A 950821-nucleotide genomic window follows, 5' to 3' on the forward strand; every position below is an offset into this window, starting at 1 on the left:
GCCTGTGTGGCCCCTAAAAATCTAGAAAATTAATAGTTATCTGCTCCTGGCTGCCTATCATGTGGCCCTCGATGGGTTGCCAAAACTCAGTAAGTGGCCCTCCACCTGAAATAATTGCTCACCCTTGCTCTAGCTAGACTGCCCTCTCTACACCGCAGTTTCTCATTGTGTCACTGCAGTCCCATTGTGGATGTCTCATTACGCTGTTGCCTGTGGCTGTCATTGCTCACTATGCTCCAATGCCATCCCTGTGCCATTGTTTCTTGTCATGCTGCCACATGCCACATCTAGTTTTTCAGTCTCCTAACCCAGCTATAATGATTAGTGCTCTCTTGGTGCTGGACAGCACCTCATTGCCTCTTGATGGATCTGGATCATATTGGATCCCAGTTCTGATGCTCTGTTCCCGATGCCTCTTCTGCTGCTTATAGCTTTTTCATTACACTGTGAAGTCTGCTGAACAGAATAAAAGGCATGGGGTCAGAATCTGTAGGAGAGGGGTCCACTGCTCCTGACAAATTAACAACCCTGTTATAGGCAGCCAGCACTAAAGACCAGATTGTCATGGGTGACTTGAACTACCCTGACATCTGTTGGGAAGACCATTCAGCCAGCTCCAGCAAGTCAACCAACTTCCTGGCAGCTGTCAACGATCTGTTCTTGACACAGGCTGTGGAAGGACCTACTAGGGGTAAAGCCACTCTGAACTTAGTGCTGACCAAAGGGGAAGACATGGTAGGTGACATGAAAATTTGAGGTACTCTGGGCGACAATGACCATGACCTGATTAAGTTCACCATCCACCAAAAGGCTGGGAATTCAGTCAGTAAAACAGAAGGGCAGACTTTGGTAAACTCAAGAGTCTAGTTAGAAAGGCCCTCTGTGACCAGCAACTAGATGATTTGAGAGTTCAGGATTGATGGAGCTTCCTTAAGGGGGCAATTCTCACTGCTCAAAAAGAAGCCATCCCCAGGCAGTCAAAATGCAGGAAAAGGGCCAAGAGACCTGCTTGTCTCAACAGGGATACAGGGAACTTTTGAAAAAGAAAAAAGAAGCATAATAAGCAATGGAAAAATGGTTTAGCATCCAGAGAGGAGTACAACATATGGCCAGGGTCTGCAGGTTTGAGACATGGAAAGCCAAAGCAGGCATGGAGATCAAGCTGGCAACTGAAATAAAGGACAACAAAAAGTCCTTCTATAGGTACAAAGGGAGCAAGAAAAAAATCAAGCTCCACTGTGGGACCCCTACTGAATACAGGGAGTGGGAGGGTGGCGGGGGACAGCCCACAGTTGATCCCTATGAAAAAGCAGAGCTCCTAAAGACCTTCTTTACATCAGTGTTCCTGAAATCAGATGTGAGGGAGCGGCAACTAGGGGCGGCCGTGAGCTCCCTAGCGCCGCCTACCGTCACGTTAGGGTGACGTAGCACCCTCAGAATCTCGCCCGCCACGACTTTGATGGTAAAAGATATAAGATGTGGAGGCTGCCAGTTTCCCTAATGGACGGTCTTGTTAGTCGTCCCTATTCCCAGACGGGTATTCGATAAGCGTCCTGCCTTAAGGGCAATGCGTGCCTCCAAGCCTCCCCCTTAGCACGCCCCAAGCCTCGCAGCTATTCCGGGGGACGCTTGTATGGTCCCTCGCCCCTCGGGTGTCCTTGTTCTCACTCTCGGGCACCGGGGCTCTTCGCCCACCTGGCGCCTCCTTGGGTCGGGCCCCAATCTCTGGCCCGTTCCCCACGCCCTGGGCCTATCACGCTGGCGCCCAGCTACTTGCTGGCGCCTCCTGGGTCGGCTCCTCCAGCGCCGCTCACTACCGGCCCCCTGGGCCGGGTTCTAGCCGGCGCCTGGCTAATCGCCGGCTCTGCCTGAGTCTGGAGCACTCTCGCCGCCCTAGCCTCAGCGCCCTCGGGCCGGCTCACTCTCGCCGCCCTAGCCTCGGCGCCCTCGGGCCGGCTCACTCCCTGCGCCCGGATCTCGGGTCTCTCGCCACCCTCGGGCCGGCTCACTCCCTGCGCCCGGATCTCGGGTCTCTCGCCACCCGAGTCTCGGCGCCCTTGGGCAAGCACTACCGCTGCCCTCGTCTCGGCGCCCTCGGGTGGCTAGCTAGGCTGGTCTCGCCGCACTAGCCTTGGCTCAATCGCCGCCCTAGTCTCGGCGCCCTCGAGTGGCTAGCTAGGCTGCTCTCGCCGCGCTAGCCTTGGCTCAATTGCCGCCCTAGTCTCGGCGCCCTTGGGCCGGCACTACCGCCGCCCTAATCTCGGCGCCCTCGGGTGGCTGGCACTATCGCCGCCCTGGCCTAAGCTCTATCGCCGCCCTGGCCTCGGCGCCCTCGGGCCGGCTCACTATCGCCGCCCTAATCTCAGCGCCCTTGGGTGGCTAGCTAGGCCGCTCTCACCGCGCTCAGTCTCTGCCCTGCTCCGGGCCTTGCCCTCTCGGGCTGACTCTGCGCCTCCTGCGCTCTGTCACTGCTCCGCTCCAGGGTTAAACACCGCCCTTCTGGGCTGGGGTCTGTAACCCGCACACTGCGCCTCCCTGGCGCAATACTATGCCCAGCCGCACTGACACTAGTGCCCCCGGCACTGTGCCTCAACTGGGCCCTGGGAACCCCCAAGCTGTTGGGGAGCTCCCCTGAGGCCTCCTCGCTCCCCTACAGCCTCCCCGGTCCTCTGGATGTAAACTATAACTAAACACTCAAGCCATCTGGCTATAACATAAATACAAAGGCTCCACACGCCTAACAACTCCAAGCCCCACCAGGGCTCTCAATCCTACCTCCAGTTAGGGCGATCCTGTTCCCTGCATCATTGCAGCCGGTTAGCGCGATGAAGTAGTAGGCACTAACCCCGGCCGCTCAGCTCAGCCGCAGAGCTCCTGCTCCTGCGGCAGCCAGAAGGGAACTGTGTTTCAGGCTCTGGCCTGAGCTGGTTTTAAAGGCCTGGCCCTGCCCCCTTCCGGTCATGTGACCGCCTGGTTGCCCTGGTAACCCGGCACCTGAGCTGCCTGGGTGATTGGCCGCCCTGCCAATCAGCCTCAGAATCACGGGGCACCTCTGTGACTCCGTGACATCAGACAGGAGCTGTTCACCTGTCCAGAGGCCCAAGGAATATGTGGAAGACAGCAGTCCACATTAAATCAGTGGATTTAGAACAATTGGACATGTTCAAGTCTGCTGGCCCGGATGACCTGCATCCGAGAGTCCTGAAAGAACTGGCTGAGCTCATAGCAGCACCTCTGGTGATGCTGTTTGAAGAGTCGTGGACCTTGGGACCCAAATGACTGGAAGAGGGCTAACATGATACCCATCTTTAAGAAAGGGAAGAGGGACAACCCTGCAAACTATAGACTGGTCAGTCTGACCTCAGACCTGGGAAAAATGTTTGAAAAAATTGTCAAGGAGGCCATCAACCACCAGCTTATAACCAGTAGGGTATTAAGACTCAACACCTGGTGTCCTTTTATGACTAGGTAACTAACCAGCTGAACAAAGAACATGAGGTTGACATCATTTACTTAGACTTCAGCAAGGCCTTTGATACTGTTTCCCATGAGATCTTTTCAGTTAAGCTGGAGGGTAGTGGCCTACACTAGTCTACAGTGAGGTGGGTTGGCAACTGGCTCAGAGGCTGATCCCAGAGAGTTGTAATCAACGGGATGGCCTCATCCTGGAGGGCCATCTCCAGTGATGTCCCCCAGGGATCAGTGAGCCCATGCTCTTTAACTTCTTTATCAATGACTTGGATGAGGAGGTGGAAAGCACAATGATTAAGTTTGCAGATGACAACAAGCTGTGGGGAAATGCGGGAACATCTGAGGATAGGACAAGAATCCAGGATGACCCTGACAGACAATCAGATGAGGTTCAATAGGGAAAAGTGCCAGGTCCTTCATCTGGATAGAAAGAACCTTCACCATAACTAAGCAATAGGTGGTGGTCCACTGATTGACACCACATCTGAAAGGGACTTGGGGGTGACAGTCAACCAGAGGATGAATATGAGTCAACAGTGCAAGGAAGTTGCCAGAAGGGCAAACAGAGCTCTGGCATGTATCAGCCAACATGTAGCCAGTAGGTCCAGAGAGGTGCTCCTCCCCTCTATTCGGTGTTGGTGAGGCCACAGCTGGAGTACTGTGTCCAGTTCTGTGCACTGCACTTCAAGAAGGATGTGGATAACCTTGAAAGAGTTAGAGCCACCCATAAGATTAGGGGCCTGGAGGATAGGCTGTATGAGGAGAGACTCCAGTAACTGGGTTTGTTCAGTCTGAGTAAGGGAAGACTGAGAGGTGACTTGATAGCTGACTACAAGTATGTCAAGGGTGAACACCAAGATCTAGGGGAGCAATTCTTCAAAAAGGCACCCTCTGGGAGGACGAGGACCAATGGGCACAAGCTAAGTGAGGAAAAATTTAGGTTGGACATAAAACACGCTCCCAGCAGAAAACAAAGGTCTTAGTCACTTGTGGTCTTTAAAAATCTCAGGGTGTTTTTATTTGGAGTAGTCTTATCCTTCTGCCTTAGCTAAATACCCACATGGGCAATTTCATTCTGCCTCCCTAAATCTTCCTGATGTTCAAATGGACATAACATCCTTCCTCCCTTTCTATTTATGCATGGCTGGGTGGTACGGTAAGTTTTAATTGCCTCCTACAAGATGTCAAATGCTCACAGCTCCCATCTACCACAACCAGAGCTTCAGTTGCTCCACCCAGCTAAAAAGCAGGCCTTTCATGCTACCTTGATGGTGGCTGTGCTTCAGGAGAGATGTGCCCCAACACAGGCTTTATTGCTGATGCATTGTATTTGTACAGGCCATTGTCATTCTCAATGCAGCTCTCTGCAGCTGGCATCCTGAACTCGAGAATATCTCCTAAGGAGAAGCACAAACGATGCAGTGAAAGATAAAAATAACAATAATTTTACTAGATGAAACTTCATGTTAAACACTTAAAAAGCAATAAAAAGTCAATTTTCTTTCTTTCAATTATTTTGCTTATTCTATTTTCAAAAAAAAAAAAAAGTTTCCCTATTATGAAGACATATATTTTTCTCATCAGCACCAACTGGCTTCATCATTACCTCTCTCTTCACATCCTCCCCACCCTCGCCTGTGTCCCACTCCCTGCTAGCATGAGAACGGTCATTACCGTGCAGGGGCTAGGGCTTTGCAGCACGTACAAAGAAGGGAGAAGCAGCACTGATAACTAGTAAGCACTCTCTGTTGCTCTCAGCACAGAAGCACCTTTTCAGAAAGAAAGATAAAGGCAGAAATTACTGCTCTAGCACAAAATATGCCAAGTTCATATGAGTAGCATTTAACACTTAATCAAAATGGTTTGACAATGTAAAAATTAGGTTTCTGAATGTCATTAGTGCTTTATAATAGGTACAATTTATATCACTTCCATCCCTGTTTTTTCATCTCTGTTAATTGTTTTTATTCATTCCTTTCATTTTTTAAACTGTTGTCTTGTTGGTTTTTAATTTTTAATTATCGTAGGGTGGGTTTTTTTTACCTTACTAATTGGCCTAGGTTTCAAAAGACTGGCTTTGTCATTCTTTTTTTCTGTTAGTGCACATGCAGAATTTTGCAGATGAGCAATTCTGGATTGGCAAGCAACCTCTCTTCTGGGCTAACACAGGCATAGACCCTCTCTTCTGGGCTAGCGTGAACACAAACACTCTTCAGAGATAGAATGGGTCTGGACTTTCTTTCAAGGGCTAGCACAGGAAATATTATTTGCATGAAAGTTCCTTGGTACCAGCCTTCAAATTTCCTTTTGTATTAGTATGCAGATTCTCTTTCGCATTGGCATGCAATTTGGACCTATGCTCTGCAGCTGATATGCAAACTCTTATCTCCATTTGGAAGAACATAAAAACACTCTTCCACACTGCCTTGCAGGGTCTCTTCTCTGTGGCTTCTCTTTTCTGGTACCTAACATGCATATACACAAAGCATTTTTCTGCTTCCTGTTCTTTGCTCAATTGTCAAAGAGCTACAAGACATTTTTGTCAAGATTCACATAGAATCATAGAAAAGTAGGGCTGAAAAGGACCTCAGGAGGTCACCTAGTCCAACACCCTGCTCAAGGCAGGACCATCGCTGTCAAGTTTGGGCAACCTGCTATTAAAGACTTCCAAGGATGGATAATCAGCAGCCTCACTGGGTAGCCTATTCCAGTGTTTAACCACTCTCATATGAGAAACTTCTTCCTAATATCCAATCTAAATTTTCCTTGCTGCAATTTAAGACCATTGCTTCTTGTCCTGCCCCTTATAGCCATGGTCTGTTTCCAAACTCTTTGTAACTGCTTTTCAGGTATTTGAAGATTGTCATTAAATCCCCCCTCAGTCTTCTCTTGTCCAGACTAAGTAGCCCTAGTTCTTTCAGCCTTTCCTCATAACTTATCCTAAGTTATGTTTCCCAGACCTCTAATCATTTTTACTACTCTCTGCTGAGCTGCAGTATAAATAAGGGTTATCTCACAGTTAAGTGGAGCCATTGACAGCTTTGCTCCACATGTAATTTGAACCCATAATCCCTGGCTCTAGAATCTGCTACGTTAGGCCACAGGGGCTGAATACCCCTTATATCTTCCTCTGATCTTATCAGCAGCATTCCTTGCCTCGGACATTTCTGAAGGTATTGTGCCTACCCGCTCCCACTCATGCACTCCAACCCTGGAAGTGTCCTAGTGAAGCTGCGCTGTGGCCATCCCCAGCAGCTGCTCTCAAACACTCCAGAGACCCTAGTCACAAGTATGACTACAGAGTTATCATCTCAGGCCTTGTACAGACCTTCAGTTTCTCCTGGGAGAGTCACTGCTCTTCCAGGTGAAACAATGAGTGCACAAATGTTCAAGCTTTTTCTCCCAGTGTAAAAATGATCACTCAAGAAGAAAAATAATTTGGGAACAACCAGGGTTAAATTACTCCCAGAAGAGTTTATCCTGGAAGAGCAAATGTCTGTCCACACTTTAAAAAAGGGATCTTTAGTCCAACAGACAAGTACACAAGCAAATTAAAGAGCAGGAAGCTAAATCAAAGCAAATTCACATAGAAATAGACCTAAAATGGTTAATAGCATAACTATTAGTATCAATATTATTCCTGTTTGCTATGATAATGCCTACGGGCCAAATAAAAATGGGATATTCTTGCATTGCATGTAGTGTGTTCCAGTTAACAACTGGAAAAGTTTAGCAAGGACTGGGGTAGACTCTCCATCACCTGAAATCTTTATATCAGGGCTCAGTGTCCTTCTAAGAGGTTGCATCTACATTAAATGTTTGACTGTAAAGTAACATAGTTCAGTGCAGAGTAAGCATGTGCATCTACACATGAATATGCTTACTGTGCAGTAAACCTCGTTAATCGTGAGTAAATGTGCTACCTTCAAATGCAAGTAGCAAATTTGAAGGTAGCTTGAATTACTAACTGTGCAGCAGCACTCATGTAGACACCTGCCTGGGAGCAAATCTGCTCCTAGTCAACCAGCCATCGGGGGTGAGAGATTGTTCCCTGCCCCTGGGTGCTGCTGGCTGCCAGGGTGGGCTCTGCCATTGGGGCCCAGGCGGGGACTATGTTCCCCTGCTCCAGGAGCAAGGAAGTCCAAGCCTCCTGCTCCTAAATCTCAATAGAGGACTGGGGACTGAAGGATTCTTATCTCCCAGACACCGTTTCCCCATCACAATCAGGAAGCAGGACTCAGGCTGAGATTTATATATCCCAGCTACACGACCCAGGGCTGGTGCTGGGATATAAGGATCTTTCAGCACCAGCCCTGCAGTTGCAGAGCTGGTGCTGGAAGCTCCCTGCTGGTGGAGGCTGGGGAGCCTGTTCCCCGCCCAGCTCCACAATCATAGAGTTGAGCAGGAAACAAGCTTGCCAGACTGTTCCCCACCCAACTCCATGATCATAGAACTGAGCAGGGAACAGGTCCTCCATCCCCCACTCCACAATAGCAGAATGGGCATTGGGAATTATGCCAGGTAGGGGCAGGTCCCAGCCCCATACCCCATCAGGTGATCAAGGCATGGGTCTTGGAAAGAGCTGCAGAGGCAGGGGCTGCATGGATTCTCCACCCAGCTGGGGGCTTGCTACTAGCTGCCCCACCAACAAATCAGGGCAGGGGGCTGGGACCTGCCCTCCTGTGCAGCTCTTTCCAGGTCCCCTGCCCCCCAAGTCCCCTGCCCAGTGAGCCAGGGCTGGGAGCTTCCTACTGCTGGGGCAGGGGGACATTGTCCTTGCCCTGGCAGCAGGCAACCCCCTAGGAGCAGGGAGAAATGTCCCAGCCCTGGCCATGAGACAGCTGTCTCCTGGCCCAGTGGCCCATGCCAGCCCCTGGGCTAACAAGCAGGGGGAGCCTAAAGCTCCCCTTGGTGGTGGCAGGGGCCTATTGCAGGGCTCCAGGAAATAAGACCAGTGTGGTCTCATTGGGTGCACCTAGATGAGCATGTACATGCCTCTTGCAGCATCTTGAAGCCCTTTGAGACACTGCAAAAGGCATGTGCAGGATCAAAAAACATTCCTCACACTGCAAATTTGCAGTGTGAGGGCAAAATTAGGCCTCTGGATATCCAGGGGTCAAAAAATACCCTGGGTAAAAAAAGCAGGGCAGGGCACAGTCCAAAACCATGCCCTGAGGCAACTGGAGGCTTGGGTCCTCCACAGAGATGCTCTGGCAGCCAGCTGAATCCTGCTGCTGAAGCACGCTGTCTGCCTATGCGGAGCAAGCAGTGGTGCAGGCTGCAAGGAGCTGGACCCAGCTTTGTGCCAGGTAAATAAGGAGAGGGGGAAGGGGACCATGGAGGGGGCCCCGCCTGGCCCCAGTCCCCGTTCACCCTTTTGCCCAGCCCCCACTCCCCATCTGCCCCCCCACCTGGCCCTACCCCTGATCACCCCCCACCTGGCCCCAGACCCTGACGCTCCCTGTTACAGCTGGTGAGTATGTGTGGGGGGGAGTTGTTTGTTTTGTTTTCTGAGTGCAGGACTGCTGGGGCTGGGCAGGGAGGAAAACAGGGGTGAGGCCAGGTGAAAGGGGTGATCATGGAATGGGGGATGGGCGGGGGGGTTCTGCCAGGTGGCCCCAGAGGCCCGATGGCTGCTGCTACTGCCAGTGAGTGCAGGGCTTTTTTTTTTTTTAAAGTGCTGGGATGCTGGGGCTAGGCGGGGCAGCCTTTGGGGGGGGCTGACGGAGTTGGTTAGGAGTATGTGGGCCCTGGAGGAGGGTGGTAGCCCCAGTTGGGGGGCTGTGGCCCTGTGATGGGGGGCAGTCCATGAGCTTTGTGGGGGAGCTGCACCCTGCTGAGGCAGGGGACCCACCCTTCCTGAGCAGCCCCCACCAATCCCCCTGCATCCCATACCTACCCACACAACCACATCCCCCCACATCCCTCCACAGCCACCCATATCCCCCCACCCCTCTCCATTCCTGCAAGCCTCACTTCCCCCCAGCACACACCCTGCATGCCCAGCTGCAGTATAGGATGAGACCTGCTGGCAGGAGCTGTGGTTGCAGGCGCAGCTGTCCCCACATCCTGACAAGTGAAGGGGTCAGAGGGAGCTCTAACTGGTCTATGATAAGAAAACCACAGGCAAACAGCAAAACATATAGGTATTTAGAATTCATTTCATTATGATGATAGAGACACTGGTAGGCTTCCAAATTGCTTTAACATTGTAGATATATCAATAAAACATTGCCTAAATGATCTCTCTCTCTCTCTCTCTCTCTCTCTCTCTCTTTTTAGATATGTGTGTGTGTGTGTGTGTGTGTGTGTGTGTGTATAGTAGTCTTTGGTTTAATTGTGGAAGAACATGGATTTTGCGGTATTTTACAGGCTCACTTTCAGAGGAGCCTGCTCAGAGTCGGCACCCAGGACCCAGCTGGAGGTGGCTGACCTCCTGGCCACTTGGGGCCACAAGGACATGCTTTGACAGTTCAAAGGAGGCCACCACACTGAGAATATCTTCTGGGCGATAGCTGCCCAGATGGCCAAGTAGGGGCATACATGGCAGTAGTGCCGCACAAAGGCCAATGCTGCAGCCACAGCCCACTGGCAGCTGGCCCAGAGGGGAAATTACCTTTACTGGCTGTGCAGTCCCAGTCTGAGTCTGGCAGCAGGCAGCCCCCACTGCCAGACTGCTGTAGCAGGTAGAGGGTGCAGGGAACTCTCAGGGCTGCCTTAGCAGTCCAGCTGGCCCAAGGGGTAATGTCCCCAGGTACCAATTGGTTGGGCCCCAGAAGCGCCTGTCTATTTGTCCATCCAATTACCATGGGCAAGGCCCACCTGGATAACTAGTAGCCCCTTTTTATGGGAGCTAATGGACAAATGGAGCAATTAAATTCTTGGAACAGCTAATGAAAAAAAAAAATCATGATAGACCTGTTATGTGGGTCAAAGGGTCAAAATGTGAAAATAAGTGTGCCTGAGTGGGACACTGACAAGAGCCCCCTGGGCTACACCCACTGGCCCTCAAAGGCATTCAAGAAGCCGGTGGATGCTGCCCACTGGTGCTCCGCCCGGAGACGTGCACGGACAAGTGAGAGGAAAGTGGCCCCACAGTCTCTGGGCACCTTTCCAATGACAGCCTCCTTCCTGCTCAAGTACAGGGCTCACTTGGCCAGGGCCAGGAGAAGGTTGACCAGAAGGTCCTGGGGCTTGGTGGGGCCATGGATGGGGTGACCAAAATCAAACAGGTGGGGGCTGAAATTCAACCAGAACCTCAAGAGAGGGTTCTGGAGGGGGAGAAGGAGGGGCTGCAGCCTGGTACACTCAAGGGTCATGTGCATCAGGGTCTCCCTCTGCCTGCAGAAGGGACAGGAGACTGGGGTGTCCATGAGGCTCATCACCTACACACCCGTGGCAATGGCTCCATGGAGGAGCTGCCAGCTGAGGTCCCCAGTGGCTCATGGGACGAGGGTGGAGTACAGACTCAGCCACCGGGGTGCCCCAGCCACACCCTCGCCAAACAGGTCCCACCACTTGGTCCCAGAAGCTCCTGAGAGTGAGTGGCCATCAGCTACTTGCCAGGGGCAGCTTTTTATACTGCTGTGAATAACACAGCATAGCAGAGGTGCTAGCCCCAGGCTCTAGCTCCCCCTAGCTTCAGATCTGTGAGGAGCCAGGCAGGGTTATTTTGCCCCAAATGGCACAATTTACCCCATACCAAAGTGCATGTCTGGGCATGTGCGCTAAGGCAAAAAGCGCCAGCTCAAATTTGGACCGCTTCTATTTTAGCTGCTGCAAGCACACATGGTTGCATGTGCGAATGTGCCTATTAGCAGCAAATCTGCTTCCACTTCCCTACATATGTAGATGCCTGCCTGGAAGCACTTACTCATGAGTAGTCTACTCGCAAGTAAACTGCTCCCAGATATAATGTATATGTAGACACACCCAGAAATATGTTACAAGTTACTGGGGTGGATGCAGGAATCACACAGTGAAGGTCTCTGACCTGTGCTGTGCAGGAGGTCAGACAAGATAACTAGAGTGTTTCCTTCAAGCCTTAAACTCCCTGAGATTTCCTTTCACCCACAGCAGCAATGGTGTCAGAAAGAGCAGCTGGAGAGTCTTGTAAGCAAGACCTCTCCTTTCTTTCTTCCACTTACTTTCATCATTAGTTACAACTGCTGGCCTCCTAGGGAGTTCTTCATGAACAGCATTTCCCCCATGACAACCTGCAGGACTTCCAATCAAGCTACTGGGCCTGTTCCACATCCCAGCTTTACTGGTGTGGCCTCTAGTGGCATTCTTAATTTCTCCTCCCAGAGAAGCATGTATTTTTGCTTTCCACCCTGGAGCCTCCACTGTCTGTGTTCTTTGTCTTCCCACCCATTGCAGCCTGTCTTTTTCCCTTGGCTTGTGGGCACTGCATACAAGTTACTCTGTCTTCCTGCTTAGCCCCAAGTTCTCCCTGTAAATAACACACAGCAGCTCCCAAATTAAACCTTCAGTGGCTTCCAGCATGTGCATCTGCAGAATTCTACCTTGACAAACTGTCTGCGTGCTGACTGGCCCTGAGAGACCTCTCATTCTGTTTAATCTATTGCTGGCTCCAGGCAGCTTTCTGCTCTATGAAGGACAGGCATGGCTTCATCAAAGGTTCTCCAGAGCCTTAAATCAGAAACAATATAATGTGTATCTATGGGATGCCAAGAATCTATACTGATGCCTGATAATGGGAAGGCCTTTCACTCACCTTGCTCTATATTTAGCAGTATTCCCAGGCAGTGTGTCTAAAATTATCAACCTCATAATGTGACTCATGCCCCCATCACCAATAGCAATGGGCAAGGGAGGTCTAATAACAGGTGGTACTGAACCATAAACAATATAGCCTTAACCAAGGAGGTAATGGTGGGGTTTTTTAGTGATTTGTGCAGAGTCAGGGCCAAGCATTCTAAGAAAAGCAGATATCAGACCTCAGGCTCAATATTTTGCTCCGTTACCCAGTGGTCAGTGGTCATGTTCCAGGAGTGGCACACTGTTCAGTGATCATCTGCATGGAACAAAACGGAGAAGGAGCTAAGAACCACACTTACTGGCCAGTCCTGGGGATAGTTAATGCTGATGTGAGCTACCTATAAAGCTTACGTTAATAAGAATGCTTTGCTACTTGGGATTTGAATGCCAAACTAAATTCCTTGTCTACTAGGAACTGACACAGCCTGTGACAACTGTGTACTCGATGGAGAAGGGGATTTATATGAGTTGTTTACAGCAATTTAGGCATGGGAGAAGGAGAGCTGCCTTATGCTGATGGCTTAATCCTGTGGATTGCTATTATGCCTTCTACCAATTTAAAAGAAGCTGTTACTGAGGAACGATTCCAAAGGCTGGGGCTGGTACAAGCAACTGGTCTAAACATTCACATCTTTTAAAGCGGCCAATTTGCATATCTGAAGCCATTCTAGATATCAGCTCAAATGCCTATTCGAACAATTACTCCATGAACAACCACAATATACCAGAGGAGCTGCTATGCTCAGATAAATAATCATTGAAAGCTGTGCCAGACACCCACAGCCATATCACTCTATGTTGTGATCTTGTCAGATCTCATCAGCTAATTAGTATCAAGCCTGACCAGTCCATGGAAAAAAGACCTGGGGAAAAGGCAGGATATTGAAAGAAGTTGTATCAGTGATCCAGGAAGGAAAGTGAGCACTGAACCATACCTCAGCACAGAATGGTGGGAAGCTGTGTTTTTGGAGGTGCTGCCTTTCAAAAGAGATAAAATGCTGATCTCCTTGATTTCTGTCACCTCAAAGAACCCTGACAGTTCACATTTGACTTGGGCTTTTAGTTTCTTTGCCCTGGGTAAATTGCATCTAGAAATTACATTTTACGTACCTTGAAATCTACTCTATTTCCTTGCAGTTTTAATGGGACAAAATATTGTTCTTGATGGCCACCTTCCTTAAACTGTTGTGTTATTTTTCTGGATGTCTAAAACAAGTCCCTTCCTCTTCTGCAGGGACTTCTGCCTTTTTTGTGGTCAGATGTACTGTGCAAAGAATGCCTGAATGTTTTGGAATAAATGGGCCTATACCCAATATAAGAAATTATCACTATTGCTAGCTGTCCCAATTCTGCCAGCCTACTACAGGCTGCAAGCAAAGTGAGACACTCAGATGCAACAGATACAAGAGCAGTAAAACACTCACCTAACTACCACAGATGTAGTAATTAGAATATAAAACAATGGGTGCATCTACACATGCTATTAATGTGCTCTAGGCTTACTGCACAATAAAATACTACTCAGTAAACCTTTATAAACCAGGAAGGTCCACTTGTTTTTACCCAAAATAACATTTTGTTGGATTGTCAAAATCACTGAGCAGTGGCCCAACTTTACATTCTTTGAAATTAATGGGAGTTTTATGATTGATTTCATCACAGTCAGCCAGACAGCAAGTGCTTTTGAAAAGTCTGCCCTCTGTGCCTAAGAGACTTCATTAGCTAAAGATATTAATTATATAAATTAATATAATTGGGCAAATTGTGTGTCTGTTTAAAGTGGGATCTACACTTTTTCTGCTGTTTAACCCCATCAGCCTGAGAACTATCAGCACTATTCAGAACATGAAGAAAGGGTATCCTTTCTTGGGCTTATTCTTTCCTGGACATGACCAGCTGCCATGCTTCCAGCTTCTGCTATACCAAGGAGCAGGAAACCCAGAGGAGGACTCAACAAAAGCTCTCATGTGTAGACCTAGGTTCTGGGCTGTCTGCTGTATATTCATTGTGCTTGAGTTCTGAGATCTAGACATCCATTCACATTCCCCATGCAGTGCTGCTGGGTCCCAGAGGGAGTAGAGGTGTGGAGAACGAGATTATTTCCTCTGCAGGAGACTTGAGAAAGCCAGCAGAAATTGCACTTCAATTCTTTGGAAACATAAAGAGGCCTCCAGATTTATGTTTTAGTCCCTGACAGGAGATGCCCATCAATTATTGTTGTTTTTGTACAAATACATCCATAAATAAAGTGACTCAAGCCACAGGTGTGGGTAAAAGTGCTACCATGACCACCAGCACTGAATATATTTGTAATATCAAGTAAAGCTATGCATTAGTTGCCATCAGGAGATTCAATAAACCAAAGTTAGTTTAGATTCTAATATACATATTTAATATATTCACGTATCTCACAATTATAACCAGAAAGAGGTAATCAGCCATGATAGTTTGAAGTCAGGTAGGGCAGAGTGACACCTTATAGACTAACTTTTTCAAAGAGGCATAAGCTTTCATAGGCATCTGATGAAATAAGCTGTTGCTTATGAAAGTTTATGCCTCTGTATTAGCCTGTCACTTTCTGCCCTGCCTTCATTATCATCAGGCTAGACATGCATAGATATTAGTCTCTTAGCTCATTTTCTATGTCAGAAGAGAGAAAGTCTTTTGCTTTTAAATGTGAGTTTTTGTTTAGTGATACTAAACCAGGAACACACAGACATAGGCATACACATAGCCCATTTCTCTCTTTCTTTCTCTCACCATGATTTACAATGTGCACACAATTTCATCTATGCCTTTTTTTTCCATTCAGACCATATTCCATACTTCTGCATTGACTCATTTGATGCTCTGGGGAATTTCTCCCTGTATTAATTCCATCCTACTCTCAAATGGCAACCAAGCAGACCTGGTCCATTCAAACCAGTTCTGGCCCAGTCTAATATCAAAAGGTTAACAGCTCATGGGAAGGCATAATTTTAAAGGCAAAAAAATAAACTGATGAGATAATTTTATTCTCTATTAACCCAATCAATTGAAGGTTCCCATAAGCCATTAGCTGAGAGTTCAGATACAGAAGATGCCATCAGGGGTTAGATAAAGATGTTTCTGTGTTCATTAGTACTGACAGCTCAGGGAAGGAGAGGGAGGGAGGGAGCAAGCAAGCTGGGGAGTGGGACATGAGAAGAAAGGTAAATTAAGTAGTGATAGTAAGGTGTGACTGAGTTCCACAGTTTGGTGATGTGTGTGCACATACGTGTGATGATAACTATTACTGCCTGCAGCAGTGGGAAAGACCAGTGATCCAGAGGATGACATGATGAAGGCCCACCCTAATTAGTATTATTTGATTCATCATAATCGTATCAAAATAACAGCTAGGGGTGCTTGTACACATGACAGAGGTTTAGTCTTCTATGACCCCTAAATTGAAATGATGGATTTTTAATTGAAACCCACCATTTCAGTTTAGGGGCTTTATCATGTTATGGTGAGGGACCCAATCCTTTTTCCTTTTTCTTTTCATTCAGGTGGAGCCAGCCCAGGAAAGAGTTGGATCAGGCTGGGTGCTGCCTCCAAGCTGGGGCACCCCTGGCTCACTAGCAGCCCACCAAGGAAGCCCCAGCAGTCACTGCTGCTGCGGAGGGAAGGACCAGGCCCCCACAGCTCAGGGGACATTCAGCCCACTGGCAGTTCACCTCCTGGCTGTGAGCAGGCTCCACCCAAAAAAATAAAAAGGATCAGGCCCCTCACTGCTTCTGCCTTCAGCAGGCACCTGGTGAAGACAGAAGCAGTGAGGGGCTCAATCATTTTTTTCTGCAGAGCCTGCCCGCCTCTCCTGCAGCCAAGGGACACAGTGACTAATAGCTGCAATGCAGGATGCAGTTTAGTCTGCAATGATGCAAATTTATCTAAAATCCCCCAAACTGATGCACGTATAATGTGTGACACCATTAAGCCACACAAAGTGACATTTTCATCACATGTACATTGTGACATTGCCATGTGTACAAGCACCCTAGAAGCCAAGCTAGGACAGGGTCCTAGTGGGCTATATGCTGTACAAATATATAAAGAGCGGCAGTCTCTGACTTGATGTGCTTGTGGTTTAACCAACTGATTCTCAGTGAGGGTGATGTAGCACCCTGGGATGCTTGGAGATCCCTTCTAGGGTGCCATGGGGTGCCATGTGATACGAGCACTCTTAGGTGTGAAACCATGATTCACAAGGTAAACCCAGAGCTTTCACTTTGCAGCCCTCTCACCATTGACCAATGTTGCATCCATGCGGGATCAGTTGACCCCAGCAAGGAGGCAACGTAGGGTGATAGTCATGGGAGACTCCCTACTGCTGGGCACAGAAGAAGACCCCCTTGCATGAGAGATCGACTGCCTTCTGGGAGCCAGGATCAGGGATGTTACAGAGAGAATCCCTAAGCTGGTCCGCCCTACTGACCACTACCCCATGCTTCTTATCCATATGGGCACCAATGACACAGCAAGAAGTAGGAAGATCATGAGAGACTACAAGAACATGAGAGAGAAGCTCAAGGGCCTAGGAGCACAAGTAGTCGTCTCCTCAATCTTTCCGGTCAGAGGCCGTGGCTGTCGGCAGGAGGAGTGCATTGAGGAGGTCAACCGAAGGCTTAGGAGATGGTGTCATCATGTGGGCTTTGGGTACCTCAACCATGGTACACAGTTCTATGACAGGGACGACCTATATGCAAGGGATAGTATTCATCTCATAGCAGAGGGAAGAAGCTCTTTGCTAAGACCATTGCCGACTTGTTGTGGAGAGCTTTAAACCAGGCAAGTCCAGGGGCTGGGTAGAAGGTTCCACTGTGGTACACACCACCACTAACCACAACAACACACAAGAGGGCATTCAAGAAATGGACAACCAGATTGGTACTGACATCTTGCAACACAGGCAGCGTGTCAGAAAACCTGAAGTGACTAGGAAATAGCTCAAGTGTCTTTATGGGAATGCCAGAAACATGAGAAACAAACAGGAGGAACTGGCATTCCTCCTGGTTGATGAGGATTTCGATCTAGTTGAGTTAACGGAGACCTGGTAGGATGACAAACATGACTGGGCAGTCAATAGAGGGCTGTAGGCTTTACAGAAAGGATCAGCTTGGGAAGAAGGGAGGAGGTGTGGTCCTTCATGTGAAAGAGAGCACCCCTCCCTGCAGGTCACATATGACAGCAGAGAAGGGTACCTTGAGACCCTATGGGCCAGGATACAAGGGGGATCAAGAGAGGGAGACCTGATGGTGGGAGTCCGCTACAGGCTTCCCTCCCAAGAAGAGGAGCGTGATCAGGCATTCTCTAGAGAACTGACTGCAGCAGCTAGCGCTAGAGACGTGATTGTCATGGGTGACTTTATACTTAAAACTTATGTCAGACATCCAACAAAATGATGTATCCATCTATTCTGAGCTACTGATTTTGGAGGCCTTCAGCCCTCTGCTTCAGGGTCTGCTTCAGAGGCCTCTCCTCTTTCTGGGGTTCTCTCAGGCCTGTACAAGAAGCACTCAGTAACTTCTTAAAGAACTGTACAGGGCTAAAAGACATCAGGTCTCTTTTCCCTGAAAGGGGAGGCCCCCAGTTACAAGTAGGAAATGCATGCTGTATACATTCACGGTCTTATCCTTCCAGATACCTGGAAGCTACATCAGAAAAAGAGGGATATTAGCCAATTAGTGTGGGATGGAAGAAATTAACCTCTAAATAGATGGGACTCCCATACTGAAAAGAACGAAACCCATAAAAGTAGTGACCTCTCCAAGTCAGCAATATGTGAAAACCTACCCCACAGTAGCCCCAACAGCGGTTGGTCCATGTAGAGTGCTTCCCTCTGTGGGACAGCCAATCTGTTAACAATCAAGATCCCATTCTGCAAGTTGCTGACTTCAGTGGGAGCTGAAAGCACTTTGCACCTTGTAGTTTCAGACCCAAAATTGTGTTTTATGTAATAAAATTAATTACAACAGTGATGTCACTCCATCATCCAGCCTTGGGTTCAAGCAGAAAGGAATTTAGCAATCTCCAACTAGCATTTCCATCTACATGGTAAAATGACCTACAGCATAACTTATCTGAACTGGCAAAGTCCTGTTAGGAAAGGAACAGAGGTGAAATAGCAAGTAGGATCACCTGCAGGAATCTGCCACAACTTCTGCCCTGCCCTGATCTGTACATAACTGTAGTCAGTGATGCCACCTTACAGTTTATGACTTAAAATTCACACACAAATTCAGAAACAGTAAACAAAATGTAACTCATTTATAAAAGGAAATTCAATTGCTCCATCCATCTTAAGTAAAAATTCAATATTTCCCAATCCAGGCTGTTTTGATTTGATGAATGGGGAAATCATCCTTTCCATACTTTCTAGCATCTCTTATTTGTTAAAGTGGATTCTGTGTTGTTGGAAATCAGTCAAAGAAATGTTAACATAAATGCTGGAAACTGCTCCTAAAACACCCCAAAGAGCAATAGCAGCATGATGTCAGGGGGAGGGAGGAGGGTTAGTGGACTATGATCCCCTCTCTCCTTCCCTTTACTTGATATTTTGATGCAAGAATCTGTTTCTGATGGTGATCTTTGTCTTTCTACTGGAGCTGGAGGAGCCCTATTCTAAAACAAAATGAGGATATATTTCATATTGTCACTCAGTGGAGGGGGGTGGCATTTGGATGAGGCAGCGCGTGGAAGCCTTGTGACAGGGAAATTCATGAGGGCTTCGTAGCTGGGTGGGATGTGCAGGGCAGAAACCTTGGAGGATTTTAGCAGATGAGAAGTGGTCTGGATAGGAAGCCTTGTCATGGGGAAGTGAGAAATGGCTTAGAGAGAGAAGGATGTTCTAGGAAAGATGAGACAATTTTGGTGCTCAATCAGTGGAATAGGGACTTGCCCTTTAGGGTTGCTGAGACCTTTTGAAAAGCTCAGATCATTCTACAGTGGAGAAACCTAATTTCCATCCATTTTGGGGAAGGAGGGAATGTGGCAGTGTCTGTACAGTATCAGCTCTGTATGCAGACCACCTTTTCTCTTCCATGCATAGGTGGTGTGGCACTTTCAGGATACTGCACTGAGGTATTCATAAGATGCCCCTGAGATGGAAGGAGCATTCCCAGGTGCTGTGGAGATGTGTGCTTGTCACAGAAACCTCTCTGCTCCCTTCAAAACCCCTTTTAATGCAGACTGTCTGTGCCCAATTTCTAAAAAGACACGGGCAGCTATTCTCTGTTGCTTGCTCAGGACATTAATAAAATGCCTGCCTACCCATGGGACCAGAAGCAGAGGTGTTGGTAATGGCATCTTCCCTTTGAAGTGAAATCCCAAAGCTTTCATTTGGTTCATGTTCTTCCCTGATAAAAACTCTCCCATCTCTGACTCAATATGGGGCACTCTTATCTAGTCTCACTTGGGGGCAGCAGAAGCTCTCAGGCTGATCTGGCAAGTGCTCTTCCCACCCCTTGGTGAAGAAGAAAGGCCAGCAACCACAGCAGAGGAGAAACAGACTTCTCAAAGGGGACACATGACTGTTATTATTTGTGAAGCAAAAGGGAAAGCATATAAAATATCAGCAAGGCAGGAAAACCACCCATCTACAAATGCAGGGAAATATCCTGATGTCCCTATAATCTGTCTGCAAACCCAAATTTGAAGACAATTTACACACTTAAACCATCACAAAGTATCTCTGGAGCATGACACTGCTATGGGCTACACTTTGCAGATGTAAATAACTTTGCTCATTGCTTACAGTAACAGATAGATAGATACTGTACCTTAATGAAATGGTTATAGACTGGCTCAACTCAGAAAGTCAGATCCAGATTTTGCACCCCAGGTTTTGATGCATAACCAGATTTTTAACTGTTGCATTTTTGTTTTCTCTGCACTGCACCTTTAAATGTGTAAGATCTGTGCTGTGCGCATAGAAAGGATTCATTCTGTGATGCAGTGCTGGGGCAGCCGCTTTCAGAGATGGCACACACTGCACTCTCTCTCATGAAGCCTTTGATTCACTTGGTCTTCCCAGCTTCCCTTAATCTAGGAATAAATTGTTCAACCCAAAAGTCTCTGAATGTTCTCTGTATGTGAAGCAATATAAGACTTGGACCCAGTGCTCTACAAGGAGTCCCTATATCTGGCTCCCTATATCTGACCTCTACCCTTTTGCTGACGCCCTACCGCTGTTCCACAATATCCAGGACTTTGCTTAGTCCATAGGATTTGGACTATAACTAATTGAATGGGATGCTGAAAATGAAGTCCTGCTGGTTACACTACAAAAATCTGATCCTACTCCTAATCAAGTCCAAAGTTACCCACTGAGTTCATCAGGAACAGGATTGGGCCCTTGGTCTTAACTAACCGAACACTGCAAACTGCATATCGTAGTCATAGCAACCTACAGTTCAACTTTAAACACTTCAACACATAAAGCAATTTTTGTTATTTTTTTCTCTGCATTTTTTATATTTCCAGAGTTTATAATGGCTGTAATGGCCCTAGGCCCTCACCTCCACCAGCCAGTCATTAACTGCACGGAAATGCCTTCCCCATCAGCTCCTATTGTCAATGGTCAGCATCACTCTGTACAAATTATGGGGTAGTGCTAAGCTAAAACTACTGGATGTCTCAGAAATGTAACAGCCCTCCTTCCTCCTAACATGCTATCTCCTGATCACTTAAAGTTACTGGGTCCCCCATTTCCGAGGCTGTGTTACTCTTCACTGCATGTAAGACCTTACCAGACACTGGGGAATAAACTGTCTGTCCAAATGATTGTTAGTATATCGCATGCACTCTCACCCTGCACCCCAATGTTTCTCTTCCCATCTCTCCATCCCTTCATTTTGAATGGAGCAGAAATTAACACATTTTGTTTTGTTTCGTTCCTTTCTCATATACCAGCATCACTGCAAACGCCACTGGAAAGGATACAGGTCTGGGAATAGGCCTAGTTAGTTGAATATTCCTGCAGCACAACAAAAGGGAGGGTTTTCCAGCTGTTTGCATGCAACCCAGATCCCCTCTTAAGCTTTTCTGTGGGATCCAGGACAAGTGAAAGAAACAAATTAACTCTTTGTGATTCTAAAGACATTTCAGAAATGAAGTCAAGTACAGCACCAGGGGCATCGCCTTGTGCCTATTCCTGTCTCTCAGTGACTCTCTGTGTATCCTTGGGTAAGTGGTTTAACCTCTCTGCTTCAGCTTCTTCTCAATCAGGGAAAGTTATCTTTCTCCCAGGTGGCTATGAAATTTAACTAATTGAAAACTGTTGTTAAGTGTGTTGGGATAATGCCATTGGGGTGAAATGTCTTAGATGGAGGTATTATATCTAGTGGCATCAGTAGAAAGCAGTTTCTACAACAGCTCATATTTTGGCCCCAAAAGTACTTGACTGTATCCCATTAAAGTTACAAACTATTATGGTGTTAAAAACTAAAATCCTTTGTCAAGGACCATGGATAAACGAATTGAGTATCACTGCCCAGCCATGTGGGATATGGAAACAATACTGAATATGAGTAGACTGAGCTATCAGCATCCATCAGCTATCCCCTTGCTCATTTCTCTGCTGTCACAATATGAAGCCCACTCCCCCCAAGACTTAAAATGACTGGGGCTAAACAGCAAAACCACTCGGTGACTAAATTTGCCAGAGAAGGCCTCAGTCACGAATGACTAAAAACAAAATTATAGAGCAATCTCGGCTGACTGAGAGCAGAATGAAATGTGATTCATTTTCATCCACCCAGCAGGGACTGCAGCAAAAAATGACTATGTTAACCCTTCCTCTGCTAAGAACAGATATGTTCTTTGGGCCAGTAAGACTGTGTGTCTATACTCCCATGTGCATTGCTCAGTTACTAAGTCCTCTGATTGCTTCAGGCAACTTGTGTTTTTTGTTAAAATGCTGGGGTGCACAGAAAGCCAGACATATCTAATCAAACCTGCTTCACAAACCGAGGCAATTCAGCTAGATTATGAAGATGTCATTGTTGTTCTATTTTACTGTATTACTAAGAGCACTAGTCATAGAGCAGCGCAGCTGGTCATAGACCTTGTGCAGCTATATGCTGCACAAAGAATACTAGAAAAAGATAACTCTTGCTCCAAAGAGCTTAAAATATGAAGACAAGAGAAAACAGATGGATTAAGACAGACAGGAGAGTATCAGTAGGCAATGGTGGCACCCATCGTCAAGGTTTTTATAGCCCTTTGGGCAAAGGAGAGTTTTAAAGAGAGATTTCACGTAAAATAGTTATATGGCTTCATGGCTGTTTACAGAGAGCTCCTTCCAGTGGTGAGGGGCCTCATAAGAGAAAGCATGAAGATGCTTGTTTGAAGATTTAAAAGAAGTAATTTGTCTGAGGTGCTAGAGAAGGGGCAGCCAGTGCAGGGAGAAGATAGGTCCTTTCATGACCACAAAGTATATGTCATTATGAGTCTCAAAATTCCTGCAAAGGAAGAGAGCTGGGCTTTGGCCCTTTTCTCCCTAAAGGACTCCGGTTTCTCCAGCTCTAGAATAATTGTTATAAAGCACACAGATGATTGAGGTTATTTTCCAGGGTTTAAAACATAGTGGGTTGTATCTGGGGCCTGTTATGTCATCTAGGTCAGCTTAGATTAACATAATGGCATGATCCAAGTGCAAAGTAAAACTGGACAAGCCATCCTGGACAAAATTGTTTCAGAGTATATGGAGATTGGAAATCATTCACTTGTTTTAATAAACCTGATCTGGAGGATCATGCAATGAGGCTGGGATCCAAGAATTCATGTTTTTGTCTTACAGGCAAACAGCCAAGCAGAGAAAGGGAGAAATGCCATCACATGCAGTGGGGAACTGGACAAATATTAAAGTATTAAAGAGTAAAACATCATAAATCAATTATCTTATTGTATGGACATATAATAGCAGGTATAACAATGTGTAGACAGAGATAGTTAGCTGCGTTAGCCTGAAGGTAGGCAGAAAACAGGGCAGTGGGACCGTCATCCTCTGATCAATTAGGCTCACTTGAGCCTTGAACCCTAGCCAACAAGAGTGCCCTAGTTTTCTGTGGAGGTGAGCAGCCGGATTAACTGCTGCAAAAACCACTCACCCTTTCAAGCACACCTGCAGCCTCAGGCTGTAGGCCTGTCTGGACACAGCCTCAGTTTGTTCTGGCAAGCCTTATGTTCACTGCTTCTTCTGATTCTCCTGGCTTCTCACTCAGCTTTGGCTTTTCCTAACCCTGAACTCAGATCTTCCCTGGAGCTAGACACTGACTTTCTGACCCCTGCTTTCTGATCTTGGCCTGCTTCTGGATTATGTCTCTTGGACTTTCCCTCTTGGTCCTCCTGGAACTTGGTCCCTGTGGCCTCAGCCCTCTGACCCAGACCCAGCGCTCTGGTAATCTGTCCTCCTGTATTGCTGACCCCCTAGTTGCTCCTCACAGCCTACCTACAGGCCTGGAGGTCTATGTCCTGACTGAACTTTCACAGTGGTACCTTAGAGACTAATTTATTCAGAGAGGTATGAGCTTTTGTAAGCTGCAGCCTACTTTGCCAGGTAGCCATTCACAGCATCTAAGCAAGCTGCTGCCTGAAAGTTTATGCCTCTCTGAATGAGTTAATACTATAAGGTACCACATCGACTTGCCATATACAGTATAACAATGTGACCATCCCGCTGGCAAACTCCTTGGCTTCTGACCGGCATTGAATTTGGACTGGTTACCCACAGTCACAGGCCCTGACCAGTGGAAAGAAGAGGGCTCAGTGCTGCCCTGGTGGCCTTCAAACCTATCTTTGTGAGCTTCTGCTTTTCCTGGTGGAGCTGGCGTATCCAAGATATCATGACAAAGGTTGTTCTTGTACTTGGGCAATGAGGGATTTGACACACAGAGAAGTGACATTATTTAATTTGGGTCAGGCAGCAAGACTAGGACTGAGCTAATCAGAGTATCAGAAATACACACTCTGAGAAAAAAATCTGACAGTAAAAGACATATAGTAGACAAAAGCTTAAGAAGATTTGGTGGTAGGCAGATGAAACTAGACAAATTCAAACTGGAAATCAAGCACAGTTTAATTTTTTTCAGTAAATGCAATTGACCTCTGGAACAGAATACCAAAGAGTGGTCTACGTCAGTGCTTCTCAAACTATCGGATGTGGCTGACTGGCAATTTTTTTTTCCAGTGAGCCAGGGACCGGTGCCCAGTTCAGCCGGTGGCAGCAAATGTATGTAACAGTGCTACACAAATTTGCAACGGGCTGTTTCTTTCTCTTTCCTCATCTTGCACGACATGACGTCACCTGGAGTGTTGGACCATACAAACTGTGGTGCTATGACATATCAATGTTATGCTTCTGAAAATAGACTTCCTTTTTTCCTGGCAACTCACTGCTAACCAGCACCGGTCCACAGACCACCACTTTGAGACGCACTGGTCTATGTCACCTGGAGTCTTTAATCATGGCTGAATATCTTCTAAAAGATACACTGTAGCTCATCTACAAGTTACTGAGTTAACTGCAAAAATTACAGCATGCAATTCTTGAGCCAGGGTTATGCATGCTTCTGTGTTGGAAGTGATTTTTCCATTTGGTGGAGTGGGATGCTCCACAGCTTCAAAACCTGTTTTCCTTCTGAAATGAAACAATCTGTCAAATTTCAAAATTTCCTGTGAAATGAGATTTTAAAAATGTTTTGTGTCAATTGAAATATTTGGTTTCCATTCTGGCTTTTTACTTTAGATTATAGCATATACTATGTAATAGAATGGTGAAGTGAACAGTTGTTTTGAAATGTTCCATTCCCAAAACATCAAAGCAGAGCATTGTGATATTATCAAAATGCTTCATTTCAATATTTTTCTAAATGCAATTTTGTCAAAGTTGACACTTCCTTACAAAAACATTTAGATGTTGAAAAAATGGGATAAAAAAAAATTCCATTAGAAAATCTGCAACCACTTCTAGTCATGCAAGAGGACATCATACACAGTAATCTCCAGTCTTTGGTTTGCAGGTAACATGCTGCCCATGAGATCCTCTGACACTGTCTGAAGATACAAGAAATCATGCTTTGCAGATATGTGCTTCTCTAGATTGGCAGGCAGACCAAAGTATGATATGTGCACTGTGTTACTTGCCCAATATTGTTGCCCTTCACCCAGTCAAGGTTAGGGACCACTGGATTGCTTAATCATTGTGTGTGTGTGTGTGTGTGTGTGTGTGTGTGTGTGTGTGTGTGTATGACCATATTACAGACAAATTAGATCTTCTAACTTAACATTTGTTTTTTTCTGACTGAGTTCATGCTGGAAATATAAGGATCTTCCAAAGAGTTGTACTTTATTAAATGACTTCCAGCCACTATTGCAGACCTAGTAACTCAGAGTAAGGTATCTCTAAACCAAATTGATCTTTTTCTTTTAAGGTTTGCCCATGTGGCAGGAACCTTGGTGCTCCTGCCACTTTAAGAGTAGGCAGGTTGGGGCAGAAGTGGCCTGCAGGCACGGCCTGGGTTGATTGTACTCATCTGACCCAGGAAGAAAATTGAGGTCAGGAAGGATATAATCCCAGGCCCTGAGTAATATCCAGTAGTAATATCTTGGAGTCTGCTGAGAGGCCACCACCTCGGCAGAATGGCTGCAGCTCCAGAGGATCAGCTTGGAGAGTACAGCAAGAAGCAGGAGGTTGGGGGAGGAACTAAGGGAATGGGGAGATGCTTAGGAACCCAGGGAGGGGTCTGGGGTCCAGATTGAGGGGCTGAGAGTGTGAAACCAGAGAAGGTCCAGGAGTCTATTGGGGGGCTGAGATTATGGGACCAGAGAGGATCCAGGACCCCCAGAAGAGAGTCTAAGTGGAAGAGAACATCAAAGAGGATGTCATCTGTGAGGCACGGGGCATGGTGTCGGGATGGAATGGAGCCATGCAATTAGCCCATAAGGCAGGGGCCACATGATTGTCATTTGAGAGAGCAATTTAGGAAGCCCTGAGGCAGCCTCCCTCCTATAAAAGATGTCAAGGCATGGTGGGCAACTGAAGATTGTCTGCAAAGTGAAGGCTGAAGGGATTCCAGGGGCTCAACAGCCACCCCTGGAGAGGTACCTTATCACAGCCCATCACTGGTGCCAATATATTAAATTGTAAGCTCCTCCTTTTCTTCCTCTGCCAGTGGCTTACCAACTAGAAGCTTTCACAGTAGCTGAAACCTCGGAGCTGCAGTCAAGAAGAGGGAAAAAGAAAAGGAGACTCTGAAGACTTTTACTTCATATACATACAAGCCTCTTGTACATTTACTGGTACTTTATAAATACACTGTTTGTTTTCTGTGTCCTGGGTTGGTTTCAACTGAGAAAAGTTTATAATGCTAACTAAAGGGTGTTTATACATGTGCTCCGGGAGTGGGATGAGCTACTCTAATTAAAGCGCCAGAAGTGTCTTGTATATCAGCGTCCCAGCACTTAAAAATGGCAGTGGGGGCACTTTAACAATTACAGCACATTGGAGCAGTCTTGCTGCTCATGTATAGCCACCCTAAGTACCCATTCAGATAGTAAAAGTTGGATGATTGAGCAGAATGACTGAGATAATTTTTCAGACTTAGATGCAACAGAAAAAAATAGATATGCCCAGAGATGACCCAAGCAGGGTGCGGGGCCCTGGGGCAAATCAGCCTGTGTGGGGCCCCACCCTCACCTGCCCCAGACACAAAGAAGCTGGAGCTGGATTCGGAGGGGGGGGTGCTGAGCGGCCAGATGCAAAGCCCGCATCGGTGGCACTGAGTTGCCACAGCCACTCTACAGCTCTGCAGGGCCCCCCAAAGCGTGGGGCCCCAGGCACTTGCCTCGATTTGCTCCCCACTAAGGACAACCCTGCATATGCCGCATCCAGATGGGCCAAGAAAGGATGATCCAGTGGTAAGTATGCTTGATTGAGAATTGGGAGACTGTTCAGTTTTTTGCTTCTCTACAGATCCTAATGGGCATGTCACTCTGTCTGTCCATGCCTCAGTTCCCAGTCTGTAAGACGAGGATAATACTGCATGGTGTGTTGTGAAGATAATACATTAATGGCTGACAAGTCCTGAGGTATCATATGTAACACAGAACTCTAGACCTGTTATACCCAGAGGGATGAGGAGCAGGAAAATGGAGAGGCAAGAAAATGGCAGACTTTGGTAGCCAGGAGAGGCAAAGTTTCAAATTAGCCAGGAGTAATAAGAGCTCCAACTCAGGAGCCATAAGGTCATAGGGGGATACTTGGAAGAATAAACTGGTTAACTGATTGAGTAGAAAACCCTGTGCCTGGTTAAAGGGACTGGAACCAGATGACCAGAAGGAGGTGGGGTTAGAGTGGTAGATAAGCATTATTTACAGGATACAGTGCTGCGGGGATCCCTCTTCATACAGGGGCACATTCTATCTGTCAGAACTCTGTGTGAAGTTAAGCACTCATAGCTGATGTCCTTTATGATAGGAAGATAGGCTAGGATCTTCAGAGGATCCTAAAAGATCTAGGTGTCAAAGTCTCAGCTATTACCCATACCCCAACACACCAGGAAAACACCAAGGAGTAAAGTGCGACTGAGGATGCTGCTCTTCAGAATGTGAACATGCTCTGTACTCTTGATGCGGTGGCACAGGCTATGTGCTTTGCTGGTGCAGGTACTTATAAGTATTGTGCAGATGGGGTGCTGTCCTGCCAGCCAAACACCCTAATACCAGCAAGACACGGGGGAGCAGTCTGGTGTTGAGCATTGTGTCTTTCTTCACATTCCATTACTTGGTCCCTGCATAGTAACATAAGAGGGCACCGTGGACTTATGATACTACCTTCTGATAGCCCCCCCTGGCACTATTAGGTGATCTTACTGGAATGCTGGGACACATCAAATTTCCACATTATGAGGAACAACATCTCAGATGGATGGTGTCCCTTAGTATCATGCTGGGGGATGGGGATAAATAGCTAATGAAAAGCACCTATTACAGTGCAGGGGTGCGTGGAGAATAGAGCATGTCCAAATTATGAAGAACAGCATTTGGCTTCACATCAGTGCCATTTGACACACCTCATAGCCCACAACAGTAATATGATACTGCTTGTCAGTTATGTTCTGATGACACTGTGCTATTGAATGACACCTCTGAAAAGCTACAAACAAAGACAGACAACCTGGCAAAACTAGCAGGTCCAGTAGAGCTCTAAATCAGCCATGCCAAAGCAAACATTCTAGAAACCCAGACATCAACCAGTAACATTGTGCTAGAAGGCAAAGGCATGGAGATGGAAGAGCAGTTCACCTTTTTGGGCAGCACCACACTAGTCAATGGAGTCCCCTAAAACTAAGGGACTTCCCATATAGGAAAGACCTCCTTGGCATTTGCTAAATTTAACAACATAAGGAAATCAAACATCCATAGCTCAAGATGACAACTGCTAGCAAAGGGGATGCAAGAGGTGGAAATCCACCAACATGAAGACTGGAAACATAATGCCTTCAAAAACAAGTGCCTAAGGATTCTGAGTATTCAACAGAATGACTCCATCCCCAATAAAGAGACCTGAGAAAATGCCAGTCACTGGCTTGTCTCCCCTTGGGATCCTTGGACATGTTCAAGGAAAGCACTCCAGATACCAATGCATGGACTGCCGCGAGAATCTATTCAGTGGAAATAAATTTGCATGAATAAAAGAGGGATCCCAAAAGAAGCTTTAACAAGAACCCTGAGTTGGATAAAGCAATTGACCTCAGCACTATAAAGCATTGAGGAGCAGTAGAGACTGGTTTCTGACTATGCGCAAGTGTTGACCTGGAAAGGGTGAATGAATAAAGTTCAGTGATGTACTATAGCTTCAACTTTGCACATATTGTTATCACTTTACTACAGTGGTACTACATGGTCTCTACCCAGGCCAGGGCTCCACTGTGTTAGACATTGGACAATCATGGTAAGAATCTTTACAGCAGGGGTGGGCAAAATACGGCCCACAGGCCAGATTCGGCCCACAAGACCATTCTATCTAGCCCACGGGGCCACTAAAAAAGTTTTGAAAATTAAAATTTACCTGTTCTTGGCTCCTGTCAAAGATGACAGGAACCAGGGGCAGTAGGACCCAGGGAAAGTCCAGCAGACTCCTGCAACAGCAGAGCATTCCTGGTCTCGCCCCTCCAGCTGGAAGCCCCAGCAGGGGCTTCTGGCCTGGGACCACATGGCTGCCCTGGTGCTGGAACCTCAGGAAAGGGAGGGGGGAGGGCAGAGGAGGAGCTGGTGCAGAGGATGGGGAAAAGTGCCCCCCCACCCCACAGCTGGTACTCCCTGCTGCAGCCGCTTGAAGCCCGCGGGGCTGTCCTGAGCAGGCACAGGCAGCCCCACACAGGCTGCAAGTGGCTGCAGTGCAGGGCACCGGCCACAGGGCAGGCAAGGGGCTGCTTTTCCCTGCACTGAGCACCAGCTTGTAACCTGTCCCCACTGCCAGCCTGGGCCCCGTGCCAGCTCTGGGCTCACCTGTCGGGGCTGCACTGTGGTGGCAGCAGCTGTGGCCCCCCCTACTTGCCACACCGGGCAGTGTTTGCTGCTGCTGCTCGCCCGGAGCTCCCGCCCTGGGCAGCCCAGAGGCAGTGGTGGCAGCCGCATTGCAGCCTACCATGGCAAGAGCTCCAGGCAGGCAGCAGCAGCAAACACTGCCTGGCATAGCAAGCAGGGGGCCACTTTCCTCTGTGCCGAGCAGCTGCTGCCACTGTGGTACAGCCCCAATGGGTGAGCCCAGAGGTGGCGCAGGGCCCAGGCTGGCAGCGGGGGAGGGTTACAAGCTGGTGCTGGGCATGGAAAAAAGCAGCCCTTTCCCTGCCCCATGGCTGGTGCTCTGCGCTGCAGCCGCTCACAGCCCACATGGGGCTGCCTGTTCCTGCTCAGGACAACCCCACGCAGACTGCGAGCAACTGCAGCAGGGAGCACTGGCCACAGAGCAGGCAAGGGACTGCTTTTTCCCCCGCACTCAGCACAGCTCTTTCCCTGCCAGTGAGCAGGGGGTCGGTGCTGTGCACTGCCCCCGACCTGTACTGCAGGACTGGGGGGGCACTGGGAGTGAGTGGGCACCAGGAGGGCACAGAGCAGGGTAGCAGGGGTACAAGGTCCTGGCCAGCAGGGGTTCTATGGAGCTGGGTCAGCTCCCCCCTCTCCCTGCTGGTGCATCCCAGCCTAGCTCCACAGACCCCTGCCAGCCTGTGCCCTGCTCTGGGCCCACCAGTGCTGGCCCTGAGACATTGCTTCCAAGACATTAGGACATTGGTCCCAAGATGGTGACCAGGGGGCGGGGCACTTTTCAAGGGGCGGAGCACCTGTCAAGGGGTGGGGCTACCTATACGGACCTCGACAGCTTGCCCAAACTGGGTAAGCGGCCCTCCACCCGAAATAATTGCCTGCCCTTGCTTTACTGTGATAAGTACAACAGGTATAAAGAGAGAGGGAGAGGAAACAGGCACAGAGAAGCAAAGCAGCTTACATAAGGATACCCAGTAAGTGTCAAAGCTGGCAACAGAAACTCGACCTCCTGGGTCTCAAATCAGTGGTGGCTCAAACTGCTTACTGGCCGGGAGTTGGCTGTTCAGTCTTGGGGTGGGGGAGAGGCTACATTCCCATAAAATATTCTGCTACTGTGACTGGATCAGAGCTGAATCAGACAGAAACCCTCATCTTCCCATGTGGTTTGCAAAGAGCCAACTATATTAGTGTAACTTGCTTAATAATAACACCAATGGCCAATGCATGTACACTATACCCAGTATTGAACCCAGAAGACTAAATGTTTCCCCTTTTACATCTGGGCAAACCTGCCCACCTGATGGAATTGCACTGGTATAATGAGAAAAAGGGAATTTGTCCTAATTGGAATTTTGCATGAGAAATGACTGAGTAAAGACCATGAGGATTTGCTGATTACAAGTTATTTTAAGAACCATATGCATGGAATTGTTGTGACTCATCAAGCTGTCAGTGAAGGGCAGCTGTGATCTAGCAGCTTGAGGACAAGTCCAGGATTCTAGTTTTGACTCTAGCAGTGACTCACTACATGACCTTCAATAAGTAACTTAACTCTATCCTTCTGACACACTGTATGTAAGTGAATACTATTTATCCACCACTGTAAAGAGCTTTTAGATCTCTGGATGAAGATTGCTGTGAAAGTGCAAAACCCAGAGTCAAGGAGTCTTTATCTAAACAAGAACCTAAACACTGCCAAGGGGCTACTGTGGGTGTTTGAGTGGCAGGTTCCTCAGGTTGGACATAAAATCCTGAACATAGCACAAGGCAAGAAGATGAAGGGAGAATTGAATACCCACTATTTGCAAATACCTTTCTATTTTAAACCAGTTTTCAAATACATTCATACATTTGCTTAGGTTGCTATTTGCTTCACCTACTTTAAAATAAAGTCAAAGGGCTGTAATCAGGTATTTCTACGGGTGAAGTGTCCACTGCATTTTTTAAATTAAAATCCAATTCCTCAACCTAGACTATAGAGCAGGTACATCTACAACCAAAGTACAGCATTTACTTAAAACATGCTGCTGCTGTTGTTGTAGCAGCATGTCAATGCTTCAAGCAATATCAGTGACCCACTGTTTTAGGCACTGTCCTTAGACATGGTGAGACAGTTTCTATCTCTAATACTTTGCAATCTAAACGGACAAGACAAAAAATGGGCAGAAGTGGAAACAGACAGCAAGAGGGAAAGTGACTTGCCTTAAAAATCATGAAACTGGTCAGTGAGAGAGCCAAGAATAACCCCTGTTATCCTAAGCCCTGCTCCAGCTTTACTAGGTATGAGAGTACATTGTCTTCCAAACAGAACTGGGTTTCTTTTTCCCAACAAATAGCACATTATAAAAAAAAGGAATTGAGGGCAGTGAGACCAAAATTATTCATCTTAAATTTGTAAAATAATTTTAGCTGGAAAACCTAGGGAAAAATGTTGCAAAATTTCATTTCATAGTTTCATAGTTGTTTTGAAGTTCATAGGGTTGCAAGGGCCCTGAGCAGATCATTGAGTCCGACCCCCTGCCATGGCAGGAAAGAGTACTGGGCTCAAACGACCCCAGCAAGGTGTTCATCCAGCCTCCTCTTAAAGACCCCCAGGGTAGGAGCCAGCACCGCTTCGCTTGGAAGTTGATTCCAGATCCTAGCCCCCCTGACCATGAAGTAGCGCCTCCTGATACCTAGCCTGAATGTCCCCTCTGCCATCTTGTGACCGTTATTTCTTGTCACTCCTGGGAGTGCTCGGGGGAACAGGGACTCCCCCAATGCCTGTTGGTCCCCTCTGACTAGTTTGTAACAGGCCATTAGATCCCCACTCAGCCTTTTCTTGTGGAGGCTGAACAGGTTCAGGTCCCGTAGCCTCTCCTCGTAGGGCCTGCCCTGCTGACCCTTGATCACGCGAGTGGCCCTCCTCTGGACCCTTTCCATGTTGTCCACATCCCTCCTGAAGTGCAGCCCCCAGAACTGGACGCAGTACTCCAGCTGCGGCCTGACCAGTGTTGCATAAAGGGGGAGGATCACCTCCTTGGACCTGCTCGAGATGCATCTGTAGATGCATGACAAGGTGCGGTTGGCCTTCCTGACTGCATCCCCACACTGCCGGCCCATGTTCATCTTGGCATCAATGATGACTCCAAGATCCTTCTCTGCCTCTGCACTGACGAGAAGGGAGTTCCCTAACCTGTAGGTATGCTGCTGGTTCTTCCTCCCCAGGTGCAGCACCTTGCATTTGTCAGTGTTGAAACCCATCCTGTTCTCATCCGCCCACCCCTGTAACCTGTCTAGGTCCGATTGCAGCCTATTCCTCCCATCTAGCGTGTCTACTTCCCCCCACATTGTAGGGTCGTCTGTGAATTTGAACAGGGTGCATTTTACCCCCTCGTCCAAGTCACTGATGAAGATGTTGAACAGTGTGGGCCTGAGGACCGAGCCCTGGGGGACCCCACTGCCCACATCCCTCGAGGTCGAAAATGACCCGTCCACCACCACTCTCTGGGTGCGGCCCTCCAGCCAGTTGGTGACCCAATTGACTTGTAGGTGTCGACACCGCAGTCCTCCAGTTTCTTAATGAGAACGGGGTGAGAGACAGTGTCGAAGGCCTTCCTAAAGTCCAGAGAGACTACGTCCACTGCTACCCCTGCATCTAAGGATTTGGTGACTTGGTCATAGAAGGCCACCAGGTTGGTCTCACAGGACCTGCCACTAATGAACCCGTGTTGGTTGCCCCTAAGCATAATCTCCCCTGCTGGCCCCTCGTGGACATGCACCAGGATAATTCTCTCAAAAACCTTGCCCAGGTAAGCCTGACTGGCCTATAGTTTCCTGGGTCCTCCTTTCTCCCTTTTTTGAAAATGGGAACCACACTGGGCCTTTTGCAGTCCTCTGGCACCACGCCAGAGCACCATGAGTGCTCTACAGGTTTGAAATAAAACACCAGTTTAGGAAAGGCTGAAAATCTCATTCTGATATTGGTGAAACAAAACCTTGTTGTCTTTCATTTCAAAGCAACAAACTATATTTAAAATTTGACCTACATTTCAAATATAAAAAGAAAAAACTTAAAAAAGAGGTGGGTGGGGGAAGGATTAAATTACTCAAAAGTCTAATGTGTCATTCAACCCAAGCTGAAATATTTGAGGGTGACCAAAACATTTTTGTTGTTTTTGTCATTTTGTCAAAGAACTGAACAACTTACTTTCACTTCAACCTGAAAGTTTTCCCTCAAGTTTTTGGTTGAGTCACTGAACCACAAAATGCACTATTTTCCCAGCTCGGCTTCCCAAAGCTTCATGCTCCATGCCATTTGTAAAAGGGGTCAAAGCTCCTAGATCAAGGGTGAGCAATTATTTCAGCTGAAAAGCTACTTATCAAGTTTTGCTAAGCTGTCAAAGGCAGCACATACAAAATGTTTCAGAAAATATCATTTAAACAAATCATATGCTAAAAATCAAATATCTACTATAATATATTTTAATTTTAAAAAGTCCTTATTTATGTATTTTTAATAGTATATATAGGGAGGCAATAGCATGATAGCTCAAAATAAAGTCTTACTCTTGTATATTGTGTGTAGGGGGGCATGCACACGTGTGTGGAGGGCTGCCTGTGCACTAGGTGCCAGTAGCCGACTATGGGTGGGGGGAAGGAACGGGAGCAGGGGATGCATGCCCCCTCACCAGGGTGGTGCAGTGCAGGTGCAGCCTGCTCCCCATCCCAATCTAGCCCATGGTGCTCCACATGGGGCTGAGCCCCACCTGTTAGGGCTGTGCAAAGATTCAGTCCCTGATTCGATTCAGCAGAGATTCATCCCAATTTGGTGGCTGGATTTCTGAATCTGAATCAAATCAGGGGACCCTTTAACCTCTCCAAATCAAATCGGAACCCTCCGAATACATTCGGAGAGATTCGGGGATTCAGACATAGACACAGGCTTAAATGTTTTTCTAAATGCCTCTAGGTAGCAGGTGGCTTGTGATCGCTGTGATGCTGGGGTGCATGGAGCATCCCACAGAAGTGTGGGGGGCTCCCCAGCGTGCTCAGTAGACCTGGCAGCAGGACTCCCCAGTGCACTCAGCAGCAGCACTTCTGGTCCACTTCTGGGTCCACGCCCCCTGGCTGGTGACTGGTGCCTCCTGGGTTTGTGGGGGGGCACCTGGGGTCTCCCTATGGCCAACTGCTGAGATGGGGGGGCCCACATGCCCCCCAGGTGAACCCGAAAGGGGACCGGAACTACTAAGCATGTGGAGGGCCCCCTGCACTCCTGTGGGACACTCCATGTTCCCCAGCATCAAAGCAATCACAAACTGCACTGGTACCTCGAGGTATGTAGAAAAAACATTAAAGCCATGTCTATGTCCGAATCAGCATCGAATCTTCAGAATCGAATCAGGAACAGTGATCCAAATCAATGAATCGAATCACTGTCCCTGATTTGGGCCAAATCTGAATCAAATAGGGCCCGCTTCACACGCCCCGACCACCTGCTCCTGTCTGGGTCAGCCTGCACTGCAGTCTTGCCCGCACCTGCCAATGGCCTTGGCCAGCATGCAGCACACAGCTTCCTGGTGGGACTGTACATGTGTAGCTGCACCTGCTGGGTACTGCTCAGCTCCCCCTACGTCCCATGGCTCCTCTTCCTCCTGCTCCTCCCCCCTCTGCTATGCTGTTCTGGGCAGCAGGTAGTGCAGGAAAGCAGCTGCAATGGCTGTGGAGGTATGCCCCAGGCACCACACCGCCAGCCAGGCAGGGGAGAAGCTGCAGCCAGGCAGTTCCTGCCCCAGGGTATGGGGGTCCAGCTCCAGCTCCTGGCCACCTTCCACCCACTCAGCTGCTGCAGGTGGCTGGTCATCACACCAGTCAGGCAGAGTGAGTGGAAGGTGGCCAGAAGCTGGAGCTGGAGCCCCATATGCTGGGACAGGAGCCTCCCAGCTGCAGCTGCCCCACTACACCTGGCAGGACATGTCGTGTCTAACACACATCCCCACAGCTGCCACAGCCACTTCCCCATGCTACCTGCTGCCCAGAGCAGTGCAACAGGGGCAGGAGAAGATGCTGCTAGAGGTAGGGGGAGCTGAGCAGTATCCAGACAGCCTCAGCCACACCAGGAGCAGCCCTGCCAACAAGTTGTGCACATTGGCTGGGGCTGACGCCATCAGCAGGCACAGCAGAAGTGTGGTGCAGGTTGCCCTGGGCAGGAGCAGGCAGGGCTCAGCCTCATGCAGAGCACAATGAAGGCAGCCATAGGCTGGATACAACCAATTGGTGGGTGCCTGCCTGCAGGCCGAATCCAATCAGTTGGTGGGCCGGATCTGGTCCACGGGCCATTTTTTGCTCACCCTTCTCCTAGATCCACATACTTATGATCCCAGTGCCCTGGTGTTAACATTTGAATGGGAAGGGCGCAGAGCACACATTCAGCTGCTCTGCACTAAATTCCTCCGTTTGGTTCAAATGTGGAGCACAAAGCAATTGCATGAGCCCTCTGTGCAGTAAGGAATTAAAATGATTGAATTTTTAATGTAATAATTAATATTAAGTTGCAGCTCACCTTTAAAGTAAACAGTTTTAGGGGGCTTCTGCTGCTAGTACAGAGAGACTCAGTGCTAGTGTAAATTCTCTTCAGATAATTAATCACAGTCTCTTAGCGACCACAGCAGCAGCAGCAGTGACTGACACTGAGTGCTAGAGCTCAGAAACCATGGGCAAAATGGATTGAAACACAAAATCCAAATGCAGGACAGATCATCAAACACACAATCTGTCTTTGGATTCGATTTTCAATCCCAAGGGGATCCCAGTCAATTAGTCACAACACTTTATTGTAGTGAGAAGCAACAGTAAAAGCATACAGCTTAGCAACAGGCCTGTGTCTGTATTCCCATTACAAACACAGAAATAGTCCCAAGACTTGAGAGTGACTGAGACAGGGTATCAATGAAAACTTCCAGAATAAAATGTAATCCCTTCCAGTTTTGATGCCTTCCTCAATGCTGGGGCAAGATATGCTTCTCTGCAAAACGAACGGTCACAAACTCCTGCAAGACTGTTTCAGGCTGGACATAAGGAAGAATTTCTTTACTGTCCGAGCCCCCAAGGTCTGGAACAGTCTGCCAGCGGAGGTGGTTCAAGCACCTACATTGAACACCTTCAAGAGTAAATGGGATGCTTATCTTGCTGGGATCCTATGACCCCAGCTGACTTCCTGCCCTTTGGGCAGGGGGCTGGACTCGATGATCTCCCGAGGTCCCTTCCAGCCCTGATGTCTATGAAATCTATGAAAACTTAAGCTGATGGTCTCATTAGGTGCAGGAAGCACAGGTAGAGGCGCATGCTATCCAGGGGCACTCATATATACTACTGGACCAGTTTCAGTCCTGAAAACAATGGGAGAAAAAAGAAAGGCTGAATCCATGCTGTCCTCTGGGGGATGTGACAGGTATAGCTGAGCTAACCTGTATCTAGTTAGCATGGTAAACAATGACAAGGAGGATATGGTGGCACCAGCAGTCAGGGGAACTTGGGTGTGAACTTGGGCAGCTGGCCTGTGTTGAAGCCTGTATTGCCATGGACTCATTGGGTATGTCTACACACATTCATTAATGTGCTGTAATTACAGTGCATTAAGTTTAGTACCTGTATTGACAAGTACTAACTTAATGCACTGTAATCACTGCTACTGCATATTAGTGCAGATAAACAAGGGTTTTTTTTGTGATGCTACCGCGCATTAGACTAAGTCAACTGCACTTTAATGCATTAGCATGGGTTTTGCCTGCTGCACTAATGCACAGTAGAGTTAGTCTTATGCATTCAAAACGTCTTATGTAGACATGCCCATTACTACTAGTACTAAGTAAGCTAGGTAGAATAAAATTAACATGATATGGGTGTGTGCTGCAAATGCAGCTCCTGATTCCACTGTAGTCATACCCTAGCAAGGCAGGCATAATCATAGGCTAATTCAGGAACATTATACCATCCACCACCAAATACAGTCAGTTCTGTTTATGCACTTCCGTATTAACACCATCTCTGGATCCAGCTCGTGACCTGAGCCAGTGATTCTCAACCAGATCCTTTGAAGAGCACCTTGAGGTGGGAGGAGATAAATAATGAGTGAGAAGACAAGCAGATAAATTAAGCAGATAAGCACAAGTCAGGCTTGCCTCTACCTGGCAGATTCCCCCCACTACCACTGCCCCACCCCTCTGCAAAAAGTTAAGCCCTGTAACATAAATTAGCTTTGACATTGGGTGCCACTCAATTTGCAAAAGCTGCCACTCACTCAATTTGCAAAAGTTATGTAGGGGTGCCTTGAGTCCAAAAAGGTTGAGAACCACTGACCTGAGCCCTCCTCATTGGGTTTATCCCTATACTTAATCCTGAAGCATGTTTACGGCAAGCTGGAAGTGCCGAAGTTCAGGACTGAAGTATTGTGGCAGAGCTGGGGAGGCATAACAGCACTGAGATTCTTGGACAGAGCTGTACAGGGCCTGGGACTGTAAAAGCAGGAGGTATACTGAAAAGAACTGTTGGCTTTGTCAGAGCACTAGAAGAAAGCAATTGGAATAACACCAGTATTACAGATCTGAAATTTGGAGTTTGATAGGGCTGATCTGGTAGCAGGCTCTTCCTGAATTGCCATGCTCTTCCTGGTGCTGACAGCCATCCTCCTTCATGAAAGAAACTTGCTCACATATATATATTTAAGTAGGAGCAAAGGATAGTGCATGAGTCTCCTGAGAACACTGGGGCTGAGGCTCCCACCCAGCCACAGGGCTTCTGAGGAGTAGGGGGAGTTCTGGAAAGGAACGGGTTTACTTTCTTTTCTGTTACCTGCAGCACTTCGATCCCAGACCATCTCCTTTCAAGTGCTTCCAGACCCGTGCTCACTGAAGCCCTAGTCCCATTCAGTTCACGGACAATGGAAAACAATTTAGCTCTTGCAGCTACAGCAGAGCGATGCAGTCGATAAGAGAACTTCAAGGTTAAATCAACCATTCTGTGGGCAGAGGATAGGGAAAGGATCTCAGGGGAGCTACAGCAGAGGGTAGGGAAGTGCACACAGTGGCAATAGGACCAGGATACATACTCAGACGTGCACCTTAGTGACCTCAGCGAGATTTGCCCAGACCAATACAAGCATCAAGGTTATAAGGATGATGCCCAGAAGCAAAGCATGATTATTGTCACTGTTGTTGTTTCTACTTCTGCTTCATGTGTATGAAAATATAGGATGAGATCTTTGGCTGGAGGGTACTATTAAATTGCAAGATTAATAACAACAGTTTGCCCATTTTTTACTATCTTCCAAGCAAAGAATCTGTTGTGTTTCTCTACCTATTCAATCTCTGGTATTTCAAAAAGGAAATGATAAAAGAAATACCAAAAGTCCAGTTTTTGAGCGGCAGGTCAGAGTGTCTCCTGTAATACACTGCATCAGCTCTGTCATACAAATTGACAGTCATCTCTGCAGACAAGTAGTCGCTTCAGAAATGTAATGGTATAATATCACTGACATGACATATTGTAGTTATAGGTACTTCAGATCTCCAAGGACTTTAAATTCATTATTTAATATTGCACCTCTCTCTAATGACATGAAGGGGTTGGGTATTATCCCCATTCCACAAACGTGAAAACTGAGGCACAGAGGAAGTAAATTATTTGCTTAAAGTTATACTCGTGCTAACAGGAAATGTAACTAAGTTCTGATGTCCAGTTCCCATTTCTAAGCACTAGACACATTAGTCCAGTGTACATCTTACACTTATTTTAAATGGATTTTAAATGGATTTGTACCGTCTTTAAAACAGTTCTTAACTTGGATTGCTTTCCTAATGACTTTGTTTCTGTGCAGGAGAAAATCACCTTCACAGCTGCCATGTCTTTGCATCTGCAGTATGATCTTCCTTGCCTAGGACAGATGAACATCCTGTCCTATGCCTAGAGCATTTATGTCTGTGCAATGGAAGAGGAAGACTCCCAGAAGGATCCTGGTTTTCTCTGTTTAAAAATTGCAAATTCTCTGATTAAAAGGGGGAAAATGCCAAATTCTCTGATTTAAAAACCCAAAATCCATGTTTTTCCACAATTAAAATGAAACACCATTTTATAGGTATCAAATTTAACACAATGGTTTATTGATATATTTACAATTTTAAATTTGGAAGCCTACTAGTGCCTCAGTCATTATAATAAAATAAATTCTAAATACCTATATATTTTGGCATTTGATAGTTTTTTATCATGGAAAATCAGGGCTCCCTGTGCCACCTTCGCTCACCAGGACACGAGTCCAGCTGCAGCTGTCCCTCCACTGCTTTCTGGTGCTGAGCAACCCTGATATGTGGTGCCCTGCCCCTGCCCCTGCCCATGCTGTTGCCCCTCACTCCAAAGCCACTGTGCCCCCAGCACTGCCAATGCCCCTCACCCCCAACTCACAGTCCCCAGGCCCTGCTAGTGCCCCTCACTTCTGACCCACAGTACCCAACCCTCCTGCTGCCCCACTCCCAAGTCACAGCCCTCCCAGGTACCAGCCCTGCTGGTACCCCTTATTCCCAACCTGCAGCCCCCTGCCCCCCCCACCTGGCCCCACACCGGCTCACAGGACGGTGGTCTGTAGGGACACAGCAGGGACTGGCCTCCAGCATGAGGTACATGCAGCATACCTCATGTGGAAGCACAAGCAGTGGCTGGGGCACCACACACGGCCCGTCACTGCCAAGTGGGGCTGAGGCTGGAGCTGGGGTGTGACGGGGAGGACCAGAGCCACGCTCCACAGCAGCAGCATAAAGCAGAGTGTGGCTCTGGCCCTGCCATGCAGAAGGCAACAAGAAGAGGGCAAGGGGCTCCAGGCCTCATCCTGACTGGGACAGAGCACAGTGAATGCAGCAGCTCTGACTTGTGCAGGTGGCGGTAGAGTGATTTTGGCCCTGGCGTCAGCTGGAGGGAGGAGGCCTGTAGGCCCCCCTGCCCTGGGCTGCTCCGTTCCAGGTGGCCTGGTCACAGCCCCACGGTAGCAGGGCACTAAGGTGCCTGCTACTGAAAAGCAGCAGCAGGGGCTCAGGTGCTGGTTGCTAGGGGCAACCAGGAGGAGCTAAGGCCTGACACCTGGTGAGTCAGCTGACCAGAAGGGGCAGGGCTGACCACTATAAGACCCCGACAAGAGGCTGTAAGTGCTCTTTCTCTCTCACAACTGGCAGCCAGACAGAAGGAGCACTGTTTGACCAAGGAAAAGAGCTCGGCCCTGAAAGGGGAAAAGGGAAAGGCCTGGATGTACAAGCCACTAGTTATACGGGTGAGAGATGTTGCATGGTTTGGAGAAAGTTTTAGCCAGGAGGCTTAGATTTGTGTTATAGCCGACTGGCTGGTGGTATTGCTTTTGTTGTTGTTGTTACACTGGAGGACTGGGAGAGGCTATTAGGGGGTGGAGGAGGCCTCATAGGGGCTCCATGGTAGCGCGGGGCCCCCGTGCAGGCAGGTGGGTGTGCACGATGCCCCCGTGCCGGTGAGCGGAAAGGGACTGACCAAACAACGTCCAGTAAATCTGCGAGGCATGGGGCGTGGTACAGGGGTGACTGGAGCCATGCATAGCCCATAAGCCTGGAGTACACCAAGTCACCCAAGATGGAACACAGACTGGGATACATCGGGGCACTGTGTCAGAGAGGACAAAAGGGCAGCCTCCCTTAAACATTATTAACATCAAAGACGTGGCAGGTAAGAAGGTGAGGGTGCTCTGAACTTGGCACGGTAGGGGGCGCTAGGGGAGTTCATGGCCACCCCTAGGACCCTGCACTGTCACACCCACCCAGCCAGCATCTCCCAGCCACCCCACCCCTGCAAGTGTGGGCACAAGCCCCCAGTGCCTCCAGTCTAACCACACAGCTCCACCCACCACCAAAGGGCTCCCCTGCCCTGCTCCCCCACTAGAGGGGAAGGCACCTCCAGGAGGGCCCCACTGGCAGCAGTGTGGATCTGGGCTCATCACCAGCACTGAGCATTGCATCAGACCCTGCTGTCCTGGTGCAGCCCCAGTGCCCGGACACCTTCCCCCAGCACCGCAAGTGTACACTTATCCTCTCCACAAACCCCTTCCCCCCTCCTCCCACACACAGCCCTCCCCCCACACACCCCCCCCGAGATGGTCCCGAAAAGCACAAGAGTTAAGATATATTGCTTCCGTCTCTGAGTCTTATACCTCACAGGGTCCATAATGTCTGTCTCTACTCCTTGGAATGATAGGGAGGGGCTGCAGGGGAGCTTCCCTCTTATCCCCACTCTTGCTCATCCAGTGGCATGTCTCATAAGATGTGCAATAATCCATCACATTCCAGGCTAGCCTGGGCCAATAAAAGTCCACCAGCAGCTGCCAGTGAGTTCGGCCCATACCCAAGTAACCAGCACAGGGAAGGTAGTGGGCCATGGCAAGCAGCTGCTGCCTGAATTTATGTGGTACCACAAGCTGGCAATAGGGCTCCCAGGACACAACATGGTTCCTAGGCACCCATAGCCAATAAAGGAGTCCCTTATCCCAGATTACCTGTTCTTTCTTATGCAGGGTAAACTCTGTTTCTTGCTCCTGGGCCATCCGTCTCAGTTCCTGCAAGCTGGGGTCTGCTAAAACCTCCAGCTTAAGCACCATCTGCCCACGTATGCAATCAGTGGGGAGCTCCTGTGCTTCCCAAAGCGATACCCTTTCCTCCATAGGGCTTTTCTCTAACTCCTTCCCATGAGCTTTGGCTTCCTCTGCCACTGACTGACCAGACCCCTCCCTGGAGCTGTATTTTAGCTTGTCCCCAGGGATGTAAGTCCCCTCAGCAGCTGCCTGGCTGCCACAGTAAGGGGGATTCTCTTCTCTTGTCCTCCTTGCCTCCACGGCTAACTGAGTTACCTGGTTCTAGGAGGCTTTCCCACCTACTGCCTCCGCCTTCTCGCTCTGACTGCAAGTCACCACATTAATGCGGGGGGGTTCTATAATACTCCCCCATGCTGCTTTCTTATGCCCAGGTCTCATAATATCCCTCTCCATCAGCAGGAGGGCAGAAGCATCTTCTAACACGCCTATCTCCACACACGTTCTCCAGCCCTTCCACTCGATGAGGAGACATGCCACCTGTACCTCGAATGGCTGATATGCCACCCCTTTTATGGTAAGAATCTTTCCAGGGACTATGTCCGATAGCAAAATGAGGGTGGCATTGACCAATGACACACTGGCCCCTGAGTCCACTTTGCCAGTGATGGTTCTCCCATATACCTTTATCTCCTCCCTGTGGGAAGCTATTACCTCCTTTGGGGTTGTAATCCTGAAGATACAGGTACACCCCTCAGAGTGGCTCAGGGTTCCCTTCTCTTTGTGCACAGCTTTTGTTTGGTTGATAGGCTTACTGGGGTTGCTCAGCTTTGGGCAGCTGGCTCTGAACTGACCAGACTCCTGACAGCTGGCCAAGCAACCCTTCCTAACTGATCTGGGTAGACTGACTAAATCCAGAGCCACCCTGTGCCCTGGGGGAGAAGCTCCTATTTTGGGATTGGTTCTCCCTTCCCCCCTTTTTGGAACCCCTTGTGGTCCTTCCCAAAGTGGGGAGGCCTTCTGTCCAGCCCCTCCCAATTTAGCGGCAGCTGATCAGCAATGTCAGTAGCCTCACTGGCTGATTTGGGCTCCTTAACCCTGAATAGGTGTTTAATCTCCCAAGGGCACCTGAAATAGAATTGATCTAGCACCATAAGGTCCAGCACCTTATCTCTGGTGTCAGCTTTGGCTCCCTCTACCCATTTATGGAATGACTCCCACAACTGGGCCACAAACAGTCATAGGCCTTCCCTGCTGTGGGGCAGCTGCATGGAACTTCTTCCTGAAATGATCCAGACTCAACCTATAACTCTTGTGCACAGCCTCCCTAAAGGCATCACAGACATTCACCGACCTAGTGGGTAGGCTGTTAAAGATAACAACCATACTGCCCATTACCAGCCCAGCAATATATTTCATGAACGCCTCTTTTTCCAACTTCTATCGGTGTGCTTTGTTTTCAGAATTACTCAGGAACACCTCTGGATCCTCTCTGTTTTTGTATGGGGTGAAGTCCTTGGGGGTCACCCTGGGGGTTGCAACTTGGTGCTGAGCCTCCTGAACTTCTACTCCTCGCTTCAACTAAAGCATCTTGAGCTCGTGATTGTGCTGCCCCTCCTGTTGCTCAGCCTTGTGGTTGCGCTACACCTCTTGGAGTTCTAACTCTCACGGGCGTAGGTTTGCCTCCAGCTCCAGCTTGCGCTGCACCGTCTGGGCTTCTAGCTCTAGGGACCAGAGGTGGTCCTGCTCCTTAAGTAGTTCCAGCTCTTCAGGGCTCTTTCTCTGAACCTCAAGGGAAAGGGCTCCTTCAGCTATGCTCCCACCGGAACTGGGGTGGAGGGTCTACGGACTTCATTCTTGGCCCTCAAGGACCTAATCAGGTCCTTTCTCTTACAGCCCCCAGGGGCAGGGAGGCTATTCTGATCCAGTTCCTGCACCAGATCCTCCATGGCGCCATTCTGGCATACTTATTGGTCATTTTAGCTAAGCCCTGTCCTGTTGATCCAATGCCAAATCAAAGACTCATTTGCTCAAAGGTTTTGAGTGACTATGCATCCTCCCCCCAGGTTATGCCCTCCAGACAACAGTTTGAGGGATCCCACCCCTTCCACCACATGTAGAATGCACAATAGGGGGAAATACTACACAGAGCCACCCACCTCACTGTGCCAGACCCAAAACCTTGCTTTGGGATTCTCCCTTGGGGAGTCTACAGCCAGCTGTCCCACTTCCTAGATAACACCTGCAAGCCTGGGGTAACACTACCACCGCCTGGGCACTGGTCTCTGGTAGGGCTCTGTGCAGCTCAGGGCATACACCCCCTGTGAACCTTGGGGTGCTTTCCCCACAGTAATATTTCTGGGTGCTTCTTTTAGTCCGAAGCATCCCAAGATAGCATCAGGTAGAACTGAGGGAAAATAAAAAGGTAAACTTTGCTGGCCAAGCAGGGAGCAGATAGCTTCTCTCCTCCCTCCACAGTAACACAGCTAGGCAAGCTGTAACCCAACACCTTTATTGATCAGAGGGAAGGGGACGGGGGGGTAGTATGAAGAAATCACACCTTTTATTATACCGAGTAACTTTGTATGTAAACCTGACCTCTGCAGCATGCCTCTTTTGAGGATGATGTAGCACTTCAGTTTCCAGGGTTGTCTGTTTGGCACATTTCTTTAGTACTAAATTTGCTAATAAAATTATTAGTACATTATATTAGTAAGTGGATAAATAATTAACAGTTGCAATAAATGAGTCAGGAGGGTAACTGGTAAGAAATGCAGTGATATTATCCTCAAAGGCTCATGGGAGAGTACAGAAACTGCAACCTGCCAGGTGAAGGCTTTCGAGTAATCCTAATTCTTCGTATTTATGTCACAATATATATAATTTTTAAAACAAATTAGCATAAAATAGACACCTGTCATTCAAAGTGCTTCAAATACAGTTCCTCCTTGTGCATGCAAGTTAGTGCAGAAGCATGTAAAAGTAGGTTAGAGAGACATGGCAAGAGACTGATTTTGGGGTCTCTCTCAACAAGAAACTAAACCTAGTTTGTACTGTCACAAAGTCATGGAAAAATAGGGCTGGAAGGGCCCTTGAGAGGTCATCTAGTCCAACCTCTGCCTGAGGCAGGATCATTCCTATGAATATAGTAGTTTAATTACAGAAATTCAGTGTATACCGTGGCTCATTACTGCTTGCAGATCTCAAAACATTCAGTAAAGCGTGTTAGTATTTTCATCTCTAATTATCAGGAGGGAAGGGAGGCAGAACACAGCATAAAGAGATGAAGTAATTTTTTACCAGGATCATGCAGCAAGTCAGTGACAGAGCCCAGAATAGTACTTGTGTTTCCCAAGGGCAGCTCCAAACTTCATCCACAACTCCAGCCTGACTTGAGACAGCATATCATACAGGCATCATTAGTAACCCTTACCTTCCAGATTTTTCTAGACTCCACAAAGATGACAGCAAACTTGTCTGATTTCCTGACTGCCTTCTTTTTTTTCTGGACAGCTCTAGTGTGAAGCAGACCAGGAGAGCCATAATGTTGTCATTTCTTCAGTGGACTCAAGAGTGAGTGACTGTGTAGGAACATGTAAACTCAAACAAGATAGAACTATATCCATCACTGTTCTTCTCTTTCCTAAAGAGGATGGCCATGCAGTTTTAAAGAACTCTAGCTCTTCATCAGACAGAAGGAAAAGGCAGATCATGTTGGGTGCCAAGTTTTGTTTCTGTTTCTCCAATTACTCTGAAAAATCATTTACAGTTTCTGCTTTTATGCTAGAATTGCTTCCCTTCCTGGAATAATTTACTTTAACTGTAGTATTTCTGATAATAAGGGACTAATACTGCTGCACAGAGCTAGTCAGTGCAGTAAGGCACCAAGCATGTTCTACCAGAGCTCCTCACTCCAGGCCTGCAGTATCCTACCCTCTTCCAGTCTTGGTCCACACATCCATGTCTTCCAAAACCCCTCACTCCTCACTGCATCCCCTCCTGTGTTTGCATGGAATTTCCACGTGGCTCTGTCAGTGATCTGCAGCATCCCTTGCTATGCTATTTCTAGTTTCTAGAGAGATCTGCCAGTGCCCCTGAGTTGCGGCACTCTTCTGTTGCTCCAGTGGCAGATTGAGGCACTGTGCCATAACTCTATAAGTACATTAACTAACTAGAGGATAGGATGAGCGCACAGAATTCACTTCACTTTTGGCCAAAACTCAAATGTGAATACCATTCTCCATGTATAAAAAGCCCGCATAGTAATTACCTCTGCCAATGCCCCATCTTAATTAGCTAAAATAGAATTTAGTTTTGCTACTTCATTGGAAAAATAGGACTACAATCAATCATTTTTAGTACACATCATAATTAGGAATTATTCACAGGACATCTCACTTCCATTTACACAGATAAGGTACTGTAACAGGATACCTAGGGCTCCTGTTACTTTAAGGGTGAAAAAAGCAGCCAGGAAAGCCTCAGGAGGGGAAGACTGCTCATTATGAGCTGCCAGTGAGCAGGTCCCCAGGGATGTACCTGCGGCAAGTACCTACTGCAAAGCAGTTTGCTCTGCACTAGTACAATAAGCTAGTGCCCTGTATAGGGGATACGGTACTACTGCAGCAGTGACTAGCAGCAGTAAGCTACCCTGGAGTTAAGCCAGCAAACCAAACCAGGAAATACCAGTAGCCTGACTGGAAGAGGGCAGGGCCAGGGTGGCATATAAATCCAGGTCCAGAGCCAGGGCAAGCAGTTTGACCCTGGAAGCCAAAAAGGAAAAGATTCCTGCTGCAAGATAGCTGTTGTAGGAGGACCAACTGACACCCCACCAAGTCTGAGAACAAGCAAGGAGCTGAGGGCTGGTAGGGAACAGAGATGCTGAATGAATGGTGGTCTTTAGTAGCTAACTAATGGGCTTATTTTTAAGTTATAGATTTAAGTTGCACTTGTGTTATATTTGAGTTTGAACTGGCAGTTTGGGTTGGAACTGTTAGGGGTAAAAGGAGGTTCCAGTAATGCATGAGGGGCGCATATTTGTTGTGAACTTTGCCAGGTGCTGGGGCTCGAGGTTCAGAAGCAGCTTGGGTTACACATGCTGGTAGCCAAAACCAAGGATGAAGCCTGGCCCAGGCTGAAGCCAGACAGGATCAGTGGTCCCAGTACGCTGAGCAGGGTGGAGAGAGCACCCAGAGCAAAGTGTAGCTAAGGCCTTGATCAGAGTGGAGAGCGTGCCCAGGGCAGGACAAGAAACAGGGCCGGGGGCCTGCAGCCCAAGAGGAGCAAGAAATAGGGAAGGGGCCTGAAGCTCTAGAGCAGAGGCGGGCAATGGGCCACTTACCGAGTTTCAGCAAACTGTCAAGGGCTGCAAGGGTAGTCCCACCCCTTGACAGGTGCCCCGCCCCCTGGTTGCCACTTTGGGACCGGAAGTCCCGCCACCTAACCCCTGACCTTTGCCACCAGAAGTCTCTGCCCTTGCCCTCCCAGAAATACTCCTTTCAGCAAGGGTTTGCCATCTAGGAACCAGAAAAATAACAAATTATATTCTAAAAATCAAACATTTACTACAACATTCATATATTTGATTTAAAAAAATATTTTTGTTCTGATTTACATGTGTTTGTACAGTGTACATAGAGGTGATTACACAATAGCTCAAAATGAAATCTTACTCTTGTATATTGTGGAGGGGTATGGTGCGGGGGGTATGTGAGTAGGGGGTGGCTGGGGAGGGTTGTGGCATGTGTGGAGGGGGGGATGTGCCCTGTGCTCCTGCTCACAGCCACTTCCCCCCAACTGCCACGACTGCCCTTCTACCGCTTCCCCATTTCCCACCCGGGTCCTTCCAGCTCACAGCTCCGGCACCACATCCCAGCTGCATGGCCAAGTCCGCTAGATGCAGCAAGAGCTGGACAGGCCTGGCCAGCACTGCATGGAGCCAGCCAAGAATCGCAGGCACTGTGTGGTTCCTAGCTGCAGCGCTGGGAGCACAGCAGCCAGCTTGGCCCAACTCTGAGGACTGGGCGATCCTCTTCTGCCTCCTCCCCTCGCTCCTCTTTTACCTGAATTTCCCTCCAGCGCAGGGAGGCAGGAACATTCCCAGGGTCCCAGGCCAGAACCCTTTGCTCGGCCTGGGAGGGGCCTGCCAGGCTTTGCTTCTGCAGTTGCTTGGTCCTGCCAACTTCCCTTGGGCCCTACCATCACTTCTGACAGGCAGCCAGGGGCAGATGAATATTAATTTTCTAAATTTTTTAGGGGCCCCACAGGCTGGATAGAATGGCCTGGCAGACCGGATCCAGCTTGTGGGCTGTATTTTGCCCACTCCTGCCCTAGAGGGTGAGACTAGGGCTGGGGGCATACATCCTAGAGAGGTGAAAACCAGGGCCAGGGGCCCACAACCCAGGAAGGGTGCAGACCAGTGGACCAGACTAAGAAAGAAGGATAGAAGGTCTCAGAGCGCCGGAGAGGCTTGAGACTGCCAAGGACAGGGTACAAGCAGTAGTACTGCCCAAAAGGGACAGAGACCATGACATGGAGCCCAGCAGCCCAAGAGGGGCAGAGACTGACAAGGGGAGAGAGGCCCAGTGAGGCATGAAATTAGACAGGGGGCTGAGTGCCCACCAGATTGATTGATTGATTGGCAACAGCTGTGAGGCATGGGCATGGCTATACACAGGGTCAGAGGCTGTGAATAACCCATAAGGCAATGGGTGCCCTGGGCCATGTGCAGGCCAAGAGGGCCTACCTAATGGGAAGGATTGCTTAAGATCAGTGGGATCCAAGTGAGGGGGATCTGCTGGCAAGAAGATAGACCAAGGCTCCCTCTAAGACCCATAGGCAACCTTCCTTTCTACATCTATTAAGAATATCAAGACATGGCAAGTGAAAGCAAAGGCAGGGTACCATAGAGACAGAGCAGGGCAGGAACCATATGGCCACCAGGGGCACCACAGCCACCCCAGGGCACCGTCTTGCTACATATACATAAGGCTGAATCTTCCACTAGTTCAGGCCCACTTAAGTCAGGAGAGTTACACTATGAATTAATTTAGCTTGCTAAGCTTGATGAATTCTGCAGCTGCACTCAGTGATGCAACAAAGGCTAACATGTATACAATGAGTTGGAAATCCAGGACCTTGGCTGGTATCAGGATGACTGAGGCCAAAATCCTGAAGTCCCATGCAGAACACACTCTCTAGAGTGGTCAATCTGCCCAATCCAGTTTTAAGCCGCCATAGTTTTTAAAAGAGTGGAGAATACCGAAAAGAAAAGAGGAACAACAGTAACCAGAAATTAAGGCAGATATATGCCTCAGTCATAGCAAGGAAAAGTATTTATGTCAGCATCGGAACTTGAGAGAACAGGAAATGCGAAATAGGCTAGATGAGCTATATAGCTTTAGATCACTGGTTTTGATCCAGCTGGCCTGCATGGAATGAAGGTAAACACCATGGGCCAAATTCAGCCATACCTTCTTGGGTCCCACATAATATTGGTGCAAAGGCCCCAGAAGTCTGGAGAAGTGCAGATCCCCCATAAGAGATGAGTCTCCCCAGCCCGCCCCCGCACCTCAGGCAGCAGCAGCTGGTCCTTCCAGCTTCCACCACCACAACCTACCCCAAGAGTCGGACTTTAATTTGAATCCTAGCTATGGTACAAGTGAGTGCAGCCTAAGGACTTTCGGAGACCACACTTGTGGAATGAACTGGCCTGCAGTAGTTCCTAAATAGGGAGGATGCAAGCCACCTCCTCTTAGTCTTTATACTAGCCGCAGCATTTGCCCAAGGTGGAATCTGGTTTCATTTCTTCAGTTCTCCAAAGGCAAAGTTCTCCAACTGACCAGAATTCAAGGTGTGGTATGTTGTGGACCCCTTCACTGACTTGAGGTACGAGTGGAATTAGATGCTTGACTACATTGTTGCTTGTTAACATATCCTCCATCTCCATGAAAACATCCATAACATCCATATCCATGAAAAACTGGTTCCACTGAAGTCAATGGAAGTTTTGCTATTGGCTTCCAACAAGACCATGATTTCATTTCAAATCTGGCATCAGAAAGGAGTTCCCTGTTCCTTGCTGTTGCCTTCACATGATCAAGGTGTTTGTGTGAACATCTGTACACCGTGGGGTGCCATTTGCTAAATAAAGGTCAGGAAATGGGCTGATCCCAAAAGATGTCCCTGGTGTTTGCAGAAAGGCCTTGGAGATTAGTGGAACTCAGTCTTCTGTTTCTTTTTACATTGTCTCAAATTCAGCAATGAATTAAGGGCAGCAGAACTTCCTGGAGACTGTTCTTCCATTTGCCTTCCTTATACCATGTTGGCTATTGAACCTCCCTACCTGGAAACAGGCCTACACTGACATCAAGGAGAGCCCTATACCTAAATCAAAGGAAAGAGAGCAGTCCAAAACATCTGCATAGAAAAGTTGCTCTCATTCCATTTGCCTTATTCCTTTCTTCTACCCTATTAATTATTTTGCTAAAGAATATCCTGCACGTTTACATTTCCAGCAAGAGGAGACTGAAACAAGATATAAATCTATTCCCTTTTAGGTAAATACTGTAGGTCCATTCTGACTTGATAAGTGGTGACCATCAGTGATTACAGTTGCTGAGTGCCATTATTTTATATACAAGTAACTGACTCCAGTCCAGCTTCTAGTGGACAGTATCACATCATGAAAGGAAGCAGCCGGCACCATGACTAGTTGGTAGTCACAATGGGGAGGACAAGCACTGACTAGACCATCAGACTTAGTTATTCAGTTGATCTAGAAGATCTAGTCAGGGAACTTCGGGAAAGACTGGACATAGTTAAATCAGCTGGTCCTGATGATCTCCACCCCAGAGTGCTGAGGGAACTGGCCGAGGTCATTGCAGGACCCCTGGCACAGCTTTATGAGCACTCATGGTGCTCTGGTGTGGTGCCAGAAGACTGGAAGAGGGCCAACGTGGTTTCCATCTTCAAAAAAGGGTGGACGGAGGACCCAGGAAACTATAGGCCAGTTAGTCTCACCTCGAACCTGGGTAAGCTTTTTGAGAGAGTTATCCTGGCACATGTCTGCAAGGGGCCAGCAGCAGAGGTTATGCTTAGGGGTAACCAACACAGGTTCATTAGAGGCAGGTCCTGTCAAACTAACCTGGTGGCCTTCTATGATCAGGTCACAAAATCCTTAGATGCAGGGGTAGCAGTGGACGTAGTTTTCTGGACTTTAGGAAGGCCTTTGACACTGTCTCTCACCCCATTCTCATTAAGAAACTGGAGGACTGCGGTGTCGACATCTACAGTCAAATGGGTCGCTAACTGGCTGGAGGGCCGCACCCAGAGAGTGGTGGTGGACGAGTCATTTTCAACCTGGAGGGATGTGGGCAGTGGGATCCCCCAGGGCTCTGTCCCCGGGCCCGCACTGTTCAACATCTTCATCAGTGACTTGGACAAGGGGGTAAAAAGCACCCTGTTCAAATTTGCTGATGACACGAAGATGTGGGGGGATGTGGGCACGCTAGAAAGGAGTAATACGCTGCAATCAGACCTAGACAGGTTACAGGGGTGGGCGGATGAGAACAGGATGGGTTTCAACACTGACAAGTGCAAGGTGATGCACCTGGAGAGGAAGAACCAGCACCATACCTACAGGCTGGGGAACTCCCTTCTTGTCCATGCACAGGCAGAAAAGGATCTTGGAGTCATCATTGATTCCAAGATGAACATGGGCCGGCAGTGTGGGGATGCAGTCAGGAAGGCCAGCCGCACCTTGTCATGCATCCACAGATGCATCTCAAGCAGGTCCAAGGAAGTGAACCTCCCCCTCTGTGCGGCACTGGTCAGGATGCAGCTGGAGTACTGCATCTAGTTCTGGGTGCTGCACTTCAAGAGGGATGTGGACAATATGGAGAGGGTCCAGAGGAGGGCCACTTGCATGATCGGAGGGCAGCAGGGCCGGCCCTATGAGGAGAGGCTAAGGGACCTGAACCTCTGAACCTGTTCAGCCTCCAAAAGAGAAGGCTGAGTGGGGATCTAGTAGCCTGTTATACACTAGTCAGAGGGGACCAGCAGGCACTGGGGGAGTCCCTGTTCCCCCTAGCACTGCCAGGAGTGACAAGAAATAACGGTCCCAAGCTGGCAGAGGGTAGATTCAGACTAGACATCAGGAGGCGCTACTTCACTGTCAGGGCAGCTAGGATCTGGAACCAACTTCCAAGCGAAGTAGGGCTGGCTCCTACCCTGGGGGTCTTTAAGACAAGGCTAGATGAACACATTGCTGAGGTCATTTGACCCCAGTGCTCTTTCCTGCCAAGGCAGGTTGTCCCCAGCAGGCCTTCATAGATCTCTACTAGTAGTCTGGCTCTCCGTTTTGGTGACCACCCTCTTCACCGAGCATAGGTGTTATTAGGTTTGGTTGTGTACCCACTTTGCCAACCCCGCTTCTCGCCTGCTAGCCCTTGCTGTTATCCCAGTGGGGCGGGGCTAGTTCACAGGTCCCTCGGTGTCCCGGGTCGGCCTTGTCAGTTACATACAGGGCTCCTGCCACCCCTACACCCCTCACACCACCTGCGGCCTCCACTTCCCTGCGCCTGCTCCGTGATGTTCCTGCAGACTCCTTCCCTGCCTGTATAGATGTCCCAACCCTATCACAATGGTAATTCCCACCACCGATCCATCACCCTGCACTATCAGCTGTGTACTTCCTCAAAGTGATCCTTCTATAAGGCCTGCCTCCCTGACCTACCACCAGCGCCCCTATGATATTGCCCAGGAGTAACGCCTCCTGGATGGATATTTAGTGCTGTCCCCTTAATCTTCGATCGACGCCTTCTATTCTAGGCGGCGATCCTGCCCCGATCTTTCTGTCCCGCCAGGTGAGCTTTCAGCCTCTCGCCCCTCTTGGGCGCTTCCCACACCCACTGCCACAGCACTTACTTCATGCGGCTCAGGATCTTCCTGGGTGGTCTTGATCCTGCGTTGCTCACCCGATGTGACGCTGCAGGCTTTATCCACCAGTGATCCAGCCATTCTGCCTCTTCTACAGGTCACCAGACTCTCCAGCACTTCGGCTCTGCAGCTTCCGTCTCTCTGGGCTAATGGTGGGGACGGCTCTGCCAGCCGTTTGTTCCCCTCTCCATCTGCTGCCTCCGGAGCAGCGGCCGCCATTTTTAAATCTCCCAGCCAGTGTCTGACATCACCGTCAGCTGCCATCCACAGCTGTACATAGACATGGCTAACGAGCCGCGTGGGCTCTCCCTCCATCACAGCGTCCCGCTCTCCCGGTAAGTCTTCCCAGCTTCCTCGGTTCCCAGGACACAGGGGTTCGGACTTGATGATCTGCTCAGGTCCCTTCCGACCCTACCAACTATGAAACTATATCTCCAAGTCGGTTCCAAGTCATGTTGGTTGGGCCTGGTGTAGTAGGGAACCTGGCCCACTACTGTCTGTCATATACCTGTTCTGTCACTGAGTAAAGAATTCCATTTATAGGGTCCTCAAGCCACTATCTTTCTGCAACACTAAATTCATTTTTAAAGTTAAAATCCCAACTTTGAGATGGATTCTAGAGTTTAAAATACTACCTTGTCTGTTCAATGCTTTCTGCAAATGGCCAACACCTAGCAGGGAAACATTAACTCCTAGGCCTAGTGAAAAGATATTAAATCAGGTATAAAAATTTCTAGGCCCAACGGCTAATAAACCAATGGAAATAAATCTGAAACAAACTTTCATGCAGCTTTGCAAGTTTTACTTTCAACAGTGGAGAATAAAGGGAAAATGGCTTCTTCTGTCATCTTCTTCAGATGCATTGTCAAATGCCCTGGTCAGTACTCTGTTTCATATATAGTCTTTCCCACTCCAAGGAAATGCAAAATTATTCAGGTCATTCTGTTATAAATCACAAGGAAAAAATTAATATTCCCTATGTTAATGCTTTAAAGCAGGGATTATCAACTGGGGGTATGTGTACCCCCAGGGGTACTTGAGAAGGCCCTAAGGGGTACGCACGGGCAGGTGGGTGGGTGCGGATGAAGCGCTGCCATGCAGCATCCCACACTGACATGCAGGTGCCACCCACCCGGTTGCACATGAGGGGGGAGGGGAAGCTCACACATGGCAGCTGCCACTACTCCACGTTTGGCCATGCACCCTCCCTCCCCCCCTCCCTGTTCCGTGTCTGGCCACCAGGGGTACACTGATCCCAAAAGGTTGAAAACCCCTGCTCTAAAGCTCTGAGACAACACAGTATATCAGATGCAACCCAAGTTCATATGCCACTACTAGCACCTCAGGAAAATCTCCCACGGTAAGAAGGAACAGATTGGTGAGGGTTTGACTATAAGACCTCCTAGGAATAGTTATATGCGGTAGGAAGTGGTGCTGGAGATTCTGCGGGGGGCAGTAAACCAGTTTGGCCAACCTGATGTGAGGAAAGATGAGGTCATTGTACAAAAGAGGGTGTCTTCTTGTGAATGAAGTTGAAAATGGAGGCTCTGTCTCCTTGTGGTCAGGCAACAGCATAGAGTACTTTTGTTTTTTGGATAAGTGAGGTAAAATGAGATGAACCAAGTATACTCCAGTCTAGAACTAGTGGGGCAAAGCTGTTTTTTCCCGCTCACAATAGCTGCTCCCAGCTGTTCTGGCCAGTATGGGACGGTGGGCCAGAAGAACAAAAGAATCCATTTCTCCTGTGCCCTTGATGGCCAGCTCATCATCCAACCAACATAGAGGAAGAATTAGGGGGAAAAGAGACTGGACAAAGAGTCGGGATGGGAAGCTAGCAGTGACTGGGCAAAGAGCGTGGAACTGGGGATGTGGAGGAAGAGAGACTTGAAACAACAAGAAGAAGTTGGGATTTGGACTTCAGTGAGCTGGAAGGGAACACTAGAACTGGCTGGACAAGGATTTTGAGCCAAGGAGCCATGGGTTCAGGAGAGGGAGGACTGGACAAAATGGAGGAGATGGCCATAAGAAATCACTCATGTAGGGAGCAGACATAAGACTCTGTACCCACTAAAGTAGCATTTCTCATCCTGTGGGTCACAACCCAAAAGTGGGCAAAAGAATATATGAAATGGTTGTGAATAAACTTTAAAAATACATGCCCCTTTAAAAGGGAAAAACATAAGAAACCATGGCTTTTTCCTTGCAGGCTGGCGGAGTTCCAGCTTGCAAGGGGCTGCTTGGGGCCCAACATGCCCCACACACCCACCCCCTACCCCACAGACTGGGGAACTGGGGGACAGCAAGTCAGGAGCAGCGCTAGGTCAGGAATGGCCACTGAAGTTTACAAATGGGTCCTGGTGCAAAAAAGGTTGAGAACCACTGCACTAGAGTGTACTCCCTGCCAGAGGCTGAAATGGAGGAGTCCTCTGCTGTCAGTAAATATCCTATGTTCCTAATATCTGTGAAACCCAAAGGCAAAGCATACATGTCACACCTCTAGTGCATGTTCACATAATGGATGGCAGCATACTACTGCCATCAGTTATTTCATTAGCATGAGTGGCAGATGTCTGTACAGTGGATCTAAAGGTTCCAACACTATGGATGTAAGACATAACAGAATCTTTGTATGTACAGTTTGTTGTAATCACTCTTACAAAATCCACACAAAGAGAATTTTATAGATACTGCAAAGTCATGCAGTCAAAAGTTAGAACATGCCAAAACTCTCAAATGCATCCTCAATTTATTTCTCTGTACCTCATTATTATACAGCCTTTAATTACATGATCACGTACCATGTATTCCAGAGGATACCAGCTTTATTTAGTACACAAACTTTCTCTGTGGATGAATTAGGGTTGTATAACAAAGGATGAGGTTGTCTCTGGGGGCCCTGCTTCATTTGTTACAAAAGCTAGGAAATATGCAGTAAACAATGGGAAGGAATATGAGACTTCCATAGTTAAGACAATTGAATGCTGTCTTGGAAGCAGGCATGGGTGACTAGTGCATCCTGAGTCTGGGGGGTACCAGCAGGGTACGACCGGGGTCAGGGGATTCCCCAGTGGCCAGTCACCAAGCACGCTAGTGGCACAAGTTCTGCATGCAGCACAGTGGTGGCAGAAGTGCTGGCACTTCTGCATGTGGCACAACAGACAACATGCTGCCAGTGGAGCCAATTTTTTGGGGGGGCACAAGCACTCTCCATGACCCCTACCAGCCAGAGCACTCATGGTCAGGGGGGCACCAGAATTCTCGGAGGAGTATGTGCCCCCCCAACATTGCCTATGGAGGAATGGATTCTATCCCTGCTTCCACCACAGAGTTCCTGTGTGATGCCGGACAAAATAGTTAAACCACATTTTTCACAAGTGGTTACTAATTTTGTATACTTCATTTTCTGGGTGCCTGACTTAAGACCCTGGGATACTGTGTTCACAAAAATACCAGCTGGAAAGGCAGATAAAATGACCAGTGGTGGGTCTCAGGGTTGAGACTAAGGGTATGTACAAGTGTTACATTTCCATTGGTAGAAAAATGTAAGTGAAAGTGTTCACAATGCTTCCACTGGGGCAAAAATAGCATGCATGGTGGAAAATCTTTATTATATCACAGTAGGTAGAAGTCACCTCTGGTAGAAGTTATGCTGGTAGAACAAATGCTTGTACACCTCCCTTGACAAATGGAGCCACTTTTTCCTTTGGTACTCCCTCTGACATCCCAGTGTGCAGTGCTCACATCCCCGCCCCCCGCTTCCAAAGAGAGACTCTGGCAGTCAGGATGTACTCCACTGCTCCAGCTGAACACAAAGCAAATCCTGCAACCTATCAGCTTTGGGGCTGGGAAAATCCATCCCCTGTCCATAGCCCTGTGCTGAGCTCTGGGGCTCCAGGGGAGCACAGGGGTCCCCTGCACAAGACCCAGACCTCCAGACCCACCAGTCCCAAGCTCCAAGAGTCAATTCCAAAGCCTCCCAAGACCCAGATACAGACCCAAAGACCCAGGACCTCAAGATGCAGACCCAGACATTAAACCCAAAAACCAAAGTCCTAGACCCAACACCCCCAGGCCCAGACCCTGTATATGAGAGCTAGTTCTGGCATTTCAGGTCTGGGGTAGAGAGGGAGGAGGGTGGACAGACCAATTTAGGCCAGCAGGAAGTTGGTTCTGGAAATTTGAGGGTTTGGGGGGATGTGACTGTTCATCCTTGGCCAACAGGTAGAGATGCCCCTGGAAAGATTAAGCTTGGAGGGTGGGTGTTGCAGGGAGGTGACCCTTGAAAGTTCAGGGTTTGGAGGCGTCCACCCTGACTGGACATTGTACATGGTCCAGGTCATGCCAAAGGTGACATGCCTCATCAATCACTAGGGGTAAAAAACAACTCATGCTTCCTCCCACAAGGTCACTCTCCATTTGCTGGGTGGACCAGAGCAAACTCTCCCACAAACACTGGAATTCCATCTCCTCCACCCTGCATTCCTCTACCACACAACCAGAAGCACGATCCCTCCTTTTTCCAAAATCCATCCCTAGTTCTAACAGCCCCCTCCACCAACACACACTTTCAAATTCTCTTCATCCTGTTTCTGCTCCCAGTGCTACAGATTTTGAGGCAAGCTGTCTTGTGTGGTTGCATCCTTCTCTGTTACCCCTGGTGACCTCATTATTGTCAACTCTAGCCTTTGTCTGCTAATGGGCCTTGTGAATGCTCTGTCTGCCATTCACATCTCTGTTTTCTGCTCCAGCTGCCCTGCAAAGTGCAGAGGCCAGAAGGACCACCTATACTCACTGCAATTTCCTTGCCACTTTGTATGCTTGGTGAGGTTTTTCCCATACCCTACTAATTTCAGGGTACTTCCCACTTAAATAGTTCTTTGGATCCTTTCTTGGGAGCTCTGCTGTCGCCCTAATCCAGGGATGGGAAAAAAAGAAAAGGCCCATTGGCTGGATCCAGCTCACAAAGGGATTTTATCCATCCCACAACAGGTCCCTTGGCCTCTCCAAGCCCATATGCAGGGGGCAGCCTGGGCCATGGTGCAAGTGGCCAGTCCTGCTGCCCCCAGATGCGCACTGGGGCTGGGGTGGCATGGCAGCTGGACTTCACTTCCCAGGAGCCCTGGTGGCAGTAGCTCCTTCTGGATGCTGCTGCTAGTACCATTGCCACCACCAGACACAGCTCCACTCACTACCTGGGCACCCCAGCCTATCTGCCCTACACCCACTGCTGGCGGTGCCAGACAAAGCAGGTGTGTGGGATCTCCATGGAGACTGGCCTGGGACCCCCATGGGCAGGACATTCTTGGCTTGGGAATGTGATGGGGCTATGGGAAGATGGAAAGCAGCATCCAGAAGTGAGACAGGTGGGCAGGCAGGCAGGTCTGGGGTCAGGACTAAGGCTGAAGCTGGGGCCAGGGCCAGAACCAGGATCGCAGGGTGGTGAAAGAACAAAGAAAAGGCAGGCCCGCTATCTGCTCCCTACATGATGGATTGTGACTGGCCCAACCCAGGAGTGGGGCAGAGTGCACAACCATGACCCAGCCCCCACTGCCCCTGCCCCAACACAGTCATGTGTGCATAGCCCTGGTACAGTGCAGCTACGGAGCAGCAGAGCAGAGCAGCACAGTGTGGCCCCAACAGATTGGCTAGGTACAGACAGTCAGAAAGACTTAGGCTGAATCAATTCAGTCTTTCCAGGTTAGTCTAAGATGCACAGATTAAACTGAAAGAGAAGTGAATAGACATTTACTTTTGATTTAGGAAATGCAGCCACATGCCTGCACTGGCTCAGGCCAGAAGCCAAGGAATACTAGAGCACAGTTCTCTGGCTGTGTGTTCACTTTCCTGTTCCTGCTACCCTCAAGGTCTCTGGGATTTGCAGTGCAGAATTACAGCAGCAGGATCCTGCAGGGTTGTGCATCACTTCCTCTTCCTACTTTCAGGTGCCTCTGGGATTTGTAGTCCACAGTTGCCGCCAGCAGTAAGTTTGAGCAGGGGAAGGGATGTTTAGCCCCCCTCCCTGGCCCCAGACTCCAGCTGGGGTTTGCCTGGGTTGGGGGGCAGTCCCCCCTTGTAGACTGGCATGCATCTCCAGCTGGGTTTGCCCACCCCCCTTGTCAGGCAGCTCTCACAGCTAGGGAAGCAGAGAGGTGGGGCCAGCCCTGCTGTCTGAAGCAGACAGCACAGCCCATCACAGGGCTGGACAGCATGCTGGGGGACTTAACCTGAACCAGGAAGAGGTCTGGGACAGAAGTTTCATAAACTGGTTTGACCCAAATTAGTTAAGTCTGATATTACATTCAATCATGTTTACCTTAAACCAGTTTCAGCTATTTTGAAAGTGGCTAATGTGCACTGAACTTATGTTCTGTTATAGGTTTAACCCAGTTTCTGATCATTTAAACCAGTTTATGTGTAACTTTGGTCTCTTCATGACTGGATTAGGCTGCTCCTGGTAGGGCTTAAGACTAGGCAGCCCAGCTCCCAAAGTCCAATCCCCTACCAGGGTTCCTCAGCATACTGTCTCTTTCTTTCTCCCTTCCTTGTGAGAAGGCTTCTCTACCTCCTCCCTCACTTCTGAGACCTTATCTCCCCCAAGGTAGGGCTCCAGGGTGGGGTGCAGGAGCAGAACATGATGCCCCAGTAATTGACAAGAGAGTGGGCAGGTTCTAGGTGGGAGCCTCAGAGCAGGGAAGGAGGGAGGGGGTTGCTAGTCTGCCGGGGCAGGCATTGTTTCCTATGGCAGCCAGCCAGTCAGAGCCACCCTGTGCACTCAGCTGCTCTCAACAATCTCTGACAGCTCATGAAGCCCCACAGAGCAGGCTGGGATGTGTGCACAGGGGCATCCTGACTGTTGGCCATCACCAAGGGCAGGTACAACTTCAACCAATTGATTTAAATGCTTGCACACACCTTAGGTCTGTTACCAAGGTAGCAGCCGTAAAGATGAAGGGAAGGGTGTCAGAGGCAAATGCCAAGCAAACCTGAGCATCCCTAGGGAAAGCTATGCCAAGAACTGGACTCCATTTCAGAGTCCCCACCTTTAATGAGCTTTGCCAGCCTTTGTACTTCCACTCCACTGCTTCTTGGACAGAGACAAAGGAGGAAGGTTAAATAAATTTACCTGCTGCCTTTGTAAGCAACAAAAACTACAACCTACAAGCTGGGAGAGGGAGAAGCAATTGGATGTCAGCTTCTAATTAATAAATTCTCCTCTGGTTGTTCCTAGCTCACCTGGGCTTGATCAATACCCATTGGGGAACCTTCCAATGGGACCAAAATTTAATTTATCTCCTAATTTCCTCTCCGGAGCTGAGGCATCAGATCTAATTACTATACCTGTTTACTGGTTTTGCCTTTTGCGTTTTCTCCCTCTCTTGAACACAGTGAGGATATTATACTTTCTGATGAAGAAGCAAAGTTGTAACAATGCAAAGGAAGTGTTTGGTGCAAGGGCCCCAGAGACAATGTGCAGAATAATACTCTGTCCTTCCAAAGAAGAGGGGAGAGTGCAGGAGAGAGACAGAACCATTTACTGGAGAGGCACCAACATGAACAGAGCATACATGTGACAGGGACACAAGGACAGACTAGACAGTTGGCTAGAAGGACACACAGTCAGGATGTACAGTCCAATTGATAGAACAAACAGGCTAAGAGAAAGCAAGGAAGAATGAATGAAATTAGCCTTGTTGACATAATAAGATTTAAAAAAATAAGTCTTTTTTAATAGCTATTGGCTTGGATTTTCAAAAGAGCCTAAACAACTGAAGATCAAGGGGACTTGGCAGCTAATTCCCTTAGGCCTCTTTGAGAATCCTATTTTGAAATTTCTTCCCCTCAGTTTCTGCAATCTAGTGTTATAACCCATGTAAACACCAGCAAAAATGCCTAACCCACAGAACTGAATAGAAAAAAAATGAACAACTGCCCAAGTTCTATTGTACTCATAGTCACTAGTAATGACGTAATAGTGTCTGAATACTGCACTGATTGGTGTTTTAGAAATGCAGATAGATAGATAGATAGATATTGGTTCTTGGCCCTGGAACATCCTGCAATTTACAGCAGGGCTAAACAATGGTGTGCGTATGTGTGTGTGTGGGGGGAGGGGCACAGGGGTCTGTTACCTGACTCTGTCATCAGAAGGCTGAAGCTGTGTCAGGCACCAGATTTCCTGCAGTTCTCCACCTTGTCTTTGTTATCTGAGGCAGTTTCAGACTGCGGAATTAAAACAGATGGATTGTAAACCATGTGGCAAACAAGAAAGGCAGCAAAGCAGAAGTGTCCACAACCTTGAAAGAGCCACAAACATAGCACTAATCCACTACCACAGTCTGCAAAGTCACTACTCCACTGGTAAGAATAAAAGAGGGGAAAACAGAGACAATACAGCATCTTCCTTGCTCAGGGTAATATGTTAGTCTACTAGAGATACAATTGCCAGATGCTGGGTGCATCTACATGTCCATTAATGCACAGTAATTATGATGCATTAAGTTTAGTGCCTGTAATAACTGGTACTAACTTAATGCACCATAATCATCACTACTACACATTAGTGCAGATAAGTGCTTTTTGTGTGACGCTTAATGCACATTGGACTAAATCTACTGTGCATTAGCGCATTAGCACAGTTTTTGCCAGCCGCACTAATGTGCAGTAGAATTAGTCCAGTGTGTATTAAGTGTCTCATATAGACATACCTGTTCTGTCTAAATCAGAGATCATGGGAGACTGACCCCAGGCCCACACTAGAAACTTCTGCTGATACAGTGATATCAAAATTCAGGGTAGCTATGCATCTTTATAGACTAACTAAATAAGATACAGCGCAGTCTTTCATGGGCTGAAGCTCACTTCATCAGATGCTGTGAAAGGATGCACAGAAAAGAGAGAGAAAAAAATAGAATACAAAAGGGGGGAGAGAAAGAGAGGCAAGGGGAAAGTGGGAAGGGGCCAGATCTAGGAGAGACAAACAAACAAAATGTTAAACCTGTAGAAAAAAAGAGGTCACAAAGCTAACCCAGGTAATGAGATAATAATTGATAGTCTCTGTTTAAACCATATTTAACACAATCTAGTGTGTGGATGATTTTTGCTTCTGCAATTTCCCGTTCAAACTGGGTGCATCTACATGTTCAAATGCTGTGGGGTGGGTTTATTGTAGAGTAATTTACTCTAGAGTAAACCCACCCCAGGCAGGTGTCTACATATATGGAGATGTGGAAGCAGATTTGCTGCTCATGGTGGCAGTCTGCTGCCACCCCTGCCAGCCCTGCATCGGCCCCCTGCCACTGCCAGGGGGAACTGGAGGCTCCAGCCACAGACGTCTGCAGCTGCAGCCATGTTTAAAAGGCAGCCCCGTGTGCTGCTTCCAGGCCACCTGCTTTCCTGGCCCAGAGCAGTATGCAGATCATGGTGGCAGCATGCAGTGGCTCTGTTTCCACAGCCTCTGCCCACTGCACCATGGCTGCTTCAGCCCCAGGAGCAACATCCACCACCCCAGTCTCTTGCTTGCCAACCTGGACCTTGGCAGGGATGCCAACAATGCACTCCTGCACACCACCACCAGGGCTGTCCATGCACTCCTGGTGTTACAGGTAAGGGACCCAAGACATCTATGGCCATCCTTTCCGGGGGTCATCCAGCCTTCATGGAGATCATGGGAGCTGTGGGATTGCTCCTTATTTCTTTTTGCAGACAAGGTTTTTTGGGTAGATGTGAGATCTTTTATTAGACCAACTAAATAGTTGGAAAAAAATGTTCTTTGCAAGCTTTCAGGCACAAACACTCTTCTTCAGGTATAGGGAGAGTCTGCTGGTGTTTCGTGTGCTCTCCTGGATAGAACAGAAGCCAATATGCAAAATGCAGGTCTGTGAAAATGCAAATATGTGCCAGTGAGGATCAGAGGGAATGGGAAACAATAGGTGTGAGACAGGTAGGTGAGGTATGGGAAAGAAAGGGGGAACGTAGAACTGGTGGTAGAATGTAGCTGGTAAAATGAAGGCAGGTTACCTGGGGTTATCAGATGGCAGGCAGGTTATAATGTGCCATAAATTCAATGTCTATATTTAATCCATGATTTTTTGTATTCAGTAAATTGATTAAGTAAAGTTTGTAGGCTCATCTGAGAAAGGTGTTTTGTAAATTCCCTTTGAGGATTAGAACTGAGAGATCAGAGAGAGTGGTTCTCTTGTGAGAAACATGCACCCACAGGTAACTGGGTATTTTTATCTTCAATAAATTTCCAGTGTGCATTCATTCTGGTGCGCAGTTGTTGTTTGGTTTCTCCTCCATATTTTCCATCAAGGCATTTAGTGAACTGGATTAGATGTATTACATTTCTGGAGGTGATGATGTAAGATCCAAGAATGGTGATGGTTCTGTTGTAAGGGGTAGTTATTGTGGGAGTGGTGGAGATGTGTTAGCAGTTTTAACATTTTTTGTCTCAGCATGGTCTGGATCCATTTGGTGTTACTTCTGTCTGTGCATCACAGATGTTCCATGACATACACCAGTATCTGACAGAGTTTCTCCAGCTCGACCACAAATACCAGGACTAGACCTTATGCAAAACTTTCTCCATGCACATGTTCCCTAGTATTGGAATTATGCAAAGTGTGCAGGGTTATTGGTATTTCGTTCTCAGGTACAGGTAATTGAATACATTCAGGTCCTTGGGTTAATTCTGCAAGTTTTTTCACTTCCTGAGCTCAGCTCAGGTGACACTATCTGGTACCACTTCAGGTACAGATGCTGCTGCCTATCCTTAGGGTACTCTTCACTGTTGAGTTCATTCTACAGTATTAGTTTCTCAAGACCAGCATCTTGTCTCTGCTTGCACAACAGTCTGCCAACCCTGTGGCCTGGGGTGGCAATGCATGGCATTTTGTGGAAGCTGCCCCACCACAGGCAGCTCCACCATGCTAAACTGCGCCAGTAGCTTGCAGTTTCAGGGTCCGCTTGGGGTGGTTCTTTCTCAGCAGGCTCCAGGATCTCAGTGCTGGTTCCTCTCAGCATCTGGACTTATATTCTGCCCAAGCCCAGCCCTCCTCCAGTTAGGTGACTCCACCACTAAGCCCTAGCACTGCCTGCCCTGGAGCAGTTGACAATGCAATTAGCCCTGGCTCCCAAGTGCAGGCTGCCCCACAAGCTGCTTCAACTCTTAAAGTGGAAGGTATGCTAAGCATCCTGCCACAGTCCAAAAGCCAAAACATTAAACTCAGAAAGCCCTTTCCTAATGCATAAAATGCTCTTAGCTCTGTCCTTGGGGAGCACCTCCACTTACTAGTACCCACTAATCAGATCAAGGGTGGAGAACCATCAGGCTTTGGCCAGGAGGTCTAGTGTGTTATCAATAGAAGGTAAGAGACAGGCATCCTTAAGGATGACATCATTCAGTCTGTAATAAGCCAGAAAGACCCTCAGATCTCCCCGCTTCCTCTGCACCAACACCACAGGTGTAGCCCATGGGCTGACAGAGGACCTGATGATGCATCTCTTTCATCTCCTGCAGCTGCTGGTCAAACTCCCACTGAAAATGAACAGCTACCCTTCTAGGACCCTGCTTAACAGGTCTGACTCTGTTCATCAGGCTTGTACGCCCCAGACCATGGTCTCCCAGCCTGAGTACATCTGCATACTCCAGGAATACTTCCTGCACTGCCCTCACTTGCTCAGGCTCCAAGCCACGATGACTCAACTTGAACTCGCGTTCCAATTTTTCTGCTTCACAACACCACCTCTTTGGTTTGCCAGTAACCATCCTGTCACTCTAAGGAGGTATTGTTAGATCATTTTTTTATTATCACCTCATATACTCCTGCTTGGCCATATGTTGTATACAGGGAGAAACACATTCCCAGAAAGGAGCAGGAACAGTTTGCAAAGTTCATATAACATTGTAACAGCACAGGCTCCTAGGGGTGGCTGTGATCTCCCCTAGCGCCCCCTACCATGCCAATGTGGTACTAAAGCACCCTCACATCTTGCCCACCATGTCTTTGGTGTTAACAATGTATAAGGGAGGCTGCCTTTTGTCCTGTCTGACACAGTACTCTGATGTATCTTGGTCTCGGTTATATTTTGGGTGACTCGGTGCACCCCAGCCTTATGGGCTATGCGTGGCTACAACCACCCCTGTACCACGCCCCAAGCCTCGCAGATGTACCGGACGTTGTTTGGTCGATTTCCCTCTCCACGCCCCATGGGCACTCTCTGGCTTGTTCCCTAGCCTGCACCCCCATGGAGGCTCTCTGGCTTGTCCCCCTTTTGGGGCTTCTCGCAACTGCCCCCTTGCTCTGGGGCTTCTCACAACTGCCCCCTTGCTCTCGGGCTTCTCACTCCTCGTGGCCCTCTCCCTGGGCTTCTCACTGCCCCCCTTGCTCTGGGGCTTCTCATGCTGCCCCCTTGCTCTCGGGCTCCTCACTCCTCGTGGCCCTCTCTCTGGACTTCTCACTGCCCCCTTGCTCTGGGGCTGGGGCCAATGAACCCCAAATGCTGCACCCTCTCTGGTGCCAGGATCCCCATGTTACCGTGGAGTCCCTGTGAGGCCTCCTCCAACCCCTAATAGCCTCACCCAGTCCTCCGGTGTTTCATAGTTTCATAGTTTCATAGTTGGTCGGGTCGGAAGGGACCTGAGCATATCATCAAGTCCAACCCCCTGCCGTGGCAGGAAAGAGTAGTGGGGTCAAACGACCCCAGCAAGGTGATTGTCAAGCCTTGTCTTAAAGACCCCCAGGGTAGGAGCCAGCACCACTTCCCTTGGAAGTTGGTTCCAGATCCTAGCCGCCCTGACGGTGAAGTAGTGCCTCCTGACGTCTAGTCTGAATCTACCATCTACCAGCTTGTGACCATTATTTCTAGCCACTCCTGGCAGTGCTCAAGGGAACAGGGACTTCCCCAATGCCTGCTTGTCCCCCCTGACCAGTTTGTAAATGGCCACTAGATCCCCCCTCAGCCTTCTCTTGTGGAGGCTGAACAGGTTCAGGTCCTGTAGCCTCTCCTCGTAGGGCCAGGCTCAGCACTGGTGGGGTGTCCCCATTCCTGGACCAGGGGCTGGAGGCTGGAGAAATAGAAAAGCTGCGGCTCCAGTCCCTTGGCCGCTCCACTCAGCAGCTGGGGGTGAGAGCTCACCCAACAGAAGGGTGAGACAGGGGCCACTGCATCCTGGGATAGTGGAGGACTTCAATTTGAGTGGCACATTGGTGGGGCGTGGCCATACGTTAATGGAACAGGAGCTGGGCAGTGTGGATCAGAGATAATCCTGCCCTGAAGTGTTATAAAACTACAAACAGAAAACTCAAGTCCCTGGGCTATAACATAAAATCTAAGCCGTCTGGCCGACCATGATTCAAATCCCTACCAGGGAATTCTCCACCCGGTATCCACAAACAGAAGCTGCTCATGCCATGAAGCTTCTCTACTCTGCTTGCTCTGGCAGAGCTCCTTCTCCCTTGGCTGCTAGCGGAGAACTGCCCTCCTGGCCTCACACCTGGGCTTAAGAAGGTCTAAGTCCTGCCTCTTCCTGTCAGCTGGCTCCACCGGTTGCCCTAGCAACCAGCACCTGTGACTCCAGCTGCCCTAGTGACTGGCAGCTGGGCCTCCCCCTTCTTGCCACTAGGGGCTTCTCACCAGCCATTTCTGCTCTCAGGTGCAGGGCACCTGAGTGCTCTGCAACAAATCTGCAATTTCTTTAAAAAGTTGGAGCCTAACAAGGCATCTTGATTAACATCCTTTACTATGAGGGATGTACATGGAAGCTAGAAGCCTTGGAAGTCTACAACTGCATTCCACTCTCCCAGAACTGAAAGCATTTTGGTGTGCTTTCACCACCTGTCCACAGGGTCGAAGGTTCCTTTCTGTAGCTTGCTGCCATATCCAGTTACATATAAAGGATACCTGGGCACTGAAATCTAGGAGGAATTGGCAAGGAACCTTTCCTAACCTCCCCTCTAGGTAGTACCCCAACGCTGTGACACCAACAATTACCACCTTGCCCAGTGGGCCCCTGTGTTTACCAGCAATGGGTGGGCCCCTCTCTACTGCCCATCTCAGTTTCCCTGCTCAGAATGCCACTCCTATCTAGGCATTCCCTCTGGAAGTGGTCATGGTCACCACAATGCCAGCATCCAACAGTCAGCCTCTTAACAAGACCCAAGTCCAGGAGGGCCTCTCTTGGCATGACTGTTTTGGGACTAGGTCTTCACACTCTTCTTGAGTGGGCCCTGTTCACCCTGGACCCTCTGTCATCATTTGCAAGGTGGACGTTTCCAGGTTTAGGACAGGTAAGTAAGTAGCTCTTTCAGTTACCACTTTGTATAATGTTTTGCAACCAAGGATCTGAAAGAATTTTACAAGCACAAGTTAATTCTGCTTCAGAATCCCCCTATGTGATGGAATTGAGTCCTATTATCCCTGGTTTACACATGGGATTGGGGATGTTTCAAAGCAATCCACACTTAATGGAAATTTCCACCCAGACTGAGGTGGTAAAAAGTAAAATAACTTGCCTGATTTTATGCAGTAAAACTAGAGTATAACAGCACATAATGTCTAGACTGCCTGCCTCTCCAACCTTGTACTTTTAACTACAGGATTATCCATCTTCATATCTCATTCCATAACTAATTAGTTCCCATAACATTTGCTTGTAGGACTTTGTTAAAAGCATTTGGAATATACAAATGAATTATGTCAATGTTATGGTTCTCCTTTATTTCCCATTTTGAAGACAGGGTATCAGAAATCCAGTTGATTAGTGAGACACAATTTTCTTTTACAGAGCTGTGCTGGTTTGTTCCTGCCAGAGTATATTCCTCTGGGTGTTTTATAAGCCCTTGTAACAAGGTGCATGGCTCAGGGGTTGACAGTCAGCTACAGGGGGTTAGAGGGAGGAGCTTGCCTGTCTAGGAGCCCTGGGTCAGCTGACAAGGATGACTGGCCTCAGGGGAAGTTAAAAAGCTCCCAGGGAAGGTAGCTGGGGGAGAGAGGAGGCTGGTATACTGAGGGACAAGCAGTGAGCCTGGAGTACCTCTCTCGAGGTGTGAAGGAAGACGAATGGTTTTGCTTTTGTTCATGATTTGCCTGTAACTTATGTTGTTGTTTGTCTTGTTTGTTGTGGGGACAAGCGCTGTCCCTGTAAAATAAACAGACTGAAACAAGGCTGGCTGGACTTTATAAGGAAGCTCGCTCCTGGGCCAGGCTAAAAGAGGGACAAGCCATAACAGCCCTATGTTCAATTGCTGTTTTAGACAATGTACTTGGTACCTGTAACAAGCTCAGAGCAGTGCCGTGGGCCCAGCTGGTCCTAACTTGGTAATCAGGGCAACCAGTCCCCTAAGGTGACAGGCAACAGGCCTCACCCAATCCAGGCTTTAAAAGATGGCCCCAACCAATGATACATTATCTAGGCAAAGACTCTGATGCTTGCTCCTGACTCCTCTGTAGTTCTTTGACTTGCTTATCAGACACTCCAGCTTTGATTTCTGGTGCACCCTGACATCAGCTTAGGCCCCTGGTTTACTGTAAACCCAGTCCCTGGCCTTCACAAGATTACCAGATGACCTTGCCTCGGTCCCTAACATTGCCCAGCTACCACTCAGACCATTAAGAAAAGGAAAGTAAAAAAACAAAATACCCAACGTATTCTTGCAGCACACTTCAGTGATTCTAATTGCAGTCACTCTGCTGCTTCCCCTTTAATCACAGGACACAAGAACACAGGAATATAGGACTGGAAGGTGCTTCGTAGGTCACTGAGTCCAGTCACTTGCTGTCATAAGCACTGCATTATATAAACTTTTTCATCTTCTTAAAAAGTGAAGTTTTTTGCCTTCACTACTCCCATTAGAAAGCGGTTCCAGAGCCTCACTGCTCTGATGGATGGGAACTTACTTCTAATGTCTACCCTAAATTTATTCATGGGCATTTCGTACTCATTTATTCTTGTGTTAATATTACCTTCATCTTAAATAGTTCTTCTCTCTCCTTGGTGCTCACTTCCTTGATGTATTTAAACTGAATATTCTACTTACTACTTATTTATGTTACAGTAGCATCCAATGGCCTCAAGCAGGATCAAGGACCCTTTGTACTCAGCTGAGACCCTGCCTGGAATAGAGAACCATCTGAGATTATAAAACAGACAATAGGTGTAAAATAAAATGAAGACACAGGCAAGTGAAGTGTCCTGTTCTACAGCATACAACTGGCCAGTTGTACCAGAAGAGAAGCTTGGTTTCCAAACCCAAGTGTCCGATCACTTGGAGCAAAGCGTCCTTAACTGCAGATATCACTGATCTGCTTCACATTTCTTCCATCAAGCTACTAGTAATATATTCAGCCAGGTATGTATATACACTCACCCATATCCAACATCAAATCCACAACTATGCATAAAACCACTGACTCACAATCACACACACATACAAAAATAATCAGCTGCAGGTTTCAAGGACCACTTGGGTTTATGATAGAAATCAAAGAGGTTCCATGTGTATTTGCCGAACACATGGACACTCAGTTTCAGTGTTGAGACTGATGAGACTACAGAGGGCTGACTGATAGCCATGCAGGTCAGCTGCTATAACATTCTTGCCCACGTCTCAGTCTCCAAAAGGCTGGAGCCTTCCCCAAGTCGGGGAAAACGCCTACGACTTTCTGTGTAGCTGAAATGAATCACAAGCTTTAGTGTCCTAGTTAGAAAAAACATTCAAGCCTATGGAGAGGAAAGTAAGCCAGTACTAGTGCCGGGTAATCTGCGGTATCTAAAAGAAGAGCCAGGTTAGTTGAGGTAGCCCAGAAGACTGGGCATTTCTGCAGCCATGCCTTTCTCCAGCAGAGGCACATAAATGTAAAACCCCTCAACTGGAAATGCACTCAGTCAGCTAGAGACGAGCAATTTCAGTTTGTCATACAATATTCAGACACAGACTGAGGCTGTGAAATCCTAATACAAAGAGTTCTGACTGCTGCTGTATGTGCCTGGCCCCCATCCAGTAGGACTGGGACAGGAGTGGCATTCATCTGCTTCTCCCTCCCTTCTATATTCTGTAGGTTTCCATATTTTATCTTTTGGAAGAACCCCCATTATATCCAAGCCACTCAATCAGGAAGGACAGAGCTCATGTGAGGAGCACATACTTGCACATACACATACATGTACATTAGGCCTGTGCGAGTAGGCAGTTATTCAATCCAGCTTTGGATCTGGCTGCTTTGGATACCAGTGATCCGATCCGGAGCTCCGGATTGGGTTCCCACTTTGATCTGGCTCAAGCAGCTCTGAAGCTTTGTAGCCGCCTTGGAGACCCGGCCATAGGGTATAATGGGGAGTCAATGAAATATCTATAACTTTGGGGTTTTTTTGTCTGATTTGGATGAAACATAAAGGAATGGTAGCTTCTGCTGAGAGCATAAAGCATGCCAAGTTTCAAGAAGATTGGTGCAGGAGTTGGGGGGGGAACTGCACCCCAAATTCTTGAAAGCAAAACTCATGTCACGTGTATGTGTTACACCACAGGGGGGCAAAAACTGCAGGGGTCATCACCCCTGCTGAGGCCATGAAGCCTGCTAAGTTTCAAGGTGATAAGTGCAGGGGTTTGGGAGGAACTGTACCTCAAGCTGCGGACAAGCAGAACTCGTGACATGGGTGACACTGTGTGTGTTAAGACACAGCAGGGTGAAAGCTGCAGGGATGGTAGCCCCTGCTGCAGCCACAAAGCCTGCCAGCTGTCAAGGAGATCAGTGCAGGGGGGTTTTGGGCTCTGGGGCCTGCACCTCTAGCTGCTGACAGGCAAAACTCATGACATGGGTGCTTGTGCAACTGATTGTCTCTCTCTTGGGGCAGTTGATTGTCTGTATTGATTATTTCCTCTCCTTAGTCTGTGGTTTTGTAGGTGTTAATCGTTGCTCATCAACTCATTCAGAAGTTCCAAACCACTACAAAAAGCCTAAAGAAGCCAGCACTTCAATCCAGACATGCTGCTTCAGATGCCAAAGCATCCAAAGCTTCTCCAGATCCGAAGCACGGTCCGAAGCTTCATGCAGCCCTAATGTACGTGTGTGTTACTGTCTCAAACTCACCCCCTTTCCAGGGTTTGTCTTTGTTGCTAGCTTATAAAACAATAAAATGTAAATATCAGTCTCCACAACTGGTTTGTTCTCAGGGTTTCCTCCTGCAGAAGCTCTTGGTTCCGGCCTCTAGATCTTTCTTGTCCTGTGACTCAGCAAAAAAATACTCTGTATCATTAAGAAAGGTTCTAGCTACTGACAAAATAGCAATTCAAGAGAAGAATTAAAAATCCCTCTGAGGGGTCCCAAACACGAACAGGGCGTGTCTATACATTTATTAATGCACTCTAGTTCCTGCACATTAAGTTTAGTGCTTGGTTAACCAAGTACTAATTCAATGCATAGTAACTCATGCTCTTGCTCAGTAGCACTGGTGCAGAGGTTTTTTTGTGACACTGTGCAGTAGCCTAATAACACTGCACAGTAGTGCCAGAAGATGAACATGAGCCAACAATGCAACGAGGTTGCCAGAAGGGCAAACAGAGCTCTGGTGTGCATCAGCCGATGTGTTGCCAGTAGACCCAGGGAGGTGCTCCTCTCTATGCAGCGTCGGTGAGGCCACATCTAGAGTACTGTGTCCAGTTCTGGGTAGCACACTTCAGGAAGGATGTGGATAAGTTAGAAAGGGTACAGAGAAGGGCCACCCATACTATTATGGGCCTAGAGGATAAGCCCTATGAGGAGAGACTGCAGGAACTGGGCCTATTCAGTCTGAGTAAGAGAATGCTGAGAGGTGACTTGATAGCCGCCTATAAATACATTAGTGGTGAGCACCAAGATCTAGGGAAGCAACTCTTCAGGAAGGCACCTCAAGGGAGGACAAGGACCAATGGGCACAAGCTAATAGAGGGAAAATTTATGCTGGACATAAGAAAAACCTTCTTTTCCGTAAATGTTTCCAGAATCTGGAACACATTCCCAGCAGAGGTGGTGCAGTCGCCATCCTTGGAGGTGTTCAAGATGAGGCTGGATAAGCACCTTGTTGTGCTCATTTGAACCCAATAACTTCCTGCCCGTGGCAGGGGACTTGACTTGATCTTGCAGGTCCCTTCAGGTCCTTCGATACTATAATTCTATGATTAGCATGCAGTAAGCATCTCATGTAGACACACCCACAGTGTAATACAGCCTATCATTAAGGATGCATAAGTGTTTCCATTCTAAGACCCTGTTTAAAATTGCTTAGAATTGTCCAAAACTTTTACTGTTTGGTTGAAAATTTCCACATTTTGTCTTTCCTGAATGATCACTCACTCCCTCACTCACTCATTCACTCAATGTTAAGCAAGCAAAAATTCTTTTTGAAGTAAGAAGATAGGAAAACACAAATAGTGTTTCCATTGTTACAAAAAATAACCTTCCAACCTTTCATTTAACATCATCAGTGCTAAAATGAAAACACAAAGCTCATGTCTAACAGACAGACAGTTAATACTGAGGAGTTGGAAGTTCATTTTTGAGAATTTTGGTAACCATTGGTTTTGGTATGAACAAGTTACAAATATTTTAAAAGATCTTATTTTGTGCTTACACACTTTGATTGTTCTAATATTTATCAGCATTTAGAGGACGGACAGGCTACACTGATCTGACAGCTGAGTTTGATTCAGCAAGAACTTTCACACATTGCTGAAGCGTTTTGCTGAATTAGGACCACAGTGGTGAATGTGGCTCCTTAGTTAAAAATTTAGCAAGCATGGGCACAGACTGTAATATATGACCTTGCTACATTCATTGTGCCTCTGTTAGATTAAATCAGCGAAGCTCCTAAGGAGTTCAAAGGAAAGACTGCCTCCTTCCTGAATAGAGATGATGACAAGAGACATAGTGATGCCTAAGTAGTTCCAAATTATAGTATCTTTTCCTTAAAAACTAGGAAATGTCAATAAAAAAGAGCTATCTTAAGAGAGTATTAAATTGTATGACTGAATACTGAAAAGTCCTAAAATGAGACTGCGTGATAATTCCAACTATATGAGTGTAAAAATTGTGGTATAGTCTTTAATTGCCTGGTCACAGTGTTTTTCCAAGAACAAAAATAATACCATGCAATTTCCTGTACAAACCTTGAATCAATATTTAGCAACTTGAAGTGTTATGTGCTACTCTGCATAGGCTAGTCCACAAAGGTCATTTATTTGGAAAGTGCACTGTAATGGCTAGTGTTTCCCACAATCACCTGCACTGAGCAGTACCTTATTCTTTGCATAGTCCCACTGATTCCTCAATAAGTAAAGTACTACTCAGGGTGAGTAGAATGACAGAATCACACACTACATATTGATTTTCCTCACTTACACAGGTGTAAAGCAAGATTAACTCCACTGAATCAATGAGAACTCAATGTTGGAAAATCAGAATGAAAGGTAAATTTGACCCTAAGTTATCCAGGAAAAATAAATAGTGACATTTTTGTAGTGCATACAATCCTGCTTTGTAGCTTGATGCTGAATTAATGGTGCAGTTCAGTGTCCTAGGCTCAGAAATATACCCAAAGAAGGCTGGGCTGCTGGTTGAAAAGCAAATATAGTGTAAGAACATGGCTGCTAAAAAAGGCTCAATTTTGAAATGTGCTGAGTGCTCCTATGAGATACTGGACAGCCAGTGAAAGCAATTGGGCTCAGCTCACTGAACTCCTCACCTCTAGAAATGAAGCAAATGCTTCCAGTTGTCTGTGAGTTATCGTAAGTACTAAGCCATGCTGATTGACTGCTGGATAGTGGATTCCTGCTGTGGAATACTATAGCACATATAGAAGAATAACAGCCTGAGCCTCATCTCCTGTTCCCTAGTCTACTCATCAAGTGACTTTTTATAATAAGACAGCCATTGCCATTGCACCTAGAGCATTCCTAAATAGCACTGACTCCTACCATGTATAAGATTCTTCTTTAGGCTTCCAGTGCCACTCCCATCCCATATGGGAAGGATACTGCTACTTCATCTCCCTGTTTTGCCTCAGAACTGCTCTGAGTCAAGGACTCTCATTTAATTTGGAGTTGTGCAGAACCTACCACGAGGCTTGTACCCGAATGAAGCCTGTAAGTGCTATTGTAATACTAAATTTGTTTGATTCTCAGAGTCCTCTTGCTCCTTTTGGGACAGCATATTGCTACAGTGCCTGCAATTATGTTTTTGGCTCTGTTTAATTTCCACTCGTACTTCTACAGTCCTACATACTGGATTTGGAGAATGTTCCAAACTTGTTTTCTCCCCAGTGTCCCAAGACAGGACCATCTGATTTCTTCTCCCACATTCCAGCCTTTCCTCTCTATCCCACTGTCTTCTCCTCCTCCCCCCATCCATCCCTGAAAGGCAGGTTGGGGAGGTACCATAACCTCAAGAACTTGTGGATTAAAAGGCAAAAAATTGACAGTAAACCGCCAATGGCTCATTTACTGTTGACGGTGAGTCAATCAAAATCCGGCTTTCCCATTGCTTCCTGGCTTTTCCATCTGTGTGAATTCATGACCCGATCTCTGATGTGTTCCACACTGTTACTTTTTTCCCTCAGAGTTTAATTGCTTCTGTTTCACATTTGGGTGCTGAAAAATTGACAGAAGCTGCACAATTCCCTCCAGCTACAGCTCCTATTTATGCTGCTGTAAACTATGTTTGCAGTGATATGATTAGTAATAAAAGGGAGAAAATTAAACAGGAATTAGCATCTTTGTATAAAATCTGGTTGTCTCCCAAGTATCTTCTCTGGGTCACAAGGGACATTATTGTTGATAAAGTTCCATTTGCGTACCCCTCATAAGGGCATTGTCTAGTCCTCTGATAAAAGACCTATCTGATATCAAACTGCGACCATGCTTGATTTTTGACGAAAGAACCAATTTTCCATTATTTGTCCCAAGACCAAGACTTTTCTGTAGAAAAAATGTGATAGAGGAAGATGGACAGCTGAAGGAGAGGAAAGCCACCCACCTAAAGTAGTTCTGTGGACTCCAGATGTTCTCAGTGGGCAAATTCTGGTCCTTCTCCACAGCTGTGAGGGGCCCTGGTAGGGGCAGGGTCTGCAATTGTAGTACAGTGTGAGGCTATCCTCTATGCCAGGGATGGCCAACCTGCAGCATGTATCCCATAAGTGGCATGGGCACCCTCTCTATGTATAACTGGCATGGCAGATCTTGGAGGAGCCAGACAGCACAGTGACACATAGGGAAGGAAGCAGAAAACAGAGCAGTAGATCAGGCAGGGAGTGTAGGGGACAGAGCAGAAGGCAAAGCAGCAGACAAGGCAGGGGAAGGGGATCAAAGTGGCACTTGAAGACGGTATGGTGTTCATTTGTGGCACATCTGCCAAAAAGGTTGGCCCCTGCTGTTCTTTGTAGTTCACTGCATGCAGCTGGAAGCATAAGGCCAGCTCATACTATAGGAGACAGCATGGTGACATGCCATGGACTTGATAACCATAATTCATAGCAGTTAGGGCAAAACTGTGTTGAAAAAGAGAAAAAGAGTTTAATACCGAATTATAAATCTTTTGCCATTTCAAGGGTTTGTAATGGATCTACTTTCAGCTTTTTATAAAAGTTCCCACAATGTTTTATCAGTATTTTCTCATCATATGTTCCTTAATATCAAGTTTGAACATTTTTGTTTATCAAAATTCAAGTGCTGAATGAATAAAAATCATATTAGACACCAATGTTGAACATCTGTATTTGTTTTAAGCTACATTTTCAGCAAATGAAAATACTTGATAACAATTTTGAACATGAACATCTTGGTGCAAAAGCTGACTTAAATGTTATGGAAGTTTTCATAAAAATGGGAGCTTTAGAAGAAAACCAGTTTTGTTTGTAAAATGTTCCATTCAAACAAAAATTAATTATTTATTTAAAATAAAAGATGATTTTTCATTATTTTCTTAAAACATTTGAGTGGAAAAGCTTTGTAAATATAGAAAGTTGACCCACTCTGCTCAGAGAAATCAGTTTCCTCATTGGTTGTCAGATATTGGAACATCTGCCTACAGGGGAAGCTACAGTCCCTTCTCACAGCCACCCTCATGATTAGATATTTTTAATTCTCTCAAGGGTGCTGTAAAATGCCCATCCAAAAACAGTTAGGTTTAGTTTTTCCAATTCTTTGGTTGGTTACATTATAGTACAAGAGCAGAGCATGCTTTTCAGTGGACACTCAGACCTGTCACACATCCAACTTCTGGGATGTCAATAGGGTTTGCTCACTAGGGTTTCCCTGTAGTCAAGGGCTAATAACTGCTTCCATGGTTGTATGAATGGCCTACTTTATCAACCAGGAAGTTTATTATTTGAGTGGGGGTTATTTATTAATGTACTGAAATTAGTATATCAGTAATAGGACTGAAGTCCTCAGATGCCCCACTGAATTTAGAGACCAGCTGTGCTAGGTGCAGCACATACGTGCATACACAGATGCTTGATGAGGTCCTTGTACTGAAAAGCTAGACCAGCAGTTCCCAACCTTGGGGTCATGACCCCATTTGGGGTCAGAACAATAAAAAAGGGGGTTGTGCACTCCCAGGGAGGGAGGCAAGGGGGTACACATGCCCCCCCCCCGATTTGTGCACAGAACAGGGGCAGATGCAGGCTACCTGCTGCAGGTTCAGGGTTCCCCACCCTCTTGCCCTCTCCCCAGGGTCTCTGGAGCAAAGCAGGGTGGGGAAGCTCAGTGCTGCTGCCTGGAGCCCCATGCCAGCTGTGCTGCCATGGCAAGGCACCCCCTGCCCACCCGGCAACGGTGGGAGGCACAACTCTGTGCCACCGCTGCCACTGCTCCCAGGCAGGCAGGGGGTGCCAGGCCATGGTGGCATGACTGGCATGGGGCTCCAGACAACGGCACTGAGCCTCCACACAGTCGCATGCCAGGTCCCACCTGTTAGGCTGCAGAGGCCCCCAGGGGGAGAGCAGCAGAACAGGGAGCCGCAAGCCCACAGTGGGCAGCCCACATCCTCCCCACCCTGATGGGCTCCACTCCAGCCATGCTGCCCACAAAAGGAAGGGGTAGGGGATGGGGGGGGAAAGGCGGGGGAGATGGCTCCACGATCCATGCTCCACTCCAGCCGCATAAGCTGCTACCTCCCACAGGCAGAAACCAGAGATCAGGCACTGCTGGGAGGGGGCAGGGGGCTGTGGGCCTGACCCTGGTCCTGTAGCCCTGGCAGCTGGAGGAGGTCATGAGTGAGGGGCACCAGCAGAGCTGAGGGGGGTGGGGGCTGCGGGCGGGGAGTGATGGGCACCTGGGGCAGGTGGTGGCCTGCAGGTTGGGAGTGAGGGGCCATGCTGAGGAAATGGGGTCATAAATGGGGTCATGCTGAGGAAAAGGTTGAGAAGCACTCAGCTAGACCAATATATGGAGAATTAAAAAACATGAAAACCATATAATGTACTATGATGCTGAACAGACTGGGAAATCAGTAAAAGGTACAAATACCAAAGTGGGTGTAACTCATAAAGCCTTTCCACTAGCCCCAGGAACAGAGTCTAAGTCCCTTTCCAGCTAGTCCGAATTGCCTTGGTAGAGTCTAGGATGAAGGCAGCAGCCTCAAATAAGCAGGTGCCAGATTCTACAGACTCTGAAGATCATTACCAATAACTTGCACTACATCTGAAACTGGACAAGAAGCCACAGATACTATGTACAGACAGCAGTCTGCAATACTTGGGAAAGAAACAACTGTTTTAGCTGAAGCTTCCAGCCCCCAACAGAGTTTGGAGGTAACAAAGGCATGGATGACACTGATGAGGATCATGTTAGAGGAATGGCTGCGGTTTCTTAGTATAAATACAAATGATTAAAGTCACTACAGCTCCATTGTCTGATGGGCCAGCAGCACTGATAGCTTCTACTTGACCTTTAAGCTACAAAAAAAAAAAGTCTGCTTGGCCTATCACTATCATAGATGGTTATGACAGCTTCTCTTCTGTCCCTTCCCCAAAGTACTCCTCCTTGTCGGCTACTATCTCATGCAGACACACCACTGCCATGCAGACCTGTCTTAGTCAGACTGGGGGAGACTGTAGGATGTTTGCTAGAAAGGAGACGTTGAAGTTAATAAAAGCAGCATTACTAATGATCCCACAGCTCAAAACATATCACAGTGCCTTCAACTGATAGGCTGACAGGCTGGAGCTCTGTGTGACTCACAAAGCTGGGCCCTTAAAGAAGCAAGAGTAATAGCCCAAAACTACCCTCTGGAACATCCAGAGAAGAGAGAATCTCATCTCATCCAAAAAGACTAAGCCTCTCTGCACTGCAAATGGCCATCATCCCAACACTGGGGATCACTAGGTATGGAGTCCACTGAGGATACAGGGAGCATTTGGGCACTCAGGCTGATCTTGCAGTCTATATGACTGTCAGTTTAGTCTGTGTGAACAACAGGGCTCATATCAACAAGCATGTAGTAAGCTGCCCTGACTCCAACTTGTCTCAGCCCGTGCCCAGTAGGGGAAGTCAACCCTGTCTCCCCAAAAGTTGAGTGTATCCAAGTACAATAAGAAGGATCTCCCCCCTCCCTCTTGCCAGCAATTAATGTTCATCATAAACCAATTAGCATGCAACTCCCAACCCTTCATCATCCCCTAGCTGAAATCACTTCTTCCTCAAGAAAGGCTTCATGAATCAGGAGCTGTTCAGCAGCCTCTCTGCTTCCAGCACTGGGATGGCTGCTTTATCACTCTAATCAGTTTATTAAGAAACATCATTGTCCAGAATCCCTCTGCTAATAAACTGCACTGAAATGCTAATATGCAGCCTTTTCTTTTTAGCAGGCAACTGCTCCCAGAAGGAAAGAATAAAGAAACTTACTTCCCACCCACAGCAAATCCCAGTAGGAAGTTGGGATATTGTTATCTCTCTAACATAAGCCTTTGTTAGCTGGTCTCCTTTGTCCAGACAAACTTCAGAGTATCTGTGTATGTGTGCATGTACATGCACAGGCACCTCCATGTGTGCCTTGTATGTGCAGATAAATACCTCAGTATGTGAGCATGTGTTCAGCTCTTTCAAACAGGTCTCCTTCTCTGTACGGTATGTTCCCAAAACTGCTCAAGTGATTTATATTCCTTTGGACAATCCTCCTCCAAAAAGCAATGGTGATCATTTTAAAACAAAGTTACCCAGCTACACTGTCCCCTATCTTTTTCTTAGTGATCTTAATATACAGAAATATACAGAAAACTGTAATAATCCCATGATGCTCTTGTCTGTATCACCACACATCTCTCCCATATCTGAGTACAGCTTTCAGATTTGCCGCAGTAAAAGTGGATGTTTTCATTCACTTTTCCAGTCAACCTTTGATTTTCTTGTGCTGAGAAGAATGATGACCTCACTTTTTTTTTTTCAGAAGAGGGCAAATTTTCAGGAAGTGGCTTGCTCTGGGGAGAGGGAATGGGAGCCTTGCGCCATTAGGTCACCGATCCAAATCCAGTGGATGGATATGTGCACTGTATTTGGACCCACTGTTCAGGAGAAGCCAAGACTAAATGCATGCTCACACAGTGTAAATAGAGTATGGATAAAGGAACACAAACCTGTTATAACCCTTCTGTGGATGGACCTAGTCCTTTAGCCCCAACAGTATACTCTTTTATTTATAAATCCATAGGTCAGTGGTTCTCAGCCTTTTTAGACTCAGGGCACCCCTTTTTAGAATCAGGGCATCCCTTGGAAAATGTCAGCTTTTCATTTTCACTCTGTTTTGACTACAGAAAAATACAGTAACAGAGCAACTCTTCTGTTGCAAAGCACCCAGGAAGACCACAACAGGCAGAATGGTTTTAACACTGTCAATTTCTATTTGAAATCTATGGGTTTATCTTGTAAATCATGTCTACCCACCTAGCAGTGTTAACACTGTGTGATACCCTGAAGCACCTTTGAAAGTATCTCAAGGCATCCCAGGGTGCCAGAGCACTTTGGTTGAGAATTGCTGCCATAGGTCCTGCTTTTAACATCCACAGATAATGACCCCCTACCAGGGATGTCATTTCAAACAGATCAGGGAGACTGAATTTCTGCTATAAATGGTTCCTACAGGACAGTGTGGAGTATACTGCATGTGTTGCAGTATCAGACAGAAGCTTGCAATGACACTATCCACACTAGACCAGCTCTGGGGATAGAATCAGGGCTGCAGTCTCCAGAGCTCTCAACCCAAAACCAAATTCACTACAAAAAGAATATCAGATTTTGTGACAAAAGTAGTGGAAATTAGATGGAAAACAAGCAGTTCAAGTATTAGGAGAAAAATCCCAAGTCCAGAGAAATCAATGAATTAGAAATGTAGGATAAGGCAGACAGTCTCATGCAGCCTTTGCTGAACTGCTGAGCTCCCCCTCTTCATTGACACTCCTCTGTAGCCCTGCTGTGCATTATTAAAGTCCCACTAGTATTTCTCACTTCCCCACAAACACCTTGGAAATGATAGTGTAAATCTTCACAATGTCATATTTCCTCTCCTTTCTGATATACTCTGGTGAGCAGAGAAATAGAAAGCACAATGTTGATTTTTCAAGTATCATAAATGGCACCTGAGCTAGCCCCTATTCCAACAAGGGGGTCATGTCACATCTTAAAACCATTGCATCAGGCTCTTTGCCAACTCAGGTATCAGTCACATGTGCTTCATGCTTTGAAAGTTTTCTTCATGTTAGATTCCAGAGAACAAAAGAGTGATGTGTCTGCACCCTCACACTAATCTTTAATGTTTAAGCAGGGAAGCACAGCTCATACTGGGATCTGGTGCATAGGACCAGAGGCATAACTAGCAATTTGGGGCTCAAAGCATTTAAGGTCCAAAGTCCAGCTCTGCCACAGACTCACTATGCGACCTTAGATAACTCTAAAGTCCATTAAACATTGTTAAGTCCTGAGATCTCAATTTCAGGGCTACCAAAAATACCTAACTATAAATAATCTCTCTTGTGTAACTGATGCCCATGCAGAATTATTCTTTCCAGTATATTCTCATGTGTTTAATTAGTGCCATGTAAAAGAACCACCAATGTTTTTTTTAAACATCTAACTATCCATGATGGGAAGGAAAGTTGTTGTTTGTTACACGAAAGGAGGAAAAACCTTGACTTTTGGGTTCTATTTTCGGCTCTGTCACTTATTCATCATCTGACCCTGGACAAATCACTGACCCTCCCTATATTTCAATTTACCATATATAGTACAGGTGTGTTACAAGACTTAAGTTCACATTTATTTTTTATAAACTGTCCCAAGGTCCATGCATGATAGGCCTTGTAACAGAGTAAAGAATTATTTGTATTTTTAAATAATAATGGCCACTCTCTTGCCAACAAATTACAAAACTGAAGACTAAAATTCTGTCACTGAATCCTATCTCTGATTTTATGTGACACCAGAGCACCTCATCTAGGGGAGTAAAGATAATCAAAGGTTATTAGCTAATAAGTACAATCTCTCATAACCACTTATACATTAAAATAGGTTCTTTTGCTGTAGAGTTCATAAATTTCATAAACATTCAGGCTGGAAGGGACCCTGGAGGATCATCAAGTCCAGCCCCCTGCCACAGGGGCAGGAAGTCAGCAGGGATTATACTATCCCAGCAAGATTCAATTGTGTCTTGAAGGCGTTCAAAGTGGGTACTTGAACCACCTCTGGCAGCAGTCTATTCCAAACCTTTGGGGCTCGAACAGTAAAGAAGTTCTTCCTTATGTCCAGCCTGAATCGGTCATGGAGGAGTTTGTGACCACTCGATCTTGCATAATTTGCTTTAGCTTGGTATTTTGGCATAGTTTGGTTTAGTTTATGTGCTTTCATTGGGTATTTAGGTATACGCCATGTAAAAGATTCCAGGCATTTTTAATTAAAAAAATATTGCCTGTGTTTATGTCCATTGCTTCATAAGTGTTCAAAAGGATCATTCAGTTTTGGACTTCCTGTACTGTATCACTGATCCAATCAGTTTACACTAGAGCCACTGATGAGATGATGCTGCTTCAGAAAGTGGGAAAGGCCTCCAGTGCTGCACAGAGTATGCAGAATGGTGCACGATGAGAAAATCTGGACTCTATTCCTTTGACCAAGCCACGTGGATGTCTATTCCTCATTCTGTCCTTCGGTAGCATGAGGAGAAAAATGCCCACAATCCTGTGCAAGATATTCAGGCTCCAAACAGATGTTGTATTTGTCCCAGAATAAACCAGGACAAAGAACAACCATTCAGACATCCATGTCCGCTAGCCTAGAATAAATCCTAAAAAGGTTAATGGGATAAGAAGTATTAACAGTTTCTCCCAGGACTTCACAAATGCCTATTAGCTTAACTTCTATCCCAGGGAAAATTCAGGAAAAAATTCATCCTGGAGTCTATGGGTGATACACTTGCAGAAGGTAGGATTCTGAATGACAGACTTCATGGCTTCATTGCAGGTAATTCGCCACCTGGATAAGAGAGAGGAGGTCGACATTGTATAGCTAGACTTCCAAAAGGCCTTTGATCTAGTATCCCATGATGTTCTCATGGGAAAATTGGAGGACTGTGGGCTTAACTGTTCAACAGTTAGGTGGGTAGGAAGCAGGCTGTGGGGTAAGACGCAGAGTTTTCTAATGAACGGATCTGTGTTGTCCTGGCGAGAAGTAGCCTGTGGTGTCCCTTAGGGGTTGATGCAGAATCCAGTGCTTTTCAACATCTTTATCAATGATTTGGATGTGGGGGTGAAGAGCTCACTGGTCAAGTTCATGGATGACACCAAGTTATGAGGGAGCATGGTCAGACTTGAAAATAGGCTGCAGATACAGGAGGACCTAGACAGGCTGGAAAGTTGAGGGGATCAGAACCAAATGAAGTTCAACATTGAGAAACGTCAAGTGCTCCTTCTGGGGACGAACAATCCCCAACATGCTTACAGGCTTGGTGGTGCCAAACTGACTAGCACCATGACTGGAAGGGACCTGGGGTAATAATAGACCATGGTGTGAACATCAACTGTTGGTGCAAAGCTGTAGCCAGCAGGGCAAACAATACTCTGGTGTGCATCAACCGATGCATCTCAAGCAAAACCAAGGAAGTGATTCTTCCACTTTACTCAGAATTGGTGAGACTGCAGCTGGAGTACTGCATCTAGTTCTGGGTGCTGCACTTCATCAAGGACATGGGAAAGCTTGAGAGAGTCCAGAGAAGAGCCACAGATATGATCAGAGCTATACGAGGAAAGGCTGAGGGACTTGGGCCTCTTCAGCCTAGAAAAGAGAAGGCTGAGAAGGGACTTGGTAGCAGCTTACCACTACATCAGGAGGAATACATTGAGGGCTCAGCAAACACACTATTCACTAAGGCACCCTTAGGGAAAACCAGGAGTAATGGCCACAAACTCCTGGAAGACCATTTCAGGCTTAACACTAGGAAAAACTTCTTCACAGTCATACTGTCCAGACTGAAATAAACTCCCTTCAGAGGTGGTGCAAACACCTGCCCTGGAAATCTTCAAGAGGAGACTGGACAGTCACCTTGCTGGGGTCACCTGATTACAGTTGTTTTTCTGGCCTAGTGCAGGGGGGCTGGACCTGATGATCTTATAAGGACACTTCCAGCCCCTTACAATCTATTAGTCTATGAACCTATGAGAGGTTGTCTCAGGCTGCATCATTGAATCAACGGCAGGAAAGCCTTAGCGCATTCAGCTGCTCACTAGATTCATAGAATCATAGAAATTAAGGGCTGGAGGGGACATCGAAAGATCATCAAGTCCAATACCCCTGCTCTGGCAGGAATACTGTGAGATCAAATGATCCCAGCAAGATGCCTATCCAGTCTCCTCCTGAAGACTTCCAAGGTTGGGGACTGCACCACCCCTTGGGAAATCTATTCCAGGTTCTGGTCACCCTTACTGTAAAGAAGTTCTTCCTTATATCCAACCTCAAACCATCTTCTAACAGTTTTTTGCCATTGCTCCTTGTCCTCCCCCGCGGTGCCCCAGTGAACAATTTTTCTCCCAACTCCTGATATTCACATCCTCCCTCAGTTTTCTCTTCCCCGGGCTGAACAGTCCCAGATCCCTGTAGTCAACAGAGCTAATAGCATACTGGGATGCATTAGCTGATGTGTCACAAGCAGTGATATTTCCTCTGTACTCGGAGCTGGTGAGACCCCAGTTAGATTACTGTGTCCAGTTCTGGATGCCACACTTCAAAAAAGATATGGAGAATCTTGAAAGGGTCCAGAGAAGGGTGATTAAGGGCCTGGAAGACAAGCCTTATGAGGAAAGACTACAGACAGCATTGCACTGGCAGCTCATGCTTATCCTTTAATCAGCCGTAACCCTGAGGTCCCTTTCAGCCATCATGCTGGCCAGGACATCCCCTCCTAACCTGTATTCATGTTCCTGGTTACTTCTCCCCAGATGAAGCACTCTGCATTTATCCTTATTGAACTGCATCTGATTCAGCTCTGCCCACCTTTCCAGCTTGTCCAGGTCTGCTTGGATCTGCATTTTATCCCCTAGTGTGACAGCTTTTCCCCATAACTGAGTATCATCCACAAACTTGGGAAGTGTGCTTTCCACATCCTCATCTAAATTGTTGATAAAGATGTTGAACAGCACAGGGACAAAAACCAAACCCAGCAGGACACCACTGGCCCTGATTAGAAAGATAAACCCTGATTAGAAGGGTAGTGTGTATATATATACCAGGGTTGGGCAAAATCCAACCTGCAGGCCAGACCAGGTCCATGGCAGACTCCTTCCAGTTGCTGCCGCCGGACCCAGCCCTGCTGCTTGAGCAACCTGGCCCATCTGCTCTGCACCCACCACTGGGGGCGAGACTCATGAGGACAGGGCACCTGAGATGGGGCCGTGGTCAGGAGCAAGACAGGCAGGAGGGCCTGGGGAGACCCTGGGATCTTGGGGTGGTAACAGCACAGAGCCAGGACTGGGACTGGGAGAGAACCATGATCTGCTGCCCACACGCCCCTGCGACGAGCACAGGTCCCGCAGGCAGAGGCATGCATGGAGTGGATTGCAGCTCTGCCCCAGCCCAGGCTCCATACTGTCACTGTCACAGCATCCCAGCCCTGGCTCCAGACCAGCTCCCCACCCAGCCACATGCCCTGCCCAAACCACTCCCAACCAGTCTCCACGGGGACCCTGGGAATGCCGAGCTGTGACAGCACAGGGCTGTGATAGCATGGGGCCCAGATGGGCCAGGGCAGAGCCCCAGTTCTGTGGCCCTGCACTGTCACAGCCTCATGCTGTCATGGCCCCACACTCCCAGGGTCTTCAGGAAGACCAGTTGGGAGTGGCGTAGGCAGGGACTGCTGGAAAATAGACTCTGGCCACTGGCTGGATCTGCCATTTTGCCCATCCCTGGTATATACCAATCCTGGGACATTTCTATGCTAGGACAAACACAGGCACAACTAGTCCAGAGACAAATGCAATGTTTGTTCGTAGCCTCAGAGGTCTATAGATAAACAGTGTTAAGTGTTATTTCATCGAGTTCAAACTGCTGCTCCTCATCTTTGCTCCCTACATAAACTATGAGCTCACTTCTTTACTGAAGCCTTCAAAATGTCCAAATGAAAAACAGACTTTGAAGAAGTTATTTTCTATGGCAAGGGCTGCTAAGAGAGCCCCTCCACAGACAGGGGCAGATCTAGGATTTAGTTAAGGCAGATGTGGCACAGTGCTCCTCAGATCATGGTGGGGAAGGGGGGTGAGGGGCAGGTGGAGCCCCAAGGCCAGTGAGGACACTAGGGGGCAGGGCAGGAAGCAGGTACAGAAAAGGGGCAGCTGCCCTTGCCACCACTATTCCCAACTGATCTGGGCACATGGGGGAGCCCCAGGGGTGCTCTTTCACCTCACTGGACCTAATGAGGAGAGGAGTGGCTATAGGAAGCAGCTACACAGGATGCAGAATTTGGTCAAGGAGAGCAGTGGCAAAGAGTGGGTTCCTACTTTCTGTGCCCATTCCCTGCTTGTCCTCTCCCCAGGTGTCCCCCACAGGCTGGAAGTAAATCCTAGAAGGTGGAACCCATCCCCTGCCACCTTCAACAGAGCCCAGCTCCTTGCACAGCTGCTTCCTGCAGTCCAGCTTGAGTGGGGCAGGAATGGCTCTGGGGCCTCCCCTTGCCTGCATCAGCTGGAGAGGGTGGAGGCAGCAAAAGGCAGATCAGCAAAAGGGTAACAAGAAGGGTTTCTACAAGTATGCTGGTAGTAAAAGGAGGATCAGGAAAAGTGTGGGTCCCTTACTGAATGAGGAAACAACCTGGTGACAGATGATGTAGAAAAGGCTGAAGTGCTCAATGCCTTTGTAGCCTCAGTCTTCACAGGCAAAGTCAGTTCCAACTACTGCACTGGGCAGCACAGTTTGGGGAGGTGAGCAGCCCTCAGTGACTCTTTAGGTCCCTCAGGTTAGGGACTATTTGGAAATGGTGGATGTGTACAAGTCCATGGGGCCAGAAGAGCTGCAACTAAAGGTACGGAGGGAATTGGCTCATGTGACTGCAGAGCCATTGGCCATCATCTTTGAAAACTCATGGTGATCAGGAGAGGTCCCAGATGATTGGAAATGGGCAAACATAGTGACCATATTTAATAAAGGGAAGAAGGAAGATCCAGGGAACTACAAACCAGTCAGCCTCACCTCAGTTCCTAGAAATACCATGGAGAAGATCCTCAAGGAATCCTTTTCTAAGCACTTGGAGGAGAAAAAAGGGATTAAGAACAGTTAGCATGGATTCACCAGGGGCAAATCATGCCTGACCAACCTGATCGCCTTCTATGACAAGGTGACTGGCTCTGTGGATGTGGGGAGACTGGGAGATGTGGTGCACCTTGATTTTAGCAAGGCTTTTGGTATGGTCTCCAACAACATTCTTCTGGGCAAGCTAAGGAAGTACAGGCTGGATACATGGACTGTAAGGTGGATGGAAAACTTGCTGGAGCATTGGGCTCAGAGTAGAATCAATGGCTTGATGTCTAGTTGGCAGCTGGTATCAAGTGGAGTGCCCCAAAAGTTGGTCCTGGGGCCGGTTTTATTAAAAGTCTTCAACCATGATCTGGAAGATGGGATGGAGTGCACCCTCAGCAAGTTTGCAGATGGCACCAAGCTAGAGGAAGTAGTAAGATACACTGGAAGGTAGGTCTGGGGTTTAAAGTGACCTAGACAAATTGAAGGATTGGGCCAAAAGGAATCTCATGAGGTTCAGCAAGGACAAGTGCAAAGTCCTGCACTTAGGACAGAACAATCCCATGCACCAGAACAGGCTGGGGGCTGATGGTCTGGGCAGCAGCTCTGTAGAAAAGGACCTGAGTTATTCAGAGAATAAGCCAAACATGAGCCAGCAGTGCGCCCTTGTTGCCAAGAAGCTTAATGGTATATGGGGTTGCGTTGGTAGGAGTGTTGATAGTACATCAAGGGAAGTAATTATTCTCCTCTATTCAGTACTGGTGAGGCCACATCTGGAGTACTGTGTCCAGTTTTGGGCCTCCCACTACAGAAAGGATGTGGACAAATTGGAGAGAATCCAGCGGAGGGCAACAAAAATGGTGAGGGGGCTGAGACACATGATTTATGAGAAGAGGCTTAGGGAACTAGGCTTCTTAGGCACAGTTACACATGCATGCAACATGTTTTAGTTCAGCTGCCATTTTCTCAGCGCTGATGTGCATTTCATCATTTATACAAACGCATGCGATGCAGCACCAGACACATCGGTTTGTGTGCTCCACAGTCTAGATTAATCAAGTCTGCTCTGATGCATTGGATTTGTGTATAAATGCCTATTTAGTCTAAAGACAAGAGGGCTGAGGGGGGATTTAATAGCAATCTTCAATTACCTGAACTGGGGCTCAAAAGAGGATAGAACTAGACTCTTCTCAGTGGTGGCAGATGACAGAACAAGGAGCAATGGTCTCAAGTTGCAGCAAGGGAAATTTAGGTTAGATATTAGGAATAATTTCATCACTAGGAGGGTAGTAAAACACTTCAACAGGTTACCCAGAGAGGTGGTGGAACCTCTTTGGAGGTTTTTAAGACCTGGCTAGACAAAGCTTTGGCTGGGATGATCTAGCTGGTGATGGTTGTGTTTTAAGCAGGGGATTGGACTATATGACCTCTTGAGGTCCCTTCCAACCCTAATTTTCTATTATTCTATGATATGTATATATATGTTTATGTATGTATGTATCAGTTGAAAACAATGTTTTATTGATGTATTTAAAATTTTAAAGCAAAGTGGCCAGCAATACAGCCCTATGGGTGCAAACCTATCAGTGCCTCAAGCATTATAATAAAATAAATTCTAAGTATCTGTAGTTTCATAGCTGGTAGGGTCAGAATGGACCTGAGAAGATCATCAAGTCTGACCCCCTGCCATGGCAGGAAAGAGTACTGGGGTCAAATGACCCCAGCAAGGTGTTCATCTAACCTCCTTTAAAAAATCCCCGGGGTAGAAGCCAGCACCACTTTGCTTGGAAGCTGGTTCCAGATCCTAGCTGCCCTGACCGTGAAGTAGCGCCTCCTGATGTCTAGCCTAAATCTACCCTCTGCCAGCTTGTGACCGTTATTCCTGGTCACTCCTGGCGGTGCTTGGGGGAACAGTGACTTCCCCAGTGCCTGCTGGTCCCCCCTGACTAGTTTGTAACAGGTCACTAGATCCCCCCTCAGCCTTCTGTTTTGGAGGCTGAACAGGTTCAAAGGTTCAGGTCCCTTAGCCTCTCCTCATAGGGCCGGCCCTGCTGCCCCCTGATCATGCGAATGGCCCTCCTCTGGACCCTCTCCATGCTGTCCACATCCCTCCTGAAGTGCGGTGCCCAGAACTGGACGCAGTACTCCAGCTGCGGCCTGACCAGTGCCGCATAGAGGGGGAAGATCACCTCCTTGAACCTGCCTGAGATGCATCTGTGGATGCATGACAAGGCACAGTTGGCCTTCCTGACCGCGTCCTCACACTGCCGGCCCATGTTCATCTTGGAATCAATGGTGACTCCAAGATCCTTTTCTGCCTCTGCACTCTCGAGAAGGGAGTTCCCCAGCCTGTAGGTATGCTGCTGGTTCTTCCTTCCCAGGTGCAGCACCTTGCACTTGTCAGTGTTGAAACCCATCCTGTTCTCATCCGCCCACCCCTGTAACCTGTCTAGGTCCGATTGCAGCCTATTTTTTCCTTCTAATGTGCCCACATCCCCCCACATCTTAGTGTCATCAGCAAATTTGAACAGGGTGCTTTTTACCCCTTTGTCCAAGTCACTGATGAAGACATTGAACAGTGCGGGCCCAAGGACAAAGCCCTGGGGGACCCCACTGCCCACATCCCTCCAAGTCGAAAATGACCCATCCACCACCACTCTCTGGGTGCAGCCCTCCAGCCAACTAGTGACCCATTTGACTGGGTAGGTGTCGATGCCACAGTCCCCTAATTTTTTAATGAGAATGGGGTGAGAGACAGTGTCGAAGGCCTTCCTAAAGTCCAGGAAGACTATGTCCACTGCTACCCTGCATCTAAGGATTTTGTGACCTGGTCATAGAAGGCCACCAGGTTGGTCTGACAGGACCTGCCTCTAATGAACCCGTGTTGGTTGCCCCTAAGCATAAGCTCCCCTGCTGGCCCCTTGAGGACATGCGCCAGGATAACTCTCTCAAAAAGCTTACCCAGGACTGAGGTAAGACTGACTGGCCTATAGTTTACTGGGCCCTCCTTCCTCCCTTTTTTGAAAATGGGAACATATATATGTGTGTGTGTGTGTGTGTGTGTGTGTGTGTGTGTGTGTGTGTGTGTATTTTAAATACATATATAAATATATGTATAAATATTTTGGCATTTGATTTTGGTTTTTTTATTGTAAAAAATTAGAGCTTCCCCTGCCCCCTTCGCTCACCAGGATGTAAACCCAGCTGTGACTGCCTTCCATCTCCCCATTTATTTGTGGTGCTGAGCAGCCCTGATATGTTGGTGCCCTTCATTCCTAAGTCACAGCCCCACCAGCCCTGCCAGTGCCCCTAACTCCTGATCTGCATCCTCCCATCCCCACCAGTGACCCTCATTCCCAAACTGCAGCCCCCAGCTCTGTTGGTGCCACTCACTCCTGATCCACAGCCCTCTCCCCCCAGGCTCCTAATGTGTAGGGGTGTGTGGAGCAAGGTGGGATACTCAACCATAGGTGATGCCATACATAATGCGTTGGGGAGGAATACAGGGGCACATGTTCCTCCAGATTTCTTTGCTCACAGCGGGACTGCAGCTTGGCCAGACTGGCACCAGGTAGGAACTGCTCCCATGGTCCAGAGGGCAGGATCTGGTGCAGGAGGGCAGAGCAGGTAACTAAGACTTGTTTCTGCCACTGCTGCCCCCACCAGGAACCCCACACCAGCATTACCGCCATGCAGTAACACTATGCTGCCAACAGCATGAGGAGTAATGGATGGGGTGGGGGCCCACTGCTCTCACCTCCTCCCACCACCAGCTGCTAGCACATTGGGTCCTGGCTCTACCCCAGAGGGGAAGTAGGGTTGGGGGCAGTGTGGGCAGCCTGAGGGGAGCAGTGGTGGTGGCTGGCCAATGGTGGCAGGGTTGCACTGCTGCCGAGTGCGTGAGCGGCTGTTAGAAGAAGGTGAGGGCAGTTCACACCCCCCTCTCTCCCCCTGTTTTCTTACTCCTTGTACTGCTGGTGGTATGGCATTACTCAATGGTAGTGCAGCTGGTGCGGAGGCCCCAGTAGCGGCAGCAGCAATGAGTCTTGCTGCCTCGCTCTACCCTTCTGTGCTGGGTTCTGCCTGCTGGGCCTCAGAGGTGGTTCCTGCCCAGTTCTGGTCCTACGAGGCTGCAGCCCCATGCCCCACTGTGCATGCAGAAATCCTGGGGGGCATGACACATGGGAGTCATGCCCTCCCCGACGCATCACTAATGGTGCCTGACCCCTCCCTGGGAGTGCACACAGGAGCAGAAAGTTGGCCCCTCCACCAGCTCCTGCTCCCTGCTCCCTGGACAAGCTGCCCGTGGCTCTGTCCTGCTGCCTGGCTGGGCCCAGCAGCTGCGCATTCCCACCCTGGTCCCAGGTTCTGGACCCTGCACACTACCCCAGCTGGGTGGCGCCTCCAGCCCCAGCTACCAACCCTTCCCCACTCCCTCCCTCACCACGGGGGCTTGGCACAAGCTGCTGCTGCCACCTCAATCTGCTCCCCACCCCGCACTCCATCATGCATCACCTATGCTCCCCATAGACTTACTTGCAGGCAGCTGGGGGAGCTGGTCTTCAACACACTGCCTGGGGCTGTATTGCTGGCCACATGCATGTGTATGCATTATGCCTATGTGAAGTGGCTAGTATTCACTTCGAATTTGGATTTGGCCAATTCAGGGGACAGTGATTCAATTCAGTGATTCAGATCACTGCCCTGAAACGATTCCTCCGAATCTGGTTCAGAGATTCAGCAGCAGCTCTCCCAGCCCGGCGATGGCTGCCCCACCCCAGGTGCCTGCACTGAAAAAATAAGCCCACACTCATTGGGTGCTGTGGGGTTGGGGGGTGATCCCTGCTGCCCCCCACCATGTGGGGGGGCTCTGCATGAGCCCCCCGACCCCCCCACTCTCCCAGCCCCCCCAATGGCTGCCACGCCCACCACAGCTCCAGCCCTTTAAGCACCGCCCCCCCAAAATCCTGGCCTCACCAGTTCCTGTCCAGTGGAAGACAATCCTCGCTACCCCCCACTGCCCCACACCACATGGAGAGCTCTTCCACAAGCCCCCCAAAGCCCCAAGGCTGCTGCAGGAGCTGGTGAGTCTGGGGAAGGGGTTGGGGGGCGTTTCTTAAAGGGCCAGACCTGAGGTGGACAGGGCAGCCATGGGGGCACCAGGACAGCAGGCAGGCTCAGGGATCATGGGCAGGGGGCTAGGGGAGCAGGGAGGGGATGGGGCCTGGCAGGGGTCCCCCCATGGACCCCTCCCCCTTTCTCCAGTCCCCTTCCCCTACTTACCAGCTCCAAGTCTGGCTCCAGCCCCCTGCTGCAGCGGGCAGGGACTGCCTGAATCATCAAAGCTCTCTTGAATCTTTTTCGAATCAATTCAGAGAGCTTCAAATCGATTCAGACCTTTTAATTGGTCCCCTGACTCAATTAGGATTTGGAGTTTTGGCCACCAAATTGGGCTGAATCTCCTCCGAATCGAATCATCACTTGAAGCTTTGCACAGTCCTAGTATGTATGCACATACTTATGAGGTGCCCCCTTTATCTGATTGGCTTCCTCCCACTCCCAGCAGCCCATTTCAGGCTGGAACTCTGCCAGCCTGCAAGGGGAAACCCACAGTTTCCCATTTTTTTTCTCCTTTAAAAGAGAAAATCTGCATTTCCTGTGGCAAATGGAAAACCTGGATCCCCATTCATCAGATCACTCGTTTTCTGTTTTCATGGTGGAAGAAGGTAGAGCTGTGATCAGAAATCAAAAGCAGGGGTCCCCAGGTTCTCTGCAATCATTACAATTCTCTCATCTACTGCAACCTGGAACAGGGTTTTTCACTTGGGCACAGGCTATTGCTGGTAAATGGCAGTGAAGTAATTGCCCAGTGGCATCAGCACATTTCATGGACAGAAAATGAAACCATCTGAAACTAGATGAGTTAATTTGCAAAACATCCACTGTAGAAAGCCCTTGATGAAGAATGCTTTGCATTCAAAAGCTTGTTTTACTTAATCCCAACCTTGCAGTTAGTCCAATAAAAGATATTATCCAAAAAAAAAAAATCCTTGCCTCTTGCACAATGTAATTTTAATCTCTAGAACTCTTCAAAAACCAGCCTGGTGAAAGCTGAGTGTACGTGGCCTGGACTGGACCTTCAGGAAAAAAAATACAAAAAACAAAAACAAAAACCAACCAGGATGGAGCAGATGGCCTTTTTCATAGATCCATGGATTTTAAGGCAAGAAGAGATGATTAGATCATCTGATTTGGCTTCCTGCATAACAGAAGCCAGAGCATTTTACCCAGTAATTACTGTCTTAAACCCATAACTTCTGGTTCAGCTAAAGCGTATATCTGTAAAACACACCTGCTGTGGATCCAGTTCAGACCTAACATTTCAGTGAATTTATTTACCTTTACCAGCCATAGGATATATGCCTAGAAATGCCAGTCTCTCCTGTATAGGGAAAATGTAAAGGTCACTGGGCAAAGACTAAGTGGGGAAGAGAAGAGAAAGGGCTCAACAAAACTTTGAACAAACCTTTATGGCATATGGATGGGGTTAAGCTGTTTTCTTCTGTGGACAGGAAGAGATGCTATTTCCTCTTCACAACAGTACACTGACATTGAGTTAGTGCCCTCTGCCAACTTCCTGGAGTCTGACTTCATTGGAAACTGTGTATAATCATACAACAAGAACCTCATCTTACACTTCATCTCCCAAGCTTGCTGTTCTTATAGTTTCCCTCTAAGATCCCTGCTGTCTTACTTTTCTTTAACAAAAGACACATTATCTTCATGAATATAGCACCACAGACATCTTCACCATATGATACCTTTCATCATTTAATTGTGCTGAGAGCAGGGGAAAGGGAAAGTCTCTTTGTCCTCCCTGGTTAGCACTGTCTGGCCACAGAAGGCTGGTGAAAACATCCTTTTGCAGCTTATGCTCCCTGCCCCTAGCTCAGGCAGAAAGTGTCAGTGGAAAAAAAACAGCTGTTACATCTCTCTCAAGCAACTAGAAAGCATTAGTCACATGACAACTAGCCTTAGTCATCTCACCACCAGCAGTTAGCTTCTCTATGGGCACATCTACACATGCTTTTTTAAATTGGCTTAACCTAAAATCACCATTTTAAGGCTATGTGTGCCTAAATTTGATACCTACATAAAGCAGGTATCAAATTTAGGTGTGAATACTAAGTCACATTAGCACATGTGTAGACGTGCTGATGCACATTAATGTGGTGTGCATCAATGTACAGACACTGTGTTAATGCTCATTAGTGCATCTGCAAATGCGCTAATGTGACTTAGCTATTCGTGCCTAAATTTAATGCACCTTAATGTTCATTAGTGCATCCACATGTAGGCATGTGCCTAAATCACCTTAATGAACCTTAAGCAAAGGCACATTAATTTAGGTGCATGTAAATACACATGTAGACACACTCTGTGTTCCCTGTCAATGGATATTCCCCATAAAAAGCTTATAATAGGTGTAGGGTTGGTGTGGAAGAATTAAGGTAGGTGGGAAGCGTGGAGAGGATGAAGAAAGCATCTGAGCTTGGCAATTAGGCACATTTGATGAAGGTTTTCTTACATTTAAAGGAAACAGTTCTTGGTTTACAGCTTCTGTTCAATTCGTGAGAAAATAAGCTATAAAAGCAGAGTGAGGAAGGAGTTAACCAATTTCTAATTCAGAGCATTACAATTTGCTTCAGTAATAATAATAAAAAAGAACAATGCTAGAAAACATAATTTTTAAAATGAAGACTATCAAATCAATAGGTGCTACATGACTAATCATGTTCTGTTTTCTTGGTGGAAGAGGTAGAACTGTGATCAGAAACAAAAAATAAGGGTCCCCAGCTTCATTGCAGTCATTACAGATCTCTAATCTACTGTAATGTACAAGGGGGACTTTTCACTCGGGCACAAGCTATTGGTGGCAAATGGCAGGGATGTCATTTCATGGAAAGATAATGAAACCACCTGAAACTAGATGATGAGTTAATCTGCAAAACACCCACTTTTATTGGTGACCAGGTCAGAATTTGGATCTGATATTTAGAGGTATGTAAGAGACTGATTCATCATCTGTGCCACTCCTCAGCTAGTGTAGGCTTTCATCTAATAAGCCTTAGTTCAGTAAGATGCTTAAGCAGGTGTAAGTATATGGGCAGTCCTGTTAATTTTGTTTCACTAAAGACGTGTTTAAAGTTAGGCACCTGCTTGCATACCTATCTGAACTAGGACTGTAGTTAATAATCCATAGATTTCAATAGATGTATGGATGGGTGGACAAATAGTTTGACAGATATCTTAAAGGATTTAACCAAAGAGAAAAAAAACATCCTCCTCAGATATTAAATGGGCAGCTTATGGTCAAATTATGTCAGTGGAAGAGTTGGGATTAGAAACCCTGAAGTGAGGTTGCATTATGTGTGTAAATCCCTGACATGGTCTGAAAATCTTAAGTTAGATTTCCTAACACTCAGCCCATACCATGTTCAGTCCATTAGATTTTGCCGTCTCTCTGTCCTCTTGCATGTTAATGAGAGGATTGAACTAGTGGTGACCTGGGTAGTGATGCTAAGTTTTTTTTGCATGATCCCTTACAGATTAAAGCAGGGGTAGGCAACCTTTTCTGGCTGTGGGCCAGAATGACCCAAACCAGGGCAGGAGTGGTAAGAAGGCAAGTGCTTTGATCCAGCTACCACTGTCACTTGTCCCTGTAGCAGTACAGGAAGAACTCCTGAAACTGATACCACCTCGCCCCCACTGAGTGCCACTGAAGCCCAGCATCTGCAGGCCAGTTCCAATGGTCATGTGGGCTGGATTCAGCCTATGGGCCAGAGGTTGCCAGCCACTATTTTAAAGAAAACACTGCTGGGTGGCAAAATGTGTTGTTGCAGAACACAATCTCAGATCTTTCATAACCACAGATTGTCAGGACCTTAGAATGGCAATAAAGCTACCTGCTCTTATACAACAGGAATTCACATTTGAAGGCCCCACAGCACAAGGTCATACTAGCTGATTCAGGTGTACTGTAGCATGGAGGGCTGTGGCATTATGAATGGGTGGTTTACAGGTGCACCACTGGCAAAACAGATGGATGTACAAGTAACAGGAACTCTAAAGTGAGGATCCTCCTGTGCCTTCACCGCTTTTTAGTGCCAGATGAATCTGAGTGCCTGAAGATGTAACCCGCTCCCCCTCCCCACGCCAAATGGTGCTTTACTTTAACCTTGCTCATACCCAGATGAGGCAATGTGTTACTTCAACCTGTCTGTGCACCATCAGTAAAGATTGGGTGTTTTAGTGGGGCTTTGGGGGGCTTTTATAGAATAGCTAATTGAATTAGCTCTATTTAAAGTCCCAAAAAGCACCACTGAAGCGCCCAATCTTTATTGATGCTGCAGACCCAGGTTGAAGTAACGTGCTGTTTCCTCCAGTAAAGCTTGTTTTTTTAATCAGTTTCTGCAAGCAGCATCAAATGCCATCACTCCAGATTTGCCCCTGAAGCCACCATATCCCAGATTTGTGTTACATCCACTTGGATCCTCTTGTACTGTGCCCAGCCATGCTCCAGATTCAGGACTATCATTTCCTGACGATACCGTGGTGCAAATTAGGCCTGTGCAAAGCAGCTAGTATTTGCTTTGGATTCAGATTCTGCCGATTCGGGGGACAGTGATTCGATTTAGTGATTCAAATCACTGTCCTGAATCAATTCAGCTGAATCTGATTCAGCTGCTGCTGAATCTCTGAATCAGCCAGCCAGGCCCATCTCCTGCCCATTCTCCCAGCCCGGGCAATGGCTGCCCTGCCCACCCTAGCTCCCCGCACTTTGAAAAAAACCCCAAAACCTTAGTCACCTGGTGCTGCAAGGTGGGGGGCAATCCCTGCTGCCCCTCACTGCCCCATGCTGCATGGAGAGGCTCTGCATGAGCCCCCTGACTTCCCCCTCACTCCTCAGGCCCCCCCATGGCTGCCCAGTCTGCTCCAGCTCTGGCCCTTTAAGGAAAAAAAAATGAGAAAAACCCTAGACTCAGAGCTCCTGCCAGCGGGGGGGCATCCCCATTGCCTGGTGTCATGTGGGGGGCTCTGAACAAGCCTACTGAAGCCAGAGGCTGTTGCAGAAGCGGTGAGTCCCAGGGTTTTTCTTGTTTTTTTTTCTTAAAGGGCTGGAGCCAATGGGGGGGGGCTGGGGGAGTGAGGGGGGCCATGAGGCTTGCAGGAGAGCCCCCCATGCAGAGTGGGGCAGTGGGGGGCAGCAGGGATTGCCCCCGCCCAGCCTGGCAGCACCTGCTGAGTGGGCTTTTTTTTAAAGCACCAGGAGCTGGGGCAGGTGGGGCAGCCACAGGGAGACTGGGGGAGTGGGCAGGGGTTGGGGGAGCAGGGAGGGGATGGGGCCTGGCAGGAGTCCCCCCATGGTCCCCTCCCCCGCCTGCTACTTACCAGCTCTGAGTCCAGCTGCAACTCTCTGCTGCAGCCACCGGGGACTGTCCGAATCATCAAAGCTCTCCAAATCTTTCCCAAAGATTCGGAGAGCTTTAAATCTATTCAGACCTTTTAACTGGTCCCCTGATTCCATTCGGATTTGGAGATTCAGCCACCAAATCGGGCTGAATCTCCTCCAGATCAAATCACCACCCGAAGCTTCGCATAGCCCTAGTGCAAATGCTTTTGTTCTACTTGGGAGGCATTTTGACCTGTAATTCAAATGTGAAACCCTTTGGTAACATACCGCCAGTACACAATATGAAGAGCATAGATCTTTAAGTACCAAACATACAAACAGCTGTTAAATACCAGCATTCTTACTCTGTAAATATTTACAATGTCCCATGTCAAAGTCATGCAGGACAAAGAGAACAGGCCCAGATCCACACTCCTAATTAACCTCCCAGCACAGTCATACTCCATTTCCACTGCTGCTGCCTCTGACTGAGCTCAGCATCCCACACAGCCTCTCCCTGCAGCTGGAGACCCCATGCTGTGCAGGAAGTGGGCACAGGAAGGAGAGGACCCACTCACTGCCAATCCTGTTCCCAGCTGACCCAGGGAAAAAGCCTAGAGTCCTAGAGCTGCTTTGCCCCTCCCTAGCCACAGGTTTTGGCTGTGTGAGGTGCCAGGCTCAGCTAGGGACAGAGGCCGCAGTGGGCAGGTTTCTTCCTCCTGCACTTGCTCTTTGCTGCCCTGCATGGTCCTTGCTGCCTAAGGGCAAATGCAGGAAGAGAAAAATTCCTTTCTTCAGGATCCTGAACTCAATCATCTCATGGTCACTGCAGCCCAAGTTGCCACCCACTACTACATTTCCCACCAATTCTTCCCTGTTTGTGAACAGCAGGTTAAGAAGGCACGGTCCCTAGTTGCCTGCTCTAACACTTGCACCTGGAAGTTGTTCCCAGCACTCTCCAAAACCTTCCTGGATTGCCTGCACACTGCTGTATTGCCCTCCCTGCAGATGTCAGGGTGATTGAACTCCCCCATGAGAACCAGGACCTGTGATCAGGAAACTTCCACTAACTATTTGAAGAAAGCTTCATCCACCACTTCTTCCTGGACTTGTGGTCTATAACAGTCCCCCACCACGGCATCACCCTTGTTGCTTGGTAGGGTCAGTGGTTGTGGCAGCAAGGAGCCACTGCCACCGCTGAGGAGCCACTACTGCCACTGCCACTGCCCGACTTGCTTACAAATGTGCAGGGCAGGCCAGGGGCTCTTGTTTCTTATGGCGAGGCTCTCATCTCTTATGGGGGGTGGGGGGGCTCAGCCCCCCTAAATCCCCCTGGCTTTCAAACCCTGATTCAGAGACTCTCAACAGGCCTATGTCCAGTTCCATACTGGAGCTCTGAACGATCATATGGCTCTTTTATATAAAGTGCTCCTCCTCCGCTTCTTTTGTACCCATCCATGACAATGCTCCACTCATGTGAGCTCCCACCGAGTCTCTCTTATTCTGATCACGTCATAGTGCTGTGACTCTGCAAGGCCTTCCAATTCTTTCTGCTTGTTTCCCAGGCTCTGTGCATTTGTGTACAGGCACCTGAGGTAACAAGTTGATTGCCCTGCTTCCTCAGAAAGAATGAGAGCAACTCCCCTGTTGCCCAGTCTTGCTTGCTCTTCCTCCAGGTCTCCCACTTCCCCACTTATCTCAGGGCTTTCGTCTCCATCCATACACATACACACCCTGCTACATGCACCATATATTTTAATTATAGAAAAACAGTGTTTGGATTTTTTAATCTGAGAATTTGGGGGTTTTAAACAGAGAAAACCAGAACCCCTACAAACTAGTCGGGGGGACCAGCAGGCACTGGGGAAGTCCCTGTTCCCTTGAGCACTGCCAGGAGTGACTAGGAATAATGGTCACAAGCTGGCAGGGGGTAGATTTAGGCTAGATATCAGGAGGCGCTACTTCACGGTCAGGGTGGCTAGGAGCTGAAACCAGCTTCCAAGAGAAGTGGTGCAGGCCCCTACCCTGGGGGTGTTTAAGAGGAGGTTAGATGAACACCTTGCTGGGGTCGTTTGACCCCAGTACTCTTTCCTGCCATGGCAGGGGGTCGGACTAGATGATCTATTCGGGTCCCTTCCGACCCTAGAAACTATGAAGCTATGAAGAAGGCTTGCTTTTGAAAGCTTATCTAAATGTACATGAACCATGTATTTGATCCAATAAAAGATATCACCTAAAACAATCCACACTTTTTGCATAATTCCTGGACCATCATGGCTACAACATCACTTTAAAATTCAAATCTAATTTTTGGAAACTGCTTCCTAAAGCTTTTTCCAGGGAGCCTGGATGGACCCTGGTCTTGGAAGCAGGACAGTACAATTTCAGCGGAAATTCATGTCAGGTTGAGAGATCTATTCTCCTCCTGATGTCAGTGGTGATTTTCACCAGGCCAAGGGATCATGCCCAGTTGATTCCTAAGATCGAGCAGAAATGAGATTTTTTTCATTACTAGCTGGAACTGGAGCCTGGTATATCAAAGCTCCCAGCAGCACTCTCAAGATTTAGCTTCTTTCTTTTCTTCTTTTAAATATATATTGTGCTCTATTTTACTAATTAAATAGACTTCTAATTCATCAGCAGCTTGGCCATAATCTTGCTATCCACGCCTCCATCTCCTCCTCTAAACTCACTTCCATTCCTCAGGCCTGATCCTTTTCTTCCATGCATTACTGTGATTATATTGACTCTAGGCGATTTACACCCATGTTAGTGAACAGAGAATCAGACCCCTTTTCTTTTAGTCCTGTTTTACCTTCACAAAGATTCGTTCTGTTATTATTTTTTAAGGTTCTAATTTAACCAAGCCATAGTTTCCGCTACCTCCAGAATCAATATTTTCTCTGTCTTTTGACATTTTTTTTATTTTATTTTTACATGCGGCCTCCAAAAGGGTATAATTTACAGTTAATACCATGCAATCAAAGACAATGGCAGGATTCCTGCGAGCAGAGCAATCCTGGCTCCTAATCATGGCTCTCATGCTCTGCAGAATTACAAACCCGCACAAGGAATGGTGAATACCTGTTCCCAGAAATGCATTCATTTTATTATTTGAAAGATGTATTGAACAAGGAAAAATCTCTGCCTCTCTATGTTCAGAAAGACATGTTTATTAAGTGAAAGGAACGGTGATATTGTTTCCAGTGAATCCTATATTTATCCATAGGACATCCCTAACTCTATTAATGTTCCTTCTGTCGATTCCAAAAGGGTTATTTGTAGGTAAGAGACAGGAGGGCATTTTCAGCACCATTCTGCATTAAGGCCTATGTAGCAAGTGCCCATCCCAGGGCTGGTCACAATGCACCCTGATTGCCACTTAGCCCTTGCCAGTCTGGCTTCCATTGGGGCCCTCTCCCCTTTACTTTTCTGCCACACCTTGAGGTTATTAATTCTGGATAGAATGGTGGCTCCCCTAGGACTTCCCAAACCTGGTCTTAAGTTTAGGACCACAGGTGCTCATGGTCATTGCCTAAGGGCTAATTTTATGAGCTCCATCCTCTCTAACACCCACTCTGATGTCTTGCAAGTGATCTGCTAACACGACTCTGTGCCCTCTGGCATGCCCCTCACACTGGAGCTTCCCTCAACACATCCTAGTCCCCATAGGCATCAGACTCTCCTGGTCCTGCCTAGGCACCAGACCTTCTCCCAAGTACCTAGCCTAGAGAGGCTCAAGCTCTCTCTCCCTCTGGGCCTCAGGCCCTCTGTTCTTCTGGCCCCTCTCTGTGTCTGGCTGAGTCACTTAGGACCTCCATCGCTCTCTTCCAGTCCCTTCCACAATCACCAAGGGTTGCTCATTGCCATCCCTCTTGAGCTTTTGCCTCTGCCCCCAGGACCAAGGCCTGCCTCACTTAGGGTGACCAACTTCAGCACAGCCAAATCAGAGCTGAGTGAAGTGGGGGCAGATGCAGGCTGCTCACTGCAGGCTCAGAGCTCCTCACCCTGTTGCATTTCCCCTGGGAGTCCTGCACCAGCCACACACCCCCTGCCTGCCTGGCAGCATCAGGGGGCACAACTCTACACCGCCACCACTGCTGCCCCCACTGCTCCAGGTAGGCAGGGGGTGCCTCACCATGGTGGTGCAGCCAGCACAGGGCTCCCAGGGAAAGGACAGCAGGAGGGGGAACCCCAAGGCTACAGCTGGCAGCCCTCATCCACCCCCACCCCATGTACAAATTGGGGGGGCACATCCCCCCCATAAATTTACTTGCCTAGCTGTATTCCCAGCTACCTTCAGGTGTGCGGGTGCACACATGCACATGGCGCCCCCTGCATCCTGCTCCCAGCAGCCCCAAGCAGCCCCTTGTAGGATGGAACTTTATTAGTCTGCAAGGGGAAACCTGCTGTTTCCTGCTGTGAATGGAAAACCCAGATCCCTACATGATACTGCGAATCCAAGACAAATGCTGTCCTAGAATCATGCAGTCTGAGACCAGGACTTGATATTCCCATTCTGGGACTGTCCTACCCAATTGGGAATGGGTTGGGAGGTCACCCTAGCCTCACTCCTCTTGGGCACTGGGCCTCTGGCCCCTGTTCCCAGGTCTTTCTGTTCCAACGCCTGTTTCACCCCTCAAGTGCTGCTCTCTTTGCTAGCTCGGCCTTCGGTACCCTGGACCTCCACTCTCTGCTGCCCCTCTCCAGGCTACAGATTCCCCCACTCCTGTTCCCAGGCCTCTTTCTTCCAACATGTTCAGTGATGCTCATTTATTATGCCAGGGGCCCTGCTGCCAGGAGCTTCTCTGCTTATGGCACTCAGGAATAAACTTCCTGAGCTACTCAGGCCCTGGGTTTATGTGCTTCAAGCCGACCCCTTTCTGGTCAGCTGACTCCCTAATCAGCCCCCACTGGCCACCTGCAGGCTGCTTCTCCCCCAGCCTTTCCTCTCAAAGTGACAGGTGCACTAAGTGCCCTGTCACAGCTGTCAAGTGGGTCAAGTGATGCAGGAACCCACCCCACTAGGAACAGAACTGAGATCACCAAAATCATCTCACACAGAGCACTGAACAGCCTCCCTCCAACCCAGTGGTAGAACCAGGCACTCCTGTCTCTATTTTTTCCACCTTTTGCACACACAAAAAATTATAGATTCATAGAGTCATAGATGTTAGGGTTGGAAGGAACCTCAACAGATCATCGAATCCAAACCCCTGCCAAGGCAGGAAAGAGTGCTGGGGTCAGATGACCCCAGCCAGATCCTTATCCAGCCTCCTCCTGAAGACCTCCAAGACAGGGGAGAACACCACCCTCTTTGGAAGCCCATTCCAAATTTTGAAGTTTTTCCTGATATCTAACCTAAATCTGCTCTCAGTCAGTTTATGACTAGTGTTCCTTGTTACCCCAAGAGGCACCTTGGTGAACGGAGCATCTCCAATCCCTTGCTGGGTTCCCCTAATGAATTTGTAGGCAGTCACAAGATCATCTCTCAGCCTTCTCTTGCGGAGGCTGAAGAGGTCCAGGTCCCTCAGGCTCTCCTCATAGGCTTGTCCTGTAAGCCTCTGACCATAAAGTGGCTCTCCTCTGGACCCTCTTGAGTCTATCAACATCTTTCATGAAGTACAGCACCCAAAACTAGACACAGTACTCCAACTGCAGTCTGACCAGTGCCACATAGAGGGGAAGTATCACCTCCTTAGATCTATTTGTCATGCATCTGCTGATGCATGATAAAGTGCGGTTAGCTTGGCTGATGATTTTGTCACACCGACAACTCACGTTCATCTTGGAATTGACCTTGACTCCGAGATCCCTTTCTGCTTCTGTGCTGCTGAGAGGGTCACTTCCTAGCCAGCAGGTTTGGTGGCTTTTTTTGCACCGTAGGTGCAGCACTCTGCAGTTGTCCTTGTTGTACTGTATCCTATTGTGTTCTGCCCACTTATCCAACCTGTCCAGGCCTTCCTGCAATCATTCCCTACCCTCTGTAGTATATACTTCACTCCACTTTTTAGTATCGTCCACAAACTTGGATGGAGTACACTTTTACATCCACGTCCAAGTCACTGATGAAAATACTGAAGAGCACAGGTCCAAGGACTAAACCCTGCAGGACCCCACTACCCACATCCTTCCAGGTCAATACCAACCCATGTACTACCACTCTCTGGGTGTAACTGCTAAGCCAATTTGCCACCCACCGGACTGTGTAAACATCTGTATCACAGCCTCTTAATTTATTTATGAGAATGGGATGGGATACTGTATCGAAGGCTTTGCTAAAATCCAAGAAAACGACATCCACCTCTATTCGTGCATCTAAGCATTTTGTGACCCTGTCATAAAACAAAACCAGATTGGTCAGCCATGATCTGCCTGCTATGAATTCTTACTGGTTGACCTGCTGTATTATTTTTCCTGCTGGACTCCCACAAATATGTTCCTTCATAATTTTTTCAAAGACCTTTCCAAGGATGGAGGTAAGACTGACTGGCCTATAATTACTTGGATCCTCCTTCCTCCGCTTCTTGAAAATAGGGACCATATTGGCCCTTTTCTAGTCCTCCAGGACTTGACCCAAGTGCCACGAGTGATCAGACAGCCGTGCCAGTGGTTCTGCTATGACACCAGCCAATTCTTTCAGTACCCTTGGATGCGGCTCATCTGGGCCTGCTGACTTAAACACATCCAGTCCATCCAAGTGACTCTGCACCAAGTCAGTGTCAACAGTTGGCGGGCTGGTGTCCCTCTGATGACCATCTAAGAGCCCATTAGGAGCCTTATCTTGACCCCTGTTCAGAAACACCAAGGCAAAAAACTCATTGAAGAGCTCAGCCTTGTCCCCCCGTCTGTTACTAATTGCTCCTTCTTGTTAGTAAGCATCCTATACTGCCCTGCATCTTCCTTTTACTCCCTACATACCTAAAAAAAAGACTGTTGTCTTTAGTTTGTTGCCAGCCTCAGCTCTGTAGTTGCTTTGGCTTTTCTAACTGCCTCCCTCCAAGTGCGGGCCAAGTAGGTATACTCCTCCTTGGTAGCTTCCCCGTGCTTCCACTGTCTATATGCCTTCTTTTTTGCCCTTAGGCTCTCCTGGATTTTCCTGTTTAGCCAAGTTTTTTGGCTCCTTTCCCCCTTTCCCCTTGTACTAGGATCATCTTCCGCTACACCCAAAGGATCGCTTCCTTTAGGAATAACCACCCTTCCTGGACTCCCATCTCACCAATACTCTTCTTCTGCAATGCGTCATTGATTAGACTCCTAAGCACACTGAAGTTAGCTTTCATCAAGTCAAGCACTTCCACCCTACTAGTTATCTTACCCACCCTATGCCGTATGGCAAATTAAATTTAATTAAAGACAAATTAAATGTCTTTAATTTAAAGAAAACAAAAGTGAAGTTGTAAGACACAAGACTGCTTTACCAAGAGAGAAATTGGAAGAGGAAAGGGAAGGATTGTGAACATGCTGGGGGGATGGGAGTGCAATTCAGAAGGCTCCTGACAGACTGGAAAGCTAGACTGATGCTAAGAGGATTAAGTTCAATGCTGACAAATGCAAGGTGCTACACTTCAGGAAGAGTAATCAAAAATACAGATACAAAGTGGATAATATCTGGTTGGATGGCAGCACTATTATGAAGGATCTTGGAGTCTTGATAGATTACAGACTCAATGAGTCTGCATCATAATGCAGCTGCACATAAAAGGCAAATATGCTTTTGGGATGCATCAACAGAAACATTAGATCAAAGACACAGGAGGTAATAGTACCTCTCTACTTGGCACTGGTTAGGCTTCATCTAGAGAAGCGTGTGCCGTTCCAGGCTCCATATTGTAAGAAGGACATAAAGAAATTGGAGAGAGTCTAGAGGTGGGTAACAAGAATAATAAAGGGCTAAAGGAGCTGGGCATGTTCAGCTTGCAGAAAAGGTACTTAAGACAGGACATGGTAGCAGTCTTCAAAGGCTTGCCATAAAGAAGAGAGAGAGAGAGAACACTTTCTTTCTTGCTACAGAGAGGACATGGAGCAATGGGTTGAAGTTGTAGCAAAGGAGATTTATATTGGGTATCAGGAAAAACTTCTTCACTGTTAGAACAGTGAGGCACTGGAATAGACTGCCTAGGAAGGCTGTGGACTCCTTATCACTGGAGGTGTTCAAGAAGAGGCTGGATATCCACTGGTTGGGAATGATATAGGTATAGCTATGCCTATGTTTTACTGTGGCATGTGTCCCCCATGTTTCTGGGCTTTGCTGGTTCCTGCAGGGGCTCAGGAGGGAATTCTTCCTGCCTTGCCTGGTGCTACATGTGTTAGGATTTTCTTAAGCCTTCCTCAGAGGCATTGGGTGTTGGCTGCAGCCAAGGCTGGGGATTTTGACTGGAGTGTACCAGTGTTCCTGCTGAGACTTAGAGCTAGAGGATGCTGGCTTGAGGGTCTTGCCCCTCCACTCAGGGTTACATTGATCACCCGATTTGGTATCAGGAAGGAATTTCACCCATGAGCAGATTGGTATGTACTGTGGAAGATTTTGCCTTCCTCTATCATGGGGATGTGGTCCTCTGCCTGGGAGCTCCTGAGTCTGTAATCTTAACCTTTTTTTTCTGCAGCAGGGCAATGTTTGCTGTGGTGGCCCCACTTTACCTATGACAGGTTAGGGTTTTTTCTTGTCTTGTATTGACTATGTAATTTTGCTAAGAGATTAGACAATGGATTTGTATAGGATGGTTTGGATAAGGAAGATCCCATCTCAGGTAAGGGGTTGGACTAGATGATCTTGGGGGGTCCTGACTGGCCCTATTTCTCTATAGCTATTCCTGTTCTCACCAGGGCACAAAACTCTCCTAGAACATTGTGGCGGCAAGGCACCCCACAGGCTCCCAAAGGGGAGAGGATAATCTCCGTGGGGCCCAAACTCCAGAAACAGCCACCCCAACCTGCGGGGAAAACTTACCTCCCACTGGGCAGCCAGGACAGGAGCAGAAACCACGACCGCATGAACTGGCATTACGCTGGCTGTTTAATCCTCTGTTTCCCGGGCAGCGAACGGCTGGACCAATCGCAGCGGCTGTGCTGGCCACCATGGGAAGATTTAAAAGCCCCGCTAGAATCCAGGAGGGGAAGGAGCCAAAGAGAGAGCATGCTGGTGTGCTGCATGTCACATGTGCTGAGGCTCCTGCATGGGAGAGGAGCAGCACAGCCAGTGCAGCATCAGCAGGCAGAGCAGGGGAGGCATTTGAGCCCCCTGTAGGAGCCTGGGGGAAAGGAGGCAGCTCCACATCCCTCTCCTCCTCAGGAACCTTTTCTTTTTTTTTAAAAAAAAGGAGAAAATAAGAGAGAGAGGGAGAAGAGGCGTGAGAACAAAGTGCTCTACTCATAGGCACTGCAGTGGGCGCAACATTACACCTAGATAGCCTGACAGCCTCAAGGGAGGGAAGGCTACACATCAAGGCAGGAGGGACAAATATCAACAAAGCCCTCTCGGACGTGGGATTCCCCTTGAGGCAAGCTGGGGTCAAGCCAGCAAGACCGAACCACCATTGTGCTGACGCCCATCTGGTTGGCAAGTGGACGGGGGGTAGGAGAGGCGGAGCCCTGTGGAACATCATGCCTAAATCATGAGTACTGCTGTTTCCCAGGGAAGCCCACCCAGGAAGAAAATCTCCATTGAACCTTCTGTCTTTATAAAAATAACTTCAAGTCGTGGCAAGCGAGTTGAGGGGCAAGGCTATGCACCCACAGTGCAACCTCCTGAGATGTTCTTGGGAGCCCAGGGGGCAGGAGACCCACCCCTTCCAGCCCCTCCACCCCCCCACACCCACATCCCCCCATAATCCACCCACAAACCCCACACCCCCAAGCCAACCCCACACAACCCTCACCCACATACCTGGCCTGTGGGTCAGGAGTGAGGGGACTGGGTGGGGGCAGGCTGTGGGTTGAGAGTGAGGGGCAAGGGCAGGGGCAGGGCACTGGCATATCAGTGCTGCTTGGCGCTGCACATCCTGGTGAGCGAAGTGGGTAGGGGCAGCTTTGATTTTTCTATGACAAAAAAGCCAAAAGTAAATGCCAAACTGTATAGATATTTAGAATTTATTTTACTATGATGATAGAGGCACTGGTAGGCTTCCAAATTACTTTAAAATTGTAAATATCTCATAAAACATTGCCCAAGAGATTTGATATGTGCATGATAGATAGATAGATGTGTGGTCTTTTGTTTTAATTGTGGAAGAACATGGATTTTGGGGATTTTAAAGAGTGACTTTGGGATTTTTTTTTCCAGGGATTTTGCAGTTTTAAATAGGGAACACCAGAATTCCTGCTAGTGAGGCAAGTGGCAGGACCCAGGCAGAGGAGCCTGCTCAGAGCTGGCACCCAGGACCCAGCTGGAGGTGGCTGACCTCCTGGCCACTTGGGGCCAGGAGGACATGCTTTGACAGTTCAAAGCAGGCCACCACACTGAGAACATCTTCCAGGGTGATAGCTGCCCAGATGGCCAGGTGGTGGCACACATGGCAGTAGTGCTGCACAAAGGCCAACTGTGCAGCCACAGCCCACTGGCAGCTGGCCCAGAGGTGCAGATGCCTCTAATGGCCATGCAGTCCCCATCTGGGTCTGGCAGGCATGCAGCATTGGGGCCACATGCTGTTGCAGGTGGCAGCAGGTCACAGCAGGCAGCAGCCCCCACTGCCAGACTGCTGCAGTGGGTAGAGGGTGCAGGGAACTCTCAGGGCTGCTTCAGCAGTCCATCTGGCACAAGGGGTAGTGTCCCCAGGTACCAGTTGGCCAGGCCCCAGAAGCTCCAGTCTATTTGTAACATTCAAATGCTATAAGGCCCACCCAGTAGCTAACTAGTAGCCCCAATTGGGGGGCTAATGGGTGAATGCTAACAACAAAATTCTTGGGACAACTAAGGAAAAAAACAGGATAGGAGTGTTGTGTGGGTCAAAGGGTCAAAACATGAAAATAAGTGTGCCTGAGGGGGACACTGAGCAGAGCCCCCCTGGGCCACACCCACAGTCCTCAAAGGCATCCAAGGAGCTGGTGGTCACCACCCACTGGTGCTCTGCCCAGAAATGTGCATGGACAAGTGAGAGGAAAGTGGCCCCACAGTCTCCAGGCAACTTCCCAGCCAGAGCCTCCTTCCTGGTCAAGTACAGGGCCCACTTGGCCAGGGCCAGGAGGAGGTTGACCAGGATCCTAGGACTTGGTGGGCCACAGATGGGGTGACCAAAAACAAAAAGGTTGGGTGTGAAATTTAACCAGAACCTCAGGAGGAGGTTCTGGAAGTGGAGGGGCTGTATTTTGGTGCACGTAAGGGTCATGTGCACCAGGGTCTCCCTCTGCCTGCAGAAGGGACAGGAGACCAGGTTGTCTGTGAAGCTCATCACATACACACCTGTGGCAATGGCCCCATGGAGGAGCCACCAGCTGAGGTCCCCAGCAGCTTGTGGGATGAGAGTGGAGTACAGACTCAGCCACTGGGGTGCCCCAGGCACGCCCTCGCCAAGCAGGTCCCACCACTTGGTGTCTGGGTGGGACACGAAGGCAGCATGATGGATCACATGGCACATGAGTGTGTAGAGGTGGCAGTGATAGACGGTGGAAAAGCAGACCGGTCTGGTGTTCTCTAGCCAGCTTAGGTGGTGGAGCGGGGAGCACCACAAGGCCAGGCAAGGTGCTGGTCCCATGACAAACTCCAGTGGACTGGAGAACATGGGGGGGGGGGCAGGGACTACCACCATGCAGGACCTGGTTGACAAGACCAAGGGCGTCAGAGGTACAGCAGATTTCATCCCCTGGACCAGGCAGCAGGTTGCACGTGTTGTGGGTAGACCCATGTGCCGGGCCAGCACAGCAGGGTCCACCCTCTCCTGCCTATTGTAGTCCAGGAGGTCTCTGATATGGGTGACACCAGCCAGGATCAACCTCTGTTGCAACTGGGGTGCCTCTGCTGTTAGCACCTCCAGCTGGGGGTTCCAGAAGAGGGGCTCGATGAGCAGGTCAGCGCCCTGGGAGGGTGTTGCAAGGGACCTGGAGGCAGAGACCAGCTCCCAGGCACAGAGGAGGTCCTGGTAGAACTCTGTCAGCCCACGCAGGTCCTGTGGGGAATAGCCCTGCAGGCTGAGGAGCTGCCAGTCATACTGGAGTCCCAGGAAGTGGCAGAGGAAGGTGCACCCCAGGTGGCCCCATGCCACACACACACACCTCCAGGGAGCTAGTTAAAGGTCTCTACTTCCTTATTTCTCTCTGTAGGCCTGGAAACATGATCAGAGAAGGTACAAAAATGTGCAAAATCTTGAAACAAATGAAGGGGGCATTGATATTATACTCTGGGACCTAGGCTCAGTAAGACTAGGAGTAACTCTGTTGGCTTCAGATAGCACATAGATTGGACAATGGCATACTTTGCCTGAAGCAGGGCAGCCCAGGCTGCTCATGAGAGGTGCTGGCTAAACCACTTATCATTATGGTTTCACTGCTGGGAACAGTCATGCACTATTAATGCAGAAAGACTTTCTAGCCCTAACAGCTAGGATTGCGAGGATCTATTTAACCCTGATAGTCTATAGCCCATCACTGGGAGTCTGCTCAAAGGTGTGATTGCTTTTCTTTGTATTGGAATTTCTGACAGATTCTTAACTATTATGGCACTTGCCAGCAGTAACCCATTTAAATAGAAAGAAAGAGGAAAATAAAAATGGCTTGTTCTGCTTGAATTTGATTTACGCAGAAGCAGAAAAAGTTCCATATGTAGAGCCCTGCTACACTATCCAGACCCATGAGTCTGCCTTTCTGTTTTGTGTATGCCAATAAACAACATGGCTGGGAAATGCATTATCCCATCCTGGTGGAAGGCTGTGGGAGAGGAGAGGAGAAAGAGGGAAGTTTTGGTGGTGGTTGTTTTTGAACTGTAATATATGGCATTGTTATTCTGTGTGAGTGATTTAAATGTGCTGATAGAGTCGGTGACAGCTTAAATGGCTCCAGCCCCCAGCTTTCCCTTACCCCTCCTCCCTGCCTGCTGTTAGTCTCTGTTACAGATGGAAGGCTGACAAGTTCTATTCAGGAACAATGGAAAGTGGGAGAGTAGATGGAGAGCCCTGTAATTGTTTAGGGTGTGGTTTTTTTGGTGTTTGTGGTAGTTGTTTTAATACATGAGTAAAAATGGAGACATTTCTTCTTTGCTGTTGCATAGAAAGAAAGTGCAACCTCTTGTGAATCCCAAGAGAGACTAAATCCATGGCCAGGAACCCAGTTGTACCTGCCCTCCAGGTACAAGAGAAACAGAGAGAGAAAGAGAGAGTGGCCCTAAAGGCTGTTTTTCATTTCCCTGTACTAGCTTTGCAGTGACAACCTTCTGATAGCAGACAGCCATCTCTCAAAATCAATTGCTGTCTGCTTTCTCATTCCCTGCTCTCCCCACCTCCTGCTAGTATACAGCAGCACCCAGCACACTGCTTGACAAAATGGATCTTCATATGCCAGCTCTCCCTCTTGTGCTACTGAAGGTTAGCCAGGCGTACTGCTCTGTCTGGCTGTTCAGAAATGATTCAAGGGCAAAAGGGGTGAGGTAGACCAGTGAACCAGGAGGCTCAAAGGCTAAGAACCACGCCCTGGACTAGTGAACAGAGGCTCAAACGCTAAGTGAGGAACTCCAGGCACAGTTGATACAAAAGTTATCATCATCTTTGCTAAGATGCTCATAGTGAAGACTGTCAATCAAACACCAGAGGAGCAAAAGTAAAACAAGGCAAGGTTGGAAAAATACAGGCTCACAAGACGTATACACACAATGTACAGCATAGAACCCCATCGGAAAATAGGCATCAGAGCATCCTGTTATTGCTGCCACTCTTATTAATAACTTTAACAACATTAGGTACAACCTTATCTGCTCTGGAATGAGCTAAATATAATGAGTGATGGATGGTACAGTAATGCACTCCTGTTTTACGTTTGTTAGAGCCAAACATCCAAAATTCGCTCTAAGTAAATATGTGATGCTGTCATCCCTAACTGGTGGGAATAAAAATGTATTACCTTACACTCAGTCCTGGATCTTTTTTCTCTTTTTCATGCCTGCTGATATAGATATAATGTAAATAAAAAGGGCATGGTTTTGATATTCATCAGAGAAAGGAGGAACATTATTGGCTCAGCTTATTTTCATGTCCCAGGAAGAGACAGCCATGAGAGGTATTTGATTTGGGAATCAAATACCTTACCTTTGCATTGACTTGTGATTGTGCATTGCTGGCATGGGAGGGGCATTCTGTTAACTTGTGTCAGATCCACATGTTGTACGAATCCTATTAAAAAGTGCCTCCTGTGGGGCACTTGTAGGGATTACATTTTTTAGGAGATTACACCTAGTATCACCTTGAGGTCAACTCCCTCCTCTGATCACCCAGTGACACCAGAATCCATTGCCCACCTGCTACATTTTTAAACAAGTGCCTTTATGCTTTCTTCTTCCACAAAGCATTCATATATATCTTTAAAGCTCCCATTCACTTGCTGCCTCCAAGCAGCTTGATACAGGTTATGTTCCTGCCGGTGTGCTGAGACCACCACTTTTCATGATTAGTTTCTCAACCCCTACAGCAGTGGCAGCTCATCCATGGAGGAGTTGGAGGCCAAGGTGCCTGCCAGAGCCACCCACACCTCCACCCAGCCAAATTCCCATCAGGACAGGTAGGGGTGGGGGGCAGTAGGGCCAAGGTGCCAGGCAGTGGGGGCACTGCCCCTTGCCCTCTACATGCAGCTCCACAGGAAGCCTAGCTGCCAGCTGAAGGACCACAAGAAACCCCTGCAGATCCAGAATGACTGCCTCTCCCAGCCGGGTTTCCATGACCTGTGGCACATGCAGTAGGAAGGCCTGGACTCAGAGACTGACTGCCACATCTGCTTCTGTGCAGGGGAATGCCTCTAGAAGTCTGACAAAGGGGGGGGGGGCAGTGCTCCCGCCCCCCCAGCTGACCTGCCTCTTTCAGCTCTGTGGATGCTGTCTCTAATGAGGGGGATTCTCAGCCAGGTCGCTGTGGGGTGCCTGGAGGTCCTCTCAGTGGGTGCCACAATGTAAGGGAAGTGGAAGTTAGATACCAAGAAAAACTCCTTCACTAGGAGGCTAGTGATGCCCTAGAACAGACTGTACCCAGAGTGGTAGTGCAATTTCCATCCTGAGAGGTTTTTAAGACCCCAGCAACGCAAAGCCTCAGCTGGGATAAGATTAGCTGGGGATGGCCCTGCTTTGAGCTGGGGGGAAATTGGAGTAGATGACCTCCTGAGGTCCCTTCCAACCCAGATTTTCTATGATTCTCATAGTTTCTTGGTGGTCCTCAATCTGTCTGTGTTCATCACACATTTCATGCTTATTGTCTTACACTTCCCTTGTAGGCTCCTTGGAGCAGGGACTGTTTTTTTTGTTCTGAATCTGTATAATGCATAGAACAGGGGAGGGGGGGTCAAAGCTCATGAGAAAGGTTCTCAGTTATTATGAAACTACAAACAGAAAATAATGCTAATAATTCAAATTAGTGGTGCAGTGGGAGAGCCACCCCACATGGTATGAAATACGAGAGTATGCAGAGGTTGGGACAGAACAGCTGCTCCAGATACAAAAGTCTGCCAGTGAAGGCTGAGGAAGGAAGAGATGATCGGGTGGCGTCTTGCAAAACGAAGACTGGTGGCATGGGAGTGGGTGGGGAAAAGATAGCAAAGAAAGAGACTTAAGCTGAAGACTTCTGTGGGATACAAACAGTGTAGTGTCCACTGGAAGGAGAGGTGACCTGAGATAAAATGCTTATGTATGTTTTTGCAGTAGAGCTAGAAGCCGCAACAAACATCAGGGCTGCTATTGTGACTGGTGCTTTACTATGTCATGGGCTGGGTTTCTTAGCAGTGCTCAGCACTAGCCCTTAGAAACCAGTGGGAGTCATATCATTAACTTCAGTGTGAGTATGGCTAGGCCAAATTGGAGCACTTCCAAAAACCTAACCCATAATTAAGTAACAATCTCCACCCAAAGAGCTGACAGTTTGAACAAGTGATTTTGAACCAGGGTGCTGCAACACCTTGGTGTATCTTCAGATCATTTCAGGGGTGCCACAGGATGCAACACAATATTAGCACTCCTAGGTGTGCTAACACCTACACATAATTGACAAGACAAAACCCCGAGATTTCAAATAGGAATCCATGGTGTTAAAACATTTTAACCTGCTGTGACCATACCTATTGCAAGCCACAGAGCCAGTGACAAGGGATGGATATGTGGACTCTATCCTTCTCACAGGCTCTTGGACAAAGGCTACACTACACTCCCAAAAACGCTAAAGGGGCTTCCCAGGGACAGCAGGAAAATGGCCTAAAGGAAAGCCTTCAGGCCACATTAGGTTTACAGGCCAAGCCCTATGGGGAGAGACTGAGGGACCTGGACCTCTTCAGCCTTTGCAAGAGAAGGCAGAGGGGTGATCTTGTGGCTGCCTACAAATTCATTATGGGGGCACAGCAAGGTTTTCATAGTTTCATAATTGGTAGTGTTGGAAGGGACCTGGGCAGATAATCAAGTCCAACCCCCTGCCATGGCAGGAAAGAGTACTGGGGTCAAACAACCCCAGCAAGGTGTTCATCCAGCCTCCTCTTAAAGACCCCCAGGGTAGGGGCCTGCACCACTTCTCTTGGAAGTTGGTTCCAGATCCTAGCTGCCCTGACCATGAAGTAGCGCCTCTTGATATCTAGCCTGAATCTACCCTCTGCCAGCTTGTGACCGTTATTTCTTGTCACTCCTGGTACCGCTTGGGGGAACAGGGACTCCCCCAGTGCCTGCTGGTCCCCCTCACTAGTTTGTAAATAGCCACTAGATCCCCCCTTAGCCTTCTTTTGTGGAGGCTGAACAGGTTCAGGTCCCTTAGCTTCTTCTCATGGGCCTGCCCTGCTGCCCCCGATCATGCAAGTGGCCCTCCTCTGGACCCTCTTGATGTTGTCCACATCTGTCCTGAAGTGCGGTACCCAGAACTGGACGCAGTACTCCAACTGAGGCCTGACCAGTGCCGCATAGAGGGGGAGGATCACCTCCTTGGACCTGCTTGAGATACATCTGTGGATGCATGACAAGGTGCGTTTGGCCTTCCTGACTGCATCCCCACACTGCCGGCACATGTTCATCTTGGAGTCAATGATGACTCCAAGATCCTTTTCTGCCTCTGCACTTACAAGAAGGGAGTTCCCCAGCTTGTAGGTATGCTGCTGGTTCTTCCTCCCCAGGTGCAGTACCGGGCACTTCTCAGTTTTGAATCCCAGCCTATTCTCATCTGCCCACCCCTGTAACCTGTCTAGCTCTGATTGCAGCCTATTCCTCCCGTCTAGTATGCCAACATCCCCACACATCTTAGTGTTGTCAGATAATTTGAACAGGGTGCATTTTACCGTTTGCCCAAGTCGCTGATGAAGATGTTGAACAGTGCAGGCCCAAGGACTGAGCCCTGAGGGACCCCACTGCCCACATCCCTCCAGGTCAAAAATGACCTATCCACCACCACTCTCTGGGTGCAGCCCTCCAGCCAGTTAGTGACCCAATTGGCTGTGTAGGTGTCAGTGCCACAGTCCCTTAGTTTTTTAATGAGAATGGGGTGAGAGACAGGGTCGACAGCCTTCCTAAAGTCCAGAAAGACTATATCCACTGCTACCTCTGCATCTAAGGATTTGGTGACCTGGTCGCAGAAGGCCACCAGGTTGGTGTGACAGGACCTGCCTCTAATGAACCCGTGTTGGTTGCCCCTAAGCCTAACCTCCCCTGCTGGCCCCTTGCAGACATGCGCCAGGATAATTCTCTCAAAAAGCTTGCCCAGGATCGAAGTAAGACTAACAAGCCTATAGTTTCCTGGGTCCTCCTTCCCCCCTTTTTAGAGATGGGAACCACATTTGCCCTTTTCCAGTCCTCTGGCACAATACCAGAGCACCATGAGTGCTCGTAAAGCCGTGCCAGGGGTCCCGTAATGACCTCTGCTAATGCCCTTAGCACTCTGGGGTGGAGATCATCAGGACCTGCTGATTTAAATACATCCAGTGCCTCCAGAAATTCCCTGACTAGGTCCTCACTGACCCTAGGCCTGGGTGCGCCTCCCCTGGGGCTTATGGCAGTCCCCGTGGGGGGGCGGGGGGGTGACCTGGTCCCTGCTCAGAAAAATGGAGGCAAAGAAATTGTTAAATAGGTTAGCCTTGCTGTCTGGTGCAATGACCAGATTTCCTAGAATGTTCTGCAGAGGCCCCACATTACCCAGTACCTTCTTTTTACCGCCTATTTATTTAAAGACGGACTTCTTGTTGTCCTTGATCTGGGTATCTAGTCCCAGTTCCATCTCCACCTTGGCCTTCCTGACTGCCCCCCTGCATCCCTGAGCAACCACAGTATAGTTCTCCCTGGTGATGGCCCCTGCCTTCCATCGGGCATACGCCTCCTTTTTAGCTTGGAGACGTTCCCAGATGCTTTTGGTGAGCCATGGGGGCTTTTGCACCCTTTTGCTCCCTTTGATCCATGTAGAGATTACCTCCCTTTGGGCTTGGAGGATTGTCTCCTTAAGGAACGACCACTCTTTTTAGACACCCGACTCCCCTCCCCCCTGGGACCTCAATGTCTCCCTGACTATTCTCCTTACTTCATTGAAATCTGCCCTCCTGAAATCTAGGGCTGCTGCCTTGCTGCAGGCCTTCACCACCTGGCGCTGGATGGTGAATTCCAGCAGGCGACGATCACTGTCACCCAGGTGGTCGCGCACCCACAGCCCCCTCACCAGGTCATTGTCCGTGGCCAGCACCAGGTCCAACAAGGCATCTCCCCTGATAGGGCTGTGCACCTCCTGGGTTAGATGGAGGTCCTGTATCTCGGCTATGAATGTACATGAGCGGTCAGACCTGGCTGACTGCTTATCCCAGCAGATGTCTGGAAAGTTCAGGTCATCCATGATGACCATGTCCTTTGACCTAACTACCTCCGTGAGCTGACTTAAGAATTCCCGGTCTAGCTCTTCCCCTTGGTCGGGTGGTCTACAGTAGACCCCCACCATTAAGTCCCTTTCCCCTTGACTTACTTGTCATTTAACCCAGAGCACTTCAGAGTGCCCCTTCTCTGACCTCGTGCTACTTGTTGAGGATGTGTATTTCTCGTTGATGTAGAGTGCCACATCCCTACCTTTCCTCCCTGTCCTATCCCTCCTGTACAGCCTATAGCCCTTGATATTCACCGCCCAGTCATGCGTTGGGTCCGACCATGTTTCAGCGAGCCCCACTATGTCTGGGTTGGTATCAGCTAGCAGGACGGTAAGTTCCTCCTGCTTGTTCCAGAGGAAGATGTATCGGAGATGCTGTGTTCACCAGGGCACCTCTTGGGGTAACAAGGAACAATGGTCACAAACTGACAGAGAGCAGATTTAAGCTAGACATCAGGAAGAACTTCTTCATGGTAAGGGTGGCCATAATTTGGAATGGGCTTCCAAGGGAGGTGGTGCTCTCCCCTACCTTGGGGGTCTTTAAAAGAAAGCTGGATAGGCATCTGGCTGGGGTCATCTGACCCCAGCACTCTTTCCTGCTCAGGGAGAGGATCAGACTCAATGATCTGTTGAAGTCCCTTCCAACCCTAGCATCTATGAATCTATGAAAAACACCATGGGAAAAAAGTCCCCTCTAACTCAAGGATGGTGTACAATGGTGCATTTACGTGTGTTAAAAAAATGTTGGAAGGAGACAGTAGTCAGGTTGGAGACATTTATCATTGGAAAGAACAGACCAGGGTGGCATATCCAAGGAGGGTTTGAGAGTTTGAGATGGATGAGTCAAAGATGCATGTCCCCAGCAGGAAGAGGATTAAAGAATGGGAGTGAATGGAATTCCAGGACCCTGCATGGTGGGAAGGAGGTTTTATATGAGAATATGGAACAGGTTTAAGTGTTTCAGGAGGTGAGAGGGCTGATGGTTTTGAGAGGATGGGTCTGGGCCTCAAGTCTCTGGAAGGGGTTGTACAGAAGGGGATTGGACTGCATGCCACTGGGGAGAGGATGGTTATGGGTTGTAAGTCATTGAGGAGGGAGAGCTGGCAGCTGAGAATTGAGCTGGTTGGATTCTGGCCACCCCATGCCTTGACATGGCTCTGGGGCAGGAAGAGCTTCATGCGGGAAACTCTGCCAAACCACCTTAATGAAAAGGCTAAAATTAGTGACTCTCCCAGCTGCTTGCTTGAAATGACAATGTTTTTATTAGTGCTAAAACAGAAAGAGAGCGAGAAGGAGTGTTGTGTAAAGTGTGCACTGGCCTTTGTGCCTGCTGCTGAGGGTGTGATCAACAACGCCAGCTGGCAGCTCTCTGGTTAAGAAAAAAATAATACAGTCCTGTAGAATGCAATGTGAACAAGAGCGAGCAGAGCACTTGACGCAGGAAAAACAGCTGGCGAGGGACCCAGGCTGTCAAGGCACAAATTACAGTCAAAGCCAATAAGAATTTCCTCCTAATTCACAGGAAGTTCTCTCCATGACTGTCTCCAAAAGAAGTTCTCTCTACCTGTCATTCTCTTTCCCTTAGCGCAAAAGCTTCCACCCTGGGCATGCAAGATCCTTGGTATTGTGTTGCACAGATACTCCCCTGTCAGAGCAGGTAATACAGATATGCAATGCAGATACAACTGTGGAGTAAGGAGGAGAAAGTAAGTTGTTGCAGGCTCCATTGACTTGAAAGTTTTGGTGGAACAGGCAATGTTCTGAGCAAGGAAACTAGCCTCTTGGCAAGATTCCTTGGCTGATGGCAGAGTGGATCAGAAACACTCGGGTTCAGCAAGTGCCTCTTCCTTCTGATTCATTCCTCCTTTAAGCATAACTTTAAAAACTGTGGGTTTCACTGCTAATAAAAGTGTATTAGACCCTAACAGCCCTTGTTAGTGCCTCACATGTTGGAGGCAGGAGCTGGGCAAACTTCACTATCAATCTCTGCCAATACACTTCAATCCTGTTCTTCAGCTAATTGCTGTGTTTAATAATTTGAACAAGTGATTTTGAACCAGGGTGCTATGGTGTTCAAGGTTCTCACATAGCTGTACCAATGCATGTTATCCAGTCTTGTGGCTCACTGTGCCGCAACAGCCCTGGGCTCCCCACACAGCTCTGACAATGTGTGGAACGAGACATCACCTGTGGAGTACAATCAACTGTGCTGCAATGTCATGGCACAGTTGATCATGCTCCATAGATGTCTAGTGATATTGACCAGTACCATGCCTCAGTTTGGGACACATCTGTAAGTGGGGGGCATCCCCCTCCTGCAGATGCATCCCCCATGTTGGGGAACATGGGAATCTGTTCCAGGAGATTTGCCTGGTGTGCAAGTACAAGCACAAACGGGGGGAACTCCCATGGGAGTTCCCCCGTCTGCACTTGTAGATGCACATCAGGGAAATCGGCTGCAGAAGGATTCCCCAAGCATGCATATCACTGATTCCCTCCATGTCAGGGCAAAGCCCCAAATTTACCCACTTACACAGATGCACTCTGGAACCCCCAGGGATCCATCAAGGTAAGCGGGGACACCTCAAATTTCCCTGATTACCAAGATGCATTCCTGGACTTCCCTTGGATGAATCCAGGTAAGCAGGGGAAGCGAGGCAGGCACTGCCTAGGCTTTATAGATCTGATGCTGCCCAGGATTTCCCAAGGTGCACAGAACTGGGCTCTTTAAGCCTTTGCAGCCCCTGCCCATAATCAAACAGGCATGGGTCATAATAAATCATCCTAACTTTTCATTATCTTGTATCATGGCCACAAATTTGAACATTTGTGACACAACAGAAGTTAGGGATGTCTGTTTACTTTCACTTTGTACCACCATAAAATTTTTCCTAACATCTGTTTCCACCCAATATATTTAAATTGTTCCCTGCTGGTACCCTTGCTACTCTCATTCTACTGCCCACAGCTTTCTGATGCAACTCAGTTTGCACCTGCAGCATCGCCTTCTATTCCAAACTGGTGTTTCTTATAATTTGAGCAATATCTGTCAATCATGCCCAAACTGGGCATGTTCAAACTTTGCCATATACTTGCATATCCAAGGTGTCTGGGTGCCTTCTTCCCCAACTGGTATGAGGTAGATTTACGAAACCATTTCTCCAAAGATGAGAGACATTAGATGCTTGATGCAAGAACCACCACCCCTTCCTAAGACCCAGATGAATGAGCTAGTGGTGTGATCTAGTGGAAAGGGGCACTAGCCTGGGAGCAAAAAATCTAATCCTTTCTCTGATACTGATCTTCCATGTGACCTACAGCATTGCACTTCACTACACCAAACCAATTCTAGTTGGGTTGCTTAGTGTACTACTGGAAGGCACTCATACATACTAAGAAGGAGTTGTATAGAGTAGGCAAGCAGGTTGGGATCTGGATTTAAAATGCCGTGAAACACCCATAAGGAGTATCTTTAACCTGGCAATAACTTGAAAATAAAAGGTGTTTTTTTTATAAGTAAGCAAGTAAATAAATAAATGGAGAAGTAATTGTGCAGTCTTTAACTCAAGATAATGCCAGCATGAGCACAGGGCTAATTAAATGATTGATATGATTTCAGAAGGAAAACACACACGGTCTGGGCGGGCACAAGGTTATCTGTGTCATTTAATTAACCTGCATGCTGGAGAGGGATTCTCTGCTGTTATCTCTTGATCCCAGTTATGTGGTGTCTGCTGGGTTTTATTTTTTGGTTTAGTGTTTAGAGCTGCTGTTTTCTAGAGATCAGTGAGGACTTCAGGGACTTTCATAAGTTTGGAAAAATCTTTCAAGGGAAATGCCTGCTTTAACAAGGCTCTGCATAGGGACACTGACTGGGAGGCACTTGGGTGGGACCCATATATTATGTGTGGTAAGTATAGCCCCTGCCTTAGGGAAGAGAGCCCTGCCCACAGGAACACACAGGAGCCTGGTACAAGTTCATCCAAAACAACCACATTTCCAGTAGCTAAATCTCTTCTTCTTTGGGGGAGTGGGACTAAAGGAGAGTCGGAAGAACTGCATCTCCCCCAAAGCTGCCTGGCCTGGATAAATATTTTCTTATCGCTCCTTTCTTGGCTGATGCATTAAGACCTTTCTCTTGCTTGACTCTGTTTTAACCTCTGGTTCTTGCTGTTTTGCTTCTGATTTCTACAGTACTACCAGTCTCTTGCACTCTTGCCTGGACCATCTCTACACCTTCATGGCTTCTGCCATCTACCCTGTGTTCCTCAAAACTCCAGTCCTCTTCAGGACCTGTTCTCTGGATCCTCTGCCTTCCATCTGCTTGTCTTTTAGCTCCCAGTTCCCTTCACCTCCCTGTCCAAACTGCTGATACAGCAGTGCCTGCTCACCTGGGAGGCACAACAGCCCCTGAGAGAGAAGCAGTCAGCAGGAAGTAGGGGGTCTGACATACAGGTGTGAGACACTGGACAAGGCAACTGTCTCCCAGCAAAGCATGTACAAATTGAAAATAGTCCCTGCAAACTAGAACATCTGACAAATAAGTGATTGGCTCCTTTGCTCTCAGACTTAACAGAGATGTCAAAAAGTCATCTCTCCTTCTCAGAGCCTCCCTCCCCCCACCACCCCCATGGCAGGGAAGAGGCACAATGGCAGGAGGAATTCAAAGAGTTTGTTCTGCTGTGGCCCATCATGCTAATGCCTTTTGCTAGCATTGAATCCACATTATACAAAAGAAATCAGGGATAGCAGTGGGCTTTAAAAATCTTGTCCTGGCCTCTCTCTCTGTCAGTCCTCGAGCTTTCTAAAACTCACTCCACATGGGCATGTTATGAGTCTGCATTTCTATTAAAGGTATTAAATAGCAATATAAATCATGAGAGCAACGAGTCTATATATAGAAGACAGGTATGCATGGAGATGGAGTTAAAGAAAGGGAGGAGATAGAGGCAAAGATGCAGAGCTATGGAAATGTTTCTTAGAAGCTTTTGACGGTACTTCTCTGTCTTTGTCAGGAGAAATCGGAACAGGTCTGAATGCTCATGTATAAAAGACTCCCTCTCCAGCTGAAGTTTTATCTGTGCATCCTTCCTTTAGTGCACCGAACAGAGCTTGGATTATATGGTTTATTTTTGTATTGTGTACACCCACCTGAGACATGCACAGCATAGTTCCCCCTCTCAGCAAGTCTTAAAAATCAAAGCTTGCTTCAGTGACGTTGAAGCTGGAGAAGGGGGAGTTGGATGAGAGGCTGGTCTAGCAGAAGGCCTGTTTAAAAATGAATACGCTGACCTGGTTGGAGTAAGGAACGAATGATAGTGCTATAGGCTGCAAAGTAGCAGGGCAGAGAATACTTCAACTTGAAAAACTGAAAAGAAACTTTTGTTCTTGTTCTGAGACCTCTGAAAAATCTAGCCCCACTGGTGTCTGCAAGCAAGTTTGTGATAGTAACCTAACAGGGGCTCTGGGAAGTAGCATTGTGAAAGAATATTTCAGGAAGCTTGAACATTAAAATAATAATAATGTAATCTGATGAATGATACGAGGGGAGACTGCTCACTCCTACCTTAGATAACCCAGAAAAACCTCCCAACTGTGCATACAAGTTCCTACAGGCCAATTGCTGGCTGGTACAGCACAATGGAGCCACCAGTTTAGACTATGAGGTGCATTGAAGTGAAAGAAGTTTACAAATAAGGGTGGGCTCAGACCCCAGAGCCAGGTTCCCTACTGAGGAATTTGAGAAGAAGATGGGGTGCAGATCCAGATTTTGCAATACAGTCCTGACCTCCTCGCTCTGTGGTCAGCTGTGCAACATGAGTGACCCTCTGACAGAGAGGGATTAGCCCAAATCTTCCAGTTGCCTCCATTTTCAGACAGAGTTTATAAGTAACATTTCTGAAGCTAGTTTTTTATGCTACAGCAGTGCCTAGCCAACCCCACATAAGACCAGGCCCCAGTGGCTAGGGACAGACATTCAAAAAGCATTAGCCTAAACTGATTCAACCTTTGCAGGTTAGTCCCACCTACCTAAACTGAATCAGTTTATAACTGTACAGACATCCCCTCTGTACTGAAAAAATGCACGCACATGCCTGCAGTGGCTCAGGATAGAAGCCAGAAGGCACTAAAGCAGCCATCCCTCTCTACACTGCTGAGCTGAGGGGAGGCATGGCTAGGCCCCGGCAGGACACTCTGAGGGGTCCCCCTCCCCACTTGTTGGTCAGTGAGGGAGCCAGCAGGGATTTCCACAGCATTTATCACCCCATCAGCAAAACAAAAGGATCTCTCATTAGTTCAAGCCCTTCCTGAACAACTTTTTCCAAGGAAGGGAGGGAGGGACATCACCAGCTACCTGTTGATTAGCTCCAAAGACCCTAAGCCACTGTCCTTTGCCCCATCTCCCACAGCATAGACATAGCCAGCATGTGGTATGCTAGCTAATGCTGAGAGGTGTCTGTGTAAGGCAGAGGGGAGCGGGGATCCCTGCTTGAGCAGGGAGTGGTAAGGAGTATGGGGTAGCAGGAGGAAGCCAGGCAGATGCCCTGCACCTGAAGTTTCTGCTGGAGCTCTAGCCAGGGAGCAGAGGAGAGAAGCCAGCCCTTCTGGGCTGGAGCAGAGAGCAGAGCCCCACCCAGAGTTGCAGAGCATCTGGGATTCTGGGGGACGCTGATTTAACTTAAACCAGGAAGGGGTCTGGGACATAAACTGCATAAACTGGTCTGACCCAAATCAGTTACTACATTCAACCAGGTTTATCTCAAACTGGTTTCAGCCATTTTCAAACCAATTTATGTGCACTGAGTATCTGCTCTGTTACAGGTTTAAACCAGTTTCTGATCACTTAAACCAGCTTATGTGTAATGTTTGTCCCTAGCCAATGTGTTAGGTGCTGTACGAACTCACACTAGGAGGCAGGTCTCTACCCCAAAAAAGGTAACAATCTAAATAGACAGGTTGGGCGGGGGGGTGTGGAAAAAAGTAGTGAAAGGGTTTCTGAGGTCACAAATTGGTTAGGGTCAGAGCTAGAGCTCTTCTTATGCCCAGTCCAGGTCACTATACATTAACCCTCAATTCCCCAGCTTTAAAAGAAGTAAAGCCTTTTGCCCCAGGGAGAGTGAGTAGGAAAACACAATCTACTGGACAGGCTGCTTTATAGCTTGGTGAAGATTTTACTGCAGTTTAAAAAACATCAGAAACATCACACTGCCTCCCACAGAATAATAAAGTAGTAAATGAGAGCAAATTACATTTGTGTCAGCACCATCCATGCACCAGGCAGAGAGCCTGCCCTGCCTGCCCTTCTTCCAGGTCTCTGAGGATCATGGTAGTCAGTGCAATGTGATTTTAGCACAACGTTCCAACATGCCAGGACTGGGATTCTTCCTTACTGTAATAAACACCAGTAGTAATTCCAGCCTTATCATGTCAGTTTTCTGATTGAAAAATGAAACAAGTATGAAAGGAAAAGGAGACTTCCTCAGGGGCTAGCTGCACCCCTAACTGTCAATATGTGGGCACAAATTTTCCTCTAGTTTACTATGACCCCTTTTGAACAGAGCAAACCCTTAAAATCTGAGGTCTTGCAGATTATTTCTGTTAGAAGGAAAATAGGTGATGGAGTCAAGTATCTTTGATGCAATTCTGTTAGTTACAAGTATGTGCAATGCCTTGCTCCCTTGAACACAGAAGAAACCAAACAGCCAGAGGCAGTTTGCCTGCTCATAGCTCCAAATCTCTCTAGCCAGCACCCAAAAGTCAATTCTCCAACCTTATCCCAGGGTCATACAACAGTGATATTCAAGCTGGTTAAAATGTCCTTCTCTGCTTGTGTGCCCTCTCTTCTACCCACACACATACCTCTTTCTAAGATATTACCCAATCAATGCCTCCTTGCCCATAGCAGTGAAATTCCTGAGAAGCCTGACATTTCCCTATGGTATGTAGCTGTCTCTTCATTTATCTTAAATGACCAGTGGTGACCGAAACACGTAAGTGTAGTTAAGTTTAACTCAGTCTATAACTTTATCTGAGTTTCCATCAGAACAAGTCCACTAAAACAGAGTTATTCCTGATTTGCAGCACTAAAATTTTCTCTGAAGAGAAATTATGTCACATTCAATTTTATGTCCAGTGCCTTCCCAGTGCAGTGATGGTGTATTAGAAAATAGAGTAGCAGATACATTTAACATCAAGGAATCCAATGGGGCAAGGAAATCATCCTAACTCTTGCCAGCCGAATTTAGAGGTCTTGCTGGAGGCTTGCTTTGGCTCACCACTGCAGGCTGCTTCCAATGTGGAAAAAAGCCTATTTTGCAATCTAATTCTGAGGCCACAAAATCCTGCAGCAAGAAATGGGAAAGTATTCTGCATTTTTCCTTTGGGGGAGGGGAAAGAAATGTTCCCCAGAGTCACCTGTCTCCGATTCTTTCTGTTTTGTTGCAATGCAGTTCCTGACACATGAATCACTGCCATTGGCAGGCCAGAGTGAAGGAGGCAGGAAATCGCATACACATGCACACACATATTCGCATACACACTCATGCATGCAGAGTCAGCAGTGATAAGAAAGGCACTACAGGAAGAGCATGTGACAGTGAAATGGAAGTTAATTTGCTGCAATATGGTATTTTACAGAAGAAAATGACTGAGCAGGGCCCTAGCTCTAGGAATATGTCCCACAACCCCTTGCTTATGACAGCAGTGAAAAAGTGTCAGCTTCCATATGTTACATTAAAGTGACACTTGCCGTGCTAAATGCTGATTAGAACTAAAATGGGAAAGACATAGATGTGCATTATGCTGCCATTAATCTTGATGGCTTGAGTCTCGTGTTGACAGTGGGCCTGAGAGGGGGGGAGAGGCAATAGCTGTCTTTTCTTTTTTTCTTGCTGTAATAAAACCAAATGCAGCTCTGAGCACCAACACCTCACAAATGCATTGCATTTCAGTGTGGACCACATGGGAAGGGACCTACTTAAATCACAGCAAGACAAAGGGTTTTTCACAACCTGCTCACAGTGTGCAGAGCTAATTTCACAAGCATTTCATTGGGCCCCACCCCTCCATACTGATTGGCAAAGAGGCCCTGACCCTAGGGGCTGATTGGTAAAGAGGTCTTGGCAGGGGAGGAGGAACAAAGGAACAACTACCGTCTTGTCTGCTGCCCTTCGTGCCACCCCACCAGCTGACACTTGCCCATCCCAGCAGTGAGGACCTCTGGCTCCCACAAGGGACCCAGCATTTTATTTTTATTAAGTTTTGTTGATTTTGTGGATTTTGCAAAATCCACAAAACTGCAAATTAAGTAGGTCCCTACACATGGGGTCTGGGGTGGGCGTCCCGATCCTGCTACTCCCACCCCCTAGACAGTAAGGACCCATCTACTAAATTCATGTAAGAATATGCAAAAATTATTTGCTGTCAAATGCTTAATGTTGGCTGATATACCATGGCTAAGTATATGTATTGGCTGTGCATGCTTGCAGTCCGCCACTTGGTTGTGTGAAGGTTTTCTGCTGTTACTGGTTATAGACACACCCTCATGATAACCGTGCACATAAATTATGCTCCGAACTGATGATGGACAGTTAGAAAATCAGACCAGTAAGCCAAAATTTATACTCAATCACAGCTAATTTAATTATGTTGATAAAACATAGTTCAGCTGAGTAAGGAAAGACTGGAAGAGTGAGAGAGAGTGCCAGTGCCAGCTAACCATGGGCCAGCCTCAGAAAGTGTGGAGGTCCTGAGCTGTGCTCATGGAAAGTTGGTATCCAAAGTTAGAGCTAGGAAGCCAGTGAGGATAAGCTCACATAAGAATAGTAAAGTTGCAGAGAAATACTGAGACTATAACCATTGCCAAGGAACTTCAGTCAGACCCAGTAAGTGCAGAGATGTATTGAAATGTTTTAACAGACTAACAGAAATGGACTCTTGCTACAAAATTCAGATCTAGACCTGAAGGCTGAGCATTGAAATGTTCATGACCAAGATTTTCCAAAGCCACTAGTTATTTTGAGTGCCAAGTGCCCATGCTCTGAAGAATAGAAAACTCCCTGGTATCTCAAATAGGACACCCAAAATCACTAGTTATTTTTTAAAATGCAATTTTATTTGGATCTGGCTTTTCTGTTTAATCCATTGTAAAGATAGGGACCTATGGCTGCTGCTTAGACAACAACACAGCAGAGCTCAGCTTCTGATTTTAGTTAAAGTGCCAGTTCTCCCACCCAATGATTTTTTTTTATTATCTGGCAAAGCTGAGCCCCATGCAGCCTGCAACATAGCTTGGGCTAAAGCAGAAAAAAAATGTTGCAAACTCTTCTCCATCATGAATGTGGCTTAGGCACAGCAAAGGGGAGATTTTTTCCCCTCCCTATAACAAACTAATGCACTGCAGCCTGAGAGGGGAAAATTGAAATGCTAAGGGCTAAGTTCTCCTTCTCCTTGCTCAGATACAATGCAAAGCAGTGCAAACCAGCACACAGGAGCTGGACACTCGCTATCACACTCACTGCTCTCCTTTACCTTAAGGGGAAATGACCATACAGTTTAAAAATATAGGTCATCCTTCCTGTTTACCTGTCAATAAAAGCTCAGATTCAGCAAGACACCTAAGTGCCAGTATCCCATGGACTTCACTAGAGCTACACAGCTGCTTCAATTGATGTGTGTGCTCACTTATCATGCTGAATCAGAGGTAAAACCCACAATTTAGTGCTTTGAAAAAAATCAGGAAATCTTTGATTAAAGTTTCTAAGACCAGCCTTAACTCTGCACCAAGCCCCCAGTGTCTCTCCTACAGAGGCATTCCCACTCAGGCTCCACACATGAGGGATAGTATCCTGCTCTCTTATCTCATCCTCAAAACACCAAGGCATAGTGAGGGGCTTTGGGGGAGGGAAAGAGATTCCTGTAGTGCCTGTAAAGTTGTAGATAACGTTAAGCTTTGTTACACCAAAGAGGCATCGCTAAGCTCCCATGACCTTGAACGAGAGCTGCAGCTTGGGTTCCTCTCTTAAAGACTTTAATAAAGTGAAAAATTGTTTCAATACAAAATGTGATATTAGGATATTGTTCGTGAATATATTGAGCTTAAGTCAAATACTATGCATTCTCAAATCCGACTGATTAATAATTAGAACCAGAAATTCTGTCTTTACTCTAATGTGTTTAGGAAAACTGATGGATTTAATTTTTTTATCAGCCCAAAGTAAGAAAATGTAATCTTTCTTAAAGTATCTAATACAACAATGCAGAATAATTAGTTTCTCTGAAAACAGGCATAATGGGACAGAATAATAAATCACTTTCTGTTTCATATCTGTCTGTCTGATGGAGGAGAGATTTACTACAATGTACAGTGCCTGATGCTGCAGGAAGTATCAGGAAATATAAAAATAAGGGAAAAATGTGTTCCCAGCTGAAGGAGCATTTCATCTTGCCCAGCATAGCTTTTGGGATACAGTCCAGATATTCTCAGGCAATAAGAGCAGCCACACAGAATATTATAACCTGCCAAATATTTTGGCTCTTAAGGCTGTGATCCTGCATCCTCCCATTGACTTCAAGAGGTGCAAGACAGAGCCTTATTTTTATGAAAAATAATTTGTCCCTGTCACATGTCTTCCACCTGAGTTTCTCAAAGTGCCTAAAGACTTTAATAAACTGAGCTTCACATAACTCCTTTAGGATAAGCATCATCATCTATTATTCTTAGATGGGTAAACTGAGGCAGTGAGATGAAGACACTTGCTAGGTGGCTGACAGAGATGGAATTAGAATCATGATTGCTTAATTCACAACCTGGAATGATGTCTCTCTCCAAGCTCCCCTGGCAGATTTACTGTGACATATTCACAAATCTTCACTGGGAGGGGAATTCTTGTACTGGCACTTTGCTTTAAAGGCAACAGTGTCACTCATTCTGGTAAATATGCTATTGTAAGTTATTATTTTACTTACTTTTTTCCAGCTTCCCTTTTTGACCAAGTCCTGACTAAGAGCAAAGAAGTCAGTTTCATTAAATTCCTCTGGATCAATTCTCCACACTTGCGTGGCATAGTTGCTAGGCATTAGCATCTTCTGGATATTCGCTTCCCCACAAGGACCCTGCCATTTGCTTATGTATCAACACAAGGACTGACTGTGTTATTCAGTCTGACACCTTGTACTTCCTCACATGGTTATTCCCAATATATTCCAGTGACTCTGAGCATGTCTACACGTTCATTAATACACTTTAGGTAATGCGTGTAGCAGGGCACTAAGGTGCCTGCTACTGGGTGAGCCAGGACCATGACCCAGGTGCTGGTTGCCGGGGCAACCAGGGGAAGCAAGCAGCTAACGCCTGCATGGTCAGCTGACAGGAAGGGGGCGGGGCCTGGCCCTTATATAAACCACAGGTGGAGGCCAGGAGGAGGCCCCTGCCAGCGACCAAGGGAGAAGGAGCTCTGCCCTGAGTGAAGGAGTGGAAAACCCTGAATGTGGGTGCAGCTGGTGATACGGGTGAGCGAGGGAGCACTTGTGGTGTGGCTCAGACAATGTCTTAGCCGTGAGGCCTGAATGGATGTTATAGCACAGGGGCTTGTGTTTTGTTGTGTTGTTAGACTGGAGGACCGGGTGAGGCTATAAGGGGACGGAGGAGGCTTCTTAGGGGAACCACGTCAGAATGGGGACCCCAGCCCCAGGGACGGGGGCAGCACTGCTGAGAAGCCCCCAGAGAGGGGGGTGGGCAAGAGAAACAGATGAACATCTAGTCCATCAGCAAGGCTTGGTGCGTGGTACAGGGTAGTAGGAGACACACGTAGCCCATGAGGCAGGGGTGTACCTGAACACCCGTACCGAACACCGGTCTGGCATACAGCAGGAACCGTAGCCAAGAGGACGAAGGGCAGCCTCCCTATGATCAAATTATAAGATCAAAGATGTGGTGGGCAAGATTCGGAGGGGGGCAGTGAGGAGCCCCAGAGAGTGGGCAGTGAAATTCTGAGGGTGCTTTGAGCATGCTTGGCACGGTTCAGAGAAAGGATCTAGGGGCAGCACGGCGGCCCTGGGACACCATCCTGCTACAATGCGCATTAAATCTAGTACCACTGGGCACCTATACATGTAATGGAGCTCTGCTCCAACACATATTAATTAGCATGCATCAGAGCACACTCAATTAATTGAATTTGCTGCAATTCTGCTGAAGTGTGATAATTAGTGTGCTGCAGCAGCCTCTGCGTGACATGTATTCAGTATCCCTGCATTTCAACATGGCAGCAAGGGCACTTTAACTATAGGTTGTTAAACAAGATTTAGTAAAAGTGACCCTGCCACCATTTTGAAGTGCAGGATGTTGCATACGCATGACACTGTGGGTGCTTTAATTTGAGTGACTCTCAGAGCTGTTCTAATTAAAGCACCCCCACCTCCATCCCAGAGCATGTATATAGATGCCTTCTATTGTGAAGTACTAGAAAAAGGTACATTAGCCTATTTTAATGAGCATTAGTGAAAAAGCATTTTTTCTGTGACACTTTAATGTGCATTAAAATAGGCCAATGTGCATTCAAGCACATGTATAGACACACACTGAGGGCAGGAACAGTCCCAGCAAGTTAAAACATGACCAGTACTGTTCCAAAGAGCACCGTGTCCCTTAAACAGAGGACTGCTTCAACATATTATTTTGGTCTTCATGACATGGAGATGTTTCATAGTTGATAGGGTCAGAAGGGACCTGAGCAGATCATCAAGTCCGACCCCCTGCCGTGGCAGGAAAGAGCACTGGGGTCAAATGACCCCAGCAAGGTGTTCATCCAACCTCCTTCTAAAGACCCCCAGGATAGGAGCCAGCACCACTTCTCTTGGAAGTTGGTTCCAGATCCTAGCCGCCCTGACCGTGAAGCAGTGCCTCCTGATATGTAGCCTAAATCTACCCTCTGCCAGCTTGTGACCGTTATTCCTGGTCACTCCTGGCAGTGCTCAGGGAAACAGGGACTCCCCCGGTGCCTGCTGGTCCCCTCTGACTAGTTTGTAACAGGCCACTAGATCCCCCCTCAGCCTTCTCTTGTGGAGGCTGAATAGGTTGAGGTCCCTTAGCCTCTCCTCGTAGGGCCTGCCCTGCTGCCCCGATCATGTGAGTGGCCCTCCTCTGGACCCTCTCCATGTTGTCCACCTCACTCCTGAAGTGCAGCACCCAGAACCGGATGCAGTTCTCTAGCTGCGGCCTGACCAGTGTTGCGTAGAGGGAGAGGATCACCTGCTTGGACCTGCTCAAGATGCATCTGTGGATGCATAACAAAATACAGTTGGCCTTCCTGACTGAATCCCTACACTGTTGGCCTATGTTCATATTGGCATCAATGATGACTCTTAGATCCTTCTCTGCCTCTGCACTGACAAGAAGGGAGTTCTGCAGCCTGTAGGTATGCTGCTGGTTCTTCCTCCCCAGATCCAATACCACTTGTCAGTGTTGAAACCCATCCTGTTTTCATCCGCCCACCCCTGTAACCTGTCTAGGTCCGATTGCAGCCTAGTCCTCCCTTCCAGCATGCCCACTTCCCCCCACATCTTAGTGTCATCTGCAAATTTGAACAGGGTGCATTTTACCCCTTTGTCCAAGTCGCTGATGAACAGTGCGGCCCAAGGACAGAGCCCTGGGGAACCCCACTGACCACATCCCTGCTGGCTGAATAAGACCCATCCACCACCACCCTCTGGGTGTGGCCCTCCAGCAAGTTAGTGACCCATCTGACTGTATAGACATCGACACCACAGTCTCCTAGTTTTTTCATGAGAATGGGGTGAGAGACAGTGTCGAAGACCATCCTAAAGTCCAGAAAGACTATATCTACTGTGACACCTGCATCCAGGGATTTGGTGACCTGGTCATAAAAAGCCACCAGGTTGGTCCGACAGGACCTAGATTTCATAGATTTCATAGACATTAGGGCTGGAAGGGACCTCGGGAGATCATCGAGTCCAGCCCCCTGCCCAAAGGGCAGGAAGTCAGCTGGGGTCATAGGATCCCAGCAAGATAAGCATCCAATTTACTCTTGAAGGTGTTCAATGTAGGTGCTTGAACCACCTCCACTGGCAGACTGTTCCAGACCTTGGGGGCTCGGACAGTAAAGAAATTCTTCCTTATGTCCAGCCTGAAACGGTCTTGCAGGAGTTTGTGACCGTTCGACCTCGTCATCCCTCGGGGTGCTCTGGTGAACAGACGTTCCCCCAGATCCTGGTGGTCACCCCGATAAATTTATAGGTGGCCATCAGATCACCCCTGAGCCTACGCTTTTCCAGGCTAAAGAGTCCCATGGCTCTCAGCCTGTCATCATAAGATCTGTTTTCCTGACCTCTGATCATGCGCGTGGCTCTCCTCTGGACTCTCTCAAGCTTCTCCACATCCTTTTTGAATTGTGGAGCCCAAAACTGGACGCAGTACTCCAGCTGTGGCCTCACCAAGGCCGAGTACAAGGGGAGAATGACGTCCCGGGATTTGCTCGAGAAGCATCTACGGATGCACGCCAGCATTTTGGTCGCTTTACTAGCCACAGCATCGCATTGCAGGCTCATGTTCATCTTGTGGTCAATGATGACCCCCAAGTCTTTTTCTTCTGTAGTGCTAACCAACGTAGCACTGCCGAGCCTATACGGGTGCTGCAGGTTTTTCCTCCCAAGGTGGTTGCCCCTATGTATAATCTCCTCTGCTGGCCCCTTGTGGACATGCACCAGGATGATTCTCTCAAAAAGCTTCCCCAGGACCAAGGTAAAACTAACGGGCCTATAGTTTCTTGGATGTTGAATTCCAGCAGGTGATGATCTCTGTCACTCTGGTGGTCGAGGACTTGCATTCCCCCCACCAGGTTGTCGCCTGTGGCCAAGACCAGATCTAATAAGGCATTTCCCCGGTAGGGCTGTGTACCTTCTGGGTTAGATGGAGGTCCTGTATCTCAGCTATGAACCTACATGAGCAGTCAGACCTGGATGACTGCTCCTGCAAGGAGATGTCTGGAAAGTTTAGGTCGCCCATGATGACTACCTCCTTTGACCTAACTGCCTCCGCGAGCTGACTTAAGAATTCCCGGTCTAGCTCTTCCCCTTGGTTGGGTGGTCTGTAGTAGACCTCCCCCATTAAGGCCCTTTTTCCCTGACCTCCTTGTATTCTAACCCAGAGCACTTCAGTCTGCCCCTCCTCTGACCCACTGCTACTCATTGAGGATGTGTATTGCTCCTTGACATAGAGCACCACACCCCCACTTTTCCTCCCTGTCTTATCCCTCCTGTACAGCCTATAGCCCTTGATGTTCACCGCCCAGTCACGCGTTGGGTCCCACCATGTTTTGGTGAGCCCCAATATGTCTGGGTTGGTGTTAGCTAGCAGGAGGGCAGGTTCTTCCTGCTTGTTCCCCATACTGCGAACATTAGTGTAGAGGCATTTGAGGCCTCCTGAAGATGCATACACTGCCTCCCTAATCCCAGTACTACCCAGGCCCCTGTTACTTACCTGGGTATTTGTTTTGCTCGTTGTCGATCTAAGCTGGGCTGCTCTTGTGGGTGACACTTGGTTTGGTGGTCCAAGGCTTCCTCCGCCCTCATCTTCCCCTTCCCCCAATGAGCCTAGTTCAAAGCCCACCAGAGAAGATCAGCCAAACTAGCTTTGGGGGAAAGGTGAAGCCCATCCCATCCGAGCATGACTCTTGTCCTGATGTGTGGGTCGTTGTCTAAGAACCCAAAACCTGCCTCAAGACACGATTCCCAAAACCTCAAGTTGACCTCTCTGATGCAGGTCTCGTGTCGTCTTCCATGTCTGCTCACTGGTAGGACAGAAAAGAATACCACCTGTGCCCCTATCTCCTTCAGCATGCCCCCCAGAGCATGGTAGTCTGTCATCAAGTGATCGGGGCTTCTCCTGGCCACATCATTAGTGCCCACATGGATTAGGACCATGGGGTAGTAATCAGTGGGGCGGATAATGGCCAGGATCATCCCCGTCACATCCTGGATCTTTGCTCCGGGCAGGCAGTAGACTTTGCATGTTGAGGGGTCCTGGCGACAGATGAGATCCCATGTACCTCTTGGGATGGATTCGCCTATGATGATCACTCAACATTTCTTCCTCCGGGTCTGCTTAGCTCCTTCAGCCTGTTCAGAGTGTGGAGTGTTTGGAGAAGTCTGGTGATATTATAGGAAAAACTACCTCTGCCTTGGTGCTGTTGAGAGGCATCCACACAGAGCTGCTGACCTGAAATAAAGTCATATCAGATCTGTTAGAGTCAAATGGCTATTTTTCCTTAGCTGATTTGACTAAATTCATATGGAAAGTCCATAGGTCCATGTAATTTTTGCTGACTTCTCTGGAGCACAAGTCAAGATACAGTTGTTTTTTGCATGGTGATGGTAAATGGTCTGCAGTTCTTTATCCCTGTAGTAGTGTAGCTCAGAGCCCTTCCGTCTCATCAGTTGGCAGGCTGCTCCACAAAGCCAGTAGCAGTACCCAGGAAACACTGATGGTTTTAAAAACAACAACAACAGTAATACCTTATACATCCTGCTTATACATAGTTTTATATAGTGCTTTCATCCCAAGGGTTTTTATAGATTTGTACAAAGACAGTATATACACAAGAATTACTGTGCCCTGCAATGATATGCAGTCTGCTTTGGTGTGGAACATGGGAGCAGTTTAGTGTAGCACAAAGCAACAATACACTGTAGCAAATAAAAGAATGAGTTATCTGATTGACATCAAAGTGGAAATTTAAGCATACAGGATATCACTACACACAGTGTAGCCAAGACACCATTGCCATGAGTGATCAGGGCTGCTATTTTCCTTCCTATCTGCAAGGCAGCCCCTCTAACAATACATCACCTCCGCCTCATCAGCTCGTTTCATATTCACTTGGAATACTGCCTTATACTGTGCCCTCAGTGTCAATTCCCTTCTTACCTGTTTTTCCCTTGGAGGTCTCTTCCTCAAGTTTTGATCCAGTCCAACTCTGTTTCAGGTTGCAACGTTTGATGGGACTACATTTTGAGGTGCTGCAGTCACTGTAGCAGCAGCTACAACAACGAAATGTTTCCTTTGCAAACACACCACCTAGTCTAGTCTAATCATGAAACCACACTCAGATAAACAGCATGACTTCAGCATGCCATAAAGGGAAAACAGAAGGGGAAATTCATGAGAAGTCATTAATACCAGTATTACTTAGAAATTAACATGGTAATCTAATGACTGGAGCACAATACTGTCTTCTACTGTTTTAAATGAAAATGGCACAAATATGTGTTACAAGCTATACCTGCTAACACTTCACTAGAATTTTTTTTCAATGGATCAAGTACAGCAGGGACCTGTACTCAATCCATGTTGCCTCCAGAGATTTATGGTATGCAGCTTCCTGAAAGCCATAAAGCTCCTATGGGTATGGATTTGGTTCTAGCAAAATGACATTTTCCACAAAGTGTCTTTTTTCACTTTGAAAGGCTCCGGGTTTTGTTTTTCCCTACCTGTCCCACTGGGATGCACCTCTGGCCTGGTATTGGATTTGTTTACTACCTAACTGTTATTGGCTGTTGTAACTGTTCATGAGCTGTCAAAATCAGTGTCACAGGAAAATTACTGCATAACATATGCAACAAGTTACACCTACACTGCACAAAAGGCAAAATTATGCAGTAATGTGTTAAATGGATCATATTTGTATAGCACTCAATGCATACAGTTCATAAAAACTGGTGTCTCTACATCAACCAAGAGAAATTATAAATTATAGTGCATGCAGGTTAGGAAATTGCCAGGACTGTCACAACAGCTGTTTCCCACCCTCAGGTCACAAAACCTGTGATCCCCCCTAAACTAAAACTGTTTGATTAACAGCATAGATATGGGGGGGAAAGGAGAAGGTAACAGCAATGGTGGAGAAAGACAGGCCCTGATTTAGCCCTGGGACTTTGCCTTTTAACATATCTGAGACGATGTCCAAGTAACCAAAGCCACAGTGCCACACTACTTTGCCCCCATAATGCAAGGGAAATTTGATGACAACTTGCAGTGCTTCCTCAGAACAACTTAACCTGGAGCGCAACTGTTAGAAAGAATAAAAGCTAGCCCTGTGCTAAGGAAGATCAGTTACAGCACATCACTAGGACCTGGGAGACCCAAATCTAATTCTCTGTTCTGACACAGACTTCCAGCATGCCTTTGGGCAAGTTATTTAGCCTCCCTGTGCCTGCCTTCTGTGGGGAAGGAAAAAAAAATTGGCATTCCTTGTCTTGCAGAATCATTGTGAAAATAAATATATTACAGACAGTGAGAGATTATGTATCATATCTTAGACAGTAGACAAACAGTTCATTAAGGGCTCCATCCAGCACCACTGAAATCAGAGGGAGGATTCCCAAGGACTTCAGCAGGCAGTGGTTCAGTCCTAGCCAGAGAGTCAACATTGCCATTGCTGTTTGTGTTGCTAAGAAATAGTCACTGCTGGACTCTTCCCTTGCAAGTCACTCTTCCCCTTTAGCAATAGAAAAATGTTTTTTTATGTTCATTGCCCTGTTGATAACAGCTCTCTTTCCAAACCTACCAGGCCTATTCAAACCAGAAACCTATGAGTAAAAAGCTCTTCCCAAGAGCCCTTCAGCCAGTTACAAATCCCCTAACCAGCCTGCCTGTTGAAACTGTATTTCTGAAATAAAAAACCTGTTTGATATAAAATCAGTCAGTAAGAGATTTACCCTCAGGGCTTGCTGGTTATAAAAAGGAAACAGAGTAAGCAAATAGAAGGGTGGCATTAGGGGCCTCCAGGGGCCATCAAGTCCACCTCCATACATTCACCAGCAATCACATACTCAAGGAATCCCTGAAATCATAGAATCATACAATCATAGAAAAATTAGGGCTGGAAGGGACCTCAAGAGATCATCTAGTCCAACCCTCTTCCCTCCCCCCTCACCCCGCTCAAAGCAGGACCATCCTCAACTATATCATCCCAGCCAAGTTTTTATCTAGCTGGGACCTTAGCCTCCAAGGATGGAGATTCTACCACCCCTCTCTCTGGGTAACCTATTCCAGTGTTTTACTACCTTCCTAGTGAGAAAATTCTTCCAAATATCTAACCTAAGCTTCCCTCGCTGCAACTTGAAACCATTGCCCCTTGTTTTGCCATCTGCCACCACTAAGAATAGTTTAGCTCTGTCCTCTTTGAAAACACTCTACAGGTAGTGGAAGACTGCTATTAAATCCCCTCTCAGTCTCCTCTTCTCTAGACTAAATAAGCCCAGTTCCCTTAACCTCTCCTCATAACTCATGTCCCCCAGCCCTGTCATCATTTCTGTTGCCCTCTACTGGACTCTGTCTAATTTGTCCCCATCCTTTCTGTAGTGGGGGGCCCAAAACTGGACACAGTACTCCAGATGTGGCTGCACCAGTGTTGAATAGAGGGGCATAATCACTTCCCTTGATCTGCTGACAACATTCTTATCAATGCAGTCCAGTATGCCATTAGCCTTCCTGGCAACAAGGGCACACTGTTTGTTCACATTCAGCTTATTGTCCACTGTAAACCCCCAGGTACTTTTCTGCAGAGCCGCTGCTCAGCCAGTCAGCCCCCAGCCTGTACCAGTGCATGGGATTCTTCCACCGTAAGTGCAGAACTTTGCACTTGTCCTTATCGAACCTCATGAGATTTCCTTTGGTCCAGTCCTCCAATTGTCTAGGTCTCTTTGAATCCTAACCCTACCCTAATCCTAAATCGCCACTTCCAACACTCACGCAATTACAAGGAATGAGAGCTGAAACACCAGGAACCCTTCATTAAGCAAAAGCAAGGGAGACAAGAGCATTGTCAATGTCCTTCCAGTGCCATGACAGGGAAGTAGTTAGCTAACATCTGCACAGAAGAACCCAGGAATAGGAACAACCCTATGAAGCAGAGGAAGGCAAATGCTTCCCTGGTAGGTCTGATCTAGAGGTAAAATTCTTTCCTGACCCCAATCTGATAATCAAGATGGCCCTAAACAGTCAGCAAGACTCTCCAGTCAGGAACATCTGAGTTTTCCCAGTATCAGCAGGAACAACAGGACACCTCATTTAAAAACAAACAGAAAAAAAAAACAGATTTAGCTGTAGCCAATGTCCCAGTGTTTCAGAGGAAGACAAGCTTCCTTCCCTAGAAGCCACCAACATTCATGAGGGGAAAATGTTTCCTAGTCCCAGCTAATAACTAACAGAAGTCCTGAAGCTTGAAAATATCAGAGATCCTCTATAGCACAAAAGTGTGACCTCCATATTCAATCTGGCCACTGCAAACACATGACTTCGCATATCACAGCCACTTAATTTTTGCAAGGCTTCTGACACTGTCTCCTACAAAACTCTCATTAATGAGATGAGAAAATACAAACTAGATGAAAGAGTTGTAAGGTGGATACATAAGTGGTTGAGTCATCATGCTCAGCGAGTAGTCATCAATGGCCCAGTGTCTAGTTAGGAAGAGGTATCAATTTTGGTTCCCTGGGGATCTGTCCTGGGCCAGGTATTGTTTAATATCTTCGTTAATAATTTGGAGCATGAGATTGAGGGCACACTTAGCAAATTTCTAGATGACACCAAGCTGGGTGGAGTTGTAGACAATCTATTAGGTAGGGCTAGGATCTCAAATTACCTTCATAAACTGCAGGAATAGTCCAAAATCAATCAGATGAAATTCAACAAGGACAAGTGCAAAATCCTGTGGTTTGAAAAGAGAACTCACATGCACAGACATAGACTGGGGAATGATTGGCTAGGCTGCAGCACTGCAGAAAAAGACCTGGGAGTTGTAGTAGACCATAAACTAAATATGACTCAACAGTGTGCTCTTGCTGCAAAAAAACCCAAAAACCAAAACCAAAAACAAACTAGTAGCGTACAGAATTGTCTCTTGCAAATCAAGGGAGGTTATATTTCTGCTCTATTTTGTCTTGGTGAGTCCTCACCTGCAGTACTTGGTCCAGTTTTGGGCCCCACACTTCAAGAAAGATGTGGACAGATTAAAAAGAGTTCAGCAGAGAGAATGCCTATACATTAAAAAGGCTGTTAAAAAAGATAGAGATAGACTCTTTTCTGTCGTGGTAGGGCACAGGACTAGAAGCAGTGATCTCAAATTGATGCAGGGGGAATGTAGGTCAGATATTAGGAAGGACTAGGAGGGTGGTTAATTGTTGGAACAGGTGACCCAGAGAGGTTGTCAAATCTCCATTTTCAGAAATTTTCAAGAGCAAGTTACAGGGGTTTTGGTTGTAGTCATGTTTGTCTCAGGACATAGGCAGACACGGCTCTTTGGGTAAATCTGATTTTTTTTTTTATTGAACCAACTAAAAGCATTGGAAAAATTACTTTTGCAAGCTTTCAGGTTGTGACGGAATGCCGGGCTAGCGGTTCCGGCACCACTTAGGGGAGCCATGGGCTTTGTGGAGCTGTGCGAGCGCGTGGCTTGTGGTGTGGGATTGGAGGTAGCTTTATAGCCACCCTCGAGGTTCACCGAGTTGGCACAAGTAGACGCCTTAGAGTAAGTTGTTAATGTTTCTTCATTTATAGGGTGTCCGTTGGTTCACGAGGTTCCAGAGCCAGCCCTTGCTCTCCAACAGTGGAACTAGTCCAAAACTAGGTGCAGCTGCCAGCTCCGTAGTCCCAGAACTGGTCAACAGCTCATTTAGATGGGATGTTAGTAATAGAAGTTATTACAGAGTAGATATAGGATAAAATAAAAAGATTTTATTTACTCACCTGGCCTCACCCTCTTATGAATAAGAGTGGAGGCCATTTGGAACAAAGCTGCAGTAAATACAAGTATAGCGAGCATAGATATGCTGTCTAGGCTACGATGAGAGGCAGTCGAGGAGTGGAGTCTCCGATGTTGCCTCAGTTACAGTATGCTGGATACAAAGGGGGTCTGTTGGTTCACGGGGTTCCAGAGCCAGCCCTTGCGTTCCAACAGTGGAGCTAGTCCAAAGCTAGATGCGGCTGCCGGCTCCGTAGTCCCAGAACTGGTCAACAGCTCATGAGTGGGATATACAGTACAAAACTGTAACACAGTGAATCGTTGTTAGTTGTCGGATTTTCGAGGCCTTTGTCTTCGCTGGGGTACGCCCAGACGGAGAGGCTGAGAACCGGTCTATAGGGTGATCGGGCCTATAGAGTTTTCCGGTCGTCGTCTCTGCTGTTTTCTGTTTCTTTGCCTCTTTATAGATGTTGGTTGGACTGCCTCTGTGACACTAACTATGATATAAGCTGAGCATACAGGGATAGGATAGTTTCTTTTACATAGTAATTGCTAGGCAGACTTTTTACATAAGTTTCATTTCTGCAAAAATAACACTTCTAGATAAGAAATAAAATCTACAAAATGCGCATGTGTAACTTAATGCCAACAGAGAAAAATACAAAGCGCTCATTTAGCTTATTAGTTAAGACTTCAAGGTTACATAAATGTGAGAGTGCCGCGCGGCAGTTATACAGAAGAAAAAAAAAATAAAATAGTTACACAGGTATACCCTTATTCAGGCACAGGAAATCTCTGCAGTTGTTTTGTACTCTTCCTGCATAGGATGCCAGTATGCAAGAATGCTTGTCAGTGAAAAGGCAAATGTGTAGCAGTGAGGGTCAGAGGGAATGAGACACAATGGATGAGAAACAGATAGGAGAAGGGGGAATGCCTTGAGCAGGGAGCTAGAGCAGATGATCAACCAAGGTCCCTTCCAGCCCTACGTTTCTATTATTCTATGACCACTCGGTCAAGAAGGTCTGGGCTCAGTTCTCAGCTCTGCTGCAGATTCCTCAAGTGGCTTCAGAAGGCTTAGCAGCCCTCCAGGCCTACCTGCTTTTTTAGATGAGATGCAGGACAAGTAAGTTATAGAAGCTTGAAAAGGAACTTGCATGAGCAGAAAGCTGATTTTGAGTAACTTGCCTACAGAATCTTTTCAATTCCTCTATCTGGGGAAGTATAAAGAAATACCCCCCTTGCATGGTTTTATATTTTTAATTAGATGCCCATTTTATCCTTGTTCCAAATTTGGTGTGCACATCTTTAAAATGTCAACTGCAAATAACCTGCAACTTCTTTGCAGTCAGTAACATTAATGGCAAAAGTACTGATAATGTGACATCATTATTTTTGCTCTGTGGTAACGTTCTCCCCACCCCCGCACACAACAGGTTATAAGACTGTAAAACTCTGCAGTTTACACCACTATAAAACTCCTCCAGCTGTTATAAATACATCATTTAAGCACTCACATTTAAAACAGAAAACAGAAAAATACCACTGAAAAGTTCAATGCTTTTCCCCCTCTTGCCTTCAGTTGCATTAACCTTTCCCCTCCTGGTTTTCAACACCCACTGCTGTGTTGGAGGAGATGTACAGAAACCAGGGGAATATTGAGGAGGCATTTAAGTTATCTGTCAGCACAAAACATCTCTTTTACCTTGATGGTCCTGAAAGATGGTTACGGGTAGTAAGCCTCTTTTTAGAGCTTCTGCATCAGGGCAAGTGTACTCATGTTGCCCTAGGGAATATTAGCAGAGCACTGTTTGGGATGGATCCCTTTTCCAATCCCACAAGACTAGCAAGAAAGCCAACACCATAGCAGGAGTTGGTGCTATGACCCCAGGTATAAACCCATCTCTTATATATATATATAGTCAGTTTTGGTAGAATACTCACTCTACCTGGGGAATTCTTAAATTGCTGTGTTGGAGCATCTGTAAGAAGGCAAAGTGAGGCTCCATTGGAGCTGGACGTGGAAACAGGAGCAGTGAGAGGCCATCCAGTCACATGGCCCCGTGTTTCCTGTGGGACCCCATAATATCTGCATAGACCCTGGATTGGAATGGACTCCCTGATCACACAAAACATCTTCCCTTGGTCAGTCCTGTCACTTGCCAGTCTTACGGATTTAGTAGAACTCAGATGAAGGAGCTATTTGCATTCACATCTGTGTTCTGGTACTGGCAATGTTGATGCCATCCTGGGTTAAGCTGGCTGCAGATGAAGCCAAGAAGAGCTTTTCCATTGACTGAAATGGGTGAATGATACATTGGGCCCATGAGACATTCATGGATTCCTTTTCTGAGGCTGATCTCAGAGAAATCTTAAGCTAGAGCTATGCATTTGGTATAAACAGATACTATATTTAGTACTCAGTTTCCTATAATGGATTTTTTTTCCAATGGCAGGGAAAAATACAGTCCTTGGAAGATGTTTGGCTTCCTTGTCTATTCAATTGGTAAGTTCTTCAGGGCAGGGCTACCTCACAGTCATAGAATCATAGAAAGTTAGGGTTGGAAGGGACCTCAGGAGGTTTAGTCCAATCCCCTGCTCAAACCAACTAGATCACCCAGCCAAAGCTTTGCCTAGACAAGTTTTGAAAACCTCCAAGGTTGGAGCTTCCAAAACCTCTCTGGGTAACCTGTTCCAGTGTTTTACTGCCGTCCTAGTGAGAAAATCCTTCCAAATATCTGATCTAAATTCCCTGCTGCAACTTGAAACCATTGCTCCTTGTTCTGTCATCTGCCACCAGTGAGAATAGCCTAGCTCCATCTTCTTTCAAACCCCACTTCAAGTAGCTGAAGTCTGCTATTAAGTCCCTTCTCAGTCTCTAGACTAAATAAGTCCAGTACCCTCAGTCTTTGCTCATACATCACGTCCCCCAGCCCCTTACCATTTTTGTTGCACTCCGCTGGACTCTCTTCAATTTGTCCACATCCTTTCTGCAGTGGGGGGCCCAAAACTGAACACAGTACTCCAGATGTGGCCTCACCAGTGCTGAATAGAGGGGAATAGTCACTCTCTTTGACCTGCTGGCAACACTCCTATCAATGCAGCCCTATATACCATTAGCCTTCTTGGCAACAAGGGCACACTGCTGGCTGATATTCAGCTTATTCTCCGAATAACCCCCAGGTCCTTTTCTACAGCCTGTATTGGTGCATGGGATTATTCTGTCCTAAGTGCAGGACTTTGTACTTCTCCTTGTTGAACGTCATGAGATTTCTTTTGGCCCAATCCTCCAATTTGTCTAGGTCACTCTGAATCCTAGCCCTACCCTCCAGCATCTCTGCTACTCCCCTCAGGCTGGTGTCATCTGCAAACTTGCTGAGGGGGCACTCTGTGCCATCTTCCAGGTCATGGTTGAAGACATTTAACAAAACTGGCCCCAGGACCTACCTCTGGGGCACTCCACTTGATACCGGCTGACAACTAGACATTGAGCCATTGATTACTACTCTCTGAGTCTTATGCTCCAGCCAGTTTTCTATCCACCTTACAGTCCATTCATCCAGCCCATACTTCCTTAATTTGCCTGGGAGAATGTTGTGCTTAGCACAACAGGGACTCTGATCTCAGCTGGGGCCTGCAGTTACTACTGGAACATGAAGAAGAAGAAATGGAGCCCCATTTCACTAAACTATTTTACAGCCACTTGATGTGGCTTCTAATTCTTTCCCTTTTACTCATGTTGTGATTATTTATATTTTCCTTACCCACGCTTGAAGCCATCGTGACAGTGTATTGGTTAATGATAGGATAATTGTTTGTTTTATTGATCATTATAAACCCTTCTGCAGCTCGGTGTGATTTATAACATTAAAACCATTTCTCTTCTCCTCTCCCTTCCCCTGCCATGGGGGCAGCTGAGCGGATCTAAAACCCACTAGCTACAAACAATCCAATTAACAACAAGAAAAAAAGACTTTGGAAATGAATGAGTCTTTGCACCATTTCCTAACAATTCCTCATTGATTCTCTGAAGCCATAAAATATGCTCATCATCAGGCAGAAATATTAAGCTGTTGAGGGACATAGGAAAAAGTACATGAGAAGGTGGGGAAAGGGAGGCAGATTCTGCAAGGGCTCTGTTCCTGAAAGGATGAACTTCTTGACAAACCCTCAGAACATGGGGATGCAGATGTTACATGTTGGGATGTGGCACAATGTGACTGGAACATGCTGATGTTTGGGCTGATGTGCATCATCCTGTGGGCAAAATGTAATAGTGGCTCGAGGATTTTATGTTAGGGCCTGTCAACATCCTTCATGCTAGATGGAGTCATTCAAATTTGTACACCTATTCTAAAGCCTTAGACATCTGTACATCAAATCAAAAGGTATACATAAGAATTTCAGGTTACCCATTAAGCACTTACTCAACTACCAAGTCAACATCTGCTATCACTACTGCCCCATATTTATCTTGCCTTCAGAAAAAAAGAAGTGGTTGCACCACCACTAGAAATGCAGCATCAGCACCAATAGCTTCTGTGCTTTCAAACCTAGAATTATCACAATTTCATCTATACCTCAAATAAGATAAAGTCACAGTCACCCTGCTATTTTCCAAGTTGTTAAACAGAAAGAGGGGTTCCATCATGCACTGCAAGTGGTGCACTGATGATCTGGTTTGCAGATCCCAGATACCTTCTGTTAGCTCAATTAACAGCCGTGAAGTCATTTTAGGCCATGGCCCCTACTAGTGAGGCCAGCAGGGAGTGTGGCCCCTGGTCTCTTAGAAACTGGACAGCCCCATCTGGTGTGATCTTTCACTATCTAAACTACAACTTATCCTCAATTCAGATATCCCCACCTGTACAGTATTCATAAGGACTGCCATATTCTCTTCTTCAGCAGTCCCTCACAATCAAGGATGATTGTCTTCCATGTTTGTCTTGTCTGTGTGTCTGAAGATGGCTGATGAGAACTATCCAGGATTGACAGCTTCTACTGCAGCTTGGACATGTGTTTCCATGTGGAGTGGGTGGTACTGGATTCTTGATTTGGTCCGTGACATGCTGTTTCTGCCACTCCCACTTCTCTTTCTCCTGCTGTTGGCATGAAGTTTCAAAGTACTGAGATCCCTGCAGCAGACTCTTCCTCCATTTGGGACAGTTCTGGATGATAGTCTCCCAGGAGTTGACATTAACATTGCATTATTTTAAGTTGTCCTTGAGGATATCCCAGAAGCACTTTCTCTGCCATCCTCTTGAGCATATGCCTTGGCTGAGCTGGGAGAATAAAACTCATTTCAGGAGGCTGAAGTTGGACATCCGGATGACATGGCCCGCCCAACAAAGATGATGTCGGATGATCATCGCCTTAGTAGTCATGGTGTTTGCCTGCAGGAGGAGGCTAACATTGGCATCTGTCTTCCCACAGGATTCAGAGTATCTTCTGCAGACAGCACTGGGTGGTATTTCTCCAACAACTTTAGATGTCTCCTGTATGTTGCCCATTAGAGGTGTGTGAAATCAAAACAAATCAAAACAAAACAAAAGGCTTCAAAACAGCTTCTAAATTAAATGAGGGCACTTGAAATGTTTCAGAAGTTTTTAAACATTTTGAGTCTTAAGTTTTGAAGCTGGGCTTGCTTGCAGCTAAACCAAAACTAAGAAGAGGCAGGGGAAAGAGTGGGGAAGAACTGCCCTGATATTGACAGACATACATACATCTCAATGACATCCATGATATGCATGGTTTCTTTAGTGTCACCAAAGCCATCTATCGTCCACTGCAGGCTGGAGCCAGTGACAGCTGCTTGGCACAGCCGGCGCCGTGTGCTGGAAAGACTGTGGTGCTGCTGCTGGCCCCAGCCTGCAGCAGCAGCCTGCTGAAACCCACTGCCAAATCAGCTGAATCTCCAAATCAAATAGGCCCCATCCCACACCCACTCTCCCAGCCCCATCAATGGTTGCCCCACCCAGCCCCAGCATCTCAGCACTTTAAAAAAAATTAAAAAATAAAAGCCCACATTCACCAGCTCCTGCCAGGTGGGGTAGTGATTCCTGCTGCCCTGCGCTGCCCCATGCTGTGTGGGAGTCTCTGCCACAAGCCTCTAGAGGCCCTGATGGCTGCTGTAGCAGCCAGTGAGTGCAGGGCTTTATTTATTTTTTTAAAGCACTGGAATGCTGCGGCCAGGCAGGGCAGCCATTGATGGGGCTGGGGGGGGGGGACACTCAGGGGGACTGGGGGAGCATGCAGGGGATGGGGCCTGGTGGGGGTCCCCCCATGATCCCTTCCCCCCTCCAGTCCCCCCCCCCACTTATTACTGGCACAGAGTCCAGGTCCAGCTTCCTGCAGCAGGGAGCAGGGACTGCCCGAATCACCCAGTCAGACGAAATCTCCTCCGAATCAAATCAACAACTGAAGCGTTGCACATACCCGGTGGGTGAATTGAATGGGGGCTGGGGAATTGAACCAGGAGCTGAGGGAATGTTCAGGTCCCTGAACATCCACCTGGTTCCTGGTTGGAGTCCCCAGCTCCCCAGTCTTTCCCCCAGCTCTACTGATCGCTTCCCCCTGCTCTTCCCAGAGGGCACAGGCCCCCGGATGATGTGGGATGACAGCAGGCTACTGCTGCCAGCTCGTGATAGCAGTGGCTCTGGGCTATTTCCCCAGCCAGCAGCAGCAGCCTGCTGAAAACCTGCACATAGTACCAGGGGTCCACGCCCCCCGAGAGGGCTGCGGGGCTGTGCCAGACTCCTCCAGGGGGAGCATGAGCACCCAGAGCTGCATGCAGGATAACAGCATGCTGCCACTGCTGGCTAGGGCTGGGGCCAGTGCCAGCACCCAAGTCTGCCCAGTGCTTGGTGCGGACTGAGCCGAGCAGACTCGGGTGCTGGAACTGGGCCAAGCTGGCAGCAGCAACCTGCTATCATCCCACGTGCAGATCTTGGGGTCCACACCCCCCCCAGGAGAGCTGCAGGGCTGTGCCAGACTCCTCACAGGGGGCATGGGCCCCCTGGATCTGTGTGCAGGATGACAGCAGGCTGTTGCTGCCGGCAAGTGATACAAGTTTTAGTTTGAACAGTTTGAGCTGCAGTTTTCCATAAACCCCTGCACCTATCTCCTTGAAACTTGACAGGCTTCATGCCCTCAGAAGGGGCTACTATGCTTGCAATTGTCATGCAAATCAGGCAAGAAATGACAAAGTCATAGGCATTTTCATGATTCCCCATTACAGCCCATGGGCAAAACATAAAAACACGTGGAAACGACGTCAAAACAGAGAAAGAGTTTCACCTAAATGAAACAGAACAGTGCTTCTAAGGTAAGCAGAGGCTTTTTTCCCCCATTTTTTTTCTGTATTTTTCTGTGGGGGGTTTTAAGTGATGGTGCCCGGGGTTGTGGGGGTACCCTTGGGGGCCTAGGGGTGCAAGTTAGGGGGGTGAGGCTGGGTGGAAAAGCCACTGGGGGGCTGCAGCAGCTGGTGGGGGATGGGGCCAGGTGGGGCAGAAATCGGGGGCTGGGGTAGGGCATGTGGCCCTTGCAGGGGGGTGGTAGCCCCTGTGGGGCCATATGGCCCCCACTGGGGGGCCGTACCCCTTGTGCGGGGGATGAACCCCCTGTTGAGGGGCTGAACCCCCTGTTGGGGGGTGTATCCCTGGTGTGGGGGCTGAACCCCTTGTGTGGGGGACCAATCCCTTGTGTGCAGACCATCACCCTGTGGGAGGGAAGCAAAATATGTATTCATGAATTCATGAAACCTGTATTTAGAGTTCATTTTATTATGATAAGAGACTTGCTTTAACACTGTAGATATATCAATAAAACATTGTCCAACTGATCACTGTGTCTGTTTCACTCTCTCTTTCTCTTTATAGTGGTCTTTTGTTTTATTTGTGAAGGAACATGGACTTGTGGGTATTTTAGAGAGTGATTTTGGGATTTTTTTTATTAGGGATTTTTCAGTTTTCCAATAGGGAACACCAGAATTCCACTACAGAGGCCAGTGGCAGGCACCTCCCTGCTCAGAGCTGGCACCTTGGACCCAGCTGAAAGTGGCTGACCTCCTGGCCAAATGGGGCCAGGAGAACATGCTTTAACAGCTCAAAGCAGGCCAACACATCCGGAACATCTTCTGGGTGATGATAGCTGCCCAGATGGCCGGGCAGGGGCCACAAATGGCAGTAGTGCCACACAAAGGCCAACCCTGCAACTGCAGTCCACTGGCAGCTGGCCCAGAGGGGCAGATGCCTCTACTGGCTCTGCAGTCCCCATCTGAGTCTGGCAGGTGCACAGCAGGTCACAGCCAGGCAGCAGCCCCCACTGCCAGACTGCTGCAGCAGGTAGAGGGTGCAGGGAACATTCAGGGCTGCTTCAGCAGTCCAGCTGGCACAAGAGCTAGTGTCACCCGGTGCCAATTGGATGGATCCCAGAAGCTCCTGAGAGCTAGTAGCCCTGAGCTACTTGCTAGGGTGACTTTTTATACTGCTGGGGACAGCACAGGTGCTGGCCCCGGGCTCTAGCTCCCCCTGGCTGCAGACCCAGGAGGAGCCAGGCAGGATTATTTTACCCCTAGTGGCACAATTTGCTCCATGACAAAGTGCATGTCCAAGCACACGTGCTGAGGCAAAAAGCCCCGGCTCATATTTGCACCGCTTCTATTTGAGCTGCTGCAAGTGCACATGCTTGCATGTGTGGACACGCCCAAAGAGATCTGTGATACATCTATTACTGAGAACCACCGCTCGCATACCATAATGGGGCAGGCAGAGAATGGTGACAAATTTCAGTAGACATCCATACTTCATAAGGATCTTCCACAGCACTTCTCAGCTGACAGAGTCGCAAGCTTTTGGGAGGTCAAAGAAAGACATGTAAAGAGGCTTATGTTGTTCCCGGTATTTCTCCTGAAGCTGGAGAGCTGTGACGATCATGTCAGTTGTGCCTCTTAATGCCCTAAACCCAGACTGACATGCAAGGAAGAGCTCTTCAGCAAGTCTAGGGAGACAGTTCAGGAGGGTTCTTGCAATGATCTTTCCTGTGGTAGACAGCAAGGCAATCCCTCTGTAATTTCCACAGTTGGACTTGTCTCCTTTATTGAAGAGTGTTGCAATCATGGGATCCCTGAGGTCATCTGGGACTCCCTTCCTTCTCATTCCAGATTCCTAAGATGAAGGCACAAAGCTCTGATGTGAGCTTCTCTCCTCCCTGCTTGAAGATTTCAGCAGGGATTCCATCAGCTCCAGGTGCCTTGCTGTTCTTCATCTCCTTGATGGCTTTCCTCACCTTGTCAAGGGTTGGAGAGATTCCAAGATCATCTCTGGCTGAGTGATGCAGGGTGGACTTGACAACACTCTCATCAACAGCAGAGTCTCAATTGAGAAGGTCTTCAAAATGCTCCTTTCAATGGGCCTTGGAAGCTCCCCTTTCCTTGATCAGGCCTCCTCCATCTTTGCGTCTCAATGGGGTTGGTCCCCAAGTGCTCAGATGATAGATGACTAGTGGCACTAAAGAAACCATGCATATCATGGATGTCAGTGAGATGTTGAAACTCCTTAGCCTTGCCTTGCCCCCATTTGTTCTTCATAACATGGGTCCTCCTTTGGATCTCTACCTTGGCTTGGAGATTCATTTTCTTTTGTTTGGAGTTGATGCCATTTTGCCAGGCACAAAAGGCCTTGTGCTTGCAATTGATCAACATTTGGCTCTCCCTGTCAGTTTCATCAAACCAGTCTTGATGTTTCCTGGTAAAGAATCCGAGAGTCTCTTCACAGGTGCTGATGATGGTGGCCTTGAAGGAACCCCATATGCTGCTGACATTCTTCCATTTTTGTTGATTGGAATTCATCAATTTTTCATTGAGGCACTGATGGAAGAAGACTCGTTTGTTTGGGTCCTTGAGTCCTTCGAAGTTGATCTTCTGTTACCATTGCTTTTGCTGCAATTATTGTTTGGGAGCCAGTTTGAGTGACATAACCAAGCAGATGAGTCAGTGATCAGTCCAGCAATCATCTTCTAGCATAGCTTGAGTTGGATAATTTGCAATCCCAGGCACAGACGATGACATAGTCAATCAGGTGCCAATGCTTAGATCATGAGTATTGCCATGATTCACGGATTGTAAGGCCAGAAGGGACCTTAGAAGATCATTGGGTCCAGCCCCTTGCATCAAGCAGGAAACATAACTGGAGTCAGGTGACCCCCAGCAAGGTGACTGTCTAGTCTCCTCTTGAAGATTTCCAGGGTAGCTGAATGCACCACCTCTTGAGGGAGCTTATTCCACAGCCTGGACACCCTGACTGTGAAGAAATTTTTCCTAATATTGAGCCTGAATCAATCTTCTGGGAGCTTGTGGCCATTACTTCTGGTTTGCTCTATGGGTGCCCTGGTGAACAGTTGCTCACCAAGCCCTTGATGTACTCCCCTAGTGAAGCGGTAAGCAGTAAATGTCTTGTGCCTCTTTTTTTTGGCAGAACAGGGTGTTGGTGTGATGAGTCCATGTTCCACACATTTGGTCAAGAGGAGGATGCCACCAAAGTTGACCTTTCCTACTCATTCCTTGCTGATGCTTCCATTCCAGGGGTTAGAGTCCCTTCTGACTCTGGTGTTGAAATCACCAAGAAGAATAAGTCCGTCTCCCTCCAAAATGTATAGAAAGGACTTGGTCAAGGTTGGGATATAATTTCTTCTTGGTTTCATTGGTGTCATTAAGAGTGGGGGCATGCATACACATTGATGACAGTGTCATATTGGCTCCCCAACAGTTTAAGACAGAGTCATGAGGCACACATTAATTCCAGTAGGGAACTCAGGGAGTTGATGTATGAATTAATTCTTAATGGCAAAACCAGCTCCATGAAGTCATCTCTTCCTGTTTATCCTAGCAGAGGAAGATATAGTGACCTCCATGTTCTTTGAACTGCCCATTTCCCACTCTCTGGGTCTTGCCCAGTGCAGCTACATCAGTATTGTGGCACCTGAGGTCTTGGGGCACAATTGCAGTGCAGTGCTCTGGGCGTTCACTATTAGGGTTGCCCATGAGGGTCCTGATGTTTCAGGTCCAGAAAATGATGATGCATCTTCATTGATAGTTTTGACCATAGTAAATATGATCCCACTGGATGCAGTTATCCAGTCAGGAAGAAAAACTGAATACTGTATTAGGCTATGTTCAGAGCATCTTTTCTAGTCCCCTCCTTATGCCGGGCAAGCAGAGTGGATCCTGAAGAAGGATGCTCAGTTACAAGTCCAGCTGCAAAATGGCACTTCTTTCTCATCCAATTTCTAGACAACTTTCTTGTAACTGCTGCCTTCATGCCAGTTTATGACCAGGAGCTTCTAGACCTCACAATCTGCTCCCATTGCCATTAGCTGGTCACCAAAGGGCTTGAGGAATGTGCTAGAAAAGTTGTTTTCATGGAAGACACCTGTGCATGACTTCTTTTATCATGGAGAAGTGGTTGTACATCAGCTTCCACATGGCTCTTGACAGAACAGGACCTTGATCCAATGGCAAGGAGACCAAAATGACAGGGGATCTCACCTTGCTGCGGCCTTCATCCACTTTCACAGCCACTGAGATTCTAACATCTTCTTCCACCTGCTCTGCCATTGAGGACTTGTAGACCCATGGCTGGCGGCTGGGCAGGATTATTATAGTGGTGACGTGTACTCACCATGTCACAGCACTGTCAAAGGATATATGTGGCTTTTCAGGATGCCATTGTCATCTGCTGTCCTCACCACATCCTGCTGATGCTGCCGCTGCTTGGTCCTCAACTGCTTATTTGTCAGAGTTACCTCTGCATATTTCACAGTTAACCTTCCCTGAAGGTCATTTCACTATCCACCACCTGTGAACACACTGGGTAGCAGAAGAGCTCTGCCAGACATGCATTAGAGAACTGTTTATTCAGCTCACTAAACAGCACCACCACCCATACTTACTACATCTAAAAAACTTCAACATATTTCCTGTCTACAATCTGTTTCTTTCTCACTGCCCAGGAGTAAAAGAAGAGGATAGATAACAAATGCTTTGGAAATTTTACAGAACTGACATATTTTGGAAAGTCTGCCTGGTGAATTGACATAACGTTTCTCAGAAAATGAGTTGATGCCACCAAAGTGGAAGAAGCATTGGCGAGAAAGGCCCAAAGCACAGAAGGTTCCTATGACTTATTTGGCTGGGCCACTTAGCCAAGTGCCAGATTCAAAAAGAAGTGTCCTAAAAGTGTGAATCAAGCCTTGATGGTCTACATTCAGTGGAAGAGAAATTTCAATCCTGTGAACAGCTTCATAATGCATCAGGGCACATCAGAAGCAAAGGAAACAGTCTGGCAGAATTGCATTAATTTTCATGAACCCAGCAGTCCTAGAAAATCATGAAAACTGCAACATAATGAAAGCCTGGAAGGGGAAAACCTGCCCTCTTCCTCACTGCTGGAGAATCTACATGCAGATTCCATCAAAGGAAAGCAGCTAGGGAGTCTCAACAGAAATAATGTTAACCCTTTGGATTGTGAAGCTGCAGGGCTGAGAAGTTGCCATCCCCCTACATACCAGTTTTCAAGATGAAGGAAATTCCTGGACAAGAGCAAGACATCTCTGCACTCTTAGATCTCAGTGCTGTGCAGGACCCAATTAACTGCTACTGACAGGAATTAAAGAAGGCTTTGCCTTCTACCCTCCTGTTTCCTGCAGTACTGCTTCAGGGTAATAGTCTGCACTCATTTCCTGAGTCCTGTCTTCATTGACATGAATGGGAAATGTGGATTAGGGGGAAGAAACATTATACTTACTAGGGCTGTGTGAAACGGCACCATTTCATTTTGACTTGCATTTTGATGTTTCAGCATTTTGTTTCAATTCAAAACTGCTGTTCCATTTTGTTTCACTGAAACAGTTTAGCTGTTTTGATGTTTCACCCACAGGCTATAATGGGGAACCAAAAAACTGCCTACAACTTTGTCAGTTCATGCCTGGCTTGGATGAATCTTGCAGGGATGGTAGCCCCTGCTGAGGCCACAAAGCCTGCCATGTTTTAAGGAGATAGGTACAGGGGTTTCAGGGAAACTGCACTTCAACATCTTGGAAGCAAAACACCCATATCACGTATATGTGTTAAGCCCCAGCAGAGTGAAAACTGCAGGCGTGCTAACCCCTGCTGAGGCCACGAAGCCCGCCAGCTGTCAAGGAGATAGGTGCAGGGGGTTCTGGGGCCCTGCACCTCTGGCTGCTGACAGGCAAAATTCGTGACATGGGTGGGTGACACTGTGTGTGTGTTAAGGTGCACCCTCACTCAGCTGACACCAAGGCAGAAAGTGGGGCAGTTCAAACAATGCTTCCTTCTTTGTAGTTTTTCCATCCCTGCCCCAGAGCACTGGGATTGGAAGGGACCTCAGGAAAGGATGGCAGTCACTGGCTAGCTACACAGTCAATAATGAGAACACTCCTTCTCACCCCCTTTCCCCCTCTTCCCAGTCCCTCTCCTTACTTCAGTTTCTGTTTCCCTTCAGGCAAGCTTTAAAACTCAAAATGTTTCGAAAATTTCGAAATGTTTCGACTTGCCTCGTTTCATTTTGAGGCTGTTTCAAAGCTCTCTGTTTCTTCTCAGTTTCACTGTTTTGAGCTCAAAATGAGTTGAAACAGCGTCAAAACAAAACTGCCGGCAAAATTTCGCACAGCCCATATACTTACGACAGTGCAACTCCTTGTTCCTGTGTGACCTGACAAAAGTTAACCCAACTGCAATCCCTATCAGTTTTTAACAACCAGAAACAACAACAAACCAATTTACCCAATCAAAAGCATGTTCATCATACATAAGCACAAAAAGAAGGGCTTTCCAATCTTATGGTTATTATTCCAAAGAAAACTGATACTGAAAAATAAACTGACAGTATTTTTTTCATAATCAAGGAATTTAATTTTGATGTAATATGATGACAGGGAACATTCTATCAGAAAATAGAGAAGTATATTTTGGTAGGATCTACACAAGTACTTTGTTTCACTACTGCCCTTGCTGGTTGTGAAGCAGCCAAAAATTAACTAACAGCAGCCGCTCTTCCGGGAGCTTTGCTGACATCATCACTGATGCCAGAAAACAAACAAAGCTGTTTTTGCAGGATAAAGGCACAATATACATGGAGGTTGTTGTTGTTAAACAAAAATAACCAAGCTAATTTCAGCTTCATTTAAAAGCATGGGAAATAATCATTGCTCAGTGAATAGGAAAAGGACAAAATCAGTAGGGAGAGAAATCATTTTCAGGCCTGTGAGAGACTTTTACAAACAATGAAGAGTGCAACTATTTTTAAAAGTACTTGACAGTGCCCTTTAAAAATCCACTGGCACCTAGTACAGGGCTTTAGAGAACTTTCTATTTAGGGACAGGGTCAAACAGCTTTTTGCTCTCTCCCCCTCATTTTTTATTACCACTGACATTCACATGAAAACATAGTAATTATTTTAAAGATTTCACCTAGTCAGGATGCTTATTCTCCTCATAAAGGGCTATCTTGAAGACCACTAGGAAACTTCAGTTAGCACAACCCTCTTCCATGATGGCAATTAAAAAGGAAAACAATGTTAGATGCTGAATATATGTCTAAGAGAGGCAGGATTTTGGGAGGTGATATCTTTCATTGGACCAACTGCACAGGTGGGCTAAAGTTAGACGGCTTTCTAATATAATGCATTCAACACTTGACTGAAAAAAGCTGGCAGTGTAAACAGACAAGACAGACCAGGGCTGGGCAATTATTTGGGCTGGAGGGCTAGCCACTTAGGGAGGTTTGAGGAGCAGTTGTAGGCCAGGTCAGCAATGACTCCCCCCCCGCCCCCCATTCCCCGTCCCCCGCAACAGCTCAAAGTTCCCCAAGTGGTCCAGGGCCACTGGACACAGCAGGTGGGCAGGGTCTCCATGGAGACCAGCTGAGACCCCTGCACGCAGGGCACACTTAGCCAGGTATATGGCGCAGGGCTGCCGGTGGGTGGGAGCAGCGTCTAGGAGTGGGACAGGTGGGTAGGGCCTGGGATGGGCTGAGATCGCAGGGCAGTGACAGCACAGAGCTGGGGCCTGGGCAGAGCTGCGATCTGTTCCCTGCACAGTCCTGTGTTGTCACCACCCTGCCATCCCAGCCCCCATCCTGGCCCTGGTCCCAGCCCCGGCCCCAGCCACAGCCCTGCACACCCATCCTGCTCCCCGACACTGCTTTCCGCCCATCCGTGGCCCCATCCCGTAAGTCCAGCCAAACATGCCCTGCCCATGGGGATCCTATCCGGTTTCCACAGAGAGCCTACCCACCTGCTTCATCCAGCACCCCCAGCGGTGGGTGCAGGGCAGATGGGCTAGAGTGCCTGGGCAGCAGGGCTGGGTCCAGCAGTGGTAGTAACACTAATGGTAGCAGCCAGGAGAAGCCACTGCTACCAGGGCTGCCAGGAAGTGGAGGTCAGCCATCACACCTCCTTAACCCTGCTGCATGCCTGGGGCCATTGGGACTGGCTGCACAAGCCACAACCTGGTCTGCCACCAGCATCTGGGCCGGACGGGGCTGAGAGACCTGCCTGAGAGACCCCTGACAGCCCCACCCATTCCCCCAGTCCCCCTGTTCCCTGCCCACGCCAGCCCCTCCCTCCGCCAGCCTCCCCAAAGCCCCCAACCCCTGCCCTGGCCAGGCCCAATCCCCCACAGCCCCCAAACCCCCAATCCCTGCCCCCCCATAGTTAAAAACAAACAAACAAACAAACAAACAAAAAAACCCAGCACTTACCAGCAGTCCGGCTGACATCTGGCTTACTGGGGCCCCACACACACAGTGCAGGGCAGGGCCCCAGCCCGGGCCCTGCTGCTCCCACCCCCATCCTGTGCTGCCTGGGGGGTTCTGCCAGGAGCTGCTAGAGCCCCCCCCACACACTTGTAAGGTAAGCAGAGGCTTTTTTTCCCATTTTTTTCTGTTTTTTTTGGGGGGGGGGTTAAGTGACAGTGCCTGGGGTTGTGGGCATAGCCATGGGGGCCTGGGGGTGCAAGTTGAGGGGTGAGGCTGAGTTGGGCAGCCATTGGGGGGCTGCAGCGGCTGGTGGGGGATGGAGCCAGGTGGGGCAGCAATCAGGGGGCTGGGGTGGAGCATGTGGGCCTTGCAGTGGGTGTGGTAGCCCCTGTGGGGGCCGAACCCCCGTTGTGGGGCTGTACCCCTTGTATGGGGGCCGTAACCCCTGTGTGGGGGCCATTGCAGCAAAATATGTATTCATGAAACATGTATTTAGAGTTTGCTTTATTATTATGATAAGACACTTGCTTTAACACCGTAGACATATCAGTAAAACATTGTCCAACTGATCACTGTCTCTGTCCCTCTCTCTCTCCTTATAGTGGTCTTTTGTTTTACTTGTGGAGGAACATGGATTTTGGGGTATTCTACAAAGTGACTTTGGGATTTTTTTTTTTTTATCAGGGATGTTTCAGTTTTCCAGTAGGGAACACCAGAATTCCTGCTAGGGAGGCCAGTGGCAGGACCCTGCCTGCTCAGAGCTGGCAGCTCAGACCCAGCTGGCTGTGGCTGACCTTCTAGCCAAATGGGGCCAGGAGGACATGCTTTGACAGTTCAAAGCAAGCCACCACACCCTGAACATCTTCTGGGCAATAGCTGCCAAGATGGCTGGGCAGGGGGCACATGTGGCAGTAGTGCCACACAGAGGCCAACCCTGCAACCACAGCCCACTGGCAGCTGGCCCAGAGGGGCAGATGCCTCTACTGATTATGCAGTCCCCATCCCGATCTGGCAGGTGTGCAGCAGGTCACAGCCAGGCAGCAGCCCCCACTGCCAGACTGCTGAAGTGGGTAGAGGCTGCAGGGAACTCTCAAGGCTCTTCAGCAGTCCAGCTGGCACAAGGGCTAGTGACCCCAGGCACCAATTGGATGGATCCCAGAAGCTCCTGAGAGCTAGCAGCCCTGAGTTACTTGCCGGATTGGCATTTTATCCTGCTGGGGCCAGGACAGGGCAGCTTTTTATACTTCTGGAAACAGCAGAAGTTCTGGTCCTTGGCTGCAGATCTGGGAGGAGCCAGACAGAGTTATTTTGCCCCAGGTGGCGCAAATTGCTCCACACTGAAGTGCATGTCCGAGCATGTGCACTGAGGCAAAAAGCCCCAGCTCAAATTTGCACTGCTTCTATTTGAGCTGCTGCAAGCACAGATGCTTGCAGGTATAGACGCACCCAGAGTGGCCAAAGCATGCTTCATTTGGCAGTCTCCAACAGAGTCCTATGATGGTAAACATGCAAAAAGAATGGCCAGGGAGTAGGCATAAGTGCTGGGGAGGTGGAAGGGTCTGGAGGAAGCAGATAGGAATGCAGAGTAAGTATTTGCATGCGTGTGTGCGTGCACGTGTGTGTGTATGGAGCTTGTATGGGTGAGTATCCAGTATTCATGAGAAGCTGGAAGTGTATGGATAAGTGGGTAGATGGAAAAGCTGGGTGTAAAAAGAAATGAATGTAAAATGAGTAAGTATAACATGTAAGAACTAAATTCAGGGAACAGTTATAAGGGGCAAACTGACCATGTGTTTACATTATTATGCAAATCAATATATATTTATGCAAATTTGTATTAATCAGATTCTACTGATTTATTCTGTTTCAAATGTTGGTATACTGGCATTAGGCCAGTATATTATGTTGTTCAAATTCTCTTAGAGGCCATAGCTGTGTGACTAGTGCACTACATAAACACAGTTTTAAGTGCATTGTATTATTTTTTTGATGAGACATAAAACTAATATAATTCCACAGCTCTTAGGAGCATTTTGCCCCAGTGTCCTGGCCAAGTTCCAGTCAGTATAATTGTATTTCTCCTACCTACCCTAAATTTTCCTTTTGCTTTAACTAGTAAGATATTCTACTTACTATTTAGTGACAGGGTCAAACAGCTTTTTGCTCTGTCTTCTGTCTTCTCCCTGAGCTAGGATGTAGTGACTATCCCAGAGACTGATACATGGGTTAGGTGGTCCCCATTATGAAAGGATGTTTCAATGCAGAAACTAGGAGACTTTCAAGGATTGGAAGCTTTCTTACTCTCTGTATGAGTTGTTAAGGGGACATGGCAAGGTTATCTAGATAATGGCAGTTTAAATGCGCATAATAATTATGTCTTTTTTCAATGTAGCCTCATAAAGTGTTTAGAGTTGTATTTAATGTCAGATTTCTTTATGTTCTAATCATGGAAATGTGCATTAAATTGATTTTGTAACAAAATATGTGAAAAAGTACAGGTGTCTATGAGTATATTGAAGGGGAAAAGTTGAATACATATTCTAGTATTCAGTGCGATTATATTTGTACATTGAACCCCAAATAGCTAATCATTAAAACAGAGGTTTTGATAGTTTTGTTTGATGACAGAGGTCCTTATCACAGGTCTTGGACATTACTGTGGAACTGATTCACAAATCATAACAGTGTGATGCTGCTAGGCCAGATCACATCAACTGGCAGAAGTGGGATGAATCTGGCAAGAGTGGGGCACAGCAGGCATCGTCTGATCTTGAAAATAACAGCCATGAACTGCAACAGACTATGCTTGGTATGAACTGATGGAAGTCCCTGCATGCACTTGACTGCATCAGGGCTGTACTGGTTTTGTGGAGGTTTCGCTCTGATTGAGAATTTCAGATCAAGCTTAGTCAGCCAAATCCTGATTATGTGGAGTCTGCCATACTGTATATGCATTAGGTTTTTTCTCTATCCACCCCATACCAAAAAAAGGTATTCGCTACCAAACTCCCATAATCCTACATGCTTGTTAAGTGAGGGAGAACACTATTAAAAGAGAGACTGTGGCTTCATGATTAGTACATTGAACTAAGACATTGTCACTGGCCTTATACATGAATTTAGGCACACCGTTTTTCCTCCCTTTGTGCTTCAGTTTCCCCATCTTTAAAATGGAGATAATGTTACTGACCTTTGTAAAGCATTTAGAGAACTAGTAATGAAAAGCACTAGGTAAGTGCTAGTAACATTAGCACTTGAACAGTTGAAGGTATTCAGAATTTTAGTTTAAAATTTTTAAAAATCAAAAGCTCAGAAATTCATAGGTAAAGCTCCACTGATAATTTGTGACCCACAATCCACATTAATTTACTTTACATATATCTTCTGAGTTTTCAAAATGACTTACAAAATAAAGCTTTCTGACAGTATCTCTACAATATGTGAATCAGTGTGACATTTTCAGACAAAAAAGACTGGAAAATTAGTGTAAGGTTTGCTACTGCACATTGCTTTGCTGTTTGGGGGTTATTTGCGGGTGGGGTTCTTTACGAAAGTTTTAAGATTTATTTTCTACTGATTTTTGCTCCTGAATTTCTTTCTGCTATGTGGATTGTCTTTTTCACCAGCAATTTGATGAAAATTGGGGCTGACAAACTTCAAATTGTGGTATTTTTTTCTTAAAGCCTCAAATGAAGACTTGAGGATCTAAGCTTTCACAAGTATTTCCATCCCTCACAGTTGCACAGAAAAGCATGTCACTATGCTCCCAATGCACCTTGGAGGCTCAAAAATGAGAAGGCAGATTTTAAGCGTGTAGCATAATTATGGCAGACAAGGTTCTTTGGGTAGAAGTGATATCTTTTATGAGACCACCACCTACATTCTATCACCAGGTCAACATTCCCCTTCCTTCCCCCCAGACCCACATACCTGCCTCACACCTTTGCCAGCTTATGACAGTTATTTCTTGTCACTCCTGGGAGTGCTCGGGCGAACACAGACTCCCTGAATGCCTGCTGGTCCCCTCTGACTAGTTTGTAACAGGTCACTAGATCCCCCCTCAGCCTTCTCTTGTGGAGGCTGGACAGGTTCAGGTCCCGTAGCCTCTCCTCGTAGGGCCTGCCCTGCTGCCCCCTGATCATGCGAGTGGCCCTCCTCTGGACCCTCTCCATGTTGTCCACATCCCTCCTGAAGTGCGGCACCCAGAACTGGACGCAGTACTCCAGCTGCGGCCTGACCAGCGCTGCATAGAGGGGGAGGATCACCTTCTTGGACCTGTGGATGCATGACAAGGTACATGTTCATCTTGGCATCAATGATGATTCCAAGATCCTTTTCTGCCTCTGCACTGACAAGAAGGGAGTTCCCCAGCCTGTAGGTATGCTGCTGGTTCTTCCTCCCCAGGTGCATCACCTTGCACTTGTCAATGTTGAAACCCATCCTGTTCTCATCCGCCCGCCCCTGTAACCTGTCTAGGTCCGATTGCAGCCTATTTCTCCCTTCTAGCGTGCCAACTTCCCCCCACATCTTAGTGTCATCAGCAAATTTGAACAGGGTGCTTTTTACCCCCTCGTCCAAGTCACTGGTGAAGATGTTCTGTCCTCGGGCCTGCACTGTTCAACATCTTCCTGAGGCCTCCTCCTCCCCTACAACCTCAACCACAAACCACCGGTTTATCAATCAACAAAAATATATAAACATAAGTCAATGGGCTATAACCACAAAAAAATAGAAATTAAAGAAGGCAGCATGCCGGCTTACATTTTTTTCATGGCTTGGTGCTTCTGCTTTTCCCCTGCCTGTGACGCTCCTCCCTGTGATGGGAGTCATTAGAAGTTCCCTTCTCACAGCAGCCAGACCAGCAGCTAAGCCTCTCTGTGGCACTCTCGTGCACAACCTCCTTCCCCTTTGGCTGCTGCCTCCAACTGCCGCCAAACCCAGGGTTTTTATAGTTCTGGCTTGCCCCCTTCCAGTCACCTGACTAGCCGGCGCAGCTCGGCTTTTAACCCCTACCCTGCCAGTAGGCTGTGCCTGGAAAGTTCTGGTCTTAAAGGGACCAGCTTGCTTTCTGGTAACAGGGCTAGGGTTCCCTATTACGTGCCCAAAAGCTTGCAAAGAACAATTTTTTCCAGTTATTTAGTCAGTCTAATAAAAGATACTATGTCCACCCAAAGATCCTTGTCTGCCTGTGTCCTTAGACCAACATGGCTAGAACCAACAACACCATAGCATAATTATTGAACATTTGGGGCTGACTACAGAGGACAAGAAGTGACATTCAGAGTAAACATAGTACTGATACTACTGTGGACTAAGTCTATTCTTAGACTTAGTCTCTGCAATTGAAACTTGTCTCCATGCAGCAAGTTAATGAGAAGTGTGGCACTGCATAGTGCTGGCAGGACGTGTTATAACTTCAGAATTTCTGATAGAGTTCTCATTTGAAGGCTGAACTGATGGTCGAATGGTGCTGAGACCTTTTGCTTATCTCTTATATTGAGGTAATGTTCACTGTTACAAAAATCTCCTTACAAACTTAATGTCCATTTCTACAATGTCTCTTGGATTGGTGGAGAGCAACTGCATGTGCTTAACAGATCCGTGATGAATTCTATGTTGGTCAACATAGTAGGGATTGAGTCTGTTCCACCAGAGCTACCCAGTGTCATAGCAATTCTCATTTGATCAGCAGGTTGTACCACACAGTCACCAGTGAGTTACACTATGACATTTTATTTTCTCCTCCCTTACCCTCCCCCCACCACCAGGTTTATTCCTTAAATTTCCAAGGTGTTTCTCATTGAAAATTGCTTGGGTGTGATGTCATCTGTGACATTTTAACTTGCTGCCACAAAGGAATGGTTCATTTCACAGCTCTATCCTTTTCATTGTTTTCTTTTTTTTAAGTATGTGTATCAGGCTCAAAGTTGTTCATCTAGATTATAAATCAGATTTGTATCATCATAAAAATACACAGAGGCAGCTGCAGTTGGGTAGACTGAGAGCCAGGAACTTCTGAGTTCTAATCCTGGCTTTCCCCTGTCTCACCATGTGCCCTTGGCCCATACTTTAGGGATAGAACCTAAACCCAGTACATTGGTGAGTTCTATTAGGGCCAAAAAAGGAAGGAAACATCTCCATTAAAATGCTGGAGCTATTTCAACTATCTCCTGTTGTGTGAGGGCTGTAGAAATGGCCATCAAGTTTGCACAGATCTAGAAACACTGTCATTACTCCTGACTACACCTAAAAGCCCCTGCAAGCTAGAATGCAGAGCACAGTCCTGTAACATAAGGGCATGAGTTCTCCATATTCCTACCTGCTGCAGTAAATCCACACTGATTTCTAAGGGTCGTGTTCTTCTCTGTCCCAATAACTTTTGCTTCTTAATCTCCCTGACTTATTTTTCATGTTTGTAAAATCCTGTATGTTGCTACTCCAGTGTTAAGTGCACTAAAAAGGCCTAGAGAAAGGATAATAGTGTGCACTTCTTTACTCTCATCCCATGGGTGTAAGGAGAGATAATGTTTGCACAGTGCTTTGGAGAGTGTAAAAGTGCTTAGCTTTATTATATATTGATTTATTTGTGGGGGGAAAACCTACATACAACAGTAAAAGACACCATGCAATTAAAAGTGACTGGGAGCAGCAGGGAAGAAATGTCTTGACTCTAACCTTAAAAACATGAAGTAAATTACCTGAGTGAACTTGAAGGAGTTAGGCTTCCCATCAACCAGGAAGCCAGTGAGAAAAGGCTCTATAATTAGAAATAGCACAAGGCCCAAAGGGGGCCATGTCTAGATTACAATTCCCTTGTGGAGACGCAGGCAGAAATTAAATTAGTACAGATATTAGAACACTGGGGCCTGACTCTGGTCTCTCAGCAGGCTGAGCTGGAGTAAACTCCCTCAAATTTACATCTGTAAAACCAGACTGAGTGAAAGGAGAATCAGTTCCACTGATAATATAGGACAGGACCAGTGTTCGCTGAGGGTTTGATCTTGTGTTTCGTCCTGATTATGAGCAGATTAATGACAAAACAAAAATCATGTGGCATTCCCTTCCCCATACAATGCTCCAGCTGACTCAGTAGTGCTCACACTCCATGGCTGGCAGGGTCAACATGGGTTTAAGTATCATGCTACAGTTTTGGCTCTGACTCAAAAGTATGTACTGACTATAATGCTGTTAAGATGAATGCTGAACTGAAGTTCCATCTGCCGCTCACTACAGCCTGTCCAGATGGACGTTTAAGATCCCAGGGCACTTCTTGACTGAAGTAGGGGATAACCCTGGTGTCCTGGCCAACAGTTCTTCAGTTACTGAAAAAGAGCTTTGATGCTCTAGGCTGTGTCTGAAGATAGTTCAGTGCTGCTATGTTTGCCTGCAAAGCACTGTCTTGGGTAGCTCAGAACTTTGGGATGCTAAGCCTGGAGCAGGAAAGGAGGTAGAGCTGTAAAAAACCAGGCCATGCTGTGGGCTGGGAGTTCTGGAAATTAAGTAGTGAAGGGCAAGTCTATTGTGAAGTTGCAGCGTGTTAATAATTGACTAATACTTACAGTGTGTATTATAATCAAACCAGTGTACTGAACAGTGTACTATACTCATAGATTCATAGCCATTAGGGTTGGAAGGGACCTTGCAAGACCATCGGATCTAGCCCCCTGCCCAAAGGGCAGAGTCAGCTGGGGTCAGATGACCCCAACAAGATGGCCATTGTGACAAAACGCTGCTACAGCATCCTCCTCGCCCTGGATGTGCTCTGTTCCATCCCCCACATGTGTCTATCACTGGTTGCTAGGCAAAAAACTCTGCCTAGTGTCTAGGGGCAGGTGACCTGGGTTGGAGACATCCTGAGGGAGGGGGGACCTGCTTCCCTTTGTCTCAAGTTTCCCACCCTTGCAGGTCAAGTGACTAGTTCTCTCACCTGGTCACTCTTAGGTCACCTGAAAGTACTGGTCAGCAGCCAATGGGGCTTCTCCTGGTGGGACCTTAGTGATGAGGTAATGTTATGGGATAAAAGGGGTCCCCATGAAGAAGGAAAGAGAGAGCCATTTAGGAAAGCATGAAATAAGCTCATAGCTTCTGGGGCTCTGCTGGGCTCCAGATGAGCAGGGAGAGCCATTTTGGGGAACATGTGAGCAAATGACCAGGCAGAGAGATGAGGATCTCTCTGGGAACTCTCTGACACACAACGAACTGCCTGCCTCCAGAGGAAAGCTCAATTAGCCACTGGATGATACTTGTGACTTCTGTGAACCTATCTAGAAATATAGCTTGCAGTAAAAGAGATGCGTGATTATAAGCTACCTAGCTACACTGTTTGGTCTAGGGTTATTCTGTAATACTTCTCTATCCTACACCCTTCCCCAAGCCTTCCCTCTGTAACCAATAAAGTTCTTCACTGTACCAAGCATGGCAGACTTGTTAGGAGAGGCATGCCTTTGTGCCCCTTTGGTCCAGCTGACTAAGGGAGGCTACTATTTGTACTTCAGACTAAAGGAAGCACCCCAAGTTCTTGTAGAGGGTCAGGCACCCTCTAGGGCTACAAGGCCTGTGTACCCCAGGGGGCACAGGGCTGTGGACAGTCCAAATCCCTGGGTGGTGGCAGTGGTGACCCCAGGCTTGCAGGTGTGCTCCAGGAATGGGATTGCCCAGACATGAGGCGTCCCCAGGGAGACACTCAGAGCTTGATAGGTAGTCAGGCACAGTGAGGTGGGTGACTCAGTGCAGGAGTCACTTAGATGAACATCTTGCTGGGGTTAGATGAACATCTTGCTGGGGTCATTTGACCCCAGTATTCTTTCCCGCCATGGCAGGGGGTCAGACTAGATGATCTGCTCAGGTCCCTTCCGACCCTAGAAACTATGAAACTATGGCCTGCCACAAGCATCCAGGAGTTTCTTGAATGTATCCAATGTAAGTGCTTGCACCACTTCTGCGGGGAGTCTATTCCAGACACTGGAGACTGAAACAGTAAAGAAGTGTTTCCTTATGTCCAGTCTAAAATGGTCTTCCAGCAGATTGTGACCATTAGACTTTGTCTTCCCTTGGGGTGCCCTGGTGAACAGACATTCTCCCAGTTCCTGAAGCACACCCCTTATATACTTATAAGCTGCTACCAAGTCCCCCCTGAGCCTTCTCTTCTCCAGGCTGAAGAGTCCCATGCCTCTCAGCCTCTCCTCATAAGGCCAGTTCTCCTGCCCTCTGATCATGCATGTGGCTCTCCTCTGGACTCTCTCAAGATTCTCCACGTCCTTCCTAAAGTGTGGAGCCCAGAATTGGATGCAGTACTCCAGCTGTGGCCTCACCAAGGCTGAGTAATGGGGGAGGATGACTTCTTGGGTCTTGCCTGAGATGCATCGGTAGATGCAAGCCAGAGTTTTATTTGCTTTGCCAGCTGTGGCATCGCATTGGTGGTTTATGACCACCTTGTGATCAGTCATGACCTCCAAGTCTCTTTCAGTCATGGTGCTAGTGAGTGTAGCACTGCTAAGCCTATAAGAATGATGTGGGTTCATTCTCCCAAGGTGGAGTACCTTGCATTTCTCGCAAGGTCATCAGGACCTTGCAGGTCAGCCTGAGTCCCCAGCCTATCTTCTACCATGACCACACTTCCCCATGGTTTGGTGTCATCTGCAAACTTAGCCAGTCCACTTCTGATGCCCAAATCCAGATCATTTATGAATATATTAAAGAGTCCTGGTCCAAGTACTATATATTGGAAAGGAAGAGTGGTGGGCTGGTAGGTCAAGCAAGGGATTGGCCATTCTGTACTCACACAGCCACTGATTCACTTTGTGACTTTAGGCAAGTCATCACTGCTCTGTGCTTAGGTTTCCCCACCTGTAAATTAAAGCTGGTACCCCTTGCCCACTTCTCATCATGCTTTGGGAATTTAAGTAATCCATGTTAGCAGAGTGTTTTGAGATCATCAAGAAAAAAGAATAACAGGACAGCAAAGGAACTACCTATGCTCAATTTACAATGTACACCTTCTCACTGGAACAAATTGTGATGCCACTCAAGCCATCCTGCCCAACTAACATCCTCATCCCCTGCAGCTGTGACACGTACCTAGTGCTTCAGAGAAAAATGAGGCAGGTTTGTCTTCCTGTGTGGCCTCATTCTCAGGCAAAACTCTCATTGACTTAAGCAAGATTTTGCTGGAGTAAAAGCAAATTAAAGACTTCAGAACTGAGTTGTTTGAGAGGAGATCACCGCCTCTGTCCAAGAAGAGCTGACATGCTATGAGTGCCATGTTATTTTTCAGTTGATTTCTCAGCAGTTTTAAACACAGCCTCACCAGAGGAGATCCTGATGGGGAAGAACTATCAAAAGAGCTTTTTGTCACAGTGCCCATTTGTTGGGGGTTGCAGGGTGATGGATAATGCAGCTGTATAAGTCCTTCCAATGTCTTATGCACTGGGAAAGTAGGTGCAACACCACTCTAACCTGCTGGCATGTAAGGAAACATTGGAGAAGAATGCAGAAGGACTAAAGGCACTTACACTGACATGGTTCCAGTGCCTAAGAACATCCATATGAGGAGAGCCTGCATATCCCCTATGGACTTCAGTATTCTAGCTGATTAATAATGAGCAGTATGATAGGGTTTGGGGAGTCACTGAAGTAATTAATAAGATAAAGCTAGGTTTCTTTGTGGCTGCATGTTCATTGATGACAATAGTTTCCCCCCTGAAGGGCCTCACTGATAAAACTGAGGGGGGGAGGAATAATAATAAAAGCTTGTTAAAATGTTAGTTGTTCAGTATTCCTTTTAAGGAAAGAGAGAGAGAGATGCAGACATATGATAGCAAAGCACAGTGCTGGTGGCATCTGGCTTCCTGTCACAGGACAGAACAGGAGAATGGGAGAGAATAGACCCAAACTGAGTAGCAGGGACAGAAGTTACTTTCTACATTCCTACTGGTGTCCTGATAGTAGGGGATGAGATTCAATCTCCTAACAGCTAGCATGCTTGCAGATAGGTATGGTAACAGAGTTTACCATATGGAACCCAGCACTAGAACTTTATCTGTTGTCAGGTGCCATCAGAGCACAGAAGTCAACTTCCTGGAATAAGGCAGGTTGGTGGATTGTATATCCAAATTAGGCCCATTTCTGGCCTTTCTAAAGTTACTCCAGATTTACATTAAGACCCTAGACCCTGGAAGCTATGGGCCAAATTCGCCTCCAACATAACTGTGTGCAATGCTGCTAACTGTCATGGGATTACATAGACAGAGCAGTCCTTATTCACCTTTTAAACAGGCAAGTATCCCATGAGCTGCGGAGGCAAATTGTGATTGAGTTACAACTATGGATGGTGGTTCATTCATCATGAGTGACCAGGTATAAAGAGTGAAATTTAAAAAAAAATGGAGTAAAAAGATACAAGTGTTGCCAATGTGACAGCTGCTCATTTACTGAAAACATTTTATAATATTGCTGGTTCTTTTAAAATAATCTCATTTATATGGAATATTGCTTGCTAATTGGAGCTGTCTCTTCTCTTATTAAATAGAAAAGTTTTGAAAAAGTACAGTGATGTTTTACAAGTGATTCCTCTTAGGAGCACTCTGACTCTTATGAACAGGACTTTTATATGATGCAAGCCCCTAATGCGAATAGGGATGTGGGGGAAATAGCAAATGCTTGTAATTGTAAATGTAATAGGCATTGCTTTGGGCTGCTCTTTCTTCTTTTTGAAGAACCCCATTATAAAACACGAAGAGTTGTTTAGCCCTGAGTGTTCCCATTTATTTCCCCAGCTTTCTGTAAAAGCAAAAGTTTGAAAAATGAAAGTCTTTCCAGAATAATCACTCACTAAACACTTAATGCTGCTGTGACAGCACTGTCTATCACTCAAGATTTAACTTTCGAAATCCACATAACATAGAGGGGGAAAAAACCTTTTCCAATTAGCCAAGACTGGAGGCAGATTAGTTCTAGAATGCAGCACTGAGAGATGACAGTGCTGTATTAATGGGACATTCAAACATGCTTCTCACTGCATTGGGAGAGTTGCTTAAATTAGAAACAATCTCTTCCCCATATCCAAGACAAACCAGACTAGCTAACTTTCATTAAGGTTGGCTTGATCTTCGATCTTATTAGTGATCTACATAGCTAAAAAAAAAATAGATCATTCTCCATGTTTTTCATAGATGTAAAAACTGAGATGTAAAAAAGTTAACTGAGTAGCCCATACAATAACTCAGTAGCAGAGCTGAGAACAGAACTTCAGCCTTCTGTCTCCAATTCTACACTCTTTCCACAGGATGGTCAACTCAATATGAATATCTACCTGAAAAAATTCTTGAGTAAACTATTTCCCTGCTTTTACATTTGGGTCCTGGATGGCAGGTGTATTCTCATCCAATGGTACAGTGTGACTTAAGAAATCTGCATTGGTTTATATTAAGTTCTTACTTGAATCCTCTCACCTGGTTAGCAGGGGGTTTTTGCCATCTGATTGCTATTTTGGTGGCTTCTAAGTAAAATGAGTCAGTGGCTTCAGTTTGGTTCCTGCAAAGTAGTTGCCCATATTGCAAAACATCTCTACCACACATCTCTACCTTTATAATAAGATCTCCTTGACACTCTCAGCAGAGAGGCCAAGACTGCCTGACCATGGAAATGGGAGTCCTGTGTTGACCTGAGAGATTGTCTGTCAGGATCTGAAATAAAGCACATTGGCAGAGGACACCGGGGAAGCCTACACAACCAGCGCATTTTCTATTACTCTTCAGTAGGGTTTTCTGTCTGGGACCCTAAACTCTAGCAAATTCCATCAGAACTAACAACCTGATTCTCAGGAAGTTGAGCATCTTACTGACTGCTCAACCCCTTTGAAATTTGAGGGATTTGTTCCTTAACAACTCCCCACGAAATATTACAGATGCAGTGTATACTGAACTTTCATAAGTTTAGCATGTGTAATGGTTCCACACCTTTGTCTGGCTTTTGTTATCAATGTACCCAGAAGTGTCCAGTACTATCACACTAACAAACTTTCTCCATACATATCATGAGAATCAACAACAACATTAAGAATGTTAAGGTTGCAAAGTCAAGTACTGAGAAGTGAGGAAATGCCAGAATTAAGGTTGCCTGTGCAATATGAATGTCTCCTTTGTGCCTATGTATTACAATCACACACTTTTTTAATGCAGAATCCCTACTTCAGTAAGTGCTTGTATAATTATTCAATATGCCTTTCTATCCTCTGGCTTTGATGTGTTGACACAGACCTCATTTAACATATACCTTCTAAACCCTGCACTAAAGAGAACATTATTACTTTTCTCATAGTCATTGTTATGGTGCTCTTACTATAGTATCTGAGTTTCTAGCAGTATTAATGATACACCAGCAGCTTCAGTTCCAGAATTTCCCAATCTTTGGATGTTTAACTTGGCAACATTTAATGTTCTTTGAACGTAGGTTTTTAATGTAACTTCAGCAAACAGAATTTCTGGGTTATTTTTCAGTCATTATGGAATAAAACTGAGCATGGATTATCAGTATGATTCAGATTTCTAAATTCACAGCCCTGGTGTGCTAACTGGGTTTATTCTCAGTTTATTATCCATTATATGGACCAGTCTCCAAAGGGGGAGGATGAGACACTCTTTATTAGTGGATAGCACACCTGTTTTCTGACAGTAGAGGAATGAAAAGGTTCAGGAGTTCTGGGTCAGTTGCAGATTCTGGAGAGAAGCATCCTGTAGTGATCATAGAGCTCAGTTTCCCCCATTCCCCCAACCTGATTCTGTCCCTTTTGTTTATATCTACCCTTATCTTGTATTTTATCCCTGTGTCCTTCAACCCAGTCCTTGTTCTTGTCCTTTCCCTTTCTGTTCCCATCTAGCCCCTGCACTCCTTCCCCTTCCTGTTCTAGTCCCAAAGAACTCACAATTTAAACAGACAAAGCAGTCAAAGGTGGGGAAGGGACACAGAAGCCCAGGGAGGGGAAGTGACTTTCCTAGAGTCATACAGCAGAAGATGTCCCAAGCCAATAACCTAGCCACTGGGACAGACTTCAGAGCACTCTAGAGCAGCAGTTGCCAGCCTTGGGGTTGCAACCCCATTTGGGGTAACAACAATAAGAAATGGGGTCACAAAGACACTCAACAGTGTCAACCAATAATGATGAAAATCACAGAAAAAAACAGGAAATGGCAGAGGTTCAGACTGCAAGCGGCTGCTTGGGGCTGGAGAGAGCAGAAGGAAGGTGATCACACAGGGGGCACCATGTGCATGTGCGTGCACACACACATGCACATTGCCGCCAGGCAGCCTGGAGAACAGCTCCTGCAGCTCCCTCCAGGTAAGTCCATAGCTGCGAGGAGGGCAGATTGAGGCCCCCCACAGTCATGGGGGGAGGGCAGGAGTGAGGCAGGGCTGCCAGCCAAGCTGATGCTCCCATCCGCTGTGCACATTCCCAAGGAGGAGGTATGGGGTGGGGAGCATGTACCCCTCCCAGATTTGTGCGCGGGGCAGGGGCAAATGTGGACTGCCTGCTTGGGGCTTGGGACTCCCTGCCCTGCTGCCCTCCCACCCACCGGGCTGCAGAGGCCCCTGGGGAGAAGGCAGCAGGGCAGGAATTCCCAAGCCCGCAACAAGCAGCCCATATCTTTCCCACCCCACCGGCTATCCCTGCAGGGAAGTGGGGTGTTGATCTTGTCTGCATGATTTTAGGGTCACAAACAATTTCTAATATTTAAATGGGGTCATGGTGAGGAAAAGGTTGGAAAGCAGTGCTCTAGAGTTTTTTGTCCTTGGGGATGAAGATTCATAACTTGAACTTAAAGTTAGTTTTCCAGAGTTAAAGCATAAATCACCAAGCAGCCCATTTATAAGTAGTTTTTAGGAATATTTTCAGTGCCAATTTCAAGTTAGCAAAAGGTGCTGGGGCAACTCGACTGGAGAATTAAGTCTCATTTCACCCATAGGAAATGTATGACACAGGGTAAGCTCCATGCCTGCCAACAGCAACTACCTTCAACAGTGTTCAAGAGTCTCTGCACCTTATTTAATATCTGTCCTGTTCGGGTAAAGATAGACTTTCAGCTTTGAGATAGGCTATTTTGCCTTGAGGATCTATTTGAGGTTTAATTGGAGCAATTAGTTTGCAAGCAAGAGCACAGAGGTGGAGTATATTCAAGTTGATTCTAATTAGAACAAGGAGCAGATTTATCCCAATTTTCATGGAAGCACGCAGGGGTAACAGCAGCCTTCAGAGGTAAGCAGCAAGAATAAAGGACAATGTATTTGCTGGAAAGAGAAATCCTTAGAAGTAACAGAAAAGGCAGATAGTCTGGTTTTAGAGAAAAGGATTAGAGATCTGGCAATCTGGGGGGGGGGGAGTTCCAGCTGTATCACAGGAATTTGGGCAAGTCATTTCACCTGTTCAAGATGCCAAATGGCCCCTTTGTGGGGCAATATATGGGTTCTCCTACTCTGGTGTACTGAAGGGAAGAATTGCTGAAGGATGGATACTGGGGGAGAAAATGGGAACTAAAATGACTCTTCAGAACAATACCAAGGGAATCCTTGTAGGAGGGTTATTGTAAGACAAGTGCAAAGTGAAGCAGGGAAGACCAATGAGATAACCAGGGAAAAACAGATGAGAAGGGCAAGATCAAGGCTTCTAAAACAGCAGAGTGATAGCGATGAAAAAATATCCACCTACAGGTACACTAAATAGTAAAAAATGAAGGGACCAATAATAACCTGTATTATTTTTATTAATATTTATATTTCAGTAGAACCAGCCAGAGTCAGTGTCCCATTGGCCTGCTAAAAAGAACATACAAGTTGGTGCTGATCACAAATCTCCGGGTCTGGCTAGCTTGCATTCCAGAAACTCTTAAGAAGTTCTGGTCCCTGCCATCTATATTCACTCTTTCCCTTAGGTCAGAGATGAGGTCAGAAGTCAAGCATCATCTATGATATCCATAGAGTAACATTCTACTTTCAGGGAGACAGGGGGTGGGGAGGTTCACTACATATTTTGTTCCTTTTCATCATTTGTTCCTTTTAATAACATTTCTGCTATATCTCCCTAATGGCTGCTTACTATGCTAATGAGCATATTGTGTGCAATGTGGCATATCTACCTCAGGATATTATAGGAATTCTGCAGACAGGGGGCAACAGACCAGCCTGTACGTGTAACATTTCTTGATGCTAGCTGCTGTCCTCCACTCATGTTAACACATTTTTTAAAGGGTGTAATTTAGGCAAGTTAGTGTAGCTTCAAGCTCTGATAAAACTATGAGGCCTTTTTCAGAACACACAAACATTCATTATTAAGATTTAGTAATGAGATGAAATGGGCTTAAAAGGCAAACCATATACATGAAAAAAACAGCAGAATTTTTATGCAGAATAGATCTTGCCAAAGAAAACAAATTTCTCTCTACGATGACGTCAATAAGGCTATTGACAAGCAGAATGTGTATGATGTTGTGATCTATTCGTACATTAGTAAAGTCATTGATTAAATACTTCACCAAAGGGCTAGATTCTTAGACTAAATGTCTTGAACATGGAACTCTAGTATTTGAATTTAAAAGCAAGGAGGAGCAAAAATATGATCACTGCAAACTGCATTGGGTCAGAATTTCTTCAGAACCCTTTAAAAATGCCAGGGGAATGGGCTGGAAAATGGCTGATGGAAGGTAAGGTGGAGAAATGTGAAGGAAGGCACTTCAGATTCAAAGATCACTCAGTAAACCCACAATGTTGAGGAAATGGATTACCTTAGCATGTTGTGGGACTTCGGAATTCATGTTGGTAGTAACTAGAGCAGAGTAAAGAGAAGGGGAAAACTATTTCTGCATGTAGTAAAGAGAAGGGGAAAACTATTTCTGCATGTGCTCATTCAAATGTAAGAGCTAAACCTATCCCTATTCAAATCCTTTACTATTTACTAGGCCTGCGCGAGTCGGTAGCAATCTGATCCAACTTTGGATCCGGATGCTTCGGATGGCTGTGATCCAATCCGGAGCTCTGGATTGGTTTGCCACTTTGATCCGGCCGAAGCAGCTCCAAAACTTTGAAGCCAGCCCGGAGATCCGGCTATAGGTTATAACAGGAAATGAATGAAATCTCTATAACTTCATTATTTTAGCTCTGATTTGGGTAAAACTTGCAAGGGTGGTAGCCTCTGCTGAGAGCATGAAGCCTGACAAGTTTCAAGAAGATCAATGCAGGGATTTGGGAGGAACTGTACCCCAAATTCTTGAAAGCAAAACTTTTGTCACATCTATGTGTTACACCACAGGGGGCTGAAAACTGCAGGGGTAGTAGCCCCTGGTGAGGCCACAAAGCTTGCCAAGTTTCAAGAAGATCAGTACAGGGGTTTGGGGGGAACTGTACCCCAAGCTGCTGACAGGAAAAACTCATCATGTGGGTGGGTGCTTGGGCAACTGCTGCATCTGTCTTGGGGCACAGGGGGGTTAAATCTAGGGCAGGCCTGAGTGCCAGGCCCTGCCAAGCCATGAAGCCTGCCAGCTGTGTGTGTCTCACTGGGGGAGTCTGTCATCCGAGGCCCTGCACCCCAAGCTGCTGACAGGCAAAACTCGTGATGTGGGTGGGTGACACTGGGTGTGTGTTAAGGTATGCCCTTCCTGGCACTGGGGCCTCTGAACAACACAGCAGTGTGCCCCAGTGAGGCCTCCTCCTCCCCTACAGCCTCATGCCCGGTCCTCCACTTTACATGACAACAGGTAAAATAACTTCGTTGGCTCAACACCAGTAGCATCAGTAGCAGCATCAAAGGTACCCACACAGAACTGTCACAGAGCCTGTCATTTTATAAAGGAATTGACAGCAAGAAGTAACGATGTTGTGTTGTGTTGTGTTGTGTTGTGTTGTGTTGTGTTGGACATATGATGTTATTCATAGTATGTGATGGCTTATCTTGTGTTTTTATGTCTATATGTGTATTATGAAGGAAAAAAAGGAGTACTTAACAAATGTATCTTTGGAAGCTTTAGGGTTGAAAACCCCTTTGTCAGGCTGAGGAAGTACCTGCAGTTGGTCCTGGATGGAAGGAATGGTAAAGAAGCCAGAGGCTGGCCTGGCTCGCAATGCAGGCAAGAAAGCCAGTCAGTGAAAATGGAAATGGAGGCATTGGGGGAGGAGGGACAGGCTGGGGCAGGGGGTAGGGGGCAAAGGGGGATGTAGCAGCTCAGGTAAAAGTGCAGAGGTGCCTGGGGTGTCAGATGTCCGGCAGGTCACAGTGTGCCAGAGCTCCACTGTCAGTGTCTATATTGAGTCTATGAGTTTCTGTACCTACTACCTAGGAGGCTGATGAAGTGCAGTTCATAGGCCCAGCTCTGAAAAGTGGTTTGTACATTCAAACAAGCACCTAACCTAATCACCAGAACTGAAGCCAACTTCCTACAGCTCAAAAGACGAAACCTGCCAGCTTTCTCCAGTACCCCACAACCTGCACACCAGAATCTATCAAAGACAAGAAAACCCTGTGGGGGCACATTCCTCACCAAAAAAACACTCTGCCTCCAGCCGCTCAGTCCTGATCCTGAGAGGAAACAAATTACGAAGGTGGTGCAGGTGCAGGGACGTCAGGTGCAGACACTGCGCCCACCTCCTGGCTTCCACTGGCAGCGCTGATGTCAGGGCTGCTTGGGAACAGAATGCATCTGTGTTTGGGGAGCGGGGGCTTGCAGCTCTAGCTCTCCCCTTACCCCCTCTCCCTCCCCTGCCAGGAGACCTGGCACCTGCCTTTCCAGCACGCTTCATACTGATCTTTCCTGTGCTGCAAAAGGTCCGTGTGTGTGTGTGTGTGACTCCTTTTGTATTGTGCGTTTAATTCCCTCTGTTGCATGCGTGCACTGGCCTCTTCTTTGACTGTTTGCTTCGGTGTTAAGGGTTATGTAAAAATTGTGTGCTGTCTGTCTGTCTGTCTTCTTCTGCTGTGATTTTTTTTCTATATTGTGGGTCTCTGTGTATGTGTGTGTGCATGCGTGCAAGCAATCTGTGCCTCCCTGCACAGTGCCTCCCTGCACAGTGATAGATCACACTGTCTGGGAAAACACACCTTTCTTTTTGCAAAGTTTCCAAAAAAAAGAGCAAATATAAATTCAAAGAAATAAATTGAATTGTAATACTAATAATAATTGAATAGAATAGCTAAGCTAAACTAAGCTAAGCTAAATCTTATCCACTCCTTTGTAACAAGAAAAAGGAGCAGGCAAGTCTCAGTCTGAGCATTCCTCTCTCACACTGTTGCTAACAGGGAACAAGCTGCAAAAGGCACAGAAGGGCTACAAACAGAGGCTTTTATGCTGTTTCTAGTCCCACCCCACAGATGCTGCCATTGGAAAGGTAGCCAGGAAGCAATCTTTCTCACTAGCTACCTACAGACATCAGTGTTCCCCCCACTCCCCGCCCAATCTCCGTCCCTCCCTCTTGTAACTATGACTCAAGGTGGCCAAAGCGGGTCCGAAGTGTCCGAAGCGGATCCAAAGCCCTTTGGATGCTCTGACCCACTTTGGATATCATTGCTGAGACCTTGCTTCGATCCAGGCCTGCCGAAGTGGCTTTGGATCCAAAGCGGGATCCGAAGACTCGTACAGCCCTACTATTTACTTCCTGGAAAAAATTGAGTATGCTAGCACAAACAGAGTGAACCTCCCCCTTAGCAAAGGGATCTGTGCAAACATCCATATCCTACTTAAGTTCATGGCCCCAGGCTTAACTATCACCAGCAAAGTGAGTCTTGATCTTGGTTCTTCAAATGTGAAAGAGAAGCTTGAGGTGCATATTCAAGTGTAATTTTTGACAGTGAGGCCAAGAACAGATATTACACTTTTACTGGTATAAAGTGATCGGACACTGGTCTATACTTGTAACAGAACAGGAGTTTGGCACACAGACCAGTTTAAAAATGGCAGAACCCAAGCTAAGATTTGCCCCCCCTGGGCAAAGATTCACCCTGGCCCCCACCAAAGGGTGACTGTGTGTTCTGTTCACTATCACTCTGAACTATGTCTTACAGAAAACTGCATAACTTTGATTCATTTCACTTCAGTCTTTCTGAATATCTGTACCTAGGCTGAGGCCACTGCACCCTCCTAATTCCACTCCTTTCTTTCAAAAATGATCATGGAAAGGCAATGCACTGGCTGCTTGGGAGACAGAGTTTTGAAAATGACTTTGGGAGGGGAGTGCTTCACACCAACCAGTCCAGGAATATCCGTACTTTAGGCTGGCAAGACTTTCTGTTTTGGGGCATTTGTTTTGTTTTTGTATACACCAACTCATACATTTTTTCTGACTATACCTGTTTTTCTCCTGAGCCATTTAACCGGTTTACACTGAAATTTGTAATTTTCTCTGCATTGGTTAATAATATATATCATCCAATCAAGGAATGCATACAATGCCATATGACTTTGACACCAACATAATTCTGAACTCAGATTCAATAGTCTATATATCAAAAATGTGTAATAACCCAAATATAAGCTTTATATAAAAGAAAAATTAAGCTGCAAAAAATCATAGGTAATTGGTAATATAAAGAATAAAATTATTTAGCTAGCTCTCTGCAAACATTTTGCAAACAGAAGGTTTCATTTAACAAATAAACTAATAGTTAGGAATGACTGGTTTTGTCCTAACAGGACTGTGAAGATCTGAGTGTATTGAAGAGGGCAGTGTGGTTAGGTGGGTAGAGTATTTAAAGTGAGTCTTCAAATACTTGTGTGCTGTTCTTGGTTCTCAGGCTTCAACTCACCTACGAAATATGAACTTTCATTTCTATCTAGGAGGACTTTTACAATCTTTTCTCCTATGCTTGAAGAAGGGTGCTTGTGCCTGAAAGCCTGCAATTAATTACTTTTTATTTATTTATTTATTGCAAAAATCTAGTTGGTCTAATAAAAAATATCATCTCTACCACGAGTTCTGATTCTTGGTTCTGGGTTCTAGGTTTTTGGTTGTGGCCGAGTTGATCTAAGGACACAGGCAGACAAGGTTCTTTGAGTAAATGTGATATCTTTTATTAGACCAACTGAGTAGTTGGAAAAAAGCTCTTTAAAAGATAATAAAAGATAACAAATAAAAGATAACACATCTACTCAATAATAAAAGATAACACATCTACTCAAAGAACCTTGCCTGCCGATTCTGGGTTCTGACACTCACCTGCAGCATGACTGTGAGCTGCTGTGTGCCATAATTTCCCCTCTCTTTTGTTGCCTGTTTAGAGCACAAATAGGGCTATCCATAAAGGCATTAATTCCATTGCACACAGAAAATTGAGATTTTAACATTATAATGAAACTGGGATCTTTCTAAATCATTTATGATAACTAAGAAAGTCAGTCATCCTGGAGTAGCCATTTGTGCAGGTTAAGGCACTCTCTTGGTATGTCAACAACTCAAATTCACATCTCTTTTCTGCCACATCCAAAGCAAGGATATGAACTTGGGTCTTTTACATCTCAAGTACCTGACCTAATGAGTGGGTTACAGAGTCCATGTCTTGGCTATGAGGAGTTCTGCACAGCAGAACAGGTCCAACCAGAGACTGGGAGAGAGAAAGGACTGTCTAGCCCAATAGGTAGAACATTGGCCTGGGATGTTAGTGACCCATTTTAAGACCTTACTCTGCTTGTTTTAAAGCAGAGTAGGTTAAGCCAAATAAGAAGCTGGCTTCATTTTGGAATAAGATGTTTATTTACATGTGGTATCAGAGCTGCCCTACAACGCCTCTGTGTGGCATGTTATTATTAAAGAATGGCTTTTCCTGAACAACTACACTTTTAGGCAAGGGTTAAGCCCCTTGATGTTCTATTGCCTGTTAAAGGCTACTAGTTGTAATTTGGATACAGTAGACCAGAGGTCCGCAACATACACCCACAGCCTCAACTTGTAAGATGTAAGTGTGCCAGGGGCATATGGCAGGGGGAGCTGTGAGGGGCCCAATCCTTGTTGTGCAAGCACAGCCCCAGCCCCTATCCTGCCATCCACCCAGAGGCATGCATGCACCCACCACCAGCAAGGTGCCAATGCAGAGCTCCATGGATGCCAGTGCAGCTGCTTGCAACCTCCCAGCTACTTGTCACAGCTGGCCTGGGCTCTGGGTAGGCTCCAGTTCCCACCACGGAGCCTGGGCTGCTCACAGGCAGGGGTGAGGAGGCAAAAGCACCTCTATCACAGTCCACGGAGCCCCAGCATGGTTAATTGCTGGCGGCGGGTACATGCACACCTCAAAGCAGATGGTGGGGAAGGGGCCAGGGCTGCATTGCCACAAGAAGCATCAAGCCCATCACAGCTTCACGGCCATCTGCCCCAAGGTGTACATGCCAAGCAAAATACCTTCACGTGCCACGCTCTAGTACACGACCCAGGGGTTGCCTACCCCTGCAGTAGATCACCAGTTTATTTCCGGCTGGCCACCAGACAGTCTTGGACAGAGATGACTTTCACGCCACAACTATCTTGAACCAGTATCTTAAAAGTACAAGGGTGCTCCTGTTTCCCTATTCTCCCTAGAAGCACCTAATCTCCCAAAAGCAAGTTTTAACTTCAGTGGAGGAGAATATTTATACTGTGGGCTTCCTGTGTGAAACTCTAGATGGATATGGTTACTGGATGTGTTGGAACATGGACAGCTTGCTGCATTGCTTTTTTCCCCAAGCTATTTTGTATTCTTATGCAAGGAGCTTATATGCCTTGTTGTAAGTGGCTGGTTTTCTTGTCTGATATCTTTTTCTCACTCGCCTAATGAGCTCCTTGCTAAAAACTGATGTTTCAGCAACATTACCATTATTAGTTATGGTGCCGGTAACCAGAGGTCTCAGTAGTGGGTGAAATTTAAATTGAGTTTGAAGCACATTCAAATCGTTCAGTGTTGTACTTTCAGTCAGTTTAGTTTGCATAGTGTATGATTTAGTTATTCACATTTTAGTTACTGTGTTGATGTTGTTTAGCAAAGACCTTGTTTTGCTTGGGACCTGACTAAGGCTCTCAGCCAATCTAATGTTATTTACAGTTGCTAGCATAAAACTAACGTTTTGTTCTGTGGGTTCCTGTTTGATGTTATAAGTCAAGTCACATTAGCTAGTGCCAGAATCATTTCCATTTTGCTTTATCCTGCTCACATGCAAAACAGCTAGCAGTAGGGAAAGATCTATTTTTACACATAAATGCAGGACATGCTTTGCTCTGCTGGAGTTCATAAAGGCATACTGTCTTGAATTGGAACCTACACTAAACCGCAGTGATTGATTAAAGCAGGAACAAGCAAAGCCTACGTTTGGGGGGGTTGCAATACCCATGCCCCTACTCTGGTCTCACTAGACCGGATACTGGGTCTTGCTCTGATACTTTTCCAACACCCTAGCCGTGCAAATGGGCTTCAGAGCTGTTCTATGTAGGGTGCTGAGGGCGCTCCCTAGTATACAAAGCATTGAGAAGAGCAGCATTAGAAGAAGCATCTTCATAATATGAGCTGTGCTCCCATGATCCTTGGCCAGCATAAAAGTCCCTGGGAAAAGCTGCCATTTCTAGATTGCACTGTTGTACATCCTTCAGCTGCCTCACCAAAACCTTTTAAAGTTCACATTGCCCCATTCTGTGAGGTGCCCAGAGTACCCAGCGTGGCAAAGAATGTGGGTTAGTATATACATGTGGATCAGTTGTGCAACCCTAAACCTTAACTTCCAGTTGACTAATTGGTGGCATCTCTGCCATCATTGCAACTTTGCTAGGGCAAGGATTTCATAGATTTCATAGACATTAGGGCTGGAAGGGACCTCGGGAGATCATCGAGTCCAGCCCCCTGCCCAAAGGGCAGGAAGTCAGCTGGGGTCATAGGATCCCAGCAAGATAAGCATCCAATTTACTCTTGAAGGTGTTCAATGTAGGTGCTTGAACCACCTCCGCTGGCAGACTGTTCCAGACCTTGGGGGCTCGGACAGTAAAGAAATTCTTCCTTATGTCCAGCCTGAAACGGTCTTGCAGGAGTTTGTGACCGTTCGACCTCATCATCCCTTGGGGCGCTCTGGTGAACAGACGTTCCCCCAGATCCTGGTGGTCACCCCCGATAAACTTATAGGTGGCCATCAGATCACCCCTGAGCCTGCGCTTTTCCAGGCTAAAGAGTCCCATGGCTCTCAGCCTGTCATCGTAAGATCTGTTTTCCTGACCTCTGATCATGCGCGTGGCTCTCCTCTGGACTCTCTCAAGCTTCTCCACATCCTTTTTGAATTGTGGAGCCCAAAACTGGATGCAGTACTCCAGCTGCGGCCTCACCAAGGCCGAGTACAAAATGCTGTTACATAGTGTGCCTGTCTGGCCTCAAACATCCGGTCACACGCAGCACGGCTCCAGATGTTCGAAGTTGCCCGCTTGTCCGTCCCTGTGGTCCTGCCGAGTAGATGTCCCTCCCCTAAGTAGTCCCTCTCCCAATCTCTCCTGCCACAACTTTGTATCTTCTTCAGTGGTGGGAGAGTCCGACTATTGGAGTCCTCTCGGTTGTGGCACCGCTGGACTATGATCTTCTGCAAGGCTCCACCTCCCCTCTACCTTGCCCTCACACCCTGCCTTGACAGGTTCCTGATGTTCTTCGGCCAAATCCCCGACTGTTGTTGCCATGCGTCCTTTTGCAGAGATGGGTTATAAGTCAGCCGGCCCAAACCCTTATCCTACCCACCGAGACTTGTAGCCGTCTAGCCTCCCTTGAGACTGTAAACCCCCTTTTCTGGTTTAGTCAACACTCAGGCTCTCTACCATGCCTCACAACCCCTCCAAAGGTGGGCAACATAAAACAGAAAGAAAAGATACCAAAAAAAGTACAAAAGATACTTATGAGAAGCACTCTGCTCCCTTATCACCTGTTCCTACAGCGGGTCCTACCACACCAGGCCCCCCGGGCCCCTAAGGACTCTAGCTGGCCCTAAACTGGGTCTGTGCTGGACTGTAGGCTGCTGTGTCCTCCCTTCCACTCTTTGGCCAGCCTGTGAGCTCGCTGGACCCCATGGTGGTCCCTCTGAGTCCGTCTTTCCCCATGTCTCCCACTGGGGCATCTCTATAATGCTGGGGTCAGTCTTCCACAGCCCTTCACACTGCCTATGCCCTTTGTCCCCCACTGGGGATACCTTCTCATGCCCTCCTGAGAACACAATGGTCCCAGCTGTTCTGGCGTCTTGACCACTGCTGGCCTCGCCGACTCTGCGGCGGTAGACCCAGGCATTCACCTCCTCCTGCTTCTCCCGGTCGTCTAACTTGGGTCCTTGGTCAGGGCAGGATGCCTCTGCCTCCTCTCTCTCTGAACTGCCACCAGCAGCATCTTCACTGCGGTGGGCTCCCCAGCACTCTTCCATGCTGCGGGAGACAATCCTCCTTCCCCTTCCCTGCTGTGCCAGCTCCAGGAGCGACTTCCCGGCTGGCGATTCCCTGGGTCTCAACCCCTTTTCCTCACCAGCAGCTCTTCTTATCTCCCTCATCCAGTCCCTGCTGCCCATGGTGTCAGCTGTCCACAGTTGTATGAAGGCACGGCTAACCCACTTGGGTCCTGCCGCCATTTCCGGTTTCAGTGCAAATCCTGCTACAGGTGAGGAATTTTCTGTCTCTTTATTTTCACTTTCCCAGTGATTTCCTGACCCCCAGGGTTCCCCCTGGCTCCTCGGGGTCCGTCCCTTAGGTCCTCCCCGTGACACGTAGCATAGTGATAGTCTGGTCTATTTTAGGTAAAACTGGGACTGCTTGGGTTGACAGTGGGGTTTGAATCTGGGACATATTCAGCTAAACCTATGAGTTTCTCTATTGTTCAAACTAATGGGGTAAGTACACCAGCTGTCTGCCTTGAGCTCTCATCCTCTTCAGTGGAACAGTCTCTTGGGCAGGACAGAGGTCTGCATTATGCAAGTATGTGCTATTTGAGGAAATGCCACCACATCAGGATGTAACCTCATCATACTGCATTACACTGTCACCATATGGTGATGCACATTCATCATGTCAGTCTGGCATGATGCAGCAATATCTCACAAGAAAGTTGTATTGCCCCCACAGGCATTGTGGATGTTTTTGTTGTCCTGTACTTCCTCCAGGATTGAGACAGTATCACAAATGAGTGGCAACTTAAACTCTGTGATATAAAAAAAGGGAGCCATGAAAAACTGAAAATAATGCAACTGATTTGGTCACTCAGTTTGGTATTCACCCCCCTCAAGCACTCTAGTATACACAGTGCTGGAAATAGAAGACCTAAATTTTGTGGGCATAATTATCCTTTCATTTACATTGATGTAAACCAGGAAAAACAGAACTGAAATCAGTGGAGGGTGAAAGCTTTGACAGCAAGACCAGAATATAAACCCCTGATATGCTGATAAAAGACACATGTTTTAACCTTTACATTAACACAAAGGATATCCCAAGCTATTAATAAGATACATTTCATTTTAACTGGAAATTTCACCCAATAGCTTAATTACGAGCTAATTCACACTTGAGGAGAGAAGGAAGTGATTTGATTTATAATATCACATGTGATTAAATCACCAGCGAAAGAAAAAGAGAAGCGGGTGGAGGGGAAGCAAGAAGAGTTTTAAAACCTTGCTGTTTGTGAAAAATTAAATATCTTTCTGCTTACAAACCCCTCACCCCCATGTTTGCAGATTTAAAAGGGACTCGCTGACTTTCATTTATTTACCTAAAATATTGATTTTTCATCTTGCAGGGTGACTTCAAAATTCAATGTGAACTTTCTAAGGCACCTAATGATCCATTCTATTATCCCCCAGGACAAAGCTAGTTTCAGTTATTTCATGGGGAACTGATTCAGAAAATACCCTTTTTCTCCCTTGCAGTCTCCAAGGCCCTTGAATTATTTTGATGTCTGGAGACCTCTTTTCTTTGCAGCAGTATGGTGGAGTTAGTAAGCAGGACCTGGGGTGAGGAGTGATGGTGGGGGGAAATACAAGTCTGTATGTAGCCTGTGTACTTAAAGCATTTCTATAGCTTAGCTCCATTGAAATGCAAAAGATGAGACACTATTGTCAGATCATTTTAAACGCACAGTTACAAAGGCATGGGGTTCTTTCCAACCACATCTAAATATATATTACTGTCCTTTTTAAAAAAAATCTCTGTATTGATTTTCATTTTGCAATAAGCGTAGTTACAAACTTAGACTTGAGAAAGTATAAACCAATACAAACACCAAATATCAGGGGGATTATAAAATAGATTGTTCAAAGATATTGCAGGTGAGGTAATAAAGATACAGCTCAGAATCTAATAAACCATTACAATTATTGTTCTGCCTTCATCATTGCTCAGAACCTTAACATGCACAAATTATTACTAATAATTCTTTGCACTTATATACACTAATGCTTTGCATCTTTATTTCTCAGCACTCTTCAAAGGTGCTAATGTGTTTTATAAAATGAAAGACAGCCACAGCTAATGTAAGAATATGTCTCTATCAGTTATGGTTCCAGGCAGTACTATACTGAGACATGTCAATCCCGCACAAAGTCAACTACACTACTTCCAGTTCAGGAGATAGCGCACATGGTAGTAAGCCAAATCCTATTTGTTTTATATATGCCTAGTGCTACTAGTATGTTTTCATGTAGCTACATAAGTGACATTTTTGGTTCTTACACAGAATTTAGATTATGCTTCCACCTGCATAGCTACACTCATTCCCTGCTTCTCTTCTGAGCATGCTAGAAGGTTCCACTCTGCTCTAGCAGCAGATTAGGATCACCCAGGTAAGTGTGTAATTGCATATAAATTCCCCCAAAATGTTGCTGGATAAAAACCATCACGGGTGGCTCTACCCAGGAGATCATCTTACAATATGGGGGACACATTGCTACAATGGAGCCTTCTGAGCTTGTTCAGGACAGTACAACAGGGTGAGCAGAGCTCCACAGATAGAAATTGAATCTAAACTCTGCATTAATGTAAAAGATGGCATTTGTGGAGCTACATTTGGATGTCTAAGTAGAACTCACATGCTTAGAAGTAATGCAGAATTTAACTTGGTGTGTCTCCAAGCTGCTTTCCCGGTGCCACAATTTAGCCCTATAGGCATGGCCTAAATTAGGCCATGAAGACCCACAGTGAGCCACTGAGATAATCAGGACTAAAACCTAATTCTCTTCATTTCTAGTTCCCTGTTCTAACCGTAAGAGTTACTGACTCCCTCAACATTGCTGCCTTCTCAGCCTGCCCCCAAGGACAACATGAACACAAAGATAAATATCACTGTAGGGTCACAAATGCACTCCTTGTCCCCAAACACAACATGGTTAGGCTCCCATTCCGTAGGCTAACCTTGTTTTCATCTATTCCCTCAGTCCATAGAATATGAATGGGCACAGGCAGCAGAAGCACAGGCAGTGTACAATGGAGACTAGGAGAAAGATGAATGAATACTATTTGAGGGCCTGATTTTTCCCCTCCTTTGAGCAGCAAAGAACAGGAGGTGGAGAAAAATTGCACATTTGAGGTTAAGGATATATAAAGCACACAAAAAAAGGTCTCTACTGCTGTGGTGCCCTGTGTCACAAGGGGTACAAGACAGAGCTGTTCACCTGCAGAGCTGAATGAATATGCAATCGAGGGAAGGAGACTGTGGCAGAGGAAATCCCTTACAGCTTCCATTCAAAAGCAGTGCCCAAAGCAAGCAGAAACCTCTATGGCAAAGAGAGCTAGCCTTTTGAGCAGTAGGGAAGGTGTTAACAGCATGGGAAGTTACCAGCCCAGGAAGAAGCCAATAGCAAGCTGGAATACATGGATACTCTCTCTGTATGTTTATCTCCAGCCTTATCCCCAAAGCAGCTGTACAGAATGACCTTCTTTAGCATCCTCACTAGTGTCCCTGTCACTTAGCTTTGCCCTGTGCCTTACAAGTAATTGCATTGCTCCACCTGACACATCAAGCACATTGGGGAATGTGCCAGTCTCTGTTGGATGATCCATTGCTGTGCTGCCTTCACACTGCAGCTGGTCTTGTGTACCAAGTAGTCTCATGTAAGCCCTGGAGGGTCCCTCGATCACCTTCGGAGTGGCCCCCAAACTTGCCTGCCATGACTTTGGATGGATCTTCAGTGAAGGAGGTCTCCTTTGAGGGTACCTCCAGAGTTGTCACATCCATTGGCAGATGTCCATGGGGCTCCAACCTCCCCTACACCCCAGCCATGAGCCACAGGTGTGATAACAGGGGCCTTGTGTGTGCACTGCCTGCCAGGTGTGTAGCCGCTTCTGACTTGCTGCTATGCTATTAAGAGAGGGGGGTTCAATGGAGATCTTCCTGGGAGGGCTTCCCGGGAAACGGCAGTACTCACGAATTGACGCGATATTCCATGGGGCTCCGCCTCCCCTACACCACATCCACTTGCCGGATGGATGTTCATACAGTGGTGGTTTCAGCTTTGCGGGGTTGCCCGCAGCTTGCTTCGGGAGGAGTCCCACATCTGAGTGGGCTCAGTTGGTACTTGTCCCTCCAGCCTCGATGCGTAACCTGCCCTCTCTCAAGGCTGTTAGGTGTGATGTTGTGCCTACTGAAATGCCTCCAAGTGAGGCGTTTCATCCTTACACTGTTTCTCTCTCTCTTTGATTTTTCCTTTTTTTTTCAAAAGAAATATACTCCTGGGGTGGAGCTGCCTCCTGTCCCCCAACCTCCTACAGGGGCTCAAATCCCTCCCCTGTTCTGCCTCCTCCAGAGAGCTTAAATGCTTCTCCTGCCCTCCCTTCCACAGGGAGCTGAAGTGCTTCCCCTGCTCTGTCTGCTGGTGCTGCGCCAGCTGTGCACCTCTGGTGTGCTGCCCACCAGCTCTCCCTCTCTCCAGCTTTCCTCCCACCCAGGTTCTGGCGAGGCTTTTAAACTTTCCCACGGTGGCCGGTACAGCTGCCACGATTGGTCCAGCTGTTCTCTGCCGGGGAAACAGCTGATTAATCAGCCAGCGTAACACCGGCTCATGTGGCTGCAGTTGCAGCTGCTGCCGTGGTTCCGGCTCCTGCTCTGGCTGCCCAGCCAGAGCTGAGTTTTCTCTGCGGGGGTTCTGTTTCTGGGGTTTGGGGCCTGCAAGGATTACCCTCTTCCCTCTGGAAGCCTGTGATGGCACCTCACTGCCACAATGGGCCTCAGGATCTCTTTGTGGTCAACCCTTGGACAATGACCTCCTCAGTATCTATGTCCCATTCATCATGGAAGGACATCTGAGGTTCCACCTGGGTCTGGGAGGTTTGAGACATTTCGTCTTCCAAGACTTTCGCCCATTGCTCCTGATGTTCCCAGGAGGATGCCACTGATGCCACTGATCACCGCCGCATTCACAACACACCCGCGATCCTCCATCAGGGTCCCTGGTCTCCTGGAACCCAGCTGAGTAAACCCGCACTGGGTGGGGAATGAAAACAGAACAAGAAGAAAAGAAAACCAAAGAGACTGCACCAACAACACAAATCAAGCACTTCAATAAGGACCCCTAAGCCAAGGGAAAAGAAGACCAAGAGGGGAAAAACAACGAGAGGGAAAAACAATAGAGGAAAGGAGAAAAAGAGGAGTGGGGGAGCCCTAGAGCCGTAGGCTTGCTGACTCCACTCCCCCAGTGCCTTAAGCGGGTGTGTCCCCTGGGCTGGGACCCGCACTCCCGCCCTGGTCAGGGTTTCCTTCAGTTCCTGCCACAGCCCTTTTTAACTCAGCGTCTTGGCACCGTCCATCCTTGATGTGGGTACCCTCAGTGGCTCCAGCTACTGCCACCGCCAGTCTCTCAGCCAGTCCCTCCAGCCTGCTCCTGAGCTGGTCACTCCCAGAGGTGATTGCTGCAGCTCCCACCACCACAGCTGCTCGCCTCTGCACAGGCTCTTCTGTTCCTGGCCGGTGCTGTTTCTCCCTGGTGTGGGGAGGGCTCGCAGCCTCCACTGTTGAAGCCATTCCTCCCCACACTGACCTGCCAGTACCAGAAGCCTCTGCCTTAGCAATCCCCCGCCACTCTTTCTATTCCCAGTGTGGCTGTTCCCGGACTCTCAGGGCTGGCTTTTATCTTCGCCAGGTAGCATCTCCTGTTGACATCATTCGGTCTCAGCTACAGATGGGCGTGGCTGATGAACTGCACGGGTGTCTCTCCCCACCATGCTTCTTCACTTCTTCGAAGTCCTGCAAGAGGTGAGTTTTTTTCTTTTCCATTTGCCTGGGGTTTGCCTGCAGATGTGGCTTCCCACTCGCCTGTTCTTACGTCCCTGGGACAGGGAACACACTGTTACGGCTAGCATGAATACTACAAAGGGCAGGATTTTAAGCCAAAAACAGTTCTGTTCCTTACTGAATATGCATGTCTGCTGTGTGCTTTGCCTTCAGGGATAAGAGGCTGCTTAGTGTGGTGGATGGCATCTGGAAGGGTAAGCCAAGCGACTGGAACTACTATAATGAACATTTGTTAGGGAAGGCATGCCCTTTGGATCTTTCTTTTCATGTTCCCATCACATACAAATCCTGTGGGCATATTGTGTCATGGCCCAGTGCTAACATCCTGTTGCTGTTTGTGTCAGTGCACCTTTAGTGCCTGCCACTTTAAGGGCAAAAGCAGGCAGACACCAGGATGGCTGCACCCGTCGGGGCTCGATCATTCGGTCCCGCGCTGCTCAGGGTTTGTCTATCCAAGGCCTTAGGGTGGCAGTCTTCTGCGAGGCTCCAACCTCCTCTGTACCTCGCCCTGACCCAGCCACGATGGAGTACCGATGTTCTTTTGCAGCCTGCCCTCCCTTGCAGGGTATCCTAGATTTCCCTTCTCCAGGGGCCTACCGCCGGTCTCTCCAGAATCTTGAGCTACCCGTTATGGGCCTGCCTGCCCAACTTGGTTCTATATTTTGGCAGAACCTTCCTTCTTGCCGGGTGAACCCTTGGCCTTCTATTGCCCCCTGTACTGTTTTTCCAAAAGGAAACCAACAACAAAGAAAAGGAAACTTAATAACCAAAACTATCTACAACACCCGTGACCTTCTAATTACTACCATCAGGCAGCTGGGTAATAACGTGCCCTAAATCGCCCAGCCCCACAACAGACTATCCCCTTTGTGCCACCTTCTTCCCCCTTTTTATCACACTAGTGCTAAATACATTAAACAGACCCTCAATGTCCCTTCCAGCTCAGAACATCAGCTCTTCTCAGAAGGGTCACCTTGGGTCCTCGATTCTATTTTTTTGCAGCCTCAGTTGCTGTCATGACCGTCCGCTTCCCACTTAGGAAGATCCCTGGGCTGGGCTACACTTTTGCGGGTCCCTCTTGACTCGGTACCTTGCGTCCCTTAGAACCCTCTTCTTCTTCAGGGTTCCCCCCACCCCCAGGACACTTCACTCGCTTGTCTGGTCTCTGAAGCCTCTTCCTGGGGTCCTATGTTGAGCTGCAGCCTGGCCACCTCTTTCTCCCCTGGTCTGTCAATGGTGTCTTTCTCGTAACAACCTCTGGAGTAGCCTCCTGCCTCGTGGGAGGTTTTCTTGCTCACCCCCTTCTCCGAGAGGAGTCCTGGGGGTATTTCCCCCGTGCTCCTTCCTAGCCTCCTCTCTCTGTCCACCTCACAGGCCACACCTTTCATTCCCCCGTGCCGGCTCTCCCCACTCCTCTCTCCAGCTGGCCGCACTTTCAAAAAGATGCGGCTAACAAGCTGCACGGGTCCCGCCGCCACTTCTGGTCCCACCTCAGTTCCTGCTGCAGGTAAGGAGTTTTCCTTTGTTTTCCCTTTTGTTGCGCCTCCCCTGGGGTGTGCTGGCCCCCAGGGCCCTCCTTAACCCTTCAGGGTCCACCTCTTATGTTTTCCCTGTGACACTGGCCATTTTCAAACATAGGCCCGAGAGGCAGCAGTCTGTGTTGAGCAGCTAAGGAGGCAACATTGGGCTGAGCTGCTCCTGGAACATTTTTGGGGTAAGGGTGAGGCAATGGGGACACAGGAGGCCTCAGTGGTCCTGGACATAACCTGAAACTGTACCCTGCTGGGATAGGGAGGCCTGGTGGGACTGCCAGTGGTGTGACAGCCCCATTTAAATACCAGGCCCATGAACCTCCCCCGTGTAAGGCAGGTCAGGATGCCTAAACCCCAGCCCCCACCTTTGGGTGGGTTACTAAGAGGGAGGAGTGGGGGCAGGCACAGCTGCGGCCACCTGAGCCCACAGGGATGCAAGACCCCAAAGGCCCCAGAGAGGGGGTGGCTGTGGAGCCCTAGAAAAGGGGCAGTTGAGAGACCCTGAGACAGCAGGGGTGTCAGTGGGCTCATCCAAAGTAGGGTGCATCTTCATGACCTGAAGGACTGGGTGTAACTGAGGGTTGAATAGGGTTGAAGGGATGGTCTGAAGGGCAGCCCCAGGGGGTATGTTGAGTAGGGCTGAAGGATGGCCACAAGGGAAGCACATGGCCAACCTCCCACAAGATCATGGTGTTGTGTATAAGGAGCCCAGGGAGGGGCTAGGGCAAAGTTGGCCCTCCATTTGATGAACTGGCTGGCACTACCCAGGTGAGGGTCACGGGAGAGGCCCAAGAGACTGCATGTTGCCAGCCAAAACATGATTCAGATATGCCTGATGGCCAGAAAAATCGCTCCAGGAGAGAGCAGGGCAAAGTGGAGGGGGCACATTATGGTGCGGCGAGCAAGAGACCCTGTGAGAGGGGATGGAGTGCAAGAGGCCCCTGTGAGTGTGTGAGTCCCCTGTGGCAGTAGGAGTGTGTATGTGTGAGAGACCTGGCAGAGAACTAGGTTTGGTCTGGTTTCTGGCTGGGAGTATGATAACATTTTGGATGCCATCTGTGAGGCATGAGCCATGGCGTAGGGGAGGTACGGAGCTGTGGGTAGTGCCCACTGGCATCAGGGCATAGAATGGACAGACTCACACATTTATTACCAGTTTATTGTAATAGCAAAGTCATGGCAGGTGAGACTGGGTGGACTGCCTATGTAGACAGGTGGGTGGGCCAACTTGAGACTCAACCCTGAGCTTGCTCCCCTGTCACACTGTTCTCACTCGCCTTACTTTTTGCTATGTTCAACAGTCTCCTAAAGTGCCCTCCACACTTAGAAAGCTAGCATGAAAAATCCACTAGGTTGGGACTTCCCAAAAACTAGAATAATGGTTCTCAACAAGAATTCCATGACATTCTGGGGTACCTTGAGATATTTTCAAGGGTGTCACAAGATACTGCACAACGTTAGCATTGTTAGGTAGGTAAACATGATTCACAAGATAAAAACTAGAGCTTTCATATAGAAATCCACAGTGTTAAAAACATTCTGACTTGTTGTGGACTTTCTGAGTTATTTGCAACAAAAAAGTTGTTCTATTATTCTTCTGTAGTCAAAAAAAGAGTAACAATTAAGATCTGGCATTTTCCAAAGGATGCCTCAAGTTTAAAAAGATTGAGAACCCTGAACTAGAGGTAGAACAGCCACCTTGGCAGACTGGAGTGCCAGATGTAATGAATTACTTGGTGGTGGGGAGGAGAGGAAATTGGATTTTATATTGAAAGCACCTGTGTGTAGATTGGCTTTCAAATACTATATGGAAACCACACAAACCTCTTTTTGGGAGCATGAAGTAAAATTTTTAAATCCACAGGCAGAGGAATATTCTGATTTAGGGTGGCTGCAGTTTTGCCATGACACTTACCACTTCCACCTCAAGAGGGGAAAAGCAAGTGCCAAAATGATTTAAAGACAGAATGCCAGTCCATTGCTGCAGGTCTGCTTTTCAGATTTTCTTCCTTTCATAGGTTTAGCTCCTGTTCTGAGAAAGGGATTTCTGACCGCGGAGGGCGGGGGGAGAAATGTATGTGTATAAAACTCAAACAGGAAATTAGTGATTCAAATTCTTGAGAGGTGTTTATAGTGAATTTTAGAATTTCAGGCCACTTGTACATGTAACAGGGGTTTAGTTCCCCTAAATTGAAATGGTGGGTTTTTAACTGTAACCAAAAAAAATGCTCTTTCAGTTGAGGAGCTTCTGTCACTGTTACAGGAAGTGGCCCAACCCCTTTTTTTTTTCCAGCAAAACCTGCCCATGGTCAGGAGGTGAGCTGCCAGCAGGCCCTGAGTTGTGGTGGGGGCCTGGTCCTTCCCTCCATGGTGGTGGCACCCCCTGGGGTCACCTGGCCAGACTGCTAGTGGGCTGTGTGCTGGCTCCAAGATGGAGCAGCAACTGACCCACTAGCAGCCCACCCAGGCAGCCACTATGGAGGGTGGGCTGCTAGTGGCCCACCCAGGCAGCCACTATGGAGGGAAAGACTGGGGACCCTGAAGCCAGCAGCTCACCCCCTGGCCACAGGCAGTCTCCGCCAGAAAAAAAAGAAGTGGGCCTGTGACAGGGCAGCCCTGTCGCAAGAACACAGGAGAGAGCAAAGAAAGGACAGACTCATGGGGGTGAACCTGGATGAAGAAGAAAGACACAGCAAACCTGGACGGGAGAAATGCCATGCCTGGCACAATCAGAGGTATTAGCTGGGGAAACCGAGGTAGTGACAGATCAAAAGCTGTCATGACAAACACAACTGATCCAGGATGAACCTGGACAGGGCAGAGAGGTACAGCCAGCCCAGGTAAGAGACAAACTGCTCCAGAGACAATTAGGAGGACCAGCTGGGAGAGCTGGGGAGACAACGAATCACAAGCTTTCACAGAGGACCCAGGTGCCTGGCACAGGAAATTTAAGGGATGCCAACAAAACAGTTGGCGCCGATCCTGAAGACAGAAGACCAAGAAAGAGGTGTGGACAGTGCAGAGAAACTCCAACGAAAGGGGATCGACTCTGGGACTTGAGGAGGAGTCCCAGCAACATGCTTACCAAAGAACTGAAGACCAAGTGACAATGACACCCCAGCTCCTGAGTCCAATCCAAGAGGTTGCGGTGAATTACTCCAGGGATCTAGAAGAGGAGAAAGATGAAAAAGAGATTAGAGGCAGGCAGGACGATACACCCGGACCCAGCCCTGAGAGTCAAGAGTGGGATTTGAACTGGGAAGTGGTGGACTTGGGACCCACGTGGAGCAGAATGGGGCAAGCGGCTGGGGTGAAGAGAGAGCCCATGGAACTGGGGCGAGGTAACCAGGAAGTCAGAACTCCTGGAGACAAAGACAAAGACAAAGACAAAGACAAAGAATAGCACATGGTAGGCCTGTGTGAAGTGGCTAGTATTCACTTTGGATTCAGATTCAGCTGATTCCAGGGACATTGATTCAATTCAGTGATTTGAATCACTGTCCCATATTGATTCATCTGAATCTCATTTGGAGAATCACCCAGGCCAGGCTCATCCCCTGTCTGCTCTCTAGGCCCCAGCAATGGCTGCCCTGCCCACCCCAGCTCCAGGCACTTTGGGGGAAAAAAAAGCCCTGACTCACCGGGTACTGCCAGGTGGGGGCCATCCTCACTGCCTCCCACTGTCCCATGCTGTGTGAGGGGCTCTCACAAGCCCTCCAACCTCCCTGAGCCCCCGCCCATGGCTGTCCTGCCTGCCCCAGCTCCGGCCCTTTAAGAACCCTTTAAGAACCTCCCTTTAAGGAAGGTAATCCCAACAAGGACCAAAGGGAGCAGGAGAGCACACAAGCCTCTGTGGCTCACCAGAAGCATCCGGGAATGTCCCCTTACTAAAAAGGAGGCTTACACCCAATGGAAAGAAGGGGTCATCACCAGGACTATTCTGTAGTTGCTCGGGGATGTAGGGGGGCAGTTAGGAAGGCCAAGGCAGAGATGGAACTGGGACTGGCTTCCCAGATTAAGGACAATAAGAAGTCCTTTTTTAAATACGTAGGGGGTAAAAAGAAGGTCCCCAGTAATGTGGGGCCCTTGCAGGACGCGTTGGGAACCTTGGTCGTCACACCAGACGGCAAAGCTAACATGTTTAATGATTTCTTTGCCTCCATCTTCCTAAGTAGGAACCAGAACAGCCACCTCCCTGCTGGGCCCCCCTCGGGCCCCAGGGGAGGCACACCTGGGCCACGGATTAGCGAGGATTTAGTTAGGGAGCTTCTGGAGGGGTTGGATGTGTTCAAGTCAGCTGGCCCGGATGATCTCCACCCTAGAGTTCTAAAGGAACTGGCCGAGGTCATTGCAAGTCCCCTGGCACGGCTTTACGAGCACTCGTGGTGCTCTGGTGAGGTACCGGAGGACTGGAAGAGGGCCAATGTGGTCCCCATCTTCAAAAAAGGAAGGAAGGAGGACCCGGGAAACTATAGGCCAGTTAGTCTTACCTTGATCCTAGGCAAGCTGTTTGAGAAAATTATGCTGGCACACATCCAGGAGGGGCCAGCGGGGGACTGCATGCTTAGGGGCAACCAACACGGGTTCATCAGTGGCAGGTCCTGTCAGACCAACCTGGTGGCCTTTTACGACCAGATCACCAGATCATTAGATGCAGGGGTAGCCGTGGATATAGCTTCCTGGACTTCCGGAAGGCTTTTGACACTGTCTCTCACCCCGTTCTCATTAAGAAACTGGGGGGCTGTGGTGTAGACACCCATACAGTCAAATGGGTCGCCAACTGGCTGGAAGGCCGCACCCAGAGGGTGGTAGTGGATGGGTCCTTCTCAACCTGGAAGGACGTGGGCAGTGGGGTTCTGCAGGGCTCGGTCCTCGGGCCTGCACTGTTCAACATCTTCATCAGCGATATGGATGAGGGGGTAAAAAGCACCCTGTTCAAATTTGCTCATGACACTAAGATGTGGGGGGACATGGGCACATTGGAAGGATGCAACAGGCTACAATCAGACCTAGACAGGTCTCAGGGGTGGGCAGACGAGAATAGGATGGGTTTCAACACAGACAAGTGCAAGGTGATGCACCTGGGGAGGAACAACCGGCACCATACCTACAGGCTGGGGAACTCCCCTCTTGTCAGCACGGAGGCGGAAAAGGATCTTGGAGTCATCATTGACTCCAGATGAACATGGGTCGGCAGTGTGGGGAGGCAGTCAGGAAGGCCAACCGCACCTTGGCATGCATCCATAGATGCATCTCGAGCAGGTCCAAGGAGGTGATCCTCCCCCTCTATGCGGCACTGGTCAGACCACAGCTGGAGTACTGCATCCAGTTCTGGGCGCCGCACTTCAAGAGGGATGTGGACAGCATGGAGAAGGTCCAGAGGAGGCCACTCGTATGATAAGGGGACAGCAGGGCAGGCCCTATGAGGAGAGGCTGCGGGACCTGAACCTGTTCAGCCTCCACAAGAGAAGGCTGAGGGGGGATCTTGTGGCCTGTTATAAACCAGTCATGGGGGGATCAGCAGGCATTGGGGGAGTCACTGTTCCCCCGAGCACCGCCAGGAGTGACCAGGAATAACGGTCACAAGCTGGCAGAGGGTAGATTCAGGCTAGATATCAGGAGGCGCTACTTCACGGTCAGGGTGGCTAGGGTCTGGAACCAACTTCCAAGAGAGGTGGTCCTGGCTCTTACCCTGGGGGTCTTTAAGAGGAGGTTAGATGAACATCTTGCTGGGGTCGTTTGACCCCAGTAGTCTTTCCTGCCAAGGCAGGGGGTCGGACTAGATGATCTGCTCAGGTCCCTTCCGACCCTAGAAACTATGAAACCCGCCCCAGACTTACCAGTTCCTGCTTGGGGGGGTGGTCCCCACTCCCCCACGCTATGTGGGGGGCTCTTTCATGAGCCCCACAAAGCCCTGAGGCTGCTGAAGGAGCTGACAAGTCCTGGGGTTTGGGGTTTTTTTTTTCTTAAAGTGCCAGAGCTTCGGCAGGCAGGGCAGCCGTGGGGGGCGGGGGAGGAGTGAAGGAGGTGTTGTGGGGCTCGTGACAGAGCCCCCATGCAGCATGGGGCAGTGGGGGGCAGCGGGGACTGCCCCCCTGCCTGGCAGCACCTGGAGAGTAGGGGCTTTTTTTTATATAAGCACCAGGGCTGGGGCAGGCGAAGCAGCCATAGAGGGGTGCTGGGGGAGTGGACAGGGGCTGGGGCCTGGCGGGGGTCCCCCCATGATCCCCTCCCGCCTCCTTCAGCCCTCCCTCCCTCCCCCGTCCCCTACTTACTGGCACAGAGCTTCCGGCTGCAGCAGGCGGAGAGTGCCCAAATCATTGAAGTTCTACGAATTTGTGAAGATTCGGAGAGCTTCAAATTGATTTGGACCTTTTTATTGGTCCTCTGATTCAATTCAGATTTGGAGATTCAGCCACCGAATCGGGCCAAATTTCCTCCAGATCGAATCAGCACCCGAAGCTTCACACAGCCCTAGCACATATAGAACACCTGTTGTGCATAGAGCAGGGTATGGGAATGGTGGAGCCCTGCAAAGAGGAGCCAGTATCCTGAGTCACTAACAGCCTGCAGAAAATGGTGCCAGAATGCTTTTGAACTAAAACACCTTTGATGTGTTTTAGTTCAACAGTGTGCCACTATTTTCTCAGTGCTGACATGTATTTTGCCACTTATACAACTACATGCACCGTAGCACTGGACGCTTTTAAACGCACCCGGTGCTATGGTACAAACGTATGCAAATGCCCTGGGACCACCTGGAAATGAGCCGGCTTGCTCCTGGGGCAGTGCGGGAAGGCAGCAGGAGGGTGGCTGGGTGTGCTGGTGACCAGAGATGGCAGCAGGGATGGTGCACGGGGCGCTGGAACGCTGCCACACCCAAGCTTCCCCGAGCCTGCCTGGGCTTCCAGCACTCTGTGCACCATCCCTGCCACCTTCTCCAGCTGCCACCACACCCATCCACCCTCCTGCCGCCTCCCTGCACTGTCCCGGGGCAAGATGGATGTGCTGGTGCCTGGAGAAGGTGGTGGGAATGGTGCATGGGGTGCTGGAAGCCCGGGAGGGCTCAGGGATGGATGTATCACTGCAATTTGTTAGGTAGCAAGCTAAAGTACATCGAGATGTAATGAAGTCATTTACATCGCAATACACCACTGCATGTGTACAGTGTAACTAAATTAAATTGCAATATGCTGCCTCTTGTGTAATATGTGATGCAATTAAACCACTAAAAAGGGCAATTTCGTCACGTGTACAAACACCCTTAGTGACTTAAATTATTTTCCTCCCAAAACAGTTGAAACTGTATGAGGGACAACTTGTTTATGTCATTTCATTTTTTATATTTCAATTAATTTTGTTTACCATATGGTCATATAAAGATGGAATTAGTGCTGGTAGATTGGACTGGTTGTTAGAGCCTTGATCTGGGCATCATGAGACTTTACTTAGTTTTCTGCTTTGATAAACTTCTTGACTGACCATGGATGAATCATTTAAATTTTATCTCAGTCCCCTTGCTGTATAACGAGAAGGATAATTCCTTTTCTCACAGAGGTATTGTGAGGGAAAATACATTAGAGTACTGACAGAAGTGGGAGAAAAATAAACAAAAACAGTGCTTTCCAGGAAGAGGAATTGCATCAGTTTGACTCAACTCCCCAGTGTCTGTATAGCTCACATGCTCTTCAGTGGGGCTTTTTGGCACTTTTTAAAATCTAATAGCTGATTCAATCATCTATTAGATAAAAGCGCCCAAAAGCCCTGCTAAAGTGCATGAGCTATACAGATGCTGGGTGAGCTGTGTCAAACTGATGCAATTCCTCTTCAAGGTATGTGCTGAGCTTGGCATGGGGGCATGCCAAGCTGAAAGTAAAGAGGTGTTTTGGGGTTTTTTCCTATGTCTGTAAGCACCCTTAATGAGTGAAGTGCTTGGATGCTATGGTGATGAGGGTGATAGTAGGTAAAGAGAAGAGCCAAATGATTCCATGTAATAGGAAAAACCATTAGTTATACCTACAAACCCATGTGGTGAGCAGTTATATCACATACCTCTCAGACAAGAATATACAGGTCTGCTTTGACAGTTAAACCCTCCTGGAGCCGGTTGCAAGACTGAGTCCTTAGAATGGTGGTCAGACAGTTTTGCTTTATGGGGAGAGGAATATAAAGTGGTACCATTGTTTTTATATGAAAAAAACTCCCTAAGATATTTTAAAATAGATTTTCTATAAATTCTGTGACATTCACAAAGTGCATAATGTTGTAATGTGGCAGAAAAGTTTTTACAGCTGCTCATAAGTAATGCAGCAATCCAAACTAATGCCTATAAAAACCCTTTATAGTGCACCACTCTATTTGGTATTCCATGTATATATTTTTTCCAACTGCATAGCTATTTATGTACCATTTAGCTTTTAAACCATATAGTAATGGTGACAGTACTGCTGTGGTTGTGTAGTATTTGAACCATCAATTATTAAGGTGGGGGGCAATACAATTTGAAAATGCATTAGAAGCTTTTTTTGGAGGGGAAGGGGGTTGGAATACATGAGGCTAGAATATATGAGCAGTGTTTAAATAATTGCTAGTCACATACTGGTTGCCAGACGTGAGCTCTTAATTTTTACAATGTGCTTTATAGTATCTTCCAGCCACGTACTGGTGTTTTAGTTATTTCACAAACTGAAACTTAAAATGATCATTATTAGCATTCATATTTTAATAGAGTTTAAGGCTGGAAGGGATCAGTAAATCATCCAGTTGGACCTTTTGTATATTACAGGCCATAGAATTTTATCCTGTTACCTCTATATTGAGCCCAACCTCTTATGCTTTACTAAATCAGATCTTCCAGAAAGGCATCTGGTTTTGATCTGAAGACTTCAGAAGACAGAGAATCCTTTGGTAGGTATTCCAAGGAGCAATTACTTCCCCTGTTAAGAATCTGTGCATTTTTCATCTGAATTTATGTGGCTTTAACTCCCAGCCATTGTTTTTTTTAATGCTTTTTTCCAACTAAATTAAGGAGCCCTATAACAATAGTAGTGTGTCACCCTGAAGGTACTTATGTTCCATAAGCAAATCACTCCTTGATTTTTTTAACATAGTAATAATAAATTCTTATTTATTTTTCAGTGCAACCTAGGGGCACAAACCATACATCAAAGCTCTCTTTGGGACAGAGTAGGCTAACTCTTGGGGCCCAGGTTCAAAGCTCTGTGCTGCCACAGGCTTCTTGTATGATGTTAGGAAAATCACCCAGGCTAGCTGTTACATCACCTATTAGATGCTTAAGTGGATTTACGTACCTGAGATCCTATTCCACCCTGCTTTAAGTAGTCCATTAATGTATGTGTGGTATTTTGTAATATTATCATCCTAGCCTTAAGCATAAGTCACAAAAACAGTAAGGAAGAGGATGACCTACCCCACCCATCTTATGTGTTAAGCTTTTCAGGTATTCAAACAGGCTGAAACAGGACCACACTTAGGTGGTTAAGTCCACTTAGGCACATAATTGGTAGAATATAATCTGGTGTTCAGTTTCTCTGTGCTTTAGTTCACCATTTGCAGAATAGTGATTATAGCCCTTACTTCCCCAGGGGATTGGTGAGGAAAAATACCTTACAGATTGTGAAGTGCTACAGGGACCATATAATAAACTATACTAGGCACTATACAAGCACACAGTAAGAAGTCAGATCTGCCCTGAGGAGCTTATCATCTCAGTAACCATGTGTGTAACAGAAAAGCAATGCAGATCACAAAACAGAAATGGGGCAATCAGTTATCTCTCCTGTACTGAATTCTAATCCTAATCCTAGTTACCATCATAAACAAGTTTAGGGTCCAAGCTAAAGTGAGATGTGCAGCACTTTGTGGAAGGCACCCTAGCACATGTTGTGGAAGACTATCTAAAATAAGTAAATGATGGTCTCTAGGGTTTGCTAGAGCCAAATTCATTTTGGTGTAATTCCATCTGAAGTCACAGGAGTTGCACCATGGATGAAACTGGCTCCTTAGTTCTAAAAGATTATAGTGAACTCGTTCTATAACTATCAGTATAGTATACTATGAGATACAGGTTTAATGACAAGACAATCTCCTAAACCCATCTCAGAGAGTGCTGGATTTTGTATCTGGGTAACAGATATTAGAGATAGCTGTGTTTTGACAACTAGCCCCTATATTCCTAGGACTAAAATAATTTGCAGAGTGGACACCATCCACCCCGTGTTGAGGGCCAGACAAAGACTTACCTCCATTCAAATCTCAATACCCAACCCTCTTCATGCATAGGGGTGAAGATCACCCAGAATAATCCCAAAATCTTTCACTTTGAAGTGAGAAGAATTTCTTGCATAGTTCCTCATAAGTATTGTGCAGATTTTGGGATTGAGGGTGGAGAAAAGGTGCCCAATGTGAAGTGAAGCAAAGTCTTTGGCTTGAGGTACCATCAGTTTGGACAAAGAGAGTCTTACAAACTGTATTTCTACCAGCTGTGCAGTGGGGAACTCCCTTCTCATCAGCACAGAGGCAGAAAAGGATCTTGGGGTCATTATTGATTCCAAGATGAACATGGGCTGGCAGTGTGGGGACGCAGTGTCACAGGGCACTAAGATGCCTGCTCCTATAAGAACAGAAACTGCCTAAGGAGAGAGCCCTAAGAGCCAGACAGAAGCCCACAGGGGCAGGTTACTGAGGCAACAGGCTAGAGTACATTAGTCTGCACCTGCACCTACACCTGGTCAGCTGACCGGAAGAGGCAGGGCCCTGGGCAAATACAAACCCCAAGGCTGGGACTAGAGGGGGAGTGCTCTGTCAGCAGCAAAGCAGGGAGAAGCTCACCAGAGGCTTGGCTGCCTGTTCTACTCTGGGTAGGATTAAGAGGCTCCAGGAGCTCACCCTGGTTTATAAGGCACTTAGTGCTGGGAGAAGTTTGATATTTTAAAGGGACAGAGCACACCCTGAACTGCTTATATTAGGTTATAGCCCAGCGGCTCAGATTTTAGTTGCTGTTTGACCAGTGGATTGGGCTGAGGCTACTGGGGAAGGAGGAGGCCTCACTGGGGGCCCACAACAGTGTGGGGACCCCAGCGCCAGAGAAGGGCCTGGCAATAAGGGAGAGAGCAAACCCCAAAGCAGAAACAGGGCTGCAGAGAGCCCAGCGCCAGTGTGGGCACAGTGAGAGGGCTGCGGAGAGCCCAGTGAGGGCAAGGGGCCGAGTTAGAGAAGACCCAGGAAAGACAACATCAATACCATCTGCGAGGCTTGGGGCGTGGTAAAGGGGTGGTTTTGGAGCCAGGCATCTAGCCCATACGGCTGAGGGTGTCCCATGAATCATCCATTTTGAAGCAGGACAACAAGGGGTCTAAGAACCCACAGGGTTCAGTGGGGTCTAGTAAGACTGTGTCCAGACAATAAGATCAAAGGCAGCCTCCCTATATGAAAATTACCAGCAAGACGTGGTGGGGGAGAAAGAGGGTGCCTGTTGGGCAGGATTGGCACAGTCAAGGAGCCCCAGAGGTATCACGGCCATCCCTGGGGACCCCATCCCATGACATGCAGTCAGTAAGGCTAACCACAACTTGTCATGCATCCACAGATGCATCACGAGCAGGTCCAAGCAAGTGATCCTCCCCCTCTATGCAACATTGGTCAGGCCGCAGCTGGAGTACTGCGTCCAGTTCTGGGCACCGCACTTCAGGAGGGATATGGACAACATGGATAGGGTCCAGAGGAGCACCACTCACATGATCAGGGGGCAGCAAGGCAGGCCTTACACTGAGAGGCTATGGGACCTAGCCCGACCAGGGGAGATGCCTTGTTGGACCTGGTGCTGGCCACAGGCAACAACCTAGTGAGGGGGCTGCGGGTGCTCAACTACCTGGGCGACAGTGATCATCACCCATTGGAATTCACTATCTAGCACAAGGTGGCAAAGGCCTGCAGCAAGGCAGCAGCCCTGGACTTCAGGAGGGCCGATTTCAATGAGGTAAGGAGAATAGTCAGGGAGACATTGAGGTCCTGGAGGGGAGGGGAGTCTGGTGTCCAAGAAGAGTGGTTGTTCCTTAAAGAGACAATCCTCCAAGCCCAAAGGGAGGTAATCCCAACACGGATCAAAGGGGGACAGAGGGTGCAAAGGCCCCCATGGCTCACCAAAAGCGTCTGGGAATGTCTCCTACCTAAAAAGGAGGTGTACACCCAATGGAAGGGAGGGGCCATCACCAGGAAGGACTATACCTCTGTTGCTCGGGGATGCGGGGGGGCAGTCAGGAAGGCCAAGGAAGAGATGGAACTGGGACTAGCTACCCAGATCAAGGACAAGAAATCCTTTTTTAAATACATAGGGGGTAAAAAGAAGGTACTGGGTAATGCGGGACCTCTGCAGAACATGCTAGGAAATCTGGTCATCGCACCAGGCAGCAAAGCTAACCTATTTAACAATTTCTTTACCTCCATTTTTCTGAGCAGGGACTGGGTCATGCCCCCCCTGGGACTCCTGTAGGCCCCAGGGAAGGTGCACCCAGGCCTAGGGTCAGTGAGTACCAAGTCAGGGAACTTCTGGAAGGACTGGACATATTTAAATCAGGAGGTACTGATGATCTCCACCCCAGAGTGCTAAGGGCATTAGCAAAGGTTATTGTGGGACCCCTGGCATGGCTTTATGAGCACTCATGGTGCTCTGGTGGTGTGCCAGAGGACTGGAAAAGGGCCAATGTGGTTCCCATTTTAAAAAAAGGAAGGAAGGAGGACCTAGGAAACTATAGGCCTGTTAGTCTTACCTTGGTCCTGGGTAAGCTTTTTGAGAGAATGATCCTGGCGCATGTCCACAAGAGGCCAGCCGGGGAGATTATGCTTAGGGGCAATCAGCATGGGTTCATTAAAGGCAGGTCCTGTCAGACCAACCTGGTGGCCTTCTATGACCAGGTCACAAAATCCTTGGACGCAGGTGTCGCAGTGTAGTCCTTTTGGACTTTAGGAAGGCCTTCAACACTGTCTCTGACACCGTGTTCAAATTCACAGATGACACTAAGATGTGGGAGATGTGGGCATGCTAGAAGGGAGGAATAGGCTACGACAGGTTACAGGGGTGGGCGAATGAGAACAGGATGGGATTCAACACCGACAAGTGCAAGGTGATGCACCTGGGGAGGAAGAACCAGCACCATACCTACAGGTTGGGGAACTTCCTTCTCGTAAGTGGAGAGGCAGAAAAGGATCTTGGAGTCATCATTGATGCCAAGATGAACATGGGCCGACAGTGTGGGGATGCAGTCAGGAAGGCCAACTGTGCCTCGTCATGCATCCACAGATGCATCTCGAGCAGGTCCAAGGAGGTGATCCTCCCCCTCTATGCGGCACTGGTCAGGCTGCAGCTGGAGTACTGTGTCCAGTTCTGGGCGCCACACTTCAAGAGGGATGTGGACAATATGGAGAGGGTCCAGAGGAGGGCCACCCGTATGATCAGGGGGCAGCAGGGCAGGCCCTACGAGGAGAGACTACAGGACCTGAACCTGTTCAGCCTCCACAAGAGAAGTCTGAGGGGGGATCTGGTGGCCATCTGTAAACTTACCAGGGGGAACCAGCAGGCAATGGGCGAGTCCCTGTTTCCCCGAGCACTACCAGGAGTGACAAGGAATAACGGCCATAAGTTGACTGAGTAGGTTCAGGCTAGCCATCAGGAAGCACTACTTCACAGTCAGGGCGGCTAGGATCTGGAACCAACTTCCAAGGGAAGTGGTCCTCGCTCCGACCCTGGGGTCTTCAAAAGGAGGCTACATGAACACCTAGCCAGGGTCGCTTGACCCCAGCTTTCTTTCTTTCCTGCCCATGGCAGGGGATCCGACCTGATGATCTGCTCAGGTCCCTTCTGACCCTACCAACTATGAAACTCGGAAATACTAGCAGAGACCCTGGAGCATGAGCACTGATCCATTTCAGAGGCACACTAATGCGAATTTTAGGGCATCCTTTGTCAGGGCACCTGAGCTCTACTTCTCTCCTGTACTCTGTGCTGCTGCTCCCTGCACTTCTGGTTGCCTGCACAAGCATTCTTATTCTATCCACTCCAAAAGCTTTACAGACAGCTCTGTTGCTGCTGTTTCCCTCTTGAACTCTATTCAAACACAGTATGGTTCTCCCTGACTTGTGGTAAGTGTAGCAGTTACTTATTATGTTTCTATTAACATTGAGTGCATTCTTCTTTCCCCTCTGTGAAACACTAATATTGGGCATGAAGCAGCCCCATACATCATCAGCTGAGGAGCTGAGGTTGAAGAACCCTGGATAAGAAGAGTAAACCTTTAAAGTCAGAATGTGTATTAGCTATTATCATCTGTTTATTCTTAATTACCTCTTGCCCTTATTTGTCTCACTTTAATGGTATGTCAGCCAACATTTTCTGTCCTCTCACTCAGTAACAGAAGTAAAAAGGATATGGATGGGCTCCTCCTCCAGTTACCAGTGAATCTTAGACACACAGAGCCAAATTACACCTCTGTAAATGTAGGCAGAAATGAGATTAATTCAATGGGATTGTTTTGAATTTAAATTGGTGCAGCTGTTTGCAGAATGAGCCCATGTGTAGATCAGTTAGGTGCCTTCCCCTACCTGGTCAAAAAAAAAAGTCCATGCTCTGGGCCAGACAGAGAGTCTCAGTACAAGGAGAGATACAGAACTGCACCATCCCCAGGAGGATAGGAAGAGAGTCTGGAATCACATCTATCTGGACAAATCAGAAGTAACTCAATGGGGTTATATTTGGTAAACCAATATAATCAAGCAGAGAATCAGGTGGACTTTCCCTACTTCCTCCAAAAGCTGTCAGAGGGTGTTTGTTTTGACCAGCTTTTTCCTGATGATCTCCCCACCCCAAGGATGCCAGTGCAATGATCCTCCTCTGCACACTGATACAAATAGGGAATGGAGCAATGACCTCTTCTCTTCCCAGTCCCCTTCTTTTGGTGATTTGTTTACCAGGGAACAAATGGGGCAGTCCATTTCTGTAAACAAGGATTGCTGTTGTAATTGGTTTTTACACAACGTGCACCCATGCATACACTCTTCCTAGTTTTGGTCACAATCTGGCTCACTGAGCCGAGCACTCGGCTCTTCCTAACAAGTGGCTTTAATAACAACAACAACTACAAAGAAATCAGTCATAGGACCAGCTTGAGTCAGGGGAAGATGCCCAGCTGGTCCTAGAGTTCCTCCTTCAGGACTGCTTATTTAACACTGTCGCTAGTAGGTGTTGTAGGGTTTAGATGCCCTCTTTGTTGGTGCTTTGTCCCCCCGCAACATCAGGGTGAGACTTGGTTTCGGTGCCATGCAGATGGTCTGGGTGCTGCCCTTTCTCACCTGCCACGTCTTTGATGTTCTTGTTGAGGAGATGGTTCCCTGTTGGTGACCTGAAGGGGTCTTGGCCCTGGGGTGTCTTTGTGGGGCTCCAAACCTCCTTTTTAACCCAGCCTTACCATGGCCTTGACCTGGGTAGACGCTGCTCCCCACAGGTCTTCCCACATTGCCCGCCTTGGAAGGGATGGGTCTTTCTGGCCATCAATCTTCAGGGGTCCACCCCTTGTCTCCAGGTCAGCTTTCTCTCTTCTGGAAAATTAAACCTGAACCCTCCAGGGCCAAACTGTGATGTAAAGTGAAAATGACTGGCTTCTGTTGGCAGGACTCACAAGATTCTCTATCTCAGGGCCCTCGATCCCCCAGGGAGACTTGTCCATCCCCTTTCTGTTAACAGGCATGGGTACAGGCAAGTGTCCTGTGCTCAGACTCTGCTAGCTCTTATGGCATCACCTCCCCAGGGCCCAGCTGACCTGTGATCCAGTTGTCCTGGTCCTTCCAGCTGGCATTACCTACTTCCCCTTCTGGGGCCTCATGATCCCCCATGCTCTGCCCACTCCAGGGCTGTCTGGGGATGTCTGCAGGTTTGAGGAGCCATCCCCAGCCATGGTGCCCGAGCCCCTGGTTGGAGTCCTGTTGCTCCCTGGTGGTGTCCCCTGTGGCTGCTGCCCCACCATGGAGCTCCCTTGCCCTTGTCGGCCCCCAAGGCTGCCCTCTGCCTCAGTGGTCGGGGTCCTCCGGCAGGCGCCCAGTTCCTTCTTGAGGCAGCTGGAGTTGTAGCCCACCGGCTCCGCAGCTGGCATCTCCCAGCCGGTGTTCTGCTCCTGGCTTCCCAGCACAGCCCCAGCTGATTCCCTGGCCACGTTTTGAGCAGCCCACGGTGCTCCAAAGCCATGCCCCCAGCTTTCACCGATACGCAGGCTCAGGCAGCTGCGGAACTGCCAAGCCGTGTCTGCATCTCCTCCGAGCTCCCGCTCATCCTGGCTCCTAAGGTAAGTGCTGGGGCGCGTCGGGCAAGGGTCCAGGCCACATTGGGGGGGCTTTTGCCTCCCCTCTCAAAAACACCTACCTAGATCCTCTCTGTCCAGACAGCCCTTCTCTGATATTCTTTCTGTTTGGGTGGTGAGGCAGTGAGCCACCTGCCTCAGTAAGTCAGTAGACTCCATGCAATGTTTTCCCAGGAGGAGCAATATGTAATCAGATGGGACATTTTAAGTTGATGTTACTTGTTATTTAGGGCAGAATCTTGTTGCACTTTGGGTCAAAATGACACTTACACAAAATTGCAAATCCCAGTCCACATGCAGTGTGGATGTGCAAGTATCCACCAATGCTACTGACCTTCAATATACTGGTGACCAAAGATGCCTCCAGAAAATCCTTCTGCATCAAATGGGAAGGAAGATTACTGCACAAATGCCAACATCCTTACTAAAGCCAATGTTACCAGCACTGAATCAGTGATTCCCCAAGCACCAGCTTTTCTGGACCAGACATTGTGTATGGATGCCTGACTCTTGACCCCTAGTACAAGTGCTCTACTCCCAGCTTAGTAACAGCCTAAGACCTTGTATTGGCCAGAAAAAATGCTACAAGGACACATTGAAAGCATATCTCAAAGAAACAGATGCCGACATCAAAAGCTGGGAGAAGCTAGCTGCCGACTTACTCCAATAGTGCTGCGCCTCAACCAAGCGGCAGCCTGTTTTGAGGTAAAGTATCTTGCCCTTGAAGCAGAGAAGAGAAAGTGGAGGAAGGAAAAAGAGAGACGTCCTAGCCTACAGTCTACTCTCCCTTTTTGAAAGACCTGCAACTTTTGTGGATGGGTCTGTGGCTCAAGAATTGGACTTTTAATTCCTCTCATGACCCATCAATGAGTCATGATAGAAATGATCCTCAAATTGAGGGACTACCAATGACAATGGCACCTACTAAGCATGTTCAGCAGGCTATGCTCTGGCTGACCATGAGCCTCAGTGAAGTCCTGAAATTGTGGCTGGGAAAAATAGAGAAAGCAGGATGACCTTATTTTGTTTTAGGTCAAGAGCCTCCTCATTAGCAAACTTGCCCAGATGCTGGGCCCTACTCACCCAGAGGGGGTTTGTATTTTCATCTTTCCAATTTCCCAGTATAGTGCTTTAGCAACCAGACTATAAGGTAGGTATTATCTAGTGCCTGTTTCAGCCCTCTTCCCAAAGCTAAGCCATTCACCTTGCATTTCCTAGTCATAGGATACAATAGATGGTGATCAGCAGGAAGTTTCTGCACGTTGGGAAGCAAGGTACAGGATAGAACTTGAAGTCTCTTCCCTTCCGTTCCAAAGCAGCTGCAGTCTCACAAAGCCACACATCCTCTAATTTGCCTTTTTTCTTCCTGGCCCCACATTTCCCTCTCTTCACTGGCCAGCGGTGTAGCTTCATAGGGCATATCCAGATGAGCCCACACATGCATCTCAAACCCTTTTGAGACACTGGAAAAGACACGTGTGGGAACCAGAAATGGTTCCCCCTGTTGCAAGAGTGCAGCACGGGGGCAAAGTTAGACCCCTGGAGTAAAAAATAAAAATATTGCTAAAAAAAGCAGAGCAGGGAATGGTCCTGCACCGAGCCCTGAGACAACTGGAGTCTGGATCCTCCACAGAGACACTCTGGCTGCCAGAGCATCTCTATTGTTGGCCCTCACCCTGGTACTGAAGCATGCTGCTTGCCTGTGCAGGGCAGGCAACGTGCCAGCAGCAGGGCTCCAGTGCCAGTAAGTGAGGGGCTGGTGGGGCTGGAGGAGGGGGAGGGGCGATGGGACCCCGCTGGCCCCGCCCCCCCCAATCTCTTCCCCACCCAGCCCCACTCCCTGCCTGACCCCTGCGTCCCCCAGATCCCTTCCCTGCCCGGGCCCAGCCCCCCCACCCCAGCATCCCCACAATTAAAAAAAAAACAAACCCTCCCTGGCCTTTACTGGCAGTTCCAGCTGCCATCTGGATTACTGGGGCACCACCTGCACAGTGCAGAGCAGGGTGACAGCCCCAGCCCAGGGCCTCCTAGCCCCCGCTGCCCTGTGCTGCCCAGGGGGGCTCTGCCAGGAGGCCCTGGAGCCTCCTCAGCCCCTGCTTCTAGGGTGAGTAGAGTCTTTTTTTCTTTTAAGTGCCAGTGCCTGGGGTTGCAGGGGCAGCCATGGGGGCTGGGGGTGCAAATGGGGGATGGGGCCAGGCGAGGCAACCATTAGGGGGTCTGGGGGAAGGAGGGTAGGTGGGGCAGCCGGCAGAGGATGGGGCCAGGTGGGGCAGCAATCGGGGCTGGAATGAGGCATGTGGGTCCTGCAGCGGGGGTGGTAGCCCTGCAGGGGACATTTGGCCCCTGTTGGGGGGGGATGTTACCCCTGTTGAGGGGCCATAGCCCGTGTTGGGGGGCAGCGAAATATATATTCATGTATTCATCAATTCATGAAACATGTATTTAGAGTTCACGTTATTATTATGATAGAGACATTGCTAGTCTTCCAAACTGCTTTAACTTATGACGTCATTGGGATAACGGAGACCTGGTGGGACTCCACCCATGACTGGACCACAGGTATAGAAGGCTATACCCTGTACAGGAGGGATCGTGTTGACAAAAGGGGCATGGGTATAGAGAGCTACACCCCCGCCCCCTATGTGAAGGAAAGCTACATGTCCCTGCAAGTTGATGTTGGCGACCAGCACGGACAGCTAGAGACCCTCTGGGTAAAAATTCGTGGGGAATACGGCACAGGGGACACAACGGTGGGAGTCTACTACAGACCTCCCACTCAAAGTCCTGAGCTTGACCAGGAGTTCGCCCGGGAACTGACTGAGGCCGCTTGCTCCAGGACCTTGGTTGTCATGGGGGACTTCAATTACCCGGACATCTCGTAGGAAGATCACTCAGCAAAATCCGAGCGGTCGCAAAGCTTTCTCTTGTGCGTGGATTACCTCTACCTGACTCAAGAAGTCTATGGGCCAACGAGAGGCAAAGCGCTGCTCGACTGGTACTGGCTACGGAGGACGACCTAATCGGCGACCTAGTGATCGATGGGAAGCTGGGTGATAGCGACCATGAGCTGATCACCTTCACCATCCGCCGTAAAGCTGGCAAGTCAGTCAGCAACACAGAAGTCCTTGACTTCAGAAAAGCTGACTTTGACAAGCTCAAGAGGCTAGTCGGTCAGGCCCTTAGGGACCATGACCCCAGGGAGATGGGAGTTCAAGAAAAGTGATTGCGATCCTCAATGCACAAGCTAAATCTATTCCAACATGGAGGAAAGGCAGCAAGAAGGCACAGGAGCCCTCCTGGCTCTCCAGGGACCTAGCGGACCTCCTGCGGCTAAAAAGGAAAGCCTACAAAGGATGGAAGACGGGATTCACCTCCAAGGAGGATTATTCTGCGCTGGTCCGGTCTTGCAGGGAGCAAACCAGGAAAGCCAAGGCTGCAACTGAACTCCAACTAGCTTCAAGCATCAAGGACAACAAAAAGTCCTTTCTCAGATATGTGGGGAGCCGGAGGAAAAGCAAGGGCAATGTTGGACCCCTGCTAAACCAGATGGGGCAACTGACAACTGACGCCCAGGAAAAAGCCAACCTATTAAATAGGTACTTTGCGTCAGTCTTTCATCAGTCACACGGGACGCCCATGCCTGCTACGGGACAGGGAGATCCGGGTGATGGAGATCCCCTACCCTCCATAAATGCTGACCTCATGAAGGAACACCTTGAGAAGCTGGATACCTTCAAGTCAGCCGGCCCTGACAACCTGCACCCCAGGGTACTCAAGGAGCTGGCGAGCATCATAGCCCAGCCCCTGGCACAGATCTTTGAAAACTCCTGGCGCTCTGGTGTAGTGCCCGAAGACTGGAAGAAGGCCAATGTGGTGCCGATCTTCAAGAAAGGGAGGAGAGTGGATCCGGCTAACTACAGGCCCATTACCTTGACTTCTATCCTGAGGAAGATCCTAGAAAAGTTTATTAAGGAGGCCATCCTTGAGGGACTGGCCCAGGCTAACATCCTAAGGGATAGCCAGCACGGGTTTGTTGCAGGTAGGTCTTGTTTGACCAATCTCATTTCCTTCTATGACCAGGTGACCTCTCACCTGGACAAGGGAGAAGAGATTGATGTCATATATCTTGACTTCAAAAAAGCTTTTGATCTGGTATCCCATGATCACCTCTTGGCCAAACTGGCCAGTTGTGGCCTTGGCTCCACCACGATCCGCTGGCTGGGAAACTGGCTCTGTGGTTGGACCCAGAGGGTTGTAATTGATGGCAGTCACTCATCGTGGTGCCCTGTGACCAGTGGGGTCCCTCAAGGCTCTGTCCTTAGACCCATACTGTTCAATATCTTCATTAATGATGTGGACATTGGAGTCAGGAGTAGACTGGCCAAGTTCGCCGATGACACCAAACTTTGGGGCAAAGCATCCATGCCAGAAGATAGGCGGGTGATCCAGGCTGACCTGGACAAGCTCAGCAAATGGGCAGATGAGAACCTGATGGTGTTTAACACCGAAAAATGCAAGGTTCTCCACCTTGGGAGGAAAAACCTCAAGCACCCTTATAGGCTCGGCAGTGCTACGTTGGATAGCACTACAGAAGAAAGAGACTTGGGGGTCATCACTGACCACAAGATGAACATGAGCCTGCAATGCGATGCTGTGGCTAGTAAAGCAACCAAAACGCTGGCTTGCATCCATAGATGCTTCTCGAGCAAATCCCGAGACGTCATTCTCCCCTTGTACTCGGCCTTGGTGAGGCCGCAGCTGGAGTACTGTGTCCAGTTTTGGGCTCCACAATTCAAAAAGGATGTGGAGAAGCTTGAGAGAGTCCAGAGGAGAGCCACGCGCATGATCAGAGGTCAGGAAAACAGATCTTACGATGACAGGCTGAGAGCCATGCGACTCTTTAGCCTGGAAAAGCGCAGGCTCAGGGGTGATCTGATGGCCACCTATAAGTTTATCAAGGGTGACCACCAGGATCTGGAGGAACGTTTGTTCACCAGAGCGCACCAAGGGATGACGAGGTCAAACGGTCAGAAACTCCTGCAGAACTGTTTCAGGCTGGACATAAGGAAGAATTTCTTTACTGTCCGAGCCCCCAAGGTCTGGAACAGTCTGCCAGCGGAGGTGGTTCAAGCACCTACATTGAACACCTTCAAGAGTAAATTGGATGCTTATCTTGCTGGGATCCTATGACCCCAGCTGACTTCCTGCCCTTTGGGCAGGGGGCTGGACTCGATGATCTCCCGAGGTCCCTTCCAGCCCTAATGTCTATGAAATCTATGAAATCTATGAAACTCTGTAGTTACACCAATAACACTTTGCCCAACTGGTCGCACGCTCTCTCTCTCCCTCTCCCTCTCTCTGTAGTGGTTTTTTGTTTTATCTGTGGAGAAACATGGATTTCAGGGTATTTTAAAGACTGACTTGGGGATTTTTTTATCAGGGATTTTTCAGTTTTCAAATGGGGAATGCCAGAATTCCACTAGGGAGGCCAGAGGCAGGCACCTCCCTGCTCAGAGCTGACACCTTGGACCCAGCTGGAGGTGGCTGACCTCCTGGCCAAATGGGGCCAGGAGGACATGCTTTGACAGTTCAAAGCAGGTCACCACACCCAGAACATCTTCTGGGCAATAGCTGCCCAGAAGGCCAGGCAGGGGGCACACATGGCAGTAGTGCCGCACAGAGGCCAACGCTGCAGCCACAGACCACTGTCAGCTGGCCCAGAGGGGCAGATGTCTCTACTGGCTGTGTAGTCCCCATCCCAATCTGCCACGTGGCAGCGGGTCACAGCCAGGCAGCAGCCCCCATTGCCAAACTGCTGCAGTGGGTAGAGGGTGCAGGGAACTCTCAGGGCTGCTTCAGCAGTCCAGCTGGCACAAGGGCTAGTGTTCCCAGGTACCAACTGGATGGGCCCCAGAAGCTCCTGACAGCAAGTGGCTCTGAGCTACTTGCCAAGGCAACATTTTGTAGTGCTGGGGCCAGGACAGGGCAGCTTTTTATACTGCTGGGGACAGCACAGGTGCTGGCCCCAGGCTCTAACTCCCCCTGGCTGTAGATCTGGGAGGAGCCAGGTAGGGGTATTTTGCCCCAAGTGGCACAATTTGCTCCAGAACAAATTGTATGTCCAAGCACATGTGCTGAGTCATAAAGCCTTGGCTCAAATTTGCGCCGCTTCTATTTGAGCTGCTGCAAGCACATGTGCTTGCATGTGTGGACACACCCAAAAGGAGCAATGGAGAGAGTATCAGATAGCACCTGACCTAGCTGGCATAGTTGTTTAAGTATATATTGAAAAAGTAGAGAGATATAGGGCCTTAAAACCTGGCTCTTCCACCTCCTGGATAAAAACGCTGACCATTAAACTATGTAGTTAAAACACTGGAGGTCTTCTAGCTGTGGTTTTATTTTCCAGCTACAGCTGTGGGACTTACACACATACAGAGCCTTGTTCCTACCCAGCCAGAGCACAACATACTCTGGGCGCTGTAGGCTGCCACCCCCTATGTACTCAGGGGTCATAGGTTACCAACCCCTGTGCTAAACCAAAACAGGTGTATTAGGAAAGCAAGCGCATCCTAAATGTACCTTGCTTTTCATTAGGTGCATCTACACATTCACTTTAATGCACAGTAGCCTATTTCACTGCACATTAGAGTATCACGGCAAAAAACTGTGCTAATATGCTAATGCACAGTAAAATAAGGTTGCTGTACATTAAGCATCACTAAAAAAGCATGTACGTTCACTACTACATGTTAGGGCAGCCTAATGCACATTTAGTTAACACCTCACATTAGAAGTAGTAAACTTAATGTGCAGTAGCAAAAGCACATTAATGAATGTGTAGATGCACCCACTGAGGCAGATATTGCAAGTTCCTATTTTTTCCCATGAAATTCGATCCCACCGTCACTAGGTAGTTATAGGAGAATTGGCTCTGAGGGATATCTCTGTTTCTCTGGTATCCTGTCGGAATGCTACTGGTGCCATGTTCTTAATTTTATAGGGTCCAATATGTATTAGAGTATTACACCATAGTAGGTGCTATTTCAGCTTCACTAGGAGGAGATGTACAGTACTCAGACTTGCTTTGGGAACCAAAACTGATATTTTAAAAACATCTTCAGAGACACTCTGCACAGAGCAGATTAATTCAATGTAGCAGCTGCATCCTGGTTTTAAGGAACATTTTGGTGATGGGTGCTGCAGTTCTGCAATTGTAAAGTGACAGCATTGTACTCCAGTCTCAGCTGCAGAAATTTAATAACAGTGACTGGAGGAGAGTTTCTAGCAGGCATCCTAGAGGTAGGAGCAGGGGATATGAGGATTAGTTACTAGCATTAAGTCTTAGCCGTGCATAGTTTTTAGTTCACGGATGTTATTGTTACTCCCTTATATACACTGATTGAAAAATGTATGTGAACTTCCACATTTGGTGTCCGTGTAAAGATAATAAAAGGAACCCCCTCGATCAATTCGTGTTTGTGCCATGGGCAATGGGCTTTGTTTGTGGGATGTCAGGACGAATCTAGTAGGTGTAAACCAACATTTTTTCTGTCATATGTCCTAACTAATCTCTTCATTTGTGTCCCATCACATTTAAGAAACCTTTCAAATGACTTTTTCTTAGCAGACTGCCTGATTATAGATTGCAGAGCTCACAACAACAAATGTAACATAGTTAAAAACATTTACAGTTGCAAATGGAAAGTGTGAAAATAGTAAGGGGGGAGGGGAGGAAACCACCAAAGCAACAGGAAAACAAAATGGCTATATGCTCCAATGAAATTTGCATCATTTTTTCTGTAAACTTAAAGAAGCTTCAAAAAACTGCATTTTCCTTCAGGGAGGGCTTGATATCAACTTGCAGCAAAGCAAGACAGGGCAGCAACACTAGAAAGCAGTTAATAGACAGTCGGGGCCCTTTTCTTTATTCCCAGTGCACCCACAACTTCAAAGGTCAAACTCTCCTCTCAAGCGCATTGGCACCAGAAATTAAATTTACCTTTTGCTTAGAGTGGTACAAATGGGTGCAAGACCAGAACTTGGTCTTGAGGAAAGGGAAAGCTAGTGCTTTTGCGTGTGTGTTCAGCTAGATGCATTTAGCTCCTGCTTCCAGTTGTTACTTATGGGCAAGCAACTTTCCCATATAATGCATCAGTTTCCCCATTTTTTAAATGGAGATAATTGTACTTACCGTTTAAAGCACTTTGAGATTCACAGGTGCAAAGGCCTGTATAATAGCTACATTATAGTGCTAGGTGCTGTACAGATGCACAATGAAAAGAGATGCTGTAGCAGGGAACCCAAACCCTGTTACTTGGGCACAATGGAAGGCAGGAGAGGGGACTGTAACAGAGAGTCAGGGGCTTCTGTCACTTTAATCGGACACAGCAGGATAAGTTGGCAGTGTGGGACATAGCTGCAGAAGTGCAGGCTGGCTCTTAAGAGGGTAAAACACCTGTGTTGGGGGGTGGGGGTGGGGACGGACATAACAGAAGTGGGGGCTTCTAGGTATGTAAAACCAGGGCCTGAGCCACAGCAGTCAGTCAGACTCTGCAGGCTGTATGGAGAGAAACTCCCCCAGGGAACCTGACTGTAGGAAGCAGTGCCCAGGGATAACCAAGCTAGCCACAAATGTGAGAGTGGGCCTAGCCTTGGAATTTGGGAGTTTGTGGTATGATATTGACAGCCAGTGGGGATAAATTGTATAGTAGTAGTTTGCTTAAATTTCAGTTGTGCTGCTGTATGTTTGCTTGTTTGTTGAACAACTGGTGGACTCTGTAGGGGCACAAGCGGGGTACCTGGCAGGCAGCTACCACTGAGGCTGAGGCCCAGAGGGCCAGGGCATGAGTTAATGGATCTGGAGGAGAAAGAAGTGCTGAAGCTGAATAGGATGAAGCTTGGACAAGAGTTGGGGTCCAAGGGGTGCAGCGTTAGTCCAGGACACACAAAAAAAGTGTGTGTGGAGGGAAGACTTTCAGGTGTTGGGGTCTGAACTCCAAGCCAAGTGAGCCAGGGTGAAGCCACAGAGAAGAAGAAGGGACTAGGAAAAACACCTAGAGCTTGCTAGCTTCAAAGGGAAGCCTTCCCTCTTCATCAACAATATCAAGGCATAGCCCAATGTACTGTATTTTATTAAATAACTATATTCATTATTGAAACAAAAGGTTATGCTGAAAAATGCTTTACCTGTGGGATTCCTGTCGAGTTCAGTGCATGGTGATCTTGCAAGACCAGATCTCTAGATTCTAGCTTCAGCCTTGTGCTTATTTTTCTAAGTGATCTTGGACAAGTACCAACATTTCTGTGATTCAGCTTCCTTCCAAACCCTACTAAGTGTTCTGGTCAGTAATCAGTTTGGCAAATCCTCATTATTTCCATTTGTAAGAGTGTTACCTTTTGGGAGGTGTTCTCAGTGCATCATGTTGACGAGGTCACACGCACCTTTGGTTTCTCAGGGCACAGCAGGTTCTGGAATTAGAATTGCTTTTGCTCACTCGGGGGCTGGTAGTGCTTTGGCCCCTCACCTGAGAAGGAGACTGAGATATGTCTCTTAAGGGAGTATTTACAATGCCTTAGTTCAAAAAGCATTCCTGGGTTTTGAACTTATCACTCTGTTTAAGGCTCTAGAAAAGACACGGAAGAGCTGGCAACACCTAGGGTCCCCAGACTTCCTTGGTCCAGGACAATCTAGATTTAGAGTTGGAAGATGCTGAGGCAGTATTTAGATGACGTTCAACCCTACATCTGTCTCGTACATTCTGCATGGTGCTGATCACTAACTACTTTGTTCCCTTGCTGGGGATGGATGAAGGTGAGCTGTCTAAGACTCAGTCTATGCAAGACTAAGACTATATGCTACAATTAATCAGATGCAGTGCTGGAAACACCAGGCCTTCAAAATGTTAAATCAGGTTCCAAAATCATGATATTTAAAAATGTTGCGTTTTACTTGTTTTGGTGTTTTGAATATTTAGTGTGCATCCTAGCAGATTTGTTGATGCTTCTCCAATCAGACTGTTACTACTTTTTAAATGAAAGTGGAAATTCTCAACCGTTTGACTGAGAACTGGGGACTCTTGTTGCAGTGAACCAGGCCCCTGAGGGGGAACTCTGGAGTGCTGCATGGCTGCATCTGAATACTCACTCGCACGTCAGTGAGCGAAGAGTGCAGAATGCAACGGCCTGTATGTTCATGGGCCTCAGAAGTCCCATTACCTCTGTGGTCCACAAGCAGTACTAACTTCATATTCATTTCTGGATGAAATTTAGAGGTCTTGTTTAACTTAATGAGCTGGGTGTTGATTAACTCCAAAGACCATCTCTGTGTGATTGCATGGTATTTAGAAGCAGTGCAGGGACTGCAGCATGCTGTCGGTCTCCCCTCTTGTGGAGGTGATTGGAAAGGAGGGGGAAGTCCCAGTGCCCTGTGAGATAGGAGAGGGTCCTCTGCTTGCATCCATGTATGCTTTGGTTCACCAGAGCCAGATATTGGGGACACCTTGGATAACAATGCAAAGACCACTCATTCACCTAGGGTGGCCTGGGGAATGGAAAGGAAGGAGGGAGTGAGATCCTATTTGGTTTCCCAGGGCATACCAGGGTCTGATATTAGAATTGCTTTTGCAATGTCTAGGAGGGTTGTAAAATGCTGGAACAGGCCACCTAGAGACTCTGCATCCTTGGAGGTTCTTAAACCCTGGCTGGGATGATGTAGTTGGGGATGGTCTTGCTTTTGAGCAGGGGCTTGGACTAGATGACATCCTGAGGTCCCTTCCAACCCTAATTTTCTATGATTCTCTGATGTTAGGAAGACCTATTCGGAAGACCAGTCTGCTAGGACAAGTGGCCAAAGCAAGTGTTACTTTTTTTTTTTTTAACAGATCTAAGTGCAGTAACCAAGTAACACTTCCCTGCCTCTGAGGGGTTGCACTAAGCTTGCAGGTCATGCAGTTCATGGAGGTCTGCACATACAAGGTACTCCTCGGGAGTGGTGCATAGATTGTGGCTTTAGGAATACAGGCCCCTGAGGGAAATGGGGAGGCACTGTTGATCTCCAAGGAAATGCCTTGCAACGGGCACATGTCTTGAGCGGTGCAAAATTAAATCCGTTCCACTTTCTCTCTTACGCAAGGAAGGAGGGTGCTGCGTGGGCCCAGCCCGGCCGAGCCGCCCGCCGAGCGGGGCCACCAGAGCGGGGCCAGGGGCCGGGGAAGTTGGCATCCGAGGGCGCACGGAGAGCGCGCAGCGGGGCAGCAGGCCTCGCTTGCCCGGGAAGGGGTTGGCAGCGGAGGCGCGTGGCAGCGATGCGGGGCAGGGCGGCGGCTCCCGCCGGCGCAGGTGAGCGGGGCCCGGGGATGCGGGCAGCGCCGCGCGGGCCCGGGCGAGACGGTGCAGACGCGGCCGGCCCGGCGGGAGCATGCGCCGTGGCTGCCGCGAGGCTGGGGCTGGAGCGGGGGGGGGGGGAGGGAGGGGAGGAGGCTGGGCAGGTTGGCCGCCTATTTGAGGGAAAGTATCAGTTTGTGCTCGCTCAGTGCTGGCTACCGCGGAGCTGAGCCCGGCGGCGGCGGCGGCGCGCAGGGAGCACTGCCCCTCTCATCGCACTGGTGGCGGGCGGCGGAGGCTGCCCCCTGCCCGGCTCGCGCCCTCCTCGAGCGGCCGCAGCCGCAGCCCCCGAGCCCCCCGGCCGGGCAGGGGCGACGCGCGGGGCCCCGGGCGGCCCCGGGGGGAGAGGATTGCTGCCGCCGCCGCCTGCCCTTCCACACTGCATTTTTAATGGAAACATGGCGATCTCGGCTCAGACCTGCAGCGCATCTTCCATGGTCCCGGCTCTGTGCGGCCACATCGTCCTGCTCCTCGTCCTCTCCGCCCCCGCCGCGGACTGCTACAGCTTCCCCCAGCAGTACACGTAAGTCGGCCCCTTCCCCCGCGCTGCCTCCCAACTTGCCCCTTCCCCGGGGCTCGTCGCGGCGCCGGGCATCTCCGGCTCCAGCCCTCGGGAGCTCCGCCTCGGGCTGCGCAGCCCTGGTGGGGGGCGCGGGGGACCAGCAGCGCACAGGTTGCGTCCCCCAGCCCCGGGGATGTGGAGTTGGCAGCGCAGGACGCTGGTCCTCCTAACTTCAGCCCCTGGGGGGTCGGGGTCTGCACGTCAGGGCAGAAGGGAGAAGCGCAGCGGAGCTGAGCCATCGGGGTAGGAGGGACCGGGGTGAAGGAAGCATTGTGCTAGCCTGGCATTTTAAGAGCAGTTAATCTCTCTCTTATGTGTATATATATAATATTTTTTTTTTCTTTGTGAAGGATGCATCCGAGAGCGATGCTCGGGAGGAGCGGGGCATCACGAGTGACTAATAGTGAAAGGGACACCCAGGGAAACATTGAAGTTAATATCATGAGCTCTTTAGGAAAGAGCTGTAGTGAGGGCACAGGTTCAAAAGATCAGGGTTAGGGTGCTGGACTTCTTTCTTGTACAGGCTAGCAAGTACACAAGTGCCTGTCTAGATGCTCCCTGCAAGCAGAGGAGAAGATTCCTCCAACAATGTTTGTTTGCAGGTGGGACTCCAGTCCATTACTTCTAGTTTATGCAGCCTTGTGGATCTTTATTCCAACCTGTTTTTGAAATCTTTAATGTGAAATATTTCCCCTCACCCTCCCTTGCTAAGAAAAGGGGGGAGAAATGGACTGAATCTTGCCGGAAGACTCAAACTTTATCAGTGCGTGCAGTTTTTTTTTTTCCCTCAACTGGTTATCTAAATGTTAATTTTAGTGAGAGGAAGAACTAGAGATGGCTTTGGCTTACAGGTGCACAATGTAATATCCACAATCCAGAAGCATGCTGTGGAGTTTTAGTAGAAACTAAGATCACCTGTGATGAACTATCACTCAGTCTGAAGATGTGTGGTTTTGGGTTTTTTTTGGTTTTGTTTTTTTTTTTCTCCCTCTCTGAACTGACCCACTTTATTGGGGGGGAGGGGAGGGATTCTGTCACTGCACTAAAATCAGAATTCATATAATTTTGGAGAGTTTGAGAGGATGGGTGAAGAAAGGATGCACAATGTATTTTGAAAGGAAATATGTTAATTTTGAAAGGAGTTGCATTTAAAAGGTCATCTTGTTAACACACTTGCTCTTTCCATGTTGTAGTGGTTACAAGATAACCCTTCTCCACTAGAAACAATTCCATTAGAACTGTTTCTGAGCTGTGTCGAGATACAGTCACTTCTGTTATGGATATTGAGGTCTGTGATGGGGGGGAAAACTGCAAAATCAGACCATTCAAAGTAAAGGCTGATACTGTGGCATTGCATTGTGCTGTTCTGTAGGTAGGGAAAGGGTTCACTGCTGAATTAATAGCAGTGTTTCTCTTAACTTTATTTTGTCCTCACAGATGTTTGTTGGTTTGTGTCAAAACTTCTGTGTTGGTTAAGCACAAGATGCTTTTATGCTCAATTTTTTTTTTTTTTTTTGTAATATATTTTAATTGTGTGTGTATATTTACCTATAGTATGAGACTTCTGAATGCACTTAAATTTCTGTATTTAGGCCTTCTAAGAAGGGTTATTAGTACAATTTACTCATTTGTTTGATACTGTTATAGTCATTAGTGTCAATATTCTGGCACTAGTTTTCTTCCAGAGGTATACTTAGCTGAAATACTTACTCAGTCACTTACTTGTGGCATCCTATAGATTCCTTTAGGGCTTTTGTGAGCACTGTAGCCACCCTTCTGAACACACATCATTGACCTCGAAGAGCATTTTTCTTTTAATCTAACTGTTAAATGTATACACAAATGCCTTGGAATAAAGCTTTGAAGTGTCTATTGAAGGAGGGGTGGGGGCAAGGAAGGAAAGTATGCCTGCATCTGTACAAGGAGGGCCTGATCTTGCAACTCTACTCACATGAGTAATCCTTACTCATGCGGGAAGTCCTATTGGTGTCAGTGAGACTACTTGTATTTGAAGTACGAATGAGATTTGTGGTATTGCATTTTTATAGCTCAGCGATCGTTTTAGTTTTTATTTTCTTCCTCCTTTTTAAATTCTGAACACGTAGCACTGAATGGTGAAATAATTACTTTCCGCTGACCAGTTTAGTTGCATTTTTTTTGAGTTGTAAAAACTTTTTGATCTTAAATGCATTTTTAGATTAATTTAAATTCATAAATATTGAAGTGGTTATATATTGTGCACTTGTTCATGTGTGCTGTCTGAGCAATACTTTTTTTGTAGCCAAGTTTTTTTTAAATTCCCAATGAAACAGGGTTTATTATAATAATACATGTACCGTTACTATCTCTGTTCTGGCTGTGTCAATGGTGTTACCAAAATGGACTCAATCCTGCACTTGAAGACAGTGGGGAATATAGGGTATTGGGTTTGTTTGCTTTTTTTTTTTTAATGTACGAGATTTGATCCTAAAAGGCAAATGTGTGTCTGGTGGAAAATAGCAAGCAATATGCTTGCTAACATTGGGTGCATCCAGATGAGTGCAGATGTGCAGTGTGTGTGTGTGTGTGTGTGTGTGTGTGTGTGTGTGGTGCACACACAGGCACTCCCTATGCTGTGAATTTGCAGCACGTGAGGTGGGGGCAGTGTAGGGGGGTTGACACTAGGTGCCCTGGAGTAAAAAAAAAAAAAACAAAAACAAAAAAACTCTGCACCTTAAAGCGGGATGGCCTTCATAGTAGCAGCATGTCACTGAATCTGGAGCCTGGCTGGCCCGAGCCACACTCTGGCTGCCAGCCAGACTCCGTGCTGCTGGATTGTCATGGCTCCTGCCCCACCTGGGGTAACGTGCCGCACACCAAAGTGCATGTGCCAAGCCCTGGGGAAAAGCAGCAGTGGCACATGATGTACCGCTGCTGCTTGCCGTTAGGGAAATGCCCGTTCCTGCTCCTGGGGACGTGCCCGTTGCATGTGAAGAAGGGGGGTAATATTAGGGAACACTGACTCCAGGCTGACCAGAAATTTCTTTGTCCTGTTCTCATTATGATCTGTTTTATGAACTGGGGTGGGGGGCGGGAAGAAGAATCTTGAATGGGCATTGGATGGTAATGTATGATTGCTGGGCACTAGGTTAATGCCCTGTAACATGTGAGTTCTAATGTCTTGTGTACTATGCTCTAGGGTTCCCACAGTTATGTCTGTCAAAGGAAGATATTAAGATAAAAGTATAACAGTAACTGGCACAAAAACCTGCATTAATCCTCTCCTGCTGGCACTTCGCCTTTTATATTAAACCCCAATTTCTCCCTACCACCATACAAGTGTGATGATTACCTATAGGCTATAAAGCAGGTCCTTTTCTTTTTTCTTTCCTTACGGATTCCTTTTCAGAAGCTAAATTCAGCTTAAAAAGGGATGCTAAATTCTTCTAGTTATGAAGGCAATTTTCCATTACTTTAGACAATGCTTCCTTATATCAACAGAGAAGAATATTGAGTTTTGATTAGAAACCCTGCTTATCTTTAGAGGTTTTCTATGTGAGTTGCTTAAACCCTCTCTCTCAATAGGGCTCTCAGGAATGAGGCTGTTTTTACAAGCAGCTCTAGAACTGTTTCATCATGAAAGGCAACATGCAGAATTAGGCTATTTTTTTTTTCCTTTTTTGAAATGGCTTGTTTCTGGAAGGTCAATCTCTTAATGTTTGTAGTGCTTCTGCATAATGGTTCCTGGTTCTGTTTCTGGTAAATCATTCGTGTTGCACATCATTCTTTCTTCTCCTGGGTAGCATGGTTTTAATGATCTTGTACTGAGCTAAGGCAGGCTCAGCTCAGCCAGTTGTCCGAAGGAGACATTTTTGTTGAGATTTTAAAAGCAAAATCCAAGATTGGAACAGACCCATTTTAACAGGCATGCTGGGTGGTTCCCACTTGACTGACAGGTTTCTTTTTATGTGGTCACACACACAGCCACACATGTTCGTTATGACTGAGATTGATGGCTCTGGGAAAAGAAGGGCTTTTGGTTGGGTTCCCCCCAGCCGTGCCTTATAAAATACTTGGAGACATCAGCTGGTTGATGCTGGTTTGCAGTAGGTTCCCTGTTAAGGCATACTGGCAACCTCTGCATGGTTCCATTAGATTTGTTATATCATTATTGGCTATCTGATACTTATTCAGTATAAGTTAGTCACTTAGCTGTTCTCTGGGTACCCCTGCTTATTTCCTCTTAACGGCAATTAAACATATACAACTCCTTGAGAGTAGCCCTGATTATAAACTGTTAGCAAAACTGTAACCAGTAAACAGAGCAAACCTGTGTCTCGTTCTGCAGAAATGCTCTTTCATCATTTGGACTTGAAAGAAAATTACCATCTGCTAGAGACTGCCGAGGGATTTTCTTCTTCTTGTGGGGCAGCAGATGCAGCCTGTGCCATTAAGCTGTTATGGTTAGGTTTGGCTATTTAATTCTCTTGCCTTAATCGCACATCTCTGACATCCAAGCAATAAACAAGGAGCAGGAGGGTCGAGGCATTGGATTGGGACTGGGATATAGGTTCATTGTGAGTCTGGTCATACCTTGTTATCAGAGATGTTGAAGGCTCCAGCTCTGGCTAATGTGAGCTGCCAGATGAATGGCACCACTGAGAAACAGGCTGCTTCTGTTTGGTCAATTAAAATAATTGGCCACTTCTGGTAAATATAGACCTTACCCTTCCTATGTGCTTCAGTTCCACCTCAGTATAATGGCAACGATGATCTCCCTGTCCTTTTTTGAGGGCTTTTTGTGAGGGGGATAATTCCATTAGGACTGTATTTTGATGTACCTTGTGTATATGCAGGGCAAGATGTGGAGGAAACCTCCCAGGAGCCATATGCAGGGCTTTGCAAGAGCATCCCAAAATACTGTCCTCTGCAGAGCAATGTGGCAAGCAGGGCAGCTTATCTGGAGTAGTCTGCCTCAGCTTGAAGATGGATCTTTTTATTATTAGCCCTTATCACCCTTTTCCTGGGAACACCAAGGAGACCTTGTCAGGCACAAGCTCCTGAAGTGTCCACCACAGCTCCATGTAGGGGAGAATAAACACAAGAATCTCACTGCTACTTGTACAGCACTCTGTCAGTGAGAATCCCAGAAAGACGTGGGCAGAGAGGGAGTATTAAAAAAATAAATAAATAAATAAATAAAATCCATCATCAACGGTTCTGCATTCTTCTATTTGTATTCTGTTCCTGAATATTTCCTGCTCAGTGCTCATGTAAGGAACAGCTGTGTTTGAGCTTCCAAAAGGGAACAGGGAAGAAGTAACACCATAATCCTGATCCTTCCCTACCTTGCCCTGCCAGCCTGGAAAACAGCAACCAGAACATTTGTGCATGTTATCTCTGACCTGACTTGGTAGCTACTATCATGCAGAAAGATTCCTGACTAATAAGGCCCCATTTCATTTTCTTCTAGTGATTCTACTGGTTGTTTCCTCTTCTCTCACTTCAGTCCCTGGTGTTTATTGGTGTCGCTAGGCCCTTGCCACAGCTACCTTGCCTTTGGGTGAGGAGATGGGGAAAAGCAGTTTCTCATCTGCTGCTAGGCATCCCTATGACGTAGATCACTTATGAGCGTTACAGTCATGGGAGGGATTTTTTTGCCCATCCCTCATGTGTTTAAATGAACTTTGCTCCCTGCCTGTGAGCATCCCCTGTATCACATCAGTACTCAGCTGGCTTCCCAGCCTTTGTTCTTTCAACCCTGCACATTTCTTTTTGTAATTGGTAAAAGTTTAAGTCTGCCTTTTGGGGAGCAAATGGTTCCCACTGAAATCAATCAGAAACCCTCCAGAGCATAGGAGAGTGGAATTTGGCCCTGTCTGAGTCTAGCAGACAGACTTGGGATATTTTATTCGGAGAAACCTCTTTCTATTTTTTTTTTTTTTTTTTTTGCAAAGCTCCATTAAAATTCCAGTGACAGTAGTCAGGTTCCCATTCAACTCACAGCAGAATTTATTCTTAAGCAAGTGTCTCAGCTTTTGGGCTTTGAAAGCTACCAGAAAGCCCTTGGCTATTGAAGTATTGGTGTATCATTGCCTATATATGCATACTATAACAATGGGACCCAACTTGTTTTGCAGGTATGCTGCGTGTTGGCTCCACACGCTTCTCGAGTGCCACTCCCATCCCCTTCCTCTGCCTAAATTTGCTGCCCTGCTTTCTACTGCTGCCAGGTTGCCCATCTTCTCATGCCACACACATGCTGCCTGTGGCACGTGTGCTGCAGGCTGGCCATCCCTGCACTATAACATCATACATGTATAATAAACAACACAAGTTGGCATTAGCTTTGGCTTTCTTTGTGCATGTGTATATGTGTGTTAGTAATCTGGTGAAACCTCAAGTTTAAGTCATTCTAAAGCAAAAATACTTAAGTGAAATACTGATCTTGAAAGGATGCTGTCAGAGCATTTAAATACTTGAATTTCTAGTGACCCCTTGGAAAGCAAAACATGCACTCAAGTTTATAATAATGGGGCTGGTTGGAGAGCTGGACTGAATGTTATGATACTGTTGTGGAGTTCTTCAGCATCAGTGAACGTGTATAGCCTGGTGTTCTTTGGTAAAGAGCCAGGAAGGGGAAAATGCACTGAATGATCTGTCTTTGTAAAAAGTGCATGGGTAGAACTACTTGCCCATTTTGATAACATCACCATGCTTCTATTGGGGATAAATATCTAAGACTGGAAATGACTAAAAGTATAGTAATAAATATATTAGGCACATTCTCCAGAATGAAGGATTGATTCTTTGTCTGCAAAGCAAATACTTGCTTACATCCATTGGTCCATGGGCGTGTGGTATTTTAGCCACTTCTCTTTGGGGACAGGTGAAACGGGCTGGAGGCCAGGAGATGCAGAATGTACAGAGGTTGTATAGTCTGTGGTTTCCATGTGTATTCATGAACTGTATGCAAAGCCTCTGTTCTTTCAGGTAACTAGAAGAACAGATGCCCTTCTCCAAAGTGGCTTTTCAGTGAGCTCTTGGGGACAAAAAACCCAATGCAATGGGAGGCTTGGAATGTTTTCTCTGAAGTTTCTAGCCTCAACCGGGGATGGGAGGTGGAGGGACCAAAAGGAGGAGATTGGATTCTGGCTCTTATGCATGGTAATGCCCTGTGTCAGTCATCAGATTGTTGGGTCGGTCACTTAGTGGTGATATAAAAACCTTGTACATTGTATTTGATGATAAAGCCTTTGGCACATGGTCAAAACATAGTGGAGTGTGTGTGTGTCTGTAATGAGCCAAATGCATTCTTGCTCTAGCTCCAGTAAAGTGAATGGGATTAAATTGAAGATGGATAGGCCCAAAAAAATGCTGGTGCTTGGAGGCCTTTAAATCTTTGCATGTAGTTAAGGAAGAGATTTATCAAAAGTACAGGTGAGGGCCCCTGCTTTCCATTGGCACTAACGGAAAGGAATCGCGCTGCATTTTATTTATTTTTAATGGAGCAGCCTCCAATCTTGCTTTCACCAGCACAAATGAGTAACTCTACTGAAATGACTTTGAATTGGTGTTGCAGAGATTGGGATGTGCCCTGCTGCACTGATAACTGAGAGATCCATTTTGAACTAAGACTGCCAATTGGTAAGTGGACAAGCATTATCCTTAGTTTTCTATCATGCATTACAAAATGCATGTTCACTTACCTGATGGGTTACTTTGAATTATTTATGGGACTGCACAGTATGTTGGTGAACATTTCATTACTTTTACACAATTTACTGTACAGTCTTGGTAATATGAGCCTTCTCACTACTACTGCCTGTTACTGGAGTCTCGCTAAGAAGGGATGGGAGGCTATAGGGGGAAATTCACCTGTTCGTTCTCATGTGAAAATAGGTGTGGAGAGCCACGAATTGCAAATGTATCAGTGTTTTACTGTACACTGAAGAATATACCTTGGATTAGAAATGAGATTTGCATTCATACTGGGATGGGGCCAGTCAATGTGTTCATTAACTTCATGAAGGGTTATTTCAATGATAAGGCCTGGGTGATCCCATTTCTGCTTTGCCTTGGAGTTGGCTAAACCAAATCCTGTGTGTATGTGTTGGATTTTTTTGTTTTGCTTTTTTGTGTACAGTGTTGGCTGAAATGTTGGTGGGAATATGTATAAACCTGCTGCTGCTAAGCAATTAGTGTAATGGGTGGTGGTGGTGGGGAGGGTTCTATTGCATCCAGTAGAGTTGAATGTTTCAGCTGCACTGGAAGCTTGGTTCTCAATGAAGTGAATGTGGTTTTGGACTCTAAGAGCACCTATGTCTGTGACAGACCTCTGCTCCAATGTGTGCTAATTAGCACATGTCAGAGCAGACTTGATTAACTGAGTCCACTGCAAGTCTGGAGCATGTTAATTGGTGCACTCCAGCAGCCTCAGTGTCATGTATTCAGCATCCCTGCATTTCAAAATGGCAGAGGGGACACTTTAATTAAAGCGCATCAAATGAGGTTTAGCTAAAGTACCCCTGCCACCATTTTAAAGTGCAGGACATTGAATACACATGGTGCTGTGGGTGTTTTTTAATTTAGATTTGGCTCTTGGAGCGACTCTAATTTAAAGTGCTGCCCCCCAACCCTGGAGCATCTAATGTGCATGTTGTCTTTGCTTTGTATGGGAGGAAGATCATTCAAATTGTACTGCGCACATGGATCAGTTAATAGTAGAAAGGTACGAGTTTCAGGTTACCTGGAGAATCCAAGCATAAAAGGAAGAGTTGTACAACTGTGTCAGTTGACAGTAATCATGAGCTCTGGCAGGAGCTAGCTGACCCTTTCGGTCCCCATGATCCTTCTGATTTTAAGAGGTAAAAATGAGCGACTCGGCAGGCATGACACAAGTTCACGCTGCGGCTGCCTCCAGGTACCTGACTTGTGGATAATTAAAAGCATCCTGTGTTCCCACTTTTGTTCCTCCATCTTTCCAAGTGCAAGCAAATTTTACCCCTTAACTGTTAAGTTGATGGGAAGAATTCAGAGGGTGTGACTCTGGTCAGGTGACAAATGGGGAAATGATTCTCTTATGACTTATACAAACTCCTTTCAAGGCATGACAGAACTAGGCCCTGAAACTTCATTGCAAAAGGAAGATGCTGTGCAAGTCTGCTTTGAAATCAGATTCTGCTTCTTACTAAGCATGTCTAAATGTGCATTTAATGTGCTTTTTCTAATTCGCACTTAAATTTAGTACCTCCAGTGTGAGGTACTGAAGAAATGTGGATTAGGCTGCCTTAATGCACATGGTCTTCTTCAAATGATGCTTAATATGCAGTAGCCTGTTCTATTGCACATTGTCATAGTAGCATGTTTTATGTGGTACTTTAATGTGCAGTAAAATAGGTTACTGTGCATTCAAGTGCATGTGTAAATGCACCCACCCAGTAAGTATTTTTATTAAGTGCAAACCTGTGACACAGGATGTGTGGCTTCCACTCATCTTTCAAATAGGGGACTATCTTTCTTATTTAAGAAAAAAAGAAAAGAGACTTGCTCATGTGAGGTGTTTATGCTTCCGTGGATTTATAAAGCGCTCTCACTTGCAATGCTCTTGCTGAATTGATGAAATACTCTTGTAGTGGACTAGTAGGGGGTGCTCCTTCACTGACCCACCCACTTCACTGAGCCTAGCCAAAAACCAAGCTTGTGAGGCACACCAGAGGAGGCACCAGAGGCTGACCCCCTTCCTGGAGCACACCCGTAAGCCTGGGGTAGCGATGCCACCACCTGAATTTGGGTCTTGGTCTGGGCTCTGTGCTGCCCAGGATGCACAGACTCTGTAGACCTACAGGTTGCTTAATAGGGCTCTGTGAAATGGCACCATTGCGTTTCAAGGTTTTGACAGAACAGCTTTTCGTTTCGAATTTCATTTTGATTCGAAACCGCTGTTCCATTTTTTTGCTTTGTTGAAACAGTGACACTGTTTTGATGTTTTGTCCACTTTTGCTGTAACGGGGAAGCTCAAAACAGCCTCTGTCCTGGCAGGCAGATAGGGGACCGTAACCCCAGGAGGGCTGCAGGGGCTGTGCCAGCTCTCCCAGGGCTGCGAGCCCCCAATTTTTTTTGCCTGCCAGCTAAGGGAGGGAAGCTAGGTGCTGTCACCTGGGAGCTGGGGAAGGGAACTGAGCCCAATCATTTAGTTCCCCTCCCCAGCGCTAGGATCAGGCTGGGGAGGGGAACTGAGCCCAGGCTCAACTCTCTTCCCCTGTGCCATGATCGACTTCCCACAGCCTGGCTGTGGGAGGCAGGGAGAGCCAGGGCTGTGTTCCTGGCTGAGCCACATGGGGCTGTGGAGCCCTGGCTCTCCCTTGTCTACCACCACCTGGCTGCTAGTAACTTCGAAACTCAGTGTTTCAACTAGCCTCATTTTATTTCAAGGCTGTTTTTGAAGCCTTCATATTATTATTATTTTTTTTTTTTAATTCAATTTCACTGTTTTGTGCTCAAAATGAGTTGAAACAATGTCGGATCAAAACAGCCAGAGAAATTTTGCACAGCCCTATTGCTTGCACCCAGATATATCCTGCTGGGGTTTTCTTACAGCCTGATGCAAAAAAGTAGCCTCCCTTAATTAGCCAAGTAAAAGGACCAAGAAGACCTGCCCAATCCCTCAAGCATATACAACCAGGCTTGCTTTATTTCATAGACATTAAGAGCTGGAAGGGACCTCATGAGGTCATTGGGTCCAGCCCCACCTGCCATGCATGGGAAGTCAGCTGGGATCAAGTGATCCCAGCAAGAAATTAAATCCAGCTGTTTTTGAAGGAGTCTGGACTAAGTGATTGCACCACCTCTGTGGGGGAGTTTGTTCCAGACCCTGGACACTCGCAGTAAATTTTTTTTTTTTTTCCTCTTATCTAGTCTAAATTGGCCCTCCTGGAGTCTATGGCTGTTAGACCTTGTTATTCCTTGGGAAGCGCTGATAAACAGCTGTTCTCCCAGGTCCTGATGTACCATGCTTATGAAGTTGTAGGCTGCCACCAAGTCCCCCTGAGCCTTCTCTTCTCCAGACTGAAAAGCCCCAAGTCCCTCGGCCTCTCCTCATATGACCTTCCCTCCAGGCCTTGGATCATATGAGTGGCTCTCCTCTGGACTCTCTCGAGCTTCTCCACATCCTTCCTGAAGTGGGGGGCCCAATACTGGACGCAGTACTCCAGCTGAGGTCTCACCAGGGCCTAATACAGCGGGAGGATGACTTCCCTGGTTTTGCTTGAGATGCATCGGTGGATTCACGCCATAGTTTGGTTAGCTTTGCCCGCCATGACATCACATTGGTAGCTCATTCATCTTGTGGTCCCTTTCGGTCCTGGTGCTAGCGAGCATATTGGGTAGAGAAGGTATGCATGGGGGAGTACAAGTCAGAGAAGTAGCAAAAGAATAACCCTGAGCAAACAGAAGTGACTTGGTAGTAGCCCTTTGATTCGTGACATAGATTGCATTAAACTAAGTTTCTGGTAAGTTACTTACTTCTGCAGCTCTTTCATTTGCTGGATGTGGAAGACTGTGTGTGTGTATTTAAAATGTCCACCTGTCGTCTTTTGGGAGGGACTCTTAAATAGCCCTCCTGACCTCACCACCTGGACCCAGTCAGGGACACCATGTCATTTGATGCTGGCCAATAAATTTGAAAAACATCACTCCACTACCTAATGGAGGGACATAGGGGCAGGGTCTTAAGCCCATGTCATGAGGTCAGAGCTCAACACAATAGAGAGGTTAAATTTACACCCTTTTACCTGAGGCCACTCACTAGGCAGTGGCAGTGAGTTGGTGACCTAGCAACCAGATTGATGGACATAGGTGAGTGAGAGGGGAGCAGACAAGCCCAAAGGGAGAGGGGGCTGGAGGGAGGTCTTTCTCAGCTAGAATCTGAGATCCATTGAACTTTACATAATATCTCTTCACAGTGATCCAAAGTTCACCTACGTGAGGTATGGTTTAGTAACAAGAGAAGATTCAATCTTTTGCATTCCCAGTTTTAACATGGGGTTGACTTTTTATTTTATTTATTCTTTTGATTTTAGGTTTTGGGTAGCTGCAACATGGAAGCCAAGGAGGAATTGCATGTGAGAAACAGACGGTCTAGGAAGCCTAGTAGAATAATATGAATTTTTATTAGGTGTTGAATATTTAGCCAAATTTTGGGCTATGACTGGCTGAGCATCCTTTGACTCCTGGTTTACTGAAGTCATTACATAGCAGTAAAAGTACCTATTCCTCATGCCTAAGTTGGCCTTATAAATTAGAACCCTGTACTAAGTACTTACTCTCGATGTTGCATTTTTGATGTTTGGTAAGGGGAAAAATAAAATAACACATGCACAGGTGATATAAGCCTCAGGGGCTTTGCAGGGGGGAAGGAACACCTCTTTCAAGGTAAAGGCAAACCTATTGCAGCAGCTTGTCATGTGTAGCAGGAAAAAAAGTTGGAAAAATGTCATTTAATTATTCAAAGTCTTCAAGCTAGAGAAGGTTACAGGAGTGTGAGTCTACAACCAGTTAGGTATGCATCACAGCTTCAGCTGAATTCTGTTTTTTCCCCCTCCCATCCAGCCCATGCTGCAAAACTAGATGGGTTGGATAAGTATGAAAAATCAATGTCTTTCCCTTATGTGTATATTGGTTTTTTGTTCGGGGTTTTTTTTATAATTTTGTTTGCCTGGGAATCTTAATAATTGTCTTCATCACTTTGTACATTATTTTGCCTGATGTGGAACGACAGCAGTTCTGAGAGCTCCAGGAGTGAATTTGTGTAAGCCCATAACAAGCCGTCCCCCCTCCTCCACGTGTGTGAGGCAATGAACACGTGCATATGTATACCCCATCTATATACGCTGGTGCCTGTTTGTTTTAGGGTTGAAACAACAACCTTACCCTACTGGGACTTACAGCTGTGCAGAAGAAGTCATCCTCTTTATCAATGTATGCTGTTCTCTGTTACAGTGCTATACAGGTTTCCCTTGCTTTGTGCAGGTTCTGTGTGTGTGAATTTGCTCTTATGTGATTACCCTTTTCATACCAAATATTCATTGTATGTGAGGTAACTTCACTCTTATGTGATCTGTGTGGTGGAAACCTGCAGTTGGCTGCTTTGTGTGGTGCACTGTGGGAGTGATGAGCACCAAAGTATAGTCTTATGTGTGGATCTGTGCTCCTTGCTTGTTGTCTGCAACATGTTTCTGTAGTTGCCATCCCCATTATGGTAGTGCCCTGTGCTCGTGTGTACTATCTGCTGTTGGTAAGTACCAAAATTGTTTTGTAAAAGTGGTAGAAATAGGTCTGCAGGTCAGTACAGTTGAGGTCTTGGAATGTATCCCTATTTGTTACATTGTAAAGAAGGTTCCTTTTATGCAAACTAGAGTTATGCTGGAAAACAGCGCGTAAGTGAGGGGAACCTGTATTTACAAGCTGTGAGCCTTTTAAGTTATTGGGCCAAATGTTTCCTGGTGTAATTTTGCTGAAGGCAATGATATTGTGCTCTGGATGAGTTCGGACCTTTTTTTCTTCTAATTTTAAAGAGTGCAGAGGCTTGATTTAGTGTGGTATAAAAGGGAAAAAATGCACTATACATTTATTTTCTATTTGTACATAGATCTTAAATGCCTTTGTAGCATACTCCTGAACAGCCATCTCTTCCAATTCATTTGACGTGGTAACAGATTCTCTCCTGGTGCTCCTGAATTCAACACTATCTTTTTCCTTTTTGCCCTGAAACTAAAGGGATCCCCTTTGTCTTTTTTTTTTTTTTTTTGGGGGGGGACTTGAGTCACTGTCTCCTGGGAGTGGGGGGGTGGCATGAGGACTATTCTGCCTTTCTCTTAATTCCTGACAGGCCTGATGAGGACATGAGCTCATTTTCTCACTTCACGTATGCAGTGTCTAGGGCCGTGCAGCTGGCCCCAGCAAAACCTGTACTGCCTCACCTGTCCTTCCCTTGTCAACGAAACAAACTAAGAGGATGAGAGGAAGCTGTAATGTCCTATGGCCAGCTGTGAAAGGGTGTCTTGCAGCCAGGTTCTGACACAAAGTCCTATTTCACAAGTGTGCCTGCTTAGGTAGCTGATGCTTTTTTTTCCTCCCCCGTCCCCCTCTGCGTTAGCCCTGTGCTATCTTGTACAGCATGCCATTCTGACAGCCTTGTTTGTGCCTCATTTCCCTTAATGTACAATATTATCTAGTCTAGGATCGGACTGAACGCAGAGGCAATATTTTGCATGAAGAGTTACCCATAGTGATGCAGATACATGGGAACTGTATTCATTTTCCCTTCTTGACACCTTTTCCTGGTAGTCTTGTACTGTAAGGACTGCTGTTTTTGATCAGTTCATGAACGTAATTAGAGACACTCAGTAGGCTCTTTTGTGAAAACCACTTAAGTCGCATTTCAGGGTGGCTGCGTATATGGCGCCCTCCTTGGAAAATGGGCTTTCCTGTTTTGTGGGAACGCAGCTGAATGGTAAATGCAGGTGGATTTGCCATGGCCAGATGAATATATTTTTATATAGTAACTTGTATAATCCATTCACATTTTTCCTTAGCTGTATGGTCACAGAAACAGATGGATTTAATACCGACTGCTGGATCTCCTAAAATAAACAGTATTGGGTCTAGGCAGTGTTTGTGTGCAAACCCCCTCCTAAAGAAAACTATGCTGTTGCAGGAAGTGGTGTTGATGATGTAGTAAATGGCACTTGTCCTCCAAATTTGAGAACACAGCACTTCTTGAATATGGTGTTGCGGAAGTGAAAGTGGGGCTGCCAGGTGTTTGAGTGTGTCCTGCCTCAGATATTATGCAAACTGAAGCCCTGACTGCACTGGGCCAAGTTCTAATTGGAATAATTGCAATCTGCCTGTTTGAATTCATGCTTTTGCTTTAAGTGGATGCAGAATTCATACTCAATGCCTAGCCCTAAAATAGTAGTGTAAATATTGCTGTTGTGCTACAGAACTGGCCACATCATTTTTTGCAATGTGTCCTGTAGGGATCAGCCTGTAATTGACTAAAACATTTTTTAATGTTACGTGAAGTACTATATGAAACAGTAAACATGTCCAGATTCTACAATAGAAATTGGATATCGATGCTAATATACAACTGATATAAGAAGAAAATTTTAACATCAAATCAGCTATACTGGCCAAAAAAAGCTGATAGTTGATAATGTCACTGATAAATACAATATGGCTTCTGGCCACGGTGCCCAGATGATGCATGCAAGAATGCAGTTGGGCAGCATGGAGAGCAGCACCTGGCAGGTAAGTCTGTGGAGAGGAAGGGGCATGGGAGAGCAGATCAAGGCCCCCACAATGAGGGAGGGAGTGGGGTAGGGGCTGGTGCTGGAGGTGCTGCCTAAACAAGATGGCGAATGAGGCTGGGGTAGGGAGTAGGACAGAGCTGTGGGCGGCTCATCTAGAGGGGGTGGGCAGGGAGGGCAGGTCTCCACTTCTGCGCACATCCTCTGGGGGAAGCATGGAGGGGCAGATGCAGGCTCCTTGCTGCAGACTTGGGTCTCTCAGTCCTGCTGCCTTTCACTCAGGAGCCCCATGCTAGCTGTGCATCCCCTGTCCAATGGCAGCAGTGGGGGCAGTGAGTTGTGCTTCCTGCTGCTGGGCGGACAGGAGAGCGTGGTCAGCATGGGGCTCCTGGGGCAAAGGCAACAGAGCAGAGAGCCCCAATCCCACAGTGAGCAGCCTTCATCCACACTCGCCTCACTTGGCTCCACTCCAATTAATAGCATCCCTATACTTATAGTTTCATAGTTTCTAGGGTTGGAAGGGACCTGAGCAGATCATCTAGTCTGACCCCCTGCCACGGTAGGAAAGAGTACTGGGGTCAAACAACCCCAGCAAGGTGTTCATCTAGCCTCCTCTTAAAGACCTCCAGGGTAGGAGCCAGCACTACTTCTCTTGGAAGTTGGTTCCAGATCCTAGCCGCCCTGACTGTGAAGTAGCGCCTCCTGATGTCTAACCTAAATCTCCCCTCTGCCAGCTGCTTGTGGCCGTTATTCCTGGTCACTCCTGGCAGTGCTTGGGGGAACAGGGACTCCCCCAGTGCCTGCTGGTCCCCTCTGACTAGTTTGTAACAGGCCACTAGATTTTTCCCCCCCCAGCCTTCTCTTGTGGAGGCTGAACAGGTTCAGGTCCCATAACCTCTCCTTGTAGGGCCTGCCCTGCCGCCTCCTGATCATGCAAGTGGCCCTCCTCTGGACTCTCGCCATGCTGTCCACATCCTTCCTGAAATGCGGCACCCAGAACTGGATTCAGTACTCTAGCTGTGGCCTGACCAGTGCCGCATAGAGGGAGAGTATCACCTCCTTGGACCTGCTTGAGATGCATCTGTGGATGCATGACAAAGTGTGGTTGGCCTTCCTGACTGCGTCCCCACACTGCCAGCCCATGTTCATCTTGGAATCAATGATGACTCCAAGATCCTTTTTCTGCCTCTGTACTGATGAGAAGGGAGATCCCCAACCTGTAAGTATGGTGCTGGTTCTTCCTCCCCAGGTGTATCACCTTGCACTTATCAGTGTTGAATCCCATCCTGTTCTCATCCGCCCACCCCTGTAACCTGTCTATGTCTGATTGCAGCCTATTCCTCCCTTCCAGCCTGCCCACATCCCCCCACATCTTAGCGTTGTCAGCAAATTTGAACAGGGTGCTATTCACCCCTTCATCCAAGTCACTGAAGATGTTGAACAGTGTGGGCCTGAGGACCGAGCCCTGGGGGACCCCACTGCCCACATCCTTCCAGGCTGAAAATGACCCATCCACCACCGCTCTCTGGGTGCGGCCCTCCAGCCACTTGGCAATCCATTTGACTGTGTGAGTGTTGACACCAGAGTCCACCAGTTTCTTAATGAGAATGGGGTGAGAGCTAGTGTCGAAGGCCTTCCGGAAGTCCAGAAAGACTACGTCCGCTGCTAACCCTGCATCTAAGGATTTGGTGATCTGGTTGTAGAAGGCCACCAGGTTGGTCTGACAGGACCTGCTGCTAATGAACCCGTGTTGGTTGCCCCCAAGTATAATCTTGCCTGCTGGCCCCTCGTTGACATGTGGCAGATTAATTCTCTCAAAAAGCTTGCCCAGGATGGAGGTGAGACTAACTGGACTAACAGGTCCTCCTTCCTCCCCTTTTTTTTGAAGATGGGAACCACATTGGCCCTCCTTCCAGTCCTCTGACACCACACCAGAGCACCACGAATGCTCATAAAGCCGTGCCAGGGGTCCCGCAATGACCTCAGCCAATACTATCAGTACTCAAGGGTGGAGACTGTCTGGACCAGCTGATCTGAATACATCCAGTCCCTCCAGAAGTTCCCTAACTAGTTCCTCACTAACCCTTGGCCTAGGTGCGCCTCCCTTGAGGTATAAGGGGGAGCCTGGGGGGGGGTGGGGGTGGCTGTTCCAGTCCCTGCTCAGGAAAATGGAGGCAAAAAAATCGTTCAATGTGTTTTTAGCTTTTGTCATCTGGTGTGACAACCAGACTTCCTAGCGTGTCCTACAGGGGCCCCACGTTACCCAGAATTTAAAAAAGGACTTCTTGTTGTCCTTGATCTGGGAAGCTAGTCCCAGTTCCATCTCTGCCTTGGCCTTCCTGACTGCCCACCTGCATCCCAGAGCAACCGCAGCAACCGACCTCTCTGGTGATGGGCCCCTCCCTTCCATTGGGTGTGCGCCTCCCTCTTAGCTAGGAGATATTCCCGGATGCTTCTGGTGAGCCATGGAGGCTTTTGTGCCCTCCTGCCCCCTTTTGATTCATGTTGGGATTACCTCCCTTTGGGCTTGGAGGATCATCTCCTTGAGGAGCAACCACTCTTCTTGGACACCTGGGTCCCCTTCCCTCTGGGACCTCAGTGCTTCCCCAACTATTCTCCTTAGCTCATTGAAGTCCGCCCTCCTGAAATCTAGGGCTGCTGCCTTGCTGCAGGCCTTTGCCACCTTGCACTGGATGGTGAATTCCAGCAAGCAATGATCACTGTCCCCCAGGTCATCGCCCGTGGCCAACACTAGGTCCAACAAGTCATCTCCCCTGGTGGCGTGTGCACCTCCTGGGTTAGATGGAGGTCCTGCATTCTGGCTAGGAACCTACATGAGTGGTCAGACTTGGCTGACTGCTCTTCCCAGCAGATGTCTGGAAAGTTCATGTCACCCATGATGACCACATACTTTGACCAAACTACCTGTGTGAGCTGACTTGAGAATTTCTGGTTTAGCTCTTCCCCTTGGTTGGGTGGTCTGTAGTAGACCCCCACCGTTAAGTCTCTTTCCCCTCAACTGCTCTGTATTCTAACCCAGAGCACTTCAGGGTGCCCCTCCTCTGATTCTTTGCTAATTGACATTGTATTCCTCCTTAATGTAGAATACCACACCCCCACCTTTCCTCCCTGTCCTATCCTTCCTGTACAGCCTATAGTCCTTGATACTCACCGCCCAGCCATGCGATGGGTCCCACCACATTTTGGTGAGCCCCACTATGTCTGGGTTGGTGTCAGCTAGCAGGAGGGTAAGTTCCTCTTGCTTGTTTCCCATACCACAAGCATTTGTGTAGAGGCATTTGAGGCCTCCTGTGGATGTGTGCACTGGCCCCCTACTTCCAGCATTACCCTGGCCCCTGTTGCTGTCCTGTGTATATGTTCTATTTGTCAGTCTAGGTTGGGCTATACTTGCGGGTGTTGCTTGGTTTAGCAGTCCAAGGCTTCCTCTCTGCCCTTGTCTTCCCCTTCCCCTGACGAGCCTAGTTTAAAGCCCGTTGGAGGAGATCCGCCAGCCTAGAAGAAAACACATGCCCACCTTTTAGGGGAAAGGTGGAGCCCATCCCATCCAAGCACGTCTCTTGTCGTATGTGTTGGTCACTATCAAGGAAGCCAAAGCCTGCCTTGACACCATTCCCAAAGCCACCAGTTGGTCTCTGCAATGCATGTCACATGCTGTCTTCCACGTCTGCTCACTGGTAGGATAGAAGAGAAAACCACCTGTGTGCTTATCGCCTTCAGCACGCCCCCTCAGAGAGTGGTAGTCTGTCATCAGGTGGTCAGAGCTGCTCCTGGCCACATCGTTAGTACCCACATGGATTAGGACCATAGGGTAGTAATCGATGGGCTGGATCATGGCATGGATTATCCCCTTCATGTCTTGAATCTTTGCTCCCAGTAGGCAGTAGACATCGCATGTCGAGGGGTCCTGGCAACAGTTGGGGCCCTCTGTACCTCTCAGGATGGAGTCACCTATGACGATCACTCAATGGTTTTTTCCTCCTGGACTGCTTACTTAAAAATGGTGGTGGCAGGGCTTGGACTAAAGCTCATTTGACAAGCTTTAGTTCAAGCACAGCTACCACCATTTTTAAGTGATGGGATGCAGGTGGCTCATTCAGGGGATCAGCAGCTCAGTTCTGCTCCCCACTCCCTCCCTCACCATGGGGGGCCTGGATCTGCCCCTTCCCCTCCACAGACTTATCTGCAGGCAGCTGCTCTTCATGCTGCCCAGCTGCACTCCTGTAAATCACTTATTGGATTGGTATCGGCTGATATGGCAGGTTAAAAACTGGCTATCGGTATAGGCCAAGAAAATCTTAATTGGTGCACTGCTTAGTTGAAATGGAGGATATCCCAAGTCACACACTTCAACATTTTTGTCACTTCTGGATTGTCCTGCTTGGGAGTGGGGAGAGGAAAGTGGTTCCCTCCTCATTTCCTCAACTTTGATCCTTCTGTTGCTTTTTCCCTGGTATTTCTTTGCTTGGACTTAAAATGTTACCTCTGCTATGTAGAAATTTGACAGTGGTGGTGGCCTGGATTTGTAGCTAATTTTGATCTTGAAAATGGCCTTGAAGAATCTGTTGATGGCTTCCTTGGAAGTGAGAAATATGGTTTATCATGTTTTAAATTCATATTTGTTGAAATTTTTGTTTGAGTAGCTCATCCTAACTATACCAGAGGAAAATGAGAGCAGCATGATACCAAGCCTTCTGTTGATTTCATGGCTTGGTAGGATGGATGAGACTAGGAAGTATGTTACAGCCTGTCAGAATGAGGGTGGACTGACTAGCTTTGGAAAAACTCCTGTGAAGATCATTGGGACAAACTTATTTCAGGTTTTACTCTGTTAGCTTCAGTTAGTGGGCCAAATTCATGCCTGGGGTAACCCGTGTTCACTGCTATATTATAGACAAAGATATTTCCCACTTACTAGTTTTCTCCAGGGTAGGTTTTCGGGGTCTTTCTTGATTTATTGGGCTCTTGTGAAACAGAATCAGTTGCCAGCTCTGCAGATGGGAGTCTCTAGGAGCATGAAGACCAGATCTTTAGTGGATTCTCTACCTCAGTCCTGCCCTCTGGGATGAGTAGATCATTCTCTTTTCAGGGCTGCTTTGCCTCTTTTTCCTTCTGAGGCAGTGGCATTTTTCCTCCCCTTACATGCATTTTTGGTCCCCTTCTGCTGTAGAATGTTTTCAGTGTGTTTTGCTAATAACACTTGCATTTTGTTAATCTTCCATTTTCAGGTGAAAGTAAGTTCTATGACCACCAGGCCAAGCAGTAAGTCTGCACCAGAGCTGGGAATAGACCCTACCTCATACAATTCCCGCTCACTTGTTCCTCCAAACGAGCTGTGCTCCCTCCCTTTTCAGTCAATGCAGTGGTATGAGCCTGGAGGATTTAGGGATGGATTGGAGTCATCTCTCGGGAACCAGAGGTCCCCTGTGGATAGAACTCTGACTAGTGCCTGGGCACCAGGCAGAGGGAGGTCTCTGCTCTTGGATAGGGCTGCTGCTCTGGACAGTTAAGAGAAGAGTTGATACAATTGTTGCCAAGTGCTTAGTGTGCCACAACAACAGGCTTTGCTAAATTAAATGGGGGTATTCTGCAGCATAAGCCATTGTACATTTGGCTGCTTGTGCCATGTAAATTATGGCCAGGCACCTTTCCCAAGAAAGACTCCTAACATTACTTTTTTTGTGCTGATGATGCACCAGGTTTTTTATTGAGTCTGTATAATGCTGCAGTATCTTGACTTCAGAAGGCAGGGTAGACTTGTGCCGCCTTGACTGACTAAAGTGTAAGCTTTTGTGAACTGGAGTTGCCTTCATCAGTTGTGTAAAAAGGATGTGCACAGAGCAGTGTATAGAATGGGGGAGTGATTTGAATACAAAAGGTCGGAAAGGGAGGAGGGACAGGGGGGCAGTGCTGGGAGAGGCATACAAGAAAAGAATCCATAGGAACAAAGGGGTCACAAAAACAAATCCAGGTAATAGGATAAGAATCCATAGTCTCTATTTAAACCATGCTTAACACAGTCCAGTCTGTGGATTTCTTGTTCTACAATTGCCTGTTTAATTTGGTTCATAAATGTTCTCTGCCTGAGAACAGCTATCCTGAGGTCAGCAATGAGTGGCTACCTTGAGACGGTCATACTTTCCCAGGATAAGCTAGAGGGCATTATTGCTGGGGGGAGGGCTGTAGGTGGTAACCAGAAGGACTCAGTTGTCCTTGCCCTGGTGGTAGTATTATATTGGTATGAGGGCTGAGTCTGACTTTTTTTTCATTTTAAATGGCTACAGTTTGGAGGGTTCTATCACAAGTGTAGGAATCTCTGCTTCAGGTCCTTAAGGTATGCATGCAGACAACTGGAACTTTGCTTTAAATGATGGCTCTGTGGGGTATGTGCAGGATGAAAGCTGGAAGTGTGAAGGTAGCTGCTGCAGTCTGCAGGTTTCTGATGCAACATCAGCATCGCATTGTTACTAGAAGACCTTTGCTGTAGGGTCTGGGGAAGTGGATTTGCTTGGTGGAATATTCCAGAGTTAGTTTGATGGAGGGGTGGAAGCTGGTAAAGTCCTGGTGAAATTTTTCCAGAAAAATTTTCCCGTGTCCATACAAGGAAGATGTTATTGATGTACCTTGGGTACATCAGGGGGATGGGAGGGCAGCTGCGGAGGAAACGGAATTCAAGGACTTTCTCGAATGTGGTGGTGAAAGGGGGAGCCATACATATACCCATGATTTTTGCCATTAATTTTTTTTGTAGGTATAGGGATTCTCCAAACCTGAAATTAGTCGTGGGGGATGTTGGTGTACAGAAATGTGACATCTGTGGTAGCTAATATGGTGTTGGTTGGAAGCTGACAGACACCCAAAGGCAATCTGCCAGTGTCTGAACCAGCTCTCAGGGAGCCTTGGAGCAATAGCGCTCCCTTATCCCTCAGAAATTCACCCCTTTGCATGGCTCCTGTGATAGCATCTGAAACTTTCTAGCTGGAGGGGCTGTATATGCACACGCAGGCCTGTGTCTGAGAAATTCTAGAGGCCATTAAGCTGGGTAATTTACATGCTTCTTGAGCCTGTGCCTAGGGAAATATTTCACAGGTAATTTCAAATCTCTTGGTGTGTGGAAGAAGTCATTATTCTAAATAGAAAGGGGTTGATGATGTCATAAGACCCATCAAGAAGACCACATTAAAAACTGCTTTTGTCTCTTTGGGGGAAAGTGGGGAAACAAGCCTTAATAATATCTGCGCAAGATTTTTGGCTGCCTGAAAATGCATGTTTTGAATTGTGTAAATGGTTTTTGGCATTTAAAAATAGAAAAATGAATTGTCTCTGATTTTCTAACATGCTTGTGTGCGTGCACAACATGCTGGGTTGTTGAAGACGGGTACCACGGAGTACTGTTTCACATGCACGTTTCCTGTTGCAAGAATCTATTGCTACCACCTTAGGAGTTTGAACATAGAACTGGGAGTCAGAAGCTTCTGAGTTCTAGCCATGGCTCTGCCACTGACAAGCTGGCTGGACTTCAGCAACTTACTTGACCTCGGTTTTCCTTATCTATGAAAACAGTGAGAGCTTTTGCCTGTCTGACGTGTTTAAAAAGGATGGGTTAATGCATGATAAACAACCTGGCGAAAACCTTATTCCATGGTCTTTGCTTTTGAATATCTGGGGTGGAAATTGCTTAATCACAATGAGTAAGCGATGGTGCAAGGTGAGTGGCAGTATGCTTATATTACTTATCTATTACTCTGGGGCATTTGGCTGGGGAAGGGACATGACTAACTTTTTGTCTCTGCCTTTTTCACCCCTTCAGCCTTGACTTCAGTGCGTGTGTAAGCTGCTTTCCCCTTTTAAAAGGAAAGACAATCTGATGTAGCTCTTCCTTGTGAGCACCAGGGGGCACTTCAGCTGTGTTCCCTCTGCAGTCCTGTTCCTTAGCAGGGGTGTCAAACACCCTGGGCCAGAAGTTCGGGGGTGAAGGGATCTTATTGCAGAGGCTACTATAGAATTGGGGTCTACAAACCTCTGCAGATAGCTGGGATGGATCCAGAGGGGTGCAGTAGCAACAGGCTGGCTTTTTGTTTTTGTGTTTTTTCTGTTTTTGTTTTTTCCCCCCAGCCTTTTGAACTATACTGTGTAAGAGGCAAGTGGGGATTTTATTTTTTTTTAATTTTTTTTGAGTCCCTAAATCGGGTAAGACTAGGTTCTTCTCTCTACCCCCTCTTTTCCCCCTGCCCACTTGGCACCCCACTCCTTTCCCTTCTCTGCTTAGCATTTCCCTGTCTCCTAACCACCATTGCAGCTGACTTGGAGGTGGAGGGAACTCCAGAGCTGTTCCTGCCCTCCCACTTAGGTTGCATGGGGAAATGGGTTTAGGAGGGAACAGTGACAGCAGGGGTGGGCAGGGTCCCCTCCCTGCCCAGCTGGGTGTTCCCCTCCCCCCACCCCACCCCCCAGCCTGCAGCAGGCACAGAGTGGGACTCACCCTTGCCTGTGCTGCTGCTGCCCCCCTTGGTGGTGGCAGCAGGCTTCCCTTTCTGTGCCCAGAAGCGTAAGTAGAGAAGTTGAGGGGTGAGGTGAAACTGGGAGAGAGGGCAGTGGGGGAGGTACCATGAGCATAGAGGGGAAGGGAATGGAAGAATTGTTACCTGATTTGGGGACTTTACTTAAAAGATGGTGGGGGGTTGTCCCTGGCTGCTGCTGCTCCTGCAGCGTGATCTGCCCATCCCAGTGGAGGGGTGGGGGAGTGCAGTTCCCCTGCAGTGCTGGTTGCTGTTTCTACACACCCTCCCCCTTTTTTAAATCCTAGATCAGGGTATGGACATGACTGAGAGGCAGTTCTTATTTGCCCTGCTGGCTCTAGACTGACTGCAGTTTCTACTGGCCCCACTGATCTGGCCTGGGCTGAACCCCATGGTCTGGATCCAGCTGAGGGCCTGTTAGTTTGACATCCCTATCCTAGAGGATGGGAGATGTATGCACAGGGAATTGGCTACCCCAGGAGATAGGAAGTTGATCTAGATGTACCAGTAGTCCAAATATGCATGACAAGTCCCATATTACCTTCTGGACTTGCCTAGTATCAGCCCCATTCCATGCAGTGAAGTGCATCTCCATTATACTTCTGTCCCTGTGTGAGGGAAGGTAGGGGTTGTATCCACTTGTCTCATTGTATGAGGTGAAATTTGTGCTTACCTTAAGATGCTTATGATCTGTTAAAACTGAATGTTTTGTCTCTACTATTGTGGAACACTGAATAAGGCAGGGGCATTGTGACAAAACCTGATATAGCTCAGTGCTCCACACTAGATCTGTGCTGCCTTACCAGCACCAATCCAGTCCAAAGGTACTGTGGGCAGCTTTTAGGCTTGTATCATAAAGCACTGAGATAATGGTGCAAAGTGCAATAAATTTAATTTTTTTTTTTTAAATGCTTTTCTTCCTCCCACTTCCTCTTTCACCTGAGTGCCTTGCTGAAAAGGAACAATCCAGCAAACAGCTTCTGGGAATGAAGTAGCCTGCATGTAAAATGACAGGGTTCTGGATGTTTGGCTATCAAGAGATGCAATGACTGAGCATCGCTAAGTGCTTTATAATAACAATGATTATACCACCCCCTCTTTATGATGCTGTTCTCAGAAGCAGGAATTTCTCAAATGGACTAATGGTGGAGAGAGGTGTTGTTTAAGATGGGGCTTTAACTAAACAGACACCATGTTGAAATGGCATCTAGAAAGCCCTCGATGTTGTACACAGTCCTATGACAGACTGTTTCAAACAGCCCTGTAGATGATGGGTGAGATGTAGCTGGAAGCCGAGATACAGTGGAAATAGAGCCACTGGGTGCATCTACACGTTCATTAATGCACTGTAATTACAGCACGTTAAGTTTCTATTACCTGTAATACTTCCATCATTCGCCTTGACAGAAATTTTTTGTGGTCTGATATATTCACTCCAAAAGATGGTCCCATTAGGTAAACAGGATATTTAGTCACTTCAGCTTTTATTGGGGACCAATGAGTGTTCATCACATTGTGACTGCTGCCACGTGGGAGCACTTGGATGTAGTCACTTAAGTTCTTGCTTGTAGGAGGCAACCGTCAATCCTTCTAGATCATGGTGTATGTGTGAGAGGTTACTAGACCTTTTGACATGTATGCCTAGGCAGGAGCACGGAGAACTGGAAGCTGCCCAGACCTTCCCCCCTTCCCCCACCCCTTTTAGGCCAGGAACACAAAATCCAAAGGCCAGACTGAATCTGGACATTCAGTGCCGTAATGGCTGTGTTTATATGTATATTCAGGGATCAGGGTCTCCATGGCTATGGCTATGTATGCGTCCGAGAATCAAATCTGGGTCTCCCATATGGCAGAAAAGAACCTACCACTGAACCACAACAGTGGGTAATTTTTTTTTTTTTTTTTTTTTCCTCCTTGTCTTGCAAAGCCACTGCTAAGTGCTGTGGGTGTGACTTTGTTCTGGTGACAAGATGAGGAAAAAGGGTGATCCATAGGATTATAGGATAGTAGTGTCCTTTGCCACTGAGCCCTGAGCTTCTGATTTCCGTCTAACTTTGGCAATGCCAGAGTGACTGCTTTGTTAGTTCTCCAAGATGCTCCTGTCCCACCTGGGACTAGCAGTCCCACAGGCAACTGTATTCAAAGCCTGGCTCAGAGCACCGTGGCTTTCCATACGATGGTGGGTATTTCCTGGAATGAACGGTTGCAGTGATGTTCCCTGCTTCCCTGTCAGCCTCTCAAGAGTCATGAATTATACACAGAATAAACTATCCTGGTGTGTCTATATCATTACATCATAGAGGACTTTAATAATTCATGTTGCTTTCAGAGCCTTTGCTAAGACTTGTTCTCCCAGGGCCTTCTTGCATTGGGGGTTGGGATCTCTTCCGTCTCCTCACAGCCATAATAAGGATGAGGAGACTGAGGTGGCTGATATGGCGACAGCATAGAGGAAGGTGCTAACAAACATTTGTCCGCCTAATTGGTCACCTGGCAGCGAATGGAAGTTGTCAGTCATGAGGTCTCAAGGGGACCTGAGAACAGAAGAACACGCTGTTACCTGGCTCATGTTGCACGATGTGGAACTGCTGTCCCACATCCTGGGATGCACTGTCCTGCCCCCCACCTCCTGCTCAGTGTGAACAAATCTTCTACCCCCTGATATCTATTGCCCAGGGCACCAAGCCAACTCCCATTCCTGACCTCAAGGGATGCAACCCCATGCAGTCAATGCAAGCAATCAGCAATGTAAGCTAGCTATCTGTCAACCAGAAGCAGAGAATGAGCCAAAAAATGAGCCCCCAGGCCCCATCAGGCAGGCTTGAGACTAGTCTCAGTGTGGTGGTGAACCACTGCTGAAGTCCCAAAGGACAACAGGCAGAACCAGGCAATCTGACTGGATTGCAATTCAGATGGTGGCTCTGGGGCACCATCAGGACTGGCACAGATCTGGACCAAAATGATGTCCCTAAAGCCACAGTACGTAAAGGTTAGGGATGCCAGCAAAGTGATGGGTGCAGTGAGGACTGTCATCTCCTACTGTAAAGAGCTGGCTCAGGTCCTTGAGAAGGACCATGCTGTCACTTGCCATCGTGCTGGACACTGTGCACATGCAGGCCCAACAGGGTGTGATGACAACATGAACACAACAGTGGTGATGCAGTATCTCCCAATGGCTGCCTGGTGTCACACAGGAGCAGGAGGATGTTGCTCCTAGTTGCACCCCTGCTTGTCTGCCCTCTGCTGGCAAGTCACAGTTCGTGCAGGTCAGGGATATAATTAATACGGGTCTACACAACTTGAGGAGGTGGCCAGCCAATTTCATGGGGACATAGTGGGGCTGGCCACTGCTTTCATGGGCTAATCAGAGCAGGGCCTCCCCATGCCTCAAGGGGAGGGGCTCCAGTGGCCCCGCCCCTTGCTGATGCCTGGTCACAAGGGTTCTGTTGTGCAGTCCTGCCTCTTGCTGCTGATTTGGTTATGAGGGCTGTCCATCATGGAGCCCTGCCCCTCACTGCCAATTGATGGAGAGGAGCAGGGCCACATGACAGGCAGCTAATAAGTGGTGAGGGGCAGGGGTGGTAGCTGTTTTGAATTCCCCTTCATGCTGGCAGCCTGGAAGCGGGTTGGAAGCTGTGGGTATACCTAGCTACAAGGCAGCAGGGTCCTGCAGAGATGCTTTGCATATGCTACACTGCTTCTGGTTCTAGAGCTATGTTAATACATTGCTTTCTCCAGGCCAATTACTTTAGCTCAGTAGTTCTCAGTCTTTTTTAAGGCTTGAGGTACTCCTCGGTAGACTCAAGGCACTCCTCAGCAGATGCCTGCTCTTTCATTCTTCACTATGGAAAAATACTAGAGCAATTCTTGCAAAGCACTTGGTATGACCGCAGCAGGGCATAATAGTTTTGACACTCTGGATTCCTATTTGAAATCTCTGGGTTTATCCTGCCTATACTGCACAGTGCTAACTTTACGTGGTACACCGTATCACCCTTGAGGATGTCAAGGCACCTTGGTTGAAAATGACTACTCTGGCTTCTTGGCAGAGCTATCTCTATTTTGAGTTGTATAAACATTTACCTGCAAAGCTTAATTGATTCATATTTTTCAAGTGTGCTGGAATATTCGGATGGAAAATCTCCCAAATGATGTAGTTTAAAACTCTGGTGTCCTTTGTATGGCAACTCCATTCCCAAGTAATCACTTAACAATGAAACCACTCTGTCAAGAATGGCATTCATTATATTTTTGAGGTTCCCGGCTGGAAATTCTCTTGTAGAAACTCTTCCTTCTGCTTCTTTTCCTGCAAAGAGGCTTCCTGTGAGTAGTTTGCTTTTTTTAATACTGTAGTACTGAGAGCAGTGTGTTCTAGTGGCTGAGATTTAAAGGGACACAACAGTCGTAACAGTCATGTGGGGGCCCTTTGCATTTCTGCTGGGCAAATGTATCAAATAACATTTAGTATTTGTTTTGGTTTTTTTCCTCTTGTTAGCAAATCATCATCTATAAGCAGATTGTAATCTTTCTCAAGCTTATTCTTCTTCTTTCATATATTATTTGCTGAATTTATTCTTTGGCCTCCAACTCCTTTGTGAAAAACTGTTTTTGTACTTTTTTTGATATACAAAGGTTTTTCCCTTTTTTTTTTTTTTGAAATTCAAGATTTATTGCAATTGGACACATTGCTCTCAGAGTAATTATTACGGCTCTTGGTTTTTCCTTGAATTTTTTTTGATTTAATGGAAATTCTATTGTTTGTTTGTTTGTTTGTTTGTTTGTTTGTTTGTTTGTTTGTTTGTTTGTTTGTTTGTTTGTTTGTTTGTTTGTTTGTTTGTTTGTTTGTTTGTTTGTTTGTTTGTTTGTTTTTGCCCGCCCCCAAATCCATGATTAAAATGAAAGGCCTCCCCAGCCTTGCTCATGCCCCTCACTCTACTCAGCCCCCCCCCCCCCGCCCTGCTGGAGAGGGGCCCCCAGCTGCTGGGCTATGGGGCCAGGGACCCAGGTCCACAACCCTCTGCCCCTGGCAGGAGTCAGTCACTGCTGCAGTGGAATAGAGCCGCCGAGAGTGGCGGCAGCACAGGGTGGACGTTTCAGCTGGATGCGGAGCGGTGGCGGCACAGGGTGGCAGGCAACGGGAAGCTGCACAGGGTGGCAGGCAGCGGGAAGCTTCCCCCTCCCCCCCGGGTGTATGGCTGGCCATAATTCCAGTCAATAGAATAGTCCGGTTAGTAAAGTGCTGGACAACGGGGCGTTCACTGTACTTCAGAGGACATCATCAGAATTCAAAATGATCTTGACAAGTTGGAGAGATGGCCTGAAATCGGCAAGATGAAATTCAGTACTGACAAGTGCAAAGTGCTACACTTAGAAAGGAGAAATCAAATGCAGAAATATAAAATGGAGGATAACTGGCTAGGTAGAATAAGAGAAAAGAGTCTTGGGTTTATAGTGATAACCAAACTAAATGTGGGTCAGTAATATGATACCATTGTCAAAAGGCAAATCTCATTCTGGGATATGTTTGCAGGAGAGCTGTGGGGATGAGGCCTCAGCTGGAGTACCCTGTCCATGTTCAGGGTGCTGTGCTTTTAAGAAAGCTGTAGGCAAACTAGAGTGTTCAGAGGAAAGCAAAAAATAATGACAGTAGTAATAGTGCAATGATGTTAAACATGGCCCATGAGGAAAAGTTAAAGGATTGGATTTGTTTTGTCTAGAAAAGAGCAAACTGAAAGATGAAACACAAGTCTTCCATTACTTTAAAAAGTTGTTTCTAATGGCATGTATGGGGAGATGCTGAAACTGCAGTGGTTTCTCATCTGTGCCCCCCCCCCCCCCCCGCCGCCGGCTTTTTCAGCTTGTATAATTATTTTGTTTGGCCATGCCCTGTGGCCCTGGTTTGTCACAGCAGTCACGTGTCCTATCTTTCTATAACTGGCTGTTTCTCTGAGTTTCTGCTACCTCCCTGGAATATTTGTGGTAAATGAACACAAATGGAGCACAAATACATATTCGCATTTTGTGTCAGGTTTACATGGTGTATTTGGGGGCTTTTGTTTGCTCAGCTCTTGGTTGCAGATTTATAAAGGCACGTCTTCAAGTTACCCCGCTCTTGTATTGTAACAGTGCCTAGACCGCCTAGCTGGTAACTGAAGTCCTAGCTATTGAATCATGTTCTTCCCCAGATAAGCGATGAATTCTAGTGTTTTGGTTTTCATCTCTACATCCTCTTATGGCCTTCCTTTCCTGATAGGGAAGATGGGTTAGGGAACATGGGATGGGTTATCTTCCTGATAGGGAAGATAATGGGAGAGTTTAATCTTGACAAATATCTAGCATTCTAGCTATTCTTTTCACACCTACTCCAGATAAACACCTGAGCATGTCCATGAAGCTAACAAGGAGTTATAAAAATGACAGTGTAGGAGGCGTGGAAATTACTGGGAGTGTGGTCAGTAATTTCTGTGGTGGTTTTGCTATAAACTGGTTGTCTGCTAAAGGCCTATCTTTTTGAAAAAACCAAAACAGCAGAACCTTTCATGTTCTTTTTTTGTTTCTCTACAATTCCCAGCCCTGCCACAGTGACTGTTGGTATATACAGGGCTTCCTATTTCAGGTGCATAAGCAATTGAAGAAAATAGGCAGTGTTGTGTGTGTGCGTGCATGCATGCATGCACACCACTGTAGTTACAGGATTAAGCATTTTGAAGGACTAAGCCAATTAAAAGGAAAAGTTCCTGTGCAGCAAAAATTAGACAACATGGTAATTAATAACCTTATTAAATAGCGATATTTGGGCACTGAACCAAAATATGTGAATCAGAGTGAAGCATACTTGGCTGAATGTACTATGTGAAGTGTAGACACTTGTGTGCTTCCTCTGGATAGGCCAGTAAGCTGTAGGGCAGTGTAGCCACTTATCAAATCACTTCTTCATTGTCCTTTCACATTTTCATGAGTCTTCATCCTCTGCTTTGGTTCAAGTTGAGGGCAGGGGAAAAAGAGGATTGAGACCTTTGGTTAATTGCTCCCTTTCTGTTCCTTCTTCCTTGCAGCAAGCTTCATCCTAGCATCAGGCTGCTTAAAATTTTAGCTCTGACAGCAACTGAAGTACAGATCTCAAAATTATGGTGTGTGGGTGCTGGGGTGGTTTTTTGTTTTGTATTCTCCCATGCTTTTAACAAAGGGTGCCCTATGATCGGATTTTTTTTTCTAAAGTCAAGAGGTGCTCAACCTGCAGTCTGCAGGCTAGTCGTGGTCTGTGGAGCTGTGGCATCCAGCCAGTGGTGCCTCCCCAAGAGTCAGGAAATCTAGTGGCAGGGGAGCAGTGACAATAAATACCACCACCTTCTACCACTGCCAGATTCCCAAGCCCCATGCAGTGTCAGAGCCAGGCCACACTCCTTCTGTCCACATGGGAAGGTTGAGGCCAAGCCATATCCCCTTCTCTCCATGTGGCTGTGCCATGCCCTACTCCCATGGAGCTGAATTGGGGCTGGGCCATGCCCCTAGCTCCTACCCCCAATCCCTCTTGCACCTGGTGGGACTGGGTTGAGGCTGGGCCAAGCCCATTCACCTGATCATCTGGATTGGGGCTGGTCTGCCCTCCTGTCGCCCTCCATGCAGCCGGATTGGGCCATACTGCCCCGGCCTGGTTGCCAGATCGATACCAACAGCTGGATCCAGCCCATGGATGGACTGAACACTGTCTCTCTAGCCCAGTAGTTCTCAATTTTTTTTGTACCAAGACTCGCTTGTAAATGTGGGTGGCCAGTCCCAATCCAGTGCCCCTCACTCCCAACCCCCCAGTGTGTGGGTTGAGGGGGGGGGTAAGGGGGGGAGGAGGCAAGCAGCCCCTTCCAGACTGGAACTCCAGCAGCCTGCAAGGGAAAAGCTACAGTTTTCCCATCGTGTCTTTCTCCTTTTAAAGTAGAATTTATTTTTAAAGTTTGTTTGTGACCCACTTTTGGGCTGCGACCCATGGGTTGAGAAATGCTGGTCTAGCCCACCAGACAAAGCTGGAGCACTGCTGTTCCTAACTGAAGAGCAGCTTGTAAGTTCCTGTGTGAACCTCACAGAGATTGGTACCTGTCCACCCAGTGTCTGAACAAATATGGCTCCATCAATGTCAGTTTTGTTTCCCCAAATTATATCGCTGAGTGTCCGGTTTTATGACTTCAAAGGACACTGAGGCAGAAGGTAGGGCAGGGTGGCACCTTGGAGCAAGGGTGGGCAATTAGGGAGTTTTGGTGAGCTGTTGCAGGTTGGGTCAGCACCCTCCCCACCTACTCGCTCACCAAAACTCCCCAAGTGGTTCTGCCCTGCGGATGAGCACTGCAGTGTTACGCCTGGTGATCCCAGCCCCAGCATCTCCATGGAGAACAGCCTGGGACCTCCATGGGCAGGGTGGGCTTGGCCAGGCAGATTGCGGGGGGTGGGTCAGGAGTGGCATCTGTGAGTGGACTGGGCAGATGGAGGCAGAGCCAGGATCTTGGCACTGAGCATGGGGCTGGTGACCTAGGGCACAGCTGTGATCTGGCACACCTAAGCCCCCAGAACCAGCAACTGGTGTAGTGATGTGCAAGCAGCATATCATGGCTCTGCCCTGGACTAGGGCCCCACACTAACTGCCCCAAGATCCTGATCCTGGTCCTACTTGCTTATCCAGCCCTCAGATGCCACTTCCCACCTGCGCACAGCTCAATCCTAGCTGCCCGGCCAAGCGCACCCTGCCCACGTGGGTCCCAGGCCGAGGTTCCACGGAGCCCCTGTCCTCCTGCTGTGTCCTGCAGTGGGGTGAAGCAGATGGGCTGGGATGCCCAGGCAGCAGGGCTGGATCTGGTGATGGCCGCGACAGCAGTCGAAAAGAGCTGCTGGGAAGTGGAGTCCGGCTGCCATGCCACCCTGCCTCCCTTGCTGCATGCCTGAAGGCAGCAGGACGAGCTGCAGGTACCACAGCTCAAGCCACCCCCCCCCCCCCCACCAGAGTGGATTTGATTTAAATCAAATCAATTTAAATAATGCTTTAAATCACAATTTTGATATCACTGGTCAGGCAACCTCGAGTTAATCGCTGTTTTCTACAAAAAGGGTATTCTTGTTATTTGATATCCTCGATTCATTTAACTTCTTGAAACATTGCACTTTCAGAGGGGAGTTAAGGGCTTGACTGTGTATGCAGACTTGCAGAGTGACAAGAGGGCTGATGGGTAGGTAATCGGGTCTGTTATCTCTCATCTCCATATAGTGCTGTTTAACAAGGATGTTATCTCTGGAGACACAAATCCACCGTTTTGAGAACTGAAAGTAAGCATCACAGAGATGATTAATGGGATCTTTTAGACTGAGCGCTGAGTCCCATTGGGTTGAGTGTCTTTCTTTAATCTTTACTAATCTATAGAGAAGCCTCTGGGAGCCCCACAAGGTTGGGCCCCTAATATAGTCCATGGCCTGTTGTAACCTATTTATAAAACTTTTTGTAAAAGGGTTACATGAGTATATTGTCTCAGATGGGGATTATAACTTATACAGGTTTTTCCCTCAATTTATACATATTAACTGTTATGTGATGACCCTTTTGTACCCAAAATTTGTGATATACAAGGTAAATTTGCGTATATAAGATCAGCAGAGACCTGGAGAACATTGCCTAAATCTCAAATTCACGTGAAGCAAACCTACTTCTATAATGTAACAAATAAGTTCCCCTGTCAGCTGCTCCTGGGGACGGATGGGGTGAGCGCAGACAAGTGGAGCCCTGGGCGGTGCAGGGTATGGCACTCGCCTCAGCTCTGGCTGCAGTGGCCCCAGGAGTGGCTGATGCCAGCCCTCTGTAGCCACTGGGCTGCATCGTGCTGTGGTGCAGGCAGCTGATGCCAGCAGCTTCCGGGGCCCCTGCAGCCAGGGCTGGGGTGGAAATGGGCAGAGTGCCGGGAAGAGCGCCGGGAAGAGCCTGGAACCCCCTAAGCCTGCAGCAGCTGCCAGCCCCAGCCTGCTCGCATCCGCCTGCAGGCAGCTGCACCTGCTGCAGCCCTGGGAGTGGCGGACACTGCCTGCCTGTACCTGCTGGGCTCTGCCACGCCACGGAGTTTGGGGCACGGTGCCCCAGGGGAAACAGAGCCCAGGGGGCTGGGGCATGGCACAATCCACTGGCTGCAAGCAGGCAGCATCTACCGCTCCCAGGGCTGCAGCAGGGGTGGGCAGTCATTTGCAGCTGGACAAGAACAGGCTGAGACTGGCCCAAGTCTACAGCGGCCACTGTGCGGTTTTTTTCTTTGCTTGTTTGTGGGGGGAGAGGAGGAATAGGAAGGTGTAAATGTCAGACTCCAGTGCAACACAGGTTAGATTGCTGCAGTGATACGTATCTTGCTCTGATGCTTGCTGCAGTAAATACTTTTGAAGTGCTGCTTTTTTTTTAAATACCAAACACGGAGCTGTTTTATCTCTTCTTTAAACAAAAATCAAGTATGCAGATTATGAAATCAATTAACATTTTTAAAGTGTTCTTTGAAGAGATGATGACAAAGGGCTCCGGTGCACACTTTTTAGAAAGAATTATCTACTTCCTTTGTTAAAAGTAGAATAGCTGGCTAAATTGTACAGGGTGAAATACAAGCACAAAAGCCCCCAACTTCAGTCGCAGGGAATCTAAGCTTATGCATGGGTGGGTGGATGTGCACAAATACATGTATTGCATATGAGCAGTTTTGGTGTTTGTTTGTTTTTTTCCAGTAATCCAGGCCAACTGTACAATATAGTTTTATTGAAGATTTGGGGGCTTGGAAATAGAAGACTGTCTTGTTATGGGGTCTTGGTTAATATGGAATCCCCAGAACTGTAGTCTGTGGTACCATCCTATCCCATGTCGTCGTCATCATCGCATAAACCACTTTAGGCTGCTGTGGCTGGAAGTAAATTTATGGAAAAGCTGTGTACACTGTTCAAAAATGGGCGTTGTGACTTGCTGCGCACAGTAATGCATTCATGTCAGTAGTAGCCTACTTTGGTGCATTGGGCCTTACCGTCTTTTTCTTTGTTCTATTTATAAACACCATTTCGCAAGAGCACTAGGACACTCTGGGCTGAGCATTTTTGAGGAATCGCTGCTCCTTGAGCCCCGTAACACCTGAGGCATGCAATAATGGGCCCAAAATGCAATGACTGTTGTGTCTTATTGCTTGTGGTTTCAATACTGGAATTCTTTCATAGTGAAATCTCCATGTACCTAATGGCATATGAGTTTCTTTACCTTTTTCAGCCTTGCCCTAGTTTCCTTCCATAAAATCTCAAACCACAGGAGGAAGAAGAGTTTGGAAGTCGAGGGAGATGGAATAACTTTTAAAAGACTATTTTTGTAATGCAGTAACTTCATGGCAATTAAAGAGTGAACAGAGGGTTCCAGATTTTAGGGCATACCTTGCCTTGAATGCGTGATATATATTTTTGAATTGCTACTGGCCCCTAAATTTGACAGTGATGGTACATTTTGTGCATGGATGTAGGCCATGTGTACACCAGGGACTCTTGCCAATATTGTACCGTTAAGGTTTGTTTTTGTTTTTTTTTAAATCTCTCACATTATATATTTTCATTTTGACTTTATTTTGCATGCGTATATAATTATACATTCTTTTTATACTATATGTGTATAAAAATGAAAATACAGTTCAACACATGCACGCGTTTCATTTTAATATATTATTTCATTTGGGGAACTGGTATAGAATAAGTGGCAAAAAGGCTTTTCCTGGTATAAGCTCTGTCAGCATTAGTTGAGTCCGTCCACGCATCAGCCAACCTTTTCTAAGGTAATCTAGATCAGTGGTCTCCAAAGTGGGGTGCGCACACCCCAGAGGGTGTGCAAGACAATCCATTGGGGTGCAGGAAGAAAATATTAGAACTTATATTTATGTTTATACATATGTTGGGGGTGCATGCTCAAATTTTTTACTGATAGGGGTGCGTGATCAAAAAAGTTTGGAGACCACTGATCTAGATCTCAGATGAATGCTGCAAATTAGTATATGTACTGAAAGCTATTTATTGACAGCTGAAGGTGACCTCTCTTGGGTTATTTGGGGCCCAAGCCTCGGGTGGACTGTTCAACCTAGGAGTAAGAGCAGTGGCACCATGGCTGATATGGCTCAAGACAGTTGACCGCATGGTATGTTATAATCATAATACATGTGTTGCAGGTGCCAGTCATAGCTTCACAGTTATGATTTAGTTGTGTTTTACACTTCAGCTTCTTTCATATTATGGAAAACAGGCCCCTCCCCAAACAACAAATAGCTAAGATGGTTTAGTTGGGGATGATCTGGCCTTGAAGGGAGCTAGGCTAGAGGACCACATGAGGTCCCTTCTAGCCCTACTTTCCTATGATCCTGTGACACTGCTTTTATTCCATGGGCATAGAATGAATCTTCTAATTTAAATAAACCTGCTAGAGTTAAAATATGGGCTGTTCAAGAAATTTAGCACCCAGTGTTGCTCTGTGTGTGTGTGCATGTGCTAAAATGTCTTTAATAATGAAAATACCTCAAACTTCCTGTATTATTAAAGCTCTCTGAAATATTGTGCATACGGTACATTTGAGATTAGGATTAAGAGAAAGTAGACTAGACTAGATGGGCTACAGGCTTCATCTGAAATTGCAATTCTTTTGTTCTTAGAGTTGGCATAGACAGATGTTAATGAAAAGCCAGATGCTACAGAAGGTAGAAACCTGTAAAAGGTACCAGCTGTGTAAGTTCACTGCAGGGTTTCTTAAATGTGTGACTAGGCCTGCACGTAATTGATTCTTCTCCCTGTGCCCTCCCAGTTCACTGGTCAAATTTTTAAAGGAAAAAAAAAATCACTGATTTTTATTGGGAGGGGGGTTTAGGCATATTTTTAGGCATATTTACACAATGAAATGCTTCTAGTCCCTTCAGAATTTGTTTCAGGCTGAAACAATTGGGGAAATTTTGTAAACAGTTCTGCTTGACCAAAGTAGGCATTTTTGGCAAGTGAAACATTTTGCCCAACTCTACTTGTGATTTTTCCTCCTTCTAAAACAGCTCTCCTGGAGGCTTTGCTTTCTCCATCATAGAGAAAAGGTGCCAGCTGTGGTCTTTTTTTCCTCCCTACCCAGTTAAATTCCCCAAGGGAAAGATAATTGAGTTGCCAGCTTCAGAAGCTACACTTGCTTAATCACCGTTGTTAAGCACAATTTGTTCTGTGAGTAGACCATGCAGTTAAATCTCGCTTCTACTTACAACTGGCATATGAAGTTCACAACTGGCAAGCAAGGGTATTTTGCCACAACTGATACCTGCCACATTCCTTTGTCCATCTACTCTACAGGCATTTACAAGTGATGCGTTGGTTCTCTGCTCTAGTGATTTTAAGCTTGTAGTGATCTCGAGGTGTCTTTTATGAAATTTTAAGCCCCCAAAACTGGCATCTTTTGTTTGACCCCAGAGGACCATAGTGCTGACTGTTAGCATAAACTACTCTTCTGGGTTTTCCTGTTTCTTGTTCTCTCGAGAGGGTTGGTTGTTTTTTTTTTTAGTTCAGTGGTGGTGAGGTTGTGGCACGCAAATGTATCTTCTTGCTCTAAGACAGTGGTTCTCAGCCTCTTTAAACTCCAGGCTCCCCTTGTTAGACAGAAGGTACCATTAGAAAAATGTCAGCTCTTGGCTTTCACTTGTTTTTTGACTATGGGAAAGTACTAGAGCAATTCTGTTGCAAAGAACTCAGACTGCAGCTGATCAGAATGGGTTTGACACTACAGATTTCTATCTGAAATCTCTGGGTTTATCTTGTGAATGGTGTGTAGGTGTTGTAGTCCTAAGGCTGCTAATATTTCTTGACATCCTAGGGTCATTGCACCCTGGTTGAGAATCACTTCTCCAGGGCAATGTCAGTTTTAAATCCCTTCTTTGGAATGGCCAGAGCAGATAACTGTCATGCTTCCCTCTTTCTCCATATTATGATAGGAGCCTGTTACCTCCTGATGCTGGTCCCGAGGCTTCCAGTCCTGGTTTCTGTTCTATGTAGTTCTATATTCTGTTCACTAAGGTCACATCTGGGGATAAATAGTGCTGTGAAAAATAGCACTGATGATGATGACCTGGGATACTGACATGATAGCAGCACTCTTTTAAGGCCAGCAGAAGAAATAAAAAGTGATACCTGCATGGTGTAATTCCCACCCATCAAGCAACCAATGCTATGCCTACAAGGTAATCATATCCTGTTTGGCAGCAAGTGCCCTCAGACATCCTTCAAGTAGGTTGCAACCAAAACTGGAAGCAGTTTAGCGGTTACTTAAAGCTTTACATGTGCTAATTGACACTGTGAATGACAGTGCTAAATATCCTGCCCCATGTTGAATTAGCCCATCCATACAACCACATGGGTACAACTTCACTGGTTCCAATTTAGGGGATAGTTCACCAAGATCAACAAATTGTGCATGAGAGCACCACTGTTGACCACAGTAAGCTGTGTGTGGATGGGTCCACTTAACCCAAGAGGTAGCCATTCCCAAAACTTCTTTTAAAGCTGGAAGCCCTGTATCAGTTGCATATAACTATGGTTTTATGTGAGCTGAGATCTGGGATTCTCCTGACTCTCTGCAAGAGCCCACTGCCCATTATTGTCACTTTTTAATGGATCTGTAATTGTGGAAGATAAGATAATGTTGGGAAAACCGTGTGGGTCAGTGTTTCTCTTCCCTTGCAGGAATAGGGTCTGGTCTCCCAAAAGAGGGCATATGTTATCCTAAACTGGTTTCCTCTTACCAGAGGATCAGGAAGGAGCAATAAACTGGATTCCATACCAATATCCAGGTGCTAAATCATTTGGACCTTGATCCCTCTAGATTAAATAATTATGTCTCTCAGCTCCTTAGCAAAAAGAGAAAAAGCTATTTTTGTTATGCCTATTTCTTTTCCTTTACTCCTTCTGCTTTGCCTTGTGTACATTTTTTTGTAGTCTTGGAGTTTATAACCTGCCCCAGCCATAACTTTTGGAGGCCAGACATTCTTGGTATTCTACCTGCATCTGGTGCTGCAAAAACAGAACAATAAACTTCACTGAGAGCACTGACTCTTCTCTTCCCCCCCTCCCCACAATTATCCAGCTTATCTACTAAGTGTTAGGACTCTGACTCTGTCTCTCTCTCTCACTTTTTCTCTTCCTGTTCCCCTTCCCTCTCCTTCCCCCACTCTTGCAGGATGCAGTATTGGGCTAGAAGGCTGGAGCAGGAGATTGATGGAGTGATGAGAATATTTGGTGGTGTCCAGCAGCTCCGAGGGGTAAGCTGTCTCTCTTCCGCTTTTTTTACTTTCCTTGTGGCATTGAATATTCTCTTCTTCTAGAGATGCTGCCTTTGTGAACACTTGTAATAAGTCTCTCTCCATGTGTAGGGTCACAGCTGACTCTGCCTGTAGTTACTAGTCAACCTGACACATCTATCATGTGCATGTGTTTGGGGTTTTTTTTGTTTTTTATTATTATTCTTCCTCTATCTGTATTTTGGTATGGCTGCATGTAACTACTATCTGAGTTCCTAGTTATATTCTTTCTCTGTACTACATATTGCATGCACCTTAAATCCAGCTGCTTGTCCTGCCATGGATTCTTGGTGATTTTGTATTTGCCTTGTAAGCTTAACTATGTCTTGCAGAAACAGGCTGCATTTGGGAAATGTGGGGGCTAATGAGAATTCTGATGCTGGGATAAACTGAAGTCCTTTCTCATTCCGGGAAGCAGTTGCTCTGCATCAGAGTTGGGACAGCAAAAGGAAAGGAAAGCTTGCTTTTACCTGTGCTCTACCTGCTCTGTGGATAGAGAACATCAGTCTCTTAGAGCCCTACCTTCCTCTCCTTCTGAACATATCTATCTTAGCTTTGCTAGTCATTTTAAATGGAGTAATCTGAAATACTAAAATAATGCTAATCTGCAGATCTTAAAGATGCTGGGCTCATTCAGCATACTAGATGTATTGCTCTGTTTGTGCCTTGGGTTGTGAAGCATGTGTTTTGGTTTTTTGGATGATTTTTTGTCATCACAGTGGTCTATTGTAGGTAGTTTTTTTTCCCCTTCGTTTAGCTCCATTAACATCAAAATAATTACTTGCATTTTATATTGTTGTTTGTGGGGCACTGTCTAAATGTAAAAGTTGCACTGGTTTCTCTTTAAATATATGTTTTAAGTGGCTTTTAATTAAACAGATGCAGACTCCTGTGTAGATGTTCATAATTTGGCTTTTGAGTGGTTTCTCTCAATTTAGCTGCAACCTGTTTCTATTTACCTCAAGCTAAATTGATATAGACCATGTTTATATTGATTTAAGAGCATCCACACAGCCTTTCACATCAGCTTAACTAAAGGCATGGCAGACAAATAATTTACATTTGGTTTTGTACACTGGTGTAAGTTACACCACAATCAGGAATGGACAGATGGACAATTATCCTAGTGTTGTGCACTTAGTATATGGCTATTACTGTGTCTTGCCATTAGGCAGTGGGGGAGCAAGCAATAACTTATTTGCCTTAAGTTATTAAGGATGGCCTTGGACATGCAATACCCAAACCAACCTAACTTTAAGCTTGTGAAATCTTACCATTGCTTTTGGAGGGAAATTTTTTCTTTACACTGTTAGGCAAAGGTGTACTGATGTAAGGCTGTCTATCGGTTACTTTTATTAATATCAGTGTAATGCCAATTTATACTGATATGACCATTTTATCCATTCAGTGCTTAAATCTGTTTTTCAGTTGCATCTCTTAAATTAGGGCAGCTTTCCATGCAAAGAAATTCTGGGATCAGAATTAGGCTTCCTGGTCTTGAGTTTTTCAGCCTGCTCTAGATGGGATTAGACAACACTGGTTGTATGTACAGAGAGATAACAGACGTGTTGTTTTAACACAGCATCTGAGAAGGACCACTGCAGAACTCCATACCTGTAATGACAAATTCTTTTAACTTAGCCATTAGCTTTGCTCTTTGTTACTTTGTATGGGAAACAGATTCGTCAGAATATAATCTGAAATATTCTTAGTGTTGGTACTAAATAAAAATGGCACCTCTAATTAATTAGCACTTGTCTCCTGTTAGCTAATCAGTCAGTTGCAGGCAGAGTGCATCTTTTCTTTCGGCTTTATTATTCTGGTGGAGTAGAGTGCACCCTGGTGTACTAGAATAGCATAGGACCAGTTGAAACTGGAAGGGTTTTAACTCCATAATACTAGCAAATTTGGACTCAGTAGAAAAAGAGAAATCTATGCACTAATATTGTATTGGGCAGATGCAAAAAGCTTCCAGAAGAAAGTTGGTAAGCTATTGAATTTCTCACCTAATCATTCTGAATGTCATGTTCCAATCCAAAAGAACAACAGCAGATCAATAACGGGGGGACGAATACTCAAGGATGGAATTTTTTTTTAGAGTGAAATTTTAAAATGAATAATATCTTCCTTCTTAGAGGCTGGAACTATAGCTGGTGCAAATTGGCTTAATTTCATTGACCTCCAATTGTGGTGTATATAGTACCATTCATCCCCAAAGAGCTTTATCAGCCACACTTTTAGGGAGCACCCTGACTTACCAGTCAAATACAGGCGGTAGCCATTTCTGAGATTGCATTCTGATACCATAACTGAGTTTAAGACGGGATGCAAAAGGCAAGTGTAATGTGGACTGTCAGATGCATCTGGCATGCATTAAAGCCTAAAACGAATATAAGATAACATGTTTTTCTTATTTTCTACATTGATCCCCTCTCTTCCTCATCACCATTAGAAGAAAGTGTCAATACTATCCATCTCCAGCAAGCTGACACCAGGTAATAAGGGTACAAGACCATCCCAACCACCAATACTAGACAAATATGAATGATAAGGAGGTAGGGTGGGGGAGAGAACTGCGAGGGTTGTCCGTGGCACAGGACAAAGAAACTAACGCAACCAATACCTGTGGGTTTACCATATTAGACTGTAAGTTCTTGGAATAATAAACTAGTTAAGGGTCTGTGCAGCTTCTTGCAGAATGAGACCCTTTGATACTAGCCATATGTGAATGTTGAGGGTTGAGTCCCTGTTTTCTTATGACAAATTTAGTGTGGTGGGTTGTCAGAGAGGATGAAAACCATTCTTGGAGGTACAGATGTAAGTTGCCAGTTAGAAGCTGCTGCTCCAGTAATGGATCTTTCCCTTTTCCCTTTCAATTCAGGCCAGACTATAAGCAATGACATACCAATACATAACAAGAATAAAAATACATACTTGCCAGAACTTTTTTTGGTGTGGGGGTTGCTTTGAAAGGGTGTGGGCCCACTCTTTGGTTGACTGAAACCTCATAACTGTTGTACTGTTGTGGCATATGAGGCATGAAATTTATTGTCAGAAATATGCTGTCCAGGAACACTAGCACTGAATATTTTATCCTGCTGGAGTGCTACCTGCCCAAGAATGGTTTTTATTTTAACTCTTAAGCAAGTTCTTGGAGCTGGGATACTAAATGTCATATCTCCCTGTTCCATGAACAGTTGTCTCTGGCTTTGCTGCTAGAACAATTTTCTAAGCTTGCCTCTGAAATTGCATCTTTGTTTTTGCCATATTTTTTTTTTCTTGGTGGTGTGAAAGGCTTTTGGGGGTAACATGCAAGGCCCCTTCATCTGCCCATTGTAGAGGACATGGGGTTTTCAAATGTTATGTCAATGGTTTAAAACATTTGGGGTCAACATTTTTGGCAGATGTTGCAAGTCAGCTCTGCATGCTCCCTAAATACTGCTCCAATCCCCTTCTGCTACCTGATCTACTGCTCTGCTTTCTGCTTCCTCCCCTCTGCTTCCTGCTTTATCTGCTGCTCTGTTTTCTGATTCCCTGCTGTATTTTCTGCTGTGCTGCCTGTCTCTTCCCCAGTTTGCCATGTGCTGTATGCAAAGACTGCTTGTGCCACTTGCAGCACACATGCCTCAGGTTGACCACCTCTAGTTTTTAAAATACAGCCTTATATAAGGTATGTTGCTTGGAACATATCCTACAGCTTCCTCCTTGGCACACCATTAGTGGCTCTCCTTCCTCCCCACTCCCAAGGTCCCAGCAGCATTCTCATCACTTTGCAGGACAAATAGTGTAATATTAATGTTTTGTGCTACCACTTCCCTAAAATTCTGACACTTTTTTTTCCCCATGTTTTAGCACAATTTTTAGTCACTGCTGACTAGGGTCAGTAATTTAAAATTTCATGTTTCCCATTCTAGGCTGCTGTTTTCCATAATCAAATCACTGTAGAGGCGTGCATCTACATGTGTGCCTTACTTAAGTAAAGTGTCACTGTGTCTACGTGTGTGCCCATATCAGGGATCAGTAAATTAACTCCACCATAGGACAGTACTGTTCAGGATGAATACTATCCTATGGTGGAGTAATTTACACTGCCACAATGTAGATGTAGGCAGTAACTGGGGCTGGCTGGGGCACAAGGGTACTACAGTGTGAGGGCTGCCTGCTGCCCATACTCTACCACCCTTGTACCCTGGCCAAGCCCCGCCACCACAACCCAAAGCCCAGGGTTGACCTCATGGGCTGCTCTACACAAACTTGAAACACTCTGCTCTACACTCAAACTGGCTCAAACTTCTGTGGTCCCGGGTGCACATGTCAATGCTGTGCCCTGGAGAAATAAACTCCAAAACAAACTGCGGTGGTGTTTTTGTTTATTTGCCCAGTTGCACATGTAGATGCACCCAGTATTTCTTGCACTCCAACATAAGTTCAAGAGACTAAACATTACAATAACAGGAAGGAGTTACATTGGCAGAGCTGTTGTGTAGGAAGGAGCCAGCAATGGGATAGTAACAGGTACTACCAGTCAGGGCTAAGTGCATTTGACCTAATGGCACACTGCAAGCAGTCTCTATGCACTATGCCTGAATCCTCCTGCCATTCCTCTCATAGGACCCTCTGCAGCTCTGGCAATAATCTTCAAAGTCACAAAGCATTACCGCTGTACTGTTTGTAGCTCTCTTTTCTGAGCAGCTTCAGACCATAAAATGTTTGATTTCTTGTGATCCTGATGGCTATCTGGGCTAAGACCATGGTGCTCCTTCTTAATTTGTAGCCTTTACTGCATTTGAACCCACTTTTCCAACCAGAAGGAAAAAGCATAGTGTTACCTTCCTCTCTCGCCACTCTCCGAATCTTTTTATCTGGGCTTGTCTATTTGCTGCAGTGTCTAAGAGAAGCTGAAGTTCGCAGAAGTGGATGGGAAAACTCTGTAGAGACCTTCATTCCTGAATTACTGGGATTTTTTGCTCGCTTTCCATTGCTGGTCATGGTACCTGCTGCTGCAGCAGGTCTAGGGTTACCATGTATCTGGGTTTTCCTAGACGCATCCTCTTTTTGGGTCCTTCGATCTCCATCCAGGTGGGTTTTTGAAATCTGAACCAATATCCGGGTTGGGGATAGACTGTGGATTGGGACTGAGGAGCACTGGCAGTGCCAGGGGACTGGGTTGGGAGTGAGGTGTCCCCCCAGCAGGTTTCCTCTTTTGGAACTGGAAATAATAGTAACTGTAAACATGTCTAATGCCTTTTTGATTTTTACAGAGACGCTTGCATGCTGAGAACCCATGTTCTCCCCCTCGCCCCCCCTCCCCGGTCCACTCTCAAATACAGAGGGCAGTTTTCTCTCCCACCCTACCTCATTATCATTCATATTTGTCTGGTATTGGTGGTTGGGATGGTCTTGTACCCTTATTACCTGGTGCCAGCTTCTGGAGATGGATAGTATTGACACTTTCTTCTAATGGTGGTGAGGAAACACCCAGTCCATAAAGATCCAGATGGCCCAAGAAGCTGAGCCATCAGCAGGGAGTGGTGAGCAGCTTGTTGGCATAATAATAGCCTCCAGCCAGTTGACTATTGATCCTCCTCAACAGGTGTTGCTTCAGCATCAAGGAAGGGACAGAGGCACTGGAACTGAGCTGGGGCAGAGTACAAATCCCTGGCTTCCCCTCTCTTTCTGGGGAATTGCATGGTGGTTGCTGTCCCCTGCAGGGAGCCTGTCTCCACTAAAGACTTTGAATGTGCCAATATAGAAGTATCTCCTTTGAAATGAGATGTCAGTTTACTTAAGTGGCTGTTTGTTTTACTGCATTGTTATCTTTGCTTTTTATTTTTCTCTCTGCATTCATCTCTTTGTGAGCAGCTTGGCCCCTCAGCTTGCTAGGAGGTACTACAGGTGGTTCCTTCTGGGGAAGGACTGTGCTCACTCTCTGGGGGCAGGGGCAGTATGGTGAGGAACGGTGCAAGCTTCCTCAGTGTTACCTGATATATAGCACCACCTGCAGTTTAAATTCTAGTTACCTGCACTCTACTGCTATTGCTCATCCGTGACCTTTTGCCTCTTCCAGTCTTGGCCACATCTTGTACTGAGATTTGTTGTTTGCCCTTGATATTATTGGACTTGGGCATAGAGAGCTGAAAGGCATACATTAACCTACTGTGCTACTGCAGCTTCCACCCATGTCCTCACTGTGTCTCTGCAATCTTCTGATTTTCACGCTGCTGTGTCATTGCAGCCCCATTAGATCATTGATAAGGCGCAAGGAATTTTTTTTTCTTTTTAAATGATGACGACGGCTGGTTTAAAAAAAAAAAAGTCCTTTTGTAAAGGGAGCTGCTGGCACTTTAGTGTTTTTAAGTCTTTTACTCATACAGGTAACCACCAACACTGCATTGTATTCTGTGTAGTCAAATACTGGGTTTCCTATTCATGAGACTTAATGGTGATCTGCCTGGGGCGAGGTGTTATGGAACAGGCCTTGCGCTGTCCCTGGGAATGATCGAGAACTTCCTTGGTTTGCTTTAAATGTACTTAACTTTAAAAGAATGACCAGGGTTGTATCCAGTTGTTCAGGGGCTCAGATCGTGTTTGTAAATATGAATATAGGAATGGTATTGCATGAAAACAAATTGAGATGCCCTTTTGCTAATGCTGTACAAATACTTTTGGAGAGATGGTCCCAGACCCAAAGGCTTGCAGTCTAAGCAAAGTAAACTTCTGACTTTTCAACCAGAAGGCCCTGCTATCCCTTTTCAAGGGTGCCACAGGGTGTCATGCAATATTAACACTGAGTGTGCAAACACCTACACATGATTCACAAGATTAAACCCAGGGATTTCTGGATTTCATAGATTTTTTTTATAGACATCAGGGCTGGAAGGGACCTCGGGAGATCGAGTCCAGCCCCCTGCCCGAAGGGCAGGAAGTCAGCTGGGGTCATAGGATCCCAGCAAGATAAGCATCCAATTTACTCTTGAAAGTGTTCAATGTAGGTGCTTGAACCACCTCCGATGGCAGGCTGTTCCAGACCTTGGGGGCTTGGACAATAAAGAAATTCTTCCTTATGTCCAGCCTCAAATGGTCTTCCAGTAGTTTATGACCATTCAACCTTGTGATCCCTTGGAGCGCTCTGGTGAACAAACGTTCCCCCAGATCCTGGTGGTCACCCCTGATAAACTTGTAGGTGGCCATCGGATTACCTCTGAGCCTGCGCTTTTCCAGGCTAAAGAGCCCCATGGCTCTCAGCCTGTCGTCGTAAGTTCTGTTTTCCTGACCTCTGATCATGCACGTGGCTCTTCTCTGGACTCTCCCAAGCTTCTCCACATCCTTTTTGAATTGCAGGGCCCAAAACTGGACGCAGTACTCCAGCTGCAGCCTCACCAAGGCCGAGTACAAGGGGAGAATGACATCCCAGGATTTGCTTGAGAAGCATCTATGGATGCAAGCCAGCGTTTTCAAATCCAGAGCGTCAAAAACATTCCAATCTGTTGTGGTCGCTCTGACTTCTTTGGAAAAATACATATTTTGCATAGTCAAAAAATGAGTGAAAGCTAAAAGCTAGCACTTTCTGAAGGGTACCTCGTATCTAAAAAGGTTGAGAACCACTGGACTAAACAGATGCGAAAGGAGGAGCAACAAGGCACAGAAGAAATCAAGAACTTGCCTCAGATGAGTGGCAGAACTGGGAATAGAGTTTTTATATTGTCCCAGTCTAGTGCAGGACCATGCTTTAAATTAAATTCTGATAAGGAGAGAGGACAATTTTGCCCACCTTTTAAAAGCAGGAGTCCATCCAGGATGCATTGAGGTGGGTTCTAGGAAGAGTTTGAGGGATTGTGTTGGCCAGAGCCTATAAGGGAAATTTCTGTTGGAGTTAAGTACTGGGTTGGTGGTGCTCCAGTGTTGTGTGGTGTTTTGTGTGTGTTTTGTTTGTTTGGTTGGTTGGGGTTTTTTTTGTTTAAAGCTCTGCTGTCCATATAGTGGGAGTGTTTGGGTTCCTTGCCCAGGGTAGGGTCTGTGATCCCAGTAAGATGATGCCAACTCCACCTCCGCCCCCTGCCATTTCTGTGCCTTGCTGGAAGGAGGTGAGGCTCATGCATTATCTACTTGAGCTTGGACTTAACTGTCAGCTATCCCCAACACACTCAGTCTGCCTCTGAACACTACTGCTTTGCCCTCCCCTGCTCCTCTAGTGTGATAAGTGTGCGATGCCAGATAAACACATTCCAGTACTAAACTGCTTGGGTTTATTTTAATCTGCCCTGGCTGTTCAGCAGCCTCAGCACTTCACTCGGTAATGAGTGCAAAGTCGAGTTGCATTATCAAGCAAGAACACTTGAATGTCCTTGCAGCAGTTTGATTAGAGGAGGGGGCCTTTCCAGTCATCTTTTGAAAGGGTCTGTGCAAGCCTTTTTCACTGGCACCCCCTCCCTGTTCTCCTTTGCACCCTTCCTCTCCACTTAAAGCTGTATTGCATCCATCGTAGAACATGTCAGGGAAATGTATGCTTCAGCTTTTAATTCAGTTGCATAATGAGGTTAATAAGTATGAATTATTCATGAAGAATAACTACATGTGACTGTTCACTCCATGGTGCTAGCATCCCTTGCTAATTCCCTTCTAGTGGAGGGTGCCAATCCTGTCCCATATCTTTGTATTAACTGGAGAGGAGAGAGGAAGTGAACCATATTCCCTGTGCAGATTGTAACCTGGTGTATTTGGAAGGTCCACTAGTGCTTGTCTGAGAGAGAAAGAGAAGGGGGATATCTTAGCAGTAGGGAACACAAGACCTTACAAGCAATATAGAAATCTCAGATCATAGGTTAGAAACTTGCTGTTTTATAAGGAAGTTGCATCTACACGAGACACTGACTGTGCAGTAGCTGAATAGTACTGTGTAGTAGTGCTGATACACTAGTACGCAGTATTATTGGGCTACTGCACAATAGCATCACCTAAAAGATGTTAGCCAGTGCTACTGAACAGCAACTCCTGGTTACTGCATGCTTATTTAGTACTTGATTATGCAAGTACTAAATAAAATGTGCAGTAACCACTGTTCAGTAGCATCTTCTGTAGATTCTTCCAGTGTGAATTTTAATGCTTTGTAGTATTTCAGGGTGAAGGGTGGGGATTTTCTTCTAGCTCTCAGGGTTTCTTGCTATCCTTTTTTAAACGTCCCTGGAAAATTTTGTGATGAAACTGCAGTAACCTTGAAATAAAATATTGTTTCCTGTCCTTTGTCAAGGTGACTGGTAGAAGAAAAAATTAAAATCTTGTTCCCTTCTAAATAAAACAATTAGGGGTGCACCAATTTTTAAAGATTTTTCTTGGGTAAGACCAATGGCTGATTATTAATGAGCCATGTCAGCCAATACCAATCTGATAGCCTTTTTGTTTTTTACAGGAATGCAGCCTGGCAGCTTGGAGAACAGCCTCCTGTCTGGTGGGAAGGGGTGTGGGGGTGGGCAGACTGAAGCTACTCTAGTGAAGAGGGAAGTGGGTTGGGGCAGGGCAGTGAACGTGCCCTTGGGAACAGGATGGAGGCATGAGCAGGTCATCTGGAAGGCGGGGGGCATGTAGGGTTTTTTGGGTTTTTTTTGGTTTCTGTTTTCCTGCTCCCCCCCTGACTTTTGTGTGTGTGTGCAGGGTGAGGGCAGGCTGGGCTGGGTGTGGGGTGGGGTGGGGAGTGGCATTGGGGGAGTGGCAATGGGGTGGGCTCTAGCCACCCCAAAATTTCCTGTAGACACCCCTCCCAGTACCAGTACCACAACCACCCTCCCTGGCACAGCCTACCCTCACCCTGCACACAAACCTCATGGGGGCACGTGACCCCCATGCCTCCTCCAGGGGTGTATGCAGTGGTGGGGAGCCACCCCTCTGATGCTCTCACTGCCCCTGGATCAGCCACCTGTGCCTCCATCTTTGCTCCCAGGGTCACGTTCACCATGTTAGCTGAGCAGTGCCTGCCCCTGCCCCACTCCCTCCCTCACCATGGGATTCGCCATACATTCCTGACCATGTGCATGTGTGCAGCTCCTTGCATGCTCATGGCATTTATCAGAGAGATTATCTGCCAAAGCAGCCAAAAAAAGCCACTTGCCAATGTTTATTTTCCTTTTATCGGTGCCGATCTCCTATGCGACCAACTTTTATGTCGGTGCACCTCTAAAAACCAAAAAATTTTCATGAGCATTCCTCCATCGCATTTGGGGACTCCATTTTGGGGCTTCTACTTGGCCCAGTTGGGGAGGAATATGAATCCAGTTCTTTTCTAACCCCCTCCCTGGACTTGTGGCTGGAGAGGCTGACATTGGCTGCCTAGGGCTTCCCCCAGGTTGCTGGCACTACCCCAGTTTAGGGAGAATTGCTTGGGGTTGCAGCAGCTGCTGCTACTTTAAGGAGTGCTGCTCGTGTCCCCACTACCTGGAACAGTGTAAGCACTGCTCCACGTTGCTGCTCTTTGGGATCACAGCCACTGCTGCTACTGCTTTGAAAGCATGAGCTGGGGTTGGCACTGAAGTCTTCTGCCTCTAGGGATTGTCAAGTGGGGTCCCTCCCCCAAGGTGGCTTCTGTTTTCTGGTTCTGGGAGTGCCAGTAGGGGCTCAGCTGAGGGTCAAGGCTGAGTGCATCCCCTCTAGGATTTCAGCTCTGAGACTGGCTAGTGAGACAGCTTCAGTTGTTGTTTACTAGTTATGGTTAGCCAGCCTCAGCGAGACTGCCATTGAAAGGATGACTCGGGTCAGGAGTCTTCCTTGGCTCTCCTCGGTCACAGCCCTGAAGCTTTCTTTCTCGGCTCCCTTACCTGCCCCTTGGGTTCCTGCTGCTCCCGTTGCCACCCCTTCTTCCCTCCCCTCCTTTCTACCTTTTTGGTCCCCCCACACAGTTGTTTTCTACAGCCTCTGTGCATCTTCCAATAGCAGGAATCTAGGGGGAAGACCTAGAGACATACAGATATGGCCAGTGGCACGCAGATTTGTCACCCCTTCCTTCCCCTCCCCCCACTTAGCCCCTTATGTATACTGTCTTAGGATACACATCAGGACATAGGCATAAAACAGGGTAATAACCTTTTTAAGTTGCACACCAAATGAGAGCATGCAAATCCCAGAGTGCAACAGTGGGGAAGAGCTGTAGTACCAAAGCACATGTCCAAAATGTACGTATATAAGCAGGATTACAGTAGTGTGTTATCACCTTTTGTGTAACGTCCTGAGGGTGGGAGGGAGGCCAGTGTCCATCCACATCTTTGGGTCTTGGTCTGCATCTTCCTCCAGCAGATCCTTGGGGCCTTTGTGGGATTCTAGGAGTGTGGCAATGGGGGAGATGCTGCAGACACTAAGGTGTGAAATGAGGGAAGAGCTGAGTGTGAAAATTCCTTTTTTGTGTATGGATTTCAGGGGTTGAAATCTAGCCTGCTGCTGTGGAAACTTTCCACATGCAGCGTTTCCCTGGAGTGCACTGACATAATCTCTTTTATTGGCTGGCACTGACACAGTAATAGTTCTTAAAAGCCATGTTGGAAGCACCTCTAGTTACTGGATCAGACTTTAAAAAGATGCACTAAGAGTTACCAACACTTGATGAGCAGTATATGAGGTCTGATTCTTCGCTTAGTCATGTAATGCCAGTCAGTTTAATGGAGTTGCTCCTGAATCGTACCGCCATTGATGGCAAGCCCAGTGTTCTGATATTCAGGTTCATGAAATACCTGTGCTCTGCCCTCTTACCTCTTTTTATATATCCAAAAAGCCAAGGCTATGCAGTAGGGTGCCTAGTGACAGTGCATGTGAGAGCCTTGTGAATGTTCAACAAATCCATTATGATCTATGGCATTGGTGTTACTCAGCCATATGAGCCCATGGGGGTGGCTGGTGTTCCTAGTAATATCAATTAGCCAGCTTCCGTGTAAATACTGTAGGGATCCCAAGGGCCCACGTAGCCCCCACATTAATAGCGGATTAAATCACTAGGTTCAAGCTGTGTGTTTAGTTTTTCTAGATGGACAGATAGATATTGAAAAAAACAAAAAAAACAATCCCCACTGCCCTGAGTGCAGGATAAATAAATAGGCAGAGATCATTAAAGTTTGCCACCTTAAAAACACACTTTAATGGAAAGTTGATCATCATCTTATTCGCTCCAAATGGGGTTTTTTTCCCCTTTACGCTCGGTGGACACATCCACACAAGCATGAGTGTGCATCCTGCAGTGTCTCAGCCCTTTGAGATGCTGCAAGAGGCACATGGGGGAACAAAAAAACCATTCCCTACCCTGCTAGTTTTGCCACTGTGCAGCAACTTTGACCCCTGGATATCCAGTGGCAGAAAAAATGGCAGGAGAAAAAAGCAGGACAGGACACAGTCCCCGACCATGCCGTGAGGCAACTGGAGGCTCAGCCCTCCACAGAGACATTCTGGTAGCCAGCCAGAGCATACTTATGACTGGCCCTTGTCCTGGTGCTAAAGTAAGCTGCCTGCCAGTGCAGAGCAGGCAGCATGCCAGCCACAGGGAGCTGGATCCGGGCTCTTGCCAGTAAGTAGGGGTGGGGCTGGAGGGGGGGGGGGGGGACTGCTGCCCCACTTGGCCCCAGCATCCTGGCAATTAAAAAAATAGCCCACACTTGCTGGCAGTAGCAGCTCCTATGGGCGTCACTGAGGCCTTGTGGCAGAGCCCCACCCCTGGGCAGCACAGGGCTGGGTGACAGCCGCAGCAGCCCCAGCTGCACAGCGCGCAGAGCCGTGCAGTGCCTTGCTGATCCCAGCCGCACCTGCACAATGGGGTAGTGGCAGTGGGGGTGCCAGGCAGCCAGGGCTGGGCCCCACTGCCCCCTGTTGCCCTGTGCTGTATGGGGGGGCTCTGCCACAAGGCCCCAGTGACTGTGTGGGGCTTTATTTTTTTTAAGTGCTGGGATGCTGGGGCTGGGTGGGGCAGTGAGGTTTTTTTTTTTTAATTTTTATTATTTATTTATTGTGGGGGAGGTGCTGAGGTTGCAAGCAGAGGATGGGGCTGGGTGAGGAAGCCAGGGGAGGTGGGGGCTGGAGTAGCTGTTGGGGGATAGGGCCAGGCAGGGCAGCAATCCAGGGGGCTGGGGGAGCAAGCAGGGGTAGGGTATATGGCCCCTCCAGGGGGGCTGTGGCCCCTGTTGGAGGGCCTGTGGGGGGGGGGGGACAGTCCATGAGCTGTGCGGGGGGGGCGGGGTTGCACCCTGTGGGAGGTGGGGGATCCCGCCACACGCACAGTCCCTCCAGAACCCACCCCCATTCCCCCAGCACACCCTGTGTGCCCAGCTGCCAGACAGGATGAGACCTGCTGGCAGGAGCTGTGGCTGCAGGGCAGCTGGCTGCAGGGGTAGCTGTCCCCACATCCTGGTTAGTGAAGGGGTCAGGGGGAGCGCTGACTGCTCTATGGTAAGAAAGCAAATAGCAAAACATATACGTATTTAGAATTCATTTTATTATGATGATAGAGACGCTGGTAGGCTTCCAAACTGGTTTAACGTTGTAGATATAGCAATAAAACACTGCTTAACTGCGCGCACACGCTCTCTTTCTCTGTAGTGGTCTTTTGTTTTTATTGTGGATAAACATGGATTTGGGGGTATTTTACAGAGTGACTTTGGGATTTTTTTTTATTGGGGATTTTTCAGTTTTTAAACGGGGAATGCCAGAATTCCTGCTAGGGAGGCCACGTGGCAGGACCCAGGCAGAGGAGCCTGCTCAGAGCTGGCACCTCGGACCCAGCTGGCTGTGGCTGATCTCCTGGCCAGTTGGGGCCAGGAGGACATGCTTTAACAGTTCGAAGCAGGCCACCACACTGAGAACATCTGGGCGATAGCTGCCCGGATATCCAGGCAGGGGCACACATAGCAGTAGTGCCACCCAAAGGCCAATGCTGCAGCCGCAGCCCACTGGCAGCTGGCCCAGAGGGGCAGATGCCACTACTGGCTGTGCAGTCCCCATCTGGGTCTGACAGGTGGCAGCAGGTCACAGCCAGGCAGTAGCCCCCACTGCCAAACTGCTGCAGCGAGTAAAGGGTGCAGGCAACTCTCAAGACTGGTTCAGCAATCCAGCTGGCACAAGGGGTAGTGTCCCCAGGTATCAATTGGCTGGGCCCTAGAAGCTCCTGAGAGCAAGAGGCCCTGAGCTACTTGTCCTGTCCCCATCAGTACAAAAGTCTGCGCTGTCAAGTGCTGGCACCAGGCTCCAGCACCCCCTGGCTGTAGATCCAGGAGGAGCCAGGTAGGGCTATTTTCCCCCAAGTGGCACAATTTGCCCCACACCAAAGTTCATGTCTGGGCATGTGCTCTTGGGCAAAAAGTCCACACTCAAATTTGCACTGCTTCTATTTGAGCTGCTGCAAACACATGTGCTTGCATGTATGGATGTGCCCAGTGGGGGAATTGATGGAGCCTGGGATGCAATCTTCTGTGAGTGGAGTTAATAACTGAAGGTGCAACTCCAGCAGGGTCAGGAATCAAAATGAATAAAAAAATTCCACTTTGGCTTGAGATTTCCAGCATGAATAAAAGCCCAGAAAAATGGCATTTCCTACCCTCTCTTGACATGCTGCAGAGTGGGGAGTTTGCTTTTCCTTTCCTTAATTGAGCTGCTAAACCAAAACTTGGCCATAGATGCTGCTCTGGGGAAAACACTGTCTCTACTATCTGGTCAATCATTCCTAAATGCTGGGACAGGGGGAATGTTTGTCACTGGATGAAATGAGATGGCAAGATGTTAAAATGCAAAGTGGGTTTGGGTAAGACAACTCCTCAAGGGTGTATTTACTTTATAATTTTTAGTGTGGCTTCAGCTCTGTAAATTGCAGTCACAAACTTGCATGTTAAGTGAGTGTATTTACTGTTCCTCACTAAGGTGGAGCACCTTCGACATTTGACCAGCATAATTTGAATGGTTCCTTTATTTTAATACCATCAGCCAAGTTGACCTATTGGCTTGCAGTGATTCTGTCAGTTTTATAGGGTGCTTAATTTCTTTTTAATCATTTGTAGTTTAAAAATGACTGAGAGGGAGGGAGACCTAGTTGAGTGTGACGTCGGTTTTTCTTGTTTACCACTATTGAAACTATCAGTGATCTGGTTATATCAGAGAGCAGAGAGATCACCAGTAAGGTTTATGCCTTAAGCCAAACTGTCTTGAAGGCATGGGGAAGGGAAGGGCTGGCAGCTAGAAGGGTAGCAGAGCAGCTGCTGTAGGTAGGGACTCTGTTGTGGTTCCCCTGCTTCACTGAGTGCCCTGAGTGTCACTGAATGATCACCAAAGATAATTTGATTGCAAAAAATGGCAGCTGCAGTAGGTGAGAGATCTTCACCCAATTGCTGGTCCATTAACCTCCTAACTGCTGTCCATTTGGAAATCTGCCCCCACAGCAGTGGCAACTGCTATGATTTCTCATGCCCCTGGACCTGATGTCCCTGCCCCAGCAAGGAGAAAGGCACAGACTCCCCCAGGGGCTTCATTCTGGCCCCCGCTCTTAAGTCAGCACTTGGGGGTCATGCTACTCTCCCATCCTTGGTTATGATGCTCCCAAAGAACCTTGCTCAGAAGCTGTCTGAAATGGTTATGGATGTGGAAACCTGATTTGTAGCAAAGCACATAGTGAAATTGCGGGCCTTACCCCTGTTTGTCCTCTTAATCAAAGTAGGCAAACCATATCTCATGGAAGCAAAGCTACCAACAGTACAATGTGTGCCAACAGTTCATCGAACAAAATGGGATGCTGGCATAGAGAAAGCTTTGAGGAAGAGACAATGGACAGAACGCTGGACTGCAACCCAGGAAACCATAGCTATATTACCCCGCTCTACTAATGCCTTGTTGGGTGACCAGGGGCATATCATGGCACCTCACCTCTTTTGTTTCATTTTCTCCGTTGATACAGTGATACTGACCTCCCTTAAAGGTCTTTGAGCTCTACAAATCAACAATTATATGTCAGAACTGGTTGGTGACTCTTACTGTTGTTTAGAAAGAAGATTTCGCTGTCTGAATAACTACCTGATTTGGGAGATTTGCTAGAAGCAGGAAATGGCCCCTCATTTGTCTCATTTGCAACTAGTCTGACCGATACCCTGTTGAACATACATTGAGAAACGCCCCTGTGCTATTCTAGTAATAGATCTGACTGCCTGTTAAGCTTCTTCCATATTTGATGCCTGGAGCAGAAATGGAAATGGTGGGGGAGGAAAGTTGTGTGTTTTTTGTTTTTTGTTTTTGTTTTTGTTTTTTGAGGCTTGAAGTAGAGCAAGAAAGCAACACTAAACAGCTACTGGTCCTGCCTTCTCATCTACCCCTCTTTTTTTTTTTTTTCCTGTTGCGCTCTGGATTTGATCCGAGTCCTGTTGAAGCCAAAAAGTCAGCAGAGTTACTCTCTTTCTCCTCTCTCTCTCATTTCGTGTTGTGTTGATGTCTGGCATTTGTATCTTGTCTGGTCTCTCTGAGGGTTGTTTTTTCTTTTTTCCTTCTGCATCAGGAAGTAGGAATTGTTAGCTGGTATGTATCTGTATAGTATCTAGAGAAGTAGGGCCCAACCTGTTTGGTTGTTGGGTACATACTGCAATATGTATAAATATTAAGCATCAGTGGTACTGAAAAGGTCGTCTTTAACTGAACATGGTTTGAGGGTTCATTTGGGACAAGGAGCCTCTAGCACAGAACAAAGCTGGTGGGTGTTTACAGAAACAGCCTCTGGCTTAGCTTATTCCTTAGGCTCAAAAAGATGGCAGGTGCATTGTGTGTGAGAGTGTTGGAAGCTCCTTCTCTGAATCATTTAGAGTTGCATTAGTTGTTGTCTCATGGGCCCCCATGGAAAGACTTGCCTTCCAGCAAAAAGGGTGGAGGAAGCAATTTGCACACTTTTTTTTCACATGACAGCTGTAAAGCCAGGTAAATAGATGAGGAGGAGCAGCCAGGGGGTTATGTGACTTGGGGAGCTGTGTTTCCATAGTAAAGATGCTTGTATTGGTAAATGCTAGATTGCTCTCAAAGGTATGTAAACCCATTGAAGAAACTATGCTTATGAGCGTAGAGAAAGGAAGAGGGGGATTTACTCTGAGGCTATTTTTAAAAGATTTGTTACACTGTGAACTTGCTTTGCTGTTCAGCCTCCTGCCTGCCACTCCTTAATTGGAAAAGCTTTGGGTTTGTGTCTTGGTTTGGTCGAGCAGGGAGCAGACTGCACTACAAATCAGGAACGCTGGGTTAGGACCTTCAGAGTCTTTTGGGCACTTGGTTTCTAGACTCTGCTTGCGAGAGCTCCTAACCTGGAATCTCGGTTCTAGCTTCTGCTCCCAGCCCTGCCACTGATTTGCCTTGTGACCTTTGTGACAGTTAGTTACTATCCATGTTTTTATAACTGGGCAAACTGAGCTGAGGATAGGTGAAATGACTTGCCATAAGTCATTCGTTGTATTGATTTGGAGGCAAAGCTGGGAATAGTGAGGACTTGCAGAGTCTACATTCTGTTGTCTTGTTGCACTTCCTCATGTCTTCAATTTTAAAAAAGGGCTGAATCTGAAACCTGTGGCTGATTGTTGCAGCTGCTAAAGGTTAGATGTCTGGTGCTAAGAAATGAGTGAGAAAAACAGCTCTCAGCTTTGAATTCTCTCCTTGAAAACTTGCTGATGGGATGTTCTGCCTGCAGGAATTCCTTAAAGTGCAATGGCCTCTTTGCTTTGAATCTGCCCTGGTCTTCCTTCCCTACTCAGTCACCACGAGCTGATAGCAGCCTCTCTTTGGCTGGGGGTGAGTCAGGGTTTGGAGAGCTGTGCTCCAGATGTTGGGCTCTGCGGGCTGAACAGCAGTATATTGCCAGCAAATTCTTTTTGGTATTGGTTGGTGGAACCGGATCGTGCTCCGTCCACTCCATGCATTGACCTGGTATAGCAGTGCTTCCAGGACCGGTGCAAAAAAAAAAAAAAAAAAAATATTGCCAGCTTTCCCTAATGCTTGGATATATGCTATCTCTTCAACGACATTTTTGAGGAGCCTGAAGCATTTCAAGGAAGAAAATTAATTGGTTTTGACAAACCAGAGCAGTCCCTTGGGTGCCTGGGAGTGCAACATTTATTGAAACCAGGCAGGAAATCAAAAAGCACTGGTGTTCATTCACCTTGAGAGCAACTGTAAAAATATCTTTACCCTCACTCTAGAGTCTCACCCAGGCATTTGGATTGTCCACTAACATTTTAATATAGCCATCTTTTCCTTTTTAAAACTGATTTTAGTGCTCAAGAAAGATGCCAGAATGATGGTCTTTGGGGCTTCTGCTTATCCACATGGCAGGTACAGCAGCAGGTCAGGTTTTCCTGCCATTATGCCTGGACCCTGCCCTGCAGTCATATGCTGTATAGGTGAGAGGGGATTGCAGTCTTCAAACAAAGAGATCAAGGACTAACTGTGCCTGGACTACTGAGTAATGGTTCAAGATTGGGCCCTGACAGCATATTAGCACAGCTAGCTAATGACTATACTGTGACCATGCTGGGGAACTAGTTCTGATCATAGATATAAGTAGCATATTTTTAATGCAAACCACACTTGAAAAACAGTGCTACTACTAGAAGCAGTCTCCTTGCAGGATTCTAGCCTGGATTTCTAACACACTGGTAGAATGACTTGTAACCATAATGAACAAGAGTGCAAAGTATGTTACAACACAACACAGTGGCATGAAGTAAAAAACTGGTATGGCCAAAACAGCACAGCAGTTGTGGTTGTAGCATCTACAGTATGGACACATCTGTCTGCTAGGAACTACTGCAAGGTCACGACACAGACTGTGGTGGTACTGACCCTTGGTTGTTAGGTTTGAATTGGTATTCAGCAGCTTTTTATAAAGAACCAACAGCACTTGGGTGACCTGAACTTTCCAGACATCTGCTGGGAGGAGCAGTCAGCCAGGTCTGACCGCTCACATAGGTTCCTAGCTGAAATGCAGGACCTCCATCTCACCTAGGAGGTGCACAGCCCCACCAGGGGAGATGCTCTGTTGGACCTGGTGCTGGCCATGGGCGGCGACCTGGTCAGGGGGCTGTGGGTGCTCGACCACCTGGCTGACAGTGATAATCACCTACTGGAATTCACCATCCAGTGCCAGGTGGCAAAGGCCTACAGCAAGACAGCAGCCCTAGATTTCAGGAGGGTGGACTTCAATGAGCTAAGGAGAATATTCAGGGAGGCAGTGAGGTCCCAGAGGGGAGGGGAGCCAGGTGTCCAAGAAAAGTGGTTGCTCCTTAAGGAGGCAATGCTCCAAGCCCAAAGGGAGGTAATGCCAACACAGATCAAAGGGAGCAGGAGGGCACACAAGCCCCCATGGCTCGCCAGAAGCATCCGAGAATGTCTCCTAGCTAAAAGGGAGGCGCGCACCCAATGGAAAGGAGGGGCCATCACCAGGGAGGACCATACTGCAGCTGCTCGGCTGCAGGGGGGCAATCAGGAAGGCCAAGGCAGAGATGGGACTGGGACTAGTGACTGGAATTAAGGACAACAAGAAATCCTTTTTTAAATATATAAGGGGTAAAAAGAAGGTACCGGTATGTGGGGCCCCCTGCAGGACACGCTAGGAAATCTGGTCATCACATCAGATGACAAAGCGAACATATTTCACAACTTCTTTGCCTCCATTTTCCTGAGCAGGGACCAGATCAGCCCCCACACTGGGCCCCACTCAAGCCCCAGGGGAGGCACGCCTAGGCCAAGGGTCAGGGAGGATCTAGTCGGGGAACTTCCGGAGGGACTGGATGTATTTAAATCAGCTGGTCCGGACGATCTCTACCCCAGAGTGCTGAGGGAATTACTGAGGTCATTTGTGGGACCCCTGGCACAACTGTACAAGTACTCATGGTGCTCTGGTGTGGTGCCAGAGGACTGGAAGAGGGCCAATGTGGTTCCCATCTTCAAGAAGGGGAGGAAGGACTTGGGGAACTATAGGCCAGTTAGTCTTACCTTGATCCTGGGTAAGCTTTTTGAGAATTATTCTGGTGCATATGCATGAGGGGCCAGCAGGGGAGATTATGCTTAGGGGCAATCAACACAGATTCATTAGAGGCAGGTCCTGGCAGACCAACCTGTTGGCCTTCTATGACCAGGTCACCAATTCCTTAGATGCAGGGTTAGCAGTGGACATAGTCTTTCTGGACTTTCGGAAGGCCTTTGACACTGTCTCTCACCCTGTTCTCATTAAGAAACTGGTGGACTCTGGTGTCAACACCCACACAGTCAAGTGGGCCGCCAACTGGCTGGAGGGCCGCACCCAGAGAGTGGTGGTGGATGGGTCATTTTCAACCTGGAGGGTTCTGGGCAATGGGGTCCCCCAGGGCTCAGTCCTCAGGCCCACACTGTTCAACATCTTCATCAGTGACTCGGACGAGGGGGTAAAAAGCACCCTGTTCAAATTCTCAGACAACACTAAGATGTGGGGGGATGTGGGCATGCTAGATGGGAGGAATAGGCTGCAATCAGACCTAGACAGGTTACAGGGGTGGGCAGATGAGAACAGGAAGGGTTTCAACACTGACAAGTGCAAGGTGATGCACCTGGGGAGGAAGAACCAGCAGCATACCTACAGGCTGGGGAACTCCCTTCTTGTCAGTGCAGAGGCAGAGAAGGATCTTGGAGTCGCCATTGACTCCAAGATGAACATGAGCCGGCAGTGTGGGGATGCAGTCAGGAAGGCCAACCGCACCTTGTCATACATCCAGAGATGCATCTCTAGCAGGTCCAAGGAGGTGATCCTCCCCCTCTATCTGGCACTGGTCAGGCTGCACTTGGAGTACTGCATCCAGTTCTGGGTGCCGCACTTCAGGAGAGATGTGGACAACATGGAGAGGGTCCAGAGGAGGGCCACTCGCATGATCAGGGGGCAGCAGGGCAGGCCCTACGAGGAGAGGCTACGGGACCTGAACCTGTTCAGCCTCCACAAGAGAAGGCTGAGGGGGATCTAATGGCCTGTGACAAACTAGTCAGAGGGGACCAGCAGGCACTGGGGGAGTCCCTGTTCCCCTGAGCACTGCCAGGAGTGACCAGGAATAATGGTCACAAGCTGCCAGAGGGTAGGTTTAGGCTAGACATCAGGAGGCGCTACTTCACGGTCAGGGTGGCTAGGATCTGGAACCAACTTCTAAGAGAAGTGGTGCTGGCTCCTACCCTGGGGGTCTGTAAGACAAGGCTAGGCAATTGCCTTACTTGGATCCCAATACTCTTTCCTGCTATGTCAGGGGATCGGACTTCGATGATCTGCTTATGTCTCTTTTGACCCTAGAAACTATGAAACTTAGGATGGGCATTTCTGGAAGCTAAAGCAGGATTTAAGCAATAGGCCTGTGTGAAGCAGCTAGTATTCACTTGAGATTTGGCCGATTTCAGGGGACAGGGATTCGATTTGCTGATGCAGGGGTTGGGGGGAGGATGTGGAAGCAGGCAGGGGCTGGGGGTTGGCAGAGGGGACTTTGGGGGGAACCCTGCTAGCCCCCACCCCTGGTACTTACCAGCTTGGAGTTGGCTGCAACTCCCTGCTGCAGCCACCGGGGACTGCCCAAATCATCAAAGCTCTCCAAATCTTTTCTGAAGATTTGGTGAGCTTTGAATTGATTTGGACCTTTTAATTGGTCCCCTGATTTGATTCAGAGGTTTGGCCACCAAATCTCCTCCGAATAGACTCGCCACCTGAAGCTTCACATAGAATCAAGGAGTCAGAAGGGACCTAGACAGATCATCTAGTCCAACCCCCTGCCATGGGCAGGAAGGAGCCCTGGGGGTGGGAGGGGTCATAGGACCCCAGCCAGGTGCCTATCCAGTCTCCTCTTGAAGATTTCCAGGGAAGGTGAGAGCACCACCTCTCTGGGAAGCCTACTCCATGCCCCCGCCCCCCGCCCCCGACATGTGCTGTCTGTTTTTTAAGATGTTTCCAGCAACTGAGAATGGTAAAGGAAATGGGCTCTAAAGACAACTGATTTAGTGCCAGACATTGGCCTAGTCTTTGGCTTGATCCAGCCGTTTACATGCTAGATTTATATGACAATTAAATGGAACTAGCCAGGATTCCCAGGCAAAGTGTTAATTCAGATAATTCACAGGTATTTACTGAGAGCTTGGTTTTCTGTAAATTCTGGATTTGGTGCAACTCAGAAGACTCTGGTGGGAAACAACCAGTTGCTGGTTTTTAGTCTAGGGGCATTTTTACATGTGCTGTTGGATGTGGCATTGGGCACTTAATTAGCAAGCCATGCTAATTAAAATTGCCTGCACATCAAGTGCATCAGCAATGTGATCTGATCTGTGTCGCCCCCAGCCTCCCTCCAGGCTGTGCAGTGTAAAAATGGTGGCAGGGTGCTTTGAACTAAAGTTTATCAAGTATGTTTTATTTCAAAGCACCCTGCCACCATTTTTTCAGCATGGCAACACAGATGCACATGATGCCGAAGGCTGCCCGAGTGTCGGTTTCTGTGCTCCAGCAGACTCCAGCGCATGGGATCAGGCTCTGTGCACGTGTATAGGAGCCCTAAGGCACCAGATGTGCTAGGTGTTTGTTCAGCCTCCAGATAGATGAGTGCTGCTCTGAAATGGCAAATACAGACACAGAGGGACTCCAGCTTTTGTGGGTTTTCAGGTAGACCAAGAAATGTCATTGAGAGCAGGGGAGAGGGATGTTGATAGCTTTGTGTCAGATGGGCAAGAATTGCTTAAGCAATTGATTAGTGGACATGAGAAGTCTGGGGCTTCATGAAGATCACTTTATAAATGTATGCAGACCTACTCATGCATATGTACTCAAGCTAAATATGTCCTGAAAACTATTTTGCTTTAGGTTTTGCTGAGGAGTTGTAGTATTAATCGCAAAGAGTTGTTGGGTTTAGTCCCACCTATTCTGGCCTTCCCAGGGCTTCTTTATCCTTTACCTGACACCTCACCTGGCAGTGTGAGAGCTGATGCAATTCAGTGCCCCCTGCCTGGTGGACACCTAGCACGCATGCATGCAGCCTGAGCATGCACAGTAGAGCTGAATGGGTGTAGGACTGGAAATAATACCTAACATGGTGATATTGTTAGTGCACAGTTTGGAAATCAGAGCCATGCAGCTTCAAACACCCCTTTAGATGAATCCACAATATCATCCATTGCAATCCCCTTTTCCACGCCACTATCACAAAGCATCCAGTGTAAAACACCACACCACCAAATCATCTAAAATACACTACAGGAGAAGAGCAGATGAGATAAAGGCACTGCCAATGCCTTGCCACTGCTTTGGGGGCTTTGGTTCTAGTGTTAGCAGAAGATATTCTTCTTTGTTCATGCCTCAGAAAGTTTGCAGGTTTTATTTCTCAAGGGGAGATTTCCCGTGTGCTTCTCCAGCAAGCTGTTGTGGGAGTTGTGCAACATTCAGGAACATGTGAAACAAAGGGCTTGCATTCACACCTAAAAGAGTAAGGTAGTTAGCCATGTTCCTCTGAAGTCGGGCAGAAGGCAGGGTAATTTTGAAACTAAACCAGAGATACGTACATAAGCTTTTGTAAGCAAGGGCTTGTCACCAGTAGGAAAGTCTGCAGTGGCCATGTTGCCCCACCACATTGCATGGGAAACCAACCAATTGCTACAGCTGCTTCCACACCAGCTGCTCTCATCTTAAATACACCACAAGATCCATCTTCTACAGCCAAGTAAAGTATGGTCTAAATTGGGGTGGGTAAAATACAGCCTGTGGGCCAGATCCAGCCTGCCAAGGATTTTATTTGGCTTAGGGTGGATCCCCAGGCCTTACCTAACCCAGGTGCAGGGGAGCAGCCTGGGCTGTGGTGCATGTAATGGCATGGTGGCCAGACTGTTTTCTGGCAGCTCCTGGCTGCCACAGCCTCCAGACCCAGCCCTGCTGCCTGGGTACCCTGGCTTATCTGCTGTGCACCTGCTGCTGAGGGTGGGACCTACTTGGTCAGAGCACTCAGCTGGGTGACTGGGACAGGGCTGCAGGCTGCTGGTGAGCAGCATCTGGGAGCAAGACAGGTGGGTGGGTCTGGGAGACCCAGGGAATCTTGGGGTGTTGGCAACACGGGGCCAGGGCCCAGGGCAGAGCGGTGATCTGCTGCCCACATGCCCTGGCGATGGACCCGGGTTCTGCGGGCCCCACGCTGCCACTGCACCAAGATCCTTGCTCTGAGCCTAGCCCCAGCTTCCCACCCACTTGGCTGAGTACCCTGCCAGTGTTGCTCCCACCTGGCCTGCAACAGCTCAGCAAAACTCCCTATGGGTTGCAGGCCCAAATAATTGCCTACCCCGAGTCTAAACTGAGACTATGGATTTTTATCCAATTCCCTGACTTAGCTTTTATAAGCCCTATGTCCCTCAATGCATTAACTGTTTGGGGTAGTTTTTTTGTCTTCCCTAGAAACCTTCCTCTTTACCTCCCCCATTCCTTACCCTTTGTATTCTAACCACTACTTTCTGTTTAATAGCTCTGCTCATTGCAGTGCCATCACAGCATCTGATGAAGCAAGTTCTGTGCTTAAGAAATCTTCTGTCACACCTAAACACAAGCTTCTTCCACAGTGGCTCATTGTTGTGGTCAAGGTGTTTTGTAATTCTCCCTGAAATCTTTAGGGTCAAATCCAGATTTCCCTAAAACCAATGATCAAACTTACAGTCACTCCTGTGGGAGCAACTTTTGTCCCTCTACTGGTCCTGGATATGGAACATGCAGAATCCTCCCAGTCCTCAGCATTTGCACATGTAGTAATAGCAATACATTATGTATTACAGGTGTAACAGAAGCCTCAACAGATAAACTTGGCAGGGAGTGTCCCCTTCTAAAGATGGGTGAACTCACTGGCTGGCAAGAAATTGCATGATCTTGCAAGTTGCTGAAATTCCTCAACTCCTGTGTTACTGGACTGAGCTTAGTGGTAGTGCCCTTTAAAAGGCAAGCATGTTACAAGAGCATGTACAGATCTTAATAGGGGAAATGTCACCTTGTCTTCCTAATTTTTCTTCCCTCCTCCAGCAAGCTTTCCAAGTGTTGGGTTATGAAAACCAGAGCCTGCTGAGTCATGAAATCTGGAGCACCTGGAATGGGGAGGGGACTCTGGATACAGCTTAATCCCGTGATCACTATCACAAATTCAGTGCACATTGCCACAAGTCCCCACAGTCACTTTTGGACTCTCTCTGCACTTGGCAAAGTATAGTCTGGTTCGGCAGTCACTGCTGCTTGCGTAGCTTCGAGGTTTTCAAAAAGCCCACTGTAGCCTGTCCTGACCTTTGAGAGCAAAGAATGACACCTCCTTTAGACTCTTAGCTTCACTCATGGGGATTATGGAGGGAGTCTGGTATCTGAACCCAAATTCCTGGCTTTGCGGCATCTGCTGTAGCACATGCCTCTAGGCCTTAGGAGTCAGGTCCTTTGTTCATAATTTTATTCACTTGACTCCTCTGTGCCAACAGTTCTGTGGTTCCTGCTGTTTTGCATTAGAGCAGTGTGTCAAGAAATCCCAGCTCCTGGGGTCAAGTGCTAACCATTTGCTTCTTTATCAGATATTTACTTAGGAGGATTTCATTATACTAAATCTACAGGCTTTGAATAAATTGGCATGCTGTAAATTTATTCTTTTGAAAAAGGACTTCCATGCTAGGGAAAACTTTTAAAAAAGAACATTTATACCAAAAGCAATTACTTTGCCAGTAATTTTTTATGTATTCTATTGCAGATACTGTATTGCTATATGAATATGAGCTTTCTCCCAGCTGCCACTCCTGTCCTGGAAGTGGTGAAAGTTATAGGCTGATTTGTGATGTCACCATCACTCCAACAGCTACAACTGGGAGAGTTGCAGGAAAAAAAGACTTGCCTCAGTTTATATTCACGTATAATCATTGAATAAAAAAGCACAATTTAATTGTACTTCTGATCCCTTTTATTCATTTCTTGAAAATGTGCATACATATGAAATTTTGTTGGCAACATTTGCCTGAAATAAAAAGCTTTGCAAATCTGCACCTTAGAAAGCTCTTTTATAGGTTTGGGAGTTATCTTATCAGATGACAGAAACAGTCTTTTGTGACCTATGTGATGAGCAGATAGTACATCACAGTAGTCATAGCATATAATTTCTGAGTAATCCATAGATTGATATTAATGAATGCACAGGTTTCCCTCATTTTATGCTGTACATGTGTTCCTGGAAAATGGTGCATAACTCAAATTTGTATAAAGGGAACCCACTTTACAATATAACAGATAGGGATACAGTCCAAGACATTGACTGTACTGACCCCCAGACCTATTTCTACCACTTTTATAAGACCATTTTGGTACTTGCTAACAGCAGACAGTACACACAAGCACGGGGAACTATTGTAATGGGGATGGCAACTATAGAAACACATGTTGCAGACAACAAGCGAGGAGCGTATATTTTGGTGCGTGTCCCACAGTGCACTGCAGATGTGTGGGCTTCCACCACACTGCTTGCATAAGAGTGAATTTACCTTCCATATAATGATTTTTTGGTATAAAAAGAGTCATTGCATAAAAGCAAATTCCACACCTACAGACACCATATAAAGTGAGGGAAACCTGTATTCGTTACTCTAGATCATTTGGAAAATGGTTTGTGCCAGTGTTGCATTCTGGATGTACCTTGCAAACAGAAGGCTGTTTTGTTTTGGTTTTTTTAATGATTTTACACATGAGAGGCAAAATTTCTTGTGGGTGGTATTCTTTTGTTAGATCAACTGTATGGTTGGGCTAGACATAGACAAGCTTTTGGGTATCCCAGTATCCTTCCTCAAAACTCTGGGTCTTCCTGAGGAAGGGTACTCGGATGACTAAAAGCTTGTCTATGTCTATGCCAACCATGCAGTTGGTCCAATGAAATATACCAAAATACCACCCACATGAATCCTTCTCTCTTACATACTTCCTGAACCATCACAGCAACATCACTTCAACCCTACCTCGCAACAGATGAATATAACTATCCTTGTAGCCTGTGGTAATAGGCTATGAAAACATAAATGCAAGAAGCTTTAGTTGTTGACCCCTCAGATACAGTTACTTTAACTATAATAGAAGTGGTGCATACTTGCTATTAGTCTTGCCCTAATTAAGGAAAAATCTAGAATAAAAGCATGGATTTGAGATGGTTTGGCCTGACATTCTATTAGTTCCTGTATCTGGTCTTTAAATGTTGCTTATGTACATGATATTTTAGAGGAAGGAAAATATGCCCATAATGCCTCTGGTCAGTTATTCATCACTGTTTGTTGGCTAGGGAAGAAAAATGTTCCCCAACTCTTGTGGTAATCATATAAGCCCTGAGGCAGAGGTCTTGATTACCCCAGTTATAGGACATACATATAAGTATAGATGATGGCAATGATGATAAAACTACCCATTTTCCTTTGGACGAGCACAAACCTGCACTTAAAATGCCACTGAAAATGGACCAACATGGCAAAAAAAAATTGCAGGAAAATAAATGGAAAAATAAACAGGTTTATGTTAAAATCATGTAGGTTTTAATGTTTTCTTGTAACACATCTCTTAACAAGGTTATTCCATTAAGAGGTAGCCACAAAGACAGACTATTAACAATTCCATTAGAGGAATAGTGTCCCATTTAAGAGTGCCTTGTATCCTTTGTCAAGGTGTATTATTTAACTGGTGCTGAATATAAATGTAAAGCACGTAACCAGATTTCTCAGTAGATAGGGTTATCACCATTCGCTTTCAGGAGGAGAATACATGAACTTTTAAGGCAAGAATTGTATGCATCTCCGAAGAGAAAGTTATTAATTAGAAATTATTACTTTTTTTGTTGAACATGTATAGTGCTTGTATAGTCCTACTCTGAACAGAGCAAAACCTCCTGAACAAACTTGCAGCTTTGTTTCCAAATCTGAGCTTTGTAGCTAGCTCTTAGTGTTACAATATGCTGAATGGAGAACTCCTTTGTGTTCTTTGGGGTTTTTTTTACTGTATTATTGTATTGGTCTGTACAAGAACCAGTAATCTGTTATGTGCTTTGGGGTTGTGCAAACGCTAAGATTTATGGATTGTGTACATCCCCAGCTACATAAATCAATTAATGATATTTTTAATTTCCTTATTGTAGTATGGTAATGTTTGGCAGAAACACTTTCAATCAGCTAGAAACCAGTGGAAAAGTGAAACCTATGGAAGTTCGGTTTCATATATAGAAGCATCCCAGTTTCCAGTCCAACTCCCACTGAAGTTGATGGGAATATCCAGTGCCCTTACAGGGCAGTTGGATTGCACACTGAAGGATTATACATGTTTACCTGAGTGTTTCTAACTAGAAATGGAACTCATGACACCATTTTCATTATGAAACTTCGAATCAGGAAAGCTTGGAAGCCACTCAAAGCAATGATATCATAGGCCTAGTTGTGTTGATTTCCAGTTATGGTTAATAAAGCACTTGTCACTGATGCCACCAGACATACCACTCTGAGCTCATTGTTTCTGCCTCCTCAGCTGCACAGTATCTGCTTTTATTTATATGATATTCTGTCTCCAAACAGCTTCAGATTGTGTTGGAAAATCTGCTAAGTTTCAAATAGCTGGGCCAACCTTGAAATAAATTTGAGTAAATTCATTGGCCAAAGGAAGGATGGCCTCAGAGGAAAAAACTCCTGAGCTTGAAGTACAAAATTGTAAGTGAGGACACTTGCATTCTAGTCCCATCTCTAACACTAGCCTCCTTTGTAATTTTGGGGAAATCATTTCCCTCTCCATTTCCCCACAAGCAAAAGGGGCTAATAATACTTTCCTATGTCACAATTGGGAGGAGGGGAAGAGGGTGTGGAGATTATTTTAGTTGATACTTGGGTAAATGGGTTTGAATTCTTTTTGGAAGGTAGTAAAACCAAGCAAATTTAGTATTTCAAGAAGAATTGAGAGACAATTCAACAACCTTGTGACTGATTTCTGCATGTTGCAAACTGTTTGCTTGAAGTTTTGTCCAAACTCTTGAACATGGGCACTGCTGAAAATCAGGCAGTTTTGCATACTACAGTATATGTAGCATTCCTCTATTGCAGAATAATGGTGGCACACAGTAGTTAGTACAGCAGAAGGGAGAGCAACAGCATGATGATTTTTTCTGCAACTTGAGAATTTCTCTGATGATCTTTATTTAGGTGTCTTTGTCACCTAGATGACACGTTGCTATTAAAATTCTTTATCTTTGGTCCTGGAGCATTTTGTTTTCTCTGGGGGCTCCTGCTGATGCCCAGCTTCTTGTTTGCCTTTCATTTTATTTGCCCTTAGCCAGTGTCCTCCTGTTGTTTTCTGGTACCAAATGGCATCTTTCTGGAATCTTTGGAATCTTTTCTGGCACAGATTTCCACTGCTTCACCTCTTTTCATTCAGTTTGTCTCTTTTTCTCTCTCTTTCAGGCGATACTTTTCTTGATCGACAAAAAATGAGAAGATCATTGCATTAGGTTTTGACTTTTTATCTTGTTTTTCTCTTATGCTGTTTCTCCTATTTCATAGGTTTCATCTATTCTTCAGATTTGTTCATAGGCACTTAGATGCATGTACAAAAATTGGTTCCTCTGCTGCAAGTTAATCCTCCCCTTTGATTTAGAGTTATGGTCTGCTTTACATAACTGGGTATCATTTTTTTCCCACTCCTCCAACGCTGCTCCTTCGCTTGCTGGTGAAAAAGTAGTATCAGTATAATTGCTGCATAAAGTCCCTTTTAGATGCAGTGCTCAATCCTACATCTATTCTCATTACCTGATCAAAAAGACCTCCCCACTATTCTGTCTTTCTGCTTGTCTCCCTAGGACCTCTAGACTTTCCTTTCTTCATCCTACAAGACCTAGTTTGGGGCAGCAGGTTTCAGGTTGAAAATGCTGACAGATTGAGATTGAATGGTACTGAGGTGTAGGCAAGGAATAGCATGAAGGGGAAAGAGTGTTTTCCTTAGCAGAGTCATGCAGGCACAGAGGATACATCTATTACAGGAGTCGGGGGCTCAGAGAGGTCTGGAAGAAAAAAAGTCATATGAAGGGCACTTGGGATCCAATTCCGATCTCTAATGCTGGTGAAAGTTGGGAGGAATTTACCTGAATGACATGATATTTGTCCCAGTGCAAATGAGAACAGAATCTGGTCACCAGCATCTGAATTGACTCTCCATTCAGCAGTTCACCATCACTCTCTCTCTGAAACATGTGCACAATCAAACATTTTTGGCATTTCTAGGAGCTTACAGATTCCCAAACTCCACAAAAATATAAAAGCACTGACAGCATAGAGACACCGTTGCTCGAGTGAGTTTCTTCCCAGCAGCATGCAAGCTATCAGAAGCCAGCTGCTTAGCTGAAGGAAGCAGGCCAAACCCTAGACTAGAAGGGGTGGTGAGATCAGACCAAGGAGGATCTGTACTTGTCTTGTCATTTTTGTTCTTTTTCAAGAGCAAAGTACATTCACTGAAGATCTTCCTTTTCTAAGTCTCTGTCTGTTGCTTTCTTGCCACACTGTTTGTCAAGGATAACCTGAAATGAGAGCTACTATAGCTCTGGAGAGCTGTGCCACTTGTCTGGGGTCTAACTGGCCAGAAGGTGAGGTCCTGCTGCCCGAACAGGATGTCAGCTGTAGGCGTTTGCATCTGGGAGAACTGGAGTTAGATGATCTGTGTTGTCTTTAATGATGAGTTGCATTTGAAAGACCAGACTGATTATGTTTGGTCAGCTGATTGATAAGCAAGATATAATCAATCAAAAAAACAAAGTTACTTACCTGTCCACAAGGAGCGTCCCCTGTGATACAATGGTTGAAATGGAACCAACTCACCAAACCTATTTTTACACAGCATTTCTTTGTATGAACAGAACAAGAGCTTATTTTCATAGCTCCCTAGATCATAAGGCTGGAAGGGACCTTTGAAGATCATTGGGTCCATGAACAACTGGTGCCTCCCAAGACTTGCGGGGGGGCGGGGGTGCACCAGGGTGGCAAATGGAGACCTCCAGCAGTGTCAATGGGTGTAAGCAGTGACCGTCCACAGAAGCTGGTGGTGGCTTTTGTGGCGGCCAGTCTCAAGTGGGGGCACATGCTCCTCTGTCCCCCTTACGCATCACCTATGATTGGGTCCAGAACCCTACACCAAGCAGGAAAGATAACTGGGGTCAGGTGACCCCAGCAAAATGACTGTCTGGTCTCCTTTTGAATATTTCCAGGGTCGGTGATTGCATCACCTCTGGAGGGAGATTATTCCACAGTCTAGAAGCCCTGACTGAGAAGAAGTTTGCCTAATGTTGAGCCTGAATTGGTCTTTCAGGAGTTTGTAGCCATTACTCCTGGTTTTCCCCTTGGGTGCCCTGGTGAACAGTTGCTCACTGAGCCCTTGATGTGCTCCCCTAGTGTAGCAGTAAGCTACTACCAGGTCCCCTCTCAGCCTTCTTTTCTTTAGGCTGAAGAGTCCCAGATCCCTCAGCCATTCCTTGTATGACTTGCCATGTAAGACTGTAATCATATGGGTGTCTCTTCTTTGGACTCTCTCAAGCTTGTCCACATCCTTGTTAAAGCGTGGTGCCCAGAACTGGACGCAGTACTTCAGCTGCAGTCACACCAGCACTGAGGAGAGCAAAAGAATCGCCTCTTTGGTTTTGCTGGAGATGCGTCAATTGATGCATGCCAGAGTATTATTTGTCCTACTGGCTACAGCATCGCACTGCTGGCCCATATTCATGAGATCTGTCATTATCTCCAGATCCGTTTCATTTGTGGTGCTAGTTAGTTTGGTGCTGCCAAGCCTGTAGGTATGTTGGGGGTTGCTCATCCTGAGGTGGAGCACTTTACATTTCTTGACATTTGAACTTCATCAGGCTCCATTCTGCCCAACTTGCCAGCCTGTCTAGGTCCTCCTGTATCTGTAGCCTATATTCAAGTGTAATCACGTTTCCCCATAACTTGGTGTTGTCCACATGCTTGGCCAGTGAGCTCGTCAGCCCCCCATATCCAAATCATTAATAAAGATGTTGAAAAATACTGGATCAGGCATCGACCCCTGTGGGACACCACTGCCCATTTCTCATCAGGATGACACAGATCCATTCACTATGACTCTGGGTCCTATCCTACAGCCAGTTTCTCATGCACCTGACTGCCTTCAAGTTTAGCCCATAATCCTCCAATTTTTTCACAAGGACATCATGAGGTACTAGATCAAAGGCCTTTTGGAAGTCTAGGTATGCAATGTTATCCTGCTCTCTCTTGTCCAGGTGATGAGTTACTTGGTCATAGAAGGAGATGAAGTTGGTAAGGTAAGACATGCCTGTAATGAAGCCATGCTGACTGTCATTCAGAATCTAACGTTCTGCAAGTTTATCACAGATAGACTCCTTGATGAACCTTTTGAGGATTTTTCCTAGGGTGGAAGTTAGGCTGATTGGCCTGTAGTTACCTGGGCCCTCCCTCCTGCCCTTCTTGTGGATGGGTACAACATTGGCCCTCGTCCAGTCCTCAGGAACTTCTCCAGAATACCACGAGTTGTGGAAGAGTTTCGCCAGGGGTTCCACAATGACTTCAGCGAGCTCCTGCAGCACTCTCAGATGAAGATCATCCAGTCCAGCTGACTTGCATATGTCTATTTTTTTTAATTGGTCATACACCAATTGTACAGCAATAGTAGGAAGGTGATTATTCCTACCATGCTCATCCTGTACTCTACCTGGGATTCTTTTTCCCTTGGTCCAGTGAAAGACTGAGGCAAAGTAGTCATTCAAAAGTTCAGCTTTCTCCTGGATGCCAGTAACCAGTTCTTCTGAGTTGTTAAGCAATGGCCCCACACTCCCAAATATTTTCCTCCTGTTCCCTATGTACCTAAAGAAGGACTTCTTTTTTGTCCTTGATTTTGTACATAATCATCACCTTACTTCTTATCATGTTCCAGACAAAGCACTTTGAAGCTAGGTACAGTCAAAAAGCTCAAGGCTGAATCAATTCAGTCTTTGCAGGTTAATCTAAACAGATTAAATTGAAACAGAAGTGAACAGACATTTACCTTCCAACACCACTTTCCTGATTCAGGAAATGCAGCCACACGCCTGCAGTGGCTTAGGCCAGAAACTGCTGGGTGCTAGAGCATAGCCTTGTTATAACAATGTTCTTCATAGTGTTTGGAGCAGTGGAGGGGTTTGGAGTCTGGAATTAGAGTTCTATTGATTCTCCAGAAAGGATTGTATTGGGTCATTAGAGCAGGGGTCTGAGAATCAGTCTTGAACTGTATCCTTAGCTATGTGATTGCCTCAGTATGTGACTTTTGAAAATTGTTTTCAGAAGACAGTCTTTCAATTTATGTAGGCATTGATTTGTGCCTCTGTAACTAAGGATGAGTTTTGTTTCGCACTTAAAGCAAAGATTGAACCTCTGATTTATATGGAAAATACAGTACATCCTCTTCAAATTTACAGCACTTATACGTACAAATAGAAGACTTTCTGAGAGTTGATCAGTGAACTAGATTAGAGTTTAAACTAATTAATAAGAGTCTTTTTAGAAATATAGCATCTTTTCTGTTTTTTCTTGTGTCCCAAATTATGTTAACAATAAAATAACAAGATACTTCAAAAATTTCCATATAGCTAAAATTAACCAGAGTCTTGTTTTGTAGGTTATTTTGAGGAAATTGGGTCATGGTTAAGTTAAAGAATTAAAGATTTATTGTATCTAATTGTTAGGATCCACTGTCACATTAACCACTCGGGTAACTCCAAAGGCTCAGCCAGCTGCCATTGTTCTTCTGCAGCTTATTTGAATGCAACAATTGGTTGTAGTGACTTGGTTTTATGATTTGGGTGGGGCATGTATCAACAGTTCCATTGGTAGACTAGCAATGGTAGACTGCTTGGTCAACTCTCACTGCTGATACTAACTTGAAAGGTTGCTTCCTTGGCTCCACTGTGCATACACTTAACACTGCCATGAGGGCTAGGGACAGGGTTGAGGGGTCTTGTAAAGCACAAAGATGTTGAGATTCAAGGAGTGATCTCTCTCATGTAGCTAACAGCCCAGTATTTCAAATACCAGTTTTAAATTAAAGGCCATATTCTCCAGTTCACCCCAGCTTCTCTGTTCTACTCTCATAATGCAACGTAGCTGTGAACTCAGCTCTAGTGGCCAGTCTACCCTTGCTGTTTCACGCTACTTTTGCATATCAGTGACCCTGCATTTAGAAATTAAAAAGTTAAAAGAATGATTTGATTTTTGAGAGATGTATATTCATTCACAGTAGTAGACATATCACATAGAAACCTTTTCCTTTTCCTTGAGATGATTTTTATGATTTAAAAACAAAGTAACTTATAGGTAAAATATTATAAGGATGCTGGGGTTATCCCAACACTGAGTATTGTAAACTTAAGAAGCTCACAGTTTATGGACATACTAATAAAATGCAGTCACATTAAGGTAAGAAATAGATGAGGCACCTAAGCAAGTCTCTTCAAACTTCCCATATGATTTAAAACTCATGAAACTCATAAATGCATAGGCTGCTTTGAAATGTCTTTCTTAGGATTAATAATAATTTTCCTTATTGTTATTCATAAATGAAAGTTTTTCCTTTTAATGAAAACTTTATTCACTTTGTCCTATAGTGATACATGTTAAAATGATGCAGTTGAGATTAAGATATTTTTAATGTTTTAACCCATGCTAGAAAAAAATATACAAAGAGACATTTGATTTTTATAAAGATCTCTCCCTGCCACTAAAAACTAGAGTTACAGTCGTTTGGATGTCTTCATTGTTTATTTCAATACTCAGAAATATTTGAATTTTTTTTTCATTTTATCTTAACTGTCAATTTCCTAGTTTCTTACATTATTTGGAATATTTACAACATTTTTATTGTATGTTATTATAAGTTACTAATACATCTCATACTCAATCTTGTAATATATATTTTTGAAATCATGGCCATTCTTTTGATTATTATTTTAATATTTAAATTAATAATACTCTCCCCCTTAACTCAATCAGTATTTTTTTAGTTGACAGTTTATGAAGGGCCAGATTCTACCCCAGTTTACAGTTTCTGTATTGTGTCCTTTATTCAAATTTGCACTGTCCAGAATTTTTTAGTTTGTGTATGTATGCCATAGATAGTTTCTGCAGTATATAAATAGCATGATGACATCAAAAGGATGCAAACACACACAGATTTATTCATTGCCTCTGTGTTTGTACAGCATTTCTCCGTAAGCATCTCCATGTCATGGTTTTCAGAAGCCCATGAAAGGGACGCTACAGTCTGTTAAAAGTATAGCGAATCACGTTCCATTCTGTTTTGACTTGTTAAGATAATCGTATGCCTGACTTAAGGGGATACCACCAGTCTCACCACTGGTAAAATTAATATCGCAACATTTTTCCCCCGAAGAGGTGATGTGCTTCATCAGCACAATAATAGTATGAGTTTGTGCATATTCATCGTACCGTATATACATATATTTGTATAATTAATCAGGATTTGGGGGAATTGCATTTGCATGTACGTAAATGCTTCCAAAAATGTAAGAAGATGGTTTGTTCAAAAATATCACCATGGTGCCCTTTGCTCGGGTTCACAAGAGGGAATGTGATCTTCTGCAGAACAGATCTAGGGAAAACACTTTAACGTTAATCTAGGAGTAAGTTCAGGCCTGTGTATGCGTGTGCGTGCATGCATGTGGTGAGTTTGTATCTGTTTTGATGATTGCTCCTTTGCTATCAAGGAGATTAAGCTATTTTTAGACCAAACTGTTGGTGTGAAGCCAGATGAAACCTTACATCTTTTAGATTTATGAAAGTTGCCAGGCAGATCTTGAACACTTTCTTCAACTTGCGTTTATTTGTATTTTCCCTGGCCCCTTATTGGAAGGCTCTGCCTCCACCCCCAAAGGGCCAAGACCTTCAGCACTGACAAAAAACCTGTGTGGGCCCAGTGGTTGTCAGATAATCTAATTCATTCAACGTTTGGTAATGCCACACACACAAAAAAAAAAAGGTAATTTATTTTCTAATTATTCCTTGTCTAGCATTCCTGTGCATTGCCAAAGTGTCGCTGTTTAAAATATTTATCTCTCTTCGCTGCGTGATCTGCTCGAAGGCCATGAAGGGGCGATGAAATAAAAGCACTCATTCCCAACGCAGGCACATTACTTTGACTTGTCTTGGGCTGTTTTGACGTCTCCCTGTAAATACATTTATTTTTCATTAGGATGTTTCTGGGCTCGTGGCATCCAGGAAAGCCAGAGCCATTATGCTGTTCATCTGTTACAGACAAAATGAAGATAAACAAGTGTAATGAACTCCTGCTGAAGCCATTCCTCTGTTGTCTTCTCCTTGCTGCAGGAGTGTGTTCTCTCCCTCTTTTCTGCAAGCTTGATTTACTCTGAACTGCTGTCGGTGCCTGGGTTATTTATATGAGAAGTGGGTTCAAAGTCAAAATGCACAGTAGTTCTAATACTTTGTATTTGGGGATCTGATGGAGCTTTATAAACATCTTTGTGTGCTGGTTCACCACTGCCCTCCTTGGGATGTAAAGTGTCATTGTTATTCTCAGTTCTACACAAGATAAACCAACCTGTTCTAGTCTGCACCATTAGCAAGTACTGGGACTTGCCTTTCTTGTTGAACAGTCTTATGTCTTCCCTAAGGGACCTGCCTTCCTCTTGGTGGGAAGACAGTGGTCTGGTAGTTAGTGACCGATAACTTGTTGACCTAGGACTTGGGAGATCCAGATTCAAATCCCCAATCCATTAAATACTTCCTTTCCTGCAAGAGCCTCTTGCTGAGGTCCAGGATGCATTTCTCTGTGCACCCCTTCCTTTCTGCACATTCCATCTGAGATGCCACAAAGTTGTAAGACTTCCTTGTCAACCTCCTGTTGTTTGCCCTCTAAGAGACCAGGACGAAGAAATTCAAGGGCGGGTGGTAACTGTGGGACCGTTTCCCATTCCCTTGTTACCTCATGTTTCTGGGGGTGGTTCTTCTGGGCAGCATCCACTAGCTCCTTGGTCTCCTTTGAATATCAGCATACGCTGCCTAGGAGTCTCTGCTTGGTGCCCCCCATATTTTGAGTCTGTAACATAATTCCTTTCCCTGTGTTTTCATTATTTGGAAGGGGCTCAGTAGCAAAATAGTTATGGCATCTTGCTATGGCTCTGGAAGTGTGAGTTTACCCCCTGCTCTGGACTCATGTCAAAGTGCCCACAATCAACCCAGCTGTAAATGGGTACCTGGTCATTTGGACCAGGGGAGTCAAAGTTAGTGGCAAGTGACTAGCCCTGTCCCTTGTGTATTAATTGGCTGCAGAAACTCGTGCGTCTTAACCATCCTAGACCAATGGGCCTGTAGGCTCAGATGGACCTTTGACCTTCTGAATTCTGTGTTGGATCATGTGTTTTGGCCCCCATCATGAAGTAGGGAGTCTTTAGCTTTGTGTCTGCCTAGGCGTACCTGCTCTGGGACCTTCCAGAGAATGGATGTCCTGTGTGCCCTTGGGAACGTCTTTCAATCCTAGTGCTTCAGTTTCTCATCTGTAAAATGGAACTAACAGGAGCTCCCTACCACACAGGGATGCTGTGAATATAATTATCTTAGAGGTGGTGAGGTTCTTGGATTTGATGGGTGTGGAGACCTGTACATTGATAGAGTTGATGGATGGAAGCTTGGAGTGCATGGAGTATTCTGCACTGCTGTTGTTCGTTGCAGGTTCAGTGATAGGCTCAGAAAAACTGCACTGAGTTTTCTAGTTCTCAGCTATATTATCAGACTAGAGAATTATCCTTATGATGGCAATGAGGGAGCAAATTCTCACTCCGGTTCTGATTTAGGATGAAGAAGAAAAGACAAGGTAGGCAGAGATGGGGTTAAAGCCAGATTGTTGTTTGGAGACCAGGACAGGCTTTGGGAAGATAGTAAGTAAGCTCCAAAGAGGCATGAAGACGAGAATAAAAATGAAAGCAAGTATTGAGGTTTCTCAGGTGGCAGATATACACTTTCTTCTCCTTGCTCTTTCAATTATTTCTCCATTTATTTGAGTCCTTCCACCCCCCCACCAAACTGATTCCTTTCCAATCAATTTTTTTTAGCTCATTGAGTCTGAGAGAGTTTTATGCTGAATTTTAAAATAACTTCTCTTTCTCCATCTCTAAACTGCTAATCTCCTGAGCTGAGGAATTCTGGGACAAAGAAGAGTCCGCAGAGTGGAACCCTGTAAAATTAGCTTTTGCAGTCTTAGTGTTTGCACAGTTAGAGATTGAAGAATTGCATTCCCCTGGCCTGACTGGCAGCATGCTTCCTTTCTTTGGGGGGGAGGGGGGGATGCAGTAGTTCAACACAGAGCAGGCTGTACCTCCTCTGATTGTGTGAAGGAGAGGCAGGGGAAGGTGTTCCTGCACATTTAGAATAGGGTTTATTTGGCACTTCAAATGAGAATCTGCAGTTTCAGGGGCTCACCTAATGCTATCAGAAAAGGGCATCTCATAAAGATGGCATAAAATCCATGGACCAGTGCCTGGCCTAGGGAGCTAAAATAGATGGCTAGATAGGGAAAGAAGTTCTTTTGGTGAAGACACTGAACTAAGAATAAAGGGATCCTCACTGGGTTCCTTGCTGTCCTTCGGAAACCCTATCCGACTTTGGGCAAATCATATAATCTGTCCTGTGTCTTAGTTTCTTGTCCGCAGAAGGCAAACACTTCCTAGGCTCAGAGGGAAGGTGTGAGAATAAATACTTTGAAGAATGCATGGCAGACGAGGATAAATCTGATCTCTTTTATTAGACCAACTCAAATGATGGTAAAAATTCTTCTTTGCAAGTTTTTGGCTAGAAATACCCTTCGTCAGGCTGAGGAAGCATCTGCAGTTGGTGTGTGCTCTTCCTGGACAGAATAAGCAGTAAAGAAGCCAGAGTCTGGTATACATGCAAGAAAGGCAGTCGGTGAAGATGTAAATTGAGGAGTCAGTGGATGAGAGACAGGCTGGGAGTGGGGGGAAAACTAAAGTAGCTGATAAATAGTGGAGAGGTACTTGGAGAGTCAGATGTCAGGCAGGTCATAAAGTGTCATAAATCCAATGTCTATATTTATTCTGTGATTTTTTTTTTTTGTATCTAGTAGGTTGATGAAGTGGAGTTCATAAGCTCACCTGTGAAAAGTGTTTTGTAAATTCAATTACAACTAAAAGACTGGAGAGAGAGGGGTTATCTTGTGAGACCTGTGCCCCCACAGGTAACTGGGTATTCTTGTCTTTGATAGATTTTTGGTGTGTGTTTATTGTGGTGCACAGTTGTTGTTTGTTGTTGTTCTGGTTTCTCCTACATATTTTCCATCAGGGCATTTGGTGCATTGGATGAGATATAGTACATTTCTGGAGGTGCAGCTGTAAGATCCAGGAATGCTGATCGTTCTGCTGTGCGGTGTAGTTGGTGTGGGGGTGGGAGAGATATGTTGGCAGGTTCTGCATTTCTTGTCATGGCATGGTCTGGATCCATTTAGTGTGTTTTGGGCTATAGGAATTTTGCTTCTGGTGATGAGGTTAGCGAGGTTCTGTGCTTTTTTGAAGGCTAGGATGGGTGGTTCTGGGAAGATCTCTTTAAGAATTGGGTCTCATAATTTCATAGTTGTTAGGGTTGGAAGGGACCTATTAGATCATCGAGTCCACCCCCCTGCCCTAGGCAGGAAAGAGTGCTGGGGTCAGATGACCCCAGCCAGGTGTTTGTCCTTTTAAACACCTCCAAGGAAGGGGATAGCACCACCTCCTTTGGTAGCCTATTCCGTATTTTAGCGACCCTCACTGTAAAGAATTTTTTCCTAATGTCTAATCTAAATTTGCTCTCTTCCAGTTTGTGGCCATTGTTTTACCCTGACAGGCACCCGGATAAACCTTGTATCCCCTATTTCTTGTTGTCCCCCACCGATGAGTTTGTAGGCGGCCATGAGATCACTTCTCAGCCTCCTCTTGTGGAGGCTGAAGAGGTTCAGGTCTCCCAATCGGTCCACATAGGCTTTTTCTGTAGGCCTTTAACCAGACTAGTGGCCCTCCTCTGAACCCTCTCTAGGCCATCCACATCCCTTCTGAGGTGTGGTGCCCAAAACTGGATGTGTACTCCAGCAGTGGCCTGACCAGTGTTGCACTGAGGGGAAGTATCACCCCCTAGACCTGTTTGCAGTGCCCCTACATATGCAAGAGAGGGTGCGGTTAGCTTTACTTATTACCTCATCACATTGGTGACTCATGTTCATTTTGCAGTCGATTATGACTCCGAGATCCCCTTCCGTAGTTGTGCTACTTAAAATGGCCCCTCCCAGGCTGTAGGGGTGTTGATGATTCTTCCTCTCCAGGTGCAACACATGACACTTGTCCTTGTTAAACTGCATCCTATTCTGTTCGGCCCATTTCCCCAGCCTGTCCAAATCAACCTGGATTCGCTCCTTGCCATCTGGTTTGTGTACCTTTCCCCAGTTTGGTGTGATCAGCAAACATGGACAGGGTACTTTCTACTCCCTCGTCCAAGTCGCTAATGAAGATATTGAATAGTACCTGTTCCCAGGACAGAGCCTTGGGGGACTCTGCTACCCACATTACTCCAGATAGAAACCAACCCATCCACCACCACTCTCTGGGTGCATCCCCAAGCCAATTTTCTACCCACCAGACTCTGTAATAATCTACATTGCAACTGTTTAGTTTATTTATAAGAACTGGGTGTGACACTGTGTCAAAGGCCTTCTTGAAATCTAAGTAAGTCACATCTACCTCTATTCCTTCATCCAAGCGTTTTGTGACCCGGTCATAAAATGAGACCAGGTTCAGGCAGGATCTGCTATGAACCCATGCTGATTGCCTCTTAGCATCATTTTACCTGCTGGTCCCCTACAAATATGATCCTTAACAAAGGTCTTGCCAAGGATAGAGGTGAGAATAACTGGCCTTTAGTTACCCAGTTCCTCCTTCCTCCCCTTCTTGAAAATAGGGACCACACTGGCCCTTTTCCAATCCTCTGGGACCTGTTCTGAGCACCAGGAGTGCTCAAACAGTTCTGCCAGCCACTCTGCTATGACACCAGCTAATTCCCTAAGTACCCTAGGATGAAGATCATCAGGACCTGTTGACTTAAATACATTCAACCTCTCCAGGTGCTCCTTGACTATGTCAGCACAAACTGTTGGTATGCTGGTATCTATACTGGGCTTACCTAATGTCCCAATGGGATGCATATTTGTATTTGTGTCCAAGAATACAGATGCAAAGAAATCACTTAGGATGGCCAAAGCAGAGCTTCTATCTGTTACCAGTTGTCCTAGTTCATCCTGAAGGGGCCCTAAATTACCCTGCACCTTCTTTTTGCTTCCTGTGTACTTAAAGAATGCCTTTTTGTTATCCTTGACTTTTGCTGCCAGCCTAAGCTCCATTTTGGCTTTGGCTGTCCTCACTGTTTCCCTGCAAGCTCAAGCAAAGCAGGTGTACTCCTCCTGGGTGGCAGCCCCCTGCTTCCATAGCCTGTAGGCCTCTTTTTTTCCCTCCTGGCTCTCCTGAATTTCCCTGCTCCACCAAGAGGGTTTCTTTGCTTTTTTACCCTGTTTTATGTGTACTGGGATGGTCCTTTTCTGCAGGATTAGTCCCTTAAGAAACGCCCTCCCTTCCTGGGCACGTATGTCCCCAAGGCTTTTACCAGTCAGTCCCTCCCTAACTAATCCTTCTGAACTTGTTGAAGTTGGCCTTCCTGAATTCTAGCACTTCTGCCCTGCTGATTATCTTCCCCACCTTTCTCCGGATAATGAAACCTATCAATAGGTGGTCACTGTCCCCTAGGTTACCTTGCACCTGCAGATCCCCCATCAAGTCATCCCTTGTGGCCAGTACCAAGTCTAGTAAGGTATTTCCCCTAGTGGGAATGTGTACCTCCTGTGATAGGTGAAGGTCCTGTAAGGAGGTTAGAAACTTTTGTGAACAGGCAGACCTGGCTGCCTGTTTCTCCTAGCAGATGTCTGGGAAGTTAGTCACCCATGACTACCAAGTCCTTCGAGCGCGCTGCCTCTGAGCACTGTCATGAGAATTCTAGATCCAACTCGTCCCCCTGGTGTGGGGGTCTGCAGTAGACCCCCACTACCATGTCCCTTTCACCCTGACCCCCCTGAAACCTGACCCATAGTGCCTCAATTTGCCCTTCCTCTTATCCCAATTTAACTACGGAAGATGTGTATTGTTCCTTAATGTAGAGAGCAATGGCCCCCCCTTTTTTCCCCACTCTGTCCTGCCTGTACAGCCTGTAGCCCTCGATGTACACTGCCCAATCATGGGTAGGATCCCACCAACTTTCTGTTAGCCCAACCAGGTCGAATTCTTTGTTTGCAAGCAGGAGTGCAAGTTCCTCTTGCTTGTTCCCCATGCTCCTAGCATTAGTATAGAGGCATCTAAGCCCCACAGTGGGTGCCCTGGATACTTACCCATTCTGATTCTTATTGGGGCCCTTGGTACTTACCTGGACTGTTCCAGCACCTGGAATGAGGTTTGATGTTCCTGGCCTCTCCCTCTCAGCAACATCCCCGTCCCCCAACGAACCTAGTTTAAAGCCCGGCATAGGAGATCAGCCAACCTGTAAAAGATGAGACTCTTACCTCTTGGAGAGAGATGTAGCCTGTCTCGTCTGAACAAGGCCTTATCCTGGAAGTGCAGGTCATGGTCAAGGAATCCAGACCCCTCACGATGGCACCAGCTCTGAAGTATGTATGTATGCTGGTGCATGATGGCACCAACTCCGAAGTCTCCTTCTAGTATGGGTTGCAATTGTTTGAGGACTTTCCGTATAGGTTGCAGGGGGTGGTGAAATGTTATAACCAGTGGTGTGTGATTCATGGGGGTTTTCCTTCTGTACTGCAGCAGTTCTTTACAGTGCTATCCCGGTGATTCTTTCAAAAGTGTGATCTGTTAAGGAATGTGTGGCACTTCCTGGGGTTTATCCTGGCTTTGATTGCCCTGGACTTTGATTTACATCAAAACAGGTGGGGGATAGTCATTTACTCAAGCAGCTTGAATAACAATTACCTTGACTTAGCCATCCTCATTGTCCCAGGGGAAAAGTGTTATTTTGGTACTTTGCAGGTATTTCACAGTTAAAGTGAGACATTTGTAAGATCTCATAATAAAAGGGTTTGTCCCCGGAGAAATCTGACCTCTGTTTTTAACTTCAGACATTGTGGCAACAGGTGCCATAAAAATATATTTACCTGGCAAGGGAGATGCCCATCATCTTCTTGGTCTTGAATGACTTGGTATGGTTAAAGGGTAGAAGGCCTGTCCCTTGGGCTGAGGACAGGCTGACTGACCCTTGTGAAAGTCTACAAATGCCTCCAAATACAAGGATCTCACACTATTTATGGCAGTGGGGAATTGCCCTCTGGCTTTCCCTCTAGTTTGCTGCTTTGGCCTTTTGGTTAGGGGCAAGTGAGACTAGGGGGCATCTGAACTCAAGGCCCTCCAGGCTTGGGGCTTGCACATAGGATGCCTGCCATGGATTTGGGAGTGTCTGAAGTAGGGTTACCATATTTCCAGTATCAAAAAAGAGGCCACCTGTGGGGGGGTAGGGAGGAGAGGGTGGAGAGGTATAACATCATTGTGGGAAGGGGGGGTGTCCATGCTCTGCCTTTGCCCCTCACTCCTAAGCCCCTGTTCCCCCCAGTCCTGCCGGTGTCCGTCACTCCTGACCCCCAGCCCTGCTGTGCCCCTCACTTTCAACCCATGGTCCCCTGCCCTCCCAGCCCTGCTGGTGCCTCTCACCCCCGACCCATAGCCCCTACCCCCCCCCCCACCCTGGCGGTGCCCCTCACTCCCAACCAGCAGCCCCCTGACCCCCAGTGTTGCTTGTGCCCCGCACTTCGGACCTGCAGCCCCTGCCCCTTCATCCCTGCTGCCCATGCAGCTCCTGCACATGCACACGCACACACACACACGCACTCTCTCTCTCTCTCTCTCTCACCTGGAAGCTTGCTGGGGCCTGCACACAGAGCGCACGACCCACAACAGCCAGTCACTTTGCCTGCTGTTTCCAGCCCCAAGCAGTCCCAAGCTGCTAGTGTCAAGGAAAGCAGAGGAAGAGCAACAGCCTGGACACTTACTTGTGTTTTAAAAACATGCCCAGACATGAAGACAGGGGGCCAAAAAAGATGGCACATCTGGGAAAACCAGGATATACGTTAACCCTAATCTGAAGCCCCAGGCTAAGAGTCTGGGAGATAGGATGCTTGCCAGTGGTAGTGCCACACAGATTTGAACAATTGAGTTCTGCTCAGTTGAAATTTGGAATAGATTTGACCTTGGAAATAAAATTAAAAAAAAAAGGTGTCATAAAAGTACTGTGAGCATCTGATGGCTAAAATGGTCAGAACTGGCAACGTGGTCTCCCTCAGTCAATGCACCCAGGTGGCTCCCTGGCTGGCTGGGGCTCAGGATGCCTCCAGATGGGGGAGCAGGCAGCCCCCAGGGCACTAAGGTGCTTGTGTAGACTGGGGATATCTGCCCTGGCCTGCCGGCTCCCCCATCTCCACATGCCACTCCCTAGCTGGCCAGGGCACAGGGTGCCTTGGAGGAAGGTATAGCTAGCCCCTGCTGAGGCACCCTGTGCCCCAGCCAGACCTCCCATAGCATGCAGAGCACTGGGACAATGTGTCCCACTGCAAAGCACACAGGCAGGGGTGTGCAATGCAGCACAAAGTAGCGGCATAAATTTATGCCTCTGCTCTTTGTGCTGCTGCAAAGGTATGTCCCTGCTCGTGTGGACCCAGCCAGAGGGACCAAGAGAAGGAGAGTAGTTTTATACTTGTTGGATCTTGGCTACCTTACTGCTCATGGTGTCACCAAAAGAGAAGCTCTTTTTGGCAGTGGAGCGTTGCTGCCAGAAGGGGATCTGAAAATGCCCATTTCAATTAACAGTGTTTGTTTTTGATGCCTTTGATTGTGATAAGCAATCTGAAGTGTGAGTAGGTATCATGCCAAGTGCTGGGTGGGTAGAATGGCTGCAAGGGAAGAGACATGGCAGTCCAGGATTAAAGAGGGTGGTGATTTTGAGACCAAGCATGAGAAATTAGATATGGCTGTCTTTTCCTCAGGCACGTCTGTTTGAAACCAGGTCAGTTGTGACTAACAGCTGTTTGTGGATCTCTGAACTGAGCTGGTGCCCTGGGTGCAGTTCTGAGTGGATCAGTATCTATCACCAGAGCATGATCGCATCTGGCAGGCATTGTAGGTGACCAAGAACAAAATGGGCCATGTGGAATGGAGTTCCCTCTCACTCTTGCAGATGGTCTCTTCTAGGGACATTTTTTCTTCTCTTGAGTTGGAACCTGATAAGCCGAGCTCTCTTTAGGAGAAGCGGTCAGCAGCCATGAGTCAAAATACGTTTCCAGCAAAGAAATGTCGGTAAAAAAAATTCTCCAAAGCATATCCCATTTTTCAGCCCATTCTGAGCAGCTTTATTATTGGACTTCTGTAAGGTTTTTCTTCATATCCAGTGGAACAATTTCCTCTGTTGTAATTCTTGACAGCGCCACTTCCTCTTGGAGGCTCGTCAAGTTGAGGAATGTATTACTGGAAGCCTAGCCTGGCCTAGATGGATGTGGTGTTTGTGCCTTTTTGAGTTAGCCCTTTCCCATCTTAAAGTAGGCAATCTTCAGGGGAAGTGGGAGGTAGGCAAGGGTGGGGGAATTAATCCTTTATTAGTACAAACATATTTATTTGATAGTTGTTTGCTTCCTAAGGGGAGGACTATTGGAAAGTACCATATTAACCAGAATCCAAGATGGCCTGAATTTAAAATAGTCCCCAGTAATTAAATTGTATACAAGGGAAATTTATAAATGTGTTATAATTTTTTATGTATAGTATCTAATTATTGGAGAGTTACCTTAAATTATCTCTCCCACCCCCATTGCTATAGTGGGAAAAGCAGTGGCAGGAGGAAAAAGTGGGCGGGGGGGAGGCAATGGGAGGGCCAAGGAGCTTAACCCCTGTCCATTACCCCTGCTGCCTGTCTCCCCACTACCTCTGCCCTACATCCTTGGGCCCCCTCCTGCTTGACCCCCCTGTCTCTACTTACCCATTGCCATTTATCCTTGCTTCAGTGCCACTCACTTTGTTCCTGCTCCAACCTGGGTTCCAAAACATGTGTTTGCTCTGGCCCCAGGCCAGGCCAGGCCAAATTTGCCCCAGCCCAGGCCACCAAATTTGCTACAGCAGATGAAATTAATGTGTAACATGCTGCCGACATGCAAACACCAATACCATTAAAGCAGTGCAAAAGCATTTAGCCCGTTTTAAAGTGTCATGCACTCATGCCCCTCATTTCCTCTACACATGGCCCTAGCTATCAGACTGAGCTGGCAAGCAGTCTGGTGATTTTTCTGGAAGTCTGAGATGACCTACCTGTAGAAGGGAGGTTGTTTTTTGTAACAAATTTCCCAAGTATGTTGTTTTTACCTCTGTCTATCCAGGTAATAGGATTTGGAAGCTCCCAACTTGAGACCCAATTATCCAGGAGGGAATGGGACAGTGGCCACAGTCTTTTTCATATTGCTTCTAAGAGAGAGTGTGCTTTTCTCTGAAGTGAGCCTTCATTTGTTTATTTTACTAGAAAATCTTCAGATAGGGTAGAGAAGGCTTGGATCTTGGTTCCCCATTCACAGTTCCCAGGACAAAGATGCTCTCATGGTCTAACCTAGGATTGCAAATAACATGCAGCAGCCTTGCAAAAGGGTACAAAGGTACAGTCCACTCGCAGCTTCCTTCATCTCATCCCACTCTTGTTTGTCTTCTATGTTCTGAGACAGCGACAACCACAAACCTCTCAGAAGGAGATTGGACAAAAACAGTGTCTGACTCTATCGGCTGTTAATTCCAATACACTTGGAATCTCAAGCTCGCTTTTTTTTCCTCCAGTGAGCTTCCAGACTACTCCTGCTGCCAAAGCCTGCATGTGGGGGGACATGATGTGAGACAAAGAGGCTTAATGAGAGATACAGGGAAGAATTGTGTAGGCATCTTATAAAATGCGAGTTTTATTTCCTTAAACACAAATCGCATCATCTAGATGTTCATAGGTTCCTAATTTAATAGTTCAGATGAACAGTTAACAATAGGAAAGGAGGAGGAGGGGAAGGGGGCTAAGTGACAGAGGTCTCTAAAAGATTTGGATGACAGTGGCACTGTTTTATGCTAAGCACTGCATAAGCACACAGTGAGAAATGGCAGTCTCTGTCCCAAAGAGCTGGCAATCTGAATAGAAACTCATAGAGGGTTGGGGAAGAGACAGAGAGCAAGCCAGCAGAACAAACCGCATGATGGCAAGAAATGGCACTTAGTGGAGTGTTGGGGGAAAATAAGCCAAGTGAAAGGAGAGGGTAAAAGCTAAGAGGCACAGGGCTGGGGAAGAGACTCTAAGAAGGGCTGGCATGGAGTGAGCCCAAGAGACCGAGGGAGAGTTGAAACCAACAGCCCTTCAGCTAAGGGTGGAGAAAGCCCAGTCAGCACTGCAGTGTCCTGTGGATGAATAAAGGTCCCAGCTTTGGTAGTTTCTGCTCCTGTTACATGGAGTCTCTGGCTGACACCTATCTACAGTCTTCATCCAATGCTGCATGATGAGTAGGAAAGAGACATGTTGCATGTTGTAGTGTCCCCAAGCAAAGGTGTCTCCCCTGCACTGTGGTAGGTGCAAGGGTGATGTGCAAAAGGGAGATGCTTTATTTTAGGGACCATTCTTTGCAACAAGAGATCATTCAGAGCAGTAGTTCCCAATCTTTGGTGGCTCATGGGACACAACACTGGGCAAGTAATACAATGACAGCAACATCAGCCACATGGCGGGAAGGGGACACACAAGCTTGTTGCTGAAGCTCACTTACTTAAGAATCTGAGCAGATGCTAAGGAAAGGCCTTTTGGCATTCACCCAGCTCTGCCTACAGTCTCTCTCCACTGCGCTGCTTGGATATAAGGAGGGACCTGCTGAATTTGCGGTCTCATGGATTCCATGAAATCTGGCATTGCCTGTGAAATCCATAGGGGGAAATGCTTAGGAAAATGAAATTCCAGCTTCCCAGAGGGTGGACTGCCTGTCATGTGGCCATGCCCCTCTCCATCAGTTGGCAGCAAGGGGCAAGACTGCATGACAGGCAGCCTTCACAGCCAATTAGAGTGAGGGGCAAGGCAACCGGGGCCCCTTGGCCAATCAGAGTTGGGGGTGCTGCCACGCTTCACCTGTGAAATGACTGCTAGTGTTTTGCCCATGAAATTGGTGGGCAATCACCATGAATTAGGTAGGCCTGTAGACATAAACTCCTGTAGGTTGGGAACAACAAATAGGCCTCTGACAGCTGTTGAGTTGAACGGTTCCTCTCAGACCTCCCATTAATTTGTAGAACACATGTTGCCATTTCTGTTCTGCTGTGAACAGTGTGCTGTTTTTGCAATTGGATTTGATATTTAATATTATTTGTCAACTTCTCCTTCCATGATGAATATCTGCTACTATTGACTGAAAATTCATGGTTCCTGTGACCATTTTGAGCTGCTGAGCCTGTCCCCTGTAATGACTGTGACATCTGAACATAGGAGGTGTGACAGCCATGGCAAATTTGCAGTTGAGCATTTGTTAGCAGTAAGTTTGAGGTATTTGCTCAGATCTAATACTCAGACTCCTCAGGAGAAGTTGCACCCACAGAAGCTGTTTTCCATTCACACCCAGTATATTGTAGCTTAGTGGTAGTGCTGAAGAGAGAACAACTCAGAGCCCTTGGCTTGGCTAATGCAGACTGCCCCATTGGGGGGTGCCCACTTGTCAGCCAGCTACAGGAGCTGTGTTTAGGCTTGATGCAAAGTTACTGCAGGCTGGGGCAAGTCCTCTGCATGGTGGCTAATTCCTGTGTTTCAGTCGGACCCTGAAGAGAGGCCTGAAAAGAAGGAGTCTGGATCTGCTGCAGTAACTCCTGAAGTCTCAGGAGTTTTGTGTAGGAAAAATGGGAGGATCCATGTAGTACCCCCTCTTGGGATCTCTCTGTTGCTTCCTGTTGCAATTGAAGCTCAGCTCTGCCAAAACCCACAACTCCTGCTCTCCTGCTTGCATGATGGATCTGTGCTGGCAAAGGACTCTGGAAGTACAGGGAAACCTGCCCCACTATGTAAGGGGAGACGTGCTCCCATTCCAGGCTCTTCTAGGTCAAAGTTGTTTTTTTTCCTTCTTGCATGTCTTTTATCCTATCTCCACCACTTTCCTCACCACAGTTCAAGGTAGATGCATTTTTGCCTGATGCCTTCAATGAAATGCCTGTCATTTTCTATGCTTGGCTCTCATTTGCTGCCTTGTAGGTAGTCAGACTCTCATGAGGGCCCCATGACTGCAACCACTTATTTACATGCACTCTCTCACGAAACTCCCCAGAAAATCATGCTCTGCAATCAGCAGCAAGGCAGTTGCTCACAGGCTCCTTTTTCGCTTTTATTTAAAGTCAGAGGCTGTGAGACATACGCTTTGCGCACAGCGTATCAGACTTTTTGCAGCACGCTCAATTTAAAAAGCTAATTTGTAGCTGCAAAGCAACACATGCGCACACAAAAAATAAGTAAAATAAAATGGAGGGAGAATTTTCCATGCCTGCTCCAGTTTGAAGTATGGCTGTGAGGAGAGGGAAGAGAGTAATATTGGGCCTCTAAAATTAAATGTCTAAAAAAAAAAAAAAAAAAACTCCAGTAAAAGAGCCACTGAGTTTTTACAGCACTGCAAGTTCTGCACCTGGAATCGGTGTCTTCCTAGCTATCAGTTCAGGAGTGCTAAACCATCCTGTGGTCAAAAGCTTTTTGAGAAGGAGTTTTATGTGCAGTCTTCTACAGACAAATATGGTTAAATCAGGGCAAGGCTGACATCTCCTACCCTCTCCCCCTCCTCCCACAATGCGAATGGAGGGAGTGTGTGCTGTGACCACAATGTATTTGTGCCAGTAACAGTCTACAGCAGAGGTTGTCAGTCGGGGGGGGGTTGGTACTTGAGAAGGCCCTGGGGGTGCAGGTGGGCAGGGACAGAGTGCCACCACGCACCATCCCTTGCTGCCGTGGAGGTGCCACCCATCCGGCCGGACAAAGGGAGCAGTGGAAGCTCCCACATGGTGGTTGCTGCTGCTCCACATTCAGCCATGTGCCACCCCCCCGCCCAACTCTGCGTCCAACCACTGGAGGTACACTGATCCAAAAGGTTAAAAAAAAACCCTGGTCTACAGCATCCAAAAGAAGACAGCCATGGTCCCAAGCTCCCTATGCACTTGAGGGAGGCTTGAGAGGGAACCTGGTGTTTCTGCAGACATTATCAAGGATGAGACCTGGTGTGTACTTCTCTCCCCAAGATTTTCTGCTTTCATCTGCTCATTTAGCAGCAAGTCTCTATGGACCAGTGCCCAGCAGCAGCCCCAGGAATGCAGGGGCCGCATTAAAAATGTAAAGGGAGCCCATCTCTTCTCCTCTGATCCTCTTCTTCTAATACCCCTCCCTTGTGCTCACTCTCCTGGCTGGCATTTTTTTTTCACTGTGATGCTTTTCTTGCTTAGCCTTTTTTGTGCTGTGCTGCTTGTGGGGTAGAGACGTGGGTAGAGGGGAAGTGAAAGGTGAAACTTCTTTTGGGCTTTAAGTTGCAGAGCTGCCAGCTCCTGTTTTGTCATCTTTTCTCTGCTCTGCCTCTAAGCCAAAGTTCAGCAAGGGCATTTTCAAAGGCATTTACTGTATTTCCCTATATGGGTTGGAAGGGCAGGGGCAGGGGCAAGCGAAGGGAAAATGACAAGGGAAGAATAAACAGCTATTGGCTGGGGAGTGTTCAGTCTCTAGATGGGGGGGAAGAAGGGGGCATTCTGTGTGCCAGTTCCCGATTTCTGCCATTGCTTTTTATTACAGCTTTTTTTAGCATGGGAAAAAACAGAGTGGAATTAGGCCCCATAGCCTGTGGTACTGTTTGTTGATATTGTTAATAGCTCTGTTCAGAACATGCTTATGATTTATAAACAAAGGCTAAAAAAGCAACCCTTGCAAATTAATCATTATTAGTAGTTTTCACATACTCTGCTATTTTCACAGCCCTTCTAATAGGGAATAAGGATCATTATCCTCATTTTTATGCATGGAGACACCACTACAAAACGAGGCTAAAGATAAGATCAGGATATTGGGGTGCCCTTGATGTGCCTAAGAGGGTCTTTATGTTGTTTCCATATGGATGGCTTTTCCATTTAAAGTACCGCCAAGCAGTTGTAGGACGAGGACTGTTTTTACTGCTGGTTCTCCTCTGTATGTATATAGGCTCAGCTTTCCTTTTTCCTTATGCTTGCATAAATCAAAAGTAAAGCAATTGAAGCCCAGTGGTTGTAAAGCTGGTATGCAATGAGGAGAGGTTTGAATGCCTGGTCTTTCCCATTCTAGCAGCCATTAATCCTCTTACTGCTTTATTACCTTCATAGTCTGCTTTGACTTGCATCTTCTCAGTGTACAAGCCAGCACAGAAGTTGGCCTTTTTAAACCAGGTGGTGACTGGTGGGTTTTAAAGTCAGCTTATAGTATCCTGTGATCTGAGTTCTTTCCACTTCTTTGAATCCTTCTTGTATTTTCCCTGAATGGGATTTCTGACCATATTTATGATCATTTGAAAGCATATTTGGTTTTTCTTTGTTGAGTTCCATTCTTATATTTCCAGCCACATTGGAACACATACACACCCTGGATGTATTGGAGAGTGGCTATGAAAATGGCATGCAAGTGCTTTCACCTTGCCCCTTGCAAGCCAGCTCCAAGAGCTTTAGATGGGCAACGCGTGTCACAATTTAGAACCATGGGTTTCTAGTCAAGAGAAGCATGAGAGAATAGCTGGGGGTGGGTCAGTGTCAAACAACATTGGCAAAGCTGGGTTATGGGTCATGGGACTGGAACAGTAGATGTTTTGTAAAAGAACAGAGCTGCTTTACAGTTCAATTATGCAAGAGGAAAATACTAGATAGGAGGGGCCCAACCCAGGGATGGTAGGAGGGTGTGTCACAGGGAAGGCCTAAGATGCATGGGCTGTGGAAGGACTGAAGCTGTGTAATGATGCTGCATAAGGGTAAGAGTGAACTGCAGCAGCAGAGCTATGAGCATGTGAAGAAGCTTGCAAAGCATACAACTAGACTTGCACCTTGCCCAGGCATTTATGCCCTTGGAAAACAGTTGTGATGTGCTGCCCATTCAGAATTGATCCATTTTGTATTCCCAATGCACTGGGATCAGTGACAATACAAGGCAGGGGTAGGCAACCACCCGCATGCATGCCAGAGCATGGCATGCAAAGACATTTTGTTTGGCATGTGCCTCAGGGCGGGCAGTGAGGGAGCTGCAGGGGGCCAGTTCCCCACCATCTGCCTTGAGGTGCACGTGTACCTGCTGCCAACAACCAGCTGGGTCAGGGCTCTACGGACCCAGGTGCAGCTGCTTGCAGCCTCCTCACCACCTGCTGCAAGGAGCCTGAGCTCCATGGTTGGCATTGGGGCCTGCCCACAGCCCAGCCAGGCTGTGCCAGGCAGCCAGGAAGCTGTAAGTGGCTGTACTGGGGTCTGCAGAGCTCCAGCTTGGCTTGTTGCTGATGGCAGGTGCACACACACCTTGGGGTAGAAGGTAGGGAAGGGCCTCTGCGGCTGCAGCAAGGGTTGGGCCCCTCACAGCTCCCCTCCCATCTGCCCCTGGCACACCAACATCTTACAAGTTGAGGTTGTAGGTGTTTTTGGCACTCTGCCCAAAAACTTTGCCAATGCCCATACAAAGTAATCCTTCCCATCCCTCTATCGTAGCAGCTCAGAGCTCACCAGTACTTTAAAAGAAAAAATGTTCTCGGCCTCCCCTCACCACAAGTCCTTCTACTCCAAGTGCTACCCGTGTAATCTCCCCCACAGTCAAAGCTACTTGAAACTTCTCCTTGCTTTAGCACTTGCCAGATCCCTCCAGCTGCCAGGAAGAGAGTAAGCAGCCACTGCCTGTTCTACTTGAGAAACTTGACTGCCAAGTGGTTATTTACAGCGGGCAGAGGAATGAAAATGTTAATTGAAATCAATTGCCGGCAATAGGGAAAAAAACAACTTACAAAATCGGGATTACGCTGGCACCAAGATGCAGCCACCTTGCAAGGATTGCTCACAACAAACAGAAAAACGACAGCAACAGGAGAAAACCATGACTGCATTAACCTAACCTCATGCTGATTTATAATTTCATTTCTACTCATCTTCACATTTTTGTACAGTACTTCCTCCCTCGGTGGTGGTGGGTGGGGAGAGGGATGGGAGCTTGTGAGGGAAGCTTATGTTAGTGCCATTGTTTCAGTTCATTTTAACATCAAGGTCTTTGCCTGGATTTAACTAGTAGCTAAATTAAAAAAATTAAAAACCAAATGAGTCTCGTCTCCCTGACAAATGTAGTGTTTTACCTTGATAAAGATTTTCTCATTTTTATTTCTGTTAACCTCTGAGAGGTGGAATTGGCTGGAGGTTTATCTGAAAAGGCCACTGGCTGGTTTAATTTTGGCTGGTGCGCAGATCCATGGCAATGGTATTGAAAGCAGGCAAGTGGGTGAAGCACAGCAGTGCTTTTTTATCAATCACCTCCTTTACACAAAGAAGCCTCGGGCCCCTCTGTTAAATCTCTGCAGAGAGACAAGTGAATCACAGCCTGGTGTTGGGCAGGTTGGTAATTAATCAGCCATTAAAAAAGAAGACCTGCTACTTTATAAACCAATTAGAAGGAAACTGGTTGCTTGTGTAACTAATTTGCTGGGGTTACTAGAAAGTTAAACATCCATTGCAGGGACAGCATCAGGCAGCTAGCAGGAATAAGTCTGTATTTACAAGGATTTAATGAATGCATTGAAACCACCAGAGCATCAGGTCTCCCTTTAAAATGGGAGTCTTAATTTGCAGACATAAGTTTCATCTAAATGCTGTCTTCAGTATTTGTTTAGCTGGAACATTTTTTCTAAAGGATGTATTTTTAGCTTCCTTCAGATTTGCAAAAGGAGTGTTTTGAAATTATCTCCTTTTTTAATGCATTGGGGTTTTCTTGGAAAGGAAGGGAAGGAGTCTCAGTTTAACTCCTAAAGATGAAAGTCCTAGAGCACTTTGTAGAAGAGGCAAAGTGCAAGTCACAGAAGGGCTCCAGCAGCATTCCTCAGTTCTTATTGGAGAAATACCTGCATTTACCTGAATCCAAGGCAACCTTAAATGTAAGAATATTAGGTTCTATACATGGAAATTATACATTTACTTTAATTTCCATGTATGGAAGTGAATTAGTGGATGGTCGTCTTAAATGCTGCTGTGGTGAGGAAAAGTAGTGATGATGGATGAGGGGCAAGATGCCAGCCCCTTTGCCACATACCCTCTGACACCTGCAGCTTTGGGCCTATGCCTGTCCCTTGCCACCTGTCTCTCCATGCCTATGTCTTACTCCCTGCCACTTGCTGCTCTGGGTCTATGCCTACCTCCCTGCCACCTCAGCCTCTGTGCCTATGCCTGTCCCTTGTTCCCTGCCCCTTGCCCCCTGTGCCTGCCCCCCACTCCCTGCTCCTTCCCCTCCCCCCCACTTACCTTCTGCTGCAGCTCTGCTCCTCTACAGCAGTCAGCAGCAGTGGTGGCCCTGCCAGCCCTAGCCCAGCCCAGCCAAAGGGAAGTGGTGGCAGTCCCTTGGCCACATGGCCCATCTTCAGCCAAATGAGTCATTCGGGCTCTGGGCAGGCCTTGGCCCTAATCCAGAGCCAAAGCTGGAGCTTAGCTGCCACCTCTCTGGCCCAGTACTTGAATCCAATGCCCCTCCTTCTGCTGATGGGGAAAAAAACTCATCTTGGATTCAAGTAAATACAGTATCTAAGAGAAAAAAGTTAATTCTCCTTGGCTTATGCAGGGTCCAATCCAGCACCCACTGAAATAAATTAAACATCCCCAATTGGCTTCAGCAGGCAAATCAGATTAGGCCCTTGGTCACTCTGTTAGAACTCACTAGCCACATAGTGGTGGCCAGTACATGTTCCAGTGCGTACCACCACCTTGGCTGGGGGGGGGCGTTCTTCATTTTGGCCAGGAGATAGTCATGCTTGTGGCAACAGAGGTCCTGCATTCAGTCCCACCTACCAATGACCTTCTTAGTGAGTGAAGATTGAGGCAAACTAGAGGACCACTCAGCATCAGTTTGAAGGTGGTAGTTTTTGTGACAGAGTCCCCAGTCCACTGGGGGCGTGCACCAAGACCTTGTTAACTGCCTGTGCAATACATTCTTTTAGGAAAAATTACAGTCATTTTTGTCAAGGTAGCTGGATTCACTTAAAGCAGGGTTGGGCAGTTATTTGGGCCTGCAGCCCATATAGGGAGTTTTGCTGAGATGTCATGGGCTGGGACAACACCTTTCCCTCCACACCCCACACACAACAGCTCACCAAAACTCCTTATGTGGGATGGTGCTGCAATGGGGAGGGGAGTGGTATTTGGGAATTGGGAGAGGTGGGTGAAGCTGAAATCATGGGGCAGGATTGCAGGGCTGTGACAGCAGAGCCACCATCCACTGCCTGCATGCCCCTGTGACAGGTGCCAGTTCTGCAAGCAAGGGTGTACAGGGAGAAGATTGTGGCGCTACCCTGTGGTGCTACACTGGGCCCCAGCTCCACTCTGTCACTGCCCCAAGATCCCAGCCCCAGCCCTGGACACAGCTCCCCATCCGCCTGGCTACATGCCCTGCCCATGTGACTCCTAGCTAGTCTACATGGAGACCCTGGAATCACGGGGCAGTGACAGCACAAGGCGGGGGAGAGTCGTGATGCATTCCCCGCATGTCCCTGCCCACAGAACCGGGGTTCTGTTACTCCCCGTGATCCCAGGGGAGATCCCATGGAGAGTGGTCAGCAGCCTCATGGGCAGGGCACTAAGCCAGGGAAATAGGATGGGGCCATAGTTGGGCAGGGAGCTGCATCTGGGGCCAGGTCTGGTATCTTGGGGTAGTGACAGCATGGGGTCAGAGCTGGGGCAGAGCCACAATCTGCTTCCCGCATGCCCTGGCTTGCAAAAGCTGCGCCTGTCATAGGGGCATGTAGGCAGTGGATTGTGGCTTGGCCCCAGCCCTGGCCTTGCACTGTCACCACCTGAAGATCCTAGGGTCTCCTCAGCCCCACCTGCCAATCCCACTCCCAGATGCCCATCCGTGGCTGCATCACAGCTGCCAGCCAAGTGCTCTGCCTGCATGGGTCTTGCCTGCAGCGGTGCGTGCAAAATGGATGGACTGGGGTGCTTGGACAACAGAGCCAGGTCCAGTGGCTGCTGTAGCCAGAAAGAGTCACTGCTGCTGGGAAATGCAGTACAGCTGCCATGCTGCCCTAGCTCTGGGAGCAGCAGGACTGGCTGCACGTGCCACGGACCCGGCTGCCCTCTGTGCCTGGGCTGAGCAGAACTGAGAGACCCACTGTAGACCAGATAAAATCCCTCAGTGGGATGGGTTTGGCCTGTGGGCTGGATTTTGTCCACCCCGACTTATAGTTTTACCTGACACTGATGCTATTGTTGGCCATTCCAAGGTTTTTAAATACATGCCAGCATTGCTTTAAATTTAAGTGATGGTTGCTGCTCCACCATAATGTTGCACTGTTGAGATGCCCAGATGGTTAGAGGGATGTTGTATTAACTCATCTTATACAGTTAAATTATAGCTCAGACTCCATGTTTAAGAAGCAACTGTGGTTTTAGGGGTTTTTTTGGTTGTTGTTGGGTTTTTTTTTAATAAATGTGCAGCACTAACAAATGACTTAATTTTTATTTATTTCTCCTGCAAATTTAAAAGTTGGAATTCATTATGATTTTGGAAAAATATCTCTCATCTCTGTGGGGGGAGGTAATTGTCTTTTTACTTGTGCTTAGAGACCAGGTAAAGCAAGGTCATGTGGATTGATGGGCAGAGCACTGGATTGAACCCTTGGAGACCTGGGTTCTGTTCTTGACTGCCACTGAGTTCTTATGTGACCTTGGACAAGGAATAGAAACTGTGCTCCAGTTTCCCCATTTGTAAAATGTGGCTAATGGTATCTATTGAATTTCACTTTTCACCTGTAGCTCTCTAAAGCTGTGTGATTTCTTATTTTATTATTTATAGCAGTGTATAGGCATGCTAGCTATTTCTTTGAGTCTCTGGTCAGTGGCTCTGGTGATAGCTTATAGCTGGGTTGCTTTGAATTTGATGGTAGCTCAAGCTCTACCCAATGCCTGATTTTTTTACTGGATGACCATTTGGGATCAAATGCACAAGGGCTCAAATAAACTCTTCTGTGCTCAGGACAGTGAGAGGATAAGGCAGGAGTGGGCAATTAGATCAGCTGACAGGACTCTTAAAAAGTTTTGGTGAGCTGTCAAGGGCTGCGCACACAAAATTTTTCAGAAAATATAATTTTAACAAATTATGGATAACAAAAATACTAAAAATCAAACATCTACTGTAACATTTTATTTCAAAAAATAATTTTTGTTCTGATTTGTATTTTTTGGGTAGTATATATATAGGTGATTGCATAATAGCTCAAGATAAAGTTTTACTCTTGTATATTGTATGTGGTGGGGTTGGGGGGGTATGTGCATGTGTGGGGGGTGGGAGGCTGCCCACGTGCTAGGTCCTGGGAGCCAGCTGGGGTGGGGAGCAGGGGAGGCAGGGTAATGTGTGCAGTAGAGCTCCCTCAGGAGGTGCGGTGCAGTTGTGGTCTACCCCATTCATCCAGCGGCTGTCTCTGCAGTGCTCTGCATGGGGATGAGCTCTGTCTGCTCCTGGCGCAGCCCTTGCTGCACTCCCACCCATACCTGGCCCTGACCCTGGCCAGTGTGCACAGCTTCCTGGTTGGGCTGCTGCTGGTATGGCTGTAGCTGCCCATGTACTGCTCAGCTCCCCCTGCCTCCAGCAAGTCCTCCTCCTGCCCCTGCTGCACCACTCTGGGCAGCAGGTAGCTCAGGGAAGGGCAGCTGCTGTGGTGACATGTGCTGAGCACCACACATCCAGGAAGCTGCAGTCAGGCAGCTCTTGCCCCAGTACATGGGACTCCAGCTCCACCTTCTAGCCACTTGACCACCTGCAGGTGGCCACTCTTCACACCAGGTGAGCAGAGTGGGTGGAAGATGGCCAGGCACTGGAGCCCTGTGTGCCAGGGCAGGTGCTGCCCAGCTGCAGCTTCCCCCTCACCTGGCTAGGCTTGTGGTGCCTGGCATGTGTACCCATGGCTGCCATCACCTTCCCCACACTAGCTGCTGCTGCCTGGAGTGGTGTAGCCAGGGGGAGGAGGAAGAGGAGTTGCTGGAGGCAGAGGGAGTCAAGCATTCCCACTGGGAATCCTGCTGTGTGCGCTGGCTGGGCACAGGCAGGAGTGTGGTGCAATCTGCCCCAGGCAGAAGAGGGCAGGGGTTGACCCTATGTGGAGTGCTGTGGGAGCAGCTGCAGGCTGGATACAATCAATTGGTGGGCACTTGCCCGCAGGGCAGATCCTATCAGTTGGCAGACTGGATCTAGCCCACCAACTGTATTCTGCCCACCCCTGGGCTAAGGGCAAGTTCTGTGAAAGTTACCCTAGAGCTCTGCCAGTGCATCTGTAGCAACCTCTTCTGTTCCAGTGCTGTTCTCCCCCTTATCTCATCAAATGGCTCTGCCAGTGTACTTTTGGTCTTGAATTTACACCACCATAGTCCGGCTTGGGACCCCCTATCTTTATTCTGATCTCAAACATCCCAGGCCATATTATTTTGCTGTTTAAACTCGTTGACTTCAGAGGAATTACATGTCTTCCCCCCTCTCTAGTTCTCTTAATGAATAGCTCTAGGCCTCATTAAGGCAGGGATTTTCGTGCTCCCATTCAGCAAAGCACTGAAGCATGCATTCTTATTCAACATTGCACTTATGCATGAGCTGGAGTCTCATGAAGTCAGTGGAACCAAAGTACTCTTCTGACTTGCGCTGTTATTTATGCCAAGCAGTACTAGTACTGTAGCTTTGTGTTGTGGATGAAGGCTGGGGCCATGGAGCCTTTTCATTTGTAACTTGAGTTGCATGTGAGCCCAGTCCTTCAGAGTGGAAAGGCCAGTGCATTCGTCTGCTGAGCCAGTCCTCAAATTGAGTTTGAAATCCTTAAGTGGAAAAGAAAATCTTCATGACAAGTGATTTTTCCCTGAGCAGGTGACAAGCTATAATGAAGCAGGGCGGTTTGACTAAAAAGGTTTATGGTGGCAGCTGTATATGAGCCTCTCATCCTCCCCTTTTTCTGCAAGTGACCTGAGGAGAGAGGCGGATAAAAGGGACATTTTGGCCATGCATCCACCCAGACAGGTATTTTGGCTCTGGTTACATTTCCAAGCAATTCCAGAGGTAAAAATAACAACTACCACTTAAATTGCTCCTTTCCTTCAAAAAAAGTTGCAAGCATATTGTGGCCTAAAGATAGCCTAAGGACCTTTGGCTCCTGAACTTCTCACCAGGGGTTGCTTCCAGTGAAGGGAGGGCTGTGCTGGACATACTACCTACTCCACCAGGACTGCCTTGCCTGGGACATTCAGTACCATGGTAGGGAAGAGTCATTCTTATGCCCTGTTGATTATGTGAGCCACAGATGCCTATGAAGGGGCAGTTTATCTGCGGTGGCAACCCTATCCTCCCAAGTCAGCCCAAAACAGGGGAGGTGCCAGTTGTTGCTTCAGTCTCTGCCCCTGTGATAATGCTTGTGTGGTGTGGGGATACATTTAGGCCTGGGATCATTCACCCACTATTGAAATGCTGTCACCTCTGGGTGGTGTTTTTACCAGTGTGTAAAAATGCTAAAGGAAGCAAGGAAGAATGTAGTATTCAGGTGAATTGTGGGAGAGGAAAAATCCAGAAGCTGTCCTGGAACGTAACTACAAAAGGGTCATGAAACAAACGCCCTGATCTGATTCTTCAGTAATATGAATAGGGAGGACTTCAGTTTGTCTTACACACACAGTGACGCCATGACCAACCAGCTGGCTTGTTAGGGCTCAAGAGCAGTTAGGCTCTCCTGAGGAGAAGATGTGGGCTCCCATCAAGGTTAACAGTATCACTGGCCAGCGGGCGATGACCTGCCGTGTTCACAGAGATGCAAACTGGAAGAAAAATGATACAAAGAAACTTCAGCTGGTTTTGGAAGAAAATCTTTTCACTTCCCCCAGGAGTTCAGCAAAGCTGCTTGCAAAATAACAACACTGGAGCAGAGCCCAGTATTGAGGGTGCCGAACGCTTGTTCTGTGTGCATTGTTGCTCCTACATTGTTGCCTTTTCTGTCATTTCGGTTCCCCGCCCCCCATGTAGATGTATCCTAACCAACAAGTAGGGGAGATGGAAGAAGACCCATGTCTGAGGGCATGTGAGGGGTAACATGGTTTCGTTGGGTGGCTATGAAAATATGGTGATGCTAAAGAGTGGTAATATCTAACCTATAGGCATAATAAGCTATTGGTACGGAGTTCTTTCTGTCCCACTTGTCTTTTTCCTTGGGTTGTGGCCAAAAGAAACAATTCACAAGGGTTTAGGATGGCTATGCTGGTGCACAGGGCTGAGCATGGAGAGTACAGAAATGCTGATTTTAGACTGATTGGGATCTCAAGCTAGGAGGAATGGAGCTGATCACAGAAAACTGAAGCAGGGGAGAGAGGTATGGACATTAATGTGCACATAACAGTGTGACAAAAAATAACTATTCAGGTGATGAGAAGACTGCCAGTCTGTTCCTCTGTCACTAGCAAATGGTGCATGTCAAAGGGACAGGCGGGATGTCTTCAACATCCCTGCCCTTATTATGCAGTTTGCATGCTGCTTGTGAACGAATCATCATAAAGGCCAGTGTGATGCATTTACCCCCAGTATGGTATTGATGAGACCTTCACCGGTGTTCACTATTCCTAGTCTGAAGGGTGCATGTTTTTTGGTTGAGGAAGGTGAAACAAAAGGGATGAAACCAGCTGTGTATAGAAGGACCTATTTTTGCAGAGATCCACTAATAAAAAGAGGTGTTTGCATACAGCAGCCTAATGTGTTGTTCAGTAAATTTTTTTTGCGTGGCTATGGCATGAGAGGAATAGACTCTGGCTACATTGCAAAGGGCAACAAAATTGTACATCTGTCTCTGTGCATGTCCTTATGAGTATTATGCAAGTGTGAAAAGCAGTCTTATGAGGGCCGCTGTTATTGGAATAACCACTGTACTTGAAGATGAGAGCTCAGAATATGTGTAGTTGCCTTGAGGATTCCTAGAAACCAGTAGGAAAAACCTCCTGTTTTTGATGGACCCATCTCTTTAAGCATTTAGAGCAGAAATAGGGGTCCAAAGAAGAGCAATATTGTGATTAAGATTGTGTCATTAATGAAGAGACAGTAAGAGAGATGCATAATATAGTGAACACTAGACAACATAAACCAGGTGCTCCTGCTTACCTTTTCTCATTATCCTGGACACTGGAGAAGATAAAAAATATTTAAAGCTGAAACAGTGTTTTGATGTTTTTTGCTACAATGCAAGTTGGTCTGTAGATCTCTTGACTTCTGGATATTATGTAGGAGGAAAAAAAATAAAACAATTGAAAGAATATGAACTCTCATACTTCAGGGCACAAGAGGACTGCTAATTGTTACAGGCTGGGAAGGAGCCATCCCCAAGGGATTTATTTATTTATTTATTTACATTGCTGTAGCAGATAGATCCCAGGGGCCATTGTGCAAGTGTTGTACATGTATGTAACAGAGATGGTTTCTGTCATGGAGAACTTGCGGGGTAAGAGTAAGACTGAACGATAGGAGTGTCTGCACAGAACAGACTTCTCTGATGTAACCCTGCGCATCCTGTGGAGTCACCATGTTACCTGCTTAATGGGATTTCTTCTGTAGAAGGTGGTCATGAATCACCCTGGCTAGACGATATTGGCTGATGGTGCCCCAGCAGCTGACCTTCAGGGCGCTCAGATTTATACCTCTTAGATCAGGCACTGAATTCCTGATGCATGGGGCAGCGCTGAATTGAATCTGTTTCAATTCCTGTTCACTGTCCAAGTTAAACTATACTGAATCATCCAGGCATGGTAGTGGTGGCTGAGAACTAGACATGAGCCTCTGGATGGTATTGCAGACTATATAGATGCTGCTGTTGAGCCCATGGGGTGCTGACAGATGCGCAGCTTCACACTGAAACTCATGGCACTTCACAGGAAATGCCATGAGTTACAGTGACCCCTTCACCCCCACCCAGCAGACATCCTCTGTGGGGAGGGGGATTGAGCTCCACTGTAGAGGTGGCTGCTCTGCAGCCTCTCCCCCATAGCCCTGCACCCCCCTCCCAGTTCTGGTGCTGTCTTCAGGGAGCTGGGGAGGGAGCTCAGTCTACTGTTTGTCCAGTCTGTGCTGGGGGGGGCGGGGCAGGTGGGTTGGAGCCCCCCCCACCTCGGGGGACTCCAATCCACCTCTCCAGCCCCCAGCACAGGCTTGGCAAACCCCAGACCAAGCTGCTTCCCTTCCCTTCCCCCTTCTCCCATCCGGAAGACAGCACTGGGGGTGGGGCTGGGCTGCATAAGGCCAGCTCTGTTTCCGTGCAGGCACTGACAGAAATTAATGAAGGCCACTCCTCTGTGGAGTGCCTTCATCTGAACCCTCATGTAATGAGGATTCATTTGTCATGTGATTGGGGACTTTTAAAGCGCTCTGCAGCCTGCACTTCTGTTAGGCCATGGCTGTAGAGTGGTTTCAAGAGGCTGATCACACAACAGCATCACTTCTGCCAGTGCCTTTTGTGTCGGTATCTTCCTCCTTTCATTAAAGAGATGGCTGGAGGCTGTTGCTTTTCTCCTTTCTTTGCTTTCTGTATGGTCTGCCACTCCTCTGCCCCTGTGAATACCTTTGCACTTGGTCTGGAGCCAGGAGAACCTGACCTCCAGGTCTTTCCTGGACTGGGGTCTTCTGCATGTCAACGTGACATTCAGTGAGTTCTGCCAGGTAGTGGGCTTCTAGCCAGCTTTGAATCTCAAACCATCTGTAGCAATTTTGGGCCGCTGGGATATGTGACTTGGAAGTGTGTGATGTTAGGAGAGGTGCATGCAGTTCCAGTTAGAAAGATGGCAAGTGTGGGACAATGACACTGTGGGGAGGATGCAGAGGGTGAGGTGCAGGGACTTTGAAGAGTGCTATACATGCTTCACACGAAGACAGGCGGCACTATCCCATGTTGCTAAAGAAGGGTCAGAATTGGAGGGTGGGGAACCAGATAATCCTACCCAGTGACACCAGGGGGTTTTATAAAGAGTTTATTGGTTTGTAAAGAGAATTTAGAAAACAAAACCTCATATACAACATACTTGCATATTCCAAGCAAGGGTACATAAGCAAGACTCACTTTTACATTTTTCGGAGCAGATTAGTGATTTTCTAATTAGGGAAAGAGCCGAATATTGAGCACTGAAATGGATAAGCGACTTAAAAAGAGCACAGTAAATTGCAAAGTGAAATCATGTAAATCACCCTGGCTTGCTCCTCCCCTCTCTATGCTTGGCATGCTTTTTCTTTTGGAAAAAGGGGGGCGATATATTTGCTAGATGTGCACATGTGTAGCTTTGCCTGCATATGCTGGGTGGGTCTGTACAGGCAAGAGGAGGTTCCAAGCTGCAGTCTCTGGGTGCAGGAGTATGACCGTGTTTGAATTTAGGCTGTGGGTTTGGTCTCTAACATTGCCAGAGGGATTGTTTGCCAGATCCTGGTCTAAGTCTGGTTATGTAGTTGAGATACCCATTCTGTTTGGGATTGTTTAGCACTATTCACAGTAGTGTGAGGCTGGGCAGTTGTATGAATGATTGGAGCATTGACTTGGCTTCAATTCTGAATGGATTCCAGAGGTAACAATGATCCTCTAGCTACATTTAATACTCTGGGAGGTTGCTCTTCTTTTTTTTCTTTTTTGAAGGGATCATTTTGAGCCAAGGAACTGACCTACCTTGGCTCTGCTTCCTTGCATAGGGCTTTTCTTGTAGATTCCCAGAGGGAGTTCGGATTTTGTCTGTAGCTAATTCTTGCTAAACAGAAAAGGTAAAGGAATACGCTGGCACCCTGCTTTCCATCAGCTTGGAAACGAAAGTGCCATGGCATGTGTAATATGTCACAACTGTGAGTGCGTGTGCTGTGCATAGACTCCATCAGAATGTTGTTGGCAGGATGTGTTGTTGCTGTAGTTGTTATTTTATTTATTTATGTATTTGGTACTAGGCAGATGCATATGTCTTCAGCTTGTTGGAGACCATCTTTAGCATGCTGAACTTAAGACTCCAGAGACTGCCTGTTACTATCCGTGCACTACTATATATCAAGGGAGGAGGGGTGGTTTCACAGTTAAGACTAAAGGAGATGATTGCATTGAGTGGAAGTGGATGGGATGGGCTTAGTTTCTGGTTGCAGTCTTGCCATGGAGGCACTGTAGATAGGAATAGGAACAGGATCTTGGGAAAATAGGGTTGGAGAGTACCTTAACAGGTCATCTGGTTCAGCCCCCTGCTCAAGGCAGGAACATCTGTGACTAAACCATCCCAGTCAACTGTCTGTCTAATTTGCTGTTGAAAAATTCCAGGTGTAGACATTCTAATACTTTTCTGGGTGGGCTGTTCCATTGTTTAATCACCCTCATAATGAAAAAGTTCTTCCAACCTAAATTTCTTCTGATATAGTTTGAAACCATTGCACTTAGTCCTGTTCCCTATGGCCACAGAGAAAAGTCTGTCTCCATCCTCTTTATAATTGCTCTTCTGGTATTTGAAGTAGAGGTGCACCAATACATTGGTCCAATATTGGATTGGTACCAATCTAAAGAAACCTGGCTGTATTGGATATTGGGCCGATAATTTGGCACAGCTGCAGCACAGCACTCAGGCAGCGAGGAGCACAGCTGGCAGTGTGGAGAGCTATTTGCAGCTGGTAGGTCTGCTGTGGTGGAAGGGGCGTGAGGGGATAGATCAACATGTCATTCCCCACCCCACCCCCACAGTGAGGGTGCGGGCAGGGGCAGGCGCTGCCCAGGCAGGGCTGGGGGGTGGAGCCATGGCCCGTGTGGGGGGAGGTGGCTCCTGCTGCTGCTTGCACACAGTGAGGGCACTGGGGAGAGGAGTGGGCCCCCCGGATCTGCGTGGGGCAGGATGGGGTGGGTTGCAGCCAGGGCTGCACGGGGCTCTCCTTGGTGGGGACTAGGCTCAAAGTGGGTGCCAGCGGTGCTGGGAGGATGCTGCATCAACCCCGGATTTCACCACAACTCTTCTCCCAGCACTACTGCTGGCAGCTACCTGGCGTAACCTCGGCTCCTCCTAGCGTGTGGGTGGAGGCTGGACATTGAGCCAGAGCTGCACCAGGTGGCTGCTGGTGGCAGTGCTGGGAGTGGAGTGGTGGCAAAATTTGAGATGGATGCAGCATCTTCCCAGCGCCGCTGGCACCTGCTCTGAGCCCAACCCCCACTGAGAAGAGCCCCATGCAGCCCCACCCCACACAGATCCAGGAGGCACACCCCCCCCCCCCGCCCCGTGCCCTCCTGGGGTGCAAGCAGCAGCGGGAGCCACCTCCCCCCACCCCCACAACCCATGGCTCAGCCCCCCCCCCCCCACCCCACCTGGGCAGTGCCTGCTCCTGCCCCTTCCCTTACCATGGGAGGTGTTGATCTTCCCTCCCCCCTCCCCTTCTACCACACCGGACTTACCAGCTGGAGGCAGCTGTATCAGAAGTTGGATCAGCATCGGCTGATATGCCTCCTTAAATATCGCCTTTCGGTATCGGCCCCCACAATTTCTATTGGTGCATCGCTAATTTGAAGACTGTTTATCAAATTCACTCTCAGTGTTCTCTTTTCCAGACAAAATAATCCTAGTTCTTTCAGCTTCTCATAAATCAGGGTTCCCAGGCCTTTCATCATTTTTGTTGTTTTCCACTGTACTCTTCAGCTAGGGACAGAAATTACACATAAACCAGTATAAGTGATCAGAAACCAGTTCAAATCTGTAACATAACAGAAGTTCAGTGCACATAAACCACTTTCAAAATGGCTGAAACCAGTTTAAGGTAAACCTGGATGGATGTAGTATCAGACTTAACTGATTTAGGTTAAATCAGTTTACTGTCCCAAACCCCCTCCAGGTTCAAGTTAGCTCACAGTCCCTCAGCATCCCAGGATGCTTTGCACCTCCCCTGCAAACCCGTCCCCTTATAGGGTGAGCAGGCTAGCTTTGACCCACGCTGTCTGCTCCAGTCCAGCAGGAATACGCTCTAGCACCTCCTAACGTCTAGCCTGGGCCACTGCTCGTATGTGGCTGCATTTCCAGAATCAAAAGTGAACATTCACTTGCTTATCGATTCTAATTACTCAGGTTAAACTAACCTGCAGGGATTCAATTGATTCAGCCTCTGGCATTTTGACTGCCTATACTTAGCCTTTCTATCTGTCCACATATTTCTTGAAGTGTGGGCTGAAACCTGGACATATGTCCAGAGTCACTTGGGTCTTTGTTTTTCCATCCCACACAGTATATATCCTTACCACATAAAGGCGGGTGTGGGTAATTAATTGGGCCTGCGGGCTACATAGGTAGTTCTGAGGAGCTGCTGCGGGCCAGTAATCATGCCCCACTCCCACAACAGCCTGGGTCTGTGCCCCCTTTGTTCTTCCCCGCCAGTCCCAAGAGTGCACAGCCCCAGCCCCAACCCCGTCCACTCATTGCCCACTCCTGACTCGTCCCAGCTGAAGCAGACTAGCTGAAACCCACACACACACAGTCACGACCCCAGCCCGTCTCACACGTGGTCTGATCCGCCCGCCTATGCTGAGCAGTGGTGGCGGCTGAGCAAAAGCTGCTGCGTGGCATGGGGAAAAAGTGTCCCTCCCCCTCACTGCCGCTGGGCACTTCTACTGTGGCTACCCAGAGCCCATGCCCAGGCTGGCTTGCGGCTTCTCTCCCCTGTCATCGCTGCCACCTCCAGGCCACCCAGTGGGGCAGCGGTGGCAATTCAGAGGAGCCGTAGGGTGTGGGCTCTGGCACCCAGCAGCAGTGAGGGGGAGGGGCCACTTTTGCCCCACGCTGAGCAGCAGCTTCTGCCCGGCTACTGCTGCCACTGCTGCTGCTGCTCAGCGTGGGCAGGCAAGTCTGGAGCAAGTGCGGGGTGGACCAGGATCGGGGCTGTGTGCACGGGCTCAGGGCTGTGTGCGAGGGTCCCCACTAGTGGTTGGGCCAGCACCGGGTTGGGCCAGCAGCGGCAGCAGCTGGAAGGAGCCACCAACACCAGGGCTGCCTGGAAAAGCAGTCCAGCTGCAGAGCTATCCCAGACAAAGTCCCTCCATGGCCACATCCAGCCCACGGGCTGTATTTTGCCCACCCCTAACATAGGGCATAGTGAAAATAAATGTACTGAGTTGCTCAGATTAGAGGTCTATATTTTTTCTCTCCAAAAGAACAATAAAAATCATACTCAGTTTATACACAAGACTGACCTGTAATCAGTTCCTTTACTAGTCTTGACTTTTGGTGCATGCAATAGAAATATCAGGTATGATTTTTTTTTTTCTTAAGTGTAGATTTTATTTGAATATCTTTAGTGCATTTAACTCTTTGGTCCTTTCCTTGTTTATCTGATTCTCCCTTGGGATTTTATAAGGGAAATAGGGGTTCGAGATTTTTACCAACTTATGTTCAGGAGAAAGTTATTTTTTTCCTAAAATTGAATCTGAAAATATGGTATTTACTTATAGTCAGGGTTGACTTTTAATTGAAACAGTGGGTAATGAAGACTGTGAAGCACTTGGATATTATGACACAAGCTCAAATCATTCTGCTGGTAAAGGGGAACCTGAGGCGTGGGAAGTCTGTGAAATTCAGCTGTCCCTGCATTAAACAAATGGCATCAGTTCTAAATGCACTGTAATAAACAGTCAGTAACTGCTGTGTTTAATTGAACAATAGTTGGAAGATATGTCCCCCCCCACACTGTCTCGCACACTTACAGAGTGCAGAGTTCACTGTGCAGTGAATATAAAGACTCGGATTCACACCATCCCTCTATAAACTGAGCCTTATAGGTCTAAGAAATTTCATCCTGGTATAAATTCATCCTGGTTTTTATTCCAGTTACCTTCTGAAAACCTAGCTTGAAAATTACAGAGGTTTTAGCTGCATGGTTTGTCCTCTAATATTAGGCTGTAATTTACACTGTCGTTACTGGGTAACATCTTCCATGGCAAATTTAGTCAACTAGAGAGCATGTTTTAGTCTTAGTCAATTTTTACTCAGTCCCTGGAAAAGTAGATTTACTGTCTTGTGCGTGCTGTGGCTCTGAGATGTGGCAAGCAGGGTGTTACCGTCTGATTTAACGAGCTGCTGCAATCCTGCCTCATTTCCATGTCTCAGGCAGGCAGCCTCACGCGTGCTCTCAGCCAATTCATCATCAGTGCAATTGCTTCCCCATGCACCTCCACAGGCATTATTTTAAAGGCAGCTGAAACTGTTTTTAATGCTGTCTTCCTTTTTTCCTGTGGTTGGAGAGGTGGCAGCAGGGCCTCCTGTCTCCTGTAAGAATCCAAAGCCATTCTCTCTCCTACCATGATCTTCCAGGCTTGTGAGCCTAGTGCCTTTGGGAAGTACAAGGAGTTGGAGTGCATATTCAGTATTATCTTGCCCTAATGTGGCCATTTGGAGGATTGTGGACAAGGGCACAGAGATGAATGTTTCCTTAGCTGCATTTTTCACTCCATCTCTAGGCCTGCTGGAGAGGTGTGTAGGACTACTGTGAGTCCTACTGTCAAAGTGTTTCTTGGTGCTCTTTGGAATGAGGTGGCAGCATGTGAACAAAGCACTTACTATCTGGGAATATTTCTTCAGCCTCTGGTGGAGTTCCAGTCCAGTGCACTCACGACCGTGTTCTGGTGCCTGTCTGGTGTAGGCCTTTAGACCTTGCCTGCAGTAGAACTTCACCTGCTTGGTTTGCCATCAGTGGGTCTGCACTAGTGCTGGTGCAGTGGGGCAAGTGATCTTTCCTCACCTTACTGCAGAAAAGGGCGTTCTTGTGGCTGAAGCACAAGCTGAATAGCCAGGAACTCTGCCCTCTCTTCCAAGCTGGGCCAGAGATTTCTTGTGTGAAGTTAAGCAAGGTGTCTGACTGGATGATGGGCCTCTACCAGTGGATTGTAGTGAGACACACCAGACTATCATAAAGAGGAGGCAGGAAGGTTTTGCCATCTTCCTTAGTCAGTGATCTTTGCACAAATCAATGCCTGCCCAGAAAATAAGTCTGTTGAATGAATATTGCAAATGAATGTGAACCAAATCATGTATGTGCAGCAAAATCCTCTTAGATGAACATCTGATAAGGGATTAAAATCATTAGATAATTAAAAAACCTCTCCACCAAATGGTGAAATGCATGGATTATATGTTGCTTTATTATTTTATCTTTCCCTTTGTGCCCCTGTTCCTCTACTCCTGGCCTCTCTTCAAGGAACCTCCCCTGCAGCCCTCTTGGGTACAAGCTTCTTATGGTGTCACAGCACCTGTCACATCCAGACCATCACAGAAGTGGGGGAAAACGATCTTTGCACTTCTATCAACTCTGCTCTTTGGAATCTCGTCCTGATTGAATTTCCCTCTGATAAGGAGGGGGTTTAGTCTTTTGTAGGAAGGATCCAGGAGCCTTGGGATTGTCCTGAGTCTCTGCACTGTATGGGGAACCTGTGTTGTTTCAGTGATTTCAAGCCACACAGAATCCACTCTTGATGGGGTGTGCAAAACATTAGATTATTTGAAGCAGCAATGTCCATTGGGGCAGCAGCTGTGCCTTTGGGCATAAAGCACACAGCATGACAATCTCCCTATTCCTTGTGGCTGTGTGTGGCAGACAGGGGGTTCCCAGCAGTGTCTGCCGGCTCCTCTGCACCCTCTAGTACTGCTTTGTGTTCAGTTTTTACTATTGTTGAGCTAACTGTTAATTGGGTGTGTTAGTGGTTGGGTTGTTTGTTTGTTTGGTTTGTGGGGGGGTTGGGGGTGGGGAGGGGAGGTTGCCACTTGACACCAAAAAAACCCCAAACTTTTTAGTCAGGAAGCTAGGTCATAGCCAACAACATCCCAGCATCCCATGTGCACTTTATGTACTATGGCAAAAATGAAAACTTTAGAATTTAAAATTTACCTCTTTTGTGTGAAGCTTCAGTGCCACTGCACTCTTATCTGTGACTTCCTTTGTGTGGGAGAGATGCACGGTCCTAAGTGACTTTCCATATGTCATGTCTTCTCTAAGAAAACTCACAAATCTGGAGAGGCCCACCAGAAATTGTTTCTCTGTATGCAGCCTGTCACGGCCACTGGATAGAAGGGCAGGGCTCACCATTCATCCAAATGAGTCCTTCTTGGCGAGTGCCCCCATGCATCCCAAGTGTACCCAGACCAGCTGTAGCGTGTCAGCCAAGAGGCTGCGTCTCCAGGCCAGCACTGGGGACCTCAGAACGGAACAGGAAGGAGATAAGCGGAGGCGTAGGTCGCCATCTCGGCGTCTGCCAGGTCAGAACGCAAGTCTGGTTTGTCTTGGACTCATCAGCTAAAGCTGCTGAGGGGCCAAACAAAGGTTCCCCTCATTTTCTTAGGCCCAAAGAACCAATATCGAGCACACCAGATGGGTCTGCTAGCACCACCTCAGAGCCTGAAGTCAGGAGCAGGAAAATGATGAGGAACACCATTGACATGGGGAACTTCTCCTGCTTGTGACCTCCTCATCATTTAATCTAGGAGTGGGCAGTTATTTCAGCTGGAGGGCCACTTAATAAGTTTTGGTGAGGTGTCAAGAGCCACAAACAAGAATCTGTTAGAAGATATCATTTTAACAAGTTATAGATTAAAAAAACCAAATCATAGGCTAAAAATCAAATATCTACTATAGCATATTTTAATTTTATTTAAAAAAATGTCCTGATTTGTTCCTTTGAGTAGCATATATAGAGGCAGTTATATAATAGCTCAAAATAAAGTCTTACTCTTGTATATTGGTATGTGGGAGCTGCCAGGGCACTAGGTCCTGGGAGCTGGCTGGGGGTGAGGGCAGGGGGCTCATGCAGCAGTTTGGCTGGGTGATGCAGTGCAGGTGCAGTCTGTGGCTGCTTCCACGGTGCTGAGCGTGCAGCCAAGCCCCACGGGGCGGCCGGTTCAGGGCAGCCGGTAATGGTCTCTTGCCCACACCTCTCGGTCCTGGCCCTGGCCAGTGCTTACAGCTTCCTGACAGGGCTGCTCCCAGTGCAGCTGCAGTCTCCCAGGTAAGGCTGGCTCCTTCTACCTCTGTCCCTGCTGTGCTGCTCTGGGTGGGGGGAACCTTCAGCCAGGCGACTCCTGCCCCAGCTCATGGGGCTTCAATGCCAGTTTCCACCACTTTCCACCCACGTGGCTGCCCACAGGTGGTTGCTTGTCGTGTCAGGTGGGTGGAAGGTGGCTGGGAGCTGGAGCCCTGTATGCTGGGTAGGAGCTGCCTGGATGAAGCTTCCCCCTTCCCCCTGCAGAGGCAAGAGGAGGAGGTGGAACCGCTGCAGGTGGGAGAGCCAAGCAGTACATGGGCAGCTGCAGCAGACCTGGAGCAGCCCCATTGGGAAGCTGTGCATGCTGGCTGGGCTGGGGCTGAGGCTTGTGGGTATGAGTAGGAGCATGGCATGGGCTGACCTGGGCAGGCCCATGTGGAGCACTGCAGAGGCAGGCATGGGCTTGATCCAGTTAATTGGCAGGAGCCCCAAACTTGATGCATTTATACCCGAAGTTAGTTCCTTTGCCGGTCTCTAGACAAGTGCGGCTCACTGCCAAACCTTCCTCTCTAAATAGAACCACTCAAAATGAGAGAGGCTGTCTTAGTTTATGGAAAAACTACCAGAGAAGCATTAAGAGAAAGTGATAGAGTAACCACAGGACAACTGACAGCCTACCTGTCCTTTCACATCTGGCTGGATAGGCAACTGAAGTTTCACCAGCAAAGTCCTTACACCTATTCCTCTGCTGCACCACAGTATGTGACTTAGCCATAACTTTTTTCCAACACTAAATTCCTTCTCCCCATCTCTTTGTCGGTCAGAAATCAAAGTCATCACCCCATGATCACCCATCTTCCCTCAGAACAAATTACATTTTAGCAAGCTATTAGATAGTTACCTTCATTTTTCCTTTTTCATGTCCTTGCAAGAAGGTGTTTAGCAGAATTTGCAGATTTGTTGGAATCTGACAGGCTGCACTGCAAGCACATCTGTAGGCATGGGGAAATGCCTGGCTCCTCCAGTACTCACAAAATTATTGCACAAGTACATCAGTTTTGCTTCTGTCACACATCCCTTCCAGGATAGCAAGGTAAGAGAGAGATAATAAATCCAATGGAAAACTGTGGGAAGGAAGAAAAGAAGGAAGATGGGATGGGAGTGGGGGTGGAGGATGAGCATTGTAAAATGTACACATACAAAAACTTGTGAGCCTATCTTTTCGGTGCAAACTAAATCTGTACAAATTCCCCCAAGCGAATTTATTTGAAAAAAATGAACATTTCCTATTTGAGGGATGGACCATGCTTTGTACTGGGGAAAGGGCCTTTTCCTTCCAAACGAAAGTCAGCCTAAGGTCGAGGGGAGGAGAAGTCCTGTTTGTGGCTTACCTGCTGTATGTGTGTGTTTCAGGCAAAATTTTAGGACCATCCCTCTTCCCTGCTTCGTTATTCTCTCATGCTTGTCTTTTCCTCTTCCCCTTCCCTACTCCTGGTTTTCTTTTGGATTTGTTCTCTCCTTATCTCTCTGTCCTAGAAAGGATGTGTGACACAAGCAGAGCTCATGTGCAATAACGTGAGGACTGGAGGAGCCAGGCACTTCCCCCCGCCTTCAACTATCTGATGGCCTGCTAAACTGTAATTTGCTCTAAGGAAGGATGGGGAAGAAATGCTGTTCACTTCTCTCCAGTCTGTGTGGGGTATTGGGGGCTGGGGTTGGGGGCTGGAACTTTGACTCCTGCCTACACGGAGGTGGGGAGGAGGGAGGAAGTTGGCTCTGGAGAAAAGCTCTGCATTATCCCCTTGGGAGAAAAGTGAATTCTCCATGTATCAGAGGCTCTGCATGGCTAAAAGCAGCTTTGAAGGGGCCAAGCCACTTCTGGTTTGATTTGGGTAGCAGTGGACATAGTCTTCTTGGAGTCCCGGAAGGCCTTCGACACTGTCTCTCACCCTGTTCTCATTAAGAAACTGGGGGACTGTGGTGTCGACATCCACACAGTCAATTGGGTCGCCACCTGGCTGGAGGGCCGCACCCAGAGAGTGGTGGTGGACGGGTCATTTTCGACCTGGAGGGATGTGGGCAGTGGGGTCCCCCAGGGCTCGGTCCTCGGGCCCGCACTGTTCAACATCTTCATCTGTGACTTGGACGAGGGGGTAAAAAGCACCCTGTTCAAATTTGCTGATGACACTAAGATGTGGGGGGCTGTGGGCACGCTGGAAGGGAGGAATAGGCTACAAATTGGACCTAGACAGGTTACAGGGGTGGGCGGATGAGAATAGGATGGGATTCAACACCGACAAGTGCAAGGTGATGCACCTGGGAAGGAACAACCGGCACCATACCTACAGGCTGGGGAACTCCCCTCTTGTCAGCACAGAGGCGGAAAAGGATCTTGGAGCTGTCATTGACTTCAAGATGAACATGGGCCGGCAGTGTGGGGATCCAGTCAGGAAGGCCAACCGCACCTTGTCATTCATCCACAGATGCATCTCTAGCAGGTCCAAGGAGGTGATCCTTCCCCTCTATGCGGCACTGGTCAGGCCGCAGCTGGAGTACTGCATCCAGTTCTGGGCGCCGCACTTCAAGAGGGATGTGGACAGCATGGAGAGGGTCCAGAGGCGGGCCACTCGTATGATCAGGGGGCAGCAGGGCAGGCCCTACGAGGAGAGGCTACGGGACCTGAACCCGTTCAGCCTCCACAAGAGAAGGCTGAGGGGGGATCTAGTGGCCTGGTACAAACTAGTCAAGGGGGACCAGCAGGCATTGGGGAAGTCCCTGTTCCCCCGAGCACCGCCAGGAGTGACCAGGAATAACGGTCACAAGCTGGCAGAGGGTAGATTTAGGCTAGACATCAGGAGGCGCTACTTCACTGTCAGGACGGCTAGGGCCTGGAACCAACTTCCAAGAGAAGTGGTGCAGGCTCCTACCCGGGGGGTCTTTAAGAGGAGGCTGGATGATCACTTTGCTGGGGTCGTTTGACCCTAGTACTCCTTCCTGCCATGGCAGGGGGTTGGACTAGATGATCTACTCAGGTCCCTTCTGACCCTAGAAACTATGAAACTACCCAAAGGTATAGCAGGGATGCCATCTGCAATTTTCCCCCACCCGATCCATGATGGAGCGGTGTCCAGCTTATAGTATGGGTGACTGGCACTCCATAAATGGAAGGATCACCTTCCTTTTCTATCCCTAGTAGATGGAAAGAAGGATGGGCTGGTTGACTGAGACCCTCATTCCAGGCCCAAAAGTTTTGGAGACATGCCAAGGCATGTGTAGACTCCCATTAACAACTTCCTCAGCTAGGTTCATCTTGGAAAAAAGGAGATGCATCATAAGTGGTGCTGATGTGTGATAATGGTATGAGTACTGTAGGAGCTGGTCTGGGAGAATCTAAGAATATTGCTCTGCAGCCTTGTTATTAAGAGAGATGGTCTGACTTACACAGGGGAAGTGGAATATTTATCATGTTGTAATGCTTAGACTCAGTGGGGTCTATATGGAGAGCAAATAGCAAGGCAACCAAGTCACTTCCCAAAGAAGAGCATCTGGATCACACTTAAGACCATGGGCTACCTTGTTGGCTTCCAGGATCCTGTCTTCTCAGTCTTCAGTGAGTTGCAAACCTTATTTCCACCATGCTGGAATTACTATATCAAAGGACTTGGGCACTTAAAAGATGTCTTGAGCAGGTTAAAGGGTGTCTTTTGGAGGCAAAGGTGGGCTAACCCCAGATAGATAGATATTATAGACTTCTGTTGGGGAAAAGGGGTTGGGAGGTGGCTTAGACATATGTTGGCCAAATTCTTCTCTCTGTTACTCCAGCATAAAGTTCAGTAACTTTGCCACAGTGGGAGTACAATTTGGCTCTGATTCTAGGGACTGCTGCTGTTTTTCAAGTAACATTTTAAGTTGGAGCGGCCTGTAAAAGTCAGGGAGGGCCAGTACCTTTAGAAGTGTCCAGTGAATCTGTATGCGGATGCTGTTTGGGATACTCCCATCCTGACATCCTCATGCATGGATTTCAAAGGTGTTGAGCAGCAGGATCTGTGCATGTTCAGCACCTCTGAAAATCAGAACGTTTCTTCCCAAGAGCCTAGGCTAAAGGATGGAGGAGTCATGTGGTCTCACTTGTCATGTTCAGGGTGGAAATAAGGAGTGAATTTCTGGTCCCATTGATATCAGTGGCAAATTCTAATTGACTTTACTGGGACCAGATTTTTACGCAACATACAGTGGTACTCAGTGGGTGTAGCTGTTGTAAGAACCTGTTCTTCTGCAGTATGGTGGTGTTTGGCAAAGATGCATCCAGAGTAATGTTGATCCAAATGCACTAACAGAGTAGTTAACCTTGATTTTGACAGTCAAAGACCAGATCTGACTCTTAAGTCATAAGGATCTGTCAACAGCCAGGCGTTCAAGTGGAAGGGCATGAGGAGAGGGAGGAAAAGCCAAAGGGACTGTTGCCGTGGCAGTGTCAGCTCTGTATTGTACGGGGGATTAGGTCTCTGACTGTTTTATAGCCCATAAGATGCTGTTTTCCCTAGGTCTGTTTGATTAGATAGTATTGTCTTGGGGGCTTGAATGGCATACCATCGATTACTGCTCATTTTCACAGGGACATTTAGCAGCTCTAATCAATATTCTCATTTCTGAGTGAGAGGAAACAGGCAGCCGGAGTGGTGGCACAGGTCTCCATAGCAGAGCTCCTCCCATCCCCTTGGGGCATGCACCCTTGCTAGGTCTGAGTCTTATTCCTCTATTCCAGTGCTTTGTATCCTCCTTTTTTTAACTGCTCTTTGAAAGACAAACTATTGTCAAGAGTTGGGGACAAGCAGTGATTAGGACAGGACTGACAGCTGGCGGTCTGAGCAAAAGCAAAATTCCAGATAGCAAGCTGAGCTCAGAAATTGCTGTTCTACACTAGAACCGTACGTGTGAGAGGAAGCAGGAGGATGAGACTGGGCAAAGGCTGAGGCCTAGAGCAGGAATCTATCTAAGCAACAAATTGCAGAACAGTTACAGGAAGCAAAGTGTGGCCTTAGGTTAGTCACTTGGGATGCAGTTCTGTTTCCCTGTATGCATCTATAACGGCCACCTTCTAGCAACATAAGTGGCATTTTTGGCACTTACACCCAGGTTGTTATTCTATTGTCCTGCACTGTGGACATACAAGTGTATGAGTGTTGAGTAAGTGTATAAAATAGGCAGTGTGCTGGTGTAGGAAGACCAGGACCCTCCCATGTTTTAGTCATGGTAGCTGAATGGTTAGGGAACTTGCCTGGAAAGCAGGAAGCTTGGGTCTGGGACCCCCTTGTCTAAAGGAGGTTTGAACTTGTATCTGTTTGACTTCCCAGCAGGTTGCTATAACCACAACACCATAAGTAGAGCATCATTTAGTCTCCTCTCTGGTGCTCCTTTTGATGTCGACCTAGTGGGTGACCAGGAGCAGGAGACGTGAAGCCAGGAGGAAGTGTACAGGGTTGAGGGTGTATGGCTCAGTGATAAAGATGCTGCCCTGGAAGGGAGCAGGCCCTGGGTTGCCATCTAAAGCATTGCTGCACTACAGTGCTCTTTATCCATTTTATTAATTGCAGGGGGCACTGGCTCAGTTTCAAAAGGAGTGGTGGAGAAGGACTAGGTTAATGCCTGACCTATGGTATCGTAGAGAGAGGTAGGCGCTGGGAAACTAGAGAGATACAGGTTCAAATTATCCCTGGGCAAGGGAGCACCCAAAACTGAGGTCACCTGCTTTCTAGGCAGGTGCCCATACCACACAGCTACTGGAGCTAAAACATGGGAGGGCCTGCTTCCCTCCTGGAAATTATGCTCGGATATAAACCCATACTACAAGTATCTGACTGATGATGCTCAGTCTACATGTGCATGCTTACACTTCCACATTGCAGAGGCAGAGCTGAAAACACCACTTAAACAACTAGAAAACTGCTATGTAGGTGCACAGAGGAAAACGAAATTCTGCCCCTAAAGTCTAAAAGAGATGTTTTGAACAGACAGCTGCCAGCTATCTTCTCAACCCTTTTGCAGCTGGGCCTTGAAAAGGGGCGTACTTGCACAAAGTCAATATTTTATGCAGGCTGTGGTATGGTGATGCAGATCTGCTCTCTCCCTGGTCCTTGCTCATCACATTCAAAAATCAGGAGCTGCTGGGTTGGTTGTGTCTCCCTGGCATCACAGAGGGAACAGGGCTGGAAGATGAATGGATGCAGAAGGCCCTGGCAGAGAAAGGAAGGAGGCAGTTTGAGCAGGGAGAGTTGGGGGAGGTTTTAGACACCTAAGGGTAGGAGATATTGATAACAGCCACCCTGGAGCTAGGGTGGTATTGAATAAGAAAAGGCCTCTTTCTAATCAGGAGTGTGAGAAGCAAGATACTAAGAGTTCTGCCCATGTGAGACATGCTTGTTTCCCAGCTTTTTAGTAAACCTGGTCCTTATTTATGTGGCTAAAGAGGAATTGACCTCTGTCCCAGCAATGCGTGTCAGACCTTCAAAAATGTGTCTGAAGCATCTGGGAACATGGCTAATGGGACTGTGGACTGACTGCAGCATCAGGGAGACAGGTAAACCAGAGGAAGTTAAAGGCCATATCAGGGGTGTGGACTGGCAGATTCCAAAAATGAAACTGCAAAGTGTCTCAGTCCTCATTCTCCGTATTTAAATCCTGGCCACTTGGGGTTCCAGTACCGGGTTGTGCACCCTCCAGAAATCACCGTTTGATGGTATGTGGGAGAGTCTCTACATTTGAATGAGGAAGTGGGGCAGCAAGTGGTAGGGTAGGAAAAAGAAGGCAGGTAAAGGGCTCTTTTTCCCTGCCTATGTGCTACCAAGCAAAGTATCTTAAGTAACCATTAAATCCTGAATATTTAGTAGGGCTGTGCAAGGCTTCGGACCGTGCTTCAGATCCAGAGAAGCTTCGGACGCTTCAGCATCTGAAGCAGCATGTCTGGATTGAAGCGCTGGCTCCTTTAGGCTTTTCGAAGCAGTTCAGAGCACCACACCACAGAGGGGTGAAAATTGCAGGAGTGGTAGCCTCTGCTGAGGCCACAAAGCCTGCCAAGTTTCAAGAAGATCAGTATAGGAGTTTGGGGGGAACTGCACCTCAAGTTGTGGACAAGCAAAACTCGTGACGTGGGTGACACTGTGTGTGTTAAGGCGCAGCAGGGTGAAAGCTGCAGGCCTGCTAGCCCCTGCTGCAGCCACGAAGCCTGCCAGCAGTCGAGATCGCTACAGGGCTTCTGGGTGCTGGGGCCCTGCACCTCTGGCTGCTGACAGGCAACACTCGTGACACGGGTGCTTGTACAACTGACTGGCTTTTTCTTGGGACAGTTGATTGTCTGTATTGATTATTTCCTCTTCTTAGTCTGTGGTTTTGTATGAGTTAATCCTTGCTAATTAACTTGTTAAAGGCTACCACCCCTGCAGTTTTCACCCCTGTGTGGTGTAACACATACACGTGACATGAGTTTTGCTTTCAAGAATTTGAGGTGCAGTTCCCCCCGAACCCCTCCACCGATATTCTTGAAACGTGGCAAGCTTCATGCTCTCGGCAGGGGCTACTACCCCTGCAAGTTTAATCCAAATCAGACAAAAAAACAACAAAGTTATAGATATTTCATTGATTCCCCTTTATACCCTATGGCTGGATCTCCGAGGCAGCTCTGAAGCTTCGGAGCTGCTTCGGCCAGATCAAAGTGGGAACCCAATCCGGAGCTCCGGATCAGATCTCTGGCATCTGAAGTGGCCGGATCTGAAGCTGGATTGAATAGCTGCCTACTCGCACAGGCCTAATATTTAGGGCGTATTTATTTTTTTGTAACTATATGGCTGAAAAGGTGGCAGTGGGGGCAGGGAAGGGACTTGGAAAAACTGGATGACATTTGGTCAGTGTTCTGGTAAAAGGAGTCTTGGCTTTTGTTACATTTTGATTCCATTAGCCTTGGGGTGGGAGCACATCTCCTCCCTGTGGTGCAGATGGTGGTGCTTGTGAGCAGATAGATAAGCAAACTTTGCCAGTGGCCACCAGCATAAACAGAGGGACTGGCTGTGGGAGAGGTTAGAGTGAGCTGGCTGTGCCAGCAGCATCTCTGGGCTTTGCTAGTAAAATTCAGTGACTTCATGTTCCACTTGGCGTAGCATAGCTAATGAACTTAACAAGCTCAAGGGGCACTGCAAGCACTGTCCTCCTTAGCTGGTGTCGGCAGGGAGCAGAACACAGAGGGAGATAGGAAAGGAGGAAGAGGATGCTGCAAGGCAGGCCGCAGTGAGGAAACAGTGCATGGGGCATGGGGGAGAGGGTTACTCCTGGGATGGGGCAGGGCAGGTGAGTGGCTGTGATGCTGCAGTGCAGTTCTGAGCCAGGAGCAGAGCCCAACGGGGAGGAGGGGGTAGCAGGAGTGAGCCCTGCTGAATGGGTCCTTTCAGACCCTAGAATTAACTGTCCTCTCCTTGGAAATTGCATTCCCTTTAACCTTCCATTTCATTTCTGAAACCTTTGAAGCCTTTTTCTCTGGCTCATGTGAAACAGCGAGATACTTTCTTTTTTTAATTCAGGGGAAGTGCTGCCACTCAGCTCCTGCTGGGAAGAAAGTGCTGGAGCCCAGCGCCTGCCAGTTCCTGCTTGCTCGGTGCCCTGATTAGTGACTTGTGCTGGAGCACATCAGCACACGAGGAAGGGCCCCGCAGGGAGAGGGGGGAGTGCCGAGATCAGAGCCCTCACCTTCAAGAGACTTCCCGTCTGGTTTATAAATGCCAGCACGGTGCCCAGGCTGCAGTGCCTCTGTGCGTCATCTCTGCTTTGCTCTTGGTGCTCCCAGCTCCAAGTCCTGCTGGGGTGTCAGTCGCCAGATCCTCTGCTACTTTCCGAGGTGATGCACTTGACACTCTTACCCTCCCAGCATCATTAACCCCTCACATAATCTTGAGAAGGAGCAAGCTAGGGCTTAGGAGGGACTTGCAGAGAAGCTGGCAGCCATTCAGAGCCTGTTCCTACTGCCTGACAGGGAAGTGCTGCAGAGTGGGGATCAGAGACGTGATCCAATCATAGTTCCTCCCTCCACCAAAAATATCTCTTCCCAGCAAACCCCTTCTAGAATGAGCAGAGATCAGATGGAACAGGCTTTACAGCCCCTTCGTTATTGCTGCAGCGAGTCTATTATGGCCGGGCTTCCAACAGAGGTGCAGTTCTCCTTCATGTACGTTCTTTCATGCCAGACACTCCCTGTGCTCTCAGGGCTATGGGCTCCCCTCTGCCAGCCCTTCCTTGCCAAATCTGAACCCAGCTTTTATCTCGGTGCCAGTCCAGCAGCCCTGGTACCCGAATTCCTTTCCCAGGTACAGTGTGAGCAAGGGCAGGGCAAGTTTTCCCCACCACTCTGTTCCATCAGCATCTCTGAGAGGTGAGACAGTTTACTCTTCCAGGATCATTGAGCCATTGGCTGTTCAGATGACACTGTCCTCAGATGGACCAGTCGACACCAAAGGCAGTGTTCACAACATGGTGCTCAGAGACCCTTTGCAGAGAAGGAGGTGGATGGAATGGGCATTGGATGCACTGAGCTCATTTTAAATAAGGCTTTGAATTACTGTGATGGTCAAATCTGTGACGAAGAAGAAAAGTCCTAGGGCCAGGTGCCAGAGCCCACCAACAGGTTTTGAACCTCTCCACAGAGTTTCTTCTGAGGTTGCTGCAAGGCAATGGGGCTTCCACGGGATTTGCAATCCCACCACCCACAGAACTTGAATCAGGTATTTGTGAAAAGTATAACCCCCCAGGGCCATGTCCAGATGAACAAGTATGTGCCTGTTGGGGCATCTCAGAGCAGTTTGAGACGCTGCAGAAGGCATGCTAGGAACAAAAAAATATTCCCTGTGCTGCATATTTGCAGTGTGGACTCTAATTTTGATACTGGGAAACCCCGGTATCAAAAATAAAACCTGGGAAAACGCAGCGCCGCAGCGGAGGCTGGGTCCTCCAGAGAGATGCTTTAGCACATGGCCAGAGACTGTCTATGCCAGCTGCATGCCTCTGCTTCTCCAGCATGCTACTTCAGCATGCTGGAGCAGCAGCATGATGGAGCAAATTGATGTAGGGCATGGCTGGCACCAGTGGATCAGACTCAGGTTCTGTCCCAGGTAAGCAGGGACATGGGGGTGGGGGAGACTGTGTGGGTGTGGGGGGGACTTTGTGGGGGTGGAGGAAACTGCTCGGGAGGGATGGGTCCCCTGCCCTCCCCCCCACATAATGCACAGTGCCCCCTCACAGCAACAGCAGCCAGCAGCAGCGGGTCATTGGGACAGTCAAGACCCACTGCTAGCAGAGCCCCTGGGGCTGCACATGGTGCACGGAGTTGGTCCAGCCCTGCTTCAAGCGTGCCTTTGAGCAGGATTGAGTCAGCTCTTGCTGCCACCTGGGACTTCTGGCACCACACACAGGAACTGCTTGCCAGCAGGTCAAGCTGCTTTCTGCCTCCATGGAGCCGGCTCAGCCCAGCCTGACACTGCATGGGGCACATGCAGACAGAACCCAGTCTGGCCTGCTGGAGCACACCTCCTATGTGCAATGCCAGGAACCCCAGGTGGCAGCAAGAGCTGATCTGGTCCTGCCCAAGGGCTCGTGCCAGTGGGCCAGACCAGATCTGTACACCATGTGTAGTCCCCGGGTCTCAAGCAGTGCCACATGCTGCTGGGGGAGCTCTGCCAGCAGTGGGCCATGAGTGCCCTGATGCCCCACTGCTCCTGCTGTGGGGGCAAGGAGGAGGCTGTTCACCGTGTGGGGATGCAGGTGGGGGACCTACCCCTCCTGAGCTGTCCCTCCCCACACCTACAACCTCCCCACAATCCACCCACAAACCCCACACTCCCAAACCACCCCCACATACCCACCCACAAACCCCACACAATCCACCACAAACCCTCCACCTTCCAAATGCCCACACAAGCCCCACCCCTCCCACAAACCTCACCCTCACCTACAAACCCTCCCCTAACCCCCGCATTGCCCCCACAAATCTCACATCCTGCATGCTCAGCCATCAACCAAGATAGAGAGGATCTGCTGGTGGGAGCTGTGCCTGTAGGGGCAGCTGCCATATTGCAGCCCTACACCGTGCTGACACCGGTGCTGGGACATGCAGCACCAGCCTGGGCAGGGTGTGCTCCTGGTCCTAGGAATCACTTAGGTGTGTGATGGGCATGGGGGAGGAGTGGAGGTGGCAGCAAGGGCGAGTGTGTGAGAGAGATGGGGATCGGGTGGGGGAGCGCTCTGATTAGGAGTGACCGCCAGACCCAGGCTTAGAGCCCTGTGCTCCCCTAGAGCTGCCTGTGCAGGGGGAGGCCAGCCTGAAAGGGAAGGGATTTACCCAGTCTAGTCCCTGAGCCCCAGTTGAGGGCTTTCCAGGAACAGCATGGGGATCACTGGGGCCTGGGCACAGGTGCAGGGAGCAGAACAGTAAGGGCTGGCACTGCTTAGTGCCACAAAGCAGTGGGTGGGATAGTTGCAGTTGGACTCATGTCCTAGTGCTCGGATAGACCTGCTGCTGGAAGGGAGCTAGTGGGGGCAGGCAGGAGCTGCAGGTCAGAAGTGAGGGGCACTGCGGGAGGCTGTGGGTTGGGAGTGAGGGGCAAGGGCAGGGCTAGGGCACTGACATATCAGTGCTGCTCAGTGCCTCACATTCTGGTGACCAAAGAAGGCAGGAGCAGCTCTGATTTTTTTTCTATGATAAAATAAACCAAAAGCAAATGCCAAAGTGTACAGATATTTAGAATTCATTTTATTATGATAGAAGCACTGGTAGGCTTCCAAATTGCTTTAAAATTGTAAATATATCAATAAAACATTGCCCAACTGATCTCTCTATGTATAGTGGTGTTTCATTTTAATCATCGTAGAACACAGGTTTTGGGTATTTTAATGAGAGAATGTGCAGTTTTTAAACATAACAACAGGATCTCTGCTGGTGAGGCAAGTGGCAGGACCTGGGCAGAGGAGCCTGCCCAAGGCCAGTCCCAGGGACCCAGCTGGAGGGCAGACCAGGTAGATGACCTTTTGGCCATTTGTTCAAAGTGGGCCACTACAATGAGCACATCTTCTGAGCGATAGCTGCCCAAATGGCAGAGTGGGAGCACCAGAAGACATGACAGCAGTGCTGCCCAGAGGCCAGCTGTGCAGCCATGGCCCACTGGCAGCTGGCCCAGAGGTGCAGGCAGCTCTGCTGCAGTGCCTATACCAGAGCCCAGGTGGCCGTGCAGTCCCCGTCTGGGTCTGGCAGGTGCACAGGTCCAGGGGGGCAGATGCTGTCGCAAGTGGCAACAGGTCACAGCCAGGCAGCAGCCCCCACTGCCAGACTGCTGCAGTGAGTAGAGGGTGCAGGGGCCACTCCAGGTTAGGCCTGCTTTAGCAGTCCAGCTGGCACAAGGGACTGATGTCCCCAGATACCAACTGGCTGGGCCTCAGAAGTTCCTGAGGGCAAGTAGCCTTGAGCTGCTCATCGGGGCGGCTTTTATACTACTGGGGCCAGAACCTGTGGCTGCTAGCTCCCCCTAGCTGAAGATCTGGGAGGAGTTGGATGGGGTCAGTTTGCCCCAAGGGACGCAATTTGCCACACACTAAAGTACATGTTCAGGCATGTGTGCTGGGGCACATATATATCTCCAGCACAAATTGGTGCCACTGCTATTTGAGCTGCTGCAAGCACACGTGCCTGCATATGTGTACGTGCCCCGAGAATGCATTATTTATAAATGCATGTCACCTCCATCTACCCGGACTCTTTGCTCGCATCAGCTACTAGGAATGAGCCCAGTGTAATTGCAGACTGTCTTCTCTTCCCCTTCCCTTACTTAATAATTTAAATAGATTCCCCTTCTCATCTCACCTCACCCAGCCCCACCCAGCCTACCCCACCCCACAACATCCCTCCACCCTGACAAGTTTTACTCAAACAAACCTGACAGCTGCTCCCAAAAAGCAGGGGAGAGATTATTTTTTGTCAGCCATTATTTTATTGTTGTTGTTGATGTTGTTCTATTTTCTTTTATTTAATTTTCCAGAGATTAAGATCCAGTCCATATCCACTCCTAGAACGTGGCTGCTCTTATTTGGTTTGTTCTTTTATTCCATTGGATTTTCCTTTATGTCAGTGATTTTTAAAAAGTCCCCAAACTCCCACTGCTCTGACTTCGGTGGAGCCAATGGGCCATGAAATCAAGGGAGAATTGTGCTACAAAACTGCTGGCACGATGTCAACCAACATTTGGCCCCCATTCCTGAAATCTTGCTTCAGAGTTGCCAGCTGAGGTGGTTGTTGAAGTATGTCTCTTATGTAACTTAGCCTTGGAGCCACGCGCTGTTTCCCCCACCCTGAGAGCCAGTCTGGCTGCAGGCTGCCAACTTTTTTTTTTTTTTTTGCTAATAATCTCCTCTGCTTTAGCTTTCATCTTTGCGACATCTAGCCTTGGGCCAGTGGGTGCATCTCCCATGTTTTTCAGTGGGTGTTTCACCCACTTGTGCCAGGCTGAATTTGATCCTGTAGGCTTGAAAAGGTGGTCTGGAGGGACGGACGAGGGACATATGTTTTTAAAGGCAGTACATGCAGTCCTCGACTTAGAACTTTTTGAGTTACAATGAACGGCACTTATGACATTTATAAATTGACACCCTCTTTTGACATTTTGATGTGGGTTTCAACTTTATGATACTCGGTACAGCTGCGTCCAGCTGCAAGTCTGTCGTTGTGGAAGGGGAGAGGGGAGGGAAGGGGCTGGAGGGGGTGGGCCAGATCAACACCCCCACGGTGAAGGAGGGAGTGAGTGGGGCTGGGGCTGGGACAGGGGCAGGGTCAAGTACTGTCTGGGTATGGGACAGAGCCATGGCTCATCCAGGGGGCGCGGGGAAGGGGAGGGTGGCTCCCACCACTGCGTGCCACTGGTCCAGGAGCTGTTCTTTTGGCAGCTCCCATTGCTGCTCCTGCTGCTCATCTGGAAGGACATAAGGGGGGCATGTGCCCCCTGATCTGTGTGGGCAGGGGCGGGCAGGGCCAGGGATGCACCGGGCTGCACTCTGGGTGGGCAGTAGTGGTGCTGGAAGCAGGAGCTATGCCCTCCTACCATTTGCCAAGCTGGGATGGGACAAGCGTGGGACGGAGCCGCTGCACTGTTTCTGGACGAGTGATGCGCAGCAGTAGGAGCCACTCCTGCCTCCTTTGCCCCCTGGATGAGCCACAGCTCCCTCCTGCACCCGCCCCGCCCTGGCTGGGTGAGCAGCAGGAGGGCATGGGGGGTCAGGCAACGGAGCAGGTATATTGGGGGGCTGCAACCGCCCGAAAATTCACTGTAAGCCCCTCATACTGCCCACCCAGAGTGCAGCCTGGTGCAGCCCTGGCCCTGCCCTGTGCAGATCTGGGGGCACATGCCCTCCCAGATGTCTGGCGGGAACATTGCTGGGAGCTGCTGGGCAAGCCCCCGGATGAGCAGTTCCTGGACCAATGGTGTGCAGAGATAGGGGCCGTCTTCCCTCCTCTCCCCTCCTGCCCTGCCAGACAAGCCACGGCTCTGTCTCGCGACCAACCTGGCTGGGCAGCGCTTGCCCCAACAACCCTGTCCCAGCTGCAGCCTCACTCCCTCCCTCACCGCAGGGGCATTGATCGCCCCTTCCCTCCCCACTCCCCTTCCACCACAACAAACTTACTAGCTGGACACAGCTGTAACAAGCATCGTAAAGGACCCAATCCCCCATTTACAACATTGTTCCTATGGGAAAACTGGTTCCGAGTTATGACGTTTCGACTTAGGACGCAGTTTTTGGGAACCAATGGTGTCTTAAGTGTAAAGACTGCCTGTGTTTTGTAGGTGGTCTAAGTGCCTGTTCTGGCAAAAAATATCCACTCTCCTTGATGGTTTATAAACACTGTGTTGGCAGATCATAGTCTCAGTCTCTTGCCTCTTATCAACCAGTTCCTTTAGCCTTCCAATTATGTCACCCTGACCTGTCCCAGAATTGCCAGTACACAGACTGGAGAGGGTGAAGACTGCACGTGAGAGCACAATATGGTTTTTTTTCCCTTTCAACAAAGAGGGTCTCACACCAGTGCATGGACAAAGAAACTGTCTCTAATCCTGGTCTCCACCGCGCAGTTTGGGGCCTGTTGTTTTCAGGGCATCTGACACGTCAAAATATTTCTGGTGCTCTTTGTAGGCAGCACAGATGTCTGGGGTCAGCGGTGACAAATTATGCAGATTTCTCTCTCACTCGCCCCTCCCCCATACTTTCCCATTCCTATTATCTGCTGTGGTAGAGGCTGTAATTTATTGCAATTCACAGCCTTATAATTTGGGGCTTTTTTATTATTGTTTCCAAGCTTTCAGAGACAGCATTTCTGTGTACCCCAATGCATTTCATTGTTGTATTCAGATGCCCCACCCTCCCCCCAATTCTTCTCCCTTTTTGTAACTTGTTCATATGCTAGCTAAATTATTATTGTGCACTCAATAAAAATTGCATTTAAAAAGTGATAACTGAAATGACATTTAACATAGAAAGCACTTAAGCATAATTATACTATATGCATTACATCATTTAGTGTCAATTATTAAAAAAATATCTTAACAGTTTTTTGTTGGTGGAGTTGAGGGGGATCGTAGAAAGTATGCATTGACATTTCAGGATTTCTGGAAAGGTGTTTCTATTTTCACCTGATTTTTTATTTCACTCTGCTTTTCTTCCTCCTCTTCCTTGCTTTTGTTAACAGCTCTACCACAGCTGTATCCCTTGCAGTTGTATGTAATGTCACCTACTGAAAGGAGGTGGGGCGTTTTCCACAGCCACTCATTCTGCTGCACCTGGAAGAGCTTAGACTCCCTACACAGCTACTGCCCCTCATCAGTCCTACTTTGCAGTAACTCCAGAGAAGGGAAGCTAAGGCCTACGGTAGCTGATAACTCCCTTCAGTCTGTGCTCTTGCCTCATACCGAGGCTTGGCAGGATTCAATTTGATAAAAGTTGATTTCACACAACACTCACGGCTCTACTACAATATATTTCCATCACTGATAATGAATTAATAATCAAAATTTATAGAAAGGGGATGTAAGAAAAATGATGGCTGATGGAGTGTGTGATGACAGGGGGAGCAGTCCTACAGAGCCGTGCTGACTGTAGTTTGGACTGCAGCTCCCAGAAACCCCAGGGGATTGGGAACAAACGAAGAGGAAGTGACAAAGAGGACAAGGGAGTTCTGGGTGACCAGAACTGGGGCTGATGGCAGATCTGCTGCTCAGCTAGCATCAGCCTCTGAAAACAATATACTATACTGTCATTAAAACTATTTTCTGTCCCCCCATTCCCCTAATTTTGCACAATCCTGGTAATTTAAATGGATAAAAATCAACATAAATGCTAAAAAATAAACGTTGATATTATCTGTCAAAATTCTAAAAAGATAAAAATTGAATCCTGCCAAGCTTCTTATACTGTACACTGCCTCTTGCAGGGGTAGAGAAACTTGGCAAGTTCCCAGTTGCCTTGTGTTGAGTGGGATAGTAAGGAGGCCCTGAGCCAGCCAGTACTGCTCCAAGATTATACCTATATAAACAGGCATACTGCCCCTTAAAATCATAGAAAATCAGGGATATAGATTCATAGATGCCAGGGTTGGAAGGGACCTCAACAGATCATTGAGTCCGACCCCCTGCCTGGGCAGGAAAGAGTGCTGGGGTCAGATGAGCCCAGCCAGATGCCTATCCAGCCTTCTCTTAAAGACCCCCAAGGTAGGGGAGAGCACCACCTCCCTTGGAAGCCCACTCCAAATTTTGGCCAACCTTACTGTGAAGAAAGTTTTCCTGATATCTGCCCTAAATCTTCTTTCAGTTTGTGACCATTGCTCTTTGTTACCCCAAGAGGCGCCCTGGTGAACAGAGCATCTCCAATCCCTTGCTGCATCCCCCTAATGAATTTGTAGGCGGCCACAAGATCACTTCTCCCTTCTCTTGCCAAGGCTGAAGAGGTCCAGGTCCCTCAGTCTCTCCTCATAGGGCTTGGCCTGTAAACCCTTAACCAAACAAGTAGCCCTCCTCTGGACCCTCTCGAGGCTATCCACATCGTTCTTGAAGTGTGGCACCCAGAACTGGATGCGGTACTCCAGCTGTGGTCTGGCCAATGCCACATAGAGGGGAAGTATCACCTCTTTGGTTCTATATGTCATGTATCTGCTGATGCACGATAAAGTGCGGTTAGCTTTGCTGATAATTTTTGTCACGCTGACAACTCGAGTTCATCTTGGAGTTCACTTATTGGAGTCTTGCCTGTTGGGCTGGAAGGAACCTCAGGCAGTCATCAAGTCCAACCCCCCTGCTCAAAGCAGGACCATTCCCAACTAGATCACCCCAAGCCAAGTCTTTGTCCAGCCAGGTCTTAAAAACCTCCAAAGATGTAGCTTCCACCACCTCTCTGGGTAACCTGTTCCAGTGCTTCACCACCCTCCTAGCAAGAGATTCTTTGCTAATATCTAACCTAAACTTCCTTTGCTGCAACTTGAGGCCATTGCTGCTGTCATCTGCTACCATTGTGAACAGTCTAGCCTCATCTTCTTTGGAACCCCCCTTCAGGTAATTGAAGGCTGCTATTAAATGCCCTCAGTCTTCTCTTCTCTAAACTAAATAAGCCAGTTCCCTCAGCCTCTCCTCGTAAGCAGGGATCTGGGTTTTCTGGTTCCTGTGGGAAAACAGAGAAAAATGCAGATTTCCCCTTTACCTAAGAAAAATGTGGATTTCTCATTTTAATGGAGAAACCCGTGGATTTTCCAGTTTTGCGACAAGCCCTCTGCAGGCTGGCAGAGTTCCAGCCTGGAAGGGGCTGCGGGGGAGTGGCAGGAGGGTGGTCAGGCAGGGGCTGCTGCCAGGCAGTCTGGAGAGCAGCTCCTGCAGGTAAGTGAGGTGGGGGGAGGATTGAGGCCCCCATAGGGAGGGAGTTGGGCAGGGCTGGGGCTGCTACCCAGCCGGGCAGCGCATGGGGCTTGGGGTCCGGGGCTGGAATGCGTGGCCATAGTGGGGAGTGGGGCAGGGCCATGGGCAGCTCATACAGACAGCAGGGTGGTGGGGCTGGCTCCCTGCCGCTGTACACACTCCTAGGGGGGCAGGGAGAACCCGTGCCCCCCAGATCTGTGCACCGGGTGGTCACACCCACTGGGCTGCAGAGACCCTGAGGGAGGGCAGCAAGGCAGGAGCCTGAGCTCCACACACACCCCTGTACCCTGAGGCAAGGGCGCACATGGAGCTCAGGCTCCTGCCCTGTTGCCCTCCCTCAGGGCCTCTGCAGCCCAGTGGGTGTGTCCCGGTGCAGCAGGGCAGAGTACTGCCATCAGCTCCATGCTGCTCTGGCAAGGTGTCCCCTGCCTGCACGGCAACATCAAGGGGCACAACCTTGCACTGCCACCCCCACTGCTGCTGCGCAGGCAGGGGACACCTTACCAGGGCAGTGAGGCGCTCACAGGGCAGCAGGATGGGGAGCCTGAGCTCACAGCGGCTAGCGTGCACCTGCCTCCGTCTTGTGCACGCATCTAGGGAGCACAGATCCCCCCTGCCCTCCCGCCCAGGAGTATGTGCAGTGGCAGGGAGCTGGCCCCACCCCCGCCTGAGCCTGCAGTTAGCAGGCAGCAATGGTGGGGGAACCAGGCTCCACTCCACTGCAGCAGCCACCACCTCTTGCAGGAGAGCAGGGGGCTTTGGACCCTGGACCCAAAGCCCTAGTACCTGGGGGCCCCCTCCAACAGAGCTGGGGGGCAGAGGGCTGTGGGCCAAAGGGGTACCAGCAGGGCCAGTGGCTGTGGGGGGGAGTGAAGGGCACCAGCAGGGCTGGGGACCTACGGGGGGTTGTGAGTGATACTGGCAGGGCTTGGGGGCTTTCTCTTGGGAGTAAGGGGCCTGGATCTGGATTCTATGAGCAAAGGGGGCAGGAGGAGCTCTGATTTTTCCATGATAAAAACCCAAAATCAATTACCAAAATTTATGTGATCGAGGCACTGGTAGGCTTCCAAATTGCTTTAAAATTGTAAATATATCAAGAAAATATTGGGTTTAACTGACACCTATGTATATAGTGGTCTTTCATTTTTATCATGGATTTGTGATTTTTTTTGTCAGAGAATTTGTGATTTTGTGTGAGAGAATTTGTGAGTTTTTTATCGGGGTAAACCAGGATCCTTGCTCATAAGTCATGTGCCCCATCCCCCTAACTATTTTCATTTCTCTTTCCTGGATTCTCTCCAAATTGTCCACATCCTGTCTGTAGTGGGCCCCCCCAAAACTGGACACAGTATTCCAGATGTGGTCTCACCAGTGTTGAAAAGAGGGAAATAATCACTTCCTTCGATCTGCTGGCAACACTCCTACCAATGCAGCCTAGTGTGCCATTAGCCACCTTTGCAACAAGGACACATTATTGACTCATATTCAGCTTTTATCCACTGTAACCCCAGGTCCTTTTTTGTAGCGCTGCTGCTTAGCCACTTGGTCCCAGACTGTTCCCTCCTTTTTCATCTCTTCGTGACAAGGTATTAGCAGAATTCACAGATTCATCAAAATCTGACAGACCGTGCTATCAGTGCTTCTGCTATGGCCTCAAACTTGCAGTGCTCTGGACTGTCAGCCATGCACCTTAACACCCATGTCACCCCAGCCTCCCCCCCCCACCCCAATGACACCAGAGTATAGGGTTGTTCCATCCTAAGTGCAGGACTTTGCACTTCTCCTTATTGAACCTCATGAGATTTCTTTTGGTCCAATCCTCCAATTTGTTGAGGTCTCTCTGAATCCTAGCCCTACCCTCCAGCATATCTAATATTCTACCCAGCTTGGTGTCATCTGCAAACTTGCTGAGGGTGCACTCCATGTCATCTTCCAGGTCATTGATGAAGGTATTGAACAAAACCGGCCCCAGGACCAACCTCTGGGGCACTCTACTTGATATCAGCTGCCAACTAGACGTTGAGTACTACCCTTTGACCCTGATGATTGAGGTAGTTTTCCATCAGTTTTATAATCCATTCTTCCAACGCATACTTCTTTAGCTTGCTTGCAAGAATATTGTGGGAAACGGTATCAAGAGCCTTGCTAAAATCAAGGTATTATATCATGTCCACTGCTCTCCCAGCATCCACACAGCCAATCATCTCATCATAGAAGGCAGTCAGGTTGTGCTGACTGTTCCTAATCACCAGGGATCTGGGTTTTCCATTTCCTGTGATAAAATGTGGAAAAATGTGGATTTTTTTCTTTAAAGCAGCCAGATTTTGGCCACTCTTCCCACTTTGGCCTCCGGATTTCATCTCTGCATGCCTGAGCGATACTCATACTCCTTCCTACTCATTTGTCCAAGTTTCTACTTCTTGTAGGCTTCCTTTTTGTATTTGAGTTCACTGAAGATTTCCCTGCTAAGCTAAGCTGGTCGTCTTGCCATACTTGCTAGTCTTCCTGAGCATCAGGGTGGTTTGTTCCTGCACCTTCAGTAAGGTTTCTTTAAAATACATCCAGTTCTCCTGGATTCCTTTTCCGCTTAGACTGGCCTCCCAGGGGATCCTGCTCATCAGTTTCCTGAACGAGTCAGAGTCTGTGTTTCTGAAGTTCAGGTTCCTTACTCGGCTGCTCTCTTCCCCTCCTTTCTTTGGGATCCTGAACTCAATCATCTCATGGTCACTGCTGCCCAAGTTGCCACCCACTAATACATTCCCCACCAATTCTTCCATTTGTGAGCAGCAGGTCAAGGAGAGCACGGCCCTTAGTTGACTGCTCCAGCACTTGCACCAGGCAGTTGTCCCAAGTACTCTGCAAAAACTTCCTGGATTGCTTGTGCACTGCTGTATTGTCCTCCCAGCAGATGTTAGAGTGATTGAAGTCCCCCATGAGAACAAGAGTCTGTGATTGGGAAACTTCTGCTAGCTGTTTCAGAAAAGGCTCATCTACTTCATCCTCCTGGTCTGGTTGTCTATGGCAGACGCACACAACAATGTCACCCTTGTTGCTCTCCCCTCTGACCCTAACCCAGAGACTTTCAATACACCTGTCTCCAGTTTCATACTGGAGCTCTGAGCATTCACATGGCTCTTCTACATGAAATACAACTCCGCCTCCTCTTCTCCCCTGCCTGTTCTTTCTGAACAGTATATACCCACCCATGATAGTGCTGCAGTCATGCGAGCTCCCACCAAGTCTGTTATTCCAATTACATCACCTTTTCATGAGTATGCAAGGACTTCCAAGTCTTCCTGCTTGGTTCCCAGGCTCTGTGCATTTGTGTACAGACATCTGAGCTAACTAGCCGATGCTTTACTTTCTCTGGAAGAATGAGAGAGCCTCCCCTGTTGCCCCCTCCTGCTTGCGCTTCCTCCAGGTCACCTGCTCCCCCACTAACCTCAGGGCTTTGGTCTCCTCGTCGACAGGAAATCCAGCTAGGTCTGAACCTGGGTAAAACTCTGAACCCCTTTAAGGTCATTGTGAAGAAGAAGTTGTTGGCAGTCCTTCAATTCAAGGATGACCTTTACCATGGCTCATTGATGGATCTTGAGGTAGCTTGAGTCAATCCTTGAGCCACAGACATCTCTGAAGAAGTTGCAGGACAGGGAAGAGTAGGCTTTAGGCTACGATTTCTCTCCCTTTTCTTTTTTCATTCCCTCTTCTCTGCTTCAAGGCAGGATGCTTTATCTCAAAACAGGCTGCCGCTTGGTTGAAGGAAAAAGAAGCATTTCCACAGTGAAATGACAAAATGAGGCCTGGCTTGCAAAGGCATAGAGGGACTTAAAAATGAAGTAGAAGGAGCTGGTCTATAATAACCAGTTCGATGGGAACCATTGCTCTCAGCGTTTCCAGGCTGCGCATGAAGGCATTTTGGAGCAAAATCAGAAGAGAGAGCTTGTACTCTCTGGAGTCATCACTGGCAGTATGAGTCTTAAGAAAGAAATGCCCCCAGCATGAATGGATACTATGTGTGAATTAGAAGACAGGATGTTGGGGACAGGAGTGCAGTGGAGTAAAATAGGACACAATGGAAGAATTCATTAAAAAAAAAAAGTTGATTAGTCTGTTCCTTACGCTCCCTGAGCAAACAAACTCCCCAGTATTTCTAAAAAAGAGGCTTTGCTTTCCTGTTTAGTTGCCATTGTTGTAATGTGACTTGCCCTTCAAGTTAATAAACTGTTAATCACTTTAAAGGTTTATGGGTCATTTCATTCAAAACATTCGCAGAGGCATCTTGAAGTTGAGATGAAGGCATTTCATGAACTCAGGCAATTTTTTTCTCTTCTTCTTCAAATGCACACGTAACTAGAAACCCTGCAGAGACAGTAATAACTAATATGGCTAGGAAAGGCAGTTCCTGGAGAGACTGTTCTGTGTTTTTTTGCAAGGGGAAAAAGGCATCTCTCTTATTCTCTCTCTTGCTTTTTGCATATTTTTCAGTGGATTTTTTTTCTTTTTTTTTTTTTTTACTCAGACTGGGGGAGCAGAAAAAACAGGGGAAAGTGTAACCATAAAATTCTCATCAGCTTGATGATCAGTCCCAGCTGGGAATTATCAGGGATTATGTTGCCTTAGTTCATTAGTAAGAAAATAAACAGCATAAAAAATGGACGATCTCTATTGAGAGCATTTAATTCTTGGAAACGAGTCGATTTTTGTCCATTTGAGCATAAAAACATTTGCTTTGGAAATTTGTCTCATAACAACCTCTCAGTGGATATGGAGGAGAATAAAGGGATCTTGCATCCTTCTGCTTCCATGTCAGCAGGAGCTGCGATGAAGAAAAAGGGAGGAAATGTCTACCTGACTATGGCAGACCTGAGTTGCCTATCTCTGAAGTTGGGATGATGGCTTTGAGCTGTAATATTCGAAGTGACTGGTAGCACAGCATCACAGAGACCATGATCTGCAGTGAGGCAAGTGCTTGGATAATGGCAAAAAGAAGTAGGAAGGGAGTACTGCTTTGCACCAGGGAACTGGCCAAGTGGGTGGAAGCACATGCCAGCTCCTCTAATGGTTCCATATTTAAGAGTTTGTGTTTTTTCCTGATTCTCTTTTTCTGAGTATTTCACAATGAGCCCTCCAGCTCCTAAGGTACCAGAGCTGAAAGCTTCCAGAATATGCTGTTGCTGCAAACACAGCTAAGCTACACACAATATGTTTTCTAAAAGGAGACACATTATGGCACTGGGATGGGACTACATTGTCTCTGCTGCATAACAGCAAAGCAGTGTGGGATTTCAAGTGCTGAACCACAGGTACAGTCCCTTTCTCTCTGGCTTTCCAGGTTCTCACACTGAGTCCCTCGCCACAAAATTTAAGCACCTAACTTGGCCACAAAGCGGTCTCAGTTTACCACTATCGTGGCTAATATTTGTAGTGAATATAGTATTTATTTTCTGTCTGCTTCTCAGTAGTTTGTGAACCAATCTGGATTTCTGCAGGTGAATTAGTTATAATATCCTCCAAGTATTTTAGACTGTGGGATGTTCAAGAACTGTTCACTTCAGTAGGAATGAATTCAGGGAGATCTTACAGCCTGTGTAATGCAGAATGTCAGAACAGATGATGATAATGGTTTCTTCTGGTGTTATAAGCCAGGAAACTGTGCAGTTGGAGGTATGCAATTGGTCACTTAAGACATGGGATATTGTTTTTGCTCCCTAGTTGAATGAGGAGCTTTTTAAACAGGAGAACATTGAATTGCATATAATGAATGCTGAATCATGAAGCACTTGCTTTCTGGCATGCATTGTTCAACAAGTAATAATTGGTGCTAATGTTTTGGGATACCCATTGATCATCTGAATACTGAAATACCAGTACAGTCTATATATTTGTGTAAGTCTTATGTACTAATGAACAGTCAGAGACCAAAGGCAGCCCTGTTTATGACTACAACTGCAAATATGCTTCATTATTATTTGATCAACTAAAGAAACTTTGCTGTAACACAGCTCAGAATTGTGTAGCCTGGAAGGCTGAGACAGTCCCACAATAACTGCTGTAGTATCTTACTGAATCTCCAGTGCTGAGACAGGGCTGTGATAATGATGCCATGTTATAGGACAGCCCCGGAGAACCACTGCCACCGTGACATGGCTGCAGCACAGAAGCTGGGATCTCCTGTTTCCCCACAATACATCAGGCAGAATGAAATTGGACCGAGAAAAAATGGCACCTTTCTTTAAAGACTGCATCTTGTTTTTAGAAGAAAAGTTTTAAGATGGTATTACAAGAAAGGAGGGTGCCTGCTGCATCACCACTCATAAGCCTCTCAGTTTTAGCTTAAACATCTCATCCGAAAAATAATTCATATCCAAAGTTGCTTTACAGCAGTTGGAGCTGGCTCAGGTTTAGGCTGTTGCCACTGCTGTTTAGAGCAGCACTAATTAACATTCTGGGCAAAGGAAGAAAGAGAAGGAAAGGGAAATGCTTATGAGTTTTAAATGCCACTTTACTCTTCTGGCGCTCTCCTTCCAGGGAGTTGATTTTTCTTTTCATTTATTTTTTGATGTCCTGGGGTATCAGGGCAGATATTCAGGCATGTGTCTTGAGAGGTGCATGGACATAAATATTATTTGTGTGGACATGCCCCTGTGTGTACATGCCTGGGCCTACATGTAGCTCTGATGTGTTTTTGTGTTTGTATGTGTTCTTATTAAAGAACAAAGCACATGGCCAGACTAGTCCATGCTACAGGTTTTCTATTTCCTTGTTGATAAACTACAAGCAAATGGGGATGAAATCAGAAATTGGAAACATGCTGTCAGGAGGGATTAATTTCTGTCCCTGATTAACTTGATGCTGGAACAGCAGGAAACTAATGCTGTACTGTACATGGGGCCTGATGCTGTTCCAAGGCATTTCCTTAAGCAGAAATATAGCTGAGCCAGGGGCATGCAATTATTTCGGGCAGAGGGCCATTTACTGAGTTTTGGCAAGCTGCTGAGGGCCGTGTGGGTAGCCCCGCCTCTGGCAGGTGCCCCACCCCCTGGTCAGTCCCCACCTCCTGGTTGCTATCTTGTGACCAGAAGTCCTGACCCTTAAACTCAGCCTTTGCCACCAGAAGTCCCTCCCCTTGCCTCCAGAAATACTCCTTTCAGCAAGGGGTTTTGCCATCTCAGAACCAGAAAAATACTAAATTATATTCTAAAAATCGAACATCTACTACATTAATTAATTGGATTTCAGAAAAATATTTTTGTCCTGATTTACATGTGTTTGTGTAGTGTACACATAGGTGATTGCACAATAGCTTAAAATGAAGTCTTACTCTTGTATATTGTGGGGGGTGGGGACATAGGAGTAGGTATGGATATAGGGTATAGTGCTGTGGGGATGTGGGGGAGGGTGTGGGTATGTCTGTGAGGTGGACAGGTGGGGGTGTGTAGATACGTGGGGTGTGGGTAGGTATGGGGTGTGTGGGGGAGAGTGTGGATGGGGTGTGTGAGGGGGTGTGGGTGTGGGGAAGAGCGTGGATGGCAGTGCGAGTGGGGGGTGCATGTGGGACTTGTCCTATGAACACACACACACACACACACACACACACACACACACACACACACACAGAGTCTCTCCCTCCCTCATTGCTCTCTCTGTTTGTCTCTCCCCCTCCCTTATTATTACACATGTGTGCGCACGTGTGGCAGTCCTGGGGTGCCAGTGTGGGCACTGTGTTCGCGCAGTCTGGTGATGTAGCCAGGGGCCATGTGGTGCTGGAGCAGCTGGCTGGTATACAGGGAAGCAGTGAAAGCTTCAGCAGGCTTGGGGGTGGGGGCAGGGCAGGGGTGGGAGGGGGTTGGGGGGGCTGGATCGGCTTTGCTGCTGGGTCCTGCCAGCTTCCCCTGGGTCCTATTGCCCCTGTCTCCTGTCATCTTTGACAGGCAGCCAGAAGCAGAGAAATATTAATTTTTAAAAAATTTTAGGGGCCCTGTAGGCCAGATAGAATGGTCTGGTGAGCCAAATACAGCCTGTAAGCCATATTTTGCCTGCCCCTGAGCTAAGCTCACCCCAGTTCCACTCTCCCAATAACAATTTACCTTAGGGCCAAGGGTTAGGGCCCCGCTCCATGTTGCTTAACAAGGGTCCAAGGACACATTTCCATGTGCTGATGTATAGTTCTTACATAAATCTCTCAGTATTTTGTATGCCTGACTTGAAACATGCCATGGTTTTGTTTCTGCTTGTAGTAGCTTTAATGCATCAGCCTTTTATCTTTGGAGATTCGTGATAGAATATTAATACTTTGCACTTGGATAGCACCTTCCATCAGAGGCTTTCAAAACACTTTGCAAACATTAATGACATATTCTCCCAGGGAAGCAGGTCAGTAACATATTCAACAGGAAAAATTTGTCACTGTGAGGTTATGCCTTACCAAGGTTGCTTAGGCAAGTCAGTAGCGGAGCTGAAAGATAACGGTTTCTATACATGTGCTGGGTGGGGTGGAGATGTTTTGATTAGAGCAGCTCTCGGAGGCTATTCTAATTAAAGTGCCCACAGCATCTCATTTATTGAGTGTCCTATGTTTCAAAATGGCAGCAGTGGTGCTTTAAGTAAAGCTCATTCAGTGAGCTCTAGTTAAAGCATCCCCATTGCCATTTTGAAATGCAGGGACACTGAATACACATGACAGCAAGGCAGCTGGAGCATTGTAATTACAATCCAGCAGAATCGATCTGCTTGCATGCGAACGTGTTGGAGTAGGCATCCTGCATGGGTACAGGCACCCTAAGGGCATTTGTACACCTTTGTGCTCCAGCACCAGGTGCTTTTAAAAGTGCTCGACATTGCAGCACATGCAGTTGTATAAGCAGTAAAATGAACGTCAACACTGATAAAATGCCGGCAGTTCACTTTTAAACTAAAATATCTCAAAGCGGCACCACTGTCGTTTTCTGTGCCTCAGACAGGCCATTGCTGCCTACTTGTATTTAGAGTTAAGGTTAACATATTGGCAGGGCATATTTTGGGGGGGATGTATGGATGTGGAACTGAAATAGCATTTTTTATTGACCATGAAGTGCATTGCCAAGATCTCTGGCTAGAGTCATTAATGATATAGTAGTTAGTACAGCTACTCAGGACTGTGGTGTTGCATGTGTGTGTAAGGATGGGCAGGGCTGGAGGAGTGGACACTCCTACATCTTCATGCAACTCTATATATATTGATAAAGGCTTGGAGGAACAGGATTCTGTAGGCTGGGATTCAGACGTATAAACAGAGTTACATGAAGATGTACAACTGAAAAAGAACCAGATAGAGTTAAGTAGTGATGATTATTGGCTCTGTGGTCTGTCTCCAACCCCTAGTGTTTGTGAACCTCCCTGGATGAATTGCAGTGGGGACTCTTGAGTTGATGTCATTTAGCACCTCAGGAAGAGCCATCTTGTGATCCTGGTAATGTGTGTGAATGGTGTCAAGCAGCTGTAGCAAAGGTGCTAGGAACATGGGCCATCATACTGTCTCCTCATAGAAAGCACAGAAAATAGAAGCTTACAGAGCATGTGTCTGCAAAATCTGTAGGTTGGGCCCTGTCCAGGATCTGGCAAGGGAAGAAGCTCAGCGAATTGCCTGCCCAACTTTTGGAATCTGCTTGTTAGAAAATGAATAAACCTATTACGTGATTCATATGGACTGGAAGGATTTCTGTCAAACACTGCAAGTCTCTCCCTGGTTTCAGATCTTCTTCCAGCCATCCTTTCAAGGGGTCAGATTGACTCTATACAGGGCAAATTGGAGAAAGGACGGGAAACTCCATGAGACAGTACTGAGTGGCCAGCAGGGCGAAATGCCTGACAGGGGCGGCTGCACTCCTGCCTAGCAGATCGTGGCTGGGGTCTGTGCTGGTGGGACAGGGAAGGGAGGGGGGAATAAACCTCTTCATTGCCCCTTTGCCTTAGGAGGGGCTGGCACCTGGCCATGCCCCCTCCCTTGTTCTAGCTAGACAGCAGAGAAGCAAGGCCAGCGCTGCTGCACTAGAGCAGACAGCACAGCTCAGCCCAGGGCTGAAAAGCATGCTGGGATGCTGGGGGACTCTGATTTAACTTAAATCAGAAAGGAGTCTGGGACAGAAGTTCTATAAACCGGTTTGACCCCAATCAGTTAAATCTGATACTACATTCAACCAGGTTTATCTGAAACCAGTTTCAGCCATTTTAAAACTGGTTTATATGCACTGAACTTCCGTTCCGTTACAGGTCTAAACCAGTTTCTGATCACTTAAACTGGTTTATGTGCAACTTCTGTCCCTAAGGCAGCCAAGAGGAGGATGAAGTGGACGAAAGTTCACCCAGCTTTTGTATTAACAGTTTTCCAGGGACTGAGGTACCTAAGTCTACTTGCCTACCTAGTAGGTGGACTAGATAGAATCTGATAACAACTATGGTATTTAAAGGTTTGGGGTTTTTTGGGAATTGGCTTATGCATTAGAATGGTTCATGATGGGCAGCACAGGTTAATTGATTTTTAAGAGCCCGGGTCTCACACACACAGAGTTTCACACTGCCTTTGAAGCAGACAGGCTATCTAACACAACAGGGCCAATGGATAATATACACACAGCCTGGGAAACCAGGGGCATGTACCACACTGTTCCATAACATGAGGCAAAGTGGCACCAGCTCATAAGTCCAAAGACTGGGGGGGGGAGGCCAAGTTTCCTGTTTTGGGAAGGATGTGCATGTGATGAGCTTGGAAGATGCTGACAGAACAGGACGTAGATGGTGTGATGACCACAGAGAGAGACCAATCAGCAATAGGCATGGATGAAGAGTCATCAGCAGGGAAGGAGAATACAAAAGCAGAGACTTGAGAGTAACATAGGGTCCTACCTGGTCCTTGTCCCTCCCTGTCATCCTCCTGCTTGGACCCCTTCCCTTCCTCCTCCCTGAGAGAAGTTCCCGTCCCCTGGGAGGGGTCCCCAAGGCCACCATGGACAAAGGACACACCACCAGCCTGTCTCATCTAAGCAGCTAGGAGGTGGGGGCGAGGTTCAGCACCCCAACTCCAGGCTGCTGACATCTGGCACCTGTGAGACAGCTTCAGAGAGAAGACTGTGCTGGCCAGATGTACTTTGACTCTGGTGACAGCCCTAGAATTGGTAGTATATAGATTTGCTTGATTGTTAGTATTGTTTCTTTTCTGTTACTACTGTGTATCAATAAATTTGTCTGTTATTAAATGGAAAGGTTGTGGTTGGTCTGAGGGTGGAACAAGGTATCTGGGTCCTAAATCCAGAGCCAACAGAATCTGGCCCCTTCTTTCTACCTCCTCCAAAGAACTGGCTCTGGAGGCCTTACTCACTTCTCTCATGGACAAAAGGGGAATACTTCCACACGTTGCCACACACCCTTTCCTCATTACCCAGGAAGATCTCTGCCACTTCCTTCCTGCCTCCAGCCCCACAGGTGTCTGGTGCAGAGGCAAGGCAGGAACAATGATTCTTGTTCATTACAGACGTAGCTAAACGAGTGGCTGATTGAGGAATAAGCCACTGCCGGGAGGGTGATTTGCTGCTTCACTAAGAGTTCCCCACTGGATTTTCTCTTTAATTTGAAGGGTTCCTCAGCATGCTGTCAGTGCTGTTATGTGACAGCTGCACCTGCATTGCACTGGGTGGCTCTGTGCTAGCAAATGATACACGAAAATAGCCTGGAGTGTGCCGATGCAACGGCAGAGCAATGTTTTTAGCAGGATGCTCTGACTAATGGCTGGAGTTTTTCTGTCCTGTAACTCTCTGCTTCCTTTGTGAAAGCCTGGAGAGTGGAAGAGCTGGATGGGGTCAGACAGAGTGAATGGGTGCTGCTTTATTCCTCTCATCACCAGCTCTGCCAGTCATATCATTGCTCATCTGCATGACTGCACCACCAGCCCTATTATCAGTGCTTCCAGTGCCACCTTCGCTTCTGAGTGGCAGCACCCCTAGCCAATCCAGTCCTGGAATCTTGCACAGTTTAACCAATAGCGAAACTTGCCCTTGCTATTCCAGTTCAAGCATCCATGTGGTACCATTCATCCTAACCAGCTGTTCTAGTCCTGGCATCCCACTCAGCATTGCTGCTGTGCCTCATTTCTGCCCTGTGCTTCCCACTCCCACCTACTCTGTTTATGACTATCACATGACCCAAACCTTCTAGCTTTGTCAGATGCCATAGTAATAAGGTGATATTCCAACCGTGCACCCATATTTGACCCTCCAACTTAATTTTTTAATGTCTTCATTTTCTTAATTCTTTTTTTTTTCTTAATTCATACTGCCCTTGGGAGGATTTCCAAGGTATTTTTAAGTTGGCCTGGCTGTTCCCTCTACACAGTTTGCTTACAGGTAGCACATTTAATGGGTGTCTCTCTATGCTGTTGCATATCAACCTAATCTCCACACTTATGTGCCATGTTGTGGCTTCATTTCAGTGAATCAGGAGCCACTTTTACAAAGAGATTTTTTTTTTTATTCCTGGTAACTGAACAGCCAGCCATCAGATTCTTGCTTTCCAGCAATTTCTCTTAAACTCTGCCTAACTTGTAAAGGTATATACAATTGTCACATATTCCCTTTTCAAGAAAACACAGCCAGTGTAATCCAATAAGAATACACACACACAGTCATTAAACCAACAATTTTTAATAAGAATTTGTGGCGCCCTCACAGTCTTGTTAGTATCAACATTGTCTTGATTGGTTTCTGTGTTGTCTCCCTCGGTTTGTGCATCTGTGAATCTAATCTCCTCCATGTCCTTCTCTGGTTCAGACTCTGTTTCTTCTCCTGTCCTCCCTGGATTTGCTGTAGGTATTTCCTATAGCTTCTGTAAACATATACTTCATTTGCCTCCACTTCATAAGACCAAGAACAATGGAGGGCAAAATATGGCCCACAGGCCGAATCTGGCCTGCCAAGCAACTCCATCTTGCTCATGGGTTCCCACCAATTAATTGTACACCACCCAGCCCACGCCCTGCTCCCACCTCGGTGTGCTGAAGGGCCCAGCGCAGCCAGCACGCAGCTTCTGGGTGCAGCTGCTGCTGCCATGGGTGCAGCTGCTGGGGGACCTGCTCAGGTTCCCCCATGTCAAGAGGCTCCTTCTTGTCTCCTTGCTGCAGCGCTTGCTCCAGGCAGCAGGTAAGGAAGCAACAGGGGCAGAAGGAGCTGCGCGTGGGTGAGAGGAGCTACAGCTGGTTGGGAAGCATGGGGCTAGGGCTGTCGGGAGTGCTGCCGGGCAGCAGCACCACAAGCATCCCAAGGGCCCCTGCCTGCTGCTGCTGCTGCCACCACCGGCAGCAGGAGCTGTGCGCCATGGGGAGTGTGTGAGGGGGTCCCCACTCCCCTCACCCTCCCTCACCCCATAACCCCACACACCCACACCCTGCTCACATAACCCCCAGCATATACACACACGTTACAACATACCCTACGCCCCCACACACACCCAGTCATACCTCCTCACAAACCCCACACACGTATACACCTCCCCACCCGAACCACACTCCCCCCCACAAAGTACAAGAGCAAGACTTTTATGCAATCACTTCTATATACACTACACAAACACAAATCATGACAAAAATATATTTGTAATAAAATTAAAATATGTTCTAGTAAATGTTTGACTTTTAGTCTAGGATTTGGTTTTTTGTGGTTAAGAAGACAACCCTCACCCCACCAAAGGAGTACTTATGGTGACAAAGGGAGGGATTTCTGGTGGCAAAGGTCAGGGGTTAGGGATGGGACTTCCAGTCCCAAGATGGCGATTAGGGGGTAGGGCTCCCTTGCAGCCCTCAACAACTCACCAAAACTCATTAAGCGGCCCTCCGGCCGAAATAATTGCCCACCCCTGATCTAGAAGCTACTTTATGAATGACAGCTGCCTCCTGCATCCATGTGCAAACATTCTTGTCCTGGTGTAGCAAAGGTTCTCATTATCATGACCCCTTGTCATAATAAAGATATTGTTTATATTTATCATGGATCTTATAAATATTTACCTCTTTTTTTGTTTCTTATCAGTGGTTACCAAATTAGGCAGTCATGTTCTAAGTTTCCTAGTAAATAAGAGCTCAGCTGGCAAAAGCCCGTGTTTCAAAAAAGATGCTCTATACTTTAGTTAGGCCAGATAAGGATCTATGTGAGCCTCCTCTGCCTTTTTTGCAGCCTTTTTGTTATTTTGACACTATTTTCTACAAGCCCATTACACTGTAGATATCTTGGGCTAGAGGTAATGTGTATAAATCCATATTCCTTTGTAAAGCGCTTGAACTCATGCCCCTCAAATTATGGTCCATTGTCAGACTTGACCACAACTGGTATGCCATGTTTGGCAAAGATATATTTTGTGTGTGCTATTACCTGGTTTGCAGTAGTTTTCTCATACTTTGCCATTTTGGGGTAACAAGAGTAATAGTGTAAAACCAATACATAGTTTTTTGCAGCATGAATGAACAGATCTATGACTACTTTAGATCATGGGGCCAATTCTTCCTTAGTCACTATCACTGGTTGTTTTGCTTGACCATTTCTGTATTTTTGACAGTTTGAACATGCTTTATAATACTTTTCTATGTCTGTATTCTGTTGAGGTTAGTACAGCTTTTACTCTAACATGTCTTTCATATTTCTCTATATCCAGGTGTCCTTCATGTATCCTCTATAACACATCCTGATGTAGTACTTTGGGAACAACAAGTCTGTCATTTCTAAACAAGAGCCCATCTATTATGACAGCTCTGCTTCAAACTAGTGATAAGGACTAAGTATGCACCTTGCAGGCCATCCTGCATTAATGGCTTGTATTACCATTTGTAACATCCGATTGTGTGCTGTGGCATCTTTGGGCACAGTCCACATTTTATCTGAAACTGGACACATTTTCTTTAACCAAGTGGCATGCATAGTGCTTACCTCTGGGTTTGGTTCTGTTTCTGTTCTGTCAAAAGCTCTAGACCAGGGGCGGACAGTTATTTCGGATGGAGCGCCACTTACTGAGTTTGGCCACATGGATAGCCCCGCCGCTTGACAGGTAGCCCCACCCCCTGGTTGCAGTCTTGTGACCGGAAGTCCTGCCCCCTAAACCTGACCGCCACCAGAAGTCCCTCCCCTTACCTCCAGATATACTCCTTTCAGCAAGGGGCTTTGCCATCTCAGAACCAGAAAAATACCAAATTATATTCTAAAAATTGAACATCTACAACATTTATTAATTTGACTTCAAAAAATATTTTTGTCGTGATTTACATGTGTTTGTGTAGTGTACGTAGACATGATTGCACGATGGATTAAAATGAAATCTTACTCTTGTATATTGTGGGGGGTGGGGACATGCGAGGTGGGTATAGGTTTAGGGTATAGGGCTGTGGGTGGGTGGGTATGTGGGGGAGGGTGTGGGTGTGTCTGGACAGATGTGAGGGGTGTGGTTGTAGGGTAAGGGAGAATGTGGGTGTGTGTGGATATGTGAGGTGTGGGTGGGTATGGAGCATGTGGGGGGATGACTGGGGTATGTGAGGGATGTGGGTGTGGGGTCTGTGTGTATGGCAGTGTGACGGTGGGAGTGTGGGTGCATGTGTATGATGGGGTGTGCATGTGGGATTTGCCCTATGAACACACACGTGCACAAATGTACACACACCCTCCCTCCCTCATTGCAGACACGCACACACAGTCTCTCCCTCACTCATTACACACACACATGTACACACTCCTGGCCCTGGGATGCCAGTGCAGGCCCCATGCTCCCGCAGTCTGGTGATGCTGGAGCAGCCAGCTGATGTGCAGGGAAGCTGTGAAAGCTGCAGCAGGCTTGTGGGGGCAGGGGTGGGAGAGGGTTGGAGGTGTGGGGGGGCCAGGTCTGCCTTGCTGTTGGGTTCTGCCGACTTCCCTTGGGTCCTACTGGCCCTGGCTCCTGTCATCTTTAACAGGCAGCCAGGAACAGATAAATATTAATTTTTTTAATGTTTTAGGGGCCCTGTGGGCCAGATAGAATGGCATGGCAGGCTGAATCCAGCCTGGGGGCCATATTTTGTCCACCCCTGCTCTAAACAGAGCATTCGCCACCACTAACTCTTGTCCTGCTTTATACTGTAATCCTAAATCATACAACTGAAATTGAGAGAATAGTCTCTGTAATCTTGGAGGTGAGTCAGTGAGCCCTCTTTCTGCTATTACCATCAATGGCTTGTTATCCGTTTCATTTAATACTGGTCTCCCATACAGGAGGATGTGGAACTTTTTACATCTATGCTCCAGAGCTAAAGCCTCCTTTTCAGTTTGTCCGTACCAACACTCAGTTTTAGTTAAAGTCCTGGAATCATGTGCTATGGGTCTCCAATGCTCCCCATACTTTTGCATGAGTGCTGCCCCAGAACCCTCCTTAAGGCATCTATTCACAATTTTATCTGATGTTTGGTGTCATAAAATCTGAGCACTGGAGTCTTTTGTAATAGCTGTTTTAGGTTCCTAAACTCCACATTGTGATGTACTTTCCATATCCATTGTTTATTGTTGTGCAGTAAAGCTCTTGGCTTGCTGTATTATTGTGCCACATAGATATAAACTTCCCTGCAAAGTTTGCCATGCCCCAAATTTTTGCACTTCTTTTATTAGTGCCTGATAGGTCTTTAGTCCTAATATAAGTATACTAGTGAATTACCCATCAAGAATGACCAGGGAGTGGGGGGCAGACGGGGCTGGAGGGGGGAGAAGTTTGCTAACCCTAACCCCCTCCCCCACCCTGGCACCACCAGCTCCCAGAAGCACAGATGGAGAGAGAGAGGGTGAGGCCAGCAGTGCTAGCTTCGCCCCCCAGCTCCATCCCCACTGTCATGGCGGCACACCACCACCGCCTCCTGTCCATAATGCTCTTGGAGCAAGCACTCTGATTGGTTGTTTCAGTAAGCAATCAGAGTGCTCCAAGAGCCTTACAGACAGATGGTCTAAGCCCTTTATTATATTAGAATGTTTTCCTGGTACAACCGTAAACTGATTTTTTTCATTACTGTTTTTTGTCTTGATCTCCAGCTCATGTGTTTCAACAGTAGGAATCAACTCCCCAGTGGAAGCTCAGAGCCTTACCTGCTTGCTGTGAATACTAGCTTTCTTTTTCAAGCCACTTACAATGTAGTCAGGTATAACACTGGCTTGTGAACCAGTGTCCAGTTTAAAAGTCACAGGAGTTCCATTTGTTTCCAGCATGACATAATACCATCAAAAGACTGAACTATTCGTACATACAGCTCCTCTTCATTCCTGCTTGCAGTGTTGCGTTTCAACCTTGCTGTGCAGAACTTGCACGCTCTGTTGTTGTTTTTTTTATGCTTGCAATCCTCTCCACTACACTCTTGCAAAATGATTCAGTCTTTTACATTTGTTGCAGCATTGTCCAAAAACAGAACATTACTGTGGTCTATGTTTGTTACCAGTGTATACTTTATGCTGCTTTTCTTAAGCTCCCCGATTGCATTTTTCTGGTCTTCCCTTCCAATATCTGTTCTGTCTCAGTCCTTTTCTGGTTGGGTTTATTATTCCATCAATAGTTCCAGCCTCTGGCTTTCCTTACAAAGACTTCATTCTAGTTTGAGAGAGCTCTGCTGCTTTGCATGTGCTCATTCTAACTGATTTTTTTGAACTTTTCCTGAGCTTCAGGTAGCTCTGATCCCTATTACTATTTGATCTCTAATCATGGAGTCTTATAAATTGTCCAAAATTATGGGATTGATTTAGCAATCTGAGATCCTTTTTAAATGCTCCAAATGATTCTCCCTATTTTTGTGACCTCATGTGGAACTGATCTTTTTCAAAAGTCCCATTCTTTTTCAGCGTGCAGTACTCCTTAAACTTTTTGAGCACTGTTTCATAATCAGCCTGCTCTACTTGGCTCAATTGCAGACTGTTGTATACATCGAGCACCCCATACAGAATCCACTGTATTCAGACTACCTTTTGGTCACTTGGCTTCTCAGTGGCTTCACTCATGCTTACAAACAGGTTAAATTGTTGCTCAGACCTCTTCCAGCTCTCTGCAGCATGGCTGGAGAGTTTCAGCTCTGCTGGAGCAATTAGTTGCTCCATTTTTTTATTTCTTCCCCACCACTTCCCATAAACTCTGTGCAATGCAGTTACTTGTTTTAACCCACTCCTGGTACCATGTTGTGTTGTGCATTTTGTTCATTGAGTCAAGACAAAAGCCGCTATTCCTGCTAACTTCCCAGACAGCCATCAGACCCTCTCTTTCCAGCATTTTCTCTTAAGTTTCACTTAACTTTTTAAGGTATATACAATCATCACATCATCCCAGGATTCAAGGAAGAATGAGGCTGTCCTGAAAACAATATAGGATTTTAAATTACTTGTTCAGGAGCTGAATCGGGGCTCTTGTACTTGACCTTGGAACTGCAGACTTATCTTTCCAAAGGGTAGAAGATGGGGCATGGTGAACAAGGAATAGCCATGAGGTTTTCAGGACATGACAGATTATATAGTGGATGTCTCTTACTGATACAATGTTGCCACGTTTCACAATTTTATTAGAAGTTTTAATGTTGTTTGAAATTTTTCCTTTAAAGCTCCAGCTCCTGGTGTCTTGTGATTATAAAAATGCTTTGATTAAAAAGATACATTTCTAACACTTATTAAAGAAGTCTTGTTTCCATGCCAAGACCTCTAAAAGCCGGAAACGCAGAGGCAAATAAATAGAATTCCAAATTTACTCATGTTTTTAAAAGCTTAAGATTATTAAACCAATAATTATTGGAGATGGAAGACACAACTCTGTCAATACAATGTACGTGTTGGTCCAGATTTTGCCCTCCATTGTAGAAGGGTAGATTTAGAGTTACTTTGTCATGGGAGTTACCCTGGAATTATACCTGTGAAAGCAGAATTTGGCCTACAGGGGCTATTATTAAAAGAATGGAAAATAATGTTACAGGGGAAACACGTGCATGCACACGTACTAATTCTTTGATAAAAGGGGAACCTTAGAATAAGGCACCATGAGAACATTAATAAGGACTGTATAACATAACCGTATTTGTTCACAGTCCTTCTCATACACAGGATATGCTTTTCTGGCACGGAGGATAAAGCCCTTTTGGGAGAGGCCCAATAATTTAATTTAGAACTGGCTTAAAGTAAAGTTTCTTGATAAAGGCATTCAGGTCCTCAGAATGCTTATTAAAACTAGGACTACAGAATACAAAAGAAACAAAGGATAAACCATCCATGCCCAGGGTGCAGCTTCAGGGCTGGAGATCAGTTTCTCCCAGCAGCAGCAGCAGCAGCTCCTTGCTTAGAGATTTCTACCTTTTATAAGGCAAATAGGTTTAGCTGCCTTGCCTCCTTTCCTGAAGCTCCTGAGGGAACTTCAGAGTCTTTGCTTCCCAAATCATTGAGCAGTGTTGCCTCCTTCCCCCTCCCTCCCCCACCTTCTTACTAGAGAAACTGAGGCATAGAGATCCATGGCCATGCTTTGTTGAGTTCATACCAGCTGGCTGAAATATTGTCTCCTGAGCATCTCACTTTGCTGTGGGGAACCTCTGGCTACTGTGCAGTGTTTGTTAAAGACAGGCAAAAGCTAGGAGGAGGAGATATGGTGGAAGGAAACCAACTTACACATTACCAAGCAGCTCAATGAACAATGAGGTGTATCCCCATAAATAAGCACCATGCAGGGATTTGGGGGAAGCAGAGAAACAGTGTCTGTTTCCTCCTTACTGACTCCAAGATGAACATGGGCCGACAATATGAGGTCACAGTTGGCAGAGCTAACCAGACCTTGTCGTGCATCCACAGATGCATCTCAAGCAGGGCCAAGGAGGTGATCCTCCCCCTCTGCGCCGCACTGGTCAGGCTGCAGCTGGAGTACTGCATCCAGTTCTGTGCACCACACTTCAGGAGGGATGTGGACAACATGGAGAGAGGGTCCAGAGGAGGGGCACTCACATGATCGGGACAGCAGGGCAGGCCCTACAATGAGAGACTGCGGGACCTGAACCTGTTCAGCCTTCATAAGAGAAGGCTGAGGGGGGATCCGGTGACTCTAGAAACTCACTAGTGGGGACCAGAAGGGTTTGGGAGAGACCTTGTTTCCCCAAGTGCCCCCTGGCATAACAAGGAATAATGGCACAAGTTGTTGGAGAGGAGGTTTAGATTAGACATCTGTAAGAACTACTTCATGGTCAGGGCGGCTAGGATCTGGAATCAACTTCCAAGGGAAGTGGTGCTGGCTCCTACCCTGGGGGTCTGTAAGAAGAGGCTTGATGCCTACCTGGCTGGAGTCATTTGAGCCCATGCTTAGGGGGAACCAACACAGGTTCATCAGTGGCAGGTCCTGGCAGACCAACCTGGTGGCCTTCTACGATCAGGTTACCAGATCATTAGATGCAGGGGTAGCAGTGGACATAGTCTTCCTGGACTTCCGGAAGGCTTTTGACACTGTCTCTCACCCCGTTCTCATTAAGAAACTGGGGGGCTGTGGTGTAGACACCCACACAGTCAATTGGGTCACCAACTGGCTGGAGGGCCGTACCCAGAGGGTGGTAGTGGATGGGTCCTTCTCAACCTGGAAGGACATGGGCAGTAGGGGTCCCCCAGGGCTCAGTCCTCAGGCCCGCACTGTTCAACATCTTCATCAGCGATTTGGATGAGGGGGTAAAAAGCACCCTGTTCAAATTTGCTGATGACACTAAGATGTGGGGGGATGTGGGCACACTAGAAGGTAGCATCAGGCTTCAATCAGACCTAGACAGGCTACAAGGGTGGGCGGATGTGAATCGGATGGCATTTAACACAGACAAGTGCAAGGTGATGCACCTCAGGAAGAACAACTGGCACCATACCTACAGGTTAGGGAACTTCCCTCTTGTCAGCACGGAGGTGGAAAAGGATCTTGGAGTCATCATTGACTCCAAGATGAACACGGGCTGGCAGTGTGGGAAGGCAGTCAGGAAGGCCAACCGCACCTTGTCATTCATCCACAGATGCATCTCGAGCAGGTCCAAGGAGGTGATCCTCCCCCTCTATGCGACACTGGTCAGGCCGCAGCTGGAGTACTGCATCCAGTTCTGGGTGCTGCACTTCAGGAGGGATGTGGACAACATGGAGAGGGTCCAGAGGAGGGCCACTCGCGTGATCAGGGGGCAGCAGGGCAGGCCCTACGAGGAGAGGCTACAGGACCTGAACCTGTTCAGCCTCCACAAGAGAAGGCTGAGGGGGGATCTAGTGGCCTGTTATAAACTAGTCAGGGGGGGACCAGCAGGCATTGGGGGAGTCACTGTTCCCCCGAGCACCACCAGAAGTGACCAGGAATAACGGTCACAAGCTGGCAGAGGGTAGATTCAGGCTAGATATCAGGAGGCGCTACTTCACGGTCAGGGCAGCTAGGGTCTGGAACCAACTTCCAAGAGAGGTGGTCTGGGCTCTTACCCTGGGGGTCTTTAAGAGGAGGTTAGATGAACGTTTTGCTGGGGTTCTATGACCCCAGTATTGTTTCCTGCCATGACGGGGTCGGACTAAATGATCTACCCAGGTTCCTTCTAACCCTAGAAACTATGAAACTATGAGCCCAGTTTTTCTCCTGCTCAGGCGTGGGGTCGGACTTGAAGATCTACAAGGTCCCTTCTGACCCGACTTCTGTGATTCTCTCTGTGTGGTCTCTGAAGCCAGCATAGTGCTCTACTTAACTGGGATTCCTGCTCCCATCCCTAGCAGCTTCAGTGCCTGTTTTCTCTTTACTAAACATCCCTGGTGACACTTCCCTCCATTTCTTTGATACCTTTTCTTAGTGTCTTGGCCTGAATCCAAAACCCTGGGGTAAAGATTTGCTCCAGATTTGCATGGAAAGTCTATCTGTAAATGGGTACCTGATCATTCGGGCTGGGGAGGCTGGATATGATGCTGGCCACATCACTGCCTCCTGTGCCATTAGCTATAGGAACTGGTATGCCTTACCCATGCTAGCTTGATAGATTGATGGGATCCAATGGACTTTGACCAGATGACCTTACACTACCCAGCTAAATTTCTGTAAAAGTTAAGTATTTAAATCAGTCTAAGGACTATTCCAATTAAGAACAAAAATAAACAGCTAGGGATCAGCACATCAGTCTTCAAATACTTTTGCATTCAAATACTCTGCAGTACACCCATGTAGTTGTTTAAATAAATAGGCAAGTATAAGCATCCCAATGTTTGTGTGAAAAAAACAACCTTATTAAAAATATTAAAAGCTCCACCTGGGGCTGGTATGATATTTTACAAAAACTCTGCCTTCACACAGAGTCTATGCTGATTTGACTAAGGGTGGGCTTTAAACCAATTTGGTTAAGCTGATGCAGCCTCCTGAAATCAATTTAATCCTTGCGTATGTTAAAGTCAGCAAAAAATTGACTTAATCTAAATTGATATAAGCCAGGTATATCAGTTCAAAAGTTGCATATGCAGGGGTGTGCAGTATTTAAAAAATGCACTCTGAGGCTTCATCGACACAGTTTTCCCACTGTTATAATTATGTCAGCTGGCTAGGATGGGAACAAGCTCATATGTTCATGTTAGGACAGCGGGCAGAGTCAAGGCTGTTTTGATCTTTGCAACATGGTGCTCAAAATGCGTGCTAATTAGAGACCTGTTTGACATGGGAAGGCATCTGAAGGAACACAGGTACACGTTAACTGTTTTTCTTCCCTTACATTCACATACCTATTGCAGTGTGTTAGGGCATACTAGGCCCTGATCCTTCTGGATGACCCAAGCCTGTGCACTTCTGTTGCTATTAAAGATGCTCTGTGGAGCACAAAGGGCTGCCTAGGCAGGGTTCAGATCAGGATCAGGGCTATAGGTTGTAACCATGTTGGTCTAAGGACATAGGCAGACAAGGTTCTTTGGGTAAATCTGATATCTTTTATTAGACCAACTCAAATAGTTGGAAAAATTCTTCTTTGCACGTTTTCAGGCATAAATACCCTTCGTAAGGCTGAGGAAGCATCTGCAGATGGTATGTGCTCTTCCTGGATGAAAACATGCTATCAGCCTCTGGCTTCTTTACTATTCATTCCATCCACAAAGAGCACACACCAACTGCAGATGCTTCCTCAGCCTGACGAAGGGTATTTATACCCAAAAGCTTGCAAAGAAGAATTTTTCCAACACTCAGGATATGGGGTTTCCATTTTAATGGCTGTTGCTGTAGTTTATTTTTGTCACACATCTGCCAAAAGGAACAGGCTTACTGGAAAACGATGTGTTAGTGGATTACCATGCACGTGTCAGCCTCCAGAGAGTTGGTGTCTGCAGTACACTAGGATGTGGATTATTGCTACAAATTGTGGTCTGTGCAAAGCTTCGGGCTGTTGCAGACTGCTGGAGTTTGGGACAAGCTTCTCTGGCTAGGGGAACCATGCTAACTCTGTGTAGCATTTTGTCCTCCTCTAGTGACTAGATCATGCCCAGAGATCTAGGACTGCTGCTGCCTTCGGCCTAGCAGGCCAGGTCCTTCATATAGTTGATCATGCTCTTAAATTCAGATGTCACAGTTTTGATCTCTGAAGGTGATGCAAGAAATTAGCTGGATGAGAAGGAATAATGTGGGTCCACAAGACAATATGTAATATGATAGGGACAGAAGGGGTGGCAGAATAGCTGGCCTCGGAGATAGCAGGATCCCGGCTTCTCCCCTTGAAGTAGTGGTTCCCTTCCTAGCATCCTCTTCCCGCCCCCTCTTTTCCCATGTGATTCTGCTGCCTTTTAGTGGGCTCTTCCATTAAGAAAGCAGGCTTTTAAGTTCTGCGGTTTGTTTGCCTCATTATAGCTGGCTTTCCCTAAGGAGCAGCTTAACTACAGATTTCTTTCTATCGCTCCTGTAGCAATGTTGCAAAGAACTGCTAGGATGGCTGCTTTTTGTTATTAAATAAGAAGCAGGAATGAATGTGGAAAGAAACCACTTTGCACAGAGAGACGGAGCAGGGGTTTGCAAATGTTAGGCTCTCTGTTTCCTTTCTGCTTTCTCTTACAGATGTCCCAGAGTAGTGGGAACTGGTAAGCATGGAGAGGATACAAGTTCAACTTCCAGATCTGCTGTCTCCCAGCTCTCATCTCCTGAGTCAGTGACATGCGCATCCATCCCATCTAAAATCACCTTATTGCTCCCCCCTGAGCTTGAGGACTTACGGTCCCAGAGCAGCCTTATTCAGTGCTGCCAGGCTTGCTGTGCTGCTGCAGCTCCTGTGACGCTGATTCTGATAGAGCTGGTTCAGAGGAGAGGTTTGCACGGGTGGGGGAGGGTGACACAACAGCAGTGGCCAGACAACAGCACTGGAACTCACCTGCTGCTCTCCCTCTCCAATTTGCCTCTTCTCTTCTCTGCCTACTTCTCTCTGGCTGCCCCTTTGCCTTCCCTGTAGGCCTGCCCTCTGCTGTTCCTTCCATCTCTTTTTGCTGGGCTGTGTTGCCCCATCACTTCTTCCACTCCCCCTCTCCCTGGGTCCCTACCCCTACAGTGATATATGATGTACTCCATGCAACATGCTACAGACAGCACAAATTGTTCCAGCGAGCTGCCTGGGAAGCTGGTGTCACTCTTATCGCTGCCTGCTTGATTATCCCTGACGCTACGCAGAAGCTGACATCCTGTTAATGTAATATAGACACCACAATGATTATAATCATAGCATGAAATATAAGCACTAGACAATGAAATTTAAGAACAGTAGGTGCAGCTGGGAATAGGAGAGAGATGGAAATCTTGCACTTTAAGCCTCTGCCAGCAGCACTGCTCAGTTGCTAACCTCCAGGCAGATCTGTAGGTTGCAAACCTTTGCATCCTCATTCTCCCCCTCATCCAGCCACCGTGCTTAACAGGAAGAATTGATTAGGGCTTTTGTTAACTATTTATGTTGCCTGGTGATTCTTTCCAAGGCCGACTCCTCTGGGCAAACCTCCTCCCTTATCCGGGGTTCTCAGCTCTCTGCTCTTTATCATTCACTCGGGAGCTGTGGGCCAGCGAGGACGGCCCTCAGGATGGCAGCATGGTCAAACACAAGCTTCCAGAAATCAAGGGTCACCTCTTCTCTCCCCACCTCTCCATAAATCCTGAGGTGGGATAAGAAATCATGAGATTTTATTAAAAAATAAAGATTCTGCCTTTTTTATTTCAGGGCCTCTGGGCTCACGTTTCTCATCCTTTCTTTGGAGTACAGTGGCTTAAAATGTATCTTTTTTAAAAAATAGCTATTTCACCTACTGGCAGGACACCAGGAGCTGGAGCTTTAAGATAACTATCAAATACTGCAAGGCCCATGATAAAATTACAAGATCAGTGCAGTGGTTCAGTTATACATACCCACTGAAAGCTGAGCACTGGTGAATCTCTTAGGCTCCAGTGGGTTTTGAGGAGCTCTTTGGATCAGGCCTCTGCCTTGGGGTAAAGTGAAGAAGCACAAAAGTGAGAGATGCTGTTGCCTTTGCTGTAGTTCTGCTGTCTGCAGAAGCTAAGGCCACTCCTGGATAACAGGTCTGGCAGGAGTTACAAAATCCCCTCAAACCAGAGCTTTGCTCTGCAGCAATCCCAGGAATCGGAAAGATGTTGCTGCTTCCCACAGTGGGTGGCCTCTGCACAGTGAGACAGGCTGCAACCTAGTTCCTGGTGGGGAAGGATTAACCCCAGCTCTGCTTTCCTCATCTCTGAAAACACAGAGCTCTTAGCTTTCCCCTTAGCCATCCTGCAGTGCAGCTGATCTGGGCTTCCTCGCCTGCCAGCCTAGCCAAAGCCTGTGAGAGAAGTGTACAGAGAGAGCATGTGTATTCTGGTGCACTGTGGACTCCTTGCACAGTCTGCCTTTTGGGCTGCTTTCTCACTGCCTGACTCACATATGCCATGTTTGCACTATCATGCACTAGGTTAAATGTGGGTATTTGAGCAAGGGTGTCTTCCAGAGTCCAGCCCTCAGGTACCTGATTCACCCAGTAGACTAAAAATGCCTTGAAATAAAAATATGAGTTATTTCAGCCAAAAAGAACCTTGTACATTTTGGGGCCTATGCAACACAAGCCAAATGTTGTGTGTGTGTGGTGGGGGGATGTTAGGAGTTGCACTAAAGCCCTTTGAGAGCAAGAAGTCTTCCTGCCTTGTCCTGAGCTATGAGATAGCACAGCCAAGAGGCCTGGAGCACCCCTGCACAGTGGGACATGCAGGCCCTTTCCCAGGAGGGGAGATCTGCCACAGGTTTTACTGCCGTCCTTGTTCCAGCTCTTGCCTGGTTGCTGTGACCTCTTTGCTCCCATGATTGACATGTTCTGCCTTCAGGCTTGGTGGGGGGTTAAGAAGCAGTTGGGCTTGCTGGCAGTGTTTCTCGTTACTGGTGGGTAACCCAGCAAGCTCTAGCCTGCTGCTTTTCTGTTGCACAAGTGTTTTCCAGACCAGTTCAGAGAGTGGCCTGGTTTGGCCCTTGGTTGCTGGCTGCGGCGAGTGGGGTCCCAGATCTGCTTCCTTGGCCAAGGGGATTATTCTGGGTTGTTCAGCAAATACAGAACACCTGTTGGCTGCAGGGGGCTTTGGGGCTGCCCACAGCCTTAGTTGTAACTCTTTGTTCCCTGAGGAGGAAGAGGGGAATGGCTTTTCTTGAAAAAAGTGTTGCTAGATGATGGGAGACGGCATGTTACTGAAAGGAGCTTGGTTGGGATGCCTTGCTGGGAGTGGGGCAAATTGCTCTTCGAGGACTGGAGATGTGTGTATGGGGCAAGGAAAGCTCTGTTTCAGAGTTCTTTTAGCCTCCATTTCTGAAGCCTACCAGTAGCTCTGGTGCACGTAGAATCTTCTCCCTGGCTGCTCTGGTTTCCCTCTACCTCTTTGCTATGGTTTTTTGGTGTTGGTTATAGGGAATGCTTCTGAGATGATGGAATCAGGGAATTTGCTGCTTTATTTCCATTTCCCTCTCGCCTCAAAAGCCAGTGTTGCACACTGAGGCCTTTTGGGATGGATAGTTCATCTTGTTGGACAGGTTAGGGCTGCTGTGGGTCAGCTTGGCCTACAGGCTTCCTTGTGAAGGTATTGGAACGGGGACGCTTGCAGAGTGTGGTGGCATGGTCCTGCTGAGGTGAGAGAAGAAAAAGGGGGCTTGGTGTTGCTGAGGGCCACATTTTGAAGTCTTGTGAACAACCTTAGTTTCCATAGACCTTGTGAGACTTACTGGTGCTTAGCACCTGTCTGGCTCTAGCAGGTCTTTTGCACCATCCTGTTTTGGAGTTTAGAGGACATCTCTTCCACCGTCCCGCTCTTCCACCTTGGCCCAGGGTCACACAGGAAGTGGCTGAGTTTGGGACCTGAGCATAGGCTTTCAGCATCCCGGTCCAATTTGCTGTCAAGTAGACCACTGGTCTGCACCTAACGTCCATTGGGGTTTTAGTGCAGACAGCAGAAATCTGTGAATTCCTCCTCCATTGCTGCTGAAAAGGGCACCTATCCCAATATAGATGTTAGTGTGTGCTTAGTTAAAATGGCTTGTGCTGGTAGGTCACCATATTTTTATAACACATGCGTAGTCCTCTCTGCTCAATGGATTTCTAACAGAACTAGAAAGAAAGGCAGGCTTCAGTTATGCTTATGTGGTTTAGAGTCTGTCCGCTCTCACTGCCCTGGCAGCATGGCTGGGTCATTCAGGAGCTTGGAAAACTCCAGGAAAACTACTGGAGTGAGACCAATTTGATGCTCTTCCAAGTCACTTTTGAATAGGTTACCCTATCTGGTGTTGGAGAAGACAGCACTGAGTCAGAACTGAGGTCCTGAGCACTTAGAGCAGTGATGGTGGACAGGTCCCCAAGTGCATCCAGGTCACTTTTCTCTGTCTCCCGAGATGAGGTGTCCCCAGCACCAGGCTGTCTTGTTGCAGCTGCGTCCCAGAGGGGCAGTGGCAACTCCTGGCTGACCTGACTGTAAGGCTGTAGCAGCTGTTCTGTTCTCCTCTCTCTTCCCTTCCACCCTGCCCCAAGTCAGCACCTGGGAAAGTTGGTCTGGTTGCTCCATCCTAGTTACATTTCGGTTCCCTAGGCTCCCAGGAGAGATTTCAGTTGGAGACCACCTTCTCCACTTCCCGGCCTGTCATGTCACATTGTTTTGCTGTATGCGCTTCTGTACCTCATTCTGGGTTAGTGGGAGGTGGTCTTTGCAGGCTCTGTCCCTCATCTCCCTCCCTGGCTTTAGGGTGGCTTTATTCATGTTTGCAGCATGTCAAAAGAGAAGGTGGAGTTTTAGGGAGAAGCTTCTGTTGCAGCGGAGGTCCTCCTGCCCCTTGCTTCCTTCCTCGAGGTCGGCTTCCTACTCTTCCCCTTAACCTGTTCTTTGGGGGGCCTCCCTGTCCTGGGTGGAGTATGGCCAGGGTGTTCTGATAAGCCATAACTTCCTGTAGTTTCTGGGTTCCTAATGGGCTACATAAGATGAGTTCCCTGCACTGTGGGGAATCCAAGGTCATTGCAAGCAGGAGTCATAAAGCCATGATCTGCTAAATGGAAACAAGGTTTTTGCTAGAGCTTGCAAAGAGGAGATAATGCCCCAGGGCAGAGATGGGCAACCTGCCACAAGTGACTCGGACAACCTCTGTGCGTAGCATGCAGCAGACTAAGCAGTGGACAGGCAACACAGGAGCAGACCGGAGAGGGAGCGGAAAACAGGAGCAAATCAGGCAGGGAGTAGAAAGCAGAGAGCAGCAGATTTTAGTGGCAAAGGGTGGGAAATAGAAAGCAGAGCAGCTGATAAGGCAGGGGAAGGGGAGGGAAGCAGTACTTGGGGAGAATGTGGGGCTAATTTGTTGCTGCCTGCCCAAAAGGTGGATCTTGATATAGAAAAGGCTGAGAATCACTGCCTTATGCAACTGACGATGGATCCTGAACCTGGCTTCAAACAGGACTTGTAATATTCCACCGTTATCAACTACTTGAGTATTTTGGAGTATGTTCCCTTCAGTGCCTGACAGCAAAGCTGCCTCTTGGAAGGAGAAGGCCAAGAACTGAAGGCAACAATACAAGGGGCATCAGGGCAGTTTTCATGTGTAGTTGATGCTCAGAATGGCGTCAGTGGCAGCTGAGAAAAGAGGCTGAGAAAAGAGCTGCTGTCAGCTTCAGCGTGGCATAGTCCTAATGTGCACGATGCCTTAGATCTTCAGAGCGCTGCAGACACTAAATAATGATCCCAGTTCCCCTGGGAGCTAAACCGTTATTACCACGATCATCAGCTTTTAACTGTTGGGCAAACTGAAGCACGAAGAGGTGAAGCAGACTGCCTGTGGTTACACACTGAGTCTGGGGCAGAATCAGTGCCGGGACTTAGGAGTCCCTGATTCTCCTGGTCTGTTGGTCCTCAGGCTGTGATTTCCAGTTGTCTCTCAGTATGAGGTGCACACACACAGGATCAGGTTGCAGCAAACACCCTGGTTAGCCAAAACAGTACATTGAAAGCTTCAGAAATGCTGAGGGAGTGAATTCTCTGTGTTCACTGCAAATAGCCATGACAGACAGGAGCAGTGCATGATTCTGTCATTTACTGTGCACACAGACAAAGGCAAGTGAATGGGTTTAAGGGCAGCATGCTCTGAATCAGTATCCAAGATCCACCTCCTGAATTACTGGTTGCAGCTGCTGTGTATGTATTAATCATTGGTGGTGCTATGAAGTCCACCTTTTATTAAGGCTGTCTAGCACTTGTGATTAGACTGTTTTCATTTGCTCATAACTTTGCAAGCTGAAAATGTTTGAAGTGAAATTTTCCATGTTGGGAGTCTGCCTCCAGTTGATTTCCAACCCCACCCCGGAATAAAAAAAAAAAAAAAATCAAGCCAAAATGGTTCAGCTGAGAATGAGGCTCTGGAAAAACATATTGTTTTGAATGTGTTGAAAAAATGTTCTTCATCTTTTCATTGAAATGACTGAGTGCCTGTATGTTTTGGAGCAGGGACTTGAAATTTGCCTCTAAAAGGGATGTGGCTTTTGTGCTGGGAATGTGCCTTTTGTCCTCCGTATAAAAATACACACTAATTTAGCCAAATTACAAGTTGAAAATTGCAGTTTATGTATGCTCATTAGAATACTTAGAGTTCAGTAGTTACATTCCCCAAAAATGCCATCTGCACCAGGCAGGGGCTGAGCAAGATTTCCTTTGCAATTACATCTCTAAGTTGCCTCCGGCCAGGTCAAGCTTGGGCCAGAGAATGGACAGCAGAGAGCTTTTTCCTCCTGCACTCATAGGCTGCCTGCGGATGTGCTCGTTTACATCCTAATTGGACACGTCCTAATTAGAACGTTCTGGCATCTCCTCACTTTCACGTGTATTTCAAAATGGTCATGGGGGTGCTTTAGCTAAACCTTTTTGAATGAGCTTTAGATAAAGTGTGCCGTGGCCATTTTGAAACGGATAGGGGCTTAATACATGTGACAGTGAGCTGTTTTAATTAGAGCAGCTGACTGGGAAATGCTCTAATTAAAATGCCCCCCACCCCAGCATGTGTATAGGTAGCCTTAGTGACTCTGCTGCTAGTCCCTGACATCATGGAAGAGGAGGTGCGCAGAAAGGAGTAGACTGAGGAAAGGAAGTTAGCTGAAGCTGGGAGTAGAGAATGATGGAAAAGGACACTCAGCTGGAGGTTGGGCAAGGGAGAAACCTGAGAGCCATGAAGGAGGGTCTGCAACTTCCTAGGCATGGAGGTTAAAATGGGGACAGAGGGAAATGGGGAGAGCCTGAGAGCCAGTAGGTGAGTAGAAGACCGAGACCAAAGAAGCAGCTGGCGGGAGATGAGGCTTGGCTGGGCAAAGACTGAGACTTAAAAGCAGTACCTTTTAAGGGGAGGATAGACTGATCCGGCACAGGGAGAGCACTGATATTGGCTGGACAAAGACATTGAGCTTAGGCACTGTGGGGGCACAGACGTTGGATGAGGAGCTGAGGTAGGGGAGACTGGGACTAGGAGTCAGAGGAGACTGGGAGAATTGAGGGGTGAGCATTTGCTGGTTGAGAACTAGAAGCCAGGGAGGTTGGGAAGCTGGGGGAAGGGAGGTGGAGCAAAAAGAGCTGGCCTGGTTGGGGACCAGGGATGGGGAACATTGGGACAGGCTAGGCATAGAGACTGGCAAGAAAGACCTGGAGGTGACGGGTGGGAATGGCTGAGCGTGGATAATGGCAAGCAGCAGGGTTGAGTTTAAGATATGCTGCATTTGAGACTGGGCTGAAAACCACCTTTTTTCTTGTATCAGTCTCCTTATTTATATAGTCCCAGTCTTGGTCAGCAGGCTCCTCCACATCCCCATCTTCTGCCCCAGACAGCCCTAGCCTCGGTCTCCAGGTGTGCTGTCCCAGTGCTGGTTTGTCTGTGCCCATAAATCAAGTCCAAGGCCCCTGCTCTTATCCCAGCCCTGTCACCAGTTTCCTTTCTCAGTAAGTCCCAGTTCCCATCATGTCCCTTCTCTGATCTCTGTCTTCCCGTGCTCCTCACCCCAATGGCTCTTAGCCTTAGTCGTCTCACCTCCTCACCCAGTTTCAGCTCCTGGGTTACAGTCTCTTTGCCCAGCCAGTCTGTGCTCTCCTAACATCTGAACTCCTTGTCAGCATACTCTTTTCTCCCTCACCACTTGTTTTACTCCACGCCTGCTAGTTCATTGTTCAGCCAGATCTAGTCCTCTCACCTTCCCACTTCCTCATCTGATCCCCTTTTTCTCCATCTCGGCGAACTGATTCCCTATCATTTACTCATTTCCTTCACCAGCTCCCAGCTCCACCCTCCTGTTCTCCTCTTCGTCTACAAGATCCAAGTTGTCCTAGGCAGCCAGGCCATTTCTTACCCTCCCAGTCCCAGATTTACTAGACGCCTTACACACTAGTTGACTCTTCAGTCACCTCTCCTCCACATTTATGCCCTCTGTATTTGAATCATGCAGTTTTCTGCTCCTCTCTGCCTGGATGCCAGTAGGATGCTCTTTGAGAGCATCTTAGGGGCTGACCTCTGATGTCACTGTCGGTGTCAGGCCCCATCCCAGGGCTGGCCTTACAGATGGGTGATGCGGGTGACTGCCTGGGGCATTGTGGTCAAGAGGGTGTTAAATAATTTAAAATCAATCACATGATGTCACAGTGTGTGACATGTCTTGTATCTTAGTGGTTCTCTGGGGTTTTTTTTGGTATTTTGTGAAACTTGAAAGGAAACAAAATGTTGTAGGTACCTAAGAAGATGATGTCAGATGTTATATTTTATTACTTATAGCATTTTTATTTGAATAACATTGAATTTAATTTTGTGTTATTTCCTCTTGTGTACTGTTTTGTAAATTATAATAAAATAAAAGTTTTGAGATTACAGCTTTATTTCTGAAACTTCCGTTAAAACTACTACATACTTAAATTCAAAGAAAGGGCTCCAAAACACAAGTTCACCAGGGTGCCATTGTCCCTAAGGCTAGCTGCACCATATACCATCTTTAGCTGCAGAGCTCTGCAGGCTTATTGTCCAAACAGTTTTTCTAGGTTACTTAGAACAGTTCAATACAAACTGATAGTGACTACAATAATCATAAAAAAGATACGTCAGACAGGTAGTGCTGCCTAGTATTAAGGTTACCTAGCACGTCCCATTAAAAGACTATTTTTTTTAAGTCCTTACCTTCTTGCCATATTTTTAACCTTCTTTCTAGATGTGTGCCCAAGGCTGAATTGTTTTTGCAAAAATTTCATCCAAAGCAGTCTGGCCAGTTACAGGAGTGAATCTGGGGAGCTGGGGGTGGGGGGTGTTAGGGAAGCTGGGGGAAAGATATGTTGTTCTGCCCACATGAAAATATATTGGCAACCTTTTCTTCTGCTCCAGTGACCCCATACTTTGGAGCAGAGGCTCACAGCTGAGACAGATATTATAGGAAAAAATCCTGCTTCATCCCTGGTCTGGAGTATTCGCGGTCACTATGTGGGACGGGAAAGCTCAAAGTCTGGTTGGCACTAGCAATCATAAGGCAATGGAGGTTGTTCAGTGAGGACAAGCATTTTAGCTGCTACAATTGAAGTCCTTGAGCTAGAGCCAGTTGTATTTGTCATAGGTTTATAGCTTTGCCAAGTTGGAGCAGATTTTCACAGGGATGGCAACAAGTCATCTTGCCAGATTTAGAGCCTCTGTTGCAAAGTATGGGGTCACTGGAGCAGAAGAAAAGGTTGCCAATATATTGTCATGTGGGCAGAACAACATATCTTTCCCCCAGCTTCCCTAACACCCCCCACCCCCAGCTCCCCAGATTCACTCCTGTAACTGGCCAGACTGCTTTGGATGAAATTTTTGCAAAAACAATTCAGCCTTGGGCACACATCTAGAAAGAAGGTTAAAAATATGGCAAGAAGGTAAGGACTTAAAAAAATAGTCTCTTAATGGGATGTGCTAGGTAACCTCAATACTAGGCAGCACTACCTGTCCGACATATCTTTTTTATGATTATTGTGGTCACTATCAATTTGTATTGAACTGTTCTAAGTAACCTAGAAAAACTGTTTGGACAATAAGCCTGCAGAGCGCTGCAGCTGCAGAGGGTATATGGCAGGAGTAGGGGATCATATCCAGTGGATAGGTGCCATTTCTGGCTGGAACCAATGGGAACGGATTTGCTAGTTCATAATAGGAAAATACTAATGTCAGGATGCCCTCTTTATCCAAAGCTTTCTCCTTGAAGATTGCTCCTCTTCTTTTGCTTCCCTAATTGCTGCAGCTCAGCTGGAGGTAGTATGCCTTCAAAACGCATTATTTTGTTATGCTGTTGCTTACCAAAGGGGAAAAAAAAGCATGAGAGAATATAATTTATATTCCATTTTTTTTCTCCTTAACCCTTTGTGCTCCCAAGTGGGATTTCCCCCACCCTTGCAGCATCCATTATTATCAGCAGCACGTTTTTCTACATACCAAAGTCTGCATGTGTGACAGAACATGTAAAAAAAAAAAAAAAAGAGAAAGTAAAAAAAGTCATAGATACTGAGCAGGCATGAGCAGTCTGCTGTTGCATACAATTCTCCTTCTAACCTAATCATACAAATCTGCATTTCTGATGTTAGCAATTTCCAACATAAAAAATCAGGATACACTAAGTTGCTGTAGAATATAGTGTGGCTTTGGGACTATAATGAGTGGGACCCCTTCAAAATCAGAAAGGCCAATATGGACTCCCAGAAGTAGCCATTGTGAGAGGAGTTAGTTTCTAGGACAGTGGTTATCAACATTTTTAGTCTGGAGGTACTGTTCATTAGACTCCAAGCACCAGTCTGAAAATGCCAGCTCTTTTTTTTTTTTTACTTATTTTTTGACTATGGAAAAAGGAGCAATTTTTCAGTTGCAAAGAATTCAGAAGGATCCCAATAGGTAAGGATGGTTTTAATGGGACTTGTTAATGCTATGGATATCTCTTTGAAATCTGTGGATTTATCTTGCAGTCGTGTTTGTACATGTGACAGTGCTAACATTGTGTGACACCCTTGAAAGGATCTCAAGGCACCCTAAGGTGCCACAGCATCCTAGCTGAGAATCACTGTCCTAGGGCAGTGCCTCTCACCCATCCCTGCAGACCAAGTGGGCCTTGAATCTGAGAATATAGGAGACTTGCTGTTGCAGATATAGGGATGTCTGTGAACTGAAGTAGTGAAGGCAAATCTCACACCTACCTATATGGCTGCCTTGGAAGGAGCGGGCACGCACTTGATATCTAGGTCCTCTGGCACCACTCTTGTGAGCCAGAAATGTATTGGAACTTGTAAGAGCTCTTCAATGCTCTGAAGTACTTAAGAGCAGGCTTGTTAGTTTTGTTGTTCTGGTTCTGTTAATTAGAATGCAGCTAACTGGCTGGTCAGCAGAGGGTCACTCTATTTGCATAGAAAGTCAGCAGCCAGGGTAATTTGAATGAAGCCCTGATTTTTAAGGGAGCTCCAGGAGGAGTCCCCTTCCGTTAGTTTGGTAGCGGAGTGGTGTGTTCAGAGTGCTATTTCTGGATGAGAAGTTAGCAAGACGGGGAAGCATTCTGGTATCCTTCAGCAGCACACAAGAAGAAATTGGGCACATCAGAAAGAGCTTGTGCAGAATGGAGAATACAAACAGAGTCTAGATCTGGGAACTCTCCACAGTCTGCAAATGTGGTGGTAGGGGAGCAATGGCAACTAACTGTTGCTCCCTTGTTGCCATATTTCTAGCATGGACCTGTGGGGAGTCTCACAGGATAGACCAGGAGTCAGCAACCCCTGGCACATGTGCCAAGCATGGCACGGAGGCCGTTTTGCTTGGCACACCACTGCCCTAGGCAGCTGCTGCCAGCCATGAAGCCTGGGCTGCTCCCAGCAGGCAGCTGGGCGGCTGCAAGCCCTGCTGTGATTGGCAGCAGCTACCCAGAGTCTGGGCTGGCTGTAGCTGGGAGGCTGCAAACATCTGCTCCAGCATTAGCTCCGTACCGGCAGGTGCACACATGCCTTGAAGCGGACTTTGTCCAGGAGCCCAGCTCCATGTGCCCACACATCTGGTTCTCTGCACGATATTAGTAGGTTGGGACCATGACTTAAACCATGCCCTACTTGTAGGCCAGCATGCATGTCCTCTGCTTCTGAAATAGAATAGTTTGTCACAGCTAGCATGGGGATGGGGAGAGACAACGCACATCAGAATTCAAGTACTTGAAGTTATTTCCAAGTGCCTCCAAACAATAAGGAACTTTTGACGACCAAGCAGCAACTTCACATACCAGCTCAAAGGTTAGTGGAGAAAGAAGAAATAAAATAATCCTTGGCATTTTCTTTGGGGTGGATGTCAGAATCCTTTTCCTCTGCTGCCTAGGTGGAAGCATACAGAATACCTTTGAGTGATACATCTCTAGTTCTGTCAATCCTTCAACATCTGTGTTGGATATAGTCTACACTGAGTATTATCTCCTCACTAGCCTGGTGTGGACACAAGTTTGTCAGGTATTCCTTGCCCTCTATTCCTGATGCTGAAATCCAGCACAGAAGTCTTTTTTCAGTCTTCAAGGACACTTTAATACTGGTGCAAGATGTCAGGTGACCATGGGTCCCATTTATACACAGACTGCTGCATAAGCAGTGATAACATAAGCTTCCTCCAGTTTGCTTCCTGCCAACAGCATTTCTTATGCTACCAGACCACTGGCCCATTTTTCTGGTCTCCTGCTGGTGTTTGCTAGCTAGGGCCCTGTATCTTGTGGGAGCCCTGCCTTACTCTATCATGTGCTGCACCAAGCTAATGGTGCAGTGCCCTGTATGGGGTGGGGAGCCTTGGTCTCCAAGTCCAAGGGTGATCAGTGTCTGTCCTGAACCACCAGATTTCATTACCTTAGCTATGCCCGTGTTACCACGGTGGTGTTGTTGGTTGTGACATTATCCTCTCAAAGGGCAAGACATTTCTAAATGATTGAATGGTGGTTAACACTGGACTTGTTATGATAATTTTTGTGATGTGCATCTTTGTCTGATGGGGGCTGATCTGAGGCTCCTAACCCATTTTGTAAAGGTCCCCAAAGACCTATTAGGTTTTGTTTCTGCTATCTGTTTGTATTATGGTATTGCCCAGACTCGAGCCAGATCAGGACCCAATTGCCATAGGTGTCATGGGGACATATAGTGAGAAATAGTCCCTGTTCTGAGTAGTAATTTTTGCAAGTTGCTTTACAGGCAGTTGTGGTGGTAGGGCTTCTGTCCCAGAGAGCCTGTAGCCTCACCGAAGGAGAGGAAGAGGGCGGCAGGGAAGAGCACTTCATTTCTGTTTTAATGTGCAAGTTCCATGTTGCCTAGGACAGTGGGACTTTCAGTTTTGTTTCGGAGACTGTGTCTTGCTCTGGCTTACCTCCCTTCCTCCCCCCAAAAAATACACCAGAAATGTAGTAAGGCTTAAGGGGATAAATATGTCCTACTGAGAGTGGGATCCCTGGCCCACTAACCAGTAGCTCTGTGTTAGTCTGCACTGCCAGGCACCATCAGCTGCCAGCCGAAGTGCTTATTGAATTATGTGCACTGTGAGGAGCAGTGAACTAGTCTTGCCGTTGCCTGATCTGACAGTTGACTTTGGGAGATCTGGAGAGTGGTGTTACTAAAGCCAGGGAGATTTTTCTGACTGGCAAGATATGAGAATGAACTTGAAAGACCCTGACTGTGTTCTGTTGACGTGTTTGGGTCAACAGAAGAATAGGTGGGTAGTGCCTTAGGTAGGGGTGGAGCATTGGCTGTCTGCGTACGTGAAGGGGAAAGGTTGGAAAGCCTAGATCATTGGGGCAGCAAACAGTTCTTACCTAGGCCTTTCGCTGTCGAGCCCTCTATTTTCCCCCTCCCCCCAAATCCCAAAGCCTACATCCTTACCTGACCTTATTTTTACTCAGTGAATTTCCTTGGTACTTGGTGGCTGGGCCATCCTTTTCCTGGAAAGTCTGCATTTCTCAGGGTATCTCTTTGGCAGTGACCCCCTCTTTTCCTCTTCCCTTTATAGATCTACAATGAGAACAGGAACCTGTTTGAAGTCAAGGAGAACGTCCCCAGAAAGCTAGTGGAGAAAGTGGCGGGAGATATTGAAAGCCTGCTGGCGAAGAAAGTTCGTGCTTTAAAGGTAAGGCAATACTCTTGTACCCTTGTCTTGCTGCTATGTGTGGGATCCGGAAGAGGGTATGATGCTGTGATCTCTTCTGGACAGTCACTCACCTGGCTGTGTGCTGTCACTGAGGAAGCGTATATGCTGGGAGTTGCATTTCTCAGTGCCAGCATTTCTCTGAGTGCATGGGTGGATAAATCGCAGCAAAACTCCAGTGTGGGGGGCTATCAGTATTCAAGTCTTGTGTCTCCTCCATTCTCAGGAGAAGTGCTGTATATGAATAGACACATGGGCTTCTAAAGTCTGGTAGCAAATTCACCCCAATCTGCGAACAAGTGAAAATATCTCATCTCCCTTGAAACAGCTCATGCAAAGAGCTTTATGAATACTTGGGGACTGTGCCCTGAAATGTTTGCATTCCTGTACCTGGTGGCTTGGAAGGATGGTGCCCATATTCTGTGATGTACATGGGTGCTCAGGAGGGCACCTTGCACATGTGGTCACATTGCCAATCTAACTTGTGATTTCACAGCACTCCTCTTCAAATGAGCTTGTTCCACTAGACCTGGAGGAAGGGGAGCTTGACTGTGCTACACAGTCACTGGAATATGACCTTGTCTGGGATGCTGTGCAGCAAACAGAATTCGTACACTGCTATCAAGAAGTTAGATTAGGAATTGTCATGTCCAGGGAAACAAAGATTTTATATCTGAGGATTTGTACCTTGGTGGTATGCTGGGCTCAGTTTCATGTACTGGAAACCATGGCATCTTATCAAATGCCTGATTTGTGTTGGGTATGGTGAATAGCTATTTGAATGGGACTTGTGTCTTAGTTACTGGGTTAGTGCTTATGGTGAGGGGTAGGCATTGAGAGCCGCTGCTGCTGCGGTGTCAGGCCGTGGTGTGCAACTGCAGAGATCCAGGATGGGAAGACAAGGTGTTTGGGCAGAGCAGGCTGTTGCCCTGACTGAAACTTGCAGCAGATTCCTGCTACTGTTATAGAATAGAAAGTATTTATATTGCCATACACTCACACTTAGAGGTTGCTAGGGCCCTATTGTGCTGTCCACCTTGTAAACAGAACAGCATTTAGAGCCTGACAAGAGATGGATATGTACAGATGGGAACAATGAGATGATCTAGGTCAGTAGGGTAGGCAGGATTGTAGCACATCCGCAGCCTAGTTACAGTGACATTTTTTAGGCATTATGGCAAAGGAAAAGATTTAAAGAAGGTTAATTAATGTAGTAACTTTACGGTTGCAAATGGGTGTTGTTCCCAGACACTAGAGACAGCATGAGAAAACACAAACATACTTGTTAGGCTTTCAGACGATGCAGATTGGCATTATGGAGGTGGGAATTGACCTTTTGAAGCAGAATGAGAGGTGATGGACATGAATGGAAGACTGGGTTGCAAAGGCCATGAAAATGAAGACAAGCAGCTTGTGTTTTGATGCGAGAAAAGGGGGAGCCTGGAGAGAGATTCAAGAAAAGGGGCAACATGGTCAGAGCAGTGGGCTAGGAAGATGATCTGGGAGACTGTAAGCAAGATGAGATGGCCTTTTGTCAAAGCTAGAGGACAGGATGTTGCAGTATTTCAGATGTGAGGTGATGAGAACCCAGCAAAAGCTTTAGCCATGTGGGTCTGTCAAAATTTAGATGTGTGACTTAGAAAGACCTTGCAAGACTTGGGTGCAGCCTGGATGTGAGCACCTACAGAAGGGTGCGAGTCCCAGCTGATGCCCAGGTTCTAAATCAGATGGGAGAGAAAGGTAATAGGGATGTTGATGGGGGAGTGGATTAAGGGTCATTTCATTGATATGTTGAGAGACAGTTAATGGCTTGACATTCATAAGGAGATATCAGAGATGGGACAAAATTTGTAGTTGATATGGAAGGAGACAACTCTGTGAGCTGTTAGACTAGAAGGTATAGTTTAAATTGTGCTTGCAGATGACATTAGCCAGTGTTAAGGTGCAATAGGAGAAGGGGACCAAAACCAGACCTGTAGGGCGCTCCTACAGAAAATTGGAGTAGGGGGTTGAGAAGTCGACAAGGAAAATGCTAACAGAAGGGCAAGAAGAAGAGGAAAACCGGAAAGGTGGGAGTCCTGGGAGCCAATAGAGTACAACACTTCCAGGAGGAGGATGGGTGGCCGTCAAAGCAGAGTGAGGATAGTCTGTAGTTTGTTTAGTAAGAGGGCATTGAACACTTTGGAACCAACAGTTTCAAGTCCATGCGAGAGGCAGAATCCATGCTGAGACAAAGCTCAGATGAGCTTCAGGTTGTGACTGTAAACCACGTGTTCAGTGAGCTCGGAGAAGAAGGGAGACATACATTCTCTGTGATTTAATAGGAGTCGAGAGATCAGGGAATGGCTGTTTCTCAGAAGCTGTACCAAGATTGGGATGAACTTCCTAAGGACCCTTACAAAGCTCAGCACCTTCTGGTCCAAGTGCAAAATAAGCATTTGCCTTGGCTTTTTTTCAACCTGTGTATGTACATGCAAGAGTGCATTTATTACAGAAAATCCTTTCAAAACAAGGCAGTCTGCTGCACATGGGTCTCCTGCTGAGGACTAAATGAGAGAACAAACCAGGTGACAAATGCTAGTCATGCTGCTTGATGCACTGCTGGACAGCACTCGGGTACTCCAGTAACAAGAGCAGTGCAAGTCAGAACAGGCTGTAGGAGTGCAGGGAGTTGACTGTCATAAGACGGTGTTTGGAGGCTTCTGCTACGCAGTCAGGCTTTCTGTTGGTCAACCACTGCCTCTTCCCTGTTTTTCTGCTCTGGTTCGTAGGTAGGTTTGAATGCAGCTATGCTCCTCTTGTTGCTAAGGAGCAAACCCTTGCGGTTCAGACAGACTTAACCTCATTTGTCTTTCGCTTTGACAGTATCTGTGGGGTTTAGGGCAGCATTGGCCAGCCTGTGACAAGGGCACCCTACTCAGTAAGGCAGTGCAGGGAGGTGACCCATATCTAATTAGTGCTGACAAAGGCTCTGGCTTTTTAAGTTGGTAATTTTTACCTTGGGAAGGCTGCTCCTCCAGAACCTGATCCTGGGGGAGGTTTGTCTCTCTCCTTGCTGTTCTGAATATAAAAATGGTTGCTAGCATTTATGAGTTGGGGGCTGTTCCAGATCTCCCGTAATCAAACAGTGTCCAGGAATTGAATTGGAAGTAAAGGGAAAACCTATGGGGTCCTCTTGTTCCTTGTGCCAGAGAAAATAGGACCGTGGCTTGTCCCATCCCCAGCAGCAGAATTCCTGTTGCTTCCTGTGGGTTGGTGGAAGCGCTAGGAAGTCACTCCTGAACTCCAGCCTACAATTTTCTCCACCTCAGCTCTCTCACTCAGTTGAATCATCTCTTACAGAGTTGTTCCCTCGCTCTTCTGTGACTCATGAGAGTAGCGATGACTTTTTTATTAGTATTTTTCAGCAGCTTAGGTGGGTGCAGTATATTGGGGAAGGCATGAAGGTGTGAGGGAGTTGGTCCTTGTTAAGCAGTTTTGTGGCATTCATATGCTTGCACTGCTGGAAAAAGGCCCCCATTGCTCTTCATATCAGAGCTGCTGACAGGGTGGGGTAATGCCTGGTGCATCAGGGAGGAGAGCTGTCTTTAAGAAGGTGCTAGCTGGGCTTCAGGCACATAGCAGAGGCTCATACAAGGGCTGTATTCACATTAGGTGGTGATGACTCAGTCTATTCATCAAAGAACCTGCTGTTCCCTATTTAAAAACAAAAAATTAATGCATTCTGATTAAAGAGAGTTAAATTCTGTGCAGACCATTTATCAGTATTATTTTAAATCCCCCAACATGCCTGTTATGGAAACAGGAGTCAAACATAAAACGTCCCAAACTCGGTGGTGACTGGCCAGCTTGTGGTAGCTGTGGCTTACTGTTGCAGAGGCCTGGCTCTCCCAGGATTATCTCATTCCCCCACAGTCCAGAGGAGATCTGGAGCTGCTTGCTGGAGGGGTAACTGTCTCTCTCAATAGCAGTGGTCTGTGAGGCAGGATACTTATTCTGTTTTTCCTATTTATTGTAAACCTTCTGCAACTGCCTCTCCTCTTGGGACAGAAAATTCCCAGCAGGATCCTTTTACAATGCTTATTTTTCTTTTTCCAGCTACATTTGCAGCTGGCCCTGTGAGATTAGTGCACACAACCAGATCTCAGGAGGCCTCTATCTGGGTCCTGTTGCTTCCTAGGCACCAGCATGAAATCATTACAGAAGAGTAGCAATATCAAGTGCCCCCGTACTCCTTGTGCAAACAAGGCCCCTTTCATTCCAGCCTAGACTTGTGTTAACTTCATTACGGTCTCCTGTGTGCAACACTAGGAACAGCAATTGCTGTGTTTCATCAGCAGGAACAGAACCTGGGTTTTCAAGAGCAAAAGAGTAGCCCTTTGCCTGTGGGACTAATTAGACAGCTTTGCTAAGGAGCAGCATTTGGTTTTTTGCCTTCTTTGGATTCATTACTGAAGGAGATCACAGTTTACTTGGCATGTTCCATCAGATGACTTGGGGGAAGACAAACCTCTCTGATACTTTTTTTGCATCAGGTACATACCTAAAGGTGTTTTCTTCCCTATGTTAACAGTTGCCCCAGCCTTCATGAAATACAGATGACAGCAATTGCCAAATGTCTGATACACAGTTAAAGGCTTTGTGTTATCCTGGCTGCTCTTGGGCCTCTGCTGGGAATTACTAGTTGCTTGACAAATTCTTGTGCTCATGCATCTCCCTCTCGCATCAGTCGTATACTAACTAAATATTTTCTTGCTACTTCGCTTTCTGTGACACACTCACCTTTCCGGCACATCCCTCCCTGCGTCAGTGCACCTTCTGTTTGCCTGGAACTTGCTCTGGTGAGTTTATCTTGGAGACTGAACCACTAGTTAGATATTTTGCCATGGCTATTTGATCTAATGCATTTAGTGGACTGTTGATGTGGTTACCAGCGCCCAGGGTGAGCCCAGCTGGAGATCTTGGGTACTATTAAGGTGGAAACAGATGTCATCTATTGTTGGCTTTGAAAAAATGTTATGGCAGCACAAAGTGAAAGCAAACAGACATTCATAACCTTTGTTGTACCACAGATATTCAGATTTGTGGCCATGGCAAAAGGTCAGCTTTTTTTTGTGCTGCTTTATTGCAGTGAATGTCTGTTTGCTTAACAACAGGACAGTATGGGCTACCCCAAGCTGTTTGGCAGCTGCACTGAAAGCACCTGCATGACTTTCCCCACTTCCAGACATGTGTCCCTGGCAATCTCTGGGATGTATCTCTAGAAGTGGGAAAAGCTTTTTCCTGCTTTCAGAGGCAGCCCAAAGACTGCCAGGAGCTGTCTCTGGCAGTAGGAACCTTGATTTTTTCCTGCTTCCAGAGGTGTGCCCTGAAGATTGTTGGGGGTGCATCTCTGGAAATGGGCAAAATATTGCCTGCTGTCCTGCAAGATCAATGGGTGGGACAACGGGTGATGTGTATTTTGCACAATGAAGCGGATTAGCTGTCCTGGCGTAGCTGATCCACTTCATTTGGTGATGTGTATTTCTAGCCTTAGTAACAAATGGCAAAGGCTGTACTAGGTGCATGCTCACTGCCCACTCCAAAGAGCTGGGATTAAATGTTCTAAACAGTTTGTTAGTAGCCCAACCCCTAGTTGGTTTGTCCTTATCACACAGCCATTACCCCATCTGGTACAATAATTGGCCTTGGTGCTGGCAAGGCTTGGACTTTGGGATATCCCTTGGCAACAAGGTGCTTTTATTGCTCACTTCCATCGTGCTGTTGGAACCTTTCCAGTTGAATGCTATCCCGTGTCCATACGCCAATTTGTACCCTGCCCTCTTCTTCTAGAAAAGCCTTTGCAGGTAATGAATGTCCCTGGGCCTCCAGGCCTCTCGTTAGCTTGCTGCTCTTAGCATTTTTATGTGAGGCAGGGGAAGAGTGCTTTCAAGGGGTTGTCTGTGTGGGCTTCACAAAGGAGTCAGCTGATCGCTGGTTTGTCAGTTGCAGATTGTCGAAATCTTTTTCCCTGGAGGTGTCATTCTCTGCCGGGGTCACCCCAGCCCAGCCTCTGCAGCCTTTAGTTATTGGTTCCACCACTATCAGCTGCGGTCCCATGCTGCTCCTCTTCATGTCTGGCCTGGGATAGCAGCAGTGCTGTGCAGTAGAGTAAATGTGGCAGGGCCTTGCACAATAAAAGGTCCCTTTCTTTGCTGCTGTCTTGTTTTTGAAAAACCAGTCTCTGTCTTTCTCTTCCCCTCCCAACTGAACCCCGGTGCTCTGTACCACTGTGCTGCCACCTGTGGAAGAGCTGCCTCCATCCTTGGTTCTGTGTCTCAGTGCAGGCTGGGACTGCCAGCCAAGCACCAGAGGCTTGTTCTGTTGCTCCCTTTTTTCCCTAGAGCCTCACTCTTCCAGCCTCCTCAAGGATAAGGTAGAAGAGGAGCTGGACATTAAGAGCAGCTTAGAAAAAAGTAACAGAATCTTCTTCAAGGCTTTGACACAGATACACTCACTGCTGCAAAAGGTAGAGAGAGCGCCACAACACTGGCTTCTGCATTGAGGATTTGGTACAAAGTTTGGGGGGGGGGGGAACTCAGCCAAAAGTGAAGGTAGAGATTTTCTATTTCCAGCTAGTGTTTTCACTCTGGGAATGTCTATTTGCTTTATGTTTGCACAGTTTGTCCTGTGAATTACGCTGTATGTGCCACTTTCATGGTTTTCCCGAGTCCCTGTTTGCTACTGGTTGCCAGAGACAGAATTCCCTTGACCCAGAGTCCCTTTCCAATGTGCATTGTAAATGCCAAAAACAGCACAGTAATAGTAGGAAAGCAATAAGGTTTCTGTTAGGGCTGTGCAAAAGTTCACTGGGTGTTTTGTGTTGAAGTTGTTTTGATGCATTTTGAGCTCAAAACAGCAAAATCAAAACAAAAGCCCGCACCCCCAGGAGGAGTCCAGCACAGCCCTCCCAGGGGTGCAGGCAGGGCCCTGATTTGCCTGACAGGAGGCTGCTGGTGCTGTCTGGGGCCAGCGGCAGCACCGATCTTCCCGGAGCTGGGTGCGGGCTGCGCCCTGGTCCCAGGCAGCAGCAGCAGCCTCCTGTGATCCAGAAGCCAGATCAAGGCCCGCACCCCTGGGAGGAGTCCAGCAGATCCCCGCAGCCCTCCCAGGGGTGCATGAGGGCCCCCAATCTGCCTGCTGGGTGACAGGAGGCTGCCACTGCCAGCAAGTGACGGGTGTTGCTTTTCAACACCTTGAGATGCAGTTTCCTAGAAACCTCGACGCCTATCTCCTTGAAACTTGGTAGGCATCATGCCCTCAGAAAGAGTTGCCATTCCTGCAGGTATCATCTGCATCAGGCAAGAAATTACAAAGTTATAGGCAGTTTTGTGCTTCTCCATTATAGCCCATGGGCAAAACGTCGAAACAGCAAACTAATTTCAACGAAAAGAAACGTGACAGTGCTTTCGAAATTAAACAAAACTTGAAATGAAACACTGTTCCATCGAAACAGAAGTCGAAGTGGAACAGCGCTGTTTTGCACAGCCCTAGTTTCTGGTTGAGTTGATGAAGGATTTCAGAAATCATCAATGCAAAGCAACTGATGAGCCACTGACATTTTTATAAGTGTCAAGCCACTCGGGGGAAATATTTCTTTCTTGCCATAATAGAAATGATTTACACTACGGTAATGTCCTGAAACATGGGTGACCTGGCATCTTAGGGGTCTGAGCTTCTGGAGCCACTATGTATGTGGTCCACATCTTGTTAGTCGAGGAGTGATCTCCCCTACCTTGGTATAAGCAAGGACTGTGAATCTGGCCCTGGGACTTCAGTGAGGGTTCACCTTTCTCCGCTGTTTGAGCTGTATGCTGAGAGTGTTTCTATACTCAAGGCAGAAGAAAAGACAATGGAAAAATCAGTTTTTACATGACTCAGTGCAGTAAAACAGGGTGCTCTCTCCCCTTCAAAACTATAAATATCGTGTTGCAGTGGTGTGTGTGTGGGGTTGAGGGGGTTGAGTATAAGCTCTGCCATCTCTTTCAGGAGCTGATCTTTCCCAAAGTTTCTGAATTGGACGTGGTGGGGAACAGAAACTTTAGATCCTAGGCCCATTTCCCTTTTTCGGAGGGCTCTGTGGAATCTTATTCTTCTGGTGATTTTCTTCCCATTTCATGCATTTAGCTATAGCCAATTTGCTTTGCCTCCTAATAGCTGAATGTCCTGTGGTTTTTGTATAGGTGAAGTAAGCTATTTATACATTGTGACCTGCCTAAAGACTGTTGCCTGAGCTAATGATCTTCCTCCTCCGTTGGAAGGAGTCTGTCTGATTCATGATACAAAGATCCGTGCCCTCCACTCTTCTGGAACGTGGACTGCTGGGATTGGGATGCAGACTCGAGCAGAAGCCATGTGTGCCCTGGGTTCGTCAGGGGCTGGCTAACACCTCGTCTAGTGTGCCAGCTGAGTTCAGCTGCTCTGTCTCATAGCTCCTACATCTGAACCTCTGGGCCAAGTACAGACAGTCAAAAAGCCTGAGGCTGAATTGATCAAATTTTTGCAGGTCGATCTAAGCTGCATAGATTGAGCAAATAAACAAGTGAACAGACATTCACGTTTGATTCCAGAAATGCACCCACATAGTTGCAGTGGCCCAAGCCAGAAGCTGGGGGATGCTGGAGCATGTCTCCCTGCTCTGCTGTGTCAGACAGCTTGGGCCATGGCTAATCTGCACAATCCTGTTGGGGGAGGGGGGAGGGAGAGGTGCAAAGTATCCTAGGATGTTGAGGGACTGTGAGTTAACTTGAATCTGGAGGGGGTCCAGGACAGAAGTTCAATAAACTGATATAACCTAAATCAGTTAGGTCTAATACTACATCCATCCAGGTTTATCTTAAGCTGCTTTCAAAATGGCCCAAGCCAGTTTATGTGCACTGAGCTTCTGTTGTATTACAAATTGGAACCAGTTTCCAATCACTTAGACCAGTTTGTGTAATTTCTGGCCCTCGCCCTGGGAGGCACAGTGTAGGGTGGTACTACTCAGCACTGATTTTTGCTTGTCTTTCTTCACCTGTTGGCTCAAGAGTCTGACTGTCTGGGTTGCACAGGTGTGGCAGAAGCTGTAATCCTGGAAGGATATTTTTCATTTTGCAGCATGAATTTTTACTGGCGAGGTAGCTTATGTTGTCTGGTGGACCCCTGTTTATTTCCAGCTCCATGAGCTAAATATTGAAGAGGAGTGCTGTAAAGGAAGATGTGGAGTAGAACACTATTTCCCTTTGTGCATCAAATGGTAGTTTTTTAGTCATGTACCTGGCTGTTCTTGACTTGGCCTCTGCACTGTAGGTGTCATCATGGCACAGACCAGACCTGCTTAGTGTACTACACAGCGCTTAGGTCTAGAAAAATGTTGGGAAATAGAGTGGGCAAGGACCCTTCTATGCTTTAGCCCCAGTAGCTCAGTGGTTAGCGCATTTATCCAGGAAGTCCAGTTCTAGGTCACCCACTAGCCTAGCAGAGGACTGAACTTGTATCTGTCCAACTTCCTAGTGTGACGCTCTAAACACCGCATTATGCAGACTGTTCTCCAGAACTGCTTTTTAAGTAGAGTTGCTATCCTCTGACTTCAGTAGGATTTGGATGAAATGGATGGCGGGCAGTGCAGCAGGGAAGATTGTGTCCCATTGGGAGCAGAAACCCAGGGCCTTCCAAGCCAGCAGTTGTCTTGCTGAGCCACACACCCTCTGGCTTGTTCCTTTCTGGTCCTTCATAGCTTCCTCTCTTGGCTGCCCAAGAGGCCAGTTTCAAAAGAAGCACTGGTGAAAGGCCTGGATGTAGTTTCTGGATGTGAACTCTGACCTTTCCCTTCTTGGGCAAGTGCCCTAATCATTTAGTTTTTGGGCTAAAACATGGGAAGGGTCCCCCACCCCATGTCAGTCATGGGTTTCTGGCTGGCTGCATTTTCAGGACTTGAATGCAGTTACACATCCAGAGTGTGAGAATGAACATAATCTTTACCTGCTTGGTCAGTGTGTAGTCTACTACACATGCTCAGGATGATGCATGCTTTCTTATGCGTCCACACAACTGTGGAAAGTAAAATTGATATCTGCACATAAAAGCCAAAATTTCCACTCCCACCATTAGAAAGCTGCCATTAGATGCACAAAGGAATTAGCATTCAGGATTCCAAAGCTCACCACAGGAAGGTGTTTTTTCCCCTCGCACAGTGTGTAAGGGAAGTGTGGAACTCGGTGCCATCAGATGTTGGGGAGCTGGCAATTCAGCCAGATTCATAGAGGAATTGGACAAATTCTTGGCTGCAAGTGGGAGAGGAACAGTGGAAAAACCCTGATCATGCCCTGGTCACTCTTCCTGTCAGCACCCACTCTCTGCCACTGATGCAGGATAGTGAGCAAGATGGACCTGTAGTCTGACTCGGTAAATGGCAGTTCTTACATTCTTACAAGTGTGGCTTACTGGTATCAGTCCATATTTGAGCAATGAGGGACCTGAGCTCTACCTTGCCTCTTTCCCATGGACTCAGTTCCATCAAACAACTTGCCTTTCTGTTCTTTGGTCTCCTCATCTGTAAACTACAGATCCTGCTTGCTTGCTTCGTGTGGTGTGGTGTGGTGGGGTAGCTAGTGTCTGAAAGAAGCTTTGGGGTGCTCTGATGATTAAGAGATGAGATATGATATTTATTAATATACATTAAGTGGCTTTGTGGGCAAGGCATAGCTGATCAGTCAAAGGGTATGTTCAGGGGAGAGGGAGGAAGTTGATCAGCATTTAATCCTGATGTATGCTCAATCTATTTCTAGTCTGTTGGGCCAAGTCCCAAGATCAGCTTGAGTCTAGCATAAGCGTGTGTGCATATATATATATCATGCATGCAGAGGGGATTTAATTGGAAAGATGTATGACTTCTACCAACTCTGATAACCATAAGATTTCCCTTGCAGATGTTTGGTAAATGGGATCTTTATCAGCCCTTCAGCTTCCTGATATGGAAAGTAAAAGGTTTTACTTGTCTAAAGACCTTCAGAAATTGGCATGCAACAAAATGTTCTCCAGCTCCATTCAGACAGGGGATTTCCCACCCCCTCAACCCACTGTCCTTATAAGTCTGTCTCTGGGTGCTGTTACTGTGAGCTCTTCACGGGAAAACTCTCCAACTAGATACAGTCATTGCCATGCTGACTGTGGTGTTAGGACAGGATGGGCATTTTGGGCTGTTGATCCATGTAGGAAGCATTTTTTTTGCCCTGTTCATTAATTTGCTGTGGCTTTGCTACTCTGTGGCTTCTGTAGGTGTGTGATGTTCAGGGTGGGGTAATACAAGGAATTAGCTCATTGGGAGCATTAGTCTTTGGGCTGCCTGAGGTTTCCTGTCTTGGTGGTGGTCTCTACTGCTTGTGTGCTGGCTACTCACATTAGTGGTGCAGACTCTTCCAGCAGGCTATGACTGTCCTCCTTGCAAGACTAGAAGCAGAACTAGAAGCTGTGGGCAGTGAAGTCCCCAAGGGCTTAGTCCTCGGGCCCTCACTGTTCAACATCTTTATCAGCGACTTGGACAAGGGGGTCAAAAGCACCCTGTTCAAATTTGCTGACGACACTAAGATGTGGGGAGAGGTGGGCACGCTAGAAGGAAGGGACAGGCTGCAACTAGATCTGGATTGGTTACGGGGTGGGCGGATGAGGATAGGGGGGGATTCAGTATGGACAAGTGCAGGGTACTGCACCTAGGGAGGAAGAACCAGCAGCATACCTACAGGCTGGGGAACTCCCTTCTCATCAGTCCAGAGGCAGAGAAGGATCTTGGAGTCATTATTGATTCCAAGATGAACAATGTGAGGACACGGTCAGGAAGGCCAGCCGCACCTTGGCATGCATCCACAGATGCATCTCGAGCAAGTCCAACGAGGTGATCCTCCCCCTCTATGCGACACTGGTCAGGCCGCAGCTGGAGTATTGCGTCCAGTTCTGGGCGCCGCACTTCCGGAGGGATGTGGAGAACATGGAGAGGGTCCAGAGGAGGGCCACTCACATGATTGGGGCAGGCCCTATGAGAAGAGGCTATGGGACCTGAATCTGTTTAGCCTTCACAAGGGAAGGCTGAATGGGGATCTGGTGGCTGTCTATAAACTTACCAGGAGGGGCCAGTAAGGAATGAGAGAGTCCCTGTTCCTCTGAGCCCTACCAGGATTTACTAGGAATAGCAGCCACAAGTTGATTTGAGAGTAGATTCAGGCTAGATATCAGGAGGCACTACTTCACAGTCAGGGCGTCCAGGATCTGGAACCAACTTCCAAGGGAAGTGGTGCAGGCTCCTACCCTGGGAGTCTTCAAAAGCAGGCTAGATAATCACCTAGCCAGGGTCGTTTGACCCCAGCATCCTTTCCTGCCCATGGCAAGTGTTCAGACTTGATGATCTGCTCAGGTCCCTTCTGACCCTACCAACTATGAAAAGGTTCTGAGGTTGAAAAAGAGGCTATCCTGAACCTCATTTACCGAAATTTTGGACTCCCAGATCATTAGCAGCTGTGCTGTACATTCAAGCCAAATGATGTGACTCACCCCCACTTCAGTATGACCCAAAAATTCAGGCAGTGTGAAAAGGCAACACCCTTGTTCACTGGAGTCTTCTGTGTCTAGTTGATTGTCTTATCCACGAGACATTGCCTGAGCCTTTCCCTCTTTCAGAGGGCCAGGGAAGGGGAATTGGTAGGTTTAGATGCTTTCTATATTTTTCTGGGAAATGGGAGGATGGGGGGCACATTATTGACATGGCATGTGTGCACACATGCACGTGCGCATACATACCCCCATTCTTATTTGCAGGGAGCAGAAACCCATCCAACAATGGTGAAGGAAATTAACCGCCCCCTGCTTAGCACTTGCATTTAAAAAGGGGAGAAAAAAGCCTGCAGACTAAACTGCAAAACATTTAAAGGTATAATCTCCCTGCCTTGTTAATTAATAGTGACAATCCATCTCTTTTTCCACTTGTTCACTAATTGCTGGTTAGTAGTTTTTGTTTTAATTATATTTTTAATTTGCTCCTAATCAAGTCCTGGCTGAGTCTCTCCATATATTTATTTTAAGTGTGTGTGTGTGTGTGTGTGCGCGCGCGCATGCATGTGCACACACACATACCCCACGGGGCTCCTGCTTCCCTTCATTGAGTGTCCTTGAGCTGGACCTGATCCAGTAATCCAATTTTGAATCCAATGTGTCAAGTCTAGAATTCTAATTTTCAGATTGCAGAGAGGGAGCTGAGTAAGGCCCCCATGCCAGGATGGGAGTGTATTGTCTAATCTAATCGGGGACAATCAGCTATTTGTAGCAAGTCTATCAGAACTGTGTTGGACCCATTTGTGGAGAGCAGTGTAACCAGCCGTCTTAATAATGCTAACACGATTTAGGGCTTCACACACATTCGTACAGATTATGTTGTGCCTTTCCTTTCTTCCTCCATGTATACTTGGCTGTAGCCCAGCCCTGTTTGCTTTAAAACTCTGTAAGCTGTTTGGCACACTCCAAGGCAGCGGATGTGAGAGGGCACAGGAACTTCCACTGTTGGCTTGCAGCCCCCTGACCATTACAGCTAGTGGCACCATATTCACCACGTGTTTATGAGACTGGGAGTCATCCTGAGTATAGACCTCTCCCACTTGCTCCTTGTAAGTCTTTGGAGTGGCTTGAGATGAGTGCTGTTTCTGTCACTTGAGATGTATGTGAGCTGTACCTTGGGGAAATGGCCTACCTTAGTTAGCTGTATGTCTTAGGGAGGTCTGTGCAATGTGCAGCTGTTTCTGAGCTCTTAGGCACTCTTGGCTAGGAGGTGCTGTTCCCAAAGAATGAATGAATAAATGGTGAATATTGTACGTTTTCCCTCTTCTCTTCCCCCCACCCCTTGTTACATAGAGATGTAAACCCAGGTGCTCTGCTTTGTATAACTTAAATGTTTTATTCCAGGATAAAGTCTGTTTGGGTGTTTGAGCTCCATCATACTTCATGAGCAAAAATGCTGGTTTTTTCTTGGTTAGAACAAAGGGACCAGAGTCTAGAAGAATCCAGGATTTAGGCAAGATACCCAAAATTAGACAGCTATGTTCAGGATAAGTGGGGAACTCTTGGGATTTCCTGTGCAAATCAACTCTCTTTTCTCCCTCCACTCACCCCTAGAAAAATAATATCCCTACTAGTGCCTAGCTTTCATTAGAGCTGAGCTCCCCCCACAGTCAGTCAGGTATTCTAGGTCAGTGCCACTCTGCTGTCCCTGGCTACGGGCCTTTCTGACGGTCTGTTTTGGACTTAGCATTTCTTCCTGCTTCTAGCTTAGCCTCAGTGTGCAGCACATGCCCAACAGAAGTTCCTCCTGAAGCAGGTGTGCTGCAGGCAGTTGCAGTATGTTGCTGTTCATTGTGCTTTCCCAGCAAGTGGATTGGGGTCCCTGAAATCCTTAAAACTGTGCTGCAGAGGCTGCTTGTCTTCCTTCATGTTGTTAGGAAGAAGGCAGGAGAGGATCCACCTTTTAGAGACTAACTTGTGCTGAGACAGCCAGTTGCCTGTGAAAGTTCATACCTCTGAACAAGTTAGTTTCTAAGGTGCTACCCTTGTGCCTGACTTCAGTGAACAACCTCTGTCTACTCAGAGTTTTCACTTTCTGCCAAATTTTGCCACACATGAATGCATCAAGATCAGGAGAACCGGTTTGCATATGTGAAGATGGGACTTTGAGACTACGCTCTTCGCAACAGAAGCCCAGCTTCTCTTTATGGACCCGATTCTTATTTGCACAGAGATCACTTCACTTGCTCTGACAGTGCAAGGGACCCTTAAACTAGTGGGAAAGTATCTTTACACCCTTTTAATGTCATTGCACTGACAAGCTGGTGAGAAGGAGGGTCATTAGTGCAAATGAGTAAGGCTCTGTAAGTTTATAAGCTGCCAGAAATGACCCCCATAGCTGATGAGGGCTTTGAGTTGCTACCCACTTACAGATATGCTTGGGGCATACCACAAATAAGGCAGGTACATATCATGTAATGTTACAGCCTTCGTTTAACAAAAACTTGAATGCTACAGTTAGCCATTCTAAATGGATAAAGAAAAGACATACTAACTTTAAAACTCGCACTTCCCTCTGCAGTGGTTTTACCTCCTGTTGTGACAAGGAACACCAGAGACCATAGTAACTCAAAAAGGTTAGAAAGAGAAGCTGTTTTTCAACTTCCAGTAATGTGACGCTTTAAGTATTTGAGAATACTTTGCTTGCTGCCATTTTTCAGTTTCCCACTGTTCCACTCTGTTTCTTGTGTTGTTTCTGTGGATCTTTCTGAAGACGACAGAGCAAGAAACATTCTAATAACAGGTAAATGCACTTGCAACGGCACAAAAATTGCCAGGGGGCTCAGGGACCACTTGTAGTAGCAGACTCTTAAAAGTTTTAGTGGCCTTGAAATTCAAATCAGTATGATCCCCTTTTAAGCATTTTACAGGTGAAAGAATGTGGGAGTGAATGACAGCACATTTAAACTGAAACTAGGGTTTGTCAGGTTTTTCCTTTCTCTTAAAAACCTGTGAAGGAGCTTTCATACCAGAAATACCCTGGAACCTTGCAGTTATAAATATCCCTATACATGCAGTCCAGCATGGCGCAGTGTTTATAAATTCAGCACACCCACCTGATCCACTTGGTCTCTTGAGGCCTGGGTTTTGCTTGATTTAAGTCAGAGTAGTTTGATCTTCATAGATACTTACCCACATTTACCCAGTAGTATTAATTAATGCCGTTACACTACCTGAAGTGTTGTGTACAACCTTTGCTAAGCAGAATGTAGTATGTACCATCACTGGTAATCTCTGGTTAAACCCTCAGTGGTTACACTGAGTATGCTGGCACAACTCTGGAAAGTTGACAGAAGAGGAAATTGGCCCAGCTGCGTGATAAGTAGGGACCTTACTCAAACTGCAATTTAGTGGATTTCACAGAAATCATGAAATCAGCTGATGTCTGTGAAATGGCAGGGGTGGGAGAAAGACCTACTAAATATAAAATGATGTCTCCCTAACAGAAGCCAGTCGTCCTCATGGCCGCTGCAACCCAGCTGGGTAGTGCATATGGGGGGGAGCTGGGAGGGGGGTGTCCAGTACAAAGGGGCACAAGAAATTTGGGTGCTGCCCCTGCCCCTCTCCACTGGTTGGCTGAGAGGGTTACCGGTCATGTGAGCCCTACCCCCTCCACCAATCAGCAGTGAGGGGTGGAGCCTTCTCAGTTAATCAGTAGCAGGGGGTGGGGCCACCAGGGCCTCTTGGCCAATCAGAGGCATTGGGAGGGCACTATAAAATCATGAAAATGGTGGCCCAGCCCTGCAGTCTGCCCACAAAATCAGTGGCCTGTATCCTCTAGTTGGGTAGATCCCTAATGGTAAGAGTGAGGTATACTGGTGGAGCTGTGTGGAGTCTTGCGGCAAAAGCCAGGTGGGCTGTTAGTTGGATCACAAGTGCACTGTCATAAATATGTGGGCTCTAAATGCTGGAATATCAAAGGGCCACAGGCTAAGGATTGGAGGTTGTTGGCAAAGTTGGTCTGGGGCCAAAAGACTGCCTCCTTCTTGTACCTTCCTACATGCTGCTCTGAATCCATGAGACTAGTTCAGAGGCAGCGACTCCTTCCTGTTCTTCCCAGGATAGTAGTCCAACATACAGTGTCTTAAATACACAGCAGCTCCACACACCTTTCCAGAAATTTCCATGGCACTCAAGGAAACTGCAAGGATACAGAGGATATTAAACTTATTGCTATATGTCCTCTTGGTTGTTAAGAAGAGATAAGAGCAGGGTCTAATCAGAAAGGGAACTTGGGGAAGGGAATGTTAAGCTTATTTCTTTTTCGCGTCCTGCCTTAGGTTCCCAGTGAAAGTGAACCCAGGTAGTCTTGTTTTACGTAGCTCCCAAAGCTAAATTAGTCTTGGCAAACCTCTTCAGCTGATCTTTGCTTTAGAAAGTCCCAGGACATGTGGGGCTTCTGCAGCTCAGATGCCTTCAAAGCAGGGTTGAGGAAGTAGCTTGTATCTTACCCTGATGTAGCTCAGCTATAAATAAGCAAATGCTGATGAGCTAGCTATATATGTGGCAGCTCACCCATCTTCTCTGCCTTTCACTGCCATTCAGTGCCATGTCTATCAGTGACAGTAGCCACCGCACCCAGCTCTATTCTGTGCATGTTGCAGCCTTAAAGGAGCGAGCCTGAACCATGGCAGCAGCTAGCTTTGACCAGAGCAGAGAGCTATTGTATGTTCCTGAGCAGCTGATGCCCATTAAATGTTTGACTGACATTGCAACAATGTGAAAAATATCTGCCTTGGGTATCTAGCAAAATCTTAATAAAAAGAAAAAAAATAGCTGACAAGAATGTAAATTGCACATACAATTGTGATAAAGAGCCACAGATAACATTAAAGAGATTGTATCACTTTAATGCAAGTTTAGTGCCAAACTCTGTGATCTGTTCTTTAAAGAGCAATCCTTGTTAGCCAGTGGAATTTCAGCAGAAGGCAGAAAGTATTTAAATTGTCTGAGCTGTCGCTAAAATCAGAACCCTATGATTCAAGAGACCGTCTACTTCCTGGGGATTAATGAAAACCTGTCCAGCTGCTATAATAACAATAATAGCCTTTTAAAAAAAAAGAGTTCCTAAGCCTGCTGGTCTTCAGCTGCTGAACAAAATGCAATTAAAAATGCAGCTTAACAAAGAGGCGGCACAGCTATGTGAATCTCTAACAATTTTCACTCCAGCATACAGTACAGCAACTGCTCACAAGCTAGATGAGACAGGTGTGAACAGAAATCTTACACCAAAAGCATGCTACTTTTGGATACTAGTATGGGTTGTAGAGCAGCTGGGTAACCCAGTCCTAGAAGTTCTTCCTAGTATCAAAGAGCTTAAATGGCACTAGATGAATAATGAGTTGGCAGAAGTTGTGTGGTGCCACGGCAAAGGCCTTTAAACATGTAATTAAGTTGAAGACAGGTTTGGATGCTGCAGTAACTCGACCTCAGAACTCCTGGGCTGTCTGTGTCCAGGACTGTGCATGGAACAGGCTCCTGTATCTTCTGGTCCAGTTTACTTGTCAGCACTTGGATCATTTATCCACCCAGCAGTGTTTCTATATCCATTGATTTTTACTGAGGTGAATTCAACCAAGTCGGATCATTTTACACTTCAACATCAAGGATTACAGGATGGGTTTTGAGCACCTGTTGGGAGATCAGTTTATCTGCCAGCCAAGAACAGCATTTCTTTCTACCCCCAAACATTTTCAGGATGTGGATAATGTTTAATTTGGGGGCCTTTAGTGTTCATGGTGTCAAGCATTTTTTCAGTAACCATAAAGGCTAGAACCTGCCCTCTTCTAAACCTGTCGTGCATTATATCTTATAACAGCAACTGCACAATGCAGTAAACTGGTTGATTCACTATGGTAGAATTCACTGTTGTTCCAGTTCCTTGCCAGTGTCCTCCCTCATGGTTACCAACTCCTGACAGCTGGTCACTACTGGATAATTCACTATTACTGACATTTCCCTTAGAGTGGCAAATGATCTGGAATTTATTGAGTATCGATATAATGTAATCACATGACTCCATGACCTAGGTCTTTAAGGAAAATTCCAAATATCACAAGCCTCACAATCCCTTCACAGGAGCTGCATAGTCCTACGTGACTTACAGCATCAAAGGACCCACTTGTCGATGACTTTCTTCAACATCTGCTGAAGCACAGATGACATTGCATGAACATCTTTTCTGCATTTGGATGCATGCAGTTATGCTTGTTAAGTGTGGAGTCAAATCCCCCTTTAACACTGCAAAGAGGTGAACTTGGGATGTTGTTTGATGCTGTTAGCAGCAACAACTCTATTGAACCTGATTCATGAGCAGTGCTTAATATCATAACATGCCAGTAGATGGCATGCTGTATATGAACTAATTATGTACATGGAAACATTCATAGCTTGTCCATGCCATTCCTGTAACCATCTTAACTGTTCACTTCCCATGCACCAACTGGAGACACCTGTTCCTGTTTGGTTGCAATTAAAAGGTGGTAGGTAACAGTGAAAGGGAGACACTTTGCAAGATTTTGGGGGAGGGAAGCAGACAAAGGGAGGAACCAGGGGCCTGGGGTTGGGAGTAATACGAGAATTAAATGTTTCACAAGCAGCGCAGTGCAGCATTGGAGACTTCAGGGAGGAGTTCTGAACAAAAAGCAAAGGTTGGCGTTTCAAGACCCTTCTACCAGAATCTTAACATGTTTTACAACACGTAAAGAATCCAGCCTCCTAAAACAATAATGTGATCATGTTTCTGAGTATCCCAACTTTTTACCTGGGGGAATGGAGGCATAGACCTTCTGATAGACCTGGGAGTGAAACCCAGGCCTTCCAGAACTCTTACTGCCACAGCCTTAACTACATGTCCATTTTTCAAGCAGCTGTGCAATATATCAACAGCAAAATCAGAGAGGGAGAAATATCCAGAGAAAGGGGCGAGGGAGCACTGGCTAGCCATATGCTGTGCTTTCCGCCCAGTTTTGATCTCTGAAGGGGAACCTTTCCAAACTGTCAGTCCATGTCTTTGCCTTTCTACAGGCTTCTTTAGGGTTCATTCCTGATTTTAAACTGGGTTGCCAGCTTAGGGAACACCCTGTTTCTCCTAACCTGTTATCGCAGTCTGCTGAACAGGGTTTGGGCCCTGCTAGACATTGCTGTGTTAAAGAAGATTGGACTTGGTGATTGGGAAGGTCCGTTCTGGTCCTTTGTTCCTTGTTTTGTCTGAGATCTGTGACCAGCTGATAAGCTGAGTGACCTTGCAAACTTTTTCCTTCAAACAAGTGATTGATTTGTGCATAGGAGCGTCCCAAGTGTAAAGACCAAGGTTACAAAGAATGGGAGCCAAAACCTGCAAAAACAATGCTCAGTTTTAGGTAGGCTCACAGCATTGGCACATGAAAGACGGACAGCGCTGCCCATGCAGCATCACCCTGTCTGACCTCCCCAGTTCGATGTCTCCCTAACTCGTTGGCTGCCATGATTCATTCCAGTGATCCTCTGGTCAGGATTTTAAAAGACCTTCATCTGCCTTGTCTTCCTGTACCTGGTGCATACTAGCATATGCATTTCATGAGCATGTGGGCAGTGACTGCCCAGCCATGAATCCAGGTATTGTTCTTCTGGGCACAGGGCAATTGAGCGAAAGCCATTGCTTGCTTGGTTCATGAGATGAGTTCAAGCTGGATTTAACCCTTAGGGTCCCACAACCCTCCAGCCAATAGTCTCTCACTGCAAGGATCAGAAAAAAATAATGGAGTTTATTCAAATGTGAGTTTTTATTTTTTTGATATCTGTGTCTTTCTCTAGCCCCTCCATTCCCCCAACCCTCAGTCAAACTAGAGCCCTAGTAATACCCTATGTGAGTAGTTTTCACTTTCTCTATGCCAAACAGCAGTAAAACCTGGGCTGTAATAGCATCCCTGCTAATTATATCATTGCAGATTTATTTCATGGTAATATTATTGCTGGCCTCAGGCATCACCGCTATCATTGGGAAGCATCGAATGATCACAGCTCCTTAGCTCCCTCCATTAAACCTGAGCGGAGCGTCTGGGCCTATTTATAAGTTTGCCTTTTGATGAGAGCCAAGGATTGATGGGTTGGTGAACGTGAGGTTTGCAGAATGTGCCCTGAAGGGATTCTTGCATCGCTTTCACAGCCATAAGGTACAGATGGCAGGATTACTAGCTGAATGCATATTTGTTTTGGGAGGCAGGGAGCTATTTTGGAGCATCACCTTTTCTTTTCTGTGGATAGACCTTGCCCTCTTCCTTACCAGAATCCAACTCTTTCAGCTGTAGGAAGTGTTATACAGCTTACCTGGTATGCAGTACTGAATTCTTTTCATCTAATTTTGGGAATTGTGGTGCTCATGCTAATCTGAGAATTATTTCAGAGAAAAACTTTTTTATTCCTCATTACAATTTCTGTTTCCGATGAGGTTTGGATTTGCACAGGGGGAAAAACAAGTCAGTGTTTGACAACCAGAGTATTTTCCTTATTTTTTTCCAATAAAGCTCAACCAGTTTCAATGAAAATAGAATATAAGAATTTTCTTCGCAACTTTTTGCTTGAAATGAAATACGATGATCTCCCGAGGTCCCTTCCAGCCCTAATGTCTATGAAATCTATGAAATGTTTCCCAGCCTGTTCCATAAGAAAGCCTTACTAGAGTCTGCCTATGGTCTGAGAGTCATCAGAAAAACAATCTATGGTTGAGAGGAAGTCTTAGGATAATCAGATGTTCCAAATGAGCTTTTCAAAGCTGTCTAGGGCAGGGGTGGCCAGTCTGAAGCATGGGTGTCAAGTGATGCAGGCAATGTGTGTATGGCATGTGGCAGATCTAGGAGAGGACAGGTAGCACAATGGCAGATAGAGCAGGAAGCATAAAGCAAAGCGGCAAATTTGGCAGGGGATACATGGAAGTAGGGGTGCACCGATAGAGATTTTGGGGGGCTGATACCAATAGCTGATATTTAAGGAGTCATATTGGCCAGTACTGATCCGATATCCCATACAGCTGCCTTCAGGTAGTAAGTCTGGTGTGGTGGTGGAAGGGGAGGTGGGAGGGAAGGGGTGTGGGGAGGCAGATCAATGACTCCTGTGGTGTGGGGAGGAGCAGGAGCTGCCCAAGCAGGGTGCAGACAGAGCCCCAGCTTGTGGGGTTGGGGCGGCTCCTGCTGCTGCTTGCACCCCGAGAGGGCAGGGGCAAAGGGCATGTGTCCCCAGATCTGCGCAGCATGGGGCAGGCGGCAGCTGTGGGGTGGAGCTGGAGCCAGTGCTGCATGGCTCTTCTTACTGGGGGCTGGGCTTGGAGCAGGCTCTGGCGGTGCTGGGAGGAAGTTGCAGCCACCCAAAATTTCACCACAGCTCTGCTCCCAGCCCCGCACCACTGCCCAGCGCTGCCGCAGCCTTTCCTGGTGTTTGGGTGGAGGCAGGGCATTCAGCCGCGGCTGCGCTGGGTAGTGCGGGGCTGGGATTGGAGCTGGGGCAAAATTTGGGGTTGCTGCAGCGTCCTCCCAGCACTGCCAGGGCCCTCTCTGAGCCCAGCCCCTGGCAAGAAAAGCCCTGCACAAGCCTGGCTCTGGCTCCACCCCACAGCTGCAGCCCTGTCCACACTGCACACATCTGGGGCCACATACTCTCCTGCCCTCCCAGGGTGCAAGCAGTGGTGGACGCTGCCCCCATCCCATGAGCCACACCTCCGTCCCATGCACCCCACCCCCGCCCCAGGTAGGCAGCGCCTGTGCCTGCCCCCTCCCTCACCGTAGGGGGTGTTGATTCGTGCCCCCTTCCCCTCTCCCTTTCCAACTTACCAGCTGGAGGCAGCTCTCCATGCTGCCGACTCCTCCATGCTGCACTGCGGCTGTATGCAGCATGGGCATTTCTCAGCAAAATTACTGGCCCCATAGGGCCAATATCCAATATAGACAATTTTTTTCATATCGATACCAATCCAATATCGGACTGATGTATCGGTGCACATCTACATGAAAGCAAGCAGAAAGCAGAGTAGCAGTTCGAGCACAAAGCACAATCCTGGGAGCAGAAAGTGGGGAAGGGGATCAGTATGGCATTTGTGGGGGGTGCGGGATTAATTGGTAGCATGCCTGCCAAAATATTGCCCCCTTGTAGTCTAGGGGAGAAAGATGGGGATGCAAGATGTGTACTGACATTGAAAATCTTAGCTGCTAGGCATCACTTAACCACTACAAGCATTTTCTCCCTTTTTCTGTTAATATGTTCTATACTTTGACAGGTAAACAAATGAATAGCATTTAAACTGAGATGAGACACTTTTTGGACAGAGATTCTTAACTCATAATTGGGTTTCTGAGGCCTATTCCTAGGTCTGCTGCTGACCTGCTAGGCACCCTTGCTCAAGGCACTTCCCATCTTTATGCCTCTGTTCCTTTCCTACCTCACCCCTTTATCTATTTTGATTGTATGCTGCTTGGGGCAGGCATCATCTCTTACTGCTTATTCTCCTATAGCACACTGTGCACCTGGGCTTGATCCATTACTGAGCCTGTAGCTGCTAATGTAATACAATAAGTGATGAATGGGAAGGACAGAATAATTTTCTCTAACGCATAAATCACTAGGTGAAGTTCTTTGGCCTGAAGTCATTTTAGATGATCGTAGTAGTCCCTTGGAGTCTTAAAATCTATGAATAAAAGAAACTGTCCTTCAAAGGCTGGAGAACCACTGTGTGGTATCTGCCTCAGACTTCTGCAGCAGGCAGAGTGCTCTATCTGTGGCTTACATAATGGAATGTGTGTTGGCATCCGTGGCTGGCTTCAGCGATGAAACTGTGCAACTGTTTTGCAAAATGTTGGCCATGGGGATGTCCATTAGTGATGGCAGAGGGTAGTTGTATTGACAGAAGTCATTAGTTGGGGCAGCCAGGTACATTTTTGGGGCAGGATCCTTTTGTGGGTCTCAGCTGCAAAGGGTTTTAAAAGCCCCTTCTTAATGACAGAGTTGAATGCTGGTATTAATGCACTAAAGACCAGGAGAGCAGTTGGCCTTCATTTATTAACTGAACAAAAATGGTTGTTTGAAGATCGTGACATGAGATCCGAAGCCAAGCTCACGGCTTATCAAGCAGTTGTGATCCCCACCTTGCTGTAGTGGGCTGAAACCAGGACAACATGCTGGAGACATATAAGTTGTTGGAGAAGTATCATCAGTGCTGCTTGTGGAAGATCCTCTGAATCCTGTGGGAAAACAGATACACCAATGTTAGTGTCCTCCTTCAAGCAAACACCACAAGTATTGAGGTGATGATCATCCAACATCGACTTTGTTGGGCTGGCCATGTCATAAATCATAGAAGTCGGGTTGGAAGGGACCTTGTAGATCTTCAAGTCTGAACCCCCGCCTGGGCAGGAGAAAAACTAGGCTCAAATGACTCCAGCCAGGTAGGCATCAAGCCTCTTCTTACAGACCCCCAGGGTAGGAGCCAGCACCACTTCCCTTGGAAGTTGGTTCCAGATCCTAGCTGCCCTGACTGTGAAGTAGTTCTTACGGGCGTCTAATCTAAACCTCCTCTCCAACAACTTGTGGCCGTTATTCCTTGCTATGCCAGGGGGCGCTAGGGAAAACAAGGTCTCTCCCAAACCCTTCTGGTCCCCCCTAGTGAGTTTATAGACGGTCACCAGGTCCCCCCTCAGCTTTCTCTTGTGAAGGCTGAACAGGTTCAGGTCCTGCAGTCTCTCTTTGGTCATCCGGTCCAGATGTCTGACTCCAGACTCCCAAAGCAAATGTTATTTTCCCAGCTCAGCCAAGGCAAGAGGAGGGCAGAGAAGGTGCTTCAGGGATGTTCTAAAGGCTAACTTTAAAAAAATGCAACATCAGTGTCAACTCTTGGGAGACTATCAACCCCCACAAATGGAGGAAGAATCTGCTACATGGATCTCAGTACATTGAAACCTCACAACAACAACAGGAGATAGAAAAGCAGGAATGGCAGAAACAGTGTGTTGTGGTCAAAATCAAGAATTAAGGGTCCACCAATAGAGATTTTTGGGGCCAATAGCAATAACCAACACTGATCCAGTTTCTGATACGCAGCTCTTCAGCTTGAAGAGCTGCATCCAGCTGGAAATTCTGGTGTGATGGGAAGGGCAGGGAAGGCGGGGGGGGGCACAGATCAAGGCCACTGTGGTGAGGGAGAGGGAATGGGGCTGGGACAGGGACAGGCACTGACCAGTTGGGGCAGGGAGGGGTGCAGGACAGAGCCAAAAGTGGCTCTTCTGGGAGGCAGAGGAGGGTGTGTGGCCCCTGGATCTGCATGGCATGGTGCAGCTGCAGGATGGAGGCGTGGCTCATTGGGGGGGAGGGGGGAGTGCTGAAAGAAGGGGTTGGCTCCCGCTGCTGCACGTGTTTCGTCTGGTGTTTCCACTGCTCATCCAAGGAAGGCACGGGGGGTCCAGAACTGCCCGTCCAGGAAGAGCCTGGCTCCAGCCTGCCCCACCCTGCACAGATCCAGGGGCACACGCTCCCCCCCTGCTTTCCTGGATGAGGGGCCGGGGCAGTGGTGGGAGCCACCAGATGAGCACTGGATGAGCCACGCACAGCGGCGGGAACCCCCCCCCCCCCCGACAACCCATGCCTCTGTCTGGCCCTAGCTCCAGCTGGACAGCCCCTGTCCCAGTCCGAGCCCTATACCCTCCCTTGCAGCGGGGGCCTTTATCTGCCCACCCACCCCTTCCGCTTTCCCTCCCACCACACGAGACTTACCAGCTGCATGCAGCTCTCCATGCTGCTGGCTCTGCTCCTCACTGCCTGCGTGCTGTGCTGCAGCTGCATGCACACACAGGCATTTATCAGACAGATTATCGGCTGCATCAGGCTGATTTCCGATACAGAAAATGTTCTTTTTATTGGAGCTGATCTGATATCGGACTGATGTATCGGTGTACTTCTATCAAGAATCTAGCGCCATGTACACCACATGGAAACACATGTCCAAGCTGCAGTAGAGTTTGTTGATCCTGGACAGGCCTCATCAGACATCTTTGGACTCGCAGGTAAGATGATCATGGAAGACAATCATCCTCAACTGTGAGGGATTGCTTAAAAAAGAAGAACTGAACAAATGAAACTGTTCAGACCCCACACTGGAAAATGGCTCCTCTGTCTGTACAACTCATGAACAGTCAAAACACTCCAGCAGTATGGTGAGATCCTCACTTAGTGGCACTGCTAAAACCAGGGAAAGATCCATCTAACCCAAAGAGCTTCAAACGTATCTCTCTGCTATGCCATGCATACAAATTGTACTAACTGATAATGAACTGGCTTGCCCTGTATGTGGATAAACACCTAATCCCTGAACCGGGTGGCTCTCACCCTAGAAAATCAATAATGAGCCAGCTGCTTAATCTAACTCAACATATTAAGGACAGTTTTGAAAGAGGCCAAATCATCAGAGCTGTGTTCGTCTGCCTAACAACCAATACATTTAACCACTGACAACTCCTCCACCAGACCCTGGAAATGACAAAAAATGTACACTTTACAGAGCTGTTATGAACCCTGCTTGAAAACAGACTTGTTTTGTCAAACTGGATGGGAAGCAAAGCAGATGGAGGCGACAGATTAATGACCTCCCCCAAGAAAGCATACCTGCACCACTGTTATATAACATCTATACAAAGGACCAGCCAAGCAATTTGGAAATGTTTCATCTATGCAGACGACCTGTGCGTAACAGCCCAAAACACTGGCTTTGAGCATGATGAAAAATCCCTAAGCAAAATACTAATTGGCCTAACTTCATACTATGTTGAAAACCAATTATACGCCAACCCAGCAAAAAAAAATCTGAGAAACCATGAGGCCAACCACCAGCTCAATATTACATGGTCTGACACCCCACTATCCCACAGTTCATCTTGGAGTCACCCTGATTGAACCCTCTCATACAAAGAGCACCTTGTGAAGACAAAAGCAAAGTTGAGCTCTCATAACAATATTTTATATAAGCTTACTAACTCAGAATGAGGAGCTAGCCCCTCAATCATCCAGACTACTCTTCTGGCTCTCAGTTTCTCCTCTTCTGAGTATGCATGCCCTGTATGGGAGAGATCCATACATGCTAAGAGCCTTGACCCCATCCTGAATCTTAGCTACTGATGCATCTCAGGATGTCTGAAGCCTACCAGCCTAAACAGTGTGTACCTGCTGGCTGGCGCCACTGCTCTTCTGATGTCAGGTCCAGTGATGTGAGACACCCGCTGTACAACCATCCTGCAGCACACACATGTCTGAAGTCATACAGGAGCTGCCTTACCAGCAACCAGCCTCTTGATGCCATACCCACAGAGAGACGACTGCAGATGTGGAACAAGAGGCTGAAGAAAATACCTGACAGTGAAAAAGTGGATGTTTCAGTTGCCGAGTCTTTACCATCAGGGGCTGATGAACCGTGGCAAAGGTGACGATGTTTCAACTGCCTATGTACCAGAGTTGGGTGCTCTAAGGAACTAATGAAGAAGTGGGACTATACTATTGGGTTCAACCACCTGTGACTTCGGCACAGAGCCTTGGACTATGCAACACTTGCTGCAATGCCCTCTGCTTGAAGGCACATGTACAATGAAGGACCTTGCAAAGTACAATAAATGAGCATAAATATGTGTAACAAAATGAATAAATGTGGTGTAGAGACACAAGAAGAACTGCAAAAGAGATATCCTTGGTGGATTCCAGTTCGCAGTGGGGAAGTCGAACAGCTCTGTGATATTTCTGCCATAGCTACAGTGACTGGGACTGAACCAGACCCAACCACTGCTGAACTGTGATTTAATTTTCAGCAGTTCTGTAGGCATACAGAACAGGATTTTCTTAACCCTTTCACTGAAGTGGACTGTGGCTCTTAAATTAGGGAAGTGTAGCTGGGTATGCAATTCAGGACCCTTATTCAGGAAGGATATTAAAGTTAATCACATTGACATTTATTCCTGAGTCAGGGTCTAAGTATAAGGGGAAGAAGATACAGTTAGGTTGTGGGCATAGGAGAAGATGCACAGATTAGATCGACATTAGTGTTGTGTTTAATTTACTAATCCCTTAAATCAGGGTGCTCAACCTCTAGCCTGCGGGCCAAGTACATACAGCTTGTGAACCCATCATGTCTGGTCTGCAGGGCTCTCCACAGGTTTGGAAATTTGGTAGTGGGGGAGCAGTGGCCACTCTCCCCCACTGCCAATTCCCAAACCCCCTCTCCCAGCACTGCCACAGCTGAGCCACACCTCCTTTTCTTCAGGCTTCCCAGTTAGGGCTGGGCCATGTCCCCTCCTCTGAGCTTAATTGGGGCTGGCCGTGCCCTCTTCCTCCAGCCTGCTGAATTGGTTTGGACCATGCCCCCTGCTTCCCATGCAGCTGGACTGGGACTTGGCCATGCCCCCTTCCCCCTGTAGGGATGGATTGAGCCTGGGTTACATCCTCTTCTCCCTGCCTGGCTGAAACAGGCTGGCCATGTCCCCTTACCCCCAACTGAATCAGGGCTGGCCATACCCTTCTCCCCCCTGACCCCGGGATGAATTAGGGCTGGGCCATGTCCTCTTCCAGCTGAATCAGGGCCAGCCCACACCGCTTCCTCCCAGTGGGGCTGCACCAAGACTGGGCCATGCCTCTTTCCTTCTCCTTCCACCATCCCTGCAGGGCTAGATTGGCCCAGCTCCCTCCATTCAGCTGAATTGGGCACTGCTGCACCCACCCGAAATGTTGGATCAGGGTTCCAGGTGAGAGTGAACAGGGTTCAGCTGCCCTGAAGGTATTAACTTCTGTCTTAGTGCAGTGTCATCCCCTCCCCACACTTATCCCTGCTTGCTTACTACTCATCAGATGGGACCTTAAATCTCACCCAGGCTCGCTATGACCAAATGTACAAAACAGGTCCAGGAAAAGCATGTCACTCGTATACCCGATATTCTCCAGCTAACTTGCTTTGCTGTTGCCCTACAGAACTCAGTGCCATGAGAGATCACAAAGTCAAATATAATGAGCACCTTTCCCATTGGGTAGGATGATGGTCTCTGGCTGCACATGCACTCGGGTTAACCAGTCCTTGTATTTCAAGGCATCAGCTACTCGCCGGACAAACAAGGAAGACATTTCCCCCAAATACTGCAGTGTGATACGGTCACATTGGGGAATTTTTCATCTGACACTGAATTGTTTTGGCCGTACCAGAGGCAGAGTACTTGTCTTGCCAAACTTGTGGTTCAGTCCCGTGTAGGGAAGAGGCTCTTCTCAAATAAGCAAGTAAGCAAATGCCTCTTACTGCTCAGCAGTAGGAAGATTATTTCTGATCTAGGGTTTATCCAATATTGAAAGCAGCAAGGGGTGGTTTATCAATCAAGAGTCCCTATCAGAATCTATAAAAATAGATCAGTTGCTATTGATTTTATTATCTCTGGATGCAAAGGCCACTTCGGTTACTGAGAGCTCAGGCAGTGGGATGAATGGGCTAAAAAACTTGACTGAAATGGGGTCAGTAAATTATATATAGACAAAAGGCACACTCAGACTGCATCAAGTCTCCTAGTAATTTCAGCAAAACAGAAAGAGCAGAAATATGATAATTATTTAAATTAGACTCCAAGCATTGAATTTTTTTCCACCAAGTAACAGCTTTTCAGCACTTGTCCAGATGAGTGCTAATTTACCCAAATGGAAAGGTTTATTAAACATGCCAGCCAGTGCTTTAGTAATATTTAGGACACCAATTTTACTTTATTATATCTTTTAACAAAAGAGGATGCAGAGTACTAGATCCAGGGTGAAATCAGTCTAGAGGGATTATTGGATCTGGCTTTCAATGAGGAGGGCTGTTGCTGGCCAGGTCATGAATTCATGTACAGTAGTTATACCCTTTTTTCATCCAGTTTTGCCTTTTTGCCACCCACAGATCTGGGACCTGGTTTTGAGTGACACTGAGTATAGAAAAACTCTTGGTGACTTCACTCAAATTGCCACTGTTCAAAAATTCTTTAAGTTCAGGTTCATGGAGAAGTGACTAAAAGCTTCTGTGCTAGGAGATGTTGAACTTGGAAATCAAACTTGTACAGGAACTCACACAAATAAAATGGGCTCTGAATCACTTCCTTCAGTCAGTGGTAGTCTTTTTGTGGACTTCACCAAGTCTTGCATTGTGCTCTAAACAAATTTCATCCCTGCCATGAGTGGTTCTTTGTAAAGCCCTGTATTTTGCATCTTTGCTTACGCTTGTTTGAGAAACACAGGGTGCGTCTACATGAGGTGCTTACTGCGCAGTAGCCTAATAACACTGTGCAGTAGCGTACTGGTCAGAAACTGTGCTGATTAGCTACTGCACAGTGTTATTAGGCTGCTGCACAGTAACCATCACAAGAAAACTGTGCACCGGCACTACTGCACAGTAAATGTAGTTACTGTGCATTCACTTAGTACTTCATTAAGGAAGTACTAAGCTAAATGCTCAATAATAAGGCTGTGCGAAGCTTCGGGTGGTGATTCAATTTGGAGGAGATTTGGCCTGATTTGGTGGCTGAATCTCCAACTCCGAATTGAATCAGGGGACTAATTTAAAGGTCCAAATCTATTCAAAGCTCTCCAAGTCTTCGGAAAAGATTCGGAGAGCTTTGATGATTTGGGCAGCTGAACTCAGAGCTGGTAAGTATACTAGGGGCAGGGGGGAGGGGACCATGATGGGACCCCTGCCAGCCCCCCACAGCCGAATCGGTTCGGCCAAACCTGATTCATAGATTTGGGACAGTGATTCGAATAACCAAATTGAATCACGGTCCCCCGAATCACCCGAATCCAAAGCGAATACTAGCCACTTCGTATAGGCCTACTCAATAACTATAGCACATTAATGAAAGTGTAGAGATGCCCGCTGTCACATGACAGAGCTCTAAGTCCACCACTGGATCCTCTGTAATCAAAGGAAGTTGTTTACATGATTTACCTGTACCTAATCTCAATGGAGGAACCTTTATTTTCCTTTCATTTTATGATATTAAGGAAGTAAACAGGTAATGTGCAGGTAGATACATTGTTGATATTAAAGGTGGCCTTGTTGCATAAGAATAAGAATATATGGAAGACACTAAGTGCAGTATTGTTCTGTCCTGATGGATCCTCTGGTAAGTGCAGAGGGTTTTCTATGTATAGTAGCATGAACGACTGGTGCCTTCTGAGACTGGGGGGGCACAATTTGTGGGCGGCAATGTTGGTGACAGGATGGCAAGTGGGAACTGCCAGCAGGTGACAGCAGCAGCAGTGGGGGGAGGTGGGTGCTAAGTAGCAACCGCCCACAGATCTTGGCGGTGGGGGTGCGGGAGGTGAGCGGCGATTGCCCACAGAAGCCGGCAGTGGCATTAGCCACAGCTAATCTTGGAGGGGGGACCTGCCCCCCCCCGTGAGTCACCTATGTATAGTAGTATCCATAGATATTTGGTGCAGCATTAGGAAGTATGCCAAAGTTAACTATTCTGTACAGAATTCAAATTCAAGGGTTGTATTTCTACCTCTAGTGGAACATAACTTTTAGCTCAGGTTGGATATCTTTTGTTCCATGCTTGTTACAAGTTTCAGGGTTATGAAACTGAATTTGGGACAATGTAATGTGAGCTGGAATCTGTTTAGTACATTTCCATCTTTTCTTGGCTACACAGTAACTGTACAAGTGTTCTCTCCTGCTAGCCGTCAGGTTGGAGTGCATTTACCTCCTTGCTCCTGTTAGCATTCTAAATGCATTCTTTTGTTTTGTATGTGAGAGAGGGTTTCTCAGAGCACAGTGGGTCAAGCTTTTATTTCAAATCCTTGATTTAAAAGTTTTCTGTAGGCATTCACCTTTGTAATTAGAATATTTGCATATGTTCTTCCTTGAAGAAGTCTGAGGTTTGAACTGTATGCCACTGATCTACTGACCCACAATTATTTTATCCTGAAAATCTCTTCATGTTGGTGAAGGTGGTTGTGACAGGTGAGTTCTATCCAGACAATATCCATCTGAAAAGCAGTTTTTTTACAGTGTTCTTAAATTCTGCTGAGCCTTCCAATCACCACTTTTTCACAAAGCTGTGCAGCCCTTTGGGGTAAGAACTCTTAGTGAATGAAAAGTCTCAGTGGCGCTGTCTGAACTTTAGAGTCTGTCCTGCAGATTAGCAGGCTGCAGTTTTCAGAAGGATTCAGTACTGGCCTGAGTCTGTTCGAATTTAAGCCAATGGTAATCATCTTAATGGGAAATGAAGGTGCTAAGTGTTTTGCAGGCTTGGGTCTTAGCACAACCTGATTCTTGCTATTGAGCTCATGTTGCTGGTATGCAACATGATCACTAATAGCTGTGTTTTCTGGTCAGTGCTCTGAAGGCTGGGAGAAACCACCAGGCTTTCTGCCAGCATCTGCTAAGTGTAATGCCTTTAAGATCCCACTTTTATTCTTTTAAATCATCTCCATCCTGTTTAAAAAAAACCCAGTGTTTCATGTTGTGACAGGAGGCTGTGTCAGACTGGATCTTAACATTGACCTGCCCCTCTGTCTAGGGCAGTCTGTCTTGCCTCTCCTGCCACGACTTGCTGCTTAATAAAATGGATGTAAGGTGTGGGAGGCTGCTCATTTAACGCCCCAATGCCCGGAGTGAAATACACGGCTCTGACCTCTCCTGTATCATATCCCATGCCTTGCAGACGGCATCATAAATTGTTCATAACTCCAAGCCAAATTCTGCCCATTGCTGGGCCTCTCACACTCTGCTCTTCTCTGGGCCTCACACTTACTGTCCGCTATCACAGGGCCTCTTTCATCCTGTCCCTCACCTGGGCACTTGCAACCCACCCTACTCCATGAGCAGCCCCCTTGGGCCATCAGGCTTATCTAATCTCACTCCGGCCGGTCCACATGCAGCCCTTCAGGTCACTTGAGCACTCCTATTCTTCATGGCACTGGCTTTATGTCTCACACTGAGCTGAACTCTGCCCCTCCCTCGCTAGGCAATTCATCCAAGTTTTTCGCTCTTGTGGGGGTTGGCCCCTGTGCAGCCTTTCAGATTGCCTGAACAACCCTACTCTACGTGCTCCCAGTGCAGCCCCACAGACCCACCTGTGCAGACCCTATTCTATACCCCGATGCAGAGCCTTTCAGGTGCCACCATGCACCCTACTCTGTGCAGGCCTACATATGCACTTCTGCCCCTTGCTGGGGGGGGCCTTTCTTCCTCCTCACTGGAACCACTTCATGCCACCTCACTGGGGCTCAGGGTCTTGTACCGCATGGGCTCAGGTGTCCGCAGACATGCCTAGCCCCTACTGCCTGTAAGTGATCTAAAATTACCCACTGGGTAGTGGGAACTGGGGTTATAAGTTGCCCCTACCTGCCGTTCCCTGGGAAGGCAACTGGCCTGGCATTCCTGGGGAACTAACCCGCCACGGGCAGTCCCACCAGGCCGTCCTTCCCCAGCAGGGTGTAGTTTTTGGTCGTACCCAGGACAAGGAGCTTCCTGCCATCCCCATAGCTCCTTCCCTTACCTCTAAGGATGTTCTGAGCAGCTGCTCAGCCAGGTGGTGTTCTTCTGGCTCCCAGCAGTAGACTCCTGACTCAACCCTGATGGCCTCAGCTAAAACAGAGGTCGCTCAGCCCTTTTCTCCAATCACATGGCTCTTCTGCAGTCCTGTGACTGCTTCATTAGGGCTGTCCTGCACCTGCTGGCTGCTCTCAGTCCTTGAAGTGGCAGGCAACAAAGGTATTCTGCCACATGTGTTGGTCTGGAAATATCTAAGGCTCTGCCTTCCAGGAATGGAGTTGGCCTGAGAGAAAAACTCTTCCAGAGTTCAGACATATGGTTCCAAGCTATCTCTAAGGGCAAAGTTATATGTTACACTTAAACCATGCTAAATCTGTGGAATGTTAAATGGTGTTAAAGTTAGAATTTTCTTTGAGCAATTGCACATTAAGGGTTAACACCATTTCTTGCCTGAACAGCTCTGACTTGCCACTAGAGAGCTGGCAAGCAGGGTTGTGGCTAGGAGCCCAGACACCTGGTCTCTATCCCTGGTGTGGGTGAGAGGGTTGGGTTGAGAGTGGTGCATCTTGGGATGGTGAAGGACTGCATATTGTTCTTTTTATCTCTGTGGAGTGGACTGAAGCTAGTGTTAACCCTTGCCTGAAATGGCATAACTTGGAGACACTCGGAAGGCACTTAGAATGAGTTAATGAGTTTATCGTGCAGACGCTTGCTTTTTAAGTGCCCTTAGTGTGGTGTAAACATGTAACTTTACCTTAAGCGGAAGTTTCTGACCTGAGCCCAAGCAATGCTGAATGCTCTAGGGAGGAGCAGATGGCTAGCTCCTCTTCAAGCAACCCACATAGAATATTTCTTAGAATCATAGAAGATTAGAGTTGTAAGGGACCTCAGGAGATCATCTAGTCCAACCCCCTGCTCAAAGCAAGACCATCCCCAACTAGATCATTCCAGTCAGGGCTCTTTCAAACTGAGCCTTAAAACCCTCCCAGGATGGAGATTCCACCATCTCTCTAGGTAACTTGTTCCAGTGCTTCACCACCTTCCTAGTGAGAAAGTTTTCCCTAATATCCAACCTAAACCTCCCTTGCTGCAACTTGAAACCATTGCTCCTTGTTCTGTCATCTGTCACCAGTGAGAACAGTCCAGCTCCATCCTCTTTGGAACCGCCCTGCAGGTAGTTGAGGGCTGCTGTCAAATCCTCTTTGTCTTCTCTTCTCCAAACTAAATAAATCCAGTTTCCTCAGCCCCTCCTCATAAGTCATGTGCCCCAGCCCCTCAACCATTTTGTTGCTTTCTGCTGTACTCTCTCCAACTTGTCCACATCCTTTCTCTAGTGGGGGAGGCAAAAATGGGACACAGTAGTCCAGATGTGGCCTCATCAGTGCTAAACAGAGTAGAATAATTACTTCCCTTGATATGCTTGCAGTGCTTCTGTTAATGCAGTGCAGTATGCCGTTAGCCTTCCTGGCAACAAGGACACACCGCTGACTCATATCCAGCTTATTGTCCACTGTAAACCCCAGGTCCTTTTCTGCAGAACTGCTGCTTAGCCAGTCAGTCCCCAAGCTGTAGCAGTGCATGGAATTTTTCTGTCCTAAGTGTAGGACTTTTCATTTGTCCTTGTTGAACTTCATGAGATTTCTTGTGACCCAATCTTTCAATTTGTTTAGGTTACTTTGAATCCTAGCACTACCCTCCAGTTCATCTACTATACCCCCCAGCTTGGTGTCATCTGTGAACTTGCTGAGGGTGCAATCCATCCCATCTCCCAGTTCGTTGATGAAAATACTGAACAAAACTTATCCCTGGAGCACTGATACTGGCTGCCAACCAGACGTTGAGCCTGACAATCCAGCCAGGTTTCTATCTACCTTATGGTCCATTCATCCAACAGCTTGCAAGAATGCTGTGGGAGACAGTATCAAAAGCCGTGCTAAAGTCACGATATACTATGTCCACTGCTTTTCCAAGTTCCTGATTCCCAAGTTTAACAGTGGAATATTATCTCTGTGATTGTTTCATGACATATTCCCCCAGTAGTCAGGAAATACAGTGATGCAAGTGAGGAGTACCTGCTAGAAAAGCTGTCTTTTCAAAGTCTTTGAGTAGGCAGGGATGAAATCAACTTGTTACATATCCTAGTTGCAGCCCCTTGTAGATCATGAACCTGCTCAGGGAAAGTGTGCTGTGTTGTATGACTGTATGCAAAGGTACCAGGTGAAGAATAGAACAAGGAGCAGTGGTGCATCGCTATTTCATGGAACAATCAGCCGGTCTAGGGCAGGTGGTCTAAGGGATGAAAGAGAGCCATCCTTTCCAAGATGGGGATAGTGCTGAAATCCATATCCCCAGGCAGACCTATCATATCCAACCATGGAACCCTAATTGAGGAAATATCAGGTTTCATCAAATCCATCCTAAAACCTCTTGTCACCCAAAAAATAAGTTTTGTTCAAGACGCAACAGACTTTCCATGAAAACTTAAAAACATAGACCACCTTCCCAGCAACACCCTCCTAGCCACCATGGACATTACCAGCTTATATACCAACATCCTACAGCAGGATGGCATCCAAGCCTGCCTTGTAATCTTACTCTTGTAGATATATAACTTAGAGTACAGACCTAAAAATAATACTGAACTTATACACTTCTCCTTACATGCAACAGCTTCACTTTCAATAACTAACACTTCCTCCAGACCATGGGCACAGCTATGGGCACCAAAATAACCCCACAATATGCCAACCTTTTTATGGGCCACCTGGAAGAAGAATTCCTCAAGAACTGCACCATCAAACCCATGCTATACTTAAAATATATAAATGACTTCTTCATCATGTGGGCTGAAAACCTGCAATCTCTGATTGATTTCCATCAGAAATTCAGTAATCATCATCCCTCCATTAGACTATCTCTTGAATACTCTAGCACCACCATTTCCCTTTTAGACACTATGGTCACTATCCAGAATGGTAAAATACAAACCACCATGTACAAGAAACCCACAGACCAACATACATATCTGCACAGAACCAGCAATCACCCTAAACACCCAAGAAAGCTGTAAGGTACAGCCAAGCCCTCCAATACCACTGAATTTGTACTGAGGAGAACACCTGCAGTCATCACCTCACACATCTCAAAAGGGCTTTCACTCAACAAGGACACTCCTCCAGAGAGAGCGATCTCACTTTTGAAAGAGCCACCCAGATACTACGTGAAGAATCGCTGCAGTACAAAAAGAAATCCCCGTGAATCGCACACCAATTAGTTATGACATATCACCTCTCCCTGGAACCTATACAGAAAATTTTCAAACAGTTGCAACCCATACTAGAAAAAGACCCAGTTGTTAAAGAGATCTTCCTAGAAACACCTATCCTAGCCTTTAAACAAGCACTGAATCTCATCAACCTCATCACCAGAAGCAAACTCCCTATGGTCCAAACCACACCTAATGGATGCAGACCATACTGTGACAAGAAATGTAAAACCTCCCAACATATCTCCACTACTTCCACAATAACTACAGTCCACAACAGAACCATCACCATTTCTAGATCTTCTTCCTGCACCTCCAGAAGTGTAATATATCTCATCCAGTGCACTAAATGCTCTAATAGAAAATCTGAAGGAAAACCAAACAACTGTGTACCAGAATGAATGCACACCAAAAATCTGTCAAAGACAGAAGTACTCAATTACCCATGGGTGCATATTTCTCACAAGATAATCACTTTATCTCCAGTCTTTCATTTCTAATTGAATTTACAAAACATCTTTTGCAGATGAGCCTATGAACTTCACTTCAACAATCTACTGGATAGAAAAAATCATAGACTAAATATAGATACTGGATTTATGGCACATTATAACCTGTCTACTGTTCAATACCTCTGGTAACCTGTCTGCATTTTATTATCTACATTCTATCACCAGATCACCATTTCCCTTTCCCACCCCCATCTCTCACCCATTGTGTTTCACCCCCTCCAACCCTCGCTGCCAAGTATTTGCATTTTCACTGATTTGCATTTTTGCAGACTGGCTTCTGTCCCATCCAGGAGAGCACAAAACAACTGCAGATGATCCCTCTGTCTAAAGAAGGCTGTTTGTACCGGAAAGCTCACAAAGAAGAGTTTTTCCAACTATTTTAGTTGATCTAATAAAAGTTATCAGATTTACCCAAAGAATTTTGTCTGCCAATCTCCTCTTTTACTTTCAAGAGCTGGGGATGAGGAAAGTGGAAAGTTATTTATCAGGGGTTGAAGAATGATTCCTGTCCACAATGGAAGGTGATGCCTTACACTTACGTGTATCCATGTGTGGCTGTCATTCCCTCAAGTATGTGCCTATACCCCCATCTTCATTATATAGGAGCTTGTGAGTGTAGCTTTCGACATGATGCACCCAAGTTTGTCAGCCTGGCTCCTCTAGTCCCTGGAGCAGCAGCGCCAACTTCTAAAGTACTCTGCTGCTTTTGTAAAATGTACCCAGTGACTCTGCTGTCACTTGGTTACTGAGCCCTGCTCTGTCCGCTGACCAGCTGGAACTGTCAGCCAATCAGGCCCGCTCTCTTCATAAGGGCCATTTTTATAAAGGGTTGTAATATGTGGCTTCTGAAAACTGTTCTAGGGCAGCAGACGACATAAAACCACCTATTGGTATTGATTTCCCATCATGTAGTCCTGTTGCTATTTACTGTCTCTAGCAGTCTGGTGATAGGAATATGAAATTCTCAAAATGGGGAATGTGAGTGAGTAAAAAGGAAGGGCTCCCGCTCTACATCATTGGGAATGTATGTTGTGTAGCAGGTGCCCTTGCAAAAGGCTATGTGTTCCGACACCTCATTTAGAATAGCGATGCCATGTGCCATGGTCTGGCAGACAGCCTCTGCCATTTGGGGCTAAAGGATGCAGGAAGGGTACTATTTCCTCCATATCTGTTTTTTAAGGCATAAGAGAGAGAAATGAATTCCATAGTAGCACCCAGCACATCTTTGTCATCATCCTGGTCTTAACATTGGACATTGGGAAAGGGAAATTAGCTATAATAAGATACACCTTAATGCAAAATACCGTTTTGAGGTTGCAGTGCTTGGTATTTTAGCCACTCACTGCAGTGCTATGAAAACAATCCCTCTCCTATGCTTTGGGATGCACTTCTCTATTTAGAGTTTGGCATAAAGTGGATTATGTGGTATGTTTGTAGGCTCCTTCATGGTCTCAGAGGTGGTTCATTCTTTAATTTTCTTCACTATTGTTCCCTATTATCAAGAGATCAATCAGTGTAGTAGACATCATGTTTGTCACGACTGTTTCCTTCTTCCCACTATGGCTTCTAATGCATTTTTCACTATTGTTCATTATACCACTGTATCTGATGAGTTCAGGCCATGATGTCTAGTGCTTGATGGATCTCTACAATTGGGAATCAAACCATCTGACAGAGAAACCATTCCTTCCGCAAAGTGAGCTTCTGTGCTCAGCAGGGAAGGGAGGGGAGTGGCTAGTACAATAGAAGCACCAGTGAGACCCTGTCCATATGCTGTGCGCAGGACAGACAGCAGGTCTCAAGTTCCAGGCAGTCTCTACTGAAGGAGATAATGTTGCCAATGACTTCCTTTCAGTTCTCCAGAAATACCACCTATCTCACTTTTGTTTTCAAATATTTTTGGACTTTGTGCTTCAGACTGCAATTCAAGGTTGAACTAGGAGCAAAACCTGCTAAACACCAGTTCTTGGATGGTGTTGCAGACAGTCCAAACGTTCCTATTCAAACTGGGCTGGCAGAGAAAATGAAGCACAGATCAGTGTTTGCAGCATGAAAGATACTGTGTGACCTCTGTCAAGACACTATTACTGAGAAACCCAACGGAAAGGAGGGAGTCAGAATGGTGAAATTATGCTGTACCAGACTGCACTCTCAGCAAAAGAATAGACAAAGTAAAGAATGCAGTGAAACTAAATGGGGGCACAAGTAATGCCAGACAGTCATCAGTGGTACGTTCAGAGCACAGTTAAGAGAATGAAAGTGGCTACAACTCCATCACATAGATCCTGAGTGCTGCTGGAATAGACATTAGCCTGGGAAGAATACTGAGTGGGGAAAGTGGCCTTGAAATATGGCACTGGGCATGACAGAGCCTGGTAACATCCTCAACCAAAGTCTGAAGAGTAGAGGCTCACCAGCTGCACAGCCGAGAAAAAGAAGGACATTGGTGACATTAGGCCTCGGCGAAGTGGCTGGCATTCGCTTCGGATTTGGACAGCTCAGCGAACAGTGATTTGATTTGGTGTTTTGAATCAGTGTCCTGAATCCATTGGTTCGAATCAGCCGGGCCCATCCCCCGCCCGCTCCCCCAGCCTGGCAATGCCTGCCCTGGCTGCCCCAGCTCCCCCACTTTGAAAAAAAAAGCCCCGGAACACCAGGTGCTGCCAGGGGGAGGGCGTGATCATGACTCATTTCTGTAATATGCTCATGGGATCTGTTAGTTATTAAGAAAGGGTTCATTCATGGCATCTTGTTATAGGGTGGGATCCCTGGCTCTATTTCTGACCCTTTAGCTACAGAAATAATAGCCAGCAGTAATTCATCCCTGAGACTAAGATTTTTGAGGTGTTTGTTCAAAGGTTTTACTGAAATGAGAATGTCACATATACCTCTTTCCTCTGATCACTGATTTGGCAATTTTATAAAAGAAAGCAATCAAGTTTGTTGCACTATATTGCTACTCATTGTTCAGTTCCATTATCCTCCTCATTCTTTCTCTTAATGTTTGTTCCACTATTTTGCCAGGGTTGAAATTGCATTAATTCCCAAGATCACTCTTCTTTCCTGTTTAAAATTTAGATTAAATAGATTAAGATTATTGAGTTCTGAAAATCACAGCAGCAGTAAGAGAGAACTGCAAATGCTCTGATTTTTGCTCCTTGTCACCCTTGCTCCCAGGGTAAGATCATAGGGCATCTGCTGTAATTAAAAGGCAGCAAACTTGATGCAGGTTAAGGGACATGTTTCTCAAAACAAAGTATAGTGAATTTGTAGAACGTACAGCTCCGGGATGCTGTTAAAGGAGAAAAGTGAGTAAAACTGAAAAAGATTAAAGAGTCTTACCAAAGAGAATGCACCTGATTCTGTAGCTCATATAGTTTCAGCAACAGTCCTTAGTCACTGTATTGGTACCATTGAAAGCAGTGGGGCTTTCTGTGCAAATAAGGCTTTCAGAAACACCACTAGCATCTGTGAATTGTACAAGGTATATGTGACACAAGCCAATCCACTTCTGGCCTCAGGAGATTTTAGGTCAGTTGCCAGTTAGGATCAGGAAACTAATTTCTGCTCTCTCCACTGGGTGGTATAAGATGTATTAATATGTGATTTGGGGCCAGGGAAGGAGCCTTTGCTTCAGAGTATTAGCAAGATGCAGTTGTGGGGACACTGGGCCAGGCCCATTGTAGCGACTTTTCTGTTCCTGCCAAGGGATACATCAAAAGAACCACACTCCTTTGTCCATTCCTTTTTGTGTTTCCAGGGGAGAATGGGGGGAAAGGGGAAGAGACCCCTACAATTAAAAAGCAGCCATTGCAAAGTGTCCCAGGAAAGTCAAGAGCGGAGAGCTGGGATGATAGTTCTGTCCCCGTGCCACATCCATTATGCAGGCCGCAGCAGTTCTGCAGCTCTAATAGCTGGCAAGACACCTTGCTAATCATAATACATTGAACACTGAGGAACGTGACAAAAGGCTATAAGAGACTTTGACCGGGGGCATGTATTGCCTCTCCCTGGTTTAACAGCAAACTGCTTTCCATCAGCCCTTAGTCTGGTTCATGGCATGCTGCACTGTCCATAGGACTTTGGGAGCAAAGGTAGGTTTTGGCCCTTCCTCTCTTGGCCAGGCGGGGTTTTGCCCCGCTTATTATTGATCAGCTTTGCTAACTATGCAGTAGTTTTGTATTTGATTTCTGTCTTAGCCCCTTGGTGCATTTCAGGTCAAGGCAATTGGTATCTAACAAGATGCTCCTGGTGTTCCTCAAAAAAAACAGGTATCCATCTCTCCAGTTCTCCAAGGTTCCCCTGCTCTCTAGTCAAGCCAGGGTTTATTTTTTTTTCCTGTCTATTAGAGGGTTTGGGTGTTTTGTTTAACAGTTGCTTAGAAAATGGAAGGAAATGAGATGAATAAGCTCCTGAAAATCTCACCATTTTAATGGGGTTTTGAGATGTTAGAGGTGGGTGTACATATGCGGGAGTTTCTTTTCCTTTCCCAGCCTACACCCTTGCTTTTTATTACTTTTAAGCTTTTCTCCTTTAGAAATTAAGAGTTTCTTAAGCTGTAAGTAGTTTTCTCATGCATTATATCCATTATTTGCATTAAAAGATCTTGACCCATCCATTTCCATCTCTTGGAAGAAAAGTAATGGGTTGTGCCAATTAGGAGTTAGTGTCTGGAAATGAGGGTGTCTGTGAAGGCATATTCTGTCTGATTGCTTGCATTTAAGTCTGATTATGCTCAAATCACCCAAACATCACAGAATACTATGCAAAGTGTAATAATCTATCATCAGAGGCAGGCACATGAAGAGAGGCAGCTTTTAAGTTTGGTAAAACCAAAGAGATCGTGTTTGCATATTCCTTGTTCAAAACGCTGGTCAATAGGAAAGTCACAAAGCTAGGTGCCTTGCTACTGTTGTAATATCATAGCTAAATTTACATTCAAACCTTCCATGTGTAAATGATAAACATTTTTAGGCACCCAAATAAAGCCCCTGGATCTAAATCCACTCATAAAAGTAAATTATGTCAGGGTGAATTTGGTCCATCTTAAAGGCAGAGGTACACAATCAAGTTACTGCAAGCTGAATCACAAGAGCTGTCTGTGTGCACATTCTTATCCTGCAATACGTGGAAAATGACTTACAATAGCTTACCCCTTTTTTGTTGGGGGATAGAGCAAAACTGAATGTGTCTCACTGACCTAGTGGGTTGGGCACTTGCCTGAGAAAGGGGAGGTCTGCACTCTAATCCCTGCTCAGTGTAAGGTTGTTCTTTGGATAAAATACTTAAATAGGCATTGGTGCAGGAGTTAGGAACCCAAGTTCTCCTCCTGCCCTGGCTGAATGTCTTGACCAGTACATTCACACTTATTCTTTCTCTTTGGCCCAGTGAATGTTCAACTACTTCATGGAAAGTGGGGATGGGAGACTTCCCTGTCACCTGAGACCATCCATGAGCCTGGTAGATGAAGCTGTCTTCCAGAACGTGGGAAATATGGGTTTGAAGCCTCTCAGACAGGTTTGAATCTGGGTTGCCACATCCTGCATGAGTGGTGTAACCACCCAGCTATCAGATGAAAGGGTAGCAGGAGCACCATTGTCTCCTCCATTTTAATAAAAGGGCCTAGATGCCTAAACCCAGGAGAAGGTTCAGGCCTAAGACCCAAGTGGAAGGAGTGCTGACTGTGGTTCTGTTGCAAACTCTATTCAAGTCATATTCAGCTTTTGCTGCCTCACTCCAAAATATGAATTTTCCAAGATCCCATGTTGCTCCCCAGAAAAATGGGGCTAACTTTTAAAGGGGGAAAAGAAAGAAAGCTATTGCAAGCAATTAGCCATCACAGTTGACTCCTCTCCAGATGTCTTCCCTGCCCTTCCCAGCAAATATCCCTGACTGGTTATAGTCTGAGAAGCTGCTAATGGGCACATCCAATAGCTACTTCTTGGCTTAATGCTTTACCTTGCATCTATTATCATACTGAAGGACAAATCTTACCATCTGTACTCAGTTGGAACTCAGAATGAAGCCAGTGGGGGTAAGAGAAGCAATACGATTTGACCCATAATGTGCAGGAGTATATCTTACCCTTGAGCAAGCCTATGTGAACAGTAACGGGAGTGCTTCATTATAAACGAGGGCAGAATTTGCTGAGTGTTCTGTACAGAAGGCTGTATGTTCTCATTGTGGGAAATATATTAATGTTAATCTCTATAGCAGATACATGCATGAAATATATAGTTGTTTGGGGAGCACCAGTCAGGCTATTAGAGGGGGCTGTAGCTGCTGAACTCTACCTATTCCAAGGATGTAGTACTGCACCATGATGGGCAGAAACAGTTATGCTGGCAGAATACAGTGTCCCCTCAACTTGCAGGTGTTTTGGAGCACTTGAAATCATAATACTTTCTCATCACCTCACTAAATCTTTCTCTGCTTCCCCTATCCTTTAGAGACCCTGTGTTGGGGTACGTTCTTTGACTTAAAGTAGGTGTATGCTCCCCATCAGTCCCATCCCTTTGATTAACTAGATCAGTAAGAGATTGAGCTCAGAAGTGCATGGGTTAGACTTCCGGAGCGGGAGATTATGCTGATTTTTTTATTAAGGCTTCAGCAGTTAGCCATATGAATGCTGCATATTAGCAGCATTCATATATTGTTGGGAGCATTTTTAATAGTAGTCTAAAACCATTAACCAAACAGTATTATAGTAGCTTGTGGTGGCTGCTGGGTGATATGACCTGGGGTCAATCTTGCTCTCACGGAAAAGCTGTTAAAGGCAGGGGCCATGTTTCCTTTGTATGGAGTAGAGGTGTGAAACATCAGGCCTGCGGACTACATCCAGCCTGTGGAGGTGCATCAGCTGGCGTGCAGGGCTTCTCGTGGAATTTGACAACCCACCATATTTGGTCCATGGGGCTCGTCACCACAGCTGCTGTAGTTGTTGCCTCAGCACAGCTTCAAAATCAAGGGGATTAATGCTGCTGCCATTAATCGCCCCTCCCCCCCCCCAATTATCTGTTGCTGAATTCAGGGCTTTTGGTTGTGTTGTTAACTAGAATTGGGGAAAGGGTGGGGGGTGAATGGTGGCTACATTAACCCCGTGAGTCCCAGAACTGCACCGAGATAGTGGTTCTGGCAACCAAGGTAATTAATGCCACAGCCTTCACTCACAGGTTGCCTGGCCTGTGAAAAGTCACATCCATGCCATGTAGAGTAGTAGTGCACAAGTTTTTGGCCATGCAGGCCAGATAAATGGCACGAAGCTGGTCTATAGTCAGATTGAGCTCCACACCTGGATTGAGCTCCTTGGACCCCTGCATGCTGGGATCAGACCCTGGTCGTGGTGCCACCACTGCCTGCCCCAAGCATTGGGATTGGGCCCTGGAGCCTGGCACTCCTTCTGCCAGGTCCCACAGGCCAAGCTTGGCCTTGTGGCACCCAGTCCTGCACTCAGGGCCTGGAGCTTCCCATAGGTCCAGAAATTTGGCAGCAGGGAAGTGGTGCCACTGCTCTCCTGCTGCCATATTTCTGGACCTGTGGGGTCCCTGTGGGCCAGATGACATGGTGCTGGGGGTTGGATCTGACGTATGGGCCAGGGCTTGAGCACCCATGCTGTAGAGTGGTGGGGGATTTATTTTAACATTTTTAAGTCCTGACAATCTCTTGATGTTATTAATCTGGGACTTAATTCCATGAGAGCAGTTTTAACTTAATGGAGGTGGGCCAGAGCACTGAAATGCTTATGGTTCCAAATCCTTCTCTGTCCTTGACTTGCCATATGACCTTGGGCTTCAGTCAGCACCTCAGGCTTTCCCAGTACACAAGGCAGCAAGTAATGGTAATGCTTACCTATCGCGCAGATGGCTGTAATCCTCACTTCATTGACCATAAAACACTTCATGATGCTTGGGTGAAGGTTCTAGTCTACTCGTCTCTGGTTCTGTTCTGTGGCCGCAAGACCCAGCTCTGTCTCTTTCTTTCTCTTTTGAAACAACTCTCTCAAAAAATCTTCCCCATGTTCTAAACCAGTTGCTGGTGCTGAAGGCTTATCATGGTGACTGTTTTATCCCTTCAGGAAATAAAATTGATCCTCCATACCTCTATCTTAGTATTTCCTTGTTTTCCCTGCCTTTGGTCTTACCACTGAGTAAGTGTCTACTGCTGTATGTTGGCACCTTCATCACTGCCCATGCACTGAAGTCTTTGCACCCCTCTTCTTTGGTGTTTTTGCTGCTCTAGCAGAACCTCCTGGTTCTCCCACTAGCACAGTCTTAATTGAAACCTGTGGACTCTTTCAGTGTTTGTTGTGCAACCTTGAGTGTTTTCTTGCCTTTTCTGGGTAAATACGCAGTTTAATGATTCCACCCAAAATCGTCCTTAGGACTCAACATGATGTGAACACAAGACTCAAATGTATAAATATTTCTTTTAACTGCCCTAAGCATTTTTGGTTTGTTTGTTTGTTTGTTTGTTTTTACATTAAAGGCATTACTCATGTGCTGGCAGCAAGGTGTAATGGAAAGGGCACAGTGTTAGAAATCAGGAGATGTGAATCTATTTGCCCTTTCTGCCATAGACCTGCTGTGTGGTATTGAACAAGTAACTTCACTTTTCTGTACCTTTGTTTTCCTCTCCACCCTTATCTAGTTGGATGGACTACGAGCATCTTGAGACAGGGCCTGTCTCTTACTATGCATTTGTACATTGCCTGGCACAATAGTACTCTAGGTGCCACTGAGCCACACATAATTAGCAATAACCATAATAATATGTTAGGTTAGGGAAATAAATTCTGCTTACTTGTCTCCTGGCAGCTGTGTCTTTAGATTTAGTTGTCGTATAAGAAAACATGGCTATTTCAGTTTTGGGGCCACATGTTCAATCTCTTAAGTAAATTACAAAGAAAAATTGTTGGTTCTCTGATCTGTCCGTGTTCTGCTTGTTTTGTTTAGAGGTATTGTGCGGGGATTTTTTATTTCTTATCCTCGTTTTTCTGTGTGTCTGACTCTCTTTCTCATTGTTAGGTATGCTCTCCCCTCCCCAACAGAAATTAAAATAACCCAACCCCCCCAGTCTGAGGCTGTGAGTTAGAATGGAGACTACAGAAGAGCTTTTCAAATTCAGATTTAAAAAAAACCCAAAACTTAAGTAGTGTTTCAGCTCTTGTGTGCAGAACTATTTTGATTGAATCATTATGGAAAACCCCCGACTGCCACTGCAATACTGTGGGACAACGAGAGCAGTATTTCCACCAAGAACAATTGATCCTGCAAAGTAGGTGGTTTAGGGTTAAAAGCTGTGTTAAACATGGTCATGCATTCTGGATTTGATGGCATTTAAGTGAGCTTTTAAGAGCAGGGGCTGACATAAAACACTATCTTTCATCTCACTCAGAACCTGCTGTTCTGCAGGTTATTGTTATGCATATTGTCATTACAAGGCAATTCATCATCACTACTGCCTGGAAACCCTATGAATGGTAGTTGCTATAACCTAGTGAAGCTAGCATCCATCTGTTTGATGGCAGCTTCAAGTATAACCTTCTGACATTCTGTAGCATTGTTTCTTTGGAAATGTTTGTTTCTTCAGGTTCTTCATCCTTAAAAATATTTTTTGGTCATAAGGACCCGGATGGCTTTTTGTTACTGAGAATTCTGGAACAGCAATTTCCAGCTTTTCCATTGTTTACATTGGGGTCAGGAGTGATGGGCACTGGGTCGGGACTGGCAGTCAATGTTAACAAATGGGCCCTGGTACAAAAAAGTTTGAGAAGCAATGCTTTAGCCCCCTGTTTGAAGTTAGCTCCCACTTGGAGTACCAGTCATTTTGTTCTTTATTTGTATAGCACCTTGCCTAGATTGTGTCCTCATCTTTGATCAGAGCCTATAGCCACAATACAGATAATATTAGCAACATGAGTTAATTAGTGGCATACAGAGACTTTTGTTGATGTTCCTGGAAAGTTCCACTATAGCCAAAAAGACAGTCTGTAGGCTGAAAATGTTATGCAGTGACCTAACCACCTGATGTAAACAGGAGGGCATAGAAAATTGTCAGTGAGGAGATCCCACTATTGCTTGAATTATCCGTAGCAGTAAACATACATAGAAGAGCGTATAAAGACTAAGCTGTTGATGGCTAGGTTGGTGTTATTAGGTTTACAAATTAGCTGTTAATGAATGAAGACTGATACCCACTGGCAACTTGAATTGGGATTGTTCAAACCTCTATGTAGCTAAGCTTGATCATTTTTGCAGTCTAGCAACTGGCTCAGGGAGTGGTAGAGTCACTTGATAACAGTACGCTGATAATGCTGTAGTGTGTGCTAACTTGGAAGCAGACCTTTAGGCAATCATCAACATCTTTACCAAGGCATACAAGAAAATGGGACTGATGCTTAACATTCAAGACTAAGGTCCTCCATCAACAAGCTCTTAATGAGCAGTCCCCAGCTCTGGTCATTCAGATTCACGGTGAGACTCTGGAGAGTGCTATGTATTTCCCATCCCTCTGAAGTCATCTCTCGCAGAAGGCTAACATTGAAGAAATCCAACACCGCCTCAAATGTACAAGTACAGCCTTTGGATACCTGAGGAAATGGGTGTTCAACTATCACAACGTCAGATCTGAAATCAAGCTCATGGTTTATTGTCATCCCCATCTTACTCTACAGAGCTGAGACATAGACAACATACAGGAGGCATGTCAAGTCATTGGAGAAGTATCATCAACACTGCCTTTCAAATCCAGTGGGAAGATGGATGTACCAACATTAGTGTCCATTCGTAAGCAAACACCATGACCATCAAGGCAATGATCATCCAGTTTGATTCTCCCAGCTCAGTCAAGGTGGCACCACCAAGCGTGTAAGTATGCTGTGGATTGTTTGTCCCCAGATGGAGCACTTCTCAATGTTGAACTTCATCTGGTTCCAATCTGCCCAACTTGCCAGCCTGTCTAGGTCCACCTGTATCTGTAGCCTATCTTCAAGTATGACCACGGTCCCCCATAACTTGGTGTCATCCATGAACTTGGCCAGTGAGCTCTTCACTCTCACATCCAAATCATTGACAAAGATGTTGAAAAGCACTGGATCAAGCACAGACCCCTGAGGGACACCACTGGCCACTTCTCACCAAGACAACACAGACCCATTCATTAGAACTCTCTGGGTCCTACCCCGCAGCCAGCTTCCTACTCACCTGACATCCAGTTGTTTTTCTTGCCTAGTGCAGGGGAGCTGGACCTGATGATCTTATGAGGTCCCTTCTGGCCCTGACAATCTATGAATCTGTGCCTCTTTTTCTTTTTCAAGAGGACCATGATATCCCTATTAAGCCAAGAGGGCTTACCAGCCCTTCTGTTAGCTTTCCTCTGCATGGGAATGGATTTATTTTGTGCTTCGAGGATCACATCCTTGAGGAACGATCACTCTTCATGCACTCCTTTCACCTTCAGTCCCTAGTCCCGCAGTGCTTCCCCTACTGTTGCCCTGAGCCTGTTGAAATTTGCTTTTTTGAAGTCCAAAACTTCAACCCTGCTAGTTGATTTGCCTGCCTTGCGATGGACAGTGAATGTGATGTTTTTGTGGTTGCTGTTGCCCAGGCTACCCTCTATATTCAAGTCGCTCACCAGATTGTCTTCTTTGGCCGAGACCAAGTCTAGGAGAGCGTTACGTCTGGTTGGGCCATGCACTTCCTGGGTCAGATAGAGCTCTTTGGTACAAGTCAGGAAGCAATGCGACCGATCCGACTTAGCTGAGTTTTCCACCCAAGAGATGTCATGGGTCACTTCAGTTACCCAAGCGACCATGCCCTGTGTACACTTGGTCTCTGCCAGTTCTCAAGAGAACTCAGTTTGATCTCCTTCCCTTGGTTTGGTGGTCTGTAGTATACACCTACAGTTAGGTCTCTCTCACTGTTCCTCCCCTCCCCCTCTCCCTTCCTCCTGCAGTTTGACCCAGAGGGTTTTGAGCCGTCCTTCTTTGGAGCCAATGTCGGCCTCTAAGGAGACGTATTGCTCCCTCACATAGAGAGCTACACCTCCACCTTTCTTCCCTACTCGGTCCCTTCTGTGCAGGGTGTCCCTCTGTGGCTACGTTCCAACCACATGAGGAGTCCCACCAGGTCTCCGTAATCCCTACTGGATCATAATGCCCACTGGAGAGTACAGCTGCTTGTACACGCCACAGGGGTTTAATTCGGTTTAGTTCTCCCTAAATTGAAATGGTGGGTTTTTTAAAACACCGCTTCAGTTTAGGGAGAATTAAACTGAGCTAAACCCCTGTGGCATGTATACAAGGGTGGGGACACGATCCTTTACTTGCCTCTTCGGCAGTCAGGGGGTGGCGAGCTGCTGGCAGGCCAAGCAGTCCCTGAGCTGTGCAGGGACACCCCAGGTGGCACTGCCCGCTGGCACCTGGCCTGGGCTGTCCCAGGAGGCAAGACCAGCCCACAATTTTTGGGGGGCCCCTGCAAGATATAATTTTGGGTCCCCCGATCCATCAAAAAATCAAAATTGTGGTTAACTGCAGTACAAACTCACTGAAACAAAATAGTTTAGGCCGGCTGCATGCATGTTGGCTGCACTGTGTGGGGTGCGGGGCGGGGGTAGCACATGCTGGGGATGCCTGGGCTCCCTCCCTGGGGCCAGAGCAGGAGCGGAGCTGGGAATTCCTGCCCTGCTTGGCTGGGAAGGGGCTCCCTGCCTGCATTGAGCCCTTTAAACATGGTGCAGGCAGTGGGGGGTGAGCAGGGCACGGCCCCTTGGCTGTGGGGCCCCTATGGCCACAGGTTCCACAGGGTAGGACGGGCCAGCCCTGCCGGGGGGTGCTGCAGCCACAAAAGGAAGCAGTACCACCCCCCGCAGCTGCGGAGGGAAGCACCAGGCCCAGGCAGGCAGGCAGCACGGCTCAGGCAGGCTCCAGGGAGAGAGAAAAAAAAAGATCAGGTTCGCAGCATTTTTTTTTCCTTTAGGGAAGCCTGCCTGCCAAGCCCTCAGCACATCAGCTTCCAGTGCCCTGTGTACTGTGCACTTTGTTAGGTAGCAAACTAAAACACCTTGGAGGTGTTTTATCTTGCTATGTGCCAAAGTCATTTCAAGCAGAATATGCAGCTGAACATGCAAACAGCAATGCCATTAAAGTGGTGCAAAAGAGCATTTAAGCCACTTTAAAGGTCAATTTTGTGGCATGTACAAAAGGCCTTAGGAGGGCTAGCTCTTCCTGCTTGTTCCCCATGCTCTTGGCATTAGTGTACTGGCACCTGAGGCCACCATTTGAGACCCTTGATTTATTGTCACACTGAGGGAGAACCATTCCCTCAGCTCTTGCTCTCCTAGTGTCCCCAACTTCAGAGCTTACTTGTGTGACAGTCCCCAGGCACGCTCCAGTCAGTGTTTCTGTGTCCCCCAGCAATCTTACTTTAAAGCCCTATCTAAAAGATCAGCCATCCTGGTTGAGAACAGGGACTTACCCATCCACTTGAGGTGGATGCTGTCCTTTCCCATCAGTCCTTGCTCCCTGAAGTGTGCGCTGTGGTCAAAGAAACTGAAGTCCTCTTGGTAGCACCACCACCAGAGTCATTGGTTCACTTCTTCGATGAATCCTTCTCTCCTAGTTTGCAACCAGAAGCGCAGAGGAAAAGACTACCTGTGCCCCCGACCCCTTGAACCCAGTCACCAGAGCCCAGTACTCGGTCATGACTTGGTCTGGATTACTCCTGGCTGTGCCATTTGTGGCCACGTGGATGAGGAACATGGGATAGTGGTTGGAAGGCTGGATGAGCCCAGGGATGTTCTCCACAACATCTTGGATGCAGGTCCCAGGGAAGCAGCAGACCTCATGAGCTAGGGGGTCTGGTTGGCAGATGGGCCCCTTGGAGCCCCGCAGAAGGGAGTCCCCCACCACCGTCACCCTACTTCTCCTCTTGGGGGTGGCAGTTTGCTGACTACCCACCTCCTGTTCAGGGGTCTCCATTGGAGCCTCCTTACGCGTGGTGAGGGGAGCATACCTGTTGTGCAGTGCCAGGGGAGGGGCAGCCCTAGCCTTGCACGTCCTGGAGCCTGAGATGACTGTCTTCCAGGTAGCTCTTCGACCGTCATCCGGGTGGGTCTCTTCGGCCAGCCTTCTTGTTGGCCACCTTCTCCTCCTACTTTCTTCTCTTCTCCTGAAGAACGAAGAAGAGCCTGACTGTCATCAGTGTCTTACCCATGGGCCAGGATGGCACAAAGTCTACTTACCTGGACCTGGAGCTCAGTCATCTGGGACTCCAGGGACCTCACTAAGGAGCATATACCACAGGCGGGGTGACCTTGCTCCCATTCCCAGGTGCTGGCAGCTGTGCCAGGCAGCTCCCACAGCCCGGTGCCAGGGGCTCCGTCTGGGTGGAGGATGAATCCCTGGGTTCCATCTGGGTGGAGGGCACAGTGGTATAAGGGAAGGGGGCTCCAGCTGGGGCTGAGGCGGGAAGCCATGGGGTACGATATGTCCCCACCACTGTGTGATAATGGGCTGTGCTACTACCCACAAACTGGCCTAAGAACTGCAACATGCCAGAGTTGCACCAGAGTCTGTCCATCCTGGATGAACTGCATCAGCCATTTTCAGACCCACAGATAAGATAATCATGGAAGACGATCATTGCCAAATACGAGGGACTGCCGATGATGATGAGGCTGTTTCCAGGAGAGGATAGTTGGCAGAGGGCTAATGCAGTGGGGCAGCCTCCTGTTGTGATGCACATAGTGCACGGGAGGAGGGAGAATGGCTGGGGGGCAAGGTATGGGTGACTCACGGCTCCTTCAGATCACGACGGAGCCCCTAGGGAGGCATGGCAAGGACCCAGCCCCTTTCCCGTGGTTGTCAGCCCAAATCTGTCACTAAAGGGAACACATGCTGCTGTTTTTAAAATGGGAAGGCTGTGTTGAATTGGGAGCCAGGAGCCTGTGAGATCTGGTCTCAGCTCTGCTGACTGCTACATGTATTTCTGTGCATCTGACAACTCAGGCTGCCACCCTAGCAGACACCCGGTTTCTGCATTGCCTTTACAAATAAAATAACAATGCAGCTGTGTGAGGTAACTTCTGCCAGAGCTGGGATTAGAACCCTAGGGTACTTTTATAAGGGGTGGGTGTGCTTTAATTAAGCAACTCTGAGAGATTAAGTTCAACCCCCTGGCCATTTTTAAGTGTGAGGATGCTGATACTCAAGATGCAGGAGGCTGCTGGAGTGTAGCAATTGCCACGCTCCATCAGACTCTATTAATCGAGTCTGCTCTGAGGAACTCCAGCACGCTGGGCCAGCCTCCACGCTCGTGTATAGGCGCCCCTAGTTCCTACTGTGCAGAATCAGTCTATAGCCATGTTGCCTTCCAGACTACCTGTCCCAAATTATACATTTAACTCTCTAGCCTTTTATTTAAAAATGCTATTCCAGCTAGGAAAATACCTGACATATTTGGAAAAAAAAATCTGCCCATTAGCAACACGTGTCATACACAGCGTGAGTGGCAGAACTCCAGAGAGACTGACCGTTATCCTCGCATATCGCAAGCGGAAGCTGAAGGTTTGAATGTACTGGGCGCAGACTAAGCCCATGGTCCGGCTGGGGACACCTCATGGAATCTGGCTTTTCAATGTCCCTTTTCAAACAATCCTGTCAAATTCCCAGATTGAGAAAACAGCCTTAAAAACATAGATTTGATTAAAAGAAAATAAATGATTGTGTTTCAGCTTCAGCACAGTGCATAGCCCAGCACAGGTGTCCCAGATGCTGCTCCTTTGGTCCCACATTTTGGTGGCTGGTATTATTGCATGGTGAATAGGTGAAAGGCTAAGAAGAATGGTGGCCAGGCCTAAGAGCCCCACTGCTAGAGGAGGTGGTTTGCTTGCCTTTCTCCTTTACCTGCCCCAGATTCTAGCCCTTTAGGAAAGGCCCTTGCTTACTACTACAGTGGGCGGCAAATACACAGGCCTGTCCCCCTGCCCCCCTCCTCCTCTCACCCAGTGCAGCAGGCAGACACAAAGCTGCTTGGGAAAATGGATTTGTTGGTTAAACATATACTCAGCTGGAGAGGGGAGAGTGAATCCATTTCTTCTCCTCTTTTCTTTTTTTGGAGGAAAGGTCAAATTTACATTGAATAAATTTGTGTTCCACGCTGTAAAAACAAGTGTATCTGCCTGAGTGCTTGCAAGGGGCATTGCCTGGTAACTGGGATACTCAGAAGAGCACTCACTTGTGTCTGGAGGCAGAGGATTACTCTCAAGTATTGTCCTTTTTAGAGCAAGCTTTGCATAAGAGCAGAGAGGATGGAGCTGCTGGCAATGGGGTAGTGATAGCACAGTCCATAGCCGTGGGGGAAGGGAGCATTAGGTGAGTCTGAGGAGCGGAGGTAAATCCTGGGGCTATGGGGGAAAAAAGGGAGCTGTGCAAACCTGGCCTTCCGATTTTTCTAGACGTCCCTTATCATGAACGATTGGGGCTGGAAGAAATTCTTGTGTATGAAACAGCAACTCAACAGAGCACAGCTGAAATCTGCCAGAACTGTGGTGGTTTAGGGTCACTGTTAGGGATGTGAGGGATACGATTTTTTTTAAGTCTTTATACAAATTTGTCCTGCAGGTTCTTGAAAATGGAGGGCCTGAAAATGATGAAAATAATTATTATCATCATCATCTCTGGCAAAGGGGGGCCTGATACTAAAAGTTTGCCCAGGGCTGCCAGGAGTCTAGGTGCGGTGTTGTCCAGCTGGCACTCTGGTAAGGAACTGGTGGAGAATACTGCTTTCTACCCAAGGGCTTAACAATGATGCCAGTCACTGTCTGATCTGAGCACATCCATATAAAAGGATTAGCAAAGTTCCTGTTTAACCTTGAGCTCTCTGGGTCCACCAAATGGTGGTGATAGGGCATTTTCCATTGCAGTGAATCTATGGAGCTCCCTTTTGTAGTGTGAGCAGGGTCTCTGGACTTGACTGGTTCACATGTACACTGCAGGACCTGTATTGCAATAGAGTCAGGGCACAACTGTCTTACAAACAGATCCTCTTCCTACCTTGCCTGTCTGGCATTTCAGGACTGACCCTTATAAATCTTGATTCTGTTGTTGTGTTCATGCCTTCCTCTCAGGTTCTGAACCTAAAAGTCAAATCAGCTCATAATAATTCAGAGCAACTGGAGCATGGATGCGAGGTGGAGTTTGCAGGAATTGCTGCTGCCCAGCATGCCTGTTGACCTCTGGGTTGAGCACTTGTTCTTAGCATAAAGGGCTAATGCAAACAAAATGCATGACACACTGTCTTGTGAAACATTAGCAAATGCTTCTAGCCATCAAGGGTGCAGCTGTATGATATTAGCCCTCTGATAGCAGAGAGGATTGCAAAATGCTTCTATAGTCTTCCTTGCTGTGGTTAGTTATTTAACCAAAGCATCACTGTAGCTGCAGCTCTCGGTGAGGAATGGAATTAGGCAGAATTGCATTTCCTGCTGTTGCAGACATACGTTGTAGAGATTAAATCAGATGCAAAAATCCTGGCATTACTCTGCACGGATGCTTCAGTGCTGCCTGCACTTCCAGTTCCTGTGCTGTCCAGACTTGGCTTCTAGCTTTGTCCAGAAGCACTGTCTGGCAGTGAGGATCCCAAGTGGCTTTGCACTTGTGTCCCTAGCACCATCTGGCAGTGAAGTGAAGTGGCTTGGGCAAGTGGGGAGTCTTTCATCCTCATTGTTCTAGACATTTTTCCCTTTTTTGCATTCCCAGTATACCTTGCACAACCTTTTTCCTTGTTTCTCAAATATACTAAGAGGCAATTAAAATGCAGTGCACCCCTCAATTCTGTGGCGTTCCCAGCTCAGGTTCTGCAAGTACCATGACAGATAGACGGTGGTTGTTACAGCACGGGTCCCATAGCAGAACTTTCATCATTGATGGCCACGTCCAGAAGGTGGCCATGTGGCTCCAGGCTATGACCCGTGTCCTGCCCACTCTTGAACTGCTCCTCCGGGATACTTCTATTCTGTTTTCCAACTATATATTTTTGTCCTGGGCAACTGTCACAGGTATTAATGCGAGTCTGGGGAAGAGTGAGTTGAAGTAAAAATTCATTTTAACATGATAGGCCAAATTGTTGCTTAGATTTGACCTGCGATATCTGTGACATCCTGGCAGAGTTGGGCATACATAAGAACAGATGTTAGGCATTGGGTATCTGGTAATGGTGCAAAATGAGTGCAGCTGACACTCCAGGTGGTATTTTGTGGAAATCAAATCCAGCCTTAGTTGGAGTGTGCGCAACAAAGCTTGGAGCCACCAGGAGCTGCACCAGCACTGACTTCCTCTAGGGAGCATTGGGGAACAATATAGTTTGTCCTGAGAAGCATGGGGCCTGCTTTATCTTACACTAGGGGTAGGCAATGTTTTTGGCTGAAATGCTGAAAAAAATGCAATGTCTACCTTGTAAGGTGCTAGAGTGCTGGCATACCAGAAAAACAAAACCGAGGTGGGGGTACGTGGCAGGATGCACTGCATATTAATATAATTAATAATCATAAATGTATTATTTTTTTGTTAAGTATGTTGTGATGAGAGAGAAAGAGAGAGGAGAGAAAAAGAGAAGAGAAAGAAAGGAGAAAAAAGGAGAGACTAGAAAGAGAATGGACATGTGCATATGCACACACGCAGAACCGCACATGTGGAAACACACGCACAGAACAGACACATACATGCCCAGAACCAGACACAGACAAGTGCATGCGTGCGTGCGCGCACACGCACATGCACACACACACACACACGCACACAAAACCAGACATACACATGCAGGCAGAAACACAGAGCCAGATGCATGCAGAAGCAGACACATGCACACACAGAAGCAGACATGCACACAGAAGCAGTCACACATGCTCAGAAGCAGACACATGCACATGCAGAATCAGACACATGCATGTGGTCAGGCTGATGGGCCACGGGACAAAGTCCAACACCATGATACTCCATGTCTGGTGCATGCACTGTGCTTCCCTGGGGAGGTGGCTCATGGGCTGCAACGCAGCCTGCTGAGGCTGTGGCCCAGAGCCTTCCCATCAGCTAGCTGCAGGGGCAATGTGGGGTGGGGGATGAGGGCTATAGGCACCCCACAATTTGCCTTAGCCCTGCTGTAGCCATCCCTCCCAGTGTGGCCAAGTCCGCTCACCCCATATGGCTGAGCCTGCAAAGGTGCAGGGCTCCTGGGTAGGGGGGCTGGGTTAGGGCTGAGCTTGGAGCGGGGCAGACAGCTGCAGCCTGGACAGTGCTGGAGGGGTGGCTATGGGGAGCTAAGATGAATTTTGGGGTGGCCATAGCCCCCGAGTGCTGCCCCTGTACACCAGGCTCCAGAGTCTCAGCAAGATCTCAGGCCATTACTAAGGTGGAAGTAGAGCACTTGTTTTGGGAGTCAAGAGTCAGGCATATGCACACAATGTTCGGTCCAGTGAAGCTGGTGCTTGAGGATCACCAACTCAGTGCTGGTAATGTTGGCTTCAGTAGGGATGCTGGCATTTGTTTGGCAATCTTCCCATTTGATATAGAGGATATTATGGAGACGTTGGTAATAACTCTCCAGGCTCAAGCAGATGACAGTAAGTCACCCACATTTCAAATCTGTAGAGGAGAGTGGGGATGATGACTGCTTTGTGGACCAAGACCTTGGTGTCTTTCTGGAGATCATGATGAATAAAGACGCACTGAACCCATTTCCTAAAGGAGACATTTGTACACTGTATTCAATGCTGGAACTTCTCATCAATGTTCACTCTCTGAAAGAGGTGGCTACAGAGACAGGGGAAGTGCTTGACTACCTCCAGGGTCTTTCCCTGATGGTAATTTGGGGAGGGGGATCACATTCGTGGCTTGGAGCAGGCCAATATAGCACTTCAGTCCTCTCAATGTAGAGACAGAGACTGAAAGTTTGGCAGGTTTCTCTGAAAAGATCCAGCATAGTCTGAAGGTTTTCCTCCATATGCAAAGGGATAGCATACACAGTGGCATGCTGAAGGTCAAGGATAGTAGTTTAGAGTATTTTGCTCTTTGAGTAAAAATGACCCAGATTTTAGAGCCTTCCATCCAAAACACAACAGGAGCTGCAGCTAACCAGGGACATGAACTCTTCTTGTTACCCTTGTACAAGTATAACAACAACAAATCAGCAACATTGTCAGCAACAAGAGGAAGATCAGGGAAAGTGTAGGCCCCTTACTGAACAGGGAAGGCAACCTAGTGACAGATGGGCTGTGTCTACACGAGATGCTGATTGCGCAGTAGCCTGAGGCTGCAGCGCAGTAGCATCGCATGGCAGAAACCGTGACACAGCGCTACTGTTCAGTAGTACTATAAAAAAGCCCTTTGTCAGCACTACTGTGCAGTAACTTGGGTTACTGCACAGTCATTTAGTACTTGTTTATACAGTGCCCACTATTCAGGGCCCTTGCCTCTGCTGCAGCCAGGCTAGTAGATTATACCTGGAGGCCACCCAGGGTTGTTAGTGATGCAAAACAAACAAAAGACGTTAAACAAATAAGTTAGCACTTAGCTGTTTTCTAGTGGTTCTTCCAGGCTTCACCCCCTGGTTGCCTCTTATCTTTCAGAGGCTTTGCAGAGCCCACCGGCTTGTGCGCCAAAGCAAATGATCAACCATGCAAACAAACAAACAGAGAAGCTCTCCCAGTGGCTGCTTTACCCCTGGTAGCTCCAGGCAACCCGCTTCCTGGCCAGGTGCTAGCCCCTTGAGGCTGCTTTCAGCATCTTTTATCTTTCCCACTCTGGGCTCACCTGGCTAACCCTCTCTCACTCCCCACACCTGTGTCAGCTCCCTTGCTGAGGGACTCACTAGGTCCCAGGACCTGGTTCCCCAGCCTCCCATGAGTTCTCCCAGGTCTGGGGTGGACGTGCAGAGGTGCTTCTGGGGTGTGGGGCTGTTCAGACTCTCCCGAACCCCTAGTAACAGGGCGGGGCCCTGTTGCACCATCCCACTCCTAGACGCGGTTCCCTGCCTGCCCATGGCCACATCCTATCTGGCCTCTGGTCCTGGGCCAGTCTCCATGGAGATCCTGCCTGCCCACTCCATCCAGCATCCCTGGCAGTAGGTGCAGGGTGGGCAGGCAAGGGTGCCTGGGCAGTGGGGCCAGGTCCAGCAGTGGTGGTAACACTGGCAGCAGCAGCCAGAAGGAGCTGTCACTGCTGGGGCTGCCAGGAAGCTGAATCCAGCTACCGTGTCACCCAGCCCTGCTGTGCACCCAGGGGCAGCGGGACTGGCTGCACACGCCGCAGCCTATGCTGCCATGCGTCCTGCACCTGGGCTGAATGGGGCTGAGGGACCCACTGCAGGTTGGATAAATCCATTGGTGGCTGTATTTTGCCCATCCCAGTACAGACCCAGGGACTTGCAAGGGAATCATACTTGCTTTCTCCAGACTTTGTCAGGCTGAATACAACTTACTAACCCATCCAGCAATATCAAATTTTTGTTGGATTTTGTTGGATTTTTAAACTAAACTTCTAATATATTCATTACCTGCTAAATTCACCCTTTTGTATATCAGTTACTTAAGTCATCTGAGCTATGAGTGGGAGAGAGAGACTCTTGGACATAAGAATGCATTTCAGCCTGGCTGCAGCGATTGAGGCCTTATTTCAGACTTCTGAGGTTCCTCAACAAGCCTGTTTAATGTTAAGTGATGGGGGATTTTTCCCTCCAGACATTCTGTGATGATTTATCGTATTCTTGATGTTTTGTTTCATAGACGATGCCCTTGCCATAGTTCAGTCAGTTATTCGTTGGATTGATTGATTGTCTGATGGTGTGTCAGAGCTCTTTTGAAGCTGAAGATGCTACAAATGACCATCTTGTTGAGGGGGGGAGGAAAATGTGGTGATATACCTAGAGTTGCCATTTCAACTAGATGGCTATAATTTGAGAATTGGCAGCACTGTGAAAGCATATCACTCAGACCTGCTGTGATATGATGATCACATTTCATTGCCATGATCAAACCGCTATTTCCTGTGCTTTTGTGATTGCAGGCAGTATCTTTAAGAGACACCCTTATGCTCTGTGAATAATACCTGGCTCTCTGAGGCCTGTCAGTAATTTTTCCCAAATGGGTGAAGAATTCTTCAGTGTCTTGGTTTATATCTAGAATGATCTCATCTGTGTGCAGGTGACTGGTGGTCCTTGGCTTTGTCTAATGCATGAAATACAGTGTTGGACTCTTTTAGCCATGACAGCCCAGGAGTTTTATGGAATTTGTCAGTTTGCTTATGGGGTAGGAGGCATTGTCTTGTGAAGAAGGCACTTGTGGATTAGTGCTACCTCCACGTACCTCCATGTTCCTTGTGATGTCTCTGTAGGCAACCTGCCCTCTGTCACCTCTGAGATTCTTGCAGTCGTTTATGCTTGGGCTGAAATACTTTAAATAGTATCCCTACCTTCTACCTTCACTTCTCATCCCAGGTGGATCCTTTCTCACTTGGAACATTCTTCCCTGCTCTGGGCAAGGTCAGCAGACAGCAACCCTTCCCCTGCCTTGTTTTGAGGGAAGAGGCAGAATCTGTACAACCTTGTTCCCTGGTGCTATACTGGGAGAGGGGAGCAGAGGTGTAGTCAGGCACTGGTCCATGGTGGGGGCCATCCCCAGTGCACAAGGCAGCGCCAGCTCCTGCAGCACTAATTGCAGTGGCACATGCCACTGTGGCCATGGCTGCTTTTGCACCTCCCCATAAGTGGCATCCAAGGCAGCTGTCATGGTCTCCCCCACTCAGTTACAGTACTGGCGGGGAGCTGTGTCCTCACTAAATATGACCCTTCTGACTTCAGGTCCTTAAGGAGACAGTAGTCTGGGTTTCCCCCATGCACCAACTGTCTCCTGGAACTACTTCCTCTCACTTAATGCGCATTTCCACACCAGACCTTCAGAAACTCTAAAATGGCAACTCCATTAAAAGGGGTTGACTGGCTCCTCATCTCTACTGCTCTTACAGAGGATAGACTCCTTATTATAGCGTTGTGCTAGAATCAGGACCTACGCTCCATGCTGAACTCTGCCACTGATTTAGTAGTGTGACTTCAGGCAGTTCACGTCCTATGTCCTCTACCACACCTTACAGAGAGGAGCTGGGAGATGGTAGCACTTCCCTATCTCACCGGAGGTATCGTGAGGGTAAATACAAATAATGACTGTGAAATCTTAACATACTCTGGTGCAGGGGCGGGCAATTATTTTGGGCAGAGGGCCGCTTACTGAGTTTTGGCAAGCCATTGAGGGCTGCATGACAGGCAGCCCAGGGCAGATAAATATTAATTTTCTAAATTTTTTAGGGGCCCTGCTCTGGTGCCCACCCCTGCTCTGGTGCCACATAGATCAATAGATGCCTGAACTATAGGCATTGGGGTATCCAGGCAGGTTTCTATGCATTCACGTTGTAACCCATTGTTTTGGTTTTGGACCTGATCCACCATTGGTCCATCTGTTTTTTTAAAGGAGCCCAACATGAAGGGCAGCTTATTTCCTTGTTTCAACATTTTGCTGGTGTTTCTTTTTTGAGATAGTGTATTGCACTTTGTCTATCAAACTTTTGGCTGCCTTAGAATCAATCAGGATTTCCCAGCTTGTGGCTGCTAATTGCATGGTCATTTGGGGGCTGGGAGCTCTTCCAATTTGATGGTTTGTGTACACAAAAGTTTCCCTCCTTCTGAGGGATGCCCGTGTGCTCCAGAAAGTATGAAAAAAGAGTAGATGCTTGCTCAAATAAGCCCTGACCCTCCTTTCAAAACTAGGGTCTACCAGCCTGCATACATGTGGCATATCTTCATTTCAGAATTAACTTGTGTGTAAACTCAAGTTACTTCCCATGAATTAGCCTGTTCTGAGTTAGCGTAACCATAATGAAAAATACTGCTTGAGCTGCTGCGTCCACAGTGGCATTGCCAGGCCGTGGCACTGAAGTTTCTGAAGCATATTCCAGAGCATTTTATTACAGTTATCTGAGCTACTGTATAAATTAATTCATGATGAGTATGGGAGAACTTAGCTTCTCCTTTCTGGGCATACCAGGGGAATACTGGGAAAGAATGAAAGAACAAATTGCACTTGAGTGATGTTAGTCTGCCTCCTTATTGGGTACATCTACATGAGATGCTACGTTGCCTCAGTGACAAGCTATGGTAATGTAGCATTGGCAGGCACAAAGCATGATGCTGACGCTAGGTTGTCATAGCGACAAGCTACGATGACATAACTCATCACAGCTACATAGCATCTAAGAATAACTGTTCACTGCCAGGACTGCGCAGTACTGGCAGGTAGCATGCAGTCATTTAGTACAAATGCACAGTCAGGGGCATGTGTAGACATGCCCATTATAACACAGTTGTGTGAGTAGCAGACTAGTAGTGCTCATTTGAGCTCTGTAGTCTATGATGCCCAAGGCCACTGGCTTACATTAATTTAATGGTGCAAAGGAATCTGATCCCTGATGCCAACAATCATATGTCCTGCCATGCCACAAGTGAATGGGCTGCCCTGTGCAAGGACAGTCTGAGGGCAGCAAGTTTAAACTCATGTGCTGGGCATCCCTACATGGGCTGCTGACATATGGATTTACAGGTGCCACGTGAGGAGAGTTGCTTGCCTGGCACATTAAACTTCCACTGGGTTTACAACTTGTTGGTCAGGGGTAATCCATCAGCACCCCTCCACATGTTCAGTTGAAAGCTCTATATCAGGCGTTGTCAACCGGGAGTATGCGTACCCCTGGGGGTACTCTGAAAGGTCCCATGGGGTACATGGGGACAGGCGGGGATGGAGTGCTGCTACCCCATGCCGCTGCCTCACAGGAGCAGGGTTGGAATGGGGTGAGAGCGGGGCCACACAGACACTGCGCTGCCGCCATTTGCCACACTCCTGCTCTGTGTCTAGCCACTCGCCACCTTCACCCCCCGGGGGTACACTTACTAAAAAGGGGGCTGCCAGGGGTACACTTATTTAAAAAAAGGTTGAAAACCCCTGCCTTATGTAAACCATGTTCCACTTTGAAGGTAGAACAACTTTGTGGCTGGTTTGCCATTTTATGAACGATAAATTGCTTGAACATGACATGTTACCATTTATCCTGCAATTAGCACATTAATTGTGATAAACGTAATGTCTGTCAAGGCATAAGCGCTGACCTTTTTGCTGGTGGGTGCTTGCAGGCTGAGACCTCTGCCCCCCCCCGCCCCCCCAAAAAACCCTAAACAAACAACAACACACACCACTTGACTTTTAACTCAGTGTGTTCCTGTGCTGAGCCTTGTGCATGCCCAGAAGAGGCAACGTGTTATTTTTACCCAGCTCTGCAGCATCTGTAAAGATTGAATGCTTTAATGTGGCTTTTTTGGGAACTTTTATTTAATAGCTGATCTTTATAGATGCTGCAGAGTTAGATTGAAGTCACACACTGCTTCTTCCGGTAAAGTGGGGTTTGGGTTTTTTTTTAACATTTGCAAGCAGCTCTGTGGGTGCTGAGCACCTGCTAATTTTTTTTGGTGGGTGCCTGAGCCCGGGAGTACCCACAGAGTTGCTGCCTATGTGTCAAGGGCCCAAAAGGGTAGCCAACAGGTGCTAAAACACCACCAGTTTTAAACTAAGTATATGGGACTGGATCCAAATGCAATACCTGAATTATAATTCAAGTCACATTTTGAAGTGAAGAAGCAATAAGAGATGGCCACTGCCCTGAAGACCTTGTAGACTATGTAGAGAAGGCAGGTGAAGAAAGGGGTGAAGAAGTGAAGCATAATTGTCCCTAGTTTTACGTAGAGGGAGCTAGGTCACAGGAAATGTGACTTGCCTGATGTTGTTATTTATGCACAGGAAAGTATAACTCCATGACGAACGTCACTGTCTGTACATGGCATACATGGCTGGTTGTACAAAACACCAGCCCTCATCACGAAGTGTGTGGCAAGCACCATGCACTTTCATAGCCTTGGAGAGAGCACAAGCATAGCGGCAACAGCAGACAGGCAAAAGTTTGACTGTTAGACCTTCAGTGACTACCTAATTCCATCTAGACCTGAGGCTTATAATAGACTTGTAAATCTATTGGTGATGGGTCTGTCTGTGTATTTTGGAGAGCCCTGCTGCGACAGTAAACAAATTCAGGTATAAAATCAGCACTTGCTCAAGTGACAGCTTTACCTTCTGAGGTACTTTATTTTGCAGGTTTGAGTCACTGTGTCAGGCAGCTGCTTGGATTGTAACATGGATGGGTATTATAGGAGATATTGTTCTTCGGATGACACTTTTAATCTTTCATCTCTTCCAGTTAATACATTTTGCCGATCAGTTTGCCAGGCAGAGGGGTCTTGATAGCAGTGCTGGAGCTGAGCTCTTCTCTTCTGGTTTTCATTTTACATGCAATGCCACGTGGCTTAACACTTGTGTGTTTTCATGAATAATTTGTTCTCTCCACATCAGACAGGCTTGGTGTCACTCTGCAGCAGTCAGCTTTACAGAGAAACAGCTGAGTGAATGAAATGGTTAGTGACACAGATTACATATGGTATGTGTGTATCCTACACACAGGAACTCAAAACAAAGGGTCATTCAGTTTTCTTTTTCCAAACAATACCCTTTTAGTGCCAGTTTTATTGCCAGGGCTGTGTGTATGCTACATGCAATTTTCTGTGTGTAATCCTCCTCATGGTACTGCCATTTGAGCATTAGTTGAGATGTCTTGGGTTGTGAACTTCCTTGCAACAGTGTCCTAACATCTGCACATGGTGGTGTCGTTATATTTGCCATGGTAGTGCCTCAGGACTCCAAGAAACATCTGGGCACTTAATACTCTATATATAGGTAATGTAGGCCCTCCTTACAAAGCTCAGTATCCAGGACCTTGGCCTCTGGTTGTGGTGCCTTGATGATTCCCAACACGCAACATGAGCTCCCTTGCAAAACTTCCTTCTCATTGCCCATGGTGGCTTTTGTGTAGTGAATATTTTGTGCCTGCTGGCTGGCAGCTGGACCTGCTTGGAGTAAGCATCTTACATGGGGTTTTGCCACAATGCCAGCTGGGGTTTTCCCAGTGCAAGTGCAGACATTGCAAATAATTGTGGCTTAATCGATTTTTCAGTCTGGGGCTTTGGTGAAGGTTAGTTGGTGTCCCATTGGGATTTGGCCCTGTCTCAGTATGTGTGCTTTAATGTCGTGAATTAACTAGCACAAACTGTTACCTGGGAAATCCACATTCAGAATTGGCTTTTCTCAGAAGCATGTGGAGCTTGAAACTCTGAACTTGTTCCTAGCAGGAATCAGGCAAAGCAACACCCAATTTATAGCAGAATTTGGCTTGAGTTATTGTCTCTATTCAGGAAGGCTTCAAGATGGGAATAGTACGTGACATTGCAGGTCAGGTTTGAGAGGGATTGGCAGAGTTGTGTGAGGGAAGTCCGACGTTCCTGAACAGCACCTGGCCCTTGCCAAGTTTCAGCCTCTGAATCATAGTTGGAGATAATAAAGCCTTCCCCAGCAGGCTGAAGAGCTAGAGCTTACCAAGCCCTCTCTCAGGGTTCAGTGCAAGAGAAGTCCTTGCACTGTCTTTCCACGGGTTTTTTGTCCTACTTGGTTACAAATGCCTTACCAGGATTTCCCCTCACTGCGGTGCTCACTTTCATGAGCACTAGAATTAGCCTTTTCTTTGAAAAAAGAATGAATGAATATTGAGTTTTGGTCACTTTAATACCCAGGCCCTGGAGTCAACATCTGACCATGTGACTACTAATGCTGTTTTGCATAGCACCACCACTTCCACTGTCTACGGGGGTTTTGTGAACGCTAAAGGTCTGATCTAGCTCCTTAATTAGGGTAGTGGGAAGATTTCCTGTGATTTCTTTGAGACTTGGATCAGGCCTAAGTAAATTTAGTCTCTGTGAGGGACCCGAGTGTCACTATCCTCCTTTCACAGGTTAAGAAGTTGAATCACAAGGTGCAAGATTTTGGGTCAAAGCTGCAGAAGAAGTCAGTATCTGAGAGAGATCCTCTGTGTCCTCTTTCCCCATTAGGCCAGGTTGGCCAAAGCTAGAAAGAAGGGAACTATTTTCAAACATGAAGGCAAAGGTTCACTTCTGATATACTGAAGTCTTTTGGTATCTGTTAAATGCAGAAGCTATGAAACTGTCCTGAATGATTTGCTCCCATATATTCAGTGTCTTGCGTGTGCTTTGACCCCATGGGTAACTCAGGCAGACGATTCAGAAGCAATAATACAGATTATCAGTGTTAGATTCTTCTCGGGCTGCTGTGTGTGGCTTGTGATATTCATTGCATGTTTTCAAATACCAAATGGAGTTTACAGACGCTTAGTGAAGCCCAAAATAGCCATGATTTGCTGAATTTTGTGTCTCCTGAATAGTACTCGACACAATAGCATCTTTTCTCCCTGGATTGTAGTAACCTTGCAGCAACACAATAGTTACAGTGCAGCATATGAGGCTGGGATATTGAATGTTGTTATTCCAGCTTGCTACACAAGCAGTGTAAGTTATTTGTTCGGCTGGCTTCCATGGTCTGTTTGTATTGGCTCTGGTTCATTCATCTTGCTCTTTGTTTCTCTCTTATGGGCTTCCATTGTCCTGACAAATCCGGTCCCTTGTGATTACTGTACCATCTCTACCCCAACTCCCTCTAGGACCATTGAAGGGACTGTTAATTGCTTTTGATTGCCTTCCTTCTCTGCCTAGGTGGAAAATGAGTATCCTCTCTATGAAATCCTCCCTCCCCTCACCCATGACAGCATGCCCTGAATCTAGAAAGCTCATTGGCCACCCAAGCAAAGAACAAGACTGCCTTCTCCATCTCTTCCATCTTCTTTTCTTGCATTGTTGTTTATATGCCAGAAACTTTAGCTGCTGTGGTTTCTTCCCCGAGTCTGCAACTGCAACAATAATTAGCAGTGACAGGAAGGTCACTATGCATGGGGAAGGGAGGGTAGGAAATGTGCCCTGAACTCTGCTGTTCTTTCTCCATCCGCTTGGTATCTCTGTCTGATGCAATCTTATCAGAGCATTGGGAACATCACCAAGCTGCCCTTGAGGCTGCTAGAGGCTGCTGCCACTTACCTTCCCCAAGGGGTCTGTTTCACATGGAGCAGTCTTTTAAGATTCTTTAAAGTCTTTTATTTATTCATAATTTGTGTTTTATATTTATTTCTCGCTCTACCCCTCTCCTGAGTAGATCACTTCTGGCGGATGTGACAGGCCGGTGTGAAATTCTTGGGACAGGTGGATGCCAATAACTAGAAAAAATTCTTTCCCCTTTCCCCCGCCCCTGCCGCAGCCCCCACGATTTCACTGCCTTGCAGCCACAGCTTTTAATTCTGTTGGTTTCTTTGTAATGGCTCAGTAGGTGGCTTGTGCTGCAGAAGGGGAAGGGGGATGGATCTGGAGTTTGGAAACCTCCTTTTTGTACCCACAGTCCAGGTGCACTCTAGTCCTTCTGTTACTCGCCTGCTCCAGAGGAAGCTGCAGCCCTGGAAGACGAGGAATGGGGTGCAGCAGAAGCAGACAGAGGCAGTTCAGCTTCCACATTAGTCAAGCCATAAACTCTACAGAGCAGAGACTGCCGAGCTGTAATCATGCATATATATGTGTGTGTGTGTATGTGTGAGAGAAGGATTCTAGGGACCAACTTCCACTCTGCCTGTGTCTCATGGAGCTATGCCCGCAGCAGGGTACATGATGCATATTCCCTTACACCTGCGAGCAAACACTGTTTACTAATTCATGGTCTGGCATTTGTGGACGTGGTTCCACATACAGCTGTCTACAAGCAGAACAAAGGAGGCATACTTACACGCACATATCCAGTAGTAATGTCTCTCCAGCATATGTGCTTGCAAGAGCCACCCTGCTATTTCCCTCACGGGGCCAGTAGTTACCATTTTGTTTCCAAGGGGCTCTGGTCCCCTGAGTGAGGCTGGAAACACTGGGTGTTGTTCCACATCCCATTTCTGTTGTCTCCTGCCTGGCTGCACGGTGAATGAAGCCGGCGGTAGTAAAACTCAACAGCATTTTCTAAAAATGAACAAATTGCTGTCTTGTCAGCTTCGCTCTGGCATCTGATGGCTTGCCGCTCTGAAGCAAGCAACTCCTGCCCAGTGGAGGGCTCTAGCTAAGGCTCTGCGCAGTAATTGCAGGGCATGGTTCTCAGAATCCATATTTGAGCTTGGCATCTATGTCTAATCTGAAAATAAGTCTTGATATATTTTATAAAACCAGCTGCTGCCGCTTTTATTTTTTTGAACGACATGCTCACTGCTCTGTAGAAAACTGTTTGTTTTAGAAAAATGGTTTCTTTCTATTAACCATCCGTACCCCCAGAGGCTTCCAGCCCCCTTGCTAACCATGGCTGCCAGAATTGTCTGTAAAATCTCCCAGTGGGAAAGCAGCTTTCCGCGGATGCGCAGGGCTCTAGTGGAGGGGTGTCACACCTGTACCCCCAGGCCTGATGTAGACTGTGGAGCTCCTTGTGGGCTGGATCCAGACCTGGTAGCGGTGCCATGTGGGTTAATGCATCTGTCTCTTTCTCCCCTGCCACTGGCAGCAGGCCCTACCCCCAAATTCCTGGCCCCTTGAGTGCCCCTCTTCTGGTAGAAGGGTTGGATTGTGCTGCTGCAGGGCAAGGAAAAAAAGGATGGCCTAGTGGATAGTGCACAGCTTGTCTGAAGGAGGCAAGGGCTCAGTTCCTGGCTCTGTCACAGGCTCTAACTGTGGTCACTTAATCTTCTTTCTGCCTCTTTTCTCCATTTGGAAAAGGGATTTAATAGCACTTCCCTACTTCACAGGTTGACTGGAAGGTGAAACCCATTCCTGTTTGTGAGGTGCTGAGATATTGTGGGGTTTTATTGCTGTGTGCCAACAGACAAAATAAGGATGGAGACTGGAGGCCCCTGCGGGTGGCTCTGAGGAAGTCAAATACAGAGATTGGCCCCATCCTAGACTCCAGCAGCTGGAATGAATAGGGTCAGCCCCAGTGCCCACTCAAGTCACCCCTGAACGCAGAGGGGGGTGAGTATGAAAATGTTTCTCTGCTGTTGGCAGCAACATGTGCTGACCCAGGCCAAAGCAACCTGCAGTCAGCAGAGGCAGAGCTCTGTTTTCTGTTCAAGCAGTTTTTGCCAGTCTCCAGCATTCAAAAGCCAGGAGGCAGAGCCCCAAGACCACAAGACTGGCGTTTTTAATGCTGGATTTTTAAGAAAGCTTTAATATTTAAAAAATAATAAATGTGGGGTTTGTTGGTTTGTTTGCTGCCTTTGGAGTGCTGATGGGCCTCTGGGGCCATGCCTTTAAGCTTCACACCACAAACCAGGATGGATTGGGGAAGAGAAAGGTGGCATGCACAAAATACATGGTACAGTGACTTTGGGTAGCTACATGCGCTACTTGCTTATACATTTTCCAAAGCTTGATAGTCGATCTGAAGCCTGCAAACCTGTTGGAAAGGGGAGAAGAATGTCAGTGAGAAGAGGAGAAATTCATGAAACGGTAATGCCCGTTTTATTCTATTTTGTCTAAAAAGCTGCAGTAAGGGCAGTGATAATTAATTGTGGAGATACCACTCCTACTGTAATCATGCATTTACTCAATAATGAAGCAGATGATGAGCTGCCCTCGGTATGTTCTGTATTGCCCAGGGGTTATCCCTTTCCGATTTCAGATCATTGCTTTGGAGCAATCAGGGAAGATAGCCTGTCCTTCCCTGCTGAGAGTTCGCTTCAGGTGTACGTTGAGCCCAGCACCTGGTGGAGCTAGACTTTGGGAGCTCTATCAGTGTCATATGCATAATCTTGCAGTTGGGACATGAGAGAAAAGCCTTACTCTCAACTCTCTAGACTCCCAGGAACTCTGAATGCAATACTGGGACTGACTTATATGCTGGGTGTATGCATGCGTCTGTGTCTATAAACATATGGTTGTTAGTAAACTTGTTTCCAGCATGCCGTTGGCCATGACAGATTCCTGAATGCTGGCCAGCACTTACAGAAGCTGTTGTAAAAGGCAGGAATAATGGATTCCCTAGCTTTTCTACTATTCCCATTTTGCAGCTCCTGGTTCTTCTTAATGTACTGCCCCTTAACGTAAATGGCACACGGTCTCTTTGACTGTTTCCAGATGATAGGAGGAGAGCTGGTTCCTGAGGTGACCCTGGGATCTACGGTTCCTGTCAGGCAACAGGTAGTAAAGGCTGGTAGCCCAGTGAGCTGGCCAAGTATTTCACACTGTTGAAATACCCTTTGTACTTCAGGGTTCCTGCCTGCCCCAGACCCGACAGGGCAGTTGTCATTGTGCATACCCAGGTTAGCTTGTGGGAGAAGCAGAAAATGAGGGGTTTTCTGCAGTGCCTAGAAATGTTGATTATCAGAATTATATGGGAACTCAGCTGGAGATGCCTCAGGTAGACTGGCTTGCAAAAAGTACTGAGCACTCGTCTTCTGAAAAGAAGGTGCCTGAAGGGCATCTCAGGCTGGGCACCCAGGCAACTGAGGTGCCCAGAATCACTAGTCACTGCTGAAAATGTTGGCAGTCCATCCTAAATGATAATAGTGAGTCTTAAAATAAAAGACTGCTCTTCCCATCAGGATCTTAAAATGCATCCACATACCTGTGTGCCCCGCCACTCAGAGGCAGGGCAAGAAAACTCCCGTTCTACCTTAAATCCAGAGTCCTGTTTTCTGCCTTTCCCCATTCCAAGGATGTCCCCTTTTCTCTCTTGTAGTCCAGATAGCCTCTTCTCAGAAGCCCTTTTCTTTTTTCTGCTTTGCACTAACTGAGATGCCCATGGTTAACGCCAGTAGACTTCAACCTGTGTTCTGTGGAGCCCTCGTTCGGCAACAGGCCACTGGGGTTCTGCAGAGATTGGAGGTGATGGCAGAGCGGGCTGGGAGGTGGTGTGCTGCCATTGCCAGATCAGGTCGCCTGGTCCCATGTCAGCTTACACAGCCCACAGAACTAGGGCGGCGGTTGGTTCTGCAACAGAAGTGATGGTATGAAAGGGTTCCCTGACTTTAGGAAGTTTGAAAACCACTGGTTTATGTTGGTGGCAGGCAAGACTCTAAGCAAGAAGCCACCAACATGGAGAAGGCGATGCCAGTCTGCCGGCTGGTTAAGTATGGGAATTTCTGGCAGTGAGGAAGAGAACTTAGGCAGCAGGCAAGTCCCTGTCATGAATCAGCTGCACAGGCAGGAGCCTATACAGCCAAGAGGAAAAGGCAAGAGTTAAATCTGATGCAAGAACAAGGGACAGTCATTCAACAGGGAGGGGTAGCAAACTCAAAATTGATAACAGGAAATGTTTTATCCCACTCTGCCTGATTTGACTGTGAAAACTACTGCCACGTAATGCTACTGAGCTATGAACTTAGTGAGAGTTAAAGAGAAATCAAATAATAGCATGGATGACAAGACTGTCCAAAAGTTTTGTAGTAAATGCTGGTAAAGAGTGCTACAAGTCATTATGATCATAACTGTTAGGGGTTGGGAAGAGGCTTCTTTGAGAGTAGGAAGATTATTCTCCTCTCTGCCCTGTGGAGGATTTCTGACACCTTCCTTTGAGGCATCTGGTCCTGGCCACTCTTAGGGACCAGGCATCAGACTAATTGGGTCCCATCCCCTGGACAGCTCCTGGGTTCCTCCCAATTTAGCAGAAAGGGAACCCAGTTTGACACTTCCCCTGGACAGTACTAAAGGCGGGTGGGAGAAAGGATGCATCTGTGTTCAGGACTGTGACCAGGAGTTGTTGGGAGGTCTGCTCTTCAGATTCCAGAGTGCTCTCAAAATGTCTCTGTGTTGTCTGGATTTCTGCACCTTTTCTGGCCTATATTAAGGCCTCCAGGCTGATACCAGCCTTTCCAAAGTGCACATTTTCTCCTGTCAAAATACCTTTCTCTCTCTTGCCATAGTGTCCAGTTTAGCCCAGCTGTTGCAAAGCCATGCTGATTAAAATATTCAGTCTCTTGCTGCTCTGGCAGAACACTTCCAGTTGTTTCTGTTTTCTTAATGAGTTTAGATGCATTTCTCTGTGAGAAGTGGATCTAGTCTACTTAATGTGGGCAGGGCATCAGCCCCTCTTTTAAATACTGCATCATCCAAAATGTGCATGGTAATGAGTTATTGGAAAGTGATGTTATACCCTTCCCAAGTCTCTGTCTCTCACTTGTACACGCTTTCCCTCAAAATGAAACCTCTCAAGTTTGAATATACGCACCATGTGGTCTGCCCTCAATTAAACTGACTATGCCTGTTGGTATTTCAGTGTGTTATGCAGGATGTAAATGGCTAGAATCCAAACTGTGTTCAAATTAGTAACTTCTGTATGGGAATGTGCTGTCACATCAGTCCCTAAAGGCGCTTTCCATATCAATGCCAGACTCTCAGAGCTGCCAATTAAAAAGGGTCTTCTTTCCTCCAGACTTCATATGCCTTTATGTTCATGAAAAGTACGGATCTTTTTTTCCCTTTAAATAAACATGTCCATACCAACAGCTGTGAGAAAAGCATAGTGGCCAAGGAAACAATGTGAAGTCCCTCAAAATGTGGTTTCTGAAGGATTTTCTTTTGCTTATAACAGTATATCTGCATCCAGAAACTTGGCTTAGAGTCCTAGCTCCTGTATGCTAGGTGCTGCACACTTGTAGGAAGAAGGGATCCTGTTCCAGAGGGCCAGCAGGCAGCTCCCGTTCTTGCCCTTTGTGCATCTTTGAAGAACCTGCTCCATCTAGACCAGGAGTATGCAGTTATTTGGGCTAGAATAGGTAGGCAGCCAGGGTGGCTACTTGATGTGCTGCATCATGCCTCATGCCGTGTGGGCCTAGCTGCCGGTGGCTGCGGAGCCAGGACTGCACAGCCACAGTGCCGGCAGGGAGAGGGATGGATGCGGGGGACTGAGGAGCCTGCACATGGCCTGACCCAGCCCAGTCCCAGCTGTGGCAGAGTACAGCGGAGCACCCAGGGTGCGGTCCTCCCTGCTCCGGCTCCTGGTGGAGGCTGCCAGGACAGTAAAAATCAATCACCGGGCCATAGTTTGCCCACCCTTGATGTAGAGTTTCCATATGCTGAGTTCTCACTCAGGGCAATGGGAGTCCCGCCCACACAAGGATGCAGAATGAGGCTCTTCTTCTCCTTCCCCTCATGCAGACATGGAAGTTCAGAGCATGCGCATGGGGCTGGCAACTTAAAAAAACGTTGCTTTTATTAGGAGTTTCTGGTCTCTGCAGTAGGGGAGAAAAGCTTGAGAACAGGACCTGTCGAGAGTATAACTGATGCACTGATATCTGGTAGACTTGGCAGATGATTTCTGGAAGGCAAAGGAGCAGCAGCCATAAGGGCTGGGGAAGAAGCCTCCTGCCCCATGACTACCACAAAATAAGTCCAAGCCCCACTGGTTGGGGAAAGCCCACTATGCCATTTACAGGAGCACTCCTGGAGGGGGAATAAACGTGCCTACCTCCTTCAGCTGGCCTGAGGGTATCCTGCTTTGAGGCCCAGCTGCTACAGAGGAACCATCTGATCTCAGCCACAGCTGCAATAAGGCAAATAATAGCAATAAAAAATGACAGTTCAAGCATTCCTTTCCATGCTGTGTAAATTCTTCTTCCCTGGCAGTATAGACAGGCTCTCAAATTCCTGGTGTTCAGGAGGTCGCGCATGGTCCTATAGATTACAAATCACTATTAGTTATGCAAAAGTGGCATGGCTGTTGCATTTAGCTGAAGTCCCATTCCTTATTGTCTTAGATTGTATTGTAATCAGAATGCTGATTGCCTCCCCCCTCCCCCTCCCTGAATAGGCCAGGCACCTGCAATAGCACTGCTGAGATTCTGAAGAGCTTTTTAAAAACATGGAAAACTTTAACACATGGTAGCTATGTCTCAATATAGATCACAGCCCCAGCAGGACAAATAAGCTGTAAACAAATGGACATATTTCCCCCTATGGCTGTAATAATTTTGGCCTGGGCATATTTGCTTGATTTTTGTACAGAGTCTAATTGCTTTTTCCCTTTTCCTCTTTTTTTCCTTTAAGAAAGAAAGAATAAAACTGTGGGCAGAAATAAAGAGCACAGGAGCTTTTTGGAGGCATTTCCTCTTGCTTATTGTTACCCTGTTGCGAATGCTTCAGAAGTTTGACACTGATAATTAAAGAACACATTCAAATAATGTGGGCTTATACTTGAGCTCTGATATATTGCATATGGCCCTTGAACCTCAAAGGGGACTTTTTTTCCCTGTTCTATGAGTTGTTATTTATCTGCTATGAAGCATTGAGCCATGATTGTGCTGCTAATATTGGGCTGCCAAGCTCATGCCACCTGCCCAGTGTTACTTTAGGAGCCAGAGTCGCATTTTGGGGTGCAGGTGAAAAGGGTCTGTCCTTTCCTTCCTGTCCTCACCCATCCAGACTCTAGCCCAGATGAGCCTAGATAGCCTTTCCCTGTTGAGTTCTTATCATTTAGATTTATATCCTGCCCTATCCAGAAAGGCTGAAAGCAGCTTACAACAACCCCTGTCAGTAGAAGCAGCAACAGACTCTCCAATCAACACCCTTAAAACTTTAAAACTGCACCCCCACAACTCCCACTTCCCTGCCTGTTCCACTGAGCAGAGCCAACCCAAATAAGCTTCCCAACCCCTCCTTCCCATTCAAATATACAAAGGCACTAACTTGTTTCTGAAATTAATTTAATCGTAACAAAAAATGGCTTTAAAAACAGCCTGACTAAAGGTTCCTGCTTTCTTCAGTTACTCAGTGTTACTTTTCACTCTTGTGACATCATTTCATTCACTCTTCAAGCTAGACAGGATTTCATTTCTAAACAGCAAGGAGGGGGAAGCTGCATCTGGGGGGAGAAGGAACCTTTCAGTCCTTTCTTATGCTTCATAGAGCAGCACAAAGAAGGGGATGGGTCCTTGTTTTGGCATAACCCCTGTGAACATTAAGACAGAAAGGTCATATTTAAACAACAGTAAAGTAATTGAGGCATTATTTGACAAGGTACATACTGGAGTCTGACCTGAAAGCAACATTACTTTCCCAGTCCAAAATATGACCTGTGGCGCACAGTCAGTCTATCTGCCTGTCTTTCCCCCGCTGCCTATGGGGTGGGTATTTCACAAAGCAGGAGGGAAAAGAAATGGAAAGAGGAAGATAATCTTAACCTGGAAAACTGACAGAGGTGCTTGCTGTAGAGTAGGGGTGTGCAGAGTCCAGCCTACAGGCCAGATTGGGCCCGTGGCAGACCCAATTCCCAGTAGCCCTTGTGACAGCAGCTCCTTCTGGCTGCTGCTGCCAGACCCAACCCACTGCCCAGGCACTCCAGCCTGTCCGCCCCACACCCGACACTGGGGAGGATCCTCTATGGCAGGGCAAGCAGCTGGCAGGCTGGAATGGGGCCGTGATGGGGAGACCCTAGGACTTTGGGGTGGTAACAGCATGGGGCTGGGGCTGGGGCTGGGCCAGGGCAGAGCTGCCATCTGCTGCCCACATGCCCCTGCAATGAGCCTGAGATCCAAGGGCAAGGGCATGCAGGGAGCAGATCTTGGCTCTGCCCCTGTCCTGGCCTGACCCCGCACTGTCACCTCCCCAAGATCCCAGCCCTGGACCAGCTCCCCACCCAGCTCTCGTGGAGACCCCGGGAGCCATGTGGACAGGGGCCGATGGGAAATGGAGTCTGGGTGCCGGCTGGATCCGTCATTTTGCCCACCACTGCTGTAGAGACTGTTAAATTGTGGTGACCTTGTGTATGATCATTAGCTTCCAGGCCAAAGTGCATGCTTCTTGACTTTTCCGTGTGCTGTCAGCAGAGGAGCAGCTGAAGCTGCTTTTTGCCTATTTTGGCTGCTTAATAAGTGCTATCAGCTTGGAACCCCTTTTCACAGTAGGTCAAACCCCATCCTCTTAAAAATAAGTGCGCAATGACTTCTGCTTATTGGTTATATGCCATATCATACTAATTTATTTATTACAATAGTCCCTAGAGACCACAGCCAAGATTAGGGCTGTTCTGCTAGGCACTGTACAAACAGATACTTACAACTATCACGTAGTAAGTATGTGCCCTGCCCTGAAGAGCTTACCCCTATGCCTGCCTGCATTTAAAAGGAAAACACTGATAAGGCAGGAGACATCTTATGAAGTGGGGAAAACTGAGCTCTGACAATTAGTGATTACCAAAATATATGCTGGGTGAGGGGTGGCAGCAGAACATAGTGAAAAACAGCACGCAAGCATAAAGAAGGCCACATTATCATCATTGGCAGTCCCTTGTAGTCAAGGATGATTGTCTTCCATCTTATTTGTGGGTTGGAAGATGGCTGATGAGTCTGATCCAGGATCGACAGACTCTATGGCAACTCTGGATTCTTGATTCGGTCTGTGACACGCTGTTTCTTCCACTCCTGCTTCCCCTTCTCCCGTTGTCATCATAAGGTTTCAAAGTACTGAGATCCTTGCAGCAGATTTTCTCCATTTGGGGTGGTCCTTGGGGACAGTCTCACATGAGTTGGCCTTGTGGACATCCTTGAAGCACTTTCTCTGCCCTCCTCTTGAGCAACCACTGTGACTGAGCTGGGAGAATAAAACTTACTTCTGGAGTCAGACATCCAGCTGATGTGGCCAGCCCAGTGAAGTTTATGTAGGGTGATCATTGCCTCGATGGTCATGGTGTTTGCTTGCGAGAGGACAGTTGTGTTGGTGCACCTGTCTACCCACTGGATTTGAAGGATGTTCTGCAGGCAGTGTTGATGGTACAACATCTTGAGATGTCTCCTGTATGTTGTCCATGTCTCAGCTCTGTGCAGTAAGGCGGGGATCACAACTGCTTGATAAACTACAAGCTGGGTTTTGGATTTAATATAAGCGGTCTCAGTGGCCAAAATGAATATATAGCTAAGGCAGCATCATATTGCAGTGGTCTGACTCTTCTTTTTTCTCTCCCTGGTATGTACATGTATCTCCCTGTATCACACATTGTGATGCAATCCCATCGACACCTCCCTCTGTCTTATTGGCCACACTTTTGTGTGCATGTGCCAGCCTGCAGCAGTGCACACTGTTAGGGCACAGAGGTTTCCTCTCAGGCTCTACCTATGGCTAGGCCCTGGTTTAAATCACAGGCCTAGCTCACTAATATCATGGCCCAGTCATGGCGCAGGCTGCCATTTTCACACCCAGATCATGGCGCCACACCTCTTGATTGGCTGAGGGGGCAGGTTTAGGGGCGGGTTTAATTGCAACAGCAGATGCATTGCTCCCAAGGCCTCTGCTGCTGAAAAGCTCAGTCTCTCCACGTGGTCCTGCTGCTGCTGCTGCTGTTGTTGCTATCCATTGAAGTGTTGAGGCTTTTTCCTGGGCTTGGAAACTGCTGGCTGCCTTAGGCAAAAAGCTCTAGTGCTGGGTAAGGGAGGTGCTGTTCCTTGCTTGTGTTTTCTCTGCCCGCACCTAGCTCCCCAGGCTCTGGTGTTCCTGCCCAGAGGAGCAAACAGCCCCTCCCCTGTGCCAGGCCATCCGCCAAGGCAGCCCCCAGGTGCCCCCCCCCATGCCCCAGTTTTCCTGTCCAGAGGAGCAAATAGCCCCTCCCCCACCCATCCTCCCCCCGTCTCTTTTGTGAACCCTGGGCTGCTAGACTTTTGCTGCTGGTTGGGGAATGCTTTCCCCAGCCTGCAGCAGCCATCCTGTTGCAGTGAAATGCCATGATATGGCTGCTTCCTGGGGAGCTCCCCAGCAAACAGCTATATCATGGCATTTCATTTCAAATTGCACTTTTTGTGAAAATCACTTAATTTTGTGACTTCATGAAAAATGTGAAACCACAATTTAAACAAGCCCTACCTATGGGATATGTTCCTGGCTCTCTACTTACATGAGATGTTCAAAGCTATCCTCCATTTGATTAGTCCCTTTGAAACTTAAAAAGGAGATTGGGACTGCCTGCTGACCAAGAACCTCTCTGCAATCTATTGTCAACCTCCTTGTAATTACCCTGGGCAAAATTAACTCTTTAGGGGGGGTTGCATTAGGAGGATTTTGGCACTCCATGTTTGTTGGATGGTTGCCAGTCAGCATATAATCCACAGATAAATTCACTTAAAAGTCCACTTAAGTCTTTCAATGAGACACAGAAGTGTGGGTCATATTGGAAGGGACTAAAATGACAGCATTTTTGCAAGGAAGCTAAGGAAAATATGGGTTGAATGAATGGACTGTGTAAGATAGAAAACTAGCTGGCTTTTTGTGCTCAAAGAGTAATAATCAATGGCTCAATGTCTAGTTGGCAGCACGTATCAAGTGCGGTGCTACAGTGGTCAGTCCTAGGCCCTGTTTTGTTCAGTATTTTCATCAATGACGTGGCAGATGGGATGGAGTGCACCCTTAGCAAGTTTGCAGATGACACCCAACTGGGGAGGAATAGTAGATATGCTGGAGGGTAGGGCTAGGATTCAAAGACACCTCAACAAATTGCAGGATTGGAACAAAAGAAGTCTCATGAGGTTCAATAAGATCAAGTGCCAAGTCCTGCAATTAGGACAAAACAATCCCATGCACATGTATAGGCTGAGGATTAACTGGCTAAGCAGCATGTCTGCAAAAAAGGACCTGAGGGTTACAGTGGAAAATAAGCTGAATATGAGCCAACAGTGTGCCATTGCTGCGAAGAAGGCTAACGGCATACTGGGCTGCATTAGAAGGAACATTGCCAGTAGGTCAAGGGAAGTTATTCTTTCCCTCTATTCAGTACGGTGAGGCCACATCTGGAGTACAGTGTCCAGTTTTGGGCCCCCCATTACAGCAAGGATATAGACAAATTGGAGAGTCTAGGGGAGGACATCAAAAATGGTTAGGGGGCTGGGATGTGACTTAAGAGGAAAGGCTGAAGCAGCTAGCTTATTTAGTACAGGGAAGATAAAACTGGGATGGGATTTAATAGCAGCCTTCAACTACCTGCAGGGTGGTTCCAAAGAGGATGGAGCTGGACTGTTCTCAGTGATGGCAGATGACAGAACAGGGAGCAGTGGCCTCAAGTTGCAGCAAGAGAACTTTAAGTTAGATTTTAGAAGTTAGATGCTAGGAAGGTAGTAAAACACTGGAACAGGTTACCCAGTGCTGTTGTGGAATCTCCATCCTTGGAGGTTTTTAAGACCAAGCTAGACAAAGCCTTGGGTCGGATATATAGCTGAGGATGGTCCTGCTGTGAGCAGGGGGTTGGACTAGATGACCTCCTGAGGTCCCTTCCAACCATAAGTTTCTATGATTCTAAGTGTCACCTAGTCTGTCCCCTGTCTTGTGGCAGGGACTTTTCAGTATTCAGTGAATATATCTAATTAAACATACAGTAGTTGCTGACACTGACAGCTCCATGGCATCCATTACTGTTGTGGCAGATGAGGGCTCATTGTGCCACCTTCCACCAACTTTATCAGAAAAAGCCTTTTTTGATTTCAGGCCATAACTCCTTCCTTCTAAAGCCTCTAAAGTGGCCAGTGCTCAAGAGCCATCTTGTGCTTAATAGCCTTGGAGGTATGAGACCTCTGTTTAACTTCAAAACAGGTGGAGCCCAGACAGCGTAAGTACGGTCTTCCATTATGATGTCCTGGCCTGCAGGGACCATCTTGAGGTCCCCGGTTATGCTGGGCAAATGCATCTCATTAAAAAGCTTATTATCCAAAGAGATATTAAATATAATTCAACATCCAGGATTGTTGAGAACAAACTGTTGCAAAGCATTTTAGTAGGTCAGAGTCTTTCTAAGGCTGACCGTAGCCAGCTTCTGTGGTTTGGAACAAAACTATCCCTGACCATTTGAAAGAGAGTATCATACTATCCCACTAACAAAGAGGATCCATCTTCCTGGTGTAAATGTTGCCTAGGAGTGAAAAAGATGTCCTGTGGCCAGTCTTTTCACAGCATGTTTTTGTCTGGTGGCTGAGGATGCTGTTCTGGGAGGAACAGCGAGGGGTGAGGGAAGGTAACCAGTGCCAGTTGAAGAAGTGTTTTTTATGATGCCCCTGGCCGCGCCCCATTTCAGCTGGTGACCACACAGCTCTGAGATTTAACTAACTTTCAAGCATGTTGCTCTGAGTCATGTTGATCCCATTGATCCACAGGTGAATGGTGCCAGATCCTTTGAAGCAATACATTATGAGCCTGGTCTACAATTTTTATTATAGCATCTTATTTTTGTTAAAGTAAGCTATTGCAACACAGTCCCTTTCCCACTATGTGTGTAGCATTTGAAGTTGATGATGATTGCTGTTCTTTTAGCCTCTTTTGTTGCACAGGGTGGCTTAGTATGTTTACCCACAGTATTTGTGTCATGTGGGTTCCACAATTTGTTTAGCAATGTCAATACCATCTGGAACGTCATCTATTTAAAGTACTTTAGAGAGATGAGGAGTAACCTATCATATTTTTCCACAGTGTGCATCAAGATTGGAAATGAGAGTCATTCAGAAAGGTTTAATGCTAAAAAGCTGTTTGTTGCACTGCACACTTGTCTCTTATCGTGGATTGTTAAAGCCTTATCACCGTTTCTCCAACTCTTTTGTTTGGTGCAGTGCACTCCTGTGCAATATGTGCCTTCAAAAGCAAAACAAAATGGTCTTAAAATGTACAGTGTAGGACAGTGGTACTCAACCTTTCAGCCCTGTGGGGAAGTGGAGCGGCAGAGAGCTGGTCCATGAGCCAGATCCTGCAGGCAGGGTTAGTCTGCAGGCATGATCCGCTGTGGGGTTGGCACATGGGGTCAATCCACAAGTGTGATCCAGTACACCATCCCAGTGCTACATGCCAAATCCAGCTACTGAATACTCCCATGCACTGGCCTGGCCTCACATGCCAGATCTGGCTGCAGAGTTGACCCTGGGACTCCACATGGGCTGGATGACATGGCCCTGCGGGCCAGCTTCAGTCTGTGGGCCAGCAGATGAACACCACTGATGTAGGATTATCTCTAAGGGCTGGATTCTGATGTGGTCTCCATGAGCTGTCCCAATGAAATCACCCACAGAATATTCAACATGAGCAAAAGTTATTGGAATCTGAACTGTGCTGGAGGATGCTCTGCAGTTTGTCCTACCAGCAGTGTGTGCATCCAGTAAACAGGGCTGTTAACCCCCACCAGCTATGAATTCAAACATAGTTTACACCTCTCTGGGTCCATCCTTATGAGCGCTATATCCAGCAGCTGGCATTGTGGCTGGAAATGCTAAGGACAACCAACACATGGAGCTGGCCTCAGAGGAGACTGTGCCATAGTGTGCCACAGGAACTAGAAGCTTGGTGGCCAGCCCATCGTGGGCACTGGAATCTAGTTTCACTACAAATACTAACAGCTTTAGGGGCAACCCCCAATCTTCATCGTGGCTGTAGTAAAATGACCCTTGACTGGAGTACAATTAGGATTAGGCCTGAATTCAGGTTGTGAACTGTGACTTTGTGTTACTGGGTGCTTTGGAAGGATTCATGGAAACTGGAGGTGGGAGACAGTGACCTTGTCTCACTTGAGATACTAGGATCTTAAATCCAGAAAAGTCAAAAGTTATTATCTAGACTCTGCCATTCTAGATATTAAATAGGTTTCCTGTTTACATAGCTGTCGTGGTCCTTTTCACTTCCATGAGGTACATCTTCCAGGGAAAAAAGGGTCTTTAGCTCTGGAAGGCAGGAAGTTGGACCTTCCCCTTCTTCCAGTAGCTTGTGCTTTTCTCATTGGAAGGTCCAGGTTAACAAATCTGAGTTTTTAATTGGAGATATATTTTTGGATCTATTATGAGGGAGACTGTACAGCTCCACAGTGGGAGAACTCAGGACCTACAGCCCTTTGATAGGTATTTGGCATCACTGACAAGTGCAGCAATGGCTGTAATTTCATATCATGAACCTCAAAAGGCGTGCTGGGGAAGGATTAATTCACACCCACTATTACTGTGACAGTGAATCATTCCAGAGTGTGAACTGTCCTCTCTGCATGCTCACAACTCCTATTAACCTCAGTGGGATTTACAGATGAATGACAGAGTTCTTAAGGTCATATGCAGTTAAAATCATAGTAGAAAAGAGCAAAGAGTTTCAGTGCAGCAGGGACAGTAATGTGGGATTTCACCTGAGGCTCATATACTTAAAAGAGATGATGATCATTGAACGTTTATTTTGAGCTAGCCATGAGAGTCCAATCAAGTCCAGCTTTTATTGTGCCAGGTGCCGTACAAACACCCTGCCCCAAAATGCTCATAGTGTATTCGTAAATATGAAAGATAATGAAATAAGTTCAGATTTAGACTCTCAGCCCCTTGTGTTACTACTAGGATTATGTTTGCCAGAGTCCTCCAAGGACTGCCATAGCAACTTATCCAATGTGGTATCAGATGAACTTTAATAGTAACACCTAGGCTTTGTTACAAGTTTCCTCCCCATAATAGGACCTGGCAAACAGTTCCTTAGATGTTACAGCAGCGACCTTAGATGGCACAGGCCTCAGCTCCTCTGCTGGGTGTGTGGGATGTTCGTTTCAAGATTTCTCGTTTTTCGAGCAAGAATTCCAAGGTTGCTCCTGTCTCCCCAGGGTGGCAACACAAAACACACACTGTCTCTTTGTCCACTACTTTTGTAACTTTTTCATCCCAAATCGCCCAATCCCCTGGCTCTGTGCCAAGCATTCCTTATATGGTGCACCAATCCCCTGGCACTACACCAGGCACATTCCTTATAGGGACACTTGTGTCTTGCTCACCTAGTGCCCAATCACAGCACTCACATCTCACAGTGCCACAGAAGACACGCTGTTCAGTTTTGTTGCTTAGCTCTGGGAAAGCCTGGACTTAAAAAAGCCTTAGCATAATTCAGTTTGCCTGCTACACTTGGAGTGGGGCCCTTTCCTTTTGCTTTCAACTGGGAATCTGTTCCACTCCCAGCTCTGCCACTGACTCATCAGCCCCGTTCCGATTCAGTAAGGCATGCCCTCTGCCATCATCGCCTCTCCACTGCTTGCAGTTCATATACTTCTGAACTTGCCAAAGGCAATCTTCTACTCATCCTCAATTGAGAGTAATTGAATTTCCTTTTCCCCTTGGTCCTTAACAATATTTTCAGGTCCTGTTGGCATTAATGAGAGACTCTGGTCACAGTTTGCATAAGGATATTTATAGGCTTCTGTGCAGATGTGATGTGTCTTCTCCCCCATATCATCTGCCCAACTAAGACTAATACATTTCACATTGTTACTTTGAACTGGGTCACTAGAAACTTCAAAAATATTCCACAGATCGTTTTGATACAGGTTACTTAACAAGGGAGATAAACTAGCACTTTGACACAATTGTAGGAAGAAATGGATTTGCAGAGCCTGGGGCTGTTTCAGCATGGTGAAATCCATTCTGATACATGCTCTTCAAAGCTTTGTATATTTTGCCAGCCTTAGCATTTTTAATCATTTCACTGACTGGCATTAGTTTGGTAATAGTATCAAAGCAGTTCTGAAAATGGGTGAATATTTTGCCACCGCCATTAATACAGTACTGTACTGTACTTGTCAACCCCTTTACCTTTAAAATATAATATTTTGGACTGCAGTATTTCTATAAATATTCATAAATTTGATCATAACTAATACTTTTCCTGTCTTTTTTTAAATAGTTGGGTTAGGTGTTCTTGAGGAATCTTTGTTTATTTGTTTATTTATTTGGGAGAGATTGAATTAGATAATTAACCTTGGAACCAAGCACTGGGACTTCCTGGCCATGATACTCCAAGGTTTTTCCAAAGATATGTTGAATAGAGATGCGTAATGGTATCCAAAGACAGCAGAGACTATCTGGAGGAGACCATGGGATATAGCCTCCTTTTTCACTTAGAAAAGTCAGCATCTGTACTGGTAGAGGAGCACGCGTTGCTCTTGACTCCTGTAGCCCATACTAAAAAGAATTTTCCTCATCGCTGCAGGTAGGTAAATACCGATCCCAGTAGGCCACACTGGAAGGTACCCCAGGATGTGACGCCCTCAGCAAGTTGACAGTTGTCTACACCTGGCAGAGCCCTGCTACCTCAACAAGATAGTTTTGACTGTTGCTGGTGACCCTTGAAGGCCAGCATTGGACAGCACTGGAAAGCTGGCATCCCTTTGACTAGCACAGCAGTATGCATCATAAACTCCCTAAACTTTTAAGAAATTGGTTTACTTTGCCTTCCTATATCAAACCACACGTGCCGTATATGAACACTGGGCCAGAGTGCCCTACTGCCTATTTTACCTCTGGAAAACAGGCCGGTTATTTATTTCCTTTGCCTCCCAGTGTGCAGAGGCTTCAGTCATAAATATCTGAGATGCTTGGAGGGAAGGTGCTGTTCAGTGGGCAAGAACGGCATCAGAGATCTGCTGAGCAGATGCAAAACCTGCATTACGAACACAGGAGTATTTTGTGCAACATCTGTCCTAAAAGACTCCTTCCTCAGTGTATTGACTTGTAGGTCCTAAATGTGTGCTGCCGCCTTGAGGCCAACTATAGCAGGTGCCTGGTAGCACCAGCATCCTTAAGGCCTGTTGCTTGAGTTTGAACCATTTCAATGAGTGAGGTGGGGTGCTCACTGTGTCGTAGCCCAGCTGCAAGTACCCCACCATGCAGGCTGCTCAGCCTCCTGTGGAGAGGTTGTGTAGCTTGCCTGTGTGAGGCTTTTTTATTTTATGCTCATGAGCATGCTTCTGTTTGAAACATTTAGCTCTGTGCAATTCAGTGCTTTGCTGTGCTTGTGTCAGTCTAGCACTTCCACTTTTTAAAAATATCCATAAGAAATTAGATCTGTGAGCAGCAGTTTCAGATATGACATCTTTTTTTTTAAATGCTTCCTAAGAGCTGGACTTGTGCCTTCCCAGGATAGCTCTGTGTGCTCAAGTAGGAGCAGCCCCTCCCTTACTGATAATCCAAGCCCAGATAACTAACTAGATGTTACATCTGGAGATTTAGGTGGAGTGAGTGTGGGATAAGACTGAAACTTTTTGAACCCTTTTTGCTGTGGCTGCTGGTGCATCTTCATTTTCAGTTTAACAGCTCAGCCGGACTCAACTTTTCTCATTGAGTATCTTTGCTCGGGGTTTCAGTGGGAGTCATTGCAAAGCAATCAGGAGAGGGGCATCTCAGTGGGCTTCTGCGATTACACTCCTGCCCCTTCCCATACACCCCTGCCCAGCCCTGGGTTCTGTTGCAGTCCAGACCCTCCCTGGCTCTTGGCAAGGACCAAGAAGTGCTCTGATATTTACTTGGAGGCTTTAGAACTTCTGAGACCCAGGGAGAGAGCTCTTTTTCTCAGAGAACATGTAACATGCCCTGCTGGCCTGGTGAATAAATAATCTGCCTTTCTAAAAAAATGGACTTGCTGTTTTCCCTGTAGACTTTAATGATGGCTCCTATGGAGCACAGCTTAATCACTGTGAAATTATCGCTTCATCTGTGTAATATATCTGTGTATGTATTGGATCCCTCTGAGCGATTAGTCTATCATGTCAGCTTTTCCTTGCTGCTAGGAGCAACTCTTCCAGCTCCCTCCCTACTTTTTTCCCTTATGCTTAGGATAGCATTAAGGGAAAATTTAAACAGATATTACATGGCAATCTGTCACTAGGACTTGCATTAAATGAACAAAGGCCAGGAGATTGGCAACCAAGCAGGGTATCTTGCCCTGTCATAGCTCAGGAGTGCAAACCCTTAGCGGAGATGCACTAGATGAGTGTAAAACGTGGCTTGTACAAGCAGAATTATTTCAGGGTTGGCTTCATGGATCAGCTACTACTGCTGCTGCTGCAGCCTGTCTTCACAAGGTATTTGTGCTGATGCGGTTACTTTGGTGCCAGCAAACAAGCCATTAGGTTTTCTCTTTCTCCAGAATCCCACCTGCTGTCTAGGTTTCTTGGGAATTGCAGCGCATGACATATACCTGGCTGCAGAATGGACTAAATCAAGACCTTGCAGCTAAATTACTTTGCTTTAGTCATTGTAACATTTTTTGTGTCCATGTGCAAGCATACATCTCCTGCCAGAATAATCCAATCTGTATTCACAATAACAATTGAATTATTGTAGTAAGCTTCAGAGCTGGTGCAGTCATAAGCATTTTGTTTCATAATCGTAATGTGGTGGTGTGGTGATGATGATGACCTTTTGCTGTCTGCGTTTCCATGTACCTGTGTCTCATTCTTATTAAATATATTTGCATTGCAATCTCTCACTAATCTAATTTCCCCATGTGGCTGCTATATAATTACCTCATTTTGCAAAATATTGCATCTGTCATTCTCTCTCCCCAAATCTAGAAGTGGGGGAGAGCAGGGAATGGAGAGGTAGCTTGGAGGAGCTGAGTGATAATTGCACACAAGTAACAGTTTATTTGATATCAGTGTGTAAATGCCTCAGTGCTGTTGAATAGGTCAGGCAAGTCGCCTCCAAAATGCCAGCTGGTTACTACCATGCAAAGGTTATAGCAGGGTTAGGGCAGGGGTGGGCAAAATACAACCCACGCTCTGGTCTTTGTCCCACCTGCAGCAGGTCCTTCGGTTGTGCCTGGCCCAGGCACAGTTCAACCGTGGCATATCCTGCCACCCCCTGGGCATGCAGCAGGGCTGGGGCATCTCTGCACCTGGACTGCCTTTCTAGGCAGCCCAGGGGGCGGCAGTTCCTTCCAGCTGCTGCCACCACTGGCTCCAGCTGCACTGCACCAGCAGGGATTTGCACTGCACAGCCCCAACCCTGTACGTCCTGTGCCAGCTCTGGGCTCATCTGCCCAGGCTCAGCAGCGGCGGTGCAAGACAGAAGCTGTTGTTCAGCATGGGGGGGAGTGGCCCCTCCCCTTCGCGACTGCCAGCAGTTCCTGCTGCAGCCCCCCAGAGACCCCTCTGCACCTGCTCTACGCTGCCACCGCTGCCCTGCTGGGCAACCTGGAGGCAGCAGTGACGGCAGCATAGACACAGTGCAGCCCGGCACGGGCTCCAGGCAGCTGCAGCAGGAGTGGCCCAGTGGTGGCGAAGGGGAGAGGCCACTTCTCTCCTCACGATTAGTCTATCTCCTGCGCCACTGCTGCTGAGCCTGAGTGGGTGAGTCCAGAGCAGGCACAGGGCCCTACCAGGTCAGGGCCGTGTGTGCGGGTCCCTGTCAGTACCGCGGGGCTGGGGCCAAAAGAGGCAGTAACCAGAAGGAGCCACCGCCACCTGGGCAGTCTAGAAAGGCAGTCCAGCTGCAGAGCTGCCCCAGCCCCACTGCATGCCCAGGGGGCAGCAGGATACGTCACCAGTGGCCAGTGCAGAGCAGACGTGAAAGGACTGGTTGGGGCTGTGCCCAGGTTCTTGCTGATCCGCTCTAGCAGGGGTGAATCCAGAGCGGATGTGGGGCAAGACAGGCTGCACACTGCTGGCAGTAGTGAGGCTGTTGTGGGGCGGGGGTGGATGCTGACTGGCTCAGGGGGGTCTGTATGGGGGGCTCCCATGCACATCCCACCATACCCAGAAACCCTTCCCTGCAAACCTCACAACCACACCCTCCCCAATACACAATTGCACCCCCCCCCCACACACACACACACCCGTGTGCCTCTGAGGGGAGCCCCACCCACTGCTACACGTACACATCCCACCACACACATGCACCTACAACCCCTCCAGGCACACCCCATGCCCACACACCCCATAGTCTCCCACAAACACCCTCCCCCACAAACTATCCATACCTACCTACCTACATCCACACACACCCTCCCCTACACCCCACATACACACGTCCACACACCCACAGTCCCCCGCAAACCCCATACCCACCCTCCATCCCTCCACACCCCCTGCAGCCTACAAGAATAAGACCTCCTTTTGAGCCATTATGCAATCACTTCTATATGTGCCACACAAAACACACAAATCAGGGCAAAAATATTTTTAAAAATAAAATTAAAATATGTTATTATCAATATTTGATTTTTAGTATACATAAGTTCAGGGAGCCCCAGGGGTGCAGGCAGTGGCAGGAGCTGTTCTTCCCCCTCCCCTGCCACGCCCCCTCGATGAGCCAAATTAAAAAGGAATACTGTTGCTTGCAGTTAAATGATGAAGGATGATGGCTTAGGGTTGGAGATGGATAAAATGAGTCCAGAAACAATATCCCTGAGGGGTGACACACAAACCTGGAGTCACTTTTTTCCATTCTGCACTTAGATGATTCACTACGCAGTGTAACAGTGATCCCTCAGTTATACAATCAAGGCTCAGACTAATCAATAACATCAAATAAAAAAAATTAACATCTGACTTTTTTTAGTCTATAGCAGCATGAGCCTTGTGGGAATAAAAGCATCAAGAGATTCTTTACTGCTAAATGTCCATGGGGACGTGTCACGCCCCATCTGCTCTCAGAGAGGCCTCTTTGGAAATTGCAGATTGATTAATTATCTTTAAAAAAAAACAAACAAGCTATTTAAACTGCTTTTTTTAAAAAGAAAGATGCATTGCTGCCTTTTAAATCAGATGCTGAAGTTGTAAACCCTTGCCATGCTTCCGTCTCTGAGCACATCTGTCTTTTGTCTTGCAGCACATCTGTCTTGTGTCTTCAGATGTGTCTTGCTTCTGCATTTTGGCATGACAGGAAAATCTGTACCACTTCAAAAATATCAAACAACCGTTTTTAGGCTGTGGAAGGTATCAGCTAGACAGACAGGATTTTCCCTGTTATCTTTTAATTCTGAAACTTCTTTGTCTGACAGTTTATAATTTTAAAATGTTTCTTATGTGACACTTAGCTCCTGTTTCCTATGTATTTCATATAAAGAGTTTCCATGTGTTTGAATTCTGGGAGGAATTATGCAAAATTAGAAGCTCCAGTTTTATGTTCTTAGGGATACGCTTAGAATGTCAGCAATCTTGACAATAAAAGTAGTGACTAGGCGCTTTAAAACTACTGAAATACTTCACAGGGAGTCGTGAGAATTTCACAAGCATAGTGATGAAAAACACATCCAATGGGTTAGTTTAGCAGTGAAGCTATGAATTTTACTAAAGTTAGTGCATTGATGCTGGTCTGTTGCAGCGACTTAGTGGCTGGCAACTAGTTTTTGTTTAACGACTAACCTTATAATGATGCAGTTCTAAGAGCATTTATATAAAGGGCTTTAACATGATCTTGCAGTATATATATAATGTATGATGTGTCAGGTTCCTGCAGTGTTGCTTCATGAGTATGCGTCCTAACTCTATCAGATTCTCAGAGGGTTAAATATCTTTATGAGCAATTTTTCAGTGCTGGACCAACTCATCATAAGCCATCAATTGGGTGCCCACTTGGTTTGCATTTTACTGTATAAGGACCCATGGGGGGTGCTACTGGGGTAAGCATGAATTTAGGAATTTGAATAGGGACAACAGCATCCCAGTCCTGGCTCTTCCACAGGCAAGCTGCACACCTTGAGCAAGTCGTTGCTGTTCTCTGGGACTCAAGTTTCTGGGGTTGCAATACAGGGTCAGGAGCTCCCTCTTAAGGGCTGTGTGAGGATGTATCAGTCACTGCATGTAGTATAAATGTCACAGGACATCAGCATTTAATTTCCTTTCTCCTACTTCATAGCCCTCCAGTCACTTCTTTAGCTTTAACTGCTCCTAAGTTCAGAGTCTATGCTGAGTCTCCCCATTCAGATACTTATGTTTGATCTCACCCCATTCAGATACTTATTTCTTTCTATAACTCTCACTAAGTCACTGATAACCTATTTACCAGGTAAGGCAAATGGCGTATCTTTCTCCTTTGCAATTGGTAAGAATGGTTTTGATACTATGGATTCCTGTTTGGAATCTCTGGGCCTTTGTATGTGCCACAAAATTGGCCTTTAAAGCAGCTTACATGCCCTTTTGCACCTCTTTAATGGTGCAACTGTTTATACTGTCGGCATTGTATTGTGCATTAAAGGACCTTGGAACAAAGCAAAATAAAATGTGTCGGGGGTGTTTTAGTTTGCTACCTTACAGCTGCAGAGGGAAGCCCCAGTCCCGTGCAGCTCAGGGGCTGCAGGTGGGTGCCGCCTGGAGGGCACTGCCGTCGCCACAGAGGGAAGCACCGGCCTGCCAGCAGTTCGCTCTTCCCCCCGCACCCTTGCCACTGGAGAGGCAGGTAAGGATCAGGCTCAACCTTTGTGTACACATTACGGGGGCTTACTTTGCCCTAAACTGAAGTAATGGTTTTCAAAACCCAGTGCTTCAATTTAAGGTACTGTGAGGCAGTTGCTTTAGATCACATCCATGTGCTTTGGCACTCCTACACTTACTCACTGTGGGTCATCTAATCCTTAGCCTTCTGAAGTCACTGGGCTGGATGAAGCCCTGTTCCTGTTCTTGTTGCTCAGTCCTATTGCCTCTCCTCTCAGCATTGTGCCCTTTTGTCCAGTGAATGTACTTGAAAAAATGTAAACCCATGTGGGATTCCTTTCCCAGTCCCATCCTTATTCCAAAGCCATTTTCACCCTCTGGCTCAGCAAGCCTTTGGTTAAGTCTCTTTCCTCCTTTATAACCTTAAGTAGCAATCCAATGTATGCTGCTGCTCTGATTCTCCCCTAGCTTTCATAGAGTGCAAGGCCAGCAGGGACAGTTATGATCATCTGCTCCGGCAACTGGCAACCTTTAACAAGCCGCAGGGTGGAACAACCCAGCTACAGTTCAGTGCAGGCCGAGTGGCTTTGGCAGCATGTCAGCAGTGGGGCCAGGCAGCTAGGAGCTGTGCCTGTGCTATTGCCACTGCCCCCAGGCCTCCCGGCTCCCCAGCTGCAGTGCAGGGGCAGCTTCCAGCCGGTGCGGAGCTGCGCTAGGGCTGAGCAGCTCGATGCTACCTCCTTCCCGGTGCCATTTCTCCCTGCCCTGCCCCTCCTACCAGCCAGCATCTGTGCCTGTGCTGCAGCCAGGGAGAACAGGGCTGGGGGAAGCAGCAGTGGTAAAAGCACAGCTTCCAGCTCCCTGGCTGTAGCACAGCTCCTTGCTGCCTAGCCCCATTGCAGGCACAGGCAAGGCTCTTGGGCTCTGTGGGCTGGATCCATTGGCTCTGTGGGCTGTATTTGCTGGCCCCTGACCTAGTCTGAGCTCCTGCATTGCACAAACCACAGAATTTCACCCAGGAATTACAGCCTTCATCCTACAAATTCAGCCTCAAGCTGGTTGAGGTAGTGCTTGCTTCTCTTTAAGATGGTTTCAGTGGTGGCAGGTCTGATTTTAGGTCCCATCTGTCCTCCTGCTAAATGTTTCTCTGGTCTAGTTCTTTTTTAATGAACCTTCCTATGTGCAAAAGAGCTGCCAGCAGCGGAAAGAAAAAATAAGTGTCCTCAAGTCTGCTGAAATCTCTCTCCAAAGCTGCTGGAGGAGAGATGGCTGCAGTTTGCTTAGGCTACCTTGTGTGAAAGTCCCTCCTGCTGTACTTTCTATTTTAGTATTGTTATTCCCTCTCTTCCCTCCCCACACACACGGCTTGAGGAATGCTAGGCGCTTCCCTGGGATATGTTTCTCTGGGAGCAGGTATATGCCAGGATTACTGTGGAACAATTTACCCCAGATTTGACTCTGTGGTAAATTTACTCTAGTGAAGCGAGGACACGTGTCAGCTCTTTCCAGCCAGCAGCCTGCATTAGATGCTGTTATGAAATCTTGCCACAAGGTGGAAGAAGAGCTGGTTTGCATTGAGCAAATGGCTACACCCAGTAACAGAACTGCAGGTGGGGAGTGCAAATTTGTCAGGGAGTGCAAATATAGCGGGCGCCGCTCGACCCTCAGAGCTGTGGCTGCCAAGGCTGCAGTGTTGGTGTGGCCAGGAGCCGGGGAGGGAGTGAACACCACCAAATGGTAGTTACTAGCATCCACTGAAAACATGTAAGTCTGCAGTGGCGTCACCCTCTGGGTGCTGGCTATGCCAACACAGCGCTCTGGCAGCCGAGGCAGGAAGGTTGAGTGGTGACAGTTTTAACTGCTTGGCTGCTGGTAGCCACGGCCAACAGGCCCCACTAAGCAGATAACCCACCAAAGGCTAAAGGACACAGGACTAGTACACAGGTGTACCGCTACCCCTTACTTTACCTCAGACTGGACATTTATACTGGTGTAAGGCTTGTGCAGCATACACCCAGTCCACTTCCATTATAGAGTAAAGTCAGTTGCTTCTGTAGTAAATGTCTTGCTGTCTGAGCTAAGATGCTCTCATCTGGTTAGAGGCCCCAGGCCTCGTTTCCATAAAATTGTGGACTACTCGAGCCCTGAGTAAATAGACTGGAAGCAGGGGCTCTGTGGCATTCTGGGAAGGTAAGTCACCTCTTTTTCTTCCAGAGCTTGGTAGTTGTTCTTGTGCTCTGTGGATTCGTGGTGGCCTAGCCTACACCACAGGGACTGCTATCATGGAGCGTAATTACCTGGAGCAACCTCCATGCTGTCTGCATCCACCTGCCCGTACAGCGAGAGGTTGTTGGATCTGCTCCTCTTTAGGGTTTGTTGGGGGCAGAGGCAGAATATGAAGCCCTTTGCTCCCCTCCCAATTGGTGGTGTGGCTATTCAGAGCTCTCTCAGGGCACACTTAATGCCACTTCTCAGTTGGCTGGCAGGTGTGTTTGTGGAGCATCATGGAGTTTCCCTACTCATTTCCCTTCCTTCCTGGAAGTCAGATCCCTCATCAGTGCAGCCCCCCCGTGGGCTAAGCCAGAACACCAAGGACAGTGACACAGGCATGATGTTGTCCCTGCGCTTGCAGGTGTGAGCTGGAGTCCGTATGCATCTCTGGAGCTGTTGCTGCTACTTGTAAAACTGGTTCTTAGGACAAAGTATAAATTTGCAGAACTGGTTCATGGGGTGGCTGGGGACCTAATCTGAGCCCTGCTTTGACTGAACTGCTGCTGCCCAGTGGATGCTGTCAGGCCAGACATTAGCTGAAAGATTGTCTAGTCCTCACAAGACCCAGCAAGAGCTCAGTGGCTACTGAGAGCTGTAAGGAGAGGGTAGGAAAAGTCCTGCAATCGGTGATGAAAGCCCAGCTTGTACTGACTGCCTGACACACAGCATGCGAAGCAATCCTGATGGGAGCAAGGAGGCTGGCAAGGCCACTCTGAGATAGATGGCCTCTGGTATATAAGAGCGGAGGAGGGTGTGTACTACATTGGCTGTGCATTCAACCCCCACTTCTGCCAATCCTCTTTAGACCTGGTGTGCAGCATCAACCACCATCCATTTTTGTTCATCCAGCCCTGGGACTAAACTGAGCAGGCACCCTGTGCTACCAGACATAACTGTGAGCTGTCTGTACCTCCACAGAGTTGATGTAGCCTTTTCATTTTGCTTGTGATCTAAGGCAGGACTTGAACCTTGGTCCCCAGAAGTGACATGCAGATGCCTCTGCCCACTGTGTCTCCATTGTAGCTGTTGGCCCTTTCTTTGGCTATGTACCCAGGTCATACTATCTTGGCAGCCTGGTCACAGGCTTTTTGCTCAGCTGGCTGCTGCTGGCACAAACTTTGTTTTCCTGTTGTGGCCTCACAGCTGCAGGGATTTGCAGCTCTGTCTCAGAACACAAAACCAAAGTCAGCAGTGTGAGGTGAAGGGAACACAAGAAGGTGGCTCTGCTTTCCAGGAAATTGGCTTGTTATCTCATTTAGCAGGGTTTCAGCATGTCATCTGGCTTCCGGATGCAGCTTCCCATCCAGGGCTTTGCACCTGCTACTGAGGGAGAACCCACATAAATTGCAGGGTTGTAACAGCACCTATTTCACAGGATATTAATTAATGCTGCAAGCCTGGCTTTGTACCAGGACAATGCTATTCAGCCCTTTGAGCTTGATTTCCACTGAGTGGAATTTCTACAGCCTCCTGGACCCAAAGTCGGGTGCAGGAGCCCCTTGTTTTCAGTGCTCTTCTCTAGGCCTATGCAAAGCGGCTGGTATTCACTTTGGATTCAGCTGATTTGGGGGACAGTGATTCGATTTAGTGATTCGAATCCCTGTCCCAATTTGATTCGGCTGAATCTGATTTGGAGATTCTGCCAAATCTCTGAATCAGCCAGGCCAGACCCATCCCCCGCCCGCTCTCCCAGTCCAGCAATGGCTGCCCCAGCTCCCAGCTTAAAAAAAAAAGCTCCAGTTCAGAGGAGGGGGGGGAGTGATCCCCACTGCCCCATGGTGCATGGGGGGTTCTGCACGAGTTCCGTGATTCTCCCTGCCCCACTCCTCAGCCCCACACATGGCTGCTCCGGCCCTTTAAGAACCCCCCCCCCCCAGATTCACCACTCCTGCCAGCGGGCGGGGGGGGGTGATCCCCACTGCCCCCCATTGCCTCATGCCACGTGGGGGGTTCTGCACAAGCGCCCCAAAACTCCAAGGCAACTGCAGGAGCAGGGAGTCCTGGGACGTTTCTTGGTTTTTATTTTTTTTGTTAAAGGGCCAGAGCTGGCCTGAGCATGGGACCCATGGGGGTCTGGGTGAACTGGAGCATGAGAGGGGGCTCATGGGGATTGTGCAGAGCCCCCCATGCAGTGTTGGGCAGCAGGGATCCCCCCCCTCCCCGCCTGGCAGCACCCAGTGAGCACTGGGGCTTTTTTTTTAAGTATGGACCTCGGGTGGGTGGGGGCAGCCATGCAGGGGCTGGGGGAGCGAGGGTTTGTGGGGGCAGGGTGGGGGTGTCTTGGCTGGGGACAGCGTAGCTGGCAGATGGGTAGCAATGCAGCCATTTCTAAAGCTGTCTTGAGCTCTTGTGGATTTCAGCAGGAAATTGAGCTTCCCTCCAAGTGCTGTCCCCTCCCACCCTCTCAGCTAGAGGTAACATGTAGGGGGTGCATGGGGGTGCACATGCACCCCCTGACCAGCCATGCTCCTTGTTTAGACAATGGGCAGGGAGGGCGGCAGGCGGGAATGCCGGTGTCCCCCGTGAGCACTGGCAGGGAGTGGGAGTGCCGGATGTAGGCCACATCCACTTCTAGAAGCACCACGGCCACTTCCAGGAGCTCTGTGGCTGCTTTTGGGAGCAGTATGACTGCTCAGCAGTCAGTAAGTTTTGCCCTGGCCCCCCGTTTGGCAAGATTGGCCATAGGGTAGGACTCCACCCCCCTGGTTGCTGACTGGTTGCTGGGGGGGGCACATGCCCCCCCACAATTAAGGTGGCACCAGTTGCTCATGATCTCAGCCCCTGGCTTTGTGAATGAGATGGTCTTGTGTTTTGTCAAGGAAAAGATCATCCCTCAAATCCCTCCTGGAGCATCAGGGCCTATGACATTGTGCCAGGGTCTGACTGATCAGCAGGAGGGGCAGATGAGCCAGGCCAGACTGGGCTGGGATTCATGGGTGGATTGAGCTCCAGGTATCTCATGCCCATGTAGCCTTGCAGAGTTCCTTAAACTTACCTCACTTTTTCCTCTCCCCTTCACCAGCTCTTGGGAATTTAAAGGGCTTCCCCTTTGCCTGCTGTCTCTCATTTTGTTAAACAGACTCTCTCTGTTGGATCAAAGTGAGTGTCTGGTGGAGAAATGCAGCTAACCTCACCTTCCTGCTCTGCTCATCTCCTTCCAAGGTGATAGATGTGCTGTCAGGCTAAGCTGCACTAGCCACAGGAGTCCCCGGGCTTGCCAGACTGACAGGCACTGGAGGCAGTTTTCCTCTGTTGATAGAATGCTTCCGACCATGCAGTCATAACAATTTTGACATTTTGGGGAAGGAGAGAAAATTTGCTCGGCATTGTGCATGGTTGGCAAAACTGTAACTGACAGAATAAATAAAGGTAAATGGTTTGCAAATGACTCTTTATTTGTTTCTAATTCTGACACGCATCATCTGCAAACCACATTTTAAATGAGTTCTGAGGGAGGGCTTCTTTTAACATTTGAGTTTTGTTTCCAGGGTATTCAGCATGTTGCATATCTAGGCTGGGGCTGGGGACAGGCCAGGTGTGTGTTGGTAGAGGGGCTGCAGGCTCTTGTATCGCTCACGGCATCAGTGGTACATCATTTCTTGGTCTTTTTGCAACTCTTCAGTTCTAGCTGCTGCAAAATTTGTGCATTCTTTGAGGACTGAGTACTATTTACTTGTTGGCAGCTGCACTTGCAGATTGAGGGCACTGCTTTCCCCAGTATGAGGCTTGGACAAGAAGTAAAGGTCTTGGTCTCAATTTTGAAGGAGAAAGCAAATTTCCAGGTCTTAACCCAGGCTGTTAAAGTTATACAGCATTTGCACCAGTCTGGGTCTGGTCAAAAAAAGCCAGTACTGGGTTGCTGCTGGTCAGGATTAACCTGCTTTACAAGACCTAGGATTTTGAAGGGATCCAGAGCTGAGCTAGCTGCGGAGCCTGAGGGGAGCCACAGGATAGAATTGAGGTGCATTGGCTGAATTGTGTGTGACCTAGTGGTTTCCTGCCCTGTGTCAGGTGATCGTTGGATTCTGCTACTTTAAATCACCATTCCCTGAAGGACTTCCCATAGGTTGAGATCTTTTCTTGATTCACAGTAGTAGGATGACCTTGAGAGTGATGCACTACTTTGGACTCAATGAAACTTGGGTTTAGTCCTTGGCTCTACTACAGACTTCTCTGCGTCCCATATTAAATCACCCAGGGCCAGAGCTACAAAGCTATTTACACTTTGAAGGTTGTGGGCTGTCAGAAGTACCTTAGCAGGTGGGGCACATGTTGACTGTAAAATGCCTTAATGCCTTTGAAAATCTGGCCCTTAATATTTCTGAGCTGGGGTTTCCTGTGTAGAGTGAGGACGACAGGGGTGTCATGTTAAGAGGTGCGCTGAATTTCCACTCCTCTACCTTAGCCAGCTCTGTGCCACATCTTGCACTGCCTGTTGGGGGAAGATAGGTCTAGAGGAGCTTGGAAAATTTTCATATCCAGTGCTCCTGGGTCATCTACAAGACTGGGTTTATTCTGGTTTCTGACATCCACCGCTCTTCTGCAGCTCCCTACAGCGCCTCCTGCTGTCTCATTTTTCTCACTCCATTGCAGCAAGCCTGGATTCTGAATGGCGGGATTGGAGTGAATTTCTTCACTGCTCTTCCAGTTTATGGCACCATATGGGGGCATACCATCAGTCAATTACAAATTCTTTTCATATCTAAATAAAATGATTTGTTAATTTGAGTGAGTGATCACTGGATGGCTGGGATGCTTCGCCTGCAATGGAGAACAGCTTGCACACTCTCAGAGATGTATAGTGATTTGGTGCCACTGGATACTTTCTGGGGTTGTTTTCAATTTAGCTGTGAATTGAATGAGGAGAAAAATGTTTCTCTTGGCAATTTGATAGGCGCTAGCTCTTCTGACAGATGTTGGAGTTTATTATCCCACTGGGACAATGTTTTGTAGTTCAGAATTGCTAATTATTTCAAAGGCTCAGGACTGAATGAGGAGCAGAACGCATCTGTTGTCAGGTAGCGGAGCTCCTGCGCTCTGTTGTGTGAATGCCTCCAGCACCTGTGGACCTGGGGGGTGGGGAGGGTTTATTTACAGCAGTGGCGCTTGGGATAATGGGTTATGAATGTTTTGCGCTCTCTCCTTGCGGCTTGCAGGCAACCCCTGGTTTGTAAACTGTGCCTTGGGAGGCTCCTGCAATGTTGCTGTCTGGAGCATTTTTTTTATGGTAAACAAAGGAGCCTAGGGAGCTCAGCACAGGGGTCAGAAGGGGATTCATGCCAGGATCAGGAAGCAGGTGACTGATAACATACAAGCTTTTCCTCTGCTCTTTGCATTCCCTTCCTCCACTAATCCAGTCTGCAGGCAGGTGAACCCCTTGGTGGCTCAATCTGTCATGTTGCCCTGTAGGCCCAGACAAGGAGCACCCTGATGCATGTGCATCTACAGCACAGGACTGCCACATCATCATCTTGACAGCATGTCTTTTTTCCTGCACCTCAGCTGAAATGTTGTACAACTGTCTGATTTGTGAGACAGGCCATCCAGCAACTGAAAACCCCTGTAGAGCTCATGAAATGGGCAACCCAGTGCTACCTGTTCTCTTTGCTCCCCTTACTGGACCAAGGCAGGAACTGTAGCTGCTGCACAAAGAGAAGGGGCTTCACTTGTCCCAGCATCCTTCCCTCCTGCTCCCTGTTGCACCCTGCACCCTCCATACCATCCCTGCCTCCTGGCCCTTCCCCTGCCCTCCAAATCTAGCACTACTCACTAGTCTCCAAGCTCCCAGGAACATACTTGTCTTCTCCTTGTCCACCTCTGCCCGCTCCCTCCCCATGCCAGAGGGTTTCCTGTCCCCATCTCAAGTCCTGGTATCTGCTATCCTCTTGAAGGACTTAACAGCACCGGTAGCTCTGCCCCCCAGTTCCCTCTCCAACAGCCTTGAATACCATCCCCAGCTAGAGCTGCCAAGCCTTGCTCAGCTCAGGACAGGGTGTGTTGCCCACAGCCTTAAATGGATGACAATATGTAGATTATCTGCAGTAGGCAAATGAGGCCTGTGAACAATTTGAATAAATGTTAACCATAGAAGTGCACCCAGACAAACACACCCCAGTCCTGTCTAGGAAGTGCAGGAACTTAAGAGCTCTGTGATCAAACCTGCCTTCCTGTGGTCCTGCAGGTGGGACCCCAGCACCCAAGTGGACTCATTCCAGATCAGATGTATACATCCTTCTGTAGCTCAGCGCCTGCTCAGCAAGCAGGCTCCCTGTGGTATCTCCCTGATGATGGCTCATAGCATTTTATCCTGTTCACATCTTGGTATCATTAGTGCTTAAAATTAAGCATCACTAGTTCTGATTCTTGAGCTCTGTGTACACAGTATAATGAAGCAGTCATTATAGTTACTAACTGATGCTGCTGGGTGAGGTGCCAGCATCACTGATGAACTGGACTCTGCGAGCATGTGACCTTTGAGCTGTCACATTATGTTACGTAACTAGGTTATAGCCTACATGTACATTTAGCAAGTGTCACTTCCCTCTCCTCTATATTTTGAAAACCCTGTGCCAATGCTCTTTTTTTATTACCACTTGGAGATGTGTGCCAGCTCTCAGCCCCTTCAGGGCCATGCATGTTTCAGTTCTCATCTCTTCCCCCTCCTCCCTTTTACTTCTTTCTGGTCTTCCTCTATTCTCCATCTTCCGTGCCACCCTGATGCACTAAATAGTCTCTCCTGACTGACTGCCCTTTCCCTCTTCAAATTGCAAGCCCCCACAATGAATACACCCTGCAACAGAACCATCACCAGTCTTGGATCTTACACCTGGAAACTATATAGGAGAAACCAAACAACAACTGCTACCAGAATGAATGAACACCGAAAATCTATCAAAGACAAAAATACCCAATTACCTGTGGGTGCACGGTTCTCATAAGACAACCACTCTCTCTCCAGTCTCTTAGTTCCAATCCTCAAAGGAAATCTACAAAACACCTTCCGTAGGCAAGCCTACCAACTTCACTTCATAAGATCTACTGGATACAAAATATCATAGACACTGGATTTATGGCACATTATAACCTGGCTGCCATCTACTAACCCCAGGTAAACTCTTTACATTTTACCAGGTATATTTTATCACTTTTCCACATTCCCCTTTTTTGTTTTTCCTACCTGCCCCACACCCACTAACTCCTCTCCCCTTTGATCTTCTCTGCCATGTGTTTGCATTTTTACAGACCTGCATTTTGCATATTGGCTTAAGCTTCTATTTGACCCTAGAAAAAAGAAACACTAGCAGACTCTCATTATGCCTGAAGAAGTGTGTTTGTGCCCAAAATCTTGCAAAGAACAATTTTTACAACTATTCAGTTGGTCTCACAAAAGATACTACATTTACCCAAATAACCTTGTCTGTCTGCTTTCCACAAAGCCTTTCAGCGTTAGCTTCCTACCAGCTCCTGTTCTGGATGTATTTGATTCCCAGGTGCAAGACTTGGATCTGGCTATGCATATCAGTGACTTAAAGGAAAAATCTTGTAATTGATTATTGCCATTTGCAGACAAAATGTGGGGAAGCCAGTGAACTGATAGCAATAGTTATAATAAAGCTGTTCCCCTCCTCCAACCCATGCCTACACAGACACAGGCAGAGAGCAGAGATAAGACTCAGGTGATGTAAATAACTTGCATCCTTTGGTATACCCTGTCTGCAAGGCAGATCTGGTCTGTGGTAAGCACAGTATCTCAGCCTTGCAGTTAGTTGAAATGTTAAAGCTGGACACCTTGCTGGATTGGCTGGCATCCCAGGAAGCTGGGGACATCTTAATCCTGGTCAGCGCTGGCGTTTCGCCTAGGCTGAGACTACTTTATACCATGTCTCCGCTCTTTGCACAGTAGAACCTACCTAACCTAGATACAGGGGGACAGCATACCTATGTCATGTGACTGTACCCACCAGGGGCTTTCCCTGTTTAGGTGGCAAAGATGGCTTTAAAGATGACTGGAGTGTGGGAGAAATATTAACTGGATAGTAATTGGGCTTATGGTTGATCTAGGCCCACAGTGTTATAGTGAGGGGCAAAACTTTTGGGTTGGATCTCCTCCCATAGGAAGCCTGTGGCAAACAGATGCAAGCAGCCCAGACTGGACCAGAGCATCCCTACGTGATGTTGTGAAGTCCTTTCCACATAGGCAAAGGACCCAGGCTTTACAAAAAAACAACAGATAAAGGCAGATTTGGAACATTAAGGCCATGCTTAGTTATGACCACGCAAATAAAGTTCAGCTGAGTCCTCCATCTCCCAAATACCTTGTCTATGATGTCATCAGCCCCAAGTCTTTAACAACCATGAGGGAGGTTCCTCCAAACATTATGATTATTTAAAAAAAAAAAAATCAATGTTGGTTCTTTCCAGTTGAACCTCAAGTAGTCATATGAACTTTTAGGGGTCATATTTTCTTCTTTTTTTTCCCCCCCTCTGTAAACCTGAGCATTAGAAACTTTTTTGATTTTATTTTTTTACGAAAGCTGAGATTTTCATAAAATCCAGGAGCCTTAGGAAAAGAACCAAATTTCATAACAATTGGTAACAATGGAAAGTTGGCAATGCAATTGGAGGCTCCAAAGGTTTGGGTCCCAATTCAGTGGTGTGCAGAGATAGTGGTACCACTAGAAGCTGCCGTTTTATTAATTTCACTGCTACCTCATTGTCTACCTGCCCGACTGGAGCCAGGAAAAGCCATTAATGGCTGTTGTTACATGCCAGGGAGACAGCTGAGCTCCAGGCCCTGTGCTTGAGCTGAGGAGCTGTGGGGAGGAGAGCATGTGCAAAAGCAGAGAGGAAGATGGGGCAACTGGACTAGGTAGGTAAAGACACCAGTCTGAGATAGAGCAGCTACCCCATGTGATTGAGTCAAGAGGATTGGACCAGGGAAGAAGAAGCATGGAGCCTGGGGAGAGAGATGTGTGCTTGGGCAAGGGCAGAAGAAAGCAGGACGTATGGAGAGTGGGATCAGGCAGAAGGGACAAGAGATGTGGCTTGCCTTCATCCATGAGCAGTGTTCCCAGAGCAGTGCAAGGAGGTTGTGATAACTAGTGGGCTGGTTGCAGCAGGATGAGAGGTCACTGCTTAAAAGCAGGCCACACCCTGTGAATGCAGCATTGCCTGCTGTACCTTGCAGCCAAGTCCTCCAGCCTCTTCACCTCAGGGTGGCAACTGCCCCACTGTATGATGGCCCCCTGAAGCAGAACTGTCCCTCCTCCTAGGCCTGGTTTTTCAGACACCCTGCCTTTCCTTCACACAGGGCGCATCTACATGGGCTGCTACTGCGCAGTGGTTACTGCACATTTATTTAGTACTTGATTATACAGGTACTAAATAAATGCCCCGGAACCAGAGTTACTGCGCAGTAGTGCTGGTGAATGCCTTTTAAGTGATGCTGCTGCACAGTAGCCTAATAATACTGCCCAGTAGTGTATTAGCACTGTTTTATTTGGCTACTGCACAGTCAGCGTCTTGTGTAGATGTGCTCACACTCTGCCAAAGGTGTTGCTCCTGGAGTTGACAGCTTGCCCTCCCTGCACATACGCTGTCCTTCCTCACACCCATTCACTGTTCATGTCATTGTCCTGCCTTCTTTCGTACTGCCCCCTTTGCTATTGGTGCAGCGCAGCCTCAATGCTTGCTTTGAACTGTGGCCTGAAGCATGTGAAAGAATTTGTTTTGCAAGCTGCCACATCCTGCCCTCTGTTTCTTTCCCTCCCCACCCACATCAGCACCAGACTGAGAAGAGGGCTTAAGATTCATGAAAGCAGTCACAGCAGCAAACAGGGAGCTTTAATCCTTTTAACATAAATTATTGGTAAGCAAGCACTCCCCTCCAAGGTAAACGCCACAGTAGCAGGGCTGTAGACTAGCAGAGGACTTGCCTCTTTAAACAAGCAATTGGCAAACATCTCCGTAATGGACTCTCTGTCAGTCTATCTTCCAGGAACCACAGCTTTTGTTTCATAAAAGATATTTGCTTTGTTAGCTGTGCCATACGGTAACTCAGAGGAGTTGCTTGGGCTAATTTAGAAGGGATTTTAAAAAAAACGCACACAAACAGGTTTGGGGATGAGTAGATTTATTGGGCTTCCTTTCTCCAGCAAAGATGTGATAGATCCATCCTCCCCATTAGCTCTGTCTTACTGGTGAATAGAAGGAATCTGAGCAATTGTGCCTTTCCTGTAGGGATCTTGGTGTAGTATTGAACACCAAGCCCCATGACATTTGCTGGGAATAAGCAAACACTGTTTTACAGATGAGAAACTGAGGCCTAAAACTACCTAGTCATTGGCAGGGCTTCAGTGGCTACCACAAGCAGTGCTCATTTGGGTAACAAACCCACACCCTAATAACTGGCACAGCTGCCAGGTAGATTGGGTGAAGGAACTGTTCACAGGAACCAAGGCTGGAGCCCTACATATTGGCATCTCCTGAAGTTGGCTCTTTACAGATGGGGAGCAGGGGCAGTGGAGGTGTGTGTTGGAGGAGGGGTGGGGGTGTCAGTGACTTATCAGGCACATCCAGACTTGGCTGAGGCAGAACTGGAGTTGGACTTAAATCTCGAGTGTCACCTGAGTGGCTTAACCACGAGCCTGTCCTTCCAGTGAGACAGCTTCTAAGAAAGAATATGAGCAGAAGCCAAAGGCATGATAAGAATAGGCTGCACAGGAGCGAGAGGAGGCTAAGCAGCAGCAGAAGCAGGGGTGAGCCAGGACAGAGAAGAGGTGACCTGTTCTTTGGCCACCCCCCTTTTTTAAACCCAAGAGCATGCTTGCAGTGAAGCAGTTCTGCTTCTCCTGTCCCAGCCTTCCCTTCCAAAGCCATCATGAATTAAAGTAATCGTGCCCAGGAAAACCCACTCTGTGTTAGCAGGTCTTCAAGAGGATAAGCATCTGGCTGGGGTAATCTGACCCCAGCACTCTTTCCTGCCCAGGACGGAGGGGCGGACTCAATTTACTGAGGTCCTCTCCAACCCTAAAAATCTATGAAATCTATGAAAACATGGCATGTGGAGACCTTGCTGTGGTCAAAGCCAAGGGTTTAACTTGCCTTCCTCATGTGCAGCTGATTATACCAGAGCTTTTATAGGCTTTAAGTAAAGTCTGTACCTGTGCTGCTGACCAGAAAAAGAAAACTAGAGCTGGATCTAAAACTAAACACCAGACCTCAGTGCTCCCAGAAACCTTGGGGAGGTTTGAACCTGCCTCCAAAACTCCAGGATGTCTCTAATTTAAAACTGAAATAATCAGAGCAAGATCATTCCCTTCCTTTTTCCAGTGCTGTTTGTGCCCTGTCCTCTGATTGCAGCAGGGATTGTGGCTAAGCCCTGTGTGTTGCTTGGCCTGACACAGCACTGTCAAATTTGGGTCTCTTCATAGGAGAGAAATGTTTTTGGATTAAAATGTTTTGTTTTTAATGTAAATGAAAAAAAATACAACTCAGAGTACGTTTCAGTCCATATTAGGGCTTTGCGTACGCCCCTCTGCAAAACAACCTAAAACTGGGATCTAAATGAGCTGACAGAGGCTTTAAATACATTTGTCACCTTGCCAGTTTCCGCCCCCTCTACTCCCAAGAGCCTGGAAATAAACTCTTCTTTTCATCTATTTCTGTTCTGTATAATATTAACTTTGGTTCCCTGCTGTCAAGAAGGGGCTGACTCCCTATAGCAGGCCAAGGTGCTGTCCAGAGCTTGCTCACAGGTGTTCTCCTTTCTCCCCAGCCCCCCTCGCTATGTGCTGTCCCAGCTCCCTTGTAAAACCCTTCCTTTTCTATTCATCCTCAGTCCTCCTTTTTGCTTCCTTCCCCTTCTCCAGCCCACATCTATCCTGGTTCACCTCCTGCCTGACTACAGAAACCTACTTCACTTTGAATTTTGACAGTCTGCAGCTACAGGAAGCCAGTAGGTGTGCAGGATGTTTTAGAAATCTACTTATCATTGAGGTGCCCTCAGGATGTGACCACTCCCGAGCCCACATATCCCCACCAGTGTATAGATATTGTTTGATAAGCCCCAGTCTCGCTTTCAGTTGCTTTTGTGTTTTAGTTTTTTTAATTAGCCTCTTATTTTAAATGGACCCTGCTCATAATGCAGCAAGTTCTGTGGGCTAGAGAGCTTTGCCAGTCATTGGCACCCTCCTGGGAGGTGCTGGCAGGAGTCCACAGAGGTTTCAGGTAAGGAGTTGAGGCAGCCTTTCCTGCACTCACAGTTGGGCCAGGCAGAAATGTTGGGGAGGGGGAGGCCAGCCTCTCACTACCTACTTGCTCTATAGTTCCCTCTACTGCCCGCTGGAACAGAGAGCAACCTGAGCACCACAGGTATTTATCTGCCTGGGCCTGGGCAAGGTATTTTTGGACAGAATTTTTTATCATTGCTGCCATTGGTTCAAGTCATAGAGAAGTTGGGCTGGAAGGGACCTCCAGAGGTCATCTAGTCCAACCCCCTCCCTGAGGCAGGATCATTCCTATCCAAACCATCCTATACAACCATGATCTAAACTCTATGTAAGACTACCCTCAACCCTGACGCAACGTAGATCTAACACCCTAACCTGCCACAGGTAAAGCAGGGAAACCACAGAAGCCAATGCCCTGCAGCTATAATATGTCAATATATGCTCAAAAGTTCCTGGGTTGAGGGCCATGTCCTGCCCCCCTCCCTGCTACTGAGGATGGCAAAAACCCCCACAGTCCATACCAATCTGACCGTGGGGTAAACTAAGCATAAGTGAGGCCTCTGCTTTGGGGGCTATATAAGAAAAGGATCCAGCATTTTTACCAGAGAAAACCCTTTTCTCTGTCTGCACCACAGTTTTACACTGTGATTTCTACCATTGCTATCACTAGCAGAGCTTCACCTTTTGGACCAGTGGAGAAAATAAAAGAACAAGCAGCAGGGACAGGCGCAGCCAGCTTCCACTTAACAAACCATGCTTACCAGCTTGGGGTCATTGTAAAAATCCTGTGAGTGTGTGCAGGTGCAGGTGTGTGTATGCATGTACAGGGCGCTTGAGAGAGAGCTGGTGACCTGCAATGCAAGATGAACCAGTTGTTCATACCATATGTATAGAGAAGAGAAAGCACAAGCACATGGACAGTCCCCATGCTGTTGAGTTGTAGTGTGTATTTCGAGTCTGGGGGTTTTTGATGCACATATGTTACTGTTTTAATGAAACATCATCTTGCTGGAGCATTTTAGAAAGCATGTGAACAGAAGATAGGTTACTTTTATGCCCCCTTCCAACATGGATGACAAGTTTTGATGCATGGTACTTGACTGTAATCTTCTAAAAAGCAGGGAAATTGTACCTGGTGTTCCAGTCTTTTTTTTTTTCTTTTTTTTTGTACCATGGAAGGGACATTGACTCTCACTATTTACTTCTTTATTTTTCTTTCCTTCAGACCTGGGGAGAGCAGAGGAAAAAGGCAGGAAGACAGGATGAGAGGGAAAGCAATGGAAATCTTGAGAGAGAGAGAGAAAAAGAAATTGTAGCGTAGAAGTCTTTGATTGACCACAATATCATCTCGTGGTTCTTTCTCCATCTCCTTGGATAAAGCTCCACTGTGACATCCATTCCATTAAATAGGGCATGTTCAAAAGAGAAAATTGCTACTATTTTCCTCTTTTACTTTACTGCCATAAAAAATTGATCCCACATAGCATCCTTATTTCAAAGGCTGTGCTAAAAAAATAATACAAATTCTCATTTTGCACACTGACAGCTGCATAAAGCTTTTTTTTAAAAAAGTAAAACATGAATCATGTAAAAGAATCTTATCCCCTCTCCAGTTTTTGCTCTATCAAAATGATCTTTTTTAAAGTGGGGGGGGCATGGAAGAGAGAGAGAGGCACAGCTACAGGATAATAGAGTTTGATTATGTTCCTGTCTTCAGTTTGGTAACTGATATTAAGGAACAAAATTAAAACTCTACTGGTAGTTGAATGTGGCCATTATTTCATAGAAAGAATTTCATTTATCTGAGCTAGGAAGTGATAGATTTTCTTCACTGGCAGAATGTTTCTGAGACATGGGGCATGTCTACATGTTGCCATACGGTGACACTGCTATGGTGTCATGCTTTAATATTTCCTTTTGGAAGTACTAAAGCACAGTGCAGTACGGGTGGTTATTGCACTGTGCGTGCAGCACATGGTTAGGTTTCACCGCTGTGGCGGTATACCAGGGGAGCATGCTGCTATAGCGATGTAGCTGGCGATCGCTACGTTGCCGTAGCACACCATACAGCGATGTAGCATGTCACTGTGTTGCCATAGGGCAACATATAGATGTACCCATGATGTGAGGGAATTTACATGGAGGGGAGAAAAAGTCAACTCTGAATAAGGCAGAAGGGAATCCAGATCTGTCATGGAGACATGATAGACATATGGCAAGTCTGTGCAGGGAGGAGTCACTAATGGGTTTAAAGGGAGGGAATGCAGAATAATAGCAGGCCTGTCTGAGGGAGGGAAACTGAGATGTACATGGGGTAGATAGGGTAGTAATGGTCAGAGGCAGGTCTACACCGGGATTATAATGTATTATGGCAGGTCTGCATGGGACTGGGGAGCTCTGAATCTGTAATAAGGGATGGATGAAAGGGACGATGAAGCATATGATAACAGCTAGGCAATGTGGGATGAAAAGGAATTTGGATCTGGCTGAAAGGTGTTATAGAAAATAGGGTAAAAGGAGGTTAATTTAGATCTAAATGGAAGAGTTAATTATCTTAATAAGAATCATCCTATTTAAATAAGATACACTTTTAAAAGAAAGATTAAACAAAAAGAACACTGACAAATAGTGGAGAGGTTCTGCCTGGATTACAGCAAGTGAAAAATTGCTTCTTTATCCCTCTTCCTCTCTGCTGCCAGCCCCAAAACTCTTCCCTTCTCCTGGATGACCAACATCTACTGGCCAGAAAACAAGATCTAGCCTCCTGGACCAGCAGAGTGTAGGCCCAAAGTGGCCTCAGCTTTTGCAAGTCAGTCCCCAGGCCAAGAATTACTAGACGTGATGGAAGGGGGACCGAGGGCAGGCTTTGCATTGAGTGGTTTCAAGGTTTTAAGCTCATATAGCCACTCACTGACTGACTTTATTTTACTTACGCATTTATTTAGTATTATGGTAGTGCCTGGTTACTCCCTCCAGCTCCCAAGGCCGCTGAGCTGAGTCCTCTCCAGCCAGGTAGCAAAAGACAGGCCTTGGCAGGAAGTTAACTGAATCTCAGAGTGGTAGTTAGTTAAATGGGTTAGTCTGAAGTCAGTCAGAAGGCAGGGGAGATATGCACATTTATAGATGAATTAAATTATAGAGAGAGGGAGCACAGACTTTGTGATCCCAAGTTCATTTCATCAGATGCTGTGAAAGGATAGCATACATCAGCGTATAAAGTGGAGTGAGTAATTAGAGTACAATAGGTAGGAAAGCAAGAGGGAGAGGGAGGGGAGGGGGAAATGCTATGATGCACTCAAGCAAAGAACGCATAGGAACCAAGGGGTCACAAAAATAATCCAGGTAATGAGTAAAAATCCATAGCCCCCACTTAAACCATACTTAACACAGTCCAGTTTGTGGATAATTTCTTGTTCTGCAGTTTCCTGTTCGAATTGTTTTTTAAAAATTTTTTCTGCCTGAAAGCAGCAATCCTGAGGTCAGCGATGGAGTGGCCGGAGGGATTGAGGTGTTCTGCCACCCGCTCTTGTGTCTTTGAGCACCTGATGTCAGATTGGCAGCGTTCATTCATTCTTACATGTAGAGATTGCCCTGTCTGTCTGAGGTAGACAACAGATGGGCATTATAAGCAAGTGATGGTGTATATGATGTTGGTTGAGTTGCAGGTGAATGAACCTTGAATGTTGTATTCCTTGTTATTAGGTCTGGTGATGATGTGGTTTTTACTGATGTGGGGACACAGCAGGCATTTGGGTCCACTGCAAGACCTGGTGCCTCAGTGGCCATGGGAGTTCATTAGTTACTTGTTTGAGATACCATTTGTGGGGGGAGTGCTGTCTGTAAGCCAAGACAGATCCGTCCCCAAAGGCTGCTTTGAGATGCTCATCCTTTTCCAGGAGGGGTTGGAGTTAATTAATTATGTGTCTTAGATGCTGGAACATAATTGGTGGAAGAAGCAGATAAAGGAGTAGGGATGAGCAGAGGGAGAGGAAGAAGACAATAGTAAAACCCTTGTTTTTCTCAGAGTAAAGCCTGTGTACTTTGTAGGCATAATAAATCAGGATCAGTGATCCCAGCTCCCCACCTGCCCAGCCAGATCATTTACATGTGTTGCAATTTGCTGAGCTGCAAACCAACTGGAAGAGACTGTTACAATGGATCAGAGGATCCAGAGATGAGATGCAGCTAATGCGAAGCACCTAATTCCTGGACAGGGGGAAAGTAACTGTAACAGCTAGTATTCAGTCAATCCATATCTGCAGTTTACATTGAGATTTGTTTTGTTTCATGTCCACCAGTCCTGATTTACTCTCTCTTAGGTAGTTTGTTCCTTCCACAAAATCAGGGGAAAATGGTGAAAATTTTGACAAACGCTCCATAAATAATGCTCCTATTAAAATACTTGGTTCTGTTTGATGTTAGCAACAATACAGGCACAATGCTGCAATGGCTGACTTTGGCTTTGTCATGGTAACATTTCCCCACTCCCTCCCCCAGTCCTGATTCTGTAACAGGCCTGGTTCTCTAGACAGTATATTTTGCTTTTTCCCTCCGGCTTGTAACTCCTCCCCTGGTGTCCAGGAAGTCCTTGGTTATCCAGAGCCCATTAAAGTTACATTTCATGTATGTCTAACATGATGCCTGGCACACATGAGCAAACTTTCTATGCTCTTTACACACTGAATCAGATAGTAAGGTCCAACTACCACATTATTTGTCTTGAAAGCTTCTTAATTCAAAATTGATTTCCATTAAATAATGGACAGGACAGTTTTAGTCTGCTTTCAAATGCAAAGCCCCTTCAGAGCTTCCATGTGAAATACAGGCAAACAGGAAGGAGAGCCTGGTTAAAAGACTTGGAACACGCTAGGGCAATGGCACTAAGATGCATACAGCCAGGTATAGACATTACACTTTTACTGGTGTAAGTGATCAGAAACTGGTTTCTATCCGTAACAGAACAGTTCAGCACACAAATCCAGTCCATAGCCATAACAGAGGAGAAGTTCGGCACACAAAAACTTATTTCCAGTATATTTAAATAAATATTAATGACATTTTACATGATGCTGGTGAGATCTCATCTGAAATACTTTATCCAGGTTTATTCACCCATCTTCCTGAAAGCTGAGTGCATGTTGGGCCAAATTCAGAGAAAAATGTAGAAAGAGCCACACAAAAGCAGTGGGGGCCTTCAGTGAAGGAAGCCACATGTATTCATGTGGCTTGTCAAATGCCATTGTGTTTCTTGAGAGCAGCGTATGTTTGTTTTGTTTGTTTTCTCTCTAGCTGTGAGATAAAGCCAATGTGTCTTTAAGGCCATGCATGTGTAGGGGGATTTGCTGATGGCTCATCTTTCTAGCAGGCTTTTTCAGCTGAGTGTCATTTTATTGCTTTTGCAAATTGTCTTGTGCCTACACAGAACCGGCTGCCTCAGCAAAGAGCTTTGCCAACAGTGTGCTCTATAAAAGGGTTATTAGGATAACAAGAAAGAAACAGAAACCTTTGCAGAATCATAACAGTATACTATATCCTTCCCCCTTCCATCTCCCACTTTATTGCCCTCAAGTACCTCTGAGTTGGACTTTAAGCTATTGTGGTCCTGAATTTAAACAGCAAGGTTAAAGTATTCCAGACAGGAGCTCTCTCTTCTGCAATTATCTAGTCAGTAGTATGACACCAAGCTGCATCTTGTTATACACACTGGAAGAAAAATCTGATCAGTTTACAAATTAAACTCCAAGTGTAGCTTTTCAGCTCCAAATCAAATCCCTCTACTAAAAAGAGACCAAACAAAAAGCAGCATTTCGGTTATCCACTGCTTGCTTTGGTGATAGAGCCCCACTGCCCTTATTTTATCTTGGATCCTTCTATGCAAAGCTGAGCAAAAGATAGTTTGTCAAATATTTTGTTTGCTGAAAAATGCAAGCTAAAAATGGAAATATTTTGGTAAATTGAAAAAAAGAGAAATGTTAATTCCCTGTCCTTGGAGGACCATGGCAAGGCCAGGTTCTGTTAGCTCTGATATGCAGTTCCCAAAGCAATGCTTTCTCCTTGCTCTTTGTAGACAGCCCATGCAGGGGGAAACACATGACAGGGCTCAGAATTGTCCTTGATGCTGCCTGGATGTGGCAGAGAGAGCATGAGGCTATGAGAGACTACATGTCCTGGACTTTCCTGTGCTCAAGGGGTAATCCTCCATGGGAGTCTGGGTGTTGGAAGTTTCCCCAGCTTCTGAATGGATTTGTGGCTGTTGGCTTCCAGAGGTGCCCTACATCAGCTGCAGAGAAGAGGCAGCTGCCAAGGACCTTCTTGTGACTCCTGGATCCAGAGGACAGTCTGACAGCCCAGGGGCTGCTTTAAACTTCACTAGCTGGTTACAGCCACCAGGACTGGTACATTAGTTTCAGAATAGATGGAAAATGGTAGTCCTCTGGCCTCAGATTCCCAGCTTGCCCTGATTGTATGACACAGTGGGAAAGTGTATCACCAAAATCAGATACACTTGATGGGCAGTTGCTTGTGCTGGACAGACTTCCAGCTGGAGGGATTTTCTGGCTATATGTTCCCTTTGGTCACTGCAAAACAATTCTCTAGCCTTCACCTCACACTGGTTGGGTTAGGTTTCTAGAGAGGAGGAATGCCCCTTCCTGACAAACTGTGGTTACACAGGCCTCTGATTATTAATAAAGAACTGCTCCCTTCCTGTGCATGATATTGGTACTTGCATCTGTTTTCCCTCTGCTGCCCCACCAAGAGAATGAGCTCCGATGGTTACAGCAGTCAGTGGTGAGCAACACAAAGCTTTACTTAAGCAGGAAAGCAATAGGATACTGATTTACATTATGAAGAAACAAATGGTGCAAGAGGGAGTTTCTCTCCTTCCAAAACTGAAAGATGGGGTAACAGTAAAGTGGGAGAAGGGGGAGGCTTAGTTTACAGGAATTACAAAGGACTGTGGTTAGGGATATCACTCGTGGTTGATGCAGCTCAGTTGCTGGTAGTCATCCAGAGGCAGCAACTGGAATCCTGTGTTCTTAAACACATCATATTTTCTTTAGGTAGCTGTGTCAGCCCTGGGAACTAACAAAGAGCCAAGATTGTGTGGCTGCAGGGCTCACTGCTGGAGCACTGCCACATTCAACTGAGCACACTCTGGCATAGTTGGCTGAACCAACTGGTCTAGGGTCTTGGCCTGTCCTCTACAGGAGAGGCCTTCTGAGGATGCATCTGCCTCTGGCAGCTTGTATGGCTTTGGAGAGAAAATTGCTGACCTCTGAATATGAGTTTTTAAAACCATGAACCAAATTCACTTGGGTGTAAGCCCACTGAAGGCAATGCATTTATACTATTAACCCAATGCTTTAGTGCTTTGTGATGGAAAATTGCTTCATTTAGGCTTATTCAGTGTAATGGGAGGGGAGTAGAACATGGGCTGTTCTAGTCAAAAGCTGTGCGGGCTAAGAGGAGGTGTTTGACAGGTAGGTTATGGGGGTATCTTAGGTTTCTGCATTCTTCTGTGGCAGATTCATGTCCAGGGGCAGCCATGATGGCCTCTGGTGGCCATATGGCTCCTGCCTGGCTCGGCCTCTAAGATAGTGCTCCTTTGATTAATTGCCCACCACACCTTGTTCTCAATAAAGATTAAGGAAGGGAATCTACCTACCTAACCCATGGTTAGGTTTTGCCACTGCGACCAGTATACCAGGGGGTTTAGAGTAAGCCTTAGTCTGTTTGAATCACCAGCTGGTCCTTCCTGGACCCCACTAGTCTCCAACCAATACTCAAGAGAACTGGGCCCACTCGGCCTGTCTGTCCCCCTCCAGGGCACTATGGCTGCTTGTACATGTGATGAAAATGTCCTTTGTGTGGTTTAATGGGATCATACATTACACGTATCGGTTTTGGGGATTTTAGATGAGTTTGCATTGTTGCAAACTAAACTGCATCTGGATGCAGATGTCAGCTCACCCCCTGGCTGCAGAAGAGGCAGGCAGGCTCTGCAGAAAAAAAGGATCGGGCTCTTTGCCACTTCTGCCTTCAGCAAGCAGCTGTTGATGGCAGAAGCAGCAAGGGGCCAGTTCCTTTTTCTTTTTTTTTTGGTGGAGCCTGCCTGCCTCTCCTGCAGCCAGGGGGCAAGCTGCCAGTGAGCCAAGTGGCCCCTGAGCTGTGGGGGGCCCTGGTCCTCCCCTTCACAGCAGCAATTCCCCCCAGGGCCACCCAGGTGGGCTGCTAGCAGTCCAGGTGCTACCCCAGCTCACCAATACCCAGCCCAATCCAACTGTTTCCTGAGCCTCCCCAGGGAGTAGTGCCTGGATGGGAGCTGCGGCAGCACTCAGCCTGCTAGCAGCCTCCCTGGATAGCCCTGGGGGGTGCCACCTGTGTGGAGGGAAGGACCCAGGGCCCCCCTGCAGCTCAGGAGCTGCTTGGCCCACTGGCAGCTCGGCCATGAGCAGGCTCCAGCTCTGATATAAAAAAAAAAAAAAAAAAAAAAGATTGGGCCCCTTGCCAGAACATGACAGAAAAATTGAAATGTTGAGTTTCAATTCAAAACCCACCATTTCAATTTAGGAGGCATAGAATGAAACTGAGGACTGAGCCTCTGTCACATGTACAAGCGCCCTATAGCCACTCTGTCTGTCTGCCCCTACACCACGCCCCAAGATTTATAGGTATTACTGCTCACTGATGTTCGCTTTCACTCCACCACCTCTTTGGTCTCTTGGCCCCAGCTCCCACTTGCAGTCTCTTCCTAGGCTCTTGGACCACCTGGTCCTACACTCGACCCCTCTCTGGGGTACTGTGGTCCCACTCAGCCCCTCTCTGAACTCATGGACACTCTGCTCCCACTCTCGGTCCTTCTCTGGTCTCCAGACCCCTTACTGGCTCCCTGGAAATCTCCTCCACCCCTTAGTTCCTTCCCAAACCTCCCAAGTTTGCCCCCAGTTCATAAGTTCAGGCAGGAGTCCTGCTACAGTCCCTCAGTCTCCTGGGGCTAGACTGCCTGACCGCCTAGGGCCTGGGCTTATGGCTCAAGCCCACCGCACCTCTGATCAGCCCCTGCCATACCGGCAGACTGCTTCTCAAGCATTCTGTCTTCTTAAAGTGACAGGCACATCAGGTGCTCTGCCACACCTCCTATGTCAGTTCCCTGGGTGTATCCCATTTCCTCCCATATGGACTTTTAGGAAGGAATTTAGGGAGGTTTTTTTTAAATAGCACTAAAGTGCCCATGAGACTGGGGGAGAATACACTTGGCAGAGGCAGCAGACATGTGCAAACGTCTCATGTGCAGCTCTGCCCAAACACCTGTAGATTCTGTGGCCCCCACTGTCTTTCCCAGCACCTTCATCCTGAGACTCACTTCTGCTGTCCCACTTCTGGACTCCCACACAGCTCTTGGAGGAACTTGCGGCTGCCAGCTAGTGATATTTTAAACCTGGGGAATGCACAAAACCTGCTCTTGTAACCCCCAAAGCTGTCCAGGTTCTGGGGCTTTCTTCTGGAACAGATTACATTGGTTATTAAACTCTGCCCCTAACTTTACATGTGTGTTGAGACAGGAGTACGGATTCCATAGAACTCACGAGCAGCAGCCACTGCTGATTCAGGTTGAGTTTTGAATCAGCCTATCTGAAGGTGAAATGTTAATACTATAAAGTACCTTCTCAATCTCTTCTCCTTCCTATATTCTGGGGGTCAGACTCCCCATGGGGTAAGCTCCCAAGGAATTCTAACCACATAGTCTGGATTTTCCCTGCCATCCCCTCATATAGTAAAGCCCTCTGAATTGTCAGGCTGCGATTTAGCGGCCCAAGTTTTAGTATGTGATTTAATTTATCAAGCAAACCCACCCCAACAAGACACCAGTCGAGCCTGATTAGAAGTCTGTGCTTAGTGCAGACACCCAGCAGCAATGGCATCTGTAGAAAGATACATCTGCTTCCCTGCCCTAAGGTGAGAGAAAAGGTGCTTGGAAGTTTACCCCTTGAACAGGAATGTGGTGAAAGAAAAAATAAAAGCATGCTTCTCTGCCGGCACCCTGCTAAACGGACATTTCACACCTCTCTGCAACCCTTAGTCCCCCAAAACAATGAAGAGAATATGGCCTGATAACATTTAGAGCATTAAGGTGCCACTAGCAAGCCAGAATATACCACCTCCCGTTCACCCCAGCCCCTGCCTGTGCCCCTTCCCCACTTCCTCCCTCAGTGCAGGGGCCTCCATCTGCCCCACCCCCCACAACCCTTCTATCCCTTGCCCCTTCCCCCCTACACACTTACCTGCTGGGCAGCATCTGTGTGTGTATGTGTGTGTGTGTGTGTGTGTGTGTGTAAATATCTTTTAAGTTTTACTCAGGCCCCCCAAATAAGGTTTTCTCGCTTCACCTATGCTGCCAGGCAAGCAAGGCTTTGCCCTGGGCACCAAACTTTATTGCCTTGGCACTACATGGAATCTGTTTGCATTTCTACCTCCCTATCCTCCCTGTGCTTTTCAGAGGCCAAGGACAGTGGGCATAATCAAGGAAGCATTGGGGAGCAACTGCTCCAAGCCACCTCACAGCTAGGAAGTGGGGAACATAGCCCAAGAAGGTTTGTCCACCATGACTGCCACTTCAGAAAGCAGTGACTTGCCCTTTCCCTTTATGGTAGGGGATGCAAAAGTGTTGTCAGCAGGACTTGAACGTAGCATCTGTGCTGGCCCAGTAACCAGTGATAGAGGTGGAAAGAAAGGTGTGGAAGTATAGTCCTAAAATGTGAATTAGCTAAGATTCATAGGTCAGGGATCAAGAACTTTCTGTGGCCGGGGGGAAGGGAGAGGAGCACTTTTAATGGAGATTACCTCTGAGCATTGGCTGCATCCAACCAGCCTGCTCTGGAGCCACAGCCACCACTCCTCTCATCAGTTCTGCCACCACTTCTCCCTGCTGTCTGGCCTCTGCACAAGCAAAACGTCCCCCTTTGCTGAAATAGTGCCTAAGTCCCCTGGCTCTAGACTAGATAATATAGCTCCATGGGCTATGTAAGATGTTGACTCCTGGCCATAGGTGATTATCCTGCTGTATATATGGATTCTTCTCTTCTGTCATTTATATTCTTTCCTCACTGTCAGACTCACCCTGCCATGGAGCCTTCCTCTCAGAAGAATGGATGGAAACAGTATGTCATGCATCTGTCCCAGCCACTTATCCCATTCTTGGGGTTAGGAAAAGACTACTCTGTGGCTCTAAAAGAGATTTCTTTTGAGGCAGTCCTGATTGTCTTCAATTTTTACCAAGATCAAAACATAACGTATGTAGCCCTTCCAAACTGCATTACTACCCCTCTGTCAGTAAGTGGTCAGTGTGAGCACCTAGTGAGCCTGACAGAGTTGTCCTTGGTATACTCACAATTAACTTGAATGACCCACAATTAGCTTTGTGCAGGAAAACAAATGTTAGTTCATTTTATCTTGCGTAGTTCCTGGGTGATTAAAGCAGGACAGTGAATCCTTAAGTTTGTAGGATCCTGGGACAAAAAGCTTTCCCCTGGGAGAAATACAACATGTTTATACCCTATGAATAGAAGGCTGGGTAGATTTGGACCTTATGGACTAACTAAAGTATATAGTGGGGAGGGGGTCAGTCCTGGGAGAAGCAAATAAAAAAAACAGTAAACCCATATGACAAAAGTAGTCACAAAAACTAATCTAGGTAATGGGATAAGATCAAGCCTTCTATAGACAGAGGTGCTTGCAAGGACGCCTGGTCTGAAACAAGCCCCAGCATGGTGTACAGCAGTGCTTGGGGCTTGCAGCAGGGTGACGTGCTGCTGCTCCATGCCATTTCCCATCCTCTGCCCAGCCACCCCAAACAGAGCCAATTGAAAAATTAGAATTATCCCTACAGTTTTCAGTATAACTCCGAATCAGTGTTGTTAAGTGATGTGTCTTAGTATCTGCACTGCAACATACCTGCAATAGCCTAGATCCATATGTGCGGGAAGTAGTGTCATGACTCCAGTGGCATAAAACAGTCTGGATTAGCAATAGCTGCTCCAAGGTGTGATGTGTAGCAGCTCTCCGAGGACTGGGATGAAATGATGTAACAAGCTGGGATGCCATACCAAATAAATGATCACCTCTGAAGTGGAAACTGTAAAGGCTGCGTAATCCTCATGCAGGAGGCTTAACCTCACCTGTGAAAGTACATTAGTTCTTGTACTGCAGCTACTTCAAACCTGTTGAGTAAGAGGTGGTTATTTAGAGAGAATTAATTGCAAGAGAATGGAGTCACTTAGCTAGAGAGAGACTTTTAGGAAGCTTTGAAAACATCTTCTCTGGGAGGGGGAGAAATTATGGTAATGAAAAATGTGCATGTGAAACTCAAAAAGAATTGGGAAGCAGAGTGAAGCCTGCCCTTCTGCAACATGGTTTCCTCTGGCAGCTATCGGTCAAAGGCAGGGCACCATGCAAAGGGCAATGGATTTTTTTATCCTAACTTAAGGACCCTTCCTGTGCACCAAGTGCTAATCAGCACAGCATGATGTGGGGCCCTGGGGTGGGCAGCAGGTTTAGTGGCTGACCACTGTCCCAGCTCAGATGAGAACTAGAAGGCACACGCGACCCATGGTGTGACAGCCATCCTGGAGCTAGTGGCAGGAACACTGAGGAGGTGCCTCTGGAACAGGAGAAAATGCTGAGTAGCTGACAGCAGAATTCTGATAAGAAGTGATTGAAATAAAAGAATTGCAGTTATATATTAAACTCTAGTGGTCTTGTGGGCTTGGGAAGAAATGGTACTGTGATTAGATCTTTGATTTCCATCATGCTGTGCCCCACAGTGAGACACGTGTGCACCGGGAACTCAGGAGATCCAGGCTCTGTTCTCAGCTCTGCTACTGACTTGCTGCTGTGCAAGCCTGCACCTCTGTTTTCCCATTCATAAAGCAGGGGCATTGACAAGAGTTGACTGGAAAATATTCTTTCCCTGCAGCTTTTGACAAGGCCATAATGAACATTTTATGCCTTTCCAGCAGAAAACAAACATGAAAAAATAATCCTTCACAAACTGAAATTATACTACTTTTCCCCCAGGTTTTCAGTGAGGAAAAAGTTATGGGAAATGTTGGAGGCAAAAATCAAAATGCTTTAAAATTTTCCTTAGAAAAATAATATTTTTCAAATACCTCTAATATCAGCACTCACCTTTTGGTAAAAACTTTAGAACACAAATGTTCTTTATTATTCCTGCCTTTCTCCCTTTCTTGGGTTTTTTTTCTATATCTGCCCCTCCTTTGCCAGCTCCTTCCCCTGATTTCTGTTTCAAGCAGTTGTGATCCAGGTTCCTGTCCCATCTAGAATGCATCCTCATGGAAGAAGATAACCCTGCATGTTAGAGCAGGAAGAGGGGAGTCGGGCACTGTCCTTCCATAGCGTCGTGGTCATATGTAAATGGCGAACAAGTCAACCTTGAGTAAACATTCTGCAAAGCAGGAAGTTGTTGAAATACCTGCCTATTAGAATTTATTAAATAAAAATACCTGCACTTTGCCCAGTCTCCTTCACCTCTACCCAGGCCTCCTTCTATAATGTATTTCCACTTGAATTGTTCAGGCTGAAATGCTTTACGCCCAGGGAACATTTAGGAAAAGCACAGGAAAAAATATACAGTGAGAGTAAGCTCATCCAAGGCACAAGTTAACTCTTGCCTTGGTTTGATATACTACATGAAGAGACAGCTCAAATGCATGATACAAAACCAGATACACCAAAGGGGAATCATACACTTAGCACTTGTTCCCTCACCACTTCTCATGCACCCTCTCCAGCCTCTCTTCCAAGTGGGGAAGGGCCTGGTCATGGAAAGCCACGGAAAGTGCTGCAAACAGCTTAAAAATCAATGTCATGTCCTGCCTGCAAGGAGCCTTCTTTACTTATGTGGGGAATGGGCTCCTCTCTCTCTATTCTGTGTTTTCACAGCACCAAGCAAAGTGCAGGGCCTGATTTTGGCAAGGCATGCTGCATGAAGCATTATGCTGCATGTGTCACACACAGGACTGGGTCCAGCCCACATGCTGCATGTAGTGCAAGGGGCCAAAGCTAGCATGCGTCCCATGTAGTGCATTGGGTTGGTCCAGAGACCCATGGGCCAGATCATATGACACCATGGGCTGGTTCCAGCCCACAGACCATACATTTGACACCAATTATTTAGTGTATTTCTGGTATAATGCCTTCAATAGTGATCAGTGGCAGTTGCATCAAGGAAAGATCTAAAACCTTCTCAATGTGCAAATATGCATTAGTAGGCGGACTGTAAAAATTGTCTCCCTAATTCTGAGCAGTTATTTGCTAGTCCATGCCCTTCAGTGTCAGGATTTGTATTCCTTCATGATTTGTCCTGGTTAGCATACCCGTCAAACCTGTTCTGGTTTGCTGGTTTGTCATATGAATGTAAGATTGTTGGTTTTGCTTCTCAGAGGCCAAGTACTCGTAGAAGCACTTGGTTTTGGCAGCCCCTTTTGGCACTGAGTTACGCAGAATTCCACTGTGTAAATTAGGCATGTATTTGGTCGCCATGTTTGGTCAGAGACAAAAAAAAATGCAAAACTCTAAAACTTTTGGTTCAGAGATGATACCTTTTATTAAACCAACTAAGAAATCACAAAAAAATTATCTTCTTTTGCAAACTTTTGGTGTCATACATGCTTCCTCAGGCTTAGGGAAAATTAAAGATGGTTTGAGTCCCCGTAGGTAGAAATATAAACTTTATTTTGCACAGAGGGAGCTGAAGATGGACCCAGAGGAACAGACATCCATATTCAGCTTCTTCTGTGCAATATGAAGTTTATTTTTCTACCTATGGGGACTTTCCCTAAGCCTGAAGAAGAGTGCATGAGCCTGAAAACTTGCAAATAAAGACTCTGTAAATTACGCATTTCTGGTTATCAGATTTAAATATATTGCCATTTGATTGTCCCTTTATGTTCCTGAACCATGCAAAAAGCTAAATAAGAGCCCTGTCTTGCTTTTTCTATACCACATTTGATTTGATACACCTCTGTCCTCTTTTTTACTCATTACCTTGGCTCTAAATTAAATTAAGTGCTCCACATCTTTCATTTTGTTCTTATATGGGCATCTTTCCATCCCCATAACAGCTGCTGTTGCACTGAATCTCTTCTATTTCTATTCTGTTGTTTTACTAAGGGTGACCAGAGCTAAATGTACTATTCAAGATGCTGACATGCCTTTGATTTATAGACCTGCTTTATAATATGCCAGTAGCTTTCACTACCCATTTCTTAATACAATCTAATATCTTGTTGGCTTTTTTGACCACTGCTTTGTACTGAACAGATATTTACATTCAGTGATATCTAGATAGTTTTCCTGAGTGGTTACAATTAATTTAGATTGCATCAGCATGTGTGAATAGTTCTAATTGTTTCTTTTACTAAGCATCTCTAGTACCTGTTTGCAGTGAATTTGATCTATCCATCTGTTGCTGAATTTCCTAAGTGAGATAACTTATTTGAAGTTCCTTGCAAATTCATATAGCCTTGGCTAATCCATTCTTTTCTGTCCACAAAATGTTGCCGCCTCAGCATTCTGCTTTTTAATGCCCAAATACCTGATCTTCTTGCTACCTGTTAAGAAATTTATGATTAATCTTTTCAGCCTAAATCACCTAAATGATTTTGTTACTTTCTTCAGATGTCACAAGAGTTTCAAAGGTTTCTAGTATAGAACTTGTATTTTCCAAAACCCAGACCTTCTAAGGTGCCAACCTACCTACCTTCTAACAGAGATTAGGACAACTTTGTGAGCAATCCACTTATATCACTTTCAGGCATAATGCCTAAAACAGGAGTATCAAACTCATCTGATTTTTCAGGCCAGGTGAGTGGCATGGGACTGGTGCACGTGCTGGATGAACAGCATGGGATCAGTGCCACGGACCGGACCAAGCCATAGACTACCCTGTCCCTGTTCCTGTCCCCGTCCCCTGCCCCGCATGCCAGATCTAGCACCCACAGCACTAGCTTCAGCCAATCTGGGAAGGCACCGCATGTGACCCCCACTTTGGCCGGATTAAGACACGAGCCACATGTAGTGCCCACTCTAGTTGATCCAGAATAGTATGCAGAGAACCCATGGATCCTTTCTCTCCCCCCCCCAGCATGCCCGGACTCAGTGCCCACTCTGTTCAGTCTGGGACTGCAGCATGCAGGAGGGAGTCCTGGACTGGTCCCACACAAAGACCCTACTCCAGTACACCAGCCTGACTTTGCCACAAGTATATCAGGGGGACAGGAGCACGGCCAATGTCCTGCCACTGCAAGGACAGGAAGTAGTTGCTAAACTATGCTCAACTTTCACAGTATTTGTTCTTTTCTTTAAAATCTTAAGTCCTGGAATCTTGTAGTTTTGTGAAAATTCTCAGCAAATTTTGCACTTGACAAAATATTTCTCTACCGAGAGTCTTGTTGTTGTGCAGAAAATCTTGAAAATGTTACCCAAGCACACCCAAAAGGATTAGAAACCTGAAATCAAATCATAGCATCAAATTCTAGGTTATTTTTGTTAGTGGCGTCAATTTTAAGGTAATTTTTCACCACATCCTTTTTTCTTTTATGGGCATGTGATTTGAGGCATGTGATCCTGAGGAGCTGGCAACATTGAGATCCTGAGACGGTGTGTTTGCTTGTGACTCTTGATACCATGAGCTACCTGGGGGAGTCCTGCAACTCCCAAATGACTTGAGACGTTCCCTCGGTCACCAGTAGCACACTGGGTTCTAAAATTGGTAGGTCTCACCCAGTTTAAGTTTTTTTCAGTAGCGTAGGACCTGAATCAGCAAGATATTTACACACGTTCTTAAATCCCATTGAAATCAACATGACCTAAGTGTGCTATTGAATCAAGACCTTCACATTGTCCCTCATACTGAAATTTTAGGGAACATCCTGATCTGGAAATTGTTAAGGGTAGTGCTTTACTTTGGTGGAACCGGAGCGTGCTCCGTCCACTCCATGCGTTGACCTGGTATTGCAGTGCTTCCAGGACGGGTGCAAAAAAAAAAAAAAAAAAAAAGCTTTACTTTAGTGCAAAGGCCCATTTTGTGTTTAGCGTCCCATTGCACTAGCATAGTTAAAGCACTCCATTTTCTGCCGCAAGTGACACAGAAGGGAATGATGTGTCTTGCTTAAAATCTGGCTGCTTCTCATTCCCAGCCCAAAGGACTTCTGCAGCTGGGTCAGGTGCCGGGGGGGAGGGGGAAATTGTTCTGATTCCAGAGCAAAGCGTAAACTTCAGGCCTCTGGTGCTGTAACAAGACATTTTAACCCTCTCCCGCCATATCCTGCTTCTGCCTTAAAGAGTACATAATGTATCACCCACCTCTAGTTGAGCAGGAGCAGCCAGTAGAGGTAGCACGCAATACATGACATTGTCATTTGGGATGCTTAGATTCTCATTTTGCTTCACAGCTCACATGGCACAGGCTTCAACAGGACTGTGACGGACACACATCTGTGGTGCTTTATTTATTTTTTTCCCCTTGTTCCTTGGAGAAATCAATTCCATTCCCCCAAACAATAGCAAAAGGCCTTGAGGAGGTATTGATCTGTAGCAGAGCCAGAGAGGGCTGTATTTGTGTCATAGAGATGATCTTTTGTGAGAGAAAGATAATTACCAGATCATAGGGACACTTGCTGAATAGGACAACATTAAATGGGCATCAAGGTGAAGGGCGCTGGTGTCTGTGAATACAACATTAAAAGAATGTTTTTCTCCTGGGTCAGTACAGTTTGCAGCCACCCCTTCTTCCTTCTTTTCTCTGCCATTGCCATTTATTCTGATCTGCACCTGATCCTTGCTAATTCTCATTTTGTTTGGACTTTCCTTTTCTCTAGCCTTCCATTTTCTTTTTGCTTTTTTTCCCTTTTATCCCCTCTGGCATTTTGTCTTGTTTTTTTTTCACAGTGACAGGCTGACAGTATTAGCCTAAAGCACACCCACTCTATTATCAGGGCTGCTCCTACTGACTCACTGTCAGTAGTTTGTGGCCACACTAAGAGATAAGGGAGGTGGAAGTGGCTCTGCAGAGAAAAGAACTGCCATGTGAAATGAACTATCCTGAGAGAGGAGACGTAGGAGCAGCCATGTCTGGCACATGAAGACTTGAGCTATACTTTGTAGTTTCCTGTTGATAAATACAGTTGCCAGAGAAATGTTGGTTTCTTAATTCTGCACAGTTTGTGGACTATGTAGTCATGCCTGATCAACCTGATTTCCTTCTACAATAAGGTGACAGGATGGTGGGGAGAACAGTGGATGTGATATATCTTGATTTTAGAAAGGTTTTTGACACTGTCTCCCATGATATTCTTATTAACAAATTATAGAAATGCAGACTGGATAAAAGTACTGTAATGTGGATATGTAAGTGGTTGGATCATGGTGCTCAACAAGTAGTCACCAATGGCTCAATGTCTTGTTGGGCAGAGAGATGAAGTGGTTCCTCAGGGGTATATCCCAGGTCTGGTATTGTTCAATATTTTCATTAGTGATTTGGATGATGGGAATGAGTGCACAAAACATATTTATGGATGTGCAGATGCTCTTGAGAGTAGAGCTAGAGTCCAGGATGACTTGGGTAGATTGGAAAAATGGGCTGTAGTCAATCAGATGTGATTTAACAAGGACAAATGCAAAGGCATGCATTTTGGAAGGAGGAATCACATGCATTGCAGACTGAGGAATAATTGGCCAAATAGGAAGTGGTAAGTGTGCTCTTGTTGCAAAAGAAGCCAACAGAATACTGAGCTGTATTAGCAGATGTGTTAGTAGCAAATCAAGAGAAGTGATTCTTCTACTCTATTCAACAGTGGTGAGGCTTCACCTGGAGTACTTTGTCCAGTTTTGGTCACCACACTTCAAGTAGGATGTGGGCAGATTGGAAAGAGCTCCACAGAGAGTGACAAAAATTATTAGGGGCTTGGGAAGTAATATTTATGAGGAAAGGCTGAAAGAACTACAGTCATTTAGTCTAGAGAAGGGTAGATAGAGGGGATTTGGTAACAGTCTTCAAATATTTGAAGTTGTGATCATAGAGTGGCTGGACATGGACTTTTCTTTGTAGCCATTGGGGACAGGACTAGGAGCAATGGGCTCAAGGTGCAGTACAGGAACTTTAGGTTGGAGATTAGGGGGAATTTTCGAACTACGAGGGTGGTCAAGCATTGGATTAGGCTGCCTAGAGAAACTGTGAAATCTCTATCCCTGGAAGTTTTTGAGAGAAGGTTGGACAGACACTTGGCTGGGCTGGTTTATTCAGGGACGATCCTGCCTTCAGCAGGGGGCTGGGCTAGACGAACTTGTGAGGTCCCTTCTACCCCTACTTTCCTATGATCTTGTGGTTGTCTAAGTGGCCATTTTGGTTGTCTACATGGCATTTTGGCTCTCATAGGTAGAAAATTGATCCTGGACACATGCCTATGCATGTCTTTGGGGTGGGGGGGGCATTCTAGTTAGAGCAGTTCCTGGAGAGCCTCTCTAATTAAAATGCCACAGCACTACTTGCATTAAGCCCCCACATGTTTAAAAATGGCCACAGGATGCTTTAACACTAAAGCTCATTCAATGAGCTTTAGTTAAAGCGCCCCAGTGGTCATTTTTAAATCTGCAGAGGCTTATACATGTGACATTGTGGCGATGTAATAGCATTGTATTAAATCCCCCTCTCAGTCTTCTCTTCTCCAGATTAAATAAGCTAGTTCCCTCAGCCTCTCCTTATAAGTCAATTGCCACAGCCCCCAAACCATTTCCATTGGCCTCCACTGGACTCTCTCCAATTTGTCCACATCCTTTCTGTAGTGGGGACCCCAAAACTGAACACAGTACACCAGATGTGGCCTCACAAGTGCCAAATAGAGGGGAAGAATCACTTCCCTTGATCTTCTGGCAACTCTCCTACCAATGTAGCCCAGTATGCCGTTAGCCTTCTTTGCAACAAAGGCACACTGCTGGCTCATATTCAGCTTATTGTCCACTGTAATCCCCGGGTCCTTTTCTGCAGAGCTGCTGCTTAACCAGTTGGTCTGCAGCCCATGGGATTGTTTCATCCTAAGTGCAGGACTTTGCATTTGTCCTTATTGAACCTCATGAAATTTCTTTGGTCCAATCCTCCAATTTGTTGAAGTCTCTTTGAATCCTGTCTGCCTGCATATCTACTACTCCCTCCAGCTCAGTGTCATCCATGAACTTGCTAAGTGTGCACTCCATCCCATCTTCTAATTAATTGATGAGAGTATAGGTTGTAGCTGTGTTGGTCTGAGGAATCGTTGATGAGGTATACAACGTGACATGCATTGTCCCAGGTCACCCAAAGGCCAGTGACACTTTAGATTTAGAATCTGGGTCTCCTCAGTCCTAATATAGTGGTCTAATACCTATGGCCATTTTGCTGTACATTTTTGAAGATTAAAGATTTACCATAACTTCAGTGAATAGGAACTTCCTGAAAACCTGGTTTTTGCCTTTTACTTCAAAGGTGTCCCCTTCTCCAAATACTGTGCAAAGTGAGGGACATGGATAGGCCATCCCTGGCCAAATCCCTGGACTCCCTCCACCTTTGGGATGGAACAGGACAGCTATTTACTGGTGCACTGAAATGCTACACAACCATTTAGGAAATGAATTGAAGGCAGAACAGTATATCTGTTGGTAACTGCACAGGGAACTTTTAGTAGGCAGAGTTGAATTATAGTACAATTTCACTAATGACTGGGAGATCTACTGCCAACTGAATTTTGGGAATTGGCAAACTAGCACAATGAAAAAAGCAAAAATTCATCATAAATTGAGCTTTATTTATTGCTATTTGTTATATACTTTTAAGTACTTGCTGAAGCATTATAAATGGATTGTGGTATATTTTGTAGGAATAGTGACTTCTTAGTAATTTGACCCTTCTTAAGAGAGCACAGGCTCTGTAACTAAGATGAGACAGAAAAAGCCATTTCAACGACCAAGAATTATAAGGTGTGTAGTTGGCATGTGGGGAGGTTTAGTGAAGTTCTGCTCTTTCCAGTTTGCAAGAATATTCTTTTTCTGGCTCTGTCTCCCAACAGGTGGAGTTTGTTTTTTGCATCCTCATTGTCCACAAACTTCTGTCCATCATCATCTCTTTTGAAATACTGAGTTTCTTAAGTATTGTTTTATACACTCACTTCATGTATTTGTGGGTCTTTCCTTCTATTTCCTACTCCTGACTCTCATGGCCTGAACTTTTACACAGTCCTCAGACCTCCTGTCTCCATGTCCAAACCATCCCAGTCTGCTCTCGGTAAGTTTTTTCCTCTGTTGATGACATTTTTGCTGGTTGCTTAACCTTCATGTTTCTTATATGGTCTCTCTTTCTTACTCCCCAATTCCACCTCAGCATCCTCATCTTCATCATCCTCATCAAAGATACAACAGCACTGGCCTTATTACTACCTTGTAGATTTTTCCCTTCAAAGAATTGACTTGTCTTTATTACCGTCCATTTACTCATCAATGCGCTTTAGCTTTCCACCTTGCTTGTATAAAGGTCCCTTAAGGATTTGGAAAATTTCAGAGCCAGTCTTTAGCATCATGGCTGCCATAAAACAGTGAACACTTTCCAACTGTTACCACACAGTGTGGAAGATAACATAATGTTTCTCATTACATAGAATAAGAAAGAATTGTTGCATCTCAGGGTCTAATCTAGTGCCTATTATATTCTGTGCAGGTCTTTCCATTGACTTTAGTGGGCTTTGAATCTGAGCCTCTGGTGATGACAGCTGTAGTCATTTTGAGCTTCTGGCCGTGGCATGTAGCACTTTGCAGTGGTTTGTGATCTTGCAGCTATTGAACCCATAGCTAAAGGCGGAATAGGAAAACGTGTGAGCCTGGAACAGAGCAAGGAAGCATGCTGTAGTTTCCACATACCTGCTGCCAGTTTCCTCTAGCCAGGCAATCTCCAGCCTGTCATCCTGGCATTGTTAAGGGCCTGCCATAGCCAGGCAAATATTGGCTTCGCAGTCTGACCAGCATGGTGTGAAAACAACAGAAAAAAAGAAACCTTGTTTCTTAAAAGGGAGCGAGAGAGGGAAAGACCATTGCGGTTATTGAATAAAATCCCAACAATTTAAAAAAAAACCTCTTTTAAATATTGTTGCTGTGTTTCCAGCTGTTAAAATCTGCCATATTTAGTTATCATAATAACAAAATGCCGAGGCTGATTTGAGCAGCAGGGAGGCAGCCCCATTATTCAGAAGGGTTTTTAAATGATCGCGTTTTCTTCATCACAGTAGTGCTCTCTTGCCTATTAAAAATCTCTTTGTTGTCTTGGCACCTCTGGCCTGTATGACTGATGTGGCATCTCCCCATTGGCTGAGGGCTGTGGAAGCGCTTAGCAACACTAAGGTCCCACGCTGTTTGAACAAGATGCTGAAGAAAGATGCTTTACAGGCATCTTTAAAAAGCAAAACAAAAAGGCCTGCTGTCTCAACAGGAACTTTTAATATTGGAAAAGTTTATTTTAAAAGAGAGGGCAAGTGAGGAAGAACTGTGCTGCTGCCATGATACTCCGTTCTGTGTCTGCATGGCTCTTCGATGATGATCCTCCGGGAAAGGTGATTGTTAAGTTATTAAATAGCTTCAAGACACAAAAGGGCCCTCACTCAGCCAGCATACAATACTGGTACAGCTGAGGAGAATAGACTGGCTGCAATAAGTGACAAAGTCAGGAAGTCACATGTTATCATAACTAGGGGTCTACTTAAATCACAGAGAAACTAAGCAATTTTTGTGGGGTTTTTGCAGCTTAAATAGCAAATTCCATGGATATTTCCTGGATGTACTCTGGTGGCCCCGCTGCTCAGTGCTAATTGGTGGAGAGGCCTCAGCGGGCAGAGAAGCAAAGGGGCAGCAGCTGCCATCTTGTCTACTGGCTGCCCTTTGTGCAGTCCTACCCCTCGGTGCTGATTGGAGGAGAGGCCCTGGAGGAGAGAGGAGGGATCAGGGGGCGGCCACTTCCCTTTTGTGCCTCCCTGCCAGCTCGCGCCTCATCCTACGCAGACTACAAGATTGGGCTGTGGCAGTAGTGAAGACTGTTGGCTCCTGCTGGGGAGCCAGCATTTTATTTGTATTAAGTTTTTTTTTAAGTTGATTTTGCAGACAATCCCAGATTTCACAGTTTTCATGAAATCCACGAATTGTGAATTGAGCAGACCCTTAATCATAACTTTGCAGGGCAGGGGTGTTCAACCTTTTTTCCTAGCAGCCAGTGTATCTACAGGTTGGATCCAGCTGGTGTTCCCAATCTGGTGCCCAGGGGGCCACAACAGGGCCCCATCCAGCTGCATAGAGGGGAGTGGAGGGCAGCTTGGTCCCAATCTAACTACGTGGGAGAAGGGGGGGCTTGGCCTGGCCCCATGGGGGGCGTGTGGCCCAGTCCCAACCACACTATGTGGAGGGAACAGATGTGTCCTGGTTCCACTCCACCATGCAGGGCTTGGGAATTCGGCAGTAGGAGAGGGTGGTGGTCAGTGATGACACATAGGGGGTGCACAAGGGTACATGTGCACCCTCTGAGAGCCCTGGTGTACCCCCTGACAGCAGTGTTCCTGGGCAGGGGGGCAGGCAAGAGTGCAGCTGCACTTCCTGAGAGCACTGGCCGTGGAGTGTGCCAGGAGCAGTCCCCCCGTGGCCAATCCTGCCTATGCGGAAGTGCCAGCGGTGTGCCCAGAAGTGCAAGCGGCATGCTGCTGCCAATTGCAGGTCAGCAGGATCGGCCATGGAAGGATTTCTTACCCCCCCCACCCCCTGGGGTCACTGACTGTCTGCTGTGGGGGCAAGTGCCCCCCCGACTCAGGAGGCACCAGTCGCCTGTGGTGGTATTAACTACCACTGCTCCCCAGCTACCACACTTTTCAACCCCTGGGGGAGCCCTGTGAGCTGGATGCTATGGCTCAGGGCCAGGTCTGGCCAGGAGGCCAGAGGTTGAGCACGCCTGGGTTTACCAATAGTGAAAGGCCAGATTCTAGGCACTAGATGAGGCAGGGGTCAGTGCTTGTATTTCCTTAGTACAAGAGAGTATTGGATGTGTGTAGCTACATCCCAGAGGCAGTGGCCAGGGCTCCATCTCTTACATGCTGATTGCTGGAAGCCAGCTCTGGAGGAGTGCACCTTGCTTCTTTATAAAGTAGATGCAGAAGCCACTCCTGAATTCACTCCTAGCACCATGTGCAAGTCTTGTTATGCTTATATCTCTGAAGAATGTTGAGAATTTCCCATATGTCAGAAGCCATCTCTTGTGCAAGTGCAGATGCAGACATCTTTGGCTATTCAAAGATCGCAACATCAGGTTCAAAGCCAAGCTCATGGTTTATCAAACAGTTGTGGACCTTACCTTACTGTATGGAGCTGAGACATGGACAACATACAGGAGAAGCCTCAAGTTGCTGGAGAAATATCATCAACACTGCCTTCAGAAGATCCTTTGAATCCACCGGGAAGACAAATGCGTCAACATTAGTAGTCTTCTCTTGCAAGCATTGAGGCGATGATCATTTGACATCAAGTTTGCTGGCCTGGCCACATCATCTGGATGCCTGACTCCAGACTTCTGAAACAAATTTTATTCTCCCAGCTCAGTCAAAGTGTATGCTCAAGAGGAGGGCAAAGAAAGCACTTCAAGAACATTCTCATGGCCGGCTTAAAAAAATACAACTTCGACATCAAGTGGGAGCCTATCACCTAGGACAGGGGTTGTCAACAAAGGGTATGTGGAAAGGTTCTAGGGGGTACATGTGGGTGAGTAGGGATGGAGCGCCGCCACCCACCACCCCATGCTGCTGCCTCCCAGGAGCAGCGGGGGAGGGGAGGAAGGGGGCAGGGCAGCGGCTCCCCTCTGTGGGCCACACAGGTGCCACCTGGCTGGCTGAATGTGGCAGGAGGGAGCCCACACGCGGCCACCGCTACCATCCACCACTTTGCATGGCCACATGCAAGCCCCACTGCTGTGCATTCAGCCACCACCCCCATCCCCCTCCCCTGCTCTGCCAGAAGCATAGCGAGAAGGGGGTACACTCCTTAAAAAAGGTTGATAACCCCTGGCCTACAACCTCCCCAAACTGGAGAAGAGTTTGCTGCAAGGCTCTCAGTACTTTGCTGTTTATGCCACAGGGATCTCAGTACTTTGAAACAACAGGAGATGGAAAAGTGAGAGCAGCAGAAACAGTGTGTTGTGGACTGAATCAGAAATCCAGAGACATCCACCCCTCAAGGAAACACATGCCAAAGTTGGAATAGAACCTGCTGATCCTGGATTGGCCTTGTCAGCCATCCTTGGACTCACAGATAAGATGATCATGGAAGGCAATCATCCTTGATTATGAGGGATTTCCGATAATGCCCGTCTAGGTGCCTTGCAGCCTAGTGCCACTGACGTGTTTCAGGTCCTGCTGCAAAGGTTCCAGTAGCCCCCCCATACGTGCATTTGTTGACAAGGACAGTCATACTGATTGTGACAATTCATGTGGGCGGAGTAAGGTGGGTGCTTGTCATGCTAAGGATAAGAAGATGGTCTGGAGTATGGGTGGATCCAGGATTTAGAAAAATTGGAGATGCAGATGTTGCGATGCATTATCATGTAACACGGTGCATATATTTTTCCATCTAAAAACCAACACCATATTTATTTGAATATAAGACAAGTTTTTTCCCCTAATCAGCACAGGGAAAAAGTCCCTCATCTTACATTTGCATACAAGGATACATTGTCTTATCATTAAACTGCTACTAAAAGAAGCATGTGCTTAGTAATGGAAACCAACTATAAAATTAACTAAGTTCAGCCAACACTGAGCATGACTATAAAACACATTTTTGTGTGTGTGCACAGCACCAGGCCTGGAGGTACTGCAATACAAGGCTGGTACCAGGAGGGCAAAAGCCAGCTCTAAACCCCTCCCCATGGTGCCAAAAATGCTATATTTGATCTTAGTCAATATATTTTGATGCTGATGGAAACCTTTCTTTTTGGAAAAATTTTGTATTCTAAGTCAAATTAGCCAAATCAGTTCTGAATCCTTTCAACTGAGCAAAACTCAATTGTTCAAACACAATGTGGTGCTATAACTGGCAAGTATCCTCCACCTCAGACTTTTCAGCCTGGGGCTTCAGATACTCCCAGATCCATTGCCAGACATACTAAGTGCAGGCCAAAGCCTGGAGGCTTGTGGCTTAGATGCCCCTGAGTCTCACTTGCCCTTATCCAGCAGGAGCAAGCTAGGGAGGTGTCCCCCATTTGCATAAAGTAGGCACATAGGTGGTGGAAGGCTGGAACTAACAGGGCTTATCCCCCCAAATGCAGGCAGCCCAGGTGTGGGCTCTAGGCAGCTGCAGCGGGGAGTGGGGAGGAAGGGGCACACATAAACAGAGACAAGCAGCTGGAGCCTGCAGGCAGCTGGGAACTCAGCCTGGCCTGGCAGTATGTGGAGCAGTGCTCAGCAGATAAATGTGTGGGTGGGAAGGGGCGTAGGGGGCCAGATCAAGGCCCCTGGGGTGGGGAGGGTGAATGAGGCCCCTGGGTGGGTCATAGGATGCTCAGAGCCTAGGTGGCTCATGTGGGGAGGGCTCCCACACCCTTGGGGCAGGCACAGGGGATACTTGCCCCCTGATCTGTGTGTCAGGTGGAGACAGCTGCCACTATGGGCTGCACTCCGCACCCTGCTGCCAGTGCCCTGGCAGCTGCATGATGCCATGGGCCTCCCACTGCTGGGCAGGTGCCGCAGTCAGTGCATAGGAGGCACGTGGCATCATGCTGTTCCCAGGGTACCAGCAGCAGGGTACAGCCCCCAGCCCCCAGAGGCAGCCGCCTCCACCCCACACACAGATTAGGAGGGCACATGCCCCTTGTGCCTGCCCAGGGGTGCACGCACTGGTGGGAGCCCCCCCCCCCCTTACCCCTGGACAAGCTGCCTGGGGTCTGAGCATGCCACAACCTACCTCCAGCCCTGGGGCCCCATTCACCCCAGCCCCTGTCCCTGTCTCTGACCCACTCCTTTACTTACTGGGGGGGGTCTTGATCTGCCCCCCCCCACGTCCGTTCCGCATGACAGACGTACTTGCTGGGGGGGTGGGGGGAGAACATGCTGGTAGCACGCAGCTCAGAGCTTAATTGCAATGCTGCAGCTGGTGGCTCTGACATGTTAGCTGGGAACCGGTTGTTTGATTGCCATGCTGGTTGACACTATTTTCTCTTTATGGCTAAGTAAATGTTTCCTTTACTGGGAATGCTGATAGATGATCAGAGAAACATTACCAAGAGTAGGTAATGGATAGGATAATTGTCCAAGAAAGGATAGCTTGATTAATGGAAGACCAAGGAATGTTAACATATGTGAAGTAAAGACATAAGCAGGAAATCAGGTACATCATAATGAGCCATGAAGTCAGTTGACTTTCTCAGCTTCTTGTGAATAGAAATGCAGCTGTCCTTGCCATGCAATTTGTTTTAAACTTTGAGTGAAACAAAAATCAAAGTAGGATGTGATTGTTCTAATCCCCGCTCCTACCTCCAAGTCTACCCCTGGTCTGTAGCTTCCAGAAAAGGAGAGGACCCAAGTGATTCAAAGAGAACAGATCAGAGAGGTTCAAAGCTACTGGACGAAGCAAAAGATGAGAGCAGCCTGAAGCATCTCAGAGAGAGAGGTCATGGAGGCCTGAAACAAGAGGAAGATCTAAGAGTTCTTACTTAAGCTGAACCAAGGTGCCATGCCTGCCTTCCTCAGAGGATAACACTGATATTCCAAGCTCATTCTCTCCTAAGTGTTGCCCTGATGTACCTGGCTGGGTGTAATATACAAGGGAGCATTAGCTCGCATTCTGCATTTCAGGCTTTTCTACTGGACACTGAAGCAGTAGCTCTAAGGAGGCTGATCACTGGTCTCTTTGATGCAGCTGCTGGATCCTGTGCAGGTAGCTGCTTATCGTCATGCTAATGCTGCTAAGGCAATGATTCTCAATCAGGGTGCCATGAGAACTTTTGAAGGATGCCTCAGCATATGAGGAGATAAATGCAGGCTCAGGCTCCTCCTTTGCTGACCACTGCTGTGCCCTTCTGCAAGGAGGTAAGTATAGTAATACATAATTTTTAAAAATGGGGTGGTGCTCTATTCACAGCACTTACAGAGGGGTGTCTGTAGTCAAACTGTGGGTGCTTCAAGCCAAAAAAAAGCTGAAAACTACTGTTCTAAGGCTAACGTTGATCCAACATTTGCAACTGGTAGCCTGGAGTTGCAGTGCAGCACTGCAGCTCAGAGCTTAATTGTGATGCTGCAACTGGTGGTGCTAGCATGTTAGCTGACTATGGAAAGTGGGAGCCAGTTGTTTTATTGCCAAACTGGTTGTGTACCAGGTCTAGCGCGCTGGAGCCTTTCTGTTGGTGGCTCCGCCTTCCTGTCTTGGGCTAACCGCCTGCTTACTCGCCTGCCACACCTTGATCTTAATTGATTGAGTGATGTAATTAGCGGGAGGCTGCCCACTTTATATGCCCGGTGTCAGGGGGCTCTACCAGTGGCTCCTTTTCCTCCCCTACACCGCAGCCCAAGCCTCGCAGATGGTACTTGACGTGGTTTGCCCTATGCCTTGGCCCTCTTCTTTACTTCTGGGGCTCCCTGCTGCCCCCTCTCTCGCTCCGGGGCTCCCTGCTGCCCCCCCTCTGGCTCCGGGGCTGGGGCCAATGCACCCCCAAACAATGCTGCGCCCTCTCTGGTGCCAGGAAACCCCATGCTACCCTCCCGTCCCTATGAGGTCTCCTCCACCCCTAATAGCCTCACCTGGTCCTCTGGTTAAATAGTAAATACAAAACACAAAGCCCGTGGGCTATAATGTAAACTAAACTGCCTGGTCAAAAATCCATGTTCTGTCCCTACAGGAAAAATATTTCAACTCAGCCGCAACCAGGGGATGCTCCTGCAGTCTATCTTCCCCTTTCCCTGCATACTGGCTGAGCCCCCCACTCCTTGGCCACCGGAGGGGAACTGCTCTTCTGGTCTTATGCTTGGGCTTAAGAAGGGGCCAAGCCCTGCCCCTTCCTGTCAGCTGACCCCCTTGGTTTCCCTGGCAACCAGCACCTGTGCTGCCCTGGTGACTGGCAGTTGACCCTCCCCCTTCTCACCACTAGGGGTCTCTCCTGCCATTTCTGCTTTTAGGCGCAGGGCACCCGCGTGCACTGCAACAGGTTGACACTTGTTTCTCCTTACAGCTAAGTACAGATAGTGAAAAGCCTGAGGCTGACTTGATTCCATCTTTGCAGGTTAGTCTAAGCTGCAGAGATTAAACTGAGAAACATCTGGACAGACATTCATTTTTGATTCAGGAAATACAACCACATACCTACAGTGGCTCAGGCCAGAAACCAGGGGGTGCTAGAGCACAGCTTTCTGCCATGTAGCCAGCATGGGCTGTGTATTCACTTCATCTCCCTGCTGCCCCAGAGGTCTCTGGGATTTGCAGTCCAGAATCACAGTAGCAGGACTCTGCAGGATTTCTCATCACCTCCTCTTCCTGCTTCCAGGGGCCTCTGGGATTTGTAGTCCACAGTCACAGCTAGCAGTAAGTTTTTAGCAGGGACAGGAAGCTCTGTACTGGGGGAAATGAAATTTAACCCGCTCTGTGACCCCAGAACCCAGCTGGGTCCTCCCCTCCCCCTCTCCCCCTAACTCTTCTCTGCTGGAGCAGACAGCACAGCACAGCCCAGGGCTAAAAAGCATGCTGGGATGCTGGGGGACTGTGATTTAACTTGAACCAGGAAGGGGTTTGGGACAGAAGTTTCATAAACCATTTTGACCCAAATCAGTTAAATCTGATACTGCATTCAACCAGGTTTATTTTAAACCCATTTTAGCCATTTTGAAACTGGTTTATGTGCATGAACTTCTGTTCTGTTACAGAGTTAAACCAGTTTCTGATCACTTAAACTGGTTCATATGTCACTTTTGTCCCTAGTCTACAAGTCTGTTTTCTTTCCCTCCATTTTCCCCTCATTCTTGACACGCTGCAGCTCTTGTGCAGAGTACAGCATTTCTGCAAAGTTTCATACAAATTCCCAGAAGAGTTACAGTGCTTTGAAAATGTGTCTGGGATACACTTTTGAAAATACTTCCAACATTTATTAAATAAAAATATTTATTTTGTAAGCAGCACCTAAATGTCAGATTGGACTTCTGGGCACCGTACAAAAATATGACCAACAACAATCCCTCAAGGCACTGATAATCTAATAACTCATCCTACCCCCAAAATACCTTACTAAGGAAGCTCACATTTCTTCCTAATTTCTTTCTGTTGACTTGCTTATAGAGAAGTGTCTTTTCAGGACGTATTTCCAAGGAGAGTAAGGAGGGCGGGGGAGGTTACCAGAAAAATGACAAAGCGATGTGATGAAACAGAAAGATAGGGTGTAGCCGCTCACACTAACATAGACAGGGAAGGGGCATATGAAGGCAGAGGTTTAGAAATGAGCCCATGGAAGGCTTTGGAAGAACCTGAAAAGGAGGAGGTGTCTGTCTTGGAGCAGGTCCCAGGAAAATGTTAGATGCTGCTTTGAAGTGATCCTATGAGTTAAGGACAGAGTTGCTTCTGCCAGGGAAATCAAGCAATGTAAACCTCTCTGCTGCTTGATGACCTGAAGAAAATTGTAATTGGGGCTCCGTGCAAATTGGGTTGAGGTGCTGAAATGCTCCTCAAAGGGTGGATGTGATGCAAAGTGGCAGGTTGTGGTACTTTGCATTGTTCTTAGATCTGTCCTGTCCCAGTGCATCCCCTCAGCTCTCCTCTTACAAGCATTCTTCTGTATGGTGGTTCTGTTATACGTGGTCATGGAATGGGCCTGCATGGGGGAAGGCAGGAGGAAGAGGGAGAAGAGGGCTGTTAATGGAGGCAAAATGGAAGGGAATGGAAAGAGAATGGGGACACCTGGAGGGGCACGTGGAAATGGACAGAAGAAGGCGGAGAGGATGGTCTGTGTTGAACTTTTAGTGCCGTATATCATAAGACTCATTCAGTTTTTCCATGTGGAGCAATTGGCCTGCTGCCTCCCTGTCTCTGCTACCTTGGCTGTTTTGAATGACATTTTCCATTAGTAAATAGCCATTATGCAGTATTGAGGGGCTGGGAGCAGGAGGGCAGGAGGGCCTGACAACTATAGTGCAGGGCGGTGAGCTCTGATGCAGTGAACTATTTCAGGGGCACTGCACTGCAGTGGCTGATATCTCTAGTCGTCAGCAGAGCTGGCTGCTAAACGCATTGCTCTCCTGTGCATGTGCTGGAGGTGCGAAAAGGACTGAAACTGCTTCAGCAGTGTTTGCCAGCCAGCAGCAGGAAGGAAGGTGCCTACAAGGGAGGACAGCAGGTTGAGTGTTGGAACAATTGCATTTCAGGTGCCCAACCACATTAAATCCTTGTAAACACTAGTAATTGTATTATCCCCAGCTTCCACTCTTCTGCAGCATGCCCCCCAAAAGGTTACCTCCAGAGCACAGCATTGTGGGTAATGAGATGCAAATTGATAGAAAGACAATAAGCCTGTCTTGTGAGCAGTTCCGACAGGGGCCAGCTTTTAAAAAGTCAGTCTGATTGCCTCTCTGGCAATTTGCATAGCATTAACCAGAGATATTTTCTTTTTAAACTTGAACTTTTTTTTTTTGCAGAGGTCACTTCAGACTAATTACATCCCCAATGCTGCTGTACAAAAGAGGGTTCCATGGATGTGATTACAGGGTTTGAAGTGCAAGGAAGAGACTTTCCTGGCACTGGGGAGGAGGGGCAGAGCCCCATCCACATGAACTCGAGGAGCTTTTAATGCAGAAATTCAGGTAGCTTAATTATAGGATTTTGTTATTGGAGGTTTTATTTGTATAGGTTCCAGAGCACTGCATTTGCATCAAGTGCAACAACAGTGTGTAAAGGTCAAACCCTTGGTAGAAATACACAAAAGAAGATCCATCCCCTAACCACTCTGCTCACTTATCTGTAGTTTTCTGTATGACATTTCCTGTGATGGATTGTGTAAGGCAAGAGAAGGTGATGAAGAACTCATCCCTCCCTTTTGGACTGTCAAATGATGAGGTGAAGTAGGATCCAAATAGGCAGGTCATTTTTATATTTCCTTCTAGGGTCATAGGATCATAGGCAAATAGGACTAGAATGGGCCTCATAAGGTCATCTATTCCAACCTCCTGCTCAAGGCAGGATCATCCATGACTAAAGCATCCTAACCAAGCATCTGTCCAATCTGCTCTTGAAAACTTCCAGGGATGGAGATTCCACAGTTTCTCTAGGCAGCTTATTTCAGTGCTGCTCAGTCACAAAGTTCTTCCTAATTTCCAACCTAAATTTCCTTTGAGGCAGCTTGAGGCTATTGCTCCTGTTCCAGTGCAAGGCTTATCTTAGGCCTTGTCTAAGCTGAAGTTGTACCAGTTTAGTTGGAGATGGAATTTTACGCTGATCTTTCAAACCAGTGGAAGATCTGGGAGGCTGACTGCACAGTGGAATTGACCAATTTAGCAAGAAGCAGAGTTATTGTCCCAGAATAACTCCCTCATGTGCACACTCTATTCTGGAATAAAGTCACTTTATTAGAATAATTAGTCTACTTCAAGAGTGTAGTAATTATTTGGGATTAAAATACTTTTAGCAAAGAACAGTGTGTTGACACAATGAAGTTATACAGAAACAGTTAAATTATACCAGTGGGATATTTTTCTTCTTTAGCAAAACCAGGAAATTCATCCCTTGTCAGCAGGATATCTCTTATTTTTGATTGACACCATGTGTTTTTTATTTTAGTTTCAACGGGTTAGGGATGGGTGTAAATTCAATTAAAATAGAAGCCTTGTCACAGAGGGTTGCACCACTTGAAAGATCAGTGTAAATATGTCTACAGCCAATGCTTTTGAGATGGACATGAATATCCTAGTGTCAGTCCACCTCCAAAAAAATCAAAACCTTTCTTTCTGCTCAGTTGTCCTCGGCTAATTTTCAGAGTACAAGTTAAATGGTTCTGCTGCATAGTTTCTGGCCTCCACAGATCCTGGATTGTAAATCTGATTATTCTGGTTACTCCTTTTGTCCCCCAGTTTGATTCTGGCAACCAATAAACAGCAGATTGCCATAGTCTGATGCTGGATGCTGTATGAACACTGGGATTCCACTGTGCTTTATAGGTGGTATGAATAGTTAGTTTCTCTTCCTGGCCATTGAAGCCAGTGGCTGCAAAAACCATTTTGAATGACAGACAGCATTCACCCAAGCTGCTTTTGAGTGCAGCCCTTGTAAAGTGTGAAGTCTTAAGGTCTAATAAGGCAGCTGTATCACTGAAAACTGCAGCAACCCAGTTGGCATACAACAGATGTTTGCAGCCCTGCCAGCCAGTGCAGTATTAGATTCTTAGGTGTATTTACACTACAAAAAAAGTATATGAGCTCTTATCTTGGGCTAGCTAATCTGACTTAACTAACTCAGACAAATAACAGGAAAGGAAAGGCAACATGAGCTGTAACTCATGCTAGCAGCTTACATTAAAGGAACCTGATACTTGAGATTGAATGTGAGCCCTCCTCCCCAGTCCAATTTAGACATAATACCCTGACACTGTCTGTGGCCCTTCTGTCTAGTACTGGCCCAGAACTGACAATAGAACTATGGGACCAGTGTAATTATCATCCTTTGTTTTTCCCTGACTCTTCCCATGGCTCTCCCTATCTTATGGGGAGGGGTTTATGTATCAGGGCTTGGTGTAATTGAGCTTTGAAAAGAAAAAGGATGCAGAGAGTAATCTGTGTTTGATGTGTTTAAGATTATATGGACCATGTGGGAATCTAAGAAACCCCTGGGCCTTTTTTGTCTTGTGCCATAATATGAAACCAAGAGAACAGAAGAAATTTAAATGTAGCAAAGCACAAGCCAATAAGAAGCAGTACTCCTTTCCATAATCTATGGAATTCACTGCTACAGGAAGGCACAGAGGCAAAAGTTCTGGCTGGTTTTAAAAGCCAGCTGAATAATTTTATGACCATTAATATTGTTTGTAGTTATGCAGGGTATGATTTTGATATGAAAAATCAAATCCAGTGCTTCACAGTATCAGCTGATTGTTTGCTGTAGCTGGAAATGAATCTCCTGTTACTACACATGAGATTGATTAAGTGTATTATGAGGTGTTTGTGTGTCTCCCTGGAAGTGTGCCTCAGTTTCCCCTTCTCTCAAATGGATTCTGACTCATAGCTCTTTTCAGTTGTGTCTCATTATCCTCACGTCCAACTAGTGCAGGGGTGTCACACATCCAAGATCTGATCCACAGGGATGCTTTGTCCAGCCTTTTGGGCTACTGGTGGGCCACAGAGTTTGGAGGCATGGCCAGCAGTGGGCATGGCTTGCCACAGAGTCCAGGACCTTTGAAGACATTGCCATGAGTGGCAGAGGGGCAAGTGAGGGCTGTGCCCATAAAGCCCTTCCTTACCTGCTGCCCCTTGTGCCACCTCCACCATAGCAAGTGGCCTCCTGGCCTGTGCGTGCTTGTCCCACTGTTGTAGGCCAGTGCTAGATGTGGCCCATAAGGAGCCTAACCAGCCATATCTGGCCCAGGGCACAAGGCAAGTTTGGTTTTGACTTCAAGCACAGTCACCACCAAATTTGTTTCCCCAGTAAAGGTAAATGATAAGCTTGTCCTGGTGCTACTGAGTCTACTCTTGATGAATTGTAACTCAGCACTCAGGTTCTAACTCTGTTGCATCATTTCACATCATCATTTCCTAGGAGAATTCATGAAAGCTCATATTAATGTAGCTTATTGGTGGGGGGATGAGTTCATTATAGGGACTGTGGCAAAGCTGGCACTGGGTCACAGCTGCCCCTCTTATTGTCCTCCTTGGAGAGAACTGTACCCTGCTGAGACTCTCACATGCTGTGACTTGATGTAAAATAAACAGAAGAATTCTGCCTCAGTGAGAGACGATACCTCATCCGGTCTGGGTGTATCACTTGTTAGACTTGTAATATCCCTAGATGCCTGTTAACATGTTCCTTATAGGGTCTGGATTGGGAGCTCCTCCACCCCTACACTTCTGCCACAGGCCTCTGTATCGGTTCACAGTCCTACCAGACTCAGGCTTCGGTCATCCCATCGATCATATGCAGACCATCATACTAGCCTGGCAAGTCTCCACAGCAAATCCCTGAACTCATACCAGGAATTCCTGACAGTCCACCTATTACAACAATAAAGAAACATTGGCAGTCTGGCTGCCTCTCACCTTCTTCCAGTGTGTGTGCCTTCATTCATTGTCTGAGGGCCCCTCTCATCAGTTCCAGTGTCCTTTTATCTCTGCCCAGAGGCACATCCAGCCGGTTAGCATAAGGGCTCAACTCCCAGCTGCGGCTCATGCCCCCTGTGGGAGGAAGGCCTACCTGACATGAGTTAGGGCCAGGACTCTTCTCCTGTGGGACACAATGCTTCCCAGGGCTCAGCACATGAACTGAACCACTTCTGGCCAGGGCCTCCCTCACCAGTAGCTGGGGCTTCCAGTTTGCGGCATACTGGCTATGACTTCTGCAGCGTGGCCTCTAGCACTCTGGCCATGTTGCCCTGAGCCTGTGGGGATCTTCACTGGCACACAGGTAAAGAAGAGGGGGTGAGCGGGGTTTTTCCCTCCTAAGCCCCCCTTGCCCTGCTACACATTCCCCCTCTTAAGCTGCAAGCACCTCTGTCCCTTTGACTTATCTTTGGGATGTCCCCAATGAAAGAGCTCTCTGGGGACGTCTTGGTTTTAGGTCTTGGGAGGAGTTCAGGTTCACGCTGATGAGAAAAGAAGTCCACAGCTACATTTTCCCTCCCTGGTCTGTATTCTGTCTTAAAGTGGTTCAGCTGTAGTGCTAACATCCACCACATAATCCGGGCAATATCGGATTTGTAGCACTGTAGCTACTTGAGGGGTGCGTGGTCAGTGAAGAGTGTGAACTCTTGGCCTAACAAATAATACTGAAAAAGTTCCATGCCCCATTTGATGGCCAAATATTCGTGCTATATAGTGGTGTCTTGTGTTTCATGGTCCAGGAGTCTGCAACTTGCATAGGCTACTGGCCTATTCTCTGGCCTGTTGACCTTCTGTGTCAGTACAGTGCCCAGGGCAGTCCATGAGGCATCAGTTTCCAAGATGAATGGCTTACTGAAGTCAGATGTATAGAATCTGGGTTTTCCACACAGGGATTTCTTCATGTTTTTGAAAGCTACTCGGGCTTCTTTCATCCATCTCACTTGACCTTGTATGCCAGTCATTGAATGGGGTCGCTCTCTCAGAAAAGTAGGGAATAAATTTTCAATAATAGTTGGGTAAGCCCATAAAAGACCAAACCTGTTTTTTTGCTTCTTGGCCTAATGTACATTTGCAAGACCTCTACCTTGTTCATTAATGGGCTGGATCTTGTACTGGCCTATCATGAAATCCAAATATTTAGTTTCCCTCTGGCCTAATTGACATTTTTTGGGGGTTGGCCATTAGACCCATGTGATAGGGGCAGTGCCCTGAAGGAAAACTTACCCCAAAGGGAAGAGCTCCTGAGCCAGCAGGACACGGCTGCAAACCAGAACTCCAGTGGGAGCAAAACCACAGTGGAAAAAACTGCCATGGTCATGAAAGAAGGAAAAAAAAGAAAAAGCACAACAGGTCCAGGAAGAGCTGGGGTCAGCTCCTGCCTTGGCATGAATCCATTTTATGGCAGTGTGCCAGCACTGATTCACTGCCTGGCCCCTTAGGGGAGAGTTAAAAGCTCTGCCATGAGTGGAGTCAGGAGGACCGGAAGTGAGGCTTCCAGTGGGGCCAGAAGAGCCCTGAGGAGGAGGGAACTTCAGGGAGGATAAGTGGTGGCTGCCCCAGGACGGGGCACACATAGAAAGGAAAAGCCCACAAGGGCTAAAGTACATACCTGAAGACAAGGTGTGGATCAAGGACGACTCCAGACGGGAGTGGACAGCCAAGAACCCTGCAAAGGGAACAGTGGGCTGGGAGCCTGGACCAGAATAACTACATAACAGAGAAGCAAGGACGTCACTTGTAACAAGGTAATCCAGGGATAGCAGGGACCACAAGCAAGTCTTTGCTATGACGGGGAGCTCAGGCCAAGTGAGGTCCATACCCTATTTTCCTTTAAAACCAAAAACACCAAGACAAAAAATTATTGCTGGAGCTTACCTTAGTGGTGAGCAGAAGATAACATCTTAAGGTTGGTATAAGGCAGGGTGTAGGGGAGGCGGAGTCCTGAATCAGGAAATCAGATAAGCTTGATTTTGGAAGATCCCACTCCCTCCCTCACCGCTGGAACCTTGATCTGCCCCCCAGCATGGCCCTTCCCTTCCTCCTGCCCTTCCCCCACAGACTTACTGGGGGTGGGGGGTGCACATGCATGCACATACTCAGCCCCCCCAAATATTTTTTATTCCTCCACGTATGATCTCATCCTTCTTATTGTCATCATCATCATGTTGCCCATCCATCTCCTCTGTCTTGCCTCTCCAGAGATGTGGGGTTTCTGGGACCTCAGTCACCTTTTGGAAAACCCCTTTGAGATCTGTCCAATCTCAGTCCAGTATCATGGGACATAGAAGCTGAGGATCTAATTCTACTGGCAGCTCTCTCATCCATCCCAACACCCTTAGTTTCAGCCTTCACAAAGGATATATCTGGTTTTCTCCATACACACTTGTCAATTCCACTGAAGAGGCTGGTTTACCCATTCTGGCAGGGATCAATGAGGCTTTCACCAGGGTTTGTATACACCCCGTATCTACATGCCAAGTACTTCTGGTCTTCCAGTGTCAATGCCATCATGGGGCAAGGCAGCAGTTTCTCAGTGTGGGAGCCAAAACTACAGTCCATTCACTCCAGCTTCACAGCCTCTTCCTTCACCTCGCACAAGTGTGCTGTTCTCTGTGATGATCCTCATTTATTCTGTGGCTTGGGTTACATCCAAGCCCTGTGGCCTTGTTCCCTACATGTGTAACATTGCTCTTCTTTCCATAACCTGCCTCATTTGGGTTTGTGGATTTCCAACAATCCTCCTCACGTTCCCCAGCCGATGGGTGAAATCATCTTAGGTCTCCCCTCCAGGGCATTGACCCTTTCCACTTTGGTGAAAGCCTCAGCCAACTTTTTGAAGGACTGAGATTGGTGCCTCTGGAACCACAGTTGAGTACCATCTGCAAAGTCCCCAGTAAGACAGTAATATCTGTTAGTTCAGCCGGGGACTGTAACTCTGGTTTGAGCCACTTCTGGGCCAGATCTTTCAGGACCTGCAACAAGACCCATGGCTGCTTTTCATCTTTTCCTTTCTTCACCTGAAACCAAGTGTGATAACTTTGTGTGGACACCTCCATTCTATATAATATCACATCTTTCAATTTCCTGTAATCTCCAGCCTTTTCCTGGGACAGAGCTGTATACATGGCCTGAGCTTGGTCTGTCAGCAAAGGCCCCAGTTGATAACCCAGTGCTCCAGAGCCCAGCCTCAGCTATGGCCAGTTCACAGTAACTCCCTGAACTCATACTGGGAATTCCTGACAGTCCATCTTGTACAAAAATAAAGAAATCATGACATTTCTTTTGGCTTAATCCTTCAATTTGTCAGTGTAACCTAGACAGATTGGAGGATTGGGCCAAAAGAAATCTCATGAGGTTCAACAAGGACAAGTGCAAAGTCCAGCACTTAGGATAGAACATTCTCATGCATTAGTACAGGCTGGAGGCTGATTGGCTGGGCAGGAGCTCTGCAGTGTTGCAAAGAAGGCTAATGGCATACAGGGCTGTATTGGTAGGTGTGTTGCCAGCAGGTTAAGGGAAGTGATAATTCCCCTCTATTCAGCACTGGTGAGGCCACATCTGGGAGTACTGTGTTCAGTTTTGGGCCCCCCACTACAGAAAGGATGTGGACAAATTGAAGACAGACCAGCGGAGGGCAACAAACATGTTGAGGGGGCCCAAAACTGGTGGGGGAAATGACTTCTGAGGAAAGACTGAGGGAACTGGGCCTATTTAGTCTGGAGAAGAGGAGACTAAAAGGGGATTTAATAGCAGTCTTCAGCTACCTAAAGGATGGTTTCAAAGAGGATGAAGCTAAATTGTTCTCAGTGGTGGCAGATGACAGAACAAGGAACAATGGTCTCAAGCTGCAGCAGGGGAAGCTTAGGTTGGGTATTAAGAAAAACTTTTTCACTAGGAAGGTGGTGAAGCGCTGGAACATATTGCCTAGAGAGGTGGTGGAAGCTCTATCCTTGGAGGTTTTTAAGATCCAGCTTAGACAAAGGTTGGGCTGGGATGATCTAGTTGGGGATAGTTCTACCTTGAGCATGGTGTTGGATATGTTGACCTCCTGAGGTCCCTTCCAACCCTAATTTTCTATGATTCTATGAAATGTTGGCAGTCTGGATGCCTCTCCCCGTCTTTTGGTGTGTGTGCCTTCATCTGTTGTCCAAGGGTTCCTCTTGTCAGTTCCGGTGTCTTTTATCTCTGCCCTGAGGTGTGTCCAGCCAGTTTGCTTTGAGAATTGCCTCCCAGCTGCAGCTCATGCGCCATGTGGGAGGAGGGCCTACCTGGCATGAGTTAGAGCCAGGACTCTTCTCCTGTGGGGCACAGTGCTCCCCAGGGCTCAGCACCTGAACTGGGCCACTTCCGGCCAAGGCCTCCCTCACCAGCAGCTGGGGCTTCCCAGACAGGGCTTCCGGTTTGCAGCACACTGGCTGCAAGTCCATGGTGCGGTGCCTACAGGTCCAGCTGCATCTCTTCACACCAGCAGGGATCTTTGCTGGCACACAAGTGAAGGGAAAGGGGCTTCTCTCTTCTAAACCCCCTTGCCCTGCTATAGGGACCTTTACCTATATCTTATTGTCAGCGGGCATCTGATTCAGATAAACCACAAGTGATTTGACCAGGATACAAATGATTCTGGTGTCTTAGTGCTTCTCCAGTGTATTTGCCCACAGATTCGCCTCTGCGGTTTCCATTGGGGATTTGTAGGGACGTACAGAAATTGCAATTTTGCAGAACTTGTGGAAATTGCAACATCTGTCATTGCCTGTGAAACCTGGCAATACCTGCAAAATCTGCAAAAACAAAACAAAAAACCCTAAAAACTTGCTAAAAATAAAATGCTGGCTGCCCCAGAGAGAGCCAGCAGTCCTCATGACACTGCAGCTTTGTTGTGCAGCCTACTGAGGGGAAAAGGGGGTGGGAGGCTGCCAGCATGAAGGAGAGCCCAAGATGGCTACTTACCCCCGCCCCTCACTGCTGATTAGCTGAGAGAGCTTCCTGTTGTGTGGTCCCACCCCTCTCCACCAACCGGCAGTGAGGAGCCAGGGCTGCATGGTGGACAGCTCTCACAACCAATCAGTGGTGAGGGGCAGGGCCACCAAGGCCCCTCTACCAATCAGAGGTGGGGCACGAAAATGGTGGCCAGCCCTACAACGTCCCTGTGAAATCAGCTATCTGCCTCCTCGAGTTGGATATACCCCTAGGAATTTGCATATCTACTGTCTGACCCAACAAGATGTACAGCAGATTAGTGTGTTAATCCATGTTACATGTATGGTGCGTGACCCTCTGTTTCCATGCACTAGGTTAGCTAGCTGCACCCATGAAATGGTGTACCAGTCCCCTGCTGGTTGGGCTGCTGTGCAGTTAATCTGTATTACCAGTTCCCTGGTAAATGCTGTTGGTTATTGTTGCCCTAGTTCATGGCAGATGTAGCACCTCAGTTCATTCAGAGCTGGGGTAAGTTTAGGGTTGCAACTCCACCTGGCTGGGTCCTACTAATTTTTCCTCCATGAAACACCTGCCATGCTGAGACATCCATGAAATCATCTTTGACAACAGCTCTCTGGCCACCTGCAAGTCCCACAGAAGAAAAGGTGTCTTCATTTGGTCCCTTGTTTGGGGCAGGTACCTTGTTCTGCCTCATGTCGTTTTGCCATAGCGTAGCCTCAAGTTGTCTGATCAGCAGCAGATGAATCTTTGTGCACACAAGCTCAGAAAATGACCTCTTGTGAGCTGGACATAATTTGTACTTACTGTCTAGCTTTGCCCATAACAGATCTGCACTTGGTTTTCACTTTTCAGAGTAGAATGTCCTAGGCCTTTGCAAAACCTCTTTTTTTAAATGTACATACTACCACACTTATCCCAACCTGCTGCCACCATGTCATGCAGGTCTCGTGGAATAGCCACTGTGTTGAGCTTGTGTGCTTTAAGCTTCCTGTGGGCTGAGTACACTGCAGCACTGACTTTCCTTTGTTTCTCCAGTGTGCTTTCTGGGCACAGGCTCTGTCCATCACCCCTTAACAGAAAGGGGACCTCACAGCCCAGCTGCCGTAGTTTCTCAGGACTAGTGCTGCCTGCAAGTACACCAGTAGTTTGAGCACACCATTTCCCAGAGTTCCAACCTTGGGGGTGTTTTGTGTTCAAGGGACTATGCTAGTGGAACTAAATAGGCACAGGCTTTGTAAAGGTCCCAAAAGCCAATCACTCTCTATTGTAGCTAGTACAAGAAATGTGCAGATGTGGCTCAAAGAATGATGTCCCCTTTTCCCAGGTTACTCCCCTTCCTTTAGCATTCCTGGAGCTTAGGTCAGAGTTTTCTGGGCATGTCTATATGAGACATTTTGCTGTGTAGTAGACTAAGCTACTGCACAGTAAAGTGTCATTGTCTACGTGTGTGGCATTTACTGCACAGTAAATTAGTCTACTGTGCAGTTAGCTATTACCTGTAAATACAGGTACTAGATTAACTGCACAGTAGTTACTGCGCAGTAGTGCTCATGCAGATGCTAACTAGAAACAAATTTGCTCCCCATCAGCTGCACCAGCAGCGGGCCACAGGGACGCGGGAGTTCTCTGTCCTCAATCCTGGCTCTGCTCAGCTTCCAGCTCTTCCCAGGAGCCAATCAGCACCAGGACAGGGTCACTTCCACACCCCCCCCACTCCACCTCCCCCAGGAGCTGGGAGCTGAGCAACATCAGGACTGGGAAAATCTCTGCTTCCCCACTCAGCTGGGGACTCACCAGCAGCTGTCCCACTTGTGGGGCAGCTGGCAGCAAGCCCCGTGCTGGGCAGGGATTCCCCATCCAGCAGGAGGTGGCCCAGAACTGTCCCACCCTGGGTTGGACAGGGCTTCCCTGCTCAGGAGAGGACTGGCAAGCAGCTGCCCCAGAGTGGGACAGCTCCTGGTGGGCCGTGTGCTGAGTAGGGAAGCCCCATTGGGCAAAGCGCTTCCTGGCAGCTGTATATCCCAATGTGCAAAGGGCCAGGAGAGCTCTGTGTGCTCCAGCAGCAGCTGCTTCCCAGCCATGTGCACATCAGGACTTGTCCTGATGTGCATGGGGCCAAGAGACAGCTGCTGCTGCAGCTGGCAGAGCTGTCCTGGCCCTATGCATATTAAGACTGGTCTCTATACCCACTACCAACCTCGTGGCTAGCACCGCAGGGAGCCTGGAGCTTCCCCTGTCTGCTGTTGGGGGGCAGAGCAGGGCAGAAGCAGCCCATTGGGAGCAGATTTGCTTCTAACAGGGTGCGCTTGTAGATATGCTCCTGGGAAAGGCTTCCTGTACCAGTATTATGCCGTGCAGTAAGCCTATATTGCATTAATAGAATGTGTAGACATACCCTTTGGGGACACCAGGATCCTGTCATCCTGCACGTGTCTTTTCCACTTGATCATAATCTCTTTTTTGTGTGCAGCCAATTTCCTGCTCCATTAGCTTGTCCTATGATTAAACGCGCTGCTCTGCTGCAACAGCAGGCCCCTCTCTCCCTCTCACCTGCCCAAGCTTCTTGTGTCTCTGAAAGCCCCCCTGAGTTTCCTCCTGCACCCAGTTGGAGTCTCTCAGGCTGTCTATGTTTTTATATCCATCACTAACCTCTTACTCTTTATTCTCCCATTTGGAGATTTTCTGCATTCCAAGTCCCCATGCCCTGCAGAGAGGTTGGAAGAAACTGGTTTTACCTATGAAGTTCCCTTGTCTGGCTGGGGTCACAGCTACCATGATGCTGCCTCTGCTACCAGGCTGGGCTGGGGCTTCACTCCCTGCACCAGATTGGGGTAGGTCCAGAGGTTGCTGGAGTGGAGGGCAGGGGAAAGCGGGGGGAGGGGAGAAGAGGGGAGCAGGGCCCCAAGGCTTCTGGGAGGGCAAGTGAGGGTGGAGGCTGAGGGTGGGAGCCTGTGCCAGGGGGGCAAGTAGTGGCTGGGAGAAGCAGCAGGAGGTAAGTTGTGGGGGAGCTTAGGGCAGGAATCAAGATGCCTGCCCCCCCACCATCCCCCGCTGTCTGCCCACCACTGCTTCTCCCATCACCTTCTCCCCTACTTCTCTCCCACCTGCTCCCCCTTCCCCCCCAACCTGCCCTCCTGCCACTGCTTTGCCTGTTGCAGCAGTGGGGGAACAAATTAAAGATGACTCTCCAATAATTAAATTCTATACATAGAAAATTATAATAAATTTATACATTTTCCACGTATAGAATCTAATTATTGCGGGGTCATCTTAAATTCTGGGTTGTCTTGAAATTGGATAAATATGGTAATAAAGTGTACACAGATACAGCAAACCTTCATGGTGGTAAAGGGAAGGAGTCTTAGGGAATTATGGGTACATGAAGACCTGTGGGGATGCTGCTCCGATATGCTGTAATTACAGTGTGTTGGAGCAGACTCAATTAACCAAGTCTGATGGAGTGTGCTAATTGGCATGCTCCAGCATCTTCTGCATCTTGTGTATTCAGTATTCCTGCTCTTCAAAATGGTGGTGGGGGCGCTTTAAAGTGCCCCCACCAGCATCTCAGCACTCATGAGCCGCCTGAAACCATAGAGGTATGTAGAAAAAACATTTAAAGCTGTGTCTGTGTCCAAATCTTTCCGAATCTCTCCGATTTGATTCGGAGAGATTAAAGGGTCTCCCGATTCAATTCAGATTTGTAGATTCAGCCACCAAATTGGGCCAAATCTCCGCCGAATCGAATCGGGGACTGAAGCTTCACACATCCCTGCTACCAAGTCCCCTCTCAGCCTTCTCTTTTTTTAGGCTGAAGAGGCCCAGGTCCCTCAACCTTTCCTCGTATGGCTTGCCTTGCAAGTATCTGATCATATGGGAAGCTCTTCTCTGGACTCTCTCAAGCTTTCCCACATCGTTGTTGAAGTGTGGCACCCAGAGATGCTGCAGATGCTTTAATTAGAGCGTCTCTCAAAGCCACTCTAATTAAAGCACCCCTCCCACCCCTGGAGCGGTGTAAAGACACCCCATGTTATCAGTGATACTATGGATAATATTCTGAAAATGTCAGTTTCTCTTCTGTCTCCTCCATACTTGGCAGATTTGTGATGTTCTTGCTTCCCAGACACTTGCAGTGAAAAAATGGAATTTGGGGGCTTGTTTGCCAACTCCTTGACATTGGAACAGTTGCTTTAGTTTCTTCAGTATCTCTTCAGCGTTTGCTCCTGAGAGTGCCTGTCTGGGACGCAAGTTTCCAGAGCCAGAGTGAGTTTACCTTACATTAATCCTCAATCAATTCAACCATTTTGCCACAACTCCTTGAATCTATAAAAGTTGAGAACCACTCACTTAGAGAGACCCCATCATCATTTCCTTGGAGCAGGAACAGGGGAAATAACGTGTCAAGCAGAGCTCAGTTTGTTTTGCCCGCAGAATTATGCTTCTGGGAGCAGTGATTGGCTTTAGTGCAGATTGCATGTTTCTTGCTCCCAGTCACTGTCCAAAAGCTGTTCATAAAGTCAGTTCATCCTTGAGAAAGAGGTTTCTATGGATTTAATCCCATGAGCTCATCTGCTCCTTAGACATGCGTTCCTCTGCAGGGCCCTGGAAGTAACACTCTCTCCTGTAGGTTCAGATAGGTATAGCTGCGTGCTTCTCTGCAGCAAGATTCCTAAAAGAAGCCAAGGGATTTTCAAAGGTACAGCTGACACTTAGACCCCCCTACCTGACAAACTGAAAATCTACCCTCATGTCCTGAAAATCTTCCCCTGCCTTCCTTTAGGAATGCTGGTCCAGGAGGCCGGGCTGGTCAGAGATAGGAACTGAGCAGCTAGTCCAGAAAATTGCACATGAGCAGTTGGAGGACTGATTAGGTCAACATTTTTCTTGCTGGCTTGGCCATCCATCTAGTGTTGCTGGTTCAGAAGTTATACCCATCTAGGCACACAGTTTAGGTTTTACATGGTGATTTTGCTGAGCCAACAGCTTTCCACTGTTTATTGCTGCCAAATGCCAACATGTTGGATCATCAGCTGGAAAACTTCTCGACAGCAGCTGTCCACTCTGTAGAGCAAGGTGCCCAGTTGAGAGAAGCATGGAAACACTGGCTTATTTGGTAAGATGGTCTTACTTGGTCATTGTGGCATCATGATCATAAATAGACACAGCTGAGCTGCTGGCATGATTGCTCACACCTTGCTGAAGGAATTAGAACACAAAATGAGAAGAGAGTATTTTTATATTTTTCCTCCTTTTTTCCTTCTCTCTTTTTTTTTCTTTCCCTAAGATTGAGTATAATCAGAGCTAATCAGAAAATTATGAGCTGTCTGATTGCTGATTAGATTCCTAATGTTAATATAGTCAAGAAGCCTCTCTTAGCGTTGTATTTTAAGAGAAGAGTAAAAATATCATCTTTGAATGGAAGAATCAAAGCTACTGTAGCCGCAGGGGATCTGGATCTGTGTTTAGCAAGGGAGGATAGGTTCTGCAGAGCTGGGAAGAACAGAGGCCAAAGATGAGAGTAGAAAACTTCAGATTGAGGGAAGGGAATGAGCAGGAATTGCCCAGATAACATTAGGTGTATTGGCCTGAAGAGGATTGCAAAGGTGAATAGCTCTGTCATTGAATTCAAAGGGAAAGCAAGAACAACTTTTCCTGGTAGAGGACATTTGGTGGACAGCTGGGAGCAGGTCTGAAGCTTTCTTTCTTTCCTTGCTGAAATGCTAGCCTCTGCCTAGGAAAATGGCCTCTTGTCTTACAAAGCCACAAGCAGTCACTCACTCAGCAGTCAGCAGCCGTAGCTTATGTGAGATGGGAGTCCTGAACGTGCCCAGAGAAAGTCTGTGAGAACGAGAGGCTCCTGCTATAACTGCCCAGCAACAGAGCTCAAGTAGAACATCTGTCTGTGCCCTGGGATAGGCAGGGTGTATTTGCCTCTTTTAAAGGTAAAGGTCTGAATACTAGATCACGGTACTTAAATGGATGCTTAGCAAGCCCAGTGACAGAACCTAAGTAGAAGAGAGAGCTTGGAGGAACAAGCAGTGTTTCAGGCTCTGCTCACATCACTTTGCCTTTGGACTGCCCATGAATTTCAGCTGCCAGCTGAGTACAGACAGAATTAAAATCTGCAGACAGTTCTTCAAGAAAGAGTCAATTCTTTTTCCAAAACACACATGCTCACTGGGTCACAGAGAGGAAAGACATGAGAATTGAACTAATCCTTGTATTCCTTCTGCCTGCAGCATTCCAGGACTAGAGGATTTTTTTTCCAGTGTAGCTACCCAGCAGTTATTCATTGGCTTTCCTTTCATGGCTTGTCAGCGTCTTCCAGGTGCTGGGCAAGCCTTGAACATCTATGCACTAGTATAAGTTATCTGCAACTTTATTACTAGCCATTTCCAGTCTATCATCACTAACAGAGGGCTCCGCAATCTTCCTGGGACAAGCCTTGCAGGCTGCAGCATCAGTTGTTCTTTATTGCCTGCTCTTTTTACTTCTCCACTCTGTGAGGTTTGGTGATACCTATTTTGGGTGCCTCCCAAGTAGAGAGCCAGGTGTTCAGCACTGCTCAATGAAGTGTGGAAAGTCTGCCATGGGCCTTGTCTTTGCACATCCCAGTGAGAGAGGATTTTGAAAATCAAGTCTTTAACTCCAGCCGCCCCCTCCTACACCCTATGCTGGTATCAGCTGTCTTGCTGATGAGTACTGAGCTGTGACTGGCAGAGAGGGAGTTGGCAGAATGGCCCCTTCAACTAGAATCAGGCTAGTGAGGAGCAATGAGACTGCCAAGGACTTCCCAGCCTACTTTCATGCTGCTCCCCTTAACATCAGGAGAATTCCAGGGCCTTAAATCTTTAAACGCTTTGTTTAAATATTCAGCATAGAAGTTTATTGTCAGACTGTTTAATGGGCAGGTCGGCAGCATGGGCAGTGGGACTGCCTGCCTGCCAATGACTCCAGTAATGTCACCCTTCAACAAGAGATGCTGAAAGACTGATTGGAGTTTAAACATCCTTACCACTGTGCAGCCCTGTGAGGGGAGCCACTTTGTAAGCAGACAGGTCAGAAACAACAGTGAGCTATAATATGGCTATTTGGGCCAGGAGTATTTCATGGTTGCCAAGCTGGAGCACCAGATCTCAGTTTTGTGGAAGGCAGTGGAGCTGTGCCCAGCGATACCATTTCGGGGCCTGTTGCTGACTTGCTGTTTATCATTTCTGTTGAGGTGGTACTTGAGGACAGCAGTCAGAAATTGGGGGCCTGCTGTGCTAGGCATTGTGCATTTAAAACTTAAAGCAAGTCCCTGCCATGAGAGCTTACAGCCTACATAACACACAATGCACTTACCTGCTGATATTTTCTTCCTGTATTTGCCATTTTATTTTCTTCCTGGTGGCTTTTGTATAGTGAGAGACCATTATGCTTGTCCTCTTGTTTACTTCCTCCTCTGAACACCACATCGCTGACAACAAACAGGTATTTGGCAACTGCTCTGTAGGTGTTTACTGGTGCATTTCTCCTGCTGTGCCGGCAGGGGGAAGCTCTACCTCTCACTCGCAGTCTTTAACAGTGTGATGTCTAGCAGAAAACAAAAGCCGTTGCCATTTCACATTGTTTATGATCCATTTAATTAGCTGCTTGGTACAGACAGAAAACTCTTGCAATTATTTTGAAAAAGCCTCAAAATCTTCCCTAGCACATCCTAAACAGATGTAAGATGCCAACATTCTGTATCTGTGAAATCTTTGCTGGCTGGGCTTGTATCAGTCTAAATATTTGCACTACTTCCCCACATAATTTGGCTTCACAGGCTGAGGTCTGTTTACTGAAACCAGGAATCAAAGAATTGGTCTCTGGTTTGGAGCAGCTCCCTCAGACACAGGCAGGGATGTGTACTGCAGAATCACACGGCATCTGTATGGATCTCCTGAATAATCATGGGGAAAAAAAGAAAGGCCCAAGCTGATAACTCCTCAGCCTACAAAAACAAAACCACCCTATATTCCCCTCCATGCCTGAGTGCATCTGGAGGCAGTTGATTAAGATAGTGTGGATGTTAGTTGGAAGAGGGGAATGCTGTACAGAGCTGGCCAAAGTCATTGCCTTGTCTCCGTCAAAACCTTCTGTGCTCCTGTTGTGATGGTGCTGGGCAGCCTAAGGGTGTGTGTAGATGAAACAGGGGCCCTAAATTGAAGTGGTGGGTTTTAAAAAATACCGCTTCAATTTAGGGCTGATTAAACCTGCACATTGTGCACACACCTTGCTGAATTACTTGCTCGTGTCCTGGGCAGCCCAGAGGTGGTGGTGGCAAACACTGCCCAGCATGGCAAGCAGGGGGGCCGCAGCTGCTGCTGCCACGGCTCAGCCCTGATGGGCGAACCTGGAGCCAGCACAGGGCCCAGCCTGGCAGTGGGGATGGGTTACAAGCTGGTGCTGAGCTTGGGAAAAAGCGACCAGTCTCCCGCCCCGTGGCTGGTGCCCCGTGGTGCAGCCGCTTGCAGCCTTTGAGCTGCCTGTGTCTGCTCAGGACAGCCCCATGGGGTCAGCTTTTCCCTGGGCTCCTTCCCTGCCCGGGGTCCTCCCCTGCCATCCGCCCTCGTCCCCCCACTTACCTGAGGTTCCAGGCCAGGGCAGCCAGTGGTCCCAGCTCCTGCTGGGGCTCCCAGCTGTGGGGGGAGGGGCCAGGCAGGCCCTGCTGTTGCTGTCATTTTTTACAGGAACCAAAGACAGATAAATATTAATTTTCTAAATTTTTTAGGGGCCCTACAGGCTGGATAGAACGGCCTTATGGGCTGGATGCAGTCTACAAGCCATATTTTGCTCACCCCTGTTCTTTCCTGGTGGGGTATGGTCTGCCTTCCAAGACCTACAGTCTATTAAATGCTATCTCAATTATGGCAATGCCAAAGACCAACGAAGGATGTAATGGCCTCATGGAAACTCCCACTTGGGTCAGCAGGCAGACTACTTGGACAGGGTCACATTGCTGCCGTGCCCCATACTGTACACTGGTTCCTTGTGCACTCGAGTACCCTAATGATGTTGGTGCTGTTCAGGAAAGTTGTCACTAGATCCTTACTTCCTTGTTAAAGAGAAGTGCAAACAACTGACAGTAAAGGATAGTGAGATACATACTCATATGTGATGCAACTCTTACATCTACCTGATTCTGTAGCCATGCAAATATAAGATACCCACTCCAACTTTAACCTGCTTCATTCAGTTCAGATTTAGGGCAATGTAGATCACTTATACCACTATAGAATCCTAGGGACTTTAACAGTTACAGCGTAACAACTGTTTCGCACTCTTGAGTAGCAGCTCCCTCCCCTTTTAGAGCGGCTAACCTATATGTTTGCCCACAGCCTTAGAGAATCATCTCCCTTTCACCACATTTACTATGGGTTTGGGAATACTACTGTTGTGGCTTCCAGGGAAGCCTTGTTCTGGGGCATACCATTCTAGTGAAACAGAGAGCATGAGACCTATTCTTGCCTCTTCAAAGCCATAGTGATAATCTCCTTTCTTTACAGTTGCCTTCCTGTATGTCAGCTCTGAAGCAGGTTCAGTGCATGAGGATGGGTAAGGGAAGTCCTGCAGCCTTTGCTTTGTGTAATTCTCTTACTGTCCAAACACTGTGGCAATGAGCAGTAAATACAGGGCTGCCTAACCTTGCATTCCAGCTCCACACTGCCCTTCAGCCTGGCAATATACACACCCACTTCCTGGCAAATGCTTGTGTGGCTGCAGTTCTGTTCAGTCTAGCAATTGCAGAGTACCTGTTCTTCATGGGTGAAGTCTAGCCCTGTGCAGAAGCTCATTCACATATACATGGGAAGCTTTAGTGTGTGGGCAAGAGTACTTGCTGTTTCTTGTGCAAGAGTCTTCTGGTCTAAAATGCCAGGGGACGGGGAGAAGAAATACTGCATAATGGAACCCAGAAGACCGTTAGCACCATAACTAAAAACACAGTAAGCAAACAATCCACAGGAACGTCATCCAGGCAAACTGCCTGGGGAGCAGTTATGCATAACAAATGCAATCTCAGTGAATGAGGTCAGTTTATGAACAAAGGGCTAAATTACACACCAGATAAATTGATCATCTGTGTCATGAGACGATTTTAAATAACTTCTGCAGCTCCTGCTCTGCTTAGTCCTTAAACAGCAAGTCCCAAAGAGAAGTCACTAACTCACTGAGAGCTTACTAGCAATCAGGCCATGCCAGTATAAGGGCACTTGGTGCTTGCCAGAGATCACTTACTTCTGGGCAAGGGAGCTATTAACCCTTCAGCATTAGACTCCACTAGAGTGCTGTGCAAATCACAAGCAAAATCTTGGTGACTGTCCCTGACAATTTAGATTTAGATACATCTCTCATCTTCCTGTTAATGGCTCCCAGGTCATGCATCCTAGAGAGAGTCTTAGCCACAAACAAGGGGTCATTGTTTTCTTGTTTGCTTGATTTTTGCATTATTATTATTTGTATTACAGCAGTACATGGAAAAAATGGTATTTAGTCCTTATGACAAGCAACAGCTTCAACGCATGGCTGACTAACTACTTGTGCAGGTGACCTGTCAGACAAGTGGAATTTCAAGGAGTGAACTAACTGGTGCAATATAGTGGATGTTTACCTAGTGCCTCTTCCATGAATAGAAGAAAATAAAAAGGGATTTGTTGGGAAGCTTAATTATCGGTATCAGTGATAGCTCTGGTGTCAGTGACCCCAGGGGAGGCGCACCTAAGCCAAGGGTTAGTGGGGAACTAGTCAGGGAACTTCTGGAGGGACTGGATGTATTTAAATCAGCTGGTCCAGACGATCTCCACCCCAGAGTGCTGGGGGAATTGGCTGAGGTCTTTGCGGGACCCCTGGCACGGCTTTACAAGCACTCGTGGTGCTCTGGTATGGTGCCGGAGGACTGGAAGAGGGCCAACATGGTTCCCATCTTCAAAAAAGGGAGGAAGGAGGACCCGGGAAACTATAGGCCAGTTAGTCTTACCTCAATCGTGGGCAAGCTTTTTGAGAGAATTATTCTGGCGCATGTCCACGAGGGGCCAGCAGGAGAGATCATGCTTAGGGGCAATCAACACGGGTTCATTAGAGGCAGATCCTGTCAGACCAACCTGGTGGCCTTCTACGACCAGATCACCAAATCCTTAGATGCAGGGGTAGCAATGGACACAGTCTTCCTGGACTTTCGGAAGGCCTTCGACACTGTCTCTCACCCTGTTCTCATTAAGAAACTGGGGGACTGCGGTGTCGACACCCACACAGTCAAATGGGTCACCAACTGGCTGGAGGGCCGCACCCAGAGAGTGGTGGTGGATGGCTCATTTTCGACCTGGAGGGATGTGGGCAGTGGGGTCCCCCAGGGCTCGGTCCTTGGGCCCGCACTGTTCAACATCTTCATCAGTGACTTGGATGAGGGGGTAAAAAGCACCCTGTTCAAATTCACAGATGACACTAAGATGTGGGGGGATGTGGGCATGCTAGACGGGAGGAATAGGCTGCAATCAGACCTAGACAGGTTACAGGGGTGGGCGAATGAGAACAGGATGGGTTTCAACACTGACAAGTGCAAGGTGATGCACCTGGGGAGGAAGAACCAGCACCAGACCTACAGGCTGGGGAACTCCTTTCTCATCAATGCAGAGGCAGAAAAGGATCTTGGAGTCATCATTGATGCCAAGATGAACATGGGCCGGCAGTGTGGGGATGCAGTCAGGAAGGCCAACCACACCTTGTCATACATCCACAGTTGCATCTCAAGCAGGTCCAAGGAGGTGATCCTCCCCCTCTACACGACACTGGTCAGGCCGCAGCTGGAGTACTGCATCCAGTTCTGGGTGCCGCACTTCAAGAGGGATGTGGAGAACATGGAGAGGGTCCAGAGGAGGGCCATGCGCGTGATCAGAGGGCAGCAGGGAGAGGCTACGGGACCTGAACCTGTCCAGCCTCCACAAGAGAAGGCTGAGGGGGGATCTAGTGGCCTGTTACAAACTAGTCAGGGGGGATCAGCAGGCACTGGGGAAGTCCCTGTTCCCCTGAGCACTGCCAGGAGTGACCAGGAATAACGGTCATAAGCTGGCAGAGGGGAGATTTAGGCTAGACATCAGGAGGTGCTACTTCACGGTCAGGGCGGCTAGGATCTGGAACCTACTTCCAAGAGAAGTAGTGCTGGCTCCTACCCTGAGGGTCTTTAAGAGGAGGTTAGATGAACACCTTGCTGGGGTTGTTTGACCCCAGTACTCTTTCCCGCCATGGCAGGGGGTCAGACTTGATGATCTGCTCAGATCCCTTCTGACCCTACTAACTATGAAACTATGAAATTGTGGGCTGAGGTCTCAATAGGGCAGAAGAGATGAGCAGAGGAGAGTGGAATAGATCAGAAACATTGATAAAAGTGATTCTTATTAGTTTGTGCCTGATGCCTTTTCTTTAGTGTCAATATGTGAACATATACTTGGGGTTGAAAACTTTGCCATGATCCCTAAGTCCCCTGTGGCACTTCCAGCCACTTTACTCTGTCATGTGAGAACTCAGTATTTTATCACATCCAGTCTGAAACCCCAAAGCTGAAACCCAGCCTTCTATTCCTTCCAGGTGCAATTCACCCCTGTACAAAAGGCAGTTGTTTGGCAAGAACCTATGCTGAGGGTTTGCATGGTGCACCACCCTGCATGGGCTCCACTCCTGTGCATTGCTGTGGGCTAGCTAGACAGTCCCACCCATATGCATCAGAAGAAACTGTTATTTGTGGGGGCTGGGAGTGGTGCAGGGCACAGTCCGGAGCGCACCACCTGAACCCCACCCCTCCCACCTGCACGGCAGTAGCAGGGCTGGCGCGCACTACTGCTGTACACAGTAGAGGAGCGCATGGTGGGGGTGCTGGGCACAGTACTGTGGTGGTGGTATGACTGGAGCTGTGTTTGGGGGGTCTAAGCCCCATTAGCCCTGGCCTTCCACTGCCTATGATCCCACCAGTAATCATAACAGATGCACGGCCAGCCTTGAGCTGTTCTCTCTCTTCTCCCCTCTGCATTAGACTGAGGTGAATTGGTGGTTGTACCAGACAGTGTAATCAAAGCTTGTGCTAGCTGTTCATCTGATAGCAGGGCACCCTCTAGATCAGTTGGGGCCAACTTTTTGAGAAGCACGTGACAAATTACTCCCATGCCTTCGTTGAGTGCCACTCTGATACCCTTCCCCTGTCCGATCTGCTGCGTGCCACACACAAAAGTTAATTGTGCCACAGGTTGGCCAGCCCGGTTCTAGATTCTAACTGGGCACAGCTTAAGCAGAGGCAGTGACAGTGACCACTGTGTTGCATCTGATGTCTGAGGTTCACAGCAACTGGCACCGAAGCACCTTACGGATGGTTCCTGAGGCCCATGCACATTGGAGGAACCTCTGGAGCAGCATGCACTGGGACCAGGGTGGTAGATGTGTGCTTTGTGTGTGCTGGGCTCTATACATTTGTAGTTCCGTTTTCCTGCCTGAAAATCTGCGTAACCTTGGGGATGACTCATTTGACTGAGGTCGGGGACAGAATGGGGCTGCAACCATCATGAGCAGCTCATTTTATCTAATTGGAATACAAATGTAATTTCATCCCTGAGGATGGGGACCTGGCTGTGCTGTGCTGTGCTGTGCTGTGCTGTGTGGGTGAGCGATACATTTGTCTCTGAGCTCCCAATTTGTAATCCTGCCCGTGGAGTAGGCAGGAGTCAGGAGGATTGTTTATGCTATATGGATAGACAGGAGGGACCTTATAGAAGGGAGCTGGTCTTCCCTTTCACTCTTTTCCCCACCCTACCTTCTTTGAAACTTTCTTTTTCAATCTCTCCCACCAACTGTGTGGAACACGGAGATAAATACATAATCTGAATGGCAGGTATTATATTCTGTTACACTAATGTTCTGATTAATGAGCTTCTCTCCATTCATTGTGTGCTTTTGCTTTGATTCATCCTGACTGCAGTGCTGTATAATGGACTATATACTGTAATTGTCCCCCATTGTCACCACTTAGTAACTTGGTATGATGTTATCAGTGTCATTTTTTGCTAACTTTGATGAATTATATTTTTTTCATTCAATAAAAAATCTGAAAATAGTCAGGAGAAAAGGAGTTCAGCCAAAACCTGCTGTACTTGCCAAGCGACGAATTACAAACAACAAGTTTTGTGGCCTGAATTATAACTTTTCCCCCCACTCCCTTCCAAAGTTTCTGAACTCGTATGAGAAAGGAGCTGCTGTGAAATGTATGAATTTATAAAAAATATTGCTGGCCAGCAGACTGACTCTGAAGTACCTCTTTACCTGGTAAGTCTGCTTGGCTGAGTTGTTCTGGAAAAGCTTCAAATCAAACCCCACAAAACTGATTTTACACACTGAAGAAGGGAGGTTTCCTTTAGGCAGATGTTTTCCTGTGCATGGGATTCATTCAGTTTGATTGGAAACAAGCAAAGCACTAAGCCATCCTAGAGCTAATAATGAAGATGCCGATATGTCTGTCAGATACAAATTACTAGTATTGATGTGGGAGTACACAGGTAGAATTCTTTGGCCTGTATAATGCTGGAGCTCAGACAAGATGATCTAATGGTCTCTTTGGCCTTGAAATCTATAAATAGAGCAAGGCACTGTTGCCCACTGTAGCACTAAGCTTCCCTGGGATGCCTTATTGTTTAACCTATCTATAGGTGATTCATCTTCCAGTGGATGATGTCTGAAAGAAATTAGGAACCAGCTAGCAGGATTTAAATGGAGCTTACTGGAATTTCCTTTAGGATACATCGTGAGTCTTAAAATGCCATGCGTTTTACCCTGATGTTTACACACATGCCATAGTTCAGTTACTTGTGGTCACATCTTGGTGTTTATGTGCTCCGCTCCAGTTGCCTGTTACAACACCCCTGGTGACTGTCTGCCACTTGTGACCAGTCTGCACCTGTTGTACTTCAGTTTCTGATGGCAACCCTATGTTTAGCAGCTGTACCTGGGTGGTAATTGAGTGGGGTTTTTTCACCTAAGTTTTGATTGGCTGCACTTCTGTGCTATGTCTGCTACATCCCACTGGTTATTGGCTGCTTTCAAGCATTTATCTGCCTTCCCTAAGTGCTTACAGGTTACTTAATCAGCATTTGGCTGGGGAAGGGGAAAAAAAACCCAAACCAGATTACACACTGAACGCAATGGAAGCCAACAAGCAAAAATCAATGACTCCAATCCACAGCTTGCAAAAAGGTCCCCTGGGTGGGAGGAGGAAAGGAGAAGGAGGGGAATAAGGCTTCAGCTTTCAAGAGATGGAAAGTACAAACCTAAATGAGTTTTTCGCTGTAACACATGTCCTGACCTTTTTTTAAAAATGAAATCTATTTTATTAATTTTTTCTTTTTATCAAATTCGTCAGTGAAACATTAAAGATATGACTGCAGAAAAGGTCAGGAAATGTGTAGTTGTTGAAATCTTGTTTCAGTTGATGGCTTTTCCCTTAGGGGATCTCTCTCTCCCTCTCTCTCTCTTCCTTTCTCTCCTTTTTCCCACTTTTTTCTTGCCTCTAAAAAGTCAATTTGTTTTGATTTTTCAGGTTTAAGATAATGCTGAAATCTGCTCTTTTAACAGAGAGACTGAAAACCTCTAATTTCTGAAGCAATGAACTTGATACCACTGGCCATATGCAGTTGCAGGACTGGGCTCAGCATTTGCAACAGAAAACTAACATGGGAATAGTTTTTGTCTGTGACTCTGGTGCCCAACCTGGCACTCAGGTTCAGGTCCATTTGGACAGATATTACAACTCTCCTAAGTGTCCCTCTTCCAAGATATGCAGTGAATCCATCTGAGGGATTATGATCCCTTTCCTGCTCTCAGCCTCTGGGTGAGTTTGTCACACTGGACCCACAAACCCTTGTCTTGTGATATTGTCACCCAAAGAGATGTTCTCAGATGCTGAGGACTGACTTTTGTCTTCAGATCATTTAATGCAATTTCTCTTCATTTCTTAGGGTGCTGCTTACACTGGTGTGATTGCAGATATGGGCTACAGTTACACATAAATGTGCAATGTTTAGCACCTAACATAAGCACAATCCTTCACCCACAGATTTAGGCAGGAACAGTTTTTTTACTGAAAATGCCAGGTGGTTGGAATCTGTACCACATGGGCTGCCTGTAGGTCTGGACCATCTAATGGATCCAGAACTGCAGCTAGATGGGGGTCTCAAGGCCATTGGGTCCCATTGGTGTGAGCACAGTGGTCTCCAGGCTGTGCTGCTGGAGCAAGAATGCTTCAGGCTATTGGAGTGTTTTTTTGTGGTGGTCATGGGGTCCCTAGAGAATCAGGGCCTCTCTGCTTCTTTTGTGGTCTCGGTTGGGGCCTGTCTCCTACATACTAGGAATCCTCTGTCTATTCCTGCCGCTTATGCCAACACACTCCATTTCCATATTTCAGCAGGCCCTGTGCAGTGCAGGCATCCAGGTTTCCCAGAGGGGAGAGGGAAGGTGGTATGCTTCCCTCTAAAGCAGAGCAGCTGTGGTTCCTGATCAAAACCATCACAAGGGATTCATACATCTCTTTAAACTGGCCCTGTCTACAGTAGGTATTACTGAGGCTTTGCAAGGGTGCTGATGGCTGCTTTCCCTCCTCCAGACCCATCAGACTGCCATGTGTTAGACCTACCCCAACATGGTTTTTATTCTACCTTGTCTTTTTGGTACCAAACACTGTCTTTCTTGGCCCTGGGCTAAGCGCTACATGTGCCATTTTGCCTGTCAGAGAGGACAGCAGCAAACAATTATTTGCCGTGTTACTGTCACAAAATATGCAGTTTGGTATGGATAAACTTCTAAAGCAGCAGGCAGAATGGTATGGCGCACTGGCAGATTCTGTGTAGCCTTTTGTGGTGCCTGGCAGCTAACATCAAGGCTTTTCCCTACTTTTGTGACACTGTCTCCCTATTATCATCCCTTCTGCTGTGACATCAGGGTTTTGAGCAGCAGGGCACAAGTCTAGAGCAGCAAACCATTTAGAGTCAAGGCTTCTGTGCCCAAAAGGGTGGGCGGAGGATTGGTTCCACAAAGGAATTCGTATGCAGCAGTGGCGTGTGCTAGGGAAAATGAAAAAAGACAAATAATAAGAAATAGATGTATGCTGGTGAGTCAATGTGCTTAAAGTCCACTTCCCTCAGCTTAAGCTTTTCTTTATTAATAGTAAGAATGGGAGTCAATCAAATTTGCCAAAGGAGAAGGTACAGGATCTGAATTCTCATTACAAGCAGCTTTATTAGCACCAAACCATTTTCAGCACCATGTCTGCAAGGCAGGAATTATTCCTTAAATGGGCTGGGCTGAATTTATCACAGAAAGCAGGGGTATTATCACTTTTTTTCTCTTTTAAAAAGAGACCACAATCAAGCTAGAAATTGATTATGTATTAAATATCAGACAGGAAAATTATGGGAAAGGAACATCAAGAGTTGTAAAAGCCAAAAGTGTAAAGCATAGGAGGAAAATCCACTGGGGTATGTCTTTCTTATTGCAAAATTTTGTGAGCTCAGGGAAGAAGGTTGGTTCTGGTTAGAGCTGAGCTTGGGGACAAGAGATGATGATGGGGATGATAATGATGTTGTTTCTATTATTACTGTACTTGTTTGTAGTATTGTAGCAGCTGGGAGTCATATTCATGTATTAGGGCCCCATTGCACTGGGTACTGTACAAACATGGGATAAAAAGACAGGCCTTGCCCCAGACCAAGGGAAACAGGTGTACACAGACAGACAAAGGAATGCAAGGGAGCAATGAAAAATAAAACACTGGTCAGAATGATAGGCAGCAGTATACCCATTATCTGACCGTGCTCAAACCTTTTATAGGCATCTTGTTAAAGGGCAAATTTGAAGAAAAATGCTGCATTAGTTTTGTATATGTCTACAGGGAGAATCACACAAAGGAGAAGGACAATGGGACAGGAAACACAAAGGTATTTGTTTAACAAGTGGGTGATGGAAGCCAGTGTCATGGGCCCAGGAGGGTGTTGATATCTTGGCACAGAATGAGAGGTTATAGGTCAGGCTCTGCCACAAATTCAGTGGGTGACCCTTGATAAACTGCATCAGTTTCCACAGGTAGAGGGAAGAGCAAAGATTAACAAAAAGCATCAGCAGTACAAATGGTCAGTCAGTCATCTTTGTTACTTTCAAATGTTTCTTTGCAAGTAAATGCTGCAGCCCTGCAAGAGAAGTAAAGCATGGAGATATCCCAGGATAGAAGCAGAAGCCAAATTCTATATTAAATATTTCTTTGCTGTGGGCAGACAAGGTTCTTTGGATAAATCTGATATTTTTTATTAAACCAACTCAAATACTTGGACAAATTCTTCTTAGCAAGCTTTCAGGTTTTAAATACCCTTCATCAGGCTGAGGAAGCATCTGCAGTTGGTGTGTTCTCTTCTTGGGTGGAAAGAATAGTAAGGAAGCCAGAGGCTGGTCTGCCTGAAAGAAAGGCAGGCAGGGAAGGTGTAAATTGAGGAGACAGTGGGTGAGAGATGAGGTATGGGGAAGGGGGATGAATGTACCAGGTAAATAGTGGAGCGGTATCTGGGGAGTCAGAATTCCTCAAGGACTGCACCATCAAACCCTTGCTATACTTAAGATATATCAATGACACGGTCATCACTTGGACTGAAAACCTGCAATCTCTGATTAAGTTCCATCAGAAATTCAGCAATCATCACCCCTCCATCCAACTATCTCTTGAATACTTCAGCACCAATATCTCCTCTTTAGACACAATGATCAGTATGCAAAATGGTAAAATACAGACCATGTTATACCAGAAACACACAGACCAACATACATATCTGCACAGAACCAGCAATCGCCCTAAACAGGCTTCCTACGGCCCAAAACACACTAAATGGATCCAGCCCATGCCGTGACAAGAAATGCAGAACCTGCCAACACATCTCCACCACCCCCACAATTACTGCATCCTACAACAGAACCATCACCATTCCTGGATCTTACAGCTGCACCTCCAGAAATGTAATACATCTCATCCAGTGCACCAGATGCCCTGATGGAAAATACATAGGAGAAACCAAACAACAACTGCATACCAGAATGAACACACACTGGGAATCAATTAAAGACGTGAATACCAAATTACTGTTGGGGACACATTTCTCACATTTAATGAGGTGCTGAGTTTATGACAATCAGCTTGTGTGAGAGAGAGCCTGGGAGTGGCTCCAAGAGCCAGAACATCTCGTCAGAGCTGCTGTAAGACAGGTACACTTCTGCCTTACAGGTCTGGTGCCCACTGAGTGGGCCTGAAGGGAAAGCCAGTGCTCCTAGGTGTGGCACAGAGGCAGTGTGGATGTATCCAAAGGCACATACTTGGGCATCTATAGAGTTCAAATGTGAAAATTCCCATTCAGCTGTTTGCAAGTTTCCACTGTCCTCCTTATTTTACACAGTTCATGCTGGGGAGCAGTTTTTCTCAGTGTAATGGCTGCTGTCAGCATGGAAAGCAGCCGAGCCACTAGTGCCCAAGAGCTAAGGCAACCACCAGAAGCCTTTGTTATATTTTTATTGTGCAAATTCATAATAATGGACTTTCAAAACGAAATGTATAATTTATTTGTTGGATTGTCAGGGCGTCTTTATATACAATTACCAGAGAATTGTAGATATGGCAGAGACCTAATGGGTCAGCCAGCCCATTCCCCCAGTCAGTGCAAGCCTGTACCCTTCGGTGGTCTCCGAAGCAGGGTGCGCGCACCTTAGGGGGTGCACAAGACGATCCATTGGGGTGTGAGAAAAAAATATTAGAACTTCTATTCATATTTCTTTTTTATCTAAAAAAAAAAGAAAGAAATTAAGCTTTACTAATATTTAATATACGGATTGACACTGGCGCCCTCACTCAGTCCGTATGTCAGACGGTCACGTGTCACGTACTGTAAGCGAGGTATCCTGAGGGAAGAGTGCGAGCTCCACAGCGCGGAGGGGTTGACAGTGGCGCCCTCAGTGACACCCCCAATAAATATACATATATTGGGGGTGCGTGCTCAAACATTTTTTACTGACAGGGGTGCGCAATCAAAAAAGTTTGGAGACCACTGCCCTAGACTAGGATGCTCAGTGCCTTGTCCAGTCTTTTTTTAGTGTGTGAAGTGATGGGGCTTCCCTGAGGAGACATTTTTACTGATCTCATTGTTAACAGTTTTCTCGTAGATATTCTAGCACACTTGGTATTTTGTCTGATACCAAATTTTCTTTGTTCAATTTCATCCCAGTATTGCTAATTATGGCCCCTTGCTGTCATGCTCAACAACTGCTCCCCCATGGGACCAGATTGCTCCTGGTCCTGACCAGAAGCACCAAGGGAGTGGAAAGGCACGAGCAGCAGCTCTCCGTAGAATCAAAACTCAGCGGCTGGGCAAAGTATAGCTCCTGCCCTGTCTGAGGTAAGGGTAGGCTTGTAGTGCTGGATATCTCAAAAGGATCAGAATGGGACCCTGGCCTCCCAAAAGTGCTGGCAAAGATTGGGGGGAGATACAGACACAAACTACAGCTTTTAAAATGGGGTGTTGGTAAATATTCTCCTGGAGATGCTTTTCCTGCCTCTGAAAAATGCCCTTCAACATCGCAACTTACCCTGCAGTGGACTGACAGTTCTGGACCAGCCACCCTTTAGCTGTGGTGTTTCCCATAGGTGGTTATCATATCCCTGCCTATTTGGGTGATGGTTACTTTGGGCCCAATTCTGCCTTCAGAGGATCTTCTGCTCTTCTATCTTCTGATGCACAAATAGGAAAACTTGCTCCTGTACTGAAATCTTGCCCAGAGGACTTTGTAGGGGATTGGAGCTTTCTGGATAAATGAGCATGATCTCTATGCAGTCTTTTCTTCCAGTCACGTGTGGGCCTAGACCACGGGCGGGCTAAATACGGCCTGCGGGCTGATCTGACCCACCGGGCAATTTCATCCAGCTCCTAGGCACCCACCAACTAATTGTACCTCACTCAGCCCACACGCCTCGCTCCCACCCTCGTAGGCAGAAGGGCAGTTTCTGGGTGGGCAGCTGGTGGCACTGCTGCAGCTGGTGGGGGACCTGCTTGGTTTCCTTGGCATCCTGCTTGCTCCAAGCACCAAGAAGAGAAGTGGCAGGAGCGGTGGGAGAAGATGTAGCTGGGCGGGAAAGCAGAGCATGGGGTTAGGGCTCACAGCAGCTCAGAGACTGCACCCCGGGGGGGCAGCAGGAGCATGGAGCTCGAGTGGGCAGGGTGTGTGTGTGAGGGAGGGGGGGGGAGTGTGGAGACCCCAACAAACTCCCCCCCATCGCGCACATTCCTTGCCACCAGCAGCAGCAGGCAATGGCAACACATAGGGGGTGCACCCCCTGACAGGCAGCGCTACCCATTTAGGCAATGGGCAGCAGGGGCAGGTGGGAGTGGCAGTGCCCCCCCTGCGAGCCCTGGCTAGAGAGTGGGGGCGCCAGGTGAAGCACCATTGACACTTCCAGGAGCACCACAGCCGCTTCCTGGTTGGTGTGATCGCCTGTGGGAGGCCCCCCCAGTTGGTGAGATTGGCTGCAGGGGGACCCCCCCCCCCTCTGGTCACTGACTGGCTGCTGGGGAGGCTGCTGGGGAGGCATACTGGGCAGGCATGTGCCCCTCCTGACTCAGGTGGCACCAGTTGCCTACTGGCAGCAGGCAGTGGGCACTCGGCTCTGGCCAGCGCTACACGTGTTGTCAAGAAGAGCAGCCAGTCGGGCCCATGTCTACTGCGCAGGGCTCCCCACAGCATACATGCAGCTCCCAGTACTTGCATGCCACTGGGGAAGCCCTGTACCATGGAGCCGGCCGCCTTCCCCACCCTGCCATACAGGTCTTAGGACTCCGCCGGGAAGCAGGGTGCAGGGCTCCCCTCCACTTCTCATGGAGTCCCAGGACCTGCATGGCAGGGGGCAGGGAAGACAGCGGGCCATCATGTGGGGTTTCCTCTGGTGGTGTGCGAGTGGAGTTGCACGTGCTCCACAGGGAGCCCAGTGCAATAGAGGCGGGCCAGTGTGGCTCTTGTCCTTGCTGCCACATACAATGTTGGCTGGAGCCACATGCTGCTGGGCAGCAGTGCCTACAGGGGCCACAAACACCCTGAGCTCCTGCTGCCTGATGCTGATGCTGCTACTGCCAGCAGGAGCTGTGCGCTATGCGGGGTGGGGAATGTGTGGGGAAGTTCCCTCACACCTCGCAGATGCCATGCACTCACACCCTGCCCCCACAACCCCCCACGTATACACCTAGGGTGGTCATCATAGAGGACATTCCATTTTTCTGCTACCTTGTCGTCTTTTGATATGAAACATCTGGTTTTGTATCAATAGATAGAGGACAGAGGAAAAACCGATTCTCCTCTATGATTGCCGCCCTCCATACACCCACACCCCCAACATATCCTATTGCCCTGCACACACACAGCCACAGCCCTTCAAAACTCTACCACACCTCACCATACACACCCAGCCCCAACCACACACCCTATATACAATACGTGAGTAAGACTTTACAGGCAGTCCTTGAACTTATGACACAATTGGTTCCTGAAAGCCATATCTTAAGGTGAAACATTGTAACTCAGAACGATTTTCTCATAGGAAACAATGTTATAATGGGGAACTGGTTCCTGAACCAAGACCCAATACCCTATTTTCACCAAAAATAACCAGGAATTTTACACTCAATCAATTATAGATGAATAATATAGCTACATTAACATATTTATATTGTAAGTAGCAATCATATTGATTTGGAAGGACTTCTTTGAGGTGACTTTGCTGGACTTTTTGAAGGGTTCTTGGCTGGAGTCTTCTCAGGAGTCTTAGCTGTAGGGTTTTTTTTAGTCTCGTCTGCTTTCTTAAAGAAAGTGTCCAAGAAGTTCGGACAGATGTTCTCCAGGGACATGGGTGATGCAGTAAACTTGTTTGCTGACATGGTGTAGCATTGGATCAAGCATTGTAAAGTTGAAACACGGTGTCAATTTATAAACATTGTAAGTATGAAACGTTGTGACTCGAAACGTTGTAAGTCGAGGACTGCTTTATGCAATCACCTGTATATAAAGTACACAAACACAAATCATGACAAAAATATTTTTTTGTAACAAAATTAAAATATGTTATAGTAGGTATTTGACTTTTAGTGTAAGTCCCAAGGTGGCGACCAGGGGATGGGGCACCTGTCAAGGGCAGGGCTCTCCTTGCAGCCTTGGGCAGCTCACCAAAACTCATTAAGCAGCTCTTCAGCCAAAATAATTGCCCACCCCTGACCTGGACTCTGTAAATACTTCAGCCACACCCCACTTTTGAAATGCCTCATTCCTCAGACCCTAACTGGTCCCAGTAAGGAGTAGCCAAAGTGTCCATCAGCCACTTCTGTTTTATGCTGTATCATGCTTAGTCCACCTTCCTGAGTCACCTGCTCATCCCATCAGAGATTGGCGGGAGGGGGGGAACAAGAGGAGCGTAGGTGGTGGCAGAAAAAATTACTGGACTACCACCTGTAAACATGCTGCAAGGCTGCTCTGATGTACTGTAATTACAGCATGTTGGAGCAGAGTGTATTAATCGAGTCTGCTGAAGAGTTACTGTGCTCCAGCCAGCCTCCACATCTCATGTATCAGTGTCACTGCACTTCAAAATGGCAATGGGAGCACTTTAACTAAAGCTCGTTGAACAAGCTTGAATTCAAGCGCCCCAACACCATTTTAAGTGCAGGGTCACTAATACAAAAGATGCTGTGGCTCTCAGAACCACTCTAATTAAAGTGCCCCCTCTGCCTCACTCCTGGAGCACATGTAAATGTCCCCCATGGGCCCTGCATGGAGAGAGAAGTGGGTTGGAGAAGTGAGTAGGAACATAAGGAAGCACATGGAGAGCCTTGGTGCTTTGGAGGGCTGAGCAGTGTTTTGTTGTGGAGGGCTGGATAAGTGAAGATAGGGAAAGAGGGTTGGGAGCAAGGCAAGTCTGGAGCAATGTGGGGACTGCAGCCATGCTGTGAGCCAAAGGAATTTCAGCACCTCTATTTTGTGGTAACGATACTTGAAGTGTTCTCCCTAAACCTACCTGCCTTTGGTGCACAGCATGTTGGAGGCATATGCACATTATGAGTGGTATGCGGATGTCTCTCCTGAGTCAAGGACTTTGCACCTGTTTCAGCCCTAATGACGCCTAAACCACCTCCTAGCCCTCTGTGCAGCAGCACTGAATGAATGCCTTTCTTGCTTAGAGAGCAGCTTCTCGAGGCTAAGGGGAGATGGGGCTGGGCAGGGGAATCTTGTCCTGACTTTTCACATGCTAAACCTGCAGTAGATACAGTTAGAAGAAATCCATCTGGCATTCTGCCAGACAAAGCACTGCTTACCAGCACTGTTGTTCACAGGACAAATGTCTGTTCCTGAGTTGCAAACCTCTAGAAACAGCAGTTTGTAGTGGGAGTCACTTACAGAACAATAGGGACAACTCCTTTTTGTCTCAGTGAGATCCCTGAAAGTCAGTGAAATTAGTCCCAGGAGCAAGGCAAACTGGATTTGGTCCTGAATGGTAAGGTTGTTTGGTATTGCTGTGTAATTTTCAGGGATCCTGGTTTTCCATTTCCTACTGAAAAAAGCAGATTTTCCCCTTTAAAGAAGAAAAATATGGATTTTCCCCTTTGAAGCAGGAAAATGTGAGTTTCTCCTTTTGCAAACAGCTCTCTGCAGGCGGGTAGAGTTCCAGCCTGCAAGAGCTACTTGCAGAAGGATGGGAAACCCTAGGCCATGTCCGGAGGGGCAGGTGGGCTTGAGAATCAGTCAGCCAGGGCTGGCTCACACTCACTTCCCTCCTGCGGCCTTTAGGGTAAGCAGGGCTTTGGGGTGGCATCAGTGGTGGGGCCGTGGCAGTGGCGAGCGGGGAGCTCCCACAGACAGCCACGGCAGTGGCGGTGGTGGGGGCAGGCTGACCTGGGAGCTCCTGCAGGCAGCCCAGTGGTGTGAGCAGTGGTAGTGCCAAGCAGTGAAAAATAGAGGACATAAAGGTATCCGGTTTCATCTCAATAGAGGACAGAGGGCTGCCCTCTGTAAAACTGGACAAATGGCCACCCTAGTGTGGAAGGGAGGGAGGGAGCATGTGCTGAGCTCCTGCCCACCAGGCCAAGCACCCTTGGGGCAGGGTTGGGGGCTGAGGCTCCTGCCCAGCTGGGGTGGTGCCTGGAGCTGGGCCAGGGTCCTGGGGACAAATGTTGCCCATCTGCTGTGCCGGTGGCTGCTGCCCTGATGCTTACTGCACCGCTGCATCACATCCTGGTAGCCTGCATTTGCTGCAGCTGCTGGCAGCTCTGCTGGGGCTAGCACAGGAAGTGATGGCTGGGGCGCAACAATGTGCGGGGAGGGGAGGGGAAGGGAAGGGAGGGGAAGAGAAGAGTGGCACGGCTAATCCACATGCTGCCCTGCCCAGCCTGTGGCCTTGCCAGCTTTGCCCACCCCAGGAGGGCTCCTAGTTCTGGGAACCACTCAGGGGAGTTGTGATGAGCCTGGTGAGAGGGGTGGAGGTGGCAATGGTGTGTGTGTGTGTGTGTAAGAGAGATGTGTGTGTGTAAGAGAGATGTGGGGGGGTAGGAGAGCACTTCAGGTAGAAGTGGGGTACAGACCCGGGCCTGGAGCCCCCCTGGCCCGCTAAAGCAGCCTGGGCAGGGCCAGGCTGGCCTGGATGAGATGGTGCTTGTCCAGCCGGAGGCAGGCCCAGCCCAGTCCCAGTTAAGGGTTTCCCAGTAAGGGCATGGGGATCATTTGGGCCTGAGCACAGATGTGGGCAGCAGAACAGCAGGGGTCAGTACTGCTCAGAGCCACAAAGCAGTAGTGGGACAGCTGCATCTGAATCTGTGGAGGTAAACTGCTGCTGGGAGGGAGCAAGTGAGGGGCAGATGGGGCTGTGGGTTGGGAGTGAGGGCAATGGCAGGGGCTGGTCACCAGCGAATAAGTGTTGCTCAGCACTCACAAACAGCTGTGGGCATAGCTTCAGCTGGACCCACTTCCTGGTGAGCAAAGAGGGCAGGGAGAACCCTGATTTTCTTTGATCAAAATCAAACACCAAAATATATAGGTATTTAGAATGTATTTTCTTAGAATGATTGAGGCACTGGTAGGCTTCCAAACTGGTTTAAAATTGTAAATAGATCAATAAAACATAGTGGCCTTTCATCTGAAATGTGCAAAAACAAAGATTTGGGGAGTTTTAATCAGAGAATTTTGGATTTTTAAACAGAGAAAACCAAGATCCCTGATGATTTTGGAACATGAGAGCAGAGAAGTCCCAAAGGGCTGATGCTTTATTGATAATAGTATTAAAAATAATATTACAAAGGGCATGACGCCTATTTATTTGTTCTTCTCCTAAATTAAAGTGATTACAGAGCTCTTGTGAAAGTCAGAGTACAATTTCTAAGCGGCAGCAATCGGCAGCTCTTAGCAGCTGCGGGTCAAGCTCACTACTCCCTGTTTGTTTTATGGCAGGCAGTGGATATCATTCCCCTCTCCAGCAGCACTCAGTGCAAATGAAGGTACAGCAGCAAGAGCAGCACCTGGACTGCTCAGAATGCTTGAGAGAGAATGCAGTGCCCTCACCTAGCATCCTTGTTGACATTTATGGTGAGATGCCTGGGCTCCTCCCTACATTTGTATGAGAAACAACACCAATGCTGTACCCACCTTCCAGCTGACCCAGGCATACAGCAGTCCAGCTAACCAGGACAATAATTGAAGCTGACTCCACAATGAGAACAAGAAATGATTTCATGAATAAGAAGAAATGAGCATGGACTGGCAATAATCATGATTATAGCCATAGAGGCAATGACTGCTCAAGTTAAAGTTACATAATAGCTTTTGTTCCAACTCCCTGTTTCCAGCCACTGATAGCTCTCTGAAGCTTTCACCGTACATTTTTGAAGCTTGAGCTCTGCCTAGAGGTGAATTATTTTATTTTTATTTTTTCTGAAACTGTGCAAAACAGGTTGTGCTGTCTTTGCATAGGGTTACAAACATTATTTACCACAATGCAGTTGCTTTTCTGCCAATCTTTTTTGACCAGTCATGGCACCTAAATTGCTGCAGATTCAGAAGTGACTAAAAAACCCATTTTGTTGAGGCTGATTTCGACTGCATTAGTCCTTGAATGAAAAAATGCTGCCTTGCATACTGAGAGCATTGGGGCAAAGCTCACTGCCAGGCAGAAGAGGCTGACACAAGTCCTGGGACTGCCTCAGGCCTGTATAGAAGCCTGGAGTGGTGCCGGTGGCTCATGTTGGGCCTTTTGTCCAGGATAATCATGCTAAACTCAAAGTGCCCAACTCAAGAATGGACACTATACCCCTGTACAGGCCTAGTTTAAATGTGCAGATCCACTATATTGTAAGGTTAGGCTTGAACAGCTGGGTAAGTAATAGCTATATCTCCTGGGCACAGGAAAAAGTGGGGCTTTCTTTGCAAGCATCTTCGATGGGATGGACCCTGGATACCCACATCATGGAATCCTCTTTTTTTTTTTTCTTTTTCTCTGTAGCTTTGGAAGAACCTACTGGAAACAAAAAAAAGATTACATTAAGTGAATATTAAGAGATCCCATTGCAGCACAGGGCAGGAGGGCAGGGACTTGCTGCAGATCACCTGTTACCAAAGCAGTTGTTAGAAATGTGCAGCTATCTTAAACTGACCAGGAGTGGGAAGTGCCTTCTTTCTGGTAGTCTTGAGAATAAGAGGCCCAAAGCAGTGTCATCAGTTCTCGTGGTATTTTGATGTTTTTAATTACCTGAGAATCTTTGTTTGCAATAAAAATGCAGCCCAGAGCCTATTCAACCTATTAGGTGCCTAAGTGCAATTCTATTCTACCCTGCTTACATTTCAGAAAAAAGTGCTAATACAAAAGGTGGGTGGGTCCTTCTCTTTGCTGTTCCTTGTGACTTAGTCTTAAGGCTAAGATGACAGCGCATTGCAAAAAATAGACACATTATTAGATTTTAAGGGTCTCAAGCAGAATGGAATAGGATTACACTTATGTACCTGATAGGTGGAGCAGGATCTGGTCCATAAGTTTCTAGCTCTCTTGTCTGCAAAGAATAATCTGAAAGCAAACTCAAAGAGTCAAATTCTATTACCCCATGTGAGTTTGTGGTTCTACTACCTTCTGTTATGAAGTTAGTATGGATGCCTATGCTAGTGATTCTCAGACAAGGGGCTGTGGCACTGTGGGGTGTAGGGGTGTATCAATAGAGATTTTCTGAGCCTATACTGATGACGGATTTTTAATGAGCCTGTTGGCTAATACCAATCTGATTGCTGATATGCAGTTCAGCAGCATAGTGAGCAGTGTCTGTCTGGTAAGTTTGTTGCAGGGGAAAGGGTGATGGGGAGGAAAGGAGCATGGAGGGGGCAGACTGAGGGCCCCATGGTGAGGGAGGGAGTAGAGCTAGTGCTGGCACTAAGGCAGGGGCAGGTGCTGCACAGCCGGGGCAGGACAGGGCATGGGATGGAGCCTTAGCTCATCCAAGGAGCAGTTTCCACCCCTGCACACACCCTGGGGGAGCCATGGTGGGCATGTGCCCCCCAGATCTGTGCACGGGATGAGGGCGGACTGCTGCTGGGGGTAGCACTAGGCTCTTCCTGGTGGGGGGGGGCTGGCCCAGGACTGCACTCAGGTTAGGGGGCAGAGGCACTAGAAGGGGTGCTACTGCAAATTTTGGGGTGGCTACAGCCTCCCCATAGCCCCACCCCAGCACCGCTGCCACTCGTCCCAAGCACAGCCCTGGCCCAATCCCCTCCCCCCACAACCCCACTTGGAAGAGCCCAGCACTGCCCCTGACCCCAGCCTGCAGCGGCAGCCCACACCTCACTCTGTGCACAGATTGGGGGGACACACAGTCCCCATGCCCTCCCAGGGTGTGTGCAATGGTAGGAGCCACCCCCGCTCCCTCCCCGTGTCCCCAGACAAGCCTTTCACAACTCCATCCCACGCCCTGCCCTGGTTATGCAGCACCTGCCCCTGCCCCAGACCCAGTGCCAGCCCCATTCTCTCCCTCACCGTGGGGGCTTTGGTCTGCACCCCACACCCATTCCTCCACAACAGACCTACCAGCTGGATGCTGCTCTGCTTTCCACAATGCCAGGCTGTGCTCCCAGCAACCTGTGTGCTGTGCTGCGGCGGCACGCATGCATGCGGTATTTATAGGGGACATTATTGGTCACATCAGCCAAAAAAACATGGTGCCAATACTATATAGGGCCAATGTATCAGTGCACCTCTACTGGGATGCTGTTTAAGGTGCTTCAGTCTATCATGAAGTGTTAGCACTGTGAAGTGTGTAACCATGATCCACAAGAAAAAACTCAAGAGTTTTCGCATAGTAATCCCTAGCATTAAAAACATTCTGACCTATTGTAGTCTAAGTTCTTTGCAACAGAAGAATTGCTCTAGGATTTTTCTGTAGTCAGAAATGGAATGAAAAGTAAGAGCTGGCATTTTCTGAGGGGGTCTTGAGTCTAGCCAGGGGCTCCTTGAATCCAAAAAGATTGAGAGCCACTGGTTCACGCTTACATGTGTATACTGTCAATTATCACCAGGCTACACACTGGCCATGCAGGTACATGGCTGTGTACACGCACTGAATGTGTGCACATAAGTCACAACATCAGTTCTGGAGCAAAAACTATAATTGTCAGGTGCTAAATGCCAAAGGAACAGACTCCCTCCCATGTTTTAGTCTCAGTGGCTGAGTGATTAGGGCAGTTTTCTTAGATTTTTGATAGCTGGGGCATACTTTTTCTCTGGAATAAAATTAGCAGCACACATCATTCTACACCTGAAAGGGGGAGAGGGGAAAGGTGGTAATGCAAATATAGTTTGCAGATGTCCAGTCCTGGCACAGCTCCACAGTGCTGGAAGCTGCACACGTGCCATACCCAGGAAGCACGGGACTGGGAGAAGTGGCAGCAGGACAGACACAGGAAAAGCCCTCCATGGGGAAGGCATCGTAGGCTGAACCAGGGCAGCTGTAGCCTCCCTGACAGGGCACACAGAGGTCCTCTGTTGTGTGTCCCAGGACTGACAGGAATCTGCAGGCTCAGGCATGGCCGGGGTGGGGAATGCGGTATAGAGACACTTTTTGGTGAGGTCTTCTCAGAGTTCAGCATGGTACAGGTAGAGGCCAGGTGAAAAGGCTCCTGGCTGCCCTCAATTAGCTGGACCTAGCAAGAGAGGAGAGGGGAGGGAGTACCCTACCTACCTGCCCAGCAGCGGGGCATGGTGTGTGTGCAGAAGACAGTGCAGCAGAGTGGTGCTGAGCACCCAGGTACAGGACACAGCCATGACCCCAGCATGTAGGCAGGGTGGGGCAGCAGCTATTTGCAGATATCCACTCTTGATGCCACTGCTGCTTCTTTTAGGCCCTGCCCCCCTGGCTGCAGTGCATGTATAGCTTCTAGCACTTGGGTACGTCTGCAAACCACGGTCACCACAGCCTGCTGCACCCCAGGGACACAGCCATGCCATGCTCTGCATGTACATTGCGCCCTCAGCTTAACATACAAACAAAAGAGACGTGTCATTTTTTGCAGCACACTTCTGCTGTCTTCACAGCACAGCCTTGGGGAGTCACTGGTTAGGGCACTTACCCAGGAAGTCAGAGGCCTGGCTTCTAACCCACCTTCATACAAGGGGATTTGACTATGTTTCTGTCAGACTTCACAGCATAGTGCTCTAACCACAAAGCCGCAGGTTAGGGATTACAAAGGCTTCCATACAGCACTCTTACAGTTCCTCCCCTAAATGCTTGAAGACCAGTTGCTTGTTATTTTTTTAAATCTCATAATTTTTACATCTCCCTCATAAAGTTTGGGAGCATTGACTCATAAATTTTAAATGCTTGACCACAGTGCAGACTTTCTGTGGGCAGGCACTTCTCCACTGTGACTTGTCATTGACCTTCCTGGTACCTAATGTCTTCAATGCTGCTAACTCTTATCTGTCTAACAGCCCAGATAAGGGGCTCTTTGGTCTCCTTAGTACAAGCCTTGTTGACTTTTAGAACCCCGTTGCTTGTAGGTTGTAATCCATTGCCTGTATCATTTCTGATGCTTTTCTACACTGTGAATTATGAATTTTACCATGAGTTTTCTCTCTAACTATAGAGCTGTCTTGAAAAGCATCTTTAAAATGAACCTCTGTAAAGGTTAGCCCAATACTTGAAAACAGTGTTCAGAAGTGTACGCAAAAAACAAAGTCTGAATTATGCCTCTCATTACCTATGTTCCTGCTGGAATCTAATACCTTCTGGTTGAGGAGCTGTGAGTCCGACAAGATCGGAGGCATTCTAGCCTTGCAATTTGGGCTAGATGAAAGCAATATGGGATCACTGAAGAGGCTCTGTCATGCTTTATTGTGCCTGTGAGTGTTATACGAGAGAAAGTTCCCTTAAAGATCTTGTTTATAACACAGCCCATGTCAAAGTTTTACTTTTTATTCAGTGACCAAGGCTGAATCATAGATATTGGTAAGTAGGGCTGGAAGGCCCATTAGGAGACCATCTTATCTAATCACCTGTACAAGGTGTGGTTTAAACCACCCCAGACAAGGAATTAACTAACCCAGGGGTACTCAACCTCCACCCTGCAGGCCAAATGTGGCCTGTGGAGTCTTGGGAAATCTGGCAGCAGGGGAACAGTGTTATTTAATATTGCCATCTCTCCAGGTTGCCAAAATCCCAAGTTCCACATTGTGTGGTAGAGCTGGGCCATGACCCTGCTCCTGCACAGCCAGATCGGGGCTCGGCCACACTGTCTTCCCTCTGCATGACTGGGTTGGAGCTGGGCCATGCCCCCTTGCTCCTGCACAACTAATTCCAGGCTGGTCTGTGCCCCCTTCTCTCCTGGCACCCTCTCCCACCCTCCTCCCTCAGTTTGGGCCATACCCCTTTCCTTCTGCCTGATCAGGTTTCCCCTGTGCAGCTGATCTGGAGATGGGCCATGCCCCTCTCTCCCACCTGCGGAGCCAGGCGATCCAACTTACACCTGTGTGGCTGGTTCAGGGCCAGGCCATGTCATGCTCCTTTTCTCCTTCCCCCCGCCCCTGTAGGGCTGGGCTACACCCCCTTTTTCCCATGGGTTTGGGCCATGCCTCCTCCTTCCACAGGGCTGTGGAGCCAGTTTAGGGTAGGGCCAAGCCCCTTTCCCTGACACAGCTGGATTGGGCTGTGCTGCTCCGCAAGGCCAGCTAGGGCCCTGCTGTGCCCGCCCCAGAAGCCAGATTGGGTCCACTGACCATAGCCATCCCACAGAGAGACTGCCCATCCAGCCCACTGGATAAAAAAGTTGAGCACCACTGGTCTAACCAATTCTTAAAAGCTTTGAGAGCAACCCTGTTACACAACTACCAGGCACAATACCACAAAACACCAAGAACACCCTAACCTGCTACAAGTAACCAGGGAGACTGGGGCACTGTCACTGTCCTGCTACTGCAAGGGCAGTAGTGGCTTGTAAAAGTACACAAGACGCATCCATGGAAGCGACCACGCTGCCTACTAGATGAAGGCAAAGACCTTCACAGACCATGCCCATCTGAACATCGTCATACCCCAGTTAAAATCCCCAGCCTTGGCTGCAGGCAACAGCCAGTGCTGGAAGGTACGACTAATGTTGCATACCTAGTCAAAGGACATCTGGCTATTTTCTGCTAAAATGGTCTGCAGTGAAATGGTTAATAATACTGACATGCTCATGGTCATCACTAGTTTTCAGGGGTAAGGAGCCATACAAGTTCCTCTGGCAGTCTGCCAATTTGCCTCCTCAGCTAGTTCTGCAGGCAGTTTATGTTCAGGAGGCTTTTCTTCCATCCCTAAGGCCTGGAGACTTTATTTAGATACAGGTCATGTTTGGAGCTCTGTCTGAACAGCAGCAGAATTGCAGAAAAAAGTGCTGGAACAGCTTCCCAATACAACCATGCTCAACCTGATCTCAGCTTACACTTGTGAAACCTTAAACAAGAGTGGGAATTGGCAGCATGAGGCCTGAAATGCCAGCAGGAGTGAAAGACCTGTATAACTTGGTGAGGTTGTTGAGGAAGGAGTGCTCTGGAGCATAGGTCCTTTCAGACTGCTGTGCTGAGGAGGAGGCTGGGCATCCTCAGCCCAGACAAAACAGAGAGGGACCAGAGTGCACTGTCAGCTACACAACATTTTCATTTGCCCTTTCTTCTTTTCTCCCTTCATTAGTGCCTGCTGCTTGTTGCATTTATTAATGGATCTGTTCAGAAATCTGGAATTTCTGTTTCATAAGAAATTCAAACATTTTGAAATGTGTTTTGTTCTAAATCAGATTTAAGGTCTGAAAAAATAAAATTTCCCACAAGAATATAATGAACATTTTTTACAGCCATTGAATCATTTTGATAATGTCAAAATATTATAATATAAAATATCACTGCATCCTTTTTAGTGAGCTAAAAATTAGCTAGCGGGGTCATGGAAATCCAGCAACTCAGTGTGGGACCCCAGAATAATCTTGTGACAAAAAAGATTTACTGTGGTTGGAATAGAGCTGGTCTAAGCAGCTTCATCCACATTTTTTTTCCAGAGAGGTGATGGTTTTATGAAAATGTTTGAAGAAGTGCCAATTTCAATGAAACAGGGGAAGGGAATTTTCTAAATTAAAATAATGGCTTTTGTGCTTTTTTTATTGTAAAAAAAATCCCCAAAATTCATTTTAGAATCATTCTTTTCCCTTTTAAATTATTATTTTACAGCATTTCATGACATGTCAGTAAAATGTTATTAAATAATGTAGGAGTTGAAATATTCCATTGCTTGTTGTATTTTATTATTAAAACATTGAGGACAGCTGCTTCTTGGTGCTGGAAGAAACATCATATCTATTATAGATCAAAGTATCTTCTGTTTAGAAACAGTAACTGTAAAGAAACAGTATCAAATGGTTAAAATGTTAACTGAAATTAACATTTGTGGGCCTGTGCTACACAGGAGGTGAAGTTAGGCTTGCTGATGGTTCTTTCTGGCCTTAAATTCTATGAATATCTAAAAATATTAATCTTTTAATATAAAACTTTAAAGTACATTTGATAGGTCAAACTCTTTCATTATTGAAACAGCCTTATAACTTTATCCAAATGAGAATATTGAAGTGATTCCTTTTTACTCTGTCAGAAAATTTCTTTGAAACCTACACGCTTTGTATTTTGGCAGAACCATGTTTTCCAGTGCAGTGGGAAACTGTGGTGCCGGAAGTATCTTTGGAAATCACTACTCCCAGAAGTCTATTTGTGCCCTTTTAGTAATGCCAAGACAAAAGGCAGGAGAAGCTTGGTGGTATGTGAAAACATAAGGCCTCAAGTGGATTCAGAGAAAAAGATGAGGGAGCCCGGTGGAGCAATGAGTGGGCACAGGTCAGCATAGTAGACAGTGGTTACAGTATGCTGGCTGCCTAGAGTATCAAGGCAGAGGAAGAGCATACAGGTGGGGAAGAGAAGCATGACAGCAAGCTATTTTTTATGTGGAACTCCTTCTGCTCACAAAGGAGGTAAAGAGGCTTTGTGGAAAATATACTAAACAGGAGAGGAAGTCTGCTATGACTGGCAGTCAGCATCTTCCTGGTAGTGTACACTTCCATGGTGATACTTTTCCTACCTTGCTGTACAGTTTATTTTGCTCTTGAAGTTTCTACAGCAGATATTGCTATTGGTGGCCTCTTGTTTGCATCCTTGCCCATGCTCTGGCATCACTGATGTCAGCAGGTTTGTTTGAAGTGTGAGCAGCATTTACTAGCAATGGCCAGCAGGGAGTGAACTCTTGTGCATATTAATGTTTATTTTCATTAACATATCAAATGAGGAAAAGAGCAGATCCGTTACAGCAGTACAGGGAGAGTAGAATATCAGAGGCACAGTGTGTGATGGATTGTGGCAAACCCACAGAGAGAGAGAAATGGGTCATGCAGAGAATTATTAACACAGACAGAATCTAAGTATCTTATGCAGATCAGATTTGATACTGAGAGTTAATTATTAGTGTGGCCAGCAGATTTCCATATGGTGAATTGTATGTTAGTTGTATTCCATGTCTGTCAGTAAACTTAGTGCTATCCTTGCATGAACTGGACTTCATTTTCTTTTGCGGCAGAATAGAATTTTTCTTGAGACTCTGTCCTTTCTCAAGACCTGGTGGAAGGAAGACTGGATGTCCAGACAGGAGCAAGTTTGCCCTTGGCCAGGAGGGGGCAGGCGCCAGTTTGGGTTCTTACTGTTGTGAGACATATAGCGGAAAAAATGAATGACTTTTTTCATTATACTTTGTTTACAATCCCCTTAATTAGCTGTTCAGCACAAACAGAAAACTCTTGCAATTATTTTGAAAATGTCTCAAAATATTCCCCAGCACAGCCTAAACAGATGTAGGATGTCAACAAACAGATCGGCACTGCAAGCAGTATGTTGGCTGTGTTTATTTCACATACATCAGGCCAAACATTTATATGTATTCCCCGTATAGTTTGGCTTCACAAATGGAGACCCCTCCACTGAAACCAGAAACCAGCAAGTCAGTTTGCAGTTTGAAGCAGCTTCTCTTGAAGAAGAGCAAATACTCAAGAATTAAGTAGAATCATAAATCATTTGTTTAAACAAAATTAACATCTGGTGAGACAAAAAGTGTCCATTAGGGGTAAGGGCAATACTGAGAGCCTCCATGTGGACTCAGCTAGCTCTGTTGCAGCACATGATTTGCCTACTCATCCACAGTTGAGAAAGTACACACCCCCACCCACCTGAGCAAGGTAACGTGTAGGTATTGCCTGGTTGCCACTGTATTGCTCTTTCTGAATCCACCAGTATCATGAGCACGAGCCTCATTGCAGCATGCCCAGCCATATCAATTCTTGGGTTGCAGAAAGCTATTGTGCGCTGTATGAATGTTGAGACCAACAGACACTTGCTCCTTCGCTCTTCCAGAGCTCCTTAGCAGTGTTGGCTTGCCAGCTCTTAGGGTTGTATTTAAGGAGGTCACAAGATAGCTTCCAGTGTGATGCAGGCTGCCCAGTATAGGTATCTCTAAATTTGATAGATGCGTGGGATATGCATTGATACAGACAGCCACAAGGAGGCTAAATGAACAAGGAGGGTTACACCACTCAGTACAAAGGGGGGGGGGAAGAGAGAGAGAGAGAGAGAGAGAGAGTCTGTAACACCAGTGTGCTAACCCAAAACTGACTGCCTCTTTTCTTGATGTCTGATTTGCTGCAAAGATTTGGAAGCAAGTGAAGGAAAATAATAATTAAAATACATGTCCTGTCCTGGCCTGGATTCCCAAGAATATGCAGCACAACTCAGCTTCAAATTCTAGTCCCTCCCTTGGCCAGCTTCTCCTGGTCACCCATAGAAGAACAGCATCCTTCAGGTGCATAGCCAAAGCTGCATTACACACAGAGGTGACAGCTTCCTTAAGTGGCAGTTTGCCCATTGCTTGCAGGTAGGCACTCACAGTGTGAGGAAGCACAATGCTTGTTATATGGGGAAGGCCAAAGGAGTGCTTAAGACAGGGCAAAGCCAAAGGCATGGAAAGTGGGGATTTAAGAGCAAACACAGGACCTCAGATTCAGCAGAATATTTTTTTTCCTGAAACCCCCAGGTACCCTACTAATTTTCAGGTCAATCTTACTTTTCCTTGGATTTGAGAGGGAATTGCAGGGTGGGATTGGAGCAGATCTAGCTTTATAACTTTATAAACCCAGAAGCAGTTTTAATAATGGGGGAGTAACTATTATTGCTTCATAATTTTCTCTGTGAGAATTCCCATGAAGTACCAACTAACATGAGAGGTCCCTTAAGTCATGCAGCTTAGCACACCAAAAGGTGATTCCTTTTTAAAATGCATTCGTTGTAAGTAGCTTCCCATGCAAACTTTATACTAGTCTCCTGCTGAGTCGGACATAGAAGATTTTGAAGGCACAAATAGCCTTATTCTTATCTTTTCCTGAACGCTGAACCCCTGACTGGAATATGTGACTTCTGAAAAATCTCCCCTCCAGCTACATTATCTAGTCATCTAAAGACCTGTCAGATGAGAATATTAGTGCCTGGTCACACCAGCCCTGTGGCTTTGGGGTTGATGGGGCCAGGCTTCCTTGATGTCCCTCAGAGCTTATCTCCTACTGCAGTTGTATTGACTTCTGCAATTATACAAAAAATGAGAAAAAATACTTTTTAATAACACAAAGTTAAAAAAGTATCTTATTTGCAAAAATCAGAATAATAATTTTTCCACAGTACCATATCTGCTAAGACAAAGCATTGTGTTCTAATAAGATCCATCCAGGCAAGTCCTTTGTTCTCCTGTCCAAATGGTGGGCTGTATCACTTTTTTTAAAGAACTGTTCTCCTGAGCTCTAAGTAAAATTGATTTTTAAGTGAAACTATCTCTTATAATTGCAGCTGAAATGCCTTGTGGTTATTGTAATGGATTTTGAACTGTGACAAGTCCTACTTGATGATCATAACTGGAGCTCCACAAATTATTTGAATGCGATTTAGTGAACGTTGCTGGACTAATGATTTGCACTTATCCAAGCATTTTGCTCAAATGAGGAGAAGAAGGCAGGAGCAGTGGTTCAAAATGCTGATAAACAGGTTTGCTGCCCATTTTGACAACCATGCTACTGTAAAAGTTGTGAATACTTCTGCCACACTCTAAAAACCAGTTCATTAACTCCTCCAACAGGTGCAACATTTTTCCAGCCCTTACAGCTTTTACTATGCCTCTTTGGTCAGTGGTTATGTCAGGTAGAACAAGATTACCAGCTAAAAACCACAAAGAGATCAGGTTCAGCCTAGAACTCCTGCATATGTATGAGTAAATCCTAAGCCTAATTCAGGTCTTTCCTGCCCCTAGGGGCTACATTGGGACTCCATTCTAGATGGGGGCCAGAAATTCAGTTCCTGTTCTCTTTGCAGCAGGCAGACCCCAGAGTTAATTCCAGATAGAAAAATGATAAGTCATCCTTCTTAACACAGTATTGCCACTCTGATCACCCTGCTTCAGTCCACTTCCCCCCACTCCAGTGAAATTATTTACCTTCCTTTATATGGAGTTGGACAAATTTGTAAATTTAAGGTAGGGCATGGGATAGAGAACCAAGAGACTTGCAGCCACAGTCACTTCACTGCCATTCCTTTTTTGCCTCTGCTTCCCCATCGTTCCATTGGAGAAGATGGTTCTGGCCCACCTTTGTATGGGCACTTTGAGAGCTATGACTGAAAGGTACCACTGCCTTGCTAAACATCATGTGCCTTCTCTAGACTCACTATTGTTGCCCCACCTCCTTCCTTATTCCCCGTGTTCAGAACTTTGCCATCTAACAGTGGAATGGAGTGGTCCTGAGTCACTGACCTCTTTTTTGCTCCCCACTCTTCTCCTGTCAGGATGGTTTCAAGCTCTTGAGAAGGAAGTTGGTGAGCTCTGGGAATGGATTGATTAGATTTTAGACCCTGTTCACAAAATGAAGGTACAGTAACTGCTGTTGCCCTTTCTTTGTGGACAAATGGATAATTAACTACTTCATGGAAAGTGGATCAGCTTCAAGAAGAGAAGATTAGAGTGGGCCCTAACCAAAATAGCCCATAACCTGGCAGTTTGAGTGTTTTTTCTCAGGCAGATGAGGGCCTTGTACCTGGGTTACAGTAAGTAGAATCCCTGACTCAGAAACCCACCCTCACCATCACCTCCTCCTGGTCTATTTTGTGAAACGAAATTCCCGAAATATTTTTCACCTGTGACTGCATGGGAAATTTGACTAAAATTTGTGAATGGTTTCAGGTTGGCAGGAACCTTATTAAACAGCAAAAAAACTAATAACCAAAAACACCCCAAACAAACAAAAAAGAAAAGAAACCTTCTCCCAGATTATCTACATAGGTGTGAGGCTTAATCGATATTTGTAAAGTGTGCTGAAATCCTTGGATGAAAGGAGTGATAAAACTGCAAAGTACTATTTTTTTGCTAGTGGCTGCTGTCATAATTGAGCTAGCACCAAGTTAAGGAACATTTGAGACTTGCAGGCTCAGAGACATAAGAACTGGAAAGGACCTGGCAGCTCAGCTCATGGAGTCTGTTAACATAAGCTGCAGTCTGAATTTCCCTCCCCCACCAGCCTACAACCAGAAAGCTATTAAGATGTGGATTCTGGGGGCTGGCAGAGGGAAGCAGATCAGCTGGCACCATTCACAGTTCAGAGTGAGGCCACCTTGGAGAAGTATCAGTTTGTGGATCAGTAACCTCTGACAAGTGCTAACAGCTTTTATGCCAGAATCATTAGGGGCCAGTGCAGGTGTCATCCATGCTTGGAAAATTCAGCTGCTGAAAAGCTGGAAGGTTTCAATGAAAATATATACAGCAGCAGCTCAGTTAAACTTGTAAGCTCTCTGCCCTGGTACGTGGCTGGTGTGCCTGCTCATAAGTTACCAAGACATAGGTGCATCGTAGGATGAACCACCTTTTCATGTCCTGAACAAATCTAATTTTGAAACAAATGCAACCCTATTTCAATCACTGTCTGTGCTTGCCCAAGTATGGCAGTGGTGAGCATAGTCTTAGGGTCAAATCCAAAGCAGGTACTTAGCTAACCAGGAGTTACGTACTTATCTAAATGCCCACTTAATGAAATTTAGACATGTAAGGCCTTGTTTAGGCTATGGCCTCAAGAACCTGAATAGCACCCTCAGGGCCTTAATTTGGCCCACGGGGTACAAGGCACTTTGGGCTTGGCTGCACTAGGCCAATATAGCAAAATACTGAGGGTGTAAATTTAAAAGCAAGCCAGTCTGCACTGATTCCTTATTGGACATATGCCACATGAAAAGCATGTCTGTGCTTCACTCAAAGGTGCAGTTAATTAAGCTAGGCTGGGTAGTTCAAGTGCCAAAAAAACTGAGGCAACATGCATGATATTAAGCCCAGCCAGGCACCTGGGCTCTCATTTGGGTAGTGGTTAGCCCATGTTGAAGTCTGTACTGCTGCTACATTATCAGTGTGCAAACTAGCATGTGCTGCATGGCACCTCCAGGACTAGTATAGATGGAGTTTTAGTGCAAAATGAGAACAACTTCATGGGGAACCATCTCAGAGTAGGTCTCTCTCTTGTCTGTTTCCCCATGTGGATAAGCCGTTTAGAAATGGTTGGTTTAGGACTTGAGTGTTTGGAGTTTTTTGCTTTTTTTTTTTTTTTTTTTTTAAAACCTCAGCCTCTGCTACTTGCATCTTTTAGCCAAGGAGCTCCAAATACTTTGGAAGGCACATCTGTGAGGCAGTATATATACTCACTTTGGTATGCAGATTGGAAATCTGAGGCAAAGCAAGGATAAATGATGTGCTCAAGAGCACAGGGTGAATCACAGGCGAAGACCCAGGCGTGGTTCCTAGTCCACTGTTTTAATGACTGGAAGTGCTACTGCCCAGAAGTGAGAAAAGAACAGAGGACCTCTGTGTGCCAGTCCCCTCATTAAACTCCAGTCTCTCTGGCTGAACAGATTTGCACCCCCGCCACTATTGCTGAGGATGATGGGAGTTAAATACGTACCAATGATCTGAGCCCCAGTTCATCAAAAATCTGGCCTTTCCATCTGTGTAGTTGGATTCTTTACAGCATGCCAACACAGCCTGAACTGAAGAACTAGTAAGTACTGTGCTCTGGTCTCCGATTCTTGGACAGACGGAGACAACCAGGCACAGGCAGACAGACACTCCTGTATCACAAGGCCTTGGGTGGAGGCAGTGATGGCTGTGGCTGCTGCAGTTTTGTGTCAGTCTGGAATCTTCAGCACTCCCTAAACCCAAAAAGAGAGGGAATATGTGAAGAGTACGGGGAGTGGCATGAGCAGTAACTGAAAAACACTTCACTGCAGCAGCCAGTCCAGCTTCACTTATAGCAGTGCGTCAGGAGTGCAGCTGAGTGACAGTAGCCAACAAGTGGGGGAGCCAGCATAGGATGTGGCTGGCCCCTCACTGATTCACTAGGTCCCCAGAACTAGTAGTAATAATAGTAATAAACCAGAGCACCAGTGCTGCCTGTGAAGGAAGAGACAATGTGATTCATGCTTGTCAAGAAACAAGACTGCCACTCAGCTATGAGCAACTGTGAATAAGCAGTACCTCCTACTTCCCCATCCTGCCAGGTAAAAGGAGCACTCTGCAGGGCAATCACTTTTATCGTCCCTTAAAAATACTTTATAATGAGAGCCTTGTTTAGGCAGCACTTGGCAAGGTTTTAGTGCAGAGTCACTGCCTGAGGACACTGTTGACAGGCTTCTCATTAGCAGATAGTCTACCTAGGCAGAGCTGCACTTTCGGGGATTTGGAGTTGCCTCGAGGCCTAAGCACAGGTCTATCCCAGGGCAAGCTTCTCTACTTTACCTTCTCTTTCTGGGCCAACCGGCTTAAATTTTTCAGCATCTCCCATTCCATTCACCAGCTCCCTTATCCTTACCTGAAGAATCCCACCTCTGCCATGAGGCCCCGCTCCTTCCTCCATGGTCAAGGCACTTATCCTAGGTTCTGCTTCTTTCTCCTCCAATAGTGTCTGCTTTTTATCCAATGGCCAATATAAAACAGGACCCCATTTTGGACATGAGATTTTAAAATTCGTCTCTGTGATACCCTTTTCATCTAAGCCTGCATGGGAGAGGCAGAGAGAAGTACCCAGCAAATTCTGAGATTCTGCCATGTTTGATCTAGCATTGGCAGGGGGCAGGAGTGGGGCAACCTTGCAACCCAATGGCCTTTAGCTGCCTTGCTGTCTGGATGGCTAGATATACTGCAGTGACAAAAATGTAAAAAATAGGGTGGACTGCAGTCTCTAGGCTGTCAAGGTGGCTGCTTTCACCAGCACCAAGTCCTCTGAGAACTGAATAAATACAGTTGATGGGTTATGAGTAAGGAACTACTTAAATCACAGCTTTGTGATTTTCACAGAAACCATGAAAAACAGCAGTTTCTGCTATCACTGTGAAAAATGGCATTTCCTGCAATTGTGTGTAATTACTCCCCTGAAATTAAAAGCTTACCCGAATACAAAGGAAGCATGGCAATCCCTGCAGCCACAGAGCACATGGTTTGCGAGAGTGGTACTGAGAGGTGGAGCTATTGATGTAGACTTAGTGAAAACACCAGTCAGGAAAGTGAAAGGGTTTTGGTGCCATCTTTTAAGAAGCCAGATGCAATGCTGCAGCCTGAAGGTGAATGATTGGCCTGTTGGCCAATCAGTGGCCCCAAGGGCCCTTGGCCAATCAGCAGCAAGGGGTGGGGTGGGGCAGAGCTCAGTTTTTTGCTGATCAAAAAATCAGCTGCATGCACTGTGAGCAGCCTGCAACAATCCCTTCATCTCACTGTGATTTAGGTGAGCAGGCCTGAAACAGGAGGGTGAAATTGTAAAATTTCTTGTCCTTGTTTTGCAGGCACTGTCACACAGCCTACACCACTTTGCTGTCATTAAAAAGTTACCCTAGTTTACCCTTCATTCTGTTGGCTGTACAGAAGTTGCAGCACCACAGTCCATCTCAATGATGCGATTTCCTCTGTGGTACACAAGTTTGTGTGGGTGAACATTGTCTTGCAGAAGCAGTGCCTCAGGCATGCCTCTGTGGGGACCAGCTCTTTGGAAACAATGTTTCAGTTTCCTCAAAGTCTGGATGAAGACTTCAGAGTGTGTCCCCCACCCCTCCCCAGGCAAGAACTCAAGAGGAAAACCCTCCATGTCCAGAGCTTACTGAAGAGAGAAAAGTTAGGAGGCATTGCTTTCTGACTGACCCTTTTGCAATGGGATAAATGCTCCCATTCAGTAATGGAAAAAAGCCATTGATGGAGAAGGAGACTTTGTTAAGTGATGATATACTGATTTTTCCATGCAAGTTTAATATTTTTTCAGTAATATTTGGCAGAGAAAATAACAGGAGGGATTACTTTGACTGATCTTCATAACATGCTGCATGCTGGGGCAACTGGTGTTATAGGAACAAACAGGAGAGTGACAATTAGTGACATAACTGCATCGTTTCATATGCTGCAAATATATCCTGTATAGATTTGTCTTGCAGAACTGCAACTGCTCTTTTTGTTCCATGACTAAAATACCTCTAATGTGGAGCAAATATCCATGTGCAAAGTCGCAGAGCTGTGTGATGATTTGTATTCATTGTGTAATTTTGATTCCCTCACTGCTTTCTCCTCTTTTGGGACTTCTACCAATATTCCCAAATCTTTAAGCGCCCCCAGGGAGCTGTCATCTCTTAAAAAAAATAAAAACAAGAACAACAAAACAAACAACTGGTAGCTGAAATGTACGACCTCCTCTCTCTCTTCCCCTGTGATGTGTAAAATTTTCCCTCAACTTACCCTGCCCTGAGGCCCAACAGGGGTATTATTCCAGTTTGAACCTAAATGAGGTATACTCCCTTTCCAATGAAAGCAGTTTTGGCACATCATAACATATTAGACCTTAATACAACAATGAAACACAATGAAGTCATTTCAGATTTTTTTTTTGGAAACTTCTATAAAAATGAATGACAGTTTGTGAGGTTGGTCTCCGAGTACTGAGGCAATTCTTCAGGTGCAAGGATACAATCATAGATTTCTAGGGTCAGAAAGGACCTATTAAATCATCAAATCTGACCTCTGGGAAGGAAACAGCACTGGGGTCAAATGACCCCATCCAGGTGCTTGTCTAATCTCCTACTGAATACCTCCAAGGTAAGGGAAAGCACTAGGGCTGTGTGAAGCTTCGGGTGCTGATTTGATTTGGAGGAGATTCAGCCTAATTCAGCAGCCGAATCTCTAAATCATTAGCAGTCAGATCACTTAAAAATGTCCTTTCTGAATTAGGAGTGGTGGACATGTGTTATTGTTGGTGAGCCTGGGAGAGTCCGTCACCAGTGCTTGTTATCTTCACTAGTTATGAGGAGTGAAGCATCTATTCCATATTCATGCCATTTAGGTGCTCTAGCATACCATCAGGGGATCCAGATAGTCAGCCAAATGACTCTGGGCATGTGCAGATGAAATGGGGGCACTAAACTGAAGCAGTGTGTTTTTAAAAACACCTCTTCAATTTAGAGCCAAGTAAACCCCTGTGTCATGCACACACCCTTGCACTTACCTGCCTCTCCAGTGGCAGCGAGGGGGAGGGCGAGCTGCCAGCAGGCAGAGCAGTCCCTGGGCTGCGGGGGTGGGGTGCAGGTGCTTCCCTCCATGGTAGCTTCCCCCTCCCCACCCAGGCAGCACCCACAGGCTCCCAGCTTGGGTGGTCCTGGGGGGCACTGCAGCCGTAGAAGGAAGCACCAAGCCCCCGTGCAGCTCAGGCAGGCTCCAGAGTAAAAAAAAAGATTGCTGCTGCTTATTTTCTTGGGCAGAGCCTGTCTTCCTGGGCTGCTGCCAGGCTGCCTGCATGGGCTTCCTGCAGAGCCCTGAGCTGCACAGGACCCAGTGCTTTGCTCTGCGGCTGTAGGGCAGCAAACAAACTCCTCAGAGGAGTTTTAGTTTGCTGCACCCCAAGTCATTTAAGGCACATTATGCCACCAAATTTGCTACAGTGGCTAGAATTACTGCACAATACACCTCTGATGTGTGCAAACACCAACACCATTAAAGCAGTGCAAGAGTATTTAACCTGCTTTAAAGTGTCTTGCACACATGCCCCTCATTTCATCTACACACAGCCCAAATTCCCTGTTGGAATTAATGACTGCCTCATGACTCTTCGCCTCTAACTGACCAACAATTCATTTGCTACAGTCAGCAGTACATATGCAGAAACACTCATTGCCTTGGAAGAACAAAAAGAACAGTTTTATGCTGACCTTGATGAAATCCTGATTAGCATCCCATAGAGGATAAGATCATCATCCTTGGAGATTTCAATGAGGGAGTTGGCCAGGACTTTAACATGGAGGTGGCACCATTAGGAAGGAAGGGGTGGGCAGGGCCAATTCCAATGGCATCCATTTACTGTTACTCGGTAAATGTGCAGAGCATTACCTTGTTATTACAAACACTATCTTCAGACAGTGTGACAGGTACAAAACATGGCAACACCCCTACTTGAAACAGTGGCACCTCCTTGACTATGCCATTGTAAGGGTGCATGATCTAAAAAGATGTTTAGATCATGCATGTTATAAGAGAAGCCTATGATTGCTGGACTGATCTCCTGCCTCTGTGCCACAACCAAAGTTACTTTGGCCTCAGTTGTAGATTTTCAGTACACTGATGATTGTGCTGTTGCTGCACATACTGAGGAGGACCTACAAGTGGCCCTTAACTGCTTCTTTTAAGCATACCGGTGCCTGGGACTGACCCTAAACATCAGAAAAACAAAGGTGCTTCACCAGCCAGTGTTGGACTAGTCAATCCCTCTGACAAAGATCCTCATTGATGGACAGGAGCTGGCAAATATTGAACACTTTGCATACGTTGGCAGCCATCTCTCAAAAAAAGCCAACATCAATGAGGAGATCCGGTATAGGATCTGATGTGCCAGCTCTGCCTTTGGAAGACTGTACCATCATGTGTTTACCAAAACAACTGCTGTACTCCCAACTCAGCCACAGACAAAGGACACACAGGGACCAGAGGAAAGGATTCAAGGACATCCTCAAGGTGAACATTAAGGTGTGGCATTGATGCTACAAATTGGGGAAAAAACTAGCCTGGGACAGGCTACATGGTGATGCATTATGAGAGAAGGTACAGCTTACTTTGAGGAAAACGGTCTTCCCCTGAAGGCAAAAAGATGACAGAAATGGAAGGAATGGAAACAAGACTGAGAAATCCATGGTCCAAACCTCCCTTTAACCACCACCTGTGGCATTTAGCAGAGCCTGTGGCTCTAGGATCAGCCTTCTTAGCTATCAATGGACTCATCTACAACCCTTTACTTGACCTGTGGGAATGATCATCCTCAATCGTGAGGAGTTGCTGCCACCACCAACAAGGTGATTCTTATCTGTACATCTCTAAGTAGTCATTTTCCATTGTAACAGGGGGCCCACTCTCCACATGGCCCACCCACCTGTTCTTGGGCTAACCACTTGCTTTACCTTGATCTTAATTGATTAATAAAGATGTAAATTAAGCAGGAGGCTACACATTTTCTGCCCTGACGCCAGGGGGCATTATCTGCAGCTCTGTTCTTCCCCTACACTGCAGCCTAAGTCTCACAGATGGCATCCAGTTGTCTACATCATCATCAGTCCCACTGGGCTCCAGAATCAATTTATCAAGACCCTGTCTCACCACTCCCTCACTGGGGCTCATCACTATAGCCCCCTCACACCACCTACTCTCTCCCAGGGTCTACCCTCTGCATAAAGGGGTTACCTACCTAATGGTGGGGGCTAGGGATTTAGGTGCCCCAACCCATCTTTCACCAGCATCATAACTGGCCTGGCATTTCCTGGGGGCTCCCACACCACTGAGAGCCCCACTAGGCCACCCACTTCCAGAAGGATGCAGTTTTAGGTCATACCCAGGACCAGGACCAGGACCAGGACCAGGACCAGGACCCTCACCCTCCTACCATCCCCTACAGCTCCTCCCTTACCTCCAGATGAAACTCAGCAACCCTCTGACTAGGCAATATTGTTGCCTAACCTCCAGGCAGCCAAACTGCCTTGTTTATATAGGCAGCCCTGAACCTAAACGGGCTGCCTGCATTAGGTGCCTGGAGGCTGCCAGCTCCAGGGCCTTAAAGTGACAGGCACACACAGTGCCCTGCCACATGCATCAGAATCCCAGAACAGGAGCCACATGTCAGATTGTTTTTAAAGTTTGGTGCGGCTGGATTATGTACAGTTTCAGAAATCAAGCTACTTCTGCAACTTAAAGCTCTTGGCTTAGGTACCTTCCATAGCCACAGATGTCAGGTCATAAGTTCGAAAAGCTGTGTCCCTCTCCTTCCTCCATACAGAGGCAATATTTGTGCTTTGGCTGTAAGTTTTGCAGTGAATATATATGGATTATGGCTACTAAAATATCACCTAGCATTATATGATCCTACATATATCTCTCAGAGTTTATCCCCATTTATGTGTATCCCAAGCAGTCAGGTAGATCGCTTTCCCCATTCCGTAAATACCAAAAAATCAGCAAATAAAAATGTTTATAAAATAGATGGGGGTAAGACAGCTGTAGAGAATGTACTGATGTGATATATATTTCAGAACTTAGCAAGAGGTGTGAAATGAACACAATTTGATGCGACTCTGCTTGGATTTATCATGTAGGGCAGCCTTTGAAAATCCATTTACATCCTAGTACTAACATTTAGAGGATTGCCACACCCAGGAATTATGGTTTTATGCAGCAGAGAAAGGAAGGGTCTGGGAAAACAAGAACAGAGCTAAGACAGCCGTAACTCTTATCTTAGAGGTGGATCTATAAGATTCAGGGTAACTTATGTTCTTTCCCCCATCAATATTCTTTAAAGAACCAGGTTAAAGGAATAACAGGTGTCTTTGCTAGGCACTTCTGCATTCTTGGCGTACTTCCCAATTAGGTTATTAGTGAGATAAATGTCATTATTGCTCCAGTCTTCACTTGCCTATTTTGCAAAACTAGTGTCTATGATGGCAGCTGGATCTCTGGGGTCTTTCCATTGTATTCAGCTGGGAAGGCTTAGAGATGAATTTAGGCCAGAGTGAAAACCAAGGTAGGCTGTGCTGAGGAGAGGGCCAACAAAAAGTAGCTCTCAGACTGTACAAGTGGGAAGTACAAGGGCTGGTTCCATGGCATTGTCTCTCCACCTCTACTAATATTCTGGGATTCTCAGCACAAGATGCTGTCTTCCTGACTCCAGTGAAGTCAGTGCTTGTTTTGTTCCTTTCTTTTACAAGGACTAAACTAAGCCAGTATTTTAAGATGCACAGAGGCTAGTTCTGCACCTAGCAATGTTTCTCTGAACTTAGTGAAGGTTATTGCTTCTCAGAGGTGCAGTAGTTTCAGCTGGCTTTGCCCAACACTGAACCCACAGGCTGTTTGCAAGGTTGCCTGCATCATCTTTATAACTGTAGAAGAGCACAGTGTTTGACCTATTTTGAGGCTGTTTTTATTGGATAGGGAATGTCCTCTAGTTTCTCACCACTATAATTTACAAAGCCACATGCAGATTTTAGCTGCGTGACTCCCATTATAGCCCACAGGAGCTAGAGGGCTAAAACTCTATGCTGTTCTTTGTCAGAAATGTCTGTGAAGAAAAATTCTCCACTCTGGCTCTCCTTTCTGAGCTGAATCTGTCCTTTGTGTGTTACCTCCCTTCCCTTCCACAACACCTCTAAGCAGAGTGAGCCCAACAGAGAGGGAGAAAGTGTTTTAGGACATGGAAGGATAGTGAGAGTAGCTGGGTTTGGTGGGGCAGATTGAATTCACTGCCATCCTCTATTGCTTGTTATGTAAGGATCTGAAAGCTGTCACTGTTAGACTCTACTCACAAGTTACCTGATACTTATTTTTGTTCTTTGTGTTCTCCTTATGTAAGGTTTTCTGATTCCATGGGAATCACAAAGTATCATTTTTTTAAAAATGTATTTTAGGTTATAGACATGCCTTCCAATGGCTTGTTTATATTCAAAAGTGGCATTTCATACTTTTATAGCAAGATCACCAAGTCTACACATAGGGGATTTACCAGGAAAAAAACTCACCTCCCAAAATGAAATTGCAAATTTGGAGCAAAGCTGTGTGCAGACCAGGAAGGAGGCTAAGTCAAACTGTGCTATAAGTACTAAGGCTGAGCTCCCTGACTGGTGGCTGTCCACACCACTGGAAGGTCTGTGTTAAGAAGGTAAGCAGTGCAGTAGTGCTTGTGTTTCCCCTGTGCATCTGAGCTCATCCTCAGGGTGCTACAGTGTTTTATAATAGCAAAGGTGAAGATTCAGGATGGAGCCAGATTCACTTTCTCCAAACTATAGCAAATTGCAAAAAAAAAATTTGATTTGAAAGTTAAGTTACCAAAAGAAAAGGAGTGACTCTGAAGATGCTCCCTGTCAGGAATTCTCCTCTCCTACCTTTTAGACTAGTGGGATCTTCCCTTCTCTTTTAGCACAGTGGAAGGGGGTGGGGTGCTTAAGCATTTGCAGTTATGACTCCTTCCAGGCTTTCTCCAGTAATAGATAATGATGAGGGCTCCACTGGTTATGGCATGTGGCTCCTCAACATATAGGAACAAGGTAGGGGAAGAACTCAGTTGTGCAAATAACAGAAGACAGGCTTAGTTAATGAGCCTAGTAGTGCTCCGTATGCCACGGACACAGGATTTTCAGAGCTGGACTTGTGGTCCTGCTCTCCTACTCGTGACACCCCTGCCTTAGGATGGCTTTAAAGGCTGTCTTTGGGACTCCCTGAGCTGTTGGGCCCTAAATAAAGGAACTCTCAGCAATCCACGGCTCTGCTTTGTTCCCAGCAAAAGAAGGCTTCCTTTTTTAGCTAAAAGATGGGAGGGAGGCTTTCTAACAGCATTTGCAAGGGGCAGGAAGACTTCTCAGTTCTCTGTTCCACTCTCATCATATATTGATCTTGAGTCACTTCAGTTGAAAAGCTACAAAGGGCTCCCCAATCCCCTCTTCTTTGTTTTAATTTGTGGTCTGTAGCATGGCAGGTGGCTTTCCTGTTGCTTTTCCTTTACCCCTTTTGTGCTATGGTAATCTCAGAGGAAATGACAGAAAAAAGTAAGTGAAAGCACAACCATTGATTTTACAGGAACCATGAAGTACAACATTGTGATCTCCCCCTGCTGACCCCACAGTGAAGGAACAAAAATGTAGGATGCAGCCAGTCCCAAGTTCTCATGGGCCTCAGGTTCTCATAGATTTCATACATGTTAGGGCTGGAAGGGACCTTGAAGATCATCAAGTCCAGCCCCCTGCCCCAGGGGCAGGAAGTCAGCAAGGGTCAAAGGATCCCAGCAAGATAAGCATCCAAGCGTTTCTTGAATCAGTCCAGAGTAGGTGCCTGCACCACTGCTGGAGGGAGTCTATTCCAGGTCTTGGGGGCTCAGACAGTAAAGACAATTTTTCTTACATCCAGAATAAAACAGTCTTGGAGGAGTTTATGACCATTTGTCTTTGTTTTTCCTTGGGGCACTCTGGTGAACAGACGTTCTCCCAGGTCCTTATGTACACCCCTTATGTACTTACAGGCAGCCACCAGTCCCCCCTGAACCTACGCTTTTCCAGGTTGAAGAGTCCCATGCTTCTCAGCCTCTCTTAATAAGGCCTGTTCTCCTGCTCTCTGATCATATGCGTGGCTCTCCTCTGGACTCTCTCAAGTTTCTCCACATCCTTGAATTGTGGAGCCTAGAATTGGATGCAGTACTCCAGCTGTGGCCTCACCAAGGCTGAGTGCAGCAGAAGGATGACATCCTGGGATTTACTTGAGAAGCATCTATGGATGCAAGCCAGTTTTGTCTGCTTTACCAGCTGCAACATCGCATTCGTGGCTGATATTCATCTTGTGGTCAATCATGACCCCCCAAGTCTCTTTCAGCCATGGTGCTAGCAAATGTATCACTGCTGAGCCTATAAGTATGCTGCAAGGTTTTTTTCCTGAGGTGGAATACCTTACATTTATCAGTATTGAACATCATCGGGTTTGTGTCCTCCCGTAGTATCTCCCAAATCCTGCCATATGTGGCAATGAGGTCTTATCTATGTTGCAGTTATTCCACAATAGCAGTTCTACGTTAAATTCACAACTTATCTTACTCTTAAATAACTTTCATGTGTAGACAAGCCCTGAGATGTGGCTTGCACAGATCTGTGATCCTCCCACTCTGTTCACATGTAAATTATTGTTGTGGGGCATCCGCTTCTATATCTCTTTGAGGTGAATGGAGCAGCTCACACCTCCAATGCATTGTTCCAAGCTTTCTGCAGACTCCTGGGCATCTCTTCATTCACTACCCTCTGTTTGGTTTTTGAGCTTTTCTTTTACCTATTTCAACTAGACACATTTTGTTGTTGTTTTGAAATAATACCAAAGGTTTTGGAGAACTGGATGTTGCTTCAGAGAGTTACTTGTTTGGCAACTGCATGCGTCAGCCCAATCCAATTCCTCTGAGATGTGCACATAAGAATCAAAGCAGATTTTGGGGTGCAAAGTCATTCAGAGTCACTTCTGGTGTGACCCCAGTTTTAGGCAGCGGTTCTTCTGGAAATCAAACTGACACTTTGGTTCAGGTAGAATATGGACTATGCTGGGAATAGGAGAGGCATGATCAACAATCGATATAGACAGTTGGATTCATTTTAGAAATTCAGTTTACTGATCCTTTCCTTATAAGTGAGATAGTCAGGAACCCTCAATTCATACCAGTTTCATTCCCTGCTTTGTATTGTTCCCTTGTATATGTAGAGGCAGTCACATGTTTACTGTGAACTCATGATCTAGGCCCCCTGAGACACTGCCATCCTCACTTGATGTCCTCCTTGCTTGTCATAAGGCTAGGGATGTGTAAGCCATTGCTGCCCAGGCATCCTGGCCTCCCTCCCATAAAAAATAAACACCAGGTGGTACCATGGGAGCATCCAGAATCTCTGTGATTTCTGTGACCTGCTGTTTGCCGATCAGAGCATTATTTTATTTGTTCTCTCATGGGCAGGAAAACATTAGCAAACTACCACTTGCCCCCAGCCATTCCCTGTCTCCTCATTTTAGACAAAAAATACAGAAAAAATGGAATATACCTAAGGAGAGGAAGAGACAAGGTGTCTGTCCCCATCCAGATCAGCTCGGTCCTCACTGTGCAGAAGAGAAAGTTATTGACAAACAAGTTAGTGCTTTGAAAGAAAAATGCTACAGCATTTTCTGAAGCTGCCTCCTTGATCAATACTCAGCCATGGCTAAGCCTGCTGTCTAGTGGATTTCAGATGAGGGCTGCTGGGGTAATAAGAGCCCTGGGATCAACTGTCTCAGAGATTATTACAGGATGAGATGCTTCACTGCTTTACAGTGTTTACTAACGATTTATATTCCCTGTGTGTATATAAGGGGGTTGTCTTCTCTTGTCGCTGGTTGATAATTTTTTGATAGTGTTGTACTTACTCTGTCATATTGTTTGTCTGGGGTTGTGTGCATTTTCCCCTCTTCACAAGCAGTGAGTTAACAGAACCCAGAGATGAAAGAATTGGGATGAGAAGGGAGAACAGGCATAGTTGACAAATCCAGAGGTGGAAAGCAGCAGGCAGTGTGGTGGTGGAAATCCCTCAAAAACTACTTTACAAGGAATGGCATGGCAGCAGAGAAAGCATGGCAAAGTCTACAAGTGCAACCAGTACATTACCACCTCACTACAGGGTTGTACTTGCAGTCTGCTCCTCAGGGCTTTGTCCCATGCCATTTTAAATGAATTGAATGATGGGGCATCTGCCACTTCCCCGAGAGACTTTTCCACAGTTGGCTGCACCTCACTCAGCAAGGAAATGTTTCCAGAGATTCAGCCTAAATTTTCCTTTGCTTCATTTCATTCCATTACTCCTAGTTACATACCCTGGCGCAGTCTCAGAATCCCTTCCCTGCATTGGGTACATCTAAAGGTGAGCAGCAAGGGAAAAAAAAATGGTTGCCCTTTACTGTGCCTTTCGGCAGCACAAGGACTGCTTCAAAAGGTATATATCAATCTAAATATATATATATAAAGGGTTTTTAAGGGTTTTTTCTGCTGACTTTTCTCAGGGCCTCATTCCTATCCTTTTGCTGAAGAACCTTAGCAAGATTCTTGGAGAACTCCTAGGCCAGGGGTGGGCAATTATTTCGGGCAGAGGACCACTTGATGAGTTTTGGTGAGCTGTTGAGGGCCGCATGGGTAGCCCCACCCCCTTGTCACTATCTTGGGACCAGAAGCCCCACCCTGACCCCTGACCTTTGCCACCAGAAGCCCCTCCCCTTGCCCAACTCACCAGATGGCAAGAGGTTGTGACCCCTCTAACATCCTGCCCCAGCAGTGGGGCTTCAGGGGCATCAGACCTCCCCCAGAACTTTTCCCCTACCCACGCCAGCTGGTCCCAAAAGGAGGAGGCTGCGCCACCGCTTCTGCTGGCCAGTGCCGACCCAGTCAGGCTCGCCCCATCCCCAGCAGCACCTGGTAAGCTGGCTTCAGCCGCATGCTGCTCCAGATGGGACGGACCTGGCCGGGTCTGCACTGGCCAGGAACAGTGGCATGCAGCTGAAGTCGGCTCCTCACGTGCTGCTGGGGACGGGAGGAGCACGACCAGGTCTGCACCGGCCAGCAGAAGTGGCGAAGTCGTGTGCTGCTCGGGACTGACCGGTGCAGGCAGGGGAAAGCGCAGCTGAGCCCCTGCTGCTCCGACTGGGCTCGTCCCGTCCCGTCCCAAGCAGCACATGGCTCCTCTGCCACTTCTGCTGGCTGGTGCAGACCCGGCTGGGCTCCTCCCGTCCCCAGCAACACGTTAACAAAGAGGAGCAGACTTCAGCTGTCATGCCACCTTCCTGGCCGGCGTAGACCCAGCTGGGTCCATCCCGTCCGGAGCAGCATGCAGCTGAAGCCAGCTTCCCACATGCTGTTGGGGATGGGGTGAGCCCGCCGGGTCTGCACCAGCCAGCAGATGCGGCACTGGAGCCACGTGCCGCTTGGGACTGACCAGCGCAGGTAGGGGGAAAATGCAGCTGAGCCCCTGCCTCTCCGGCCAAGCTCGTCCTGTCCCGAGTGGCACACGGCTCCGCTGTCACCTCCCCTCCCTGGTGCTGACTGGGCCAGAGCTGTGGCCCAGCTTCTGCTTTCCCTCCCCAGTGCCGGCCCAGCCCGGCCCAAGCGGCATGGCGTGGCACAGCACAGGGAAAGCCTGCCCGGCAGCTGCTTTCCTGGGCTTACCTGCAGGGCAGGGTCCTTTCCAGTCCCGCGCAGGAGGCAGAAGCTGGCCCAGACACTGTTCCCCACCCCCCCCCAGCTGCAAACGTGGCCTAAGCCGGGACAGGGTGAGGCCAGCTGGGGCAGGCCGAGGGCAGGGTCAGTTGCTTCACAACCAGAACCCAAGGAAACAGCCTGAGGTGCTGCAGCTGGTGCCGCTGGAGGCTTTTAGCGAGGCAGCCGCCATTACGTTGGTTTTGAAGGGGCTCTGTGGGCTGGAGGGAAGTGCTTGGTGAGCCAGATCCAGCCCATGGGCCGTATTTTGCCCATCCCTGTCCTACGTGATACCATGACATGCAGTTGTCATTTAATCCTCATGGTGAAGATGCTGTGTTTTCCTTGGGAATTTTATCCATCACCTTCCCTTGGCCTGCGACTGAGCTGCAGTCATTGTGCAGGCTCATGCAGTTTCTCTCTTCAGGCTTCCCCAACAGTATTTACCACGGTTACCAAAGAATAATCCTGTTGGCCTGGGCAGATAGACTCATGCAGATTCCACACTTTCCTTCCAACTGTCCCTGCCCTGCTCTGCACCACCCCACACACTCCCCCAGGGACTGATCTTCTCTCCATTTATAAAACCGGTGTCATCTTTGTGCTTTACGGCCTTTTGAAAACCAGTCATCAGTGCAGCAAGTTGCCAAATCCAGTGGCTCCCATCTATGAAAGAGCCATAATTCTGCCATAATTTCCAGGCAACTTAACTTTTCTCTATGGCTCACTGTTTAAATAGGCCAAGGACCTACCAAGATGGTGAGTGCACACTGAAGTTTTCAATTACTTCTTTGAATATGAGAACCTATACATTTCCTACTGTCATCTAGCTGTCTTGTTATTTTCTTCTCTTTCTGATAACGGTTTGGGTCTTCAGGATGAATTTGAGCCTGTGTATCAGCAGGATAATAACTGCAGACCAAAATAAGGAGGGCAATGGGTAAGTGAGCTTGGGGCAGAACTGTTTTTTTCCAGAAGTCCAAGCTGGATTTGATATTATAAGTGGAAGTGAGACCAGCACCTTGTGGCTGGAGAAGACCCTGTGAATTCTGACTTGCTGCATGACCTTCGTTAGGTAACATATTCCCCTTCAGTTTACCCAGTAAACCCTACCTGACAGACTTAACAGATCACTCTTTGGAAAGTGACTTGAAGTTGTGAACTAAAAGTAATGCGAACTATTAGTATGGATCACTAGTTCCTTCCCTCTCTCACAAAACAACAGTGTTGCCAGCAGGGTGACCCCACTCTCAGTGCCCCAGAACCAGGGTTTTTCTCTGTATGGATTCTAAAACCTGCCAAATTACATTTGCCCATGACCTGGGTTACTTGTTCCTGTAGATGGGGCTAGCTTGGGGTTAGTGGGGGTTACCAAGTGCTATAGGGCAACACACCGTCTGTGGTTTGATAGTTTTCAATATGCAAACAGGAGCTATAGGACACTTAACATTTGTCTAGTGCCCCTGCAAGCATGGTACTGTCCAACAGTGTCCAGAACATGAAGGGAATCCTTGATAACAAGAAAATGTTCAACACATTCAGTCTGCTTTTGGGCATACAACACCAGACACTCGAGAGAGGTCATTACAGGGGATTGTAGGCCAGTTTGGCAAGCAGAACCAAATCCTCCAGAGGGGGCATTATTGGGGATTGTGCACTGGATTGACAAGTAACATTGGAGGCGTATTATTTGCTAAACTCTTCTGTAACACCTGGTAATGCCCTCTCTGGAGGAGCTGGTACCATGTGCCAGACTGGTCCATTATCCCCCCATAATGCTGTCTTTAGAGAGTGTGATGCCTACTGTATGTATCAGTGATCAGTTTGGACTTATTTGAAAACAGACTTCCCTACTTGCTGAGAACAAGCTTCATTTGATTCATAAAATACATCAGCTGACCAGGCACTTGCTTTGTGAGACATTTTTTATGACTCTCCCTAACTATCCAGTGTCATTTGTGGATTGCAGACTGAAAAAGAGTGGGGCACTCCTGCTTGGAGGAAAGTAACACACTCAGGAATTAGGTCAATAATGCTTGATTTGTGACATCAGAGTGCCTTACCTAGAAAGAGGCTGTGATGTCACAAATGGAGGGCTATGGCCAGATCCTCAGCTGGCAAAAAGTAGCAGATTTTAATGGAATTATACTGACTTTACATCAGCCAAGATTCTGGCCCATCTGATGTGCTTCCAGGCCAATGGGATCAAAGCAAATATGGTTGTAACAGGAATCTCATGTCTGTTTCGCCCTACTTTGGATGCAAGACTTGGATGCATGCTTGTCTTTGCCAGTCACATTAAACAGATGCATGGGCAGGACAGACGGAAATCAGGCCTAGATCATATTTCTTATTGCCTTCCCGTGATTTCAGATCTTGTTTCCAAGGGTTCCAAATTACTTTTTACAGCATTTGCAAGGCTTTGGCCAATAAGCATTTACGTGCCACACAGTAAACAAAAAAAGTCCATTAAGATAAGAAGAGAGCCATGATACACAGGAAACCTGAAATACAAGGGTACACAAAGGGACCCTCAAGAAAATTTTCATATGCCAGCCCCATACCTACACGTCCCCAGTGGAAGGAACAAATCCCAAGTTTAATTCCATTATAAGGATGAATGTGAATGGGAATACCACAGGAACAGTGAGGAAGTAGGCATGCAGACCTGCTTGGGAGTAAGCCTAATCAAAAGATTAAACGAGTGGGCCTTGCCATATTCCCCAAAGCCTCCAGGGAAGAATCTCACAACCTGCGCTCACCTGCACCTGGTCTTGCCCATACCCACCCCAATCCCAACTCACTGCAACAGCTGAGAGGTGATCCAGTAGTTTCTTTATAAATGTCACAATGCTTATCCCATGCATGTCCCGGAGAAGAAGAATGGAGTTCAGAATAGTGTGCAACACCCTGGTGATGTGTCTGTATCTCACCCCGATGTTTGGACTGTGTTTAGAGGTGTGTGAATCTGCTGTGGCTTTCAGGTTACTGGAGTTCCTGAATTTCATCTCTCCCAGTTTTCTTGCTGGGTTACTACTCTGGTTTGAGCATAGGGTATGAAATCAAAGCTTGGTCCCATCTCTTCATGCCTAATCTGGGCAGACACCACTAGGGATAAGACCTCCCTGGCACCATTCTATGTGAATGGTTTCCTCTGCTGGCCCCCAAGTGCCTACATACTTTCCAGAGCAGTTCCTCCCACCACCATCTTCTCTTTCTACCCTCAGCCTTCTCCTCCTGCCTTCTCACATGCCATAAGCAGGATCTTCCGATTGCCACTTCTTGAGGTCTACCAGGTTTGATTATTCAGACTTACTAAAGGGGCTGGGGACAAAGGATGTCACCATTTCTGCTGTTGGACTGATCTGCCTGCTTCCTTTGGAGGGGAGTTGGCCTTTTACCTCCTGCCACAACACTTGAGTCTCTTATCACTTTGTTATTGAAACTTGTTACCATTAGAGAGCCCAGCACTTGAACTTAGTTGCCTGTGGGCTATGCAGGGGAAAAGGGTTAGGGTTAGGGCTGTTTTCAGGTTGACTACAGCACAATGGAGTGTGAGCAATGCAGAGGAGAAGAGCATGATGTAGGGAAAGGGGCAGTAGGGAAGAAAGTAGCAGCCAAAGCAGGAAGAAAGGAGAAGTTGATTTGATTTGGAGGGAGGCAGGGTGGTGAATATATAATGAAGATGCCATGTTCAGGAGGAGGAACTTAAGAGGGCTGTAAGGCAGGAGGTGAGGGGAGCAGGAAGGCTAAGGGCTGCTGTTGTGATAAAATTAATGAGGAAGAAAGAAAGAAAGACTCCAGAGCCAGAGAAGTAGTGATGTGCAGGTAAAGTGTGCATCAGCACATCAGCAAGAACCTCTAGCCAGCCACACTCTCCTTCCCCTTCTGCCTCCCTCCTGCGTGTCTAGCAGAGATAGGTATGAGATTGCTGTAGTAGAACTAAGCCCTATCCTCATCCATTCCTGGGCAGATTGCTGCTGTTAGCTAAGACACCCAGAGTGAACTTGTCAGGATCCAAGCATTCCCAATAGCTCCCACTGAATATAATGTACATTTCTTTCTCTGTGTTGTGTGTCGGTCTTACTTCTGACTTCTCATCAGTTGCTTGTGTCTGAATTTGCCATTTAGCTAATAGGAGGAGATGTTAATTGGGCCAATAACGACTGACAGCCTCAGTGTGCACAGGGAAGCCAGGGCTTAAGTTAGTTTCCTTGGCATCTCAGGATTCCAGGAAGCTGTGTGCCCGTGGAGTGGAACTCCGCTCAATGGTGCTGATCCCGGGGGTGAATTTGTCCTGTTCCAGTCAGTTGCCATGTGCATTAGTTTTCTCTGGGCTGTGTTGTGGTAGCACTGTTAGTGCTTGGACTTTTAAGTGCTATAAAGAAGGTGAAATAGCAGGAGCGCCAACCTTCTGTCAGAGGAAGACATCCCTGCATGTGAACTAATATATGGACAAGCACACAGGCCCTGTGGTGGCGAGTCTCATGCATGTGAAAGCAGACGGTGCATGCCCAAGGACTGCCAGATTCCAAGCATTACATACCTGCTGTGAGTGACTATATTTGTGTCTCAGAGCAAACCGCAGAGCCTGAAATCAAGGGTGGGTTAGTTAGAGCAGAGGCAAGCAAAAACACTCTTGCTTTTAATCCTGACAGCCATTTTTCTCTTTTAAAACCCTGTTGTTTATAAGCCTCACTAGGTTTCTGACTCGGAAGCATATTCCGGTGAGTGCTCACAGTTGTTCGTAGTCAGCAAAGCATTCAGGCACTTGTTGAAGTTCTGCTGAGCCTTAAGCATGTGCTTAAGTCATCCACATGTCTAAATATTTGGCTGAGTAGAGCTTAAGGGCTAAATGGAGGCCCAAGGTATATGCAGCTGCTCTGTGATTGACACTACACAATTGCTGGGACCACAAGGAAACCCTGATTGTACCAGATGGTCTAGATCACTCTCAGTCTTCCTTTTTGCTGTCAGCAAGAAGAGAGAAAAGACAAAGGAGAGAGCCGGAGGCAGAGCCTCAGAGAAAAAGTGCTGCCACCATCTGGAAGATGCTGATAAAGAAACTGCTGATTAAAAATGTTTCCACCTAAATTGTCTGAGCTCCGCTAACAGACAGAGCAGGTAGGAGGGCCTTTTACCTTTACCAGCAGTCTGAACTCAACAGGTTCAAGGACCAAACCCAGAGTGGTTTAGTCCTCAGCTTTGGTGGGAGTGGGATCTGGTCCTTGGCAGGGAAAGTTGTGATGTATCAGTTTAGCAAAAGCCTCAGCGCAGAAGCAGGCATGACTTTAGGGCAGTCCTTTGTGCAGCAGGAATCATGTGTCAAATTGGGTTTCATGTCCTTTCTGGCATTCTCCGTCTGCAGTTTGGGTAAGAACATCTCTACACAAGACAGTTTGGCTTTTCGAATTATCAGAGGGTGAGAAGAGGAGGAGGAGGAGAAAAATGGCATCTTTGTATTCTTCCTCTTGGGCCAGTTGCTCTGCAGTTGGAGCAGACCAACAAACATGAGGCCAGTGCTTTGCTTATGTGCTTAGGGGCTGCCGTCCTGTGTGTTCCTTGCCTAACCCTGGAGATTCAAATGTCAAGTAGAATGTGCCTTTCCTTTTCTGCTCACCTCTCTTTTTTTTACCCTCCTTTCTCTTTGTGTTTTCAAAAGAGTGAGCCAGCCTTGTGCCTTGGTGTTTCTCGGTACAATTCTAGAAACTGAGCAGTTTCCATTTGTCATTGCCTGTGAGTTCTGAGTCAGTGCTTTCCCTGATACTCCTTAATCCCAGCTTGAGCTGAAACTCTGAATAGGAAGCTCATGATGGATTTACCCAAGTGAGGACTGAAGAGGAGAGGAGTGTGCGGAATATGAAAGAAGGGGTGCACTTAATAGCACAGGCCATCTCCACCCTTCCCAGCCCCAACCTATTGTTGTGTTAGCATCCAGGTGCTCGTGGCCACAGGGAAATGGAAAAAAACCCAATACATTGTAAATCTATTATTGGTCTTTTGTGACCTGCAGGCTCATTTAAATTCAATATTTTCAGCCTATGGATCTCCTATATTTAGCCTTCAACAACTCCCTTGGAAAAAAATTTAATTCTGCTCCTTAAAGTGCCGAGGTCAGGGAGTCACTGAGTATTAGTGTGCTGTAAATTTAGCACTTTCATTTGGCTGAATTGGCAGATATTTCACATGAGCACATTAGGTTTTTTTGTAATGGCCTTAATGTGATTCTTATTTTTATTTGATCACTGGAATTTACAGATATGCTCTGTTGTGTCTGGCTATGGCAGACCTACCAGTGTGTTACCAGAGAGGTGAAAAAGCACTGAACACAAATAAGGGCAATGCTGGGTATTGTGAGCTGAGTGTAAGGTGGGCAAATTGGCCTTGAATGAGGAATGGAGTGTTGGTCTCGTCCAAGCTTTTACAGGTGGGGAGGTGAGGTAGGGAGTGACTATCACATTGCAACTGCCCATGCAAAGCTCCAGCCTCAGCTATGCCAATAACTGGGTATTTTCTGGGCACCACATGCAGTTTCAAAGGGAATCTTTGTACATTTCTGGGAACCAGGCACAACTCCACAACTGTGACCTCTCTGAACCTTAGCGTAGACCAGAGCTGAGATTTTCAAAGAAGGCTGTGGGCCTTGTTAGAAGGGTGCTCTGTACCTGCCTGTATGTAAGTAGTTAAGAAATGAAGTGCCAGGAGGTGGCACTGAAGAATATATAGCATAGTTTTTAGGTTGTGCAGGACCAAACATTTGTGTGTGTGTTTAGATGACTATGTTTGTGCAGCTGTTTGAATGAAACCCCTAATTGACCCCCAGTAGCCTATTGGCCATCAGTGAGATTCTGGCACCTTTGAAAATCCAAGCCTGTGAATATCACCAGCAAATGGTCACTGTAGAGGAAATGCTTGTAAACTGTATTTGTAAAATACAAATACGTGTGTGATGGATTTCAGTGTTTGCCTCTGTCTCATACAGGCAAGCCGCTCGCGTTGACTGTGCAGTAATAGGATGGATATGCTTGTCCACCAAGGCTGGACACTTCCCACTGCATTGACAAGGAACAGATGCTCTTTTTATCTCAGCCTGGTTTTATTAAGAAGAAGTGTTGCTTGATACAAGTGTTATTTGACTGGTAATTATTAGGACTATCCTATGGCAATACATGCATGTATTTCTCACAGTAATCACATTGTCAGGGTATTGGCTTGCTCCTGCCACAGGCTGCTTCTACCACCACTGGAAGCAATATAGTATTAGCTATGTTTTTTTGATATTTCCCTAGAATTAATATTGTCCACAGTCCCCAAAGATCAGAGAAATTTGGCCTGCTGTGTTTGCCTCTTGGAGTGGGTCTCTGTGCTGATCCTGGTGCGAAAAAAACCTAAGGGTAAATCATTTCCGCCCTTCTACAGGCTCTAGGCATAAAGACCCAATCTGGATTTCTCTACCTTCCTGCACTGGACAGGGGACATTTATGTTGGATTCCTGCTCTCCTTTGGATTGGCTCCAGGTACATCATCCAGGAAGTCCATGAATCCTATGCTCCTTTTCCATTCTCCCTGCTTTGTTTCTTTCTGCCCTCTGCTATGCCTTTACCATCTGCATCCCTGGACCATTCGGAGCATCCTTCTCCATGAGTTATATCAGGTCTCTCTGTGACATCAGGATCTCTTCTCCCTTCCTGCCCAGTCCCCTTTATACCTTCCATCTTGCAGGCACTAGTTTTTTGTGCCTAACAGTAAGCATTCCTGTGTTCTCTAACTCTGTACCTCTTTCTCGAGCATCTTGCAGTCTGTGCACATGGTATACTTTCAGATTGACTGACTGATGATCTGTAACACTTTAAAAATAATGGTTTAATCATTATTAAGGATTAGAAATAACCCTTCAGCAGTATTGATCTTGATAACATTATTCATGATGAACTTATTTGACATTAATGTGGATGTCCTATAGAGCAGCATATAGTTCCATAGGGAGCCTGTTGCCATCAACCATTTATCTTCTTTTGGAGAAGGGGATTAGAAGGGAGCTCACTGGCATGGCAGATTAGTGGGCTTAGCTTCTACTTCTACAGATTGAAATCCAAATCATGATTGCAAGTGAAAATGAGTTTGATTGGTTTACCCTTGTCCTGATTGGGGTAGATTAAAAGAATAACCCATCCCGTGGAAGAGTAGCACTGGCAGGTGCTGTTCAAGACTGTATTGGGACTAGAGTAACAAGTTGGCTGCTGGTCAGAGTGGAAGCTGATAGGTTAGTAGAGGGGTGTTGGAACTAGAATACTAAGACTGTAGCTGGTTAAACTGTGGTTATGAAGATGCTATGAGCTGGAGCAACAGATGATCCCACAAATGGGAATGAGCTGCTTTGGCAGACCTGCATGAGGGATGCCTGGGCAGACTTGTCCAGCTAACTCCATCAGTGGCAGGAAGATCTGCAGATGCCTATCATGTGGGTAAAAGAATAGTATTGCCTTTGATGTATTTTAAATGTGTTTTCTTTTAATTTAATTCTGTGTCATCTTACACTCAAAAAGAATAGAGCAAAATGCTCAGGAGACCTTTTTTGTACTACTTATTATTTCATATGCCTCTAGTCAAGTCCCTTAGAGCTTGAAGGGACCTCTTAAGTCATCAAGTCTTGTCCCTTGCTGTCACAGGCAACCACATCCCATAATGCCTTTCAGAAATGGAATCAAACTTTCATTATTTTGACTCCATCCACCATAGCCACAGCCAAATGAAGATTCATCTTCTGCACAGGAGACATGAGCCATAGGTATGGTTTAAATTGTGATTTTGCATTTGTTGTGAAAATCATGAAATTGAGTGATTTTCATAAAAAATGTGATTTGCAACGAAATGCCGTGATAGGGCTGGAGTTCCCCAGCAAGTGGCCATATTTTTGTTGCAACAAGAAGGCTGCTGCAGGCTGGGAAAAGCATTCCCTAGCTAGCAGCAGAAGCCTAGCAGCCCAGAGGAGGGGTGGAGGAAGGGGTCTCAAAAGTGATGGGGAGGAGAGAGCTTGGGGATAGGTAGGGGCTGTTTGCTTCTACAGGTGGAAAAACTTGAGTGTAGGAGATTGGGGGCACTGTGGGGCTGCCTAGGCAGATAGCCCTGGTACCGGGTAGGGTTAGAATGATCACCCATCCCTAATTGGGCAGGACAGTCCCAAAATGGGAACATCAAGTCCCAGTCCTAGGCTGCATAACTCTAAGACAGCATTTGTCCTGGATTCACAGTGGCATACAGGGATTCAGGTTTCCTGTTCACTGTGGAAAAACATGAGAAATGGTGGATTTCCATTTGCAGGCTGGCAGAGTTCCAGCCTGCAAGGGGATGTTGCCAGGATACAGCCCAAGGCAGTGGTGGAGAGCAGCTCCCCCAGCTGCCTGCAGGTAAGTCTATGGAAGGGGGGATTGAGGCCCCCATGGTGAGGGAGGGAGTGGGGCAGGGTTGGGGGCTGTGGGTGCTGCCCAGCTGGGGTGATACGTGGGACCCAGAGCAGGAATGTACGGACACAGGGGCCAGTCAGGGAGTGAGATGGAGCCACAGGCAGCTCATCCAGGAGTGGGGCCAGCAGCTCCTCACCTCTGTGCGCACTCCCAGAGAGAGGGGCATGGGGTGGGTATGTGCCCCCCAGATTTGTGTGCAGAGCGGGGGAGGATGATGGCTTGGGGCTCCCTGCCCTGCTGTCCTGCTCCTGGGATCCCCGTACCGGCTGCACAGCCATGGCAAGGTGCCCTCTGCTGGCCCAGTGGCGATGACATGGAGTTGTGTCCCTTGCTGCTGCTGGGTGGGCAGAGGGTGCCTTGCCATGGCTGTGCAGCCAACACAAGGCTCTTGGGGGCTGGATAGCTGGGTGGGGATCCCCAAGCCTGCAGTGGACAGCCTGCATCCACACCCACCCACCCCACACAGGCTCTGCTTGGCTCTGCTCTGGCCGTGCTGCTAGGGGTGGGAGGAGGGATGGTGGTGGCATGTGTCCCACCTTCCAGTTTAGAAAAGGTGGTCACACTAGGTAGGAGAGGGGCTGCTTGCTTCTTTGGGCAGAAAAACCAGTGTGCTGGGGGTTGGAGATGGGGTGGGGGAGAGAACACACACATGGAGAAGCAAACAGTCCCTCCCCTACCTGGTGCCAGGGCCATCTGCCAAGGCAGCCCCCAAACAGGGGGTGGAGGGTGGGCAGAGGCTTTTCAGCAGCAATCAGATTGGAGCAAGGCCTCTGCTGCTGCTGCCATTAAACCTGATCCTAAACCTGCCCCCTCAGCTAATCAGGGGGCATGGTGTGGTCACCATGATCTGGGCATGAAAATGGCAGCCCCTGCCACGATTGGGCCATGATATTAGCGAGCTGGGCCTGCAGTTTAAACCAGGCCCTAGCTATAGGATTCTGTTACCGAGCTTGTTGCTTGTCTTTTCTCTCAGACCCCAATTTTTAGCAATGTATTTAAGCACATACTTATGTCCTGCTGACTTCAGTGCTCTGAATGGAACATGTCCTCATGTGTTTTGCTGAATGCTGGTACTTTCAAGAATTGCAGAAGAACCTAAATGAAAGTAATTTCAGTAATTTCTCATCGTATGAAAGACAGTGTGCCTCTCTTCATGTAAAACCATCAAAGAAGGGATCATTCCTTTGTGTGATTATGAAAGAGAAATTCCATGCTACATCTCATCAGAAGGCGAATATTTTTAAAGTTTGGAGTTATTTATAAAAAGAGAGTATGAAATTTCTGTGCTTTTAGTAGTATAGTTTTAGGTAGAGGGTCCTTGGAAGATTCACCATTGGCTTTCCACAAAGCCAGCACTATTGTGTTTTTCCATATCTTTATGAAATATAATTTCATTGACTGGGTATGAATGGATTGAGACTGGCAGTGAGGAGAAGATTCCTAAAACAGGGGTATTCTGGTACAGCTGTCAAATGGGAACAGCAGGGACAGGGGGCCTGACTAATTTATAATGAAGTGTAATCAGTTTATAAAAGGGATTAATTATCACCTGCATTGACAGCGGACTGCACTTAATGACCCTGGATATTCCTTTCAGGTATATGTCCCTTTGCCAAGCATATAGACTTCAATAAGGGGAAGTACCTGTGTGTGATGAACTCATAGCTCCAACTTCTGTGATGTTATCCCAAGTCATATAATGTGCTTGGCGTTTCTTAAAATTCAGTTTCTGAAGTCATGTTAAGATGTTTTTTTTCTCCCCTAAATAAGATTGTGAATATAGGGAGAAGAAAAAAAATAAGATCCTATACTTATTTTTAAATACATTTCATGATTCTTGGACCCCTGCCTGGTGGTTTGTACATGTGAAGTAGATGATATTGTGACCAGAAGCAACTGACTGGCCTGCATTCAGTACAGTCACAGTGCCCTCCCAATCCCTCTACTGCTTATCTTTTTCTTCTACCTGCTGTGTCCAGCTATGTAGATGTGAGGTCCCTATTCCTCAAAGTAACCGAACCAGGTAGATGGGAAAGCATTGGAACTGTACTCTTAGGTTGATATAGCCCTCTCTGTAACACTGTTAGATATAAATTGTAATGGGCGAGGATGGAATGGACCAGTTGGTTCAGTTCATCTGAAAGGAACTCAAGAAATGAGAGAGAAAAAGAACCTTCTTTTCCAGCTGTTGCAGAGGAAGATGCTCATGAAGTGTTTATTTGCACTTGTGACATGAGTACTTTGTAAGTGTTTATTACATGGATTACAATTTTGCCTCCCTGAGGCACCAGCATGGTAGGTACTGTCCAAAAAAGTAAAAAAGAGCCTGTCCCTATTTGTTTGGATAGCTAGCACCTAGCATATATCTTCCTCTGCAACGACTGGAAAAGATACTTCTTTTCCTCTTTCATTTCTTGAGTTTCTTTCAGCTAAATGAATCAACTGTTATATATTACTATCTATATATAACAGGGCACGTCTGCATGTACAATTAATGTGGCTGGATTTTCTGTGAAGAAAATTCAGGCACATTAAAGTGCTCCCCAGCAGACGTTTATGCATGTGCCCTCATCAGAATCAAATTGAGCCCAATAGGAGCAGCCCAGTGCAGGGGTGCTCCTGCCCAGTTCTGCCCCCTTGCAGCAGCCAAGGGGAGATCCAGGCTCCCCTGAGTGCCAGCCCTGGTGTGTTGGGATGGGCTGGGCCCGGCCAGCTGTCTTCCCTTGTCCGTCCCCTCCCCCACCGCAGCAGGCTGGCTTTTCTCTTCCCGCTCTGTCCCCCATGGCCTCACCATCATGGCAGTGAGCTGCCTTCTGTCAGAATGCTTCTTCGCACTTTGATTGGCTGTTTGTCAGCCAATCAGAACGCTAATAAAGTGTGACAGACAGACAGGCAGAGTGACTTAGCCTTTTATAATATTATTAGAATATATATAATGCTATTATTCTTTTGTCCGTGACTTTCCAGCCTTAATGTTGTTCTTTGAAACAGATATTTAGACAGACCTGCATGCACCAATTGTATTGAAAGAACATTATTAAGGTTACAAGGTCAAGTATTGAAGACTAGGGAAAGGCCAGAATTAAGTCTGCCTATGCAACCTTAGTTCATTCCCCTTGCGTGTAGGTATTATGGTTCAGTCTGTAATTATGTAATCACATACTATTTTCCACTCAGAACTTCTGTCTTATTCAGCCTATAGGATGGACAGTGCTCAGTCAATGAACAGCTTGTCAATATTTTGCTTTATCCTCATTGTTCAATGCATGTTTTAGGCCTTACTTGCTGTGCGTTATTCAAACCTTGCCCTGGAAAAGAATTATTCATTTCCTTGTGGGCTTTTCTGTGGTGTTCATCCCTCTGATTTCTGAGTCATTCACAAACATTAATTATTTTCACGCCACTCCTGTCAGGTAAAGTACTGGAGGACTCAAGCCCAGGGAGAGTAAGATCAAATTGAGATGACCAATTTGAGAGGCATAGCCCTGATTTTTAAAGGTACTTAGCACTTTCTGTATGTACAGCATGACTTCATTTGCTTCTGGGAGTGCTCAGCACTTTGGTAAATCAGACCCAAGAGTCTCAAGTCAAGCACCCAGAAAATGAGTCACATGGTTATTGAACACCTTATTGTTCACCACAAGGATGTCCCTTCTCTTCTTGCAATCCCCTGCCTCATTCATTTCCCCTGCTCTGTCTTCTGTAGGAAATGAGGAAGGGTTTTGTGGAAAAAAGCAGTGCTGTTTCTCACATGTGGCAATGCTAGCTAGATTTCCTGGCTCAGAGGTAGTTTGGTGGAGGAAGCACCTTTCCTCCTCCTGCCATTGTTTCCAAGAAACATGCGTGGATCTGTAAGCAGGGCAGAATCAGTCACTGGAGCAAACTACTAGGACTACTAATATAGCAAAGCCATGTGTAGCACTTCTGACTTTTGAGAATCCGTTGTGCACATCTCTTCTTCTTGTGGCCCAGGGCTTATGCTGGCTCTAGGATACTGGGCCCTAAAATTCTGTTGTTGGAATTAAAACTGAGTGGCTTTTTGTAGTGGGAAAACACTGTCAAAATAAATTGGCTCAGTGACTGGATCTCAGGCAGTCCTTTCTAAAGGCGGATTGAGTAGGCTGGGCTAGAACTGCCAGACAGAAGCGCAAGACTCTGAGACCCGGGCAGCAAAGAGCCCCAGCAGTAGCTTGAGGCACATGGCCTGGGAGAAGCAGTCTCCTTGTCTGAACAGCTTTTGCGACAGCATGTTCTCCCCATCCAGTTAGGTTCATTCACCCTTTATTGGCCCTAACTCATGCATTTTGCTGGCAGAAATAGAGGCTGCTGCAGAAAGGCAGCTCCCCCTTTCCTTTTGAAATTGCTCCAAACATATGTTTATCTATGCTCTTAGTTACACCTCTGTCTGGACTCCTCTCTAAAGGACATTATTGTGGCTGAGTAGGACAACTGGCTGAGGGCAGTTGCTCCAGAAAGCAGGTAACTAGGTCCTTCCTTCTCCCACACAACAGAGAGGAAAGGTACTTCCTCAGCTAGGCACAGCAGTGGTTTTCTCTGCCAAGGTTCTGGCTAGTCCATTAACTGCAGACTTCCCTGCAAAGAGTAAACCTGTCAAAGGCTCCGCTGAAAGGAATTCAGCAGTTTCAACTTGTGCCCTTTAAGACTCAGCTTCTTGCACACCCTCTGTCAGAGACATTGTAGCTGGGGTGAGAGCTAGGGCCTTCTGGTGGTGGAAACATTAACTAACGGTCCTGCTTTCCATTCCCATCACCCCTGGGTTTGCCCGCTACACCTTGGTCTTAAGTGATAGAATGGGGTGAATGGGAACATACCTAATCTTCAATGTAGCCTGTTGCACAGGTTAGAGAGTCCTGCCAGATGTCTTTGCGTGGCTCCTCCTTCCCTACACCCTGCCCACACCCCTCCAGACAAAGTGTTCTCTTGCAGATGTTGATAGCTATTCCTTCAAGCCTCATACTGTAGTCTCTCTAATTTTCCTTTCCCCCTTGCCTCTGGCATTGCTTCTTTAAGGAATGCTCGACCCTGTTCCAAAATGTTTCCCCTTTAAGGGACTCTAGTCCAAATAAATAAACAAAGCCTGGGCTTGCCTTCATTGTCAGTTCAACCAGTGTAGTAGCCCATCTGGAAGCCTGAGGGGTCCTGCTGCTGCAGGCAGGGCTGGATGAACCCTTTAGTGGGCCCTAGGCAAACAAACTCCTGGGTCCTGGACAGTTGAAGCTTCCTTCCTCACTCCGCCACTGCTGCCCTGGGCGGGGGGAGGTGTTGGGGTTGAGAGTTGCTGCTGGGAAGGGAAGGGAAGGGAAGGGAGGCGGACAGAGCCATTTGCATTGCCTCTGTGGAGGGAAGGACTTGGGCCCCCCACAGCTCAGGGCCCTAGGCATATGCCTAGTTTGCCTATGCGTTAATCTGGCCCTGGCTATGGGTCTTTCCCTCCTCCTGCTTCTTCCTGAGCCTTGTTTTTTTGGCTCTGGCTACTCCCCTCCTGGTTCCCTGGGTGCTGCCTGGCTGGTGCCGGTTCAGTTACTTATGTCCCTCAGGCCAAGCTGCTTGCTGCCTGCTGTCCCTTGCATCTCCTGTCCAGTGGGGGAGGGGGTTTCCAATGTGGCTCCACTCCTCTGGCATGTCCTCAGGACTTCCCCCTGTGTGCTGCCTCCAGCAGCTTCAAATGTGATATGTGTAGCCCTGCCAGTCAATCCAGGATCTCTGCCTCCCCACCCTACCCCACCCCTTCTGGTGACTATATTGTGGCTGTTGTGTACTGCATTCCCCCAGCTGTTCCTTATTTCTTGCCTGGCCCCACCATCTTCCTGGATTGCAACCTGGATAGGTAAGCTGGGAGGGGTTTTTCTGGACACTGTGTTGCCTGGTAGGCATCCTGTGCACAAACCCCGCTACAGCCACACTTACTTGGGGAGACCTTGAGAATTCACTGAGGACCAGAGGTATCAAGTTAAGATTGTATGAAAGAATTTCTGACACAACCATAGGAGCCATGACTTTGTTAGAAAAGACAGTGGTCTCTAGCCTAGACGTGGTGGCAGCTCTTGTGAACCTGGGAGAGGGTTGGTTGAGCAGTGAGGGAATCATTGCTTTGTTCAGTCATGTTTGCAAGGCTCAGCATATTCTTCTGGTTCTTCTTAAGAGGAAGTCTCCTCATGCTGTCAAGATCTTTGGATGTATCTTTCTTCTCTGAAAGTTATTCCTTAGCCGCTTGAACTGTAGGCAGAGAAGGATTTAGGACGACAGAGGCAGGCAGTTATTTTGGGTGGAGTTTTGGGGAGCTGTCGAGGGCTGCATTGGGTAGCCCCACCCCTTGACAGTTGCCCCACCCCTTGACAGTTGCCATATTGGGGCTGGAAGTCTTGCCCCCAACCTCTGACCTCTGCCACTGGAAGTCCCAGAAGTACGCCTTTTGGGAGGAAAGATGTTGCAATCTTGAAACCAGAAAAAAACACAAATTATATTTTTTTAAAAAAATAGCTACTATAACTTATTTTAATTTTATTTAAAAATATTTTTGTACTGATTTATGTGTTTACGAAGTGTATCCAGAGGTGACTGAATAATAGCTCAAAATACAGTCCTACTGTCTGGTGTGTGTGTGTCAGGTATGGGTATGGTGGGAGGGTGTCAGGTACGTGGGATGGTATGGGGTTATTATGTGGGGGGGGGGAGAAGAGACAGGGCCAGGCTGCTGACTCCATTGCATACGGCTCTAGCAGACTGCAGGCGAGCCTCACACAATGCAGCCAGGCGGACCCCACGCCCAGGGTCTGAGATCCTGCTGCCCCACCCTGGGTCCCTGCTGGTCCCAGGACACTTGCATGGGCTCCATGCCCACCTGCCACTGCCATTTCCCTGCATTCCCTCCCGCATGCTTGCCTGCCGCTCCCCACGGCCCCCATCACTTGCTGCACCACTCCCCATTGCCCCCACTGCTTCCCGTACCGCTCGTTGTAGCCCCCACCACTTCCTGTGCTGTTCCCTATGGCCCCTGGCACTTCCCGCACTGCTCCCTATGGTCCCTGCTCCTTCCTGCACCATCTCTTGTGGCCTGCACTGTTCCCCATGGCCCCTACAGCCCCTGAGTCTCTCGGCACCATTCCCCTTGGCCCCCACTACTCTCTGCAGCCCCCAACACTTGCTGTGGCCCCCACCACTTCCGTTGGCCACCGCCACTTCCTGTGCTGCTCCCTGTGGCCCCCACTGTTTCCCATGCCACTCCCTGCAGCCCCTGCCGCTCCCACAGCTCCTGCCACTTCCCACACTGCTCCTCGCGGCCCACCCCACTGCCGTGCTGCTCCCTGCCCCCCCCGCAGTGGCTTCCTCCTGCTCACTGCTTTCCGCTCTGGCTCCATCCTGGCCCGGGAAGCACCACAGGGCTCCTGGCTGCTGGGCTGTTTGCAGTGGTTTCCCCTCTCCCTCCATCCAATCTTACCTTACTTCCCACTTGAACAGAGAGAGGGAGCAACAGCTCCAGGGTCGCACAGAGGCTTCCAGTTGGGGGTGGAGGGCTGGGGGCCGGATGGAGCCGGACCAGCCTTGCTGCTCAGCCACAGGCTCCCACTGGGTTCGGCTGCTGCTGGATGCCTGGGGCAGATAAAAACTTATTTTCTAAAATTTTTAGAGGCTTCGTGGGCTGGATAGAACGGGTTGGCGGGCTGGCTTCGCTCACAGACCTACTTTTGCCCACTCCTGGTTTAGGATTACTTTAGGATGTTGTTTTATATTAGAGATGGCCTTCATTAGTAGGCATTACACTGAGGTAATAAATATGTATTGACCTGCCTGACAGACTCTGTTGTTTTCCTGGTAAACATTGTCTGAGGAACCAAGATCCTTGGATTCTAATCTTGGTTGGGACACTTAATTTGCTGAGTTTTACTATGAGAAAAAGTATCTAAGGGAACATCTTGACGAGCGCACACATGCTGTTTGTGGCACCTCAAAGACATCTGAGGTGCTGCAAACCACATGCAGCATATGTGCACCCATGTGTTGCACTGCTAATTTGCAGCGCTGCAGGGGTTTTTTGATACCAGGAGATCCAGGTTGGAATCTCCCCTAATTAAAATTTCTGAAACACTTTTCAACAAACATGAAAGACTATTATTTCAGTATAATAATTTTTTTTCAATTCTGACTTTTGTTTTAAACCCTGCTTTTAAAATATCATTCTGTATATATGAAGGGCTGAGTCTGTTTGTCCGTGTGTCTGTCACGGACAGTGCAAGTGAACAGACATTCACTTTTGATTCTGGAAATGCAGCCACATGCCTGCAGTAGCTCCAGCCAGAAGTCAGGGGCACTAGAGCACAGCTTTCTGGCGCTGTGTTCATTTTCTCTTTCTGCTGCCCCCGAGGTCTCTGGAATTCACAGTCTGTCTGTCTGTAATGCTCTTGGGGGGTGTGGCTCCAGCCAGTGCTGTGTCAAGAATGCCCATCAAGAGTGAAGGGCCAGGTGGACACGGGGGAGGGAAGGGGGTGGGTGGTATGGGGCTGGATGTGGAACAGCAGCGGCAGGGGTGCGAAGCCAGATGCGGGGGGGAGGGGAGCGTATGGCTGGATGCATAGCAGTGGCAGTGTGGGGTGGTGGGTGGTGGCCACCGTGTGCAAGGTTCCCCCTCCATTCCCTGCTCCTGGGAGGTGGCAGCATGGGGTGGTGGATGGCAGCACTCTTTCCTCACATGCCCCCGCCATCATTTTTGATGGGCAATTCGCTAGTACACTATAGCATCAAAAGATAACATGAAATACATTTTGAAATATAAAGACATTTTGAGATAAACAGTTGAAGTGATTTGTTTATCAAAATAATGCTTTTGGGATGTTTCTAAACAAAATTGACTTTGACTCAATATTTTCTTATGAAAAAAGAGTTCCATTGAGAAAAGTTTGACAAGCTCTACTAGTCACTTACTGCATCATTTGCAAAACCTAGGCACTTAAAGCAAGGCAATGAATAGTTAAAGATATCCATAAATCTTATGCCAGCCCTATAATAAACAAACATATTCTTATCAAGCCTGGAGAAATGCATATTTCATCACTACAGCCTTAACTCTGACTCAGAATAAATGTTCCCCTTTAATCAGCAATCTCAAAATATAAACATTGCACAAAATCTTTTGGAAAACGAAATGTAAGAGCTATGTCCCTGTTTCTGCAATTTACTTTATTCAGGCCAATCCAGATGTACGTATTTGTGTGTGCATGTACACACACATGCGCAGACACACACAGCAGCCCTACCTGCTAGTCCACATGCAGTATTATACTAAAAATTAAGGTACAAGCTTTCCTGCTTATTGTTTACAATTCTGTTATACCAGAAAAAGAATTATAAGTGTTTACTTCAAAATTCTACTCAGTTGATAAATATATTAACTGCTCTTTCCACTTTAACAACATCCCTTGAAAGAAACTATTTAGATCCTGCAGTCAAGATAAAAATAAAACATTAAAAGAACTGTGTGCAAGTTGATAATGGAAATGATATGGTGATGAAATATGTATTTCTTTATAAGAATGTAGTCTTGATAAGAATAAACTAAGTTTCTTATGCAGGTAGTGTAAGATTTATGATGTCATTCATTGCCTTACTTTAAAGTGCCTACACATTCCAAATACTGTTAACAGAATCTTGTTGTTGTTTAGCGCTTTTCACACACTGATCTCAAAACGCTGCAAAACAGTAAGAATCTTTATCTCCATTTTACAGATGAATTAACTGAGACAGACAGAGGAGAAGGGACTTACCCATGGTCACCCATCAGGCCAGTGGCAAAGATGGTACTGAAAGCCAGTTTCCAGGGCCTCTCCCTTCTCTTGTGGTGTCCCTGCAGGTGTCCCCATAACTGGGTTTGAAATGGGAGAAATCCTGGCCACACTTAAGTCAGTGGCAAAACTTCCAGATTTGGGAATTAATTGCAGGAGGTCTGTTTTGATCATGCAAGAACCTACTGTGCATTGCTGCATGTTGACTTTATCTACATAACAAGAACATCCAGAATTAAAAGAGATGGTGTTAGAAAAGGGATACAAAATCTCATGCTGTTAGACCAGTTTCTGACTAATAGAGGTAGGGCTGCAGCCTTCATGGGGAGGGCAGATTAGCCCACATCACATGCTGTTGGTTTTTTGCATCCCAGGAGCGGGGGATGAAGGGTCTGATCCTGGCCATTGGGTGGGGACCGTATACTGGATGGGATGGACCTTAGTCCAGACCCAGCTGGAGAATTCCTAAGAGTCCTGTGATATTTCTGTACACCACCAGTGTGGTGTTTCACTAGCAAGCATGGCATTTTGCAGAATGCAGTATATGACCTCACAGAGTATGAAGAACTACCCAGGATGGGCATGGTTGATGTAGGTATCCAGATTGTAGCCATATTGGTCTAGAGGGAAAGGCAGTCGGGACTAGAGGAAAAGGACAATCGTGGATGATGTATACATTAAAAGGTTGGGCCTTTACACAGATGTGTGGGAATACAGTTCTGTACCTGGGGTAGCACAGGGTCCCTGGCGCAGCCCCAGCTGCTACAATGTTGGTGGTGGTGGTATGATCAGCTGCTACTGTGACAACAGCTGTTTCTTACACTTTCCCCACCAAAAGATGGTGCTCTCGTTACCCCTCCTCAGTTATAGTACTGCCTTTACACATGCAGGGGAAGAACAGTTGCTTTCACTCTTCTGGGGGAGGTGGAGGGATTGACCTACATAAGGCTGCTGACCCAGGACTCCATTTTGCCTGCTGCCTTTGGGATTCCTGTTCATAGAATCAATCACAGAAGTTGGGTCAGAAGGGACCTTGTAGATCTGCAAGTCCGACACCACACACACACACCCCGCCTGAGCAGGAGAAAAACTGGGCTCAGATGACTCCAGCCAGGTAGGCATCAAGCCTCTTCTTACAGACTCCCAGAGTAGGAGCCAGCACCACTTCCCTTGGAAGTTGGTTCCGGATCCTAGCTGCCCTAACTGAAGTGGTTCTTACAGATGTCTAATCTAAACCTCCTCTCCAACAACTTGTGGCTGTTATGCCAGGGGGTGCTAGGGGAAACAAGGTCTCTCCCAAACCCTTCTGGTCCCCCCCAGTGAGTTTCTAGACGGTCACCAGGTCCCCCCTCAGCCTTCTCTTATGAAGGCTGAACAGGTTCAGGTCCTGCAGTCTCTCATTGTAGGGTCTGCCCTGTTGTCCCCGGATCATGTGAGTGGCCCTCCTCTGGACCCTCTCCATGTTGTCCACATCCCTCCTGAAGTGGAGCACACAGAACTGGACGCAGTACTCCAGCTGCGGCCTGACCAATGTCACGTAGAGGGCCTTGGATCACCTCCTTGGACCTGCTCATGATGCATCTGTGCATGCATGACAAGGTGTGGTTAGCCTTACTGACCACATCCTCACACTGCCGGCCCATGTTCATCTTAGAGTCAATAATGACTCTCGGCTTATATCTCCCAAACATTCCTCATTGCTTGTGCTAAGAGAAGAGCCTATTGTTTTAAAAAAAGAAGGTAGCATGTACAGGTGCATAGGGACAGTTCATGGCTACAGGTATGCAGAGGAGTGAGTACCAGGAGACTCCTATCTAACTTGCTGCTCATGTGGAGGCAGCCTCTGGCTTGTGTACTGCATATCAGGGCTTGTGCTCCCCCAGCACAGAGTGGTGGACAGAGCAAGCCACTTCGATCTATTCCTGTTCCATATGCCCTCACACTCAGGGTATGCCCACACTGATAACTGGATTAATTTTGTGGCAGCTTTCATTCCAGTTTGAGCCACGTAGCCTGCACCTCCTCCATCACATCACCTGCGCCACAGTTTTCTATCCTAGTAGTTCCTGTTGCTCAAGTAGAGCCCTCCTAGGAATCGGTATGCTGTCTTCTCTCTCTTGTGGTTGGCTCTAATTACAGGCCCTACAGGTAGGAGATGGGCTACAAAAGGGCCAAAGGTCAAGAACCTCTAGTATTGCTACTGGAGGACTTTCTGAATTTAAGGTTTGCCTTGCCAGGGGAGTTTCTAACACATGTCAAAAAGAGGCAAGCAAGGAGATGAAGTTTACCTTGTACCTGAATGTTTAGAAGGGCTTATAGGGTCAAGCTTGATGGCTATCGGGGATCAAGCTCAGGTATTTACAAGCAGAAGAGCATTGTATGTCACCTTGGGGGTAGTCCTAGCTATGTGCATAAGCATAGCCTTGGAGGAAAGGGTATGCTGCACCCTTTTGCAGGAAGCACCCCTGTGCACCATGAAACTTCTTTTATTTTACAATCAGAATTCCTCCTGTGGTGGTCCAGATGGTGTGCTCCCTTGCACACCCTTTCTGAGGCTGCAGAAGCACAGCCTGGTCAAGAGGGGGAGTAATGAATGAATGGAGAGTAGGTGGGATGCAGAAAAAGAGCTTTTATCTTCTTGCTGAGTTTTCCTCCCTTGTTGTTTGGGGGATGGGGTTGGTACGTTTCACCTAATCTCCCAGTCTGTTCAGCCTCACAGAACAAGAATCACTAACTGTTCTCTATCACGCTTTATGTGCCACATCCATAAACAACTGCTGAATCATTCTACATATCGCATCATCTTGTGGGAGTGTCAGAGGAATTCATATCGGGAGGGTATTAAAATTACTGCACTAGTGCATCACTGTGATCACCTTGCTTTGATCAGTTTGGGTTTGCATTGGTAAAAATGACATTTACAGCCTGGTACATTATTTCTGAATCAGGACTTGATGCATGGTATAAACAAACTGGCTGAATTTCTTTAAAACCAAAAAAGCAAACAAGCAAGAGATTTATGATGTTTTAACCTGCTTGACTTTCTCAGAAAGTCCTGTCTGGTGTCCCTCAAGTTGGATCTCTCATGACTATGTCTTGGCAGCAGTATATACTCACTGCCATGACCAATTGAGATGATGCAAGAAAAGTGTTTTGGGAGAGCAGTGTGGGAAAGTAGAGGAATAAAGTGGCTCATAGTGATGGGCTCAATGTTGGTAACTGGTTACCTGCTAACCTGCAAGCTGAAATGTCTATCTCACTGGCTTGGATTGACATTTTGGTGAAACCTGTTTCTTTTCTCAGTATAACAAAATTGTCTTGAGGCAAGACATTGAGACATTTTCTTGTTGCCCCATTCATAGTATCATTGGTTCTCCATCATACTCCTCTTTGCTACAGGCACTATGGGTATGTCAACACCCTTCCCCTGAGCACTGGGAATGTGGCAGTAAGGCAGTGTTTCTCAACTGAGGGGGATGTGGCATCATGACAAGGGGTGCTTCAACACAAGTCCTGCTGGCCTGCATGCTTGGAAAGGCTGTAGCATGAACCAGCTTTCCTAACTACTTCAGAGTTATATCAAAGAACCCACATGAGGCAGGAGAGTCCACATGTGCTTCAGCCCTTCCCAGTCTCTGAACAGTGGGTGCGTGGGGCACTTTCATTTGACTGTGGTGTGGCATGATCCCGTTCAGAACCACCACTGGAAATGTTGTAGTTCTCAGTCAGCGTGTTTCCAGATTCAAAAAAGTTGGAGTGGGGTGCCGTGACTGAAAACTTGAGAACTACTGCAGTAAGGCTACTTTTTTGGGACATGGACACAGCCATTCTTGAGGCCTTTCTCTTTAGTGTAAATTAAAATAGCTGAAAGAACTACTGCCAGTGTGGCTTAACTGCTTCATTTTTGTGTGTGGCATGTGTAAACAGGCATGTCCCTCCCTAAGAGCACTGCAGAAGCACAGAGATATGTCTGTCGTGTGTGTATGTCTGTACTGACCTGAGCGTTTCTAAGGCCCCCTCTACACATTACAGGTATCATGCAATTAACTGGTTAATTGTGCAATTACCTGGGCTAAATACAGGCAGTCAAAAAGCCAGAGGCTGAATCAATTCAATCTTCACAGGTTAGTTTACTCTGCATGGACTGATTTGATAAGCAAGTGAACAGACATTCACTTTTGATTCTGGAAATGCAGCCACATGCCTGCAGTGGCTCCAGCCAGAAGTCAGGGGCACTAGAGCACAGCTTTCTGGCGCTGTGTTCATTTTCTCTTTCTGCTGCCCCCGAGGTCTCTGGAATTCACAGTCCAGAATTATAACAGCCAGATGCTACAGGGCTGCTCATTAGTTATCACTTCTTCCTGCTTCCAGGTGCCTCTGGGATTTGTAGTCCACAGCTGCAGCCAGCAGTAAGTTCGAGTGGGAGAAGGGGTGTTTAGCCTTCCTGACCCCAGACCCAAGCCAGGGTTTGCCTCTGGGGGCAGTCCCCCACTGTAGACTAGGCTGCACCCCAGCTGGGCTTGCCTCCACACCCCCTTGTCAGTCAGCTCTCACTGCTCCAGCTAGGGAGCAGAGGGGTGGGGCCAGCCCTGCTTTCTGGAGCAGACAGGACAGCCCAGTCCAGGGCTGGAAAACATGCTGGGATGCTGGGGGACTGATTTAACTTGAACCAGGAAGAGGTCTGGGACAGAAGTTTCATAAACTGGTTTGACCCAAATCAGTTAAGTCTGATACTACATTCAACCAGGTTTATCTTAAACCAGTTTTAGCCATTTTGACAGTGGTTTATGTGCCTGAGCTTCTATTCTGTTACAGGCTTAGACCAGTTTCTGATTACTTAAACTGGTTTATGTATAATTTCGGTCCCTAGCCCTGGAGACCAGCTACATGTGCAGAGTAGCTATCAGATATTAAAAGCTCCAACCAGCTGTAAAGTTAGACCTCAAAAATGTGCACGAACCTATAGTTGGTTGCTATCAAGTTGAATTGGTGTGTAGCAGGGTCTCTCCCCTGTGGCTCAGTCCTGTCAGCTAACAAGGCTTTCAGCAGGGGTGCACTGTGCCCAGTGTAAAACCCCCAAGCTCTAGAGGCTGTGGCAGCTGCAATCCCCAGGGTTCAGGGATTTCATGCACCCCTGAGCCCAGGGATCATGGCAGCTGAAATCCCCAGGGTCCAGGAGTTTCATGCATCCGTGAACCCTAGGGATTGTGGTGGCCGTGGTCCCCAGGGTCCAGGGTTTTCATGTATCCCTGAGCCTTAGGAATCAGGGCAGCTACTATTCCCAGGGTCCAAGGGTTCATGTATCCCCAGATAGTCCTGGGAGATTGCTGCAGCAGGGATCCTCCAGTCCCGGGTGTGTGGGGCATCCCCACAGCTAGGAACTTCTCAGCTGGGGTGTGTGGGGCTTCCACAGGAGCTGGCTTCTTGCCAGTACAGGGAGAGCCTAGGATTGGACTCCCTCTGCACCAGTGATAAGGTGCAAAGGAGTCTAATTCATGATCCCACAATCGTGCCTCCGGCCATGCATATGTGACATGGCAGGAGGTGCAATTGTGTGAATTGCACATTAGGTCCCATGGTGCCTTTACCTGCATGTGTAGAGGGGGCCTAAGGCACAAGTCATGTGTTTCTCTTTCTACCCCATTCCTATATTAGTACCTGCCACTGAGCACCAAGGCACTGATGTTTGCACATCATGAGTCCTGGTCCTATTCAAGGCAATGGGAAAACAAACTCCCATTGACTTAAAATTGGACTGAGATTTGTTTGGTTTTTTTTTTCTTCTGAAAGAGCCCTGCCATCCTCTAATGGTCTCTTTGAGTTCAGCTGCTGCTAGTGAGATTATTCATCTTTCTACAAGAGGCAATTTCTCTTTATTTCTGACATGTAGTTCAGATGCTTTTCAGATCTGTCTGGAGAAAATTGTTTCCCCACTGAAAATTTCCAACCTACTTGCTGGACGCTGAAATTTGAAATAACTTGGGAATAGCTCCAAGCCAATGAGTCCACCCTTGATACACTCTGAAGAAATCTTCCTGGTCCAGAGAATTCACAGTCATCTTATTTGGTTTTGACATAGTGCGATTTAGATAGCAATTAAGCTGTGGAAGGAAAATGATTGGGCATGTAATAGCAAAGAGTCACATATGCACCTATTGTTTGACTCCCCGCAAGGGAAATGATTTTGGGTCACAGTTCTTTGGCTCTTTGGTATGAGCAGTCACAACATTTCTAAATCAGTTACTAAGAGTCTTGAATCAAGCTAAAGGTTTGTCGACAGCCCCCTTTCCCGTGTCTTTAAACTGAACGTGAAAAATGGGAAGAACCATAATCAAGGCTCAGATTTCCCATCAGGATTCTTGTGCAGAACTCCCACACAAGTCAGCATGGGTGTCAGGATGTAACTAAGGACACAATTAGCCATGCGTGGTTAGTGATCAGATTTGAAATAGTCACTGATGAGGCATGTAAAGAGGGACTGACAAATGTATTCAGCACCAGTGCTATCAGTCTGACCACTGTGAATGTGAATGTAGTTTATTTTGCTTATTAATACGATGAATTATTAATGCAATGATCTTATCACTTTCCTTGGACTTAAATTTGAAACAGTTGTTAATTCACTCTAGTTATTTCAGGAACTTTCTAGTTTTCATTGTGGGATTTTGCTGGCTGGCTGTGTTATGTAATTTCCTTTTCCTTTATTTTTAGGGTCTTGAGTGGTACTTGTTTGTTTAATTTGTATGTTCTTTGAAAAAAATATATAAGCAGAAGCAGCCAGAATGCCTTACCTCTTGGTTAGAGGTCCTGCAACAATTTTCATTGTAAAGACTCAGTGGCATAGCAGGATACAGTAGGATATATGGCATATCTGCCCCAGAGATAACTACATCATTTCTCTATATACAGTCTAGACTGGGATCCTACACTGGGGTTGGCAATTATTTCTGGTGGAGGGCCACTTAACGAGTCTTGGTGAGCTGTCGAAGGCTGTGTGGGTAGTCCCATCCCTTAACAGTTGCCCCGCCCCCTTCTTGGCATCTTGGGACTCGAAGTCCCACCCATAACCCCTGACCTTTGCCACTGGATGTCCCATCCCTTGCCCCCCAGAAATACTGTGGGGTGGGGGGGTTGCCATCTTGGAACCAGGAAAAAAACAAATCATACACTAGAAGTCAAACATCTACTATAACATCTTTTAATTTTATTACAAAAATATTTTTGTCATGATTTGTGTTTGTGTAATATATATAGAGGTGACTGCATAGTAACTCAAAAATAAAATTCTTAGTTTTGTATATTGTGGCTGTGGGCATGTGGTAGGTGTGTATGGTGGGTTGCATGAATGCTGTATGCCCTCACAGGCAGGTGGTAGCAGTGCTGGCAGCCACAACACCATCAACGGGAGGGGGTAACCAGCGGTTGGCAACCACACACACAAGACGCCAGTAGTGGCAGCCAGCGGCAATTGGGGACCACCCACAAATGCCGCTGGCAGTGTCAGCAGTGAGGGGGGTGACGATTGGGGACTGCCTGCAGACACCGTTGTCAGTGTTAGCAGTGCCTTTTTGCAGGGGGTGCACAAGCTCAGGGGGTGAATGTACACCTGTGTGCACCCTCTGTGTGTTGCCAGTGGTAGGATGTGGGGGTATATGTGCAGTGGGGTGTCTGTGGGAGGGTTTGTGAGGAGATGTGGCTCTTTGTGTGGGGGCATGGGGTATGTGAGGGGATTGTGTATATCTGGGGGGTTGTGGGAACCGCCCTATACTCCCCCCATGGTGCAGAAGCAGGTGGGGCACTCAGGGCACAGGCACCTGGCAGGGCACAGCTTCAGCCAGTGCTGCACATTGCTGCGAGAGGCGCAACCTTCCTCAGGCTGTCTGTATCACTGGTGCTCCTTGCCACTTGTGGGCAGCTCCTCCACTCACACAGCACAGGAGAGAAGCCCCATGTGCTGGAGCCAGCTGCCTTCCCTGCCCGGGCTGCTCAGCACAGAAGAGAAGCCTCTGGAGCTGGCTGCCTTCCCTGCCAGGGCTGCGTGGCAGGGGAGGGAAGCCCCAGGTGCCTTCCCTTGTGGGGCAGGAAAGGCAGCTGGCTCCAACGCTGGGGCTTGCCTCCAATTTTGTATGAGTGCAGGGTCTGCTCGTGAGTGGCAGGGAACACCAGCAATACGGATGGCCAGAGGGAGATTGTGCCTCTTGCTGCAATGTGCAGTGCTGACTGGAGCTGCAACCCGCTGGGCACCTGCGCCCTGAGTGCCCCGCTTGCTGCTGCTGCCACCTGCCAGAGCTGGACGCTACAGGGGGAGTGTGGGAGGGATCCCCCCACCCTCCCTCACACCCACACGCTGCCTGCCCAAGCTGTGTGCTACTGCCACCCCCCCCACCGGGTGACGGCTCCACTGCTGCCAGCCCGACACTCTGTGCTCCCACTCAGCTATAGCCCTGCCCGTGCTGCTTCCCTACCTGTTGCCCAGAGTCAGTAGGAGACCAGGGAAGTGGAGCAGATCCCCAGGGACTACAGCTCCAGCAGCATCCACACCTGGAAGCTGCACGCTAGCTGGCCAGGCCCTCCTGCCCATGAGGCTGGGAACAAGGCAGTAGGGTACGTTTGGGGCTGTGTGTACTGTGGCAGGGCACTGTCTGTGCCTGCCACTTTAAGGGCCTGGAGCTGGCAGCCGCCAGGTGTCTGGGGGCAGCCATTTTGGATCGGGGGCTGCCCATATAAACAGGGCAGTTCTGCTGGTCAGGGCGAGACAACAACATTGCTTGACTGCAGAGCTGCTGATATTATCTGGAGGTAAGGGAGGAGCTGTAGGGGAAGGTAAGGAGGCTCTTGGTCCTGGGTATGACCTAAAACTGCACCCTGCCAGGAGTGGGTGACCTGGTGGGGCTCCCAGTGGTGCGGGAGCCCCCAGGAAATACCAGGCCATTTACTACCCCAGTGTAAGGCGGGTTGGGGCACCTTAACCCCTAGTCCCCACCACCAGGTGGGTTACCCCTTTGTTGGAGCATCGGGAAGGTGGACTCCACAGCGAAAGAGTAAGGGCTGTAGACTCAGGGCTGTCTGAACTTCCCCTGACTGGCCCATGCTGGGGCCAGGACTGGAAGGGCCGGGGGCCCACCGCAAGGGATGCCCAAGAGCTGAGGGCCTGGGGTTCCGACTGGCCTGGAGGTGGGCCAGGGCTAGTAAGCCAAAGGTCCCAGTGGGGGGATCACACCTGAAGGGGGTTTAGTTCAGGGAGCTATGCTGCCTGGTATGACGGCAGAAGAGACCACCTGAGGGGAAGAATCCAGGTGGGGGTTCAACAGTAGGATTCTGGGGCCCAGAGTGGGGGCCAGTGACTATGAGAACTATAGATGCCAGCTGCGAGGCTTGGGCTGCGGTGTAGGGTAGGAAGTGAGGCATGGATAGTGCCCCCTGGCATCGAGGCAGGAAATGGGCAGCCTCCTGCTTATTGCCATCTATTTAACTAATTAACAACAAGGCATGGCAGGTGAGAAGGTGGGCAGTTAGCCCAGGAACAGGTGGGCGGGCCCTGGTTAGATTGGCCCCGAGCAGGTCCCCTCTTACGGTATACAACGGTGCCTTGCTACCATCCTCCTGGGCAGAAAGGCTGGGCGGAGCACAGTTTGTTGGTGGGTGCCATGGGCCATATGAAAGTACTTGGCAGGCCAGATTTGGCCCATCCCTGTCCTAGATGCTATAGAAGTTGAGTCTGTTATTAGTGGGACAAATCAGTGACATTATTGCTTGAGCAAACACAGATTCAGGACTTCAGAGTATAGCAGGGCTTGCAATAAAGAATGTCCTTGCCTTGCTGTGTCTCACTAAGAACTGTTAACTCACAAAAGAGCTTCACTGGGATGTGTCATTAGGTAGCCTCATGGCTAATTAACCTGCTTACAGATTAGCCACTTAGTCCCTGGATCTGAGTTTTGATATCTGTGACATGGTGCATATTCTCTGAAACTCTTGTAAAGCCAACAGCTGTTGTGGGAGCCAGTGGGTTGTGTCTAATTTTACAAGGCCTCTGTGATGCACATAATACACCTAAGATGAAACCTAGGGTGCTTCTCACCTGGGAAGCATCATGAGCACCAGCTGAGAGGATGGTAGCTGCAGAGAAGCTAATATTATGACATGCTGACTCTGAAGCAGGTTGGGTTGGTTGGATATCAGATTAAGCTATTTCATCATACAAGATGCTGTAAAACAGATAGAGACAAGTACCAGAGCCTAAGCCTCAGTGGGAATTTTGCGTGATTAGGAAATGTTGGAAAGAGCCCATTGCCCACACTGCAAAGCACTTGGACTGCACTCCACACACAACTAGATTTGTTTGTTTTGTCTGACCTATGGACCTTCAAGGTCAAGGCTTGTCTCAATACCCATCCCGGCCCACACAACTCCTCCTAGCTGAACTACTGGTACGCAGCTCCAGATCTGGGTTAGAGAGCTTAGAAGCGGGAGGGGGAGGTTGTGTAACTTATTTTGCATTCTGCTTTTAATTTACTTAATGGCGCAGAATTGATCTTGTTGGAAACCTCTGGGCTCTTGACGTTTGTGCCTTTCAGCTCAATTAAAAGACCTGACCATGGCCGCTTCTCAGGACTTTCATTATACAAATCGATTTACCTCACTTTTTTTTCTTTAATTTTTTTCTCCTCCATCTCCACTGCCATGCCATAGCACATGTGAGGAAGCCCTGACACCGAGGCATTCTTTGTAAGAGCTCACATGATAGGGATACTGATTCTAGAGGTTAGTGTTGCCCAGGGGCCAAGAAACCCTCTTGGCTGAACAGGGAAATCCAGGAAAGTCTAGGGGTGAAAAAAGAGGCGCACAGACTGTGGAAGCAGGGGGTAACCACCAAGGAGGAGTGTACCTACTTGGCTCTCACTTAGTGAGGCAATTAGAAAGGCCAAAGCAGCAAAGGAACTCAGGCTGGCATCAAAAATTAAAGACAACAAAAAGTCCTTTAGGTATATAGGGAGCAAAAAGAAGGTGCGTGGCAGCATAGGACCCCTACAGGACAGACTAGGGCAATTGGTGACAAATAGGAGTGACAAAGCTGAACTCTTCAGTGAGTTTTTGATATCTGTATTCCTGTACACGTATAAAGACAAATTTCTCAGTTGGATTATAGATGGGCACGAGGGACATCTGCCCACCAACAGTTAGTAACAGCCCAGTGAAGGGACGCTTGGAGGGGCTGGACATGTTTAAGTCGGCAGGCCCAGATGACCTTCATACAAGGGTGCTGAGGGAATTGGCCAGTGTCACAGCAGAACCACTGGCAAGACGGTCTGAGCACTCCTAGTGCTCAGGGCAGGTTCCAGATGACTGGAAAAGGGCCAATGTGGTCCTTATTTTCCAGAAAGGAAAGAAGGAGGATCCAGGTAACTATAGGCTGGTTAGTCTCACCTCTGTCCTTGGGAAAACCTTTACAAAATTATTAAGGAACACATTTGTGGGAGTCCAGCAGGAAAAATAATGCTGAAGATTAACCAGATTGGATTCATAGCAGGTAGATCCTGCCCAACTAACCTTATTTCTTTTTAAAACGACCAGGTCACAAAATGCTTAGATGCAGGAGTTGAGGTAGGTGTCATCTACTTGGATTTTAAAAAGGCCTTTGATATGGTGTCTCATCCCATTCTTATAAGTAAACTAAGTGGCTGTGGCATAGAGGATTATGCAGTCAGGTGGGTGGCAAATTGGCGTATGGGACACTCAGAGTGGTGGTGGATGGGTTGGTATTGACCTGGAAAGATGTGGGCAGTGGGATCCCTCAAGGTTCTCTCCTTGGACCGGTGCTGTTCAATATCTTCATCAGTGACTTGGATGAGGGCATGGAAAGCACTCTGTCCAGATTTGCAGACAACACCAAATTATGGGGCAAAGTAAACACACGGGTGGGCAGGGAATGGATTCAGGTGGATTTGGACAACTTGCAAAAGTGGACAGAACAGAATAAAATGTAGTTTAACAAAGATAAGTGCAAAGTATTGCACCTAGTGAGAAGGAATCACCAACACACATACAGATACCTTCTAAGTATCACAATGGCAGAAAGGGATCTTCCTTGCCTGACCAATCTCATTCCTTGCCTGACCAATCTCGTCTCCTTCTATGACCAGGTGACATATCACCTGGACAAGGGAGAAGAAATTGACGTCGTATATCTTGATTTTAAAAAAGCCTTCGATATGGTGTCCTATGATATCCTCCTGCAAAAATTGGCCAACTGTGGCCTCAGCTACATCACAGTCCATTGGCTGGGGAATTGACTCTGAGGTCAGACCCAGAGAGTGATAATAGACAGAAGTAAATCATTGTGGTGCTCCATGACCAGTGGGATCTGCCAAGGCTCCATCCTTGGGCCTTTACTCTTTAACATCTTTATTTATGATGTAGACATTGGTGTCAGAAGGGGACTGGCCAAGTTTGCCAATGACACCAAATTTTGGGGTAAAGCGTCCACACATGAGGATAGGCTAGTGATCAAAGCCGACCTAGACAGGCTCAGAAAATGGGTGGTCGAAAACCTGATGGCATTCAACACTGAAAAACCCAAGGTACTCCAGCTTGGGGGAGAAAAAAATCCTGCAGCATGCTTATATGCTCGGCAGTGCTACACTTGCTAGCACCAGAGCCAAAAGGGACTTGGGGGTCGTGATTGACCACAAGATGAATATGAGCCACCAATGCAATATTGCAGCTGGTAAGGCAAGCAAAACTCTGGCTTGCATCCATAGATGCTTCCCAAGAAAATCCCAGGATGTCATCCTCCTGCCCACTGTACTCTGGCTTGGTGAGGCTGCAGCTGGAGTACTGCATCCAATTATGGGCTCCACAATTTAAAAAGGATGTGGAGAAGTTTAAGAGAGTCCAGAGGAGAGCCATGCGCATGATCAGAGGGCAAGAGAACAAGCCCTGTGTTGAGAGCCGTGGGACTCTTCAGCCTGGAAAAGCTCAGGCTCATGGGGGGAACTGGTGGCTGACTATAAGTCCAGAGAAGGGCTACTCATCTGGTTAGGGGCCTGCAGGTAAGGCCCTGTGAGGAGAGATTGAGGGACCTGAATCTCTTCAGCCTCCACAAGAGAAGGCTGAAAGGTGATCTTGTGGCCATCTACAAATTCATCGGGGCGGGGGGCAGCAAGGGATAGGAGATACTCTGTTTACCAGGGTGCCCCTCGGAATGACTAGAAACAACGGCCACTTCTTCATGGTACGGGTTACCAGAATCTGGAATGGGCTCCCAAGGAAGGTGGTGCTCTCACCTACCTTGGGGCTTTTTAAGAGGAGACTGGACAAGCACCTAGCTGGGGTCATCTGACCCCAGTGCTCTTTCCTGCCAAGGGCAGGGGGGTTGGACTTGATGATCTACTGAAATCCCTTCTGACCCTAAACATCTATGAAATCTGTGGAATGGGCATGTACCAGTAAAATGGATGGCAACAACTACCTCTTGTGTTCACTGCTCCCTTCCTTGACAATTTGCTGATCAAGATAGGAACCCAATCCTGGGGCCTTCGGAGGGCTATTCCACCAATCTAGGAGAAGAGTGAAGCAAACTAGCCAGCCTGCAGGATGTAGAAGATGCAAGTCACCCCATTCTTGGGGGAGGGGTCATGGCAATGGGAAAGGCAAGTGATCCCTAGTGGGTCAGGGTGAGGGGAGCACTGCTGGAATAATGAGTGGGGCCTTTTATTTCTATTGCTGGAAATCAAATGATTTCAGCCTAGCGTGACTTTGAGAGCAACTAGAGCACACCCTTTATTCCATTATAGACTCACCCCTTCCTGGACAGTGTATGAAATACTACATATCCACTCACATGGTGGATCCACCTACTTCCCCCATCTGCATTGCAACACCACAGGAACTGAAGTACCCCTGGACCATGATAAATAGTCTGGTCCATGTGCCTTGGCCTCTCTTTTTCAGTGGAGCACTAGAAGGGGGTTGCTGTTCTTGAGGGGGTACAATCAATGGAGTATGCTTCAGGGGAAGGCAGAAAATGCCCTGTTTTTCTGTAGTTTCTTTCCTAGTCCATACCAGCTCCCATGGAAAAAAATCAAGCCTGTTGTTTCTCTAGTTGAACACCCTGAATCACTGGACACCTTTGGAAATTCTGGCCTTATCTTTCTATAGATTATGGGAAGCAGTTATCCTAATAGTCCCTTTCCTGAAGTAGGCACCATTCTTCCTAAGAGGAGGTGAAATGCTGTCCCCTTCAGGCTCATCAATGTATCAGCAATTTTTGATCCTACTCCACCTTTTCACATTCCAGGTGGTGCCAGCCTCATTGCCCAGAGTAACCTAGCTATATGGAAAGACAGCATACTTGGTCCCTTGGCTGTGCCAAGTGATGCCCCATGGTTTGCTTTCCAGTGATGCTGCTGCAGTCATTAGTGGCGACATCTCTACTCTGTCACTGGAGATGGATTTTTTTTTCCCCCTTAAAAAAAAATCTCATACGTTTTAGAGAAATAAAGTAGTTTTTCTGTCTGCACTTAACCTATCCTTTGATTAGACCTTGTCAGGCTGTCTTGAAATGCTATCTCAGCCTGGAAACCTCCCACTGCAGTCAGTAATTAAAGGCAGAGCTACTGTGATATCTTACCTGATTCTTCTCCCCATTCACTAGCTTCTCAGAAATAGCTGGTGCATTGCAGGCTGGCTCAGTGGTGCTGAACTGACTCTCCTCAGGGTGTGCATCCAAAGTGTAAAAATAGTCTGGAGGGATGTACAGGAGTTAATTACCTCCAGGCAAAACATTAACTCTTCAGACAGCCATATTAAAGAAGCTTTCCCAGGGGACCTGGTCTTTTCTAGAGCGTGTAGTACCACAGATCTAGCAGTAGGTCAGCACGCAGTCTGGCAGTTCCAGGAAAAACTCCTGGTCCCTGGAATCTGGGTTTATTGGCATGTACTAGCACTGACTCAAAATCCTCAGATGGCTTAAAACCGATTGATTTAACTTTGTAGAAATCTCTGTGTGGACACTTGCTTTGGTTTCAGTGTGGTTTCCTTTGGCATAGCCAAAGTCAGAAAAGAATTGATTTAAGATAAACTGCAATAAAACTGCTTTAATCTGAAATTATAGCCTTTTGCACCTGTTTAATGAAACTGGTTTAAAATCACAACTTCAGTTTAACCTGTGTAGTCAAGGGCAGTTGTTAATCGAGGGTTTGTTTTTCTCACCTGCTGAACGAGTTAGTCTTTAAGGTCTCACCCTGTCCTGTCCTCTCCAGAATCTTTATGGAGCAGGGGTGAAGGCCTTTCACAGCATGTGTGAAGTCTAATTACACTGTGGTTTAGGGATGGGGACCAAGAGAGGGGTAGAAGACCCTCCTAGTCTAGAACCCATGGGGGGAGCCTCACAGGGCTTGTTAATTTGATGTGCACTTGGAAGGGCATAGCGAGGTGCCGATTTTGCCTTGGCTCTTATCAGCTGCACTGCTGAACATGCTCTTTCATCCGCCATGTGTGTTACACAGCCTTCATTGTGCCTGATTCACAGAGGATGATGTGTGCCTGCGGCTAAAGAGCCTGTTCAAGCAGTAGAGACTTTTCCTATTCCTATTCACTCTGGGGGTTTCTCTGGTTTGGTTCCATTGTGCATAAGTCCCCAGGTACCAGTGTAACCAAACCTGTTCAGGGGAAGAATGAGCCAGTCCTCCACCTGTTGCAAAGGACAGTGTTTTATCTGAGCTCACCTCATTTCTCTTGTATGATTTACAGAATCTCGCTGATGCAGCTGAGAGGTTCCAGAAAACCCACCGCTGGCAGGACAACATCAAGGTAAGCTCTAGTCATCTCTTCTCAGGCCTGGTGGCCTTGTAAATGGCCTGATTTCTCTGTCTTTCCACTTGCATGTAACCCCACTGGTTGTAAAGTATAAGTGAGGCAGAAATTGGACCTTCAAATTCTTTCAAAATTTTCTCTCGGTCTCCTTAATTTTCCCTCTCCTCCCTTAATTTTCCTTCCTCTCTTTCCCTTTCTCTCTCTAATTCTCCTCCTCCTGCTCCTTCCCTCACTACAATTTTTAAAGCAAACTTTCTGTTCACACTGTTCATCTCTGTGAGTTCATATGCAGATGCCCTGCTCCTCATCTCTCTGTCCCCATTGCCTGCCAACCTTAATGAAAGTGAATGAAGTAATTTTGAGCTTGTTTCCAGCATTGCCTCTGCTTGTGCATACAGGTAATAAGAGCAGTCAGAAGACAGAAGGTGAAGGTCAAGCTAATGGTTAAACACTTTGGTTTCAAGCGCCTATTGAGAGCTACCCAGAGAGTTTACATTTTTGCCAGCTTAATAGACAGGTCATGTGTATGATCAGCATACAGAGAAGGACAGGCTGGGTGCATTCCAAGGTCTTGTGTTAGATGACGATAGCTGACATGCGTACACGCACATGCCTGTTTTTCAATGCCTGACAGTAATGCCAATTGGTGTTGGTATTGGGGGAAGGAGTAATCTAGACTGTTGCAGGGAAAATGTTGTTTTAATGATTGCATTTGACTTTGTAATTATGGCAGTGATAAAGCTCAGCAGGCATCTGAAGTATTCTGCCTGAAAATGCTCTCAAATTATAACAATAATGCAAAGGGAAGAAAAGATTGTTTTGCTTTCAGTGCAAATGAATTCTGAAAAAAATACCAAGAGACCGACCTCCTCAGCACCAAGTGCCAGATTTTGTCTCCCTTATGCAGAATTCCTTCTTATTCCCTGCAAACAATCCTGGAGGACCTTAAGAAACCAGCCCCAGAAAAAACACCACTGCATTGTCAAAATTGGGTTGGCCTCTTTTCTCTCTGGTTGTCCCAGGAAGATTCCTGTCGACTCAAGGTGCTTATCTATCCTACAAATGCCCCCAAAGTCAAAAATCTTCAGTGTCTCCTGAGTGCTCTCCAGCAGTAGTGGGCACCTTGCCGTGCCCTTCCACAATCTCTCCATTTTGTCCAGCAAGATGTGTGCTCCTGGACACTTTAGTCTTTGAGGTATTGTGGCCCAATGGATAAGACTGGGATTTGGAAGGCATAGGTTCTCATCCTGGTTCTTTCACTGACTTGCTGAGTAACCTTGAGCATCTGTCAGATGGGGATAATGATACCTCCTTTGGACAGGACTTTGAACTCTCTGCTGAAAAGCACAGTCTGAGAACCAGGTGGCCTTAGCATTATATCTACCATTACTTTAGTTTTGTACAGGGCAAGGGGTGAACACCCTGAGCATTGCTGAGGGCTGTCATAGCTGTACCCAGATGTGCTTCTGAGATCTTCTTTGATCTGTCTGTAAGAGGAAAGAGCTAGAGTTCTATTTGCAAAGAGGAATGGGGATGAAATGACCACTAAATAGGGGCATGTATTAAGGAGAGGCCTTTTGTAGCCTAACTAAATTCCATTAGGCAGCCTGGACAAGGGACAAAAACAGGGAAAGAAGTAAAAGTCATGGAGAAGACAAAAATAAGGCATGAGGCCAAAGCTGCTCTAAGATTCTCCCTGGTTGGCCTACCTATTGACGTCTTTGATAGAGACAAACAGCAGAATTAGGCTTATGGAGTAGCAGAAGGAAGCAGAAAGAACGAGCCCAATTGCAAGAGTTCAGTTTGCCATTTGGTCAGCTCATAATGCCTTTGACAGCTCAGCACCCTGCTGTATGAGAAGTGGGCTGAAGGCAGAAGCAGTGAGGGGCCCAATCTTTTTTTTTTTTTTCATGGAGCCAACCTGTCTCCCACAGTCGTGAGCCACCCTGGAGCTGCAGAAGGCCCCAGTCCTTCCTTCTGAGGCTCCCAGGCAGGCTACTAGTGAGTGGGTGCTGCCCCAGCTCAGGCTCAGGGAACAGTTGGATTGGGCTGGGTGTTGTCTGAGAGCTGGGGCAGCACCTGCTCATTAGCCTCCCGCTAGGGTAGCCATTTGTCCAGTTTTATAGAGGACAGTCCAGTCTTCTGGTCCTCTGTCCTCTATTGATATGAAACTGGACCTTTATGTCCTCTATTTTTCACCACTTGGAAGCCCTCGCAACGCTGACACCACCACAGCTCCCCGCTGCCGTGCCCCTGCTGCTGATACCACCGCCTGCGGGAGCTCGCTGTGTCCCCTCCAGTCTCAGGAGGCATGCGATGTTCATGGTGGGGGGTGCACTAAATGCAACTGTCCTCTATTCTTGAGGTACCTTGATGGCCACCCTACCTCCCACCCAGGTGGCCTGGGGGATGCTGCCACTGTGGAGGGAAGTTTCAGGGGCCCCCCGCAGCTCAGGGCCCTCTGGCAGCTCACTGCCTGGCCTCAGGAGCAGCAGGCAGGCTCCACGGGGGGGGGGGAAAAAAGAGGATCAGGCCTCTCGTTGCCTTTTTTTTTCTTTTCGCCTCAGCAGAGACTGCCTGCATGAGCTGCCGCTGGGTTATTTCATAGATTTCATAGACATTAGGGCTGGAAGGGACCTTGGGAGATCGAGTCCAGCCCCCTGCCCAAAGTCAGCTGGGGTCATAGGATCCCAGCAAGATAAGCATCCAATTTACTCTTGAATAAGCATCCAATTTACTCTTGATAAGCATCCAATTTACTCTTATGCAGCCCCTGTGCTATTGGAGGGGGGGGGCAGCTGCCCCCAGGGCCACCCAGGTGGGGTGCTAGCTGCACAGGTGCTGCCTCAGCTCACAAGCAGCACCTGCTGGATCCAACTCTTCCCTAGCGGGTGCTGCCTGTGAGCTGGGACAGCACCTGCACAGCTAGCACCTTGCCTGGGTGGCCATGGGGGGGTGCTGCTGCCGCAGAGGGAAGGACCAGGTCCCCCTGCACCTCAGGGGCTGCGCAGCCCAGCGACAGCTTGCATGGGCAGGCTCTGCTGAGGGGATGGAAAAAGCAGTGAGGGGCCTGATCCTTTTTTTTTTTTTTTTTTCCTTCCACAGAGCCTGTCCACCTCTCCCATAGCCGGGGAGCGAGCTGCCAGTGTGCCTGAGCTGTAGCAGGCCCCGAACCTCCTGTCCACAGTAGTGGTGCCCCCCCAGGCAGTACCTGCCTGCTGTCAGCCCACCCAGATGGCCCTGGGGGGTGCCACCACCAGGGAAGGAAGGCTGTTCGGCCCACCAACAGTTCACTCCACAGCTGCAGGAGAAGCGGATAGGCTCCGTGGGGGAAAAAAGGAAAAGGATTGAGCTCCTCACTGTAATGGTGATGGAAGCCCCTAAATTGAAACAGTGTGTTTTTAATTATTACAATTAAAAACTCGCCACTTCAGTTTACGGGACTAAACCCCCATCATACATACAAACAGTCTAATTAGGTCTCAAATTCTATGGCCAATTTCTGTTCCTGGTCTTGCTGTTACCATCATGATTGCTTTCTTCCTCCTCTACCTACAAGAGTGTGAGAGACAGAAGAGAACCTAACCCAAAGAACATGATCCCAGTAGCTTCAGATCAAGGGATTTGCCAGCAATTTCTCCTCCAACTCTCACATTAGGGCCTGATTCCTACATTTCTTGGATACCAGTATTGCCACTGAGCTCAGAGGGGCCACAGGTTGGGGAAAGAAAACAGGATCAGGCCCTTATTGGGGCAAGAAAAGAAAGAAAGGAAATGGGATTAGGCCCTTATGGGTCATCCGTATTTTTCCTAGAGCTCTGAGAAGTGCCCACAGCTCGTGGGGGGAGGGGTTTAACTCCTCGCTCCCTGGGAGGAGGCCGCTGCCTGGAGCCAGGCTGGGTCAAGCCCCCGCCCAGGCCCCTGCTTGGCCCAGCCCCCCAGGGAGCCCTGCGACCAGAGCCGCGCGAACAGGCTGCGTAAACAGGCGCTCGAGTTAGCACGGAGTTCGCGCAGGAGAGGGCGCGGGAGGGCACGAGACCCTGCCTGCAACCCCCCCAGAGTAGTCAGCCCCAGCAGTAGCCAGCTTACCAGAGGCATGACACGGATGGGCACGCGCCGCACCCCGAGGGTCCCCTCAGGCTCTGCAGCCCCCGCATTGGGCACCTCAGAGACGGCCGCCCAGACGGAGCCCACGGTCCCGGGCTCCACGCAGACAGAGCCCCTGGCTCTTGGCTGCGGGGGCTGCCTGTCCCTTTTTCAGGCTCTGGGGCCTGGGAGCATGGCCACCTCCCCTTGCGGGGTCTGCTCCCTGCTGGGGTCTCTGGCGCGCCAGCTGGAGGAGCTCCAGGCCACAGTCCAGAGACTGCGTGCCATCAGGGACTGCGAGCAGGAGATAGACTCCTACTGCCAGGCCCTTCTCCCCCGGGAGCCGCAGGGGAGAGCACCGTCTCCCTCCACGACTAAGGAGGACTCTGGGACCTCCCGCTCTGCCCAGTCAGGGGCATGGACCAAGGTGGTCAAGGGCCCGAAGGCCCGCCGCACCAAGGCCCCTCCCTCGCCGGAGCTTAGCAACAGGTTCGCACCTCTTGCAGCCCCAGCAGAGTCTGCTCAACCACAGCTACAGCCCCCGCTGTCCCCAAGACAAAGCGAAAGGTGTTTGTTGTGGGAGACTCCATCCTGCAGGGCACTGAGGGGGCAATCTGCCGCCCCGACCCCTTAGCCTGGGAAGTCTGCTGCTTCCCGGGGGCCCGCATCTGAGACATTGCGGAGAGGATCCCAGAGCTCCTCTGGCCCACAGACCACTACCCCATGCTCCTTATTCATGTGGGCACCAATGACATGGCTCGGAGCACCCCCAGCCAGGTCATGAGGCGCTACAGGGAGTTGGGAGCGGGGCTTAGGGGTCTGGGAGCTCAGGTGGTGTTTTCGTCGATCCTCCCAGTCTCGGGCTATGGGCTGAGGAGGGAGAGGAGGATCCACACAGTGAACCAAAGACTGCGGAGCTGGTGTCATCGGGAAGGCTTTGGCTTCCATGACCACAGCCCGCTCTTTGGCGAGAGAGGCAGCAAGCTGCTTGGAAGAGATGGCCTCCACCTCTCTCCCCTGGGGAGGAGGCTCTTCTCAGCCAGGCTGGCTGACCTGCTCCACTGGGCTTTAAACTAAGCCCGCTGGGGGATGGGGGGACTACTGCCACTGCTGGCCCGCAGAGCAACCCTTGCAAAGCCAGCAGACCAAGGCACTTAAGGGAGCCCACCCCTGCCCCAGCCCTGGCACAATCTGTGGGCAAGGCAAGAGCCCCCAAGGGGACACTTGCCTGCCTGTACACTAATGCCAGGAGCCTGGGCAACAAGCAGGAGGAGCTCGTCCTCCTGCTCAGTGCAAAGAGTTATGATGTCATTGGGATAACGGAGACCTGGTGGGACTCCACCCATGACTGGACCATGGGTATAGAGGGCTATACCCTGTACAGGAGGGATCGTGTTGACAAAAAGGGCGGGGGTGTAGCTCTCTATGTGAAGGAAAGCTACATGTCCCTGCAAGCTGATGTTGGTGACCAGCATGGACAGCTAGAGACCCTCTGGGTAAAAATTTGTGGGGAATACGGCACAGGGGACACAACGGTGGGAGTCTACTACAGACCTCCCACTCAAAGTCCTGAGCTTGACCAGGAGTTCGCCCGGGAACTGACTGAGGCCGCTTGCTCCAGGACCTTGGTTGTCATGGGTGACTTCAATTACCCGGACATCTCGTGGGAAGATCACTCAGCAAAATCCAAGCGGTCACAAAGCTTTCTCTCGTGCGTGGATGACCTCTACCTGACTCAAGAAGTCTATGGGCCAACGAGAGGCAAAGCGCTGCTCGACCTGGTACTGGCTACGGGGGACGACCTAATCGGCGACCTAGTGATCGATGGGAAGCTGGGTGACAGTGACCACGAGCTGATCACCTTCACCATCCGCCGTAAAGCTGGCAAGTCAGTCAGCAACACAGAAGTCCTTGACTTCAGAAAAGCCGACTTTGACAAGCTCAAGAGGCTAGTCGGTCAGGCCCTTAGGGACCATGACCCCAGGGAGATGGGAGTTCAAGAAGAGTGGTTGCTTCTCAAGGAAGCGATCCTCAGTGCACAAGCTAAATCTATTCCAACATGGAGGAAAGGCAGCAAGAAGGCACAGCAGCCCTCCTGGCTCTCCAGGGACCTAGCGGACCTCTTGCAGCTAAAAAAGAAAGCCTACAAAGGATGGAGGACGGGATTCACCTCCAAGGAGGATTATTCTGTGCTGGTCCGGTCCTGCTGGGAGCAAACCAGGAAAGCCAAGGCTGCAACTGAACTCCAACTAGCTTCAAGCATCAAGGGCAACAAAAAGTCCTTTTTCAGATATGTGGGGAGCCGGAGGAAAAGCAAGGGCAATGTTGGACCCCTGCTAAACCAGATGGGGCAACTGACAACAGATGCCCAGGAAAAAGCCAACCTATTAAATAGGTACTTTGCGTCAGTCTTTCATCAGTCCCATGGGATGCCCATGCCTGCTATGCAACAGGGAGATCCGGGTGATGGGGATCCCCTACCCTCCATTAATGCTGACCTCGTGAAGGAACACCTTGAGAAGCTGGATACCTTCAAGTCAGCCGGCCCTGACAATCTGCACCCCAGGGTACTCAAGGAGCTGGCGAGCGCCATAGCCCAGCCCCTGGCATGGATCTTTGAAAACTCCTGGCGCTCTGGTGTAGTGCCCGAAGACTGGAAGAAGGCCAATGTGGTACCGATCTTCAAGAAAGGGAGGAGAGTGGATCCGGCTAACTACAGGCCCATCAGCCTGACTTCTATCCTGGGGAAGATCTTAGAAAAGTTTATTAAGGAGGCCATCCTTGAGGGACTGGCCCAGGCTAACATTCTAAAGGATAGCCAGCACGGGTTTGTTGCGGGTAGGTCTTGTTTGACCAATCTCATTTCCTTCTATGACCAGGTGACCTATCACCTGGACAAGGGAGAAGAGATTGATGTCATATATCTTGACTTCGAAAAAGCTTTTGATCTGGTATCCCATGATCACCTCTTGGCCAAACTGGCCAGTTGTGGCCTTGGCTCCACCATGATCCGCTGGCTGGGAAACTGGCTCCGTGGTCGGACCCAGAGGGTTGTAATTGATGGCAGTCACTCATCGTGGTGCCCTGTGACCAGTGGGGTCCCTCAAGGCTCTGTCCTTGGACCCATACTGTTCAACATCTTCATTAATAATGTGGACATTGGAGCAGGAGCGGACTGGCCAAGTTCGCCGATGACACCAAACTTTGGGGCAAAGCATCCATGCCAGAAGATAGGCGGGTGATCCAGGCTGAGCTGGACAAGCTCAGCAAATGGGCAGACGAGAACCTGATGGTGTTTAACACCGAAAAATGCAAGGTTCTCCACCTTGGGAGGAAAAACCTGCAGCTTCCTTATAGGCTCGGCAGTGCTACGTTGGTTAGCACTACAGAAGAAAGAGACTTGGGGGTCATCACTGACCACAAGATGAACATGAGCCTGCAATGCGATGCTGTGGCTAGTAAAGCGACCAAAATGCTGGCTTGCGTCCATAGATGCTTCTCAAGCAAATCCCGGGACGTCATTCTCCCCTTGTACTCGGCCTTGGTGAGGCCGCAGCTGGAGTACTGCGTCCAGTTTTGGGCTCCAGAATTCAAAAAGGATGTGGAGAAGCTTGAGAGAGTCCAGAGGAGAGCCACACGCATGATCAGAGGTCAGGAAAACAGATCTTACGACGACAGGCTGAGAGCCATGGGACTCTTTTTTTTCCCTGTTTGGCGGGCCCTTTTAAACTGCGCGCATGCGCAGTGGCCCTGCCGTCAGGGAATGCTGGTTTCTCAGACCAGGGGGGCCCTGCCCGGGATTTGGGGGGCCCTGCCCTACAGGAGGGGGACTGGTGAGTACCCCACTCCTTCTCTTCTCACTCCTTGGGGGGCTGGGCCAAGTAGGGGCCTGGGCGGGGGCTTGACCTGGCCCAGCTCCAGGCAGCGGCCTCCTCGCAGGGAGCAAGGAGTTAACCCCTTCCCACCACGAGCCCATTTATCAGGGGTAACCACCAGGATCTGGGGGAACGTCTGTTCACCAGAGCGCCCCAAGGGATGACGAGGTCGAACGGTCACAAACTCCTGCAAGACCGTTTCAGGCTGGGCATAAGGAAGAATTTCTTTGCTGCCCGAGCCCTCAAGGTCTGGAACAGCCTGCCATCGGAGGTGGTTCAAGCACCTACATTGAACACCTTCAAGAGTAGATTGGATGCTTATCTTGCTGGGATCCTATGACCCCAGCTGACTTCCTGCCCTTTGGGCAGGGGGCTGGACTCGATGATCTCCCGAGGTCCCTTCCAGCCCTGATGTCTATGAAATCATTTACCTCCATGAGCTGACCTTGCAGCTAGTGGTTCTCCCACAAGGATATGCTGATCTATTAACCAGAACCAGGAGTCAAGAGTCAGGGTGGTAGGCAGACTGGCAAGCCCCCAGCTGGCCCACATTGCCTAGGTGGGACTGGCTTGAGCTTCCAACTGGCCCCAGTTAAACTGAATGGATGTGGCTGCTGGCAAATAAGCAGGAGCCCTTGCTGTGCTCTGTCAGTTGTCCGTAAGATAGGCTTTCTCTCTGGTTAAGCTCAGTGTTCCTGATTCCTTGCTCCCTGCTTCCTTGTCTAGCTCTCAGTGTCCTACCTAAATCCCTTGACTCATCCCATGACCACTGGCTTGCCAAGCCCTAGAGTTTTGGATTCCTGGTTTGTGACCTTTATCCCTGAGCGCCAGCTCCCCTGTGTCCAGGTCATATTTGTAACGCTAGAATCTCAGTTGTCTGTTTTTCAAGATTGCTCCTATAAGAAGTTTCAGAAGCTGCCTGGCATGAACTGGAGAGACTGTGCAAAGTGTATCCCTGTCTGATGCCCTTTGAGGAACAGCATGCATGTTTCACTCATCAGTGAACGTTACAGATGCTTCCTCCCAGAAATGGTGAAATGGAGTCTCTTGGCAAGGCAAAGCTACGCCTATGCAAGTGATAACCTCACTGCCTTTCACTTTTCTTGCTGGCTTGGCTCTGTCCTTTTGCAAACTTACCCTGTTCTTTGGGACACGTGGAACCCACCCAGATTCTTTCCTTCTATATGCCCACTGTTCTTAAAGCCCAAGGGGAGACCATGCAATGCCCTGTGTACATCCATGAATTCATCACATGCCTTTAAAACTCTCCCTTCTGCACTGTATTGAATGTTCTTCTATGCTGTACTGTGTTGTTAATAGATGGGACAGGCTTGCTGCAAAGCTTTCTTATTAGCATATTTACATAATGAAGTGGAAAGGGCATAAAGTACTGCAGTGGAGAGGGAACAGGACTTGGGGCTCAGGAGACTTGGGGCTAAGGCCTCTGAATGGGCGTAGGCATGTTGCTTTACCTTTCTCAGCCTCACCTTCCCCCTACTGTAAATTGGAGATAATGCTCTTCAAACCCTTTACATGAGATATCTTCATTGCGCAGCTAACTGCAGCTCCTCCCTGGGGTTTAGCCCACCTTCCCTGTGAGCCCATCCATACGGAAAAACCTCTGACCTGAGTGTGGAGGTACTTGAAGCCTTGGCTAGATGGTCTGGCTGAATGTGTAGGTTCAAAGTCATGTTCTGGTTAAACTGAACGCTTCTTACTGTGCAGTGATGACAGGGGAAAATCACTCAAGTGTTTATAAGCTGCCAGTGCCTTCCAATAATTTCCCCCAAAGGACAGAAGTTTTTCTTCAATTGTCAGAATTAACTAGGTACATTCCTAGAACATCTCAGCACAAAGATCCATGGGATATGCCTCCAGACTATCATGGGTAAGTGCAGAAGCAATGAGGACCCAGTAATTCAGGTAGGAGTTTGCTGTGAGAATGCTCACAGCCAGACTGAGCTAGCCCTAGTCCTCAGATCCAAATTAACTGTGCTTTTTGGATAAACAACGCCATAAGGAAACAAAGTTTTGTAAAATGAGGGCTCTTCAAACAATCTGGGAAGCTTGTTTTTCTTCTCAAAATGACAGTGCTGGCATTTTTGAAACCACCAGCTTCGGGAATGAATGCCTGCTTCAGCAGAAAGTCTATGTCCTGCCCACAGTCTATATGGAGTTAACAGGGACCTGGGTGGCCAACAACACCCGCTGACATTTAAGTTCCTGCTGGAACTCTTAGTTGCTGCTAGCTCAATAACAGACCTGCAACTGCAGTGCAGTAGTCACTGCATTCTCCTTGTGCTTGCTGAGGTATCTAGCAGAGCGACAATATGCATACCCTGGCAGTTGCACTTGACTAGTAAGCATATATTGGGAGCAAAGAGGTCCTGGAGCTTCTGCTGCTCCAGGCAAACTTAGACAATGGCCACCAACCACTTGCGCTGGAGATGCAGGAGAATGTTTGTTTTTTTGCTGTTTTTTAAACTGCCACCCTTGTGAGCAACACAATTGAACACTTCAGGATTTCTTTTTCAGTCCACAGAGGAAATGCAATAGAAACATGTTCTGTCCGTGGAAGGCAGACGTGATCTCTGGCATCCAAAGTTACTTTGCTGACATCTTCATATTGCCTTGCTCTGAGCCCTGGCTCTCACAGGAGTGACTTCACTCCCATCAAAAAATTATTAGCGTCAGTGAAGCACAAGCACAGGAAGCCAGAGGGCAGCCACCCTGCTTCCAAATGTAGCCACTTAAGCAGTGCTGGCAAGCAGTAGCTAGCTTCAGTCAGCAGGCACAGAGGTGAGCAGCAGCTTCTGATTTCAAAGGAAACCAAGGAGCAATGGGGTTGCCCTTTCCACTTTGACTTGTCTCTGGATTTGGGTGCCTTTGAGGTCAGTTCCGCTGGGCATCAAGAATGCAGCAGTGTCAGATGCTTAATTCAGCCCACTGTGTCGTGGGATGGCCATGGGGCTCTCAGCATCACAGTCTGGTGCTTGGAACAGTCACCAGCCCAGTAACACCAGCTAGCTGGGACTTACAGATTCCGAACACCCTAACGTTACACTAGGATAAATATTTTACTGACTTGTCATTAAATTCCCCCTGTCTTCCCTTATGCCTCTTTCCCACTTTCACTGAAGATGGCTGGATACATTTGTATCCCAGTAGAGCTCTTTATCAACTCAGTCTGGCAGAGAAGGAAAGAGTTGATCTGATGAGATGAGGACTCCTTTTAGATTAGAGACTATGAAGTGAAACCGAAGTCTAGAAATGAACACCATCGGAGAGGAAGAAGTTTAACTTTGCAGTTAGAACAGCTAGCTGCATGAGATCTGGGATCATCTTGAGGGTAGGTGCAGACATTCTGGCAATTGGCAGACACAGAGAAGGAAATGGAGAAAAAAACTGCCAGTTGAGTTTCTTGTAAGACAGGGGTTTTCAATCATTTTTCATTTCTGGACCCCTAAAATTTTTGAATGGAGGTGTGGACCCCTATGGAAATTTTGAATGGAGGTGCAGAATCCTTTGAATTGCGAGTGTAGGTAATCACAAACCTTTGATTAATCATAGTCATCTTTTGTGGACCCCTTAGACGCAAGTCTGTGGACCCCCAGGGTTTTGTGGAGCACGGGTTGAAAACGATTGTTGTAAGAAGTGCTGTGCTGTGCTGAGGAGTGGATAGTAATCTCCACTGCAGTGCATTGTTGCCCCCCTGTCTGCATTGCATCAAGAAGATGCTTCTATAACACCCTGTCTGGGTGAGCTTTGTTTGCTCTGTGTGCGCACACAAGGCAGTATCCCATCTCACATCCTCCACATAGTTTAGGACACCCTCTGGGGTACAAGTAATGCCTCTTTCCTTTGTACTCGACGTAATTCTCACTTGAACCCATCTCGCTTGATATACATCTGACTTTGTGCTAGAGGGTCCCTTCCTTAGATTCATTCATTGGTACCATTCACTGCAGGCTCTGTACCTGGCATGGGTATTCAGTCCACCCCCTGCACTAGGCCTGGCTGCTGCTTGTCCTGCATACTGAATCAGGTCCGCAGGAGGCCAGTGGCTCTGAGGCCAGTCTGTCTGTGTCACATGCTGAAGTGTGGATACTTCAAGGTGTCTGCGCAAACAGGGTGCTGCTGCTGTGGAAGAGCAGAAGCAATCCAGGGACAATGCAGGTGAACAAAGCAAACCCCAAGCCAGGGGTGGGCAAAATATGGCTCACAGGCCAGATGCGGCCCATGAGGCCATTCTATCCAGCCCACAGGACCCCTAAAAAATTTAGAAAATTTAATTTTTATCTGCCCTGGGTTCCTGTAAAAAATGACAGGAACCAAGGACAGTAGGACTCAGGGGAAGTTTGGAGGCTCCCACAACATCAGGGCCCAGTGGGGGCTTCTGGCCTGGGAGCATGGCTTCCCCATATGGGAAGCTCAGGGAAGTTGGGGGGAAAGTGCGGGGGGGGAGCCCAGGGAAAAGTGGCCTATTGAAAACCTGAGCATGGGGGAGGGCAGGAAGCAACCCCTCACCCTTCCTGTACCTGGCACCCTGTGCTGCAGCTGATCACAGCCCTCATGGGGCTGCCTGTGCCTGCTCCAGACAGCCCCATGGGCTGCAAGTGGCTGCACTGCAGGATGCCGGCCACAGGGTGGGGGAGGGGCTGCTTCCCCCCCACCCCGCACTCAGCTTTTCCTCAGGGTCCTTCCCAGCGCAGAGGAAAGCGGCCCCTCACTCGCCCCATGGCCAGCGCGCCTACTCCAGACAGCCCTACATGGGCTGCAAGCGCCTGCAGCAGGGAGTGCCAGCCATGGGGTGGGCGAGGGCCTGTTTTTCCCAGTGCTTAACACCAGCTTCTTCCCTGCCAGCAAGCAGGGGTTCAGGGCTGTGTGCTGCCCCCCACCTGTACCGTGGGAATGGGGGGCACTGAGTGTGAGTGGGCGCAGGAGCTCACACCGGTGTCCCAGGGCCAGCACCAGCGGGGCCCAAAGCAGGGTGCCAGGAGCATGGGGTCCCAGTTGGCAGGGTCTCTATTGAGCTGGCCTAGTTCCCCACTCTCCCTGCTGGTGCAGCCCAGCCAAGGTCCACAGACCCCTGCCAACCCGTGTCCCGCTTTGTGCCCCACCGGTGCTGGCCCTGGGACATTGGTCCTAAGACATTGGGACATTGGTCCCAAGATGGTGACCAGTGGGCAGGGCACCTGTCAAGGGGCGGGGCTACCCATGCATCCCTCGACAGCCTGCCAAAACTGGGTAAGCAGCCTTCCACCCGAAATAATTGCACGCCCCTGCCCCAAGCTCTCTGCTGGACATTGTCTTGTGGGCATTATTGGTCACCACCAAAGAGGGAGCCCTCTCCTGTCAGCTTGGTGACAGGAGGGAGAACCAACTCTGGCAAACAATGCCAGCACCTCCAAGGCTGCAGTTTCCTTTCTTACGCTAATTGTCAAATCTTTTTGTCTTCTGTTTGCAACCCACCAGGGCCCAGGCTGCAGTGTGAATATTTATCCAGTGGTGTTTCATCTTTCTTATCTCGGACATTCAGAAAACCCCAATCACTGAAAGATGCTTTCAATCCCCCTGGGCTCAGCTCAGCTCCTCCCCATGAACTCCCCTCCCCACCCCGCATTCCCACAACTCCTTTTCCTTTCTACTCTACTGTCATTCAAGGGGCCTTTTCTTCTTCTATGTCTTTCTTTTTTTCCTTTCCTCTCTTCTTTCCCTCTTCTTTCCTCAAAAGTTGTGTAAGAAAGTCACGTTGTGTGGATGCGGGATGGGGGACTGACCGAGATGCACTGCAGGGTGGCATTGGGGTCTAGGCTGTGTCACCAGGAGCTTAGCATGAATATGGGGAGGGCATCATGTCTGGCTTGACAGCTCTTATTGTAAGCAGCCCTCAGCTTTTGTGGGAAAGGATGGCATGAAAATCAAATAAATCAAATAAATAAAAATAAATATAGCTGGACCTAATTCTTTGTTCATAGGTTTGTATAGCAGGCTGTAGCTAGCTATCATGCTTTCTGCATGTGTCTGTGTAGATAGTGATAGCAAGCTATACTTATCAAGCCCCATTTTACCCACTAGCAAGGCACTTGCTAAAAGGCATCTGCCATGGACCTTGGGTGCTGACCTAGACAAATGGCTAATCCCTTTGGCTGATAGCTGCATTTTGATTGGTACAGGAGAGTGAGTGTTTGATTTTATGCCACCTTTCTTAAAGCTCCTTCCCAACAAGGAAGAGCTGAGATGGCCTCAGCTCAAAATCAATGTTGTTCATAACGCTGTACTGGAAAACACACATTTCCTGTTGTTTCTTCTGTTGGGTCATTATTCTTCTGAGCTGCTGTGTCCCCTCCTCTCCTGGCAGTCCATCAACAGAAGTGCTTTCATCAATGCTTTGCCTTGACACTTACCTCAGTCACTCTTGGAGCAGCCTTCTCTCCAGCCTGTTGCCATATTGCAGCACAGCCCCCGAGCAGCAGCAGGATGTAGCTGCTGGCGTATCAGATCTGACTATTCCCAGATTCAGGAAAGTTACTCAGAATTAGCTTTCAAAGCAGGTCTGGTAAACCACATCAGGCTTTTATGTGGATATTTATCCTCTGAATTAAACCAGTCTTAATTCAGGTTGCTTTCATTCACTTTTAAAGTGAATTGAACTAAACTGAATCAAAGCTGCTTTAATTTTAAATCAGTTTCACACAAAGGTTTAATTTAGTTTAACTACTGCAATTCAAGTCGCACCTTGAGTTTGTTTGAATTAACTTCCCTGAGGGTGGAAATTTCTTTCCCTTTGTATGCATAAATGGAAGTTTTCCAGGTATAGGTATGGTGTTTCTGGCACAGATTTAATTTTGTTACCCTTGGAATGTGGACATGTAGGCATGTATACATGGACTGAGCAAGTGCAGTAGGCTACATACTGGGCACGTTTACATGTGATGCTATGTCGCTGTAGCAACACGCTATGGTGATGTAGTGTCCAGGGCAAAAACTGTGATGCCATAGCTTTATCACCATAGCAACATGCTCCCTCAGTATAGTGTGTCACTACAGCGACGTAGCAACTAAAAATAACTGTGCACCGTACATGCAGCGCAATATGGGTTATTACTGTGCCGTCATTTAGTATTTCCAAAAGAAAGTACTAAGTGACAGCACACTAACCATGGCGCTGTAGAGGAGTGTGTAGATGCTCCCACTGGGTAAGCAGACCAGTTGCAGCCAGGCCTTGGGGATTTTTGTATGACCCAATCCAGGTACAGGGTTAAGCCTTATCTATGCTGGCATTGGTACCTGTAGTAACAGCACTCACTGGGCTTTCTCTGGAAGAGGCTGCTGTAATCCTTCCCTTCCCTTTACCAGCACATGTCCTTCAATGATGCATCCTTGGTTGACCCCACTCAGGATAACAAATGGATCAATCTCCAAATGATTACACAGAACTGTTGTAGTCATCTGATCATGGAGGAACCTCAGGACCTTGATGTACTTTTCAGGACATCCAAATCAGGCCAGTACTTTCCACAAAGTTTCATGATTATCTCCTTTCTTGAAGATACTCATGATATTGGCATTCCTCAGGTCTCCAGGAATCTCTTTGCTGTTTCAAATTCGAAGAATAAATCTACAGAGTCTTGATACTACTTCCTTGCTGCCAGCCTTGTAAATTTTGGCAGGTATGCTGTATGGTCCAGTAGCCTTGTTGTTCATAGTTTCCTTGATGGTACGCCAGATTTCTTCTGGGATAGGAGACTTGGCAAGGGATTCTCATTCAGGGTAGTAAAGGATGGACACAATGGTGGTATCTGCCACAGTTGACTGACAGTTCAGGAGTCCCTCAAAGTGCTCTTTCATAGAATCATAGAAAATTAGGGTTGGAAGGGACCTCAGGATGTCACTTAGTCCAACCCCCTGCTGAAAGCAGGACCAGCCCCAACTATATCATCCTAACCAAGTCTTTATCAAGCTGGGCCTTAAAAACCTCCAAAGATGGAGATTCCACCACCTCTGTGGGTAACCTGTTCCAGTGTTTTACTGTCTTCATAGTGAGAAAATTCTTCCTAATGTACCACCTAAACTCCCTTGCTGCAATTTGAGACCATTGCTCCTTGTTCTGTCATCTGCCACCACTGAGAACAGTCTAGCTCCATTCCCTTTGGAACCACCCATCAGGTAGTTGAAGGCTGCTGCTAAATCCTCCCTCGGTCCTCTCTTCTAACTAAATAAACACAGTTCCCTCAGCTCTCCTCATAGATCGTGTGCCCCAGCCCTCTAATGATTTTCGTTGCTCTCCACTAGACTTTCTCCAATTTGTCCACATCCTTTCCATAGTGGGGGGGAGAGGGGGTGGGCAAGATTGGACACAGTACTCTAGATGTGGCCTCACAAGTGCCGAATAGAGGAAAGCATCACTTCCCTCCATCTTTTGACAGTGCTCCTATTAATGCAGCCCAGTATGCCGTTAGCCTTCTTGGCAACAAGGGCACACTGTCAGCTCATGTTCCACTTATTGTTCACTGTAACTCCCAATCTTTTTCTGCAGACCTATTGCTTAGCCCATCAGTCTCCAGCCTGTACCTGTGCATGAGATTGTTCCATCTTACTTGCAGGACTTTGCACTTCTCATTATTGAACCTTACAAGATTTCTTTTGGCCCAATCCTCCAATTGTTTGGGGTCTCTCTGAATCCTAGCACCACCCTCCAGTGTATCTAGTACTCCTCGCAGCTTAGTGTTATCTGCAAACTTGCTGAGGGTGTACGCCATCCCATCTGCCAGATTGTTGCTGACAATACTGAACAAAACTGGCCCCAGGACTGACCCCTGGAGCACTCCATGTGATACAGGCTCCCAACTAGACATCGAGCCTTTGATTACTGCCCTTTGAACCAGACAATCTAGCCACGTTAATCCATTCATCTAACCTGTACTTCCTTAGCTCACTTGCAAGAATGTTGTGGGAGATTGTATCAAAAGCCTTGCTAAAGTCAAGGTATATCTTGTCCGCTGCTTTCCCCACAGCCACAGAGGCAATCATCTCATCATAGAAGGTAACCAGGCTGGTCAGGCATGGCTTGCCTATGATGAATCCTTGCTGATTGTTCCTATTCACTTTCTCCTCCAAGTGCTTAGAAATGGATTCCTTGAGGACCTGCTTCATCATTTTTCTAGGAACTGAGGTGAGGCTGACTGGTCTATAACTCCTGAGATCTTGCTTCCTCCTTTTCTTGAAGATGAGCACTATATTCGCCCTTTTCCAATCATCCTGGACCTCTCCGAATTGCCATGAGTTTTTAGAGATAATGGCTGGTGGCTCTACAGTCACATTGGCCAACTCCGTCAATGCCCTTGGTGTATTGTGGCCATCACCTTGCATTTGTACACATCAAACTTTTCTAAATAGTCCCTAACCTGTTCTTTCACCACTGAGGGCTGCTCACCTTCTCCCCAAACTGTGCTGCTAGGTGCAGTAATCTGGGAGCTGACTTTGCCTGGGAAGACTGAGGTAAAAGCATTGAGTACTTCAGCCTGTTCCACATTATGGCCATGTCTATACAAGACACTGTGCGGTCATTTAGTATTTGTATAAACAAGTACTAAATGACTATGCGGTAATCCAAGTTACTGCGCAGTAGTGCTGATGAAAGGCATTTTTGTGATGTTACTGCACAGTAGTGCCATGTCATGGTTTCTGCCCTGTGATGCTACTGCGCAGCAGTCTCGGGCTACTGCACAGTCAGCATCTCGTGTAGGCACAGCCCATCTATCACTAGGTTGCTGCCCCCATTCAGTAAGGGTCCTGCATTTTCCCTGATCTTCCTCTTGTTGCTGTCATATTTGTTATTGATATACTTGTACAAGGGTAAAAAGAAGTTACCTTTCATGTAGCTGCAACTCCAGTTGTGCTTTGGATGGAAGGGTCTTCAATCTGGACCATTTTCAGTCAAAAACTAAAATACTCCAAACAACTATCCTTGACCTTCAGTATGCCAGTGTGTGTGCTATCCTTGTGGATATGGAGGAAAACGTTTCAGACCATGCTGGATCTTTTCAGAGAAACCTGCCGAACTTTCAGTCTCTGTCTTTACATTGAGATGACTGAAGTGCTGTACTGGCCTGCTTCAAGTCACGAATGTGATCCCCCTCCCCAAATTACCATCAGGGAAAGAACCTGGAGGTAGTCAAGCACTTCCCCTTCGTCTGTAGCCACCTCTTTCAGAGAGTGAACATTGATGAGAAGTTCCAGCATCAAATACAGTGTACAAATGTCTCCTTTAGGAAGTGGGTTCAGTGTGTCTTTATTCATCATGATCTCCAGAAGGACACCAAGGTCTTGGTCCACAAAGCAGTCATCATCCCCACTCTCCTCTACAGATTTGAAATGTGGGTGACTTACTGTAATCATCTTGAGCTTGGAGAATTATCACCAACAATGTCTCCATAATATCCTCTATATCAAATGGGAAGATTGCCACACAGATGCCAGCATCCCTACTGAAGCCAACATTACCAGCACTGAGTTGGTGATCCTCAAGCACCAGCTTCACTGGACCGGACATTGTGTGCATATGCCTGACTCGACTCCCAAAACAAGTGCTCTACTTCCAGCTTAGTAATAGCCTGAGATCTCACATGTGCCAAAGAAAATGCTACAAGGACACATTGAAGGCATACCTCAAGAAAACAGGTGCTGATGTGAAGACTTGGGAGGACCAGCTGTTGACCGACTCCAGTGGTGCTGCAACCTCAACCAAGTGGTAGCCTGTTTCAAGGTAAAGTGTCTTGCCCTTGAAGCAGAGAAGAGAGTGGAGGAAGCAGAAGGAGAAGAATACCAGCCTGTAGCCTCCTCTCCCCTGCAGAAAGGCCTGTAACTTCTGTGGAAGGATCTGTCGTTCAAGAATTGGACTCTAAAGTCATCTCAAGACCCATCAATGAGCCATCGTAGAGATCATCCTTGAATCAAGGAATTGCCAATGAAGATGTATCCTGTATTGCACAGACACAGTCTTCCAGCTCAGAGTCTGCTTGCTGCTGTCATCAGATCTGCTCTATCTGTTGCTGCTGGAAAAGTCATGTCGAAGATCTTCAAGACCTTTCACCCTTTATCCCTAGTGCTTCCACAATGGACTTTCAGAAAAGCAGACTTTGACTCCTTCAGGGAACTTATGGGCAGGATACCCTGGGAGGGCACTCTGTGGGGGGAAAGGAGTCCAGGAGAGCAGATTGTACTTTAAAGAAACCTTACTGAGGGTGCAGAAACAAACCATCCTGATGTGCAGGAAGAATAGCAAATATGGCATAAGACCAGCTTGGCTCAGCAGAGAACTCTTCAGTGATCTTAAACAGAAAAGAATCTTACAAGAAGTGGAAGCTTGGATAGATAACTAGGGAGCAGTATAAGAATATTGCTCAGGCATGTAGGGATGAAATCAGGAAGGCTAAAATGCAATTGGAGCTGCAGGTAGCAAAGGATGTGAAGGGTAACAAGAAGGGTTCCTACACATGTTAGCAAATGGGGGAGGCAACCTAGTGACAGATGATGAGGATAAAGCTGAAGCACTCAATCCCTTTTTACCTGTCTTCACAGGCAAAGTCAACTCCCAGACTACAGTTGGGCAGGAGGTCAGCAGCCCTCAGTGGTGAAAGAACAGGTTAGGGACTATTTAGAAAAGCTGGACATGTACAAGTCCGTGGGGCCAGATTCAATGCATCTGAGGGTGCTGAGGAATTGGCTGATGTGATTGCAGAGCCACTGGCCCTCAGCTTTGAAAGCTTGTGATTTAGGGGAAGTCCCATATGATTAGAAAAGGGCAAATATAGTGCCCATCTTTAGGAAAGGGAAAAAGGAGGATCCAAGAAACTACAGAAGAGTCGACCTCACCTTAGTCCCCAGAAAAATCATGAAGCATGTCCTCAAGGAATCCATTTTTAAGCACTGGGAGAAAAGTGATCGGGAACAGTCTGCATGGATTCACCAAGGGCAAGTCATGCATGACCACCCTATTTACTTTCTATGATGAGGTGACTTGCTCTGTGAATGTGGGGAAAGCAGTGGACATGATGTACCTTGACTTTAGCAAGGTTTTTGATAGTCTTCCACAGCATCCTTGCAGACAAACTAAGCAAGTACAGGTTGGATGAATGGACTCTAAGGTAGCTAGAAAACTGGCTGGAGCATCAGGCTCAGAGGGTAGTAATCAATGGCTTGATGTCTAGTTGGCAGATGGTATCAAGTGGAGTGTCCCAGCGGCTAGGACTGGGGCCAGTTTTGTTCAGTATCTTCATCAGTAACCTGGAAAATGGCATCAAGTGCCTCTTCAGCAAGTTTTCAGATGACACCAAACTGGGGGGGGGGGGAAGGTAGATACACTGGTTTAGGATTCAGAGAGACCTAGACAAATTAGAGGATGGGGACCAAAACACATCACATGAGGTTCACCAAGAAGAAGTACAAAGTCCTGTGCTTAGGATGGAAGAATCCCATGCACTGGTACAGGCTGGGGACGAATTGGCTAAGGAGCAGCTCTGCAGAAAAGGATATGGAGCCTACAGTGGACAATAAGCTGAATATGTGTCAACAGTGTGCTCTTGTTGCCAAGAAGGCCAGCAGATCAAGGGAAATGATTCTTCCCCTCTACTCAGCACTTGTGAAGTCACATCTGGAGTACTATGTTCAGTTTTGGACCTCCCACTACAGAAAGGATGTGGATAATTTGTAGTGAGTCCAACCGAGAGCAACAAAAATAGTGAGGGGGCTGGGGCACACGGCTTATGAGGAGAGGCTGAGGAAACTGGGCTTATTAGGCACCTATACACATGATGGGGGTCTGCTCTAATGCATGCTAATTAGCATGCACTGTAGCAGACTTGACTGACTCTGCTGCAAGTCTGCTGGATCATGCTAATTAGTGTACATGAGCAGCCTCTGCATCACGTGTATTCAGTGTCCTTATGTTTCAAAATGATGGCAAGGGCAGTATAACTAAAGCTCGTTGAATGAACTGCAGTTAAAGCGCCCCTGCTGCCCTTTTGAAACACAGGACACTGAATACATGTGATGCTGCAGGTGCTTTAATTAGAGCAGCTCTAATAATTTAAGAACCCACCCACCCACCCCTCCACCCTGGAGCATGTGTATAGATTCCCGTTTAGTCTGAAGTAGAGAAGACAAGGGGGGATTTGATAGCAGCCTTCAACTACCTGATGGGTACTTCCAAAGAGGATGGAGCTGAACTGTTCTCAGTAGTGCCAGATGACAGAACAAGGAGTGATGGCCTCAAGTTGCAGCAAGGGAAGTTTAGGTTGAATATTAGGAAATATTCTCTCACTAAGAGGGTGGTGAAGCATTGAAACGTGTTCCCTAGAGAAGTGGTGGGATCTCCATCCTTGAAGGTTTTAAAGACCTGGTCTCAAAAAGCATTGGCTGAGATGATCTAGTTGGGGATGGTCCTGCTTTGAGCAGGAGGGTTGGATTAAATGACCTCCTGAGGTCCCATCAACCTGAATTTTCTATGATTCTAATGATCCAGAAAATGTGGACTGTGAATGCCAATGACCACACAGAACCATGACACCAGACTTGCCTTGGATTAATGCCCATCTTAAAGCTTCCACTTCACTGTCCCACCAATATAACTGGACTCTCAACCGTCCTAAGCAAGAGGGAGTTGGCCCCATTTGTTGTTTCTGGTTCTAAGAAGGGAACCAATCAATGACAAAAGTACTAGATAATTTTGTCATGTGAATATTCGTCCAGTGAACACCTGTCCTGTCACAGCATATGCCATGCAGCTTGTAGAGACAAAGATTTTTTGGTTTCTGCAAGCTCAGACTGAAGTCAGAGGGAAATAATAATCTTAATGGGAACATAGTTGAGGCAAATCATAATTCTAATATTATAAAAGCCTTTGTCTGTCTGTAACGCTTCGTTCGCGCTCTGATTGGTTGTCTGAAATGCAGCCGCAGCCTGAGACGCTGCGGTAACAGATGGAGGCAGGGCAAGGTCCCAGCTTTGGCCCAAAGCGGTGGAGGGGAGGAGGGAAATGGACCTGGGGGAAGAGGGGGGATGGGCCCCAGCCTGACCTGAAGCAGTGGCGGGGAGGGGGGAGTGAACCCGGACCTAGACCTGACCCGTAGCTTCGTGGGGGGAACTGGGCAGCATCCCCAGCCCTGGCTGGGGTGGGGTGGGAGGGTGGATGCAGGCCTCTGTCCCTGCCTGTCATTCCTGATGATCAGTTAGCTACTTGAAACATATATGACACATGGTTTTGACTAACACATTTCCAGCCATTCCAGAAGCCCAAAGCATTTGTGGCACTCTGTGTCTCTCTCCTGCTCTCTTCCTGTATGCACTGTACTTTTTGATGCCTTTGGTTTTACTAGCAATCCTGTCTTGTTAAGGGGGTGTTGGGGCAAGCTTTTTGACTTTGGCATGTAGGAAGGGCTGAGTGTGCATGTTCTTGTGATGGTTTTGGACTTAACATCTAGAATATAGTTCTTTTTGGAATTAGATTTGGTGACCCAAGTTGAAGGGATCCCTTTCAGTCCCATGTTTCAACAGACAAAACAAAAATGGCTGTGATGGTAATGGGCAGTTCCATTCATGCCAGGGGTCTTTGAGAACTCATTTTTTGAGACATTTTTTGTGAATGGTACCACTTGCAACTATTTAGTCAAGGTACAGATGATGAAGAAGGCACAGAGAAACAGCATGCACCATTGCACCACTGCAGAACATGCAGCTGCTTTATCAGGGCAACCCAGAGCTGTTTAGCTGAATGGAGGGACAGTCAATAAGCTGTTTGTTCCTGCCTATCACAGCACACTCCATGCATAAAACATCCCCTTACCATATCCCTCATGAGCAGATTAACACTTACTACAACCCAGGAAAGTAAGATTGCACTAGGTATCTATTGTATCAGTAGTGAACATTTGCTGTTAAAAACAGAGAGAATGGAATGAGTAAGTAAGTGGCTTATCTTCAGCATTTCTGACCAGGCTTTAATCTCATTTTGCTTCTCTTCTGCATCTGTACAATAAAAAGATTCACAGCTGTTATGGGGGATAATTGATTGATTTGCAGTGTATGTGGTGCACAGAGTTGGCCATATGAACTGACATGTACTCTGTTTAGCCTCACTATGTTATGTTCTGGGTTCAGTGGCATGAATACACCTTCTTACACTATAAAAATTGCCTGTGTGAGTGTGTGACTGAGGAAAAGCATACATCCTATACCAAGAGGGGAGTCAAGAGCTCAGCTGGTCTGTCCTACACATGCAGGATGCTATGAATAACATGAAATAGGTATGGCATAATGAACGACTGAGAAATAAGTAGTCATATAATGAAACCATTGCTTTGCATGTTCACAGTGAGAAAAGAATTCAGGACACGGTCATGCTACTTTAATTCAGATTCTTCCTGAGCTTGGGTGCAGTAGGCTACAGACAGATTTTATTTAACTGAAACATTTCTAAGTAAAACACACTTGGAATCATTTCTAAAAGGAAATGTTTCAGACAGGGGACAGCCCCCCACGCCATTCCCCAGCTGAAATGGTTCAAAATACCGCAGCCTCTTCTAGCACCAGCCAGAAGACTTCAGAGGAGGCTGCAGCCACTTGCAACTATGCTTCACATTACCCTTTGCCCCCTCTCGTCACAGGAAGGGTCAGTAGAAGGGAGGGAAGAGCAGAAAACAGAGCAGAGAGGGTGGGAGGAGGGGAGAAGGCACAGAGAGAGGGGTTCCTCACCCCTGCCATATGCCAACCCCAATCTTCTCTACTTGTCATCTTCCCCTCTCAGCAAGTGGAGAGGTATAAGGGGACTAAGGCTGGAGAACCCAGTGGCAGGGGCCCCATGAATCAGCAGGGGTCTGGCAGGGGCAAATGATTTGGTGGTAAGTCCAGCACCAGGTCTAGCAGGAAGGAGGGGTCCCTGTGGCAACCCAGGAGTGCCCAAGGACCCAGAATGGGACTGGAGGCTAGGCAACTGGAAGGCTGTCCATCCACTCTCCCTCCTTCCGCTTCTCATATGCAACAAAAAGTGAAACACTCCAAAATGGAACCTCAGTATAAGATGGGGTATTTTGTGGGGTTTCAACTGCTTTTGAAGCACTGAAAAGGGCTTGTGGATTTGTACAGCTGGCCCTTTGAAATTTCATAGATTTCATAGACATCAGCACTGGAAGGGACCTCGGAAGATCACTGAGTCCAGCCCCCTGCTCCAGGGGCAGGAAGTCAGCTGGGGTCAAAGGATCCCAGCAAGATGAACATCCAAATGTCTCTTAAAGGAGTCCAGTGTAGATGCTTGCACTACCTCTGGTGGCAGTCTATTCAAGGCCTTGGGGGCTCAGACAGTAAAGAAGTTTTTCCTTATGTCCAGCCTGAAATGGTCTTGGAGGAGTTTGTGACCATTTGATCTTGTTATCCCTTGGAGCACTCTGGGGAATGGATATTCCCCCAGATCCTGATGCACACCCCTTATATATTTATAGGCAGCCACGATGTTCCCCTTGAGCCTGTGCTTTTCCAGGCTGAAGAGTCCCATGGCTCTCAGCTTCTTATCATAGGGCCCATTCTCCTGCCCTCTGATCATGTGTGTGGCTCTCCTCTGGACTCTCTTAAGCTTTTCCACATGCTTCTTATATTGTGGAGCCCAGAACTGGGTGCAGTATTCCAGCTGCAGCCTCACCAAGGTCTAGTACAGCGGGAAGATGGCATCCCGGGATTTGCTTGAGAAGCATCTATGAATGCTAGCTAGAGTTTTGCTCACTTTGCCATTTTTGATGTTGCATTGGTGGCTCATATTCATTTTGTGCTCAATCATGACCCCCCCAAGTCCCTTTTGGCCATGGTGCTAGCACTGCCGAGCCTATAAGTGTGCTGTGGTTTTTTTCTCCCAAGGTGGAGAACCTTGCATTTTTTGGTATTCAACGCCATCAGATTTTCATCCACCCATTTTCTGAGCCTGTCTAGGTCAGCCTGGATCACCAGCCTATCCTCGTGTGGACGCTTTACCCCAAAGTGTGTTGTCGTCGGCGAACTTGGCCGGTCCGCTTCTGGTACCAATGTCTACATCATTAATAATGATGTTAAAGAGTATAGGCCCAAGGACGGAGCCTTGGGGGACCTCACTGATCACGGCACACCATGATGATTTACTTCCATCTATTACTACTCTGGATCTGACCTCGGAGCCAATTCCCCAGCCATTGTACCGTGATGTAGCTGAGGCCACAGTTGAACAATTTTTCCATGACATCATGGAATACCAGGTTGAAGGTTTTTTAAAGTCAAGATATATGACGTCAATCTCTTCTCCTTTGTTCAGGTGATATGTCACTTGGTTGTAGATGGAGATGAGATTGGTCAGGCAAGACCTATCCACAACAAACCCATTCTGGTTATCCCTCAGGATGCTGCCATCAGCCAGTTTGTCAAGAATGGTCTCTCTGATAATTTTTTTTCCAAGATCTTCCCTAGGATAGAGGTCAGGCTGATATGCTGGTAGTTCCCCGGATCTACTTTCCTCCCTCTCCTGAAGATAGGTACCACACTGGCCTCCTTTCAATCTTTGGGCACTTCATCTGAGTGCCACAAATTTTTGAAGATCCGTGCCAGTGGCTAAGCTATGATGCCTGCCAACTCCTTAAGTACCCCAGGGTGTAAACTGTCTGCGTCAGCTGACTTGAAGGTGCCCAGCCTCTCAAGGTGTTCCTTTACATGGTCTACAGTGATGTAGGGTGACAAGTCTCCCTTGCCCTGGCCATCCTGTACCATGTTGAGCGGGGCGGTCTCTTGGGGCTGGTGAAAAACCAATGCAAAATACCAATTATTTTCAGAGATGTTTGCAACTTTTCAATCTATTCACTAAGAGTAAAACCTTGTTGCTCTCAATGAACCAGGTTCTCTTCACTCCCTAGATCAGCAGTTCCCAAACTGTGGATTGCAACCCCAAATGGGGTCACGACATCAGCAGATGAGGTTGCAGGGGTGGGGGGCTGTGGGTTGGGAGTGAGGGGCCATGCTGAGGAAATGGGGTCATGCTGAGGAAAAGTATGGGAAGCACTGCCCTAGATAGAAATGGAGACTTTCTACAGAAGTTGGATTGCAGCAAAATTGCCCTTCTTAGTTTATTTACCCTGTTCTCACAGAAGCATAGAGGAATATGCATGATGTTACATGTTATACTTAGACCACATTAAATTTGTGGAAAGTTAAGCCATGTAAAAGTTAGAATACGCTGTGAGCAATTGCATGTTAAAGGTTGAGCCTGCAAAGCTCTAACTTGCCACTAGAGGGCAGGGGAGCAGAGATGTGGGTAAGAGCCAGAATACCTGGGCTCTGTTCTTGCTCTGGGGCTGGGATTGGTGCATCCTGGGATGCTGGAGGACTGTAAATTGCTCATTTTATCTCTGGGAGAAGACTGAAGTTACCCTAACATGAATTAGATAGCACAGCCCAGCGCTAACCCTTACCTGAAGGGATGTAACTCTGTGATGCTCAGAGGGCACTTAGCATGAGTTAACAAGCTTTAACATGTAGATGCTTGAATCTTGAGTGCCAGTAGTATATTCTAAATGTAATGTAACTTCACTTGGTGCTTGGATGGAACCTCAAGAGGCCATCTAGTCCGCTAAAGGCTAGCAGACTAGCCTTTAGAAAGGGTCATCCCTGTCTAAAGCATCCCAGACATGTTTGTCTAATCTGCACTTAAAAACTTATAGCAACAGAGAGTCCACACCCTCTGTAGGTAGTTTGTTCTAGTACCCAACCATTTTATAGTACGAAATATGCAGCTGCTTAGAAAAATCTTTCTAATACAATATCTGACTTAAATCTTCTTTGTTGTAATTTCAGCCCATTGCCACTTGTCCCTCTTCTCAGTGGACACAGAGAACACTTGCTTGCCATCCTCATTACAACTATTTTTGTAATTGAAGACTAGTCACTTCCCCTCCTCCCTCCTTCACCAGTCTTCTTTAGACAAAATTATCCTCATTCTTTCAGCATTTCTGTGTCATGTTTTCAAGGCCTTCGATCACTTCTGTCACTCTTCTTTGGAATCTAATTTGTCCACATCTGTCTTAAAGTGTAGTGCCAAGACTGGACATAATAAGACTGATAACCCCAGATCCTTTCCTGCAGTACTACAGCCTAACAAGTCATTTCCTATTTTGTGTTCGTGCATTATGATTGTTCCTTCCTAAGCACAGCCCTTGTCCTTACTGAATTTTATCCTGTTTGCCTTTCCCATTCATCAAGGTCTTTTTGAACCCTAAACCTGTCCTATAATGCCAGGGGTTGTCAACCAGGTGTATGCATACCCCGGGAGGTACTTGGACTGATCCTAGGGCGTGCATGTGGGTGGGCAGGGACAGAGTGCCGCCACTTCCCAGGAGCAGGGCTGGGGCAGGGTGAGGGCAGCAGTGCTTCTCTGTAGAGTGAGGAAGCTCACACGCCCTCTCTTCCCCAGCTTGGCATCCAGTTACCCCCCTCCCACTCAGCGTCTGGCCGCCAGGGGTATTTAGACTCAAAAAGGTTGCAAACACCTGCTCTATGCCATCCAGGTTGGAAGTGTTATCTCATTTCCATCATCTCAGTCTCTAATGAAGATATTGACCAGTACCAGACATGAGACAGATTCCTGGGAGACATAAGACAGATTCCTGGGGATCCCTAACTAGCTATTTCTCAAAATCTGACATTAAGCTGTTGATTACACTGAGACAAATCCAACTACTTATGTACCTACCTGGTGGTAGTTCATTGAGGCTATTCTTCACTTGTTCATAATAATGTCTTGGGGAGACAGTGTTAAAAGCCATACTGTAGTTGAGGTCTATCACTTATATGGCTTCCTACTTATCTGGAAGAACAGTTACTTTTTCCTAGAAAGAAATCAAGTTGTTGCTGTTATATTTTAGTGGCTTTCTGAGCAGTTGTGTTAGTAGTGAGGGGAAATAGGGGCAACTGTCTAAGGTGCCAATTTGGAGAGGAGGGCAGGAAAAAAGTAGCTGCTGATGGCATTCATGCATTCACGATCACAAACCAGAAGTCTCTGTTTTCTCTTTGCCCTGAGCTCCTAGGTGCATCCCTACACTCCTGTGTCTGAGTATCAAAGTCCGACTGCCCATGGACCTTCCTTTTTCCCTGGGTACACCTTTTTTCCCTTTTTAAAAAGATGAGCCCTATATTTGCTTTTCCAGTCTTGTGGTGCCACCCTTGACCTCCATGAGTTCACAAAGATAATAGCCAATAGCTCTGCAAGTACCTCAGCCACTTCTTTGAGTACTCTAGAATGATTTTCATCAGATCTTGCTGATTTAAAAATACCTTGCTCTTCTAAGTAAGCTCTAATTTGCTCTTTCTATGCCCTAAGTTGAGTACTTACTTCCCCATTCTTAATGCTAATTGTACTAGTCAGCTGATAGTTGATTTTTTTTATGACGACTTGTAAAAAAAGTCATTTAAACACTTCATCCTTTTCCTTAACTCTGAGTGCATCTACACAAGATGCTACATTGCTGTAGCAACAAGCTATGGCAACATAGCAGTGGTGGGCACTAATTGTGATGCGACTGCCCCATAGGGTCAGAAACAAACTGTGCACAGCTGGGACTGCGCAGTGGGGTACATGTGTAGATGCACCCATTCACTGTTAGCTTCCCCTTTTCATTGTATGGGATCAACACTTTCCTTTGTCTTCCTCTTTCTTCTAACATATTTAAAGCTCACCTTGCTCCATGAAAATTAGTGAGAGGTTTTTGTACTTCAGCAAAGATGAGAAGAGATTGGGAGAATTGTTGAATCCTCTTAAGCATCCATATTTTTTAAGGCTGCTAAGGTGGGGCAAATTCAGCTTTGGAAACACAAGTACAAGTAGGCACAACTGTATTGAAATCAGTGGTGTTACAGCAGATCTGAATGTAACTTAGTTTGTTCTGTCCTAATCATAACTCAGTATCAGGAATAAAGCAGATACAAAAAACCCAAAACCAGTGGTAGCAGTGTCTCCTCTTAGTCCAGGGTTGGGCAATTATTTTGGCTGGAAGATCACTTAATGAGTTTCAGTAAGCTCTTGAGGGTGGCAAGGGTAGCCCTGCCCCTTGACAGGTGCCCCACCCCCTGGTTGCCATCTTGTCAGTAACCAGCTGTCCTGAGTTGTTAAACAATGGCCCCATGCTTCCATTTGTTTTCCTCCTGTTCCCTACATATCTAAAGAAGGACTTCTTATTGTCTTTGATTTCCATTGCTAGTTTAAATTCAGTCTCTGCCTTAGCCTTTCTAATCTTCTCCCAAACAGTGTGGGCCATTGCTGTATAGCCCTCCTTGGGGACTGTCCCAAGCTTCCATTGTTTATACATGTCACAGGGTCACGCAGGTGCCCTGTTCCTATGAAGGAATGAGGGTAGCTGAAACTCCTGAAGACAGCACAGGTGTTAGTTGCCAGGGCAACTAGGCTGGTCACCTGAGCAGAAAGGGGCCGGGCCTGGCCTTTATAAACAGCCCATGCCGGAGCCTAGTTAGCCGTTCCCTTCTGGCAGCCTGAGGTGCGGGAGCTCTGCAGTAGAGCCAAGCAGAGCAGAGCCAATTGTTGCAGCCTGACCACCCAAGCGGCTACGGCATTGTAGGGGTGGAAAGAACCCTGACGGGGAGAGGTTATTGCAAGAGAGCCAAGCAAACTTAAATCCTATGTTATAGCCAGGAGGCTTGTTGTTGTGTTACAGCCGTTTTGCTTATAGTTCTGTTTCGTTACTGTTACACCGGAGGACCGGGAGAGGCTATAAGGGGGCAGAGGAGGCCTCATTTAGGAGCGCCCCAGTAGAGTGGGGGTGCTCCCAGCGCCGGAGTGTGGTGCTACATTGCGAGGTGTACTACCCCAGCCCTGGGGAGGGGCACAGTGCTGGTGAGGGCACCATAGTTGGGGTACAAGACCCCAGCCCTGAGAAGGGCAAAGAGGATTTTGGGGCCAGGCACAGCTGAGGCCATCTGAGTCCCACTGGCAAGGAGCACCAGTGAGAAGCCCGCAGGGGCTCGTGTTAGGCTTCAAGGGGACAGCCACACAAAGAGAAGCCCAAGGTGGGTGCTACTAGAGAGATGAGCCCAAAGAGGGCGAGTCCGTGATCACAGAGAGCCCGGAGAGGGCAGAGAGAAGCCCCAGGAGCGGGCGCGTACTTGAGGGAAGCCCCACGAGAGGGCGTGTACAGAGAGAAACCCCGGTGAGGGCAAGTTATTGAGCAAAGCCCCAGGAGTGGGCGTATACTATTGATAGAAACCCCAGGAGGGGTGCGAACTTGAGAAGGATCCCAGAGGGGCTCCCCAGTGGTGGGGAACCTGAAGGGTCAAAGGGGCCAGGTAAGGCTTAAGCCGCCTGAGCCCAACTGGGAAGAGTACTGTTAGTAAGCCTGAGAGGGCTAACGAATAGAGGGGCACCGGTTGCGTGACAAGCCCAGGGGCGCCAGAGAAGGGGCGCCGGTTGCGTGACAAGCCCAGGGGCGCCAGAGAAGGGGCGCCGGTTGCGTGACAAGCCCAGGGGCGCCAGAGAAGGGGCGCCGGTTGCGTGACAAGCCCAGGGGCGCCAGAGAAGGGGCGCCGGTTGCGTGACAAGCCCAAGGGCGCTAGGCAGGGCGCAGAAAGGAAAAGGACCTGATAACGTCCGGAAGAGCTGCGAGGCTTGGGGGCGTGCTAAAGGGGAGGTAGGAGGCACGCATAGCCCATAAGCCTGGGGTGCACCGGGTCACTCCATATGGAACGGGGGATAGTATCAGCATAACACCATGTACAAGGGGATCAAAGGCAGCCTCCCATAGAAACCTATATATACCAACAAGATGTGGTGGGCGAGAAAAGAGGGTGCTGGATCGCCTACTTGACACGGTAGGGGGCGCTAGAGGGATCACGGCAGCTCCTAGGTCCCCGCGCCGTGACAAAGTGGTGCATTGGCCAGGGCACCAGCCGTGCACGGGTAAGAGACCCGTGTTCCCCTTTTTGTATGCCAGTCCCCAGGCATGCTCCAGTCTGTGTTTTGCCATCCCCTGGCAACCTTAGTTTAAAGCGCTGTCTAGAAGATTGGCCATCCTGGCTGAGAACAGGGACTGAGCTCTTCATGTGAAGTGGATGCCATCCCTTCCCAGGAGTCCTTTCTCCCTGAAGTGCATGCTGTGGTTGAAGAAACCAAAGCCCTGTTGGTAGCACCACTGCCAGTCATCGGTTTACTTCTTTGACGCATCCTTCCCTCCTAGGTCTGTGGCCTGCAACTGGGAGCACAGAGGAAAACACTACTTTCATCCCAGCCCCTCAATCTCAGCCCCCAGAACCCTGTAATCACTCATGACCTGGTCTGAATTACTCCTAGCCATGTCATTCATGTCCATGTGGATGATGAGCATGGGGTAGTGGTCATAGGGCTGGTTGAGCCTAGGGATCCTCTCCTCAACATCGTGGATGCAGGCCCCAGGGAGGCAGCAGACCTCATGGACTAGGGGGTCCAGATGGCAGAAGGGTCCCTCGGTGCCCCATAGAAGGGAGTCCCGTCCCCACCCTTCACCCTATGTCTCCTCTTGGGGGTGGCAGTTTGCTGACTACCCACCTCCTGCTAGGGTGTCTGCACTGGAGTCTCCTCATGTGTGGTAAGGAGAGCATACCTGTTGTGCAATGCCAGGGGAGGGGCAGCCCCAGCCCTGCATGTTCTGGAGCCTGAGATGACCATCTTCCAGGTAGCTCAGGGTGGGCCTTTTCAGCCAGACTTCTTGTTGGCCACTTTCTCCTCTGTCGTCTTCTCTTCTTCACTCTTCAGGAAAAGAGCCTGACTGTAGTAGTCATCAATCTCCTGCTTGTGGGTCCCGATGGCATAGAGTCTGCCTACCTGGACCTGGAGCTCAGTCATCTGGGACTCCAGGGATCTCACTAAGGAGCTTACACCACAGTTGGGGGTGACCTTACTCCCATTACCAGTTGCTGGCAGCCGTGCCAGGCAGCCCCCACAGCCTGGTGCCAGGGGCTTCGTCTGGGTAGAGGCCAGAACCGTGGGTTCCGTCTGGGTGGAGGGTTCAGTGGTGCAAGGGAAGGGGGTGCCAGTTGGGGCCAAGGTGGGAAGCTGTGGGGTATGACGCATCCCTACCGTTGTATGGTAATAGTCCATGCTACTACCCATGAACTGGCCTGCAAACTGCTTCCTCTGTTTGCGGTCCTTGGTCACTGGCTCCCTGGTCACCTGAGGAGTCTCCTTTTATATCCTTCTGGGCCTGGGCTGATTCAGCCCCTTTGTTAGGGCTTCTGTCAGGCCCAGGCAGCAATCACACAACAGTCAGCAATCCCATAGCAATCAACAATCGCTCAGCAGTCACTCCCAGCTTCTCAGAGGACATGCCCCAAACACACAGCCCACCAAACAAACACTCAGCAAAACCAAAGGCACAGGCAGCTGGGTCACTTACCTTTCCTGGGCAGGATCTGGTCCCTGAGTTCTCTCCTCCTTCCTCCTCTTGCCTCCAGCAACTGCCTGCAAACTGCTTCCTCTGTTCGAAGTCCCTATTCACTGGCTCCCTGGTCACCTGGGGAGTCTCCTGTTATACCCTTCTGGGTCTGGGCTGACTCAGCCCCTTTGTTAGGGCTGGTGTCATGCCCTAACATGACTGTAGGAGGGCCCTGGGATTGGAGCAAGGGGGCTGAGCAGCCATCTTTTTAGATCCAGGCCCTCAGGGTTGAGGTAGCAGTCTGCTGCTGGCAGCTGGAAGAACACCACCCGGCTGAGTGGCTTCTCAGAACATCCTTGGAGGTAAGGGCAGGAGCTGTGGGTATGGCAGGAGGCTCCTGGTCCTGGATATGACCAAAATCTACACACTGCTGGGAAAGGTTGGCCTGGTGGGACTGCTCATGGTAAGGTAGTTCCCCAGAAATGCCAGGCCAGTTGCCTCCCCAGTGAAAGGTGGGTAGGGGCACCTTGTAACCCCAGCTCTCACTACCCAGTGGAAAGTAGAGTAGGCAGTGGGGCCAGGCGTGCCTAGGGAGGATGCATCTGAGTCCAAGGGGTGTATGCTTATGTGCCCCCTGCTCCTCTGGGTTGTGTGGAGTTCTCGGGCTTTTACTCAGGAGGTGACTCTATAACAGTCATTACACTTGTCAAGTACCACAGTGTTTCCCAGGGCTGGTGGGTGCTTCAAGGGAATGAGGTGACCTGTGCTGGATAACCTTCTCAGGACGGGAGTCCTCTATAGTCAGACAGATGTAGAAACATAGGTTATCAGCTCCTTAATATGTTGTTGTATGGACCTTTTCCTTTATCTTTCCTTTATATGTTGTTTTGTGGTCATCATTCCTGCTTTTAAATAAAAATAATAATCATACAGCAACCGGGGTGGGGAGGGGCAGTGACTTAACTGCAAAGCAGATACATTCTGCACTTTGTGATGGCAATTTAGAGAGTCTGGCAATGCACAGGAAGGTAATTCACAGTGAATGTTGAGATGTCTCAGGCTATAAAGTTTCCCTTCTCTCCGATTAGTACCTGCTCGTACCAAAAGTGTTTATTTTCAAATAGCACCACTGGAGATGAAGGGAGAATGTTGTTGTCCCAATTTGCATCCCAGGTTTGTTTACATTTAGTTGGCACACGCAGCAGAGAATTAATGCAGCACCTCTGAGCACCATGTCATGCTAGCGTATCTCCAGGCAGCTCCATGTAGGTCTTACCAGCCCCACTTCCCTCCCTAGCTCTGCATTTGCATTGTGGCTTCTCCTCATTTATTTAGCTATTTTTTTGCTTTTCTTTCTTACCAAGTGACTTGTTAATTTTGGCCAGACCGCTCCCTCCATCTCCCAGCATGTCATTTGATAACCTCAAGCTGGAGTTTATGACAGATTGCACTGAGCGCAGTTATTTTTGTGTTTCCATCTGAATGCGCGACGGCAGATGCTGAGTGTTTGGAATGCATTAGTGCTAATGGCAGGACCATTAAACATTAGAGTCACTCACTGCAGATGGGTTGCTATGGAGGTTCAGGGGAAAATGAAATGAGCAGGAGTGAAAACGGCTTGTAGGCTGGTTCCAGCAATCGTCGGCTGGGCAATCAGTCAGAACTGTGATCCCAACATGGAAAGTTTCTTTTTTTCTAGGCTTTTTTTAAAACCACATGCCAGTACTTTTTTCCCCAAGGATTTTGATTGCAGCAGCATCCTTTGGGGTGACTTTCAGGTACTGGCTCAGAAGGGGTTAAAGCAACACTTGTTCTGTCTTTCCCTTGGATCGGAGTCCTGGATCCTCTTCCTGCCAACACTCAGCTTTGCATTTCGTACTTTCATGTTCTTCTCCATTCCTAAATCGTTCCTTCCCTGTTCCTCAACCCCCAATGTCTTTAACATGGCTCAAGAAGACCCAGCTGACAAAATGGCTTTAGGGGCCTGTTAGAGAGGCTGAGTGCTAGGATCCACTTCAGCTTTAGATACATTTGTATTCTGACATTAGGACATACTCTCACCTGGGTTAGCCAGCATTGCTCACAAGAGTTACAGTGACTTACTTCAGCAGAGGATCTGGTCCCAAATATAGACTGGATTTCTTAACTGTCTTCCTTATGAAGACATTTTGTTTCTGCTTTACTAGTGGCCTTTCCTTCTCTAAAATAGTCCATCAAGTTGTCTGTTCTTGCCTAACACACATCCCCCCATTTCTACGAGGTTACACTCCTTACCAAGGGAGAAGTGATCCAAACCCAGTCCAGATGGCTGGATCCTTGTGGTTGGCAGGGATTGGAGTAGAAAGAGAGATTGGACCTGGCAGCTGAGTTGCCAGTGTGGTCTGTGCTCTTTGTGTTTATTGTGGACAGGGTTTCCTCTGCCTGCAAATCAGCAGGTGGCTTTGGTCTGAGGGTCTCAGCACAAGCAATGGCACAAGTTGCTGCTTTTCCAGACATGTTATATACAGCTTTCTGGCTCCATCATTGCTAAAAGAACTTGTCTCATTCCCCTGGTCTTCTGATGATGGTGCTGAGCAACAACCCTTCTACAGATAAGAGAAAGAGAGACTGTCAACCCTCAGATATATTCTGAGAACCAAGAAAGGTTCAAAGAGCTAGTCGTACTAAAATTAAAGACTCACAAACAGAAGGATATCTAAATTGTTAATAGCAGATGCAATAATAAAATACAGAAAAGATATAAATGACTAAACAGTGCAGATAAGGCACATCAAGCAAATGATTAACATTTATAACATACATTTATCTAAAGAAATAACAATCTTGATAGCATTTGAGAGAATTTTAAATTCATTTTTCTAAGCCCAAGTCTTGGTGGCCAGCCTGTTTAGGAAAAGGACTTTTCACCTAAATTTCCAATTAAGTTTTAAAAGAGCACTTATCTTAGTTCATCTGTAGATGAGCTATTCAGCAAGACCTGTAGTTTAAGGCTGAAGAATAAAGATGAGATGAACCCAGATTTTTAAACCCTATTGCCTGGCTCAAGATTTAAAAAAATGTACTAAATAACGTAAAAATATTTATAAAACCATTATTAATAGCTGTTACTCTAATTAACATTTATATACTTATTTTTATTCTATATCTGAGCTATATCTGGTTTAAGACTAGCCTTGTCTAGCATCAAAAAACTAAATATACTGTAAGTAAACCTGCAGCCTATGTGCTTTTTTTCCATTCCGTCTTTCTTGAACTTTTCTCAAATGGTTCACATTTTATGATATCCTCTGGCCTTTTTTGTTTCCTTTGCCTCTTCTTGTCTTAACCAAATTTTGGTCAAGTGAATGCAAGCACATATTTCATATTGCCATTAATCAGCTCAGGGCCTATTATATTCTACAAGACCCACCACGATGATGGTGAAAATTTCACTTTTCCATAGTTCGCAGCATGGCCGGGGTATTAAATATAGAGGTAAGAGTCCCAGCAATTTGAGGAGACATAAAAATTATTTTATGTAACCCTCCTGGTAGGGGAGAGGAGGGAGAAAGGGGGAGGGCTTGTATCCATCTCCCATTCAGTTTAGTCCTGACCTGAGTGATAAGGCAGAGGAACCCTGTAAAAGAGTCCAAAGGATTGATAAGGAACTGAAGAGAGGAGGGGGTCTCCCTGGATCAGTGCTGTCGGGGGTGCATTTCACAGGTTACTTGATTCTTGCATAGCATGGGCCAGGTAATCTCAAGAGTTTCTTGAATCATTGCAGGGCTGCATAGGATTAGGATAGAGAGAGAGGGGGGCTAAGTTGCAGACTTAAGACCCATATACAAAGTCCTCTCATTGCAGTGGACCAAAGAATGCCACGGGGGGCTGGGCACAGGGAGCAGATGTCCCATCAGAAACCCCAGATTGAAATTACAATCACAGATTACTCCTAGCTAAGGTGTAGCTTGAATGTGTTGACTTTGTGCTTTCTGCAAAGCCAATCTATTTCAGTAGGTATGCAGGGGACTGAGGTGTAAGATGCTGCATTTGGGGGCATCTGCAGGTGAACATTATTGTGGACTCAGAACTGGGGAAGTTTGGTTGATAATATCAGTGCCCAACTGTCTGGGTGGTGGTGTGTGGGGTTGGCCTTTGCTCCATGGCTGCTGGTTCTGCTGTTTTTATCAGTAATGATTTTTAACTGTCAGAGGCACCAGATCCTTGAGAATTGAATCTCTTAAGTTCGTATCAGAATAGAACAAAAATCTTAGTCCTCTCTCTTACCTTGTTGCCACCCTAGTTTACTAGTTTTAAAGCTGATTTCAGCTATATTTTTCAAATGCCGTAACTTTTAACTTTCATGTTGTGTTTTTACCACACTTCCCCTTCATAGTTTCATAGTTGGTAGGGTCAGAAGGGACCTGAGCAGATCATCAAGTCCGACCCCCTGCCATGGTAGGAGAAAGTACTGGGGTTATAACCCCAGCAAGGTGTTCATCCAGCCTCCTCTTAAAGACCCCCAGGGTAGGAGCCAGCACCACTTCTCTTGGAAGTTGGTTCCAGATCCTAGCTGCCCTGACAGTGAAGTAGCACCTCCTGATATCTAGTCTGAATCTACCCTCTGCCATCTTGTGACCGTTATTTCTAGTCACTCCTGGTCGTGCTTGGGGAAACAGGGACTCCCCCAGTGCCTGCTGGTCCCCCCTGACTAGTCTGTAACAGGCCACTCAGGCCACTCCCTGACTATTCTCCTTAGCTCATTGATCCCCCCTCAGCCTTCTCTTGTGGAGGCTGAACAGGTTCAGGTCCTGTAGCCTCTCCTCATAGGGCCTTCCCTGCTGCCCCCTGATTATGCGAGTGGCCCTCCTCTGGACCCTCTCCATGTTGTCCACATCCCTTCTGAACTGCAGCACCTAGAACTGGACGCAGTACTCCAATTGCAGCCTGACCAGTGTCATGTAGAGGGGGAGGATCACCTTGGACCTGCTTGAGATGCATCTGTGGATGCATGAAAAGGTATGGTTGGCCTTCCTGACTGCATCCCCACACTGCCGGCCCATGTTCATTTTGGCATCAATGATAACTCCAAGATCCTTTTCTGCCTCTGCACTGATGAGAAGGGAGTTCCCGGGCCTGTAGGTCTGGTGCCGGTTGTTCCTCCCCAGGTGCATCACTTTGCACTCGTCGGTGTTGAATCCCATCCTGTTCTCATCTGCCCACCCCTGTAACCTGCCTAGGTCCGATTGTAGCCTATTGCTCCCTTCTAGAGTGCCCACATCCCCCCACATCTTAGTGTCATCAGCAAATTTGAACAGGGTACTTTTTACCCCCTCGTCCAAGTCACTGATGAAGATGTTGAACAGTGTGGGCCCGAGGACCGAGCCCTGGGGGACCCCACTGCCCACATCCCTCCAGGTTGAAAATGAGCCATCCACCACCACTCTCTGGGTGCGGCCCTCCAGCCAGTGGCGACCTATTTGACTGTGTAGGTGTCGACACCACAGTCCCCTAATTTTTTAATGAGAATGGGGTGAGAGACAGTGTCGAAGACCTTCCTAAAGTCCAGGAAGACTATGTCCACTGCTATCCCTGCATCTAAGGATTTGGTGAACTGGTAGCTGAAGGCCACCAGGTTGGTCTGACAGGACCTGCCTCTAATGAACCCGTGTTGATTGTCCCTAAGCATAATCTCCCCCGCTGGCCCGTCATGGACATACACAAGGATAATTCTCTCAAAAAGCTTACCCAGGACTGAGGTAAGACTGACTGGCCTATAGTTTCCTGGGTCCTCCTTCCTCCCTTTTTTGAAGATGGGAACCACGTTGGCCCTCTTCCAGTCCTCTGGCACCACACCAGAGCACCACGAGTGCTCGTACAGCTGTGCCAGGGGTCCCGCAATGACCTCAGCTAATTCCCTCAGCACCCTGGGGTGGAGATCGTCCGGACCGGCTGATTTAAATACATCCAGTCCCTCCAGAAGTTCCCTGGCTAGATCCTCACTGACTCTTGGCCTAGGTGCAGCTCCCCTGAGGCTTGAGTGGGGCCCAGTGGGGGGGCTGATCTGGTCCCTACTCAGGAAAATGGAGGTAAAGAAGTTGTTAAATATGTTGGCTTTGTCGTCTGGTGTGACGACCGGATTTCCTAGCATGTCTTGCAGGGGCCCCATGTTACCCAGTACCTTCATTTTGCCCCCTATGTATTTAAAAAAGGACTTCTTGTTGTCCTAGTTCCATCTCCGCCTTGGCCTTCCTGACTGCCCCCCTGCAGCCCCAAGCAACCGCAATATAGTCCTCCCTGGTGATGGCCCCTCCCTTCCATTGGGTGTGTGCCTCCCTTTGAGCTAGGAGATGTTCCCGGATGCTTTTGCGCCCTCCTGCCCCCTTTGATCTGTATTGGGATTATGTCCCTTTGGGCTTGGAGGATTGTCTTCTTAAGGAGCTACCACTCTTCTTGGACACCTGACTCCCCTCCCCTTCGGGACCACAGTGCCTCCCTGACTATTCTCCTTAGCTCATTGAAGTCCGTCCTCCTGAAATCTAGGGCTGCTGTCTTGCTGTAGGCCTTTGCCACCTTGCGCTGGATGGTGAATTCCAGCAGGCGATGATCACTGTCACCCAGGTGGTTGAGCACCCGCAGCCCCCTCACCAGGTCATTGCCTGTGGTCAGCACCAGGTCCGACAGGATGTCTCCCCTGGTGGGGCTGTGCACCTCCTGAGTTAGATGGAGGTCCTGCATTTTGGCTAGGAACGTACGTGAGTGGTCAGACCTGGCTGACTGCTCTTCCCAGTAGATGTCCCTTGTCCCTTGAAAGTTCAGGTCACCCAGGAAGACCACCCTTGATGCCCCAAAGGACAAGATGCAACATCTCTGGAGGATGTGGTGGGTTTAATACTATGTGCATATCTACCAAGTGTCTGTATAAACACGCAGAATGTTTCAGGTAACAGAGACCTTAAGACATGCATTAAGAGAGCTTCCAGTTTGGAAGTGGGTCAGCTGCCCAACATTAGGTTTGTGAACCCAGTTCTACCTCCATTTAATCTCTGTCACCTCTTTTTCTCCAGGCATGTGCTAGGGTCTCTCAATGGGAGGGAGCATGTTTCCTAGACATTAGTCTGCATGCCATCGCTAGGAACAGTGTCCTCCTTCCTCTTTGAAAAGCAGGATAGTTCCAATGTACAAATCTGAAGCCCAGTATTATCCTTACACATTCCCGTGACATGTAAATGCCTCCCAGTGCTGTGGACCCTCTATCTTCACCGCATCCTTAACCATGCAGCACATTTCTGTGAAGGACGGGTTATACCCGGCACTAACTCCCCCACCACCGTCCAGATACTCCCTGACAGCTGGTGCCTCAGTTGTTCCCATTCTGGAGTGCGTGCCACATTGCTGTTTACAGGTTCCAGTTCTCCATTTGCCACTTTGCTCAGATGAGAGACATGTGCAAAATGTATCTATAAAAATTACAGCAGGTAGCTTTATTTTTTTGCAATCTCCCTTTATGTGCCCTTTGCAGATAAGCCAGTGCTGTGAAGTGGAAGGACGGTCCACCCTCTCAGTGCTTGCCAACCTGCAGTTGCACGCAGAGTATTTGTGCAGACCAGTCTCCTATTTGCTGCTGGTCACATTTAAAACCAGGAGGGTCATTTTTAGAGCACAGGATCTTAATATTGTATGTAATTGTTCTCCTTTATGTTATCCCCTGGCCTTGTGTGCCCAGGGTCTCAAATGTGTCTGGGCTGCTGGCACACTATGGTGGGGAAGATGTAACTCTTGGCAGGGCTGGTTTATAACCCTCTTACTCCCATTTTGCATAGACCATCATAATGCTTCATGCCTGTGCAGAGCATTACCAGTGCTCACACTGTAGATAAATGTAACCAGTTCCTTTTCCCAGGTTTGTGAGTTTTAACCTACCCCCCAGTGCCAGCTTTGCCAGCAGTGCTCATAGACTCATACGTTTTAAAGCCAGAAGGGAAGTTTACAATCATCTGCTCTGACCTCCTACATAACACAGGCCAGATAATTTCAAAAAATGGTGCCTTGAATAGTATTGGGGCTGCAGACCTATGTCACGCTGGCTCTTGTTATGAGACGGAGAGGGAGAGTCCTGTATAAATAGCACCATTGAGACCCATATTCAAGATTCTCTGTGTCCTGGCCCAGATGGGCCTGAAGAAAAGGAGTCCGATTAGTACCTTGCAAGGCTGGTCAGTCCCAGGCATCTTAGGCTGGAGATGGAAACATCTGTGAAGGAATCCCTTTGGAACACAGGTTTAGTAGCTGACTCTGATCCTTGCAGAAACATCTCTAAATAGTGCCACAGATGCATCTATCTCACTTTTAAAATGGCCCATATGTAGATCAGGGAGATCCTTGGCAGATCACAGAATCCCTAACCCTAACCCAGGCAACCAGCTGGAGGAAACTGTATTGCAGTAAGCTTTTTCCCTCTGGGTACCTTAGTCTAGATCATGGCTCCTTCAGCCCGGATTAGAAACAGGGCAAGAGTCCCCCAGAAGCAGAGGGGGATTAGAAGTGGGAGCATTCTCTGGGCTTCTTTCACATTCATCTCAAAGCTTCCCATACCATTTCAGCAGCTCCACTGATTCTCTCTAGCAGCTGCACATATTGCCATTAGCAGTGGGGAAGGAGCTGCCTTCCGTGTGTATGTGCACACATGCATGCATTAGCAGATTAATAAATTATGAAACGCATCTAAATTCAGTGACTTTTCCCTGATCAGGGTTTGGTTTTCAGCTGGACCATGTTTTCCCACAGAAAGAGCTGAAGACAGATAGATTTAGGTAGGCGAGAGTCCGCATCATCAAAAAATAATTCCTAATTAGAGCCAGGAGAGCCAGGCAGGATAGAGATATGAGCACATTATTGCAGGACAAGGAACTTCCAGATGGCACAGAGAAACTGGGGTCATGGTGCTGTGGAGAACAGCAGGGATGAGGTGGAGGAAAGTACAAAATTCAGTGCTGGTAGCAGGGGGTGCTCCCCTCGGGCTCAGATGCTGTGGCAGCACACAGGGAGAGGAGAGAGAGCACGAGTGGAAATGCCTGCATGATGTTTTCAGGAGACGCCGAGGAGGAAAAAGGAGTGAGAATGTCTCTGCTACACACAATCAACTGTGACAGAACCCGTGAGAAAACAATTGACTTGTGTTGGCACATGTGACTGGACAGGGCACTGGAGCATAGGGGCACTTTTGTATACATGACGAAAATTGCCCATTTTTGCTGTTTTAATTGCGTCACACTTTACACATACAGGGTTTTTTTAAAATTTAAATGAGTTTATGTTGCAAACTAAACCTCATACCCATGTAGTTTAGTTTGCAATGTAGCAATTTGTAACGTTGAATGTAGCCTTCAATCTGACAGCTTGCCCCCTGGCTGTGGGAGAGGCAGGCTGAAGGCAGAAGTGGCAAGGGGCCCTATCCATTTTTTTTCTTTTCACAGGCTTGCCGCCTCTCCCACAGCCAGGGGCAATCTGCCATCAGGCTGAATGGTCCCTAAGCTGTGGGGCGGCCCTGGTCTTTTTCTCCGCAGTGGCAGTGCCCCTTGGGGCCGCCTGGGTGGGCTGCTAGCAGGACAGGGGCTGCCCTTCTCAGAGGCACCCAATCCAGTGCTTCCCTGAGCCCACCTGGGCTTCCAGTGCACCATGCTCTGTCCCTGCTGCCTTCTACAGCTGTCAGTACACCCAGCTGCCCTCCTGCTGCCTTCCTGCACTGCCCCAGGGGCAAGGCAGCCCGTTCCAGGGTGGTCCCAGGTGGCAGGAAGGTGGTGGGGACAGTGCATGAGGCGTTGCTCCCTGGGCCTGGGGAAGAATTGAGTCTGGCAGGTGCTGCCTCTGAGCTGGGGCAGCATCTGGCCCACTAACAGCCTGCTCGGGCAGCCCTGGGAGGTGCCGCCACTGCGGAGGAAAGGACTGGGGCACTCTAGCTCAAGGGCTGCTTGGCCCGCTGGCAACTTGCCCTGCCAGCTGTGGGAAAGGCAGGCAAGCTTTGCAAAAAAGATCGCGCCCCTCACGGTAACAGTGATGGAAGCCCCTAAATTGAAATGGTGGGGTTTTAGTCATCACAGTTAAAAATCCACCCTTCCAATTTATGGGATTAAACCCCCATCACGTGTATTAGCACCCCAGGAAACTAAGGGCCTCATCCTGATAAATGCTGAGCTTGCTCTGACATCAATGTTACAGGCCCTGACCATGATATCCCACTATCAGGGTGCAGTATATTGGAGTCATTAACATTCCCCAGTGGGGGTGCAAAAGTGAAGAGGCCAGGATGCAATATGCCTATTTCATAAGGTAGCATTTGCTTTACTGGTCTGCTGTGATTATTACCAGTTGTACTACATGCAATGTATGGTGCATGTGTACTAAAGATAATATACAGGCAGTCTTTAGACTTATGATACAATTGGCTCCTGAAAACCACATCTTAAGTCGAAGTATTGTAACTCGGAACCAGTTTTCCCATAGGAAAAATGTAATAAATGAGGGATTGGTTCTTTTATGAGGCTCAGTGCAGCTGCATCCAGCTGATATCTGTTGTCATGGAGGGGGAGGGAAGGGGCAGATCAATGCCCCTGTGGTGAGGGAGGGAGTGAGGCAGGGGCTGGAGCAAGTGCTGCCCAGCTGGCGTGGGACAAAGCCATGGCTCATCTGGAGGGTGCAGGGAGGTGGGGGGCGGCTCCTGCTGCTTTGCGCTGCTGCTCTGGGAGCTGCTCATCTGGCAGCTTATCCCATGGCGCCCACCACTGCTCGCACCACTTGTCTGGGAGGGCATTGGCGAGGGGGGGGGGGTGCATGTGCCACCAGATCTGCATGGGGCGGGGTGGGGGCAGGACTGCATCAGACTACACTCTGGGTGGGTGCTATGGGTGGGCTACAGCAATTTTTTGGGAGGCTGCAGCCCCCCCCATAGCCTCCACTCTGTCAACTGCACTTGCCCCATCCCAATCCAGGGGCACACGGCCCCCCTGCCCCATGCCCTCTTGCCACTTGCCCAGCCAGGGTGAAGTAGGTGCAGGATGAAGCTGTGGCTTGTTCAGGGGGTGTGCGGTGGGCGGGAGGGGGGCAGCTCCCACAACTGTGCACCACTCATCTGGAGGCAGCACCGCAGCTCCATCCCATGCCTACCCCGCCTCGGCTGGGTGAGTGGCGGGAGGGCATAGCCCTTCCTCCAAGTGCAGCCTTGACCCCAGCTGCCCCTCCCTGCCGCACCCCACAGATCCAGGGGCACATGACCCCCGCCATGCCCTCCCAGACGAGCAGCAGGAGCAGTGGTAGAAGATGCCAGATGAGCAGCTGTGAGACCAGCAACCCCTGTCCCAGCCCCAGCCTCACTCCCTCCCTCACCATGGGGGCATTGATCTGTCCCCCCATGCCCCTTTCCTCCCCCTCCCCTTCCACCACAACAGACTTACCAGTTGGACGCAGCTGTAATGAGCGTGGTAAAGTTGAAGCCCGCATCGGAATGTCGAAACAGGGTATCAGTTTTAAAATATCAAACTCCAAAACCAGCCTGGGAGTGGAGAATGGGGAGCTGAAGGCATTGTTGTGTGCCATTAAAAAAACCCATGTCTGTGCCTCACATAATCACTGCTGGTTATGCATTATTGTATTATGGTGGCTCCTGAGAATCTCGGTTTTGGGTCAGGATCCTGCTGGGCAAATGGCTGTACGAACATAGAACAAAAAGCAGTCCCTGTTCCAAGGGGGTTATATTTCAAGCAATATCTAAGTGTGTGTTTACCATTCTGCCAGCAGGTCTCCTGCGTTTGGTCAGTGGGAAAAACTGGCTCTTATTTTGTCCAACCATGTTAGCCTAGCTCCAAGAATCTGTTTGTAGCTATGAGTTGTTCAGTCTTTAGGGTGTGTTAAAATCAACCTTGAAGGTGCTGGTATTGTAACATTAGATGTGCCTTATTCTTTGCGGCCCTGAACTCTCCAGTACCATTAGCCAGAATAATTGGTGTCTCAGTGCTCTGGGAGCATAGCAAGGAAAGAGGATGGAGGAGGGACAGGTCTCACTGGATGCAGCTCTCATGACAGTATACCACGAGGGGGAGAGGAGAGTGGTATTCCCACAAGGCATCATCATCAGGCTGAGGTTAAAGAAAGGGTCTGTGGAACCCTGAGCATGTGGGGAGTGGAAAGCTCTCTGGAAACTTAATCGCCAGTGGCGCAGGCTTCAAAAATTAATTGCATTGTGCTAATGCACTTCCCATGGGGTTTTCTATCAGGGTGCAATTCTTGGTACCTTAGCCTAACACCTAAAGTGCCATAAGACAGCACTGTCTTCCCTTTACCTCTCATCCCCAGTTTCACTGCCTTTGCCTTGGTCTACATTCTTCCTGTAGATAGTGGCTTTTCAGTCAGTTCAGATATATTTTCAGGGCTTAGTCCAGTGGATTTTGAATCAAGGCCACCAATTAATAGCCCATAGACTTTTGGAAAGCCTTCAGATGGCAGCACTTCTTAGTCACATGTGATGTGGGCTGGATTTGACCTGGCCAAGAAACCCCATCTTTCATCCCTAGTTCTCTGAGCCCAACTGTTGTCTGTTCCTGTAATGCTGAAATGTAGAAGGAGATGCTACTCAAAAGATAAAACAGCTACCTGGGAGGTGTTGGATGAGTATTTCTCTGGCTTTCTCACTCTTATTTTACATTCTATAAAAATTAAGCTGGATTAATACAGGACTCTGCCATTTGTTGTCTAGTAATATTTGTGGCTGAGCAGACTAAGGTTCTGAAGTGGTCAAACCTTTTGCTTCAGACCATAAACCGATTCCTGCAGGGGCAGAGAAGGATTTATTTACACTCTGTATGTGCAGGGCTGGATGGTTATTAGATGCATTCAGGTTCCTTTCACTTTCCTCTCAAGCATCAGAGACTGGAGTCAGAGCCTGGGTTTTGTATCTGGTGAATCCTGGACTACTGGGTTTGCAGCACTGTTGTGCTGACCTCAGAAGAGCAGCAGTGTTTAGCACTGGCTGCAGAAGTTTGCAGGCATGTCTGCATGACCTGGTTGACATGCCCAGGATTGCTGCCATGCTCCTCAGTGACTTGCATCTGCTTTGTGGTTCCACAAGTTCAGTTTAAACTGGTTATGTTTGGATGCTGGCTCTCAAGCTCAGAAGTATCACAGAGGAAGTCCCCAGGGCAAATGATTTTAGAGCCAACAACCAGAACCAGTGCCTGCTGAACCAAAGACAGCCTTTCCACTGATGCCAGTGATTTTGGATCAGATCCCAGGTGAGAGCAGTCAGGACACCTAACAAAGGCTGCATTTGGGCCATTGACATGCTTTGGGACTTGGATTGTTCTAACCATTGCGTGATACAGGCAGCCCAGCAAGAAAATGAGGTAGCAGCGGAATTTTGCTCCAAACCAGCTGTCCCAGTCAGAAATGGATTTCAGGTCATTATCGTGGTTATTATTTTGTGTAGGTTTGCTTGGGAGTCCAGAGCACACTGCCCAGCCTATTTGTCCCTTTAAGGAAACACTTAGTGGCTGAAGAGAGAGCCATTCCTGCGTTTATGTGCACTTGGCAGGATTATATAAATTGCCTTTAAAAGTTGACTTCTTTATAAGCCATTTTCTGCTTCATAAAATGTTTATTACTGTTGTTTTTCTCCCAGTTCTTCTTTTCCACTGCATTTTTCATTGCTACAGTGAAAAAGCTCCTTTATCCCTTCACCTTCTGCTCTGCAATCTCTCATCTCCCAGTCCATTTCAGTAGGGAAATAAGTCTCTCTGAGTCTCTCTCTTAGTTGTCCTGTTCCCAAAGTTGGGCAAGGTTGCCTGGCCTCATCCCTTCAGGTATAACTCATGTCCCCAGTGCTTTGAGTAGCACAGTTCACCATTGTGTTTGCTTTGCTGTTTTGTACCTGCTACTCCAATGAGGCAATTTATTGTAAAGGCTTCACTGTAACATGCATATGTGCCACAGTGTTTTACAAACCAGTGCAATTTCTTTGGCATACCTGATATAATGTATTTACTGAATTGCACTAGGATGATTTTATGATGTAATATACACCTAGGAATTTACATATGTTGGAGGTGAAACTCAGGGCATTGAAATTAATAATGCTGAGGATTCTTACTACCTACATGTTCCTTTTTCCACCCTCAACTTTTCCTTATTTTTTCTCTCTTTCTCCATATTGAAAAGTTTCAGCTGTAAAAGAAACAATACGCCTTTGAATCCCTTCTATTGATGGAAAAGTGGAGGGGAGAAATTTAATTTTTTTTTATTATATTGCATTCAGCAGTAAAAAAAAAAAAAAAGAATTTTGGGCAAAAAAATGATAAAAATTTCAAAAAGTGGCTTTTCCCATTTCCAAACCATGCAGAATGGAAACAGCTTTGAGAAATGTTGTAATATTTTGCTCTGTTTTTCAACCAATTCTAAGTGAATGGAATTTAAAGCAATGTACATGCTTAAGCAATCTGGCAATTTCTCTTCTCAGTTTTAGCCATTAAAAAGCTAGAGCTGCTGTGCCCAAAGAAAGAAAATTATTCGAGATTGAGGATGGGTATAACCAATAGCAGTATTTGGTCACATGTGTCATGAAACCCCATAGTCCTTTGCTTAGTGCATCTAATGTTTTCATATAAGCTCCATGCATAGAAGGGTGTGTTGTGGACTTCAAACTCTCTACAGGTTGTAGGCTCCATGCAGACATGTAGACTGACTTGCAGCCACTTCTGGGATGGAATGCAGCAGCTGTTTCATAGCACATAATACTGCACAAGAATCAAAGTGGGAAGTGAAGAAGAATATATCCAGGTGAAATTGCAGGGGGAGTTTAAGCTGCTGGAAAATTATTAACCAAATGGGTCAGGAAAGTAATGTTATCAAGAGTCCCCTTGTATCTCTTGACCACACATATCAAGACTGCTGTTCAGTGTCTCATCTCATAAATGGATGAGTAGGGACTCTGCTACCTGTGACCCATAGTAAGAATGTTGGTGTTTTGCAACAGGAGGACAACCACTCTTGTGTGCCCTGAAAGCTGCACTCCTGCCTTGGTTGTTGTGAAAATTAAGGGGTCTTTGGCTCGTTGCATTTGCTCAAAAGCTGCCAAAAAATGCAGGCTAAAGCCTGCTAGCCTGAACACCCAACTTGAGCATTGCTGCCATTGTGGTGGTCTGCAAGGCTGTGCCCTGTAGAATCTGTGCACAGCAGCAGGAGGACCGGAGCAGAATTGCACTGCTTTCTCAGGTGCCATATGGAGCACCATATGGTTATCATAGGAGCGCCATTAGAGGAGGTGTTCAGGCAGAGGAGGACACCTCCATGTGTGCTTTTTTTCTCCTCACTTTGCTGCCTGTATATACTCAGTTAGGACGCAGTTCTTCCCTGAGGGTTAGGTGCAGGGAGGTGCTGAGCTTCCCAGTTCAGTAGGGTTTGTAGTTTTGCTGTGCTGCAAAAGATTAGTGCTCTGCTCCCTCTTGTGTCTCCCTTGAATTAACTGCTCCCCCGTCATCACCAGGCTCCTTCTCATCTTGCTCTTCATCTCTCTCCCTCTTTCTTTCCTTTTATCTTCCCCTTTCCTTTCTTTCAAACACAAGGGCAATGCAGTTTCTAATTTGTTTAGTTCCTCTCTATTCTCCTTCCCATTTCTGCCCACCCCCACCCTTGCTCCCTATGTAGCAGAGAGCTGGATTTTTCCCTCTTCCATCCTCAGCCCCGCCCTGGCAGCAAGCTTTTGCCTAACTAAAATCCTTTTCTCTGGTGATTTAACCACCCTGCTGCTTTATCAGGGTGTGTTGGAGTTGGCTGGGTTGGGGAAGATAGGGAAGAAGAAAGGGGAGAGGCTGAGGGAGGGGGCTGCTCAGAGATTATCTCAGCAAAGGCATAAAGGACCACAGCACCTCACTGTACAGCAGGTGCCTGTAGCCTGCCCCCAGCCCCTTGTCGCATCTGGCAGACTGATTAACAAACAATTCTGCTTCCACATGACAGCAGAAGACAGAGTTGATGCCAGCTAACGATGGAGCTTTATTTTTATAGCAGGTAATTACTTCCATGTCCCACCCCTAATTTTGTGATGTGCCAGGTTTGTCTTCATTAACAGGGCTGCATGCATTAGGATTCATTAGAGGGTGGCACCCCCTGATAGCCACATACTACATCACCTGGCCAACCAGAATCAAGGGATGTTTAGGGTCCCATCCCCTTCTTTCCATCCCAGAGGGGGCTCGTCCACCTACCACAGCCCCTAGATAGGAAAAGGGTTGGAGAAAAGGAGTGAACCAGCTCAGGTCTGAGCGAGCATGGAGGATGGATTGCTAGAGAAAGTGGAGGCTGCTCTCTGCATTTCCTATTGAAGTGTAGGTTGTGGGGCTGCCAGCCACAGGTGGCAGGGGACTTGATTAATAACAACAGTGGCAATAGGTCTTTTCTTCCTTCCTTACAATGGAGGCCTGTATCAGTGTCGTGCTCTTACAGGTGGAAACAGGCAGAGGGAAAATAGAAACAGGGTCAGTCACAGGCTGGGAATAAAGCCCAGAATACAGATTCCACATATTCCAGATTGGAGAAGTGATCCTTTAATTACAGCGGCTATCAGAGCTGCTCTAATTAAAGCACCTGCAGCATCATGTGTATTCAGTATGCCACACTTCAAAATGGTGGTGGGGGCACCTGAACTAGAGCTCATTTAACTAGCTTTAGTTCAAGCTCCCTTGCCGTGATTTTGAAGTGCAGGGACACTGAATATGTGTGATTTTTTTGAGTCTGCCCTGACCCATGCTAATTAGCACGTGGCAGAGCAGACATTTGGCATGTGTATAGGTGCCCCTGGTCTCTTGAGTCCCAGTTCAGAGCTCTGTCTACTAGGCAATACTGCCTTAGTTTGGTTATGTGGTATAGGCTGGGTTTGAACCTGGGGTGTGAACATCCCACCCATACAGAATCTGAATCCAAACCTGGGTCTGAATTTTGCTGTCAATGCTCCTTCTTTTTAATTGCTCAGACTAAACTCCCAGGCACAAACCTTCCAGAGCTATCTTCTTCCTAGGCTCTTCTCTGCCCTTCTGGGCTCTTGTCTTTGTCCTCACCCAGATACCCCAGGTGTCTTCTATCTTGCCTACTAATCCAACCATGCATTGCTCCAAATACAAACCTATTTACCAACCCCCAGTGCTACTCTCATCTCATTGCACAACCCTTTGTGTCTCCTGCCCCAGACTTTATTCCATATGATCCCCTCCTGGCCCCACTCTGTCTTGTCCTTTGGTTCCCTTAACCTGCACATCTTTCAAAAGCTTAGCAACCTAGACCTACCCTAGCTGAGGCATAAGCACAATAAACAGTAACCATAGACTTGCCCTCCTCCTGCAACTCAGTCCCTTTCCTTTCATCGAATTACTTTTCCTGGCCTTCATATCTGTCTAATTAGCCTGAAAATTCCCCCCTGGGCCCTTTGCTTATAGCCAGTACTACAGAAATAGGAGCCTGGCAAAAATAGTGGTCTCTTGTCTCTGCTGCAAAGCTTGTAGATTTTTTTTTTTAAATACCTTGCCCTGATGTAAGCAGGTCTGCTTTATCCAGGGAAGCGACTCCTTTCACTGCTGTCCTCTCCTCCCCCCCACTGGCATGCCCATGTGCACAGGTGGTACAAAAGGTAATCAAACAACTTGTGGTGTGGTGAGCAGCTCCATTCAACCTCCCATCAGGAAACAGAAGCAATGCCCTGTGACTTAGCACAACTAAACAAAAGGATTAGGGACACTTCTGGCATGGTTTGCAGCCACTCACAAATCAGCTTGTGCTGCACGAACCTAGTGGACCACAGAAACCAATGTTCAGTGCTGTGCTATTGCAGAGCCAGCAGGGGGAGCGTGAGTTAACCGTCAAACCCTGTGGTGCTAACTCCATCAATAACACTGGCTTGCAAACAAGGAAGCGAACAACAAAGCCCAGATAATTTCAAGCTCCATTAGAAAAGAAACTCAGGGGAAACGGGATCACTGTTTGCCAAATGGGGAAGGACAGAATAAATAAGAGAGATTTCATTTTCAGGCTCTCACTTGAGTATTACAAAAAAGAGGTGAATGGAAAAGTATATGATGAAAGTGGCTTCAAAGTCAGTAAAACCTGTTCTCTGCATTTGTATGTCCAGCACTGGCTTTAGAAATGTACCGTTAAGTGATTCTATGTCAATGCTGGGGCTGCGGAAAGAGCAGAAAGCATTGTATAATTAGGATTACACAAGCACCTAAAGCCATCAGCCCAGCCTGGGCTTCCTCTGGACTGAGTGCTATAGAAGCATCTGCTGTGAGACAGGCCCTGCCCCAAAGAGCCAATAACCTAAACAGACAAAACCAAGGCTGGGAGAAAGGAAGGATTGTGATCGTTACTACACCCATAGGCATAGGCAGCGGAAGTGGGGGGCCAATGGGTCTTAGCCCCCACAAATGCAGCGCAGCAGTAGGGCCACAAGGCAGCCTGGCCACGAGCTTGTAGCAGCTGCAGCAGGGGTGGGGAGGGGCATGCGCACAGCGGTGACAGAGGGAGTGGGGCTGGGGCTTGGGGAGGGGCAGGTGCTACACTGCTGGGGTGGGGCAGGGCATGGGACTGAGCCGCAAGTGGCTCGTCTGGGGGATGCAGCTCCTGCTGCTATGTGCACCCCAGGAGGGCATGGAGGGCATGTGCCCCCAGATCTGCGCAAGGTAGGGCAGGCTGCCACTGTGGGCTGGGACCAGGGCTGAGCCGGACTTTTTCCAGCGGGAGGTGCTGGGCCAGGCTGTGCTTGGAGCAGGTGGCAGCAGCACCGGGGAGAGGGTTGCAGCCACCTCAAAATTTGCTGTACCCCTCCCCAATCCCCCTCCCCAGCGCCACTGCTTGCCCCGAGCACAGTGCAGCCTGCCCCCACTGGGAAGAGCCCAGTGCAGCCCTGGCCCCAGTCTGCCTTGCCTTGCGCAGATCCAGGAGCACACTTCCCCCCATGCCCTCCCAGGGTGCGTGCAGGGGCAACAACTACCACCCCTTCCCTGCGCCCCCTGGACGAGTCATGGCTCCATCCCACGCTGGCCCTGCCCCAGCTGTGCAGGGCGTGCCCAGCCCCAGCTCCACTCCTTCTGCCCCTTTCCTTCCCCCAATCTTTTCCCGGACCCCCACAGACTTATCTGTTGGCGGGTGGGGTGCACACGCTCAGCCCCGCCATAATTTTCTGTCTCCTTCCACCTATGTCCATAGGCACCTAAATCCCTAGTTTTACATGTGCTTGACTTTGTATACAATGAATAATTCCATCCACTTCAGTTCCGTTAACTTCAGTGGAGCTATTGTCTACAACATCTACTTATATCTTTGCAAAATCCTGAAATAAGACTCAAGATCATCCAGGCAGTCTATGGCAGACCTGGGACTTGAATCCAGATTCCCTACATCCCAGTCCGGTGACCTGCCTTTTTTATTTTCTGTGAATATTCATTGGAAATGGAAGTCCTACCTCATCTTTTCTTTTCTAGTTTGCCTTCTACAAACTTTTACACCCTCAAAAGCTGCTGGTAGAAATGCTCACAAAAATCAGCTTTTAACCAGAAATCCCAGAGTTTTTTTCTGAAGGCAAAGCAATAATTAAGCATTTATAACCAATTACAATAGTTGATCATTCAAAGTAATTTGTGGTCTAGAGAAGTTCTTTTCATCACTCTTGGTTATGACAAAAGAGAAAAGTGATAGTCTATGAAAATGAAAGGCAATAAACAGAAATGTTGCAAATGCTCTGAGCCTGGCTGCCATGGGACATTTTCCTTCCCCAGGTGAGCACTCCTGTCCCCTCTGGGCTGGTAAAAAGCACAGGGTGGCAGAATTATTGGGCTCCTATACATGCAGGGACCTGGCTCCGATGTGCTAGAAATCCAGCATGTTGGAGGAGACTTGATTAATCAAGTCTGCTGGAGCATAGAAATAAACGTGCTCCAGCAGACTCTGCTGTCATGTGTATCAGTGTCCCCATGCTGAAAAATGGCAGCAGGGCACATTAAACTAAAGCTTGTTTGATGAGCTTTAGTCCAAAGCACTCTGCCACCATTTTTCAGCACAGAAGATGCCGATACATGTGACGCTTGGGCAGTTTTAATTAAAAGCGTTTGCTAATTAAGGCTCCCAACCCCTGGGCATGTGCGCCTCCCAAAGCACATGTAAAAATGCCCGCTGTTGATCTTAATAGCAGTAACTATACAGCACATTTCTACTGAGTGATACAACAGTTATCCAGGGCAACAGGGCACAAAGAGAAAGATCTGGCCCAGTTTTCAGCTTCATATGATACAAAGAAGTGCTGCCTTTGAGCCAGCGCTAGCTGATTTCCATGAGATTAAGGAACCTACTTCCACTGGATTCTTTTAACACTTTTACATCCATCACCTTTCCAGACTTTATACTTGTAAGTGCAGGCTTGCCTTTGGTGCTGCAGTTTCTGTTCCACCAGCATACTCTCTATGTTAAGGAGCATTGTACATCTACCCTAGTCAAAATGGGCATTGTACTTCTACCCTAATCAATATAGTGTTCAAAATGAGATCAGAGGAGGGGAAATTTGAGGCATTGTGGGTTAGGATACATGGAGGTCAAGGGGAAAGGGGCTTGGTGGTGGGGGTCTGGCTACAGACCACCACACCAAGAGGAAAAGCTAGACTTGGAATTCCTGAGGCAGCTCTTGGAGCCCGTACAGTCTAGGGATGTGGTTGTCATGGTGGACCTAAACTACCCTGACATCTGCTGGGAGGAGCAGTCAGCCAAATCCAGCTATTCACGTAGGTTGTTTACCTGTGCTCAGGACCTTCACCTAATGCAGGAGGTAAATGGTCCCACTAGGGGGAAAGTGTTACTGGATTTGGTGTTGGCTGTGGGGAAGGACCTGATAGGGGAGCTGCAGATTCATGGTTACCCTGGGACAGTGACCACCAATCAACTGAATTCACCATCCAGCATAGGGTAGGTAAGATAACTAGTAGGTTGGAAGTGCTTGACTTAGGAAGGCTAACTTCAGTGTGCTTAGGAGTCAAATCAATGATACACTGCAGGAGAAGAGTATTGGAGAGATGGGAGTCCAGGAAGGGTGTTCATTTCAAAAGGAAGCAATTCTTTGGGTGCAGAGGGAGACTATCCCAGTACAAGGCTGAGTTTTTTGCCTCTGTGTTCCTCAACAGGGGTCAGGATAAACCTCCCAATGGGCTCTTAGATGGGCTTCAGAGGGACACCAGCCCACCAACTGTCAATGCTGACTTGGTGCAGAGCCACTTGGATGGACTGGATGTGCTCAAGTCAGCAGGCCCGGATGAGCTTCATCCGAGAATACTGAAGGAATTGGCCGGTGTTACAGCACAACCACTGGCACAGGTGTTTGAGCGCTTGTGGCGCTCAGGTCAGGTCCTGGAGGACTGGAAAAGGGCCAATGTGGTCCCTGTTTTCAAGAAGGGGAGGAAGGAGGATCCAAGTTATTATAGGCCAGTCAGTCTCACCTCCATCCTTGGAACGGTCTTTGAAAAGATTATGAAGGATCATATTTGTAGGGGTCCAGTGGGAAAAATAATGCAGCAGGGAAACCAGCATGGATTTGTAGCAGGTAGATCATGCCTGACCAATCTGGTTGCATTTTATAACGGGGTCACAAAGCACTTAGATGCAGGAGTAGAGATGGATGTTGTGTTCTTGGATTTTAGCAAGGCCTTCAATACAGTATCTCATCCTATTCGAGGCAGTGACTTAGATGTTTAAGCAGTCCGGTGGGTGGCAAATTGGCTTAGTGGTCACACCCAGAGAGTGGTAGTAGATGGGTCTGTACCGACCTTGAAGGATGTGGGTAGTGGGGTCCTGCAGGGTTTGGTCCTTGGACCTGTGCTCTTCAATATCTTCATCAGTGACTTGGATGTGGGTGTAAAAGTGCACTCTGTCCAAGTGTGTGGATGATACTAAATTTTGGGGTGAAGTGCACACTCTGGAGGGTAAGGAAAGATTGCAGGCAGACCTGGACAGGTTAGAAAAGTAGGCTGTACACAATAGGATGCAGTACGACAAGGACAAGTGCAGAGTGCTGCACCTTGGGTGCAAAAATATCCAGCACACCTACCAGCTAAGAAGTGACCCTCTCAGCAGCACAGAAGTGGAAAGGGATCTCTGAGTCATAGTGGACTCGAAGATGAACATGAGTCGTCAGTGTGACAAAATCATCAGCCAAGCTAACCGCACTTTATCATGCATCAGCAGATACATGACAAATAGATCCAAGGAGGTGATACTTCACCTCTATGCAGCATTGGTCAGACCACAGTTGGAGTACTGCATCCAGTTTTGGGCACTGTACTTCAAGAAGGATGTTGATAGACTCAAGAGGGTCCAGAGGAGAGCCACTTATATGGTCAGGGGCTTACAGGACAAACCGTATGAGGAGAGACTGAGGGACCTGGACCTCTTCAGCCTCCGCAAGAGAAGGCTGAGAGGTGATCTTGTGGCCGCCTACAAATTCATTAGGCGGATGCAGCAAGGGATCGGGGATGCTCTGTTCACCAGGGCACCTCTTGGGGTAACAAGAAACAATGGTCACAAACTGATTGAGAGCAGATTTAGGTTAGATATCAGGAAAAACTTTACAGTAAGGGTGGCCAAATTTTGGAATGGACTTCCAAGGGAGGTGGTGCTCTCACGTATCTTGGGGGTCTTTAAGAGAAGGCTGGATAGGCCTCTGGCTGGGATCATCTGACCCCAGCACTCTTTCCTGCCCAGGCAAGGGGTCAGACTCAATGATCTGTTGAGGTCTCTTCCAACTCTAACATCTATGACTCTATGAACTATTAGAAGCTTGAAACCCTTTTATAGGAGTTTGTTAACATTTGTGCAGATAAGTTACATTATTCCTATCTCACTGGCACCTCCATGGTCAGCTCTAAGCCAGTAGGGACCGCCCAGCTGTCCATAGTAATAGAGGCTCTGAGGGAGTTTATACTTGTGCAGGACTGTCCAGTTATCACACAACACAGAGTGCACCTTTAATATAAATGGAGGATAAGTTATGGCTGCTGCTAGAGTTTTCAGCCCTCTTGCTTGCAGGCTGGAAAAGGAATGTGGGATAGACCATACACAGGCTTGGGGCTTAGAGGTCCATGTGATGATATGGAGGTAATATCAAGCATTTGTGATCACAAATGTAATCACTGTTCTTACCAGTCACACCTGAAAAGTAATCAATGTAATGTCCAGAATTATATTCTATATATAAAGGGCTTTGTCTGTCTGTCTGTATGTCTCACTGTGTGTCCGTAACATTCTTGGAGTACTCTGGTTGTCTCGGCAGTCAATCACAATGCTTACTGTAACAACCAATCAGAGTGCTCTGCACAGACAGACATGCAGACAGACAGCCGGAGTGGGGAAGAGGGGATGTTGTGGGGCCAGATGTGGAGCAGGGGTGAGGAGAAGTCTTGGAGCTCGCCAGCTTGGAGGCAGCAGCTTTGCAGGATGATGGTGGAGGAGGACGGCGTGGACGGAGTGGGATGGTGGAGCACCACCACGATAGCAGGGATGGAGGGGACGAAGTGAGGGGGACGAGGCCGGTGCTGCTGGCCTCATTCCCTCCCCACCCCTGGCCCTGCTTGTTGGAGGCAGCAGCGGTGCGGGGTGCTGGCAGAGGGATACGGAGGGGATGGCAGGACAGACTTGCCTCCCCAACTCCTGGGAGACGGCAGTGATGCGGGGCTGCAGGTGGTGGCGCTCCGTCTCCACCCACCCGCTGTCATTCTTGATGGGCAGGCAATTCGCTAGTAGATCTTCATAAGCAATGTGCAGAATACTGCTTCCCTACTCTTTCCTAGCAAACAAATGCAGAAATCTGGAAGCCTGACTGACAGACGCCTGTGCCACAGGTTCTTGTTACATGTGGCATGGATTGTGCAGCTCTTTGCTGGGTATTTGGGCATGCTGTGCAGTGCTCTCTCCACACTGCAGGATCTCACGTTGGTTTGCAATAATACAGCATGGGGTGGCTCCTTAATCCCCTGGATCCTCAGGGATGTTGAGGGAGGGGTGGGGAGATGGCATTAGCTGCAGAGCTTTAGATGTGCACAGAGGAGTGATGTCTTTATCTAAGTTCAGAAATGGGCCAAAAATTCATATCATAGAAACTGTGCATATGTGTGTGCATATGCAGGTGTGTGTGTGTGCATTCGTGCTGTGTACCATTTTGTTATTTTGCAGCGTTGCACGGGGAAGTCAGGACTTCTGAGTTCAAAGCCTTTTTCAGAAGGGCAGACGTGCCTCCCTACCCCCACTTCATTTTTCTTCTCCTTTAATTACAGATCCCACTTATCGGCTGAGAACAGAAAGATCGTCTCTTTAACCTTGCACTTGTCCTTGTGGAAGGTTTACCTAGAAAGTTAGAAAATAAAATCAAATACTCTAATTTGCAGTCGTCTTGCCATTTCAAACCCAGTTTTCATTACAGCACAAAAAGTGCATTGAAGCTATGTTTATAACCCCCTTTTAGATAACAAATCACATTTTCTTTTGGCTGGCGAGTGTGTAGAATTGATATTTTTTCTTTGGTTTAATAGGTTTGTGTGCTCAGGAATGATCTTCATCAACTGAGAGTCTTTATTGTGTTTGATATAATGTCAGCTTTCATTATGCACTGAGAATTACTGTGTTAAAGCACCAACCTTGCTGTAGAACTATTCTGACTGAAAGTAGAACAAGACAATCATTCACAAAAAATGCGTGTCTTTGGCATTCACTCTTAAAAGAAAATGACATGCAGTTGTAGGTTCCCCCCCTTCTTCTGAAAAAGAAAAGGAAATATTTTGTAGTGCTGTGGGTATGACTATACGGTCTGCAAGTCAGTCATGGAGCAAAGTTTCTCTCATTCTGGAGGGAACAATGAGATCTGAGTAACTACTAGCTTTCCACACAAGTGGATGTTATGACAGGAACTCTGTGGTTTTCAGTGTAGGTGGCTGACATGCCAGCAACCTGCTGGCTCTCTCCCCAGACAAGTGGATTAACAGGAATCTGCTGGCTCGCTTTCTGAGTGACATGGCAGGAGTACCATGGTTCTTCCTGTGTCAAGTTGTGTGGTAGGAACCCACTGGGTCTCCACTGGAGCACATGGCATGATAGGAAGTTTGCTGAAATAAAAATTAAGGAGAAATCATCTTGGCCTCATCTGAGCCAGTTGTGATTTGATACAAGTGGAGAGAGATTCCATGGAAAAAATATAGTAGGAAAGGAAAGGTCAGATCAAACATCTCCTTTGAGAGATGGAAAAAACCCTTTTGGTGGGTCACTTAAATATTTTACCAGTGCTGTCAGAGAGGCTGAGGGAAGAAATTGCTTTTAAAAAAGATGCCAAGGTAGATTATGATGACTGTTTCCACACCTGTCCTGGGAATGTAGTTAGTCTTGTGCTGCTGAATGCAGTACAAAATGCAGTACAAAGGAAGACCTAAGTAGGAAACTGTAGGAAAAACAGACTTGTTTGCAAATACACCAGTGCGGCATTAATCAAATATCTACTGTCCATGGCAACGTGGTGTCCCAGGTGGCAGTCTAGGCTAACTGTGAATGTTATCAGCATCCTAGAGGACTTGGGATGGATTCATCACAACACAGTATGGGAAATGATATATCTATCCCAGCAACAAATAAAGGCATCTGTCTATACCAATGGTTACCGCAGGTTTTTTCATGATGCCTAGCGTCAGAAATTACTGTGGAACTGTAGATACTACCACATGGCAGCAGTTGGCTTTTAATGTGGACCAATATAGTGTTCTAAAAAAGATGTTCAGTTTTGTCTAAAATGCAGCCTGGTACACTACAGGGATTGTTGTGATCCTGAGAGAATAGTTTGATGTTAGTATCAGGGTCAGGCAGCAGTCACTTCATAGGCCTTTGCTGGTTGATGGTCTGCACAGATTGGGAGCTGGGAAAAACCACTTTGAGCCAGACCATGGGAGTCAGGTGATAAGCTGGCCCTGGAGCACTGGTGACAAGAAAACACAGATGGGTAATTAGCTCATTGAAAAGCCAAAGTGCCACAGGTTTGGGAATGAACTCTGTGAAAACTAGTCTGTTAAGCTCAGCTCAAATCCCAGAGTTCTCTTTAAAGCCATTGTCCCAACACTGGACAATGACAGTAAATCCTGTAGTCCTTATTTAGATGGTGCAAATCTCACTGAAGCCAAAGGCAGATTGGGTAAGGTTTCCCAGGTGTTGGTTGAATAGGAAGAGACAAGCCTGGCATGCAGATGATTTTGGGTAGGGTGTTTTGTGCACAGATAGGGAGATTTGCAAAGAGAAATTTTGCCCCAGTGGGAAAAGGAGGTGGGGAGCATTCAAGGGACCTAAAATAAATGTGGAGCTGCTAAGGCTTGCCATCTGGCTGCTACATCACTGTAGCGGTGTGCTACAACAAGGAAGCGTGCTGCTACAGCGATGTAGCTGCCGATCACATGTAGACCCACATGATCGCTGTGTCACCATAATGCATCATATGGTGACGTAGCATGATGTGTAGATGAGCCATAACAGTACTAATATTGTGTGGCACCCTGTGGCATCTTTGAAAGGCTCTCAAGACATCCCAGGTTGAGAATCACTGGTTTTGACAAACAGCTACCTTGGGTTGGATGAAGACAAATGAAGCCTGAATTGGAGTTGTACCTCGTATTCTTTAAGGTGTAATTTTCCATTAGAGTGGGCAGGGTTACCCATTTTATAGGTTTGTGTCAGATGTCTAGTACTTATTTCCACTGGTGTGATGCTAATTACAATGGTGTACACGTTTAATCTTTCCATACTCTAAAGTAGTCGGGGCCAACTCTTCTGGCAGGTGTGCCATAGATAAAGTCTACACTTTTCCCAAGTGACACTCTGATCTCTTTGCTTTGCTCCCTGCCCAGTGCTCTCTGCCCAGTTTGCCACATGCCATACATGGAGGCTACCTCTGTCCTTGTGGCACATGTGCCAGAGATTGACCCTTCTGTTTTAAGGGGAGGTCAACACTTCATCAAAGATGTGACTGAAGCACATGTATCTGGCTTAGCTTTAATCAAGCTGACTTGGCTGCTAAAAAAAAGTGAGACAGGAGCAGTGTGCATTTCAACATAGGCCTACTCCCCAGGTAGGTACTCAGCATCCTGAGTAGGCTTGTGCACCCTACACTGAATCCTATGCTGCAATAGGAACCCTGCCCTTGGTATCTGCTATAGCCAAATTAAAGCCAGCTTGGGTGTATCTACACAAGCTGTGACCAAACCTCTAGTATGATTAAAGCTAACTTGGGGGTATTTATACAAGCTGTGATTGTACCTCCAGTTGCTGTATACACTTAGTGGTTTTGATGTCTATCCAGGTGAAGCTCAGGATCACATGAAAGGACTATGCTAACTTTCTCCTGCAACATAAGGGGGTCTTATGAAAGATACCAAAGAGTGGGAGTGGAGATTTTGCGCTGGTGAAAGAAATCCTTTAATTATCCCCAGAAATGGTGCATAAGTAGCAGTGGCAGTGCAGGCTTCCCGTGTACCGCTGAAGGGATTTTCCAGGGTTTGTGTCCATCAGCTTCTCAGTTTGCTAACTGGGTTTTGCCAGCTGCAGGTACAAACTACCATGGAGCTATTTTTGGATAGGGAAACCTGTTCACTGGGAACTGGACTGAAACCAACAGGTTATCTGACATGGACCACCAGTTAACCACTCTCAGCTACTCCTGACACCAGTTAGATTTGAAACTGCTGACTCTGGAATTGAAATGCTCTGTGTCCCATTACCAGTGCCCCTGAGCCAACTAGTCCCTAATAATAATAATGAAAAGCTTCCAGTGCTTTAAGTAATGTAGGAGCTATAGCTGAACAGATAATAGGTGCTTCTATGTCTGCCCACTATGGTATCACTGTTTAAGTCATAGCTGTGTAAAGCACTTCAGGATGCCTTACATATGAAAGATGCTCTTATAAACAAAATTCAATCCTATTCTGTTGCTGTTTCCAAGAACCTAAATATTTACTATCCATTATAAATGTTGATAACAGTGGAAAGATCTGATCATGAAGAAACTAGATTATACCTTGCAGGCATGTCAGTTCCTGTTACCTCTCTTTCACCAGCTGCCTGATAGGATAGGTTAGTTATCTGATGTGTTTTGTGGCCGTCTTGCAACTTGAAGCTGACATCTAGGTCAATTTTGGATTCAAACCAAAAGATCATAAAGAGCACATTTACTGTTGGCATAAACAAGCACAAATCCATGTCAATTGAGTTACTCCTGCTTATTCGAGTAGTGAAATTTGGCCCTTGATATACATTACAACAGTTTCAGAGCTCTGCTGAGGTCTCTTTGCTGCCCCTCTGTGCATTGGCATCCAAAATTACTTGAAGAATGGAGAAATGGCCAGGACTGCTGGCTTGGGAACAAGCTCTGCACTCCATTACACAAGCTGTAGTCCATTGGAGTCTTTACAGTTACTCCCAGTGGTGTCCAAGGTACACAACACCAGAATGTGGTCCTTTGTGAGCCAACTAAATCTTTAAAGGGATTTCATAGGCATGAGGCTCATTCATGCTGGATGGATAAATGAAACCCAGATCTGGGGAATCAGGATGGCCTAAAAGCAGTGCAACACAACAGGGATTACCTGAAGTGTTTAGATTAGTTGCTGAAATGTCCCTGGGGCATATGGTTAGCTGAAGAATCCCTCCTGGGTGCAGGTACAGGTTCCAATGGAAGACATACGGATTGACAGGGAAGGATTAACTGGTCAGTATCATCTTAGAGAGGAAAAAATACAGACACATGCCTTTCTTAACCCCACTTTGTATCTCAGTTATTAATGTTTACAGTCAAAGATATGTGAACTATCTTTCATCTGGGCACCCTAAACAAAAAGACAGCTAAGATTTATTGACTACAGGCTTCTTGGAGAAAATATACAAGACCTGATTTTGATCTCTCACACTCTGGCATAACCTGAAGTCAGTGGAGCTACAGAAGTGTGAGACAAGAACCAGCCTCATATATGCCATACCATCCATATCCTGTTGTAGCAACTCTTGCCTCCAAGCATGCCATCATAGTCTCAAGAGCTAAGTGCTGATATTCTTTTTTATGTCTTTACCTAGGAAAATTCCCAATTCAAATTGATTTTGCTTGTGTAAGGACTGGTTAGAAAATAGCTGTAAGGGTCTGAGCCTGTTAAAGTCAGTGGGAGTTTGGTTATTAACTTTAATGGGAGAAGGGTTGGACTCAGACCTAGTTTTTTATGGATTTTGCTTCTGGTGCTAACTAGATCAGCTCCACAATGTGTGTACCCATCTTAAGCTTCAGCACAATCCCTTTGTAGAGAGGAAAGGAAGATATGATTCAAGTGTCATGCTGTGGATATATATATAGTATTCAGGTGCTAGTCACTAGCGTTGTACACTGTTTATTCATATGTCCCATCTCCACAAGCTGGTAGAGGAAATGTTTACTGCAAGCCTGGGCTGCTCCCTGGCCTCATCCTTCATGTGATCTCAAATGTTGGTGCTACCTTGTTTTGCATTGTGACGGAGCACAGTTGGGGTGCTTGCCACTTAGTGTGGGCTGCAGTAGGTGGAAGAAGTACCTGCAAGGAGGGCAGCCAGGACACACCCGTGGAATAGTCATTTTAAGGGGGAAGGTGTGTGGTGGAGCACCAATGGGGTACACGTCACTAAAGGGCTTTTGCATGCTGCAAGGGATCCTGCTCTGTGAGCTGCAGGGAAAGCCTCTCCCAGGAATAATTTTAGGGGGGAAAGTGGGTGGCAGAGCACCTTTGGTGTCTGCCACTTTAATGAGGAGAGCAGGCAGCAGACAGGTTCAGGCCAGCCCTGATGAGGCGGCCATTTTAAGATCCTGACTCTCAGGGCTGGAGCAGTAGTTTGCTGCCACCAGCTGAAGGAGCAACACTACCCAGCTGCCCTGCTGCTCAGGGAACATCTTGGAGGTAAAGGCAGGAGCTACTGGGGATGGCAGGAGGCTCCTGGCCTTGGGTAAAATGGAAAACTGCACCCTGCTGGGGATGGGTGGCCTGGTGAGACTGTCCATGGTGTGACAGTCTGTCAGAAATACCAAGCCAGTTATCTCCTCATTTTGGTGGGTTATTTAGATCAGTTGGGAGCAGGGCCTGGCACACTCATGGGAATAACACCTGAGCCTGTGGGGTGGAAGACCCCAGAGAGTAGTGGGGCCAGGTACACCCAACCAGAGGCACCTGTGCCCAATAGGAATAGTGGGGCCAGGCACGCCCATGGAGGTGGTACTTGAGCCTGTAGAGGTGGAAGACCCCAGAGGCCCAGGGAGGGGGCGAATGTGCTGAGGCCCCATGGAAAGGTTGAGTGTCTGTTGAGGCCCCAGAGAGGCAGGGGCAAGTGGGGAGGCCTAGGTAAGCCTTCAGGTGCCTGAGACTGCATGTGGGCCTGAAGCCGAGTGAGGCAACAGAGAGAGCCTTGAGTGGAAGGGGCAAGTTATTGACTGTAACTTGAGAACCAGCAGACTGTGTTACCTGGTGAGTGGTCAGGGCAGAGCTAGCCCAGTGTTTGGCTAATTGCCCAGCTGCAGATTAGGGTTGTGGGACAGGCCCAAAAGGCTGCACCAGGGCTGGCCAAAGAGTGAAGGGACAAGCCTGATTGCCCACCTGGTCACTCAAAGGAGCAGGGTGGGGTGAATGAGGCCTGGTAAAGGACAAGAGTGTAAGAGGCCTGGTGAGAGCAGGCTGAGTGGTAGAGGCCCCAGTGAGAGGGGGGCAGGATGTGAGAAACCTAACAGTGCAATGAGTTGGGCCTGGCCTCAAGCCAGAGCAAAGCACAACTCATGGATGTTATTTGCGAGTCATGGGACATGATAAGGGAAGGTCAGAGTCGTGTGAATACCACCCTTCTACATACGGGCACATGAAGGGCAGCTTCCTGCTTAATTAACTTCCTAATTATTTAACAAGGTGTGGCAAGTGAGTAAGGTGGGCGGTGTGCCCAAAGACAGGTGGGCAGGCTGGCACCATGACTGGGCCTGGGAGATTGTCCCTTCTCACACATATGAACCTTTTTAATTTCAGCTTGAAAGGATTTTTGTAAAGATGTGCTAATACTCTCCATGGGAGTATCACTGGGTGGGAGGATGGTGTGAGTGCCACTGCCAATCAGAATTCCCGGCAGGCTGCCTTTGAGCCAAGCCAGCAGAGAGGAGATAATCATGGAGGCTTGTTCAGACAGATGGCTTCGCTTCTGGTACTCATATACTGTCTGCTGCATCATTCAAAGGGGGCTCTTTTTCTGGTTGTGAGAAGTTGTGCATCTGATATGGATGTCAGCGGGGCAGTGTGACTTACTTGATTGCTATCACATTGGACTCTTTAGCTCTGAGTCTTTAACCAGCCTCCCTCCTCTCATTATGCTGCCAGACTAGAGCAATGAATGATATCATAACAGTGACTTTTTCCATTGGTATTTTTAGTTGATGTAATTGTTTTAGGAGAAAAGGGGTGTGCTTACACAAGATGCTTTACTGTGCAGTAGAGTAAATTACTGCATGTTATGCATCACAGTCTACATGTGCAGGCATTTACTGTGCAGTAAATTGCTCTGCTCATGAGTTAATTTCCTACTTGCAAATACAAATAGCAAATTAACTCCTAAGTAGTTACTGTGCAGTAATGAGAGGCCCCAGGCCAGCTGCAGCAGCCTGCCCACACCCTGATGTTGGTCCCTGGTACCACATTGCCATGCACCTGCCAGGCCTGCACTGTTGCACTGCGCTTGGTGCTGCAGGCACCTGCCAGGTCCAGCAGCACCCTGGGCCACTTGCATCCAGCATTTGGCCACCAGGTCCTGATCCAGCTGGCTCCAGGCCAGCCACAGCAGCCTGCCTGGACCCTGCCTATGGTGCCTAGCACAGCATTACCACATGGCTGCCTGTCTTGTGCCATGCCCCTTTGCTGGGGACTGCATGCACCTGCCCAGGTCTGGCAGCACCCAGACTGTCACATGGAGGCCCAGCAAGCTATTGACAGAGCCACATTGGCATCCTCCCTGATGCCACACACCACCTTCTGGGGCCGCAGCTGGTCCCAGGAGGAGACGGCAGACCTTGTAGCACTGTGGGACGAGGCCGGGGTCCTCAGCTAGTTTGTGTGGAATGGGTGCTGCAATGCACACATCTCTGAGGGTCTGTTAGGCTGCATGTGGGAGCACAGGCATGACCTGTCAGCACACCAGTACCACATGAAGGTCAAGGCTTTGCAGGCACAGTGGGTCACTGTCACCAACCACAACCACAAAGCAGAGGCTGCCCACAGGTCCATGCCCCTTATACAGCAGCTGGATGACATCCTCGTGCCCACAGGACCCTGCCCAGAGCCATGCCGCATATTCCAGAATGGGTGGTCTGCCTGAGCCTCCACTGTGGCCTTACACCCACAGCAATGCATCGCTGTGGGAGGGCTCTCAGGCTGTCAGGACCGATCCCACTGTGCTCCCTGCCCCTGGCCTTTTCCAGCAGCTCAGGGAGCCCAGGCCAACACTTGCCCTGCCAGCTTCAGGGGTACAGCCCTGCCCAGGAGGCCAGGATAGCCATGGCACTGCTGGCAGTTAGCAACTCCAGCTCTTCCCCAGAGGGGCCCTCTGCCTGGGTAACCAGATGCCATGCCTCTGAGCCCCAGGATACCACCAGGAGCCACACATCTTTGCTACCAGGAGGGACTGACTCCGGCCATGAGGCATGGCTGCCATGCCTACCTGGTAAGCCCTGTACTGTGGGGAGGGCCCCCATAGCCCTGGTTCCCCCCTCTTCCTCTCCCCCCACACCACATAGGGAGGCAGGAGGGAGTGCAAAACTTGATTGAGCAGCCTGTGCCCCCACAGCTAGGTGGGCATGGGCCTCTCATGTGGAGGAATGTGGTGATGCTGGCAGTGATGTTGTCCTTGGCTGGGGGGGGGCAGGGACACGTAGCATAGCCACAGAGCTCTCCAAGGGGTAGAGGAGGTTGCAGGGCAGTGTGGGCTTGCACCTTGGGCACCATGGCTATCAACAGCAGCAGGGCATAGTGGGTCAGGCATGCCTTGGTCTGCGCAAACAGCTCCTTGCGGCACACCTCTGGGGAGGGGGACAGAGAGAGGCTGTGTGGTTGTGGGGGGACAGGGTCTGGTGCAGGCGGGGGGAAGGGCTTTGTTGTGGAGCGAGCAGGGGGCTTTTTTTGTGGAGGGGAATAAAGTGCTTTTTTGAGAACTGTCTGCAGTGAGCATGGTGCTCGGGGTGCATGGTGGGGCTGGGGTCCATGGCCAACTGTCCAGGCAGCCTACAGGGGGGAGTACAGGAGGAGGTGGTTGGCCAGTGCCACTTGCACCTGGTGCCCTGGCTCCCTCTGGGGGGGTGAGTGGCTCACCCAGGGCTGCGGGGGCTGTGTTGTTGCTGCTGCCACAACTGACGCTCCTGGTGCCAGGCATCCTCTGTCCAGTGCTCCTCCTCCACCTCAGGACTTGTGAAACAGCCCCTCCTAGGCCTCATAGATGTTTTGCAGTACATAGGCTGCAGCGATGACCTGAGGGATATTAGACTCGGCAACCTCAAGGTGGGTGGTGAGGGTGTGCCAGCATTCCTTCAGGCACCCAAAGTGCACTCCACCAGCACACGGGTCCGGCCCAGGCATCTGTTGAAGTGTGCCTGGCAGGAGTCCAGCTGGCTGGTGTAGGGCTGCATGAGCCAGCGGAGGAGTGGGCAGGCAGGGTCCCCAGTGAGGAGGGGCAGGACAACCACTGTGCCCAGCTGGAGGTCTGGCACTCCAGGTGTGAAGTGTCCAATCTCTACGAGGGTTGTCAGGGTGGAGTTGCAGAACACGCATGTGTTGTGGGCACGGCCTGCCCAGCCAGCACTCACATTGAAGGCACCAGAGTAATCGATGACAGCCTGGATTACAACAGTGAAGCCCTGCTAGCTGTAGTAGGGGCGGTTGCTGCGGGCAGGCAGGTGATGGAGATGTACGTCCTGTCCAGGGCCCCAGTGCACTGGGAGAAGCCACCACCTCCAGGGAGTCGAGCACCCAGAGTACAGTATGCCCCAGCACATCATGGAAGGCGCTGCACACCTCCAGGGTAGCCTTCTTGGTGGTTGCCTTGTCCACACTGAAGAAGTGACTGACCTAGCAGAGGCTGGCAGGTGTGGCCAGCTTGAGCAGGGTGATGGCCAGCCATGTGTCTGCGGGGAGGGGCTGCAGCATAGTGGTTGCTTGCCACTTGAGGGGCAGGCGGAGGTAGCCGAGAAGTTTCTGGAAGGTGACCTGGGTCATCTGGAATGACTCCAGCCACTGCTCATTATCCTAGGTGCTCTGGATGACGTGCAGCCACCAGTCCTGGCTGCTTGAGTAGGCCAGAGGGGCTGGCAGCACAGGAGTACGTGGGCGGCAGCAGCATGGTGGCAAGGGGCCTGGGACAGCATGGTGAGCCTGGCCAACTGGTTTCACTGAGGGGGAGAGCCACCAGGGCCAAGACTGACCTGGGCCAGGCGGTGGTCGCCATGGTGGGGCAACACAGCAAGCAGTGTGGCAAACGGGAGCCTGGGACAGCGTATATCATTCCTGGGACTAGGGGGTGGAACAACCATAGCATAATGGGCAGAGGCTCCAGCAACAGAGCTGCAGCATGCTGGCACCATGCTCTGAAGACTGTTCCAGGCCAGGAAGGCAGGTGGCCAGGGAGCAGCGTGTGGGGCTCCCTTTTAAAGATTGCTGCCGGCCACAGGAGGCTCTAGCTGGAGCCTCCAGCTCCCTTTGGCTGCTGCAGGGGGTCACTGCAGGCTGAGAGGGGGCAGGAGCAGATCATTGCCAGGAGCAGCAAATCTTTTCCCAAATCCCTGCATGTGTAGGCACCTGCCAAGGGTAGGTTTACTCCAGAGTAATTTACTCTGGAGTAAACCCATCTAGGAGCATTTGCATTTGTGGATATGCCCAAGGAAAACTATTTTTGATATACTTGGGGAATGAAAAGAAGACTGAGTACCTCCTTCCAGTGGTGAATGCTTTATTGGATGTTGGCTGGCACTAAGTAGAAGTCATTCCAGTGATTTTTTTCCCTCACCTCAGTTTCTTGGGGTTCAGACTCTCCATCCATTTTACCAGCCAAGGACTCCTTTCCACAGGACTAATTCTAGAGTCCAAACCTCACATGAATAGCTGAAGCAGGTCAAGATGCAGTCCCCAGAAAGCTGAACAATTTGTTTTTAATTAATTGGCTCTTAACTCAGTATTAAATGTCTCTGTTGTAAGAACAGGACAGGACAAAAATTAGAATGTAGAAACAGGAGTCATCTGGCATGCAAGCTTCAAGACCTGTTAGGGTATATATAAAAAGACACAAAGAAAACAAGGAGAAGATATCTTTCTAGCTTGAACTGCTTTTACTCTCAAGTGTTACAATTGGTTTCTCATGGCAGTTTTTACATCATAGAAAGCAAAATGGGCAGAACATTCCTATTTCTTAAGCAGGTACCAACCTATCATAAGCCAGGTAGAGACCACCCAGTCCCCATCCACCAGGGCACTCATCAGAATTCACTCTATATGACCATTTCAGACAAGTGTCAAGCCAGCCAGTAGCAAGGTTGATTATTTTTTCTGAATCCAAAGCATAAGCCTACTTGCTATAGTACAAACTGGGTGCATCTACACAAGACGCTTTACTGAGCAGTAGAGCAAGTTAATGCATAGTAAGCATCTCCATCTACACATGCAGACCCTTACTGTGCAGTAATTTGCTCTACTTGGCAGTTAATTTGTTACATGCAAATACAAGTAGCAAATTAACTGCTGAGTAATTACTGTGCAGTGAGGCATGCGTAGACGGCTAACTGGCAGCAAACTTGCTTTTGGGCAGCAGGGAGCAGGAGATTGTTCCCTGCCCTGAGGAGCTTCCTGGTGCCAGGGTGGACCCTGCCACCTGAGCCCAGGTGGGACATTGTCCTCATGGCCCAGCAGCAGGGAGCTCCCAGCCTCTACTCTGTATTCATGGAGCAGGGGCTGGGAGATTGCTTCCTGCACAGGGAATTTTCTGCCCAGCCTGGAGCTGGCTGGGACCGGCTCCTGATTGGAACAGTTCATAGCCAGTCCTGGGCTGCATGGGGAGGCCTGCACACGCAGCCTGGAGGTGGCTGGGGACTATCCCATTTTGGGCAGTCCCCAGGCATCTCTGGGCTGCATGTGCAGACATTGCCGTGCAGCCCAGGGCTGGCTGGGAATTGTCTCGGACAGCAGCAGGTCCCGGCCCCACAGATTTTTCCAATTGGGCGATTGAGGCACAGGGCTTGAAAAGAGCTGCGGGGGAGAGGCAAGTCCAAGCCCCCTGCCCTAATCCACCAGTGAGACGGCTAGCAGTGAGCTCCTGGCTGGGCAGGGAATCCGTGCTCAGTCAGGGGTTCGCTGCTAGTTGCCCTACCAGCAGTTTGGGGCAGGGGGCTGGGACCTGCCCCTCCCCTGCAGCTCTTTCCAAGACTTCTGCCCTCCAATCAGGGAACTGGGACCAGGAGCTCCCTGCTGCTGGGGCAGGGGGACACTGTCTCTGCCTGGACTCTGCCACTGGAGCCTGCCCCAGCAGCAGGCATCTCCCAGGGAGATAGCTGTCTTCTGGCCCTGTGCTCCTTGCCAGCCCCTGGGCTAGCACCCAGGGGGAGCCTAATGCTCCCCCTAGGTGCTGCAGAGAGCCTGTGCAGGCCTTAAGGGGGCAGGGGCAGATTGCTGCCAGGAACAGTAAATCTTCTCCCACATGGGTGCATGTGTAGATGCCTGCCCAGGGAGTAAATTACTCTGGAGTAAACCCATCCAGCAGCATTTGCATGTATAGACATACCCACTGAGATCCCCACCACCACCAGCACCCCAAAAGCTTGTTATGTAGCTCTAGTTGTTTCCAGCAAGACTCCACCTTTGTGTGACCAGCTAAAGCTTATCTGTATACAATATCTGCTCCAGGCAGGAATCAAGCCTAAGGAGCTCACAGTGCATTAGTCTACTGATTCCAAGAAACAGGAAATACAGTAAACTGGTTAATTTACCTATGGAATATTTTTCTGCCATGGTTAAATAAGTCATTGTTTTGATTTCTGGTCAGCACTGATCCCTCTATTGTCAACTGCTGATAATTGGCCTCTGTAGGCTAATTCACCATTATGTGCATTCCCCCTGGAGTAGCAAATTATCCAGAATTTACTGTATGCCATGATGCAAATTGAGGATCAAGAAATGCAATCAAACTTCCTTCATCCTCTCTCCATTGCTCAAGATGTGCTTGGCTGAGGAATGTAATTTTTCAACTGCTACTTTGAAGCTCCCTTGAGATGCTGTCTCAGTAGATGCAGGTGCTTTGAGATCCTTAGATAAAAGGCAAAGTATTATTCATTTTGTATCATACTAAAGATGCAAAAGTTTTACTGATTCTGGGCATGTTTCACTCTGATGGAGAGTTATGGTCAAGAGGAAACTGACACCTGAAAACAAATAGCAGGCTAACCCAGATGCCTTAGGTTCATTCCATTTCCCATTTGTGATAATTGATATATTTTCAGGCTAGGTTCAGGATTCAGGAAGAGAGAGGCAGGAGGATGAGCCAGACATGTTGAGATGGCACTTGTATAAATGCAGTGGAAGATGTACTGAGGATTTTCTGTACCCTGAATTGGTCCACTTCTGCTCTGTGAGCAGCCCCACTGGTTGTGTCTTAGCATGTGGCGTAATTTTCTGTTCATTCCCAGGCCCATTCCAGAAACAGTGGCATGTCATCAGTAATGGGTATACATGGAAAGTAGGCTTGGAGTGGTAAAGTGGTATAAAATGTCCCCTTTGGCATTTCCAGGCAAGTTCCACTGAATAAACTTAGCAGAAATTCACTTCTGTGTCACCCCAAGTCCCTCACAAATGAAATGCTCAGGGCTTATAGTCTGACTAGGTCACATTCCAACACAGCTGATGCATTAACATCTACAGTGGGGAGTATGGGGGCAGCTACCGAGAAATAACTGGAAGCTGGCCTGGGACACAGCACTGAGGAGAAGCCTACCAAGGAACTGGGAGGATGAGCATAGTAAAATGAATGGAGTTCTGACACCTCTGCAAATTGTTTACATAAGGAAACCAAATTCAACCACAAGTTGTGTGGTCTCCAAAGAGGACTGTCCTCTTTTTATCAGCATCAGGGTGAGATACATCTCCAAAGTTGGAACAGATGGTCCTTCTTCATCACCTGGACTAAAAGAGGCACTGAGGTAGCCATGTTTGGTGGGAGCAGTTCTGAGGGAAGGAGCAAATCAGAATTCATGTTACTGGGAGATACAAAAAGCGTTGAACTGGAAACCCTTGTGCGTCCATGTGCTTTGCTAAAATGGTATCTGGTAGCCTGTTTCCCTTTTGTTGCATGGGCCCCATCCTGCAGTCCTTGTGCAGATAAAGCTCCCGCTGAACTCGGTGCTTTTCCTGAATGAGGCATTCAAAACTGAGATCCTGGTCACTTAGCTGGACTTACTAGCAAAGACCAGGTAATGACACAGTATTTACAGGCTTCTGCAGATTACCGTGTAATTGCTCTTAGATCCCAAAGTAATTTCTGCATAACCTGCACTGAGGGTTTAGAAGACTAAAATAAGCCTGTGTTTATCCTTTAATGATATGGTGCTTACAACACCATTACCCAGATGCCATTTAGCAATTACAGTATAATTAAATGGGCAGCAGCTATCATTTTATTGAGGCACAGTTATCTCATATCTGTCCCCCCAAAGTTTAAAATAATGAACAACTGCTTTTTTGCCACTAAATTTTCATTTCTAAATAAAAAGAATAATGTGTGCAGAAGCTAGGCTTAGCATTCCTCGACATCTTCCACCCACTCATTAACTTCCTCAGTGTTTAATCTGAAAGAGTCTAGAAATATCAGAGCCCTGTACACAGAAAGTGCACTTTAATTAACGTGGTGGGGAAGAGGAAAATGAAGATTAGGAAGAGGAAGCAGGCATGGATTGTGGAATAAAGAATATGAGGGAGAGGGGCATAGGGTTTCCTGTTTTCTTTCAAGGTGCCTTTCCTTAAAAGTTTTCCCTTTGGGGCAGTAGCCTTCTTTTCTTGTGATGTTATGGTGTTCTGCTGTTAGTGTCAGACAATTAGTGTTGAGTCAGAGTAAAAGAACCCCCTTAACATATCTTAGTTTGTGAGTATGTAGCAAGAATAAAGCTTTGGTTTCAAATGGGGAGGGTCTTGAGAAGCACATTTACACAGGCAGCTCAAGCGGTATTCACATCTGCCCAGAATGGGACAGAGTGTTTCTCCACTTCTGGAGAATGCACATTGGGTTTAAGGATGGCCTGTCTGGAAATATGAATCAGATCCAAATCTCTGCATTCAGATCTGGGAGTATCCATGGGTATTGGAGGGAGAGCTGTCCCTTAGGGGGGAGGGGGTGCAAATTGGGGCGACTGCCCTGAGCCCCACATTTTGGGGAGCCCTGCAGACAGTATTGTACAGGCCCTGCGGAGAGTGCCATTGGCATGTGCGAAAGGTGCCACAACTCTGTGCAGCCACTGCCAACTCCACACTCCAGCCGCTTGCCACCGCCCCCCTATACTCCCTGCCCCCACAGGCCCCACACAGGCTGATATGCCCCAGGCCCCGCACACCCCTAGGGAAGTTTCTGATTGGAGGTATATGCTCACATACCTCTTCCACTGAGGTCTCCAGCCCCAAAGAGAATGTAGTCTCTGGTGCTTCAGTTGAGTAAACAGCAGCAAACTGGAGCAAATATCTGATCACCTTGTAAGACTGAAATGTAATTTCTGATATGAATACAATAATTGCTAAATGGGTCGGGGTGGAATAATGCAGCCTAGTGGTTGGAAGAATCTTTTTCTAGCAAGGTCCCAGATGTCAGGATGCTGGATGAATGGTAGCCCTTATTAAAATCAGGAAGTTCTCCATAAGTCTAAATTGTGTGAATGTATCCTTGCTGTGCATTGTTAACAGCTGCCAAACTTTACCTGCAGTTCAGAAGTGGCTCCTGCATCTATAAAGCTCTTTTATTGACGTCTTCTCAATATGTGTAAGTTGTATTAAAGATGAGTCCATACACAACTGAGCCTCCAGACCTGCCTCATCACAGAGCCATCTCTTTTGAGGCAGTTCAGCTCTAGTTGTCTGTCGTGAAAGCCAGACATTGCCATCAGACTGAGCTGGGAGACCGTGCCTTCTGTGCTCTCCCTGCCATTCTCTAAACAAAGTATTCCTCAGCATATTGTTCACCTCTCGAGTTCCTGGAGAGAGGAGGTACCCACAGGCATGCCCATATTCATCCTGTCCCTACCCACCCCTTCAAGGCAGAGTGGGCAAGGAGGTCTCAACACCCTTTCTGTCCTCTCGGCAGCAGCTACTGCTTCTGAGACGTGCTGGTATGACATCTGGCTAGCTTGCTACTTCTTCTGGGCCCCGTGGCCTGGCTTTCACAGCTTAAACATCTCAGGCAGCGCATGAGTGATTTCTGTGCTCAGATGGTTCATTTAATGTGTATTTAACCCAGAATCCCACCCCCCCGTGGGGAGCAGTACACCCACCTCAGCAGATGGATGTTAATTGGAAAGCAGACAAGGTTTGTTTTGAGCAGGTTGGAGAGAGTGTGAGCCGGAGTGAAAGAATGAGTGGGGAAGAAAATCTGAAAGAGCAGTGAAATGTGGCATTGTGAGGAAGAGGAAAGGGAGAGAGCTTGGAAGGAACAGATAAAGACACAGGAGAGAGTAAGACTGAAAGAGGAGGGAGAAACTGCTGTTCTTAGCCACATAATTAGGATCGCTAAACTTGAGCCATTAAGGGCTAAGTAGCTACATCAGTTTAGAGGCTACCCAGATAATGCTGTCTGGCAGCAGTGCTCCAGTGCAGACCTGTGGGTGGAGGGAGACAAAAAATGGGGACTGCAGGAATTGCTCTGCACTGCTGCCATTGTTGTCTTTTTTTTTAGGACAATGCGTGGAAAGGAGACTATTTGCTGGGGAAAGTTACAAAGAAGAGAGGCAAGAGTGCAGCTGTGTGTGACAGGGAAGGGAAAGGGGGAACCAGAAGGTGAAATTCAAGGGGCATAAAGGCATAAATGTGCTTCAGACACTGATGACTGTCTGAGATAGAAATGCAGGTCTCTTCATATCTCAGTAGCTCTGGTTCTACTGGATTGGGGCTGGGTGATGCAACAGTGAGAAACCTCCCAGAAGAATCCAAGGGCACCCCTTATTGAGCATGCTGTACTTAGTTTCATAGTTTGTAGGGTTGGAAGGGACCTGAGCAGATCATCAAGTCCGATCCCCTGCCATGGGCAGGAAAGAAAGCTGGGGTCAAATGACCATGGCTAGGTGTCTGTCTGTCCTCCTTCTGAAGACCCCCAGGGTAGGAGCGAGGAGTACCACTTCCCTTGGAAGCTGGTTCCAGACCCTAGCCGCCCTGACTGTGAAGTAGTGCTTCCTGATGTCTAGCCTTAACCTACTCAGTCAACTTATGGCCATTATTCCTTGTTACTTGTGGTTGTGCTCAGGGGAACAGGGACTTGCCCATTGCCTGCTGGTCCCCCTTCGCAAGTTTACAGATGGCCACCAGATCTCCTCTCAGCCTTCTATTGTGGAGGCTGAACAGGTTCAGGTCCCGTAACCTCTGCTTGTAGGGCCTGCCCTACTGCCCCCTGATCATGTGAGTGGCCCTCCTCTGGACCCTCTCCATGCTGTGCACATCCCTCCTGAAGTGCAGCGCCCAGAACTGGACGCAGTACTCCAGCTGTGGCCTGATCAGTGTCACGTAGACGGGGAGGATCACCTCCTTGGACCTGCTCATGATGCATCTGTGCATGCATGACAAGGTGTGGTTAGCCTTACTGACCACGTCTTCATATTGGTGGCCCATGTTCATCCTGGAATCAATAATGACTCCGAGATCCTTTTCTGCCTCTGTGCTGACGAGAAGGGAGTTCCCCAGCTGTAGGTATGCTGCAGGTTCTTCCTCCGTAGGTGTAGTACTTTGTACCTGTCAGTGTTGAATCCCATCCTGTTCTCATCTGCCCACCCTTGTAACCTGTCCAGATCTAGTTGTAGCCTCTCCCTCCCTTCTAGCATGCCCACCTCTCCCCACATCTTAGTGTCATCCGCAAATTTGAACAAGGTGTTTTTCACCCCCTTGTCCAAGTCACTGATGAAGATGTTAAACAGTGTGGGCCCGAGGACCAAGCCCTGGAGGACCCCACTGCCCACATCCCTCCAGGTCAAAAATGACTCATCCACCACCACTATCTGGGTGTGGCCCTCCAGCCAGTTTGTGACCCATCTCACTGTGTAGGCATCGATGCCACAGTCACCTAATTTCTAGTTGTCTGAGCCAATTGCAAAGCACAATCCAAGGTAAACCATACTGTCCAGTCAGGCGGAACACCAGACTGGGAATTAGGAAATCTGGACTCTGTTCCTAGCTCTGCCACTGACGTGTGGATGACCTCTGCCAAGTCACTTGCTCTGTATGGTGATTTGTATCCTAATGCCTTTCTGAATTCTCATACTGTCGGTCCAGTGCCAATGTGACCCTCCCAGTAGTAACAGTAGGAAACTTAGCTGCCACTGTTTCAAGCAGCATGTCATTTAAGCTCTAGTGAAATCCCTACTGCAGGGCTCCACCACAAATGGTACCACTGGGGTGGCACAAGTTATAGTGAGAGTGGAGGCATATGAGGAAGACTTTTTAATGTGGACAGGGCCACTATTTCTTAACCTGAATAACAGATGTAATGATCACCTACCCTTGTAAAAGCTCTGAGATCTAGGGAAGGAAACAAAAGACAACAGGCCTGTGTCCAGACATGCAGCAAATCTGCAGTGTGGGGCAAAACATTTGCTACTGGGATTTCCCAGTAGCAAAAAACCCCCCAAAAAACAAAAACAAAACACCCAGAACACCCCCCCGCCCCCCCCCCCCCCCCCCCCACACACACACAGATGCTGGGCTGTCTAAAGCAATGCTATGGCTACCAGCCAGGCCTCTGTGCTGCCCGACCTGTGCCCCTGCTGTTCCAGGCCACGAGGTAAGACTGCTGGGGCCAGCAAATGACCTCACTGAATGATTTGTATAAAGTGTCACATGTGGCACTGTGCAGAACAGAAGCCACAGAAAGGTATGTGGTCTAATCTGCTTGCCAGTCCTTCCTTTCAACCTTTTTAAAAGGGCTGGTGATCTCTATGGAAACTGACAATTTAGCCAAGGAAGAAGGGGATAATGATTGTTCTCCTTAGCCAGAGAGCTCAAAGTCCACTACAGGAGTGAAGAGATGCTGCCTCTCGTCCACATCCTTTCAGCAGATCAGCATGTTCCCTTGTGTGTGTGTGTGCCAGTGGCAGAGGGCAGCATCCTGCCAGTGAAGAGATAACAGGGGAGGAGTGTCAGCACCTGCCAGAGCCTGTAATAATTAGCTGCAAAGGAATGATGGTATTTAACAGAAACCGAAGCCCTGCATTGTTTTGTTCCCTGGTCCCTGCTCCCACCTTGCTGCTCTGCTCTAAGCACTCATGCAGGCTCACCTGCTGTTCCTGCCATGGAGGTGATCATGTACTGCTGAGCTGCAGACTTGCACCCACCTGCCCAACACAGCAGGCACTCCCTCTGGTTGGCAAGCTGCTGCTGAGTTGAGGCAAAGCTCCCTCGTGCTGGCCTTACTGTCAGTACCACTGTTTGGTTCTAGTCAGTCAGACTTTAAGTGGCATGACAAGCTGGACAAGTAGTGTCAGAGTGCTAAAAAAAATCCTCAAGTCTCAGTCAGCGTGGGGTTGATCCACACGTCATCTGTCAAGGCAGAGCCTTAGCCTCCATTTGCCAGCACTGCCTAGCTATTTATGCCTTAGTGCCTGTCTGTTCTAGAGCATGATGCCATCTCTCTCCTTGTTCTCAGGCTTGCGTACTGCTTAACAGACCTTTGGATGAAATGTCTATTAGGTTCTCAGTGATTCTCAACCATTCTGTTCCATGGCCCCAGAAGCAGCATAATGTAGCTGCCTTATAGATAGCGGCACTTTACAGTAACATAGCGCTATGTCAGGCAAGCTCTGCATGCTGCCAAGTGTAGCTTAGGTCATGTGACACTGCACCCAGGCTAAAAGCTGATGAACTCACATGTGGCATCACATTAACCCAAGGTATACCAGACCTGAGTTTGGAGCTTGAATACATAGAGCAGCACAGCATCTCAACACACCACAGCCTGGTGTTGTGGGGACAGTCTGACAACCTCCCCCACCCTATCCACAACTACTCCATGGTCAACTGCTTAGGACTGGAGAAAGACTGTCTCTCACACTAGTATGCTAGGTGCTGGCATACGAGGGCTCTGTTTCCAGTCTTTCCTCTCTCATGCTAGTTGCATGGCCTCTCTCTTTTGTGTTCAGGCTGGGTTTTGTATCTGCCAATTTCCATCCCTTGTTATGACAACTGCACCTTCATTTGACAAGGGCTTCCCTTAGTTGTGCATATTCCACCGCATTGGGGTGTCTGCTGATGTGTCAGTGCTGGGTGGAGAATTGTAACAGCTCAATTCATTCTTGGATTTGAGTTGTTCTTTCCAATGACTCATCTCTCGGAGTTTCAGATGCTGATCTATCTCCTGAAGGACGGCTTGGTTCTGAGTGGGATGGTTTGCTGCTCTGGTCCATATGCTAGAATTGCTGAGCCTGGAGAGCAAGGGTACACAGATACAGCTCGTGTCTGCTGGGGTTTAATTCTAGACCTAGCACAGACCTACGCACGCTGGCTGACTGTCACCTGTAAAGCTCTATTCCTGAATCGGCAGTCATGGATCATGGCAGCAAACACATAAATAACCAGAAAATATAGACCCACCATCATTTTTATCATATGCACAGCATGCGACCTTCATTCTGGCCCAGCACATTAATTAGATCCCAGCTGTTAATTATATGAACACATGCTATTTCTCAAATCATCCAACATGATATTGTTCTGTTTCATCTGCAGCTTTAGAGATACTTGCAGGAGCCCTGGTTTTCCTTTCTTCTTGTGTTGCACAGAGGCATTAGGGTGACAGGTTTTCATCTGGCAGTGAGGCTGCCTCCAGTCACAGTTCTCAGAGGTCTCCATAGGCAGAATCCTTCAGGAAAAACTGTTCTGACAGCAGAGTGAAATACAGTCCACCCATCACCTGGTGTCCATGGTGTCTGTAGAATCATAGCGCTGGAAGGGAACTCAGGGGTCATACACTGTAATCCCTTGTGCAGAAGCAGGTTTTACAGCACCTCAACCATTCCTTATTCTCTGGGCCAAGAGATAGAGAGGACTTTGCATGGAGTTTTGGTGGTGTTACTCAGGCCAGCAAGACTCATTTTCTTGAGTGCTGCTGCCCTCTACTATATGATTATCACATCCTCCCGTCCTCTTCCAGCAGAATCTGGGCCATCACATGTCAAAAGAGAATTTAGCTTTTCGGAGGAGAGATGGAAGATAAAATGAATAACAAAGCACCTTCTGGATGGCTGTTGTTAGTCACACTCACTTCTGATTAAAGATCATTAAACATGAAATTAGCTCGTTTGTGTTACGGGTCTCCCAGGGGTTCCTTCAATTATGAAGTGCAGATGGCCGGGAACCTGGGGAAATGGCAGCTCTGGCAAGAGGGCAGAGCTGTGCGTGGGGCCTGGAGGGGTGCAGAGAAGGAGCCGGAAAAGGCATGGAATAGAAATGATTTTTGTTCTCTTTCCTTGTTGTTGTAAACCCCTCAGCATTTCACAACAAATCACAGATAATTAATAAGTACATTCCCTTAATGACTAGGCTTTTTAATAACAGAAATTGGAAGATGCCACATCAATTCTTTTTTATTTTCTTTCCCCTTTTCAGTTTTTCCTTATTGCTGTAATTAGAGTCTCAGAGGCTGCTGCAGGAGCCAGCCCCTCTGCAGGGTGTGATACTGACACCAGGGCTTCATGATCCCAGTCCTTCCCAGTGTGCCAATCTGAATCCTTGTCCCTTTTCTAATGCACCAGGCTGAATTGCTAGCTAAGCCTCAGCTTTGATCCAGTGACCCCTCTTAAGTTGTACATTGCTGCAAACCTTGAACCTGCAGTTGCAAGCAGTGCACGCTCTGGAGTGCATGCTGGTGAAAAGCAAGCCAAAGCAAATGATGCCCTGGATTGAAGGGTGGCAGGAAAACACATTCCCAGAACACAATGTACAACTGCAGATTGTTGTTAACCACTTCATGCTGCGAGCTGTGAAGATGGGAGAGCCTGTTGGTATATGGTTCCTGCAGGGAGAGCAAGGAGTCACTTGGGTGAGAGCCCTTGTGGAGAGGGTGTAGCTTCCTAGGGTCTGGTAGAGGTACATAAGGAAACTAAAGCCCCCAACTTGAGAAATAAAACTAAGCCTCCCATCATTTTAGTAGTTATTTAGCACCTTCCCCAGAGGTAGCATCGCCATGGCTTGCAGTATTTCTAGGCAACACTACTTGCTGTTATTTACCTCCAGGGCACATACATCACCACAAGCATGCAGATGCAGGGGTGCACATTTCCCATGGGACAATTAGCAGCCGCACATATTTGTGCTGCAGTTAGTTGTCCCCAAGCATGTGCCTGCATGCATCTCCAGTGCATGGCAAAGGGACCCAAGTGGGGTAGGGGAGGCTGGGGGCAGCACCTGTGCTGCCCCCAGCAGCTTTACATGGAGTTGTGGGGGCCTCCTGGGGCAGCAGCCGTGCCAAGCTGGCCACTCAGAACCTGACCGGAAGCCAGCGTGTGGCTGTGGCCAGCCAGGCACCGAGTTCTGGTGGCACATGCTGTTGTCACATGTGCTGCACCCCTTTTTTAGCAATGTTTTTTCTTTTTGACACCAAGATCTCCCAGTGTCAAAAAAACTGCTGTGTTACTAATGTGCATCACACAGGTGAAATTGGGAAACTGGCCCCACTTGGAGTAGAAGAAGAAAAGTGTAGGCGTGAGGAGGATCAGTGCACTAGTGGCGCTGAGTGTGTGACATGGGGTAGATAGGTCAGTTCTTTGTCAAAGCATGGGAGAGATCCACTGTATGTAGGTGGAAGGCAGTGTAAAAGGAGTTACTGTATCTGGTTGGGTGCCCACCGCACTGGCTGTCATCCCAGTAGATATATATTATACTGCGTGGATGGTGATGGAATTTATCCCATTGTTCAACTGACTGTCAAACCACTTTGTTATGAGCACGGATGGTGTCAGAGCCACGGAGAACAAGGTCCTGTGTCTGACAGTTCAGTTGCAATGCAACATCTTCGAACAGGGACAGCACTTCTCTGTTTGCAGTTCAGATGGCCTTTACAAAACCTTCCCTGCTCCACACTATTGGGGGCATGCTCAGGGCTCGTGTGTGTTACATATTCACGCCTGCTGGATTTGGAGAGCATGTATAACCTGGCAGTGCCCCATCCCAAGTATCCTACAGACCCCTTTGCAGTGCAGACAGAGACCTGCCTGTTGCAACTTTCTACCCAAGCCATGTTAACGCTTGTGCCTGTGCCTGAGACTAGCCCAATCCAGAAACATGGGTACATCAAGAAGGATTTTTTAGTCTCAACAGCCTGTTCAGTTCTTGGTCTCTCTGCTGAAGAGCCAATCATGTGGGTCGTTTAGGAAAAGCTGGATCCTTCCCAGCAGGTGCATGTGTGGAGATGTGTGCGTCTATGTGCACCCCTCTGTGAGCAGGTTATCACTGAACAGTTTCTCTCTCCCCTGCTGCATTTTGGTGTCTGAAGCTCCCCCCATATGCCAGCTCCTTGCTGGGCTCCTTCCCCACTTGGAGTGAAGCTCGGGCATACACCTGTGTAATTAGAAGCAGATGCCCCCACTTAGCAGCAAGGCTGCAGTTTGTCATTCTCTTTCATTGAGGTGACAAGTGAGTCCCACACGGGGCTAAATTGCTGATGTGCTGCAGAGAAGCTAAAAGTAGCATTGAGACTCTGGAGGATTCCATTGCTTTCAGCTTAAATGAATGGAAAAACATGCCTTTCATCTCCATTTACTGACCCAATTGTTGGAGAGTCCAGAGGCCACTGGGGTCATATACTGGAGGCTCCAGAGCTGGCCCCAGAACACAATGGGACGTCAGATGGAGACAGTGCACCTGAGGAGGGAGCCTATAGTCCACACATTGTGCTCAGTGGAAGGTTTTGATTCTCCCACCCTAGGATGGCAGCAGCTCAGAATCCCTGGGCTCACCTGACTTCCATGGGGGGTTGTGGTAAGTTAGCAGTTCCAGCTGCGGAAGAGGCAGGGCCCAAACATGTCTCCTTTGCACTGACATCATTTCTGTATGGCATCAGTGTCACCCAGTACACTCTCAGTTTCATACCTGTAGCAGGCCTTGTCAGGCATTTACCTCATGTCATCATTGTGTAGCTCAGATTATGTCCTCGTAGCCAGAACACAAGATGACACTAATGGGATTTAATAGCTCACACTTGTGCATATATAGCAGCGGCCCAGAGGTACGTATGCTGTCTGCCAGCTTGCTAAACCCTCAAAAGTCAGAAAATGGCCGACTAACCTTAATTCTGACCCCTTGCATTCTTCACAATCATACAATCTTACTTGTATATTTAATACATTTTGTCCTTGTACACACTGATTCCACTGACATGACAGGGCAATATATCTGCAATAATTCAGGGACCCATCTCAGATGCAAGTTAAAGCAGGGAGAGAGTATGTTTTAAACCATTAGCAACCTTTATTACAGCGCTTGCTACTAACCAGGTGTTCTGACATGGACACTGGAGTGCCAGTTTAGCTGGAATGCTAGGAAATATGGGTTTAGCAAGGGATGCTATAAATTATTTTTAATAGGGCCTTATTTTTTAGAAGCATGTGTGAGCACTGAGGAGTGAGCACATGGATCAGATTCTTTCTGTTACTCATGCGTGATATGACTGCAATGGGGTACGGAGGGAGAAATTAGCCAGTCGCATGCTTTTCCCAACATTTTTTGCTACCTGATGCAAGGGTTTTTACAGCCTCTTTAGATCTGATCTTGCAGCATGGCTGCATTGTGTGACTTGAAATTGCTGAGGGATTACCACATCACAAAGAGCACAGAAGCAGTCAATAGGAGATTATAACACCTCATACACTCAAGGTAACATTGAAGTGTAACTCAGGATTATGAAAAAGGAAATGTTTTCATTGCACAAAGTGAGGACCAATGGAAAGCCCATGAGTGATACTCCTGGGAGAGGTTCTGAAACATAAGGACAGGTAATAAATTGGAGAGCAGTGTGTCAGAAAGCAGATGAAATGAATCCTAACCCCCAGGAGCTGGGACCTAAAATTAAGATTGATTTAACTGTGATATAAATTGGAAGGGAGCAGCCGTATTTCAGGGCAGTCTAACTTTGAAGTACCCAGAGGTTGCAGGCCACACAGGCTGTCCCATCAGGGACCATCAGGCTGCAGTAGTGACAACCACAGATTCCCTGGGCTACTCCTGTGCAGCCTGTCCTCACTGCATGCACCGGTGAACCTCCTATCCCGCAACATGTATGGGTGACACCCCCCACTATTATACTGTGTGTGAGTGGGCACCTTCGCACCACCACTACACCATTCATGTGGGCATGTGTACTCCCCTCCCTGGGGCAAGGGGGAGTTAATCTGTCACCCTCTGGGGAAATCAAAGGAAGCAGATGACATGGGGAAGCCCAAAGCACCTGGTGCAGGCAGTGTGCTAAGGGAAGCAACTGCTATGTGGGAGCCCAGGGGCTGCAGATCAACCCTTTCTGGGCTGCCTGCAGCCTGCATGCCTCCAATTAGACAGCCCTGCTCTAGTTGAAAAATATCTAGTAAAATAGTCCACAGCTCTGACACTGAAGGGCCATCATCAAGGACTCCCTGGCTCCAAGTTGCATTCACTGAACAGTCATCAGTGGTGACTGGAGGAGGGGAAGGGCATCCTGCTACCACTGCAGGTTGGAAACCAGGAGTAGGAGAAGTTCAGGAACAGTGCAAAGGGAAGGAACGCTGGAAGAGCTTGTGTGTTTGTGAGCGGCAGGTGTTCCAAACCCTAGAGGCATCTTGTATGTAAGAACTTCATGGCTGTTATCAAGCTATGGGAAAGCAAGGAGAAATTTTTAGTTTCCAGTGAGCCTGTTCTGTCAGGATCTATAAGCTTATGTAAAGTAGACCTTTGCTTTGCTATCTTCATGTAGTTTCTATTCTACCCAATCAGAAGCTATTTTCAGGCAACTAGAAGAGTAGCAGTGGTCTCAGCCTTCATTCTTACCATCATGAATGACGTGGAGTGGTTTCTTGGATCACAGGCAGTCTGCCAGGCTCAGCGTGTCTTTGTAGGTTCCATGGGAAATGATGGAAATTCACTTTAGAATTGGATTGAGCAAAACTCTACAAAATAATCTATATGAAAGAAAAAAACTTGCACTGAGCCTCATTCCCAGGTTGGCTGAAATGACTGAGCAGATCATTTCCCCTTCATTATTTCCATGTTTCTTTCTTTGTGTGACCTAGTTTTCAAAATGGGGTGACTTACATCATGTTCCTAATTCCATATTTAGCTATTCACAGTCAGGGAAATCTGGCTATGGAACAAAGTCCCAATGGAGAGTGGATGAATCTAGACTCTGACCTTCTTTCAGAGATACTGCAAATTCCTCCTCTTTGAAAAAGCCTTCCCACCACAGAAAGAATGATTCTCCCAGTAGTGTCACCCAGTTATCCAACCATCCCTCCCCATAAAAAAATAGCAATAAATTTAAAAAACCTGGAAATAAACTAATCACACACTGACACACACACGCATACCCCATGAAAAATGTTTAACCCAGAAAGGAAGAATGTCAGAAATTCCATAATGTCCACTAGGATTTTTGCAAGCATTATGAATTTTACATGCAGGGTGAGAATGACTAGTGATGAAAGGCAAGAGAAAACCTTCAGAGAGAGGAAAAAAGAGGGATGGGGCCTGATTTCCAAAAGTGGAGATCACTCAGAAGCTTCTAATACTGTCAGCGAGAACCACTAGAAAAATCAGACCAATTTTTAGATGCACAAATATGGATTTAGACAGATTAAGGCAACCATTTTTAAAAGCTGTTGGCCAAAGACGATTGTCTTTTCTCCTGTACTTGATGTGGCTGGAAGGCATTATGGGACACAACCAGTCTTAGTCCCCATCTCCAGCCTAATACATCAGGATTCTCTTCTTTCCCTGGTGCAGCATGAGTGTGTTCACTTAATGATCAAAGAGCAAGTTATTACTGAGATATTCCACACTGCTTCACCTGCAGAAGTCCTGTATGGCTGAGCAGTATATATGCCTCTCCCCACTCTCTCCCATCATCTCGCCCCTTTTCCAAACACTTTCTATAAGTTTTTTCCCATCTTTGCCTCACAGTAATGGGGACAATTCGGTCTAACTCCAACCATCTCTTTCCTAAACCTCTCACGGGGGGAGGGGGAGGACAGAGCAAATGCATTCAGCTGTGGGACTGTTCCCTGGCCCCAATTCCTAGTTAATCTGTGAGGAAGAGGGTACATTCAGTGTTGAATGTTAAAGATAACCTGAGTCCTAATGTGATATGTTTCCTTTCTAACCAGCAGACATCACCCCAGTGATTGTTCTCACCTAAGTAATTTGCTCAGATCTCTTTAAGCATGAGGATCCTGTCAGCTTGCATCTTAGCAATTCAGAGAAGACACAGGAAATCACTTTAGCTGAGTAGATTTTTGTTTAAAGGATAACTCCAGAGCAGGGTTAGCATCGCTAAGCTCTTTGTTCCAGTTCTTACTGGGGTCAGCCCAGTTCTTACTGGGGTCAGCATAATGGCACTGGTAATATTGGCAGCCTCACAAGAAGTTTAATTTTCAGGCATGTAATTTTGCAGATGTAACTCTTAGCCAATGCATAAATGCATTGGTGGTAAAGAATCAGAACCAAGGGATGGCATACATGCCTGATCTGGATGGAGTGGCTTTGTGTACTAAAGGAACTGCATTTTTTCTGGCTGACCAAGGGGCTGTGGTGTGCTGCAAATGGGAGTGGTGAAGTCTTGGGAAGAGTTTGTTATGGTAAGGATGATGATGGACCAGAGAGAGAGACTTGCTGTCAACAGTGAATATCATCCTCAAACTGGAAGGGAAAGACAAGGGAATAGAGTTGATGGGGATTTTATACATATATGAGCTGGAGACAGAACAGGTATTCTGCCTAAGTAAAGAGAGGTGTGAACTGAGAGCACAATGTTAAGTGAAACTTGCCTATAAGCTGCTGTGTAGTTGCCGCATCCACACGAGCATGGATGTTTGTTTCCCTGGGGACAAGAAGCAGAGGGACACTTTGTGCCACTGCTAGTTGTCTCCAGGGAGCATCTGTGTCATGTGCCCCCTGGTACGTGGCAGGTTACCCCGGGTGGGGTAGGGGAGGCTGTGGCCAGCACTGGGCTGGCCTCAGCAGCCTTACTTAGGGTCCTGGGGCCCTCCCAGGGCTGTAGCAGTGGTGAACCTGCCACTTGGAGCCAGGCTGGCAGCTGGAGTATGGATATGCCAGCCAGGCTCCAGTTTTGGGCAGCTCACACTTTCCCGACATGCGCTGCCCTGCTGCTTTTTTTTTTTTTTTTTTTTTTTTTTTTTTTTTTTTTTTTTTTTGGTGCACACAGGTTTTTTTGACCCTGGAATCTCCTGGAGTCAAAACCCCGCTCCATGCTGCTACCTTGCAGCATGGAGCATACCTGAATGCATAGTATGTGGTACCACAGCCGTGTCTGTGGCACCACATACCACATGGCCGCGCGCTTGTCTGGATGCAGCCAGTGGGTGCATCTACATGTACTTTACTGTAGTAGACTAATTAGCTCCACAGTAAAGCATCACTGTCTACATGTGCAACAGTCTTAGGATGCAGTAAGCTAATTAACTCTATCGTAGGATAGTGGAGTACTTTGTTGTGGTGAAATGCATATGTAGATGGTGAGTGGGGGCATAAATTGTTCCCAGTCAGCCCAGCCAGCTGGTGGCCTGCTCCTCTCCAGCTCACATTGCTGCTATCTTGGGCATATGTGTAGACCAGGGGCAGACAATTATTTCAGTTGGAGGGCTACTTACTGAGTTTTGGCAAGCTGTCAAGAGCCACATGGTTAGACCTGCCCCTTGACGGGTGCCCTGGACCCTGGTTGTTATCTTGTGACTGGAAATCCCACCCTCTAACCCCTGACTTTTGCCACCAGAAATCCCTCTCCTTGCCCCACCCCAGAAGTACTCCTTTCAGTAATGCTGTCTTGGAACCAGAAAAATACCAAATTATATGCTAAAAAGTGAACATCTACAACATTCATTAATTTGATTTCAAAAAATATTTTTGTCCTGATTCACATGTGTATGTGTAGTATACACAGAGGTGATAGCACAATAGCTTAAAATGAAGTCTTACTCTTGTATATTGTGGGGGCATGAGGGGTGGGTATAGGTTTGTGGGGGGCTGTGGGTGTGTGGGGGAGGGTGTGTGTATGTGGAGGTTAGGAGATGGATAGGTGTGGGTGTGGGGTAATGGAGCATGAGGGTGTTTATGGGGATATGTGGGGTGTGGGTAGGTATGAGGCTTGTGGGGGCCTGTGTGTGGGGGGAGAGTGGCTGAAGTATGTGATGTGGGGTGTGGGGTCAGCATGTATGGCAGTGTGGTGGGGTGTGAGTGCATGTAAATGGTGGGATGTGCGTGTGGGACTTACCCTATGAACACACACACACTCTGTCATTGCGTGTGTGTGCGCATGCACACACACACACACACACACACACACTCTGTCCCTCTCTCCTTCATTGTACACACACATGCTGTCTCTCCCTCATTGCTCTCTCTCTTTCCCCTCCCCCCGGCCCTGGGGTACCAGCACCGGTCCTGTGCTCCCATGGTCTGGCCATGCAGTCAGGAACAATGTGGTGTAAGAGCAGTCAGCAGGCAGGTAGGGAAGTGCTGAAAGTGGTAGCAGGTGGGTGGGGAGTGGCAGCAGTGGGCATGTGGAGTGCAGCAACAGCTGAGCGAGAGTGTGGGGCCCATGGAGCTGGGATGGGTTGTGCCAGCAGGGACAAGGGGGAGCCAGCCAGGCTCCAGAGCACTTGCCAGCCTGGATCCTGCCCCACTCTGGGCTTTACCGGCGCTGGCCCCACCCAGATGTCACTGCACAAGCTCTTGATTCTGGGTGGGAGGTCTGTAGTAGTCTGCCACCATTGTGTCCCATGTGCCGTGTGCCCCACACCATTTGTTGCCACTCCCCCCCACCCACCTGAAGCTGCTTTCACCACTTCCCTGCCCACTCCTGCACCATGTGGTTCCTGACTGCATGGCTGGATCTTAGGACTCAGCAGGAGCTAGCCCAGCCTGGCCTGGCCCCAAGGACTGGGGCGATCCCCTCTGCCCTTCTCTATGTCCCCCACCCCCACACATTTACTTGAATTTCCCTCTGGTGCAGAGAGGCAGGAACAGCCCCAGGGTCCCAGGCCAAAAGGCTGTGCTAGGTAGAGGCTTCTGGGTGGGAAAGGCTGGGGGTGCAGGTGGGGCAAAATATGGGCTGGGCAAGCCTGGCTGTTGGGTCCTGCCAGCTTCCCCTGCGTCCTACTGCCCCTGTCTCTTGGCATCTTTGACAGACAGCCAAGAGCAGATAAATACAAATTTTCTAATTTTTTAGGGGCCCCAGGGGCCAGATAGAATGGCCTGGCAGGCCATATTTGGCCCGCCCCGGTGTAAATACTGCACCCGGGAGCAGTTTACTCTGGCTCAAACTACACCAGAGTTTATTGCACTGCACTAATTGCATGTATAGATGCTGCTGACAAGCTGTTTGTGAAATTGGTCATTCAACAGGGCATATTTATTCCTCTGTGTGAGTACTGAACCAATGCCAGAGCTTGGTGGTCTTGGGCACTGTGTTACTAACTTGACATCTCTTAGATACAGCCATGACTACTTCAATTGTTAAAGATCCTAAACAAGATCATTACATTTTGTCCTCCTAAATGCCCCTCACCTTTAGTCTCTATTGAATGTTTGACATTCTTCTTCACTACCTGTCCTGTCCTAACCTGCTGTGCACTATTATTGCCATGTGCTGTCAGAAGGTTGCCAGATTCTACCTTGATATGGCTGCAGTGGATGGAACTGCTCCTGTGGAGTATGTACAACGCTTATAAATGCAAAGCACTAACCAGGGTTTTCAAAAACAATCAGTTATTTTGGGTATTGAGCTTGAAGCACAGCAAAGGGGCCTGATTTTCAGGTAGTGCTGAGGGCTCACCAGTGACAGCCACACCCCTTTTCAGGCATGTGAACTTGGACACACAAAACCACTAAGTGAATTTACCCTCAAAGCCATTGTGCATAATAAAATTGCAACAGTGAAAGTAATGTCTTTAGGGACAGACTTTTTTTATTTATATTGACCTGATAACTCTTGATTCTGCCTATTACCAGGCAGTGCCCAGGACTCACCCAACTCATATACAGAGCCCTGTGTGCAGCCCCATATATGCCATGAAGTATGGGTTATAACCATTGAACTCATCATTCTTTTCTATCTGCAACATAGTGCTGCTGCATCCAAACTGCTTAGGGCCAAACCTGTGCTCTGCAGTTGAGGCACAAGGGGAAGTGAAGCAGTTCTGCCCACATTCTTATGTCCTGAGCTGAATGTTGTGCCCTGGCCTTATGTACAGTCCACACCGCAGCTTGGGGCTGCATGCTCCCCCCACAGTGGAAAACCTGTCCTTCTGGTGTTTGCTTACAGCTCCATAAAGCCTCTCTGCTCCCTCCACATTTGAAAGAAAAGAGTTTTTAGCCCAAAGCAGCCAGGGGCTATGCCAATACATGAGCACCCAAACAGTGCTCCCAGACTGTTTTTTGTCATCAGTCCTACATAGTTCTCAGCCCTTTGCAGGTGGGGGTTCTGCTTGGCAATAGAGGGTTTTAACACTCACCCCTCACCCTAGGGTGGAGATAATCCTGCAGCCCTTGGGACATTCCTCCAATGCCATTACCAGGAATAAACAGGCAGTGGGCACCCTTGATCAGACACAAACAGTACAGTAGCCATCAATCACTCTTGGTTCTTCTGTGCAGCATGACATGCAGGTTTGTCCCTACGTCCCAGAGCTCTGATTCTCATCCTGTCCTGCTCCTGCAGCAGCTGCTAGCTCCCTCTCCCCTACCCTCAGTGCATCCAGAGACACACAGGAGTCCCATGCAGATCCCCCAACATCACCAGCTCCTTTTCGCAGCAGGCCACAAAGACAAGATGTCCTGCTATCCCTCTGTCCAACCAGCATCTTCTGCTTTCTCAGCCTCTGCTGATCACAGACTCAAGGACAGGCTGGATGTGTGGTGACTGCCTCAGATGCCCCCAAAGTATGTTTTCTTGCCTTTGTGCTCCAGAAGCCCCATCACTGACCAAGCTTGCTGCATAAAGGTCCAGTCCCTGCAGAAAACTGTGACAGCCAAGCTGACGTGCATTTTTAGGCAGCCCCTTCTCCCACATCCATACATTTTCATAGCTATGTCATGGGGCTTCGTGTGAGCCACTTTGCTAAGAAGGGCCCACAGGGCTTCTGTCACAGATGTGCCCATGTTGCGGGGGGAAGGATTGAGATCCCCATAGGAGTGGGTGGAGTTTCTTGCCTGACCTGCTGTTTTCAGCACAGATCAATTTCCTCTTTAAATAATAATAGTAATAATAATAAAACTCTGTCTGTGAATTCACAGCTCTGGGAAAGAAAGATGGTTTTGTGCAGCAGCTAGGGAAGGCTGATTGAATGGCAGACATGTTAGCACGGCGCGCACTGCCTTCGCTGCTTCATTCAGGCTGTCAGCCCTGCATGCAGAATAGATTCTCCGAGTGCCCTTTAATTACCCCTTTTGATGGAATATAAAATTCTATTTTGACAGTATTACGGCTCTCTGAATTGCCTACCTCTTTATGAATTTTATCAGCTGCCGCATGTCCTAGCACACAGGGAAGAGGAATAGGAGCAGACCTTTTTGCGTAAATAGTTTCTAAATGCCCCAAATTAATGGCATGTATTTCTCCATGGGAATGATGAAACTGTTCTCTATTTTTTCAGTCTGGTTGCTTCTGCTGTTGTCTGGTCTGGGAAGAAGAGTACTTGACTCTTCTAGTCTGCCCCCACCAGCATGCATCAATGCTCTCTTGTGCCTTTAAAATCTAGGATGACATGAAAATTTGAACAAGGATCCTCTATGATGGGATGTCCCCTCATCACAGAGGATCCTTGTGCAAGTTTTTGTAGCATCCTAGATTTTAAAGCTATAAGAGAGTACTGGACTTAATAATACAGACCATAGATTTCTCCCAGCAATTCCTGCCTCAAGACCGGTAACTTGCGGTTGAAGTAAAGCAGCTTTTTTTATGGCTATAACTTCACAACTGACTTTTTGGGGGGCTGTAGCATCACAGCCCCTCTTTGATAATGTAGGCCAATGTCATCAAGGCTATAGCAGTAATGATGAAAGGACAAGTGACATCATAGCCCCTTGTGAGGATGCATCATGATGTCAGCAGAAGGTCAGGCAGGAGTAAAGTTGGGAGGCACCTCTCCTCTGCTGACACTGGTGCTGAGCCTGTGCTGGTAAAGCAAGTGCTACAATTAACACACAGTTTTAGAAACTGGAAAAAAATGTCCAAGGAGAAAGGAGGAAGCCAAAGGCCAGCTCCTATCAATGCAATGGCTCAAGGGTTGGATTGTTTTTAAGTTCCCATATATCCTGTGGGAAATTCCTTCTAAGCAATACCATGTTTCTGTTTGTCTTTGTGGCATATGCCCCATACAGACAGGCAGCAAAAATGCACAGTCCCTCTGAACATATGGGTGATAGAGGGTTTGTGTCCTGCCATCCTGGATTGTATATTAAGCTAACCGGTCCTCTCCCTTTTTCTCTGTAGGAGGAGGATATTGAATACTACGACTCCAAGGCAGACACCGAATATGTAAGTACAATCCCTGCACCCTAGGTCACATGTCCTAGCTGTGTCATGAGCAGAGGGTACATGTGGACTGATGCTTTCCTTTGTCTGCCCTTCTCATGCACTTCCTACACACACTCAGGGCATCGTGCTACTGAGGAAGCTGTGGACATAGCAGAGCTCAGGTCTGGGGACTAAGGGGAGAAAAGTGAGCATAAGCAACTTGAGTTGGGGGCCTGCTTTTCTCGCTCTGTCACCTACAAAGAGGATCTCTTAGGGTCTGCAAAAGCCACTCCACCCAGTGGGTCACCTCCAACCCACAGCCTGGGGAGGCTTTCTCCTCTTCTTCGTACACTCCTTCTGTTCCACACAAAGCTCTGCCCTGCTGTCCCATGTGAGCCTGTGCCCAGGCTTCAGTGGCCCATCAGCCAGAGCCAGGTGCACTTTCGCTCAGGCAAGTCACTTCACTGCCTAAGAAAGTTTCTAAAATTAAAGCTGGCATCTGAAATTCAAATGAAGAGCAAAGCTTTAATTAGAGACTGAATCTAATTCTCTAGCCCCCCTCCCAGCAAAGCCATCCTGTGATTCTGGCAATCAGTGCTTTAAATATAAACCAGACAGCTTGAATTTCCCTGGGCTCCCAAGGGGGTCGGCATTTGCCAGATACTTTTGTGATGATAGCACTTAAACGGTGCTTTGTCTGTTCAAAGCACTTCACAAGCATTAGCTGTTGCCCTGTTTCACCCCAGAGGTGGCTGCATTTTACTGGAAGGTGATAGGTTACCTAGGTATGGAGCTTGTAAAGTACCTTGGGATCCTTCATAAAGAGAGTTGCTCTATAAAAGTCAGACAGTTTGCTTGATTATCCTCTCAGCTGTGAGCTGCTGTAGTGGGGAGGTGCACTCAGTGTGCCCTCCAAGTTGGATGGAAGCCATAAGGCAGCATTGGCTTCTGCTTCTCACAGAGCTGCTTCCCCATAGACTTTATGGGGTTAGCACTGAAGATGGGGGAGGGAACATCTCAGGAAGGCGTGGGATAGTAAATAGCCTTTGCCATGCCTGCCCCTGTCAGCAGTTAATGCAGATTGTTGCCATCCCATGGCTTTTCTGTAGCATGTGTGATTTTGATTCCTGATGAGGAGGTTCCACATCACAAGAGCTGTGGTGCTGCACAGATGCTTATTTCCACCCTCAGCAGAGAAGTCAAGGGACAAAGGTCCCTGGAGATGGAGCTTCCCTCGCTGCTGGAGGTGACACTCCTGAGTCATGGGTTAGGCCCTGCTGCTTCTGCTGACATTCTGGTGACCCTGCCCACCCTGCTGCTGCTTCCCTCTCCAGGGCTGTCAAAGCTGGAAACAGCAGGAGATGATGGGGTTTGACTGAGACAGACCCTTGTGAGCCAAATGCTCTATAAATTATTTGACATAAAAAATGGCTGCCTAGCCATGTTAGCAGCACAAAGCCTGACTGAGTATTGCCTAGACAGCAGTGAGAAGTGTTGCTTTCTGAATGCCAGAACAGTTTATTTACATAAGGCCAAATCCTGATGACCTTACCCAGATTTTCCTTCCTATGTTTGTGAGTATACTGTGTTTGAAGTCAAGAAGAGCTCTGATGGACTGAGAAGATGACAGTAAAACCAGGACATAGTCCTGAGCGGTTGTGAAATTCCCTGATGTGAGAGGTTGGTTTAATTCCTCACTCATCCATGAGAACATTTGCAAATCCTGAAAGTTCAGTGAATTTGTAGTAAATTGTAGGATTTCCCTTTTGTTATATTTCTAACATGCTTCAGGTTGCCCAATATGGAGGCAGAAATGAAGTCATGTGAAGTCTCACACCACATATCCTGAACAAGAAAAAGCTGCAATGAGCAGCTTACAAACCCTCCATCATTGCCTGAAACTGATTTATTCAAACTACTCACTGAATACTTTATAAATATACATCCAGAAGGTGAGGCTGGATTCTGAGCTAGTCAAAGACCTGGGCTTGGCCTGAGAAATGGGATTCATCCAGCTCTAGAATTTATACAAACATTAAGCAGTTTAGTTCCAAACAGCGCATCATATATTCAGATCTAGCTCTTCCGTCACAGTAGCTTTGAAATAACAAGAAAGAAGAGTGCCTGAGGGCCAGTTCAGATCAGATAAGATCAATTTCTTCAAAGTGCGGCTGCTGACAAAAGCTGTGGCACCTTTTTCCCCTGCTGACGCATCAGGGAGTCACACAGCCTGCCCCTCCTGTCCTGGGAATAGGAAGTTTGACAGGAACTTGCTAGTGGAGGAATCAATAAATGGTGATGACAAAAGGCATGACTTCCTTTTAGGGGAAGTCGGAGACTCTGTCAGCCCCTGTGAATATTTTGGGAGAGGAAAAGCAGAGGTGAGGTAGATGTTTTCATGAAAGAGAAGATGAGGCTTTGTTTTTTATTCACAGATCTCTTAACTTCAGAGGGCCATATTTGCATCATTCATGTTCTTACTGATCTCAAATTACCTTCAAGGCGACATGGCAGCTCTATCATCGGCTAAGATGTTTAAAATCACATTGGATAAGGATCATTGGTGACTCAAGCAGTGATACCCATAGTTAAGGTTGCTTGACACTACCAGCATAAGACTTCATATTCAGTTGCTTAGCGTGTTCCCAAATCATAAACATTTAGCTGAAATTTTTCATGCTGGATTGAGTCTGGGGCATAGTCTTTACTTTTATGATCTCATACTGTTTAGCCCCCAAACCCTTTCCTCCCCTTAGTACTCAGCAATGATCCGAGTTTTCCTTTTGCTGCAGAAAAATGTGGATTTTCTTATTTGAAGGAGAAAAACATGGGTTTTCCTCTTTAAGGAAGAAAACCATGGGAAACTGTGGCTATTTATAGCACTCTCTCTCTCTCTCTCTCTCTCTCTCTCTCTCTATATATATATATATATGTATGTATGTATGTATGTATATAGTGGCATGTCATTTTAATTGTGGAAAACATGGATTTGGGGTTTTTTAATCAGAATTTGTGTGTGGGAAGGGTGTTAATCAGAGAGTTTGCCATTTTTAAACAAAGGAAACAGTGCTCACTTAATGAGAAGTTTGTTGATGTTTTACTTTCTCTTCATTGTGTGTGTAGTGTTGGGGCATTTATTTACTGCACTATATTCAAACCCTACTCTGAAGACAGAATTATTCCTTTCATCATGGGCTTTTCTATGTCGTCAACATCACTGTAATGTGGGCCTTGCCACCACTAATGAAATCGGTATTACAGCACCCCTCTGTGTTGAAGGACTAATATTATTCTTAAATTGCAGAGGGGGAACAGGGGCACCAAGTCATAAATGGCAAAAGCATCCTAAATAGCAAAATGTTGCTGGCCCAGTCTAAGAAGTACAAGACCTGGTTTTCCAAAATACTTAGCATCAGCTAGTACTAGGGCTAGGGACTGGAGTTGCACATAAATCAAGTCATCAGAAACTGGTTTAAACACATAACAAAACAAAAGTTCAGTGCACATAAACCAGTTTCAAAATGGCTAAAACTGGTTTAAGATAAATCTGATTGAGTGTAGTACCAGACTTAAATGATTTAGATCAAACCAGTTTATGAAACTTCTGTCCCAGACCCCTTCCTGTTTCAAGTTAAACCATAGTCCCCCTGGATGCTTTGCAGCTCTGGCCTGGGCTGTGCTGACTGCTCAAGGAAAGCAGTGTTGGCCCTTCCCCTCTGCTATCTAGCCAAAGCAGTGAGAGCTGGCTGACAAAGGGCTAGGGGTGAGAAACCCAGGTGGGGATGCAGCCAGCATGCCTGCTGGACTGGAGTGGGTAAGGGCATGGGCCTACAGGCTCAGGTGGAGGGGAAGGAGGAGAATTAGAAATTTACATGAGCAATAAGAGCAGTCACATTATATGGGATTAAAAAATCTGAGGACTATAAACCTTCTTGTTTTGGGGTGATAGCCAACCACTGACTAGCAAGGAGGAGAAGAATCTCATTTTATTTAGAGTAGGTCCACCATGTTTTTCCCATTTGGAAAAGACTGAGTTTGCCTACAAAAGCATTTGCAGAACTTGGGAAATTGAGAGGCTGGCAGCACTGTCATGAAGCAGGGGCACTGAAACACCATGAAAGCCTATCTAAAGCTTTCACTTCTGCAACTTACTTGAGACTTGGCCTACAGCAGTCCCTGAGAATTGAGATCTGGGCATCTCCTGGGAAGAACCTGTTTATTACTTTCTCATGTGCTTTGGCTTAATTAGTAGGATGTGCTTTCAACCAAAGTTACGTAGGATTCATCCAGGCCTCTGGCTGTGGTAACAGAAGATGGTAGGCCCCAATGATAGAAAGGCGATCCTGAATACAAGAACCAATCTGCTTTCCAATAGGTGAGGGTGCCTACAATGTTAGCAAGGACATTCATAGGGTTGTAGGCTTAGGATGATTGAGAAATGGTCTGCTCCAGGATATTGCTCAAAGAGGGTTTGCTCAAATTGCTCCAGCAGGTTTGCTGTGCGTTTTTGTGCAGCCCTTGGGGAACAGTGGGAATTGCTGTTTCTCTGTCCCCAGGAGTAAATTGTCGCTACAGGAACATCTGCATCTTTCAACACCGGGGTGCAGATTGATCAAGTATGAGTGGAAGGATGCTGCTACAGGTGGTGATGCCTTGTAGTTTCAGATCCTTATAAGGGCTCTGTCCCCCACACTAGATATCGCTGCTTGTGAAAAGCTAGTGGCTATCTTAACAATGTGGGGACCAAAAGGAACTTAATTTCTGGCCAATGAAACAAACAAAGGCAGTGGTTTGTATCTATGCCAATGGCAGCGCTCTGAATCGCTTCCTCTTTGGGCTTCACCACTCTTATTTTTTTATTTATATCAAGATTTTCAGTACCCTATTGAAAACGCTTATAATTTTCCATGGATAGGACACTAGCTATTAACACTATTACTGCTTCCCAATGAAATCCCAGATAATTTAATTCCAACTAAAATAAAAGAAAGAAAAGATGATGAGATTAAAAAAAAATGATATCAGGATGCATGCAATTGAACCAAGTAGCAAAACCCATCTTTTCTTTATTTAGTTCCATTTTTCAGATTTAAATTGAGCATGAGCTCCCTGAAATGAAGTTAGTTCTAATAGACAATGCCTATTCAGTGAAACTGTGACTTTATTCATGAGCCTTATGCTAGGCTTAAATGTGGGGGAAAATAGAACTGCGTTTCCCATTCATTTTGCCTGCACTTCAGCTCTGCTCTCATCTTCAACATGCTTTTAATTTAATTTAATTTTTTTTCCCATCTGAGCTGGGTATACCAGAAGACTCGCTCAGGGACCTCATGATACTCCGAATGTTTACAGAAGTCAGGAACTTTTTGCCTCTCCTCTTCAGCAAGGGAGGCAATGTTTATTCATAGAGTAGCGCTCAACTAACATTCTCTGCTGGATACCACTGGTGGAGCGATTGAAAATTATAGTTATTTTCCTGACTTTATTATTGTGTTTATGACAAGGGACAGTGTTCAGACCATAACTGGAGCCAACCTCTTCTGGGACAGATCCCCAGCTGGAGTAAATCTGTACCACTTCATTGCAGTCAGCGGAGCTGTGGAGGTTGACACTGCTGAAAGACCTGGCCCATTATCCCATAACACACAAGTTAATTTTTTTGCCACAGATCAGTGGTAAATCATTAAGGTCCACAATTATCAAAAAGCAGTCAGGCCTTTTTGCAGTTGCTCCTTTTATGACTGGGACAGAGCAGCTACTACACATTTGTAGGTACGGACTGATGACATCATTCTGTTGGACCTTTCTGGTGTTATGATCCCCGTGTATCATCCAGTGTTCCAGCTCCATGCCTTAGCTTGACACATGTAAGCTTTGATTCACTTATCTTTTTATCCTGCCTCGTGCATTTGTATAAATGACTAGTCAACATGAGAAATCACAACAGACATCTTCTCACTCTGACCTTTTATATACAAGAAGCAGAGTGTGAAAGTTGTAGCTGTAGATACAGCAAGTCTAGAAATAGCACAGCTTCCAGATAGGTTTCCCTTTCTCTGTGCCTCACTGTTTATAGCTGTGGAGGAAATTAAGCTTCTAAAAGAGTGACTGTGCACATGGCAGATCCTACAAACCTGAAAGCTGCCATTTCCATCACCGGCAGGTTGTATAATTGTGCTGCAGTCCCTCATGTAAAGAGATGCAGTGCATGGCTTTCCTTGACCTTGCCATTCTAGTCCGTTCTTTGTTAATGCTTCTTCCTAACTGAGGGAACAAACTATCACAGGCTCCAAGGTCTCCCAGCCTCAGTCATCACACAGCCCTCTACTTGAGGAGTGCTCCGCTTCTTCTCTGTTTCCTTCCCCTTCCTGTCTCTGATACAGTCCTGGCCTTTCAGCCTTCTCCTCACTTGCAGGGTGAATTACATGGAGTAACACTGGATTCCAGAAATAAAAGCTCCCCACTTCTGCATTCAGGGGAGGACTCAGGACTGGAACAATTTGTATTGCTGTCACTGGCCCCCAGACAGGAAGGGATGGTTGACTTTCTGAAAAAGCATGGTTGGTGCTGCCTGCAGGGCGCACTCCAGCATTAGAGCATCAGTTATTTTTCTAGGGCCCCACTACTCTCCCCAAAGGCTAAGAGCCTCATTCAGGGGGCAGATAAAGATCTGGTGTTCTCAGCATGTAAATGATCCCAACTTAGCCTCTCCCCCTCCCTGCCACAGTCCCTTGGATTCTGTTACACTCAGATTCCTTTGAACTTGCACTCACTCTGCTACAGCTCTGCCACATGAGCCCAGAGTTCAGTCCTGAGTCTGAGTGGCAGGAGCCTGATGTGATATCAGTTGTCTGCCAAGGAGCCAGAAGAAGTAATCAGCTAAAGTAATCACCACTCTCAACTTGACCTTCCACCACCTTTTCCTTCCTGGTTTTTCACATGCTGCCCCTCCCTCCAGCCTCTTGGCATGTAAGGAATACCAACTGAAGATCTCATGGACTACTTTAGATTGAGCAGGTCACTTCCCAAGGTGGAACAGGGCAGGTTGTGTATCATTAGGTGGGAAGAAGCCCCAAGCTGCTGCAGCTAACAGGCTGGAAAAAACTGTAGATCACATCAGCCTAGACCGGTGGTGCTCAACCTCCAGCCTGAGGGCTGCATCTGACCCATGGAGCCATGTCATCCAGTCCATAGGTCCAGAAATTTTGCAGCAGGGGAGTGGTAGCAGCCACCATTCCTCTGCTGCCAAATTTCCAGACCCTGTGGGAAGCCACACGGGCCAGCTGATATGGTCCCATTCACGGGATCGTGCCAACACAAAGAATCAGTCTGCACCTAGATCTGGCATGTGGGGTTGGTCCACAGCTGGATCTGGTGCATGGGGTAGCTCCATGGCCAGATCTGGTGTGCTGGATCTCACCTGCAGATCAGCTCTGCATCTCATCCTGCACAGGATCCAGCCAATAGACTGACCTTGCCAGTGGGATCTGGCCTGTAGACAAGCCCTGCGCCAGATAGGTTAAGCTCCACTGGCTCAGACCTCCTTCAAGTTGCCTCTGAAGATGGCCACAAGGGTGCCACCTCATGATCAAGCCTGTTGTTCCCTACAGTGCCAGGGAGCATTTGTGCTAAAGATGCATTTCCCATACAACAGCATTGCAGTATATTGTCTCCTTGACACCAGCACATCCTTGCTTTGGTGTTATCATCTATTTGTCATGAACTGCTGCTGGTCCAAGTCACGTATTTGCAGGAGGTGAGGTTACGTGTGGCCTGAGGAACTGCTATTTGAATTTCTGTGTGAATCTGGCATGGTAAATCACATCCACGTTACTTAATTAGTCATCATAAACTAAGTAAGGAAAATTAAACTAGGAGTATTTTTAGCAGATAAACGCCAATTACATGGACAAACATCCAGAAATTTAAATTGGGTTGGAGTTTAAGGAAGGGTGTGGTTCATGTTTGGATTCAGCGGTATCCTTATTTCATGAGTAGCTCTGATTAGAGTTCAGCCTCAGACGTGAAGATCTTGAGAGATGAACTGAGAATGTGCTCCTTAGGAGGTTAAGTGCTACTAGAAACCATAGGGATGGGAATGGGCTAGGATCTCAGATCCCTTGTGTCCCAAAATATGTAGGGTGTAATGCTGTTATGAATATTATGACCATTATGAATAAAGCTGGACCACATTTTCCATATAATATTTTGCTAAAAAATGCAGTTTTCAGTGTAAGAGAAGCTTACAATTTGGGTTTGGATTCAGTCAACAGTTTCAACTTCAGAAAAGGGGCAGGGATGGAATTTTGGAAAAGTCAAAACACTTTATTTTCTTTGGCTTTTCATTTAGAAGCAATATTTTAGTTAGAAACTTAGCTTGATTTCATTTTAAAAAGAAACATTTTTGGTTTGAATTAACCTGAAATAATTTTTTTTTTGGCTTTTGGTTTAGCCATCACACTGAAAAATCAACTATTCCCACACTTTTCATTATGATTTGCATATCTGACCTGCAAAGCACAGGCTAGTGAGCACCTGCATAAAGTCCACAAGGGCCAGGTAGGCAAGAGAATCTCTTGTAAAATAAGGTGTCCAATCTTGTCTTGAAAGTTAAAGAGTTCTGGTTTGGGGCCATCTCTACTTCTGAGAGCAGCTTTACAACCTGTGCAACTGGGCTGTAGTTAAGGATAAAGATGAGCTTAAGGCATGGACCTATGACAGTGTATTGCCAAGGGAAGAATAGGACTGGCTCTGAGGGGGTCAAATGTGCTTTGTTAGCAAGTATTTATCCTCTTCTTGGACCGTGACCTTGTCTTGGTGGAGAGGCTTGTGTGTTTGAATGACCCTCAGATCTATGTTGTCTGGAGTCTTGTACTCCTGGTAGGGCCTCTCCCAGTGAACAGGTTTAAGGCAGGGTCCCAGTCTAAGCATGGTCCAAACTCCTGAAGACCTCAGTGGTGGAACAGGTGTACTTGAGGACCTGCTGGTTCTCAGTGGCTGTGAAGGTGGATGAGGGCTGAAGTGGGATGGAGGTCTCCAGTTGTCTTGGACATCCTTGCCACTGGGTTCAGGGCTCCTTCCTGTCAAGTTTGTGTGGTTGTTGCTTGCACACTGGCTTCTCCACATTAAAAGATGTCATGTGCAGGCCTCTACGAGGGATGTTAACATCTCCCACAAACCAAGTCCTGCATCAGCAGACAAATGGCAGTGGGGTCAGGAACTGTGATCTCTGAGAGTCCCTATCGCAAATCTGCGTGTGGGTGGCAGTTGTGTGATGTTCATTTTGCACTTACCAAGACAGAAGTACAATTCAGCAGTTACGGCTGTGACTGAGCAGTCCCCATTAGGATCCCCTCTGCTCATCCTGAATGGGGAAGGGGCTAGAAAAGGTGCCCTAAACATAGGCTGTCTCAAATCCTCCTGGCTGGATTGCTGCATCCAGTGGGATCGCTCTACCTGCAGCCAAAACCAACAAAATAAAGTACTGAATTTGCCACATGGAACGTCTGCACTCTCATGGACTCCCCAAACAGTAAGTGTCTTGAAAGAAGAACTGCTATAGTAGCTAGAGAACTTGCAAGATACGACATCGATATTGCTGCCCTAAGCGAGACCTACTGAGCAGATGAAGGCCAGCTGAAAAAAGGAGAAGGTGGTTACACCTGTTTTGGAAAGGAAAGTCACCTAAAGAGAGGCACATTCACAGGGTTGGCTTTGCCATTAAGAACAAAATTATTAGTCAGTTTTCAGAAATCCCAGTGGGCATTAACGAATGCCTTATGACTCTCCACCTCAAGCTCAGTAACAACCAGCATACTATGGTCATCAGCGCATATGCCCCCACACTTGACAATGAAGAAGTCAACAAGGAACAGTTCTACTGAGCTCTTGACACAGTCCTGACTGCCACTGCCAAGGATGATAAGCTCATCCTCATGAGTGACTTCAGAGCAAGCGTTAGGTGACACTTGGGACTCTGGAGTGGCAGCATTGGGAAAGAAGAGGTGGGGAAAAGTCAATTCCAATGGTATCCTCCTCCTCAACAAATGTGCAGAGCATGACTTGCTCATCACGAATACTATCTTCAGGCAGAGTGACAAATATAAGACCACTTGGAAACACCCACACTCCAATCACTGGTACCTTCTTAACTATATTGTTGTCAGAGCCCACGATCATAACAATCATTGTATCACGCAAATCCTGAGAGGTGCAGCTGGCTGTTGGATGGACCACCACTTAGATCAATCATGGACATGGAGCTTGCACCACAACACCATAAACAACCGAAAGGAATGGGGATGAGATTTAACGTCAAGGTACTCCAAGACCAAGCTAGATGCATGGCTCTTCAGCAATGCATTACTGAGAGGCTCTCTCACCTACCTGATAACATCAAAGACATTCAGGCACATTGGGAGGAACTTAAAAATGTTATTCACAAGGCACGTGCTGAATCAATTGTATACTCCGGTTACCATCACCAAGATTGGTTTGATGAGAATAATGGGAAAATCCTAGCACTTACCCATCAGAAGAGAACCACGTTCTGCAGTTGGCAAAATGAACCCTCCAACCAGCAAAAACAAGAGGCTTCCCACTAGCTTAAAGATGTCTCTCACTTAATATTGGGAAGACCAAGGTGCTCCACCAGCTTGCCCCAGCACAAGCTGCCCCCCACCCTACTAATCACCATTGGTGGAGAACCCCTGGAAAATGTTGAGCATTTCCCATTCCTTGGTAGCCACGTCTCCCAGTCAGTCACTCTTGATGCAGAAATTGAACATAGGTTTTGTTGTGCCAGCATACCCTTCAGAAAGCAGCTTTGCTGGTTTTTTACTGATTGAGATCTACAGCTGGAAACTAAGATTCTGGTCTACAATGCAGTGGTTATCTCCACGCTCCTGTACAGGTGTGAGATGTGGGTAACATATTGAAGCCATCTTAAGTGCCTGGAATGGTTACATCAGCAGTGTCTCAGGAAAATCCTTTGCATTATATGGGAAAACCACTGCACCAATGCCAGCTTCATCTCTACAGCTAACATAACCAGCACTGAGGTGAAGATCATGAAACATCAACTCTGCTGGGCTGGCCACTGTGTGCGGATGGCTGACACTCGTCTCCCAAAGCAGGTCCTCTTCTCTAAACTCAGTCATGGTAGAAAGACCCACAGAAGACAGAGGAAGCACTACAAAGACACCCTGAAAGCATTCCTTAAGAAAGGTGGCATCAACCTTACAAACTGGGAAGTGCTGGCTGGTAACAGGTCTCAATGGTGTTGCACCATACATCAAGCTACAGCCCACTTCGAAGAGAAGTGGCTTGCTCAGGAAGCCGAGAAACAGCAGAGGAAGGAACATGCACAACATCATGGTCAACAGCTGTGCTCCCCACCGCCACCCCCTGCAAAAGCACCACCTGTTATATCTGTGGAAAAACTTGCAGAGCACATATAGGACTCTTCACCCATCTTAAAGCTCACCAATGATGCCCTCCCAGCAAACATCATCCTTGTACTGAGGGATAGCCAAAGAGATCAAGTATTTATATTTGACAGTGCCCAAGTGCCTCAGCTGAGATTTGGGCTTATTGTGCAAGGTGCTGTATAAACTAGGAAAGAGACTGTTTCTGATGGGATTCCAATCCAACGGTGCAAATGAAGGCTGTGGAAGCAAAATGCAGGCAACAGAATTTGATGAACAGTTGCAATCCTTTTATTAGGGAGGGAAGAAGCCTGAGCTGCACTGCAGTCTAGATTCTGTGTCCTTAGTTATGCTGAACTCCCATTGAGCTAAATGGGAGTTGTGATAAAGGAAGAAGCATAACTTTGCTAGTGCATCCTACACTTGCCACATGTTAGAAATGCAAATAGGCAGATCTCCATGTGTTTGGTTGTAGGGTATGTGCAAAGCTTCAGTCCCTGATTCAGTTCGTCGGAGAGTCAACCCAATTCAGCAGCCAAATCTCCGAATCTGAATGGAATCAGAGGATCCTTTAATCTCTCCGAATCGAATGGGAACTCTCCAAATCAATTCAGAAAGATCTGGAAAGATTTGGCGATTCGGACATAGATGCAACTTTAAATATTTTCCCTGCATACCTCTAGGTAGCAGGTGGCTTGTGAATGCTGCGATGCTGGGGTGGATGGAGTTTCCCACAGGAGCACAGGTGGCTCTCCAGCACGCTTGGCAGCAGACCCAGAGGTGAACCAGAAGCACTTCCGGTCCACTTCTGGGTCCTCCAGGGAACGCATTGGGGGTCCCCCTCAACTCAGCAATTGGTGCCTCCTGGGTCTGGGGGGATGCCCGGGGTCCCCCCATAGCCAATCACTGGGGATGGGGCAGGACCCAGTGCGCTTCCTGGTGGAAGTACTTCCGGTCCACTTCCAGGTTCACTGCTGAGCATGCGGCGGGGGCGGGGGAGGGAGGGGGTGGGCTGAACTCCTGTGGGATGCTCCATGCACCCCAGCATCGCAGCATTCGTGAGCCACACTGGTACCTCAAGGTATGTAGAAAAAACATTTAAAGCTGTGTCTGTGTCTGAATCACTGATTCTCCGAATCAGCATTGAATCTTCAGATTTGGATTCAGCTGAATCGAATCAGGGACAGTGATCCAAATCGTAGTTTCATAGTTTCTAGGGTCGGAAGGGACCTGAGCAGATCATCGAGTCCAACCCCCTGCCACGGCAGGAAAGAGTACTGGGGTCAAACACCCCCAGCAAGGTGTTCATCTAGCGTCCTCTTAAAGACCCCCAGGGTAGGAGCCTGCACCACTTCTCTTGGAAGTTGGTTCCAGATCCTAGCCATCCTGACCATGAAGTAGCGCCTCCTGATATCTAGCCTAAATCTACCCTCTGCCAGCTTGTGACTGTTATTCCTGGTCACTCCTGGTAGTGCACAGGGGAATAGGGACTTCCCCAGTGCCTGCTGGTCCCCCCTGACTAGTTTGTAACAGGCCACTAGATCCCCCCTCAGTCTTCTCTTGTGGGACCCCACTACCCACATCCCTCCAAGTCGAAAATGACCCCTCCACCACCACTCTCTGGGTGCGGCCCTCCAGCCAGGTGGCGACCTATTTCACTGTGTAGGTGTCGACACCACAGTCCCCCAGTTTCTTAATGAGAACAGGGTGAGAGATGGTGTCGAAGGCCTTCTGAAAGTCCAGGAAGACTATGTCCACTGCTACCCCTGCATCTAAGGATTTGGTGATCTGATCATAGAAGGCCACCAGGTTGGTCTGACAGGACCTGCCTCTAATGAACCCGTGTTGATTGCCCCTAAGCATTATCTCCCCTGCTGGCCCCTCGTGGATATGCGCCAGAATAATTTTCTCAAAAAGCTTGCCTAGGATTGAGGTAAGACTAACTGGCCTATAGTTTCCCGGGTCCTCCTTCCTCCCCTCTTTGAAGATGGGAACCACACTGGCCCTCTTCCAGTCCTCTGGCACCACACCAGAGCACCACGAGTGCTCATAAAGCCGTGCCAGGGGTCCCGCAATGACCTCAGCTAATTCCCTCAGCACTTGGCGGTGGAGATCATCCAGTCCCTCCAGAAGTTCCCTAACTAGTTCCTCACTAACCCTTGGCCTAGGTGCGCCTCCCCTGGGGTCTAAGGGGGGCCCAGATGGGGGGGTGACTGTTTCGGTCCCTGCTTAGGAAAATGGAGGCAAATGCTCAGTCAATGAATCAATTAATCGAATCACTGTCCCTGATTCGGGCTGAATACTAATTGAATACGGCCCACTTTGCACACCCCTATTCAGCTGGTGCTGATGTGCTGCAGAGCTGGGAACTCTGGAGTCTTGTGAGGTACTGAAACTGTCAAGCCATGTGTGCTAGCGGATAGAGTTCATAAATGTGATCGAGGCTGTGGCAGCTTGATGGTGTCTTTAGAACCATGACTTGGTGTTGTCTGGGCAGTTTTTATAAATTTCAGATATTTATACCCAACCAGCAAGAAATAAAAACCCTTCATCAGTAAACCACAGGATTTCTATAACTCTACTAAAGGCATGAGCAAGAGCAGTTATAAGAGGAGACCTGATAGGGAATAAATACAGCTTGCATGGGGGAGTCCTGTAAAACATTTTTGGCTTTTGCTGATTTTGAAGCCATGTGCAGCTTCTGATCAAGATTAATAATAAAAGTTCTATTTAAGATACAAGAAACGAGTAAGGACAAACACGCTCATGCATAAGCTACATGGCCCCCAAATTGTACTGTGTCACTTTCTGACAAGATAGCACCTTGAGTCCCTTAGGCCTTTGAGAGCTGTCAGTCCCTGTGTTTCAGAGCATAAACCAGGGCCAGTGTGTAAGGGGTGCTACCCCCTGAGCATCACAGTGCACCCCCTACAAAAAGGCACCACTGAGACTGTGGGCGGTGCCTGCGGGCAGTCGCTGCTCACTGCCAACGCCACCGGCGGTGTGTGAGGAAAGTCCGCAACCCCTGCTGGACACTGCCGATATTGTTGGTGGTGGTTGTGAGTGGTCGCCAACCCTTGGTTGGCACATGCCACCCCTCCACCTACGCCGCTGACAGCACCAGTGACGTCTGTGGGAGCTCCCTCGCTTACCGCCGCCACACTCCCACCGCTGCCGCCGCGCTCCTGCTACTGCCATGCCTCCCCAGCTGCCAGGGCCACACATCACTGATGGCATAAACTGATCCCCAGTTTAGTGGTCAGGAAGATCCTTCCCTATTACTGCATAACTGGATGCATCGTTGTGGAGGAAGGAAAGGGATGACATATCTGGCCATTGATATGCAGCAAAAGATAATTAGTTGGGACCGATTCTGATCTCAGTTAGATGAGAATAACTCTATGGAACTGAATGAAGTCACTTCTGTCTAAAGCCACTGTGTAGGAGAGTAGCATTGGGGCACTGTCCTCCGCCACTCCACAGCTGCTGTGCTCACAGAAACAGTTCTGAAATATCACACACTTTAGAAGCCATCCTCCTTCTGCACATGGTGCCATGGTAACTGCTTGAGGCCTTGTCAGTAATTCGTCCCATGGCCCAGTTAGTGTCCAGTCAGTGAATGGTCACACTATCCCAGCTGAGTATGCATTTACTTCAGGGTTTACCCATGTCTATCTCAGGGCATTCTGGGCAATGTTCTGTGCAGTTCTCCCATAGTGACTTACCAAGAGACATAGTGCCCAAGGAACTGGCACCTACACACAGAGCTAGCAGGGAGCAAGACCCACCAGACCAGTAACAGAGGGTTTCCTACACACACTGCACAAAGCAGGTTGCTAAAACAGTTGCAGCTGTGGAGCCAGGTACCTGCCTTAGCCTATGGCAGGAGCAAAGCACTTTTTGCTGGCACAATTATTATGATCTGGCCCACCCAAGGGACTTTTGTCCTGCAGCCCAGCATAACAATTCCCCCCCCATTGTAATTTCTTACATTCAAAACAGTAGTGTTCTCCTGGACCAGTATGATCAGGACACTGGAGCAAAATAACTGGTAGTCAACTGTATTTGGGATTTCATTAGATAGATGGGGCATCTTAACAATCATTAATGGCAGGCATTTCAGGGGGAGACGCCAGCAAATATATCTTTCTTTTGCCATCCTCTGGTGTAGGGGGACAGAATGCAGTCTGCTGGATGGTTTTCATAGATTTCATAGACGTTGGGGCTGGAAGGGACCTTGAAAGATCATCGAGTCCAGCCCCCCATCCAAAGAGCAGGAAGTCAGCTGGGGTCATAGGATCCCAGCAAGATAAGCATCCAATTTGCTCTTGAAGGTGTTCAATGTAGGTGCTTTAACCACCTCCGATGGCAGGCTGTTCCAGACCTTGGGGGCTCAGACGGTAAAGAAATGCTTCCTTATGTCCAGCCTCAAATGGTCTTGCAGTAGTTTATGACTGTTCGATCTCATCGTCCCTTGGGGCGCTCTGGTGAACAAATGTTCCCCCAGATGCTGGTGGTCATCCCTGATAAACTTATAGGTGGCCATCAGATCACCCCTGAGCCTGGGCTTTTCCAGGCTAAAGAGCCCCATGGCTCTCAACCTGTCGTGGTAAGGTCTGTTTTCCTGACATCCGATCATGCGCGTGGCTCTTCTCTGAACTCTCTCAAGTTTCTCCACATTCTTTTTGAATTGTGGAGCCCAAAACTGGACGCAGTGCTCCAGCTGCGGCCTCACCAAGGCCGAGTACAAGGGGCGAATGACATCCCAGGATTTGCTTGAGAAGCATCTATGGATGCAAACCAGTGTTTTGGTAGCTTTACTAGCATGAGGTGGCATGAGGGTTTGGCCAAGACATAGGTGGCCAGTCATGGGGATAGGCCCTGGGCAGCAACAAGGAGGTCAGCACAGTTGACCTGGTGTACAGGTCACCAGAGTGTTGGATTCAGGGTCTGGGTTGATGGAGTGGAGATCTTCCAGGGGAACCATGGGGAGAGATCCAAGAAACTTAATCCAAGACGCAAGCCGAGGTCAGGAGCCAGAGGTCAGAGACCCAGTGCTGAGTGCCAGGTGGAATCTAAGATCTGGGTCAAGGAAACCAAGCTGAGTCAAGATGCCAGGAAAATCAGAGAGAGCAGAGCCAGCGCCGAGTTTCAGGGGAGATCCAAGATCTGGACAAAGCTGGGTCAGAAGCCTGGAGAACCAGGGAGAGCTATAAATGAGAGGCTTGCCAGAACAGACTGAGGCTGTGTCAAGGCATCCCTAAACCCTGAGGCTGCAGCTGTGTTTCAGAGGGGTGAGTGGTCAGTCACATTAGCCAGAGATTAGGGGCAGGTGTGGTAACTCATGTGCTTGGCCCAGCCAGGCCTGCTTGATTGAAGTTTTTTACAGGTGGTTTGACACTGACAGCAAAGCACAGGCAGTCAGCCATCACTCCTCAAGTATCCACCCTTTCTCTCTCTGTGAATGATTAATTGGCTAATTATGTAGGGGACCCCTCAGAAGAGGCATGAGATGTTTATTTTATGTGTCAGGGTCAGACTGATCACCACATTTAGAGTCAAAAAGAAATTTACCCTGTGGTCATTGTGGGGATTTTGCCTTTCTTCCATAGCAGGGAACACAGTCATTTCTCAAAGTAGGGTAAATCTAGAATAACTGTTGTAGTTGGGGAATTTTTTTCCGGATTCATCTCATTGTCACTGAGAAAGGAATTTAGCTTAACTTTCATGCACTGTATTCTCCCTCACACACAATCTATTAGAATTCTTATAAATTAGTGATGCCCAAATCATCTGGACCTCCAGGCCAGATGAGTGTCATGGGGCTAGTCCACGGTCCAGATCCAGTGTGTCTGGCCATGTCATCAGCCCACAGGCCTCCCCACAAGTCTGAAAATTTTGGTGGTAGGATGAGCTTTGGAAGCATTCATTGTTGAGACTCCAGGAGTAGCAGCAATTAATGCTGCTACCATTCCCAGGCTGCCAAATTTGTGGATTCGTGGGATCTGTTGGGTCTGATGATACAGCATCATTGACTGTATTTGGCCACCCCTGTATCAGGCCATTTACAATAGAGGAAAGTCTACATAACTTAGAAGGTCAGATTTGAGCCTGGAGTAGATCCATGCAGCAGCTCCATTGTCATTTCACCAGCTCACGCCAGCTGAAAATGTAGCCCCAGAGTGGGCAAAGCTGAGGGGCAAAAGCTGTAAGCTTCTGTTACAGATCCCAACTTCCTGAGTTAAGGGATTTAGGTTTCCAGTTTTCTTACTTGCCAGGTCCCTTTCCCAGTGTTTAGGGGTGTTCAGATCAAAGGGTTGCTTTGCCCTCTGACAGGCATGCAGGAGCAGCTGCAGAATTCATGTCTGAATTTAACTTGCCTACAGCATGGGGCTCTTTGGGACTGGAAGCTCCTCCTGGAGCCTTGTCTCCAGTTGTAAAGCTGTTTGAATAAAAAGATACTACCTCACCTCCCAACCTTTGCTTCTTACATATTCCCTGGACAATCACAGCGCAACCACAACACTAGAGTAGTGCTCCAGCTCATAGAAGCAATAATGCCCCAAATTTCAGCCTTTGTAATACATATCAGTATATGCTGAATGGCTTTCTACACACTGGGGTACTGCCAGTGATTTTATCTGAAGTCTCACGATATTGAGTGTTTTTTTTTTCTTTTCAAAACCCAGCTCCATGAGTGCTTCAGTTATATGAAAATCTTATATTTAATTTTAAAAGAATGTAAGTTTTTAGCCCTAAGAGTCACATAGAAAAAGTTCATAATGTGATCCTTAAAGGGTCAAAGCCCAGAAGGGAAAGAAAAGGAGCCCAGCATGTGCTATTTAAAATTACCATATTTCACAGTGTATAAGTTGAGGTTTGGAACCAAAATATTTACCTTTAAATTTCCACCTCAATTTATACACCGTATCAATACTTTTGACCTCCAGCCTGGCCCCAGCTGAACCCCTTGCCTAGTCCCAACCCACTCTCTTCACTTACTGACAGTGTCCCTGTCATGGGGCATGGGCCTTGCTATCACTATGGAGACCCTGCTTGACCGGCAGCCGAGCACCAAGCCCCACCCTGTCCTCTGCGAGCAGTGCCGGGCTTGGCAGCCCTGCTTGCAGGGGATGGGGCTGGGCTCTCAGCAGGCACAGCCCCATCCACTGCGAGTGGCGCTGCCTTGGAGGGGACAGGACCAGACTTGGTGCCCAACTGAGCAGCATCTCCATGAAGACCCACGAGCTGGGCTCACAGCCTGTGGGCGTTGCTATCACCATGGAGATGCTGCTCGGCTAGGCACCCAGCCCGACCTCGGCCCTGTCCCCTGCAAGCAGCAAAAGGCTCAGCACTCAGGTGGTACAACCTAGGCAGTGCTGCTCACAGGGGTGGAGCTATGCGCACCGAGCGCCAAGCCTGGCCCCATCCTATGTGAGTGGCACTGCGACATGTATCTGTACCCCAGGCCTGCAGTGAGAGTGCACAGGGGCTGGTATAAGTTGACCCCATATTTCTGATCCAAAAAGTTAGGTCAACTTATACACCGGATCTACGAAAGTCCTAACTTTTTGGATCAGAAAACTGGGGTTGGCTTATACACAATATTGACTTGTACACTGTGAAATATGGCAAACAAAACCCTCCTAATTTTTAAATGAATTACATAACTATGTGGCCTGGCTCCAAATTTTTTAACATGAAGGGCTGATAATACAGAAAATATCCAAGTGAGAGGATAAAAACAGACAAATCATTCTGCAGGATGCAAGCTCATAAAACCCAGCAAATAAAAATAATGAATCCCTTTAATAACTTCGTACAAAGAAAGCCCCCTACTTAAAATGCTGTTGCGGAAAGCAAAAAAGCATCACACGCTAACAGTGCTCTGGTCAAACCAGGATCTAAACCTTTAAGGAGCTATTTACAGGCCTAGTCCAGGGAACAGGTTCCATGAGCTTTTTGCTCAAGATGTTAAATGTGGAGAGGAAGAAAGGGCAGGGGGAGGGGGGCAGAAAAGCCCCCTGAAATGTCAGCAGCAGATGAAGGGCGTTGGAAAATTTAATCTCCCAACTTTCTCAACTAATGTGACATTTGGATTTCATTCCGATAAGCTATCAGCCCGAGAACTTTCTTTCTTTTTTTTCTCCTTCTTCTTTCCTCTGGCTGGTAATTTAAAAATAAATGGTCTAGAAAGATCTCTAAACAGTACCTTTGGCAAAGATTAAAAAAAAAAAAAGAAGCGGGTGAGTGCGAGAGACTGATTGTTATTTATAACCTGTGCAGCTATAAAAGCCAAGATGTGGTATGGAGAAATCAGGATCTCACTCCCTGGCAGAAGCACTTTCTGCCTGGATTTCTGTGTTTTCTGAAGGACTGAAAAATTTCATATTAAGAAGAAACCTTTGCATTTGCATAGCGCTTCTTGTTCTTGCATCTCAAAGCCCACTGCAAGACACATGCCAATGTCTTTGCATTAGAAGCGGGGTGGGGTGAGTAGCAGGAAGGTTAAGGGGTGAAACAGCTCTCCCAAGGTCACTGTCTGAGACAGTGCTGCAACCCAGCTCTCCTGACCCACTACTGCCGTATTCAGAATATTAATTGCCTGCTGTTCCCCTTTTTCCTCTGTCTTCTATCTTTTTTGTATCATTTTGTTCTCACATTAAAGTCTCTTTACAGAGATTGGTGTAAAAAATACCTTGGCATAAAATAAATCTGGGCCTCAGTATTTTTAACTTTGGTATTTAAAGGGGCACGAGACTGTTATTTGGGCAATAAATCAATCATTTTGTCACAGCTTTCTGGACTCCATAATGTTGCTTCAGTCCTCAAGAGTTTGGTCAGCAGCCTTTGAGCACCAGCAGGCTGAATTAATTACGTTGGTCTAAGGCAAGCAAATTCATATGGCCACCACATGCCATTGTTTTCCCTCATCACCACATACCACCATGCAGTGCTTTGGGCCATGGATTCCCATGCTGCTGCCCCTTGCTTTAGGGAGTCCATTCCTGACCTGGTGAGAGTTGAGGAAGAAGGGGAATGGGTTTGCTATCCGAAGAGAATTTGCACAGTTTTGAAACTTCTTCCTATTCTGAATCCAAACCAAACTCGAAATTTCAAATATTTTCTCCAAATTGTCATTAAAAAAAAATGCTACTGGGGTGCATGGAAATATTTGTTTCCCTCATTTCAAAACAAGTCATTTCAGTTTTAGTTTTTGAAAAATTGATCTACATTAATTCAAATTTCAAACAATTATTTCAAATGCAAATGTCGTAAACCAGGCTCAGTACGAATTACAGTTCTGAACCAAGTCACTTCAAAGTGAAAAAACAAACTTTACCTTGAAAATGTCAAAATGTTTTTCCCCCGAATTGGAAGAGTACTCAGACTTGAGCCTTTCCTGCAAACCATCTGCATTTTCTGAACAAAAGTTCTGTGGAAGACGGTTCTTGCTCACCCGCATGCCTGATGCTAATGCTCCTTTCCAGCCAGGTTCTGAATTCCTTGTACCTGCAAAACTTAGAGTTTTTTCAGCTCTTGCAACATGGGTAGCACTAGGGTGATGTGTCTGAAATGGCTTCTAAACACCCCGGCCAGAGAGTCAGCAGGGCCCAGGGGTAAGGCACAAAATGGTAAGAGCAGGATGTCCTGGCTCTATTCTTGGCTCTTCCTGCGAACAGCTCGGTGGGTGAGCTTGGGCAAGTGACTTCACATCACCATGCCTTTATTTCCAAAGGGGGCAGAATGTAAGTTGCCCACCTTTGTACATGCCTTGAAATCCAGAGATGATAAAGTGCAGATTTGCTGAGTCTCATTATTATTTAGTTCTTGCAGAGATTCTTCCAGCCTTTAACATAGATTAGTGCCTTTGGGAAATTTATGATGAGAGTCTGGGTATTTTGTTTTGGTATTTTTATGACAATGACATGGAAGTTGATGATTAGTGAGCATGCATGTTAAATGGACCAAAATCTAGTCCCAAGTCCACTCACGTTGCTCCAGAGTAACTGGAGAACAAACTGGTGATACCAGACTCCCCTCACAGTCCCAGAGGGGCTGCCTGTCTCTGCTAGCGTGATCAGCAGCACATTTGTCATCAGTGCTGACATTTAAAGAGTCATCATTAGCTCTGGTGACTAGTTCCCATGGAGATGAATGGGGGCAGGTCAGGCCTCTCAGAGCTGCCGTTTCAGACTCAGCAGCACAGCACTGCATCAGGTCACATTCACAGTTAACTTTGCAGCCAGAGGCACTGTCCTGCTCCCAGTGAATTCAAGAAGTCTGCTCCATCCAATTTCCAAAGGGCCTTGATAAGCCTTTTCTTTTTTCTAATGAAAACATGGAAACATTCGAACTGCAGAAGCTGAAGGGGCTGTGAGAAAATTGCCAGCCCAGAATAGTTCAGGGTGACTCCAGATTTATACTGATAACTGAAAGGAGAATAGAGTCCCTCACCCTCTGCCTCCTCTCATTTACAGCCTGATTCCTTTGTGCTGATTCCCATTAATTCCTACAGTGATCTCAGTGCTGGTCTATGGATCCTGCCATGACAGTATAGTTATGATGGGACAGATAGATGATTCCAGGAACTGTCTAGAAAAAACATCAAAATCAAAGCAATGTCAAGGCAAATGATACTGCTTTGAGAATCATTGTTAATTTGTTACTGGAGTTGGCTGCCTTCAGTCAGTGGAAATCTATACAGGTAATGTTCAAGAGCAGCAGAACTTCCACCTGCACCAGGCTCATGCCAGGAGCGCAATGCCAAGGCAGTGTTCTGCTAAAGAAACAGCTGCTGGTTATCCTTATACACCGTGTAAGTCAGGAGAAACTTCATGGAAGTGAACGGACTCGCTTGACAGTAAAACTGGTTAATGAGGATTGTTGGACCTCAAACGTTTTTAGTCATTTCCCTTAGCTAAGTGAGTGTTGTTTAAGAGTCCAGATTTTGTACCAACATAATTGCGGCACTTAAGGGAGAGATTTATTTATCAAAATGGTAGTATTGGTCCAATGTCATAAGTGGCGGCAGTTAGGCTGCTAATATTGTGCCTAATGCAACATTAGTACCTAATATTGTGGTGATGCATTTCCTTGTCCACATGTGAATCAGCCACTCTACCATAAGCACCTTTATTCTGAGAGAAGAGCATGCCCACTACACAATAGTGTAACTAAGGGAGGACTACCAGGGGTGGGGATGGGGAGAAGGGTACAAAAATAACCATGACTGTCAAGGTGGCTGATCATACCTCTGTGATAGATAGCTTTGAAGCTGGTACTGCTCCAGTGCCCCAGGTATCACATGGCTGCCCAGGGCACAGAGCTGTCTAGCTATGCCTCTGCCATAGGGACTTGTTTTAATCATGCTATGTACTTAATGCCTTTGTTCGTAGGCAATGTCTATGAGTGCCTCAGATTATTCAAAGTTAAATAATTTTAAACATCTCTTTGATGTATCATTGTTTCTGCTGTTTACTTCCTGCACTTCCTCAGCCTCTGGCTAGCTGTCCTATCTATGCAAGCACTTTCTGATTTGGAGGAAAGTGAATGACTCAGTTTCACTTTTGCTTACAGCTGGTTTCTAGTCAGTTTTACCCTGTGGCTCCCATGCATTGGCCCAATGGTGGCATGTCTGAGTTGTAAACACTGACAAGAAATGTTTACTTGTTTTTTGGCAGGCAAATGTCCCAGCTGGACTTTAAGCAAAAATCCCATGAGAACGTTTTCACTGGCTTTAGAGCTTTGATTAATTTGTTTTAATAACATGTAGATTTGGGGCCTAATTTGGCTCCACATATTCAATAATCATGAGTTCAACCTCAGAAAATCATGGGACTTATTAGTGTGTGTAACTCTAAAATATAACAAATGCTGCATTCTTTTTATTTACCTTCTGGGTTTTGAGACTATAAGAAATAGGTTTTCAAGCTTTGCTTTGCAACTGAGGGATAGAAATTTAGGGTATTTTTAGCAAAGTGCTTCTCACCTTTTTTTAGACTCAAGCACCCCTTGTTAGACTTGATACCCCACATTATATTGGAAGTACCCCTTGGAAAATGCCAGCTTTTTGTTTTTATTTATTTTGTGACTACAGAAAAATAACAGACCAGGTCTTCTGTTGCAAAGAACTGAGACCACAGCAGGTCAGAATGTTTTAACACTATGAATTCCTAGTTGAAATCTCTGGGTTTATCTCGTAAATCATGTTTGCACACCTAACTATGTTACCATTGCGTGGCACACCACAGAACCTTTGAAAGAATCCCAAGACGCCCGAGGGTTCTGCGGCCCCGGCTGAGAATCACTGTTTTAGAAAAAGGTGAGTTTCACATTATCATATGACTCCAGAAGCTGGGCGTTTAATAATACACCAAAGTCCATAAGATTCATAATGAATAGGTACCTACCAAATTCATGGGTCCCTGCAACCAATTAGATGGCTGTAACGCAGCTGGGACTGCCATTTGGAATGCGGAGCAAAGCGGGCCCCCCATGCCTCTGATGGGCTGAGGGGCGCCACAAGTCCCACCCCTCCGAGGCATTGATTGAAAGCCCTAGGTGGAGCTGCCTGGTTTGTTAATTCAGCAATTATCACCCTCTTCCACTGGTGGAGGAAGATAAGTACTGAGTTTTCCCAGGCTAACCCCTGACTGGCTCCTGGACTGAGCTAACATCAGGGGCTCAGCTACTGATTTGCTCCACTCCATCTGTCATCCCACACCTCCCCCCCCCCCCCCCCCCCCCACCTTCAGGAGAAAGCGACTTTTGGTGGGCTTTTCCCTGCTTCACCCTTTATGTAGACAAAGAGAGGAGATCTCCCCCCACCCCCCAAGAGATAGGCAGTCTTTTTTTTTTTCTCTTTACTCCCTTCCCCTTCCTCCTGCTCTTCAAAGACACAGCTTTTTTGCTGGCTCTTTGCCAGCATTTTGAAAGTAACTGGTTTCCCGTGCTTTTTCACAGGGAACCAGCTATTTCATGGGAGACTGCCAATTACATGATTTCCATGAAATCGTGTATTTGGTAGGTCCCTAATAACGAAACCACACCAGCCAGCAAGCCTGTGTCACTAAAATAAAATATTGAAAGGTGGAGCTGCTAAAGACAATAGTTCAAATGTTTTTGTCTAACAGACATATACTTGCCACCTCTGTGAAACAGTTTGACATCCGCTGATGAAAAGTGCTATCTACGTAAGAGTGAGGCATTATTACTGCTAGTTAGCAAAGGCTGAGTTTATATAAAACATGGGTGGTGTTCTGCCCTCAGCTGTACTGATGGAAACCCAGAGAACCATTGGATCTAGTTCCTTGGGATTTACACTGGCCTATGGGTGAAATCTGGGCCCTGGTGCTGTCATCTGGCCTGTGGGGAGCCCTGTGGCCCTGTGTGCTAAATAGGGTGCACAGGATGGCATAGAGCCTAATCCGAGTTCATGGGGGCTGCAGACAGGCAGCACAGGGAGCTCAGAGCTTGATTCAATCTTGGTAGGGGCAGTGCAAGGCCCCAGAGCCTGATTTCAACCAGGTGGGGATGATATGGGGCTCCAGGGTCCAATCTCAGTGCTCGGGATGTACAGGTCCCGATCTGGCCCACAGACCAGCCCCATGCCGTTCATCTGGCCTGCAGAGCCAAAACTGCACTAGCATAAGTGAAACCTGAATTTGGTCTTGAAAGGGACTCTTTTAGATCAGATCCAGCACTTCGAATGACAGAAATATTTTGAGATCTGCCATTTCTGCAAGATTTACACCAATATGTTCTACATCTCAGCTCAGTCTGAAAACACAGGCACTTTGAGTTCCAAGCCTTCCAAGGGTGAGGCACTATGAATCTGGTATTTAAGAAACAAACTGCAGGAAGGTTCAGTACATTTTTTAAGGAGGCAATAAGGTTCTTGGGACAGGGATTGTACTACCACAAATGACAATTAAATAGATTTGATGAGTGGATGAAGCCAAGAGGAGTTCTTCTTGGTATGCTATAGGACCCCCTACTTTTTGCAACACTGAACCAGTCTCCTCCTTGGTGCAGTCGCATGCAACTCCATTAACTTCAGAAAAGTCACAACTCGGCTCTTGCAGAACAGGATAGCACTGCTGTGTGTATTGATCTGCACAGAGGGCCTGTGTCTATCCTAATCTAACTCCACTGAAGTCAGTGCAGTTACACCAGGGTTGAACTGTATGCTTCCTGTGCAGAGCCTGCGTCTTTATTATATGTTTGTACGGCACTTTAGGGCTCTGGTACTTCATTGGGTCTGTAAGCAACTCTTTAATAAAAACAAAGATTACTTGGCTGTGAACTGCAGTGTTTTCAAACAAGAGTCCAGATTAATTCCCAGGTGACACAGGCACAACTACCTGGGATAAATGTTGCTGCTTAGCTACCATCAGGTCTTGGTGTGGGTCTGTTGCCATATAGATGTCAGTGATGCATGAATTATGCTCCATGTCGGTAGCCATATATTTTCCCAGAATCTGTACACGTGCCTCTGTATGGCTACATGAATGAGAACAGCCAGACAGCATTGAACTTTGGAGAATATAAATTAGCCACTCAGAAGTGGATGATATAACAGAATAATGATAAACAGAGGGTCTATAATTATATGCAGTAGCTCTAGTGACTGTGAAGTAGTGAATAAACATGACAACAAGGGGAAAAATAATGAGCATTTGATTTTATGACCAAAAACAGCAGCTGAGGTTGTGGCAGGGGGATGAGGAGGAATAAAAGCAGAGTGCCAGGCCAGGGAACAGACCTGTGAGGGAGCCAAAGAGTAGGAGAAATGGGAGCAGTGCCTCTCCTAGCACCCGCAATGGAAAAGCCAGTAACTGAACCCAGAAGTCCTCAGGAAAAGTCAGTTTGATGGCCAACACCCCAGTGTCCAATTCCCAGCTTTGCTACTCCTGACTGCAACTTTGGGCAAACCACTTCCCTGATCAGAAAGAGCTATTCCAGTATCCTGTAGCAATGGCATGGTAATGCTAAGGATTAACCTCTCTGTAGCTTCCTTTTCCCATCTGTACACTAGATATAATAATGGCATCTGCTTAACAAGGAGCTTAATAAATTAATGTTTGTAGAGATCTTTAAGATCCTCCCATGAGTCCAAAGGGATAAGTGTTGGTGATACTTGACTAGAAGTGCAGAGTTTTTAATACCATCACCCTTCTGCCAAGTGGTGCAGTGCAGACTGTCTTTCTACTGGAAGAGAAATCAGTGGTGCATAGGCTGAATATATTCCTTCCTCTGCTATCACTGTATTTGCCAGTCTTTGAACAGCAGCAGTTGCAAACAACACACAGGCAAACCCTTCTCTCAGAAGTCTTAACCTAAACAAAAACCTGGCCCCTGGAGCACCTCCACACCAAGAATTGACTCTGGTTACAAATATTAAGTCTGAGGACAAACTCATGCTTACTGCAACAATCTCCTCTTTCACCCACTCCCAACACAGAGATACTTCATTGCAAAGCTAGCAACGGTGCTAGGAGAAGAAACTCACAAGACTCTACATAACAGCACCCTTTGGTGATTCCTGCCGGAACAGTAATGTTTTCTGTTGATAGCACTCAAGCTTAATTTTCCAGGTTGAAAACAGGACTGTCTTTTCCCTGGGTGCATGTACAAACTAGCAGGGTAGGACCAAGCTCCGAAGAACGTTGGATTAGAAACTAACGTGTTGAGGTATTTTGCCACAGAGGAAGCTGGTCTCTGAGTTATGCAGAAACACAGGCTGCTGCTGCTTGGATGTGTATGGAACATTACTTGGCCTAACTTCGAACACATCCCGATGAGAGGGGAGTTGGCCAGATGCTGATCTCTGTTACATCAGGGTAAAATCTGGTGCAACTCCATTGATTTATACAAGATCCAGCTGCTGATTTCAGTGGAGTTCTTGGGATTTTCTTTGGTGCAGTCAAAAACGGGATCTGGACATAGATTATAGAGGCACACCTTCTGTGGTAGAATCCTATATCACACACACACACACACACACACACACACACACACACACACACACACACACACACACACACACACACACACACACACACACACACACACACACACACACACACACACACACACACACTCACCACTCCTCTCTCTCTCTCTCTCTCTCTCTCTCTCTCTCTCTCTCTCTCTCTCTCTCTCTCCCCGGAATTAAAAAGCAAACCTTGCATATCAATCCTGTTATTCTTCTGAGCTGTGGAAAATGTTATTGCCACACTCACAATGTCAGGAAAATGCCATTTCCAAACTTTCTATCCAAAGCCTGTCACCGCAGAAGACTGCATCTTTGTTTCCCCCTTCCGTTGTCTGCAAAAGATTGGAGAGCAAGGACTTGCAGTGCTGGTCAGAGCAAAGTGGCTTACAGAGGTTGGTACTGGGCTGGTTTGGAGGTTTGCATTTAATCCCATCTTTATTGTACATTTGCAAAAAGTCTAAGTTTACTTTGAATATACTCTTTTTTTCTTTTCAAAGGAATGGGAAATTCAGGCTGCTTGTATACACCATGGGGGTTTAATTCGGTTTAGTTCCCCCTAAATTGAAACAGTGGGTTTTTTAAAGCACCGCTTCAATTTAGGAAGAATTAAACCAAACAAAACCCCCCGTGGCATGTACACAAGGGTGGGGGCCCGATCTTTACCTGCCTCTTTGGTGGGCGGAGCGAGGGGTGGCGAGCTGATGGTGGGCCCAGTGGTCCCTGAGCTGCATGGGGGCCCTCCAGGCTGTACCTGCCTCCTGGCACCTGACCTGGGTGGTCCTGGGGGACACTGCAGCTGCAGAGGGAAGCACACTGCTCCCCACCCCCTTCCCCACAGCTGCAGAGAAAAGCAGTGGGCCCCCCGCACGGCTCACACAGGCAGGCAGGCTCCGGGGAGCAAAAAAAAAATAAAATCAGGCTTGCTGCTTTTTTTTTCTGCCTTCAGTGGAGCCTGCTTGCACAGGCTGCTTCCAGTCCCACAGCCCCTGAGCTGCGCAGGGCCCGCCAAGCCCCAAGCACATTGGCTTCCAGCACCCAGGGCACTCTTGCACTGTTAGGTAGAAAATTAAAACACCTCGAAGGTATTTTATCTTGCTATGTGCCGAAGTCATTTAAAGCAGAATATGTTGCCAAGGGTGCAAACAACAATGCCATTAAAGTAGAATACGTCGCTGAATATGCAAACAGCAATGCCATTAAAGCGGTGCAAAAGGGCCTTTAAGTCACTGTAAAGGCCAATTTTGTGGCATGTACAAGGGCCCTCAGATCTCTGTTCTCCTGTTTTCCCTGAAGACTATGGTTGACTGGAGAACTGATGGGATTCAATGTCAGGGATACCTAGCAAGTAAAACCTGATTAATTGAAAAGAGAAGATATTTTCATTCAGGCTTTTTAAAACTATCTTACTTTGTGGGAGCATTTCTAGCTCTAACACCTGAAAAACTCCTGGAAAGGTGGTATTTTTTGAGCATTAAGTGCCCTTACCCTAGTCATTCAAGCTCACAGACCACACTCACAAGCTATGTAGTAAGTCCACCAGTAAAAGCAAGGGACACCGTAGTGTTGGAGTCATGTGGAAAGTCTGACATATAACCTTAGAAGCTGACAGGAAATTTTGAGTTCAGGTATCTCAGCAGATGCCAACTAACTCTAGCCTTGGCAAGAGAAGTACCTTGTCAGCCTTTGCTTTTCAGCTCTGACTCTATATCACATGTTCGTACAGTGCCGTTCTTTAAAGTCACCTGCTTCAGGATTTGTTTGTGATAGAATCACAGAGTTCTTGGGTTGCCGGGGACCCCCAGGGCCATCCAGTCCAACCCCTTTGCAAATGCAGAGTCCACTGTTCCAGTGTCATCCAGGACAGATGCCTGTCCAGCCACTTCTTGAAAACCTCCGATGAAGGAGATTACACAGCTTCCCTGGACAGTCTGTTCCACTGCCCTACTGTTTATACAGTTAGAAGTGCTTGTATTTGATTTTTGTGAGTATCAGTACCAAACAACTGATTTTCAGCCCTCTGTCCCCCCACATAACATACATTTAAGACCTTCCCTTCTCCTGCTATTAAACCAGGTTGCAACAAGGACATTCATAAAGAGCTGAAGGTTCCTGAGCCAGTAGAAGAGCAATGGCTCTTGGAGTCTGCCTTGCTAACCTCCCCTTGGAGGCTGCCTGTTTAGCACCTCATTAGTCTGATTGGCAACAACAGGTCTCCCTGGTAGTCATTAACTGTATCAAGTGACTCCAGATGGATCCTTCCAAACTGCAACACTGCAGGGCAGTTAGGGCTCCAAGAGACTGTGGGGGCCCCAATCCTATGGGTTTGTTAAGCTTTTAAGTCAATGATCATCAGGCACGGTTTTCTAGGCTCTGGCTCTTGGCTCTATATCGGTCTGCTCCTTGACCCTTTACTCTGCAGAGCACTGACTTAGAGAGGCCCTTCATTTTTTTAAAAATAACAAAAAAATAACTAGACTCCTTGAGAGACAAAACACTGCAATAATTCTTTTGGAAGGGAAACTGATGGAGCTTCCCTACAAAAGGTAGGGAAAGGGGAAGCATTCTCCTCTATGTAGGAAAGCACCTTACTCACTGTGGTGCTGCTCCAGCCAAAGCACTGCATAACAGCCACAGAGGAGGGGAGGGGAGGGGAGAGTCTCAGTGATAGATAGGAAGAATGCCCCAGTGACCAGTGCTTAGAGTTGAGCTCAAATCACCTTTCTGAACACACTTCCTGTGTGACCTTGGGCACACTGTACCTCGGATCCCAGATATAAAATGAGGATAAGAGCCTGTTCCAAGGAAGCTGTGAGAATAATGCATTGCAGATTGTGCAGCATCTTGGTGCTACCACAGTGTGGACCCTAAAAGTGCTCAGGTGTTTCCTAATCTTCTAGTATGTACACAGCTGTCAATCTGTGACTCCCACCAGCATCTTCTGGACCATCTTCCTAGGATGTGTGAGTGCGCAGAAGAATGCTAAGCCAGTGTTGCCAACTCTATTAGAATCTATTCTGAGAGGTTTCATCACATGACATAATGACATTAATCACTGATTTACTGTACTGAGTAGACTTTACGTCAGAAAGGCAAATGCATGTTAATACTACATTTTAAAAATCCACTGAACTACTATATAAATTAGATTTCACATTTAATATTTATTTTAATGAAAGCCCTATCATTTATCTTCCAGGTGACTCTCAGCAGTCTCCTGGAGATTTATATCTAATTTCTGGAGACTCCAGGGCTATCCTGAAGGTTTGGCAACCCTAAGATAAGCCTTGCTGATATTCTGAAGCAGAGTTGTCCAGCTGGCAGGCCACAGACCAAGTGCAGCCCCTGAAGGGTTAGCATGTGGCCTGCAGCCTCCCACCTGGCCACCACTCCTCCCCAGTTGTTCCTGCCATGACAGCCGGGTTCTTTAGGTTCCCTCTCTGTCCTCTGGCTTCTACTTCCTGTCCCTGCTCCTGATGGTAGGGCAGTGTAGCAGGAGGAGGCTTGAGTGCCTGTGCAACAGAGAAGGGGACTGGGCTGCCCGTGCTGCACACACATGGCAAAAGAGGGAGTCGGGATGCTTACAGTGCAGGTGGGCATTGCACACAGCCGGAACTGGGGGAGGACCAGGAAAGGTGCCCATCCTCCCACTCGCCTGCATGTGTGACATGTGTCCTGTGTGGCTTGGGGATCCTGGGTCTGCAGCTTATGCTGTATGCAGCTTCCTGGCTGCCCAGAAGTTGAACAGCCTTGTTCTAATGGCATGGGAAGTGATGCTCCTGAGTCATGCGGGAGTGCTACTGAGCACACAGAGGAGCATGAGAAAGGCGAAGGATAGCAGGTGAGCAGTTGTAAACATGGAGCTGACCTGATTTATTCTGAGATAACCCTCCTGTGGTGGGGGGAGTAACTGAATGTCCAGGGCACTTAAGCATTTAAAAACATCCTGAACTTTAAGCACAGGCTTAAATCCCATTGGCTTCTACTAAGCCTGGAGTGAAAGGCAGCTGTTAACAATAGCCAACTGCACAATCATGTATCTGAAGTGGCTTGGTGGGACAGTGAGGGTACTGGCAATGTCTTGTCACTGCAAGACAGGAAGTAGTTGTTCAAATATGATCAAGAGATCCAAAAAAAAAAGGGCCATGCCCCTTCCTAAAGAGGGAGGCAAAGCCCCTTACAGTCCATGCTAATATGGCCATGAGGTAAAATTCTGTCTGGATCCCAAATATGGTGATCAGTCTGACCCTGAGAGGAGGAGCAAGACGTTGTAGCCAGGAACCTCTGGATTTAAGTCCCAGCAGAACCTTCAGCACATCCCAGTCAAGAGCCCCAACCTTGGCTCCAGCCAACACCTATAGTTCTGCGCAAGGTAGAAAAAATACCTGATACCTGTAGCAATAGAAGGGGGAAAAAAATCCTTCCTGGCAACCAACAAAACCCAGAAGCTTGGGAAAAACCTAATATATTTTCCATTCTGCACTGTAAACTGAGGACCACAAACACAATTTCATGCTCACATCCCCTAACTCGAGGGCCACAACCCCATTCTGTCATCCTATCCCCTTATCCCCTTATAAATTGTCCCAATTTTTTAAATCCTGTTTCATGACTAGACGACTTGCAGACCTTTACTTCATTCTTCTGTTGAGCATGGTCCTCTCCAATTTCCACCTGCTTTGGACTGCAGAGCTCTACTTATGATCTATAGGTGATGCCTGTGTGGGAGTCTCCTGAGCTTTCTGGTGTCGCTGTTCACAGATACTTATCCAGCTTATCCAACCTTTTCTTGAAAACCTCCAATGAAGGACATTCTGTAACCTCCCTAATAGTCTATTCTACCGCCTCACTATCCAAGCAGTGAAGTTATTTTCCTGAAATGCAATCTAAACCTACTTTGCTGCAATTTCAAGCCATTGCTATGCATCTTACTCTCTTCAGCAAGGAAGAAAAGGTGTTCTTTAATGGCAGCCCTTCAGATATTGGAAGACTGTTACTATGTCTTCTATTAATTTTAATAATCTTTTCTGCAAATTTAACATACTTATTTCTCTCACCGTCTCATCATATAGCTTGCCTTCCAATTCCTTTATCATTTTATTTGCCTGCTTTTGAACCCATGAATGAACAATGGCCACCATCTTGGCTGAAACACTGGGAACAAAAACAGGTAATTCTAGTGCTGAAAGTGGGCACTCTTACAGTTTAGTCTCTGGCTGTCACAAACTCAGGCTGGATCAGGCCCAGAGGGTGGTACATTACATGCCCTAGTTAGGGGGGTTGCTTATGTTCCTCACACAATGCATTTTCATTGGAATCATCTTCCCTGATGTTGTGTTGAGCTTGAGTGAAATTGTCCCTAATTAGCAGCTTTTTCACCATCCTGGGGCATCCTATCAGGTTTCCCCACATGCTGTAGGGGGCTCTGATAGACACACCCATTGTAAATCCTTTCACAGGAGGGTCCTAAAGGCCCTTGGTTAAAGTGGGGCCCAAAGGTGATTCAAAGGTGCTGAAGGCCAGCATCAGTAAGCTTGACTCCAACTGCGCTGTAGTGCAGCTGTATGTAGGCAGGTACAGTTCCCCATTTGCTTTGAACAGAGGAAGCAGAAATGCTGTATAGCCTAACTCTGCCCCTTCCTGAGCAAAGGCTTCATGGATAACTTCAAGAACAAAATCACAGAATGACTTGACCAGGCTTCCAGCTTATGCCAGCCTATTCCTAGAGTCTTTGACAGGCATTCTCTATCTCAGCACCTCCTTCCCTCAGAGTCTCCACCACCAGATTGCTGCTAATTGGACATGTGCAATCTAACCTCAGAGTGACTCAGAAAAATTGCCTCTGCCTCTTAGCAAGGAGATCAAATATCTGACACCATGATAACTCAGTCAAAGAGTAGTGTTTAACCTGAGTTGGACCCCTTCTCTATAGGCAGAAGTTGGTGCAGTAGAGACAATAAACATAACAGCGTGAACAGAACTCTGTGAATGCATGGCCATAGATTTCTTCATGGAGCCAGGAGGGCTGAAGTCCTTCCATGCAGCTGCAGCAAACACCCCTAAGCCCCTAAACTGGGGAATTCAGGGTGCTTACAATCTGGTGCCCCATAGGGGGACATAAGGCCACTTCTTGGTTGTCAACTTGCTGTTACTTCAGGAATGAGATAGTATTTTCCAACTGAGTGGCAGGCAGAATGTGCCCTGCTTGGTTTTGTTGCTGTGGCCACCCCTGTGTGGCTTGGGATGGCTGGCAGGGAGGAGGCAATTGCACTTCCAACAAGAATTTGGGAAAGTAGAACTAGTGCACAGAATAGTCCCTCCTTTCCCTTTCCCCTCTTTGCTGTATACTTGTAGGATTAAATTGCTGCTTTTTTCCCATTCTCCCTACCACTGCTCCAATTATATCATTAGGTTCTGTCAGATGAGACAGGCTGAAGAGTGGGTGGCTCGCTCTCTTGCCTGTGTCTCTGGTGGTGAGATTCCATAATTGGCACCTGTCAGGGGCAAGCATGATGCCGCAGGGAGAGCAGGGGCTGTTTTTAGAAATTCACTGTGCTCTCTGCCTCCAGTGTGAGTTGCAGCCTCTTGTTGAAGGAAACATCTCCAGCTATAAATAAGCTGTGCACTCAGTGAAGTTTATCATAAGGGGATGTTCCAGTCTTGGCACAGAGCAGGTGCCATCTTACAGTCACCCCTGAACACTGGCATATCCCAAGGGCTGGGGCAGGTTCCTTTGAGTTGGCAGGGGTGAATGTAATTGTGAGAGTAAGATGCTTAAATCATCAAATAGAACCAAAATGGCAAAGGCCAGCAGAGGATATGTTTTACCCACAGGGCTCTGCCAATACCCCATAACCCTCACCTGCAGCCACCTCTCCTCCACACCTCTCTTTTCCATCTCTGGGCTCCCTACACAAAGCTCTGACTAGACCCCTCACTTCCTGTCTGTGGTCTCACTGCTGCTCCAGTCCTGGGCTCCTCCTTTGCCATGCAGCTCTGGTGATGCCCCCTCTTTTGGCCTGCTCCTCTACTAGGCCTCCCCCTCTCCCCCCTTCCCTCAGCTTTTCCAAAATACCTCATTCCTGTACTGCCCTTGCCAACATCTTTGTCCATGCACAGTCGTCTTGGCTTGGAGCCCTCCCAGCCATTGCTGAATTTGCTGTGCTCAGATAGTGCTGGTGGTGAGTTTGGCACTTCTACCATCATGTTTTTGTCCCTTTCTTCCTTCCAAAATCACTAACAATTGCTCATTGGGCCAAATCTGCTGCCCCTGCACCTCCTTCACCCTCTGATAGACTCAACTCCTTCTCAGGCGAACTGACATGGGCTGTCAGCTTCATTGACTCATCTATTTTGACTGCATTTTTTTGAAGACATCTGGCATGATTTAGAGATGGCTGGGAAAGAGCTGGTTGTAAGAGAGGGATGGATAGTAAATAGCCTCTTAGGCTGAGACTGGCTCCCACTTGTGTTTTCCTAGTTGTCTCCTGCTTCTTCTCCCAGATCTATTTCTTTGCAAAGGCATAATGTTCCCTGACTCCTCTCTATCTGCTTAACTGCCCCCATTCATGTTGACCATTTTGCAGTACTTCCTTGGCTCTCAGATGAAGGGGTGAAGGAAGCCCATCTGCTGGGCACGGTCACAGCTTGTGGGCTGGCTAGGCTAAGGCATTGTCTTAGAAGTAGAGGGGATTTCACCAAAGGGACAAACGTTATTGCTTCCTTTGTAGAGACTTCCAATAGCTTTTTTGTCCCTATTTCAGCTTCTATCTGGAATGGATCTGCTATCAAGTTCACTGCAAGGGTCTCAAGGGCATCAGTGATTGCAGATGCAATCAAAAGGAGCCTTTAGGTGACATCTGTGCCTGAAAGGAAAGGGGAGCTGAGCTTGCCTTATCCAGAGGTTAGAGCTCCCCTCCCAGCAGTTCTTCCCCATGTCAGGAGCATCATGGTTGTGAGCAAGGACAAAGCCTTCAGAAGTCAGATGAGCATCTTCTCTCATAGCTTTGTATCATTTAAGTACCATTCAGAGCATGTCTTTTTGCTTTGCTGGGCTTTTGGGTGGTTCTGTGATACCAGTCAAGCCTGGCCAGAAGCTAACTCTCCATCACTAAGAGTTTGCAAAAAAGGTACTCCAGTTTTTCATGTGTTGCACTGGAGCTGGACAGGAATGATGAGGGGAGAGGCTTCAAACAACAGTTAAGTTTACTTGGAAGCCTTTGAATTGCACTCCAGATTGCCATATAGCAAAAGGCTTACACAGTAAAAGCTATGGAGAGGGGTGTGCTGCCTGCCCCTGCTCAGCGAGGCAGTGGGCAAAGTTCGCAGTGGTCTGCTACAGAATGCCTCAGTGGTTTGCCCTTGCATTGAGATGGCTTCGAAAAATTTTGCTGCCTTTCCACTCCCTTCCCTCTTTCTTGCACTCTGCTACTAAGTGAGGTAGATAAGAAGGCCATTGCTCGGACAGACTGTCTGCAAACATGGTGCCCACCAAGAGCATCATCTGAATCCCCTGGAAATGCCTCTTGTCCATTTGCAGGTTGGATTCATTCTTGTTGTACCTCCATTCAGGTTATTAAGAATCCTGTGGTGTCAGAAACCATGTAGAGTGAAGACTTTGGCCTCTTAGATCCAAGAATTTTCAAAGGGATGCTCTCAAAGAGAAGATTGTATTCTTGATGTACTTGGAGGGTTCTTTGTTCCAGTCAGTCACACTCCCAGCTACATAATTAACACTGAACCATGCGACTGCTCAGTTGGGAAGAGCTGTGATGAGGCATGTTCCTTGACTGATAGAGCTGTGCTGGCAGGCTGGGGTGCAAGTGGGTAGTTTTGTGCTGTGGGCAGAGGTGGCACATAGGGCAGTAGCAGCAACAACTTGCTTTTTTTTCCCCCTCCTTTCCCCCCAAAATCAGCCCCCAGGAATCATGCCCCCCCCCCCCCCCGTGCAATTCCCTGTAATATCAGAAAAACTGCTCTTTTACTGGCACTGCTTGCTTGAGTCAGATGGGGGCTGGATCAGGCCAGAAGCTCAATTCAAGCTATGTTCCCACTGGGAATGCTTTGATAGTATAGCAACATACTGCCTTCTGATGTCCTGGTGAGTCCATTGGACAACTCATAGTTGGTCTCAGGGACCATTTTCACAGAGGAGTAGCAGGTGCCATCAGGAGTACAGTCCCCCCACCATTTAGTGCTTCCAGGGATACGCTCAAGTATTTAGGCCCAGGAGTCAGATCTTGCCAAAAAGAAGATCCAGTGAAAACTGGGTTATTCAGATGTAAACATCCACCTGCTCCTGCAGTGTTTGCACCTAAGCAGAGCAGCACTGTTACCACATGGGAGCACGGCATTGAAATTGACTAGTGACGCTAATGAAATCGACCAGACTGTTTGTTGTCCGAGGCTGAATGGAAAGCAGAGAGAAAACAAACAGCACGCAGTGAAAAGAAAATGAGATATCAAAAAAAAGGTTTTCAGCTAAAATAATCTATGATGCTGTTACTATTACAGGAGGAACTGGGGGGTGGGCACTAATGTGATTTTTAACCTGCAGTGTCCTCCAGCTTGGGGCTTTTGTCACAGAAATACCCTGAACATTTTTCTGTATGGAAATCACAGGGATAGCACTTGGTTCATTTTTTGGAGGGACAAGGTACTCAGCAGTTATCTTTCAAAGAAAAGAAACTGTAGCTGCTGCGTACCTATTATCAAGGAACATGTGATGGAAATGCATGTGGGGAGAGAAGTGGCTATTCCCCACAGATGTAGAATAAATAGTTTTAGGATGAGAGACTAAACACGGTCATGCTGCAGATGTGTAGGAGTCCTCCAGTCATCCAGATGTGCTCCAAATTTGGAATAAGCTGCCTGTAGCTGTGGACCTGTCCCAAAGTGGTGCTCAGCTCTGTTCATACTCCACATTTGGAGGTGAATTGCCTGAAGCTATGGACAAGCTCCGAGGTGAGGCTGAGCTGCCTGCAGCTGTGGACACTCTCCAGATGTGGAGGCAAGCTTTTTCCCTATATTCCCTGTGTTCTGAGTGTGGTCAGCTGCCAGACGAAACCAACTTCATACCTCCTTGCAGACATGTGAGAAAAATTCCTGCCCTCATATCATTGTCTCTGAGCTAGGCTAGAGACAGATATTAGACATAAACTGGTTTAAGTGATCAGAAACTGGTTTAAACCTGTAACCAAACAGAATCAGCACTGGCCCGCACCTGTAGGGAGCAAACTAGGAAAGCCAAGGCTGAAACTGTGCTCAAACTGGCCACACAAATCAAGGACAGTAAAAAGTCCTTCTTCAGATATATGGTAAGTAAAAAAAAACCCAACAAGAGTAACATTGGATCCTTACTAAACCAAGTGGGGCAGATGATAACCAACACCCAGGAAAAACCCCATCTCCTTAATGAATATTTTGCATCGATCTTCCATCAGCCAAAAGGGGTCACCTTGCATGACAGGAGGCAGGTTCACCAGGGGAAGGGCGAACATGCGCCCCTCATTGGCGTTGATCTTGTGAGGGAACATCTCGAGAGGCTGGATAGCCACAAATCAGTCGGCCCAGACGCAATGCATCCAAGAGTGCTGGCTGACATCATAGCATGGCCAATGGCGAGAATATTCAAGAAGTCATAGCGCTCGGACAAGATGCCTGATGATTGGAAGAGGGCCAGTGTGGTGCCTATCTTCAAGAAAGGGAGGAAGGAAGATCCAGGGAACTTCAGGCCAATCAGTTTGACCTCAATCTCTGGAAACATCTTGGAGAAAATCATCAAGGAAACCATTAATAACAGGCTAACAGAAGGTAACATGCTGAGAGATGGCCAGCACAGTTTCATTGTGGGTAGGTCTTGTCTGACCAATCTCATTTCTTTCTATGACCAGGTGACGCATCACCTGGACAAAGAAGAAGAGGTGGATATCATGTTTTTGGACTTCAAAAAAGCCTTTGACCTGGTGTCTCGCGATGTCCACATGGAAAAATTGGGGAATTGCAATCTCAACAATTTCTCAGTCAATTGGCTGGGGAACTGGCTCTGTGGATGGATCCAGAGCATGATAGTTGATGGAACCAAATCAACATGGCGCATGGTGACCAGGGGCATCCTCCAGGCCTGCACTCTTCAATGTGTTTAAAAACAATCTGGACTCTGGTGTCAGAAGTGGACTGGCTAAGTTCACTACTGACCAAGCTATGGAAAAGTGCAGTCACCCTAGAGGATAGCCTGGCAATCCAGGCTGATCTCAACAGGCTTACAAGATGGGCGGATCAAAACCTGAGGGCATTCAACACTGAGAAATGCAAGGTGCTCCACCGCAGGAAAAAAACCCACACCACAATTATAGGCTTGACAGTGCTACATTCACTAGCACTATGACTGAAAGAGACTTGGGGGTCATGACTGACCACAAGATGAACATGAGCCAACAATGCAATGCCGCAGCTAGCAGAGCAAACGAAACTCTGGCTTACATCTACCAATGCATCTCAAGCAAGACCTGAGAAGTCATCCTCCCACTTTACTCAGCCTTGGTGAGACCACAGCTGGAATGCTGTGTCCAGTTGGGCTCTGAAATTCAGAAAGGATGTGAAGAAGCTTGAGAGAGTCCAGAGGAGAGCCACACACATGAGAGCAGGCCTCATGAGGACAGGCTGAGAGACATGGGACTCTACAGCCTGGAAAAGTGTAGGTTCAGGGGTGATTTGGTGGCAGCCTATAAGTACTTAAGGGGTATGCATCAGGAACTGGGTTAACATCTGTTCACCAGGGCACCCGCATGGGAAGATGAGGTCCAGCGGTCACAAACTCCTAGAAGACCATTTTAGACTGGACTTAAGGAAAAGCTTCTTTACTGTCCAAGTCCCCAGGGCTTAGAATAGATACCCCCCAGAGGTGGTGCTGGCACCTACTCTGGATACTTTCAAAAACACCTAGATGCCTATCTTGCTGGGATCGTTTGACCCCTGCTGACTTCCTGCCCCTTTGGCAGGGGGCTGGACCCAATGATCTTGCGAGGTCCCTTCCAGCCCTAATGTCTATTAAAGCTTGAAATTTAAATGTTCAGTGCATATAAACCAGTTTGAGAATGGCTGAAACTGGTTTGAGATAAACCTAATTGAATTAGTATCAGACTTAACTGATTTGGCTGAAACCGGTTTATGCAATGTCTGTCCCAGACCCCTTGCTGGTTTAAATTCAGTCAGACTCTCCCAGCATCTCAGCATGCTCTCTGGGCTGGGCGGGGCTCTCTGCTTCACAGCAGGGTTGGCCCCTCTCCTCTGCTCCCTGGCTGCAGTTTTGGTAGGCTCTGCAGGTGTCTTCCTGGGTTCTGCTGGCTATCTGATGTATATCATTCTGCAAGGCAGGACTGGAAATTGCAGAAAGAATTTGCCTATGGACATTCTCTGTGTAGTCACGACCCTGTCCAGATGCATATCTTCCCCCTTGTTTGGGTGGCATCACTGGCTGGGAGCTGACCCTTCTGGGACTCCAGCTGAGGACAGCAGAGCTACAGAGTATGTTCACTTTGCCATGGCCCTGAGAAATGCACTGGGAATCTTTTTTTTTTCTTTTTTTGCTATTTTTGCAATCTAGTTTTGCAAGTTTTTCTTGTTAACAGGATGTCACAAGGAAGTTCGCTTTGCTAGAGTTTGAATGAGTAGCAGATATAGGTGCTGACACAAAGAGTGTGATCAGCCTTCTGAAAACCATGTTAAGAGGAGAAAGCTCTGACAGTAAAACTAGACTGCAGGCACTTGAAAGGACAAACTGCAGTAGCAAAGGCACGTAGCCATGGCCAGGCCATTCTATTTATTAAACCCATTGTGTCTGAAAGGAAGAGAAAAACTGATATTCATGTGAAATATCTCTCTGCTAAAAGCGAAAGCCTCCACTGGCAAAGGGAGTGGAGCCAAGACAACTTATTTCAGCAAAAAAGGGATAAAACCAAAGCCACCCAAGAGCTGGCGCACAATATAAATATTGCTGTTTGCCGGTGTTATGGCAGAGTCAGATCTTGTGGTGACAGGCTCAGCAGAGCCAGAACAGCAGGTGCCATAGAGCCCTTTGGAGAACTGTGCTCCAAGAACTTCACTAATAAAAACAGGATGTGTCTACACAAGACGCTCACTGGTCACTGTCAGGTGTTACTGCACAGTCATTTAGTACTTGCATAACCAAGTAACCAGGATTACTACGCAGTAGCATCCCAGCACAGTTGCCTAGTGATGTTTACTGTGCAGTAGCTTGTTACTACTGCACAGTAGCGTTGCATCACGGGTCGTGCCTGGTGACGCTGCTGTGCAGCAGTAACAAGCTGTGAGCTACCACAAAATTTGTGTCTCGTGTAGATGCAGCCACAGTTGCCTTTTTTGTCAAAATATTTTTGTTTTAGCCCAATAAAATGTCTTGTAGGTGATGTTAAAATCTCCATGGAAGATTTTTTTGTTTTGCTTGAAATCTTCTGTTGTTTTAAACCAGAAATATTGTATTTTCCTCTTGTTACATTCCACACCCCTCCTGTTCTCCTGTAGAAACAAAGGAGAGAGAAAAGGGGAAAAAAACAAGCTCTGGAAATTTTTTGGTGGCCTTGAAAAGAACTAAAAGTTCATCCAAACTGTCAAACCAAACAAGCAAGAGGCACTGTTGCAGCTTAGTTGCAGGAAATTTGAAGTGATTTACAGTCAGTCATACTTGTCAGGAGGACTATGAGATGTCTTCTCTTGTATCCCCTGATTGGGGCGGATCTTCCATATGCTGACAAGCTCTTCCCCATGGGGCTGGAGGGTAGGGGGGCTGATACCGACCCCGTGTTACAGAAGCTGGACATGTCTGTGGCTGCTCTCTCTTCCAGTCACGTCTGCTGTCGTTTTCCTTAGGATGATCTCTGCTACTGCAATCAGAGAGCCTTATACAGGCTCAAAGATATGTACTTTACTCTGGGGAAAAGCACAAAGGGGAAAGTATTGAGCTGCTTTTCAAGGAGAATTCAGTCCCTCTCCAGACAGATCAGGAGAACATTTCTCTTCTTTTCCCTGCAGTTCGCATTTCAGCGTAATTGAGATGGTTTGTTTGAGTCGGGTAGGATTCAGCGAAGACAGGCTGGAGGCTGGGCCTGCTCAGTTTCCATTCCACCTTAATCTCAAGTGTGCCATGAGCTTTTGGACCCTCTGAATTTAGGGGAAAGATGCATGGGGCAGTATAGATCTTGAGAAGCAAAACCAGGGAACCTATGAGCAATGACATCCCTGACCCACCTGCCCCATCAACCCCACATTTCTCCCCTTCTCCCCCACTTGTGCTCAGTTATGTGATATATCAGCACCTGAGAGGGGTGAACTGTCCTGAAGAGATCTCCTAGATGCCAACCCCAAGGAAATCCCCTCATGACTAATTTCCTGAGATACTGGCCATATTTGTTCCATTGTATGACAGACCCATGCAGTACTTTGCTAGAGCTGCTTTTCCGTGTTGTAGGTGCTGCCAGTGGCAGGGGGCAGCTGTCTCTGTGATTGCCAAGGGAACGGTGGGGTCCTGGAGACAGTCTCTCTGTTGAGATATGGTCCATGCTAGAAGTCATGAGCGCCTCTTCTGCAGCTGGGGCAGGAGCAACTGTTCACTTTTGTCCTTCTGCCTCTACTGAGAGGATTTTTATGGGGCATATATGGCAGGGAGACCCATCACTGATGTCTGTGGGGCTGAGGAGGTCATTCCACAGAGAAACATCTTGCCAAGTGAGCTTCTCATTGTGTTCTCCCCTGTCTTTGCTCTCTGCTTATAGATAGTATCATAGTACTTAGGGTCGGAAGGGACCTAAACAGATTGTCAGGTACAAACCCCTGCCCCAGGCAGAAACAGGTGCTGGGATCATATCACCCCAGCCAAATGTCTGTCCAGCCTCCTCTTGAAGATCCCCAAGGTAGGAGGGAGCACCCCCTCACTTGGGAGCCCAATCCAAAGCCTGGCAGCCCTAACGGTAAGGTAATGTCTCCTGATGTCCAGCCTGAACCTTCTATCAAACAATTAATAGATGTACTTCCCTCATCTAACATCTAATAGATGTACTTCCCTCACCCCAGGGTAGGTGGTTTTTAACCAAGTAGGCTGGCAAGCTCTGCTAGGGTGCGGCAAATGCACCTGTCACTAGGCTGGCAGCTTCACCTCCAGCAGGAGCACCCTCTAAGCCTTTTGCTCGGTGCTGTAGTAAGGCCTGCACCCTGCTGGGTTTCCCTAGGGCCCAAGTATGAAGCCCTGCTTTCAAGATCTTCATCTTCCATCTCAGCTCTGATTCTCTGCACTTCCAGTATGCCCAGGTTCCCTCGTGCCCACATGCCCAGGGACAGCAACTCATTGGAGCCCAGGGTCACACTGTGGCTCTCAGGGGAGAATTTTTGCCTCTTAAATCTCCTTATAAACAACAAAAAAGCCTTTGGTCCAGCTCTATTGCCAAGGATACAGCATTCGGAGCCGGCGGGGAGAGGGAAGCAGAGTGTGAAAGAGCAAGTGCATGTTCCAGCTCCAGCAGTGGGGAATTTGCCATCTCTCCACCATAATTAAATATTGTTTGCATTGCTTATTGACAGAGCGCTAAGCCGCACTCTGCTTTAATTTGTTCTTTGATAGTCGCCTTTTGCTGCTAATTGATTTTCAAGGGTTTTTTTTTTTTTAATTTTTGGTTTTGTCTGATTTAATACCTGCCGTGCCACTGAAAACAGAGAGGCAAGGTTAAACAGAGCTGAGGAATGCGCCAGGGATCGGCTCTGCGCCACCAGCTCCTTCACCAACCTCACTGCAACACGCTAAGAGAAACCACAGGAGAGGCTGGAGGGATCTGATAGCTGCTGTGGCCCCAGTCTTTCCAAGCTCCAGCCACTGCTGGGATTAGTGGAAGGGAGTTGGCTGGAGGGAACACCCACCTAATCCAGTCTCAGCCTGTCCCAGCAGGGACAGTGCTGTAGGGAGCAGTAAAGGGACACTGGCTATGGGAGAAGCTTCCAGTTACTCAAGTTTGGGCCTTTCTCAGGAGGAGATGATGTGGGGAGCAGGGCAGGACCACTGGCTGGAAGGGAGGGATTCCCAGCTATTATGGTCTCAGCCTGCCACCACGGGAGGTGCAGTAAGGAATAAGATGGAATCTGCGGCAGTTCAGAAAACCAGGCAGCGAACTGCGTACGGAAAGCTCATGTGGAATCCCGTTGGAGCACTTGTATTCCTCTGATGCAGCCAGTGATAATAACATCAAATGTCATGTTTATAGTAGTGCCTTTCACCCCAAAGGACCCAAAGATGCTTTACAAATGTTAGGCAAGCAATATGATTGCAGCAGCTTCTGTGGTGAGAGGATGCTGATGGGAGGAATAAATGGCCTGGGGCAAAGTAGCTGGGTTGTAGGCAAGGGAAAGTTCTGTCCAAGGCGCGGACCAAGCCCCCTTCTCTTGTGAAAACTAGCAGGTAGCATTCATGCAAAAGAGAAAGAAGCCACAGGGCTGAACTGTTAACAGTGCCTGAACAGCTGTCACACCCACTGCTGTAGCTGCCCATCACTCTGGAGATCCAGAAGAGACCAGAACACACATACACGATGCGGGTGGGATGGTGCTGACCCTGGGAGATGCACTTGGGGTTCAGTAGCATCCTGAGTGATTTTCTCCACTGAGAACCCCATGTTTTTAACTAAGTCCCCGCTTCTTTTCTACAGGGCCTTTTGGGTCTGTGTCTCCTGGTGTGATTAGAAAATGGGCAGCAAGAGGTTAAGTCACTGCACCACAGCTAATATTGCCCAGGACTATTTGTGCATAATCACACCAGCTGATGTGCATACCTGGGTGGTAGCTAGTCAGTGAGGTGGGTAAGACCATGGGTGTTAGCTGAACAGTTCTGTAGCAGCGTAAGCATTCAGACTGGCATTTCTGTATCCATGAGGCCTGCCCAGATAAGATCCACTTGTGTGGTAGGGTGCTGACACACACTGTTTGATTGCTGATCTTCTGTGGGATTCTTATCACATCTAAGTAGCTGTGGGCTGGTACCCCAACTCTGTCCTAGCCCTTCTTACTGTGCCTTTTTCAAGAGGGACTGTGTTGACCAAGTGCATTCTGTCTGATTTCCTAGGATGACCCTGAGGTTGATGGAGAATATGAAAAGGAGAAGTCCAACTCCCTGAAGCTGGAGTTTACAGAAGATCCAAACTTTAAAACCAAGGTTAACTATTCATATGCTGCTGTACAGATACCTACGGACATCTACAAAGGCTGTGAGTACTACTTTTCCATAGATTTTAAGGCTACAGGGGATTATTGTGGTCATATAGTCTAACCCGCTGCATAGCACAGAGAATTTCCCCCTGTAATTCTGTGTAAAGTCCATAACTCATGGTTGCGCTAGCGTATATCTTTTAGACAAAGCCACCCAATCTTCATGTAAAGATCTTGAGGGAGGAAACAAGATGCTGCTTCTAGTGCTTTCCTCCCCCGCTTTTGTGTTATCTTTCTCCCTTGATTATTTTCTCACCGGAGCTATTGGCTTATGATAAACAACCACCAGCTTGTAACTACAGTAGTTTGGGGCCTGGGGGCTCAACAGGCTGATGTGAATGCAAAGGTTTTGAGCAACTGCACAAATTTTTCATAAATGCAATTTTACGGCACGGCCTGCGGAAAATGTAGTAAGCGCCTTGCCTCTGCAAAGCCTCTGGTCAAAGAACAAATGCATGTTACCATGAGGGAACAGGGGCTTCAAAAGAGCCTGGATCCAACCTCAATAAAGACTAACAGAGATCCCATCTGCCTCTGGACACTGCAAGTCAGCACCCAAATGTAGTTTGGACTCTTAGACACTAAAGACATGGCTGGGACACTGTGTTGCCTCTATCACTGTTGTGATGGGAGGGCTGGTCCTTGGGAGACTCCATGGCATCTGTCTATCTTTCCCCCAAAAGCCATATACTTCATCATGGGGAGTTTCTCCCCATGCTGATAATGATGGATGGTTCCTTGGTGGGAAGTTGTTCCCTTTCTGGCATGACAGTTTGTGATTGGTTAATGGGTGTTGCATTGCTATTCACATTCAAATAGTGGAGGAATCATTTTTTTCCATGTCCATATTGAGTTCACCATGCATGGGCCCTAAAGCATTCCCTATCATAATGCTGCTGTATCTGTTCTACCCTTATCCCAGGCACACTTCCTCAATCTTTAAAATCTTTTACTGTTAGCCTGAATTCTTCAGAGGCCACTGCAGTCTTCTTGTAGCTTGCTTCTTAGGAGACTGGGTGGGGATAGGACTGTGGTCATGGGTACAAGGGAAGGATCCAGCAGCCCTAGTCTGTCCTGTCCTATTGTTGTTGGACAAAAGGTGGCCTGAATTGCAAGGAGTGGGAAATCAAGGAGGCAGCAAACAGAGCCACCTTCTGTTCTCTGCTATGGAACTGAGCATACTAGTTTCAGGTACTAGAAAGGGAAGCATGTCATCCCATTTTCACGGAACCTTGTTCACCTTTACTGCCTCTTGGCACCTCCAGGTGCTCTCAGTTCTCCTTAGGAATCACAATAGCACAGTTAGGTACATAGTACAGGTACAGGTGTTGGCCACCATCAAAGTCAAGGAAGGGGATTAAATGAGTCATTGGCACTGCAATCCCTATAGTTAGGGCTATGGTTTTTGTCATAGCAAGCTGAAAAGATTAATTTTAAGAAACTCCATGACTCTACTGAGGCACTCAGCCACTTAGTGAGCAGAACAATTAGGATCATGGGAGATAAAGTTGAATCAGAGGTGCTGACATATCAGAAAATATGGAGCATTAACCCTCTACATGACAGCTCCCACAAGGCAGTGATCCACAGCAGGGAAACAGCCAGAAGGTTATTGGTTAGCTCTCTCTATTAATTTTTCCAACAGTACTGCACTAAAGTTATTGTGGCAAAATCACAGAGACCTAACTATACTCGTGGCTAGAAATGATGTCAGGACTGCTTGGCTACAGGCAATGTGTCTGCACCTACCACAGGTTGCATCAAAGTGGGCAAGTGCTTGCCCTTTCAGACCTGCCACATCAGGACTCTTTAAACATTGCCAAGAAGCTCACCATCTGGAGAGGGAGGAGATATGTTCTGGATGTTTTCAGAACCTCTTAGCACAGCTGCCTGTCCAGAGCCCAATTAGTGCCTGGTCCCTGTATGGCTCAGTGCTGCATAGCAACCTCATTCGTTCTCATTAGCTCCCAAAGAGGCTGCTGCTACTGCAACCAGGAGCAGCTGGAGCTGCCTTTTCACTGGGAGACATGAGATTGATCTCACCTCTAGGCAATCATTTCCTCTGTGGAGAGGATATTCCACAGTTTTTCAGTGTGCAGTTTCTTGCATTTTTCCTCTGTAGCATCTAGTCTAGCCACTGTCAAGACACCAGACTTAGACTGTACCTGGGTTTGAGCTAGTATGCTAGCTCCTATATCCATATGGTAGGTACAGACCAAGTCAGCCTGAGGTAATGGGAAGCAACATCTTCCAAGAACCCATGATCTCAGTGTGATGGGACACAGCACAAAGGAGACTATGGCACCTGCATGCCTTGAGAGATGAGAAGCCTGGCTTAGGCCCCATAATGATGGGCAAGCATCTTTGTCAGTGAGTCCATGGCATTTTACAAAGCAGCAGGAGAAATGGTGTGGTTGCAAATGGGTGCTGGTTCCTAATGCTGTTGACAGCACCTAGAGGTGTATTATACTGAATCAGCTTAAGTGAGAAATGTTCCTTGCAGCTCAGCTGCCTGAAGTTGGCAGATATAAGCAGTAGCCAGGAGAGCTGGATCTGGAAATAGCCTGGGAAAGCTGACATGTAACTAGTCCAGGAGCAAGGTCTGCAGTTCTCACTGGGATTAACATGAATTTACTTAGGCTCTAACTTAGGGATCTGTGCTTTGAGAGTTTTATACTGGTGCCTAGTAGGATTGCCTCCTGGATAGTGAGTGAGGAGGGACGTGCCCCTGTAACACGGCTCCCTGAGCTAGCTTAAAGAAGATGACAGCCACACTGGTTCGGTGTGGGAAGGCCTTCCCACCAAGGCCCCTTCCTGCCCAGAAGACAAGGTTGTCCAACTCTGAACTGGCTCACTGCTTTGGTTGTTTTATATTCCATGAGAGAAGCCATGGGCATTGTCTAAGAATGAGAGGGACTTGCCATGCTGCCTCAGATCCTCAATTGGAGCCAGACCAGAGCAGGAGCGTGCCTGGTTCTAAAGCCACCCTTTACATGTTCTTTTCATAGTGAAGTCTAGCTTTCTGATCTCATTCCAGCATCCAGGAATGGAACCTGGCCACAGAACAGCACCCAGCCACTCTGGTTTTTGCTTACCAAGTCCTGCAACCCAGCAGTAGCAATTCCCTTGAATGCTTATCACCTGAGCCCAGCGGGAGGTCTGAATCAAAGCTTTGTGGTTCTCTCATCTTTGTCTTCCCATTGCCTGTTTTGGTGGTAACCACAGCACAGCTGCATACCTCTCTACTGTAGATGAACTTACTGCCCATGAACAGGAAGAGGCCTCATGGGGATGGCTAGAGCCAACCACACTGCAGAGACAATTAGCAGCAGACAGAGGTGGATCCGTGGGGGGTGCAGTGGCACAGCTGCACCCCCCTTTGGGATTGGATTGCAGCATGGGAGCCTCTTGAGATGTTTTAAAGTCTCTAAAGCAGGTGAAAATCCTCCCTCCCTTCTGCCTCCTGCTTAAAGGCCCTTCCCCTCAACCCTCACCTTCCTTTCCCCACTGTCCCAGGTGAAGCACCGGAGCCATTACTTCCTGCTGTGCAGGGGCTTGGCTCAACAGAGTAGGCAATGGCAGCAGGGATGGATGAGTCCCACCTTTCCCTGCATCTGCTCTAGGACCAGGCTGGGTTCTGGGAACTACTCTCTATCTGCCCTATTGCCACTGTCCCCTTCCCCAGATGAGCCCAACACTTGTTCCACTTGGCTTACTCTGGAGCTTCCTGTCCCAAAACAGTGAAGAAAGCAGAAACAGCAGTCAGGGTGGGGAGAGGGGGAAGAGGAGGAAGAGAAGCATGCTTCTGAGTAGGAAGGGGAAAGGAGGGAGGATTCCTATCTGCTTTAGGGGCTTGAAAAAAGTCCCCAGAGGCTCCCATGGCATGATGTGCATGTGCTGATTGAAGCAGAAGAGCCTGGGAGCATGGGGTGCAGCCACCTTTGCACTGTGGGTTGCTGGTCCCACACCCCACTTTGGAAAATCCTGGATCTGCCCCTGGCAGCATGGATGTAGACAGAAAGGCAGACAGAATAAAAATGTGCAGTACAAATGGGCATGGCACCATGTGCACTATGAAGGTCACACAATGACTGAACCTAGGCTGCTTCCCACCCCACTCAGGCCCTCTGCTATGTATGCACTGGAAGACCATGGGCCTGTGTCTCCCTCTAGTGACTGCTCCACAGTAGAAATTAGTGAGCTGGCATCAGCACCAAGCAAGGTATGTTCATCCTGTACTGCAGGTAGGGGAAGTTCATGCATTTAGATCTATGGGTCCTGATTTAAACCCCGCTGTAATTTTATGTGTGCTTTCCCTTCCTTGAGAACAATGAACAAGAAACGCAGATGTTTCCCAGATTTGGAAGTCTCATGTGTGGTACAAATATGTGTGCATACAGGCAGACACAATCACAGGCTCCTCCAAGAGTCTCTCATCAGATGTGTTGAGGGCTCACAAATAGCTGTCTCGCCTGTGATTGGAGTCCAACTCCCAGTGCCATTTCTAACTATGCTTTCCATCAAGCACTGATATACAGACTCGTTACCAGCATGTACACACACGGAACCACATCGGTGGAACAATTTTACTGCATTGGCATCAGTGGATTAGAAATTGCAATTAGTTTTATTACCCAGCTAGCACAGGCCGAGCAGCTAATGAAGCAAATCATGAGACTGGGGGGAGGAGGGAGGGAGCAGAGTGAAGGGTGGGTGAGCAGGATGAAATATTCATGATTTCCAACCCCCTGCTCTTCACATGGCACAGTCGCGGATGCCGTGCCAGAGTCATATAAATCACCATACTCAGCTGTAGAGCAAAAAACCAAGTGGAAATTAGCTCACCCTCGGAAATGGTGGACAGTTCAGAGAAACAATGACTGGGAAGGGATGAGGCTTGGAGGGGGTGAGGGAGGGACCTGGTAGGGTAGGGAGATGGATGGTGAGATTGACAATGTCCTTGGGGAAGAAGATTGCATCTTAAGGAATAAAAGCACTTGGGAGTGGCAGGAGAATATGCACTATGTCAGGAGCTTTCCAGTAGGGTGTCCTGAGTTAGAAGCTGAGAGAGCTCAATGTGTTTGGACACTGTCAGCATTCAGAGGGAAGAGAGAAGGTTCCTACTAGGTGCTTGCAGATTGATTCAGGGAGGAACAGAGGGAGGTGGTACCTGTATGGAGGGCTGTGAGGGGTATGTGAGGGGCGTGGGCACCTTCCACCATAAATAAGCAAATGACACTAGAAGAGCGGTTCTCAGTAGGGGTGCACCAACAGAGATTTTTGGGGCTGATACTGATAGCCGATTTTTAAAGAGGCATATTGGCCGATACCAATCTGATTTCCAATACAAAGCTCAGGAGCTTGAAGAGCAGTGTCTGGCTGGTAAGTCTGTTGTGGTGGAAGGGGAGGAGGGAGGGAAGAGGCATGGGGCAGGGCAGATCAAGGTCCCTGCAGTGAGGAAGGGAGTGGGGCTGGGGTAGGCACTACCCAGCTGGGGCAGGGTAGGCGCAGGACAGAGCTGCAATCATTCAGGGGGCGTGGAGAGGGGGAAGGCAGCTCCTGCTGCTGTGTACATCCTGGGAAGACATAGACAGTGTATGCCCATGAATCTGCACAGGGCGGTGGGGGCTGGGCCAGGCTGCACTCCAGGAAGGTGGCAGTGGCACTGGGAGCAGGGCTACAGCAAACTTTGGAGTGGCTGCAGCCCACCCCCCCCATAGCCCCCTCCTAGTGCTGCTGCCACCTGCCCCAAGCACAGTTTGGTCCAGCTCCCTCCAGGAACAGCCTGATGCAGCCCTGGCCCCAGCCTGCAGTGACAGCCTGCCCTACCCCACACAGATCCAGGGGCACACACCCCCCCATGCCCTCCTGGGGTGCACACAGTGGTAGGAGCTGCCTCCTGGACAAACCACAGCTCTATCCTGTGCCACCCAGGGAGCACCTGCTGCAGCTCCTGCTGCAGCCCCTCTCCCTCCCTCACCATGGGAGCCTTGATTTGCCCGCCCCCCACACCCTTTCCACCATAATAGACTTACCAGCTGGATGCAGCTCTCCAAGCTGCCAGGCGTGCTCCTCATTGCTTATGTGCTGTGCTGTGCTGCAGCTGTGCACATGCACAGGGCATTTATCAGCCACATTATCAGCCACATCAGGCAAAAAAAGCCGATTTCCGATACAGCCAATTTTCTTTATATCGGTGCCATTCTGATAAGGGACTGAAAATGCACCTCTAGTTCTCACCCTTCTTGGACATGAAGCACTCCTCACTGGTCTTGAGGCACCCCTCCATAACTTTTGTGAATTGAGTGGCACCCCATTTCAGAAATTATTGTATATTAACAGTGCTTATAGCTCCTTGCAGAAGGGCCAGGAAGTAGGGATTGGGAATTGTCCAGGCAGGAACAAGCCTGAGCCTGCTACTTATTTGCTCAGCTTATCAACATCTCCTCACACCTCACACCTTAGGCACCCTTCAAAGGATCTCCTGGCACTCCAGGTTTCCCATCACCCTGGTTGACAATCATTGCATTAGAAGATGCCCAAGTCCTCACTGTCCATTTTCTGGACACTGAAACCCAGCCTGGTACATGGTTCTGCAGTTAGCCACTGCCCCATCAAGGGTGTTGTCATTGGCCTTTGACTGTTAAGTATCTGAGGCAGGACCCTGTTAGCCCCAAGTGGAGAGATGGGGAAAGTCCAGAGCTCAACTGCCAGTAAAGTATGGTATTGCAGGGGGCTCTTTTCAAACATCCCTGAAGCACTGGGTATGGGAGTAGGAAGCTGGGTTCAGAGCAACCATCTGGGACCTAGCATGGCTTCCCCAGAGCCAAGCAAATTGCAGTTTGACACCACAACAGGGGGCTTCTGCCAGAACTGGGCATTGGGGGATGAGGTGGCCACTGCCCTGGCTGTTGAACTGGGGAGCATACCAGGGACCTCCATGGCAAAAGGCAGGAACTGCTGCAGATTGCACTGAAGGTCCATGGCTTGGTGCCTTGAGCATGCATGAACTAGTTTCCTGCCCCCAGGAGCTGGGCGCAGAGGTGATGCTTACCAGTTGGTTGTATAGTCACAAAAGGGATTGGTGTGGCAGGTCCAGCAGGACACAGAAGAATGCCTTTTGAATCTCAAAAGCTGGTTGTGCTAGAACGTTTTACATATCTATAGGATCATCACATTAGAGTGACTGAAGCCATGTGTCTCATGGTCTTTTAAACGTGAAAGGGAAAAAATTACAAAAGTCACAGAGGACCCAGTTTTTGCTGCAGTGAGGAACGAATGAGAGAGGAACTCATATAACTCTAACTATAAGAGTAAGGTGGCCTCTCTGCAGGAGCCACCTAATCTCTGTCTCATTGCCTGGGGTCTCTTGGGGATGCACACTGTCAAAGCAACAAGTTTTCCTGGGAGCAGAGAAAAGAAAGTGAGAGTCTTAGCGCCCCCTTCTGGTTAGTCAGGGCAATGTCCTTACTTGTACCTGCAAAGGAGCTGCATGTAGGTAGAGATCCCTTCCATGGGCAGCACAAAGGACATGGTGAGCCAGGCTCCACCTAGGAGCTGTGACATTTATGCCACTCTGGACGCATGTATGTGAGATGTTTACTGCGGAGCTGCCAATTAGCTCTGCAATAGTCCCAGTGTCTACATGCGCTGCCCTATTAGGCTGCACGAAACTAATTAACTCTACCACAGGTTAGTACTTGTACATACAAGTGCTATCCTGCAGCAGCGTTCTGCTGACATTGACAGGGCTGGCTGGGACATGAGGGTGGCTAGCCCTGCACTGGAGCACCCTCATGCTCTAACCAGCCCCTCTGCAGCACGTTGAGCTAGGCCAGAGAGCCTGGGTTGGCAGGCTGGGTTGAACCCCTGCCCTGGCTGAATGTGCTATGGTCCTGAGCACACATGCAAATGTGGCACCTGGGAGCAATAAACTCCAACTAATAGCATGTGAAGATGCACCCACTGTCAGTTGCTTAGTAGTTTGCCAAGAGTCCAGTTGAGCCCAGCCCAGCAGCCTGGTCAAAAATGAACCAGCTCCTCAACCAGTGTAAAATCAGGCTGTAGAGAAGCGGACTGCAGCAGTGCAGGCAAGTGGCTGAGAGGAAGTGTGTTCTGTGCAGGACTTTGCAGGGGTTAGCAGAAGAGAGAGATCAGGGCTGGGGAATGACCTACTCAAAGCAGCAGGGAGGGAAGATTTTTGCCACTGGTGGCTGGACTGGTTGAAGGGCTGGGTCACAAATGTCTGGCAAGATAGACACAGGGAGAGACAGTAGGCTTGAAGGGTGCGAGGGAGGAGGGGCTGGGTTGGTGGGGACTAAGGGTAGTTATTTGGTTTAAGGCCATAGTGAGCTGTGAGTGAGCATACCAGGTCCTGTATACAGTGGGACACTCTAGACCATTGATTCTTAACCAGGGTGCCATAGTGCCCTGAATTGCTGTGAGATCCTTTTAAGGGTGCTGCAGAGTGAAGCCCAATTTTAGCACTAATCAGTGTGCAAACACCTACAGACGATTCACAAGATAACCCCAGGAATTTCCAGTAGGAATCCAGAGTATGAAACATTTTCAGACCTGTTGTGGATTTTTTGGCTAGGTACAGACAGTCAAAAAGCCTAGGGCTAAATTGATTTAGTCTTTTCAGGTTAGTCTAAATTGCACAGATTAATCTGATAGAGAAGTGAACAAACAGGGTTTTCCTGCGGGGGCGGGGAGGGAATCCTACCCCTGTAAACTGGGGTGCATCCCCACCCAGGCTTGCCCCCCACCCCGTGTCAGGCAGCTCTCACTGCTCCAGCTAGGGAGCAGAGGGGTGGGGCCAGCCCTGCTCTCTGGAGCAGACAGCACAAGCCAGCACAGGGCTGGAAAGCATGCTGGGGGACCGTGATTTAGTTTGAACCAGGAAGAGGTCTGGGACAGAAGTTCAATAAACCTGTTTGACCCAAATCAGTTAAGTCTGATACTACAATCAACCAGGTTTATCTTAAACCAGTTTCGGCCATTTCGAAACTGGTTTATTTGTACTGAGCTTCTGTTCTGTTATAGATTTAAACCAGTTTCTGATCACTTAAACCTGTGTATGTGTAACTTCTGCCCCTAGCCTCTGAGTTCTTTGCAACAGAAAAATTGTTCTAGTATTTTTCCATAGTCAAAAATGAAAGAAAAGCTACAAGCTGGCATTTTCCAAGGGAGAGCTTGAGTCTAAAAAGATTGAGAACCCCTGCTCTAGACAGACCTCTATAGGAAGCTGCCATTTGACCCTCCTTGAGCAGCTTCTGCTTCAGTCAGTTCAGAAACAACATTTCTTATGTGCCTAAATACCATAATACATCCCCTGAGAAATGCCTGCCCAGGTCCAGAGAAGGTTTCCTGTGTGTTTAGAATGCCCTGACCTGAGGGAGATTCAAATCCAGACCTTAGTCTGGGCTGTTCAACAGGGCCCATCCCAACTAGGTGCCCTGCTCCTGAGTGCTGTTATACCGCACACCATGCTTCAGGGAAAGAACACCACAGCTATACCTGCCACAGCGGCTATAGCAGGATGTCCCATTTCCTGTCAGACCCCCAGCTCAAGGAGCTGCTCCTTCTTCTCCCACAAGGCTTTAACATGAGATTGGTTAAAAGATGACTGTTCACTGAAGAGCCCAGAATCGTGGGGATAATGGCCAGTATTAGTGCATTCAGAAATCAAGACGTATATTGTATTGTTCTGATTAGAAGTACCTTTTATTTTCTTCAGAAAGAATTACAAAGATCACACTAAACTCATACATGGGGTCAATCTGCTAATCAACAATCTTGACCTCTGGACTTGCAGATTTTTGTGCATGCGATAACAATAGCAAAGCAGAAATATTTTTCAGTGCAGTTTTTATTTTAGTATTTTTAGTACTGTTAACACTTTGGTTCTTTCTGTGGTTACTTGATTCTCCTGTGGGATTCTGTAAGAGAAACAACAGCTTAAGGTCTTTATTTGTAGTTATTAACTTACGTTAAGGGGGAAAGCTTTTTTTCCTAAAACTGAACGTGGAAATGTCAGGTCAGCTTACATGCAAGCTTATGATCGGAACAACACAGTGAATCAGCTACCACATATCAAAATGCCCATATTTCCACTTGGGCTATGGATGGAAGAAGTTGAAGAACTTTACTTTCAACTTAGAGAGACATTTTCCAACATTTCCTGGCGGTGCTCGGGGAAACAGTGACTTCCCCAATGCCTGCTGATCCCCCCTGACTACTTGTAGAAACCCGAGAGATTTTGCTTCCTTTTTGAAAACACCCAGTTCCATGCCGTCCCCCGCTGCCAGCAGTGCTCAGGTAGAGCTCCTGTGCCTGTCCTTTCCTGGACTGGACTGCCATTTTCTCTTCTTGGTCTGTCCTCTCCCAGAGCAGGCAGGCAAGCAAGTTGGAAGGGCGGAACACTCAGGTCCCAGGATCTGGGCTCTATTTTCTGTGCAGCTTTTGAATGCAAGATTCAGTGAGCATGAAAATGGTGGGAATATTAGCACAGCACACGTCTCCTTTGCATTAGATGGCCCCTGGCCACAACAGGAAAGTGCTTTTCCATGGACGGACATGAAGCTGCTCCAGAGAGCATCTCTGCTTTTCAGTTCCCTTCTTTGCACCTCATTATCCCTGTCTGTAATGCAGGGATGTTGCTGGTTATCTCTAAGGGATGATCAGGTAAATGGAGAGCTTTAGACCTATAAGCCTTGGGGGAGCTGACAGGGCTGTCATGTGAATCCTGGTTGGTAATGCAAGACTCGTGCATCAGCTTCCTCAGTCTCCCTTCTTCTTCCCTTAATTGTGATGCAGCAGCTCCCAGGTAGAAGTACCCCCTTGTTTAGAAAGATGGGTGATGGAAAGCAGCAAAAGCTTTCCTGAGAATGTGAGAAGTGCACGCATGTATGTGTGCACATGGGCATGTGTGCTTACGCATACACAACAGGGAAGGGTAATGGGATCCTGAGGAACAAACAGCTCCCCCTCAGTGTGGCAGATCTGATTTGTGTGTTAGTCCCTGTCCCCGCCTGGTGCTAGGGGAGCTCAGTGCAGAGGCACTGGAGGGGCACTATCGCTGCCTGGCACACTAATTAAAACATTTAATAAAACTCCCTCCGTAGTCACCCATCACCGCACACACAAATTACATTTTATATGTTTTTTATTTACTGTGTCACTTTTAATTAAATCCCTAATCACTTGCTGGAGGGGTGTGGCCTGGCTTTACCTGGCTGGGGGCCAGCTTCAGCCCCCTAAATCTGGAGGCCATAGGAAAGGGACATGAGAATGGATGGGAGAGTCCCTCAGGACACTGCTGTAGAGGGACTCCAGTGACAGTGGAGTCAGACCACATGCATAAGGAGAAAGAGCCCTGTGTTAGTGGATTTAATCCTCTGATTCGATACCACTGACAGTGACACTGGGTGCGTCTATGCATTAAATTAGTGAGACACAAACTCTACCATGGTTTGCACTGGAGTTTATTGCTTCCATGGTTTGTACTGGAGTTTATTGCTCCCCAGCTGGCAGGGAGTCCAGGGGGATCAGCCTGCCAGGCCAGAGCTGCTCTGCCCCATGCTGTAATGCATTACCTTGTAATGCTGCAGGGGCTAGCTGGGGCACAAGGTGCTATAGTGTGGGGCTAGGCAGCAGGCAGTCCCTACACTGTAGCACCCTCATGCCACATCCAGACTTGTCACCATCTACACGTACATTAAATAACTACACCATAGGACAGTACTTATGTCTGGCAATACTGTCCTACAGCATAGTTAGTTAGTTTACTCCGGTTTAATAGCACCACACTTGTAGATGATGATAATTTACATGGAGCTAATTAATCAGCTCTGCAGTAAAGCACCTCGTGCAGATGTGCCCTGTGTGACAGGTCCAGGCAATCCAGCTGGGTTCTGACCCCCCCTAGCGTTCACACTTGCCTTTTAGTTGTGCCTTTGGAACAATAATTGTGACATCCAGCCACCCCCACAGTCATGCTTGTGTCTCACAGATGTCAGTCTGTGTTTGAGGGGGAAAGGCTGGCCCTGACTCCTCACTTGGCCCCTCAAGCCTCAAACCTTTGTTGGGGCTTCTGCCTTCATCCCCTTTCCTCTAGCTGGGACCCCCAGCCCAAGGTCCACTGTCCTGGGCCTCAGCTTCTGGGCTTCAGCTCCATATCACACTCACATGCTCTAGGCCTCTGGCCTCAGTCTCAGGTTTCTTAGGCTCTGGGTCCCTGGTCTCACGTGGCAGTCCTCAGGATCCCAGACCCTAGGCAGCTTGTGCACTGCTCCACCCCTGGGGTCCCCCACTGTCACCAGGCAGTTTGCGTGCTACTCCGCCCATGGGGTCCTGACCCTCACTAAGAAGCTGTATACTGGGTGCCTCTTAGGCACCCTTGTGGTCTCCAAACTGCCCCCATAACCATAGTTTCATAGTTGGTAGGGTCAGAAGAGACCTGAGCAGATCATCAAGTCCAACCCCCTGCCATGGCAGGAAAGAGTACTGGGGTCAAACGACCCCAGCAAGGTGTTCATCCAGCCTCCTCTTAAAGACCCCCAGGGTAGAAGCCAGCACCACTTCTCTTGGAAGTTGGTTCCAGATCCTAGCCGCCCTGACAGTGAAGTGACGCCTTCTGATGTCTAGCCTGAATCTACCCTCAGCCAGCTTGTGACCCTTATTTCTTGTCACTCCTGGCAGTGCTCAGGGGAACAGGGACTCCCCCAATGCCTGCTGGTCCCCTCTGACTAGTCTGTAACAGGCCACTAGATCCCCCTCAGCCTTCTCTTTTGGAGGCTGAACAGGTTCAGGGCCCTTAGCTTCTCCTCGTAGGGCCTGCCCTGTTGCCCCCAGTCATGTGAGTGGCCCTCCTCTGGACCCTCTCTATGTTGTCCACATCCCTCTTGAAGTGGGGCACCCAGAACTGGACGCAGTACTCCAACTGTGGCCTGACCAGTGTCGTGTAGAGGGGGAGGATCACCTCCTTGGACCTACTTGAGATGCATCTGTGGATGCATGACGAAGTGCGTTTGGCCTTCCTGGCTGCATCCCCACACTGTTGGCCCATGTTCATTTTGGCATCAATGATGACTCCAAGATCCCTTTCTGCCTCTGCACTGACACGAAGGGAGTTCCCCAGCCTGTAGGTATGCTGCTGGTTCTTCCTCCCCAGGTGCATCACCTTGCACTTGTCAGCGTTGAAACCCATCCTTTTCTCATCCGCCCACCCCTGTAACCTGTCCAGGTCTGATTGCAGCCAATTCCTCCCTTCTAGCGTGCCCACTTCCCCCCACATCTTAGTGTCGTCTGCAAATTTGAACAGGGTGCTTTTTACCCCCTTGTCCAAGTCACTGATGAAGATGCTGAACAGTGCGGGCCCAAGGACCGGGCCCTGCAGGACCCCACTGCCCACATCCCTCCAGGTCGAATAGGACCCGTCCACCACCACCACTCTCTGGGTGCAGCCCTCCAGCCAGTTAGTGACCCATTTGACTGTGTAGGTGTCAATGCCACAACGTGGTCCTCTGGTCTGAAATGTAAGCGTAACAAATATAAGCAAACTGCTTCGCTAAAAGTTCTTCCTCACTGTGGATCAGTACCCCACCACAGGCTGTACTTCCCCCTTAGCTGTTTTGCTCTTGCTCTCATGGGTAGCTTAGGTATCTGTGGTCCTGTTTTTTTCAGCCTCTTCCCTAGGAGCTCTTCTCCCTCCAGCACCAAAGCCAGACTGCCTCTTCTGGCTCAGGCCTTGGTGTTGTATGCCTCAATACCCTGCTCCCTTCCTATCATGTGGCTCCTCAGCTACACACAGTAGTTTCCCCTTTACAGGTGCCAGCTTGTGCTCCTTTGCCACAGCCCCACACAGCTAGCTTAGCCTGCTCCATTCTCCTAAAGCACCAGGGCCCTTGGCTCCCTGTTAACCAGACGCAGTCTCCACTGGAGATTCTCATGTGTGGGCTAGTGAGTGCTGCCTGGCTGGAGCTTCTCTGACCTCTGCACATGGATAAGTCCCCTTGGCTCCCTTCGGCTGGTAAGGTCAGGCTCATCGTGGTCCCTGTCCTTTTCTTCCTGAGCCTTCTTACTTGGTCCCTGCCCCCCACTGCAGGAAATCATAAGGGAATGGGAGCTGCCCTGCCATTGCAGTTGAAATTTAGTTACTGTTTAGTCCCACACAACTAAGGTAGCTTTGCCAGATCCACCCTGCCTCTTCAGTGTGAATCAGCCATTATGGAGGGCAGGGTGGGGAAGTACACATGGACCATTTAAGTTCCAAGCAGCTTCACTATAGATTGGGCAGTGGCTGTTGTTTTGGATGAAAAACTCAGAGCCCAAGTACAATGATGCACGTACCTAAGTCATCAGGGTCAGTGTCATGTTGAAGCCTGTTTTAGCAGTCACAACGTTACCTGAAAGAAAGTGCTGACATGCTAGAGGAATCCGGATGACCATTGGAAGTTAAGGCTGCAGGACAGTTTCTATTCTAAGCTTCTGCTTAGGGTGACTTTAACCTTTATGAGAATTTTTTCTCTCCTTTCAAGTTGAAAATTTCTAAGAGTGGGCTCTGCCTAAAGGTGATTTTTTATTCATTTCAATTTTAAACAAAACCAGTTTGTGGGAAGGTGGAAAAATCCATATATTCACTGTTCTAAAGCTAAAATACCCTTCAAGTCTCTCTTTTTTAATAGCACCAACAAGGCCAGGAAGCTGAAATTTGGTAGTAAATAGCCCTCAGTTGGAAGTACATTAAAATATTCCAGTGAAAATTATTTTTGAGTTGCTCCATTGAAAATCAGGGCTTATGCATGCATGGTACATTTTGCATGGCATTTTCTTGCTAAGCACATAAAGAGTTTAGCTAAGGTTTCAATTGCACATATCTGCATGGCAGCTCAGCTACATTCTCAACTGCTTAGTTCCCTAAATTACTGCAGACACACAAGAGCCACTTTACAAATGCATTAATGAAAGACAGGGACGGCTGCTCTTTTTCCTGCTAAATCCCACCAGACAGCAAGAGAACAGTGCTAGGAGTCAAAAGGCTCAGAATTCCTCAGGGAAATTTAGCAGTAAGAAAAGGAAATGGTTTTCACAGAACACACAGTTAAACTGGGGAACTCCTTGCCCCTGCAAATCACTGAGGCCAAAACCTCAGGTTGCAAAAGGGTTTGGACATTCCTCTGCAGAGTTATTATCACAAGTGATAGCAAATACAGGCAGGGACATGGAGCCCTTTGACTTTACAGTTTAAAGCAGGATGGGCACATCTAAATACATAATTAATGTGATGCAGTGAACTCTGGTACATATAATATATTCCTCCTGGATGCTACGTTTACACATGGACCTGGGACCACAGCACATTGAACTGGGTTGGAGCAGTCCCATCTGGAAGGGGGTTCTGGGTGTCAGTCTGCCAGGCTGTGGGGCTGTTCCAGCCCAGCTCAACATGCTGTGGAGGGGCTGGCTGGGACACAAAGGTGCTACAGTGCAGGGCTAGCCATCAGGCAGCCCCTGCACTGCAACACCCTCATGCCCCAGCTAGCCCCATCCGCATCTACATGTACGTTGCTGTGCGCTAAAGAATGCCACCCTAGGATACTACTTGTGTTTACAGGTACTAACCTATGACAGAGTTAATCTTGTGCAGCCTAATAGGGACGCACACGTAGACACTGAGACTTTATGGTGGAGCTAATTAGTTAGCTCCTCAATAAACTTCTTGTGTAGGCACACCTGATGAGGCGTAATGTTGGAGTAGATCATAGCAGTTACTACACAATGTTCTTATACATTCTGCTATAGTGCCTGCTGCTGGCCGCTGCTGGAGACCAGGCACTGCCCTAGACAGACCTCAGCTCTGTACCAGCCAGGCAAGTTGGTTGTTCCTTGGACCTTGATTCCCCCCACTTCTCCTAAGCAGCTTCAGTAATACTGTGTACCTCATTGCTCCTGTTTCTTGAAGCCTTCTCCCGCCCCCTATGGAGGTTAGGCAAATATCATTACCCCTTTTTGTGAATGGGTTTATAACCCCCATGGCATAGCAGCACTATGAGCAAAAAGGGATCTTTTCTTTTCTCAGACAGACATGTCTTCATACAGTAATGTATGATGTTTGATCTAACACTGGATCTTGGAGCAATGCCCATGCAGAGTTTTGATTTCTGTAGGTACCATAGATTTCTTGCTTCACTGTGTTAACTTCCCTTCTGCCCTCAGCTTAATGCCTCCTACCAAAGGTGGCTTGGGTGGGGAAAAGCATAGGAGAGATCAGCAGGGAGAGGAGTGGGTGAGCATCTAAAAACAGCCACTTTTCTAGAGGAAAGTTTTGATTTAAAAAGAAAACAAGAGAGTAGGTACTCAGAGGAGCAGAAGAGGTTGGCAGCTGGGCTACAGTGGTGTGGGTGTCATGGTGGGTTAAATATTTGCAATCCCTGGAGCCGTTTGTTCCAGTAGAAGTAGAACTGTCTCAAACGCTCATCCTCAAGGTTCTGTGCACTGCATTATTGTCAGAGATCTTGATACGCTGACTCCCTGTTGGCATGGTTGGGGGAGGAGGGCACAGTGAATTCTGCAAAAGCAAAGGTTTGCCCATGAGTCACTGGAATATCTGTGTTACTAGGGCATGCCCCAGGAACTGGATTTAGCCAGTGACCCTGAACAATTATGACCACTGCTTAATTGGGACAATATTGGCAGAAATTTAGTAATGAAAAGTAGTTTAACTGGAAGTAACCAGGTGTGAAATTGGTGGAAAAATTTTAACACTGACCAGAATCTCAATCCAAGGCACCTGGTTTCTGGTCATCTGGGTGAAGGATGCCAAGGGGGTCTCCAGATACTGTGAATTCTAGAATTTGCCTACTCTGTCTGCAGATATTTTGCAAACCCAGAAAGCTTCAGAGACCTGCAAAATGTAGTAGGTTCTCTTGCTTTTTTCTTCTTCCTTTCTGCATTAAAAATAGCTAGAAACTTCCATACCAGTATTTTATCTTAAGGGCACATCAGAGTTGGGTCCTTAAATGCTCAAACCATGTTTTTTTACAACCTTGGTTATGGGTGTTGCATGTTTTGATACTACTTTTCACTCTGCCTACAGCTGAGATGCAATTGGCATGTTTTATATAGTACCTAGCATGATGGTGCCTTGTCCTAATTGGTGCTACCACATTATAAGTGTTGAATATAAGTGCAGATATCAGGGACAATGTAGACAGTCCTTTTTTCCTGTGGTCCCTGCTTATGGCTCCCCAGACAAGTAATGATTGCAGCAGAGCGAGTTGGTTCTGATGTGCCTTGGGGCTTTGAGAGCAGGACAGATAAGTTGCTTAGAGGGGAGATGTTATAGGAAGGATTTCAGCAATAAACAGATAAGACAAAAAAGTAAAAGGGGAAACAGAGGCACAGAGAGGAGAAAGTACTTGCTCCAATCAGAGACATGTCCGAGCAAACAACTGAGGTCTGACTCCCAGTGTACAGCTACACCATGGGGCCACTCTGCCATGTGCAGTTTTAACCACAGCCGCCACCATTCAGCTCCACTCGGTTGTTATTATCTTGTATGGGAATGTTTGGGACTGCTTACAGCTGAAGTCAGAGGAGGCGTTGTGGTCCAGCAAAGGAAACATTCAGCATAAGGGATGGGGAAACGTGGGAGGCTTTAGGAAATACAAGATAGAGGTCACAAGCAGTTGTGTAACTAAGGGGGTGGGGAGCGACCAGGGCCCTAGCCCTGGGTGCTGGTGGTGATGGGGTGCAAAAATAGCAGCTGCCACCTCTCTCAGCCAGGCTATTGTACATGCATCACCATCACTCAGGATGCAGAACTGCCCACTGCACTGTGCCCACTAGTCAAACTGGAGACTGGTACTGAAGTATAGGGGTGTCATACCTACCTGTGAGGCATCTGGCCATGACCACCCATAGAGACAGGTCACCAGCCTGGACAGACCACTGGTCTTGTCTGTTTTGGCAGCAACTTTATCCTAAGCCAGGGGTGGCAAACCTGTTGGTCATGCCACACATGGTATGGGCGACCTCTGTGTATGGCCCATGGCAGATTGGAGAGAGAGCAGGGACCACAACTGCAGATAGGGAGCACAGGGAGCAGAAAGCAGAGCAACAGACCAGGCAAGAAAAGGAAATTGGAGTGACACACAGAGAGGGAGCAGAGCTTACCTTGTGGCATGCCTGCCAAAAAGGTTGCCACCCTCTCTCCTAGGAGAATCTACACCACTGGTGGAAACTCGCCAGGCAACTGTCCTGTACTGGGGCCAGAGAGGAGAGAGGGACTAATGGCTACCACAGCAAAACAGAGGGACTAATGGCTACCACAGCAGACTTTCCCCTGAGTGATTTCTGTCACTGCTGCAAAGCCTGCAGGCTCTCCAACCCCCACCTGCTCACCATGCCTCAGAACTTCTCCAGCAGCATGTTGCCAGCAGCCACTCCAGAGCGGCCAGCTGCATTAAGGCCTCATGCGGAGCACTGGCCATCCAACCTCACTAATCCATCCTCTTGACAGCACTGACATTTGGAATTGACAGCTGAGCGCCTGCCACTGGAGCGCCTTTGTTCCTCCTGTGCTCCCCACTGGGGACTGTTTTGTGTTTATTTTGTTACACCCACGGCCTGCCAGGCCAGCATCTCACAGACATGGTTACTGTCACCCTGGAGCCCGTAGCATCTGAGACAACAAAGCCCATGTTATTTTCTAAACTAGGCCCCAGCTAATGCAGGCAGTACTGGTCTTTGGTGACGGCTTGCTACCCAATAGAGTACCTCCGTGCCCTCCCACCCTGCTGGAGCTGAATCACTTCCATTATGACTATACTGATAGTTAGGACTGATCTTGATTTGCCTTTCAACCGCCTATATTGTAAAACCCTGAGCTCAGCTGCCTTGTGAGTGTCTAGCCCCAGGGTGGGCAAAATGGCAGATCTGGCTGGTGGCTGGACTCCATTTCCCAGCAGCCCTGCCCACAGTCACTGTGGTCGGTTTCCACGGAGACCCCAGCAGTGGCAAGGCCCTAACAGTGTGGGGCCACAGTTTCCACGGAGACTAGCTCCAGCAGTGCTGGCAGGGTGTGTGGCTGGGCAGGGAGCTGCTCTGGGGCCAGGGCCAGGATCTTGCCGTGGTGACATCGTGTTCCAGAGCCAGGGCAGACCTGTGATCTGCTGCCTGCACTCCCCTGCCCACGGGGCATGCAAGCTGCAAGGAAATGGAATCTACTGTGGGCCTGATCTACAGTGGGCTGGATTTTGCCTGCCCCTGATGTAGCCCAACCCTGACAGCCCTGCTGGACTTACAGATAAGAGACTGACTGTCCCCCCACTTGCCTTCCAGCCCATCGCTCTGTGCAGTTTTTGGAACGTGCCTCTGCTCTGCACATCACTTACACGAGTTCACCAGCAACAACCCCAGAATTCCCTGTCCCTGCCTCCCCACCCCCTTGGCATCCCCCTTCTGCTCTCTGCTGTCTGCAAGCAAATACAAACCCAGGCGAGACAAGTAGTCCACAGAAGAACTCTTCAAGGCAACCTGGGACACATCTCAGGGCTGTGGGTGAGCAACAGGACATGCAATACCAACAGTTCTCAGTGAGGGCTTCAGGGGAAAGAACAGCCCATATGGCTAGGGCTAATTGAGGCAATGCTAGAGCTGTGAGTCTGAGTCTTGCACTGAGCTTGCTCTGAGTGGCTGCTCTCAGTTGCCTCAGCCATAAATAGGTGCCTGGTCATTCAATACAGTCAAAAATGGTCCAAGGTGAAGCTAGCCACATTACCTACAAAGCCTGGCATGCTTTAGACTGCTGGACTTTTGACCATAATGATGAGCAAGGTAAAATAACCTGGCCAAACTTAAGTAAATCAGAAGAAAGGTTACAGATGTCATCTATAACTCTCACAAGTGCTAGGCAGCCAGTGGGTGTCCTATTTTGCAGTGGAAAAAATGTTGACTGTTACAGAATATTGGACTCATGAGAAAAGCCAAACCTGGATTTCAGTGCAAGCTTAGCATGGATTTTGGGAACAGCCTCTGAGAAAAGAGCTGGACTCTCGAGTGCAGCCCTGGCAGGGCAAGGACTGGATCTGGACTGCAGTGCCTCTAGAATGGGCTCCAGGTACAGCCCCTTTGCAGAGGGTCTGCCTGGAGCAGGTTTTTATGGGTTCATCATCTCCCAGATAGCCCTTGACATTTATACTCAAGTGCCACAGTTGCTGCTTAAGGAAGATTAAACTCCCTCAGATAAGGTCATTGAGAATGCAGAGAAGCCAGAAATAGTCCTATGGCCAGAGGGCTGGTGCTTTAACAGAACAGAGTGGGCCCTGAGGGAGTGGCCTTGCTGGCTTGGTCAGTGCTTCCAAGCATGTATAACGCCCTCATTAGACAGTTTCCCAATAGCCCTACTGGGATGTAGGAACAGCACTGCAGGAGGGGCCAGCAAAGCAGGGGACAGAGAAATCACATTCAAAACTGGCCAAAATGTGGAAACCGAAAAAGCACCTGCTGTTTTTGCCCTGAGCCCTCATATGACAGGCTTGCCCAGTTCCCTGCCCTCCAATGCAGCACAGGGTGGGAGTAAGCCCTTGCAGAGGAGAGAGGTGGAGGGGAGGGAGCCTGGTCTTCCTGCCCATGCACACTTACCAGAGTAAGGAAGAGTTGTTCTTCCACACTGGTTTTGATGCGCTTGCAGCAGTAGGAAGCAGCAGGGTTGGAAGCTAAAAGCATTTGTACACGTGCTTGCGTTGCACCACCGGGTGCTTTTAAAAGCATCTGGCGCTGCAGCGCATACAGTTGTATAAGTGGCAAAATGCGCATCAGCACTGAGAAAATGGTGGTGGCGTGCTTTTGAACTAAAACACCTCAAAGGTGTTCTGGTTCAAAAGCGCACTGCTGCCATTTTCTGTGCACTGATGTGAATTTTGCTGCTTATACAGCTGCATGAGGCTCAGTGCACATCAGCTCATGTGCGGAGCAGACTCTATTAATTGAATCTGCTCCAACTTGCCGGATCTCAAGCGCATCATGGAACAAGATGGTAAGTGTATAAATGCCCTAAGGGGCCCTGTTTGTGGAATTTTTTTGCCTTTGGTTTAGTGCTAGGTCAGTTACAGCTCATCTTTCAGGAAGGACATTCAAACTGACCACAGTGCAAACTGTTTGCTGTGCATTGAAGCTTTTCAACTGTCTTCTGCAAAGCTGCTGTGGCTGAGCGTGTAGCCAGCACGGGACAGACTGTGGGACAGGAAATGCTACACTCTTTTGTACAGAGGAGAAGAAATTGGTTTCTGGTTTCTTTTTTGCCATTTCCCACCTGCCACCATGCCCACGTTTAGACAACATCATTCATTATATGCAGCTTCAACATTCACGTTGGAAGCCTCATCCAGCCCCCAGACAGGCTGGCAGGCACTGTTAGCATTGTCTGTCTGCTCTCAGACATCACCACTCCACCACACTAGAGACATTGCTGCAGGCACTGGGTAGTGTAGAGAGTTGCTTCTTTGTGTCTTCATTGATTTTGGGAGGGTGCTGGGAGGCATGCAATATATATATATTTCAAGTCCCTCAGAGCAGAGAGGCTGAGACCCCCTTCCCAGTTCTGTGGATATGGAGATCATGCTTGTCTGTGAATAGAGATGCACATCCCCAAGCTCTGAAATGCATGTGTGGGTTGACATCTAATGCTACTGCTGATAGAGGGCCACAAGGAGCCAGGGCTAGGAGGGCCATTGGGAGCTCAGTGGCCTGAGGCAATTGTTCAGCTGGGGCTGCGGTTTGGGATTTCATCCAAATGAAAGAAAGGAAGTGGGGAGGGGATGGGGACAAAAAGGGAGAGGTCCTTCTACAGGCTGAACAAAGGAGCTGCAAAAGGAGAATGGGAAGGAGAAATGGACTGGGCAGAAATGGAAATGAAGGCAGGTATATGTAGGGGGCCTCAGGCCAGGGCTCAGGCCTGCTAGGCTCTTTTCCAGGCTCTGCTGCTGCTTCAGTGTGTGGCCTAGGACAAGTCACTCCTCCTCTCTGAGCCATTTCTGGTAAGTGAAGCAGGAGAATTCAGCATGCCTGTCCCCTCTGCACGTCTGGAGGTGCCCCCAACTGCTTGGGTGGGGAAGACAACACACCATCTATGGCAGGGGCAGGCAATTACTTCGGGCAGAGGGCCACTTACCAAGTTTTGGGAAGCTGTCTAGGGCCACATGAGTAGCCCCGCCCCTTGACAGTTGCCCCGCCCCTGATTGCCATATTGGACCGGAAGTTGACCTCCTAGCCCCTGACCTTTGCCATTGGAAGTCCCTCCCCTTGCCCTGGAAGTACTGCTTTTGGGAGGAAGGGTGATGTGATCTGGAAACCTTGGAAAAGATATAGATGTGTACACCCACCCACCCACGAAACATCACTATAACCTATTTTAATTTTATTTAAAAATATTTTTCTACTGATTTATGTATTTACAAAAAGTGTATCTAGAGGTGGCTGCATAATAGCTTAAAATATAATCCTACTGTGTGTTTTGTGTGGGCCGCAAGGGGTAGAAGTGGCGGTGTGGTTGGGAAGAATGTGTGTGAGTTTCAGTGCGTGTGCGCGTGCGGTGAGGTGTGAGTATGGTGGCTGGGTGTGTGCTGAGAGAGAGCCGGGGTTGGGCTGCCAGCTCCATAGCATGCAGTTGTAACACACTGCATGTGAGCCTCCCACGATGCAGCCAGGCAGACCCCATGCTCAGGCCCTGTGTTTCTACAACCCCACCCCAGGTCTCTGCCAGTCCCAGGGCACTTACACAGGCTCCATGTTTCTGCCTGCCACCACCTTTACCCCGTATTCCCTCCTGCAGGCTTGCCCGCTGCTCCCTGCAGCCCCCCACTTCCTGCGGTGCTCCCTGCAACCCCCACTGGGGCCCACCGCCTGCCGCAGCCCCGCTGTGACTCCACCGCCTGCCGCAACCCTGCCACTCACCGTGGCTCCACCATCTGCTGGAGCCCCCTGCAGCTATTGCCCACTGGGGCCCAGCCGTGGCCTGCCACCTCCTGGGGCCTGCTGCCTTCCCACTGTCCACAGGGCTCAGCTGCAGCTCTGCTATCTGTCAGGGCCTGCTGTGCTGCCTGCAGGGGCCTGCCGTGGCCCCACTGCCCACTGGGGCTCTGCCACCTACCTGGTCCTGCTGTGGCTCTGTCAGCCACTGGCTCCTGCCACTCAGCGAGGCTCGGCTATGGCTCTGCCACCTGCCGGGGCCCGCCACCTGCTACTGCTCTGCCACCCGCTGCAATCCCACCAACTGCCAGGGCCCGCAACCGCTCTGTTGCTTGCCGTGGCTCTGCTGCTTCCCGGGCCCCACCACTCCGCTGCCTCCCAGGGCCAACTGCAGCCCGGCCATGGCTCTGCCACATGTCAGGGCCCACTGTACTGCCTGCGGGGGCCTGTTGTGGCCTTGCTGCCCACCAGGGACCACTGTGGCTCCGCCACCTGCTGTGCACCACGTGGGTCCCGCCGTTCCCCGCAGCTGCCACTTCCCGTGCTGCTCGCCACAGCGCCGCTCCTTGCAGCCCCCACTGCTCCCTGCAACCATCACTTCCAGCCACTCTTACCTCATTTTCCACTCAGAGGGAGGGATGGGGAACAGCCCCAGGGGCAGAGGCCAGAAGCCGCAGAGGCTTCTGGTTGGGGGCTGAGAGCAGGAAGGGGGTGGGGAGCTGGGTGGAGCTGGGCTAGCTTTGTTGCTTAGCCACGGGCTCCCGCTGGGTCCGGCTGCCGCTGGTCACCTGTCATCTTTGACAGGCGGCCACAGGCAGATATAAATTAATTTTCTAAAATTTTTAAAGGCCCTGCAGGCCAGATGGAATGGGTTGGATCTGGCCTGCGGGCCGTATTTTGACCACCCCTGATCCATAGAGATCCTGCAAGAGACTCACAGGCTAGACAGCTTTTTTGGGGGTCAGACCTTCTTTGTCTTCCTCAGCTTGGTCAGGTCCCTGTTCCCACCTCCCAGCCCTTGAGTGCTGTAGTGGTTAATCACTGGACTTCCTCCCCTTGAGCTCTGTCCATAGAGGCTCACTGAAGAAGCAGCATTTTTTAAAGAGCAGGTTGGCCGCAGCAACTAACCACATGCCTGTCCCACACACTCTGACAGCCCCGATCCATTTGATTAATCACAGTGTCAGTCTGCTCAGAGCTTATCATTTGCCTTAATAGTTGAATAATTTAAAGCCTCCGTTTGCTGGCATCTTAATTGCTTTTGCGCTGGGTGTGAGGGCCAGCACGAATGTAGAGCGGGGCAGGCCCTGCAGGGCTCCTTCCTCTCATTCCCTGTCTCTCGGAGGCTGGCTGACAGAGGAGGGATTTGAATGAAGCCCCTGTGGGGGACAGACCCAATTTATTTCCCCATCTGCTCTGGGTACCTGGCGGCAAGCATGTTCCAAAAGCTTGAATGTGTATCCTGCAGCTCCAGAGTGAAGCTGTCATTTCATGGGAGAAAGGGATTCTTTGACTAAGACAGTGAGATCGAAAGCCAAACATATGCCTGGGGTGATCACATAGAACTGTGGAAGAAGAGGCCTAGAGTCTCTACCAACATCTGTTGATTGAAAAGGAAGCCTCTATAGAGGCTCACCTCTTCCTCGGAAGTATGCAGCAAGCTTGAAAGACAAATTATGATGCATATATAGCACTTCCCCTCCAACCTCAACCATGCTGGGGATCAAACCAGAGACCTCCAGAGCCAAAAGCCTGACTGCCTACAGCAGGGGTAGACAACGTTTTTTGGCCAGAGTGCTGAAAAAAAAACACAATGTCTACCTTGGAAGGTGCCAGAGTGCCAGCATGCCAGAAAAACAAAATGGGGAGGAGGGTGTGGTACATGGCAGGACACATTGCATATTAGTATATTTAATAATCATAAATGTTGCCTTTGTTGGTGTGTACTTTTTTGTTAACCATGTTGCAGTGAGGGAGAGTGTGAAAAAAGAAAAAGAGAAAAAAAAAAGAGGAGAGAGAGAGAAAGAAGAGCAAAGAGAACCAGGCACATACACACGCACATAGAAAACCATACATGCACACAGAAAACCCCACACATGCGCGCGCATGCACACACACACGCAGAACCATATAAATAACCTGACACCATCATGAGTTCACTGGCATGTTGGTGGGGCTCCTGCTAGAGCTCTCCTTGTGCAGCAGGTTCTTTGAGCCCACCAGTATGTCAGCGTGATCACTGGCTGGAGCCACTGCATTCGTGCAGCTCCAGAGCCCAAGGGGGCAAATGCTGCCACCACTTTTACCTTCTTTTCCCTCACTAAGCTCCAGCAATGCTTTTCTATGCAACCCTCAGTCCATTTCTGATTGTACAATTTGTCCCACTTACAAAGGTTGAGCACCACTGCTGTAGGAAAATCACATGCTAGCAAGGAAGCAGTGTATTGGGCAGCCGCAATGCATGAGATCCATCTGCTCAACCTATTGTATTGTACCATCCACCAAGTTCCCCAGTTTTGATCTGCCTGCAAATGCACTCAAGCCTGGATCTGAACCCACCTGCTGTCCCCAGCACTGGTCACAAAGAGCTTTCCTTGGAGGTAGAGGACAGCTAGGCGGTACAACCACCTGTCTGGTTTCTGGCTTTTGTCTCCTGGCCGATCACTTCATCCTATTGATAGAAACAGCTTCTGTTTGTGACATGATCTGTGGAATTGGGAGTATCTCAGTGAGGGTCAGAGGGCCAGAATCTTAAAAGGTGTTTAGGTGCTCAATACCCGGTGAGTGAGATGCTTACATAATGAGCCAAAGACTAAATGCTGGATAATCACTAGAGATTTGGTTAAACAATAAGTATGGTTTTAATCCATTTCTGCTGTAGCAACCCAGGACTCTGGCTCATGACAGCTTTCTCAATGATTAGAAACCCAAGAGGAGGCTAAAGGGCAGGTTTTCACAGGCAGAAATAACAGGCTGGTCAGCCTGTGTGGATTGGGCACTTACCTGCATTGCCCTTGAAAAATCTGTCTCACTCTCAGCAGAAGTTGTTCAGTCACCATCCCCAGTGGTGTTCAAGAGGAGGTTGGACAAGTACCTCGTTGAACTCATTTGAACCCAATTACCTCCTGCCTATGGCAGGGGACTGGACTTGATGATCTTACAGGTCCCTTCCGGTCCTACTATTCCATGCTTCTGTGTGCACAAACACAAAGAACCAGAACAGACACATGCACGCACACATCCAGAACCAAACACAGACACACAGAATCAGAGGCAGATGAACACACAGAACCAAATGCATGAGTGCACAGAGCCGGGCTGCTGGGCCACCTGACAAAGTTTGACCCAGCAATGCCCTGGGCCTGCCGGAGCCCCTGTGCTTCCCTGGGGAGCCAGCCCCTGGGCTGCAGCATGTCCAGCTGAGGCCCCAGCCCAGAGCCCACCCACGTATTTCATGCAGCTAAGCCCACAAAAGTGCCGTGCTTCTGGCATGGGGCAGCACCAGCCTCATCCCAGTAGTAGGGCTGGGCCAGTGCTGGGCTTGGAGCAGGTGGAAATCAGGCAGGCTCAGCTGCAAGCAGCCCAGGCTTCATAGTTGGCAGCAGCCACCCAGAGCTGAGGCTGGCTGCAGCCAGGAGGTTGCAAACAGCTGCGCACGCACCTTGGAGCAGACAGTGGAGTGGGGCCTGAGGCAGCACAACCCCGGCCTCTCTCCTGTTTGTGGCACAGAGCTAATGACTGGGTTCTGGAGCCCAGCACAGCTGTTTGTAGCCAGCCTGGGCTCTGGGCAGCTGCAGCAAGCAGTGGGCAGGCTACAAACAGCTGTGCCCAGCTCTGAAGCCCCACCATCAGCTCTGTGCCAGCAGCAGGGGAGAGACCAGGGTAGTGCTGCCTCAGGCCCCTCCCTCACCGTCTGTTCCAGGGCATGCATGCATGTGCCAGTACAGAGCTGATGCTGGAGCCCGGTGCAGCTGTTTGCAGCCTGCCTGCTGCACCCAGCCCTGGCTCTGGGTAGCTGCTGCCAACCACAGAGTCTGGGCTGCTTGCAGCAGGGCTTGCAGTTTCCCAGCCACCTGCTGGAAGCAGCCTGGGCTCTGTGGTTGGCAGCAACTACCCAGAGTCAGGGCTGGCGGTGGCATGCCAAGCAAAATGGCCTGGCATGTCATGCTCAGCACACATGTCGGGGATTGCTGACCCCTGGCCTACAGCTTGAACAAAGAATCAGGCCCTCAGTGGCTTGGTTATAGTGGGATATGGTGAAGCCCCTGTCCCTAACTCATGGCATGTGGACCTGATTCTGCAATCAGGTAGATCTGGGAATAAAGTTTATACCTGTGATTAACTCCTGCAGGGCAATGACAATCACAGAACGAGGTGAGGCTGAGTTTGCAGGATTCAGGGTACAGCAGTAAGAAATTGTGATGTCTGGTGAGGCTTTTGCCTCTGGTTAGCTCCAACATCCTTTATAGCTTGACCAAAGTCAGCTTCTGCATTGACAAACATGTGCTTCCAGCAAAAGGTTGTTTCCCTTTATGAACAAGTTGCAGCATCCCAGAGCCAGGGTGGGTATAACATGGTGGTAAGTAATGATGAGACATAGAAGATGAAGGAGGCAAATCCCAAGCCTGCAGGGCAGCAACAATTGAGGCACTGGCAGAGGGAATGAAAGGGATGGAGGGCATAGGGGCCAAGCAGCTACAGTGTACAGAGGCTGATTAGTGAGAATACTCATGGGGGTCAGATGGGGAGGGCAGAGCAGGGATGCTGCAGAGAATGGCTGCATCTTCTCCCATGGAACCAAGGAACCATGATGGGTTTGCGATGGGCTTGCTTGCTGGGCTCCTCCCATGGCCAGTATGGTGAGAGGTGGTGCAGATAGAGCTGCACAATTCTGTGCTGACTCATGGCAGGCAGCCCAGGGTTTTTGCCCATCTGAGGGTAGTTTCTGGGTTCCCCACACATCATGATAGCAACTGGAAGCTGCTGTTCCTGAGCCTCTTCTATCTGCCATTGAGTGAGTGTACCATCCTGAGAGTCCTTTCTGTCCTATCCCTTCTTCCTTTGCCCTGCTGCTGGACAGAAAGCAATCCCCCTTCCCCCTTGTCCATGCATTGCAGGAGGCAGCAGAGCCAGGACTGAGGCACACAAGCTGCTGTTTAAGTCCTGATGTGTAGTGAGTACTGGGACAGGATATGGCCTCAGGCCATCCACATGGCTGTTCTTAGAGACTCTGGAGCAGGGACTGCTGGGTATTTTTGCTGTCTTGAGCATCACAGTCAATAGAGCAACACCAGGTTACATCAGTGGCTGCTCTAGCCCACAGAGTCCAAGTCTGTTTGTACTAAGGACCTAGAGCTACCACATTCTTTTCCCCATATGCACTGAGACACCTGTGCACTTTCTCTCTTGCAGCTACCGTGATCCTCAATGAGCTGAACTGGACCCAGGCCCTGGAGGATGTGTTCATTGAAAACCGGAAGAAAGATCCATCTCTGCTGTGGCAGGTCTTTGGCAGTGCCACGGGCGTGACCCGCTATTACCCAGGTCTGTCATGTGAGCAGTGTGGCATCAGGGGAAGGAGGGAAGAGGAGCACTAAGTGCTGCTCAGCATGGAACTGAGGGACACAGCAGCCTTTCACCTGTGCTGGGAGGGATAGGGCCCATGTTATAAGGGGTAGCAGCACAGTTTCCTCATACCTCACTGCATGTTCTAGCTGAAGAGCTGACAGGCCATGTCTGGCAAAGCTGAGAGTCATGGTCCTGCACCCCTCCCCTCTGTTCTATATCCCCTCCTCTCCTGTGAGGGTGGATTGGGAGGAAGTTATCTGTGGGAAAAGGCAAGGGGAAGTGGGAGCATTATGCTGCTTTCATTCCTAGTGACCTAGCATGCATGCTGTAGGACTCAGGGGGATGGCTAGGAAACAGGACTTTAACATGCCTGTGGACAAGTTTACTCCTTGAAACACTGCATGTGTTATTCTGAGGTCACTAGTTGGTCTCACCTAGGAACATTTCAATAGGAGACTGGAAACTTAGTGAGGGGTCATGCTTCCCACCCTAGTCCTTACCCATCCTGTCCCTGTTTTTCATTATTCTCTCCCTCTCTCTGTTTCCCTCTTTCTATGTCTCCAGCTACCATCATCCTTCCTTTGTCAGGAACTTTATCTCTTGCTCCCCCAGCCAATCTCCTTCTGTCCATCACTCCCGTCCTTTCACTCTGTCCCTTCCCCCACCCTTCACACACTTGGTTCCCTCATCCTTGTTTCTCCCTTGCCTTGCCCTGTATTTTCCATGGGTCCAACACTTCCATTACAAACAAGGCTCCCTCTGATGTCCACAGCAGTTTTGCTTCTGTAGGCAGGACAGCATCATGATGGCATCCCCATCTGTTATCTATACCTGCCTCACACATCAAGGTTTCATAATTCTTCTTGCTTCTGTTTTCATTGCAGCCACCCCATGGAGAGCACCTAATAAGATCGACCTGTATGATGTCCGCAGGAGGCCTTGGTAAGGGGGATGGGGAGAATCCAATCGGGGGGGGGACCCAAATATGGATGACAGTTAGTGGGTGTGTCTACATGAGATGCTACTGCACATTTATTTAATACTTGTATAAGCAAATACTAAATAAATGTGTAGTAACTGGAGTTACTGTGTAGTAGTGCCAGGGAATGCCTTTTGAGTGATGCTGCTGCTCAGCTTAATACTACTGCACAGTAGCATCTTGGCACAGTTTTTGCCATGCGACGCTACTGCACAGTTAGCGTCTCACATGGATACACGCAGTGAGATGCAGGCTAGTGTACCATAAAGCTCATCATCAGAAAGGTCAGCAATGGGGATGGGGATGGGTCCAGTCAACTATGGGTCCAAACACGTCTGCATGCTGAGGAATCTCACTGTAGGTACAGACTGCCCCCTGAACACCTTCCCCCTTCCTCCCCTCCCCCCCAATCTGTAAAATAGGTCAGCACAAGGCCATCCTGCAAAATCAGCTTTGAGGGTGTCTGGAAGTTCACAGAAACTTGCAGCTTGGTCCCTTGTGTCACTGGCTGAGATCCAAGATTAGCATGTCACAGAGAGGGAACAAAAAGTAGAACAAACAATAAGGTGGGCAGGCTGGGCTGCCATGAAATGTGTCTGCCCTTGTCCTCTGGGGCCAGCAGTTCATACACCCACCCAGCCTGTCCACTCCTGTGCTGGAAAGAGAGTTGGGAAAGTCCGAGTGCTTCTGCTCTCCAGAGACAGCATTTCCCTTGGGAGAAGGGGTGGCAGTTCAACTCTGGCTCACTCAGTGGTGAAATAATTTATGATAGTGATCCTGGAGTAAGAAAAGGGTGGTGGCATCCATCCTTGATGGATAAAATGCCATTCCCACTCTTGTCAATGCAGATACTGATATCACTCATACCAAAGTCCAGGCCTGTGTTGATTCCTGCTGAGATCTTGGCCACAGTGATGTCTTGTGGTAATGGGCTTCATAAACTAACTGGGCCCAGCTCCAGGTAGTTGAGTCCTTCTTCACAGGAGGACCATCAATTAGAATTCACCAACTTTTGATATGCAGATTTTGGTTTTTTTTCTATTCTCGAACGTGACATTTCCTGACATTGAAACTATTTGGAAAGAAGAATTTGCCATTCTGCTGGCCAAGCAGGAAGGGCAAAAGGAAGCACACAAGCATATAAGCAACAACGCTGTGCTTAAAATTAGAAGCTTAAACAGTTCTGAAACATGGAAACTGTTGAGAAGATCAGAGTGTTTTGGCAAAAAGTTCTGTTCTCAAAGGGATGCAAATGGTATTGAGAAGTAACACCTAGCTCTTGCATCCAGTTTTGGCCAGTAGAACTGAAAGCACTGGAGAGAGGTTGGTATCAGCAGTATGGTTTTATGGATGGTGAAAGTGACTTGGCAGGGGTCATTCAGCACAGTAGTGGCAGAGCCAGGCTTAGGTGACAGGTCTTTAGGTTCCAGTCCAGCACTCCAACTAGAGTGCTTTTGACATATGTTCACTTGCCCTTAATACAGCCCAGCAAACTCCCTGGCAGAGAGTGTTAACTCTACCCTCTGTAGGCTACACAGAGCACAGGGCATGTAGAATTTCCCATTGCCGTAGCCGGTTGTTCATTCCGCTGGTCTCAGTATTGTACCAAGAACCCCAGGAGCTCTGGGGCACAGTGCTGTTACACCAAAGGTGACCTGTTCGTGGACAGTGCGTAAGAGAATGCTGAGCATCAATAATCAATGTCTCTCACTGTATAGTTACTATAAATTGCCAACCCTACCACAAATTAGTAGAGCATTCTGGGTAATCAGAATTAAAAAGCACAGCAAGCTGCACTCTCTTCCCTGCACTGCCACAGCAAATAGCTATTAAAATGGAAATGGGTTTACCTAGGCCATTTGTGTAGCTGTTCAACAGAGCTTTCCTCCTATCTCCCTTTTCCCCTTTCTCTTCCTTTTCTTGGCTTGCGTCTTCTTCTCTCCCTCCATCCCTTGCTCTCTTGTAGGGACAAAGTTAGGCTGGATGAAATTCCAGGTCTGTGAGCAGCCAGCTCTGTCCAATTTTCATTTCACACATGGTTGGCACTGGAAAATGGATACAATAACACAGGCAGGGGCATCCAAGCTGCAGCTTTCATCTCCTTCTCACCTCCCCTCCCTTGGTATTTCTGGAAAGAGAGAGGGTTAGATAGAGAGATAAATCCTTAGATACAGATAAACCGGGCAGATCTCTTTCTGCCCACAATTGTGATCATAAATGGAGTGCTTATTCATTGGCAATGTTCACGTAGCAACCCCATTTAAAAACGAAAACAAACGACTCTTGAAAACCAGAGCCAGAAGGACAGAGAGATAAATACAAGACAATGACAGCCCATGTTTAAGTGATAGCTGCAAGCATCAATTTAGCCACACACCAAGTTAAGCATGATTGAATCGCTTGCTATTAACCCAGGTAGAGGAGCTAGCTGTGTGGTGCTAATTATTCCACAGTAAATGTAGGTTACCTGGGTGTTCTCTTTAACTGTCCATACCCCATCAGGAACCTAGAATGCAGGGGGTAGCAGAAATCATAAAGGTGTCTGCATTCCTGCATTCTGCTTTGTAGCGTAAGTAAACAGCCTTTCTTCCTGCCTAGAGCCTGCCTGTGTTTGGGTGACATTTCTTCTCTTTCACTAGCCTGACGATCGCTATTGTATTATTTTCCTTCAAGTCCTTGTTAGCCCCTCATGTGTCCAACCAGGTGTTTATCACCTGCCACGACACAGCAGGAGGCACCAGGCACAGGAGCCCTGGAAGGGCAACAAAGGGAAATATCTCAGAGGTAGGGAAGGTTTTCATGTTTAATAGCCTGCATTTGCATAAACAGTAGCAGCTCGTTTCAAGTCTGTCCTTTAAACTCCAGGGCCCTGCTTATTTGAAGACAAAGTCCAGTCACTACAGAATGGGCTGCAGGAAGGATAAGATTGGTTCAGCTGCAGTCTGCAGAGCTGAGCCTGCTTGTAGGCATGAGAACACAGTGCAAAGGCATCTGGGTTAAATGAAGCCATATCAGGAAGTTATAAAGTACTGATTTTTTTTTTGTCTGAGAGACACCTTCTCAGCCTGCTGTCCCCAGTCATTTATAAGCAATCAAGGGACAAAGCAGTCTTGCATTTTTCTCATGTATGTCTAAATTGTTTATGCAGAGCTAGATGTGCAGCTGGTGTAAATCAGTGTATGCTGGAGTTGATTCAAACCAGCTGAAGATTTATAACATGAGGGGCAATGTATGACTTTATGCCTGTCTCAGGGCCTGATCCTGCCATTGTCCCACAACACTGCACTCTTATATCCCTGAGGATCCTACTAACAGCAACACAAAGGGGTCAGCCAGGAAGATTAGACCCATCCATGTAAGTGAAGCATTGCATCCCCTTTGCCTGCTCCACTTAATTTTCTTCACCTTTTTAAGAGGAAAAACACTGTTTGACATAGATTCAGGAGAGCATTTAAGTCTATGCTTAAGTATTTCCTGAATAACAATGCTTTCCTCTGTTGTGGCCTTGGTATGTGATGTTCCGTTCTGGTGTTGCATGCTCATCTCTCCTGGGGGTGAGTGTCATGAGCAGAGCTATGAGTACATACCAAGAGATGGAGACCCTCTGCATCTCTCAGTGATAGAATATCAGATCCCATAATCATAAAATCTGTGGAGACAGATCCCCATGGATGTAAATTGTCATAGCTCTGCTGAATTCAGTGAAGTTATGACAGTTCATTCTCTGAGAATCTGTGGAGTACATAGAGAGTTCAGCTTCCAACAGCCAACAGATGAGGCAGGGTCCTACAGACAACTCACTGCACAGATCTGATTCACCCCCAGGACATTGTCTATCTTGGGCATTGAACAAGGAGTGCTGTGGAAGAGCAGAACAAGTATAATTTAATTAAAGACTATAGCATAATGTATATGCACAGAAGGGCCAAATGACTAGTGAGTGCTTAACTTTGCGAACTTTTAGCAAGAGTTTGTTGTGACTTGTAAATATATATGCTATCAGTCACTCAGGAGTTAAGGGCTAGTTTTCATCCTGTTTTTTTTACTGGGGTTATTTTTATGGGGGTACATCCTTTGTTTAGTTTCTAATATCCTCTTAGAAATCACCCTCTCCTGGGAATCTGTGGGCAGCAGCATGGAAGCAGCAGTTGCTGTATGGTAGGACACACACAAGAAGGGTGTGTTTTCCATGGATGTTGTTATATTCTTGGTTACTTGTTTTCTCTCCTGTAAACACACCTCATACATCCAGAATTCAGCAAAGCTAGGAAGTACCCTAGGGAAGATGCTTCCCAGGAGCAGCAGACTCCATTTAGACTTTTCTTTCTTTCTCTCTAATTGGATCTGATGTGCAGACGGAACAATCCAGCAGGTTTCTTTGTGTAGTCCCCCTCCGCCCATTGATTTAGTCATGTTTATTTCTTTAATTTGAGTGAATTTAATTCTCCAGAAAGGTGTCACATTCCCAGGTTGACAGGCTGAACTTCTTTGCTTATCCTCAGGGCATCCATGACCCAAGCAGTATTGGTATGTGGTTGCCCAGCAGCATCCTGCTAGGGTATGCCATGATAAGCTCTAGGAAGAACATATCATTCAGCTGACACATCCCACTTGACCTGTAGTCTTTTAGCTGAGCATATTGACAAGTGATGCTAATTAGCATGGACTTACAGTTAAGGCGCTGGCATACAATTCAAAAAATCAGGATTTGGGTTCCTTCCTCTGCCATTGACCTGCTGTATGACCTGAGGCACATCACTTACTCCATCCATATTTCAGTTCTTTATCATTAAAATGGGGATAATGATCCTTTTGTCTGCCGTTCCTATTTAGACCTTGAGCTCTTCGGGACAGTCTGTCTGTTACAATGCACATTCACAGTGCCTGGCATATTGGGACCCTGATTTCAGATGTGACCTCAAGGTGCTGTTATAACATAAGTCATTAATCAAAGCAGTGTGGGATTTTTAGGATGCAAATACCTGATTCCCCTGAAATTCTAACTTCCATGTTTTTACTATTGAACTGCCAGGGAAGAGGAGGTTGTTTTTCTTTCTAGGGCACCAAGTTTATGCATTGTGCTTGTGGTTTCCTCAATTTATATACAGCCAGATTTATTTTTTTTAAACTACATTTTTGTAGAATCATTTGAATGACTTCTTGTGCAAGGCAGCTTGCCTGGGGAGAATTGCTATAGCAAAGCTGAAAATAACTGCTGATTATAGAAATAGCAAGAAACACTTAAAAACAGCAACTCTGCAGGACAGCATTTGTATTATTAGTGGGGCCTGAGCCTGCTGGTGTCTGTAGAAACTGTGCACTTTTGGTCTCACAGGATTAGGCCCAGAGCTGGTGCCTGCATCCTATTGAAGCCCGTGGGAGTTTTGCTGAGAGAGCCAATGCAAAATCTGGCTGCCTACTCCTGCAAGCTGCTAAGAAGAAGCTTGCATTCTACCTTCCAAGGGAGGGATCTGTGCTGCCTTGTCATGGACAGGATTTAAAGACACTTACTGTCCAAGCCTCGCCATGTCACCAGCCTGACAAATAGGACTGAGTGGTGGCAGCAAGTGGGCGCGTGCACCCAAGCACTGATCAGGCTCCCTCTTTGTCAGGAAATTAATGGCCCCACCATTACGGTTAATTGTCTTTGATTGCTCCACATTAATTATTAACTTTCCTCAATTGCAGCATCTGTGCAGGTTATTAAAGGAATGGAGGCTGACGGGCCCTGCATTCTTTTACTGTATTAAGCCCTTAGCTGCAGCTCCCTCTCCCCTGGTTCTTGGTGGATGACAGTTCTCAGCCCTTGTTTGCTCCAGCTTAATGGGCCTAGCAGCCCCAACTACAATCCTTCCTCTCCTTAGCAGGAGCAAAGCAGTTAAGCACAGGCTTAAGTCAATGGGATTTTAAGTACATACTCAAAACTAAATATGAACTGAAGTGCTTTGCTGGATCGCAGCCTAGCAGGCAAGAGTCTTGGCCTGGCACCCCTCTGCCTGTGAGGATAGAAAATGCCATTGCTCAGAATATCTTTTGGTTTCAAGCTTTCAGTGAAGTTGGTCTTTTGTGAGGAGAGCACGCAGTAAGCTGTGCAGCTGCAGCCTTGGCTTTTCTTTAGGTCCTGCTTGGCATGTCTAGGATGGACAAATGGAGGCTGGAGAGAAAGCCAAGTAGTTTGAAACGGCAAGAGCTAAACAAAGAGAAAAGGTCTTCCTTCTACAACCTCTCCCCTACGCGTAGGGGTCAAGATTCCCTATTCACACATGAACCTGCAGTCTGAGACAATGACTTCCCTGTTGACTGTGACCCCATTAGCCTAGTGAGGGTGTAAGCAATGAAACTGCAAGACTGTGCCTGATTTAGTGTGTCCTCACTGAAGTTGTACCCCCCCCCATTGCCATGTCTTCTGGGGACACTCCCAATGGTTCTTTGAACTGCTGTTTGTTTTTTTCCAGGGAATTGTGAGAGAGGTTTACCTGCCCTTTGAGCATGGGAGGACTGAAATTATGGGAGCATGGGGTGATTGTCAGGCTTCAAGTGACTGAGTTCATGTTCTCACTGCAAAGTGAGCAGGTTATCACCTCCAGTGAAAGCAGCATCTGGCTATAACCCACACCCCGTCTAGGCCAGGCAGAACACACCACTCAACTTGGCTGCGAGGGCTTTTCTGTGGTTAGAAATGGGGTTAGTGGCAATGCCCAGGGGAAAGCCCAATTTAACTCTCCAGTGAAGACTTCATTTTAGTGAACTTTTGGCTATGTTCATGTTAGCCCTTTGTCCCAGTTTGGCTCGGTGGTTAGGGCAGCTGTCGGCATCTGTGCCTAGCCTTGCTCAGAGCGGGTATGCAAGCCCTGTGGTCAAAATGCCAGTGGTCACCAGTGCCTTTTGTATAGGAGCTGCCGCCATGGCTGGGAATAGCGTGGCAGGAAGGAGAAGTCTAAAGGAATTGAGGCTAAAGAAACAGAGGTCCTTCCCCTCAGAGCAGGAGGCCACTCCAGCTCAGGGTTACATTTCAGCAGTGTTGAAGAGTAAATTCTTTGCTGTGCCTTCCAAATGATGCCGCTGCATGGGGTTGGATATTTTCAGGGAGAGCCCTCCTGGAATTGGATGGAAAGGTGTGTTAGATCAGACTGGGGAGTTAATTCCATATTAATTATGAACTGTGAGAAGCAACATCATCCAGTGGGTAGAGCACTCCAGTGAAGAGCAGGAGAGCTGGGTCCTTGTCCTAGAGTTGCCACTATGCAGCGGGGGAGCCCTGGACAAGTCATTTCTCCTCTGTGTGCCTCCCATCCTTTGTCTGTCTGGTCTGTTTAGAATGTAAGTGCTTGGGAGCTGCATGTGGACAGAGGCTATAATACACTGGCTATAATGCAATGGACCCCTCATCTGTTGTGATCTTCAGGCTCCACTGCAGTACAATATACTTCAAGCATGGTCATCTGATGGGAGTGCAGGGTCCTAAATTCTAGTTTAACAACCTCTTTGGCTCCCCATTTCTTTCTCTGGAGAAAGGGCACAGCATGCAGCTCCTACAGAGAGCTATTTGGGCTGCCCAGCAGCGCTGTTAGTAGCCAGCATCTCTTTTTTCCCTTCCTTGATAAATGGCCCTATTAAATAAAGCCTTTTCCTGCAGGGCTCTAAGTATTAATCTGAGTGCAGCACCCAGAGATAAATGCGCTGCCACAATCCATTAAGAGCAGTATCTTAGTTCAGCTCTATACACTGCACAGCTCCTGAGCTTGGAATCATAAAGGATCAGAGCTCAGAGCTGAGGAGAGAGACGGGGGCATTGACAGGTGCAAGGGCCCAGAGTGGCCCCAACACTTACCATACAAGCAGGCTACTCAAAGAAGTCCAACAGGTTTCCTTTACCTCTATCATTACATGAGTGCCTGTCTGCGCTAGGCCTGACTACCCCCTGCCCCCATAGGCACTCAGCTTTCCAGACTCATTGCTCCCTGCTTACAATCTCTGCATTGTCTGCCCATAAAAATCTGAATCGATCCTAAGGTTTTAGAACTGATGTCAGCGGCACTCCACAGCCATGGCCCAGTACGGCTGACAGATGTTCTGTTACCATCTGCTCCTAGTCACTGGCTGAGGTCAGCAGGCTGGGTTGCCTGTTCCAGCCATAAACAAAGCTCCTTGGGTATTAGAGCTTTGAGTAACTCTGTTTCACGGTGTGAAGGGCTGGGGCTACAGATCTGAGCTCCCTCAAGTTTCAAGGAGGTTGGTCCATCTCCAGGGGTCACAGCACCCCAGGGGCAGAGCAGTGAAGGTGGTTGCAGGCCACTCCTCTCTCATCCACGTTCTGCTCTGTGTCAAAGGTCGAAGCCGTTCCTTGGTATAAATTAAAGCAGCCCACCTCTCAAGTACTGCCTCATGGGTGGTTACATAGTCTGAAGTAGGCCAGAATCTCTGTGACAAAAGACACCCTCACTTCTCTCTGATATATCAAGTGTAGGCTGCTTCCTTTGTACCACCCCGTCTGGAGTGAGGCATTTGCCTTTAGCACCCAGCCTGTTGCTCCACTGTTAAACTAATCCTAAACAAAGAGTGTCTATGGCAGTCTCGATCTGTTCAGGGACGACCTTGACAGAATTGTAACCCGGCCTCTATCAAATGCCCTGCCAACTCCAGTGAAGGCTGTTGTGCCCATACATCTTGTTGTGGTTCCCCCTCATCTCCCTTCTGTGCCCCCAGCTCTCTTGTGGGGGGAGTGCTCAGTGCAGCATCAGTGCAGCTCTGTGAGCATCAGCGGCACAGGGCGAGGTGTGACGGGCTTCCAGATGAAATCTTAGGGATGAATGGGCTATGTCAGTTTGCACCAGACCTCCTTATCTTTTCTCCCAAAACAAATACACAACAGTTTTAAGTGACAGCAAATAAAGATGTGTAGGGATCTCCAAGAGCTTCCCTTTTCCCTTGCTTCTTATTTCAGTGGCAAAAGCAGGCCAGCTCTATAGGGATGGGGACCAGTTTCCCAGGATGCCCTTTGTCTTGCAATCTGTGCACCTCACTGACCACTCCCCCTTACCAAGTGAGACTTTTGAAGGATCTGCCCTGTGCAGCCCCAGGCCCATGGGCCCTCCACTCCCACACCTGCCCAAAACAATCCTAACAGAAGAATGTGCAGCCCCCCAGAGCACAAAATGTGCCATGCCCTGGACAGCAGGCACTCAGCGCTCCCCTCCACAGAACCAGGGCCTGGTGCATCTAGCAGGACCATGGCTCCTTGGGGAGCTGTAGAATTCAGGACCTCCCCCCTTGCGTCGTTCATTTGGGCACCCAGACTACTGTCCTGTGGCTGTCAGCAGAGGCACTCTCAGGAGCAAGGAGAACAGGGATTGGGCTTCAGCATCTTCTCCTGAGGATGCCAGGTGGAGCAGTGGTGGCACACTTTGCCCAGCTCATCTTGTGAAGCTAGACATGGTTGATATACTGTGACGCTCTTCTCTCCCACTGCTTTCCTAATCACATTTAGGGCATTACATCTTCAAAGCTTTCTGCAAATATTGTGTAAACCTTGCCACCTCCCTGGGGATGGGATGCTTTGTTCTCAGGCAGAGGCAGAGTGTGCAGCTGGAGCACAAGGCACCAGAGAGCTGGGGGTCAACCCTGGGATTTGCTCTTAGCCCTCTGTGTGAGGCTGCATGAGTCCCTCCCATGCTGTGCCCCCAACTCCCTTCCATGCTCCTGTGAGTTCAGGTTGTGAACTCTTGCAGAAGAGAAGTGACTCCCAAGGTCATGTGGTGAATCAGTGGCAGAGAGGAGAGTAGGCCCTAGACATACTGGCTGTCAGCCACAAGAACCTGCTCCTTAGGCACATGTCCAGTATACAGGTCCTCCCTCACCCTGTGCCTTACAGGGAGGAAGGTTGGAGCAGGCAGCGCTCAGACAAGAGGTAAGAGATTAGAGCAGACCCCGTTACTAGAAGAAAAGCTTTCCTTCCCCTTCAAGGGACTGGTCTGTCCCACAGCTGCTGGTGCAGGAGAGAGCTCAGCATCACACCCAAAGAAAATATAATCACTTCCAATTAGAGAACATTAGTAACTGGGATTAGTAATCAAAGAGTGTCCATTTACAAGTAATTCCCAGAAATGTTGAGTAATTGATAGTAATTAAGTGCTAATTAATTGATGTCAGGCCCAATCCCATTCAAGTCAGTGATAAAGCTTCCTTTGACTTCAACCAGGGCAATGTTGAACCTTTCTAATCAGTGGGTGGTCTTGGTAGAAAAGGCTCCCTTAAGTCATGTCCAGAAATGTACTAGGGACTGAACATCATAATTACAAGGGTAGAGAATGGTTGGTGGAGCTGGCTGGGTCACACCATACTCAGTAAGGGGCTTTATGTGGTGGGTTTGTATAGGACCAAGCACAGAGGATCCCTGGACCTGGATGTAAGCTCCTATATGTTACAGTAATAATAGTAACAACAATAACTATAACAATACCTATACTTAGAGCATTACCATTTCTTAAGTGATTTCCCCATAATGCGGTGGACTGTGAGAGTAATTCCTAGAGAGCTAATACCAGCCATCTTTTTTCTTTGTAGGAGTCATCAGAAATGATGCCAGTCTTATTTCTGGTAGTGCTCTAAAACCCTCTGCCCAAGTCACTGTCACCCTAGATTTTGTGGCAGCCTTACCTTGTTTCAGGGCAGAGGTGGCCTGGCTTTCATTCTGCATCTGTCAGGTTGGGGTCCACAATCTCTAACCAGGCCTTTGGGACACCACTGTAATGCATATTATAAATAACAACAATTCCAGTGCTGCATGCAAAGGCTAGGAGAGTCTAGCAGTGCTGAGTGCTGTACTGTGTTCCCCCAGAGGGGCATGGTGGATCTGTGAGCCTGCACCTTCACCACAGCTAGGGTGACCACTTTTTCCAAATTGGAAAGCAGGACACATGTCCTCCTGTCCCTCACCCTCCACCTGTGGCACAGCTGGAACAAAGCTGAACAGAGCCTGTGGGGGACAAGGGCAGATGCAGGCTTCCCACTGCGGGCTCAGGGCTCCACATCCTGCTGGCCTCCCCCAGGAACCCTGCACCAGCCATGCCACCATGATGGCATGGTGCCCCCTGGACACCCAACAGCAGTGGAGGGCACAATTCTGCATCACTGCTGCTGCTATCATCACTGCTAGGTGTGCAGGGGGAGCTTCACTATGGCAGCATGGCCAGCAGTGCTCCTGGGTGGAAGGGCAGCAGGGTGGGGAGCCCCAAGCCTGCAACCTTCCCACCCTATGCACAAATTGGGGAGAAGTGCATGCCCTCCTACCCAGGAGTGTGTGCAACAGTAGGGAACTGTGCATCCCCCCACCCCCTGAACGAGCCACCCATGGCTCTATCCCAGTCCCTGGCCGGGCCCAGTGGCCACACATTCCTGCCTTGGGTCCCATGCACCATGTACCACCCTGGCTGTGCAGCACACACAGCCCCAGCCACCAACCTTGACCAACTCCTTGGGGGCCTCAATCTGCCCCCTCACCCTGACTTATCTGAAGACAGCTGCGGAAACTGCTCTCCTGCTGCTGTCTGGGGCTATGTTACTGGTTACGTGCATGTGTGCGCACATGCACATAGCACCCCCTAAGTCCTGCTCTTCCCAGCCCCGAACAGCCCCTTGCAGGCTGGAACTCTTCCAGCCTGCAAAGGGAAGTCCACCATTTCCCATGTTTTTCTGTGGCAAAAGGAAAACCCAGATTCACTGCATGATACTGGAAATTCTGGGACAAATGCTGTCCCAGAGATGACTGGGACTTCATCTTTAAATTTTGGGACTGTCCCACCTAATTAGGGATAGGTCATCATCATAACCCCAACACAGGCTAACATAGTACTTCACTCTATGGAGCAGGGATGGGGAGCTCCCTCTTGTGGGGAGGAAGCCCAGGGCATGCCAGCAGGGCAGTGATTCTCAACGGGGATGGTTGGGCGCTGCAAACTCCTTTTGAGCATGCTACAGCATGGGGGGAAATAAGTACTTGCCTTTTCTTAACTAGGCCCTTTGTAAAGAGGTAAATGTGGTCTGCATTGGAAAAGGTCACACTGGTCCCTTCCAGACCCTCCTGTGAAGACCTAAGTGCTCACTTTTCCCCGCTTCCCTCTGTGTAAGGAGCTAAGCATAGACTGGTCTATGTCTAGCTCCAGTGCAAGGAGATGAGCTTATGATTACCCCAGCCCAGGGGTGCACAAAATGCGGCCCCTGGACCGGATGTGGCCCACCAGGCCATTCTATCTGGCCTGCAGGGCCCCTGAAAATTTTAGAAAATTAATATTTATCTGCCCCTGGCTACCTGTCATGCAGCCCTTGATGGCTTGCCAAAACTCAGTAAGTGGCCCTCCGCTTGAACTAATTGCCTGCCCTAGCCCCTTTGCTCTTTGAGGAGCTAAGAGCTTGTTCCACTCCTTCACATTCCTGCCAAGAGTTAAGTGCTACAGTAAATAAGTAGTTCTTGAATTAGAGTGCTGCTCAGTTCCCAGGAGTTATGGGGGGCTGCCTGGAGCCTACAAAGGTTGAGAACCACTGCACTGTGGACTCCCTTTGTTTGGGCCCTGCTGCATGCACACACCACTGCAGACAGAGCTTTCAGCAGCCACAAGTAGGTCCCTGTGACCCTTTTCAAAAAGCCCGAGCCTGGATTGATTTAATTTTTGCAGGTTTATCCAACTTGCAGACATTAAACAAGTTTGCAAGTGAACAGACATCCACATTTCATTCCTGAAATGCAGGCATATATATGCCTGCAGTGACTTACACCACAAGCCCTGGGAGTGCTAGAACAGCCCTCCCTTCCCTTCCACATGGAAGCTGAGCTGAGTGGGGGGTATGGCCAAGCCCCTGCAGGCCTGACTATAACTGAGGAGGGGTTTAAACCCCTACTGTGGCCTGTAGGGTTCGGAGGGTGGGGTAAGAGGGAGCCTGGACAGACAGGGGCATGACCAGACCCTCGTGGTGGGGGAGGAGGAGAGGGAGAGCCCTGCCTGCTGTAGCATCTCCCTAACAGCTGGGAGAAATCTGGGCACACAGCTCCACTGGCTTTCCCCAGAGAATGACCCTTCCCCCTCCTCTGCCCTCTCCCCTGCCACTGTGGGGTGGGGAGTGGGGCTCTGTGCAGTACTGGAGGGGGACTCTTCTCCCTCCTTCTCCTCCAAAACTGCCACAGAGTTGGGAGGGGGCTCCATGATGCGCTGCCCAGCCCCAGAGGGGGACTCTTCCACCTCCTTCTCCTCCTCCCAGCTCTGTGCCACACTGGCCAGTCCCAGGGGGTTACTCTTTCCCCTCCTCCTTCTCCCTCTCTCCTGCCACTGCAGCTTAGATAGGGAAGCTGAGCCCTGTCAATGACCACAGCTGGGCCCAGCTTGCATGGAAGGCAGCTGGTCAGGCAGCAGGCTACCCAGGCCAGCTTGGCGGCACCATGGAGGCTTATGTGTCTGTAACCAGCCTCCACGGTGGGTGGTTTCTGGGCTACAGGCCTGCCGGTGCCTCTGAGCTGGTCCAGGTAGACCACTGCCTGGCCAGCCACTGCCCATGTGAGCCAGGCCAGGCTGTGCTCACTGATGGGGCTCAGCTTCCCTGTCTGAGCTGTGGCTGCTGGGGAGGGCCACCCCGCTATGGCCTAGCCTGAGCACATGTGGCTGCCTCCTTAGTGGCTGCAGCTCAGTGACAGCTTCCCCCTGTGTCCATGCTGGGCAGTGCTGCACAGAGCCCCACTCCTCACCCTGCAGGAGATGGGGAGGAGGAGGGGGATGAGTCCTCCTCCAGCACTGCACATAGCCTCCCTCCTCACCCTGCAGCAAGAAGGTGGGGGGAGGGAGGCTAATCCACCCAGCTACGTTACCCAGTGGTGGGCAGGGAGGGGGGAATTCACCTCCTCCCTGCCTCCCTTAGCTTTAACAGGGCCATGCCGGGACAGGGAAGGGAAGAGGGAATACACCCCCTCCTCCCCTCTCCTTGCTTCTCCAGTGGTGGGGGCATGGCCAGACGCTATCCTGCCATGGCCCTGTTAAGGCAAAGCAGGCAAGGAGGGGGTTAATTCCTCTCTCCTTCCCTTCTGCCCCCCAGGACCACAGCTAGGGTCTGCCAGCCCCAGCCCCCACTTCCGCAGCCTGCCCACAAGCAGGCAGACTTGGGCTATGGTGAAGGGGAAGGAGGGTAGAATTAACCCCCTCCCTGTCCACTTTGGTCAGTTGCCAGGGGGAACCAACTTCAGACCTCCTTGCCTCCTACCCCTGCCCTTATATCATAGCATCTGAGCTAGGCTAGAGACAGATATTACACATAAACTGGTTTAAGTGATCAGAAATTAGTTTAAATCTGTAACAGAACAGATGTTTGGTGAGCATAAGCCAGTTTGCAAATGGCTGAAACCAGTTTGAGATAAACCTGATTGAATGTAGTCTCAAACTTAACTGATTTAGGTCAAACCAGTATGCAATGTCTATCCCAGACCCCTTCCTGGTTTAAGTTCAATCAGAGTCCTCCAGCATCCCACCATGTTCTCTGGGCTGGGCGGGGTATATGCTCCAGAGAGCTGGGCTGGCTCTTCCCCTCTGGTCCCTGGCTGCAGCTCTAGCAGAGACTGTGGGTACAGCAGGGTCTGCCTAGCTTCTTCTTGTTTCCCCTTCCCCCTCACCACTCCCTGCTGAAGCAGGGATTCCCTCCGCTGCCTTACACAGACACCTCTCAGCATTATCTAGCATACCACATGCTGGATATGGTGCTGTGGGAGACAGGACAGTGTTGGCTTATTGTAGCTAATCAATAGGCAGCTGGTAACATGGCTCTCTTCAGTGCTTGGAAAAAGTTGTTTAAGGAGAGCTTGAACTAATGAGAGACGCTTTTGTTTTCTTAATGGGCTGATAAACACTGAATTAGGGGTGATAAACACTGTGTTATCAATTTCCTACTGGGCTGCTGGGGGGGAACCCCTCCCTAATCAGAGCATCCAGCTGGGGACTGGCCATGCCTCCCCCCACCAGCTCAGCAGTGTGGAAGAGAAGGGAGGGGAGGACTGCTCTAGCACCTCCCGGCTTCTAGCCTAAACCACTGCAGGCATGTGCCTGAATTTCTGGAATGAAAAGGGAATGTCTATCCACCTCCAAATCGGTTCAAGCAGTGTAGGTTACACTAAGCTACTCTCATTAGAGGACAGAGTGGCAAGGGAGGTTTTAGCATGAAAAGAGGCGCCAAAAAGAAATCAGGTTCCACCTAACAACAACCTTAACGTGTGTAAGTGGATAGTAGGGTGTGTTTGGGAAAGAAGAGGCAGGTGCACACAGTTGTTCTGATTGTCAAGGGTTCTGCACCCACAACTCTCATTGGCTTATTGGTAATCGGGCACCACATCACCTGAGAAAACTGAAGTAAAAGTGCACCTTTGCAGCAATCTCTCTGCAAGCACGTGCAGCAGAATTGTGTACATGTGTGTCTGTACCTGTAGTTGTGAGTCTGTGTGGCTGCAATGCTTGAAGTTTCCTAGACAGGAATATGTATTTGAGCATCTATAAATGCACTTTTGTATTGTAAATGGCATGAGCTGTGTGATTATGAAAACTGCAGAGAGCACTGAGTGTGTCTGTATGTGGATTTCCATATTGGTGGTGTGTGTTGTATGCGAATTATTGAGATGCATGTGTATATGACCTTGTGTGTACTGTGTATCTGAATGCATATTTCTGCAGTATTAAGAAGATGCAGGTATGAATGTGTGTGCTGGGTGTCTGTACAGGCATCTCTAAATTTTTAGGGGTATATGTGTGTGATCATGTGCATGCATTTGTACGTTACTGGGTGCGTGTGTGTGCATGAGCACATGCATGCATTGGTGCTATATGTCTGCATGTATAACTGTGTATTGTAGGGGTGTCAGGAGGATCATGATAGTGCCTGTGTATGAGTTGCGTGTTCTGTAGACTGAAAGGTTCTCTGTGAATCGCTTCAGCTGCCTCCTAGAGCAGCTGACCATTTTGCTGAAATTATTCAGTCATGGCTAACTTCATTGGGCAGGCTAGATTGCTATCGCACATCACCAAGTCCATCAGCCAGTTTCCAGAGGGCAGGTTCTGTCATACAAAGATGGGGAAGCTGTGGAGAAAGAGGTGGGCTGTGATTATGGGAGAATGGTGGAGTAGCAAATGCATCAAAACCTGTTCTCTGCCTGTCAGGTATTTGTTTATGCTGTGGAACAAAGAGGAGAAATGTGTCCCCTAAGGATGAGGTGCCCAATTGTCCCCCCAGCTCCAGGTGCACATTCATCCTCACCATAGGGTGAGGGTCTGCCAAGGAAGCTGTCATACAACTCAGCAAAAGCAAAGACAGCGGAACAGACAAGATGTGTGTTGAAAACCAAGTTCCCTTTAAATGAGGCTCAGCAGAGTCCCATTCCCACTTCACCTCCGTGGAGTCTAAATGCACCTTAGCCAGGCAAACAGAGCCACCACCCTGCAGCACCTGGTACCACAGGCTGTGGTTCTTGTGCTATTTAGCTTTGTTTCCACCAGTTCTGCTAATGCCCTTGGTGGTGTCATCAATTTAAACAGGGACTATAGGATTCTTAACCCTTTATCTGAAGTAGCTTTTGTGCCTCCTTTCTTCCTATGCGTTTACTGCTTGTTTGTTTGCCTCCCCCAGCACTGCCCCTACTCCTTTCTCTCCCCCTCCCTTGTCTTTTGTATTCCGATTTTTCTCTCCTTCCTATACACTGTTTTGTGCACATCCTTTCACAGCAGCTGATGAAGTGAGCTGCAACTCACAAAACTTTGTTCTATATACATATATATCTACTTCCTTTAGTTGGTAAGGTGCAGATCTACTCTGCCTTCTTCAGTGGTCAACCAGGGTCTACTACAAGCTCCAAGTGCCATTTCATTTGTTTCCTTTCTACCATTTCATGTGCCAGCCTATTTCGTGCTTGCTAGTGATGGGCATCTGGCAAACAGGGAGTCAAAGCCCTTTCCCTGCAGAAATGACAAGGTGGCATAGGGGGCACTCTCCAATGTCTGTGGACCATTAGGCCAAGAAGAATTTCTGATTAGGAGGTGCTGGGAACAGGGCTAGTGAGAGTTTTGAGCAACAAGTGATGGTTCTCTAAGGAAAAAGAAACAGGGTCAGAAGTGTACAAGCACAGCCAAAGTCAGGTTATTAGATGGGTTTTTGGTTGCAGCCGTGTTGGTCTAAGGACAGCCAAGGTTCTTTGAGTAGATGTGAAATCTTTTATTAGACCGAGTAGTTGGGAAAAAGTTATTTGCAAGGTGTTGGGTGCAGTCACCCTTCTTCAGGCTTAAGAAGTCTCTGATGTTATGAGACTCCAAGGAATGAAAGAAGCTAAAAGTGTGACAGTATGTCAGTGAGAATGTAAATAGATAGAAATTAGGAAAACAAAAGGTAGAGCGGGGAGGGGAGGGGGGAAACAAGGCAGGGAAAAGGCCAAAGGTAAGTCAGTAGCTTTCCAAGGTAGAAAAAAGGTCGTCTGTGAAAAAGTAAGTAGCTGTAAATTAGGAAGACAAAGGGTAGAAAAGCAGGGGCAGGGCTGGAAGGGGGTACAGAAAGAAAGGGGTACAGGGTCAGGTCTGGCAGATACCTGGTAAATCAGATGTCAGGCAGATTGTAATGTCTCATAAATCCAATGTCTATATTGAGGCCATGATTTTTTGTATCTAGTAGATTTATGAAGTGAAGTTCATAAGCTCGCCTATGGGAAGGTGTTTTGTAAGTTCCCTTTGAAAATTAGAACTGAGAGATTGGAGTGGGAGTGATTGTCCTGTGAGAAGTGTTCACCTGCAGGTAGTTGGATATTGTTGTCTTTGATAGTTTTTTGGTGTGCTTTCATTCTGGTGCACAGTTGTTGTTTGGTTTCTCCTACATATTTTCCATCAGGGAGTTTTGTGCACTGAATGAGATGTATAACATTCCTGAAGGTGCAGGTGTAAGATCCAGGAATGGTGATGGTTCTGTTGTGGGGTGTAGTTATTGTGGGGGTGGTGGAGATAGGACTGTGCGAAACAGCACTGGTTCATTTTGACTTCCATTTCACCATTTTGATGGGATAGTGTTTTGTTTTGAGTTTTATTTCAAAAGCACTGTTCTGTTTTGTTCCGTCAAAACTGTTTCACTGTTTTGACACTGTTTCGACATTTCACCCATAGGCTATAATGGGGAAGCACAAAACTGCCTATAACATTATCATTTTTTGGCAGATTTGAATGAAAACAGCAGGAATGGTAGCCCCTTCTAAGGGCATGAAGCCTGGAAAGTTTCAAGGAGATAGATGCAGGAGTTTCTGGGAAACTGCGCCTCAGAGTCTTGAAAGCAAAACTTGTGTCACTTGTAAGTGTGAAGGCAGAGTGGGGATGAAAACTGCAGGGATGGTAGCCCCTGCTGAGGTCACAAAGCCTGCCAAGTTTAAAGGAGATAGGTGCAGAGGTTCCTGGGAAACTGCACCTCAAGCTGCTGACAAGCAAAACTTGTGACATGTGAGTGTGTGTGTGTGTTAAGGCGCACCCTCACTGGTTCTGGGGCCTCTACATGACACGGTAGTGTGCCCCAGTGAGGTCTCCTCCTCCCCTACAGCCTCAGTCTGGTCCACCACTTTAAATAAGAACAGGTAATAACTTAGTAAGCAGCACAGTGGCACTAGCAGCATCTCAGGCAGCCAAACAGGCACAGTGTGTATCAGAGCAGTCCTTTCCCCTCTTCCCCTTCCCTCTCCATACTTTCTGTTTCCTGGCAGGCAAGCCCAGCTTCAGCTTCAAAACTCAAAACGTTTTGAAATGTTTTTACTGCCCTCATTTCATTTTGATGCTGTTTCAAAGCCCTTCGTTTTGTTTCTATTTTGCCGTTTCAAGCTCTAAATGAGTCAAAACAGCTGGCAAAATTTCTCACAGCCCTAGTAGGCAGGTTTTGCATTTATTCTCCTGGCATGGTCTAGATCCATTAGGTGTGGTTTGGGTCACAGGGAGTTTGCTTCTGGTGATGAAATTAGCAAGGTTCAGTGCTTGTTTAAAGGCTAGTGGTGGTTCTGGAAAGATCTCTTTAAGAATTGGGCCTTCTTTTAGTATGGGTTGTAATTGCATAGTTGGTAGGGTCAGAAGGGACCTGAGCAGATCATCAAGTCTGACCCCTTGCCATGGCAGGAAAGAGTACTGGGGTCAAACGACCACAGCAAGGTATTCATCCAGCCTCCTCTTAAAGACCCTCAGGATAGGAGCCAGCACCACTTTGCTTGGAAGTTGGTTCCAGATCCTAGCCACCCTGACAGTGAAGTAGCGCCTCCTGATGTCTAGTCTGAATCTCCCCTCAGCCAGCTTGTGACCATTATTTCTTGTCACTCCTGGCAGTGCTCAGGGGAATAGGGACTTCCCCAATGCCTGCTGGTCCCCTCTGACTAGTTTGTAACAGGCCACTAGATCCCCCCTCAGCCTTCTCTTGTGGAGGCTGAACAGGTTCAGGTCCTGTAGCCTCTCCTCGTAGGGCCTGCCCTGCTTCCCCCTGATCATGCGAGTGGCCCTCCTCTGGACCCTCTCCATGCTGTCCACATCCCTCCTGAAGTGCGGTGCCCAGAACTGGACGCAGTACTCCAGCTGCGGCCTGACCAGTGTCGCATAGAGGGGGAGGATCACCTCCTTGGACCTGCTCGAGATGCATCTGTGGATGCATGACAAGGTACGGTTGGCCTTCCTGACTGCATCCCCACACTGCCGGCCCATGTTCATCTTGGAATCAATGATGACTCCAAGATCCTTTTCCGCCTCTGTGCTGACAAGAAGGGAGTTCCCCAGCCTGTAGGTCTGGTGCTGGTTCTTCCTCCCCAGGTGCATCACCTTGCACTTGTCAGTGTTGAAACCCATCCTGTTCTAATCTGCCCACCCCTGTAACCTGTCCAGGTCCAATTGCAGCCTATTCCTCCCTTCTAGCGTGCCCAGTTCCCCCCACATCTTAGTGTCATCTGCAGATTTGAACAGGGTGCTTTTTACCCCCTTGTCCAAGTCACTGATGACCCCACTGCCCACATCCCTCCAGGTCGAATAGGACCTGTCCACCACCACCCTCTGGGTGCGGCCCTCCAGCCAGTTAGCGACCCATTTGACCGTGTAGGTGTCGACACCACAGTCCCCCAGTTTTTTAATGAGAATGGGGTGAGAGACAGTGTTGAAGGCCTTCCGAAAGTCCAGAAAGACTGTGTCCACTGCTACCCTGCATCTAAGGATTTGGTGACCTGGTCATAGAAGGCCACCAGGTTGGTCTGACAGGACCTGCCTCTAATGAACCCGTGTTGGTTGCAGTTGTTTGAGGATTTTCTGTGTAGGTTCCAGGGAAGGGTGATATGTCATAAAACTAATGGTGTGTGATTTGTGGGGATTTTCTTTTTGTACTGCAACAAATCTTCACATGGTATCCGGGTGGCTCTTTCAAAAGTACAGTCTATCTCTCTGGAGCACGTCCTTGTTTGGTGAAGGCCCTTTAGAGATTTGTGAGATGGCGATCATGGGCATGCTCCTTGGTGCAAATTCAGTGGTATCAGGGAGCGTGGCTATAAATTATAGCTTTCTTGGTGTGTTTAGGGTGATTGCTGGTTCTGTGTAGATATATATGTTGGTTTGTGGGTTTCTCGTATAAGGTGGTTTATATGCTAACATTTTGAATATTGATCATGGTCCAAAAAGGAAATGCTGGTGTTAGAGTATTCAAGTGATAGTCTGATGGAGGGGTGATGATTGTTGAATTTTTGGTGGAAATCAATCAGAGACTGCAGGGTTTCAGTTCAAATGATGAAGATGCCATCTGTGTATCTCAGGTATAACATGGGCTTGATGGTGCAGTTCTTGAGGAATTCTTCTTCCAGGTGGGCCATAAAAAGGCTGGCATATTATCGGGCCATTTTGGTGCCATTTTGGTGCCCATAGAGGAAGTGTTGGTTGTTGAAACTAAAGGTGTGTGTGAGAATGAAGTATGTGAGTTCAGTGATATCCTGAGGTCTGTACTCTGAGTTGTAATCTCGCACCTGTAGATATCTGAGGCAGGCTTGGGTGCCATCCAGGTGTGGAATAATGGTGTATAAGCTAATGACATCCATGGTGGCTAGGAGGGTATTGCTGGGAAGGTGGTTTATGTTTTTGAGATTTCACAGGAAGTCTGTTATGTCTTGAAATAAAACTTAGTCTTTGGGTGATGAGAGGTTTTAGGATGGATTCAGTGGAACCTGGTATTTCTTCTGTTAGCGTTCTGTAGTTGGAAATGATAGGTCTGCCAGGGTTCTCTTGCTTGTGGATTTTAGGGAGCATGTAAAAAGTCCCTGGATTGGGTAGTGGAGGGATCAGGGTCTAAAGTTTTTCGTGTAGTTCAGATAGAAATGATGTGATGGTGATTTTGAGTTTTGAGATGAAAAGCGGAGTTGGATATTCCTCGAGTTTTTTATAGTAGGTAGTGTCAGAGAGTTCTGTTGGCTTCTCTTATGTAGTCTTCACAGTTAAGGATAACTATAGCTCCTCCTTTATCTGCTGGTTTTATCACTATTTGGTGGTTGGATATTGGAGATACTGTGACTCCCCTTTCTGAGAGGAAGAGGTTGTAGTGGTTTGTTGCTGAGTATTTCATTGTTCATTCTTTCTCTGAAGCAGTCAGTATAGTAGTGGCCGAGGTTTGAATTTTGTCAACTGTAAGGTGTCCAGTCTGAGGGGGTTTGGGATTTTTTTGGCATCAATTTTTTCCGCAATGTTGTTACCAGATGAATTTGGGTTGAAAGTGGATTCTTTTTGGTTGTAGAAATATACCTTCAGATGGAGGTGTCAAAAAAAATCTAGCTCTCCACATTGAATCTTATTCAGGTGTTTTTTCTGGACAAAAATTAAGGCCTTTGGAGAGGACAGATTTTTCAGCTTTGGTAAGTGTGTGTGTGTGTGTGTGTGTGTGTGTGTGTGTGTGTGTGTGTGTGTGTGTGTGTGTGGAGAAATTGACAATATTAGATGATTGATTGGTTACTTCTGTTTCATCAGATATGATGCTGAAATATTGTATGGTATTGGTGTTGATCTTGTGAAGGTTGTTTTGTGGCTGGGAAAGTTGTTCCTGTACTAATTGGTTCCATTTCTTCTTTTTGTGTTACATGGATAGTGTAATAAATCTTTAGCCTTTTTTGTATAGTTTGTGTAATGTTTGGGAAGATATCCGGATTCATCTCTTGTAGGTTCTTGTAGCATCTGTTGATTTCTGTTTTGAGGTGACTTCTTTTGGAGTAGAGTATGTGAAGGAGATAATTTCTAAGTTTTTCTGAAGTTCTCCTGCGGAAACATATTTGGAGTTGTGAGTGGTGGTCAGGTTATTGGTTGTAATTCTATGCTTCCCCCTTCAGACTCCAGGCTGTAGGATGGCACTCGGGGGGAGGGGGGGGCAGGCAGTATGTATGTGAGGTAGAGGGGCAGGGTTGCCAACTATCAGCCTATTTACTGACAGTCAGTAGAAAAAATCAAGCTAAAAATGACTGTCAGTAAAGCCTGTAAAAAAGGTTTAGCCATCAGTAAAAGCACAAAGCAACCAAACCTTGATTTAAACTCCAGCAGACAGCACAGCAGTGCTACTTGGTGTCTGAGTGGGAGTGCAACAGCCTGCAGGCAAAGCTTGGTACGAGGTTCAGTTTTTTAACCCAGAACTTTTTACTAAGATCCTTTGCCCACATAATGCAAGCTGATTATTAGCATTCTGAAGGCCTGCATGAAAAACAGACTTCCCTGCACTAGGTGTTGCGTATACCACGAGGAAGAAAGAGTCCCTGCTCATCAGGTTTAAGGCTAGAGAGTGGGCTGAGGAGGGCAAGCATGATGCAGGGTACAATTAGAGCATCAGGGACATCTAGTGGGGAGAGGAGAAACACAGTGTAAAACCATCACTGCTGTGAAGCAGGGTTACCAACCCAAGAACATCTTTTTACTGCAAACTTTTTATTGACAACCAAACTACTTCACTTTTTTTACTATGATTGATGTTAAACTACATTTGAACCCAGCCCTTTTAACTGGGGCCTAGTCGCAGGGTGGGGTCTGGCAGAAGAGTTCCATTTATAATATGTAAAACATATATCAGTAATACCATGTATCAGTAAAAAAGTTTGGCTGTGAGTAAAATGTCTGTAGATTGCCAGTAAAAAAAAATTCTTGGGTTGGCAACACTGTGGAAGAGGTAGCAGACAGCTCACTGGACTGGGTCTCCAGAGACTGGAGTTCTGCTCTCAGTTCTGTCCATGACACTTCTGTCTCACACTTCATCTCTTGTCATTCTTGAATGTTGGGGCAGGGACACTTTCTTCCTCATGTTGTATACAGTACAAAGTGCAGGGAGCCATGGTTTTTATTGAGGTCTTCAGAATGCAAATAATCAGGTTGCATTATTTGGGACAAGGATCCTTGTAAATAGAGCTGGGTAAAAAGAACCAAACTTCATGCCAAACTTTCCCCCAGAAATTATCCATTTTTCCCTGGCCCATGTGATGAGTGTAGCTTGGCATTCCAGCTCCTGGGCTGGCTTTCTGTCAGGAGAAGAGGTTGAAAACAAACCAGTTCAGAGCAGAAAATTACGAAGTTCCATTCTCTCTCTCTCTCTCTCTCGCACGTGCACGCACGCATGCACACACACACACATACACCCCAATTGGCTCATTTTAACCATTCAAAACTAAATGCAAAGATCCATCTTATTAGTTATTATGAACATGATGTACAGTGACGCTAGAGGGCCTGAACCAAGCCTCATTAGAAGACAGCCCCCTGCTCAAAGAGCTTATAGCCTGAGGATACTTCTACAATTAAGTCAAAAGTGTGACTATAACTGGTGTAGCCAGACCTGAGCAAGCTTTCATCCAGCCAGCTCAGATATCATTAACAATGTGGCCACAGCAGCACAGGCTGGCTGTCCATGTATTCAGCCAGGGGCTTGAGTCCTGTGCTGCCATGGCTACCTATCCTGGTAGTGGAGCTGCCTATTTTAAAGCTAATCCAGGTTTGTCTCCACAACCTATGCTTGCATTGTAGACCAGTGGGCAGATATAGCCTTAGTGGCAAGGTACAGCAGAGCCTAAGGAAACAATAAGAAGACATTGCTGGGCAATGCCGAGCCAGACCCCAGCAAAGGGGAGAGTCTGTGAGGCTGAATGAGGACTGCAAGTTATCCTTTGGGAGTCTGGCTTTGCAGTAGGATTTCTGTGTGCACCAAAAATGGGTCTATGCATCACATAAGACCATTGTACCCTTGTGGCAGAAGATAATTCTGCTTGTACAGCACCTGCCATTCCTGCCAGGCAGGATGCATGCTCAGAGAGAGCAATAGTGGGTTTCTTCACTGTTTCTAGGGGGAGGCTTTAGGTATTGTTTTTCCTCCCAATAGCAAAAAATATGTAATCAGGTCTGGCCTTTGAAACCACCAGCAGAGAGGACATAGGATCTTAATATGTATGTGTGTGTCAATACAATTGCCACTTAGAAAAACGGGGACTGGGATGATGAAGGATTTTAGCATTTAGAGCTCATTAAGCTGATACGATGCTGAGCGACAGGGCACTATCAATTTACAACACTGTTCTGCATCCTCACCTTGGCTTTCCACGTAAGCCAGCAGTGTCCCTCCCTTTACTTCAGCCTTCCAGCTCTGCCTGCGCAGCAGGGTTATTGCAGTTAAGCTCTAGCCACTGCATTCCATGTTGGCATCAGAAAGCCCTTTCCTGTTCAGTCGGCTTCCCTTTGGCTCCCAGCTTCCATCACAGCATCTCTTCTGCCCTTGTGGGGCACACCATCTTCCAGGAAGGACGAAGGTCCTTCACCTTTGCATGATCTCTCCTAGTCTTGCAATGACAATGACAGCTACTCCATACAGTTCAGGGACCTAGCTTTAAAATATCTGGCTCTTAAAAAACACGGGATCCAGCTGATGAGCCAAAAGGGGCTCTCTGGGGGTGCACTGCACACAGCAGGAGAGCCAAGGAACTCAAGTTGTGAAGCTAGCTATCTGCCAGGCTTTATTGTAAAGTGGATAGAAAGCTGGCTGGATCATCAGGCACAACAGGTAGTGATCAATGATTCAAGGTCTAGTTGGCAGCCAGTATCAAGTGGAGTGCCCCAGGGGTCGGTTCTGGGACTGGTTTTATTCAATATCTTCATTAACGATCTGGAAGCTGGGGTGGAGTGCACTCTCAGCAAATTTGTGGATGACATCAAGCTGGGAGCAGTAGTAGATATGCTGGAGGGTAGAGCTAGGATTCAGAATGACACAGACAAATTGGAGGGTTGGGCCAAAAGAAATCTCATGAGGTTCAGCAAAAAGTACAGAGTCCTGCACTTAGGATGGAAGAATCCCATATACCAGTACAGGCTGGGGACCAACTAGCTAAGTAGCAGCTCTGCAGAAAACAACCTGGGTGCTACAGCGGACAATAACTTAGATATGAGTTAACAGTGTACCCCTGTTGCCAAGAAGGCTAACGGCATACTAGGTTGCATTAGTAGGAGCATTGCCAGCAGATCAAGGGAAGTGATTATTCCCCTCTATTCAGCACTGGTGAGGCTACATCTGTAGTCCTGTGCTCTGTTTTGGGTCCCCCACTACAGAAGGGATGTGGACAAGTTGAAGAGTGTTCAATGGAGGGCAGTGAAAATGGTGAGGGGGGCAGGGGGCACATGACTTATGAGGAGAGACTGAGGGAACTGGGCTCATTTGGTCTTCAGAAGAGATGACTGAGGGGGGATTTTCCGAAGAGGATGGAGCTAGACTGTTCTCAGTGGTGACAGATGACAGAACAAAAAGCAATGGTCTCAAGTTGCAGCAAGGAAAGTTTAGGTTGGATATTAAGAAAAACTTTCTCACTAGGAGGGTAGGGAAGCACTGGAACATGTTATTGAGAGAGGTGGTGGAATCTCCATCCTTGGAGGTTTTTAAGGCTCAGCTTGACAAAGCTTTGGTTGGAGTAATGTAGTTGGAGATGGTCCTGCTTTGAGCAGAGGTTTGGACTAGATGACCTCCTGAGGTCTCTTCCAACCCTAATTTTCTATGATTCTATGATTGTGCCCTCTCAGAATACAGAAAAGACAAACTTCTTGTGAAGGATTCTGGGTAGTATAGTCCAGCAGACTGTCTCTTGTACTAAGGACTGTTATTAGACCCACGCATGTGTAATTGCTTCAGGAGACTCAGAACTTCCTGTGGTATTTAGTTGTCTTCAGTTATCAGAGTAATCTGATTACCAACACTTGAGCAGATTTGTTAATTGCCTGCAAACACCTGAGCCCTGTCTAGAGCAGGGGAGCAGTATGTGTGTATATATGCATATGTGGGAATGAGTGTGTATGTTCACACACGCATACACACTGAGCCATCTCACCAGCCACTGCTGTAATTTTCCTATCCCAGCTTCATCACCACCAGCTGCCCCAGTACTTCAGTGGAATGACTTTGCTGTCTCTAGGTGGGTCTCTGACTTTACAGCATGCCTAATGCTCTCTCTCTTCTCTTGTTGCAGGTATATCCAAGGGGCTTCCTCTCCAAAGGACATGGTGATCATTGTGGATGTGTAAGTGATGTTAGGGAGAAACCTGTAGGAAACACTGCCTCAACTCCATCTTCCTTTTAGGGCAAGGGGTATTTGATTAAATTCTCACATGAAGAAACTGCAAGTGGGTATAGCCATATGAGTCTTTCCCCCAGTGGAAGGCTGTGTGGAGAAGTTGCATAGTATTACTGCTCATTCCAATATAACCTCTTTGGTCTCCTGCTTGCAGAAAGTGTTCTCTGTATAGAAATTTGGGCCCTGCAGGTCAAGAATGATGTGAACAGTTTCAAAGGAGTCCAGTGCAGAGCAACAAAAATTATTAGGGCCCATAAGACTGATGAGGAAAGGCAGAAAGAACAGGTTATCGAATCTGGAGAAGAGAAGACTGAGTGGGGTCTATAGCAAGGATGGACTATAGCCTGCTTTTCTCCATGCCTGTAGGGTACAAGACTAGGAGCAATGGTCTCAAGCTTCACCAGGGGAAATTCAGGTTGGGGATTAAGAGGAACTTTCTGACTATGAGGGTGGTCAAACATTGGAACAGGCTACCTGGAGAAACTGGAGAATCTCCATCTCTGGAAGTTTTCAAAAGCAGTTTGGACAAACACTTGGCTGGGATGGTTTAGTTGGGGGCAGTCCTACCCTGAGCAGGGGACTGAACTAGATGACCTTAGGATGTCCCTTCTAGCCTGACTTTATTATGATCAAAAGGCAGGTGGAGGATAATGTTACAGCATCATTCCATGTTCATTGTCTTGAGCCACATAGCAAGCTCTATGCCTTCTGCTTCCCCAGGAGTGGCAGTGTCAGTGGTCTGACCCTGAAGCTGATGAAGACATCAGTCTATGAAATGCTGGACACCCTTTCAGATGATGACTACGTCAATGTTGCTTCAGTGAGTACCTTCTCTGGGGTGGGGAGAGAACAGAGGAGGATGGGAATGGGATGGAAGATCATACTGTGGCTCAGCTGGATGTGGTAAGCTTGATGAAGGGATCTTAGAGTTCCAGCCTCTATTGTGCAAGAAGTCGGACCAGAATGGCTTTAACAACTTGGAATCTATTAATTATGTGTCTGTTAAAGAGGTAGTAGATAGCCATGATGAAGAGAGCGTTTTCTATGCTGTCATGATGGCATGCTCCCAGATAAGCCAGGAGATGCTCTTTCCTTTACCTACAATTTCAGAAAACTGCCGTAAGGACCTGGCAAGCTGCTCATGGAGAAATGTGCCAGGGTGGCAGCCTGTCCCAGGAATATCAGGGAGTTGCTAATCAAAGGGGAGGCAAAGAGGAAGTTTTTGACAACTGGTGTTTGATACAGCAAAATCTTCCTGCCTGTAGTTAAATGGACAAGGACTGATCGCTCACACAGTGGATAAGCAGAGGTTAAACTAGCACAGTGGAAGCCTGAGCTGAATTCTTACCCTAAGCTCCAGTCAATCTGGAGCCTTATCGTAGAATCATAGAATCATTGAGTGGGAAGGGACCTAGACAGATCATCAAGTCCGACCCCCTGCCATGGACAGGAATGAGCACTGGGGGTGGGAGGGGTCATAAGATCCCAGCCAGGTGCCTATCCAGTCTCCTCTTGAAGATTTCCAGGAAAGGTGAGAGCACCACCTCTCTGGGAAGCCTAGTCCAGGCCCTGGCCACCCTTACAGTGAAGTAGTTCTTCCTAATATCTAACCTAAACCTATCCTCCCTCAGCTTGTGGCTATTGTTCCTGGTGACTCCAAGGGGGGCCCTGGTGAACAGACTTTCCCCGAGTCCCTGCTGCTGGCCCCTGATAAGGTTGTAGGCAGCCACAAGATCCCCCCTCAGTCTCCTCTTGCAGAGACTGAAGAGATTCAGATCCCTCAGCCTCTCCTCACAGGGCTGTCCACAGAGGCCCTCAACCATACGAGTGGCCTCCTCTGGACCCTCTCCAGGTTCTCCACGTCCTTCTTGAAGTGCGGCACCCAGAACCGGACACAGTGCTCCAGCTGCGGCCTGACCGGCACTGCATAGAGGGGGAGCAAGACCTCTGTGGACCTGTTAGTGATGCCCCTGTTGATGCATGACAGGGTGCAGTCGGCTCTGCCTGTTGCTTCATTGCATTGGTGACTCATATTCATCCTGGAGTCAATCCTGACTCCAAGATCCCTCTCTGCCTCTGTGCTGCTGAGAGGGTCAGCCCCTAACCTATAACCATAATGCTGGTTCCCTCTCCCCAGGTGCAGCGCCCTGCACTTGTCCTTGTTGAACTGCATCCTGTTCAGATCTCCCCACTTCTCTAACCTATCCAGGTTTGCCTGGATGCGGTCCCTGCCTGCTGGTATATTCACTTTACCCCATAGCTTGGTGTCATCAGCGAACTTGAACAGGGTGCTCTCCACACCCTCGTTCAGGTCACTAATGAAGATGTTGAACAGCACCGGCCCAAGGACTGAGCCCTGGGGGACTCCGCTGCCCACACCCTCCCAGGTCGACATTGACCCGTCCACCACCACCCTCTGGGTGCACCCCTGGAGCCAGTTTACCACCCATGTGACCATGCATTTGTCAGTGCCACAGTCCCTCAGCTTGCCCACCAGAATTGGGTGGGACACTGTGTCGAAGGGCTTCTAGAAGTCCAAGAAGATGACATCGACTTCCTCCTTAACATCTAAGCTTTTTGTTACCTGGTCATAGAAAGAGACCGGGTTGGTCAGGCAGGATCAGCCTGAAACAAACCCGTGTTGGTTACCCCTCAACATCACTTCCCCTGCAGGGCTCTCACAAATGTGGCCCTTGATAATTTTTTCAAAGACCTTCCCCAGGATAGAAGTGAGGCTTACTGGCCTGTAGTTGCCAGGCTCTTCCTTCCTCCCCTTCTTGAAAATAGGGACCACATTGGCCCTTTTCCAGTCCTCAGGGACTTGGCCCGAGCACCAGGAGTCCTCAAACAGCCGTGCCAATGGCACCGCAATGACACTAGCCAATTCCCTCAGCACCCGCGGATGAAGGTAATCCGGGCCTGCCGACTTGGATACATCTAAGCCCTCCAGGTAATCCTTAACCAGGTCTGAACTAACAGTCAGGGGACTTGCATCCTTCCTGGGCCTCTACGCTGTCACCCAAGAGCACCCCATTGTCAGCGGACAGGAACACGGAGGCAAAGAACTTGTTGAAGAGTTCTGCCTTCTCTCACGCATCCGTCACCAACTGCCCTGCCCTGTCTCGTAGGGGTCCAATGTTACCCCGAGACTACTTGTTGCTATCTATATACTTGAAGAAGGACTTTTTGTTATCCTCAATCCCAGAAGCTATTCTAAGCTCTAGTTCTGCTTTCGCCTTCCTCACCAAATCCCTACAAGCTCGGGTCAGGGAGGTGTACTCCTCCTTGGTCCCTGCCCCCTGCTTCCAATGCCAGTACACTTTTTTCTTTGCCCTCAGGCCAGCCTGGATATCCGCGCTCAGCCATGAAGGTATCTTGGACCCTTTTCCCACCTTCCTGCGCGGTGGAATTGCATCCTGCTGCGCCCCAAGGATAGCCTCCTTGAGGAAGGACCACCTTTCCTGGACCCCCATACTAGCTACACCCTGGGCTCTGAGTGCCGCCCTGACTACTGCCCTGAGCACATCAAAGTTGGCTTTCCTAAAGTTGAGCATTTGTGCTGTGCTAGTTACCCTCCCCACCTTTCTTTCAATAGCAAACTGGATCATTTCATGGTCACTGTCCCCTAGCCTCCCTTGCACTAGCACATCCCCCACCAGGTCGTCCCCAAAGGCTAACACCAGATCCAGTATAGTGTTTTTTTTAGTGGGGACGAGTACCTCCTGCATGAGGTGTAGGTCCTATACACACGTCAGGAACCTTCATGAGTGACTAGACCTGGCCGACTGCTCCTCCCAGTTGAAGTCAGGGTAATTCGTATCACCCATGACCACAACATCCTTTGCACGCACGCCCTCCCCCAGCTGCCTGGGAAATTCCAGAACCCACTCTTCCTCCTGATGTGGTGGCCTGTAGTAAACCCCTACCACCAGATCCCTTTCCCCCTGTCCTCCTTGCTGGAGTTCAGATCCCTGTTGTCCAGTTCATTTTCTTTCCTGGGAGCAGAGGCTCCAAATTTTCTTGGAAGAATCCATCCAGGTGTGCCCAGGTCATGATGCAGTGAACAGCAATTTCACAGAGCCAAAGGACTAAGCAACATGAATTCTCCCCAAGCAGTATCCCCATAATAGCCAATGTGCAGAGAGGTAAAATCCTGTTGTAAGCTAGTAGCCACATTGAGAAAAGACTACAGCCCCTTACTCTATGGACCTTCTTCAGGTCACTAAGCCATGAGAACGGAATAGTTCAGCTAAGTCTCAACATTCCACCTCACCCCTAGGTACTTAGCTGAAGCCTGTAGACTTCTACTAGTAGCACACTGCTGACAAAGATAAACTCTGACAGGTGCGTGTGGGGGTGGGGGAGGTACAGAGAGTTCATTTCTCTGCATATAGTAGCCAGGCAGGATTCCAGTCTGTTAAAGAGACATTATGGGAGAGAAGTGGTTGCACCTGGTTAAGCCCACAGAGGCCCTGGGCAATAGGGGGGTGGTCAGGTATGTGGGGGATCTGACCACTGGTCATTGAGGGTATGGTCAAAGCCACCTGCCAGCAGTTATATATACTAACTGCACTGTGTGCTAATGTGGGATGTCTGTTGCATCCTAGTGCACCATCTCTCCAAGAGGGAAAGTGGGACTAGAAATAAGAAGCTGCCTGTGCTAAATCATGGCTCTTGAATGCAACATTTGCAGTGATGCAGGTGACACAGCAATTTAAGTGCACAGTGGGATGCTACAGTACAGCTTATCTTAGTAAGGGCAGAAGTATATGTAGGGAATACCTTAACCCTATGGAGTCAGTAAAACTGTCACACATGGCAGGTCTCCACTTCTATCTATATAGTATATATTATTGTTTGGCAACAGGGTAAATTGAGTGGCACTAATTATACTGAAACGTTCTTTATTGCTGACGAACACACTGTAATTGTTATGTAGATACTCTGTATAGACAAGTAACCTCAGGGCTCCACTGTGGTATGAGAGTGAATCACTTAGCTGCTAAATAACTATGGAACTGAGAGAGGATGGAGTTATAGGTACAGTAGGAATATAAGATATTGGTAATAGTTAAACACTAATTTCTGTGTGCAGCAGTTAAATGCCGCCTAACTGCAATCTGTTTCTTGGCTGCAAAGAGATGAGCACTTTTAGTGCTTAGGGGTAGAGAGAAGGAGACACAGTATCCTTGGATGTGATCCCTAGGAGATATTCTGTAGGCCGATGGGTTTCAACTTGTGTTCTGCAGACCACTGGGGGTCCACGGAGTATGTCTAAGGGGTGCACGAAAGATGACTAAGATGACTATGATCAATCAAAAGTATGCAAATACCCACACTTACACTTCAAAGGGGTCCATATGTCTATTTGAAATTTCCAAAGGGATCTGCACCTCCATTTTAAATTTTTTTAGGGGTCCACAAATGAAAAAAAGGATTGAAAACCATTTCTGTAGACTGTATATCCTGGTACTGTAGCATCCCACTGTACACTCAAGTTGTTGTGTCACCTGTATCATTGCAAATGTTGTATCCTAGAGCCATGGTTTAGCACAGGCATCTTCTCATCTTTATCCCCACCTTCCCTCTTGCTTGGAGAGCCTAGAAAAGGTCTTGTCCCTAGTCCAGGCAGCTCAGGCCTCATAAGGAGGATTCCAGTTGCCAACACCTGCTCTAATCAAGCTCATGAGTACCATGAGAGCTGCAGGGCCAAGGAAATTGCAATAGAAGTTTTTGGGGTTGGTTAAAGCTTGGTGGTCACATGGTAGCCTTTCAGTGAAACCTGATCATTAGTCCAGGCCCTTAGTCCTGGCCCTCTCAGCCCTTTGAAGCTGGCCTGTACAAAGGTCCTGGACATGTACAAAAACAAGAACAAAACCTACCATCCTGCCCTTTACCAGTGGTTGAAAGTAATGATCTTTGACTTGCCTGTCTAACATGTCCCAGTGGTAGGGGTGCAGCTGAAGTTTGCAAGACTTGCTTAAAGCACCTGAAGGCTATACTGTCACCACTGCCAGCTGCTGTGTGCAGGGACATAATTGCAGGATCCTGTAATATGCTATTTTTAAAGAGGCTTTCCAAAAGTTCCTGAGCCCATTTGCACAGCACCTGATAGACCTGATAAACTGCCCCAAAATAGCCAATTCACAGCTTCACAAAGAAGAAAGTCTGAAAAGTACTTCAAATGGTCACCTGATTCAGGCCTCTGCTCAGGGCAGGATTACCTGAAACTAAACCAGTGGGGACCAACCGTTTTTAGCAGGTGTGCCACAACTGAGCCCTGGACTCTCCTTAAGTACCACTCCAGTCCCTTTCCTCTTCCATATCAGCTGCTCTGCTTTCTGCCTCCTGTCCTGTACTTCCTTCCAAATCTGCTGCTGTGTTTTTGGTTTTATGCCCTATCCGTCACTGTGCTGCCTGCCCCCTTTGCAGTCTGGCAAGTGCCACACACAGAGGCTGCCCATGCCACTTGTGGCACCCACGCTCTTAAAAATTTCCAGTGATGGAGATTCCGTATGTCAAGCCATGGTGTAATAGTCAATGCCGTGGATACCTCCTAGGAGTTTGGCAGCTTCAATAGTATCTCCGCAGGGCCATTGCAAGAACACTGGCATTTAAAAATCTCAGGCCTAGTGTTCAGAATTGCTGAGCGTCCACTGTTTCTATGGAGATCAGTGAGGGCCAGGATTTCTCAGCCCCTTGGCAAAACAGGTGCCTAGGCCTGTGGGGCAGAGGCAGGAGCCCTGCTGGTGCAGTAGGAGTCATAGGAAGAAGCTTGGCATGGGACAGGGAAGTTGCTACTAAGCTCCCTGGTGTTACCGTGCAGTCAGAAAACCAGCTGATGGGTTTCCATCAGATTATAATAGCTACTGCCATTCTCCCCAGCCTCCAGCACCCAGGAGTTAAATCAACAATTGCTTCCTTAAAGAACAGGAGCTGGAAGCAGGTTGGGCCTCTAACAAAATGCCACGATGTCTGGGTGGGAGCAAGCCTGCTCTTTATGCTGCTTATTTATTTATTTCTTATAATGGGAAAGAGAAAAAAATCACCAGCCCCTTGGAGGCACTGCCCTCTGCCTTGCACAGCTCCCGCAGCCCCATTTACCATTTTTGTCACCTTTCCCTTCCCCCTGCTCCCGACATCTCCCTGCCTTTGATCGATTGCAAATGACAAAACACACCTGCGAGAAATAAATTACATCCTTCCCTTGCCATTTCCCCTGCTCCAGCTTTGACGGACTGTTTTGTTTGTGTGAGATGTTCATTGTAGTGAAAGGAGGGCGAGGGCTCTAAGGGGAGAGAGGCTGGACTTGGCTGTGGTGGAGATGTGGTGCTTTATAGGGGTGCATAGAAGTAGATTGGCAGGTCACTGGGAAATGCTTTGGCTTCCTAAGGGCATAGCATGTGTCATTTCATAGGCTGCATGTGGCTTCTGACAGTCTTCCAGTCAATGGGACTAGCCCAGAGTAAGGCTCTATTCAATGTGAGTAGGAGTTGTACAGTCTGGCCCTTGGGGGTGGGGGGAGGAGGGGTACATTTTATGCATCCTACCAGATGAGACACAGGATGGTTTGGAACAGCACAGATTTGTTACCTGCTGTGAGTCAGAGATTGTCTCCTGTTCCCTATTCCCTTCCACATGCTTCTAGGGAGGACTCCAGAATATGAATGCCACAAAACATTTAGTTCAGGTTCTTCTCTTCCTTCCACCAAAGGAAGTGCACCAGGCTTCTCAGCAGGAGAGCAAGTGTTTTGGGCTGGACCCTTGGACACAGCACCATGTCAGGATGGCTGACCTTCCATTAGGGATGTGAACTTCCTCTTTGAAGGAGACAGAAGCTGGAAAGTTCTCACCTTCCAGCAGCATAGCTCCAGTTTAACAGGGATGTCCCTTTCCTCTCTCTCTTTTCCTGGTTTGTGCCATGGTCCTTGCCTGGAATCACTATGAGATGCAGAGAGCAAGAGATCCATCTAGCTAAGCATGAAAATCCAGCCCCCAAGTTCACTGAACAGTTCCCCTGAAGAAAATGGGTGGCCAATCTACCCTGCAGGACAGCTGTTGGGGTTAAAGTCCTGTTCCAACATCCCTTGAAATCAGTGGAAAGGCTCCAGTTGACTGTGGGTCAGCAGCCTGGCTTGTTAACATGGTCCCACTGACTTGATCCTTGTCACCTGCCAATTTGTATAACATAAGGTTCCGCTTGTTTGCTCTGTTAAACTCACTAAGGCTTTTCACGCAGCCAGTGGCCTGGCTCAAAGAAGCTGCTGTTCCAGTCGAGAACAGTGCAGGCTCGGTGTTTCTAAACCCTGAGTGTTTCTAAACTCTCTCTCAGTGTTTCTAAACCTGTGGGTCATGACCCAAAAGTGGGTCACAAGAATATTTGAAAGGGACATGAGCCAGTCCTAGAAAAAATTTGGGAAACCATGGGTTTCCCTTTCAAAGCTAGCAGCATTCCAGCCTGCAAGGAGCTGCTTGGAGCAATTAGAGGCAGCAGGTGCACGTGCATCTGAGCGTGCACACACATGGCCGGCATGTAGCCAGGCAGGGTCGTGGGAGCAGCCCCAGCAGCTGGATGCAGGTAAATGCATGGGGAGTGGGGGTTGGAGGTCCAGGGCTTGGGGATTGTTCAGGGGTGGGGGAAGAGAGGGGAGCAGGTGCCTGCTGGCACTGGGGGAAGGTTGAGAACCTCTGCCCTAGCTGAAATCACCCAAACATGGTACCTTCGAGCAGAAGGCTACTACAAAAGGAGCATATGCAAGAATTCAGGGGGAGTAGGAAGATTAGAAACCCCTCACAGCCTGCCACTGGAGTAGGACCAGTCCCCACACTGCAGTGTTTATGGGTTACACTCAGCAGAGAAGAGGAGAGGAGAGCACTGTGGAAGACCCAACCCCATCACAGGCTGAGGCTTTTTTCCAACTATGGTATGTCACACAGCAAGAAGCCTTGTTGTTCAGATTCAGCTGGGAAGCTCTTAAGCTCAAGGCAGACAGCAAAGCAGAGGCATAACAAAGGTTATAAGGAAGCTGTTGAGAGTTGTAGCAGTTTTTGAGGTTGTGAAGCTATCAGTGACTGGCATACCCCAGCAGCCAAAAATGTTGACATTCCCATCCTCCAGCAGGTGACGGAGAAGTGCCACCCAGCCTCTCCTACCAGTCACCACTGGAGGCATTGAGCTAACTAATGAGCCAGACATTAGGGGTGCTTTGTGTCCGGGCGGTGCTCAAGCTGATGCTGGGCTCCTAGAGGACAAAGGGCTTTCCTTAGTAGTGGGAAAGGCAAAGCTGCTTTGGGATATCTAGAAGAGCAGGACTGGATTGCATGCACTGCACAAGGTTATCAACCTCATAACCCAACATGGGTACAAGGCTTGGGTTCATGAAAACTGGTCCTCTTTGGCAGGTTGACAGCTTCCACCTCCACAAGGGCCTATGGTGCTGGATGGGCCCAAGTGACAAATCACTGAAAGGCTTGATCCATCATACTCTGTGGAAAGTCTTCCTCTCTGCTATACTCAAGAGTTACTGGACTGAGTCCTTGGGGCATGATTCTGCACAGTGCTGAGTACCTGAGCCTGATCCAGGAAAGCTTCCTCCATCACAGATGCTTATAAGTCCCACATCACTGCTCTTTAATATTTTTATTCTCACAACACCCATGTCTGGGGGGAGGCAGTGCTTTTATCCCTATAGTATTTGTGGGGAATTGAGGCCCAGGGAGGCTGAATGACTTGCCAAGTTTATGTACTGAGTCAGTGGTGGAAGAGGAAGTTATACAGGGGGGCTCTTAAGGGTTCAGTTGGTGCCCCTGGCCCTGGCCCACCAGCACACAAGTATCCCCAACAACTCAAAGGTTCATGCTCCTTGCATGCCCAGCCCCCAGTGGTGCTTGTTGGAGGAGACAGTGAGCAATTTGGGTGAATCCCTGACTCATTCTGGGAGGTGAAAGAGCTCTACCAGAGGGTCCAAGGAGCCCTGTCAGACCCCCACTTCCATAATGAAGGAGTGTAGTCTGCCTTCCCAGCATGGTCCTACACTCTGAACCCTGTGGAGAGCTTGAAGCTATGTAGAGGGGAAGTACAGAGATGTGTACTATCATCACATGTGGTTCTGGAGCCCCAGGGGAAGAGTATGAAACCCTCTTACATGATGAGGAGTCCCCAAACACCTGGCTTTCCTTGGATACTGTCTGTCCACCTGGCTCCCTGGTACCATGACACAAGGAACCCCAGGACAACACAAAAGGCAAGATAGCTGGTGATTGGCAGTCAGGTCTGAGCAACTGCATGGCCAGCCATACTACAAGCCCAGCCTGAGTCACTGTGTCCTCTCTGGGCCTACTCTGCCGTGGAGGTGATATAGGGCTCCACCATGCCACTTCCACACTGCATGGAGGGCTCTGTGGAATGTGGAAGTCTCACTATACATTTCCACTATGTGGAAGCTCATAGTGGAAATGTATAGTGACACCCCCACTATGCACATCCCATCTGTGAGATCCCACCCTGTACATTCCAGATCCCAGAAACAAGACAATGTAGTGCCTTCAAGTGATCCTGAGTGTATACCCAGAGCCAGCCCCAGGGGCTCTACCTTTGGTATGCATATTGGTACCACTTTAAAGCAATCACATTGCCTGTTTCCTGGCATTTGGGGCACTTTGTGTGAAGAAAAGTGGGCAAGGCATGTTTCACCATTGCACTCCAGGTACAGTGCAGAGGTGTTGGAGACACCACTCAGTCTGTATCCTCATTGCAGTGAGCAGGTTCCCAGCACCAGACTCAACCCATATGCCGGCCAGTCCCCAGCAGACAAGCAGGATGGCAGGCAACACCCAGGCAAGCACCCATATTAGCTCTGGGAGTTTCCCATAGGTCCCTGTATAGTTTAGAGCTCTATTTTGGAGCCTGGCTGCTTCTGTCCTTCAAGTCCTTGGCCCCACTCCTGTCTGCCTGCTGTGTCTATGTTTTGTCCTCATGCCCTAGGCTGTTCCAGTCCTTTGGGTGCCAGGAGCAGTCTGCAGCACAGGAGCTACAAGCAAAGCCAGCTCCTTGCCCAGAGTGGCACTGGCAGGGGGTGCTGGGAACTGCTATCAAACTACATCACATCACCCTCCTGAGTGGCTTCATGAATAAACACAGCCAGTCTCAGGAGAGATGGGAGGGAAAGCAAGTCCCAGGCGTGGGGGAAGGATCATGGGGCTGGCCTGGGAAGAAGGTCCAGTTTTGAGAGCCACGCAGTTTGTATGTTGCCTCAAGTAAAACCCCTGGCACTTGGCCTTGGACCCCACAGTGCAGGACCGCTAGCCTTGGGCCATGCCACTCTCTGATGCTCATCCATGGGCCCCAGCATTGAGCCCTGCCTCTCTTGCAGTGCTCAGCCCTGGTCCCTGGCCTGCCTGTCTCCTCTTCTTGTCCCTGAGCCATAACCTCCATTCCAGGGCTTTGCCCATTCCTGATGCTCAGCTGCAACCCTGAAGTGGCATCTCCCTGTGCCAGCAGGAGTTCCAGTGCTGGGATTTGGTGCATGCCTTGGTCTGAACTGAAAGGTCCTTAGTGAGGGGGCAGTGGGTACTGTCTGTGGGCAGAGATGAATAATGGCAGGGGAGGCACTGAGAGCTGGCCAGAGCCCTGCCCATACTGCCTGTCAGCCCCTCTGCTACTGCAGCAGCCCCTGTGAGTCCTCATTGCTCCCTGGGAAGGTTACATTTCCTCCTTTACACCAGGAAGTGGGAGGGAGAAGTGTCCAGACAACTGCTCTCATTAGGGAGCGGGGGAGCTTGGCCTAGCCCTTGGGGTATAGCATAGAGCAGGTATTTCTCCTTCCCTTTTTGGTAGGGGCTTAGGAGGAAAAGGTTTGGGATTCAAAACAAATGATCCCAGCAAACTGGTTGGCCACGAGCGTAACTGATGGGCCCCAGCCCCATTTGAATGCTTAGGTGTCTAGACAGATGCCACAGAGCCACTCAGCCCAGGCTCAGTGTCTCTGTGCAAGATTAGCAACAGCTGCTGGGGAGAAAGTTACTGACCCCAACTCCTTCCCCCCTCCACACAGCCTGCTCCTGGGTCAGGCAGCCATCTCTCCCTGGACAGCATTCCTGATTGATTTCTGTAGTATTTGGAGTGTGTGAAGGACTTAACAGACAAGTAGGAAACTGGCCAAACAACATGTGGATGAAGGTGAACAAAATGACTGAGTGGTGAGGCAGGGCCGGCATCCCGTCAGCATCACACCGTTGGCTTCCTTGCATTAGTCAGGGAGGATCCGAGGGGAAGACAAGCATGTACTGACCTGAGAGAAGAGACTGGCTCAAGGAGGGGATGGGAGCAGCAAGAGGTGTCAGAGGACTGGTGCATTAGACTGTGAGGGAAACAAGCTCAGAGGCAGTAATCTGCTTTTCACTGCCTGTGGCCAGAGCTGTGGGTGTGCAGCGCTACAGGAACTTAGGAACTGTGGTGATAGGATCAGCAAGGTCATCCAGGGTCTATGAGTCCAGCCCCTCTTGTCACAGGCATACATCATAAGCTCCCTTTCATACATGGATCCACATCTGTCTCAGAAGTAGTTAGGTTGTTTGTGTCCACCGTTCCCCCTGAATGGCTGTTCCTGCACCTCACTGCTGTCACAATTAGGATTCTTCTTCTGATTTCCACCCTAGGGTCATTTGTGGCCAGTTTACCATAGAATCTTAGAAAAGTAGGGCGGGAAAGGACCTCCGTAGGTCATCTAATCCAACCTCCTGCCTGAGGCAAGATCTTCCCTATCCAAACTGTTATACGTATACAAATTCATTGTTTAACTTCTTAGCAAACCTACAGTCAACCCTGACACCACACAAGACAACACCCTAACCCACCACAAGTAAAGCAGGGGGACCACAAAGGCTAATGCCCTGCTGCTGTAAAAGTTGTTAATATAAGCTCAAGAGTTCACAGGATGCCTGTTTATTCATGGGCTAGCATTTTCCTTTATCTTAAATAGCGCTTCTCCCCTAAGTGTCCTCCCCTCCCCCTCCAGTGTATTTACAGACAGCCCTCAGATCCCACCTCAGCCTTCCTTTTGCAAAACTAAACTTATTTAATAAACTCTTGTAGGCGCAGGCTCTCCAGTCCCCTTATCTTCCTAGTAGCTTTTTCTGTACCTGTTCCAATCTGGGTTCATCTTTCTGGAACATGGGTTACCAGTGCTATATACAGTACCTAGAGGAGGCAACCCCAGCTCCCTGCACAATAGCATTAGCATGCTCTGTACTGGAAGTACCTCACCTGATACATCCTATCATTATAAATGCCTTTTTTGTGGTCATAAGGGTGGCTCATAGTCATTATGTGATCAGGCAGTTCTCCCGGGTAATTTGCCCTCTGCATTGTTAGGTCAAGATGTTTCCAATTGTTTGCCCAAGATCAGATGCCTCCAAACTCAGAAGCTACTTTTGCAAATACGTTCTTCCATGTTTTTTAATGCATTGTCCTTGTGAGTGGCTCCTGAGGCTTCCTGAGGCAAGAGCACTTGGTAGAACTAGAGGGCAGGGCTAGATGTGCCAACCCACCACGCCAAAGGGGCAGAGGGGGTACAAGCTTGGTAAACTTGCAGATTGCACATTCTGCATGACATGTTCTTTCTGGTTTAGGGAAAGAGATTGGCTGTTTGAGCCAGTCTGACCAGCATACGCATCCTCAGTGATGAGGTCATGTAGTGACATTGTAAATTCATCACATCTGCCGTTGCTTGGATCAACACTATGCTTTGCTCACATACTGAGAGGCATCCTGACCCTTTTTCCACCACTCTAATGAGAGGAGGTGCCTGCTGAGAGGAAGGAGCTGCATGTGCTCTTTGTCCCACATGCCCACTGTCTGGCAAGGAACATGTCTGTGCTAATTAACGAGTCTAGCCTGGCTACTTTTGCTGGATCACTGCCTCCGTAATGGACATTCTGCACTTCCAGCAAACTAAGCCATAAGCAGGAGTGAACCCTGCTCCCATCACCTTCCCACCTCCTGGTCCCCTGAAGGCAAGCAAGCCCTCCCCATACTGAAGCACAGCGCAAGACATTTATTTAAGTGGGCCTGTGACCTTGTGATCAGACACTGAAATGTCCTGCAGAAATCATATCAAGAGATGGGCAGTGTAATCAGAGCTCGCTGGGCAAATGCACTCTGCTCTTGGTAGTTGTGGTATAAATGTCTCCTGGATCTACTGAAGTCAGTGGAATAAAGTTTACACTACAGTCACCAAGAGCTAAATTTAACTGAGAGCGCGGGGATTCCTTCATCCTCCCCACATATCCATGCCCCTTCTCAGGGAGTACTTCCTACCTTGCTCCACTTCTGCCTGTCCTCCCCCATTCAAGATTTGTGACAATGAATTGGGAATCATCCCATTCCCAGGAGAAATAGAGGGTATGGAACAGGCAGGAAATGCTTTCGCAAGGACTTGAGCACAAGTTTGCAGCCTTTTCTGGCCTGTGTGAGCAGCTGGTAGGAAAAAGCTAAGAACTGTTAGAGACAGTGTCTGGTCAAAGATCATAGGCCTGACCCTGGTCCATTCTCTGATTTGGCTGGTAGCAAGGGCAGGGGAAACTGTTCAAAAGGTGCAGCCAGGAATTACCCTGAAGATAGAGGCACATCTACCCCCACAATGCATAAAGTGCTGCAACAGCTGGGTCACCCTGTGCTCTAGGGGACCTGGTCTGGTAGACCTGGTCTGAGGGGGCCTGTTTTGCCTCCATAGAGTCTGCTTCAGCTTATGCCAGAGGCCACCTTCACCCGTTTGCCCACACACATCCTTAGGTTGCAGAGTGCCGCTCCTGCCACCTGGGGATCTGACCCGACCTATTGGTGATGCTCATTTTCCATTTAATTACTGTATGATCCCTGGTAGGCAGGAAAGAACAGCTACCCCCATTCTCCTGGTGGGGAGATGAGATGCTTCACACAGGGGGTCTGGGGCCTTGATCTTAGGCTTGGTAAACGCTAGATTAACCCCCCTAACCATCACCTTCTCTGAAGCCTCTCATTTAACAGCTCTTCTGATTAAATCTGAGAGACCACTCAGAGTCTGGGATTTATACATCCCCACACACAGGTGCTTTCTCATTTGCAATATGCCTTTTTGGTGCTCATTAGGGACCTGGTAGCTGGGTAACTAAGCTTCATTGAGATTTATCTTCATTTTCACTTGTGGGTCCTCATTCATTAATCCAATGCCATAGCAAAGACTAGGTGTTATCTAGCACCTTTTAGCCACAGATCTTTAAGTGTTTTACAAAATAATTTGGTATCATTCCCAATATATCAATACTTTAGTATCCATGTCTGGGCTGTAAATACTTCAAGGGCTGTGTTCATTTTTAAGGAAGCTGTTTTTTCCTGACCATTTTTAAAAATAGAAAAGAAAATCTAATTATCTTCATTTGTAAGCCTTCAGGGTTTTTTTAATAAACCTAAATTTTGGACCTAAATGTTCTATGTTTTAGCACCCCATTAAATGAGACTGCTGTGGGCTGAAGGCACTGTGATAAGCAAGACATGATTCCAGGCTCTTTGGAAATTTTCTAGGAGAGTGATTATAGTATTTGATTTATTGTCCCTTTATTCTCCTGTTCATTTTCCATCACATGTATCATAGCAGAGGAAAAAGAATCATATTTCTCTCTGGAGGGACAATGGAACTTTTGCAGGGAGCTGTGCTGGCAATGCAGCAGGGCTGACTGCTGCATCAGTTCACTTGCAAAAACAGTAGCCAACATTTTCAAACCCAGTTGCCTCGAGTCAGGTTCATAAATCCATATTTAGTCTCCTAAATGGAAGTGACCTGGTTTTTAAAAGTGCTGAGCAACTGCAGCTGTTGTTGAAATCATTAAGAGCTGCTGTGCTCAGTGTCCCTGAAAATCTGGCTATTTAGGACTCTAAATATGGATTTAGGAGCCTGACTTGAAGCACCTGGATGTGCCAATGGTGTCTATTGTGTTCATCTCTTGGTTACAGGTCCTAGGCCCAGGTGCCTGGAAGTCACACTAGCTGAAGGTTGCTTAATGTCCTGCATTCAGTGAAACTGTGGTCTCACTTCAGCTCTCACATCTGATTTTAAGCCCAGGGAAGTCAATATAAAGACATCAGGTGGGGGAATCTTTGGGCAGACACCCTCACAAATGAGCATCCATACTACACACAGATGCACCCATTATGATGAACACTAATTGTCCCCTCTCCATGCTGGCAATCTTAGCAGAGAAGACAAGGTGCTAGTGAGCTTTAGAGACAGAGCTGCCAAGAGGGGATGCTCCAGGACTGGCATTGTCTAGCTGAACTTTCCAGAGATCTTCTAGCCATTCCCCTGGGATTTCCAAGGAAAATTGAGAGAGTCCCTTCCTACCCTGCTGTATCTACTGCAGTTATTCTTAGGCCATTCGTGCAGGGCACCGTAGTGCTGTTTGACCAGGCTCCTACTCTAGTCTTGAATAAGGGAGTTCTGCAACATCTCCCCCTCCCTTCACACTCACGCTCTGATGTTCTGCTGTATCCCCTGTCCAAGGAACAAAGTGCAAATCCCAGCAAACTCTACAGTAATATTCCCTGAGTCCCAGAGGAGGAGACGGTTCCTGTTTATATCTACAGTAGACTTTATTTTCTCTCTTCTCTCTCCCTCTCTTGCCCACGTGTCTTTTATTTATTTATTTATTTGGTGCAAACCCTTCAGCAGGATTTATGTAATTACAGACAGTCTATTGGCACTTAAGCTGATATGGATCCATCACAGCCACTTCAGGTACCGCAGTAGGCGAAATAATTTTTAGCACAACAAGTATAGTGAGCTGATAAGTGCCCCATGGAGAAGTCCCGTAAGTTATGAGTGCTGAGTGGTGTCAGGAGTTTTGATTTATAACCCACTAGGAGCTTGTCTGAGGGAAGGCAAGGCTGTCGTTATACGCCTGTCTCCTCTGTTGAGCCAGCTGCCTGCTAGTTGGGCATTGTTGTGTTTCTGCAGCAGCTCCCGCTACACTCGCACTTTGTGACCTCTGCCTTTTCTGTTTCTCTTGCTCCCTAGTTTAATGAGAAGGCAAAGCCTGTGTCTTGTTTCAAGCACCTGGTCCAGGCCAACATCCGCAATAAGAAGGTCTTTAAGGAGGACGTGCAGGTGATGACGGCGAAGGGGACAACTGACTACAAGGCTGGCTTTGAGTATGCCTTTGACCAGCTGCAAAATGTAAGCCTGGAACTAAGACCCAGGGGGTTCAAAGGAAGGCCTTGAGATGGGGCCTCTGGAGGGGTGGGAGGTTAGGAATCAGACTTGGGGGCACTAGGACCCTGAACCAGGGGATCCAAAGGCAGACAATGACCTGGGGGCATCTGGGAGGGAGTACTGGGACCCAAACCTAGAGAGTGCAAAGGAACAGCTGTGCGCAGACAAAGTCCCTGGCAGTTACATGACTAAGACTCTGGTAAGATGCTGCTCCACTCATTTCAAAGAGAAGAATGGCATTCTCCTTTCAGCAGTAGCTCTGCCAACCCTTCCATGGTGAGTTTGGGGTGGGAGCTCTAAGACCCTGACCTGAGGCTCCCAGGTGATACTGGGACTCTACCAGGTGGCTCTGAAACTTCATCTTTCCAACAATTCAGGGGTTTCGAACATTGAGGAGAGAGGCTTGGGGTTTGATCAGCCCTTCTGCCATCAGGTCTCCTTCTCCACATGGGGAATTCAGCCTAGCTGAGATCATCCTTGAATCTCCCTGTAGCAGGTGAACATACTCAGGCCTCCTGTCCCCCATTTTCCAACTTGTATAAAGATAATTTGATCATCATTGGTGCCCCTCAGGGTGATGTTGGATGGTCACCTCCATCAATCAGTCATTGTCTGGGCTGCTAGTCCTTTGTTTAAATGCATGTGGAATTGGATTCCAGGTCCTGTGCTTTCACTAGAAGCCTCTCCTGTGGCCTGAATCAGACCCAACTGGCACTAATATTATACTCTTTATACCATAAAGGGTCTGGGGGCACAGGTGGTGTTCTCGTCAATGCTCCCAGTCTCGGGCTATGGGCTGAGGAGGGAGAGGAGGATCCACGTAGTCAACCAAAGACTGCGGTGCTGGTGTCATCAGGAAGGCTTTGGCTTCCATGACTACAGCCTGCTCTTTGGTGAGAGAGGCAGCAAGCTGCTGGGAAGAGATGGCCTCCACCTCTCTCCCCTGGGAAGGAGGCTCTTCTCAGCCAGAGTGGCTAACCTGCTCCACCGGGCTTTAAACTAAGCCTGTTGGGGGATGGGGGACTACCGCCACTGCTGGCCCGCTGAGCAACCCTTGCAAAGCCAGCAGGCCAAGGCACTTAAGGGGGACCACTCTTGCCCCAGCCCTGGTACAATCTGTGGGCAAGGCAAGAGCCCCCAAGGAGACACTTGCCTGCCTGTACACAAATGCCAGGAGCTTGGGGAATGAGCAGGAGGAGCTCGTCCTCCTGCTTAATGCAAATAATTATGATGTCATAGGGATAACGGAGACCTGGTGGGACTCCACCCATGACTGGACCTCGGGTATAGATGGCTATACCCTGTACAGGAGGGATCACGTAGATAAAAGGGGTAGGGGTGTAGCTCTCTATGTTAAGGAAATCTACACGTCCCTGCAAGCTGATATTGGCGACCAGTGTGGACAACTGGAGACCCTCTGGGTTAAAATCCGTGGGGAACATGGCACAGGGGACACAACGGTAGGAGTCTACTACAGACCTCCCACCCAAAGTCCTGAGCTTAACCAGGAGTTCTCCCGGGAACTGGCTGAGGCCGCATGCTTCAGGACCATGGTCGTCATAGGTGACTTCGACTATCTGGACATCTTGTGGGAGGATCGCTCAGCAAAATCCAAGTGATCGCAAAGCTTCCTCTCATGTGTGCATGACCTCTGCCTGACTCAAGAAGTCTATGGGCCAACAAGAGGCAAAGTGCTGCTTGACCTGGTACTGGCTACTGGAAGTGACCTAATCGGCAACCTAGCGATTGGTGGGAAGCTGGGTGACAGTGACCACGAGCTGATCACCTTCACCATCCGCCGTAAAGCTGGCAAGTCAGTCAGCAACACAGAAGTCCTTGACTTCAGAAAAGCCGACTTTGACAAGCTCAAGAGGCTTGTCGGTCAGGCCCTCAGCGACCATGACCCCAGGGAGATGGGAGTTCAAGAACAGTGGTTGCTTCTCAAGGGAGCGATCCTGAATGCACAAGCTAAGTCTATTCCATCTCGGAGGAAAGGCAGCAAGAGGACACAGCAGCCCCCCTGGCTCTGCAGGGACCTAGCAGACCTCCTGAGGATAAAAAGAAAGGCCTACAAAGGATGGAGGATGGGATTCACCTCCAAGGAGGATTATTCTGCACTGGTCCGGTCCTGTAGGGAGCAAACCAGGAAAGCCAAGGCTGCAACTGAACTCCAACTAGCTGCGAGCATCAAGGACAATAAAAAGTCCTTTTTCAAATATGTGGGGACCCGGAGGAAAAGCAAGGGCAACGTTGGACCCCTGCTAAACCAGATGGGGCAACTGACAACTGATGCCCAGGAAAAAGCCAACCTATTAAATGGGTACTTTGTGTCGGTCTTTCATCAGTCCCATGGGACGCCCATGCCTGCTACGGGACAGGGAGGTCCGGGTGGGGGAGATCCCCTGCCCTCCATTAATGCTGACCTCATGAAGGAACATCTTGAGAAGCTGGATACCTTCAAGTCAGCCGGCCCTGACAATCTACACCGCAGGGTACTCAAGGAGCTGGCAAGCGTCATTGCCCAGCCCCTGGCACGGATCTTTGAAAACTCCTGGCGCTCTGGTCTAGTGCCCGAAGACTGGAAGAAGGCCAATGTGGTGCCAATCTTCAAGAAAGGGAGGAAAGTGGATCTGGCTAACTATAGGCCCATCAGCCTGACTTCTATCCCAGAGAAGATCTTAGAAAAGTTTATTAAAGAGGCCATCCTTAATGGACTGGCCGAGGCCAACATCCTAAGGGATAGCCAGCACAGGTTTGTTGCAGGTAGGTCTTGCTTGACCAATCTCATTTCCTTCTATGACCAGGTGACCTATCACCTGGACAAGGGAGAAGAGATTGATGTCATATATCTTGACTTCAAAAAAGCCTTCGATCTGGTATCCCATGATCACCTCTTGGTGAAACTGGCCAATTGTGGCCTTGGGTCCACCACGATCCACTGGCTGGGAAATTGGCTCCGTGGTCAGACTCAGAGGGTAGTAATTACTGGAAGTCACTCATCATGGTGTCCTGTGACCAGTGGGGTTCCCCAAGGCTCTGTCCTTGGACCCATATTGTTCAACATCTTCATTAATGATGTGGACATTGGAGTCAGGAGCGGACACCAAACTTTGGGGCAAAGCATCCATGCCAGAATACAGGTGGGTGATCCAGGCTGAACTGGACAGGCCCAGCAAATGGGCGGACAAGAGCCTGATGGTGTTTAACACTGAAAAATGCAAGGCTCTCCACCTTGGGGAAAAAAAACCTGCAGCATCTTTGTAGGCTCGGCAGTGGTACACTGGCTAGCACTACGGAAGAAAGAGACTTGGGGGTCATCATTGACCACAAGATGAAATGAGCCTGCAATACGATGCTGCGGGTAGTAAAGCGACAGAACTCTGGCTTGCATCCATAGATCCTTCTCAAGCACATTCCAGGATGTCCTTCTCCCCCTGTACTCGGCCTTGGTGAGGCTGCAGCTGGAGCTTTGCATCCAGTTTTGGGCTGCACAATTCAAAAAGGATGTGGAGAAGCTTGAGAGAGTCCAGAGAAGAGCCACACATATGATCAGAGGTCAAGAAAGCAGACCTTACGATGACAGGCTGAGAGCCATGGGGCTCTTTAGCCTAGAAAAGCGCAGGCGCAGGGTGATCTGATGGCCACCTATAAGTTTATCAGAGGTGCTCACCAGGATCTGGGGGAACGTTTGTTCACCAGAGCGCCCCAAGGGATGATGAGGCCGAATGGTCATAAACTACTACAAGACAGTTTCAGGCTGGACTTAAGGAAGAATTTCTTTACTGTCCGAGCCCCCAAGGTCTGGACCAGCCTGCCATCGGAGGTGGTTCAGGCACCTACAGTGAACACCTTCAAGAGCAAATTGGATGCTTATCTTGCTGGGATCCTATAACCCCAGCTGACTTCCTGCCCTTTGGGCAGGGGATTGGATTTGATGATCTTCCAAGGTCCCTTCCAGCCCTGATGTCTATGAAAGTAACTATCTCCTTGGCCCTGTCTTCTACATCATCACAGAACCATGCCACAGAACTGCTCCACTCATTTAAAAAAGGAAAATGGCATTCTCCTTTCAGCAGTAGCTCTGCCAGCCCTTCCAGGGTGGGTGCGTCTACACAAAATGTTAAATGTGCAGTAGACTAATTCTACTGTGCATTAGTGTGTCACGGCAGTTAGAAGTAATCTACTGAACATTAGCTTCCTTAAAAAGGTGTGCGCTAGCAGTACTGTGCAGTAGCACCAGTTACTGAGCACTGAGTTAGTACCTGTTCTTACAGGTACTAAACTTAATGCTCAGTAACTATGGCACATCAATGCATGTGTAAATGTGCCCACTGAGCCATTCCTGTAGAACCTCCTTCCAAAATCTCTTCACTTCTGGACCTGAGCCAGAGCCTCAGATCCAAGCAGCCATCATGCAATGAAAAGATTGTGTCCCTGCTGGAAACTTTGCTCTGTAATCTTTGTACCAGAGTCAATTAGCTGTGGCTAGACGTTCCTTGGTCCTGAGTTCTACAGCCCCCAAGTCCATCATATAAAAGTCCAGAACAGTTAGCCTTTCTGTCACTTATCTGAGAAAAAGACAGTGGGCCCTGGGATTTAGAATCATGTCCCACAGTCTTGTGCCAGGATGTCGGACTCATAGAAAACCTGTTTCTAATCTGCATGTGTATGAGCTTGCAGATTTCCTCTGAATTGGAGAGAATTGCAAAAATCTTCAGTCCGGGTCACACCTCAGCAATGAAGCAATGTGGGTGTAAGAGTGGCCTATAATTCTCAACTGCTCCGTCTGCTGGGAAAGGTTAGGAGCAGAATATCCAGGAGCTCCCCACTACCAGTACACCTGCCTCACACCCTGCAGTTCCACCTGCTGGCACTGAGTCTGGAGCAGCTGAGACCACCCTAAAGCCAACACTCCTGCCCTGCTTCCCCCACCCTGCTGGGAGAGGCTTGGGCTGGAGATACTGGGAGCACCTAATTGGCATCACTCTTTTCCATTCGCTGCAGTGGCTCCATAAGATGGTCTTCAGTGACAGATTTCCAGAGATGCCCCTTCCTAGGGCTCTTGCCCAGGATCACAAGCAACTGCCAAGCACTGAATGAGACCAGCAACAGCTGGCAGTGCCCAACCCAGCTGTCCTGGGTGTGGGGGCCTGCCTGTATAGCTGCTGCAGCCTTCCCTGGATAAATGACGTGCCTCAGTTACTGAGATTTAAATTTTCACAGGTGCTGCTGCTGCCTCTTACATTTCATTAAAAGTTAGCAGGGCCACTCTGAAAGGGCTCGGCTCAGATGGGCCGCCATGACGTCGGGAAAAATAAAGATGAATAGCCCTATTAATAGCTGAGCAGTAATAGCCAAAACATAATTTCCGTCCAGACAGGCACCCCCCTCCCCCTTCTCCCTGCTCACCTGCACCACTTTCACCCCTGGAGAAACGGGCGCAGAAAACAGATTTGTCACAGCCAGCATCACAGCCTGGGGTGAGTCCAGTGGAGGTGCAAAATAATCTGTCTCTGGTTTGTACATACACATACGCACACATGGCCTGACACACCCACCTCCTTCACACACACACACAAAATCATACACACTGCTGTATATTCACAGTACCTTACCCTGCCTCTGACATAGACATGCACTCACAAGTACACTGCTGCACATACACCCTGCCTCTCTGGTGTAGCCTTGCACTTACACATACAAACGTTCACACTCCTGTTTGTGTGTGGAACATTGTGTTGAATAGTGCGTCTACAGAAATTCAAAACAACACTGCTCCTCCATTCACCCTCCCACTCCTCTCTAGGAGACTGGGGGACAGTCCTGAACTATGATTTGGGTAGATTTGGGGTATGTGACACTGTCATCATCTGAGCATCCAAAAATCAGGTACATGGGGCAGGAATCTTGATGGCTGCCAAGATGTTTCAAGCTACTGCAGCCCCAGTTTCTTCCAGAAGTGGGGCATTGCAGATTCCTTCTCCCACTGCATACCTTTCCTCTCTTCATGGTCTGCCTTGTTCCCTTCTACATTAGACCAGACAGCTGCTTCTTTTGCGCTATCTAGTTGTCATGTGAGAGGTCATGGAGAAAGCATAGAAGAAAATGGCTCGTTCCTCTCAATCCTAGTGCTGACTTCTGCCCTGATAAGGGTGCATTTGGGAGTACCAGGTTGAAGGAAAATCCAGCCTTGTCCTTGAAGTGCTGGGTTGGAACATGCTCAGTTGCTCTGGGGAGGTGGTGTGGATGGTTTGGAAAAGCAAATCTTGTTTTTGTGTAGGGGATTGGATTAAACAGCACCTCCAGCCCTATGACCTATATGCAGTCTGGTCACCACTAGAAACTAGGAAGGAATGGAGCATTCTCAGTGAGGATAGAAACTTAAAAAAATTTGACTGCTGAAATGGAAGAAGCATCTACTGAGCATGTGTAGTGTGTGGTTTTTCAAAGGCTAAATTTGGGCTGAGTTTCATGGGGATGGTAAAAGGCACATCCCTAAAACAAAGGTCCCTACTCCACTAAATCCTTGATGCAAAGCATGGGAGCAGCAGAGGAAAGGTTGCCAACATTTTTTAACACAGACAAAACAGTGTATTTCCCCTTAACCTTGTTCTCAGACACTTCTGAGACAAAGAGCTAAAGCTTCAAAACATTATATGCAGCTGAAAGCCAAGTCTTTTAATGGAAATTGTCAGCAGAACTGCAAAGTAGGCAGTGGTACCAGCCCCTCCTGTAATAGACATATCATATGAATAGCCCTTTCTGGCAAAGGCCCAGGCCTGCTTTGACCCAGGAATATGCTGGAGAATGTTCTCTGACCATGTGATTGGTTCTAGCAAGCCTGACAGCTCCAAAGCCTGACTTCATTGTCTCCCTCTTGGTTGCAGTCCAACATCACCCGAGCCAACTGCAACAAGATGATCATGATGTTCACAGATGGTGGAGAAGACCGAGTCCAAGATGTGTTTGAGAAGTACAACTGGCCCAATAAAACGGTGAGTGTTGTGGGCTGAGCCCCTCGCACTGGAATGGTGACAGCCTCAGTGCTACTTCGGAGGCTGAGGAGTGATGCATCACTATCCCATTGTAACGCTGCGACATGTGGTGAGGTGGCTTGCTTCCTAAACCACAATGGACCATACAGGTTTTACCACACCTGGGATTCTGCGGCCATTACATTGCTCTGGGTTTGTTTACTGGGCTCTTGTCCAAGCCTTTCCTGGCAGGAGGCAATGCAAGGAATGGTGTGGGATTGCTGATGCCTGCAAAACTCCAGCTACTTCATTTGTCAGCAGATGCAATTTAGAGACCAGAGTAGTAGCACAGACAGTGGGGAGCTCCTGGCTACCCTTGTCCCAATCTCTCCCAGTCTTTAGGGAGTGGGACAGAAGCATTGCCTGTGAGGAAGCTCTCAGCTGCTCCAGTCCCAGATGCTACCAGTAGGAGGCGCTGAAGTTCACAGCTGTAGCAAGGCAGGGCTGCGGCTGCCTCCACAGCAGCCTTGTTTTTGCTGAGATTACATAACTTCCCTTTATGGTGCTGCATGTAAAGGCAGATATTAAATATCCAGTTTAATTTTAATCTGCAGTTACCAGGCAAAAGTAAGTCATTTCTGTCTCCCTCTGTGTCCCAAGAGGTTTATTCTGAGCATCTGACAGTGGGCCTGATTTCTGACCTATTTAACATTTACACACACTCTGACTTTCATTCTTTGCAAATCTACAATGAAGGTTTGGGTAAGATAATGTCTCATGTTGATAAGGCAAAAGCATACCCTTGGGTAGAGAAAAGCTTCCTGCCTGTGTGTGCATCACATTAACACAGCTGGGGGCAGGGAAATCTCTCCCTGGCTTTTAAGAGCAGACACTGCAGCACAGTGACAGCCCCCTCCTTCTCTCCGCATGCACCTTTGCAAGCCTCATTCCTCATTGGGGAGCACTGAAGCAATCAAACTTCTGTTCTATCCTATGGGACATGATGGAAAATGGATTATTTTTTGTAAGGTGAGAGCTGAGGTGTGCAGCTAACCGTCTACCACATTTTGCTGTGCCACTCACCCAGCACAGACATGCTCTGTGGTGAAGAGCCAGGTAACTTCCAATTAGGCCTCTCCTGTAGTAATTAGTGTTGGGCTAGAACCTAACTTACTACCCCTCGGAGGTGGGAGTGAGCTAGCACACCACAGCACACTTGTGAGATTAAAGATCAAGCAAAGCTTTATTAGCTACACATACACAGTTAAAAAACAACAATGCTATGTGCGTTAAATCTCATCATGCTGCAGCAATCTTGGGTGGGTTTACCTAGGGTCCTGTATCAGCTGGCTGTGCTAGGGGCAAGGATCCTGGGTCACTGTGTCTCAGTGCTGATTTAATGTTTCTTGGGACCCAGTCCAGCAGAGAGGGAAAGACAGCTGCTGTTTCGTTGCTAGTGTGACATCACCGTTGCTAGGTAGTTGCTACTCTACTTTATCTTTCTAGGCAGTTTTACCTTTCTAAGCAAAATTTACAGTTTCTTTTACACTTGGGGCCAACCTTAGACAGTACCAACCTGTTTTGCTCTTTATTTCCAAGGTTGGTTTCTTGTTTTGCCTTTACTGGGTCTTTTTGCTTTGACTTGTTGCTCTGCTAGACTCCAAGGCTAAGTGAACTGCGCATCAGCTAACTGAGCCGATCTGGGGTTATTCTCATTCACCCAAGAGGATTCTGGGAGTCTTGCCACTCTTGTCAAGTAGCTACAACAAGCCTGTATTTCCCTCTTTACAATTAGTACTGTACCACAAGGGTGCACTCCAAGCACTTAGTGCTCCAAGTTTTTCCTGAATAGACATCCTGTGTAGCCCAGTTGATTTCAGTGGGATGAAGACCAGACATGATGCTGCATGTGCTCATTGCTGCATCACACTTAGAAGGGAAACACAGACTAAAGGGCTTCAGAGTGCTGATCTAGTAGAGACCAGAACAGCCACCTCCCTGCTGGGCCCCCCTGGGCCACGGGTTAGCGAGGATTTAGTTAGGGAGCTTCTGGAGGGGTTGGACGTATTCAAGTCAGCTGGCCTGGATGATCTCCACCCTAGAGCTCTAAAGGAACTGGCCGAAGTCATTGCAAGTCCCCTGGCACGGCTTTACGAGCACTCGTGGTGCTCTGGTGAGATACCGGAGGACTGGAAGAGGGCCAGCGTGGTCCCCATCTTCAAAAAAGGCAGGAAGGAGGACCTGAAAAACTATAGGGCGGTTAGTCTCACCTCGATCCTAGGCAAGCTGTTTGAGAAAATTATGCTGGCACACATCCAGGAGGGGCCAGCAGGAGACTGCATGCTCAGGGGCAGCCAACATGGGTTCATCAGTGGCAGGTCCTGTCAGACCAACCTGGTGGCCTTTTACGATCAGATCACCAGATCATTAGACACAGGGGTAGCAGTGGATATAATCTTCCTGGACTTCCGGAAGGCCTTCGACACTGTCTCTCACCCTGTTCTCATTAAGAAACTGGAGGGCTGTGGTGTAGACACCCATACAGTCAAATGGGTTGCCAACTGACTGGTGGGCTGCACCCAGAGGGTGGTAGTGGATGGGTCCTTCTCAACTGGGAAGGACGTGGGCAGTGGGGTCCCCCAGGGCCCGGTCCTCGGGCCCGCACTGTTCAACATCTTCATCAGTGATTTGGATGGGGGGTAAAAAGCACCCTGTTCAAATTTGCTGATGACACTAAGATGTGGGGGGACGTGGGCACACTGGAAGGAAGCAACAGGCTACAGTCAGACCTAGACAGGTTACAAGGGTGGGCGGACGAGAATAGGATGGGTTTCAACACAGACAAGTGCAAGGTGATGCACCTGGGGAGGAACAACCGGCACCATACCTATAGGTTAGGGAACTCCCCTCTTGTCAGCACGGAGGCGGAACGGGATCTGGGGGTCATCATTGACTCCAAGATGAACATGGGCCGGCAGTGTGGGGATGCAGTTAGGAAGGCCAACCGCACCTTGGCATGTATCCACAGATGCATCTCAAGCAGGTCCAAGGAGGTGATCCTCTCCCTCTGTGCGGCACTGGTCAGGCCGCAGCTGGAGTATTGCGTCCAATTCTGGGCACCACACTTCAAGAGGGATGTGGACAGCATGGAGAGAGTCCAGAGGAGGGCCACTCGTATGATCAGGGGACAACAGGGCAGGCCCTATGAGGACAGGGTGCGGGACCTGAACCTGTTCAGCCTCCAAAAGAGAAGGCTGAGGGGGGATCTTGTGGCCTGTTATAAACTAGTCAGGGGGGATCAGCAGGCATCGGGGAAGTCACTGTTTCCCCGAGTACCGCCAGGAGTGACCAGGAATAATGGTCACAAGCTGGCAGAGGGTCGGTTTAGGTTAGATATCAGGAGGCGCTACTTCACTGTCAGGCCGGCTAGGGTCTGGAACCAGCTTCCAAGAGAAGTGGTGCAGGCTCCTACCCTGGGGGTGTTTAAGAGGAGGTTAGATGAACATCTTGCTGGGGTCATTTGACCCCAGTATTCTTTCCTGCCATGGCAGGGGGTCGGACTAGATGATCTGCTCAGGTCCCTTCCGACCCTACAAACTATGAAACTATGAAACTATAGTAGGTGAGAGCTGTAATAATCTGAGCTGGTCCCTACCAGTGATCCTCACTGAGGTAGCCATGACTTTGGCAGCCTTCTGGTCATTGGTGACCAGAATCCACTCTCATGGTGGCCTGTGCCAAGTGAGTTCTCAGTTCTCTGCCTGCTGTCCAGGGGAAGAAGAGCTGCAGCACAAAGGCCACTCAGCAGTTGTGTGGTGCTCTCTGAAGAGAAGCCATGAGGCCAATGTCCTGCCTGCACTGAGGTGCTCTGTGAACTCCAGCCACCATTGCTGGTACTTGGGGATAGAGTATGGCCCTCTGATATTAATTGCAGTGTACTCCATCTGACCTGGGGGTTATCCTGACATGGAATCAACCTGTGGTGTAGACAAGACCTTGACTTTATCCCTCCCAAGATGCCTTGGAAGGGAAGCTTGCACTGACCCTGTCTGCACTGTCCCTGGTGCTGGCATACACAATCTCAATACCCAAGAGTGTTCTGCCAAACTCAGAGCAGCTTCAGCCAAGCTCTGAGGTCAGGGGAGCCCTGGAGCCTGTTGGCAGACACAGCCTTTCTGAGATCTTCAAAGGAAGGGTGCTCAGGGGCAAGCTGAGTAGGGAGTGCTTGGGCAGAATCTTGGAGTTAGAGCACTGTTTCCCAACATTTTCCAGCCTAAGGCACACTTACATTAATAAAAAATTTTCTGCAGCATGCCTTTTAAAGCATTCCCCATCCTTATACTTATTGTAGCTCATTGTAGCTTATTGCCATGGCAAAATTCCACGGCACACCTGTTGATTTCTGGCAGCACATTTTTGTGCCATGGCACACAATGTTGGGTTGGGAAACACTGAGTTAGGGGACAGCTGGTTAACCCATAAGTGACCTCCTCTGTGTTGTACTGGCCTGAGGCAGAGAGTCTGCATCAGAGACCTACCCCAAGGGCATGAAGAAAGGCAGATACAGACGTAACTGAGAAGTGCAGTGAGATTTCTCTAGCAAGCACCCCACTGGATGTGCCAGCAAGAGGATGGGCAGCAGGCATAGGTGGTGTAACCCAGGCAACTTCCTCCAGCTCTCCCTTGCTTTGCCTTTCATGAGCAGGAGCTTCAAAATTGTTCCAGAGAGCCAAGGCTGAGCAGGAGCACTGCCTGGGTGTGATCCTCTGGAGCTGCAGACACCTTGCCATGTTCCAGCTCAGTCATGGGGAAAGGGGAAACAGCCACCTCCAGCTTTATTGCCAGATTCTGCCTCATTTGACATGAGCTATTTAGACATCCACTCTCACTGCCCGCCTGCTCCTGTAGCGAGCCACTGCCCCTTTAATGGGGCGGCTAACATGCCAGCACTGTTTTATTGCCTGTGTTGACCTTGAAGTGCTAAGGAAGAAGATGGGTGAAGTGTCCTTACACAGGCCACTGTTATAGGGAAGGAACCTATTATTATGGGACTGCCAGGCTCGGAAGCAGAGGAATACAAAGGCATCCCTGGCCCTAGCAAGAGTAGGCAGGGAATCCAGGTTCAGAGAAGAATGGGAGATCTCCACATGGGGGGGGGCAGTGACAAGGGAAACTTTTAGTGGGCAAGAGGGAGGGATGGAGAGCCGATCCCAGACAGAGACAGGAGGGCTGTGCCTACATGCCTGTGCCAGTCCACTGGCACCAGCTCCCTGAGGCCTGTGGGTTCATTCATGGTGCTCCCAGGCCTCCCCCAAGTACCTCAATGAACATCAAGCCCATACTGCTTCTGGGCCAGTGCCTTAACCTACAGCTCTAACAGGAGCAAGTCTCATCTGGAAACCTTAGCACTGAATGTATCCATGCTTATCTCCAGAATAGCTTGGCCTGGCAACTACTGATTTAGCTTTGCACAAAGCTATTTGAGAGAAGGTAGGGTGTGGTGATACTGTGTGACCTGAGAAGAGTCCACCAAGATCTGGCAAGCCTTACCTAGTGTGGGACATCCCTAATGAACCTTGCTCATGGCTGGTCCCATTTCAGCCTGCTCTTAAAAGCCACCTCACGGGGGTCCTCAAAGATTTGTTTCAATTCACTAACCTCACTGCAGATTTTAGAAGGTGTGAGTCAGACATCGTATGCTCCTCATGTTCCTTTTCACCCAGCGTCTGGGAAGCCAATAAGAGCAAAAAAGTCATGGGTAACTGTAACAGATTTTGATGTCAGTAGATCTTTACCATCAGCAGATGCTGATGGTGGCTTGCTGCATTGGTCAGCTGCCTCCCCTGTTAAACTGGGTGCCTCCTGTAGTTCAGATTTGTCTGACATTAGGATCTAGCCATTGTCGATGCCTAAGCTTAGCCAGGCCAGTTAGCCCAGCATAGGGAGGTGGACAGTTAACAGCTCTCTGGGGCTGTCCCCCTCACTAAACTGTCTCTTCCTTTCACAGGTGCGTGTCTTCACCTTCTCCGTGGGGCAGCACAACTACGATGTGACTCCCCTGCAGTGGATGGCTTGTGCCAACAAAGGTAAGGATGATGGAAAGAGCCAGTTTGCCATGTACAGTGGGCAGAGGAGTATTCAATCTGGCAGAAAGGTGCCTGCACAAGGGCAACACCATAGAGACAGGGCACTGGTCCCTTGGGAGAGTCAAGAAGAGCTGGGGCATCAGCCTGGCTAAATGGAACTAGCGTCTCATTTCTAGACATAGCGAGGCAATTTCCTCAGAGTGTGTTCCAGCTAAGGTTAAAATCCTAGCTGGGAAGACCCTGCTGCTCATCCTGCTGGGGTCCCAGTAATACAAGTAGGCAGTGCTGTGGAGAAGTTCACTAGCCAGATAACTGCCTGGCACTTCCTGTTTCGCTCAGCTCTAAACTGTGAGGAGCAATGCTCTGCTTGGCACTTCCCTTGGTTAACTATAGTGTCAAACTGAAGGGTCACCTCTCATGCCCTAGTATTTCAGGCTTGGGGGAGCACAGAGCCTTGCTATGGTGACATCTGGGTGCTGCGAACAGTGCTCCACAGCTCAACTCGCTCCTGCTGCAGTTCACAAGACAGTCTAAGTAGCACAGAGGAGCTCTGTGAAGTGCTCAGGTCCCTGGCGAAAGCAGCAGACCCAGCCCAAGAGTGCCACCTGGTGTCTACTTGGTGGGGCTCTGGGGAAAGTACAGGTAATTCTCAGACCAAAGGCCTCAGGAGCCTAGCACATTGCCCTTTGGATGCTCTTACTGGTGACTGAAACCCAGGGGATATAAATCCCCCAGGAGAACCAGCACAGCTCATGCTGCCTCCTGATCTCCCCCTAGTCAGAGACTTCTCTCCTTTAACACTGTGGTACACATACAAGAGGTCCCCACCGTCTCTGCTGCAGCACAAACGCCTCAGCATCCACAGAGCCAGATTTAGTGTCCCCGCTGAGCGCCATGTGGGCATCTCAGCACAGAGGCCCGGGAGCATACTGAGATTCCCCCTCAGCCTTCAGGTCTATCTGAAGCACATGATAGAGGTGCTTTTTCAATGGACAGAGTATGCAGGTGCCAGGTGGAGCCTTTTGAATTAGAGGCATCTAAGCATCCAGTTCTGTTTAATTCCACACCCATAGGGCAACATCTGCAGAACCAGGAGAACCTGAGGGGAGGCACAGCTTCATCTCCCTTGGCCCCCCAACACACAAGTCAGAGGGAGCTACATGTGCCATTAGTGGAGAATTAGGGATACAGGAGGCAAATTGTGGAGACGGTCTCCCCCATAAGCAGAGCTGCCCAAGAGCAGGGAAAGGGTTGCTGTTTGAGTGTGGGGGAGGTTGCTGATAAGCAGAAAATCAGCTGGAAGCTGAGGAGCAGTGATCCTCTACCCTTGAATGGACTGGGCCAGGGATAGGTTTAAGCAGCTGTTTCCCCACCCTCTTGTGCAGCTGGCATCTAGTGCTACAGATCTCCAAGGCTTGGTGAGTGGTTGGAGCAGGGGGATCTCCCTGAAGTCTCCAGCTAGATGACCTGGGTGGTTACTTACCTTCCTCCTTCTCCCTCCAGTATATTTGGCTCTATACCTGCTTTCAGAGGCTCACAAGGCTAGGCCAGCTCAGCCTTCCTACCTTCAGCCCAGATTTTTCTCACTTTGTTGTGAGTGCTGCACCTGGAGAACACTTACTGACTGTCTTCTGCTGGGACTTTCTGTGAGGAACTCTTCCCTGTGCACCCTGCACAGATCTCAGCTCTTTGCTGCACTTGAAACACCATGTATGCTTCACTTCAGGCTCCCTCCACAGCCTTCCAGCTACAATCCTCTCCCACCCCTGCTCGGACTTCTTCTCTGCAATATGCATGGCTGCCCCCTGCACCCCTCACCCCCTCCTCCCCCATCCCTGTTAATCTCCCCCATTGTTGTCTGGACCCAGTGCCTCAGTCTTATCTCAGATTGCCTTTGTGCTCCTTTCTTCACAAGTGTTGCCCTTTCCCTCAGCCTGGCTTTATCTGTTGCTAGATACCACCTGCCCATTAGCCCCTGGGCTCACATTAATTTATCTTTCTCTTTTTGTGCCCTTTCCCATCCCAGTAGCTCTTAGAATTCATGCACAGCTTGTTACTTCTAACTGTGCTTGAGGCACAGTTACAAAAGCGTGGTGCACAAATGTTCAGCCTGGCTTAGCCGCTCCCTCCTTGTCCCTTTTCTGGGAAGGCAGTGCTGTTGAGTGGCTGGAGCAGTGGATTTGACATAAGGACTCTTGGGTTCTTTTCTAGTTCTGCTACAGACTCAGTGCTTTAGCCAAGGTGTGTTGAGAAGGTACCAGTGATTTGTGAGGTTCAGAGCTACCCCAGAAATCACAAAGCCCCATGCTCTAAAACCAGGAACTTATGCTGCAGCCCCAGAATCACCTCTCAGTTTTGAAATGCTTGACCTAATTTTGGCCTCAGTTTCCCCATATGTGAAACAGGATTCCACCTTTTGAGACACAGCTAATCAACATGGGCTTTCACCTTACTCCATGTATTATATGCTTGATACAGCTGGCAGTTCATGTGACCTTCTAGAAACATGCTATTTAGGAATGGTCCTCTCACTTGAGCCTCTCTTTCTACTATGTCTAGCCCCATGGCCTTTATTCCCAAGCTTGCTAGCAGGCCAACAGGCTCTTCTGTTTTGCAAGGCCACAACTTCCTCTTCCTGCTTGTCCACACCCCACCTTTCACTTACAACATACCACAGCCACTTGGGAATGGCTTTGATGTCACATGCAGGGAGGAATCGGAAGCAGGAGCATGAAGATCAAAAAGAAGCAATTTGGGGAAGTAATCGTGTGGTGGTTCATATCGACGAACAGACAAACTTTTGACTTTTTAGAACTTTATTATACATCTTTTTAAACAAAAAGGTGAAAGATATACTGAGTGCCACAAGGGTCTGGGCATGAAAGTAATTATCAGACAATCTTACGTCATAATCAGAAGACTGAAACCACCTCCCCTCCACAAAGACCCTTCACATGGTCACCCTTTTTGGATTAACTAACCACTGCACAGTGCTCCTCAGTGGCCCAGCATAATGTAAATTCATCCATGTCAGTGGTTCTCAACCTTTTCAGGGTTACAGTACCCCACCTCCACTTTTTTGAGTGTGGCAACACTGCCAGCTGAGAACCACTGTTAATTGCTGCCTCAGCTTACCTCAGTGCTTCTCAGCCAGGTTCTGCTGCCTCCATGAAATTGCCCTGTTTGCCTGCTGCACAGCCAGTCTGGGAAAGGCTGTGTCACACATGCACAGTCTCCATGCATTAGAGCTCTCTGATCAGCCTAAAGCAGGCAAGAGCTTCCTCAGGCTGTATAACTGTATCTGGTCTAGCACCCCTTACACTTTTCTCAAAAATAGAAGCCTATGGAACAGTTTCACTTATGTCTGTTTCCAGGAAGAGAATAAGGGATGTTGGACCAAGAAGCACTACATACCACAAGGCAGCTTTGCTGCCTGCTTTAGGCTAATTAGAGAGCCTTAACATAGGGGGATCACACAGGGAAGTTTTACCTGGCCACTGCCACCATGGCACCCCTGAGGGGACCTCACAGCACCTGAGGGTGTCACAGCACCTTGGTGATCAATGTTCTGTTGAATGGTGAAGTGCCTAAACTCAAAGAAGAGATGCATCCAGACCAGGAACCAAAAGAGGTGAAGGGCATCATAAGAGCTGGTCCCCAGGAGTTGGTTCCTGCTGCTCTGTAGGGCCATTACATTGGCCTGGCCCAGCAGGAAATTGACGAAGCAGATCACACTCCTGTTGGCTGCCTGATAGGGGACAGAAAATGTATGCAGTTTTGGAAAAATCCTAGCCCAGTGCGCTAGAGAGAGTCCCAAGAGAGAAGGAGGTACATGTGTATGCAGTGAAACGAAACCAGTGAAAAAAAATGAGAGAGAGAAGTAGGTTAGAAGGGCCTTTCAAAGATGCTCTAGTAGTTCATCCCCCGAAGTGAGGTAGGATCAAGTATGCCTAAACCAGCTCTGACAGGTGTTGGTCTGACCTGCTAACCTCTGAGGAAGGAGACTCCACCTCCCTTGGTAAGACCTTCTGATAGAGGCTGATTGGACCAGTCTTCCCCTTTCTTTCAGAGTTCTGCTGGCAGTCAGATTTGAATGATGCTGACTAGATGTCGATCAGATTCAAGACCTACATCATGTACCCTTGAGCAACCCAGCTGGATTGAGCCTGAGTAATCAAGGCAGATGGGGGACATAACTAGACAGATGAGGAGAAGTCATAGTAATAGCAGCCAGCAGGATAAGATGGGCATATGCTGTTGATAGACAGATGCCTTAGAGATAGTGACAGAACTTGAAGACCCTTGGTTAAAACATGCTAAGTAATGTTAGATGTGGCTGTCTGGTGTCACTCCCAATCGAGAGTGCATTGCCTTCAAATGGAAATGCAGATGATAAAAAATGTCCATTGGAGCACATTTCCCCAAATCAAACACCTGTTAAGTGGCCTGTGTTCTGTCTGAGCCATAACAGACATGGCTCCATAAAGAATAGGCCTGTCCAGGTCTCTCACTGAGAGGTGCAGGGAGGGGGAGGTGGGGAGCCATTAGCCAGGGAAGAACCATGCTGGGGATTTCATTTCAGAAAGAAAATAATTCTCCCTGCACTGGGTAAACTTCCTGAGGTGAAACCAACCCTCTGGGGAGCCTGGTTAGTCTGATCCACAGAGACACTCTATGCTGTCTGCGGTCAGACCCTTCTGACATGTGATCCTAGATATGAGAAAGGCTCACCAGCACTATGGACAGCACCACAGCCATGGCTGCCTGCCTCATCGTGACACAGTTTGCCTTCCACAGAGGTGGTGGCTGTGGACCTACACCATCAGTGACCCCCTGCTCATCAGGATCCTCCTACCTGTTGAGCCAGGATTTAGCTAGGGCCTTGCTCTCACTTTGTGGTATGGGAAGGGCTTGGGGATGGAGAACCACTTCTCTTTAGCATGAAGTATTGGCTTCTTCTAGAGCCAAGGTCCTGGGATAGCTGGGCTGGTGGTTGGATCCACTACGATAGAGTTCCCAAACATGACGCTGTAGTCCTAGGGACCCACTTTTTGGCAGGTGTGCCAAAAATTAGTCCTGCATCCTCCCCAAATGCCACCCTTCCCAATTGTCACTCTGATCCCTTCCCTGCTTTGCTTTCTGCTTCCAGCCCTGTGCCTGATCTGTGTTTGTAACAAGGCCCGTGGCCAGCTGTGGTGCCCCTAGTGGCCATGCCATCCCTGCCTGGCTCAGGCTCAACTGCAACCCTTCCCTTAGATCTTTCCTGCCATACCTTGATCTTAATAAAAGTCCTAAAAGGGAGGCTGCCTGTAGGCACTATGTGAACATAAACCTGAGTCTGTGTTGATCCTCACTGGGCTCTCCCTTGGTAGTAGTCCTGAGCCCCAGACCAGCAGGCCCTCTCAGCCTGCCTGTGCCCCTGCCAGGCACTGATTGCCTTAGGGCCCCTTGTGTGGCTCCTTAATCCTTAGGGCCCTAAGGGCACCTTGCGTGGCCTCCTTAACATGCCCCAAGCCTCACTGTCTGAAGTTTGGTTCATTTGGGCACTGGGCCCCTGGCCTTCTCTATCTGGCCCCCATGGCCTTATGCTTTCCCCACTCGGATTGACAGCTGTTCAGGCCTTGAGTCTGCCCCTGGTGCAGGGCTAAAGACTATTACATGCTTCCCAGAAACTAATCGGACCTCTGTTACTGCCCAGTATAGTCCCAACCCAAACTGCTGGTGAACATAAGATGCATAAACATAAGCCCCTGAGCTATAACATAACAATAACAATGGAAACAGCCCTCTGCCCCTTTTAAGAAGGCAAACCTTTACTCCCTAGTATAGCATGCCTCCTAGCTCTGTGAGCTCCCTGAGCCTTACTGTTCCTGTAGGCAGCAAAGCACCTCGGGGCAGGAGCTCCTTCCTCTGCCAGGGAGAGAATCCCCTTGAACTGCTCAAGCTCCTTCCTGAGCCCTCTTCTGGTCATGGGCACCAGCCCTCCCTTCTGTACCTGCAAACAGCCTCACAGGCTGCTAGTTTCCTTAAAGGAGCAGGCACACCCAGTGCAAACAGTGGTGTCAGCAGCATGGGCCATGTTGAAAATTGTCCATATTCAGAACTAAGCTCTGTCAAAGCAGCCCCCTCTGTTCCTAAATGTTTCTGACCCCTGGCTTAAAGGCTCAGCGTCTGCACCTCTCACCCACTCTGGGTGTGACTCATAGGAATGCCTGGTACAGAGCAGAGGCTCCCACTGCTCTCCTTCCCCATTATCCATAAATGAGATTCCCCATCTGTTCTGCCATGCCTTAGCTCCCCCTCTGGGGCACCATCCTGCATTGCCTGGGAGAACAGAAGCAAGTTCTCCAGCTGGAGCCATTCCCCAACCATCCCAAAAGGTAGAAGGTGCCCCTGTTAGCTGGCACCCAGCTTCCCACAACAGGCACTGAAGCAGTGTTGTCAGTTCTTGTAGTTTTACCACAGGTTACAAGATAATTAGTGTTGTCTACAAAGCTCTGGCTTCTGGAGTCAAGTGAATGCCTGTGGGCCTGAGTTGTCATTTCAGAGGAACTTTCTTGCCCTTGTTGCAGAAGAAATCTTTGAAAACATGACCCAAGAGCTCCCTAAATGCTTTGAAGCCAGAAGGCAAAGAGAGAGAGAAAGAGCACCAAGCGTAATGTATTGGAGTGTTTGTGCTCTGGGGACGTTTGACTTGTGAGATTTGGGGGTCGGCCACTTGGCAAGTGTCCAGAATAGGCTGCATCTGAGGACCGATGACAGGTGCTTGCTTGTTGCCTGTTATCACCTCCTGCCAGGGCAAAAGGAGGAGGCTCTTTACAAGCTGCAAGTGAGGTCCTCTGGCTTTGGCTGGCAGAACATCAGTGCTTATCGAAGTGATGGCAGCTTAGTGCACTGGGAGAGCAGATCTGTTCAAGCTGCTCCAGATGGACCTGATCATATACCTCATTCTGGACATGCTGCCTCTCTGCTGTGCCAGCTTTGGGAACATAACATGTACTGTTCTGCTGATGCTGCTTCACTCCAGAGTGCTGCTCCCTACTACTCCAGGTCTAGACACCCACACAGAACGCTGCCAGGGCTCCTCCACCCTGACCTGCTGAGCTCTCCACACAGAGCTCTGCTGCTGCCCCTCAGTTCTGACCCATAACATTCCATGCTCGGGCTGGCCCCTGTGTGGTCTGGTGCCACATCTGTTTGCCTGCAGAACCTCCTCCCCTGCTCCCACCCAAAGAGGCTGTAAATTCTGTGTTCCAGTTCACTTGCTGACTCCTGTCTCCCAGTCCCAGTATGGAACTTGAGCATTCAGGATCCTAGATCGGGTGTATCTGCAGCTGCTGCCAATAGGGCTTTGAGATTATATCCTCTAAAACAGGGGTGGGCAAAATGCAGCCTGGGGGCCAGATGCAGCCCACCAGCCCATTCTATCTGGCCCACAGGGCCCCTAAAAAATTTAGAAAATTAATGTTAATCTGCCCTGGGTTGCCTGTCATGTGGCCCTTGATGGCTTGCCAAAACTCAGTAAGCAGCCCTCTGCCCAAAATAATTGCCCACCCCTGCTCTAAAACATGAGATGGGCTGTAGCCTGTGGAAGTAGCAGAGGACATGTCATGCAGCACCATCCATGTTCCTACAGCTCAATGTTCTGTTTCTTTTGAAGGTTACTACTTTGAAATTCCCTCGATCGGGGCCATCCGAATCAACACCCAGGTAAGAAGGCATGCTAGACTCTCCGGCACAGGCACACACAGAGTCTGGGAAGCCTGAAGACACCACACTGGTCACCTAGTCTGACCTCCTGCCCTAGTGCAGGCCAGAGAGTTTCAGCCTCATGGCTTTGCACTAACCCTAGTGATGTGTGTCTGAGCTAGAGGGTAGATTTGAGAGACTTCCTCTCCTGATACAAAGACTCCCTTGAGACAGAGAATTACTTCTTCCCTCCAGCTTGGAAGCTGTTCCCAGAGGGACTTATCCTCTCTTGTAAAGATTTTCACCTAATTCTATTTTGGTATTAGCTGGTTTTAGCTTCCAGCCTTAGGAGCTATCACCTAAGTAACAAAACTAAGTAACAGCTTTATTTTCATAAGGGTCTCTCCCTCCAATGTGAGGGGCTATGATTTAAGTACTCAGTGGACACATCTACATGTGCACTTTACCACGCATTAAACTAATTTAATGCACGGTAAAGCATCACGGTCTACATGTGCACTGCAATAAGTGCACAATAGATTAATTTACTCTAGTATAGGATAGTCCCATTAGGCATAGGTACTATTCTGTGCCACAGTAAATTACTGCAGCACGTGTAGAGAGTAACGTAAGGATTAGTATACTTCAGCTCAGATTGAGCTAGAGTGTATTCAGTTATGTTAGTTGCATGTGTAGACACGCCCATTGACATCTGAGCTAAACCTGCCCAAGACTTTCTCCCCCTACATCTCCTTCCAGGCTTTAGTATTGGCTGTCTAGATGCTGGAAAGAACACTGGTGCATATTGGCTACATGTTTTAGTCTCTACACTGTCTAACACTGCTCAAAGCACTGTGCTTAAATTCTGCTGGCATCTTCTTTTTCCTATAACCCCAGCGTGGCTGGCACCATTAGAGTGTTGCTCTGGTGGTGGGCTGGAAGGGAGAAGAGCTAGTGTAGCCACAGCTTTCATGGCTGGTTCTACCTTTCACCTCCTTGCTCCCACCAAGGTTCAAGCATGTCCATGGCAACATTGCTTCAAATGGGTGTGGAGCAGCTGCACAAGTTGCAGAGCGGGCAGAGGTTCACAGGCTTCGCTCTTCACAGCTCAGCCAGGGCAGTGGCTCAAGGGGAGGTTGCTCACCAGGGGGCCCATCTCAAGGCCACATCTGGGTCAGAGCTGAGCAGACTTTCCTGACAGTCTTTTTCCTGTTCTCTCTCCCACCCCCTACAGCACAGTGCAGCTGGGCATGAGGTGCATAGCACTGGACCCTCACATCCCCTGGAGCACTAGAAAAGGGCTGGGCAAGTATCCCCGGGAGCGTACTACAGCATTGTCTGCCTGTTTAGGGCAATAGCAATCACACTAAAAGGGGCTGTTGCCAACGTGCTGGTTCCTGAGTTACCTTGCCCTATGCGTCTCCTGGACCCATCCCTGCTCCTGAGCCCCATATATAGCAGAGATTGGCAAGGGCAGAATCTTACTTAGATCAAGATGGCCCCAGATTGGTTTGCAAGATGGTCTCTTAGCTCTAGGGAGAGCCTTTATCCAAGAAAGGCTGGCTTATGTGGGACATTTGTGCAGTCTAGGGCAGGGTTGTCCAACCTTTTTGAATGTGGGGCCGGATCATAAACTTTTTATTACCCAGTGGGCCGGCAAGCCATATTCAAAGACCTCACAGGAAGCGGTATCACATCACCCCCCTGAAACGAAAGTACAATGTTTACTATAGTAGTTCTAGTACTCTAGTAGTTCAGTGTTTACTCTAGTAGTTCTAGTACTCTTGAAGCACCTTGGGGCTCAGAAAACAGGTTGGAGGGCTGCATGGCAGCCCACGGTCTGTATGTTGGACAACCTGGTCTAGGGCATGTCTTGTCTTAGGCCATCCAATCCAAATGCCATTTTTCAGAGATGGGAAATCTTGTTATAGCCTATGGAAGCAGTCTCCGTAACCCATATCAAACCAATGTGATGGTGCCTAGGGGTGCTGCTTCATCCTTGTGGCCTGTCAGGAGTTCATCACATAGAGTGAAATCCAGGTACAACAGAGGTCAGTGACAGAAACTCCTGGGACAGGTGCTGAGCCTGGGTTTCACCACTCAAGTGTTGTGTCCCTGTAGCAGGAGGTTTGGGGCTCCTGCTACTTTAGGAGAAGGCAAACTGCATATGGGGCAGTCTGCAGGTGCTGCAAGAGGCAATCAGAGGTCATGTGACCTGATGGGGGTGGTGGGGTGGTGAGCTTATGGGATATAAACCCAGAGCCGGAGCTGGGGCAATAGTGTGATCCTGGCAGCTAAGATGTGAAGAACTCCTGAACAGCAGGGATGCAGCCAGTCTTGTGGCAAACACTTAAGCTGGGGTAAGCAGGATGGTTATGAGAGCTAGGATGGTCAGAAACCCATAGCTTGCAAGGGGTGAGGGGCAGAGTCACTGACTTCTAGCTCAGGAGGGGTGAGTAGGACCAGGGAGTCTGGAGGTTTCAACTGGCCTAGAAACATTTCCAGGGCCAAGGAGGGACCACAGTGAGAGACTGTAGGGAACCCAGAGATCTCATCTGGCCTAGGAACAGTGCCAGGGCACAGGAGGAGCTAGAGGTCCAAGAGAGGTCACTGCCAGAGATTGACAGGGTCATGAACCTGTAGCCCAGAGAAGGGCAGAGTTGAGGCCAGGAGCCCAGTACCTCAGGAGAGGTAGAATTAGGGTCAGGGACCCAGGGTAGTCCTGGCAAACCCACACTCGGGAGTAGCCAAGATGAGCAAAGTGCCTGGGTATGGGCAGAGAGAGAGAGGTCAATAGTGAATGGTGATACCTGCAAGGCATGGGCATGGTGTAAGTGGTCATGTAATTAGCCCTTCCAGTGGACACACCTGAGCTCAGGCATATGAGATAACGCTTGGGAAGCCCTGGAGCGGCCTCTCTTTAGCTAAAAGACTAAATACTTCAAAGCATGGCAGCCAGGCAAGGGGAAGGGGTGACTGTTCAAAGAGAGCAGGTTGACAGGGGAGCTCCATGGGCCTAACAGTGCCCCCCACACCCCAGCTGAACCCTGTTACAGTCCCATAGAACAATGATTGGGCTGTGGCCTGGGGCAGTTTGAGCACACTGGGCTCCCACGCACAGGCCCCATCAGGGAGTCACCTGCTTATAACCTGGTTTCATTAGTGGAAAATGAGGAACTCTTAAGACATGAACTAACACTACAGCACTGGTACCACCACCCAGGTGCTGGCCACACAGCTCTGCTGATGCCCCTCAGCTCTGTCCTGTAGCCACCCTGTTGGTCTGGTCCTGCCCTTCCAGCTCTGACAAAATTCCTTGATTCCCAAGCCACAGCCCTCTTATCCCAGCCCTGGGCTTCCCTCACAAGCTCTGCCAGTGCTTCTCAATCCCAGCCTGTTACCTTCCTCTCTACCCTACTCTTCCAGTCCTGACTCATCCTGGAGGCAAAGTCCTTAAGTGCCCTGAATGTTAAAGTAGATAAGCATCATGGGTACAGAGTGAAGAGAGAGAGAGACCTCACAGCAAATGTTCATGGGAATCTAGAGCTGGTCCATCTCACCCTTTGGGAAACAGGAGAAAGTGAACTTTACCAAATATAGCTGTTTCTTCAGAAAGAGAGAAATGCATAAAGCCAAGCTTGCAAGGAGGTGCCACTCCTCAGAGAGGTGATGAAGACATTACAGGGCCAGACCTTGTCTGGACTAGGATCCACAGAATCTCTACCAGTATGACTTTTAATCCTACACCAGGCAAAGAGCTGCAGGTCATGTCTCAGAGCCCTGCCTCTGCACACCTACTGTTGCTGACTATGTGAAGGCTGCAGCAATGAAAGTAGGGGCACCTGGGCAATGGACCTGGCTGGCTGCACACAGCTGCAAAGACCTGGGTGGCAACTTACTGAGTACATTTCCCCTGGGATGTAATGCTCAAGGTTAATAGTTCCTGACCAGGTATTTATTCCTGGTTAAATTAGTCAGGTAGTTTCACAGGAGCTTCGCCTCTGGGCAGCTGTTTTGTTCCTCAGTAGTTTTGAAGATGATACAGTGGAAAGCAAGAGTGCCACCTCATGGGGTTCTCTCAGGTTTTTACCAGAAGCCGTGTTACCAAACTGTCCATGACAGAGCCTCAAGAATCCTTCTTGGATTCTTCTTGCTGTGGTGCCTTTGCTCATTAGCCTTAAACACTAATAAGATCATCAGCTACTCTAATAGGATCACCCTTTTGGCAAGCATGCTGCAAATTATTCCTACACCTTCTTTGAGTGCCACTCTGATCCCTTTCCCCCTGCTTGATTTTCAGGCTATGGTTTTGAACCTGGGGCCTTGGCCTACCCAGCACAGCAGCTCACCCATCTGTCACCTCACCTGCAGAGTAATAGGGCTGATGTAGGTATCCAGAACCCTCCATCCGGGCCTAGGTGCATGCCCATGCCCTGCTACCAGAGTAACCAGACAAAGTCAGCTGACTTCTTACCCCTTCCCATATAAGCCCCTGACCCAGAAGGTGTAGTGTCTGGGCAACAGGGTATAACCTTGTATCTAGGCTGCTGCACCCTTGGATTGTGCAGCTACTGACACTGATGGATTCTTTGGATACCTGACCCAGCTAACCTCCTGACCTTGTGTTCTGCCTGACCCTCTGGATACCCAACCCAGCTCTGGCCTGACCTGGATACCTGACCTGGCTAGCCCCTTACTTCATATTCTGCCTGATCCTCTGGACCTCTGACTTAGTTTCCCAGACAGGTATCCTGGCTTTTCCTGACCCTGAGAAGACCCCCAGACCTGGACACCTATGGCGTGGCATAAGTTGCTTGGATCAGCACATGTGGCAAAGAGGGCTCGGATGGAGGTGGAGTCCAGTGCTCCCAGACCCACTTGGGCCAGACCAGCTGCCATACGTGGCCTTCACCTGGCAGGTGCTAGAAGATCAGTTCTGGCAGGTGTTGGCAGAGAATCAGTCCATCTAGTCCCAGGTCTGCCAGCTCTACAGTTAGGTTTCCATGCATTAGCCTCCCTGCCTGGAACCTCACATACCCATCTCTTTAGCAGAAAGATGACTGTGATCGGCAGGTTCCCCATGCAATGCCACATCCTATTCATAGCTCAACCCAAGCTCTACTCCTGAGACTCATTAAGGGTGATAGTCTAGTCACTAGTCTTCTAACAGGAAACACTCTGAAGTGAGCCACATCTTTGGTGATGCATAATAGTCTGGTCCTCCAAGCGTGGGGAGCATTCCCAAGAAATTTACGGTCATGTTTGGAGACCCTCACCCAGCCAGGATGGTGGAGGTTGTGCTGTATTACTTGCATCAGGGAGAAGATTCTGTTACAGCTTACACATCCCTCTTCCACTGCGGCAGACATCCAGTGGAATGAGTTAGCCTAACTCCACTATTTCCACTGAGGTCTGTGGGAGAAGTTTCATGGATGAACTGGCTTGAGTAGAAACACCTCCAGAATTTGATGCGTTTGTGGACCTGACCATCCAAATTGACCTCTGCTGCTGGGAATGCAGAGAGGGAAAGAAAGACACCTTGTCCCCTCCAGGGTCTTGCCCTCTTACAGTTGCTCTCAATCCCATGCCAGTGGACAGAGCAGAGGGCTCCAGTGCCCCATACCAGAAGTACAGGAACAGTGCCAGCAGCAAGAGCAGTGCTATGATGCTGGAGTACCAGGACATGAGTGCACCACATACTCCCACAGAGGGGGTCAAAGTAAACAAGGGATACTGGGTCTGATGAAAGGAACTAGCTTTGAGTCATCCAAAGTCCCCAAGGCACCAATCACCCATGAAGTCTGTGGCAAACACAGCCAATGGAATCTCCAACTACTGTTACACAGCCAGCTCTTGAGTCCCATGGCAGAACCGCTCATTCCTCATGCTGACCACCTGACTGGACTCTGGGGCCATGGGTAATTTCGTTGATGAGACCGTGGCACAAGATCTATAAATCCCACTATGATGACAATGCAAACCCAAAACAATAGAGACCATAGATGGCTTCTCCCTGGCTTCAGGGCCTGTGGAGTGGGAGACCGCTACCCTTGAGATAAATTTCCTTGAACAAAGAAAAAATTTGGGGGAGCCATTTGCTCCCTATACTACCCCTTGATTTTGGGGTTTCCCTGGGTCATGCAGCATGACCCACTAATCAGGTAGAAAGCCTGGGAGGTCCACTTAAACTTGAACTTCTGCCAACAACACTATTGAAAGGCCCAGGGGATCCAAGCAGGAGGACTCTCTGTTGCAGCCTCCATGGAGGTACCATCTCCAAAACCCAAAACATGTTCACCTATGTAATACTAGGAGTTTGCAGATGTCTTTGAAAAGAAAAATATGCATGTTCTTCCTCTGCATCAGGATTATGATTGCCCCATTGATCTACAGCTAGCAGTGAAAATTCCTGTGGGATGCATTTATACTATGTCAGAGCCCAAACTCTCCACACTCCACAAGTAGCTAGAAGAGAACCTGGTCTGGGGATTTATACACAGGTCCACCTCACAGGTGGGAACCCCTGTTCTGTTTGTTAAAAGGATGGGATTCTCTGTTTGTGTGCTGATTACCGGGCACTGAACCAGATCGTTATCTATATTAGTACCCTCTACCCCTCATTTCAGAGATGCTTGATCAGCTCATATCTTCACCAGACTTGATCTTTGTGGAGCTGCAACCTGGTGTGAATCCATGCTGGGAATGAATGGAAGACAACTTTTAGGACACAGTATAGGCATTTCAAATAGTCATGCCCTTCAGCCTCACCAGTGCCCTGGCTACTTTCCAACATTTTATCAATGACATGCTATGAGACCTACTGGACCAATTTGTAATTGCCTGCCTGGATGACATACTGATTTTATTTTCTTGGAAGAATCTAGCCAACATGAAAGAGACATCTGAACAGTACTAAAGGACTTTGCCAACTCAGCTTGTTTGTGAAAGTAGAGAAATGCACATTTGACCAAATGACTGTTCAGTTCCTTGGGTTTGTTCTATCTGCTGAAGGCCACCTGGAATGAAAAGAGCTCCAAAGATTTCTAGGTTTTGCAAAATTTTACTGAAGATTCCTTGCAAACTTTGTGTACATTGTAAGTTCCCCGCTGCCTTACTGTGGAAGAACATACAGTTCTACTGGTCCAAGGAGGCCCAGCAGGCTTTCAGACACTTGAAACAGGCTTTCACCTCTGCCTCTGTGCTCACCCATCCACAACCTGCCTGCCACTTGTGGTACAGATAAGATACCTTTAGCACCTCCATAGATTAAGTGTTCTCCCAATGGCAGGGCTTAGAACAGACCCCTATACTCCTGTGCCTTCTTTTCTAGAAAATTTACCCCAGCAGCACAGAATTACGAGGTCCTGGACTGAGAACTCCTGGTCATCCATGTTGCCTTTGGGAAATGGTGGCACTACTTTGAAGGAGTGAGACAAGATACAGGTCCTCACAGACCACAAGAATTTTTAATTCTTCTGCAAGGTGAAAGTTCTCAATCAGGTGCAACTGCACTAGATGCTTTTTTTCTCCTGTTTTGACTTCCAAATAATGTACCAACCTTTATTCAGAAATAAAAAGCAGACATGCTGCCCCAAAAGACTGATTATGACAGAGGCCTTGGGAAAGCGCCAGCTGAATTGAGCCCTTCTCTAAAGCCACACAATGTTATCAGCACCCCATGGTATGTAGACTTGCTGCCATCTGAGAAGAAATCACCCCCACCTCCCCAAGGCATAGGCCGCTCTCTCTTGACAGTTCCACAAGGTATGGGAGGGGGTCTTATTCGCTTGGGATAGGTTCTAAGTGCCTCCAGGTCTGGTCTGGCTACACTGGTAGTACTTTGTGTAAGCCATGATTCACTGTTAGCAAGCCACCCAGGAACAGACAAGACTTTTCAACTGGTTGCCCAATACTTCTGGTGACTATGGCTACATGAGACAGTCTGAGATTTCATCCACTCCTGCAATCTTTGCAACGGCACTAAATGACCCACACAGAAATCCTGTGGGCCCCTGCAGCCTGTCCCTGTTCCCCCTGATCCTGATCTGTCATTTCTCTAGATTTTATTGTAGAGATACCCAAATCCAATGGATATTCTACAATCCTGGTGGTGACAGATCAGTTAACCAAAATGACACGCTCTGTTCTAGTCACACATCTGCCATCAGCTAAAGACACAGACCAGTTATGGTTAGACAGTGCCGTTTGCTTTCATGGTTTCCTGGATCACATAACCTCCGACCACAAGCCCCAGTTCATTTCCTGATTCTGGCATGAGGCCCTGCATTTGCTGGGTGTCCAGGCCCAGTTCTTGTTTGTGTACCAAACAAATGGTCAAATGGAGAGAACAAACCAGGTCCTAGCAAGTACGTCAGGTGCTACCTCAGTGAACAACAAGACAGCTGTGCTCCCCTGACAACACTCACCAAGTTTGTCTATAACAACACTATGCACACCTCAACGGTGCAAACGTCATTCTTTGCCAATTATGGGTTCCACCCCTGGCTACACCTCACCTTGTCCATTGCCTCCGATAACACTGCAGCTGCAGACTGGGTACAACCTGTGCTAAAAGCTGGAAAAGGGAAAGGAAGCCTATAAACAACATGCAGATCAACAATAACAGCAGGGGCCTACTCTATAGGACAAAGTATGGCTGTTAACAGAACACCTTCGCACCTTGCAGAAACTAAATCACAGGTATATCGGCCCCTTCTGTATCACCTGACAAATCAATCCAATTACCTTTGAACTGCAGTTCCCCTGAACACTGAAAATCCATCCAGTCTTTCACATGTCCCTGTTTAAGTCTTACACACAGAACGTATTTCCTCACAGATCACAGTGTCTTTCACTAGTAATGAAGAGTATTTAGTCAAAGAGATCCTGGACTCAAGGTGGAGATGAGGGTAACTACAGTACCTAGTAGACTGGGAGGGGTATAAACCAGAGGAATGCACATGGGAGCCCATAGAGAACATCCACACATGGTACAGAAATTCTGCCAGGGAAAGGAGAGAGCAGCACTCCCTAGAAGGGCTGCTGTGCAAGAGGGGGCAGAGAAAATAAGGTAGTGTCAGGCTGTGGTCTTGAACCTTAGACTACCTAATGAGGTAGCTCACCCTGGTCTGCCACTGCCACTGCCACAGTTCTGTTATGGCTAACCTGGCTAGTTTCCTGACCTTGCTTTCTCCCTGACCCTCTGGACCGCTAACTCGGTTTTCTGGACAGATCTCTTGGCTTTGGACCTCCTGGTTTCTTCCAACCCTGAGGTGCCTACAGCCCAGCATGATATTGATCTGCTGCTCCACTTTCTGCTTCCTCCCCTATCTGCCACTGTGCTGCCTGTCTCCTCCACAGCATGCTGCCCGTCCTGCTTGTGGTGCGTGTGCTGTTGATTGACCACTCCTGATCCACAGGATTGCAAGGGCCATGGAACTTACCTTACAAGATGTTTTCTTCATGAACTTGTCTACTTCAGTTCCAAACCCCTCCTTTCATTCACACCAGGGATCTTTGCTGGAAATGGACCAGTTTAGGTCTAGCTCTTTGGCTTGAGGTCATAAAAATGTCAGAGGTGCGTTGACACAAAGGGCACGTCTATATGTCACCCTTCAATGACATAGCAACATGCTATGTTGCTGTATGCTATGGCAACATAGCAATCATGTGGGTCGACACATAATCAGCAGCTATATCACCATAGTGGCATACTCCCCTATTTTAGTGCGCTGCTATGGCGATGTAGTAGCAAAAACTAAGCATGCACTATACGCGTGGTGCAGTACAGGCAGTTATTTGGTATTCTACTACTAAGTAAGTACCAAAAGGAAGTACTAAAATATGGCACTGTAACAACGTCATCATATGGCAATGTGTAGACACAGCCAAAGAGGCTATTCTTTTCTTTGTTAATTGACTGCTTGGGAGCACTCTGAACGGTCATGCAGTCTGTCTCCATTCTTTCCACATTTCAAAGCTTCTTCTTATTTGAAAACAATGGGGAATTTACAGGGTTCTTGTTAGAGAGGTGAATCCTGCAAGTTCTACAACTTGATGTCTACAGAAGGCAAAAAGCTGTGTCCTGCTACTTTCTCATTAAGGAAGCAATCCAGACAACAAAAAGAGAAGAATCTGCTCCCCCATCTTGAGCCAGAGATTAGCTCATAGAGCACAGGCAGAGTGGAGAATACTCTTTGCTAACTCTCCAGCCAGCTTTTCTACCTCAGCCCTTGAGCAGCAGATTTTTAGCCATTTTGCCATGCTCCCTTTCAGAGTTGGTTTGTGTGTGCCTGTTGAAGGGCACCTAGGGATCCCTGCACCTTTAAGAGAAGAAACAGCTCAGCAAAGTAGCCTGGCAGTCAGAGCCCCACAGCTGCAGGTTGCCTGAGTAACAGGCTAGCAAGGTAGTTGGGTGGCACCTGGCAGGTAGTCAGCTGACCAGAAGGAGTCAGAGCCCAGGGCACATATAAGCTCAGGGCTGAGGCTGGCTGGTGGTTGTGGCAGGCCCATAGGAAGTGCTCCTGTGTTGAGCCCCCCACCTCACTGTGCCCAACCCGCTTCCAGGCTCCGAGTGCCTCCCTGGGGGCACCTCATGTCCGACTGACCCCCTTCCTGGAACACACCCGCAAGCCTGGGGGTATGCCACCAGCACGCAGGGTCTGGATTGATCTTGGCTCTGTGCCCCTTGGGAAACACAGGCCTAGTAGTCCTTGAGGGTACTTGACACACTGGAAGAACTTGGGGTGCTTCCCTCAGTCTCAAGCACAAATAGTGGTCTCCCTTAGTCAGCCAAACCAAGGGGACTCCCAAGGCATAATCTAGGCCCTCTCCCAATAAGTCTCCCATGCTAGGTACAAAGGAGAACTTTATCGGTTACAAGGAGTAGGTTTGGAATAGGGTGCATGGTAGAGCAATATCAGAGAAATCCCTTAGAGCAAGCAGTGGCATGGTAACCTTTGATTACGCATCTGTGTTACTGCAAGCTTATATATCTAGTTAGATCTCAAGTAGCTTACTCACAAGTATCATCCAGAGGCAGGTGGAGATTTCCTCTGGAGGCAAGCAGTTTATTGACCATGAATTTCAAGAGAGAGTGCGGGTTTCAGATGGTCCAGCTTCTCTGAGAGTTCTCATTATGGCTGCTGCCCCGCCTCCTGGGCAGTTCGTACCTTATATAGATCTTACGACCTGATTTACTTGATCCCATGAAGACCAGCAACTGTTGGCTGCCAGCCAACCAATTTGAAATGCATCACTGGTTGCTGGGTAGATTGGCAGGGTCTCTAGCTCCCTCCCAGTCATGATGACTTTGCTTAGAACAACAGGGAATTTAAGCCCCCACCCAGGTGTGTGTGGCCAGTCACGCAGGCAGAGGGAGCATGTTTCCCCCTCCCTCAGGAATGTGTCCAGCTCAGGTAACAACTCAGGGTTACTGGAAGCCGACGAGGCCAGCGGTGTCTGTCCTGTGCAGTGACCATGGTAACCAAATTGTCAGACTGCTCACCCACCTAATAGCAGATTTTGGGGAGAGACAGAGATGGCATTCTGCCACAGGGGTCACTTTCTGTTTGGCAGTTGCCAGGAGAAGGAGCTCCTGCACAAGAGAGTGGCCCCATGCATCTGGCTGCCTGTTTTGCTACCTCCAAACACAGTAAGACTCTAGGGGTTCACAAGGTGCCCAGAGATAAAAGGGGTTGGTATTCTAAGTGGGGGGGGGAGTTGGCCCTCTTAAAGGGGCAGAGTGCTGCCTTTATCATTAATGTTATGTTGTAGCCCAGGGGCTTAGGTCTGTATTATTGTTTGCACCAGTGGACTGGGAAGAGACTAATAGGGGAAGAGTAGACCTCACTGGGGGCACATGGTTGTGAAGAGCCCCAGCGCCACAGAGGTGTGAGCTGCAAGAGGATGCAGAGAGCCCAGTGCCAGAGGGGTGCAAGACACAAGGGGCTGGAGAGCCCAGCACCAGAGGGGCACCAGCTGCAAGGGGCCAGAGAGCCCAGCACCAGAGGGGCACGAGCTGCAAGGGTCAGGGGCCCAGTCATAGGCAACTGGTAGGGGAGCACAGAGGTGCACGATGGGGCAGAGTCCAAGAAGGCCAAGGCCCCAACAGAACATACGAGCAATGTAACACCCGAGAGGCATGGGGCATGGTAAAGGGATGGTTGGCACCATGCAATTGGCCCATAAGGCCTGAGGTGTCTCATGCAGCACCGCAGAAGAGAGGCCTGGTAAAGGACCTGCAGATCAGAGCGCTTGAATAAAGTTCAGTGAACCAGGACTAAGTGAAGGCTCGTGGACAGCCTCCTAAGTTATTTTTCCATCAAAAACACGGCAGACGAGATAAGAGGGTGCCCTCAGGGCAGAGCTTGCACAGCCACAGAGCCGCCAAGGCCATAACAGTCACCCTAGGGGATCTCACTCCATGACAGTGCCCATCCTATCAGCAGGAAGTCTGAGTTTTCCTGCTTATTTTCTGATGGAGATGCTGGGATCATTCTGCACCCCAGCAAACTTTTCTGCATGTGGTCATTACTTTCCCCTCCAGGATAATCTGGATATTGACCCTATTAGTGTGGATACTGCCCTCTTAACATGGCTCAGACATAGAAGGAAAGGGACTTTTGGGAACTAGAAGATAGAGGAGTTTCTAGGCATGAGAAGTTTGGAAATGTGATGGGTGTAATTTCTCAGGGACAGGATGTATGGGGCTTGGCAACTTAGAATATGCTTGAGAGCCTTGCCCTGATCTCCCACTGCTCTAACTGAACCAAGAAGATGAAGGACATGGAAGTCTTCTCCAGTCAAGACAGATGGTGGAGGTGGGATTATTCCCTTTAGAAAGGGTCGTAACAAGAGAGGAACTTGGTACAAGGGTTACAGGCCTTCAAAAATCTTGTTTTGCATCAACTCCAGAGACTTGTTAGTTTGCAAGATAAAATCCCTGAAGATTCCACTGGCACTGAGCATGTTGTAGCCCAGAGGTGCTGTGCCTGAGGAACACTTTCTCTGCAATTACTCCTCCTAACTGCTGTGGGCCGCAGTACCTCTGAGCACCGGAACTGAGAAGCAGGGACCACACTTTTCTGTTTCTGCAACGAATGAAGCTCGGTTCCTACAGGCAACAGTGTCCTTCACTGCACAATTTACATCATCCCCAGAGTCCAGTGGGGAAAAATTGTGTGTGATTGTGTGATTAAGAACTGCAACTTAATGCACATGCCCACCTGGAGGAAAGAAGCTAAGTTTTGAAGGCTTGAGTGCAACCTCAGTGATCCTGTAACACAGGTTTTGAGCTCTAATCTACCAATTGTAGATGGTAGCCAGGAGCTTAGCAAGATTTGGAAAAGAATTGGGCATTTATACAAATAATGAGGTTTAAAATTAATGACAATATTAACAGAGATATTGAGACTCAAAGGTGCTGCAAGGTGCCATGCAGTGTGAGCACTGTTAAATGTGAAAACATGATTTATAAGATAAACCCAGAGATTTCAAATAGGAATCCATAGTATTCAAAGCATTCTGACCTGCTGTGGCCTTTCTGAGTTCTTCGCAGAACAGAAGAATCGGTCTATTATTTTTCTGTAGTAAAAATGAGTGAAAGCTAAGAATTGACACTTTCTAAGGGGTGCCTCAAGTCTACTGAAGGGTGCCTTAAGTCTAAAAAGGTTGAAAACATATGTATTAGGGAGACCAGGTTGAGACATAAAATGAGAATAGATTAATCCACAGCACCCACTACAGGACTGCTATACCATCTTCTGTAGCCTCTGCTGCTGTCAGCAGCAGGATGTTTCTAGATGGACATTGGCTCTGATCAAGTCTGGCAAGCCATATGGTAACTCCATGGATTTCCCTGGTGTAACTTGGTGTGCTTCCAATCTATATCAGGGCATGTAAGATCTGAACATGTGGTTTCACCTGTGATCAGAATAGTCCAGTATAGACAGACAGACATACTGCTTATAAAATCACCCTGCCAAGGGTCTGGGTCCTGTATTTTCATATGACACTGTGGATCTATATGGAAGGTGATTGTACCTCCCTAGCTGGGTTAGTGCAGTCCCAACAGGGAGCACATTGAGAGTAGATTGTTGTTTTCAACTTGACAGAACTCATTTTTGTTTCCTGTTTGGAGTAATTACCAATTGGTTTTGATATTTTTCAAACTATCCACCCCCTTAGTTAATACAGCCTGCAACTGGGGACCAGCTCCAAGCAACTTATTATTAATAATAATCATCACTTATTTATTAACCACTAGAACTGCCTTCTCTCTCTCTCTCTCTCTCTCTCTCTCTTTCTGTCTCCTCTGCTGTCTAAAATTGATTCACCAGATCCAGAGCCCCACCAAGTGTTCAAACCAGGCTGATGAAACATTCATGTCCATAAACATCCTCTTGCCAGCCAGTTCCCTCTCTTTGGGGAATGTCCTTTCCAGCACTGCTTAAGTTTAGCTTGTGTTTAGCATTGGTGAGTATGTATAAACCAGAACAGGAGGGAGAGCAGATGTTTATTCCTGTGAGTGTAAATGAAAACCAGGACACTTCAGGAACAGGGTCTGATCCTGAACTTACTTAGTGCCAGTGTAAATCAGGGGGGACTGCACTTTAAAGCCTTGGGATAAAACCAGTAGAGTATATAATATATAGGTGCCTGGCTAGGGTAGAGCCTATTTGAGCATGTATAGATGAAAATTTAGACACTGAGTCTCATCTCCCCACTGTCTTCTGTACTCCTTGCTGAGCTTGCACATTTGTATGGTATGTGGTATGCTGTCTCCATGCATGTGTTTGAGTATGTGTCTGTGTGTTCGATGGACCATCTGTGCCCTGCGTGTGCATGTGTGGATAGCATGTGAGTTGTACAAAACAAGTCACTTCCATGAAAGTGCGATGGCCAGCCTACATCCCAAGCACAGACATTCTCCAGTGGACAGAGAACACATTCATGGCCCGGCTGTGACAGCCTAGCTACATGTTGAGTAGGTCAGGCAGTCACTTACCAAAGAAGTGTCTCTCTTGTGAGTTGACCTTGGACAGACAAAACCATGGGAGATCTCACAGATACATTATGGACTGCCTGAAGGCTCACTCAAGGCCTGCACCACTGAATTCCATTATTGCAAGCAGCTTGTGCGGGGCAGGGCAACCTGGCACCAGGTAATCTACCCAAATGTAGCCCTTTCTGCATTTGGGTAGGTTCTGCACTAGAGCCACTGCATCTAGTGTGCTGAGCTGAAGCACTAGCTGAAAAAGGTTCACATTCAGGGCCTGCTGAATCTTCCAAGGGAGTGTGCTGCTGTCTCAGAACAGGTGGACTCACCCAGCAGCCATCACTTCCCTCCCCCAACCCATTACTGCTTTGTTTAAAGATGAAAAGACCTCTGGAAGGAAACACCCAGCATGTGGAGCTGTGGGACATTGGAGCTAATTACACATACAGCAGGAGCCTGCACTAGTGAAGTCTTCATCCAGTGGGGAGCAGCTGCTGCATCTCACCAGGAGCTCTGTGTGGGGACCGGTGACAGACATGGCACCCCTGCAATGGCTGCCATACACAGGAGGAGAATGATTCCAAGGGGTTGCTAGAAGACCATCTTTTTGAGCTCCCACTGTGCTATACAGTGTTGTCCAAGGAACTGTGTCTGACAGACCAGATGGGTCCCAGTGCACAGGACCACAGGCAAAAACTGGGCCCTTGTGCACCTTGTTTTGCAAGTTGCACACACAACTGCTTCTAGAGCTCCAGAACAGTCAGAGGCAGGCATCTGCTTCATCAGCTTTATGAAGCTTGCCCTCTGCCAGCTGGTACAAAAAAGGCTCATGCCATTATGGCCCTTCCTCCTCTCCACCCAGTTTGGGTGCTAACCTTAGCGAATCCTCCCAGGGACCACATTTGTGGCTGAACCCTGCAGTTCATTAGAAGGAATCTCTCTGCCAAAAGCATAACAGCCATGGGCTGTTCACTGGGCAGCAGCAAGGGCTGGGCCAGCTGCAGTGATTGGACTGGATGCCATTCATGCATCCCCTTGAAGTGGGCTCATAGGGCTGGTGCCACAGGAACTGGTGCACACTGCTCGTTACACTACTGCTCCCTGCTGCTTTGCCAGCCTCTTGCAGTCCAACATGTGGGAACTGTCCCAGCAACATAGCAAGTCACACAGTCATTTTCAAAATGCTGAGCCAAATCCTCAGCTGGTCTAAATCGGCATAGCCCCATTGATCTCTGGGCTTAATGGCAAAAGTGCAAGTGATTAAAAATGTTTCTTGGTTTGTTGCCCGCTCTTATCAGGTGATTACAGAAGAACCTCTCTTCCCATTTAAAATCCAGGGCATGTCTAGCCATGACAGTGCTGGAGAGAAAGCTTGAACACCAGAAGGCAAATTAAAAGAACTTCAGCAGCAATGCAACAAGGGGGGAAATCAGGCAGATACAATATACTTGCTTCTCAGAGTCATAGTTCCATCTTCATCCATTTATTATCAGCATGGCGCAAATCTGCTTCTGAGTAGCACAGTGCATCAGCAGCAGCAATTGCATCCCCTTTGATTAAAGTGAAAAACAAGATCAAAAGCACAATAACACAAAGCCAGCCACAGACGTGACCCTGAGCTTCCTCAACATTCCAGTCTCTGAAAAGGGACCAGGGAGCCTGTCACTTTTCTTCTGAAAAGTCAAGCAGTCAAACGCCATCTACATAATGGATCTGAGAGAAGAGCTTCAAAGGGGATAATGTTGCCATTTGTATCCTGGGTTCCTGGAGTCTGGTACAGGGTAGAATACATTGATGAGAATGAGGGTAGTAAAGTGAGGCAGCTGTTACAGTGACAGATGTTACATTACTGAGCTCATTGGCATCTGCTACTAACCCTGTTCAAAAGGCTAAATGTTCTACATGTTCATCTGGACACCTTCCAATCTATTATTTGCCTGATAAAACCAAAGGTCTCAAGTCCTGTAGTCCTTGTTCAGGCACACTGCTGAATTGCTGTGTTTTATCTAAGCTACTGAGAGCCTGGTGCCATTATTTTGGCTGTTCTCCAGCTTACTCTACTGTTCTAACCTTGTGCATTAGGTCAGCACATCCCATCATATAATGTGAACATAACATGCACCCACTCCCTGTGATGGCTGTGTCCCCTTTGAGTGGTGGTTGACAAGACCACTACTGTCTGCCTCAGGAAGTGGGACTTTTAGCTCAGGCCGTAGAGGTACTTGCCCTTAAACTAGGTGGTTCCAAGGTTTGTATCTCATTGCTGATCTGCTAGCTCAGTCCCGTACCCAGAGACCTGTGTCACCCTTGTCCATCCATATCCCTTCTTAGCTTGTCACAAAGCAGAGACTCCTCCAAAATCACTCTGACATGGTTTGCCAGTATTTCATTTGCTTGGGTCCATCTCCAGGGCAGGCCACCCCTAATGAGGATGATCCCGGGATCTTGGTCAGTGGTGGTGCTGGATAAGGGGAGGAAATGCTATGTCTCAGGGAGTGTCTGCACCACCTCCATGCCATGCATAGGGATACTACTGTGTCTCCAGTAATATCCGCTACTAACTCACCCTCAGTCTGTATGTGACAGCCCCCAAAAATAAAACAATGTGACTTACACAGAGCAGCCTGAGCACATATCTAGAAATGGTTCTGGATTTCCTGTCTTGACCATGTTTATTGCTACAAGCTGAAGGCCACTGTAAAGGAGCTACAATCCCTTGTTTCCAGGCATTGTTGCATTTAGTCCAAGTGCAGATTTCACTACCCAGACTTGTCACCTACCATGCAGTTTGTTGGAGAAGTCCAGTCATGTTCATTTTGCAGGTTTTCTTCCAAACCCAGTTAAATGTTGTCAGTGAAACAGAAGACTCAGAAGAAAGGTTACCCTGGGAGAGGTGGCTCCTCCTCCCTTCACTTGTTCTGTTGCCTGGAGCTACTAGCAGCCATCATGGCATCAGTAAAATGTTGGTCATAGACAAACAGTGACTGTGGCACAAAGCTTCCTAGTGCTGGCAGTTTTGTCCCATGGCCATGACAGGAGGGACCCATAAATCCCCTGAGGCAGCATCACTGTTCATGGGGTTGACCCATATCCCTCAGTCTGGCGTGGAGAAAATGAAGGAGTTCTACACATGGATGCATCTGTAGTGAGGAAAGAATAAGTGGCAGGCTCAACTGTGTGACTCCGTGGCATCACATTGATCTGGGGCATGTATCCATCTGGTGTCACACCCTGACATTTCCTCCAAGGGCAAAGATAAAGCCTTTTGATCCCAAGTCTTTGCATGATGATAAACTTAACGTGGTGGCAGATCAGGGCATGGAGAGAGCAAGGGTGCAGACCTCTGGATACTTCCTGCCCCTGTTGCCTGGGCCTCTCCATTTTGTTTGGACTAATCCCCCAGAGACTCTCAGAATATTCTGCCTCAAGTGGCTTTTTTCCAGTTGGACTGAAATGTTGGAGGAAGAGTAACTATGCCTCGCAAAACCCCCCTTAACACGGCACGCCCAGAGCAGAGAGTGAACTACCCTACCCCTGCTGAGGCTCAATGCCATGCAAAGAGCAGCCTTTTGTTGGCAGCACTTTAAAGTGCTAAAATTTTCCACATGCTTTGTATCCTTTCACTACTAGTAACAGGGCAAATCTACACGAGACGCTGACTATGCAGCAGCTTAATAATACTGCGCCGTAGCACAGCACAGTGCTAATATGCTACGGTGCAGTATTATTAGGCTACTATTTAGTAACTTCATATTCACTGGTGTTACTGTGCAGTAGCTCTGGTTACTGCACATTTATTTAGTACAGTACTTGCTAATAGAAGTACTAAATAAATGCATAGTAATGACTGTGCAGTAGCGTCTCATGTAGACATGCCCACAGTGTTTTTGCTTTCCTCTTCACTATCCTTTAATCCCCCTTCCTCATTCCTTCTCTGTTCCTATGAAGAGATCATCTTTGCCCTTCTGATCTTCTGTTTCCACCTTGTGTTGTCTAGGTGCCTTCCGGGCATGAATGGATTCATGCTTGCAGCCACCCCACAACAAAAAATTGTTCTGTACCCAGTGGCTGTGTCTACATGAGATGCTGACTGGAGTAACTTATTACTACTGCTAACATAGGCGACGCATGGAGGGGACGCTGCGCCGGGACACATGCCTCCCCTGACAGGGCTGCTGCCACTGCTAACAGCAGTGCCTGTGGGAGCTCACCAGCTCTGGCTGCCAACACCAATGGTGGTGCCTGCAGGAGCTCACCAGCTCCACTCCTGCCACCACCGGCGGTGCCTGCGGGAGCTTGCCAGCTGCACTGCCAGTGGTGGCACCTGTAGGTGCCCCCCCAGACTCAGGAGGCACCAGTTGCCCATGACTGCTCAGTAGCATCGTGTGGGATGAAGTGCACTGTAATGCTACTATGCAGTAGTAATGAGCTGCTGCGTAGTCAGCATCACCAAAAACCTGTTCGGGGACACTACTACGCAGTAACTCCTGTTACTGCACAGTCATTTAGTACTTGTGAATGCAAATACTAAATGACTTCACAGTAACAACTATGCAGTCACAGTCTTGTGTAGATGTGGCCACTATGTCCATAAGGAAACAGAGATAATGTGGGCCCCCTGAGGTCACACAGGCCTAGCTCTGGCAGAGTTCAGAATAAACCCCAGGTCCTTTCCCAAAGCTGTTGTTTCTAACTTAGGTCAGTGTGTTGACATGGAGTCCATGAGGGCAACGAGAGTCATTTGATTTTGAAATTAAAGTGTGAAGGTCATTTTAAATACAACCATCAGGGTTCCCAAACAGCTGTGCCCCCATGTGGCTCTCCTGCCAGTTGGCATGACGGATGTGTTCTCAACTGGTCTACCTGGCATGTGCTTCAACTGGTCAGAAAGGAAAATTGGCATTGGGGCTAGGATGTCCATGGGAATCCCTGGTCCACCAGACATTTCTTGTTTGGCCTTAGTCAACTCAGTCTCTCTGACCCATCTCCTTAAAACTACTTAGGTACCTTGTCGGTTAGGTGTCTAAATATCTTTAAGGATCTGGGGCTTAGCTTCTTGGCAATAAAATTGGGTAATAGCAATTGGAGTGGTGTGAGGAAGAGTGTGAGGTGCTAAGATACTGCTGTAGTGGGACTGTTGTAGGTATTTCAGCTATAGAGGCCCTGTGTACACTAACCCTCCCCCAGGGGTGGGCCCAATGGGAAGAAGGCTAGTGTAGAGGCAGTCTAGACTCCATCTTCCAGGTTTGATGCTCTTTTCATATCTAATCTCTTTCTGACTGGATCTCTCCCTCCTACTTCCTGGTTTCTCTCTCTCTCCCCCATACTAAGTCATCCAAAAATAATTCATTTTTCTCTCCCTGGTGCTTCATACTGAGGCTTTTATCTGCTGCTCTCTCCATGGCAATCTGTGAGGAGGGTTAATTGATTCAGAAAGAGGCAGTGTTTCCTTCATGCCAACACTGAGGGCTGATTGGCACACTGTCCCTTAATGCTCTTACTGTTTTCACGAATAGCCTAATGGGTGGGGGTCCGTTAGGATGGGCCTGGCTAGGGGAGGGTGTTTCTTTAATATTACGTCTGCTAATTAGCCGATTAACTTAAACTTAACTTATTTTTATTGACTAGATTACTTAGTTATAGTTGACACACGTTGACACATGTATGAATGCTTAAACAATTAACTATTAACTATGATATATAACAAAATTATGAAATGGGATTGAGTTAACTACTTACAATATACCATAATAACAGGACCAGAGACATTCCAGTACGGGTGCCGCTGCAGTCGGACACAAAATGGCTCGGCTTGGTGCGTTAGCTCAAGGGGAGGCGAATTTGGGTTGATCAGGCCCTGTTCCTTTTCGAAGCGCTTGGTTTCTGACGAGTGAGACTCCTCCAAATAAGGCTTGCGTTCATGGGTATTAGGCTGTTTTGTCTCCGCCTATGTGGCAAATTATGGCCAATCACTAGCTTATTTTTGGCACCGCCTATGCAGCAAATTTTTAGCCAGTCAGTAGCTTACCAGACGTCTTTTGGCGCGCTAATGTTGATTTGCATTTTGAGGTGGATGCAGACTGCTCACGGTTATTTATATTTCCCTCTCTGTGCGTGGGACTTCCCCTTTTTGAGGCAGTCGCTGACACTCAGAGCACACTTGGTGCTAGACGGGAATTGTTCTGACTGAAGTGGGCAGGCCATTTTAGTTCTGCGAGCTTGCACATCCTACATCCCCTCGTGGCCGTGGCCACTTCAGCAGTTGTCGGAGTCAGGGTCACTATTGTCATCTGGATTGTTGGTTGCTAGTAAGTGGTGTGATTTTGAATTGACAAGGCATAGCGATAGGGCTTCTAGGCGGTTGCGCGTATACTTAATGGTATTACATAATAAGCATAATAAAATACCAATCACTACAAGGAACAAGAAGCAGGACCAAAAGAATTGTTGCCAGTTTCCTAAATTAAATAGTTTTGGTATCCCCTCGAGACAACTTGACCACCATGTGGTCACCTTCTTTGCATCTTGAGCGGTTTTTAGGATGGCAACAGTAATATTGCGAAGGTAGTTTGCAATAGGTTGGATTTGGAAACAACATTGGTTTTCTGGAATGCTTGGGTGTATCTCGCAGAGAAGTTGACAAACGCCACCACGCTTTAATAATAAAAAGTCCAAACTAAGACGATTATGAAGAGTAAATGTAACCAGTTCGTCAACTTTTCTCCTAACATGGTCAGTCCTTTTGCAATCTGATTTCCAAGCGTCTCGATGTGGCTGCCCAATTCTTGGAGTTGAAGTTGGGTGATGGTGCCAATGGGTCCCCCAAGGAAGGGTGCGAGGAACCTGATTTTGGCCCAGTTGGTGATGGTGTCCCAGAAAGCCTGTTTTGCTTGTGGTGAGGACTGACATGATGATTGGGTATGTTGAGCTGAATAAACAGTTCCTGAGTTGTTAGAAACAAACACGAACCCAATAGTACATAAATTTGAGGATTGCGGGGGAGATGGGTATATGCAGTTTTCCCACATAGCCACAATAGGCCTGACGGGAGAGAAAGGGAATTAAACCAACCAACAGAGTCTGGACAGTTATACCGTTGGGGGTCTCTAAAGATGTTGTCTTTTGGGTATAGGGTGTCAGCATCACCTATGAGATGTTTTAATGTTAGGTCGCCACCTCAGCCCCCACATGGGGTGTATGTGTCATCACCGTTGTGAAAGGATGAATAAACATACTTAAAAAAGGGTAACAAAAGGGATAATAAGGGGAGTTGATTAGGGAGGGAAAGGTTGGTTTTTAAGCTTGAGGGGAGTGATAAAGACCAATTGATGCGGTCCCAGGGTTCTTTAAATGTGGTAATAGACATATTACAGGTTACATCATAGGCTGATTTTTGGGGTTGCCAGTTTCTGTGACGGGTATAGTTGGTGTTGGTGGAAACAACGGAATGTGGAGAGAGTGTAAAATTACATGCTAAAGTGTTTTGAAGAGAGCCTAGGTGATTGGTACCCATAAACTGAAAACAGGGAAGAATTCCTAAATGGGAGTTAAGGTTTAGAGAGGGGTCGACACTCAGGAGCAAGTGGTGAAGGGTTGGGGGTCGGGTTAGACATTTGAATGAGTTATTTACATAGGAATAAAGGGGAGAAAAGCCGTTAAGGAAAGCATTGGCGGTAAGAGCTTGGGGGGTTACATGGGGGTTAAGTTGCGTTGCTGAGGATACTGCGGAGGTACAGACAATGCAGCAAGAGCTGTTACAGCCTGCTTGACATCCTAAAAAGAATAGGAATGTGATAACCGAATTATTTGACCAAGCATCGTTGTTCGGCCAGGCACCGGGCTCCGTAGTTTGGTCTCTGTCGGCGGTAGTACAGACGGCAGCACTTACCTATAAAAAATAATAGAGAGTGACGGCTCAAGTGACTTGGCCTTAGGTTTAGGAACTTTGCTTACTCAGCCAGTTATGATGCGTTAAGATTGGTTTCGGGTCGGGTATGGTGGTAACCCAGTAGGTATTTGGATAGACTCCCGGCGATTTGACTTCACCAGGTAAGGGTTTTCCCTTACCCGCAGTAGGTATGGTGACCCAAATTAAGTCGTTTGGATTATACCAATGAGTCCAAGGAGGCACAGAGTCGGCAGGACGGTCAACCCAGTGTGGCTTTAACGCATTTAGGTTTTTTAGGACTTTGGGGAGGTGGGAATGCCACCCTTTAAAATCAGGGTTAGGGTTTTGGGTGTGCAAAGCTTCCTTGAGCGTTCTTATATGGCGTTCGACCATGCCGTTGCTTTGGGGGTGATACTGGAGGTGGGGGTGGAAAGAGATGTTATGTTTGGTAAACAGCGTATCTAGTGCTTTAGAGGTAAACGGGAGTCCATTGTCGGACTGAATTTGTTTGGGGGTGTCCCACCATGCGAAGGCAGTTTCTAAAGCTTTGACAACCGCTAAGGCGGTTGTTTGGCGTAGGGGAATACAACTTAGGATTCTAGTACCTAGGTAAAAAATTACTAGTCCTTTTGGAAATAGTTTTGCCCTGGGGAGTGGCCCTATGAGGTCAATTTGCCAGGTGCTCCCCGGCTCAAAGTAAGAGAGGGAATATACGTGGTGGTCATAAATGGGCTTTGAGGTTTTCTTTTCTGTCTGGCATGTAACGCAATGCTGGACAGCTTGGTGCCACCGTACAGCTGGAATGTCTGGGTCAGAGTGGCATGATTGCTTGAAACAACGATGTAATTTCGAGGCACTTAGGTGGCCCCATTCTGCATGGAGCCAGTCAATGAAGGCATCAGAAGAGGGGAGGCTAGAGTTGACTTCGACTTGGGGTTTTATGCTAGTATTAGGGTTCTCTGCTGCTTGGAGAATGACATCCAAGCAGGCATGGAGGGGATTGGTTAAGGGGCAGTGAGAAGGCATATGAGTTAATAAGATGCGAGGTGTTTTTGCTAGCACTGCAGTGAAAAGTTTGGCCCACTCCTCTGCCCAGGAGGTGGGTTGGGCAGTGCCCGTCACTACTAAGAAAATAAAGTGCGAGTCCACAGCCATTATAATAGTTTCATATTTTGCATGTACGGTGATGGCATGTCTCGTGCCCTTGTTGGAAGGCTAAAAATTTGAGTCATTGTGCTGATGTTGGTTCTGTAAGGTGTGTAATTACAAAATCGTCACATTTGGAACAATAATGCCTGTATTTCGGGGAGTTTTTTGTACGCCCATCCGTTACTATCCACGGGATGGCTGTGACAGGAATAAACGGGGATGATGGTTAACTAAATTCAGCGAGGTGTTGGACATCCTTAAGGGTCCAAGTTGCCCAGGTGTATTAGGTATGTAGGACAAGTGATTGCCAGGTCTTTCTAGTCCCGTGAAAATCAGGTGGGGATGAGTTGGTGAGCTTTGGAAGTATGGATATTCCTGGGCCATAAAGCGTTCCATGGTGGATGGCATAACTTTCTGCTAGCTCAGCGGTTAGGAGAGAAAGGGCAATAGGTCCATAGCGGTGTTCGGGTCCATTGATTTTCCAAAATAGGTGGTCGATGACTAGGTTATCTTGCTTGACGTAGGCGGACAAGTGCTCAATAGTGTGAGTAGTATAGATGGCGATCGGTCGGGAGGGATCAAACCTCGATAGGGGTTGCGGTCGTTGGAGGGCATGGGTGAGGTGGTTTAAGGCATGCTGCTCACTGGATCCCCAGTGAAACGGCTTACAACCCCTGAGGAGGGATTGTAGCCGCCCTAGGGGTTTGAGGCCTTCTGGTGTAAGGAAATGATGGTGGTAATTAACTTCCCCGAGGATCTTTTGTATATCTCGCCGGTTTCTCAGAGGGTTGGATTTCCATGCTTCCAAGGCTGGGGGCCTGTCAGATGGGGTCGGCACAAGGGTGGTGGGGCTGAAGGTGAGTCCTAGGAAGGTTAAAGATTGCGAAGCGGTTTGGCTCATTTTTGTGGCATGTGGTTGCCAGCCTTTTAATTGTAGGTAGGGTACTAAAGCTGTTAGCATTTTACTGACAGCTCGTTCCTCACCGCTGACAAGTAGAATATCGTCCACAAAACTGATGATGTTGTGCTGTGGGTGGTGTTCAGTTATGAAGTCGTCTATGTGCCTCATGAGTAGTGAGCTACAGATGGCAGGTGAATTGCTATATCCCTGCAGACATACAAGCCATCGGTACATCCGGCCTTGTGCGCAGAAATTGAGGGTACCGTGCGGGTCAGTTATGGGAACTCTGTAAAACATATCTTTGAGGTCGATGGTGGCTCCCCAGGTGTGTTGGCTATTGCGTAGGGCATGGTGTATTTCAGTGATGGTGCGGGTTTGAGGGTATTGTGTGGGGTGAATTGCTGCGTTGGCTCTTCGGTAATCGATGACTAGACGTACATCGTGGCCATTGGAGTGTGGTTTCGGGATCTCCCACCCGGCTGATAGGTATTTGCTTTCGCTAATTTCACGGATTTTTCCTTCTCCCTGGAGCCGGTTTACTAGGTCCCGGAGTGCCGGGATGTTCTCTAGTTTTGTGGGGATAGGGTGGTAGGGCCAGGGTTGGGGATTTTTTATTGAAGGTTGGTGGGTTTCTTGAGGGGAGGGGGCAACAGGTAATAAGTTGACTAGGGTGTGTTGCTGTCCCATACGGTGAATGCAGGTGACTCCGAGTAGGAATTGGTTTCTGATGAGAGCTTTTAGCCAGTAAGAGATGCCTTGGTAGTAGGCTGTGAAATGGGCGACTATTGCTTTTCTTTCTGCATTGAGTCCTTGGACCCACATGGACTGATTTGTGGGGTCGTGTGGCATGGCTAACGTGATAATGCTGATTTGAGCTCCGGTATCTAGGAGGAAGGAAAAGGGATGCCCCGCAATCTGTAGTTGGATGAAGGGGCGAGTGTCTGATGCGTGGTCGGCCGCCCCGAAGGTGGCCCGTGTTAGTTTTTTCGCTTCTCGTTGAACTTGAAGCCCTTAGCTTTTGCTAAGATTAACTGTTCTTCTGAGGTTAATTTTTGGGCTTCAGCTTTTGTTAGGCCCCCTTGGTTGATTAAGAATCCGAACACAACCTGCTCTAGGGGGGTACTCTTGGGATAGTGGGCTGGTTGTGGTTGCTTCCACCCTGGCCCGGGATAAAGCGGGTCGCGTGGACACGGGTACGGGGGTGAAGCTGTTGCAATTTTTCCTCTATTCAGACCTGGTGATGCGATGTTAGTGGGTAACTGGGGTAGTAGGTTGAGAAGGGTCGAGACATTGTTCCCTTCAGCCGTTTTTAGATTGTCTGTCCCCCCCGCCGCATGGACAGCTTGGACAGCTATAGCCGTGATGGGTACAGTTGCGGGGCCTTGCAGGAACCTTTGTGGGTAACTGTCCGCGTGTTGTGCTGGTGTAAGGCCACGGGGGTTTTGTCGGGCATCCCACATGACATATGAAAAGCCGGCAACCATATTAATTAGGCCGGCTCCCATAAAGGACCCGCTGGGGCGCTGGGTAAATGCCTGGAGGTTGGTGCCAGTTAACATGACGGCTAGTGCTGGTAAGGGGATGGGCCAGTAGTTGTTGTTGTTGACTAACACTGCTGATCCAGCCCCTCCATGCCACATGATGGTACAGCAAAGCGTTTTGGCTTCTTCGCTATCTGGTGTCTCCCCTCCTGCTTCAAAAAGTAAGTGGCCTATCCAAGCAATGATAGGTTCAGTTGGCTGTCTTTTTGTCCTCTCGTTCAGTTCGGTCACTTCGGCATGGGTGCGGGTACGGCAGACTGTGGAAGCCGTCGTGTTCCCTTGGTGATTGATAGTATACTTGGTGACTTCGACCGGGAGCGCCTCAGCAGTCGGCATATCTGGTGATGACGTGAGTGGAGGGGGTGCCGAAGAGGTTTCTGAGGCATACGGCGGTGGGGACTCGGTTTTTTTGTCCCAGGCCTCTTGGCTTGGTGAGGGCACGTCGGTGGAATCATCGAGGGCTTTCTGGAGCAGGGTCCGGACCAGCGTCTCTGACTCCTCCAGCCATTGTGTGACGCGAAAAAAGTTTTGGAGGAGGGGTATGAGGAGCTTCTTCAGGTCATAGGATGTGGTGAGCTTTCCCTCTGTACGGGAGGTGTAGAGGTCATCTGCCAGCTGGGCGGTAAGTTGGTGGGCTAGGCCGCGAGGCAATAGACTCGGGGGGTTTGCCCGGTCGGGTGGTAAGGTCACCCCGGCCTTTTTGCAGAAGGTTAAACAGGCCTTTTGGGCTGATTTTGGGCAGGCCTCCGTATCGAGGGGCTTCTGGACTCCTTTAAGGGAAGGGGAAAGTCTGTCCTCCGCTGGTCGGAATAAAGCCATTGGTGTGGATCTAAGGATGCATCCCCACGACGGTGACGCCAGACGGGCCAACCATTGCTTCTGGCCGTCCTTAAGATTACAAAGGCCCTCAATGGCGACTAGGCACGGGTCTGAGAGATCTGCAGCTTGATGGTAAGTGAGGTGACTCCACAAATCGTCATCAGTTAGGGCTGACCGACTGCCATCTAGCCAGGGGCACCCAGATCCTGTTCATGACGCCATGTTGTTCACGAATAGCCTAATGGGCGGGGGTCCATTAGGATGGGCCTGGCTAGGGGAGGGTGTTTCTTTAATATTACTTCTGCTAATTAGCCGATTAACTTAAACTTAACGTATTTTTATTGACTAGATTACTTGGTTATAGTTGATACATGTTGACACATGTATGAATGCTTAAACAATTAACTGTTAACTATGATATATAACAAAATTATGAAATGGGATTGAGTTAACTACTTACAATATACCATAATAACAAGACGAGAGACATTCTAGTACGGGTGCCGCTGCAGTCGGACACAAAACGGCTCGGCTCGGTGCGTTAGCTCAAGGGGAGGCGAACTTGGGTTGATCAGGCCCCGTTCCTTTTCGAAGCGCTTGGTTTCTGACGAGTGAGACTCCTCCGAATAAGGCTTGCGCTCACAGGTATTTATTAGGCTGTTTTGGTTCCGCCTATGCAGCAAATTATGGCCAATCACTAGCTTATTTTTGCCACCACCTACGCAGCAAATTGTGGCCAGTCAGTAGCTTACCAGATGTCTTTTGGTGCGCTAATGTTGATTTGCATTTTGAGGTGGATGCAGACTGCTCACGGTTATTTATATTTCCCTCCCTGTGCGTGGGACTTCCCCTTTTTGAGGCAGTCGCTGACACTCAGAGCACACTTGGTGCTAGACGGGAATTGTTCTGACTGAAGTGGGCAGGCCATTTTAGCTCTGCGAGCTTGCACGTCCTACACTTACAAAAGACAAAAGGTGACCAAACTTGCCTGAGAATGCTGAGCCACAGTCATCATTGGGTCCCCAGCTCCCTCCCTGTCACATAAGGAGATGCAAGCAGTGTGGGTGCAGGAATAGAGAGTATCAGGTTTGGTATGTTACTCCCAATGAGCACTTCACTTCCCTCCCCCTCCTGGTACTCTCCAACATGCTAAAATCTTTCTCAAGATAAATGCTGTATGTGACATAAAGGTGCCTAGCTGGGAAACCAGAGGACGAGGGGCCTGCTTCCATGCTCAGATCTAGGTTTTCCAAAGAAGGCGAGTGCTTTGGGAGGCCTGACTTGAGATGCCTCAAGAAGGTCTGGTTATCCAAAAGTGCTGAGAGCTCACCCTCTGGAATCTCAGCACCCTCCCGGGGTTTTGTGTGGGGCTGCAAACCTCCTGGTACTAACCTGCCCTTGCCCTGGCATGTACATCAGCAGTGAATGTTCTGATGATATTGCTAGGATTGTTGCAAACAGTTTGTATCTTACCAGGAGGGAGAGGGGCACTGGATGGGATGCACAACTCACTCAGTGGGGGCAGAAGGAAAATCTTCCAGTGATGGTGGAGCTTTGAGTGCCCATACAGAGGCACTGCCTGGGCATTAGGGAGGGTTAATAGGTGCCTTGTAACTTGGCATTGCTTTGTTTTTTGACATTTGTATCAGAAAGTTACTTCATTTTTATCATGGGTAGGCAGCCTTCGACCCTTTGAAATGCTGTCCCTGTGCACATATGCGTGCATGTGTGTGCGTGCATAATGTTATAGGCAGAGCTTCCAGTGGAAGAATAGTCCATGGGATCAGGTTCAGGCTGGAGACCTGGATTCAAGCCTTGCTGTGCCACAGGCTCCATGGGTAACCTTGGGCAAGGCACTTGGTCTCTGTGCCTCAGTTCCCCTCCCATAAAATGGAGATAATAGCATTGCTCCAAATACTTGAAGAGTGTGTGATTTCCAGCTACTATTGAAAGAGGGCAACAGAATCACCTTGCTTAGACAGTGGAGGTTGCCTGACTCCCCCTTTTCACTCACACAGTAGCTGACATTTTTCAGAGCCTGCCCCTGCACAATAGAGTTTGTAGTTTGTCTTGGCATCTTGCCATGTAGAGGCCCCAAGCACCTGGGCCCTGTCTCTCACTCTGCCCTTGACTTTCTGTGACACCTTGAGCAAGCCCCTCCTTCTCTGCACTTCAGTTTCCCCATCTGTGAAGTGGCATGGGAGGAGAAGGCTGTCACAGACATCACATTTGTCAGATTTCATGAGTGAATGTTGCCCTGGATGAGAGGGCCTAGCCCTAGGGCATGGTGTGCTATACCGCTACTTCCTCTTGAAAGGTTTGTATGGCTGGGCTGCATCACTAGGGCTCCCCAAGATCAATGGCTGTTGTTCGCTCAGTGCTGCTGTCAGTCTATGAGGGTCCAAACATGGGATGTAGCACAAGAGCCATTTGTCAGGAAAGGGAATGTGCACTGGGATTCAGGAGGAACTGCTGTCCCTACTGCCCCAGGTTCCTGACTCTCCTTTACTGCTGTCAGCCATTTTCAACAAGAAGAGCAAAGGGTTGCAGAGGGAACACTGGGAGCAAATGTGAACGAGGGCTGCCAGGACGAAGGGCAGCTGCAAGGAAGTCAGGTAGCAGTGGTCTCTGACTGGAGCAGAGCCCATAGCCTGAGACGAATGACGAGTGATGCCATGGCTAAGAAATTTAGAGCACAAAGCCCCACATATCTCTCCACTCCTGTCCAGGGCAGGTGTGGTGGTGGTGCAGGATCACTGCAGTAGGTTAGGTGATCTTTGCTGAGCCCGGGCCCCAGGCTTTCCCCTGACTGAGGAAATGCTATGCAGATTGGGTTGTAAAACACAGGAGCCTCCTCTCCCAGGGAGCGCTGACTCCATGTGAGGGTGCCTGTTCCTTCCCCAAGCTGTGCGCCCAGCTATCTGGCAGCAGTTGTGAATTCCTTCATCTCATAGTTGATCTCTCCTTATTTGTCCTGCAGGAGTATCTGGATGTGCTGGGGAGACCCATGGTCCTGGCAGGAAATAAGGCCAAGCAGGTTCAATGGACCAATGTTTATCAAGATGCTCTGGTAAGGAGAACTGAGCTAAGCACTATCCCAAGATGCCTGTCTCTCCCACAGTGCCCCTGCTGGTGAAGCTTGCTTGCAGAGCAATACTGCTTGCTTTGTAATTACTTAATGCACATTCAATTTAATTTTTCAGTAAGGAGGAATGTAGTGAGTTTAATAATCCTTTCAACACCCACAGTCAGGAAGATGGACTATCCCTTTGGGAGGGTTGTGGGAGCCTGTGTACCTGCTGTCAGGCCTTAAAGTCCCCATAACCCATCCAGGCAGGCTGCTGAAATGTCAAAGAAGTTGATAGCCACTGGGTTGGTATTGGAAAGAGAATGCCATTACCACTGAGATCCAGCCTCAAAGTCCCAGCGTGAGGTGTGGCTAGGGAAGTCATCCTGAGCTAAGCTACAGTGGCAGGGCTGAAGCTGCCCAGTAGGACCTAAGACCTCAATATTGTGACTCTCCAACCCCATTCTGCTGGCCCCAGCCCCAGCACAAGATAAACACCCAGCTTAGTCCAGGAATACAGGAGAGAAGGGCAGTGAAGTGTCTGAGAGAGATCAGCATGTCTGACAGCTTGAAGATCTAATTTTCTTTTGTTCTGGTCTCTGTCCAGGGGCTGGGTTTGGTGGTGACTGGCACCCTGCCAGTATTCAACCTCACAGAGGACAGCAGCAGCAACAGAAAGGTACAAAACATCATCATCTTCCATCCCATTTCAAGGGCCTGATTCTACACTGCCTTACACCTCTGTAAATCAGGAGGAACTTCACTGAAGCCATTACACTCCTGATAGGAGCAGAGACCCCCGGGCTCAGTATGTACAACACAGCTTTAGAATGCGTATCCCAGTTTGAAAACCACTGTTCTAGATGACTTCTCCAGTAGATTTGTCACCTGGCAAGACTAGATATTGTGTGCTACATGCACTGGAATGTGAGCAAGAGCTTGTTTCCTTGTGTTTGCTTTGCTCCTCTATGGTAGAAGTGTGGCCTTGAGATTAGGGGGCTTGGCTGGTGCTTATAAGAACTGGATTTACATACTGGCTTTGCTTTGTGGAGTAGATCACTTCCCCTCTTGTGTGCCTCAGCTTACCCTCTGCAGAATGGGATCATTGCTTTACTTTCTTCTGGGGGCCTAACCCACATACAGTGCTATAGCAGCCTGGGCAGTCATGCAGCTCAGCTGATTGTGCCTAGGAGAGACTGGGTTTTTGCACTGCTTTCTCCGGGTGGTTTTCCAAGGAAAAGGAACCTCTCCCTGGTTTTGCTTTCACAGAAGCTGTCTTTTCACAGGTGATTGCTTCAGTGCTTCATGTGGTGGATTAAATCCTTATTTGTTCTCTGTCAGTTTTCTGACCCCTGCTGGTCCCTCAGTAGGTGGGGAGAAATGGGTCTTTCTGGGGAAGGTTTTAACATTGATCCCTTGTTACTGAAACTCCGACCCTTTCTCCCAAGCTAAGCAGACCTGAGAGGTAACTTCTGGGTCAGTAGCAGGATGGCAGATCCCCATTTTCCATGCTGGAGTTTGCTGTCTAATATACCCACTTTTGGCTGAGATGTAGTACCCATGTCTTAACCCTTTAGAAATGCCACCATACTCTGTGGAAATGGAATGCTGTTTGCCTTGTTCTTCTGGCCAGATTCCCATTCAACCTCACTAATTTACCAGTTCCAATTAGATATGGTATTCTGCTGAACAGCTGCTGTATTCCTCCCTGGAGGGGATCCTTTGCTTATAGCAAGATCCCTTTGTATTCTTACCTTGTGAAGGGGGAGTATAAGAGGCTTAATTAATTACTGTTGATAAAACACTTTGTGATCTTTAGATCAAAGCAGCTGGGTAAGCGGATAGCGTTGTCATGTGTGGAGGGATTCCTTTGATTTCTCCATCTACTCACTGCTTGGTGAGTTCTGGGAGAGGATATGCAGGGGTGCCTGATGCTGCTAACCAGTTCAGCTGAGGCTGTGGTGCTTTGTACCAGAAGCTGGAGAATATTGGTGCAATGTGACAGTTATTACCCTGTACCAAAACATCTCTGGTTATAGTATTGTGGCCAGCCAGCCTGCCTGAGGGTGAAATATTGATCTTCACATGTGGCTGCAAAGTAGCTCCAAGTAGGAGGTAGTATTCTTTCCCCACTCCCCACCTCCCCAATTACTTGCCCCTATGGGTTGAGTTCTTGTCACTGTTATCATGGGGTTTTCTCTTGTGAAGGTCTGTAGGGAGCAGGGGTGGCTTCCAGACAAAATTTAAAAGAGCCCTTAAAGCAAAGGAGCCTCTCTTTGATACAGGCATAGAGCTTGCTACTTGCTTAATTTTTAATCCCTGGTGCACTGAAGAAGAAAAGCAATGATAAAAATGTGAGCTGGTAAATGGAGTCTGGGCTGGCTCTGCCCTTCTAAACCACATGAAGATGATCTGCTGGGGAAGCTAGAAGACATTGTGTTCACCCCAGTGGGTAGAGAACCCAAATGCATGTAAAGGAAAGCTGCTGTGGAGGAATGGATGTAGAGAGGGAAAGCTTAAAGCCCTTTGCAGTGAGGGGCTGTGGGGCTTGTGGGAGGGAAGGGTGTAGAGAAGGATGCAGTAGCTCATAATCCTCTTTGGGGCCTGTTTGCAGATGAGGATTTTGGAGCAGATGAGAAGAGCAGATGTTGGAGATTGCTAAATGAGTATTTACCTTCCCCCTCCCTTCTGGACTTCCTTGTCTGCACCTGCTGTTTCCCTGATCAGTACTGGATCACAGAATGAAAGCTGTGCAATAGATGTTGCTTTGCCAACCTGCCAGCACTTAATGGAGCTATCTGTGCAGTAGTGGGTTGGGACAGCCTGGTTTGGCTGCAAGCAGGAGTCCCAGCTAGTTTGTAACCAGGCTCTGAGGCATGCATCACTGATCCACACGTCCTTGCTCACTTAGATAATACTTGAGCTATTCCCAGCAATGCCGTGTCACCACATGCAACCAAGGGCAGAATGTGGCCTGGGCAAGAACAACCACTGGAAGAAGGACCATGGTGACACAGGAAAAGATAGGGAGGGAAAATGAAGCCTGCCTCTCCCAGTACGTGGGACTCTGCCTGCTTGCCCTCAGCACACATGCAGGGGCCAGCCACCTCCAGCCTTGCCCCCTCCAAGTTGAGGGGGTATGAAGCAAAGAAACCCCCATTCAGAACAAGAGGATCCAAGTCCTGCCCTGCAGCCATGTTACAGGATGCAATGAGAAGTGTAAAGCCCTTAGCTTCTGGAAATTTGCCACAGTATAAATAGAACTGAGACAACAGTTCACAGGGCTCCAAGGGAGACATAGGACTCTAAAAGGGACCTGTGGGGGTGAATTCAGGCAGAGGCCAAGGGGCCACTCAGTTGGAACACAGAAGTGTGAGTAGAGGAGTAAGTTAGCATTGACTGACAAACCCTAGTGATGCCTAATTCCATTCCCCCACTTGCTGGGAATGGCCAGAGCATACTTAAGTGTGTGTTGCAGGTCCTTCCTCTGTGCTATCTCATTCTCTTCTTACCCACCATATCTGGATGGATCACTGCTGCTGTGGAGGTCTGATCCTGCATTTGGAGTGGGGGTGCAGTTCTAAGGAACCAGTGAGCTGTTTCCCAGAGGGGCAAGCAACCAGCAGTATATGTGTCAGGAAGCCAGGCTCTTGCCTTGCAGAGCATCTGACAGTTTGGTAGTTTGCCATGATGGTACTGCACCAAAGAAGAAAGCAGATGCAGGCATCAGGGTGTTGTGAAAGGAAACGCAGGAAAGCAGCACTTCTAGCAAGGGCAGAGGAAGAATTGAGTGTGTTCTAGTTGTAAATGTGCCTGGAACCAAAAGGTGGAACTCAGCTTGAGGAAATGAGGTCTGGATCCAAAATCTGTCTGGCTTCTGTCTCTGTAATGGATGAAATTGCAACTCTGGGTGGTCATCATACATTCCCCACTATGTTGCTCTCCAGGGCTTGGGGAAGTTCATCCATGGATCCAGCCTTCATATCTCAGACCACCTCCATAATGAGCACAAATCAAAGGCTGGGTCTGGATGTTGGGGTCCTGGTCCAGCTCTGACCCCGGGGAGCCAGCTGCATTAGCTTTTGTCCAATTATTCCTTGTGTAGCATAATAGCTAAAATGCCACCTCCCCACCAAGGCCCAGGTGATCCTCTGGAGAACAATTAGAACAAGGGGCAGAAAACCCACAGATAGGACATTCTGTTTGCCTTTTATTATCGCAATTGTCACCTTGGTTGAGAAGGCTGCCATCCTGTGTGCTTCTTCCAGGTACGAAGGAAAGACCAGGCATGAATTAAGTGGTGGGGCTTGCATAGCTCAGCTACTGTTCTGGGGTGAAGTCCCAGCACAAGGACGGTGCTGGGGTTGGTAGTTTTGTGCTGCGGCTTCTTTGATAAACAGCTTGAAAGTAAATGCCAAAGTGAGCCATGAAAACCTGAGTGAGCACTCTGCTCTTCATTAAGTGACCTGGCTTGATGAACTAGTAAGCAGGATTTACAGACCAAGTCCGGCTTCAGCTAATGGTTTCTCTAATAAGAGTTTCATTTTCAGCATCTCTCCAAGGGCATTAAACACCCTTCCTTAAGGAGACCCTGTCAGTTTGACTTCCTGTTGTGTCCTGTCTTGTCTTCTTAGTTAATATATGGGCTCCAAGTCACGGACAGCATCACTCTTTGCTGATCTCTTGTTTAAGAGGCTGTGGCATTCTCCATAAATTTGTGGTCGTTATGCCTATATTTCATCACAACACATGTAATCTGCCTACACAAAATTTCCCTTGCAGTTTAAATACAGTCTTTTTCCACTCCTGTCCTTAGTGTTGCTGTACATGAGTAAGAGCTGCTAAGTTCTACCCCAGAGCTGGCTGCATATTAGAGTTGTGGGGCAGGTGTTCACGCTGAATAATCTACTGAAGCCATAAAACACTATGAGACCCTTCTGAATAAAGGTGCCTTGAGATGGAAGATGAAGGGAGTGTTTTCTGGGGGGAAATGATGAGAAAGAGGAAATAAACTACATTTCTGGGATGAAAAGATGTTAGCATTTGGAATTGAGCATGTCTTGCTTTCCTCACTGAACCACAGAAGTCCCAGGCCCCTAAGATCCAGCCTGTCCTCTGTCCCTCCCTTGGCTCTGAGACTTGAAACCACATCTGTGGTTTTCCTAAGGTGCTATTGCTGTCTCAGCCTTGGAAGTTGTTTCCCACAGTCCTTTGGGGGCTGGGTCCTTAGGCTCTGAGATCTGAGCAAAAGTATCTGTGGAAACCAAGCAGGCTCATTTGGCTGATCCACTGAACTGCCTCTGAATCCAGAGCACTAGTGTGCAGAAGAGAAGGAGGCTGGCAGGGAGGAGAGCATGTGTCTGACCATGAGGGACTCTTCTGCACACTTCAGGGGACTGGCATGGCACCTATAACACTCACATTTCAGGCTAAGCCCAGGCTGGGCGCCCTGAGCTCAAACCTCAGTCCTGCCCATAATGCCTTCCTGCCTTTGTTTCTCTCTTTCCAGAACCAGCTTATTCTGGGCGTGATGGGAATTGATGTGGCTCTGAATGACATCAAGAAGCTGACGCCACGTTACAACGTGCGTGGGAAAGCCAGCCCTGTTAAGAGAAGTCCCTTAGAAACCATGCTGTCAGGCCATCCCCTGTGAACCGGCACAAGTGGCAACAAGAGGGAGAGAGGAGAAACAGTCATTTCTTTCCTTTCCCTTGATGTTGATGGAAGGGAAATGTGAGCCACAAAAACAGCTGAACATGAAGCTCTCCCAGGCTCCCTTGTGCCTTTTTGCATCACTTGAACCACATCCTGACTGCTGGAAAGATGCTAGGAAGAATGGTTTCAGGCAGCTTGTGTTGTAGGAAAGCAGGGTGCCTTCTGAAGACTGCAAACCAGATCTCTAGCTGGGGCCCAGTAGCTTTGTCTGGGGGGTGGGGAGGAGAGAGAGAGAGTAAAACAGAGAGTGCACACCAATCTCTGACTGTTCATTATTCTCTACAACTGCAAACATCCTCTCACTACTGTGAGGCAGGATTGTTTATAACAAGTTAGAAAGTCAGTAGTGCCTGGACATATGTGCACCAAACTCTCAAGCACTCAGCAGGGCAAGTTGGGAAGGCTACTCCAGTCAGATGGGCATGGATCCTTCCCAGGGTGGCAGGATAATGGGGCTGTCCTAGCCCCCATGTCAGGTCCATCAGTCCAGCCTGGGATTTCACCCTGACTCCCCCAGACAGAAAGTGTTATCTGACAAGCCTGTTGTAAGGGAGAAGGCAGATTCCTTCAACCAGGGGGAAGACCCAGGACTGGGGTTTTGTGGCCCTGAAAAGGATCTCTGGGTGCCAACCCTTTGTGGAATAAGAATCAGAGCTGGATTTTCTTATCTACCAAGTAAAAGTGGATGGGGTCAGCCCTGGAAGAGTGAGGAACAGACTGGGGTGATGCTGGTGGTGGTGGGGAAAAATTCTCCATCTATTAGTAATAGACCCAGAAGAGGTGAGGGCTGGGCTTGGATCAGCCACACAGGGCATTGCCCTGGGGCTGTGACTATAGAAGCCATGGCCTCTCTTTTCTGAGCTCTGCAATGTTTTTCCTTCCACGCTGTAACTCCTCTCTTTGTTTCCTTACAGTTAGGGGCAAACGGCTATGTCTTTGCCATCGACTTGAATGGATATGTCCTGCTGCACCCCAACCTGCAACCCCAGGTAGGAGCAGGGGATTTTCTTCCCACCGTTGCCAGCCAGGCATGGAACAGACTCCAGTTCCCACCAGCTGAGAATCTGGTTCACGGCTTTTAGAGCTAGTGGGATGGACACAGGAGAGGGGTCATGGGAGAAGACAAGTTGGGATGGGGAACATGTGAAATACTCAGCAATCCTGGCCAGGCCAGCCACTCAGTGAAGGGCTGTGCCTGGGATAACCATCCCAGTCCCAACAGTCATTTTCCAGCCGTCCCATTGGATAGGTAGTCTAACCTGTTTCATCAAACAGTGGGGATCCCCAATAAAATTGTGATCAAAGGTATTTATACTCACAGTTGACACTCCTTGTGCCCCACCCAAGCTTGCCCACGGGGTCTCATGTAGTTCAAGTACAGCCACAGTAAATCCAGCTTCCCATGAGCATAGTTCCTCTGGGATCCCTTGGTGTAACAGGGATCCCTTGCCCTGTTACTGGAAAGTGGCCTGGCCCCTTTAAAAACAGGGTGTTTGTAGCACAGCCAGGCAGCAGAGTGGGGGTTAAGGAAAGCCTTGTGGTCAAGTCAGCTGACAGGGGAGGCATATGACCAGAAAGGGGCAGGGCTTTAGTAGTATATAAGCCAGAACTAGAGTTAGAGCAGGAGTTAGACCTGGGTAGCAGCAGGGTAAGGAGCCCTTGCTATGAGATGGGTGCTACTGGTGACTGCCTGGCAGGGAGCTTTGGGAGCTTCTGGAGGGACCTGGTTCAGGGTCTGGAAGAAGTGTAGTAGGCAGCCAGTATTTTGGGTGAGACTAGAAATGAGTAGCTTGCAGGTCCCATTAGTGCCTGAGTGGCACATGATTGCCTTGAGCCCTCCTGGTGGTCAAGTTCAAGGCACAGACATGGGCCAGGGAGGCCCAGAGCCTGAGGAGGGGCAGAGCTTGGGGCCAGAGGGCCCAGAGTCTGAGAAGAGCTAAGCTAAAGGCCCCGGAGGGTGAAACAAGGAGTTGGAGCCCAGAAGCCAGTCTTGCTAGTTAGAGTAGAGAGGTGGAAGTCAGTAAGGCCAGAGCTCCAACAAGGGAGTAAAGGCCCAAAGTGGCCCAGTGGCTTTGGGGACAAGTGTCCCGCTGGATTTGGGACATCTTTGAGGCATGGGCATGACTATGGTGGCAGTTGGAAGTCACAATTTCAGACTGCTTGCCTTGAGGGCTTAAAGGTCAACTGTTGAGGAAGGGGGAGCACCTTAGACTTGTCATTCTCTGAGGGAAGCCTCCCTTTCATTAAGTTTCCATCAAGAAGTGGTAGGCGAGAAAGCAAGACGGGACCTTGAGAGACAGGAGAGAGAGAGAGAGAGCCTGGCAGGAATGAGGCAGTCTTAAGGGGGCATCACAATGGTTCTCAGTTGCCTGGCCTGCACTGCACTGCAGGCCCCAGTGTCATGAAGAGACCTACTTGAGTCCTGTGGCAGGTCAGTATCTGAGCAAACCAGGAATTTGGATTTCCAGTGCCCCCACCCTGGCAGGTAGATTGCCCTGGTTAGCCAGGGAGGTTGGGCAAAGCAGGTGAGTGGCAATGGCTTCCTGTGCTCTGCTGGTGCCACCTTCTAGATACTGTACTCAGGAGCTAGGCAGCTAGATTACAATCTGTTGATGGCAGTGAGTGCATGTGCCCCCCAGGGCATATGTGAGCATGAGGGTGTTCCTGTCTGCAAAAGCTAGGATGGTACCAGTATGTTTTCCCTCACTTCTCTGCCTTTCCCCTCTGCCTATGCATTCCCACACTCCTCATGATTGCATCTGCACAGCTCTGCCATTCAAACATGGAGATAAAGGCTGATCCAGGGGACATGCTCTCCAGCCAAGCTAGAATGAATTTACTCCCCAGTTAATTATTCCTCACTCCTAAACCCACTGCTAGCATTCAGCGCTGAGTCTGTCACATGCCGGACGTTAATTGCCTCATCTCTGGGCTGTGATGTATGTGTCCCTGGTCCCCTACTGACAGGAACGCAGAGGCATTAGCCAAACCCCTTTATGAAATATGACTTCGTGGGGATATTAAGCCAGAAGATGTGAGTGGGATCATTTATCTCTGGGAGTTGCCACAGTCACCATAGGGTGGGGCGGGGGAAACAGGCTCCCCGCTTTGGAACTAATCGGAGAGATTCATCATTAAGAGGCAAGCCAGGAATTAGGCTCTGAGAAATGGCAGTGATCAAGGTGAAATATGTTCCATTGGCAGAAACGTCTCGCTCAGTTCATCAGTGTTATTAATAGGCAGCTGATAAGTGGCAGAGATGGACAAGCGGCATGGTGGAATTTATTCACTCACTTCTGTCCCATTCCACTCAGCAGGGCTGTAAGGTGCATTCAGCCCCTTTGCTCTCATGTGCCATTTGGTTTGAGTTGTGTCTTCCTGTCCCTGCTCAACACAGTGAGCAACAGACTGGGGTGTTTGGTCTCACCAGGGTGTTTGGCTTGGGTCTGGCAAGCTGCAGGATTCTCCCATTTTCAGAGATGGACCAAAATGCAGGGTGGAAATGGCATTATCATGTGTTTGGGGAAGACTAGATCTGGACCCAAAGCTCCTGGGTCTAGAAGGGGCCAGGACCACCACCCCAGGTGTTAGTGAATGCCCCTGAACTGTAGGGAATATTTTGAGGTGGAGCCAGGTATCATAAATATAGTGCTGAAAGGAAAAGATTTTGCCCCGGTGGAAGTCTATTTTGTTATGTCTGGATCTCTCTGGCTGCACAAACACTCAGAGAAATATGGTACCTGCCCTCATGCCCAACCTAGTGCCATCTACAGGGCAGCTGGCTATTTCATGGGATGGGTGCATGCGTGTGTGTGGTGCCACGGAGGCCTGGCAGGAATCCTTGGTGTGCCTGGACAAACTCAGAAAGTTGTCACCCAAGCGAACTCCTTTTGCCAGAAGAGCCTCAGACCCATGGCTTTGTTGTGAGGGGGCTCAGGTTCCAGAGCTGCTTCCTCTGATTCTTCTCTCCTTAAAGTGTGTACACGAGTTCCCAGGTTGCCCAAGGGCCTAACTGGAGCTGAAAGTCTCCAGTTCTTCTTTTTCACTTCACCTGCAGGACCCCTTCCCTGTGCCCTGTCACACTGCAGCCGGCAAACAGTTCTGGGCTAAACTCCATAGGATCTAATGAGGCCAGATCAGGGAGAAAATCTCTCAACCCACACTCGGTTCCTGAAAGAGATTGCCTTGTGCCAGTGTCATAGCCAGGCCACTTGTGCTGGCCCTCCTGGGACATGCCTCTGCCGCTCACTTGCTCACAGAGTTGCTGTGTGGCAGTGTGGTGTTACTGCCCCATGTTCCTCCCACCCACGCACTATTTCTAACCAAGCCATTTTTGTCTGTAGGAATAACTCAGCATCCCAGTGGGTGCACGTCCCCTGCCCTGTATCCTGACCCTCCTTTCCTCAGGGCCTGTTTCTGGAACTGGATACAGGATCACGGAGATGACAGGCACACAGCTTTTGCTACAAGTAGCTTGCTCTTGAAACAGATGCATCGTGACCTTCTCAGTTCAGCCCCCAGCATTGAGACCTTGCTGACCTGGGCGCTGGGGTGACAGATAGTTCACACCATGAATCCTCTTGGTTAGCATTGGTCAGTTTTTGTCTGGCTTGGAAAGAAGCGCTGACCAGCAAACAAGATTGTGCCCTGGTCCGCTTGCTGTCAGCCCTTCAAGAACCAGCTTGTAGTCAGAGCTCTTCTGAACCAGAACTGCACGGAAGGCCTTCATGCTTAAAAGTTTCTCCAGGATTTCAGTGACCAGTATTCCCTAGTTACAGAGAAAGCCTTTACCTTTGATCTGCAAGCTTGGTACACTTGTCCTGACACCAGAGTCAAGGTTGGCTTTTTCCATCTTGTGCATTGTCAGCAATAAAGGACCTGCAGGCAAAACTCTGGCCCTGGGAGCCCCTGTGAAGCCCTCACTGCCTCCAGCCCCTGTCCCCCGTTTGTGCAGCCCTCATGAGTTGGAATCCCCTAAAAAGGCAAGCAGGACCAGACCTGTGTTTCCACTCTCAGCACTCACTGCTGGCATTGATCTAATCTGTGTTACTATCAGGAGGAAAAAAGCTGTTAAAAGGCTCCCAGCTGCTGTCTCCCCCTCTGTAAAAGTTAGGTGAGAACAAGCCCCCCTGCTCCTCCCAACTGTGGGGAGCACTGATACATTAATGTCTACATAGCCCCATGGGGCGTGATACTAAAGGTGCTGGGGAAGGCAAACAGCCACAGTTTTTACTGGCAAAAGCCTCTTGTAAGCTGCTGCCGTCCAGGCCAATACCCACAGTGCCTCCAGGGCACTCACTGACCAATTCAGTTGCCTTACAGGGGCAGACACTACTCTGTGATGAATGGACAACCTCAGGCCTCTACTTGCAGGAAAGTTTGGGTGGGTTTGGCTGAACTCTGCCACCAGGACCTGGCTGAGGTAATTTATGTCCAAGAACCTTGGATTCTCACTAGCCTCTTCCTCCCTTCATCTCTTCTTTAAGATTATCAATTTCCGAGAACCGGTAACACTGGATTTCCTGGATGCTGAGCTGGAGGATGAGTACAAGGAGGAGGTGAGCTATGCCTCTAGGGGAAGGGGCTCCTTGATGCACCCAGACCAGCAATTGATGTTTCATAGGCAAAAGCAGCCTTAAAGGCTGACTCTTAGAGGTTTAGTATTGGTGAAGGGGCCTGTGGAGATGGAGCTGTCTTTGTCCAAGACAAGCACAGCAGGGGCAGCAGCAGGGCACACTTCATGTAGGTTGCCTCTGTTAGTATTGCCCTGCTGTGCCTTGGTAGGCACCTTTACAGATGGAAGAGAAGTACAGTCCTTAACTGCTCTGCTGACACCTGTGTAGGAAGTGGGGGATCAGGCCTGTGGGTTGGGCTTTCAGTACCCAGCAGAACAGGAAGTCTGCCCTCAGTCCCATGCAGAAAGGTGAAGTCAGGCCTCGGTGCTGACAACAATTTTGCATACTATAAATTGTTTCTTTTCCTCTCTTCACCTCAGGGCCATTCTTACCCCGGGCACACAGCCCATAAGCACCCAACCTTTTGTCCTTAGATCCCACAGCATCTCCCCAGGCCTATCGTGTGCCCAGTTGTCTCTTCTGCCCTCTCTATTGCTTTTCTGACTGGGCATATTTGGCACCACCTCCCACTGTATGCATAGAGCACTTAGCCAGGACATACTGGGCACTGAAAGGGTCTGTAACCCAGGGTTAGCTGTGAATTACCCAGTCAGGGCATATGCTATGTGCACTTGGCTCAGTTTCTCAAAGCATAGAATGGTGTTGTATGTCAAGGCTCAGATTCCTCCCTTCCTGTTCCCTAGATCCGGAGAAGTATGATTGATGGAAATGAGGGGCAAAGATTCATCAAAACCCTAATCAAATCCCTGGATGAGGTAATGACTGACTACAATCCATGAGGAGGTAGAGAAGGATGTGGATTAGGGGTGAAGGACAAGGGGCTGCTGTTATCCAGGGGTTAAATCAACATGATTTCAGGAAAACAGCCACAGCTCAGTGTTTCCCAAAGCACTCAGAGCCTGGAACAAGCAGCAGGTCTGCCACTGGGGCTCTGGCACTCCCCTGTCAGCAATGCCTATTTCACTCAGAGTCCAGAGTCTGAACTCTGGCATTGGGGTCCTGATGCTCTCCTGTCTGTGGAGCCACAAGCAGCCCGGGTGTCCTTTCAGAATCTCCTCCTGAGTCCTGACTCTTGTCTTCTTTGGAATTCTAGAGATACATTGATGAAGTATTCAGGACCTATACCTGGGCCCCCATCAAAAGCACTAATTACAGGTAAGCAGTATGCAACTGGCTTGGGGGAGGGGAGGGCTAACTTCAGGCTTAAAATTTCAGTAGGAAAATGCAGCCAGACACTCACATTCCAGATGGGTGGCTGGAGACCCACTGAGGAAGCAGAGAAGTATCTTCTGGCTAAAGCACAGGGCTAGAAATCAGGAAGCCTCTTCTTCCAACTCACAGATAGCTTCAGGTGAGTCTTGCAGGCCTGATTTTCAGGCATGGCTGTCTGACTTATAGCTGCTCAACTACAGATGCCCAACTAAAGTGAACTGATGTCCAGAAGTACAGGGCACTCACCAAACCTGGCACTTCAGAGAATCAGGCCACTGTCATTTTGGAGCCTGAACAAATATTTCAATGCTTATATACATTCCCAGTAAATACTGACATGATGCTCCGCTCAAAGGATCCAGTATGTATTGAAGCTCCTTTGTGCATAATGCTGTACAAATATAGAAAAAACACAGGGCAGGGGGATGGGGATTGAAACATAGGCCCGTGGATTTATAAAAATTGGCTTTCACCTCTTTGTGATTCAGCTGTCTGTATGTAAAATGGGATGAGACAACTGCCTTACTGAGATCTAATTCATTACTATTACAGGCTGTTCAGTTGGTAATCCACACTGCACAGTCACTCATGAGCCTCAGTTTGACGGGGTCTCTGTTTTACAGGGCATTGCCCATAAACATGGGATTCTGCCTTAAAGAGCTTAGTTGGTGTCTTTATGAGAACTATGACCCATGTACAGCTTTGATGTATTAGGGTAACACCCCTAGTTCAGGTTGCCCACTTGTGTCCATTCTAGCTTCTTGGTTTGAGCAAAAGTCATTCTGCTGATTTTAAGAATGAGAAATGGAGAATCCCCTTCTTTCTGGTTATAGAAATAACCCGCTTCCCAGTTAGAGAAAACATGCCTCTTCCCAGTTATAAAATGCGTGCTTTCTCACAGACTACATCCCCCACAGATAAGACAAGCCCCATGTTCTGGGAAGGCAGGATGGAGCAGGCAGCAAAGTTTGCTCATCATCAGTATTGCTCACTCGGCCCTTGCAAACTCCACAGCTCATGTTTAACCCTGTCACAACCACTGCCAAATTAGCATCAACTTTTGCTTGCTCAGTTCAGCCAAAAGCTGCTGTCAACTTGGCAGTGGTTATGTCAGGTTAAAGTCTGAACTGCAGAGTTTGCAAGGACAGTCAGTGACCTGGGAAGCAGACACTGCCCTTCCTTCATGTGAACCAGAAGGGGAGAGAAAGCAGCACAGCTGCCAGAAGCCATTATAACACCAGCATGCCTCCATTCCAGCACAGAAATCATCTTTGCTCAACATGTGCACCCCAGTTCTAGATGGCTAGTTTTTGGGGTACAGGTGTGTGCAGTGTGCAAGTAAATACATTTACCAAAGTAAATGCAGTTGCCTTGTGCATTGCCCAGTGATGATCAGTTCTGGTGTAACCATGTTGTCTCTGAAAATCACACTATGCACTTTACCTGAGTTCTTCCAGTAAGTGTGCTAAGGGAACAGCAGAGGGAAGCCCCATGTGGTATGTGGAACTGCCTTAGCTGTGTACTGCACCTGTGTGGATTGAGGCAAGAGCTGTACTAAAGCAAAAACCTCTTCTCCAGCTGGGCCTCTCCTTCAAAGGGCTCTTTTCAGTGGACATTTTCAGGTATATGGGCCATAGCATTCTGCTACCATCCAGCCCATGGGTTCCCCAAATATGGTCTCATCTCATTGGAGCCCTGGCCACAGGGTTCTACCCAGTCATGACAGGGGAGGTAGGCTGCATTACCCTCTTTCTGAATCCTACTGCAAGCTCCCTCTTCTTCAGCTCATTAAGCATAAGTGAGTTTTTTGCATTCAAATCCTTTTATGGCCTAATCTCACCCTACCCATCACTTCTGGTTCAAGATCAGGATGCTGACTCCCACCTCCTGTCAGCCCCTGTTGCCTGCCCCCACCATCCTATGTTGAATTTTCAAATGAGCACTTTCATACTTTCTCTCATCTTGACCATGGAATGGAAGGAGCTTCCTGTAAACAGCCCCAAAATCACATCTCCGTTCTTTAGATCATTAAAACTCCCTTTTGCCATGATGCCTACAGAACACTAAACAGTGGTTAGGTTGTCAGTGTGCTAAAACTACTGCCCAATCACACCGGCCAATATTTTTCATAGACTCCTGTTACTGTCTGCATTCAACTGTTGTCTTTTGTCTTATGCTTTGATTGTAAGCTCTTTGTCACAGGGTACTTGCGCCACACTTAGCACAGTCAGATCCCCATTCATGACTAGGACTTGTAGGCACTACAGTGATAATAATAGTTGCTGTGCAGGAGACATTCTCTGTCTTTAAAAAGTAATTCATACTGTATCAAGGCTTTAAAACATATGGCCTGTGTAGATTGTTCTGGATTGTAGAGTGTCTTTCTTTTTAAAATAAATAGATACACACTAGGAAACATCACAGAAAAATGTCTTTAAGACATTATCATGGATGCACAATTAAGAAGTGAAAGGTCAGGAAATGCCAAAGTCGAGACTGCACGTCCAACATGAGCTGTCTTCATGTGTGCGTAGCATTTATGAGTGTCTGATCACAACACTTGCAGTCTTTTAATCTAATACAAGATAGCTCAATAACATTCTCTAATGGTAAGCCATGTAAGTTCTGAAGTGAATGAGGGAAGCTCCTCATGGCCCTACGCATGGGTATTGTAGGAAAAAGTGGTCATAAAATATACTATTTGAAGAATATGATGTGATATAGTAGTTAGGGACTCTGAGGCAGGCAGCGTGAGGATTGTAGTGGGATCCGTGTTAACTTTGGCATGTTTCTAGCATTCCAGCATGAACATTTGCTGAACATTGTCCTTTTCCTTGATCACATCCTGGTGGAGACAGCCATATTCCCACCTAGTACCACATCTTTGTGGCTGTAATTATATAGGAGAAAGGGAAATCAGGTTACCTGATGTCAGGTCCCAGAATTCAGTAGCAAGTAGCCCTCTGGCATCATGGTGGCACAGAACATTCAGAACCAGTGTCTCCCTTTTAGGGGTGCCATTTTCCCAAAGCCATTGCTGCTGAAGTCAATGGGAGCAGCAAATGCTCAGATTAGAAAGCCAGCTGCCACTTCAGTTTTACAGTTTCTAGGGACCTCCATGGCTTTTGGGAACACAATCTGCCTTGGGGTAGGCTGCCATCTCATGGCTAGACAGGTTCATTGCACATATAGCTATTCCCTAGGGATTTCCAGAAGCCTTAGGCATGATTCATGTCTCCCTTGGTATCCATGACATCTCCTGAACTAGTGAAACCACACAGAGTCTCAGCTTCAAGAAGGGACAGCTTGATGTCATCCATTTCAACAGGGAGGAATTGTGTGAGTATGTGGAGGTGGAAGGTAACTTGGGTTACAGTGGCCCTGAAATGGTAGCATTCAAAATTTTAAGGGGAAGAAGGATAGAGGGCAGCAGAATAAGGACTTTGGACTTCAGGAAAGCAAACTTTAACAAACTCGGGGACCTGGTGAGCAGGATCCCTTGGGATGCAGGTCTTAGGCAAAAAAGAGTCCAGGAGAGCTGCCTGTACTTTAAGAAGGCTCTCTTAAGGGCACAAGAGATGGAAGAATGAGATGGAAGAATGAGAAATGCAATAGGAGACCAGCTTAGCTAAACAGTTCTCTCTTCAAGGAGTTGAAACTCAAAACCGAATCCTATAAAAGGTGAATATTTGGTCATAGCACTAGGAAAGAGTATTAGACTATCACATGGGCATGCAGGGAGAAAATTAGGAAGTACAAGGCACAATTTGAGATGCAGCTGGGAAGGCAATCTCATCACAGAAGATACAGAGAAGGCTGAAGTATCTAATGCGTTTTTTACTTCAGTTTTCACAAGTAGGGGCAGCTAGCAGCTAATGAGTATAGTTGGTAGCAGAGAGAGGGAAGGAGACAAACAACCTAGAGTAATAGCAGAACAGGTTAGGGATTACTTAGAGAAGCTAGATGCTTTCCACTCAGCAGAGCTCGATGGGATGCACTGAAGAATTCTGAAGGAATTGACTGGGGTAGTTTCACTAGCTATACTTTTTGCGAACTTGTGGAGGTTGGGTGAGGTCCTGGATGACTGGAAAAGAACAGATTTAGTGCCCCTCTTTAAAAAGGAGAAAGGAGATTCTGGAAACTATAGACTAGTCAGTCTGACCTCTATACTTGGAACGGTCATGAAGCAGGTCCTCAAGGAAGCCACTGTGAAGCACCTAGAGGAGAACAGTGTAATCATCAAGAACAGCCAGCATGGATTCACCAAGAGCAAGTCATGCCTGACCAGTCCGATTCCTTCTGTGATAAAGTGACAGGTTCTGTGGATGAAGAGTGAGCAGTGGATGTAATATACCTTGAATTTAGCAAGACTTTGGACACTGTCTCCAACAACATTCTTATCAAGATAAGGAAATATAGACTAGATGAAAGTACTGAAAGGTGGATACATAGCTGGTTGGATCATTTTATTCAGTGGGCATGTCCAGATGTGCATGGACATATGGTTCCCTGGGAACAGCTAGCAGCAGCGCACCTTGTACTGCAGCTACTTGTCCCTGGGAAACGCCCATGCCATGCACGCTATGGCATGTAGCAAGTTACCCCAGGGGTAGTAAGGGAGGCTGGGACCACCACTGTGCTGGCCCCAGCAGCCTTACCTGGGGCCTCCTGGGGCCGTAACCATGGCCATCTTGCCAGGCAGAGCCTGGCTGGCAGTCACAGTGCAGCTCCAGATGGCTTAGCTCCACTTTTCAACAGTGTATGTTGCCTGAGCGTTCTTTTTTTGTTTTGTTTTTTGACCCCTAGAAAGCCAGGTGTCAGAAAACCCCTCGGGGGGGAACAGCACAGCTCACACTCAGGCAGCTTGCCCTTGTAGTGCGGAGAACACCAGGCTGTGTGGTATGTGACACTGTAAACTTATTTGTGGCGCCACATACCGCACAACCACGCTCATCTGGATGTGCCTAGTGAGTAGTCCTCAGTGGCCCAATGTCTAGTTTGGAGGAGGTCTAGGGAGCATCACTATCCATTTTTAATGCTTGGTTCTTTTCAGGTAAACTTTGACCTTGTTTTAAATCAGGACACTTGATATTCTTAACCAACCAGCCGTTGATTATGTTGGCAGGAGCCACAGGAGTCTATAATCAACAGTTCATCAATCAAGGATAGATACAACAGATGTCTTAGGCATGTACTGAACACAAAATGCAGCCTTGCAAGCACTTGTAATAAATAGTGTTGAGGTCAGGCACTTATACCAGAGAACAATAGAATATATCAAGATTTCTTATAGCATTTAGTTAATTCTCAGTTATTGATTCTTTAAAACTTCTCACCCATTTATCATCGTTCTAGTAATTCTCCAAGAGGTAAGGATGCAATTGCCTGAAAGCACTTTTAGGTCAATGATCCTTGCTATTTGAAATGCTTGGTAAGAAAAGGGCAAGTTTTAAAGATATTTTGATATTTTTAAAGTTATAATTTAAGGGTCTTATACGCCAATTTTCTTTAGATCAAAAAAGAGAAATATGTATATAGCTGTGACAGGAGTATCAATATCGAAGCCTTTCTGGGAGTGGCCCCGCCCTCCTGTAATGGGCCAGCTGCCTGCTTACTCGCCTGCCATGCCTTGATCTTACTTGATTAGAAGATGGTTGTAATCAGCGGGAGGCTGCCCATTTTTTCATGCCCCAGTGACAGGGGGCGCTACCTGCGGCTCCTTTTCCTCCCCTACACTGCAGCCCAAGCCTCGCAGATGGAGTTGACATGATTTGACCTGGGCCTTGTTATGTTCTGCCCCTCCTCTTTACTCCTGGGGCTCCTCACTGCCCCCTCTCTCGCTCGCTCTGGGGCTCCTCGCTGCCCCCTTCTCTCTCGGGGCTCCTCGCCACCCCCTTCTCTCTTGGGGCTGGGGCCAATATGCCCCCAAACAAAGCTGCGCCCTCTCTGGCACCAGGAGACCCCACACTACCATGGAGCTCCTATGAGGCCTCCTCCACCCCTAATAGCCTCACCCAGTCCTCTGGTCAAAACGGTAAACATAAAACATAAAGCCCCTGGGCTACAACATAAAAAACTAGACCGTCTGGTCAAACAAAAATCTACTCCCTACTAGAGAGTGAGGGAGCGGGGGGGAAGGAGGGCTCCCCAACCTCAGCAGTGACTGGGGGATGCTCTCAACGCCAGAGTCCTCCCCGCTGTCTGTCCAAGCTGAGTCCCTACTCCCACAGCTGCTGGGGAGGGACTGGCCTCCTACCTGGGCTTAAGAAGGGATAAGCCCTGCCCCTTCCTGGTCAGCTGGTTTTACCAGTTGCCCTGGCAACCAGCACCTGTGCAGCCCTGGTGACTGGCAGCTGAGCGTCCCCCTTTCTGCCACTAGGGGTCTCCCCAGAGCAGTCTCTGCTCTCAGGCACAGGGCATCTGAGTGCACTGTGACAATGCCATTATTTAGTGATAATCCAAATATAGGCATCTGATGTCTCATTGACAAAACTAGAGACCTAGTAGGAGAACATTGTTATTTCTACTAAAGAACACAGAGAAGTACAGTCTCTGAAATGAAATCTCATTGTGCTGCTGCTTCATCTTGGTAATCCTAGTAGAGACAGTCCATTAGTACTGAGTTACTGTCATAGCACTTCTTGATACAGCAGCTTCTTCAGTGGACACAGTGGCTGCGTTCAGACGAGTGAGCATGTGCCTGTTGCAGCCTCAAAGCAGTTTAAGATGCTGCAGGAGGTAGCATGGACTGTAAATTTGATATCAGGAAATCTGGTAGGGAATAGAAGCAGGGCAAGGCTGGCAGCGGTGGCTTGGACCCAGGCTCTGTCCCCAGTCAGTAGGAATGTAGGGGTGGAAGGACTGTGTATGGAGTGCGTGTAGGTGGGGGGACTGTTTAGGAGGGGTAGGTCCCCTCTGCACAGTGCACAGCATCCCCCCACCCCAGCCAGCTGGGCCATTGGGGCACTCATGACCCACTGCAGGCACGGCCCTGTGGCTGCGCACAGCATCACCTGAGACCCGGGGTTGCACATGGCACTCCGGAGCTGGCCCAGCCTACTGGCACACACCTTCAAACAAGACCACACTGGCTCTTGCTGCCACCCAGGGCTCCCAGCACCGCAGGCAGGAGCTGCACATCTTGAGGATGGACTGGTTTCTGCCACCATGGAGCCAGCTCGGTCTGACAGCACACAGGGCACTTGCAGGCAAGAGCTGGCTCGGCCCAGTGGTGCATGACTCCTGCCTACAGTTTGGCAGCGCCTGCAGGTGGTCCATGATCACCCCTGGCCGCCACCAGCATGCCCCAAGCCCCTGCATAAGCCCCACACTCCACCCATAAACATCACTCCCACAAACCACAAGGTCCCCCACAAACCCCACCCCCACACAAATCTCACATCCCCCTGACAAATCTCACACCCTGCATGCCCAGCCACAAGACAGGATGGGACCTGCTGCCAGGAGCCATGGCTGGAGGGGCAACTGCTGCTCTCCAGCTCAGGCCCATGTCCACACCAGTGCTGGAGCATGTGGCCCCAGCCTGGGGTGGTTCTGGTCCCAGGAACCCCTTGGGGGGTGTGATGGGCTGTGGGGAGGCGTGGAGGTGGCAGGAGGGGGGGGTGTGTGAGAGAGAGAGATGGGGGTCAGGGATGGGGGAGAGCTTTGGGTAGGAGAGGCTCTCAGAGCCAGGCTTAGAGTCCTCCTGCCCAACTAGAGCGGCCTGTGCAGGAGGAGGCCAACTTGGAAGACTTCCTCCTGCACAGTCCCTAAGTCCCAGTCGATGGCTTCTCAGGAACAGCATGGGGATCGCTACAGCCTGGGGACAGGGAGCAGAACAGTAAGGGCTGGCACTGCTCAGCACCACAAAGCAGCAGGTGGGACAGCTGCAGTTGGACTCAAGTCCTGGTGCTGGGATGGAGCTGCTGCCAGGAGGGAGCTAGTTGGGGCAAGCAGGGGCTGCGGGTCAGGAATGAGGGACAAGGGCAGGGGCAGTTCACTGGCATATCAGTGCTGCTCAGTGCCTCATGCCTGGTGAGTGAAGGGGGCAGGGGCATCTCTGATTTTTCTATGATAAAAAAACCAAAAACAAACACCAAAGTGTATAAATATTTAGAATTCATTTTATTATGATGGTAAAGGCATTGGTAGGCTCCCAGATTGCTTTAAAATAGTAAATATATCAGTAAAACATTGCCCTACTGATCTTTCTGTATATAGTAGTGTTTCATTTTAATCACAGAAGAATACAGATTTGGGGTATTTTAATGACAGAATTTGTGACTTTTTTTTTACCAGAGAATTTGCAGTTTTTAAACAGGAACACCAGAATCTCTGCTAGTGAGGCAAGCAGTGGACCCAGGCAGAGGAACCTGCCCAAGGCCAGTACTGGGGACCTAACTGGAGGGTAGATAAGGTGGCTGACCTCTTGGCCAAATGGGGCCAGGAAGACACGCTTTGACAGTTCAAAGTAGGCCACCGCAATGAGCACATCTTCTGGGCAACAGCTGCCCAGATGGTGGAGCAGGGGCATAAGCAAACATGACAGCAGTGCCGCATGAAGGCCAGCTGTGCAGCCATGGCCCACTGACAGCTGGCCCAGAGATGCAGGAGGCTCTGCTGCAGTGCTCATACCCAGGTTGCCATGCGGTCCCTGTCTGGGTCTGGCAGGCATGCAGACCTGAGACTGCAGGTCCAAGGTGACAGCAGACCACAGCCAGGCAGTAGCCCCAACATTCATAGATTCATAGATGTTTGGTTCGGAAGGGACCTCAGTAGATCATCGAGTCCAACCCCGTCATGGGCAGGAAAGCCAGCCAGGTGCATATCTAGCCTCCTCTTAAAGACCTCCGGGGTAGGGGAGAGCACCACCTCCCTTGGAAGCCCATTCCAGATTCTGGCAACCCATACCATAAAGAAGTTCTTCTTGATGTCTAACCTAAATCTGCTGTCTCTCAGTTTGTGGCCGTTGTTGCTAGTTACTGCAAGGGGTGCCCTGGTAAACAGAGCATCTCCTATTCCTTGCTGGCACCTCCCTTCCTACCACCACCCCCAATGAATTAGTAGGTAGCCATAAGATCACCTGTCAGCCTTCTCTTGCAGAGGCTAAAGAGATCTAGGGCTTTTAATCTCTCCTCACAGGGCTTTGCCTACAGACCCCCAGCCATACAAGTGGCTCTCCTCTGAAACCTCCTGAGGTTGTCGACATCCCTCTTGAAGTGTGGCGGCCAAAACTGGACACAGTACTCCAGTTGCAGCCTGACCAATGCTGCATAGGGGGGAAGCACCACCTATCACCTCCCTGGACCTGCTTGTCAGGCAGGTCTTGACAGGCTCATGAAGTCAGCGGATGAGAACCTGATGGTGTTCAACACTGAAAAATGCAAGGTTCTCCTCCTTGGGAAGAAAAACCCGCAGCATGCTTATAGGCTTGTCAGCGCTACGCTGGTTAGCACTACAGATGAAAGGGACTTGGGGGTCATGATTGACCACAAGATGAACATGAGCCTTCAGTGTGATGCTGTGGCTAGTAAAGCGAGCAAAACTCTGACCTGCATCCATAGATGCTTCTCAAGCAAATCCCGGGACATCATTCTCCTGTTGTACTCAGCCTTGGTGAGGGCACAGCTGGAGTACTGCATCCAGTTTTGGGCTCCAGAATTCAAAAAGGATGTGGAGAAGCAGAGGACAGCCACGTGCATGATCAGAGGTCAGGAAAACAGACCTTATAAGAGGCTGAGAGCCGTGGGACTCTTTAGCCTGGAAAAGCGCAGGCTCAGGCAATCTGGTGGCCACCTGTACGTTTATCGGGGTGTTCACCAGGATCTGGGGGAACGTCTGTTCACCAGAGCGCCCCAAGGGATGACAAGATTGAAGAGTCATAAACTCCTCCAAGACTGGTTCAGGCTGGGCATAAGGAAGAACTTTACTGTCCGATCCCCAAGGTTTGGAATAGACTGTCGAAGGTAGTTCAAGCACCCACCTCAAATGCCTTCAAGACATATTTGGATGCTTATCTTGCTGGGATCCTATGATCCCTGCTGACTTCTGCCCCTGGGGCAGGGGGCTGGACTCGATGATCCTTCAGGGTCCCTTCCAGCCTGAATGTCTATGAATATATGAGTCTATGAAGTCATGCACCTGCAAATGCATGGTAAAGTTTGGTTAGCATTACTGATTGCTTTGTCACATTAACAACTCATGTTCATCTTGGTGTCAATAGTGACTCTAAGATCCCTTTCCACTGCTGTGCTGCTAAGAACGTCCTCCCCCATCCTGTAAGTGTGCTGGTGCTGTCAGACTTCTGCAGTGGGTAGAGGGTACAGGGGCCACACTAGGTTAGGGCTGTTCATTGGCAATGCATAGGGGGTGCACGCAGGTGCACGTGCACCTCCTGAGAATGTCAGTGTACCCCCTGAAAGAAGCACTGCTGATGCTGCTGGTGGCAGCTGAGGGCAGTCACTGCTCACCACCCTCTCCCCCCGTCACACCATATTGCAATATTATTAATAATAATCCTAAATTCCTGACCTTCCTTTCATCCTCTGTCCAAACACCACAAATAGCTTTACAGCCACAAATGAAATAATCATCTTATGAGGCAGGTCAGTCTGGTTCTTCCCATTTTGCAGATAGGGCAACTGAGGCACACACCAGGTGAGAGACTAAAAAGTCTGTTTAAGAGCCAGGAATCCTGACTTTTACCCTCATTCATTAGCCACAAGACTATTCTGTTCCAGTACTCCTTTTTGACAGCTCCCACTTTGTTTTAAATGCATTTGCTACTCTGATGTTGTATCGAAGGCCTCTCTGTTTGCTGTGTTGGGGAGGGATGTATCATTGGTGCATCCAGGAAAGACTGCTAGTTAGGTAGCAGTCTGTTCACGTGCAGCAAGGTTCATAGCAAGTCGTGGTCTCTAACCTTGCCAAACTTCCAGCCCCTGGCTAAGGGGCAGAAGGATGGGTCAAAGAAATGTGCCTCATTTCTGTGCAGCCCTTTCAGCTCCTGATCCATGGGAGTCCCAGCCCACAAACCATTGCATTTATATATCATGTCTACAAGTTCTGCCCATGCAAGTAGTGGTGTCCAGTCCAAAGGAAAGGAGGATGTCACTTGGGAGGTAAAGTATAAAACACAGCTAGAGCATGGCCAGATGCCATTCTAAAAGAGCATAGAAATATCCTCCTGGATCTCTCTGCAGCTGCTAGGAATGGGGAAGCTAAGTAGGTCCCTTGGAGTATGGAAGCAAAAAACGGACCTGGATTCCTGTGTCCCTAGAATGGGATCTGGGTGTGGCGTCTGGGAGAGAAGGAACTACCTTAGATCTCTTGGTCCAATTAGCTGAAGAGCTGATGTGCTAATTAAACAAGGGCTGAAACCAGCTGTGCCAGATGTCCCTATACTTAACAGCACAGGTTGTCAGTACAAGAGCAGAGCCTGTGCCTTATTCCCTGCTAAGTGCTTTTCCTCCTCAAAAGACAAAATGCCTACTAGCTTCAAATGGCTCAGCCCCAGAGGCTGGTGTCTAGAATAGTGTTTAGGGTGAAGTCCAGCCCCAGTAGAGTCAAAGGGAGTTCTGTCTCTGAGTTCACTGTGGCCAGGATTTCCTTCCTTGTGGATACTTGTACAGCCTCATTAGAAATGTTCTCTCTGTTTCCTTCCCTTCCACAGCCTGGGGCTGGTTTTGCCACCCTACAGTATCTACTACATCCAAGCAAACCTCAGTGACCAGATTCTCCAGGTGAAGTGTAAGTAGGCACTTTCCTGTTTTGGTTGCCCTTTCACATGCCCTTTGACCCTGAAATCCCTAGCTGGCACTGAGAATGAGCATCAGGGACCAGAAACCAGCAACACTTCTGCTACTAAAAATGAATGATGATAATCTTAGAAATAATGAATGGAAATGGACACCCGTGTGTAAAAACCAAAGCTTAACTGTGTTCCTGGGAGTCCACCCAGGTATGTCAAGGTTCAATACCTAGATCTTGCATCAAAAAAGCCTCAAGCTAAAACAAAGTTTCAAAAAAAAAAATAAAGGTGCAGGGGAGATGAGGTTGAACTGCTGCTTTATATGCTTTCTATGTATTGAGTGATAGTTCTGTAGCAGCCAACTAATTTGAAAGCCTGTGAAAATTTGCATGTTTTTTGTTATTCTTCTTCTTTGTTTTATTTTAGCCATTATTATTTTTATGATTTAAGTTTTGGTTGGTTGATTTTTTATTTTTTTTTTTTTTATATTTAATCCGTGTACTTGTGTGTTAGCCTGCCTCTCTTTCTCACTCTCTTTCTGTTTCTTTTTCTGTCCTTTTCTCTTTCTCTCTCTACCCCTAACCCAGCATTTCACAAATCTTGTGGATTCACCACTGACCATGATTAAGTCAGCAGCTCTCAAGCCCCACTACTTCAACTGCCTCTGATGATTCCCCCTGCTAATGATTGTGCTAATTCCCCTTGTAGTGCTCAGTGGCAAGGGGGAATCACGGCTGGGGGAAGAGACAGCAGCAGCTGAAGTAGGTAGGGTTTGAGAGTTCCTGAAGTAGGGGGCACTATCAGTTGCTGCAGTGATTTGCGTATACCCTCCCCCCAAGGAACAAGGGGTCATGCCCCACAATTTGGGAAATGCTGTCATAACCTGTTCTCCCACCACAGGATGTGCCACTCCCAAAGGAGCATCTTATACCCTGTAGTATGTGAATTAGGCCCTTTCCTCTCACTTAATTCTCTTCCTTTCCCCTATCTCTTCCACCCTCCCCACCTTTCTGTGTCTCTCTACACTACCCCTTTCCCTCCCCAAGTCCCTCCTCCATGCCTAGTTCCTAGTACCATGATTAAGAACAGAGCTCCCTCCTGAGGTTTGATTTATTCACAAAAGGAGCTTGGGCTAATAGAACACCAAACGCAGCCTGAGGCATCTCTCCAAGGCCTGGTGCTCTCAGGATCCCTCTCCAAAATGATGCTCAGTACAGAGGCCCCATCTCTCTAGAGACCCCTCCCATCTTCCTTATATCAGGACTGAGGTTGTGAGCTACAACCCCCAGAGTCAACAGAGTCCTGTTGACCATATAAACCTTTCCCATGTGGATCAACACAAACTGATCTCACTCAGTGGCAGGGGTGGCACTAGAGGCAGCTTGGGGGGAGCTATAGACCCCCCAAATTTTACCTTAGCCCCCCACCCATAGCCACCCCTTCCAGCACTGCCCATGTCCAACTTCCCTGCCTCCCCCTGGGCCACCATTGCCTGCCCCTTGCAGCTGAGCCTGCCCTGCTCCTGCCCACAGAGGCACAGCAGTCCCAGGCTGCAGGGCCCATGTCCTGCCATTGTATAGTGCTGACCCCCCCTCAATTTTCTGTATAGCCCACCTCAGTTCACCCACTGGGAAGAGGCTGGTGCCACCCCTACTCACTGGCATTGCTGTCACCTAAGAAAGCTGACTTCATTGAACACAATGTTTAAGTACCTCCCACAGCACATCCCAGAGAGATACCACAGCCCCTATTATGTTTTTTTCTCATCAGGTTTTAGATAGAGACAAAGATTTTGTATTCTCTTCCTAAGTCCCACCTCTTTCTACACACTCAGCAGGATGTGTCCCCTTCAGGTTCCTCTCAGAGTTCCTCAGTCCACCTGACCAGTTCTTCCTAGGTCTGGGCCATGACTATGGCTGCAGTAGCCTCTGTGGTGGCTCAGCTTTCATGAAGATGTCCCTGGGTATTGCTAAAGCTCTGCCAGTGCAGGCAGCAGGGTCCAGCAGGCTGTGCCTGCATCCGTGCTAGCAACCTACCTAAAACCTGCTCTGGAGAGATCTCAGTTCATGGCTCAGTCTTTAGTGGTCAAATCCTTCAGTTAGGAAGTCACTGGGAAAAGACCCAGAGCCACACACCTCAGAGCAGGGATTCAGCCCTGCACCATGGCTCATCCAAGAACATAACCAGTCCAGGGCAGACCTGGAAGGGTTTCACAGTTGGTACCATTGTTCTCACCCAGGTTCAAGGTGCAGCCTTGTACTTCACCCATTAAAATGTAGCATGAGTGAATTGCCCAGGATTCTTACTTCAGGTAGGTGGCAGCAACTACCCCTTGAGGCTAAGCAGGTAGGCCACAGAGTATTCAGTTAGCCGCATCCTGAGTGGCATTCACTGCCCCTAAAGCCCCAGGTTAAGGGGCAGCTGGAAGGGCTGCTGCAGCCTGGGCTGTTCCTCTATTTCAGGAATGCCCCCACATTTCCCTGCTTTTGCAAAAAGGATTCAGAAACATCTGGTGACTCCCCATATCTTGTGTAGGTCAAAGCATACCTCTCCCTGGAGATTGGTTTTACACAAAGAGGGATCTCAAAATAACATATCAAACCTAGATCAGGCCTTCTCCCCAGACTTGACTTCCTCACCAAGGACTGCTCAGCCCGTGTCCTATGTTCTTGTTTTCTAGACAGTATTCCTATGCCCTCTGAAATCAGTACAGGATACTGAGTCACCTGTAAAAAGCAAAGCACATAACATGTTCCCCAGTAGGACCACACCACTAACAGGATGGGGGTCTCAGGCAAACACACCTTCCCTTTCCTTGCTTCTGTCTTTCTTGCCTCCTGCTTTTCTCTGTCCCACCTCTCTCTCTCTCTCTCTCTCTTCTCTCTCTCGCCTCCCCTGTCCCCCACCTGGTCTCTTTTAACCTCAACTTTTTGCATGATATGCTAACTCAGTAAGAACATTTCTATATCAAGACTGTTGCAACTGTTTGCTACTGACTTTCATTTTTATTTTGAGTATATAAATATATATATATATATTTCTCTAGTTATATCTATACTTTTTATTAGTTTACTGTGGCCTTTTTCTTTTTTATTGTTTTGTTTTCCTTTTCCTTTTCTTTTTCATGTCGTTTTTTGCAAGAGGTTTCCTTTTGGTATGATTATGATACACAATATTTTTATTCAAACGGCGATTGAATAAAATATTGTTTGTACCCCCCTTCCCCCCTTTCCACCCAATCCCCCTTTTTTTGTTTGTTTGTTTTTTGTTTGTTTTTTTTTTCTTGCTTTCTCTCTATGGTGGATTCACACAGTACCAAACATCAAAATGAAGGGCAAGTATTTTCAGTCTTAGACCACTAACCCTACACCACTCTGTCCCACCCAACCCGTGTCCGATACCCCACCCCTCACTCCTGACCTTCACCGACTCCTCCTCACCTCCCCTACCCAGCCTGCTTGCCCATCTCCTTGCCCGTTTGCCACACCTAACCTGCAAACCACCACCAGATTGTTCCTCTCTCCTCTTCGTTCTCCTCTTCCGCTCCCTCCAATTCTTTCACCCTTTATTTGAAAGCAACATGTCTTGTTATGTTCATGAGAGCTTTGTCACAACTTATACCCCACTCCTTCCCTGTGCATTGCTCAGAAATTCAATTTGATATCGTTAAAAACTCAAGCTCATATGAAACTGTTATGTTTTGATTCAATAAGGTTTTTGTAGCTAGTGTAATATCCTGTTCTTCCTCCACCAAATCCTTTTCTCGTTCTTCTTTCCCTTGCTCACTCCTTCCCTACAACTCTCTTCCCTCCCATCCTTGCTCCTGTGCTTCCCTCCTCTTCAAGACAACTCAACCTGAATGGGATAGGGCTGTGCAGAGACCTTCAGACTCAGAGGTGCCTGGAAAGAGATCGATTAAATTGCTCAGAAATAAAAAGCACAAATCTGCAGAGATCCTGAATGAGGAAATGTCAGCTGAACAGAGGAGGCTGGAATCTTAGACAGGTCTATGCCATATGTCAGCAAAAGCTGTTTCAAGGGTCAGATCTTATCTCTAATATCAAGAAGACAGCAAATCATTGGTTATTGCATCCTGGCTTTCTCAAAAGTCACTGTCCCTGAGGCCTCATCCACACATGGAGTGACATCAGCTTAATTAAAGTGGCAATTTTAAACTGACTTAGTCAAACAAAAATTTTGTGGTCTCTGATTTCCATTTAAACCAAGATGAAATTGGTTGATCATAAGCTATTTAGGAGTACAATGCTGACAAAATTAAATGAACAACTCTTAAGTTGAACACCTGTGTCTACATGATGCAGATGTGTGTTGGAAGTTCAGAACAAGTCTTGGCTTCCCCTGGGATCCTGAGTAAGGTGGCATTGTGGGCAGATTTACTGGACATGTTATATTCAAGAAATGGGTCCACATCTGCCTGGAACCACCTGGTGTGCTGCCATACTATCCTCTGTTTGGACAGAATTTCCTTTAATTCACTGTAGCTCTGATTTAATGCCTGCTCAAGATGATGTATATCTTTCCACTGAGTTCACTGGCCACTGGATCAGGACCTAGAAGCATCCTCATTAGAAGAAAGAGATGAGTTTGGATCACTTCTTCCATAGCTTCTGTTTCCATGTCATTTTGTGTGACTCAGAATGAAGGGCCAGCTTCCAAGAAGGGCAAGGCACCTTGCCCCTCCTACCAACATCATGGGGAGTTGTAGGTGCAGTGCAGCACTTGGGATCTAGCTCAGCATATCTGCAGCTTCTAGAGACTGGATCAGCTCTTTCATACAGTCTTTACATAGACACAGCTCCTAGGAGGAAGAGTTGAGTAAGAACCTCTAGATTTGCTCCAGGGATAAGGCAGCCCCTAATGGCCCAATGGGGCATACAGCTAATTGCATTTTTCATATCCAGGATGTAGTTATTTTTCTCCTGGTGACACTGATGAGTAGTCCAGGTCTAAGGCCTGGGTGATGAGATAATATTTACCCTTCAGCCTCTGCCTTAACTACTTCTCCATTCCTAATATAGAGGAAATAGCTGGCCCTATGCCTCCAGAGGGAGAGCAAAGTTCTGCTGCCTAATGGGAGAACTGACACTTAAACAGCAATCATGGGCCCTGAGGGAAGAAGGGCATGTCACCTCTCAGGTTTTCTCTTGCAAACTTAAGATGGGACTTGTCAGGATCTAGATAAAGGAGTCAAATGCATCCTCAGTAACTCTACTGGGAGGGCATAAATTTGACCAAAGGCAGAATTGGATTTGGGGTGTCCATATCTTAACACTGCTCATTGTTTCCCTTGGGAAGCCATATTAGTTTGACATCAGGCAGGAAATAGGGCAGGATTGAATCATGGCCATGGTAAATTGTAAAACACAGCCTATGGATTTGAAAGAGAGCATGTGAAACTTGAGTTTCCCAACCTCATTCTCTGCTTCTGCTGAGACATGTAAGCAGGGATTGGTCCAAATGTCCCATTCCTCCCCCTATACCTCTCTTGCTCATACCCAGCAAATTGCCACATAGCCCCCTGCACAGTGCCTTGAGGAGAACCATGGCCAGCTCCACTATAAACTGTGCCCTCTACCCCCTGCACATCTGCCTTCTCAGCCAAGAGTAGATGAGATTTTCAGATATCATGTTAGACAGATAACCAGGTAGGCAGATGCCAGAGCCAGACAAAGAAAAGGGAAGTGTGGTAAAGAGCTGGTTAGAAGTGAAGTGATTGTGTGCACTAACAAGGTTCAGATGGGGAGTTCTCAATCTCAGCCCTGTTCTATCAGCTTTGAGTTGCCTCTTCCCAGTATCCTTGTAATGGCAATGCTGATGGAATAACTACTAGTGTTTCTGTATTCCTTTCCTTTTCCTCCTTTCATTGGCTTGTATCCAGACCCTGCCTTACAGTCCTATCAAAAAACAACAGTCCAACCTAAGGCTGTGCTGCCCTGGTAGGGCTTTGTGTGTCTTGCAATGCATTGTGGGAAGACTTGTTGGGGTGAGTGAGGGATTTGGCTGCTCTCTTACCTAATCTCTGCACATGTATGTAGAAGGGGAGCTGCACATCAAAACTACTGCTAGACTAGAAGAGTTGAGTCTGGGGGTGCTGCCTGAAAATCAGTGAATGGCTTCCAATGGACAGCTCACAGAAACCATCCCCGTGGGGGAGTAAGGCAGAGCACCTGCACTGCTGGTCTTGCTAGCTGGATATCAAATCCCAGCCTGCTCAGGCAGAAGCTGAATGGCACAACATGGGTTTCCTGCACCTGCTTTCTTCCTTTGCCTTCCAAACCTTCTTGGGCCAACCTGTAGGATGCCTAAGCACACATGCACACACCCCTCTTTACACTTTCTACCCCTTCACTAAGGAAGAATCCACTTTCTGAGATCACAGAAATCCCATCCAAGATTCCCCTCTGATCACTGGGCGAAAGTCAAGTCATAATACATGTCCACATCTGCATCCTCTATGCTGTAGTTGGAAATGCTGCTGAGAAACATGCCCCACCTACCTGCACTGCTTACAGATGGCAGTTTCCAGAAAGGAGACTGTCCCCTGCACACACACCAATAAGCAAGACCAAGGCAGACAGTAGCTGTGGACTGCATAGCTTCACTTCTGAGATTTGCTACAGTGGGCGTGAGTAGGCAAGACTATGCCACATGGTCAGGCTTGGCTCAGTGTCAGTACAGACAAGTCTTTAATGCCCTGTCTTGCAACGTATGCTTTTAAGAGTTCTCCTTACATGAGTCTTCCATCCCATTGTTTTCAATGGGACAACTCACATGAGTAAGGAGTCTTAGCAGGAGTAAAAGTGGCAGGACCAGATTCTCAATTAGTGCTAACACATGCAATGGGACCAGGTAATCAACAGTGTCTGTACGCAATACGTGACTTGCCTGAAATTAATGAAAGACAAATAGTTGTGACTACAAATTATAACATCCTCTCTTGCTTCTCCACCCTCATTGTCCACAGGCCTGTGGACATCTCCATGTCTAAAGTGAAAATCAGCATGTTCACTTTGGAGAATTGCTCTCACCAGCTCCAGGCATTTTAAAGTATGGGGCACTGCCTGTATTTTTCCAAATATCAACAAGGATCCTGATTGAGTCCTGCTCCATTCTGCCATTCCTTAGTGACCACACCTGAACCCTGCAGGGATCACGTGTCCCTTCATGGCAGATGGTTCCTATGCTTCTAAGTGTCCAGTGCTCTGGTTTGCACAAAGAAGCTTCCATAACATTCAAAATGATTAGCAGCAAAGAGCACTCAGAGATGGCAGGGTAGAGGCCAAGCAGGTATATGAAAGTTACACTTGACTGTTTCATCACCACCCCCCACAGAATCCCCCTGCACCCTAATCCAGGTTTGGAAGGATCCATTGCAGTTCTGACCACGGGAAATGGCCATTTCTGAGCTGTAGACCATTGGCAGCCAGAAGGCAGCAGCACTCCCACAATGTATTGCATTTTACTTTTATCCAATGGGTAAGTCTTTGGTTGGACTGTCTTCATAAAGGACCCTGGTTTGGCCATGTTGATGCCTGAAAAATAATTTTTATTAAAACAAATTGCTTTAGTAATTCTCTTCACCTAAGAGCATAGCATGTGGTTTCTTTTCTTTGTTAATATCCTAATAAGAGAGAGACACCCATATGACCTACCAAACATGCATATATATAGATGTGCGTGCATATATATATGTGTGTGTGTGTATGTGTGTATATGTGTATATGTACCGATAACTATACGGCCCGTATCCATACATATACAACAGATTAAATATATTGCATTTCAGAACACGAACCTAAAAATTCAATCAAATCACCAAATCTTCCTAATGTTGGCAACATATTGGCTATAACTTTCCTTTTGTGCAATATTACAGTTACCAACAGAATCTCCTTTCCTTTCTCTCTTGTTAAAAATCAGTAAATTGTTTGATCTCTTCTCTCTCTCTTTGTTTGATCTCTTCTCTTCTCTCTTTCTTTTCTCTCTCTCTTTTCTCTCTCATGTTCTGAAACCAAAGCCCCTTTCGTTTGTTTTAAACCCCCGCCGGATAACGTTGCCTTTCTGTTGCAGATTTTGAATTCCTGCTGCCAAACAGCTTTGAGTCCGAGGGACGTGTATTCATTGCTCCCAGGTAGCTTTGCGTGTGAGCTTGCTGAGGTGTCCATTCAACCACTCTCCCCACCTATCACAGTGACCCTGGGGCTAGTTCACCTCTCCTTCCCCATTTCCACCCCCTTGTCCACCACATCCCTTTAACTGTTCCGTCTCATCACCCCTTTTCCCCAGAACTTGATACCACCTCATTGTGCCTGTCTTCTAAGTTGTCTTTTGTGTGTGTTGTATGCCCGTGTACCACTCTGAGACTGTAGTTGCCACCTGCACTCTGTTGAGACCTCACCCATGATTGGCAACACATGTGCATTTTCTATTCAATTACATACACAAGCACAATATATATGTATATCTGTATATGAGATGTGTATACATATACATATAGTTATAGTTTCTGAAAATATCTCCCACCCCTCAGCAGCAAACAACACCAGAAGTCATAATAGGATTGCTCTGGCATCATATAGTCATGTTGGTTAAATTAGTCACAGGGATCAGCTCTGAGTACCGTTCACTGCAAGTACAGGGCCTTCTTTGGAAAAAGAGAATGGCAAGTTGATCCCAAGCCAGTCCTGAGTTTCTACAGGGATCTGTTATTTTTAGGTAGCCATTATAGGGTTTCAACTAAATATTTTCTGTATAGAGGCTGTTTGCTTTGATTATTCAATAATCGTCTTGCATGACTGGGTGCCTACATCACAAGGTGCCTGGATGGCCAAAAGTTTGCTTTGAAGAGCAGAATCACAGGTAACAAACTTTTGGTGCAAATTTTGAAGGAATACTAGAAACACAGGTAGTTATCTGAGCACTCCTGAATGGTAAATAACATGATGCAATAAATCAGAGCTAACTAAACTCTTAACTAGGAAAACACACCATTTTTACTGTCTTCTCAACTTCTACTCTTACAGGCTATGATAGGGATCAAACTAATGGGGTTCTATAGAAGTCGCTTCAAAAACCTCCAGGGGCCTAATTGTTAATGAACTTTCTACAGTTTGGAAGGAAGGGAAGGGGAGATTGGACTTCTGCAGCAATCTCTAAAAGAGATCAAATTTTCTACTAAAATCTATAAGTTTATTGGAGAAGAATCTATAGAAATGCTGTATGACCTTCATGCTAATTTTATTAACATGTTCAGTTAGTTGTGCTGCAGACTTATAAATTATAAATGGATAGTCAGTGTCTGAATAAATGGCTAATGCAGTTGTTATGAAATCCAGCAGGTCAACAGGTTGATTATAACCATGGCTTGTAATAGTGGGGGCCAACCTTTTCGACAGGCATGCCACAAATTATCTCCTCATTCTTCCTGAGTGCCACTCTGATTCCCTTCCTCTGTCTGATCTGCTGCTCTGCTTTCTGTTCCCCACTCCATGCTCCTTGCCCAATCTCCTCCTCTGCTTTCTGCTTCCTGCCCTGTACTCCCTGCTTTATCTCCTGCTCTGCCCTCTGCTTCCTGCTGTCTGCTGCTATGCTGTCTGTCTCCTCCCTAATCTGTTGCATGCCACACAGAGAGGCTGCACGTGTCATTTGTATCACTTATGCTGCAGGTTGGCCACCTCTGATTTATACCTACCTATAATGCCTTATAACCATCTAAACACATTAGTTGTGGCAAACCATTTCTAAATATACCCTTAATATGACATATGACCAAAATGTCATTAATTTCTTTTAAATTCAGTATGACTTTCCCATAAGAATAATGTTTAAGATTAATATTTATCTTATGTTTAAGAAATGTGGAATTTAAAAAGAGATTTTTTTTATGAACCTTGTGTTGTTTAAAAAAACTCTCACATGTGATGAGGAAATAGATAACAAGCTGCCATCCATGATAATGATCAAGTGCCTCCACCTCCACTTCTCAGGCATGGATGTTATCAGAAGCTTCTTTTCCTAGCTTTCTATTATTGAACAACTTTGCCTCTGATGTATAGTTCAATTACATTAGGAATAGATGGACCCAATCCAACTGCTGTCTATTGCAAGCAGTTTGAATCCAGATCCAAATAGTGTACCTCGTAAAGGAGAAGAGAAATGGAATTTTATCGAAACATATTAGACAGTTTTTAAGAACATTACTTGAATATTTTCTGTTTATGTACCTTGCTCCAAAAATGTCTGAATAGTACTTAATATCATTATATACCAGGATATCATGTTATCGCATTAATATCTACAAAGGCCCATGACATCCTTTAGCTCCATTAGGACTTTGTGATGTCCCATTAGTACCATAGAACTGTATGAGATCCATCAATGCCAATAAGACTGTATGATCTCCCATCAATTCTAGTATGTCCACTGGACTATGGTAATTTTCAGAAACCGTTATGTCACATATTGATATATTTGTGGGTGTGCAAGCACATATATCTGTACACACTTGTGTAGATATATAGGTGGCTACAGAGAAAAAAAAAGAGTATGAGATGCCTAGAAGTCTTTCAGCAATGGAGTGGCAAGGGGATTATTTTCTACCCATCCTGGAAAATACAGGGCAGGTGGGAGGGGGATGATAATTCCATTCTATTGGTGGAAATGGACAGTGGATCAGGAAATTTAAATCATATGGCCTTCAGGCTCAATTATCCACCCAGAGAGGACTTTAAACCCTCTTTGAACAGCACTTTCACACACGCTTCTGTTGCATCATAGACATTAGGGCTGGAAGCAACCTCACAAGATCATTGGGTCCAGCCCTCATTGGTGCCGTTATACTGCTAGTGTGCATGCTAGATATAAATACATCTATGCTGCTGCCCTTTCTCAATTCAGATTGGCCAAAGCAACACTGTGCCACTTAAATAATGTTGCACAATAACATTTATGCACAAAAGTTGTGTTTAGACCCACTGTGCATGTTGTGGGAATAAAACCAAACTGGGAAGTGCTGTCCACAGTGAAACTTACTCTCTTTTTCTTCAAATGCTTAAAACAGCTGTAAAGTAGAAGAGCAAATGGCTTTGTAGGAAGCTTAAAGATGTTACCTAGACTATAACCTAACAGCCTCAGCCAGTTCACTGGGATGTAGGAATTTTTCTGTCATTCTTCTTATGTTAACATGGCCAACCCCAAGCATTCAAAAATCACAAGTTAGCCCCTAACACAATCCAGAGACTTCATAGAGCCATCTGTTGTATCATTCTCTTTATTCACCTTCTGGTTTATTTTCAAGCTCTTATGCACAACCATGAAGATCAGAATCTTGGGGTTTTAAAAAATAAAATAAAAATTGAGATTCTCACATAATCCCAGGAGTCTAGGAGCTGGGGATTTAGGATTGGTACCAAGTGTCATGAGTCTTGATATAAAAGTAGGAGAGGCAGCCACACAAATAATATGTTTTTTAAAAGTGCTACCATAATGTAGATTAAAGGTCCCACAACACTGGGGTTAATTCTGGGCTCAATTCTTGACCAACTACACAGCACACAGGAAGAGATCTGATATGCTGAAGAGGAATCACAGCTGCTATATATGTGATCAGGATTTGCAAAGCCACTAAAATGGGCCCATGGAGGGAGCAGGGCTGTCACAGTCAGCAGAATTCGTCTTCTGAACACATCTGATTTTCACAGACAGGTGGGCACCCTCTCTCACTTGCCCCTCTGTCCTTCTCCCAGTCCAGCTTCTACTATGTGGTGGTCATCTGCAGAGATACTATTTTAGAGGCTAGGTAGCTCCTTCGAGACCCTTTCTCAAGTGACTGAGAGACAGGGGCCCTGTGCTGGGTCTTTAATTCAGTGCCTCCCCCTGAGGTCCACTTAAAGGCCTAAGTTGATTCTGAGATCTCACCCCAGGTGTGGACAGTACACACGGAGTGTCTCTCACTGCCTGAGGTGATAAATCCCTCGCTTCTCCTGTACTACTTAAGCATCCACAGATGCCTAGCCCAGGTGAGCAGTAAGCTTGTCTGGGTCCCCAGGGGGAGCTGCTGTGGTTCAGGCAGTGACATGGAATATTAAAGCCTGTCCCCATAGATGATAGGCAGTGGGAGCATCAAGCACCCCCAGCAGGAAGCACTGTTTGTCCTGCATGAGTATCGCCCAGTATTGTAAGATGCCAACACTCCACAGGGCAGTGGGAGTAGGCCCAGATCTCCTGTGTTGTGGATGGGCTGAGGTCTCAACAGTCATGTGCCTTCTGCTTTCCCCAGGTATGGAAAATCCAACCTTCCCTTCCTTCCTTCCTTCTTTCCTCGTTATTTGTCAACATAATTACACAGGTTGTCAAAATATAGTAACAGATCAACTAATATAAAAAGACTAGAAAATCTGACAGGCCCCAGGACCTATGATATCCAATGCCAAGTACATTCAGCCTCAGTCCAACAAGCCAAGGCCAGCTAGCCAAAAGTTTATAATAGGGGCTTAAAATCAACTCATATCCTTGCACTTCATTCCTGAGAGGCAGTAGCAACTGAGGTATGCTTCTGCCCTTTGAGGTTTTGGCAGCCTGATGGCAGTTGTCCCACCAGAAGGTGTGAGCAGCAGGAGCCTAACACAAAGAAATCAAGGCACCTGGAAGCAGTGGCATTTTGGCATGCCAGGGCAGGGAAATGGCATCAGCATAGCTATAAACAGGTTTACAAACTGTTGGTTTCTCTTTCCTAAGCATCATGAGTCTCATCCATGTGTATTTTGGAGACAGGGACTTCTAACTATAGCTGAAGAAGGACCAAAAGAAGCTCCATCAACATTGTAAGGTTATTACAAACTCCCAGGGCTGCTTTAAATCAATGCAAATTAATTTTCATTATCAAAAGTAAATCACGCACCGACTGAACCAACTTGTTCCCCATGGCATCAGAAATATGATTCCAGGGCTGGATGCTATAGACTAAGATTCAGATCCCCAGTGGAGGTAAAATGCACATGAAGTGCTACACCAGTTTATACCAGACCGGGGGACAGCCCTGTAGAATTTCAGAAACATCATACCCAGGTACACACACACATGCTTACTCTCCCCTCACCACACAACTCACCCAGACCAACCATCCATACTTTTCCCCAACCAGATTATCAAGGACCTTCACTAGCTAACACAGCACAGGGGAACTATCAAAGCCAAGTGTGCGCCTGTTGTGAGATGTCAAAACCCCCTGGGAGCAACAATGCACACATTGCTACTAAAGCACAGTTCTTACATGATGCAAAATCATAGATACATTTATGCCGAACGTATATGTCCTTCCACACTCTTGAGCCAGCACCTATCTATCTAAAGGGTACAGATATGTATAAAGAGAGTTTGTATGTGTGTGTGTGTAGTGGTGTTCCTGATATGGTAACCCGGGTAAAGCATGGCTGGCCATCTTATTTTCTTGTTAGTAAGCTGAGCACAGCTGTATATTGCTACCCCGGTCACCACTGTGTGCAGTGGAAATAGTGGTTTGTTGCACCAATGAGATAGATCCCCAGTGTTCTCTCTCATGACTCTTCACCTCCTCCCTCTCCCTGAACTGCATTTCTCCCATGAAAGGAGCTTTCTTTAAAAAAAAAAAAGTGCCTTAAAATCTAACTGGATGCAAAAATTGCAGCAATTGACTCCCCAGAGATTTTGCCTGTGAAAAGTGGTTCTTTGCTGGTGAGGCTCACTGAATAGGTGTGGTGTGTGTTGTCACTGGAGCACATTTGTTAGAGCCTGCGGTGGGCTAAGCACTCGGTGGCGAGAGGACCTCTTTATCCTGTTGCTTATAAGCCATGCTGAATTTTGTTTTTAAGAGATTTAAGTGTCATGTTTAGACAAAGCAATATCATTTGTATGGATTTATGCTGCTTCCTTTATCTAGAAACCACAAAGGTTTTTATAGTCTAGTTCTCCCAGCCCATCCAGTGAGGTAGGTAAGTACTCTTATCCTCAGTTTAAAGATGGGGAAACTGAGGCAGAGAGAGGTTAAATAACTCTAGCTCCCTCTTATTCTGTCCACTGCTGTAGCCATTAAGCAGCATTTTATTCTTCAGTCACCAAGTGCTTAACCTGCTATGTACTCCCCTATTTGCGTATTCACTTCACCAGTGCTCCTGGCCATGTGGTCAAATCACAGAACACCATCTGCAGCTCTAACACTGTTCAGCCTAAGGAAATCTTTCAGTCTTCTGAATTGTACATCCTGAATCCTTAGACAGTCATGGCTTATCCTTCATGTCCAGTACTAATTCATGTGTGGGGGCATCAGGACAGTTGCAAACATTTAAGGGTGGCTAGCCATTTGGTTGGTGGGTACCAGCAGGGAATATTTCCAAGACCATCGTGATTAGTCCTGGATGGCCACAGTTTCATCTAATTATAAACAGCTATGTCAGGGCACATTAATGTGGTAGTAGCATGAATTGCTACATCCTAAATGCCATCAAACATCATTAACCAGTATCACAGGCTCACAGAATAGGTTTTTGTCTGTGCTTGATAAGTGCCTCCTTAATGGAGTTTGCCTACCTGGGAGGGACAACTTCTTCTGAAGGTGAGCGGGGAGATCATTCTCACAGCCAGAGTCTCATTTTTCTTCCTGATCCACGGGGCCCATCCTCACTAAAAGGATGAAGCACAATTGAAGTCAGACATTGACAGAATGATGCCTATGGCATGGCCAAATCAATAAATATTAAAGACATTGGTTTTGGTTATCTGACTCTGTCATGCTCCTGATAGCAAGTGGCTGATATTTGCTGTAGTGCTAGTGAAAGCAATTAGTTGCATAGAGTTAGATTGCTTTCCCAAGTGACACATCACAGAGATAGGGCTCTTTTTTATGAAAGAGATGCATAAGCACTTTTCAGGCTGTAGATCTAGCATGAATTCGTTGTAGTTACCCCTTTAGTGGTCCTGATGCTTCTGGTCTGCATCCCAGAGGATGCTGTGAGATCTAGTGCCATCACACTACTGCTCACATGCATAGCCTTTGTTGGAAGCTGCCAATACTGAGCCCCAGTAGTTGAAGACAGAGGCCTGGGACCTGTCTTAAAGGACCTTCAGAATAAATGCAGAAGCTTTTGTTGGGTTGACCAAGGAATGTGTAGGACTGAGATCAGACTGACTGAATGAGCAACCACCGTATTCAGGCTGTGCCTGTGGTGCTCAGAAGGTGCATATAAGCAACCGGTGATTTTTACTTATCTAAAAAGGGGCTGAGCAATCTGGGAATCCAGTGATTGGTCATAGTTTCCTTTCACATACTTGTAATTTAGCAGGCCCTGCTGAGGTGGCACTATGCCATAGCAGTGTTAGGAGCCTTCCCACATGGTGTTTGATGGCATGAGTGCATTGGGATCAACATGGCCAGAATCAGTGCCTGATACAAAGTAGGTATGGCTGATAAATTCCAAAAGGTGGCTGCTTTTCCTACTGTAACTGATTGTTTATTCATCTATTAATTTCTAATGATTCTTGATTGATGATATAGTGCCAGTGTGGGAAACCGTGGTGTGCATTTTTCTTATGAACATACAGCCTTCCACACAACGATACATGTACAGGCCCATGTTTCCATACAAAGACACCTTCCTGAACCCAAACAAATATAAGCTGCTATATATACACCCTAGTGCACATACATGACAACACTTCCTCTTATACACACATTGTCATCTCTGCATATGTAACACACACAGGTGTTTTTACACAAACTGACAGAAATCAGGCCATAGACACCACATATACTCAATGAACGCACATGTACAGGCAGCACTGTCCACACACGCTCGTTATTGCACAGGTTCTGAGAGGAAGAAAACTGACAATAACTTTTTCATCCTTCCAAACTACAAATCTTTTCACCCTGATCCCAGAGAATATTGCAAAGACCTTGACCAGTCGGATAACAACACAGAATTCCTGGAAAACTTTATCGCCCTGATGGAAAAGGTGACCCCAGACTCCAAACAATGTAAGTATCACAGGGGCCAAGTTGGACAGAGAGTTTCTGGTCATATTTCAGGGACAAAGAGGAGGTCTCTGGTTTTGGTAGGGTCATGGGACCTGAGACTTATTTTGAGTCAGGTTAGAACTGAGGGTGTCTGTTGCTTTAAAGAGCAGAAATTTAAATGGAGCCCAGAGGAAACCGGGCTTGCAGATATTACTGTCTCAAGCTAGTTTTCTTTCTCTCCTTCGGTGACAAGCCTTTGCCCAAGCTAATAGCTTCTGCATTGCCAGGAAGGGCCATATGCACAACTCTGATTATATGAATAGAGGGATAATAATTAATAATACCCATCCAGATAAAATAATGATAATGCTGAAGGCAACTGGCACAGCCAGCTAATGCACCAGCCTATCACATTTGGCAAGGGTGTGCTTCAGGCTTTTGCCAAAGGAGGCAGGTGGGCTCTAGTGTCAAGTGGATGCTGGTCTTAGCCTCAATAACACCACTCTTTTGCAGCCTGTTCTTAAGAGAGAGCCAGCAGGGTGATGCAGGTGGTTGGGGTTGAGGGATATCAGCATCGCTCATGATTGGTGGTCCAGGGCTGAATAGTAGGGAAGGCATCAGAGAAGCCCAGGATTGGAAGAGCAGAGGATCCTGTAGTTAGGAGTGCAGTGCTCCACACCATGACTAGGGACCTACCTAGTGAGTGAGACAAAAGATTTTTCACGGTCTGCTCCGGGCACACAAATCCAGTTTGGTGGGCATTTTGCAGCAGCCCTGCCCCTTGGTGCTGTTTGGCAGAGAGGCTCAGAGGGATGAGGGGGCAGCTGGCATCTTATCTGCTGCCCTTCATACTGCCCCACCAACCAGCAGCAAGGACCTTTCCCGGTAGCATGGACCACTGGCTCCCACTGGGAAGCTAGCATTTTATTTTTATTAAGTTGTTTTGTCATTGTTAATTTTGCAGACAATCCTGGATTTCACAGTTTCTGTGAAATCTGTGAAACTGTGAATTAAACAGATCCCTAACCATGAGTCTCTCTCCTCTGAGAGTCATCTGTTAAGAGGCAGATGTAAATGGTGAGTACAGTACATCTGGTCGCAGAGGCTGTTTGAGCCAGTATATAGTAACTCAGACGTCTCACAGCTGGCTACCAAGTTGGAGTCCTGAATTCACATCCAGACCCCAGGACATGGTCTCCACTGTGAAGCTGCAGTGTCTTCTCTTGCCTAGTGGCTTGTGTGGCACTGTAGCCACAAAACAGGCCATGTCCTACAACACAGGGATTCTGCCACAACATGGCTACCAACAAAGTTTGGGAAAAGCAAACAGAGCTAAAGAGTCTGCACTGACTTGCATTAGCTTTCCAAAGGCCCTGAATGGGCCCTGGGACCTAAGGGACTGCCTGGTAACTAAGGGACTGCCTTCTTCCCTATGCCCCATCTCAATTCCTAATGTCAGCTGAGAGTAACCTCCTGCAAGTTCCTTCAGTGCACCAAGTTTGCTTGGTGAAAACATCTATGGGTTTGTCATAGTTGTCATCAGTTACTCGTTAGCTCCTTTCCCCTTTAGGTGTACCAAAGCCTACCGGAACTGCTGTAAAACCTTCATAGTTGGATGGGTGTTTAGCAGGCAAGGCTATATTGGGATATTGTCTAGGGAGTTTTTATTTGATAGTTTGCTTTAAGTTTTTACCTGCTTTTATACATAATTTTGTCTCTTACTGTGAGTCGCCCTGGGCCTTTGATGGGAAAGACACCATATAAATCTAATTAAAAAAATAAATAAAGGTGATCGGGAATTCTAGCCTACCCTTAGCCTGGCACCCAGAGAGATGAGAGTCTCTGCAGTCGGATTCCCCAGATGGAGGGAAAACACGACCGGGACACATGATGTACGAGGCTCTGGCTGGGGAATGAACCTTGTCTTTTCCTTCTCTCCCTGTTGCTTTCAAGGTGACAACTTCCTCCTTCACAACCTGATCCTGGACACAGGAATCACTCAGCAGCTGGTGGAGAGGGTTTGGAAAGACCAGGACCTGAACACGTAGGCACAGCCTCATTCCTGAATCAGTCCCATCCCCATTCACTCCAGCAGCAGAGAGATGCAATGCAGGAAGGGGCTGGACCCCACAGGCAATGAAATACCTGAAAAATCCAAACTGGAGTTTACAACTCACCTGGAATGGGTTCCACATGAGCCCATGAAGCCCCCTGCTTCTGCTTTCATGTCAAACACAACATTAACTTGCTGAGACAGAAGTGCAGTACCTGATGTTTTCATTCAACAGAGGCTGAAAACTACTCACAGCAGGAGATCTGAGCCTTCTTTTATTTTAAAAGAAAAAATCTAGTCTTGAGATGATTCCTGTACTCCTGACAGGGCATCATGCTGGGGAAGCTCCCACCCAGAGATGCAGCTGTCTGAAAGAAGCCTTATTGCTGGCATTGTACAAAGGCTTGCTGTAGGAAAGCTCATACCCTTAGAGTGGTAGGCAGCATTGTGGAGACACCACTTGGGGAAGCGCATTTTCCTGGAGTCCCAGCTGGTGCTGATGACACTCATGGGGGTGGTTCTGGTACTGTGATAATCATGTAATCTAAATTTGGTAAATTCCAAGCCTGACCATTTTTCCCCAGCCCTGCAGGCCAACCACTCTCAGAAGAGCTTGTCACCAGGGGTGATGCTTGCTATTCATTCACCGTGATTAGACACAAAATGGCTACCCAAGGCAGAGTTAGGACTCCCATGAAAGGGGAGTCCATTTTTGGAATCCTTTTTGAATTTCACTGTTGCTATCAATTTTACATGGAAAACACTGACATAGTATGGTGCTGGCTGGCTAGATTGATAGAGGGGTGGAAGGAAAAGTTCCTTGACTGCTCTGGCCAACTCTAATGCTCTCTGTCTCCTTCTCTGTTATTGTAGGTACAGTCTCTTGGCTGTGTTTGCAGCCACTGATGGGGGCATCACACGAGTTTTCCCAAACAAGTAAGTGGCCTCATTTGCCCTTTGTCTGTTCATCCTGTCTGCAGGAAAATGTGGTCTCAGCACCCAGGCAGGCTGGCAGAAGTGGTCTGTCCCCACTAATGGCTTCACAGACTCAGGGACCTCTTCTTCTTCCTGTTCCATGGTCATATGCATAGCCCATTAAAATAATAGACAATACAGGCAACACCCAGACAACCTTCTTGTGTGCTTCCTTCCTGAGGCTGAGGGGATGTTGATGATACACTAATACTAACTGGGGAATGACTGGCTAAGCCACAGTACTGCAGAGAAGGACCTGGGGGTTACAGTGGACCATAAGCTGGATATCAGCCAACAGAGTGCACTTGTTGCAAAAAAGCCAACAGCATACTGGGTTGTATTAACAGGAGTGTCACGTGCAAATCAAGGGAAGTGATTCTGTCACTCTGTTCAGCATTATTGAGGCCTCACCTGGAGTACTGTATCCACTTTTGAGCCCCACACTTAAAGAAGGATATGGACAGATTGGAAAGAGTCCAGCAAAGAGTGATAAAAAATTATTAGAAGTCTGGTATGCAAGACTTATGAGGAAAAGCTGAAAGAGGTAGGGTTATTTAGTTTGGAGAAGAGAAAACTGAGAAGGGATCTGATGTCTTCAGATACCGAAAGGGCAATTATGCAGAGGGTGGAGATAAAGCTTTCTCGGTGACCATAGGGGGCAGGACTAGGAGCAATGGCCTCAAGCTGCAGCATAGGAAATTTAGGTTAGGCAGAACCATAGGAGATTAGGCAGAACTTTCCAACTCTGAGGATGATCAAGCATTGGAATAGGCTGCCTACAGATGATGTGGAATCTCCATCCCTGGAAAACTTCAAGAACAGATTCTACAGACATTTGGCTGGGATAGATTCATCAGGAATGATCCTGCTTTGAGCAGGAGTCAGGACTAAATTACCACATGATAAGAGTTCCCTTCCAGCCCTTCTTTCCTATGATTAGCCCTGTGAAGCTGTCCTGTTGACAAGGGAGTTCCATGAGGCTTGAGAGGAGGGGACAATGCATCCACTCTTCAGGAAGGATCAGAGCAGAGAGCCGGTGTCAGATGGCTTGCTCATGTGCTCCAGGCTGTAGTAGTCTTGTCCCAACCCACCAAGTTTGTTTATGGGCCATTTCTTACCAGAACACAGTTGATGAGGAGATTATATAACATCTTGGGGGTGGGTGGTCTGGCTAATTCATTACAGGGCTGCAGATTACTGGGAAGAGGCCCATGAACCTTTCAATGCCAGCTTTTATCGAAGGAGCCTGGACAACAAGGGGTACATCTTCAAACCACCCAATCGAGACTGTAAGTACCACCCTGTGCTGGCAGCCACATACCAGCAGTTCCATGCGTCACATACAGCTCTCCACTCAGTTACTTCAGAGTAGTGTAAAAGGCCTCAGGCTCTGGTACTCTGCTCTGCTGCCTTGAGAGTGATAGATTAGGCTAGGCCTGCATGGATGCCTCCCGCATTTCTGCTGGGGGGAATGTTGAGGCCCTGGGGAACTTATCCCTTTGGACTCTGATGGTTGAAATGTTCTGACCCAGAGCATGTGTATTTTGCATTAGCATTTCCCACTGTTGTGTAAGTAGGGTTGGAGGATCCTTTCCTGGAGATGGCATTAGCATTAGAGTGTAAAGTGCCCACTACTAGCAGGGCCTGTAGCATTTGTGTGCCAGGGTGTGAGCTGGTTACTACTGCTTGGTTTGCTCATCCTTTATCCCAGCAGGTGGGTGTCTCTAGTGGGTTATGGAATAAAGAAAGATCCCACACAATTTACCGATTTGTTTGATGCATCTGGCTGGGGGAGCATTTGGTTGATTGCATGATTTCACAATGATTTTACACTTAATTCATACAACACAATTTTATTTTAAAATTCCTTGCTACACATACAACACTGCTTAGCTTTAAGAAATCCTTCCCAAACAATGCTATAAGAATTAGTATTACAGAAACAACTACAATTACAAATCAAGGTTATTTCTCATGGTATACTTACAATCCTAGAATTCCTAGAAACCAAATCCCAAGGATACTTGCATTCTTTAGTTATGGTTTTAGGGTTGGTCTCAGCAGTGATAGGAACAAGTCCCCTTCCTTCGGTCCCACTTGGTGCTCCTAGGCTTCAGTGTGAACGGGAGTTCTTGTTCATGGAGAGGGTGGTTCAGGTGATCAGTCTGATCCGGCCTACACTTGTGATTCTTCCTTCAGTGTTCTGCAAGTGAGGTTACCTCCAAATTGGGACTGTAGGTTACAGTTTTTATTGGGTGAGTTGCCGTCTTGGGCCCCTCCTACCCAAACCTGTCACTACTCCCAAATTTGGGCTTGGATCTTTTAACAGATTTCTGCTGGGAGGTCAGTTTGTATTCTTGCTTTTTGGAGATTTTCCATAACACCGCTGTGACCTCTTTTGCCAACCCCTTTTCAAAAGCCCCTAGGTTTCGATCTCTCGGAATGTTTGCCCAAGGGTTGCTTTTAGGGTAACTTTATTAAAGGCCTCTAGAGATAAAATTCAAAAACCAAGACATTCAGCACGTTCGCTGCAAGGCCTCTAAAGATAAAATTCAGAATCAAGACATTCACCACATAGGCAAAAACAAGCAATGACCCTAGATAAAAAGATGAACCTTGCCTTTTTTTCTAAACTGGCTAATGGGTATCTATTACAAGCATTCAAACTATTACATTCAGTATGACAGTGGGGTGTCCCAAGCCCCACTGTGGATGGAGATTGGTTGAACTCCAGTTGGGGCAGGGGAAGAGCGTGGCATTTCTGTCCATACGTTGTCTCTATAATAGCCAGCATCTTATCACATGTTGCCTCAGGTCTGTCTCTTTTGTTCTTCCTACAGCCAACTATAGAGGCTTTGATTTAGAAAACAACACCGTTGGGATCCTGGTCAGCACGGCCGTGGAGCTCAGCATTGGCGGAAGGACCCTGAAGCCAGCAGGTCAGCAGAGAATCGGGGGAGGGGGCTGTCTGAATTTCAGAACTAAGGGTATAAGAAATTAAGTTCAGCAATGAGAAAGCAAGGCTCCACTCCTCATAGATCTCCTAGATTGTCTGAACCCAGTCAGTGGGCAGATAGTCCCTGGACAGCTCTGTAGCCATATTGGAATCCCTGCATTCCCCAGACAAAATGGCTCTCACCCTTTTTGTTCCACTAAAACCTGATCTCCCCAGAACTGCTCCACCAAAGGAGCTCTAAGAACGTGAAGAGCTTCCCTGTGCTTCCTCCTTGTTGCATTGCCAGGAAGAACCCACCACCCTGAATGGAGGAGTATAGAGAGGAGGAGATTTAGGATGATGGTGTCTCTGGTTGAGCATTCACTGGCTGCAGCTGTTGTGCCTCTCCAGGAGCAGGGCAGGCCCATCAGAAGCCTGCAATATCAACCCAGACACCTTACCGTTGTGTTGGGGGGACTTATTTTCTCTCCCCAGTGGTTGGAGTGAAGCTTGATCTGGAGGCTTGGGCGGAAAAGTTTAAAGTCCTTGCAAGTAATCGAACAGATCGAGACCAGCTGGGAACGCGCAGGGTATGTGGGGAAAGAGAACACCCTTCTGGGAAGGGCAGCTGTGCACTGCTTATACATGACATTGTTAGCATATCCATCACTCAGACCTTTACCATTGTGTCCCTACCATCCCCTCCCCTTACTTGTGACAGCTTCACCTTCCCTTGCATCCTTGCTCGATGAACAGTGGGGAAGTCCTTCTGCCTCTGAATGGGGAACTGGGATGAGCTAGCAGTGGAAAGTGCATGCACCAACCTGGCTGTATAGTGTGAAGGAGGAAGATCAGTCTCCAACACCACATTTGCTGCTGTTCTCACAACTCTCTTATCTTCTTTTTATGTGCTTTGATCACCAGTGTGACCCCTCAGTAAGCTGTGAAATGGATTGTGAGGCCAACAACAAGGTGAGTGATGGGAATGGGGGAGCAGAACTGAGCAGATAACTTCTTACCTCTTAACTCTGTCCTGACCTGTGAGTCCAGACACACCCTGGCACCACCAGTCTTGTCCACAGAGCTGCATCCAATGCAAGGGTTGCTAGCAGAGCCACATCAGCCAAAGGGTGTAGTCTTTTTTGGATCCAAATCAACATAGCTCTGCCAGCAGAACTTTGTAATCTAAACCAGGTTTCAGAGACATGCAGATGACTTTACTTCTGGCCCTATCCCTTGTCAACCATCTGTCACCCTTGCATGCCCAGCACCTCTGGGGTTCTCTGTATTGGTTGTATTTCTCTTAAAATGCACTTGGCTTGGCCTGTGAATAGGGCCATGACTCTGATCTGACCCTGCCTGCCTGTCTTGTAGCAGGAACACTGCAGAGACGCAAAGAGCTTCCCACCACACAAAACCAAACAGTCTCCTTCCTTTGCAGGACCTTATCTGTGTTCTCATTGATGACGGCGGCTTCCTGGTACTCTCCAACCAGGAAGATCACTGGTACCAGGTGAGTGGCAATTCCTCAGCAGAAGGCCAAGAAGTAGGTAGGGGTTTAGCTCTATATGTTGCGAGCTTGAAAGAAGAACATTCTCCATCATACAGCGGGGGAATGTGCTGATTTGCCCCAAAATGGCTCCTGCCTGGGAACTGATGTTAAATCACATTCTGCGAGTCAAACACCCTCTTGCCTACTGAGTCCATTCTACTGGTTTTATTTTGCCTTCTCAGCTTGGGGAAAGGGCTGGTACCACAGCCCCTAAATATGATGGCTGCAGAGACCAGTAAAACTCTGGTTCTTTCTGTCCTGGGTGCCCCACATGCATAGGTCTGCCAGTGCCCCTCAGTCCTTACCTGTAGCTCCCTTTTTATCCCAGCCCTGGGCTCCCCACACAGCTCTTCCACTGCCCCTCAGTTCTTAGCTACAGCACACCTTATTCTTCTGTCCTTCTGTGACTTTGCCAATGCTCCTGTGTCTTGTGTCACAGCACTCTTTCATCTTCCAGTTCCATACCCTTCACATTACTGCCAGAGATGTTGAAGTTTAACTGCTTCCCTCTCCCTGCTATTAGAATCATGGGTCCTCCCTGGGTCCTCCCTGAGGTGAAGCTCTCAGCAATGATGAACCATAAATTGGATGTTAAGAAGCCCCCATGGAAGCTAAATGAAAACCACTTACAACTTCATGGATGGCTCCTGTACCACTCCTGTAACTTCAGGCTAGAAGCTCAGGGAGGGCATTTTGTTTCTCATGCTAAACACAGGCTCACTCCCTTTGTTTTTGCAACCTTCTTTCCAGGTGGGAAAGTTTTTTAGTGAGGTGGATGCTAATTTGATGTCTGCCCTCTACAACAACTCCTTTTTCACACGGAAAGAATCCTATGACTTCCAGTCTGTGTGTGTCCCAGAAGCACAGAGCAACACAGGAGCTGCCCCCAGAGGCGTGTTTGTGGTGAGTGGTTGGTTGTGGGTAGCAATTAGGTGGAGGCAAGTTAAATGATTGCAACCAGAAAAAAATTCTTACAGTTCATGGTGAGGGCCCTTTATTTCCTCTCCTGACTTAGGTGCTGATTTCCTGACAGCTAGGAAATTAAGCTGTTGTTGAGAGAGACAAGCAAACTAGTGATGAAATTTATTTTGCTTTCTCATGGGAAGTAGCTGCAGAGCTAATGCAGATAACTAGAGCACTAAAAGAAACCTTGCCCATCACCCCAAGAAGATGGTTCCTATGCTCTGCCCCCTTGAGGTTCACTGTTGCTTTGTAATAAGGGAAGGCTACTATTCTTTTCATGCCCTGGACTAGTCCTCATAGGAAGTATCTCATCAACATTAAGCTTTCCAAATCAAATTCAGACTTACATAATCACCTATCTCATCTGCACTAATAGATGTAGGCCCCATTACAGCCATGATTTTGTGGCTGGATCATGGTCTCATGTGATACCATGGAACCAAGAAACATGACTGAGCTGTGTACAGGTAGCAGCTTATCATAGAATCTTTGAAAATGTGGGTTGGAAGGAACCTCAGAAAGTCGTCTAGTTCAACCCCCTGCTCAAAGCAGGGCCATCCCCAACTAGAACATCCCAGCTAAGGCTTTGTCTAACTGGGTCTTAAAAACCTCCAAGAATGGAGAGTCTACAACCTCTCTGAGTAACCTGTTCCAGTGTTTTACTGTCCTTGTAGTGAGAATGTTTTTCCTAATAACTAAACTTCCCTTGCTGCAACTTGAGACCACTGCTTCTTGTTCTGTCATCTGCCACCACTGAGAACAGTCCAGCTCCATTCTCTTTAGAACCACCCTGCAGGTAGTTGTTTGAAGGCTGCTGTTAAATCCTCTCTCAGTCTTCTCTTCTCCAGACTAAGTAAGACCAGTTCCCTCAGCTTGTCCTCATAAGCCATGTGCCCCAGCCCCTAATCATTTTTGTTGTCCTCTGCTCGACTCTCTTCAATTTGTCCACTTCCTATCTGCAGATGGGGGCCCAAAACTGGACACGGTACTCCAGATGTGGCCTCACCAGTACTGAATAGAGGGAAAGAATAGCTTCCCTTGATCTGCTGGCAACACTCCTACCAATGCAGCCCAGTATTCTGTTAGCTTTCTTTGCAAGAAGGGCATACTGCTGGCTTATATTCAGCTTATTGTACACTGTAATCCCGAGGTCCTTTTCTGCAGAGCTGCTGCCCAGCCAGTCAGCCCCCAGTCTGTACCGATGTATGGGATTTTTCCATCCTATGTGCAGAACTTTGCACTTGCTCTTACTGAACCTCATGAGATTTCTTTTGGTCTAAGCCTCCAATTTGTCTAGGTTTCTCTGAATCCTAACCCTACTCTCCAACGTCTCTACTACTCCCTTCATCTGAAAACCTGCTGAGGGTGCACTCTATCCAATCTTTCAGATTGTTAATGAAGATACTGAACAAAACCAGATTGTTAATGAAGATATTGAACAATTGAACAATCCCTGGTGCATGCCACTTAAGACCAGCTGCCAACTACACATTAAGTCATTGATTCTCTGAACCCAACAATCCAGCCAGTTTTCTATCCATATTACAGTCCATTCATCCAACTTGTACTTCCTTAGCTTGCCTATGAGAATGTTGTGGGAGACCATATCAAACGCCTTGCTAAAGTCAAAGTATACTACATCCACTGCTCTCCCCGCATCCAAAGAGCCAGTCATCTCATCATAGAAAGCAATCAGGTTGATCAGGCATGACATCCCCTTAGTGAATCTATGCTAACTCTTCCTAATTACCTTCTTCTCCAAATGCTTAGAAATGGATTCCTTGAGGATCTGCTCCATGCTTTTTCCAGGGACTGAGGTGAGGCTGACTGGTCTGTAGTTCCCTGGATCCTCCTTTTTCTTAAATATGGGATCTATATTTGCCCTTTTCCAGTTGTCTGGGACCTCTCCTGATCACCATGAGTTTTCAAAGATGATGGCCAGTGGCTCTGCAATCACATTGGCCAACTCCCTCAGCACTCTCAAGTCCACCCTGTCCAGCCCCATGGAGTTGTATATGTCCAGCTTATCTAAATAGTCCCTAACCTGTTCTTTTGCTGCAGTTGGCTGCTCACCTCCTCCCCAAACTATGCTGCCAGGTGCAGTAGTCTGGGAGCTGAGCTTGCCTGTGAAGACTGAGGTGAAAAAGGCATAGAGTATTTCAGCATTTTATGCATCCTCTGTCACTAGGTTGCCTCCCCCATTTAGTTAATGGATCCACACTTTGCCTGATCCTCCTCTTGTTACTGACGTACTTGTAGAAACCCTTCATGTCCCATGCTAGCTGCAACTCCAGTTATACTTTGGCCTTCCTAATTTCATCCCTGCATGCCCAAGCAATGCTGTTATACTCCTTCTTAGTTATTTGTCTGAGTTTTCACTTCTTATAAGCTTCCTTTTTGAGATTTAGCTTACTGAAAGGTTCTCTGCTAAACTAAGCTGGTCTTCTGCCATACTTGCTAGTCTTCCTGCACACCAGGATGTTTTATTCTTGCACTCTCAGTAAGGTTTCTTGATTATAGTGGTGCCTCCATACTTACTGGGAAGTCCATTCACGTTGGTAACAATGCATTCTCGAAAAACCTGGGCAATTTTCCCTCAGCAGGGGTTAGAGCACCCAGAGGACATAAGACAAAGCAGTGCCACCCATGGTGCTCACTGGGTTGTTCTAGTAAGCCAGAGAGCTGGGAGGGGGTCTCTCCAGACCAGTTTCACAGGCCATTTACAGGGTCAACACTCTTCTGCAAAATGTTAGTGAGCCAGACTGAATGAATACAAGCACAGCCCTCCAGCTGGAACCACACATCCCTACTGGCCATAATCTTAACCACAACCTTGTGATATGTGAGCATGTTTACAGCCAGCTGTGCCACTAACTGGTTACCAAGCCCATTAAAAACTGTAGTGGGGACAGAATAAATGGAACCCTCTATCCACATGGCATTTGCCTGGGCTTCTCTAGTGAGCATGTCATACCTGTCCTTTTGCTGCCTTAAGACCTGCATATAGCCCATGGGTCTGTTAGCAAGAGCTGTCTTAGGAGCTGGCTCTCCATTGCCAGGAGAGGGTAATCACTGCCTGCTACCTAACAGAGTACTTGCTGTGTTGACATGTTCTTTCCTTCTCCCCATTTTTTCCAGCCCACTGTGGCAGATTTCCTGAACCTGGCTTGGTGGACTTCAGCTGCTGCTTGGTAAGTCTCTCAGCACTTGCTGCTGCTGAGCCCTGAGTAAGACAGGAAAGGTGTAAGTGACCTAAATTTTAGACTGCAATGTGACCCTGTGATACAGTGAAAGAAAGCAGGAGAGCACTGATACTAGAATTCAGAGTGTAACAAGTGGGCGCCCTGGGGCCGGTCTCAAAACGTAGGCCCACCCACTTATCTTAGGGCTAGCCTCCCACCTCCTCTCCTGGCATGCCTTGATGTTAATAATTACAGTGATGTTACTCAGGAGGGAGGCTGCCCATTTATCTGCCCTCATGCCAAGGGCCTAGATATACATGACTCCAACCTTCCCTTATCATATCCCATGTCTTGCAGATGTTCCATGGCCTTGTGCCCGGCCTAGTTATCATACCTCTAGTTACTTTTCTCTGAGCTCCAAGCCCCACCTTGGCCCCAGGCCCCTCACTGGCCTCCAAGCCTGCACACACTGGGCCTCCAAGCCTGTATACACTGGGCCTCCGAGCCCTGTCCTGAGCCCCCCTGATCTGCCCCTTATACCTGAGCCCAGGAGCTTCCTTAATAGCTCCCCAAGGCTCAGGGCCCCACCTGTCAGGAGCCTTACCTGGATCCCTTGCAACCACAGGCTCATCTGCAAGCATGGGCACTGCCACAGGTCCTTCCACCTGGCCTGGGCCCGGCCTTAGTGCTTGCAGTGCACCTGGACTCCCCCGTACCGATCTTCATGGCCACCAGGGATGTGGGGCTGGGGTTAGAAGGCACCCCATACTTGCCCTTCACTGGGGCGGTAACTGGCCTGGCACTTCTAAGAGACTGTCCTGCTACAGACAGTCCCGCCAGACCACCCATCCCCAGCAGGGTGCAGTTTTCAGTCAGGGCCAAGGGGGGCCTCCTCCTTCCCCATAACCTCAGCCCTTACCTCCAAGATGTTGCGAGCAGCAGCTCCAGCTGGGTGGTGTTCTCTGGCTGGCTGGCAGCAGACTGCTGGCTTGATCTTCAAGGCCCAGCCCTTATAAAGGTCAGCTGGGCCCTGCTCCCCAATCAGGCAGCCCTGCCTAATTGCAGCTGCAAGCAGCTGCAGACTGTTTTGTTGCTGCTTGTGACAGGTGGCAGCTCTCAGGACTGGATCTCATGTTAGCCCTGGATCTCACCTGTCTCTATGGGGCAATCCACCCAATCCCGCCTGCCATGACTTTGTTGTTCCCAAATACAGATGGTATGGGAGACTGCTCATTACTGCCCCAATGCCAGGGGGCGCTATCTGCAGCTCCAACCTTCCCTATACTGCAGCCCATGCCTCACAAATGGCATCCAGATTAATATTACTCCCAGTCTGAGACAGGAGCAAACTGAGTCCAAAGTTGGGCTCCACGCGCACGCATGCACACATGCACGCCCACACACACACCCCCAGCTCCCCTCTCACAGGAGGCCTCTTCCACTCCGCCCCTCTCTCACTAGGGCCTCTGACACCGCCCATTACTGGGTCACACTCTATTCCCCTGCTCCTCCTTGAGCGGCCCTTCTTGGGCCATCAGGCTTCACTACTGTCATACGGGCCTTGCCACACAGAGCCTTTGGTTCCCGCAAGTTCCCCTATTGTATGTGGCCTGGCCTTGTGCCAAACCCTGGGCTGATTCTGCCTCAAGCCTCTCACCAGGCACAACTTGTCACAGGGCTGGCCCTTGCATTGTCCTTCAGGTTTACTTTCATTCGACCCTCCAAACCATCCCCATAAGTTCCTGCCCTTACCTCCAAGGTTGTTCCTGCCACAGCTCAGCTAGACTATGTTTCTGCCTTTCCTGGCCACAGCAAACTGCAGCCTTTATGTGCCTTGTTCAAAATGGTTGCTCTCATCAGGCACCTGGTAGCTGCCTGCCTGTGCCCTTAGAGTGGCAGGCATCCAAAGGTGCCCTGCCATACTGCTGCTCAGGCCCCTCCAAGGGGTGCTCTGTTACACAGAGGTAGAAATGCCTTGTTGGCTCCCATTTACAAAGTTCAAATCCTGGAATTGGAGCCTTCTGTACAAGCTCTTTTCCTAGGGTTTCTAAATCTAATGGGGTTCCCACTAGTCCCTTTGGAAGACTCCTGCTTAGTTTAGTAGGTTTTGTGGTAAGGAAGCATTTCCTGGAAACATCTCTTTTAGCCCAGTGCAGCCCACATCTCCCAATTGTGCTCATTAGACCACACTAAATCTTGCTCCATGGCCTCAAGGTTTATTCACTGAAGATACAATGTTGTGTATACCCTTTAGCCACCATTGCACATGATCACACACTGCACACACATACGTATATGAACATATATACACACATGCTCTCAGCTCTTATGCCTCCTTTAAACAGTTATTTATACTGTGGCATTGCATAGTTAATCTTAAAGTTTAAAATACAGATATCTAAAGTTAGGCACCTAAATTAGTGGCCTGCTTTTCTAACATACTGAACAACTGGTGCTGTCCATGATTTCAGTGGAGCTGAAATGCTTAACATGTCTAAAAATTAAGACTTTTTTTTAGGTATATTAATGCAGATTTAGATTATATAGATTTAAATGACTCACCTTTTAACCACCCACACTTGAACATTTTGGTTGTAAAGCTTTATAAGATGTTCCGTGAATCATAAATGTGGTATTAGATACAGTGGTGACAAGCACGCTATGAGAAGTTAGAAAATAGGGCAGGGTACCATTTTATATGCTTTCATAGCATCTGATGGAGTAGACTGTAGCTTATGAAAGCTCATACCTCACTTATAGACAAGTTAGTCTATGATGTGCTACCCTTCCCTGCCTACTGCCTGACTTCAGATTAACATAGCTAACTACCTCTCTCTACTCTATGATAAGATAGATGGACAGACTAGAAAGGCAGACAGACAGTTTGCATTCCTTCTGTGGATTTTTTTTAATCATACATTTTTTACTATGAGGAAACCTGTCTTTTATCCAGTTTTGTCTTATTAGCTTGAACTAGCCCGGTCTAAGTTACTGTACATGCAGTTCTTTATCATTGCCACGTTCCACTGAGTTACACAGTCAAAGAAAAACAAATGTGAGCAAACTGAGTGCTGTGCTGTTTCACTGAGACAGCAGCTTCTCTGAGAGCCATTTTGGATTTGACCAGCTAGGCCGTCGAATGGGTTGGGTTTCTTCCCACATGACAACTATATCTAAGAGTCTCAAAGCCTAGCAAATCAACCTCTACCACAAAGGAAAAATTTTGCTTCTTACTTGTGACTGTATACATCATGTCAACCTGGAACAGAGCAGTACGCAGTCTTCAGTCCCTACTCCTTCCTGCCTAGCACCTGGTAATGTATTCTGATGAGCCTACATCAACTAATGTTTCTGGCATTTCCTTCCCAAAGGTCTTTGTTCCAGCAGTTCTTGTATGGACTCACCTACAGCAGTTGGTTTCAAGCAGGTAAGACTTCACAGATCCATTCAACAGTGCTTGGAGGGGAAAGCAGGGAACACGGAATAGTAGTGGAAGTTTAAATATATGACCAGTTATGGAGAGTAGAAGGCAAATGATAAAGAAATGAGAGATACATCAGATCAGTCACCCAATCTTCAGTCAGCAGGAGCCTGGAGTTACTGTGGAAGGCTTCCAGCTCTTCCATAGAGATTTCTGTGATACTTTGGATTGGTTTTCACTAGAGGTGCACTGATACATTGGTCCGATATCAGATCAGCACCAATATAAAGAAAATTGACTGTATTGGAAATCAGTCTGATGTGGCCAGTAATTTGGCTGATGAATGCCTATGCATGCGTGCAGCTGCAGCACAGCATGCAGGAAGCGAGGAGCACAGCCTGGCAGCTTGCAGAGCTGCATGTAGTTGGTAAGTCTGTTGTGGTGGAAGGGGAGGGGGGAGGGAAGGGGTGTGGGGGAGCAGATCAATGGCCCCCACAGTGAGAGAGGGAGTGTGGCTGGGGCTGGGTAGGCGTTGCCCAGCTAGGGTAGGGCATGGTGCGGGGCGGAGCCGCGGCTCATCCAGGGGGGCACAAGGAGTGGGAGGGTGGCTCCTGCCACTGTGCACACCCTGGGAGGGAATGGGGTGTCATGTGCCCCCAGATATGTGTGGGTCACGGGTGGGGTGGGCTGCCGCTGCAGGCTGGGGCCAGGACTGAACTGGGCTCTACCCGGTGCATGGTGGGGGGAGGGGTTGGGCCAGGGCTGTGCTCAGGGTAGGCGGTGGAGCTGGGAGGGGGGGCTATGAGGGGGCTATGGTGAATTTTGGGGTGGCTGCAGCCCCACCCCACAGCCCCCTCATAGCGCCACCACCATCCACCCCAAGCACAGCCCAGTCCCGCCCAGCCATCACTGGGAAGAGGCTGGCCCAGCCCCAGCCCCAGCCCACAACTGTAGCTGTCCCACCCTGTGCAGATCCGGGGATACACATGCCCTGCTATACCCTCCCAGGCTGCATGCGGTGGTGAGAGCCACCCCCCCTCCCTGCACCCCATAGACAAGGTGCGACTCTGTCCAGTGCCCCACCCTGCCCTGGCTGGGCAGCACCTGCCCCAGCCCCACCCCTCCCCCCACTGCCAGGGCCTTGATCTGCACCCCCCCACACATACACACTCCTTCCTTCCCCTCTCCCCTTCCACCACAACAGATTTACCAGCTGGACGCAGCTCTTCAAGCTGTAGAGCTGGTATCAGAAATCGTATCGTATCAGTCTCCTTAAAAATCAGTTATCGGTATCGGCTCCCAAAATCTCTATCAATGTACCCCTAGTCTTCATGTCTGTGGAAGGTATTTTTAAGTCAGCAAAGGCTGTCTGAATACTATCTATGGGATCAGGCAGGATTAGAGAAGCGTATTTCATTTCAGTGGCATGGAAGCGAGCAGCCAACAGTGTCTATTGTTCCCGGTCACAGAGGATGTTACAGCAGACAGCATGGAATCCAGAGAGACCAGCTGCATCACCAAGCAGACCCAGTACTATTTCAGTACCGTCAATGCCACCTATAATGCCATCATTGATTGTGGAAACTGCTCCAGGTCAGTGCAATGAGTTTCCCAGCATCAAGCCTCCTCTTAAAGACCCCCAGGGTAGGAGCCAGCACCACTTCCCTTGGAAGTTGGTTCCAGATCCTAGCCGTCCTAACTGTGAAGTAGTTCTTACAGATGTCTAATCTAAACCTACTCTCCAACAACTTGTGGCCGTTATTCCTTGTTATGCCAAGGGGCGCTTGGGGAAACAAGGTCTCTCCCAAACCCTTTTGGTCCCCCCTACTGAGTTTCTAGACTGTCACTAGGTCCCCCCCTCAGCCTTCTCTTGTGAAGGCTGAACAGGTTCAGGTCCCGCAGACTCTCCTAGGGTCTGCCCTGTTGTCCCCGGATCATGCGGGTGGCCCTCCTCTGGACCCTCTCAATGTTGTCCACATCCCTCCTGAAGTGGGGCGCACAGAACTGGATACAGTACTCCAGCTGTGGCCTGACCAGCATTGTGTAGAGGGGGAGGATCACTTCCTTGGCTCTACTTGAGATACATCTGTGGATGCACGACAAGGTGCGGTTAGCCCTGCCAACCGTGACCTCGCATTGCTGGCCCATGTTCATCTTGGAGTCAATAATGACTCCAAGATCCCTTTCTGCCTCTGTGCTCTCAAGAAGGGAGTTTCCCATCGTATAAGTGTGCTGCTGGTTACTGCTGCCCAAGTGCAGCACCCTGCACTTGTCAGTGTTGAAGCGCATCCTGTTTTTGCTAGCCCACCCCTGTAACCTATCCAAGTCTTGCTGCAGTCTTTCCCTCACTACTAGTGTGCTCACCTCACCCCAAATTTTGGTATCATCAGTGAATTTAAACAGGTTGCTTTTCACCCCGTTGTCCAAATCGTTGATAAAGGGATTGAACAGTGCGGGCCCAAGGACCGAGCCCTGGGGGACTCCGCTGCCCACTTCTCACCAGGTCAAATATGACCCATCCACCACCACCCTCTGAGTGCGACCCTTCAGCTAATCTGCAATCCATTTGACTGTGTAGGCATCAATGCCACAGTCACCCAATTTCTTAATGAGGATGGGGTGGGAGGTGGTGTCAAAGGCCTTGCTGAAGTCCAGAAAGACTACATCCACAGCAACACCTGCATCCAATGCTTTTGTGACTTGATCATAAAAGGCAATCAGGTTGGTCTGACATGACCTGCCCCAATGAAACCGTGCTGGTTGTCCTTGAGCATCATCTCTGAGGCCGGCCCATCACAGATGTGCTCCATGATGATCTTCTCAAAGAGTTTCCCTAGGATTGAGGTACAACTGACAGGCCTGTAGTTGCCTGGGTCCTCCCTCCTCCCTTTTTTAAAGATGGGGACCACTTTGGCTACCTTCCAATCATCCAGCACCTGGCCTGAGCACTACAAGCGCTCGTAAAGCCGTGCCAAGGGCCATACAATAACCCCTGCTAGCTCCCTCAACACCCTGGGGTGGAGAGCATCTGGACCCACTGATTTGAACACGTCCAGCCCCTCCAGAAGCTCTCTAACCCGGTCGTCCCCAGCCTGAGGTCTGGAGGCGTTCCCCTCGAGTCCGTCTTGCATCATGGTGGGGAAATCCCGGTCCCTGCCCAAGAAAACAGAGGTGAAGAATTGGTTAAAGGTCTGCTTTCTCCTCTGGCGCAACCACCAGATTGCCCAGAGGATCTTGCAGGGGCCTCACATTTCCCAGTGCTTTCTTCATCCTCCCTATATATTTGAAAAAGGACTTTTTGTTATCTTTGAATGAGATGTCTCCCTGAGCTCTTTAATTCCCAGTAAGGTCAGAACAGAGCCCCATGTTGGATGAGATTTGGATTGGGTACCCCCTTCCTGAGAGTGGTACAGCTTCTTCCCAATAGTGTCAAGAAGTGGAAGAAACACAACATTAGCCACTTCCACAACAGTCACAGGTGACAAGGTACACAGCTATACTGAGTGTCTTTGAAGGTTTGAGGCCAAAGGCACCATGCACAATCGCTGCAGCACAGGAACTTTAACACTTAAAACCTTACAGCCAGGGCAAGAGGAGCTCCACCAGATTGGATGAGGATACCTGATGTGGCTCATGTTCTGGAAGCTCCTTTGGTGCTTTAAGCTTCTTTCTCTTTCCTCCATGAAGAGAGTCAGGATATCACAGATCACAAGAGATGGGAAGGTCTGGGCTGGGGTTGCAGGATGACCAGGCTGAGGAGGAACCTCACAAACAATGGCTAGGGCCTCTCAGGTATGGCCAGCTGTGTTCACTTGCCTCCTTTCATAAGACCTGCTTGTCAGAGGTGCAGAGAAGACACCCAAAAACGAAGGAGAGAGGATACACACATCCATCTTACCCTGTGTTTCTTCCCCCAGGCTATTCCATGCACAAAGGCTTGCCAACACCAACCTGCTGTTTGTTGTAGCTGATAAACCCATATGTAGCCAGTGCGAGTCTGTCAAGCTTCTCCAGGCAGAGATGCGAGGTATCCTTTGATGGTTAGAACATGTGCTTTAACAGTTCTGGTCTCAGGCTCAACCTTGAACACTGGCAGTTCAAGAGCAAGAGGGCCAGAGCAAGGCTGGTGCATCATGGAAGTCCCACTCATGGTCAGAGTTATCTGGATAAAGATAAGTAGACCATGAGGATGAAGTCCCTTGTCATGGTAGGACCCTCTCAATAGCTCCAGTGCCTTAGAAATAAAAAAATCTGTCCTTACCTATTCCTTGCTTCAGATCTAGCCGCTTCATGTGTCCCTGCCTTGGTTGAGCTTGGGTCTGAGCTTTTTTCTTTCTGGATCTGCACATCTCCAGCAATTTTTAGAAACCTATATGGCTGTTCACAGGGCCTGGTGAATCTAAATTATGAGAGAAGTTTTTCAGGGAACTGGGATTATAAGAAATGAAGACAACCTAATGGAGGTCTGCAGGGATGGGGAAAAGGAACTGACAAGAGTGTTGATATAAATCATTTAACACCAGCAGAGGGTGCAAATTGCACCAGGAAGGTACAAGACAAAACACTTGAGAAGGTCTCCGTTCTTTCCTAAATCCCAGACCTCATGAAGTCCTCAGCATTGTGGAGGGCCTTCAGTCCCAGTTGTTGAGTTCTCGAAACTCCCCTCCCCAGCACACTTGCACCCACAGAATCCTGCTGTTTACAGTACATTATGTTTCCTTGACACACAAAGCTCCACCGAGAGATCCAAATCAATGTGAGCTGGTAGACAAGCCCCGGTATCGGAAAGGACCCCACATCTGCTTTGACTACAATGCAACAGTAAGTAGGGAAAAGGAGTGGGGGGGTTCTGGGAGAGTGGGTGCAATGAAGGCTAGGGATGGGATGGCTTGGATCAGCTTTGGCCAGAAGGCAAGGACATAATGGGTCACATAAAATAACTCTCCCTTAATGTAAAATATCTCAAAACATGAGCATATCTGACCTGAGCATCAATCAGTAAAAGCAGATTCCCATGCAGGAGTTTCCTTTCCCCCAGATCCCATAAGGTATCCATGCAAGGCTCCTGCTTTACTCCCTGACCCTGCAGAAACCCCTCTCGCCTTTTGTCTCCACAGGAAGATACCTCAGACTGTGGCAGAGGGGCATCCTTCAGACCCTCCCTTGGTGTTTTGCTGTCTCTGCAGCTGCTCCTCCTCTACTTGACTGCCAGCCTCCACCCACTGCCCTTGGCATGTTGCCTTTAAAGCATCCATTGGGTCCAATCCATCCATTTTTTCTTTTATTTAAATCTCCATTTCCATCTCCTCCAGGCGTGTTGGAAAAGGGCAACTTCTTCTCGTCCCATTTGCTCTGGTTACATCTTGGCAATCGCTCATGAGGACGTCCTCTTCCTCTGCTTGGGAGCCTGGAATATCTTTTCTGTTTGTTTCTCTCCAACCTTGCCTGTCTAGTGCCTCTGCGCAGCAGGCTGGCAAACACTGAGCTCTGATAAAGACTTGGGGAAGGACGAGGCACCCTGAGGCTTCTGTTCTTCTTCAGACAGTGAGCATCCTTGAGCTCTGCCTCACTGACTCCCACCCTCTCCCTCCCATTGAGCTGTTGGCCAGATATGAAGAACAGTGGCCTCATTTTCTGTTTGGTTTATTTTTTCCCATGGAACCTGTGGAATTCTGGGAGAGTTTTTGTAGTTTCCATTGACAGATGTCTTGTCATCTTGCTATCTTAAAAGTATTTAACCAACAACAATGACAAATTAATATTGTGTTTGAGGTAATTTACCTTCCCACCTCACCCATCCAAACACAAACAAAAGCATAGAAGAGAAAAAATATTGTGTTTTCTTGCCAAATCAAGAATATAGTCTAGTTAACTTCTCAGCCAATTGCAATGGCTTTTTGAACGCGAAACAGTCAGACATCATAGTTTTATGATGTCCTCATTTGCTTCTCCATTCCACCAACTCACTAGGTGCTTTCCAATGCCATTGCTTCCAAGTCTTGTATTATTTATATCCATCAGTTTGATCTTTTATTATTTTTAGCCTGAGGATTTTAAATCAGATCTTTCTACATCTAGTTTCCAACATTTTAGCTTGAAAAATTACCGTATTTATTGTCAACAAGGAAACAAAAAGAAAAGAAAAAAAATAACTTAAATTGAAGTTCATGGTCAGTATTATTTATTTAAATCAATAATTCTATTGTGGGGAATTGGGGGGAAAGGGGTCCATGGACCCTCAGCAGCCATTGATGTGTATCATTATAGGTGTTCATGTGTGCTTGGAAGGAAATATGGCTTTTACAAACTAGGTGTAATGGATAGCAGTTCCCAGTATCTCTAATATACCCTGAGCCTGATCCAGAGCAAACTGAAGTCAATGGAAGGATTCCCATCAACTTCACTGGGTACTGGATCACACCTTCAATTCCTGCTCTCAGATCAGTTGCTCACCTCAACCATTCATTGGGCACAAAAATGTCTTGGGTGAAAAAAAGTAACAGATTTTCTTTTCTAGTCTTAAGATCACTGTGAACAACATTTCCTCTCAGCCTCCCGCTGTATCTGCCTGCCCAGTGGACATCCCCTTGGCCAACAGGCCAAACTCACCACAGATAAAAAGAACTTTTTCCTGGCTCATGATGTCCCCTCAGTCTCTAGAAGCACCCTCTTACCTCTACCCTGGTCTGGCAACATCTGTCCCTGCAAACACATGGAAGGGTGTGCTGGCCAAAACTATGCCTCCAGCCTTGTCTCTTGCTCCCAGCCTGGGTCCTCATCCCTGGTTCTTGCCTCCTGGCTTTTACCTTTCCTGGCTCAGGGCAGATGTTCTCTATCTGCCTCTTAATTCTCTGGGGAGGGCAGTTCCCACACCTTTGATTAGGAGGTCTTGATTGTGCAAAAGCACCTAGGAATGAAGAGGATACAGCCAGACCTTTTGGAAACCTCACGACCTGGTTTAAGAGTGTTGAGCACCCACTACAGCAGTTGACATGAACAGGATTGAGTACATCTCAAATTCACCTGGATGTCATCCCATTAGTTCAGAAGAGATATACTAGGGCTGAATCTAGCCGTATACCAGTCCAGAACAACTGGTGCCCAGTGCAGCACTAGGTCTCTGAAGTGAGTGGATCAGGCAGGGCTCTTCTTGATTTCATATCCAAGGGACAAGTTTGGTCTGTTGTGCCACTGGCCAGTGTGAGCTGCTGACCATGGCTGCTTTGGGCAATGGGCTGAAGACCTGGGACAAGAAAGCGCTGGGTTAGATATGGAGAAGGTCACATCCGGCCCCAGAAGTGGAGTTGAGGACATTGTTATACTGGTTCTAGTTCAAGCGCTGCCAGGCAGTGCAATGTGATTCTCTGGGAGCATTGCTGAGTGGATCTTTGGCACATTTGTTTGGTATCCTTTTAATTGCCCTTTGTATTGGGAGTGGGGTGGGGCATGTTTCACCCTTCTTGCATCTCCACAACCAGCCCTACCTTACCTGACATTTCCTTATGGTCACATCCTCTCACCATTGTGAACTCCCCATTCAGACCCACTGTGGTCTCTGCAACTTTGGGCTGAGGAACTTGATACTTTCCCTTCCTCTGCCCCCACTTCTAAATTCATCAGCTCAGAGTGGGGTAAGGACCACCAGCCATAGGCAGGAGCTTGGTATGAGGTGGAAGGTTTCTGTGGGTGACCTGCCTATGTAACGCATCTGGTCTGAAGCAGATAGCAGAAGCATCGGCCTGTGCAGGGCAGGCAGAAGGAGTTGATGAGGGACAGCAATAATATCAGACCAGGGCAAGGCAGAAAAATGGTGGGGGGCACCCAGCAGGCACAATGGGAGGTGGGTGTTGGGGCCTTAGGTGCATCCTACCTTGGTCTTGTCATTTTAGAACCCTGAGATGTTTGCCCCGGGCCTTTCAGGGGTAAGTTCCTAGCTGAATCACCCAGCTGGAAAAGAACCAATGGCTGGAAAAGAACCAATGGACCTGCATGCTGACAAGGTGGGTTAACATAGTGGAACAAGTCCCTAGAGCCTCATCTGGGAGGCTGAGGTTGGAAGGAAGGGACCAGCAAAGGTTTCAGGGAAAATCACACCCCACCCCACCTCCCTGCTGCTGGTTCCCATCATGAGCTGCTGAGGAGGAGGTGAGGTTTCACGGTGCACCTAGGTTGGCAAAGAGGTAGCCTGTAGACAGTAGCAGAAGACCAGGAAAGTGGTGCCAGTAGCATGTGCTCAGCTGGAGTAGGAGGACCTTGGCAGGGGCAGTGTGTAGGGAACAGGTTGTGGTGTGGTTGTGGGGAGGTCTGGGTGGTGGGTACGTTGCTCCATAAGTGTCCCTGCCCCATGATTCTCCATGATCCTGTACACATCATTCCTAGCCCTTAACATCCCACAAAGTTCATCTGGCCAGTATAGGGAGGGCCAAACTGAATTCTGAAATGGTGTGCTAGTCCAGGGGGTTTCTGTGCTGGCTTGAAGCACAGCACAGACCCATCTGTACTGGCCAGCCTGGCCATGTCCACCACTTGGCTGGAGGCACATTTAGTACATGGCTGCATCTGGAAAGTGACTCCTGTTAGGACAGTGCAGAAGGCTGCAATGTAAATGTCTTGGCAGCGCTAGAGTAGAAGGGCCCCGTCTGGTTCTGCAGCCCCTCCTTTCTTCCTATGTATCCAGAATGCACTAAAATATGAAATTGGCTGACTTCAGGTTGTACGAGATCAGCCCCTTGGATGTGCCCCATTAACATCATGGCGCTAGGGCTGTATGCCCAGTCAGATAGAGAGCTTCCTGGGTGCCAGCTGCAGTGCACAGTCCTTTCTATGCTTGCACCCAGCCATGCACAAATGTTCACCTCCAAAAGGACTCACCACCTCCCATTTACACATGCATACACACATGCCATCTTGCAAAAATAGACTCCTCTGGATGATTGCACACAAACCACACGTGCTTTCACATGTGTATACACACAAAGGGGTATGCACAAGTATATTCTTGCACACATAGGCATCTCTGCTCTGAATGCACATGTGGACACCCCCTTCCTTATACCTTCTACCACACAGGTTACCATGTCTGAGCTTCACAAGCCCCAGATGGCCCTTTGGAGCAGTGCGTCTGCTGTCACTGCTCATTCAGGAGCCTGCCTGGGCCATCTAGCCCAACTCCAGCTTGATGTACAACAAAGTCAGAGCCAGAAAGATTGGAGAAGTGTGAGAGCACACAGTGCTAAGTGTTGTTTTTCCCCATGTGCCCACCTGGCACATACTGGATCTTGCACTAGATCTACCTGGAGAAAGTCTTACCAGATCCCTCCATTGCTGTGATGGCACCATCCCCTCTGCTCCCAGGCTGTGCACCAGGCAGGAGAACAGGGCTCTTCTAGCTTGAGAGAACTTCCAAGAGGCCTCCTAGTGTTGCTTCAGCTCCTGTGCTGCTGTCAGGGGGGGTGGGGGGGCATTGCAACAGACAGCATAGATAAATGGCTTGCACCAAACCTTATCTCAGAGCAGATCTAGTAGAGCCTCACCATCACTGCCTCTAAAGGAGTGACAGTTGGGTGAGACATCCCTGAGAAGCCCTCTATTACCAAAGCCCCAGAGAGTGTATTTCATGAAAATGCAGAATCTGTACTCCAGGATTTCCCCATAACTCCCCTGAGTGAAAACAACAAGGGTTAATGTGTATTAGTTCAAATGGTTGGCTCTGTCCAGAGGTAGTCCTATCTCTAACAGACCTGGCATTGAACTTCCTGCACAGAGACAACCTAGAGATCATCTAAGGCAGAACTCTGGCACCCTTTTTCCCATCACCACTGATTCTAGCACTTCCCTTGGTTTCCCACTGCCTCCCAAGTTCCCCATTTTTCTCCCTTTTTTTCCTACCTCAGACAGAGCTGCAGGGCAGACATGCTGATAGGATCTTAGAAATTAGAGATGGAAAAAACCTGTGGGCTGAAGCCCAGTGGTGCTTAAGATGAAGCCCAGTGACCATCATTAGGGTCCTACCTAGGGTGCTGTAGAAAGGTTTTTGAGATCAGGGGTAGTGCACAATTTCTTTGCTATGAAATGGCTGGGAGTCATTGTAGTAATAACCGTTTAGCTAATGTGGCACCATCACTTTGTATTGCACTTCAGAGTGAATCTAGGTCCTGGCCACAGAGCTCAGACCAAGATGGTGGAGCAAGGACATGTTTAGGAGCAAGAACATCAAGAGATAAATCTCTAATGATCACATGTTGCATTAGCTAGCTGCTGCAGCTGAGCGGCAGACATTGAGTTGTCTGCAGGCACAGTCCAAGCTAGCACAGGAGTAGTGAGCCCAGGGGAAAGGCAAGTGCTAAGAACAAGACAGGCAAACCGCACTAAGCCAGGATTTGAAGGTGTTGGTATACGTGAGGAGGGTCATCATGCTGGACTTAGGACCACTGAACTGAGTGGAAAGGCTCCTGGCCAGGATGAGATCAGGCTGGGCAGCTGGGGTGAGATGCTGTTAAAAGACAGCATACAGGAAGCAAGGGAGCTAAGATGTGGGCTATTGGGAAGAGAGAAGTGGGTGAGGTGTCTTGTGGAATGATGGGGGAAGATGGCTGGAGTGGGAGCATTTAAGGGGAGAAGAAAAGATTTGCACTTGTTATAGAAAAACTGGGAGCCAGCATGGGAGTAGAAGCATGTGCAGCCATGTCCTGGCCTTGGCCAGAGTCACAGGGGACAAAAGATAATTCTCCTAGCTAATGGTGGCTGGATGGAAAAAGCAGAAGAGAGTCTGTAAAGTACATTGAGTTTGGGTGTGGAATCAGAGTGGGAGGGAGTCAGGGAATCATTGATTTGACCCATGCCACCTTGGGGACGTGCCTGGGCCTGGACGAGGTCTTTCCTCATGCCAAGTTACTCGCCCTCTAGCACCACACCAGGAGCTGGATTTGGCCAGTTGAGCCACATCATTTTAGCTGTGTCCATTTGCCTCTCAGCTCCACACCCACCTGACAGCCAGGGGAGGCCTGGGGCTGGTCGAAACTAGTGCCACCCACATGCGCCATGTTTTTTAAAACTATGTTCAACTAAAACAACCCAGGGGAGGGGAGAAGGTTGGTGAAGGGGGCACCAATGGCCAATGACCTCGATGAGGTGTTGTGGGTTTGACCATCAAGCCAGAGAGGGCTGGGGGGAAGGGAGGTGATTCATTAATTAATGATTGGGTTAATTAATGGTCATTTTGCTTGTAGCTTTTTCAGTGTGTGTTTGATTACTGTCTCTGGGAAACGTGTTTTGAACAGATGGCTGGCTCTGTGTTACCAGGAGTGTGTGTAATTCTATAGTCTAGTTAGGTGCTCATTTGAGAATAACAAAACACTATACATAAATATAAATATATATATATATATTATTTTAAGTTTAAAAAAACAAAAAACAAAACAATCACCAGGTAGTTGTTCTGCTGGGCTCAAACCCTGCTCATTCCTCATCTGAAAAGCTTTTTTCTGCTCATTTGAAAGGGTTATTTATTTTATTTTATTTTTATTTTGTTCCCTTTTTTTGTACAGAAGAGTTGGAAAACTTTAAAAAAAAGACAAAAAACTTTGTAAAATATTGTGTGTGTGATTCCTTGTAAAATATTTTCAAATTGTTTATTACAGAGAATCAGTTATTAAATAATGTTCATATTTTCACTTCACACGTGGTGGATTTTTTTGCTGGGTTTAGGGGGGAAAAGGCAGGTTGTGGCTGAGATACAGCATGTGAGAGGCACTGTCTCACTGCAGAGGATCAGAATATGAAGCAAAAGGGGAGTAGGAATTGGGACTCTTGAGTTCTACCCTTGCCTATAGCCCTGTCTTAATAGCTTATATCCATCACCAAAACACTTAAGCACAGATGCATCTGTCTAGCATATAAGGTCTTCCCACTAAGACAGCCTCGGGTAGGTGGAGTATTGACACTGTTGGGAGAAAGACTAACAGAAACCTGAACCGAGGGTGGCAGGATGGACTAGGGTCTAATGGGAAGAATGGGAATGGACATCAGGGTTAGGCTGTAGCACCACTATTTCCCTGGACTTACTGTGTGCCTTTGAGTGAGTTATGGCTACTTCACACCCCTGCCATATATCCCCTACTTTACATAGGAGAAAATAAAGGTAAATCAAGACTAAAATCCAAACCCTCACAGGTACTTGCTGGTCTCCTTAGGTGCCTAAGTTTTGGGCTAACATGTACAAAACACTGATATTGCCCCAACTTTATGCTGAATCCTTGGAAGTCACCAGCATGGGGTTCTCATGCTAAGTGGTGGAAGGGTCTTCTCATCAGCATGACCTAATCCTTTAGTGTGCTCAGCACTGTCATTTACCTTTCTCTGCCATGGGAGGGCTCTAAGCAGGCCACTGATAGATGGAGGGCAGCAGAGCACCTCCACATTGTGGTGCAGGGGAATAAAGCAGGCATGGCTGAGAGCACAAGCTGGCGACAGAGGCCATTTCAGCAGCCAAGACATAGACTGTAGCATCAAAAGCTGAAAGCAAGTGCCCAGCTGAGGATCCTTAGCAGAGGGAGAAGCCTAGCTTGACCCTCAGCCAGGTGCACCAGGTTAGCCACTAACCACCAACACCCCTCTTATCCATACCACTTTGCCCCACTATTTTACCCCAGGCCAGCTGACAAAAATCCATTCCTTAGATACTTAACCTACCTCCACCCATGGAGCACTGCCTGAGGAATCCTCTAGGCAGTGGGGGTTAGGTGGTATCATGCTGAGTGGAGCATTATCTCAGCACCTTGCAGACTGTGCCAAGAGGATTTCCTCAATGTCACCCAGAAGTCAGTGACAGAGTAGAGAACATGCCAGGTGAGTGCCTTAACTACTAAATCATCATTTATGTCTCCTAACTTCACTGCACATACTCGACTGCACATACCCAACTGTGTTGTTAAACTGAGGCCACTGAGAGGGCATTGCTGTGCTCTTGGTCATTCCCCAGTATTTTAGCCAATGTGTATTCACAGCAGTTTGTGCCTCCCTACCCCAAGAAATGCAGAACTACAGCATTGGGCTGGCTGAGGAATGGCTCCTTGGTGCTGCTGAGAGGAGTAATGAGAAAGCCTGCAAGCTCAGGAGGGCTTGCATTTTACACACACGGTTCTGACTCGCACTGCAGTCTTGAGCAGGTCACTTCCCTGCTTTGTGCCTCAGTTTTCCCACTTGCACAAGGCTGAGCTGAGGGGTGGGCAAAGTTGAGAACAACCTGGCTGCCTTCATAGCTCATTCAGAAAGCAGGGAGGGGTCTGGGCAGCAGCAAGCGAGGACTGGAGGAACTGGGGGAAGCTGCTGTTGTGGCCAGGTATCAGCCTGAATGGTTGCATGTGCAGGAAAGTTGAAGTCAAAAAAGACTAGAAATGCCCTTGCTGTTTTAAGTTCATGATTCTGACCTCTCATGGCTGCTGTCCAAGCTCAAAATTGCTAACCATCAGCCTAGTAGGACACCACATCTGGCTGGTCCTTATCTTTCTTGGCATGGAGACTGCTTTTGCTAGGGCTATAGAGGGAAGATGACTAACATCTCCTTTGACTGGACACCCCCAGATCAAAATTGGCATCAGGATCCTCTTGGTGCTGCCAGCCTCACATGAACAAGCACAGGCCTGTAGCATGCCCTGAATGCAGGCCTAAAACTAACATTGTTCTGCACAGATCAAGGACTCCACGACATTGGAAGTGCAACTACCTCTGGGGTGCAGCTGTTACCAGCAACATTATTTGAGAAGTTTGGTAAACTGCAGTGGATAATGCAGAGGTGCAGAAAGGAACAGTCCAAGTGGGGTTTTGCCTCATGGGAAAAGTGACATGAGATAATTATGGCAGAATCTTATTTTACTGTTCATGCTCAAAGAGGAGTGACCCCATCCCAGGCTGCTGGTTTTGGCATCTATACATTGTTTGGATCCTACTGTTTCTTCAGTCCTCCCCATAAAGCTGTCCCTCCCCCTCCAAGTTTTTGCGATACCAAGATTTTGGGACTTTATCCCTGGGTATGTTTAGAATCGCATACCTGCCCAACCAAAGTGCAGCCCACTGAGCATGGGCAATAGCCCCATGGTTCCACAGTGTGTGGACTAGTATCACAAACTGCATGTGTCAGAAATGGCAGTCACATGATTATGAAACTGCCACTTGGGGGCCGAAAGTGACACAGGATTCTGTCATTAATGATCACATATGGGCAGGTTCTTGGCTTTAATGTCATTGGAAAGATGGTACCTTGGGCACATGGCTCCCCCTTCAGGCACTGGCTTGGCGTGAAGAGCCCTATTGACTGAGTCACTTAACTTGGGGTGACCAAGGGTGTATGCACACATACTAACTTTCTGACAGTTAAGCTGACTTAACTTTAAAAAGTTGACTTAACTGTCACAGCATACACATGTACATGGAGCAGTCAACTTAAATGTGATGCAAGATAATAAACCTCTGAGGTGTATTATCTTAAACTGCATTAGTTAAGTCAACTTAGTTTACAAGGTGGCTGCCACCATGTCAAGGACCTGCATGTATGCTCTTATGTGGTTTAACTTAAGTCACCTCAGTATATGTGTATACACCCCAAGATATGGCCCACAGCTTAAATCCAGCATGCGGAGCTGTGTCATCTAGCCTGTGGGGTCCCCACAGGTCCAGAGATTTGGCAGAGGAGAAGTAGTGGCAGTGTTAATTGTGACTCCTGGAGGCGTGGCAGTTAACACTGTCACTGCTTGTCCAGCCACCAAATGTCCACACATGGGGAGACCCACAGGCTAGATGATGTGGGTCTGCATTTCAAATCAGACCCACAGACCAACCCCACATGTCAGATCCAGCCTGCAGACTGCCCCCACACCATTCCTCTGACCTGTGGGGATGGATAAGTTGGACATAATTGACTTACCTTACAGATGTAATGAGAAAAACAGCCTATGGAAGTAGGATAGATGGCATTTGCAGCCTACATACCCCCTACCCACCCAGCTCAGCAAAGCTCCTCCTCTACCTAGTTGTCTCTCTGAATATACTCCTCTCCCTTTTTCACTCCCCATTCACTGCCTGCCCTTTTGTGCAGAGATACACAGTTGGGTGCTGCCCAGCGCTCCAGGCTCTCCAATCTTCTGAGTTCCTTTAAAGGCAGCCTGCAAAGGAATCCCCCAGGCTTTATGCTTGATGGGGCATTAAAAACACCAGAAGATGATTTCTTTGTTCCATAAATGTCATAGACATTAGGGCTGGATGGGACCTTGCAAGATCATTGGGTCCAGCCCCCTGCCCCAGGGTAGGAAGCCAGCTGGGATCAGATGAGCACAGCAAGTTGAGTATCCAAGAAATTCTTGAATGTATCCAGAGTAGGTGATTGCACCACTTCTGGTGGGAGTCTATTCCAGACTCTGGAGACTCGGACAGTAAAGAAGTTTTTCCTTATGTCCAGTCTAAAACGGTTGTCCTTACAGTTTTGTGACCATTAGAACTTGTCTTTCCTTGGGGTGCCTTGGGGAAGACATTCTCCCAGTTCCTGATGCACACCCCTATGTACTTCTAGGTTGTTACCAAGTACCCCTTGAGCCTTTTCTTCTCCAGGCTGATAGGTCTCAGCCTCCCCTCATAAGGCCTGATCTCCTGACCTCTAATCATGCACATGGCTCTTCTCTGGGCTCTCTCAAGCTTCTCCATGTCCTTTCTAAAGTGTGGAGCCCAGAATTGGATGCAGCAAGCAAGTGAAGTTAGAAGAAACAGAGCTCTTTAACAAACTAAGGGCCTTCTGTGGGTGTCCACAGCACCTGAGAGCTGGACTTCTATACCAGAGCCTCAGGCCTCAATCCTTCCTAACGCCTGCTCCTCTTTCAAGTACAGCCTTGGAATAATGTCCCCCCTCTTCCCTTATCTCTCAAGCATCCTTGACAATGTGTCTTTGAGAGCTCCAGGTTGCTTCAGGAGGTGTCAGCATGATGTTTTTGAACCATGGGCTAGGTGGCTATGTGGACCAACTGTGGACTATGGCCAGTCAACAATAGGGAGCGTCGTGCTGCAGCACTGCAGAAGGAGCCTGAGCACACTGTGCTGCTTGTCTGGGACCCAAACATATCAGCTTCTGTTGCTACTGTACTATTAAACTCTTCCAGTGAAGACTTGGCTCCGGCACAGTTTGACCCAGGGGCCTTCCCACACTGCATATATTTTTTTGCAACTAAAAATAATAATGTTGCAATAAACCAAAGACACAAACCAGTTTCCTTCCCTCCCTGCAGAGAGGAAGAAGCTGCCTGGGGAAGGATTGCTGAGTCAAAGTAAGCAGGAAGACTGTTGTGTTGTCCCATGACACTGCCCACATGAAAGGCTTCCCTGGACCCACTCCCCATCACAGCAGGGGAACTGAGGCTCACAAAACCAGTGGACTTTCCATGGCTGGTGCTCCTGCAGCCAGCTCCCCACCTATTCTCCATGGACTGATAGTCACTGAGGCCCAGGGTAGCAGTGGAGCTCCCTCCCAACACATTCTCGCCCTCCCATGCAGGCTATTTGTGTCCCTTCAGCCACAGGGAGCAGAACAACCATATGGCAGCTACAGAAAAAAGGAAGTTCTGTGTTGGGTGAGGGGACTTGGCTAGGAGATGGGAATGCTGCAGTAATCATCTTTCCCTGCTCACAGAGTGCAAAGTCCTGATAGCACAGATTAGTTCCCTTACTTTGTGCATACGCAGCTCCTAACGTGACAGGGCACTAATTTCAACTGAGGCCTCCAGCTGCTGCTGGAATAAAAATAACTGTGATTTTTAAAATTGCTTTGTCATGTTTCAGAAATGAGCTTATTTAGAGTCATCCTGAGAGGGCTTTGAACTGTAGCTGCTGGAATGTCTCCTCTTGGTAAGAGGAAAGGGAGTGTTTCCACCAGCAAGATAAAATCCTGCTGCAGATAAGATCATTTCATCAAGGAGGGATACACATCCTCAACGAGTAGCACTGGGTCAGAGGAGGGGCACACTGAAGTGCTCTGGGTTGGAATACAAGGCAGTTGAGGGGAAAGAGACTTAACGGTGGGGGTCTACAACAGACCTCCCAACCAGGGGGAAGAGCTAGACTGGAATTCTTAAGTCCACTCACGGAGGTAGTTAGGTCAAAGGACGTGGTCATGGGCGACCCGAACTTTCCAGACATCTGCTGGGAAGAGCAGTCAGCCAGGTCTGACCGCTCACGTTGGTTCCTAGCCAAAATGTAGGATCTCCATCTAACCCAAGAGGTGCACAGCCCCACCAGGGGAGACACCTTGTTGCACCTGGTCCTGGCCATGGCCAATGACCTGGTGAAGGGGCTGAGGATGGGCGACAGCGATCATCACCTGCTGGAATTCACCATCCAGCGCAAGGTGGCAAAGGCCTGCAGCAAGGCAGCAGCCCTAGATTTCAGGAGGGCAGATTTCAATGAGGTAAGAAGAATAGTCAGGGAGGCACTGAAGTCCCGGAGGGGAGAGGAGTTGGGGTCCAAGAGTGGTCGTTCCTTAAGGAGATGATCCTCCAAGCCCAAAGGGAGGTAATCCCAATGCAGATCAAAGGGGGCAAGAGGGTGCAAAAGCCCCCATGGCTCACCAACAGCACACAGGAATGCCTCCCTTTTAGCCAGGAGATGCACACCCAATGAAAAGGAGGGGCCATCACCAGGGAGGACTATACTGTGGTTGCTCGGGAATGTCAGACGGCAGTCAGGAAGGCCAAGGTGGAGATGGGACTAGGACTAGCAACCCGAATCCAGGACAAGAAGTCCTTTTTTAAATACAAAAGGGGCAAAAAGAAGGTACCAGGTAATGTGGGGGTCCTACAAGACACACTAGGAAATCTGGTCATCACACCAAACGACAAAGCTAACCTATTTAACAATTTCTTTGCCTCCATTTCCCTGAGGAGGGACCGGGTCACCCCCTCAACCAGGACTTCCATAGGCCCCAGGGGAGACGCACCTAGGCCAAGGGTCAGTGAGGATCTAGTCAGGGAACTTCCGGAGGGACTGGATGTATTTAAATCAGCTGGTCCGGATGATCTCCACCCCAGAGTGCTGAGGGAATTAGCTGAGGTCATTGCGGGACCCCTGGCACGGCTTTATGAGCACTCGTGGTGCTCTGGTGTGGTGCCAGAGGACTGGAAGAGGGCCAATGTTGTTTCCATCTTCAAAAAGGGTAGGAAGGAGGACCTGGGGAACTATAGGCCAGTTAGTCTTACCTCGATCCTGGGTAAGCTTTTGGAAAGAATTATTCTGGCACATGTCCACGAGGGGCCAGCAGGGGAGCTTATGTTTAGGGGCAACCAACATGGGTTCATTAGAGGCAGGTCCTGTCAGACCAACCTGGTGGCCTTTTATGACCAGGTCACCAAATCCTTAGATGCAGGGGTAGCAGTGGACAGTCTTCTTGGACTTTCAGAAGGCCTCTGACACTGTCTCTCACCCCATGCTCATTAAAAAACTATGGGACTGTGGTGTTGACACCTACACAGTCAAATGGGTCGTCAACTGGCTGGAGGGCCGCACCCAGAAAGTGATGGTGGACGGGTCCTATTTGACCTGGAGGGACGTGGGCAGTGGGTTTCTGCAGGGCTCAGTCCTCGGGCCCGCACTGTTCAACATCTTCATCAGTGACTTGGACAAGGGGGTAAAAAGCACCCTGTTCAAATTTGCAGATGACACTAAGATGTGGGGGGGAGTGGGCATGCTAGATGGGAGGAATAGGCTGCAATCGGACCTAGACAGGTCTCAGGGGTGGGCGGATGAGAACAGGATGGGTTTCAACACTGACAAGTGCAAGGTGATGCACCTGGGGAGGAAGAACCAGCAGCAGACCTACAGGCTGGGGAACTCCTTTCTCGTCAGTGCAGAGGCAGAAAAGGATCTTGGAGTCATTATTGATGCCAAGATGAACATGGGCTGACAGTCTGGGGATGCAGTCAGGAAGGCCAACCACACCTTGCCATGCATCCACAGATGCATCTCAAGCAGGTCCAAGGAGGTGATCGTCCCCGCCTATGCAACACTGGTCAGGCCACAGCTGGAGTACTGCGTCCAGTTCTGGGTGCTGCAGTTCAGAAGGGATGTGGACAACATGGAGAGGGTCCAGAGGAGGGCTACTCCTATGATCAGGGGGCAGCAGGGCAGGCCTATGAGGAGAGGCTACAGGACCTGAACCTGTTCAGCCTCCACAAGAGAAGGCTGAGGGGGGATCTAGTGGGCTGTTACAAACTAATCAGGGGGACCAGCAGGCATTGGGGGAGTCCCTGTTCCCCCGAGCACCGCCAGGAGTGACCAGGAATAACGGTCACAAGCTGGCAGAGGGGAGATTTAGGCTAGACATCAGGAAGTGCTACTTTACAGTCAGGGCGGCTAGGATCTGGAACCAACTTCCAAGCGAAGCGGTGCTGGCTCCTACCCTGGGGGTCTTTACGAGGAAGCTGGATAACACCTTGCTGGGGCCGTTTGACCCCAATACTCTTTCCTGCCATGGCAGGGGGTTGGACTTGATCTGCTCAGGTCCCTTCCGGCCCTACTAATTATGAAACTATTTGTAGTTTTCTCACATATCTGCAGATTTGGATAGATACCAGTCTCCCCCTACTTGGTAGCATAGCTGTGGGAGTGTGATGGGGTACAAACCCTAGGAGCTAATGTAGGAGGACACAAATGGTAGTGGCTGTGTTGCTGACAACTGCTGGCAACCTGGTTACAGCTGCTGCCCTGTATGCCACAGCTGCACAGATGGCAGAACTGTGCAGTTATGTCTCTGCCCTTAGGACTCACTTTGACCCATGAAAACTGTGAACCGGGGACTCGCTAGACTGTGTCCATGAGCATGTGGGAGGTGCTGCCTTTCTCACTAGTCTGGGTGGACTCTCGTCCCACAATGGTTTGATGTCAGCATCACTCTGTTGGAAGTATACATCACTGATGGAGATGCATTGGGTCAGGAGTCATCAAGGAAACTTGGCTCTTCAGGCTGAGGGATGCAAACCTTCATCCTGTTAACATCTCTCTGAAATATGTGGGACACATCCAGGCTGGACTCTGGGGGAGGGAATGGGGCCAGCTGTAAATGTTGTCTTGGACCAGGTCAGCAAAGAACCCTTTTTTCACAAGGTCCTTTTTCCAGCTGTGGCTGCCTACTTGACAGTGATGTTACCTAGAAGCATTAACAGCCAGCCAGGAAAGGCTTTTCCTTAACATAGAAAGGAACCAAAATGAAGAAACCTGAGAAAAAGAGTTTATGGGGTTTTTGGCAGCTTGTCAGATATTTCCCCAGCCAGGCATCTACAAGGGTTTCCCAGCCTAGAAATCCACTATAACCTCAAAAAGAAGAACCCAACTGAAGTGACCAGTGATGACAAGTGAGTCATTAGGAGAGCAACACCCTAGTAAATAACCTGACCTTGAGGCTTTGGGGAGATAGCTCATGCATGTCTTTGCTTTACTGTGTTGTTTGTTACCTTTTTATTCCAACACCACCAGCTTTTTTGTGCATTCTGATTTTCACCAGCCCTGACTGGACCTGCTGAGGCAGCTGACTATAGTATCTGGGGATAAACCTTTAGCCCCAGCCCCTGGAGTCAAGTCTTTGTGCTAGAACTGTTTTCTTGTAAGAAAAATAGTC

At 47.6% G+C, this 950821-nt stretch overlaps 1 protein-coding gene and 1 long non-coding RNA gene across 2 annotated transcripts; one reads left to right on the forward strand and one right to left on the reverse strand.

The window, feature by feature from the left end:
* Positions 1–139325: 139325 nt before the first annotated feature.
* On the reverse strand, positions 139326–216078 carry LOC149855606 (uncharacterized). Its single transcript, XR_016438464.1, has 4 exons — positions 215951–216078; positions 213544–213618; positions 190869–190949; positions 139326–144754 (listed from the first exon to the last, which is right to left on the reverse strand). It is a non-coding gene; the product is annotated as an uncharacterized LOC149855606 (long non-coding RNA).
* CACNA2D2 (calcium voltage-gated channel auxiliary subunit alpha2delta 2) lies at positions 215658–935434 on the forward strand. Its single transcript, XM_090021767.1, has 38 exons — positions 215658–216055; positions 255142–255223; positions 382098–382214; positions 615135–615194; positions 705580–705624; positions 750146–750287; positions 778672–778803; positions 779712–779769; positions 806316–806366; positions 807141–807240; positions 823469–823627; positions 830551–830658; positions 836645–836723; positions 844384–844433; positions 874689–874778; positions 875383–875454; positions 880285–880359; positions 881405–881479; positions 885977–886048; positions 886810–886881; positions 887220–887281; positions 899010–899086; positions 907179–907239; positions 915020–915117; positions 917050–917140; positions 918023–918085; positions 919310–919413; positions 920965–921063; positions 921555–921649; positions 921984–922031; positions 922501–922572; positions 923362–923514; positions 926713–926765; positions 930128–930183; positions 931647–931770; positions 934095–934204; positions 934910–934998; positions 935295–935434. The coding sequence occupies exons 1-38, from the start codon at positions 215931–215933 to the stop codon at positions 935421–935423; spliced, it is 3348 nt and encodes a 1115-aa protein (XP_089877893.1). The 5' UTR covers positions 215658–215930; the 3' UTR covers positions 935424–935434.
* Positions 935435–950821: the final 15387 nt, after the last annotated feature.

The sequence above is a fragment of the Crocodylus siamensis genome, chromosome 11 (genome assembly GCF_052110815.1).
Source record: "Crocodylus siamensis isolate JL-2025a chromosome 11, ASM5211081v1, whole genome shotgun sequence".
In the NCBI taxonomy this organism is placed as follows: Eukaryota; Metazoa; Chordata; order Crocodylia; family Crocodylidae; genus Crocodylus; species Crocodylus siamensis.

Bases quoted from the DNA above. Each gene is read 5' to 3' on its own strand.
- CACNA2D2 (XM_090021767.1), top strand. From the start codon at position 215,931: ATGGCGATCTCGGCTCAGACCTGCAGCGCATCTTCCATGGTCCCGGCT. The intron at 886,049-886,809 runs GTGAGCTATGCC...CCTGTTCCCTAG, and splicing joins AGGATGAGTACAAGGAGGAG to ATCCGGAGAAGTATGATTGA. The intron at 923,515-926,712 runs GTGAGTGGTTGG...CATTTTTTCCAG, and splicing joins CCCCCAGAGGCGTGTTTGTG to CCCACTGTGGCAGATTTCCT.